The sequence below is a fragment of the Felis catus genome, chromosome B3 (assembly GCF_018350175.1).
Source record: "Felis catus isolate Fca126 chromosome B3, F.catus_Fca126_mat1.0, whole genome shotgun sequence".
Lineage (NCBI taxonomy): Eukaryota > Metazoa > Chordata > Mammalia > Carnivora > Felidae > Felis > Felis catus.
In genome coordinates, this window is record NC_058373.1 from 43298112 (window position 1) to 44360000 (window position 1061889).

General features: G+C 41.9%; 2 protein-coding genes, 9 long non-coding RNA genes, 1 other non-coding gene and 1 pseudogene across 27 annotated transcripts; 10 read left to right on the forward strand and 3 right to left on the reverse strand.

Moving 5' to 3' along the window:
- The first annotated feature begins 146417 nt into the window (after positions 1-146417).
- Positions 146418-146524, forward strand: LOC111561024. The gene has a single exon (XR_002743394.2). It is a non-coding gene; the product is annotated as a U6 spliceosomal RNA (small nuclear RNA).
- A 71664-nt stretch (positions 146525-218188) lies between these two features.
- Positions 218189-238208, reverse strand: LOC123385908. 2 transcript variants are annotated; one of them, XR_006599172.1, is made up of 3 exons: positions 237970-238208; positions 236045-236142; positions 218189-218785 (listed from the first exon to the last, which is right to left on the reverse strand). It is a non-coding gene; the product is annotated as an uncharacterized LOC123385908 (long non-coding RNA). The 2 variants fall into 2 exon arrangements; XR_006599173.1 differs by having other exon boundaries at positions 237859-237978.
- Positions 238209-255696: 17488 nt separating this feature from the next.
- Positions 255697-974469, forward strand: RORA (RAR related orphan receptor A). 4 transcript variants are annotated; one of them, XM_023255280.2, is made up of 11 exons: positions 255697-255950; positions 788449-788478; positions 928477-928562; positions 947292-947433; positions 951150-951545; positions 956981-957102; positions 959105-959237; positions 959911-960018; positions 961523-961633; positions 963178-963290; positions 964962-974469. In XM_023255280.2, the coding sequence occupies exons 1-11, from the start codon at positions 255785-255787 to the stop codon at positions 965124-965126; spliced, it is 1572 nt and encodes a 523-aa protein (XP_023111048.1). In that variant the 5' UTR covers positions 255697-255784; the 3' UTR covers positions 965127-974469. The 4 variants fall into 4 exon arrangements, with proteins under 4 accessions (XP_023111048.1, XP_044916641.1, XP_019687880.1 ...); XM_045060706.1 differs by lacking the exon at positions 255697-255950 and adding an exon at positions 629098-630099; XM_019832321.3 differs by lacking the exons at positions 255697-255950; positions 788449-788478 and adding an exon at positions 869188-869206.
- Positions 309506-344581, forward strand: LOC123386284. The gene is made up of 2 exons (XR_006600080.1): positions 309506-314348; positions 321639-344581. It is a non-coding gene; the product is annotated as an uncharacterized LOC123386284 (long non-coding RNA).
- LOC109500647 lies at positions 386756-401785 on the forward strand. Its single transcript, XR_002158334.3, has 2 exons — positions 386756-388056; positions 388157-401785. It is a non-coding gene; the product is annotated as an uncharacterized LOC109500647 (long non-coding RNA).
- LOC109500646 lies at positions 510659-514774 on the reverse strand. Its single transcript, XR_002158333.3, has 2 exons — positions 514636-514774; positions 510659-511020 (listed from the first exon to the last, which is right to left on the reverse strand). It is a non-coding gene; the product is annotated as an uncharacterized LOC109500646 (long non-coding RNA).
- LOC111560813 lies at positions 515035-518161 on the forward strand. The gene is made up of 2 exons (XR_002742907.2): positions 515035-516447; positions 516951-518161. It is a non-coding gene; the product is annotated as an uncharacterized LOC111560813 (long non-coding RNA).
- LOC123386283 lies at positions 577633-587470 on the forward strand. The gene is made up of 2 exons (XR_006600079.1): positions 577633-583627; positions 583924-587470. It is a non-coding gene; the product is annotated as an uncharacterized LOC123386283 (long non-coding RNA).
- LOC111560814 lies at positions 812993-835579 on the reverse strand. Its single transcript, XR_002742909.2, has 4 exons — positions 834640-835579; positions 831105-831181; positions 823521-823578; positions 812993-813129 (listed from the first exon to the last, which is right to left on the reverse strand). It is a non-coding gene; the product is annotated as an uncharacterized LOC111560814 (long non-coding RNA).
- Positions 813301-830761, forward strand: LOC123386285. The gene is made up of 2 exons (XR_006600081.1): positions 813301-815919; positions 829322-830761. It is a non-coding gene; the product is annotated as an uncharacterized LOC123386285 (long non-coding RNA).
- Positions 974470-981555: 7086 nt separating the features above from the next.
- On the forward strand, positions 981556-1046876 carry ICE2 (interactor of little elongation complex ELL subunit 2). 12 transcript variants are annotated; one of them, XM_045059224.1, is made up of 19 exons: positions 981592-981608; positions 982050-982174; positions 982401-982541; positions 982644-982768; positions 984697-984801; positions 990895-991156; positions 992208-992327; positions 1003517-1003654; positions 1004242-1004358; positions 1004534-1004693; positions 1005566-1005747; positions 1012214-1012255; positions 1013616-1014609; positions 1015632-1015807; positions 1020082-1020211; positions 1036899-1036983; positions 1038839-1038889; positions 1041879-1042137; positions 1045684-1046876. In XM_045059224.1, the coding sequence occupies exons 4-19, from the start codon at positions 982728-982730 to the stop codon at positions 1045804-1045806; spliced, it is 2985 nt and encodes a 994-aa protein (XP_044915159.1). In that variant the 5' UTR covers positions 981592-981608; positions 982050-982174; positions 982401-982541; positions 982644-982727; the 3' UTR covers positions 1045807-1046876. The 12 variants fall into 12 exon arrangements, 11 of the variants coding, with proteins under 11 accessions (XP_019687885.3, XP_019687883.3, XP_044915158.1 ...); XM_019832324.3 differs by lacking the exon at positions 982050-982174 and having other exon boundaries at positions 981569-981678; XM_045059223.1 differs by having other exon boundaries at positions 981583-981678; positions 982050-982541.
- Positions 1046877-1047023: 147 nt separating this feature from the next.
- LOC101099970 lies at positions 1047024-1053738 on the forward strand (annotated as a pseudogene).
- A 135-nt stretch (positions 1053739-1053873) lies between these two features.
- LOC123385910 lies at positions 1053874-1059171 on the forward strand. The gene is made up of 2 exons (XR_006599177.1): positions 1053874-1055911; positions 1058973-1059171. It is a non-coding gene; the product is annotated as an uncharacterized LOC123385910 (long non-coding RNA).
- The last annotated feature ends 2718 nt before the right edge of the window (positions 1059172-1061889 follow it).

Genomic DNA, 1061889 nt, shown 5'->3' on the forward strand with positions numbered 1-1061889 from the left:
CAAAGAAGTAGGAGAACTTGAAAGAGGGTCTTTCCCCAAATGAGCTTTCAGATGAGATACAGCCCTAGCTGACCCCTTGACATGAGCTTGTGGCAGACTCTCAAGCAGAGGACATAGATAAGTTGCACCTGTATTTCTGATTCACAGAAACTGGAGGTAATAAATGTGTGTTGTTCTGAGCCCTTAGGGGTAATTTATAATAACATGGTAGTTATTTGTTCTGTAACAATAGGAAGCAAATACACTTGCTAACTTACCTTGGAAAGATAACTACATCTCTCTGAACTAGAGTTTCCTCATTAGATACCTTCTTTTCTTTCTGTCAGGCCCTGGAATGGGTACCAGGTCTACAGCAGCAAACAAAACAGGCAACATCCTGCCCCTAGGGCCACTGGTCTAGCTGCAGCCCCCATAGGATATTGCTATTGCTTTCACCCTGCTGGCTGCCCAAGGAACATAGTGGTTTCAGGCCTTCCAGTTAGAAGGCCAACCCAGCCACTAGATAGACAAAAGCCAGAGCCATTCTGGAAGCCCTTAAAAAGGAAAATCAAATTAAGCAGATGGGGACTTTCAACATAAGCAGATGCATTTAGGTTTTCCTTTGTTTTGTTCTGTTTTGTTTTATTTTGTTTTAAATTTGCTGTGCTTTTAAAATGATGGCAAACGTGGGGCTCCTTCTAAGAAATAAGTATGTGACATGGACAGCCATTCTGTAACCAACGCACATTCTGTTTACCTCCAGCTCAGACTGAAGCCTTCTTGCTTTTTCAAGAGAGAAACATGACTACAAGTATCATTTGATGCAAGGAATACTAGGACATCATCTGTATGATGGGGTCAGTTCTGGGCTATAAAAATGTGTCCCTGGAAGAGGCCTTGTTTCTTTTAACCAGCCCCGCACAGACTGTGGGACAGCTGTCAGAAAGGAATTCACAGTGTCCCAACCTCTGGACTCCTGAGCCCCCTCCTAGCTTTTACGTCTCTTCCCTTGGCCTCCTCCCCTAAGTAACATTCCCTCCACCCCACCTCCCACAGGTACCACTTTCCAGCTTACCCACAAAATTCTGAAGTCTACCTTTTGTCTTCTTCATTAATACTCAATGGCCTATGTGAAATCACTCTCTGAAAGAAATAAAACTTGTTTATCTTCTTTCAAGGCTAAGTGAAAGCCTCAAAATTAAATAGCTGTTGCCCCCTGCCCTGGGTAGAAGAATTCAGGTACTTTCTTTCTTCTTTGAGATATACATCCACCTTTGCTCTTCACCCTTCTAAACAACAGACAAAATGTTGTCTTTACGAGTACGACTCATTTGCTGGGTTCAGTGTATTAGCTCAACCCCTTAGAGCTGTGTGGCCTGTGGCAAATTATTTAACCTCTCTGGTCTGTTTTCCAAATGGAGACAATAATAGCATCTACCTCACAGATAGTCACCTTAAAATGGTGCCCGGCACAGGGTAAGCACTCAGTGACTATTAGCTCTTACTAGTAAAGATAGCAAAAGGAACAAGCAAAACAGGCCGTTTTCATTTCTGGTTACATTGAGTTTGATCAGGACTCAACTAGAAAAAAGCTAGAAAGATAGGCAACAGTTGTCCTCAGAGCTTTTGCGGTTTTGATTCAGATCCCCCTTTACCTCTGTCTTTTTCCAGCTCCCCTCTGTTCTCTTCTTGGCCAAACCCTTTCAGGGCAAAGCCCCTCCTGGGACCACCACCTCCCTTCCAGAATCAGATTTTACTGCCTCTCCTCCTTCTTCATCACATCACTTCTCTCCTCTGTCCTTGTCCTTAGGTCTTGTGCTAGCATCTGATCAACTAATTTGTGCCAAAATGTTAATCACTCTTGGTTTAAATCAATCATTCAGAGTTGGGTTGTTGTTTTTTTTTTTTTTTAATATCTCCACACCATGTGCATGAAATGCATAATAAATACCCATTTGTAATAACATCCTTCACCTCCTCAGTGATTTCAGCTCAGTGCAGGAAGGGGGGATGTAGTCTGGAAGCATCTCCAGCCCCACAGGGTCTCACCCCCACCCCCTCGTGACACTGAGAATCACAGCAAGTGCTGCCTCCCAGATTTGTCTTTCGGCAGATACCTTCAATGACTTAACCCAAATAATATATGATAATGAAGGTTTACAGTTCTACAGCAGAGCCATATTTGAGGCCTGGAAGGGGTTGCTGCATGGGGACTGGAAGAAGGCCTATTTGATCACTTTTTTAATCATACATGTAACTGTCCTCTCCATCATTTCCAAAAAACCAAATTACTGTGATCTCTTAGCCTCATTTTCCTCTGGCTTTCAAATAAAGTGTTAGACTAGTTCTTCAAGACCATCCTATACTTGTGTCTTCAGAGCTGGCTCTGGGAAAAGGGCAACGTCTTTGTTTAGAAATAGGGATGATACAGAAATTCGGCTCTCTACTTATTCAAAGCAATGTTTTAACTGTTTGTTTTTTGTTTTTTGTTTTTTTATTAATTTTTTTTTCAACGTTTATTCATTTTTGGGACAGAGAGAGACAGAGCATGAACGGGGGAGGGGCAGAGAGAGAGGGAGACACAGAATCGGAAACAGGCTCCAGGCTCTGAGCCATTATCAGCACAGAGCCCAACGCGGGGTTCGAACTCCCGGACCGCGAGATCGTGACCTGGCTGAAGTCGGACGCTTAACCGACTGCGCCACCCAGGTGCCCCTGTTTTAACTGTTTAATAGGGGAAGCCTTCTTGCCACCAGAGCTCTGGTGGCCTGGAGGGCAAGGTTGGCTGGGAAAGACTAGCTGGGTGTTCTGCTTCTATTCCTTAGGCCAACCAGGGCAGAGTAACTGCATACACCTGGATGTTGGTGTCCTCCTCCGGGAAGTCTTTGATGTCAGCAAATATCAGTCCTCATCAGATGGTCCCCAAATGCCAATTTCTCCAGGAGGAGATACACTTCATGCTATACTTCCCCTTTGGGTTGAGCCGGGAAAAAGCATGAGCACAGAGTTTTACACACCTGTGAGAGATGAGTGAAAATCACCAGGTCAGATCCAACTTTAAGTATTTAATTCTGTCTCCATAAAAGCATCTAAGGTGTTTTATATCTTGTCATCAAAACAAAATCTTCTGATATGATCTGGGCGATGGTTACATGAGTTCTGCTTTAAAATATTCTATAAATGGTACAGACTGTGTATATGTGTGTATATGGATATATGGTTGAATGGATCTACTAAAACAGTGGTTCTCAAATGTTGCCATATATTAGAATCAGGCTGCCTCCCAGACCAATTAACGGACACTCCCTCAGGCATTAGTATTTTCAGAGTTTCCCAGGTGATCTCAATGTGCTGCCAGATTGAGAACCAGAGTGCTAGAAGAAAGGGATCAATTAAAACACAACAAAACAAAACAAGATTTCGTCCTCAAAGAAGGCTTATCTGTAAGATCCTTTTCAGCTGTAGGTTTCTATGATTAAATAAATATTGCTCCTTTACAACAGGAAAAAAATCCTGCCAGACTATCTCCTGCACCTGACAGTTGCAAACCTATGAACAAACAAACAAAAAATCTTTTGGTTCAGAAAACATAGTCCCTAGACTGGAAACTTTGGGACTTGCCAAACACAAGTTCTGAGAATTTCTGAATTTTCCTATGGGCTGGCTCTGTCTAGTCTCATGCAAGCATTCTTAGATGTACATTTGATTTCTCCAGGGAAGATGGTCTAACATGGACAAGCAAAGACTAAGTACTAGAGGCTGGTTGGAAACCAAACTCCCTGGCTAAGTGTTAAGTCCTGCCTGTTGGATTTGCGTAGATGGAGGTCTAGAGACTGAATCTAGGGCTGCTGGAGGCATCATTAATTTCAATTAGGTGGAAAGTCTTGGAGTGGATTGCTCTAGTGACGGTCATTTCAGGATGTCCTGCTAGCTTGTGTGCGTGTATGTTTTTTTTTCCCAAGGATACTGCTAATGGAGTTTAAGGTCCTTTCATCTCAACAGAGCCTTTATTAAGTCTCCTCACGTCTGTAAGTACCTGTAGCTGCCCTGTTCCCTCTTAATTCATTTTCTGTGCCGCATTCAAGAGTATTTGGAATCTCTGCAAGAACAAATAAACCTCTGAACTCTGATACACGTGTAATCTGCCAAGGTCCACCCCACAACTCCAGACTGTCCCCAAGCGTGGCTGAAACAATATCAAAACGCATCAGTGTTTTCTGTAATCCATTTGCCAAAGACAATGCACCAGACGTGTCACATTTCCTATTTCAGCTGCGCCTGGCATTGCTTTCCCTCCGGTAACTGGGGCAAGGGGTCAAGGGAGACTCTCAAGGTGACAGACTTGTTAAAGAAAAAATGCAGTCACTTTGACTCCCCGGGCTCAGCACTAACCATTCCTCATCTACTTTCCTTTCTCTCTCTCTCTCTCTCTCTCTCTCTCTCTCTCTCTCTCTCTCCCTTTTTTACTCAATGGATGAGTGAAGACCTTGTATATGGTAGAAAACACAATTGAAATTTCTTACATGAACCAGCTGTGTGACCTTGGGCCTCAGAGACTGCCTTTGTGAAATAAATAATTTTCAGTATGCTCTAAACTTCTCTGATTCTATCCTAATAAGCATATGAGATAAAAACAGGGTTATTTTTATGACCACAGGCACCTTTCTCACTCAACTGCCTCTCGACGGTATGTTTGTGGCCTTGAAGACACGCAGACAGCTTTCCAAATCCTGGAGAGAGGTTTTTGGGAAACCAACAAGCTAAGGACTTGGTAGATGAATAGAATACCCTCCTTCCGGTTTCTTTGTAAACCATCAGGAACCAGAAACACTGGGGACGCTTCTCCCTCTCGTAATTACTTGGGAAGGAATGTCATAGCCTCAAGCGTAATTAACAGCATTTTAATTCATTCTGTCTTTTTAGGCTGTTCACATACTTGCTGTTGCTAGAATGAACACAGCGTTATGGTGTGTTAACTTTTTAAAACGAGGCCAAAGGTGTTGAACCAAGGCCATCCTCATGAAGAACTTTGCTTTCAGCTTAAACATGGGTTGGGAGAAAGCGCTGCGTGGCTACACTGAAACGCATACAGGCCTGCGGTGGTCCTGGGCTCCCCAAATGAGATACACAAACAGCATTTAGCTATGCTTATCCAAGGAAGCGCCCGCTCATTATCTGGCCAGCAGGGAAAGATTCCACAAATACACCGCCCACTGACAAGTTACACAATCAGCCACAAGACCGTGATGGTGCATCTGTGGGCTTGCCCTCCCTCTCCCCATCCTCCTTATCACTAGGCCTGCAAACCTCCCGAGCTGCCAGGGAAGCCATACTCACCCTCTCTAGCCCATATTTTAATGAAGAGAAAGGTTCCTGTGCCTTTGCTTGTGAAAGACACTGCATGTTATCCCTTCAGGTGGAGTGTGATGATCTCCTTTCCTGAAATGTTTTCAGCTCTCATGGATAGCTTTCATTTACTTGGAACACATAAAACACACATCTATACACACGTATATATATATATATATATATGCACACTGACTTCACAGAAGCTACTAGTTCTGTCCATCCTTTAATTTCATGCCTAGTGGTAGTGATTTATTTCAAATACAAACAGTAAAATGTGAAACTGACGTTAGTTGAAATTTAGGGCATCCTGCTTTCCTATACATTATTCCTTGCTTCTAAAATATTCATAACCACTTAAAGATGATTTATAGATGTATATCTGGAATTGTATCCTGATAATAAGAGCTTTATATATTTTTATTTCTTAGAGTATAGATATGTTCGGTAGAAATCGGAGACTAAGATGCAGTAAAATACTTGTATGTGTTAATTATGTAATATAAATATACATGTAATACATATACATACATATTGGCCAAAGCTCTACAATGAGAGATACCATGTCAAAAAGCAGTAAACTGTCAGGAATCTATGAATATAAATAGTTTTTAGCAATAGCATATTATCAAGGCATTCTTAACTACATTTGGCATTTTTGGAGCAAGAAAAATGCTGGGGTTTCATTAAACTGCAACGCAAAGGAAATGGAGAATTTGGGTCCTAGACGGAATGTCCTTGAAATGAATAGATCGCATGGAAAAGCTGAGAGACTTGTTCATGCAAAATCACCCCCCTGCAAAGGAAATCTCCATTCATTTTTAAGTGCCCAGAAATTACCAGAAAAAAAAATGTCGTAAATAATTAAGAGTATGCTTAAATGTCATATATAACATTATTCATGATCAAAGTGAGGAGTTCATAAAAGATTCATTTGTTTTCTTATTCGTGTAAGATAGCAAAATCAAATAGAGTGAAAAACTGTATTTTTGTGATCTGCCTTGATTGTGTCCATTCTTACTTGATTCTGGGAAAATTACAGACGATGTTTAGCAATTTACTGCTAGAAAAATATGATTTTTCCTGTGATGTATGTTAAAGGTAAATAGCCAATTGAAGTTATAAATGATTCTTATTATGAAACATCCAGGCAATATTTTTACTGTATTTTGGGTGCCAGGATATCACCCCAGGTACCTCATTTAAGCCATCCAATCTGTGCTGTTCTCAGAAAAGAAGAATGCATTTCTGGGAAATTCGCCATTTGAAATTCCAATGGTTGCTTATCCCCTTCTGAGGCTAATGGTGCCAGTTGCTAAGAAAATAGAGCTTCTTAGCTGGCCAGAGGACATGGCTCTTTCTCTGTGTTGCTACAGGATCAGGGATCAACTTTGAGACACGCATTGTCCTGGAAAATTAGTGTATTGTGAGCCTTCTCAAACTTGGCATTCACAAGTATAATCTGTATTGCTTGTTTTTGGATCCCAGGGAAGGTGCTGATAACAATTTTGAAGTCAGTGTGTGTTAGCTCCCAAGATGCTCATATTGTAAAGAACTCGAGGTCTGGCTGGCTTGTGGAAAGACTTAGGGGAGGACTTTCTTAAGGCAGAGCCAAAGAAGAGGGTCTGGCTTTTAGTCATATGTTAAACCCCCAGCCTTCTTTCTCTCTCAACCACAGTGATAAGGTACATTAATTTTGAGGTATTCTCCCTATCTCTTTATGTGCTTTTGGGCTCAGTGTTGGACCTTTGATGGTGATGCTGGAAATGTGCTGTTGAGAAAGGGTACCTTAGTCTCTGTGCCTACACAGAATGCTGAATTTGAAACAAAATGGCTTATGGTCTCTAAACGAGACTCCATTATATGTAACAGTCGGTCGGGCTGCCAGAGGTAGCAGTCAGATCTGTAGATACCATCTTAAATAAAATTATCTCCAGGGCACAAGACCTAATTTTCGTATAAGAACTAAATTCTTTCTCCAAACCCTTCTGAATGTGATATTCATATCCTATCTACTGAAAATTACTGAAGCAGAGAGGATGCTAGCTGGAGGAAGTAGAGTTGAAGGGAGAAAGGTTCTAGAAGTAGGCAGTGATTTAGAAAGATCTGTGGACTGAATAGTGAAGGGAAGTAGTGTAGACCAGCATTCTCCACCTAAGCAATTGGTGTCTACTCCCTGACTGTAAACTCTAACCTGCTCTATGAACACACTAATGTCTCTCCTCCTGTGACAGTGTTGCTTGTCTCCTGTACCCCCCCTTTGTTTTCCTTTACAAAGTAACACAAGTATTACCATTAATAACTATTTATTATCTTTTATGTGCCAGGGCACATAAGTATGCTATCAGTAATCCTTGCATAGACCGTTCAAATCTCCTCTTTTTATAGATGAAAAAAAAAATAGACTGAGAAAGAAATTAAGAAATCTAAGATCACAGAGCTAGTAGGTGGCATACGTTTTTTTTTTCTTTGTCTGTAAGGGTCTTTATTTCTTATTCTTTTTTTTAAATTTAATTTATTTTTTAAATTTACATTAAAGTTAGCATGTAGGGCAACAATGATTTCAGGAGTAGATTCCTTAATGTCCCTTACCCCTTTAGCCCATCCCCCCTCCCATAACCCCTCCAGTAATTCTGCACAGTGAAGGAAACAATCAGCCAGACTAGTTGGTGGCATACTTTTAAATCAAGTTGGTTTTAAATCTAGTCTGTCAGAACCCAGCCTGCTTCCTTAACCGCTATACCACACTCATGCCTCTCTAGTGATATAGATAGAACCTTCTTTATTTTTACTTCCTCACTCCATCTCTGCTCATTAGCAGCATCCCAGGATCCCTCCCTAACCCGAGACCCCAAATCCAAGTCTTTCTGATGCCACAGTCTCACCATTTTCCATTAAATTTACTGTCTAATACTATAGCCATAAGCCATATGTGGCGATTGAGCACTTAAAACGTGCCTTCTCCAATTTGAGATGTGGTCTGTATATAAAGTAAATACAGATTTTGAAGACTTGGTATGAAACAAGGACTGTAAAATACATCATTAATAATTTTATATTGATTTCATGTTAAAATGAAAATATTTAATATATTGGGTTAAATAAAATACATTATTTTTTAACTAACTTTTTTTACTTATGTATTTATTTATGTGTTTTTTGAGAGAGAAAGAGAGAGTAAATGGGGGAGGGGCAGAAAGAGAGGGAGAGAGAATCCCAAGCAGGTTCGCGTTGTCCGTGCAGAGCCCGATGTGGGGCTGGAACTCACGAACCGTGAGATCATGACCTGAGCCAAAATCAGGAGTCGGGCATTTAGCCATCTGAGCCACCCAGGCACTCCTAAATAAAATATATTATTAAAATGGATATTACCTGCTTCCTTTTACCTTTTATCATGTGAATCCTAGACAATTTTAAATTACCTATGTGGTTCTCACCATTATTTTTATTGGGTGGCACCACACTAGATAGGATTGGACAGCATCTTTGTGGAAGTGTGTAGTGAGAAGCTCCTGGCCACCTGGCCGAGGAACTTTATGGTCTCCATTTCTCCAGGCTGTCATCTCCCTGCCTCAGTATCTTTTTTTTTTTTTTTTAATTTTTTTTTCAACGTTTTTTAATTTATTTTTGGGACAGAGAGAGACAGAGCATGAACGGGGGAGGGGCAGAGAGAGAGAGGGAGACCCAGAGTCAGAAACAGGCTCCAGGCTCCAGGCTCCGAGCCATCAGCCCACAGCCTGACGCGGGGCTCGAACTCACGGACCGCGAGATCGTGACCTGGCTGAAGCCGGACGCTTAACCGACTGCGCCACCCAGGCTCCCCTCCCTGCCTCAGTATCTTGAAAGTAACTGCTTCTCACAGAAATGTCAGGGAACTCTGGCATCACAGAAAAATTTAAGGTTGGAAACTTATAAGTCATCCAGCCTAAGCCACCAAAGCAATACTTTTATAACCTCTCTTATGGCATAGATATTGTAGGAGATCATGTCACTTTTCCAGATTTTTGCAGCCTTCCATATTTCTCCATACCACTCATGCCATGCTTGGCCAGAGGACTTCCTGTACCCCTCTTTGGTGGAGGACAATTCATCTCCACCCTTTCTAACTCGGGAGTAGCATGTCACTTGCTCTGGTCAGTGAAATATATGTGTATACCAATGTCACTTCTGAGCCATGGCTTTAAGAAACAACTCATGGTTTGTCATGACTCTTTTTCCTCTGACATGAGACCTGTGGTGTCCCAGATAGGGGCTGCTCTGTCAGCCTAGGCCTACAAGGGAGGATGATGAAGAGGAGATTTGTGGCAGCCATGATAGGTGTGTAATCTGAGTGACAAATAAGCCTGAGTTGTTGCAAGCCACTAAGTTTTTGAGGGTCTTGATTATTGCATCAAAACTTAGATATAGATGCTATCCCCACCACCAAATCATCATAAAATTACATTTGAATCCCTCCAGTAACAAAAATCATTACTACCACTGCTGACAGGACATTGCATCTTTGATGGCCCTGACTACTAGAAAGATCTTCCTCATGTTGCATAGCGATGTGCTCCTGGGACCAACTTCTTCTTGTGCGACAGATTGGGCTCCCTTCCAACTGTCAGCACAGTGAGGGACAAGCTGAACCCAGAAGTGGCTGAGGGTCAGACACCAACAAAAGCAGGAGAGGTCCCTGTGGCTTCCTTTAAGAGAAAGAAGAAGAGGAGAGTGAGCCAAGGGACCATGTTTATAGCAAGACAGAAGAACACAAAAAGCTGAGCCCAAGAGACAGGTGAGCTCAGAGCCATGGAGCAGATGAAGAGGAAAAGCAGGGAAAAGTAGGAAGTTGGTTCACAGTTGATCTGCTGGAAGTTGTCAGGAGGCATTCTGGCATGACAGGCTCACTCAGGAGCACTCTGCCCCACAGTGCAGGCTCCAGTAGTAAAAGGGATTGGAACTCTGAACTTGACATTGCCACGCTTAGTCATCTGCCTACCTGTTTCACCCTTAGAATCAGTGTAAAGTTTTCTCCTCGACCACAGGACAGCCCTCTGTCTATTTATAGACAGCTACATTTGTGGCCTGAACAGACTAACATCAATATTTTATAATTCAGCTAGAAGTGTGGTAAAGTAGTTTAGAACTTAGATTTCAGAGTCAAGTTAGATTGGTGTGACTTTCAGCAATTTTTCTAACCTCGGCCAGTCTCATTTATCTGTAAAATGGGGATACTACCAACCTTGAAGGAGTATTGTTCTAAGGATTAAATGAAGTAATATGAAGTGCATGTTTCTGTATCTTCCCTTCAGTAAGTGGTAGTTATATATTTTCCTCTGGTAAAACCAAGGGAAATACTTTTAAAAAGATGCACCATAAGGTGGTAGCCACATTGATAACACACATTGTACCTTTAGGGACTAATTTAGAGTCTTGCAGAATGCTCAGTAATGGTATTGGTCCTTATATTTTAGGACAGAATCATCTGCTATTGAAACTTTACCACATTACCCCTTAAAGGTTCATTTGAGGTAATTCAGAAAAGGGATGCATTCCTTATTTCTATTTGTGTCCTGTTTTCTGTTGTATTTCCTTATCTAATTTCTCCTTTTATTGAAGTCAGTGCTGATTCTCAGCACCTTACAAGAGCATTATAACAAGGAAGTGTAGGAATTCCACAGCCAATTTCATATAAATATTTGAAAGCACAAGAGAAGGAAAAGGTGAAGAGAACACTTATCATACACCACGCAGTCATAAAAGCATCAGAAATGCTGCAATGGAACTGGTTTAGCCATTCAGCCAGTTCAAGATACTATCCCTGGCACCCAAGGCTACCCTTCCCTAAGTCACCTTGGAAAATTTTGGTCTGCCATAAACAACTTTGCTTCACCTTTATATCCTAGTAAGCTCATTAGTAAAGCATTAGTATATGGTTTTTAAAAATTCCTACTTCAGTGTGTGTGTGTGTGTGTGTGTGTGTGTGTGTGTGTGTGTGTGTGTAGAGGGAAAGAGAAGGGGGGCGGGGGAAAGGAGATGGTCAGGGAGAAAGAGAGAATGAATGAATAAATGGGAATATCTTTTGGCCCTCTTGAAATCACTATGTTTTGTTAGAACTTACACTGTCTTTTCACCAGGTCTTCCCCAATCCTCTGAGCAGGAAGCCTGGTTGTCTGTTACCTTAGTCACTTCAGATATCCTTGTACAACCTTTTCTAGGGTGGTTACATTTTACTGAGGCCCAGTGACTGGAACTGCTTTGGGTAATGGGACACATTGTGGTACTTGATTTTTCATGTCAAACTTAAATTTCCTTGATGATGATATCCAGGATGCAGACCTCCTTCTAGGCCCTACCACAATCATCTTACAACTCTAGTCTACAATAATTTGTATACAAATTATACAAATAATATAGATGTAAATAATCAAAACTTGGGTCCTCTAGTTCTATAAGTATACTTAGGATCTTGTATTTATGTAATCCATTTTGTAGTGTATTTCCACATTTCTAACCCAATTTAAAGTGTTCTAGCTATTGCCATTTGTTAACGGAAGTTATTCCCCAATTATATTGTGCTTACTTACCTTCAGGGGGTACAATAAAATAAAGTGCCTACATTTTGTAAAATTAGGGTTTTTAATTCCCTTGTACCACCTTCAATTAGCCCATTTTTCTGCCTTTATTCATTACAGACTTAAACTCTGATATATGTATATCACATGTGTAAGATTTTGAAAATGTACTTATGCCTCTCAACTTCTCAGTTGTCATAGTAGTAAATTGGATGTTCCCAGTGAACCTTCTCCCAATTTCCTATTAAAATGATCCAAAAATACATAAAAAGGTAGACACTGGTGAAAGAATTATTAACTAAACTTGCCATGGTCAGGGATTTACATTAATTGAGTGACTGGTAAAAATGGATCGAGAAGCCCACTGTAGGACTAAATATCACAAACCACACATCCCACCCTATGAACTAGAGCAAGGCAGGTCCTTGCTAAGAAGGCTGTATTAAGACCCACTGTCCAAGCTCATTTCCCTGCCCTTGAAAGTAGGGACGTGCAACCCAATGAAACACTGACTTCTGAGCCCAGAATCCTCCTCTTCTCCAACCCTATCAGTTGTTTTCCTACATACGTTCAGTCACTGTAACTGCAAGCTTCAATATGCCATGAAGCAATAGCTCTTAGTTGTCTAAAGAAAAATATCACAGTCAGGAGTCAAGACAGAAAGAGATTTACGAATGGTGGATATTGTTTTGAACGGCATGATTGTCTATGTCATGTCAAAAAAGCAAAATATCAGATCAAGGCTGAACCAAAAATACCCACACTAGGAGAAGCCTGTCTGTGGCAAATTGAGCAAGGGCACTCACTGCGTATCAAACTGAAGTGAGAAGCAGGAGCTGCCAGTGCTCAAGTGAGCTGCAAGGAGATCTAAGATGTGCGGACACCATCTCTTTTGTGGATGAGACACTAGCCTTAAAGAGCATTTTCTCTGTGTAAAGTGAGTACAGAAATCAGTTGCATTCTTATACACTAACAATGAAGCAAAAGAAAGACAAAAAAAGAAACTGATCCCATTCACAATTGCACCAAGAATCATAAAATACATAGGAATAAACCTAACCAAAGATGTAAAAGATCTGTATGCTGAAAACTATAGAAAGCTTATGAAGGAAATTGAAGAAGATATAAAGAAATAGAAAAACATCCTGTGCTCATGGATTGGAAGAATAAATACTTTTAAAATGTCAATACTACCCAAAGCTATCTACACATTCAATGCAATCCCAATCAAAATTGCACCAGCATTCTTCTCGAAGCTAGAACAAGCAATCCTAAAATTTGTATGGAACCACAAAAGACCCCAAATAGCCAAAGTAATTTTGAAGAAGAAAACCAAAGCGGGAGGCATCACAATCCCAGACTTTAGTCTCTACTACAAAGCTGTAATCATCAAGACAGCATGGTATTGGCACAAAAACAGACACATAGACCGATGGAATAGAGTAGAAACCCAAGAATTAGACCCACAAACGTATGGCCAACTAATCTTTGACAAAGCAGGAAAGAATATCCAGTGGAAAAAAAGACAGTCTCTTTAATAAATGGTGCTGGGAGAACTGGACAGCAACATGTAGAAGAATAAAACCAGACCACTTTCTTACACCATTCACAAAAATAAACTCAAAATGGATAAAGGACATGAATGTGAGACAGGAAACCATCAAAACCCTAGAGGAGAAAGCAAGAAAAAAACCTCTGTGACCTCAGCCGTAGCAATTTCTTACTTGACACATCCCCAAAGGCAAGGGAATTAAAAGCAAAAATGAACTATTGGGACCTCATGTAGATAAAAAGTTTCTGCACTGCAAAGGAAACAATCAACAAAACTGAAAGGCAACCGACAGAATGGGAAAAGATATTTGCAAATGACATATCAGACAAAGGGCTAGTATCCAAAATGTATAAAGAACTCACCAAACTCCATACCCGAAAAACAATCCAGTGAAGAATGGGCAGAAGACATGAATAGACACTTCTCTAAAGAAGACATCCAGATGGCCAACAGGCACATGAAAAGATGCTCAACATCGCTCCTCATCAGGGAAATACAAATCAAAACCACACTCAGATAACACCTCACGCCAGTCAGAGTAGCTAAAATGAACAAATCAGGAGACTATAGATGCTGGCGAGGATGTAGAGAAATGGGAACCCTCTTGCACTGTTGGTAGGAATGCAAACTGGTGCAGCTGCTCTGGAAAACAGTGTGGAGGTTCCTCAGAAAATTAGAAATAGATCTACCCTATGACCCAGCAATAGCACTGCTAGGAATTTACCCAAGGGATACAGGAGTGCTGATGCACAGGGGCAGTTGTACCCCAATGTTTATAGCGGCACTTTCAACAATAGCCAAATTATGGAAAGAGTCTAAATGTCCATCAACTGATGAATGGATAAAGAAGTTGTGGTTTATATACACAATGGAATACTACTTGGCAACGAGGAAGAATGAAATATGGCCTTCTGTAGCAACGTGGATGGAACTGGAGAGTGTTATGCTAAGTGAAATAAGTCATACAGAGAAAGACAGATAGCATATGTTTTCACTCCTATGGGGATCCTGAGAAACTTAACAGAAGACCATGGGGGAGGGGAAGGGGGAAAAAAAAGTTACAGAGAGGGAAGGAGGCAAACCATGAGAGACTCTTAAAAATTGAGAAAAAACTGAGGGTTTTGAGACCCTGCAGGAGGGGAAGGAAAAAAAAAGTTAGAGAGGGAGGGAGCCAAAACATAAGAGACTCTCACAAACTGAGAACTGAGAACAAACTGAGGGTTGATTGGGGGTGGGGGGCAGGAGAGGGTGGGTGAGGGGTATTGAGGAGGGCACCTGTTAGGATGAGCAGTGGATGTTGTATGGAAACCAATTTGACAATAAATTTCATATTAAAAAATAGAATAAAAGAAAAGAATGAGTAAAGAAAGGTGGATTGAGGGATAGAGGGAAGGGAGGGAGAAGGGAAATGAGAGAAAGAGGGAGGAAAAAAAAGAAAGGAGAGGTGGAAAGAGGGAGGGGGAAAAAAGAAAAACCAAATGGGGATATAGATATAGGTATAGACCTAGACACAGACACTGACAGATATAAATATAGATGTGTGCTTATGAACTGATATTAAAACTTAAAGGGACCTTTTCTGATGACTTGGGGGAAGAGATTACCTTTAAAAACATAAAAAGAACAGGTTGTCATAACAGAAAATGACTTCAGATGATGGCAAATACACCGAAAGGATCTGGCCAAAACAGAAATGACTACAAAGCAACACACATTTCAAGATCAACTGAAAAATTTTATTGGACGACACAAAGCACAGTGTACTGTGCAGCATTCTGTTACTGCAGAAATGTTACCAGTGATGTAGAGACAAAAACAAATAAATAAACCCTCCAGAATACATATAGGAAATTCAAGATACAAATCAATGAGTGAGGAGCTGTTCAATGGGAGGTCAGAAACTGACTTTCTAATAAAAGGTATGAGTAATTTTGAGGATTGAACCAAAACACTAGAAACAGAAATAATAATCAGAGATATAATGGAAGGTAAAAATTTTTTTTCATGTTTGTTTATTTTTGAGAGAGAGAGACAAAGCAAGAGTGGGGGAGGGGCAGAGAGAGGGGGGGACACAGAATCCAAAGCAGGGTCCAGGCGCTGAGCTATCAGCACAGAGCCTGATACAGGGCTCGAACTCATGAACCATGAGATCATGACCTGAGCTGAAGTCAGATGCTTAACCCACTTAGCCACCCAGGCACCCCTAGGAGATAATTTTTCTGTGCTAAATAATGAATTGAAAGAACTTACATCAAACAAATAAATAAAAAATAAATTCCCACGTTTGGTTTAGCAATAGCTTAACATCCTACCAATGTTTCTGAATTCTGAAAATAAGAAACTCACACATGTCAAGGAAGTAAAAAAGTGACTTTTAAATTAGGTTTACCTTAGATCCTAATTCCAAACCAAACAAAAAAAAAACGGAAAACAATGGAGAAATACCTACAGAGTTTTAAAAAGGAAATTTCATGATACATTTATAAACCCAGAACTCTAACATTTACAAGTGAAAGCAATTGAAAGAAAATTGTAGAGATACCTCAACAAATCAATATATCACTCGTATCAGAATTAGAAACTCAAGAATTGGGAAGTTATAAACTAAGATGTAATTGTGCTGGGCATTGAAACCCCTGAAATATAAGGGGAACAAGTGATCTTAATATGAGTTCATCTTTTTGAAATTGTTAGGTTCTTGGTCTCAAGCAGAATCTTTGAGAGAAGGAGCCTAGACATTTGTGTTTTTTAAGAGCTTCACAAAGGATTGTGATATACTGGCAAGTTCGAGAATCCTTGTAATAAATGGACAATATCTTTGCTTGAATTTAACTTCTTGATCAATAGTAAAGTTGTGTTTGTATATATTCATTAGCTATTTTTATTTCTTCTTTAATGAATTATCTGTGTCTTTGACAATGTTTCTCTCAATATGTCAATATTTTTTCTTACCAGTTTGCAATCTTTTTATTATATACTAAGAACATTAGGCATTTGCCATAAATGCTGCAAATGTTTTTCACAGTTTATCATTGCCTTTGAACTTTGTTTAAAAGTCTGTCTGGCCATTCATAATCACAATCACGGATTTTAACTATTCTAGATTCCCTGGGTCTATATAATATTTTAAATTCTTACATGTCTTTTCTGAGTATCTGGCATTAATACATCTAGAAAGGCAAATAAGGAAAATATGCACTTCTATAGGACAACCATAGTATTATACATAGGGGAAATGTACTATGTGGTATAGACTTTGAGAAGTATTTGGAACACTGGGGAAATCTCTGCACCCATTTGGCTTTTTAAGTCCATTCCACGTTGAGGAAACATACCAAACCCTAATTTGAACATGGAAAGGGGAAAAGGTAACCACTTTTCAGGCTGTGATTTCACACAGCTCACCCAATTCTGATTAAGAACAGTTGTCTAACTCCTCAGAGGAGGACCCAGGGGTCTTTTCCTCTTTGGTTTTTTCCTTTGTTTCCATGTTTAGAAAAACCTTTCCCTCCCAATGGTATTTTTTTAATTGACCTATATTTCTTATAGCTTTATGGCTTCATTGTTTACCCTTAACTTATAAATTCAAACTTGTATTAGTATTTAATTATCTTTCCCAGTTTTCAGATGACAATATGAAAGCTCAGAAATGATTTTTATAAACTTGGCTCAAGAGCAGGTCTTCTGATTCTAAATCAGTTAATTTGCAGCCACCCTAGGATGTGAACTTGATTTTCACCCATTATAGGCTTGTACTACTCCTGCCATCATAGGAACTGGGTTAAAGAGTATGACCTAGAATGGGTCAAAGACACAGGTGGAATCATGCCTGGCTCATCAACCCCCTACCCTAGCCATTGTGAAAACAGTGATGAGAGAGATGCTTCAACACTGCACAAGGCAATGGGCTGTCCTTGGCCCTTGGGACCAAGTGGGAGCCGCCACTTACAGCTCTTAGCTGTAAGAAGAGCCTTTTCCAGGAGGTACCTGTGGATCCTTCTAATATTTTTCACCCAATTATCTTTCTACATATCTTTTCAAGAAACTATAGGACTAGTGCTTTTTCAGAGATAAAAACAGAATTGCTTCTTTATACAGAAGGTACTCAAGAAATCAATTTGTCTCAGTGGTATGAGTTGAACATTTTATTCCAGGGTTTGTTTTAGTCTATTAAATGAAAAATAATGACTATGATCTTTCAGAAATATGCTTGGCTCAGCTTGGGTAATTATTGAGAAACATTATAACATGAGAGAAAAATAGGCTAGATAGTGTCTGAGTTTACCTCTACCTTTCCAACATCTCTTCACGACTCCAACTCTGAACCAGAGGCATCCACAAGTCTTTTTGGGCTGAGGTTAAATATTAAATATGTCAGTTTGTCAATACAGGGATTTACAGAAGGACTGAGGAAGGATTTACGTATGTTGTTTGAAAGGTAGAATTCGAGATTCTAGTCAATAAATCCCTACTTGGCATAGGGGGGTTTTATTGAGAAGGAAGGTGATGCCAATGTAGTCTTAATTAAAATTCAGTTTGGCAATTGTTCTTTCTTCAGAAGAAAGTGAGAAGTAATTAAATAAGATTCTATTTTATGAATGCCCATATTTTTTATTGATATCTCATTGATAAAATACGTGGTTCTTAAATTATAAACCAACTGCTCACCTTTGCTTTCCCTGTTTTTTTTTTTTTTTTATGGTAGGGGTAAATTGCAAGCACATTTTTCTGTGAGATGACTAAGCTAATTGAATTAGTAAAATGTAATTTTGCACGCCATGGCGAGTGTGGCATGACTACTTAGATAAGTCAAGCATTCGTCTATATACTTAGAACACAAAATGCACACAACTGCTCTCAAAGAGCTCACAGGTTAAAAGGGACTCTAGTGAGTGACATAATTGCAACATGATGTGATCAATGCTAAACAGAAGCATGTATAAATTATTAATACAGAATAGAGGAGAAAGAGGCCAATCTGCCCATGGGAATTAGGGAAGGCTTACAATATTTGGGTTGAGCCTTAATGAAAGAAAGGAAGTTTACCACATGAACAATGTGTTCAGAAGTAAGTAATATTAAAGGACAGTCAATGGTATGTTTGGAATATAGCAAGAAAATCAGTCCGATTTTGAAATATGGGGAACTTATTTTGGGGGCAGACAGAAAAAGAGACTGCAAAAACTGGATTGAGGCCTAGATCTGAGTCAGCTACTTCTTTTGTAAAGATAGTAAACATTTATGGCTTGGGGGAGACTTACTCACCTCTATCCTTATGGTGTGAAAGCATTTGTAGACAATATGTAAGTGAATGGGCATGGCTGAGTTCCAAAAAAACCTCACCTGTATTTGCAGAAAGAGTTGGTGAGCTAGATTTGGCCCACGGGCCATAGTTTGCCAACCCATGGACTAAAATGTGAATGGTATTTTAATGTTATATTATAGATTTGAACCCTATGCTGTGGCCATGTTTAGGCATGGCATGATCCAACTTGTTTCCCAAGAGACTAACTATTGTCTCATCATGCAGTGTATGGGCGTGGAGATGGATGTTAGGACAACGGTCTGGGTGCTGAGGGGGAAAGATGAGAGGAGAGAAGAAGGGCGAGGTGTTTGAAGTGGTTCCAAAGGAAGATGGACAGGGACTGAAGGTAGATTTGGGAGGGAGAGCCTGGAGTTAACTTTACTCTGAAGTCTGCCCCATGTGGTCTTGACAGTAATAAAGAGAAGATGGGATTTTCTACTTATGTAGCCCCAGTTATCCTTTTGTCTATTTTGAAGATGAAACAGAAGATAAGCCAAAAAGTTCTGTATCTAAGGTAGGAATTGTCTCGTTTGAGGTCTCAAATCTTAATCTAGTTCTGAAAACCTAAGTTATAAAATTCTTAGAATTTGTCTCAGACCCAGCTACACCCAAATCAGAAAATCAGTTCCTCTGCTGAATGCCTGATAATAATGCTGTTATTTTCTGGAAAACCCTTGGAGATATTAAAATCTAAAATTGTGATTAAGGAATAAACAAATAATTTGAAAATTCTAATTTTTTAAATTTATGTTCTTGTTTTACATCCTATTCACGGATGTTGAATGTTCCAAATGGTTGTATCTTGACTATGAAATGTCTAGAGTCATTGGAACTTAAAAATAAATCACATCCATGACTCAAAATTGAAATAACCCTATCATAAATTTCTTAGTAATCTGTCTGTCCCTGGGCACCTGGCCTTGTCACCTTGTGTTTAAATTCTGTGATTTACTCTTTACCCCTCCTTTGCTCTCACACCCCCAGTTTGACTATAATAGACTCAGAGTCGACTCTTCTAGACAGAACATTATTGCTCACCATTAGTGGTTTGGCTTCATCTCATAGATGTAGATCAACTCAGAGGTCTCCCAAAGCAGCTTTTAAAAACAGATATTTGACTTTGGTCATTGTTTTTAAAGCATGGCTTATTAGTGAAGCTCATTTGAACACTTTCTACATCCTTGTCATGACTGATTGCTAGCTTTCAGACCTCAGCCTTCCCTTGTTGCTGAGTTCTGTTGTGAGACCATCTTGCTTTGTGGGATTGTTGAGAACCCAAGACTTCTTTGCCTCCTCAAATTATCACCTGGTGACCCTGAGATTCATTCACATTGCTGTGGATGGGTGTGCTTGACTGGCTTGTCTTTAGTTTCTTATAAAGTACAGGTTATCTCACATCTCCAACATAAGTTACAAACACAAAGAGATAAATGAATACAGGTAGCATTTCTACTCCAAGATCTTCCTTCCATCTGAACACTGCATGTCAATAAGGAAATTGCAACTCACGTTGACATGTGTTCTGGTTTCGTAATTGGACTTACAGGCAAGCCAAGTACTCTTTTTTCACAGGGACTTTCTTTCAAAATGAAAGATAAGTCAAACACACTCTAGGCTTTTAAAAAATATTTTAATTTGACCCTAAACATTATGTATTAGGAAGACTTTTAGAATGCCATATACTGAAAATATTTTCTAGAGAAAGAGCCTAATGTAATTAAAGCACAATTAGGACTTAAGTAGCTTCCTGTTTTAGTCACAACTAATAATTCTGTGCTATGGCCAATTAAGTAATTTCCTATTATTAAAATAATGAAGTTGGATTAGGTGATTCATGTCCCCATCAACTTTAAAATCATTTTATGTTTTTTTTTGGTTTGGGGTTTTTGGGTGTTTATTTTTTGGTTTTGGGTTTTTGGTTTGTTTGCTTGTTTGTTTTTTGGTTCAAAATGAGATGCTTGACTATTTGGCACACCTCTTATGACACTATGCCATCTTTTCTCAAGAATGAGCGCTGCTTGGGAGTTGGGATGTAGCTTCTGAGCCTGGATTCTGCCTATGTTATATTATTCAGGGACAGAGTTGCTGCTATCCTCATCTGCAAAGGACAGGATGAGCCCTGATGGCTTCAGGGAACCTTTACTTCCCTTCCTTTACTGGAGCCAGGAAGAGAGCAAAGAGAACCAGGAAGTTCTGGATTGAGCCAGCTATTTCCCTTTGCTTGCTTTCTTCTCCCTCATCTGAAAACAAGAGGGATGGATGGAATGGTCTCTTGGGCTTCTTCAAGTTCTGAACTACAAAGCTAACATAGAATTTAATGTCTTTGAATCAGAATGTTTAAGAACTGGAAGAAAATTTAGAGGTCAGATTCTCTGACGTTCAGTGACACACACTGTCTCTGTGAAAACCAGTGAAGCAGAGAGACAATCAGAATGATTTGGGAATATTGGAAAATAACATCTGGTTTTTTAGATCTACAACCCTCATTTCAGTCTGCATATTTAGCTGGCCTGCAATATTTTGTGACAACTTGACTAGATATGGCTATGTTGTGCTATTGTATAGCAGTGACAGGGAATTGTTTTTTCTTAGCAATAATCTAGTCAGGGAACTTGACATTGAGATTTGTTCGGTGTTTTAGGTTGGGACTCCCTAGAAGCAGAGTCAGAGATGTGGTTTCTTGTCAAAGTGATTTATTGAGGAGGATTCCTCTCACTTGAAACTTGCAAGGGTGTGAGAGGATCAGCAGAGGGCAGGGGAAGCAGTGAGGCAAAGATGTGGGCTAAGCTGGCATCTAGCAGCAGTCTCACGCCATCAGGATCTCTGGAAGATACTGGCACCTTCCATTTGTCCTGCCTGGAAGCAACATGGGCTGCCTTTTTCTAGGGATCAGTCAGTCATTGGCTACGGGCCACCACCCCTGTCCCCACCATTGTCTTATTCTTGACCTTAAAGTATTTCATCACTAAAGTGTCTGCCTTATGTTTTTGATAACTTTTTAAGATGATGGTATTTTTCCTTTGTTCCTACTTTTCTAAGAATTTTATCAAGGAGTATTCAAAATTTTATAAAATGCATATATGTATATGATAATTATGTATCTTTTATTCTTTTTATATTTTATTTTTTATTTTGTTTTTAATTTTTTTTTCAACGTTTTTTATTTATTTTTGGGACAGAGAGAAACAGAGCATGAACGGGGGAGGGGCAGAGAGAGAGGGAGACACAGCATCGGAAACAGGCTCCAGGCTCCGAGCCATCAGCCCAGAGCCTGACGTGGGGCTCGAACTCCCGGACCGTGAGATCGTGACCTGGCTGAAGTCGGACGCTTAACCGACTGCGCCACCCAGGCGCCCCTCTTTTATTCTTTAAACTGTTCATGGAGATAGTTTTTCTCCCGTTAAACCACCCTTGCACTTCAAAGATAATCCATTCTTAGGTAGAGTGTATTATTTTAAAACATATATGGCTGTATTCAGGATGCTCACATTCTGTTTTTTTTAATGCATCTGTTGTAATAACTGAGTTTAACTTATTTGGTATCAAGGTTGTACTAGGTTCATACAGTGAGTTGCAAACAGTCTTCTTTTTTCCCTGTCATTTAGAACAGTTTTCATAATATTGGGATTGTCTATGTATCAGTTTCTTGAGGCTGCCATAACTATAAACTTGGTCCGTTAAAACAACAGAAATTTATCCTCTTATAGTTCCAGAAGCTATAAGTCCAGCATCAAGATGTCATCAGGGCCACACTCCTGCCAGAGGCTCTAGAAAGACTCTCTTGTCTCTTCCAGCTTCTCATGGCTGTTGCTGTATTACTCTAATCTGCTTCCATGGTCGCGTGTCCTCCTGTTTCATTGGATGTAGGGCCCATCTGGATAATCCAAGACAGTCTCCTCATCTCAGAATCCTTGACTTAATTGTACCTACAAAGGACTTTTGCTCAAATAAAGTTAACATTCCCAGGTGCCAGTGATTTGATGTAGGCGTATCTTTGGGGGAGGCTACCATTCACCCCACTACAATCCATTTCTTAAAAGTTTAGTAGATTTCATGTCTGACATCATCTGCCTCTGGAGAGGTGTTCAGGGTTACATTTTTAAATACTGATTCAGTTTCTTTAATGACTTTAGGCCTATTCATTATTTATTCTTGAGTCTGTTTTGGCACTTACTTTTTTTTTTTCTAAAAACATATCACTTTTGACTGTTGTCACATCTCCTGGCATGAAGTTGTACCCTGAATTCTCTTAAGATTTTCTAATCCTGAGAAACTTAACAGAAGACCATGGGGGAGGGGAAGGAAATAAGAAAGTTAGAGAGGGAGGGAGCCAAACCATAAGAGACTCTTAAATACTGAGAACAAACTGCGGGTTGATGGGGGTCGGGGTGAGGGGAAAGTGGGTGATGGGCATTGAGGAGGGCACCTGTTGGGATGAGCACTGGGTGTTGTATGGAAACCAATTTGACAATAAATGTCATATTAAAAAAAAAGATTTTCTCATCAAAATATGTTGTGTATAGGGGCGCCTGGGTGGCGCAGTCGGTTAAGCCTCCGACTTCAGCCAGGTCACGATCTCGCGGTCCGTGAGTTCGAGCCCCGCGTCTGGCTCTGGGCTGATGGCTCAGAGCCTGGAGCCTGTCTCCGATTCTGTGTCTCCCTCTCTCTCTGCCCCTCCCCCATTCATGCTCTGTCTCTCTCTGTCCCAAAAATAAATAAATGTTGAAAAAAAAATTTAAATAAAAAAAAATATGTTGTGTATATATACTTAGGTAATCTAGTGGTTTGCTAATATTGTTTATATGCTTATTACTGTGTGTATATATTCATAGATATATAATCTTGTTCATTACTATATAAATACTCACATAATCTATTATAGTCCCGGTATTATTCTGTTCTACTTTTACTGGTATTTGATCCTATTTTCTAGAGGTGTCTAGTTACATTGATTTTTAAAAGAACACAAGTCACTTTCTTTGAGATCTCCTGAAGCCATCCCCTCTATGATTTTTACCTCCCAGTCCTTTTGCAATTTCCGTATCCAGCTTCCTTTCATTTTTACTCCTTAATATGCATCACCATTTAGAATGCTATATATTTTATCTGTTCACCTTGTTTGTTTTGTCTCTGAAGTAGAATATAATTTCTATATAAGCAGAGATTTTTATCCATTTGGATCAGTACTGAATCCCTAGTGCCTAGAATAGTCAATAAACGTTTATTGAAAGAATGAACCAAAATTTGTCCTAAGTATATTAGTCTTTGTCATAGCTTTGTTTTCCATTCATTCATTTCTGCTCTTTATGAGGTATCCTTTCTCCTTCTTATGTTTTAATACTTTTTCTTTTCTGTCCTCGTTCCAACTTCTTTCTTAAATCTTTTTGAACTTTTTAAATGCCTGTTTATTTTTTAGAGAGAGAGAGGAAGGGGCAGAGGGAGGGAAACACAGAATCTGAGCTGTCAGTAAAGAGGCTAAAGTGGGGCTCGAACTCACAAACTGTGAGATCATGACATGAGCTGAAGTCAGACATGTAACTGACTGAGACACCTAGGTGCCCTCGTTCCAACTTCTTGAGTTGATTATTGTAGATCATCAATTTTTTATCTTTCTTCTTTTCTAATTAAGCACTGGGGATAAGGATTTTGTTCTTTTGGTACCTCTCTTAGCAGTATCCTGAAAGGTTTTATTTGGAATATTTTCATTGCCATTCAGTTCTGTATACTTTATCATTTCTTTATGATTTCCTCTTTCACTCATGAATAATTTAGTAAACTGTGGGTTATTTGGAAGGATGTTAAAGAGAAACAGCTCTTATTTTGTTATGAATTTATAATTTTATTGTCTTTCGGTGGAAAAGTATGATCCTTGCAATATTAATTCACTGAAATTTGTTGAGGTTTTCTATATGGCTATAGACATATAAATTTTTGTAAATATACCATTTGTGTTTGTGGTACAACAGATACAATAGATTATTCCATTACTTTACTTTCCCTGAAGTGGGGTATATGATTTGACTTAGTAACAACTTTTGAACTTTAAACCTTATGAACATTTCCATTAACTCATAGATTTGTCTTCCTAACACCACGGTCATTGTATTGCAGCTATCAAAATCCATTGGCTTTAATAAAAATGGTATTTTTTTCAACATGCATGCAAGAAGTTTAAAATGTACTTGAATATTACTCATCAGATTCTTCATATAAATAATATTAAATACTATTCCAAAGTGTCAGACTTAAATTGCAGGGGAAAAAAAGTCTTAATATTTTTCATAAAATATTGTGGAATATACAAATTGGTTTTCCTTACTCCACCAGTTGGAAAAACTCATGTAAACATCATTTCCCTTATTCCATAAAACCAGGGAACTGAAAGATTTTTTACAAATTGGTTCTTTCTATAGGTACACAGTGCTCTAACTTTTTTAAAGTTTATTTTGCACAAAGGGATTTTTTTTTACATTAAAAAGGTTATTTTTTTCTGGGACAAAAATATTGTCATGCTGAAATGAGAATTTTTAACCTAAAATAACATTTTCTTCAACTTGAAAAAATATTTTTGTCAATGTAAGAGTTAAAGTGAAATGTCAAAAAAATTAAACATCAAAAATAGCACTAGCACCCAGTGACCCAAAATGTAGGTATATGAATATATATGTCATGTATTATAATATCCAAAATGGTAGAGGCAAGCCTCAGCTCATGCTAAAAGATGCCTTATAAAAATATTTCTTTATAAGCCAGTTTTTGGAACTTGAACCGCAGTGGTCCTCAAATAGTGTTCAAGGAAAAGAATGAAATCCTAGGCTAACCCCATTCCTAATTATTTATTTAAAAATTTTTTTTTAAGTTTATTTATTTTGAGAGAGACAGAGACAGCATGAGTGGGGGAGGGAGGGAGGGAGGGAGGGAGAGAGGGAGAGAGAGAGAGAGAGAGAGAGAGAGAGAGAGAATCCCAAGCAGGCTCCCTGCCACCAGTACAGAGACTGACTCGGGACTTAGACTCAAGAAACCTCAGGATCATGACCTGAGCTGAAACCAAGAGTCAGGTGCTTAACCAACTGAGCCACCCAGGAGCCCCTCCTAACGATTTAGTAAATCCAAATATACTAGGAATACTGTATAGTATCATTTAATCACTGATAAAATAATGTTTCAAAAGAGAAAAACATGTTTAGAGTTCGAGCTTAGGATGTCAGGCACCCATCCCGCTATTTGGCAAAGAGAGACTCCCCTTCTCCTGCCCCTCTCAGCCGCAAGCTGCCAGTGAGGGGATGCTGATTAGAGTTTTCTTGGGAGCTTGGGCTCATTGCTGGTAAAATGAATTAATGGGAAAGTACTAGACTGAAAATAGTAGTGGAAATGAGGAGAAGTGCAGAATTGCCTTGTGATTGGAATCTGCTCTGCTCCTTGCCCATTATCTGATCTTGGTTTTCATTGCCTGCTCCTGCAGCAAGAGCTCTCTCTTTGAACAGACTGCTGCCCTGTACTTGGAACAGATGCTTTCCAGGCCTATACTAGCTCTTTGAACCGTAATTCTCTTCCCATGAGTCCACTTCCACCAGCTTGTTTTTGTGAGCCCTTGATTGCCAGATTTGTGAGAATCAGATCTCATCCAATTCCTGATGCCCTTGATTCTTGGATCTATCTAAATGAGAGCAGCTAGTCAGTCCACTCTTGAGTCCAGGCACTGAAGTATTTTTGTCTCCTTCAACTGGGTATGAAAATTTCTTAACGACAGACCAGATCACAACTGGGGGTGAAGCAGGGATTTCTAGATTCTCCTAATGCCAGTGCCTGACACAAAATACTGGTCATATCAGTTGACAATGCGTTGGCTCCTAGTAACAGAAAATCTGACTGCAGTTGCTTTCACAAATAGGGATTTGTTTTTCTCTGATAAGCAGTCCAGGGTTAGGCATCTGTTGGTGTTGGTTCAGTTGCTCAGCTGTGCCACTGGGAATCTAAGCTTTTTCTCCTGTTTTCCATTGCATATTGGATTTTTGTTCCCAGACATAACCATGTTCACAAACAGCCACCTCACAATCCAGTATCAGGCAATATGTTTGTCCAAACTCACCTTCGTCTCCCTCCTGATATATTGCAACAATCTCCACCGCATCTCTCCACTTTCCCTCTGCCACCACCCCCAAATCCACTCACAGTGTAACGGTGAAGATGGTCTTTTTGAAAATAAAAGTAGATTGTATTTTTCCCCATTATGTAAAACACTCCTATGTTCCTAAGAGATTAAGAGGAAATTCCAGACTGTTGCCCTTGGCCTGCAAGGTTCTAGGGATCCAGACACTTCCCCCCATGACCTCATAGGCTGCCACTCAACCTCTCTGTCATTATTCTTGACCACATAGTGTTCTTGTTCTTCCTCAGAAATACACTGTTTGGTCCTCCTCTACGCTCTTTGCATGCGCTGTGTCCTTTGCATGGAAGACTTTGTGGCTGTTTTTTTATGTGTATCTCAGCTCAAAGACCATATATTCTGTGAGACCTTCCCTGACCATCCACAATAAATAGTTACGCCTCTGCCCTCTACCTCCCTCCCGAGCACTCTCTTCTTGTTATACCATGGCTACTGGGCAGTTGTCACTGCTGACTCCGTGTTTGAATCACCTGGAAGACCTTGTAAAAACACTATATTAAGTCCCTATTCCATAGATTCAAATTTAATTGGTCCAGGATGATCCCCACGCACTAGTATTACTCTTAAAACACCCCATATGATTCTCTTGGGCAGCTAATATTGAGAACTACTGGGATACATGATTAAAGGTAAGAGACTATGAACAATAATTTTTGGATAATCCTATAATACTGACTTTTTATCTTGATACGATTTAACTGGATAAGGAGTCATCAAGATGATATTCATTTTCAGTATATATTCCCTGCAGCATCTAGTGGGTATTTGTGTTAAATCAAAACTTCTATAGGGGCGCCTGGGTGGCGCAGTCGGTTAAGCGTCCGACTTCAGCCAGGTCACGATCTCGCGGTCCGTGAGTTCGAGCCCCGCATCAGGCTCTGGGCTGATGGCTCGGAGCCTGGAGCCTGTTTCCGATTCTGTGTCTCCCTCTCTCTCTGCCCCTCCCCTGTTCATGCTCTGTCTCTCTCTGTCCCAAAAATAAATAAAAACGTTGGAAAAAAAAATTTTTTTAAAAATCAAAACTTCTATAAAGTATTACTTTCTTAGAAGAAAATGATCCAAATGAGAAATCAGTGTTTGTTCTTTGTGTGTGTGCCTCTGTGTGTGTGTGTGTGTGTGTGTGTGTGTGTGTGTGTGTGTGTTCCCAGAGAGAACATGGTTTCTCACTTGAGCTCATCCTCGGCACCCCCTCTTCTGAATGCGTGGGAGTTGTCAGTTTTAGGGAGAGGGACTGTGGAGGCAGGGACGTCAGGGGGCTCCCAGCAAGCCCGGAGCTAGCCTGAGTGGTCTGTGAGAGGGAAGGCACGGGTCAGAGGCTGACAGATGGTCTTTCTGCCACATGGACTGCAGGCAGATGGCTCTGACAGTTTGGACAAGGCCGCAACTTTGGGTCGTAAAGGCAGAGCTCTGAAAAAGATGCTTGAAGAAGCTTCTGATGACATCCTTCTCTCTTGCCCTGAGCTTGAAAATGCACAGGAGGTGGGGAGGAGGAGGAGAAGCAGGAGGAATAGGAGAATGAGGAGAGAGAGCGAGAGGGAGAGAAAGAGAGAAAGAGGGAGAGAGAGAAAGAGCGAGAGAGAAAGAGAGACTGCAGGTTACTTGCTCTATGAAAGCAGCCCTTCCACTCCCTGACTACCTCCATGCTGCAGAAAGCCCTGGGGGAGAGCTGAGCACATGGGCTGGGAGGCAGGAAGTATAGGGGTTAAGTACATGGACTGTCATCAAGCACAGCTGCCCTACGTTCCACCTCTGCTGCTCACTGTGTGTGTAACCTTCCCAGGTTATCCCAACGTCTTTTAATTTCAGTTTCCTCTTAATAATTGAATCTGACTCAAAGCATTGTTTTGTGGAGGCAACATTTGTAAAATACTCAGCACAGGGCATGGCCCATGGCAAGGACTCCTGGCCAGTGCGCTCTAACTTGGGTGCCCCAAGATTAAAAGAAAGTGAACCCAAACCATGGCTTCAGTATTAACACATCCATCCAATTTTTTTTTCTTCTGCTGTGTAGCACCAGTCTTCTCTTTTTCTACCATTTGTTCTTATTTAATTTACCAGTAAGGTCCATTTTTAATGAAAGCAAGGAGGTAAAGTAAAATGAGAAGGGAGCTCCACGAGGAGGTGGAAAACTAACCTCATTTTTCCCTCCTTTTAGCAAGAGGCCCAGGCACCTTACTTAATCCTCTGAAACAATTGTTCCATCTTGCAGGATTTTTTTGTTTCCAGTCCTCTCTGTCAAGGGCCCCAGTGAAGGTTTTTATGACTCCCACTTTGGTCTGTAGACATCTGGGAATGGCCGCTGCAGAAAGCACGCCCGTCCTCTTTTCCCCACGCACCAGATTTTGCAAGGCCTCCTGGCACAGAACTACAGTAGACATTTAATTAACATAAAACACTCTATAACACCATTAAGACAGCTAGATTGGGAAGTTGGCAATTCCCCAACCCCATGCAGCCAAGTTCCCAGACACAGGTATGTCCTTCAACTTGCTCACAGTGGTTGAAGATGCAAGACGTTTTTCCCATTCCGGATCTTTCACGTCTGAAGCTCCCCCACCAACATGTTCAAGGGTGGAAGTTAAGGTCACTGCTTCCCCCCTTTCTCCCACCTATCTTTAGGGATTCACCATCTCCTTTGTGGTCATGGGTCACCACAGCCACATGCTTACCAACCTCTGAAAACCACAACTCCAGGTCAGAACACCTGGGGACTTCAGAGTCTCATCATCTTTCCTTGCTTATGCCAGTTTACATTCTTCAAAGCTCACTCCAAGGCCCCACTCTGGACCTTTCACCTGTGATGTGACCAGAGCCTGATGTCCCCATGGAGGCTTTCATCCCTCACCTAACTTTTGTGCCACACCTTATTCTCCAGTTAATTAGATCATCCTGATTTTAACTCCTGCTATATGTAAAAAAGGAATTTGACTAATTGCTCAACAAAATGTGATAGAGCATTTGCTGTGTGTCCAGCAACTAAAAACATCCCTTCTCACTGAAAGGATGTCTGGTCTGCAGGCTGGGCTCACACTTGCATCCCACTTTAATGCAACGTTAAGAACAAAGTGCTCCCAAAGGAAAGAGAAAGGACTGACCCTTCTGCTACGTAGTAGTGGAGTGGAGAATCAGAAGATGACAAAGGATTTGTTTTAGCTAATTTTCAGTGATGGCCACACCCGGGCTTCTTCCTTGCTCCAAGTAGAAGTCTCAGGTGTTGCACACAATCCCAGTTGAGTGATGATGGTTGTCAAAAAGGGCTTTCAGAAGACCTCTCTCTGTGCTCTGGTCTATCTCGGAGATGTCAGCATTTGAGATTTTTTTTTAATTGTCTCCATTTAGAGAGCACACACTCCTTGAAGAGGGAGTGCATCAAGCCTAGAAGATGCGGTGCTTCTGAATTCATTGAACCTACCTTTATTATTTTGTTCCTCTTCGGTTGTCCTTTACTTGTAGAAGGAGAGTGTGACGTGATTAGAAGCTAGAGGTGCACATATAGATTCCCTTAGGTCAGGCCTTCGTCTGAGCAAATTTCCTTTTCTCCTTAATGTAGCCAAGAATATTGTATGATTTTCCAAAAGTTACTTTATTAGAAAGACTCGGATGGGGGTGGGAGTGGTGGGCAAGGGAGGAAACACAGCAGATGGAAGCACAAAGCCAAAACCAGAAATAGTAGCATTTACAAAGACAGTCCGACGTGGTAGGGAAATGGTGGTTTTGAGTTTTAGGAGGCCTGGACTGAGGTCCTGGTGTAACTGCTTACTGGTTTGCAACTGTCTCTGAGGTTCACCGTCCTCCCCTGCAGTGTCTGCCTTTCAGCTTTATTCTGCACATCAAAGTCTACACTGTTCCGTGAATGGCCACAATATGGGTAGATAGGCACAGCTTATTTCACACAGATCCTGTTCAAAGTGTGGTCCATGAACCAACAGCGTCAGCATCATCTGGGTGCTTGCAAGAAATGCAGACTTGTTGGGCCCTAGCCCCAGCCTAATGAGTCAGAATCTGTATTTAAACAAGATCCCAAGTGATTCATTTTCAAACACTAAAGTTTGAAAAGTCCTGGTCTAGACCTCTAGTTCTCAAGTGTGGTGGCACATTAGAATCACTTAGGGAACTTTAAAAATACTGAAAATTGAAGTGTCTTTCTTGAAGGTCCTCCTGTAATCTAGTTATGAGGGTCAGCCTAGCCCTAGAAGTTTCTAAAAGCTCCACAAGGTGATTTTAACATTAAACAGTTTTTGAGGACCACTGTTCTCAACCATTGCTTCTCAAACCATTTCTGGTAATTGATCATTTTGCTTATAAATTTCCAATCCAACTCATTGTAAAATTAAAACATGTTACAAGCTTTGCATGTAGCAGCAAAGTCAATTTGGTATAAATGTGAATAAACGCTTACTCTCAGTTTGTTTCTCTCCTTGTCATAAACTTGTAGCAAAGCGTTCCCAGACTAACAATGGTCCTTGGACCACATTTGAACTGAGCTGCACTGTAGTCAGGCCACCCTTCACCCCAACTAGGAAACCAATCCAACCCCACCTCATCCCCCACTGGCTCTCTTCTTCTAGGTCAGAAGTTAGAGTAGACTCTTTTTTATTGAACACACACTTACATAGCACCTCTCTTATATCAGGTACTGTTCTAAGTGCTTTACACGTATTTATCAATATTACACTAATTTATCATTACCCTTTTCTCCTTATGGGAACAGAAATGGAGGCACCGAAAAGTTAAGTGACTTGCCCAAAGTCAGGCAGGATTCTGAATCCAGGTCATCTGGCTGTTAATCACTCACTGCCTTACCCACCGGTGCTTGGGGGGAGAAAGGACTAGTCTCCCGCATACACTACATCTCTTTTACCCCTACGTGTCTCTCAATCGGATCCCACCATCTCCATCTCTTTGTCCTCTTCCCACCTGCTGCTACCATCATCATAAGGCTTTTGTCATCTCCTGCACCACTGAATAATCTCGTCTCTCCTTTCTAATGTTCCCTTTGAAACTTTATCAGTGCAATCTTTTTAAAATGCAAAGCCAAGCAGGTTTTAAATCCTTTGATGTCTCTCAATCAGTAAAGTTCATATTCCTTGGCACTGCATAGCAACCACTGTGCATTGGAGCTCTGCTTTTCTTGTCCCTCCTCCTCCCTTCCGGCCATATAGAACCAACCACACCTGTCATGGACTTTGCTTCAACCACTCTTGCGTCACATCCTTTGTGCATGGGGTTTCCTAGATGGTGGAGGTCCTCTGTCTAAAGTGAACTCACCCTTCAGGGCATGGCTTAAGCACTGCCTCACTCAGGAAGTGTTTGCTGAACACCCTCTACTGAAACCATATCTACTGTTAACCTCTTCTGGCTTCTCATCCCTGCTTGAGCTTCTCCTGTAGCATTTGCAATACTCTATCAAGGTTCCTGGTTTCTGTGTGAGAATCCCTCTTGACTATAAGCTCTTGCAGCAGTGACTAGTTTTAATTAAATTTGTATCCTTAAAACTAGTACAAATCCAGGATCATAGCAAGTATTCATGATTTATTTGGAATGAACAAGTGAGTGCATAAATGAGAGGCAGAGACATCATACATACCATTTTAGAGACACAGTCGATGCCCTTTCACCCCTCTGCCTTGCACCCCCTGCCACCCACTGCCTTTGAACAGGGTAGCTATATGTCCTCTTTTGGCTTTGCCGAACCTCTTCGGACTGTCACTTTGGGGAATGTGCCCCTTTTTCCTGAAAGTGTCAGCTGTTGGGCAACTGGCACAAAGCAGTGGTCTAGCTTCCTCTTATCACTTCCTTGCTCCGTGTGCCCTGGAAAGAATATTAAATGTGTACACACAAAGTACATGCTAAAATATTCATGAATATATTCAGAAGGTTTTTTTGCTTAAGCCCCCTTTGTCTGAAAATAGAGCAGAAGAGACAAGTAGAAAAACGTGACACACGAAAGCTTGGAGAGAAATATATAATAAGCAGTTAGTTGCAATTGATAACTTTGCCCTGGGTTATCTAAAGATCAGTCTTAAAAAACATGCCTAATATCACAGGAGAGATATCCCCTCATTATTGGAAGAATATACTTTTAATACATGTCTTCCTTCTGACTTCATGACCATGTGATCTGTCACATTATTGTTCTGCCTTTCTCCTCACCTTTTTAACATCTGCCTCCTTTTCTTAAGGGTGGGCCCTTAGTGGACATGGAGAATTGGGTCAGTCTAGATGGCTTTGCCTCAGTTTTCTTGGAGTTGCACATGGGTGGACCTTGTAGACCCTGGGGCAGGCAGCTGGGTGGTGATCTTGGGTGGTGACTGCAGCTGGTGCTGTCAGGTTGTCTTAGACAGAAACAAGAATGGGTAGCCTCACTGGATTGTGGGGTAGGAAGCTCTCTGTCCTTATGGACCTCCCACATGTATTTTCCATCTCACTGGTTTGCACAGAGAGACCCAGTTCCTTCACAAGACCTTGATAATCAGCCTCGTCCATGGGCATGTCCCACATTCTGATCTACAATGTTAATCTCTTCCTTTCTTTTCTCCTTCCTCTCTTCCTTCCCTCCTTCTTTCCCTTCCTTCTTTATTTCATTTTTTCTTTCCTTCCTTTGCCCCTCTTTCCCTCCTTCTGAAGAATCGTCTTCCTATCACTACCAAACCTGGAACAGTAGGTATTTACTAAGTGCAATTTTAATGTTTATTACATGGTTTGGTAGTTAAGCTTCAGTGAGGAGTCTCATAGCCCACTGTCCACTAAGATACTGCTTCTTTTAGGAGCTAATATGGTGGTGCTTGTATAAAAAGATGATGATGCTAATATAAAACTTGGGCTTGGGAAATGCCATGATGTCAGACTTAGGACTGAGTTAGTGGCCAGGGTGTAAGGGAAAGGTCACACCTAGGAGTCGGGGAATAGTGAGCTTTTTCCCAAAAAGTGTGGACTTTTTCTCTATGTCTCATCCTGGAAGGACAGTCCCAGGGTAGAAATGAGAACTTGAGAGACAAAACTTAGGCTGACTTGGAGAGAAGACAACTAATGTCCCTGTTGCCTAGAATAGGGGTTGGCTCAGCCCCCAAGCTTCCGGCAGTTTCTACATTGGGGGGTGATGCTCTCCTGGCCTGGGGAGGCAACCAATAGATCCCATGATGAGTCTTCAATAGTTGTGATACTGTTCTTTGTTCAGTGTATCTATTTTTCTTATCTTTTGTTCAATTCTCACTTGAAGCTGCTGTTGGTCTCTCCAGTGTGTTGAGGGGCTAGGGAGAGACCAGTGTCCATGCCTGTGCAAAAGGAGAAAGAGGGAGTAGAATTCTCTCCCCAAGATGAGGGGTGGGGGTTGAAGCAGTTCTATCCTGCCCAGCCGGGATCTGGTCTCAGCAGGACCAGTGGGAAGCCTGTCATGACCAGGTAAAGAATTTAAATATTAAGAATTTAAGTGCTTGGGGCGCCTGGGTGGCGCAGTCGGTTAAGCGTCCGACTTCAGCCAGGTCACGATCTCGCGGTCTGTGAGTTCGAGCCCCGCGTCGGGCTCTGGGCTGATGGCTCAGAGCCTGGAGCCTGTTTCCGATTCTGTGTCTCCCTCTCTCTCTGCCCCTCCCCCGTTCATGCTCTGTCTCTCTCTGTCCCAAAAATAAATAAAAAACGTTGAAAAAAAATAAAAAAAAAAAGAAAAAGAATTTAAGTGCTTATCTCCTGAAGAGTGAGAGGGAGGGGCCTGGACAAACTCTTCAATACAGGTGAGGGCCTTTGAGGGTGCTAACATCTAGCACAACTTCATCGGAGGCTGTGCCTCCATCATTTGTGGCCAAAGTCGATTTGAACTTGGATAACAATAGTTCCAGCTTAAAGGAAGACAGAACCTGATCCTCTGAATGAAACCAGGGTCTTTAAGTTAGACAAAGCAGGGTGTGAATTCCAGGTCCACTACCTTAACTTAAATTTCAGTACCTAATATTTGCAAAGTGCCCCCTGAGAACCAGCATATTATCAGTAACAATAAAGGTTAGTCAGTGAGTTTGCTTGGAATTCATAAAAATAAAAGCAAAGCAGAAAGCCCACAATGCCTTGTGTGTATTGTTAGATGATCTAGACCATCATGAATGTTAGGTTCTTTTCCCTTGCATCCAGGTTTTTTATCAGCATTTTCATTTGGGAATGGGATCTTGCACAGCTGCTGGTAACCTGGCACTTTCATTCCCTTTCCGTTCTTGTACCTTATGTTTAAAACACTCTCAGGGTAGGGTTGGGAGAAAATGGGGAAGAATGATTATCGGGAAAGGATATAATTGTTCCTGGGTCTCTAGTGAAAATCACATCATGGTGGGCAACCTTCCATTATAATTCTCAATGATGGAGGTTCCTCAGAAAAACTAAAAATAGAACTATCCTATGTTCCAGCAATTGCAGTATAGGTATTTACCCAAAGGATATAAAAATACAGGTTCAAAGGGGTACATGCACCCCAATGTTTATAGTAGCATTATCAACAATAGCCAAACTATGGAAAGAGCCCAAATGTCCATCAACTGAAAAATAGGTAAAAAAGGTTTTGTGTGTATACACACACACACACACACACACACACACACACACACACACACAATGGAATATTACTCAGCCATCAAAAAGAATGAAACCTTGCCATTTGCAATGATGTGGATGGAGCTACAGTATATTATGCTAAGTGAAATATGTCAGTCAGAGAAAGACAAACACCATATGATATCACTCATATGTGAAATTTAAAAAACAAAACAGATGAACATTTGGGAAGAGGAAAAAAAAGATAGAAACAAACCATAAGAGAGTCTTTACAATAGAGACCAAAATGAGGGTTGATGGAGGGGGGTGACAGAGGAGGGCACTTGTGATGAGCGCTAGGTGTTGTATATAAGTGATGACTCACTGAATCCTACTTCTGAAACCAGTATTGCTTGGTATATTAACTGATTAAATATAAAAATTAATTAATTAATTAATTATTTAAAAAAGGAAATCTATCCAAGTGAGGATGAAGACCACTGTGGAAACTTGATCTAGACTTGAGATTTAGGGTTTTGACTTTTCTTTCAGATCAGAGGCTATATAGCCCTTTTTCATATGTTTGATTATTGATCATTATCTCTATGGCCTATGAAGTCCCAGGTCATATGCTGCCCAATACCATGTTCTGACCTTGCAACCATTTTATTCACATGAATTATGTTGGGGGACCAAATGTGTGGCCAACCCTAACTATTTTGTTAGGTCCTGAGGTTTATAAAGTTATGTTCTACTTAAATCCTTTGAAGGGAAGGAGAGCAATAAACTATATATGAATAAAATGGGTGTGTTATGTTCAAGAAAGGAAAAAGATTATTGGGAATTATTGGCCTTCCACATTGTAAGGCACCATACTGATGTCAAGTACTCCAATTAGAGTAGAGGGGAAAGCACGGATTCTAGTGGGAAAGACTTGCATTTAAGTCCCAGCTGTGTCCCCACTAGTGATGTGACCCTGAGCCACCTCCTCATCTTTCTGGATATCTTCATCTTCAGACACAAAAATCAAAACAGGGAATGACTGTATCTATCATGCCAGAGATAATAATCTGCAAAAGAATTTTATAAACGAGAGCACAAGGAGGCATTTTAGAATACAGAGTTTGTTAACTGAGGGTCCTTTGTATGTGTGTTGTTGGGGGTTGGACTTGCCCTCTGGACTGATGTGTGGAGAGGGGGCACATGGGGGAGAGACCACAGAGAACCGTGATATCTGCAGGGTCCTCAGATGATTCCTATCAGTGTTTTCAACTGCAAGTGAATGCCCTGGCCTTCTAAGCTCCAGATTTTGCTAAGTCATTTAGAAGTTACATGCCTGCCAAGGAGGTGCCAGAGGAGCGTAACTTGCTACACTGCTCTTGTGAGTGTGAACTACACTTCACAGGTACGACAGGGCTGGCAGGACTATTATAATATTTGGTGTGATGTTGCCTTCTATTATCACCACCTTATCCTCTCCTCCTTTCCTAAGCTGTGAGAATGGGAGAGGTGCTATATGGTTCATATGACTGGGCTGTATTTGAGGGTTTGGAGAAAAGATATATACATGCATCGTATCTTAATAAATTTCTCTTCATGATGTTAGAGTCCTTTATACAGAACTTGGTGGTATTAGGACCACCCACAATTGACCAGAAACTGGTACATATATTTGTTCGGGATTTTTTTTTCCTCACCTCAGGAGCACTATATCTTTTGTTTTCAACAGATATTCAATAAATTTTGAGTAAGTTATTTCTTAGTTGAGCTTAGCCAGATAACAACTCAGCTATTCAAATGCTTAAGAATTAAACCCACCATTATAGAAAATTACTGGTAGGTATTGGCAATGCTGAGGGTGGTTCATATCAACATAATACTTGAAACCAGTGGTTCTCATCCCTATCACCATATTAGAATCATCTGGAAAGTTTGAAGAAGTCTCCGTGCTTAAGCTTCATTCCCAGAAATTCTGGTTTAATTGGTCTAGAAAGGACTTTAAACCTTGATGTCTCCAGTAACGCTGATATCAAGGCTTGGTTTTACTTCCACTGGAGGATCTCAACATTGACTGCATTTTTGAATCACCCAGGAAACTTTACTTTCTTTAATGTTTATATATTAATTTTGAGAGACACAGAGCGCAAGCAGGGGATGGACGGAGACAGAGGGAGAGAATCCCAAGCAGGCTCCTCACCCTTAGCACAACCCAAGAACCGTGAGATCGTGACCTGAGCCAAAGTCACAAGTCAGACGCTTAACCAACTGAGCCACCCAGCTGCCCCTCACCAGGGAAACTTTAAAGAGTACTGATGGCCAGCGTTTTATTCTCATGGGTTCTGATACATCTTGTCATTAAAACAGCCAAATTTAAACAAGAAGATATATAGGGCTACCACTACAATGTTCCTTATTCAGTGTTCATTGAAGTACATTTTATAAAAAAACATTTTTAAAATTCAAATGCCTCAACCTTTTGCATAAATGCTAGCCCTGAATATAACCTGAGACTTGAATATATTGCCTCTTTCTTAAATCTTAGTTCAGACTCCAGCTGAGATGACTCATGACATTTAGGCCAGTTTGTTGTCAAAAGTTTCTGGAAATTTATTCTCAACCTCCTGCCCCCTTTTTCTCACCTCAGCCATAAAGAGATTACTGCCCTCTTACCATATGGATTTATAGAGTTATTCAGTGGCACCATTTACCTTGCTTTTCTGTCTGAGTATTAGTTGGGAAAATCACCTACTGATATGACTTCCCAGGGTTCTCTCTCTTTATACAGCTAGACCAGACAGTTGCCAGTCATGTAAATTGTGGTATCTCTTTCAAGTTCTACTCCAAATCATGTCTGGATTGCATTTGGGATGCATGGAATATATAGATCAACTTGGAAGACAATTAATATACTTGGTATGTTAAGTGTTCTAATCTATGAGGACCATATGCTTCTTTATTTATTCAGATATTCTTTAATATCATTCAATAAAGTTTATATTCTTCTCTGAAGGGTCTTGAACATTTTTCATGATATGCATTCCTAAGTTGTTGAGGCATTAATTTTGTCTCTTAAAAATCTATTTGTTGCTAGTATATGATTTTGGTATGTTGATTTTTTTTTAATCTGGCAAACTTACTATATACTCTCTCTAATGATTCAAATGAATTATCTGTGGATTTTATTTTGGATTTTCCAAATATAGAATCACATAATCTGCAACAACAAAAAAATAATTTTATTTCTTCTTCACCAACCACTGTGCTGTTGTTTCTTTTTCTTCTCTTACTCTGTTAGCTAAAATCTCTGGTGTCCAGTAAAAATGTCAAATGAAAGTGGTAAAGAAGGCATCTTGATTTTCCCCCCATCTGAAAGGGAAAATGTTTAAGTGTTACTTATATAATGTTCTGTAGATTCCTCTTTTTTTTTCTTACACATCCTTTATCAGTAAAGCAAACTCCCTTCTTTTTCTAATGTGATAAGTAGCATCATTATTCCTCATTTTTCTCCTTTTCCTGGGTTCATGCTTTTGTCATGTGACATTTCAGTTCTTCCCACTTGAAGTGGTATTTATTTCCCCACCCCCAGTGATAACTGGTCTTGGCTATGACTGTGAACAGTAGAATGGTGATAAAAATGTGTGTGCCAGTTCCATGCCTAGGCCTTGAGATAACCTATGTTTCCACTCACTCTTTTGTTGCTTCTGCCATGACCTCAAGAAAAACACATCCCTGATAGCCTGTCAATCCCAAATATGGACAGACTTGAACCTAAACTAAAATTCGAAACCGAGTCCAGACGAACCTGGAGCCAACTACCAGCTGACCTGGCATTGTGATACACTGCATTTCTGTCTCATAAGCTCATCAGTGCATCTAATCTGCTAATAACATTTTTAATCATGAATAAATTTTAAGTTGTATTAAATGCAATTCAACCTCCTCTATTGAGATGAACATTTTCTCACTTTAATCTGTTAATATGGTGATTACATTAATTTAATTTGTTTTCTTAATGTAAATCAGTCTTGAATTTCTGGAATAAATCCTATTGGTCATGATGTATTCTTATTTTTATAAATTTTTTATATCTGGCTGGTTAATTTTGTTTAGGACCTTTGGATCAATGTTTATTTTTTATTATTATTAATTTTCTTAATGTTTATTTATTTTTGAGAGAGACAGATCATGAGCAGGGGAGTGGCAGAGAGAGAGAGAGAGACCGAATCCAAAACAGGCTCCAGCCTCTGAGCTGTCAGCACAGACCTGGATGTGGGACTCAAACTCAGGAACTGTGACATCATGACCTAAGCAGAAGTCAGATACTTAACCGACTGAGCCACCCAGGCCCCCCTGCATTAATGTTTATGAATGAGATTCCTTGCCATTTTCTTTTCTTGAATTGTCTTTGTCAAGCTGGATAGCATGGTTATAGTAGTCTTTCATAATAAAACAAGGAGATCTCTCCCTCTTTTTCTGTTCTTTGGAAGAGACCATATAAAACTGATACTTATTTTTTCCTTGAATATTTTTAGAACTTGCCAGTGAAGAAAGTAGACCTAAAATTTTCTTTTTGGGAAAATTTTTTACTACTGCTTTCCCCCTGCTTATGGCACTGGAAATAGTCAGATCTTATGCTTATTCTTGAGTCAGTTTTAATGTTAACTTTTTCTAGAAATTTGCCTATTTTTTCAAAATTATTAATAATATCTCTCATTATCTACTTAATGTATACAGTGATTATGTTCTCATTTCGTTCCAGTTAATGATTACTTGTGCCTTCTCTCTCTTTCGTTAAAATATTGATCAGTTTTACCAGTTTTAAAGTTTTTTAAACCATCGTCTTTTTAAATTTTTTTTTTATTTTGGGGCGCCTGGGTGGCGCAGTCGGTTAAGCGTCCGACTTCAGCCAGGTCACGATCTCGAGGTCCGGGAGTTCGAGCCCCGCGTCAGGCTCTGGGCTGATGGCTCAGAGCCTGGAGCCTGTTTCCGATTCTGTGTCTCCCTCTCTCTCTGCCCCTCCCCCGTTCATGCTCTGTCTCTCTCTGTCCCAAAAATAAATAAACGTTGAAAAAAAAATTAAAAAAATAAAAATAAAAAAATAAAAATTTAACTTTTGTCTTTGTTGATATCCTCTTTGTTCTTTCTCAGTTTTACTTCTGTTCTTCTTATTTCTTTCCCTCTACTATATCTCCTTTATTTCAGTATGTTGAAATCAGTTAAGAATTGCTTTGTGGCTCAAAATAGAGTGAGCTGTGAATATTCTACCTATCTTTAAGAAATGTACTTTATGCAGTTGTTGGGTGTTGTGTTCTCTATTTGTCAATTAGAGCGAGTCTGTCAATCATGTCATTCAAATCTTCTATATCTTTACTGATAATTTTGTTGTTGCTTTTGCCATCAGTTACTTTTACAAAGTTGGTAGATTTTTCCCTTTCTCCTGGTAGTTCTGTCAACTTTTGCTTCACACAGGCACACGCAAATGTCACATTGTTACATCTTCCTGGTTAATGGACGCTTTATCATTATGAAAATTCCCTCTTTAGCATTTTTTTTCTTTGTACTTTAGGTTCATTTGGTCTGATGTTAATATGGTTACACGAGCTGTCTTTCAGTTAGAATTTGCTTGGTATATCATTTTCCATCCTGTTAACTTTTAACCATTTGTTCGTTATATGTTGTAGATGTAGTTATATGTTGTTAGCTTTATAAAAGCCATTCTGGTATTTTTATCTTTTATTTATTTATTTATTTTTTAATTTTTATTCACTTTTTGGGAGAGAGATGGAGACAGAGCGTGAGCAGGGGAGGGGCAGAGAGAGAGGGAGACACAGAATTCGAAGCAGGCTCCAGGCTCTGAGCTGTCAGCACAGAGCCCGACACGGGGCTTGAACCCACAAACCACGAGATCATGACCTGAGCCGAAGTCGGACGCTTAATCGACTGAGCTAACCAGGTGCCCCACCTTTTATTAGGAACACTTATCCACTTGGACTTAATGAAATTGCCAGTTTATTTATATTGACCATCATTTTGTATGTTATATTTGACTTCCTTATGACCTTCTCTCCCATTAGTTATTTTTTATCTTATTCAAGTTTTCTCCACTACTATTTTGGAATTTATGTTCTTTGTTTCTGTCTTTGGTGGGTACCTGGGATGTTACAGTATATCTATGTAATCTCTCAGAAGCTACAATTAATACCTTTATCTTCCTTCAAGACAAGAAACTTAGAAGAGTTAAACTTTTTATCTACCCACTTCCCAATTTATATGCTATTGCTGTCATGTGTTCTAATTCAACCTTTTTCAAAAGCCCTTACTAAACATACTAGTTATGTAGTACTGGGCATTATAACAAGTAAATCCTGGAATCTTGGTGATTGTACTGTGGAAGTTTATTTCCGACTCCAGTAAGGGATAATTCAGATGCAGCACCCTTCCATGTGGCCGTTCAAGTATCCAGGTTCCTTCCATTCTGTGGCTCTACCCTCCTTTTAGGTTTAGACCACTCTTCATTAAGCCATCACATGGGGAAAGAGACTCGGGGAGAATGTACATTTATTTCTTTACCAGTTTATTCCAGAAGTTACCCAGGTCACTTTTGCCCAAACACCAATGGCCCAAATGCAGCCACTTGCCCGTACTTCATTGCCCTTAACTCAGTTTCTTCACAGTGAAGTGAGAGAACAGTGGCAACTACCTGACAGCATTTTGTGAGTGTGAAAGTGTACGGATGAGTATTTAGTAAGTGCTCGCTATGTGGCAGGAACCGTGCTAAGCACATAGTCTTGTGTAATCTGCGCAGCAACTTGCAGCGTGGGAGCTAATTCATCTCCATCTTCAGATGAGGCGATCAAAGCTTCAGGTGAAGGGACTCCCATCTGGAAAGTGGCCTGCAGCTACTTCCCTCCTACGCCAGTCTCTTCATAGCAGTCAAACCCTTCAAGGCTGAGTAACTCTAGTCAGCCTCTTCTGACTCCTCCGGGGCTTACTTATTTTCTCCTGTTCTCACATCTCATTTGCATTTGCACGAGCCAAGTTGCGTGGTTTTCTATTGGTTCCCTGTGAATTAATGTTGTTTTCTCAGTTAAATGGTAACTTCCTTGGTTGCATGTACCACGTCTTACACTTAATTTATCATCTCCAGAAGTGAAAGCACAGAGCACTGCACACAGCAGGGTCTTAATGCCTATTGTCAATAATGCCTAAGACTCTTTTTTTAAATCCTCTCCAGTTCTTAACACAGTACTGAGCGCATAAAGTTTACTACATAAATGGTGTTGATTGGCAGATAAGTCTATCTTTACGTGCAAGATTGTAAAATGTCAAGGTCACAGATAGAATGAACTAGAAACCATTAACTAATTACATGATTTTGGATTTTAATTTCTTGGGATTAACCTTTCTAATGTGTAAAATCAGGTACCTGAACCCAATATCATATGTTTCTTTTAACTCTAATAATTCCATAATTTTGTGATGTTTGGGGATGAGAAGTTATTGAGTCCTTACACTATTAATTCATTCAATATAACAAACCTATGTGGTAAATAATTATTATCCCATTTTTGTAGATGGAGAAATTAGGGTCCAGAGAAGCTGAATAACTTGTCTAAGGTGACACCATCACTAAGTGGAAGAATTGGGATTCATGCCTGAGTCCCATAGAAAGCAAAGCACATATTGTCCCTACTTCACCACTCAGCCTCCTAAAACCCTCTGCCTTAGCAGTAATGGAAGATTTTTATCGAATTTTCTTTAACTGCTTTTCCCGTAAATGGACTGTCTCAAGCTTAACTATGTCAGAGAAAATCCTAAGGCTATTAGATCAGAAATCAGTCTCTGGAAGCCCCTCCTTGCAAGGTGCATGTTTGGCTCACTTTAATTTGTCATTCATTAGGCCTAGAGGAATGGAAGGAGAGGCCTTTTTGACTTTGCAGGAGCCAGAAGAACAAAGTTATTACCCAAGCCCAACACAAGCACTTGGGCTTCCTCTGGGTTTGAGATTTTGGCGAAGGTTCAGAGCCTTCCATTTCCTGTGAAGCTATTGCCCATTGCTGTCAGGAGATCAGTAAATTTTGAAAGAGATTCCAGAGCTGACGGATGAGTCACAGACGTCCGGACTCCGTTCAGCATTGCTTGCACAAATGAAATGACCAGATAAGGTTTCTCTGCGTTGCATGGACGTTTGCCATCACACACGATACAGAACTGGATTTTTAATGCCAGTGAATGAGAGGACAGAAAATTGTAAAAGGGACACTTAGAGGAGTGGCCAGGGGATCTCCTGAGACTTTGGTCTGACTGTCTCTGAAGATACTGTCAAGTGCTGTAGAAAACATCAAGGGTGTGTCAGCTACAACGCAGGGCAGTGGGTGAGGACGTGGAATTTGGAACAGGCTGGCCTGGGGTTGAATGCTAACTGCCAAATATTTATGAACTTGACAAGTTACCTAACCTCTTCTGAGCCTCACTTTTCTCATCTACCAGATAGGGATGATATCAGTAGGACAGGCTACTGTGCAAATAAAAAGAAATAATGTATATGAAGAAGTAGCACAATCCCCGGCACACAGTAAACACTAAGTTGTAGAGATTGCTTTTTTTTAATTTTTTTTTTTACATTTATTTATTTTTGAGAGACAGAATCAGAGCATGAGTGGGGGAGGGGCAGAGAGAACAGGAGACCCAGAATCCGAAGCAGGCTCCAGGCTCTGAGCTGTCAGCACAGAGCCCGACACGGGGCTCGAACCCACAAACCGCGAGATCATGACCTGAGCTGAAGTCGGACGCTCAACCAACTCGGCCACCCAGGCACCCCAGGTGTAGACATCGTTTTAATGTCACGATATCACTGTACAAAGCACACCTGATTCGAGACCATGTGGTTCACTATCTTTTTGGAGAACCTAGGATTCCGAGGTCCAGACAGATGAAATAAACAGCCACTTCGTTTAACCAGTGATGCAGAGGCAGGGCAAGAATCTATGTTTTTTGACTTATAATGTATTTCCCCTTATTTCTTGCCTGAACCAGATGGAGAAACCTTCCAGCTTCTTTTCCTTATCAGTTCATCTAGCCCGCTATGAACAGGGAACAGGAGAATGAGAAAAGCAGGGCAGCCCTAGTGTCTGTGAGCTCTTGGACGTCTCTTTCAGGCTGGGCCAGGTCAGACTTTGTGCTTATTACACTCTGTGGGACTTTAGCTTGCGGCTTCATACTGTTCATTTGTCATTGCTTGATCCATATAGAAAGCCGGACTGAAATGTCTCAGAGGGAACTTAGGGAGAGAGAAAGTCTCTTTTCGGTCAGGCCCTGGCCTTTAGCAGTCTGGTCAGGACCTGTAGGTGACTGACATTTTCAACCTGGGACAGAGCTGAAAGGCAGGTTGCATTTGCCCTGGGAGAAATTGTCTTCCATTGTCACAGCTTCACAGAAAACCGGAAAATGCCCCTGGAATACAATTTCTAGAAAATAACAAAAAATAATAATAATGAAGAAATTCCAAGGGTTGGATTTGTTTTCACACTTACTCATTAGAGCCTGGGGCCTCAGCTGAGTAGATGTTCATGGCTAGAAGTACTAGCTCTTTGCCATCAAGTTTGACTGCAGAGAAGGGTACCCTTAATAGTCATGAAGTAATTCTTTCTTCCCACAAAAGACCTATTGGGTCAGTACCCCCTTCATCTTATAAGTGTCCAGGATGCCCAATAACTATGAGAACAAGACTAGGCACTTTATGAAATTCGATCAGTCAAAATATTTTCCCCATGAAATAAAAGAAATGCAGTGGTACTCTATATTACCACTTGTATTTTATATTAGGTTTATATGGTTCTTAGTGGTTGTTATATGTCTGTGTATGTATGTTCACTTCACATTGACTCATGATTCATTCAATAAGTATGTATGGAAGGACTACTGTATGCCAGGCCTTCTTCTATACCTTTTGTTGCCGTCTTTGTTTTATAGATAATCGTGACCCTAAAATTTCTTCCACACCATTAATTGACAGAGAAACCGAGCAAGACTATTAAACTCATTTTACACAAATCTGGTAGAAATAAAGTCTCGCTGAAAGGTAGTATTTCCATAAATCAAGATATGTTCTTTCAAATGATAAGAACATTATGCCCAAAGCACATGCTCCCTCGTAAAGAGAAATTAAAAAACAAAAAACAAAACAAAAAAATGAACTGTTTGTCCAAGGTGGCAACAACCAGATTCCTAATGATTAACCAAAATAAAGGTATTCAGGTCATAATACTGTAATTTTTCCAAACAAAATGATTTCTCTAGATATCTGAAGCTCCTATAAATTCATAATTCATGTAGTGCTTTTAAGGGGACTTGATGAACTAAATGAAGTAGTAAATAGTTCTTCTGTAATAAAACCATAACTTTTATACTGAAATATATATCAGCTATATATATACACACAAACAAACAAACAAAAAACTGTGCTCAATTTAAGATTTAAAAAAAAACCAAAACTGTCAGATATTGACCTTAAAAGAACCCTCTGAGATAAAGATAAAGGATGCTGGTTTATCACATTTATGTGCTTTTAAAAAGTATATTAATAGTTCATAATGTTTATTGAGCACTTATGTGCCAGACAATGGGCACTGTCTGGAGTTCTCTGCATTCACTACTTCATTTAATCCTCACAAGCCAAAACAAAATAGAGACTATTCTTATTCCTTTTTAGCAGATGAGGAAAGTCAGGGTTGGAGAAGATAAGTAACCTGTCCACAGTCATGGAGCTGGTCAAGTGATAAAAGCCAGGCAGCATGTCTTTTGAGCCTGCCCTCTTCAGAAGCAGAAAATTAGAGCAGAGGAACATGGACCTTGGAGATAGAGACTACCTAGGGTTAGAATCTGGTCTCTACCACTTACAGACTGTGTCACCTTGGGCCACACTATATATTTGACATTGCCATGTTAATTGCCAGACTGCTTGGCTGGTAGACAATACTATATTGATTAGGAATTATGCCAACCGAGTCACTGTGGGTTGCTGCATATAAGATACGTGTATTAACTCATCAGTAAGGTCAGGATCTTCTGGTAAATGTTTAATCAAAGGCCCTGCAAAGGAAAAGATCTTCCTGATTGATAGTGTTTGCTGATGTCATGGTGTAGGTACAGCCCCATGGCTGATTTCAGTGTGCTGTTACTGAATGCCGACTTGGAAAGCCACAAACACGATCAGCTCTTTCAAGCTGACATACCAGGCTTCACCACACCACCAACTAAGACTCATTCTTAGGTTTAACACCAAGTGAGTATCTGGGTGCATTTAAGTCTTGAGAGTGAGGGAGAACATCTGTACTCAGTCAAGTCACCCCATGGCCATGATACAATTTACTTACATCCAGGAGGATGCTTGTTATAGTGTTGCTCAAAATAGCAAAAACTGCAATTTCGTGATACAAAGTCTGGGATTAGGAGGTACTATCTAGAGTGCAATGTGAAAGTGTTTGAAACACTCATCAATCAGAGTGCTGTCAAATTTAGATCAATGTCTAAAATTATATTTCTGTTACAATTGAGGGACATACAGCTGTGGATGCATTCAACAGATGAAATGTTGTCCTGGGTGGGCTTGTTAAACACGAATAGAAAGGTACAACAATTTAAAGGTAGGAGGAGTAGGGGCGCCTGGGTGGCTCAATCGTTTGAGTGTCCAACATCAGCTCAGGTCATGATCTCACAGTCCGTGAGTTCAAGCCCCGCGTTGGGTTCTGTGCTGACGGCTCAGAGCCTGGAGCCTGCTTCAGATTCTGTGTCTCCCTCTCTCTCGGACTCTCCCCCGTTCATGCTCTGTCTCTCTCTGTCTCAAAAATAAATAAACATTTAAAAAAAAATTTTAAAGGTAGGAGGAGTAGCATCATGCCAAGCTGATGCCAAAGAGAGACTTAGTGTTTACTGTAAATTATGAAAACTGGGTCTGTTAGCAATACAAAAGAATTTTATAATGGCAGTTGATACTGTCACTCAGATAGTTATGTGGTGATGAAGGGTGACCAACTCCCTTCATTAATAATGCAAAGCTCTTAGCACAGTGCCTGGTACATCATAAGTGTTTGACATACATTGGCTATAATTATTATTGTAATAAACTACAGCATCCCATATGATCTAATGGTCACTAGATTTTTATAGAAGGTGTATTGACAGGAAATCATATTCCTAATGTATTTTAAAACAAAAAATAAATTTTATTCTATTTTTATAAAAAAAATATATGCTCAATTTTGGTAATAGAACAATGTCTGAAATATCTAAAGTGGTTCTTTATGCATGGCATGACATTGGTAACTTTAATTTCTTTGTTGTATTTGTGAAGATATCCTAGTTTTTCTATGATGAATGTATATAATTTTTATTATTCAAAACAACTTATTTAAATTAAATAAAAACACCTATATAAATATTTATTTCCTTGTTTCCCTAGAAGAAAAATCATGATCTGTTTATGTGGTTCAACACTGGACAGCTGGCAAGTCTTATCTTTGTTAATTTTGTTGAATAGTAGATTGGCTAAGAACTAGACAGAAGGCCTGAATTATATATATATATATATATATATATATATATATATATATATATACACACATATATATATATACATATATATATATACACATACACACACACATATATATACATATATATACATATATATATGTATATACATACATATATACATATGTATATACATATATATATGTATATACATATATATGTATATTTAATTTTAATGTTTATTTATTTTTGAGAGAGAGAGAGAGAGAGTGAGAGTGGGAGAGGAGCAGAGAGAGGGAGACACAGAATGTGAAGCAGGCTGCAGGCTCCAAGCTGTCAGCACAGAGTTGGGTGCGCAGCTCAAACCCATGAACTGCGAGATCATGACCTGGGCCAAAGTCGGACGCTCAGCCAAGTGAGTTAGCCAGGTGCCCCCTGAATAATATTGTAAGCCTTGTACTATCCCATGAACCTCCATGACTAAAAACCATAGCAGGCCCAGAGAATGGGAAATGAAGCTAGAAAAAATAAGAAAAACATAAAGAGTCATCTCATGTCTTTTTTTTCCATTTTTTGAATTTTTAAACTGCATCCTTATATTTAAAGTAGATTTCTGTAGACCACATATAATAGCTCTTTTATCCAGTATGGCAATCCCTGTCTTTCATTTAGAATGTTTAGAGCATTTATATTTAATAGAATTATTACTATGTTTAGATATAAATATATTATGTTGCTATTTCCTTTTCTATTTGTCCCATTTGTTCTTTGTCCCTTTTTACTTTTTCTACCTTCTTTTGGACTGAGTTGTTTAACAATCTATTTTGTTTCCACTATTGGCTAAATACCTCTTTTTCTATTTTTTATTTTAGTGGTTGCTGTAGGATTTGTAATAGACACTTTAACTTATCAATCTAATTTATTCTTCATTGCGGCCAAAAGCAAACATCTCATCACTGTAGCATAGGTAGTATTTAAGTCACTTAAAATTAATTAGTAAGACATGGCAGTAAAAATACAATCATGAATCTTTAACTGATATAGATTATGGACCTACTTTTCATTGTAGGAGTATCTGTATTGTCTATGAGTAGATTTTGTGCACAATTTAAGGTTTTTCCTCTTGCTCCAGGGTTTAGAGAAGCTGCACAGTATAGTGGAAAAAGCATGTGCTTTGGAATCAGGCTATCTGAGGTTAGATACTCAGTGTTATATTTTCTGTTGCATGACTTAAGATAATTATTTAAGATTTCTGAGTATCATTTACACAAAGGGGTAAGAATATTCATTCTTTAGGAACTTTATGAACATAAAATGGTATTATATATGTAAACACTTGGGGAATACAAAACACATGCTTAGTGAATGACAGTAGTTTTCAATTAGCAAGATATGTACATCTTCATTTAGTACTTTTTAAATAGCTTCTTTTTGTCAACTTTATCTCTGAGTCAAAATGAATTTTCATTTCTCTGAAGCTCAACCTTACACCCCACCTAAAAAAAAAGTCACGTTTCAGATCCTGGCTCTGACACTTACTGTATGAAGTTGGGTACACAAATTTTCAAGCTCGTGCTTCCTTCTCCATGAAATGGAGATTATTTTGACATAACTTTTTCAAAAAGCAATTGTGAGATTGAGTGGAACTCTCTTTTGTAAATGGTTCTACCAATAGTATGTCATTATCCATAGGTAAGGTATTATTAATAATGATTTTAATAAAGATGATAATGATAATAAATACCAGAGTTTGTCACCATGAATTTATCCAAAACATATGGCATAGATTCTTCTTCCAATGAACTTGCAGTCTCATCAGAGGGAGATGGATGAAAATTTGTGAGATCATGTCTTACAATAATGGGTAGCATGTCATCACCAAATATTTCAGGGAAAAGAGAGTTTGTGGGCTGAAGGATAAGAAAAGCCTTCTGTCTTGGTGAAGGGGAATACGATCAAGGTCATAAAGATGGAATAAGAGGCATATGAGTAAAGGGGAGAGGAGGAAGAGACCAGGTGGAGATCATGAACTACAGCAAAGGGTCAGGAGGAGAAATGCAAAGCTGATTGAAGTGCTTATGCTAAGAACGGAAAATCCACTGAGATATGGTTTTGTGGTGGGAATCAGGGCCAGATAGGGATACCAAGGTCTTGAATTCATCTTTGCGGAATTTAAACATGTTCCTGTAAATTAAATTTATTGGGAAGGGAGTAGGCTGGAGAAGCACTGGTCATGTATGAGCAAAGTGGTCTTAAATTTAGTCAGTCCCTATATTTGGCCACATCTGAGAAAAAGAGTGCCATTCTCTCAAACTAACATCTAGCACCCTACAAACACACTTTTCTAAACAGTAATTTGTCAAGAATATTGCAAAACAATTTTATATAACCCCATTTATCTGGAGTAGTCAATTAGTTTCTAACTAAGTATGCATATTTGATATAATAAGACAAGAGAATGTTATGCAGAAAACAGTATGTCTCTAAACATTATTTGTCCCACTTCATGAAGAGATTCATAAGCTCCACACACTCTTTTGAGTTAGAATATGGAACCTGAGTAAGAAGACACTTTCCTTTCAAGGCTGCTTTCCTTAAACTTTTGACACTGGAAATGGATTACTTGAGGACAGGATTTGGGCTTGATTTAAAAAACTATCTGCAGGCTTTCTTTCAACCTTTTCCTCTCCAGAGCTTTTTTTGTCCCATTCTTTATTGACTAGTTTTTTTTTTTTTTCAGAAGGGAAAACGTGGGTAGCAAAGTTCTGCAGGTGAAGTAAAAGTTATTTTTAGCCCCTTTTTTATAGGCTACTGGGGAAAATTGCATTTCATTTACCATATGTCATAATGGCTCTAGATAGAATGGAAAACGTTTAGACCTGAGTAACTGGAAGATCCAGGCCAGTAATATAAATTTTGTCAATTCAAAAAAACTCAAGGACGGTACTCACTAGAGTGATTATTTTACTTAACCTATAACTAGTTCAGTTAACTTGACAGGCTTGGATTCAGTTGAAATTCAATTCAGTTTTAAAAAAAAACACTCAGGCTGGCTGATGGAATTAACTAGTTATTTGACTAACTTGACTCACAGTGTGAAATGATTAGTCAGTTTAATCAAAATGTTCTGACCGGTTGTGCATACAGATGCAAAAGTAGACATTTCAACAGTCTCTCCTGGCTGTTCTTTATTAAACGAAATGAAAATGTAAAGAGTTTTACAAAATATAATATGAATAACAGATTATATGAAATGGGCCAGAAAACCAGCAGTTTTCACCCTGGGATTAGCACTCAGCAATCTTAATCACAGAGTTTGAATCCTATAACTATATTTGCCAGATTCCTGTTTAAACTCACATCCCATCCTGGGCCTTCCTTACTATCCCCTCTGATATTTCTGTTAATTCTCTGGACAGCCCACATGTTTTGAGTATCTGCTCTGTTCTTTACACACCTTTATACTTCACTCTTTATGTATACAAAGACTACATTTTCCAATTAAGGGGGAAAAAAACAGGAGATCAGGTAATCTGTAATGTGTTGTAACAATGGACCAAAATATTTTCTGCCTGGAATTGCCAAATTTGGTGTCATAGGAAGAAAGGCAAGGAGGAGGGAAGAAAGAGAAGGAAAGAGAAAGGAGGAAGGAAGGAAGGAAGGAAGGAAGGAAGGAAGGAAGGAAGGGGAGAGGGGAGGGGAGGAAGGAAGAAAGACCAGACAGAGGGAGGGAGGGAGGGAGGAAGGAAGGAAAGAAGGAAGGAAGGAAGGAAAGGGCAGGGAAGCAAAGAAGGAAGGAAGGGAGGGAGCAAAGTAAGAAGGAAGGAAAGAAGACAAGAAAAATAAAAATTGATTGCACATTAGAGAAAAATGTTAAGTGGAATCAACATATAAAATGAATAGGCAGTTGAACCAAATTAAAGTTTGGAGTCAACTACCTTTTAACTCTAAGAGCCTCTTTGTCTTTAAAACAAAATCATTCTTTAGTATTCTTCCTTTTTGCCAACACTTTATTAAGTGCCGTGGTGCTTCTTTTTAAAGAAAAGGACAGATTTTAAAGATACAGGATATATTCAGCAGCAGGCAGGGCTCTGGAAATTGGGCTTCTGAATGCTGAATGTTACTGTCTTTTGGGAAATGGGTTCAGTAGATAAGTCTGCCTTATTGTGGAGAAAGAAAAGTTGAACAGTTTGAACACTTCTTAGCAGCGAAACCTCACTCTGAAGAGCCTTTGAGGTGAGTGAAATGAATCAGAAACATATGGATTACATTTTGCTTCAAGTGCCTCAGGGCTCAGAGTGTTTGGCTAAGTACATTTTAGGTTTTTCCCATTACAGAATTGAAAAAAAAAATACTATTGCCTGAAGCACTTTCCCAAGCCCAACTTGTACTAGGATTCAGCTGAAGGAACGTCCTGCCCCTCTCCCATTAGAAATGCAAATGAGCCTGAAGCGTCCCTTTTTTCAGAATGCTCTGAGGGAGTACATGCCACCCCATAGGAGGCATCTGCTTGGATGGCATTATTTATGAGAAAAGAAAGGGAGGAAAGGGGGGAGGAGGAGGAGGAAGAAGAAAAGAAAAGACCTTCTCAGATCCTTCCAAAGAGGAGTGAATAGTACTTTTGCTAAAATGAATATATGCTTCCTCTCTACTATAAGGATAGTAATGGTTTGGGGACTCGATTTCAGTTGGTTAACCTAAAGTTCAAATAATAAAGATTATAATAATGCCAGGTACTTACTTTATATGAATAATCTAATTTCCATAAATTTTATGACCCTGTCTCTAAATATTCTAATTGAATTTTCTGGGCTAAAGTATGGATATGTAGTGTCCAACAAAAAACATGTGCACCAGGAAACGTGTTTCCAGACTGTTGGGAGTAGTATTGTTTTTGTAATTAAAAAACAAACAAACAAACAAAACTGAAAACAACCCAAATGTTCCTTAAGCAGCAAAATGGAAAAATAAACTGCCATTGTCATTCACTGGAAATTCTCTACAGCAACACAATGGACTGTGGACACAAGTTATGAACACATACACATGACAACATCTTAGAAACACATGGAGGGGACACTCCCACTGGAATACCCACTCCTCTTGACTCTGAAGACCAGTTGTGGCTGCCATTACTGCCACCTCCCACCATTCACATAGATGTTTGCTGTCCCTGGTGTGAGGGTGTCTGACTCGCACACCTGACAACTGCCTCCAAGGCAACCTGATAAAGCAAATCTCTGTTCCTTTCGAATTCTTTAGTGGTAGGTAGATTGAGGTCTGCGTGATAGGTAGGAGATTTCTGATATAGCACAAGAGGGATTAGATGCCAGGCAGCTGCAAAGAATAGCAAACATGACTATAGACTTGAAGAGAAAGACATGAGATACAAGAAACAAGAGACAGTCAGGAAACCGGTGAGCCCTTTGTTAAGTCTAAATAAGCTGTACTTGGTGAAATTTAAAATGCTAACGACAATCTAGAATTTACATCCCAGATAGTATCTTACGGGAGATGAAGAGATAGGGAATTAAACACATTCTAAGCTTTTTTGTTCACCGTTTTTGGAGAATAATATAGATAATGGTTAGCTCTAGGCATTTGCAGACAAGTGTCTATTACATTAAAACATAAGCGGGGAAGGGAGAGGGATAAAAAGGTGGAGCACGGAGGATTTTTAGGGCAGTGAAAATGCTCTGTATAACAATACCTGAATTTTGGATACATGTCATTATTCATGTGTCCAAACCCATAGGATGTACACCACCAACTGTAAACTGTAATGGAAACTATGGACGTTGATATTGATGTGTCAGTGTAGGTTCATCAGTTATAGCAAATATATCAATCTGGAGTGGGGGGGATGTTGATAATGGGTGTTGTGCCTGTGTGGGGGCAGAGGGACTTATGGGAAATCTCTGTATCTTTCCTTCAAGTTTTCTGTGAACTTTAAACTGTTCTAGAATAAAAGTCTTTTAAAAATTGTAAGGATAGGGGCACCTGGGTGGCTCAATCGGTTAAGTATCTGACTTCGGCTCAGGTCATGATCTTATGGTCCATGGATTCAAGTACCACATTGGGCTGTCTGCTGTTAGCACAGAGCCCTCTTCAGATCCTCTGTCCCCCTCTCTATCTGTCCCTTGCCTGCTCATGCTCTCTTTCTCTCTCAAAGATAAATAAACATTGACAAAATTGTAAGGATAAACTCTTGTGAAGTAATAATTGGAATGGGTCCCAAGAGAGATTTCATGGTAGTGGTAATGTCATTGGTGCTGATTATATCACTGTCTGAAAACATATGAAACTGTATACTTGTGATATATATAGTTTCCTTGTCTATATTATACTTTAATGAAAAGTTTAAATTTTATGGGTACATGGTTAAAAAAACTTGTTTGGAAAGTATAGAAAGATATATAGTAAATAGTAGGTCTCCCTCATACACAATCTCCTGATTCCTACCTAGAGGCATTGTTGCAATGATTTCTTCTAAATCCTTCCAGAGATATTTTAGGACTGTGTATTCATGTTTATGTGCGTGATTTTATGAAAAAATACATATACATACACACATATGTACATATACACACACACACACATATACACACACACACACACACACACGTATATATTCATGTATATTTCCCCCTTTATTACATAATGAGTATACTAGTACACTATGCATACTGGTCTGTGTCTTGCTGATTAGATTGATTTGTCTCTTCCTTTTCAAGGGCTACACAGAAATCATGGGTTCTGTTATATGGTTATGCCACAATTTATTTAGCTAGTCTATGGCTACTCAAAGCAATGCAGCAAAAATATCTTTGTAAGTATTTCATTGCATAATACATATATGAGTTTATTTTATATAATATCCATCTGTGCAGGAATATGTACATAAACATGGAATTGCGAGATCAAATGGCTTGTGCTTTTCTAATTTTGATAGATATCACCAAATTGCTCTCTGAAAATGCCATACTCATTACATTCCACCAATAATGAATGAAAGTACTATTCTTCCATGTGTTTATCAGCACAGTATATCATCAAACTTTTTCAGTATGGCTAGTCTATAGGTGAAAACTGCCATTTGTTAATTTTGATTTGCATTTCTGTAATTAGCCAAATTAATTATTAGTTAGAACTCCTTACATATATTTAATAGACATTTGTATCTATTTTTCTGTATGGTTTTTTTTTCTCATTTTTATAAGGAGTTGACATTTCTTTATTATTTCTATTGTGGTAAATATATATAACATACTATTTACCATTGTAACTATTTTTAAAAAAAAATTTTAATGTTTATTTATTTTTGAGAGAGAGAGAGAAAGAGAGCATGAGCAGGGGAGGGGCAGAGAGAGAGAGAGAGGGAGACACAGAATCTGAAGCAGGCTCAGGCTGTGAGCTCTCAGCACAGAGCCCAATGCGGGGCTCAAACCCACAAATTGTGAGATCATGACCTGAGCTGAAGTCGTATACTTAACCAACCTAGACACCCAGGCACCCCATTTTAGCTGTTTGTAAGTGTACATTTCAGTGACATTAAGTAGCACATTGTTATGCAACTGTCAGCACTACCCAGCTCCAGAACTCTGTCCTCACTGTAAACTGAAACTCTGTACTAAACAATAACTCCCCATTTCCTTATTAATTTTGTGAGCTCTTTATGTACTAATGTGATTCATGATTTGTCATTTAAATCCTGACAGTAATCCCGTGAAGTAGGCAATTGCTTTTCTGACTCACTGTAGTCGGACTTTTACCCTCAGCACTCAACTGAAACTGCTCTTGCCATGGTTATCAATGACCTACATATTGCTAAATCCAGTCATCCATTGCAGTTTTCATCTTACTTGCCCTGTCAGCAGTATTTGATAAAATTGATCACTTCTTCTAGTAAAACTTTTTTCATTTGAATTCCAGGATGCCTCATTCTGACAGACTCCATCTCAGTCTCCTTTGTCATCTCTTCTGCAAGTTTTCTAAACTTTGGAAAGCCCTAAGTCTCAGTACTTGCATTACTTTTCTTCTTTGTTTATGTTCACTCCTTTGGTGATCTCTTCCAGTCTTACGGCTTTAAAAGCATCTGTATGCTAATGACTACCAAATTCATAACTGTAGCCCAGCTCTCTACCCTGAACTCCACACTTGTATATTTAACTGCCTCCTCAATGTTTGCTCATAAATATGTAATAAATATATCAAACCTAACTTTAAAATTGATTTCCTAGATTACATCTTCTAATAATAGTAAAACAACTTGTTTGGACTGTCCCTCCTACTAATGGCAGTTTTAAAATTTGGAAAAATCTTTTAAAACACATTGAAAACAAATGTAGAAGGAAACTCTAGAGGGTTGGCCCTTAAATATAGGAATTATCCATGGTAATATTTGCATTTTTGTGGCCATTTGCCTGAAGGCACTCACTGAACAACATGAGATGAACTAGAAAAAGTCACAGACTTACTGGATTGCTGTGTCAGAGGGCAGAGACTTGGGCTGGCAGAGTGACTTGAAAATTAAAAAGGGGGAGAAATACCAGAGATGAGGAAGCTGCGGAGGGATCAGGCTCCAAAATTCTGAATATAACTCTTCAAGCTATTGAGTAATCATTGAATTGTGCACATTCTGAGGATATTCCAGGGGTCATCCAGAAATGGCATATAGAAAGTTGAAAGAACGGAAAGGGAATTTCAGCTGCTTCCCACGGCAGGAAAGAGTTTTGGGTTTAGTCAGTACTCTTCATAGTAAGATAATGGAATCCACAGCCTCTGTAACATATTACATGATTTCTAACATTCAACAAAAAATTACTAGACAGATGAAGAGGGAAATGAGATCCAGCTCAAGGGGGGGAAAAAGCAATCAGTAGAAATGACCTAAAGATTTTTCAGATGTTGGAATTAGCAGATAATAACTTAAAAGCTGCTTTGTGTACATTATAAGGAATTAAAAGAGGCTATAATCCATAATGAATAAACATGAGAAATCTGGGAGAGTAATGAAAATGATTGAAAAGAATACAATAAGTAAAATAAAAATTGTATAAGATGGGTTTACATGCATATTTCAGGTGGCAGAAAAAGAGTCTACTCAATAGAAATTAGAAACAGACTGTTTCTACTAGATGATGAAGCAATAGAAATTAACCAATTTAAAACATGGAGGGGAGAGCCTGGGTAGCTCATTTGGTTGAGTGACCAACTCATGATTGCAACTGAGGTTATGATCTCAGTGTTGTAGGATCGAGCTGCCCATCATGCTCCATGCCTAGCATGGAGTCTGCTTATGATTCTCTCTCTCCCTCTTCCCCTCCCCCACTCATGCTCTCTCTGGCTCTCTCTAAAATAAAAAGAGTAATCTCCCTCTCCTACCCCCCATCCATAATCCCAAAGGGAACCAGTTCCTATCACCAAACTTGCTTGCACCACGCAAACACCCAACGCTGTGCTTCTGTGGATCCATCCCTCTGATGGGTCTGCCTCCCTCCTGGTGCTGCAGGACCCCTTCTGCAGGGGACCACCGGCAGCAAAGCGAGCTAAACCTGCCCCTCCCGCCCCTGTGCACCTTGAAGATCCACCCCAGCTAATACGTCAGATCCCATCAAAGCATCACCACAGGCCTGGCGGTGTGCAAGTAACCTGGACAGGAGCCACACCACTACATGGTGAGTCCTGCCCCTAGGATAGGGGAAGATAAAGTACACGCCAATCTGACTGTGGCCTCAGCAGTGGGCTGGGGACAGACATTGGGTCTGACTGCGGCCCCGCCCACCAACACGTTAACTCCAGACAGCACGGGGAAAATGCCCTGCAGTTCCGTGCCACCCCAGGGACTACCCAAAATGACGAAACGGAAGAACTCTCCTCAAAAGAAACTCCAGGAAGTAGCGACAGCTAAAGAATTGATCAAAAACAATTTAAGCAATATAACGGAACAAGAATTTAGAATAAGAGTCAAAAAATTAATCGCTGGGCTTGAAAAAAGTATAGAGGACAGCAGAGAATCTATTGCTATAGAGATCAAGGGACTAAGAAATAGTCATGAGGAGCTAAAAAATGCTACAAATGAGGTACAAAATAAAATGGAGGCGACCACAGTTGAGATTGAAGAGGCAGAGGAGAGAATAGGTGAATTAGAAGATAAAATTATGGAAAAAGAGGAAGCTGAGAAAAAGATTAAAAAAATCCAGGAGTATGAGGGGAGAATTAGAGAACTAAGTGATGCAATCAAATGGAACAATATCCGTATAATAGGAATTCCAGAAGAGGAAGAGAGAGAGAAAGGGGCTGAAGGTGTACTTGAACAAATCATAGGTGAGAACTTCCCTTATCTGGGGAAGGAAAAAGGCATTGAAATCCAAGAGGTATAGAGAACTCCCTTCAGATGTAACTTGACTCTATCTTCTTCACAACATAACATAGTGAAACTGGGAAAATACAAGAATAAAGAGAAAATTCTGAAAGCAGCTAGGGATAAACACGCTCTAACTTATAAAGGGAGACCCATAAGACTAGTGGCAGACCAATCTACTGAAACCTGAGAAAGTCGGGATAGAAGGAACATACTTAAACATCATAAAAGCCATTTATGAAAAGCCAACAGCTAATATCATCCTCAATGGGGAAACACTGAGAGCTTTCCCCCAGACATCAGGGACACGACAGGGATGTCCACTCTCCCCACTGTTGTTTAGCGTAGTGTTGGAAGTTGTAGCATCAGCAATCAGACAACAAAAGGAAATCAAAGGCATCAAAATTGGCAGAAATGAAGTCAACCTTTCACTTTTTGCAGATGACATGATATTATACATGGAAAACCCAATAGACTCCACCAAAAGTCTGCTAGAACTGATACATGAATTCAGCAAAGTCACAGGATACAAAATCAATGTACAGAAATCAGTTGCATTTTTATACACTAACAATGAAGCAACAGAAAGACAAATAAAGAAACTGATCCCATTCACAGTTGCACCAAGAATCATAAAATACCTAGGAATAAACCTAACCAAAGATGTAAAAGATCTGTATGATGAAAGCTATAGAAAGCTTATGAAGGAAATGGAAGAAGATATAAAGAAATAGAAAAACATTCCATGCTCATGGGTTGGAAGAATAAATATTGTTAAAATGTCAATGCTACCCAAAGATATCTACACATTCAATGCAATCCCAATCAAAATTGCACCAACGTTCCTCTCGAAGCTAGAACAAGCAATCCTAAAATTTGTATGGGACCACAAAAGACCCCGAATAGCCAAAGTAACTTTGAAGAAGAAGACCAAAGCAGGGGGCATCACAGTCTCAGAATTTAGCCTCTACTGCAAAGCTGTAATCATCAAGACAGCATGGTATTGGCACAAAAACAGACACATAGACCAATGGAATAGAATAGACACCCCAGAATTAGACCCACAAAAGCATGGCCAACTAATCTTTGACAAAGCAGGAAAGAATATCCAAAAGAAAACAGTCTCTTTAACAAATGGTGCTGGGAGAACTGGACAGCAACATGCAGAAGAATAAAACCAGACCACTTTCTTACACCATTCACAAAAATAAACTCAAAATGGATAAAGGACCTGAATGTGAGACAGGAAACCATCAAAACCCTAGAGGAGAAAGCAGGAAAAAACCTCTCTGACCTCAGCCGCAGCAATTTCTTACTTGACACATCCCCAAAGGCAAGGGAATTAAAAGCAGAAATGAACTAATGGGACCTCATGAAGATAAAAAGCTTCTGCACTGCAAAGGAAACAATCAACAAAACTAAAAGGCAACCAACAGAATGGGAAAAGATATTTGCAAATGACATATCAGACAAAGGGCTAGTATCCAAAATCTATAAAGAACTCACTAAACTCCACACCCGAAAAACAAATAATCCAGTAAAGAAATGGGCAGAAGACATGAATAGACACTTCTCTAAAGAAGACATCCGGATGGCCAACAGGCACATGAAAAGATGCTCAACATCGCTCCTCATCAGGGAAATACAAATCAAAACCACACTCAGATACCACCTCACACCAGTCAGAGTAGCTCAGATGAACAAATCAGGAGACTATAGATGCTGACGAGGATGTGGAGAAACGGGAACCCTCTTGCACTGTTGGTGGGAATGCAAACTGGTGCAGCCGCTCTGGAAAATCGTGTGGAGGTTCCTCAAAAAATTAGAAGTAGATCTATCCTATGACCCAGCAATAGCACTGCTAGGAATTTAACCAAGGGATATAGGAGTGCTGATGCACAGGGGTACTTGTACCCCAATGTTTATAGCGGCACTTTCAACAATAGCCAAATTATGGAAAGAGCCTAAATGTCCATGAACTGATGAATGGATAAAGAAGTTGTGGTTTATATACACAATGGAAAAGTACTTGGCAACAAGGAAGAATGAAATCTGGCCTTTTGTAGCACCGTGGATGGAACTGGAGAGTGTTACGCTGAGTGGAATAAGTCATACAGAGAAAGACAGATAGCATATGTTTTCACTCCTATGTGGATCCTGAGAAACTTAACAGAAGACCATGGGGGAGGGAAAGGAAAAAAAAAAGGTTAGAGAGGGAGGGAGCCAAAACATAAGAGACTTTTAAAAACTGAGAACAAACTGAGGGTTGATGGGGGGTGGGAGGGAGAAGAGGGAGAGTGAGGGGTATTGAGGAGGGCACCTGTTGGGATGAGCACTGGGTGTTGTATGGAAACCAATTTCACAATAAATTTCGTATTAAATAAAATATCAGAAAATATAAGAAAAAAATAAAAAATAAAAATAAACTAAAAAGAGTAATAAAAAAAGTTTCTCTCTCCCTGTGGCCTTCTCCGCCACTCACACTTTTTCTAAACTAAATTTTTTAAATGGAGAAAAATTACTTAAAATTAGGCTCATCAACCTATGAGAATATATTAAGCACTATACATGCAACTGAGGTCCCAAAAGGAAATGAGAATGGTGCAGAAAAAGAAATTTTTTTAAAGAAATAATGGCAGAACATTTCCCAAATTTGGTGGAAAAATCCTAAACTTTCAGATCCAATAAGCTTAGTAAATCTCAGGATAAACACTACACCTAAACACATTATAGTAAAACTGCTGAAAGCCAAAGAAAAATCTTGAAAGCAGAGAGAATAAAACAATATATTACAAATAGGGTAAAGACATTACAAATGACAACTGAACTTTAATAAAAAATAAGGCAAAGCAGTTGAAAATGGGATAATATCTTCAAGAAAAAGGCTATCAACTCAAATTTTTATATTCAGCAAAACTATTCTCTGTACTGAACACAAAATAAACACCTTTTTAGAAAAATGAAAACTGAATTTGTTGCCAGCAGATTTGCACTGTAGAAATGCTAATGAAAATTCTTCTAAATGGAGAGAAATGATAGCAGGTGGAAAGTTGTATATTTAGGAAGGAAGGAAGAATATCACAAATGGTAAATATGGAAATAAATACATAAATATAGATATGGACATATAGACATATAGACATAAATATAAATAATAATTTACATATATATGATTTTCATTTTTTAAGAGATATATGATTATTTAAAAGAAGCAGCTGTTTAAAGCTAAAATTATAGCACCATATCATGGAGTTTACAATGAACTTGGATGTTTTATGTATTATACGAATAGCACAAAGGGCAGAGGGATAAATAAAACTACAATATTGCAAGATTTCTATATTTCCTGTGAGGTAGTAGTACATTATAAACTCCAAGACTGTAATCAATTAAAGATACATATTTTATGCCCTGAAGTAAGCACTAAAAATAATGCAAAAAGGTATAGCTGAAATTTTAATAGAAGAATTAAAATGGAATATTAATACATATTCTATTAATCCAAACAAAGTCAGGAAAGGAGAAGAAACAAAATTAGAACAAATGGAAAATAAATGAGAAAAATGGTAGACCTAAATCCAACCATATTGATAATTAAATTACATATAAATTGCTAAAACACTACAATTAAGCAGACATTGTTATATTGTTTTTGTTTTTTGTTTTATTTTTAATTTTTTTTAATGTTTTATTTCTGAGGCAGAGAGAGACAGCGCCTGAGTAGCGGAGGGGCAGAGAGGGAGACACAGAATCAGAAGCAGGCTCCAGGCTCCGAGCTGTCAGCACGAAGCCTGACGTGGGGCTCGAACTCACAAACTGTGAGATCATGACCTGAGCTGAAGTCGGTCACTCAACCGACTGAGCCACCCAGGCGCCCCTGTTTTTTGTTTTTTAAAGAAGGACCCAGGTGTGTTTTGCTGCAAATGGTACACTTTAGGTACAAAGACATATATGATTTGAAAGGAAAAAGAAGAAAGAAGACATAACTTAAAGTAAAATACATTTCAAGATAAGGGGCATTATCATGGATGAAGAGGGATATTTTGCAATAATATAATTATTAACTTATTGAGAAAACATAACAATTATAAATACATACTGTAGTGACAGGGCTTCAAAATATATGAAACACAAACTGACAAAAGTAAAAGGACATATAGATTAATGCACAATCATAATCATAATTGGAGATTTTGAACAATTCTTTCTCAGAATTGAAAGAACAAGGGAAAAAAACCCAGCTTTTAGCATGTAAATGATCTTTACAACAATATCAACCACCTTGACATCATTGACATTTATGTAGTGCTACATTCAACAACTACAGAATATATTGTTCTTTTCAAAGTACCCTGAAAATACATCAAAATGGACCAAATGTTAAGACGTAAATAGTACTTGAAAAGATTTATGAAGCATGTCATGTGATCCCAGAGGAATTAAATTAGAAATCAATAACATATTGTGAAAAGCCCCAAACATTTGCAAATTAAACAGTGCAGTTTTAAATATTGCATAGATCAAAGAAGAAAATAAAAATGAAAATTAAAAAATATTTTGAAGTAAATAATCATAAAAACATAACATGCAAAATTTATGAAATGCAATTAAAACTGATTAGAGGGCAATCTATAGCTTTAAATGCTTACATGTTTTTAAAGGGTTTAAAATCAGTGATCTGAGTTTACACTTTTATAAGCTAGAAAAATAAAAGCAAATTGAACCCAGTATAGTAGAATGAAGGAAATAATGAAGAGCAGAAATTAATGAATTGATGCACAGAGAAAAGATTTAAAGTCAGTCGTATTTTTACATACTAGCTACAAATTAGTATTATTCATTTAGAGTATCTTCAAAAAATAACTTACTTAGGAATCATACCCTTTTTTTTTTCATGTTTATTTTTGAGAGGTAGGGGGAGAAAGAGACACAGAGAAGAGGTGACAGAGGATCCTAAGCAGGGCTCTGCACTGACAGCAGCGAGCCTGATGTGGGGCTTAAGCTCACAAACCACAAGATCATGACCTGAGCCAAAGTTGGACGCTCAACCGACTGAGCCACCTGGGAGCCCCTAGGAATAATTTTCTTTGTGCATGACTGATAACCTGAAGACTACAGAATAGTAGTCTGTCTCACTGCAGAGATAAATTATTAAGGACCAAATTTAGTAGAGAGATAGATATACTATGTTTGTGAATCAGAAGACTCAATATTGTAAAAATGCCCATTCTCCCCTCTCCAAATTGATCTACACAGATATAATATGTCTTATAATCTTGAAATTTATATGACAATGCAAAGAACTAGATTAGCCAAAGGAGAGGAAGAATAAAGTTTAAAGTTTAAAAACTGTACTCCCTGACCTCAAGACATTTTATAAAGCTACAGTAATCAAGACAATGTGATGTTAGGTGTAGATTAGGCAGATAGGCCTATAAGAAAAAAAGAGAACCTTAAACATTATCTCATATCAAACACAAAGATCCATTTGAGAAAGACTATTGACCAGAATAGAAAAGCTAAAATCTACGAAGCCTTAGAAGAAATTACGGGAGAATATATTTGTTACTTAGGATTAGTTAAAGATTTCTTAGAAAAGATAAGAAAGGAAGTTGGCATAAAACAAATAACAAAAAGATAAATGAGACCTCATCAGAACTTTAAACATTTGATAATCATCAACTAATATTAAGGAAATTAGTAAGTAAGCAAGAGATTGAGAAAATACTTGTAAAAATATATCTGATACAAAGGACTCTGCAACCAAAAGGTAAATAAACTAATCCAAATATGCAAAAGACTTGATTAGACAATACACTAAAGTAAGAATAGGAATGGTCATGCACACAAAAAAGTGGCTAACATCATTCATTATTCATTAAGAAAACACACATCCACATGAGCTATGCATTGCAGACCATTCACATGGTAAAGGTTAAAAACACTGTCACTCTTATTGATAGGAAGATAAAATGGTATAAACACTTTTTTAAAAAGGTCTGATAATTTCTTATAAAAGTAAACCTATGTGACTCCTGACCCAGCAATTCTACTCGTAGTACTTACCTAAGAAATAAAAGCATATATTCACAGAGACTCATAGACGAATGTTGATAGCATCTTCATTTATAATCGATCCAAACTAGAAACATCTCAGTTTTTCATAGTCAGAATAATTATATACAAAGTGTTATATATTTATACAGTGAAGCACTACAGAGCAATAAGATGTTTAGTCATATCGTGGACTATTTAGCAATAAAATGGAACAAATTAATGATTGATGTAATAGCATGGATGATTCTTAAGAGCATTATGCTGAATCACAGAAGCCTTGCGCAATAATACATACTGTTTGAATCTCACAGATATCAAGATGAGCAAATGAAGCCAGAGCAAAAGAGAGAGGGAGGGATGGAGGGAGGGAGGGAGAGCAAGAGAGAGAGATGATTACATTCATATAGGCAAAATAAATCCTGAAAAAAAAATTCAGAGAAGTGGTTGCCTCTGGTAACTGAGAAGGGACAAGGGGGACTTTCATGGTTCGTGGACATGTTTCATGTCTTGACAGGAATGTGGTTTAATGGGGTATTTTTTTGTTACAGCTCATCAAATTGTGTAGTTCAGATTTGTGCATTTGAATGTATGTAAATTTTAGATGAAGAAAAAACTATAATAATTGAAATCAAATTAGTAGGTTGCCTTTTCACTGCCTTTTGTGTATTGCAGGCTCGCATAAATGAGCAGATAAGGAAAGTATAAAGAAAGGTTTCTCACTGTTGGGGAAGAGGGTCACAATCAAGGGAAGGAAAGGCAAGAATGTACCCTGTGCTTCTGGATTGGAATTGGAGATATCAATATGAACTAATGGATATTAATGTAGGTACATAGATGAGTAGATGGATAGATGAAGTAAAGAGAGAAATGGAAAGATTTTATATCTAACATATGTAAAATACTTGAGATATATATACACATGTACACATTGGTATTTATGTATATACCATGTATATACCATATATATATATATATATATACATGTATATATACATACGTGTATACACATGCAATATTTGTATATCATATATAAATGCACATCTATATGTTATAGATTTTTGACACATATTATCTAGCTTTGTTTGCTGAGGGGGGCAAAAGCAATCATACACCAGTAGGAATAAAGATTCCTAGTGTCCAGATCTTTATTTATGCCTGGACTATACTCACATGGCTTATTCTCTTATGCCCTTCAAGTATTTTCTTGAATGTATTCTCAGTGATGCCTAATCTGATCTATCCTACTTAAAATTTCAACCCTTCACCCAATCTGTACCTCATCAGCCATCTTTGCTTTTTGTCCTCTGTGCCATCACTTGCTATCATGCTATATAATTAATTATTTTATCTATTTTCTCTCTTCCTGCTAAAGAGTGAACCTGGAGGGCAAGGATTTTTGATTCACTGATGATTTTTCAGCACTTAGCGTCTGGAACATAATAGGCACTTAGTATTTGTTAAATAAATGAATGGCATTGTTATGATAAGGAAACTGGGGTTTGAATTCATGGCTAGTGAGTAACAGAGGTGGGATGTGTACCCATCTCATTTATTACAGAATTCATTTCACATAATGCCTTTATAGTGTGAAAGATCTGTAATGTGAAACCAAATCTGACTCTATAATCTAAGCACTACACCCTTCATGGCACTGAATATAAATTTTGATTGCTTCCTAGCTGGGCCCAGGCTAAGGCTAAGCCAGCTCAGCAACTATATTCAAAGTCCTTTTGTCCTGAATGCCCATTTGCATCAATGAAGATAGACTGGGCCTTTTAAGTAGATATGGTAACTCCTGCCAAACGAGCCCACCCTGGGGACAATGCTTTACTCATCCACATAATTTACTGGGGCTTCAGCTCACATATATCCTCTCTCTTTATCCTCACTCTCACCAAGAGCCTTGTAAGAGCATGCAGATGAACCTCAAAGAAATTTGTCTACGTTGGGAGAAAAAGGGTGTGAACAGAAGAAAGATGTCACATTTAGCGAGAGGTATCTGTCAGGAAGAAACAAAAATTAACATCGGAAGAAACAGCTACATGTTTGGTGACTGATGGCATTTTTTTAAGAAAAACAATATTTCTTTAAAATTAGATGCTAAACAGGTAATTGTGCAGGAGAAAGAAAAGGCTAGAATTCCCTTTAGTAGAACCACAAAGCTAAAATCAACAATAAGCAGCTAAACCAACAAATGAGGGAAAGGTATGTCTGGAAATTTTGGTTTAAAGCAGTTTGGGAGTTTGGAAGAGGAAAAAGAATATGACAATGTAAGCATCACTCAAGTCTGTCCAAGTGTGAATACAGATCTAAAGGTCCAGTTACTTTAGGTTCCCCAGTCCATTAGGTTCTGAAGACTCTGCTAATTACATGATCTATCCCTTTGACCACAGGAAAAGACATACTATTCTTGCCTGGATAACCTTAATGCCCAGAACCCTTGGCCATGGTGACTGGCTAAGGAATGATCTCATGTCCGGATGCGCAGGATTTTTCTCCAGATTTCATGGATAGACTAAGTGAGATAAGACCTCACTTTCTCCTGGCTACCTAAGCTGGAATGGTAGAAACTTGAACTTGTTTAGTGTCCATGCCTTCCTCCTCTTGGCAAAAGAGAAAACCTGTGGAGCAGAACAAATGAAGCCCAAACCCAGAACAAACAAGACAGAGAAAGAGAAGGATGGTAGCACTGTCTGAATTCCTGGTAGTCTTTATAACTAAGCCTAATCCTAGACTTTCCAGTGTTTTGAGTTGTTTCTAGGTACCTGAAGCAAAGAGAGTCCTGACCAACAAACCTACCATTCAAAACTCTCTCTCTCTCTCTCTCTCTCTCTCTCTCTCTCTCTCTCTCTCTCTCGGTTAAATTTTTCTTGACACCATACTAAGCACTGGAAAGAAGGAAAACCTGCCATGAACCCAGTCCTCTGGGAGGTGAAAATATAAAACATGCAGTATTAGCTGTTGTGATTCTAATAGTCCCCTCACCGTGCTTTGGTAAAAATCAGGTGGGCTCAGGGGGGTGGCTCACTGGATCTTAGCAGCACAGATGGGTTAGACAAAGCAGGATATTTTGATGAGACCAAGTTCAGGGGAACCTATGTAACTATAGGACTGACTGAGGAGAGCACTCAGGAGACCATATAAGAGCTAGATTTGGGCCAGTCTCAAAATTAGAGGAGATCCAATACAGGAGTGAGGCAAAGGGACAGAGCATAAATAGTGGATGAATCTGTGAGTCAGAAGAGATGGGAGAATTATAGTTCCAGGGGATTGATCCATGGGCGGAAGGGATAGTGTCAGCTAGTAGCTAGAGGTGTGAGATGTGGTGCCAAGTTCCAGTTGGCCAGAATTCAGCAGAGTTCCAGTCTAATAGTCTGTAGTTCTTTGGAGATCTGGTTTGCTTTTCTGTGTGGACAAGACATTTACCAGCCAACTGGTCAATGTCATTGTGAGAACCCAGAGCTTAGAATTTACAGTGGGCTCTGGGTCTTTACCCAGAACCGCCTGGAGAGGGTGAACATGATGATGAGTATAAGCTACAATACTAGGAAGGGTCATGGGACAAGCCAATAACCAAAATTCAGCATTCATATGCAAAGGCTTGTGGAGAATCCAGAACTGGGAATGAGAGACCAAAGTGGTCCAAGACTGAAGAATCAAAGGGACAGAGTATGAGGCAAGAGAAAGGATGCGAACCAAGTGAATGCTTTTGAACAAATTTCCCAGAGGAGACTGCTGTTCACCCAGCATGTTTTTAGTAATGGACTGCTAGGTAGGTTGTGGGTAGTCATCCTGATTTAAAGATGGATGTAGGAGCTGGTGGACATCAAGGAATAAGGGAATTGAAGGCAGAGGCCAATGATGCAGAATGAGCAAACTGTAAGGCTCTCAGAAAGGCTACAGATCAGTAGGTATGCAAGTTGCCTCGTTTCCTTCCTGTATAGTATTGGGGTGGGTGGTGACACTCTTTACTGGACTTAAGGTCAGGGTCCCAGCAATGGCAGAATCCTGTTCTGCCATCCACCCCATTCACTCCAATAGAAGAGTATAGTATAATCTATATGAGCAGACTACTTGGGTTCAAATGCAAGGTTTACTATTAACTACTTCTATGACTTTAAACAGGTTATATAATACCATATTCCTTATTTTCCTCATCTATAAAAAAGAGAATGTTTTGGTACTACCATAGAAGATTATTATAATAATAACAACATTAATACACATTAAGCACTTAGAACTGTTCCTAGCAAGTGTTAAGGAATCAATGTTAGCAATTAATACTACCTCTCAAGAGGAAAATACAAGGGAACAGTAAGCAAAAGGGCGGCAAAGGACCACTTTGCTGTTAGCTTGCAAGAGTGACTAAGAAGCCCAGTGCAGAGCACTCGAGAGCACATGACATGGGTTTAAAGTCAAGGGATTTTCACCATTCTCTAAAGCTTAAACCCAAATCTTGGGTCTTAACAGTGTCTGACCTGGCTTATTATTAGAAACTAAAGGAATGGGGCACCTGGGTGGCTCAGTCAGTTGAGCATCTGACTCTTGATTTCAACTCAGGCCACGATCTGACAGGTTGTGGGATTGAGCCCTGCATCGGGCTCTACGCTAACAGTGCAGACCCTGCTTGGGATTCTCTCTCTCCCTCTCTTTCCCCACCCCAAGAAATAAATAAATAAACATTTTAAAAAAAGAAACTAAAGAAATGACCTTCGTGTTTGGAAATGTGTGAGAAAACGAGAGCAAAGCCTGCGTCTACTTATTCTCCAGCTGCAGTGAAGAGAGGACAGCAAAATGGAGAGTGAGTCTGGGGTTCTAATACTGAGTGGCAATGCCTTCAGTTAATGCAACCCAACAAGTATCCCAGGCTACTACACCGTCACATTAGCAGCATATTTCCCTACGTAGGCGTGGGTAGTAGAAAGTAGGAGTGGGGTGAAAGCAGGCAGTGGAATCAGGTCTCTGTCAAGAGAATAGAAGGAGGTACATCTACTCTGGATGAATATCCAGCCAGTTGTAATAAAGCTACTTCCAGAATCCACAGGCTGGTGGGTCTGAGCTTATTTCGGAAAATCCAGTCTTTGATTTTTAGGATTAACTCAAAAGCTAGCTCAGGTAAGAAGCAACTCATCATAGGCAGGGCTGACTAGGCAATGTGGCAATTGACTGAACCTTTAGCCTTGACTGTATGTGTATTTTTTTTTAATGTTTATTTATTTTTGAGAGATAGAGTGTGTGTGTGTATGTGAGCAGAGGAGGGGCAGAGAGAGCGAGCGAGAGAGAGAGAGAGAGAGCCACGGAATCTGAAGCAGGCTCCAGGCTTTGAGCTGTCAAGCACAGAGCCCAACGTGGGGCTCAAACTCACAAACCGTGAGATCATGACCTGAGCTGAAGTCGGATGCTCAACTGACTGAGCCACCCAGGCGCCCCAACTGTATGTGTATTTCTAATGAAGAGTGTACAAACTGGGCTTGATACTTTCTGAAATGATGAGTTTATATTTATAACTCCCCCCACCATCGTTTAAAGCTTTATTTTTTTCTCTTTTTTTACTATTTATTGTCTGAGTTAAAGCAACTGAAGAAGGGTAAACAGTGGTCTCTTTCATTGCAGAGTCCTCCAGTGCTCTTCAACAACTCCTCCACAGCCTTTAGCACCACTGCAGGCTGCTTTCAAATTTATGGTTCCTGATGATTCTAAGGGCAGCCCCCCAAGCCAAAACTATCCAGAGATAGGATATCTCCTTGGTGTGCACCCTAATTTGAAATGATGAAAACACATAGGAGGAAATGCATGAGGGAATATTAAGAAGTGTAAAGAATTAGTATTTATGTGCAGTATGACACAGGGGCACCTACTGGGATGTAATGATTGCATCTAGCAGGGGTGTTACCTGTGAATCCCAGTTTCTCTTCATTTTTTATAGATTGGATTCTATAGAGATTTACGGCAAACCTCCTGCAGTGAAACATTGCTGTTAAACCTAGGAGGGCAGAAATTTTATTTTCCCTTTCCTGCTTCTTTCTCACCCAAAAATAGTCTCCTTTGATTAAGTACAGACAAATTTCACAGAATCACAGCATTTCAGGTCTGGAAGCAATTTCTTTGCTCGTTGTTTCTTTTTGGAGACATATATCCTTTCTAGAATCATGTTTCTTTTACTTAAAGTACATGTTTTAGATATCCCTTGAGGATAGATCTGTTGTTGGTAAACTTCAAGTTTGTTTGTCTGAAAAGGTTTTTGTTTCATCCTGATTTTGGAAAGATAGTTGTCCTCAGTGTACAAATGTACAGTGAGTTCTGAGTTATTTTTCCTCAGAATTTTGAAAATATTATTTTACTATACTTTGATTTCTGTATTGTTGTAAGAAACCTGATAGGAGTCCAACTGTTATTTCCTTGCAGGTGAGTAATCTTTAAAAAAAACAAACTACTTTTGGTGTTTTTATTTATCTTCCTTATCCTATGATTTTATTTATAGATACAGATTTCTTTTATGCTTCAGATTTGTTGTGGTTCCTGAATCTGACAGTGTGTGACTTGAATTAAATTCTGGAAGTTTTTCATTATCTCTCAAATGCTACCTTTTCTACTTTTTCTAGTCTTTTTTTTCTGGAACTTGGAAAAAATGTTTCCTAGACTTTGCTTTCAATCTTCCCTATTTCTTTATATTCCCTATCACATTTTCATCTTTTTCTCTAAACAGCAATTACTTCAGTACACAACAGTATACAGTAAGAAATTTCTTTAGAGCTATTTTTGAGTTCACTAATTCTCCCTTTAACTCTAATTTGCTCTTTGATCCATCCATTAAATTTTTAATTTTAAAAGTTATGTAACTTTTTAAATTTCTAGATATCTATTCATTTGTTTTTTTTTTCAAGATGTCCTAGTGTTTTTTCATAATAAATTGTTCCTTGATCATATTTTCAATTCCTTCTTTTATTTATTTACATGTTTTAAACATACCAATTGTTTATTTGTTCTTTCATTTATTTTGACAATTGCTCCCAGAGGTCCACAGGAACCTAAATTTTTTGTTTGCAGTTTGGTTTTGTTTGTAATTTTGTTTGTGGTTGCTACTTATTTTGGTTTGATTCTCAGAGTTTTATAACTTAGGTTTTTCAACTCTTGTTCATTTCAGTAATAGCTTTGTAAATTCTGCAAAGTCCACTTTGAGACTGATTCTTTACAGGAAGAATTTACTTCTGTTTCTGCCCAGCACTTGTTACATGATCACTGTAAATTCGTATTTTTGACTTGAGGCTTCCTAGATCACCTCAGTGGCGTAGAAATAAACCTGAAACCCATGTGAGCACAGACTTGTGTTCACAGATTCTCAAAGGAGACATTTTTTCCTCACAAGAGCTTACACCCAGATTAACAAGTTTCTCCTCTTGCCAGTAGGCTAATGTTTACTATCTTTCACTGAAATTAGACTCCTTTTGAAACTCTTGATTCTGTACGGAGTCCTGAATTCAATTCTCTATCTTTCACAGTCCCAAGACTTATCTCATATCCTCTTATACAGCCATTAAACCCCACTTTGTCACAAGAATCAGCAAAGACCTTAACAGCAGCCAAAGTTACAGGCATTCTTGCTTCCTGTTCCCTCTTAGTGTTTGGCCCCTAAAGATTTCCCTTACCTTGTTATAAACTTAGCCAAACTTTATAAAACTTGCATCTTATCCTGTATTTCTAGGTGTCATGAAGCAGGTGGTGTTTTAAAAAATATTTAACTGGGGTGCCTGGGTGGCTCATTCGGTTGGGCGTCCGACTTCGGCTCAGGTCATGATCTTGTGGACCGTGAGTTCGAGCCTTGCGTCGGGCTCTGGGCTGACAGCTTGGAGCCTGGAGCCTGTTTCGGAATCTGTGTCTCCCTCTCTTTCTGACCCTCCCCTGCTCATGCTCTGTCTCTCTCCGTCTCAAAAATAAATAAATGTTAAAAAAAATTAAAAAAAAATTAAAAATTCCCTGATATGGACCACGAGTTTAATTAACCTAGATCAATTTGTTTTTTTATATAACACAACAACTCTTATTTCAAATGATTTGTAGCACCTCAGTATATTAAGAGAATAGAATAGAATAGAATAGAATAGAATCAGAATTAGAATTTCTCTGGCTATAGCTGGGCAAGCCCAGAACTCCACCTGTTTCGAGTTTTTCTTATTTTTCATGACAGCATCCAAGAAACATGCTGGGACCTATAGGACTACACAGGTCACACTTGGAAAAGAAGTCTAATCTTGACCAAACTCCTGATTTTCAAAAGAAAGAAATTCTAACTTCATATAGCTTGCTACGGTCAGACTTCTCTCCTTAGACTGGGTCCATGCCACAGATGGACATGAGGAAGGATGTTAAATTCAGGATAGCATCTCTGCTATTGAGGCATTTGACTTCCTATTTGTAAATACAAATGAGGTTTAAACATAAACTTAAGGCTAATGTATGTATACGGTTCTCTTAAGTTTAAATGCAGGGTGACGTTGTTTTCTAAAATAGCTAGACCCATGAAGCATTTGATGTCAACCAAATCCTACATTCCCACTTACTTTCATTGTAATATCAGAGCTATGTTCTCAGGAGAAAAACAGTATGGTCCCAGGATGCAAAATTACCTTAAAGAATGCAAAAAATGTAATATAAGTGTATGTTAATTTTTGTAAATCACTTATAATAAAATATTATCTCTTAATAAAATATTAAACAGGGCCACCTGAGTGGCTCAGCAGGTTAAGTGTCTGACTCTTGGTTTTGGGTCAGGTCATGATCTTGCAGTTTGTGGGATCGAGCCCCGCATAGGGCTCTGTGCTGATAGCCTGGAGCCCGCTTGGCATTCTCTCTCCCTCCCTCTTTCTTGCTCATGTGCATGTGCTCTCTCTCTCTCAAAATAAATAAACTTTAAAATTGTTTAAATATTAAGCAAAAAAAAATGGAACTTTGTAAGTTGAATTATAAATGGCATGTAGAAGAAAGAAGCTTCGTTTCATTAATCAAGCAGTCTGGTCTTTAAAAAAATTATACTTACTGTATCCACAAACCACATCACATTCAAAGACAGCTGAAGTGAGCATGTCTTGTCTTATTTTGTTCATTCTCTGAGAGCTTCTGGTTCACACTTTTCCCAAGTGTGTTAGGACAGATGAAAATGTAGTAGAGTAAAAAGCTGGTGACAGACACTCCGTCTTGGATTTCTGTAACAAGAACCTGTATCATTGTGAAGGCTCCACTCTTTCTCTTCTGGCCACAATTGCAGTCCGATACTCATAGTGGCTAGTTTCAGAAGAAGTCAGAGCCAGAAAGATGTGTGATTGGAAAGGTTGGAAAAGTAGGATTTGGTGGAATGGTCACACGGCTCGGAGATTTGATGGTTTCCTCAGCAGGGCAGCAAGAGCAAAGGCAAAAACATAAAAATGAGAAAGACGAAAGAAAAACAGAAAGCAAGATACAAAGAACAGATGAGCAGAGGCACATTGAAGAAAGGGTATTTGCATCTTCAGCTCCTCCAAACTCCCTCACCCAGTGACCTATTCTCTACATTTTGTGGTATGTCCTGTCTTTCTGACTTTAAGTTTCTTAAGAGCAGGGCATAAATAATAATTATTATAATTCTGTAACACTTCAAGGTTTGTAGTGAGATTGCCTCTTACCATTATCTCACTTATTCAAATTAAGGAAGGCATTTATTAAGATTATCTCCATTTTACAACTAAGAAAATTGAGTTTTAAAAGGTTAAGTAAGAGATTTGCCGAGGGTCACATAGCTAGTATATGATAAAACCAGGAGTTGGACAAAGTTTCTGTGTTCTTCCTACCAAACCAGCACCCATGTCTGGTTCATTCCTGTCTCATTCATTACATGTTGCACAGGACTTTGCAGATAGCAGATGCTTATTTGGTGAAGGAATATTTTTTTTTTTTGGAAGAAAGTAAACTTCATACTGAAGTTTCTTAAAGGAGTCATTTCAGATATCTCATGATAAACTGTGTCCTATCCAATTGTATTCTCCATTTATACTTCATCTCATGTGTTGTATGTGGTTAGTTTGTATAGCCTTGATTTTCCAAATGATTCCAGACCTTTCTCCCACATGTTGGGGCCAGTTATAGGAATACAATATATAGCCTTTCTGTAATAGCTTACATTTCATGGTCTCTTCTGGAAGCTGGAGTGGGCTCATGCCTTTGGGAGTGATGGTTAAACTGCTAGAACTAACTAATATTTGTAAGCCATCCAGCAGAGGCCAAGACAGTGCTTGGCATTTTGATTCCATCAGATCATTTAATCCCCTTGAAATATGATTCTGTGAGATAGGATTATTATCAACAAGACTCAGAGACATTTCCCAGATTAAGCAACTGTCCCAAGATGATTGTACTGGTAAGTGAGAGAACAGGGATGCAAACTGAGGTTGATCTCATTCAGCAAACATCTACACCACACCCACTTTGTTCCAGGAGGTCAAAATGCTAAGCACTGCCTCCAGTGAATTTTTAATTGAGCTGAGAAAGCAGATAGGCAAGAGTAGAGGGTTGTAATCCCGTATGATAAAGGCTATTTGAGAACCAAAACCAATGTGCAACAGTAGGGGTTTTTGAGGAATATCAAAATAAAACTTGGGGGTTGGAAGCTCCCAGAAGAAAATGGCCTTGAACTGAGTCTTTAGGGATGTTTGAAATTTAATCAGCGGGAAAAAAAAAGAGAGAGAGAGAGAGAAATACATTAATGACAGGGGCTATACTATGCATAAGATACAGGAAGGCAAAACATCATAGGTCTCTAGACATGATGAATGTTCAATAGTAATTGCATATAAGAATGAACGAGTGAATAGATAGATGGTTGGCCTTCTCAGAGAATGGTCAAAGGAGCCAAAACTGAGGGTGTTCAGTGGAGCTAACAAATTAATAAAAGTTTGTGCATTGAGCTAACCAGTTACAGTTTGAATTTTGTCCTGGAGGTAATAGGAAAACCACTGGAAAATTTTGAGCAGGGTAATAATATGAGATTTATGTTTGGGAAACACCACTCTTGCAACAAGCAGTGTATGGTGTGGAAATGAAGTGAGCTCAAACTCTTAGTGAGGCAAAGAGGTAGGAAACTCCTGTGATAATACAAGTAGATGTTATAATAGGTTAGACTAAAGCAGTGGTGGAGAAAATGGTTGGGACAGTACTAATTTGAGGAAATTCTTAGGACAAAGAACCTGTAGGGGACGTGGGAATGATTGGATTTGGAGATGACCTGGCAATGTTGTTTCTTTGTAATGAAGTTGATGATAGCGACAGTGGAAAATCTGAGTAAGGGGAGTGGATTGTGTTAAATTTGGTGATGAACACGTTGAATTTGAAACCATTGGAGAACATCTAGTTGCATATATGGGCTTGGAGTTCATGAGAGAAATAGAGTCAGAAATGTTGACTTGGGAGTTACCAGCTTATAAGTAGAATTTTAATCATGGTTTGGAATAAGATCACCAGGAGATAGGAGTGGAGATCCAATGATACAGCCCCAAAGAACACTGAATATAAGAGGTAAGAAGAAGAGCCCAAAAAGAGCCTATGAAGGATAACCCAGAGGAGAAAGAAAACCAGGAAGATGGAGGGAAAGTTGGTAGGGACACCAAGCCTAAGAGAGAGTAGTCACTTTTCTCAAAAGGTCGGAAAGCAGACGCCTAAACTAAGGACAAAGTTGTTCAATGGATTTCACAACAAGGTGATTCTAGAAGGAATGATATTTGCATACAGGCATGGACTGCAATGTGAGCATTGCAAGACAGTGTGGGGAGTAGGCACCAGTAAACACTCTTTCAAGAAGCTTGTTTGTGGAGGGAAGAGCTGAGCTGTATAGCCTTGATCCTATCTGCAGAAGGATCAGATAAATGTGTTGTGAATATTTTCTCTCAACCTGAGGCTTAATAGTTTATTTTCATAAGCGTGTCTCTTAATGAGCAGTTTTTAATTTTGATGGAAGTCGTCTTTTACTTTTCATTTACGGTTGGTGCTTTCTGTGACCGCCCACTGAAATCTTTGCCTACCCCCAAGGTCATGAAGATACCTTTCTATGTGTATTTCTACAAGTTTTGTAGTTTTAGCTCTGTTTAAATGTATGATCCACTGTAAATTGATTTTTGTATATGGTGTGAGGGAGGAATTGAGGTTCATTTGTCATATAGATACCCAATGGTTCTAGAACCATTTTTGAAAATACTTTCTTTCTTCCTTGAGTTGCTTTGGTCAAAGAAAAAATTACAAAAAATTACTTCACTGCCTAAATGTGGGTTTGTTTCCCGCCTGTATGTTCTGTTCCATCATTCCATTCACTTATCCTTTTCTCAGTACCCTGTTATCTTGATTATTGCAACATTCTGCCATGGTTCTAATTATTCAGGTTTTTTTTTTAAATTTTTTTTTCAACGTTTTTTATTTATTTTTGGGACAGAGAGAGACAGAGCATGAACGGGGGAGGGGCAGACAGAGAGGGAGACACAGAATCGGAAACAGGCTCCAGGCTCTGAGCCATCAGCCCAGAGCCTGACGCGGGGCTCGAACTCCCGGACCCCGAGATCGTGACCTGGCTGAAGTCGGACGCTTAACCGACTGCGCCACCCAGGCACCCCTAATTATTCAGTTTTTAAGCAACTAGTAGTTCATTTGACTTGCCATAATTATAGAGACATTTGCCATTGTTTCAAATATTCATTTTTCATTTATTCAATAAATGTTTCAATGTCAACCTTATGACAGACATGGTGGTTGGTACTGGGAAATAGCAGTAGATTAAGTAAATGTAATTCCTGTCTTAAGGAACTACCATAGTGAGGGCCACACTCACACCAACAAGTAACCATTACACAGTGTGCTAAAAGTAATCACTCAGCCAATAAATATTTGTTGAGCATAAACTGTCAGCATGGCTCTGTGGAATAGTGAGTTCATGTCATATTTCAACTTTGCCAACACAAGTGTCAGCTTCTCTTCCTAACCTCACGTCACCCTCATCTTCTATTTTCCAAGCTCCCCATTCCCCGCTAATTAGTTAGATACTTCTCTTTTGAACATTTCCCACCACAAAAGCACAATAATATGAATAGTAATACCTTGTATTAGCATAGTGCTTTCAACTTTTCAAAGTGTTTTTACATCCATTATCTTGTTTTTCTCTTCACATTTCTCCTGTGCATTAGAAAAGGCAAACATTAATATTTGTATTTGACAGAGACAGGTAGATCACAGAAGTGGTAAGTGATTTGCTCACTGTCACCCAGCAAAGGCTACAGCCTTCCCCTTTCCCACCCCCACCCCAACTCCCTTCCTGCTTCTTTTCCCATTATTCTCTCTTCAGCATCTTATCAGTACATACTGTACCTGGAAGGCTTCCAATTTCAGGTACCACTCCTGAGCTCCCAGTTAAGCTGCCACAATGGTACCTTATGTTGAAAGACTACAATAGATTGTCAGCGTTATCTTCAAATGCTGACGGAGATTTATGAATGGGGATGGAGAAAAGAATCATGATCATTTTCACCATTACAACTGCCTGCAGAAGATTCATAAAATTTCTGACACTTTCTTCATCCTTTTTGCCAGGCATCAGCTGTCACAGGAAGGTCGCCCCTTCCCACCCAGCTTTGGAATGAAGTGATAAATGTGTCAGAAAGCTCATGCCGGGTACAATCTTCTGCCTTGTAAACAGTTTTCATTGATACATACATTAAAGTTTGCTTTCTTTTTTTAAGCCTCCATAAAAGTGCTTGAAAAACGGCACTGTCACAGATAAATGTCTCCCCTATTGTGGGACTTTTAAGAATATGGGCTTGTTTAAAAAAATATAAAGATGTATAAGTGGCTGGATATCTTGAGTCTTGTTTGACAGCAGGCTGACCAGGGTGTCAAGGTTGCTGTTTTTACATGAGGAAATTTACACCAGCGTTCTGAATTTTCATGAGCTCATTCTCTTCTTCCAGCCCCTCTCTTTTCCACCTCCGATATCTTACCAAAAAGAAAACCTTATCAAGCCTCTAAAGACATGGAAATATTGAATGCATATTTTTTTAAAAAGGATTTTTAGGTCAGTTTTTTTTTCAGTGTTTAATGCAGGAAAGGGCCCCATTTTGCATTCCCATCGGCAATGTAGACAGAGTGAGGAGTGTGTAATTGGGATCACGGCAGGAAGTGTGCTAGGGACTGAGAAAAAGTTTTGCAAAATTAGACTATCAAGAGGGTACCGTGGGGAAAAAGGAAGAAGATCTCTTTGGGCAGAATACAGGCTGCAGCATGTGCCCACTTTTCAACAGAGGATGAAAGGGATGAATTATCCTACCAAATCAGAAAACCAAAAAAGCTAGCAAAAACAGAACATGAAATGATCAGTTTAGCCTCTAGGACTTCAACTTTTATTATAATTGTTATTATTATTAAATCATATATTACCCAGCCAAGCTTCCAAGTAAAGAGAATTATGTCAAAATTGGATTAAAATTTTTGATCAAGTATACATCTATAGGACTCTCAGTTTCTTAGTCACTCAAATTCGTCATCGTGGGCTCCGTTGATGGATGAAGTCAAGAGAAACAGAGAGACTAAATGATTTACCTAACATCACACAGCTAGGAGACTGTGCAAGCAAGAAACTGAGTCTTTTTTTTAAAGTTTATTTTTGAGAGAGAGAGAGAGAGAGAGATAGGTAGACAGACAGAATGCACGCATAAGCTGGGGAGGAGAAGAGAGAGAGAGAGACACACACACACACACAGAATCTGAAATAGGCTCCAGGTTCTGAGCTGTCAGCACAGAGCCTGATGTGGGCCTCGAACCCATGAACTGTGAGATAATGTACTGAACCGAAGTTGGGATGTTCAGCTGACTGAGCCACCCAGGCACCCCAAGAAACAGTCTTTTTGAGTTAGTCCTCCTCTTCCCCATTCTTATCCAGTCTGTTAGAGTGCTCTGACAGTTTTTCTGCTTTTCTGCTCGTGTGATTCCATGCTTACCAAGTCTCTCACCGATTTATCCAAGGTCTTTCTCTCTGGCCTCCTCCTATGTTACATGTCCTGGACTCTGACCTTCAGAAACATGGCTGCCACCATGTCATTCTCAGGCATGTCTCCTCTCCCTCAGCTTTCTCATTGTCAGTCAGAATCCCTGTGACCCCTCCCCTTCTTTATTCATTTCCTACAGCTGCCATAACAAAATACCACAAACTTAGTGGTTAAAAATAACAGAAATCTGTAGTCTCACAGTTCTGGAGACTGCATGTTCAAAAATCAAGAAGTCAGTAGTGGCATGTTTCCTCTGAATCTTTCTTTGCTTCTTCTTGGCTTTTGGTGACTTGCCATCAATCTTTGGCATCCCTTGGCTTATAGCTACATAATTCTAATCTCTGCCTTCTTTATCACATGGCACTCTCCCTGTATGTCTATGTCTTCACATGGCCATCTTCTTAAAAGGGCACCAGTTATGTTGGAATAGGGGCTCACCCTACTCCAGTGGAACGTCATGTTAACTAATGACATCTACAATGACCCTATTTGCAAATAACATCTCATTCTAAGGTACTAGGAATTAGAACTTCAACATACCATTTTTTTGTGTGTTTTTGTTTTTGTTTTTTGGCAGGGGAGGCACTTTTCAACCTGTAAGATCTTCCTAAAGTAGTCACACCTGACCTAGCTAATTTAAAATTCCAAACTTCCAACATGTAGCCTCAGTGTGGTTCTAAGTATGCAATACAGATAAGCCCAGAGATAACATCACCATGAAGAAGAGACTGAGTCCTGAATGGCAGGTCTACCTGGGAGGGAGATTTACTCAAGACATAATATAAGGCATAACAGCTGGAGGAAATTGTGGTCAAGGTGAGCATAAAGTTGCTGGGTAGGACTGCATAATCTACCTTGTCCAAGACCCACCGTATTCATTCCCATTTCCTGGGTTTGACTTATTTTGTTTCTTCCCACTTCCCAAATGTTTTCATTGGACAACTATCCACCTTGAATTGTTTTCATTCTTCAACCCTAATGGTACCTGCAGCTTGCATACCACAACTTTGCATTTAGTTAGGTGCTGCCCACCACTGTGTGCACCAGGTGTGACCATCCATTCCCTTGTCCCTAGAAGGCAAAGACCTGAGATGAATACTTAGAATGCTGAAATTCTTTGGAGCTAGATGGAGCTTAGGCATCATATATTCCATGATCTCTTAAATTATGCTCAGAGGTGCCATGTAGAAGAGCACAGTGAGAGGGAATGTCAGCCTGGAAGGGATTCTAAGCCAGCTACCTCAGAGTCACCCTCCTTTGATTCATTTTTTTTCTTGCAGAGAGCTATATAAAACATCATTTGTGTTTTAAAGAGTTCTCCAGCTGAAGAAAAGTTTGAAAACACTAATCTAATTTAGTTTCATCATTTTACAGACAAACTGAAATGCAGGCAGGCTAAGTGTCTCATCCACCATGACACAGCTAGTTTGGAGAACTAGAAGTATATTTTTCCATGTCTTTCTGATTTCTTCTAGAAGTATATCTGTTTCATCTTGTATAACTCTCTTTTTTTTAATGTTTATTTTTGAGAGAGAGAGAGAGAGAGAGAGAGCATGAGTAGGGAAGGGAGAGAGAGAGAGGGAGACACAGAATCTGAAGCAGGCTCCAGGCTCTGAGCAGTCAGCACAGAGCCCAACATGGGGCTTGAACCCACAGACCACAAGATCATGACCTGAGCCGAAGTCAGATACTTAACCAACTGAGCCACCCAGGTGTCCCTCATCTTGTATAAGTGTCTTAACAAATCTTTAGGCATTCTTATTTTTCCGTTAAAATTATCAAAGTTTAATGTAAAATAAAATTCACACGGTTTGCTCAAGCTGTGCCAGTTAGCAGGGGTGAGATTACATCCAAAAGTGCCTGCTTATTCTATTGGACCACACTGAGAAACTCTTGGAGCTAAAACATGAAGATCATTTAGTTGAACCACTTTCATGATATTTGTGGCAGGAAAAAGAACCCAGACCTCAAATTATAAACTCATTAACTGACTATCATCATGGTGGGTGACACCCTTTAGGGATTCATTGAAAATTGATTTCAGGAAGTCTGTCATTTGGTCATATTTTAAATACAGAAGCAACTCCTCCTGAAATTCGTGTACCAACTTTGTAATAAAACTAGTATTCTGTTTCTCTATATCCCCAATAAAACTGGGTATAATAGGTTCTTATTTAATGCATGGTCCTGCTGAAATTACCTCGTAGTGAGGCATTTACTCTCTTGGTATCTAAATGCATTATGCTAAAACACTTTAGTGTTCCCTTCATATTCCCTCCCCTTTGTGCCTCTTTTGATCTCCAAACAGGCAGGCTTCTTCTAGAAGCACTTCCCTAACTGCTTTTGGAAAAGTGCTTCAATTCTTCTGTGGAAGCCCATTTATAATCCAGAGAGGCTAAATTAGGTCCAATGAAGTCAAGAATCTGCAAAGGTCTTGTTTTTCCTGGCCTTAGGCAAGAGGCCTTCTTTACAAACAAATAGATTCCTCATCTCTCCCCTTGAACAGCATGACCCTGAATCCAAGGGGCTGTAGGAAGGGGGTATATAAGAAAGCTGGGGAAGGGATCTTTCAAATTCCAAGTGGTTGTTAAATATTTCATTTGTCCATGACTTTAAAGTTGCCACAGGTGTGGCTAATTTTTCTTTATGTTAGTTATGGGTGACATCATATTGGCCAATGAAAATTTAAAAAGATACCTTCACTGATGTCTGCTCTAGATGATATTTCTTGTCAGTTCAGAAAGCATAATAGAATTTTTGAATTCTGATGATGTGTCGCAGTATTTAGATATAGGGAGAGTTAAAAAATTGTCCCCAAAGTAAGCATTCATTTAGAAAAGGGGAAGGGGTAGCTTGAGCCAGGTAGTGTTGGATTGTAATCAGAGGTATCAGTATGAACTCATGGTTTTATAATATATATATACAAAATAATAGATATAGAAATAATTATGTATGTGAATATGTATACATAAGGGTTAATATACATATGTATTTCCTAGCTCTGTACAGTGAAAGCACCTTGAAGAAATGCCACTCAAGCACTAATGAGCACACCTTGTACCCAAATCTTGGTATCTAAATGCCATTTCCCAATAAAAGGAAGAACTTGGGCTCCTTGGAAGTGGTTGATTACAGGGCTGGGGCAGAGAAAACACAAGATGAGCCTGGAGTATCTGTGGTGCCACAAAGTAATAAGTACTCAAAAAGAGGATGGGGGGCAGTGCTCTAAGGTCAAGGAGCCTCAGTGGTCAAAGTCAGAACAATTCCAACAACAATAAAAAAATAATGATAGTATTGGATGATAGCCCATTAAACAAAATAAATATTCATGAGTCTAAGCTAATATAAATGAATAATTGAATAAATAAATACATGGGGAAGAAGGGACAATTTCTCCTTACAAAGGAATTCCAATTAGCCATTGTAAGGAATGTGCAAACTACAAAATCAACATTAGGACACCATAATAATAATTGTTTCAGACAAGATATACCAGTGGACAGAAGTTTGAGAAAGAATAGGATATTTGCATAGTCTAAAAGTATGTCTCCTAAGATTTTTATTTACTACAAAGGGAATAAGAATGATAATTTTACAGTGGTGAAATCCTATAGGGCACCATCTTCACCCAAGTGATCAAGGTCAGCTTTGATATCATGTACCTCTAGTATGATGCACTCTGATGCATTTGCCAAGGTGGCAAGTTTTAGCATATTTTGCCAGAAGTGTATGACCTCAATCTAATCATGATAGAACATCAGACAAGCCTGAACTGAAAGACAATCCACAAACTAACTGACCACTGGTCAAGGTTGTGAAAGGCAAGGAAATTTTGAGGAACTGTCACAAGATTGAAGGAGGCTACGAAGGCATAACAACTAAGTGTAGTGTGGGACCCTGGGTTGAAATGAAACAAAGAAAGGTTATTAGAGGAAATACTGGTGAAATTTGAATAAAGTCTGGAGTTAGTTAAAAGCACTGTGCCAATGTTAGTTTCCTAGTTTCAATCATTGTACAGTAATTATTTAAGATATTAACATTATGAAACTGGGTGAAATGTACGTGGGAGGTCCCTGTATTATTTTTGCAAATACTCTGAAAATATGTAATTATTTCAAAACAAAAAAACTTTAATTGTAAGTAAGCATCCAGCTAGGATATTTTATTTCACAGTGGAATTTGATTAATTGCAACTCAACTAACCGGAACCTTAAAGTGTTGGAAATTTTCTTCTCTATACCTCTGCATTTAGCAGAAGAGCTTGCAACTAAGCTGTTACATGGGGTTTATTCAGAAATTTCATTTCCCAGGGAAAGTCTGGAGTTAGTTTGCCTCCAGTGTAGACCTCAGTCCCGGACTCTGTGAGCCCCACCCAACCTCCCTGTCTAGCCTCTTCATCTCTGGGTAGTCTCCTCTCCAACCAGTTTCTGAACCCATCGGGCACTTCCACATCCTTATGTTGTCCATGCTTTTTGCTCAGCCAGAAACTGATTTTCCTCTTCATCTATGTGCTGGCTTTGGAATCTACCAGAGCTTGGTTTGAATGATGGGTTGTCCTGCCAAAAATTAGTTATGTGAGTGTAAGTGAGTTACTTCATTTTCTGAGTCTCAGTTTCTTCATCTGTAAAACATAGACACTAATCTATACCCTACATAAATTTTAAGATGTTTAGCCCAGTGGCTGATCCACATAGATATGCTTTAAATGGTAGCTCTACAGTCAGGATTGATTAATATGGAAAACTCAGCCATGCCACCTTTTCTGAGAAGTCCTTAAGTGATTAATTCATTTATGTATTCATCAAACAGCAACAAAAGCCTACCGAAATCTCCCTGTGCCAGGCTCTGTACTAGAGTTTAGAAATACAGCACTCGGCAATTCAGCCTCACTCCTGCCCTGGCAAAGCTTACAGAGGCTGATACAGGAGACAGGTGTTAAGCCATTCCGAGTAAGACCAGTGCTGGAAGAAAGGAAGTTAGTTTTGTAACGCAGTGTAATCTCATTGATTAGAATCAATTATTTTTTCCTCTGCTTTCAGACAGCAAGGACAAATTCCTGATATTCACCGATTTCCTATGATTAAGCAGGAGCAAGGGCAGGCAAAATTAAGATTATTTACAACTAAATACAAAATACTGAGTTTTTTGGAAAACTCATTCAAACTTCATTTAAATAGAAAGTGCCAGTTTCCATTCACTGAGTGTCCTAGGTAACGAAAATTAACTGTAATTTTTTTATCAGTGCTACTCACTTCATCCATGCATTCAGGTAAAATCTCTCAGGGACTTAGTTTTGGCCAGGTACTTTGTTGGACTTTGGCTTCGGTGGTGACATCAGGGCACATAAATATTATAATACAGGGCAGTGAGTTAAAACCCAAAGCTGTAGCATTAAATTCTGCCTAGGGGGTCAGTGAAAGCCTGACCAAGGATGTAATATTCATCTGGGTCTAAAGGAAAACAAGGCTATTTTTTGTGAAAAGGGCCAGGACATCCTTGTGCAGAAGAGTAGAGAAGATACGACAGAAAAAAAGAACTTATTGACTAGGCAGCAGTATGCTCCCAGGCCAAGAAGTAGTCATTTTACTTCTGTTCCACTCGATTTTGTAGGCTAGGGGGCAAGGACCACTTAGGGCCCTGAGAAGGAATCTATTTGATGTTCTCAGCTGACCGTCCTGAGGGCCAAATTTGGGCAAGGTTTGGTTATGTTCACCAAGTTTGCAGCAGTTCTGGGTGATTTTGTTCTTTGTTCAAGTGTTAAGTTTCTTTTGATTAATATCTGCAGATGAGTCACTCCCTAAGCTGTATCTTTCATACTCATCATACCTCTTTGCAGTCACTTTCAAACACCTCCCCGCCTTTCAAACACTTCTCTGCTGTGGGTGTTTTTGCAGAGAGCAGATCCTCCCCCAGAAGCCCCAGGCTCCCATGTCTGTCACCAAATATATCAGCAGTCTATCCACAGTGAAGATAGAAATTCCTGTCCTGGAGGGCACCGTCTAACCCCCAGGGATGCTTGCCAGAGGTTCCACAAACTTGGTTTCCCAGAGAGTCAGGCAATGAGATGTGCCAGAAAGGGCACACATTTACTGCACCTGGAATCTTCTTCAGAGTCTACTTTTATTTTCAGAGCATACAGTGGGGATGCTACAGCTGGGGTTGTAGAAAGAGCTTTAACCTAGGAGTCGGGTGATTTGGATTCAGTTCCAGTTGTATCTCTTGTGAGCCACTGTGAGTAAGCTTTAACCTGTCTAAATTTTAATATCCTTTTCTGTTAAACGCGGAGAGTAATCATTGAAGATGCCCATCTTCTTGTGGAAGTCATATGAGATAATGAACATGAAAGTGCTCTGTAAACTGCAAAGAACTGTACAAATTTGAGCAAGATATTATTAATTTTGATGATAACCTGAAATAATCTTGAATATAATGGAATTATTCTTTGTTGACATTTTCAGATTTTAAAATTAATCAGCATCCTTCTTCTAGACAGATTATTACGCTGATCATACATTATTGGAGAAATAAATTGTCATTTCTGTGAGCTTTTCTAGATGAATCCCTTTTTACTAGTATGTTCAGTTTGTCATATGCATCCAAACTCTCAGCAAACTGCAAAATTTTAACAAGAGATGATGTGTTTGGACAATATCCCTGCCACCAGAGTTTACGTGTGAAGTCAGAGGGAGACACATGCTGAGAAAGCATATCCAGTGCTAAGAGCTCAGGCCAGGTGAGGGGTGCCAGACACATGAAGTTGGGATCATGGCTCAGCTGGGTCGCAGCTGGGTGACCTGGGCATCTTACTTGACTTCCCTGAGCTTCAGCTCCTCATGGGATTAATTACATTTCCTTGGTAGTTTAGAATGAATATTGAATAAGAGAATGCATGTGGCAAGTTCTTTGTTAACTGTTCAATGCTTCGGATAAAATGTAGTTACTGTTATCAGGTGAGAGATCTTGTATTCTTTTCTGGATTGACGCAAATCAATCATGTCTCTGGGCAGTGATGCATGTCGGACAATGCTCCACATAATAATGCATTCTCTATTGCATAGTGGAGAAGATGGTGAACTGCAGTCAGATTTCTTGAGTTCAAATCCTGTCTGGCTCCACTCTTAGCAACTTAGTGACTTGGGGCAAATTCTCTACCCTCTCTGCGCCACATTTTGTCTTCTCTAAAATGGAAATGACAGCTGCTTCAGCTTCGCATGGGGTGTGATGCAGGGAAAATGAGCAAGATAATGAATGAAGGGCTTGGCATGTAATGGTTAATTCTTTTTATGACTACATTTTTTTTTTTTGTCTGTCCGCTATCTCACAAGAGCCTCTTTTTTCATGCTCAGAGTAAAGACCTGCCAAAGGAAAATAAACTTAAATACTGTCAGTGGGCAGCAGCCCTCCTATCTCAGAAGCCATTTGCCATCAGCTAGTTTATTTATACGGGGTTTCCATTTGAGAAGACTTGCTTTTCCTCATGTCTCTGCCTGTGCCATTACTGACTGTAACATCCAAAGGCAAGATTGGCATTTTCTTGGAAACCTGTATCGTCAGATACATCCTAAACTGAAAAGGGCTTGTTTGAGTTTTGCTTATCATGGTTTAGATGCTGCTGTGTGGGAGATGAGATACGGGTTGGGGGAGTTGCCATGTTCTGACCCCCAGCTCTGCCACCAGCTCTGTGGCCTTGGGCAAGTTGTTTCAGCTCCCTGGCTCCCTGTGTCCTCCTGTGTGCACTAAAGAACAGAACCTCTGTTTAAAGAAAAGCTTCAGTTACCAAAATACTTCTTTCAATATTTATGTTAAAAATGTTATTATTTTTTTATTTCTAAAACCACGCACAAAAAATATGGTCGGAGTAGTTAGGTTATTTGGGGATTATTTGTTTGATTATTTGTTTGTTTTTCCTTCCAAGTTTTTATTTAAATTCCAGTTAGTTAATATACAGTGTCATGTTAGTTTCAGGTGTAGAATTTAGTGATTGATCACTTACATACATCAACAATACTGATCACAAGTGCCTTCCTTAGTACCCATCACCTATATAACCCATCCCGCCCCCACCTCCCCTCCAGTAACCATCAGTGTGTTCTCTGTAGTTAATACTCTATTTCTTGGTTTTCCCCTCTTTTTTTCCCCATGTTCTTTTTGTTTGTTTGTTTCTTGAATTCCACATATGAGTGAAACCATATGGTATTTGTCTTTCTCTGACTCATTTCACTTAGCATAATACTCTCTAGCTGCATCTACATTGTTGGAAATGGCAAGATATTCTTTTTTATGGCTAAGTAGTATTCTATTGTGGATATCGATATCTATCTATCTATCTATCACATCTTCTATTATCCAGTCATCAGTCTATGGACATTTGGGGTGTTCCCATAATTTGGCTATTGTAAATAATGCTGCTATAAACAAAGGGGTTCATGTATCCCTTTGAAGGGATTATTTGCTTGGATGCCCATTTTGAGGCAGAAGTAAAGCTGATAGTTTCTGCTGCTACACGTGTGAACTTCTTAAACCCCAATTTGAAAAGAGATGCAGTAGATAAGATTTGGGGGACTACATGAGTCCCTTAGTGATGGCTGTCTATTACCTGAGTCCCTCCCCCTCCCCAAGCCTACTGGAAGAAAGGACCCTGGGGACTCCCCCTTGCTGTTATTCATTAGGAGTGGCTAGATTCCCAAGTGCATCACAGAGTTATTATTCCCTAGGAGGAAAATGGACAAACATACAACGTTTAATGAACTGTCACAAGAATGGATTGTCACTTTCCATTTTTCTTTCTCTTTTTTCCTGACACCATATCCCTCATCACCTCCTAATGCATTGGTCTGTCTCTTCTTTCTCCCCTTTAGACCAGAAGCATCTTCCTTGGGGGCAGGAGTTATATCTTATTCCTGTGTCCCTGGTGACTAGTACCTGACTCCATGCATAATAAACACTTAATGAACATTATTTAAATCAGCTATTGATGAGTGATTGGTGGGTGATCTCTAAGATCCTCCGAGCTTGCACATTCTGATACCTATACCAAAATATTGGCTAATTTATTTCAAATATCCTTTCTGCTACTTATAGCATAGCCTCCTGGTCTGTGAGAACAGCACTAAAGTATAATTTATTAAATATGGAAGCAGTCCTTTCTCCTTCCTTTCCTTTAGCCTGTAACAGACACCTTGTTAAGTATAATTGAATAAAACAGACAAAGTCCCTGCCTTCACAGACCTTACAGTCTTACAGTTAAGGAGATGGTTGTTAAACAGATAATCCCAAAATAGAAAAATCAATTCCAGTTGTGAATGGTAGGAAAGCCAGAGTAGAAGGCATGACGCAGAGGGAAAGTGCATGCTTCCTAAAGTGGAAAACTCTGGAAATTGGCATTCCAAGAGTTAAAGTAAGCTGTGTCATAGATTGAGTAAAGTGTTTCTCCTGAGACCATCCCTACTTAAATTCATTTCTGCCAATCATAATGTCCTACTTACATGAGCTTGCTCAGGTATTATCTCTGTCTCAGCAATGTAATCTTCTACCCTCTCCTACCTGTGCTGCCATCTTATCTTTATCCTAATGGATCACACTTCCTTCTCTGTGTAACTCAATATCATATTGTTTAACTCCTCCTCTGGTCAACGCTCTCATTTTCCTCTTTCTGTTTTCTAGTGTTGATATTTTTTACTTTTGTAGCTAGTCTTTCTACCACTTGTCTCATTACCTAATGGGAGGCAACGGATTATAGAGAAAAGAGCCTGAGCTTTGAAGGCAGAAAGACTTGAGCTCAAAGTCCAGCGTCACGAATTAACAGTTATATAACCTTGGTCAAGTGGTCAGGAATTCCAAATGTCCCGAGATGCCAAATAGAATGAGAAAACTCAGTTTCAGGAAAATGTCTCCCCAATTATTTCATTTGCTCTTGATTGACCGAATGACTTTTATAATAATAGCTCTCATAATGCGTTAGGCCCTTTTATAAGTGCCTTACACATAGTCTTTCATAAATTCCTCACAATACTCCTAGAAGATGAAATAATAAAACAATAATAATCTCCCACCTCATCTCTATTCCCATGTTATGTAGGAGAACATAGAACACAAGAAGATGAGGCATGTGCCTAACGTTGTGGTAGCTCATGAATGTCAGAGGCCTGATCTACACTCTGACATCTCAGTCCACACCCCTGCACTGTGCTGCTTCCCCGTCCCTATTTACACTCCCTCACAGTTTTCTCATCTGTAAATTGAGGCCAATACACCTCATGGAATTGTTATGAGAATTAAATAGGATAACGTATATAAAACCCCTGATGCTCTGCCTGCTGTTTAGTAAACTGTAGACAAATGTCCATTTGGACTCCCTCCTTTATTAAAACCACGTACATTCTGTGATTTTCTGTTTGTGTTCATTGTGTTAACATGTGCCCACTATGTTCTACCTGTTCTTCATTCCTCATAGAAATGTATCGTGCTTTTTCTTTTATAAATATTCTCCCTTTTCTATTCATCCATTAAGTTTCCTGGCATTCTGTAGCCTTTATTTAACAAAAAATGATCTGTATTACTGTAAAACATGTATGTAGTTCGAAATGGCAAACAGTACTAAAAGATTTATCCTGAAGGATATCAGTGTCCTAACCACTCTGCCCCATGTTCAAGCTCTGTTCTTAAGAGGAAGTTACTTTCACCTCTTTAAATCTTTTTCTAGAGTTTACTGTTATGTTTTCAAATAATACACATATGCTGTATTTCCTTGTTCTTCAATTTTTAAAAAAATAACGTTTCTATTGACATCCTTCCATGGGGGTTAAACAAACAGCCATCAACCCTGGCCATACACAAGACTGTCCCACAACATCCTTGTCTTTAAATTATATCACAGTTTTGAAAAAAGTGTTTGATCTTTGTGTCATTACAAACACAGTTATGCCATTATTATGTTACATAATTATGTATGTCTGTATGTTTGTATGTAGATAGCTAGCTAGATAGAAAATGTGTGTGTGTATATACATATATGTTGTTTATAGCTTAGTCTAGTGGGTTAGAATGATTACATTTAATTTCCCATATTTTTGTTTTTTATAGAATTAATAACTACCTTTAATTTTCTGAGTCCTATCACTAAATAATCTGACATAAGGGAAACACCACATTTCTGACGGAAGGGATTATTTACTCTTAGCAGACCAAGGTCAAGAGTGCAAATGGAATCGCACATATCATGTGTTTCTGTAGTTAAGAGTTATCACTATAGCTAGGAAACTGTTACATAATTTCCTATGGCCTCCTGCCTTGAAAAATAATCATAATAAAACAAAATATGTGTAATACAACCAGTTCATATCAAATATTTGAACAATAATAACAAATTAGTTTCATTTTCTGTCTAAGAGCAGTGGAAGTGGCCATTCCCAGGGTTAGAAGAGGGAAAAGAAAGAAGTTCTTCTCACCTGCTGCTTTGCTGGAGCTGGCATCCTCATGGCCTCTTCCAGCCTTTGGGAAATCTACAGGGCTCAATGCCCACTTTTTCTTTTTTCTTCTTCTTTTTTTTCCTCTTGGAGGCTCAGGTGCTCACCCACCCATCCCTCCACCTCTGGGTACTTTCACCACCCTAAGCACAGAAAGAGGACTAGGATTCTGTATGTAGACTTACCCTCTCCCCTGACTTTCACTACCCTGCCTCACCCCTCCCTTCTCTGTGCTCATGTTCCCAGGTCTGGGGCTTCTCTGTTCCACCATATTTGTAGATAAACCTCTGGGTCCTTTTTGGGTGGAAAACAACTGAGACTTCTCTGCATGGGCTCAGAGAAGAGTGAGGGATCCTTCAGACCATTCATTCTCAACTGGGAGGGATTCTGTCCCTGAAGAAATGTTTGGCAGTGTCTGGAGACATTTTCATTTGTCGCAACTGGAAAGGGAGACCTATCTAGTGCATAGAGACCAGGGCTGCTGCTAAATCTACAATGCCAGATAGCCCCCCACACAAAGAATTCTCCTGCCCAAAATGTCAGTAGGGACGAGGCTGAGAAACCCTGCTTTAGACAGAATTTCCAGCAGTCATCCTGTTTGCATTCCCTCTGTTGTCTCCAGAGGAACCTGGCATCTCTGATCCCTGAGCTTTTCCAAAGCACTAAAGCATGAATCAGCTGGCTTTTCACAAGTACCTCCCTATGCAGGCACTCATGTCCCAATTATCTCTCATCCACAACTTTTCCACCTTCCAAAATACCTTTTAGCATCTCTGGTCCATTGTTGTCTCCTGTCCCATTCTCCTTGTCCTTGTAGACTCCAAAGAGTTTTATTCCTTTACTGTCTTTCTAAATGAGATTTAGAGAGAGAGCCAAAATAGTAGATATGTTCAATCTTTCAGGTTTGACCGGCAATCTACAACCTTCCTATAATTCCAAGAACTGTTTTCTCACTTTCTCTTTACAGTCCCGTGTCATGACCTATAAACTGTTCCTGTGTTTGTTAAATAAAGATTCTGGGAACCATTGAACCAGGTGAACTGTAATATAAGGAGAATGGTTGAGGGGTGTTTTATTCTTCTCTGTAAATCTGTTGGCATTGTTAATGGAAACAGCCACTAGTGGGGTGGGTGATAACACCCAGCTCAGGTGCTGTAGGGGCTCTTGGTGGTATCCAGACCAGTGGTTCCTACCTCTAGTCATGTCGTTTAACGATTGTGGCTATGTCTATTTGTCTCTTGTACAAATAATGGTATTCAATAGACATACTTCTAAAACATGCAATTCCATTTATTTTCAAAGAAAACATCGCATTACTAATATCACTGGAATACCAGGACCTCCTGCCATCATTAGAAAATGACCTCAAATTCATATACCATTGGCAGGAGTAGAGGGGGTATGAAATTTAAATTCTAGCTAGATATTGCTACCTGCCAAAGGCTCTGAGCCTGTGGTTTGTTCTCTTAAAAAGAAAAAATCAGTAAGAAATCAAAGAGGTGTTGAAGACATATCAGCACCAAACTGAGGTTTTCTCCACAATACAATGCAAAAAAAAAAAAAAAAAAAAAATACTGAGAGAAAGTTGCAAAAGAGATTAACATTTTTAAAAATGTGATTCAACATTATCAAACATCCCCCAAATCCCAGGTCAGCAGTGTTAGGACTCTGCTCCATTGGGAAGCCTAGTCTAAATCTTCTCTTTAGTCCTCAGATGATGAATTGAAGGGTGAGAGGGAAATGCCCTTCCCAGTGTCCCCAGCTAGGGAACAGCAGTGCTCATTTCCAGGTCTTCTGACTCCCCGGTCTGTATTCTCTCTCCTGTACACCTCCAATTTCCTATGGAAGTACAGATGTCAGTGTAGCAGTGCGGAAAGGGCTGAGTGACAAAATGCGACCTCAGAAAAAGTGAGGCCTGTTCTCTTCTCCACTTTCTGTCAAATAAGGATTGTTAAATTTACGTGAATATGTCGTGGAAGCTCTCTTTGTTCCTCCCCTTCCTTTGGATCATTTTTCAGTTAAGGATTGTTTTTCTTTTGAAAATATGTTTTAGCTACTCTTTCACAACATTATCCACACTCTACAGAAAGGAAGCTTATTAAAAGTTAAAAAGGAGCACAGAAAATAGCACTTACGCTGCAGCTGAACAAAAGAATGCATACGGTGGAAAACTGAAACTCCTGCCTTTATTAATTAAATGACAGTATTACAGCTTCTGTTTTCATATACATTTTTAACCAGACAGATTTAGAAATAGATATTTAACAGTCATGGTCCTGAAAATATAAATCATATTTTGACTTGGAGTTTCAAGACATATAAAGAGAGGAAGGCATGTATCAGGCATAATTAATCTGCAATAGAGATTCTTACAAAGAAGTAAAACCAAAGGAAGTAATTCTCACAAATTCCTGGGCTCTTTCATTTCTCCAGTCTTTATTCCTAGATGCATTTCAAAGCCTACTTTCACTTCCAATTAGGCTATTTTTGGCTACTTAGAATGCCCCCATAATATGGGATGCTGGGGAATCTAACACTTATTGAACACACTTTTATGTACTGCAAGGGGGCATTTTTTATAATAAGGTGGGTTTGTCTAAATGTATTACCCTCTATGTGTTTTATATGTCTTGTTTTATTTGCTCCCATCATAACATCGTAAGATCAACCCTAGCAGATGAAGTATTGGCATGTTGGTCATAGCACTTTTCCTCCCTGGGTCCCTTTTTATCTTAACACATGGGGCCCCCTCTGGCCCTGACTGGGGCAAGGCAGTAACTTGATTTGAGAAAAACCTCTGTTAATGGTCAGCAACCAGTGACCTGTTGGGAAAGGCTTTCTCCAAATGAGCTGATAATAACGAGATAATCCAACCGGACTACCTCTTTCTTCAAGTTGGCATTGATAAAATAGAGCTGCAGTTAGCACACAGCAATGGAAATGCTATGCAAGAGGAATCATTTGGACCATAGAGAAGAATGCAGAGATCTATAGGCTTGATTCTGAGCAGCTTCCTACTTTCAGGCTAATCTGGTTGTATTTTTGCAATAATTCGCTTTTTCTTAAGATGGTCCAAGGGAGTTCTGTTGCCTTGCTAACAAAAGTAAGTATTAGTAACCCCATTTTATAGATGAGGATGCTAAGGCTCTAAAAATCACTCATGTAATTCAAATTCAAGCCTGCCTTTGTCCCAAGCCAATTTACTATGCCATGCCACTTCCCTAGATTCGTCTTCAAAGATCCTCTTATCCTAGGAGCCCACACAAGTCCAGAAACATTCAGAAGAAGTGAAAGGAGTCCTCTGTCAGACATATCTCCAAAATACATCCCCTAGTCTTCTACTTCGCTGTTTTCTTTTTACTCCCTCAGTTAGGACCCAGCTCCATCACCTTGCACTTGAATCACAGGGACCTAAATGGACGCTTAGCTCTAACTTCTGCCTCCATTCAACCCTCTCTCCACACAGTAGCCAGTGTTTTGCCTAAAACATCAATTGATGTTTATCTGATGTTCTACTTCAAGATGGTGGATTGACTGCACCTATTAAACGACCTGTCACCCACCCTACTTTCTAAATCTACTGGGATTAGGAAACATGGAATAAACACATTTTTTTCAAGTGTTGAGACTGGGAATTGAGGGAGTTATATCCATAGCAGAGATCTTGTTAAATTCCTGGAGGACTGTAAGGGGGATGGAATTGTGTTAACTGGTCAACCAGAAAGAAGGGTCACCCAAGTCAGAAAGGCTGCAGGGAAGGCAGGGGATTTCCTTTGTGTGGAGTCCCCCACAGTGGCTCTGGGACAGGAGGCAGAAGACCAGAGTTCTTGTTGAGGACAGAAGCCCAGAGGCGACATTGGTCCTAAGAAGTCTGTGTTTAGTGCTCTCTCAGGTCAGATGCTCAGCATGATCCTGTATTTGTAAATATGGAGGGAGAACCAAGGAGCACTAGACAGCTGAGGCAATCCAACAGCAAAAGGTGAAAATTCAAAACAAATCACCTAGGAGATACAGAGAGAATCCAAGGAATAAAGCAAGCTTAAAAAAATTCTAATTAGTGTCCTCAGAGAGACTTATGAATGTATTTCACCTGTAAAGCAAGAACAGGCCACTGTGAAGAAGCAGTCAGAGAGGGAGAAAGAATTCATGGAAAGAACAAATCCACACGCTTGCCACAAGTTCATTTAAAGAGCTACTAGTAAACATTAAGCAGTGTCCCTAAACATGGAGCAAAAAACACACAGATAGAAAAAGAGAAGGGGAAAAAGTATGAGGCACAGAAAATCAATCAAGAAAGGCCAAATCCATCAAAGAAGGAACAGAGTAATGGAAGAGGAGTAATAAAAGAATAATAGGAAAATCTTGCCAGTACTAGAAAGATTCCAGTCTTCAGAATGAACCTCTTCACTGGGTGTCTGTCAGAAAGAATAAAGAAGACCCACACCTAAGGGTACCTGGGTGGTTCAGTCAGTTAAGCATCTGACTCTTGATTTCACCTCAGGTCATGATCTCATGGTTTGTGAGATCGAGCCCCACGTTGGGCTCTGCACTGACAGCATGGAGCCTGCTTGGGTTTCTCTTTCCCTCTCTCTCTGACCCTTATCCATTTGTGCCCTCCTTCCCCCCCCCCCGTCTCTCTCTGTGTCTGTCTCTCTCTCTCTCCCTCCTTACCTACCTCCCTCCCCCTCTCCCTCTCTCTCAAAATAAATTACTAAACATTAAAAAATAAAGACCCACACCCAGATTCACCTTTATACAATTTCAGAACATTAAGATGAAAAAGGAGATCCAGGGGCACCTGGGTGGCTCAGTTGGTTAAGTGTCTGACTTCAGCTCAGATCACGATCTCTTGGTTCATGAATTCTAGTCCCGCATCCAGCTCTATGCTGACAGCTCAGAGCCTGGAGCTTGCTTCAGAGTCTTTGTCTCCCTCTATCTCTGCCTCTCACTCCACTCACACTCTGTCTCCTTCTCTCTAAAATCAATAAACATTTTTAAAAAATTCAAATAAAGGGTAAAAACGTTCAAGTCGAAATATAAATGTATCATACAGGTAGGTAGATTATAGGTAGGTGGATGGATGGATTGATGGATGGATGGACGGAAGGAAGGAAGGAACGAACGAACGAATGAACGAACAAAGGAAGGAAGGAGGGAAAGAGGAATAGATAGGAATCTAGATACAAGGTCCCAAATACTTTCAAATGGATATAAGAGTGTAGTGAGGCATATGTCACATGTGTCTGTGAATTTGTGTTGCTCACACAAAAAAAACAAATATCAGATTAGCATCAGACTTGTCAGCAATTTATCAAGACAAATTATCAGCAACTTACCATAACAATCCCGAGTTACAACTAAATATAAAAAGTAACTCCCTAACAAGTTAACCTGTATCTCTAATACAGTGACTATGGAAAATCCATGTGAGGCATACTTTCTGTTCTCAGTATATATCTATAACAGATACAGTTGAAAATCAAGAAAGTAAAAAGTCAGAGTTGGATTGGAGAATTGGCTAAGCATATCTGTAAACTAGAAATAGAAAAGAAATTCCAAGTGATAATCAGAGAGTGAGGCTGAGACTAAAATTGTTCCATGTCAAGGAGGGGACCAAAGCCAAGCTGCTTCTTGAAGCCTGGGTCAGGTATCAGGCTGCCCTCCTCATGAGGAGCCTGAAAAATTGCTATTGACCACCAGACATTTTTGCCTTTAATAAGCTGCAAGTTTCTGAAGGCTGAATGGCACGGATATTGACACATCTGACAAGCAGGGTCTGACCCAAGCACGTCCGTCTCTCCATCTTTGGATCTGCAGTAATCTGAATAGTATCTCGGGAAAGGAGTTCTAAAATGTCATAGCACGTGAGTCTAGACTGAGGACCCAGAGTTCTCAGAAGGAGCCGTTGGGAAAGGCTGAATAGAAATGTGTGTGCACAGAGGAAGAAAGAGTAAGAAAAAAACATATGAACCAGAAATCCTGCTTTCAAACTGAGCCTGTGGACTAAGTTCAAAAACCAACAAAGAAATCTAAGAGTCAACAAAATCAGTAGTCAACCATCAAAATATGCCTTCACTCAGATCATATAATCTGCCAAGACTTTAAAAAAAGAAAGAATGTTTAGAATGCTCAAAGACAAAGGAATTTTTTTAAAAAGGAAATATAATCTTGGAAATAAAAATAGTATAAAAATTAAAAACTCAATAGATAAGACAAATTTTAGATTGAACAGTTTAAGGAAGAATTAGCAAAAGAGAAGCCCCTGGGTGGCTCACTCAGTTAAGAGTCTGACTCTTGATTTCGGCTCTGGTCATGATATTGTGGTTTGCAGTTCATGGGTTTGAGGCCTACATCGGGCTCTGTGCTGATGGTGCAGAGAGCCTGCTTGGGAGGCTGGCTCCCTCCCTCTCTGCTCCTCCCCTGCTCACTCTCTATCTCTCTCTCTAAATAAATAAATAAACATTAAAAAAAAAATAAAAAATTAAAAGAGAACAACAAAAGGGCACTAAGATAAAAAGATGCTCAACTTCAGTAGTTATCAGAGATTCATGAGTTAAAACAATGCTATACTATTTCCCATCCATTGAGCTGGCAAAAATTTTTAAATCTTAAAACCCTAAATGTGGACAAAGATATGAATATAAATGGGAAATCTCATATACCACTGAGAGATTGGCACCACCCCGTTATTAAATATTTAGCAAGATTTAGTAACAGTAAAGATACATATACCCAACAAACTAGCAATTCCACTAGTTAGTATCCTAGAGGAAATTTCACACATGAGTACAAGGAGATATTTGTAAGGTCTGTTGCAGCATTGTTCATGGTAACTAAAAATTGAAAACAACTTTAATATACATCAACATAAGGGATAAATTTAGATAGAGCTATACTGTTGAATACTTTATATTACCTAAAAAAGAATGAACTACAGTATCCGTGTATCAACATGAATAAATCTCAAGAACTCTGTTGAAATATGCATTATGATACTATTTATATACATTTGGAAAAAAATGTGCAAACCAATTCTATATATTGTTTTAGACATGTATGTGTACTAAAACTATAAAATTTTGGAAGGAGGTAAAAAACACCAAATTCAGAATGGCAGCTACCATTCTGGGGAGGAAGAGAGGAAGTTGGGATTAGAGAAAGTTACAGTGGAAACTTCAATAGTATCTACAGTTTAAAAAGATACTGTAGAAAATTTCAAACCTACACAAAAGTATAAGAAATAGTAAAATGTACCCCCATGCGCCTAATGCCAAGCTTCAATAATTAGCATATAATTTTCAAACATTTTGCCAATCATATTTTATCCATTCTCCATCCACACACATCCACTTATTTTTCTGGAATTTTTAAGACAAAAGCATACACCATGCTATTTCACCCATAAATATTTCAGCAAACATCTATAACAGTTGAAGACATTTAAAAACATAATCACGATACTGACCCATCATATACTGGTCACTCATATTGACCAAAATTATCAATAACTTGTGTGGTGAGCTAAATATCACTCCACCACAGATGTTCACGTTCAAATCCCTGAACCTGTGACTTTGTTGTTACCTTACATGGTAAAAGGGACTTTGCAGGTGTAATTAAACGAAGGATCTGGAGATGGGCAGATTATCCTGCATCTTTCAGTACAAGGGAGGCTGAAGGATCAGAGTAGGAGGTATGATGAGGAGAGCCAAGTGAGCGTTGAAGATAGAGGAAGTGGACATATGCCAGGGAATGCAGATGGCCTCTGGACCTGGAATAATCAAGGAATCAGATTCTCTCCTAGAGCCTCTAGAAGGAACAAAGTCCTGCTGACATCTTGATTTTAGCCAAGTGGAATCCCTTTCAGAATTTCGAATTCTACTAAGGCCATAAATTTGTGTTGTTTTAAGCCACTAAATTTGTGATAATTTGTTATAGCAGAAATAGGAAACTAATGTATTTCCTTACTACCACCTAATGTATAATTAATACTTAATTTTTCCCAGTAGTCTCAGAAGTATCCCTTTATAGTATTTGTGCCTACTACTTCAATAGTAGAACCAAATTAGAGGACAAGATTTCTTGTTATTTGACTTTGGGCAATTTGTTTGCCCTCAATGCTGTTTCTGGGGTGTTTTTTTTTTTAATTGTGTAATGGGAGTTTTTAACCAGCATCCTTGTCACAGGGGATGAATTAGCAAGTATAAACATGTTTTTAAAAGGTTAAAATATTGTGCAACTATAAGGTAATTGGTATATAATCCCAGTTAGCCCAATAATATTTATTGAGCAACTATTATATGCAGGACACTTCTAAGCAGAAGTGGGACACCAGTCTGAAAAGACCATTTATTTTGTGATTACCATTTATTTGGGAAAAGCATCCTGATGTCAGGTAAGACAATATAAAATAGTAGGAACACCAAGATCTGAGAATCAAACAGACCTGGGTCCAAGCCAAGTCATATTCCCAGCTTGACCAATTATGAGCCAGGAACTCTTGGAAAAGTTACTTTTGGAGAAGTAGCTTTTCCAAGAGTTGTTGAGTCCTTCATAGAGTTGAATAAAGGTGTGAAACCCTGTTAAGCTATGGGCAGGTAAAATGTGTTCCAGGTAAGCTGGTTTCCCTTCCAGGGGAACATAAACGTTACTCAGCCTAGATTCATGACTCAGCAGGATGATACTATTTAAAGGGTGTACAAACTCAAGGTGTTACTGGTTCAGAGAGGATGAGGCCACTGTAGAGAAACTGAGAAAGCCAGTGGCTTACAGGAGACGGTAGGCTGTGATCCAAGTCTTGCCAAGTGTAGACTATGTGGTTTGGAAGAAAGCAGGGAGGAAGATATTCCAGGTGGGAAAGGACAGGGAAGGGAAGGTGGACCGACATTAGCAATCAGACGGCAAGGAGGTGGTCTCAGTGAAAGCGAAGGTCTTCAAAGAGCAATAGTAGAAGACAAAATGAGGATTGTAGGAAGTTATTTATTAAACATTCCTCATTTATTACACAGGTCTTAGTACCCATAAAGTACCATTAGGAAACCTTCCCTTTCCAGCTGCTACTGCCTCTACAAAGAACCTTGAACCCTGGTTTGTCTTGTCTTTTGGAATTCTGTCGCTTAAAAAAAGAAATAAATAAACCTAGTACAAGCAAAATTCATAAATCCCAGACAATGGCATCATGACAGAGAGCAGAGTATCTTGAGGCTGCTGCCAGGATCCATTTCACAATTTCTGCTCTGAACCTTTCATTAATCCTTACTGTTTCCATTTAATTTGAAGCCCTGAACAGAATGTCCCACACAGAATTGCTTGCTGTCTTTTTCACCTTCATCTCTGAGTTCCTATTTGACCCTCACATTAGCATATATTACCCAGTCCCATACTCTTCATGGTTTTCCATTTGAGGGACCATCTCTCAGTAAAGCCCTCCCTGAGTTTTGTGCCCAAAAGGAGTTGGTTGGGCAGATGTAGGAAGAGGGGATTGTCTCAGCATTATAATGCTTGTTTCCTTTCCCTGTTTCCTTTCCCCTTGCTGGCTGTAGGTTATGAGGTTGGATAGGGAGTAGTGCTGTTAGTTAGGGCTGGGAACAGCAAGGAGAAATTCCCTATAGATTTCAAACAGCAACATTTCAAAGAGGGAATTGGCTTGTCAGACCATTTAGAGGGAAGGAGGAGTGGTCCCTAGGTTGAGTCCTCCCTGCCAGTGACTCCCAGAGCACTGAAGAGCTGGTGCCACCTTCTCTGCTCAAATCAGGAGGCTGTTTCTGGAGTTGAAGACCACTCCAAGCTGAAGGTCAATGAGATCCAAGTATATAAAGCTACTGCCTCCACCACTGCCCACCCCCAACACTCTAGCATGGACTACAAATCCTCTACCTTTATTTACCAGTAGAGAGCAGCCAAGCTGCCTCCCTTCACCTCCCAAATCTTTTACAAGTGTGAACAACTGATAGAACTAATTCCCAGACAGAACCCTAGCTGCAAGGATCTGAAAATTGTAATTACGATTTCCAGCCTCTGCAGTGCAGAAAGGCATATCAGAAGAAGGTGGGAATGGGTACTATGGACATTTCAACCTTATCCAATATGAATAGGGGTCCTGAAAATGTCAGGATCATGACAGAGGTATGCTGCCCTGAAACTGGCCAAACAGGCAAAGGTTAAGAGGTCTGGACGTCTAATTCTATAACTAATTCCCAGCTCTATCACCTGGCTGGTGTTTGATGCTGAGCCTGTACAGTTCTCTGAGCCTCCGTTTTCTCCTCTGAAAGATGGATATAAAGTGCAACCGGGACGGTGTTCAGAAAACTGGACAACTACATGCAAAAGAATAAAGTTGGACCACTTTCTTACACCATACATAAAAATAAACTCAAAATGGATGAAGGACCTGAATGTGAGGACTGCAATGATAAAAATCCTAGAAGAGAGCATAGGCACTAATTTCTTTGACATTGGCCATAGAAACACTTTCCTAGATATGTCTCCTGAGGCAAGGGGAAAAAAAGCAAAAATAAACTACTAGGACTACATCAAAATAAAAAGCTTCTGGGGCACCTGGGTGGCTCAGTCAGTTAAGCATCCAACTCTTGGTCTTGGCTCAGATCATGATTTCAGAGTCATGAGATGGAGCCCTGATTCACGTTCTGTGCTGGGCATGGAGCCTGCTTAAGATTCTCTCTCTCCTTCCACCACTCATGCTCTCTCTATATATATCTCATAAATAAAGAAAGAAAGAATAAAATTAATAAATAAATGAATGTTTTAAGAAATTAAAAAAACAAAAAGCTTTGGCATAGCCAAGGAAATAATGAACAAAACTAAAGGGCAACCTATTGAATGGGAGAAGATATTTGCAAATAACATATCTGATAAAGGGTTAGTATCCAAAATATCTAAAGAACTTATACACCCCAACAAACGCGCCCGCGCGCGCACACACACACACACACACACACACACACACACAAATAATTCAGTTAAAAATGGGCAAAGGGCATGAACAGATATATCTCCAAAGAAGACATACAGATGGCCAATGGACACATGAAAAAATGCTCATCATCACTTAAAATCAGGGAAATGCAAATCGAAACTACAGTGAGATATCATCTCACACCTTTCAGAATTACTAAAATCAAAAACACAAGAAACAAATAGGCATTGATGAGGATGCGGAGAAAAAGGAACCCTCTTGCACTATTGGTGAGAATGCAAGTTAGTGTAGCCACTCTGGAAAACAGTATGCATATTTCTCAAAAAAAAAAAATAGAATTACCATATGATCCAGTAATTCCACCACTGGGTATTTACCTAAAGAATATGGAAACACTAATTTATAAAGCTATGTGCACATCTATGTTTACTGCAACATTATTTACAATAGCCAGATTATGGAAACAGCCCCAGAATCCATCAGTAGATGAATGGATAAAGAAAATGTGGTATGTATGTGTGTGCATACACACACACACACACACACACACACACACACGTTAGAATATTACTCAGCCTTAAAAAAGGAATGAATCTTGACATTTGCAACAACATGGATGGATCTAAAGGGTATAATCCTAAGTGAAATAAATCAGTCAGAGAAAGACTGATTTATATATCACATGATTTCATTCGTATGTGGAATTTAAGAAACAAAACCAGTGGACAAAGGAAAAAAGAGACAAAACTAAAAAAAACACTCTTAACTGTAGAGAACAGATGACTGGTTATCAGAAGGCAGGTGGGAGTATGATTGAAATAGGTGGTAGGGATTAAGAGTACACTTATCATGATGAGCTCTGAGAAATGTATAGAATTATTGAATCATTATATTATACACCTGAAACTAATTTACCACTATATGTTAATGATACTGGAAAAGGAAGAAAGGAAGGGAGGGAGGGAAGAGGAAATGAAGGGAGGGAAATCCAACCAGGAAGGTAGTAGAAGGAAAAAGAGATAAGGTGGTAATAGAATGGATCTGCCTTGGTTTGGACTCTCAGTGAGTTTCAGTTTCCTTCTTCTTCCTTTTATAATAACTACTAAGTACCTCAAAGAAATAACCAGTCAGTATGGAAGCAAAATATGGGTTTAAGTTTCTGGCTATTGGCTATGGGAATAGCATCTGGAGCAATATTAGAGAGTAATTGAGAGAGGGCTTAACTCTGTGTCAGAAAAGTGCACAAGGAAGTAGTCAACATACTCAGTTTAGTTTAAAAACAAAGGTTTGATTGATCTGTACGTGCCATGGAAATAACCTTTCCCACTGCCCAGAGGGAAAGGGTGGCCTGGTATGGATGCTGCTTTGTAGCCTTTGCTCCTTTTCACAGCTGTAAAGAAGAGCTCCCAAAGGAGGTCAGAGGGACCAGCCTAGCTGCTGTGCTCACCAGTAGTGTTCATGTCTCTATGACAATGGTGGCAGCCTGCTTGTTTCTTGCCATAACAAGCCATGGCCCCATTGTAATCTTAATGAGTATTTGTTCAAATACTACACACAGTCTCCTCAGTCAGTGTGATTAATTTTTTTTAACTTTCTTAACATTTAATGGGGAGATACACTCAGCCAGACATTGAATTACCTCTGGAGAAAATGTAGGGATGCATTAAGGTCACTGTCAGACAGAAACTATCATTCAGTGCCATAAGTGTGTAGAGAGGATCAAGGTTGGAGTGGGGCAGAGGAGAGAGCCCTGAGAGCCAAGGCAGGTGGGGTACATCCTAGAAGGGCTTCCCTCATCTGGGTCAGCCTCTCAGTGGGACCCTCAACTGATGTCTTCTTTGAACCCTCCTTCCCCTGCTCTCCCCTCGCTCACTGCTCCTTCCTCACCAGTCTCCTTTGCAGGTTCTTTCTCCTCTATTCAAGCTCTAAATGGTGAGATTCCTCAGGGTCTTCTACTGGATCCTCTTCCCTCTTTCCCTATGATTTGTCATTCAGAGATTGCATTCATTCCTGCAGGGGTAGATGCCCACTGTGTGCTGATGATGCCCACACCTGTTTTCTAAACTCTCACATCCAACTTAGCATCTCTCTTTGGAGATCTCAAGAACAGCTGGCCCTGAAAATGTCCAAAACAGAACTCCTAATCCCAACCTGTCCCCACCTTCCTTCATCTCAGCAGTACTACAGCCATCACCTGCCCTTTGCCCTCCGAAACATCACATTTAATTTCTTCCACATCCAATCCATCAGCTCACTGATGTTCACACTCCAACGTTTATTTCTCATCCCTACGACCACCTCCTGATTTGAGGCTCACCATCATCTCTGGCGTAGACTATGCTGTAGTTTCCTACGGTAACCCTGCCTCCACTCCTATCCCAATCCTCACAAAGCTAATAAACGCTATCTGTTAATAATGGGAACTGCATTTTTAAAAAAATGAGAATTGCATCACGTCAATCATCTGCTTGATTGTGATCACATCATCACATCTACTTAAACCTTGTCATGGCTTCCCATTGCATTTAGGGTAAAATCCAAATTTCTTCCCCTCTAGGCAAGGCCCTGTATGATCTGGCCTTTTCTACTTCTTGCCATAAAACTAGGTGGTGTCAGAGAAGTTGCTTCATGCTAGGTCTGGGGACACAGCAGTGTTGGTTGGACCAGTGACACAGAAGAGGATTGAGGTCAGGATAAGGGGCAGGGACATGACCATCTGAGCAATGGCAAGGTTCCTGACCCCCAGCAGTGGCGCCATCAGCACACTCAGACCAGAAAGATTCAGGTGCAGCTCAGTGGACACCAGAGCAGGATCCCCAGTGAGCAGGCACAGCATTTGAGGTCACATGTCCTCTCATGGGAGCCAGGGCAAACCCAGAAAACAGGTGCACTACCTCAGGCACTCTGGTGCCATGCAAGGAGGAGATGGGGCAGTCTCTTTGAAAAGAGGGAAAGGTACAGACAGGGAGTTCGAACTTTGAATTGATTGAACATTTATCAAAAGAGAAACTATTTTAAGTCATAGAGTCCCTTAAGTATGAAGGCTAAGTTTGTCTTTTCTTTTTTCTTTTTGTTTTTAACACCATCACTTGGAATGGAGGCTCCACAGCCAGGTAAAGACAATTATAGTAGCTTTTGAAAGTTTTGTATCAGGAGCACATCTTATTTGTGAGCATAGATTTTTATACCTATTACAGACACATATATACTATAGATATGGGTAAGAATGGAAAGAAATTAACCTAAATGTTAACACAAGATATCTCTGGTTTGTGAGAGTAAATATTTTAACTGTAATTTTTCCGTTTTTCTCTTTTCCAATTTTTCTACAATGAGCATATATGACTTAGAATAACACGGCTAGCATTTTGGAGAGTTCAGGTGTCTCTTCATCTGATTCCAAAGACAAGCCCTAAGAGCTCTTTTCCTGCCCTCCCATTACCCATGGCCCTCTTAGAGCACTTTTATTGCTGTATTGTAATTATCTGGCTTCCTCGCGAGGCTAGGAGCTCTTTAGAACAGAGGCAGTGTCTTTTCATCTATATATTCTCAGCCCAAGACATACAACCACTGGACATTTAATAAGTAATTGTTGAATAAAAGATTAAGAATCCACAGTGAGACAGTCACTCTTTTGGCTTCAGACATTGTATTTTAAGGACACTTTTGCTCAATTGCTAATTTCTAAAAGGAGAATAAATCCTTTGTCAGCAATTAACATTCAGTATGGATTAACTGAATAGAGTCTAGAAAAACCAGGTAGCAGACAGTAAATTGGGATTGTCAGGGAGGAAACAGAGACTGTGTTATGGGCCAGCATGCCCTGTGAAATGATACAAGGTGAGGTGATGGCAAGGGTGAAGTTAGAGTGAGGCACTGGCCTTGGGTGCACAATTTTAGAGGGCTCAGAGAACTCGGTGATCAAGATAAATCATATTTTAGTGCAAATTTTTAAAAATTGAAATTTATGCAAAATATCCATGCTAAACAAAATATCAAGATTGTTCAATAACACATAAAATCAGTATATTAATTTTTCCTTTTGCCTCAGGCTTCAATATGGCTCAGCACAGAACTGCCACTGATCTTGTCTTTTCTGAAAAGTTTGGTATTTTGTTCATCCTGGATTTTTTTTTTTTGCATTAAGTTTAATATTTTTTTAAATATTGCATGGGAGTGTTTCTATTGATGACTAAGTTTTTGTCACCACACTAATGCAAGTGCCTCATACTCTTCCCCTTGTCCCAGCCCTATGTGACTCTCAGCTATGGGGAGTATGTGAACAAGTCCACTCTCTAGGACAGAAGAAGGGATCTTGCCTGACTCAACACTCAGTGTGTTGTCTGCTGGGCTGCCCTAACAAAATATCACAAACTCAAGGACTTCAAGAACAGAATTGTATTTCTCACAGTTCTGGAGCCTGAAAGTCTGAAATCAGGGACCCAACGTGGTCAGCTTATAGGTGAGAACTATTTTCCAGGTATGCAGACAGCTCTTTCCCCTGTGTCCTCATGTGATAGAGACAAAGAAAGAATAAGCTCTCTGATATATCTTATTTTAAGGGTACTAATCCCATCAGGGGGCTACCCTCATGACCTTAGCAAACCCTCACTGTCTCCCAAAGGCCCCTTCTCCAAAATACCATCTGACTAGGAGCTAGGGTTCAACATACGAATTTGGGGGGACCCAAGCATTCAGTCCATGACACCAAGGGTCAGCATTGCTTCTGATAATAGTGCCCCTGACAATAGTAGGGAGAGTAAGAATATTAATAATGTCACACTTAAAGCATGTCCCAGTTTTACTTCCATGGTTTCCACTGATCTTCACAAAAAGTCTTTTGAGGAAGGGTGAGTTAGCATACTTACAGAATGAGGGAACTGAGCAAAGGCAAGTTGTACATCAATAGCAGAGACGTTATTTGAAACCAAGGGTCCTGGTTCCAAAGGAATGTTCTTCCTAGCACTATAGCATTCTCTCCCTTTTTGATAACCTGTGAAGGACATTTTATTTATCATGTGCTTTAACCTCCATTATCTCTTTTATGTTTCTAAGAGCAACTCTGTGAAGTGGGCAGGAAAGGGATTCTTATCCCCTTTTTACAGAAGAGTATGCTGAGTCCAGAAAGCATTGTGCTGGCTTAAACCATAGAGTACCTAAGTAGGAGAGTCAGTTTTCAATCTCAGGTTCTCTGTCCATGCCTCTTCCCTGGGAGAGAAGCACCCATGTCTCCACTTTTCCCATTATGAGGTATGGTGGGGTCCTGCCTGTTTGCTGGGCCTGAACTGCTGTAATAACAGAGGGCCTTGCAAACATACTAAGTGAGAGGGTCTTCCTGCAAAGGCACCATGGAACAGCATTTGGCTTCCTGGGATGATGAAATGTGTGGGTACGTGGGCAAGCTGTTTACATACAGCTCAACCATTTACTGGAGGTCCTGCCAGTACCTCTGATATTCACAGTCATCCTGTGGATGATAGCAGGACCCAGACTCACAATATGCAGAAGATCCCCAGAGCAGGCCATGGGGCACTGGCGGAGTCAGGCACAGGTCTGTCACTGCAGCAGCACTGTTCAACAGGTAGAAGGATAGGGGCTTTTAGGGTCTTCCACAAACCATAGTTTCCTCAAAACTGAAGGCAGCGCAAAGACCTAGAGCCCCATCAAGGACTGTAAAAATGCCAGCACATGGCAAATGGACCACAGATCTTAAAATTCAATTATGGTGACAGGAGAAAAATACTGGGAAAATAAATTTGATCCCAGCTAAAACACTGAATCAAAGAGGAAAAAAATGAAATCCACTTAGGAAGAACTTAAGGGGTACCTTATATAGGACCCAGCCCTTTGAAACCCAGGGAATCAATTACCAAAGACCTTCGTGAGCTTAGTGGAGTAATGATGAGTCTTTAGAAAGAAGAATTCCAGATTAATGTGTTTGTGACTCAGAATTAAGAATTAATAAGTGCCAAAAGGTCCGGTGGCCATAACATTAAATATGAATGATTGAGAACAAAAATGTCAGAGGCTGGTGATGTGTTGGAAGCCACTGATGGGATGAGAACCCAATGAAACTTTTATTTTCCTTAGAAAGCATCTATTATATGAAAATCTAGAGTAGGTATGTTTAATCTGAAAACACCAGATGTTTGCCTCTTCTTCATCCTCTCAACTTCCTCCTCCTCCTCTTCCAGTTCCTCCTTCTCCTTTCCTTCTCTTCCCCTCTCTTTCCTTTTCCTTTCCTTCTCTTTTCCCTCTGTCATCTTCTTTCTCTCTTCTTCCTCTTTTTCCTTCCTATCTCCATTTATCTCTCCTTCCCTCCTCTTCTTTTCATTCTCTTTTATTATTTATTCCTTTTTCCACTTCCGCTTTTTCCACCCTTTCCAGGAAGATTATTCTGCTCCCAGATGCCTTTGACTATGTGATCTGGGGCCGCTTGGAAAATTCTTAAGTCTTCCTGGAAATGAAAAGGCTGTACAAAAGGCTTCTTGGCACAAGAATGGAGAGCATGCATACTGCTTGTAAGTTTTCCAAACTGGAATGTTATACAGCCACTAAAAATGATGGCCCTGAAAACTGAAATGGCATGAAAACAGCTTATCCATTATATTTAAATGAAAAATTCAGTATGCAAAATTTTATGTGCAGCATAATGGCAGTTTGGTTCAAAAACGAGCCAAAATCTATGCATAGGGAAAGCCTAGAAGGAAATATGCCAAAATGTTAACAGCCATTTTCTTCTAGTGGGGAGACTTCGGAGGATTGTTTTCCGTTTTTTACTCCTTTCCAGATTTTATTTACTAAGCACATATTGCCTTTATCATGATAAAATAAGCAGTAAAATGGTCTTGCCAGACACTTGCTGTCAAGACACCACCACTTTGCAGCTTGAGGTCACTCTGTAATGAGCAGTGCTTGGTGCCAGCTGAGTGAGAGTCAGCTATTTACAAAACTTCGTACCAACCCCCTCATGTCGAAATTCATGGAACCCTACTTGTCATTTTAGCCTTAACACAGGAAACTCATATTCATTGGGTCCGCTCTACTAAGGAGCAGGCATAGTGTTGGAAGCTTCACATACCATGTCATTACAGTCCGTAACAGCCGTAAGGGAGAAGAGCTCTCATCATTGCCATTCTACAGCCGATGAAACTGAGACTTAGCAATCGGAAGTGATTCATTCAGTATCACACAGAGACTCAGTCATGAAATAAGTTCTAACTCAGTTTGGTCTGAATTTTCCATAACCCCAAATGATTACTCCCCAAGGAGCTCAAGATTCTGAAAGAATCAGAGGAGGAGAAAAGCACCTAGGGAATGAAGAATTACAGAAACCAGTAAAGTGTGGGTTGGGAAAGGAACTAGCCCAGACTCCAGAGCTCCTTGGCCTTGAGTATTGAATGATATTGGTTATCACCACTGGCTTCTGAAAATATCTTTTTTCTTGACATCTTAGCTCAACATGTGTCCATATGTGACCAAACTGTTAATATTAAGGACCTTAAGAATCCTGCATTCAGTACACATTATCATCTACTACAAAAAGAGTTTTAAAGTATTTTGCAGTCTATGTTGTTAATTATTTTTACTTATTATTAAGACAAATTTACAGTATTTCAAGAAGGAAAATAAGGGCATAGCCTGACTACTCATCACATTATTCACATTTTTCATTGATTTCTATAGCTTTTCACACTTTGTGTGCATTGTCATAGTTGCAATTACACTTTTATACAATTTTTGTCTCAGTTTTGTCCCTAACATTTCATATACTCTTTCCCATTTTATATACAGTCTTTTCTTTATTGAGGTATAATTGACATTATATAGTTTCATGTGTGCAATTTAATGATTTGATATTGGTATATATTGCAAAATGTTCCCCACCCTATGTCCAGTTAACATCCATAATGTACTTAGTCTTTATCATTTTCAGTATGTATCTCATGCTCTTGGAATGAATATGCCACAGTTATCTTAATTCCCCTATTATTAGGCATTTAGGATTTTTTAACCATTACAAATAATGCTGCTTTAAATATGTTTTACATACCACTTTTTTTTCATCTGACTTACTACCTTGGAACAAATTCCCAAGAGTCAAATTACTCATACAAAATAAGTAAAAATAGTAATGACTCTAAATATGTACTGCTGAATTATAACCCAAAAGGATAGGCCAATATATAGTACCCAGATCTCAGTAGGTGCTCAATAAATGTTTAATGAATGCATGAACAGATGCCATCAGCAACATATGTAAATCTTCTGTTGAATATATAAACTGTTACAGGAAAAAAGACTTGGCCTTTCTTTATTAAATGCATGTATTCTAGTCACAATGACTGAAACCAGAATTTCTGAGAATCAGATATTCTTCCCTCATTTTAGTTTTTCGAACTGCAAATTTCCAAGAAAGGGAGGTTCTTCAGGACACTAACTTGGATACCTTTGCTAGGGAAAGAGCGGAGGTGAGCTCCATCATTGTGACCGCAATGGGAGTCTGCATCTGAGTGGGACGCACTTGATTTCCATGGCCCCTCCACTCTCCAAGCTTTTCCACATCCCCTTGGGCTCCCCAGGTCTGTGCATATGTCTTCTATCTTTTATTATTTCTTGAGTCTAAAGCTCTAGTGGTTTTAGTTCTCCTTTCCTGATTCCCGACTTAAGCAGTCTTGGAGAATAAATACACCACAGACAACCCAAATGAAGACACATGAAATGAAGAAATGCACCAGCCAGAATGCAGAATCTAAGCCCAAAAATCAATGTGTAAATTTGAGGGAAGTAGGAAACAGTCTTTGAGGAAACAAAATCATATTACAACTCCAGAGAGGAATAGAAAGCCAACAGGAACACAGAGAAGGCACCAACAATAGCAGAATCTCCCTAAAGGCAGCAGAAAACATCTGATAACCGCCCCTTGGGTAGATAATAGGAAAAAGAATAACTGCAAATAGAAGCTTGCAGGAATAGCAAAAGACAGCACTGAACTTGTAAATGTGATAACAGAACCAAAGGCATCCATGGAGACCTTTCCATCAGGGTAAAGTATGGGCCATAGAACCCTTTGCATGCCCAAATGAAATCCCACAAAATGCACGGACATTTGATGCATTGTGGGCAAACAAGAGACCTGGACAGAAGAATGAGGAGAGTTACATCAAGTGAGTTAAAAAGCCAAGATCAAAAGGGCCTATGATGAAGAATGTAAAAGCAGGGAGTTGGGGGTGAGTTCCAGCAAAATGTCTAGCACTTATGCTAAGAGAGTGTCTCTCAACAGCTATCCTTAAAGATAGATCCCCAGAAAGTGACCTGTCAGAATTGAACCTGAAGGACAAAGACAAGTTCTATTAAGTAATCATATGCAAAAATAAGAATTACGTCATACTTCACCCATTCACATTTGGCCCAGAGCAAGGGCCCTTGGAGGGACATCCACTCAGACTAAGAGAAATAATGCTAGTACACACAGAACTTCTTGCCAAGATTATTGTTCTCCTTGTAAGCACAAAGAGCATGTTCCAAGACCCACCCACAGGATGTGAAATGATTTGTTAACAAAGTCCCACAGACACAAAGATCACTTTAGGAAGTAATGAAGATTTAAAGCTCAGCAGAGTATAACTTTTTTCCCCCTTAAAGTTATCTACTGGCAATTAATGTTCATTTTACCAAAATTTGCTATCTCATGAATGATGTTCTCTAGCCTAAGTGCTTCTGAGTTTACAGCTCTGGTTAACACACAATGAAGTGTCAGCCCTTCCTTTTCACCTAATCTTGTAAGGTCAAAGCTTTGAACTTCATAAGATGAATTTGCTTAAAATGATGCATTATTCTGACTCTAGAAACAGTATTTAACACACTGCTCTGCAAAATGTGTGCATTTTATAAGTGTTAGTAATGATAAAATGGCCTGTGTCAAAACTGGGGAAAAAATTGTTTTCAAAGTATCATCATACTCACTGAACTTGGATTTTTTAAATTAATATTTATTTTATCAAAATAATACATGCATGCAGGTTAAAAGTCAAGTAGTGCTAAAAGGTTGAAACAATTTCTAAATAATTCTCTGTCCCATCACTCCACAGTCTTTCCAGCCTACCTCTTCACAGGCAACTATTTTGTTCTTTTAGTTTTTATTTCTGGCATTTAAGCATATACATTTCTAAATAATATGCATGTATTTCTCTCCTTGGATTAATGAATTTTAAGCATTATCTCTGACTTTCTATTATCATAGATGAGGACTTAGCTCCTTCTTCTCTGCTTCTCCTTCCCCATCATATTTGGATAAATCAGTAGTCATTTATTACCACAGTATTCCTATGCAAATATTTCCAGCTTGGCACTGTTGAGTACTGTGTTTGCTTTCTTCCTTGCCTTTCATCTTTTCTGAAGTGGACTCGTGTGTGTGTGTGTGTGTGTGTTCACATTATTAGTTGTCTTTTTATATATTGCTAATTTCCCCACAATTTTCAAAAGCTTTTCAGTATAATTTTCTACACAGTCAACTGCATCAAGAAATTTATAGGTTAAAAGTTGATTGGAAATGGGCAATTTCACACAATTCAACCTTATGTATGCTATTTTTTCCATATCACTTTAAAGAGCTCTTTTTGTGGAATGAGAGAAATCATGATACATTTAATTTTAAGTGATGCTCCACATGAAAGCGTAAGATCACCCTGAAAAATAGACCTCAGTGTTTTTGACTGAATTATACCTGCCCACATTTTTACCCCCCACTTTAATTGCGCCTTTTCCCAGTAGGATGATTTCAGTGTACCTTGCCAGGGCAAAATGAGCCAAGCTTTGATGTACTGAAATGAGCAATGGTGTTGACATTAAAACGCCCAATTCTTACCTCCAGTATTTATTCTCTGTGTAATGTTGGAATTCCCTGAACCTCAGTGTTTCTTTAATAGAATCCTCTACTTTTGGTATTAGATAGCACTGGTTTTAGAAGTTTGTTAGCTAGTTGGTCTTAGAGAGTCTTCATCTCTGTTTAGGAGGACTAAATGAAATAATGAAAGTAATGGTCTTAGCATGATACCTGGCATGTAATAACTGTCTCAGTAATGTTAATATTATCATTATTAATTGTTCGTGGTATTAACAACAGTGTGATATATATATGACAGCTATTAAGTTATAAGAATCAAATATATGTTCATTTCCTCCCTTGTGATCACTGCTCTGGAAGATATAAGAATCAAGTGAGAAAACTTACTTAAAATCTCCAAGTAAATGCTATCCGTAGTGTGCCGTGTATTGCAGACCACTGATCAATATCTTCCTTTGAACTGGTTAACCCAAAGGAACCTGCACAATGTTGAAGGTGACTTCTTAGTGCACCTGCCAATCAGACAGGTGTATTTTCTGTTGCTTTTGTGCCTCTCTGCAGTAGCTCCCCAAACCAATGGGATTCAAGTGGCAGAAGTGTCAAAAGTCAGGCAAGCCAAATCCTTTCTACATCCAAATGTATTTTATTTTTCAAAATTGAAATTGGTCTCAAAGAATAATCCTTGCCCCTCAAACTTTCAAGAAATGTGATAATTAAGGGAAAAAAATAAGGATTAGGCTTCCTTTTCCAAATGTGATCGTTCCTGCTTGTTTTTAAAATGAGGCCTTGGTAAATAAAACCAAAGCATGGCTGTTCAGTGTGCTTTTTAGTTTCACTCCTGTGAAACCTACTGTGATCTTGTACAGTCTTATGAGACTTAAGCATATGAAGAACCTGTAGAGGGATCAAATGACTGAAAAAAAATTTCCAAGGTTATCCTCCTATGGGTTTGAGATGATTTCTCTGGAAATGTGTCCAAAAAGGATATACGTCTTTTGTCAATTTGAAAGACGGGGGTATGAGGTGGGGGGAGTCTTAAAACAAGTTGTGCAGGAATGTATTATTACTAGCGACTTATTAGGAAGAGATGTCTTATAGAATAAAAGAATTGTTCAAGTCATCGAAAAATCTGGTTTTTGGAATTACAGAACACTATGGTTACAGAACAGTCAGAGTGGAGGGGCAAATTAACAGTTACTGAGCACCCACTCGGCCTTCTGGGGAAAGAAAGGTGGGGATTAGTAGTGCTCTATTAAAAAGCTAAGTAAGCAGAGGCTCTGGAAGATTAAGTAATATGCTCAAGAATTCGCAGCTCTTTATGTCGATGCAGAACTAGAACTCAAGACTGTCTTGTTCTAAAGTATTAGCTTTTTATTCTCTACTTGACAGATGAGAAAACTAAGGTACAGAAAGAGGAAGAAATACAGTCTGGGTTTTGCTGCTATCACAAAATGATAAGCAAAACACAGGTCTTCCAAGTCTTGGTTCAGTTCACCATCCCCTACCTTGTACTGCTTTTCTCACAAATTGCCCATAGACTGTCTTTGGATAAATAATTCTCCCATGATCAGAAGTGAGAATGGATTTGTCATGGTCTCAGGCTTTAACACATGTTAGTAGAGAGAATAGAAATGAGACTTGCTATAACTGATTCTTTGTAGTTTCTTGACTTGGTCAGATGGTGGCTATTGAGATTTATTGTCTGGTTACTTCTCAGAAGATATCTAAATAATTGCAAACTGATAACGCCCCTTTAGAATAGTGATAGTGGAGGGGCGCCTGGGTCGTTCAGTCGGTTGAGCATCCGACTTCAGCTCAGGTCATGATCTCACAGTCTGAGTTCTAGCCCCACGTCAGGCTCTGTGCTGACAGCTTAGAGCTTGGAGCCTGCTTTGGATTCTGTGTCTCCCTCTCTCTTTGCCCCTCCCCTGCTCAAGCTCTGTCTCTCTCTGTCTCAAAAATAAATAAAAACATCAAAAAAAAAAAAAAAAGAATAGTGATAGTGGAGCGTAACTATAAGAACCCACTTTGTTTGACTTTGCATAAGAGAAAGCTCATTTGTCTATAGGAATAATCCCTTTGAGTGTGATGATTCAGGCCATCATTTCTCTAGACCCACTCTAGTCATTACAGATCCCACAGGCCTGGTGCAGCAGAAGGACTTTAAATGAACCCTCTGAAAATGTTTTAAAGGGACAGCTTCATAGCTAATTGCTGTACTTAATGCTAGGGTGTTGGAAAATTTTGTTTTAAGTAATGGAATATTTTTCATAGAGTAAAAGAATTGCCTTACTAATGAGCTCCATGTTAAAACATACTGAGTACCAACTCTAGATATATATCTAGATATATAGAGATATATAAATATAGATACAGATATATAGATATAGATATATAGAAAATTATAGAAAGAATAAATGACAGAACATATTAAAGAGATATGTGGAGATTGTCAGCAAATAGTAGTATGCAATGAACATGCAATGAAATTAGGATTGTTTTTAATTTTCACTTTTCACTTTATTTATTGAATTATTAAAGTGTTTGTCAAATATAATATATATTTGCATGTATATCCTATATGAAGATTAACAGGAGTGCAGGAGGGTTGTTTGATGAATTCTGATCTCAAGAAGGAATGATACCAGATTTGAAACCACACAGACCCTTAATGAGAGATTTAAACATTTTGAGCTGTCTATAGAATCATGATAATGCCTACCCATTATACATATGATGATTAAGCATCTAAGAGCATAAAGCTCTTAGATGTGTTCCTGGCACATTGTATAAGTTGCATTATTGCCTCCATTTCTTCAATTTCCCTGTGTGCACAAACTCTTTGCTTTGTGCCTTTACAGTGTTCTCCTACTGTGAACAGAATATACTCCCTTGCCCCTTGACTTGGGTTTAGACATACATCATGCTTTGCCAATAAAATGAAGCAGATTGTGATGCATGCCAGTTCCTAGTTGAGATCTCAAGAGGCCTTATCTGTTTCTACTCTTCTCTTGCTTCTTGACCATCACTGTGAGAATATGCTGGGGTTAGGTTGCTATTCTCAGGAGAATAAGAGATATGTAAGGTGGAAATGCCCTACTTAAGCTACCCCAGCCTAGAGCAGAGCCCTCACCACACCCCTGCCACAGCCAACCCCTAGACAGATGAGTAAGTTCACCCAGGGTGAACTGAGACACTCAGACAAGCCAGCCTACATTACCCAATCCCCCAGAAACATTAGCTCTCATAATAAGTATTATTTGTAAGTATATAAAAAATTGAATTAAACTACTGACTATTGAGGTGGTTTGTTACATGGAAGTTACTGATAACATTCATAATAGGTACCTAGTAAGATCTCTAATAAGATGAAGAGTTGAAAAACCACGACACATGAATAGCTCAACCTGTTTGTACCAGTTTGGCTTCTTAACACAGCTCTCTGTACATCCATGACTGAGGCTATAGGCACTCTTAAAAAAAATCTAGAACTGATATGTGAATTCAGCAAAGTCGCAGGATACAAAATTAATGTACAGAAATCAGTTGCATTCTTATACACTAATAATGAAGCAACAGAAAGACAAATAAAGAAACTGATCCCATTCACAATTGCACCAAGAGTCATAAAATACCTAGGAATAAACCTAACCAAAGATGTAAAAGATCTGTATGCTGAAAACTGTAGAAAGCTTATGAAGGAAATTGAAGAAGATACAAAGAAATGGAAAAACATTCCATGCTCATGGATTGGAAGAATAAACATTGTTAAAATGTGAATACTACCCAAAGCAATATACACATTCAATGCAACCCCAATCAAAATTTCACCAGCATTCTTCTCGAAGCTAGAACAAGCAATCCTAAAATTTGTATGGAACCACAAAAGACCCCAAATAGCCAAAGTAATTTTGAAAAAGACCAAAGCGGGAGGCATCACAATCCCAGACTTTAGCCTCCACTACAAAGCTGTAATCATCAAGATAGCATGGTATTGGCACAAAAACAGACACATAGACCAACGGAATAAAATAGAGACTCCAGAATTGGACCCACAAAAATATGGCCAAGTAATCTTTGACAAAGCAGGAAAGAATATCCAAAGGAAAACAGTCTCTTTAACAAATGGTGCTGGGAGAACTGGACAGCAACATGTAGAAGAATAAAACCAGACCACTTTCTTACACCATTCACAAAAATAAACTCAAAATGGATAAAGGACCTGAATGTGAGACAGGAAACCATCAAAACCCTAGAGGAGAAAGCAGGAAAAGACCTCTCTGACCTCAGCCGCAGCAATTTCTTACTTGACACATCCCCAAAGGCAAGGGAATTAAAAGCACAAACGAACTATTGGGACCTCATGAAGATAAAAATCTTCTGCGCTGCAAAGGAAACAATCAACAAAACTGAAAGGCAACCAACGGAATGGGAAAAGATACTTGCAAATGACGTATCAGACAAAGGGCTAGTACCCAAAATCTATAAAGAGCTCACCAAACTCCACACCCAAAAAACAAATAATCCAGTGAAGAAATGGGCAGAAAACATGAATAGACACTTCTCTAAAGAAGACATCCAGATGGCCAACAGGCGCATGAAAAGATGCTCAACGTCACTCCTCATCAGGGAAATACAAATCAAAACCACACTCAGATATCACCTCACGCCAGTCAGAGTGGCCAAAATGAACAAATCAGGAGACTATAGATGCTGGCGAGGATGTGGAGAAAAGGAAACCCTCTTGCACTGTTGGTGGGAATGCAAACTGGTTCAGCCGCTCTGGAAAACAGTGTGGAGGTTCCTCAAAAAATTAAAAATAGATCTGCCCTATGACCCAGCAGTAGCACTGCTAGGAATTTACCCAAGGGATACAAGAGTGCTGACGCATAGGGGCACTTGTACCCCAATGTTTATAGCAGCACTTTCAACAACAACCAAATTATGGAAACAGCCTAAGTGTCCATCAACAGATGAATGGATAAAGAAGTTGTGGTTTATATACACAATGGAATACTACTTGGCAATGAGAAAGAATGAAATCTGGCCTTTTGTAGCAACGTGGATGGAACTGGAGAGAGTTATGCTAAGTGAAATAAGTCATACAGAGAAAGACAGATAGCATATGTTTTCACTCCTATGGGGATCCTGAGAAACTTAACAGAAGACCATGGGGGGAGGCGAAGGGGGAAAAAAAGTTACAGAGAGGGAAGGAGGCAAACCATGAAAGACTCCAAAAATACTGAGAATAAACTGAGGGTTGGTAGGGGGTGGGAGGGAGGGGAAAGTGGGTGATGGGCATTGAGGAGGGCATCTGTTGGGATGAGCACTGAGAGTTGTATGGAAAACAATCTGACAATAAATTTCACATTTAAAAAAAAGTACTGGGAGATTCCCTCCAGCAGCTGAGAGTTGATCTCCAGGCCTCTCTTTCTCTGGTAAGGTCTCCTCAAATTCCATTACTTAGTACCCAGATTCTTGCTCTTGGCCCAGCTATGCAGACTTTCATCATGGTTGTCCCAACAGCTTGGCTTTTTATTTTGATTGCAGCTGGACTCTCTGTCATATGATATTCAATTTTATACCAGTAGCTCAACACCTGTCCCACCACATCTCCATACTCAACCCAAACTCTGAGACATGATTTCTGACTTCCCTTTTATGTGGGAAGAAAGACTAAGCAAGAATTACCCAGTGTGCTAATAATGGCTTAAGCAGTACTCTCATTGTAACTTTTTTTTTGGATTCACTTGACTAAATAATTCTTATTGTCGTATGAGGGCAAAACAAGGCATTTAGCTGAGTTTTGTCAAAATTCTCTTCTCTGACAAATGGGAGTCCAGAACATTGGAATCCCGTAAGCCTGCTCTGGGCAGAGGGTATAGCAGGATCACTATTTGGGTCTACACAGTACAGGAATAAAGAAAGTCCAAGAGACTATGTCCCCAAATGAAACGAACATCATGAGCCAAGTAGACAGTTCAACTAAAGTGCCAGTACAGAGGATTTAGGCAAAGAGGTACAATCCAATAATGAGGAAATAGGTCAGCAACCAGGAATCCTAGTCCTTTTAGGAATAAAATGATTTCCACTGGAAAAAGAAAGGGGTCCTGAAGAACATACCTAAATTGTTCATAGAGCTAGTAGGCTGTCAGCTATGACAGGGGAAAGAGCTCTCCATGTCACCTGCCAATTCCTCAGTGAACTATAAATCAACTAATCATTACTGTCAGAAGACCTGTAATGGTTCTTGGACTGTGTATATAATATACATTCAAAAAGTGAGTCTTATCCTGCCATCTTTCTTCCAATTGCTCCCAATCATTTCACAGTAGGAAAGGGAACAAAACAATTGCCCTCACTCACCAGACCCTGGGGACAGCTCAACTTTCCTATTTCCCAGAGATACCATGGAGTTGTAGTTGACAGAGGACAGAACTTCTATGTGCATATGAAGAAAATTGTTCATATCTGCCCACAGGCCATGTGTTGTCACAGAATTTTAACACAGAAGTTGGGGGGAAAAAAAGAAAGCTATATGACCAAGAAGGGGTAATCTTTCAATATGGGGACCTAGGTATGAATGCAGTTTCAAATGTCTAGTAAATCCTATTGCCCTTCAAAAATATCTTGCGTCTTTTCCTGAAACTGTGTCATTAGAGATTCATTTTTCTGGGTACAAGAATACCTTAAATACTTCTCTCAGAGTACTCTATTCTAATATAGAGGTCCTTGGGAGAAGTAAGGATCCATGAGTCATTTAAACCTTAGTGGCAATTAGCTTAATAGCAGGAGGTTGGGGATAGTCAAGCAGACCTGTTGGAATTCCATGGTGGATATCGTATGGCCCCGAGCACTGTGAAAATGATGGGAGAGTAGGGACCAGGAGACACAGAGAGTAGAAAAGTGAGAAGAAACACAAGAAGTGAGAAAATTTTTACACACTTAATGATTAGAATGTTGGAAACAAATAGAAGGAGAAAGGACAAGCCAGGATTGAACATTAGCATTTTCCTCAGAGGATTGTCTGGAGGACAAGCCAAAATGGATGTAAACCTGCTAGGTGTAAAACATCTAGCATAATGCTTGACACACACCAGACACCCAATAAATGACAACTATCATTACTTTTTGTATAAGTCTCATTTCCCTAAGAAGATGCCTGTGTTCTTAGAACAAGTGCCAGGATACCAGTCTTTGAGATCAAATCCTGAATCTCTTAACTTCATCCACACCCAGTCTTCAGTCCTTATTCTACCCAAGCCTCCTGCTACCATGTCTCTTGCCCCATCCCACTTAAGCCCTTTCCTTCCCTTCCATTTGGATGTAACATCTGGTTCCATGGTCCTTCCTTGTTATCTATTCTTTTACTTCCTTGTTCAGTGTTTACATGAACATAACTTCCTTTATGAAATAAACCACCCTCCAGACTCTCCTCCTATATACTGTCCCCCTTATGCAGAGTTTTCTAGTCTGTCCTGGATTCATAGACACAACATTACAGAAAGAAACTTAGACTTTTAGTAAGCCTGAATGTTAGACCTGATGCTTCCCTTGATCACTGTGTGACTGTGAAAAACAGTGATCATCTCTGTGCCTCAATTTTCTTATCTATACAACACTTCTTACCCTATTTATTTAGCATTCAACCTATATGTGCTGAACAACGTACTAGGTAAAAGGTACACTGTAGTGAGTGTGAAAATAGGCCTGGTCATTCTCTCCACAGAGCTTATAGTCCAGGGTGGGAGGAAACAAATTCATACAAATAATGTAAATAAATATAAAATAATAAATGTGATTTAAAATAAGGGTAAAATATCAACTGTGGCAGGTGCTACGAGAAAGGGGTGGTGGGGATATAACAGAAGGATTTTACATAGTTATGGGATCAGAGAAGATTGACTCCCTGAGGAAGTGATTTTTGAGCTAGGGTTTGAAGAACCAGTATGAGTGAACTGGAAAAAGGAAGAGAAAATGATTCTGGGAAAATGGAACAGCATTTTGAAAGGTTCTATATTCATGTGGTAAATTGATAAGACTTGGTATTGGATTATATAGAAAGTTGGAGGAAATTAAAGTTTGATAATGGGCTTGTTGCTTTCTAGTGGATGAATGATAGCCTTGTACTATGTGTCCCTTCTTGGGGTGCCTGGGTTGTTCAGTCGGTTGAGCATCTGATTTTTGATTTTGGCTCAGGTCATGATCCCATGTCAGACTCAGTGCTGAGTATGGAGCCTGCTTCAGGTACTCTCCCTCTCTCTCTCTCTCTCCCTACCTCTGCCCCTCTCCCCCACTCGCGCTCACTCTCTTTCTCTCTCTAAAATTAAAAAAACTTAAGACTTTCTTAAAGGGTCTATAATTTTATTCCACTGGAAGCTAACAACTTAATCTACTACAAGTTTATGGTACTGGCAGAAGACATGAGATTCCTGGGTCAGAGACAAAGGACTTTCTTCTCATGCACAGGCAGTTTCATGTTTGTATCAGTTTCTCTTGCCCCAAAATTGCATGAGGGTGCATGATGTGGCCCAGGTGGGTGCTGAGCACACATTGGTTCCTATCACAGCTGAGAACCTCCAAGCTTAGGAAATGCAAATCCTTTATAACAGGTTGGCACAAACCTGCCCTTGTCCTAGAAATACATATGATCTTTATTTTACTGGACAAGCAAATCTGCTCTTTGTTCGAGAGGTTGACACTCATTATAGAAATATCCTTAATAAGACAGTCCACAAAAAAAGGCTGTGAGTGCCCTGCTCACAGATGTGCAAAAATATGAAAGACCCAGAGGGAATTGTCTTTCTATAGTGGTAAACCCTGGAAAACAACCTTGCAATTTTACGGCTATCCTGAGGTTTTCTGTGAGGATCAAACAACACAGTGTAAGCTAAACTGACTGCAAAACTGCAAAGTAAGAAGCATTAGTAACCATGCCACCCCCTGTCCTTCATGAAGTCACCCTATGTGCTTCGCTTGAAGTTTTGCAATCAACAAGAAGGAAAGGAATACAAGAAGGAAATTAACATTTGGGAGTAAGAGAATTACTAGGTATTTTCCACATGCCAGGTTGAATGTTAACACACGCTATCTTATTTAGTTTTCACAATCAGATTATAAAGTTTTATCTTTATTATGTGTATAAGAAATTGAGCTTTGAAGAGGTTAAAAAACTTTTTCAGAGCCCCTCGTTTGGTAAGTGATGTGCAACAGCCATTCAATCCTAGGTCTCTTCTCTCCTTCAGCCCATAGTCTTAACTATTCTGTCACATTATATGCCTTTTTGCTACATTTGATCTTCACACAAATTTACAGGGTTGGATTATCATCTTCATCTTTCACAAAAGAAAACTGAAGGCTTGAGACATTGAGTAATTAGCTTGGCTTTACATTCAGCGAGATGGAGATGTGATGGGCCTCCCTTCCTGAGTCCCACCAATTAAAACGCCAGTAAGCAAAGAAGAGGGGTCATGGTAAGGGCTACCTGGCCCTGATCAATAAAGGCAGAATTGGCATCTATTTTGGTTCATTATAGACTACCTTGCAATCTATATTAGTCCTGAGTACGTTTTTAGTGAATGTATTAGAAATGTTGCCTTCTCAGGTATTTCTTAGAAAATACGCAGACAAGCCTTCTTTAGAATTTTGCTATAATAAAGCATTTGCAAACACTTTCAATAACATCAATAAGATACTGGCTAAATAAATTATGGAATATCCATGCTGTAAGACAATATGTTAGCCGTATGTTAACATAAAAGATCCTGTGTTAACCATTTATATATGTATGTAAAGTTATGGCATCCAAAGGGATCTTTACATTTCATTTTTTATACTTTGGTACTGTTTGAATCTTTTACAGTAAGAATGCTTTTCTATGTCACTTATACAATTAAATGAAAAGACAAAAAAAAGCTTAATCTCCACTTGTATTTGTCCCTTCCAAGTGTCTTCCATGTCCACAGTTTGTTACAAGGACACATTTCCATTTATTACTACATGATCTACATTTAAACCAAGTGCTTGAATTTTGCATGGGCCCAAGTACCTTTTAACATTGGCCATGGAAGGATTGTCATTTAAAATATGTTTTGTACTGCTTTTGAAACACATTTAATCTTTTCTCCATTAATCTGCTTTCCCTAAACCTTTCCCTAATTCTTCTCAAGGATTTCCCACCTGCTGTGCAGGATATACAACAGAGTGACTCTAATCATGTTTAGAATTATTTTTATCAATTTAATCCATATTTGGCAGTTATTTTCATTCCAAAGTCTTAGACATTTTAGGCTGTATGCTGATCAATTTCTCAGTGTTACGCGACATTGGCAACAGATAAGATAATAACTGGATAATTATCTTCTGAAAAATATGTTAGCTCTTCACATAGGCTAAGCTAAGCTTGGATCTATGCACTGAATATGTTTTAGACCTTCCAGTCATGGAGGTTCTCTACAACCAAAAATAATACCTTTTCACTACATTATATACAGGCTGCATATGTTTTGAAGTCTTTTTCATGCAGGCTTACGGGCTCATTTTTTTGCTGATTTATGGGCTACTTTTTGATGCAAAATCCAGTTTAAGACTTTAAATAGAATGGGAAAGTCAGATGGCTCAACATTTGAGACTGCACCTGCTTAGATTTGAACAGGACTCTCTTTTGTCCTTGAAGGAATGGAGAGTCAGTTTCTCTTGGTTTGGTCATCCCCACACCCATTAGCTGCAGATGCTGGGTCTTCCTCCTAATTTTGCCCTTTATCTGTAGCATGCCCATCACTATTTCTTCATTTTCACAGAACCAGGAGCCTTTGGGAATGTGTGGGTAAAGCAGTGAGACTGGCATCAGAGAACACAGCTCTTGGTCACTAGGTGGGCACAGAGCTGCAGGGAGACAAGGCAGGCACCACTGGATGCATTGTTTGATTTGTTTGTTTGTTTGTTGTTCTTTTCTCAGGAATGGAAATCCATGAAATGATACCTGGTAGCTCTGATAAGAAGCTCTGTATTTTGAGGTATTTTAGGGTATATTTCCAACATTCTGACATTCATAAAATGGAAGTTATACCAAATAACCTTGTTCTACTGCTGTCATGAAACACTAAAAATTCTTTACATAAATAAAACCTCACCAGATTGTAGTATTTAGTTACTTTCTATACCCAAGGCTTTATGGGTTTGACCCTGGCCCTGCTTCTTATCACCTTATGTGACAAATAATTTAACCCTCCACAGCCTCACCTTCATGGCTAAGCATTGGACTTTCCTTATGAAACTGTCATGACAATTAAATGAAATAAAAGTAATCAAACTTGAACCCACTCTACACTTGGACTTCTCTTGATGTAAAATAATTAATCTCATTACTGTTTAAAACATAATACAGGTTTTTTCTGCTCACAATAAAGAGTATCCTGATCAATGTGTCACATTTGATTTTGCTGCTTCCAGCCCCTAGAGCTGTCCTTCAATAGTTTCTGCTTTGTCCTCAGGATTCTCCTGTGGGACAGTGACCATCCATGGGTCCTCCTGCTTCTTCCTCTATATCCTGACAGTAAACCTCTGGCGTAATCTGGAACTTTTCTTCTTTTTCTTTTTTTCTTTTCTCTTCTTTTATTTTTGAGAGAGAGAGAGAGAGAGAGAGAGAGAGAGAGACAGACAGAGACAGACAGAGACAGAGACAGAGCCTGAGCAGGGAAGGGGCAGAGAGAGAGGGAGACACAGAATCCGAAGCAGGTTCCAGGCTCTGAGCTGTCAGCAGAGAGCCTGACACAGGGCTTGAACTCACAGACATTGAGATCATGACCTGAGCCCAAGTGGGATGCTTAACCTACTGAGCCACCCAGGCACCCCATTTTCTTTTCTTTACGTTTTTACTTTAATCACCTGGTGTTCATCACAAGTGTAGTCTTTAATCACCGTCACCTATTTCCCTCATTCCCCCCACCTCCCCTCTGGTAACGATCAGTTTGTTCTCTCTAGTTAAGAGTCTGTCTCTTGGTTGCCCGCCCCCATGTCTCATTTTTGCCCTTTGCTCATTTGTTTTGTTTCTTAAATTTCACAAATGAATTAAATCATATGGTATTTGTCTTTCTCTAACTTACTTCATTTAGCTTTATACTCTCTAGCTCTATGTTGTTGCAGATGGCAAGATTTCATTCTTTTTATGGCTGAATAATATATATATACATACATGCACACACACACACACACACACACACACACACACACCCCACATCTTCTTTATCCATTCATCAATCAATGTACACTTGGGCTGCTTCCCTATCTTGGCTATTGTAAATAATGCTGCTATAAACATAAGAATGCATGTATCCCTTTGATTTCGTGTTTTTTTTATTCTTTGGGTAAATACTCAGTAATGTGATTACTGGATTGTAGGGTAGTTTTGTTTTCAGTTTTTTGAGGAACGTTATGTACTGTTTTCCAGAGTGGCTGCACCAGTTAACATTCCTACCAACAGTGCAAGAGGGTTCCTTTTTCTCCACATCTTCATCAACACCTGTTGTTTCTTGTGTTGTTGATTTTAGCCTTTCTGACAGGTGTGAGGTGATATTGTAGTTTTGATTTGCATTTCCCGGATGATGAGTGATGTTGAGCATCTTTTCATGCGTCTGTTGGCCATCTGTGTATCTTCTTTGGAGAAATGTCGTTAATTTCTCCTGCCCATTTTTTAATTGGATTATTTGTTTTTGGGTGTTGAGCTTTATAAGTTCTTTATATAATCTGTAACTTTTCTTTCTAATTCTTAGATATTATGTTCCTGAATTCTTACCTTATGTTCTTTTTAATTGCTTCAAAGAGGCAAATCCATGGCTCTTTTCTCTCAACTATTCTACTTGTAATCTAAATCCTGGAGCTGAGTGCCTACCCTATATTTGTCTCAGACCTGCTGTTGGCATGAAGTTTCTGTCCTGTGGTTTCCTTCATAGTTGCTCCTGTGACTTTCCTTATGAGGATCCCTTACCTGCTACACTTCCTTTCTCTGCAGGCATGATGAAGCCTCTAAATGCCACGTTTTGCAATTTCTCCAGAGTTCTACATGAAGTGGACACTCCCAGGGAAAACTTTAACAAATGCTTGTATTTCCTTTCCAATTCCTTTTTCTTATATTCTTTTTCTTTTCCCAGTTTGATTATTAATACAGTAACATTGATATATATGAAGCACCTAGACTTCAATTTTCTCAGATTTCTAAGCCATTTTGTTGAATTTCTTCAAAGCTCCCACTCCTTTCTTATCACTACCTCATTCAGCTGGATATTGTGTGAAATAGTCTATCTGATCCTGACTTGCATGCTCTAAACCACTGTATTTGCCTAGAGTAGGGCTAGGTTTCCTGAGTACTGAATGGATAAATAGATTTCTTTTGCCTAATATGGCTACTATATATGGTAGCCTCTAGCCACATGTGATTTTTAAATTTAAATTCACTACAGTAAATACAATTTAAAGTTCATTTCTTCAGTCATACTATCCACATTTGGCTAGTGGCTACCATATTTGACAGTATAGGTTATAGAATATTTCCATCATTACAGAGAGTTCTGTTGTATAGTATTGCTCCAGGTTGCAAAGTATCAAATTTTAAAAGCAGAGTGTCAATATTCCAATAATGGAAGGAATATGGGTTTAAATATGGTAATTGATTATTGACCCTCAGGTTCATACCTCTGCTTTGCCACCTAACCATGTGACCCCGGGCAAATTATTTTACTTCTTTAAACTTCAGTTATTTCATATCTATAAATGTGTATATGTGATAAAATGTATTACCTACTTCCCTGAGCTATTATACATGAAAGTGCTTTGTAACTGCAAAAGTCACATCGCATTTTGTTGGGGATTGCAGGTAGGGCATGTTAGGACAAGTGATCACCATGTGTCTATTGCCAACTCTTAAGACAGACGAAAGTATTTCAGGGCTGACCTTCACAATAGGTAGGGAGAGAGACGTGGCAGTAGCCACAGCTCCACCAACTCCTGGGATTGGCCACATGCTGTTTTTGACAGGTCAGATTACCAAACTTTCCTCTCAACCCATCTGTACTCAGGGACATACACTGATTGCTTGACTCTATTGACACATTCTGTCCAGGGCCACAGTCTTTAAGGACAGTCTGTACCTACCATTTCACCAATGCAGATCTGAGTAGCACAGAAGGGCCCTGGTTCCACTTGGTGGCTGTTATCAACAGCCAAGAACCACTTGATTCTTGAGACCAAGTTCAGAGATTCCATTCTGCCTTCTGATGCAAGTGCAGAGGTCTACCACTCACCCGATGATAATGCTGTTGTATAGCATTACTGAGCTGACTCTTAAATAATCTCATCACAAATAACGTGTAAGCCATTTGCAAAGTCCCACAGTTTAAGCCATTTTCCCATAGAGGAGGACATTAGAAACTCAGCCCCTTTTCATTATCCATTTGAATAACTTTTTCAATTTCGAGCTTGCTGCCTAACCATGAAGGCTGAATTATGACTAGATTCTCCCTCTCTTGCTCTCTCTTTCTCTCTTTCCTTGCCTAGTGGGAGCACTAAATAGATAAATAAAAATCACTGCAGATTAATTGTAGGTGCTGTGGGCTAGAAGCCAAACTGAGCTGATCTGCAGCCTCTGAGCTTTGTCTGTCTGGGTCTTTTTTTTTTTTTTTTTTTTTTTTTTTTTTTTTTTTTTGGCTCATCATTATAGAGGATTCAATTATAATCTTTCTCCATAAGCACAGCAGAGGTTTGCATACACCAGCCCTGGGGCATTATTCATCATAATGCATTTTGAGAGTGAAAGAAAAAGAAGGAGATGTCTCTGGTTTCCCCTAAAGCTGTATTTTTCATTTGGAGACTTGGTCAAATTTTAGTATTTTTATCCTTCCCCTAAGTCCCTTTCTCAAGCATAAGCTATTCTCAGAGTATCCTCATGAAAATGCCAGAGGATACTGGAGTAGAAAGCCAGGGTTTTGTTGGCATTTGTTGGGGAGGGTACCTCAAAAAAAAAAAAAGACAAACAAGCAGAGAGAAATGAAAGCCTGGAAATTTGTCCTTTTCCATGCAGGCTTTTGGGACTTGGGATAATCTTGGGGAGGGTCAACCAAATCTGTAAGAGTCTGCTTTCTCTGATGCCTGCAGCCTCTCCTGATACTGACAGCAACCACTGAATGCTTCCTCCTGGCCAGCACTATTCTGAGTGCTCTAAAGGTATTAACCCATTTAAAATCTACATAACTCCTTTGAGGAATATGGCATAATTATTCTCATTTTGCAGAGACAAATGAAGAGGGTTTTTTTTTCTTTTGAACACTTAGTTCTGTTCACAGAACAGGTAAGTGACTGAGATGGGATTCAAAATCTAGACAGCCAGAGCCTCTGCTTTTAGCCTTTTATATACACAGATAATTTCATGTAAAAATAAGGAAGAAATATTCAAAACTGCTACAGTCTTCACATAGTGGGATGGTTGTGGCTGCCATTTATAACTACTTTCTTCCACTAATCATTCTGTATTACATTCAGCAAGTGGGTTGGCTGGTATATTTCCTTGCCTGATAGAGTGACCCAAACCTTTCTTCCTGAAGGGTGTTAACCATAAGCTGTTCTGTCTATATTGGGTTGTTGTGGTTTCCATTTAGTTTAGTCATAGGACAGGGAGTATTAAGAGGCTTCAGGGGGATTTCTTGCATTGCAAACATATTCCTCCTTTCCCTCATGTTGTGGTAGCAAATCATTTTCACCCCAGGAGTCAGGTTCAGTCACCCCAGTTAGTAGGGAGAAAAAACTCTTTTTTGCTTGTTCATTCCGTGTCTTGCAGAACCCCAAATGGCCAGGTGGCAGTTTCAGCTTCCACTTTCAGAGAACTATTGCTGTGTCCCATAGTGGAAGCATTCCTCCTTTGGAAATTGTGACCTCTAGCACACTTGTGGGGATGGATGCAGAAATAGTTCTAGTAGATCACTAGTAAGAGAAAGCAGTCTCTGCATTTTCACTTCTGGTCACAATGCCATGAAGCCTATCTATGGGAAAAATGGCACCACATATTGGTTGCTGATTTACAGCACCTACTGCCTCCAGGAAGACATTGTCCTAAACAAGGTCTTTTTACCTATCTGTCATGCATCTAAGCCTTAAAAGCCATGCCACTATTTGTCAGGACAGCCATTTTAGGGGTAATTGGGAAACATAGTGATACCACAAACACGGGCCCATTGCTACGTTGCATTTGCTATACAATGTGTTTTTTATCAGAAGCTAGGCTATTTAAGTTGTTGTGATGGTGAGTACAGCATTCACCAGTCAATGGGTGGTGGATTTACCAGAAATATTGCAGGGATGGGAAGCAAATCTATATTCAGAGTAAGTGTTTATTCTCCAGTAAGTGAGAATAAAGCTCTGCTCCTTCCATAATGGAAATGTTCCAGTGTAAACAACCTGCCACCAGGTTGCTGGATGATACCCTCGGGAATGATGCCATATCAGGGGCTCAGCAGGTTGTTGGTAGATTAGGCACTCTGTAGGGGTAGAAGCCAGGTTGGACTTCATGAATAGAAGTCTGTGTGACTGAGCCCAAGCTTAACCTCTATCTTTGTCACCAGGGCTACTTTATTTGTAAGCCCATTGGACAAGGATGGAGGTGGCTGAGGGAAGAGATTCACTGATGTCCACAGGACACTTTATCTTATCCACCTGATTAAGTTTGTGATGATCCAGTTATTCCAAAATATACATATGTTCTGCATTGTTGAATGGAAATGTGGTAGGAATCATCATGCCTCTATCTTTCAGGTCCTTGATGGTGTCACTAATCTCCATAATCCACTTAGAAATGTGGTTTTGCTTTTGACTCACTATTTTCAGTGGCTACCACTTGGCCATTATTACCATATCTCTCAGTTAATGGGTCAAGGAGCCAATATGGAAATTCTCTCAGTTTCTTAGTATTTCTATTCCAATTATGCATTCTAGGCCTCATTTAGTGGTAGCAGTTCTCACTGTCGTTAATGGCCTTTAGAGAACAGCCACCACAAATCTCTTTGAGGAGGCTGAAGCCCCCTAAATTTGCAAATGTATTTTTCACAGCCTTAATAAACAGGGTGCATTTATAACTCTGCAAGGGACATGATGAGGGAGTGGGCGAGCAGTTCATAACTTATATGAAATCCACTGTGACGTTCTAGTCTCTCTAAAATTTTAGATACTTCCTTCTGCAACATACTAAGGAAGTTGTGGCATTCCAACTTCATTTAGTGTCAGATACCTTCACATCCAGGTTTCTTTTAACCAGCTAAGCAAAATGTTAACACCATTCACAGCTCCCCATCCTAATACATTGAATCTGTGACCCCAACCCTGCACTTGTACACCTCTGAAGTTCTGCATCTGGGTGCCTTATTTAACTTACCCTAGACATGGCCCTAGTAGAACTGAAGAATAAAAAGAATTTTCCAGTAACCTATAAAGGTGTATACAGTGGGCTGCTAAGCAAAGAAATACTTCTTTGGAAGTATTCAGAAAGCTAGAATGTTGGGTGTAAAGCGTAAAGAGCTCACCAGAAACCTGCAACTTGGGATGTAAAGTATAAAGAGCCATCAGTAATTCTAGGCCTAGCTGAAGGGAAATTCCTGGTATTGCTCTCAAAATATTTAAACCTAGTGGAAAACTGAATCTAACAAAAATGCCTTATCAAATTATAGACCCACATAAACTACATAAGAGATGAATAAGCTTCCTCAACTAGGGGTCTTACAGGAAAAGAGACATGCTCTTTTCTGAGAGTATATCTTGTTTAGTTAAGTTCCTACTGTTTTTAATACACAGTGTCTGGAATATGATAGTAGTAATAAAGACAGTGGCAAAAAAGCAACAAAGTGTGACCTAGGATGAAAAAAGGAAATGGTCAATAGAGGCATAGCTAGAGATAGTCACAGTGTTGGAATTTTCAATGAAGACAATAAACTAACTACAATAAACATGTTAAAGAATCTAGTAGAAAAGGTATAGACAATACATATTAACATATGAGAAGTCTTTGCAGAAATATGAAAATTATAAAAAACAAAATGGAAATACCAAAGATAAAAAACAAGATACATGAAAATAGTTTATTCAAAAGAGTTTATAGCAACAGGAGAATCAGAGGTAGAAATCAGGAAACTTGAAGAGAGGTCCATAGAAATTAACTAAACTGAAATGTAGAAAGAAAAAAAGAATGAAAGAAAAAGAAACAAAGCAAAAGAGAACTAAGAAACAATATCAAATGATCTATACCTTTGTAATTGAGATTCTAGAAGCAAATGAGATAGGGAATAAGGGTAGAAAAATATTTGAAGAGACAATAGCTGAAGAACTCAATTGTCCCAAATTGTGTCTCTTGCAAGCAAGAGAAATCAAGAGATGATATTCCAGCCTCTCTCAAAGTTTAGATACTTTCCTCTACAACATACTAAGGAAGTTATGGCATTCCAACTTCAATTAGTGTCAGCTACCTTCACACCCAGGTTTCATTTAACCACCTAAGTAAATTGTTAAAGCCATTCACAGCTCCCCATCCTAATACATTGAACAAGAGAGAGACGGTTATGCCAAACCTAAGCATATGATACTGAAATTGATATAAGCTAACGTTAAAAAAAAATCTTTAAAGCAGCCAAATTGGAAACACATGCACACACACACACACACACACACACACACACACACACCCCACATTATATCCCCAAAAAGAATAAGAATTATGACTGATTTTCCATAAGAAATAGTAGAGACCAGAAAACAGTGGAAAGACATCTTTGAAAGTGCTGAAAGGGGGAAAAACTGTCAAACTAGAATCTCAAAACCCATGAATAATAAATCCTTAAAAGTGAAGACAAATAAAGGCATATTTAAATATACAAAAGAAGAGAGAATTAACTACAGCATACCTACATTACAAGAAGTGCTAAAATAAGTTCATCAAACTGAGTGGGAAATTATGCCATATGGAAGCTCAGATCTTCAGGAAGGAATGAAAAACATCACAGGAAGTAAATATAAATTTTAAAATATATATTATTATTTATATTTATATGTGTATTTTCATATCTTCACAAGACTACTAATATTTAAGCAAAAATGACAGTAGTGCTTTGTGACATTCATCACATATGAAGAAAGTAAAATATATGATGAGAACATAAAGAGGATAGTAAAAGGGTAACGTGAGTTATAGTATATTAACAGTCTCACGTGGTTTGGAAATAAGTATAATATTTAAAGGTACACTGTTATAAATTAAAGATACATATTGAATCTCTAGAGCAGCAACTAAAAATAAAGCAAAAAAATAAAATAAAAAATAAATATATCTAAAAAATGAATAAATAAGATAAAATGGAATACTTAGAATTACTCACTTTATCCAAAGTAGGCAGAAAAGGCATAACAGAGGAAAAAGGCAACAGAAGAGACAAATAGAAAACAAATACTAAGATGACAGGCTTACCCAACCCTATCAGCAATTACATTAAATATAAATACACTAAATATTTCAATTAAAAGGTAGAGGCTGTCATACTAAATTAAAACATTAAGACTTAAATATATGTCCTTCATAAGAAACACACCTTAAAATCAAACAAAGGAAGATAAAAAATAAAATTATCAAAAATCAATTGGATAAATAATAAGCATCAAAAAGCTATAGCAGTTACATTAATATAAGGCAAATTAAAATCAAAATTATAAGTATTATTATGGATAAAGGGGGATATATAATAATCATAAAAGAATAAAGTCATCAAGAAGACATAATTGTCTTAATATGTTGACTTAATAATTGTGTTTCAAAATACATAAAGCAAAAATTTTATTACTATACAGAGAAATTAATTGTCTATGATAGTTGGAAATTTCAACATTCCTTTCTCAGTAATTAATAGAATGAGTACTCAAACAATAAGTAGTCTGTAGAAGATCTGACAATATTAATCATCTAATTGACCTAGTTGACATTCTAGAATAACATATCCAACAACTGTATTGTACACATCTTTTTCAACGGTTGGTCTATAAAACAGGTTTCAATACATTTTAAAGGAGATAAATTGGTAAATTTATAACATGTTTTCTGACCATAGGAATATTAAATCAAAACTGAGCAATAAGATATCTAAAATTTGGAACATTTGCAATTAGAGCAACACTTTTAAATGTCCTATGGGTTAAAGAAGATAGCATAAAAGAAATCAGATAGATTTGCAAAGTGAAGTATAATAAAAATATATCACAATTAATGGCATGCCCCTAAAGTAGTGCTCAGAGGAAAATTATGGACTTAAATGGATATATTAGAGTTGAAGAAAGGTATAAAATCAGCAATCCAAGTTTCCTACTTAGGAAGCTAGAAAAGACAAATTAAAACAAAATAAGTAGGAGAAAGTAAAAATTCCCAGAAGTAAGTGAAATATAAAACAAATAATAGAGAAAATGAACAAAGTTAAAGTTTAGCCTTATAAACGAGTGTTCATAGTATCTTTATTCAGTACAGCCAAAAATTGGAGACAATGTCAGTTTCCATCAACAAATAAATAAGCAGTGGTACATTCCTACAATGAAATATGGAATGAGTTGATACATGCAGCAACATAGATAAATCCCAAAACCATTGTAGTGAGTGATAAAATCAAAACAAAAGAGAAAATACTGTATGACTTAATTTACATAAACATTAGGACAGGCAAAACAAATCAGTCAGTGTTTGCCTAAACCATGGAATGAATAAGGATTGACTGGTAAGGAATACAAGAGAACTTTCTGGAGTGAGGAAATGCCTATGTCATGACTAGAGTGATGCATTTTTTATCCTTATGTTAAAAATGGTTATATTCACTTTTAACTACATTATTGAGGTAGAAATACCATATAGTTCTCCACTTGTAAATTTGTAGTTTGATAATTTGTGGTAATTAAACAGCTGCACAACCATCATTACAATCCAGGTTTAGAACAATTTCATTACCCTAAAAGAGCCCTAATGAACTACTGATCAGATTGTTTTCTGCAGTTTTGCCTTTTCTTGAAATTTCGTATCAATGACATGATAAAATAGTCTTTTATATCTGACTTCCTTTATTCAGTATAATGTTTTTGAGGTTCATCCATGTTTTTGCATGTATTTGTAGTGCCTACATTTTTACTTCTTAGTAGTATTCTATTACATAAATACGCTACATTTTATTTATCTTTTCATCTAATGACTGACATTTGAAATATTTCTACATAATGGCTATGACAAATAAGCTGCTGCTAACATTCGTATTATAAGTCTATATGGACATGTGCTTTCTCTTAGGTAGATAGGAGTGGAATTGGTGAGTCATTAGAATGAGTGCACATTTAACTGCTATTTGAAAACTACTTAAAAGATATTTTAAGAAACTGCTTTTTAAGAAGCATCATGTAATAGTGGAAAAAATATAGTCATTAGACGCCAGCAAACATGAACCGACACCCTGCCCCTGGTATTGAGCAGCTGAGTGACCGTGGATAAGTCATTTAACCCCTCTGTTTCCTCACCTGCAAATGGGAGTAAATAACTGTATATTTTATCAATGTTGCAAGAATTTATTGAGATAAAGTTTATAGGGAAGGCTCTCCATTCAAGCTAAGGATAGTAATAGTAGTATAGTAGTAGGTAATTCCTCAAATACTTTGTTATTTGGCAAACAGAGTTGGCACAAGAAAATAGTCAACTGATCATTCTCAAACTCCCAAACAAGCAACAGGTGTATGTCGTTTAAAGTACTTGCAGGTATTTACTTTCATTCTTCCTTCTTTTTCTAAGTCTTACTTGGCATATGAATTAGTAAACCTGCCCAAATGCAGGCCATCAGAGAATGTTGTTGACAGGAGAGAAACCAGAAGGCAAGAGAGTACAAACCAGAAAAACAACAGTAGCCTTCTAAATGTAGCTAGGAGAAACTTTCTGAGTGGTTCAAGATCTGAAGGGTTATCACACAGGACGAACAGGACTGAAGAAAGACTGTTTATATACCTAAATCTGCGTAATGCAAAAATGTGTCCGGGTACCTTATGTGTGCCTAGGAATAGGTTGTTAGGGGGCTCAAGGCATTTGGAGAACTATAAGCTTTCTTTAGCTGCAAGAAACTTCCTATCTAGTTAAGAGAATAAGACCAATATCCGGGAAAGAGTCAAAAAATGCAGTTAGTTGCTCAGTTATGTTGTCCAGATTCACTTAACTATGGGAGTCAGTAGGGGGAAGAAATTTATGTAGATATGATGGAAATCTCCTTGAAGAATGTAGGGTTTGAAGTGGAGGCAAATATTTCCTCCTTTAAGAGAGAGAATTTTTAAAAGATCTCAGTAAAGGAGGAAATACAGAAATTACGCACAGATGTTTGGAGAGCAAAATGGTAGAAGATATGGACACACTGTGAAATGATCACTCTATTCATATATCATAACACTATGAGATACAGACTGATACTAATATGGCCATTAAAATGAATTTAATGTTCAATTTAATATTCACACATCTAATAACGATGTCTTTTACTTTCAACGATGTTGAGTTTAGGTATCCAAGAAATAGTCATCTTGCAAAAGACAGGGTGGTAAAATATCTTACAGTTGTGTACATCTTATGGCATTTCACAGTTATGCCCACTGTCCTGATTATATGGTAATACAGTGTGCACTGTGAAAACTTTGAAAGACATAGACACATACACACACACACACACACGCACAGGCAACTCATTTGGCCACAATCTGACCTTCCAGAGAGTCTCCTTGTAGCACGTTGCCATTATCTTTTCACATATGGCTTCATGTGTATTGAAACGACTGCATTGAAGTCACAGTGTGCATTCTCACAGTGCACATTTAAAGCTCACTCATCCTCCCCCCAGATGAAAACCAGGTCACTTCGGATAAAGACAAGTCCTTCAGCTACTTTTGGTCACAAAGCAGTTTGGATCAGTAAACAATGTCAATCCCAGAGTGATAATATAAACATCAGTCTTCACTTAAAGGCAATATCCCTCCCCAACCCCACTCATTCCTTTTCCTTCAGTTTGCCCCATGTAGGTCCACAGCCTAGAGTGGTTAGGTAACCTTTTTTTCTTCTTTCCTCATCAAGTTCTTCTACTTCTCCTCTGACTTACCTACTGGGTTTCTGATCCTACAAAGCTGGAGTGAGTGGAGGGAGAAGGGGAAAGGGACACAGGAGAATTCTTACTTTACTAATGCTGATGAGTTGGCCTCCCCTGTATCTGGTCCTGGCAAGTATTTAAGCTCATTCTTTTACTCATAGAACATTTTTTTTAATTAAAAAAAATTTTTTTATCTTTGAGAGACAGAGTGTGGGTAGGGGAGGGGCAGAGAGAAGGAGAGACAGAATTGGAAGCAGGCTCCAGGCTCTGAGCTGTCAGCACAGAGCCTGATGAAAGGCTCAAACTCATGGACTGCGAGATCATGACCTGAGCCGAAGTTGGACATTTAACCAACTGAGCCACCCAGGTAGCCCACTCATAGAACATTGCTATGGGTTTTTTGGAGATCCCCACCCCACCTTATTGTTGAGAATATCTTACTTGTAATCCCCTTGATATGAGTGGGTGCATTCTTCTCGCTGCTCACTTAAGAGGCCTCTCTGAGTCTCTAAGATCTGGCAGGGTATCTCCAGCTTGCTTTGCTGAAGTTCCCATATTTAGACAGGATCTGAGACAACCACTTACCAGCTCTCCCTGGCATGTGGCCCTCCAATCTGACCCACAAGAAACAAATCTTCTTGTGAAAGGAATGAAGTTACTCCCCCAACTGCAACCCATAGTCCTCTTCTGCCAGGTACTTATTCCAGCTTTTCTCTCTTTAGACTTCTCAAGCATGAGTCAGACACATTCCAGAGGACATAGATTATGTTCTCCAAGTAGTCTCATTGAAATCTCTCTCCGAGGCTTTCAAGTGGGGAGGAGAGGTATGGGCCTCATAGAACACCAGTGCCTCTCTTTCTCTCTAAATAAATCCTTTTTGCATCTGTAACTTAAGATTCTTTTTATACTCTTGAGCCAGATGTGAGGTTGAGTTGCAAGACTGTTGTGAACACTTTCTTTGCAGATTCTACATGGTGGTTTCACATCTGTTGTCTTAGGGTCATGGCTTAAATTGAGACTAATCTAGTTTTATTATATATTTATATTTATATACACATATATGACATATGTCTCCTATAAGGCATGTAATTTGACTGTGGCAGAGATTAGATACATGTTGACCAACCATTTCCTCTTCTTCCTAGACACATAACTATACAATATTTCCTGCTTCCCTTGGACTTAAATATTCCCATGTGAGTGTGACTTAGTTCTAACCAACAGAATACAAGTGAACATGACATGTACTTCTTCCAGACCAGGCCTGTAAAAACTCCTATACATGAGCCCTCTAGGTTTTTCCTCTTCCATGGGTCGGTACCCTGGAATGCACCATCTTGGAAGCCACGTGTTGAAAATGATGGAGCCACAAATGGAAAACATTTGGTCTTTTAATCTTTACAGGGAGAAAAGTCTCCCACCAATAAGGAATACTTATATATGTTAGACTTTACAAGAGTAAAAAAGAATTTCTGTTGTACTAAGCCACTGAGATTTTTCCAACTGTGAGCATTACCCTACTAATATACTTTTTTTATGTTAGCATATTGGATTTTTCTTACTGACTTTTAAAAGCCCTATATTTATTATTAAATATATTCAATTTTGTCATAAGTTTTGCAAAAATATTCCTAGCTTGTTGTTTACACTTTAAAATTGTCTTCATAGCATTTTGAATGCCAAAAAAAAAAAAAAATTAAATTTTTCACAGTGCGAACTGACAGTCATTACTTTCATGGTTTGAATTTTTTGCCATTATGTTTTATAAAGGTATTTTGGACTATTGATAATTATAAATTCAGTTGCCAACCTCTCCACTGATATGCTCATATGCCCAATAACTCTTAATTCCTGGTTTGGAGACTTCTCCTCTAGATTCTACACCCAGATTTTGAAAGAGTCATTTGAAATTCACTTTGGGATACTAAAGGTATCTCTTTGAAAGGGTTCTTAGCCAAAATGAAAAAATATATATATATGCATTCGGGTCTGGCAAGTAAGATTAATCTCTGCATTAAAGAAAAAAAGTCTTGGGGCACCTGGGTGGCGCAGTCGGTTGAGCGTCCGACTTCAGCCAGGTCACGATCTGGCGGTCCATGAGTTCGAGCCCCGCGTCGGGCTCTGGGCTGATGGCTCGGAGCCTGGAGCCTGTTTCCGATTCTGTGTCTCCCTCTCTCTCTGCCCCTCGCCCACTCATGCTCTGTCTCTCTCTGTCCCCAAAATAAATAAACGTTGAAAAAAAATAACGTTGAAAAAAAATATTAAAAAAAAAAATAAAAAAAAAATTTTTTTTTTCAACGTTTATTTATTTTGGGGACAGAGAGAGACAGAGCATGAGTGGGCGAGGGGCAGAGAGAGAGGGAGACACAGAATCGGAAACAGGCTCCAGGCTCCGAGCCATCAGCCCAGAGCCCGACGCGGGGCTCGAACTCATGGACCGCCAGATCGTGACCTGGCTGAAGTCGGACGCTCAACCGACTGCGCCACCCAGGTGCCCAAAAAAAAATTTTTTAAGAAAAAAAGTCTTGTCAAAATTCACATAAGTTCAGTTTTAGGGTTTTCTAGTCTGTATCTTCATCCCTATCTCCTGCCAGATATTCAACCCTCACAAGATAATTCCTGGCTGGTTTGGAGTCCTTAATAAACCCTTTTGTTATTCCTGGTCTTTGAGCCATGATTCATGCACCCAAGTTTTATGATGTCACCCTCCACCTTGTCTCCCACATAAAAGCTGTTTGGACCTATATCTTCTTTCTTAAGACAATGAAAAGCAGAATCTGAATTAATCTGAGTCCAAATCACTCATATTTGTTCACCACAACCAAAGCAGAGAATAGGAGAATTTGTGCAGCCTTGGGCAAGGAATCTCTAAGATCATGCTACTTTAGGCACCTCTACTTCATTTATGAGTTGGGCTGGCCCTGAGTCAGACAGTGATCAATATAATTATTTAGCATCTGAGTTTATCACATACCAAAAAAACCTCTGGTGTTCAATGATTTGATTTCCAGCATTAGTATACTCATGATTTCAGTGAAATACAGGGTGTTATTTAGGGAAAATATTATATGTTAATACATCTGCCTTCCCAGAACTTAACACATTACCTGCCATATAAGCCATTCAACACATTATATATTGAATGAATGAAAACTTTTGTCATCCTAGGACAGAGAGTGGTTTGAAGGTGTGATGTACAAGTATACTTGAGAAGCAAGAGAAAATGAAGGAAAAAAAATCATGCTTTGCCATTATTTATATCTATTGTCCAGAGGCATGGGAACCTGAAGAGAATGCAAGCTTAGGGCATCAAAGCCACAAGAGGAAGAAATGGCAAGACTAAAGCCAAGGCTGTGATCAAGAATTTCTATAGGTATAGAGGGACAAGGCTGTTTAAGAAAATGGCACCAATTTGGAGAAACCCCATGTGTGAGAAACCAAGAGAAAGTTCCAAGGAAGAGAGAATCTAGGAGAGAATCATATGGCAGAGAGCCATTCAAGAAGTTTCATGGGACAGAGACAGAAGGATCCCCAGCTCTCTTTATTTCAGGGACAGTACCTTGTTGGAGAGCCACATAAAGAGAATGTGAAAGTATTGTCATACAGATGAGTTCAGCCTTTGACAGGATAGAATTATGGGCCCTATATTTGGGAAGAAAATAAAAGCCCCTAGCATTGTCATTTGTCAGTAGACTTTTGCCAGCCTTAGTGGAGGCAGAGAAGTTGAGGAGTCATCCAAGAGGGAGACCAGGTGAGATGACACCCTGACTTGCCTCTCTAATTTAACTTATTCAAAGAACCACAGAGCATTACTGCTATTACAGGGAGCTCTACATGGGCCACTGTGTTTTGTCCTCTAGAATAAAGCTTCTCAGGGTATAATATGCAAATAAATTGCCTCAGAAGCTTGTTAAAACATGGATGTTGACTCATTGCATCAAGAGTAGGGCCCTAGATACTCTCTTTTTTTTTAATTTGTTTTAAGGTTTATTTATTTCTGAAATAACGAAAATATTTAAGGTTTATTTATTTTTGAGATAGACAAAGCACAAGCAGAGCAGGGGCAGAGAGAGAGGGAGACAAAGAATCTGAAGCAGGTTCCAGGCTCAGAACTGTCAGCATAGAGCCTGACACGGGGCTTGAAATCACAAACAGTGAGATCATGACCTGAGCCAAAGTTGGACACTTAACCGATTGAGCCACCCAGGTGCCCCTAGATTCTCATTTTTAACCAGCTTCCCAGTAATGCCAATATTGCAGGTCAGTTGATTAGTCTTTGAAAAGCAAGGCTCCAGAGGATGTGTTCAGGATATGGCACTAAATTAACTTAATGATGAGTGGAGGTGGAGCTATTTAAAAAAGTGAGGAACACTTGGAACTAACTGAACAGTGACGACAAACGGAGGCATCAAAGCTACATGGAAAAGAAAATATATTAGTGGGGATTAGCAAACTGTCACTTGTTTTTTGTAAATAAAGTTTTATTAGAGTACATGCCCATTCATTTGCTCTGTATGAAAATTTACTGGAAATAAAGATCCCATAGTCTAAAAATTCCAAAATAATTACTATCTGGTCTTTTATAGAAAAGTTTATTGATCCCTGAGCTAGAGACAGCTGCTTCAGTCCACTACATCATGAGGTGCTCATAAAAGAAAGAGGCCTGTTCGCTTCCTCGTAATGTTCATTCCTACAACATGCAAGAATTAGAAAGCCTCAGAACTGGAACCAGAGCCAAGGAAGGTGAATAGAGTGTACATTTGTTAATCAGAGCTGTGTTTACTGTGTGCCCAGTCAAGGCGTAGGCCTTGTCAGGAGTATAAGAAAAGTCAGAGCAATGTCTTAGGTTTTTTTGTTTGTTTGTTTGTTTTTTTAATATAACTTGTTGTCAAGTTAGCAAATATACAGCGTATACAGTGTGCTCTTGGTTTGGGGGATAAATTCCCGTGATTCATCGCTTACATACAACACCCAGTGCTCATCCCAGCAAGTGCCCTCCTCAATGCCCATCACCCATTTTCCTCTTTCCCCGCCCCCACCGGTGCATCAACCCTCAGTTTGTTCTCTGTATTTAAGAGTTTCTTATGGGTTTGCCTCCCTCCCTCTCAGAAACTATTTTTCCTCTTTCCTTCCCCATGGTCCTCTGTTAAGTTTCTCAAGTTCCACATATGAGTGAAAACATATGATATCTATCTTTCTCTGACTGACTTATTTCACTTAGCATAATACCCTCTGGTTCCATCCACGTTGCTGCAACTGACAGGATTTCATTCTTTCTCATTGCCAAATAGTATTCTATTGTATATATAAACCACAATTTCTTTATCCATTCGTCAGTTGATGGACATTTAGGCTCTTTCCATAATTTGGCTATTGTTGAGAGTGCTGCTATAAACATTGGGGTACAAATACCCCTGTGCATCAGCACTCCTGTATCCCTTGGGTAAATTCCTAGCAGTGCTGTTGCTGGGTCATAGGGTAGATCTATTTTTAATTTTTTGAGGAACCTCCACACTGTTTTCCAGAGAGGCTGCACCAGTTTGCATTCCCACCAACAGTGCAAGAGGATTCCTGTTTAGTTTTAAGAAGCTTAACATCTAGTTGAAGCTGATTTTCCCTTCTCCATCCTAGTTTTTCAGTAGATCCTTTTGAATTTGAACAAATGACTAATCCTCAGGTACTCATGAGAAAACAATTCCTCCATTATGTCACCATTTAAATAGAATGCATTTTGTCATGTTTACTTAGATGTTCTTTTAATGTAAACATTTTAAAATCAGTAACAAAGTATATATGCAATTTGGTATTATAATCTATATCATAAATATTCCTCCATGTTGCCCTATAGCTTTAAAAAATTTTTTGAGAGAGAGAGAGAGAGAGAGAGAGAGAGAGAGAGAGAGAGCATGAGCAGAGGAGGAGCAGAGACAGAGGGAGACACAGAATCTGAAGCAGGCTCCAGGCTCTCCTGTGTCAGCACAGAACCCTACGCGAGGCTTGAACTCACGGAGTATGAGATCATGACCTGAGCTGAAGTCAGATGTTTAACCAACTGAGCCACCCAGGTGCCCCTAAAAAAATTTTTTTTAATGTTTATTTATTTTTGAGAGAGAGAGACAGAGCACAAGTGAGGGAGGGGCAGAGAGAGAGGGAGACACAGAATTCAAAGCAGGCTCCAGGCTCTAAGCTGTCAGCACAGAGCCCGAGGCAGGACTCAAACCCAGGAACCATGAGATCATGACCTGAGCCAAAGTTGGAGGCTTAACCAACTGAGCCACCCATGTGCCCCACCCTATAGCTTTTATAATATTCATTTTTGTAGCTGTATAATGTTCTACCAAATGAACACCATAAGTTTACTTAACCTTTGATATATTATTGGAAATACTCATGTCTCTAATAGCTTAAACATCTAATACTTGAAATAATTTTGGATATATAACATTTTCTAAGTTTTGGTCTCTTAGGATAATTTCTCAGAAGAACAATTATACCAAAAATATAAATACCTTTAAGGCATGCCGTGGGTATTTTGAAATAACTTTCTGGAAGGATTATATCAATTTACATTTCTATCAGCAATGAAAAAGCCTTCTAGTTTTCCCGTGCACTTACTAAAATAAGGTATCATTATTTTTGGTTAGTTTGACAAATATTATATGACAATTATGATACAAACATAGGGATGATTTAATCCTTATGCCTGAACAGAAATTTCTATTATCTCTTCCATCCTGTACTTGAATGTAGAACATGAGTTGACATTGCTCATTTCCCTTCATGGAACTAGAAACTGGAACCTTCTTATGATATTGTTTGCTCAGGAGTCTGACTAAGGTATGTCTGATTTGAATCACGTCTAAGAGTTTAGTTAATTTGGTTCTAAAAAGAACTCTTAATAACAACACCACTAGGAAGGTGCTCTCAAGGTATGATCCCTGAAGTGTTAAATTGAGGTTTCAATATGAAAAGAGGAAACAAATAAGAAAAGACAGAGTAAGCCACATTCAGTTTTTATAATATCTCATATTTATACAAGCTTTTTTACTAAGCACTTATACATCAATTATTTCATTGGTGGAAATACATCATAAATTCATCTGTTGGTGGGATAAGCACTGTTACTTTGAGGGTGAAGAAGCTAAATAGAACAAAGTTTATAAAGGTTAAGTGACTTGCCTAAGATTACAGAACTACTTATTCTGAGATTGACCCAAAACCTAGAATATCTGTTCATTAACCCATCCATTCACTTATTGATTAATTGGATAAATATTTATTGAGCATGCTGTATTCCAATGGTAAGCCCTGATATGAGAGCATTGACAAAAATAGAAATGGTCCTTGCCCACACAGAGTTTATTGTCAGACAGTAGGAAATAGACAGGAAAGTACTCAATTACATAATACCTAAATCCACCAATTATATAAATTAAATTGTGGTGAATATTATAGAGGAAGAAAATAGGGAGAGAATAATGGAAAACTATTTTATTTAGATAAGATGGTCAGAGAAAGCCCCTATGAAGAAATGATATACAAGCCAAGATCTAAAGGAAAAGAAGACTTCAAACAAGTGTGTGTGTGCGCACACACTCACGCATGAACATTCTAGATAAATCCTGATGTCCAAAGCCTCTGAGATAGAAAAGATCTTAACAGATTCCAGAAATGTAAAAAACATCTAGCTTTTGCAATTTGCAATAAAATACACCAAGTGGTAAGTCCCACCAAGCTCATAAAGCTTGCAAGCAGCTTTTATTAACTAGTTTTGAATATAAATAAACAAAAAGAGCAGACATCTTCAGAATATCTCCAAAATGAAAGAAAAGAATAATACAATCTAAAAAAGGGAGAAGCAGGGGAAAGAACCTCAAGATCAAATGATAATTAATATTCTTAGAATGGTGAGAGGTGGTATGATATACATAACAAAGGACAGGATGCTATGAAAAAGGAATAGGAAATAAGTAAGAATTTTTGAAATTGTGATTTGACAATCAAATTTTTAAAAACAGAACAGTTGAAAGATGAATTAGAGGAAGTCTCATAGATCATATAAAAGCAACAGCTAAAAAGATAGATAATAGGCAAGAAAAGAGAAGATAATCAGAAGATTAATGTAAGAAACTCACTATCCAACTAATTTGATTCATTAAAAAGTCGCCAAATTAAAAGACACATTTCTTGAGTGTAAAAGACACCATTGAGTGCTTAGCACAATAAATGAAAAAAGACCTGGCATTTTCCATCGTGAAAAATAGAGCTCAGAGACAGACAGAAGATCCTAAAATCTTCTAGACAGAAAGAAGATAATGACATACAAAGTAAAAATAATCAAGATGACATTGGACTTTTCAACAGCAACACTGAAAATTAGAAGAAAATGGAGCACTGTTTCAAAATTTTGATTGGATATGATTTTTCACATAGAGTAAGATTCTAGGTATATTATTAACCCAAAGAATGAAGATACAATAAATCCCTAATTATAAGGATTCAAATGGGTGTAGTCTTTCTTAAAAAGGTATTGAATGTTGTCAACTATACTTCAGTTAAAAGAAAAAGCTATTGAAGAATAGTCTTTAGCAAAGTAAGGTTGTAAACCAAGAAAGAGAAAGGAATCCAGAGAAGATTTCACACAGCACAGGAGAGTGGTGAAGGGGAGTCATGAGATGTCACCTGTGCTGGAGAATCAGGTTGGGTTGATGCAGAAGGGCAGATGCTAAGGAGGTAAAACTCCAGGGAAAGATATGGAACTGTCAGATTGTCTGATGATTTTGACTTGGGGAGAAAAATATTAATAGGCATTTATCAGTATTGTTTGGCTTTTTAACTCTGTGCATATGCTTCTTTGATAAAAATTAAAACCAGTTTTGAAAAGTCACAAGCCACTGGACTGGATGAGATTGGTCATGGCAAGTGGAGAGGAGTTAAGATTGAGTCCTGAGTACACTGTAACCTGGAGGTCACAGATAGGGAAGAACGAGTATCGTGTGATGAGTCAGAGAGGGAGCATTTGAAGGATTGGTTGACTGCTACTGAGAAACTAAACAAGATGAGGATTGAAGTTCTCCATTTGATTTGGCATCCTGCAAGTCTTTGGAAACTTTGGCATGTACTTTTCCAGTGGAAATCATTGGTGAGGGGAAGGGGGCAAAAGCCAGACTGAAGTGGGAAAAGTTAGTGTGAGACCACTGTGTGGACAACTATATTTGTGAACACTTAGGCTATGAAGTCAAGAAATGAGGTGATACATGGAAAGAGCTATGAGGTCAGTAGAGACTTTTTATTTTGTTCTGTTTGCTTTTCACAAATATAGGAGATAATACAGCATGTTTGTTTATTCGTAGTGCTGATCCAGTAAGAGAGAGAAGACTGATAATGTATAAAGAGGGAACATCCGAGGGAGGACAGTGATTGAGGGGAGGAAATCCAGGGTGCATGTAGAAGCGATTGGACTTTGATAGGCTGAAGGGCACTTTTTCCATTTTAACCAGACCAAAGAAAGAGAAAATGGGCCCCAATGAAGATTGCAGGTTTGGTGAAAGGAAGATGATTTTTCAATTTTATCCATGAAATGAGAAGTCATCATCTGAGAGTAGAGAGGAAGGAATGTAGGAGGCTTCAGGAGGGAAAAGGAGGTATAAAATAGCCCTCTCAGGGAATAGGTAAGTAAATCAACAAAAGAAAAATAAAAAGCCTGCTGGGCAGTTTTTGAGTGTCCATTTGAAGCTGGGGATCATGAATTTAAAGTGACTCTTACAGCTCTATTGCATTTTTCTATCCACATTCAGCAGCCCGGGTACAAGCTCAGAGAAGGAGAAGGTAGAGTTCACCAGAAGCTGGGGTCTTGTCTGATTAATAAGGTGAAGGGAGTGAGAAGCAGAGATTTTTGCAAAAGAAAAGAAGTAGAGAAGGAACGCAGGAATCTAGATGGCCAAAGGGGAGGTGGGGGGGGGGGGGGGGGCGGGGGGGAATTGCTGTGCAGGAAACCTCCCTGCCCTGTGGAGTTGCAGTCTTGAGGGAAAGTAGGCATTTGTATGGTGAATTAGGGCACAATGTAATTATTTTTTCTGGGGTGGTAATTAGTAGAATGGGTTGCATGCTTGTGATGAGAACCTGTGGGGCTTCCCTTAAGGCTGATATTCCAGGACAGGGCTAAAAGTACCAATATCTGAGTTATTGCCATCCTTCTTCAGAGCTCCCAAGGGAAATAATTCATTTAAATAAGAGTTGGCCTGAGGCACCTGGGTGGCTTGTCACTTGGGCATCTGACTTCGGCTCAGGTCACGATCCCACAGTCTGTGAGTTCAAGCCCTGTGTGGGGCTCTGTGCTGACAGCTCAGAGCCTGGAGCCTGCTTTGGATTCTGTGTCTCCCTCTCTCTCTGCCACCCCCCCACTTGCACTCTGTCTCTCTCTCAAAAATTAAAGAAAAACATTAAAAAAATTTTTTAAGTAAGAGTTGGCCTAAAGTTGACCCCCCAGATGTCTTCCAGCTCTAATACTCCATATTCTGTAGAAGCAAAGGTCTAGGCTATGGAGAAATTGGTGTTTCAGATCCTGTGGCTTCCATTTAAAAGGCTGTGAGAGTGCTCGCTTCGGCAGCACATATACTAAAATTGGAACGATACAGAGAAGATTAGCATGGCCCCTGCGCAAGGATGACACGCAAATTCATGAAGCGTTCCATATTTTTTTTGAAGAAGAAGACCAAAGCAGGAGGCATCACAATCCCAGACTTTAGCCTCTACTACAAAGCTGTAATCATCAAGACAGCATGGTATTGGCACAAAAACAGACATATAGACCAATGGAATAGAATAGAAACCCCAGAATTAGACCCACAAACGTATGGCCAACTAATCTTTGACAAAGCAGGAAAGAATATCCAAAGGAAAACAGTCTCTTTAACAAATGGTGCTGGGAGAACTGGACAGCAACATGCAGAAGGTTGAAACTAGACCACTTTCTCACACCATTCACAAAAATAAACTCAAAATGGATAAAGGACCTGAATGTGAGACAGGAAACCATCAAAACCCTAGAGGAAAAAGCAGGAAAAGACCTCTCTGACCTCAGCCGTAGCAATTTCTTACTTGACACATCCCCAAAGGCAAGGGAATTAAAAGCAAAAATGAACTACTGGGACCTTATGAAGATAAAAAGCTGCACAGCAAAGGAAACAACCAAGAAAACTAAAAGGCAACCAACAGAATGGGAAAAGATATTTGCAAATGACATATCGGACAAAGGGTTAGTATCCAAAATCTATAAAGAGCTCACCAAACTCCACACCCAAAAAACAAATAATCCAGTGAAGAAATGGGCAGAAAACATGAATAGACACTTCTCTAAAGAAGACATCCGGATGGCCAACAGGCACATGAAAAGATGCTCAACGTTACTCCTCATCAGGGAAATACAAATCAAAACCACACTCAGCTATCACCTCACGCCAGTCAGAGTGGCCAAAATGAACAAATCAGGAGACTCTAGATGCTGGCAAGGATGTGGAGAAACGGGAACCCTCTTGCACTGTTGGTGGGAATGCAAACTGGTGCAGCCACTCTGAAAAACAGTATGGAGGTTCCTCAAAAAATTAAAAATAGACCTACCCTATGACCCAGCAGTAGCACTGCTAGGAATTTACCCAAGGGGTACAGGAGTACTGATGCATAGGGGCACTTGTACCCCAGTGTTTATAGCAGCACTCTCAACAATAGCCCAATTATGGAAAGAGCCTAAATGTCCATCAACTGATGAATGGATAAAGAAATTGTGGTTTATATACACAATGGAGTACTACGTGGCAATGAGAAAGAATGAAATATGGCCCTTTGTAGCAACATGGATGGAACTAGAGAGTGTGATGCTAAGTGAAATAAGCCATACAGAGAAAGACAGATACCATATGGTTTCACTCTTATGTGGATCATGAGAAACTTAACAGAAACCCATGGGGGAAGGGAAGGGAAAACAAAAAGAGGTTAAATTGGGAGAGAGCCAAAGCATAAGACTCTTAAAAACTGAGAACAAACTGAGGGTTGATGGGGGGTGGGAGGGAGGGGAGAGTGGGTGATGGGTATTGAGGAGGGCACCTTTTGGGATGAGCACTGGGTGTTGTATGGAAACCAATTTGACAACAAACTTCAGATATTGAATAAATAAATAAATAAATAAAAGGCTCTGAGGCTTCAGAGAAGCCACATAATCTACCAGAACATCCATTGTTTTTTAACATGTTTCTTAGAGATCTGATATCCGTTTTGGATAAGCAGAATGCACATGCCCCGCTATAGAGAAGAGAAAGTCATGCATCACCTTACACATAAGTGATAGGGTTTTATTATGTCAAACGAGGAGTGTCCAAATGGCCTTGCTGAATAATTATTGCAAAGAGGAAGAGCTATGGCTCAACTACTCTGAAATCAATTATTTTGGTTGACCTTTCTAGTCATAACTGCATGGTAGAGACCAATCCCGTAAGATGTGACCCTTTATTTAGTTGCATATTGCCTGTCCTTCTAAGTAGCATGCTTCCTCCAGCTTCAGGGATTTTGCATTCAGAATGCTCTTCCCTGATCCACCCATGTTTAGAATTTCTCATCCTATTGATCTCACCACTTTTTTGGAGACCCCTTCCCTTCCTCCTTGTGTACCATCCCCACCCTTAGTCTCTCTCATAGACACACTCTTGTTATTTTCCTCCTGGCACTTAGCACTTTTTATTTGTGTGTCATTTAGCATCATATCCCCTATATGGAATCATGACGGAAACCATCAAATTTATACTGAATGTTTGAAAAAAACTGGAGAATCTTAATACCTTGATCATGAAGACCTTTTGTGGGATTAGGTGGTTATGTGACTGTTGGGTCTCCCAACTGGTCTTCCCCCTCCGTTTGGACAGTGACTGTGTTTTACTCTCCAAAGTATATCTAGTACATGACAGGTATCCCCAGATATGCATTGGTTCAGTGAATGGATGAATGTTATATGTTTCACAAATAATTTTTTAGAAGAAATAACTGCCCAAATATAAGTATTCTATCAGTGTCTTATTGAGATTTTCTTTTAGCCAAGTGAAGATCAGTTACAATGGCCTTCAATTTTTTCAAAGTAAAACTGTTTTATCCTTTCTATGGCTGAATAATATTCCCTGATATAGATGGATGGATAGATAGATGGATAGACAGATAGGTATACATATATAACCACGTCTTTATATCCATTTATCTAGCCATGAACATTTAGGCTGCTTCCTTGCCATGTGAAGTATAATTTAAGTCCTCATCATTCAACTATCTGGAATCAGAAGAGCACTTATAGAGAATAATTCTATACCTGATAAGAATATTCCCTGAAGTTTACTCATCTCAGAGTGGGGCTGGGAAGGATTTTATTCTAGTTGTGTCCTTGTTAATCAACTGTGCCCAGTTTTCAGTTAACTTATGTGGATCTACAGTCAACTACCATTCCCTGCTGTTGGAGCAATCTCTAACCCACTGTTACTTAGCACCTTCCAAGGCTGAGCTAGGAAAATGGCATTGAAGGTTGACAATGAGAGGGGTTTCTTGAAAAATACAACACTTCCATTTCTCCAAGTTGTCCAAGCTATAGTTCTGAATCAAACCAGAGCAGCCAAATGCTAGGTACTAGACCATGTCACATTTGTCCTACAAAGACTGCATTTCTGAACTGTGCTTGGTTTTGATGCATCAGCTTCCCCTGGGGATCTCTGTAAACGTAACTCTGCAAAAGCCATCCTCGGGTCTGTTCTGGGTAACTGTTGAAAAAGTCATTCATCACCAGAGCACACCATATCTTCTGTAGGAGAGGCCATAGGAGATCTCCTCACATGATCTGGGTGTTAAGGGAGGTTTGAAAATTGATTTTATAATTATATGGTCATGGTGAGTTGTTCACCTGACCAGATTCCTCTTTTCCTGTTGGCTTCTGGAAAGTTGAGAACTAAGTATGGCTTATCCCTAAAGGCATGCCATCATTATGTGCTCTTTGAGAGCCAGATTTCTGGCTCTACTGTGTTACCCCCAGATTTTTTCTTCTTGTACCTACATGTAAACTTGTGCTCGTGTGTCTTATGTTAGATATTCTTGGACATTGCTTTAGACTTTTGTTGGAAAGTAGAGTGTGAATAAATATTTATAGTCTCTTTCTTGCTGACCTGCTGTAAGAATTACCCAGAAAATGTAGACAGAACTTAAAATATAAAAGATATTCAATTAATGATTCTACTGCTGCAGCTACTATTGCCTGCACTCTACGATTGCACCTTAAATTTCCTTACCTTACTAACCAAGTGTTGTCTGTAGCTTTAAATAGACCCTGGTTAGATTATTGTTTTAGCTTCAACTCTCAGCTCTCCCACACAATTACCCTAATGGTACACACTGGATAACAGCTGGAGAGTATTAGAGATGTCAGTCTGGTTTTAATTTCATTAAGAACTACTTGGGATGGTTTCAGAGATCTGGCCACTAACTACTCAGTGAGAGAAGGGAAGTTACTGAGCTTTGAAAAGAGGTCCTATTCAGAATCCAGTGCATAATTTGGAAGGGCTGGGTGTCAGCTAGGATTTTGCTACCAAAGTGTGGTCAGCTAACTAGCAGCATAGGGACCACCTGAGCACTTGTAGCTCGGGCCCCACTCCAGACCTCCTGAATAAGGCTCTGCAATTTAATAGCCCCAGGTGATTTGTATGCACTTTGATGTTTGAGAGGCACTGAACTAGGACAAACTGTGAGGACAGCAGTGTGGGCAGCCTGCAGTGGCTGAGGGAGAAGTACCGTGCTGCCAGCTCACTTGGCAGAATTTCCATGGGATTATGGGAAGAGTGTGCACCCTGTAATCTGATGAGTGGTTCAGCTCCTAGCTCCGCTACTTGTGTCGCGTGACCTTGGGCAGCTTGCCTCACCTTTCAGAACTTCAGTTCCTTCATTTGGCAAATAAGCACATATATCTCAAAAGTTTGCCGTGAGGACGGAGTGAAATGAGGTATGTTAAAATGACCCACAAAGAAATGAAAACAGTCTGGCGATTTCTAAACAACTAGCTTTGGTCTTTGCCTGAAAGATACTAGTTGTCATGGACATTTCTAGATCATAGGTGGATCTAGAAATGGTGTATATCTATGGACCAGATGCCAGAGTCACCACAGGCACTGTCACTAATCATCCAGGGCTCTCGAGAATGTGGGCGTTTGCCATTGAAGCATCTCTCCAAGCAAAAATCAGGCAGGACGTTCTTACTTGATTCTACCCCAAAGAGAAACCAACTGGGAGACAGTATCCCACCCTGAAGAGTAGGAATCATGAGTCCCCTTTGTTAGACAAAGAAAGGAGAATTGATTGACTCAAAGCCCACAGCCGACATTCACAGACCTGCTGTTTGGACACAGCTTTCCAAATCTGTGCTTCTTTAAAAAACTATATGACAGTTATTGGGGATACATTGAGGTACCCATCATTGTAATTAGAAATTTAATGACACAAATCTAATAGTACCATTCCTGGAGTAAGGTACTCTCCTCTTTGATGCACATCCAGGATACATAGTCCATTCACCAAAATAAGGAGTTTCTTGTTTAAGCACTTTTGTAAATACAAATGATGTCTCCTTAATTATAACTCATTTCTATCCCACTGGCCTTGGGGCTCTAAATTGGTTTTATGATCCTGCTCATTGCAATTAGGATCTCATCTCACAATGAATGATCTTTTTCCTTAAGGACAGTGACCAGTGGCTCACTCTACGTGATTAACTTGGTAATATTTCACCCACATCTTCCTGGGCTAAAAAGCATCAACATTTCACATCAGGACCTTGATTTACTAGCCATCTGCTTAGAAGTCTGTCATCCACGGGGATGATTTCTTACTCCCTCCAGACTGCAAGACTTTGCCAAGGTTCTAGTGAGTCAAGGCCTGACCTTGAAGGCAAAAGGCATACCGTACTTCACTCTTTAATTGGTTTAATTGTCTGCCTGTAAAGGTAGGCAGCGAGCCATTTTGGCTTTTCTTGCCAAATTTTTTACACATTGGAGATGTGACTTAAAGGAAACCTCATATGGGATTTCTGAGGAATTTATTTATTGGGACTTCAGTGTTAGGATCTTTGATACAGTAATCTTTTAGTTAGAAGAAACAGACTTGTTCAGGTGCCTCTGGGAGGGAAAAAGAAGAGATTAAATGAAAAGATACAGGTTTATGCTAATCCAGGAAAAGTTGAAGAAGTGGGCAATAGCAAAGTCACAAACTGTACTATCTTTGGAGAAGAGCTTTTCTTCTCTACTCGCTATTCTTTCATGAGGATGCCTGCTCTGTTTTTATTTCCATCACATTTAGTTGCAATTTCTTTTACATTCAGGCTTCATTAACAGTCTCTCAGTCTCCAAAAGATAAACATCCTAGAGGATAAGTCTGATTGGTCAAATTTGCTTCTACAGATCGTGCATTAAATTGGCTTTAGGTCAAGTGCCCATCCTTGGTCCTTTCTGATTATGGCTCCCCGTCTCCTCCTTCCAGGAGGGACAGACCATCATGAGCAGAGGAGACACTCGTGGGCAGGGTATGAACTTCTAATTCCAGGGCACATCCTTATAGTTCCACCCCTCTGACCCATGCTTTAGTCAGGACACAGCAAATATGCATAAAGTTACCTTAGCCACAAGTACTACAAGTTAAGCAACCCCACTCCTGATGATATCAAGAGCACCCAAACATAGCAAGAAGAGTGAGTGGGAGAAAGAGCAAACGTCCTCGATAGAATAACATCTGACCATGTAAGTTATTACCTTGTTGAATCACTGGGGCACTGTAGACCTTTGTTTTAACCCTTTGGGTCTTGTGCATTCCTGACTACCTCGCTCTCGGGCTTTCCCTTCTCCTGCCTCTAGTTAACCCTAAACTCTGACTCCGTAGACCCCACCCAAAGTTCTTGGTGCCTGGGTTTTGATCTGCAATTGCTAGCCACTGAATTTTGCCCTCTTACCTAACTTGTTTTCCTTTTCATTTCATCCATTTTGAAAATCTAACATGAGGAAAAGATGTTTAATATGTCTGCCTCAATTATGGGCATCTAGCACATCTAGTGAAATGTCACACATTTAATAAAGTGATTCTGTCCTCTATAAACATTGTGATTGACCCATCAACTTTGTAGAATATCAAGTAGCCGTCAACATTGAGAAAAATTATATGTGAAGAAATGTTCTATAATAGACTACTAAAAAATAATGTGCAATCATTCTTACACTACGGGTATTCTTATATAAAATATGAAATATGTGAATAAGGAAAGACAGGGAAATTTAAAAAAAAGAAAACGTAGGGTGTTGACTTTGTGCCTTTAAAAAAATTATTTGCAGAGTTTTGATTGCTATGTCATTTTTACATTTAATTTAAAAGGGGGGGGTTGGCAAGAATGGTGTGAACCTAAAGAACAAGGAATCAGAAGGAGAATATTTATTCTAATTAAGCAGGTACAACTGATCATGCATAGGGGCCCTGCTGCTCTTTCTCCCTTGAAAACAGTAGAAATGTTTCAAGGCGCTTTTCCAAAAGTGATCAATAATTTTTCTTTCAAATCTGCTGATCTGAAAAGTGGAGGGCACTGACCAGATGCATGGAGGTAGAGTGGAAGGAAATGGAATTTGGGGCTTGGCTTACAAGAACAGAAGCATTCTAGGCAAGGAGCACCAACAGGATGAAGCAGAATGGCCTCTCAGGGTGATGTGTTTGGAGAATACTGAGACACCCAGAGAAAATTAGAAGGTCTCAGTTGATTTTCGGTAGTGCACGGGACCCACATCACAGAGGCCTGCATGTTACCCAAGATTCCAAGGCCCACATGACTAAGTGATGGGGGACACTCAGGGCCAGGAAGTCAACCTTTTCAAGCTGATGTCTGTGCCACTACCGGAGTTATTAAAGCAGAATTGCCCATCTGTGTGTAGCACCAGGGATGATGGCCTCAGACCTCATTATGTCAGCATCTCTGCACATCAGCTTTCCATCAGGGTGCTGTGGCTTCTGGTGGTTTGGCTGCACTGCACTGAACACAAGTTAACACCAGGAGAGTATGTTTAGTTGTGTGTTTAGAAACTAAACTGGTCTCTATCATATATAAGTGACATACATTAGGCATCCAAATAGGCAGCCCTTCTGTTGATGAATGTCATGTGTCAGAATCCCAGGGAGCATGTCTGTATCAACATGGATTGCAGGTGGAAGATTCTAGGCCTTGAGTGTGTCGCTTTGCATTGGCAGCCCAATAGGTGATAGACAGTGGCTCTCAGGATGAGGATCTTAGCAAATCTAAATGAATTCCATTGCTCCATAGATGCTAAAGAAGCATGGATAGAAAGTAAGGTGATAGAATAGCAAGAGTGTTGAACTAAATGTCCAGGAACTGTATTCTCTTGGAAGCTCCACAGCTCACTTGTATACCTTTGGTAAGTCATTTAGTCTTCCAGGATCTGAGTTCCTCTTCTATCATATGGGAATAGAGCTATTTCAAATTTTTTTTAAGTTATGTTAATTGTTACCTGATTCAGTCCTATTACTCTAAACCAGTCAACTCATCCCAGGTTTCCCAGCCAAAACCCAATGATAATGAGACCCTGCATCCCTTATATAACTCACAGTCCACATCCTTATTTGTTTCATTTTGTCCAACCTTGTTTCTTAGCTACTCACAGCTCAGGACTTGTTAGCTAAAGTGTCTTTTCAATGGTGAGATGGGATTCTTGGCGATGAATCCTATGACTCCGGTCTGCCCCTTCCCATACACTCCCCTCTTAGACTTGACATTACTCTGGATCCTCCCCATAGTGGGCTGGCCCACTGGATCCTCCCTGGAAACATTTCCACTGCATCTTCCTGCCACCAACAGTAAGAACTACATAGTTATTGCTTTGTGCTCTGTGATTTTATTCTGAGCCCTGCACTTAATCAGAAAGCATGTTGGTATGACAGGAGTTGGGCCTTGCTCCTTCATCTCTTGCTGATTAAGAAATACTTAATATTTCATATGATTGTCCTGACTTGGAGACTGAGTATATTTTTAAAAATATAAGTGATAGCAATGACCAAATACATACAAACAAACAAAAGAATCCTGAATAAACCTGAGAATACTCTGTTACAAAGCTCATTGTATATAAAGTGAGTCCTAAGAGTCATGAAAAGGTGCCCTATAAACAAAAGAATTTTATGGAGATTATGTTTGGAAAATGCCGTACCATGCATGAAAGCATATTAAAGGCTCTGAGAAGTCCTCTGTTAAAGAAACTTATTTAAATTTGCCTAATCCATGGGGCACTTGGGTGGCTCAGTCATTTAAGTATCTGACTCTTGGTTTAGGCTCAGGTCATGACCTCGTGGTTTCATGAGTTCAAGCCCCACATTGGACTCCAAGCTGGCAGTGCACAGCCTGCTTGGGATTCTCTGTCTCTGTCTCTCTCTGCCCCTCCCCCACTTGCACTGTCTCTGTCTCTCTCAAAACAAATAAATAAACTTAAAAAAATTTTAAATTTGCCTAACCCATTATTTGCCACATTAATTCAATCAAGAATCCTCTGTTCAGGAGTGCCTATTCATATGTATTATGGCATTGGAGTTACATGGAACACACTTAAAGAAACACTCCTTTAGAAAATCAGGACATCTGTAATGTTCTCTACTTTCATCTCTCTTTTGTCATCATCATGGTTATTCTCATTTAATAAATCTCCAGTTGGTTGCTGTTTATAACACATTAATGACCAGAAAAAAAGCTGATGCAGTGCTGTACAAATACTGTGTTTGTATATTGAGAGTGCCTTATGGTGATACCTTTATTGTGTCACTTAATAATAACTTAATAGTTACCTGCAAGCATCAAGTTCTAGATATGTGAAGTATATTAGATACTCTGGGAAAATGCTCAAAGCAAAAAAGAAAAGAATTTAGCAGCTTTCTAATCAAGTTGGAAGAAAAACTATCATATTACATACAAAATAATTTAAAAATAACTTTGAAGAAACTTATTAATATCTGAAAAATAGTAAAATAAGGTCTTTGGAGCTAAGAAAATAATGGTTACAGTACAGTGGAATTGATATCAGAAGTAACCTGGAGACAAATACAGGGGTGAATAATCAGAGAGCAATAGAATTCTGGAAGCTGGAAAGCTTTTGGGCAAGGCATATAAAACAACAGAAAACTGATTCTAAAACTGCAAAGGAAATTGCCAAGCATTTATATGATTTCACAGAATCTCCAAAAGACTCAGGAATTCATCCCATCAGTAACCTCACGAAGTGGGTATGGAGAGGTTAAAATTAAGGACATTGGGCTGGAAGTGTAAGGAACATTGAGATCTCCAGATCTCCTTCCCTGCTCCTCTGACAGCCCAGTTGCTGTCCTTCCCCAACCCCAATAAAAGACTTAAAAGGGTAAAACAGTCTCTAGTTTAAGGGAAGTCAGGACAGTTGAGGATGAGAGTTCTGAACTGAAATGGGGGCAATTAAGAAAACATGGATATTTAAATGCCAAGAACAATTCCCCTACCCTCAGGCCAGTTTTTTCCAAAACAGTGCAAGGCATCCTGGAAGGTATAACCCAGAGATTAAAAAGGTCAGTTCTCAAGGATCTGAACTGCCCAAGAGGGAATATCTAAACATAAATGTAAGATGGCAATAATGACACAAGACATCTAAGGAAAGCCTCTAAAATGGAAGATGAAGACACAAATAAACAGAAATAAGCAACTTGAAGGAAACAGAGACCAAGCAGGAAGAAGGAATTTTCAGAATATTACCATCACTCTCCTAAGAGAGATTTTAGAAGATCCTTCTACCATAAAACAATACTAGCTCAAAGTGGCCAATACAATTTTGGAAAAAAGAACAAGGTTGGGGTTGTCAGTGGTGCTTGCCCTATTAGGTACTAAGATGTTTTATAAAGGTATACTAAGAAAAACAATGCATGGCAGGCATAAAGATGAGAATAGATCAATAAAACAGAAACAGAGCCATTAAAAATGGAAAATTGATATTTAACAGAGATAGCATTACTAATCAGAGGAGAGCAAATGGACTGTTAAAACATAAGATGTGGGGACAATTGGTTATCTATATGGAGGTAAAATTAGATCCCTATCTCACACCATACATGACTAAGTTCCAAGTGGTTTAAAGACTTAAATATGGAGGGCAGCGGGAACTTTAGGTCCTGTATCAGAAAACATTGAAAAACATCATTATGACTTGGGGTAGGGAAGGACTATATAAACAAGACACAAAATGTAGCTACACAAAACTTACAAAATTGTGTTTGACAATAGACACAATAAGAAAAATGAAAACAAAAACAAAAACCAAATCCTAGACTGGAAGATGGTACTCACAATGCACATACTTACAAAGGATGGGTATCCAGAAGCTATAAAGAACTCTAGAAATGATCTGTAACATAACCCAAGGTGGAAAATGGCAAATAAGAGTTCAGGGAGGAGGAACCTCAAATGAAAAATAAGCAAATGTAGTAACGTTTAAGCCTACTAATAATCAGAGAAAGGCAAAACAAGACAGCCAGAGACTACCTCATACCAGCCAGATTGGCAAACTTTAAAAGGCCTGACAATATCAAGTGTTAACAAAAATGTAGGGATATGGGGCTCTCACGAATTGCTGGTAATAGTATAAATCAGTAGTGCCTCCAGAGAGGGCAATTTGAATATATCTAGAAAAGTTGAAAATGTATGTGCCTTACAATTCACCTCTCCCATTTTTAATATGAATGCTAGGGAAACAACAACAAATGTGCACAAAGAGCCAAACAGAAAAATGTACATGCTAACATGGTTTGTAATTGCAAAAAAAACAAAAACAAAAAACTGCAATATGATCTTAGCTAACAATGGCTATTAGCCTTTGGACAGAAACATTAATACCATGTCATATCCTGTGTAACTTCATTAAATATCACCAATGTAGCAAACAGCACAGAAGTTTTATGGTTAGCCATTTCAGGTCCAATATCATGTGAGCTACATATATCCTAAAAAAAAAATCTTCCCACTCCACGTCCCAGTTGTGTGCCTGTTATCTAAAGGACTAAGTTGTGTATGATCATTTAGAACAGAGTTCAGACACCTCATTAGTGACTAATTCAAATTTCACTTTGTACGATTGAAGAGAATACAAATGTGATTTTTTTATATTCAGAAACAAGGATTGACAACTATGTTAATCAAATATTTATTTGTCAGTTGTAAAGCGCCTTTTAATTTCATGCGTTTGCACTTAGTGAGAGCTACAGGTTCTACAAGTATAAATGTGGTTGGAAACAATCGATACAATCTAATTCCCTGATGATTAGTGGGCTCTTCTGAGTGGCCCCTAGTGACATGTTCTCCTTTGAACACTTAGTACTTTTGGCAAGAGCCACCACTTGGACTGGGCAGCTATGATTTCCAGAGGCTCTGAACATCTGTCCAAATTGTGGCACAAAACCTGCGTGTCCCAAATTGACCTCGTTATTCATTTATAAACATACAAATAGATGACGGGGGGATATCATCCTTGTGTTCCACAAGAGACTGCTCATTATACTCCCCATCAGTTCTGTTGCTGGCTTGCATTTCTGGGGAGACCTGGAGATCTTTTCAAAGGGCAGTCTTAACAAACACCACGTTACCACTTTGGATGGACATAACAAGCCTGGAAGAAAAGAACAGTCTTTGTCCCTCCCATTCAGAGATGATTCATATATGTAACATGAACACATCGTCCAGAACGCTTGTTCTTTGATGCTTGTTTCCTGTTTCCTCTTTTAATGAGCAGCCCAGGTTTCCCTGTGTACTGTGGGCTTTGTGAGCCCCTAAATGGTTTCTAGGGAGCTGCCAGTAGCATTAGCTGGTTTGGGAAAGCATTTGGACCCTCTCCCAGTTTCCACTTCACCTTCAGATGAGGAAGAACCCAGTTGAAAGCCCTGATCAGACTCTGTGCTCCCTGTAGTTTTTTTTTTTTTTTAAGCCCAAGGGTAGCTTGAGAAGGATGAAACTTTTCAATTTTCAGATCAAATCCAAGTACCAGGCAGTTAGTAATATTCCCTATTAAGCAGGAGTTCCTTTTTTGTACAAAGGACTCTTTATTGTAGAGTTAACTTTTTTCTGTTTAAGACAAAGTCAATTGACTCATTAATAAGTATTAAAACATTTATGGATCACCTAGCACAGGCCGCTTGCAATGAGTGGTCAAGGGTCTGGACAGCCTGTATTTGAACCCTACCTCTCATACCTCCTTGCTGTGTGGTCTTGAGCAATTTACTGAATCTCCCTAAGCCTTGCTTTTCTCATCTGTAGACCAAGGATAACACTAACATCTACCTCACAGGGTAGCTATGAGGTTAAATGGGTTAAAACACACAAAGAGCTTAGAATACTGCCAAGTATGTGACAAATGTTCAAAAAATGTTGGCCACTGTGAAAACCTAGCACTATGCTACACATTTGGGGATAAAAGAAATTATACAGCACTGTTGCTTCCCTCAAAGGTATTTAATTGAAAGAGACAACTACTATTCATATGAGATAATTAGGGCACAAAACATTTTCTCTGTCAGCAGCATATGCTGAGGTAAATTCCTAAACAGAGCAATACAGACTATCAGAAAGTCGGATGGCATCTGTTCTACCATTTCAGCCCCATGGTTCTGAAAGAGTTAACAGGGTGACTAGATCTGAGAGGAAGGGAAACATGAAGGGAGGCTCACAGAGAAGATAGAACTTGACCTGGATCTTGAAGGGCCAGCAAAATAGAGATAGCTAGAAGGCCATTTTGGAAGGAAGAACCACATGAGAGAAGAGACAGATGGTGTGAGTTTGGCAGGTAAGAAAATGGTAAGGCAACATGAACAATGGGATCTGGGCACCTCTTACTCTTTGTAGCATCACTTCTCAACTGTAAACCTGCAATAACTTTGTTCATTGCTTTTCCAACCAGACACCCTCATTTCTGTCCATGTTATTTTTTCCCCTTTATCTCCTTTCCTTTACCCAACAGACCAGACACTTCCCCTCATGACTATAGTCGGAACCTTCCCTTAGCTGAATAGCCTCTGGACATTCTTGTAAAGTGTCTCCCATCTTAACATGGGCCTTGGTATCCATTCTCCAGGATAGTGCTCTTGCTGTATTTGAGCCAGATGAATGTACAGGCAATAGACACATTAATCAACGATAATGATCATTGTCAGCTGCTTTGTGAATGCACTTTTAAATATGAAACCTACCTAAAATCTTTGTCATCTTCCTTTTGGTCAGAGATACAGCCAAATTACTGCTTAGAATCAGTATTACATTCTCTTATAGAATTATTTTTGCTAGATATTGATTTGTAATCTCCTCACCAAATCTTTAGGTAAAAGTAAAGAAGTTAACTAAGAGAGTACTTTTCCCCAAAAAATGAATTCTCTAACAAAACTAATCTGAGTTTCCTCTGAAGTTTCCTTCTCCCCATTTTCCTTTAATTGAAAATTTCATGTTCATTATGCATTTTAAGTGAAAAAACAAAAAAACAAACAAAAAAAACCCAGCTAGATGCGTGCAAGGAGAGGAAATGGTACAACAAAGGAATGGAATACTCGTCTTTGTGGTGCCCTAACAAGCTGGAAGTTTGCTGCCCAAGGATGATTCCTCAACTCTAAGTGGGACTTTTCAAATCTGCCTCACATCCCTCTTCAGTGATTTCTAGTAAAATCACACATCTTGAGCCCCCTTACCCTCACCAACAGTACGGCCTCCATGTAACAGGCCCATTGCACTTGGTCTGTAGCTGAGTGGGGGCGGAAATGCATTCCTAGAGCTTGTTCATTCTGGAGCATGGTCCTTCCAGACTGGCCCCTGCTTCCAAGTCCTAGGATTGTGCTTATAAGAAGGAGTGCTGGGGAGAGGAAACTCTTTTCTCATAGGGGAGATTTCCCATCCAAAGTCCAAGCTTTTCTTAACCCTTGACAAGGGAATCTCTTAGTGTTCCTTCCCCCTCAAAAATTCCAGTATGTGGCAAGAGGCCTTTGAAAGAAACAATTCTGCATAAATGTATGACAACTTGCATAATGTATGGCAGCTGCTGGCTTACTTTTTGTGAATCCACTGGCATACCATGCACTGGTAACTGGCCCAGAAAAGGAACACAGTTAAGGCAACAATAAAGGGAAACACATTTTGCTTTTCTATGTTATAAGTCAAGGAATTTGATATATGGGGTAAAGCAAACCACAAACATAGCTTTAAGCTAAATGCACAGGTCAAGCACCCAGAAGTTGGAAATAACTCTGAACTGATCAGAACACGTCAGAAGTACTAGATGGAATCTCCTCCAGTCTACACACCTTTTATCAGTATCTAACTACCTGCTAGGATTTATGCAATGCCTGGCATAGATACGTATTTAATAAGTTAACAAAAGCTGCACATTAATGAGTCAGAGGATCTGAACAGAATCAATCAGAAGAGGGAGAGATTGGGGAATCAGGTAGGTTAATGGGGTTATGATTATGTTTGTTTAGTCCGTAGGGGAGAAGACCTAAAGCATTCATGATTTAACAGGTCACTTTCATCTATGCAGGAGAGAGCTCACTGGTCCACAGTGTAGGGAATTTTCATTTCACTCTGGCGCTAATTTGTATTGCACGTGCTGATGAGTTAATGTGTATGATCTCATCAGATGGCTCCTGAGTGCACCTCGCAGACTGCTGGAATCTACACTTGACATAGACTTTTGTTCTCTACTCACATCTATGTATGTGTTTTATGGGACAAATTGTGTAGGCAATTTTAAAGTTTCAAAGTACCTCAGGGTCTCCTGTGATTAAAGACTTGCCATACAGAAGAGGAAGGAGGCTTCAATCTAATAAATGGGCTGATTAAAACCAAAGTGCAAAAGACACAGGGATGAAACTTAAACACTAGAACAAGTTTCCTTCCAGGGCAGCTGAATGACTTGTAGGGGGTCTTTTTTTTTGTTTGTTTTTTTAAGATGTATTTATTTTGGAGAAAGAGAGAAAGCCAAAGTGGAAGAGTGGAAGAGTGGCAGAGAGAGAGAGAGAGAGAGAGAGAGAGAGAGAGAGAGATTCCTAAGCAGGCTCTGCTCTGTCAGCACGGAGCCCGATGCAGGGCTTTAACCCACAAATCATGAGATCATGACCTGAGCAGAAGTAGGAGACTTAAATGACTGAGCCACCTAGGTGCCCTGTGGGTCTTAAATAGCCAATTTCTCAAGGCTTTCATGATCAAGGGAACTTATGACATTTGTCTTCATACATCCGGTACTCAGCACGGTGACTGGCACATTAAAAGGTCCTAGTGAAATCATAGAATATTAGAGCTCTTGAGGCTCTCATCCAATCACACTACTAATTGATGAGGAAAACAAACCCCAAAAGGTTAACTGACTTGCTCAGCACCTCACACTACAAAATGGCAGGACCAGTACTAGAGCCCAGGTCTTTAAATGCCATTTCAGTGCTATTCCTGATAGAGAAACACTTCACATTTATGTTCATCAAAATACTCTTGAGTGTTAGATATGCCACACATATTAAGTGGTTTCTCAAGCTATTTCTAGAACTACCCTGAAAGAAAGGGTTGTTTGAGGACATTCTCGATGGAGCTTTCTATTCACCCCAGCTTCACCATTGTGCCGCCATCTCCCCTGCAGCAGAGATTGGCCAGAAAGGGCATGAAAAAGGAGCACAGGGGATTTACTGCCTCCAAAGGGTTACACCCTCATCTAAAGAATTGGAACTTTGAGATCTCAGTTGAGGGAGGGACACTTCCCAATTCACCCTCTTCTTTTGACTTTGGCACATGAAGAAGTTTCAACCATTTATTCAGCAGGTATTGAGAGCATCATTTATGTTCTAGGCACAGGGGCACTGTGGCTGGATCTAGAAGAATTCAGAGAGAAGTGCTGTTAGTCCAGAGGAGACATAAGACAACTGCTTTCATGCATAGTACATGTATGGAGGGACAGATGAAGTGCTTCCTTCTCTTCCTCCATAGAAGAAAGGACCTCATATCTTGGATGGTAATCAGAAAAGTCTTTCTGGTTTTTGAAGGAGGAGTAGGATTTGCAGATATGGTTAAAAGACGATTCTAGGCAGAGGGAACTGAATGGGTGAAGCATAGAACCTGGAAAATATTAATGTATGTACATATGTATGTATATAAAATACTGAATCAGTTTGTCAGAAGTGTACAATGTTTGAAGAAAAAAAGGCAAACATGGGTAATCAGTTGGTGCTAAATTATTGAGACTCTGATGTAGTTAAAGAGCTTAGAGACCTTAGGAAGTCATTGATGGTTGCTAAGTAAAACAACGATTGAGTGGTAATTGGGCAGTGTTTTGCTGGCCATATAGTGGAAGTTGGTGTAGTGGACACTGTTGATGCGCTCACAAGTGCCCACGTTCCCTCAGATCCCTTTTACTATTTCTTTGTGCCCTTCTTCCCAGCTTCCACATGCTTCTAACAGTTAACACCTGTGACTTTATTGAGCTGCCTACCTGCCTTTGGGCAACAGGGAGCACTTTGACAAAACAAGCAGAGTGCTGACAATGCCTGGGAATTGACATGGCTTTGGGCAGCCCTTAGCCAATGATTGATAGAATGGAGATACGAAGGCCCAGCTCTCCTGCCTCAGAAGTGCAATTTAGGTTCCAGAGTTCCTTGCAGGATCGGGCTGGAGCCAGGACTTCATGAGAAGATTCATCTCGTCTTATTTTCTTCTCCTTCCCTATCTTGCTTCCTGCACTCCTACCGGTTTCTCCCAGAAGCCCTTCTGTAACACAGTGGTTGTTCATGAACCCACATCTCGGCCTGCTTCTGACGAATAGGTTGTACTGAGGAGAATGCTGAGTTGTGGCTGATTGGGAAGCTGCTGTAAAACTACAGGCAAGAGATCACAGGGCCCAGTGCTAGGACAGTGTCAATGTTATAAAAGGCAGGGAAGCAACAGGAGAAATATTCCAAAAACAAATAGACAAGACCTTTACAGTATATAGGGAGGAAGAATTAGGAGTCAAGCAAGAGTCAATAATTTCAAGTCTAGGTAACAAGATTCTGTGAAAGGAGCTGGAGAACCTCAAAAGGAAGAGCATATTTGGGCAAGGAGGCAGGTTCAGTTTGGAGCTGTTGCCTTTGCAGTAACAGGAGACGAATATCAAGATTATCGTATGAATGCCGAGCAGCTAGCAGAAGGGATCAGGCTTAGAGATCTTATTCTGGCAGTCATTAAGCATGGCCTATTCACAGAAACCATGAATTAGGAGAAACTTCCAGAGAGAATCTGGGCTTTGTGTTCATCTGTGGAAGTCCCCAGAGAGGAAACCACTGTAAAGGTCTTAGCCTTTGGAAAACCACGTCCAGCTCTAACAGTGGGCATGACAAGGTCTGGAATGGATCTGACTTGTGTACCAATGTCTGTTTATAAGAACCTCTCAGTGAGTGAGTACTCTGGCTAGGTACTAACCTCTACTCTCATAGCCTCCTCCTCAGAAAGGTATCTGGAAAATATACAGGGGCCTGATGGCCACTGGAGAATAAACTGTGACAATTCTTGAGGATATCCTTCTAAAAAGAAACAATGCCTTCAAAGAGCTAATTGGGGGAATTGTTAATAACTCTATTATGTTAATCTAAAGATCTTATCATGGAAGTTTAAGGCTGGAAGTGACCTGAGGGGTCTTTAGTCAGTTTGATAGAGGAAAAAACTTGAGGCTAACTGTTGTGTGATCAGTCATGGTGGGATCATGGCTGAAGAACTCAAACCTTATAAGTCCAGTGCTGAGCTCTTTCCTCACCCAAAGTAGTGCCCAATCCCCTACTAACGATGCTCTCTATCCCTGTCTGGGACTACTTTATATCCTGGTCATGTACAGGAGGCTGTCTGATTGGAATCATTTTTCCTAGTGAAACAACAAGTTATATATATTGGAACACCTTTTTTTGTATTATTTTTAAGGATGTACTAAGATAAAGGATGTGAAAATGTTTTAACATAGAATACTATTCAAATGTAAGTATGCAAAGTGACTTTATTTTGTGGCTTGGTTCCTGTGTGATGATTATAGATGTATATTGGGATCATGGTATAAAGTGAAGCCACCAGACCTATGTGGGACTAAATACCTTTCCATCATTTTCACTCACACTCGACTCTAAGCAACCAAATGAACATCATTTGTATCTATTGGAGGGAAATCATGTTTATTTTCATGTATTTATTCATTCATTCATTCATTCATTCATTCATTTATTCATTCATTCACTTTGAGAGAGAGAGAGAGAGAAGGGGAGGGTCAGAGAAAGGAGGAGGGAGAGAATCCCAAGCAGGATCCACGCTATCAGTGCAGAGCCAGAACTGGGGTCAAACTCACGAACCGTAAGATCATGGCCTGACCCAAGATCAAGAGTCAGACGCTTCACCAACTGAGCCTCCCCAGCATCCCAAAATCATATTTAAACCCAAGTTCCTAGCTAATTAAGTCAAGTGAATGTCCTTGCCCTGAAATAATCAAGCTCACAAATAAATACTGATCAGCAAACATGGGCCAGACATTGTATGGGGTTCTGGAGTTAGAGAAATGCAGTACAACATGTGCCCTCAGGAAGTCATAGTCTACCAAAGGGAAGAACTTATAAAGTTGGTGCTTGACCCTGAACTTGGATGAGTTGGAGGTGAGCCAGATAGGAAAGGCCAGGATGGAGGACATTATTTCAGAAAAGTCAACAATAGCAAAAGCAAGGAAGTAGATAGTGTGTGTAGATAGTGCTTTGCTGCTTTCACAAACTCTTAGGGAGGGGCACCTGGGTGGCTCAGTCGGCTAAGCTTTCGATTTCGGCTTAGGTCATGATCTCAACAGTTTGTGAGTTCGACCCCCGCATTGGGCTCTGTGCTGACAGCTCAGAGCCTGGAGCCTGCTCCCTCTCTCTCTGCTCTTCCCCTGCTCACATGCTGTCTCTCTCTCTCAAAAATAAAGATTAAAAAATTTTTTTAAAAAAGAAAAAAGAACTCTAAGGGATTTAGTATCAGGCACATAGTTGCTAACTAACTGAATGAATGAAAGACTGAGTGAATGTCAGTACGCAATAACAATAGATAAAAAGGATGGAACAGGAGGAAGGGGCCAAATAATTAAGGGCATTCCATAGCACAGTGGCTTGTTGGCTTTATATACTGGAGCCCAATGGTTCTCTGATGTGTATATGGACCAGCAGCAGCAGCATTCCTTGGGAAATTGTTAGAAATGCAAATCACTAAGTCTTACCCCAGACCTATTGAATCAGGAACCCTGGGGATAGGACACAGGAATCTGTGTTTTAATAAGATCATCCATTCTGATGGATGCTGAAGTTAGAGAACCACTGCTCTGGGCACTCGGGAGAAAGAGAAAGTTGAAAAAATAGTTTATGGGGGACAAAGAGCCACATTCATTTCTTGGGGCTAAAAGGGAAGATGAAAGCATTGACTTCTTGCTACAAAAATGCTAGCTCAATCCTCCAGAAGTGCTCAGCCAGAGCCATCTGGGGTCCTGCCTGGGTTTTCAATCGAGTCCTCCTGTCTCATCAGGTAAGTAATCTTGTAGAAACAGCACCTCATTACCCTCCATCAAATGAGCAGTGAGGAAGCACTTTTCATCTGAGAGCTAGATGGCTGAAAAGATTTGTCTGGGGCAATCGCGGTAGATGGCAGTGATTTAAGCTAAATTCAGTTCTGGAAGACAGCTGAGCTATGGGACAACTTGTGTAAAGTTTAGGCTGAGGTATCAGCAGGAATGTCGAACAGTGCACTCAAACCTGAAATAGCAGGAATTAATTTCACTCATGGATCCTCTTTCAAACCAATTTATATATTGAATAAAATGGAAGTTTGCACCTGGCCTTTGATCTGTAAATGAAGTCAGATAGCCCATGGTTTGGTTGACTGAAGAAGCAAACAATCAACCACCACTATTACCCTCCCCAAAAAATACTAATGAAAGAAAATGGAAAAATCAGTAGAGAAGCCAAATGATTCATAAAAATCAATTTTAAGCAGCATGAGATAAGCAGAAAGCTTAAATTTTTGAAAATGCAGTTAGGCCGTCAGACAATTTCAAATGAAAATAAATATCTTTAAACAAGATTCTGAATAATGTTGGTAATTGTACTGAGCAGGAATTGACCGTAAAATCCATGGTTAAAATTCAGAGAGCTACCCTTAGCCAGCGACACATTTTAATAGACAAAAGAAAAAAAGAAGAAAGAAAGAATGAAAGATAGATAAAAGAAGCAGTTTGAGAATCAGCACCCTGAACAAGGATGTGGGGATGATGGACAGACAGGCTCAGAAGCAGGCTCTATATGCACGTTGGAAGCTTCCCCTTTCATGATGACACAAGCTGCCCACCACTCCCTATCGCATCAGCTGGAGCTGGTGTGGAAGCAGGCAGAGCCCATAGTCAATAGGCAATCACAGTAATCGAATCTTGGAGGAAGTGACACAAGTGTAAATAGCTTACTCCCAGTTGGCCTGTGATTAACGTGACAACAGCTTGGATGTGATTCCTTCCATGGAAGCAAGGGCAGCCTAGTCACTTGGAGTGAAATTGATTAAAAAAAAAAAAAAAAAAAAAAAAGTAAATATCCTACTGTTATGGCCAAAGTCTGTTAGTAGCAGCTGGAGAGGAAACCTAGGATGAAAGGAATAAGCGGGTGCATTTGAAATAAGAGAAGCATGTTTTGAAAGTGCCAAATATTTGCAGAGGATCTCACATGTACATTCATTCAGTTCTTTAAGAAGCAGATGTTAGCATGAGCCCTATTTTATCCCTTTTTGACATGGACTCAGATGCAGAAGTAACAACACTCAGATTTGAACTCAAGGGTTTTCTGAACCTAGATTCTGAGCTCTTCCAACCACAAGAAAAATAAGATAATTAACTGGGGCTGCATGGGAAGCAAAGGGATGCAAGGGTTTATAATCAGAAGAGATTAATGAAAAGCTTACTAGATCCAGCCTTAGGAATTAAACATGGCCCCAGTGTCAACAACACCACCTCAATTGCTATGGCTGTGTGCTCGTATGGGTACTCAGGAATGTGAGGACTCTCCAAATCTTGGCTGTTAATGTACGCTCAGAGGAAAACAGACCTTTGCCTTCATTTTTGAGATTCATGAGAGTGGCAACAAACTAAGAGACATGGAGATTTTAAATGTGGTTTGAACAATGAGGTCTGGTGTGGAAAGTTAGAGTGAGAACTATCTATGACAACCATGATGGGAGAGGGTCATACCTCACTTCCCAATGGGGTGGGGATCAGGAAATCCAAAGCTCTTGCTTTTAGTGAAACTAACTTTAGAGAGGAAAAGACAGGTGAAAATGACAGTCCTCAGAGGATAAGATCAAGTGTATTGGAACCAGAGCTTCATATCAGATATAAGAGAAAGGATGGGGAATCAAGCTATTCTAAGTGGGGGTGGGGGAGTGTTTTGGCAGGCAGGAGAATCTTGTTATCTTGATAGAGGATGAAGCACTAGAGAGAGACATAGGCATCATCTTGGCTCAAGGGGTGAGCGGCCCAGGGGCAGGTCCTGGCTCTATCGGGGAGTGAGTTTAGGGGAAGCCTTGAGCTGTGGGTTCAACTTTTGGGGGTGGGGTGGCAATAATACCCTGTAAAGCCTATAATGCCACTCAGCTTGTGCTCACTCTCAGAGCTCCCGCTGACATCTACGTGCTCGGTGGGACTGGGGATGTCAGCATGGAGACTGAGGACCATTCTTCACCCATGAGTCCTCAGCTCCAGGAAGAAATATTTCAACAGAAGTGTCAAAAGCAGATGCCTTCAGAGCCCTTAGTAGAAGGTGGGGGAGACTGTGCTTGAGTCTGAGGAGACCTGGATGCCACTAGTAGCCACTGCTTATTTTGGCTCCTTCCTTAGCTGTCACTGCCTTGAGAGAATGGTCTTTTAATAACTCGTATGTAACAGGGAAGACATTTTATTCTTTCTGTTGGGAGGGAGAGGAAGGGGATGTGCTCTAATAAGCTGCTCATGATGAAGGCTAAGAGGCCAAAAACAAGCTTGAGAGATAAGTGTGCTCCTCCCTTGGTTTACAAGTATCACAGCCAGTTTAGGCATGCACCTGTTGGGGGAATTCAGAGAAGACATCCAGTGACACGTGTGAGCTCCATAATATCTGGGTTGGGGATAAAAGGACATGGCCAAGAGGCCAATGGGATTTTGAGAGAACAGCAATGTTGAAGGAGGGATTTCACAGTGTTGGTTGTGGGGTGTGATGTAAACCTCCTCTTCTGTGTCCTGTACAAAATCTTTGCTAGACTATAGTTGCTTAGTGATGCTTTTCCACAAGCAGATTATTATTGGGGGGTCAAGGTTGTCTAGGAAATGAGCTAGTTCTGGTATTTGCATGAACACAGGAGCCTGATGATTAGGGAAACAGCCCTCTGGGCTATACATCTGACATTTTCAACAACTTTGTAAAATAGATAGTATCACCATTTGAGAGTAAGGAAACCGAACCTCTCAGAGGTTTAGGAATTTGCCAAGAAGCTGAGTCATCTGGAAGGTCTATTAAAGCACAGATGCTGGTCCCCAACCCCCAGGGTTTCTTGGTTCAGTAGATCTAGGGGTGGGGCCTGAGACTGCATTTCTAACAAGTTCCCAGGTGATGCTAATACTGCTGCCCCAGAGATCCACACTTCAAGAACCATTAATCTGGAAGTGAAACAAGTGGGCTTTAGCATCACCAAGATTTTGGTGCAACTTTGGCTCAGCTTCTTGGCAAATTCCTAAACCTCTGGGAGGTTTGGCTTCCTTCCTCTCAAATGGTGATACTATCTATTTTACAAAGTTGTTGAACATGTCAGATGTATAGCCCAGAGGGCTGTTTCCCTAATCATCAGGCTCCTGTGTTCTTGCAAATGCCAGAACTAGCTCATTTCCTAGACAACCTTGACCCCCCAATAATCCGCTTGTGGAAAAGCATCACTAAGCGACTCTAGTCTAGCAAAGATTTTGGTCTTTGGTCTCATGCATGCTAAGGTTTGAGGACCATTGATCTTCACCACGACATCTCTCGGAAAGCCTGCACAGCACTTGGGGTGCGATGCGTGTGTGACTCACTGCTAGGACATGACACACCACTGGACAGTTTGAGGTGCCTGAGTGAGCAAGACCTGCAGAGACACAGAACCCAGTCGCTCAGCTCTGAAATGACATACAACCACAAACCTCCGAGGAACTGACGGGATCCCATGGGTAGGGATTATGCAGACGTAATTAGAGCCACTTTGAAAGTCAAGGCAACAGTGTGAAAACGGAATTTAATCAGCTTGCTCCAACATCACCCTGCCTCCAGGCCACCTCTGCGGGATCCATCTTTGGGCACAATTGTCTACTTTCTGTTGCGTCATGTCTATAGACTGCCTTGGAAATTGGGGGAAATGGGTCTGTCAGGTTTTTTCATAAAACATATATATGGCTCAGGAAAACTGAATTCTGGGCTGAGCCATAGAGATGGAGAGTGTGCCTGTGGGAGGTGAGAACACCTGTCCTGGGCAGTGACAATGAGCAAGCCCCTCCCCTGGGTGCTGTTGCAGGCCATTTTTCTGCACCATTTATATGTGACTAAAACCTGCTCCTGGCCAGAGCTTTTCCTAATTCTATTGTATAGCCAAAGAGTCTGCCAGATTGCAAGTCAATATAGGGGCTGGGGAGGAAAATATATATTCAGAAAAAAAAAAAAAGAAATACTTTTTCAGTGTTGTTAGAATATGTTTATAACTTCTAAAAGGTAGCACAGTGGTAGAAATAGGCCTTAGAAAAATGCATCGCCATTTAAATTTAAATATGATTCATAACAACAATAGTAACAACCATACTAATAATAATAATTGACACTGGGTTCTTACCAAGTATCAGGTATTATGCTATTGCTTTGTAGGGATTATCTCATTTTGTCCTTTAAAGAGACCAGTGGATCTGATATGACTATCATCTGAATTTTAAAGATGAGAACACTGGGGCACCTGGGTGGCTCAGCCGGTTAAGCATCCAAATTCGGCTCAGGTCATGATCTCACAGTTCATGTGTTCAAGCCCCGTATGAGGCTCTGTGCTGAGAGCTCGGAGCCTGGAGCGTGCTTCAGATTCTGTGTCTCCCTCTCTCTGCCCTTCCCCTCTAGCACTCTGTCTCTCTCTCTCTCAAAAATAAATAAACGTCTAAAAAATTTTTTTAAAGATGAGAACACTGAAGCTTAGTTAGGCGATTTGCCCAAGGTCAGATGCATTGATATAAACTGAACAGTCAGACCCCAGAGCTTGAAACCATTTTGCTTAGTTTGCTGTGCTGTCTGCAAGGACCATTCCTTACAACCTGGGTGACTTGGGCCAAATTACTCACCTCTCTGAGTGTCGTCTGAAAACATTCAAATAATAGTAGTTCAGCAGGCCTCACAGACTTGATATAGGGATCAAAAAAAAAAAAAAAAGAAAGAAAGAAAGAAAACCAAAACCACTTTAACTTACTACACACGAAGCTAATTACTATTATTGCTAGCTTTCTTACAAAAATAACAAAGGATGTATTTATTGTAGGGCAATTAAAATGAGAATAAAGGAACAAAAACAGTAGCAGGAGGCTAGACTAACGTGAGTTACAGCAACTGAGCCCTGAACTCATTAGCTTGGAGCTTCCCATAAGCCAAGGGAAGGAAGGAAGGAAGGAAGGAAGGAAGGAAGGAAGGAAGGAAAGAAAGAAAGAAAGAAAGAAAGAAAGAAAGAAAGAAAGAAAGAAAGAAAGAAAGAAAGAAAAGAAAGAAAGAAAGAAAACAATGCTTTCGTGATCCTTTAATCAAAGGAGTGATACCACATTATCAGGAAAGACCAGCTACTTGCAGTGCATTCTAAGGATAATTTATTCCTTTATTATTCCCTAGAGGATGTTAAAGAACACAATAGAGGTGGCTAATGGTGATGATGTTCTAAAAACCAGGGAAGTTTTGTGAGTGATCTTCCTTATAAAAACTGAGGGCTTACCTGTCATTCTAGGAACATGTTCCAGTGAGTTAAAACAATATGGCAGTCAGTGCGTGTGTAGCTTTCTACCACCTTCATAGGGAAATAGAATCTCTGTGATGAAGAGTTTTTATTTATTCTCAGCAACAGGGTAGGATTTTAAATATAGAGCCTTTTCCTCTGAGGGTAGGAGTCCACAATTTCTCTACAACTATTCCTCCTGCTGCCTCCCAACATACAAACAGGAAAGGACTTCTCCTCTTGGACACCCAAGGAGCTGCCAAGTGGAAATGGCATGGGCATGGTTTCTGTGTCCTCATGGAACAGAATTAAGATGAATAAATGGAAACTGTCCACAGATCCAGTGATTCTGTCACAACATACGGTAACCATTTTCCTGCTGGAGATGAACCTCCTAGGTGTGCCCTCCCAGAAGTAAACCTGTGTTCTGATTTTCATGGCTATGACATCTCTGGGAGGTGGAGATGGGATGGAGAAGAGGAAGATGACTTGGAGGAAATGGAGTATTTTCCTTCCCTTCTGCCTCCATTATGAAATGCCTTTAGAAAGCAGCATAGCCCAGTGTTGTTGGAATGAGTCCCACCAATAAATTCTCTGGGTTCAAATCTGGCTGCTGTTGTTTACTGAGGATGGTGGTAATACTCAGCTCTTGGGATCCAACTGGCTGTTCAGCTACCATGTCAGATCCGTTTCCACCCCTCTCTGCCATGACCAGTACCCAAGAGGCTGAAATTTATGGACTGTATCACCCAGCTCTCAGGCCCTCTGACTTCCATTAGACTTTGGCAAACAGAAGGTGGGAAGAAAAGGGCCAGGATACTTACTACCTTTCAGTTCTTCCCCACAGCCTGCACTCACTGAGACCTTAATTTGGGCAGTGAATCCGTTCCTCTATAGCCACAGCTCCTGAGGGGAGGCCATAGCTCTCAGCTCTAGATTCTAAGTACACCGTTACCTCCCCTTTTCCTTTCTCATTGCTGTGACGGGCCATAATTGTTGGTAGTCTGTGGGTGCGGGGCCATCCCTAGTTGGTTCTCTTAATCCAAACTACACATTTGCAAGAGTAAATAGCTCCTTTACTAAATTCTCTTAAGTTATACCCTTTGAATGGGCCACTTTTTTTTTTTTTTGGCAGGGACACTGATGCAGAGTTGTAGGGCAGTTAATGTGCTTAGCACCAGACACATTGTAAGTGCTCGGTAAATGCTAGGGAGTATTATGAGCAGCGGCGGTGGTGGTGGTAATAGTGGTCATAAAGCCCAGACCCTCCTAAGCCCAAGGGACGTAGACAAGCTTTTTTTATATCTCTGTTATCTGAGCCATTCCAGTGCATGAAGCTCTGCCTGATGAACCATTGGGTTCTCTGGTGGGAGCAGATGAGCTGAAACATTCATTTGATTTGGAGGAATTAAGAAGAGAGGGAACTAATATTGACAGGAGAAAAAGGACAGATGAGAATAGGAAACCTCCTAAGACAGAGCCCATAGCCCAACAGCAAGTGCTGGAACCAGAGGATGGGGGAAGGCTGCTGGGGTGGGGGTGGGGGGGCCCTGAGAGCAGTGGCTGGTTGAAAGGAGCCACCCCAGACCCAGGCAGAGGAGGGCTCCCTGGGCATCTGCGCCTGTGTTTTGGGATGTGATTTACCCACCATAGGTTCAGTGACAGTGTGAATCCACCCAGAACACCCTAGGTCACTTTCAAGGAACGACTCTAGTTGTGGGAGGGAAGAGCTCAAGTATCTGTATTTTGGAAGCAAACTGGATGCAAGTGGGAGACCCAGGGAGAGAAAAAACACCTGTCACTCATGATGAACCTCTGTTGGACTTGGCCCAGGAGAAACTGCTTCTGTGGAGATGGTGCCCCCTGTGACTACAGGGCCCGCCATTTCAGAAGGTTGTGTCAGCTGGGGTCCTGAGAGGAAGCAGATGGCCCAGTGAAAATGGGTAATCAGGTGCAGAATTGAATATAGAGGCTGTTTACAAAGGCGTGGGCAGGTTGCAGTGTGCTCAGAGCGGCCCATCATAGTCGATTGGGTGTGCCCCTTCCCATTTCCATCTGCCTTGGGTGACTTCATGTCGGGAGCTTAAAATTGGCCATGATGGATCATTTGTGTAATGGAAATCCGTAAACATGACAAATCAGGCTTGTGTTTTTGTTTCATGTTTTTGTTTTTGGAGAGCCAATTTACTAGCGCATCACTATAAAGAAGCATCCCAGAGCTATTAACAGGGCTTGAAGGAACTAGGGTGGGCAGCAATTACCAGAATATCTGGGCAAACAGCTGTGTGGCCAAGGCCTCCAGACAGGAGCTGAGTCTTTGGTGAAGAGACTGGCATAACCCATGGTAACCTCACAGGGAAGAAGCCAGAGAAATATTTACCAAATTTCCTTCTCCTTCCTGCAGGGCTCCCATTGACCAAACCCAATGAGAATCACAAGTCCAGAAGCCAGTGGATAGAATTTATACAGGCCAGTCTCCTGGGGTTGAGGGTGAGGGCTGGAGAGCAGACCCCGAGAGCAAGTAGCAGTCCTACAACTCCCATGCTCTCTAGCACTGTGATGAGAGTGGAGGTAGGGGCTGGCCCTGGGAATTTTGAGGCTCTTGCCACCCCAGGGTCTGGGATAACAGGGCAGGCTTTTCAAGGGACCAGGCAGACGTTTACATGCTTGAGATGAAAGGCGTGCTATCTTGGAAGACAAGGAAGGGACTCCAACTGTATGGAAACCAATACGCCTGCCTCAGTTTGGTCCAGCCCAGTTCAGCATTCACATTGGAATTTGATTAAGGACCCCCTTTTCCAGAAACACGGCCCTTGAGCCCTTGGAATTCATAATGAATCCCTTTTCTTTGGCTTCTGTTATTTAGCACATTTCAGACTAGAAAGAAAACATAAACATTTCCATGCCACATCTAATACAATTATAAGGTCATTACACATTCTGTAGCACAAAACAGCTGTTTCAAAGATCCTTATTAGAATTTAACAGAGTTTTATTTGTTTGGGGCAAAAAAAAGCAATCTTTTAAATTATGATTTAATGAGACTGTTAAATGTTCATCACTAAGTGGTTACTTATTAAAGCTGCATGGTGCTTTGTTATTTGGGTTCATAGGAGGTTAACTGAACTTTTCTTCCCACCCTAGCCCCGGACACACACACACACACACACACACACACACACACACACACACACACATTCTCACACATGTGCACACAAAAACAAATCTAAACCCCCCTTTCTCCAAATCATGGCCTTTTCTTTCAAAGACCAACTTCATAAAGCTAAATAGGTCTAAACTCCAAACTTCTGTGCCTGAGTTGGCTTTTAGGTCAAATTCATGAGTCTACGTAAAGATACCTCGGCTTCTAAAAATCTTCTTCCTGACACCTTTGAAGAGAGAAGTGTTTGCACGAAACCCACCCAATAGGTTTTAATAAAGAATAAAATGTCTGTGAGCAGCACTAACATTTGGGGTTCTACATATTTGGTTCTTTTGGGTTTTATAGTATTTCTTACTGGATTAAGAAACTTTTCATACAGTCCTATTTTCTGGGGTGAGTTTTGGGGTATAGGGAGAGAAAGGATTTTGCCTGATGACCTCCCAGTGATCTACTACAGGTGTGTCATTTTTTAAGGCTGCAATACTGTAGCAGTTAATCCATCAGCATTTATAATAATTGCGGTATCCTGCAGAAGCCGTACTGTGACACAATGTATCCCTGGAATTCATAAGTAGGTTGTTTAAATGCAAAATAATTATTAAGCACTCATTCTTGGAATTCATCCTGAGATAAGTAGCCCTTAAGAAAATGTCTAATACAAAATGACATTTGGGTTTTAGAATATATAACCTTTTGTATTAATGGTATCCCAAGGTGTTTTACATAGTAATTGGATGGTAGTGTGGTAAGTATTTCAGTAAATGAAATGGCTCTTGGGACTGAAGTAGAGGTTTAGCTATTCTTGGATTTCAAGTTGGATTTCATTGACTATGGGGAGGTGAGGTGGAATGCCAGGCTGTTTAAAAGTAGCCCAAGGCCTTCTTGAAACTTCATTGAAAACATCAGGAAGCAGAAGGGGTCTTAGAGTTAAAGAGAACAAACCCCTCTGTGATAGATGAGGGACCTGGGTACAAAGGTGAGTTAGTGACCCACACGGGGCTGGACACCAGGTCTCCTAACTAAGAGGACCCGAGGTATGATACTCAATCAGGGCTCCTGTTTCAGCTCTCCCAGGTCCTAGATGGTTAACTTAGGGCAAGGTACTTAAAATTGCTGGGGCTCCATTTTGACATCTGCAAAATGAAAAATAATAATGTCTGCCAGAGTCAGGGGAGAGATAGAAATAATATATATATAAAGTAACAAGTACAGTTCCTGGAACATAATAGCTGCTTCCTAAATGGCGATTATTATTATTATAAATCCACGTTGCCATCAATCTTCCCTGCTTGAACATTTTCAATATCGATTTGCATCACTTATTGTATTAATGCTGTTCTGTCTTACAATTACAAGTTATAATTAGGCAAATATGACTCATCCGGCTTTCCATGTCCAATTCTCAGCACTCCACCCGCACGTCAAGAAACAAATCAAAATGCAATTAGATGCTGACTGGATGCTAAATAGAAAGTTTATAATGTATTGTCTCATAGAAGATTACATTGTGAATGTGAATTGATCTCGCGTCAGCGACGGAAAGGTTGAGACTAGATCTGTGTCAAGCGTGAAGAAGATTAATGTAGATGCTGACTTGACATGTTTGGTGGGGGAATGTCTTAAATTGCAATGGATAGGTGTTTAAAAAGTACAACCACACAGCAACAGGCTGAGAGACTCTGCCGGGCATATTTGAACAGATAGCATCCTGCGTTTCTGTATGTGATAATATGTATAAATATCCTTATGTGGAGACCACTACCACCCAATTGAGGTATATATGGAAGTTCATATTTAACCCCCTCCACAAAATTAAGAGTCATTATTAATTTTACCAAAGGAGCCACAACCAGAGGGTTCTTTAAAATGGCTCATCTGCCTCGTATGAGTAAAGGATGATTTGACTCGTTTTAAAATCAATTTACAAGTAAAATTTTCAGGAACACATCTGCTAGGTAAAGCAAGTTCTGCCAGTATCCTGCAATGAAAGTGACAGTGATATGTTCAGTTTTTTTTAATGGATAAAATTATGTGAGCAGGGAACATAATTATATATTTTAGAAAGAGCATAGAAATACTTATAAACTCAGGCTTTAAAAAAATCACTTTTGGAATTTCTAAGCCAGTGTATGAAACTATTCAGTATTTACCGATTTCTCCATATAGGCCATCTTTGAGACACAGGGTGGGTCATTCCACAAATATGAAAAACTTACTAATGGCTAAACCCTGGAGGCTATTAGATGAGTTGCCGAGTGTTTGCGCAAGGGTAACAGAATTTAATCCTTCGACAACCTGTGGCCAGGAATGTCATTATCCCCATTCTACTGATGAGGAACTTAAGGCTCAGAAAATGAACGAATTTATACAAGCTGACAAGGTTAATAATGCATGGCCAGGCTGGAATGCTGGGCTGGCCTCCTATGTATTTTTTTAAACCCACCACTCTCCCCCTTCTCCTCCAGCTGCCCAGTTCAGCACAGCACCATCGCTCACCCCAGCCATCAGGCAACCCCTTCTTCCTTGTGTCTGCCTCCAGCCTCGTTGCCATCCATGCATCACAAATCTGACCTTACCACTCTCTGTTCAAAACCATCAGGGGCTTCTCATTACCAGTGCGTAGAGTCCAAACTCTGTCACATGTATTAAGACTCTACCATCTGCTCTCCATATACATCTCTACCCTTATTTTCATTCCTCCCTGCTTTGCATGTTTTAATCCCAGCCACACAGTCTGATTGTAGGTATCTGCAAATGCTACATATGTCACCTCCACTAGCTTGCTCATGCTCTCTAAAATGCCTTCCTCCCCTCTTCTCCTGGTTCACTTCTGTTTACTCTTCAAGACTCTGTTAGGTTATAACTTCCAAGGACCTTTCCCTGCCCAGTCACATCTCCCCTTGGCTAACTTTGCTGTGCCTCCCCAGGGCTTTCCTAACCCTCCATTATTATCCTTGATATATTATCCCATGAAAATGTCATTGCCTGGACATGTCGCCAGTCAGGGGCTCCTTCACATCAGAGGCTCTGTTACCATCTTTGTCTCCCCAGAGCCTAGCTCAGGGTCTGGTCCACATTAATAATAAACATTTGCTGAGTTGATCAATGTATACCTAAATTAGCAATAAAACACACTCCAGGGCTCTTAAATTTAAACCCAGTTTTCTTTTCAATATGCCAAAGCTCAGTACAAAAAACAAACAAACAAACAAACAAAAAAAAAAAAAAAACAAGCCCCCTGGGCTTCATGCTTAAAGAAACTGAGACAACACAGACATGGGATACACAGACCCAGAATCAGTGGGGAATGGCAGCCAATGGCACTGCACCAAGTGCTCAGGGATTTCACACCGCACTGTTCCCCCTGAAGGCCCCGGGTGGCGGGGGAGGTCCTTCCTGGTCTCCCCTTCAATTTCTGGGGGCTCCCAGAAATCCTGGGTTTGTGGCCACATCACTGCATCCATCTGCCTCCATCATTACATGGTCTTCTTCCCTATGTCTTCACATGGCCTTCTTTTTATGAGGACACAAGTAATAACATTTAGATCCAACCCTAATCCAGTATGACCTCACCTCCGCCAATTATATTAGCAAAGACCATATTTCCAACTAAGGTAGCATTCTGGTGTTCCAGTAGGCTTGAATTTTCAACCCGCTATAGGAGGTATCTCTCAGTCTTTTCTATAGATGGTACCGTTTACATCTCAGTTCCCAAAACCCAACTTTACCCACTTCTCCAGCTTAAGTTGGAATGTCTGAAGAACTTAGACTGGATATCTTCCCTTTGAACACCCAAGTTGTCCTATGACTGGGACCCCGGTAACTAATGCCAGACTTTCTTATTATCAGTCTCTCCTTTTGTGCGCCCCAGTCACTTCCTGCTCCTTCCTTCTGTTTGGATGATGATCTGAAACAGAATGGCCTCATCCTGGACTTTTGTCTAATGGTAACTTGAGCCTCCTGCTGTTCCTCTCACAGATTGGCTCCCATATTCAGAGCAACCACAGACTCATGTTCTACATATGTCCCCCCAAGCCTGCCCTGGCTCCCACACTCTGATGCCTGGCCTTGCCTAGGCCTGCAGGTCTGATGGATTCCCCGTCCTGGCATATTCCCAGGCTGGTCCATCTCACCCCTCCCACAGATCTGATTCTAACAGAGAAGTATCTTTTCCCTGAAGTAATTTTTCTCTTCCTGAAATCCCCTGTGACTGTTGCAGCTCTCATTTATAAACTGAAATGGTCCAGATGACAAGCTCCAAATGTACTAACACTTTAGCATCATAACCTGTTACAAGGGAAAATATTCTTGGTCATCTTCCTCTGTTTAAGATGTTTTCTGTTGATCAATCTGCATGCTTCCCTCTAGGGCACCTCTTAAAACACCTATAAAGGCAAAGGCAGAGTATTCAGCTAAATGTGGCCCATCATTGCTGGCGTGTTATATGGAAGACAGATGTGAATTTCATCTTTTATTAGCACAGTACCTATAGTCTTTTAAAAATGGACCTGCTTATGAATGTGAGGTATGAAATCCATCTGAATATGTTCTTCACCTTAAAAAAAAAACTAGCAAATTTCACACCAGTAACTTCCTCCTGTATCAGGCAATGGGGTGAGATGAGGTTTTGACAAAAATGGTAGGTATTACATAACACTCCCGTCTTCTTACAGATGCGTGCGCAGCTTTAAAATAGAAACGGGAAAGCGGTGCATTGTCTGCAGAAGCAAACTGTTTGAGGGAGGTTAGCAACATTCCCAACGCCCGTAATATGAACAAATTAGAAGGGGAGGAAAAATGTCCCCTGCTGGGTATCTTGGAGTGATCTCAGAGAAATGATGTTGGTTAGACACTTTTTAGGAGAGCTTCCGTGGTCACAGGAAGGCTCCCTTGATGGGCCACCTTGATGGGCCCTTGATGGGCCACCTGCCTTTGTGTCAGGAAAAGCTGTCCCTGTGTCCAGAAGCAGGGTCTTGGTGACCACCTTGTAAATTGTACCATTTATAGAAAGGATATACTGGGTTGAATAATGTTCCCTAAAAAGTCATGGCCACCTGGAACCTCAGAATGTGACCTTATCTGGAAATAATATACTTGCCGATGTAATCATATGAGATGAGGTCCTACTGGATTAGAGTAGGTCCTAAATCCAGTGGGTGGTGTCCTTATGTGAAGAGAGCCATGTGAAGACACACAGGGAAGGCCATGGATGGCAGAAACAGAGATGAGAGTGATATAGCTACAAACCAAGAAACATCAAGGATCACTGGGAGCCACTGGAAGCTAGGGAGTGACAAGGAAGGATGCTCTGTGGTTTTAAGCCCCCAGTTTGTGGTAGTTTGTTCCTGCAACCCTGAGAAACTAACACACCACCCAAACCTGTTTCACAACCAGAAAAAACAGACTCCCTGTCTTGCCGCTACCCATTATGAAGATGCTGCCCAAGTCACACAAGTGCCTTCTCTGCCCTCCAGTCCACTTTGCTCATTCCTCCCTTTAGACTCTGGCTCATGCTCTTGGGATTCCCCTTTCTCCATGCCCATCACCAAGCCTGGTTCCTTCAAGACCTTGCTCAGCCCCTCAACAGGTTCCAACTAACTAGCTTAGGTTGTCTTTCTGCTCCTCTATTAATTGTTTATATCGGTTGTTTGGGCCCACCTCTGTCAACTTGGAGCCCTCTCCAAATTCCATGTTCCTGCCATTCCTCCAGACACCTCCGGCTCGCCCGGCACTGGAAGGCCCCACACGTACAAGACACACTCGCTGAATTTGTGCTGAAGGTGTGTTACTCGCCGGGTAGATCAACAGCGCAACAAGGAATTGTGTAGCTTTTCATATAGGGGGTAGCTCTGGCCCTGCAATGCAGACCCAAACATGTAAATTAGGTCGAGAAGGTGGCTTGGCATCATGGGAAGCAAAGTCTCCTTGGAGACCTAAGGTGGAGACCCAAAGCCTTTGCTACTTATCAGGTATTTTAAACAAATTTGAGGTGACAGAAGGCAAGAGGCTTCCTCCACAAATTGACAGCTCTTTACTTGGAGCCATGTTTGTGCTCAGATCCCCAGTGAGACCACTGGTTCCATCCAGGTGCACAGACTGCATGAACAACTGGAGGCTTAGATGTGCTGCTGAAGCTCTCGCCTTCAGGATGTGTTTCAGTGGAAGCCTTGGGGGTGTGGTGTGTGCAGCAATGGGCATGGAAGCTTTGAAGCTAGACAGGGAGTGATGTTCTCTGCCTGCCATGGGGTGCCCTGTCCTGTGTCTCAGATCTAGTTTCCCACAGGCCCTGCTCCAGGACTAGAGGCAGACACGTCTCCCCATAGTCAGTGCTGCCTGCCAAGAGAAAGGAAGGGGCATGCAGAAAGGCAACAGCCTGGCTGGTCCCACTAACCAGCCTGCCAGCATCCCTGGGCCCCTGCTAGGGCACCGCCATGCCCAGAAGTGGAGCTCTCGGCGTTATCCCGGACCTTCATCAGAGAGCTCTACCGGAACAGTCTTACTCTTCAGTCTAGATTCTGTGCTTTCTTCCCAATATCTCTCATCGTTGCTTCTAGGCCATCATGACTTTCAAAATGTTGCTGTGATTTCTTCTCTCACTCGCTCTCCCTCTCTTTTTTTTTTTTTTAAGTTTTTTCTTTCATTTCTAGGGATTTAGATCAGGAAGGAGAAGCTGTAGGGAGGTGATCGATCTACCACCTTGAACAGGAAGCTCCAGACAAATTATTTAACTTCTCTAAGCTTTGTTATTTTTATCTATAAAATTAGAAAAATAATAGCAGCTATCTCATAATTCAATGAGATAATGCACAGGACGTGCTTATTATAATGCCCACACACAGAAGGGGCCACAGGTATTATAAATTATAACCTTTGATGAATCACCTAACTAGCTTCTCTGAGCCTGGAACTTCCCCCTCTGTAAAATGGGGTCGCAGTAATAACTTCTTATCTGCTACCAGCCAATGTTTTTGTTCCACTTTTCTCCTGAAAAGCCTATGCCGTAGCCACAGTGGCCATTTGAAGTTTCCCCCATGGTTCATTGTTTCCAGGCTTCTGTGCTTTCATGGAATTATTCTTTTTGCCTCTAATTTCATGTGGGGCCACACTTCCCTGTCAGTAGAAACACTATTCCTCATCAGGCTTACTCAATTCTCACATTGTCTGGTAAACCTTCTCCTTAATTCAGGCAGGGGTTCTTCAGTTGTTCAGTCAATAATTATTTACCAAGCAGCCCACTAGGCTAAGAGCTAAGAATTCGGCAGTGAACAAGATGGACAAGACCCCTGTTCTCGTGAAGCTAAAACAAAATTTTAATAGACTTTGTTTTCTACAGCCATCTTAGGTTCACAGAAAAATTAAGAGGAAGGTTACAAACATCTCCCATCTACCCCCTGCCCCCACACGTACATAGCCTTCCCGTTTTCGGCAGCCCCCACCAGAGCATTATATTTGTTGCAGTTGATGAACCCGTATGAATGTTGTGTTATCAACCCAAGTCCATCGTTTACATTAGGGTTCACTCTTGGTATTGTACATTCTATAGATTTCGACTACTGTATAATGACATGTATCCATTATGGTAACATACTAGTATTTTTTGCTGCCCTAAAAATCCTCTGTGCTCCACCTATTTATGCCTCCCTCCCCATGAACCCTAGGTAACCACTGATCTTTTTACTGTCTGCATTGTTTTATCTTTTCCAGAATGTCCTATCTTGGAATCATACAGTATGTGGCCTTTTCAGATGGGCTTCTTTTACTTAGTAGTATGCGTGTAAGCCTACTTTGTGTCTTTCTGTGGCTCGATAGCTCGTTGCTTTTTAGCACTGAATAATAATCCATTGTCTCAGTAACCGCAATTTATCTCTTCACTGACCGAAGGACATTTCGGTTGCTTCAGAGGTTTGATGATGATAAATAAACCTGCTACATAAACCCACATCCACGTGGAGGTTTTCTCGTGGATGTAAGTTATCAACTCCTTTGAGTAAATACCGGAGAACACAATTGCTGGACGGTACGGTTAAGAATAGAGAACACAATTTGTGGAATGCATGGTGAAGAATACACCTAGTTTCATCAGAAAGTGCTGAGCTGTCTTCCAAAGCAGCTGTACCAGTTGGCATCCCCACCAACAATGGACGAGAGTTCCTGTTGCTTCACATCCTTTCCAGCGTTTGGTGTCGTCAGTGTTCTGGATTTTGGCCGTTCTAATAGGTGCGTGTTGGTATTTGACTGTTGTTTTAATTTGCATTTCCCTAACGAGGCATAAAGTGGAACATCTTCTCGTGGCAGCTCATACTGTAAGCCTGGCAACTTAGTCTCTGTTGTCTGTAGCCACTGGCCCCAGAGCACCACCCTCTCCAGAAGCCCCATAGGCCACGAGGTCGTTGCTATCTCCTGCAGCCTGGGAGGCTTTAAATAAGCAGGCCCTGTTTTCCCTCTCATTTTTTATTTCCTAGAGCAGTTGGCACACGGTAGGTGCCCAGCAAATGTAGGTGAGATGTCTGCATGTTGAGTGATTGGTTGAAAATTTAAGCAGCGTACTCATTTGGAGAATTCATGGCCGAGGGCAGGAGTAAAAAGATACGTAGCAACATTTGTGAAGTAATACACAACAGGCGTGTTATGTCAGTGTCCAGATCAAGTGCCGCTCTCAAAATTGCAAATTGACTTCTGGCCAGAGCCCTCTTGGAAGTTTCCTTATTCTGCAAGTGCAGCTCTTTTCCTCTGCTTGACAAGGGAATGTATTGAATACTCCCAGATGGGCCTTTCCCCAAGCAGGGCCCACTGGGGCCCAGATGAATCAACTTGAAGGAGAGTGAGCAGAGTCAGCAGTGAGAGAAAGACTTAGCTGCAAGGTCATACCCCATCTGAAAACAGGCGTGACGGAAGACGGAAAGATTTTCTTGGATCGTTGTACAAGGAAAAGGGATGTTTCGTTCCTTTGTCAATGAGTACCTTCTTACTGTATGACTAAATAATACTGTCATGATTGATTCCCTATCTCCCACCTAAGATGAGGAGAATTGTGGCAAAACCCAGTGGTAGAAGACCCAGGGTCTAGCCCTAGCACCACCCCAGACAGCTGGAGTGACCTGGACCCCTCACCTCTGTGTACCTCCATTTCCAGAAAAAATAAAATGGGTATGGTGAAAGTGTGACGGTTAATAGAAAATATCTTGAAAAACTATAACACACTTGACAAAACCAAAGTGTTAATATTTACCTCTTGGAAGCGAGTTCCTACAGTAACCCCTTGCCTTATCAGCATCTTTGTCTCAGTATCTACTGTAGGAAGGAGCATCTAAAAAATATTGAGAAAAGAGCAGAGAATGCAGAACTGAGGGAAACCAATGGCCATAGAAAGAAAGCAAGAAAGCCAAAAGAAAGAAAGAAAGAAAGAAAGAAAGAAAGAAAGAAAGAAAGAAAGAAAGAAAGAAAGAAAGAAAGAAAGAAAGAAAACAAAACAACCAACAGCAGATACAAAGGCACCAAGCAATAATAGCCTCTTTACGATACCCTGCATCATTCAAAACACATTTACTACCTTTCGCTGTTTTCCCAGCAGCTGGTTGAGTCCATCCAAATAGGATAGACATTCTGTTCCATTTGAGCAATGAACAAACTGAGGCCTACAGAGAGTGCATGACTTGTTTGAAGTCCATGGAAGTCCAGAGTACAGCCAGAACTAGAATAAATGTCTCGCAAATCCTAGCCGGACGCTTTTTTCCAAAACCGCACGCGTTGCTGTATTAACAGGCACGCATGAGTGTGCCTTGGTGCCACAGTCCCTGAACCAAAAAGGATCCAGGAGACGGGTGTTAGCTTTTTGAGTCTTAAGAGGCTGTTTTGAGATTGTGATGAAGCCTCACTAAAATCAGCTTCCAGGAAATTGCATGCAACTCTCTCACAGTTTTAGTACACATGTTCAAGGGCTTGCTTGAAGCCAATTTGCAGGTCTGGACTTGGGTCCCTCTTCTAGGCTGTACTTAGAAGCATGTTCTACGCAAAGAGGTGAAACGTTACTGACTGTTGAGGGGATAACTGATAGGTCATTTTTGTTTTGTTACGTATAATACCTCAACTAACTCACAAGTTTCAAAAAGGATCTGAGCTTGAAAACAGGAAAATAGAAAGTGGACTTTAGTCCAAGCACCTGTTCCAAGAAGTGTCAAAACTTTAGAGATACAAATCCAACTTTTAAAAGGCTTCAAGGAGGCCCAGTAAGTTTGTAACTTGAGAAACTACTGCTGTTACTGCTTTTATTTTATTTTATTTTTTTAACGTTTATTTATTTTTGAGACAGAGAGAGACAGAGCATGAACGGGGGAGGGTCAGAGAGAGGGAGACATAGAATCCGAAACAGGCTCCAGGCTCTGAGCTGTGAGCACAGAGCCCGACGCGGGGCTCGAACTCACGGACCGTGAGATCATGACCCGAGCCCAAGTCAGCCGCTTAACCGACTGAGCCACCCAGGTGCCTCTGCTTTTATTTTTTTTAATGATTCTTACCATGTCTGCAGTTTTAATCATTTTTCTCTCCAGATCTAAGATTTTACAAAAGTAATAGTAGATAGGGTAGCTAAATGTAAAACACTGAAATTTTCAAAACTGCTCAGGAAAGCATCAGCAGGTGGTTCACAAGGTCAACAAGAACTAACAAGAATAGCTTAGTCTCCTGTTTATAAATTGAAATCAAGTCTAGTTTTGGAAAGAACTACAGTTGTGGGGTTTTTTTTTTTCTACAACTCAGTGTAAATTCCCGCGACAATTCCTTTAAGCCTTGAGTCTCAACATTTCTGTACCATTTTTAAGGTATAGCCTATATGTAAATCCTTTATTTAAAAAAAGCATTCAGGAAAGTCTTGGGTCAGTGGTGCTTGGGCTTCATAATCAAAGTGCTTGGTTCATTCAATGTGAGACGCCTTTGTGAATTAGAAATTCTTTAAAAACTGGGGCACCTGGGTGACTCAGTTGGTTAAGCCTCTGACTTCATCTCAGGTCATGATCTCATGGTTTGTGAGTTCAAGTCCTGCATCAGGCTCTGTGCTCTCAGTGCAGAGACTGCTCCGGATCCTCTGTCCACTCTTCCCCGCCCCCCTCAATCGACCCCTTCCCTGTTCATGTTCTCTCTCTCTCTCTCTCTCTCTCTCTCTCTCTCTCTCTCTCTCTCAAATAAATAAACATTATAAAAAAATTTTTAAGGGGCGCCCGGGTGACTCAGTCGGTTAAGCGTCTGACTTCGGCTCAGGTCATGATCTTACAGTCCATGAGTTCGAGCCCCACGTCGGGTTCTGTGCTGACAGCTCAGAGCCTGGAGCCTGCTTCGGATTCTGTGTCTCCCTCTCTCTGCCCCTCCCTGTCTTACACTGCCTCTCTCTCTCAAAAATAAGCATTAAAAGTTTTTTAAGATTTCTTTAAAAACTGGCTATTTAAAAAATCTTTTCTCAGGTAAGTTCATCCACTCTAACAGCTAATGTGCAACCCTTCCAGAGTCTTGCCAGGGTTTTAGTGCTTTCACATTTGCACCTGAACCCTGGAAGTGCCTTTGGAATCCTTCATTCTAAGTATTTGAAGGTCAAGTCTCTTTTCCTCTGGCAACATTCCTCCTCCTCCGTTTCTTGGTGAGGGGGCCATGATCTGCCTCAGTACACAGGCCAAAAGCTGCTAAGACGCGTGGGATGCCCCCATTCCTACTCCTCACTTCCCCCCCCCATTCATTTCAGCTATTTCCCAGGTCCTCAGTTGTCCATCTTGACAGTGTCTCTCAACTGCCTGCCTGTCTCCATTCTCACAGGTGCCCTCTTAGCCCCTGTCTGGATGGACGTTACTCATTTTCCCACAAGGGATGCGATGTGTTCCTTCTCATCGCTAGACATTCCACAAACCCAGGGACCAACCGAACACACAAAACAGCTCTGTTCAAGTCATTCCTGTGCTCAAAACCTTCAAAGCCTTCCCAAAATGCGTGCATATGACTTAGTATGGCATTCAAAGCTCTCCAGGACCTGGTTCCTACTAATATTCCTAGGCTTCTCTTCCTAACCGTGATTACATAGTCTAGACTCCAGTCAAACTCATTATTTTTTACTCTCTGCTTCCACTTGACTCCATTAGAGGGAGATTTCTGGAGTTTTCACTGCCTGGTTTTCCCCCACTCAGCCCGTTATAGCCGTTGTACCGGGCAAGGCACATAACTTGTCTGTGCCTCTTGTTTGTACCGGGGATAACACAGGCACTGTGAGGGCGACATGATTTAAGTATGTAAAACACGTAGCAAAATACCCAGCATATAGGAAAATAGAAATAATCGTCAGTATTGTTATTACCGTGCCAAGAGGCAGTATTTTCTCCCTGATTTATTTGTATCCAAATTTGTATCCTTTTTTCAAGGCCACACACAGATGTCGTCAATTATTTGAAGCCTCTTGTTCCCATAACTCAAAGGACAATTTTTCTCCTGTAAGATGTCCAGCCACACTCACCTCCACCTTCTTTATGCTGGATACCGTTTTCTAACACAGTTATTTGTATCCATGTATTGTCTCCATAACCATGTTACACATTCCTTTTTGAAGCAGGATTTATTCATTCAATTAACAGCCACTGAGAGCCTGCTCTGTGCCGGACACTTTGCCGAACACAAGAAGCATCTTTTCCCTCTTTCTGTGCTTGCCAGCATCCAGCACAGATACATCTAAAGCTGGCACGTAACCACCATTTGTATCAAAATAGGAGGGCCTGGGTAGCTCAGTTGGTTAAGCGTCCGACTTCAGCTCAGGCCACAATCTCGCGGTTCGTGAGTTTGAGCCCCGCATCGGGCTCTGTGTTGACATCTCAGAGCCTGGAGCCTGCTTCAGATTCTGTGTCTCCCTCTCTGTCTACCCCTCCCCGGCTCATTCTCTCTCTCTCTCTCTCTCTCTCTCTCTCTCTCTCTCTCTTAAAAATAAATAAAACATTAAAAAAAACCATTCTGTCAAAAAACCTTCTGTCAAAACAAAGGATTGTTATGTCTATTCCATTTATGATTTGGCAGGAACATAAATCGTCTCTTTTCCCCAAACTGGGAGAATGCTTAAGATCCAATATGGTGAAATTAGCAACCTCAGACTATTGTTAAGACAAAACTTAAAAGCCCTGTAATCCTAAAAGCTCCCACCTTTTTAAAAATATTTTAAACGTTCTTATTTTTATTTGACAAAACTCTTAGTTTTTCTTCAAACTTAAAGGACATGTGCCGGTTTATGGAATAGTACTTAGCAATAAAAAGGAATGAACTGATAATACGGCAGCACCTTCGATGGATCTCAGGGCCATTATGCTAAGTGAAAGAGTCAGATCTGAAAAGGCAACATTCTTTATTTTTGCATTTATATAGCATTCTCAAAGTGACACAATTATTAGGATGGAGAGCAGATCACTGGACATCAGGGATTAGGGACAGTAAGGTGGAGGTGACTGTGAAGGGTAGCACCAGGGAGATCTCTCTGGTGATGGGATAGTTCTGTATATGCTGGGGTGATGAGTGCAGGGCTCTCCACGTGTGCTAAACCCACAGAACTATCCACACACAGTGCAGCCTTGTCAATTTCCTGGTTTTACAACTGTGCTGTCTTTATGTGAAGTATGAGCACTGGGGGAACAGGGTGACAGGTATGCTGTGCGGTGTTTGCAACTTGCTCTGAATCTAATTATTTCAAAATTCAAAGTTAAAACCTTTACAGCTTCAACTTTGGAAACGGCCTGGGCTCTTCTGAGAAAGGCATCATCAAGTCTACCAGAAACTCAAAAGGCCGGGGCTTCCTTGGAAGCATAGGCAACTTCATGGGGGACTCTTCTTAGGGGTCCTGATGTCCCTGCTTATCAGAGCACTCTTCCCATCATGCAATATCCCTCTTTAACCCTGTCACCGTTTCCTTCTGGCACGCACTTTCCTGCTACATGCATTCTTTTTATCCCTTAATTTTCAACCTTTATGTTTCAGGTGTATTTCTCATAAAGAGCCGTTTTTATCTGATCGTGATGCAATTTGAGGATTTATACATGTGAAGATGTGAGTTGAAGCCATTTCCATACTGTATGTATCAGTCAGCGTTCAACTGGAGAGACAAAACCGGTAGGAAATAGAGATTTATTGCAAGGAGTCAGAAAGGGCAGGCCGGAACTGTCAGGCCTGGGCTGAAGCTGCTGTCCACAGCCTGCATTTCCTCCTCTTGAGGGAAAACTCAGCCCTGCTTTTAAGACCTTTCACTGATTGAAACAGACCCTCACAGATTTTCTAGGATAATCTCTGTTACTTCAAGTCAACTGACTATGGGCTTTAATCGCGTCTACAAAATACCTTCACAGCAACATCTCAATCGGTGTTTGAGTAACTGTGGACTGCAGCCGAGTCAAGCGGATAAATAAAACTGACCATCAAAAATAGTGTATTTGTCACCATTAACATACCTGTATTAACTCCCACCAACTAACCTTGGATTTTCTATTTACTCTGTTTTTCGGTTGCTGCTGCGGCTCCTCCTCCTTTCACTCTCCCCCACCTCCCCTCCCTCTTTCTTAATTTCCTGCCTTGTGTTGAACTGTGAGTCTCTCCGTTTACGTTTTAGCCATTTTCTAGTTTGCAAGTTATGAGTCTCCCTTTTTATTCTTTATGTGATTGCCCTTAAAATTTTAAGTCTGGATGTTTTCCAGCAAAGTCTACAGTTAATCATCTTTGTTTACCCAAACGACACAAGGAGAATAAAATTTGCAAACCTTATCTGTACTACTCCCCACTAACAAAATACTTCATTTAGCATTTTTTTTTACATTTATTTATTTTTTGAGAGACATAGAGAGACAGAGCACAAGTTGGGGAGGGGCAGAGAGAGGGAGACACAGATTCCAAAGCAGGCTCCAGGCTCTGAGCTGTCCACGCAGAGCCCGACGTGGGGCTCGAACTCACAAACCATGAGATCATGACCTGAGCTGAAGTCAGACACTCAACCGACTGAGCTACCCAGGCGCCCCTCATTTAGTATATTTTGACGCTTACATTATTTAGGTTTTTTCTCACTATCACCCCTCATTTTTTATGCGCGAACAGGCTTCCTAATGCTCTTCTCGTCCCTGCCACTTGGTTTCTACTCCTTCCTTCTCGATTCTGTTTCCCTCGTCAGAAAGTTCTTTCAATGAATAATAAACTTTATATCTTAAAATATCTTTATGTCATCCTCATTCTTGAGTGATAATTTAGTTAAGTGTAGGATTCTGCATTGGCTGCAATATTTTTCTCTACAGACTTTGAAGGCATTATTCCATTTTCTTCCAGATTACTTTCTTACTGATGAGAAGCCTTTGTCAACCTTATTGTTTTTCCTCACAGGTTATCTGTCTTATCCCTTCTGGTGATTTTTAAAATTTCTTCTTTATATCTCATAGACTGGGAGACACACAGTCTCCCACTCTGTGTGTGTATGTGTGTGTGTGTGTGTGTGTGTGTGTGTGTGTGTGTGTGTGTGCTTCAGTTTGGGATTTGGTGTGCGACTTTTTGATCTGAGAATTCATGTCTTGCTAGAAAATTCTCCATCAGTGTATTTACGTGTTACCATTCCCACATTCTTTTCCCCCTTCTGGAACTCTTTTAGACACACTGGAGTTTTGTATTCTATTCTTCACATTTCTCGTTGCCTCTTTCTTATCATACATCTAGCCATACTCTAGTTGTATTCTTAAAGTCATCGTCCAATTTATTAACTCTTGCTTTGGTCTACTTTGACCTGTTATGTTGAATTTTACCATTAGGACAGCACTCTTTTTGATTTCTCAGATATCTACCTGTTTTCGAGTCTGCTTACTCTGTCTTTATCATGTCTTCTTCTGACATGAGTTCAATTGATTCCTTTATGTCTTTGAACATTTTTGAGACCACTTATTTTGAAGCTCTTCGGAAACTGCTCTATTTTCTTTAGTTTCTCAACTGGAAATTCTCTCATTTGTTGTGTCTGCTGACTCTCTCTTATGGGAATGGATTTCCTGATGTGCTTCATATCTTTTTACTGTTAGCTTACTTTCAACAGTGGTCTTCCACGGTAGTTTCTCAGTGGTGTCCTGGATTGTGGAGGCGATCTGATCGAGCAGGTTAGCATTTGCCTCCAACAGCGCCCTGCACATTGACCAATTCTGGGCCCCTTCAAAACTGTTTTATATTAAAATATTTCAGAAATACCACAAGGTGTAAAGAATAGTGTGGTGGATACCTGTGTAACCATTAACCAGTTTAAGAAATAAAATGTTACAAGTAGTTTTGAGGGTCCCCCCTCCTTGTATCTTCTTTCATTTGCAATTTCGACTCCCCTGCCACCTCCAGAAATAAACACTGAGCTGAATTTGGTGGTTTTTTGATCTTTTGCATGTCCATGTATTCCTGCAAATAAACGTAGTGCTGCCTTCGATATTTTTAAACTTTCTAGGATGGTATCACACTAACCTTTTGCTACTTTTTGTGTTCAATTAAAATTTTTGTCTGGTCATGTTAATACATAAATCTCTATTTTCAATTTGGTATTGTACTCAATAACATGAGTTTAATTTGTATTTACTAATGATATAATTGAATGACTTATTCTGCTGTTGATACATATTTCGTTTTTCCCAGTATTTTGCAATTGCCAAAAATGCTGCTGTCAACCTTCCTGCCCTCGCCAACTCGTGCACACGTGCAAGAATTTTGCCAACTTGTGCGCATGTGCAAGGATTTTTTCCAGAGAAAATCCCCAGGAAAGGAATTGTTGGGCAAGGGGGAAGCCGTAGTGACAAATTAATCTGTTTTGCCAAGCTGTGCTCCAAAGTTACAAGTCATTTCACCTGCCTCTTCTTTATCAATTTCTAGAATGATCCGAATTGTAATAGTTGCCCTTCTAATGGATTTGAAATCTTTTCTCCTTGTGATTTTCATTTGTGTTTTACTTCTGTGGTTCAGATGAAGCATGTTTTCATGCTTTTACCTTTTGCTGTTTGAGTTTCTCCCTTTCATTCCTGTTCTTTTTCAAATTCTTTTTCTTCTTGATGTGTGGGATGCTTTAGAATTAGCAGGATGCTAATTCCCAGTCTGACTTAGCTTTTGCTTTTTTTCATGGTGACTGTTGGCCTACAAAAGTTTTTATTGTAATATAATCAAAGCTCTCCATCTATTACTTTAACATTTGTGCTTATTTGCCTTGTTAAAAACAATCCTTCCATTAATTACAAAAAAAAATCCTTTCACACTTGTAGTCATAAAAATATTTTCCTACTTTTTTTTTTTTTAATTTTAAGGTTTTGCTGTCTAAATTAAGCACTTAAACCCACCTGGAATTTATTTTGAGTATGCTGTAAGATAAGATTCAATTTTATTTTTGTACATGAATAATTAATTATACGAGTAACCTTTATTCAATTTTCTTTTTTCTAATTACTTTACAGTTCCACCTCTATTCCATATCAGCTTTGCATTTATGTATAGGTCTGCGTCTTACTTTTTTTTCCATCCCATTGCTTTATCTGTCCTCCCTGCATTAAGTCCACATCATTTTTTTTTTATCTTTCAAGTTTATTCATTTTTGAAAAAGAGACAGAGTGTGAGCAGCAGAGGGGAAAAGAGAGAGGGAGACACAGAATCTGAAGCAGGCTCCAGGCTCTGAGCTGGCTCTTTGCTGACAGAGGGGCTCGAACTCACAAACTACGAGATCATGACCGGAGCTGAAGTTGGACCCTTAACTGACTAAGCCACCCATTTTGATTATTATAGTTTTATAAAAAGATTTGATATTTGACATGGTAAACCCTATTCAAACTTATTCTTCTTCAAAGATGCCTTAGCTATTTGTGGTATGTTGCTTTTCTATATAAATTTTAGGACCAATTTGTCAAGTCCTACCAAAGAACTGTCCCTTTTAATTGCCATTGTACTGAAATATCAGTGTAAATTATGCATTTTACACTATTATATTATGTGATTATGTAAATTAGTATAAATAATGATACTGAGTCTTCTAAATTTGTGATACTCAAAGTGTAGTTTGTGGACCAGCATCATGTGGGAGCTTATTAGAAATGCAGAATCTAAGGGGCACCTGGCTGACTCAGTCCAGAGAACATGTGACTCTTGATCTTGGGGTCATGAGCTTGAACCCCGTGTTAGGTGTAGACATTACTTAAATAAAAAATAAAAAAGGGGCACCTGGGTGGTTCAGTCAGTTAAGTATCCGACTTCAGCTCAGGTCATGATCTCACACGTTGTGGGTTTGAGCCCCGCATCGGGCTCTATGCTGACAGCTCAGAGCCTGGAGCCTGCTTCGATTCTGTGTCACCCCCTCTCTCTGTACCTCCTCACTCATGCTCTGTCTCTCTCTCAAAAATAAACATTAAAAATTTTTTTAATAAAATAAAAACTTTAAAAAAAAGAAATGCAGAACCTAGTGGCACCTGGGTGGCTCAGTTGGATAAGCATCTGACTTCGGTTCAGGTCATGACCTCATGGTTTGTGGGTTTGAGCCCCATGTCAAGCTCTGTGCTGACAGCTCAGAGCCTGGAGCCTGCTTCAGATTCTCTCTCTCTCTCTCTCTCTCTGCCCCTCCCCTACTTGCACTCTGTCTGTCTCTCTCTCTCAAAAATAAATAAACATTAAAAAAAAAAAAAGAAAGAAAGAAAGAAATGCAGAATCTAGAACATCACCCTGGCCTTCTGAATCAAAATCTGCATTTGAGCGAAGTCCCAAAGACTTCGTATTCACATTAAAGTTTGGGATGCCCTGGTGGAATCCCTAAACACAGAAGCCCTCTACAATTATTTAAATCTTTATAAATTTGTCTGTAAAGGGCTTGTACCTTTTTTGTTAGGTTTATTGCTAGACGCTGTGTTTTTAATCATACTTTATATCCTGTAGGTATTACAGATGTATAGAAATGTAATTGGTATTTGCATATTGAACTCACATGAGATTATTTTACTGACTTATCTTAAAATTCACTTATCTTTTCTTCTACTGTATCTAATCCACGAGTAATCTATTAAATTCTTAATAGATTAAGTATTTGTTATTACACTTTTGTGTCTAAAGTTTCTATTTGATTACTTTTTTAGGTTCTCTGATATATTCTTTGAGGAAACACTCCCTCTTTCCCTCCATGTTCTTGAGCGTAAAATCATGTTGTGATTAACCATGAGACTATTTCTATTGTCTTTTATTTTTAACTTTGTTTTTGGTCATTTGATTCTCTCTCTGGCTATCTATGATAATTCTCACTAAATGTTAGACATTATACATAGCAATGGAAAATGGTAAAGGGTCTGCATGATGTTGTCTTTCTACAGAGAGGACATTAATTTTTTCTGGCATGTGCACAGAATACAGAGAGATCCCACTGATGCACCTGAGGTCGGGCTTCAGGCTCAGTTGGGACAAGGGTTTCCATTTCCAGTTTGTCTTTGTTCTAGGGCACAGCCCTGGCTCCTGGAGCAGATGCTTCAGGAGTCTCCCCTGGACGCCTGGGATGTTAACCCGGGTTTTTCCAATTTGGTAGGTCCCAGCTCCAACCTCTTTCTCTCCAACCAAAGCCTTTAGTCAAGCTCTTCTGCCTCACAGAAGCTGTTTTCCGCTTAGATTCTTGGCCCCTTGCCATGTGGATATGCAGCTTCTGAGGGGTTAAAAATCAGCTCTAAGGAAAAGTACAGGTCAAATTTCAGGCTCGCTTTTCAGCAGCTTCCACTTCTCTGAGATCTGGGCTTCCCGGGTCCTGCCACCTCGGCCCGCTGAACTCTAACTTCCGTCTCTCCAGCTCAGTGAGGACTCCGCCAACTGTGAGCTGCTTTCTTCTGCTTCTCTTCCTTGTTCCACAAATCAGCAAAACCCCTCAGGGGACCAAATGGAGGCAAATGTGATCTTGCCCTCAGTGGACCTTACCTACTCTTGAAGATCTTGAACTCTCAAGTCCTGTTTACTTGGGTTGATCTCCGATGCCTGCAAACAGTTCTTTTTAAAATTTTACCCAGTTTGTACAGTTATTCTTGGTAGTGTGGTTAGTGTTATGCAATCTTTTTCATCATAGACAAGAATAGAAGTCACTTTATACATAATTTTAGTTTATTCTATTTTCTAGATTTTGAGTAGATGCTTGGCTCATTGGTTCTCATTTTTTTAATAGAAGGATTTAAGGTAAGATGTTCTTCATATACAATTGTAGCTGTACCCAATAAGTTTGTAGACATCATGGTTCCATTAGTATTTCGTTCTAAATATATATTTTTTTAATTCTCAAGTTAGTTAACATACAGTGTAGTCTTTGCTTCAGGAATAGAATCCAGTGATTCATCACTTACATATAACACCCAGAGCTCATCCCAACAAGTGCCCTCCTTAATGCCTATCACCCATTTTCCCCACCCCCATCAACGCTCAGTTTGTGCTCTGTACTTAATATGATTTTCCTCCCTCTCTGTTTTTATCTTTTTTTTCCTTCCCTTCCCCTATGATCTTCTGTTAAGTTTCTCAAATTCCATATATGAGTGAAATCATGCGATATCTGTCTTTCTCTGGTTTATTTCACTTAGCATAATACCCTCTGGTTCCGTCCATGTTGTTGCAAATGGCAAGATTTCATTCTTTTTCATTACCAAGTAGTATTCCATTTTGTGTATGTATATGTGTGTGTGTGTATATATGTGTGTGTATGTATAATTTTAGCCATTTATATGTGTGTGTTGTTAATTTTAGCCATTCTGACTGGTGTGAGGTGGTATCTCATTGTGGTTTTCATTTGTTGGCTCTAAATATTTTTAATTGTTCACTAGGATTTATTGCTTGCCCTAGGAGTTATTAAGAAGTAAGGTTTTAATTTCTCAGATATTTGGGATTGTTTAATTTTCTTTTCCTTATTGATTTCCAAGTTATTTACGCTTTGTTCAGAAATGTGATCTGCACGATATCATTTCTTTGGAATTTACTGAGACTTGCTTTATGGTCTTGCTTTATGAGGTGTACTTCATGGTCAGCTTTCATTGAAGATCTACAAATGCTTGTGAAGAATGTGTATTCCCCAGTTGTTGGGCATAAGGTTATATTTCCATCCATTATGTCCAGCACGTTGACTGTATTGCTCAAATATTCTTTAATCTTACCAATTTCTAATTTCTAGAGTTATTGTAGTGAGTTATATATTAAAACCTCCAACAAAGATAATGGATAACTCATCTTTTCTGTGTAATTCTGTCCAGTTTTCCTTTTCTGTATATTTGGGTATTCAGACTTAGAATTATTATAGCTTTCTCGTGAATTACATTTTTTATCATTATGTAAATAATGTCTTTATCTCTGATAATGCTCTTGATCTTACCAACCCTTCTGTTTTTAAGAAAGTTACCCAGCTTTTATTAGGGTAGTGTTTTATTTGTATGTAAATATTTATTATATGTATTATGTTATATACAATTATATTTTGTTTTATATTATTATATTGTATGATATCAATTATATTATATAAATATAAATATATTTATTTATCTATATAATATGTATTTATGTGGTTTATTTTTATTTTTTCTTTTATTCTTTGATTTTCAACCTTTTAGTGCTCTTAGGTTTTAGATGTAGTCAGTTTTTATTTTCTTAACTAATTTCACCATCTCTATGTTTAACCACTGAATTGAGGCCATTTATAGTTATAACACATATATTTAGACCTGTTTATACTATGTTATTACATGTTTTTATTTCCCTTTTCTATCTTTTTGTCTCTTCCCTATTAATTTTTTAATTGGTCAAGGTTTCAGAGGAGATTTTTTTCTCCCTCATTTTTCCCTCTACTGTTTGGGAAATTATATATTCTCTATTCTGTTAGTGATTCCTTAAAGTCTTAACAGGGAACATTTTAACTTTGGTTTCTGGGAAGAGATACCCTCAAATGACTTTCCATGTCTCTCAAGTGATATGAATTGCCCCCCATGAGCATATATAGTACAAAGAACATGGAATTCCAGTTTCTTTCTTGGGCAATTGTTTTCTCACTCCCAGTCCAGCAGGACTTGTGTGCTACAGTGCCATTTCTCAGGCTACTGATCTGAATTTTTCAGGACGGTAGTCAGCTGCCCAGTACCAGCTGCCTGAGTCCCAGACTCCTTCTTACATCAGACATTACATTTCCTGTCCTAAGCCACTAGCGGGTCCTGTTAATCCCCTGGCCTCTCTGTCATCAACTTTTCACTCAACTTATCACTCAACTTTTAGTTTTGAGTGTCCTGCTTGTTTACACCATCTTGACATTTTCACCTCTTGCTTTCATACTTAGTTATATATTAGTTTTAATTTTTAAATATATTATTTATAATTTATTATGTTTGGAGTGGGATAGTGTCCTCCATATTTAGCTCATTATACCCATTGAACCTGCTCTATAAATCTAGAAAACTTGTAACATCTAGAAAATTTTCCATTCCAGTTTGGAAGATCCTAAGATCTAAATCCCTTACCATTACAGAGCATTTCTACTTCTATATGGAGGGGGTGGCGGTTGCAGTGTGATATGACTGGAAATTCAGTTGGTAGATAGACTACTTCACCAAGTGTCATGAAATTCATGTCCTAGTTGTGGTTCTATGGCTAACATTGTGACTTTAACTTCTCGAGTCTTTCTGGGATAAACTTGTTGCCTTCATATAATGTGGCTAGTAATGCTTGTATCTACTTCCTATCTCAAAGAATCCCCCCTGAATATTAAATGGAAGATGAAAAGACTGTATTATATAAGTGAAAGTTCTTAATTTTTTAGAAATATCTACAGACAGCTAACTATTACTATTATTGTCATTATCAATGACTAGTTATATACCATAAAGGAGAAAAGAGCTAAAACTCCTGGAGGGGTAGAAACTGTATCTCAATATAGCTTTGAACATAGTGCCCTGAACAGAAAAGATGCTTAGAAACTATGGGTGGATCAATGTCCAGGAGAGATCCACAGTGAAATTTATAGACTCATTCCTTTTATTTGTGTTTGAAAGTTAATACATTTAGCTTTAGACACTATGCCATAATTTGAGGTATTAGGTCAGGAAATATTGTCAGAGTATTGCTCCCTAGAGTAGAATTCAAGCAAATCCAAACATAATTTTCAGCTATTGGTAAACACTTAAGCTTTTAATAATGGGGGAAAAAAAACCAAAAAACATTTTACTCAGAATGAATGATTGCCTTTGATAGCTGAAGTGTAGTAAAGCCTTAAATAATACATTAACTAATTGCTTGTTCTCTCTGATGTTTGCCGTTAATGGTTTTTAATTGTAACATATGAATTTTAATTCGTTTTCTCCCAGAAACCAGAAAAAAGTGAAGGTAAACATGGTGACTGCGACCCCCTCCCAGGAATTAGTTAGGTACACTTTATGTTTTACCTATTTGGATGATATAAATTGAATTCTCTGCATGAGTTCTTCAGTCAAGTTCCTTACTATAGAAACCCAAAGTGAGAAAGTTGATTGCACTAGCCACCCTGGGCAGAGTCTTTCTGAACAAACTGTGGCCCCGCATCGTCAAAAACGTACTTGTCAATCTCAGTGTGGTTTTGGTCCCAGCGGGATATCGTAGACACAAGCTTTGCCAGCAGGACAGGAGGAAAATTTTAAGATCGCTCCATTATATTTATAGATCTGACCAAAATGTGGGAAGCCATCAGGGTAGCTGAGTCTCCAGCCATAACTAGTCTGAATTCACCAGTGCCTATAAGCTACACCTTTATGGGGATATCAGGGTCTCCGTTGCCTGGGGAGTAAAGGAGGGATATTATTCACCTCTAGCCTCACTCCATTTGTTTAAGCTCTGCCATGGTGAAGCCAACCAGCCAATGTTCCTCTCAGTCCAGCAAATTTTTCTAGTTATCCTCGGCCATGGTGTTAGAACGCCATTTGTGTATACCAATCTCCTACTCAAACATATGCAATGACTTCCCATCGTTGAAACTTTCAATTCCTTTCTCTGCATTCAGAGCCATCGAGTGTGTGGTTCTGGTTCCGGTTTATCTCTCCCAGGCCCCTGCTCTGACAGCCTGGTTTATACAGTGGTTTCACTGTATTCCATTGTATTCCGTTCCTCTGTGTGTCCGGGACTCCTCTAGCAAAAGAGGTTTCTCTCTCACATCCACTTAGCTGAATCCTACTTTCTGACTAAAAACAGGCGCTCCCCTATTTGGAAGGCTTTCCCTTTTTGACCAAATCCTCAGCTTTTGAAGAGCTCTACTTGGAACAATGTGAGATGAAGGACGCCCTTTAGCCATCCAGGTGAGCCAACTCAATCTAGAATCACCTGGTTGGGGGGTGTTGCAGCCAGATGTCACTCACTTTCTGAATTCTACATCTTTTTCAAAGCTAGTGCAAATTTCACCTTTCCCAGCCCATCTTAATGGGATCTCTTTTTCCTCTCAGTGGTTATAAATCTTGTAGATTTCAGATAAAACACACAAAAGATAAAAACTTGCCTATATCAGTATTTCCCAAACCTGAAAAACATATCAACCCCTCAGGTGGAAAAAAAATCCTTTCAGATCCCTAATGTTAACTTAAATTATTTTTATGATGATCCTTAAACTATCCAACTATAAAATAAAGCACAAGTCCTGTACATTTTTATATCTTATAAAAAGTTATAGATTAAATGAAACAAAATCTCATAACCAAAATCAAGTTCACAGCATGTCAAGACAATGTCCTTTTGCTGAAATTAATTATGACAGATGATGTCATTTTGCTGAAACTATATCAGCAACAAAAATGTGAATGTGGTTCTGAATGCCATAGTGAAAGTTCTTCTGGGTTCAGCCAATATGTCGCTTCCTAGCTGATAACCGTGGGCACATAAGTTCTCTGAGCCTCAGTTTCCTCATCTGTAAAACAGATCAGTGGCTTCATTATAAAGTTATTATGAGATTAAATATATCTGGAAAGTACTTAACTATAAGACAATTATGAAGAATTAAATGGGATGCAGGTGGCTCAGTCAGTTAAGCATCTGAATCTTGATCTCAGCTCGGGTCTTGACCTCAGGGTTGTGAGTTTAAGCCCTGCATTCAGCTCCATGCTGGGCAAGAGACCCACTTAAAAAAAAAAAGAATTAAATTAAATATGCACATGAAGTCCTCTGCATAGTGTCTGACACATGATAAGTGTTCACAACTTGTTACCCTTTATTATCATCATTATTATAGTAATTACTATACCACTATTCTAATTTTATAATTTAAAAAAAACACATAAGTCCTAATCAATTAAGTAACTTTCCATAAGCAACACAAAATACTTTATGTCAGGATGCTCTGTTAAGAGCCTACAATATAGAGAAGAGACACTACAAATGTAGGCTTCTTTCTGGTCATAGATTGAGTCAGTTTGAACAATATTCTAAGCACTCCAGAGCACAATGTTAGTGTTACAAGAGTATTTCATTTCATGTTATTAATTAATTTATCCTCAGCCTTGTTCCCAAAAGAAGTTGAGACAGCTTTCATATGTGCAATGCAAAAATATGATAAAATAATCTGGAAGGGGAAACAAAATAAAGAACCAAAAGAGAAGCTAGTAAGAAAGTCAAGGTTAATATCAGTTAGGCATGCTATATGTTTCAACAAAGTCACTGTAGGTAATGCAAAATTTCAACTTTTCTTTTTTTTAATGTTTGTTTATTTATTCTGAGAGAGACAGAGCGTGAGTCGGGGAGGGGCAGAGAGAGAGGGAGAGAGAGAATCCCAAGCAAGCTCCATGCTGTCAGCACAGAGCCCAGTGCAGGGCTTGACCCCACGAACCATGAGATCATGACTGGAGCCAAAGTCAAGAGCTGGATCCAATTTTTCAAGGAACTGAAGCATAAGGGATTTTTCTGCTATGAGTCCTCAAATAGGAACACTATTTGATGGGGTGTTTTTTATTTCAACAGCATTTTTGCTTCAACTCAGTTGTGAGTTTCATGCAAATGGTAACTGCTGCATTCCCCAATACAAGTAAATAACATAATGCCAAAGATAAAGGTAGTAAAAATCTACTTCCACAGTAGATGGACTGCTGCTAACATAGAGGGACTGTCACTCTTTGCGAAACCTCCACAGACATCACTTCTGTCGACCGATTCTTTGGTAAATGTTGAGTAACATATTTTTAGGCTGATAAAGATAAAAGTAGCTATATTTTGAGAGATTCCTATGGCCACATCATCTAAAGCTTTGTATTACTTCTGTCTAATGGTACTGACTAACATTTATTTGGTGCTTTCTACGTGGCAGGTTCTGTGTGACTCTGACTAGTGATTGCCTTGTATCCTTCAGCTCTCCTATTTTACCGTGAGGAAACCAACGCTCAGAGAGTTTATCCAGCTTGTCTAGGGTCACAGAGCTAACAAGTAACAAAGTTGGGATTCCAAGGATTCCAACACAGGTTGGTTTGAACACAAAGTCAGTGTTCTTAATTATCAGCTCATTGCTACAAAGAGTACAAGCTCTTCTTTGAGCTGCTGGGGAGAAACAGGAGGGCAGGACCAGGCAGGTCAGTCCTGTTTCTGTATATTTGTCTGCTGAGTTTTATTATAGTAATGATTACAAACATCGGTTGGACCTACTAAGCGCCAGACGCTGTGCTAAGCACTTTAATTGCGGTATCTCATACCATCTACTACTCTGTAAATTAGGTACCAGTATTATTGTCCCCATTCTATAGACGAGGAAACTGAATTCTTAAGATTTAGTAACAGAGTCACGCAGGCAGCAGTGCCAGATTTAAAAACAGGTCTCACTGTTTTCAGGGCTGGTCCTATTCTGCATTACTGCTCAGAACTGTGCAGAAAGCCAGGGGAAGGTATTAATTATCATTCTAGGTCCTCATATCTCCCAAGTCATCTGGCCACGCCGCTGTGGGTCCTCGGAAAACTTTGGTTGACTGGCCGACCTGCCAGGAACCCCACCACACAGAGGTTGCATCCTGGTGGCTTTATACCTCCTTGTATAGTTATAAGGAGGTAAAAGGCTATGGATGCAGTAGTGATAGGTAATAGATGGTACACAGATAGATAGACTTTCTAGTACCTCTTGACTCAGATATCCTGTTCACACGTGCCCTCTTTAGCAATTTGAACATCATAATTATTGCCCAGTTCGCCCAAACAGCATGCTCTTGTGGTAAGGCTAAAGACTACAAATTTATGTCAGTAATTTTGAACTGGGGACTTTCTCTTTGCTGTGAACAGTGTAAATTTTTTTGATCCAATATTTTTAAACAATGAAGTCGTATGCTAAAAAATTACGTTTGGTGCTCGTTTTCTCGGGAAATGAGTCCCAACTCTTCACTTCTCTTGGTACGTATAGACCTGGCCAAGTTGTCCTCAAACATCCTCTCCCAGCCCTGAATGCTAGCCAAGCTCCAGGGCAGAAGGTAACAGATTTCCAGAATGAAACCTTTCAGCAACAGCAGCCAATCATGTGGGAGTGAAGGAGGCTGTCTCCTACAACTGAAACCACAAGGGAGTTAGAACAGGAGGCAAGATAATTACCTACCTGGACAGCAGCCAGGGAAGCAGCCCGGGCCTCTTGTGAAAATGCCATGGGAAATGTAATGACCACATGTGGTAAGAAGGACCTGGGTTTCCTACCTGATCTGATAAGCAAGGTCAAGGCAGGACGCTGATCCCAGGAACAGAAGGGACTGGTATTTATTATTTATCCAACACTGGCAGCCAGGCAGGCTCGGCGCAATACGAGGCTCCGTCTGAGCACCTTCCTTAGGGCTTAAGGTTATTGTCTGGGGACCTAAATTTCTGGAGTCTTAATGCTCCCCGTTTCCTTAAGCCTAACCCTTGAAGTTCGGGGCTCTTCAGTGACACGTATAGGAGTGGGAGGCAATGGCTTCACAGATATTGGAAGTTTACCCTGTATCCTCACACATTCATTTCTCTAACCTTTCTTCCTCTCTCTCTTTCCTGTCTTTCAGTTGCTCGTCCTTCAGGCCATGGCTTAGATGTCTCCTCCCTGATCCCACACGAGTGGATAGGGGATTACCTTGGGGGGAATGCATCTTCTGCCATAGCACTCACATCACTGAACTGTGAACCATTTCTCTCACTAGACTGGAAGTTTTGTACAGTCAGGGACTGTTCAGTATTTTATTCAAAGGTGGTGTCCCCAGTACAATGTCTTCTAGAAGACATGGCTTCTGTGATGACAAATTAACTTATACACATATCATAGGTAGGGGTATGATGTCTGCATAATGTGGAAGTCTCACTGGTTTGTAGACAGTATGCTCTAACACTTATCTTTTTGTGTGTCACCAAACAGCAGCCAATGTAGACTAACCCAGCAACTCTAACAAGTCACGAAAGAATACGGTGCTGAAGCCAGGGCCCATGCCTCAGTGTCTGTGATCCCCATTTACCCACTCACAGACCTTTAGGCTTCCTGCCTGAATCATTTCAGTCCCATCTACTTCTATTGGGGTCACTTGCAGAAGATTCCAGCACCTGCCTGTCACTTTCTGCATCTCTCTGACTGAGGGTATTCTCTGTCTTCCAAGAAAGATTGCTTGGTTTGCATATAACACAAGAAGTGCCAAGGAATTAGTGGCCCAGGAATGATCTACAACTTGACAGGGTCCCACTTGGGGGCTACGTCCCAGGTACTCAGGGTGGTTCTGCTCACTGATGCCACTTAGTAAGGTGAAGCAACTTTCCTTCCTCCCTTGTCTCATTATCATGCTCCCTCGCTGTTCTTCCTGGGATCACCTCCCAATCGACGACTTGCACCAAAATCCTGTTCTCAAGGTCCGTATGGGAGGAAAGCTCAATGAATACGCCTCATTCTTCCTCTTGACTTTGTCTTCATGCTATCTTGCAAGCGCTCTGGTTCCAAAACTGCCTAGGTTTTGAATGGTCTGATCCAATCTAATTTTACCTCCATGTCCTTTTATCTTTCTAGTGTGTGAGTTTACAGGATATGAATGTTTTTAGGAATGCATATATTGTATTACAGCATAACCATCTGTGTTTAGCAAGGTATGTAGCATTCAAAAGTTGATCAATAAATATTTGGTGAGGGACACCTGCCTGGCTCAGTTGTTGGAGCATGCAACTTTTGATCTTGGGGCTGGAAGTTTGAGCCCCACACTCAGTGCAGAGATTACTTAAGTAAATTAAATACATACATACATACATACATACATACATACATACATAAATATTTGGTGAATAGATGAATGGCTGAATAAGAATTCTAGTTGTCCCACCTAACTTTAGAGAAGCCCCAATTTGTATGTGAGAGAACCTTCCATTTATAACTAAGACACCAATTCCTATGTCGACCAATATTTTCAGCAGTGCTTTTGTTACAGTGATTGCCCATCTTATTGGATTTAATTATGTATCATTAAGATATGGGGAGAAACCTTTAAATGAAGGAAAATATCAAAAAAAACTCTCCTCACAATTTAAATGTGTATAATTCATTATCTCTAGCTACGTATTTATTTCTGTAGAAGTACCACAACCTATAAATTGGATGGTGGCTATTTTGCTGTCTGCATGTAGATTGTTCTTATTCCTGCTATTTCTAAATTTTAAACACATTGTTCAGTGACAACATGCTATTATAAAGAGTACAGTCAATTTATACAATTTAAGTAAATATATTTCAGCCAACAGGATTCAACTGATCCACTAAACTCCACAGAGCAGTCAGTTAATCAGCACATAGGGAACTGAGTAAACATTTTACATGGAAAGGACTATACTATAAATCATGGGAAGATACAGAAAAGTAGAAAATGACCATAATTTAGGTTTTTCATGGTGACCTTTAAATATTCTGCCCTTCTGGGGCATCTGGGTGGCTCAGTTGGTTAAGCATCTGACTCTTGATTTCTGCTTAGATCATGATCTCATGGTTCATGAACCATCAAGCCCCGTGTTGCATTCTTCACTGACAAGGAGGAACCTGCTTGGGATAGTATCTCTCTCTCTCTCTCTCTCTCCCTAAAAATAAATAAACATTAAAAAGTCATCCAGCCCTCTTTTGCCCAGAAGTATGCAAGCCCTGTTTTGGGGGTTGAATGATGTGGTACCCATAATAAATAACATTCTCCACCTTCAAAGGACTTTCATTTAATGGGCATGATAGACACAGGTGGGAAGGGCAACAAATTGAGATGACGATACAAGCAGCACAGACCAGTTTTCTCCCAAACTCTGTGCCCTGTGTGTCCCAGGGGTTCTTTGGGAGCCGAGAGGAGTGCAGAGTGTGGGGGACTTCCCAGAGATCCACTTGCTTTTACAAATTGGGCTTATACATAATATTTCCTTTTCTTTCTTTTTTCTTTCATGTTGAAAACTGCAGACAGAATCAATGGGAGCAATGAATTGGAGGAAGGAGCTGGGTCTGGGGCATCTCTGTGAGCTATGGTTGTGTAGGAAAACATTTTGAGAGGGAACAAGGAGAAAGAGACTTAGATGGGCCTTGAAAGAGGGGTGAAATCAGGACAAGTGAAAAGAAGGGAAATGTTAGGCCAGTAATGAGGCCCATCCTTATAGATACACCCAAGGACAAGGACAGGGAATTGCAATCAGCAAGTTAATGCTGCCACCTCCCAAAACACCACACCAAACCAAACCCAAAGTACCCACTACCTGAAATATCTAGATATTCAAGGCCAAGTGTGCTTAACTGGAACTTTCCAACAGTTTTCAAAAATTACAAATGTTTTCACTTTGTTTATAATCACTCCTTGCTTGAAAGCAGTAGGCAACAAACAGAGGTCTGGGGAGTCAGACATTCCTGGGCTAAAATCCTGCCTTTGAAACTTACAAGTCCTCAACCTCTTAATGTATTCCTTTCCTCATTTGTAAAATGCAGAAATACCACCAAATGTGCACTATAATTATGCAAATAAGGGATGTAAAACACTGCACACTGAGTCCTAGCTTTTTGTGTGCTTTTTGAACATGAGTGAAAATAAGTTAGTGTGTTGTAACTTTTATGTCTAGAGATTTTTAACCATTCACCAGGGTATAACGCCTGCTAAATGAGAGTGATAGGGGCCCTCGTGCTTCCTCTAACGGGGAGGAGCAGAAAAATATATGCAGAAATATAAAGTACCATAGTGTTAATGCTGTGTGTAATAGAGGATCAAACAAGCGATTGATTTTTCATAAGGAGCCCACCATGCTATTTTGGGTATCTGTGCATTTGCACATGCCATTTCTTTTTATTTACTCTCTGCTCTTTTCCACCTAGGTGGGGGGCTTCTCAGATGTTAATGTGCATGTGAATCACTGGGGATCTTTTTAAAATGCAGATTCTGGTTCTGTAGGTCTGGATAGTGCCCTACATTCTGAATTTCCAGCAAGTTCCCACATGATGCCATGTTACTGGTCTGTAGATCCCGCTTTGAAAAACTAGGACTTAATTACTAATTTTCAGTCCTCAAGTCCCTTCCTCTGGTTTGGGCCTCCTTGTAGGAGGGCTTTCTAACCAACTGGACATTGTCTCAGTCTTCGGGAACATTCTAAGCAATTGCAGCTTCAGCATAAGTCTTCTACCACTAGGATTACCAGATCAAACCCGAGATTTCCAGGTACATTTGACTTTCAGATAAATAGCCAGAAATTTTTAGTATTTTGCATAGAACATCCTTATGCTAAAAGAATATTTGTTCTTTATCTGAAATTCAAATTTACCTTGGTATCCTTTACTTTTATTTGCTAAATCTGGCATTGCTTCCTACCACCTTCCCCTCCCACCTCACTCCAGCCCCTACAATTAGATTGCTACTCCTCAACCTCTTTTACACACGAAGCCCAGAGCAGGCACTGTCCACACCACCATGGTAACTTGGGAGTACTTCTAATTTTTCACTTAGTGCGCAGAGATGAGCTCAGTGTTCATTATGTGTTTGTCTTCCTGTGAGCTCCTTAAGCATAAATACGTCTTCACCTGTGTCTCCCGAGTTTCTGGCAGAATACAAGATGTGCGATAAAGGTTTGCCAAATGTAAGTAAGCTGAATGAACTCAGTTCCTGATTCAGCTGCTTTGGTTGATGGTAGAAAAATGGCTTTGGCAGAGGTTAGAGGGCTTTAGGGTCAGGGCAGGGCTGTGGTCAAAGAGAAACACATTAATCTTCTTTTTAGCAAAGATCTTCATTCAAGAAAAAAATCTTGATTAATCCAATCCAGGAATATCTGTCCACATATTAGAACCAAGTTCTCTCTCTTTTTTTTTTTTAATTTTTTTCAAGTTTTATTTATTTTTGAGAGAAAGATCATGAGTTGGGGAGAGGCAGAGAGAGAAGGAGACACAGAATCTGAAGCAGGCTCCAGGCTCTGAGCTGTCAGCACAGAGCCCGATGCGGGGCTCGAACCCACAGACCATAAGATCATGACCTGAGCCAAAGTCAGACACTTAACCAACTGAGCCACTCAGGTGTCCCCGAACTAAGTTCTCTCTTAATTCCAGCTAGACTAAGGACACACTTTACCATGCCCCAAATAAATTGTCCCCACGTCTCCACTTAACATTTCTTCTGAAGACCCCTCTGCTTATTGCCTCCCACCCTCCTCTTAATTTGCCAGAGAACTAAAATCACACTCATTTGGATAATTATTGTGTGACACTTATTTTTTGCCCCTTGAGTGATCTGTAGTGGAGAGTGGCCTCGCCTTATAGAAACAAACCAAACCAAAGGATACGGGGACTTTAAGCGCCTTCTGATATATTGGCTGAAGTGGCTACACCAGCCCTCCCTTCCACATGCTTGTCTGAAATCTTCTTTGCTAAATACTAGAAACCCTTGGGTGTGTCCTGAGAGACGTGACCATTTCCAATCTGTGCTATCAACATTCGGTGGCTCTGCCTCATGGATCTGCGAGCAACTCCAAGAACTATGAGAACTGCTGCTACCCAAGTGCCACAATTTGGACGGCCCATGTCTGCAGGAAGGAGGAGCTCAGACAGGACTACCCTCTGCTTATCTCTAGGGCTGTGTCCATCTTCCAGCCAGATGGGGCTATGACGAGGTTGTTGCTCTGTGGCTGTCCTGGCGTTCTCCTTCACGGAAGCTGACATGGTGGACCGATGCCTCCAAAACTACACGAAGTCATGGAAAGCCTGTCGCAAGCAGAAATTTCATTTTAATTCATTATTCAACATTTACACAAGCTTAGGTTCATTTGGTATATATAATAGCTAGCAAGCCAAGTTTCTTTTATGAAAACCGGGAATCCAAACACAGAGTAATTACTCTGAGGAGGGAAAAACCACCGCCGATCAAATAGTGCCACTCTAAATATTGACATGATGTACTTTCTGCTCTGGGTTAACCATTTGGATCCCATTGGCCTCCAAGTGTAATGTTGTGCATTCAGAAGAGAAAGGCATTCAATGTAGGAAAATGATAAGGGGAAGGTTGGAAGTCTGAGCATTGGCCCAGGTGGCAGGAATGAAATGCTCATTGTGGTCAGAGGGAAGAAAGAAGAGTATAGATCACATTTGCAAGGCATGATGGTCATAGTTACCATTATTGGTACTCTTTGGTTATCAGCCCCTGTGTTGAATGCTTTATATGCGTTCACTTTTTCACTATTCACAAAAAGTCTTCTGGGAAATTGTACAATATCCATTTTACCCCATCACCCATGAGGTCTACATGAGCAGCCTGTGCACAGCTACTATCACCAAATAGAGGCCTTCAGGTCAGAGGAAATTAACTTCCAACATCCCCTTGCTCTGGACGTCTCTATCAGCCCACCTCTGTTAACATTTGCTTCATATCTTATTTTTTCCTCATAACAATTTACGTTGAGCACCTTTTCATGTCAAGAATGTTCTCGTGAGAACTCCAGACCCTGGCTGAACCCAGGATGGAAGTGCTGGATGCCTGTCCACAAGGTAAGAATGCTTTCTGATCCCAGAGAGGCAGCGACTTTGGGTGAAAATAGTCATCTTCTAAAACAATCAGTTCTGCTTTTTTGTTTTGTTTTCTTTTAAGAAGTCAGATCCCCAAGAGGATATCACAGGGAAAGAGAATCCCAAAAACATTTATTCCAGGAAAAAAACTTGGTGTCACATGCTCCATGCTCCAATACCATTATTATACCAGTGAAAATTCAGGTTTGGAGATGTGAAAAGCATGCCGACATCCACATAAACAGTTAGTTAGCCTTCAACTTAATCTGTCCTCTTATCCACTACTCTTCTCCCTGATTTCTCTCATGGAGACACTGGTAACTGGAGAACCAAACTAATTTGAGTCTTAAAACCCAGGTATTATTTATGAGAGTCCTCCCCTGAGGAAGAACCTAAAACTAAGAATGCTCAGCACTCAATCCCATATGGACGTGAAAATCCAACCAGCAAGCTCAAAGCCTGAGTACTGTCTGCTCCCTGCTGAGCAAAGTCTCCCTCTTCCACCTTATTACTGAGTTTCAGGGACATCGGTAACAATGTCCACCAGCCTATGGAGATGTAGACTCCCCCATTGCCAGGCATGTGGGGCTGTTGAAACATGTGACATTGATAAGGAAAAAAAGGGTTTTTTTTTTTCATCTAATAGCGTACACTTTTATTAGAAGCTACACATAGTTACTATCTAAATTAAGAAGATAAAGATAATGAAATAAAATTTAAAGACATCTAAAAGTTTTAAATCTCACCCCCCAGTGGCAATTACTATCAATATTTTGTCTATCTTCCTATATATTTAGCTTTGGTTATATGTGTGTATGTATGTTTCTCTTTATTTAAATATATTTCTCCTACAAAAAGAAGATAGTATTTTATTTACTATTTAATCACTGTTTAAAATTTTTTTTTACATTTATTTATTTTTGATAGAGAGAGACAGAGCACAAGAGGGGGAGGGGCAGAGAGAGAAGGAGACAGAGAATCCAAAGCAGGCTCCAGGTTCCAAGCTGTCAGCACAGAGCTTGATGCGGGGCTGGAACTCACAAACCATGAGATCGTGGCCTGAGCTGAAGTCAGACACTTAACCGACGGAGCCACCCAGGTGCCCCCTATTTAATCACTTTTTAATTAATAATAGCACATTTATTTCCATGTCAATGAATGTACTTCTGTAATCTATTCTGATGGATACAGAACATTTTATTATTATGTATTTATAATCATAATCATAATCATAACTGGTAATCATTTGCTGAGTGCCTACTGTACCCCAGTACAGTGCTGAGTATCAGGGACACACAAGTTGAGTAAGGCAGTTAGCATCCCATCCCTCATGAAGTTACCTCCTGTACAATACTCCCAATTTGCTTCCTGACACCAGTCAAGATTTCAAGGATTGAACTCTTAGGTCTATGGAGCAGGGGCAGTAACTGGTGTGCAAGATGCTGTGAGAGCAGCCTGAGGACACAGTTACCAAAGGCCCACAGATCTTTAGAATTGGTTTCCAGTTCTAAATATAAGTAAGACATTCTTACATCTCTCCTCCTCTTATGTTCCTTATCTTACTATAGAGTCTAATGCATAGCAAGTACTCAGTAAATTTTATAGATTGATTGAAAATCAATTATTGTTATCTGAATACATGACTCTGCATTCTACTTGTTAAATATGCATTTTATGGGTTCCTGGGTGGCTCAGTCAGTTAAGTGACTGACTTTGGCTCCAGTCATGATCTCACGGTTCCCACACTGGGGCTCTCTGCTGTCAGCATACAGCACACTTTGGATCCTCTGTCCCCTATACTCTCTGACACTCTACCGCTCACTCTCTCCCTCTCTCTCGAAAATAAATAAACATTTAAAAAATTAGAATTATGGGGGCGCCTGGGTGGCTCAGTTGGCTGAGCAGCCAGCTTCTGCTTAGGTCATGATCTCGTGGTTCGTGGTTCGAGCTCTGCGACCAGCTCTGTGCTGACAGCTCAGAGCCTGGAGCCTACTTCGGATTCTATGTCTCCCTCTCTCTCTGCCCCTCTCCTCACATTCTGACTGTCTGTCTTTCTCAAAAATGAATAAACATTAAATTTTTTTGGATTAAAATTATACGAAGAACAAATATTGTTGAAATGTCAATACTACCCAAAGCAATCTACATATTCAGTGTAATCTCTATCAAAGTAACACCAGCATTCTTCGCAGAGCTAGAACAAATAATCCTAAAATTTGTATGGAACCAGAAAAGACCCCGAATAGACAAAGCCATCTTGTAAAAGAAAACCAAAGCAGGAGGCATCACAATCCCAGACTTCAAGCTATACTGCAAAGCTGTAATCATCAAGACAGCATGGTACTGACACAAGAACAGATACTCAGATCAATGGAACAAAATAGAGAACCCAGAAATGGACCCCCAAACGTATGGCCAACTAATCTTTGACAAAGCAGGAAAGAATATCCAATGGAATAAAGACGGTCTCTTCAGCAGTGGTGCTATAAAGCTGGACAGCAACATGCAGAAGGATGAAACTAGACCACTTTCTTACACCATACACAAAAATAAACTCAAAATGGATGAAAGACCTAAATGTTAGGCCGGAAGCCATCAGAATCCTCGAGGAGAAAGCAGGCAAAAATCTCTTTGATCTTGCCCACAGCAACTTCTTATTCAACACATCTCCAGAGGCAAGGGAAACAAAAGCAAAAATGAACTACTGGGACCTCATTAAAATAAAAGGCTTCTGCACAGCAAAGGAAACAATCAGCAAAACTAATAGGCAACCGACAAAATGGGAGAAGATATTTGCAAATGACATATCAGATAAAGGGTTAGTATCCAAAATCTATAAAGAACTTATCAAACTCAACACCCAAAAAGCAAAGAATCCAGTGAAGAAATGGGCAAAAGACATGAAAAGACACTCCTCCAAAGAAGACATCCAGATGTCAACCAACACATGAAAAAATGCTCCACATCACTCATCATCAGGGAAATACAAATCAAAAGCACAATGAGATACCACCTCACACCTGTCAGAATGGCTAACATTAACTCAGGCAACAACAGATGTTGGTGAGGATGCGGAAAAAGAGAATCTCTTTTGCATTGTTGGTGGGAATGCAAGCTGGTGCAGCCACTCTGGAAAACAGTATGGAGGTTCCTCACAAAACTAAAAATAGAACTACCCTATGACCCAGGAATTGCACTACTAGGCATTTATCCATGGGATACAGGTGTGCTGTTTCGAAGGGACACATGCACCCCCATGTTTATAGCAGCACTATCAACAATAGCCAAAGTATGGAAAGAGCCCAGATGTCCATTGATGGATGAATGGATAAAGATGTGAGATACACACACACACACACACACACACACACACACACACACACACACACACACAATGGAGTATTACTCAGCAATCAAAGAGAATGAAATCTTGCCATTTGCAACTACATGGATGTAACTGGAGGGTCTTATGCTAAGTGAAATTAGTCAGAGAAAGACAAAAGTCATCTGACTTCACTCATTTGAGGACTTTAAGAGACAAAACAGATGAACATAAGGGAAGGGAAACACAAATAATATAAAAACAGGGAGGGGGACAAAACAGAAGAGACTCATAAGTACGGAGAACAAACTGAGGAGAACAATACTGGAGGGGTTGTGGGAGGGGCGATGGACTAAATGGGTAAGGGGCACTAAGGAATCTACTCCTGAAATCATTGTTGCACTATATGCTAACTAATTTGGGTGTAAATTTTTAAAAATTAAAAATAAAATTAAAAATAAATAAATACATAAATAAATAATAAAAAAAGAAAGTGAAGAAAAAATAAAATTAAAATTATGGGAAAAAACTAATGTGCATTTTAAAATAACGTATTCCCCAGCAGTTTAATGTTAGCAAGCAGAGAACACTGCACAGAAGTTCGCTTACTATACTTTATACTGTACTGTCATAGTCTATTCAATGCTAAACTATCCTAGTCTGTTCTATACTTTTACTATGCTATGTTACTATGTTTAGTACCATGTGATTAGCTTGTCACGTAATTGGTATACTTTTGCCCTAGCGGCAAGTCTACGAAAAAACAAAAATGCTTTTCTATTCACTGGGTGGGTAGGATGGCATTACCCCCTTTTAAATATGGGAAAGTGAAACCCAGAAACATTAGGTCGTCTGCTGATTATCCCAAACTGGGAGTATTAGAGCCTGAGCCAGAATACAGGCTCATGCTCCGCTTTGCCCTTTAGCTACAGAGCATTAGTAGCAAAGCAGTTAAATTCAAATAAAAAACAAAGCAAACCTGCCAGAGTGGAGGAATGAGTGACAGCAGAACTTTCTCAGTCCAGGGTGTGGCAGAAAGAGTAAGAGTTTTAGAATCATAAGGAAGTAGGTTCAGATCCCAGCTGCATCACTTCACTTGCAAGCGCTGTTACTCTAATACATTTCTCAGTTTCTGGGACTCTATTTCATTATCTGTAAGTAGGGACTTGCAGAGGTCTGGTGAGAATTGAAGACAACGTATGTAAAAGTGCCTTACATGGGGCCTGTGCATAGTAATGCTCAAAAGGAAAATGCTATTGTTGATAGCATCATCATCGTTATTACTATTATTAATTTTTCTGTAAGAGGGAAGATGTTCCCTTCCACAATCCTTTATTAGAATATTCAGAAGCCGAAGAAGTTTGGTACTGCTCATCTGCCATGGGGCTCTGTTTACATCTTGAATTACTCAAATGAAATGTAAAAACAGCTTCACTGCATCTTAAAGTGCTCATTACTTTAATTCAAATAGCACAGAGTTCCCCTCAAAATAAATGACTCTGTCCATCTGTTTATTTCCCTCTGCTAAACTGATTTCCTGCTTTTCTTGGGCTGGTGAGAAACACTTCAAAGACAGCTGATGTAAACTAAGTAGGGAAGTCTACAGCCCACACCACTGGGCTCCGGAGAGCCTCAGCCAGCCCGTGGGGAGCAGGCATCATCAGCACATTATCCAGTCTGTACATGTCTCGATGTCCACAGTCGCGGGCTGCGTCACTCTCGAGGTCCGCTTTAGGGAACAATTTGTCTGGATGCCAGTTTGGCCATTTTTTTTTTTACGTCAGTTTCATTTTGTATGCTTGAATATAATTTTATTTTTGTCATCCTTTACATCATTACTGTCATAAGACACAATTTAAATCAAAATATTGATGATAACACATAATTAAACGATTTTGTGTTAAGGCCAGAAAAATAAATTTTATGAAATTGATGCGTAATAATTTATGAAATGTGCGTGTCAGTATTTTATTGCTCTCCCAAGCACTGAAAGCCTATCAACAGATCACCCAGACACGTACGATCATTAAATTACTTGTCTTCAATAAATTTCTTATTTTTAGGTCTATGAGACCATAAATTTTCACATATTTTTAAGTCCCATCATTATTTGTCAAACTGTACTTGATTTAACTGTTGGTGAAATAATTGATCCCTTTAAATACAGATGGTCCCCAACTTTAACAATGGTTCAGCTTACAGTTTTTTGACTTTACTATGGTGTGAAAGTGATACATATTCAGTACAGACCATACTTCATATTTTGACTTTGGCTCTTGTCCCAGGCTGGTGATCGGCGTAGGGTCTTGGTGACGCTGGGTGGGTGGCCACAGCTCCCAGGCCGCCATGCCATCACGGGGATAAAGAATGGAGACACTCAAAACCATTCTGTACCCAGACAACCACTCTGTTTTTCACTTTCAGGAGAGTATTCAGTAAATTACAGGAGACATTCAATATTTTTTTTTAAAAAAAACAGCCTTTGCTTTAGAGGATTTTGCCCAACTGTAGGCTGACCTAGGTTTTCCAAGCATGTTTAAGGCAGGCTAGGCTGAGCCGTGTTGTTGGGTGAGGTAGGAGTATTAAATGGATTTTTAACTTACAGTATTTCGACTTTATCGGGTTTATCAGGAGGTAATCTGGATACAGAGGAGTATCTGTATTTAGACTTGTTATATATGGGCCTCCACTTACATTGTTGCCTTAACCCCAGCAAATGTGAGGGCAGGCCTGTTTCTGGCTAACGGTGACCACAGTGATTATGTTAGTCCAAGGGGCAGGACTGGACTGACCAGGAAGACTGAGAGGTTCTGACAGATTAATTGCTTCTTTTATGACTTTTACAGAGAACTGGCCCTTCTGTTTGTTATTGTAAATCTCAATAAAATGTACAGGGTCCTCAGGCTGGTAAATTCTTTTTTTTTTTTTTTTAATTTATTTTTGAGAGAGAAAGTGAGACCAAGAGAGCAGAGAGGGCCAGAGAGAGAGGAAGACAGAGGATCTCAAGCAGGCTCCACACGGTCACCACAGAGCCCGATGTGGGCCTCCAACTCACACACTATGAGATCGTGACCTGAGCTGAAGTCCTACACTCAGCTGACTGAGCCACCCAGATAGATGCCCCTCAGACTGTTAAATTCTTAAGTGCTGCCTTACTCTTCTTGATTTTTGTAAAACAATGGTAGAGTTGAGTAGTTAAGGCAGAGACTATAGAGCTTACAAAGCCTATCACTATCAAGCTGAGTAATTCCTAAACAGTTTTATAGCATGTAGATTTTCCTGTTTGCGTTAGGAAAATAATTACCTAAAATCTTACCATTTTTTCCACAAGTCACTTCTTTTTATTTTTTGTTATGCCACCTTAGTCCATATCTTTTGCATTACTAAAAATAATAGTACATTTTAAATTCTAACCTAGTTAGACTTCTTTTTTTCTTTAAGCTTTATTTCTTTTGAGAGAGAGACAGAGAGAGAGAGAGAGAACAAGCACGAATGGGTGAGGGGAAGAAAAAGAGGGAGAGAGAATCCCAAGCAGGCTCTGCACTAGGCTGTCAGCACAGAGCCCGATATGGGGCTCAAACTCATGAACCGTGAGATCATGACCTGAGCAGAAACCAAGAGTTACATGCACCACCCAGGCGCTCCTAACCTAGTTAGAATTCTTATATTCTATTTTTTTTTTCTGCTTAATGTTGTGGTATAAGTAATTTTTCCATGTTGTTACAGAATCACCACAAATGACTACAAAAATGTCTATCAATTGCTAGATACTGTTTTATTTAATCATTTTCCTTTTGAAAGTTTTTGTTGGTTGTTTCTAAATCCCTGCAATTAAAAAATTCTGAAATAGGGCACCTCAGTGGCTCATTTGGTTAAGCATTAGACTTTGGCTCAGGTCATGAAATCTCAGTTCCTGAGTTCAAGTCCCACATCAGGCTTGCTGCTGTCAGCACAGAGCCTCCTTCAGATCCTCTGTCCCCCTCTCTCTCTGCCTGCTTTGGATCCTCATCTCTCTCTGTCTCCTTTCCCTGATTGCTCTCTCTCTCAAAAATAAACATTTTTAAATGCTGAAATATATTATTCTCCCTCTCCCTGGCTGGCCTTATTTGGGAGATTATTTAATAGAACTAGTAGTAAAGTAGTAGTAGAAAAAGAAGTATTCCACAAGAACCCTTAGCAATTACATTTTGGAATTTAGAATCATTTAGATTTTGGAAAGGCTCTATGGTGAGTATACTGTGTATCATGTTTCAGTGTCTGAAAACAACACCCCATAATCGATCCCATTGATATTTCAATAGTGAGATGTATGAATATACACTCTAAGTAGGGGAAATAAAGGCTGTAAATATCTTTTCATCAGTTTAGGTCAGGTTTTGCTATCTAATGAGTTCAGCTCAGGTCAGTTATTGCTGCCAGATGAGTTACAGAAAAACTTTTCAGAGCTTTTCAGACGTGGAATTGAAAATAAGAGATTGGAGACTAATAGTAACTGTATTTGAATTTATGAATTCAAGAATTTAGAATTTAGAATTTATTATTAAGAACCAGGTACCATAAGAAGCCCTTTTAAAACAGCAGAGATCTGCATTTTACTTCACGTGAAAATTTGAAAACCTTTTTCTCTTAAGAAGCAAGAAAAGTCTACTCATAGTTATTTATACAAATGTAATTTTTGGTCTCAGTGCTATCATATCATCTTATTAGTAGTTATTGGGTGTATTATGTTATGTTTACTGCGTTTATCTATTTGAGGTATCTTCCTTGTTTTTTCAAAAATTTTATTCTAGTATTTCAGAAGGATGACATTTTTATCCTAATGGCTACTTTTATTTGTATGAATACTTTTTCTAATGTCCTTACTTATTGTCTTCCCTGGTTGCAGTGGTATCGTGTAACATCTCTCACCTACACAACAACCAGCGATCCTATGCAAAGTTCTCTCTTTTTCCTCTCTTCTCTGTTTTTCATGCTCTTTAATTTTGCATGCTTTCTGCTCTGTTAGAACACAGAATGTTTACATCACACTCTTTGACCTTCAATATTCTGAGATCTGGCACATTGAAAACTGTTTTCATATGGCCTCAGTAGTGGAAGGACAGTAGAGCTGGATTCAATAGCCTTGGTTTATACTTTCTTCCTCAAGCTTACTGAAAATGCTGGTTCACTGTTTCCTTGCTTTGTACATAGTTTTATGAAACATATAGCATTCTGATCCTTTTGCCTTTGGTAATTTATTTTATCTTCTTACCTGAAGGCCTTAAAGAGTTTTATCTTTAAAGTCAAATGGTTTTACCAGGGTCTTTCTCAGATGTCCAAGTCATTTTCCACAGTACTCAGTGAACACTGATTCAGGTCTGCTTTTATTTATGGAAAGTTTTCTTGGGTTTTAGTCTTAAATATTACATACTATCTGTTCTTTCCAGTTTCTTCTTCAGGGACACTAGTTACACTTATGCTCAATCTCCTTTGCCTGACTTCTATTTCAACCATTTTCTCTCTGGAACTGTGTTGCTTCGTTCTTAATCTTATTTCATTCTCATGGTTGTTTATCTGCTGGCTTAAGTGCCCTTTATGAAGTCTTTGTTTCTGGTTAGCTCTTGCTTTTTTTCTTCTATTTCTTTTTTTAAAAGTTTATTTATTTATTTTGAGAGAGACAGAGAAAGAGAATACATGAGCAGGAAAAGGGAACGGAGAGAGGGAGAGAGAGAATCTGCTATGAGCACAGAGCCTGATGCGGGGCTCAATCACATGAACTGTGAGATCATACCTGAGCCAAAACCAAGAGTCAGTTACTCAACCGATGAAGCCACCCAGGTACCCCTTTTTCTTCTGTTTCTTTCCCGAGTTCCAGTAACTCATGTTTCATTCTTTCTTTTTCTGTCTATGTGTGTTCTTAGTTTTTGTGTTTTGTATTCAAGGTGTTTTGAGGGATTTTTTTTTCATATCTCTGAATCTTGTTTGAGGATATTTAATTCCATTTAGAATGAGGTGTTAAAGTTTACTTCAGCTTCATGGTTCATTGAAATGGAGAATTTTCATCAGCAGAAGAGTTTTATTCACATCATCTTACTTTTTACAGTAACTTTGTGTAGATGTAGTATGCTTTTTTATTGGTCATATTCATTTCATTAACAAGAGTTCTTAGCTTGAGAACAACACTCTCTGTCAGTTTTGTGTCCTTTGGAGTAGGTTATTTTAATGATGATTTGTTTTGTTGGGCAGAGGAAGGGCAAGAGTTGCATGTTTTGTTTCTCTTTTATTTCTTCAGAATCCTTAATTTTCCTCTTCTTTCCTGATTTCTCTTAACTGCACCATCACCAAGCGATGTTTTTCTAATCACAACGCATTTGAAGGTTGCAGAGTTTTCTTTTTCCTAGTAATGCAGAAGATGGTTTTTGTGTATTTTTATTTCTTCTCTTTGGTGATTTTCTGTCTGGGGGATGAAGGAGGAAAAGAAGATTGATAATCAAATGTATACCATTTTTCTGCAAACCTGGAAGTCCCAACTATTCATTATAACACTTTTGAAAGTATGTGACATCTTTTTATTGATCCAACAATGAAGCCAACAATGAGAGCTTCTTAAAGATGGAATTCCATATTTCCTGATTTCATAGTTACACCATGGATATTGCCTTAAATATTCATTCTCAGTGATATGAAACACCTACTAGCCAACCTGTTTTCCTTTAAGTTAAAGTTCCAGGCATGATTTAACATAAATTTGTTTATAATGTAATGAGGTATCATACCACATTGCTATTATTTGCTTTTGCTATTCAGTTATAATACATTATTGTTTCTATTTAGTGGCTTTATAAGGACTTGTCAGGTTTTAGTACTCGAATATATGTGCAAGTCACAAAATCTCAGTGTTCATCTAGCAGTCCAGAGGAAGAGCAAACAATCTGGCAGAATTGCTTCCATTCTCATAGGCTAAATTTCTCTCCCCCTGCCCTTCACCAAGAATCAATGGTATTAAGATTAATGTTCTTAATTTTTCATATTAATGATATTAAATACTTATGTTATAAATATACCATCAGGAGAAGAGGCACATTAAGTTATTAATATCAATAAACAGTTCAACACCAGAGCAAAGCTCCGAGAAATTGAGGCTTAGGACTAATGAGGCTGTGCTGTTAAAACATTGAAGGCGCTAAAAACAATAGCAAAAACAACATAAGAGTAATAGCAGTAGCAACAGTGGTAGTTTTGGCTAGCATGCATTAGGGACCTACTCTAGGCACAGGGTATACTAATCACTTTCCAGAATCCCATCCTTTTGACGTTCTTAGGAGGTAGTTTTATCATTATTTCTCTTTCGCAGATAAGGAAACAGAACTTTAAAGAAACAAAATCACTTCTCCAAGATACAAAAGAAATGTAGAATTGATGGTTACAAATTATCTCATTTAATCCTCATAATAATACTATGAAGAATTAACTATTATTATTCCCATTTTACAGATAAGAAACTGGAAACTCAGATAATAAAGTGTTCAACCTAAGAAACTTTAGAATTAGTTAAAAATACACAAAAAACAAATAACACAAAGACATGTCAAAAAAGGAAACTTTTTAAATCACTCATATTTCCACCATTCTGTGGTTACTACTGTGAATACTTTGCTGTCTCTCCATTCAGTAAATACACAAATACACACATGGGATCATACTAAATGAACAATTTGTACACTCTTAGAATAACTATGTGAAAATTACATGTGCATGTATTATTCCTACAATTTTCTATTGCTCATTATTCAGGTTGTTTCTTTTTTATATGTTTGTTTTTAAATAATTCTGCAATGAATATCATAGGAGACAATTTTTTGTACAGTCCTAATAACCTCCCCTGGATTTCATCCTATAAGTTTATTTCTTATTCAAAAAGTATTTCAGTGCTTAAAAGGTTTAATATTTAATACTTAAATTGCATTTCTAGGGGTGTCTGGGTGACTCAGTGAGTGTCCAATTATTGATTTCAGCTCAGGTCATGATCCCAGGGTCATGAGATTGAGTCCTGCATCAGGCTCCACACTGAGCGTGCTGCCTGCTTAAGATTCCCTCCTTCTCTCCCTTTGCCCCTCTCCCGCATTCATTCACACCCCCTCTCTCCCTCAAAAAAAAGTTGCATTTCTCTTTTTTTTTAATATGAAATTTATTGTCAAATTGGTTTCCATCCAACACCCAGTGCTCATCCCAACAGGTGCCCACCTCAATGCCCATCACCCACTTTCCCCTCCCTCTCACCCCCACCAACCCTCAGTTTATTCTCAGTATTTTAGGAGTCTTTTATGGTTTGCCTCCTTCCCTCTCTAACTTTTTTTCCCCTTCCCCTTCCCCTCCCCCATGGTCTTCTGTTAAGTTTCTCAGGATCCACATAAGAGTGAAAACATACGGTATCTGTTTTTGTCTGTATGGCTTATTTCACTTAGCATAACACTCTCCAGTTCCATCCACGTTGCTACAAAAGGCCAGATCTCATTCTTTCTCATTGGCAAATAGTATTCCATTGTGTATATAAACCACAATTTCTTTATCCATTCATCAGTTGATGGACATTTAGGCTCTTTCCATAATTTGGCTATTGTTGAGAGTGCCGCTATAAACATTGGGGTACAAGTGCCCCTGTGCATCAGCACTCCTGTATCCCTGGGTAAATTCCTAGCAGTGTTATTGCTGAGTCATAGGGTAGATCTGTTTTTAATTTTTTGAGGCACCTACACACTGTTTTCCAGAGCGGCTGCACCAGTTTGCATTCCCACCAACAGTGCAAGAGGGTTCCCGTTTCTCCACATCCTCACCAGCATCTATAGTCTCCTGATTTGTTCATTTTGGCCACTCTGACTGGTGTGAGGTGGTATCTGAGTGTGGTTTTGATTTGTATTTCCCTTATGAGGAGCGACGTTGAGCATCTTTTCATGTGCCTGTTGGCCATCTGGATGTCTTCTTTAGAGAAGTGTCTATTCATGTTTTCTGCCCATTTCTTCACTGGATTATTTGTTTTCAGGTGTGGAGTTTGGTGAGTTCTTTATAGATTTTGGATACTAGCCCTTTGTCCGATACGTCATTTGCAAATACCTTTTCCCATTCCATAAGTTGCCTTTTAGTTTTTTTGATTGTTTCCTTTGCAGTGCAGAAGCTTTTTATCTTCATGAGGTCCCACTAGTTCAGTTTTGCTTTTAATTCCCTTGCCTTTGGGGATGTGTCAAGTAAGAAATTGCTGCAGCTGAGGTCAGAGAGGTTTTTTTCCTGTTTTTTCCTCTAGGGTTTTGATGGTTTCCTGGAGGCATCACAATCCCAGACTTTAGCCTCTACTACAAAGCTGTAATCATCAAGACAGCATATTGGCACAAAAACAGACACAAAAACCAATGGAATAGAATAGAGACTCCAGAACTGGACCCACAAAAGTATGGCCAACTAATCTTTGACACAGCAGGAAAGAATATCCAATGGAAAAAAGACAGTCTCTTTAACAAATGGTGCTGGGAGAACTGGACAGCAACATGAGAAGAATGAAACTAGACCACTTTCTTACACCATTCACAAAAATAAACTCAAAATGCATAAAAAGTTGCATTTCTAATCTAACATGTTTCAGATCAGAGTAATGCCACTTTATATCATAGTTTTGAACTTTACTCAATATATTGAGATGTGTTATCACAAATCCATACATACTTATACATTCTTGTTCCAAATGCATAACATTGGTTCAAAATATATTTCCATTGAAATAATTTTAAAAAGACCTATCACTGAAAAATCAGATCAAAATTTCTGTAGATCAGAAATATCCAAAGGCAAATGGAAGCTGAAACCTTAGTCCTACTGGACTTCCAGAATAGAAGCAGGCAAAGGCAGCCAGGGTTTGCTCCAGGAGAAAGGAAACAAACACACCCATTCATGGTGATAGATCATATTTAGATTCACTTTGTGAAAAAGATTCCAGAGTAAGGCTCTCCCAGTGAAGTGAGACTGAAAAAGGTTTAAACTCCTACCTGGATCTGATAAATGGACAAGTAATTAAAGATACAGTAATGTGGAGTTAAGTGGTTCCAAATATGAGACTTGTTTCTGAACTAGGGACTCTACATTGGGGGCCCCTATGAAGACAACCAAAAACTCTCAAGTATAAAAGGTTGAGTGCAGAGAGTAAGATGTCACAAAACTCCCACAAAAAAATGAACTTGCATGCAAAATGTCAAAGCTAATGTGGAAAGTTGAGGTATGAAGGATACCTCATCAGCCAGAAATTATTTAACTTCAAGGAGATGGATGTAATAAAGAATTCTGAAACCAATTTCCAAATAAATATGTTTAAGATCTATGAAAAAGACTATGGAAGCACAAGATTCATAAATACAGTAAAAAATTTATAGAGGATTATAAAAGACCCAACTAAAAATCCTCGAAATGAAAAATACAGCCATGGTAAGAAAGAATGCCCAAAGTAGAATAAACACCACACTCAACTGAAAAGAGAATTAATGACTAGAAAGAGAGTAGTGAGGAATTTATCCAGATTGCAGAGTGGAAAGATAAAGAAAAGACAAAAAAAAAAAAAATAAGAAAGAGAACTTAGGAGTCACAGATAACAGAAAGGGAAGCTGTAATAATATATGTGACCAGTTCAAGAAATAAAGGACAAAATCACAGAAAGGCAGTGCTGAAGAGAAGTTAACTGAGATTTTTCAGCATTAAAGAAAGACTTCAATTGTTAGACAAAAAAGAGTACTGAATTGTACTCAGGGAAAATAAAAATGTGGTGGACCCATCAGAGTGAAATTAAGAAACATGAGGTGTTCTCTTATGGAGTATTGTGGCGTATTTCTGTTATGACAAGTTTACATGCTTTATTTTAACACTTGGGATATTTTTATTAGCTTCGTTTTTTCTTGAAACACTTATAGAGTATACATGGCTAAACAATGGGGGGGAAATGCCTTGTGATACTCCCAATACAATGAACTATGTGACTTAGGAATTCTTCCGCATGAATCATCAAGGACTTCAGTATGTAGCATGGTTTCTCCAATCTTTGGCCACTTATACCAAAGATATATATACCATATATACCACTTAAAGGCTATTCATCATAGCCAACCAAAGTGGGGATGAGCATCAGGTGTTGTATGGAAGTGTTGAATCACTATATTGTACACCTGAAACTAATATTAAAACTGTATGTTAACAAACTAGAATTTAAATAACTAGAAAAAAATAACTTTTTAGGGGCACCTGGGTGGTTCAGTCAGTTAAGCATCCCAGCTTTGGCTCAGGTCATGATCTCATGGTTCGTGGGTTCAAGCCCTACATCAGGCTCTGTGCTGACAGCTCAGAGCCTGGAGCCTGTTTCAGATTCTGTGTCTCCCTCTCTCTCTCTCTGCCCGTCCCCTGCTTGCACTCTGTCTCTGTCTCTCTCTCTCAAAAACAAATAAATGTTAAAATTTTTAAAACAAAATAAAAATAAAAATTATTAAAAGACAACAAACATTAGGTTAACTTCTAGAAGATTTATCATAAATTTTATAAAATATTAACATTTAAAATTTTTTTTCAACGTTTTTATTTATTTTTGGGACAGAGAGAGACAGAGCATGAACAGGAGAGGGGCAGAGAGAGAGGGAGACACAGAATCGGAAACAGGCTCCAGGCTCTGAGCCATCAGTCCAGAGCCTGACGCGGGGCTCGAACTCACGGACCGCGAGACCGTGACCTGGCTGAAGTCGGACGCTTAGCCGACTGCGCCACCCAGGCGCCCCTAAAATATTAACATTTTAATAAGAAAACAGTAATGGTATTTTTATGTCAGTTCACTTTGTGTCAAGTGTGTATTAAAATCTGTCAACAACTTATCTGTGCCAGGCTCGCTATAAATTTCCCAGATCGACCCATTCCCACTCACAGTGGCCGCTTGCCTTACCTCCTGGCCAAAGCTGCTCTACCCACACCTCCCTCCACTCCCAAGATTTAAAACCCAGCTACACCACCATGTTCACAATTAACGAGCTCCTGTGTATGGTGTCATTTGACAAGGAGAGGACTCCACACCTGTACACCGGCTTGATGGACCCCTAGAGACTTTGGCTAAAGGAAAGGTGGACTTCAGACACTGGAAGAGGAGAGGCAAAGGGAATGAGAATATACATTGGTCAGCTTTTCTCCCTGCTCCATCACTCTACCTCTCCCTTACCCAGGGTTGTTCTCGAACACCTAAGTTTCATGGGGCCTCATTGATACCTCCATAAGAAAGAACAACTGAGCTGTGTTATGGAATTTGGCCATCTCACTCATGCACTCCTTTGTATTTGATCTCTCTTGTTCTCTTAATTAATTCCCTTTTTCTCTCACCGTTAATTCCCTGGAATTGCACTTCCCCATGAAATGTTAGCAGATAATCTTTTGCCTTAGGCTCTGTTTTCTAGGGAACCTGGGCTAAGACTGTTAATTAATATCTGACAGATAACTTGAGCCATAGGCCATGTTCTCTAACCAGTCAATTTCTCTCTTTGCCCTTTCTCTTCACTATATTAGAAAAATCCAAATTTACAGTCACAGGTTGTCAGGAATGGCAGCAAGTTTTTGGTGGCTCTGACAAATGGCTCTGGATTGAATATGGACATAGACGTTATGAAGAGATTTCCCACTGAAGACTACTTTTATCATTCAGTCAGATGCTAAATCAATGAGCATATCACATTCAAAAGCCAGAAGGTTGAATATTTCAACTCGAGACATAGCAGCTAATGGAGTACCAATTTTGCTCTTGGTGCGTTTGATTTTGGAGAGCATTTCTTCGTGTCCTCATGGTTCTCATTCTTCTGATGAGAGTAGAAAATCAAGTGATGGGAAATGTCAAATTTGTGGTGATTATGTTATTTGCACCACCCTCTGGTCTTTGTAACGCATGCTAACTTTTGTCCTTGACATAAAAAAGTATTAAAAAAAAAACCCCTGCAATAATAGTTTTATCTTATTGAAAACACTTAAATTATTGCTAAGAAAACACACATGATTAAATATCTAAAATCACAGAAATGGTCTTTATAAAAATTATGAAAACAACTATTTTATTTATTTTCTTGCACGTTTTTAATATTTTATCATGAAAGTTTTCAAACACATGCAGAAGTTGGAAAAATTGTACTGTGACCACTCACATATTACCTAGGTTCTGTATTTAACATTTTACTGTATCTGCTTTATCATATATCTTTTCATTCATCCATACTACTATTCATCCACTAATTCATCTCCTTGTTGATACAAATGAAAGTCAATTGCAACATGCTTATCAATAACTAGAGTTCAAAATATTTTACAGTTCCTTGTAAAAATAAAACTCATTATATTTACTGAATGCCCAAATCATTTTTTAAGTGTTTGTTTTTGAGAGAGAGAGCAGGAGAGGGACAGAGGGAGAGGGAGACAGAGAATCCCAAGCAGGCTCCTCACACTGCCAGCAAAGAGCCCGCCACAGGGCTTGAACTCACAAACCTCCAGAGGATGACCTGAGCCAAAATCGGTAGTCAGACGCTTAACCAGCCGTCACCCAGGCGCCCCTGAGTGCATAAATCTTAAGTGTACTATTCTATGAGCTGTGACAACTTGAAGCATCTATGTTAAGTCAAACTCCTATTAATATGTAGAAAAGTACCATCATCCCAAGAAGCTCCCTCATATCTCTTCCCAACAATTTCATCCCTATCTTCCAGAGAAAATCATAGTCTGACTTTTCTTTTCACTATATATTAATTTTACCTGTTCTAGAGCTTCATATAAGTGGGATATTAGAGCATACACTATGGACTATTTTTTATAAGAACTTTTTCACTCAACATAATGTTTTAAATATTCATCCAAGCTATTGGGTATATCAGCGGCCCATTCTTTTACATGGCTGTGCCCTATTACGTTGTACAAGTATACCACAGTTTAATTAGCCATTCTTCTGCTCATGACCACCTGAGCTGTTTCCAGTTTGGGACTTCTATGGACAAGGCTTCTATGAACATTCTTGTATAAGTCTTTTTGTGGGTATGTGTTTTTGTTTTCCTTGGGTAAATACCCAGCAGTGGAATTTCTGAGACATAAGGTCAGTGTCTATTTACTTTATTATAAGAAACTGCCAGACTCTTTTCCCAAATGATAGAAGCCCTTCTCAGGCCATCAACAGTACATGAGAGTCTCTGTTGCTTCACAGCCTTGCCAATAATTGGTGGTGTTGGTCTCTACTTTTAGCCACGTTAGTGAGTATGTAGTGGCATCTTATTATGGCTTTAACTTCCATTTACCTGATGATGGTGAGCACATTTTCATGCGCTTATTAGCCATTTGTATATCTTCTTATATAGAATATTCAAATATTTTACTTATTTTATACTGAGTGAATTATCCTTTATTATTGGGTTGTGGAACTTCTTTCTATTTACTGGATGTCAATTTTCTCACAGATACATATTTGTGAATATTTTGTCCTAGTTTATGTCTTGTCTAGTCATTTTCTTTCCAGTGTCTATTGAGGAACAGAAGTATTGTTATTGCAATCAAGTCTATATACATTTTTTCCTTTTATGATTATTATGTTACTTGTCTAGGAGAATTATACCAACCCCCAAGTCACAAAAATATTGTTTTATATTTTCTGCCAAAAGTTTTAAAGTTTTAGCTTTTACATGAAGCTTACAATCTACCTTGATTTAATTTTTGTGTATTGTGTAATGGAGAGGTAGAGATTCCTTTTTTTTCCATATGGGTATCTACTTTTTCCATCACCATTTGTTGAAAAGACTTTGCTTTCTCCATTGGGTTGCTTTGGTACCTTTGTAAAAAATCATTTCAACTTCTATTGAGCACTCCATCCAACAATAGTAGTATACACAGTTTTTCCCTACTGCACATGGAATATTTTCCAGAGTAGACCATATGTTAGCCACACAACTAGTCTTAATAAATTTTAAAATGTCAAAATCATACAAAGTAAAATCTCTAATCACAATGGAATTACATTATAAATCAATTTAAAAAGGAAAATTAGAGTATTTACAAATACGTGGAAATCAAACAACACAATTCTGAATAACCAATGGGTCAGAAAAAAAACTACAAGAAAAATTAGAAAATACTCTGATATAATTTAAAACAAAAACACAGCATACCAAAACTAATGAGATGTAGTAAAACCAGTAGTCAGAAGAAAATTTATAGCTATAAAGACCTATATCAAAATGAGATCTCAAATTAATAATCCAACTTTCCCACTTCAAGGAATTATAAAAAGAAGAGCAAACTAAACCCAGAGCAAGGAAAAGGACTGAAATAGGGGGTACCTGGGTGTCTCAGTCAGTTGAACATCCAACTCTTGATTTTAGCTTGGGTCATGATCTCAGGGTTATGGGATTGAGCTCATGAAGCTCTGTGCTGAGTGTGGAGACTGCTTAAGATTCTCTCTCTCTCTCTCTCTCTCTCTCTCTCTCTCTCTCTCCCTCTCCCTCTCCCTCCCCTCCCTCCCTCCATCTGCCCCTCTCCTCTGCTCATTCTCTCTCTAAAAAAAAAAAAAAAAAAGGAACAGAAAGAAATGAAATAGTAAAGAATAGAGATAAACAAAATAGAAAAAGAGTTCAGAAAATCAACAAAGCCAGAAGTTGGCTCTTTGAAAATATCAACAAAATTGGCAAACCTTTAGCTAGACTGAATAAGACAGAATGAAATTACTAAAATTAGGACTGAAAGATCTCACTGCTAAACTTACAGATATAAAAAGTATTCAAAAAATTATTATAGACAACTATGCACCAACAAATAAGATAGCCTAGATGAAATGAACAATTCCTAGAAGCATACAAACTACCAAAGCTAACTCAAAAAAAAAAAAAAAAAAGAAAACAGAAGAAAAGAAAACTTGATTAGACCAATAATAAGTACAGAGATTGGCTGAATCAAAAAAAATTCAATACAGAAAAGCCTTTCACCAGATAATTTTACTGGTGAATTTAAATTCAACCAGAGACATGTGGGTGGCTCCTGGGCTAAGTGTCCGACTCTTGACTTCAGCTCAGGTTATAATCTTGCAGTTCATTAGTTCGAGCCCCACATCGGGTTCTGCACTGACAGTGTGGAACCTGCTTGGGATTCTGTCTTCTTTCTCTCTCACCTGCTTGCTCTCTATCTCTTTCTTAAAATAAATAAAAAACAAACTTAAAAAATAAAATAAATAAATTCAACCAAACATTTAAATAAGAACTGACACCAATTCTTCTCAAACTCTTCTAAAAAAAGGAAGAGGAAAGAACACTTCCCAACTCATTCTGTGAGGCCAGTACCATCCAAACACCAAACCCAGACAGACATATCATATTAAAAGAAAACTAAAGACCATTATTCTTTGTGAATGTAAATGAAAAAATCTTCAACAAAATAATAGGAAACTGAATCCAGCAGTGTATTACAAGGATTATATACCATGACCATGTGGGATTTATCCCAGGAATGCAAGGTTGATTCAACATACAAAAATCAATCAGTGTAATACATCATATAAAAAGAATAAAGGAAAAAAATGATCATTTCAGTAGATGCAGGAAAAAGCACTTGAGACAATCCAATGCCCTTTCAAGAAAAAAACACTGAACAAACTGGGAATAGAAAGGAACTTCCTCTACGTGACAAAGGCTATCTATGAAAAACACAGCTAACATCGTACTTAATGCTGAAATACTTAAGGCTTTGCCCCTAATTTAAATAAGAGAAGGATGTAAGCTCTCAACACTTCCATCTGAAATTATACTTGAAGTTCTTGTCAAAGCAATTAGGCAAGAAAAAGAAATAAAAGATGTGCGTATTAGAAAAGAAGAAGTAAAATGATCTTTATTTGCAAATGTCAAGACATTACATAAAGAAAAACACAAATAATCCATAAAAATATATTAATACCAATGAATAAGTTCAGCAAAGTTGCAGTCTGCAAGATCCATATAAAAAATTAGTTATTCTCCTATAAACTTGCAGTAAACAAAAAAATGAAGTTGAGAAAACAATTCCATTTACAAGGCCATCAAAAAGAATAAAATACTTAGGAATAAGTTTAATCAAGGAAGTGCAAAACTTGTACACTGAAAACGACAAAACATTGCTGAAAGTAGTAATAAAAGACAAATAAATGGAATTATATCCTATATTAATGAATTGCAAGATTTAATATTGTTAACATGGCAATACTCTCCAAATTGATCTGCAATTAAATGCAATCCTTATCAAAATTCCAGCTTCATATTTTTTGCATAAATGGTCAGGCTGATTTTAAAATTCACAAAAAATGTAAGGAACCCCAAATAATCAAAATATTCTTGAAAAAGATTAGAGAACTCATTGGAAGATTCACATTTTCTGGGTTCAAAATTTTCTAGAAAGCTACAGTAAACAAGACAGTACGTTATTGGCAGAAGGATAGATAAACAGATCAACGGAGTAGAAATGAGAGTCAAAACATAAACCCAGATATCTATGACCAAATCATACTTGACAAGGGGGCCAAAATCATTCAAATAGATCTTTTCAACAAATGGTATTCAGACAGTTGGGTGTCTATAGACAAAGGATGACTTTGAACCTCAACCTTACACCATATGCAAAAATTATCTCAAAAAAGCAAAGACCTAAAGAGCTAAAACAATAAAACTCTTAGAAGGAAACATAGATGAAAGTCTTCATGATGTTGGAGTAGGCAATAGTTTCTTAGGTTTGATACTAGACAACCAAAGATACATAGACAACCAAAGGAAAAACAGAAATTAGACTTCATCAAAATTTAAAACATTTGTATTTCAAAGGACACTATCCAGAAAATGAAAAGATGCCAACAAAATGGGTGACGTGTTTGTAAATCATATGTATCTGATAAGGGTCTAATATTCAAAACATTTAAAGAATTCTTATAACTCAACAATGAAAAGACAACCCAATTAAAAATGATCAAAGAATTTAAATAGACATCTCTTCACAGGAGATATACAAATAGACAATAGGTACCTGAAAATATGCTCAATGTTATTACCCATTAGGGGAATGAATATCAAAGCTATAATGACACACTACTTCATGCCCACTAGCATGGCTATAATGATAACAATTTTTTAATGGAAAATAACAGGTATCGGCAAAGATTTGGAAACACTGGAGCTCTCATACGTTGCTGCTGGAAATGTAAAATGGAAAGCAGTTTGGCAGTTCCTCAAAATTTAAACTTAGAGTTCTTATATGATCTAGGAATTTCTCTCCTTGGGTATATACCCAAGAAAATTGAAAACATATGTTAATATAAAAAATAAATGTTCACAGCACCATTATTCATAATAGCTAAACAGTGGAAACAACCCAAATATCTATCACTGTATGAACAGATTTACAAATGTGGTATGTCCATATAGTGGAATATTAGCCATAAAAAAAGAATGTACCAATACATGCTAAAACATGAACGAACTTGGAGAGTATTACGCTAACTGGAAGAAGCCATCTATTAAGATCCACATATTGTATTATTCCATTTATATGAAATATGCACAATAGGCAAATCCTTGGTGACAGAGACTAAATTTGTGGTTGCCAGGGTGTGAACGAACAGGGAACAAGTAGTGACTATTAACGGGTATAGATTTTGTTTTGGAATGATGGAAATGTTCTAGAATTAGGTAATGGGGATAGTTGCACAACATTGCAAATATACTGGAAAAAAATCACACAGATTAAAAGTGTATGCTTTAAAATAATGAATTTGGGGTGCCTGGATGGCTTAATTGGTTAAGCATCCAACTCTTGATTTTGGCTCAGGTCATGATCTCATGGTCCTGGGATTGAGCCCAGCATCAGGCTCTGCACTGAGTGTGGAACCTGCTTTAGATTCTTTCTCTCCCTCCTTCTGCCCCTCTCTACCACTCGTGTGTGTGCTCTCTCTCACTCTCTCTCTAAAATGAAAAAAGGAATTGGTGCGCCTGGGTGGCGCCGTCGGTTAAGCGTCCGACTTCAGCCAGGTCACGATCTCACGGTCCGTGAGTTCGAGCCCCGCGTCAGGCTCTGGGCTGATGGCTCGGAGCCTGGAGCCTGTTTCCGATTCTGTGTCTCCCTCTCTCTCTGCCCCTCCCCGTTCATGCTCTGTCTCTCTCTGTCCCAAAAATAAATAAACGTTGAAAAAAAATATTAAAATGAAAAAAGGAATAAAATAAAAATAAAATAATGAATTTTATGTTGTGTGAATTTGATCCCAAGCAGAAACATTTTTAAAACATCAGCTGATAGTATGTGTGTGTCTATTTCTGGACTTTCTAGTCTTCCCCCCTCATCTATATATTCCTTTTACCAGCACCATGCTGTCTTGATTATTGTAGCTTTATTGTAAGCTTTGAAGTGAGAGTAAGCTTTCTAACTTCACTCTTCTTTTTCAAGAGCACTTTGGATTAAGTTATACCCCTTGCTTTTAAAACCTTGGGTTTGTACCTTTTCCTTTCACGTCAAGCATATATCAGCATAGAAGAGCATTCTTTTACCTGCTGCCCATTTCTTCTTTTTTATTTAAAAAAATTTTTTAACGTTTATTCATTTTTGAGAGAGACAGAGCGTGAGCAGGGAAGGGGCAGAGAGAGAGGGAGACAAAGACTGTGAAGCGGGCTCCAGGCTCCCAGGTGTCAGGACAGAGCTTGAGGCAGGGCTCAAACCCACGAACCGTGGGCTCATGATCTGAGCCAAAGTCGGACGCCCAACCGACTGAGCCACCCGGGCACCCCTACCTGCTACCCATTTCTTAGCATAGCAAGTTGGGAAAGTGGAATGGGCATAATAGACATTGGTGGCTCTGATGTGCTTGTATTCACAGAAATCAGTATTTCCTTCGGGATTTAATCAAGATCAGAAGGAATAGTGTTGGCTCCTAATTGCCTTTTTAAAATAAATTAGTCTGGATTGGTGTTGAGGTAAAACATCTTTGTGTGGATGTAGTAATGCGTTTTTTTTGTTGTTGTTGCATCCGTGTCTGGTCCTCCATCAGTATTTATTATAATGTACCTTTTACATTTCTATCTTAGTTCACAAAATGCCATGAACTAAAATCCTGTATGTGCGTTTTTTTAGTGATCAGCAATCAAAAGCTCATCAAGCCCTTGTCCCTCCTCATATACCGTAACACGGCAGGCCCTGATTTGTGTGTTACCTCTCGTCGGTTTTCTCCAACTGCAAGCCTGAATGTGGGAGTGATTGCTCTTTCCCATTGTACTCTATTGTTATGCTATGTCCATCTGTATCATTTGATAAAGAAATCGTACCAATAGCTGTTCTTCCTTCTCTCTAAGTATAATGTTTATTATATTGGGATCATTTTAGAAGCTTTCCAAGAGTGACACTTATTTTTTTAATGCTGTAAGGAATGGGACACAAAGGATGTTTCATCTCTTCTTTGCCTTTAGCAACAATGTTCATCAATTTTTGTGCCGGAAAACATGATTTTGTGTTTATTATGGAGAATCTAAATGTATTGACTAGAGTCGTCACAGTGTTTAGAGAGATTTTTTTTAATGTGGTGGTTTCATACCACTATTTGACAGTTTCTTATCAGACAAACACTTAGAATTGAGAGTGAGTGTCTGGCTGGCTCAATAAAACTTAATTTTCAGATTCATCATAATTCCTTCTATTGCCTTTCTTTCTTTTTTGACTGTGAAAAATTATCGCACTTGTACTTACATGTGTCCCAGCACCCACAGCTTGTGTATGCATTGGGATTCCTCACTCTTCATCTTTTCGACATTATTTTGAATTATGTTATTTTATCACCACTCATATATGTCAGTCACTGACTTCTGATTTAGTGACCGTTTTGGTTTATTGAGAGTATAATCCAACAGTAGAGTAACAACAATAATTGCAAATTTCTCAAACAAAAATAACATATAAGAGATATACGAAATATTTTAGCCGACATTAACTATACTGGTTATCTGAAATTAGCCAAGACAGAATAACTAATACAATTCTAGTAGCCCATGAACAGCATTTAAGAATATAAAGATTATTAAGATTATAACTGGATTTCTAGAAAATCATAATTAAGCTCATATTTCAAACATATGTAAATAGAAGTGTTGTGAATATTTTCCTTTGAAACCATGAGGAGTGCCTGGGTGGCTCAGTTGGTTGAGCGTCCGACTTTGGCTCAGGTCATGATCTCATGGTTCATGGGTTCAAGCCCTGCATTGGGCTCTGTGCTGACATCTCAGAGCCTGGAGCCTGCTTTGGGTTCTGTGTCCTCCACTCTCTCTGCTCCTCCCCCACGCACGCTCTGTCAGTCTCTCTCTCTCTCTCTCTCTCTCTCTCTCTCTCTCTCTGTCTCAAAAAAAATGTAAATAAAGGCACTAAAAAAATTAAAGATTTGAAACGATGAAAAGACCAAAGAACATTTGATAGATTACCAGAGACTACCGACATGCTCAAAACCAACTAGGGAAACTCTGGTTTATAGTCCTCTGTCTCTGTTGAGACAGATAACCAAAATGTTTAAAAATGGCCAACGAGCAAACGTATCTTCTTGAACTGCTTCACTAATTTGTTACCCAACTTTGCCAACAATCTGTCCCCTTGCTTGTTGAACAAGCTACAGTTCTCAAACACCTCCTGGGCTGTCGAGCTTCATGTATTGCCAAATTATCATCAAGAAAGCTTCTATCAACTTATATTTCTCACCAGCTGTGTGTGAGAAAGTCTGTCTCCCCAACTCCTCATCAGTTCTGGATAAAAAGAAGTTGCATTGCAGATGATGTTTAGATTTTAAACATAGCACTTAGAGCAAAAAATCAGATACAGTCCAAATGACTCTGGCAGATCCCTTACATTGTGCACGAAGTATAGAGAAATAGGTCTCTGTGTCTTAAGTGCAGTCTAGGGTGCAGGTTCATCGGGTGGGATGGCCGGCAAAATAATCCCAATTGTTTTCATTGTGATTTTTCTCTCCTTTTATATTTGTTTGTTTTTAACTGAATTATCTTTGCCTTCATGTAAATTGAATATAATTGTTTTGTGAATTGCCTTTGTCATTTTTTAATTTGGGGTGTTCATCTTTCTTTCTTTCCTTTTTCTTACATTAAGGATATGATTACCTTTTTAATCACATGTATTTTAAAAGTATGTTTCCTAATCTGCCATCTTTGTGCATGCTACAGGGTGTGTGTGTGTGTGTGTGTGTGTGTGTGTGTGTGTGCTCTTTTTATGGCCCTCCCCACTAGATTAAGTATGTAACATCTTAAGTTAATTGTAGAATACTTTCTGTTTTAATGTTTACATTTTTAATCTTTATGGAATTCCTTTTTATATACAGCATTAGCTAAGCATCTGAATTTATTTTTCCTCAAGAACTTGAACAATTATCTCCTGAAGGGACATCCTTAAAATTTCTCTGAGGTATTTGTATGTTCCCATTCTGGTTCCCATACAAGACTTTCAGCTGTTAGCTATCTGAAAGATAGGAAGAAAATCAAGACAACTTTTTCCCATCACACACTTGTACCTTGCTTTTCCTTCTTCTTGGAGGAGAATGTCCCTACTTCAATGATTTGGTTATAAATAAGACATTGGAGAAAATAAATCAAGTTAGCTTTTTAATTGTGTGGCAAAAGCTGTTTACTGCCCCTCACTATCCATTTTTGCCTTCCTCTTTAATAACAGAACTCTCAATTTTATTAGCTGGGGTACAAGGTCAACCAGAATAAAGACTATATAATCACTAGCTTCCTTGAATCTGGGAAGTGTCTGGTTTTCGTGAAATGTCCTCTTAGGTAGGAGGCATGACCTTTCTTGTCCCTACTTCTTTATTGCTGGCTCAGCTGTGGACCTGGTGGCCAGAGCTTTAGCAGCCATATTAGACTATATGGCATCATGTTAAAGAAGCCAAAACAATGAGACAGAAGTGGCCAGGATCCTTTAGTGGACCTGGCATTTCAGTGATGGAGATAAATGTAGCTGAACTTGAATAATACAGAAACACAGGGAGGTCTTTTGTTTTATTCAGCATTACATTCTCAGGACTTGACACTGGACCTAGAACATGGTATGTGTTCAATAAATGTAGGAGGCATATATTTCCTTTTATAGTCATTATAGGGATTCTGAGAATTTCAGGTAAGTTGAAACCTATTCATTCCACTTACCATCTTTTGTATTTGGACCTGTGACTTTCAAACCTAAAGGAAAACATCATACCCTCTCAGTGATGTTTTGCGTAACTATCGTCTTTTATAGACAGCTCCTTAGAAGGACCTCTTTTGACTTGTATTTGTTAAGAATATGCAAATCTGGGAGTGCTCACCACCATTTTGGTGCATTTTCTCCTGGAGCACACTGTGAGTGGGGGATGGTGAGTTATCTAGAATAGATCCCTGCCAAGTTCTGGCATCCAGGTGACAGCTCTCTGCAAGGTTTATGCGCCTATTTAATTGCAGTTACATCCTTCTCCATTCCCTGGGGCCCATCTTTATGGAGAAATAGGCAGTTGGCTGAGAATGTTGGAATTGAACATTCCTTGCTAATTATTTAATTTTCGTCTGGCACAAACTGAAGCCTCTTAAGTTTAGTGGGAACTCTAAGTCAATTACCTTCCTTTGCTACCAAAGAGCCTACCACGTATAACTAAAAACAAACATACAGCTCTATTCTTGCCTTTGTCCTCGACACCGCCCAACGAATCCGCTTTTCTCTTCCAACAGCCTTTCGTGGAGTAATGAAGCCAGCCTCTCATGCTTTCTGTTGTAAAACCGAAGCCTCGGTAAAGATGGAGTAAAGACGAAAGCCCTGGCCTCTCACACCCCCATTCCTCGTACATGCCCTTAGCCTTCCTTTATTTCATCTACAATTTATCGAGTACTGGCTTGGAATGTAATACCCGGAACAAGCCAAGGAGGAAGGTGTCAGAAAGCCTGGGCCTGGAGAGGTGAAGCTCCTCCCCCAAGGTCACGCGGCTAACAAGCAGCAAAGCAGACATTTGAACCCAGCTCCGCCCTGGTTATGATTTAGGCCCCAGACTATGGATATATTCCCTTTAGTGCTAAGAGGATCTTTAACCTTCTTGTTTCCTTCATGAACCACTAATTCATCTTTCCTGCAACATCCCACATCTTTATTCCAATAAAATGTTTATTTTGAGCATTGCATTTATTATGTGCTGTAAATGTTTTACATGGATTACCTATTTCTATGTCAACTAATCTTCCCAGGGAGGCTACTATGATTAGGGACAGTCTATGAAGAGGAAACTTGAGCAAATAGAGACAAGAGTGAAAATTCAGGCTTTTTTTTCTTTTTTTTTGATTCTGAAGACCCTGCACCTAACCATTATGGTACAATACGTTTATTATTTTTTTTAATGTTTATTTATTTATTTTGAGGTGGGGGGAGGGCAGACAGAGAGAGAGAGAGAGAAAATCCCAAGCAGGCTCCTGCTCTGTCAGAGCAGAGCCCAACGTGGGGCTCGAACCCACAACCCTAAGATCGTGACCTGAGTTGGATGCTGAACGGACTGAGCCACCCAGGTGCCCCAAGACATTCATTTTCTAATTCGATGGTGTTCTTCTTGGACTCTAAATTCTGCAATACCAGGCACAGTCTCTTACTCATTTTGTACTCTCAGCAGGCAGTCCACTATGACACTGTTCACTGGTTCATCTGATTTAAATCTCCTGCCTCCTTTGTTGGTCCTTGCATGTGTTACCACTACATGAGGTGGGAATATTAATTTTTGGAATGGACACAGTTCCAAAAAAAAAATGCACCTACGAGCAAATGGAGAACCACGGATTCATCATCCTGGGGCATACGTGGACTCACAACCTGACTGAACTTTTTCCCGCGTGCTTCCAAACATGGAACGAAATTCCATGGAACGAAATTTTAAAGGAATTCCCGCTTAGGCATGTTCCTTATGGTCTGGTCATCGTCAGTGCCGATTTACCAAGTATTTAGCATGCTCCCTTTTGGAAACATGTTAGGATTTCCTTTCTCTGCCCCCTTGAGTCCGTTGAGACCGTGTGACTTGTTTTGGCCCATGCAATGTGGGGCAGAGTGACAAGTGGAACCTCAAGGTGGAAGCCCTAAGAGCCTGTGCATATGATCTCTCACTGGTACGGTAACAAGCAGTGTTTGAAATACAAGTAAGACTATGAACTGAGCCCCCACCTCCGACCTGCAGTGAACAGTAGGGTAAGTAGGACACAAAGCTTAGTTGTTCTAAGCTGTTAAGGGGCAAGCATTTGAGGGGCACCCCTATGGCTGGCTCAGTCAGTTAAGTGTCCGACTCTTGGTTTCAGCTCGGGTCACGATCTCACGGTTTCATGAGTTCAAGCCCCGTGTCGGGCTCCATGCTGACGGCACAAAGCCCGCTTGGGATTCTTTGTCTCCCTCTCTCCCTCCTCCTCCCCCACCCATGCTTTGTCTGTCTCCCTCAAAATAAATAAGTAAACTTACAACACAACAAGAAATTGGGCAGTCGATTTTTTACCGCAGCATAACAGTCTCTCCTGTCTTAGACACTCCTGACAGTCTCCAGTGGAGTGATTCTTGGCATTTTTATGTTACCTTGAGGAGCTAGAAGGAGAGTCATTAAATTTAGGCTTCACCTCAAAAGCTTTAGACCCAACAGAAGCTTGGTAACTACCATCAGGCTTAAAAAAGTTCTGACTGGGACAGTGCTGCGGATTGTCCTCTGTCCCCACTCTGGGCAGAGAAGGTTGAAATGAGCCCAAGTGACCATGAAAGGGATTTAATTAGATGAACGAAAATATTCTGAAGGTCAAAGGGTGGGATGACATTCTGGAATCTCCTTTGTGATGCTCTTTTGAAATCAGAGACGTCACACTCGCCTGAGACTGTGCAGTGAGAATGCGCCAGGAGGGTGGGGGTGCACCTGTTGCTCTCAGGGAGTGCCTTCTGGCTTTATGATTTTATATGTTCAATCTTGGCTGGTTAGAAGATTCATTTATACACTTAACCAGATTTTCTCAGGGTGTAAATTTCCCCCAGAGATAAATTAAACACTTTTAGGGATACAATCAGTCTGTGAGGCCACCAGGGTACCATTCACTGCTTCTCAGCAGCAATTTGCCAAACGGTACCCTGGTGACTTAGGGAGTGAGTGCACATCTGTAAAAGGACTTCCTTTGCATCCAGGGATGCGCTCTCAGAATTCTCACTGCAATGTGCGGACAGCCAAGGGTGGAAATGGAGAGAGTGAGGCCCCCTAGTTCCTCCTCTGTTCCCATCATGCTCTCAGCTGGGCTGCTGTGTCAGTGGAAGATAAGCCACGGTAAACGAGTGAGGGATGGGAGCTCAGCTCCTGAGTACCTGCCTTTTCCCCTTGGTTCCAGCCAGCTCCATTGGGGATGGTCCCTCCCCAAGGGACCTGCCGTGTTGCCCAGGGTCTCAAGTGTCAAGGGCTTTTTCTTGGACCACATTCCCAGGTCGTAGTCCTGCCTCGTCTCTCTCGTCTCATCAACATATAACTTGTTTTTCCTTCTTTCAGGGTATTAAATGTATTCATTCATTCGAAAAACAATTAGCAACCACTTATTGTATTCACAATCAAGTTTCAGGTAATCACACCAGTTTTTGGTTTCGATGAACTTGATTTTAAATATTGACTCCAGTATTTATTGGCTTTCTGCCTCTATGCCTCACTTTATCCATCCGTAAAACAGAGGTAATAGTGGTGTTACAGCAAGGATTAAATGAAACAATATAAGCAGAAAGTTTAATAAAGTGTTAAACACAGAATAAATATTAGCTATCTGATTTACCACATCCTATGTGTCAGAGACCGAAGTGCTAGAGATATAAATATAAATAAGATCTGGTTCTTATCCTCAAGATACTCATAGTCTAGAACAGTGATTCTCAAAGTATTGTTCCTGATCACAATCAGTAGCATCACCTGGGAACTTGTTATACGAATTCTCACACTCCCCCCAGACTTACTGTATCAGAAACTCTAGAGCCCAGCAATCTGTTTTAATTAGCCCTCCAGGGGACTCTGACCCTCACTCAGTTTGAGAGCCTATGCTTTATGTCAGAAGAATACTAGTATCTTATACCTGAAGGCAGGCTTAAAATGTATAAAATGTTGCTATATGCTTTTAATTCTTACAACACCCCTGCAAAGGAGGAAAGGTTATTTCCTCTATTTTCAACTGAGGAATAGAAGATTCTGTAGCAGAAATGGCTCATTCAGTAACAGAAGTGAACTTGTGCTTGGGTCATCCCTCAGGGAAAGCGACCATACAATAATTCAGGACAAATCTCATGTAGGCGAAGCCAATTATGGTAATCCCAATACCTTTTTAAGTGGTTGGTTTAAGAGCGGGCTTTTGACTCAGTCTGACCAACAGGCATGAAGAAAATCTGTTGAGGGATTTCTGAAGATTTTCTCCATTTTTAAAAACAGAGCGCACAGATGAGATGGCCTTCTCTTGCTGGACAAGATACCAAGAGCAGCAGCTGCAGCCATCTTGTCACCATGAGGAAGAAAGCACCAGGTCCAGGCTGACATTCAGAGAAAGTAGAGTAGGGAGATGGGAAGGCTCTTGTTGATATCATTGAGGGGCTGGATTAGGCAACCCCAGTACCACCCTATCATGGGACCTCTTATATTATAACACTTTTTCCTTCTTCTTTAAGCCATTTTGAGTTGGGCTTTCTGTTCCTTGAAATGAAACATAACCTGATAAGTTCCCAAATGGAGAAAGATTGGCCAACAGTAACAGAGCTAGCCATCTGAACTCATGCTCTGAGGTCCTAAATGGCTGTCTTTTTGATAATGTAACTTGCTGACGGATGATAGCTCTGTTGGATACGGCAAACTGATACAGTAAGGCCTGTCCTACCTCATATTGCATCCCACATCCCTTCCACCACCCACTCCACCTGCTATTTTCTTGAACTAAACTCGAGGCTATCACATTTTTATCCCTATTACTTAGCAAAATGACTGGCCCACAATCAATGGTAACTAATATTACTTGTACTTTTATAATAAATATATAAAGATATAAATACATACATTTTAGAATGTCTGTCACTGAAGGGAATGGCCACATAATTGCATGAATAAATGACTGACTATTGAGGGGTGATGGCATATATACATTTAATGTCCTCCCCCCCCCCCCGAAAAAGTCAGTTTAATGGTAGTCTGACATGCCTTAAATCAGACTGTAAAATGTGAGAGTTCAGGGGAAGAAGCACTGGAGAGGGGAGAGGCTTAAACTGTCCCTAGAATCACTGCCTATAAAATAGAAAGGGACTTTGTGGTTACTGAGACTATTATTTCAGAAATAAGGAAATTGAAGAAACCCCTCCTCCTCTCCTTTCCTGTCTTCCTCTAGTTTCTTTCCAATTATGAGTTTTGCACATAAACTCATTTCTCACACAGAATCAGCAAATGTTGGATTGGGAAAGGCCCCTACAAGTCATCTGGTCTGGCCTCCTTGTTTGATTGATGCAGAAGCTGATGTCCAGAGAAAGGAAAGTGATTGTCCAAGGGCTCTGAGCATTTTTAGCAGGTGCACTGGACAGTGAAGGGCAGGTTTGGTATCAATCTGAAATGGGGGGTGGGGGGGGCAGGCTTGTCACATATCAGCTCTGCCATCATAAATTGCATGGTCTTGGCCATGTTACTGATCCTCTCTCTGCTTCAGTTTCCTCAACTATGACATGGGGATAGCAGCACTAGCCGCTCACTGCGTTGTTATGGGGAATACATGTACCATGCGGGAAGCATGTTTAAAGCTCTTGAAGAGTGCCCAGTGGCTGTGGGTCATATAATAATACCTAATATGTGCTGATGAGGAGGATGGGATGGTGAGCAAAAGGAAAGACTGGGAATTTGGACCCAAATCTCTAAATTCTTACTTATTTCCATTAACCCAGCCATTTTTCCCTTTTTCTTTCTCTTTTCCCTAGCCTGAGATTTAAGTTTCATTTTTGTTTTCCATTTTATTATCGTTTGTATTAGAGAGAAAATGTGTCATAGGAAGAACATGGGCACTGGAGTTAGACCTAGGTTGAGAGCTTCTATTTGTGAATGTTAACTCTGAAGCTTTGGCCAAACCCGTTACTAATCTGGGCTAGATTTCTTTGGAAAGGAGGGATTCCATCACCCAGTTTCTAGCACTGTGATAATGTAAGTAACACTCCCACTATAGTCCAGGACATGTTGATTTTTCTCCGAAAGCCACAGCCCAATAAGTGTGCAAAGGTTCCAAGTCTTAACTGTATCTCCTCTGGGACACTCCTAAAATCGAATAGTGGCACTATTTCCGCAAATGGGCCAAATCCAAATGAACTCGAATCCAGCCTGATCATTCTGTTAAGCCTAGGGCAGATTGCTGACCTTGCAGAATTGTGTCGGTAAATTGTGGCTGACGATGTACATGAAATGTCGACCACAGCTGGGGCCACGTTCACTGGGATCATGCGGTCTCTCATCTTAAAAGCTAGGTTTGTCCTCAAAGATCCTTTTGCTCACGCTAAAACAAATAGTGCTTTAAAGTGACATTTCGGTCAGCCAAATGAGGAGAGGCTGCCAGGGAAGTTTCAGGCTGCTAAACTTGGTCCAGTGGAGCAGCCTGGGGCAGAGGAAAGGCACTAAATGGGGAATTGGGAGCCCCAGGTCCTTCTTTCATTACACTGCCAGCTCTGTGAGTGCCTTTGGCCAAGTCTTCCCTGACTTCTCTAGTTTCCTCATGGCAATTAAGACCCTTCCTGTTCTCTGGGTCCACAGCATTATTTTTCCGTTTAATGAACTTCTTTAGCAACAGAACATGCCACCATCCATCTTCCACAGTGAACATCTGCTTTTATCCCTGTCTTATAACACAGCTCCCCAACACCGTGTCTTTTGTAGGGCCGAGTATTTACGCACTTAAATGGAAACGCAGAGGGGCCTTGGAAATCATCTAGCTCATTAGATGAGAAAACTGAAACTCAGAGAGGGTAAGCAACTTCTCCAAAGTCACCCAGCTTTTTGGCAGCGGTTTTAAGACTCCTGCCCTCCACCCCTGCAATGATGCGATGGTTGGGGCATGATGATGGCATCCTTTTTGGTCATATCATCACGAATAAGTGTTAAGAGTAACAGCTGTGTAGACCCAAGGCTTTATTTTCTTTATTATGACAACATGTCCCTGGGAAGAAAATATTTGTGGCTCTAACTTTTGGATGTGAAGTAAGTGTCAAACTGAAATGTTATTGACTCAATGGTGCTTCCTACTCTGATAAATGTATCCAATATGTTCCCAGTGACTCATCAGCAGGGCGAATGTATCTTTTTTTTCCTTCTTTTTCCACACTGACATTTTTGTTTTTCTACACAGTGCTGCCCCTAAAATCTGCATATGCAGCATTATAGAATTTCACCCCCAAATTAATAATTTTATTGGTTATTCAAAATCTCAAGCATCCTGACAACCAGCAGCCAAGGGGGGGAGGGGAATAATATGCAAACTGATGATTTATCTTTGTTTTTTTTCCCCAACAAATGAGCTTTCTCTGAGCCAGACAACTTATTAGAAGATTATGGGAGAGTGTTTTGATTATCACTATATTAGAAGATCCCTAAATGAAATGAAGGATTTTCTAAAACACAGGTTGGCCCTTGAAATATTATCTTTCTTGCAGGAAAAAAAAATCAGAAAGGGGGCCGCAATGCAATAATTTTATTTTTTGCAGTGTCATAAAGAGATTTAGGAAGATCCCAAACTGAACACTGTGAAATAAATTTAGTGATGGGACAAATGAAATGAGAGTTTTAAGATTAAAAATATACCAAGATTCTGGGCGCCTGGGTGGCTTAGTCGGTTAAGCGTTCCCCTCTTGGTTTTGGCTCACGTCATGATCTGTAGGTTCATGAAATCGAGCCCGCTCCAGGCTCTACACTGAGAGCAGGGACCCTACCTACTTGGGATTCTCTCTCTCCTTTCTCTGCCCCTCCCCCTACTCTCTTGTGTGCTTGCACTCTCTCTCTCTCTCTCTCTCTCTCTCTCTCTCTCTCTCAAGATAAATAAATCAAACATTTAAAAAATATGCAGAGACCCTTAAGTGGCAAACACTATGCTAAGAAGAAACATGGTATACAAAAGACTAAGTAAGGTTGCTGATTTTAATTAGCCCCAGGTATCCTTTCCCCAAAATACATGGCAGAAAACAAATGCCCTAGAACAGATCTTTATATGAACAGTTAGAAGATCCTTTATAACTTCTACGTATTTACAGAACTTGGAATGCCAGAAAGTGCCAAAAACAACAACAACAAAATGCTTTCTCAATGTACATACATAAAAGAAAATATGAAAAGGAAAAGAAATGGGTGCAGTATCTATGCCAGTGTCCTATGCCTTGAGACTATAGATGCTAATTTCTAATAACAGTGGAATTCTATACTCCTATGCACAGGTTCTCCAGAAAAGTGTGTTCACTTTAATGATAGATAAGTGACAAGCAGAATCGCCCGCAATTCATTAGAATTCCCCACTAAGAAATCTCTGATGATACCTTTTTATGAATTTGACCCAAGGCTGCTCACTGGAGGGAACAGAAATTGTATCTGACACAGTAATGTGCTTTAACTGGAAAAGGTCTTAAAAGATAGGGAGTTCCCAAAATGAACAGGAAAAGGACCTCCCCAAAGCAGTGGTCAAAATTTTTTGTTTGATCAATAGCATTTGGTTTAACACCAGTGGTTCTCAGACGTGGAGGCTCATTAGAATCACCTGGAGGGCTTTCCCTACTCCCAACCTGGCGCATACCCTAAACCAATTAAACCAGAATCTCTGGGGGTGGGACCCAGGCATCTGTACTTTAAAAAAAATAAAAATAAAAATAAACAACTATCTTGTGATTACAATGGGCAGCCAAGCTTGAGAAACTGCTACCCCCACGACTGTCTTATTGGCCTCCATTGTTCACTCCTTGATATCCCTGAGCTACTCTCTTGGTGGGCAGAGGTGCTTCCCCATGCCTTGAGTTTGGATATGATCACGTGACTTGTTTTGGCCAATGGGATGTTAACTCATGCAATAGGTGCAGAGGCTTGACCTGTGCTTTGTTGATGGGCTTGCTCTCTTGTGCGCCACCTGCCTTTGGCCATAAGCAGAGCAGGCCTCAGTCAACCATTGTCCTGAGAAGAATGAGAGATACACGGAGCAGACCCAAATCCAGTCAGCCACCACAGCCAAGGCCAGCTGAACCCTAGCTTGCTTACAGACATAAAAATGAGAAATGCTTGTTGCTGTAAGCCACTGAATTTTGGGATGATTTGTTATGCAGCCTATGTATAATCAGTAACTGAGATCCGTAAAATACAGAAAATAATTAGTGAGAAGACCAATACATTTTGGAGCCAACTACATTTCTTCTGGCATGAGAGAGAGGGTCAACGTAGAACTATTTCTAAAGGAAAGTTTGAGCCATAATATCTACTATGATGGAGCATTTTGGAACAGTGCTAATGTCTTTGTCACCCTTCTGATCTATTAAGCAGAAAATATTTCCTGCTGATTTCTTAGTTTCACACAGGCTTTCCATCTAAATATCTATCTTCACCAGGGCAGAACTGGCATTCTGACTCATCAGTGCCCCAGGCTAGTTGGACAGCAATTTTTTTTTACTTTTACTTTTTTCTTATTTTTAATTTTTAAATTTAAACTCTATCCATGTTTTTGTGGAAGAACAGAAAAACACTCTCTCTGTAACTCCCACCCAAATAACCAGACAGGTATAGACTCAGTTATGGTGACTTTCATTACTTGGGGCGGGGAATCCTGTGGTTGTCCTGGAATCATAGGTCAACTTAGGCACACGGGGCATGGGTTTGTTTCTCTCATAAGAAGAGCCCTCCTTTAGGATTCATAGTTGTTCATATATGTGCGTTTATAAATCAGGTGGGCCTGTGTTATGATAGGGGTCCTCAACTTGAGTTTGCATCAGAATCCCAAGGAAGGCTGGTTATAACACACATTGCTGGACCAAATCTCCAGAGACTCTGACTACGTGCGAGACCAGAGGTTTTGTATTTCGAACAAGTTCCCAGGTGAGGCTAGTGCTAATGATCTGAGGACCACACTTTGAGAACCACTAGACTAGAATGAAAAGGGTGTATGTGTGATATGTCTTCTCTCCGGGACACTGCCTTGCACAGAAAAGATTCTTATGTTCTTTCTCAGTGGAGGGATTTCTGATGTCTGCATACCACACTAAGGACATGGCCACCTGAGGGACATAAATGGAATCAGGGACCTCGGGACCTCATCTTTTTTTTTTTTGCAAATAGCTTATCTACTCCCATAACCCCTTCCCAAAAGTTTATCTTCAGCCCTGACTCCAGGAAAAACATCTCATGAAATACCTTCTTTCCAAGGAAGCTTTCCTTGATTTCTCCAACATTGGCTCCTCCTTCTGAAGTTCTAGAACTTTATCTGAACCTGTCCTAAGGCATTCAACACTTAATATCTAAAGTATAGGTGCTGATCGGCTTGCCTCAGTTCCTCACAGACGATGTATAATCTACCTCTTAGAATTCATCTTAGGGGTGCCTGTGTGGCTCAGTCAGTTAACTGGCTAAACGTCCAACTTTGGCTCAGGTCATGATCTCACGGTTCATGGGTTTGAGCCCCGCGTCAGGCTCTGTGGTGACAGCTTAGAAGCTGGAGCCCGCTTTGGTTTCTGTGTCTCCCTCTCTCTTTGCCCCTCCTCTGCTTGCTCTCTCCCTCTCTCTCAGAAATAAACAAACATTAAAAAAAATAAAAAAAGAAAATAATTCATCTTAGAATCTTACAGCATCATCCCTAGAAGATGCAAAATAAACATTTACAGAATCAAATCTAAGAGTGAATATCTACATGAGGGTGTCTTGGAAGGTTCAAAAGATTAAACTTGAAATGAAAAGTCTGCACCTTCAGTATAATAGCCACTAGCTACATGTGGTCGTTTCAGTTAATTGAAGTTAAATAGAATTCAAAATCCACTTCCAAGCTACAGTAATCAGGACAGTGTGGTATTGGCAGAAGAGTAGACAAATAGATCAATGGAACAGAATAGAGAGCCCAGAAATAGAGCCACATAAATACAGTCAATTGATCCTTAACAAAGGAGCAAAGGCAATACAATGGAGAGAAGATAATCTTTTCAATAAAAGGTGCTGGAACGATTGGACATTTACATGGAAAAAAATGAACCTAGACACAGACCTTACAACCTTTCACAAAAATTAACTCACAATGGGTCATATACCTAAATGTATAACACAAAACTATCAAACTCTTAAAAGGTAACAAGAGGAAATCTAGAGGGCTTTCAGCACTGCAATGAGTTTTTAGATACAACATCACAGGCCCTCTCCATGAAAGAAATAATTGATAAGCTGGACTTCATTAAAATTAAAAATTTCTGCTCTGCAAAAGACAGTGTCAAGAGAATGAGAAGACAAGCCACAGACTGGAAGGAAAGATTCGCAAAAGCCACATCTGATAAAGAACTGTTATCCAAAGTATAAAAATAACACTTCAAAATCAACAATCAGAAAACAAAAAACCCAATGGAAAAAATGGGCAAAAGACCTGAACAGACACCGCACTCAAGAAGATATACAGATGGCAAATAAGCATAGGAAAAGGTGCTCCACATCAGGTATTAGGGAAATGTAAGTTAAAACAACAATAAGATACTACTGTATACCTATTGGAATGGCCAAAATTCAAAACACCAGCACCACCAAATGCTGGTGAGGATGGGGGACACAGAGAACCCTCATTCACTGCTGGGGGAATGCAAAATGGTGCAGCCACTTTGAGAGGGAGTTTGGTAGTTTCCTACAAAACTCAACATACTCTTACCATATAATCCAGCTATTGGGCTCCTTGGTATTTACCCAAAGGAAGTGAAAACCTATGTCCACACAAAAACCTACACATGGGTGTTCAGAGCAGATGTATTCATAATTGCAGAACTTGAGAACAACCAAGGTGTCCTTCAACTGGTGAACAGATAAACTGCAGGCAGTGGAATATTATATTGTGCTAAGAAGAAATCTGCTCTTAAGTTATGAAACCACTTGGAGGAAACTCACATGTGTATTACTAAGTGAAAGAAGCCCACCTAAAAAGGCTGCCTTCTGTTTGACATTCGGGAAAAGGCAAAACTATGGAGACAGTAAAAGGATCAGCAGTTGCTAGAGGTTAGGGACGGATGAATAGGAGGAGCACAGAGTATTTTTAGGGCAGTGAAACTCCTCTGTATGACATTACAATGGTGGATATATGTCATTATACATTTATCAAAACCTGAAGAATCTGCAACACCAAGAGCAAACCTTCATGTAAACTGCAGACTTTGGGTGACAACGGTGTGTCAGTGTAGGTTCATCACTTGTAACAAATGTACCACTCTGGTGGGGAATGTTGTAGAGGGCGAGGCAGTGAATGTGTGGGGCAAGAAGTATATGGCAAATCTCCGTACTTCCTGTTCAATTTTGCTGAACCTAAAACTGCTCTAGAAAGGTAAAGTTGGGGTGCCTGGGTGGCTCAGTTGGTGAAGTGTCCGACTCTTGATTTCAGCTCAGGTCACGACTTCACCATTTGTGGGATCAAGCCCTGCATCGTGCTCTGCACTGATGGCGAGGAGCCTGCTTGAGATTCTCTCCATTCCTCTCTTTCTCTCTGCACTCCCCAAAATAAATAAATAAACCTTTAAAAAAAAAATAAAGTCTATTTAAAAGGAAAAAAATCCAGTTTGTTAATCACATTAGCCATATCTCACGTGTTCCATAGCTACATGTGGCTAGTAGCAATCATATGGGACTGTTGTCAAATACTGATCTGTTAGGAATACTCCTCTTAGCATTTCCAAGTCACTTTCATCTATATTATCTGAACTTCATCAACTCTCGTGTAAGTTAAGTAGTTAAAAAAAAAAAAGTCATCATGTCCATTCTATAGACGCGAAGATGGAACTTTAAAGAAGTAGAGTGAATTGTTTTATGGCAACGTGGAGGAATCTAATCTATAAAATAACTAGGAGACAAGAGAACGTGACTAGTAAGTAAACTGTACTCCTTTATTTGTTGACGTAGTCAGTTTCCTTTTTTTCCCCAACCATACCTCATCCATTCACTAATTCAGTTGACGAAAATTGCATTTATCGTGTGTTGGACACAGTGCTTGCGCAGGTGAACAAGTGAGACAGGGTCCCTGCCTTCAAGGAGCTTCCAATCTGGACTTCTTTACCCTTATGTTTTTCTTTTTTTTTTTTTTTAATTTTTTTTTTCAACGTTTATTTATTTTTGGGACAGAGAGAGACAGAGCACGAACGGGGGAGGGGCAGAGAGAGAGAGGGAGACACAGAATCGGAAACAGGCTCCAGGCTCTGAGCCATCAGCCCAGAGCCCGATGCGGGGCTCGAACTCACGGACCACGAGATCGTGACCTGGCTGAAGTCGGACGCTCAACCGACTGCGCCACCCAGGCGCCCCTCTTTTTTTTTTTTTTAAATTTTTTTTAACGTTTATTTATTTTTGAGACAGAGAGAGACAGCATGAATGGGGGAGGGGCCGAGAGAGAGGGAGACACAGAATCTGAAACAGTCTCCAGGCTCCGAGCCATCAGCCCAGAGACTGACGCGGGGCTCGAACTCACGGACCGTGAGATCGTGACCTGGCTGAAGTCGGACGCTTAACCGACTGAGCCACCCAGGTGCCCCGACCCTTATGTTTTTCAAAGCCAGCCAAAAATATTTGTGAGCTCAATGTCAGTAGGATCATGACGGTTCTGTGAAGGACCCAGCATATCACCTCAGTCGTCCAGGTGAAACTTGGGTGTTTCTGGTTGGAAACATGGGGCTACAGGAGACCTGTTCGGTAAGTTCCTTGGCATTTGCATGTTGTCAAACGTCTTGTGCTTATTGAAGTCCACATACTTGGTTTGTTAGGTCAAAAGGTAACAAAGTGAACATTAGCTGCCCAGGGCAGAGCCCCTCGTGTTCTATTCCCTTAGAAAGATCTTTAGTAACTTGCATGCTGATCCCTAGGGCAGTTGAAGCCTCATCACGGAATGAATGCCCCTTAGTTTTGGTGTGCACTTCTTACCTTCACTGTAAGACATAATAGTTTTATCTGTATTTTCCTTAGAATCTAGCTCAATGCCCTGAAAATAATAGGAGCACAATTAAGATTTTGTAAAATGACAAGATAGATGTCATTTGACTCTTGACCCAGTGGTTCCCCAGTTGAACTCTAATGATTACTCTAAAGCACCATGATACTTACCTATGTGCCATATATGTTCCATATTAGCATTATCCAATAAGTGTATAATGTAAAGCATATACTAATTTTATATTTTCAGTAGCCAGACTTTTTAAAGATAAAAGAGGTGAAATTAATTTTAATAGTATATTTTATTGAATAGTACAGGCAAACTATTATCGTTTCACCATGCAATCAATACAAAATTATTAGTGAGACATTACATTTTTGTGTGCCGCCTTTGAGATGTAATGCGGGTTTTAACATTTATCATATATTTCAGTTTGGATTAGCCACATTTCAAGTACTCAATATATTGCCACATGTAGCTAGTGGTTACTGTACTGGACAGTTCAGCTTTTTACAGTATTTTGTTTTTGTTTTTGAGAGAGCGCAAGTGGGGGAGGGGCAGCGAGAGGGGGACAGAGGATTTGAAGTGGGCCCTGCACTGACAGCAGTGAGCCTGACGTGGGGCTTGAACTCACAAAATGTGAGATCATGACCTGAGCCAAAGTCAGACACTCAACTGCCTGAGCACCCAAGTGCCCCAACTTTATATAGTATTTTATTAAATCCTATATGATGAGGGGTGCCTGGGTGTCTCAGTCAGTTAAGCATCTGACTTCGGCTCAGGTCGTGATCTCCTGGTTCATGGGTCCAAGCCCCTAGTCAGGCTCTGTGCTGACGGCTCAGAGCCTGGAGCCTGCTTCGGATTTTGTCTCCATCTCTCTCTGTTCCCCCTCCCCCTCCCCCCCGCTCACTCTCTGTCTCTGTCTCAAAAATAAATAAACATTAAAAATTAAAAAAAGCAAAAACTCCTACAAGATGATTAAGAATAATAGCAAACTTTTGAGTGGCAAGCATTCTAGAAGGATCATCTCATCTAACCCTCCTAACAACCCTCATACATAGAAAAGGAAACAGACCTAGAAAGATTAGTGACTTACTATCAACCCACTGCTTCTTCATGGCAGAGCTGGGTCTTGAATTCATGCTCTGACTCTACCAGGTCAGGGAACAGATTAACTGGGTGGTCTTAAGCAAGGCATTTCTCTGCATTTTAGTTTCCTCTTTCACAAAATGGGAAGAGAGTTACAGTGGATCATCCAGAGTGGATGCTGGGTCCCTTGATCTTCCTTATTTCCTAGCATCTGGCAAGCCTGTCTCTCCTGTTCCTACCTGTGAGGACTTCAGTTTTATATGCTTCCTTCTCCGATGTGAACAGTCGGCCCTTCCTACCCTGGACTTAAGTGGCTGGGGTTGCCCCGTGTACAAACCTTCAAGCCTTGCAGCAGGATGGAGCCCCTCCCATACCCAAAAGCAGTGCTACATTTTCATTTGTGTTTCTTCTATTTTCAGCATAGAGTCCAGCTTCGGCTTCTTGATGTTTTTTTGAAAGAAAAGAAACTTGTTGTCCGGGCACTCAGTTTTAATTTTCTGTCTTCTTTGTTCTTAGGCATGTTGTAGAAAGTTCCCCTCTCCCAAGGATATTCTACTATATATTTCCATAATTTTCCTGCTCTCCCTCTCCACAAAATGCAAAGAAAATAACTGTGAACTTTTTTGCATATATAAATTTTAACAGCCCATACATGTCAACTAATCTTTTATCCAGGAAGGAAAGGCTTATTTCAAGTGATTGAAAGTTGAAATGCTTAGGTTTTCATTCTTGTTGTGTCATGGAACACTGTGTGGACATGCCATATTATGATTAGTTTATTAATTCCATTCCCCAAATCCACTAACTCTAATGCGTGCCTACTATGTGCAAGGGCAGAGCGCCTGTTTTCAAGGAACCTATCTTTCACCAGGAAGGGTAAGGCAAATGTTCAACCAAGGACAACACAAAGTAGATAAAGTATGTTGAATGCCTTTAAGAGGGGTGCAAAGTATAGTCAACCCTTGAACAACACGGGTTTCAACAGCACGGGTCCACTTATCTGAGGATTTTTTTTTGATACGGTACAATATTATAAACGTATTTTCTCTTCGTTATGATTTTCTTACCAACATTTTCTGTTCTCTGGCTTACTTTAAGAACACATTATATAAAACATATAACATACAAAATAAGTGTTGACTGTTTATGCTATAAGTAAGGCTTCCAGTCAACAGTAAGCTATTAGTGAAGTTTCGGGGGAGTCAGAAGTTATACGTGGATTTTCGACTGCACGGTGGGTCAGTGCCCCTAACCCCTGCGTTGTTCAAGGGTCAACAGTACCAAGACAGTTCAAATATTTGGTTTGGGGTAAATCAGAGAAAGTTTCACAGAAGAGCTGCCTTTTAGAATGGACCTTGAAAGAAAGGTAGGGTTTCAGTAAACAGAGAACGGCAAGCAAAGCATTTCGGGAGAAGACGCATAGGCAACTAACTGTCCCTGTCTCTGGCACTACAAGCAGGAGGAAGCGTAGGAAGCAGCACATGGTGGTGTGGTCTGAGGATTACACATGGATTGTGAGGGATTATGTAAAGGACGTAAGGCAGTTTGGCAAACTCCACACGAGTGTCACACTCCCAATCCTCCACCCATGGGAGACAGCATTCATTAATCACAGCCCACACCTTTCCAACCAACCTCAGGAATTCCTTCATAAAAGGAGATCGATGTGCCATCCCTGGTGCAGGAGTGCAGAGATAAGTGAGGTAGAGCCTTGAATACCGTGTAGACTAGTTAGTAATTAATTGGATAGGCAATGGGGAGCCATTAAAGTCTTAAAAGCAGGGGAGTGACATGGTGGGAAATCAGAGCTGTAGTTCAGGGTAATTAACTTGGCAATGTTATCTGGGATGGATTAGAATGGTTAGAAGACCAAAGGCCAGTTACTTGGAAGCATATTGTAATGGTTTAGGTGAGCAAAAATGTGTGGAACTGGACCACTCGTTGTAGAAAGGGAAGGGCAGAAGTCACGGAGGTGGAATTTAAAGCACTTGGCAGGTGTGTTAAGATGTGGAGAGCTAGGTAGGGGCAGTGGTGAGAGAGAGGAGTCAAAGCTAACTCTGAGGTTCCCAGTAACTATCCTGGAATAAGAAAACCCAAACTAGTGTTACCGTAAAGAGGGGAGTCTGGGATTGGCAAGGAGGTAGGGAGAGTTCTGGTCAATCTGGGGAGGGAGAGAAGAGTCTGCAAAAAATGCATTTAGGCTTATCTCTTCTACAAAGCAGGGGCTTTCTAAGCCATTTCTGAGTCTGTCAGAGATCTCAGTAGTGCAAAGTGAAATAACCATTTTTAAGCAAACACTATTGCCCTTTGTCAATGAGCGGAGTTTAAGGAAGGCTTCTATCTTTCCAAATATTTGAAAAATTGGAAAGCCTTAATTAGTAGGCAGGTGAGGGGCAGGAGGGAAGGAAAAAAATACAAACCTAATCACTGTGCTTTTCAGGTTTCAAATGCTTCCCCAATCCGGGTAATTTACACTTTAGTAACAATGATTGACAGTTGAGGAATGTATCTAACTCACTTTTATTTTTCCCTTGGGGAAAGCACTTTCGGTCCCAATTGTTTTAAATTGCAGAAGCAGTAATTGTTTGAGAGAGTTAGGAGGAATGGCTTTTTAGAGCTGGAATTTACCACTGAAGGGAATATGGATTCTATCTTAATTGACTAAGGTCACTAGGGCCATTTTCAGGAAGGTCTTTCCAGGGTGAACAAATACCAGCTTAGACAAAGGGGAACAGCAAAGGAACCATTTGAAGACTCGGGGGAATAGACTTAACCAGAAAAATGTTAATGAGTTGCTACTGGTACCTAAAAAGCAGCCAGGGATAATTTTTGAGCCACTTGTATCCCCAATAGAATTATTCGTGAAATTTAAGATGAAAAGGTTTTTTAAAAAATATTTTAAAATAAATATGGGGCAGTGAATGTATTTTGAGATATTCACTTCCCCAGAGGAACTTGCTTATTTATTAAACTGTGCACTTTGATATATCTGTTTACTCAGAAAAGTCAAGAGTGACATGCTAGGTCAATTGCATCAAGAACATTATTAACAGGCTAACCAGTTGTAAATGGTGTGAAGGCTGTTCTGGAAATCTGTGCTTTGATGTATGGGGAAACCCACGCATCTGATTTCGGATGGAGAACACAATCGTGGCTCTGTTAGTAGGCGCCAACAGACAGGCTAAAGCCAGGGATCCTTGCAGAGACTGGATTAAGGTATCAGAACCGTTCACATCTCATTTACATCGCTCCGAAGAGTGGACCACACGTTTTGCTGATTAGCACACAGACCATGGCAAATAGCACTGTGTATCTGAAATCAGACCAAGATCAGTAACAGTAACACAAACCATGTGTGAAGTTTGGCACATGGAGGTTTTTCTTAAGCTATTATCTAACTAGGTTCCCCCCCCCCCCTTATTTTTAAAAAAACATTTTTCCAAACCAGGAAGGTAGCAAAAGCAAAATGTTCCCTACTTCTCTTTCCCATCCCAACCCCCTAAATACACATATTTATGCCACCTTCTGGTATATAATAATATTTTGTATTGTTAAAATTTGTGAGCTTTCTGAAAGGAAGGTGTGTGGGTGTGTGTGTGTGTGTGTGTGTGTGTGTGTGTGTGTGTGTGTGTTAAAAATGTACTGATTTCAGGCGCCTGGGTGGCTCAGTCTGTTAAGCGTCTGATATCTGCTCAGGTCATGATCTCACCTTTCTGGGTTCGGGGAGTTTGAGCCCTGCATGGGGCTAGTGCCGGCACTGTGGAGCCTGCCTTTGGAGCTGCTCTCTCCTCTCTATGCCCCTCCCCTGCTCACGCTTTCTCTCTCTCAGTAAATAAATAAATAAATACCTTAAAAAAAAAAGTAATGATTCCATCACTGTCTCCACATGCAAAAGGAAATGGTAGATTGAGTACTGAGGCAGAGAAGCCAGGCTATTACCACCTGAATGTTTTCTACTTATCCAATTTGTATTGTTCCTTCATATAGAAGTTGAGGTCAAGGTAATATTGATGCAGTTCTCTACTTTCTGTGGATTTCATTAAACACCTACTATGTGATGGATGTGTTTCAATGGAAGGGAGGTGTAGAATGATGATGAGACTTACTAGCAACCGTTAATTATCTGAATTTTATCATCCAGATATTATTTATGTCTCTCCAGTATATCTTTTATGGCCGAGACTGTATGTTTAATAGCAAAATTACCAGTGGGAATTGGCAATTAGCGGCCACACGGAACTAGATGCGGTGTGGCCTATTTGAATCAGCTTAGATAGTCATCAACCAAACAAGCCAAAGTTTTCTTCAGTAGAAACTACCCTGCCAAGTGGTTTCTGGATCCTTCTCAGAGGAAACAGCAAAGGAGCTGAAAGCCACCTCTTTCAACCACACCAGAAATTGGCTGTCCACGGCGATTCTGGACTCAAAATCTGTTTTAGACACCAATGTATGAAACCAAGACTGGAAACCCACTGGACGTCCCATCCCGAAGTAATAAGTGCCACGTTCGCCACCCCCCCCCCCATTCCTCCTCCTTCCTTGGGGTGTCATCCCAGGTCGAATTCCTTTTTAGTTTCTCCTCAGTCCTGGGGTGGGCTGGCAGGAAGCTACCTGTGATTCCCCAACGTGGAATCATTTGTCTCTTCTCAGGTTGGCTGCAGATGGGGACGAGTTGTGTTCCCGAGAGAGTCTCAGAAGTAGGCACGGAATCATCTCGCGGATCTTAATTTCTGTCCCTGGGCTGGGGAAAGGGGAGGATCGGGGCAAGGGAGCCTTTCCCCTCCTGGCCCCCTCTTCCCCCCCCCCACCCCCCGCCTCCCAAAATTGGCAGCCAGTCGGTGGCTCTCGGTCTGGGGTCTGGAGGGTGGGGAATGTGGGTGTGGGGGCCGGCTGGAGAAGCTCTCGCTAGCGCTGCCTGTGGCCAGACCCGCCTCCCAACCCCTCTCGGGCGCACACTTACGTCCACCCAGACACACTCCGCGCGCTCCCTCGCGCTCTCGCTCGCCCGCCGCCGCCGCCTGCTCTCTCTCTCCTGCTCTCCCTGGTCTCTTTCTCCCCCCCCCCCTTTTTTTTTTTTTTTGGTACCATAGAGTTGCTCTGAAAACAGAAGATAGAGGGAGTCTCGGAGCTCGCCATCTCCAGCGATCTCTACATTGGGAAAAAACATGGAGTCAGCTCCGGCAGCCCCCGACCCCGCCGCCAGCGAGCCGGGCAGCAGCGGCGCGGACGCGGCCGCCGGCGCCAGGGAGACCCCGCTGAACCAGGAATCCGCCCGCAAGAGCGAGCCGCCCGCCCCGGTGCGCAGACAGAGCTATTCCAGCACCAGCAGAGGTAGGAGGCTGCGAGAGGGGCTGAGGAGGGGGCGGCGGGAGCCCGGGAGCGGAGCGGGGGCCGGCCGGGAGCGGGCGCCCGGAGCGCGGGGTCCGGGGCCGCGCGCGAGCCTGCAGCGGCGCCCCGAGCCCGGAGAGCCCCCCTCCCCTCCCCCCTCCGCCCCCCAGAAATGTTGCAAACTTTTGCAGCCCGTTCTCGGGTTGCAGGAGGAGAGGGGGGCGGGGGAGGCGGCAGGAGGGTTGACAGCCGGCGGGCTCACCCCCAGGCTTTGATTTTTCTGCAAAGAGGAGGAAAGATGCGTAGCCCAAATTAAATACGCTCCCCCAAAATACGGAGAACCGGAGAGTGGGGGCCCGGGAAAGAAACTTTTAAAGCGGCAGTGTCCTTTTAAGAAGGAAGAAAAAAATCCGTTTATGGCCACCCTCCTCCGGCGTTACCTTTTCTCCTCTTGACAGTTTTGGCCCCGGCTGCCCCAGACGGGGTGTGTTTTCAGCCCCCCGCAGAGCTGAGGGGGTGCGGGAGGAGTGAGCGACCTGGGAAGCCCCGAGGGTGGAGAGGGGGCGCTTCTGGATCTGGGGGCGACGTGGGCACCTTCTCTGGACCACGGCGGTGGGTTTGGGATTTGGAGGAAGGGCTGGAGGAAGGGGGGTGCGGGCGCGCGAGGTGTTCGCCAAGTTGTTTGGCGGGCGCGGCTAGGGGAGATACGCAAGTTTGCAGACCCCGGGTTCGCAACCCAGCGCCCAGGCTGGCGGGGGGCGTGTGCACGCCAGCGCGCGGAGGGCGGTGGTGGTGTGGGACGCTCCACGCGCATTCGGAGTGAGCGTCTGCAAAAGCAAACAAGCAGAAACAGAAAGATCGAAATGCACCCAAACTTATTTCTGCCCTGGGAATCCTTCCCTCTCCGAGGTTCAAGCGTTTCTGTAAGAACCTGGGAATGGTCAGCGAGACTTGAATGCTGGTTGGATAGTGCGAGAGATGTCCCCCCCCCCCCACACCTACCCTGAGCAATTTTTACACTTCATTTTGGAGAGTATGTGCGGTGTGGGGGGGGACTCCATTGCCCCCTCTTTGCTTTTTTCTAGTTAAAAGTCGAGTGTTCGGGAAAGCTAACTCTCTTTCTTAAAGGTGTGGGAACCTGATGTGTGTGTGTGTGGGGGGGGTTCTTGGGGGTGGGGGATTATTTATTTGATTGCGCCTGGAGTTTGCAAAGAACCGGAGGAAGCTACGGCTTTAATTACTGTTGTAAATAATGTATAAATCACGCCTGTCACTCCGGAGGAAGCGGGCTCGCTCGAGCAGCCCGGGGCTGGGGATCGGGAGGATCTCCAGCCCAGGCTTGGGCACTGGCCCAGCGCGCCCCCTCCTCTTGCCATTCGGCTTCTGGCGGCGACTGGGGAGGGCTGGGGAGAGGCGAGTGGGGGCCCGGGAGCCGCTCCCTTCCTCTCGATGTTATAGTTGGAGGTAGGAATATGGCTGATCATGTGCTGGCTGTTTTACAGTATTCACCCCCCCCCCCACCTTAGCCACACCCCCTGTCCGGGCGCTTTCCCATTCACGGAATTCGAGTACAGTAAAAGCCATCAGGATGACACACACGAAAAACATTTAATTAAAGGCGATTTCCGAGGAGTGAACACGCTGAACCGCGGTTTGAGCGGAGGGGGGGGGGGTGGATCGAGGGCCGGGGGTAAAGGGAGGGGGATCAGGGCTGGGGGCCGGGTCCTGCCGCCAGCTTGGTGAGTTTGTGTGTGGAGAGCTTTTGGCTGCAAAGAGTATATTTAGACCCTGAGACGGTGGATTTGGAATGCGAGCGGGTTATGTAACAGGGTTAATCAGAAACACTGGAGAAAATCCCCTTCATGTGTTTCTGAGTTTTTTTTTTTTTTTAAAGCGGGGAGGGGGGGGCGGAACATAGTATATACGAAGCCACACTAATTTCTGGTTTGTGCTGCCACCCCCTTCTGTGTTAACCTCCCCCCTTCCGTGTGTTATTAGCATCTTCAGGTGTCATTCTTGCCAGAAGGTGTTCTTGCAAGAGACCAGGGTGACAGGCTGCAGAACTGACTAACAAATCTGTAACTTGCTGTTCTTGCAAATTATATAACGCTGGGCATTCAGTACCACCAGACCCCAGGCATAGCAAAAAGGGGAGAGGGAAAAAGTAGGGGTGGGATGCATCTTGCACAGCTGACCTGTTGACCTTTATCCCCTTGCCCCATAGAGGATCACCCCTTCCCCTCACTCTTCTTTGAACCATCCCCTAGTCCATCCCTCCCAGGATTTACTAGGGGGAGGGAGAAGAGGTAAGGCCCAAACACTCAACTCACATCCTGCACGCAGGCACTAGGTTATATAACAGTCTGAATGGAAAAAGGAAGGTCAGAGATGGAGGCATCCTTTAGCTAACACAGCAGTAGTAATAGCTTCCAGAAATTATGTGCATTTGCAGACTTTAACCTCAGATGTAGTGTCTGCTCCTCAGGGATACCAGTCTTTGTGTGTGTGACCTAGGGAGAAAAAGAGAGAATGTGTAAGTATGCCTGGTAGAGGAGAGTGATTTGAAAATGGGAAATGTTTGGGTTTTCAGATGATGTAATGGAGTTGGCAGAATATGCAAGCCGGCTCCCAGAGTGTAAGCAGCAAGAAAATTGGAGCTGGCATCCAGTATTAATGTTGCATAAATTACAATATCGGAGAGAAATTAACCTATACACTAGGTGATTACGCCTTTTTAATACTTAAAACATAAAGGCACACAACTCAAAAGGAAAAGCAAACATCATCACCTTATAATTAGCGTTTTCAACCTCAGGGAGGATTGAATGGAGTTCTTGGCATTGGGTGAAGTGGGAAGCTTTTGGATTTGGGAGATGCTTTCCAGAGAGGTAGCAGGGTTAGCTTCCAGCCAGTCGATGTTGTGCAGTCCACAGAAACTGTGGTCTGGATTCGCACGACATTGAGGTGACCTCATGAGACATGACTTAGGTGCACTTGAAGCTGTTGCTGAATGCCACGCTCCTGGGAATCCCCGTGTGAACGGACTGCGTATCCTTAAGTGCCTGAGCTGCCAAAATCGGATGCATGACTTTGTAATCTGAAATTCGGACCTCCCCCAGTCCTTAAAACCAGCAGAGATCCTTAGCACTTGTACTGAAACTGTCCTGTTTTCTAGGTGGTATTAATGATGGCTGGTGTCATTCAGTACCATCTTCACAGCACAATGAAAGGGAAAAAAGAAAGGCAAGAGACAACAGGGGAAGTAAGAATGAGGCGGAAAAAAACACAGCGAATCTTTAATTTAACAAGGCTTTCAGAGACTTCAGGGAGCCATAAGCATTGTGACATAACTGTTGTTAAAAACCCTTTTCCAGAATCTCATTATTATATGCGTGCCAGAAGCTTACACATTGTACTTCCCTAAAGTTATCCTCACAGGGCTGTGTGGCACGCGGTTGGTTCGGAACACTCGTGCAGTAGGTTGAAGGCTTTTAGGGCAGGCCAACCTGAGGGAAAAATCGAAACCAGAAGATGGGATTAACACTGAAAAGCTCAGTTGGGTTGAGATTGAACCCCCTGGAAACTCAGTTTAGATTGACGTAAAATCAGTTAACAAGGCCTGTAGTTTATTTGTAGCCCTGAGGACTTCTAGAACCGCATAACCCAAGTGCTTCACCTCCACACCCCGCTTTCAGTCTTGGCTGATTCACTTTCTGGGAGGTGCCCTTCTTGCCTGGCAATTTAGAGCCCTATCTGGAGATTGATTCGCAGATCAGGTTTTCTGACATGGTCCCGGCTCTCCACCGTGAGCAAATAAATGATGCCCCATAGTTTGAAAGAGCTACTGGCTGGGATAAAATCCTTTGCCGGAGGGATGGGATAATTATTTTTTTAAACTAAGGGACTTTAATTTTCCGGTAAATTGCTCATAAAAAACATTTATAATTAGAGCCTTAAAAAATGCAATGGAATAATTTTAGAAAATGCATTTGGTGATAGTTGTGATAACCTTTTTTGTTGCTCCCCCCCTTATTTCTTAAAAAGAATTGTATTATTAATCCCAAAGTCACATCCTGAATGGCTAAAAACTTTTGTAGCAGACTCATTTTATGTTAGTCACCTTTTGGAATTTTCCAGAACCTACCGGCATGATGAGAAGCCTTGGCTGTAGAACATGTCTCCCTTTCCAAAGCTGAAATATGGAGCCTGCATGGAAGCTCCCTAACTATGAGACCCTTCAGCTGGTGTTTTCAAGGCAGCAGAGGTGACAGGCGGTACACGCCTAGTTCCACACCAGGTTCCTAAGTGGGATGTAGGGAGGTGTGAGAATATTCATTGTTGTAGTTGTACCTCCAGGTGAAATGTTCTGAGGATTTTTGGTGACGGCTGAATTTCTTTTGGAAGTGAACTGACCCCTGTCCAGAGCTAACTTTTGGAATGCGAGTGAGACAAGCCCATGGGTTCTGATCCTGGGGCCACACTTTTGTCACGTCTGACTTAAGATGAGCGTTATTTCTCTACATTCTCCCATTTTTGCCTCCAGGATGTTGTGGTGTGATGTTTGAAGTGCAGACTGGGTTGGATGTCTCTGAAAATTCTTAAGAGTGTGCTCTTCTCTGTGCCCTCATCTTCTTAGTCTACTTGATGGATTGTGCTTCTTAGGTTATATTTGTACTTACGTGTCTAGAGAAGCGAAATACATAACTACATTTCACGTGTCTGGGAAGAAATAATGATGTGACTGCCCTGTGTGCAAAAGACTACGTTTTCTAGAAAATCCAGCTCTCTCCATGTGATATAACGTTCTGCTCACCCGCTTTGTCTTCCATGAGCCATTGTTCAGGAACTCTGAGGTAGACATTGTCTGCTCCCTCAAGGAGATTCCTGACCAGTCATCCCAGATTAGTGATAGATTCTTCTAGAGCGACAAGAGTCTGCTTTGAAAGGCCTTCCGGTTCCAGAGTGAACATTAACTTAGAATGTGGAATACCATAGTTTGAATATGAAGACTATCTGAATATGAAGACTGTCATCCTTGTTGAGAACTTCTACGAACGGTCTCTGTCCCTCCCTCCCTCCCCGCTCTGTTCTCCCTTCTGTCATTTTTAAAGTAGTGTTCTGGCTTTTTGGGGTGTGGGGGGATTGTGTGTGTGTGTGAGATTCATAATGGGAAGTGTTGGTTTGGAAATGAGCTGTTCAGTTTTTCATTCATCTTACTAAACTGTATGTTAAGAGAAATAAAAGTGAATCATTTTGAATTAGTGCTTTAAAAAAAATTCTCCAGATAATCAGTGTTCAAGTGTTGATTAATATACAGTAAATCATGATATTTCTATTTTTCTATAAGGGTACCAAGGCATTACTAATGAATTCGTTTTTCTGGCTAACGGTAGATTAACCAGAAATCTTTTCTGTCTTTTTCTTGTTGAATATGCTTTTTAAATGTGCTGGTCCCCTTTCCTACCCCGGAAAGAACATTGGGAATGTAATTGAATCTTTCTTTGAGGTTTGAGGATCTTACAGTGCCACAGGGTCACTGTTCTGAGGATGAATTCTGATTGTACATTATAGAACTGTGAATGGAGACAGTGCCAGAGATTGGACTAAATCTGCCATGATCCCGGTGTGAAAATTGTTTTCTTTTTCCATTAAGTCCTCGATATCAGTATGTTTTGTTATTTGCCGTTTTTGTTCTCTAACTTGCAAGGACCAACACGAAAATTCCCTTTAATTAGTTAATTCTGGTTAATTGAGGTTTTTACTTTCTAGGAAAATTGCACCCTGAATCTAGAGCCCTAATTCTTTCCCTACAGTTATAGAGGATGTAAAGTCATTCTCAGATATTTAAGAAGACTGTTGTATTTACAAATAAGTTATGTAATATATTACCGTAGCATTATATAACTTCTCCCCCGTGTAATAATGGTGGATAGAAATATCAGCTAATTTTGCGTCTTCCTTAGATATACTGAGGGGTGTCTAATAAATCTTAAAAGCTAGGAAATTCTGGGTTTGAGAGAAGACTTTCAAGAATATCAATAAAGAACATTTAAATTCCCCTAAAGGAGATTCTCCTTTAAAGTTTGGGCCTTTGTTCACCAGGCCAGTATGGAAAGCCTCCCCAGGACCATGCCATCAGAGGCTGACTTTCTCAGGGCCGCCCCACCTGACTTAATGATAGTCCGCGGTTATCTTCTGGTATCTTTGATGTCTCAACATTGCAGATTCTTTTTAGGAGTCATGGTGCTCTTCTGTGACAGCCCAATTATTATTATTTTGTTTTTGGAGTAAGGACCTCAAGGAGATTGTCTCGAGAAGGCCTCGGAAGAGGGGGAGGGGGCACGATGAGGAATACGTGTGCCACAGCTCGTGGCTTGGCTTTTTGCTCCCACTTTTACATGCTGAGGTTAAAAAGAATTACAGGTAACAATTCCCTTGTGTTGGTGGAAGAACTGTTTTGTTTTGTTTGCTTTCCTGACAGATGTTTATGGCCTCTGTTGACATGTCACCATTACAGACTGTCTTATCACATTATGTGCCGTGGCACATTGACAGTGGCTTGGCCCTGTGGCCTCCTGGTGATTGTCTTGTGCGCAGAACCGAGGCGCTGGTGGCCAGCTGCAGAGCCCTCCGCGGTGGCCACCGCCAGTTGAGAGTGCAGGTTTCCCACCCCCTTGAAGGTGCTGGAGGTGCTGTTTTTCCTGAAGCTCAGTCAGAGGCTGGAACTGAGTAGGAATGCTTGCGGGGTTTAGGAGCCTCATGATCTCCCAGCCTCGCATCCTCTCTAGCAGTGTTATTTGGGCATTTGAGTTTTGATTGTGAACTATCTTAAAGTTTTTTTTTTTTTTTTTCTGAAATAATCAGGAAGTCCCTCCGTCCATGAACAGACGACGATAGATGAAACTCTTCTGGGGCACAAGGAAGGGTGCCACTTAGTACAGGATCCTCAAGCCTGTGAAAGAGGCAGCGCCTTGTTAAAAATACCTAGCTTACTTCGGGGGAGGATTTGGCTGAATACTGATGAAGTTTATGAAATATGAATGTAGTGAAGTTGCTGTACGTAAGTGGTAGGCGTGTGTGAAAGAAGTAAGAAGAAATAAAATTGTGTATAAATGACACTCCGAAACTTGATGGAATTGTATACGTGACAGGAATGGTGACGTTTGGGTCTGTGCTTAATGGGGGAAAGTAAACTGGCTTAAAATCTATATGTCAAACTAGATGCGGGACTAACAATTAGAGAATATAAGATTTCTGAACATACTTTGTGAGCAAAGAATGCTACCGAGGATAAACGGGGGGAAAAACTGAGGGACCAACACTTGAATTTATGAGGAGGTATGGTAATCACTGTTTTAAGTAATCCAGACTATTAACTGCCGTGCTGCTAGGTAGAGAATTCGTTAGCCCAACAAAAGGCATAAATCGGAATTTGAGGTTGTGTGGGAGAAATCCTCTTGATCCCCAAAGCATAAATGCATGTACTGAGAAGAAAGCTGCACACGATGTAATTTTTTCTGTCTTATCCTGATTAATTGACAGCCAACTGTATGCCTCTTTCCTGAAGGTGACTTTACACTCTCCAGACACAGACATTTCTCTCTGAAGTGGAGTGAAGGAAGGAGAACCCACAAGCTAAAGTGTGTTTCACTGGGTGAAGTATTTTGGGGGGAGAGATAAGGAGGGTGCAGCAGGGGAACGGAGCACTGTGTACAGGGATGTAGAGTGTCTGTTTGGGGCTGGGGAGTGGGGGCAGTGAATGAAGAAAGGAATCTCTGGAGGGAAAGGAGACTTCTGTGCAAAAGAAAATGAAATTAGCATTGACTCTGAAATGGCTGGGAATGTGACTTTCTAATTTTAAATTATCTTTAACAAGGGCAATGAAAAGAGGAAAAGTTGACACTTTGAGAAGTTATGACGAACTTGTCGAGAATGCCAATTGACAAAGGCAGGTAAGGGAATACCTGGAAAAACAGAACAAGAACAGGTCTGAAGGGCATGATGGTCTTCTTCCTAGTGTGTTAAGGGAATTGGCGGACATGTTTATTGACTCTTCCAATTAGTTTTAAAGAAACCTGAAGAAATGGACAATGACGGAGAAAAGCCAACCAGATGTGATTCTCCCCTTCCAGAAGCAGAGAGCTTATCTCATCCCATGTGATCGATGCCGGTCCTGGGGAAGACTGACTGTGTAGAAGTGAATGGATTTCCAACATACCAATCACAGAAGAAACAAGGGTATATTTAGCAAGTCTAAAACCTCTTCGATAAACTGCATTGCTTTTCATTTGCACCATAAGGTCATAAAGCCAGTGGATGGTAAGAAGGCCATGGTAACGACACAGCGTGTACTCCCAGGAAGTGTGTGGGATGGGGATGTTATATCTGAAAGGACAGGGCATCTGGGAGGATGAACTGCCCGTAACTCTCAATTGTCCAGGTAATGAAGCATTGGAAAGCAAAGGCAAATGAAATACTTTGATAATCAAAAATGATGCTTCTTGTAGTGATCCTGTTAGTTGACTGATGATGACAAGTGTGAAATTGTGAGCTGTATTTTTACCATTTCTGGCACTCATGGCCCATTTCTGTTGAGTGCATTTATGCAGAAAGTGGGAACCCAGACAATTTCCATAGACCAGGCTGTTAACCCAGAAGATGTAAAATTTCACAGCGTGAAGGATGAGGGTTGAAGATTAGTGAGGGACTAAAATTTCTTGAGGCCCTACAAAGAATCCGTAGTAGAACTGATAACTACACTGATTGCCTCTGGGAAGTCCTAAAGCTCGTGTTCTAACCTTGAGCTGTGAGGGTGTGTGCTGGGTATGTGGTGCTCACTCATGGTGTTGTCGCTGGTCATGTTCTGTTAGCCCAAAGCCTGTTAGAGACAGAAGGGACCTTATGAATCATGTACCCTGGCCCTCCTGGTTTAAACTGACGCTCACAGAGGTGTAATAATGTGCCCGAAGTTCCGTTCCTAGTAAATAGTAAGGCTGTGAGAAGAGTACAGGTCTTCTGCTTCCACACCCAGTGTTCCTTCCACGTGGATGCTGTGCCAGGATGCTCAGAAATTCCAGGAATGTACAAAACCAAGCTCCTGCCCTCCTAGGAAAGCCCCCTGAGGATATTACAATGTGTACACAAGTTAACCCAGCACGAGATAGTTGACACGTATGAAAGTCAGTGTGCGCCATGTGGGTTCTACATCAATAATAGAACATTATCAGTAATTGTTATTTTTTTTTTTAAATCCCACTAGGCATTTATATTATATACAAATGAGCTTGTGAACTTGTGGCTGTGTCCAATAAGACCATTCTAAAGCACAGTGACCTTGCTGCCTGTGGCTCCATGCTCTGATTCAGTAGGAAGTAAAATAGAGGCCATGGAGGGGAATATCTTGTCATTAGCGCCTGCGTGGGCGGTTACGCTAGCTGGAGCTGGCCACGGGGAGGCGTCTCTCAGCCGCTGCCCTCTTTCCTCGAGGCAGAGGATTTATACAGATGCTCAGAAGCAAGTCTGCCAATGGAATGCTATATAGCCAGGAAAAATCATGTTGTAGTAGAAAAATAGCTTTTGACGGGAAAATGTCAGTCACTTATTAGTGAAGAGTAGTAACTTTCATAGTAGTATACACAGAATGTCATCATTTTTGTAAGGAATTACCGTGTGTGTGTGTGTATGTGTGTGTGTGTGTGTGTGTGTGTGTGTGTGTATTAATATGGACCCATCTACACCTTGATAATGAAATGATAAGATGGTTATTTCTGGATTGATTACCTCTGGTGTTAGTTTTTTTTTTTTTCTCTGTGCTCTTCTGTATTTCTGACTTTCCTGTGTTACACATGTATTACTTTTGTAACTAGAAAAAAATAAATCTTACTTTTTTTTTTCTCAAAAAAAGATTGTGTGTTGTGAAACTGGGGGTACTTTGAAGGGACTGATTCTGAGCTTAGTATGTTATACAGAATTTCTGGGTGTTTCAGGATAGGCCAAGTTTACTGGCCCAAAGAGTAGTACCTTTGATGGTCACATTCAGCCAGGAACGTCAGGAAGACAAGGGTCGTTCAGCTTGAATGTGAAAAAAAGTGTCAGATAGTGGAATTTCTTGCCCCTCTAGGACACTGTCTTTTAAGTGCTTATACCGTGACCTCCAATGCGAGAAACATACTACATTGTGAGCCAGTACAGACAACACACACACACACACACACACACACACACACACACGGCACATGGGTGCAGTAAAGTTTTCACATAAAATATTTATCCTTTACCTACGATGTGCTGTTATTTTTGCTCTATTATTTACAGGCAAGATACAAATCTCAAGCCACCAAATTGGTTTCGTGATCTATTTATGGGCTGCCTCTTACAGTTTTAAAAACCCTGTCCTGGGTATGAGCCGGTGGCCTGGCAGTAGGAGGGAGGGTGTGAGGGATGGACTGTTTCCACAGTAACTGATGTTGGACTCCAGGTGTTCCTCATGATTTCAGGGAGGAGGTGGGGGAGGGAAAATAATGTAAATACTTATTATTTGTAATCATATGGTATCTTTATGCCACTTTTAGCACATGTTCATTAATACCCTGTTACATTTAAAATTAAAAAAAATTTTTTTAGATTTATTTATTTTTGAGAAAGAGTGAGACAAAGCGTGAGTGGGGGAGGGGCAGAGAGAGAAGGAGACACAGAATCGGAAGCAGGCTCCAGGCTCTGAGCAAGCGGTCAGCACAGAGCCTGACACGAGGCTTGAACCCATGAGCTGTGAGTTCATGACCTGAGCTGAAGTCGGACACTCAACTGACTGAGCCACCCAGGTGCCCCCAATACCCTGTTGCATTTAGACATGCATCTGCCTAGGCTGGCTTAGAATGTAAATTCTGGGATCCCCTTTGCTCGGGTTTGTTGTCACTGTGTCCAGGCACGAGGGTGGCATTCTTTGATTCAGCAACTGTTTTCTGAGCCCCTTGCTTATGCCAGGCACTGTGCTAGGCTCTGGAAGAAAGCAGCAAACCGGAGAGGTCAGATCCCTGCCTTCTGGGATTTTATGTTCTGGTGGTGGCATCTCTCAGTGAAGCCCATGGTTTGGGTCACTTCTGATGATTCTCTGCTATGAGTGTCTTAGACTTTGCCTTTTTCAGCCAGTTCCTCATACGTGCTTTGACCCTTCCCCTCTTCTTCTTCCCAGCCCAGTCTCCCATCTCACGTCCCAATCTCTCTTGGCTTCTTGAAAGTCTGCAGTCATTTTCAGATAAGGCTGTGAGGTAAGACTCACCCTCTCCCTCCTGCAGTTCTCGTGACCCCTGCCTTCTACAGTAGTGAGTCATGTGGGCCTTGCTCACGCAGTAAGCACGCAACCTCTTCCTTTGCCAGGTTCCTTTATACTGTGTTACGGTGTGAATTTCCTGGGTAGGTGTCTAGTCTGTCCAAGAAGACCAGCACCGTGGTTTATTATTTTACCCCTGCACCATGCTTTGCAACAGAGGAAGTGCTCATTAACTGTGCAGCGAACCCCTTTGACATTGCCCTGCCAAACTGGTCACTTTTTCAGTAGATTCAGCTCTACATTTCCCAACTCTGCCAGCGTAGCTTCTATTTGCTTATATTTCCAGCTGGGCCTTGGGTTTGGACCCAGCTGCCCTTGTTTGTCCCATTTCTTTCTCTCTCGGATCCGCCAGTCCTCCCCTCAGTAGCAGGTTCAGGCCTGCTCCAGTCTTGAGCAACGCAGATGAAGGAAGGTTGGACGTGTCGGGAAACAAGCGTGCATGGCTGTTACATGCTCCCTGCTGGGAGTGAGACAGACCTGGGCCAGAGGCCCGGGTGTGCTGGGTGCTGGCTGTGTGACGTTAGGTAAGTGAATTCACCGCTCAGTCTGTTTCTTTTATCACCTAAAACCTAGAGATGTTTATGATGCTGGCTTCCCGAGGTGGTTGAGGATCACCTGTGATCATGCATGCGTGGCACCTGCCAGGATGCCCGGTGCACATCAAGTGTAACTCTAGTGATGGTGGTGATGATGGGCACATACAGAAACAGGGGGTCCGCTTGCCCCCTCTCGCCTGTCTCCTCCTCAAGGTCTTCGGCTCCCTTTCCTTAGAGCGTTTCTCCCTGGTTCCGCGTGGTTGCTCTATGAAACAAGCAAGGGCATCTGAAGACATCTAAAGCCTTTTCCTCCTTTTCCTGACTGGATCTGCCCCAGTCGCTCAGCTCAACTACCATGGGCTGGATTCTTGTGAGGACGAATCGCTTAAGCTCAACCCTGTCAGCCACTTGGGCTTCCGGAGCTTACACCCCACACCTTCCAGTGAACCAGAAGAGGGCTATGTTTGCCCGTCCCCTTCCCCCGTCCGTACTATTTGTTCAGTCCTGCTGGCTGCCCCCTCCAGACATTGAGGCTGTGGGAGCACCCTCCTTCCCACTATGCTCCGGAGCTCTCTCCCGCCTCATTTCTCAGCGACCCGTCATCATTCCTTGCCCTCCCTTCCCCTTTACTCACTTTCTCCTCCCTGCCAAAAATCACGTTGGAGAAGCCTGTCTGCGAGGGTTCCATTCAACTTGTTCTACATTAATGCTCCACCACGGTGACCCACTGCTGAGTCTTTCACTTGTAATGTAATCTGATAATTTACATGCACTTTGCAAGCAATACTCTCAGAGACTCACAACCTGCTTGAAATTGCTCTGCTGTTACAGCAGTTGAACTGATGAGAGAGAGCAGTGTGAGAAAGAGTAGTTATGGGGACCACAATGGTATTGGGTAAACCCAGGAAAATAATATTAGTGTAAGGTGAAGGTGTGCTGATGGATTATAATATCCTTTCTTAGAGAATCAATTAAACTCGCTGAGGGTCTGGTATTGATTTTGACTTGTAATTGGACTAGGATCGGTCAAAGTATAGCCGGTAGAAGCATTAGCAGGGAACAGGAAGAGGACCAAGAGTGGAAGCCTGTCTTTCTCGGAGGCTGTGAAAATGTTTTTGTTTGGATGCACTACGTGACTTTTACAGAATTAATTGACACTCTGATTAGGGTGTTTTATTTCTTTACTCAAAGATGTTGGAAGCCAGTTCTCATATGCAGTAGTAATGAAAATAGAGTAATGCTGTAGTAATGATGCCGTTGTAAAGTGAATTACACTATTAATTAAGCATCTATTTGGTCTCATTTGTATTGTGCTAGTGTGGGTGATACACATACATAGACGTAGAGTAGCTGGTTTTTAAGAGACAAGCTGTAGCTGAGAAGCCCTGATCCTATAATAATGAACAGTCAGTGAAAATAAGCCATTGTTCAGTGAACAAGTTTTTATGTATTTATAATGTATGTATAACATACTTACGTGTCTATATAAAATACACATATTTTGTATATGTACGTATTTACACACACATGCACATGCATCCATATACACATATACACAGGCACATGCATATGTTATGACTGTCAGGGTGATCAAGAAAATACAGGGTGACTGTGGCCTAGAAATGTTTGCCTTCTGTTGCCTTTTAACAAGTTGGCTAGCTTGCATGGGGAGAGGTGTCTGTTATGGCAGGCCAAGTCAATAATGGTATCAAGGACAGGGTTTGAAAACAAAGCTTTGTGTATTTTTTGCAACCGTTTGGTTCTTATTATGGTGTCTGAGAATCTCTATTTATTGATATTTCTCAGGTAGGGGAAGAAACATTAAGGCCCAGGAACTAGGGTCATTTTATTTTCTGTCATTGATCTCCCAAGGAAGGGCATTGGCCAAAGAACTTCCTCCACAGCAGAAAGGTAGAGGCATATTTTTATGCCTTAAGTCATAAGCCAACCCTAGAGCAGAAACAGGATCTGGGAAGGCAGCATCCAGTGTGGTTGCTCCCAGTGGGACATGGAAATTAGAAAGTCCACAAATCTATCACATTTGCCATGGATCCAGTAACTTTAGCCCTTCACTCCTGGGAGCACTGGCGTGGGTGGGGTCGTTTGGCATTGTGTGTGAGTTTCTAACGAAGAGGGTGGTATTTCCAGTGAGGTGCTGAAGACTTCCCTTGGGCGTCTCTAGCCTGGATTGCTGTGGTTTTGTGCAATAGCCATCTGGAAGAGATCTTCCTGCAGTGGCCATCTAGAAGGCATTTTATTGTAGTCCCCATCTCTCCCCTCCACTTGCTTCAGAATTTTGCTTTTGCAGCATTGTCAATACCACCACTTGGTAATCTGTAACCTCAGAAAGACCTCATCCAGAGAGGTGAGATTATACGTAGCTTAGAATATATTTAACTTTAATATATATAATACTTGCTCCGATGACCAAAACGTTGAAAGCAAATTTGCTGCATAAACAACGGTGTGCTCACTGCATCACAGATCAACAATGTTGATTGTAGTCTCTGACTATTTGAGGAGAGAGGACACAGCATCAGTGCCTGGAGGGTGGATTAAGAATATATTTAGTGGAGGGGCGTCTGGGTGGCTCAGTCGGTTAAGCATCCGACTTCGGCTCAGGTCATGATCTCACAGTTCGTGGTTCAAGCCCCGCATCGGGCTCTGACAGCTCGCAGCCTGAAGCCTACTTCAGATTCTTTGTCTCCCTCTCTCTCTGCACCTCCCCTGCTCATGCTCTGTCTCTCTCTGTCTCAAAAGTAAATAAAAACATTAAAAAAAAAAAGAATATATTTAGTGGAGAGATTTTATTGCACACCTCAATGAAAAAAATATCAATATCATATTGTGCCTAATAAAATGTTATAATGAAAATTGCCATGATGTTTGACAACATCCCTTTATTAATTAGTCTTTTTCATTATTATTTCTTAGTAGCAAATACACTCTGGTTTTATCGCGCATTAGTTATAGTCCTTATTGAATTCATGTTTTGCTAATTCGACGTGTTTATCTCCACATTGGTCTCCGAGACGTTCCTTGAGGGCAGTGTTGTAGACTGTCTTGAATCTTCGGTCCCCTATCTCTGTTACTTGGACATTCAGTGAATGCCTTTAGGAAGCCAGTGACCGGGCAGTTTAGAATCAATATGTGTAAGATGAGCCAGCAGAGGGAAGACTAGGATGAGGCAAAAAAAATCTAATATTCTTCGAAAGCCTCAGATGTTTAAATGTGATGCAATATATTGCCTCCTTTCATTCATTCATCAACTATTTATTGAACATTTGCCATGTGCCAAGTCACATGTTGGTCGGTGGAGGTACAAGTTGAGTTAAAGGGAAGTGATAGGCAGGAAAGACCCAGTAATTTCAAAAAAAAACGTGGAGAGTGCTATAACAGAGATACTTACAAAATATATAGCATACAGAAGAGGGAGGAAACTCTTCATGAGGAGTTAGGGAAAGCTCACAGGTAGGTAGCTTTGCCTGGTTTTAGGGAAAATGGGGAGAGATTTACCAAGGAGGCAAAAAGGCCAAGGTACAGGAGATCAGAGTTCATGGCGCATTCACGGAGGGTGAATGAGGTGTAGCTTGGCATGAAGTATGTTGGCAAGGACGAGGGGATGAAGCTGGACGAAGTGGGCAGGGGCCAGGTAAGCCTTTTGGACGTTTTCCTATGCAAAATTTTGAGCAAGTGACAAATACGAGAGTTCTTTTTTCATAAGATCCGTAAACACAAGTGTGTTTGAAGTTGGGATGGAAAATCGACGGTGTCGATAAGGAGCCAAGCTAGGATGTCTCTGTGTCGGCTGTGCAGAGACATACTGCAGGCCAGGACTCGGATGGAGGCGGGCTGGGCTGTGAGGTAGCATTTCTCGGGAGGTAGAATGGAAGGCTCACGAGGGAGGTGGTGTCAGGAGTCAGTACCTGAGCTGGGTGGAATTACTGGCTGGGACAGTCTGGGGTGGGATGTGAAAGGGGAGAAGGCCTGGGTTCCCAGGCTTAGTTGGAGGTCCTGGGGAAGTGTCTGATGGGCAACTGGAAATCTGGGGCTGGCAGGGAGAGTGTTAGTCGGGGAATCGGGAGAAACGGTTTTTAACAAGGGCCTGGAGCTTAGGAGGGACAGCTGGGCTGGAGGCGTTCTGGAGCAGTGTTTTTAACAGGGGATTGGAAGGTGAAATTTTTATACCAGGACATGTGTACATGTTTACATCAAGAGAAGATAAGCCCAAGGTCCAAGTGGGTGTGGTTGCGAAAGTAAAAGGGATGGATTGTTGCAGTGACAGAGAAAAGTGTCTCAGAAGACTGGCTTTAGACTTGGCAATTTTACATTTACTGAAGCCATTACAAAAAACAAACAAACCAAGAATGCCTTTAAAGTCAGAGTGAGGCTCTGATACATGTTGCTGCTGCTGGTTGTATTTGAGTTTTATCTGCTTTGATGGTGGTCTCCTTCCCATCATGTCTAATTGATGACTATAGACTTGTTGCTCGCCTCTCCCGTCCCCCCCCCCTTTTCTTAACTTTCTACACAGCTCAGCATTGATTTATCCTGTCTCTAAAGGGAATCTGCCTCACACTTGGCAGAACCTCAAGGTTGGGAGAAATGGAATGAATAGTAGCCGTGGAGAGGTCTCCACATTGCCCTGGGAGAAAGGCTTCGTGGGAGAGAGAGTTGAAAGAGGGTCTTGAGAAAGGGTGCGAGATCTTCAAAGGATGGGGTCTGGCCATGGGAAACTAAATGGGAGACTTTTTTCTTTGTAGTTGAGAGAGAAACAGAAGGGCACAAGTGTTTGTTGGCATTGATTATGAGTGTGGTGGAGTTGCCGCTCTGTGTTTCCGACACGTAACTGTTTTCAGGGGGCGTCCACGTATGCGGTAGCCTCTGGAGGTCCTGGAAAGGAGTTGATAGTGTCACAGCTCACGGAGGGACCAGAGAGGGGTTGTGTCATTAGGGAGACCTGTTGACTTAAAACAAGTGGGATACTGATAGGCCGAACTTATCTCGGACTCCAATGAGCGTGACAGGAGGGGCTTTGCCTGTCCGAAGGGCCGTTCCTTTGCCTTCTGAGGCAGATAGCAGAGCTCCCCATTGTTTTCAGTGAGCTCTGGCTAAATACTTTCCCTGTAGATATTCCACTAATATATCCTATGAATTATTTGTGTTATCTCTGTGCTGTGAAATTAGAGGCCTTCACCCACAGTGTGGTAAGCAGATTAAAACGAAAGCCTGTTTTTTATGGTATGGGGGAAACCGGGCAAATATCAGGGACCCATTTTGTGTGTGTTTGATCTGACAGTGGGGAGGCCTTGGGATGCCAGTGTCTTCTAAAATCTGAAAGCTGAGCTCCGGCTGGAGTTTTCTTCAAAGAGGTTTATATTTTATCCGTTGGCACTTCTGAGGGGGAAGGAAGGTTTGGAGTGGGTGATTCTGCGATGATTCTTTTCTCGCTGATGTTTTTCTTCTCCGTCTTTTTAACTTTGCAGAAAGCCCTTCCAGTTCTACGGTCAGACCCCATTCAGGACGTTGGTGGCCAAACAGTCCCCTTTTGTTAAGCGAGCGTCCTATTTTTGTTTCTCTTGAAAGGTGCCCTTCAGGACAGCAGAGTCTTTATTTGGGCTGTTTAGAATCAAGCCCTGAAGAAACCTAGTTAGAAATTGTCCTAAACCCAGGCCAAGCGCCTCCTTTGCTAGCGAGGCAAAGCTAAACCCACAAGATGAAATCTAACCAGTTGGTTACCTGAGAACCACCGTGGGGAGTTCTCCAGCTTGACTTCTCTTGCTCTGGCCGCCATCCCGAGAGTGAACGCTGAGGGTCATGGCCTTTCTGTGCAGAGATGCAGGAAGAGAGTTCTGGCTCTTGGTGAAGAGGCGTAGGTTGGTTTATGTTTTAAAGGGTCCTGTGTCAGCTCGCAAAAACGTGGAGGATTAACGTTTATTCGATGAATCGATTTCATTTGCCTTTTTTCAAAGAAAAAGGTATCGATGGCTTTAGCCTACCACAGATAGGTCCAGGACTCCCACTCCTGCCCTTTTCTTCCACAAATTAGGTAAACTGAGTCCTTTGAGAGCACTGGGGCATGTGTAGGATTTGATAATTTGGAGGTTATGCATATGAGGTTATTTTATTTTCTTCCGTTATAATAGATATGGGCCCAACGTCTGTGATTTGAAACAGAATCTTCGTTCCTTCCCCAAAACCAAAGATCCTCTGGTTGAGGGCTCAGACGGGCCTCACTGCACAAGTACTGCCTTCACTTTGTGGAATTTTTCTGCCCACTTGAGAGATCACCTGGGTCATTCAGGTGGCCTGGGGAAGAGTGTTGGTCTTTGTTAGAGAAAGAAAGACTGGCTGGACAAGTTAGATCCCTAGGGGCAGTTTGGAGCCTCTCGAGCATGAGGTCATCGGTATATTTAAATTCTCAGCTTCCACACACACTGGTCAGCGACGCTCCACCCCCTCCTCGCTCACTGCATATTTTCTCTTGTGTTTCCAGAGGAGATCTCTGCCTCTTGGGGATCCCCCAGCCTCCTGGGAGCAACCATGCCACTGGTCCCTGTGTACACAGACAACTAAAAAGTGAAGTGGTTTGGAGATAGGCGTCATTTTAAGGCTAAAGTCATACATTTTAGAAAGTTGAGGGCTGGTTCTGTGACAGGGAAGTTGAGCTAAATATGCAGTTCTATTTTAATTTTCACTTTATGCCAAGGCAAAAGCATTGGGAGATAGGCTATAAATGTATAAGTAAGTCACTGCAAGAATAGCCCTTGCAAAATGCAGATTTAGGAAGGCTAAATATTTTCTCACATACTTTAATGCACACGAATAACTAACCCCTGATCCAGTTCCTGAGAAAGGGATGTTGTATAACCACTTAACCTTGATCGCTGTCGTGAATAGTACAGAAGTCTGCTTAGCTGTGTTGTAAGTATTTGGTTGTCTTCACTCCAGCCACAAAAACAAAATACCAGAGACTGGGTACATTAAACTACAGAACTTCATTTTCTCGTGGTTCTGGACATTGGGATGTTCCAGACCCAGGTCCTGGCAGATCTGCTGATTATTGGTGAGGGCCCTCTTCCGGCTTGCAGGCAGCTGGCTTCTTATGATATCCTCACATGGTGGAGAGGGAAAGTTCTGGTGTCTCTTTCTCTCCTTATGAGGGCACTAATCCCATCATGGGGACCCCAACCTCCTGACCTCATTTCAATCAAAATTACTTTCCAAAGACCTCACTTCCTAATAGCACCACACTGGGGGCTAAGGGCTTCAATGTATGAATTTGGAGGAAACACATACGCGTAATCCGTAACACCGGTTGAGGCTTAAAGCCTGCTAAAAATTTTCAGGGCGGTCGATTTGTCTCCAAAAAGTTGTTGCACATTCTTAACGTGTTCATTTGTTTGTTTAAACAGAGTCCTATTTTTCTGTGTATGTTTTATCTTCGGCATGGCCGTGTCTCATCATATTCCGGTACTGTTTGAAAGCTGCAGTAGTAAAGCCCAAGGTAATTAAGGCTATGGTATCATTGTTTTAAATTAGCATGTGTGATTTTTTTTTTTTTGTAATTCAACAAGTTCCTTCATATTCTGCATAATTGGATCACATTTTAATTTTGTGGCAAATAAAGATCTATTTTACATTTCTATTAGAAAGACAAGCCCCTGTGGCTAGGTCTGAATTAGGATACTTGCTGTTGGTTGTACTGAAGGAGCAAGACTTTCAGAGTTCATTCAGCTTCTAAAAAACTCACCTGTGAATCTTTTGGGTCAGGAAAGAATCTTTGATTTAAAGGTATACACAGGCATAGAGTTCACGTGAAAGAAAATATCGAAACAACAAGAAAATGAAATCTATAAGCACTCACTGCAAGCAAAGAATAACAAAATCATGGATTATCCAGTATGGTATAGACTCCAAGAGCATATCAGTCTTTGACTCTGGCATATCTGTTTGTGAATACGTTTTGTTATTTGTATGGTTAATGCCCTGGGAGTTTGCATGGAGCAAAATAATGAAGATATCAAACCAGAGAGTGCACCAGACACATAATTGAGAGGCCTAGGTTCTGATCCCATCACCGCCATTAATTACATAAGTGGCTTCGAGCAACTAGTTGTCCCCCAACCCCCACCCATTGCCTCACCTTCTTCAGGTGCGCTCCACGTGTAGCTCAGGGATGCACTGAATTACAAGTTCCTGCCCATTTCTGTCTTTCTATGACCTCGTGACGAAGACCCAGCTTTTTTTTAATAGGTTTTTTTTTTTAATGTTTATTTATTTTTAAAAGAGAGAGACAGAGCTTGAGTGGGGGAGGGGCAGAGAGACACAGAATCCGAAGCAGGCTCCAGGCTCAGAGCTGTTCAGCACAGAGCCTGGCGCAGGGCTCGAACTCATAGACCACAAGATCATGACCTGAGCTGAAGTCAGACGCTTACCCGACTGAGCCACCCAGGCGCCCCCAAAGACCCAGCTTTTTTGAGGGTCCCGCAGAGAATACACTTTTCTTATTGTCTTTACCTTATTTTAAAGTTGAAGCATAATTTACATCTCATAAAACTCACCCTTCTTAATTGTACAATTCAATGATTTTTAGTGAATTTATAGAGTTGTACCACTACCTGCATAATCTAGTTGTAAAACATTTCTGTCTCCCCCGGAAGAGCCCTCATGCCCATTTGCTTTTATTACCCCTTCCTACTCCCAAGCTGAGACAGCCATTAATCTACTTTCTATCTCTACAGATTTGCCTTTCCTGGAATTTATTTCAATAAATCACATAATGTGTGGTCTTTTGTGTCTGTCTTCTTTCACTTAGCATCATGTTTTTGAGGTTCATCGATGTTATGGCAGGTGTCGGTACCTCGGTCCTTTTTTAGAGCTGTGTACTATTCTGTTGTATGGATAGACTTCATTTTGTTTCTGCAGTCATCCTTTGATGGGCTCCTTTTTCTTTCTCTCATTTTTTTTTCCTGTGTGGGCACTTCTCACTGTAGCCTGCTCCAAATGAGGAAAGAATGCGTCTCTTTAAGAGAAATGCTAATTCTTTATCTCCTGGCTTCCTTCGTGGAGGAGGCTAGAGTTTTGTGTTTTAAACTCTTTGAAAGCTCCCAAGTGGCCTGAGCTCAATGAACATGTGATGAAGCAGTATATAGTATCCATCAGTAAATGTGAAAGTACTTTCATTCTTTTCTGTGCATTCTTTTCTGTGATGTAGACCTAACATAAATATGAGGTTTCCTCATTAGGAAACGTGACTCAAAACCTTTCCCAATGATAGCCTGCTTGTTGTTTTATATTTGTTTTACACATTGGGTAATGAAATACTTGAAAGCAAGAGTTAAAGACACTGGCTGTTACCCTGACTTAGTAATGTCACTTTTAGCATTTTCCTCTGGAAGTCATCAGAGTTATTATGAGCAACAACAAATCCAGAGAGGGAAATACTTGCAGAGAAATTTGTGCCTTGCTTTTCAGCTGTGAATCAAAAAGACTACTAAATATAATTGCAAAGAAAAGGTAGGTAGAAGGAGAAGGGGACTGATTTAAACGTTCAGGCTACTGACCTTTTTTTTTTTTTTAATTTTTAAAAATGCATTTATTTTTGAGACACAGAGAGGCAGAGTGCAAGTGGGGGAGGGACAGAGAGAGAGAGAGAGAGAGAGAGAGAGAGAGAGACACAGAATCCAAAACAGGCTCCAGGCTCCAGTCTCTGAGCTGTCAGCACAGAACCCGAAGGGGGCCTCAAACCTAGGAACTGTGAGATCATGACCTGAGCAAAAGTCGGCCAGCTAAGCCACCCAGCGCTCCCAGGCTATTGACTTCTTAAAAGAGATGCCATACACGAGAGGACTCTAGTGATTTCTATGCTTGGTGTTGGTTTTGTTCTGTGGGTGAAGATGGGGCGTGCATTTCCAGTCAGTAAGCTCCTTGCTAATGGAGGGTAGTAACCTGGCATCCCAGATGCTCCTCAAATTGTTCTCCAGTTTAGAGTTTACTCTGAAAATGTGGTTAATCTGCAGTATGTTTCCATCTTCGGCTGCTCCCAGGTCCATTCAATTTCCTGGAATCCATCCTTGGCTAGTGCCTTATGTAGAATGAGGGAGAAAGGCTGCTCCATTTGCTTCCTCCTCTCCATACGGTAGACGTGTTTTGTCGCCATGCTGTGCTCTGCATTTCAGAAAGGTTGGAATCACGGGTGATGTGTGTGTGCACATGTGTGTGCATGCATGAAGATGTATATATATGTCTACACATAAACATTTGTGCATATTCACATACAATATATCCTTCCAGCTGATTAATAGGGCTTGACTTATGAGAACCAGCAACTTGACTTAGTTTTATTTAGCACTCAAATTATGAATAGCATCAGCAATATCTTTTGGAATTTAGGCTAGATTGTTTACTCTTCCCAGTGATGGAAATGATGTTGAGAGCATCATACCCTGCCTCTCGGGTCCTGGGAAGGCTTTGCCTTGGTTGAATCTGTATGTAGGGTGTTCTTTTTTTTTTTTTTAAGTTTCATTTTATTTATTTTGGGGCGGAAAGGGCAAAGGGAGAGGGGGAGAGAGAATCCCAGGCAGGCTCCGCACTGTCACCACAGAGCCTGATGTGGGGCTCCATCCCATGAACAGTGAGGTCATGACCTGAGCCAAAATCAAGAGCCGGATGCCTAACTGACTGAGCCACCCAAGCGCCCCATATGGTAGGTTGTTGTACAGAAAGATAAACTAGGGCATTCTGTAGTCAACGCCAGACCCTCCTTTGTACAGAGCCTGAGATAAGGTAGCTCTGGGCAGAGAGGGCCGCCCAAGGCTCTGTGCCTCTAGGCCTTCCGGAAGATGAGCAGGCTGCATCCAGTCATGACCACGTTTTTATCCTTCTCTCCTACAGCTTTAAAGAGGGAAAAATTTTCCTTCTCTCAGTAAGGAGGAAACCAGTTGGGAAAAAAGTGTCCCCGTCTCTTACTTTTTTTGGTGGTGCAGTGGGGGAGAGAAGACCGGTGCGCTTTTTTTTACTTGGAACTGTGTTACTGTATCATCATGTTGATCATTACTAGGTTATTTACGTATGAGTCTGACTTGTGAGATCCTTGGGGATCGGGATGCGGTGGAATACTTTTATGTTTTTCGGGAAACTCAACACAGTGGTTTGCATACAACAAGCACTCCACTATAGTTTTGTGAGTCAGGATGATGAATAAATACTTTCGACCCAGCAAACCGTGTTTGTGAGTATGTTAGTATTCACAGTACCCCCTGGCGCTGTTGCTGGGCACCAAAGAGAGAAATCAAAGACGGAATCTCTGGCCCTTTCCCTCTCTACCTCCTCAGCACCACCTTCCTTCCTTGTGTAACCACGTATCCGGTTCCTGTGCTTGCCAGGCACTGTGCTGGGGGCTGAGGTTAACAAAATAAGAATAAAATACTATGTGTGTCTTGTATGAGTTTGCAAGAACACGTATCCTGGAACGGGAGATGTGATTTGATAGGCGTTCACAATAGTTAGAAGCTCCTCCTTATTGAACCCTTGTTCCGGGTCCGAGGCGCACTAGCTCATCCTTAAAAGTCTCTTGCATCCCTAGGAGATAAGAATTAAGACCCCCATGTTGCAGATGAGAAGACTGAGGCCTAGAAGAGTGGGTTAGGGTCCAGAATGTCCATACCACACTGACCGGTGCAGCCCCCTCCCTCCCCCTAACGGTGATAAATGTGTCTACCTAACAGCCCCAGTGCCCTGGGGTCCTTTCCCATCTCTGTTTATGCTCTTCTCCATCTGCCGAGGCAGGAAGTTTTAGTCTAGGCAAAGGCAGCTCCTTGGAGTTGTTCAGCCAGGTCAGCTGACCACAGCCACCCCTGGAGATTGCTTTTTTTTTTTTTTTTTTCTTTTCTAACTTTCTCTTGCCCTCTGCCTGTTCCTGTGGCAGCTCCTTTATCCTTCCGGTTGCAGGTTTTCCTTTTATTCCTTAGGTATCCTGTTGCCCTTTGTGGGCCTGAGATGGTCATGCCAGAGAACTCCTTGAGATTTAGCTGTCTTCCTTGCTGTCTTAGCTGACTTCCGGCTGGCTAGACAAAGTGAAACTCCGATCTTGCTGGAGGAGCTCCTGCGTGCAATCCTGACAAGTAACTTTAACCAATTGTTGAAAGCAACCTGTGCTTGCCGCTTCGCAGATGTGTGTGCCGTGGATGATGAATACGAGAGATGTAGATTTTACCACACATCAGAGCACGTGAACACAAGGTCGACACATCCTCAGGGCCTCCCCACCTCGTCCAGTGCTTTGCAGCCCCGACAGGAACTGCCAGCAGAGAAGTTGCTGAACTTGGCATTGGCTGGGGCATGGTTTTATTAAGCCAGACTCTTGTGGGCTTGCTGCCCCTGTCAGGAGATTGTCCCCACAAGGAGAGTCATAATTATTACCATGGACCCTTGTCTGGTTCATTGTTTTTTTGCAAGAAAGAGGGAAACTCAAACTTCATGCAAGTTAGGAAGCCTTGCCTGGGCCCACATGTGACACGTTGATATTTTGGGGCAGGGTTTGGCCCAGCGTAGGGCAAACAACATGAGAACAGCCATGGTGCCGACCAGCACATTGAAGTTTTTAGATTGAAAAGCCTGAACAGAATGTTCAGCTGGAGCTGGGGACATATTCCTTTCCTATTTTATCTCTGCCATAAGCCTCGGGGCTGATTGGAAAACACACCCACTGCAGGATTTGGATAGCCAGGATTTTATGTTTATTTCTTAGACCTGCTCACGCATAGTCTCTCTCCCTCCCTCCCTCCCTCCCTCCCTCCCTCCCTCGGTTCCTCCTCCTCCTTTCTCCCTCTCTCTGCTTCTGCCCCTCCTTTCCTCCTTCCTCCCTCCCTGCCTCCCTTCCTCTCTCTCCAGCTCTTTTGGGTAGAAATCTGAAAGCTGCTCATCATATTACTGGTGAGCAAGTATTCTTTCTCTTTATAGAACAGTGCTAACTTCTCTGACATTGACACTAGGGCCCAAGTGATTTTTGCAAATGCAAATCTAATATATCCCTTCCTTGCTTAAACCCTTCGTTGAATTCCTATCACTCTTACAGTAAAACCAAACCCTTTAACACAGCCTAAATTGGCTCCTGTCTAGCTTTGCAGCCTCATCTTTCACTTGTCCTCCCCACAGTAGTTACCTGCATACTCTGTTCTCCAGCAGTACTGAATTGTGCTGCTCAAACATGCTGTGCCTTCTCCCCGCCTCCGCGTGCTTTCCCTTTCACCTGTGTTCTAGCTACTTCATTCACTTATTCATTCATTCATTCATTCAGTCAGTCAGTCAGTCAGCACTGATAGAGCACCTCCTGGGAGTCAGCTACTGTTCTGAATCCCAGGGATACAGTTGTGCACAGACAGACAAGCCCCTGTTGTCCCAGGGAGTTTACAGTCCTTACTTGCTAATCCTGTTCATCTGACAGATCTCAGCTCGGATTTTCTTCTTCCTGGAAGCTTTCCCTGACCTCTCGCCTCTGGGTTAGACACCTTTCCTTTGCCTTCTGGAGCCTCTGTATTTCCGCCGTCACAATACTTACAACTTACCAGAATTCAGCGTTTGGACCTTTTGAATAGCAGGGAAGTTCCTTGACTAGCCTGGCACATAGTGGGTGCTCAATAAAGACCTGTTGAAGAATGAATGATGGTGGTACATTTAACACGGAAGGCCTTAGTGAAGAAAATACATTCTCTGTGCAGTCATTTCAAACAAAACCCGTTCTCCGCATTTTCAACAGCTTTGCAGTGGCCTTTGACCAACAGGAGGCACTGAGTGTGCAGATGATAAGTTTGCTGTCAGTCACATCACTGCTTCTTTATAGGTAATTTGTCTTCCTGGTTGCTTTTAAGATTTTCTCTTTCTCTGGCGTTTTGCAGGGTCACTATGATATGTTTAGGTGTGGATTTATGTGTTCGTTCTGCTCAGCATTTGGTGTGCTTATTCATTCTGATAACTCATGCTTCCCTTGCATTCTGGAAAATTCTCTGATGTTGTCTTTTAATCTCTCTTTCTGAAACTCCTGTTGGGTAGATGAGAGACCTTCTCATTTTATTTTCCGTTTCTCTTCTCTTTCGTATCTGTTCTGTTTCTCTCTGTTCAGCATTCTGGACAATTTTCCTTGGTTTTTCTTTGTGTTCACTAGTCTTCTCTAATTTGCTATATAAACTGCCCATTGAATTTTTAAAATGGTGGTTTAAGATACATGCAGCAGAGAAATGATGGCTTTCCATGAAAACACACTCTTGTAAGCATCACCCAGGTCAAGACAGAAGAGTCTTCAGAGACCTGAATAATCTCTCCCAGGCAGTACCCTCTCAAAGCTAAATGCTTTGTGACCTCCATCATCATGGATTTGTCTTGCCTCCTATTGAATTTCATATGAATGGAAACACACTAAATACATTCTTTTGTGTCACATCTTTAATTTTAAATGACTGATATCTGTCCTTTATAATTTTTTTCCAAATGTGTCTATTTTGTTTTACAATAATGTTCTGATACTTCGTTATTTACCCTTATTTCTTCTTTATTTGAATCTCTTTAATCACTTCAGAGTTCCTTATTTTATAGAACCTTCCACAGTATCCTATTATGTCAGATTCTTACGGTGGTGATTTTTGTTATTGGTACCTTATTATAGTGGCACTTTTCCTTATGGGACTGTAATTTTTTATTGCGAATTCGTCTTCATCAGGATTGTTTTCCCCCAGAGAGTCCTGTGTATTTTGAGTTTAGAAGTATCCCTATCGTATAGCACAAGGATGGTGTAGATTCAGAACCTGAATACATTTGCACATTGCATAGCTTTGGGATTTCAACTTCCTATAGGATGGGGCACCTGGGTGGCTCAGTCAGTTGAGCATCTGACTCTTGATTTTGGCTCAGGTCATGATCCCGGCGTTGTGGAATCAAGCCTCGCATCAGACGCACACCGAGTGTGGAGCCTGCTTAAGATTCTCTCTCTCCCTGTACCCCTTTCTCCTACTCACACTCTCTCTTTAAAAAAAATTTATATAGGGGTGTGTGTGTGTGTGTCTGTATATATGTATATATGTATGTATATATGTATGTATATATATATATGTATGTATATGTATACACACACACACACACACACACACACATACGTATATATATAAATTCAACTTGCTATAGGAGCCTTTTTTCTTTTCCCATCTGGGGTTCTAGGTAGATGACAAGTTTCTTTCCCTGGGTAAAGAGTAGAGTTTTTCTAGTGTTGCTGTCATGAAGGCGGCAGATTTTCATGGATCTCTCTTTCAATAAGAGCCTCGATTCTAGCTTCTGGCCTAGTAAAAGATGTATCTCTCATCTCCTGTCCCTGTGAGTGTGTTAGTACCGTTGTCCCCCCTGCCCAGGGGTATATACTTTTAGGGATGTGTTCCCCTCTGCGTCCAGACCATCTTTGCATCATGAGGCCATCACTTTTCTGGCTCTTAACATTTTTGCTTTGCTTCTGCCCTCTATGTTTTATCCTAAGTTTTGGCTTCTGTGAGTTTGTGCAAAAGAAAAGATAATTGAGGCACAGCCCAGACCTACTGAATTTAAAATTGTACCAGAAGAACCTAAAGCCTGTATTTTTATGAAATGCTCCGGGTGGCTGTCCAAATGAGGCAAGTTTGAGAAATGTTACATATGGTAATCTCTTAGGTTCTGTTTAGTCTGTGACGTTATGAGGACCTAGTGGTTCTTTCTGTGTTTCTGTCTCTCTTCCGTTATCATCCTCTCCCATCACGTCCCTACAGAAGTGGGCACTGAAATGTCTAATCTGGTTATTCAGGCAAAAATGAGTTGGTCTCATTCTATTCTGAGTTACATTAATCTTTCCTGGCCCGTGGCTAGAGGAGGCCCTCTGAGACACTGGTTCACTACTTTCTGTCTCCGTCTCATCAGAAAGGTAGTGATAACCAAGTGGTGTGCAAATTTCTGAAGAACAATAGAAAGGCATTACTAAACACTTCAGTTAATTCAGAAATATTTCTTGGAAAATTTCGAGTTAACGTGCAGTGTTTGAAAAACCTTGTGCAGTTAAGTACCCACGGGACCGAATCTGACTGGAGGCAAATCACCCAATTACTGGCAGGGAATGAAATCATGTTTACAGAGAAACCTTCAGAATCCCACCCGCTCCTGTTTCATTTCTTCACCTCTTTTTGCTTGCAGCACGACTGTGTTCCTCTTGGGGCCTGGTTTCAGATTTATCTCCTGGTAGATGGTCTTACCTGCCTTCTTATCCCCGGCCTTTCTAACCGTCCTGGCTATCGTGGGATACGAGAAACTGCTGGTGATTCTTGCCCTTTATTTTGAATAAGCAGCAGGTTCACGGATGTGCCAACAAATTCTCAGAGACTTTGACATTCCCAGCATTTAATCAGATTGGTCAATCTGGCCTGACCTTGCTGGGGCCCATGGGTCTGAAAACAATAGCTATCCATCCTTCGGGTTATGCGTGTGGTGCCTCTGAGAGATGCCTCAACGTTCCAAACAGAAGCCCAAATGTAAATCATGAGGGTGGCACGGAAGATAATAATTGTTGTAAAGCCTAATTTAGAAAGATCATTTACCGTGCCACTCTATTGCTGTGAAAATATATGTAGTCTCTTGCATTCTGCTTTCTGGGCTCAAACCGCACTTTGCAGTTTTTTTTTGTTTTTTTTTTTTTTTCCCTGGGACCGTCAATTTAATTCAGGAATGATCTAATTATGAGGAAGTGAATCCAGTCCTCTGGATGATAAGTGTTGACTACCCCGGGAGAAGCCCTAGCAGATGGTTAGTTCAGAGTGAATTTACCCTGGGATTGGGGCTTTGGACTGACAGCTTTTTTCACTCAATTAAGTGCAACAACTGCCAAAAGGACAGCATTGTACTTGATGCAAATCACTGCTGTCGCCGGCGTTGACAAAGTTGAAGCCTGGGCCCTGAGTCCGCCGAGAACTTGTGAGGGTGTTGCAAGGCACCACATCAGTGTGAAGGAGAAACAAAACCCGGTGATGGTGATGGTGATGCGCAGAAGAAAACGAGGCCCTGCCTTTAAAATGCAGGTATTTATTTCCTTTTCCAGGTCAGTCACTCGATTTAGGGCCTCTATTTTGGTGTCCTGTCTGTCAGTGATTCATGAGGTATCTCCAGCAGTTTGCCTTCGCTCTGGGCCCCACGGATCCTGGGGCGACTGTATAGTCCGAAAAGTTAATGTATTACCGTTCTATTTGGGATACCTGATGACCCTACTCTGCACGGCCTGCCTACCCTGGGTGGCCCTCAAAACACCTGAGGGGCAGGGTCCGAAAAGGAGAGAGACCTTCCCAGCGTAGGTGGCGCCTCCGTACATGAAGAAGCCCTGCATAGCTTTCTAGGCCACCCCTCAGAAAGTCCATTTGCACCAGAAACCGTGCAAGAGCGACTCTTCCCTGACTCCTCTGCCAGGGCGGAGCTCTGATCATCTCCAGTCCTCACCGCAATGTGCAACTTTGACTCCTGTCTGTCTCTTTCTGCTCCCCGAAGATTCTCCTGACTTAGTGCCGGATTTCTGTGGTGTCCAAGGTCAGGACCCATTAAGATGTTTTTGCACAGTGTGACGAGAAATGGCTTCCTGCAAAACAGGGTCTGTGAGGCAAGCCTTTCAGAGGGACTCCTTTGCTCCCCCTGTGCCAGGATTTCTTCGCCCTCTGCCCTCTGCCCTCTGCCCCAGAGGCTCCCAGGTGCCCGGCGGTGCTGCATAGCTTGTTCTGGGTTGTTATTTCTGTTTTACAAGCCTGGGGAATCTGAGCCTGAAATTTCTCAGTCAGGTATATGCCGTTGTCAGCCTGTTATCAGTTTCCTGATTTACTGTGTAAGCAGTTTTGATAATCCCTGTCATGTGTGATTACATTTCCCCCCCTTCCCATAACATCTCGGTGTAATTGGTTTGATAAACTCGACCTCAGTCCAGTAGTTTGCTTGGAATATACTTTCACCTTCTATCTGTGTGACTAAGATGGTTTTGAATTGCTCTGCTCGGGGAAAATCAGGCTTTGAGCCCCAAGCCCTTAGCTGCGGAAGCAAATCGCCCCGGTCAGGCGGCACAGGCCTGGGAGAGCTGGGGGCTCCAGTTAAGCTTCTGGAGTCGAAATGGAATTTTCTTTTCCTCCCCCTGCACGGGCCAAGAGTAGGTTTGTGTGTGTGTGCTCTTCAGGATCCAGAGAATACTCGTCTTAGATCTATATCTGGGGCTATTGGACCAGCCTCTTTTCCATACTTTGTCTTTATTGAAAGTTGGAATGCCTGCTTTATTCCAGGAAAAGTCAGTGAGGAAAAGGAGCTTTAATTGTTTCCATTTGTTCTTTTCTTTCCTCCCTGCAATGGCACTCCTCCTGAGGACAGAGAAGGAAGAATCAGTAAGCTTCGACAACGGGGTGTCTTTTGGTAAATTGGGTCTTTTGGTCAATTTGGGGTTAAAATGAAATGCAAAAGCTACTTAGTGCTATTTTTTACATTAAGTTGTCTTGTAATTTAGTACTCAACAGTTCCAAGTCTTCATGGAGAAGACAGTTTTAGAATGGGAGAATGAGTAAGATTTGGAAGAGGAGAGATGGGTTGGGGCAGGTGAGAGAAGGGTGTTTCTGCAGCTAGCGGGGGAACAGCCTCAGCAAAAGTAGGAAGGCTGGAAAGCCCCGTGGGGAAAAGGGAAGGGCCTGCTGGCATGTGGGTGGAGGAAAGGGGAATAAACAGAGTAGTCTAAATTAGTGCAGAGAGCAAGACTCCTTATTGCTGGGCTTTGGAGTTTGAATTCAAGTCTGCGGGCAGTTGGGAGCCACGGAAGGTTTTTGAGTGAGGGATTACATCGTCAGAACTGTCTCTCCCCCCTCCAGAAAATAAACATACAGCAGTATGTAAAGTCATCTTTTCTTTCTTTTTTTTGTTTTTACATTTATTTAGTTTTGAGAGAGAGACAGAGAGACAGAGAGACAGAGCCCAAGTCAGGGAGGGGCAGAGAGAAAAGGAGACATAGAATCTGAAGCAGGCTCCAGGCTTCGAGCTGTCAACACAGAGCCTGACATGGGACTCGAACTCACAAATTGTGAGATCATGACCTGAGCTGAAGTGGGATGCTTACCTGACTGAGCCACCCAGGCACCCCATCTTTTCCTTTTTAGAGGAAAATATTATGCAGGCCAAGGCTTTATCACTACTCAAATAGTAATTATTTTAAAGAATTATTATTCTAGGATTTTAAATCCTTTTTAAAATTAATTAATTAATTAATTAATTAAATTTTTTTTCTTGAGAGAGATAGGGAGAGAGAGAGAGAGAGAGAGAGAGAGAGAGACAGGGCATGAGCAGGGGAGGGGCAGATAGAGAGGGAGACACAGAATCTGAAGCAGGCTCCAGGCTCTGAGGTGTTAGCGCAGAGCCCGACATGGGGCTCGAACTCAAAAACCAGGAGATCATGACCTGAGCTGAAGTCGGATGCTCAACCACCTGAGCCACCCAAGCGCCCCTCATTCTAGAATTTTAAAAAATGTGGACAATATTTTCTTCTAGGACACAGACTTTTCTGAAGGTATCCCTGAGAATTTCTGTCCCTTCTTCTAGTCTTTGAAGATAGAAGCCACATACACTCCCATTGGCTTGTCCCCCTGAGTGATTCCACAGCTGTAACACTCATTCCCGAATATCCATGATCGGAATGTTTCACAAATGCGGATGTGGACGTGACAAGGATGAGAATGGGGAGAAGTCTTTCATGCTAATTTATCCTGGTTATTTTCCTGGATCGAAATTTAAAGTGGGATCAGAAGATGTTACGATGGTTTATTTTACACAAAACAGGCCCAGTCTTGTGAAAGCACCTGGCTGTGCGGTCATTCCTTGACCGCTCTTCTTTTTTCTTTAAAAGTTTGGTATTTTGCTCATCGTGATTTTTTTGTATAAACAGTAACTTTTAGGGTACTGTGTTAAAATATGACTTATCTTGATTACAGCGTTTTTTGGCACCTTTGTATTTTGTGCCTAAGCTGAGTGCCTTATTTGCCTTGTATAGTCTGGTCCTGTTGAGTTTACAAGCAGAGTGGAAAATCTTTTCAGTGCTGCGGGGTTTTTCAACCTTTCTTCCAGTCTGCTCCTATCCTTGTAAATCTGACCCTCACACCGCACCAAACAAACAGCAAACAAACCGACACAACTCTCAGGCCTTCCTTGAACCCACTGGGAGTGTCTTGCCTGCACCTGTGGTGGGCTCTTCCCTTGCCCCTCACCAGAAGGTTTTGAGCTGTGCACGGTGAGCACATCTTATGAATGGGAACCTCCTTGTCGAGGCTGACTTCACCAAGGTTTTTTGGAAGGGGCCCAGGACAAACCTGCTTCATGATGAGATCTGCTGGGGAGCATAGAGGATTGGAAACATGGTCCGGTGGATTTATATTTTTTGACATCTTGACAGTTCCCAGTGAATGTCCTTCTCTTAGCCTCACCTGACATAGTCCGGTTTAGAATGAGGGGTTCCCTGCAGAGTTATTCCTTGTCTGTAATGAATAAACATCCGCCGATGAATCTAGAAGGAGAAATGAGAGCTTTGGACGGGCCTCCAGGAGAGTTAACCCTCATCCCTTACTTTGCACTAGGCAAACCGGAGCCACAGGGAGGCCGTGGGGCTCCTGTTGACCCACACAGCCTGCAGTGGAGGGGCAGGACTAGAGCCCAGGATGCAGTCCTGCTCTCAGCAGGCTTCACCCATGCCCGGGGCAAAGGTGGGATCCACTTTGTCCTCTCTGTAAAGTGGCCTGTTACTAAAGCTTCCCTCTGATTCTGGGTCTCAGTGCCTTCCCTTCCAAACTACGTCAGGCCCCTTAAGTGCCTTTATTGCCAGGTAGGGAGAGGGAAAATGCAGGCGGCTTTATAATTGAACAACAACCATGCTCTTGTCAGTACCCATTATTTTCAAACCAGCTGTTGCAGGGGGCCAGTGCCCTGGCCTGGCATGGTGGCCTTCTCCGCCTCTCTGCCTGAACACTCCTTGACCACTTTCTCCCTGTGGTCTGTGGGGCGATGTGTCTTTAAATGTTCGTTGTTTCCTAAGTTCTGCTCTGGCAAGCAAGCTCTGCCTTAAACCTGCAGAGTTAAATTTACCCAGACTGACAACTGTATATGCAGGGTTGAGTTACATAACAGCAGTTGCTGCTTTTCACTTTGTGCTAATCCAAACACCGTGCTCAAAGAGCCCGTGAAAAAGCAACCTTCCGTTCGGTGCGCTGCATGGGTGACTGGATTATGTGTCTTTATTTTTTTTTTTTTTTAAACACTGGAACAATTATCCCATTATCCTGACTTTGGTGCCATTAGGTGACTTTTTTAATATCTTAATTATCGGGTTAGCAGATGCTTTGCGCACATGTGCAATTTGTTAATTGATGCTGTTTGAAATGAAATCCAGTTGTTTTCAGTGTATTTCATAATATTATGGCTAACCGAATCGTAAGGCTCCCAGAATTGTAAAGCTGCTAGCAGGAAAAATGTGCGTGTGAGCCTCCATGCTCCCTCTCTCTGATAGTCTCCTCGCGTGCAGCTTGTAGAACTCCTCTGTGACTGTCGCCTCCCCAGTGTTCATCTGGGAAGATCTCTGGACCCTTGCAGGCTGCGCTGGGCCGACGGGCTGGGCCACCTCAGCTGCAGAAGGAGGCTTTTCCATCTTTAAGCAGCCCTGGCTTGCTGGGTGAACTGCTGAGCTGCCCGAGTCATCACAAAGAGACTCAGGGGGTCCGTGGACCAGCGACACAGGCTGCTGGTTGGGTGAGAGGCTAATGTTACAGATGTTTGGTACAAGCCACCCCTTAACTATTCAAGCAGTCCCGCAATACTTATTGAGGAAGCAGTGCACGTGAGGTTAAATAGATGCCATTTCATGGGGTGAAACTACATGGCCATTGGGGTCCGATTTGGTTTTGAATTCTGGCTTTTGGTTTATTTGCAGTGCCTCGGCCCAGTAATTTTATGTCCTTCGGGCTCAGTTTCAACAAAGGGAAGAGAAATAACCCACTAAAGGGCCTATTGACGAAGATTATGAAGTGACCAGCAATATGCTTGACGCATAACAGACGCTCAGTAAATGGTCACATCTTCCCTTTATTGGTCTTGTCTACTCATGCGGGATAGAAGGATACAAGTAGCTTCAGGGTACTGCTGTGTCAGGGAAGAGGCAAAGCATCAGTATGTGCTTAGTTAAATAAAAGGGCAAAGTGATCATGTGAGACATGTCCCAAATAGTCTGGGACTCATTGGCTAATTATTGGTATAGACCTAAAATTCAGTGAGCTGAGAAGAGGAACTAGATCACTAGTAAGTTGAGATACAGACGGTGCTTCAAAGCAGGGTAGACTTTGACCAGTCCTTGAAGGATAGATAGAATTTAGATAGATGGAAAGATGAGTGGGGAGTGTGTGTGAGTGTGTGTGTGTGTGTGTGTGTGCGCGTGCATGCGCGCTCGCACGCATAGGGATGTCAGTTTCTTACCAGTGGTGGCAGGTTATGCATAGGCACAGAGATGAAGAGGCTGAAAGCTCATTTATGAAATAATGAGAATATGCATTTGTTTGGTCGCGATGGTTTATACGTGGTAAATGGTAGAGTACGAGGTTATGTATATATATATAGATATAGATATGAACCCCACTGTGGAGAGCCCTGAATACCAGATTAAGGAAATTGTTGCTTTATCTAATGTGGTTTGGTTTATTAAAACATGGAGCTCTGAATAGACCAGCAGGCTTCTGGGAAGCCCAACACAGCAGTGAACCCATGAGTGAGCGATAGACCTCTGGTGGCCGAGAGAGTTACTGCAAAGCTTGATGGTATGAATTTTGTTTAATTCATAATTCTCATGAGCTTGGCTATATTGTAAATTGGAAGCAGAATGTAAATAACGTCCAGGCTGACAGCGGTAATGGCTCACAGCCTGAAATCTTACAGAGTCAAAGGAGCTACAGAAAGCAGGAAAAGCATTATGAAACAGCCTGGGGTCAGAGATAGAATGACTCTCTGTGTACTTCTGTAGATACTAAGGAGATCGCTATCTTACAAAACAATAATTGATGACATGAAAATGACAACATTAACAATATAATTAAGCATAACAACAAAAAAAGGCTAATATTTTTTGGCTGGCACAGTGCTAAGCATTTTATTGCATTATCTTATTTAATTGTCACAGCACTTCCATGAGAATGGTCTTGCTAAATTGTCCCTGTACACAGATGTAGAAAATGTAGCTTAGAGAGGTTAATTAACTTGCCCAAGGTCACAGCAGTTGGAAAATCGTGTGACTGGGATACAAACCCGGGCAGCGTGGCTCTGCCTTCTAACAAATACTCTATATTCCCTAATAACCTTCTTGCCTTAGGTCACAATAAACTGATGTTCAGGAAACCAACCCTTTGACAACACATTGAAATGTCCAGTGTTCCATTCACAAATCTTACAGTGAAAACATAAAGTGAGTTTTCAATGTGTGTGAAATCACTTATATGGAATATTGCCTTCTCCAACAACATGGTTGAAATGAGAAATTATTGCACATTTTAGGTCAATATAAGGAATATGTGTTGGTTTGTTCCTGTCCTTTCCCCTGCCCTGCCCTGTGCATTTTCTTTCTTTCCTGGGAGCTTGGAAGGACAAAGAGTCACACTTCTCTGAAAGGCATTCAGTTTACCTTCTGCTCTAGAACTTGAAGCAATTTCATTAGTGCCCTCATTGATTCACGTTTGACTTTAGTGCACTTCCCACTGGCCATTCATTATGAGTCTTGGCCTTGCTGCAAGGGTGAGTGAAGGGCAGCGAGAGGTACAGTTCGTAAAAGCACACTTCTTAGGGCTGTAGGAAAGCGCTACATCTGTTGTTGAAAATGGGGCCATTGTAGGACCGGCGACTCTTCTACATGCCCCCCAAAGCCTTCCACTGAGGTTAGTGTCTCTGGGTGGCATATGGTGGAAATGGAGCATTAAGGTCTTGATGTTTGACGTCGTCACTGCTTGTGTGACCCCGAGGAAATTATTGAACGTCTCTGGGTCTCAGTAGGTCTACGACTGTAAAAGTGGAGAGCTGAAATATATCATATATAAAACAATTAACATGATGTTTCTTCGTACTCAAATGGAACTGCCATTAATATTGATGTTGGTCATAATTATTTGGTGTTCAAATGAGAAAAACCAAACTCAAGCTCACAAAAAATGGGAATTAATGGGCTTACATAACTAGAAAGTTTCAGGGGAAAATCCTAAGAGTCAAAGAGTTTCTGAGTTGGCCTTTCTCTCTTCTCAGGCAGTTTCTCTCTAGCAAGAGATCCAAGGAAAAAATTCAACTCTCCCTGCTCTGGGCCCTAGATGAATCCTCAAAAACATACCCATTGGCTCAGGCTGGATCATGTGACCCCCCCCTCCACCATTAACTGTGGGAGGAGGCATATGACACTTAATGACCAGCCTGGGTCTTGTGCCAATCCTTGCAGAACATGTAGTAGAGTAAAAATATATTTTCGGTTTTTGAATGAAAAGAATTCAGATAGGCTGAGCTGAGATGCAGACAAGTATTTCAGGATGATATGAGTAAAAATTTAAGGGGTGGAAATCAGCATAATAATGTTCAAGGATTAACAAAAACGTGTATGGTTGGAGGGACACTTGGGGGGCTCAGTCGGTTAAGCTTTTGATTTCAGCTCAGGTCATGATCTCCTGGTTCTTGGGTTCGAGCCTCAGGTCAGGCTCTGTGCTGACAGCTCGGAGCCCGGAGACTGCTTCGGATTCTGGGTCTCCCTCTCTCTCTGCCCCTGCCCTGTTCTCTCTCTCTCTCTCTCTCTCTCTCTCTCTCTCTCTCTCTCTCTCTCTCTCTTGAAAATAAATAAACATTAAAAAGTTTTTTAAAAAATAAAGAAGTGTGTGGTTGGAATAGATGGGTCGGTCATCCTGGGGGGGAAGAAGATGCAAGTTAGGAGAGGGAATATGGGCTGGGGTGGCTTCTGACAGCAGGGCTTGTGGCTGGTTGTTATTGTCTTGGTAATAGAGAGTTGTGGAAGGCTTCACTGCTACGAAGTTGTAAGATGATAGTAATAGCAATAACTGATATTTGTGAACGCTGTTCCATTTGCCAGTCACTGACATAGATACCTTGTCTGTTTGATCTCCCAGCAGCCTTGTGAGGCAGGTGTTAGCTCTGTTTTATAGATTAGAAAATACGTACTCTGAGGTTTTAAGGGGCTTGCTGGAGGTCCCTGATTGACAGTCACAGAGCTGGAAGGTCACCTGGTCTCTGCTCAGCAGATGACACACCCAGGGTGGGAACCTGGTGAGTTTGGATGTGAACTGGCAGCCACAGGCATCAATCATTTATTCATTCCCTAAATCACTAATGAGTGCTACCCAAGGAAAAACAATAGGTTCACTCGCTGCCTGACTGGCTTTGGGTCTCAGGGAAGTCAAGAGCCGCTTTGCATCATGGCAGACACCTGTATTTAAGGGTTCTTCCAGGTAAACGAGGCTGGGCCCAGCCCTGAGCTGCAGACAAGGCCGCAGGTACTGGGCATGTTCCCCCTTTTTTTGTAGCAGGTATACCTTTGGTGGTGAACGGGATACCTGTGGGCCTCAGGTAGGGATGGTACGTTTGTCGTTTTGTGCCGCCCTTTTAGCTTTTCTCCTCTACCCTGGGTGGAGTGAGCTGGATCCCTTGTAGCTGGTTGGGGAACCGGCAATCCAGAGTGATTTGCCTTTAAGCACAAGCCAGTACAACATGTCACTTTTAAAATAAAACACATTAATTTACGGAATGACTATTTTATGGTGAAGAGCAGCCTGTCTAAATGAGGGGAATTAAAGGCCACTGGTCAAGTCCTCTGCATTATTCACACCACCCTCCTCAATAAATCACAATTGCTAAAACTGCAGGTTAGCACTTACTTAAATAGCAACGTGTTGGTTAAGGACAACGTGTGCTGATGTGACCTCCGTTTGCACACAACATGCTCTGTGGGGAGTGAACCCCTCAAGAGCCACGCGTATCCCTGGGCCCTCAACCTACCTTGTGCACCACTAAACAAGGTTTAGATTGGGCCTGGACTGCAGTTGTAATCTTCATTCTAGGCAGCCTTTTCTGGAAGAAGTGAAGCTTGAATGGCAATAGTATTTGGCATTCAGACCTTACAGCCCCGTGCAGACCTGACTTTTGAAGATTCTTGTTGCCACCAGGTTTTCAGAATAGATGCAGGACTACAAAATGTGGGGAATCAGAAGTAATGGACCGGCCCAGTGGCACCTTGGGCCTTTGCTGGAGCTGCCTGGATGGACATAGCTGTACTTGGGGTACCACGCTGTGCCCTTGGGTTACTCTGTGTGCGTAATGTCCCCCCGAGGGCCACGTTGTTGTTTTTATTGTTTGGAGAGAGAGACCGGAAGAGCAGTCACCCTGTCCGTCCCCCCAGAAGTAAGGATAGGAGGGGAAGATGAATATTTTACAGGTTGACTGTGTGTTCATCTGCAAAGCGCAGGTTTTGACTAAAATGGTTTGGACACAACCTCAGAAATACAGTAGCCAGCCTCTTAGTCCTCCCGGCACGCATCTAATAAAAGAAAGAGAAGGGGGCTGCGTGGTGGCGTCATCTTCCCATTTCACTTCCAAGTCTGAGGCGTGCCCCTCCATCAGAACTGATTGCTGTGCTGTTGCTACGATGAGAACGGTGGCAGTACAGATGTGCTTTCTTTAAGAAATTTCAATTTGTGAAATAATAATGTAGGTGGTAATTAGCGAGCGTGCGCTCTGCACCAAGGGTCGTACCAGAGGCTTCTTGTATCGTGTTTGCATCCTGTGTGATGATTGTGCAAGGGAAGTGCTGCTGTTCCTATTTTTAGATGAGGAAACAGAGGTTCAGAGCTTTGCCCAAAGCCACAGCAGTGGAGCCAGCATTTCAACAAAGGTCTCTGCGACTCTAAAGATTATGTTCTTTCCACTATGCAACGCTGCTTCCCAGGTGAAAACCCAGACGTACCAAATATCTCCCTGATGCATTTAGTCTTTGTTTAGAGATCATTAATTTATCAGCTGAAAGGCTAAGAATCTCAAAACTATACGGTCATAAGCTGTTGAAGATCAATCAGGTGTGGTTTTGTTTTTGTTTTTGTTTTTGTTTTAAGGATGCCAATGGGGAAAACAGATCCATATATACAAATGAAAGTATTTATACTTTGTATAAATTATATGTAAAATTATACACACACACACACATACGTGCAAGCATTCAACACTTTACCCATTGGGTGATATATAGGTTCTTCCTTGAATTGTTTATGTAACCAACATCTTTCATGGCTTTATTTTGTAGTGAAAGCATCTTCGGATATTTAAAGGTAAGCCTCGCCTTATGCAGGCACTGTCTATGCAAAATTTGTGTTAGTTTAGTTTTCATGATATATCATGCCTTCCATAGGTCCTGTAAAACGTTCAATTTCGGGGAATCCATTGGTGTTGCTTTTGTGGATGGGAAAACACTCGTTGTAAAGTGAGGAGTTACAGCTAGTTTTGTGTGTGCCTCCTAATTTTAGGTCTGAGTACACTGATGTTCTTAAAGCAGGACACAGTGATTTTTTTTTTTTTTCTGGACCAAGTGCTAATTTTTGGAGAAAATAATTTTGATTGACATGTGTGCGAATTTGCCTCAACAGGCTTTTGGGGTGAGGAACAGATAAACTTTAAAATGTATCATAGGGGAGCCTGGGTGGCTCGGTCGGTTAAGCGTCTGACTTCGGCTCAGGTCACGATCTTGCGGTCCGTGGGTTCGAGCCCCGCGTCAGGCTCTGTGCTGACAGCTCAGAGCCTGGAGCCTGTTTCAGATTCTGTGTCTCCCTCTCTCTCTGCCCCTCCCCTGCTTGTGCTCTGTCTCTCTCTGTCTTAAAAATAAATAAGCGTTAAAATTAAAAAAAAATAAAATGTATCATAGACTTCAAGTTAATTTCCTGTTTTGTTTTTTTTGTAATGTTTATTTAATTTTGAGAGAGAGAGAAAAAGAGTGTGAGTGGGGGAGGGACAGAGAGAGACGGGGACAGAGGATCTGAAGCAGGCTCCACGCTGACAGCATAGAGCTTGATGTGGGGCTGGAACTCATGAATGGTGAGATGGTGACCCGAGCTGAAGTTGGACGCTTCACCGACTGAGCCATCCAGGTGCCCCTCTAATTTATTCTTTTTATTAAGATTTGCAAAGTTTCCCATGGTATAGACATACATTAATTTATTTATCCCTATTGATGACTATGTACGTGGTTTACAGTGCAAACAATGCTGGAGTAATTATAGGTATCAATTCTACCTTTAATGTTTGGGGCCCCTTTTAGGCAGTGTTTCTCTTTCTTGCTGGGTCGTTGATATTGTGCTGGTCCCATATGGCTCCTCCTTCCATCAGCTTTTATTTATTTATTTTTATTTTTTGAAGTTTATTTTTATTTTTGTCCAGTTGGTTTCCATACAACACCCAGTGCTCATCCCAAAAGGTGCCCTCCATCAGCTTTTAAAATCACCTACTGTAGATCTACTCGGGGCTGGGACACCAAATAAGCAGGGCTGGTGAAGATCCTCTCTAGGACGAGAGTTCGTGGATGCTGAGTGGGAACCTGCAAATGGAGTGGCTGCATAGAAATGCTGTGTATTATTTATGTCTTCGTCCTTTATGTTCTCCATTAGGAGACTGTTAACCCTAGGAAAGCAAAGATCATCTCGTATTCATTTTTAATCTTTTATAACGTCAAGCATGGATGTAAAAATTCATTCAAGAACAATTTGAGCACTGTGTTAACACTGTAAAGTCAAAGATGATGAAGATGTGGTTTTAACCAGACTCTGGCTTGCCTCCTACCCCCCAGTAGGTGACCGAGAGAACCCAGGTGTCCTTCCTCATGTTTTCTTTCCCCAGTGCTGTGTTTTGTGTTTTGGTTTTTTTTTTTTTTTCCTTGTTCTGAAAAATTTAGGACTGGGTTCCTAGGTGCCTTTAGTTCTGAGAAGCTTGTAAAACATTTCTGCGTACTCCAGATATTAGCTCTTAATACTGATAATGGTGGTAAGGTTTTTGTTTTTTTTTTTTTTTTTCACACTGACTTGTGTTACTCATGTGTTGGGAGATGATGTCCTACTTCATTAAAAGTGTTTTGAGCTACTTGAGGGAGTGCCCTAGAGAACCATGGGATTCTTTTGAGATGCCCTGTTTGCTTATAAACGGTAGGGCCTTTTTTTATTATTTGCTCTCTTCCTACCGTAGACCTCATGTTTTCAAAGATTTTGATCACCCAACTGTATTTATTAGTGGTTATTTCCCAATTTCTGTTACTCACACAACATGAGGTCCTAGTTCCTGCCAAACAAGTAGCTGATATGGTTCCTGCCAAGAGATTTGGGTTAGCCTGGGTTAGTGTGGTAAAAGCAAAAGGTACCTTTTATTTCAGAAGTTTTGAAGTGTTTCGTGCAGTGCTACAAAACTCAGTAGTACCGGGGGATCCTGGATTGGGCACGGGCTGCCCTCGAGTGAGAATCCCCAAACTACAAGCCAGGGGTCAAACCCATCCACCTACTGCCTGCCTGTTTTGGGAAAGATTTATTGGAACACAGCACACCCGTTTGTTTACATATTATCGGAGGCTGCTTTCAAACTACAAGGGCGGAGTTGAATAGTTGCTACAGTGACTGTGGGGCCTATAAAGGCCAAAATATTTACTCTCTGGCCCTTGGCAGAAAACGTTCCCCCATCTCTGGTCTGGTCTAGGGGAATGCTGCTAAAGTGTGTGGAATAGGAAACCCCCTTCAAAGCAAGACAGCTTGGAGTTGGGTTTTGGAGTAGCTGGGGGCACCACAGGGAATGTACTGAAAGCTGCTAAAAGAAAAGGCTCAGGGAGAAAGGCATCGCCCAGAGCCTGTCGGGATCTTCCCTCCTGAGGGGCAAAGGGGGAAGGTCGCTAGGCCTTGAGGCAAGGAGTTCAGGGCTGTGTGAGTTGAGCATTACAAGAGAGGACAGTGGGGGAACTTCCTTTGAATTCTTTCCTTAGGACCAGCACAGAAAGAAATAGAAACATTGACAAAGTGAGACATTGGGCAGTTCTGTCTTCTTCCTCACAGAATGTTCTCCACAGCCCCCCAGGGTGCTTCTGGGGAAGCAACCAGATAAACAGCAGCTCTTGCCAACAGTGCAGGCTTGTAAACTTCTTTTCCTTCCCTTTTATGCCTGTGGTGACAAACATATGCTTTGAAGCATGAGATTTGATTATCCTGTCTTAGCGCTTATAAATACAAATGTGATTAATGGTCATAAAAAGCAGGTTGACAGTGTAAGACTAATTCTCAGCAAAGTAGCCCCTGTGCTGTTCTCTGGAAGTGCCTGGAAGTTCCTTACAGAGGCCTGTTGAACGGCGTGGGTGATGGCGGCCCCTTTCCCTACCCCAGTCTGGCTTCCCCTCCTGCTCTTCGTTTTTCCCTCAGCTCTCCCCATCCTCCCCTCCTTGATAATTAAAATCAGTGGATTTTCCCCTAGAGAGCTACCTGAGGTAAGAATCCGAGTCTCTTTGTCATGCCATTAATAGTCCGGAACTCTGCAGAAAGGCATTTGGCTGCATTCTCCATTCCCCACTTGGGCCTGGCGGGCCGCCTGTACATGTTGGGGAACAACACAGCCTAAATCCGGACAATTTGTATTTTAGTAGTGACGGGGATATTCGCTCTCTCCCTCTGTCATTTTGCATTAAAGACCTGCCACTAATAAAACTAATTAATAACTGCTGGCTCGGTGTGCAATAGTTGGACTTCTTAAACCTGGCAGGCTGCCACCGCTGCTTTTGAAAGAAGCACTTCATCTCTGTCACGGACAGGATGAATATTTCTCCACACTTCTAATTGGACAAAGTGCCTTTCAAACTCACTGGCATTTCGGAGAGAGCAGATAAGTAGTTTGTGTGCTCTCTAGATACAATCACCTCTCGGCTGCCTCCGACATGGGGAGCCGATTCCTGAGAGAAGCCTGCTCCAGGGGTCCTGAACGTTCTCTGCCTCAGTGATTCCTTCTGACGTTACCTCTGACCTCTGACCCCAGAGGGAGGGAGCCTCAGGAGCGCACCTAGGACCGGAGTTCTCATCACACTCTCCGTGTGTAGGAGGACAGGTTCTCAGGGAACCTCATGGGAGCGGCACAGTTAGCTGACAGAAGCGGGGAAACTTAGTGGAAAATACAGATTTCTAGAACTCTCCCCAGTCCTCTAAGTGAGAATCACCAGGGGCAGTGCTAGGGCATCTGCGTTTTCAACAGGCTTCCTAGTGGGTTCTGATGCACACCAGGAGCTCAGAACCACAGATAGAATCCAGGTGCTTTCAGCTCCTGGTACAGGGCAGTTTTTCTCTTCAGCCATTCACCAAGACATCTTACAAAAAATTTTTTTAATGTTTATTTATTTTTGAGAGAGAGAGAGAGAGAGAGAGACAGAGACAGAGACAGAGAGAGAGTGGGGGAGGGGCAGAGAGAGAAGGAGACCCAGAATCCAAAGCAGGCTCCAGACTCTGAGCTGTCCACACAGAGCCTGGTGTGGGGCTCGAACTCATGAACTGTGAGATCATGACCTGAGCCAGAGTTGGACGGTCAACAGACTGAGCCACCCGGGTGCCCTTCAAAACATCTTTTTAAATGACCCAAGTATGCAGAGTGCTATGCTAGGAGAGACCAGGGGGGAAGGAGTTTCTCGTCTAGTCAAAGATGCAACACAAATGCATACGAAAACTTAGATGGTAACAGTTAAATAATTAAATGCAACAAACGAATTGTGCTATACAGACATTTCACAGATGGACAGGTCTCCCCCCTTTCTAGTAGGGACCAACCCTAGAACGAACTTTAGTATTGGGTACTAAGTAACATAGTGTGTTTGTATTTCCCTGGGGAAGGTTAACCAGTGTACTTTGAAGCTGGGTGATGAAGGATACATAGGAGTTTACTGGGTAGAGAAAGGGAGTGTGCATGTCCAAGTGCTTGTTTGGTAAGAGATCAGAGGGAGGGAGGCACTTGCAGACTCCCCTCTCTGGGGCCATCAGAGCTGCGGTGAGGAGCTGCCATTTGGTTGGGTCCAAGTTACAGATAGGGATGTCCCAGAAGCCAGGAAGCCAGCATGAGCGAGGCCTTTGTCATGGTCCACGCAGGAGACGGCAAAGGCTGGGGTTTGATTCCTCCTGCAGTATGGACAGGCGTGTTAGTTTTGGTTATTTCAGTTGCTGATTGGGGACATGAGGTTTTCACGTGGTTGTGTGGGCTGAGGGCGGGAGAAACGAGGACACCACTGTAAGGTGTCTACTCTGGGGACCAGAGAGCTAGCAGTGCAGCAGCCAAAATATAGGTGCTATTGTAACACATGCCAACACGGGGAATAGAGAAGAACCACTCTGAGCACGGACTTGGCTGATAGGGAGTTTCTGATGAGAGCATTCTGGGCAGATTTCACTTCTTTGTACCACAGCAGCCCTGGTGTCATGAGAGACCCTCCGGTCTGGTTGCCCCAGACCCTGTGGTCTGGTTGCCTGTTAATGCTCATAGGGCAATCAAGATCAGATCAACAGGTCGGGAGGTTAACTACCATTTAGTCGGCCGCAGAGGCTCAGTGAAGTCACGGTGTCAGTAGTGATGATGCTCTCTGGTTCGTCATTGTGCCCAGGCTCGCAGGCTGCGAGCTCACTACAGCGACCAGAAGATGTTTGGAGTGTCTTTGCAGCCTGGGTTCGCTGCTTGCAGGTAACGCCTGCACGTTCCCTGTGTCTGCCACCTCAGGAAGTTCCTGAGCACTAGGAGCCAGAGAGTGGGAAGAACAGTCCTTCTTTGATTCAGCAAACATTCACTGTATCACTGACTCCATGCCAAGTACTGTCCTAGGGGCTAAGGATACACAATAAATAAAGCAAAGTTACTGCTCTCAAGGAGCTCCTGTTACATAGTTGGGGAGGTGGATCTGTAAATAGATAATTAAAATAGAGTGTTATAAGTACTAAAGCAGAATTATGTACCTGGCACATAGGTACCACAGAGCAGTAAGTGATTAAGCCTGAGGAGGAGGCTTGTCAAAGGAGGACGCTGAGGGGTGTCCAGGGGAGGCTTCCCGGAGGAGGTGATACAATTCATGAAGTTTGGGAGGATGACCCAACACTTTTCTAGCCCAGGCAAAGAGCACAGGGAATACAGAACAGCACTTGCTTCTTAAGCGTTCAGTGGGTGAGGGCAGCGTGCTGGTTGGAGGCTGGGCAGAGACAGAAGTGTGACTGCGAACACAGCTGGTATGGTTTCATGTACGGAATGGGCAATTTGGGGCAAAATCATGAAATGCAGCAGAATACATATAACTCATCCATGCGAAGCAGGTGCATTCTAACATCAGCTGTTCAGAGATGTGTTTATGAGTTCTGTGGAGGTGGGGATGGGGCTTTAGCAGGAGATGCTCTGTGTCTATTCCTTCCCAGAGGAGGAGAGTCATTATTGTCACGACAGTGGGGTGTGGGAACACTGGGACCCTTCCTTCTCTGTGAATTCCAAGGGTAGACAGATTTAGACCAGACGTGTGTCTGACGTGCGTGCAAGGAGACGTATGAAAGGAGGAGCATGATGGTTGAATATTCCTTATTCATGTAGCTGATTCCCCCCTCCTCAGTTATAATTGAGATGTAACTGACTTACAGCACTGTGTAAGGTACAGCATAGTGACTTGACTTACATTTGTTGTAAAATGAGTAACACAATGATTTTTGTCAACGTCCATCATTTCATATAGATGGAAAAAAAAGAAAAACAGATCTGTTTCCTTGTAATGAGAACTCTCAGGATTTACTCTCTTAACAGCTTTCAAATAGATGAAATGATGGTGTTGTTAACTGTAGGCCTTATGCTGTACAGTAAGTACATCCCTAGTACTTACTTATCTTGTGACTGGAAATTTGTACCTTTTGACCATCTTCCTCCAATACCCGCCCCCCCCCCATACAAAGCTGATCTCTTTTTCTGTGAGTTTGTCTTATTTATTTTTAGATTCCAATTTCACCAGTTCCAATTCCAGTTCTCACTGTATGTGAGATCTGTCTTATTTCACTTAGCAAAATGCTTCAGGGTCCATCCATGTTGGCACAGATGCCAGGATTGCGTTATTTTTTATGGCCAAATAATATTCCATTGTGTATACACCACAACTTACTTATCCATTCGTCCATTGATGGACACTTAGATTGTTTCCATCCTGAGCACTTATTTCGTGAATAACATAGGATGAGGTGCTCTTAACAGTGATGAAGATTCTTTCTGGTCTCTGCCCTTAGAACATAATCATTTTTAAAAGATATACAAATAATCAGAATAAGTGAGGGAAAAAAAAGAGCCTGTGCAAAGTGCTTTTGAAAGGAAGAGGGAAAAGTGATTCTAATGGGGGGCTGAGAGGAGGGACTGGAAAGTCTTTAGCTATGTTTCCTGCCAGTCATGAGCCGCTCAAAAAAATTTTGTAAATTTTAAAGTAATTTTGGACTTGAAGAACTGTGGCAAAAATAGTACAAAGGGCTCCTGTCCACTTCTCAACAAGTTCACCCAAAATTAACATCCCACACAGTATCCTCATGGTACAGTTATCAAAACTAAGCAGTTAACGTCGGCACAATGTCACCACCTGACCTACAGACCTCATTCAGACTTCACGTCTTTCCACCAGTGTCCTTCTTCTGTTCCCAATTCCAGCCTAGGATCTCACATTACATTTGCTTGTCTTGTCCCGTGGTCTCTCCCAACTTGTGACAGTTCCTTGGGTTTTCCTCTGTTTTCATGATCTTGACCTTGAGAAGAGCGCTAGTTACATATCTCATAGACTGTCCCTCAGCTTGGGTTATCTGGTGTTTTCTCATGGTTAAGCGGAGGCCAGGATTTGGGGGAAGACCATCGAGGTGAAATGCCCTTTGCAGCACATTATGTCAGAGGAACAGGACATTGATTTGTCCCATTTCCAGGGATGTGGGCCTTGATCCCCTACTTAAGGTCATGTCTGCCGGGCTTTTCCGCTGTAAAATCATTTATTTTTTGCCTTTGTAATCAACAAATACTTTGGGGAGGCAAAGATCCTGTTACTCTTTAGACTTCAGCACAGGCCACTTTCAAATCTGTGCCTTGGCTCACTCCAACCTCCTCTGTTTCCAGACTCAGCATTGCTGCTTCATGGTGATGCTCTGTCTTTCATCTTCCCACAATTTGGCTGGAGGAAATAAACACACACACCATGGATGTTCCTAGGGTGACGGTGGCAGGTGGAAAGCATTGCTTTTATTTATGTAGGGAGGAAACGGTGCTCAGGGCTAGCAGTTTGTCCAAATGCACTTTTCCAAATGAACATCTATACTTCTTGGCTTTGGTATCGTGGAAGCGGCACTGAACTGGGGGAAGCAAGACGTGGGGCCCTGTCTGCTTCTGACAGTCCTTGGCTGTGTGACCCCAGGCAAGGAACTTCAGTACTCTGGGCCTTGGTTTTCCTAAAGTGGAGGGGGCCATATTAGATAATTCCTGGGGTGACTTTCAGCTCTAACTTTCTGTGGTCCCCTGGCGAAATTGCCCCCAGGGCTAAGACTCTAGCTCTAATGAGGAAAAAGTGAGTTATAATGGAGTAAAGAAAACAAATATGGAGAGCGTCTTGGTGTTATATGACCTTGGAGTCTCCGATAATTGAGACATCTGATAAGGGTGGTTTGAAATCAGACTAATGAATGAGAAGTGAATTGCTATTTTCAAAGTCTAACAAAAGGATACACATCCAATTATGTTGGATGGTTGTAAGGGTGGACGAGCTCTTTATGCTTCAAGACTTTTACTTTCTGTAGCTTTTCAGAAGATTAGATTGCCTGTAGCTACCCAATCTGAAATTTCCACTCCAGTACTACTGTAATGCCCTCTTTCTTTGGAGGCGTGTAGATACCTCTTCCACAGTAGATTGTGGGCAACATCTTCATCCCTACCATATGGCCGTATGCTTAAAGCTGAACATGGAAATGACCTACTTTACCTATGTCTTTGCCAAAGCTAACCCTGGGCATTGCAAACTCTTTCTTGGCTCTGCTTATGAAAATGTGTGTTCTTTGCTGATAGGCATGTCACTTAAAAGATGGCAACAAAGTCCGGACTGATTTTAGAGCATGACTTTCCAACCTTCTTTGCTGTTGTGTAAGCACTGGAATGGTTAGAATCCTGTCTCCTCCAGTCCTTTTCTGCTAGTTGACTGTTTTTCACTTTAGTACTGCTTTCGGCCTTGTGAGTTTTTACCTTGGTTTAATTTATCATTTCAAGTACTTGCCTGTATCATTTGCAATTTGTATCCTTTCAGAAGGATGAAAAGAGAGCTAAATATTCTTCCAGGAGATGTGTTTTTGGGAGAGGGCTCTCTTTAAATGGGCTGTTCTTTATTCTCAAATAGAGCAAGACAAACTCAGCATCACTAAGATACAGGTGCTGGGTTTCTGGCCAGGCTGTAAACAAATGAAATTTCACCACTTCCTTATTACTCTTTTGCATTTTACTTCATTCTGGTAATTCTCCTATATACTATTAGATGGCTGGCGAAGTTTGAGAGGTCTAACCATATTTTGGCACTACACTGGGTACTGGAACATAAAGGCAGACAATGCATGGGCCCTCCACCGTCGAGGTGCTCATGTTCTGCTAAGCAATACAGTGAAAATAAAGAATTTCAATAGCCAGGTACTACATGCTGCCACAGACAAACGCACAAAAATAAAGAGGTAAGACAGAGGAAGAAATTTTTAACCACCTCTGGGAAAGAAGAATTCAAAGAAAGCTTTCTGAAGGAGATACTGTCCGAGGTGGATTTTACATGATAAAGACAACATTACCAGGAAGAAAACTGGGAGGAGCACATGAACACTATGGCCATGGAACCCAACTTACACATGGCCCCATGACCTTGTGGGGTTTTAAGCACTTGAACCGTGCAGGATGTTGCATAGTCTAATTGGCCTGTGTAATTCTTATAGACCCCTTTTTAGAAGACATTCTCACCGGCAGAGAAGATATTGTTTCTTTGAAAATAAGAAATAAATTAGAAATAAATGGTGCCAGGATAAAGGAGGTCTACTGATAATCCGACCCATTTGTACCAATATCCATGCAGCCACTCTCTACTTGCCTTTATGTGTTTTTAAGGCATACTTTTCTAGCCTCTATAATGTAATAATTGTGGCCCTCCACTTTTGTGTTCTTACTGTCTTTTTTTTATATCATGTTGTAAGTGAGTCAGGAGGACCTGAAGGTGACCATCCAAGGGTCTTTACCGGCTATATCCATTTATTTGAACTTTGACATTTCTTGCACAGTTAAAAGTCATCATTGAATCCCTTTCATCAGTCAGTTCACCACACACATATTGAGCATTTATTGTATGTCTGGTATTGTGCTAAATAAATCCCTTGTGGTCAAACTCCCTGGTCTCAGGTCTTAAAAATTATCGAAGACCTTTAAGAGCTTTTGTTTATATAAATTCTATTTACTTATATTTGCCATCGTGGAACTGAAAATGGGGAAAAAAAGTTTTAAAATATATTTATCTTAAGATAATAATAAATCCATCTCATTCTAACACAAATAACATATTGTAATGAAAACAATGACTGTTTTCCAAGACAAAAACAAAAGAGTAGCATTCTTTTTTTTTTTTTCTTTAAATTTTTGCACATAATTCCTTTTATGTCTGGCTTAATAGAAGACAGCTGGATTCTGAACTCTGCTTCTACATTCAGTCTTGTCTCGGTACCACACGTCCTGAAGCCTCTGGAAAACTCTGCTTCTTATGATAAGTATTATTATGAAAATAGTTTTGACCTCATGGATTTCCTTGCAAGAGTCTTGGGGACCCCTAGGGGTATAGGGACCACACTTTCGGGAACTGCTGCGCCCTTCCCGTCTGTAGAGCAGAGATGCCCACACACTGGAAATGGCTCGAGGGGAGCCCGGGGAGGCAGAGCTGCAGACCCATGACCTCCCATCTGCATCGCGCCCCGAAAGATCAGGCCACAGAAGTTTCATGTGACTGTGTTTCTTTAGGTTTAAATCCACATAAGAAGAGAGACTGCACGTGTTTAGGTTTTCTTCTGCCAAAGGAAAAAAGTATGTGGATGAGACAGGGTCATGGAAAAACACTAAATGATGGGGTATACCAAAATGTTTTCATCCCAACCAAAGATATTTCAGAAATTGTATGTATTCATACAGTTAGCTATTCAAGGACTCTGTCGTTGGTGTGATGTTTCTATTTACCAGATATCTTTTGGTAGTTTTTTTTTTTTTAACTTTTTTAATGTTTATTTTTGAGAGAGAAGGAAAGGCAGAGCGTGAGCAGGGGAGGGGCAAAGAGAGAGAGGGAGACACAGAATCTGAAGCAGGCTGCAGGCTCTGAACTATCAGCACAGAGCCCAGCATGGGGTTCGAACTCACAAACTGCGAGCTCATGACCTGAGCCGAAGTTGGTCACTTGACAGACTGAGCCACCCAGGTGCCCCATCTTGGTAGTTTGTTTGGTTTTTGTCAGTTATATGAAGGCTTGTTTTCTGTTTTTACCAATTCATAATTGTTCATAGTTTCTTCATAGAGAAAAGCTGTTACCTTTAAGAAGTTTTTTTGGGATGATGGTTTATTTTAGAGTTAAGTTGATCAAAATACCAAAAACAGCTTTTTGCAGTAATACTTTACAGGCATTCCGGTGAACACAGTACAATCAGTATTTTTCCTATATCCATGAAAGAAACCGGTACGAGAATTCTAGACAAAGTTGATATATTTATCTGTACTCTTTAGTTCATAAAATGGAATTTGGTCAGTCTTGGATTATATTTTGAAATATTTAGGGCGAGGTAGTTAAAATGTTTTAAAAGTTAACGAGGGAGAAAAGATGAAAGACTTAATTTCCTTGGACTTGAATAGCTCAAGTTGAAAGCCTCTGTATTCAATTTTCCTTGACTTCTGTTGGTTGGTTTGGGGTTTTTCTTGGCCTGGGATTGAATATTTTACGTCACTTTAGGAAAGTCAGGATGTATCCAGCTTTTGAAGTAATAACCTAGATTTATAGTTGAATGGATTTAGAATCAAAGGATTTTGAAGAACACATATTAGGTCTGTTACTCTTTTTTTTTTTTTTTTTTTTAATACCACTAACAGAGAATCAGAGTATTCTAAACACTCTTTCCGGTGGAGCTCTTGGAAGTCCTTCTAAGGCTACAAATTAGAAAATGGGAGGAAAATTTTTTTTTCCTCCTTTACTCTTTCCCTTCCTGTCTTCCTTCTTTCTCTCAATTTCCTCTTTTTTCTTTACTTCTGTTTTTTAAGAAATTTCTTCATACTTTCCCTCTCAGATTTGCAACAATCAAAAGCCCATTAAGATGTAAAAACAATGATGTGATGGAAAGCGGGCCCTGGTGCTGACAGCAGTATTTTTCACATAGTTGTGAACATGTGTGCAACCACAAATTAGTCTTTGGTTCAACTATCTGTAGTAATGGTCCAGTGATTTATACAAGCCCAGTTTCAAAACAAAGTCTGAGTGTGCAGACCACAAAAATTATAAACATATTTGAAGACGTAGGGTGAGAGACCCAAGCCTATCAGTATTTTTAAAGACAGACTTCTGCAAACACAAGTTTTCACTCACCTGCTTTTCTAAGTGCATTTCCCTCGAAGTCCCTTTGTGTTCCCTTGGAGCATCGAATCCCCCTCCTCTGCCAGAAGGAACATTATTGGCCCATGCTGAAATGTTCTAGATGTAAACATCAGAGCCCCTGCCATTTCACAGAAGGCAGGTTATAAGCACTGAATGGTCGTGTAGGGATTTATCTCTGAAGTGTCTCTTAAATCTTAAATCCCACCAACCCTGTTCCCTTCTTCCTCACCAGCCCCCTGAACCCCGAACTGTGGGAACAGGCATTCCGTAGATGCAGGGTGGCAAATATTCCGGAGGCCGGTAACATTAAAAACAGGTCAAGACTTACACAGCATTAACATTCCTATCAAGACTTTTGTACATCTTTGGACCGTGTATGGATGCCAGCCATCATTTCGATAACAGCGATGATAATAGTAGCCATTGTTATTGAATGCCGTTGTGTGCCAGACATCATGTTAGCCACTTTATATTTATTATCTCTTTTAATTATGAAATTGAACAAATCTATAAGGTAAGTATTATTATTTTCCCATTGTACAGATGAAGAAATATCAGCTTGCCCAAGCCCACAGTGCTTCATTAGCAGGGAAAAATATTTCATCTTCCCAGACAGGTTTACTTGAATGGCTGGCCTTCTGATATGCCAGGAAACGGAACCTACTCTCTGAAAACCAAATATCCCCCTAGTCACTGCATTTAGAAGACCAGGTTTTCATTTTGATCCAAGTGAAACTAAATGAGTTAGAGCCCCTCCCCCCAATATTGGCAGAGCTCATTACTTAAATGAGAGTAGGGTGGTAAGCAGAGGGCAAGCCCCACAGTCCACCAGTAAGAGAACGTTGGAGTACATCGTATAGCCTCTGGACTATGGGGTGTTGGGCCTCACTGACCTGGGAATGGATTCAGCATATGTTAAGTGCTAAAAGTTTTAGAAATGAGTGTGTGTGTTTATTCCATTTTTATTAACGAAAGAATGTGTGTGTGTGTGTGTGTGTGTGTGTGTGTATGAGTTTAGTAAATGGTGTGATGATGTACGACTTATACAAACTGAACCATTGACATTGGTGATCTCTGGAAGGCAGAAGAAGCCTTCAGTCAGAGTGAGACAGGAGGAGCATTATTTTCTTTATGTAAGCCCTCATCGACTCTGTGACCTGGGTGAACACTTACCTTCGTGGGCCTCAGTTTCCCCATGATTTTTAAAAAATTTTTAAAAGGTATTTATTTTTGACAGAGAGACAGAGCGTGAGCAGGGGAGGGGCAGAGGGTGAGGGAGACGCAGAATCTGAGGCAGGCTCCAGGCTCTGAGCTGTTGGCACAGAGCCTGACGCAGGGCTCGAACTCATGAACCATGAGATCATGACCTGAGCTGAAGTCAGGCGCTCAACCCACTGAGCCACCCAGGTGCCCCTTGGTTTCCCCGTGTTTAACATGAGAGAACCAGACTAGCGGTATCCTGAGTCTCTCTGGCTCTTCTGTTTTGTGAAGCACAGTGAGAGGCTGTGCTGGCAAGGTAGGTAGGTACCTGTGCTCACTGAGGCCTGGGTGCCAGAGTCCCGTGAGCCCAGCGTTCTCAGGGCTGACGGTGTGGCCCCAGTGATGCCTTCAGTTAGAAGTGCTCCCCGAGGCCGGCTCCAGCTTTTGCCTGATGAGCTCTGTGCTCTTGGCAAGTGTGCACTCACATAATTAAGCTATGTCCTCTGAAAGAGTATTTTCTTGCCAGCCATAGCACGGACCCAGAGTCTTTCCTTCTTCCACTGGTATGTTGATGTCATTGTTTATACTCTGTAAAATCGTTAAGGATATTCTTATCTTAAAAATCAGTAGAGGGGCCCCTGGGTGGCTCAGTCAGTTGAACATACGACTTCGGCTCAGGTCATGATCTCATGGTTCATGGGTTCGAGCCCCGTGTTGGGCTCTGTGCTGACAGCTCAGAGCCTGGAGCCTGCTTCGGATTCTGTGTCTCCCTCTCTCTCTGCCTCTCCCCCACTCATGCTCTGTCTCTCTCTGACTCTCAAAAAAAAAAAAAAGTAATAAAAAAATTTAAAAAAAATTAGTAGAGTAGTTAAAAACATGGGCTTTGCAGTCAGGCCCATTTGAGCTCAAATTCCAGCGTTGCTAACTGAGTCACTGTGGGCAAGTTATTTAACCTCTCTGGGCTCAGTTTTCTCATCTAGAAAATGGCAGTAATAATACCTCAGGGGGCTTTTGTGAGGATTAGATATTATGCTTAAAAATAGAGGCCTCAGTGCCTGGAACATAGGAGGTCATCAATAAACATTGGCTATTAATCAGTAAAATTCTGCTCCCCCCAGGGAATAGATGCAAGTTGAAAATGTGGAGTTGGGTGGCTGAAGCTTACCTGGGTCTGGGAAGGTGCTGTTGGGCACAGGAGACCATCATTCCATCTCTGGGCTGATTGAAGTTGGTTGATAATGATGACAGATGCAAGTATTAGAACTTTATGTCAGAGTTTATTACAGAAAGTTTTGATCACGGTCAAATACTGGTTCCTAAGAATCATCTGTGTGTTATTAATTCTGGGTCTTTGTTTCCCTTTGTTTAATTGCTCTATGAGCCCCTCTCCTTTTCCTCTCCTTTCCTCCTTCCAGCCAGTGAGGGGAGAAGTCTGTTTCCAGTACAGTAGCGACTCCTGGTCTCCAGTGGCAATTAGACCTGCTAATCCTTATTAAGAGCCTTGTATGGCCACTGCCTGTGTTAAGAGCAAGGGAGCAATGTCGGTATGCATCAGTTCTATTCTTTTTTGTTTTCATGTTTGTTTATTTATTTTGAGAGAGAGCATGTGTGTTTGCGTGTACACGTGTGTGCGAGCGAGCGAGGAAGGAGCAGAGATGGAGTGAAAGAGTCTCAGGTAGGCTCTGAGCCAGGTGCAGAGCTCGACTCAGAGCTCCCCGTGGGGCTCAAACCCACGAACCATGAGATCATGACCTGAGCTGAAACCAAGAGTTGGTCGCTTAACAGACTGAACCACCGAGATGCCCACCCTCCCGGAGTCCTATTCTTAAAGAGCCTTACTATCTACTGGGTTGGACTGAGAGACAGCTCATCATAAGAGAAGGCAGAATGTAAGTAGGGTCCTCTGAGGGTGGCTGGGACATGACAAATTCTAACAGGAGACAGCAGGCAAGGTTTCCCAGAGGAGGCCTTTGAGCTGGGCCTGGGGGAAAGGGTGAGCTGTACATTGCTCGCTGGGGGAATAGTGATGAGCAAAGTGTGAAGCTCATAGAGTAGGTAGTGTGCCTAGTAAACGGTGAGTTGCCCTAGGATATCAGAGTTACCGTGTCTGTGACTGCCATGATCAGGATGGAAATGTTTTTCAGTCTCACCTGCCAGTACAGATCTCCTGGGGAGCTTGCTAAAACTTCAGATTCCCTGGCTTCTCACCTATTGACTCAGACTCAGTGTGAATAATGCACTTCTGAACGATGGATTTGAAGAGATGGGGAGGGCCAGTTTAAGAAGAGCCTTGAATATCATTCAGAGTTTTGACTGTGTTTGACTTTGTATCCCATTGGCATCTGATAATATTTTTAACTAGCTCTTTTTGTGCGGACCTAGAAGATTCACACTGCAAATGATATCTGGGTGGTTCTAGGTCACTGGTTCCTAATGTGAGGTCAAGGATAGCTTGGGGTCCATGAAGACTTTAATGGGTCTCTTCAAGCTATTTTAGGTGTTTCTAAAAATTCAATGCAAGTTAGGCAGTTTTCTATCCTTCATAAATTTGTAACTAGTTTAGTCCTTTTTTTTGGTGTGGAACTGTATTAACACAGTGTGGTAACACGGATAAGGTGAGGTAGCACCGTGCACTGGTTAAAAGCACAGATTTTGGAGACAGATCTGAGTTCTTCAATTTATTTCATGGCCTTCCAACCCTAAGATCTCAAGGTACTTCACCTGTGTGATCTTGTTTCCCCGAGTGTGAAATGGGGATACTCCTAGTACCCAGCTCATGGGGGTGTGGGGAGGATTCCATGGGAGAATGATGCACGATGCCTGACATGCAGAAAATGCTCAAAAGATGCTATTCTTATTAAGCTGTCTCATGGAAAAATAATTACATATCACTATGTGTAATTTTGTTTGGGAGCAAAACTCAGGGGAGTAATAATAACAATAAAGGAGACTCACAAGTGAAAAGTTTGGAAAGCTCCTCAAAGGGCTTATTTGGGCCACGGCATCTAGAGCAGAGAGCAGACATGCCTTTCCTTAGCTCCCCTAGTCTAGGATAGATGGTCCTCGGAGGACCCTCGCGCTTAAGCTCTGCCTCTGGAGCGTGATTTATCCTGGAAGTGGTTCTAATGGAAAATAATAGAAAACTACTTGCCAGGAGAAGAATCCAATGAGAGTGTGTATTTACTTTGGGCGATTTTCCCATCGCGCTGTGTTACCCTGCCAAGAAGTTAAAAATAGTGGTGATAAGCAATCTGTGAATCGGTCCCTCTTGGGGTGGCAAGGGTCAAATGAAAGTAGAATTGTTCCTCGGGGCCCCTGAGGACTCCACTTCATCCCCCTTTTAACCCTCTTGCGGCTTCTGTTGGCTGCTGCCCGGCCTGTCCCATCCACTCCTCAGACTTGTCCTAGGCGGCCTATGTTAGACCTGCCGGGTTTGGATGGCCTCTTGCTTTAAATACACTGTTTGTAACCAGTAATTTATGTTTTCGTGATACTTCGTGTAACAGCTGGTCTTTGTGCAGCTGTAATAAGGGAATAACGAAATACATGGTATTTGTACCAGCGGCTGTAGTGTTTGTCATTTCGTATATGGATTGCAGTCGTAGGAAGCATGTAAAATTCCAAAGGGTATTTTTTTTCCTCTTAAAGATAAGCCCTAGCATATTAAATATTCATCTGCTGTGGAAGAACACTATACTATCTTTTTGTTTCCTTCACCCTTATTTTCTCATGGAAATATATTCAGATGTCTACAATATGTATTGTTCTCATAAAATGCTCCTCATTACAACCAGTCCCCTGAGCAAAACTTAAAAATCTTCATCAACAGCTGTTCCAAAATATGCTAATCTGCGTGCCCTTCAGCCTATGGGGTCATAGCTAAAGAACACCCGCGGAACACGGTTGCACACTTGCCTCCCGAATTCCTTCGACCCCGGTCAGGCTCGTGGCTTTGAGCTGTGGGTCAGGTGCAAAGGACTGACGGCCCAAAGAACCTTTGCCCTTTTAAAGAATTGCTTCTCGTCCCCACTACCTCATTTCCAAAGGTGATGTTTGGTGTCTTGTGTTGTTTCTCATTGTTTGGCCCAGCTGCAGGGACTGGGAGGGCAGGTGATCCAGACCTCTCTTCCGAAGACGCGATAAAGCCAAGGCTGCTGCTGAAGGCCGTCAGGAGGAGCAGTGGGGGAAAGTGAGCAGGGTGTTGTAGGTTCTTGGAAGAAGTCCCCTCCAACCTCCGCCCCGCTGGATAGTATCAGTCAAATGGCCCTAGCAGCTCTGTGGAAATCATCAAGTGGGAAGGGTGGGGTGGGGACCAGTGAGCTCTGATACCACACATCTGGGCAATGTGTGCTCTTCCAATGAAGTTCCCTCCAGATCACTCCAGAACAAGGATTCTCAAAGTGTGGCCGGGACAGCAGCCGCAGCGACATCTGGGTGTTGCCTTGAAATGCAGATTCACACCTCCAGAAGTCTAGGGGTGGGGCCTGGGACCCGAGCTGTGGGGCCCGCAGGTGATTGTGATGCTTGCTTAGGGCTGAGAGGCACTTACCGATCTCATCTGGCTCTCCGGTTCCTCGCAAAATAACAAAGGCGTCGTGGCCTACCTCCTGTGTGCCCGCTGATGGGTGTAGGGCTGTGAAGGACAAAAAAGAGGCACAGACCCGCTTTCTGCCCTGAGAGAGTGTGCCGGCTGACTGCGGGGCAGGCCTGGTATAGTTCTGAAGGTCGCGGTGCGTAGGAGCCGGTACATTGCCGTGTCCTGGTGCCTGGAAGGAAGATAGGCTCTTGAGTTGGACAAAAGAAGGTTCAGATCCTGCCTTTGCTTGTCACTAGCTGCCTGAACCAAGCGAATAACATTAAGTTTTACTGTGAGGAATGAAAAGTAGCCGGTGCCCCATTCGCTTTTGTTTCTGAAGATACTGAGGATATAAAACTATGAAGGATGTCTCTGGGCATTATCTAGCTCCAGTGATACTTCCCTTTGTTCCCGTTAAAATTTGAACCACATGACCTCACTTTCCTCAGTCAGCATTAACATTGGTTTCTCTCACTGCTGCCAGTGCTAGTATTGGGATACTGCTATCATCATGGCTGACGTCTTTTGAGCACGTTCAGCGTGCCAGGCACTGTTCTGAAGACTATCCACGTACTCTTCGTATACTTTCACAACAATCCTGTGAGAGAAGCCTGGTAGGCAAAATTATGCCCTCTCAGGATGATTACACCCTAATCCTCAGAACCTGTGACTACGTTACTTCCAGATGTGGTAAATTAAGGTTGAGATGGGGGATTATCCTAGAAGATCTGCGTGGGCCCCACGTAACAAGGGCCTTGTAAGAAGGAGGCCTGTAAGCGGTAGCAGGGAGATATCATGGTGGAGGCAGCCAGAAACGGGGAGGGGGGTGTGCGGTGAAGCGTGTGAGTGAGGAGTTTGAAGGTGCTACACCACTGGCTTTGAGAACGGAAGGAAGGGCCGTGAGCCATCGACTGCAGGTGATCTTGCAAAACTGGAAAAGGGAAGAAGGTGAATTTTCTTCAGAGCCGCCGGAAGGAGCATAGCCTGCCGACGCCTTGATTTGAGGGCCTCCAGAACCGTAAGTAATGCTTTTGTATTGATTTAAGCCACAGAGTTTGTGGTGATCTGTTTCGGTGCCATCCAAAAGTGGTATAGGAGGTCTCTTACTGTCCCTGTGTGGGACTCGTGGGGGAACTGGCTTTCGGAAAGACCAGAGTAATTCCCACAGGTCCCTCAGCTACGAAGCAGTATGAGGGGGAATTGTGCCCAAATCTGGCTCCGGAGCCCAGACCTGGGAGCTCGTGTGATACTCAGCACCTTTGCGGGAGTAGGTGTCTTGCTTCGAACACTGCCTTCTGGACTTTCTTTTCTGTTACACTGTCCTAGCAGAGTTGGCTTAAAGGTTCACATCCGACTGAACTTGGTGATGAAATCAGGTGAATTTTTCTGTACTGTACTCTTAATGTGAGCTGTTTACTCTCTTCTAAGGCATTTGGTAAAGAAGGCAGTTTCTGGAGGTGGTGTTGAGGGAAAAACAGGAAGTGGTTTTAGCATCCAATACAGATCCATCAGCTGATTGAGAAAGAGCCAAAAAAGAAAGTGCTTTTTCATGAAAATGGGGTGGAGAAAACAACAACTGAGAAACACTGAGGCCAAGGAAGCCTTGTAAGGCTGAAGAAAGCCTCAGAGTGGTTTAGCTATCCCGCTGAAGTGTGTTGTTCGTTTGTTGGTGGAGGAGAGGGGCAGAGAGGAGATGTTGTTTTTCCTCTCTCTCTTAGTAAGTCTGCCCTCTGGGAGCAGACAGACCAGGAGTCTGGAGAAGAGGCTGCAGAAACGACTGCCGAGAGAGAAGCTGCTGGGGTGGGGGGCTGGGGAGGATGCCAGGCACAGAGGCATTGTCAGGACCCCAAAGAGCCGAGCTCCAGACTGAATATTTTAATATCAAAGTCAAAGCAAGGCCCCAGAGAAGCCCAGACTGTCTTTGAAGGTATCTACAGAGATGCAAGAGGGAAGGGCCTAGAATGGCAATGTTTAAGGCAAAAGAAGGCCCAGTGCAGGGACCAGCATTGTGCTAGGGGCTCCAGGGGCCGGTTGGAGGAGTCTAGGCACCCCACCTTCACAGGTTGTCTTCTGCCCTGGTAGGAAGAATACAGCATTTTCAGAAATTCTTCTAAGGTAAGAACCAGGAGGGATACAGTCCCAGGGACATGTGAAGAGTAGTGGAGGTTGAAAGCATGAAGAAATCACGCTGATGACGGTGGAAAGGAAAAGAAATGACTAATGATTGAGGGTCCCTGTGAGGCAGGGACATACTCAAGTGAATTCTCTCCTTTAGGCAGCCAGAGACTCGGAGGTAAACACTGCGTTGTCATGTAGAATGAGGCTCAGAGAGGTTAAAGAACTTGCCCAAACACAGCACGTACACGTCAAAACCAGCCCTGAAACTCCGTGTTTTGGTTTCAAGCCCAGCGTGCCTTCCACCCCACTGCATTGCCTCCTGGGGGGAAGGAATCCTAACACGCCTCATGTGTTTTTTAATGACATGGAAAGATGTTCAAGAGATACAGCTAAGTGGATAAAGCAGGTTATGTGACCCAGTTCTTATTAACACTTACCTTAAAATATGGAGATGAATAGATAACACACCCTAATCCCATCAAGTGGCTACCTCCAAATATTGAAGCTGGGAGTATTTTGTTAAAATTCTTTTTGCTACTCTGTAGTTAACAAATTTTCTACAGGGAACAACGCTTCATGGCTTCACAAATACTAACGGAATGCTGGGTTTTAAAACCCCTTTGGAGGAGTTTTGTCTGAGCGAACATTTCCATGGACTTTACTGGTGCCTGAAAGGATGGGCGGCTGTCCTAGCACTTGGAAACACTTGACAAGAGCGAGAGCAAATGTGTAGAAGTGGGAAATGTTAGGACTGTTTTTGTGTCTGTGTGTATGTGCAGGAAACCTGGACCCAAGCGTGGCTGTAATAGGAGGACTCTGTGGGAAAGTAGTGGGGATTCTGAGTGTGGGTCCCGTCTCTTTGGAGTATCCAGAATGCCAGGTGTAAGGCTTGGTGCTGACTTCTACAGATTGAGGAACCAAATCCAGAAGTGGATTTTTGAAATGCTATCCTAAAAGTAACACCTTAAATGTGGTAGGGGATTATGTGAGGGCTTTGTTGAAGGGGTGGTTTTTGTTAGGATACAGGAGGCATGGGGAATGTCCCCTGCTCCCAGCCCTGCCTGTTCTGGGTTGTGGCACACTATCGCCACCTTGTGCTCTCACAGCCAAATTGTAGGGCTAGTTGGTTCAGAGTCCTGTTTGTAGAGTAACTTATTAAAGCCAAAAATGACAACTTACCTCCGTCTCCAAAGATGTCTAAAGGTTTATAAATACCTGGAAAAGGAGGTGAATGTCTTCGTGTTAAACTACACGTCTCTAAAATGATAGGGACACTGCTTCTTTGAGTAACTCAAAATTGTTAAAATCCAGTAGAGAGAGAAAGAACATTTATATCCTCTTGGAATACACAAATACCTGGGTTCAGCTGGAAATGGAGAGCACTCAATAGCTTTGAGACTTGTAATGAAGAAGAAAACTTTCTTAATTTCTACCAGGTTGGCATTTAAGAGACTTAACTGCTGAGTGCCGAATGAGCAGTGATTTTTACGGAAGCCCGCATTTCAGCTGATTCCACAGCCTGATTAGATGTCATTATAACAAAGACTGGATTTTGAATGGAAGAAGAGTTGGGGATGTTGCCGAGTGTGTGTGTGTGTGCGTGCGCGCGTGTGTGTGTGTATGGGGGGGGGGCTTTGAGAAGGGTGCTCCCTACAGCCAATTTGAGACCTCTTTTGGCAAATAGTTTTTTATTTTCTGGGATTCTCAGGAGGGTTTAGAAGATGTGAACATACTTGGGCACAGGTAACTGTTGGTAAGGATGATGGGGGGGAATAAATCTGATAATGGAGATACAAGTGACAGAAAACATTCTTGATTACCATGTTAGATTTTGGCAGACAAAGTAGCTGTGGATAACACCCAGGATTTCTGTGTCACACATGGAGCCCTCTGTGTGGTGAGGTAAGCACTGTGTTAGGAGTCCTGAGGTCTGGAATGTAGACTTGACTCTGCCCTTAATTAACTCTGTGACTTTGGGCAAGATGACCTCTCTGAGGCTACATGTTCCTCAGCCACAAAGCTCGGTTTTATGTAAGCCCTTCCTATACTATAGTAGTGTGGTGAGGTTCACTCAAACAGCACTGAGTAAATGCAAGATGGCCTAATAGTTATTAGTGGATGCACAATTTCTTGGAAAAGTCCAAATGCTCTGGAAGGTTTACTACTTACTTACTCTTCTCTATTCTCCCTTGCCCTCTGTACTGTTGTTGCTCCCGTTCTGTGTCTGTTCCTGCTCCTGTCTCTGGCCCTGGCCCTTTTCTCTAGTTAGATCAAGGACAGAGGACGATTGTTCTGTCATTCCAGGTTGTCTTCATCTGTCATCTGTCTAGTGCCTGGACATATGATAGATAATCAGTAGAAACTGGTCATTTCAACAGGTACTGAAAACTGTGTTAGTGTCACCTTTGTCTCTTTTCATCAAGGTCCTCAAGAACCTTTTAAGCCATTAGTTGTCAAAATGCTTGTCCTAAAACCTCCAGTCTTTAGGTTTGCTACATTTCTCCTCCAGTTATTAGTTACTAGAATCTTCTCCCATTGGGTTGATGGGTCTGCTCTTAAATGATCCTCATACAGAGGAGTTTGAAAGCTTGCAGCTGATGGTTGCCCAGTATGTATGAAGAATAAAGGTTTCAGAGTCCAGCCTTGGGCTTGAATGAAGGTTCTGCCACTTAGGTCTCTATGACCTTCAACAAGTTACTTACCCTTTCTGGGCTTGACATTCTTCATCTCTAAGAGGAAAATCTATAAAGCAGAGAGCAGTTGTGGGGATTAAATGAGCTATCTCCAAGTGCCTGGGTTAAGCAGTAATTTTAATTTGTGTATGGCAGTCCTAGGAGTTGAATGTTTCTGCCTGCCCTATACAATTAAGAATTGGTTAAAGATGCTCAGCTTCCATGTTCAGATGGAATATTGATGGCCCCTTTTTGAATTCCGTGTGCCACCCCTTCCCCCAGCTTCGCCAAGTCTTAATCATGTGTTTGCACTCTCAGGGATCTTAGTGATCCATGGAACCCTAGGGTTCTCCAGGGTCGGGGCTGGTGGTGGGATTCCCGCCCCATCTGTACTCTGTGAGCTCTACTCTGTAAGCAGGTAGCCTGCCTTTGGTCTATTTTACATACTGGAGTTTGGAATAGGATTTCTTTTGGGCAAAAGTTCTTTAGGAAAAGAATTTGAAAACCCCACCATAAGTTTAGGATAAAAATATTGGATCAAAAGAAAGAATGAGACAAAGTTCTAGACTCAGAGCAGTAGCAGCTATAAAATCACAGAAGTGCTTCGAGAATAAGAGTAGACCTGGATATGCAGCGTGGGTTTTGACCTGTTGAGAACATGGCGCTATAACTCCAGCAAGAAACAACCCCGAAGGATGACCGTTGGAGTTCCATCCACACTCCATTTGCAGTTGAAGACCTTTTCCTCATTAGAAGCTGGATGCTGCCCCTGGATGCCTGGTATGGTGTTGACAAGGGGATGCTACCCTCTAGGCTGAAGCAGCAGGATGACAAAAAGCAGGAAATGGGGCTTTCTTCAACTCACAGATGGTGTGTTCACAGTCACAGCTCCTTCTTGGGCTTTGTGAGGAGGGCCTGGGAAGAGAAATGGGAAGCCTACCTCTCAGTGGGAGCTGCAGGGGGCTGTGAAGGGCAGTGGGAGTCGGTGGAGATAGTACAGAGTGTAGGGTGACTTGGGGGCAGGACTCTTTGTCTTGGAAAAGATTCTCTGCTCTACAATAAGCTCGGTAGTCTTTAGTATTGATGGGCACTCAGGGTTTTGTGCCGCTTCTTTGGAAAGCGCTCAATAATTACCTGCAACATGGGTTATTTTTCTTTGAGACCTCCATACCTCTCGGCTCATTTTTTCAGAAACGGTCTTTCAGCTTCCAGATCTCTTTAGCCCTTAACAGGAAACCTCTATATAATCTGCAGATCTGGTACAGGGAAAAAAAAAAAGTGTGAATTGAGGCTTTACTGATGCAGAACTGGTGATAACTGTGTCAGAGGTAGAGCCAAGTGTCACTAGCTCTGCTCAAGAGGAAAGGGCCCTCCGGAGCAGCGCTCAAGGGTAGAGTGTGAGCGGGATATGGAAGAGCATGCAAGATGATGTGCTAATTACAAAGCCTTCTACCTTTCCATTCAAGCAGGACCTCTGCCAGGCAAGGTTGTATTAGATGGTTTATGCTTTTCCTGATAAGAAGAGTGACACCTGATGGTTCAGGAAAAAGCAAACTTACTTTCTGGTAATCTGCTGATCCTCCACCCCCTCACTCCCTAATAAGTCTGAAGTAGGGAGGCTTTACCACATAAGAAAATCAGCAGCCTGCCAGCAACTCTGGCAGTTTTGGGGTTTGGAGACTACAGAAAGACAACAAATATGGGGACAATGTTTGAGGTGCTGAGGAGATCTTCTACTTAGCCAGAAGAAAACCCACATGTTAATGTAGGAGTTAAATCGAAGAATGTATTTCCCACATGTTTTTGATCTGACAAAGGTCACTGAGCCATCTGGCCAGTGTATTCGCTGTTCCAGTGATAGAGACATCTGCCCTCCCTTGAGAGATGAGATCTCCAGTTCTAAGAGGTTTTGTTTTTTTTTTCTGTTTGTGTTTGTTTGTTTTTTGGCTTATTTTGGTACCTATGTACTTGAATTATGTAGCAGTTGATTTGAGCCTACCTTCTAATGCTACAAATTTGGATCCAGTTAGTCTCTGTCTCCTTAGGCAAGTCATTTTCTTTCAGCCTTGCCTTAAATTTCTCCATGTGAATCACTGGGTTAACATCCCCTTTTTGGAAAGAAACAGTCTTGAAGGAGCTCATTGCAATCCTTTGCATATCAAAGGCCCTCCAAGAATGTGTGGTGGTAGGCTAGCTGTGGGATTTTTTTTTTTTTTTTTTAATGTGTATTTATTTTGAGAGGGTGGGAGGGAGGGAGAAAATCCCAAACAGGCTTAGGCTGTCAGCACAAAGCCCGATGCGGGTCCTGGACTCACAAACCATAAGATCATGACCTGAGCTGAAATCTAGAGTCAGAGGCTTAACTGACTGAGCCACCCAGGTGCCCCTGGGATGTTTTGAGATGAGCTGTGGACACGTGAATAGCTATGATTCTTGTAGTTCCTAACCAGCTACCATTGTTTTTATGTCTTACCTGTGTACCCCAGTCTCCACACATTTGGTCTCCGTTTCCTTGTGTCTGTTCCTTGAGCATCCCGTTTACTCCAGTAGGAAGTACAAAGCATGAGTTGCTCTTACTTGAAGATTGGGCCCGTGTCTATATATTGGTGGCTGGTGCTGTTTTCTTTCCTTGTCTATCGTCAGATTATACAGCCTTCTGCATGTCCTGCTGTTTCAGGTTTTGGAATGCTGACTTGTCTCTGGACAGATAGGCATAGGTGGCTTACCCTGTCATGGCACTGGCTTCCAGTCTCTGACTTACCTGACCCACTGGTGTGTACGGGAACACTAATCCCCGTCCTTTGTCCTTCAGGCCCCAGGACGCTTGACTGTTTAATTCCTAGATAGCCTTCCATGCTTTGCTATACTGATACTGAAGCAACAGAGAAATACCATTATACATACAAATAAATGGAGGAATAGGTAATTGGAAAACAGTAAGTAGAATTTTGAAAAAACCACTGAACTACATGGGAGGAAATGATGTGTAACCATGCTGAATGTGTTTCTTTAGCTACTTGGAGCCATTGGCATTTCATTCATTCATTGACTTAACATCCAACATATATTGAGTCTGTGCACCTTAGCTGTTCTGATGGGTGCAGTGAGTGACATAGTTGGGAAGACCTGTTCTGACATCACTAAATGAAGCATGAGACCATTCTGTGTCCTCTCATATTCCTCAGTAATAGGGGGCTTGGTTCTGGTGTTAGGTTGAAGAATTGTAATGTGGGTTTCAGTAGCTGAAAACTGGTAAGAGAAAGCCCAGCTGTGGAACTGGCCAAAGTAGCTTGTATGCATTGTGTCCGGAGACCTTGTTTATGGTCTCTGCTCTTGGACTATGGGACCATAGATCGAACACTTAACCTTCAGCTTAGACCTCTTTGTTAAGCCATTAAAAAAAGCACCTGGTCTAGGTGAGCCAACTCTTGGAAATCTGTTAATTCATAAACACTTTGGAATGTCAGGAATAGAAGAGCCTTGACTTAATTTTGTCTTGCTTCTTCTCTTACTGACAGTGGATTCCTTCCCAAGACCTTTCCACATAAGCCTAGTGCGGAAGATCCTTAGGAGTTGGAGCACCAGAAATGCCCCCATTGGCCACATCTCCTTGATGAACATTTCACCCTCTGTGGCTACTGTGTGGGTCCTGACAGGATTTTTGCCAAGACTCGTTTCTGTAAAAATACTCACTTGCCAAGGTTTCTTTTTTAGCTCTAATTTTTTTTTTTCATTTAATGGTTAAAGAACAAAATCAGCTGTTGAAAGCTATTACCACCATAATGACCTAGAACTGAGGACTTAACCAGATGGCTTCTACACACTTAGGCCTGTAGGGCTGTTGATGACCCAGGGCACGTGTAAATGTGTACATGTGATAGGAGTCAACAATACTAGCTCTTTCAGAGCAAACTCCATGAAGTTCATGGAAGCCTGTCATTACTATACCGTGAAGCATTTATTAAAGCCATCCTTAATTTTTTCTGATTATAGGCAAATCATATGCTCATGTTGGAATATAACAGTAAAAAGTCCTAGTAATGAGCACTGGTATGCATTCTCTATTTGTGTATTCTGCTTTCTGCATGAAACATTATAGTGTATGCATTTCCTATATGATTAAAAATAGTTCAAAATAATGATTTTCACTGGCTGCATATACACTCCATACTGGTTGCACGAGAATATAACGGTTGCCACAGTTGATCACTGTGTTTTTATTTAGACCCCAGGAATTCTTTCTTGTGAAGTGGCCTTAGTAGATAGACGAATGTCTTTGGATTAACACATTTGAAGTTCATATTGGTTGTGAGAAGAAATGACATTTAATTAGCATATTCAAATGTTGTATTGCAGCCACATTCTAAGATGCTTAATGTTTAAAGATTCAAGTAATACATAAAGACTTATTTGGAAGATAGTATTTTTGCACTTAAGTGTGACCAAGCCCAATAGTAGAGCTGAAAGAATGAAAACCATGAAACATAAAGAGAGGACAGGAAGGGTGAAAATGGACATTCATGGAGCACATGCTATGTGGATGCATACACATTATCTCATGAAGGTCTCAAAACCAATCTCTGAGATAAATACTATGTATCCTTATTTCACAGAAGACAGACTGAGCTCAGAGGGGTTTTGCACTTGCCCTGGTTAACCTGGCTGGAAAATGGCAGACCCAGCTTTTGAACCAGGTCTGTCAAATTCAAAATTTGGTATTTTTCTTCTATTACACCATGCTGCCCAAGTCCCATGAAATGCTGCCTGCCCCATGTCACTCTAAATTGGTGGGAGAAATTCAGAAAGATAACTATGGGTCTTGTGGATTCCTTGTTCCTCGGAGCCACATAGGGCCTGGGAGGGTGTGGGATCCCTCCCAGGGATCATATGGGATCCCATTCATATGGGATCTCCTATGGGATCCCAAGGGGTTCATATGGGATCCCTAGCATCTACTCTCTTGCTTCAGCCAGAGCAACTCCTCTTTGCCCAGTTTTACAAGTTGACCCCTGCTTGTGTGCCCCCCCCCCCACCATGTAGCAAAATTGATACCCTGGTGAATCTTTGCAATGCAATGGCTTTTTCTGGGAACTTGGTTCAAAGCAGATCTATGCTCCTCCCCAGTGTAAAGTGGCTTGTTAGATTGCTATACCTCCCAGAAACATCCTCCCCAGATTTCCAATGGAAATATTCATTAATGGAACAAATCATTGTATTGGTTGGCCCTCAATGAAAAAATAATTCCCTTTGTCTAACTGACTTTTATGTCCTCATTTATGAAGACGGTTCTCTTCATAACCCCCTAAAGAGTTCCCACTCAGAATTCTGTCTTCGCTATGATCAATTATGATAGCTCTAAAATAGCATGCAGTTCTGAAATTCTCCACTTGCTCCTATGTTTCTTATCGGCCGTGCAGTGCCCTCATTCATCCATTTATTCATCAAGCACGTCCTGAGCACCAGCAATGGACCAAGCATGAGGCCTTACTCCATTCTCTCTAGTGTACCTTTCTCAGCATTTGTAGAACGCTGTTTTTTTGCAGGTTTTTTTTTTTTTACATTTATTTGAAGTACTAAGAACAAACTTATTTACTGAATATTAAAGCTCTGTAAGATACTATAGTGTGAAATGTGGTTCAGCGTTAAAACAACAATGCTGTGAAAAAATATGTAATATAACATGAACTTGTAAATTATAAAAGTTATCTTTCTCACCTCATAGTTACTTTACATATGTTACCTAAGGCTAGAGACCTAACAAGCTAATGTCTACAAACGAGGAACAGCTTTTCCTGGCATTGCTAATTGGAGGCAGGTTTTTTACTTTGCGATTGCTTTTTTGCTTGAACTCCGTCTTGTCTCTTGTTGGATTAGTGATCTCTGTCAGTAACAGTAGAGGTGATGCTTCAAGTTTATATAACCCTTTGACATTTTTACAAAAGATGCTTCCCAACAACCTTCTGATGTAGGTACATATTAGTGTCTCCATTTCACAAATAAGAAAAATGAGGGTCTGCAGCTGGTGAGGACAGAGAAGGGATAGAACGAATCCTTATCTCAGAATTCACTACATGATCCTTTCGTTTCCCATCCCCCACCCCCAAATTACATAGGAATTGTGTCTTCTATCATTTGGGTGTATCTTCAGATCTTCACAAAATGAAATTTCTCCCTGAACACACAATGCATTCCTGCTTGAACAACTGCTTTTTCATTGACACCAGAAAAGGGAATCTTGCAAAATGAATTTGGTAATTGCTGGTCCCTGTTTATGGACAGCTGCCCAAGCAGGTAAAACATGCATAACGTACACCTTGTTGCCATTGCACATTTAAAGTGCAGTGTGATGGATGGGAAGGTACATTATTAACCTCCGTCAATACGTTGCCTAAATGTATGAATGCAATAATACACTGTGGTATTTTGGAACACGACGTTAGGTATCCTGATTGGAAATGTTCTTGAACTAAAATATCCTCCGCGAGAAGCTTTTTTTTTTTTGTGGTTACAAAAAAAGATCAGCATCTCGCAGGTTACCCGATTTGCTAATTACTTAGAATTCAGATCAGGTATTGGTGATGAAATTAGCATGCAATAACTATCAGTTTTTGACAAGGGCTTTGGGTGGAAGAAAGGGATGGCTGTAGGTGATAAAGGGATAAGAAGGTAGCAAGTAGATTTTCAGGGTTGACTTGGATCACCTCGGTTAGATGATGGCTTAATGTTTCAACGTTCAGAGAGAGTGGCTCAATATATAGAAAAAGGCAAAGCCACCTCTTTGAAGCGATGGGTCTCAAAAGGTGTGGCCTTTTCTCGGAAAAGGCTAATCACTGGAACTCTTCATGTGGAGTGAGTTACCCCCTCTCATTCTGTGTAGGAGGACCAGTAAGAGCTGGTTTTTTTCCAATCAACAAAGGGTAGGAGGTTCTTAACATATTTACACAGAGGCCCTGTTTTATCTATTTTTATCTGTCTATCTTTATATATCTCTGTGTATCTGTATATCTGTTACTCTACGCTTACAGTGTACTCAGGTCTACTTCTGAAATGACTTGTGCTGAATCGGACAAAGCCCCTACTACGTTTGGCTTCCCTTTGTATGTGCTTCCCTTTGTATCCTCTGTCCCTAGCTAAAGATGCTGATAAAAATGTGAATGCACTATTAACGATGTACATCGTTCATGAGGTCCTCCCCTCTCCGGCCCCACCACCATCCTTTAAGTGTCATAGACTGTCTCCCAATGACTAACCCCTAAACAGGAATGGGGTGGTTTTATTCTCAAATTTTGCATCAAATACAGTTTGATCTGTCAGGACTGCTCCCGCAGCCATCTAGATGGTGAGCTGTTCCTTAGCCTTTTTGGGTCTTGGTTACTGCATCTGCAAACTTGAAGAAGCAATAGTGCCTCTCTCAAAGGACTGGATGAGGAGTAAGTAAGTGGGTGTTTCTAAAGCACTAGAAGAGTGGTTGGTACATAGCAGGGGCTGAGAAACGGCTACTCAATAAAGGCAAAGATAGTTACCCAGGAAGTAAAGAGGTACTTAGCCATTTAGACATCAAGGAGGTCAAAAAATGTGCAGTACTTTGTGCTAATAAGCAATATTGCTACCGTAGAAGTGGAATGGAAGATTAATACCCAATTCAGTGGTTTGTCCATCCCCACCCCTTCTAGAAAGTTGAGAACCCAGGACTTGTAAAAATAACCTGGCTGATGTGCAGTGGAGATGACCCTGCCAAGGGAAGAGGCTGTCAGACCTTCCTTGAAGCCAAGTCAGATGAGCACGTATTTCCCTGCTGTCTGGAGGAGTGGAAAAGTCCCGCTGTCACTTCAAGCACTCTGGAGATCACATCTGTCAGGATGGGATTGCTCATCCCACACTCTGTGGACAGGGGCTTGGCGTCTAAGTCTAACATGTGATCAACACCCCATTAGGGATAGTGGTCACTGCAAACTCTTCTGGAAGGGGACTGGGGGAGTCATCCTACAAGGCAGTGTACAGCTGGCTTAGGGCTTTGGCACTGCCTGCCATGAATTGAACTATGGCTCTCCTGGTCTCTAGGGGTTGGGATTTGGCTTTAGGCAAGGAACATACACATGCCTCTGAGGCCTGACATTGTTCTCTGCAGCTCCATGGATCATGGAATTTTACTGGTGTGGGTGTGAGGCATGGACTGACTGTCCCAGTGCTGCTTTCATTTTCATCTGTTCTTCTGTGCATGCCTTTATCCATCCACTTACTCCACAGCTGTTTAAGAGTGGCCTACTGTGTGGCAGTCACTAAGCTAGGGCTGGTCTGCAGGGCTCTAGTCTCTAGGGCTAGGGGTGTATAGAATAGTGGCACAGATCTACATAAAATCAATCCCAAGGACTTTTTATTTCATTTGGAGAAAGAGTGAGAATGTGAGCAGGGGAGGGGCAGAGAGGGAGAGAGGGAGACACAGAATCTGAAGCAGGCTCCAAGCTGTGAGCTGTCAGCACAGAGCCAACGCGGGCCTTGAACACACGAACCGTGAGATGGTGACCTGTGTTGAAGTGGGACGCTCAACCGACTGAGCCACCCAGGCGCCCTCTCTCAGTGCCTTTCATAGTGCTTAGCACATGGTGTGGGGAGGGTACCCCTTAACTTTTGGCTATTTGAGAACGATGCAAAACGTGTTAACAATGAAGCTGGATGCAAGATGCTTAGCAGAACCAGATAAATGGTATTTGTGTAGCACAAATACCTAGTTTTGTCTAGTATTAATTTTACAACTTCATTTCATAGTCACACATCACTTAGTTTCCACAAGTAACTTTAAAAGATACTGTACTTTTTGGTAGGTAAACAGAGATGCTAACTTAATTCCCCAGCATCACACAGTTCTTTGTTAACCATGCCCATCATGGAATTTCTCTGAATTCAAGTCCCTTTTTCTGTTGATGGCGTTACCTATATCCTCAATCATGCCCAAAGGGCCATTTTCCCTCCTTTAGGTCGTTAAAACCTAATGTCTCCGATGACATAACGTATTCCTATTTGGCCAAAGTACTTGGTTTTGGTTATTTGTTTATCACACAAACATAATGAGCACCTACTATGTACGAGACACTAACTTAAGTCTTCTGCTTAAGATTTACTATGTGTATCATAAGGTTTTTTTTTTTTTTTTTTTTGGTTTTTCTGAAGCTTAGAAAATGATCAATTCTACCTTGAAAATGTATTGAGCATACTATTGCTTGGGTGATTTAGAGGGGACTTGAGGCTCTGATAGTCCCCAGATTCTTCCATATAACGTTCATTACAAAAGATAGATGGTGTTGAGCTCAGTGTGCCCTGGCTGTGTTGTACATTCTGGAAAATCCTTTGAGAAAGCAAAGCCTTAATATGGGCCAGTATGAAGTCCTAGAAGTGTGATCTTGAATAAGCTTAAGAACCTCTTTTGTTTTCTTAACATCATTTGTAAAGTGGAGGGGTCTGGAGAAGTGCCTTCCTAAGGGTCTTTACAGTTCCAAGCCTTGGCTATAAACCTAAATGGTGGCCTCTTAGAATGCCACAGTTACCCAGATGTTCCTCCTTCCCAAACCGCCTCTACCTCCTGGGGGCTCAGGCTTCCTGTTTGCTCTTCACGCCCACAGATTCCTGCTGGGCTGTTCTCTGGCGCCATCTCACCCTGTCTCTGGGGAAGATAATAGAGAAGAGCTGAGAAGACTCCATGGAGCTGCCTCTTCCATGAGCTATTTTATGACTCATGGACTGCCGGTGGGGGGGGGGGGGGGTTGGTGGTGCTGGCCTGTGTGGAGGGAGAAGGGACTCGTGCCTTTTATTTCTTTTGCTTGAAAGAACCACTCAAGGAACCTACTATCTCAAGTGGACTCTGCTTCCCCTCACTATTGGATCATTTACAAGAATTATAAAACAAAACTCTAGAATTATCCTAAAAATGGTAACAGGAACAGATATTTAAATATCTTAATACTTCTGACCTTCCCCCCCCCCCCCACTTGTTTTATACTATTTCCCTTTGCTTCATGCTCTTAAAAAAAAAAGTGACAGGAATCTGGCTTCTCACCCAGTGAAGAGTAAGAACAGCCCTTTGGGTTTTGAGTAGCTCATGAGATTTTTCTTCAGATGTTTAAGGGAATTTGTTCCAGAAGAGTCATGGGTGAGGAGGGTGAAGAGTTGCACCTGGGTTAACGCACTGCCAGTTGGGTTCTGAGCCATCAGTAGCATCTTTCTCTATATGATTGTCCCCATTTTCCAGAAAACAAAGGCCAGAAGGCACACTTGCCCATTTGTACCTTGGCTTGATTGAAACCCTAGGGTCTCCCTTCACCTTGAATATGAGGAGGAGAAACAGCTGTTTTGTTTTGTTTGTTTTTTTTTTCTTGAGGTATTTGAATCCTTGAAGCTGTGCCCAGTGATTCACTACATTTGCTATATCTAAACACATCATCAGCCTTTGTCAAGTTTCTGCTGTAGTTGGGCAATTCATGTTACTGGAGGAGGTGAGGAACTTTTTCCTCCCACAGCTGAAGATGAAATGATTTGTCAGGCGTCATACACAAGAGTCTTTTCCTTCATCTTTCCCATTGGAATGATCTCCGTCACCTTGTAGCCCAAGGACTACCTCCAAAGATCTTCCCAAGCCTGAGGCTACAGATCCCTAAACTGCCAGAATCCCTTTAAAGAAGGGAAGTCTAGCACCTACTGGAGCTCTAGTCTTGAACTTCTCTCTCCACCCCCATTTTTTTGCCTTTCAATGTGGAAACACTAGGTGCTTTCTTTTGAGTTGAATTTGGCTGTGTTTAAGGTTTATATGTGTGCCTATTTAAAGTTTATATGCATGCCTAAAGAAATACTTCTTCTCCTATTCTGAACCAGGGAAGTGATAGTATCTGTATCATTGATTTGCCCAAAGATCTCTCTGCCCAGGTGGATGCCCCCTTGGTCATACGTAAAGCAAAACCACCATTTTTCACAGTTCTTAGATCACTGTCTATTTCTGAGCCAGCCAGAAGTCTCAACGTGTGTTTTCTGTCAGAAGACATGGCAGACATAATAACCTCACCAATGACCTTTCCATGCTGCCTACACCTGGCTGCATGCACCTGGCGGCATAGACACAATGGGTGTCTGAGTGCTAACACCACTGCTTTCTTTGCTGTTGGAGGAAGCCTAACAGAATGTAGGACTGTGCGAAGAGCTTTATTAGGTAATCACCTTCAATCCCTCTAATTTATATTGGAAACCTGAATTATTTGAACACTTGAGAATGTGTACTATTTTTAGCCACAAATGGCTTATGACACACATGGAATGACAGGTCACCTAGAGACATTGAGAACCACTTCTTTCCATTCCAGATACTTTGCATGGACCTCTTGCCCAGAACTGCGCTTAGTAATGGAGTCCTGTGGCCTCACAGTTTCTTAGTGATGGTACTTTGCACCTTGAAAGCTGGGGCATGAGAAGTTTTATGGGTCTGATAGAGCAACCTGCCTGGTTGCAGATGGGCTCAGGGATGTCCATTATATAACTATGGAGAGAGCTTATGTCTGGGTCCTTCCTGTCTTGCCTTTTCCATCTGTAACCCTTTCCATCCCATAAAGAGGATATGCTAAGAGGAAGAATGTCATTCAAAGACCCCACAGAATAAAGCAAAATGTTGGCAAGGAGCATTATCTTCAAATTTAGCTGTGGGCTTTGGGGAGGTGAAAGGGTGAACTGGGGGTGAGAGAAGGGGGGTAGGTTAAAAGCTTGCAGTTGGGACAGGAGGGAGAAGTGGAGAATCTCCTTAGGAACTGTAGGATGTAAGCATTTGAAATCTTACATCAGTAAGCTATGTGAGTCTACTGTGGGCAAGATGTCCAAGTGGCTGGAAGTGACTTAGCCTTACCAAGTCTGCTCACTACTGAGAGAGCAGTAAATACTAGCCAACCTGAGTGATAATGGCAGAGTCCCACCACAGCCTGGCCCTCCATGTCCTTGTGTGTCCTTGTATAGCACTTTGCTCCTGAGGGTTCTGAGCGATTGAAGAGGGAGCCCATGCATGAAACCCACAATCCAGAATACACAAGGTCATTACTGATGCATGTAGCCATAGAGCAGAGTCATGGTGTTTTAGAGCTGGAAGAAAATTTAGAGTATGACATGGCCAAATCCCTTCATGCAAATCAATTAACAAAAATTATATAGCCAAACATGCACATCGGTGCCCTGTAATTACTAACTGGAGTTTGAGGTACTCAACAAGGTAATAAAGCCTATTAACAGCCATCAGACCCACAGAGTCTGTCTGGCGCAGCTAGCGGGTTAACAGCTGCTCACTGGATGAAGTGATTGAAAGGAAGAAAATGCTATTGCTTAGGTTCTGCTGGGCCCTATCCAGCCTGGGCCAGTCACACCCACATTTCTTTTCCTGGTGAAAGCTAGCAAAATTTTCTCTCATTCATGGGGGGATTGAAGGAGGATCAAAATATTGAGGGACAAATCACTTCATCCCATTTGAGAAGTGATAGGGTAAGCTTATTTGAACACAGTATTAACCAGAGATGGGTTCCTCAGGCCATTCTCCCAGATTAACGGGCAAACACCTGGACACGGCATTGAGACCCAGCCCCTTGGGGCTTCAGCCTGCCCTTCCAGAACCCTTTTGTCCCAATTTTTACCCCAGCTGCAGTGGGTCTTCGAGCACTTTCTGCACTCACGTGACTCTTTGATGTGGTTCTCTGTCGGGAAGCCTTTGCTCCTGTAGTCTCCTTGCTGTGCCTGTATTCATCCATCAAAAGCCAGTTCGGTTGGGACTTGTCTTCTAAAATGTAAGGTACATTGATCACTAGTTTGGCCATACGTCTGTTAAAGAGCCCATTATTCTGTAGTGGATTGCTTATTTACCTGTAAGTGATTGCATGTTAGGGTCTTGTTTTTTTCCTCCATGCCTAACATCGAACCTGGTATGAAGTAGTTACCTAACAACTGAGTGTATGGTTGGACAGATGCATAGAGAGATGTACCAAAAACCTGCTCTCATGGTTTTTTTTTTTTGTTGTTGTTGTTTGTTTTTTTACATAAATGTGAAGTCTACAAGGGCAGAGATGTTAGTTGGCTTGCTTCACTGGTGAATGCCCCACCACCTAGAAGCGTACTTAGCTTCAATAAATACTTGAAACACAATTTTTTCAAGGATACAACTTAAAGAGATAAATTAGACTGTTGCCCCCAAATGTGGTTTACAAGAAAGTATCCCTTTAGACCCATAATGATTCTGCTCCTCAGAGTGGGTTGGCATGTTTGTCCTCTTCCTCAGAACTTTGCCTCTCGCTGCTTCTTTCTGGTGGCCTCTTAATAGTGAGTGTTGGCCAGAGCTCAGCTATTGGTCCAGTTTAAGAACTGGGGAATTTTTACGGGAATAGGAGTGTTAGGTGTTGACTTCAGAAAGACGTCCGTTGAACATGTGTTGATAACAAGTACTTCTCTGCTGCTGCCGCCTTTCCTGGTTTTATGATTCTCTCCCAGGAAGTTTTGGCAGAGATGAGAAGGTACAGTTGTTCGTTTTTAGTTTGCATATCTAGAGGGAAACTCTGGAGTTGGAGAGAGGGTTGGAAATAGTCCTGGCTTTTTTCCCAAGCTACTCTGACTGACAGCTGGAAGGAGAAAGAGGAACAGTCCCTTTCACCGGCTCCAAAGCAGACTGGGCCTTGATGATGAGTATGGCCAGTGGCAGGACAAACCATCAGCTCACAGTGGACACCGGCCATGGAGGGCAGTAGCGATGTTTTGTTTGATTTTTGCCTCGTACCTATCAGCGCTGTGTTTACAGGAGCCTATTAAATAGTGGTGCTGTATTTAGAGTAAATGTTCGCTGAGTTGTGTCATCAAAAAAGGTATTGGGGATCAGATCTCGGAACCTTAAGAGGAGAAGGGAATAGTCAGCCTAAGGTATATAGTAGCCATGCCAGGCCTGGTGTGCAGTATACGTCCTCTGGGAGCTAACTTGTGAGATGTGTTAAAGTGGGATATTTTTGAATCTAGGGGTAGGTTTCAGTACTTATCGTTTGCCTACAAAGCTTCATTTGGGACCCAAATATAACGCCTTGGTAATGAGTAAGTGCATTGATCCACACGTGTCTTCACAAAAGAAGAGGGGAAGGCACTAAAGAACACAAGGAAAGTGTTGATTTACTCACTTGTTCCATGTTGTGATTGCGTAGTAAGTATACAACACTGCACTTTGTGTGTCATAGAAGAGCGCTCTGTAAGAGTATAGAGTTCAGGGTGTAATCCTGGCTCGTTGCTTAACTACTGTGCATCTTAACCAACTTGGAGTTTGGTGTCTTCAGCTCCACATCAGCCTTGGATGACCTTAAAGAATGCAAAAAACATTCGCCTCCTGCGCAATTGATACTGCCTGCCTAAAAATGCCAGGTTGAAGAGAAGTGAAGCCACGTTGGGGTCTAGAGTAAATTGGTGCTATCTGTCATTGGCTGGTGATGTCTGCTATGGACAGTGGGTTGAAAGTTACAGTACGTGTGCAACTTAATTGCCATTCTGGGCCAGATGACCTGTGAAGTTCCACTGCCTGTATAGTACTGCTCCATAAGGTTGAATCTTTGCCTTCTAAGAACTTAAAACTTCTGCAGATGGGTATAGTTCTGTCGAACTTTATTTAAAAATCCCTGAATGGCATCTGAAGCAACATCATGATTACAGATCCCTCTCTTAAGTGGAGATATGGCAGTTTTCCTGCAAGCACCTCTCTGCCCTAGGTCAATGGCTTTAAACAGAACAAAGCAAAGGTATAGTTCTCCTGGTCATTCCTGTTTGCATGTATTTTGAAGAAGAGTGCTGAAACTAATCCAAATGCACCAGTAGAATTCTTCCTGAGTTACTATTTAGCCTAAATGAAAGTTTAGTCATCTATGCCTCATTTCAGTGAAAACCTTGAATCTTTAAATAAGTCACATGAAGTTTAAAAATATAAGCAAGAGCCTTTTTGTATATTTTGGTCTAGGAGACAGATTTAACTCTAATTTGAAATTGTGTTTCATTAGGGATGTTTTCTTTTGACTGTGGGTTTAAATTAAGGTTGTTATACATAATAGTGTTAGCCTAGGGAGGGCTGAAAAAGGTCGTTAAATATGGACCAAATTTATGAGATGATCTGTTTGTGTGCACATATGCAATCAAATGATGGCTCTAAAATAATTATTTTTAAATTGTGCATTCCATTTTAAAGAGCGGCAATTGATACAGAGCTTTAGAAGCCTCAACAGGATCAACTAAATGAGGCCAGTAAGTGCTTCACAAGTGATTTTCTAAAGTGTTTTTCTTTTACTTCTAATAAATATGATAGAATGCCCCTTGTCACATGTGGCTTACTGCTACCCAGAACTACACTCCTAAGTCCTGTGATAGGTCCAAAAACTTAAAAGCTTAAGAGTTAATTGAAAAGGAGGATTCCGTCCTATTTCTCCACATGTACAGGGATTTGACCATGTGTGATATTCTCAAACATGTTAAAAACACATGATTAAAACCATGTAAAATTAGAACTGGAAGGGTTATATATGTTTCTTGCCTCTTGTTGTATCAGAAGGGTAGGGCTGTTGGTCTAAGGATCCCTGGCTAGTGATGGCAGAGCTAGGCATCCCAGGATGAACTCTGGACTCAGTCAAATGCCTGTTCTTTCTCCCAAATAATTAAGAAAATAGAGTATAAAACAGGATGAAGTCATATGGAAGTCACACAAGAAATGGGCATTCTTATCCAACGATTGGGCTTTCCAAGTGAATGCTTTTTCAAATCTGCTCTGAAGTTTTCTTCTCTGGGATATAGGTATGCGTCATCACTTCTGCTTTCCCTTTTGTTGTGGTTACCTACAAGTTCCTGGATAATGTTGATGTCCAGTCTCCACTTTTGTATTGATGATTATGGGCTTAGTATATTGGCTTCCTTTTTTCTTCAGAACTGACTTTTTTTAAGGGCCTATCTGCCCTTTGCTGTAAGCTTCTTCAGATCCTCTCTGGAGGGAAGAAGGAGAAGAAATTACTAAATACAAAAAAAACCCAAAACTTTTTTAGAATGGTATGTTACTAGCAGCTGGAATAACTTGTAGTAGTAGTGGTGGGGTTCTTTTGATGAACTTTGTGTGATGAGCATTCTATAGGAGAGAAGGAAACTTTTGGAGGACTCAGGGTTCAAACCAAAGATAAGATCTCGTAGTAGATGAAGTGGGACAGAAAGGACCATCGAGAGTTGAACTGAGCACAGAGATGTGGGAGGAAGCAGTCTAATGGGGACTCTTCGTTCCGGCCCACAGGTCCTCTGTAACATGAATGATCACAACAGGCTGGGGATGGTTGAATTTCTCATGGCGGCTCTTGATGGGACTATCTTTTCTGTAGGTGATAGCACATGAACAGAGTCAGCTGACTAGATGAAGTTCCTAGCACTAGAGTTACATTTGCTTAGCAGACCACACTCCAGCATTTGGAAACCCCAGATGGAACTTCTGTTCATTTGTTGGAAGCATCATCAGGGGGAACAGAGCAGGCTGCCTAATGTAACGCCCCAACAGAGCTAGCAAGGGAGTCTCCATCTAACAAGCACGTGGGTAGGAATCTGCAAAGGGTGCCTCCACAGACTCAGCAGGAGCCCCTCTCTATATTTTGTAAGGTTTTGTAAGCAGGGTTTCTGAGTTCCCTTTGTTTAATCAGCTTTCAAAAAGGGTCACCTGGGTAGACTCTTGCCCATACAAAATATCATCCAAACCTCCTTCCATCTTGGACCAGTCAGACCACGTGATACCATTAGCATCTGATTTTAAGTTAATGACTGAGTAGATTTATGAGGACCTCTTAATGATACTGAACATTTGGTCAGGGCATCATCTGTTTCACTTTCTGACCTGAATAAGTTGGCCCTGAAATTTCAAGAATGCTAAAAAGTTCTTGAGGCTATTCCTCACCACCCTGTTTTTGTTGTTGTCCTTGCATTTTTTGGAGAGGAGAGATGGTTAGAGTTATTAGGTCTTTTAATAATCCTCCATAGGAGTGGATCCCTTGTATTTCATGCCTTGGATGTGTGATTTCATTCCTTACAGAGGCTAGGGACAGGCTTCCAGATAATAAGCGAGGTGATTTGATGGCTAGCTAACAGATCACCCTTGTTTGCCTTTGTAGTTGAGTGAACTGTATAATGTCTGGGAAGGGGGAACTACTAGCCAGAAGTCCAGGATTGGCTTCTGAACACCTGTGTTTGGATGTGCCTTAGGCATCTGTAACCCCACATGAGCGAAGCAGAGCTAGTGACCCCCACCTCCCCCTCATCCCCGCCTGCTCTTCTACCTTTTACTTTTCTCCTTGTTTACTTCCAACCTTTGGAGACCAGCATCAACCTTCTTCCTAGCTGTTCTGGTCTGCTGGTTCCAAACCTTGATCCTCCCCTGTCACTTAGCTCACTTCACTCGGTCCCCACTGCCACACCCTTGTTCCCTGCCTTTGGTCCCCTTCTCATCCAGATTGATAGGACCTCCTCACTCATGTCTCCATCCCTTTCACATCATTTCCCACCTTGTTGCCAGAGTGATGGCAACACTTGTTTGGAATTCCTTGCTGGCTCTCCTTAACCTTTCTGATGATAAAGTGTATGTATTCCTTAAGGTGATTCTGAATGAACTGCTATGTTTCTGCCATGTCCTGTTTCTCACCACTTCCTCCACACGATCCCCAGGCTGTAAGCAGGTAGAATTTATAACAAAGTAGGTAGGTAAAACCCTGAAGGTAGGAGACACACACACACAATTGCTGCTGACTGGTAACTCCTGCCTGAGAACTGAGATCATGGGTGCCTCCCTTACCTGGGCTGAGAAAGGAGGATCATCTGGTTAAGGAGTCTTCCTTATTATCTTCCTTTCTAGCAGAACAAGAAGTTACTTTCTAATAGAAGACCCTTTTATTTTTTCAAGTAATTTCCTCTTTTTTTTTTCCATTGGTCTCCAACCTAGTCTGTGTTGTGGGAGTACTGGAGCCAAGATTTCCTGAGCCAGAATCAGCTAGCTTCCAGCACAGGCTAGAAACGTCCACGCTCTGTCCTCCGTGTCCTTTTGCACCTGTCAAGTGTGACCTTCCTCTCTCTACCTGGACGGCTGGGGAAGATGGCTATGAGTTGCAGTACCTCAGAGACTTAGTATCCATCAGGAGCTGGAAGCACCAAGCCCAAGTGGTTTGACCAAGCACCGTGGAGGGCCAGAGTCCTAGCTACCCAGCCTGTGGGCTTCCGTTTCCCTCTGGTGATGAACCTGTCTCTGGTTCAGGCCATGGCTTTGTGGTTGACTCACGTGACCGCCCTGGGGAATAAAATAAGACGGCCTGAAAATGGCCAGAATGCAGGAGGCATCTGCCCACATCGGACCTATTGTGACACTTGTCCCGGTTGGTGCTCTCGAGTGCTCAGGGGGGCAGAGGAAATAGAATCCATTTAGTTCCCCCGTGACCGCCCCCCACCATGAATAGCCTGAAGTGGGTTTTCTTGTGAAAATGTCTGCTTCAACCTTCTGTTTCTAGCCCGTGTTTTATTGTCTCCCCCCCTCTTCTGCTGCTGCTATTTTACTGCCTCTACCCTGACAAAGCACCAGGTTTATTCTCTGGCTCTGTGTGTTGGCCCGCTTGGGTGTCTAACCAATGTATCAGCCTCAGCTAATACATTAGAATTTGAATAAATGTATAACAGCAGGTAGCAAGTGACTGGTGACAGGGTGACATATTGACTTAATATCTTGTGTAATGTGATATGAAGGATGTGCCTTTTGGTGTGTATTTTCATTTTAATTATTTTTTGTTGCTTTTCTTAGGCAGACACTTGTAGGCAGTTTTGAGTAATTGTCTGAAATCATTAACATGTTTATTAAATAAGGAAGCAGAGTGCATTATCTAGCGAATCAATTATGTAAATGCACAAAAAGCATAAGAAATTAGTCTTTAACTGTTGCCGAACTGCTTCCATTTCCTAAATTATAGATGAAAGTTGCCGTGTGTGCGTGTGCATGCATTGGGGGGTAGGGAGGTATATTTAGACGCATTCCCCTTTCTCAGACTTCTAAAGCAGCAATGATTAACTCGTGTTTTTTTTAAGGGGGGGCATTTCTGAGGTACAGCAACTAGTAGGGATTTATGTAGATCCTGGGTGTAGATGACAACAGATGGTCGGCAGTGAGAAACAGAGAAATCTCCATTGAAGGGTCTGGGTGAAGTGATAAACCGTGTTAGTGAAGCACAAGCAATAGCATCTCTCCTCTGGATAACAGCAAAACTCTCTAGGTTCAGAATTCTCAATATATTTTTTTTAAGCCAAACCATTATTCATCCTGATTACTTACAATTAAAATCTTTTTTAAAAAGATCCTACCGTTGACTCCAGTATAATTTTTGGTAGCAATGGTAATTTGTCATTTGGGGAGCAGTTACCCTAGAAAATCAGGAACACACTCCAAGTATCCACCATTCTCGAAGTCATTAGATAAATTATCTCAACATTTAAGAGAAACACCATCTTTTCCTTCGTGATTTTATTGTGGGGTGGTTTCTGTTTATTTTTTTTTGGTCTCAGAATTTTGTGGATCTTTCTCCCTTTATATTCAAATAGTGCATCCAAACATACATAGGTTTCCTTTATTTAGCCTCAAGTTTAATGACGAAAAGGAAAACAATAGTGCTGGACTCCTACCCCTGCTTTTGGCTGAACATACTCCCTCTTATCGTCTAGATGGCAATCCAAAAAGGAAAGCTTGAGCAGAGATACCACCTGCTTTCAATTCCTTGGTAAAGCTTTAGGATCAGGTTAAAGGCTACTCGAAAGGAGATAGTAGTAGGAAGATGAAGGCTGGGGTGCTAATATATGAAATTTTAGCTTTCTGAGCTAGAGAGACACATTTCCCAGTTATTATTGATCAGTCTTCTTTAAAACAGAAATCATGGTGCTTGGCTGGCTTAGAGCATGGGATTCTTGACCTTGGGGTTGTGAATTAGAGCCCCATGTTGGATGTAGAGATGACTTAAAAATCTTTAAAAAAAGTAATAAATTGGAAATCAGACCACTTGTACTTAATCATACCAGCCATTTAAGTTACCAGTAGATGCTTACAAAATACTTTGGAACCCAAAAGAAAAATAAAATGGGAGGCAGAAGGATGTTGTAGAAAGAGGTAAACATCTAGATATGGACTGGACATTGGCTACTTTTAGTTGTATTACATAGAACTGGTCATTTAACCTTTGTACACTCCTTTGTGTATTGATAATTGGGGAGTGATAGGACATAACTGCTAGGGTTGTTGGGATTAAGTTAGAATCTATATTAGGATACTATGAGCACTCAATATAATTGGTACACAGTATTTAAGTCGCTCAGTTTCCTTTCTAAAAGTGTTAATAACTGCTTGGATTTGAGTTTAATTGGTGTAGTTTCCTGTATAGAGGACAAATGCATCTAGAGACTTGATACAGATTGCTTGCATGTGGGAGTATGTTTATGATACTGTAAAACAATCCAGGAGGTAGTCTAGCTCTAGTAGAATGAAAACAAGAGGGGTTGTCCAGATACAGAAAACATCTTGAGCATAGGTCATAAACTTAACTGTATAGGTAGATACTTTGATTTCATGCTCAGATTTTCTTTTGGACCACTATTTTAAAAATTAATACATATATAGGGTAAAAAAAAATCACAGTGTGAAAGGAAATAAAGTGAAACATGTGACCTATCCTTGCCCTTCCACATGGAACTCCAAACAAGTAACCAGCATTAATGGGCTTTGTACCTATTTTGGATACACACACACAAATGATTCTCACAGATTCAGAATGTGAAGATACTGGGTCAAAGGGTATATATGCACTTCGAATTTAGAAATATAAGCCAGATGGTCTTCCAAAGAGGTCTTTAGGGATTCGAACTCCTCAACAAGGTATAGGAGTCTCAATATTAACAACTCTGCGTTAACCATTATTTTATCTTGGTATTGTGTTAGTTGTGAATGAAGTTGAACATCTTGGTTGTGTGTTCAGTAGCCATTGGCTTGTCTTTTTCTGTGAACCGGCTCTTATTAACCCTGGAGGTTGCTGAGCTGTGCTACCCAGATTGCCCTTCAAGAAGGAAGCTCATGTTCCTTCAGCTGCTGCACAGGCTGTAGCGGAAGGAGCTTCCTCTCCAGGCCCACCCCTTTCAGGCCCACCTCTGCTTAAGAGAGCCTGCTGGCCTCAGATCTCACTCCCTTCCAGGGAGTACCCATGTCTAACTCCTAGTGCATAAGGGACTCTAAGGGCTCAATCCCTGACTCCCAGTTTGGCAGTCCCTGTCCTTGCTTCAGACCCTCAGGTGTCTTGTGATTTCACTGCCGAACAACTGCTTTTGTGGGGCCCTGGCTCCTTCTCTCCCCTGTGGAGCTTGACCCTGAGAACACTCCCCTGGGAGCCTCCTGCACCTTCTTCTGCATCTCTAACTGCTTCCCGAGAGAGAGCCCAGTGTGCAAAACCAACCTTCTCCATTTTGACACCGGGTTCTTGGTCCTTTTCAAAATGATTTGAAGGCATTCTGTTGGGGAGAAATTCACCTTTTGTCTAATTTAGAGGCTGCAAGTATTGTTGCCTCTTTGTCATTTGTCTTTCATTTTGTTGTTGGTATTCTTAGCCTTTCAAACGTTTCAAATGCTAATGCAAATTTATCAGTTCTCTTTCCTTTTTATTTTATATTTTAATTTATGGCATTGGGTTTTTGTCCCTTGCCTAGTAGGGCCTTCCTTATGGGAATTTTTTTTTTATGTTCTCTTTCTCTTTTTTTTTTTTTTTTGTTCTAACAACTTTATTTTTTACATTTAAATTTTTGAGCCATCTGGGATTTATTTTGATGTAGGACATGAGAATAGAACCAGAATTACATACCCCTCCTCATAACTGGCCAATTGTACCAACATATTTATTGGATAATCCATCATTGTCCCACATCTGAAATGCCAGCTTTATTATGTAATAAGTCTGTGTGTATCATGTCTATTTCTAAAATAAATTTGCCCCACTTTTCTCACTCTTCTTGGCCTAGTAACAAACTGTTTTAATTACATTAGTTTTATAGTATGTTTTAATACCCAGGAGGGCCAATACCCCCATATTTCCTCACCAATTCCCAGAGGTTAATTTTCCACGCACATTTTATTTTTGTTTTTTATCATGCACATTTTAGAATTAAATTTCCCAGTTTCCAAAATACTCCTGTTGGTATTTTTGTTGGGGTGACATTGAATTTACAGTAATTGGGAGAATAACATCTTTACAGTGAGTTTGATCTGTGAACAAACTGCATCTTTGCATTAATTTGTCATATTTTAATGTCTCACTGTAGGATCTTAAGGTTTATTCTTGATTCTATACACGTTAAAACTTTTCTCGAGAATGTATGTCCTTTTGCTCTTCGAAACTGGATCTTCATATTTTGTTGGCTTCGGTGTGTATAAGAAAACCTGTACAGTAGTTTTGTAATCCTCTAATTTTCTCAGTGTTTTCATTCATTTTCAGTTGCTTCTCTTTGGTTTCCTAGGTTGATAGATGTATCATCTGCAAAGATAATAATTTTGCCTCTTCCTTTCCAATTTTTATTATTCATGACTGTCTGACTCTGCTCGGGCTGCCATAACAAAATACCTTAGACTGACGGGCTTAAGTAACACACATTGATTTCTTACAGTTCTGGAGGCTCAAAGTGTAAGGTGAGGTGAGGGAGGTAAATGAAAGCATGAGCTCTCTGGTATCCCTTCTTACAAACACTAATCCCTTAGGACCTCTTTTAATTACTTTCTTCACCTAGCCACATTGGGAGGGTTACAGCTTCCACATACGAATTTTGTGGGTGGCAGGGTACAAAATCTAAGTCCGTAACAATGACTTTCTCCTAACTGCATGGGCTGCTGTTAATTGGAAAGTGTAAAATTATAGAGTGTTGGTAGTGGCCATTTTTGTCCCACTAACGTTGCTACTTAGGTGTCACCATTAAAGCCTGATTCTGGATTTTGAGCTGAGATACATTTTTATTAATATCTTTGCCATAGTTAGAAGTATTCATAGATTCCCAATTTAACCAATTAAATCATAGTAGACTTTGATTTTATCAAATGCGTTTTTAGCCTCTATAGAGATAATTGTAAGGTCTTTCTTACTTAGCTTACTATTATGAATCCTAGAAGTAGAATTTCTGTTCTCGAATGATCGTGGTATCCCTGAAATTAGTACTAGTTAGTTGTTGTGTGTTAAGCTTTTATTGTGCTGGTAGATTGTGTTTGCTCATGTTTGAGTTAATATTTTACATCATTATTTATAAGTTAGATTGATATGAATTTTCTTTCTTGGGTTATTTTTGTCGGGTTTGAAATATGTTAAAGCTGTATTGAAAAAATAACTTGGAAGCTTCATTTCCTGAATACATATTTAAGTATTTTAATGTGAGTCAGTATGAAACGGCTTATTGTTAGTGTCTTTCCTAAATACATTTTTGGAGGAAAATACTTGATGAATTAGAATAATTGCCAGGGTTGGACCTCTACTATTCAAGCTGAAAAAGGCAGATAACAGACACATCCCTGAGGAACTGAGAATTGTGCCTGCAGGTGCTCTGAGAAGGTGGGTAGCTATAGAATTCAGCTGGAACACTGGGATCCACTGAAAAATCTTGGCGCTCTTGAGGGTAAAAACAACAACAACAAAACACCTTTATAAATTGGTCTCTACTGTGTGCGTCTGAGATTCTGAATCTTGACGTATTCCCCCAGTTACCCTGTGACACGACATGGGAAGGGTAAATGCTGTCCTAGTTCATTTTGCTTCCCTCTTGTAACCATATCTGGAAGTATTCTTCTGTCTAAGCCTCCTGCCTCTCCTCCTTCCCACAGAGCCCAGGATCCACCTGTTGGCACTGAATGGCTGGGCACCAGGACTCTGTCATTTCTCTTCCCCCGTGAAAGCCCTACCCTTAGTTTGGCAGCTTCTTGATAAGAAACTATTAGACTGATCCAAGCTCAAGTGGAGATTGGTGATGATGGTTTGTCTCTGTGCCTCCAGAAGGTGACCTGTTGGTATTTTTCAGGGAAGTCTGACAGAACTTAAACCAAAGGAGTGGGTGGTGACCTACCAGGCAGGTTTGGAGGGCCCCTGTGTGTGACGGATGGAGCCACGATCCCCGCTTCTAGCTCTGGCTGTTATGCGTAGGGTCTACTTTATATTTGAGAAATCAAACCCTAATAGTATCTGATTCAGCCTAGGCAGTCTTAATCTTTGAAGCTGTTGCCTGCTTTTGTAAAGTCGTTAGGTTTCTTCTCCAGCAGGTTTCTAAAATTTAAAAAGAATTTTTTTTCTGGTTTCTCTTTCCCTCTTTCTCATGCTGGAGAGATGAAATTGGATCGTTTTGCCGCCTCCTCCCCCTTTTTTGTTTTGCTTTGTTTTGTTTTTAGCTCACCCCCCCCCCCGCCCCGCCCCTTCTCTCTGGGTCTCTAGCTACTAGTCCTGAGCAATTGTGTTACAGTTTTTAACAGAGTAGAAGATGTTACCACGTGTATCGGCTTCACACTATTTACATCACAAATAGTTGTGATAAAATGTTCATTCCAATATCTACACTGATTCCAAACTTAACTGATCTTAAAACTTTACTTCAAATGACCTATACTGAAGAACGTTGTACATAACACAAAGCCATGAATATTGCTTCAATCCTAGAAGTCAGTATGCACCCCTTTCTAAAATATATATAAATCTCTGAAATATGAATATAGCCTTTTGAAATGTGGACAGAAGTCCTTGATCAGTTTTTGGCTTTAAAAACAAAGATGGTTTTTTGGGTCCAATTTACACTTTGCCGTTATGATACTAACAGATAAGAAGACTGCAAATAGAATGAAGTCGGTAGGATTTAGGGTCCTGAAAGGAGGTTTCTTGTGTGAAAAACAGCTTTTCTTGACAAGCTGCTTGTCAAGGTTTTCAGCAGTCTCTCTTCTCATTTATTTATTTGGTTTGAGGGAGTTCGGATGGTGTTTGGTGTATTTTGTGCTGGCAGCTCACACGTCAAAAACACAAGACTAAAAATATTCTCCAAATATGAATTTACAGTAGTTTCTTCTTCTTGCTTGCCCTCTCCCCTGCCCCCCCCCCCCGAGTATGAGTGTTAAAACCTAGACACAAGGGCTGACCCCTGGGAAAACTGGCCTGAGGTGAACCCTGTGCCTCTGCTCTGGGTTCCCTGTGCTCCCCACCCCTGGCTCCACGTGAACTATTCCTTCGAAGATTGCAGGTTCCCCTTGGGGTTCCCTGCCTCACCAGCCCCTCCCCAACTGTTGGAACCATTTCTCATCTCCTCTGTCCACCACTGGAACGTCCCTTTCCTGGTTCCATTGCTTTGTATCCTTAGAGTTTGAGCAAAAATGGTTTTGAATCTGGCAGCGCTAAACTGTAAGTGGTTAGGAGCTCTTGGTTGACAGGAGCCAGGGAAGAGACGATACAGAGAAGGTGTGGAAGCAGAGGAAGAAAATTTCTGTTGGCTGTAATGTAAGCCTGATTGGCTGTTGATGATTGAATGTCCTTAGCCTGTTGATTTCTTAACATGGAGGCATTTACAGACTTAGATTTTGGTCTATTTCATAGAGTCCCTGCTGCCTTAAAGCTACTTCAGTCTAATGCCCTCCTTGTTTATTTAACATAACAGTTTCAAGCTATTGTCTGGGAATTTCAGTGGAGACCCATTAGAGAGTGAAGGAGAGGTCACCTCCAGGAAGAACATCCTAGAATATGGGGTAAAGAGTACACTGAAATGGGATCTTTAAGGGGAATAGAATTTTGACAGAAGATGATCAGGCAGGCACACATACTTGGGCGCGTCACTTAAGTTACTTATCACACAGCATAATTCCTAATTGATTTTAAAAACACCTATTCCCAGAGACCTTGAAGGAATCATGGTACTGGTGAAAATTTAAGGCACTGTGTTTGCCCTTTTGCCCAAACCTAAAGCAATTGAAGTCAACATCAACTTACATTCCTCTGCCTTTGCATTTTTGGAAGGGAGCAGACATTGGCAAAGGACACAATTGACAGGTTGAGGAGAATTTTTCTCAAAAAACAAGTCAACATTGTACATGAAGTGTACTGTGAATGTATATGCATACCGGTGGGTACATTTATAGCAATACAACTGAAAATGTGCAAATGAAATCCGGGAAGTGCCAAACGGTGTCCTCTAGCATCTAGCACAACTTTTCTGGTGTGCGAGCGACTTCGTCAGGTAACTTTGATTCAGTCCAATGTATTTAACTGTATTTTTAAAGAAAATGTATGACGAGAAACTAGAATTTGGGGGGGTGGTGGAATGAATAGCTTTTGAGAAAGCATGTTTTGATTTTATGTTATTTAAAAAAAAATTTTTTTTAATGTTTATCTTGGTGAGAGAAAGAGAGAGTGTGAGCACGGGAAAGGCAGAGAAAAAGGGAGACACAGAATCCAAAGCAGGCTCCAGGTTCTGAGCTGTCAGCACAGAGCCCGATGCAGGGCTCGAACTCACCAACGGTGAGATCATGACCTGAGCTGAAGTCGGATGCTCAACCAGCTGAGCCACCCAGACGCCCCTGCATGTTTTTATTTTTGTGTGATTTATTTTTAAATTCTTTTTTTCCCAGTCAGATGCTAGGCTCACTCTGTCCCACCTAGCCCTTGTTCTAAGCCCCAGAGGTAGGACAGCAGGTGTGAAAGCTGTCTTTTAGTTGAGTTTCTGGATTTCATCAAGAGACTGATGAACAAGGGGGCTCACCTGAAATCTCCCTGCAGAATCATCCTTGTTTTCCTAAATGATCTGCTTCCCCCAACAAGAATGCAGTCCCTTAAAGCCACAGGGTTTCTGTCCAGCTTCTAGCTTAGGTGGCCCCTAGGCTGACACGATCACCTTTCCTCACCTGAAAATCAGAGAGCTTTATTCTAATTTCTCCTTAAGTTGACATGTTAGGATTCTCCTCTTTGTCCCTGTCTGACTTGTATTGACTAAGAGTGTTTATTTGTTGATGTGTGTTTATTTCAAAAAGAAAAATAAGACTTTGGGTCTCTCCAGGCAAAATGTTCTTTAAAAAAAAATTTTTTTTAATGTTTATTTAATTTTGAGAGAGCCAGAATGGAGTGGGGGAGGGGCAGAGAGTGAGGAGACACAGAATCCGAAACAGGATCCGGGCTCTGAGCTGTTAGAACAAAATCTGATGCGGGGCTCGAACCTATGAACTCCCATATCATGACCTGAGCCGATGTTGGCTGCTTAACCAACTGAGCAGCCCAGGTGCCCCAGAATGTTCTTTTAATCTGTTCTAATTCTTCTAATCTATTAACTTTAGACAGGTGTTTCCAAACTGATTTCTATGGAACACTGGTGATTGGTGAGGGTGTTGTAGTTTTGTGGAAAATATTTCCCTGGTCAATTTAGTTTGGCGAAACACTGCCTGCTGTATCTGCTCTTGGTTGCGTTCCAGTGCACATTAGCATATTAAAGACAGACTAGTTTGCAGTTAGAACAAAGTTTTTTAACTTGTCTGCAAGAACTTTTTTTTGCTTAGGTTTTTTTTCCTCCCCTCAGTACCTCTTAACGTCTGAGGGACATGAGTATCTCACAGAACAGTCTAGACTGTGCAGAACAAGACCCGCCCCCGCATCTTGTAGGAGTTTCTTTCTGTGGCTCACAAGCTTTTTGCTGATGGTAGTAGTTTGATCTTGAGTCATGAAGGGACTTGGATTTCTTGAGATAGAAAAAGCTCATACATCGTGCAAAGGATTTCCAAAGATCTGTGCTTAAAACAGGCAACTTTGGCAATTGGAGCATTTTCAGAGTGGTCTTCTTTGCCCCCAGGGGAGTAATGACAGCTAACCTGAAGCAGTAGGTTTTCATATTGTGTAAAGTCTGCTCTCTGAATATTTTTATTCATACATCATTCAGCATACACAGAATCATCTAGCTCCATCCCACGTCTACGTGAGTCACTTTTTTTAAGTACTTCTTTTTTAAAAAATGTCTCATGCACATAGATAATTAGAGAGAGAGAAAAAAAACGAGCAAAAATAAATCATGTTGTTTTATTTTAAAAACTCAAATGAATCTTAAGAACCGAATACATATGTTTCTCACTTTCTTGGATTACCAAGAATTACCACCTTTGTTCTGGTCCTATTCCAAGCTTGGGAGTTAGCATTTTTTCACCATAAATATGAATGATAGGAAAACAGCATGTCAAAATAGAGGTGATGCTGTATTAAATTTTCCCAAATGACTCAATATAAATAAAGCATGTAGAAGTCTCTGTAACCATGTGCCTCAGGTTAACAGCCTCTTGTATTTCTCTTTCCAGGGTAATTATGTTGTCCGGTTGGACAATAACTTTTCAATTTATATGGCCCTCTTTCAAGATTGTTGCCCAGGAAATGGAATGTTGAAAGTTATTCGTTATTGTTGAGTGAATTTACTGATTGTGTGATATTTATATCAGAATTGTAACCTGTTACTGCCTATTATTTCATCATTAAATTTAATGCGTGAAATGTGTAATTTTATAGTTGTCCATTACTATGTTAATTTAACATAATGTATAAACGGATCAGCAAGAATGGCCCTCATCTGCGCACATGTTTTATATGGTGAAATGCTGACTGTAGTTGAGCTCCGTTACGAGTGCTGACAGGAGGTGCGTTCTGTGGTTTTGGAGAATGTCTGTATTTGGCAAGGTCCAGCACACTGACAAGAGCACTGGGGTTCACTGCTGCAGGCTAATGCCTCTTGAACTGTGAGGTCCAAGCTGTAGGTACACAGTGCCTAGAAAAGGGACATTTTATAAATGAGGACGTGGGTGTGTGGTAAATTAATTTTGCGAGGTAGAGCATAAGGTCTGTTTAAGAAAGTGTAGAATTCGAAAGCACAAGGCAATTGAACCTCCATCTCTAGGTGTGGGCTGCCTTTCTTTCTTGATAGAGAACATCTTTGAAAGACTGGTAACTGCTATAGTTGGTATTTATTTGTATTGTATGTGCTGCACAGTAAATGAATGATGAAGAGCCTGCAGAGAAATAAAACACGTCAGAGTCTGTAGTATTCCAAAGTTTTAGAGTAAATACATGTAGATTTCATCGGAATCTTAGTTTTCATTTATATTGCGAAGTGATGGCCATATTTATTTACATCTAGAGCAATAATTATTCCTCCTCCATTGACACATGCTAGCTTTGGTCTCCAGTCATTGGATGTGGACCATGCCTTTGTGGAATGGGGTGGATGCCAGTGTGGCAAATGCTAAGAAATAATCATAGGCACAGCTGAGGCCATCTTGACTTTGGACGTAAGGGTCATAAATACCACATTTATCTTAAGAGCCTAACCTTGAGGAAGAGTTGATATCCTGTGAAAGCACTGTGAACAAAGTTTCGAGTGCTTTATGAGAAGGGGTTATAATTGCCATTATTGTGATCAGCATCCTCAGTGTCACTCGTGGGTTGGTTCCTCAGTCCTAGTGTCTCTGAATTGTGTTAATTGAAACTCTTTAATCGGGATAATTGCCTTCCTCCCTGCCACGAATGAATTCTTTTTTTCCAAGTTTTATAGAGCTATAATTGACATACAGCATTGTCTAAGGTGTTCAGTGTAATGACTCACATGTATTGTGAAAGGACTACCACAGTAAGTTCAGTTAACGTCCTTCATCTACTAAAGATTAAAAAAAAAAAAAAAGGAAAAAAATTTTTTTCCTTGTGGTGAAAATGCTTAGGATTAATTTACTCACCAGCGTTCACATATACCACACAAGCAATGTTACCTGTGGTCATCATGTTGGATATTCCCTATCTAATACTTACCTGATAACTGGAAATTTGTACCTTTTGACCCCCATTCCATTTTCCTCTTTCCTTCTTCTGCCTCTGGTTAGCACAAATGGGTTTATTTTTAGATTCCACATAAAGTGAGGTTACACAGTATTTGTCTTTGACTTACTTAGCATAATGCCTTCAAAGTCCATCCATGTTGTCCCATATGGTAGGATTTCCTTTTTGCATGGCTAAATTATAGTCCATTTGTTTGGTGTGTGTGTGTACACAGTATATTGCAACTTCTTCATCCCTTCATCCATCAGTGCATGCTTAGGTTGTTTTCGTGTCTTGGCTATTAAAAATAATGCTTCCGTGGACATGGGAGTGCAGATACTTCTCCAACATTTTAGAACAGTTTTGTGGCCAAATGTTTCTGGAGTAAGACTCTGGGGGAGGGGAAATGAAAACAAGATCCACATACACTGAACTTGGATGCCGAGGAAGTATGCAATACCCTTTGAAGAATGGTGGAGGGGCGCCTGGGTGGCGCAGTCGGTTAAGCGTCCGACTTCAGCCAGGTCACGATCTTGCAGTCCGGGAGTTCGAGCCCCGCGTCAGGCTCTGGGCTGATGGCTCGGAGCCTGGAGCCTGTTTCCGATTCTGTGTCTCCCTCTCTCTCTGCCCCTCCCCCGTTCATGCTCTGTCTCTCTCTGTCCCAAAAAATAAATAAACGTTGAAAAAAAAATTTTAAGAATGGTGGAGAATGAATAAAAAAAACAGTGGGGAATAAATTCCGTAAGTGCCACACTGAATTTAAGTCATCCAATCACTAGAAAGGGGGACAGGTGATAAAGGTGTCCAAATAGTATTTATTTTCCACCTTCTGGTAGCCCTTTTCCTTGAGATTTTGAGGAGGTAGAAGCTATTCCCCTCTCCTCTGCCCCAGAGTGCAATTTGTCGCTGCTTCGCTCATCGTGTATACACAACCATGGGGTGGTTTTCCTGATGTTTCAGAGATGGCAGAGAGGTGGCCACTTGAGTCAAGATCATGGTTATTGCTTATTTGCTTGTCTCTCTTAATCTGAAATGAGGTATTTGGTGTGGCTCCCCGTGTCTTGGTGTCCATTAGATTTTTCAATGGACCGGTTTATCACTTTGAGCTGCCTCTCTTAGTTTACCACCCATCGTAGCAATCGTCCTGCTCTGTTGTCCTGTTACCTGGCAAAGCAGTGGGGCCTAGGGATGTACTGGCATTTTGTAGCTATGTGGTTTTAAGATTTGGTGGTAGGTTTTTATTTTATTTTTTGAAATGTGGAAATACATTGACGTTACAAATGTGAGAATAACATCAAAGTGTGAGAAAAGCTCTCACACGTAGATATTATTCTCACACTCTGGGGAATAAAATAGGCTTTACTGGTAGGCTGTGTCTGCACTTGCTGTGAGTGGAATATATATGATCCCTCCAAAATTATGATATAAACAGATAACACAAAACTTTTGTTAAAGCAAACATTTAACTGGTACATCTGCCAGAAACAAAACATTATAAAGAAGACTATGAACTTGTTGTTGTGGGGGGTAGGGGATGGGAGGGAGAACAGGTAGTTTTTGTGATTTATAAGAATTCTCAATTTCATCTGCAAGAGTGGCCCTCACCTCAAGAAATTAAGAGCTAAACACTTTTTTTTATGCTGAATCAATGGGAGGCCCTGTGACAAATTCTGACTGAACTCAGGAACTGGTTGACTTAGATCGAGGTACCCTGATGGAGTTCATTCTAGATGAAAAAGGAACGAAGATACTAAGTTTCTCAAGCTATTTTTAAAAGTTGGGTAAGAAGTGATTTTTGGCTGCTTTCACAAATGGATGTGATCTACGTCTGTCTCCTCATCAACTGAAGTTTCTGGTCTGACTTCTACTTGTGGTGTCCTTTGCTTTGATTCCTGTTTATGTGAATGGTTCCCATCTTCATAAAGAAACTAACTGTATATGTAATAATATATATAATAATAATAATTCCCCCTGAGAAAACAGGTAGTAAAGACCATAAGAAGAATTCTTCTCATGTGCTTTTTCTAATAGACCAAATAATTGTTTAAAGTATCAACTTTATCACCCTAGGGGAAAATAACCTTGTGTGGTGAGTTCTCCTGAAATCTCACAGGACGGTGCTTTGTTGGCAGGGGCCATATTTTTTGAGGCAGTAATCAGTGAAGGATGGGGAGTTGGGGGAGTAAGGTACTGATGAAGGAGAATGCCTGCTTTCCAGAAGGCCCATGAAACTCTGAGATGTCTCAAGGTGTGACCACACCTGTCAGACACTTATGTTGTGTCTGTTGGGCCAAGGACAACCAGAACAGGTCTGAATTAGGTTTGAAAATTGTGCGTTTGGTAATCTGAAATGAAACGCACAGTTACATTGTTAGAAATCAAACTTGGGTCAGGGTGCCTGGGTGGCTCCGTCGGTTGGGTGTCTGACTTTGGCTCGGGTCACGATCTCGCAGTTTGTGAGTTGGGGCCCCGCATCGGGCTCTGTGCCGACGGCTTGGAGCCTGGAGCCTGCTTCTGATTCTGTGTCTGCGTCTCTCTCTCTCTCTCTGCCCACCCCCCTGCTCACACTCTTTGTTTCTCTCTCTCAAAAATAAACATTAAAAAAAAAAGCTAAAAAAAAAAAAAAGAGAGAAATCAAACTTGGGTCATTGCAGAGTTCTATATTATTCCTACCCGAGAGGTTGAAAAGAGGGTTTTTTGCTCAATTCCACATTGGCTAATTAGAAAAGCCAGTATTTACTGAGTGGCTGCTCTGTTCCGGCATTTTTCAAAGTGCTTTATGTGTATTCTTCCGGTCCTGTCTTAGAGTGTGTGTGAGGTACTATCACTGTCCTCAGGCCTTGTGAAGGAGGAACTGAGGCACAGAAAGTTATGCACACAGGATGCTGATAATGAAACCCTGGTAGTAGGCTGCAGAGTCCATGCCCTTTCCTAGCAAGAGAATAGGCGTTTCTATGTAAGAAAGGAAATCTTTTTTTTTTTTTTAAGACAAACCCATCAAGAAAGTGTACAGAGGGTGTATTGATGATGAGTAGTGTTAATCTCCTAACCAGTTCAGACCATTCTGCATTTTCAGACTAAGTCAAGCCCATTCTCAGACTTCAGAAGGTTTTGGAGGGAAGGTTCAATGGGTCATAAATGGTTAAATAAGGGTGGTTAAATCAATGGTTAAATGTGGGTGCCCAGTAAGAGCTCTGATGCTCAAGGAAAGAACCCAGAGCTGCCCAATGAGCCAACTGTGGTTTCAGAAATCCACAACTCACCTTCCTGGGCCTGCAAGAAAGTAGGCATATTAGAATAGAAACCAGACAATGGTTCACAAAACCAACCTTGCCCTTTCAGTTGCGTTTTGTTGAGGTGTGTCTGAGAATTCCCCTTCCTGTGGGGGAACTGAAGTATGTTTTGCTGGAGTCAGAGATTTATTTTCAGTGAGTGTCATGCTGCAGTAGGAAAAAGGGTAGGTGCCAGAAAAGACGGACGTGGCGGGGGGGGGGGGGGTGTGGTGGTGGTGGCATCAAGGCAAATGTTCCCAGATTTCTGGAACTAAAAAGGAACATTAAATAGGATGCCAGAGCAACCAGTCCATTTTCAACAAGAGGCTGGTTTATTTCAGGTTGGAGAAGAGCAGAGACAGTAAGTTTCTGGAGTGAATATGGCTGTAGTTGAAGTGATGGCCTGAGTGCCCCCCCTGGAGACCGTGAGCCTCCTGTGTGTTGGGCTCCTCTCCTTGTGGCTCCTCTGACTTCTGACTCAGCCCCTTCCCTGGCTTTCATTACGTCCCAGTCTGCTGACCTTCTCTTCCCTCTGATCGATCAGCAGACATTTGCATTCTGGGTTTCTGGATCCTCAGATATGTCGCTCAGATTCATTGTGCTTTATCATTTCTTTTTCACTTTTTTACAATAAGATTGTTCTATATACCTGCTGAATGTGTAAATTTAACTTATTTTACTGTTACTACAATGATTATCTTAAATCTTGGGGGAACTCTACAACGCAAACGGGTGGCTATCCCATAGTGAAAAGATTCAGGAAGATGTTCAAACTGCTTTCCCTTTACACTCTCAGAATTAACAGTTACCTTGCAGAACCTTACATATAATCTGATTGACCTTATGTTCTATAGACATATATGATTTGGAGAGTACTTCTTTTATATTTTTATTTTTTTAATGTTTAATTTACTTTTGAGAGAAAGAGAGTGTGAGCAGGGGAGGGGCAGAGAGAGTGAGACACAGAATCCGAAGACAGGCTCCAGGCTCTGAGCTGTCAGCCCAGAGCCTGATGCAGGGCTCGAACTCAGGAACCGTGAGATCATGACCTGAGCCGAAGTCCGACGCTTCACTGACTGAGCCACCCAGGGGCCCCTGAAGAGTACTTATTTTAAAAAGGTAACTTTTGGGGCGCCTGGGTGGCGCAGTCGGTTAAACATCCGACTTCAGCCAGGTCACGATCTCGCGGTCCGTGAGTTCGAGCCCCGCGTCAGGCTCTGGGCTGATGGCTCGGAGCCTGGAGCCTGTTTCCGATTCTGTGTCTCCCTCTCTCTCTGCCCCTCCCCCGTTCATGCTCTGTCTCTCTCTGTCCCAAAAATAAATAAAAAACGTTGAAAAAAAATTAAAAAAAAAAAAGGTAACTATTGTTTGGCTGTGAGGAACAAAGCTCTGGTTTCCTCTGTACATTTTCTAGTATTTACTACTTTACTTTGAAAGAGTTTACCTTTTGAAGCATGCTTAGTTACTATTAAACTATTATGTTCCCATCCTTGGGAGAATCTAATAAAAAGCAGGCTATTTTTATTAACTGCCAGATTTCACAACAGTCGAGTGTTCCATTTTGATACAAAGAGATCTATAGCAGGATTTATTCAGCAAGTTCTTTATATTTATAAAAGTGTCAACAGTGAAAACAGCACACATTTATACAGGTCAGTCATAATAGATGTACTGCACAAAATGGTGGTACCGAACTTGTGGGCTGTGTATCTGCTGCTACCAATACAGTTTGACCTTATTTACAGAACCGTAGGTAGAGTGGGTATCTGTTCTTTCAGCTGTGTACATTTCGGACAGCAGTACTGTTACAACAGAATGTATCCAAAAGCCAAAGGAAATTCTATTTGCGTTTGTAATTGCTAAAATAACAAGCCCTTAATTATTGCGCTTCATTTTTTTTTAGAATTGTAATTATAGCACATTGAAATTTACATTTTCATTATTCATCTTTTGACATTATTTATTACAATTTCTTGAGATTATTAAGGGTAGGATTGGAAAGAAGGGGAAAGGTCTGAACTGGGATATCTGATGCCTATAAAATGGGGACAAGAATGATTATACTTAATTGTGGTCGAGAAAATTTGAAACAGCAGTAACAATCTGACATGAGACACTTGCCTGAATTGTCTTTGTTTGCCATGATGGAGGTCATGGTTTCTTGATCATTCAAACATCCTTTAAGAAATAAAAAATTAATAATTTTCCTGTTGACATATATGCTAGCATTTAATGTGGTTTATACTTTGGGGAAATTAAGATGAATTGGAAGTATTTTTCCAGAATGGCATGATTTCTGTAAACCGCTCTGAATTCCACATTTCAGTGTATTCCTCCTTCCGTTTTATACTGAGGATACATAGATTAGTGGCAAATTGCTTCTTTTTTTAAGGGCTTGAATGCAAGTCTGATTTCTCTCCTAAAAAGAGGGAGGGCAGGAAGGAGAAACAGAGGTAAGTGATGGGGAATGCCCAGAGGGACATGAAGGCTACAGAGATTCCAGATCGAGTGGGAATCTGGGTCCCAGCATCCAGCCCCAGTGCCAGTTTAGTGCTTTTTCCTAATGACATTTTCTCAATTTGCCAGTGATGAAACTTGACAGAAGTGACTGGCCTAGAAGCTTTCGGTGATAGAGCTGAGCAATCAAGTCTCCTTTTTCTCCTCCCTTGGACTCCCTCGGCAATGTTGCAATGTGAGCTCAGTGTGTTTTTCTGCTGTACCAGATCAGTGTTGAGATTTTAGAATATTGAGTTTCATGTAGTGAGTTAATACATGAAAAGTATTTAGGATACTGTCTAATACTAAACCGAGCACATTTGCTTAGTTATATTATTATTATAAGTAATTCAATCCTCGTTTCTCCAGCTTTCCGGTGAATGGCCACAGTGCCCTATAATCTCCCTTGGTCCTTGCTCAGTAAGCTCTCAGCCCTCCTACACTCAACACATGCATAGCTTCCAAAAACACTGTCCCTGTGTTGTCTGCAGACAGTGCTGCTTAAATCTGTACTAGTCTCTTGGACAAAGTCTAGACTCATTTTCCCACAGATGAATCAAAAACTTTCAAGACCTCTATTTTTTAATTTTTTTATTTTTATTTTTTTCACTTTTATTTAATTTTGAGAAACAGAGCGAGACAAAGCATGAGTGGAGGAGGGGCAGAGAGAGAAGGAGACACAGAATCTGAAGCAGGCTCCAGGCTCTGAGCAAGCGGTCAGCACAGAGCCTGATGCGGGGCTCGAACCCACAAACTGTGAGATCATGACCTGAGCCACCAAGGCACCCCATGACGTCTGTTTATTTTTAATGGGTAAATAGACAAATAAAAAAATATTCTGAGACGTGAGCAAGATTGGATCAGCAGGAGAGTTCTTGAAATAGGCTCTGATAAAAGCAAAGACAGAATGTTTGTGATCGTCGTATTAACACCAAATGTTCAAAGCTGGTATGACCTTGCTGACCAAGCATAGCATGTTAATGCTTTCCACAAAACACATTAGTGAACCAGCTCTTTGGTGATCTGTGTTTTTGCCTCACTGGGTATTACAGAAGGTTTGACTAGCGGGCACATAGTAAGAACTAAATACCTGTGTTAAGGTTATTTGTATGCACGGAATATTGGGAAATAGTGGCAAATATTGGGAAATTTTCCTGTGTGAAGTCAGGAGATGTGGGTTTCAGCTACTCCTGATGAGCTGGTCCTCACTGGTACCATAATTGAATTGTGAAGAGAGATGCCAGCCCTCTGTTTGTTTCTTCTTGAAGCCCTAACTTATTTTTTAATGCATTTCCTACCATTTCATTTTGAGCGTGTTGAAACACACAGAATAGTTGGACGAGATTTATATGGAAAACCCATCCTAGATTGGATTTCAATAGTTCTCATGCCTTAACAACTATCATGTACTGAGTACTTGGGGTCTAAGTCCGGTGTTAAACTTTTACCTGTGGTGTCTTCATTTGATCCTCTTAGTGACATGACGGTAGATATACTTTCATCCATTTTGTAGATGAGGAAATAAAAGCCAAAAGAGAAGAAATTTTTACTCTTAGTACTTCGCTCTATTGAGTGGCAAAACACAATTTGAAACCAAGTCTGGTAACCACAAATTCTAATCACCTAGCTACCACCCTGCTGCCAAAAAACCTCTTTGGCTGCTGATGAGGACACTTTGACTTGATTCTGCCATTTTTATACAATCAGAATCTTCAAAGCCCAACATAAGTTACTGTCTTTTCAGGTCTTCAGAGACCTTACTTTATCTCCCCTTTCCACTCATGAGATGAGAGGGTCATAGAGGCTTTAGAAGCATCGGCCAGCTCTGAGATCATGTAGAACCAGCTACCATTACCAAAAATCAGATGCGTGTATCTGTGGTCCCATTCAGAACAAAGCCGAATTAGGTCTTTTTTATGGATGGAAAAACCAGTACATTTCTATGCCAATATTATTAGAACCAATATTGTTAAACCTCTTCAGAACAATGAAAAAATAGTAGTCACTCAGGGTTCAAAAGAAGGTTTCTGCAGATAATATTCTCCCTCCTTCCCTCCGTCATCTTTCTGCTTTTTTTTTTTTACCCCCTTTATGTTTTTCTCTTTACTTCTTAATAAGAGAGAGATGATCAGGATGTAACTGTCCAGAGCATTTTTGGAGTGCATAAGCAGTCATCTTCTATTTCTTATTGTTTGCAGATAGTCTTAGGAAATAGAATACATCTGAAACATTGTGAGCTGACTATGGGTTGGTCATCTGCTTGGTTGGACTTGGAGGACTTTTTGGCTTACAAGGGAGAGAAATGATCATCTGGGTCCTCATGACCCCCTTCTCCGTCTTGGATCTCTTTCTTAGGCAGACACATGTAGGGATTAGAAGGTTAGAGCAGGAGAGCAGGTAGATGGAAGCATTTCCTTCTCGAATTCCTTCATGAAGTCCTTGACAGGGTGAGCAGAGTGCCCAGAGTTTCTGATCCTTTGATTCATTTGACATTTATTAAAACCCAAGTTTCAAATGTTACCATTTAAAACACTATCACTTTTTTTATTGTGGAAAAATAGCCATACCATAAAAATTTGACAAATGTATCCATTTAAATATGTACAATTTGGTGGCATTAAGTACTCTCACCACGTTCTGCAACCACCACAACATCTAGTTCCAGAACTTTTTTACCTACCCAGACAGAAACCGTGTACCCAGTAGCTGTCACTCCCCACGAAACCCTTCCCCCAGCCCCTGGCAACCACCAGTCTACTTCCTAAGTATTTTTTCAAGACATTTTTCATAAATGGAATTATACAGTATGTGGCCTTTTGTATCTGGTTTCTTCAAGTTAACCTATTTTTTCAAGAAAACATTGGGCTTTTAAATCATCATCTATTTATTTTATTCGTTTTTATTGATTGATTCTTATTTTATCATTTATTTTTGCCCTAAAATCACAAACGGTACCTGATTTTTCTTAGCGTCTTCCAATACCTTCTGTAACCTACAGAGAAGGAAAATCTCTAGAAGTGAAGAAGATTATCTAGAAATGGGAGATCAAATAAAGAGTAGACCTATTTCCATAATGACTTGTAAAACTGCCAAATGCAGAGTTTGATTTTCTGCCCAGCTGGAAAGTCATTTACTGTTAACGAGACATGTGAATTCTTAAATTATTCATTTTTTAAAAAGAATTATTTTCAGCTATTTTAATTCATGATGCTAAATTACTGTATCCTAAAGGGTCAGGGGCATTCAAAGAATGGGACTCAGACAGACACACTATGATGGCCAATGTTTCTTCTTGGCTGGCATTAAGTTAACGTGGAGGACTTACATGGGTTGTTCTCAGTCCCGGGGCCGTGATGTGCTGTTACCCATTGGACTCCACTTACCACTTGATTTCCTTTATCTCCAGTTGCATTGCCAGTATTGGATAGTGCCCTGAGAGAATAGATCCCTTGTGCTCTGCTTTTGTTTCCTTGGAGGAAATTTAGAAGTAGTTTTCCTGTCGTCTTCCCTGACAGATATCACAACATTCGTATGTGTTCCTGGCAGTTGAGAACAAGAGAAAGAACCATTTCAACCCTTGTGTGAAACTGGAAAGGCCAAGGGAGTGTATGTGACAAAATCGATTGCACACCCCAGGATTTCTCTCTCCCGATATTCCTGAGTTATCGAACATAGTCAACAGCCTCATAGGTCTGTGCTCATCCTGTCTGTAATTATATTCATTTGTACAGGTGCCCAGGGGATTCCAGTGACGAGCCCTGTGGACTGGATAACTGCAGACAGGAGCTTGCTGGAATCACAGTATCGTTCGGGGTCTTGCACATTTTATGTGACTAATCTTAAATGTATGTAGTATGTGGGTTTATTTTTCTTTATTTGTAGTTAATAAAACAAAGGTAAGCCAATCATTCTCAGGTCAGTTTATCATTTTTTCTTAGTGCTTTTTAAGTGTGCCCCTGGAGGGGAGGGGAAACAGACATGTGCACACACACAGGCACACACACAGGCGCGCGCGCGCGCACACACACACACACACACACACACACACACACACACACACTTGGGATTTAGGGGAAATAGAGGAATCAATCCAACTTAAGCAGAAATGACAAGTAAGCTGACTCCTGAAATGACGTTTCAGTGTGAAACCAAAAGCATTTTCCCTCCTTTCCCCTTCCCATTTTTTCCCTCCAGATTTAGAATCGTTATGGGTAAGCCTCTGTCACTGATTGCACAGCTATGTAAATTAATTAGCACCTGTCCAATAGCTGTAAGAAGTTGGTGCATAGTGTGGGCTTGCAGTCTATGCCAGATCAGTTAAAAGCGAGCCGGGGTGGGAGGGTGTGTCCGACGTCTGGCCCTTAGACATTTCATAAATTGAAAATACTGAGAACCAGGCCTGGTCCTGTCTTCCTGTGGAAAGCCGGAGGGGTGAGTGCAGTTGTGCTGGGCGACCTATCTGAATGGCCCATGGTAATGATGACAAATGAACTTAAATACAACTGTTGAAAAATACTGACACCAGAGTTCTGTAGTTGAAATGTTCTGTCCAATTAAAGAGAATCAGCTCACTGGCCCGCAGTGTGCGTCTCCAAGAAGGCAACTGGGAGGACGTTCCTGGATCATCAGGTATTCTGCATATTAGACATTGCCATTGATGAGGTTTGTGAATCATGAGATAAGATAATTTTGGGTAGTGGGGAAATGACTACCCATTCCTTTGGATGAATATTTGCTAAACATCTCAGGTCAGTGGAGTAACAGGTTGTTGAAAGAAAAAGTATAAAGGTTGTGAAGGTCACACCTACACCCTATGTGGTAACCCTGTGTTTGCTGACCTCACACAAATTCCGTGTCTCGAATCTCATCAGTTTAAGTGCTGTGTTTAATTTGTTTAATAATCTGCACGAGGAAGACTTAATATTCCTCGCATGTTGTCCTCTGAAATAAATTGGTAATAATGTTGTTATTAAGCTTTCTCTGTCATGAGACATAAACCTAGTCCTTTTCTTCTCCGGAAAAGGCTGCTAGATACTGTTCAACACACACTCAAGGTCAGAGGGCACAGTCAGAAGTACACATGGCAGCAGTTTGAAGGCTGTGACACACTGCCTTTCAGAGGAGGTCCCCTGCCGGATCTTTCCTGGGTAGGTGTCTAATATCGTAATATATTTATAATTGGATTTTAATTGCAATCTGATTTTAGTGTGTGTGTTTCAGTTTGCTGTTACAGAAGGACAGTGCTCCAAATGAAATTACAGAACACCTCTCCCAGGGCAATTTATTCTCCACCAAAAATATATCTGAGGAATAAAATGCACGCAGTGTTGTTTGCCTTAGTTTATTGGCTTAACCACCTAAGTGCCTTTATTCCTGGATATTTTATCTTGTTTGGTGGTTTAGCCCAGCAATGCAGCATGGCGGAAGCATCATGTACTGCATCGCAGGCTGTGGGGTTCCAATAGCCACTCTGCCCTTTCCTAGTCTTGAGTCCCTGTGCAAGTTACTTGGCCTCTAGAAGGGTCAGTTTTCCCATCTGTAAGATGGGAATGCAGTCTTGACCCGGTGTGTGTGTTGGCCAGGGGAGTGTTAACGGTGATGAAATTGGATAAGGCATGAAACGTATCTGGCACCTAGAATAGAAGGTGACTTTTCTTAACAAGTAGTAACTTGTTAATTATAACTCTGGATAATTTCTCATTTAGTATTCCTCTCTGTCCCCATATATTAATCATAAAAAATTTGTTGAGAGCCTTTGTTGATTCAGTGGATATGGAGAATCAAGGTCTGGTAGTTGACCGGAGGAGTGGTTAATGATAGCCAAGGTTAATGCCTTGAAGCCTCGGAAGAGGGACTTTTTAAAGAAAAGTGACCAGAAATCTTCCCAGCTCTCATTACTTGGCTGCAAAACTATAATTTAAGGTAATATGAGACTTCAAAGAGATCACAACATGAATGGTTGGGTCAACTGGCATTCCAGTATGGCTTCTCAATGTGAGATGTAGCTTTTTCTGGATCAGGTGCCATAGTTCCTGTGGTTATAATATTGCTCACGGTAAATGGGACATGTTTTCACTACCTTCTCGCTAATTGATTTTTTTTTTGTACTAATGGCACTGGTTTTATTCGACTCACAAGAGCATTTGATAGCAGTGTTTTGATGGAAAACAGAAATTTTAGGTTGATCCTTGTCAGTTTGGATTCAGCTAGGGAGAGAAATGGGGAAAGATCGAAAACAAGCAAAATTGTAACAGTATTTGCCAAACAAAGGAATTAGAAGCATTGCCAATTAAAAAAAAAATCCGTTCACAGAAGGGTCAGTGAAATAGTATAACAAAGATACTTTGTTCTAACCTAATTTTTAAAATATTTGGGATCAAATAACACCGTCTCGTGTCCCTGACACTCTAACAGCCGGAATGATTTGGTAGAGAATTGAAGTAAGCATGAATTCAAACAAAACTAGTAAACTTGTGCCTTCTTGTTTGAACACCATTCAGAAGAGTAGAGTATACATATTTTATAATCTAATAGTACCACTAAAAAAACTGGCCTGCTCTGTAGGTGAACCATAGCAGTGGTCCCCAATGTGTAAGTTGATAAAGCCCCTCCGCCTGCAATATCAAAAATAGACCCAAACTCCGTCACTTTACATAAACATATATAAGGTGTTTAATGTCACGTTTTATAGTATCTTTGTCCCTATTTGTGCTGAAAAGAGGTGCTTTTTACAATAATGTGATAATTGGCTTTTGATGAGAATACTAATGTTAATAGATGTAAAATAGGACATTTAGTGCAGAAAAAGGCAGTGTTCTATCTTAGAGCTAATTTATTTTCACACCATCGATGTTTCAATCATAGGTAACGTTGATAATAGCTAAAAAATTTTTTTGAATTATTTCAATCCTTTCTCTCCCACCAGCCCAAACACATACTTTTTCTCAGGGATGGACAGGGATGGAAAGATAGTAATGCTATAATGCCTGTTATGAATTAGATGCTGGAAAAACCTAAAGATTAGAATGGAATAGAAGGGGATTACAGTCATAGAGTCCTATGAGGTCAGGATGAAAATTAGCAGTCATCTAATGAAGTGTGATCTCCTTACTAGATGGGGAAACTGAGGCCCAAAGAGGGGGTCAGTGTTACTCCCTTACAAGGCTCGTGAGCAGCAGGTCCCAGATTAGGATCAAGGCTTTTTTTGTGGTCAGGCAGGATTTGAAAAGTAGGAGAATTCAGGGAAAATAATGCTGAGAAGAAAACAAAAGGTTAAAAACTGGTCGAATACAGATGAGGCATTGCTTTCAGTTACATACAGAAGCTAAAGGGTTATTCGTCTATTGAGATTCTCCGGTTAGAAAGCCATGTTCAAGTTCGGCCTTCTGCTGTTGGTCTTTCTGAGCTGCTTTATGAGAAGGCAGACCTGTGAGCCACCCCACACTCTGTTCTTAATCGGATGGAGAGGGTGCTGAAGCGGCATCTGGCGCAGGCAGGAGCCTTTCCCTGCCTCCACCTGCATCCATTTTGTTCCCGCCTGGAGGTAGACTACAGTCAGGACCCGAATACACGGGAAACAAAACCTACCAGCATGAATTATTATAAGCTGTACCCACTAGAATATAAAAACAGCATTTTCCTAGTGATTGCATTATCTCTGAGCCCTGATAAGAGAATGGCTTAAAGGAAAAGGAGCCGATACTTTAATGGTGTTGGAGGGGGTGGGGGACAGGCTGCATAATGGGCCAGGAGGCAGGAGGCTGGCCTTGGGGAACAGTGAGGAAGCTGTGCTTTGAAGGGAGTATGCAGAGCCTGCATGGTGCCGGACCCCTAGAGGTAAGGAACCTCACAAGGCCTCCCACGGCTGTTTGCCTGTACTTGGGGAAGTCTGAGGCCCGATAAGCATTTTATTTAGTACAGCGAGAGACTTTGAGGACTTTGCAGCAGTCATAAGAAACAGTTCCTGTTGTCTCCCTAGCATCCCACCTGGAGATGTCCAGTGCCTGGAAAGGTTGGCCCCAGCATGTAGGGTGGGGAGAGCCTTCCCTATTCCCTGGTGGGAATGGACATAGAGGGTGGGGAGACATTTGAGGTCCAGGGCATGCGGGGAAATGTCCCTTAGGCCTAGGCTGGGGCCGTGCTTCTCAGATTTGCCTGCATAGAACAACCCCCAAGGAAATAGGAGAAAGGGCGCTTAGAAATCCCAATGCCTAAGCAGTACCCCGGCCCGGTTCCAGCAGACTCTGTAGTAGGACTGGGGGAGCTAAAGTATCAGCTTTTTTTTTTTTTTTTTAAGACTACCTGGTTCCTTTCACTATGGATCTGAGTTTAAGAATCAGGGTGGGTAGAACATTCCCATTCTGTAAATAGTTTTATCTGAAGAGTTTGGGAGAGATTGGTTGTCTTGATCCACAGGAAACTCCTTAGAGGCTCTGCTCAGGCACCCTGCCGTCAGTTAGACACCCTGATGTAGCCCATGGGGAGGAAGAGGAGGAAGAGACAGACAGGATGACACTAGATCTTGTATTATTTGGGATGATGGATTAGCTGCTTTGTTTTGACATGCATTGGGATGTGAGTCAGTGAAAAGCTTTGTCCCCACCCCAAGCTACACACACACACACACACACACACACACACACACACACACACACACAGTGGTTAAAGTCAGCCTCTGGTGTATTAAGAAAAATCCTCCCTACCCATGTGGGGAGGACCATCCCCCCTGAGAACAGAGACAGAGGAGCTGAGACAGAGGAGTGGAGCCCCAGGAAAGAAGCCTCATCATGAGTCGATTAAAACCCCAGCCTCCTGACCTCCAATCATAAGTTCCTGGCCCTGGGAAATAGCTCTCTAATGGGCTTTAGGCGATAAAGCAACAAGGTTGAAATTGAGGTTACATTAAAGCCTAATTTTCTTATGAGGAAAAATGTGCAAATGAATATGAAAGTGATGTACCTTTGTAATACAGCTTCTTGCCTGAGCCCAAACATCCATAGCCTTTGTCTCAATTTTCTCAGTGCACCATGTGCCTGCAGCTGCCCGAATATATTTGACCCAGTAATGCAGTCTCCCTTAACTGGGGTGCAGGCAGAGGGTGAAGGCTTAGCTCCATTTGGGGTGAATCGGGGCTAACGAAGCCTGGTCCGGGTATGGATGTTTGCCCGTACCCACACATCTCACACAGGCGATACGCTGAGGATGGGAGAATGGTTCCAGACATCTGCCCTGAAGAACCACCCCCTGGTAGCTGTATAAGCTTAGGAAAAAAATAAATTTCCTGAGCCTCAGTTTTTCCACTTGAAAAAAGGGAAGGTGCAGGAGGAGATCATACCTGGGAAAGGGCTTTAAGCCTTCTGGAGCCATGTATTAAATAGAAGTTAGGACCCAGCTCTCTGAGGAAGCCAGCTCTGTAACCTCAGGCAAATCATTTCAGTGCCCTAAGCGTGGTTGGCTCATTTTTAAAATTCGGAGTTTGGAGTGGACACCTTTAAATACGTTCTAGCTCTAGAATTCTCGTGCCTGCATTCTGTAGAAAGGAATTCTATGCCATTTCCCAAAAGTGCCCTATTTCAAGCGCTTTGCTTAGTTCTCAATCTCTGTTCCTCACTCTCCCCTTATCCATTGTGAGATCTTCGAACAGGGAGTGAAGGAATAACATGGAATAAAGACCATCAGAACTTCGCACCTCGAACAGCAGAGCTTGGCTTAAGAAAGAAAGTTCTGTGTGTGCCGAGAACTGCTGAGATGCCATCCGGAAACACTTTTTACTCCCTTGCAAGCACCGAGAAAGGTGATGGAGAAGCACCAAGTAAATATTTTTCTTCTTATGTGCAGTTCTTATTTCCCTGGTGTTTCTAGGCAGTATTAGCCTTTATGCTTAAGCAACCCATCTCATGTTGTCCGGGATTTCATACACGCTAGATGACATGATGCTATTATCACTTTTAATGCTGCAATAATTTTCATAACATGCAGGATGTATATGGGTCCTTATTATAACTTGGACTTGGGCCTTTTTTTTATACGAAGTCATTTTTTTCTCTCGGCAGCTACATTGCTAAGGGCTTTGAGGATTTCCTTAATGCCATCACTCGATGGGTGTGTGTCCTGAATTGTCATTTTTTGCTTTTGTGCAGTTTCTCCTGTTCCTATGAGCTTCGTTATCTGCTCATGAAGAATATGGCTCTTAGGAAATTTGGACTGCAGGCAGCTCTAGTGATGCCCAGAGTCTTGTTAGGAGGGCATTTCTTCTTGCCCTTGGCGTGAGAGATCTGATTCTGGTACAGACTAAAGCTGAAATGAACCGCTTAAGGTGAGACCCCAAAGACAAAGACACCTGCAAGTGGCCGAGGGCTTCAAGGGGCAATAGAATCATTGCTGACTTTAGGCTTTCTGGTTTGCCGAAATCCTTCCCGTAGCAAAAAGCTCCCACTCTGAGAAGTAGGGTAGAGCTTGAGTAAGAGGGGTAGTGGGTTCTCAGGGTCATTTGATGGTATTTAGTAATTCACTTCAGAAAGCACACGTGGGTTCCTTGGGAGAAACCTTGTATCCCTGCACTGAATGCAACCTCCCAATTCTGTTTTGTACTAGCTTCCCTTGGGCAAGAGAATAACCTCTCCCAGACTCAGTTTCCACGTCTCTAAAGTGGGACTCTTACAACCAGCTTATTTGACAAGATGGTGTTAAAAAATTGTTAGATAAAGCTAGTTTGAACAAAGAGCACTACAGGACCCCCAGTAAATTTGTTTTTATTAATTGTCCCTAGAAGATAGTGGAATATAAGACTTTGATTCTTATTAAAGTGACTTGTGGCCTTTGGGGCGCCTGGGTGGTTCAGTTGAGCATCTGACTCTTGATTTTGGCTCGGGTCGTGATCCCAGGGTGGTGGAATTGAGCCCCACGTAGGGCTGTGTGCTGGGTGTGGAGCCCGCTTGGAATTCTCTTCCCTGCGCCCCCACTCCCCTGCCTTCTATCTCTCCCTTCCCCCTCTCTTTGCCCCTTGCCCTTCACTCTCTCTCTCTCTCTCTGTCAAAAATAATAAATAATAAAAAGACTTGTGACCTCTAAATGGGTGTTTTTTTTTTTTAATTCTCCACATAGGACAGTGGTTTTCAGCCCTCCTTATATATTAGATTGATTTAACTGGTCTGGAGTGGGGTCTGAGATTAATACTTTAACTTGTTTGAGGTATGATTTAAGACCATAAAGTACACACATCTTAAATGTATGGTTTGATGAATTTTTACATAAGAATACATCCCTGTAACCAGCACTCCTGTCCACAAGTAGGACATTTAGCATCTGTGTGTTTTTGTTTTCTCCAGGTGTTTCAAATGGGTGGCCAGGGCTGATAACTACAGCCCTGGCGGTGGCCACCCACACTTGGATCTGTCCCTGGCTTTTCCTCCCTCCCCAGAATGCACAGTGTATTTACATAACCCTGTGCCCATGCTCTCCCCTCCTGTCAGCTCAGTTTCATAAACCTCCTCTCCCTGCCTGTCGGCATGCCCCCAGCGAGCATACTTAGCTCTTGCTGCCTCGGCGCTTTGTACAACACAGTGAGTGGGTAGGTGTCTTTCTTGGAGCTAGGAACTTCTCCAGCACAAAGACTAGATTTCTCTGGCTCGCCGTGTCCCCCAGGGCAAGTACACCGAGCCTGTATAGGATAAATGAGTTCATTCTGGAGCCCCCCTGCCATCTGCTGCCATTTGCTTCACTCCTAAGAATTAATTATGATGGCACAAAGCAGATGCAGTTAAGTCTAATTTTTGATGGTAGCCCGTGTGGCCAGTCTGGGGAGCGGCCACGGGACGAGCTGCAATGGCACATGATCTTGGAGGACGTCCTGGGAAGTTGTTCTCTCTCCAGGCAGGCCTAGTGACTGACTATCCCTGCACCTTACCTCCTACTCATTCTCCATAGTGGCTGTCCTTCCTCCTCTGTTGACTGGATCTTCCCAGCCTTCATTGCTCAGCTTGTGCCGACATCCTTTCTTGAGAGTGTCTTCCAAGGACCCCAACCCCCGTGGATTCCTGGCTTTTTTTCTTTCTCTTGCACGGGTGTCGTTACAGTCGCTCAGGACAAGGTTGTCAGTACCCCCTTCGGTTCACGTGAGACATGAATTGAGCCTGGATACCTCCTCTGTCTGCATTGGAAAGAAATGGAGGGAAAAAATGTTTTGGAAATATTTTGGAAGTTTTAAATGTGGATTTTGTTGCCTTCTGACTTGTTTTTATGAGGGGAAGTAATCTCATAGAAAACAACTGCTCTTGGTTTTTTCTTTTTTTTTAATGTTTATTTTTGGGGGGGAGAGAGAGGATGATAGGGGGAGGGGTAGAGAAAGGGGGACAAGATGTGAAGTGTGTTCTGTGCTGACAGCAGTGAGCCCATTGTGGGGCTCAGACTCCCCAATTGCGAGATCGTGACTCAGGCACCCTGAGATCAAGACCTGAGCTGATGAGGGATGCTTGACCCACTGAGTCACCCAGGTGCCCACTGCTCCTGTTTTGGCAGAAGGGGAGTGGAAAGGAAGGAAAATGGCCTTTCCTACCATCACAGCCCCGGGCCAGCTTCTCTCAGACCTCTCACTGAGCCTTTGGGTTCTTTTCCCCCTAGCAGAGTCTGCCCTAGCTCTTTGGGCCCTGTGCCTAAACTTCCTCATCGGTGAAATGGAAGTAATCGGGAAACAGAAATAAGCTTCAGAAAATCAGCTGAAAGTGGTTTTTTAAAAACGCTCCCGCAAATCACGTTGGATGTTTTCCTCCATAGCCAGAGGCAGAAGAACTCCCCCTCTGCTGGGGCTCCCTTCATCACCCCGATTCAGCTCTTCATGCTTTTGTTCCCAAGGCCCTTTTCCGGGCTTAACTTCATGAGAGCCCCCCCACCACGGTCCCGTGGAGCCAGAACAGGGCAGGTGTTAAGACCCGGGGGAAGCATCTCCTCCTTGAAGAAACCTTGAAACCCTGACCTTGCCCTCGTCGCCTCCCCTTCTTTTGATTCCTGATGTTCTCTGTATCTCGGTCAGCACCACGTGCACTGGAGTGTTATCTGCCTGTGTGGCTCTATCCCTCCTGGACTGGGGGTTCTGAGGGCAGAGACTGTCTCCTACTTCTCTGTAACCAGTGTGCAGCACAGTACCTCGCGGTCGCCTTCACTCTTTGTTGAACTACGGAGTGAAAGAATCAGGAAGGTTGCAAGGTGATGAGGTGGAGAGGTATTAGAACCATGGCATCCTGAGGGCGCTCGATTTGAGGGCATTGAATCTAACTTTGTTATGGTTTTTGTGGCTGTGTTGTTGTGGACTTTTGGAACGCTTCCTTTTTTATGTTACCATTGTTTTGTTTTATGATACCCGTAATTAAGAATACTTAAACCCTTTTTTTTTAAATTTTTTTTTAACGTTTTTATTTATTTTTGGGACAGAGAGAGACAGAGCATGAACGGGGGAGGGGCAGAGAGAGAGAGGGAGACACAGAATCGGAAACAGGCTCCAGGCTCTGAGCCATCAGCCCAGAGCCTGACGCGGGGCTCGAACTCACAGACCGCGAGATCGTGACCTGGCTGAAGTCGGACGCTTAACCGACTGCGCCACCCAGGCGCCCCAAGAATACTTAAACTCTTATTTTGATGGATTGTACGATGATTCAAAATAGAAAATGGAGAATTTCGGAAGCCCCCCAGTACACTCGCTGAACTGAAATTACTGACTCAATTTCTTTTGTCAGGGAATGACTTTGAAAGGGTCCAACGATTTCAAGATCCAGGTTCCCAGTATCTGAAGCGAAGTTTCTCAAACCTATTTAGCAGTCAAAACAATTGTATAGGTTATAAAAGATGGAAACACAGCACTTCTGTTTCAAATTAAATTTTGTTAATTCTGTGAATGAGGAAAAGTTGAAAAACTAGTGTCACAATCTTTTTAGTGGGAAAGAATTTACTTTGGGAGGTACTTAGGCATTTACAGGAAAGAAAGAATGTGGATTAAGGCAAAAAAATCGTTTCTCTAATACGTACACCTAAAATGGAGGAAAGTCTATGAATGTGAACTTAACCAAATCATGGTAGATAAACAGTTACGAGAACAGAATCTTTGAATGGTTTTATTTTTGGATTTACTTACTGCCATTAACAGAATCTTTGTGCCTGCAACCCAGTGGAGTTTTATTTTGTTTTAATCGGATTTGTTGGCTGAGGCAGTTATGTTGTTAAAAAGAAAATGTAACTTTTAACATCCAGCTGCTTTGCTGAGAATTACCCATCTATGAAAAAAGTGGCACCATTAACATTTATGAGAAACAGACTTAACATTATCATAAATTATACAGTAAACTATCTTGGCCTTGGATTGAAAGGTGTGTGTTTGTCTTTGAAGCTGATGTATTTTGACAGCACACCAGGAGGCAGCTCACTCTGAATAATGGGCAAGATGAGAGCCTCAGAGGAAAGAAATCACTCCCTTAAGTGAGCGTAAACCAGATAGGGGGTAAATGAACTTCCCCACCTGGACACATCGCAATTTTAGAAGCATTGATCACAAGAGAAGTTAGTGCTAGCAGGGACCTAGAAGCCATTTAGTTCTATCTTTTCTATTTACAATGCAGCATCTGAGGCTCAGAAAAAAAAAAAGAAAGAAAGAAAGAAAAAAAAGCACTCAGCTTTATCCAGGGTATCGGGGAAGAGCCAGTAACAGAGCTCACTGAGCATCACTGGGTCCAGCCCTCAGGACCTGGGGAAACAACAACTGCTCCCTCATTTTCAGCCTCCGCCTCCATAAAATGAGCACCTTGTTGGAGCTTTACATCCTGTCCAACTTGAAAATACCATGCTTCGCTGGTAATTGTACTCATGTGGGTAATTTCTCTATTATCCTGCCTTGTGTCAGTTGGTCTCCAAGGAATGAGTGCTTGGTGTGGGATGTCCAGGAAGAGGTGTCCAGGGGTAGGTGACTATGCTGTGAGGTCATTTGGAGAAGAAGAGTGGGGGTCCCTCACCTGCCCCTCTACTCTGATTTTAGGGTAAACAGATAGGTCCTGCTTCAGGCCAGTGTATATACATGGCCAGCCCCTGTCCTGTTTGCTCTATACCTAAAATTCCAAAATTCCCCAGTTGGGCAGGTCTGACAACTTGCTCAGTAAGAGACCATCTCTCAGCTGTGCCTAGTAATTTTCATTTCCATACCCCCTCTTTCCTTTCTGATGCCATCTGCGTGACACCTGAGTGATTACCGCTCCTTTATAGCTAGTTGCCTTGCCTTCTCAACTCTTCTTGCCATCGTTGCTAAAATGGTTCATCCTCCATCAAGACTGTTTTTTGGAGAAAGTGTTCAAGGACCACCAGTGGGGTTTTGTGGGTGCTTCTAAATTGCCTGGATTACGAAGGCTGTTGATCTAGTCGTGGGCATTTCTTTGCGACTGAGCCACCCCACCAATGTACCTTGTACCCACTACATCCCATGACTCACTATTGCCCACCCCACCCAAGTAGCTTCCCTTTGCCACTGAGAACTTGCCTCAGCTTCCCTTAGAACTGAGCTCGTGACGTTCCCATCAAGGAAGCCCCCTCATTGACTACTTCCTGGATTTCTGACCTGTGAGTGCTCCTTATAGAATAATGACTGCATTGTTGAGTTTTGTGCCCACATTATCCAGGTCCTTCTGGCTTCAGAAAAGTTAGGCTCCTGAAATTGCTTATTCTTTCCCAAGGTTCTTTAGGGTCAACCTAAGGCTCCCAAACCATGTGGCACCTTAAAAGAGGCATTTCCCTTCCTGACGCATTTCTAGGGGGAGGCTGATTTTCTAAGACTGGTATCATACAAGGGAAAAGGAATCCATTTAGCAATGCCTTTTCTCTCTAATAAAGAGAAACCTCACTTCACTTTGCAGCCACAAAAATGTGCTCTTGGCTTTGTTGAAGGGAATCTGTTTTGGAAATTCCATGGTCAGAATCAGCAGGTCTGCTGCGGGGTGGGGAGTGGCAGCCGTGTAGAGCAGCGTGTCCAGGATCAAGTGTCCTGTCTTTCAAGTCAGCTAGCCTCCCTTTAAAACCAGTGGTTTGCTGAGAGATTTTGTGTGGGTTTTCATTTTAAATGGTGCCCTTGGCTGTGGCTTGTATTTGCATTTCATTGGAATATCCGTTAGAAAGCCTTCATAGTGGAGCGCCTCCCAGTGAAAGGGACAAAATTGAAAGTCTCAAAAGCCAGCTCCTTCGTACATGCTGGAGATATGAAAGACGGCAGTGTCTTCGTTGGGCCAAACCCAAGATTCCAAACCTGTGGGTGCTGGATCCCCACGGACCTCTGAGTCCTCTCTAGGGGTGTGGGAATCCACATACCTCCCACCATCAAACAGTGCCTCCCCCTTTCACACGTTGCAGCTTCTATACTACTCTTTCACAAATAAATTTAGATGGTTTGGGATTTATAGACAAATACTTGTTTGGAAGCACTGCTAAATAGTTTTTTTTTTAGCAGGCTAAAATTATAAGTTGAGTAATATGGGAGCCGATGTGATATTTTGACGTGACACTGGAGTTTTCACATCCTCCAGGCCAGGAGCCAGTGTACCAAGATCCCGGGGTTTGTCTGTGGCCATGTGTGTGGACAAATGCTGGCCAGGACTCCCTGTCAGAAGGGATTAAAGCTTCTTTGACGGATTCCCGTGACACGAGCAAGGTGTAGGGTAAACAGCTTCCTCTGAGGGGGGTTATAGACTTGAAGCTTCTGAAACCATTTGACGGTGTAGTAATTTTTTCTAGGGCTTTCACTTGTGGAGACTCTGGTAAGTTTTTTTCGGCGACAGACGTAAATGTTAAGGCCCAGTTTTGTTCAGTCACAACAACAGAGCCTTCAGTAAATATGAATCCAGTGAAGAAATTTGAGAACTAGGCCTGATAGCAGTATATTTCTTTTCTGGAAAAAAAAAAAATTCTATTAATACAAATTTCCCCCTTTTGTGGAATGGATGCCAATGGAGTAAAGGTTCTAGGCTTTATCTTTACTAAGTTTTTTTTAAAGCTGAAACCCACCTGAGTATTAAATGTTTGGAAGCGTGTGCCAGCCGTGTGGTTAAAGCTGAAATTTCAGCACTTGGTCACTCTCTCCAGAGTTCATTTGGGTTTAGGGAAGAGGAAAGTGGTGATACTGGATAAAGCAGTGACATTAGTCTTCAGGACTGGGTTTTTTTTTTGTTGTTGTTGTTGTTGTTTTGTTTTGTTTTTTGTTTTTTTTAAATGTCTCCAGTCATCTCTGCGGTGAGCCAAATTTTTAGTCTCGCAGTTAAGTTTAAATCCAAATCTGTGTTGGCTGAAGTAAGAACTTTGTGGGGTGACATTTCTGTTTTAAGGGCTTCTGTTGGGACCGTATTGCTGGTGTAGGAATTGAGCTTCATGGGGCAGGAAACCGTTACAGGCGTTAGTGACTAACGTTCCCCTCTTGGATGGAAAAACATTGCAAATCATGATTTTTGGCCCTCAAAGAACAGCTCTTCGTGGCTGCCATGGTTAACTCTGTCTCTGGTTTTGCTTTGGCAACAACACTCAATTTACCAGGATAACAGGGACTTTGATTTTTTTTTTAATTTTTTTTTCAACGTTTATTTATTTCTGGGACAGAGAGAGACAGAGCATGAACGGGGGAGGGGCAGAGAGAGAGAGAGACACAGAATCGGAAACAGGCTCCAGGCTCTGAGCCATCAGCCCAGAGCCCGACGCGGGGCTCGAACTCATGGACCGCGAGATCGTGACCTGGCTGAAGTCGGACGCTTAACCGACTGCGCCACCCAGGCGCCCCAGGGACTTTGATTTTTTATGGCACTTGATATCTTAAAAGTTGCTGAAGTGCCTCACACACTAGTAAACAGACCAGACCAAATATGCCTCCATATGTGCGGTATCTCAAGGGTCCTGCACCTCAAGGTGGAGGTGTGTGTATGTATGTGTCGCCTATGTGTGTATGTTTTTAGCATTACGAATTGTATTTATGTATTATAAATATTACTTAATACATACATAAACAAACCTTTTTAACAGGAGTTCAAGAACTCCCTAGCTGGACATTTTAATACCCTGTCTGCAACATGTGGACGTGAGAATGACTGTGGGCTCTGTAGGCAGCTGGTTTAGGAAGACCTGACTCAGTTATTTCAGCCCATTTTTCTTTTCCTTAAAGGATCAGGCGACATGAGTAACTTGGTCCCTTTCCGTAGTATCTTCCTGTTAAGCCAAAGGCTGTTCTCTGTGGTGGTAAGGAGCCTCCCATAGGATTATTATGCCCCGTCCGTCTGCATTGGCCCGCTGCTGTCTTCAGGCTCCAAGTCTGTATCCTCAGTCCAGAATTGGACCTACAGGTGTCTCGTGGCCCCCACTCCCCATGCCAACCTTATCTCTTGCCTCTCTGGAGGCAGTCAGGTCTGAGTTCGAATCATCCATACATATCACACCACACTTACTAAAAACAACTGCAAGATGTCTGTACTAACTGGTAGGAGCAGATCACGTATCTCATAAGCTTAGATTCAGGTCTATATTTAATTAGCTAGAAGCACAAAATCTTACCACTGCCAGGTGGCTGCTTTTAGCAGGATCCAGATGCACCAGCTCAGTGGAGCTTTTCCTAGGTCGCTAAGAAGGGATGTGCAGGAAAGGGGGTCTAGCTGGACCTAAGAAGCCCATGCGTGTTGCTCATCTGCTTATTCCTCCTTGGGCTCACATCACCATTCTAAACTGCCAGGACAGTTTTGTGCCCTTCATTTAAGTAGATGATTCACAAACCAAACTTAGCCCCACAACCTCATCCAGGAGCGGACAGAGCTGGTGCCCCTCTGTCTGTGAATCAGCCCTGTCCCCTGCCTTCCCAAGGGGCACCCTCACCTCTGATTTAAGAGCCATCATCTGTCTGGGAAGTGTTTTCACAAATCAGGGTCCCTGCAGGCGGTTGGAAGGAACATATGAGATGATTGCCACCATCTTCTCAGCAACAGAGCCCAGCTTGCGGTAAGTATTGTATAAACGTTAGCCACTATTGTTACTCACCTGTCTTTTGCTTTACAGAGACTTAATTACACACTGTAGCCTCTATGAACTCTTCACTTCCTGGCTTCGTCATTTCACATTTCATGCTGCTTCAAAAGGCTCTTTCTCCTGTCTTTACTTCCACATTCTGCTCTCCTATCAGCCTTTGCTCAAATGCCACTCCCTCCAGGAAGTCTTTATGGACTGCTTCCTGCCTCCCTTCCCTTCTAGAAGTGCACTTACTCCCTTGCTCTCTGTCTCCCATTCTCTCTCTCTTGAGCTTTATGCTACTTTGCCTTTCCTCCAGCAAGGCTTTTCAGACTTGTTCTGTGTTCAGTCCTTTGTGGATGAATACTTGTATAAGATACAATTAAAAAGAAAACAATTTCAAAATAAAAGCCCTGCTTTTTTTTTTTTATTACTGAAATTACCAGACATGATACTGTCGAAATTTACATGAAAGCTTTTAAAGGCTAACACTGTTTTTATACTCCTCTTGCTCCAGAGCAGTACTGAGCAAGTTGAGGACCATCTCAGTCCACAAAGCACGCTCTGAAAGTGCAGGGTTACGTCTTGTCGATGGGTACAGGTTTTGAGGTACATGACCATGCCAGTGACCTCACCCTCCTACATCTGGCAGGAGCCTTTCACATCGATGATTGTTGATAAATTGGTTGAACTGAGTGAATGAATAAATGGATGCACAACAAATATTAGTTGAATTGGATGAATGAATATGTGATTGAATGTGCAGAGCGTATTTAAAACTCATAATCCTCAGGAAGAGTTTTCTTAATGAATGGCACGCCAAAGGGATTATAATTTTTTATCTTTGCCTTTTATAAAATTTACTCATTTGCATTGCATATTAAGACTCATTCTTTTTCCTTAGTTTTAAAATTTTTCCATCTCTGATAGCTGAATCAAGATAAGGTTTATCCTTTCCCCAGAATAGGGGCATAGTTGATAATATGCTGAGAAAGAAGACAGATTAGAATCTTGAGGGAGAACGCATACCTGTGCTTTAGTCAGAATCTGAATTTCTCAGTTTAATACCTGCTAATTAGCAGAAGGAAGGCAGTATGTACTTATATGTATATGAACTTGACAAGGAGAGTTGTAACTCAAGAACTATATTTGAATTAACAGAGGTAAGAGTTTATTTTATAGCATTGCCTTCAGTCACCAAATCAATGTTGAAAAGATGAAAAGCAAATCTCCCTTCCAAGGTTTTCTTCCTCCTTGAGGAATGCACCCTGGTAATTCTCAGAGACATAAAAAGGAACCAGTGAACCAGCTAGGAGGATGCTTTCCAGTAATCTCTGCTTCTCTCTGAACAGAGACAAACCCAGCTTGATCTCTTCTATAACCACTTACAGGAGGTTTTGAGATTTGGAGATAAGCTGTGTACATTTCTTCCCTACAAATAACACACTGCTGTTGTTTCTTAAAAAAAATAAAAAATAAAAAAAGGGGAAATATTAAGACGTGCAAAACCATTCAACTTTCTTCATTTTACTCCCTCACTACCTCCGGTCTCAGACTTGTCAAGGCCATAGTAATCTGTCCTGCCTTCAGGGTCCACACTGTGTGATCATTCAGCCCACAAACATTTATGGAGGTCTCCTGTGTGTAAAACGGGTACAGAGGTAAACAAGACACAGAAGCAAACAACTCTACACACCAAGTTGACATTCTGTTGCACAAGTGATTCCAAGAGTGATTTTATCTCCAGAGAGGAAGTGCAGAATATAGGACATGTGGGGATTGTACACTGCATCCTGACCGAATGGGAGAATGGGTTGGTCAGGGAAGTGGCATTTAAGCTCAGACATGAAAGATGGGTCGAAATTAACCACACATGGGCTGGAAGGGGGAGAGTATTCTAGGACTGACCAATGATTCTATTCTGTAACTATCAGCCCTGACAACACCTGGGGATATAAAATATGATACTGTGTTTCTCACTAGTTTCTCACTTCATATTCTTCCAATCATAGAATTAAATAAAAGTCGTGTGTGTGTGTGTGTGTGTGTGAGAGAGAGAGAGAGAGAGAGACAGAGACAGAGACAGAGACCAGCACTGTAACTACAGCAACTTACTCAGGTACTATGGACATCTTCATTTACAGATGGAGAAACTGAGTCACTAGGGGGTTAAATAACTTGACTAAGGTCACAGTCACATAGCCAATAAGCGATGGAGTCAAGAAGTGAACATTGGGCACTCTCTCAGAGTTCATGCTTGTAACAACTATACTGTTAGGCATGTGCTAGAGGCAAAAAGCATTTTCTGTTTCTTTTTTAGGTTTGTAGTTTCCAATGCAGTGCTAAGTAAGTCAACCCCAAAGAACTGCTTACCATTTAATGAGGTTAGATCGAGTTACCCTATTGTCAAAGGGTCTTTATTTAATTGAGAACAAGAAGGGCTGGAGGAAGGTTTGCTGATTGAACTATGTATTAACAGGTATTAAGAGAGAGAGGCTGCCTGGTTTCAGATCTCCTCCTTGCTACTTTGCCTCATACCAGGATGTGCCCTGTGGCATTTTGTGAGAACTGACTTTTTCATTCATTCCTCAAATATTTATTGGGTAGCTCCAATATGCTACTCACTGTTTTGAGCACTGAGGATTGGGCAGTAAACCCAGCAGACAAAACCCTGCCCTTGCAGAGCTTACATCCTGGTTACATGGTAGTGTGTGTAACATGCTCAGCACAGGGCTGTGGTACCACTTGAGTCTATTACATGGTGCTGCTGTTTAGTGCTTTATACAGGCGGTATTGGCACATCCCTAATCGGAGGAGGCATGTCAAATGAGATAGGAGAACAGCATCTGTAGATGCTAATGGCCAGTTGGATCATAGGACAAGGTGATTGTGGGGGTCTGCTAACGACCACTGTTGAATTAGTCATACAGCCATTGGCCACCGTTTTTAAGATGAGCAAAGCGTTCTCTTGGGACATTAAACTAGTGTTTCTGGTGCTGTGCATTGTAGCGGTAATGTTTGAGTAGTAACAAAGGTGTTACCTTTGGTGGTAACAAAGAGTGTCTGTAAATGGCCAGAGAGTGAACGTTTTAGGATTTGTGGGCAATGTGGTCTTTGTTACAACTACTCCACTCTGCTGCCCTTGCAGCAAGAAAGCAGCCGTAGACAATATGTCAAGGAATGGGCATCGCTGTGTTCCAGTGCGGCTTTATTTATAAAAGCAGGCATTCAGCTCATAGGTCATAGTTTGCCAACCTCTGTTCCAGAAGACAGTAAGAATTCTGTTAGCGGTAACACAGCATGCAGCATTAGCTTTTTAAGAGAAAACGTGAACTGACAAAGCAAAATGACATTGACTCACTTCAAACCTAAAATACACTCCTTAGACACTTTTAAGTTTGCATCTGACTCTTGATGGCTTAAATTTCCTCTTTTGCGTGACCTTTCCTGTTTGGTTCAAGACCAAGACCAGTGCAAGGAAGAAGTTTCAAGAACTTGGAAAGGGCATCTTTCCTGGAATAGAATCAGAGTTAAACTGTCCCATGGGATTTATGTTGGGTGCAAGGAAGAATTTTCAGCAGCGGGGCCTTGGGAATATTGAAATAGATTACTGAGGAGGGTTATTGCTGAAAAGCCTCTCCTTACTCAAGACATTCTAAATTCTAGATAGGACCCAGTTTGGCAGCTACTCAACACACAATTACTAATCACTCACTGATTAAAAAATCTGACTTTCTCCTTCTCTAATCTGAGTTGCTTGATGCCTGATTCAGACAGAAGGACGATGGTGTGTGAATTTAATGGATTGTATGTTCTCCCTGGGATTGGGTGGTCAGCTTGATAATATTAGCCAACTAGATTGATGTCTCGCTAAATTATAGTAAGGGAGAGGAAGGCACTCTGAAATGGAGAAAAGAGACGTTTCCAATGTCTTTCAAGAATGAAATTTTATTCAAGAGGCCAAAAATGTCTCTGAGTAATGTGACCATGACTCAGAAATACCTATCCCAGATAAAAGTGTAAAGTTAATTAACATATCAATAGTTTGTAGATCTTAGGTGCTTCCAAAGTGCTTGAGGGTGTTTGACAACTTTTTCTTCCCTTAAGCTCTTTAGCTTTCTCTTTGAAGAATTATTTTAAACAAAGAGAACCCCTGTTCCAATCTATTTTAATCTCAAGGATGTCTGATTTAATATAATTTTCTCACGTTCCTATCAACTTGCCCAAGGTGAGGAATAATTTACTTTGTTAGAACAGAAGAACAAAGAACTTTTGGGAAATGGAGAATAGTGGACTTCCTTAAAAAAAAAAAAAAAAAATACTGTGCTTTAGTCCATACTGAAAAAACTACCCTTTTTAAACCTCTACATCTTTAGAGGGCCTTGCATTTCGAGGCCTTTGTGAATTTGTTCACATAGGCAGTCATGCAAACACAGCTTGTGTTCTCTATCAGTGATCTCTTATGTATTTAGATTTGGTTGATGGGTGTATTAGGAACAAGCAAAGCAGAGGTGATTCCAGCCCAGTGGATACAGCAAATCATTACTTGTGTGATTTTGGAAACCATTAAATCCACACCCACCTGAGAAATGAATGTAGCCAGGGCCCAGCTGGGCAGCTTCTGGCTGCTCAGTGACCATGCTCAGGAAGAAGTGTGGAGGAGGGAAATAGGGTTTCCAAGAAGACTTGGTACCCTCTACTAGGATTTTTTTTCTTTTCCAACGTTTATTTATTTTTGGGACAGAGAGAGACAGAGCATGAATGGGGGAGGGGCAGAGAGAGAGGGAGACACAGAATCGGAAACAGGCTCCAGGCTCCGAGCCGGCAGCCCAGAGCCCGACGCGGGGCTCGAACTCACGGACCTCGAGATCGTGACCTGGCTGAAGTCGGACGCTTAACCGACTGCGCCACCCAGGCGCCCCTCTACTAGGATTTTTAAGACTTAAATGGGTCTGAAGAAGGGACCAGGCCTATAGCTTGTCTCTCCAGACAGGTTACTTGACATTCTTACTCCTTCTTACTGCTTTGAGTTGCTTTTAGGAAGGCACACTGTCATCCAAATAAAAACGTATTTGTTGAAAATCTGTAGAAGATGCAAAGGCCATGGCCTCCCAGAGTTCATAACCAGATGGAAAACTGAAATGAGAGCCATGCTAGAAAAGACACCTGGTGAACAACACAGGCCATGCTGATATTAAGTGAATGGTGAAATCAGATCCAAAATAGAAAATTCTTTAAAAGGGCGGATGGAGGAGGTGGAACCGGCCCAAGATGATTAAGGAAGCTTCATGGGTAAGGTGTGATTTGACCTAGGCCTTGATGGGTGAGTGGGGATCTGGATGGACTGGAAGGGAGGAATCGGAAGTGGTGAGAATTACAAGCTCCTGAAAGGAAGGTGTGTGCTCGTTTTTTTAAATCAGTGCTAGTGTTTAATAACTCCTTAAAGATGCCAATCAAATGAATGATTCTTTTTTTTCAACGTTTATTTATTTTTGGGACAGAGAGAGACAGAGCATGAACGGGGGAGGGGCAGAGAGAGAGGGAGACACAGAATCGGAAACAGGCTCCAGGCTCCAAGCCATCAGCCCAGAGCCTGACACAGGGCTCGAACTCACAGACCGCGAGACCGTGACCTGGCTGAAGTCGGACGCTTAGCCGACTGCGCCATCCAGGCGCCCCTGAATGAATGATTCTTAAGTGAACGGATGATCCATCTGAACTTAGCCTGTACCACCAGTTTAACACTGAATTCTGTATAGGCTCATATTATCAAGGCAATTCATGTTTTTCTGGCTATATTGTTAGTGCCGTGTGGGAGAGGCCTGTATTTAATATTTCTGCGTCTTTTACAGTAGTGACTGGAACGTTGAACACAGAATGGGTGCTGCCTCAAAACTCCTCCTCATGGAACAAGATGGCCATGCTTCGAAATGTATAAGCAAGCAATTGTAGAATGTATAGGAACAATTGAACAAGAACAACATGCTTCAAAATGTACAAGAGTTATGAGAGGGTAAATGTGAGGCCTTCCCTAGTCTGAGGAAGTGACTTGTGAGTTGAGACCCAAAGGGATTAGAAAGGGTTAACTAAGTGAAAAGAGGGCTCCATGCAGAGGAGTAGTATATACAAAGGCCCTGTGGCAGGTGGATCTTGACAGTTTGAAGAATTGAGGCAACAACCTTGGTGAGGGGGCTGAGTAGAGTGAGGGAAAGAGCAGAGAGGAGTTTATGGCTAGAGAAGTAGACCAGAGCTAAATGCTTTCAGGACCTTACAGATAATTGAAGGATGTCAAGTAAGGTGATTGCATGCTCCTTACACAGCAGTGGGTGATACACAGGGAGGTGAAGGATAAATGGGAAAAATGCTAGTGACTGAACGCTGATACTCTATTTCAAAAGAACAGGTAGAACTCAGAGGCACCATCCTCCTGTTGTGTTTGCAAGCTGTTGACGCAACCTGCAAAGGTGAAGAGTTTTCCACAAACTTGTCAGAGTTTCTGTTGTATGGAAACTGACAGAGCCTACAGGCTGAGGGGCTAATTTTAATAGAAATATCCTAGGTGGGTTTGTTAATTTTCTTCATTCCCTCGATGACCTGTCTGCATAGCGTGAAGGTGCTTTGATGTGACTAGGAGAACAGAAGGATATTTTGTGCATAGCCAACCGTGAGCAGAATGCTGGTTTTGCAGTGAGGAAGTGCAGGGCGATGACAGGTGAGTTGTGAGGAAGGGGGCAGGGGGGATGAGAACAGGTGTGGCTTTTCCCACCTTCCCAAATGCAACCTTGTTTATCTAAGATCCATCTTTCTTCTAGCACAGAATTAACTTTTATGAACTCAGGGTGTTCAGAGTTCCAAGGAAATTCAACACGATGGCAGATTATTTTGTAACTGGCACAGTGTGAACGTCCGGGGAGGGGGGAAAAGCCCCTCCTCTGTTCTCCGATTGACTGAGTTTGTTGTTGTTCCCCTGGGGTTCCATGAAAGTTATGGTGCTCGCGGAGGGCCTTTGAGATTCAAGTCTCACGGCACTTTCTGCCTGTGTTAAGTGGATGGGATGGGGGGGTGTCCTCTCCCCTGCATGCAAATAATCTGGGTATTGCCTTTGTGGAGTTCTTTGCTGGATCTGGGATCTGTTCTGAGAGACAGGTTGCCAGGGCAGCGCGAATGCCATGGGAATTATAATCGATCCCCAAGCATCTGTGCCCACTGCCTTTGGGTCTTTGAGATCTCTGCAGAGTGACTGACAGTCTCCATGGGGGGAGGGGACAGGACCAGACACTGAGGAAGGCATGGGTGCTGACAGCTACCTTGGTGGTCCTTCTTGTGGTCCTGGTGTCTGTGTAGTGGTGACGTTCACCTGGAAATGGGGAGGACCATGCTTCTGGGGTGCACCTCCCTCTCTATTAAGGCTTGGAGAAAGCCCTTGACTCATGGTTCACATCATACAAGTGGGGGTCATTGTGGACTCAGCCCTCAAAGTTTAAGGATCAAGGGAGAGGGAGGGGCAGAAGAGGGCCTGAATAACCTCAACTTTGCATCCAGTTAAGGGTGAATTACCAAGCAGCTGATTACCCATGCAATCATGCTTTATGCCCTCCTCCCATGATGCTCAGCGCCAGTCCTGTGCTGCCGAATTAGCCCTGCCACTGAGGGGAGGGCAGCTCATGTCTCACTGTGCCTTCCTGTGCTTACCCAGCATGCTGCTTACTCCTACTCCAGAGCACGCTGTACCCAGTTACCCACCTAAAGTCAGGGGAAGGACTTAGGAGCAAGGGAGATCAGAGACTTTTTGAATAGAGACACCTATATATAACTCTCTGCCACGCAGAGAGCAGGCACTCAGTTTTCGTCCAGCTTTAACCCTGGGTGAGCATTGAAAACTAAGGGGTATTCAGATTGCGAGTGTAGACTGAATCTGAAATAGGAGAATGGGGTCTTGCACTGGGACTTAGAATAAGAGTCTGGTGGTCCCTCCTTAGGAAATCATCTGGCCCGTTAACTGGAGGAATCTCACTTTGTAGAGAACTGTCCTGGAGGGGAAAGAGCGGTCAAGCAGTAAAGGTAGAGAGGCCTGTTTCCCATGAGCATAAGGAAAAGTGGTTGCATCTTTCCGAGTAGAAGGTGGCACTGGAGAAGAACAGGTGAGGGGACTGTGATGGTCAGACACTTGGGTGTGGAGATGTGGGAGCAGAACCCGGAAGGGGTGGGTGCATAGCCGGTGAATGCGGAGCGGTCTGCCAGCAAGAAAACAAAACTGTGCTTTTGACAGTAGGGGCCATATAAAAGGGGAATTGGATATCAAAGGATGTTTTCAGAAGAGCTTTGGATGTCAGGGGAATGGAGTAGAGGGAATACTGAGCAGAAACTGAAAGCTTGGGAGGCCAGAGGTCCTCAGCTGTGGCCCTGACAGTTAGGGCAGCCAAGGCCAGAACTCACAGTGGGAAGCAGAGCTTTTATTTTGTTATTTTAGAGGAAGGATGTTTACAGGGCGCTGAAGGAAGAGGAGAGATTAGATTTCACCGTCTGTGTGACATGTTGAATGAAGTCTGTCACTGGCAGCCCTGGAGCATGTCAAGTTGGTGGGGGTGAAGATGGGGCTCCTCCTATGGAAGCCCCAGGCGTGGAGTTCTGCACCCTGCTTGACAACTGTTGACAAGGTCAAGTGCATGGCTTCTCTCAAGCAACCACTTTCTTCAGTGAGGTCAGGACCCGGACCAGGGGATAGGACCTTGTGACGTGGCCTGGGAGGAGTGTATGTGCAGCTTGTGCCCGAACCACGGTCCAGGGGGACAATCCGGGGCTTGTCAGGGAGCATTCTCAGCCCAAGCTTCTACCCAGACGCGTGGCTGGGAGATGGTGTGGGAGTTGGCCTGCTACCACTTTGCCCAGTGGGCCAGGTTAGCTTTGGGAATGCATAGAGCCACAGGCACACATGGTCTTTATGTCTCGCTGCCGTTTCGAATCCGTTACCTAAGATCTTGAAGGTGTTAGCTCCAACATTCATAGCAAACCTGTCCGCCATCCCCTGTCTGGCCCAGGCCCCAGGAACTTGAGTGGCCCTGCGGCCAGCCTCCCGCTGTTGCTCTTCCTCCCCACCTTGTCTTCCACTGAGATGCAGCAGCGAGAATGTTCTTTCTGAAATGCAGATCTGGTTCTGTCACTCTCCTCTTTGAAAAGCTTTCTTTTGGAGTTAAAATTAAAAACCACTCGACGGGTCTACCAAAGCCTTGCAGGGCTTCATTTGGTTGTTTTAAAGGAAGACTATTTGCTGGACACTCATGAGAAAGCAGAGATGAGATTTCCACAGTCGTTCCCGCTTCACCTTTCTATTGCTAAATTTTAGCCACGCCCATCCATCCATTTCTTGAATGCATCAAGCTCTATCCCACCTCAGGGCCTTGGCACATGCTCTTCCCACTGCCTGGAAAACTGTCATCGCATTCCCTCTCCTTTCCCCCTCTTCTCCCCGTCTGGCTTATTTCTACTCATTCCTCCAGTCGCAGGGTAAATACAATCCTTTCCTCAGTGTCTCATGGTCTCTCATTACCCTTACTTATTACCCTTTGATTCCCTTTGTGGCAATTTGCAATTGGCTGTTCCTTCGTGTGATTATTCAGTGTCTGTCTTGTCCGTTAACCATACACGTCCTAAGAGCAGGAGTGTAGCTGTGTTAGTCATCTAGATGTATCTACTGCACTTTTAAGTGTTGATTGAATAAAAGAATGGTTGAGGGAATATATTACAGCAAGTTTCTGTGTTCCTGTTTGTGCTTCATGTAGACGACTTTTACTCGCTATCTACCTAATTTGTTCATTCTACCAACATTTAATGAGTGGTGAGTATGTGCAAGCCGAGAAAAAGGCACAGTTCCTGTGCGAGAGGAACGGTGGAAACAGTGGTCTCATAAGCTGGCGTTGTGCACCCGAGAGGGCTGGGTGGAATGCCGGTAGGCTCCTAGAGAAGGCCTGTGTGCACAGTCTTTGTCCTGGCATTCCGGGTGGGTTATTGAGGATAATGTTCTGAAATGAAAGCTGTTCAGAGTCACTGGATCGGGAAGTGATCAACCATTCCCAAATCTCATTGGAAAGATATTAGCCTAAACTGTAAGGGGTGTGAGATAAGCTGGGGTCTAGTTAATTGCAACATGAGGGCACGTGCTGGTGGCAGATCATACGGTGGCTGATAAGGAATATTGAAAACCAGAGCCTGGGAGAGCCGGAATGTGTCATCGAGCCCTCACCCTTTGGGAGAATGGAGACTCTCCCCTCAGATGAATGGCTGCACTCTCCAGATGCTGGTAGCCCTGAAGTGGAGGAGGGCAGACCATTCTGCCTCTTTCAGAAGAGGCTAGTCCTTGTAGCCTTTCAAAGTACTGCTACAAATAAGCAGACATTTGAAAACTGACTGCTCTTAAGGTGTGGTGGGAGGAGAAAGAGGGTGGCTTCTGGCTCTTTTGCATTCTGCCTGTGATTGAAGATGATAGAAGACTTTATTGGATTTAGTAAATTAAACATGATTGTTCCTTTTTAAATTATGTATGACAAGAGGTAATGCTACCTAATCCAAGTTTACCATTTCTAAAATTCACTAACTCTAGAGAAATGACCTTTAGTTCGTTACCCTGATGGTGTCCTCCAAATAGGTTCCCTTTACCTAAGGCTACAAGAGTTTGAACTTTATTTCCTGACTTGATGAGTATTTCATGATAAACCAGTTCTGGCCCATTAACTTCATTTCTCAAAACGCAGGTTTTAAAAGCATGTTTCCTAAAGGAGTTGCCTCTCAAAATGGAATGAATCCAACTTGGGGGAAATAAAAATGGTCAGAGGGAACATGGCACACAATCTTGAAGACAATGGTTTGTGTGTGTGTGTGTGCGCGCGTGTGTGTTCGTGTTCAAGTAGTAACATTATATAAGTAACAAGCAACATGTGTCTGATTAACAGCCCAGTGTCCAATAACTATTAAGAATTCCTGTTAAGTATGAGCCTGCCCTCCTGTTCTCCTTGTATGTTTTCTAATTGATCTAGAAAATTAAACTAGCGAGGTAATGTTCCAAGAAAGCCATCCCCTCCCTGCTGGCGATTTAGTGGAGGATATGATGGAGTGTCCTTTTAGAGATAAGTGTGGCCCACATTGACAGGGGTCTACGTGCAGATAGTCCCCCACTCATGATGGTTCAACTTCGTGTTTTCAGCTACGATGGTGTGAACACGATAGACATTCAGTAGAAACTCTGCTCTGAGTTCTGTTCACTTTCCACAGTTGATTGTAAAATAGGCTTTGAGTTAGATGATTTGACCCAACTGTGGGCCAATGGAAATATTCTGAGCGCCTTTAGGGCAGGCTAGTGTAAGTGATCGTGTTCAGTAGGTTACATGTACTAAATGAATTTTTGACTTGTGTTATTTTCAGCTTATGGTGAGTTTATTGGGATGTAACCCATAGTAAGATGAGAAAGGTCTGAATGGATAGATTGATACAGAATGAATTTGCCCAAACCCTGCCCTGGGAAGTTAGGAACTGGAAATACATCATGGGATTTCCTGTCCTGGGGTGTGGCCTCATCCAAGGAATGTCTGCAATTCCTATTTCCATTTGAGTAAACAGGCAGTTATGAAGGGTCACTGGGGTAGACCATAATTAGGTGTGTTGTTGAGCTTTTCAGACCTTTTGAAAATCGACAATATGTGAAAGATAAAATATTCCCCACAGAGGATTCAGCTAATCGTTCTTCTAGGTAAAGAAGGGCTCCATTTCTTGGTCTGTCTGATGAGGCCTTTTCATTTTCCGCTGCAAACTAACCTAATTTGCAAATGAAAAACTTCACTGAGGCACGCGTTGCCTGCAAGGGAATTATAGTCCTGCACCTTTGGAAGTGTTCAGTAGAACACACGATTGCATTTTAAACAAAAGACTTATGATCTTAATTCGCAGTTAAAATAACAGTTGCTCCTAAGTGGTACTTATTATTTGGAAAAGCGTAGACATTCCAATAACGGTAATCAGGAGGAGTTAGGTTCACTTAAAAGCCAAACACATGAGGAGTAATTGTGAAAACTTGCTTAGTATTTGCTGTTTTGGGGGGAGATTTGATCCTCAGATCCCACCATATCCCCTTGTTGATACATTTCACGGCTGGTCTTTTTTAGATCCGTGGAGACTGGCAACCCTTTACAGCTTTCAAGCCTAGCGGCAACACTTCTCGTCCGAGCCCGCAGTGTTTCAGTGGGGGCTTAGTGGAAGCAAATAGGGTTTAGACGAGGCAGAGGACTTGGGTTCAAGTCTTAGTTCCTACAGTTACGGACTTTGTGACTGCCTAGAGGGTCGTTTGCCTTGAGGATCCTCCTCTCAGCTGCGAAGTAAGAATTAAAATGCTGAGGCTTTTTATGTGGACTGCGGTGATCGCTTCATCCAAAGCCACAACGGTACCAGGCAAGGGCACCAACCTTGACACTTGTTCAAGTCCTTGTGGTTGAGGGCAAGTCAAGTGATGGATAGCCCAGATAGATTTATTCAGAGTTAAAAAAAAATCCAAGTGAGTTACACAAGGAGACCTTCTACTTCTCTTGGGTCTTGTCTACTTTAGAACTGTATTTGATGTATTTATTCCAAAGATGTTTATGGTGCTTGTCTTCATGCACTGCCTGTGTGCTAGGCACTGAGGATAAAATGTAAAGGAGGAGACATGGGCCTTGCTGAAGGAGTTGACTGTCAGGGCAGAGGGGGAAGACCAGGAGTGGGATATCTCAGTGGAGCAAGCTGGGCTGGGCGGCCGCCGAGAGGGCATGGGAGCTGGTGGTCAGCAGTGAGGTCCGAGAAAGGTGGGACAAGTGGGCCTTAGGATTTAGTGGAAAGGGTTTGGATTTTATTCCTGTTCTGTGGCTGTTCCTTTTATTTACTTTGCATGCAGAAAGTCTCTCCAAGTCCAGACATTAAGCTGCAGCTCCAGTGTGTCCGAACAGCACACAGGAGGGGGCAGACGCCTGTCTCATTTGCTCCCCGTGACTCCCCACTTATCAGTCTTGCCCATCTTTCTGGACCCTGCCCCGGCCTTCCTTCACCACAAGATCCTCCCGGCTTCCCGTTTATAACATTTCCCTTCCTGTTGGCCTTTTTATAGTACTTCCCACATTCTGCCTTGTTTAAAATTCTTGGTGTTGGTCCCCCTGGTAAAGTGGGAGCCTTGGGATGCCAGGGCCTTATGTTGTTCACGTTTTCTTTTGCATCCATTGCCATGCACAGGTGCCTTCTGCATGGGAGATGCCCAATAAATATTTATCGAGTTGAAACCACTCAAATCTGGATAGGAAGCTAGCAGGGAATAGTTGCCCAAAGCACTGCACGGGAGAGAAGCTGATCTGAGAGCACCATGGGGAACGTACCATACGCACCCACAAAGTGGTTTCATTCTTGTATTTGTTCGGACTTGCCGAGGAACTTAATGGGTCCATGATAGATGGTTTCATTTACTAGATGGATTGGATCGAGAGGCTTGTGAACCTGGAAACCTTTAGAATTAAATTCCAGTTCCAAGGAGGGCATGTTACTCATTTTTAAAATTCTAAACGTAATGCATAATTACAAAAATTCAAACCATTAAGAAAGTACATGAAGTTAAAAAAAAAATTAAAATCAACCTCTCTCCTATCCCTCGTACTAACCTCCCTCAGAGGTAATTGTTGCGCATAATTCTTTGTTTATTCTCCAAGAATGTCTCACCTGATAGTACATCTCCCTTCGTCCGTGTCAGTACCTACAGATGTGTTTCTTTTTATTACTGATTGCATAATCTTCCCTAATGTGGCATGTTATTGACATGTTCCTCCTTTGAGATCTGTTGATACTGTTTCCAGTTTCTCTCTTTTTTTTTTTTATTTTTAAAATTTTTTTTCAACGTTTTTTATTTATTTTTGGGACAGAGAGAGACAGAGCATGAACGGGGGAGGGGCAGAGAGAGAGGGAGACACAGAATCTGAAACAGGCTCCAGGCTCTGAGCCATCAGCCCAGAGCCTGACGCGGGGCTCAAACTCACGGACCGTGAGATCGTGACCTGGCTGAAGTCGGACGCTTAACCGACTGCGCCACCCAGGCGCCCCTGTTTCCAGTTTCTTACTCTTTGCAGTGAACTCTTGGCACATCTTGCTACCACCCAAATGGTGTGGTCAGCTCAGTCAGAGTATGAGCACCTTACCCGTTCTTAACACGTCTTGACTACCTACTGTGTGTCGGGCACTTGCCTTCCATAGTTTGCCAGACCACACAAAAACCAATTAGGTATTGCCTGTGCTGTCAGGGAGCTCGTAGCCTGGTTGGGACAGTTGGCTCTACCTACCTAACAATCCACTGTAATGAAAGCTAGACTCCAGAGCTGTATGAGGCGTCAGGTGTCGTGGTTACCAAGTGACAATGATCAGGTGGGCTGGTGGGTGTCAGAAAGGGCTCTGTTAATGAGGGCTGGGCTTGAAGGTGGGTGGGGGGGGGGAGGGTGTCGAGAAGGGCCTTCTGGAACAGAGCAAAGCACTGAGAATGGAGTGGCCAGCATGTAGGATGTTGAGAGAGGACAAAGAGGAAAAGATGGGGCAGCAGCTGTAGGCCAGGACCAAACTGCAGAGGCCTTTGTGCCACGTGAAGGGACTTGAAAGAAACCTGAGTAAGAATGAGTTGGGCGTGTTTCCTGAGCCCTTTCTCACTCCGCTGCATTTAATGCAAATATGCAAGACATGCTGCATATTCAAAGCCACAGCATAATGAGCTGTTTTCGAGAAGAGTTCCCTGCTCTGTCACGGCAGCCTTGCTAATAAGCCAGTCTGAGTGTAGAGTTGCTCTTCCAGTAAGCTGTGCTTTCCAGTGGACAGCCCCTGAGTCCTGGTGACCTTGCAGTGGGCAACATCTTTCTTGCTCTCTCCCCCACTCCCGCCCTCCTCTCCCTCTGTGTGGAGACCGTGCAGAAAGGCCGAGCATCTTTTGTGGATTCTGCACATAAATGGATAGGATTGGTCCCCAAGGATGTCAGCTTGGCAACCTTTAGAGTGTGAAATCCATTTAAAAAGGGATCAGGAAAAGAAATTCAGAAAGAATGGGAGAAGACTGTTTAGATGGGGTGGTTTATACAGTTAGTGGGTTTAATTTTTATTTCCTGGAAAGGGTTTGAGAGAAAGACATGTGAGGTAAATTCTCCTGTGAAGTGCTTATAGAATTGCTACTCCATCAGCAAGGAAACCGCAGACCAGGGCATAAGTACTGTGAATTTAAAGCAACCTTGGATTAAATTCCTCAGGTAAGCCTGCTAGTCATGTCTCCCCAGTGCCTATTTATCCAGATGTCCTTTTGGGATGGGACAGGACTGGTTTTTAATGACTCTGAACTGCCTTCCCTAGGCACTGGAGGCTGCGTTTTGCTGACTGTGGAAGCTCTTTGTGTGAGCTCGCAGGCTGCTGTGTGTAAGGAAGATTCGGCTCTCCCCTTGTCCCTGCGTGCCTGCCCATGTCAGTTTCTCCATCTCTGAAATGGGGATTATAACCTCGCAGGAGGCCTTTGTGGCAACAGATAATTTTGTTAAGAAAAATAAAGATTTATGGTTTTAAAATATGCACGTCTAAAATAGCTACTGGTGCTATTTGGCTGTCTTTGCCTGAATTTCTCTATGCCTGTAAGTGAGATTCAGCATTTTCTTGTGGACTGTGAATTGTTGCTACTAAATGAGCTTGTCAGTCTCTGCTAAAGAACAAAATGTCCTTGGATTTACCCCACACTGCATTGCTTTATGCACTTACACCGGAGTGCTAAATACGGAACGTGCCCAATTCTGATTTTTCCCCAGAAGGCTGCAGCTCCAGAAGGGACACTGGCATACACAGCCACTCCCCAGAGCCACGTAGAAGCCTCGGGAGCCTTTGGACTTGGCTCTGCCGCAGACTTGCCCCCACGCGGGGCCTGGGCGGGATGCTGCCCACTAGACTTCCTTTCTCATCTGCAGACTCTCAGCTCTGGCACTCGTCCGGAAGAGCCGATCTTTGCTGCTTTAACTTCTCGTAGTTGGCATTGAATTTTTGGGCTTTTTCTTTGTGGTTTGTGACTCCTAATTCCAAACCTTCTGGTTATTGTAAAATAAGCAACAGGAACAATCCAGATGCCTTTGGGGTATGTCTCCTGACTCTGAGGACCAGGTCTTTGATGTGAAAGGTGGAAGTTTGCCTGACTTAAGGAGAATACTTTGTGTCCCAGGGTACTGCTGCGTGTTCATGGCCTCTCAGGGCTGCCTCCAGCGGATAAGGAGGGTACAGAAAATAACGGACCCTGGGTCCCCAGGCCCCTGACACTCTGTTGAAACAAGCATCCTTATTTGTTACCTGATTTGCCTGCAAGATTTTGCATAAGAGACAAGAAAAGGGTTCTGCTGCTTAAAAAAAAAAAAAAAAAAAGAGTGTTTAAAACCTCTAGTTCACGCACTCTGGGATTTTGTATCCTTGCACAGCCTTGGCGCGGTCTTATCTTTTTCTCCATGAAAGTGGAAAATGCATTTGTCACCCGGGCCCAGCCCTCAGACTGGGTTGATATTTACACAGTTGCCAGGATTCCTCAGACAGGTAGCCATTGACCTTGCTTCGTTGTTTGCAGTCTTTTTATTAGTGGTTTTGTATATGGCTTCCTTTAAAATCATTAGTACATTTTATTAAAAACTCTTTCCAGAAAATAAGCCTTTAAAAGGTGTTCTCATTTTAAAAAATATTTATAATAGTATCTTTTGATAAACAAATTACTCTAATAATAGATGCTTCCTGGAAACTGCCCCGTGTGATTATCTCTGCACATCCTAGTTTTCCCTGCCCTTCAGACATGTGCGGTTATTCTCCTGCCGGGCTTCTGATGGATCCTGGGACAAGCCAGTTCAGTACCCCTCTGCAGGCTACTGGAAAAAAATCTGGCAATGAGGATCTGACCATTGACTCCTCTGATCATAGCTTGATGCCCAAAGAACAAGCTGTCCATCCATGCCCTGAATTCTCTGCTTCATTCAGTAACCTTTCTTGAATGCCTGTAATGGTTCAGGTGTTGTGCTGGGCCCTGAATTCCAGAATTCAATGGGATATGGAATATCCCATATGATTCCACCATTTCTGCCTGGATCCTGTGCGTGGAGAAATAGGGGCTTACCATTCCATAACCGGCTCACATGGCACCTCCTGTGAATTCTTCACGTAAGCAAAGGAGCACCTTTTTCTGGTTTTGGACGTTCTGTGCACATCTATCTATCCATTCTCCGTCATCAGGATTATGGTAGCTGCTTGTCTATCATTGGACGCTGCCCTTGGAGGGTATCAACTGGGTCATACTGGTCATTGTATCCCCAGCATTTGGTCCATCCCCAGATGATGTCCATCTACTGGAGCTAGGAGAAACCAGGAATGCAGGTCACATTCTTGGAAAAGGAGCCTTCACTACAGTCAGACCAGCTCACACCAGCATTGTATCCCCAGCCCCAGATATCTCCTAGCTGTCCAAAAAATATTTCCTTTTACTTCCTGGTCTTTTCTGTTTGGGCTGGAAATAACTTACCCTCCTCTTTATGACATTATTTCTTTCTACTTTTAAAAATAGTTGTTTGTGGCTCAGTCGATGAAGCATCCAACTCTTGATTTCGGCTCAGATCATGATCTCACAGGACGTGAGATTGAGCCCCACGTCAGCCTCTGGCCTGACAGTGCGGAACCTGCTTGGCATTCTCTATTTCCCTGTCTGTCTGCCCCTCCCCTGCTTGCTCCTGGACTCTGTCTCTCTCTTTCAAAATAAACATGAAAAAAAATTTAAATAGTTTTCCGTATTTAAACGGTAGCCTCTTCTTTCCCACTGGAGTCTGAGATCGCAGAGGCTAGTTAGTCACTTGTCTCACTCACCTTCGTCTTCCTTCGAGAGTCATAGCATATACTGTGCTTGATGTGTTTTATGGGCTTGGGCACATCTTGGTTCAGAGAGCTGGTATGACTGCATTGGAGGCTCTTTTCCCAAGAATGTGAGCTGCGTTCCCGGGTTGTCCTATCTCTAGTAGACGGACATCATCTGCGGATGGGGCAGAGAAAAGGCTGGGCCCTGTACTGGTGACTGTTAAAAATAGATCAGCCGCCAACCACTCAAATATCTGCTACATGGGTTCTGCTGCTTTCTATCTTGTAGGCATATTTGATTAGAGTGGGTAAAAGGAAAATACCACTCCGAGGTCATTTAATGGTCTAGCTCTTCCTTCCTGTAACTGTAGGGTGAATTTCTGTCCCATAAATCTATAGGTCTTTGTGGGGGCAATAATTCTCAATATTTTGAGATCGCCTTGGGATTTGCAGAAACCTCAGTGTTTTTGTTTTCCCCTAAAGCAATAGCAATGCGTGTCTCTTGATCATTTATCCTTAGGAGGAAAGGATAGGTCTTTTCAATGAATATTACACCATGACCTGCAAAGTTCATCAGTATGCGGCTTTCTCCTGTGCCCAAGTCCTACATGTGAGAGGCATAGTCCCGGGCCATGCTGAATGGTGGTGAGGATATCGGGCCACCTGCTTCACAGGACTTGGCACTGGAGCCAGGGAAGTTCGTTGTTCTCCTCCTGAAATAATTTCTGTCCTCCGTGGCCCTGGGAGTGTGATAGACATGGTTTCCCTTTGATTTAGTGCCTCCCTGCTCAAACCCCATTTCATGGAGCTCTGCCCCTCTGTCGACTGTGAGTGAAGGATAACAGGACATAAACTACTTGTAGACGTGATGGAGCCAAAGAAAGATCGTTGCCTTCTGAGTTAGTTAGCTTCAGAGATGGCTGTCAAGTTTTCAGTACTGATGTGAACAGTTTTGCTACGACCACTACCCCCCGGAGGTTGATGTGAAAGTACTTCACTCTAGAAAAGCCCCAAGTCCAGATGAGCGCTCTGCCTTACTGTTGACCCACCTGTTGTCACCACCGTGTCATGGAATTTCGTATGTGTGTTGCACTCTCCCAGATGGGATGTCGACATCCCCACGATTGAGGTAAGCTCTGAGCATAAGAATAAAAAAAAAATCAACAGCTCAGCTTGGTGGTAGAGGGAGGAATGTATTGTTTGCCTGTGTCTCCAGGCTTCGGGGATAATGTGCAGATAATCTGCCATGTGGCTTTGTGCCTACATCATTTGGTTGACTCATGTCCTTGGCAGACCCATATGTGATGCACAAGTAGTGCGATACCTTAAGTTGTGTTTGGGGAAGCTCTCAGTCCACGTTGGTCTCTAATGGCACGTCTTGTATTCATACTGAAAGAACCCAGTCACAGGAAGGGAAGCTTTACTATCTAGTGGGAATTTAAGAAACCTATCACACCTAGAAGAACATTGCCTTTTCATGTTCACTTATCCCTTGGTGAGATGATCAAGTAAATACTATGACCTTAGTCACGTGAGAGAGCTGTCAGTCATTAGTCTAACCAGGGAGTCAAAGTAACAAGAGTAGTACGTCTTTAGGAAGGCTCTAACAGAATTAAGCAGCAGTGTTCACAGCAAGTGAAAGGGGTGGATCTGGGAGCTGGGGGGTAAACGTCCCAGTAGGTCTGCACACACTTCATTCACCTGCACAGTGCATTAACCTCCTCTAGAGTTTATCTGGAGGGAGGAGCTCTGGAGAAGCCCCTGAATCTCTAGTTTGAATTCCCTTAGCACACTGATTCCAAACCTCAGATGGTATCTGTTGACTGGAGGGGAAGGAGGTTACTAATGTGGTTAGTACTCACCATTCTGTACGCGGTGCCAGCACCTCCCAGGGCGGTTTGTGACATTCGAAATTCCACCTAAAATGTGTCCTTTTTCACTTGGCAATATGTAAGCTCCTCTGATGGTAGAGATTTAAGTAACTGGAGAATGCTGTTTAAGTGAAATCTCATGGAAGACACACCCAGAGATCATTTTCATTCATATTTTTTTTCATTTCTTTTGGCAGCAATAATGCAGTATTTCTGTGTTTCATTATTATGTAGTGTTATGGGGCATATTCTTTGTGGGTTTAGATTCCAGAGTAGCGTATCTGATCTATACTTCATAAAGCAGTGTTAGCCAAGTAATTTTGCTGAAAAGCAGCCGCTTTGGCAGAAAGGGAAGAGCCTCTTATAAAAAGAACATATTACGAAGCCGGACTGGAGTTCATTGGGACCAAGAGATGTTGGCTACCAAAGGTCTAGAGACTAAAAGTTTGCTTGATTTGATTTAAATTTCAATTTCATTTAACTTTTTTTTTTTTCTTTTTGGACAGTCTGTCAACCTTTAACTTAAAGTGAGTTTCATGTTTGCTTATCACCAACACATTTGATAACTTCTTCCCTGAAGAACGGTCACACTGAGCTAAACACTATAGGTGACTGTATATCGTAACCATGGAAACTATTGTCAATGACTTATTAAGCATTCTTTGTCCTGATCCCAAACAATACATCGTGTATTGTCCAAGTTCCCTGGAGGGTTGCCTTTTCCCTTATCATATAGACTGAATTTAGTCTTATTTCTATCTTGGTTTTTTTTTTCTATTGTTCGATGATGGTATTGGCTTCTTAAAACGTAAAAGCCAGTTTGGGGACCACCATTAAGTGGTTAGAAGTCTTTTTAAAATGTGCATCAAAGAAAATGTCACCATGTGCCATTATATTACAAGTCAAGAAAACTGAACCTGACTTTGAGTCTTTTTTTTTTTTTCTAATGAGTATGGATCCATAGAAACAGTGGTTACGTTTCTAATAATGGCTGGGTACTGGTCCTCAGCAGTCCAAGATACCATTAGACACTGAGCGAGGGTATGTTGACTCTGCTTTTCCTGATGTTTTTTTCATGTGAAGTTGCTTGTGGATCAGTAGAGAACATCAAGGGAATGTTTTCAAAAGTTTGTGGTTTTTTTTTAAGTTTATTTATTTAGAGAGATGGTGCGTGCATGACTGCATGGGCAAGAGGAGGGGAGGGGCAGAGAAGGAGAGGGAGAGAATCCCAGGCAGGCTCCATGCTGTCAGACCAGAGTCCAACATGGGGCTGGAAGATCTGAGCTGAAAACAAGAGTCAGTGGCTTAACCAACTGAGCCGCCCAGGCACCCTTCCAGTACTCAGTTTTAAGGCTATCTGACTGAAGAAGCTGGGTGGGGCTAAATTTCTCAGTCCTCCCGAACCTCCCAGAGGGCTTTGTGGTATCCTTTGTTGGAACACCATAGGGAGGCCTGCCCCTGGGCAGAGGGAGTCTTTGTGCTTGGAGAGCCCGAGAGCCCTGGGCCTCCTTCATTCAACAAGCCCTTGAATCAGGCTCAGGCAGTGGTAGTTGTGGTGGTGCTAACGGCCGCCCATTTTGATGGCAATTTGGCAAGGAGTCAAACTTTGGCCCTAAAGCAGAGGTGGTGCAATTAGACAGCTGAGATGCATTCTCTAAACACACACTTTTAATTGATTTCAGCTTGTTCAGTTCACAAAGATAGAGCTCTGACACATAGCAGCCTTCTTAGAGAGGCTTATTTTTACTTTCCCTTTATTCAGCAGCGTAATTCAACAGCAACAGAAGCAACAATAATACAGAGCTCTAAAGAGCGCGTATTTGGCATGGCTGGGATACAAAAAGTATTATTAAGAACTAATGAGTGAGATAGTTAGATGTTAACCGGAAAAGCATTAATGAGCAGAGGAGAATTCTGGCATAAACATCTGCTTCTGAAGCAGATGTTTTGTTACCTTGTAAATCTGCTGAAGAAAAGCCTGCGTAAATGGAACAGTGGACCGTTTTAGGTAATAGGAGTGACAGAATGATATCATGAGGTTTTCAGATCCTGTTGGTGGCTCTTCTGAAACTCAAAAATGACTCTCGAGGCAGTGAATTTGGGGGGGTGGGACAGAGTGGGGGTGACAAAGGATATCAGAGAAGAATTACAGTAGGAGATCACAATGAGCAGGAGGCCAGTGATAGCTGTCTCACAGGGAGAGATTTGGGTTTCTCATTACTTAAATAGCTTGACTCCTGTCCCATCTTGTCTAGGGCTCCACAGTCATCCCCATATAGATGGATTGTGGCTGTTGTCATCTTCTTGGGCTAGAGATTTGAGATCTGTTCTGCCCCCAACAAAAATTACCTAACCTTTGGCTGACTTACTGGTAGCTTAATTTATGTAGATGACTAAATGGCTAGTAATGAGTTAATGGTCACACTTTGCAGGATTACACAATGAGTATGCTTTAGCAGCTTTCCATCCTTCATCCAAGAGTCGCTAGTTGGCAAGATTTTCAGGGATTCCCAATGGAGGGTTAGGTGTTTTTTCAGAGACTTCAAATGACCTACTCTTGGCAACTGCCCCATTCACATCTACACGAGGGCAGCTTGATATGGGTTATTTTCACTCAGTATCCTAGAACAAACTTGGAGCTGGAAGGAAGCTTTAGAATCGTCTAGGTAGTCCAAAACCCTTAGAGATCCACCTGAAAAACAGAAGTTCCTAAAAATGATTCCACTAGCATCACCTGGCAGTTGGTGAAAGGGTTGATTCCCAGAACCCAGGCTCATGTCTGGAGCTCTTTCCACCGTGCCTCATTCTACACAGCTCCTGTGTCCTTCTCTCCCCTACTAAAGGTCAAGAATGGGGAGTTTCCTCTAGGGGGAAGAGTGCCTTCAGAGAAGACCATGGGCTTGCCCCATTTGGTGCTTTGAAAGTTAGAAGCAGGGGCTAGAACTGAAGTGAAAACCAGCCCCCAGACTGTATAGTTACGGATTGTCCTTCTGTAGCTTTCTTTATTTGTATCCGTCCTCAGAATGGTCACAGGCGTAGATATGGGGATTTTTATTTATTTTTTTTTGTAACCATTAAGTTTTGGAAAGCTGACAGTGTGGTTGCTTCTGCATTGGCATAGTTGGAGCCCGCTGCTTGTCTGCTAGTGAGCTGCAGAGGAACCCAGCAAACCATCCCACCACCAGGGACCCATAGCCTGCAGTGATGGTTTTGTTGATGCTGGATGAGTCTACTGTCTGCCACAAAAAACACTACCTCTGAAATTTTTCAGGAGACTTTGAGTAGGGGGATCTTAGCCATTTGTGGCTGCTCTGGGAGTCTTCCATGGTGCACCATGTTTATAAGAGATAGGCGTCTCAGCTCTGCATATGTGATGATTCCTTTTTCCGTGTGTGTGTGTGTGTGTGTGTGTGTGTGTGTGTGTTCATGTAAGAAAAAGCGTGAACAAAGCCATAGCTTCATGAAACAGGATGATATCCCAAGTTAGCAAGGCCTGTATTTTTCTATGGAATTCTTTCTCCTACGGAATTAAGGAGGGCCCTGGTGAAGAGTAGCCACTAATCTCTGATTTCTTCCCAGATCACAGGCATTTACTCCTAATCATGAGGGGCTTTGTATCCTCCCTAGGAGAAGCCACAAAAGCCCATGTTAACAGAATATTCTAAATTAATTCCTTCTGTTATGCTTGAGGTGCCGATTGATTTCTCTTGAAAGAAACTTTGCGTCTGTCATGTAGCTCATGGCGAGTCAGAGGCAGATTTTGTGTTACTTGAGGGGAAGTCTGTTTGACACCCCCAACGGTCCTGGGGACACAGGACGCCAGTAGAGCTTGTACTGGGCTGACATTGTGAAGGTGCTCATGAGGCTGCCATTTTGAATGGTGTCCATTGTGTTTGTGATTCATCATCTCCCTGAGAGCATTTCTTTCATGGGCATGATGATGACACAGGGAGACAGGAGATGTGAGCAGTGTTGCTGAGCCTTTGAGTTGCTCTCTTAAGTGACTCCTTCCATCATTATTCACTGCTGAGGGAAGAGGCTTCTGAAAGAATGCTTTGAAAAAAGAAAGAAATGTTTCTCTTGCTGTTGATCGTGGGTGTATTTCCTTCCTGGTGGATTTGCTCTTCTTCAGTTTACTAGCCCCCTTGGTCTCAGCACCCAGCCATTACCTCCCTTGATTCTCATACCGACCTCTGAGGTGTGTATTACTAACGAGTACTCGGAAGGTTGTGGAGATTCTGGAAATTACCCAAGGTAACACTGCTAGTCAATGATATGTTACACTTGAACTAAACTCCAACCCCTTCCCAAGCCTGTACTCTTAACACACTGTACGGGTGTGTCCCTCAACGCCTGTCACATGAAGCTCGACCTGTACTAAACTAGGTGGACATTGTAGAACAAATTGTCCTGGCCCTTGGAAGTGTGGATTTGTTCATGCTTTTCTCGCGTGAACGACACACATGTGTACACAGACTCATGAACACACACGCATACACACGTAGATTGCTTTGCTTAGTTTCCTTGTACCGATCTTTCAAGTCCTGGCTCAGACATGACCTCCTGCAGCCGAGCTTCTTCTATGAACCCTCCTCTTCACCCCTGCTGCTCTCTTGTGGCACTCTGCACAGCTCTGTTACAGCACTTACTATGTCCTGTTGTGTGTAGGACCTTTCCCTCTGGCCAGCATGTGCGTGCCTGAAGGTCAGGGGCCTTGTCTCAGGGCCTAACCCTGAGAACTTGTGGCCCTGCAGAGCTTGCTACGCTAGGCCTTGCCAACTCTCTAAATGTGAATGGAACCAAGTCGATAGCGGGATATTTGAAACCTATATGGCACTGATGATACAGGTAACCTGAACTTGAGGGGGGCCCATAGCCTGTGTACTCGAGCAGGTCTAGAAACGGCCTGCTAACAGAAGACATCTGTGCCTTCCTGCTTTCCAAGCACTGTGAAAATCTCCACAAGCAAAAGGTTTGAGGAACTATAACATTTATGGCTCCCTGGCCATAAATTCACTGAAGAACACATAAAGAATGCCATTCCCACAGGGTTATGGCAAAGATTCAGTATTGCAAACATCTGCATATGAGCAGTAAAGCTAACCTCTGGTGCGCACTGCTCGACTGTTATCGACATATTAACATTAGTGACAATCAGATGTGATTATCTGAGATGGCATTTTATCTGCCAACTGCAGACTTATGGCTTCTAAAAACCCAATTCGCTCCCTTTCTCATATGTTGTTTTTATATGACTCAAATCACATGCAGAAAATCGTGATGAGTGTGGCTCTGCTTTTGTGTTTTGGTGAATACGGGTGTGTATAAATTTTCAGTACTTAAATTGATTTTTAGCATCCTGGTTAGACTAGGCTCTCAAAAGTTTGTTAAACAGCTAACTAAGTAAATTGCAAAGCATTATGACTTTACATTTGAAGACACTACTGAGAGCCAGGAAGAGGGGATAGATGCTGGTACTGGCTGATAGGGTTTTTGATGTAACAGCTTTCTAATTAATTTACAAGGTTGGAGTGTATGTGTTACATGATGCATCTCGAGGTTTAAATCGCTGTCATTATCTCCTTCTTATTATTTAAACCAGGGTTTAGCAGAATTTTTCTGTTCAGAGCTAGATAGTAAATATTTTTGCCTTCGTGGGTCCTGGGTTCTCTGTAATAACCACTCCTTTCTGCCACTGTAAGGTGAAGGTAGAGAATACAGCAACAAATGAGTGGAGTTGTGTTCCAGTAAAATTGTATTGACAGAAATAGGCAATGGGCGATAGTTTGCTAACCTCTGGTTCAAGCAAATAATACATTTTTCTAGAAGGTATTGGGAGATGTAGGAAAAAAAAAATTTAGACCTTTTGCAAATGGACCTTTCCTCTGGCTCCCGTTCTATTTGGCAGTGTCTAAAGTGGCCAAATTAGATTTTAAGTTAAAACATAAAACTTTAAATCAAAATATGTTCTTTATGATAGCACAGTGATTCTTAATACATATTTGATTTTAGTTCATCGAATGCATTTAATGCATCTCCAGTAACAGTGACTTGTTACAGCAAAAGTTTTAAGAGGAGAGGGTGGCATTACTCTGTATTCTTTTCTCTAAATTCCCTTCTAAAACCGTATGAGCATGAACCATTGCATTGAGATAAGTAGAATTTCAGATGGGCAGAAATATATAGGTGTCGGAAAGCAAGAGCTTGGAATCAGAATTCCTTTCTGAAACCTAATGTCAGCATCGCTGACACAGGGCTTTCTCCATTTCACACCAGGCCATAGAACCTTTGAGAATGGACGTATGCTGGAACTTGCAAATATGTTACGGGTGATGGTCAGATTTCCGAATGGCAGGAGGGTTTCTGGTTTTACAGTTTGGAAAGGATTACAGAGCTAGGCGCAAGGGAAATAAGTGAGAGTATACCTTATCATACTTGTTTTTCTCTTTGTTTGAGGTTATTTTTTATGCCTCTCCACACGGTATGTGAGACGACCCAATTTGCATTGCACTATTCTGGGTGACTGAGGCGGTTGGCGAAACCGTGACCCAGGATAACAGCCCAAGCAAGTGGAGCCTATATAAATTATTCTTACTCCTTATTTGTTTATTTCAAAGCAGTGTTTCTACCTTGTAGTTTCAAGTGGTTTTCAAGACGTCCTCACCAGTGTGGCAACTGCTGACAGCTTAACGTTAAGCCTGTAGCCCTCCCCACCCAGGTCTTGGCTGCTTAGCTTTGCAAATTAGTGAGCAGAAGTTGGGGGCAAGAGAACAACTGTGTAATTGTAGGAGAGGCCTGTGACCCATCTAGCGGGAGTACTCTGTGGAATTCTTCATAAGGTCAGAGCCAGACAGTTGTGACTTCTCACGTGACCAGTTTGGGGATACCGCAGTGGGATGTTTGGAGGGGAAGATGCATGGTCCTCAGACATGCGGCTTCGGCATCACCAGCTTTTTAGAAATGCAAAGTCTCGGGCCCTGTGGCCAGGCTACTAATCAGAATCTTGGCAGGTGGGTCCAGGAATCTGATCTAAGCAGGTCTCATGCTGATGGTCCTGCCTACGAAAGTTCAAGAAACACTGCTTGATTCGCCAGCCAGTTAGCTCCATCTAGTACCTTTTTATGGTTTTGGAAATTGAGGGCAAGTGACTTGCCCAACATGAAGCCTGGGGGTGGGGACCTGGTGGTCTGATTTCCAGGCCAGGGTCCAAGACAGTGCCAGTTTAGGTAGATGACAAAGAGGCCAAGGGCCTTAAACAGAGTGGTGACTTGGGACCAATGTCTGCACACTGTGCCATTCATGTTGTGGTGGAGAGACCTGGTGGGAGGAGAGGTGGAAGAGTTGGTGACTGCCAGCTCTCCTCCTAACCCGGGGCAGCCTTTCTCCATTGAAGAGCCTGGTGACCCTGCTGTTGAACTTCCTCTTTTAAATAAACAGCTCCCTAGAGCATCCTCCGCTGAGCTTAGCAACAAGGGAGGAGGGAGTGAGGAGGGGCGGGAGGAGAAAGGCTCCCCCGTTATCATCATGTCAGTGCAATCACTGGGAATTACGGTTGAGGATTAAGAGTCACTTGGGGATAATTCAGCCAGGCTGGAGAGGGAAATACGCACCCGCGCGTGCGTGTGCACACACACACACACACACACACACCCCGTAAACATATTGCTAAAACTCCTGGCAGGAAACAAACAGCGCAGGAAAACAAGTATGGGCAGAACTGAAAGGGCCTGAATTTTGAATAGGTGGTATAGGCTCCAGAATGATCTGTTTCCTAAACACTTTGGGGGAAGTTGTATACACAGTGACTATAGCAGAGCAGCTGCTTCCCCAACTCTGTGCATTGCTCTGTTTCAGAACCAGCATCCCTTCTCCTCCAGGCATCTGTTCCTGAGAACACTTGAAGGTTCTGCCAAGAGGACTCAAACTGGCAATAGAATACTTGAAATGTAGAAGACGATACACACACACACACACACACACACACACACACACACACACGCTTCTAAAAAGACGCAGCAAGTCCCGAAGGAAAGTGTCGCCTATCTCCCAGAATCAGGTGCCTCTGCAGAAGGTCAAATACATTATCCATCTCTTGTGGTTGTCCTTGCACTGAAACAGGAGACCTCAGCCAGTTAATGTTTTGCTTTTCCCAGAGACAGTGTGGAATTGGATCACACTCTTTGGGTGTGTGCTGCCTGTACCAAGAATGTCTTTTCTCACCATGTGACGTGAATGTCCAGCCTGACGGGATTCTCCCTAAGCATGGTAAATGGAGTCTAGAAGAATCCTGTGTTTTTCCGATCAACTCTGAAAGAGCTAAATAGACCAGAGCAATCTAAAGTAGCGAGGGGAAATAATTTGTTCGCCTTCACTGAGAGTCTTGGCAGAAAATTCCACTGAGGGGCATGGCCGAGACCTCATGGGACCAGTTTCAAGTGAGAGCTCCCTTCACCCTTCGTGTGTCTCTCACTTGAGGTTGGCTGCGAGGCAATTAATTATCTCCATGGTAGAGGCCTCCTACTACTTCTTTCTAAGCAAGTCCCTAAGCAAGTCCCAGGCCTTAAACAGGGGTTAAACCAGGAAGGAAACGGCCCCAGGCTTTCCAAGTGTAGGTGCTCTTAATACCGCTCTGAGCCAAACAGAAGCAACTGTTAAAAACTGAGAACAAACTGAGGGTTGATGGGGGGTGGGAGGGAGGAAAGGGTGGGTGAGGGGTATTGAGGAGGGCACCTGTTGGGATGAGCACTGGGTGTAGTATGGAAACCGATTTGACAATTTCATATTTAAAAAGTTACCTTTATTTTTATACTCTTTTTCCAGTCTTCTTCAGGCTTTATGACTTGAGAGAGATCTTGTTGTTGTTTTGCGTAATGAGACTGACTTTATTTTATTTCCCGAGGGGGAGGAGTTCCAGAAGTGAGAAGGTGGGGGGAGGTGCAGGCCGAGGAGGATTTCTCTCCCTTTCCAAATCCTCCCCGTTAGCATTAGAGCACTACAGAATCCTTTTCCAGATGGACAAATGCTGCAACAGATGTGTCAGCAGTCGTGTATTCTGGGATTATTTGGGTTTGTTTAAATTGAGCTTACCCTGCACCAAAGGATTTTGTGGAAATATGTCGTGTTTTTGGACAAGGAGAGGTTTCCAGCCTCAGATGTGAAGGGGCTGAGAGATTACCCCATTCCAGAATGCCCATGGGTATGCGCGGCTCTGTCTTGGGGAATTGCTGCTTCAAGGCCAAAAAAGCTGAAAGAACACATCTCTTCTTTTCTCTGATACCTACTGGAACTAGACGTTTCATAATCTGGATCTTTCCTCTTTGATTTTCTGCCTGGGATCTTAATAAGACCGGCACTATCCGTGAAGCTGAGGTGACCTGTTCAGATGCCCTCGGAGTTGGAGAGGGAAGCCATCTTGGGCTTCAGGGAAGGGACATGCGTCCTGTCTGCCCATTGTGGAGGTACAGAGAAGGGACCCTGCAGGGAACAGTCAGGCACCACCCTCAGCCGCCAGACACAGCTTCCACAGCAATTCCACACTTTTTTGAGAAGGATGCTTTTGTGGTCTCAGATGCTGGCTTCATGTGGAAAGCTGACAAGGAAGGTTTTGTTGCGCATGGGGCGCTGCAGATCTGGAACACCGTGGAAGTCAGGAGCTCTTGGATCCAAACCTGGTTCTGGGATTCTCTGTGTCCTCTTTAAAGGACTCATTCAGCCTTTCTCTGCCTCCCTTTCCCCATCAATGAGGTTGGATTAGAATTAGATGCTTCTTAAGTATCTGCTAATGACAACACTCCAATTTTTTGAGTCTGTACTAAACCAAGTACAGTGTGTGTATTCTACCTTCTCCTAGGATTTGAAGATGTCTTAGCCAAAAGAAACCTAAAGAAATAATTGATGGACAGGGCGTCTGGGTGGTTCAGTTGGTTAAGCATTGGACTCTTGATTTTGGGTCAGGTCATGATCTCAGGGTCTTGAGATCGGGCCCCCCATCAGGCTGAGCATGGAGCCTGCTTAAGATGCTTGCTCTCTCTCTCTCTCTCTCTCTCTCTCTCTCAAAAATATGTATTTTTTAAAATTGATGGAGATTTCCCTATAAAGGTAAAGATTTACACAGAAATCCTATTGTTAACTCTTTCCTGCAAAAGCAACCCAATGGACATTTGCCCTTCAATCTTGATGAGGAACTGGAAAGATCTTAATTACTACTAAGAAGCACAGTACATTACAGAATTGTTTCACATATGATCCTCAGAGCAAACCTGTGAAGTGCTGTGCGTTATATCCACGTTTTGGAAATGATGAATAAATGGTAAAGCTAAAACCTAAATATGGTTCTTCTGTCTTCCAGTTTTCTAGAATTCTAGTTAATATTCCTAGTGCTAATTCTAACTAATTGATGATAAATCCTGGTTACTCTGCTAATTGAGTAAGTTTTTAGCACCTGCTATGGAGCCCCCCTCCACCCCCTGCTCAGTTTTCTTTGGAAAGTAAAATATAACCAAGGCAAGATACATATGCTGAGAAATGATTAATAAGACCAGTTTATATTCAGCATCTCCAAATATATATATATATATATATACATATATATATATATATATTTTAGTCCCAAACTTGTAAATAATTTTATAAATGAGTCACTCTCTTGCCTTTTTATAAGCTGTATCTAGTTCATTTCCCTCTTCCAAATATAAATCCCTAAAGGTTCAGCGTACTCTTATTTTTCAGGCAATAAGGAACAGACAAAGTTAGCCTTTTCAGGTATTTTCATGTAGTCAGGGAAGCTCGCCAAGGGAGTGAGGATAAGATGGCCCAGTGCCCTTGGGCCTTTAGAAAACGTCTCATGGGGGCAAATGCTTTGATTCCCAGCAGTGCAGGAGGTAACAGATGTGAGGCTCTCCAGGTGCTTACCAGAAATATGTATCTACTGTGGGACAGAACAAGGTACTTTGAAGATTGGAGAATTTGTCGGCCCTGTGACTGTTCACTTTATTGCTTTCTTCCTGTGCAAAATGTCTCCGGACCCAGAGGGAGAGGCACCAGCCAGACAGTGAGTCAAATGACAAGTTGACAAAATGGTTGTAATTCTAGAAGCTGCAGTCCCATCCCACTCTTTTTATGTAGGGATGGGATGAAGCCAAAATCTGAAACAGCTCCCAGGAGAGCAAAAAGATATTGTTACTAATGGTTGGACTGACCTGAATTCTTTCCACATTTATTTTTGCCAACCGTCAGAATAAACATCTGAATCACATCCACATTAACACCCATATCTAGTGAGGGTGTTCTTATTAAGAGAGCGTGTCAGCCAAGCCTCACAACATGCCCTATGCCCACCGTGTGCAGGACAAGCAATTGATATCATGGTAGAAAGGCCTTAGAGTGACACCACAAATATCTCTGCTCCTTATCCAGAGATTTCATGACACCAGGCACAAGATGGGACAGCAGAATTTGATGCCACATTTGAGCCAGATACTTTACGTTAAGGGAAGATTTGTGCAGGTTTAGACATGGTATCTGTTTGTGTCCATTCATTCCTCTGCTAAACAAATGGTTACAGAACACCTGCTACTATCCGTTATTGTACTAGAATCTACAGGGGGCGCAATGGCACCTCATCCTGGCTTCCACTTTGTTACTTTCGGGTAAGAAAACAGCGACTTTAAAACACGAGCGACAGGTCCTGAGATGTAGGTAACAGGTGTTGAAGGGAGTAGGGTATGAGTCCTGTACCTTTTCATGGAGTCAGAGTATCAGGAAGAAGCGGGGAAAGAGGTGCAGGTTAAGCTAAAGGTGAATACAGGTGAACCAGGTGAAATTTGCACGGAGTCCACAGGGAGAGAAGTAGAAGTTGCAATCGAGTGAAGGCGTACAAAGCCCTAGGAGGTAAGAGAGGGAAGTTGTGAATCACTACCGGCTTCCAGGCCTGCTGGTGATGTGGCAGAGTGGACCAGTGCCCTCGCCTGTGCCGTATCCTGGACCTCACTGATCCTTACTCTCTGCTGGTCACGTGCCGTCCCCTTGATATACATGATTTGCATACTCCTCCTTCCCCTGCTAGGAATATTACTGTCTCGCCACCACCATCCAGAGCGTCCAGGCCGGAAGGAGTGAAGCTTGTGGAACCTGATAGTCCGTTTTGTCTTGTGTCTCCGTGTCTCAGCTCCCTGCCAGCTCTGTGAGGACAAAGAGCAGGATTATTCTTCAGGTACCACTGCAGTGCCTGTGACAGAGCAGGCCCCTGGTACGTTCTCTGGAAACACCGCTAGCTCACATGCTACTCTATCACACATTGCCCTCTTCCATCCTTGTCTTAAGAGTTTAGAAGAGGTTAAATGTCCAGTGACTTGTGGACATAAGCACTTGTTACCTAATTCTTCTGAAACCGGGTAGGTGACCTAGTAGGGATGGACTGGTTGATGGTATGAGAGATGTAGTGACTATTAAGAGACCCTTGAAATCCTCGTACTTGGTTTTGCAAGTGAGGTCGTTAATGCTCAAGAGGGAGAGAGCCTACCCTGCCGCCAGAGATAGAAAGTCAGGCTTATGTTGTGGAAAAAGTTCTCCAAACTAGATGAACCATGTAGAGCTGCGTCAAAGATCTGCTAATGAATTCAGTCATCCACATCTCTTTAAATGATATATTAACATATTTCCGGTTTACTGCTTTTTTTAAGTGAGTGCTTTTTAAGGAATTTGAAGACAATGTCTCAGTGAATTGGTACTATCATTTCTGATGCTCACACTATATAAAATCTTCAAGGGTAGGGTTTTAAGAGAGTATGGATTACAGTATTTTTTTTTTTTACTGGTTAGGAGGAGGGTAATAATAAATCTGTAATTGGTTAATAAGGGGATCGTGGACAAGTGGTGCCAGTAAGTCAGAGTGGGAAGTGTGTGGGCTAATTCAATCTCCTATACCTACCACTTAGGGAAGTGTGGGTGAGTTAGTCTCCTGTTTTCTTGTTCATTAAATGAGGAAAACACAGCTTTCCTTTTAGAGGTGTTGTAAGGTTTAACAGAAGTAGTTCATAAAGAATAATCAGTTCATTGCCCAACCTGTAGTAGGCATTTAAGCCCCTAATTCTATGAGATACGTGAAAACCCCATGCCTTTCTTCCACTTATCCCCGAGTAGGATATGCCCTGGTTGTGGCAAGGTCTCTGGCCATAAATGGAGCATAAAAACTTGGCCACCGAACTCAGAAAGATGTGGATTGAAATGATGGCTTTAACACGATCACTTTGACTTCTGCAATTTTACTTTGTGTGTAATTTTTTTCCTCTATAAAATGGGGAACATGATACTATCTACCTAGGAGGGTTATTATTGGGACTGAATGAGAGAAGCTGTTCAAAGCCCTTAACGTGGATTTGGTGCATAATAAATACTCAACAGATGCTAGTTATCATTAGCTACCTATTACCCAGTGTTGCTTTACTAGGAAGTGGGTATCAGGCTCCTCCTGGCACAAGAGAGCTTGCTCTGTTCACTGAAGCTTGCTCTGCAAGTAAGGTTGCAGTCCAGTATTACTGAGGATGTGAAAGACAGTCTGTGGGGGACAGAAGCAGGAACCGTTGCTGTACTCTTTCCCAGTCCAGAGGCACTCAGGTAAGAGGCCAGATCTGCATGGGAAGGTACAGAAATGCAAGAAGTACCCACATAGGGCACCACAAAAGGAGGTTAAGGAAAGCAGAGATCGCTCTATAGGAGTAGGCTTGGAGGCTTCAGAGGAATTCTGGGCATTTATTTTTATTCCAGAGACCTAATAGCACATAGAAGTTAAGAAAGCACATTATTGAAAAGGAGATTTCTGGGGCGCCTGGGTGGCGCAGTCGGTTAAGCGTCCGACTTCAGCCAGGTCACGATCTCGCGGTCCGTGAGTTCGAGCCCCGCGTCGGGCTCTGGGCTGATGGCTCGGAGCCTGGAGCCTGTTTCCGATTCTGTCTCTCCCTCTCTCTCTGCCCCTCCCCCGTTCATGCTCTGTCTCTCTCTGTCCCAAAAATACATAAATAAACGTTAAAAAAAAAAAAAGAAAAGGAGATTTCTTTGGAAGACCTGCATCTTTCTTAGATAAACACAGAGAGAAACGTTGACAGAAGGCACGTAGCTGGCAGTGCACTTCCCAGGGCAGGCTTCTCTTTTCGGGTGCCGGAGCCACCCAACACAGAGGTGATCATGACTTCTTAGCGTGGTGAATCAGGCAGTATGGGCTAACAGTTTCTGCCTCCCGGAGCCCGTAACACTTGCTAGGTACAGGCAGTCTAGACTGAAGGAAATGATTGAGACTTCAAGATACAGTCGTTTACCTGGGGACACATGTAGAAAGATAATAAATAACAGCTGGCCAAATGCAGAATCCTTCACTTTCTTCAAACACCGTCTTTTTAATTAGGAATCTGAATCTGCTAGATGATCCATAGAGTGCAGTCCTTCTAAAATGATTTCTTACTCTCCCCCTGTCTCTCTCTCTCACCCCTCCCCACTTAAAAAAAAATAGATCCCCCTTGCTCACACCTGGTATCATCTACAATTAAAGATCACTTGAGCTGCTGACAATGTCCCAAGCTGTTCTTTAAGACGAACTCACTCCACTTAGCAGTGCCCTGTGCCTGCTGATCCCACTGCAGTGTTTTCTCCGTTGAAGGCATTGCCTCAACAAAATCTGTTTTAGAGTTTTCTTTGCTTCTCCATGCTGAATTACAGTCACAGTCAATGGCCCACTTGTGTGTAGTTCAAGAAGCAATTAAGGGCTCTTTTCTTCGAACAAGCAAGGGAGGGGGTAGAGTGAAAAATGATCATTACTCTGATGAGTCCTCTGCGTAGCTGAACAGTTCACAGATCTTTGATAGCATGAGTCCCCCCACATTTAAACCCATCTCCGTAACTGCCTTCTGCAGCCTCTCTTGCTGTCAGAGACACTTGAGGGCGGGTCAAGGACTCACATGTCCTAAGGTCGGAAGAGCCCAGTCCGACTTAGGGTTCTGATTAAATACGGTTGTACCAGCTGTACAGAAATCCACAGCCGGATGATGGTGTCTTTGGAAATTAAAAAGTAGAAACCTGGGAGACCTCCTAAGTAACGTGGCAGTCTCCATCATAAGCCTTTTGTTTTATTCAGGGGGATTTATTATAATAAACGTGGTAGCCTTACCTATCTATGCTCTTCTACGTGAGTTGTGTCCATCTTTAGCTTGTATGTTGGTGGAGGGTAGAGACTTGTCTATCTTTGACCATCCTGGTCTAAAGACAGAAGCTGCTCAAACGTTTTTGTTAAGATGATCCCTGGGTACCCTCCTTGATGTTTCTCAGTAAATATCTGCTCTGTGTGGAGCAGTAAGCTTGGCTGGGGTGGGAGGGGGGAGAGACCAGCCATTGCAAGTCAGTGGCTCTCAAAGAGAGGGCCCCTCAACCACATCATTAGCCTCACTTAGGAATGTGTTGGAAATGAGTGCTCTTTTGGCCTTACTCTCAGAAACTCTGGAGGTCAGGTCCAGCAGTTGGTGCTTACCTAAGCCTTCTAGCACATTCTGACATGTGCTCATGTTTGAGAAAGAGTGGTCTAATAAATCCCTCCTGGCCCTCTGGCACCTCCACAGACCTTGTTCGATGAAGAGGAGAACCCTTCCTCTGATGAGATGAGGATAAGCTTTAACACAGCCTCCCAGCTTCCTCCACAGGGTGACAACGTGGCTACTTGCCACCATTGGAGGTTTGAGGACTGCCTGGCAGCTCAAGGAGCCAAGGAGCTTGACACAACTACGTGATGTGCTGTTTGACCATGCTTGCCTTGAAGAGAATGTCTTCGTTACTGGGTATGCATGTTGAGTTACAGAAGGGCCCTGCTTGTTGCTCAAAATCGAAGCAGCTATGGCACGAAGAGAAGTTTAGATGTGAAAGACTTGGGTCAAGGCATAGGTCTTGTGGAGAAGCTTTGGGACTTTGGGAAAATCCATTAACCTTGCTAAACTTAGATGGACCTGAGTTTCCCCATCTTAAAAACAGAGTTAATTATATCTGCCCTATCTGCTTCATAGGACGTTCTGCTCAATGGAGATAGGGGTCAGGATGGGATTTTGCCCAAACTCACTTCTCCACTCAGATTTTTGGATGAAGGTGCCCTACCAACACAAAAAGCTCAGTGGGGATAAAGTATTTTTAATGTATTAATCTGATGCATTTACATACATGTGTGTGTACAAGTGCACACACGCTGTGTTGCTTCTCTAGTGAAGGATAATAAAACATAAGGCCGAGTCATGTCAGCCTGAGTGAAGCCTTCCATCTCCACCCTGTGGTCAGACTCTATGTCCAGTCACCCCACCAGCCCAGGCACGAGCAGCTAGGACCCCAAGCATGACTAAAGTCTGGGTGTCATGACCGCACACAAGCAGGGACCTAAGTTGAGCCTGCCCACTACAAGTGCCAGAATGAGTGTGGGTGGTTGAGAGTCTAGCAGGCTGCATGAGAGGACAGCAGTTCTGTCCATTGTGACCATGGCCCAGAGATGGCCAGGCTCCATCCAGTGCATTGCGCATGTTCCCTCCCATGGGAGGACCTAGCAAGGAGTAGACTGTAGAGATGCATGTCTGAAGCAACCCCTACAAGATCCCCCTCAAACATGAGCGTGCTCAAACTCTACTCTCCAGGGTAGGAATTCTCCTTCCCTAAAGTGCAAACACTGGAAAAAAATAGGGGTTTTCTTCTTCCTCATTAGCTAAGCACTCACTCTGAAAATGTTAACAGTTTATATGTGTGAGATGTTATATTCAGTATTTCTTTGCTCTAGTCCCCCAGTGCCATGACAATCACCGGGCCCCGAGGACTCTCATTGTCAGGTTTGTCTCTTCTCTGCCTAGTGGGCAGGGGTGGGGCTTGGTGACAGGGGTAGGCAGCAAGCTAGCTCAGCTTGGTTGGGCCCATGGTGCTAAGCCAGTTCTGAGGGAGTAGGCAGAAAGGAAAATGGTGTGGAAAGATGGAGGCCAACAGGAAATTTAAGTCCTCAAATAGGAAGAGGCACGTATCAAAACAAGATGAGAGGGGGCTTACGGGTGAGTGCTTTGAACAGTGGCTGGTATTTGTGATTTGATTCACGGGCTCAGGACTGTTGAATGGATGCATTTGCTAGGTCTAAAATTCTAGGGATGAACGCGTTTTGGCTTGACCTGGTAGCACATCAGAAACCTAATCCCACCCCTAGGTAAGACCTGATTGTGTATTGAGGCTACCCTGTCCTCTTCCTGCTTATCAGCCTGCAGACTGTAGCCGCCCAAGGCTGTGTGTGCACCTGGTCCCCACAACTGCCCTTCTGCTTAATCCGTGGTGGTCTACCACCTGCCAGGGCTGGGGCCCTTCCTCACCCCAGCACACCTGAGCAAGATCCTGAGAGCCCTATCCCATAAACCTGCTCTCTCATTGTACATTCCATTTTTACAACTTCTACAGTGCCAAAACTTGTCCAATAATAGCCATAATCATTGACTGGACTCACTCGTTACTCTCTTCCATCTGTCAGGTAGGACTCGAGGTATTCTGAACATGGCAGCTGCATACGGTTGTGCAGGTTGTATCTGGACAACTTGGGAGGGTGCTTTCTGGATGGTGGCCTATGTATGTAATGTGTAAACACACCTGATAGCCCTGAGTTCCATGGACAGGATGTGATTTTGTCATACTTTTTTGCATATTGTAATTTAGACTGACAAATTTAACTTTGCTGCTCCACAGCTCCTTGAAATGATTGGGCTCTTGGGGTAAAAATGAGGTAAGGTTAAGTTCAGACATAGGTTTTTAGGTCAGCAACTAAGTCTGGATGGAATTAATAATGGCAATCATTATTCGCCCACCTCCCTTGTCACTACTAACACTTCCTGAGCACCTGTTACATGCCAGGCACATGCATGGTTGAAGGACATCCCAAGACTTTCTTTAACTGCAACATGGCAGAACCATCACTTCTTCATAAATCCAAAGTGACATGTTACACAAAGATGAAATCTATGAAGCAGCTCCCTTAGAGGTGATCTTGAGGAATAGACTCTCAGGCCTGCTACCATGTTAAGGTCTGATAAGCAAAAGCTTCCTAACCCCAAATTCCTAAGGTCCCCAAACTTTGTCAGTTTATTGTGTCTTGGTTAGTAATTTTTTTACCCCCTAGACCGAAAAAAATACCTAGAAGTTCATTTATGTGTAGCTAGTTTCAAAAAACTCGATACTCATAGTCTGCTCCCTGACATAGGTCACTGTGTGACCCTGGAAATGTAAAAATAGCCTGTGGCTTTCCTGTGAATTTGCTACAGCACACAGTCTGGGAACCATGACCTTAACCACATCTGAGGCAAAGAGGATAGAACTTAAACACTTGAGTCTGCCAGGAGTCTGCCACCAGCAGGTCACTTTGCCTTGGAATAGTCCAGTAAAACAATGAAAATTTTTACCCAGTCGTTTGGAAAGGAAGACAAGTTGGAGAAAGACGATGATTTTGATAAATTGTAAGGAACTGGTAGACATAGTTTCCTTAACAAGCGTTTCAATATCAGGATCACTTTTGGGCCAAAAGACAGTTCCTGGCCAAGAATCCCTTTGAACCTATTGGCAGATGTGCTTCCTGTAGTTGAGCTTAGAAGCACTAGTTTCTTTCTGGAATGACAGAATCATTGCCCCTGTCCTGAGTACTTTTGAGTCTGTGTCATTCAGTGGACCTTTGGCTACTTCAGGGCAGGGACTGGTATAGATTAGGTGTTTAATGCATGTTTTTGAAATATGTAACGCTTTTATAGATGACTTGTGAATATTTTTATTCCTCAAGTAGTTTCTCTAATGAACATAGCTTTGTCATTCTTTGGTCTTTTTTTTGGTTTTGTTTTAGGTTTGCAGTCAAAAGGTAGCATGAATACATCAAGCAGTGCAGCTAAGTATGCATTTAAAGGCATAGGCTTATCCTTTCGAGAGTTGCCAGAGACAAGGGAGATCAAAGTGTATTGGTGTGGCTGTGGAGATCCTGGTCCACCTTTCTTTGCTCCTCATGATAATAGCAAGCACACAATTCTCAACACGTACGTAGACTCCATTCTGTAGGTGCCATTGGAGCCTTAATGCCATTCCACATTTTATGGTTAAGTTCAGTTATGAGCAGTAAGGCAAAGTTTTCATGGCAGGAAACCAAGAAACAGTATCTTATGTTCTTTGAAACGGAATGCTTGATATTCTGGAAAATGAATGAATCATATACCATTGAAATTCAGCAATGAACTCGGCAATGGTTGGCATTTGTGCTGGGACAAACACAGTGGGGAAATTGAGGAGCTCCAGAAAAACCCAGTAGTTTTTTTTTTTTTCTTTTAAAGTAGGTCTACCATGGAATGCCTGTCCCTAATCTAATGACGGGTAAAGCATAATGATATTGATGTAGGACGTAGCTTGAAGAGGCAACACAGTTTCTGTTTAATATTTACTTTAAGGGAGTACCTGGTAAACTGAGATGAGAACTTCAGTTCTGGAAATTTTTTGACTTTCTCCACAAGTCCCTTTCTCTTTATCCCCTAGGCCAATGTCATCAAAACTCCCTTGGGTTGAGGCGAGTCGCTGCAATATAAGCAGTGGTGCTCTTTCCAGGCAGTTCATTCCATTTGAGATATTTGAACCACTGAGCAATGAGTGATAGCGCTACAAGGAAGTCAGCCCAGACAACCTTTAATAACCATTCCAACCCTGAGAGAGTCCATGCTTTCGAGATGTGAGCTGCTAATAATCCCACAGGGTCATTGAGTGTCTTGGTTTTAAATAAAACAGGAGCAGTAAGGAAGCTTGTTGTGACAAATAGTACACCTGCTCACTGCCCTCTACCTTGCCTCACAATCAAACAAAAGCCCTTTAGCATAGGAATCTCAACAAGCTGCTCAGAGGAGCCATTTATAGCACAGAAGTAAGAGAGCAGAGAGCATTTCCAGGCTTTTGCCAGTTGTAGTTCAAAGCAGACGTGGACTTTCTGCTCTAGCTTAACTTCTTTTCTGCTGAGAGGTAAGAAAAGGTGCATATGATGGTGGTAAGGAGGGGATAGGAAGCCACACCTTTGGGTTTTTTTTGTTTCTTTTTAGGAAGCCACACCTTTGTAAAAGTCTTTTCTTCGTTTGTTACCAACCACATTGGGTCTGCCCAGACCTAAATTCCTGGAACTCACTTTTCCTGGAACTCTGATGAAATGCAAACACTGACTTTGAACACTTATTCCAACACTTTTACTGTGCCCCATGCCCGGATCGTTCTGAGTACTAACTCATTTAATCCTGAAAAACAGGATTAGAATCAACAAGAAAGATACTATAAGTGTGATCTCTCATTGGTTCATAGGATTTTATGGTTGCCTGAGATACCTATCTTGATCCTCCAAGAGTTCACAAAAATAATGTTTCCATTGGGGGTGGGGGGGTGGGGGGCTAGGCTTTACAAAGTAGAAACTATTTATTTAAAAAAAATCCTGCAAACAGTATAGCTTACATTAACATTTTTTTAAGTCAAAATATGCAGAGGAAAGACCCCACCTGATACAGAACTCCAGTTGGGTTCTTTTTTTTTTTAATGTTTATTTATTATTGAGAGACACAGAGACACAGAACATGAGCAGGGGAGGGGCAGAGAGAGGGGGAGACAGAATCCAAAGCAGGCTCCAGGCTCTGAACTGTCATCACAGAGCCCAACATGAGGCTCGAATTCACAAAGGCGAGATCATGACCTGAGCCAACGTTGGATGCCCAACTGACTGAGCCACCCAGGCACCCCTGTTGGGTTCTTTTAAGGTTCAATTTTTTGTTTTTGTTAAATGGTAGACATTTTAGGATAAACTTACTTGAAGGTCATAGATGTATGTAGTTCTTGGGACAGATAATCTCTCCATTCAGCACTTAAAATTACAATCTTTGTACTATACTGATTCTTACAGGAGCTTGAGATACAGAAATGTGGGTGAATGTGCTTTTTCCACTCAGAATATTACTCGATGTTGTAAGATCATAACATAAAAATAGAAAGTTACTACCGTATTTCTTGTAGGCTTATCACTGCCAATGTCCATGGAGGGGACTGAGAGAAGGGGGCAGGTTGCAGGTAATACTATCTTTTCATGAAAGAAAGAAATGGAAATGTTTTGGCTTTCTTTCAGTAACATATCATTTGTAACGTCTTCCCCTCATTTACAATCATGTCCATTTATAAACAGTAATTTGCTCTTACCAACTTGTACTGTAGTTAGAGTTCTGTTGGGAGTAATTGGTGTTCTTTATCTGTGACATCATGAGCATTTAAAAAACTATAATTATAAATATCCTCTTGGGTAAAAAAAAAATAGTAAAAAGAAGGACTTGAAGAATCTGTGTAGAGACTGTTTCTTACTGCTTTGTCTGAGTGTCCTGCCCCCACCCTAATCTCTGTGAATTGAGACACCTCCAAATTCTTCAAAACTCAGTGTGGATGTTGCCTAATACAAATCTCAGAAAATGTTACTGTTTAGAGAACAGCATTTAATAATAGTATTTCTTTACATCTAAAATAACTTGTTGCTGTTAATGTTGATCTTCCAATTCTGAAGTCCCAAGAATAAGCTTGGATTCCTTTGTCTAACACAGTGAATTGTGGGTTTTGGGCTGGGCTTCCTCCCTCTTCTTTTTTTTTTTTTTGCTTTATCTAAGGATAGACCAATGGAATCAAGGTTTATATTTCTCTGAATGGTTTGAATTAGAAACAACCGGTCCTAGTGATACTGAGGAGTGGTAGGAGACTCAAGCATAAAGTATTTGGAGGAAAAGGACCAATCTATCAAAGACAAACTTCAGTTTCCTAAAACATGCAGTTACAGAGAGGCATTTCGACAGAGGGGAGACCAGTAGATTACTAATGGGGTATTTAGAGAGGAAGGAGCACAAGTAGAGTGTAATCTCAATATATAAACCGCTTATGTTCTTAAAGTCCAATTTGTACCCAGTATTTTTTTTTTTTTTTGTAACTCAGAATGTATTTCCCCATGGAACTATATTTTGTATGCTTTTGGGCTTCCTGGCCAGCTTATGAAAATCTATGTCAAGCATAATGTAGTAATGTAGTTTTTTAGAAAGAACACAGAATTAGATATCATATGGCCCTGGGTTTGAGTCCAAACTTTAGCACTTACTCGTTGGTTTGGCCCTAGGCAGGTCACTGAAGCTTTCTGTGCTTCAGTTTGTTCGTACCCAACACTCACATGCTGAGAACCAGTGTTTGATAGAGACTAGACGTTCAATGAATGTTTGCTGGTTGAATGAACAAAGGAATAAGCACGTTTTTTTCTGTGGGGAAAAATATGTACAAGGGATGAGAACTTCTACAGTCTCTGCTGCCTCATGGTGGAGGTTTGAGGCCAGAATCTACAGAAATGGAGACTTCTTACGAAGCCTCTCGTGACCATTTACATGGTGTCGGGTTTACTCTGAAGCACCTGGCGGCTGGATGTCTAGCTGCAGCAGCTTCAGAGGCAAGGCCAAGGCTTCAGGAACATCCTTACAGGCTCCTGTACATCGAGCAGGCACATCGCACATCAAAGGGCGTGGTGGCCATTTGTATGTTTGATTCACACACAAGCTACATCTTAGCAAATCAAGAACTTTGTGTATACATTTACCCCTGTGAAACGTAACAAAGGGCATAAAAAAGTTGTTTATTTGAAAATATATTACCTATATTTTGATTGGCCCAAAGGAGGTAGGTTAATACATTTAAAATAATGAGAAGGAAAAAAAATAAGCATAAAAAAAGGAAATGCATCATGTTATTCCCAGAAGGGAGCAAAAAGACTCAAGGTACTACAGACTTGGAGGCAGTTGTGTTCTGATTTGGGGAATGGACTTAAGTTTATTTTAACAGACCCCTGCTTTTCTAATTACAGTCAGTTCTCAAACAGATGGGTAAGAGCAGTTGTGAATCTATCTTCTATTTCAGTAGGCATACCTTCTGAAAAATCCTTAAAATTTCAAGAGGAACTATTCTTCTTCATCATCTTTTTTTTTTCTTAAGCAATTGCTGTATTTTGAGCTCCAAGGGCTGACAGCTGTTCTAGTTTTGCTTGGGGACTTTTTCACAATGTGGATTAATCAATGTTATGAACTGGGTCCGTGGGGTTTTGGGAATGTAATTGGTTTCAGATGACACTTTGCTAGTCAATCTGTGAAACAGCCGAATGTTGACACAGCTGAACAATTCCAGCTGTTTCCACTCGCCCCTTCCTCTTTCCCTGGACGCTACATCCTTTGCCTTTATTTTTGCCGGCTCTATCTCATTGTGACTTTGCTAAACTAATTTGTTATCCTTTTTGAAATTTCTGCGTGGCTCCCCATTTATTACATCCTCCACTCAGTTTTATTTTGCACAACGTTTTTTTCTTGGCTTGCATAGTTCTTCAGGATATTGTGGTTTTAGCATGTCAGTTCCCTTTCTTATGTGGTGATCACCTAGGCTATTTATTTAAGGGCACACAGTAACAAATTTGGGTTTTACACAAGTGCTTGGAGTCCTTGAATATTTGGTTTCACAACCGCTTGATTAACGTTTTTATTTTTTTAATTACCAGAGGCATCCCATTGAATAAACAATACAAGTCATTAACTTCATTCAGCGCGTAGCCGTGTTTGCTACTGTATGTCCCTCTGAAACAGTGAGAAAGGGAGATTCAGGTGTCTGTATCACTGCTAGAAAGACATATGATGAGGAGGAGAGAATCAAAAAAAGACCAACCCTGAGTTACCTACAGTATATTAAGAGTTTATATACTGTCAGGGGAATGGTTTGCAAATTGCTTTCAGTGGTTTTTCATTATCAGACTAATTTCTCTTTGTTTTTTCAAGAGTACTTGTTTCTACATCTTACCCAGTGGAGGAAAAGCTTTAACTGCTTCTGCGCCCAATAAAATGTTGCCATTTTGTTGGGGGATGGGTTGCCGATCTAGAGCTAAACAGGTAAACCAAAGAACAGGACTGCCTGGATAGGTACATGGGTCCGTGTGGTGATTCCCACTAGCTGAGACCCTTGGTGTAAACTGAGTAATCCCGCTGTGCCCAGAATGGTCTGCGTGGACCAAATGGTTGGCTCAGATGTACAGGAGCCTGCTTCAGATTCTGTGTCTCCCTCCCTCCACCTTGCTTGTGCAGACCTAGATGCACAGCACACTTACATATTCTGAAGTCGAAGGCCAGCCTAACATGGCAAAGCATATGGAACAACGGAGCAGTTATGAGAATTTGGCAAATAAAAGCAATTGACATAGTGAATTTTTTCAGATGTTTCCTCCCGCTACAATCATGAATGAACTTGGTATCAGAGGAAATACTTGGGGGCGGAGACTATCTTACAGACAGGAAACAATGGGTAGATAGACGATGTCATTTCTCTGAATGGAGAACTATAAACAGTACAGGCACTTGGGCATTGGTGAGGGCTGATCTGATTTAATTCTTACATAATGGTATAATGTGTAGTGAAACTTGGGGATCTTTTTAATAGTGAAACACTGAACTGTCATGGGCCACATGTGCACAAAAGAAGCACGAGAGTACCTGCATCAACAAAGCATATGGGGAAAAATAACACAAATTGCATTTGTAGATGAGTAGCCAGAGTTATAGGTGCTAACCCAGTAAATGGGCTTTTAAATCATTGCACAGAGTTCTCTGAAGACTGACCAAAAGTTGGTGAGGGCCAGAAAGACAGATCAAGTACTCGATGTAATCATGGAGGGTACTAGAATCAAAGTGAAAAGTGCCCATACATAATATAACCTTTAGGTGGACCTGTGCACCTTAAGAACACTCTGACCAGACCAAGGAAGGTTCTGAGAGGGATAATTAAAGAAACTAAGGGATTTGAGCTATACCACTTGAGGTGAATAAATAACTAGTACCTTTATTTGGGAAGTGGAGAATGAATGGGAAGGAGATCTCTAATATCAGACTGGGTAGGAGAGTGTGAACCTAGGCTTACTTACCCAACTTGGTGGCACTATAGACTTGGAGGGTAAAACCACAGTGTACTGGAGAAGAACACCAGTGTTCAAATTCTCGTTCTACTCTTCTCCATTTCTAATTATTATGATTATTTTTTAACCTCAAAATGGAGGAAGTCACAATCTTCATAGAGTTGTACAATCATTAAACGAGAGGCCTAATGTGGAATGCCTGCCATCATTCTTGTGCTGTATTTAACAAATGGCTATCGTCTCCCTCACTGTCATCAACCACATCATTGATACTGTATTTTTATTATAGTTAATAAAGCTTGATAGAAGCACATTTAAAGCACATTGTGCAGGTTAAAAATTAGACTTTACAAGTTCAGATAGATACATAGATGACATGTCAATAATGGTTAACTGGGAAGAGCTAGAGGTATGTGGGCTAAGTCTTGGGCCTTTTGATAATTGAAATCAAGTGAGAACTCATTGCTTCCGCAACTATACCTTAATGTGGCTGCCAGAAATAAATGACTGTGCCTCAATGGAAGCAGGCCTGTCCTATCTACCGCTTTTTCTTGGTCTTATTAAGCCTTTTCTTTCATGGCATGTGGATCTAGAAGAAGAAAGGTTTGGATCTTGTGGGCTTGAGAAAACACACCTTAATTACTTGATTCTAAAACAAAACACCTGGAACCTCTTGAAAGGATGTTTTTAAATTCTTGAGGAATATACTGCCTTTTCTTAGTACTATACATATCCTGGGCTGCTTAGAGCTTTATCATTTGTTCCAAAAAAACCAAAACCAAAACAAACAAAAAAAACCCCAAATAATCAATTTCTTCTGGTGGATCTTCAGTTTTGTAGTAAATACTTAACATTCTCAAGTTTATGTTCTGAAAAGTGACGAGGACACTCCTGTGTCCTTCTGCTTCCATAGTGCCTGTCTGACACCATGGAATCATTAACCTCTTTTAAAAGCTGGTGGATGGCTTGGAATGCAAGATGAGAGCCAGTAAACTCTGGCAAAACGAGCGCTTATAAATCAACAACAACAAAATACTAAGTGAATTTCTCAGACAAGGAGGCACAAGTGGAAGGCCCAAATCCTCCATAACAGGGACATTGATTCAGTCATTGGCTTTATATGAAGATACTTCAACCAAGCCGCAGCTAATCTTGAAGGGAAAACACCAGCCATGGTAGAGAAATTCTGTGCTTGTTGGGTAGAACAGAGAAGTCATTGGAGAATATGAAATATAGTCAGACTAAAGTCAGACCAGAGTTTTGCATGAAGGAAATGGATTATGCAATGAAAACAAGATCTTGGCATAGCGTTCTTGTGCTCTGAGAGATCCTTTGTTTCCCAATTTTGCAGTCAAACTGGGACCAGCATGAGGTTTATGCTGGATTCCTTGAATGCAGGAGCAGGAAGGACCCAGGATCAAACAGTCTGTCTGAGGCGGAACTGTCCAGGTATCCAGTTCTGCCCTATATTCTCTCACCAGCCTCTTTAAGGGCAACATTATTGACCTCTGAATGCTTTCATTCATTCAAAGGATGTTTTTAACATATAAGGTGTTTTTTATATTAGTTCCCTTTGTTGCGCTTATGGAGCTTACGGAGGTCCAAGTCATGGATCAATCAGTCACTGAAATGCTAGGAGATGGCAGCTGCATCAGGTGTTGCAAAGGAGAGGTGGAAGGTGCTGTGAGCTTTAGTGAGGAATGTTGACTTGGGTCAGGGCAGGCTCACTGGGGGGAAATGGCAGTTGAACCCAGATCATTCAACGTGAACCTGGCTAGGGGCACCTGACTTTGGCTCAGAACATAATCTCATGGTTTATGGGTTCGAGCCCTGTGTGGGCTCTGTGCTGACAGCTCAGAGCTGGAGCCTGCTTCGGATTCTGTGTCTGCCTCTCTCTCTCTCCCCTTCCCCAGCCTGCACTCACTCACACTCTCTCACTTTCTCTCATTCTCTCTCTCTCTCTCTCTCTCTCTCTCTGCATCTCTGTCTCAAAATTGAATAAACATTAAACAAGTTTTTTTTTTTTAAGTGACCTTGGCGAGGCAGATGGAAGCCAAGGCTATAAAGTTAATAAGGTGCCTACCTGCAAAGTGGTTCTGGTGCATTTAGATACCCGCTACCTGTGATAGAGGTTTTCCTAGGGATGTTTTGTTAGCACCTACAAGGGAAGTGGAAAATATTACCGGGGAGGGGTTACCATCAAGGACAGCTTCCGGGAAGAAGTGACATTTGAATTGAGCTTTGAATGATCACACTACTGATAGTTTGTGAAACATCCTGGAGCCTTAAATACATCCTTTACAAAATTGCTTTGGACTCTGATTCTCCAAACTTGATGTACTCTGAACACTGAGTGATTCTTTTTTAGTATCTATGGGGGCAGATTAGGAAGAGTGAGTAACTAGCTCAGGGCAAGCAGTGAAGCAGCATTAAGTAAGAGGGGACATGGGGTGGGGTGGGGAACTTGGGGAGTGCTAATCGCTCCCCAGTCATAGTGCATCTTAGAAAACCCTAGAATTTCACTTCTCTGCCAGGAAAGGGAGATTGTGCAATAGTTTTTCTTGCTGCCTGATGACCAGGGGAAGCCATAGGTCAGGTAAGGGTGGTCACTCAGCCATCTGTCTGTTGTTTCCCAAACTCTCCATGATGAATCCCAGAGAATGTTTTTTACACTGTGCACCACTGACATCACAGGAATTTGGGGAGGCTGTTAAAACAGCATACCCCTGGGCACCACAGTAAACCTACAGAATCAGTAAGAAGGTAGGCATCTACATTTTTAACAAGCTCCCTACGCTCACACACTCTGAAGTGGGTGACCCCTAGAATTTGCACTAGGATTTTAGGCTATGTGTGAGTACTGGATTGTAGCCCCAGTATGATGGGATGTAGCTCACCAGTCTAACATAAAGCCACTAAGAATGGGCCATGCCCACGGGCCCTTTCTTAAAATAAAAGGAGCTGTTCACATATCTGGTGCCAAGACAGTACAGACTAAAATTACCTAGACAGCCTTCTTAGGTGGAAACAGTGGCTCAGGCGAATCAAAGCTGTTCTCAAAAATGTGATGTGAGTTGGTGCCTTTCCCTTCAGAGTGCGATTGTGTAATTGTACACAGGCGCTCCCTCCCTCCAGGCAGAGGGCTAATTACATAACGTGGCCAGTGGGCCACATCACTCTGTCCTCTAATTATGGTTCATAAAATGTGCTGCGATGACCTTTGCCATCACAGTTGCCCTCGAGGTTGACTCCAGAATGTTAGGGCTCAAAGGGCCTCGAGACATCGCCGACCCTACTGTACTAGCACCTTATAGTGAAGTGAGGGGGAGGCCCAGCAAGGTGAAGTACCGTGCCCAAGGCTTCGCAAAAATGTGCAGGGAGGGCCATGACCAGCCCTGATCATGGTCTTTGCATTTCCAACAGTTAGGCTAAACGTGCTGTTCCTTTCTTTTGTAACACTGCCTCATTTCCGAGTCTTTCCACAGCAAACCTGATTGGAGGTATTGTGGGATTTTTAGGGTGAAAAGCTGCTAGTTAGTGTTCTTACTGTTTTATAACCACGGTAGTTAACATTTCTGAGTACATACCATGAGCCAAACAATGCCCCGGACACGTTATCCACGTTAGCTATCTGATCCTCTCAGCGGACCTATGGAAGTAACTATCCCTCTTTTAAAGATGAGGAGACGGAGGCTTGATAAACTTTCAAGAACCTTTTGAAGGAGATTGACCTGGCAAATAGAAGACCAAAGATTTCAACCAGGCCAGTCTGGTTCCAGGACATTATTTTATATCCTAGGACACTGTTGATCATGTGGATTCATGACAAAAATGCCTTTAGTGCAGGTCGAAGCTTAGGTAACCTTATCTGAATTGCTGTTTACTTTTAGATGATGAGAGACAAACTGTAATAAATGTTTACTTTCCCCTGGGTCCTAGATTGCATAACTTTTTGCTTTATCAAATTATATTAATAGAGTATAAATACTCGAGCGTGACCTCACTAGACAGTGGTTGTCTTCTGTCTGTCTCCCGCCCTGCCACCCCACCATGTTTTCTAGAAGCTTGTTTTCAGTAAAATAACCCAAGAAGAAGAGAATCTGGACTTTCTGTGGAGCCTGATTTTGCAGTTAGAAATAACAACAGCTCCACAAAGTGAAGACTTTGAATATCGTGTGGTCGGGGGAGCCGTGTTGGTGGTGCCGTTCATTGGTTGATTTATGGGCTTTGCGAAGCCAGCTGGTATGTCGTACAGGTCGGCAAGAACACTGATTAACACATGGGATGAGAGTGCCCAGTCCTGACACCTTCCGTGACTGTCCTCCTGTGCTGTGGATCTCCGCCTTGGGTAATTTACACAGACCCTAAATTCTATCCTTTTCCGATGATGGTCATAAATTAGCAAAGCTAAATATGGAAAAAGAGCTCACATGACGTGGGATGTCTTATTCTGCCGCATGAAGTGGGATGTGGGGAGCATCTCCCTAAACCTCGGTGGTCAGCATGGAAATGCCCTTGCTCAGAGATGGAGACTGCATTTCCCTGCAGACACAGAGCTCCTGTCCGTCCCCATGCATTTGGGAGAGGGGAGGGTGTAATCACTCTTATCACCCCAGATAGGAGTGCCATGTGGACAGTGGATGCATAGATTATTATACACGTGGAATGCAAATCCTGTCCAGGGACTCCTTGAGGTTGCTCATCTGAGAAGCAGTAGTTACAAACAGGCCGAGACTTTATCCAAACTGTTCCCTCCGCCTCAAACACCCCCCCCAGCTCTGCTCCACTGGGCTCACTCCTTCTGGTTTTCAACACTCCACTCTAGGCCCCCTTCTCCGATACCTCTTCCCTGATTCCATCCAGACTTGGGGGCGGGGGGAGGTGCTCCCCTCCCCAACCCACCCACACTGTTGTACTGACCTCAGGCAGCTTGCGCACTGGGCTTGGTTAGAATGTTTCTCTGTTTGGCCAGAAGTGGATTTTAGGGTTCCCAGAGGCCTCTCCGGGGATACAGCAATCCAGAGGAATGCCCCTTTCCAGCCAAGGGAGCAGAGGTGGATACTTGACTTCTCTTCGTTAGCATCCTGGTCACTTGCTTGGGGACTGGGATAATCGGCATGCCTGGCCAGGAGCCGCGGTGTGGCCCAGTGGAGCCGATCACCCAAATGGGGCGGGGGCACCCTCTAAATGGGGTCAAAGGGGCTACTGACTCCCCCTCAGAAGTTCCGAATGAAATGTGAACAGCGAGCAGTGCAGAGATGGGGACCGGAGCTGGGAGCAGAGGGGCCCAAGGAGAACCTGAGTTGGACCTTGAGGTCAAGGCTAAGAAAGAGACGAGGAGTGGCATGCGTGGTCCAGGGCCATCTACTCAGTTCTCGTTTACCAAACAGAACAGAAAAAGCCCTGAGTGCCTTTGTCCCTGTTGACGGGCTGTTGCCCTTGTGCTATAGTGTTCAGAGCAGAGAAGGCCTAATGAATGGGTGGCATTGTCCCTCAGGGTGGGGGTGTGCTGACTTCCCCTCTGGTATTTGTCTTCAACTCCTTGACGTTTGTTGAGCACTTACTGTATGCAAGGGGCTGATACAGTGATTCATAGTAACCTCTCTGCAGGCGTCCTCTGCCTCGCAACTAAAGCAGCAGTTTACATTTCCTTTTGGGGCACCGGGGTGGCTCAGTCAGTGGAGCATCTGACTCTTGGTTTCTGCTCAGGTCATGGTCTCACAGTTCGTGGGTTGGAGCCCCACGTCAGGCTCTGCACTGACAGTGCGGAGCCTGCTTGGGATTCTCTCTCTCTCCAAATAAAGAAATAAGCCTTAGATTTCCTGTTAACTCTTGGAACTGGAGAAAACCTATGTAAATAGGCATTATTTTCATTTTCCCTAGGGACAAAGAAAGCACAAAGGGCTTCAGGGCTGTTGCATAAGAAAACTTAAAATCTGGGATTACACTGTAGAATGAGGGATGAGGCCAGAAGCTTGTCTGCCCGATGCCGGCAGCACCCGAGTAACACCGTCCATTCCTCACATCAGCACATGACATGTATGGGTGCCACTTAGAGCAGTATTACCCTGATAGTACTTTCTGCTCTGTCCTTTAAGGCCCAACTCCAGGGGGAGGGAAGGTAGCTCCTCCCTCTTAAGGTCCCTTGGGGGCTGCCTGCTCTTACACTCAGGCTGGATGTTTTAGATCGTCTTTGATTTGGATTCTAGCCTTTTGCCTTTTTAAATAAGAAACGCTAGATGCTTGTATGTTAACTAACTAGAGTTTAAATAATATTTTGAAAAAAGAAAAAAAAAAAACGCTAGCTGATGTGACCACTGACCTCTCCTAAGCTACTTTTGTCATGTGCTCTTTGGGTGAGAAAGCCAGAAATTTCGGCAACAGAGTCCTCAATCCTGAGCAGCCAGTGGTGGTCTGTGGCCAAGAAAAGCATTGTCAACTCTGCTTGGAATCTCCTCTCTTCATTCCCTGCTATGGGCCTCAGGGTCTGCCACACTCCCTCCTGCTCTCCTGTGTCCCGGGAAGGCTCTTGTCAAGTGCCTGCTCAGAGGGTGTGTTGTCATGGCAACCACCTGGGACCAGGCCAGGGAGAAGCAGACTCCTACAGTGCATCAACCCGAGCTGAGCAGAATGGGGAGGAGGAGGTGAGCTGAGAGGGTCTGTGAAATGTGCGTCTGGATGCCAGAGGCCCAGGGAACAGGATTATCAGGTGTTCACTTTTGCAACATGGGATGCCAGGTGTGAGTGAGGGGGAGCCTAAGAAATGTGTAAACTGCAAGAAGTTAGTTTACAATCCATTCACTTAACAAGTGATAACTGAGTACCTCTCTGGAACCACATCCTGCACTAGGAGATGAGGATTAATCACATAATAGCTCTTCTGCTTCCAGAACTTACCAGAAAAGCATAGATTTTTTCTTGATGTTTATTTTTGAGAGGGGGAGCTTGCACAAGCAGGGGAGGGGCAGAGAGAAAAGAGGGACAGTGGGTCTGAAGCAGGCTGTGTGCCGACAGCAGAGAGCTTGATGCGAGGCTTGAACCCTAGAACCGTGAGATCATGACCTGAGTCGAATGAAGGCGGACGCTGAACTGAGCCACCCAGGTGTACCTAGATTTTTTTTTTTCAAATACAGAACTGGGGTGTTTTGTTTCCATGTTTTATATTTTATGAACTACATTATTACTGAAAGTAAACAAATTTTTCTCCTCAACACCATTGGTCTTCTCCCAGCTTTTAGCTAAATTCATATTTAGGGATGGTATAAGTAAAGAAAATCGAGAAGAAGGATCTTTTATCATATCCCATAAGTAGCAGGGAATTCTGGGCTCTAATTTCCCCACGGGAGGAAAGATTCTGCTCATGTAAATTACAATAGGGTGTCTCAGAGCAGATTTTGAATGCAGTAAGGAAGATTTCTACAAGCCTCTGTTCTTCCAGAAGTGAGAGTAATTGTTCATACTGTGGTCTTGTAACAGGTACATTGTGATAACTTTCTGGTAGACAGGGAACATAAAATAAACTACCCTTCACCGTGACAATTAAATATCATGACTTTGAGTTGAGTAAGCATCACTCTAATATGCGGTGGACATCTAAGTGGACTCATTTGCCAATAAAATGCAAGATTCCCTGCATTTTATGTGTTCCTTCGATGGGCAGGGATCTTGGTTGTTTTGACTCTATGAAGACAACTGTGAATTCTGTTTCTTTTTTTTTTCCCCTTGTGCTCCCCTGAGGTTCAGTTATTGGCTTTCTTTGTTGTTTCTTCTCTCTTCTTTCTTTAGGAGACTGATCTACCTTCCTAGCCTTAACATTCATCTGGCCATCAACAATAAAGGCTGTAACTAACAGACATTGGGAAGGAAGATGCACAAATAACTGTATTACTGGGGCAAGAGGGGAGGGGAGGGGGCGTGCTAGTTAAGAAATCAAAGATGACTTCTCACAATTCAACATGGATCTCCTCTCTGGGAATGCTTTATCACGGTAAATTCACTCTGCTTTCCCACCGCCAACCTCCTCTTCCTCCAAACTGGGGTCTGCCTCATACAGCAAGTACTTATGGAGCGTCTCCTTAGTGTTGAGCGTTGTGGTTCAGGAGCTTGAAACATACAAAGGCAAATAGTATGCAGGTTTTGTCCTTGCCTGGTTGACCGTCCAGCAGGCCACACTGACTAATCATAATACAGTGTGTCTTTTCTGGTTAAAGCGCTGAGTCCTGCAAGTAGGGACAAAGGGTCTCTGAACTCCCTGTCTGTGTCAGTGCCATCATCATTCTGCTCGTCACCCCAATGGAAAACTGGGTTATCGGTAATTTTGTCCTCTGCTCCCTGAGTCGCTTGGTGCTGTTTGGTGAGTCTGAAACCTTCCTGACACTCGTCACGTTACTTCCTCCCTTGCTTGCCTCTGTTCTGTCTGAAACCAGGGCCTTCCTGCCTCCTCCCTGTGTGTTGTTTTCCTTGCTTCCAAAGTTGATTTCTTTGCCCTTGAACTGACTCCTTCCAGTCCATCCCAGACGATGTAGCCAGGTTAGTGTTTCTTAAAACCTTTCTTTGCTCCCCAGCAGACATCACATGCACATTCATTCATTCGGCAAATGGTGACGGGGTTAGAATCACTGGACGCTCCCCATGGCGTTGGGGATGAACTCTGAACCACGGCCTGACTTCCAGTCCGGCTGCACTGTCAGCATGACCTTCCAGCTGGCACTTTTTTCTCACTGACTCATGCCATGCCTTGTGTGTTCCTGTGTCCTCCTTTGCTCTTACTTCCTTCCCTTCCGGGCCATCCTGATACCCCATTAAGGGCTAAGCGAAATCCATCGTCTGCCTGGAGGCATCCTTGACTCCTCAGTCCTAAGAGTATACAAAACACCCTATCCAGTCAGGAGCAAACCATACTGCTGCCACGATGGCCCACGAAACCCCTGGTCCCACTGAATCTGTTAGTGAATCTCTTCTTAAAACTTGACTTAGAAATAACTGCCCATCGTTCGTTCTTCCCTGTCTATGGTGGTCTGTTCTAACAGGTGTTTTCCCAGAACGGAGAGAGAAATTTTGGGAACGTGAGGGTCCCCAAGTTACCTACTGTTAGTGGAATCACTGTTACTCAGTAAATTGGGGTGACTCAAGAGTTAGCGATAGGTCCTGGAAGTGGCCTTGTACAAAAGTGTATTTTCTGTGTGGTTTCTTATCCCCTGAGTTCCCTGCTTGAAGAAAAGTAGAAGGGGCAAAGACATTAAAGGTTTCTATAGACGTCCGTGCATCAGAGGTGGCCTTTATACACTCAGTGTAGGGGCCACAAGAAGCTGGGTGCCTTGAAGATGAGCATAATTGTTGTTACTTACATTATTCTATGACAGTGTGGTGAGCCGACTGCAGATTCAGTTGGGTTTCAGTTTAAAAATGCTTCATGTCATCTACAGTGCTGAAGACACTGCCCTCCTAGCGGAAAGTACTAAGCATAATCATTGTGAGAAATGCTGGCAGAAAGATCAAGGTTGAGTATATAGGGGCTAGAAATCATGTGTTCATGAATTTCTGCTGTTGGGGCTTGGCAGGCAGAAATAATATTCTTGGGTTCTCTTTTATACTTGAATATTAGAGAACGAGGCAGAGTGAAGTACATAAGGGTGAATTAGAGAAGTGGGCTAAAACACCTCTATTTTATGGTGAGTATTCAGTGTAGAGTATCCTGCTGGGGCTTCCTTCCTCTGTCTTCCTCTGCCTGTCGTGTCTAAGGAGACCTGGCAGCCTGACATCCCCTTGGGTGTTCATGGAAATCGTTGGAGGCAGACGCCTTTGATGTGCTCACCTACCAAAAATGTCACATCACCACTGGTTCTGTTGTTTCACATTGAATGCGGATTATTCACTGAAAGGTTAATTTCAAGTCTTGTCAAGTGTGGATCATTAAAGGCATTGCCTTTTTGTGGCATACCAAAAAAACGTCAGGGGGCACGAAGGAAGGGCAGATACAAAGGTTGAACAGGCTGGATACTGTCACAAGTCCTTTGGACAACCACATTGGGGTATTTTTATCTCCTCTCAACAGAGGCAGTGATTGTTGACTTACTGCAGAAGGAAACTGGATGGGTGTCTGCCTTTTTTAATGGTCAAATAGGCCCAGTCTACTCTAAGACTGACTTTGGTAACCATTTTTCATTCTGTGCCTTGATTCTAGGACAGAGATGGCCCATATTTTTAAAAAATGGTTTTTATGTTTCTATTTGTTTTGATTTCTAGGACCGTGTTTAGATGACAAAAACACCAGATTGAAAGACGGTCCATCTGGTATCTTTGGCTTTCATAAAAGCCAGTTTGAATCACATCATAGTTGATCCAATGGCAGGAAAACACATATTTACTCGAAATATGGTTAATTTGATGTCTCTGAATAATCTTGGATTTTGTCGCCTTGAACAGGTCAGGCTTTAATTTCTTCCCATTTTCCTTTCTTCAATTTGAGAAGCATCATGAATAGTGGAAGGGACCTGGAATTCAGAGAGACCCCAATAGGAGTTTCAGCTTTTGCTCTTCAGAGCTTTTGCCCTTGGCCAAGATCCTCAACCTCCTTGAACCTTGGTTTCTTCCTTTGACCTAAGGGTGTTAATACCTACCATAGGATTTAGGGGAGGGCTAACTCGGCGAACCCATAGAAGAGTACCTAACATAGGAGTCAGGAAATTAATAGTACACAGCCCCAAACTGGTGTCCACTCTTGATATTGTTGTTTGTTGTTTTCTTAGTTTTTGTCTTGTTTTTGTTCTTAATTTTTTCCTTTTCCTCTGCTTTAAAAGATAATAGAAGTAGGGTGCCTGGGTGGCTCACTCGGTTAAACATCGACTTCAGCTCAGGTCACGATCTCACCACTCATGAGTTCAAACCCCGCATCAGGGTCTGTGCTGACAACTCAGAGCCTGGAGCCTGCTTCAGATTCTGTGTCTCCCTCTCTCTGTGCCCCACTCCTGCTCACACTCTGTCTTGTCTCTTTCTCTCAAAAATAAGTAAACATTAAAAAAATATTTTAAAAAATAGAGGTAGATGGATTTTTTTATGCATTTGAGTTGATAACTGATGAATTGAATATTTAAGAGTTGTTTATTACTTAGAAATAGCGTGGTTTTCTAAGACAAGTATTTAATTAAAGTGTGGTTTTTAATAACAAAACGGTTACCTTGAACAATCTGGAGTTATGGCCTCACATAAAAGAGTATTACCTGTCAAGAGACATTTACTCTACTGGATGAAGAAGGGAGGAGAGTACCATGATGTTAATTATTTAAAGCCACTTTTTCTGAAAACATCTCTCAAACCCTCAGGATTCTTTTTGCTGCCTGTAGTCATTACCAGTCCTATTGTATACTTTGAGTTGGTTCTAAAAATAGAGAAAGGAAATTTTGAATTGTGATAAAAGTTCAGGATGGTCAACCTTCTCTGCCTGTGTACTTGTGTTCAGTATTGCTTTCAAACACCAGCTGGACTATTTCTTTGAAGCAGCATTTTCTTTCTAAAGTTACTTTGAGTGGTGACCCTAAGGGTGGTCCAGCTGATGACCCAAACATTCGAAACGCCGTAAGAAGATGCAGTAACTGTGCGGGCATTGCCGGTGAGGTGGTATAAGAAGGAAGTAGGCATATGTGTTTCCTTTGAGAAATGAAGTGATTTTCTGCTGAACAGCTTAAGGTACTCTGTAAACATTAGCCACAAAATAAATATTAATCCCCACTGTGGCCCTGGTCGCTCAGGGAAGCCATGCTTACTTTAGGAATGGCTGTAATGAAGGGGGAGGGGAATTCTGAAGGCAAACCAATCCGTAAAATATATTAAAGCCTACAGTATTAAACTCCGCTACAGAAAGGGTGAATTCAGACTTCAAATGAGAAAAGAGAAACCCGGAAAGAAGAGGAGGCTTCGGATGGGCAAGGGGGCAGTGTTGGCCACTGTGTGGGAAAGCTCAGGTAAGGATTTTCTACACGGCCAAGTTAAAGGGAGAGTCAGCCATCACTTCATTAGCACAGTCTGGCAAATTTGGCCTTTTTCATAAACAGTGTGTTGCTTGACCGGGTGTCCTTTAGCCATCCCGTTGAGGTGCCTCAAGCTGCTCAGAAACAGAGTATTAAGAGAATACAGATAATAACAAGAAAGATACAAATACTCACTGAACGGACTTTGTGGGCAGCCTGAGTGTTGCTTGGAGTTGAAATCAGAAGGCCAGGTGTTTCCGTTGCCTCGTCGGGATGAGGAACATACTGGCTGCCGTTCGAGCCCTGATGCTGTACCCCCAGACTCATTGTCTGCATTACCCCGATCGCATCTCTAAGGGAAGACACTGGATACCGTTGGAGACCTTTTAGAAACAGGGTATGGCCGTGGCAAGAAATGACGATGGACTCTTCCATATCTTGGCTGGAAAATACAAGTTGAGGGGTGCCTGGGTGGCTCAGTCGGTTAAGCGTCCGGCTTCGGCTCAGGTCATGATCTCGCTGTCCGTGAGTTCGAGCCCCGCGTTGGGCTCTGTGCTGACAGCTCAGATCCTGGAGCCCGTTTCAGACTCTGTGTCTTCCTCTCTCTCTGCCCCTCCCCTGTTCATGCTCTGTCTCTGTCTCAAAAATAAATAAACGTTAAAAAGAATTTAAAAAAAAAAAAGAAAAAGAAAATACTTTAAAAAAAAGAAAATACAAGTTGAAATGTTTCCAGGAGCCACAGGGAGACACCACAGCTGACACCTATTTTTGCTTCCTCCCTTATTCTTTCTTTTCCTTACTTGACAATACCTGTCATCTTAGTCTTCAGGAGAAATTGCACACGTGTAAAAAGGACAGCTAGGTGTGATGGTCCATCCTTAAACCATCCCCTATCCATTCCCATTCCTTTTGCTTTTTTTTTTTCTTTCCCTTCATGCTCCACTCAAATGGGTGTGCTTAAAATACACTACAGATTTCCAGGTCCCATCTACCCTCCAGCAGCTTTGGGATAAAAACGTTAAGGTTCATTTTACTTGGAAAGGATTCCTTTTAAAGAAATAGCTTTGCAGAAAACAAAATAACAAAACTTCCCCTTTTCCTGAGGTATTGCATTTTGTGAAGGAGACCTTCCCCCAAGAATGCAATAGGTGTATTATGCTCTGGGAGTGTTAAAGGAGCCAGTGGAGCTGGATCGTGCTTCACTATTGTGTGGATCCCACAAGCGCCTTCAGGGAGAAGCATTTGTTTGAATAAACGCCCGACTCTTACATAGTTGTTTTCTGGCTACAAAAATAACCATCAGCTGTGTTGTTGCCCTGGAACCCCTCAAAAGGGGAGAAGCAAGAATTTTGTTTTTGAGAGGCATTCTCAAAGACTGTGCGTCCGCAGCTTTGTTACTGAAGTTCTGCCTTCTCTGGACACAAGCTTCAGGGCCACCAGTAACAGGGAAATAAAGGTCATCCTGGCGTCCATCCATTCATAAGTGCCCACGGCCTGCGTGGTGGCCCCCGTGCAGCTGTGTCCCCAGCAGTGAACCCTGTCACTGAGCTCTCTGCTGCAGTGGGGTCACCTGTGCAAGGCCTAATTACGTCGGGACAGGGGGGTGGGAGCCAAGGGAACCTTTGTTCTTTTTGTCAGCGTGAGTCAGTAGACCACCATTGAGTCTCAGGGGAAGAGGGGCAAAAGCTAGATTTTTGTTAAAAAAAAAAATGTTTTCGCAGCTGACAGCTGTATGCAAACAGTAATAGTACATTGCAATGAGCATTTTAAAATAGGAGGAGTCAAGATTATTGGCTTTGGGTGAAAACCCAGTGATGTAGGATCAAGTGATTGAGTAGATCCAATCACATCCGTCTCTCACAGCACAGGCGTTGGTTGTTGCAGGGACAAACACAGAAGTGATGTATTTGGTTAAATCTTTAATCTTAAAAAAGTAATGAGCTGGAATAGGAGATTTATTTTTCTTTAGAACACTTTCTTTATGATAGAATATCATTTATCCCCAAAATGTACTTTCAGTGAGTTAGAAAAAGATGTCCCTTTTGTAATCCTGTAACAGATACACAGCTAGGTAAGTAGGCTACACACCGGATACTTGTGCAGGGCACAACTTCACCAACTGTCCATGGCATGCTGCCTGAAGTGTCATCTTAGCCTCTGTTTTCCCTCTGGGCTTTCCGTATACCTTTTGTGCTTTTGTCTTACGGATGAGCTGTATAAATACAATCAGGAGTGCATGGAAATATACTGTGACCTAGAAGGGAAACAATCAGTGAGGGGGACCAACTACCCAGTCTGACAACATGCACTCAGAATATTTGGAATGGTTCCTGCAGAATTGGCGATGATGTGTAGAAATGGGCTGTCTTTGATCTGGTGAAGCAAATCCATTTTCACAAACTACAATCTGATAAATGTCACTTACCCTCCATTTCTCTCCTGGACTGATGTTTTCCTTCCTTGCAGAAAACACACAGCCATAGTTTATTATAATAGCCTTGTATGATACTAGAACCACTTCTTGAAAGCACGGTTAGTGCTACTGCTATAGTTAGCTGTATTTTGAAGGATGAAAAGCATTATGCATGATGCTTTGCCATCCAGACTTCTAGAATCCTAGCTATATTCAGTGGGCCTCTTGCAAGGAATCTGAAATGAAGAAGAAAAAAACCAGCATAATTTGATCCCAGAGTCTGTCCACAGCCTTGAGAAGGCTTACAAGACCCTCCCCTCCGCCACTGCGCTTGGTGGAGGACTGGACCAGTTTAATGAAAACACTGATGGTCTCTGTGTGCATAAACTACACCCACATAGCACTAATGTTTAGCACCTCTAACTCTTGCCACTGTGGGATGGGGAACAGATCCTCACCACCCATCTTGTGTCTTTTCTGTTTCTGACTGCAGATGATCGCATTTCTGTCTAGTTGAGAAAGCAGCAGATGCTGCATGCGTAAGACTTCCAGGATGTACAATAAAGGAAACAGGTTATTGCAGCCACATAAGGATGTGGGAGAAGACCTTTCTTCCATCACTGCTGGAAGGTGGGATGGGCCAGTGGGTGTCTGCTGTATACTCTTGCATAATTAGCGCTACAGGTTTGGGCTGCTCCCTTTAAGCACGACGTCGCTTATTTCTGGGCCCCTTGGGGAATGGCAGTTGCAGCCACAGGGAATGTTTCGAAGCCAAGATGAGACTTCAGACTCTTCTTGCACGTGGAAGTGTCGGCCAGAAATAGCAAATGCCAGGCCTCCCCGAAGCCTCTCCTGCTCTCTTCGGGATGAGAACAGTACATGCAAGCATCACTAGGTGGCATAGCTGCCCTGGTGTATTATTCTCACAGAGCCAGGCTTATAACTACTGTGGGATGCTTTGATGATTTACCGGATAGGATTCCTATCCAGAGGCATCGATACAATTTATTCTGATCAAGTTGAAGATCCCATTAGCAGTGGATCATTGGATTGACTCCAGGAGGGGGGGAAAAAAAGCCACATATTAGGATCTGTCACCACAAACACCTGCACAGCACAATTCATCTTGCTCAGGCTGTGGCTGAGGCAGAGCCGCTGAGCAGAGCTCAGGCTTTCAAGTTCGTGAATCAATATGACCCACCCCCACCAGCCCCTCCTCCCCCCAGATATATGTGTGTGTATACAGGAGTGCACACACACACACACGCGCACACGCACACACACACCCTTAACTTAGAAGAAATCAGGAAGGTTGGGGAAAACATACACACACACACACACACACACACACGTGTATATATAAGCATATGTGTGTGTGTGTGTGTGTACATTTGATAATGAGTGTTGTGGCCTTTAAAGACTCAAATCATAATACAACAAACCCATTTGATTGGACCACCAACTCATTTCCCTGAGCCATAGTTGTTATCCTCTCTATAGCTGGGGTTAGATCTGGCCACTGCCTGTTAAGTTTTACTGGAACAGAGCCAACCTTGTTCGTTCATTGTCAATGGCTGCTTTCACACAGCCACACAGCTGAGTAACGAGACAGATACTGCATGGCTCATAAAGCCTAAAATACTTACTCTCTGGCCCTTTACAGGAAAATCTTGCCAACTCTTGCCCTCTAGAATACAGTTTGGGGAACCTTCATTCCTATCATCAATATTTCTAATAAATTTCTTGAGTCACTATTGAGACACTTCCCATGGATAATGGAATTTCTGTAATAACGATAGTAAATACCCTTCTTCTTGACCATAAAGCATTTTGGCAATAACTTAGAAGGGCGCTGTGCCATTATATATGAGGTCTGTCTTTGGGGAGCTCACAAGCAAGTGTGGAAGGCCTGCGAGACCCCGCAGAGCGGCGAGAATGCAGGAGTGGGGAAGAGTGAAACACAGGATTTAGAGCCACCAGAGTTAGGGTTTAGGGCTATGACACTTGGTCCTGTGATAACAGTAAAAGCGACCTTTCATTGAGCATTTACTCTGTGCCAGACACCATCCCAGTGGCTTAAGAACATGAGTTTCTTCTGCTTCTTGTCACCTGGAAGTAGCTACTGTTGGTATTCCAATTTATCAGTAAGGAAAGGAGGTCTCCGGTCAGCTACTTATCAGAACAAGGCGCATATGTAGGAAGTGGTAAATAAGGACTAAAACAGGTATGTGTGTCAGGTAGCCACCAAGTAATAACCGCTTCTCCTTAGGGGTATCACTTGACGTGTGCATTTCCCGCAGGCAGCAGGATGCCACAGCACGCCCGGCTCCAAGACAGCATGCGGAAGGTAATGTTCTCAAAGTTCAGATGCTCAGCTCCTGATGGACCAGCCATGCAGTGGGCAGCAAGAGCCTCGGGTGGTGGGAAGGTCACTGTGGGTTGGATGAGTCACAAAGAAGGCTGCCTCTGAGACGGCTTTAGAAGGTTGAGAGAAGGAAGGAGGAACAAGACATTCAGGGTAGACACAAAATGGGATAGCACCACATCCTTGAACTCTGAAGGAATCGGGAAAGGTTTGGGGAAAAAATAAATGTATGTGTGTATGATTTGAGCCTTTAAGCTTCACAGTTAAAAGCTCTGAGAAATCCTGCAATTAAGAAACATCTTTTAGGGGCACCTGGGTGGCTCGGTTGAGCGTCCAATTTTGGCTCAGGTCTTGATCTCGCCATTGGGCTCTGCGCTCACAGCGCTGAGCCTGCTTCAGATCTTCTGTCTCCTTCTCTCTTTCTGTGCCCCTCTCCTACTCACGTGTGCTCTCTCTGTCAAAAATAAAAATAAAAATCACTTACGACTTTATGTAACCTACAGCTTTTCTACTTCTGTGAGCACCAGGATGTGCTTTTTACAGCATATCAATTATCATTTATAGACCAGTATTGCTCACATCACCAGTTACAAAAGGTGGGTTTTCAAGTTTTGACTCAACCCAACCAACCCTGTATTTTTTCGATGGTGGGCTAGTCACATTTATGAAATTATTACTTTTGTTCGAGGACGTGGACTTACATGCTGACCCGTTCTTGTGCAGTTCAGTTGTTTGTCCACCGAAGGAGTTGAGCACCTGGTCAGAAAGGAGCCGTGTGCCCTGAATCCGCACGGGAGGATGTTGGAGCAGGGTGTATCGCAGTGCTCATCTCTGTGTTGAGCTCCAGCATAAGTGGGAGTTCTTAGAAGCCGTGTGGTTTAATACATCTGTCTCCTTGGTGGCTGTGCCAGCTTTTCATGACAGTGCTTTTCATCATCTGAAACATGTAATTGCTTTTGACGACAACAAGAGAATTAGGGCAAGAGAACTCTCTACATTTTGCGAAAACACTGAGCCGCCAGTGCTCCGGGTCCAGTCAAGTTCAGCAGTTGTGGTGTTGGGACGAGAGGGTTTTCAGACCCACAGGGGCACCCAGCCAGAGAAGGATTTGGAGTTGGGTGCCTCGGTGGGCGTTTTCGTCAGAGTAAAGGTTTGTGGCTGGAGTTTCCCCCAGCACGCAAAGGGTTGAGGGGAAACTGAGGTGATTCTGTGTAGTGCAGCGGGATGACCCCTGGCTGTTTCTGGGGCCTGATGTGGGTCTGGCCTCCCATTAAGCTCCAGGGTATGGTGTGTGCTTGGAGAGCCGAGTCTGAAGCAGGAAGCCTGTCAGCGGGAAGCTCAGACCCCACCCTCCACCGCCAGCCTCTCTTTCAAACCTTCCCTTAGGCCTCCCACACACATGAGAATTGTTTGAGGGGACTCTATACGCCTTCCTGGGATTGACGTCAAAGTCTCCTTGCGTCCTGAGCTTCAGAAATGTCAGCAACTACACATGCCGGAAGATCGTCTCTGTCAGGCAGAATAACCAGAAACAGGTTGGCTGCTGAAACAGGTTGGCTGCTGGGCCATGGTGCTCCCTGGGCATTGGGGGTGAGGCCCGCCATCAGCAGATTTGGGGTGTGGGGCAGGGCGAACACTTCTCCCGGGGAAAGGGTCATGTCGTTCCTCTGTGTGGCTTTCCCCAGAGGACAGAGACCCTGCAGTGGGAGGTATCTCAGTGGGTTTCTCCCTTACTGGTGTTGCTGGACTACTGTCCTCTCTGGAGACCAATGGGGAAGAGAAAACCCAGATGCAGTGTTCAGCTCTCACTTCCTGGGGAAGAGTGGGCACTCCGGTGAGTGCAGCTGGATAGGGTAGGAACGAATTGTCAAAGGCTTATGGATGAGAACCTGCAGAGTGGACCTGTATACGATTTAACTGGGGACGCAGGCATACTTTGCACTTTCAAGTGTTGGTGATGGCCGTTAGCTTCAATACAAAGAGAAGAAGCCATGAAAGATGCTGATTGAAAGTGCACGTGTCAGTGAATCTCTGCAGTTTAGAACCCACGGGTCACACCCTTCATTAAGATGCCAGTAGTCCCTTGTAGGCCTGTGCTCTTTTCCAAAGCCCTATCTAAAGCCCTGGTTACATAAACACATGAATCACGTCTGCCTTCTGGGGAGTTTTCAAGTTACTCATTTTATCACTGTGGGAGCGAGTATCTTGGTTTGGACGGTCTGTCCTGGAAAATAGGTCTACAAGAAATACTGGCTGAGTACCTGACTGTACCCTCTTGTTGCACCTGGGGAAACCGAGGCAGAAAGTTGTGGATAGAGGCCCATGCTTTCTCTACTTTTCTTTCCAAGTCGATTCAGGATATGAACAATTACAGGGCAAGAAAGGAGTGGGATGTTTTGTGTGCTATCAGACATACAGGAAAGGAAAAACGTAAAACTGGCTTTTTTTTTTTTTTGCAAGGAACAATGCAGGAAAAAAAAAAGACGCCTCTGATTTTTCATTGACGTTTTTCTTGACCACTCTCAACACCCTCGTTGTGATTTATTTCTCAAGAACAAGGCAAGAGATGCTCCGAGCAGAAGTTCCAATTGCCCTTTTGAGAAGGCAGAGTTGCGTTGGAGGCCGCTGTCCACCAGGTCCTTTAGAGGCACTTCTGTGGTCTTAGTGCATTTTATTCCTTCCTCCTTGCGAAAACCCAAGGCCTTTTGTTTGCCTGTCTAGGAAAAATGTGGGTCTGGAATGAGAAAAGTGGTCTTCCGTTTGAAATCCTTCAAAAGCCGGGGGACACAAGTCGGTCCCTTAGTAAACCTGCCTTATGTCCTAAGTCCTGTGCAGCGAAGGATTCTGCAGGGGGACCCAGGCCATGTGGCAGCTAACGAGAAGAGGGGTGATTCACATCCTGGGCACAATTGAGGACAGGCGGAATGCATTTACTTAGGGCCTCAAAGACCCTCTGTGCTGCCCAGACAAGGTCACGGGGTGCCATTTCTCAGCACGCTGGAGAACCCCCTACCCCTCCTAGAATAAAAGAGACACTGTTTGTAGGTTCATACCACAGTTGGCCACAGTATGGCCAGCTGCCCCATTTGAAGTAAGAAGCTGACGAAGGACTGTGCGTGCTCTGGGCAGAGTTGTCTAAACAGAGCAGGTCAGGCTGCCCCAGAAGACTCCATCAAACTAAGACCGCCATTTTGAGCAAAAGTTTCTCTCAAAGAAGAGCCTTGAGCTTGAAAACAGAACTCCTCCTTGACATCATGTGCCTTCTGGCAGGAGGCTGGCTCTGAGTACCTGAGAGGGTCCTTGTTTTGTTTTTATTTTTTATTTTATTTTATTTTATTTTATTTTTTTGGTCAGAGCTGCCTTGAAGTCACAAGAACTTGAAAGAGTTCACACCATATGAGGCTGTTCCTTTCCTCTCGGCTGAAGACCTTTTGGAGTTTATGCTGAGAGCCCTTCTGGCTTCATTTCTCCCGTACTGGTCCTACTACATAACACCCCACCCAGTCCAGCTGGAGTTTGTTGATTTTCTTAAAATATTGAGCAAGAGCTGACAAAGGAGTCGTGCTGCTTGATGGGAGGGTCTGGGGATAACCCTCCACTTGACCTGAATACCTCTGTCGTGACCTCCGTGGCTTGCCTGTGGCTCAGGTGGAACTCCAAGTTGCCCCAGCTGTGGCAGCAGGCAGGGTGGCAGTGTGCCCAGGCCCACCTTCCCCTTCACGAGAGGCTTAGCACCAGTTGAAACCTACTGGTTCTATCCCACCACCTCTCCTGAGGGGGATGTATCCTGGAAGATAACTGTCAGAGCTAAGAAAAAGCTGGTAATGTTTGCCAAAATGGGGTGGAAGAATGATGAGCTTTCAGAAGAGCTATTCCTATTTTGTACAGCTCTCTGGCCACACGGAGATGCCTCTTCTTCCTCATGCTAATTAAAAGGGAGATTTATTGTTTTATTAAAAATTTTTTTCCATTGGCCTTTTATTCTACAGAGAGGGAGAGAGAGAGTGTGTTCAAGCTGGGGAGGGGCAGAGAGAGAGGGGGGACAGAGGATCCAAAGTGGGCTCTGTGCTGATGACAGAGAGCCCCATGCAGGGCTCAAACCCACGAACCAACCATGACATCATGACCTGACTTAACTGACTGAGCCACCCAGGTGCCCCAAGAGGGAGATCTATTTAAGACTCACCTTCACATTCTCCTCCCTCCATCCACCCCTCCCTTGCAGAGGCACAGCTTCTGATGGAATTTGCAGGACCTCACTTGTTCTCAATTCCTCTTGCTCTTCTCCTTTCTTTGTTCCCCGACTTCCCAGTCTCTGCTGTCTCTTTTCTCTCCCGCCGCCCCTCTAGCCCACAGTGCATCTAGTCTGAGGCTGGCTGGATGGGGGTAGTGTGTGACCGGCAGAGAGTGCTCGGAGACCGAGACTGTGGTTGTGACCTTTGTATGCTGCAAGCCGTGGCATCCTTTTTCCTGAGTATGTGCTTCCGATTAAGAAGAAAAAAATCAGCTTTATGTGTTTGTTTTATAGCTCATGTGATCAGACATTCCATTTGTGTCAAGGATGGTAGGTCTAGTAAGGGAACAAAATGGAGAGTTGAGGTGCACAGCAGTCCTTTGTCAGGTCTTTGTTTGTGGAACTGTGCTGTGAGGCCTGCCCTGCTGGCCTGTTGTCTGTTCCCATGGCCCTAAGGCCTTCTTCTCCCCTGTGTCTGTTGCTGGATGGTCTGGGTGCCTCAGAGTCCCCACTGCCCAGTGCCCCCTGCAGTACTGGTCTTCACTTCTTAAGAACTCCTGTCCCTGATACTTCAGCCCCTCACTCGTGAACCTGCTTATGTCTCACCTGGGGGTCTATTTATGATTCAGATTCCACACCAGTAGGTCTGGGAAGGATCTAGGATTCTACGTTCCTGACAGATCCTAGGATTTATGGAGTGTGCTTTCTCAAGGACCACTTTTGGCTTGATTTGGTGGTCACGCTAAAGTGAAAGGTGATTAATCTGATGAGCACATCAGTATTAATCAACTAAAGGAAAAGTTGGGAAAGGGTCTTCCCCTTTCCCCAAGTGTCCTGTGTGCAGCAGCTTCCTGGAGACAAATCATTTATCCGTTCTACAACCATTTCTCAAGCACCTCCAGAGGGCCAAGTAGTGTTCCAGGCCCCAGGGCAGTGCCTCTCCAACTTAAATGTGCATGCAGGTTACCTGGGGATCTTGTTGAAATGAAGTTCCTGACACAGTGGATCAGGGGTGGGACCCAAAAGTCTTCATTTCTCACAAGCTCCCAGTCCATAGCAGTGTGGCTGGTCCACGGAGCACATCATAATGAGGACGAGTGTCGACTAGAGCTGTCCAATGGAAATAAGATGTGAGCCAGATAGGATAACCTCACGTACGATTTGAAATTTTTTCATGGCTGTTTAAAAAGGTGAAGGGAAACCGTTGAATTTAACTTGGAACACATCTGTTATTTACCCCAGTATGTGCAAGCTGTCCTTTCAACATGGAACCAATATAAAAATTATGGAGGTAGCCACATTGCTTTCAGTATCAGGTGTGGATTTTGCACCTGTAGCACGTTTCAGTTTGGAGTAGCCACATTCCAGGTGCTCGGTGGCCACATGGGGCTGAAATCTGTTGCAGATACTGCAGGTGCACATGATGTGCTCATCTCTGGGTGGCTCAGCACAGTGACTCTGAGAAGAGCAGAAAGCACCTCCCCAGGGCCTGGGACTCCCATAGCAGAGCCCCATGGTCTCCTCTTGTGAGGAGCAACATCAGTGACATGAATCTTAGGTCAGCTCACTTCCCAATCGCTTGCAGAAAAATGAAATGGAAACCTCTCAGCTTAAGTGGTTTCTTCCTATTAGAGGAAGCGGACTGCTCTTGAGTGGGTCAGGCTCCCTTTCCATCCCAAATATGCTCACTCTGCTTCGTTGAAATCGAACTCCTTCATCTCCACTGGTGAGTGAGCAAGGGGTGGGGAAGGGTCCGGCTCCCTTTCTGTGGCTCTTTCCAGGTTTGTTTTTGACATCAAGTGCTTTGAGCACAGCCTTGCTCTGGGAACCAAATTCTGACTTCGTGTTACTGCAGATTCTCTTGTCACTCTAGTTTGCTCTCAAAACTGGGAGATGAGAGCAGGTGCCTGGCTGCTTGTGAGTCCCCACCTCCACTTGACCTACCAGCCGATTGGAGGAAAGGGGCCGAGTTGGAGGGCTTGGAGACATTTAAAAAAAAATTCTTTTGGCTTTCTCGACTCTTGTCCTCTGCTGTGTACTTCATCCCCTGCACTGTGTGCCTTCATAGTGTTTCGAAGGTACTTTATCCTGTAGCAGATCTGGATGTGGCAAATACAGCCACCCTGGAAGATAATGCAGGGCAGTCATAGCCCAGGATGCTGTGCACTTTCATGGGGGCTGGAGTTCACTCAGGCCCTGTGCCTGATGTCCAAGTATTAAATGGCTCTATGAGAGAAAAATAAAGTTTAAAGTGGGGATTAAGGGCTGGTGTAGTGATAGAAGTTAACATTAATACAGCCCTTCTTAGTTTATATAGCTTTTTGATCTTCTCTCATTTCATTTTCACAAAGCTCTTGAAAGGTAAATGTTTTCTAGAAGAGGAAAAACGACAGAGCTGGAGTCCTCATCTGTGAGGCCAGGAGGTGGGAGGCATGGATCTCTCCAGTCCCATTTGAGTCCGATATCCTCTTATCTGGGGTTGGCTTGTGCATTTGAATCATCGGACTCTGGGTGAGAGTGTTAGCTCTGAGGTCACGTAGCCTAGATTGGACTTTGGGCAAAATTTTTAATCTGAGTCTCAGTTTCTCCACTTCTAAAATGAAAGTGAGAATTGCACATGTCACACAGCGCTAGGTGAGATAATCTATGGAACGTACTAAGTTCTTGGAAGTATTTCCGTCATTCTCATCACTACCACCCAAGGCCTACACTCCATGTCTGACTTCAGTTGTGAACCATGTCAATGAGTGGGAGGATCTAGATAACTTTGTTCTTGCTCCCACCTGTGCTTCCTTGCTAGCCATGTAGTTTGATACTCTGATTCTTCCCTGCATTGTTTCAAAGGGGAGAGTCTGGGTGTCTTTGCTGATATTTCCATTTCCAAAAGAAAAATCGCTCATGAGGAAATGTAAAATTGTACGTCAGAGTTCCTCCAGGTAGGCAAAATGGGGTAAATAAAGGGCTTGGCCAGAAGCACGCTTGGGAAGGATGGCATTGAGCATTGGTAGGAAGGCTTACAGGGAGAAGCTACTGGTTCCCTCACTGGCACCATCTGCTATTGAGATACCACCATGTCTGCTCAGCCAGCTAAGTACAAATTAATCTCTCATGGCTGACCAATGGCACACAGTCTTATGTGGGAAAACAAGTTCAAAGAAATGCGTTAAGTAAAGAGAGGAGTAGCTGCTCTTAGAGTAGGAGGAGGGGGTAGGCTTGCCGAGTCGGAAGGCATTTAACTTCCCCAGCTATCGTCCAGCTAGTCTTACCAGAAGGTGTTGGAAAGTGACTATATCTAATCGTGTGTGTATAGACCCATACTCGTTACCAGGGTAGCCAGGCACCCAGGTCACCTGGGTCAGTTCCAGGTTACAATGGCCGTCCTTGAGTAATTATTAATAGCACCCCCTTTCACTCTCTTGGATGAGTCTTGGTTTGGGCAGTAAAGTACTTGGTTGCCTTAATTATAACCACATAGTATGTCTGTATATGTAATAAAAACACATGACTGATGGTGCTGGAAGAGCCTAACTGGCTGTTGTGGAGGTTTGCCATTTTTGTTTTCTCTAGAAATATAAATCAAAGTTGTATCCTAGAAAGAAGATTGCCTTTGAAAACAGGGCAACTGAGACCCTATTACACTGGAAGTTTGGATGTGGTAGTTAAGAGAGTAGCCTCCAGAGCTGGCCATTTGGGTTCCAGCCCTCTGCCAATGACCAGCTCTGACTCCTTGGGCAAGTTACCTATCCTCTCTGTATTTGACCTCTAAGAAGGACCTAGAAGTACCTACTTCAATAGGTTGAAATGAGGTTTAAGTGAGTTCATAGTTAACACACAAGAAACAATGACATTGATTAAGCCCTCTGTAAATACTTCTTATTACTTTCGCCCCAGCTTTACTGTTCTTTGGCTGCTTGGCCAGGAGGCATGGAGGTTTCTGAGTCCTGATTCCCTGTAAACTGAACATACTACTTTCTACTTCCTAGAAACGTAGGAAACATCTAATTGGGCCATGTACGTGAAGAGTTGAAGTTTAGTGCAGCACCCGATTTTCAATTGACTTTCCACAAATGTTAATTTCTCCTCCCTCTCTCCTTTGCCCTATTAAGATGGGAAGGGGGTCTGATAGCTCATGGAGCTCATCTGTTCTCTTGGTTGTTTGAGGTGGTCTTCTGTGATGTGCCTGGCATGAGGCTGTGAAGCCTACCAGTGAGATAAATAAATATCCCAAGGGTTGCTTCTGTCACATCAGTAATACACAGAGCCTCTGAGCCTGGGATAACTGTAGTGTTGATGGCAAAAAGAATGGTTGAAAAGGTGTCTCAATTTTTATAGGCTTCTAGAGCACCCATTGCTACATACCCTGGTGAGGTGTGGTTTGTTTTTGTTTGACTATTCCCATCCCCTTTCACCATCCCTCTCCCCCTTCTCTCCCCCAGTGTCTATGGGTGAGTTATTTTGATTTCCAATGACATTTCTGTTTACGTTATAATACTGAAATGAGCTGGAGACTGCGAAGAGAAATCTGTATGGGAGCTGGTATTACAAAGGAGGCTGTGTTTAAAATACTTGGTTTCGTTTTCTTTGGGGGTATACAGCACCTAATCAAGAGCTTTATCAATAAGAACATTCTTTGAAAAAATGAGTAGTCATTGGCTAATGCTATAAACTATGGATATTTCAGACCAGCTTGATTTATTCATAGATGAGTTTTTACTTGCCTATCATTCAGCCATCCTTTCATTTATATTTTCTTTTTTTAAAAACAGTTCTCTGGGGGCGCCTGGGTGGCGCAGTCGGTTAAGCGTCCGACTTCAGCTCAGGTCACGATCTCGCCGTCTGTGAGTTCGAGTCCTGCGTCAGGCTCTGGGCTGATGGCTCAGAGCCTGGAGCCTGCTTCCGATTCTGTGTCTCCTTCTCTGTCTGCCCCTCCCCCCTTCATGCTCTGTCTCTCTCTGTCTCAAAAATAAATAAAACGTTAAAAAAAATTTTTTTTAAATAAAAAAAAAAATTAAAAAAAAAAGTTCTCTGTTTATTCATGTTTGTGAGGTAGAGAGAGCAAGCAGGGGTGGGGCAGAGAGAGAGAGACAAAGAATCCGAAGCAGGTTCCAGGCAGTGAGCAGTCAGCACAGAACCAATGTGGGGCTCAAACCCACGAACTGAGATCATAACCTGAGCCCAAGTCAGATATTCAACCAACTGAGTCACCCAGGTGTCCCTCATTTATATTTTCAGTAATTATTTATTGAGTACTTACTATATGCCGGGAAGAGTACCTTCAGATTATAAGGTCTACATAGTGTTTACACAGTCTCCTTGCCATCATTTAAGCACGTTCTAAGGCCCATTAAATGCCCTAAAACACACAAGTAAAAAACACAAATTGAGCTAAGAATGAAATACAGGGAAAGGATCAGTATTACTGACCTAGAAATAAATAAGCAAAAGCCTTTTATCAGTGTTTTGCAGGACGATAAAGTTGGTAGCTTGAGTTAAGGTCATGCAAGATGACTAGACCAGAGAAGTGAAGCAACCATTTCACGTTAAAGCTTTCACATAGTTCTTGATGACTGGTCTCCTTTCAGGTCTGAACCTGTATCTGCCTTACTTTTCCACCTTTCTTGCCCTCGACAAACGTAGATGGCTGTATTAGAGTGTGCCATAGGCCATCTACTGATTTAAGATAAAGTCTACTTAGAACTAATAGAAAATGGTTGTATATGTGTGAAAGCTTGTGATCATAGACGTTAAAAGTGTATTCTTGGGATACAGGCGATATAAGTCATGAAGTTGAAAGTGGCTGGGAAAAAACATGACTGAAAAACCATGATCAAAAAACGACGCAAACCCTTTACCAAATGTCATTCATTGCCAATGTTCTCCAAGGTGGTTGGCAGACAAAAGGCATCAGGGAACCTTGCTGAAAAGGCACCTGGTAAGTGAAGATATTTAGAGGTAGGATCTGGGGATCTGCATTTTTAACAGCTTTGGGTAAGTTTTCATGCACATCGAGCTTTGGGACCCATCAAGTTATCCGTTTTACCTAGAAAGAGTGTGAGCATCAATCTCAGAAAACTGTGTCTCTGAGAAATGGGCAAAGCAGGATACAAATAATGCCAGATAAAAAAGAAAGAAAACGAATAAAGCATCCGTTTGGGAAAATATAGAGGAATCTTGGAATATTTGGGATTTCTAAGACTGAACCTATATTTAAAAAGGATTGTTGAACCAAATGCCTTTCAATTTCTTTAGAAGTCCTGGGTGGCACAGTCGGTTAAGTGTCCAACTTCAGCCAGGTCACAGTCTCGCGGTCCGTGAGTTCGAGCCCCGCGTCGGGCTCTGGGCTGATGGCTCAGAGCCTGGAGCCTGTTTCCGATTCTGTGTCTCCCTCTCTTTCTGCCCCTCCCCCGTTCATGCTCTGTCTCTCTCTGTCCCAAAAATAAGTAAACGTTCAAAAAAAGAAAATTAAAAAAAAAAAAAAAAGTCCAAGATGATTTTCCTAAGGTTTGAGGTTGACAAGAGCCCAGATACACTGGCCAGAAGCAGCTCTTCCCCCTCAGATTTTACCTCCCCCTCCCATGCATTTTTAGGGAAATACAATCCATGTGTTCTTGATAGTTTTACCCTAAATTCATCAAAATATCATTTTTGTAACAATAATTTGGTAGCCCCATAGTATGTCATCGTCTTTTGTTCCCCCCCCAAACCGGAAGTTGCATTTGCCCAACAACATACTAACCCCAAACAGAAGTTTGAATTGGGTCCATAACACAAGCCCCACAAGTATCCTGTGAGTCTCCCACAGGCTCCGGGCACTCTGCTTAGAACTGGAACCTAACTTTCAAATAGCTCTCTTGACTCAAAAAGAAGGCATTTAATAATGGCAGCATGACATCCCAGAAGAGCAGGGGCTCTTGGAGAAAAATCATGCTTTAGTCTTGGGTTTTCTGCCAATTAGCTGTGTGGCTTTGGGCAGATTATTTAACCTCTCTGGTTCTCTGCTTTTTCATGTTTAAAAGGAGGGGATTAAACTGCAGACAGCCTCTGACTTACAGTGGTTCAGAGCTTAAGATTTTTCAACTTCAGGATGGCGTGAAAGCAATGCATTTTTAGTAGAAACCATACTTGAAATTTTGAATTTGGATCTTTTCCTGGGCTAGCAATATACCATTGAAAGCGTTCTCAGATGCGGGACAGCAGCAAATGAGCCTCAGCTTCCAGTCAGCCATGTGGTCACGAGTGTAAATGACTGATATGCTTAAAACCATTCTGTACCCCTACAACCATTATTTTTCACTTTCAGTACACTGTTCAGTAAGTTACATGAGCTATTCAACTCTGTCTTATGAAGTAGGCTTTGTGTTAGATGATTTTGCCCAACTGCCGTCTAATGTGAATGTTCTGAGTATGTTCAGGGCAGGCTAGCCTAAGCTTTGGTGTTCGGTAGGTTAGATGTGTTAAATTCACTTCTGACTTAACATATTTTTGATTTATGATGGGTTTATTGGGACATGACCCCGTTGTAAGACAAAGAAGATCTGTATGTGACTTTTGGGTCTAACATACTTCTCTGTCTCAAGTATCATAACAATTAAAGAAATTGCTCCCTAAATTCCTCCATGACTACAGTGTATTTTGGTTGGCCTGTTTATTGCCTTTGCAAACACAATGCATTACTATGTCTCTGGCTTCTTGCCAGGGAAGACGAGCCAGTTTGATTGTGTTGCTTCTGGTTGTCAAAACATTCTCATCTGACCATGCCACAGAAGAAGTTTGTCGAAAGTGTGACTGACTGACATAATGACTGATTGGCTGATAACGGTGGCTGACAGTGATTGATTGAGTGTAAAATTATCTGCTCTCATTACTTCTGAAATTGAATTCAGATTGGTTCTATTGGAGGGTTTCCATGGAGACCATAACCTGCTGTAGCAGGTGTTAGTGGATGCAGTGGCTTATTGTGATCAATACCTGTTTCCTGTGCCAGTCTGAAGAAATTATTAGTGATTGTAGTAGAAAGAGGCAGCCATATATAAGGGGGGGAAACTCATGTTTTGTCTTACTGTAACTCAAAATGCGGGCCTTCGTACATTCACTAATTTGCCATTTTTATTTTGTTCACTTGGAGGATTTGCTTTTACAAATGAAAACTATTCTAGGATTATTTTTTTCGTCTTTGAAGAAGATCAGAACAGTAAATAAATGTTCATACTTGTTTTTAAAAACTGTGGTATGTGACGGTAACAACAAACCTTTAATCAAGTCTTAAGCACACGCATGTAAATGCAAAGACAGGGATGGTCCCTCGGGCTTTATCTGGGTTGTTTCCACAAATGAAGAAGTCATTAAACAATTTCGGAGACTCGCTTATTGATCTCTTACAATGGCATGCTTCGTCTGCTTTTCAGGGAAGCCTTTGCTAACTGCCCCCATCAGAGTTAATTACTACTTCCTCTGTGTTCCGGTGGCTTTCTCCCATCCTCCTGTTGGAACGTTCACCTCAGGCGACCTTGCCTTAAAATTGCTTGCATCTCTCTTGCCCTCTAGATTATGACCTCCTTGAGGACAGGGTCATGTTCTTCTTTCTCTTTATGTCATCCTCAGCATCTGGTGGAGTTCCTGAGACATCACCGGGGTTCAATAAACACTTATTGGATTGAATCATCTGGGTTTGCATTGTGAGGTCATCTCTTCCGAGACTGGTGTTTAATGGGATTCCCACAAAGGGAGGCAGTGGAGCGTGTGCCTGGTGGTTCAGTGGCTTTGTGTCCTGCCCTCTAGCCATGTCTGTGCCCACGAGGGTTGTTAGGAAATACTGTGCTACAGGAGGTTCACGTTGCATGGAAAGACTGGCAAGCTTCTAGAACAGCACTGACCATGCTCAGGTGACGGGGGAGGGTTACCCAGTAAGGATTCAGTTTTATGCTTAGCTGCGCTCATTCATTTCTTCAGCTGGACTCTGCTGCAGCATGCCCATCCCCTGCCCCCCAAATTTGGCTCATTAGGTTGAAAGCACTTCTGGATGAATCCAGTATTAATAGCACCTAACATTTTTGGGGCACTTACCATGTGCCTGGTTCTGTGCTAAGTACTTTACATATTTTTCTATTTTTTCCCATTGCTGCCATTATCCCATTTTGAAGATAAGGGAACTACAACAGAGTGGTTAAGTAATTTCTGTAAGGTCACACAGGACATGTAGAGACAATTCTCGAGCTCCAAACCCCACTCCTAAAACATTTACTAGGTTGCATCTTGGCAAAAGTATTTCAAAATTTAGTTCCTTCACCACCTGCATGAAAGTATGCAGAATCATGTCGAGTAATTCTATTAAAAAGAAATCAAAATAACCTAGAGTGTTTGTTAAAAATACACATATCCTCGGGGCGCCTGGGTGGCGCAGTCGGTTAAGCGTCCGACTTCAGCCAGGTCACGATCTCGCGGTCCGTGAGTTCGAGCCCCGCGTCGGGCTCTGGGCTGATGGCTCAGAGCCTGGAGCCTGTTTCCGATTCTGTGTCTCCCTCTCTCTCTGCCCCTCCCCCGTTCATGCTCTGTCTCTCTCTGTCCCAAAAATAAATAAACGTTGAAAAAAAAATTAAAAAAAAATACACATATCCTCTGACCTACTAATTAAAATGCTTCTGAGTGAGGCCAGTGAGTCTGCACCAGGATGTTTTATTCTGTACTTCAGGATCCTTGGCGTTGGTGAGTGGTCTTGTTTTGTAAGAGGGATAAGCAATTTCAGTACCACAATTTTATGAATCTCAGCTCTAAGGTAGCCACACTTCTTGAGACTTCGAAATTAAAGTTGAGGCTTCTGGGCTTTTGTTTTTTTGTCCTCTAACTTTATAAATAACTGCCAATGGTAACATGACAGCATTTTTAAAGAAAATTACTGGGCCTATCTTTTTAAAGAGAATGGGTGTTGAATGGAACAGTCCAGAGAAGTCACCAAAGATGGGCATGAAGAAGTACGGACTTGCTCCAATTAATGGCTCAGCCAGTGGTGGTAGCCGTGAAGGGACTGTTCAAGGGGGCACCCTCCACGGGATTCTCACGACTACAAGCAGTTTGCGGGGGGCTTATCCATGAACTTCGTGCCCTCATGCTTAAGCCTTCTGACGTATGCATCCTGCTTTGTATTTTCCTCCATGGTAAATGCAAACCAGTGGAGGGACATCTCAAACAGTCTGAGGGCAACAAGGAAAACCTTGACTTCCTCCAGAGGGTTGTTTCTCCTTGCTTTGTCTTGGCTGAGGCTCTCCTCTGGGCCACCTGCGTCACGTCATCTTTCCTCTCTTTCTAGCAGAATTTGCCTATTCTGATCCCAACTCCTCCTCGCAGGAATTTTCTCTGCCAGGTGCATCGCATCCTCCGAGGGGAAGCTCCCCACCTGAAAGTTCACTAGGCTTATGCCTCTGGGGCTAATTCGGTCCTTGGTCTTAACTTTGTTTTCCCTTCCTACTTACCTTTCTGTGACTTGTTTCCTGAACTGCTGGAAGGGGCAGAGACTGTATCTTTTAAGCTCTCCTGTTCTTACCCCTCTTCCTCACTCCCGTGACAACCACAGCACCTCCATACACCAGGGCTGCCATTACATCTTAGAATTTATCCTTCCACCCCTCACCCCGGATTCATTGATACAGTTGACATATAGGATTGTATAATGATTTGGTAATACATACATTGCAGAACGATCACCACAAAATTTTAGTTGACATCCGTCACCTCACATAGAGCATTTTTTTTTTCTTTTTCATGTTTCTCTTGGTTTATTTTCTGTCTTCCACAGTTAGAATATTTATGGAACCCATGCATGCTTATGGGGGTTAATGGATTTTCTCCATATCCCCTTCCCCCAATCTTCCCCCTCTCTCCCCCAGACACTTAGAAATGCTTCTGTTCTTGTACGTAGCCACTGTCTGTAAGCCACGTGCTTGTATGTAACACTTCGTGCCCATCAGTGTTCTTACAGTTTGTGTGTAGCATAAAAAAAGTTTGTTAAATAAAAAATACCTTCGCTTAGATGGTATTTATTAGTGATTCAGACACCTATCATTCATTTTAGCTATTGTGGCCTTTCAAGGGGAGCAGGAGACCTCTGTTTTGTTCTAGAAGCCAGTCACAGTTGAAAAGCCTCCAGGTGGCTTTGCCCCAGGGGTCCAGCGACCTCCCTGTACTCCCAGAATGGTTCTTGTGACCCCAGCTGTGTGGTTCAGGCAGGATTCTTAGGACTCTTAAGTGAAATGGAACAGAAAATTGCTTGATGTATTTTGCCACATGAAGTACCTTTAACCGCCGCTTGGTTCTTTATACTCTTCCGATTAAGAACTCTACTAACATTGTGTGGGTAAGTAAAAGATTCTTTTTATTTTTATTCTGTTTAAAAAAAGAAAGAAAGAAATCCAGGCATTGTCAAAATATTTGCTTAATCTTGCAGATTCAGGAAGTTGTGTAGCTGCTTGCTCTGACAGACCAGAACAATGGTCATTAAATTAGACGCAGATGCAATAAAGTATGCGGTAAAAGCCTTCTATTACGGGCTGTAAGGGGAGAAAAATTAGTTGTTAACAGAACACAGTAAGCGTTATGGAGTAAATCAGAACAAAACCATTCCCAATTACTGTACAAAGATAATTAAAGTCTACAACGCTAATTAAGGTCTGTTTATATCTATTTCTGTTTGTGTACAAACATATGCACATAGTTAAATATTTTCTATTGTTTTTTATGCGACGCTAACTTCAGAGTCTAGAATCTCTCTGAATTTAACTTTTGTTTTTGTATCACCAGGAAGTACAGTCTCCAGAAATTGAAACTCCAGCTTTTCCTTCTTGATTTTACTTTATTTTTCTTGGCTAACTTCAGAAAATTGTTCAAGTATGTAACACTGTTTCCTTGAGTGGACTTTTTTTTTTGCTCTACTGTGTTTTCAGCGGAGTCAACCAGATTTTTTCCCCGTCGTTCTACCAAGGAAAAACGGGTTTTTCTTTGAGCTTGACCAATATACCAAATTGTATTCACACCTTAGTGTTACGTAGGATTACAGACTGTCCTTTGGATATGGATCTCTAGATAGAAAATTCATAAAAAATTCAAACTTGAAGAAAGAAATTGATAAATAATCCTCCCTACTGGCAGTTCCCCGGGGTTTTCTTCACAGGCTATAAATATCCCATAAATATTCCCTAACTGTAAGCTATAATTTTTTGGATGAATGTCAATGGTCTTTAAGAGGGAACAACAATGAGCTATAATTATCCCTCGAAAGTGATTAGCTAAACAAGTGGAAAGGCAGTATCTTTTAACTAAGGTCCCGGAATAGCCTCTGCATATACTGTACTTATCTTTGTAAATTAGGAAGGAACATATTTCTCACTTGCTTTTGACCTTCTTTTGAAAATGACTTCATGCCACCACACAGATACGAAATTTCATTTTTAAGAGAAAGTACAGGGTTGTTCTTTTGACTTCTCTTTTTGTCAAACCCGGCTACTTTCTGTTTTTTCCCTTAGTCTCCCTCCTCCAAGGATTTAATGTAGCTGAAACTTGACTACAGCCCTTCCTTCTAGGATTAAACTGAAACAAAAACGTGTATATGACTCAGAACTTCCGCAGGTCTGTAAACAGCATTGGTGAGACTTCATTCCAGACCAACACTGTCTAACAGAACTGTAATGCAAGTGGCTTATGTAATTTTAAATTTTCTAGTAGCCATACTTTAAAAAGTAAAAAGAAACCAATGACATTAATTTTGATACAGTATTTTGGATCTCTTAGGTTTAAAAATATATTAATTATAGCATGTAACCAATATAAAGTAGTTGCTAATGACATATTTCACATTATGGTTTTTTGTTTTTTTTTTTTTCATACTAGGTCTTTGAAGCGCAGTGTGTATTTTACACTGTAACACTTCAAATTGGACTGGCCACATTTTACCCGATCGATAGCTGATTGGGTTGGTGGTGACTTCACTGGACAGCATCACTGTAAATAATAGAAAGGACCCAGTGTGAAATTAACAAAATCTTGGGGCTTGAGTGTCATGTTTATATGAAGTTACTTATCTAGGTCAGCTTGGAGATAAAGGACGAATCACCCTGTGTCTCACTTGGGTGGTGATGGGTTTGGAGAAAGGAATTGGCAGGAGGTCTCAGTAATGTGAAGGGTCCGATTGATAAAACATGATGTGATTTTTGAGCAGAAAGCTGCCAATCTGGAGCTGAGGTTTAACTTGAGTGAGAACTGTCTTGTTGGGCTTGACGTTCTGTTAGGAGCAAGCTAGGACTTCACTAGGAGGATCGTGGGGAAGAATTGGTTGTCCCTGAACAATTTCAGAACAGAAGGGACATTTGGTTTGAAGGGAAGCTCGGCACTCCTCTTTCCTGCTTGCCTGAGGCAGCTCCTGCTACACAGAAGACTCACAGTGTCTCTTCTGCCTTGTATTATACCCATAGACTGGAGCCTAAATCCGTTCCAAGCTTGGTGATGAACACACGCAGATTCTTTGGGCTGTAGCCAGGAGAGCATGGACTTTTAGAATCTCCGTTTGAACAGCTCGGTGACTTGAAGCAAATTGCAGATCTGAATCTGTTTCCAGCTGTAAAACAGGAAAGATAATGCCTGCCTTGCAGAGCTGTTCGAGGAGTAAATACCATCAGGTGTATAAAGCCCTTGGCAGAGTGCCTGGCACATAGTAGGCAGTGAATAGAAGATAGCTGTCATCATGATGTAAACATCGTATAAATGTGCAATGTTTGTATAGACATAAATAATAATGCTACCGTATTTAATTTCTGTCTCAAGCTGCCGTCGTGGTCCTACGCAGAAAGATCTTTTGTATTACTCTAGGGTCCATGAATGAAAGTAATGTTCTCTAGTTTATGATCTGCGTGAAGATCGTTTTTGGTGAAGCTGGGGTAGGAATCGTTAGCTGTCTGGACTGTTAGAAAACTAAGTATTGGTCAGACTTAGCTCCTGCCTCTTTAAAAGTTTTTTTTCTTTCTTTTCGCCCGGAATGATTTTAACCATGTGAATGCAAAATGTTTCTAACATCTATACTTGGTGCAGCCTGGGTACATCACTCTGTGTTAGAACTCCTTATGGTTGTCCTCCGAAAAGGTAGAGCATGCTTTGGTCTACTCTGTTGACCAAATATAGATAAAATTCTTGGTTTTTACATTTTAGGGGCGTCTAGTTTTCTTGGTAGCCAACTTTTTATTATTTCTATTCTCTAATTAAGTTTCAAGTTGGCGAGGTTAGCCAAATCTCCCACTGACTCATTCTTACGGCCAGACAGGCCCTATTTGCAGGATTCTCTTTCATTTGTGGGAAGTGGGTGGTAAGGATCTGTGTTCTTCTATTCAAAACTCTTTGCTTTAGATTATGTTTGGGCCACATTTTATAGCTTATTTTATGATCCATAAAAGTGGCAACCATAATTGGTTAAATGTGATGTGAGCCGCTTGGACGAGTTTTCTTTGTAATTCTGCATAGTTTCAAGTACTCTGCATGTAATTTTGCTAACCAGCCAATTAACTGAAGAGTTCTTTAAGAGCATGCGCTGAATTTGATGTATGTGGCTTATGTAAAATGTATCCCTTTCACAGTGTACTTCTCCTGGGACACAAAAAGACACTGTTCTAAAGGCAAACCTTTTCAGGAGATCAGTGGTAAAGTGACTATTCTTGGCAAGACCAGTCAGAGGGACAAATATCCTCCAGTTCTTCAGAAAGGAAGCCAATAATATTGAGAACAAAATTAAGGACACCTTTATCTGTTACACAGAAACGTCTCCATTTAATATGTTACATAAAAAGTTTCTCTAACCATTTCTGTGGCTCTGCCCATGTGTCCTTGCCCCCCACATCATGATGGAGCAAGAAATAACAACTGTTACCTTTTACCCCTTTCTCCTAATAGAGATGTATATACATACATGGACCCATTGATAGAGGGGGTCTCTCTGGAGGTTTTTTGGTTTGGAAATAGGATCCTACTACACATCTTTGTTTTGCATTTCACAGTACATCCTGAAACTCTGAAAACTCAGTAGATAGAGTGCCAACACTGTCTTTCCCCCTCTAAATTGCCAAGATCTTTAGCTGCCTCCTGCCTGCACGTGTAGAACACACACAACCACATTACATTCCCAGTCCTTCCTGACAGTAGTCCTCGAAGTTGGTTGCTTGCTAAGCCAAGCCATGTTTCAGTTCAAAGTGCATCTGAGCTAAAACCACATCAAAAGCGTATTTCTATTTGGTGTAGACCAGAAAATAAATAATTCAGATAAATAAACTTGACTCATTGTAGCTTACGAGAATCATAGACCCTTGGTAAACATGTGTCAAGTAAAGGTACTCTTTACCTGGAGACTAGCAAGATCTGGAAAAGAAAGAATATAAATGACAGTTTTGTAAATACCTCATTTTACCGAGATTGATATTCAGAGAATTTTTATTTATATTATAGTTGAGTTTCAGCTGGCCAGGAACACCTTTGGATTTAATATTTCTATTCAGTTGTATTTTTACCTATTCTTTGCCCAAATATTGTCAGGAGGCCAATAATTTATAATGAAATTCAGTTGCGTCCAGAAACCATATATTGAACAGTTAGTAAAGCAAATTAACTGTTGTTGCTTGAAGTATTAGGATGATATTTTATTTCTTTAAATTTTTTTAATGGTTGTTTTTGAGAGAAAGAGAGAGAGCGTGAGCAGGGGTGGGGCCGAGAGAGAGAGTGAGAGAGAGAGAAAGAGAAAGAGGGAGACACAGAATCCGAAGCAGGCTCCAGTCTCTGAGCTGTCAGTACAGAGCCCGATGTGGGTCTCGAACTCACGAGCCGTAAGATCATGACCTGAGCAGAAGTCGGATGCTTAACCGACTGAGACACCCAGGTGCCCCTAGGATGATACTTTAAACAACATGTGGTATTATTTTATTAAAATGTACATTAAATGTATACATACATATGCACATACACTGAATTGTCTTGTGAGTTTTAAAGCAGATTTTTCTGATATCTTTCAAAATTATTAATTTGAGTTTTTCTCAAATAAAAATGAAGAAGGAATGACCTAAAATATATTTTGTCTATAATTAGACATCAACATGTTTGCTAAATTACATATACATATCAGTTAAAGAATCATTTTAAAATGCCACCTTTTTGAAGCCCTTGAATGGGATTCAAAGGCATGGATGGCTTTGTTTTGTCCATAATCACCATCTTGATATGAGCCCTAAATTTGCCTGACAGTCTTTTTCTACCTCTCTGATCAACTCATTCTCCCATGTAAAACAGCAACCATTTGGTCTTTTCTCACACTTCCTTCCTGCACCACTGCATCGTTGATTTTTCCTTCTCTTTTATGTTCTTCCCTCCGTACCAAATGGGTCATGCCCACTGGCTTATGAAAAGGTAGCAAGACTAATACAAAGAACTTTATTTTCTTCTGAATCACCTGGGGGTAAGTTGCCATCCTCTTGTCCTATCACCCTTGGAATACCTAGTATATGATCCCTGTATACAAGAATATTCTCCTGCATATCCCTGGTAGAAACATCAAAAATCAGGAAATAAGTGCTGACACATCACAGCCTTTGAACCTGTTGACCCCTTTCAAGTTGCCCCAATCTTTATGTGGGTATATTATATAAATATAAATATGTATATATAATGTGTATGTGTATATTAAATACATATAAATAATATATATAATGTCCTTTCGTAGCAAAAGGTTCCAGTTTAGAATCCTAGATTACATTTGGTTGTCATGTGTCTTTGGTTTTCTTTCATGTGGATCACTTTCTCCATTGTCCCTTGACACAGTTGAAGATTAGGGGCCGGTTATTTTATAGAATGACTCTCTGTTTGGGTTTGTCTTTTGCTTAGATTCCATTTAGGCACTATCAGGCTATTCAGTGTTGGAATTCCTCACGGTCCAGTTGTCTTCTTCTTGACTTCTCGCTGAGCCAAGTTCACGCACATGCAGGGTTCCACTTACCGCTCTTTAGGTGATTCACAAATTCATATCTCAAGTTCAGACCTCTCCAGGGAGCTCTGGAATCCTAGAACCCACTATCGTCTTCATTTCTCTTCTTGGATACTGTATTCCAGTCAGTTGCCTTGTTCTGTTGATGTAACATCTTAAACATCCTAATCGGTCCACCTCTGTCCATCAGTGCTACCTCATCCCTTGCCTTGGACTGTCACAGCCTCTTAACTGGTCTGTACATACACTCTCTGGTCTCCTCTGGTGTATTCTCCTTATTTCAACCAGAATGTTGTTTTCAAAATGGAAATTTGGTTGTCATTTTCCCCTGGCTACTTAGAAAACCCTCCAATGGTGTGTCATTGTGCTTTGGAGAGACAGGATGTTAACATGGCTCACGGGGTTCTTTGTGGACTGGCCCCCGATTCCCTCCTCAGCCTGACCTCAAGCCCAACCATATTCTAGCCATACATGCCGGCCTTCTTTCTGTCTTTGCAATTGTGTGCCCTGTGGTTCTGCCAACTGCCCCAGCCCATCATCTTCCCAGCCTTCTAGTATTTTTTTAAAGCTTATTTATCTATTTATTTTAAGAGAAAGGGACAAAGCAAGAGCAGGGGGAGGCCAGAGAGAGAGAGAGAGGAGAGAGAGAATCCCAAGCAGAGAATCTTCATGCAGGGCTCAAACTCACGAACTGTGAGATCACGATCTGAGCCAAAATCAAGAGTCGCATTGATTCTAACTGACTGAGCCACCCAGGCACCCCCAGCCTTCTGGTATTTTTAGGGAGCTATTGAGATATGATTCATATACCACATAAAGTGTACATTTCTATGTTTTTTAGTGTGTTTTATTATATTCAGAGTTCTGTGACCATCACCACTGTCTACTTTCAGAATAATTTCATCATTGCAAAAAGAAATCCCCTCCTCATCAGCCACCACTCCTCAGTCATACCTGTTAGCAGTCAGTTTTCATCCCACCCGCCCCTACCTGCCCGACCCTAGGCAGCTACAATATACTGTCTCCGTAGATTTTCTTGTTCTGGCCACTTTATATAAATGAACTATACAGTATGAGGTATTTTATGCCTGGCTTCTTTCACTTAGCATAATGTTTGCAAAGTTCATACATGCTGTAGCATGAATCAGTATCTCATTCCTTCTTATGGCCAAATAATTCGCTCTGGATATATCATATTTGATTATTCACTCATGAGTTGTTGGACATTTGGGCCAACTTTCAAATCTTGAATCAAGTATGCCTTCCTCTGAGAACTTCCCTTACCAACCCAGCCTGTGCAGACCCTGCCAGGTGGGGTTTCACTGTAGTTTCTCTCTCTCTTTGGTAGCATTTCTCAGAGCTGCCATTTTTGTTTGCATATTTCTTGGCCTAAATGCTAAATAAGTGCTGGTGTTTTCCACCATTCTGTAAACAAGAGAAGGCAGGGACTGTATCTGTTTTGACTTACATGGTGTGCTAACAGCTAACACAGGGGCATGCACACAGTAGGAACTGATTACATATTTGTTAAACGAATGAATCCTAATTCTGTTCATTGAAACAAGATTGTTTCTGGCAGTCTAGATATTTGAACCATTTGTATGAATTTCCTTGGCATAACCTCTGTTATGCCTTAGATGAGAAGGGCCCTCTATAAACCATTCATTTTTTCTTCTTGCTTCCAGCACGCCTTTACTCAATTGTATTTCTTAATAGAATTCAGCATTTATTGTATATATTTATTTGAATTAAGTTGCAAAAACACAGAAGTGGCTGTGAAAGGCAAACGCAGAGAAGCATGGGAAAGCCAACGCACTGCGAGGCAGTAGCAGAGCTGGGAAAGTCCAGGTGACTGTCAGCCCTAAAGAGAAAGGGGATTCCAGAAGCAAGCTTCTGTGAGCCTCTGGGGAAGAACTTTTTTTGGTGCATTTCCTTTTTGTCATTAAAGTGTGGGAAATAGTTGATGGTAAACATTTTTTGCTTGAACAACTAGTTGGCTGGAATGGCTAGTATCTCTTCCTGAATCACTTACTCTGGGTTAGGCATAGTGCTGGGAGCTTTAGAGGTTCATTTAATTCTGCTAACCACCTCCTGAGCTAGGCATTACTGTTACCATTTTACAGATGGGCAAACTGAGGATTTGAGAGAAAAAAGTAACGTGGCATTCATTCCATAGTGTTTTCTAATTTGGAATCTTACGTTAACTACCGCAGTTGATTTTGGCAGATCTGGGGTTTCTCTTTAACTGGAAAGTTTAAAGTAGAGAATTAAACTAGAAAATCACAGGCTATTGATGATGATGTCTCAACAAAAATATCTGTTAGAGAAGGGGAAATCACTTAAGCTCTGGAGCTGGATGGATCTGGATTGCACACCTGCCTCTAATGTTTATTAGTTGAGTGCATTACTTACCGTCCCTGAACCCCAGTTTTTTAATTTTACAAGCGGGGGTGATGATAGCCATCATGGTGGTTAGTTAGTGGTTAAGTGAAACAAAATAAATCTCTAAGTAGTGTCTGACACAAAGCAGATCCTTGAAAAATAAAAAAAGCCTCCTCCCCTTTTCATGTCTCCTAAGTGGCCTATAACAGTATGCAAATGATTGGCTTTGGTATAAAGTTTCAGCTAGCTCAGTGAACTAATGCTCTTTTTAGGCCAGGATTAGAAAGAAACTAGGTACTACACAGTTAAAATGGTTGTTGGAAAAAGAATCTTCCCTTCTCACCTTAAACAGTCTTCTCTTATTCAGTGAATGTCCATTCAACTGGTCCTGTTGGAGCACAGGAATGAATGTGATACTCATGGTCCTTTGCCCACCTTGGGCTCAAATTCCAATAGAAGAGACACAAACAAACAGGCTTTTACAATTCAACCAAATACAGCTCACTCACTACTACAAATGCCTTTGAAGCAGCCTGGGGAAATTTTGTCAACATTTTTTTGCAGGCTAGAAGGCTTTCTAAGCTTGCTTCTGATGCAGTTAAGACTCAAACACCTCCGGGAGCCAGTGAAAATCCTCCCCCCCCCCCCCCCGCAGCATAATTACAAGGGAGAGGAAATGCAGGGTATTTAATGAGGCCAAGTCTCCATTAGGTGCTAAAGGACAGTATTGGGCACATGTCCCACCCAACAACTCCTATAGGAATACAGGTCTTCAGCCATAGGTACTTCTGGGATCTGGTTTTTAAGAGTTTAAAACAGGAATAGACTAAGGACCAGTTTAGAGGCCAACTTGAAAAGTTCAATTTTATTGATACACATTTCCAATTACTTTGTTGTGACCTAGAATTTGCGAGGCCAGCAAGCGGTTTATTTCACTATTTATGAGGCAAGCATATTAAATATGACAGAGACCAACTGGAATTGTGAATGATGTTTCACGTAGTAGTGTTAAATATCGGGGGCAGGGCAGACCAGGAGCCAGAGTATACTTACTTGATTTCTTCTGGAGTCACTTTGTTCTTAAATACCCAAATACCAGATATTTAAACACATTTTCACGATTCTTTTGAATAAAAAGCAAACAGAATGGCTACCATTGTAATTCTGCTGCTTCTAGCAATTCACCAGCAGAATACATCCCGAAATAGCAGATATACAATGCAGCATATGCTTTGGTGAATCTAATAATCTCGTGAACTCCTTCGCTTCTGGGTTAGTAATCTACATAGCTTGAACGGTGAACTTTATAAAATTTGGAGCCTCATGAATCAGAAGGGAAAAAACAAAAGTGGACAGTTTTAACAATGATGGATGAGTTGCTAGGGAGTAAAATTAAATGGTTGATAATAATTGTGGTAGCTCACAAAGACTGATGTTATTTACAAAAGCTCCATTTTGCATGTAATCAGATGTCTATTCCCATGAGCTGGGTCATAATTCATATTCCACTTTAATGTTCGTGGAAAATGTGCTTCTCTGTGTGTATGTATTATTTTTAGGATGTTATGTTTCCTTGGTGCATACACAATGAGCCTCAAATCCTTTAGGAATGTGTTTAATTTGAAAGTTTTATCCTCTGGGTCTGGTTAATTCAAATACACAGCTAGGAACATTACGGTAGGGTCTGAAAGAATGTAGGCATGGCAAATTATATGCACAAAGGCAACCCCATCCTGTGTTGCCAGTGCGCATTTGGTGAAAGGGTGCAGGGCGAATTTTCTCCCCAGACTTTTTCTTCGTCTTTTCATTTGATATTTCTGAACTAATTCCTTATCTTAATCAGCTTGATTTATACTGGACTGTTTTTTTTGTTTTTTTGTTGTTGTTGTTGTTGTTTTTTGTTTTTTTTTTTTTTTTTTTTTTTTTTTTTTTTTGCTTTTAAACTCAGCATCATCTCTGGTGGCTCTTTTGAATTAAAATGTTAAGCCTAGGGACTTTTTAGAACTTGTCTTCCTCCCAATAGCCAGGGCGTCCCATGGTCTCCTGTATATTCTGTCTTGTCCTTGGTCACAAAGATGGTGTGAGCTGCATTTCCATGTCTAGAAGTTGGGAAAGTCCTAAAAGTATAACTGAACGATCCCCGCTCTCAGAAATGGGCGAGATTTGTCCCACTGTCTCAGAGAAGATGTTTCTGGATCTTGTCATTGTGTCACGGAAGAACGGCGGGGGCCTGGGAATTTGGCCTGAAGCCTTTCGAGGGGATGCGTGGCTTCCTGGGAGCTGAAAGCTCTCTCAGGAGAGACATTTTCACAGGGCTCTGTGATACTCCGCCTTACATATGGTCGGAGGCACGCATCTTAAGACTTGAGAAGTCTGAGGAGAAGGTAAGTTCTGTCCCGGTGTGTCGTCCTCTGCCATGAGAATGGTCAGAACATTCCAGAGCATCCCAGGATTGATAAGGACTTCTTTACACATGGCAGTGGGTGGGTGATGCTTTGGAGTGACACAGCCTCAGGTCTGAGTCCTGGCGGCTCAGCCCGTGAGGCATGTGATCTGGGCTTGGACTGAAACTTCGAACATCTTCAGCACCAAGAAGATTGTGATGCACACACACATAATAAGTCCACGTCATGCAAAAAATAAAAAGTTAAACCACAAAGTTACTATAAGGAGAGCCGACAGATTTCTTTTCCCCCAAAATGAATGCTATTTGTATGATTTTTTTTTTTACTTTCAAATTACTTCTCACCCAAATACTGCTTGTGCCCTTGCTATGCTTTTATCCTCTGCCTGAGTCTTAGGTGTTGCGTAGAAACCCAACATGAGGGATTACCACCTCCCTCTCTAGGGATCATGCATATTAAATAAACAGAAGTATGTCATGAACCTTGTATGGTGCCAGACATATTGGAATCAACTCTCAACATAGGTTAGGTTTTTTTAAATCATTTCTCATCTTGTTTTTCCCTCTAGACTTGTGAGAGACCAGTTTACATTTCCCCCGGTGCAGTGTAACTGGGCCTTCTGAACTGGGCTTGATCAAAGCAGGTAGAAGAGAACCATGGTTATATTTATCCATGTGTATACATTGGGTACTTGTATCTTTTTTCTCAAGCCCCGGGGAGTTAACTACTGATGAAGACAATATCCCTTGGAAAATCATGAATGGGAAGGAGTCCGGTTTGTGATTATGACAAGTGAAGTTGTGTCTTGTAGAGATTGTTGGTCCATTTTCGTATCTTCCCGCTCCAAGGGAATTTGCTTAGACAAAAGTTGCCAAAGCTCTTAACTGGAATAGTGTAGGGATACCAGCCACAAGCCAGCCATCTCAAAAGTTCATAGCTGATCCTGAGGTAGTCCTGACACCTCATAGCTCCGCACAAGTGGAGCACGTAGTGCTGTCATTTATTAAACCTTGCTTACCCCCAGGTGTCCCGTCGCCACTCTGCATCTCTTCCCTGAGGAGCCAAGGACAACCTGAAAACTCAGGCTTATGCTCAAGACACCGTTTCTCCTACCCTCATCTGGACAGCCAAACCACAAACAAGGTGTAGAATGGAATTCACCAGTTAATCCTCATTTAACCATTTTGTTTAAACCTCCATGGTCCTCACTGGAGTGTGTCCCAGGGGTTGTAGTTTTACCCGGCTTTAACATAAGAAAACACAAAATTACGGAAAGCCGTCTTACTTAACAAGGCAGGGCTCTGAACGTGACCCCACCTCCCAGTTTGCAGCGCTGAGCCGTATCAGTTTTATTGTGTCGTCTGTTCAGTTCATTTTTAAGGCCTCTTGAAGTGGAATGCATTAAGTGTATTGTGTTTATGCCTTGCTGAGTCTGTAGCAGATGTCACATTAACACAGTGTGTCTGTGTGGGCACCATTGACGGTACTGGCATGAAAACAAAGATGGCACTCTGAAATTTGAACTCTGTTCTTAAAAGCACTGGGAAAATGCCGTTGCCCTTCAGGCCAAGCCCAGTGGCCACACATCTGATCCAAATTTCTATTCCTGCAACATCTCAGCCTGTGACATAGTTGTCATGCACAATTTCTACTTGTATACGTTTGTTCACGCAAATGGACGTGTATTAATTGTTACCAAAATTTTCAGTGGTTCTGTGTCAGGCATTTTCCATGCATTAGCTTACACAGTGGTTCTCACCACCTTGTAGGGTATGTGCCTTTGTTATCACGATTTGCCAGATAGGGAAACTGAGTCAACAAGGTAGTGAAGTAAGTTGTCCCAAATCACAGATCCCACAGTGGTTGACTTCGTATTTGAATACACGCGATCGGAGTTTGTACCTCCCCCACTCCTCATAACTGCCAGCCTGTGGTCCTTTTCCTAAGCAAATACTACTCACTTTCTAAGGCTCCCCGAGGTCAGCACATAGTTAATTGACCAGGACCGCTTACTGTGAGCAGGGCATCTCACGAAACATACAAGCAGATACACACGCCGTTCACTTCTAGTCCCTGCCCACACAACCCCATTGTACTCGTAAGTTGTGATGTGGCATGTCCGTGAGCACTCTGTTGGAAGTTAAAAACACAGGGAGGATGGTCACACTTTGTGCTTTTCCTGGGGACAGCATGTCCTCCTGGTGTAATTATTAAATGTGCTTCTCTTCACTCTCATGCCTTACTTTGGATGGTATCATTGTCCTAGCCATAGAAGTACATTTGAGTGTTTAAGGAAGGAAAAGGGTGCATCTGGTCACGGGCTTACATGCAAGATACTGTCTATGGAGAAGGTGGTACTTAAGCCATTCTTTGCAAGGTAGTGTGGTGCTGTGGCTGGGAGAATAGATCTGGAGTCAGGCTGCCTGTTTCAAATCCCTTTTGGCCTCAGTGTCCTCACCTGGGAGATGGGTAGAATTCTGCTCTTACCTCAGTGTTATAGTGAAGAATGAATGCTAATTCCCATAAAGCATCTGCAGCTTTGCTTGGCCTAGAGCAAGTGCTTGATAAATACCTGCTCTCATTACTTAGGTAGAAGGAAAGATGTTCTAGGTTTAGGCAGTGATGTTTGGGATGCACTGAGGGAACTCTAAGAGTCATTTGTAAAGCTGCCCGCTCCCTGTCTGGTCTCCCACCATAGAGACCAAAGAATAAAAATCACTTTCCCAGCCTGCCTTGTCGTCATGGCCAATGAGGCAAGACAGAGGGGCCCTTGCAGAGAAGTTCTCTGTACAGGCCCCTCCCACTTCCTGCATTGGAGTATGGGTGTGGACTTTATACTTGAAGGTACCCCTGTCATCTGTTTTCCTTGAGGGAATGACCAAGAGAATTCCCAGCTATGGCTGGAGTCCTGCCCTTGTGTGACCTCTAATGCAAACTGCAAAGTCAGCTGCTTCCAGATTTTGTGTTCTATGAAGGAAGATAAATGCTTATTTGTTTATCCCCCTGTCTATTGTGTTTCTGGTACTTACAGCTAAATTCATCATAACTGATAGGGAATGAGAACCTAATTTGGCACAAGGATCAGTTGTCATTTGACAAGTAGAGAAGGAGGGGTGGGGGGCGGGGAATGTCCTCAGAAAATGATAGCGAGCCCTTGAAGGTTTCTTACCTTGGGAATAATATGACTTGAGTTATGCTTTTGGAAGGTAATTCTGTCTTCATGGTCTATGATGGATTAGAACAGAGTCTCCAAAATCTAATTGTGCACCCAGATCCCCTGAGAAACTTTACAAAATACAGATTTGAGGGGCCTTTTGTCGATACTCTGAACCAGAATCTCTGGGGGGTGAAGGTGTAGGAACATGTGCACTGGAGGAGGGAGACCTGGGTGGTATAACAACAGCCAGACATCCTTATTTTCAGTAAGCCATAGGAAAGGAGTCTCATTTGTATTGTAGACATGGCAAGGTTGAACCTGAGAGTGATTAAGTCAGTGTCCAAAGTTCTTGAAGAGGCAGCAATTGTGAATTAGAATCCTGGCTCATCTTTGTGTAGTGTGTGTGTGTGTGTGTGTGTGCGCGCGCGCGCACGCGCTCACGCTGGCCTTTGTGAGATGCCCACTTCTGAAACAAAGGGCTCAATATTTATTCTGGGCTTCTGGGCTTCATGTGGGAAGGTCGGAAGGTGAATGAATGGTGAGGGAGAGGGTGGCATATAAGTAACAGATGTAAGGAGTTGTGTGGAGGTGATACTTGGAAGCTGACTTAATGTGGGGAGCCAAGAGAGGGCCAAACAAGGCATTTCACACTTGCAGAACTCTGACAGTGGTAGCCCCGATGGGGTTTGGAAGAAAGAGTCAGGCTTCAGAGCTGATAGTTTACAAGGGGACGTCCCATGGTAATATCCAGCAGACACTTGGGGATATGAATGTAGTGCTCCTGAGAGAAGTTAGCACAACCCTGGATGGTGGTGCCATGGGAGGGGTAGTGAGGGATGCAGGGAGAAGAGAGCAGAGCAGAGGTCCCCCACTGGAGTACATTCAGAGTCAGAGCAGGAACAAGAAGGGGATATTTGAGAAGTGGGAAAGGAGCCAGGAACGCACTTTGCTGTGGAGGTGAATGGAGGGCCGAAGGCTCAGGGTGGTAGACAGACCACTGGAGGCATTGGTGAGGACACGATCAGGAACCTGGCCAAGAGGGTAGGCCATCATTAGTGGTGTGGGAAAAAAAGGTGAACTCAGGTGTTTGAAGTTATGGAGAGAACTGGGGGGGGGGGGGACTTGAAGCTGCAGAATGATTTACTCTTTGAAGACCAGTACTCAGTGGGTCGCCTGGGTGGCTCAGTTGGTTAAGTGTTGGACTTCAGCTCAGGCTGTGATCTCATAGTTTGTCAGCACAGAGCCTGCTTTAAATCCTCTGTCTCCCTCTCTGTCTCTGCCCTTCCGCACCTTCTGTGTGCGCATGCTTGCTTGCTCTCTCTCAAAAACAAATAAACACTAAAATAAAAAAAGAGCAACGCTCAACAGGGTGGGCGGGGATGGGGCAGGAGGGCTGCTGCATTTCCACCTCTTCCCCAACCACTCTGGCCCCAAGCAACCACTATGGTTTCTGAGCATCAGTAACAGTTATCATCTGAATCACACTACTGAGCAGTAAGATTAAATCTTCCATTGGCTTCTGATTGTCTGGGGTTACAAGTTTGATCTCTTAAAATCTCACAGATGGTTAGTTAGTAGACAGTGGTGTTTATTACATACTGGATAGCTGATTGACAAACCGCACCAGGAATTACTACACAAAATGGAGGAGGAACCCAGGGGATGACGTTTCCCCTCTTGAAAGAAAGGGCATGATGAAGGACAGACATGGGGAAAATTCTTGTTACTTGAAAATGAGGGAAGCACAGCCCGAGAACAAATGGGGTTATCATGACAATGTTAGAAATTTGGGGCGAGTGATGCCGGCAATATCAATTTCAGAGGAGCTGTGTGGAGCAGTGCGTAATGTATTCCGCTGGGCATGTTCTGTGGAGCTGTGCCTTGCAGCAACTGGGTCCTTTTGTATTAGAGTGCTTTGGAGATGTTAAGAGCATTTGGGGATCTTAGCAGAACTAAAAAAGGATCTTTCCTTTCAGAGGGTGTGTTAGATAAGATGGAAGAAGACTCAGGGGGGGACAGAGTTGGACAGGCTGTGCTTGCTTGAAGCCCGTCAGCCTGGACATGTAGGTCTAGATTTAGTCTTAGGTGATTTCAGGTAGCCTCTGTTGCACAGGGCACAGGTTAAGTGGCTCAGATACATGCGCATTTAATGTGTATAGTCACACACATATAGACATGTGTGTATATAAGTATGTACTCATGAGCTTATATGTGTAGGATGAGTACATACCTGAGTCTGTCATATACGCACAAGCTCACGTGTATTCCAAATGTATCTTTGAGGTCACCATATTCATAGATACATCTGTACTTATTCCTGGGGATCTATACATGTGTGTGTATGCATCAGTATACACATGCATGCAGATATATATATTCATGAGTGCAAATACATACATGTGTATACAAGTGATGGAGAGTACTTACTTCATTTGCACATTCCCCTTTACCATTTGGAGACCTGTGACACTTTGCATTTATAAAGTACTTTAGGGGCACCTGGGTGGCTCAGTCGGTTGAGGGTCCCACTTCGGCTCAGGTCCTGATATCATGGCCTGTGAGTTCGAGCCCCGCGTCGGGCTCTGTGCTGACAGCTCAGAGCCTGGAGCCTGCTTCAGATTCTGTGTCTCCTTCTCTCTCTGCCCCTTCCCCACTCATGCTGTCTCTCTCGCTGTCAAAAATAAACATTAAAAAAAAAAAGTATAAAGTACTTTAGATACTTGTCTGGATTGTTTTGGCGTTCCTTTCTCCCTACTTTGATTTCCTAAGGCAATCCTGGAATGTGAGTGGGGGGGGAGGGGGGGTTGGGAAGAGAAAATAAATCCGCCAAGGCTTAGGGCCTCTGAGCTGTTTGAGCTGTACTGGACCAAGGTGCAGCTAGAGCCAGACAGAAGAGGCCCCAGGAACTTTCGACTGTAAGCCCACTACACTTTGTCGAGGAATCAGAAAGTGAGGTCCCTCTGAATTAGTCAAGAGCCTGGACTGTTGATACTTATAAAGACACTCTGTTTTATCACTTTTGTACCGTGTGTAGTGAAATAAAATGAAACGGACCAACCAAGCATTCCATAGGAGAGTTCTTTGGGGGAATCCATTGTAATCAATAGAAAAGGCGGTTGAATAGCTCAACCAGTTTTCTGTATGTAAACAACGCTTCTAAATGCTTGGGAAGAGCATATTCCATTATTTAGTCTGAGTATGTGTGTTAGGGTATTCATTTGTTTTGTCAGCCCTTGCACCCTTCAGGTAAAAGTCAACTTCTCCCCTACCCCCATCAAAATGATCAACATGGGGAATCAGTGGAACTGGAATCCATAAGGTTTAACTGTAACAGCAGTTAGGAAGGAATGCACATGTGCTTGTCTCTGGGAAGGTTAGGAATGGAAATAAATGCAAAAATATGCTTTTCTGGAAAGTCATCATTTTTAATACGAAGACGGAAAGCACGAGACAGCTTTGTTTTGCCTTTTTTCTAGGGTTGTGGTTGATTTTCTTGCTTCCTGGTTTTTGCTAGAAAGAAACTTGTTTATTCCCACCCACTCCCCGCCCCCTCTCCCAAGCTAAAATATCTGTCCAAGATCAGCCTTTTAAGTGCACAGTCTTAGAGACGATAGAAGAAAAAGAACTGTGATTTAAAATATATATGTACATCTTTTTTTTAAGCTTGCAAACTGGGATTTCTAGACTCAATTTGTGTTCTTGAGACACTGGAGTCAAGTTTATATATAGTTTTTGATGTAGGACCTAATTAGGCTCTCGGCATATCTTAATACTTTCTGCTACATCTGCATTAAAGATAACGTTGCATACATTTGCATTTCATTTACATAAAAAAGTTAGCCATGCTGTATGTAACAATCACTTTAACCAAGTACCGTTGACAGCAAATATTTTGAATAAGCATGTGAAAATCCATGGCTACACAAAGCCTGTCCTGGATTCTGTTGCATCTCTCTCATTTAGAACTTGTTGGTGTGTGACACGGTCCGGTGGAGCCCTGGAGGCCAAGCCAGCAAATAAGGACTTCTGAATCACAGTGGTCTGACGTCTGTGATATACTCAACTAGGGAAAGAAAGGCTCAATTGATATTCTTCCTGATGCTTTTATAATCTTCTTAAAAATGACAATCAGTAGTAATAATGGCACGATTTTTGTGATATGTTTTAAAAGAGAGGGGACAACCTTGAAAGAAAAGTATTCATTCATTTCTTTATTCATTCATGTGTATTCAGATGAGTCTATATGGGGCAACCTTATTTCCAGGTCTCGTTTAATGAATCTCAGGTTTATCTGGGCCAATTTGCTTTAAAAGTGAGCCTTGCCAGGGGACTGCCCCACCAGTTTTTTCAAAATGAGCTGTTGCTTGCCTTGTGTCCTCTATGTCCACTGGGCACATTTCCTGTGTTCCGGACCTGCCCAGCGGTTCCCCTCCCAAGTGTGTCACAGTTGGGCGGTTCTTTCCCCTTTAAGGGGCCACCTCTGGGCTGGCTCTCTGGGGTGTGGTTTGGGGACATGACATGACGACAGACATAGCTTGTGATGTGTGGTCTCTTCAATAGTCATGGGATCCCAAGCTTGTTCTGAGAAACACACTCTTTCCAGGGAATATTTCTTAACGGTTCTAACCAAACCCATCTGGGAATTGTTAGGTACTTTTATCTCTTCCTGGAGATCCACAATGTCTAAAGTGAAAATCTTGCTTAATTTGCTCTAAGTTGGTATTTCCCAAACTTTGGAGACCATGGAAGCCTTTGTTGGCATGCCACTTATTTACCCTGGGAGACTGGTTTTGTGCAGTGATTTTGGAAATCACTGTTCTATTTTAAGGACAACAAGGATAGCAGCAATAATAATAGCTGCTGGCATTTGCTAAGAGCTTCTTGAGCAGCTTGTGCTCCGGTAAGTGCTGTACTTAAGTTATCTCAGCTGATTCCCTCAAGAACCCTAGAAGGTTAAAGTGCCATATTAGTGCCGAGAGATGAGAAGACTGAGACCTAGGAAGGTTAAATAATGTTACTCCACACTCGAACCCAGGGCACTTCTCCTATTCGCTGTGCTTTGTGTGAGCCCTCACAAAGCCTGGTGTCTTCTTTTCCAGGCTGTTACTACCTGTCCCTGCAATCATTCCTCACATGTCGTGCAAGTCCCTCACCATGTCAGCCACCTTCCCCATGGTTTATCCATGTCCTACATAAACTGTGCTTGCTTTACTGAACGCAGACCCCCAGCTGGATGCTGAGGTTCAAGGAGTCAGGCAGATTCCCCCACCTCCCTTGTCCTAAAGGCTGTACTTCAGTTAATAGTCAGTGGCTCATATGTATGCAGCCACTTTTTAACAACTGAGTTTGGTGATCTAAAGCAAGTTTTCACCCTCTTAAAGATTCAGGTTTTTATTTTCCTGGTGAGTAGAATGGCGGTTCAGACCTCCTGGGACCTGTGGGGGGCAACACATGAACACATGAAGTCATTGACACAGCGTCTTATGTGTAGTAACTGTTCAATACATACTAACTGGTATAATTGTGTTACTGCTGTTACTAGAAAATTTGAAATGGCGGTTGAGCAAAAAGCCTCCCTCACCCCGTTTTTCTGTGTATTTTATTGTAATTAAATTTTTCTTTACTTTAAAAATGTTGAATTAATATCTCTGTTTGTAAGAGCAGCTTTGTCAGTACATTTGAAAGGATTCCCACAATGCTGATTTAGGCATTTCACATTTTTATGTGCATTTGTGGCTGTTTTTCAAAGTTGCAAGACTCTAAGGGGGGAAAAAAACCCTAATCCTTAGTTGGCAGGCAAGTCCCCTCCCCAAATCCTTGGATTAAAATAGAATCTGCCGCCAGGGCTTTCCTTGTCTCCTGTGATTGAGATCTGTCTTAGGCAAGAAGGCTTCCAATACCTGTGCATGGCAAGTACGTTCTTTAGAGGTAGAATCTGCAACTTTAATATCTATCGATAGGCACACTAATTCTCTTGACGATGGTAATTAATGAAATGCTTATATCTTATTTTGTGGTAGTTGAACAAGCTTCAGGCTAGCAGGGAGGTCTGGTGCTTGCTGTAAATGCTAAGAATCAGAGATGCTGGAGGAAAATGCAGAAAATGGAGCAGAAAAATTAAGGTCTTAGTAGCTAAAATGCCTCAGATTAAAACAACCTCAAAACAAACCTTGCTAAAGCAGCAGCATTTAGGAATCAGTGAGAGCCTTCTGGGGAAAAAAGTCATACGTTTGCCATTCGTTCTCCTCCAACCATGCTGTTAATTTTGACCACCCATTTGTCTTTCTACCCGTTTGGTCTGGTCTGGTCTGCGTTAGCAGTGTGCAGTGAAAAATTGAGAGGAAAACCTCTTTTGCTTCTTAAGGCTTAGATGGTTGCAGCCAAAACATTTTGTTGTAATGTGTTTTGAATAATTGCTCCAAATCTACGCTTAATTTTGCCACAGACAGCTAGCCTTATAACCCTACTTAACCTGTGTTTTCTCTTGTTCTTTCATCCTTTGGAAATGAGGTCCACAGAATACAAATTCAGAAAGGCATAAATTCTAACTCCTCAGAAGACAGGAATAGAAGTCAAAGTGACCTCAATAAATCAAAAGCAAGTTGAAGTTCAATAGGGACAAATGTAAGGTAGGATACTTAGGTCCAATAAATGGACTCACAAATTTAAAATTGTCCAAGCCCTATCGTGGTGGAAAACGGCCTTGGTCAACAACGTGAGGAGGGCATTCGTAGCCTTGTCCTAGGACCTACTGCGTGCTGGTCATTCTGTATAAGTCAACTTCTTCACGAACACACTGTCGTAATCTCCCTACACTAACTGTCTGAGCTCTACATAATGTGCTCTCTGATTTTATACAAGTGGAAGCTGAGGTTGAGAGAGGTTAAATAATTTGCCCGAGCATTCACAGTTAGTAAATGATCTATCTGGTTTTTGGACCATGCTTGACCAAGAGCACTTCATTACAGAGCTGTTATTTAAAAAGCCAACCCAGTTCTTGGCTGTATTAACTTGGATTTCACTGGAGAACCAGATAATAACCTTTCTAGTATACTATACATTAATTAAAATTTAAAAGAAAAATGAACAGGAGAAACTGGAGCAAGTCCAAAAATACCCACCTAGCAACAAAGGCAGGGAAAGAAATTGAAAACTGGCCTGATAGGGAGAGACTCAAGGTGTTAGGGATTGCTTAACTGGGAAGAATGCATCTGTGGGGTCAGTGGCACAGTAATTGCCTATAAACATCAAAAAGGCAGTAATAAGATTCATTTACATTTTACATAAATATTGCAGTTTACAAAGCACTTCCAGACCAGTCATTTTATTCGTCTCTCACAACGGTCTTCCAGAGGAGGAGTTGGCAAACTTTTTCTGTAAAGGGTCAGGGGGTTAAATATGTTTGACTTTGCAGACCGTGTGATCTCTGTCACAACTACCTGGCTCTGCTGTCATAGCCCAGTAGCCTGGGCTGTTCCTACACATGTGGGGGTGTCTGTGATCTAATAAAACTTTATTTACAGTAAGAAGTGGCAGGCCAGATTTGGCTTGTAGGCTATAGTAATTGACTATACCTTATTGTTCCGGTGATACAGTCAAGGAAACGGAGGCTTGAAAAAGTAGTGACTTGTCTGATGCAACTCACTGAGTAAACACTGGCTATAGAGCTAGAATCCTGGTTCCCTGGTTCATAGTTTGATGTGCAAGGCGCTAAATAGAGGACATGTCCCAAGAAAGATTTGGGGAAAGGTTGTCATCCCAGGATACCATTTGCTTGTGATGGTGATTGAAATTTGGAGCGGACTAATCAGGAAGTTAAGTGACTACCTGGTGTAGTGAACTGTTATTTGCCAGGCACTTGAGAAGGGGTATCTGGTCACATAACTTTTTCCATCATGGACACTTCCATTATTAAAGCAATTACTTAAGGATCTTCTTGAGACATGTAAATTTGCAGTGAATTACAGCTTTCCTGTACCTGAGAGAGAAAATACGTTAGATGACTTCTGGGTGTTTGTTTGTTTGTTTTTTCCAGTTAGCTTGCTGGTGCTGTTTTTTAGCTAGTAAAGTGTAGGATTGAGGAGTGCCTGGTGGCTCGGTTGGTTGGTTGTCAACTCTTGATTTTGACTCAGGTCATGATCCCAGGCTTGTGGGATTGAGCCCTGCACTGGGCTCTGCACTGAGCATGGAGTCTGCTTAAGATTCTCTGTCTCACCTGGGTGGCTCAGTCACTTGAGCATCTGACTCGTGATTTCAGCTCAGGTCATGATCTCGGGGTTCGTGAGTCAGAGCCCCGCATTGGCCTCTGTGCTGACAGTGCAGGGGTGGCTTGGTATTCTCTTTCCCCTCTCTATCCCTATGCTGCTCACGTGCTCTCTCAAAATAAATGAATAAACTTAAAAAACATTTTAAGATTCTCTCTCTCCCTCTGCCTCTCTCCCTCCACCCCCGCCCATTAGCTTGTGTGCGCATGCTCTCTCTCTAGCTCTCTCCCTCCCCTGCTCTAGAATAAAAAAAAAAAAAAATTAAAAAATCAAAAAGAAAACAGGATTGAGAAGGAATATGGCATCATAACAAGTTAGTGTGTATGCAATTTGGGGTAGGGAATAAGGTCATGAGGAAAGATTACTGTACCAGTGTAGGTGTTCGATATGAACAAATGGCAAAAACATTACTCTCTGCTAAATTTATTGGGTATTTAATATCATTGTGGGGCACATGTTCTAAGAGTTGTGCTTGGATTAATTCTCCAAACAATCCTGCAAGATAAGTGCTCTTATTTCTATTTTAGAGGTAGGGAAACTGAGGCACAAGGGCTCACCATACGTATGGTGGAGAGGACACATAAAACTCGGGTTGTATATCATCTGCTAAAGCTCCCTGGCCCTGTCCTTCTTGGTCAGCTCAGGCAAGGAATCCCTTACACCACCGTAATGCAGACTGTGTACCCATGCTTTGACTCCAGTTGGCTGAACCAGGTGATGGCACAGCTCTTTCTGTTTGTTTGATAGAGATATAAATTGAGGTAAGCTGCGGAGAAAACAGAGGACACACAGTCTGCAGGTTGATGCATCGTTCCTGGCCGGGCCGGATGGCATGAACTATGGCTGAAGAATGTTTCCTCTTGTTTGCTGAAAGAATCCTTAAGTGGGCCCTTGGAGCAAGCTTAGATACACCTACCCTGCTCAGGGTTAAACCCTCATAAATCAGAATATCTCAAGTGACCCTAGTAAATGCCAGGTACCCAGCAATGGATGAAGTAATTCAATCTGCTTTATAAGTGTCAATCTACTTTATAAGTGTCAAGTAGCCTAATACTTTTTTTTTTTTTTTTAACATTTGTGTGTGGGTGGGTGTGTGTGCGCAGGGGAAACTTTTACAGATAGACTTTCAATGAGGTTTTTTTTCCAGTATCTTCACTGAGAAAACAGAAGGGAATGCCAGTTCTATTTCCTCCTTAGATTACAATTTTATTTCAAACTCTTCTTCTAACATACTTAAAATAGATGAGATTTATGCATTTAAAACAAACAGTGCAAAACCTTTTATCATTTTATTAGTCTTGACATCATTAGTTTTAGGATATCATTATTTTTAGAATTTCCCAAATTTCCATTCTTCTCTAGGGTTTCAGGAAGTTTAATACCTATACAATAGAGAAATAGATTGAGTAATGAGATAATGAATGTTTATAAAGGAAGAGAATGTGAGAGATACAGATCGTAGGAAGGGAAGGGAAGAAGCCAGGTGTGTGCGCAGTGGAATGAACAAGTGGGAAGGAACCCTGGCTTTGGAATCGGAAGATACGAGTTCAGTTCCCAGCTCTGCTACTTGACTGCCTGACCTTTACCTTGTAACTTGACCTTCATCAGATTCCTTTTATATCATGCTAGAATAATAAGCTCTAACGGGTGTTTAAGTGACATGATGTGGATGAAGTCACTTGGCTTAAGAAAGGTGTATGGAATCTATGTGTCTTGGAATTACAGCGGAACAAAACCAAGGGACCAGGCTCATGATATAAATGGGGGAAAAGGATCTCAGGAAGTCAGTTTGTTTAGGTGTTCTCAACCAAGTCTTCATTTCCAAGCTCTGAAAAGCCATGGAACATTCTTCGTATCTACTGTGGATTACACGGTACCCCCTTGCGACAAAATCCTAATATCACCAGCTTGCTAATGTTGACCAGAACTTTCTAAGGCAAAGGCAGGAATGGGATCTCTTATGTGCACCATTTAATGGGTAGACACGTTAAAGGGATGATAACGGGTATTATAGTCACCTTGGGATGGGTTCAAGATAACTCTACATGAAACAGAACCTCTCGATGATAGTGTTAGATTCAGGTTCCAGTCAGCCTTGAAAAATTCTACATGGATAAGTACCCCCAATTTTCTCAAGCATAGATTTTTCTCTCCCCAAAGCCAGGAATTTTCATAAGCTAGATTTAAATTTAATTCTTCTCTCCCTGTGTCTTTTCTTCTTAACTCACCATCTGACAGGGAATAGTTAGTATATAACCCAAAGCATATGTGGTAAGTTTGTTCCTCTCTGCCTAAATATGAGTTTAATAAAAAAAAAATAGCAGTTAAACATATGTTAAAAATGAGGCAGTACAGTTGGGGGCAAAGACTAAAAGGCGACACAACTGTTTATTAGTTGTGTTTTTCATTTTCATGTTCAGAGAATTTTAAAACCTGATTTTTTTTTCCTCCTAGATGCAGCCAGATCTGCACAATTATGTACTCTATTTTGGTCTTTATTTCCTACAGATAAACACTAGACAGTGTTGAAGTCCATGTCCAAAGCAATGAACATCAATTACCAAATTAATGAGTTAGGACTCTTTTATGTGTCAATTGTCCAGGTTAATAATTTCAGGGCTTGTAATGTTTTACCGCAAGAGAGAGCTTTGGCATTATGTATAGAAATCAGAGTGAGGGAGCGTTAAGTGATCTTGGCTCCCTGAATTGCACTTCACGATTCCTGAGATCTAACCAGAGTAAATCAGATGGTTCCTTTTCTCATTGTCGTTAACAGCTTTATTGAGAGAGTCCATCTGACTTAAAATCAGTGATTAGTCTTGACCTTGTGGGTGAAAATTAATTGGCCCCCTTTTCTTCCCTGTGTCACAAGGATGAATCCAGGTAGAGACATCTTCTATCGTGGTGTAACTGCCTCCGCCAAACTGTGATCAGAGACATGGCTGTTTCCTTTACTAGAGCGAAATTAGGGCTGCATGCCCAGACTTTTCATTGCAAAATGAACTCTCCCTGTAATAATTTTTTTGCTCTATATGTATGACATCAGTGACTTTTTATACCCATCCTTCTACCCAGATGGGCTGTTGTATAGGAAAAGAGAGGTGACATCAGGACAGAGAATAGAATGGAGAAGGATGGGTCAAAGTTCTTCTTCCGAAAGTGTCGGCTTAGAAAAGCTTTGCAGACTCAAAGTGATGAATCCGTAATGGTGTATAAAGAACTTTTGGATTCATACTCTAATTTGCCACTGACAAGAGTCTTGTGAAGTAGTAGGAAGGTGTCTCTCTTGAACTCCACTTGAAAAATAAGGAAACTGAGGCCCTGAATGGCGAAAGCATTGTTTGAGGTGGGGAGTCATAGGACCTGCTTCATTCTTCACCCTTGTCTTTCTAATTGTGTTGAGTGGGTAACTTCCTGAAGTGGCCCCTGGTCAGAGTTGGCAGAGAGGTGGAAAGATAGTATGTCTGTCCCCGGTAATTCTTTGGTGTAATTTATTTCAAGTCTTTTTCATGGTTTGGGTGTGGGTGTATGCATGCAGCTTTCTAAATAACATAGTGTACTTTGCTTTGGAATTTTTGCCTCATGGAATCAAGGATAAGCATTATAAGGTCAGATATGGACGAAAGCAAATTCTGTTCACATGCTAATTTTTTGATAGGATTTCTTCCATTCTTGCAAATGATAAACATACATTACTTCATTGTAGCTATAGGTCACAGTGGGCCGCTTAGTTTTCCTTTGCCTTCTGGGCGTCAGGTATATCCCACCCATCAGGGAACCACCCACTGTCAGACACAACCCTTGTCCTAGACTGCTTTGTGCTCATTCCTATTTTTGTGCTCTGAGCACCTCCTCCATGAGAGAACCAACCAACACATGGCCCGTGGCTTGAGGTGGAGTGTGGCCTGATCGCATGAGAGGACAAAATCATATGTTTTCTTGAGGCCCTTTAATTTTTTTTAAATGTTTATTCATTTGGAGAGAGTGAGTAGTGGAGGGGCAGAGAGAGAGAGAGAGAGAGAGAGAGAGAGAGAGAGAGAGAGAGACAGAGACAGACATAAAATCCGAAGCAGGCTGCAGGCTCTGAGCTGTCAGCACAGAGCCTGACGTGGGGCCTGAACCCACGAGCTGTGAGATGATGACCTGAGAGCTGAAGTCGAATGTTGAACTGACTGAGCCACCCAGGCACCCCTAGACCCTTTAAAAAAAAAATTTTTTTTTAACGTTTATTGATTTTTTGAGACACAGAGACAGAGTGTGTGCAGGGGAGAGGCAGAGAGACTGGAGTCACAGATTCAATAGCAGACTCCAGGCTCTACGTTGTCAGTACAGAGCCCGACCTGGGGATCCAACTCATAAGCCATGAGATCATAACCTGAGCCGACGTTGGGCACTTAACCGACTCAGCCACCCAGATGCCCCACCCCTAGACCATTTAAACCCAGGAACATAAATGTCATTTTCTGGGGTGCCATAAATGAGAAAGTATAGTCTTAACATGTAGTAGACAGTGAATTTCAATTTTTGGCCATTTATTCCCCCCACAAAAAATAAGAATTTTGAAGTTTTTTGTATCCCCTTCCTCATGCTTTCCTAAAACCTGACATTTAAAATTTTTCATTGTAAGTTTAAATAGTTACAAAGGATATAAATTCCTGGCAAATGATATTGACATTTTAAAATAAAACTGTTTGATCACTTTTGAAAACGCATGCAGTTAAATCTAAATGCTATTTTGAGTGAATATCCATCGTCATTCATATTTTTTTAAATACACGAACAAGCTGTTCTTTAACATTCAAAAATTGTGTATCTTTTTTCTTTGAACTGTATTTCCATTATATTTCCCCTGTGGAATTTTATACTAATGTTATATATTTTAATGCTTAAAAGTCTTTTATTGATTATGCTGTCATAATTCTTTGCAATAAAAATGTGTAAAAATAAATTAAAATTTTAAACCCAATGATCATAAAGCTCTAAGTAATAAAGTCTTCTAGATTGATTTATCATTATAATGAATTTTAGTACAAAGTTAATCAAAACAAAATAACCATATGAAACATTTTGATGAATAATTATTAAATGTAAGAAACAAAAATTTATTGGAAATGCATTTCTTAATGAGATGGATAGGGCTTTATTTCCAGTTAGTTCAACTTATGGATCAATACTATTTATTGCTAAGGGTTCGACATCAATTCCATTTCTGGTTTTAGTTTCTACAATATGGTGAATATAATATATATATATAAATATAAATTGTCTAATATTATGAGATGGGAACAGATGCAGGAATGTTAGAGCAGTAGCATTTCTGTTTTTGAACTTGGGAATCATAAGCCAAAAACAAACGACCACTCACAGCAATATTTAGTGATTTCTAGGTAAATTGATTAGATCCTCCTTTCATTTTGTGAAAAACAAACAGTTGGTGGGCACCTGGCTTCCAAAAGTGTTTGTAACCATTCTTAACGTCCTCCCCTTTCTCACTGTATACTAAACAGTGTATCATATTTGCTTTATCAAGGTAGGAAATGACTAAAAGACGTATGTGCCCTTTCACTTAGTGGCTGCTTCCCCTGATCTACGTAGAAAGTGTTGGTAATTAGGCGTATTGGAAATTTCAGTGTACCTTTGCCTGCCAAACAATATTTTTATACAATTACAGTAAGGATGCTTTTATCACATCTTTGAAATGCGTATTCATCAAACCTTGGATCTGCAGATTTAGTTCATGCAATGCATAGATAATATACCCTAATTGTGCCCATTATTTAATCAACCAGCCAAGTCAGATTTATTTTGTGTCAGAAGAGTCTGACTACATTTTCCAATGGATGTGTTTTTCACTGTTAATATGCATCCCTGTGACAGCCTTATCATCTGCGTTCGAATTTTAGTACAGAATTCTGACCACAATATAGCTCTGTAAGGACGGGGTTTTTAAGAGTGTAAATTTGGGAAGGCAGTAATTGATTAATAAATATTTGTCAGGGGGGTAGAGGGAGGGAGAGGGGAAGAGGGAGGGAAATTGCGCTTTGAAGCCATGATCTGGTGACCTGGGTGTGGTAAGTCTGTACGACCTTAACTAGTTCTTACTGACTCTCTTTGTTCTAATGGGGTCTCCAATAATAGTCAAGGGGTAGAGGAGAGGTAGTGAAACCACAATTATCAGCCTTCTCCTCATCCCACTCCACCTATCTAAATCTCCAAAGTGGTCAAAATACACTACTTCTGACTCTTTATGAAAGACCCAAAGGCCTACCCACCTTGGATTCATTACCACCCTGATTTCAGGAGGCTTACTTTTCACTCATGTATCAAGTTGGTTCTTTCTGGAGCATCCAGTGCCAGTCATAGCTGCAGGGTATGGGGCACAGGGGATTTGAGAGGGGGGAGAGTCAGGGCTTTCTTCCATGAAAGCATGGTCGTAGGAGGCTGGGGAGTATGCTGGCAGGCACCCTTGAGCACAGATGCGTTCTCAGACAAACTTAGGCAACAGTCTAGGGGAATAGAGATTCTGTAAGTTTATTCCCTTAAAATCACCTGTGTCTATATCTTTCTTGGAAGGATTTTTGTGACACTTCAGGTATATATGTTCCCTAGTTTGAAGACCACTATAAGGGAGAAAGAAGTACCCTTAAAAACAAATAAAATACACCAACTATCATTCAGAAGGGGCTATAATTTGGGAGGGGAGGCACAGGACACACATGTAAAGGTACTGATAAGGCATTTTTCAGGCAAAATATATTTCCCTGTGTTTTGAATCCATGATCTTCCCGAAGACCATGAAAACCGTGTGTTAGGCGGAACCTGGAGAAAGGGTACTCCTGGGATTGGTGAGTTCCAGAAAACTGCTAAGAGAAAGGGGAAACAGCATTTATTGAACAGGTATTGTTGGTCGGGAGGGGTTGTATATCTTAACACATTTATTTCTCCCTTTGCATTGGAGAGGTTAAGTGACCTTTCTCAGAGAACATGGTCAGTGAGTGGTTATGCCTGGCTCCAGAGTCCATCTGGGAAGAAGTGTGTGTGAGCTGCTTTCTGCCTCTTCCTAAATCCACCTGAGACCTAGGGAGTCAGGTGATGATAGTCAGAATCTCATCTTGAAAGAAGAGTCCATTTTATTTTTTCTTAGTTGCAAAAGAAACACATGCTCAGTGTAGAAATCATGAAAAGCACAGGAAGGCCAAAGTCAATAAACAAAAATTATCTCTAAGCCTACCACTCCAATAACTGTGAACATTTTAGAGTGTGTATATTCATGAGGGAGGACAATGTACAGAAACGTGCACGCAGTCCTTGTCACAGCAGAGACAGAAACTTTGTGTGGTTTACACCACCCCCACTCGGGTTTCAGTGTGCACTTCGGCATTCACCAGTTTCTTCATCTGTGGAAAGGCAATAATAATAGATATTTCATAGAGTTGTTGTGTTACATGAGATAGTGCAAGTATGCTTAGCTAAATGCTTACCCCACAGGACACCAGATGAAGGGATGGATGGTTGAATGGATGGATGGCAGATCGTAGAGGTTAAAATTTTCTTGGGTTAACAACACTTCCTGAACACTTCTCCATCTCTTTAGTTGTGTGTTGCTGTAAGCATGACCTTTAACCACATCCGTTGTATGACTATAACACAGTTGACTTAACTAGTTGTCTTACTGTTGGGCACTTACATCGTTCCCAACAGTTTGCTATTCTCAACAGCCTTGCACGAAACACTCTATTGCAGGGGATTGACGCAGTAAAACTATAGACGTGTAATTGCTGCTCTGGAATGCACACGTGGAAGACATTTTCAGCATGTTGCCTAATTTAACTTCAGAAAACTCTACTAATTTATATTCCAACTCTATATAGATGTGAGAGTGCCTGTTTGCATAAACCCTCACCAACATAGGTATTATCTTTCTTATTCATCTTTGCTAATTGGATAAGTTTTAAAAAGTGTACATGTTTTAGTTTGCATTTCTTTGATTATAAGTGAGGTTTGACATTCTCTGTTATTTCTGTGGGCTTACAAAAAACAGCCTAACAATGAGGATGTGTGCAGGTGTTTGTTCTTCTTGTGATGCTTAGTGTTATTTACTCCCAGTCTGTACCCATCTCTTTTCTGTAGGAGGCATAAAATTAAAGTTCAACTTTCCCAGGGCAGGTGTGTATGCATAAGAGGTTTAATCAATAACTGACAGAGGAAGTGGGGGTTCAGAGTTCCCTCCCAGGTCTCTATGGATTCTTTCTCTTTGAATCTGGCTGCTGCTTCTCTGACAGGTGTACTTCTTAGCTCCAGGGACCTGGACCAGACAGCCCTCAGCTCTCACTCTGCCCAGTGTGCCATGGGACTCTGGACGTTGCAGAAATACATATGGTCTGGAGAATGCAAAAGGTCACAGGCTTATTTTTAGATGGGAAAAATGAGACTCCATTTTAAGCCTAAAGGATCCTGTAATAGGATGTGCCCTCTTGCTGCGTTATTTGTATTCCAGTATTCGTCTCTCTCTCTTTCTCTGTCTCTCTCTGCCTTTCTCCCTGCCTCTCGCCGGCAAATTATCCTCTTCCATGACAAGAGGTACTGTCAATAAAGAAAGCAAATGTCTAACAAGGAATTTAAATAATAGAAGAAAATGTCCTAAACCTAGAAAATCTTGTTTGCAAATTGACAGAATGAGAAGGCTGTTTCTCCCTTGGCAAGGAGTTTGAAACCTCCTCTTGTCTGAGTTCCCTTCTCTCTGGGATCTGAAAGCTGTGACAGGTCTCCGTGTCGCTTTTGTTCCTCCACACTGAGATTGGGTTCCCCGCCGCCCCCCCCCCAAGTTTTTTTGTTTGTTTTTCTTGACCATGAGAAAATTTTTCTCATCGAAAGAGAGAGACGGAGAGGCAGTCTGTGTGTGAGAGAGGCAGACAGACAGATGGAAAACAGCAGGAGCAAAGGCCAGGCCTGTGTCACCTCCTCCTAGTTCTGAGTTTGATTTCCTTCCCACCAGGGAGAACAGCCAGGCTTCGTCAGCCGCTGCTGGAGTGCCTTGGAACTATCACCCGTAGCTTCGCTCTCATTTCAGCCATTCCTTCTTCGAAAGGTGGTCTGGGATACGCGTCATTTCTTCCTCAAAGCTTGCTCTGTGCTCTCTCACCTCCCATGCCTGACCTTGTTTTGCATTTTGTCCAGAGAACATGAAATAAGCTTTAAAACTTGCTTGATGAGATAAATATTCACAGGCCTCACAGATATGCCCAAGCCCACATGGTCCGTATGACTACACTAAGCAGACGAGGGCACCAAAGATGCGATCTAGTTTGTCTTTGAATTTCGAAAGTTTGCATCTCCCAGCTGGAACCCTCGAGTGGGTTGCATTCATATATATTCAATACGAGCATAAACGGGATCCTAATTAATGAGCTGGTTAATTCTTCTTGCCAGCTGGGGACAAAAACCATTGTTCCAGGCTCCAGCCATTGTGTGTGTGTGTGAATTTGGAATCTCCAGATTTCAAATCACTAGATCAGCAGATTAGATAGTGTCTTCAGTCTCTCAAGATTTTTTAAAAACATAGATACTCTTTCTTATAATGTCTAATAATCAGAAATGACCCTTTTTGTAGGCTGCATCCTGTATAGCTTATCATAATGGATACCCAGAGTGATAGATGTTGGGTAGTTATGTCCTTGTGTTTTCAAGTGATTTACAGAAAACCAGTTTTCTGACATTGGTGAGCACAAGGTATTTATATTCCCTGGCTGGGTGCATCCAATAACTCCTTTTCAAATGGGAGCATCAGCTCCAAGGATGAAAGGATCACTTCTCAGAGTTTAAACCCTAAAGCAGCATCATTCACAAGAATGATTTGCTGGCAGAGATTAACTCTCTCACTAGATGATGCTTTGGATAAAGTAAGAAGTGGGCTGACTAGTTCCTAAATTACAGGTAGGCTGTGTTCAGAAACACGAAGGTATTTGTTCAATATGATACAAGCCCTTTAATCTCTCTGCATGGCATTGTTTTAGCACTGAGCACAACTCCTCAAAGCCCAAGATTAAATTAGGAGAAATCCCCCTGCTGCTTCTATTGAATTGAGTTAATATAATGAGTTTATTGTTAAATTAAACAAAATGAAACTTGCCATGTGGAAGAAATACGGCTGAGATCGCAGTGGGATGTTGTTTTTTTCCCTTCCTACCTTGCTTCTGTGCTACTGAGAGGCAGCTCCTTGTATCAGATGGTACCACTCTAACACACTCACTCAACTTGCCCTGGGAGGTGGGAGCTGGGAGTTACGGTTGACACACAAAACAAAAAGGAACTTAAACCTTGTGGGGTGGTAAGGCTCGGTGCCCAGCCTTTGTAGACTAGGTCCTTCCTTCGTTGTAGATACACATGCTAGTGTAAACCAGGACATGACTTCCACTTCCCTCCCATGGGTTCCATTAAAAGACAGGGTTGAAACCAGCCAGTTCAGCTCCATAGTCCAGAGAAAGGAGCTTTTTGTGCAACAGCCACCTTCCCAGCTGCCCCTCCTGTCCATCCCTTGCCTCTTCTGGCTCCTTTCTGTGTGATGTCTGCTGCCTCCCCTGTGTAACTAGTGTCTTTTCCTCTTGCTCACTCCATCTGACTCTTTGCCTTATCTCCACATGGTTGGGTCATTTTCATCATTCTGCTCTTGTTTTAAATGTCACCTCAGAGTCATCTTTCTTCCCTCACCATGTAGAAGTAGCCCCTCAGTCACTCTCTGTCATATTCCCTGGTTTTATTTTTTGTCACATTTCACATCACCATTTATTTCTTCACTTCTAGCTTATGTGTTTACAGCTGCTCATCTCTCCCTCCAATAGAAAGTAAACTCTCTCAAGGCAGGTGCCACAGGGGCTCCTCCCACTGTATCTCACAATGTCTAGAACAGAGCAAGCACTCAGTAGATACTGGATGAAAGGGTGACGCCTCAGTCTGCCCACGTGACCTAGAGCAGGCTTCTTGACCTCTCTGAGCTTAGGGTGTAGAGATAATAAATGGCCATCTTCCCGTGGCCCTTGAGAGCTAAATCCTTTAAAAGCAAATGAGCCCAGAACAATGACACATGCTAGTTTGCTTCTCTGGGCTCTAAGACTTAATCTTCAAATGCTTTTCCTGCTTCTTAGGGCCCATACCTTCACCATCCAGCATGCGTACAAGTTAGTATGGTTGATGTTCCCAAACGCAAAGCTGGGCTGTAAGTTGAGTTATTAATGACTTTTCTATAGCACGCTCTTCCTATCCCACAAAGATTTGTAATTTGTTTTTCAAAAGCATCATTTCCCCCAATAAACCATGAATTGGTAAGTATTATCTCTGTCTCAGCAATGACTGATGGAGTGAGGAACCAGCATCTCAGTGAAAACATGGGCCAGAACCAGAATGTGGGAAGGACCCTTAAGAAATAATTGGGTAAGACATGTGTCTTTTATTAAAGAAATTTAAAATGGAATGTCCTCAGCATTGGAGAGAGAGGTTTTTATGTTTTTGTTTTTAAGTTTATTTTGCATTAAAAGATCCTCTGGAGCTGGGAGGAACCTAAGAAATCATTTACCGCATTCTTATGTTACAGATGTGGGAACTGAGGAGGCCTGCAGCAGTTAAAGTTGCTTATCCAAGGCCTCCTCACTTGTAAGGTGCACGTGGGCCACCCTGGCCTCCTAATTCCCTCACTGAGCATTTCCCTCTTGCCTGGCTGCTGCACCTCCTCCAGAATGCCCACCTGGGTTTCTTTTGCTGTCACCTAATTTCCTTAAAGCCTCTTTTTAAAAATCAGTCCTGTGCTTGATGATACTAAGTTGCCCTTTTTCTTTTCTTCTGAAGTCAAAACCACCCCTAAATCCACTGCTCTTGCCTCACTAGGTCTGTTTCCCGTCTGGTTAGCAGCTTCCCTATCCCTTTAGCCCCTCCTTGGATCGCAGCGGCCAGCCTTCTCTTCTCCCTACTCTCCAAAACATTCTCCGTGGACGGGGTCCTCCTTGCCTCTGAGCCTGTGACCCCGGGCATCCCTTGACTTCAGAGTTCTCTGAGCAGCATAATTATTATTTTCAGCTATGAAATGTTCACTTTGCGCCCGATGTCCTTTCTGTCCTGATGCCTCTGATCTTTTACATTGGTTGGCTGCCTAGTAGGGCAATCTGTTCCCCAACCTTAAAATGTCTTGTATATGGCGTCTTAAAATGTCCAGTTAATGTTAGGTGAATCTAGAGATTCACGTTAAGCTGATTGAAGTATGATTTAGTAGAACAGAACATTTTAAAGATTCTTGCCATCATCATCAAGAAGTACTAAACATCAAATGTATTTTCCAAAAAGATCTTCTTTAGCTAATAATAAAAAAAACCCTAAATGCTAAGTATATCCTATAATTTTACATCTGTTAAGTGATTTGAACTGTGAAATGTTCACACTGAAAAACAGTTTGCCTTTCCAGCTGTTGATCTGCTCTGAACACTGAGAATTACTGTACAGGAAGTCTTCTTCGCAGGCTCAAAGTAGTTCTGTTCGGATGCCTTTGAGCGGGGAATGGGGAGCAGATTAATTTTTGGTCTGCAATTCAGCTGTTTTCATTTTCTTTGAACATAAGAAGTCTATTTAGAATTTGCCCCTAGGATGTGATGCATTAAATGGCCACAAGCCAGTTTTTGTGGACCTCTATTCAGAAAGGGTTAAAGCCGGCAGACAAACAGCAAGAACCTGGCAGCAAAATCCCATCCTTCCCTTCTTGTCCACACGCAAAGTCAAAGACACCCTGGGCCCTTCTGAAGGCTAAGTCCCCAGCATCCATATGTACAGCAAGCCTTGTTAAGATTAGTAATAGGGAGCATTGGTTTAAGTCTGAACACCTGGGCGACAGGGAGGAAATGTGTACACAGCAGGCCATATAATGAAGGGCGTGTTGAAAATACAACATACCTGCTTCCTTTGAGTACATGAAAAGCCCTCCATGTGAAATGGGGATATGTTATTTTATTTGGCCTCAAAGGGAAGTTAACATCCATGAGTATGAGCTACCAGGAGACAGATATCACCTCCGTGCACGCAAGAAATCCTCTCAGGATCTGGGCTACCAGTGGTGGAATGGCCTCAGTGGTAGGAATCTTCCTGTTGTGATTCTTTTGAGAACCCCCCTGTTCACATGTGCTCTGCGAAACCTCCCACAGCCATGTTTGAGGACCCCGTGAGCAGTGAGCTGAATCTTTCCATCAAACAGTAAGGAGTTTTAACTGCCCAGCTGCCTGTCCCTCAGTTTTGATTGTTTTCTGTCTCAGGGTCCATGTAGAGTTAATTTCCGATAGAATTCTTGTTAAAAAAAAGTCACTTGAAAACCACCACACTTGATGATTTTTCAGTCCCCTTCTAGCTCTGGGGTGCTGTGACTATAGCAGAATCCAGCATGGTTGGTCATCAGGTTCTGGGCCCCTAAAGCCCCCAAAAGCACCACCCTGGATTCGCGGTCCTCAACTTTTTCTGGATGTTCACCTCCCCATTGACTGGAGGGTGATAGTTCTGATAAGGTGGCCATTCTTCCTCTGAGCCTTGTTCTGTAGTTTCTTGTCTGTTTGGTTCGGGCTCTATAAAATGAGCATGATCATCTTTGTCTCCACTGGCGCTAAGGTGTCCAGACCCACAGGAGGGTCTACACTACCTGGAGAGGGGGGTGGGCCCTGGCCAGGCTCAGAGAGATGTCTGGGATCTGTAAAAAGCATCGCGGTCATCAGCCTTCAAAAACACCTGTTAGCAATACCCACAGTGAAGATAGCTCTGGCTAAAAGGAAATGATACAGCAGAGCAAACCCACGTGGCCTTCTGAATTTTCCTCTAAGGCTTTGCAGCCACACCAGGGTCATGCCAGTTTCATCTCTCTAATGGGTTCAATTGTGCTTGTGAGCTGTAAGTCACCCGTGTTCCATGTGGCTGGTGGGGACACAGGCACATCCTATTAGCTTCTGTTCATGGGGTTCACTCGCTCTACGAACAACGTGTTGAAGACATGAACAAGACTGTTTTGTTTTTTTCTATTGCACATAATAATTGGTTTCCTTGGGATTATGGCTCTTTTACCTTATCACTGCCAATTCTTACAGCTCCAGAGAGAAGGATGGCTTGCCCAATCACTGAAGCAAAGTTAAAAGACACATTAAGGTCCAAGCAAGAGAAAATGTGAGTTTGAAGTGATAAAATGCCTTTGAGAATCTTCTGTTTTAGGGATTGGATATTAGCAAACATGAGTGAGAGTTTTTAAAAGCCATAACTCTTACAGGGAAGATAGATGAGTGCACGAGTACTTTGTAAGAAGTTAAACTTGAGTAATTGAGTGTAATGCTAGACTACTAATTTTTTAAAATGCTTTTGGAAGCAACCATTCTCAGGGGGGAGGGGAGAAAGAATGTTTGTCTGAAGATGCTTTACCATAATATTTAGTAACAGCATTACTTTATAGAAAGTTGATGACAGATATAAATGTCATATTTGCTTTAAAATACTAGTAGGAAACGGCATTTAAAATGAGGATAAAGAAAACTGGAAGGCGAAACAGAATTGAGAGCCAGAAGATTTGCGTTTGGCAGAAAATGGCTGTGTGTTCTTGGGAAAACTGCTTTTCTTCTCTGAGCCTCAGTTTTTATAGTGGCTTAGAGGGGTTTAAACCATAGGATCCAGAGCCTTTTTACCTCTGAAGTTGTGTCCTTCTCTTTCTGAATTGAACAAATGTTCTCCTTCCATCTGTGAATCAGATGGAATGTGAATCGGACCAGTTTTGTTGCCCTCCCCTCCCCATTCCCAGCCAGGATGCCCCTCATCAAGGTGTTTGACACCAACTGATTCAAGCACCTAACATATTTTACTTCCATATGATAAGAATAGCAACAACTAGTCAGCTCGTAGGTAACATGTAATAATATCATCTTTCCCTTCAAAAAAAATCTTTCTGAGCCACTCTGGATTATTAGAGGCTCCTAAGACTTAATTAAGGATCACATAGGAATTACTTTGGGATCTTTTGAGATTATTCCATATGTAAAGAGTAGACTGATAAAGTGTCACAAAGTATGTTTTTTTTTTTCTTGTGTCTTTACGTTAGTCAGCTGGTATAGATGCTTTGTATAGACACCATGAGTGTTACAGGAACATAAACCCTTAAACTTTTTTCCTCAGATACAATTAGCATACAGCAAAATAGATCTTCTGTGTTCAATTCAATGAGTTTTGACAATTGTATACGGACATGTAACCAGCGTTTAAAACAAGATAAAGAGCATTTCCATCCTTCTGGAAACTTTAAGCACTTATTTTAGCATCTTAATTTCTCATTTTGGTCCTTTTTATTTAATTATCAAACAGTCCATAAACAAGAATCGATGAAGAAGTGGACAAGTTCATAAAACTTGGACCTTTACATGCAGGAACACTCTCTTTACCTTGAACTTGATTCAAAGTATTGCTTTTCTTGAACTGAAGGGCCAGGTTTGCACTCTTGTATCCATGTTCCTACCCTGTGTGTGAACATAGCAATGAGTAAATAAACTTGGGTGGCATCGTATTTGATGTTAGTGAACACTTGCACAGAACATTTACTGCCTTGTGGGGAATACCAGGGTATTCTGCCAGGGTGTCTGGAGACTGTGGTGAGGCACAGTGAAGACACTTTAGGCATTTTCTAGGGGTGTTGAGGTGAGCATCAGGTGTGTGCTCAGACACTTGAGGACAAGAGTCTTGTGAGTGGGCAGGGGGCAACCCCGTCGCTTTGAAGGAAGGAGAGATTGTTAGTTGGGAAGATGTTGGGGAAGGGAGGAAGGAGCAGAGAGGGGAAACCTCTTTCAAGGTCACCTTGCTGGGAACACAGAGCCAGGAGGTAGAAGGGGCACTGGTGAGATACTCGGGGCCAGAAGGCCACCGCTGGTGCGACTCAGCATCAGCTCAGGAAGATCTGCTACCACACCTGAGGCAGCCCCTCATTTATCCAAGCCTCTGTGCCGGGACTGCTAACAACCAGCTCAAATTGGCTGATTTTTCCACATTTGTCAGGGAGCCAGCTGCACTGGCTCAGCTGAGCATCTGCGGAAAGGGAAGCAGAGAACCAGAAAAAAAAAAAAAAGCTTTTAAGTCATTATTCTTATTCATTTCCCTATTCTCTGCCCCTCCCCCTCGCACTCTCCACTGCCATGCCTCTTTCTTCTTCTTCTTTCTTTTTTTAAAAAATCTTTTTATAACCATCTTTTCCTTTATGTGGCGAGGGCCCTTGGCATCCTTCCAGTGACCTGTCTATAGAGAGATACTCCTCCCTTATAATTAGGCCTTTGTTACACCACTTCCTGATTTTCTTCTTTTTCTTTCCCTTTTTAAAGCTTCTGGCCCTTGACACCCCAGTGCCCCAATGGAGTAACCACACTTGTTAAAACGAAGGGTCTTCAAAAGGGTGATAAAGTTGGCTTCCTCAAGGAGGCCTGTGAGTTCATTCAAGCCTGTGGATACAATGGACCAGGGCATGGAGGGACCCAAAATAAGACGTGCATTGAGATGTCTTCATTCTGATCACAACGTCACCTGCTGCACTTCTCTGACCTCCCCGTGCACGTGCCCTGGAAGGAATGGGATCATCGTGCATTCCCGCATCATGCGTGCATCTCTGGCTCTCCCTGCCTATTTGGGGTTTAGTTCTTTCTGTCATCTCGGGAGCGTTTGACAGGATGCTATCCCATCCTTCTGCCCAGAAACCTGTATGAGGCTAGCCCAGGAATGGTGGAATGTACCAGCTGTGATCCAGAAATGACGTGGCCCAAGAAGAGGGCCTTAGGAAGCTAAGGGACACTGGAAGTCTTGCAACCACTAAAGGCTTCAGAATATAGAGAAGAAATGATGAGAGGCCTTAGTCCTTTCCTGTCACGATTGGTGATGTTCCGTTCTGTTCCCTTTGTTCGGATCTGTGGCTCAAAAAGAAATCAATGCCACATAGGCTAGATAACCACTCTTAGTGACCTCTGTTTCTTTAAGGTGGCTTTGAGAAATAAAACTGTTTGTCCAATACAAACAAAATACTAGATTTTTCCCCCTCAGGTTGATGACCTGATGAACCCGATGTGTTACCAAGCGTTTCTGGAAGGCTTAAATCAGATGAGGGTAACACTAAGGTTTGGTCCCCTCTTTTATGGGTTTTAGAACTGTTAGATATTGTACTTCATTTCCTACGGTAATATTACAGGGGCAAATGTTTCATGACGGTGGTGGTGGTGGTGGTGGTGGTGGTGGGGGTGGTGTTACAGAGATCCAGCTTTGCAGTTGTCATAACCAGCTTACTGGTAGCTCTCTTTGTTGCTACCTAGTTAAGAATACCAAATGCTCTTCCTGGTGGTTTAAGAGACTGAAGTTAAGTCCTTTGGAAACACTTGGACTAGGTCGAATGAAAATTAAATGGGTTATTGATTTAAAGGCATGTCTAAAACACTGAAGCTAGATCTCTGGCTTGTAACTTATTTTGTAAGTTATTTGGCTTGTCTGTGACAGGGGATCATGAATACCTTCCTTACAATAATGCGTAGGTTAATGAGCTCCTGGGTATGCAGTGCCTGATAGGATGCTTGGCATAAGGTACATGCTGGAAGTGTGCACTGACCAGCCGTTTTCAAAGACCTGCAAGTGTGATTTTTCAACCTAGAAAAGTTACCCCTATCCAAGTAGGCGCTGAACTTAACAGAGCAAGAGTATTGTAGATAACCAAGTACTTCACTGTCTGGTAACTGATGCCAAGGGTAGGTAAGTGTTGCAGGAAAGCTTGACCAGAATCCCATGCCTGCCCGTTTACACTGGTTCAGTAACTAGAGTAGCTAGGTGGGTGGGACACCTCCAATTTATGGACCAATTTCTACTGAAGCATTTGAAAGTTGTTTCTTTGTTTGTTTTGGTCCAAGAAAGCCTTTTCCTATAAGGACTGTGGGACAGTGTTTAAGTAATTAGTTAGGTACCCAAACCAGCCATGGTAGATTTTTCTTGCAGCACAGATTGTGTTTTGAGTTGCTTAGTACCTGCAGTATTTTTTTTCTATGAAACAACTGCATCCTGATTTTCAAACACATGCCTTTCCTCTACATCTCTGCAATCTGTGTGAGTGGCTGTCTGACCCATTCTCTGGTGTCAGAGACTCTAACTGCCGGGCCAGGCATGACAACAGATGGGCAGGTGCTGATGAGATCAATTTGAACCCTCTCAACACCTAAGGCAGCCGCAGGGGAGGGAAATCATTCCCCTGTAGCTCTGCTTCTGGATCTAGGCCTGGTGTCCCCACCTTCCCCGAGGAACAGAGGGTTTCCAACCCACAGGGGTGGGAGGATCTTGTTCTGACTACTCTCTGTTCCCATGGTTATGTATGAACCATACGTACATTGGAAGTATGTAGTGTCCATTGGCACCCACCCGACCTGAGTTGGAATGGCAGCTTTGTAATGCAGAGGTTGTCGAGATCTTGGGCCTGTGTCAGAAACTGGTGGTAGAGCCCAGACCTCCAAAGGATTCCAGTGGATATTAGAGTTTGAGGGTTACTGGCGTAAGCACTAAATAGGATTCCTGTCTATACTACAGGCTTTGGGTCAAGGGATGCCTGTGGAAATGGGGTGAGGAGAGTCCCATGGGTAAGATAGGGGCTCAGTAAACGTGTATGTCTTTCTTTTCTTTGGAGTTGACTTCTCAAAGTCGAGCTGCCAGGTAAAATATAGATGCCCAGTTAGATTTGAATTTTAAATGATAAAGATTTTTTTTTTGTTTGTTTAGCATCAGTATGTCTCATTTGATGTCTTGTGTTTTTATTGGCTAAATCTGGCGATTCTCTGTGGCAGAAGAGTTAGGTTGTATAGAAACTTGAGCAGACATCACTTTAGTGATGTTGACCTTGATTGCTTGTGTAGTGATAAGCTATGTTAATATTCTGTGTCCCCGATAAGATGTGATGAGAAGGGCACTTGACCTCTGAGCTGTTTTTTTTTTTTTTTTTTTCTGTTTTGTTTTGTTTTTTTTCAAAATCTGCAACTTCAGTCCCATCATTAGGGCACGTCAGACACACCCAAACTGAGAGACTCTTCAAGTGTCAAGGTCATGCAAAACAAAGAAAGATGAGAAACTGTCAATGATTGAAAAAAAGAAAATTAGGAGATGTGAATAACTGAAAACAATGTGGGTTATTGATGGTATCCTGGAAAGAAAAAGAGACATTTATGGAAAAGCTGGCAAGACGTGGGTCACCTGGGTGGCTCAGTCTGACTTAAGCTCAGGTCATGATCTCCGGGTCTATGACTTCGAGCCCCACATGGCTCGCTGCCATCAGCCTATCAGCGCAGAGCCTGCTTCTGATGTTCCTCTCTCCCCCTCTCTCTGCCCCTCACCCGCTTGCTCTCTCCCAAAAATACATAAATATTTTTTAAAAACTGGCAAGACTAGAATAAAGTCTAAAGTTTAGTTAATAGCTAATGTACTTAGTATACTGTGATTATATGTGATGTTACTTATTAGGTCAAGTAGGTTAAAGGGTAAACAGGAACTCTGTACTATCTTTGCAATTTTTGTGTAGATCTCAAAGTATTTTAAAATGAAAGGTTTCACAAAATTGGGTTGGGTATACCTTAGCTTTGTGAGTACCATCTTTCTTTGGTTCCTTATGGGAACAAAGATATACTTTACTTAATTGCTGAACTGTCTGAGAACATTTTGATGAATGATGAACACATGGAACATAGCTCTTCCAACATGATAGGGGCCAGCAGTGTTGCTGTGGGTTTAAATCTGCCATGGATAAATAGTATCTTTGCCATGAGCGTATAATGCGTTCTGCCTGGAGACGCATGGGAATCCATATTTACTGTTAGGGGTTATTCAGTCCAGAGCTGATTGGGACAGATTTTTGAGGAGGAAGAGAGGTCAGCGGTGGGGTTGCTGTGTGACTGGAGGTTACACAAGGATGGTTGATCAGAATGGCTTGATTGTGCCAGGAACATTCTGTTGTAGCTCCCCAGTTTCTAGATTTCATCTGCAGAGTTTGGTCTACGTGTGTCCCCAAGCCTGGGGATGCGACAGTAGCTTCTCAGCACAAAAGATTTTTCCACAGCACCGGTTTGCAGATGGCTGACCAATTTGTTCCAGAGTTAGTGGTTTCAGATAAAAACCTTTGGGTAGGCCTTCTCCTTTCAGGCATTTGGAATCCGGCTGTGAGTTTAGTTTATTCCCAGCCCCACCTTGCCCCACTCCCTTCTGTATCTGCTGTATTTCCTTGGATGGGGATGTCTTTTAAATTGTAAATTTGCCAACTGTAGGGACTGTGTTATCTTCTTCCGGGACTGAGAGCCCTCCCCACAACAAGAGGCCTGAAGATTGCAGTTAGCTTCCCTGTGGAGGCTTATGTTAACTTCATCCCAGCTCATGTCTTAACCACAGTGAGTTAACCACAGTGGCTACATCCTGTCGGAAGGAGCTCTCGCTCAGTCCAGTTTCTTTGTCTTCCCTTTCCTCCCTGTCATCCCAAACCCGTGGGCCTTCTAGGCCGTATTTCCTCCAGCAGGAATCCATTTTTCTCCCCAGTTTGAAACTCCTGTGTTTCCTAAGAAAATAACATTTAGAAGCGTACATTGTAGTATTTGCAGATTTTTTTTACACTCATCCATTTCACTGTCTCATAGCTGCTTCTCCTGGAGTCCAAAGACTTGATTTTATTTACTTTCCATGATTTTCTTCCCATTTTTTCAGTTATTTATTATAATTTATTAATATTAAATGTTTAGTGTTAATAATTTATTTCAAGGGGCGCCTGGGTGGCGCAGTCGGTTAAGCGTCCGACTTCAGCCAGGTCACGATCTCGCGGTCCGTGAGTTCGAGCCCCGCGTCGGGCTCTGGGCTGATGGCTCAGAGCCTGGAGCCTGTTTCCGATTCTGTGTCTCCCTCTCTCTCTGCCCCTCCCCCGTTCATGCTCTGTCTCTCTCTGTCCCAAAAATAAACGTTTGAAAAAAAAAATTAAAAAAAAATAATTTATTTCAGTTATTTTTTTACTGTTAGGTTGTTTCTAATGTTTTACCATTTTAAATGACAGTGGGATTTACATTTTACCAACTTGACTGGTTACAACTTTTTTCATCTTTTTGAGCCATTTTTTATCAGGAAAACCTCTCAGGTATAGAATTACTGGGACGCAAAAGCTTTTAAAACTTTTAGGACTTTTGATGTGCATTGCCTGTCAGGTGAGTTTTTACATGTCTAGAATGACCAGAAATGTCCTCTCTTATCCACTCTAATGCATGCCTGTAATCTCCTTGAAAACCTGCATTGAAACATCGCTCACCCAATCTGTAGTTTCAAACTTTATTCTGTCGGTGATCTTTTCTCATCCATCCATCCATCCGTCCATCCATCCATCCATCCATCCATTTCTACTTGCTTTGTCGGTGTTACTAGTTTTGTAAGGAAGAAGGGGGTGGTTATAATCTGCGGGGTTTAATTGATGTCTTCTCCACAGGCTTTCCATTCATTTATAGAATTTTTCATGAACATCCAGTAGTTAATGAAAAAAATGAATGTAAATAATGTTGTTCCTCGCAAGTTTGAAAAAATTGGATTATTCAGTAGGCATAACATTGACAAGGATCACCTGAGATTTGGTGACACAGAGCACTTTTACATAGTTGTCTGTAACTCATTTTAGCTAAGTAGATTGAAGGTTTATAATTTGATTTCTACCTTCATCATATTTTTGAGATCCCATTTGTTTTAACTCCTTTATATCATCTAGTGCTTGCTACCCTCAGGTGTTGGGTAAACGCACGTTAAAATAATGGTACATGTGTTTTTGCTTTGGGAGAAGCCTGGGAAATTTGCTCATGTTCTTCGTGAGTATTCAAGGTATGGGTGGGTGTATGTTCACATACAGGTTTGTGAGGAAACAACTTTGTATACACATTAATTATACACTTGTAAATGTGTTTGTTACCTCATTCAGAGAACCAAAATTCTTCCAGAATTCACTCTCTTGCCAGTGTTACATTCCTGATGAATGTTCAAGATAAGTGTGCTGGCTGTTTAATCAGCCATTTCTTATCCAGGAATAATGAGCTTTGAAGGAATTTGAACCACTTCTCAACAGTCTATAGGACTCACCATTATATTTTACTTTTTATTTTATTTTCTCAGTTTACTGCAAAAAGCACACGAGTAGAAATTCACTCACTTTCTACCTTTTAGTAACTGAATTACTGCCCAATCATAGTGCAAGACAAGTATATCTTAAAACAATGGCTAATAAAAAAAAATCACAAGCCTTACTAATTCCAAAGTATCCTGACACTTTTATACTATTAATTGACAAATTAATATTTCATTTATTATTTCATTAAGCCTTCTGAGTGCATAAACTCTGCATTAGGGCATAATTGGAGCTTTTTAAAATAAAAGTTATATTTGATCTAACAAGATAAAGTCCATTGCTATTGATTTGCCTGGGAAACAAAAAGCTCAGATCTCAGCATGAACCAAATGAAACTTTTGGTTCCTCAAGTTCAAATTAGTGTTATTAATCATATGACCTCAGGGTGTTTGAGTTGAGATTAAAAGTAATAATGCTCTACCAAGTAATTATTCAGTGAACTTTTAGCTCGAGAAGCTCTAGGTTTAGTGGCTGGACTAGTGGGAACTAGGTAGACCTGGGTCCCAATCCTGGCTTTGCCACTGGTAAGCTGGATGATCCTGGGCAGGGTGCCTTCCCTCTCAGCCTCAGTTTCCCCATTGTGCTTAGAGCAGCAATTCCACTTCTACATATTTACCCAAGAGAAACAGATTGTTTGTCTACACATAAGCTTATGCATGAACGTTTGTAGCAGCATCATTCATAACAGCCAAAGGTCGATCCATCAGCTAACGAATGGGCAAACCCATGGTGGCAAGTATATACAATGGAACATTATTCAACCATAAACTAACAAAGTGCTCATACTTGCTACCACTTGGATGAAGCTTGAAAATATTATGCCCAATGAAGGAGGAAGCCACACACAAAAGTTCACATATTACGTGATTTCCTTCATCTGAATATCCAGGATAGACCAATCCATAGACACAGAAAGCGGATTAGTGACGAGAAGATAGGAGAATGGGAATGATTTCTTGATAGGTACGGGGTATTTTTCTGGGGTGATGCAAATGTTTTGAAACCAGAGAGAGAGCTTGCCTAATGTTGTGAATATACTAAACTTTACTGAATTGTACATTTTAAAGGGCTTAACTGTATGGTAAGTGGATGGCACTTCCCTAAAAAATAGTACAATGAGAATACCTCACCCTCAAGGTTACTAGGATTAAATGCGGGTGATGTGCATACAGTAGGCCCTCGAACAATAGGTATTCATTTCCTCATTCTGTCTTTATCACTCCTCTGTTTCTGGGCAATACCTTCATCTCTTGAATGAGATAATAGCATTTTGAACTGAGTAGTGGGTGGAAGTTAGGAAGGGATGTAAATGCCAATTTCTGTGCATCTGGAATACATACATCTAGGTCTGCCCTTAAGGTGTTGTGTCTGTGACACCACATTGTGTAACTTGCTGAGAGTGTTTCAGGTGGCCTTAACCATCCTAGAGGGGCGGGAAAGGACAGAGACAGCTGCATTGTCTGGAGCCCTTCATCTAGGGCAGGCATTTGCCAAGGAAGCAGCGAGTCATAATTCTAATAGTTTAGCAACAGAGGATTTGCCATGGTCGATAGGCTGTTTGTCAGTGAGGCAAGTGTTCTGCCTTTGGCTATGACTTTTATATATTCTTTCCAACAGAGGCAGAACAACACAAGTCCCCAAATAGTGCATTCACTGGTTGAAAAATAGGCGTTTCCTGAGCTGAATGAAAGTAATTGCCTTCTGACCTATGAGGTTATCAGTTCATTTCCAGAAGCATCAAATGTGACTCCCCTGATATTAGCATGCTGTGATTGATAGCCAGTGTATTTGCTCCTGATTTTCTACCCCCAGGAGAATTAATATTTCTACTTGATTCTAGAAATAGGGAATGTGTCATTCGCCCCCAGTATCTGCTCTCTCCAAAGCCCCCTTTCAGCCTCTCCAAACGTGCTTGGGAGTTCTGCCCGCCACCTTGTTCTCACTCATACCACTTAGTTGCCCCCCGAAAGATGGTTTGCTGACTGCCTGGGTCCTCAAGAGCTGTACAGCATTGTGCCGATCCTCAGTGTAATGGCAGGTGTGACAGCAGAGCCAGGGTGGGAAGGTGGATGGCAGGTGAAGATGCAGTGGGGAGAAGGTTACAATCTGATGGGTCAGGGGGTCGGGCAGGGTCGGGGGGTGTGTGGTGATGGGAGTTATGAAATGTGTTCCAGCTCATCAGGCAGTCGGTGTTTGCCCTTGGGCAGCTATTACATGTACTGTTTGGAGAGCATGTGAGTTCATGGCCAGACATGCCAGTTACTAGTTCTGTGGCCTCTGGAAGTAACCTGTAACTCTGGGCCTCAGTTTATTCGTCTGAAAGCAGGTAAAAATCTCTTCTCAGGAACAGAATTTTTGAGAATTCTTTGAGAATTTAGTGAAAACTCCCTAGTACCTATCAGAAAGCAAGTGTTCTGTGCGTGGACACTCCATATAACTGAAATTCTGCTTCACAGATGTGGGATGATACCATCCCTGCCCTCAAGGATTCTTAGGGAGATAAGGCCAAAAGTTCTGAATTATTGCACAAATCAGACAAATGCTCAAGGAGGTAGTTCTGATTCTTGTGTCTTGATTTTCACAAGAGAAGGGCTGCAGCCAAATAGATGGTTGGAGTAATAAAAGTCTGAATACTCACCAGTTTTTGTAGCCCCAGTCCTCACAACAAACCAGCATTTTATAGTGAAGCCTCTGTGACTCAGAGAGGGTAAGTAATCTGCCCACCTCAGGTTTGGTCAACCTGAAAGCCTTGGTTTTATTCCTCAGTACTGTTTGGAAGGAAGCCTTTGTAGAGGTAGAAATTGAGTTGGACCTTGGGGCATCTGGGTGGCTCAGTTGGTTGAGCCTCTGCCTTCGGCTCAGGTCATGATCTCACAGTCAGTGAGTTTGAGCCCCACGTCGGACTCTATGCTGACAGCTCAGAGCCTAGAGCCTGCTTAGGATTCTGTGTCTCCCTCTCTCTCTGCTCCTCCCTTGCTCATGCTCTCTTTCTCTCTGTCTCAAAATTAAATAAACATAAATTAATTAATTAATTAATTAATTAATTGAGTTGGACCTTGAAGAAGAGCCGACTTGGATAGACCATGAGTCTCCTGGGTAGCCATGATGAGATAGACTATCTTCTAGGCAAGGAGGTACAGCTGGGCAGAGGCAAAGGAGAGGAGAGTGACAATGCCAACAATAAGGAAACACAGTCCGTGTGGAGTGGGAGGAAATAATGAGACATCACAACCCACATCTTTAGTCTTAAAGTCTGTTCAGAGCATTATTTTCCCTAGCTGACCACAGCATGTCGCCAGCAGTGTCTGTCCCTTTTCATGTGATTACAGTCTTTCCATGGAGAGGCTCCTTTAGCCTCCACTAAAGGAATATTAGGCATTGCTGCGTGTTAGAAGTAGCCGAATCCTAGGTGCCGTAATCACTCAGTCTGAGGATTGTGCTCAATGGAAGTCCAGATGATTTGGGGCACTTCTGTGCCCCCCTTATGCTAAGAGCAGGTGTTTCAGGGAAAAGTAGAACTTGGACTGCTTATGTGGGCTCCAGCAGACCCACACGCACCCGGCTTTGAGAACATTGTCCTGCCGCTCGAGGCCAGTACACATCAGTAACAGCAACCGTGACATGTGATGTGTTTTATGATCCAAACACTTTCAGAGCCTTTCAAAGATTCCAAGTTTGTGTGTCGCTGGGCAGAGCAAGCTTCAACAGAAGTCACCTCGCTTCTCCCTAACAGCCTCGAATTGCCACCTAGTGAGCCTATATCTTCATTTAAACACCTAGTGAGCCCTTGTTTTAATTTAAAGCTTTATGTAAGTTCTTGATTTTTGAAGACCCCCTTGATTTGAGTAAAACATGTCAAGGCAAGCTCTGCCTAGCCTCAGCAGAAGATTAATTTGTCACACAGGAGATAAATGTTGTCTAACCCCATTTCCAAACAGAATGATGGCTTTTGAAAATACAGGTACTAAGGTTCAAGAAGGATTTAGTTTTTCTCAATTTGATCAAATATTCTGATAACTTTCAGTGCCAAACATTTTAATTTAGTTCTGCTTTCTCTTAGGCAAGCTTTTCTAATTTTGAAAATGAGAAGACATTTAATTTACGGTTTTCTCTTTCACTCGAAGATTCTACCAATCACGCTATTTAAACTCTAAATCCTTTATTTAAGGAACTTCAGAGTCAGAGAGGAAATTAAAAGATTTTAATCCATTTCCTGATTTTACCCATCATAAAAGAAAGAGATGCCTATATTCAGACAAGAGAGATGTAAAACTGTAGGAGAATTCACACACATTTTATTTCCAAATCTTAAGGAAACTTGATTCTGGAGTTTCCCCTGTTTTCACCCATAATCTGTAACAATATAATTCTCTTGTTCCATAAATCCTGCTCAAACCACTGTAGTACGTAGTGATTTCTCTGTTCGTCCAAATCTGAATTTACACAACTGTTACCTGGACCTTTCATTTCACAAACCCAGTAGCATAGATTGTCTAAACTAGCACTTCTCAAACTATCTGTAGTGAAGGACTACTTCCTCCCCCGCCCCCCACCACACCCTTCTAGTTTATTGCTGACTAATACTTTTGTTTTAAAAAAAAAGAACACAATAAAAATGAATTATCAGAAAAAAATGAAATAATAAAAAAAAAAACCATACAACACACAAAACTGCATTCATTATTAAATTTTACAGACAGAACTTCATTTTGGAGGGGATGCGCCCCATTTTCAAGTGCTGTAAGTTTCTGTGCTTACCTTGTCTCGAACCAGTAATGAGCTTGCAGATCAGCTCTGGCCAGTGCACTGTACTTTGAGTAGCACTCATTATTATATGTAGTGTTGCATTATTTTTGCAGGTGTCACTTGCAAACTAGAAGTAGAACAATATGAAATATAGAAAATGATTCCACTTACAGTAGCATCAAAGATAATCCTTAGAATAAATGTAACCAAGGTAATGTATGTCATGCATACTGAGAATTAAAAAAAAAAAAAGTTTTGAAACAAATATGTCCCTTGTTGAGGAGTCAAAAGATGTAATATTGTTAAGACAGCAATACTCTCCAAATGGATCTACAGATTGTTTGCAATCCCTATCAAATTCCAACTGTTTTTTTCCACAGAAATGGACACACTGATCCTAAAATTTATATGGAAATGCAAGGGATATAGCCAGAATATACTTGAAAAAGAAGAATAAAGTTGGAAGATTCACACTTCCCAAATCAAAAACTTGTCGTAAAGCTGCAGTAATCAAAACAGGATGATACTGGTTTATAAACATATATAAACCAATGAAATAGAATTGAGGGTCCAGAAATAAATTTTACTTGTGTGGTCAACTGACTTAGAACAAGGTGCCAAGAGAATTCAGTGAAGAGAAAATAGTCTTAACAAGTGTTTCTGGGATAACTGGACAGCCAGGTGCAAGGGATGGAGTTGTGGACCTTTAGCTTACACTACATACAAAAAAAATAGTTCAAAATGGATCAGAGACTTAAATGTAAGGGATGAAACTATAAAATTCGTAGAAAGGAAGGTAGTTGTGAATCTTAGGGTTTGGGATCAGGCAGTGGTTTCTTAAATATGACACCAAAAACACAGGCAACAAAAGAAAAAATTCAGTAAGACTTGATCAGATCAAAATTAACGATGTGCAGCTGAGAATACAACTAAGAAAGTGAAAAGCAACCCAAAGAATAGGAGAAATTATTTGCAAATTATGTATCTCATAAGGACCTGGCATCCAAAATATATAAGAACTTACACAATCCAACAGTAAAAGACAATCAAATCACATGGGCAAAGGATATGAATAGACATTCCTCCAAATAAAATTAACAAATGACCACTGTGAAAAAACACTCAATAGCACTCATTGGGGAAAATGCAATTCAAAACCGTGATAAGATACTGGTACACACCCACTAGGTTGTTGAGGCTGCTGCTGAAAACAAATGGAAAATAACAACTGTTAAAGAGGATATGGAGTAATTGGAACCCTCATACATGGCTGGTGGGGATGTAAAATGGCCTCACCTCTGTGGAAAAATTTGGAAGTACCCCCAAAAGTTAAACACGGAGTTGCCATTTGACCCAGTAATTGCACTCCTAGGTATACACGTAAGAGGATTGAAAATGTGTCCACACAAAAACCTGTACATGGATATTCATAGCAGCATTATTTGTAATAGCGAAGAAGTAGAAACAAATCCAGTGTCCATCAACTAATGATGGATAAACCAAAGGTAGAATATCTATATGATGAAATATTACTCAGCTATGAAAAGGAATGATCTACGTGCCACAACACGGAAAAACCTTCAAAACACTATGCTCGGAGAAAGAAACCATATACGAAATGTCACATATTACATGATTCCGTTTATGCGAAATGTCCAGAAAGTAACGAAGTTGCTGCCAGGGATTGGGACAGTCTCCTAACAGCTATGGGGTTTCTTGGTGGGGTCGTGGAAATGTCCCAGAGTTAGTCTTGATGGTTGTGCAAAACTGTGAATACTGGAAAACTGCTGAATTGGGCTTTTTTTAAATGCGAATTTTATGTTGTGTGAATGTTTTCTCAAAAAACAAGAAAACTTTTCATAGAAGAATATTTTTAAATGAGCGTGAACGAACACTCATTTGGTTTTAACACAGAATTTTATTGTTAAACTGTTTTGTTAGGCTGACAACTGACATCTGTTTTTTAAAAAAGGCTACAGAATACTGTTCTTGTTGTATAATCTTAAGACACTAAGTTACATTTACTGTCCCCTCTCCACCTGTACCTCAAACTAAATATATAGTAATGACTGGGCAAAAATTTCCCTTCTTCATAATAGTGGAAAAGTCATCTTATAATGTGATTACTGATGGTTTTGTAGGTGTTTTCCCTTCCCTCTAACAAATTTTGAAAATAACTTGGTAGAACCTGGCTAGCTATATTATTTATTTTCCACATAGGACCCTTTTGAGCATGAGAGTGGGCACTAACCATATAGGATGCTGGCACAGCTGGCATAAGCCAGATTGTTCTGGGCACCCCAGGACATATGGCTACTTGAGCAGAGGTGGCATCAAATTCCAAGCAGAGACTCATGGCTGGAGACTTAACAAAAAAGTACTTGGGGTAGGTATGAGGATTGCTTCCAAGGTAATAGGTGTGCTGTTGGTGAGCTGTGAGGTTTCCTCTCTCCTAATCGGGAAGGACTGGCTCGAGTAGAGGCCACTGTAATCCTGGTACACCGGGCCCAGGGTTTCAGTGGAGGCGGGGAAAGGTAGGGGTCTGCCTTCTAGATGCCTGTGTGGGGTCTCTTCCTGAGATTATTACCTCCTTTCCTGTTCTGCATCTGAATAAGGACTTGGGGATCAGCCTGGGTTGCTGTGCTAACATTTACCTGTCCATTTTCAACGGGCTTATGTGAGAGAGAACATGCATGTGGTCAGATCGAATGGCAGAATGGAACTGTGGCTGCATTTGTTGACAGTCCTGGGCTGTTCAGACTGACCAGCAGAAGGGGTGGGGATCAAAGAATTGGTCTTCACTACCTGCTCTATTCTGATCTGCATTTGCCTGAAGACATCTGGGGACCATTTCATTTGATTGCTCATGATTGCAAATGACAAAGCTGACACTCAGCAGTGGTTCAGGTTTTTCTGTTGAACACCTCCCCTTCCTGGAATAGAAACTGTTCCCTACCTATTCAGCTTCCATTTTCCCCGGGGGTGGGAATTGGGAGAGAAGGGGAGCTCTTGGAACGAAAGAGATTTGTGGAAGTAGTGGGTGAGAATCTGGACAGTCCAAGGCATTAGTCCCACAGGGCTTTTGCTGTGTGGCACGCTCAGGGAGCTGAGGTTTCTGTTGTCCCTCCTGCCCTGCCCTGGCCCAGCCCATTTACCACTGGCTACAGCTCAGCAGTCTCATTAGTGAAATTGTGATCCTCTGCCTCCCTGGGCTGGGTTGTGGATTAATTGCTTGATGTTCTGAAAGTACCTTAAAGAAGGAGCGGTTACCTGAGCCCTTCCTGCTGATCTCATCACTCAGGACCAGGCCCTACTTGGAGGTGGGGAGAGAAGGCAGGCGGGTTTCATGGCTTCTAAGGCCCCTGCCCCAGAAAACCTTGCAGACTGCCTATCCTCTTAACTGAGTTTGAAGCCGAGATGGGTACATGGGCGTGTGGGTGTGTGTTTATTAGTGGTGGTGGCTTCAGTGAAGTAAGAGGGGACACATGCCAGACACGTAAGAATCAAGGAATCACGTTAGAGGTGTCAACATTTTCTGTGCCTCGTTTTGTACCGAGTCTGTTATTTTACATCCATTTGCTCCTGTAATCCTCTGATTCCTCAGATATGTGTGCTGTCATCCCTACTTCCTGGACTAGAGTGAAAGAGCTCCCAGAATCCAGCGTAGCCTAGGTAGGGAGCAGGTGTCATCAAAGGCAGCCCTGATCCCACACACTCAAAGCAAACACTTCCTGGGTACAATCCACGTGTGTATGTCAACGCTCTTCATAATGAGCTGTGAGGGTCAGCTTTTCTTATTGTCTTTTGAGTCTGGAAAACTGGAAATGGAATCCTTCCAAAAGGTCTTTAAGAACCTGCCTTCAAATCTAAGAAGATGTCCTACTGGTGGCAGGACTTAGAAAGCCTGGGAAGGGACTCGGCAGGCTGGGGCGACTTAGGAACAGGAATCCAACGCTTGGTTTGCCTGCTTTCTGTTTGCAGACCTCACTTGTGAACCCTGCCTGTCTTCACACTCTGGGGCGTGATAGATTGGTATTTGCTTAGGTCTCCTTACTCCCTGCCCAGATGAGTGCAGCAGCTTCCACGGGGCATCCACAGGGACATCTGTCCTCACGTGCCCTGTCCCCTTCCTCCCTCCACTTTCCCCACAGTGAGCTCCTCACCCCACTTGCTCTTGCTTTTCTGGTTGAATCCCCATGCCCTCCCCCTTGCCAGTCTGGCTGTGGCCCACATTGCTGGCCTGCTCTCTCCAGGCTCAGTCTTGTTCACCAGGTCCAGCCAGACATGCAAGCCTCTCCCATCCTCTTAAAGTCTAGAACAGCCCCCTTCTCCCTTCCTCACTGGCTGAGTCCTGGCAAGTCTCAAAATAGCTTCCAGTTGCCCCTCCTTCAGGAAACTGTCTGATACCTTGATCCCCTCACCTCCAGGCTAGGAGCGGAGGTTGTCCTATAATGAGACCTCGTCCCTGGCATTTAAGTCACAGTGCTGGCACTAATCTGTAGGCTCCATGGAGGCCTTGTTTATGACTTCTCTCTACCCGTTGCCTTGCACAGAGCCTGGGACAGAGAAGAGGCTTAGTGCATGTGGAATGAATGAGGCCTTTTATTTTTTTTTATTTTATTAAAAAAAAATTTAACGCGTATTTATCTTAGGGAGAGACACAACAGGAGCAGGGGAGGGGCAGAGAGAGAGTGAGACACAGAATCTGAAGCAGACTCCATGCTCTGAGCCGTTAGCACAGAACCTGACATGGGTCTTAAACTCATGAACTGTGAGATCATGATCTGAGCCAGAGTTTTGGATGCTGAACTGACTAAGCCACCCAGGTGCCCCTGGAATGAATGAAGCCTTTTGGAGGACTGACACCCCAGAGCGTATTTTGCACATATTTTAACTCCTTTTTTTTTAGTTTAGTGTGTGTGTGTGTGTGTGTGTGTGTGTGTGTGTGTGTGTGTGTGAGAGAGAGAGAGAGAGAGAGAGAGAGAGAGAGAGCGAGCGAGCAGGCTCCACGCTGTCAGCGCAGAAGAGCCCGATGCAGGGCTTGATGTCACAATGGTGAGATCATGACCTGAGCTGCGATGAAGAGTTGGTCGCTTAACCAACTGACCCACCCAGGAGCCCCTCACATATTTTGACTCTTAAGGGTGTTGGTAACTCAGGAGCCTCAAAAGTAAAGCACAGAGTGAATAAAATCCTCGCCACCCGAGAAGGTGGCAGTATTTTCCTTAGGGCAGAGAGCTCTGTGCCAGAATCACCTGGTGACTGTAAAGGAAAGAGATGATGAGGCAGAGATTTTCCTCAATTTACAGACAAGGAACTGCAGAGGTGAAGCGCCTTGATGAAGATGAGCTGGCCAAGGGTGCCCGTGAGGAGCGTTGCTTTGGGGTTCGGTATAGTCTCTCTACTTCCACACCTCCCTTAATCGCAGCCTGGAAGGATATGAAAGAACCCAAGCCCATTATAGGATTCAGGAGGTGACTAATGGCAAGTCCATGCTTACTTTCATGGGCCGGCTCTGTGGGGGCCAGGGTGGAGGCCAGGGCATTGGTCCTTCCACGTCGTGTAGACTTTCTCCAAAAGGGTCTTCATCTGGGTTAAGTCACTCCCAGGATTCAAGGAGCAGCGTGTCAACTAGATGAAATCAATTAAAAGAAGTTGGAAATGCAGTGTCCTGTATGGAATGCTAAAAATAAGTCCCCGTGTACGGTGACCCTTCTCGGCCCATTGCTGATAGGGATTCCATGCAGAAGGGTCTCCTGGGGCAGTCCTGCCACAGCCTCCCATCTCCAACGCATAGTTAGAGAAGGAAGAGATTGCTGGAAGCCGAACTGAGCTGTTGGCGGTTCCCAGACCCTCGGAGCCAAGGTGACTTTTGTCTTTGTTCTTCTTGAGGCCCCGGCCTGACAACATCACCTCCTCCCTGGGCCTGGCTACAAGGGTCTTGAGGGCAACTTCTGTTGTAAGCGGAATAATGTTAACAGCTGGGACGTGCCAGTCTGTCAGAGGTCACTGCTGTTACAAGTTTCAGAGTGAACATTTTTAGTAGAAGGTGAGACAGGAGAACTGCAGGCTACGCTTTGAGGCCGCAGACTTGAAAAATCAGAGTGTTTTCAGAGCAGCAGGCTAAGGCTGCCCAGCCACCCTGTCTGTCCCTTACCAGCCCTGTAAGTTCAGACAGAGCCCATTCTAAGTAAAATTGGGCAAGTGGCAGGGGAAAGTCCCTGGACCCTGAAACAGGAGACAGAAGCTTTAAATCCTGCTTTTCTACCACTGAGCTGTGTCACTTTAGGCAAGTGACTTAACCTCTCTGGTTTGCACCGTGTTGTGTGGACCGGGGTTCTCCTAGATTCTGTTTGGACGTTCTGTGAACCTGTGATTTGAGAATTTTCTTGTAGTTGGTCATCTTCCACGTTCCTCTGCATGACCCTGCCCACCTCCTTTTTGATGTCCCCGCCCTCTGAGACACACAGGGCTTTAATTTGTGTCCTCCCATGCCCAGCTGCCAAAGTGCTTCTCTTTTCATTCTAATCCCAGATTTCCCATGAGTCATGGGACGATTTAGCAAAGCTCTCTGTTTTTGATGCTTCTTCATCAATTAAAGCAGGTCCTCATCTATTATTTGAAGAGAGATGGGGATAATTGAGTGAATGCTGGTCAGCTCTGTTGGAGAGTCCTCAGGTCAGAGGATCACAAGACTAACAGCAACACCTATTATGAGAATTCACTCTGTGCCCGGCCCTGTGCCGAGGGATTGACATGGTTTACTGCATTTAAATCTCCCAAAAAAACTCCTACAAGGTAAATAATAATATTATTCTCATTTTATAGGTGAGGAAACTGAGTTTAGAGAGGTTAACTAATTTTGCTGGAGTCACACAGCCAGTAAGTATTGGAGCAATGTTGGAATCCATACTCAACACTGTGAGGCCATTTGTTTCCCCAAAGACTAACTAGCGAAATGCTTGACTTTGATTTTAAAGTAGCGAAACTAAATACACACACACACACACACACACACACACACGGCCAGAATCCTAACAAACAGGAGAATTTATGCATGTGAATGAGTTCCAGAGTTCAACGCCATCACCTTATAAGGTTGGTTTATGCACTTGTTCCAACAACATTACACATGTGTGTTGGGGTTCCTCATGAGCTACACACACACACACACACACACACACACACACACACACACACACACAGTATTTTTAGGTCATAGCTACAGTCTACGTTTGATTCTGTTATTGTCGTCTTTCTTTACCTTCCAGTGGCATCATTCCTTGAGCTAATGTAACTTTTCACCAGTTTGGGCTCCAACGGCCTTTGGCTCTTTGCAAGATGCAAATCCAATCTACCCTTGAAAGATTTGCCACCATTCAACCAGTCTGACTGGAGGTTTTCCCACCATTCCGGTGGCTCACAAAGTGTTTTAGCAGTGGAACCATTTTTGTTTCTGGTGGTCTCTTTTAGAGAAGATTCCAATGTGTAAGGCAGATAAAAGTAGAGTCTGTGTTTGAAGCATAAATTAAGGCATGACCCCCATCCATTCTTCTTAACTGCCCTCCTTGTTCTCCTCCTTGGCCTAGAATGGTACCACCAAGGAAGCTTCAAGTTCCATGGGACCCAGTTTGAAAACCACTGCCCTCACCCAGGCTTCCCAGTGATGGGTGGGGCAGTGTCAGAGCCCCTTGCCCTCTCACAGGTTGGGGGTGAGCAACTCCTGTCCATGAACTGAAGGAATATATTTGTGTCTCCTTCAAGTTCTTACCAGCTGCAGGGTAGGTGAACATGACTCTTGGATGAACACTGCTTGTTAAAGGCCTTGGGGTCTTTAATCCACCACTCATATTTGTGGAAGAGCCGTAAGAGGTTTGCAGAATGCTTTAAGGAGGAAAGAAGAAGGAGCTTGGCAGCTATAAATAGAAAGGCTAGTTTTGAGGTCAAGAATGGTGGAAGAGGAGACAAAAAAATTAAGGATTGCAATGGAATGAGGAAAAGCATCACAAAGATGTTAAGAAAAAGCGTGAAGAGTGGGGATTTCCAGAAGAAAGTGAAAAGCACAATGCATCTGAATCCCCGGCTGAATGTTGGATGTCAGCTGCGTTCTCTGATGTGTCCAGCCTCCCACTGCAGTTAGGGGCACGCAAAACCAGGAGGGATACCTCCTCCGCGTCAGGTCCTGGGGCTACCAGCGAGGATCCCTCTCTTAACGAGCTCACTGCCAAGTAGGGGACTTCCTCAAAAACTCTGAATCCACGAGGACATCTGGAAAAGCAGTAAGGGAGATAAAATTGGAGAAGTTACGGGAGATCAGAGGAGGAGCTTCTGTGAAAATACCTGAGCCAGAGTGAGGTTCCTCTAATGCATGATGTTCTTTTCAATCCTTCAGTGTGAACTTTGGGTGAAACTTTAGATTCTTCAAATTGTATCTTATCAAACTTATTTGGACTCCTTTATCCTAACTTTGCTCTTCTCAAAAAAAAAAAAAAAAAAAAAAAAAGAAGAAGGAGGAGTAGGAGGAGAAGAAATAATTGTCTGTTTCTACCCTCAGAGGAGGTATAAAGTCATAACTGTGTTTTTTCCAGCATGAGTCAGTTGGACCCTTGCTTTAAGTCGTGATTGCATGTGGCTCAGGAATTTTTCTGTTCTCCTGTCTGAATTTCAGTGGAGCATAGCAAGGCCTTCCCATTTTTGCTTAATTGCTTTCAAGTTGCTTTCCCTTAAAAGTATTGTCTAGTACCTCAAACCTCCAATTTTTTGGAGGTCAAAAAATCTCTGACCATCAAGGGGGAAAACAAAAAGACCTCAATTAGTTTGGAGGACCCCAGCCAATTTCCAATGATCTGGGAGAAGACTTAGTTGCCATATGAGTATAATAAAACCAAGGGGGAGTATGAAGGGTTGTTGGATCTCATCCTGTGATTTACTCATTTTCCTGGTAGCCCAATACTGCGAAACAGGTTCCAAACCAAGCTCCTGTTTCTTTTGTGAACAAGCCCCTTTACAGGCGGAGTTTGCAACAACTTCTAACATAGGCCAGCAGTGGGCAGCACCTTCACTCTTGCCTTTGGACTTGAAACAATGCTGCGTTTCGTTCTCTATTTCCAGGGCCTAGGACAGTGACTTGCGCGTATTGTGTGTGTGGGACTGAACCGGTTATGACAAAGGCAGAGAAGGGGAAAGGTGCAAGGTATGTTTGTAGACACGAAAAATAGCTGACACTTGGTAAGCATTTACTGAGAGCCAGTTCCATGCTAAGTACTTTGCTTTCTTCTCTTTTGACCTTCAGCAGACCTCCAGGAGGTAGAACTATTAGTATCCATTTCACAGTCGGGAAACAGATCACATAAGCCATGTCTTCGTTTGTGAGGACCACCATAAAAGAAACCACAGACTGGATCACTTAACACAAATTTATTTCTCCTAGTTTTGAAGATTGGGAAGTCCACGATCAAGGTGCCAGCAGGGTGGATTTTATTCTTTTCCTTTTGGCTTGTAGACAGACGGTGACCATCTTGATTTGTGTTCCCATGATTTCTTCTTTGTGCATGCTCACTGGGGAGGGAGAGAGGTCTGGTGTCTCTTCTTGACAGGACACCATCCTCTAGTATCAGGGCCCCCCTTTGGGACTATGTTTAATTTTACTTTCTTGGAAGCCCCCTCTGTAAACAGCCACATTGGGGTTAGGGCCTCAGTATACAAATTTTGGGTGAGAGGGACACAAACATTCAGTCCATAATAAGTAACCAGCTCAAGTTTACATGACTAAGAAGCATCTGGAACAGGAACTTGAACCCCTTTACCCTGAAACCCATGCTTTCCACTGTGAGGCATCGTTTCCATGACGGGTGGAGTTACAGCCTAGTGTATGTGGAGGGAAAGGACTCTGATGTTGGAGATGATAATGGTGAGGTAGTCTGGAACCCTAAAAATGGAGTCTCTTGCCACACCATCTGCATCTTGCCTGCTCCCCCCCCCCCCATACTGAAAACCTTGCAGTTCCCTGAGGCTTCTCTGCTCCTTGACCTGCTGAGTATGGTGCTTTGCTCTGTGTTACTGTAGTAGCCCTAACCTCACCTGCACATTAGAACCATCTGGGAGGGGCGCGTGGATGGCTTAGTTAAGCGTCCAACTCTTGATTTCAGCTCAGGGCCTGATTCCACAGTTTGAGCCCCACGTCGGGCCCTGTGCTGACAGTGCAGAGCCTGCTTGGGATTTGCTCTCTCCCTCTTCCTCTGCCCCTGCTTGCACATGTGTGCTCTGTTTCTCTCCAAGTAAATAAATAAACTCAAAAAAAAAAATCACCTGGGAAACTTGAGGAAAATCAAGAGTCAGAGCCGAAGTACAGGGCTCCCTTGAGCCTCAAACAAATCATGATAATGACAGATAATAACGTGAACAAAATAGAATAGTATGAGTTCATACTGATAAATTACCTAATGAATCGATTGAAAGTTTGATTATAAACAGGATACTTATATAATTTCAAAGCACCTCTCCAAACAGGACTGATCAAATAGAGGAACATGAGTGAATTTACAGTAGAGAATCTGCCAGTCACCACCTTAATCAAGTGACCAAAGTGAACATCATCGGTATTGGGACAAATAGAGACCAGGTGCCATTTCACAGGTGGCAATGAGAAGGCACCAGGCACTGCCGTGATAGCCCTATCAGGGAGGTATAACCTGAATCTCATCATGAGAAAGCATCAGACCAACCAGACCTGAGCAGCATTTCCACAATCTTCAAAAGTGTCAACATCATGAAAGCTAAGGAAACAATGAGGAACTTTCCAGGATCATGGCAACTAAAGAGAGAGAGAGTGAAAGGTGACAGGTAATTATGAATTCCGGAGCCTTTTACTATAAAAAAAAGAAAATTAGCATTTGCCAGAACTTGATCATGACATATCAGTGTGGATTTCCTGATGTTAATGGTCACATGGCAATTATGTTGGAGAAGGTTCTCATTTGGAAGAAAATACTCACTGCAAAGAAGGGAGTAATTGGACACCAAATCAAATAACTTCCAAAATGGTGCAATTAAAAAAAAAAGTTACTTATAGTGTAATTTTTCTTTAAGTTTGAAATTCTTAAAATGCAAACACACAAAATCCCTGATGTCCAGTTTGCATACCAAACCAATTAAAACAGAATCTCCAGGGAGGAGATCCAGGGTTCAGCTGCTTTTGAAATTCCCAGGTGAATCCAGTGTGAGCCTGAGCTGAGATGCTCAAAATATAGTCCCAGAACCAGTGGAGTGAGAATCAGTGGGGTATGTGTTAGCACAGATTGTCTGGTCCTACTCCAGACCTCTTGAATCAGAAAATCTGAGGGCAGGGCCCAGAAATCTGTATTTTAACAAGCCCATCCAGCTAGTTTGGGTTCATACTTCAGGACCATTCACCTGGAACCTTCCTCATTCTTCGGTCCGGATTTGCTCCCAATTACCATTCCAGAGTCAGTTCAGACCCTCTTCAGATACCATTTCTGGGGCTATCTCACTATCTTAGTGTAGCCTCAGGGTTTAGAAATGATCTGTTTACACGCTGGTCACCGCCACTAGAGCTGGTCCAAGCGCTGTTTACCCAGTCCGTGGCACAGAGTGGACACCAGTGCATGCCTGTTTAATTGATGCTTAGCAGATGATTGGAGGGACATTCAATGGTGTCCCCTGTGTCACATTTGCTTCCATTTGCATGCCCTTTGGAGACACGCAGTGATGTGTCTAACGTTGTTCTGTGATGGGAATCGGATAAGGGGGCTCCGTGGAGGCAGGGAAGATGACAAGCATTTGAAACCACATTCAGAAGCACCCCCACCCTTAGGGGAGCTGGTTCCGAAGCCTTTTACTAAAAGGTGCCTGCGAACTGCTGGGCTCTCTAATTAAACCAGATGGACTGGATGATAGCTGATTAGATTCCTGACGTACTGATCCTCCTTCTATTTACTCACATAAATTCGTTGATGAGCCAGAAACCATCTCATTCAGGAAAAGCACCTCGCTGAATATTTTTAGAAAATTAAACTTTTATGGATGACCCAGTCTGTGAGCAGCTAAAATGCCAAAGTCTGTTTCCTATGGCACTCAGATGGTTGAGCTTTCAGCAGGGGAACCGTGAACAAGTTTGCTTCTGCAAATGTATGCCAAAGCAACAGCAACAACAAATTACAGGCCCATCAGTCATTTTGGATGCAGAGAGCAGCACGTCACAGTGATCGACACAACCAGGGACTCGGGCACTTCTTCGCTGGAGCTGCCTCTCACTCCTCTAGTTCCATTTGGTGGCGTCACATTTGTTGGTGCTGACTCCCGAGGCACTCGGCTGTCTTGATTGGTAAGATTTCAGAGTGGGGATGATGAAGTAGAGGCTGAAAGGAACACACAGTGCATTAAGACATTCGTTGACAAACACATACATATAAATCCACCTACATCTGTCTGTGCATAAATACATATGCATATGCGTATCGATAATTATGTCACACTCTTTGAAAAAAATACTGATTAGAATCCATATCTACGCCCTGTAGAAGATAGGTAGGTGGCCCAGATTGGACCCCAGGAAAATTGTTCTGTGAACTGCATTGCTTTAGGACTCTTCCAAGACCGTTCTGCTGAGATGACAGAAGAGTGAGTAGAATATTCTAAAGGTATGGCATGGAATGCATGGCCCTGAAGAACATCCTTGCACTCGAGAGAGGACAAATGTCAGGCCCAAGTAAGTGCTCACACTGGGTTTGACCCGTGAAAATTGGTGCTGGTCTGGACTGACTTCCTCAGCTGAACCTGTATAATCAGAATTCTGTTCAATCACACGCAAAGAGTATTTTTGACTGCCTGATGGATTGCTAGCGGGTGTTTACTTCAATGGCTGATGCAACATATTTAGAACATATCAGGTTTACTGAAAATATAGAAGCATTCCCTTCTGGAGTCAAAGCCAAGATCAGATTGTTCTCTAAAGGCATGGCAGGTCTCTGGAAGGTCAGAGGGAAATAATCCCAATGTGTAACTTTCTGCTCATTTATTCACTCAGCTAGTTATTTAATACATTTCTACCTGTGCCAGATACTATTCTAAGAGTAAACAGTGGTTGGTGAGACAGACACAATCTCTTCTTTTATGGAACTTACAATGTGTATGTGTTAACCAACCATTAAATTTAGTGAAAATAGAAATGAACAGCATTGGTAGAACTTGCAAACTAGTTGGAAGGTAAGACTCATCTTCCAGAAAGCCATCTCTGTAGAATACTGTGAAGGACTAATTGTATACTCTCAAAAATCCGTGTGTTGAAATCCTCATCCCCAGCACCTCTGAGTGAGACCTTATCTGCAGACAGGCTCTTTCAAGAGGTAATGAAGTTAAAATGAGGTGATTAAAATACGCTCTAATCCAACATGACTAGTGTCCTTATAAGAAGAAAAAAATTGGATAAGATAACATATAGAGGGAAGATAAATTGAGTACACAGGGAGAAGATGGCCATCTCTAGGCCAAGGAGGGAGGCCCATAACAGGTCCTTACTTCACGGTCCTCAACTTTGCAGACTCCTTCATGTCAGGCACCTAGCCTCCAGAGATGTGAGGCATGACATTTCTGTGATTGAAGCCACCCGGTCTGCAGTACGTTGTCACATCTGTCCTAACAAATGAGTGCAAATATATTACATGCTAAAATGTGGACCGGGACTGGACTGGCTTGATTGGGTAGGGACAGGGTGAAATCAGTTACACTGTTTGAATAGCGAGGAAGGATGGCTTAATTAGTGTTCCAGGGAGGAAAACAAAAAAGAAAAGAAACCGGTGCTTGGTGGAAAAAAAAAACCAAAACAAAACGGTTCCTGCAAACAGAGAAATCAAATGCAAGTCTCTTTGCATCCTAAGAGCTTCATCAGTGTGAAAGAGGCTTCTGCCCTCTCCAGAGAACACATTCCCCTTGACGTCACCACGGAGGATATTGAATTGTTTTGTTTTTCAGCAAAGCACAATGGCTTCAGGTTGGGCTTCTCCCTTCTTTTGCTCGGATATGTTAAGCTCTTCCATTGTAAGACTCTGTTCCTTATAATGTAGCCTAGACATTTCCTTCAGGCTGGGATTTAGAGATGAAGCCCAGGAAGGCCAGAAGTCCTCACCAATGCTGTGTTTGTATTGTGCCCTGACCACCAGTGGCCCTGGGGACATCAGGACACATACTAGGCAGTGAGAGAAGCAATAGAATTGAGGACAGGTTGATGCTTTCCCATTGCCGTCCCATTGTTGATAAGCTCAGGGACGATTGGGAGGAAGGTTGGGGCATGAGCTCAAAGAGGTGAAGTCAGACACTATCAACACTTGTGTGTGAGGCGATGCAGTGCTGGTGCTCAGGAGGCATAGAAACTGCTGTAGTAGGTGAGGTGCCTGCATCGATCCGTCAGCCTGGAGAGCTATCTTCATGGAGGGCTCTAACACACTGTTGTGCAAGGGACTGATGGATGGCCTTGAATGCTAGTTGGAAGTCCATTGTCCATCACCACATAATGCCTTCGCTCCTGTTCCCTTAGTCTCTTGAACCTCCTTCCCACCGCTTTCCAGAAAGACTTGACTAAAGGGAGGAGGAGTTGCTCCAGCCTCTGAGAGGGATCCATGCTGGGAGGAGTAAAGGGGCCGGTCCCCACTTACTCTTGTGTTACATTTGCTCATCACTTCTCTGTCTCCCCCAAGATGGAAAACACTCAGTGACAGGGATCATCCTGTAATGTTCTCTGTATCCTTAGAACCTGGTCTCTGCTTGGTTCATAGTTGGCACTCAGTAAATATTGGCTCCAGGGAGAAAGGGAGGAAAAAATGCTTTATTATTGGTCTGAGCAACACCCCTTTGTGGTATCACGTGGCATAATTCAGTATAATTTGTGTAACTTAAGGCTCCCAAGAATCTCAAGTAGGACCTCTCCCTGCCCACCACCCCCTGATAACTGCTTCACCAAGAAGGTGACTCAGGTGTGCTTCTGAAGCCAGTCCTCCCAGCGGCCACTCACAGGCCACCAACCTCCACAGTGCCTGGAGACGGAGACCAGCGGTTCTCCCCTACTTTCTCCTGATCCTTAGGGCGTTCGCCTGGCAAACTACTCAGGCCACTGTATTCTCCACCAACAGGACACTGCACCCCAAGTCCTGCCGGCTGCACTTACCTCAACTGGCCACAAGGCAGCACTGCCTGCCTTAGGCTCTCCGGGCCCCATGAGTTTTTACTAGCACTTTTATTCTACTTTTGGGACCTAGGTATGAGGCCACAGGAAAAGGGACTGAATAAAAGTGCAGAAAGACTGTTCCCTCTGACCCTGACCCTGGTTCTTAATACTGTGACTGTTGAGGCTCATTTCCTCTGGTTGGGGGCTCTCCCAGGAAGCTCCCCAGAGCCTCCTGCCATCGGAAAACCTCCTCATCCCACCCTCCGCCAGCCGAACCTGAATCCTAGGGTGAGTTCCAGTTAGGCTTCCTACGCTGCTAGCTCAAGGGTATCCTCCTTGGCTGGAGGCCACACCTCAACCGATCCAGATGGGCGTATTCATGTCTTAGTTACCAAAAATAATCCTTGTAGCTCCAAAAAGGCTTTAGCCATGCAGGGGTGGGAGTCAGAGGTACTTCTGTTTCAAACCAGACTGTACCAGTTGCTATGTGTGTGACTGTGAACAAGTTACTCAGACTTTATGGGCTATGTTAAATGGGACAATTCCTATCTCACGAGACTTTAGAAGGTTTACATGAGTGGAAATAGGAAATGAGGGTAGGGCGTTGCCGGAAGATAGTAGGTACTAGATCTATCTTTCTTTTCTTCTCCTCCTGTTCCCTTAAGTTAGGAGTAAGGAATAACTTGATACAGATCTTTGACTTTAAACCACCCACTGGTGACCTCCCCTTGAATATCCTAGCGGGAGAGCCCCATCAAGGAATCCCCATCCCTGCCGTTGGAATGCATAAGTATCTGAGCTGCTTCATACTCACCAGGGCTGAAATCCACAACTGCCCACTGAGCCTCTCGGGATGTGCTCGCAGAGCTAACTGGGCCATTCCTGCTGAGTTCTGTAGCATGCGGTAGAACTCTTTTAAGATGCTCAGAAAGGGTTTCCCATGAAGCTGAGGGAGGTACCACAGGTGAACTGAGCTGAGCAGGGAGCAGAGGAATGGAAGGGAAACCTCGCAAGTGAGTACAACCTCCTGGCCAGGAGGCTGCTAACCAGAGGATGCCAAGTTCCTTTCCAGCACCACCCAGAGGTGGTTCGTTGCTCTAGGTCTAAGGGAAATTAACATAAACCTCTTTAGATTTCTTCCAACTTGGTAGTTTTCAGCCATTTGCTCCCACTGCCCACTTCCTCCGTTCAGCATTACCGCTGTTCCTGTGTGAGATCTCTGCATAGTGGACAGTGCCTGTGACCCATGTCCCCTGCTTGCATTGTGATGAACAGAGGCGCTCCTACACCATCACCACCCACATGAGACACACTTACTCAGGCTTCTGACTTCGTGCCTTAGGGTACAAAAGCCCAGACCAGAATGAGAACTGATCTCCCCTATTAGCTGTTCAACTTGGGGGCAAGCCATTTACCCTCGGAAAACTTCAGTGTCTTCTGAGTGTAAACTGAGATCGTTATAGCTTCCTCACAAGTGTGAGTAAATGGATGGTAGATGGTTTGGTCACTGTTTATAGGTGTCCTGGCAGTAGGAAGCGTGGCAGGTGTGAGAGGCATTCACTCGTACCAGGAATACTCTCCCCACCTTTTAAGACCCTCTCTGTTCTTCATGCCTGTGGATGGCATCGTCTCCATATTGTTTTCACCATCTCCTGCAACCGTCTAATTCCCTTTGAATGCCTGTCACACCTACTTTCTGCCATTTCTTGGCCTCTTGTTGCCAGTTCTTCTGAGCCACTCTTCCGTTTTCCCGGTTTGACTATAGGCCCTTTCAGTCTAGGGCCTTTCGAGACTAAAATCACCCTTTCTAGTGAGTGTTTCAGTAATGGCTCACGGGAGCCGTGAATATCATTGCATGTCAACACCCGTGTTTGGGCAGGTGGACATGCTCAGGTTGGCAAGTGTTCATGTCCTGGTATCTGAGGCAGTGTACTAGTGTGCTGAGGACAGCTCAGAAATGGCCAAGATAAAATGGAAGAGGGAGAAATGCTACAGCGTCAAATAGAACTCTTAGGGACTATACTCAGAAAAGGCCAGCTTTGAGCTGTGTGTTCCCTCTGGGACCAGGTGATTACAGTTTAGGATGGACTGGGGAATTTCCATGCTGCTGGAAACACCATATGAGAACCTTCCTAGTATTTGGGTTCAACAGCAAATGCTGAGACAGAAAAAATATTTCCATCCATCTGCACTAATCTCTTATTTCCCTAGCAGTTAGAAAGAGAGAGAGGGGACGAAAAAATAAATTAAAGGCTGCATCAGAAAAAAAGCTCAAGAGCCAGGCTTACGCTCAGCCCGCTGCCAGGTCATTTTCTAGTCGGTACAGGAAATGCCAAACTTCTGCGGCTATTGGGTGGAGGTGCTGGGAATATAATCATTTGAACTGTGATAATTGAAGGCATTAAAGAAGAAAGCCCAACTGAAAAACTTCCAGAAAGGCAAAGGCACTCAGAATTCAAATCAGGCCGCTCGCATCCTCCAGTTTCTAGGAAGAAAGCTGCACTTTGTCAGGACCAGGTCTCCTTTCCGTGTCCCGGGACGATCCACCCACCTGCAGCCGGTGCTCCGTGCCAAGCAAAACCCAAACCCCGGCACCTTGCTACTTACTTATGTGCAGACCGTCCATGTATGTATATGTAAATCCATCCGCGTGGTGGCTGTATCAGTTACTGGTTTTAGGCTGGGACCCCAGGGAACATACACTTGATGAGGGCTTTGCACTTACCTTCAGTTATACAATCTGTGTCTTGTTACACTGCCCGTCAACTTAGCATGTGCTCGTGGTCGGCTTGTGCGGGCGGTTCTCGGTGCTCCTGGAGCCAGGCCAGGCTGACAACATCTATCTGTGGATTTAACCATTAAAGCCGTAACAGCTTCTTCCCCCTCCTCCCTCCTCCTTGCTTTGGCCCATTCATAGCCAGAGACATCTCTCAAAGGGAAGAGGCTTGTGCCCATATATATCCTAGGCCAGATCGAAAGTAGCGGCTCAGACCTTTCACGTGGGCACAAATGTGGTTGCTTCGTACGATCAGTACTCAACTTTTAAGTCTCTGTCATGTCCATAATTGGATGGTAAACATTTTCCTCTTGGTAACTTCTATTTCTTTTCTTGTGGATCTTGGCTTTCAGGACCAGGTATGTTTGTATGGCAGCTATGGGAAGGTTGAAAAGGGTCCAGTACCTTCGTAAGGCCTCAGAGAACTCATCTGTGAACAGGTTTCTGTTCGGCGGCTTGTGCCGTGCACGTAGTACTATGCCGGACATTGTAGTAATTTTTGATCCCTGACTTGAGGAGGCTCACCGTTGGATCAGAGGCCATACACAAACTGGAATTAAAATAAAAACTTAAAAAAAAAAAAATGAGCCTAAGATTGTATGCTAACTTACTGGAAGAAAAACTTAAAAAAAATTAATGGAAGCCATAGACACCAACATCAGCATGACACAGCCCAGGGCATAGAAGGTGAGTGAGAGAGGGTAGCAAAGAGGGAAAAGGTGGTGGGGGGGTGGGGGGACTAAGAACGTGGAAAAAGTGTTCTCTGAAGGATGTGACATTGGCACTTGACCTTGATGTGGTCACATGTTAGAGAGGATGACACGGTAAATAAAGCTTATAGAAACTGGTAGTTATGAGAGAAGACTGAAGAGAGATGGCATGTTCTTAAATCCCAGCTCTGCTTCCTATCCCTGTGACCTTGAGTAAGTTACTTAGCCTCTTTCTTCCTCAGTCTCCCTACTTGTAAAATGATAATAATAGTGCCTGTCTCATAAGGTTGTCTTGAAGATTCCCCAAAATACCACCTAGAAAGCACGTAGCTAAAATGTGGTGATGGTGGCTGGTGATACAAAGCTCATGGGAAAGCCAAGAACAGAACTGGTCAAATGGGAGGGGCGTACTGTAACCTGGTGAAAATGTCTTGCCAGGGGAAACTCGTGTGGCATTGGTTCATCTTTCCTGGTCATTTGAACCTGTAGTTGCCAGCCCCCTTATTAGATCCGATGGGCAGACATCTAATCGGCCATCTCAATGGGCCAAAGCATCAGTTGGACAACTTTTGGAGCGGGTGTTTTATTTTGAATCAGATGGGAAATGTGTGACCTCAGTTAGTGATAAAGTGCCAACTAGGAAACTCCAGCACCTCCTTCTTATGAGGGTCGGCCAGCGTTGTGGCTGCTTTGGAAAGACGGAGGAGGAAACAACTGGTGTATTTGCTTCTGGCGGCTGTCTTGGTCACAGGGATTTCATAAGACCAACATGTTTGTCAAATGCATCAGCCATACGCTGATGCTTTTATGATAAAGTAAAAAAAAAAAAAACCACTTTCTTTAACTTGTCTCTATGGAATCCTGTAATTTTGGAGTGGGAAGGGGCCTCAAAAAACTAGTCTTTGTAGCAGTGAAAGAAATAGGAAGCCAGATGTCTCCATAACCTGGGAAGAAGTGTCCAGAATCTCAGATCCTAGTTTCAGAAAATGTCTTCCTCATTCCACAGAAAGTCTTATTTCCATTTGCTTTGAGGACTTTTAAGGAAAACTTTTACAGTCCTCATTGGCTGCAGGAAAGGCTGCAGGAGAGGGCAGCCTCTCCTATGGTGAGCCCCACAAACCCCATTTCCAAACCCAGCAATGAGCAATGATGAGGTCTTAAGTGTTGGATGGGAGAGGAATTGAGAAAGATGTTCCTAGATGTGTCTCTACCATAAACATACATGGCAAAAGGGAACCCTCCTTCTGAGGATCATGGAATCCAGCAGCAGAAGGAACCTTCAGGATCATTGAGTATTTTTAAAAGTGTGTTCTACCAGTTTCCGAAGATGTTTTAAGGTGTTACATGTCACAGTCTACTAAATTTGGAAATGATTACTTGAGCGACAATAATGGGTCTGTTTGCCACAGGAATTTCAGAGTCTCTAATATGCTACCATTAGCATTGTGACTCTCCAAGAAAGGGATATAAGCATGAGCCCAATTTATGGGGTTTTTTTTGTTGTTGTTGCTTTTGTGTTGTTTTTTTTATTTTTGTGAAGAACTCTTTCATGTTATGGCTCTTGGCAGTATTTCTTAGTATTTGTGTTCTGTAGAGCTTCAGGACCCTCTGATTTTGTCTACTGCCTAAGTTTACCTATGAGGATATTGGCACAAAGTCATTATCAAATTCATGATTGAACTAGGATTCAAGCCCAGGTCTCTTGAGCCTCCTTCAGAGTTGCAGAACTCAAAAGTGGGCAGGTGAAGCTGCCCACTTTATCTGCAGTTATCTGAATGTTTCAGGAAAACCATGGTTTTAAAAATACTTACCTTGACCTCTTTGGATCTATATTTCCATTTGTCACTCTACCTGTCATACAGAGGCAAGTGGTCACAGAATATCTAATACAGTCCTCTGTCCAATAGACCGAAAAAAAAAAGAGAAAAGGAACACTTAATTTCTATTCCTTCTTCACAAAAGTGCCCAATAAGATTGGCTGTGTTGTAGAGGCTGGTAATCCTGGTTTTGAAGTTTCCACAATCCTCCACGTAATTAGCCTTGGAATGTGTTCATAACGATCTATTAGCAGGTAGAGTTTTAATGGGTGTGCCACTTTGCAGACATGAGCAGTGTCCGAAGGGTTTTGGTACTCTGGTTTGTTGGGAGAGATTCCACCTCACATGGCTCAGAATGGTCAGGGTCCTTGCTTCTCTGTCATATGTTGCCAGCCACCCAAGAATGTGCCTGAGCCAAGTTGCTCTGCAAAGCTGTTGAATGGACAACTGGGATGGTGTCCTATTGTAACCAACAATCAGGAGGCCCCTTCAGGCATAGTACATTTTCCAAGTAATTCATTTGGTGGACGTAAGCTGAGTTCGATTTTCTTAATGACAGCAATGGCCACCATTATTGCTTAGCTGTGAGTTCCCATGCTAGGCATTTAACATATGTTTTATCTCATTTATTCCTCGTGACAGCCATTGCCAAGTCCTAGTTACCTGACCTCGAATAAGACAATTTAATCCCTTTGTGCTTGAGGTTCCTCAGGGGGGTTGGGAAGATTGAGTACAGAGAGGTAGGATTAAAAGAGCATCTATCTCATGTTCGCACATAGTAGGAACTTAATAAATAGTCATTTATTGGGGCAGAATTTATATCGTATAGGATATTATAAAATCCCATTTTCCTCCTTCCCTACCTCTAGCCAAGGCAGTTAGGCCATAGTAATATTGTAGATAGTCATAAGTTTGGGTAAAGAGGCAGCAGACCACATTAGTCTGCTAAATCCAGAATGGCTCTTTTTATCAGGATGAAATGGAATTTGATTGTCCATACATGCAAAGGCTCAGGTAATTTGAGTCTGATGTTTAATCCAGTATGAACATCCTTTGTATGAAATCACTGCCATCACCACTTTAAGAAAGTTAATATTTATACCAAACATCTTCTGTAATGAGATAGGAACTTTTGACCACCCAGAAATCTAGTTCAGATTTTATATTTGCATGCTCCCATAGTCAGGTTTCGGAATGATTCTTTATCCAATTGGAGAAATAAAGTACATGCACTATTTCAAAGGAGACATTGAATCAAAGCAGATCACTCATTATCCCCTTCTCAAAGTATTCTGGTTGCGGAAAATAAAAGAGGGCTCTGAAATCAAACATATCACGTAGATACTTTTGAATATTTATTATGTTTATAAAGCTCCTTATAAGACAAACCATGAAAGGCAGGTGACCTGATGGGATGATATTGTGAGACCAAGTATTTACATTTGAGAGGAACATGTAGCAGTTTCCTGGGGTAAATGGGTAATTCTTCCAGAGTAGTCTCTGCCCCTGTTGGTGCTTCTCCTTTTTCTATCACCCTCCCCTTTGCTCCCATCTAATTATATCTTACCATTGAAGACCAAGATGAAGTGGCATCTCCTCTAGGAACCCTTCTCTGGCCTCCAGGTGGACTTTGTCCATTTTCACGTTGAGCCCTTTGCCTACCTGTATCTCAACCATGAGCGCCTTCTTCTGGAATCATTAGTGTGTGAGTCTGTCTGTTCTGCCGAACCGCAGCTCTCTGCAGGGCCTGAGCAAAGTGGCCCTTGTGTCTTTGTTTACCAGGCACAATAACTCGGGTTATCAATAAGTGGGTCATCAGTAAGTGTCTATTTAAAGAAACAACAAATCCTGGACGGTGGGCTCCACCATTGCATTGCTGGGAAAAAGAGCCAAGGGGTTAAATGGTGTCAGGGAATGGATGGAACCGTTTCTAAAAAGACCTCTTGGATTTACTAGTTCTTTCATGCTGGAAGAAAGATGGTAGGCACAGTGGAATCCTCACCTGCCTTTCCTGGCAAAGTTCCTAACCGTGGGTGTTGAGAGGATGTTAGTCTTCTCTCCAAAAGGATCGTAGGCTGTGTTCACATTTTTTAAGTGCTCGTGTAGCCCCCACGGTATCTATTTCAGTAATAGGCACATTGTAATAATACCTGACTTGAATTCATATCATAGTATAGTCAGTCATTTATCATTGTGCGTGTCTGTCTCCCCTGCGATCCTAACTCACTTTTGAATCACCACTCTTTAGTGCAGTGGCTGGCACTTGGCAAGGATGCTGCTAACAGTCTATGAATGAATGGGTGGATGGAATGCATGAAAAATACATGAAGCCGTTTGTATCATACCTTATAGACTTTATGGTACCTTCTCTGCAGATCTCACTTGATTTAATCTGTACAGCAATACTATAGGGCTGATGTGACTAGGGTTATTAGCCCACTTTATAGATACAGAAATTGACCATCAGAAAGTTTAGATAACTTGTTCATGACCTCATACCTGATCAAGAATGGGACTTAGGCTCAGGACTTCCAGTGTTTGAGTCATAGATTCATGGCTCTAACTCATAGTTCCCTCTACAATTTCTGATAGACTGGCTATATATTTGGTGGTTGAAGAGATGATGGGACTTGATAAGCTACTTTTCCCAGGATAGGAGGAGTAATTATAATAACAACGGCAGTTACTGTTTATTGAGTCCTTACATTGGGTACGTAGTAAATGCCAAGCACTTGACCCAAGTCATCCTGACTAACACGCTCCAAGGTAGCTACTATTGTTAATTTTGTTTCCCACAGGAGACTGAAATATGGGATGTTTACATAACATGTGCCCGGTCACAGAGCTGGTTCATAGTAGAGGCAAGATTTGAACCTAGACAGTTGGTGTTCAAAGTCTCTACTCTTTTTTTTTTTTTTAATGTTTGTTCATTTTTGAGAGGGAACATGTGAGGGGCAGAGAGAGAGGGGACAGAGGATCCCAAGCAGATGCAGGGCTCAAACCCATGAACCCCCACTAACTGCGAGATTATGAGCTGAGCCAAAGTCACGCTTAACCAACTGAGCCATTCAGGTGTCCTACAAAGCCCCTACTCTTAAACCGTTCTCCTATACTTCTTCCCTTGAAAGACCAGTTTTCTTCTAAATTGTCATTGTTTTCCTAACAGGCCAACACCTTGTGAGTAATTTTGACCTTGGGCACATTATCTAACTTACCTGGGCTTCTGCTTCCTGTTTTGTAAAATAAAGAAATTAATATCTCCCTTTTGGAATTGCTGTGAGGATAAAATGGTAATACATGAAGAATGTGCTTTGTAAGCTATAAAGCATTATACAAATGAAAGTTATTATTGCTTAGTGAAAAAAAAGGCAACAAGCTATTGTGATAATAATTCGATTGAACAAGTGTTTATCGAGTTCATACTGTGGGCGAGGCATGATCAAAATAAGAGAAATACTTCTATTCATCACTGAACATAATGCTATCAAATTTCCAGCCAGAGAATCTACTTCCCCTGCTTCCTTCTGTTATAAACCTGCTGGTGAAATTATCTAACAAGAAAGAAAACAAAACCATGTAAAGCAATCTTGTTTAAAATGGTGCCAGTGATTACAATGTGTTTTCTGATTTTCTGTTTTCAGTAATGCACCATCCTACGTAAAAGCTTGCCTACCATTATTGTAATTTCAGACGTCCTCTGGCCCCTTTGGAGAGTGTATGTATGTAAACTGTTCTGTTCTCAATGGAATAAACAAAATGGATAAACTAAAAACAGTGCCACAAGGAAGAACTAGAGAGGCATCGGGACTGTCAGGATTGAAAGTTGGGATTCTTGGTTGGGTCCCATCCTCCTTCAGATACATCCTGCCTTCATGACAAGGGTTATTATCCCATCTTGTAGATGCAGAAATTGCCCATCCGAAAGTTTAGATAACTTGTTCGTGACCTTATGTCTAATAAAGAGCCAGGCCTCATACCCATGACTTCCAGTGCTTGGGCCACAGACTCATGCCCTTAATTAAGAGCTTCCTCTGTAGTCTCTGATAGACTGGGTGAGCCTCCACTGCTTTACCAGCAATGTGCAACAGTCACAACTTGGTGAAAACAGTTCATGAAATCCTTCTTACTGTAGAAATGTGAGTTCTTACTTTGTGTTGAATTCACAAGAGTATTTAGCATCTTGTTGAAAATAATTGCATGACAGTTAGCACCAGGAATCTTGAAGGTGTAAAGTCAATGTCCAATTAAACTTCTATATGATAACAGTTCAACAGCTAAAATGTATTGAGAGTCGAGGAGCGCCTGGGTGGCTCAGTCGGTTAAGCTCAGGTCATGATCTCATGGTCCGTGAGTTCGAGCCCCGTGTCGGGCTCTGTGCTGACAGCTCAGAGCCTGGACCCTCTTTCAAATTCTGTGTCTCCCTCTCTCTGACCCTCCCCTGTTCATGCTCTGTCTCTCTCTCTCTCAAAAATAAATAAACATTAAAACAAATTTAATAAAAATAAAATGTATTGAGAATCGAATATATAACCAACATAGGCTTTAGATGTATTGTGGAATCATGTTAATAGTTCTTAATCTGAAATCCCAGCAATTGTAATAATATACTTAATACATATAAATGAAGACTGTTTTTAAAAAATGTAAAACCCAGGGGTGTCATGGTGCCTCCGTTGGTTGGGTGCCCGAGTCTTGATTTCAGGTCAGGTCATGATCTCATGGTTCATGACTTCAAGCCCTACATCGGGCTCTCTGCTGACAATGTGGAGTCTGCTTGGGTTTCTCTCTCTCCTTCTCTCTCTGCCCCTCCTCTCTGCCCCTCTCTCTCTACCAAAATAAATAAAGTTGAAAAAATGGAAAAAAAATGTGCAAGTCAATGCAAGAAATAACGGGAGAGAAATGCCCAATTTTTTCAGTAATTGCCGATTGAATTAAAATGTGCCAGTTACTGAATGGTCGCAAAGAGAAGCGAAACTGGTCCATTCCCTCAAAGAGCTCATCATTTGCCTCAGAATGTGATAAGAGCTGAATAAGACTCATAAAGTACTTGAGATTCCCAAGAGAAAATAACTAGTTCTCCCTGAGGAGTCATAGAAGAATGTTCCAGAAGAAGTGGCATTAAATCTAGAAGACACACAGGTCAATAAGTGATGGGTAGCAAATCCAAATAAGGACCCTCCTCCTAAAACGTAACCTCAACAAAGCAAAATCTTTTATCATCCATGTGTAAGGAGGATTAGAGTCCTACCCTTAGGTGTGTATAGAAAGTCTCCCCTTTGAGTGTGCCCAGAAACTCTTGGAGTCAAGATTCACCTTCTAGCCTACAGAGCTTGAAACTATCCTGAACATTCCCATAGTCTTAAAAGATCCTTCTCATCCCTTTTGCAAAACCAGTGTTGGTGGCACACAGCAGATGGTATGAAATGGAAGCTTTATCAGTTGATTTCACTTACAAACCAAGTTCAGATGAAGATGTAAGGAGCTGCCGAGCGGGAAATGTTACGCTGAAGGTGGGTAGGAGTGTGTCAGTGCCGTCTCTAACACCCTACCGTGGGATCTGTGGCAAGTGCAACACGGCACCATGTGACAGGGAGGTTAAAAAGCATCCCCTCGATCTGTATCCTGCGGCGGAGCGTCTAGTCTAGCTCCAGAGTTCAGATGAGGCTGCAGCAGTTAGAACAGAAGCGGAGGGGTCTCTGTGTTGGTGCTTTGTGTCCCCACACTTCACAGCTGCTCCGTGAGCAAGTCCAGAGCTGTGTGGCTTTCTCTGGTGTGTAGTAATACTGGATGCCAAATACAGCGTCGAGGGAACACTATTTGGGCAGTTTATTTTTACATGCTGAGTTTTTTCCCCTTTAGCTCTATATTGAGAGGTTTTATCTCTGTGAGGCAGTGCTGATAAACAGCCTGACTGGAGAAGCCAAGCAAGATTTGGACTGGCAGCTTGCAACGTTTTCATTGTGGATGGTGCGAGACAATTTGGCTGGCCTGGGGATCACGTGTGGTTCAGCTGCCTCACTGCAGTAGGCTAGGAGCTTCTCGAGGGAGAGACCATGACTTAGATGCATGTCCTCCTGGGTGTAGCAAAGTGCTTGGCACATGCTAGGGACTTCGCAGATCTTTGTAAGAGAATGAATGAGTGGACAGCACCATTATCCTGTATTATAGTGCTGGTTCCGCTTAGAAAGACCGCTCATATTTCTTCTCGTTCAATGCTCAGAATACACTTCAACTCAACCCTGCCTGCTCTCTGTTTGCCTATTAAAATTCTCATACCTCACCCTCCCTAGAACAACTCTCTGACAATTGCAGCCTTCATTGATCTCTTCTTGCCTGAATTATGGTATCTCATTCCCTTTAGCACCCATCTTTTGGAGCTAGGGGAAAATACAACCAAGCTCTGCTTTCTAATTGTTTACATGAGTTTGGGTCTCATGACTTCTTTTTTTATTGATGTGTAGTTGACATACAATATTACGTTAGTTTCACCATAGTGATTCAACAATTATAGACATTGTGAAATGTCACCACAATAGTATACTTAGCATCTGTCACCATACAGAGTTGTTACAGTATTATTGACTATATTCCTAGTGCTGTGCTTTACACCCCTACAACCTCTTTATTTTATTATTGAAGCTTGGACCTCTTAATCTACTTTACCTAGTTCACCCATTCCCCACCCACCTCCCTCCTGGCAACCAACAGTATGTTCTCTGCATTTGAATCTTTCTGATTTTGTTTGTTTTGTTTTTAGATGCCATATGTAAGTGAAATCATGTGGTACATGTCTGCTCAGTCTGACTGACTTTGCTTTAGCCCAGTACCCTCAAGGTCCAGCCATGACATCTCGAATAGCAAGATATCATTCCTTTTTGTGGCTAAGTAATATTCGTGTGTGTGTGTGTGTGTGTGTGTGTGTGTGTGTGTGTGTATGTCTGTCTCACATCTTCTTTATCCTTTCATCTGCCAGTAGGCTCTTGGCTTGCTTCCGTATCTTGACTGCTGTAGATCGTGCTGCAGGCAACATAGGAGTGCATACTTCTTCTCAAATTAGTGTTTTTGTTTTCTTCAGATAAATACCCAGTAGTTGAATTACTGAATCATATGGTATTTCTATTTTTAATTTGGGGGGGGGGACCTCCATACTATTTTCTACAGTGGCTGCACCAATTTACATTTCCACCAACAGTGCATGAGAGTTCCCTTTTCTCATTTCCTTGCCAACGTTTGTTATTTCTTGTCTTTTTGATGCTCACTATTCTGACTGTATGAAGTGTTATTTCATTGTGGTTTTAATTTGCATTTCCCTAATGATTAGTGATGTTGAGCATCTTTGCATATGTTTGTTGGCCATCTGTATGTCTTCTTTTGAAAAATGTCTCTTCAGGTTCTCTGCCCATTTTCTAATTGGATTATTCTTTTGGTGTTGAGTTGTATGAGTTCTTGATATATTTTGGATATTAACCCCAGTATGGTACTAACAGAAAAATAGACACACCGATCAATGGAACAGGATAGAGAGCCCAGAAATAACCCACGCATACATGGTCAATTAATCTACAACAAAGGAGGCAGAATATACAGTGAGGAAAAGACAATCTTTTCAATAAATGGTGGTGAGGAAACTGGACAGCTACATGGAGAAGAGTGAAACTGAGCCACTTTCTTTCACCATACACAAAGATACACTCAAAATGGATTCAAGAGCTAAATGTAAGACCTGAGACCATAAAACTTGTAAAAGAAAACTTGGGAAGTAATGTCTTACACATCAGCCTTAGCAATATTTTTCTGAATCTGTCTCCTCAGGCAAGGGAAACAAAAGCAAAAATAAACTACTGGGACTACATCAAACTTAAAAGCTTCCCCACAGCAACGGAAACCATCTACAAAATGAAAAGGCAACCCATGGAGCGAGAGAAGATATTTGCAAGTGCTCTGTCCAATAAGGGGTTAATAGCGTTTCTTAAAAGCAGGGAGTAAGTAGGGACATGTCTTTGTACTCCCCATGGGGGAATGGTTGTAGGGGATGAAAAGCATCTGGAGCTACAATTGGATCCAAGTGTGTGACCTGGTTCTGTCCCTTAATATTTGGATGATCTTGGCCAAGCCACTCAACCTCTCTAAGCCTCAATTTTCCCATCTTTAAAGTAGGAATAAATGCTGCTTGTCACAGTGAGGTCATAAGATTAAACGAGGTTGCTTACGTTAAAATGTCTGGCATAAATTAAGTGTTGTTGTTACTTATCCCTGACAGAGGCTAGCACTAGCTGGGAACTTCATCTATTTTTAGTGACTATTAGTTTAGTGGCTGAGGTAATGAACCATGGAGAGTATTTTGCCTTCCAGAAGTGACTCCTATAACTCCTTTGTAAGTGTTGGCATTTTGGAGGGGAAAGAAGAAACGGATTTTGGTTCTTTTAAATGGATGATGCCTCGCATTTGCATCACAAGGAAAAGGAGACAAGTGTTTTCCTTCAGTTTTATTTTTCTTCTTTAACACTAGTGACTTGTATTTCTTGGGTCATATTTGCCTGGGAATAAAAAATAGGGTCTGCAAATAGTTGTGCTCCCACCTATTCTGGAAAGAACTTTAATTCCTCCCCTTCCCTGATTTTTTTTTTAATCTTGCGGCATATTTCAGGCAACCTGGTCATTTTGGCTGCCTTCATGTTACCGATGGCTCTTAGTGGTGACATTGTCTGAAGCTGTTGATGCTGAAATATAGCAGTGTGGACCTAGTATCCAAGTAAAACATCATCTACCACCAGAGATGCCTATGGGTGACTGTGGGGGTGGTGTTGCTGCTGCCTGTTGACTTCTGATGCCCACAGATGGCTGCTCCAAGGGCTTTGAGACTCTGTGCCCTGGCATTCAAAATGGCCATCACCATTGTACTTCCTGCCAGTAACCTTGCTCAGGTACCAGCTCCCACCACTGAGCCTGCCAGCAGCAAAGCAGCCAAGATGCCCTCATTTTTGCTAGGTGCCATTCATGATTTTTGGGAAATCGTTCTTTTTTTTTTATTTCATTTCTAGTCAACCATGCAGTCGTGGCTGTTCTCCCATGAGGCACATGACGTTGGGGCAAAGAATGAAGTGCTCCACTCAGAATCACCCCTTTCCCTGATCCTGGCCCAGTCTCAAAAGGTGTATTTGATTCACTCTTCCTTTGGAAAATAGATTGCCATCCTGGAGGCTCTTCGATTCATGCTGCGTTTAACTCACATCAAGTGTTACCTCTCTTCCAGACCTGCTTGAATCCTAGGGTGAGCCCTCCTTGAACTCCAAGTGGGGACCCTGCTATATACCCCTGAGTCTTCAAAGTGTCCAGCTGCTGGCTGACCTCATGATCACCATTTCCTGGGCGAAAAGGGACAGGATTCAGACCCAGTTGGTCTCATGGAGTAGAAACTGGGTAGACAACTTTGTTTGTCTCTAGCTCTTTTGGCCGATGAGGTGACTTTAGGTGGTCCTGTCTTCCTCACAGACAGAGGTGACCTCGTGATTTCAGGCCTCGCCACATGCACTGTCTTGGATGAGCAGAGCTCATCTAAGTGTGAATTGTCTTCCTTTGCCAAGGAAATGCCCCTCGCCTGAACCAGTCATTTCCCCTTTTCCCAAATACAGGTTTGACTGTATCTCTTCATGTCGGCTAACACTTCTTGACGGAACATCTTTTTGTGTATGTTGCTGGGGAGTGGGGGAGGGGTGAGTATTAAATGGAAGGAATTTAAGAAAGAGCCCCTTTTCTCCCTGAACAGTGAGGAGCCTCATTTCTTCTAAGTAGCTCTGTTCTTGGCGGCTATAGCCTGGAGAGCTTCATTCTTTCCCTCACCTTCTCATCTGCGGCAGCCACGATATAGCAACATTTCCCCTGACAGGAGCTCAGGCAAGCCACTGTCTCCTGGAGGCAAGCCAGCCATGTGTCGGCCAGATGGCACTACCTGCCTGAATGTAGGGAGCCAACGTTCTTCTCCGTCCCCAGAGATGTCAGTCCTGCGGTGCCCAGCTCCCTCCAGCAGGAACCTTGCAATACATATTTCCCTTAAAAAAGAGACGTGAGAATTCCCATTTCCCCCCCATGACATGCGGTTTATATGATGATGAGCTTGGATTTTCCAAGTGAGTGTGGGGAGGCAAATGCTACTTTATAGGTTTCTGTCCACCCCAGCTCCCACTTGCTGAATTCACTGCATATATCCAGCAATAACCTTTCTCCCCTCTGCCTGTAAGCCGACCAGCTCTGGGCAGTTTCTGTCCTAAAGCCAAAGTGGGCTGTTTGGCTTTGGTTGTGTTTCATTCTATACATCGTGCTCCTCTCGAGCATCTGTTGCACCTCCGAGCGGTGGACCCCATAGAGGCGCTGATGGTCTGTCTGCCTGGTGCTAAACCCAGGTCATTGTCAGTGGGGGCTCAGACCACCTCGGGCCTGGAGCACCCTCGGCCACGGAGTCTGGCATGCGGTTTTAAGTGTTACTCCTGTTGCCGACATATTTCTAGCCTTTTGCAGGGACACCCATTGGAAATGGTTTCCTGCCCTCTAGAAATACGGGATTCAGGAAATCTGGGTAGTGCTGTTTACCATGCACCGATTTGGGATTTATCCACCTATGGCTGTGACCGCGAAAGCAGTATGTGCTGAGTGCCTGGTGCAGCATTCACAGAGGCCGGCTGGGTCTAGAGCAGGGTGCCTTGTTCTAGTTGTGCATGCGAATCTCTGGGGGACTTTTAAATCATATTGAGGCCCAAGCCCCATCTCAGCTCCAAATCAGACTCCTGGGGAATGGGAGTGGCGGGGGCTGGGCTTTAGGAATTTTTAAAGCTCCCCAGGTACTTCTCATGTTCAGTCTGTGTTGCAATGCTTCAGTTTATAGGATTTCCCTGACAGCTGGATGACCTTGAGTGTGTGTGTGTGTGTGTGTGTGTGTGTGTGTGTGTGTGTGTGGTTTTCCTTTCACCGTGATGGTCGGCCAATCGACCGCGGCAAAGGCCTCTCTGTTTTATGGTTTGTTTAGCGAGCGGCGGTGATCTATTTATCCTCGTGTTATAGACACACTTGCCGGGTCCCCGAGATAGCCAGCTGTGGTTAAAAATGTCATACGTGGAGAATAGGGACTGTTTCAGGCCCTTGCTGGGCTGAGGCCCTTTTCAGTCTTGCCCTCATTAGCCCTGTCCTCTGAGACAGTAGCTGAACCTTCCCACTGAAAACATAATCATCTCAGAATCCTGATCAAGAAATAACACCCCTTTTAAAGTATGACCTTGATTACAGCAAAGCCTAAGAGCTCCTCAGAAAAGTGACGACGAGAGCCAGAACGAGATGGAATAGATCAGAAATGACGCTCTTAAGCTAATTCAAAATGTGAAAAATAGAAGGAACGTGAAAAATCCGATTCTAAGCCTGGCAGTCAGTCCCGTTTTCAAGTGTCCTACAGAACCTGACAGGCTGTTTTCCTCACAACACTGTGGCAAAGGCACCTTTCTTTCTCGACCACTAGCAGGTCTCAAACTCCGAAGATGCTGCTGTGTGTAACTTTGTGAGCTTGGATGTGGGCACAAAGGCAGCAAAGACGGCTACATGTATCCCGTGTCTCCAGTTATCTCCATTTGGGTGAAGCAGTAGCAAAAGAGAGGGCTCGTTGAGAACAAAAGTTGTTATTCAACCATACTACAAGAAAATATAATACATTTGGCCTTCAGTGAGCTGCTATTTAAACTCTGAAAGGGCTCTGTGGGTTTCATAATGTGATTAGCCTTGTTTATTCCATAATGTGTAAGGGCAGCAGGGTCCAACCTTGGAGTCGTGAATGTTTGTGTCTTTTTCTCTCTCGTTATGCGCAGCTTTCTTGGGCCTCCCCATCCCCGCCCCGGTGTATGTCTCTGTTATCACTTGTGCACATAAATCTAAAGATGAAGGACAGCGAGTGTCTTAGAGGTGGATAGACCCAAGGTACAGAGAAAACTTAAGTGTTGGTGTGTATGAGCACAAAAGGTGTGCACCGTGTTCTGACAGCTGCGCACTAAGCATCGTCGGTAACAGGGAAATTATTTTAACGGATAATCTTACAAACTGATTACAGGTCACTGCTTACACGAATGTGTGCCTGAGGCTACATCACTAATGTGAAGCAAAGTACAAGACATGAGAACCCTAAACACATACCTTTTTTATTTGTGGGCAAATAATTGCAGAACATCTTGCTTAACACACGTAATGAGCCTTGTGAATAGAAATGTAAACAGAAGCCTGGTTCTCATATTTGCAAATAAGCAATAGGGGAAAGAGCATTGATTTTGGATTTGGTCTGACATGGGTGTATATTTGAGCTCTGCTGCTTACAAGCTGGGTGGCCTTGAGCTTGTGACATGAACTCACTACAACGCAGTTTCCACATCCAGTTAGAAGGTTTGAAAAATCCACTGTGCTCAGAGTACCTGACCATTACTAGGGCCTCCATAAATAGTTATTTACCATTAGCTATGCTTTTTGCTGGTATTGTAGTTTCTGGCCAGACCCCTCAATTAAAAAAAAAAAAAATCACTGCTTCTGGAAAATTAAGAGGAGTCTTCACAAGATATTTGGATTAAGTTTTTATTCAGCCTTTTAGGAAGGAGGGGTTGCTCAAAGACGTAGCAGGTTTTATGCACAGGAGGTATACCCGTTCACTGGACTAGTGAATGATGCAAAAATCAGTGATTAACTTTGTAAAAACTGCTTTGGCAATAACTGCAATGCTAGTCACTGGTTTTGGGGTTTCCCATCTTTTTTTCTCAGGAGCAAACATTTGAAGTCCTTCCTTACTTCCAGTATCTTTGAAGAGAAGAAAAAAATAAATCAATGATGATGAGAGGGAGTCTTGGGGTTATAGATGTTAATGTGTTGAATGACTCATAATTGAAAAAAAAAAGTGACCTAAAAAGTGCTTATCTTAAGGGACACTTGGGTGGCTCAGGTTAAGCGTCCAACTCTTGATTTCAGCTCAGGTTATGATCTCATGGTTTGTGAGATAAAGCTCCATGTCAGGCTCTGTGCTGGGAGCTTGGAACCTGCTTGGTGTTCTCTCTCTCCCTCTCCCCACTCGCTCTTTCTGTCTCACAAAATAAATAAACAGTTTTAAAAAAGCCTCATCTTAAGATCTGAACATTTTCTTGGGCTACAAAGTAAGTACTCACCAAGGAACTAAAAATAAAGCAGAGAAGTCACTGGAGATCTTTCAAAAGCACCTCTGGATAAGAGCATCACAGAAACTGGCTACTGTTGTCCAGAAGGGAACATCAGCATCAGCCTGGGAAGTACCATATCATTAGGGTCCCCTGTTGACCATGACTTAATCTTCCCCCAAGTGTCTTAGAGCCCTTTACCCCATTTTACAAAATGTTGACATTAAGACTAGCCAGATTTAACTTGGAGGTGAAGTGGGGGATCCCAAGAGCTACGTGGGATTGTAAGGTGCCAACTCATTAAAGAACTTGGAGAGATCAAAGTATGGCACAATTACACCATTTAAAATCTTTAAGAGCCGTTATGTCCATCTCTTTCACTTTTAGAGACCATAAAACCCTTGAAGCCCAGGGAGGTGAAAACCACGTACATGAGATCACATCTCTGGTTAATTATTTACTCCCAACTAAATTTAGTGCTTTTTAGACCTAGCTGGAATTAACCAGAAGTGGAGCTGAAACTGGCTGGTCTTTTCTTTCACGGTGGTGGCGTATAGGTGATCTCCATACTGCAGAGATTACAAAGGGTTTAGTCTCTGAAGGTCAGGTTCACAAGGGTGGCTTGTTCCTTTTTACATAATGAGTGTAGCTCATTTTCCTGTATACTACCATTTCTTTCTTAGAGAGCTGTCACAGAGGAAGCAGTCAGGGCAATTCCCCTCCATTAACAATCTTTGCTTTTCTCTTTTTTGTTTGTTTGTTTTTCCTGCTTCCCTTTATTAAGATAGCACTTATATACAATAAAATTCAACAGCGTTAAGTGTACATGTTGATGAATTTTGGTAATTGTGTACAGCCCTATAACCACCACCAGTCAATATATAGAACGGTTTCCTCATCCTAAAAAGCTCCCTCGGGCCCATGTGCTCTCAATTCCCTCCCCTACCTCCTCGCCTCTGGCGACCACAGATCTGCTTTCTGTCACTATTGTGCTTTTTTCTAGAATTTCATATAAATGAAATCATGTAGTCCATGGGCTTTTGTGGTCCAACTTTTTTTTCTCTTAGCGTAACGTTTTTAAGATGCATCCATGTTGTAGTTGCATATTAATATTTTGTTTCTTTTGATTGCTGGAGTCGTTTTCCCCGGTATACAGGACATAGGACACACAATCCGTTTATCCATTCACCACCTGACCGTGACCGGATCGCTTCCATTTGGGGGCTCTCAGGAATCATGGCAGCTCACGGTTGTATCCTTGGTTTCTCCTACTGACTTAATATCTTGATCCTCTGATTTGTGTGGTCTTAGGTGTTTGTCCTCACTATTACAGAGAAACATTTTCAGAAACGACTGTTGGGCTGGTGGTACTGCTCCTCTTCCTCCCATCGGTGACTCTGGAAGTGATCTCCTCATCTCAAAGTAGTAACCCAGGGCCCGAAGCTGACATGATGGCCTCTTTAGTGTGCTATGATGTCATTTGCCATCGGGACAGGCCTTCAGGGACATGGCAGAGTGCAACAAAATGCAGTATCCAATATTGATAGTAAAGAGAGTTGAGTGGCTTTTTATCCTGCCTTGTGGAAAAGTGCCCCCCCCCCCGTCTGTTTTTCACCCATTCCAAGTGCTCGCAGAGGGACAAGAGGGAAGACCCGTGGGCAACACCGTCCCACGCTAGCGCGGCCGACTTGGAACAACCCGGGATGAGTTAGCGCTTAGAGCGAACGGGAGAGACTCTCCTGAAAAATGTGCTGTCCCCTGTTATAATTCACCGTAATGAGCGGGGAACAAAAGGTTGTGAAGGAGAGTGGTGACTGATGGCCGACACGGCCGCCCCGTGCTGCAGCTGGCACGGCTCCCGCTGGCGAAAGGCGTAATATATTATAGCTCCAGGTCGCGTAGTGGTAAATGAACACTTACGGCCGCTATGGCAACTGGATTGATTATTGCAGCCACCACAGGCCCAGCCCGGCCCGGCGGTACAAGTGAGCACGTGCGTCCCTGCCGTGCTTCACTCAGAAGAAAGCCTCACAGGCCATTTGTACAAACGCAAGTCCCTGATGACTGCGCGCCCCACCTCTCCAGCTCCCCCCTCCGGTGGGGAGTTTGGACGAGGCTGGCCAGGATGGTAGGGCCTTGAGGCCTAGTCGGAGAACTAGGGAAGTAGAGCCACCCTGTGAAAAGAATGTCCGGTTCGCTGGGATGGGAGGGCCGCTGTTGGTTGAATATGATAAAATAAAGGAACCGGGCGAATCCGTGGGTGGAATGGTCTCTGAGACCGGGCTAAGGACATAGTGGGAAAGTGAGGATGGGGAGGCCATAGTGGGTATCAGGAGCTGGAATGCCTCGCCAGGAGGTCTGAGAGAGAGGGAAGAGGCAAGCCAGACTTAGCAAGTTGAAATGGACCAATGGACGGTGGCCTGAGCGAATACAGTTGGTCAAACCATTGCCGGTAACTTGACTTCTACATGTTTCTGAAAGCGTGTGCTTCACTTCAGAAGTGTGGGATGGACCAGTTCCTTTTCTTTGAATCTACAGATATTGGTTGGAATTAGTGCCTAAATCTCCAGTTTTTCCACTAGCCAGAGGTGAGAGAGCAATCCATGTCCCTATTGGAAGGTTTAGGTGGAATTATAATAATGTTCTAAGTACACTCAATTATTTTTTATTTTTTACCAATATTTTAAAATGTCTAAATGAGTTCTTTCCTTTTTTTTTTTTGAATATTGATCTAAATATGTATCATCAAGGTTAGAGGGTGGGTAGCATTAGGGATGCATTAATCTTATGTTTTGGTTGATAGAAGATTTACCCTGTGAAATTTAAATGTGGAGGTATTTTAATTATTTGTACATGGCCTCTATGCTAGACGGTCCACAGTGACAACTAAAGTGGCCACCACCTTTTCTGGGACCATGTTTCAACCCAGCATACAGACTTTCCTTGTAGAAGCCTAATGGCATGGTATTAATAATAACCTCCATTAATTATGGGAAATGGAATGATATAGTGAAATTAGACCTGTATCTCTCAAGTTGTTGACTGTTGCTTTCTCAGGAGCCTTTTTAGGTATTGTTTTTTCCTAATTGTCCTCCCCATGAAATTTTAGTGTCACAGAAATAGTGTGTATTTGGTATTTTTTTAATTTTTTAATGTTTTTATTTATTTTTGAGACAGAAACAGAGCATGAGCAGGGGAAGGGCAGAGAGAGAGGGAGACATGGAATCTGAAGCAGGCTTCAGGCTCTGAGCTGTCAGCACAGAGCCCGACGTGGGGCTCGAACTCATGGACTGTGAGATCATGACCTGAGCTGAAGTCAGACGCTTAACCAACTGAGCCACCCATGCGCCCCAGAAATAGTGTGTATTTGTTTTCGTGCTGTATGTATATTTGTCTTTTTACATAAAAAGAATAAGATTTTTTGGACCCCAAGAACCAGTTTTTACCTTCTTGGGGGTGATATCAACTCTGCTGAAAATGTACAAGTTAGGAAAACCTGGGTTCAAGTTCTCCCTCTGCTAATTTTCTCTGTAAGCCTCACCTGCTTTGTCACCAGCAATAGAGATATTAATACGTACTTAATGGGGTTCTGGGACCTAAGAGGCAATGAAGAGATGTTTGTTGTCATCACTTTTATTGTTTTTTATACTCGTACATGTTTCCGTATAGAATATCTTGATTGATTCTAATTGTGAACGTCTCAGGCATGTGGATTTATGTCACATTATTACAGGTATCATCCCCCCTTTACCAGTTAGATCACACACAGATGGTCATAGTGGTTCGGTGATTTGCTCGAGGTCATGCAAACAGTAACATTGGTTGGAGCTGAGACTTGAACCTAGGCTCAAGCTGTAGCTCGGAACTCTCTTGTTTGGACCTCTCTTGGGTGCGCCTTGCTGCCTGTAGTGGTACTAGGTTCTACTGGGTTATGAAGACCTCAGTTGGAATTGGGATAATTGGAGAAGTCACCTATGCAAATGGGCTCTAAGAACCAACGATACATTTTCTGTCCCCAGTGTGTACAGACTGAATTAGCAAGGCTTGGAATGAAATGGTCACACCCAGTTTCAGGAAATCTGTGATAAGCTTTTCCTGTGTTGCTTAGTAACTCATGGGTTTAATGAAGCAGGATTTCCCCAAGCTTGGAAGAACTTGGCTTTCCAGCTAGATGAGGGTGAGTCCTTTCTCACCAAGATAAAGCCCTTATGAAATGAACAATAATAATCACTCAGATAGGAAATACTCTTGAGCAACTACCATATTCAAGCTCAGTGCTGACCATCTAGAAGTATTCAGAGAGTGCTTATGCTGGGCATAGCATTCCTCTGAGCTCAGCGAAGGGCTGTGTAGTGGAAGGGGAAGTCCAAGGGTTTTAATTTAAGCTTTGCCATTTGACAGCTGGTGCCTCAGTTTCCATATCCATAATCCAACATAACGGCACTTCATACATTGTCTGGCACGTAATAAGTAAATGTTTGCAATTGCTATTATTAGTTGAAAAATGTAAAATATACATTCTTCCCATCACAGAACGTAAGATCTAATAAGCATAGCCACCTCAACACAGCGTTTAATCTTTATTGAAGTGGTTTCAGAAACAGAGTCTTTGGCATCTGGAGATTTCTATCATCTTTCCCTGCCCTGCCTAAACACCTTTCATCAATGTCACCTGTTTGTTCCTTTTTCTAACTAGCTAAGAGATATTTGATTCTCTGCGCATGGAAAAGAAAAAAAAAAAAAAGCATGTTGAGAACAAACATGTTGTTTGACCACTTCATGGTCAAGAGCAGTGCCTTTTGCTAAGGCAGAGCCATCTATATTGGTCACTCCACACAGGTGCTTTCAGGGGTGACAGAACTGCTGTGATCCTCATTTGAGGTACAAGGTGGTAGAGATGGTGATGGGAGAATGCTGAGGCAGACGTTCTCACTTCTGTAGCTACAGAGGCTGAAGGCCTGACAGGTGCCTAAGGAATGCCCTCTGCTTCTCCAGGCAGGCTCTTTCTGGAAACATACCCCTGTACTGCTAATAACACCAGATCCCTCCAACAGAGCCGCTCCACGGGTTGCCTAGCACGAGGCTAAGCCGAGAATTGGAGGAGAGTAACTTATTGTGTTCCAGCTAAGAGAGGGCTTTTGTGAGCAGCTAAGAGGAAACCTGTAAGGAGTGAATCACATGGTGTTGCTCCCAGAGATGGATCTGCCCTTTGCCCAAGAGGACTTCCTTCAGGGTCCTAGATACCACAGCGACATCACTTAGGCTTCAATCTGACATAGCTGTCTTTCTGCTGGAACTTTGCATGGATGTTCTGGTGACTTTCTCATGTGTAGACTTCCTCATGGCTAGTATTGCCATGGTGAACTCTAAGGCTGCATAACTGCAGGGCAGGCCATGTGGGGAAACCCTTGGAGGTAACCCAGAAACTTGAGCTGGTGATGAATTCAGCATCAGTATCAGTTTACCCAACTTAAGGACATTTGGGTTCAACCCACTTTGCCATCATTGTCTTTCATCCACAGAAAACAAGAATATTTCCAAAAGGGGCAAAGCTGAGTATCTTCTGGGAAGACCACACTGCTTGCCCCCGGTCTCAAAGGGTCGCATTTTGCTGATCATCTGTGCAAAATGTAGCTCGTGAAGTCCACTCTCTCCAAAGCAGTGAAGGATAAATCTACCAGTTTGAGTCTGATGTTTTATTTATCTGTACTGGTAGCTTTATGTATGGTGTGTTTTCTCTGTTTGGGCCTCAAGGCTGGTTAAGCAAAAGGCAGGAAACATAAATAAGTAATAGACAGAGAGGGCTGTCCATTTATAGACTTTCAAAGATGACCTGGTTTTCTGTGCCAATGTAAGCATTAGTGTTGCATTAGAGTAATATGCATTTGAGATGTTTTTGCCGGTGCATTGCTGGTGATAATCAGGAGAGACATATTCATGTTCTATTTTTATAATAAAAATTAAGAAACCTCAGGGTGTACCAGGGGCCCTTGTTGGCAGCATGAAACCATGAGCTTGAGCAGTCCATTTTCCTCGGGTTGTGTGGGATCATCGTGTTCCTTTCTGCTCTTCTCCAGTTTCTGGTTATTATTAAACAACCCTTTGTGAAGGATTAACTCTGGCTTTCCTCCCAGCTAGGAGATGTCTACACAAAGCCAGAATATCCAGCCAATTCCAGGCAAACGGGTTATTTGGTGTAGGACAGGAACAAATAACTGGTTGGCAAGCCAATTCTTCACTTTTTGATGGCTTTCCTTGGCATGGAAACAGCCTTCTGTAGTACATGGTATAAATGCTTATGAGCATCCCGTTAGCCATTCATTCAGAAAATATTTCCTGAGGGCTCACTGTGGGATTAATTGTTTCTAAAATGGGGATAATAATAGTACCTACTGCATAGAATTATGTGGATTAAATGAGTTAATATGTGTAAAGGGTTTAAAACAGCGCATGGCACACTGTTGGGGATTAGTCAATATGAGCTTGGCTGTGGAGTTCGAGTTTATTTTAAAGGCAAGAAAGAGGTAATGAAGCCAATGGTATAGGCAGATGAGTCCTTCCGAAAGGTGGTTTCAGTAGTAGGGTAGGGGGCAGAGCTCAGTGGGGCAGAGCCTAGCAGCAGGGAGAAAGGCTGTTGTCCTCTTGTCGTGCCTCTGATGGCTTTCATTTGCCTTTCTTGGGATCGCCTAGACCAGTGCTCCTCAAAGTGTGGTCCCTGAACTAGTACATCACCTGGGACCTCGTCGGAAAGGCGGATTCCTGGGTCCTGTCCAGGAACCAGACTACAGAGTTTTGGTCCAGCCATCTGTTGGTTTAACAAGCTCCCCAGCTAATTTTGTCCTTGCTGAAGTTTGAGAACATTGGTCTAAGTCTCTTGAGGGCAAGTGGAAAGGAGAGCTTTATTTAGAACCTCTTCCCCCCACCCACCCACCCACCCACACGTTAAGATGGCACTGGGTCCGCATAGGGCAGGTGCACAAGTTTTGGGGAGGGTCTCCACGTACAAAGGCATGCCAGGTGGCAGTCTCCTTGTTAGCTGGTCACACAGAAGCAGGAGCCTTGTTAACAGAGCTCCAGGCCACCTGTGGAGCGCAGCAAAACCAAACCTCAAATCTCTGCCTGGCTCACTGCCAAGAAAGCATTGTGACCCACCCCTGTTGATACATATGGTGTAGAGCTGAAGTGGTGCCATGCTAAGTAGGTGTTTTGTTACCAGAAAGACTGTCAGCTGCAAGACTCCAGTGTGCCTCTCATGACATTGAGAAATGAGGGAGCCCAGGTGTTCTAGGCCCTTGCGAAGCTCGTGCTGCATCTGGCTCCTGGGAGTCTATGCGCACACACCCAGAGTCATTGCATGACCAACAGAATGGATCACATTAAATGCTTCTGCCCTTTCCCATATGAAAAGCTTGTGGCTGGGCTGGGTTTTTCTTCCTGACGTGCTGCCACCTCTGGGATGAAATAGCACAGCTGTGGATAATTCTAGAACATCCATCTAGATCTTCTGAATTCATTCATTTGTTCATTAGTGCAAATTCACATACACTGGCATGATGGGAAATAACCATAAGACCTCTCCCTCCTCAACCCGTGCTCACCCCTGGAGTATGGCACCCAGGAGGAGATAGAAGTTATCCACACAAGTGCCAGCAATTTGGAATAGCGTGCTGTATGTCAGTGGGAAAGTGCCAACAGTGGGTGGTATGAGAAATCAACGGGGCTTCCTTGGAGTGATCTGGGGAAGCTTCTTGGGAGAGGGGGTAGCATGCGATCTGGGAAGACTTTCAAGAGGTAGGGAGAAGGGATCTCCAGTGAAGAGAACTGCAAGAGCATGGGAGGTGGGAAGCACATATGGTCCCACAAGAGCCAGGGGTCCGGTTTGCCCAGGATGCCGAAAGTAGAGTACTAGAGGAAGATGAGGCTTGAAAGATAGATGGCACTGTGAATACCAAATCTCAGGCTAGGATGTAGACATGATTCCATAGGTGGGGGAGCCCTTGGAGAGTTTAGGTTGGGAGGTTGGTGTAAGCTTCATGGTGCTACAGGGCAACTGGGCTGAGAATGAAATTGGGATGGGAAGGATTTGAGGCCATTAGTAAGCGATGTGCTCAGGGTTCTAGCCATAGGAATCAGCAGATTCTAGGCTAGAATGAAGTTTTCTGTGTTCACAAATTCATGGCTGTGGGAGGCAACCTGGATGCTCCCAGTAAGAAGGAGGACTGAGCTTTAAATCAAAGGTTTCCTGATGTAGAAAGCCATCAAAACTCTCCACAGATGGAGAGGAAGAGAGAAGAGTCACTGCGTGATGCCACTTGCTTTTCTGGTCCATGGTTCTTGGTCACCTGTCAGAGAAAACATTCCTCTCTTTATGTATGAACACCAGAGGTCCTCAATATCCCATGCTAGCCAAGCCCAGAGCATCTCAACAATGCCACGGGGCCTTGGCAAGGGGCTGAGTCACGGGCTTGGTTCTGACTCAGAGGAGTCAGAACCACCTACTGAGTCATTTGCAGGAGCTGTGGTTTCCCGGGAGGCTTTCCAACCAGTTACCCACCCTGCCGAATGGCTGGTAGCATGCAAGATCTGAAGGGAGCCGCACTTGACTGTGCCATGGCTTCAGGCAAATGCAAGTTGCATATCTCAAACTGTTGCATGGAAATTATTTCCTTGCTCTGCACAGAGAAACTTGGCACTTGGTAGTAACAGATAAACAAATGAAACTTCTTTTTACTCACCTGTTAGTTACTTGATCTTAAGGAGGTCTCAGTTTCCCCAACTACGAATGAACAACTACTCATGGACAGTTGTGATTTCTGAAAGAATCGTTGGTTTCTCTTGAGGAAGGTCCAGAATTTTCCAAATTTTGCACGAATCTGCCTTCCCCTATAGACTAGTTGCCTGAGAATCCTGGTGGAAATGGAATTTGGTCCACATCCAAATTTGGCGCCTCCGTTCCTTACACCTTTATTTACCTCTGCTCAAGCAGCTTTGCCTTCTTGAGTCTCTCATGTTTTTCTACTGTGAGTAGTCTTAGAAATTTCAAGTACCGAGAAATCTTTGCACTCAGGGATACACCATAGTTTGTTTTTCAGGGTGAACTCAAAGATACTGGTACTGCTGTGTTTTTCCAAATAAAAGTTGCTCCTCTACCCCCACCACTGGATCTTTGTTTTAATGAAGACATCTCTTGATTCAGTATCCTTTTCGAGATAGCTTTTAGGATTCAGGATTAGAACCAGTCCTATTGGTGAAGTCTAGTACCTAACTGCCAGCAAGTGAGCATGGATTCCTAGCATGTATGAAGTTGAAGTGCTAAGCCAATACAGTGGTTAACATGGTTCCTTAACATTGAGCTAATGTTGATCTAATGAATATTTAGCTGGAGATCAAGGCTAGCTGTGTGGAGTCCAAGCTCTTAACCATTCATAAGGCAGAAAAGCAAAGAAGGTTGAGATTTTTGCCAGACCGTGTCCCTTCTTTTCCTGCCCTTAATTTGGTTATGAGGAAGTCACAGTGCCCTGTGACCTGTAAGGGGTTCTCTTGTAGATCTTTATCTCTGTCTCTTTCTGTCCCTTTCTCATTGTGTGTGTGTGTGTGTGTGTGTGTGTGTGTGTGTGTGTGTGTGTGGGCGCACGTGCACAAGGCGAGGCAGTTTTGGCCCTGTGCAAGATACTCAGGAGCATTAAATCTTGGCATTAGCCTCAACGCTTTTGATACCAGTGCCTGTTTTCTGGAGGCAAAATAAGGCTACTTGATGAAAAGAAAGGATAGTCAAATGTCAGAGACTTGCAAAGCTCCCAGAGTCTAGGAGATTGGCAGAGCCGTTCCTCTGGAAGCTGGAGCCAGGCATCTCCTCTCCTGAGCCAGTCGCTCTGTGGCTCTGAGCTGGGTTTCTCTTCTGTGGGGAGTTAGGGGAGTGAGTTAGGAAAGGAGGTTGGGCAGGGATAGGATGTCTGATGGTGACGAGGGGGCGGTGAATGCTGGTGGGCTGCCCCTTCCCTTCCGGAGCAGGGTCTCTGTGCCTCTGGTCGGGGCAGCCCGCCTGCCAAGGCCTCACATCTCCTGGGCCTGTCTGGCCCACGTGAACATTGCTGCTGCTGCAGTCAAACACACCCTTCATGTTCCCAGGCAGAATTTTCTCACAGATGGGGGTTCTGCCTCAGATCTTGACCAATCACCCTTCTAAGCGGCTTTTTGTCCCCTACCCTTTAAAAATATATGTGGGGGGGGGTCCCTCTCACAACACCGTTAAGAGAGAACACCACTGTCCTGTTAACATCAGAGAACAGAATACTTTCTGCTTCTCAGGGGCCGCTTGCCCATCTGATGTGCAGCCATAAGGAAAATATAAGGGGCCTTACCTAGGCAAATATGAGGCTGTTGGATTTTAGTTCATACTGCTGTGCCCTACCAGTATCTGCCACTGGGCTAATAAGCCCTGGGGCTCAGAGATCAATCAATCCTGATCTTCATGGATCTCAGTCTCTGCAGGATAGCAGGGGAGTAGGTAATGACAGTCACACATGCTAAGTGTGACCATAGAGGGTGGGTCTCATCTCAACACGACAGAGGTAGTGGGGGATCTACCTTGGGCACATAAGGAAGGGATTTAGAAGTCTGTATTCTCTCAGGGAATGGGAGATGATTAAATACAAAGCTGTCTCATTAATTCCAAAGTAGGGAAGGAACGTCTCATGTCCGAAAGTGTTCACAACATTAGCTAGAGGACAGACTCCTGGCCCCTTGCTTCTTTAAGTATTTTCTGTTACAATCCCAAGGCTTTCCTAGGCCATTTTTATCACACTGTGCCATCTGGTGTTGGGTCACCTGTGTGTTTATCTTCTCTGTATTGGGAAGGAAGGGACTTCATCCTGAAGGACCAGGGCCATATCTTCTTCTCAAAGACATCCCTCGCAGCCCCATATAGAAGGTACCTAAGGAATTGAATGTTTCTGTTTCCCCACTTGTGTCGACATTGGGAGTGGAGGTGGGAGGATATGCTCCTCCCTCCTCCTGTTCCACTGTGACTAAATAGGGCACACCCCCAAGGGCTTACAGTATTTATTAGCTGCAAAATAATGGGAGGTGGGAGGAGACTGGTATATCAGATCTCAGGTGCACATTGAATTTTTCAGTCTGTACATGCTCTCCAGAATTGAAATATGCAGTGATTTGCTAGAGCTCTGCTGTCCAATATGGCAGCCACTGACTACCTGCTGATGACTTAAATTTCCATTAAATAAAATGAAGAAATTCAGTTCCACACCAGCCACATTTCAAGTGCTCAGTAGCCACAAGTGATTATTAGCTACAGGGTTGGTCAGTGCAGAACATGTCTATCACTGTGGAATGTTCCCATGGACAGCCCCGGGATGCAGCATTTCTTCCAAGTAGCATTTCTGGATCCAAACTGTATGCCATGAATCCTCTCCAGCTGAATTACTTGAAGGCAAGTAGAGAAAAGAGCTTATCAAAATAAACCTTCATAGGGTCCTCCCTAGATCTCAGTCAGAATCTCTGGGAGGGAAGGAGTTGGGGAAACCGGGAATCTGTCTTTTAACAAGTACCCCCAGATGGCTATTATGCATGCTCACATTTCAGGATCAGTCCTCCAAGGGAAGCCAGAAGTTGAATAGCAGACCTGAAAAACCTCCTGGTATAGCAATTCTGAGCATCTGAGATGTCTTATAGTCCATTCCACTCCAGTGTAAGATTTCCTAACCCAACATTTCCAAGAGTATGCGACTGGAGCTCCCAGATTGCAGCGAAGGGCACTGTCTCTGTAAAGTCCTGCCCAAGCTTCCACCAAGCAGTAAATAATGAAGAAAGAGGCTGTCCTAGCATTATCTCCCTTTCTCCTCTTGCAGAACCAGGAGGATGGAAATAACCTCGCTGTTCCCCTTGAGCATGTTTGAATCACAAGTACCTTCCTCTAAAATAAATTTATTTCCTGCTGCCTTCATCCCAACAAAGACCAGCCAGTGATGAATACCAGACTTCATAGCTTATTTGTCAAAGCAGCACACCTGTGAGGATTCCTGTGGAAGATAAATTTTGGTTTGGGGGAGGGGCGCCTGGAGGAGGAGGGACCTGGCCAGGAATAAATCTTAACATGTTGCACCAGACGGTGAATGAGCGTTTGCCTCACAAGGCTCGCCCTCCTGACAAGGTATGATAAATTACCCTGTATGTTGACACCTTCATTGGGTTATTTATGGCTCATTAATTGAACCGAAAAGGGGCCTTGTAGACCCAGCAGGGTACCTTACAATGCTCCTCCAGTGGACCCAGCTCAAAGAGAAGAACAAAGGAGGGCAGAGGGGGGAGGGGGCACACAAATGTGTCTGCTTCTTGGCTTGAGACACTCTTGAAATCCAGAGATTTCAAGATGTGTTTTAAAAAAAAGAAAAAAGAAAAAACCTGGGGAAGCGCAGGTGAACCTCTCTGGGGATGATTAGCTGTGTACCTCACACCCAGCCTGTGCTGTTGTCTGGCTCCTTCTAGAGAAGCCTGTGCCTAGAGCTCTGTGCACAATTGCCATTGTTGCTTTAGATTTGCCCAGAAAGTCAGCTTGCCATAATGGAGACCCTCAGAGGCCCCAGACATGGCCCTAGGTCGTTCGTGAACTTGCTGTGGGACACTGGAGAGGCCAATCGATCTCTTTGAGCTTCAGACTTTTCCCTTATGAAGTGAAGGTATCAGACTGGATGATCTCAGAGTCTTTTATATTTCTAAAGGGTCCAAGAAAACAAAGAACCGTTTGCTCTTCACTTCCCATTGTATTTACACCTCCATTTCTGGTGACTAATGGTTTGTTTATTCATTTGATAAATAGTATTTACAGAGATCCTGTCATGTATCAGTTCCAAGGCGGGGATGCAGGCATACTGGCTATGTATAGTCTTGTCAGCTTCCATGAGTTTTCAATGTAGACTTTTATTTGTGTTTTCAGGGGCTGGTTAGTACTTAAGGAGGAATTGAATCCTTCAGTTAAGTACTTACAGGAGAGCCCCTTAGAATAAGCTCGCTTTTACTTGACAATAAGGTAACATGCAGTATTTCCAGATATTTTGTGTGAAAGGCTATCTCCCCAGGGTGCCACTGTGGTCCGTGGCTAAGTTGAAAGGCCTCTCTTTTAAAGTGTCAGGCGTTTTCCCTGTTGTTGCCTTCCAGAAGGTTCTATCCTGTAGAAATAACGTCTGAATAAAAGGAATGGCAGCATGTTTTCCCTCATGTATTTATTCATTCATCCATTTAATTATTTCTTTTTCCATAGTATTTTATTGAGCATGTACTCACATCTTTGTGTCAATCTGTGTTCACAAGATGAATGAAACCAAACTCAAGGAAATTACACTCTGGTGGGAAGGCAAATGCACTCCATGATCATTGAGTACTACTATAGTCGTTTCCTTAGAATCTATGGCAACATGTGGGAACAGAAGCTTAACTGTGCTGGGGAAAGCTTCCAAGATAATGAAATTGGGTTTTAAAGGACGGCTAGGAGTTTGCTGGGCATACAAGTTGTAGAAGATTATTCCACATAGAGCAAAGAATGTGTGTAAAAGCACAAATATGCACATCAGCTGTTTGAGAAATTACAAATAATTCAGTCTGGTTCGTGTCGAGTATGAATTCGGGAGATGGGAGGCCAAGTGTGGAAGATGGGGCTGGAACTAGGCCAGATCTTGAAGAGGCTTGTGTGAAATACCGAGGAGCCTGCACTTTGTCCTGAAGGCTATGAGAACCACTTGAAGAGATTTATTCAGAGGAAAGGTATAGTAAAATCAATGTTTCAGGGAGAACTTCTGGTACCAGGGTGGAGCGGGCTTTCATGTGTAGGAGATCAGTGGAGGAAAAACCTGCTAGATGACTATTGCAATAGTCCGAGCAAGAGCAAATACATGGGCTCAGAGCAAGGGCATGGCTGTGAGGAAGGTGGAGAGAACACAGGACTGGCAACTAGAAGGCCTTGATTCTAATCCAGGCTCTGTTGGTATCCACTGTGAATTATTTATCTTCTCCAAGACGTGTGACTGTCTGTTCTCTAACCTGACTCTGACATTCTATAAGGATCGGGTTTCCTATATACTCCCTGTAGTTAGAAGCGGGAAGAGGGAGGAATTTAAGGGGCCAGTATTTAAAATTGAGGGAAATTTTATTTAGTAGTAACGGGAGGCATGTTTATCAGCTCTTTCCTGCTAAGAAGATAGATGGGCCGTGGTAAATGAATGCTACAACTGGTGATAGGCCAGGTTCTTTGCCTCCATTCCAAAACCCACAGAGAGGGCTTCCTTAAGACTCATACAAAACTCGGGGTTTGTAGAACCCATATTCTGCTTTAGGAATCAACTACCAGGCAGCTAGATGGGACAGCACCCAGGAGAACTGGTCCACACATGCTGAGTACTTTCTGCCTCGTCAGTCAGGTGAGAAGGATCAGCATGCCGAGTGCATACACCCTCAGAAAGGCATTTCAACCATTTGAAGAGATCTCTACTCTTTTCTCCACCCAAGGTTTCCAGTGAAATTACTTTTTTATTCCAAAATGAAAATAATTCTTTCTCTGATATCAAAAAAGAACATGCTCATTGTGAAGACACCAAACTGTTTTAAAAAAATATATAGAATAAAATTGACCTGAAATCTCAAAATCCAGGTAATAAATCAATGTATCTGTAAGGATCCTTCCAGGCATCTTCTCGGTGTGAAATATTCTGGATGTATTGACATGTATGGGCCAGATCCCATAAACTGTTTTATTCAGGCAGTAATATCTTGGGGATATCTTTTGTGATACTTTACTGCTTCATCATTTTTATGACACAGAGTATTCGTTCATTGATAGATCATAACGCATTCAGCTGATAGATCAGTATTAACGGACATGTAGGTTGATACCAATTTTTCCTTTATAAACAAGGCTAAAGAATACCTGTGTACATTGATGTTTGTGCATTTGTCATATTATTTCCTACAAACGAAGCTGCAAGGGCAAAGTTTATGCATATTTTTAAGCTTGGCTACTATTACGAAACGTGCTCTCTGGGAAGAGTTACCGTTGTGCCTAAAATGTAATTTAACACGCATTTTCTTTGGCTGGAAAACCAGTGTGCCAGGACTTGCAGGTGGGACGAGATTGAGACGAGGTGGGGTGGGGTGCGGGGGGACTCTGTGGTGTGCCCCACAACTCTCTTCACCAAGCACCGCTGAGTCCATAGTCCGGATGGGAGCCTGAGACTTTGCCAAGGGCTCATAGAAAGCTTTGGAGAGTCAGGATGCCAGCTAACACTAGGTCAATAGGGTGCCTTCCAGCTTCCTCTCCAGAGTAGCTAACCCTAGATCCCAGGACATTTGGCTTCTGAATAACAGCGTGTCAGTACATGCACAAGCTGGAAGAAATGCAGACGCAGAGAAGCCTTCATAACCACAGGTGTCTACCTTTCTGAAATGTTACCTTCTCTGGGCCCCAGTGCAGTGTCTTCCGGTCTCTAATACCACAGCCTTCTGTCCTTGGTGTCCAAGGACAGGTCCAATTCAGTATACTCCAGGCTTCCATGCGTGGCAGACCATGCAGGCCAGGTATGGCTTCATCACTTGACACCATGTGATGAGTTTGAGTGGAGTTGCCCAACCATTGTGTTTCCATTCATGACAAGCATGGCGTTTCCATCTCTTTATTCATTGCTCATTTATTCAACGTATATTACTGAGAACTTGTGTTATTGCCAGCACCGTGCTGGGTCCTGGGCAGAACACAAAAATGAGTAAGAACTTAGAGGGTCATGGTGTTTTTGAGAAAAGAGGAATCCTGAGACTTGTCAGGTCCAACCTCCTCATATCCCTGTTGGGGAAACTGAGGTCCAGAGAAGTGAGAGTTTTGTCTCCAGTTGTCATTCTGCATATCACTTCCGCCAGTCGGGTGTGGAGTATACTTTTCCTAAATTGGAGCAGCTGAGCCAGAATGCCATGAATGTCCCCTCTGAGGACAGCTAGACTTGCAGGACCAGAGTGTTTATGACTGGGCCATAGAGACATGGCGTCCTAACTATTGTGGGCTCGGGGGTGCACGGGAAACGGAGCAGTGCTTTGTGGTCTCTAACAGTTTGGTAACTTGACATCTCTCGGCTGGTCTTGAGATCAGCCATCAGCCTGGTTCAGCCATCTCCTTTAGTTTTGAATGTGGGAGTCTTTAAAATCTCCTTTGAGGGCACCTGGGTGACTCATTCAGTTAAGCATCAGACTCTTGGTTGCAACTCAGTTTGTGATCTTAGGGTTTATGAGTTCAAGCCCCACACTGGGCTCTGTGCTGACCGTGTGGAGCCTGCTTGGGATTCTCTCTCTCTCTCCCTCTCTCTCTCTCTACACCTCCTCTACTCTCTCTACCCCTGCTGTACTCTATCTCTCCCTCAAAATAAACTTTAAAAAATGCTCCTTTGGAAGTGATTTCTATTTAGAGAGTATAGATAGTCTGAAGGCGACAAACTCTGGGCTGAGAGATGTTTCAGGGGTGAGGAGCTGACAACATTTCAAAACTGCTGTTGAGAGAGCGTCCTATAATCGTGGCTATGGCCAGGATCCACCTGCCATGACGTGACGTGGAGGAGCCTTCTCCATTGTTAGATTACCATTGAATCCTTGAAACTGGTAACACATCTTATCAATTACCAGTCCTCAAATCTCTACGATCATTAGAGCTTACAAGGTATTTTCAGCACATTAGCTGTTTCCTTCCCTGCACCACCCTGTGTATTAGCGCTCCACTAATTAATTTTGCTATGTGTTCATGCTGTACTAATCAATGAGTCATCTGAAAACAGAAAGATTGAGCGACCTGTCCAAGAGCTAAAAAGAGAGTTGAGTTTGCAACCAGGATGTTGTTTTGTTTTGTTTTGTTTTGTTTTGTTTTGTTTTGTTTTTACTTCTAATTCCATCCTTTTCCCAGACCTGCGCCTTTGTTGGCTCCTGGGTTTGTACATTGACCAGCCACATGAATGGCCAGCAGAGAGTCGGAACAGAAAGAGGCCTCTGTGCCTGGAGAGACTTTAAGATGGGCTAGGAAAGACCCTTTGCCTTAGACAATTTGTCCGTACCACAAAAGGTTCATTCCTTTGTATCTTGAAGGCTTTCAGTAAAATAAAAATGGAACCACATAATTCTGTTCCGTTTGAAATGGAATAGAATAGATTAGAATAGAATAGACTTTATGTTCTATTATAAACAAAACACAGGGGCATCGGGGTGGCTCAGTCAGTTAAGCATCTGACTCTTGATCTCAGGGTTTGTGAGTTCAAGTCCCGCATCCAACTCAGTGTGTTGATAGTGCAGAACTTGCTTGGGATTCTGTCTCCTCCTCTCTCTCTCTGACCCTCAACTCATACTGTGTATATTCTCTCTCTCTCTCTCTCTCTCTCTCTCTCTCTCTCTCTCTCTCAAAATAAACTTTAAAAAAGACGTGAACTAGAATTCATGGATAGAAGTATGATTATGGACACATAAGAATTGTACTCACTTATAAATATGTGAAAAATATCTGGAGTCTCTACAGTTTAAAAGGGCTGTCATATGCGGTAACTTTAGTTTTCTTCTTTATTCCAATCTGTATTTTTATATCATTGAATTTTTTTAAGTTTATTTATTTATTGGACGGAGGGAGGGGAGAGTGAGCAGGGGAGGGGCAGAGAGAGAGAGAAGGAGAGAGAGAATCCCAAGCAGGCTCCACACTGTCAGTGCAGGGCCCGATCCAGGGCTCAAACCCCACAAACCGTGAGATCATGACCTGAGCCAGAATCAAGAGTCGGACACTTAACCGACTGAGCCCCCCAGGCGCCCCTGAATTTTTATATTTTTATGCCATGAACATGTATTCGTCGTAGTGGCACAGTAAGCTAGTTCTTAAAAATTAAGAGACTCCTCATTCCAGTTGTGTGCTTTGTTTTCGGTGAATGAGAAAGGATGGAATAAATATAACTTAATGCCTCTGTTCCATTCTCCTGGCATCCACGTTGGTCACACCTTAAGCCTCAGAGAAGTCACCAGCTAACCCTTTCAGAAGATGAGTTGTCAACAAGCTAAGAGCCAGAGTTTGTCTCTGGAGTGGGATAGTATGCAGCAGGGATGGGATGGGTGGCAGGGGGCAGGAGAACAAGTACCAGGGTGAGGGTCACCCAGTGGGCTGACTCTACCTGTGCTCTACCTGGCTTCCTGAAACACAGTGCCTGTGCCCACACAGAATCACGGCCAATCACCGGCTCTGTTCAGAGCAGAGTCAGACACGGATGAAGGGGTAGGACCAGCCTTCTTAGTCCCTGCTCACTCCAGCTTCCAGGGCAATTTAACTGCATCTAGCACACAGCATGCTGTTGGGTGAGTTAGATGGGAGGGTTCCTTCTGGCCATTCTGGGTGAGGTCGTTGCCACTGTGATTTGTGATGGGAACATAGTAGGCGCATAAGGTATAGGGCAGCCGGCTAAACAAAGTTTTGTTGCTGTGGCGTGTTCTGAAAGGCATCAGCGCTTTGCCTCGCAGTTAGTTTTTAGGTGTAGATGAATAGATGGGTCAACACGGCACCGTCATAAGTAAATACATTCTAGAATTGGGGATTCTTTTAAGAGTTGGAAAAGATCCTAGAAGCTGCCGGAAGCCCATGGAAGTCAGTGGCTTGCTTCAGGTCACCCCAAGTGTCAGAAACACAGTTGAGACTAGACCGTAGGCCTCCAGCCCCCAAGTCCAGGGCTTTCCCCATTGGCTCTGTTTACCCTCATTCACTAATTTATCCCACGCACATTTACTTTGGGGCTGACTGGGTGCTGGGCGCTGAGTGGGGAAGGGGGATCCACACATGAATAAAATGAGGGCCCTTTTCCTCAGGGTGCTCATAATCTGGTTGGAGGAGCACATTAGCAGGTTATTTAATAAAATGCACTGAGATGCCTGCCTGAAAGGAAGGACCATGAGACACATAGAACCCAGGAGACCATCTGTTTGAAAGGAGTCAGCACGCGGTAAAACCCTGCTCTTGGGTGTGTGATGCCACCATTACCCAGACCCCAGAGGAAGACATCCAGGCTACAGATAAGTTAACAAAGATGGAGATGAAAGAGCAGAGGGGAAAGAGAGGAAGGTCAGCTTTCCTCCGTCATCTGGGCAGTGTGCTCCTTTGAGGAGCTCTGAACTCTTGGTTCATGCAAACAGTTGAGGCTGGACACCATGCCTTTGTGTCTCCCAGAATTACTCACCGCACGGTTTCCTTTGTATGTCACGTGACGATGGTAGCTGCTCTCCCGCTTGTGTTCACAGTTTGAGTTAAAGGGTCTGTCCTTTATTGTGTTAGATCTTGTTTTGACCAGGACAGCGACCATGGATGGTTCTGAAGAATTCAGAAGAGTGCTTTAGACAGAAGCTCTGGGTGTTTCCAGGAGGCTTCCTGACTGCACCCTTTTCCCTTCTCCACAAAGGATCCTGTGGCTGGTGGCAAAGGACACAGACAGCCTCTCTGCCCATTGCCCTGTGGTTTGTTAAACGACTGAACAAATCATGAACGAAGACATATGCATCCATCTTCCTTGTCTGGATCTTGATTTGAGCAACCTAGTTATAAGGCCATTTTGGGGGTAGTCAGGGAAGCTTGGTTAATAGCAGTAGTTTTTAATGATAATAGTATTGTGATTATGGTTTTCAAGAGTTATTTCTTAAAGATGCAAACTGATACATCTTATATATACATAGCAGTAAAATATACTTTTTTAATATGAAATTTATTGTCAAATTGGTGTCCATACAACATGCAGTGCTTATCCCAACAGGTGCCCTCTTTTTTAACTGTTGGGGATACAGGTTTAGGTAAACAAGTTTGGCCATGGATTGATAATTCTTGAAGCTGGGTCATGGGCCCATGGGGGTTTACTATACTTTTCTCTTTAATTTTGTGTATATTCAAAATTTTTCCATATTGAAACATTTTAATATTGAATGACTATATATTGAGCAGCTGCCATGTGTCAGGTCCTGGGCTAGATGTTTTATATGCAAGGTCTTATTATATTCTAACAATATCCTAATAAGTGGGTTGTATTATGCTGATTGCTCAGATGCAGAAGCTGTGATATAAAGCTAAAGTGAATTCCAAGTCACATAGTCGGTGGCAGGGCTGGAAATTGAACCCTGACCTTTTTAACTTTTGATTGAAGTAGAACATCTACAGAAATGTGTACAGAGTTGTACAACCCAACAAATTTTTATATGACCGCATCAAATAACCTAGACCCCCAAAATGGCCTAGTACCAGCATCCCTGAAGCTACCTCATGACGATAGTCACAGTCCCTCCTAAGAGGTCACCACTATCTTGATTTCTAGCACCCTAGATGAGTTTCGCATATATTTTGAACTTCATATAAATGGAATCATACATTTACGTATGGGTTTTCTTCCCCCTAACATTCTCCCATGTTGATGCCTGTACCACGTCTTTCCTTTTCGTTGCTGTATGTTTGAGGTGGACGATGAAATGAGACAGACACAGAGGAAGAGGTACCACACACAGCATCAGCCACACTGTAGCCATCCAGGAAATGGCACTTGCCTTTCTTTGAAATGTTTTGAGTTTATTTACTTTGAGAGAGAGCACAAGTTGGGGAGGAACAGACAGGGAGAGGGAGAGGGAGAGGAGAGAGAGGAGAGAGAGGAGAGAGAGAGAAAATCCCAAGCAGGCTCCACACTGTCCGTGCAGAGCCCAATGCAGGGCTCGAACTCATGGATCATGAGATCATGACCTGAGCCAAAATCAAGACTCGGACGCTCAACTGACTGAGCCACCCAGGGGCCCCTAACTGTTGCCTTTCTTTGCTGCTTATCAAATGTGTTCCAGGTTATTAGAGTTCTCTCCCCAGGTTGCATCACTCCAGGGTCTCTAGAAGCCTTTTTATTTTGCCTCCGACTCTCTGGATGTAATGGTTGGGGAGACGAGATGGTGCTTCTGAGGCTAGACTAAGACTGATAAAGAAACTGGCCTTTTCTGTCTGCTCTTCTTTTTCACTGAAAGGGAGCCTTCCTCCCCTTGCACTGTGTATGTGGACAGCACGGGGATGCTGTGGCATCCTTCTCAACTTGTCTCTGTAAATCCTGTAAGATTTTTATTTCTTGAATGGTTGAACTCTCAGGTTTAAGATTACGATTTGTTTTTGTTTATCGATTGGTCGATAGTCCCACCTTCTTCCAGAGATTTTATAATAACAACACAGGTACAAAAAGATCAAGACAATCTACCTAATGCAAAAGCAGGTTTTAAGAAAACAAGAAGGAAAGAAAACTATAATGGAAATGCCTGCCTGAGGAAATCTGAACAAAGGAGCACAAAATGTGGCTCTCAGCCTCCTAGCAGTTGGGGAGGAAGAGGGGACTGTCTCCTATTCTCATAGTAGGAGGCAGTTCAGGTCAGGAAGAGCAAATGTCTGCCTGTTCTTGACCACTGAAAGAAATCTGCTGCAGGAGTCTTTGCATAAGGTTACTATGCAAAGGTTATTTAAAAGGCAAAGAAAAAAAAATGCATCCCAGAGTCCCTTTCCTGGTAGATGGAGAAACACTTCCGGTTTGGCTGTTGTTTCTATTAGCCTCCTCTCAATTGGAGACCGTGGGCAACTTGTCCCTCGTGATGGAGTTGCCTTATGGAAAACCACTTGGAGGTAATGGACGTGCATTCTAGGCCCACCTCTGACCTTTACCTGCCGTGTGACTTTGGACCACACGTTCACCCCTTTCTGGGCCCTGGGTTTCCCCTCTGTTCAACAAGGAACCCTTGCAGTTCTAAGAGGCAATAATGTTCTTACTCTACACGTTCCAAGCGTGGAGCTCCTGGATGGCTGAGAACCCATCATATTATGTAGGGTTCTTCTTTCCCTATCTGCTGTATATCCCCTGAAAATAAACAGCAAGAGCAACTTCAGAGAATAGTCGGCTCCAGGGGATGTAGAAGAAGGAACTGGGAGGACACTGTTGCCCAGAAAATCAGCCTACGTACCAGATTGGTTTTCAGTGGGGTGGGGGTTTCACGCCCACATGTGTGACATGAGCTGCATGCCTTTTCACAGCACCCCTGTTCCTAGTGTATGGAATCCCTCACCCCACCTCCTTTGGGCCTCCTTTCTGCAACTAATATTCTCCTGGTCCCCACACTGTCAATGACCAAACAACCCCTTAGCCGAGTTTCCTCACTCCATAGTCAACACGCTGGTAATTCCCACCTGTGCCCTGGATCAACAGTTGTGCAGACTAGCCTCGCAGAACTCGGTGCTCACACCCTTTGCTAAAGCTCATGTGTGTCTTTCGGCCCCCTCCCTGTCACCGGGGCACCCCAGACCTGCCCAGAAACAGGACGAACCTGCACAATGGCATCCTGTGCTGCTAGAAGAAGAAATTAAAAAAAATATATGTATTCCTGGTGTCTCCAAGCTTCCTGCTTTTTCTGTGAATGAGGAATCAAAAGATAAAGTCCCTTACCTTAATAACCTTTCTTACAAGGCCACAGCCCATCATGTCATTAATGGGTAATTCCAAGGTAGCCAGTTGTTGGTAAACACACACCTCCAAAGTGCCTAGTTTCTACCTGGCAATTCCAATCATAATTACCATGAAATTACATAACTGCCAATTACCCTGCCATGTGAGTGGTGTAAATAAGTACGTTCCTGCTCTGTGATTACAAATTTGAATGACATGGCTCGTTAATTAGTAGCCCTGGAAATTTACCGATGGGCTACCAAACCAATAACTTTCTCCTCAAGAGGGAAGGGGATGGTTGGGGTTTGATGTAACCAAGGCCTTAGTGGAGGCATTGGTATCGCCCGTTCTTTCTCTTTTCCTGGTCCCTGCTGTTTGAATGTGGAAAGTGAGGGGGTGCTCCCTGGCACGAAAACATAACTTGGAGACCAAAGATGATGAATCCCAAGTTAGCCACCGGCTCGCTGTATGACTGGGAGACAGCACTTAATCCCCCTGAGTCTCATTTTCCTCTGTAAAATGAGTGATGCCAGTGCTGATGACGATGAGTTCTTCCTGGGGTTGGCAGGAGGATTAGATGGGGTGTGCACATGGAAGGTGCAGTAAACTCCCAGCCCTCTCCGGGGTTAGCTGTTGTCGTTGACCAAGGATGGGAGGGAAGCCCTGCTTCCCAGGCGATTCAGCTTCTGTACTCTGAGGGCTGGGTCTGATTCAGTTGGTTGTGAAACACCGTCACCGCACAGACACTGTCACGCTTTGTCAGTTGAGGGTGGCAGATTGAACTCGGCTGTGAACTTTTGCCATTTTCTAAAGGGAGATTAGAACTCCATTTCCATCAGGAAATAAGGGGTGATGCTTCAGATGCATGAGAGGAAAGGATTACACCCAAAGAAATTTAACTCCCGAGAGATTATGTTCTCAGCCCTTGCCTTTAGCGGGGAAATAATCAGCCGAGAGTAAATAGTCTAGTAACAGCTCCAGTTGTGCAACAGGAGGGCTCTGACCGGGCAGCCAGAGCTGCCCCACAGCCAACTTTTCTGACTTTCTCCCAGATAGCTCTCCTTGTGGGTGCCTCACTCAGGCAGGAAAACCCCGGGAGGGAGAAAGTGGGACAGCACCCAGCGATTTCCAAGGAGTGTCTCCACGAGGCTCGGAGGACTTTCAGATGTAATTCGACCAAGAAAGGCCACTTGCCTTAAGACGGAAAACTAATGCCGCTGCTCATCTTGCTTTTTGATGTGCATAAGGGCTGCACCTTGACAAATAGAAAGCTACTCTTGGGGATGATAGATTTATATTCCAAAGTACTGCTAAACTTGTAACCATAGTAACAAACAAAGCTATTACATAAAATGGCTTCACCATGTGAAAGCAATAATTATATTAACCAGATGGGAGGGAAAAAGAGAAGGAGGTCTGATCACTGTGGAAGGTACCAGCAAATTGGATTGAAAATGCATGACATTTTCCTAAATTACCCCTCTTTGGGGGCGGGGGCAGGAGCCCAAGGATGAGGAGCAGAGGCCCAGTTGGGACCAGCTCCCACCAGGTGGCAGTGTGCAGAAGTTGTAGAAACAGCACTTCTGCTGATGGCTTTCGGCTAGCTTCAGATGAACTTGCTTCAAGGCTTGATTTTAAAGCACCACCCCCCTGCCCATCACCAAGTCAGTGGGGAATTTCCCTGTCAACACTAACAATGTGGAAACGGCCCAAATTAGACTTTATTAAAGAGGATGTTGGTTGAGAAATATTCTAGTCGCGAGAAGCAGAGTGTGCTAAGTGAAACGTGAAATGTGAGCGTAGTCTGATTAGGCCGGAGCGTGTGATACAGACCAGGACCCCCGGTGCGGTTAACTCCTGAGCTTCTCCCCCGATTGTTCCCTCTAGACACGCGGTTCTCAAACATAGGTGCGCGTTAGAATCATCCGGGAGACTTTAAAAATCCCTGGCACCTGGCTGCCATCCTCACCGTTTCTGATTTAATTGTATGTGGCTTATATAGCCTGGGCATTGGGATTTTTGAGCAAAATACCTTCCAGGTGATTCCAGCGATTTCTGGGGTGGGGTGGGAGGAAGCCGTTTACAAAGAGGGAGCTGAGGTGAACTGTTCAGAGTTGGCATCTTTGGGGGCAAAAGGAGCTGGGGACTGACTTTCTCATTAACTGCTCTCTCTTTTAACCTGGTGGGTGGTTCTCTGTTTAATTATTCTAACTAGAAAATATCAGCTGACCAGCGCAGAAAGTGCCTTCCTGATGTTTCAGGCTATGTGTGCATTTGTTGTAGAATGTCAAGGACCCTTCCCTCGTTTCTCTTGATCTGTATATCTCAGTGGTGATGCCTCCTGTCAGATCCCTGGCCAGTAAGATCTGTTCCTTTCCAAGGCCAGGGGGATTGCACAACACAGATGCGTCTGAGGGAATCTGAATATCTAGCTAGATCTTGTGTAATTTGACCCAATCAAAGACACATGCAGGGACAGCCCTGGGAAAAATGTAGGCAAAACTGCCTTTCCTTCTCTCACCCCTCTCTCCTGGGCAACCCCCCTCCCCAGGGCCCCACCCAGTGGATTTTAAACCTCTCTCCTTCCACTCAGTTTTTTTTTTTTTTTCAACATTTTTTTTTATTTATTTATGGGACAGAGAGAGACAGAGCATGAACGGGGGAGGGGCAGAGAGAGAGGGAGACACAGAATCGGAAACAGGCTCCAGGCTCCGAGCCATCAGCCCAGAGCCCGACGCGGGGCTCGAACTCACGGACCGCGAGATCGTGACCTGGCTGAAGTCGGACGCTTAACCAACTGCGCCACCCAGGCGCCCCTCCACTCAGTTTTAAGTGAAGTGTTGGTGAATGAAATAATGGATTAAAGAAACTCCCCCTCCCTTCCTGTAGGGAGCCTTCACGTGACAGACAAGACCCTAAGAGCTTTATCTCTGCCACTTATCTCAGCACATTTGTGTGGTAGGCCTTATTATGTTAATTTTCAATTTACAGAAAAGGAAACAGGCTTGAGGAGGGTAAAGGTGTTGGGTTTGGCCTCCTAGCTAGTGAGTGGCAGAATGGGATTTGAACCCACATCCTTGAGAGCTGGAACTCTTAATCCTACCTTACACTGCTTCCTTCTTAGCTTCTTAGAACTGAAGTTTCCTGCCTTGGCTCTCTAATACAGAAACCACTAGTGGCTGTTAACATTTAAATCTAAATTAACTAAAATCATGTAAGATTAAAAATTCAATTACTCCTCAGTCACACTAACCACATTTCAAGTACTTAGTAGCCTTTTATGGTTAGTCACTACTGTATTGGGCAATGTAGAAAATAGAGCATTTACATCATCATAGAAAATTCTGTCATACTTAGAAATAATCTGTCAAGGGGCGCCTGGGTGGCGCAGTCGGTTAAGCGTCTGACTTCAGCCAGGTCACGATCTCGCGGTCCGTGAGTTCGAGCCCCGCGTCAGGCTCTGGGCTGATGGCTCGGAGCCTGGAGCCTGTTTCCGATTCTGTGTCTCCCTCTCTCTCTGCCCCTCCCCCGTTCATGCTCTGTCTCTCTCTGTCCCAAAAATAAAACGTTGAAGAAAAAAATTAAAAAAAAAAAAAAAAAAAAAAGAAATAATCTGTCAAGTCTTTTCAACTTACAGATGAGGAACTAAGGACCAGGGAGGAAAAGTGATTTGCTCAAGAACCAGCCCTCTGTGGCTGTACGTTACCCAGAGGATAAAGTACAGGCTAGAACCTGGGCTTCCTGATGCTCATCTCTTGCAGCCTTTACACAAGACCATACCTGCCACTCAAAACCGTTCTTGAATGTTAAACAAAGGAAGACTGGGGCACAAACCTGGGAGACTGTGCATCAGCTGGGCTAGACAGCTAAGGTAGACAGAGGGAGGAGACTTTAAATGCTGCTAATCAAAGCTCCAGAAGGCCTTCTCTAAGCCCCTGGGATTATTGCTGCTAAGGTTGAATTGCAAGGGTCTTCAGAGAAGCGTGTGCTCTATGCTCTATCAGTGAAATCAGTGCTGCCTGGGTACTTCCTCCGGGGCCAACAGTTTGTAGGTATGTGCCCTCCCTTGGGTGGTATCCAGGCTGTAGTCAGACTGCTTATTGGTAAAGAAGTGACAATGCTTGTGATCTGGAATGCAGCTTAGGGAACACTTATTGGTGGTGCTTCTGGGCCACACTAAGGAGAACAGGCTGCAGAAATGAGTAAAGACTAATCTCTCCCCTGTGGGACTCCAAAACCAGAGGAATACCAGGGACCAGTGATGTGGACTGGAGAGAGTTCCGTCTCCAGGCTTAGAAAGATCTGTATTCATTTTCTGGCATGGCCACTTGCTAGCTGGGTGCCCTTGGGTATCATACACAGTCTTTCTGATCCTCTCCTCCTTAATTGTAAAGTCACATTTGTCATGGCCAATTCCCTTGTCAGAACTGAAATGAGAGATTGAAGTACTTGGCCTGGTACCTGGCTCAGAGCAGGTACCAAAGAAACCTTAGTTCCCTTCTCTCTCCACCATTGCTGCTTCTTCATGGATGGCCCACCAGCCCCCAGAGTCCCCTGACATTTCTGGGGTCAGCCAGAAGGTGGATTATCACTTTAGAATGCCTGAGATGTTGAGTCTTTACTTATTTTTTTTAAATGATGGAATCCCCAGGCCTGGGTTCCCATGGATTTACCTTATTTTCTACTTGTTAATCACGTTCATGGATTGCTTCCTGGACGAGTGAGGTGTTCCATGGAAAATTCATTTCAGGAAATTTGTGTTTTAGAGCACAGGAGTATAAAATGACATATTTTCTGGTGAAAGAAGCCAGCCAGACCCTGAAATATTCATTCACGTCACAAGTATTTACTAAGTGCTTACTGTGTTCTGAGTGCCGTGTTAAGCATTGGGGATACAACAGTGGACACGCTCAACAAAATTGTGCAAGCTTTTTCATAAACCACAAGTTGAAAGCACACATTTGTGTTCCTTGTTGTGGATCCAGTTCTGAGGGTAGATGTTTGTGAGAAGGAGGGGTTGCTTAGCCTCAGAAAGCATGGCTGTGAAGTTACATATGAATTTCTTCTTTTTTGCTGGGAGCTACCTTCCCCCAGCCTTCTCCACGGGCACATACTTGGAAAAGCCCCTTCCCCATAGCCTCCAGCCCTTTCTCTTGGAATCCAACATTGCAGTTTACATTTGGTGCTTCTTGAGCCCAAAACAATTTCTTAATTCAACAGATTGTCACAAATCACTCCCTGGCCATGTAGAGTCTGGCAAATTAGCACAGCTGCCTGCAGAAGAAGTATTTGTTCTGCGCATGAACCCCTCTTTATCTTCATGGTCCTTTCCTCGTTGATTGAGCACAGATCATCTCTTGGGCGTCCTCTCTGTGCCAGATGGGGTTTTAGACGTCAGGGTTACAAAGAAGAATGCAACACGGTCCCCTTCCTACAAGACTTGCAGTGTGGAAGGGATACAGACATAAAACAGAAAGACCCGGTCCTCCAGACTAAGTTCCATAGGACGGAATGCCACAGAACAAAGGAGTGGTCAGTTTGTTTGGGTTTGGAGAGCTCTGACATGGAAGGGCAGACAAAAGGAGGAAAGGGGGGTCTCAAAAGAGAGAACAGCACGTGTAATGGCGTATACATAATTTCTTCAGACTCTTTAATAGACTCTAACCACAATTGTTACTTTGACCCTAAACAGTAAATCCATAGTGTTTAAGTGTGTTCTACACTCAACCAAATATTTGTTCATACCCTTCTTTACCCGTGTCTGCTACTAACAAATGCCAGCAATGCACAGCAGAGTCTTTGTTCTAACGTTTGCTTTAAATAAAATAGGGCTGCCTTTCTGTCTTCCACTTGACTCACAGTGAAACAGAAAGCCCTAGAATGAGGTAAGTCGTTTGGTGCACTGAGATAAGGGACAGAGTAGCCTGTCACATGGCAGTCAGTGGGTGTGGGAGGGGTGTTGTGCTGACAGTCGCTAAGAAGTGCAAAAACATTAAGGGGGCTTGGCCAACCCAAATGGAATGCCAAGTTGTTAGCCAATTTCCTTCATGCTTTCCGTGGAGAGGTGGGTGTAGGAGGCTGATCATAGCCTGGTTTCCTGGTTCTGGAAACTGGAGGTGTGTCCAGGAGTCCTCTGTAACTTTCCAAGTAGTGGTCATGAAGGCTGTGGAAGTGACCATGGACCTTGCTGTCAACACTGGAGTCTGAGTACTGGGTGGCTGGGCTCTTAACTCACCCCCACATCCCAGCATGCAGCCACTTAGAAGCCAGGAAAAGGAGGCAGATCTTCCAAAGCCTGGCTGCCCTTATGCAGTATTGTAGTGGAACCTAATCCAAGCAGATATTGATAAGAAGAAATCCTATAAAGTGCTGTTATGAGCAAACATTACCTTTTCAGAGTATTATTTCTTCAAATATAACTTCTAAAACTAAATTGTATGATGGTTATACTATGCTATGAATTTACTAAAAATCATTAAGTTGTGTACTTAAAGTGAGTGGATTTTATGGCGTGTAAATTTTATCTTAATAAAGCTGCTTTCAAACTTTTTAAAATCAGATCCATTAAAGGGTCCTCAGAGCACTTCTCTAGAGCATAGAACACTTAACAGGCATTTCCTGAAGCAAAAGAGTACAGTCACAGGACTGTGGTCAGGGCTCCTGGCATACCTCTTCTGCCCCTTTCCCACCTCTGTGGCCTTCCCAGCATTGGTTTCCTGAGACCCTCCTCTCTTTTTCCCCCAAAGAATTGCTTAGTATTTTACCTATTCGCTAGTGAATGAATCCATTGCCCTGAATTGATTCTTTAATATTTTGGCCCTTGCAACTTGTCTCTCATTGTCGAATGATTATTTTTAAATCCCCACTCAGGGGATTTCAAACCTTACAGGAAGGGTAGAATAGAATTGAAGAAGGGATGCCTTCCCTTGAGAATCTGGAAATCACAACAGGAAGGCAGCCATCAGCATTTTGTCTACAAATGAAATCAACCAACCAAGTCTGACCACAGATTGAGTTGGTCCGATGTTGTTGGACCTGGCCACGTAAATGGCTTTGGGAGCAGAAGGTATGCTACAAGGCTGGCCCGGCCATTCCATATTTCTGTCCATCGGTGAATAGGACACAGCCAGGTGCTTCCACAGCCCCCTGTGGTCATAAAGACAGCCTGAGACTTAGAGATGATTTATGTCCATGGAGAAGAGCATGGCCCCCTAACATTGACGTGATGGGCAGGGTAGGAATAAATTTAGTCACTTATTATAGGGTCACTCTTGTCAACCTTGTAAAGCACCTTGCATTCACCAAGAAGAAAGCACTGTGACTCCATGGAGAATTGGATGTGGAAAACCATTCTAGGCTTGTCCCTTCTCTGTTGCTGTCTAGCTGTATGAATGTAGATGATCCACTTAACCAGTGCTCTGAACCTCCTTCCGCTCATCTCTAAAATGGGACTGTCATCCCCAGCCACACAGGGTTGGTTTGAGGCAGGTGATACTCCTCTGCTCACGGATACTACAGCTAGTAATTCAGATTGACTGAAGGAAGGGTTTTTTACAAGCTGAAGTACTCTACAAACGAGAGTATTATTATTCACTCGACCTTCCCAGTAAGTTTCAAGAAAAAGATAATGCAGATGGTTATTATCTGTCTACTCAATGGCATAGAAAGGCACACTGGTAGCTAAGTGATCTGCCTGCCCAGGATTAATATTTGCATCTCCTGATAGAAACATGTGGCTCTGTGGGAGGCAACGTTTTCAAGTTCAGGGTTAGTTTCTACTGTGGTTCAGGAAATCTAGACAGGGAACGTCGACACTGACATTTCAGAACCCTTCCAATTAGTCTCAAGAGTTCAAATATCTCTCTGTTCAATACAACCCAGAGTGTAATCGTTTGTTGGTAATAACCTAGCCCTTGTTTAGCTTCATAGATCTGACTCTGAACCCGGACATCCCATGGACAAAAACACCACTTGCTTTTTATTGGCATGTTGGGTGGAATGGCTCCACACAGCTAGGAAACAATTTTATTTTTCCCCTTTGCAACTCAATTATAAGGCTGAAGGGCACATATAGATTTTTCTGCAGGAAGCAAAGGGCTTTCAGGCTTACTTTATTGGCAGATTTCTGCATCACCTCCACGGTGAAGGGTTAGATGCTTTTAAGGGACAGAAATGCCCAGACTGAAAAAAAAAAAAAAAAAAAAAAAAAAAGGAAAAAATAATAATACATTCCAGATGGCCTTGTAAAAATGAAGGAGGTGTTCTAAATCTGAGCCTTTCACTCCTGCCCCACCAGAGGCCGTTCTCTTCCCAGAGGCTCCATGAATCAAACAAGAAACAAAACAAGGGCCCTGGGCGGTGGTAAGAACTCTGAATTTGAAGCCGGATGCCCAGGCTGGGGCTCTGTCCCCAACTCTGACACATGCAGAGTCGGGGCCCTGCTTAGCCTCTATTCCTCAGTTTCTTCATGTGTAAAGTGAAGGTCGTGGACAGATTGCTTTGTAAATGCCCCCTTTATTGATGTTCTGTGTCTCTGTTTCTTCATATTTTCTCACAGGACATCTTTCTCCATTTATCGGTGCATGTTGCGATTAAATATTGTGGGAAGGCTCAATGTGAGAGATGGAAAGGCAGGAATAAACTGTGATCCTGGGTTTTCTGCTAACTTTGGCTTTTCCTCTTGGCCCACTTAGGTGTTAAGGAGCCTGTCTCTGAAACATCAACACCTTGCCTTGGCAAGATACTCTCTGCTCTTTTGTTCAAATCCCAGAAATTCCCTGATGGCTCAGAATAGCTCAACTGGGAGTCTTGTGCCCAAGGCTGGCAGATGTGTCCAGCATAACATCTGGAATAGAACCCAAAGCAGCTAGAATATTGGGAGCCCGTGTCCTTGCAGTGTGAATATTTGCAGTCGTTTTTCTAGTCCAGTAAAGCTGTCGAGGGCTCACATGGCTTCTTGGGACACGTTTCAACTTGCACTGACACGAGTGGCATGAGCAGACCCGTCCACCTCCCAGCACCCTGAAGTAACAGTGGCAAGGAGGTTCACCCACTGAGGGCAACACAGATTGGGCAGTATAGTGGGCCGTACTCATGAAAGAATCCCTGAGTCTGAGGGGACATCCTTTCTCTCCAGCCCTGGGTTGTTGGTCTACGGTAACCTGCGAGCTCTCAGTAAAAAATAAAATCAAAGTAAAGGAAAATAATTCTCATCTTTAGTACACCAGGCAGCAAGCAGGGTGTAATCGCACCAGTGCTGTGGTACCTGGCACAATATTCCGTTGGCAAAAACCACACTGTCTTACATGCATAATAAGCTCAATATTCAGCCTGCGTTACTGAGGCCCTGGTGAGGAGAGGGTCGGAGGGGGAAACAAGATGGGAGAGAGAATAGAAATGAATATTGAATCCAAAGTATTATTGTTAGAATCTCTGGAGAAAATGGCTCCCGGACATACAGGATTTTCAATGCAGTTTAAAAAAAGGAATGATTCTTCTGGTTTTTCCATTTATTGTAGCTTCCCAGAGCTTATTTTTAGTAGCACTAATAGTGCCTCCTACCCCTGTACTCATTTTCTACAGATTTAAAAATTTTGTATTATCCTGTCCCTCCAGAGGTGCCTTCTATTTCTACAACATTAGTACCATGAAGGGGGGGGGGGGTGCGGAAATAGGGCATTTCTGAGAGAAAAGCGTCTTGGATATTTGCATTCCAATTTGATTAGTATTTTTGCTTCTCCTGGTTCATTCTGAATCAAGGGAAAACATATTTAAATGGAAATAGATTGATGCCAAGGATCTCTGGACCCTAAAGGTCCCCCTAGCCCCTCTCACTGCCCCCCCCACACACACACACACACAAACACAACATGGTCAGGTCAGGCACGGGTGTCCCCTCGGAGCTGGGCTGATAAAGGCCTTGACACAGGGGCCTCACCAAAATGGATCAACTATAAACTCAACTACAGCAGGCATCCCTGCCCAGGCTGAGCTACGAGCAGGAGAAACCACATGAGCATGTGGCCTGTGTGTTTCTTGGTGGAGGTGGGGAGTTCTGAGCAATCAGACCCCATGCACAGTCTCCGAGGCCAGAATGAGGGAGTCTATGAATGAGGAAGTCCAGAAACTGCCCTCGTAGAAGCACCCTCTGGCTTGATCATGCACCTGGGAACAAAAATATGACCGCGGAGTCTGCTGCTAAACAGTGACAATACTGGAGTTCTTTATAATTCTTTTTTTTTTTTTCATTTTAAGTAGGCTTCCACACCCAATGTGGGACTCAAACTCACTACCCCGAGATCAAGAGTTGCATGCCCTACTGACTGAGCCAGCCCGGTGCCCCACAGTACTTGAGTTCTGACTGGAGTTTCAGACCTCAGTGACTTTGCACACACCTCTTCATAAACTGGGCCGCTTTGCCAAATTACACATGGGAACTGGATGGAGTGTAGCATATGCTATCTTTACCTGTTGGCTCCTGGGGTGGCTGATTGTTCCTGAAAGAAAGCTATATATGGGCATTCTCAGCTCATCGCTGCTTTTATAAAGTGATGGCTGTGTGACAACATGATTATCTGGGTTCTAACAGGGACATTACAGGCCAAGTGTAAGAAAGTAATGCTGTGTTAGATTTCTACATACAGTCTCTTGTAGCTTAAAGAATTCACAACTAGCCTAAAAATGTTAGATCTGAAATGGACTTAAGAGATACTTTATCTCACTCATTGTTATGTAGTTGAGGTCCCTGAGTCCACAGAGGGGATGTCGCTGGCTGAACATCACCCAGCAGGTGTCTTGTACAGGTTCATGGACTATGTCTCTGGACCCTTCTATTGCTCCTCCCAGTGCTCCTTGAAGAAGACAGACGACAAAAAAAAAAAAAAAAGGAAGAAGACAGAGTGGCATTATGTACATGTAGGGAGTAAGGAGTAGAGATGCCAGTAACACCTCCCTGTGACTGCCTCTTATAGCCTCTTCCCAACTCTTATGTGCTGGGCAGCCCTAAGGAAGTTGCTCTCCCTCTCTGTACCTTGTTTACCATTTGTGTAAAACACAGATGAAGCTGATGCTGATGGTTGATGTTACTTCCCTCCCAAAGTGCTAAGTGGTCCAGAATGAGCTTTAGAGTCAGACAAATGGGTTCAAATCCGGATGCTCCTTCATTTAGCACTTGGAGCACTTGGGTCACTTACTCTCTCTGAGCCTCTGTTTCCTTATTTTTAAAATAGGGGTAATAATACCTAACTCACAAAGTTATTGTAAAGACTAAATGATAAAATATATACGTAAAACTCTTCAGCCCACGTGCTCAATAAATGGCCACTGCTATTACTGTAATTGCCAACTATAATAATGAGTTAGAAAAAAATGGAGGTAAAAGTCCTAACACAAATCCTAATGATTGTGTGATAAAAATATTAGTTATTATTAACTAAAACGGCCATAGTATTCATCCCAACCTGTTGTTAAGATTCCTACGTATCTAGCAGCTGGATCAGCCCAGAACTGGGTACTACTAGATTTGTTTGCTAAGTCAGCTTAAATCACTCGTTTGCCTCTGATACAGTCTGGCTATTTCTGACGTGGCCAGAGAGACTGCAGAGGGCATTAAGCCCCAGAAGAGGAACTACAAACAAGATTTCAGAGAGGGAGAGATTTCCTATAATTGCTAGGACCACCTCCCCGCCCGTTTGATTTCCCGTGCAGACGAGTGTGTTGAAAAGATTGATGTGGGTGTGACCTCCAGACCCTGTTTGGAAATTATAAATACAAATGGTGCTTTAATGGTACATGTGGCAGTTGGGGGGTTGTGTTAATTACATTTGAATAGAGACATGGTGATAACTCACTAGCTCTGCCCCTGGTAGTTAATTTTGTTACATCCAGGGGAAAATTCTGTTGGGGTCTATGAGTAGCTGTGGTGCAATTAGACGGCAAGAGGGTTTTTGTCGGTACGGTTGCTATTGATTAGTATTTACTTTAAAAAGAGTAAAAGCTATTCCCTCGTGCTCGAGCTGCCTAATCTGTCAGGGACGCGGCTACATGTTTTGGAGATGCATAGCAGGCTTTTTCGTATATTCTGAACCCCCCCCCCCCCCCCCGCCGCCAGAGAGAGTCCAGTATAAAAATCTCCCCAACTGGTTTTAATGATGCTCAAATAAAAGGCATATACCACAGCCAAGATCTCATTAAAAGAGGGAAGTCTTTTTGTAGATTTGCTTATTTATTTATGAAACGCCTCTGAAATATTTATAAATGCTTCCCTGATATTTGTCTGAAAATACATTTTAGGGCTTCTTTGGTGGAAGGCAGGGGAGGGGGAGACTGGAGGAGAGGATGCCGGTGGAAGAAAAAGAGGTGAATTTGGCACAGTTTCTTCCCCTTGCAGTGAAGTGGGCTGTGCCAGGGTATTATCCGCATGTGTCACTAGGGGGTGCCCCAGGAACCGGGCAGACTCTAACCTGCTCCGTACAGGTGACCCAACTTGCTTACATCCCTTAAACAGAAGCAGTAGCAATCACTAGTGCTCTGTTTAATTTTCCTGACAGAACCAGGGCAGATACAGACACTCTTGAGGCCTTTATCACTTCCTTCACTTTTAGAGCTATTTATTAATTGAAATAATAGTTATGCTACTGCTTGCCTCAGACCTACTTTCATCTGTTTAGCAACTGCTTTCTACGAAACACAAAAGAGCTGAGCAATGACACTGGTGTCTTAATTAACCATTGAATACCTTATAGAGCACTTGTCACTTAAAAGAAAGCATAGTGGTCCCTGTTTTTAAACAAAACAAAACCCCAAAAAACAGATACACAGAAAAAAAAAAAGTTGATCTAACGAGCTGTCTTGGATGTGTCTTTAGAATTCTATTTTTTTATCATGGTGCTTTGCACTCACATACCTATGCAAAGTAAGGAATCTCAGGCTTATCTGGAGCAAACCAGTGAATTTACTTTTCTCCTCAACTTTCAGAGAACCTGGTTGCACAGTGGCTCAGAGAAGTGGCCCAAGATCAGAGAGGATAACACAGCTAAGACTGCTTATTAGTTAAAAGAAGAGTAGGGGCTGATTTAAGCTTACGTAACCAAAATGTTTCCAAGCCTTTCCAGCCCGTGGGTATAAGTAAGTCTCATTAATATTAAGACCAGAGCCTCGAGCCCTTACCTATTAATGTAGGTAACACAGCCCCTTATAAAGCTCATTCCAAACTCAGTGTCACTTTGAGTTGCCAAGGTAGAGTTTTGTATCTGTTTAGGAATTAGTCTGGGCTTTTACTCACCGCTGGATTCTGCTTGCTATTCCGAGTTCCACTGGGGCCATCAATATTGGCCCCAAAGCATGCCACGCTTATATTATTATTATTATTATTATTATTATTATTATTATTATTATTATTAACTGTTAGTTATGGACTTCTGCCTCTTCTCATGATTGATTTCTGGCTCTAGCCACCAACCCTCTCATATCTTTCATTACCAGGACAGAGCAGTAGCCTATGTTGAAGTGAGGAAAAGTGTTTTCTGTCTCTGGACTCATTTAGGAAGGTTTCACCTTAGTAAAGTAGTTAGAACCTGAAAGTACTCCAGAATTTGATGAGGGAGGCTTTTCAGTTTATATGTACAGCCCTTTCTCCCTGAGGTGTATATAGCCCCTGGAAGATGAGGACTGGATGCGTTGAAACTCCAGCTAGCATAATGGAAGAGAACATCCAGCCTATCTGAACATCTTCCCCCCGGACTCTCAGCCTTGTGGCTCGGTCTGATTGGCCCTGCTCAATTCTCCCATGGTGATGCTTCATTTTCATCCCGAAGAAGGTTCTCAGCCCCCATGCAAATAAATATTTAAAGAAAAGACTCCTCTTACTCCACATACTATGTTTCTGAAGCTCTGTTCTCTCCCAGTGAGGACCTCCAAATCCTAAACATCAACCTAGTAAGAGAGAAGGCCTTCAGTAACAGCCGGGATAAATCTGGGGAAGGATCAATGTGGCAATGGCATGATGGTTACCTTGTTTCAGCTCTCTTTCTATGGTTATGTGGTATTTGAAACATTACAAAGAACGGATGCCTTGTAAGGACTGTGCAACCCCTCAGGGCAAAACAAATGCTGCACCGAACATTGAGCTTAAGGTTCAGAATTAGTAGACACTCAATATAAATAGTAGGGAAATCATAGCAGCCCAAGGATTGTTGTTATTGACCTTTCATTTTTCAAAGCAAACAAGATACTTTATATATCACTATATAAGAATGCAAAATGTATCCCTGCAGGCTTAACAAATCAATGGGACAGCAAAGCGTTTTTAAAAATTAAAAAAATTTTTTTTTAAGTTTATCTATTTATTTTTGAGACAGAGCTGGGGGGAGGAGAGGGGAGAGAATCCCAATCAGGTTCTGCACTGTCAGTGCAGAGCCCGACAATAGGGCTCGAACCCACGAAACTGTGAAATCATGACCTGAGCCAAAATCAAGAGTTGGAAGCTTAACCGACGGAGACACCCAGGTGCCCCAACAGCAAAGCATTTCGTAACAGGAGTTTGCCATGGAAATTTTAACATGTTAGAAGATACTCTACTCACTGCTGCCTCATTTAAAATCTCTGTTATGTGAACTTTTCGACTGGCCTTGTATTTTGCATAATTCTAAATTTAGGGTCCCTGGGAAGGCAGTCCCCTTGTCATAACTACTGTATTGCTATTTATTTACTTCTCTGTGTCCTCATCTGTGAACATGTTGGGATAGCATGGTACCTTCTTAGTGGTGAGTCTCTGAATTTGCCACCTCCAGTTGCACAGCACTTGGAGGAAAGAGTTGATGGAATATATTAGTTTGCCAAATGAACTTCAAAATGAAGCAGAGCTTTGAAAATCAATACCAGATCATGTGCCTGGGGCCTAGAGAAACCGAGGAGGTCCGAGGCAAATTGCGTGCACAGGACTCTGAGGCTGCTGGTTCCCCCTGGGCAGAATGATTCCAGAAGGCGTTTATGTAAAGTTTCTTGCCAAATAGGCACATAGGACCCATAAATGTGTCCAGCGGTAGAAACCGTGGACCCCGGTGGTCTCTTTCGAGGGTGCCCTGGGGAAGACCGTGTTACTCGATGTCCTCTCAAGTTGCAGTGAGAAGAGACTGGAGCCAGGTTTGCTCACCCTTCCCCAGTGACATTGTCAGTACAGAGTCTACACTGTCTTCTCCTGGGACCCTACTACTACTACTACTACTACTACTACTACTACTACTACTACTAGAAATATCGAGCCCCTGGTGGCTGCCTGATGAATACCTGTTGAGTTGATTTTCCTGAGCTGGAAGTCTCAGCCAGCAAGGTCAGGATAGTCTCCCCATTCCCAGAGGGACTTGCCAGAATCCATCCCCTGCCTAAAATGCTTCACATTAGCCTAGTTACTCTCCAAAGCCCTTTTTCCCCCCAACTTTATTTATTTGCGCCTGAGAGAAATCCTCAATTAGGAGAGCATAAACTTGAACATTTGCATATCTTCCTTGTAGCAAAAAAGTGTGTCCCTCAGTTCAGAGCATTCTGCAGGCAGCTATAGATGAGAAGAGACCCAGAGCTGGTGGTGTGTGTCATGCCCCGATTCTGAACTCGGTGACCTTAACTCCTCTGTGGTGGGGGGGTTTGTAACCTAGAAACCAGCCAACGCTGCAAAGCAGGGTTTTTCCTCTCAGGGAGCCGTTGTTAAGCACACGAGACATATACCCGCTGCCCCACCCTACCTCTCGTTACCACTCTCCTGAGCAAGGTTTTAATCATCTTTCAGCATGCCTAGAAAACAAGGTAGAGTAGAGTCTACATAGGAGCAGCAGCAAGCCCTCCTGCTTCCTGGGCCTGGGTTCTAGATGCCAGATAGAAAACACGCAGAGTTCTTCAGTGATGAGCTCTTCCCACATGTCCAAGGAGAGGCCCTTTCTTCATCGCATATGAACCTCCAGGAAGCTGATCCACAGCTCACAAATGCCTGTGAATGAGAAAGATCGACAGGTAAACTTTGCACCACTCTATGGTTTTCGAGGTAAGTCAACATTTGATACTGAGATAAGTAGATGTTTATCCGTTTGAATTCCCAGAATCATCACTGCAGAATTTATCTGGTGGCCAGATGACACTACTAGGAAAGCTTTTAATAAGTGAAATGCTCAGAGTGAAAAAATGGAATAGAAATACAGCCAGAGCTCTGATATAAGAAGTCTTGTTATTATTCGGATGTACCTGTAATGTTGTCCCATCCATAATTCTGTGATACAGTAGCAAAGAAGAAGAATCTGATTTGATCTGGCTGATTAGCCTTTTGTTTCCCAGACAGTGAGCCAAGGCACCCTGGGCGTTGCAGCAAACTCCAAAGAGTGCCAGGAAATATTTTCAAGTAGCTGAGGGAACTGTATCGATTCCTGACATCTCTCAGACATCGTGTGAACTATCAGCTCCAGGCCGTTCACGGTTTCACTATTGGAATGCACGACATTCTTTGCAGTGATGTCATACCTTTGCAAAGTGAGGTTTCGGCAGTTGGTATAATATAAAATGGTACCACGTGGTGCAGTGGGGAGCAGGAAATGCGGGTGGGCCTTTCCACTCTAATGCCAGGGTGTCAGAAGTTGTGAAGTAAGTGCTTGTGATTACTTAACAATGAAATGAAAATCCTATTCTTATTTATGCGTACAGGTTTAAAAAAAACCTGCCCAATTGGTAGGACATACTTATTAAGTTATTGGGGCCTCATTAACACACAGAACTTTTAGGTTATCCCTTTTAGCCTAGGAGTGCTATAAAAAACTACTGCCGCATTAATCATGAAAGAAGAATGCTTGGGAACTTCTGGGTTAGACAGTACACAAGATAAATAATCATTGTTTGTTATTGAATAAATGACAAGAAGTATCTATTGTGTGCTTATCACACATAGGCGTGATTTTAAAACTACAGGGACATATATGTGAGATCCCTTTGCCCAAAGCTGGAGGAGGGAAGCAACAATATTAAGGATGTAGGATGTGCCAGAGCCAAAGACTTTACGTGTTATCTTATTATATCTGTGTAAAAGCATATGAGGAAGGTTCTGTAGTCATCTTGTAGAATATAAGATAGTTTCAGAAATAAGACAGTTGCCCAAACCACACATTGGTGGTGAGTAAACAGGCTAGTGTTTGACCCAGCTCTATTTGATTCTGAAGCATATTCAGCCTTGTGCTATCAGTATCTGGGACTATTGTCACAGCAAGATCGAAATAGCAGTCCACGTGTCTCAATACATATCAAGAAGATGCTGTTTTAGGACTCCCGTGACAATCCAAGTAACTGTGTACTCTCAAGATACTGTGTTTATATTTTGCTGTGTTGATCCGTGTGGGAGCATACTTAATTCTGTGAGTGAATATTTTAATTCTTTTTCCCTCTGATTATGTGGTTAAACCATTTCACTTTGAGACATTTCATTTGGCAGACAATAAATGACCCTTTGAATCTTGGTCTATGTGACTTGTACCCAACAAAGTTAAAAAGCACCAAATGATGCTAGTTGGGTTGTGATTGTCAGGTTGTGTGATGTTCAAGCTTAACCCATAGTAATTAAAGCAGCTCAGGGAAAGAACTTTCCATTCAGACTAAGGGGAAAAGGCTATCTTACTCTTTTCAGGAAACAACTAAAATAATTCTGTGGCATATATGCTTTCCTGATCTTTGCATAAGGAAAAACAGGCTGTCGGGTGGAAGCTAGCACAACTCTGGGCTTCCCTTGCTGTCGTGTATTGGCTAGATTAGGGAGTCCTCAACAGCGTCTTGAAAAAGAGTTTGACTTTGTGGTCTGACATTTGTATAATAGATATTCTGTACACACGTTCCCCACATTTTGTTGATTCAGAGATTACTCAAACTCCGTCCTGATAAAGCTGTATTTAATCTGGGTTTACTTAGTCGTTTGTTTAGTTTAAAGGGTGGAGAGTTGTTTTGGAAAGTGGGTTGCTACTTGCGCTGAAAAGGATTTTTGCTGACGTCCCTACCTGGTGAGATGGCGAGAGCGGTTCCAGTAGATGGTCAAGCACGTCAGATGTCTATCAACCTAACCTTAAGAGAACCCCATGAAAGGAGTGTGGCTAAAAACTGCCGGGTTATGCTTGCTCAGGAAACTCCCTGTCTGGGTTACTTACCTTTCATTACTAACGTTTTACCCAGTCATTATACTGGATTTCCCCTTTTCCTCTCAGAAAATTAGTAATCATGTCATTTCCAATCCATATTTGTGCATTCAATCAGACAAGAGCTGTGAAGGCTCCGTGTCCATATTGGGACATATACTTTAGCATACTGCATGATAATCTGCCTTTGTCCTGTCCTGGTGGTCGGTGCCGTTCTCGTTCAGGACTTTTGAAAACGATGCATTTGTGTTTACTTTTCTGAGATCTTGCCTAGGAGATCCTAAAGCAGGATAGAAGAGGAGGCTGGAAAATGGCATGTGTAATAACATGTTTGCATTTGGCCTGCCCAGGGCAGCCTGGAGATGAAATGCTGTTCCTTGTTCCCCTTAAGTTGGATGTTGACCACCTCCGAACCCAGTGGTGGCTGAAGATGGCGTGAAGGTTAGGTGCTGCCCATGAGACTCCTTGCTACGTGTCGTCTGCAAGTTCCAGGGACCATTTACTGTAGTCTCATCCTTCAATAAGCCTGAGATCATGCCTTGCCCCTCACCCCATTCCCTACTTCCATGCCCTCCTATCAGATCCCTGAAAAATGGGCACTAGATACAACTTCTTCACAGTAATTTTGAATAGCTGTCCTCGGAGCGCTTCACCATCTAACCCCGTGTGATGTTTCCCAAAAAGCATCGCCTCATTTTTCTGAAGAGTTCTACCCTGTCTGCCTTTCTGCCTCCATTTTAACCCTGTAGGACCTGAGCTATACAGAGGTTTATCAGCTTTGATTACTCTTCTTTCTTGAACCTGGAACTAAGACCATCCTTCCAGTAAACAGAAGGCCTCTAAAGCCTGTAGTTCACCCTGAATCTACCCCCATTCATGCCTTGGAGTCACCAGAACTGGATTTGAATATGAGCTCTGTTAGTTAGTCATCTACAGCTTGACCAAGCCGAGCCTCTGGTTCTTTGGCCTGTAGAGTAGAGAAAATAATGCTGCTTCCTTGTGCTGTTACGTCTAATGTTGGGTGAGTTGTTGCATGTAAAATACCTAGCGCATAGCAGACACTCAAGAATTAGAGCTTCCTGTTTTAAACGTCATTTCTTGACTACTCCTTAGGATCCATCTTCAACATTTGCTCATCTAAGGTAAGGATAGGAGGAAGTAAGGGTGTGAGGAAGCATGGAATCTTGTCTCCTAACTCAGTGGGCCTCGCCTATTCTTTTCAAAGGGTCTTGCCTTCGTTTCTTTATGGTGAGCACAGTTCTGCTTTCCCAATTGCATGCCTTTGTGTTTAAGAGGAAGTAAATGAACTAAGATGTGGGACTATCCTTGCCAACTCTTAGGGGATCAAGTAAGTGTTGTGAGTGTAAGTGTCATCTGATCTCTGGGCAGACATTGTAAAATTTCCAGGTTTATCTCTTCCATGTAAGCTTCATCTTTGCGAAGAAAGTACAATTTCATAAGAACTTCCACATAAATAAAATTCACAGATCACTTGGAAACAAGTGTCTCACTTTGGGGCCCAAGAATATGTCTTCAGCCACAGCAAATCCAACCAGTGGATGTGGAACACAAAAACACAGGCCCTTCTCTGAGCAATGGTCTGTCGGACTGGGGGAAACTTATCCTCACCCCCCAAAAATAGGCACTTGTGTCACCAAGATCATTAGTTCATGTTTTCCTTTGCCTATTCATCTAGCATTCATACCCCCTCCACTACAAGAACCAGATTTGAGGCAACTGTTTAATGTGATCTTTACCAAAGTGGAGATTGTGTATACACCCTGAGTACTCATTAATCCCATGGGCAAAAATCTGGAGATGTCACTTTTGAGGTAGGTAATGAGTACAAGGCCCTGATATGTAATCAAGTCAGGGCAGACCTAGAGGGAGACTGGTAAGGCAGTGGGTAGAGATGCCTGTCGGCTGATGACTAGAGGAGGCAACCGGCAGCCCTTCGGGAACTCCTCTGGCCTTCTGTCTCCTTTTAATAACTGTTACTTAAGCTCTGCGGTCCTCTCTCCCAGATGACTGGTATTCTCCTTGTTCTCACTGCTGCCATTAAACAACATGCACACGTGCGTGCACGCAAACGCTCACACGCACATGTACTTGTGCATATGGCGACCCCCTCCTGGAGCTGCCCTTCCCAGGATGTGCGCTGTTTCTTTATCTGTCCTCCACCTGAGGAGGATAATCTGTCCTGACCTCTCTTTCCCTGACCCACCAGCCTGCAATTAGGGGAACTCACATGACTGAGCCCTGTCTGGATGGCAAACCCCACTCAGTATGCTCTTCCTGTTTGCTTATCCACCTCTCAGGGGTAGGTATTCCTCTTCTTCTTTTGTAAGTGACACAGCTGAGCTTCTTCGAGGTGACATGACTTGCCCAAGTTCACAGTCTTAGGAAAGGGTCTTAGCTTCCAGCTCAGGTCTGTAGAACCCCAAGGCTACATTTCTCTTGGCGATGTAACCAAAATAAGACTGGCTAAACTCTCCAGAGAGTCTTGCTGATTAAATAGATTTAATGGGTTGCCTCTTGGAATAATTTAATGTAAAAAGGGTATAGCTGTACCTAAAATATCATAAGGAGTTTTTAGTCATGAAATTTTAGGAATGAGGTAGATTGGGAAGGGAACTATTTGGGGGTTGGAATTTGGGGTCATTCCCTCATATCACACAGTGAGAAGGAATAACCTAAAACCAGGTCTGTAATAAGACTTGCTGTATGCATATCAGGAGAATATTTTTATTTGGCAATGGATTTGTTTTTTTGAGGGTCTCATGGTGGAAATGGGAAATTTAGAAGCGTAGTCTGTTTCCAAGGGGGTTAGATCAATCTTTATTCACGCGTGGAGCTTTTTGCAAGTGTGTTAGCTTTCCACTGATCGACACTGGTGATGTCCAGGGTGCGTTAGCTTTGAGAGCTGATGGGAGAACAAAGGTTTGGGCAGAAAAAGTGGAGCGTGACCATCTGGGAGGCAGATCTGAAAATGGTCTTGCCAGGTCACCCTCTCACGGGGCTAAATGCCAGAGCGTCTCCAAGTGTTTCCAGTGTGAGTGGGTCTTTTCCGTGCACTAGCTTAATGAACAGAGCCAGACCTCCCTAATCCAGTGATAGGAGCCGCAGACACTGCTCAGAACTGTAACACAAGTCCTGATTGATGGTTTTAAGAGCATAAAACAGGTGACCCTTTACTGAGAGAATTAAAATGTGTACTCTTAGAAGGCTGCCTGTGAAAAAGTTCGATATTATCAATGTTTACCTTTCTCTAATTAAAAAAAGTAATCACCTACACATGTTTAAGGAAGAAGTTTAAGCTCTTCTCCTCGCTAAAAGAATAAATTGAGCAGTTAAATCTTGAGGAAAGAGACCACACGGAAAGAGGTGGAAAGCTGAAGTAAGAGTACTAGCTTTTAATAGCCATTTATTAATTGTTCTTGGGGAAATTGCTGAAGGAGAAGACAGTACTTGAGCCTGTGTATTGTATGGGCAAGACTCTGGAACATGTTCGGGGTGCCTGTCACAGTTTATTTCCAGCCACTGACTTGGCCGTGAATGACAGAGTGTATTTCATTTTATTTTATTTTTTAAAGAAGAAGGCTCAGCCTAAGGAAACGCTGTGCTTCCACAGGATGCCAAGCTCTTGAAAGAGCCGTTCTGAGAGGAGGGTAGGGGCAGGGAAAGTATATTTTCTAAGATTTTCCGATACTAAAACCCATTTACGACTGTTGAGGAAAATCTCTCTGACGGAGGATTTAGCTCTCGCTAATCCTTAAGTGACTTGTTTTGACAGAGCCTTTATAGGAGATTTTCTCAGTAACTTTGGTTTGCTCTAAAGGAGCAATTACCGATTTGTCCTCCAGCACCTTCTTGTTTTATGTTTCTATTTTTTTTTTCCTGTTTAATGTGTGCCAATTAATGAACTTCATGTATGTTCCAAAATAGCAAGAGAATCCGATCAGAACTGTTTACTGTAGAAATTCAGGAACGTTTGGATTTTCTTGGATCTTCCGCTCTCTTTCTTGCCTCTGGGTATCAAGGACCTGGATTTCATTTCGTGTGTCATGTGGCCTTCTCAGCAGATTCTTTGACTCGAGCTCGTGGAAATCGAGCCCCACTTTCTATTTAGACTGCACTTTCTCTCCATAAAGACGTTTTTCCTCCTGCTTGAGGAACGAGCATGGGGACCCCGGGCTTTTAAGCCTCCCGGTGTTTGCTTTTGCTCAGATAGGCATTATCTTTTTCGAGGTGACTAAAGGAGCCGGAGCACACGGCTCACCTCCCTGTTCAAGGGACCGCTGGTGCTATGACAACGGGGCCCTCATGTCTTTGCGCTTCCCTTTCCCACCCTGCCTGCTGTGGCTGTGAAGCGATGCTGAAATTCCACCCCACGTCCCATCTCCCACCTTGCCGCTGAGTCCCACCCCAGCAGAGGCCTCGGTGGGTCTTTCCAGCCCACAGGTTCCCAAAGTGTGGTTCCCCAGACTGGCGGCATCAGCACCACCTGAGAACTGGTTAGAAATGTGGATTCTCGGGGCGCCTGGGTGGCTCAGTCGGTTGGGCGACCCACTTTGGCTCAGGTCATGATCTCACGGCCTGTGAGTTCGAGCCCCGCATGGGGCTCTGTGCTGACAGCTCAGAGCCTGGAGCCTGTTTCCGATTCTGTGTCTCCCTCTCTCTCTGACCCTCCCCTGTTCATGCTCTCTCTCTGTCTCAAAAATAAATAAATGTAAAAAAAAAAATTAAGAAAAAAAAAAATGTGGATTCTCAGGCCCCACCCCGGACCTGCTGAATCAGAAAACCAAGGAGCAGGGCCTACCCAGCAGTCTGGGGCTTGGCACACTCTCACGGGGATTCTGACTCGAGCTCACGTTTGCGAGGCCCTGTTTTCTAGTCCCTCGGCCTGTCTTGTTTGCAGGAAGGAAAGAGAAAAGGAGCCACCCTCCTAAAGAACCACCCCCCCACTCCCTCAAACTGCCCCCCCCCCCCACATTCGTGACTCCACACTCAGTTTTGGTTTGCGACTTCGAAAGTTTCATCCGCACAGTTAGGTTTCTGGTCCTAATTTATGGTTGGGTTCACTGTACTTTTTTTTTTTTTTTTTTTTTTCTAAATTTCATTAAGCCGTGCCAGTGACATGGTGATTGCTGTTAGGGTGTGGCAGGAGAGATTTATGAGTTTTCACAAAAGTGGCCAAAACTCTAGGCGGGCATTAACATACTGAGTTTTAAATTATTCTTGGGACTTTTTTGAAAGCCGCCTGCTTTAATCCTCTTGTCAGGGAGCTGCCGAGTTAAAAAATGATCGCCGAAGCAGCTTTGCCAGCTTCACAGGGAAAGTCAGCCGTGAGAGCTCGTCCCTGTCTCTGGGCCCATGTGGCCAATGAAGATAGTTTTTAGAGAAAGTGAGCAGCCATGACATTGGTTCTGAGGAGAGGAGCATTATGGGAGGCCTCTTGGGGGTGAGCATGGGGTCACCCTGTAGGCACCGCAGCGTTCACGCCGCTCCTGACGGGGTGACAGCAGCCCAGTCTCTGTGGACTGGACTGGAGACCTGGGAGGGCAGGATGCGGGTCCTGCTTCTCTCTTCACAAGGAGCGTGACCTTGGGCATTAGCGTTTCTGACTTTGGGTTTCTTCATGTACAAAATAGAGGAGGTTATACCAGGTGACTTCTAAGGGTCCTTTCAGCTTTAAAATTTATGACTCTGGGATTCCTTCTCCCATCTGCCTCCCTGCACCATCCTTCCCCTTGTGTACAGAAGCAGTCGAATTTATTGATCCCTCAGAGGCTGTGTCACCCACTTCTCCTTCCTCTATGCCCCTTCGTCCCTTGAGAGCCTCTTGTAGGGCTTGAAAAAAAATAAAAACACATACAGTGGACACTTCTCTTCAGCTGCTCAGAAGTCACCTGCAAATCGGCTTCTTGAATTTCATACGGAGGGGTGAGGTGGGCCCCCGAAGATGACAGAGTCTGAGTTGGGCAGGGTAGGGGTTTCATTATCCAGAAGTCCTTCAGAGAAACTTGAAATGAAAACATACAATAATACTGTCTTCCCTCAGAAAATCAGGACTCCCGGCCTAATCCCATTCCCACTTGCCCTGTCCTCTGAAGAAACCGAGCTGCTAAAAACACAGCAGAGGTGAGACAGAGGACATGGTTGCTAATTGCTGTTGAGCATTCTGGGAGAGGGGGTTTAGGGAATGTCCTATCAGCATCTCACATTTGCCTCCAGTTCTGGGAATTCTCCCGTCTTTGGTTAGAGCCGTGTCCTTGGGTAACCTGGCCAAGCGGGCCATTTGCTGTTGAAGCGCATAAAGGCAGACATCCTCTTGATTCCCTTCAGCCCATTTAACCAAACTGAAGGTTCAAGGTTAGACGACCCTTTGCAGGCTTGGGCCGTGCTGGGAGAATTCATCTCACATCCCAAATTCTCACGGGAGCATAAGATGGGAGGAGAGGGGGTCGTCAAGCACGTGTCGCCTATCGCCACTTACTGTCTCAGGAAAGTGCTTTTCACGATCCTATAAGATGTGCCAGGTAAACTTAAGGACAGTAGTAACGGGACAGCTTCTTGTCAGACTGAGCGCATGCCAGCTTTCCTCCTCTTTATGCCCTGTAACCTCCCGAAACGGCAAGCCCCTGGAAAATTCCTTTCACGATAAGGCAGGGAAAGAGTTCCTCTCGTGAAACCATTCTGAGTATATTTCCTTCTCAGGAAAGTTTCCGATTCCCGGGTGAGGGCTGAAATACAAAGTGGGGAAAGGTAGCTTCAACTTGCTTTAGGCTTTTTCCCTGACACGGAGGAGCGTATTTGTGATATACCGGGAGAGTCCGCCAGCTCCGAAGTCTTCATTTCACATTGGGTAACAGGCCCTGTCAGTGCCAACAGTGCCGACTGGAGACCAGCATAAGGGTAGGGACGTGGGGAGGCTTAGGCGTTAGGAAACATTGTAAGACTCGGGTTCAGGCAGGTGGTGTCCAAGCACTGAACTCTCGTTTCTCTTCGCTGGCTCCATGGCCGTGTAATTGTTCCCCTCCTCTGAAAAGAGCTAAGAATTTATGAAGAGTTGCAGTATTTCAGATTAGAGTCCTCGAGAATCTTATTTCAAAGGGGCACTGGGTTAAGGAATCACAAGACCTGGTTTTCTGTTGGGATTTTGCTGTCAACCAGCCTTGTGATGCTGGCTGGGTATTTTCCTTTCAGCCTCGGCTTCCTCATCTGCCCTTTGAGGATGTTGGTCTAGAGCACAAATGGCACATGATGGCCCGTGCCCTGAAGTGGCTCCTTAACCAGAGTATAGCTTTCTTTCCTTGTGATTCCAGGTGAGGCCTCAGAATCCCTCTCAACACAGTGCCTCCAAGCAGCCATGACCCTTTCAGAGTTCAGAGTTGACCCTTTGCATGAAAATGTTTTGCCATCTTTCTTAGAAGCTTGGAAATGGGCGTGATGTCACCAGAGCATGTAGGAGTGGTACTTCACCAGGCCTTGAGATTTGGGGAGCAAGGAAGGCTTCCAGGAGGAGGCAACTCCAGAGCTAAATCTTGGAAAATGAAAGACCAGGGCTTGGGAGAAAGGGTCATCTGGGTACAGAGAACACAAGGAATAAAGACAAGAGTGGAGAAAAACACAGAGTCTGCTACATTTTTATTTTGACGGTATATAAGGTGTCACATGTGGGACAGCAGGAGATGAGGCTGGAAAGAAGGGAAGAGACCAGATCAAGGAGGGTCTTGGAGACCAAGCTTTGGAGGTGTGGTTTTGCTGACCTGTCTCTTGTCTTTCATGCCCCAGCCTTGCCCCTCTCATGCTGGCTGGTGGTTTCTGAGTCTGTACCTCTCTGCTTCTGTCTTTTGTTACCCATTTGACCCTTCAGTTGTCCCTGGCTCTGACTCTCTCTGCGGCTAACATTGTTCCTCTCCTGACCTCTGTCCATGTGACCTAACCAGGTACTGACCCCTTGACCGGAGGCCCACCCCAGATGCTTGTCTGTTCTTCAACGTTCTGAGCAGCTCCGCATCCAATTTCTCTACTTTCTGTGTACATCTTATTCTTCGCTGACCCCTTACTCTCTCCCAGTGCACACACACACGCACACACACGCGCGCACACACACTAGATCTGAAGCTTACATCAAGGGCACTTAAGAAATATTACATAATGACAGCTTTCTTCAGATAGAGTTTGGGCCAGTTAGAAAAAGAAAAATGGGCTCATTTGCAGGATCATATCAGCTCGCACATGGAAGAGGGTCTTTTGAGGCTCTAATGGGCAGGCAGCTGATTCTGACAGCAGAATTCTGGGTCCTTGATCTTCCCAAGACATCTCCCCCCTGTTTTGAACATTAGCTGTGGTGTGGGTCCTTCCCACGGAGAACTGTGAATCCTATTCAGCCGCCTCCTTGTGATTTGGACATGAACAGGGAGCTTTCTCTGTCTACTTAATTCCCTTTGAAAGCTTTCTCGTCCCACTATTGGGCACTTCAGAGAGAGCACTGCATTAATATCTTCTGCTCTGGTTTCAACTTGGTATGGTTTTGTGATCTTAAAATAGATGGAATTACCACGGCAAGCATTGTTCTGCCTTGAACTTAAAGTCTCAAGAGCAAGTACTTCTAAAAAAGTTAATCCTTTTCTTATTTGCAAGGATTCTGGACTGCAGTTTACAAAGAAATATGCTAAATTATTTATAATCCAGGATTATTGCAATACCAAAGATTTCCTTGCATAACATCCCAGCTCCGCTAAAATGGCACAAACAGAACAGCCATCGGCCACACCTTATCTCAGCTGCTCTCTGTGGTCCCTGCAAAGGGGCCCCGGAGCCAAGCGCCCTGACCATGGGAGCACATGTTCTCCGAAGCATCAGCCTCCATGGCTCACATGCTCACATTTCTGCCGCTGGGGCCTCCGGGCAAGAGAAAAGCTGGGATGGTGTGGACAGGCAGCATCCTTCTTAAGAGCAAACATATCGTTTCTTAAAACGTGTACCCGCATTCTTCTGAGAGGAGCTGGGATGGCCAATTGTTAAAAAGCGGTATTAATGAGACATTTTAGAAACATGCAGTCTTCTAGGCCCATGTCCACAATTAATTTTGAGAAAACTCATTGAGTTCCCAGTTTGCACGGATGTAAAGTCAGGAGTTTAGGATAAAGGATCCTGAAAGTGCCTTCAGTTCTAACAGCAGGCAGCTTGAAACAAGTACTGACCTAATGCACAGATGCTTATGTGTCCAGCACAGATCATTGGAAAATAAGACGGTGACATCTGAGTTACTCATTGTGGGAAGATGGAGCCTGAGAATCCTAATCCCTGCCGTGAGTAGTGAACCTTCTAGAATCCATGTATATATGTATAATACATTTCCCTCTATTTTCAAAATCGGGAAATTACTTGATGATGTGTTATAATCTCTTACCTTTTGTAAGTCATTCCCAGGTTTCAGAAGTAATCTTCTTATACTTTTAAGGTATTTTTACATCCATTGCCATCCATCGGGGTTGTTACGATTCACATTTCCTGCAGCAGTGTATATTGGTTTCTGTGTGTGGGTTCCAGCTGGTATAAGTTTAAGTCTGCTAACGGACACAGGTGAAGGAGGCAAGACAGCACTGTGTGTTTTCCCGGCCTGCGTCTGCCGCCCTTAGACGTTTTAACTTGGGAGATCTGGTATCTCTGCCTGCAAGGGAGGCCAGATCTAAATTCCAGGGGGACGTGGTGCCTCTTGAGCATCCTCCCCACACAGAGGTGCTCCCATTTCAGCTCACCACGAGGCCTCAGACGCTTGTCTGGTGCAGCCGTCCCTCTCCCCAACTCGTGAGCTTTTGACTGTCTAGAACCTTGACTTTGGCTGTCTCCCAAATCCATGTGTGTCCCAGTACTCACTCGCAGGTCTGCGGGGCGGGGAAGCCTGTTCACTGGGCTTCTGGGAGGAAAATGAACTAGTAAGGGTCACATGCCTACGATGCCTGCTGGTCTGTGGGTATTCCAGAAAGGTTGATTCCTTTCCCTCCCGCCCTGCCTCGCTTTCACTCTCAGCACCAGTTTCCTCCTCTGCCAAAGGAGGCTGGACTAAGCAATCAGTCACTCAGCCAACAGTTAGGGACATCTCTCTCTACCAAGAACCGTGGAGCATGTGCTGGATGCACAGCCCCAGAGGACCTAGTTCCTGCTGCCAAGAAGATCGTAGCAAAGTGGGAAGTAGCCAGCTCCTTCCAGGGTGGTGGTGGGGCATACAGAGGATGCTCATGGGACCGTGCGTGGGAGGCAGACTTATTCCAAGGGCTGAGGCCTGGCAAGGAGGGGTCAGGAAAGGTACCTCTGAGGTAGCCCTCTTATTCTTAGCATCTCTTAGGTGTGATCATCTTCTGGGCTCCAGTGAGTATACGTTGACAATACACTGTCTTTCTTTCTGTGCTGAAGGTCCATTCCCTGCTGCCACCATCCCACTCCTCTGAGCGGAAGGGGTGTTAGGGGCTAGTCTGTCTGCCCCGGGACCCCCAGGGAAGGAGGCTTGTTGCCATCTCAGGAAAGACTTGCAAAGTGGCGGGCTCCCATCACACAGGGCACTGGCAGCTTTGGTCTTTGCTGCTGTCTAGAATTGACACACACCTGCCTAGAAGCTTAAAGGGGAAGAAAATCTCGAGGTGAGCCAGAAAAGCCCCCAGCGTTAGGAGCGCTGGAGGACAGGTGAGACAACAGCAACAAAACCCGAGAACACTTGCTCAGAGGAAGTGCTGTGAATCAAGCCAGTGAAACCATTGCATGACCGGGTGTGTGTATGAAGCCAGGGGAGAGAAAGCAGCTCCAGGGCGGGAGCCTGGTTGATGAGGTGAGGGTTGCAGAGCAAGACAGGGACAGAGAGAGACCACCTTGGAGCTCCCCCCGTAAGCACGGCTGAGTTATCTAGGGATACCCTTTCTTGTCTGAGTAGGGCTGTGTTTTGGGATCCCTTCATTTTGAGTTCTCACTAGCCTTCTTTGTAGGTGGTCATGATGAGACTCCATGAAGTGTTAGGCCATATGAAGGAAGCTCCAAGGAGTCTGGCTGCTCTTGGGTGAGACCCAGTGTCATCTCTTGCTTATCACCGCAGCCAGGCACAGGTGAGGCCGTGGTGTGGCACTTGCGAGGGAACAGCTCCAAGCCTGCCTTAGTGCGTGAGAACAACCAGCCTTTCAAGCTAGCACTGTCTTGCACCAGAGAGAGTGAGCTATTTTTAAAAGCTCCTTCCCTACCTTCTGCCCATCCAAATGCCAAATAACCACGCGCGTATAACCCTAAAGAAAGAAATAGATGGCCCCGAAGTCACATCAAAAGTGCCTGTAAAGATACTTTTTTCTACCTATTGTATACTCGTGCTCCTTTGCCTTTTCCTTGTCTCTCTTTCTGCTCTTCTGCTCTTGTCTATAATATGTAGAGCACTTTGCTTTCCCGAACCTGGTTTTAATCCTGGCAAGGGTCTTCAATAATGCTGAGCCTTCTGAAATTCCTTTAAAACCGCAGTTTGGCTGCCTTTTATCATGAACCAGGCGTGCACCCTAGTGACAGCATGATAGAGTAGGAACAAGAGAATGTCTTCACAACTGACCAAATAACTAGATCCCTTCAGGCCGTGAAGGGTTGCAAATCTGATATGCTTAACATCTCTGTTAAAAGATCATAGAGGCACTTGAAACCTTTTTACTAATTCCAGCTCGCTCTCACTCTCGCTCTCTCATTTTTTTCTCTCCTCTCAGCTCTGGCACAGGAAAGTACAGTGCTGACAAAGAAGCCAGCTTTCTTTTGACCTGTCTTGGTTTTTATTTGCTACAACCTGATGAAGAGCAGATCACTTCCAGGAGCAGTATAAACTATTGAGGAAGGCAGTCTTGTGGTCCAGGAGCAGAAGGGAGATAGTCACAGATGATGTTGTTCTAGGAGGCTGTTAGGTTTAAATGTGGTGACCACAAGTCTCGTCTGGACTTTGGAAATGGTAGGGATTTTAGAGTTGTTAGTTGTCTTCCAAGTCTGTGCCACAAACACTTAGCAAGTCTGTGCCAAACCATTCCAGAAGGGACCCAGTTGTCTACGAAGAAGTCGTGGCCGTAAAACACATTCATTGCAAAACCTAGATGATGGCGTACTAATTTTAGTAATGGCTTAAGTCGTTCTTGAAGAGTTTTAATAAAGCCTTTCATCACCCATATAAATCGTTTATGCAGGAGAATTTGCTTTTTTCATTACTGTAGACCCACCTCAGGTGGAGATCAAAGCTGTCTATATTGACTAAGCAAATGAGTTGAAATGTTTTTCAGGAGGAATTGAAATCCATGGTTATAACTGGGTGGCCCTTGGCAGGCCGACTCTATAAGGAGTTTAACATAAGCAAGTGTAAGGAAAGGTTCCACAGGAACCACCCAGGCATGGAATTTGGTCCTTTCATGTGGGATATTCCTACACTCGGTTGTAGGCAAAACCGTTGCAGCGTAAAGCCTTTGAGACCTACTTATGCTTCAACCCTGGTGAGCTATGAGATGAGAGGGAGGAAAGTTACAGAGGGGTCCCAGCCTAGTCATGTAACTAGATCCTATATTAGAACCTTCTGGCTTTTTCTTTCTTTCCTCCATTTTCAGGGCCTCTCTACATCTTTTTTGTTTGTTTGTTTGTTGGTTGGTTGGTTGGTTGGTTTGTTTTAATGTCTCTATTATGGGTGTTTAGATGGTTTACCTTCTATCAAATCATGCTGTCTGATGTAGTTGGGGGAAATGCTGTCTCCGTACGTAACAAGTTCTTGTCTGCCTTTCCCTTTAAGGACCTTCTGCATACCAGATGGAATTCTTTTAAAGATGCCCTCTATTTGGGGAAGCTCTAGCAGGGAGTTGGGTTGAGATATAAACAAGACAAACAGGCAGTCATTTGCCTGGAAAAGTCAGAGTGTCCAGGAAATGAGGTGGCAGAGACACAAGAGGCAAGGCTGGGTCGAGTGCTGTGGGGATCACAGCCTGTGGAAGCCTCTGCCTGTGAGCCACGCTCTGTGCTCCGTGCTTTACATGTGCTTTCTCCTATAACACTCAGAACAACTCCATCAAGTAGGGGTCATTATCCATGTTTTGCAGATGAGGCAGTTGAGGCTTAAAGAGGATTATAAGTGCCTGAGTCACCTACTAGCCAAGTGGCAGAGCGGGACAGACACTACTTGCATTGTCTTGCATTTCAAGCACAGACGATATTTTATCTCTTATTTCAGATGTGTGGGTAGGCAGGTAGACAAATAGGTAGATGGATAGATGGATTTATTTATTTCTGAGGCAAAACTCATAGTGAAAACTACCAGCCATTGTAAGCCTCTTGCCTAGACTATCTATTATTATGTAACATGCTACCCCAAAACTTTGGAACTGAAGAATAAAACCATTTTATTCGATGTCACGTTTTTTGTGGGTTTGGGATCCAGGCAAAGCTCGGCAAGGCAATTGTGCTGTTTTGCGTGACATCACATGGAGTCACTTGTTGGTTTTCACCTACAGCCGCGCTGGTCTGAAGGGTCTGTAATGGCCTCACTTGTGTGTTCAGTAGCTTGGCAGGGACAGCTGGAAATCTAGGGCTCATTTGGGCTCCCCTCCTTCATGTGTTCCTAAGTTATCTCCACATGGCCCTACCACAGAGTAGTTGGCTTACTACATGTCACTTTGGGGCTCCAAGAAAAGCTGGTGGAAGCCACCAATCTTCTTGAAGAATGAGCCCCAAACAGGCATAGCTTCATGTCTGCTCTACCCTCCTGGTGAAAGCACCACAGGGTAGCCTAGATCCAAGGAGAGAAGAAATCAACCCCACTTCTGAATGGAGGGAATGCCAAAGAACTTGGAGCCATCCTTCATCTACCACAATCCCGTATGTTCTTTGCATGGAATCAAGCGAAAGACTGCTTTTTAGGGGCCAGCTGTGCCAAAAGCCACATTCATTTGTGTCGCCTGCTACCTTCAGTGACTCCTGCCTTTGTCTCACCCTTCCTCTATGTCCCTAAAACCTGTGCTCAAGAAAGATGAGATACCTGTGACTCACATTCCCTTTGGGGGACCGTTTTCAATGTGAGCTCTATTTCTCATCGGGGCACAGAGGATTTTTTTCTTGTTAAAGGAATGTGTTGCTTCTCTATGTTTTGGAGAAATCAAGAAGGCAAGAGAGAATGGGTTTGGGCAGAGGGTCCTCGACAGTCTGTGAACTCCAGCTTATGCTACCTTGAGAGAGTGATTGCTTGAGTCCGCTCCTTCTGGTAAGGTGTGCACATGCTCCCTGTCTCTCTTTCTCTGTTTCTCTCTTCTTTCCTCCTGTGACTCTTCTACTCTCTCTCTCCATGCACACATGCTGATTTATACTTCTAGGTTTGTTTATTTTCTTCAGTCGCCCCACCAGGATGACCACAAGTAGTCAAATATACAAAATCGTTGCACTTTTTTTTTTTCCTACCTAAGTGACATAAGGATCTAACCATTCCAAGAAAAGGGCAGATGACATTTTTCAGGGTTGCTGTCCCAATGAGGCATTTGTGAAAAGGGAAAAAAAAAGTTCTACAAAGGCTGTGAGAATTATATTCATGGGTCTGGGTTAACACTGGTCTTTTTAGGTTGTTCCAGAAGCTAGCCTCTCATGTCTGTGTCATTTTCTTCTTCTTCTCTCTCTCTCTCTCTCTTTGGGATACTTTTTTCTGTTCTATTTTGAGCACCACAGCATAGCTCTTTTATTCCATTTGTCAGCTGCAGACGCACATCCAGTTGAAAAGCACCCCCAGCCTCCACTGCCACAATGCCTCTGATCTTGTGGCCACTGGAGCCTCTGACCACATGAGTCTGTTGATTTGTGGCTTCTCTGTTGTTTTAGCTCTTGGTGTTACCAGTGGGAGAAAGGCTCAAGTGAGGGAAGAATGCAGAAAGAGTAAACCAGTTATAACAAAGGACTGACTGCTGCCGGTCCAGTGGGCTATTATAATCCCCATATTTTGAATCCATGGTAGCTGTATCATTGCATCCCTCAGTTGCGTCATGGAACGGGCTTCCCAAGCACTGAATGTCCTTTCATATGCCCTTGCCTACTGCATTTTTCCCCTTCCTTACTTAGGTTCTACTATGTTCTTTTATTTATTTTTTTGCAACAGCAAAATAATCTACATATTCTTTTCTGTTTATAAAAGTAATACAAACTCATTAGAGAATCTTTGAAAAACAGAGAAAAATAAGAGGATACAGATTGTGATAATGTCACTCATTGGCGGTCATGTCCATCCATTCATTTCATCCATTCAACATTAATTTTTAGATACGTACCAGGAATACAGAAGTGCAGAAGGAACCAAAAAGGGCAAGATCCTTGGACTCATAGACTTTAGTTTAATGGGGACCCCAATGCTAGAACAATAAAAAACATGACTTTGAGCAGCTGTATAGCATTCCATCGTTTGTATATATGTGGGGTTTGATTAACACTGTCTTTTTCCATAATTTGTTTTATCAAGCCAAGCTAGAATTTATTACACTAATCACATACTATTAGATATTTGTATTATTTTCAGTGTTTTTTTTATTATAAATAAAGCTTCACTTCATATTCTGGTAAGTGAATCTTTGAAATTCTTTGGGACAAATTTCCTATAGGATGATCAAAAACTGAATATGTTTAAGACTCTGAATATATATTTCCGGTTCGTTTTCGAGAAACAGCCCCATTTGTACCACTTACCCAACCCCACCCTACCACCTCCGATGCTGGTCTTGCCATACTCTTGCCAGCAATGAATACTAACTAGTCAAGCTGACTTTCACTTTAGTTCATACAGTCTTTCAAAGTGAAAACAGTGTGTTATGTTTTTTGCTTATAAAAGCACTAAATGCTTACTGTAAAAGCAGAACAAAAATAACAAACCAAATAAATCCAGGCTGGACATCTCAGAACAAAGGAGAAAAATGAGCACACTCCTATTTACAGATAATCACAGATTACATTTAGGTATGTATCCTTTCTTCTGAGGTTAAGTGCCATTTTAAGAGCAATTCCGTTCAGAAAAAAACGTGCTCTAGGGAAGACTCATACAACCAGCTAACCTGGATGCCATGCTTGGCTCTGTTACTACCTGGCTGAATTCTCCAAGTCTAACTATCCCTCCCTAGGCTTCAGTATCTTCATCTGTGAAATGAGAGGTTGGCGCACCAGATTTTTATTATGGTGTTTCTTTTAGGTCAGAGTTTCTCAACGTAAGCACTATCAACATTGAAGGCAGGACAGTGCTTTGTTGTGGGAGTTGTCGTATGCATGGTAGGATATTTGGCAGCATCTCTGGCCTTTACCCACTAGCTGCCAATGGCCACTGTCACCCCCAGATGTATCAATCAAAACTGTCACCAGGCATTGCCAAATGTACCCTGGGGGCCAAATTGCCCCCAGTTGAAAAGCACCACCTTAGGGCAAAACAAGCTACAATTCTGTGTCTAGTCAATTGTACTGGCTGCTGCAAAGCAAAACTTTGGGTGATACCCAGCATGCTTTGTGTTGGGGGGCAGAAGAGGTGGTAGGTGCAGGAACAGCAGGGCTAATTGAGGAGGAAGCACCACCTGAGTACTGGCCTGGATAGCGTGCCGGGACGGTTCTGGAACACGTGCACATGAGGACAATGCTCTGAGCCATACTTAAGTCTCAGGTGCCCATTCATGGTCAGTGGGTAGGAAAACAGATTTCTTTTGTGGTAGTTATATTGTGCGCCAGCAAGGTGATGAATTATTGAATGGGTTCTTTTTTTATAAACATATTTATCATCTTTCTTTTTCACCAGTCCTGTGGTGAACAAGGGAAGACAGAAGCAGGCAAACATTTTGCAAAGAGCTTCAAATGTTGCCTCCCTTTGGTGAATGGCCCCCTGGTTTGAGGTGTTATTTCCTTCGCAAGTGGTCCCTCTGCCTCAAGGACACTTTTTAATGCAATTATTGTTCAGCCAAGGAGTCACCCTGTTTTCTAACACTTTCTCTTTCACTTGCTCCCTTTCTTATTTTAGTGGTGAAAGGAAGCCTAGGGGTTTATTAAAACATGGGACGACTGTGGCAAAGTGGCCATTTTGTGTTTTGCAGTGTCTTTGAGCCTCAGCTTTAACGGCCAGCCTATCGTGGAAGTGGGGTCCCAGTTTTTTTAGTAATGGTGCTGAATTCTCCTGAATATTCAAATGATTATTTCATCCAGTGGTTGAGATGGGGGACTTCTGGAGGGTGGGATGTGTTGACTGCACCATTCTGGAGCAGTGATGGGCCAGTGATGGGGCTGCTCAGTGTGTTTGCCTGGGCCCCTGTCCTGGAAAGATCTCTCTCCGAGATGGCAGCCATGGTGGGTGTACCCAGGAAGAGTGCATTGTGGGAGGGCCCTGGAGCTCAGGGTCTCAGGGAGGAAGACAAGCAAGGACAGCTAAAAAAGCAGAGGCCAGACTGACAGTAATAAACAGACCAAAGGTCTGAAGGTCATGGTGAAGTTAAGAGTCAGTAAGACTCATTGTAGGAAAGTGGAGTGCTGGCCATTGTTCTCACCTCTCTCCTAATTAATGTTTATTCTTTTACATCATTGCTTTTCAAGAGGTGCTTTGAGGATCCCTTTTGGGGGAGCCAAGGAAGAGGCCTCAAGGTTAAAATGGGGGTTAGAAGGTGGTGGCTGAGGTGTTGATTGAGCGGGTGAATGGCAAAATGTGTATATTTTTATCTGCCTCCGTTTTCATTTATGGAAGGGAATCCTGTAATTAAGGGGGGGGGGAGTTAACCCCATTGGCAGAATTATTTTGTATTTTTGGTTTTCTCAAAGCAAAAATATATGAAATGTAATCTTTTGTTTCATCATTTTAATGTCTGTAGAAATCAGACCATTATTTATTTTATTTTATTTATACCTTCTCTCCTTTTACAGAGGCCTAGAGCTGGCCTACAACACATCCATAAACTAAAATAAAAATAAAAATAAAAATAAATGGTAAAGTTAGGTTGAATGAAATGAAGTTGTTGCAATTCAGTGGGTTTTAACCTACAGAAATGGCAACATCTCTAGCCTCAGGGAGATTGTTGTTTGGATCAGGACCAGTTCCAGGGAGGTGGGGGGTGTGGGAGAATGGAAATATATAGGTCTGTGGGCCCTCCCGGGTTGCCAGTATTTAAGCCTTAAATGTTCCTGGACACTGAAGAGTAACATGAGGTGTAATTGGTCAAAAGAAAGCATTTCAGTCTGGAAGGGAGGCAAATCTGCTTCTTATACTCTTATCTAAAAGAAATCCTGCGTGCAGGCCCTCTTAGGGGACCCATGGATGATGGCATAGATTTCTTTCTTCAAACGCGCTAACAGGGAATGCAGTCACAAATTTCATAAATCTCCTTCTTATAGTGACTCAGAGGACAATGCCACAATCCTGATGATGTATATTTGTTTTTAAAGGAAGTAGTATTCTAAAATGACACATTGGGGTGGAAGGGTTAGGTTTGCGTCCTATTTTACAAGTGGTGAAAAAGGAAATTATTTGTTTCTGCCAAATAACATTTCAAAACATTTCCTCTTAGTCTATGAGGAATTTCCAGAGCCTGACCCTAAACCCCAATTCTATCAGGCTGTCAGAGAGAGATTTTACTGATCTCTTTTGTCTGCTGTCCACTGATGTTACTTCATATTGTCTTAAAGTGAGCCCTCACACTTTGGAGTCTGTAATCTAAATAATTGATCGTAGAAACTGAATGTCCTTTGTGGGAAAATGCTTCAAATTATATAAATAGTGCATTTTATAAGATGATGAGGTTGCATCTAATTAGTTGCTTGGCATGTTGTCTTACTGACTTTTGAGAGTTGTTTGCTTTTGCTTCTCCAAATAACACCAATAGCTAATATTTCTGAGTATTCGCTGTGCACCAACCTTTGTTCTAAGTGCTTCATATACATCATTTCACATACTCTTAATTAATCAGTAGTACCATGAAGTAGGTACTGTAACTATTCTCATGTTACCAATGAACAAAGCAACAAACCAAGGTTCAGAAAAAGCTAAAAAGAAAACAAACAAACAAAACTTCCCTGACGCTACCTGGCTAACAAGTAGCAAAGTCAGGATTTAAACTCAGCACTGTGGACCCCGAGACCCTCGGGATCACCCTTGTTCTTGATGGTGGTACACTCCACAGCACAGGTGATTTATTCTTTGCTGCTGCTTAGTGTAGATGAAGCATGTGCTTCCAACACGTGGAAACAGCCTGATCTTGTCACACAGGTGCATGGGCAGTAGAGGCACTACATAGCCAAGAGGTCCAAGGGCAACTGGACCTCAAAAATCTTGACTTCAAGAACTAGAGGGTCGTTAGAGGTGTTTGAATACTGGCCTGAGACCTGTTTAAGCTGACTGGTGAGTGGCCGGGTTGGGACTGAAAGAGTAGGGAGGTACACAGTGGAGGTCTGGAGTTCTGGAATCCAAAGAGCTCAAATTAAGGAAACAAAGACTAAAGATTATAAGACAAAGCACCATTTCCAGATACCTACAGGGAGGACTGCATAATGAGAATTTTCTTTTAACAAGTCTGCTGCAGTTCCTTGGGGACCTTACCTCTGGACACAAGTTACTTCATCTGGAAAAATAGGCACAGTAGGTCACCATAGTAACATTGCTTCTGATAGCTGCTGCTTCTGTGGGGTCCAGAGTTTCAGACAGAGGTCTGAGCAGTGACAGGAAGCTGGGATCTAGTCATGTAGCTTAACAGAGTACTTGCAGAGGAACAGAGCTTTCTTCTAAGCACAGCCTTCCAGGGACCAGGACTGGCCTCAGAGAATGACTTCCACTCAACCACTGTAGGCCAAGCAGGTGAACCCACAAAGGAGCAAGGTAGTTTCATCACATCGTCAGTTTCTTCAGCTCCAATTTCCCTCCCTTCTCAGTTACACCAGCCACCAACAAAGCAACGCCGAATCCGCAGCTCTGGTTGTGTCCCAAGAGGGTGAGTGCCGGTGAGGAGAAGGTCACTCCGTCCTCTCCTTAACATTGGAAAATCTTATTCATTTAGGCTCCGTGCTCGATTCTTCAGCAGCCCAGATTTACTTCAGTAGTATCCATTTTTAAGGTTTGTGTACTATGGTGAGCCATTAGAAGTAGGCCATTTTACATGTTTAGTTTGCCTTGAATAGAAATGAACCCAAATCAGGTCTCATTAGAGCACTGCTGGTATGATTTAGGCAATTTTACCATTATCTGCAAAGAAAAGAAATGGTGGGTACATTCAGATGTAATTCCGTAGCATAAAAGTGAAATCTCCCTTTTAGTTGCTTTGACTGCTGGATTTTAGTTGTTGGGTTTACTTGAGCTTTCAAGGAATGAGCACAAGTGAGTATGATCTCTAATTGTTAAGTTTTTAGACTTTGGAGGGGATTCATTCATTTTAGGCTGAACATTGGTGTTTTCAATTAAAAATGCTTGGTTATTTCTCAAATTGAGAAAAGACAGTAGCATTTGGATAGTGAAAAAAATGTGTACTGAATTCTACTCTGGGCCAAGGTGAACGAGATGGAAGACAGAGGAGGCTGCTTTGAAACAAAGTCCCCAGGGCTCTTGGGTGGCTCAGTCGGTTAAGTGTCTGACTTCGGTTCAGGTCATGATCTCACAGTTTGTGAGTTCGAGTCCCATGTGAGGCTCGGTGCTGACAGCTCGGAGCCTGGAGCCTCCTTCAGATTCTGTGTCTCCCTCTTTCTCTTCCCCTTCCCGACTCGCTTTAGAGCACGTGTGTGCTCTCTCTCTCAAAGATAAATAAACATTAAAAAAAACTCTTAAAAACACAAAAAAAAGTCCCGGGGGCTAAAGTCACCAAGAAGTCCAATCATGTGTTTTCATTTTTCTTGGGTATATACCTGCAAGTGGAATTACTGAGTTATATGGTAATTTATGTTTAACATTTTCATAAACTGCCCTATTGTTTTCCAAGGTGGCTATAACATGTTACACTCTTGCCAGCAACGTATGAGGGTTTCACCTTCTTCACATCCTCTCTGGCACTTGTTACTATCTGTTATTTTTATTTTAGTCATTCCTTATGGATGTGAGATGGGAACTTATTGTGGTTTTGATTTACATAATCAGTAATGATGTTGAGTATCTTTTCATACGCATTTTGGCCTTTTCTACATCTTCTTTGGAGAAAAGTCTCTTTAAATCCTTTACCCATGTTTTAACTGGGTTGTTTGTCTTTTTATTAAAGAGCTGTAAGAGTTTTTTCTTATAGACTGGAAATAAATCCCTTATCTGATATGTGACTTGTCAGGATATTCTCCTGTTCTCTGGGTTGTCTTTTCACTTTCTTGATTGTGCCCTTTAAAGCACAGATATTTTTAATTTTGTAGGAGTCTAATTTATATTTTTTGTTGGCCACTTATGCTTTTGGTGTCAAATCTAAGAAACCAGCGCCTTTTCCAAAGTCACAAAAAGTCATCCTTTGTTTTCTTCTAAGGGTTTTATAGTTTTTAGCTTTTACGTTTAGGTCTGTGATTCATTTTAATTCTTGTGTGCCATGTGAGGTAAGGGTCCAGTTTAAATCTTTTGCATGTAGACTCACAGTTGTGACTGAACCCTTTGTTCAAAGGCTCTTCCTTGTCCATTGAATTGGCTTGTAATCCTTGTCTAAATCTTGATTGTTTTTAATCACCAATTAAATCAACTAGATCCTAAGATATCTTAGAATCACATAAAATAATCGCAGTCCTTATTCCCAGAGAACTTGCTATCTCCTAGGGAGAAATGCTTGCCAAAAAAAGGCACAAGAACACTCATTCATTCATTCACCATCATTCTAGTATTCTTACAAAATATTAGACAGTATGGTAGGCCTTGGGGAGACTGGGATATTTAATAAGAGGGATAAGAGAGAACCACACTGAAGCAGGTGAAGGACATACAAGCTTTCAATTTTAATGAGACTACATTAGGTCCCAAGAAATTTTAGCATCTCTGTACATGTTCATCCTTCCCATTTAGTTGCCTTGCTTCTAAACTGCTTCTCACCCTTGGATTCAGATGACGTTACTTCTGAAAGGTCTTAGCCATAATCCCCAGAGTTGTATAGACCTCTGTAATAGCATCTTGGCATGTTGAATTGTAACTGGGTGTCTGCCAGTCTCACTCATCCTTGAGAAAAGAACTGTGTTTTCATGGCATAAGTCCTAGATGTAGAAGATGTCCCATACATGTATATTGAACAGGTTAATATTTGAATCATGAAAGCTAGATAGAATTGCTTTTTGAAAACTTCCTAGAAGTGCTAATATGCAAACCTTCCAAACAATTTCAGAAAAGAAAATCAAACATCTCAATAAGTGTAATACATAGGTCGGTTGAAGTCGTGTGATTCTCCCACAATGCCTTGATCTGATAACAAAGGTTTTAAAAGTGGGTGAGGGAAATAAGTCAGTCAGAGAAAGAAAAATATCATATGATTTCACTCATATGTGGAATTTAAGAAACAAAACAGATGAACATAGGGGAAGGGCAGGAAAAATAAGATAAAAACAGAGAGGGAGGCAAACTATAAGAGACTCTTAAATACAGAGAACAAACTGAGGGCTGCTAGAGGGAGGTGGGTGGGGGATGGGCTAAATGGGTGATGGGCATTAAGGAGGGTGTTTGTTGGGATGAGCCCTGGGTGTTATACGTAAGTGATGAATCACCAAATTCTACTCCTAAAATTATTATTATACTATATGTTAACTAACTTGGAGTTAAATAAACAAATAGATGATAGATAGATAGATAGATAGATAGATAAAATTAAAATAAAGTAAGATAAAGTAAATAAAACTGAAACATAAAAAAAATAAAAATAAAAATAGGAAAGAAAGCAAGAATGTTTTGCAATACTCTGGTTGGTGACAGGGTCAGCCAGCTTAATACCGAGTATCCACCACCTTTGGCAAAGTGTTCGAGCACAGGGGTCTGGGTGACACAGACTCTTCTGTGGACTTACCTCCTACTCTAGGTACCTCCCACCTTCCTCTATGACTGTCTTCAACTTTCATCCTCCCAGTTGATCCTACATAATGTACTGTTCTCAATTCTCAGTGATCGGTCAGGGAGAACTACTCAGCCTCACCAGAAGATTGACTTTCTCCCTGCACACCTGCCCTGCAGAACTGTTCTGAGGGGTCCCGACCATGTGCCTCTCATGCACAGCTCTGTGCCCTGCCCTTCTGTCCCCTTCACCCAGAATGCCCCCTCTCCTCTGCGAGCTCCCGCAATGTGTGTATCTGCCACATCGTTCTGAAAGGAGGTTGGGAAGAAGAGTCTCTGGGGTGGATGTTTAACTGACCATGGAGGTAGTTCCCAGAGGGGTGTCCAAATATCTTTTCACCATTAAGTGAAGTCTCTTATATGTGATAAGTATATAGCCTCCCCCCCCAAAAGAGGGGGTGAGGAGATAATATGTATGGGCACCAGTGCAGTGATGTACAGGACTTCCAAAGTGACTATTGTCTTTGGCTTGGGAAGAAAGACCTTAAAATCCAGTTCAAGGCCCATGTGACCCAGATGTCTCTAGTCAGCTAAACCATTTGTCAAAAGGATAATTCTACTGACCCTAACCGTGTGGTGGTCTTTTAGCCCTCCTACTTCCTGTCAGAACCCACAAATGATAGATCCCAGAAAACACCAACCTCAGAAAAAAACAATTATGGGGGGAGGACCAACCTCAGAAAATTAATTTTCGTCACTCTGTTACACTCAACAACTAATTAGCTTAAAGTTCCCTAAGAGAACCTTTATGCTGTTGTGGATTGATTTGCTTGAAATAGTAGAACTCTGTGGGCCTCCAGAAGGGTGTGGTGGATGAAGGCACAAAACTCTTGGCTCTCACGGCTCTGGCTTTTCTCTTTCCCTAAGGATAACTTTCATTAAATATCCTGAGCAACTGTGGTCTTCAAAAGAGTTTTTGGAGAACCTGATCCTTAAGTGAAACAAGCAAAAGGTTGAAAATAATTACCATGAAAAATAATATTTCACAAGGCTCATTGGGTGGTCTCCTGGAGCACACTGCCAGGTAGAAGAAGCCAAAACATTTAACCTCATAGAGGCATTCCAGTTTACAGTAAATGTATGGAAGCCCTGACTTCCTTTGTGCATGGAGGAGTTGGGTTCTTTGATCTGCCTTAGGCCTCTACTGCAGAAATTTATTCTCTGAATGGCCGTATTCTTCTCTAGGGTACCACTGGAAGCCTCACTGTTGAACATATTGATGGGACAACAGCACATACATTTCTAACCAAGGGCTTGGGGTAGTCCTTTTTTCCCCCAAATCCCTCTCCATACATCAGAGGACAGCCTTAAGCTTTCTTGGAGAACTGGACTACGTTTTGCTACCATTTGTAGATATGCCCAGTTTTTATTGCTCATGGATCATGTGGTTCAGACAGGACCTTGCCTTGGAAGGCACAGTACCTGGGTTCCCCTCAGGGTACTTACATGCCAGTCATGTCTCCTCCCTGAACCTCACTGTTGTTGTTGTTGTTTTTGTTGTTGTTGTTGTTGTTGTTGTTGTTGTTGTGTCATACATAACTAGAATTTTTTCGTGGGTTTCCTGTGAGCCTTGTGCCCTGATAGTTATCTGGGTTATCTCGAGAGCCTCCTGAGATGTAGATATTATTATTACCTTCCTTTTATCAATGATAAAAATGAAGCCTAGAGAGATTAAGTAGCTTGCCCCAGATCACCTTTGGTAAGTAGAAAAGGCAGGATTTGAACGCGGGCAGACTGACTGTAAAGGCCACACTCTGAACCTCGATATTGCCACATTAGGGGAAAGTAAGGCTAAAATAAGTGAATGTCCTTTTTCAGCACTCAATTTTTATAATTCTTTAAGTCGTTCCATAAGTTCCGTAGCACTACTATTTGATTCCAGTGATTGATAAGAAATTTCATGAACTGGAACAGAAGTTGGCAAACTATTTTTGCAAAGCCAAGTATGGGCCCCTGCCCATTTATGTCAATAAAGTTTTTTTGGAATACAGCCACATTCATTTCTTTACATATTGTCTATGGCTGCACTTTTACCAAAATGGCAAGGTTGAGTACTGCAAAAGACAGTCTGGGTGCACAGCAAAAAAAAGTACTTTCCTGACCCTTTTATGAAAGAGATTTGCCAACACCTAAGCTAGAATGTAAGGCTACAGTGCTGGGAACTTTATTCTGTTTACTCCTGTGTTTCCAGCACATAGAACAATGCTCAGTACATAACAGGTGCTTGATGCATGGTTCTGAAAAAATGAATGACATAAAAAGAAATTTGTAACTTCATCAGCTATGCCCTGGTAAATGTGGCTTCATTCTGGAAAGAAGCAGAATTTTAGAATAAGCTCTTCCTCCAAAACCTATGAAATATAATGTTCAAATACACAAATTTTATGAGCAGTGAACTCATAAAATGAGATTTTTAGCAATTTTCTTGAGCATTTACCAAAGGTGGGGTGGGATCCTAGCTGCAAAATAAATTTGGTTTAGGTTTTTCTCCCCCCAACCCCCTTCACTACCTTTAGGACCTGATGCCTTGGCTTGGTAAAATTAATGTTGACATTGAAAACTACTTTATTTGTTTTAGGTGGATTCTTCATTAAACTAATGGACAAATACGCCTAAAAGGATAGACAGACTGCTTTGGATTCTGTCTTTGCCCCTTCTTTCATGAATTACTATGCAAAGATCAATTCCCTACTATTTTACGCCTGGCAGTTACCTACAGAATTTGCTTTCTGCTCCAGAATGTATTATTTGGGGATGTTTAAAACAGCATCTGGGTATCTCTAGTTGTATCCCAATTTAATAGAGCTAATACAGCTAATTGGATGTGAGAGTTGCTCAGTAGAAGCTACTTTATATTCTAGAACCAACTTGGAAACATAATAGCTATGGCAGGGTTTTTTTTCCCCCAAGTTCTTATAGTCATTTATCTTAGCAGTGCATTAATTAATTTTCTTTCATTATCTGGTACTTAGTCATAAAATGTTGTCATTCTCATTATGTCATTCTGCAAAATGCTCTGTACATATTGTTAGTACTACTGAAATGTGTGAGCTCACTGCTAATCGTGTGAGCGTATTTGGAAATTATTCCTGTAGAAATAATATTTAATGTTTAATAGCAAGTTCTCCTGGCCTTAGAAGTACATGCACACTTCTGGAATAGATCTAAGTGGTTTGACCATTTTATTCATTGGTTCATTTATTACTGTAACCTACTTTGTGCTGAATACTTGGCTAAAAGATTAGGATGTTGGAAAACGCGTGCGCACACAGACACACACCACTCACACACACACACACACACACACACACACACACACACACACACACACAGCCTTTACCCATAAAAGACCACCATCTGGTGCAGAGGATGTTCGGTAGACATTTAGGATGTGGGATAAACAATTTGATCATGGACTGGGGAGAGGACCCAGCTGAGGTTGGGGGAGGGGAAAGATTAGGGAAGAATCTTGAAGGATTTGACCCTTGAAACCTGAAAACCAAGAAGAAGGAAGGATGGAGAAAGGTGAGGGAGCATAGATAAAGGATTGGGAAAAAACAGAAAACAAAAAATGAGTAGGGATTACCTGGTACCTTGGTAAGAAAGATACAAAAGGATATTCAGAGAGGTCAAAAAAGCAGGTGAAAGGCAGATAGCATTGAACAATACGTGTGCTTGTGAGATAGAAGAATACAGGGGATGAGCAAGGGTTGAGGACCTGTGTGCCATGCTAAGGAGTTGAATTTGATAGTCTGGGTGCTGGGGAGCCACAGAAAAATGACCATACATCCTGCAGTAGGAGGGAACTAACTGGAATGACAGTTCAGCCTGTGATGATACTGGCATTGGGGGCAGCAGGAGTCCCTCTCTCTATGAATGAACCACATCTTCATTCACGAGATATTGAGGTGTCTGGGCCTCAGATATTGAGCTCCTCCTAGACCTCTCTGCTATGTTATATTCGCTTCCTGACATGGTGATTTCCTTAGAGCACTGCCGGTGAGTTGCTGTCCAAAACATAAGTTCATCCATAAAGTATTTTTAATAAACTGTTTATTTTGGAAAAACTTTTAAATACTTTTATTTATTTATTTATTTTGAGAGAGAGAGAGAGGAGAAAGAGAATCCCAAGCAGGTTCCCGGCTGTCAGCGCAGAGCCCGCTTTGGGGCTCAGACTCACAAACCATGAGATCATGACCTGCGCCCAAATCAAGAGTCAGATGCTTAACCGACTGAGCCACCCAGGCGCCCCTGGAATAATTTTAGATTTACGAAGAGCTGCAAACCTGATACCCAGTTCCCCTAATGTTAATCTCTTACATAACTGTGATTGACTTGTCAAACTTGAGAAGTTAACATTGGCACCTAGGTATCAAGTAAAGTTAAGACTTGATTTCGATTTCATCAGTTTTCACACTAACGCCCTTTTTCCATTTCAGGATCTACAACCTAGGATGCTGCATTGCATCCTTCAAGTTCTCAATTACACATGATTGTGGTTTATAGCAACTGACTACATAAGAGCCTCTGAACCTGGTGAAGTTGGAAAGGAAAGCCATTTCTGTAAAAGGGGAAGGTTTTCCTTTTTTAGTGGAAAAACCAGCCAGCCTATAGGATGTAGGGATAACATTCCCCTCATCAGCTTTCCTAGGCTGAATGGTTTTAACAAGGTAGGAGAAAAATGGATGAGTCAAAATCTGACTTGGCAGTATTTATTTGTTGAGTGGCATTATGGGTAATCTGGCTGTCCCTGACTTCTTGAAATAAATGGTGCTCATAAAATACTTCAGACCTCCTATGGATATAGTCCTCTGGTCCCATAAGCAATGCTTTGTTTGCTAGGGCAGTGGTTCAATGAGGTCATTATTTAGTACACCTTGGGCTTGCAAACTGAACTCCAAATTTAACAGGAAAGTTACCAAATACTTCTTAAGTGCCCTTGAAGAGTTTGGCCTCCAAATGTGTGCTTTGGTGTGGTTTTGGGAAAACACACACACACACACACACACACACACACACACACACCCAACTTTGATCTATGGCAGGAGTGTAATTTGGGAAAGTGGACAAAACTTCTGTTGCCTGGATCTTAGCCCATCTTTTTTCTTAGACCTGAGCTATCGTGCACAGAAGTGCATTATAATCCCCATTCCCCATGCCTGTTCTAATGTGCCATTTCCAAAAGTTCTCACTTTGGAGGAAAGAGAATCTGGCTGAACCTTCCCAGCTTGAATTTTCTGGCAAACCAATAAGCTCCGGTATGTCTTCCTGATAGGACTGGTGAGGCAAATGAAAGCTCTAAAATGTTGTTTAAAAAATCATTTCCTGTAGAAGATGGTGTTGACTATTTTGGAAAAGAACACTGTGATTGGGACTTGTCTCCCATGAGGGCCAGAGGCAGGCATATTCTAATGTCACAGGGATGGTGACCCAACTCTGTAAGTGACCCATCTGTGACTCCCGATGGTAAGGAATTGAGCCAGCATAAAAGTGTAACCATCGAGAACCAGAGTGGCTATGGAAGAGGTGGGAAGCTCAGGCCATTGGCCAGGTCTTAGGCTTTCCTGACATTAAGCAGGTTTCTGTGCAAAAGTAGCATCACTTACACACACACACACACATACACACACACACACAGAGTCATAAGCTGACTGTGTGATGCAATAGCAAAGTACCTCCGTAGCCTTCAGGACACAGACACCTGCTGGCTAACTACCTCTCTGCCTTATCATTGCTGCCACTTGTCACGGCACCACCACCTCTGTTTCAAGGCCAGGTTCTTTTTATCCATCAAGGACCAGCATATAAATGGCCTTTTTCATGAATTCTGGGAGATAATTGTATGAAGATATCAGTGCTCTTACTAAAATCCCCCAAAATTCTGTCTATAACTTAGATGTGCTTCTCACCCTCTTGCTATATAAGTAGGTACCTTATCTCTCCTCACTTAATCTTTCCTCAATTAATTTGAGCACAGGATTTACATTTAATTCACCTTTAAATATCCTCACAGTGCTTAGCATGTGACTTGGCACATAATAGTAATTCAATAAATATCTCAGTAGGGGCGCCTGGGTGGCTCAGTCATTTAAGCATCCGACTTCAGCTCAGGTCATGGTCTCACAGTTTGTGAGTTTGAGACCCACGTCGGGCTCTGTGCTGGCAGCTCAGGGCCTGCAGCCTGCTTCGGATTCTGTGTCTCCCTCTCTCTCTGCTCTTTTCCCACTTGTGCTCTCTCTCTCAAAATAATAAATAAGTAAACATTAAATAATATGTAAGTAAATAAATATCTCACTATATACCACCTGGTTACTCAGCTGATGACAATAACCCTAGCCTTGTCCATCACCTTATCAGTGAAATTATGAATAATAACAAGTCCTGGCCAAATATCTGATGAATTCTAATGTCACTATTGCAAGAACCACTTCATGTGGCTCTTTTCTTTGGCCTGATCAACCATGATGAGCTTTTGGCCCCAAGTGAGGGAAGATAAGCAGGAAATGAAGAAAATAGACAACCCCACCTTCTCTTGACCGTGCTGCAAATTCAGAGTCTTACACTGTATCCTAGCTGAATTGCCTCCTCTCTCTAAGGTGTAGCATGGGGAGTGTGGAGCGAGGAAGGAAGGCAGCACACACAAAAGCCAGAGGGGACCAGAGGAGGACACCATGGCTGTCAGGCCAGCATTCTTCTTGGGACCAGCATCACTTGAATTCAGTTGTCTGTTTTATGATTTTCCAGGGAGGAGAAAGAGCTATAGTTCCTAGCTTGCCCTCTAATGTCTCTCTCTGTCTTTTTTTTTAAAGTTTATTTTTGAGAGAGAGAGAGAGAGAGAGAGAGAGAGAGAGAGAGAATCCCCAGCAGCCTTAGTGCTGTCAGCCCAGAGCCTGGTGCGGAGCTTGAACCCATGAACCATGAGATCATGACCTAAGCTGAAGTCAGGAGTCTGATGCTTAACCACCAGGGCCACCCAGGCACCCCTGCCCTCTAATGTTTCTTCCCGTTTCCCTCAAGAGACTGGGGAATCTCCCAGAAAAAGAGCTTTATGAAAGCCCTAACCTGGGACCTGCTGAGCCAGCTTGAAGCTCTTAAATGTTTATACCAAGTGGTATATGTAGACAGCCCACATAGTGGGCATGGTTTGCCACTGCTTGCCACGAGTCCTGCCCACTCAGAGTTCAAGACTCTCTACCAACAAGAGATGGCCAGTCCTGTGTCCAGCCAAAGTATTTACTGACCCGGGAATGTTAAACTGAAACCTGTCCTTTATTACAGAGACTGCCATTTTGTCTCCAGCTGCAGGTGCATTTAGACTGTCTACACTGTGGACTACCTGGGTGCAACCTACCACCCCAACCTCTATAACAGATACCCCTTCTGGGATTTTCATGGAAAAGAACAATCCATTTTTGAAATAGTGAAATCACCCGATGGCTTCTAGATCTCTAGAGCATTTCCCACCTCTTAATTCTATCCCTTTCAGGTGCCTGTCAACTCCTCAGACAAAGGTCAGTAGAAGACAGTTACCATAGTTGCATTGGGGACCTGCAATTTTAGGGTCATTCCAGCCAGAATGTAGAGAGCTGATGTGTTTTTTTCCTAGATGAGGCACATTTTCCGAAGGACACCACCATCAAAAGATTGTAAAATAATGGGGGTGCATAATGGAGCAATTCGGTGTGAGGTTGACAGTAATGAAACTTGAATGTCCATCACATTTGGCATGCGTTCTAGACAGCTTCGTAGTTTGAAGTGTGCTGTCTGTGCCTCAGTGGAAATAATCACGTTGCCAACCTGTTTTTGGCAAGCCATAGAGGTAGCAGCTCTTTACTTACTGGTAAATAGCAAGGCGTGAAGCACTCTGACATTTTCTCAAGTCTCTTCCTGGGTGTTTTGCCCTGGAAAATGCTTTAATAGTCACTTGTTAAGATCTCTAGTAAAATATACACATGAAAGAAGAGAGAACTTCTTTTTTTTTTTTTTCTTAACTTCATTTCTTTTGAGAGAAGCAGAGAGAGAGAGAATGTTAAGCAGGTTCCATACTGTCAGCACAGAGCCCATATGGACTTGATGTCACAAACCATGAGATCATGACCTGAGCCTAGATCAGGAGTCGGACAGTGAACTGACTGAGCCACCCAAGTGCCCCCAAAACTTTCTTTTTAATGTTAGTTGATTTTTGAGAGAGAGAGAGAGTGAGAGAGAGAGATACAGACAGACAGATATAGAATCCAAAGCAGGCTCCAGGCTCTGAGCTGTCAGCACAGAGTCTAACATGGGGCTTGAACTCATGAACAGTGAGATCATGACCTGAGCCAAAGTTGGCTCTTTAACCAACTGAGCCACCCAGGCACCCCTAAAAACTTGTAATAAAATGACATTAGGATTTCCTCCCCCCCACACACACACACACAACACCCTTGTGCTACCTCTGACTGAATGGATTTGAAACCCAAGTATCATGCACTTTGAGGTTGAAAGGAAGCCTTAATAATTACCTCATTCAGCCCCTCATCAGCTTTTTAAAAACCCCTCACAATAGCAATGCAAGCAGGATTGATTGTTGACCCTTAGTCTGTGATTCTTCTGATAACAGAGCTGGCTAACTCAACAGGACAGTCAGGTTTGGAAGTTAATCTTAAACTAACAAGATCGCTTTCAATGCATGAATCCTTTTCAGTAATAAAGGCTACTTTTCTTTTCCCCCAAAAGGTGTCTGTGCTAAGAGCTTCAGTGCTTGATGCGCACCAGCTCCTATACTATTCACCCCAAAGGGAGATATTACTACTCTTATTTTATAGCTAAGGAAATGGAGATGGAGTTGGCTGAGGTGCTTCTCCAGTGTATTCACAGAACCCCTAGTGACTGGAACCACACAGCTGATCTTGACACAGCTCTGACTCTCAGGAACTGCCTCTTAGGTGAAACATGTTTCCCTGCGAAGGAAGCAGTGGGCATTTTTTTGAGTACTGGCCAAATTTCAGGCACGATGCTAGGCCTTGCAAATTCAAAGAAATAATGGATTTTATTTACGTGTTTACTTGCATTTCACCTTTTAAAAAATATTTGGGGCATGGGTGCCTGGGTGGCTTGGTCGATTGGGCATTGGACTCTTGATTTCAGCTCAGGTCATGATCCCAGTTTGTGAGAAGGGGCCCCATGTCAGGCTCTGTGCTGACAGCACAGGACCTGCTTTGGATTCTCTCTCGCTTTCCACCTCTGTGTCTCTCAAAAATAAATAAATAAACTTAAAAAAAAATATTGTGGCAACTTAAAAGGAAACTTCTGATACACAATGGGAGGATATAAATAGGACTAGAGAACCAGGATCAGAGAAAGTATAAATAAAACTGAAAACTACCATGACTAAATGAAAAATACATTACACAGATCAAATGGAATAAGCAACACTGTATCGATTTGTTTCATATTTGACCTGGGCTTCCCAGAAGCCAGAACAAAAGGGGAGACACTGTCAGTTTACAAGTCTTATTAACAAAATGATGGTCAAAATAGGGTAGCTATTTTCCTGAAATTAAACGGTGAAAAGAAATCTCTCTCATAGGGCTTCATATTGGGGGCATTGAGAGATAGATCAACTTAGCTGTAGCCTTAGCAAAATTCCTATAGGATATGCCTTAAAATACTCTGTGCAGTTGTTCTTGAAGCGTCTTCTGTGAGAACCCAAGAGCAGAGCATTAAAATAAACTTGGCGAACAGGGCAATATAGGTCGAATAGGAAATCTGTGGCCTTCCGTCTTTATCCTCCCCAAAGCATAAAACGTTGCCTGCCCCTGGCACAAAGGATCTTCATTACAGATCTCAGATACTGAAACATATAGACATGCCTGAGTCCCAGTCTATGAATGATAAGAGCATAGAGAGCAGGCACTCTTTTGAGTTTTCCAAGAACCAACTCCTCACTGTGGGCTGAGCCTTCTGGGGCCATTTCTAGGAGGGGATGACCTTTGAGCTGAGCTGCACTGAGCAAGCATTGGGAAGGAGATGGATGAAAGATGAGTCAGGCTAAACGTGACTGATTTGATTTATTCCTTTCACTTAAACTGTGCTGTGCCTCAATTTCATGTGTCTGTGGAGGACACTCACCCTTGGCATCAACTAGAAAGTGAAACTGCAGGGCGTTCATGGGCTCCGGCCAAGGAGCCATCAGCAATCCCATCACCAATGCGTAGAGTGAGTCTCATAAGGCAGATTTGGCTCCAAGCAGCAACCACAGCTCGATTTTCATAAAGTAATTTCACTTGTTTGTCCCAGTTAATATTAATAAGCCCAGGGCTACATGCTTCTACTTATCAGAGCACAAAGATAATAGGATAATGGAATGTTCAAGCCACAATGGACCTTGGAGATCTTCTAGTTCAGCTTCCTCATTTGACAGATGAGGAAATAGAGGTGCAAAGAAGTGAAGGGCCAGCTTCCAGATAGTTAGATTTTCAGACTGAGCTAGAACCCATTTCTCTGATGGCCAGCCCTGCGCCTGGTCCATCGGATATGGCTGGCAACCTCCTGCCTTATTCCTGAGAACTGGAGTGTGGTAGAAAGAACATTGGATCAGTCCTGGGAGAGCCAGGACTTAAACATCTCTTACTCATTTTAATCCTGAGTTTCTCTAGACTCTTATTTTCTCAGTACAACATCAATTTCATTGTAAGAGTGGGTCCCTGACAGTATTCCCCAAAGGAAGAGACGAGATAAAGCAAAATGTCTGCAACACGGGCAACACCGTGGTCCTTTCGATTCAGCCCAAACTGGGCACAAACCAAGTGCTGGTGGTACTTCGTGCTCTGTGATTCTGAACATATTTTCTGATCTCATTGAACCTAAGCTTCACTGGACTATTGTAATTACTACGTGAGTAAATATATGTAAAGCGTATAGCAGGAGGCATAGCACTGAGAGGCTCATACGTGCTCATTCTCCTTACTGTGTTACTGCTTTCTTCCTTCTCATAGATCATATGTAAGTCCATGTGTATCTCTGAGGGACATGAATCATCCAGACCTCCATGTAGTCAGAATGTAGAGTGATATAATGTTCCTTAGTTACTTACCTCTTTCCACTAAATAAGTCAGCCTGCGGGTCTCATTTCATTTCTCTTCAACTGGCCAAACATCCATTTTCACCTACATGGAACCTTCCGCTGGCCCAGGGACAAATAAATCACATTGCAAGTGGTCCCAGGACAATTCAGCTTTGAGGAAACAGAAAGGATGGCAACATGAAGGACATTTGCTGTGTTGGGCTGTCACCAGGTCCCCATCGGAATCATGAAAAATTATGGCCAATAAAATAACATTTTTCAAAATGTGACACTACTCTTAAATTTATCTTGGACAATAAATGGATTTTGAAGAGAATAGTTGAGGGGAGTTCATTTTTCAAGCACTCAATAACACATCATAAATGAATCACATTATTAATTTATAATAGAATTATTGTTTTGTCGCAACAGCCATTTTTACAAGCTCTGGCATTAATTTTCTCTTTCTTTTTAATCATCTCACAGTATTAGCAAATACAGCACTCCAGCATCCCACCCAGGCCTCTCCACCTCCTCCTGCAAATACAGAAATGATTCTGACTGGTTGGCTACAGGATATTCTGGCCCTCCCTTTGTGATCATGAGAAGTAGAGCAAAAGCAGCTAGCATTGATCGAGATCGACTGTCTGTCAAGTAGGATGCTAAACAGGTTAACTGTATTCTGTTGAGTCTCCCCAATAATCTTGTAAAGTAGGTGCCATTATTATGCCAATTTTATATATGAGGAAACTGAGGCAGGGAATCCTTTTTTTTATTTAAAAAAATTTTTTTGTCCCATTTTTGAGAGACAGAGAGACAGAACACAAGCAGGGGAGGGGCAGGGAGAGATGCAGGGGACAGAGGGGCAGAGAGAGAAGGAGACACGGAATCCAAAACAAGCTCCAGGCTCTAAGCTGTCAACACAGAGCCCAACATGGGTCTCAAAGTCACTAACTTTGAGATCATGACCTGAGCTGAAGTCAGACCTTAACTGATTGAGCCACCCAGATGCCCCCAGAGAATCACTTTTTTAAAGTAACAAACAAAACAGAAAGAAATGCCATTTCCACTTATGAGGCTTCATGAATACAGGTTTCATAGATCAGGTTTGCTTAAACCAGGGTGCATTTGAGTGCTATCCCCTTTATATAACAGAAAATATAGTACCCTCTTTAAGTGTACCCAAGTCAAAGTAATGAAGGGCAGAAAGAAAGTACCTATCAAGTTAAAACCAACAAAACGAAGTCTTGGGGGAGGATTTTTTTTTTTTTAATGAATCAGTTGGTTCTTTTTTCAAATGAACCAGTTGCTTGTATATGTTGTAACATTAGTCTATGACACGTACAAGCATTCTCACTGTTTTACTCCTATAGAGTCAGGCTGCCGGGGTGCCAGCCCCAGCTCTGTCACAAACCATTTGTGCCATACCAGGTAGGTCACTTCATCTGTCTGAATCTCAGTTTTCCCCGCTGTGAAAGATTTGCCCTCCAATTCCAACATTCCCAGAGGTTGTATTGACCACAGGGTAGATCCACGGAACCATTTACATACTAATCATGAAGATGATGAGGGAAAAACAGGCCATCTTTAATGCCCGGCATTTGATATACAAAGACTCAGCCTGGTATTTCAAGTTGTCGGAAGGGAGAGCTGTATAATTGGACTTCGGTGAGGAAAAAGCCCATATGAAAGCTTAATAATAACAATAACCCAAAAAAAGGCAGTCTTAAAGCATCACGACACTAAAAGCTCATTAAGATCTCTGTCCCAGCTATTACACTTCTAATTGAACAGTTACACAAATAGACGTACAATACAATCGTGACTCTAATTAAGGCTCCGACCTCAGAATCTAGTAGAAGCTTATACAGTTCTTGCTCCCCATCCCCCTTTAAATAGCTGTTCTGGGCATGCTTTGGGAAGAGAATCTGTCCTATTGTAACTTCACTGAATAACATGAAAACTCATACAAGTGCCTCTTTTTGTTTATTTTCCTAACCCAGAGCACACCTCCCACCTCCCACTTCTTTCCTTTCACTGCTGGGAATGTGCCGTCTGGTAGAAGAGGATGCAGTTTGCCAACTCCAGTGGCATCTGCCCTGTCACTTTCTGTATTTCTCCACAGTGCCCTCCGTCGGTGTCTTGATATATAGGACTGTGGGTCTGTGAGAGTCCTGTCTGGTACTCTCAAGCAAGGCTGTCTCCCTGTTGGATGATTGGCTTTCTTGCCCATATATTAGTTTTACTTTCTCTTGCCCACTTTTTAAATTTTTTGCCCATATATACATCCTGGCTAAGGATCTTGACATATAGACAGTTTTGGGTTTCTCTGTGCTTTATCCTTTTCCTTCTTGTCCTGACCTTTGCAGAGAAGAAGGATGCCAAGACCCACAGGAGGTAACCTTGGGAGGAGGGGTAAAAACTCAAGGTCTGCCATTTGAATAATGAAGAATCCAGAGGCCTAGAGAAATTCTAAAGGAAGTTAAAGATTTGTGTATAGAAGATATTCCTCAAGTGCCCACTTCCTATCTCTCTGAGCTGGTTGCCTGCCATGCTAATGGAGGTTACCATATGCATCATCTAGAGCTAAGATAAAATCTAGAGTGAAAATAATTTTAAAAAGTTGACCACCCCATGAATTATGTTCTTTCCTAAAACTAAGGACCTATTTCGAGGGCAGCTTAGTATACGGCTTGAGAAGAGCCCAGTGACCTAGAATTTCTTTAGATCCTTTCATCTCTTGAAATCTGAGTGGTGTGGCCTTCTGCAGGGCCACTGAAATGGAGGGGAGTCTAACACACCGGGATACTTAATGTCAAGTTACATAAAGGCAAAGGCAGTTTAGGGAGACCCTTCGTTCCTTGGAATTTAAAAAAAAAAATTCTAACAGTTTAAAAGTACGAAGTGGCTGCCTTTTGCTTGACCGCGAGTACAGTGTAAAAAGAGTCATCATCTCCATGCTGCACATACTAGTCATGTCACATTGTGACGAGCCACCAACTACCCCCAGGGTGACTCTGAGAGCCCAATGAGCAAACATTTATGAAGGTGCTTTGAAACAGAAAGGTGCTTAACCGGTGTAAGTGGTTGAGTCTACAGACAGACCCAGCTCCTCTAGTGGGAGTTGATTTACAAAAATTAAGAGGTAAGCACATTTTTCTGAGACATGTGATTGACATTAAGCCATCTCTGCTATGGATGGTTGACCTCTTTATCAACCGTGATATGCGTGTGATTCCCTCATGCATTTTCAATTCCAAAAAGGATATAGCACTGCCAATGGTGTCTTTAGGAGCTCGTTTTATTGTTGACATCCTTGGGAACAGCCCAAAGTCTTTCCCAGGGGCTGAAGCTGGAGCGTGATTGCTAAGGATATCCCTAAGGACTATCTGCACATCATTATTAAAAGACTTTTCCCGCCACGTAATTGGTTGATGCCTCTGTTACTCCCAGCTGGGGCACCAGGGGCTCAAGGACAGCAAATCTCCCGCTCCAGGCCCCGCACAGTTTTTAGTACCCAGTGGATGGTCACTAAATGTTTGAAAAGAGAAAGGCAGTGAGGGTTAACAAAACGGGAAGTTCCACACTGAATTCTAAATACCCAACACTTCCCTGGCACACAGTGAATTCCCAGTAAATATACATTGAGTTAATAGCTTTGACACGCAGCAGACATTTTAGAATTTTGTACTCAGATAATAACAGATATTTAGCATGTCACAATTCAGAGAATTTAGGAGATGAGGCTGAGGGCTTTGATCCCACTTCCTGGATTTCAGTATCTCCATACCCCACTGGCCATGGCTATGGGTTACTGTTTCATGAACCACACGTGGACTTTAGTCTTCTGGGGGCAGAAGGCAGTACTCTGGGGTGGTTATCCTTAACGCTCTAGCAAAGAGTTAAGCCTTTTTTTTTTTAAGTTTATTTTTTTATTTAGGGGACAGAGAGAGAGAGGGAGAGAGAATCCCAAGAAGGCTCCGTGCTGTCAGCACAGAGCCTGATGTGGGGCTCAATCCCATGAACCATGAGATCATGACCTGAGCTGACATCAAAAGTTGGACAGTTAACCTACTGAGCTACCCAGGTGCTCCATAGTTCAGCCATTTTTAAGGGACAGCATCGTTCTTACCTATTTATGCTGGACTTTGGGCCAAATGGCCTCTGTTTTCCTCTGAGAGTTCGATTGAGAGCCTTTGTTATTAGAAGCTTGAGGTTTGGCCCAAAGGTGTTAAGTTTCTCGCAACTTTTGACCTTTGGTGCTACACTTAAGATTTTCCACTGCTGAGCAAATTGTGCAACTGCTATTAGAGAAATGACTATATGCTCTTGGTTTGTATGGCAAGCCAGAACCAGCGATCAACACATTTAGAATGGTTTGAGAACACAGATTTGGTTTCAGTCCCCATCTCAAAGGTTTGGATGGTTATCTGAACTTGACTCATCTGATCTCAATCTGGACCATTGAACGTGCAACGCAAAGCTCAAAACCTCAAGAGGGAAGACTTCTGATATTTCTGGTCACGCCAGCTTCCCATCAGGCCAGCCACGTTTCGGCGAAATGTCCTCAGGCATTTTGGCAGCTCTGGTTCTGTTCCAGGTCCAGATTGTGGTTTTTTTGAAAGTAGTAGGTGTAGGTGGTAGGAAACAGGCCCCCAAGCTTTGCAGAGTTCACACTAGGAATCTGCTGCAAGGCTGAGGAGAGGGGGTTGAAGAGTCAGCCTTTCCTCAACTGTCTGTCCTCCCGGAGGAGGGAGGACTTTAGCGGGTATAACTCGATTCTTCCCCAAACTCTGATTCACTGCTTCCCACCCTACCTCCTCTAGTGTCTTAAACTTGAACATGGCCACAGGTTACCCGGGCATCTTGTTAAATTGAAGATTCAGATTAGAAGGGGCTGTGTGGAGTCTGAGATTCTGTGTTTCTCATAGGCTCCAAGTGGTGCTCATGCTGCTGGTCCCTAAGCCATACATGTTCTGAGCAAATGCGCCATATGCAAAGCCCTGGATCAAGTGTAGGGAACTCAGAGGTGAATCGCTGAGGAAGACAAGGCCATTGCCCTTGGGGAACTACTCTGTGGTGGGGAGACAGGTAAACGGTAACTCTTCGGCAAGTGCTCAGGGCAGAGACTGAGGTGAAGAGAGCCCTGTGGGAGCCCTGCCCCGGGCCTCCGAGGTGAGCGGGATGTGAGCAGGCAGGGAGGCCAGAAGAGAGCGTTGTAGGCAGCAGCAAGGGCCCGGGTAAGAAGGAAAACCACATATAGGCTTGTCATCTTTCTGCAAAGCAGACACCTAAAATACTGCCCAGTTCATTCCCAAGCCTCAGAGGGAAAAAAGTGAAGCATATGAAAGCACAGAACATTCCTGTGGCAAGGAAGCACTCGCTCACATCCAAGGGCACCGGGCCTTCTTTCTGCTGCACAATGTAATGAGAGTGTTGGAGATGTGGGATCGGGAGGAGCACCAAGCTGGGGGGATGGTGAGCCAGCCGGAGCTGCGAAAATGTCGGGCGTTCCCACCCTCTCTGCAGCCTTGCTATTATTTCTCGTGGATTGACCAAACTGGGGTTTTGCTTTTTGCTTTTTTTTTTTATGGTGTATTTTTTTTCTCTTTAATGAATCTGAAAACTGAGTTAAACTCAGGCAGGCTGCTGCCTGTCCCCACGGTTTTTCCTCTCCTTCCTGCTGCCACCCTGCTTCCCTCCATCCCGACTGTCCCTTGGGGTTCCACCCAGAAATGAGACCGTTTTGCATTGCCCGTGCTGCAGACCTGTTCTCACTCTTTAGCTCTGTTCTGGCCCATCAGTCTTTCTGATCCTAGCTGGCAGAGTCCAAGCATTGCAATCCAACAGCGGCCCAGAAAGAAAGCCCTCAGCTGGTCTTTCTCTTTCATTGGGTGTTGCGTCTTGGCCCTGCTTCTAACCGGTAGGGAGGCCCAGAACACGTCTTGCCATTACGGTAAAACAATAGCAACGGCTTGCGTAGAAATTGACACAGCTCTCCTTTTTAAGACTTCCACCTACCCTGGCAAGTAGTTAGGGCACATACCAGCATTCTTATTCCCATTTCACAGGTGGAAAAACTGAGGCCCGGGGAGTCGCAGCTCACAAGTGGTGGACCAAGGATGTGAATCTCGTGTTCTGACTCTGTGCGGTAACACGATGTACTCACCATGAATAGGCTCTGCAATCAGTTCTCACGGCAGTCCATATTTCAAAGAGGAAACTGAGGCCGAGGGAGACTAAAGGACTTCCCTGAGGTCAGGGAATTCCACACTTGGGATGCAGACTCCCGACCGCTTGATCACTGCGTCCTCGTCACTCTTCCCTTGATGCAGTATAGCTTCTTAGATTATTCCACAGTCCATTCTGCCTTTGCCCCCTCTCTGGACCTTGTTTGTTCATCCGTAAAATGGGAACTCTTTCTGTGGTCTGTGAGACCTCTTTCCAGCTATAACATGCTGTGATCCTGTACTTTGGTCTCAGAAACCAGAGTTCTTCCCTGCCAGCTTCTATTCAGTGCTAATCATTTTGCTTAATTATGTTTAACTCTGAGTGTGTTTTACTGCAGCTGTCAACACACTTCAGTTCGTTTTGCTGCCGAAGTTGATAGCTAGATGATAGCACCTGTGTGCCATTTTGCAGAACGCCTTCAGCAGCCAGGCAGGCCTTCAACTTGGCTGCGTGCTCCCGTGTTCTGTCTTGGTGCCAGCCTGAGTTCCTCTGTTTATACTGGAAAGAAGTAGGCATACCTTCAGCTACAAATACCCAGAAAGCAACATCAGTAACCTTTGGCTGAAGGTACACTGCTGGTTGTATTCCAAAGCCTCACAAGTGTGTGAGAGGGGGTATTCAAGGTGAAGAGAGCAAAGGCTCGCATATGATACATTTATTTCCATGTTGCGTGCACGAGCGAAGAGAATTGCAGTCTCAGGCTTCTCCATGATAGCTCCGTCTCCTGGTATCTTCCCCTATGAATGAAACCTCTGCTCACCGTTTCCCTTCAAGCCTCATGAGGCGCCACGTTCTCGAGAAAGCCTTCCCCGACGTGTTCTGTCTGCTCTCACGCTTTGCCCACATGTCCCCGAACCTCCATCCATCATAACCCTTGCCCCACCATAATGAAAATGTCTCTCATTATTTTCCTGGCTGAGGGCACCAGCCATATGTCACCCATTCCTGGATGCGCTCCCACTAAATGTGTATTGAATGAAGAATGGATGAATGAATGAAGCCATAATGGCTTTCTGTTGTTCATCCTTGCAGAGTTCTACATACAGATTAGGAGCAAGATTTTCCTTTGTCTTTCTGATATTCCGCTGTTAGGACTCCTCCTTCCTCTTCTCACAGATTTGCTCACAGTTTGCCCAGTTGCCCTCCTCCTCCTCCTCTGAGCCATCTCCTAAGCTTATCTATATCCAGAACAGCTTTCTTTCTCCCTCTCTTTCCTTCTTGTATACTCCTCTGATGGCCCAGGGTCTCTGTCCTCCATCTCTGAAATGACACCTAAAACTCTGCTCCTTCTCCACATGTTCTCTGGCCAGAGAAGAGGGGACACTTTTTCTGTCGCTCTGTTTGAGATAAACAAGCAGTTGCCAGAACTAGCCTATCTTCGCAGAATACTCTTCTTTCCCCTTGATCCGTGCATAATATACTATTGTGTTTGTGTGTATATACGTTACGTTTTTTTGTTTCATTTCTCAAGTGGTAAAAGTATCAATGCATCGTGTCAGTGGCTTCCAAAATCTGGCTTGTCCAAGGGCGCCTGAGAAGCTCAGTCGGTTAAGCATCCAACTCTTGATTTTGGCTCAACTCTTGATCTCATGGTTGTGTGATTGAGCCCTGTGTCAAGCTCTGTGCTGAGCGTGGAACCTGCTTGAGAGTCTCTCCCTCTGCCCCTCCCCCGCTCGTGTACTCACTCTGTCTCTCAAAACACCGAATCAGATCAAGTCAAATCTGGATTGGCAAGCTAATATATTTTGATACTATCTAAGGACCCTTCCAGTTCTAGAAACAATTTATAAGTAGGCAATTCTGTAAATCAAGAGTGGATCTCACCCCCAAGAGATTCCATTCAGGAGATCTGCCACTGGAGCTCAAATCTTAACAGGTGACTTGTTGGTGAGGGAGACTCCACCAAGGTGAATACTGGTGAATACTGCTAGGGAGAGAGTTGGAAGGGAAATAAAACGCTGAGTGGTGGGAAGCATTTGGGAGGCTTCCTTCTTGAGAGACAGTATCTATCATGCTACTTAATTGTGGCCTCAAGTATGCCAGGAAGGGCGTTTTACCCAAGCTTTTCTCCTTGTGTCCCACATTTCCTTCTCCCCTTGAGCCATATCCTCGGTTGGTGGTGAGAAACTTCTGGCCCGTTAAGGGCCGTGATTGTTGGGGATGCCTCGCCACAGTCATCTTTAACGGCAGTGAGTTTGAGAATCGCTTGATATTGCTGAAAGCTTAGATTCCCAGGCCTTCACCAGGATTCCTGATTTCACTACCTGCGGAGCAAGCCCACAAATCTGTATTTTATTTTCACTTCAGATTTAAGACAGAGACAGGTTTGTTTTTTTAATAAGCAAGCATTGCAAAAGGGTAAACGATGAAATGTAAGACACCACACACTTGCCCTCCAAGACCGGAGTCAAATTCTGCTTTTGCCCCATGGGAGAACTGCGGCAGAGTAAACACAAACGTGACTAACTGTAAAGCAACAAACGTCTCTGCCATTGTCCTCCTTCCTGAACTTATCACCAAACCTGCCCAGTTCCACCAGGTGGAATTATACGGTGCTGGTTCTTAATGTTGGAGGAGAATTTGGGGGAAGAGCAGCAAGAAAAAAAAATCCTTGGAAAATCTGGTGGAAACACAATGATCTTACACCTATGCCTAGATTCTTTAACAAAGAAGAGAGGGGAGACATAGGGGGTCCGAACACTTCAAGTGAAAACTCCTGCCCGTGACAAGAGTGGCTTATCTCCTCAGCACGCTCTCTTGGAGCTGGTGGAGAGCAGAAGCACCTGGCGAATGAGTCAGAAGTTAGGCAGGCGCCTATATGATCTGTCATGTGGTTTCTGTATTATCATAAAAGTTGATCCTAAGTTTCAGCCGCCCTGCTAGGCTGTGTCTTTCTCTCTAGTTTGCAACATGAAAGGCCAAGAGGCACTTCATTCTTTTGATACCCGGTGCTCCGGGAAACTTTAAAGAAGAGATTTCTCCCACATCTTACCAAGTAGCTTGTGTCTACCAATGAGTTACATGCAGGCCAATAAAGCAGTGCCAGGAACATCGTCAGGGTGGTCAGCCACACAGAGGAACATGATCTGAGGCTCTGTCCCAGACCCTGAGCCTGAGTCAGCTACTTTTTTTATTACTAAGCTATGCTCAAAATGACTACAAGCATCTTTTCCAGACTTTTTCACCAGGGTCAGGTATAGAACTTGAGAAAGAAAATCCCTACTGCTATGTTCAGGGATTCTCTATGTTTTAGGGTGTTGGCGATACTAAAATCTGTTTCCTGCTGGGAAGAAATGGGACAAATATTTTGAACTACCAAACTGTCATTCCTGTTCATCCTCTCTACCTGGCAGGTGTAAACATCAAATTCCCTATTCCTGTTAACACCGGATGAATTGAAAAATGTCAGATGCCTTTAGCAAGAGCCCACGTGGAGGGATTAATAGCACATCCTAAGGTTGCGGTGGTTTTCTGATACTCTCCATTTAGGTGTTGTTATTTATGTATCTCTGTTGCTAGGAAGCTTAGCTGAACTGCTCCAAGTTGCTAATTTTGTTTCTGATACCCACCTGTCAAAGGCCGCATTCAGCTATATGCTCATGCACGTGCTCTGTGCCTTGGTTTACTTTTCTTATTGTGTTTTATGAATAGTCTCCCCTAAATAGTTGTATGTGTAGCATCTCCCAGATTCCAGTTAATCATCAACAGCAGAAAATCTTCTCTCCTAGAAGGGTCTAATACAGAGAAGCAGCATTGCCTCAACGTTATATATGGATAATCTCTGAGTTGATGTTACCATGAATAATAATAACTACTATTTGTTTTTCTATTGTACCTGTTAATTTATAAAGGACTTTTCCATCTTTTCTCACATTTAATCGTCAGTGAATTTAACCTTCTACTATAGGCTGTGGATACTAAGATCATTCCAACTTTGTGGGTGCAAAAGCTATGGAAGCAGAGTACAGCGATGATAAAAGGTGATTTAAATTGCCCATCACATGTGGACAGTCGTTGAGATTTGAACACAGGTCTGTCTGACTCCAAGTCCAGTGCGTTCTATGTTTAAATTTCCTGAAATTCTGCGAATAAATCTGGTATTGTTGCTCACGGTAGGCCCCAGTGATCCGAGTATGCACAGAACCACGTGGCTAACACCCTATACTGCCGTATCGAGACCTGGCCAGATACGCTTTGAGCCCGTTTCCACACCAGGCTGTTGTCAGGAGATGTTTTAATCGCTGCTTGCTTCTTCCTCTTTGATGTCTTCTTGTTGGCAATGGTATAGCCATTTGTTACGCACCCAATTAAGTCAGCAGTCTTGTAGTCTTTTGTAGAATGTGGAAACTTCTCGTTTTATGTCTTGTGACTCTGCTTCATGGAGCCGACAAGAGAGATGGTAGAAAAGGTTACAGTCACTCCATTTCTCTATTATCATCTTCTCCTGAGAGCTTATCACTAATTCTGGTGTCAGAGCAATAGTCATTTTGAGGCTTCATGAAAGCCTACATACTCCCCAGAAATGCAGACAGCCCCCCTGACCTTTGCGGCTGGAGATAATGGCCAAGGCTGAGGCACAGTGACCTTTAGGCCAAGAGTGGGTGGCAGCACTTTCTTTTCTGTGACATTCATTTTGCTTTTCAGTGTCTGTATTTTTAATTGGAAGCATGTACAGTGTGAATCTGCCTGGTTCTCCCCATATATACACCCTGAACTCTGAGTAGAAAGATTGTGTCTGGCTGGCTCTTGTCATAAAGGAATGCTTTCCCCGCTAAGCTGGGGGCTATTACTAATTGCCACAGTTATAGACACAAAGGATATTACGGGTGACCTTTCCGGGGGGGGGGGGGGCGGGAGGATGCTGTTAGCAGAACAGGGCCTTTGTACCACCTGGCCCAGCCCATGCTCTTTCTCGTATTCATTTTACCCCCGTGATCTCATGAGATGAATCTGGCACTTGGATTTTTTTTTTTCAAACGGCATGTTTTATTGTACCAAAACTCTTACTCTTCGAAGGGGACCATAGCCACTTAAGCCATTTCTGCAAGTTCCTTCTCAGATTTGTTTTCTCCATGAAACTATTTGCTGCAGACTCAGCCAGAGTGTTTAGTTCCCCCTGAGCTGTGCCTAGCTCCAGCCCATAGCAGAGATCTTGTTTTGTTTAATAATGTTTTTAAATATATATTTATTTTTGAGAGAGGGTGAGAGAGTGTAAGTGGGGGAGGGGGACAGAGGATCTGGAGCGGGCTGTGTGCTGACAGCTGAGAGCCAGCGCAGGGCTCGAACCCATGAACTGCAAGATCGTGACCTGAGCCAAAGTCTGACGCTCAACCAACCGAGCCACCCAGGCACCCGAGGGATCTTGTGATTTATTCTGTTTGGTTCTTTATTATTTAATAAGTCTATAATGTTCCCAGCTTACTTTCCACGTGTTCATCTCATTCTCTCAAATGTTTTTGTTTGTTTGTTTGTTTGTTTGTTTGTTTGTTTGTTTGTTTTTTACTACTTATCAAACAGAAGCCGGCCACCAGAATTTTCTAAGCACCTCCTTTTGTGCCGGGCCCTGTGTTAGGTGCTTCTTACATAGTTTTATTTAATCCTCAAGACCTGGGAGTCAGGTGTTGCTCTTCTCATTTTACACCCGAGAGACTGGAACTTACACACACTGTACACGTTATAAACTTCTAAGGGTCACACACAGCTGGTAAGTGGGGGAGTGCTGTGCAGCTTCTGTGTGCCAAGGCAGGATGCCAACCATGGACACAGCTGGGGGATGGGTGGGGAGAGGAGGCCCCCAGACACAGATCACATTACCCACGTAGTATGCTCCCCACAGCACCAGGCACATGGTTGTTCAGTAAGAACACCCACGATGGTGTTCTTAAACATGACCCTCTTCTACTGAAATACACCGGGACAGCCCCCTCGACCTCCGACTGAGGCTCAGGTACTGGTGTGTAGCCAGGGCAGGGGTCCTTCTGATAAGGCCTGATGGGGATGGTGAAATGGGAAGACATGTCATGATGACGTTGCTCCTTCACTGGCTCCCTTAGTATTTATAGTGCGAGCACACGCAAGACGCTAGGGAGAGCCTGCGGGAAATGTGGCAGAGTCTTGGCCTTTGGGAGCTGAGACATTATCAAGAAACATTTCCTCCTCCTTCAGAACCATCCAGAGATCCAGAAGAAGAGTTCTCAGTTCACAGTGAGAACTGTTCAGTTCACAGTTCACAGTGACGTTCTGAGCAAAAAGGAGGAAGGAGGGAGGAAAACCATTGTGGGGGCGGGGGCGGGGGTGGGGGTGGGGGGGATACACACACACACACACAGCCATGAACCAAAGCCACTAAATGTCCTTCATAAAGTAAAACTTACAGAATACCAAGATTTATTTCCTCCTGCTATTTGAAGTTGCTTTTTTATGTTCAGAAAACTCAGAGTAGGAGTCAGTGGTTTTCTCTTACTTTGAGCTGTGTGCTTTGGACAGCCTGGGACCCAGACCACCCCAACTGGGTTGGTATCTCGAACTTTCCCCGCTCCCCAGGCTCATGGCTGCTCCAAGCTCACGTCACTGAAGCCTTTCACAGGCACACCCATGGGCCCTGGTGTGTCAGGAACAGAGCCATGATGCCTTCTTCCTGGGAGACGGGGAACGAGATCTCCATGGCGGCAGGATTAACGCCTAAAATTGTCGGAGGGGGTGACAGGTTGCCAACATCTTAGAAGAACACTGCGCTTTTATGTTGTGCCGATTTTTGAAATCCGGCTCCTGCTTGTAAATTGTCGTGTAACCATGTCAAGGATTAGGTAGGGTTTTTGTATTTATATATACGTGGGCATTGTTGTTCCTGATGAGTCCAGCAGTGGGCTGGCGGGGAAGCTCGGTCCACCTCGCAGAGCACTTAACAAGAGACCTGACAACAGCAATATGTTACCTCTTTTGTTTGTATGGCATCTTCACACCCACTCGCTCAGCAACGGACTGAATGAAATGTGCTCCGCTGCTTTGTGTGGAGGAAAAAGAATGAAAATAATGGCCATTCAGGCAAAATCTTTTTAGTGCTTTTCAGAAAGCAGTCTTGTCTTCATTGTTGTCCCGGTGTTCACATAATGGCCTTATCCTGTCCTTCATTGAAACACGCCCAAAGCAAGGAAAACATTGCACCCTGCACACAAACAAATGTGTGTTCTGAAAGTGATCAACAAGGAAGGCATGGGTCTGAGAGGGCCGTTGGACCAGTTATCCAGAGGGTATGTGAGGAGAGGGCTTCTGCTTTTTAGGAAAATAGCTTTGGAGGTGAGGTTCTGTCTGGCAGGATCTCGAGAAGGGGAAAAACATGATTTTCACTGTTATCCCTGCCACTGTGCACACTGATCAGGCACATACTGTGTGCCAGGTGTGACATGAGTGTCTCTTATGTATTATGTAATCCTCTCAGAAACCTCTGAGGAGGACTGTTGTCCCCATTTTAGTTATGAGGAACCTAGAGTCTCGAGAGATCAAGTCACCTCCCCAGCATCATTCAACTGGGAAATGGTGGAATCAGGAGCCAAATCCAGATACCGTCTGACCCCACACACCAACTATTCTTTGAAATTTTTTTACGTTTATTTATTTATTTTGAGAGACAGAGAGAGAACACAAAGGAGGGGGAAGAGATAGAGAGGGAGAGAGAGAACCTGAGACAGGCTCTGTGCTGTCAGTGTAGAGCCCAACATGGGGCTGGAATTCACAAACCACCAGATCATGACCTGAGCCAAGAAGGAGTTGGATGATTAACTGACTGAGCCAATCCGGCTCCCCCAACATACATACCAATTTTTTTTAATGTTTATTTATTTTTGAGAGAGAGAGAGAGAGAGGGAGAGAGAGAGAGAGTGAACAGGGGAGGAGCAGAGAGAGAGGGAGACACAGAATCCGAAGCAGGCTCCAGGCTCCGAGCTGTCGGCACAGAGCCCGAAGCAGGGCTCGAAATCACGCACTGTGAGATCACGACCTGAGCCGACATCAGATGCTCAACCAACTGAACCACCCAGGCGCCCCTTTACCAACTTTTTAAACACCACCCTAGGATCCCCAGAATCCAATCACCCAGGCTTATAAATTAGAGGAAGTGACACCTGGGTAACAATGGGGATTCCAGGGAGGGTTACTTTGGGAACCCAAGTTCGTCTGACTGCTCATCTTTATGTAGGATTGTAGGGGTGCTGCATGTTGTGTCAATCATCAAACGTTGGAGAGGCAGAATAAGTGAGGACATCAGCCTGAGTTCAGGGCAAGATATCCTCTAAACCAGCTCAGCAAACACGGACTATTCACTGTTCCTCTATGGGTGTTGCTAGCCTGGTCTCTTAACTCCACCCTCGACTCATTAAAATCGGTGCTGGGCTGGAAAAATCATCAAGATCCTTCTGACAGTAAGATTTTCTGTTCCCACATCTCTCTAGCCACCTTCTCATGGTGACTTCTAGGTAATCTCGTATTTCTATTTGTGTCAGTGACGAGAAACCCCCTGGAGCCACAAAGGCCATTGATCCCCCCACTTCACCAGCCTTAAAGTGATCCTTACCTCTGTGTGCTCCATGCCTCTTGCCCTCTCCTGAGTCTATCCTCATCGTCTCAACTCTTCTAGGTCCACTTGAAATCCCACGCCCCCCCCCCCAGCAAGATCCTACTTGACTCTTCCCCAAGCCACATTCACAGACATTGCAGTGGCAGCTTGAAGGCAGTCACTTTAGGAGCATTTAAACAGAACTGGCAAGAACTACACATCAGGCCATCGTTATTGTTTTGAGAGCTCGTTTATGAGCCCATCACTGCTCATACCCAATGTCCTACCCCCTTTGACTCCAGCCATTTAATACCCCACAGGCCATTGTTTTATCATGTGCCTATACATGTCTCACTACAGAGACTGTAGGGTCATCAAATTCTTTACATCTCTGCAGTACCTCATGTACCTTATAAGTAGTGAGCACTCTGTCCGTACTGTTCATCTCATTTCCTTGGGTGTACTTTTTTCGATCCAGTTGGTTGCATGAAAATCTGTTAAATAGCCCATTGTCATTTATGCATTCATAAACCATTTTTTTCAGACCAAGGAGCATTTACCGTGTGCCAGGCATTAGTTCAAAAGGCAGAATCCCTGATAGTAAAAGCAGTAGGAGGTCTTTTCCCACAGAGAGCTCACATTCTAGTCAGGAGAGACTAAAAATAGACAAGTAAGCAAATTAACAAATAAATTGGGTGCCGTCTGTTAACAATAAAAGAATAACTTAGAAGGATGGAATAGAGGAACTGGAAATTGGGTGGTACCTAATCTCAGGTTGAGATGTGTATTTGCTTCCTGTTGCTGCTGTAACAAACTATCACAAGTTTTTTGGCTTTAAACAACACATATTTATTATCTTACAGTTTGGGACGTCTGAAGTCTAAAATGGGTTGGCAGGCCTGTGTTCCTTCTGGAGGCTCTAGGGAAGAATCCATTTCTTGCCTGTTGCAGCTTCTGAGCTGTTTGTACCGCTTGGCTCCTGGCCCTGCACATCTCTGACCTCTGCTTGTGTCGTCACATCTCCTCCAACTCTGACTCTCTTACCCCCTTCTTTTCCTTATAAAGATCCTCCCTGCCTGGGTAATCCAGGATAATTTCCCCATCTCAGAATCCTAAACTTGATCATAACTGAAAAGTCCCTTTTGCTCTATAAGGTGGCCTAATCATAGATTCCAGAGACAGGATGTAGACGTCATCAGGGGACATTATTGTGCCTCCCAAGGGAAGGCTTTCTTGAGGAGGTAACATTTGAGATGACACTCAAATAACAAAAACATATGAGGGAGAGTATTCCAGATAGAGACAACATCCTGCAAAGATCATGAGCCTGGCCTGAGCCTAGAGTTTCTGAGGAAGGTTCCAACTCATTCGAATGAGCATCCAGAGGGAGGCCAGGGAGGTAGGCAGGGCCCAGGTGCCTCAGCATCATGGGGGCCAGAGTGGGAGCATGGACTTCATTCTGAGTGTGATGGGGAGTTGGCAGAGGACTCAAGAGTTGTGTTTTTCACTGGGTTGATCCATACTTTAATGGAAACAACTTCCCTGGCAATTGTGTAAAGCAGTGCTGGCCAGTAGAAATATAATGCAATGCACATTTCTAATTTTAAGTGTTCTGGTAGCCATATTTTTAAAAAGTGAAAAGAAACGGGGTAAGTTATTCTTAATAAAACATTTACCTAACCCCATACATCAAAAATATTATTTCAACATGTAATCAATATAAAGAACATAAGAATGTGATATTTTTACCTTCTTTTAAAAAAAGTATTAGGTATTCAACCTCTGGTGTATGTTTTATGCTTAAAGCACATCTCAGTTTTGACTAGTCATATTTCAAGTGCTCAATAGCCACCTGTGGTTTGTGGCGACCGTTTTGGACAGTGCACCTCTGGACACGGTCCTCACAATCCTGTGAAAAGTCTACTCAGGGAATGTTTGAAAAAGCAGTGAACAGTGGGGTGTCACACAGAATGTGGGGCACATGTCACTCACTGCCCTTAGCCATTCCCAACTTCATAAGAAGAATATAATAGACTCTAGACAGGAATGTGTCCCCTGGTCCACTCTGAGTGGACTCTTGCCTGGCTGGAACCTCCAAGGAACACCTATCTCTATCCATTTGAGTGGTCTTTAAGTTCACCTCTTTGTCTACCCCTCATACCTTTAATCCCCTGAGAGTTTTAGCCCAAGCCACACTTTCCCCACTTCTTTATAGACAGGGCCATTTATTCAACTCATTGTACCAATATTATGGAAAACAAGGGCAGTGGTCAAGAATGGGAAAAATTGAATGAAGCCACAAGAGGGTACCAGTTGCTAGGCAAGAACTGTATCTCAGACGCTCCCAAGCTGTACCCATGCCTTCCTATGCTCTCACAGTGACCCATCCCTGATACTAACTAGCCACAAAAGTCTAGCCCGAAAAGCTTAGTACAATGACACCGTGTATATTCATTTAGAATTTTTACAGTGATATTAAATTAAAAGGGTTTATGAAATAGAAAATAAAGATCTGAATTAAAAAGGTAGGTCATGGAGGTTACATAAAGGCCAGCTTAGGAGAAGCATATTCAACACTGCACAAGACAGTAAAAATAACAGCAACGTTTATTAGAATATCCTATTTAGAGCCAGTGATCTGTGCCACACTGCTTTCCGGAAAAGGGATGGCACCAGGTTCCCTTCTGATGATGGATTTGGTGGGCTGGCACCTTGACCCGGACATCTGGGCTGTGGGTACCAGCAGCACCATCAAAAGACAGTTTGGCTGTTTTGACATGTAGGGACAGAAGCTCTCATGTGCAAGGACAAAGGTGCCTTCAGTGAGTGCTTTGGGGCTTTAGAGCAGCAGTGAAATTACCAGTGGCTCTAATTAGTGTGCCTGCAATCTGGAGCGATCTATATCTGCATCCCAAAAAGGGGTGGAATGTTTCCCTGTGATAACACATTAGCACAGGACATTCTTGGGGGAGTTTCCCAAAATTACAAGGACATGATGGTGTGGGAGACAATCAGCCTCGATGGAAACCTGTTGCTTTCAAAATCAGCAGCCATCTTTGCAATCAGCCAGTGAACAAATATTTGTCTACTACCTGTGAAGTGCTACAATCTGGAGGAACTTAAGCAGCATGAGGTCCCTACTACCCAGGGACTTAAGACCTGGCTGGAGGAAAAAAAAAATAGCTGCAATAATAAATAATAGTACATGGCACCACTGTGGTACACTGGGTCAGGTTCTGGTCTGAGAATCAGTAGATCGAAGTTCTGCCACAAACTCAGCTACTTCTGAGTGCTACTACCTGTGGTCTAGTCATCACCTAGCAGGGACAATGGTTACTGGATCGCCCAAGACTCATTTCCTTAGGACAAGGCACCTTACCTCTCTGGACCTCAAGATCTTCTAGAAATCAAGAGGGTTTGGATAGATTATGATGGTGGCAATTATAATAATGGCTCCATACCGTGACGTCAAACTTTGTGCTCGTGATTGTGCTACATATGTTACATAAGTAAAGTTTTCCCAGTTTATATAGGTGAGAAAACGGAGATTTAGGCTAAGTAACTTACCCCAAAGCAAAGAGCACTGACTAATGCAGACCTGAGATTCAATAGCAAGCCTTTGGGTCTGTAAGTTTGGAATCTAAATGCCCTGCAACCCATCCCAGCTATCACATTCTTTAGTTCCGGGACCTGAAATAATCATGGGAAGATTACTTGGGAGGCTTACTGGGTGAAGACTGATGGAAAAACCATGTTGCAGTAAAACATGGACCGGGTATAAGCAGAGCTCCAGAGGGAGAAAGACACCTGTCGCTGTGGCTCAGAGAATTCAGACCCAACTGTATCAGAACACCGTGATGCTGGAATTCTGCATCTCTGTCTGGGATATGCTGATCAACCAATGCCGGTGTCTCAGTTTGCACTGATGCAGCACTGGTCATTCGGCAAGACAGTCACACAGCAGGCGGAGTCACCAGAAGGGGACTTCAGGGCTGCTGCGTGAAAATAAGTCTCAACTCTTCAACATTTTCATTTTATACTAGTCTCAGCCACAGGTGGAAGAGCTGTGAATTTCACTTTAGCCATAATGTTTGGTTAGGACACACACACACACACACACACACACACACACATACACACACACTGGCACCCACAAAGTCTTCACTTTGAGGCAAGGGTGGGTTTGGTTTCCTTCGCTTACACAACTGATGCCGCCCAGGGACTCTTTGGTTTAGATGGCTCATTAGCCACAAACTGTTTCGTTATGTGTTGCCCAGTTACCTTGGCTTCCTGCACGTTCTCTTGAGCGGATAGTTCATCTTCTTATCTCAGAGAATTGTTTCCCCAAGTAGCTCCAGAGTGTGTAGCTTTGATACCATCGAGGCAAGAAGGCATTAAACCACCCTTTTTGTAATTATTTTAATCGTACTTTTTCATGTCTGCTTCATGAAAAGATGATGTGGTTAGATTTAAGCTGGGCCTTGCTGAGGGTGTCGTTTATGCCTGGGGTTACCCACATGGTCACGTGCCTTACCTTCTTTTGCAGCAGGGTGATCTTATCTTCTTTGTTGCACCTTGCCAGAGAGCATCCACCTCCTTCCAGCTTTTATGTGTGTGTGCATGCACACACATGTGCGTTTAGGCGTGTGTGGAGGTTTGCTCGTGGCAGCAGCTTGTAAAATGATACCTTGCCATTCATCTATAATGAGGCCTTTGCTCTACTCTTAGAAAAGAAAACCTTTATTGGCTTTTCACTTGGGAATTTGGAGCAAAGTTTTCCTTAAGCAGACGTATTTCTATTTAATTTAAGCAGGGAATTCTCTTTTTCCCTCTATGTGTCAGGAACTGACCCAACTACTTAGGGGACAAAGATGAATATGATTGAGCCAGTGTCCTTGAGAGATTTTCACCATAGCCATTGAGAGAAAGCATGTTAACAAATAGCTAGGATTTAACCCAGAAAGGGCCGAGAGGTGCCATAAATGCAGTTCTGAAGGAAGACAGACAAGGGGGACTAGAAAGGAAGAGCCAGGGGAGGTTATGAAAAGAAGACATTTAAAATCCATATTTAAAGTCAAGTACAAGTATTCCAGTTAAAAAGGTAAAAAGTATTCCCAGCAGAGGGAATAGCAAAAGAGATAAGGAAGATAGGGACATGTGGGCTATGTTTAGTATGGCTTGAGCAGAGCAGGTATACAAAGGTGAGGCTGGAGAAAGGTGGGCTGACCCAGCTAGAGGAGGGCTCTGTGCATTGTCCTGGGATGTTTAGCACCGGGGATAGCATCCTGGGATCTTCAGCTGTAAGCACTTTTAGCACTTAGTGTCCTAGGATCTTTCGCCTTAAGATTTAAACCCAATGAGTGCACCAGACCCCCCCGGGAGGACAGGAGGACACCTTACGGGTCCTTGCCAAAATGAAGACCTTGGCCTTCCCCAGCCAGACAGGGCTGTGCCTGCCAGTCTCTCCCTGGTTCTGACTCAGCCTGTGGCTTTCCTTTCACAAGTGATTTAACCCTCCTAGTACCTGGCTTGCTGTGGTCAGAGTGTGAATCCTCAAAGTGTCCTTGACTTCTGCTGACACCTTGAAAGACACATGGGAAGAATTGCTTTTATAGCTCATGTGGCTCTTGGGAAGCCAATGGACGCTTAACCATGACCTCCATAGGGACAGTAGAAGCAGGCATTGGTTTGGGTGGTGGCAGTACATTGTTTCCAGGCTAGGCAAAGAGCTCTGTGCCTGGGAGACTTAGAACTTGTGGCCTTGCCTGGCCTCTGCCACTCTCAGGCTGAATGACCTTGGACAAGTACTTTTTGTCCAGGCTCCGGTGAACTCACCTGCTCATGGAGGGGCTGGCCTCCATGGCTTCCTTCTGTGTCTGATTCTGCCTTACCTCTTTAACTTTTAGGAACTCAGAGTGTTCTATGATGGAAGAGTCTGACCAGAAGCATTTCATGTTAACATAGGGGCTCTGGGAGTTTTGTGCCTTGGACGAGGGAAGAAGAATCACCCGGAGGCCCAGTGAGGATGCCCCTTCCTCCATCTCCTAGCAGCAAAACAGCTGGAGAAAGAGGGAGGCAGAACCCAGCTTCCTACCTGAGTCGTCCTTGGGTGTGGAGGTTCGGAGAATGCCCCCTGGGAAGGGGGCTCTGGGAGCCACACAGCAGCAGTGGGTAGAAAAGGAGGGTGGAGTGAGGCGGAGGGGGCTACAGCACGCAGTTGTCCTCTGGCTCAGATAGATCCAACCAGCTCCAGCCCCACCACCACTGCCCTCACCCGGCAGATGCTGTGGCCTGCTTCCACTGCCTGGCCACTCAGTGCCTCCCAGGCTGCGTGTCATGTTTGTCACCCTGTTTTCTACTCTGGAGGCTGAGCATTCTCAAGTCATATGCATTGAGGGCTCCTCTGCACATGGTCCTCAGTTGGGTTTCAGCGGAGGTGATCCATGGCCGCCAAAGCATATGTAGATGGCAGAGCCCAGGATGGTCTGGCTGCAGCACAGGGCACCTGTTACCATCCTGACCACAGGTTTTGGTATCATAACAAATGACATGGGTTCACGTGCTGGGCCCACTGACTCAGCATACAGCTTTTCATGGTCACTTCATCTCTGTGGGCCTCATTTTCTCATCTCCGAAGGGCAGGTAACAGGACTTTGTATGACTCTCAGAAGAACAGACTCAGATGAAGTCTTAGTGCTGTGCCCGGCATGTAGTAAGTGCCCCATAAGTGGTAGCTTTAAAAAAAAACTAGTATTATTAAGGTCTAGAAAAGTAAGTTAGGGCCGGAACATAGAGGCTCCTTTCTGCCAAGGCAAGGGATTTAGATGTTGTCCTTCAGCCCATGGGCAGCCATTGAAGATACTCCAGCAGGGAATGACATCAAAGAAATTGATGTTTGGGGAAATCTCCACCTGTCATCAATTTGGGGTGCACCGGAAGCAAGAAGGAATGTTGGACCCTGCTCAGGCTCCATTGGTGTCCAAGCAAAATGGATGAGGGCCCAGGGAGGTAGCAAAGGGAATGGAATGGAAAAACAGAATCAAGACCTTTAAAAAGGAAGATGGCGGGGCGCCTGGGTGGCGCAGTCGGTTAAGCGTCCGACTTCAGCCAGGTCACGATCTCGCGGTCCGTGAGTTCGAGCCCCGCGTCAGGCTCTGGGCTGATGGCTCAGAGCCTGGAGCCTGTTTCCAATTCTGTGTCTCCCTCTCTCTCTGCCCCTCCCCCATTCATGCTCTGTCTCTCTCCGTCCCAAAAATAAATAAAAACGTTGAAAAAAAAAAAAGTTAAAAAAAAAAAAAAAAAAGGAAGATGGCTGAGGAGGATGAGTTGGGCCCTGGGCTGAGAGGCAGTAGAGGAAAATGAAGGAGGATGTACCAAAAATGGCATCAACCCAGACTGGGGTGTGAGTGTTCTCTGTCCTGGGCGTGGGGGTGACCGTTGACCCAGGTCCCAACACCGTGGTTTGGGGCACATTGATTGGTTGTACGTTTTGTGTCATGCTTTGGGCGCAAAGGGTTCGAGATGGTTTTACATGGTCTATCCTTTCCTCGTGAGGAAAAATGAACTGAAACAGGAATGACCAAAGGAAAGAGGAGATGAAAACGAGAGCAACGTTGTCGGGAAGCAGAGAATGAGGAATAAGATGACTGACAACACAGGGATGGGCGTGGTGGTGTCGGTCCCCCAATGGCAACTTGTGGCCTTGGAATTCTATTATTTCCCACCTACCCCCTTCCTTAGGGAAGCATCCCTCCCAAAGGGACAGAAAAAGCAGGTTCTTTGACCTCTTTTCTAACTTCCAGAATAACAGTGGGGTATTTCTCAATGGTATTTTTCATCTTCCTTTTCTTTGTAATGGCAGAAGCAAGGGCAGTTGCCTTCTTCTCCAGAAGCAGTAAAAGTCCCAGGAAAGGATGAGAGGGAGGGAAAGCAAGCAAGAGCAACAGAAAGGGAGAGAGAGAACCCATCGCCAGGTGACCTGCTGGTCGGATGGTGGTCGTGGCGGCTGCCACAGAACCATCCAGCTTGTGGCTTTGCTTCCTCTTTCTTTCTCTCTAGTCGCACAGAATCACTCAGCCCTAGATTCCTCTTGGGTTTCAGAACGCAAGAGGTCTGTGAGGATACCTTGCAGTGCCTGAGGCCCGTGAGAGCGTTCCCAGCCACCGCAGAATGTTTGGAGTCTCCGGGCAAGTGTTGTTTCCAAGTGTTGTCTCTGGGCAGTTGTTGTCAGCTGCTGGGTGGCATAGGGAGAAAACAAGGCAAAGTTGTTTCCTGCAGGTCTCTGCTGACAGTGCTAATGGAGAGTCACTCAACACTTGGTAAGTGCAGTGAATGTTTTTATTCTCAATGCCCAAATTTCTCTGGCTTCCGTAAGTTATTGTTGTCGAGGAAGAAGGTGGTATTATCGCCACCCTCCCTCCCTGTGTGGTGTGACAGCGCAGAGATCATTATCTCTACACCTAACTCAGCGTTGCTTTTTTGGGGGTAACAGCTTTCAAAAAACCATCAACTGGGCTCCAGCCAGTCAGGCTTCAAGGGCAGTTACCACAGTGCAAAAAGGCAGACTGCTTTGTCGGGCGTGCTGCAGGCCACGGATGCAGGCTTTAGGGGATAATGAGCACATCCTTTCTTTGTCACAGATCAGAATCTAGACCCACTCGTTCTTGGGACAAGGAGAGAGGGGGGCTGGGTGACAAGTGTGCTGGTTAACCCAGAGCTCCTTCCCATCTCTCTCCTCTGCCAGTCTGGCAGTGGCTGGACACGTGCAGGGTCCCTTTAGAGAGAAGAAAACAGCTTAGCAAACATCTAGCTGTCATGATGTTCTTCCTAATGGGAACCCTGAGGCTGAACTAACTTTCCCCAGGTCAAGCCCCGCTGCAGTTTAGAGCTACAACAGGATTCGAGGTGTCATTGGCTCTGCATTCAGTGTTCAGACACTTCTTGGTGAAGCGCAGAGAGATTGGCTCTGCAGAGGTAGCCCTGGACCAAATCCAGCCTGAGGACCCAGGAGATGTCGTGTTCACCCAGCTCCATGCCAGGCCCTCAGTGCCCTCCAGGGATGCTGCAGAGCCCTCTGGGACAGATTCTGAGGACACACAGATGAGAGGACAAGTCACCCGGAGCCAGTGAGTCGCAGAAACAGGCACCTCCTTCTTCCCATTACGAGTAGGCTCTCTTAGGCTTGAATGTCCCACAAAGAAACCAACCCCCCCCCCTCCCCATGTTATGGCAGTAGTCAGTCCCCAGCGAGTAGAGTTCACTCTGGAAGCAGTTCTAACTGCTGCTACAGACTCAGGCCTTCCTCTACCTACTGGAACCATCTCAGGGCCAGCTCGGCACACTCAGCTCCCTTCTCACTGTCGTAGCTCATGTACCATAGATGGTCCTCCCACAGGGAGGACTCTCCTGCTTGACCCTGCTCCAGCCTGCTAAGCACGACAGACTCTTAGTTCATCTTCTTCCAGTTTGGGAATCTTCCTTCTTTATTTACCTTCTAAAATGTTTTCCTTCAATCAGGCAGGCAGCAAAATTGTCATAGTGCCTCCTGGTTGCCAGCGTCTGTATAAGCCGCTACCAGTGATACAGACACACACATAGCCGTCCCTGTACGAGATTTTTTCTACCTATACTTCTACTGCCTCTAAGAGCCCAGGACAAGGTCACTTTATCTCACCAGGGCAGGAGCCATACTTTTCCTTATATCCTATGGAGCTGCGCTCCCACGGGTACCAATCTCATGGAATACCATGAACAGTGCTCCCCGGAATTGTGAGATCACTGTATAGACCCAGGGTTCCCTCTGCCACATGTACTGTGCGGAGGTGTGAGGATATAATATGGTGCGTAAATGTACGATCTCAAAAGCCCAGCGGATTGGATTCAGATTTGGGCTCCACTGTCTATTAGCTGTGTGGCTTTGGGTCACTTAATCTCTCGGAGCTCCCGATGAGATAATCATGGTATTTATGTTTAGGGTGGCTTGATAAATTAAGTTAAAAATACAACTAAAGAGGGGTGCCTGGGTGGCGCAGTCAGTTAAGCGTCCGACTTCAGCCAGGTCACGATCTCGCGGTCTGTGAGTTCGAGCCCCGCGTCAGGCTCTGGGCTGATGGCTCGGAGCCTGGAGCCTGTTTCTGATTCTGTGTCTCCCTCTCTCTCTGCCCCTCCCCCGTTCATGCTCTGTCTCTCTCTGTCCCCCCCAAAAAAATAAACGTTGAAAAAAAATTTTTTTTTAAATACAACTAAAGAGATTTTTCAGTGGGGCACATAAAGGGCCAATACATATTAGCAACTGTTATTATCATTGTTGTTAATATACTGATTGCTCAGTCTTACTGTCATTATGTTCATTAAAGGTAGGGCACACTGTGCTGACAGTGCCCAATAACACAAGCCCTTAATATGTGTTGAATGAATGTTTTCAAGGATGATCAGTCAGGTGGGGCTCCAAATGCCCTGTTATAAGAAAAAGAAGAAAATTGTCTGGGGGAACTGAATTAGAACCAGAAGACACTGAGTTTTTTTAATGTGGTTTTGGTTAAATCGTGTTCTCTGGGAACTGAAAGCAAAGAGGGAAATCTTGACCTGGCCACAGTTTTGACACCTGCAAGTATGAGGCTGTTGTTATCTGGTGTGGGTGAGGTTATTTATGAACACACTGTTGTTTCCCCCCTTCACTTGGCCTCATGCTTCTTTTCTAAAGGAAACCTCCAGAAGGATGGGCCTTAGGTCTGTAGTCTTCAGGCCAGATTTCATCCTGCACAGACAAGGTACGCCACAGGCTATTCTCTCCATGGCCAACCCAGGGCACTGGTCAGCCAGGCCCTGGGACCTGCTGCCTTTCTGCTTGGACAGCACACCCTGGTTGATGGGGCAGGTGCCAAGATGTTCCCTCTTCCCCATGCCAGACTTCTGGATGTTTGGATACAGCTGGAGAGCTTTCTCTTTTTTTCATGATGTTCTCGATGTTTGGTGCTGTGCTGTCACAGCCAGGGTAAAGTCCCACACCTAGACCCTGTGTAGGTCAGCTTGTGTTCAGTGTTAAAAGCAGGATGAGGGTCCAGGACTCTACAGGCCAGACCAGGCTTAAATCAGCAGGTAGGGATCTGGCCCAAGCTGATGGGAATGAAAATTGCACCTGTTTTCTAGAGTTACCAGCAGATTACTCAAACTGTGGCGCGTGGTTCCATTGGAGCATGTGCTGGGGAGACAGATGGTGTCAGAGGAGACAGGCAGACATTGAATCCAGATCATCCAATAGCATGTGAAGACTCGAGTGTATATCAACGATGATCATAAGCAATGATAACAAAATCTCTATTTAGAGAAGGGCTGGGAAGCCAAATCTTAAAAAAATTTGGAGCATCAACTGTGCTCCACCTCATGTTCTATGGCCTGTGTTATTTGTTCATAAGATCCCTTCTGGAGTGTTCATAGACATTTCCCGTGCCAACCCAAAGGGCACAAAGAGGAGGGAGATATCCCTTTCCTTCGGGGTGTAACTTCACAATGCCAAATGCTTGCATACAAAGTGAACAGCTAGTTGCTTCCAAAGGTTTCCAGATATCCCAGTTTGGGGCATCATGAGAGGAGACCATCAGAAGCTAACTCGTTTGGTAGGGCCTTCTGTGATTTCAAAGCTAATAGATACAGCGAATGCTATACCTCCAGTTAGCTCTTTAGAGAAGTAAATGGTGCATGCGCTTTTCCTAACTCTGTGGTCAACATGGAAACCAAGGCCAAGGTTACCGGCCAGCATTAGATAGGATATAAAGTGGGTGTACCTCTACCTCCAGACAGGCTCCCCACTGTCTCTACATTCCAGACAGGTAATGAGGTCACTGTTTTCTTGCTTCGTTTTTCACATGTTCAACTTGCAGTACCTGCTACCAAGCCTGTGTTGACGTGTGCAAGGAAGGATGGGGTTGGCAGTGTGTAGTACCCATTGACTGATATACGTGCATCCTCGCCGTTGCATAATTCTAGAGCCCCACCTGGAGAGAAGCTCGTGTGAGCCAAGCTTCAGTGCACATCTGGAATCACCTCAATCAGACAGGCCTCATTTTTTTTTTCCTGGTCATTTTGTTTTCCTATTTCCACCCATTGGCCAATAAATAGGAAATACAGGATAGAAAGGTGTGGTTTTTGTGACAAGAATTCAAGATGGACAAATAAGATTGCTGGGCTCTGGCCTGGGATCTGCCTCTAAAGTTCCAAGTCCCTTCCAAGCCCATTCAGGGAGCCTGGGGAAGGGGCAAAGACAAGGTGATAGAGGGCTTTAAAAGTCAAGGTAAAGATTTTGTACTTGGTCATGAGCACAGGGGGCCATTGAAGGATTTCTTCAGTAGGTCAGATTTACCTTTAGAAGCATCACTGGCTGCAGCGTTTCCAAGGTTTTGAGGTTTAGACTAGATGAATGACATGGGAAGGCATGGCCTAGGGCAGTGGGGCTGGGAGGCGAGGGGAGGAGGAGAGTCTCTGAGGAGTCTTTCAGAGATACACCCTTAAGGACATAGCAACCAATGAACCTGAGTGATGACAAACAGGATGGGATACAAAAAGAGTCCCAGCTTTTCTGTTGTGGTTGGATGGGGGAGTTTCCAGCTAAATGGAGAACCCAGGAGGCAGTAGATTAGGCAAAAAGGCCACAGATTTGGTTCTCAAAATGCTGCATCTGGAGTCCCCACTGGACATGGGGGTAGAAATGTTCAGGGAACCAAAGGAGAGTGAGTCTAAAACTGGGAAGAGAGCTCTGGTCTAGAGATGGACACTGGGAGGTTATCGATTGCCTAGGAAGAGTGTGGAGTTTGGACCTACCAGCCTGCTGATGAAAGAAACCTGTGGGACTATCATCAGGGGCTGGGGGAGCATGTGGCAAAGATGAAGAGAGAATGGTCAGGACAGCTAGTGTAAACTTTCAAGTCTCCTCATGATGTCATTACCAGTGTGTGAAACACCAAGAGCAAGAATGAAGTTTCTCTGTTTTGTCTCCTCTGTCCTTCGGCACAGAAAACAGAATGAACCAGTGCAAACTTTTAAGTGGTGTTTGAAGCCTGCTGGTAGTTCTCTACAGGAATGTGCCTTCCCATGGGCTGGCATTTGTTCCCACATGTTCTGGGTAAACAACTATCACACCATGTCACCTGTATTTTCAGCTGAATGCCATTTATTAAAAAACAAACAAACAAAAAACAAGAAAAACATAAGCCAATCCTGCCTATCAACTGTTAGGACCCATGTTTAACCATGAGAAACATACCTATTGATGGGCATATTAAAAGAGGTTGGTGTAATGGAGTAATAAGTGATTGAGCAGCACCCTAGGTATTGAACTGTGCCTTGAACACCACAGAACTTGATAGTCCTTTAGACAAAAATAGATAAATAGCAGGGAGGCTGTTTGCTTTTAAACTGATAGTAAGTTTTCATCTCAATGGCAGTTTGGAGGTAAAATAAAAGGGTCAGTGATTTTTCCTACCTTTGGAGGTGAATCAGATGATGCAGACCAGCCATCTTCTAGGTTGTATCTGAGGATAGTAAACTGAATCAGAGCATCATAATGATTAAAGAGGAAGTTTGAGTTTAAAGTGGAAGTAAGCTACTGACAAACTTGTGGAAGGACAGAAGAGTCAGAAGACCTGGGATCAGGTCCCCCCGTCACCACCTCTCTGACCCACAGGCTCCTCATCTGTCAGAGTTTGCGGGGGGGTTGGGGGGGTGCGGTCATCACAGGTAGTCTTCTACAGATTGTCATGACAATGAATTGTGTATGGATTTTTGGGATCTTTTTTTTTTTTAGAGAGGGAGAGAGTGTGCCAGTGGGGGAGAGGGGCACAGGGAGATCGAGAATCTTAAGCAAGCTCTACTGTCAGCACGGAAGCCCGACTTGGGGCTTGATCCCATGCCCCTGGGATCATGACCTGAGCCAAAATCAAGATTTAGATGTTCAACCACTGAGCCACCCAAGTGCTCCTGGAAATTGTTCTGTTATGTGAAGTGTGTTGGGCCCAGGCTGTTTGATTGGTGTCTTATCTTGCAGGGAAGACTTCACTTTCAGGTATGTCTCAGGTCCCTGGAGGGCCATTCAGAGAGCAGATGGTCTTTGTGCAGGTTATGTTTTTGAAACCTTCTTTGGCCCGCAGTTTTGCTTACCCTCTCCACTTTACGAACGTCAGAAAGATTATCTGATTGACTGATAGAATACCAGCAACCCGAAGAGATATTGTAGCACGGCCCAGAGCTATACTTTCCATTTTTATTAAAATTCTTATTAACTCATAGCCCAAGAGCTTTTAAGCCAAGCCTGATCTCCTTTAGGGCCCCTTGATTTGATCAGAGCAATTTGTGTGCAGTGTTCTGGTCCCACTTTGTGGAAAGGCAGCAATACAGCAGCCAAATGGTGTTATTCAGAAGATGGTGGGGTTCTCTCTCCCTCCAAAACCACCTGGCCTTAGAGCCCTACTCCCACCCTGGCCACATAGACACAGTTGAGGTCTACAATGACAAATCCGCTTCCTGAGTTTAAGGCCTCCCACCCCTTTGAAATCGTAAATCTTTCTAGGAAAACTGTCAGTCCTTTGTAGCTCGGTGGTGCTAAATTGGTTGGCTCCTATTCTGAGTACAAAGATAACTCTTTGGGGGGGAAATATCCTGCAAGGTAAGGGTCCTGAGGGAAAATAACACCATCATGAGGTGCTAGGGGGAAAGGGGGACAAGTTGGGGACCTTGCTGCTTGGGGGCTAGCTCACAGTCTTGTGGAGTAGGAGCTGTCTGAAAAGGGTGCGAACAAAATGGTTTTCTCTCGACAAACCTGCAGGAGCTCCATGTGTGTGATTGGGTCAGGTCCATCGTCTGAGCTGTTGGGGAAAGCTGCGTCTCTGTTCTTCCCCCATGGGCTTCATGGCGATTTTTATCCTTCAGTTGGTGTTTGCTTAAGTGGCCTCCCTGAATTAGTCACATTTATCCTTCCGTTAATAGGGAGTCTTAAACTTAATGTCATCACCTTGGTAATCTGCTAAGCTATAGAGCGCCTGAAAATAGCAACTCTCTTAGCAGCTTGCTGAGTAGAAGCCATTTCTTTCCAGACATAAACTATATCTGGAGCCTTTTTTATTTTTCCTCATATTCGTGTTGAGGTACAGAACACATAGCGTTGAGGCTGTGAAGGGTGGTGCCGCTGTCCCTAGGATCGAACCTCCTATCTCCAGCATTGCTGACTTAGATTTTATTGCCAAGAATTAATTGGTAACGTGGCTCTGAAAAACCCCTCATGAATGAAAACTTGTATCTGAGGCCTTATTTTGTTATCTGCCCCGTGTTTCATGCCTGCTTTGTATTTGAAGGTGCAGATGTCCAGGCAGAGCCTTCTTCTTTGCAATTTCATAATATTTAAGGAACTGTTATTTTTACCTTTTTTGTCCTCTCCTTTATTTATTCTACAAAGATTCACAGAGCTGGCATTCACTATGTCCCTGGAACTGTGGTGAGCCTGCTAACGATATCCGGTGAATATTAGAGAGAGGACTGATTCTCAAGAATAGTTAACATGGTTATAGTGCACTGATGGCTGATGAAGTATTCCCGTAATATCTAAACTCAAAACAACACAGTGCAGTGTGCAGAGGAAGGATTATAATCACTTCTACCTCATAAATGACAAAACTGTCACTCAAAATCATGCAGGCAGCAAGTGCTGAAATCCAGACTCGAACCCAAATCTGCTAAACTCTAAGCCCTGTCCTCTCACCCATACTCTACTGCGTCCCTGGATCTTAAAGAATCTTCCCAGGAGATGAGGCGTAAGCATGTAATAAGACAAATGACTATGTAAAGAAGTCTGTGATTAAATATCAAATGCATGGTTAAGACCGGTGTTGCCAGGTTCCACAAAATGGCCAAAATTATTATGGTAGCCAAAAAATCATGGTGGTAAAAGAGATGGGGCTTGGTCAGTTAGGTTAGCTGGAGAGAAAGAAGAGACCTTTGACAAGATAGAACCGATTTATCTTTCACGTAGAAGTCTGGGCTGATGTGGCAGCTGAGCTACACGAATTTGGCATGGACCCAGGCTTCTCCTGCCAATCCTGGGCTTTCCTTCACCCGCATCCCCAAGGTGGCTCACCATCTTGTCCATATTCCAGGAAATAGGCTGAAGAGAGAGGTGGTGGAAAGAGAGTGACCAAACATTCCATTTTTGCCCAGTACTAGGGGATTTTCCAGGACGTGAAACTTTCAATGCTAAAATCAGGAAAGTCCCTGGCAAATGAGGGGGTTGTCATGCTAGTTGTCGTGCTAGTTGTAGGGCCGCACCTGAAAGTTGTATGTTTCACTTGTAGTTCTATCCAGTTTGATAGAACTTAGTCACATGGTCACACCTGGCTGCAAGTGAGGCTGGAAAATGTAGTCTTTATTCTGGGTGGCCATGTGCCCAGCTAAAATCTTCCTATGGAAGAAGGGGGTAAGAGATACTGGGCCATAACTAGCTATCTCCGCCATAACACAGAAATATTTTTGGTGGTAGAACAGTGTTCACAAAAGGTAACAAGCTTTTGTGTTCAGTGCTCCCCAGATGAACTTCCAAAGGTCTGCTGCCTGCTCCCTACCTACTATTAGGAGATAGCGTCGACTGTCCAGCTGACGTGTCATGAAGGAGGGAACCTGTGTGCACAGGTAGTCAGTTCTGCCCCGGCAGACATGCTCTCCAGCCTTGTTCTTGCTGTGCTGGAGTGCGGTTTCCATACAAAACCCTCCCAGTTAGAGTTTGAAATTCATCTCATCAAACACTCCAGCTCCAAGGACAAGAAGACTGGATTGGGATAGGAAGGGACCCAAGGAGTGAGAGAGAATATGGCAGTGTTTGGAAATCAGTTGTTCAGTAGAAGAGAGCCTAGGACACAACTTATGTAACATATCCCAGTCTGGTAAAGACCCTTCATCACCTCCTCTATCATCCTAGCCTCCCGGGTATTCCCAGTCTCCACACTGATGATACAAGCGTGTGACCATGTGTCAACTTTGAATTATTGTTTCTCTTCTTGATGGCCTATGATATATATTTTTTTATTTTTAGCAAAATCATTTCACTGTGGGGAATTAAAATATCTCTGTTCCTAAACTGAGGCGTGGTCCCTCCTGCCCAAGTGAATCTCAAGTGTTTCGTGAATCAACTAGACTTTGGCCATGTGTTTCTCATCACGCTCTATGCCTGTTTTCTTGTGTACCCTGGAGCTTCCAACTTTAAGAGAATAAACATTCCAAAGGCATTAGCATGCTTGTATGAATTAGTAACTTTGAGGAGGGAAAAAGCTGAAATGAGATCCAACCGCACTTGTAACAGCTTTACTTGCCTGGAAGTACTTACTTGTCATTTTGTAAAGGTTTTCAGTCAGCATCAGCCACTGTGATGGTTACAGAAGCCTGGGAACAATTTTGATTGTGCAGTGATTCAGGGAGTTATTAAGGACAATAAATCTGCATTAGTTAAGAATTGAAGAGCTATAATGTAATATTATGCAGCCATTAAGCATAACATTTTCAAAGAATATTTAATGGTGTGGTAAAATGCTCATGATATAATGTTAAGTGGAAGAATCAAGATCTCAGACTGCATCTACAGCACGTTTCCAATTTTGTAAATCTGTGTATGGAAAAAAGACTAGAAGGAAATTCTCCAAAACGTTAACAGTGTTGGTGAGATTATAGACCACGGTTTTATGCTTAAAGCCCTCTATCTTTTCCACATTTTCTAAATGAACAACTGTTCCTTGTATTTTAATGCAAACATGTACTACACATATAATTATGGAAAGTTATTTACTTTTAGAAGAATATAGACTGAAATGCCCTTTTGTGACTATGTGATGATGTTGATGAAAATAGACCATTTTCTGCAAAAGTCCAAGACAAATATTGGGACTCCTCACCCTTGAAAGAGCTCTAACACAGTCTAGTGCTCAGTAGGATAGCTTCAGATCTATGTGGTTCATTCATGCATTCATCATCTATTTATTGGGCTCCCACTGTGTGCCAGGCACAGTGCTAAACTGAGTAAGGCCTGGGTCCCAACCTTAAGAAGCCTGCCCTACAATGGGGAGACTTTCATACTAATAAGGCAATATGTTAATTATCTTAGGGACTTGTGAATAAAGTATGTGTTCATTAGATGAATTAGTAGATGGATCAATCAGTGGATGAACAGAAGCAGGAGTTGGTCACCAGGTCTGACCTTTCCTTTAGGGGTTTTCTGGCACCCTGTGAGATTTCTCCCATCTCCTTATGGGAATCTCAACTGTCTGGGCTCTGCCCTTTCAGTCGATTGCTTCATAAAACGACAAAGGCAAATGGAAGAATTGACCATCTCTTTCCATGTGTTGTCCTGGCGAGGCTGTACTGATTAGGGAATGGATGATTCTGGAAGGAGTCAGAGCTGGAGGCCTCCAGATGTGCAAAACTTCTCCCTAGTTCATGCAGGGTTCCTGTGGGACAAGAACTCAAGCTACAGGCATGAACAGACCAGTATTTTTTTGGCAGAATTGGACCCAGCAGGAAGTAGAAAAGGCCCTCTGTCCCCCGCTGTCCACCCCCACCCCCGCACCCAACACTGATGCAGGAACTAAGCAGAGAGGCCTCTTCCATTCCAGTGAGAGAGGAGTTTAACAGGCTAGTGCCCCAGGGAACAGCGACCCACTGAATTCCAATAGCCCTAAGGTATAAATAAATGCCAAGGGAGACTAACACTTCCTGCTGTAGAACTCCCTGGGGCATATGGTGTCTCCAGACTGGCAGTAATCCAGGTAAGCAAAGGTGAGGCGTGAACCAGGTCGGACCAGGGAAAAGACATCTCCTCCCTAGCAGATTCTTACTAAATGCTCTGGCAGTCTCTCTCACTCTCTGGGACACACTACCTCCCCCTAGTGGGGCTTGCAGTTCTCCTCAAAGTCCTGTGTGGAGGAGGACTCCTGATGTCTTTTTTGCAGGACTCCTGGAAATCCTTAAGCGATCTAAGTAAATGAGTAACTCTTTGGATAGTGTAAGATGAAAGTAAATGAGCTGCCCTGAGACCATAATGAATGCAAATGAATTCTGCACCTTTACACAGGTTTGAGAGAGACTAGCAGAGCTACTAGTGGTGAGACGTTGTCTGAACATGAGAGAGACTCAAAATCAATGGGAATCAGGAAGAAGAGAGGGAAGGAAAATGCAAAGTGGTAGTCCTTGGAGAAGCCATTAGCCAAGGCTTGGCTTTTATTCCTTTCTTCCTAAGAAATACCCTAGGTGGTTTCTGCCCAGTGCCTCCCTGGAGCTTTCTCTTCGAGGGCCCCACATCCCCACGGGTCTGGGCCGGGGTGAGGGGTACATCCATTCCCTGTGCAGAGGCTGTGGCTGCACCCAATGCGCCTCAGTCAGAAGCTGCCCGGAGGTGCCTAGAAGTGAATAGACCATTGTGGTGGCTGAGCCCAGACTTGACAGTCACCAAAGAGTGTCTCCTCCACCTTCCCTTCCTTAGTCCTCCTCTCGGGCTCTCTTTCCTTCCGGGAGCCTCTTGATGCCCTCTGAGCCCCGACCCAAACCTTCCTTTACCTGGAACTGATCACTAGTTTGGCAGGACCGCCTTCTTCCCCTGCCTGCCTCTCTTCCCCTTCCTGCTCCAGGCTCAGGTCCAAGGCAAGGCCGAGAGGGGAGAGGAAGTGAGTCTCACACCTGTCACTGCTTCTCCAACTCTGTTCCCTCCCCTCCAAACATTGTTCAGGAAGCCTCTTCAGTCTGTCCCGCTTTCCCCACCACTCCTGGTGTTGCCTGTCCTTCACCCTAGGGACCCTCTACATGAAATGCCTTGTATAGTTAGTACTGATTTGCCTCTGAAATGTACGTGAATCTTTCTTTCTTCGTCTAGTTCTCAGTGAGCACCTAATACATGCACCCACTGTAGCAGAGGTTATGGACATGAACAAGCTGAACCTGGCTGCTTATAAGGCAATAGCTAGAATGCAGTCGCTGAATAGTCCTGAATCCTGACTGGAAGCAGCAATCGTGAGGCAGACGGTAACCCCCGGGTCCTGTGCAGATGGTCCCTTGTTCTCAGGGACCAACACAGGCAGCTCCTTCCCAAACCCCATTCCTTCAGAGACCCCCTTCTCTCCCACGAGGCAGCTCCACATTCCCATATCACTGCAGCAGGAAGAAGGATGTTCACCCCCAAGCTGGTTCCTGAGCACGCATTCCTATGGAAGCCTTGCCATAAAGGGTGGTTTGGGGATATCCTTAGGACTATGCTTCAAGTAAATGATGGTTAAAACATAACTTTTTAAACCTGTCCTCTGGGAATATAACCACCCTTCATAATTCGCATTTCTGGGAGAAAGCTTCCAAATAGCAAATGAACAAATGAGTTCGTTTTAGATTTTATATAAACCAGATATTTTCTTACCAGCCCTAAACCCCTGAACTCTGCCGTGCTCTCCGGGCTCCATTTCTACCAGCTCACTCACCTTTTGAAGTCATTTATGTCAAGGTATTATTGGGTTAAAAATGTTACTTTTATAAGTAACAGGCATTTTAGCCAAGGATTCTGATAGACTGATGCCTTAACTCTCAAAAAAGAAAAAGAAGAAAAGATTTTTTTTTCATTCCAGTGTTTCTCTCCATAGCTCTAATAAGGGGGGGGGGGGAGGTGGGTAGGGGGAAGGATCTCACATAGATTTTAAGGCAAGTCAAGAAGAGAAACATTCGGGAAGAAGGGATTTGGGGCGCTCTAAAATCATACACTTTGAGTCTCACACCCAGTACATATAAACACAGCATTAATATTGTTTTCCAATTAGGCTTTATGTTCTACTTCTCCAAAGTACTTAACATGTTATCTGTATCACAGGCAGGAGAAGGGGAGGGTGTTGGTCTGCCCAATGAGATGCCTTTAATTCTGAAATGTAATTGAAGGTTGTGGAGTTTCTGGGTTTCTGAATTGAGAGTGCACAACACCTTTTCCTTTCTGTGGTTGCGTTAGGGCTTGGGAACTAAAGCTAAAGACAGTAAATATCTTAAGTTTTAAATGTGATGGGAAGAAAAAGAAAGAGTATGTCTTTAAAAAAAAGAGAGCAGGTAGAATAATGTCCCCAGGCCAGGAAAGTACCAGTCATTTTCAGATAAATTATACCCTCCTCCTCCTCCATGGGAAAAAAAAAATCATACTCAGACTTAACTGTCCCTTTGGCACTTTTGTCAAATGAGTTTTAGTAGCAGGAGCTGCTAAAAATATAAGCCAATTTCTTTCTTCATTTAAATCAAGTGCTTAAAAAAAGTGTAGCGCCTAGAACTGGTGCAGGGCTCAGCATAGCAGCAGCTGGTCTGCCCGAGTCCCTGAATAGTCCTCAGTGATAGCCCAGCGCCCTCTCAGAGCTGAGGGAAGTCAGCAGTGAGGCTGGAAATTGTCCCTAAGGGTGGGGGCTGTTTTTAGCACCTGAGACTCAAGTTGAAAAGGTGTCCTTGGGTACCTACTGACCAGATCAGATGCAGAAGGTACTCTCAAGAGTATTTTCTGGGGCGCCTGTGTGGCTCCGTCGTTTAAGCGTCTGACTCTTGATTTTGGCTCAGGTCATGAGCTCACGATTTGCGAGTTGAAGCCCCGCATCCGGCTCTTTGCTGACAGCGCTAAACCTGCTTGGGATTCTCTGTCTTTTCTCTCCGCTTCTCCCCTCCTCCCGCCCTGAAATAAATAAATAAACCTAAGAAAAAAAGAATCATCTAAGTTACACATAAGCTGTGTGTATCAAAGATTATCTTACATTCAAATTTTGTGAGTGGAAACGTCTTAAGAATTAATCCAATTCCCAGATTTTTATAGATGAGAAAATTCTGGAAAAGTCAAGCCCCTGCTGTGCAGTGTCTGCTCCTTCTCCCTGCCTGTGCTTTGCACTCGAGGGAGAGCAGTAGCACACCGCTTCAAGAATAGGATGTATGAGGAGGAAGCGGGCCTACTAGGAGCTGACTGTGTGTTGTGCTCGGATTTCACCATGTTGCCTCCATTACTTAGCCTTGAGACTTATAAATGAGGCCACCTTGAATCAACCCCCCTGTGGAACTTCAGTGATTCAAGCAAGCCTCCTGAATGAGACTCTGAGATAGGTTTGCCATAGTTCAAATTCTGGTCTCTAATGAATAGTGAACATAGTTATTAATGTCACAGTGACTTCTACAGAAGAGCTACATCATTTTTACCACTCTATCAGACCTGACTTTTCTATACAATAATTGCATTAATGCCTTCTGTGCGTTTGTGTGGTGAAGATACACATGTACCTAAGCGTGTGCTAGAAGCAGTGACGCATCGTGGCAAGTATCCCCACTATGCTTTCTTCCAGTTCTGCTTGTTAACAGTGGCACAGAAATTTGGAAGGCTGCCAAATATCCCCGTTACCATGGCACAGGAGGGAAGTCAACTGATTCCAATTAGGATTAACTCTGTAACCCTTCCTTCCTTACAACAAGGCTCTAATCACCTGAGTTAATCCTGAGATATCAGCCCTAGACAACTCCAGAAATTCTGGCTACACAGTCCGACTTTACCCCGTTTGGACTCTCTTTATTTATGATGTTTTATATTCCGCCTCTGAAGTCACCTCTGTGATCTTTTTCCTAAGCATCAGATTATTTTGTCCTTTGCCAGCTGCTGTCCTGTCTCTTAGCAGAGTCGCAGTTCATTCTGGGTGGTCTTTTGGATAAGCAAATAGATCTTAACAAGGGATTGCATGGGTTTGAGATTGGATGAGGTTTCTAAAGGATGATGGCTCACTCTTTTGTAGCATTTCTTATGTGTCAGGCGCTGTTCTGAAACTTTGCGTACATTAGTTCACCTCATCTTCAGAGCAACAATCATACTACAGAGGATCATTATTGGCCTCATGTTACAGATGGAGACACTGAGGCAAAGGAGGCTGTTTAATTTGTCCAAGGTCCCACAGCTATTGAATGACAGAAGCTGAGATTTGAATCTACCCAGTCTGGTTTCATCACTACGGGGTCTGGCCACTAGTACACTAAGTTTTGAAACATGGATACTACGATTAAATGTAACATCCCAGTTTCGGGCATTTTAGAATTCGGTTTACAAGGGAAGATGTCTATGAAAAGAGATGGTAGGTTTCTGTCAGCAAAACTATATTTAAAACTTGCATTGTTTCTCTTCATGTGAACTCCAGATCACATCCAAGAACAAAGTTTGTCTTAACTTCATAGATCAGGCCTGTTCTCCACACAAAGCTAGGGAGAAATGTTGACTCTATTAATTTCCAAAAGCGTAGCTGAGTCAAAAATGTTTCCAAGTATCAGACCTCTTCCTCTTCTACAAAGCACCCCCCCCCCCATTATCCCATCATGTCACGCGTTCTCCCTCTGGATCGCTTCCTTGAATCTCCCGTGAACCTAAATGAGGGCTGCTGATCTGACCAGGGCACGTGTATGTAAGCATTCAACAGACGTGCATACTGGAAATAATGCTTCACCACTTATTGACTTATGTTATCCTTCTTATAATTCCATACCAGAAGCTCTGTCTTCACAACAACTTAACAGCTATGAACGATGTCCTAAACTTCATTGTTGCTCACAAAGGGCTTATTCATATACTAGCCACGCCTAGCTACATTGAATAAATATTTAGGAATCCGACCTAAAGAAGGTGTTGTGTTTTAGGTAAAGCTATGCTTTTAGCCAAAGTTACTACATGGGTTTTTTTTCTTGTCCGTAGCCATTGTTTATTATTTTTTCGTCTTTTCCTTTTCCTGGTAGTTGTCTGCTTACCTCTTACGCTGAGCTGAATTTAACTTTCTTATTTCAAGGGGAGGTAAAGTATGTATTACGTATGTTTGTGTTCTGTCTCTAGAGGACTCTGGCGGTGAATTCTGAAAAATGGAAAATGCAATAATATATATGTCCTGCCTACACATACCTACACATGCACTCATTCATTCATTTGATCTGTTTTTTTTAATTATTTTAATGTTTATGTATTTTTGAAAGAGAGAGAGAGAGAGAGTGCAAGTGGGGGAGGAGCAGAGTGATGGAGACACAGAATCTGAAGACAGCTCCAGGCTCTGTGTCAGTGCAGAGCCTGATATGGGGTCAAACTCACCAACTGTAAGATCATGACTTGAGCTGAAGTCAGATGCTTAACCGACTGAGCCACTCAGGTGCCCCATTTTGATCGATTATTTATTAAGTGTCCCCTGTGTACCAAGTGTTCTGAGTGACACAACAGACCTGGTTAGACTCTCTATTCATGAAGCCTCCCCTCTGGGGTAGTGGGGGCATAGGCAAATAACACTCTATGAATGTATAATTTCACATCTTGCTAAATGTTGATGGAAAGTAACGATAGAGTGCTGTCAGAAAAAACAGTAGAGCATACCTAATATAGAATTTGGATTTCTGACCAGTTCCCAGGAGCTGCTGGTTTGGAGAGTACATTCAAAGAACCACTGCCCTGGTTATTTTGAGTGGAGGACATTTCACTTGCCTTATGGGTTAGCTCATCATACATTTGAATCACTTGCAGGCCTTTAAAAAATACGAATACCTGACCCCATCCCAAGAGATTCTGTTATAGTTGGTCTGGGCTGGTGCCTGGGCATCAGCATTTTCAGAGGTACCTAATGCAGATGGGGGATAAAGAACACTGATGCTAGATGGCACCAGAGAGGGTGGGTGTTGGTTGCTGAGCACTGGCAGTGTATATATCCTCGGGTGGTTTGCAACACAAATGCTGACTCACTCACCCACCAGTCAGCCTAGTGGTAAGGAATTCTGCCGTCTTCCAGTGTGGACCTCACACATGCCCGCTTGCAATGTGATGCTGTAATTCTACCCACCTGTCATATGAAAGAACCGGATCTTTATGGGCTCACTTGCTGTGAATTTGAGCTCCAGCATGGAGTGTTTCTAATAAACTCAAGTCATGGCCAGTTGGACTTTCTGTTCCTGAGCTGAGAAGCCTGGAGCAGGAGGGTGGTGGGGAATGGGCTGGCTAATGGGTTGATGGCGGTGCAGCTGGAGTCAGGGGACCCAGGCTTACTCACAACCGGGCTCTGATGAGGTAGAGATTTTGGTATGTCATCCACCTCCTTGGGCTATCGGTCCTTCATTTACAAAATGAGAGCATTGAACTAGGAGATCATCGTGCCTCTTTGAAATGATCAAGTTCTGGAGCGCTTGGATGGCTCAGTCATTTGAGCGTCCAACTCTGGGTTTCAGCTCAGGTCATGATCTCACAGCTTTGTGGGTTCGAGCCCCACGTCAGCCTCTCTGCTGGCAGTGTGGAGCCTGCTTGGGATTCTCTCTCTCTCCCTCTCTCTCAGCCCCTCCCTCACTTGTGTTGTCTCTGTCTCTCTCAAGGTAAATAAGTAAACTTTAAAAAAAAAACCTAAATGATCAAATTCTAGTTGTGAAAGTATATATGAAACTGAACCCCACTTTCCTCCTCGATAAAATCAGAGCTGGACTCATGACTTCTAAGACTGTTGTCAGCCCCAGGTGCTATGATTCTACCAACAGTGACAATAGCTGACATTCAAAGAGCATTTACATATATCAGGCACTGTTTTGAGAAATCTGCATTGTCTCATTGCATCCTTACAACGAAACAGTGAGATATATTCTATTATCATCCCCATTTTATAGATGAAGAAACTGAGGAAGAAAGGGGCCGAGTGGCTAGCCCAGATTCACAGATTTAGCAGGTGACAGAGCTGTATTCTGACCCAGCCATCTCTTCCACAGCGGGAGCCCCTAACCACCATACTGTTTTACCTCAAACGGTTTGTTTCACCGCTCTGACCCTTGGTTTCTCCAGCAGTGAAATCAGGATTTGGACTAAATCCAAAATGCAATGCTTCTTGGATATTTCTAATTCACCCCTTGCTCATATTGCCTTCATTTATTCAGCAAATTTTGAGTGAGCTCTTAATTTGGGACTTGGGAGTCAGATTGCTTGGATTCCAATCCTAAACTTATTAGCGATTATATGACTTTTGTCAAGTCACCTGAATTCTTTGGCCTCACTAGTCTCATTTATTTAAATGAGATTAATAACAACGTTGCTCACGTAGAGTCGTTGCAAGGGTAAAGTGGCATATTGCCTGAAAGTATCTGGAACAGTGCCTGCCAAATAGTAAGCTCTCGGTAAATGTTTTGTTATCAGCATCATGAGGCCCCACGCTAGTTGCTAGGGATGCAAGGATGAATAAGACGTCCTCCTAGGCATCATAGAGTTTACAGCTTAGGCAGCAAAGAGAGATGGGCAAACATATTTAGGATATGATGTGAACCATAGGAGAATTGTGTCCCACGCCTTTGGGGAATGCAGAGGAGGGAGTAATTATTTCAGGAGCGGGGGGTAGGGAACCTTTTTAACATGAGCCCCATTTTCTAGGGGAAAACCACCAGCACTAGGACATGGGCAGCTCATGGAGTGGACCGAGCTTGAAACACAGAGTTCAGGAGCCTCTGATCCAAATGGCTAAGGAGGCGGAGAGTGCCATGCTGATCAGAGGCGCCAGGCAAGAGTGAGCCCGAAAGGGCTGGGCAGACAGTATGGAACAGGGAGACGGAAAGGAGCCACAGCAAGGAGGAGCTGGCCGGAAGCGAAGCACGCACCATGAGTGATGATCAGAGAACCTGAAAGCCCTGAAGACATCTTCAGTGGAAGATGAATCTCTTTATCAGCCACTGACCCTGCTCCTGGGTTTGCTTTTAGGGCTGGTGTGAAGAGCCAGTCTTGGCTAAGACCCTAGGCCCTGCGGGGAGGACTCAGGAATAGCCTGGCAGAGGGGAGGTGTGCTCTGGCAGTGGGGTAGCTGCGGTGCCCGGTGATGCTCCTTTCCAAAGAGTCTGGGATTGTAGAGTAGCAGAGAGGGTGTGGGCTGGGGTGGGGTGTGGGGACCTTCTAGCACACCCAGCCCCTTTCAGGGCACGGCCTGGCAGTCTGCATTTTAACAAGCTTCCCTAATGGTTCTGGTGTCTGTCATCTGGGACTGGCTGTACCTGGAGAGACACGGTAGAGGGGAGCGCAGCGCTGAAACTCGCAGACCAGGCGGACTGACGCATACATCGGGACCTCCCGAGTTGCAGTTTTCACAACTTAGGGGAAACCTGTGTTGTTTTCCTCCAGGTTTCCTGTAAGACCTGGGCACCTGCTCCCTCCCCTGCACCCCCTGTCCTCCTCCTCAGTGTGAAAGCTGCCAGCCGAAAGGACAACATTGAGCTTACAAATAACTTTTAGAAGTTTAACAGGACTGAGAATGCACCTTTTTGACCTCAAATCTTAACCCCCCTTGACGCCATGCAGGCCTGGTTCCCACCAGCCCTGCGCCACGCGTGAAATGTTTGATCCGGGGTTTGCTTTGCGTGAGACCTCCAGCATGCCGAGAGCCAGGACTCTGTCTTCCCTCCTCGTCTCAACCCTTGAAAGCCAGCTCCTGATACTGTCTACTCTTTTTCAACTTAAGGGAACTGCCATATCGGTTTGATCAGCAGTGTTTACCCATCTCTGGGAAGAAGAAGAAGAAGAAAGAAAGAAAAAAAAAACTACTTTGAAAACACGTGCTAGGACCTGTGCTGAGCAAGGAGAAACCCTATAAATTCCCCGAACCACCCTCAGGTTGCTGGGAGGCAACGAGGACCGTCTTCATTTGGCAGCCTCACTTGTCAACTTGTCCCCAACTGCTGGTTTCCCAGTCACAGGGTAGCAGACTGGCTTCAGGCTTCTGTGGCCCAGGGGAGGACCTGGCTGGGTGAAATGCATGCGCGCGCGCACGCGCACACACACACACACACACACACACACACACACACAGTTTTAGTTTAGGCTGTTAGGGAGGAGAGGGTTGTGTGACAGAGACTTTCTTCCAGGTTGCCCTGAGGCATTCACAGGGGTGGAGCCATCAGTCCCAGAAGCAGACCTGGGACCTGTAGGGTCCCTTCTTATGAGGGTTTGCCCAAGGAGCTTCCCTGCTGTCTCATTTGGGATCCAGGGTCCTCGCTCTGAGATAGGCCATGAGCTCCACCCACAAAAAAGCAGCCATTTCATGTGTGTGTCTAGCTTTGGTGTCAGTCCCAGGGTGTTATTCCCAAAGCTCTTGGAAGTCCCTTCCTGGAATTCAAGTGCCCAGGTAGCCAGAGGTCCAAGGGAAGGAGGAGGAAACTATCAGCGCCTTACTTTCCCTCCACAGACTGGCCCCAGCCTCCGAAGGGCTCCGGCAGCAGCCTAGACCCCGTGGAAATTTCTCTAGGGAAATCTCACAAGCCTGTAAGAAACTTGACCTCATTTGCATTTTCTGATTGAATCACAGATAGGTTTTGGTTCTCTCCCTTCCCTTTACAAAGATAGGCCCAGGAATGAAGAAAGGCTACGTTACCTGGCATTTTCAGGAGAAATGTGCTATTATTGATTGTAAACTTGGTTGTCTTCCCCATGATAGTTCCAGGCCTTGACCGGTTCCATAGCGGATGTGTGTCTGTATCATGCTGTTTAAAAATCTTTCTTCCCTTCTTGTACATCATTGTTTAATGAAAAGTTCAACAGCATCAGAGCACACTCCTGAAGGATTTATTAGTTAACTGAATCTTCCTCCTCATTATGGTTGTGATGGAATTTCTTTCAAGGACCTCAGTTCCAGTAATAGCATAAATCAAAGACAAGCCAGTTGCTTGCTCTGCATAGGACTCTTGTTTTTAATCTCATTCCCCAAAGGGAGGGGGAATTTAGATGTAGAAAAGCAGAGAGTGAGACGAAGTTATTTAGATGTCAGCACGCATCTGGACTGCTGGAATCTGTTAATTGGTGTCACAGAGCCTTTAAGAGAGGCAAAGGATGGTGTAGAGTTTATTCTTCTGCGTGTCTGTTGGGCTTTGTTGTGCTGGTTTTGCAGAAGTCCATGAGCACAGTTCTGTCTGCCAGGCCCACACTGTGCAGGGAAGTATTGCTGGGATGAGGAATTAACAACTTGCTCCTTGGGCTTTTTTACAAAGAAGGACATCAAGATATGTATGTAATACTGGGAAAGACAAACCGAGAGCCAAGGCAAATCAATTCATATTCCTTCTGATGAAAGAAAATAGAAATCTTTTTTTTCCCCCTGCAAAAGTAAGAAACCACTCTTCAGAATATAGCAGTCAACGCCCAACAGGGTGCTAAGTTCCTTGTTTTTTCTTAGTTATTAGTTACCCCCTTTCTCTTCGGCATCCTGAAGAGAATGGGCCCTTAAGGACCCCAGCGTCGCAAATAACACCCCCATCAGTGGAATGGACACTTTGCTCTTCCCAATGGTCAAGGTGGGATTCAGACATAGTTGGGCTGATTGTTAGACTTTGCAATTTGTTAGCTATGTGACCTTGAGCAAGGTACTCCACCTCTCTTAGCTTCCGTGCCTTCTGCTGTCACATGTGGCTCGTGTTACTGTCTCAAGGGTAAGCATCAGCAATAAGGGAGATAAAGTATATAAAGAATCCCAACACTTCCTCCCACCCTCCCCACTTCACTTATGTGGAAAATTCCTGGAAAAGAAAATTTAAGGATGATTTTAATGTAATCTTAACATATTAGAATCCTTGCACCTATTTCCTACTTTTATTTCAGGACCTCCCCTCCCAAATATTCCTCTTTCTTTTCTCACTTTGCTTTGTTCCTAATCCTTCCCTCCAGCACTATTTCTCTCCTTTCAGGAATCTCCTCCTTTCTTTCCTTCTTTCTTTATCAATTTTACTTGCCCAGGATTGGTATGGAAGTGGTGATGGTGGGGGGGGAGGTGGCGGGTTAGGAAAGGATTAAGGTTAGGGTGGGGCACAGAATATAAGAGAACAGAATATAAGAGAAAAAGTGAGAGACTGCGTTCTTTCATACATGCAACACGTACTGATTAAGCACCTGCTCTGTGCAGACCTAGTGCACAGGACTGGCACACCGCACGCTCCTACGGCCTTTCGTGGACAAACCTGGAAGGCAAGACACAAGCATAATTCCCTGTGCCGGGGGCTTTGGCCCAAGCAACAGAGGATGTTGTGACACCTGAGGAGGACTTAGGAAGGAGGTAGCATCTACCTGAAAGCTGAAGGCAAAGAAAAGAAGGAGAGCCTCTGCAAAGGCCGTGAACAGCACGAATAGAGACCCAAGAGAGACAGAGAGCGAGCGAGAGAGCCTGGTGTGTTTGCAGAAATAAGAGATCAAGAGGGAGGAATAGGAGGTGCAAGAGAGAGTTTGTAAAGATGAGGTGGAGAGGTGGCCAGGGTCCCTTGGGGAGGACTTCAGAGTTTAAGAGCCAGAGGAAACCAGTGGAAATAATAGGGGGTGGCCGTGATCAGCTTTGTGATACAGGCACCTTGCTCTGGCTGCCGGATGGGGAGCTGTGCCTCCGTATCTTGGCTGCGTGCCTATCTTTTCACAGTGGTAGTTTGGGCCCTTAGAATTGCCAAGTCCTCAGCTTTGAAAACAAGCCGTCTTGCTGAAGCTAAGTGCTTTCAGTGGTCCAGTGAATTGAGATCAAAAGAGCTCCCCCTTGGCCAGGCGCTGTGTTAAGGACTCTGCTGAGGATTTAAACCGCCTAGTTTTGAAATGTAAGACAAACCATAATCACCAGGCAATGCTCCCTTGTTTTGCCAGGGAGAGACATTTATAGGTATTAAACTAGATCCAGAAGGCCTCTAATACAGTTCCTTAAATGTAATAATAACACAGAATTATTAGGGGAAACTATTATTATTATTCCAAGTAATAACATAATTTTGTGCCCATGGAGCACGTCCAAAGGGCTGAGAGAAATGAGCATTGGTTAATTAAGCCTCTCTACTCCTCCCTGAGTTAGGCGAAGTATCATTAGACTCATTTATAGAGAAGTAAACTGACACGCTGTTGGGTTGGTTGGCTTCCTTAAGGTCAAACCGTGGGAAGAGAAACTGGGGATTTTTACGGTTTATCAGCCCCTTCTGCTTCATGCATCTGCTTATGAGCATAGATTCAGATTTTCCCAGTGCCTAAGCAAAGAATTCACCTTCAGGGTTGGGACAGACCTTCAAGGAGAGGGGGAGAAGCGCTCAGAATCAGTTCTGGTATCTGTGCCCTCTGCTCCTCCAGATCGTCATGGGCCTTGGTACCTACAGAAAGGCTGACTCATTGCCATGCCAAAGGCCGACTTTTGGAGGAGAATCACAGCGTCCATCAGATAGGGCAAACAAAGCCACATTGCATGGGAAGGGGGAATGGAAGAACAGAGGTCATGGTTGCCAGGGGCTTTGTGGTCTGGTGGCAGGAGTACGAACTCCAGAAATTCTGAAGCATATGTTGGTGCAGCCGTTTTCTTCTCTGCCTGCCCACTTTCTTCAGCTCTGCTCTCCTGCCCCCAAATTTCCAGGATTTGAGCCTGGGAAAGACACCTGTGGGACTGTATTAGGCATCTCAGCAAGCTGTGTCCTCTCTCCCAGATCATTTATATCTTCATCCCATGATCCTTTAACTCATGTCAGGAACGACACGGGACCCTGGAGATAGCAGAGAAAGGCTTGATGCCTACCCTCAGCAAATTGATGATTTATCTGAAGGAGAAAAAGATGTCATACAAGCCACCACCCACCCACCCACCCCTCCACCCGCCTACCCACCCCACCACCACCATCAAAAAACCAACAGCCTTCACAAATACATGATCTGTGCTCCAGGATGGACAAGACACGGGCAGGGCATCTTGGAGAAGGTGGACTGGCTAATTCTACCTGGGGAGTTGGAGAAGACTTTGAGGGAGGGGGTAGCATGTCAGCCGGCATTAGAAAAATGAGATTATTGGACTGAAAACCAAGAGAAAGCCCTCTGTGCAAAAGCAGTCCCTAATTACATATTCTCTCCTGATTTTCATAGATTGTTTTTTAAAATGTAATAGGCCTCTTTATCCAGGTAGATTATAAATTACTTAAGTTAGGAGACCTCGTTTTCCCCCCATTACACAAGACTGAGCAGCATTGAGTATCTAATATCTACCTAAGACGTACAAGGGAAAAGTCAAAGTTAGACACAGGTTGGAAGACCCAGGCTGAAGAGTCACTTAAAGCACCAGCTCAGAGTGATCTTGAGTGTGTTGCTTCCCTTCTCTGAGCCTTGATCTTCTCCTATGTAAAATTATAACTCTGCTATTTCCCACACTATTTCAGTGATAAAATAACACAATAAAGACAAAACTATTTGTAAGCTATATGATACAAAATATTATCATTAAGTCTAATATAATAAATAATTATAATAAAGATACAATATTCTAGAATACTTTCTTTTCTTTCTGTCCCCTCACCTCTCACCAGTTAGAAAAGTTCAGCCACAAGGCAGCATCGATGGGAAGATGGGCAAAGGATACAATTGAATGAGGCTCATTTAAAAAAAAAAAACTTTTTAATGTTTATTTATTTTTGAGAGAGAGCGAGAGAGACAGAGCGTGAGCAGGGGAAGGGCAGAGAGAGAGGAGGAGACACGGAATCGGAAGCAGGCTAAGCTCCGAGCTGTCAGCCCAGAGCCCAACGTGGGGCTCACACTCACAAACCACGAGATCATGACCTGAGCTGAAGTCGGACACTTCCCTGACTGAGCCACCCAGGTGCCCCAAATGGGGCTCATTTTAAGACCAGGTTTCAGTCAACAAATTCCAGAGCCCGCTCACCACTAGGGGTAGAGCTTCTATCACATTGTCTGCCTAGACTCTCACTGCCTCGAAGACCAGGAGAGTTAAGAACACAGGTTTCAAGTCTTGGCTGCTTATGGGTTCCATGGGACATAAGGAAAAGAGAGACTGGCAGCCCATGATACATGACTGAGGGTGCTCAGTAAAGAGAAACGTGATCACTGGAGAAAGCAGCTGGCTGTCTAGATACAGCTCCACAAAGGGGGGTGGCCCGTGTGAGGCTTTGTACTCACCACCCTGTCTGCTCTTCAAAGCACCCAGGATATGACATTTCTCTGGCTCCTCACAGTTAGGTTGGGGCCATGAGATTGAATTCTGGCAAATGGACTCTTGATGTGGTGTAAGTTCTAGGGCAAGGCCTTTGAGAACTGATGTGCCTTTTTGGTTTCCCTTTCCCTTCCCTTCCTGTGGAGACCTTGGAGATTATGTGTTGTGGATAGCAGAAACAAAATGGAGGACTGTGGATCCACATCAGACTTGGTGGAATTGGAAGTCTTTTTCTGTTAAGCTCCTGAGATGTAGGGATCTCTTTTGTTACCACAGAGCCCAGCCTTTTCTGGTCAGAGGGGTGGAATTGCCTTGCTATCGTCACCATATTCAGACTCTAGCAATATCCTTTTTTAATACACCTTTTTTAATACACCCCTGGGTGATATTCATGCATCCAGTGTGCACGTCCCATCAATCACATCACATCTGAGAGCCCTCTGACCTGAGGCCCCCTTATACCTGACTTTGGGGATTTTTGTTCAGATCCACTTGGTGCTGAATTTACAGTTTAACTGTCAGATGACACTCTTACTTTTCTTCTATCCCTGAGGGGTGAGGGGCTGTCTCTTTGTCAAGCCACACTTACTGCATATTTATTAACTTTACTCCTAAGTACTTCAAAATATGGGATAATAATGCACAGAATTAGTTAACATCTATTGAGCTCTTTCTATGTGTCCTTCACTGAAACAAGTACTTTGCCCATATATTATTTCATTTAATTTTCACAATGAATTTATAGGGTAGGTACTATTGTTGTCTCTGTTTTACAGATGGGAAAACCAAGGCACAGAGAAGTTCATCAGTTTTCTCAAGATCAAACAGGGGGAAGCAGAGATTCAAATGTAGGCAGTATGACATTAGAGGTCATGTTTATCAACACACTATGCTTTTCCACAATCTGTACAGTTCTTCAAGATTAAAGAATGCTACCACTCGATTCAACTTTGGGGTTTAGGGGTTTTTAGACAAGTAGGGAATAACCATTTCAGTATTAACGTAATGAATATGCAAATGATTCCACTTTCATAAATAACCTGAGGTGGAAAATTATTAGCTGCCCAAGAGGCAGTAAATGAACTTGACATAGTTTGGCTCTTGGCTGCCTTTGCACATTGCTCACCATGGATTGATGGTCAAATAGATATTTAAAAGGCTCAGATTACAAATGCATTGGGCAGAACCAGGCTACAGATATGTAAGTAGGCAGAAATTAGAATTGAGATCTAGGCACTAATAAAAGACATAAATAAACTGTCAGTTTTCCAGAGGATTAAGATTGCTTTTCAGACAATGTTATTATATTGTCAGTCCAAAGTATATTTGACTCTTTTACTATGTCGAAAATGGAATGAAGGAGTTTAGACAAAATGGTCAGAGATAGCAGATTAAACACACATATTTAATTCTGTTCTCTCCTCAAAATCTACCACAGTAACTTGTAACAGGTATTTTTAAAGGATGACCCACAGGCTACGTGTGAGAACGCCTCAGCAACGATACTTGGAAGCTAGGAAGCCAGTGGAATAGAAGTGGCACACTTACCAGATGAGAAAGCTAAATCCAGAGCCAGTAATGGAGAAAACCCAGAACATCCCAGAACCCATCAAGAATTGATAGTACCAGTTACCTCTGAAAGTTAGGTACAGGTCAGGTACAAGGTGGGCTAACAATAATATTGAATAAAAATCTATTCAAGTAGCAATTTGTTCCCAAGTTCCCTCCAGAAAACTGTTTCACCCCTCCTCTGACTGGAATTATTCTTTGGATACTGTAAACTCATGGTCCTTCTACTTGGGACACCATGTGCAAACAGTGGGGTTAAGGATACATTCTCATATTTCATTGAAGACTCCCTGCTTTCTTCCTCCAGCTTGGCTCCCACACAGTGGCAGCCAGATGTACACCTCTTGGCAGGAGATGGAACCTTCACTACAATACCTGACCAGACTAAGAGGAATAAAATACTAAAAACAAAAAACAACTCATGTTGGGGTTCCCCAAGGAAATCGCCAAATCAATGATTCTAACAGCAATTGAACTCCTTTCATGCACCCAAAAATCATACTCAGCCTCTCAGTGCCCCATTCTTACCTAGGAGCAGATAACCAAGAATTACCAGACATCTGAGGAAAGCATCTAATATGAAAAGAGATTTTCTTAAGTAGCAAATTAGAGGAAACAGAAACTATAGAGGGAGAAAAGAAAATCGGCAGAGAGGGAAATACCTCTGTCTTTAATAAATACAGAAAGATAAATGGAGATATGACATCCATGAAAAGAATGGGATCCTCTAAAAAAAAAGGAACACCCAAAATGTTCCTTTTTTTAGGTCAAGAATGAGCTATAACAAAATCTAAATGTAGAAATGAAAAATAAGACAGAGAAAGGAGAATGAGGAGGATGGAAAGGATGATGAAATAATTCAAGAGATGATTCAGGAAAATTGGAAGGTGAAAGACATGAGTCTCCCATTGAATCTATCAAATGCCTAGTACGATGAATGAAATTAGATCCATACTAAGAGAGGATCTTTATGAAATTGCAAAACACCAAAGACGAGAAGATCCTTGATGTTCAAAGAGAAACAACAGGTTTCATACTAAAGATGAAGAATTGGATGGATGTTAAGCTTCAGACCAACAACAATGGAAACTAGAAGGTGATGGAACAAGGTTTTCATGTCTGAGGGTAGATGACTTCCAGTGTAGAATTCTCTATCTAACCAAACCACCAATTACACATGAGGTTAGAGAATAAAAATATTTTCAGGTATTTGAGGTTTCCAAAATATTACCTCACACACATCCTTTCTCAAGAGACTACTGAAAAAGAAGCTCCATCCAAACGAGGACAAAAACCAAGAAAGACACAGGCTGTAAGAACAAGGAAGCCAACAAAGTAGTGAAGAGAGTCCCCAGGATCACGAGAAAGAGAAATTACAAGACAACAGCTGTACAGCAGCCCAGAGAAGAACAAGTCCATATTGGAGCTGGTCAGAAGGCTTCTAAGGAAATTGCTTCAAGAAGGTGAAATTGGCAGAATATCTGATAGGTTTCGATATATCGAAACATGCAACTAAGGGAGAGTTTGAGGTTAAATACATGATCAGTAGATAGAAAATTAAGTGAGCAAAAACAGTTTGTAACTAACTCCAGGAGAAAGATAATATTGTACAAAAAAGGAAGCATACTCCTGGGCTACAACATGACCTAGCAGTGAATAGCTCTTTTGTTGTCATTAAAACAGAAGCACAGAATATCGATCCAACCAAATTGTGAGAGGACTACGTTGGCAGGATGCGGGACAGGAAATGTGCGTGTGTGGTGGAGGTGGGAGATCTTGAAAGAAAGCAGAAACCTCATCTTCCGTAGCGGAAGGTCAATAGATAAAGCCTAGAACTGAAAAGTCAAGTAGTTACATAAACATGTTATTTAGAGATATGGGCGTAAATATCAAAAGAATCAGCTAAAGGAGTAGCAAGTGGTTGTCCTTGGGGCATGGGAAATGGAGGGAGGAGACTGTTGGTTTTTCTACAAAACTTTCTAGAACTATCTCTCTAAGGTACAGGTATAGTGGTTAAACATGAATTTTTTAAAAAGCACTGGAATTAACTGTACACATTTCGACCAGTTGTTGAGTTTCAGGCTGCTATGACCAATGACCGTCAAATTTACCAATCCAAATCTGATGTCAGCTTGGTCATTTCAAGGAGGTATAGGATTGGTTCTAGAATTTACAGCTGACGGATCTTATTTTATAGGCAAGAACCTCCCTACGAAGAAGGCAAGGAACTTGCTCAAGGACAAGTAATTTGCTCACTTACAGCAGAATCAGAACTGGAAACCAGTTCTGGCCCAATATGTTTTCCTTAACACCCTAAGGACTCCACTTCTCTCCTTTTCACATGTGAGAACGTGTTCCCCATCATAATGGACAAGACAGGTGACGATAGTGGAGGAAATCAGTGGGGACTCCAGGCCTCACTCTGCTCCTGACCTGCGGCTCCTTAACCTCACTGAACAGGTTGGTTGTTTTTCCATCTGTGAAATGGGGATAATAATGCCCATGTTGCCTACGCAGCAGCATTGTTGTGGGGATCAAAGAAGAGTATAGCGATGAAACCACCTTATGAAACTGTAAAGCCTTTACAGATACCAGGGGGTGCTATTATTTTCATTACCACCGCCACTCCCTGGGAGAGACAGCAGTAAAGACCATCTCAGAGTTCCCGTTAGTAATGCTGATGAGAGTTCTTGGGCAGTATTAAAATAATGGTATTTCAGAAGGCATGGCAAGGGATGTTTGAACCATTCTCTTGTGGACTGGCCTTGCATTTGTTCGGTGCTGCTGCTGTCTGTGGGAGGCGCTTAGATACCTTCCCACGAGGTGAGCTTAGCGTCAGGGCGTGCGTCACTTTGGGTGCTTTTTGGTCAGGCACCCAGATCAGCCATCCACTAGACTATGGACTTTCCTCTGTCCCTGTAATTTTTATTTTGTTTTCTAACCCCCTTGCAACTTTTCCTGTTGGGTTCTTACCAGGAAATCAAAAGCAGAAGAGTTAGACTCCTTCTGACAGTTTCGACTTTCCTACTGAAAGGAAAAATTTCAAAGCAGCACGTCCCTGCCTAAAATGCTTATTAGAGATGCTGTGGAATTGGCTGGAGCACTCCAGAGGGAGGCTTTACAAACAATTCCCAGGCACTGAATCCTGCCCAGTCCACCCTTGACATTCCTGGGGGGAGGGGCAGGCTTGGAGAGGAGAGGACTCTGTGCCCAAAGGAAAAGACTCCTGGACACCTAAAATGTAAACCGTCGCCTCTTGTGTGTGACCTTTTGGTGTTGGACAGTGAGTAGAAGAATCAATACCACATAGAGACAATGGCACTCTTATGTGGCAGAATTGGAAACTGATCCCAAGTTATGTGATTGCCTCAAGTCCCTCATCTGGTCAGAGGCAAAACTAGGACTTGAACCCAGGCCTCTTTCACATCGTTCTTAATCACGTAGCAAATAGTTTGCCAGAGTAAGAGGGGTGCGTTGGCTTCTAGAATGTTCACTAATGTACAGAGAAGGCACACCTACTGTGTAATCCTATATTTTAATACAGTAACATAAATCACCTAACACAAATTGAGTGTTATGTGCTACGTGTTTTACGTAAATACTCAGAACCTTGTAACAGCCCTATGAGTTGGCCCTATTACTACTCCATCCTACAAATAAGAGAGGGGAAGTAAGTTTTCCACCCAGTAAGGGGAAGTACTGGGTTCAAACCTGGTTCTTTCCAACTCCTTACGCCTCCCTCTAGTGGCACTGTCTCCCCGCATTTCCTAAGTCCACACATGGGTGACTGTATTTTAATTGCTTGTGGCAACAGTGCTCACTTTCTCTCTCCTCTCCCCCTCTCCCTCTTCCCTTTTCTGTGACTCTGAGTTCCCCAGCCTCCTTGGATTGTTGTTTGTGGTTTAAATGACACCGTTTTATTTGGGCTGTTGTCAGAGTGATTGGTACAGTGAAGTCACCCCTGGCAGGTGTTCCCATGCCTGTCAGAGGAGAGTGGCGTCATGGTGAGATGGGGCGGCTTGTGGGGGGGGGGGTGGTGGGAGTAGAGAGGACCTTGGGACAACTTGGGCTGCATACTGGGGAACTGACTGGTGGAAGCAGTGATTCATCACCCTGGATGTGCTCAGGACTGGATCCATGGGATTCTCACAATTTTCACACCCTGAACAAAACTGGTGCATTTAAAAACTGTGGCTGGGAAGTCATTTTCCTTCGATTTACTTGGGTGATGAGGAAATCATTTTTGAAACTGCACACATAAAGAGGCCATTAAAAAAGAACAATGAACAAATTTGGATTTTAGGTTTCTTCTCTTGAAAGGGAGAGACTGTTTTAATTTAAGAGCTGTGATCGCAGGCTTATAAAGAGGAATAAACTGAGCCAGGATCTCTGAATCTGCAATTCAAATATATATAAACCCTGGCCAAAATGCAAGGAGACTAGTCTTTGTGTGTAGCTCCTGAAATCAGTTGTTTAATCTCATACATATGTAATTTCCTAGTCACAGCTCTCTCATTTGTGGAAATTCAAAAATATTTGTAATCCCCCTTAGCTACAGGTGATCTTAATCACTAGTGGAACTTAAGCAATCAAACTTACCAAATCACATTTTAAAGGTCTCTGATTCATGAACTTGCTCACTTCTGCACTATGGAAATAGCACTCATGTGGGAGTCAGATGGCCCTGGGTTCAGATTCACATTCTGCCGTTCCCTGTGTGATCTTGTGCAAAGTACCTCTCTGTGCCTCAGTTTCCTCATCTGTCAAACAGAGAGGATTAATGTGGACCTCTCTACGTTATTAGGAGCATTAAGTGAAATAGTTTTATTCAAAAATTATGTTACGGGGGCGCCTGGGTGGCTCAGTTGGTTAAGCGTCTGACTCTTGGTTTCGGCTCAGGTCATGATCCCGCGGTTTCATGAGTTCAAGCCCCACATTGGGCTGTGGGCTGACAGTGTGGAGCCTGCTTGGGATTCTCTGTCTGTCTGTCTCTGCCCCTTACCTACTTGTGCTATCTCTGTCTCTCTCAAATAAATAAACTTTAAAAAATTATGATATAATCCCAAACAGAGCAAACCCATCTTGAATGTTTATTAATATTAATGCTAGTTCTAGATAGTATTTTGTCTGTTCCTGAGCTATGGTGGAAAAGACAGACAGTGAAACAGAGATAGAGAAAGAGAGAAAAGTAGAGCTAGAAAAGGAGAAGCCCAAGTACAGATTTCCCCATCCAGATTCATAAAGATCAATTCTCCATATTATGGGTCAGAATCTTATAATCATCACCCTCCCCTCCCCCACCCCAACCTGTTTTAGAAGAGCTGTAGAAAGTAGCTACATTGTGGGGTTTGTAGGTAGTAATAACAATTATCTACCTCCTCTTGAATTAGAGTCATGGAAAGGCAGAGAAGGAAGAAGATCTTGGAGATCTTTTATTTTACTGCTAAGGAAAATGAGGCCCAGGAAGAGGCTATGACCTGACCAAGGGGATGCGCAATGGGCAGTGAAACAATGGGACTCCGTACTCCCAACAACCACTCTGGAATCCTTTCCACTCTGAGATGCTCCCTCTTGGGCTTCATATCTGTCAGTCCCACTCCTCTTCAAGTGCTTGTCTTTTCTTAGAGCGACAAACACTGATACACAGGTTGCGTGTATGTTCCTCCTCTCCAGGCTGGAATTGTTGAACGTTTCATATAGGTTGCTTCCATAGACGATCAACGTGAGACTAAGCAAGTGCCCTGGAGAGGACTGGTAGGCCTCAACTTTCCTTCCACCAGCTTCTTCCTCCACCCTGAGAACAAAGAACTGCATGAGTCAGCCCTGGGCTGTGCACAGGGGTCCTAAGGGACTGCTGCTCGGGATGTGGAGATGGGAGGGAAGATTTCAGCCAACCCGAGTTCTAATTTGAGGCATAAATTAATGCACACCTGAACAGGTGACATCATCCAAATGATAAATTGCTATAGGCACAGGCCATTGTGTTCATAAGGGTGATTTATGGCCCAGGTTTGGAAATGAACAGAGGAAGAAATATTTAAATGTAGCCATTTAAAAACCAAGCTGTTGGGTTTAGGGTTATCTTAAAAAAAATTGAGGTGTCTTTTCTCTGTCTAGAGTTGTCCGTATCAATCAAAAGAGAGTGGAATAACTTTGTAAATTAAAAAAAAAAAAAACAAGAAGAAATTGTTTCAAACAGGACATGTAAACCTTTCTGTTCTTTTTTTTTTTTTTTTTTTTTTTTTTTTTCAGAACATATCGCCCAGAATGAAACCTGCAGGAATGTGTACACATTTTTTTTTTTTTAACCTGGGCCTTCCCTCATCTTCTTGTCTTTTGAGGCTAAGCAGAAAATGAAAACCTTAATTGATTTCCTGCCTTATTGAATCTGGGCAAAGATTTTTATCTGTGTAGACACAGAGATATCTGAAAAAAAAAAAAAACAGATGGTTTGTCAACAACAGGTGAATATCGTTTCAAAAGTAAGAGGAATGGAAGAAATTGGCCAGGCTCATGAAAACACACACATATACACACATGGGCGTGGTTTTTCCTTCTGAACATGGAAGCCAGGCCACTCACTAAACCCCAAAGGAAGAAAAGAGAGATGGACCTTGTGAAATATTTAGAATTCCCACCCAGCAGAGTCCCAAAGAAAAAATGAAACTAGCCCCATTCACGGGGCCAGGAGCCCTCAGTAAAGCTAGAAATGGTAAGTACTCCTGGCTACCATTTGGTCCCTACGGTGTACTTCTGTCCACCCCCGCCCCCACCACCACACCACACCACCGTTTGACCCTCCCAACAGTCTTTGAGTTGGGAATTGTTCACATGTTCATATGAGGAAACTGTGGCCAGAGGGATCATAGTTGGCCACAATCGAGGGACCTAACGCTGGGAGAGCTGTCCGGTCTCTGACTCCAGCACGCATGCTCTTCCAAATTGTCTCCACTTACGGACTTAATGGTGGTGCCCCCCATATGCAACCCCCACCCCACCTCACTCCCGCTGCACATCTTGGAAGAGCTCTGGGTTTTACTGCAAGACCATCCGTCCCCCAGCAAGGAGGCCGTGGTACCTCTCCCAGCCTTCGTTTTCCACATCTGTGACTTCAGTCAGTGATTTATTCCCTGCCTAGCTGACACGGTTGCTGTGTCAAATGAAATGAGAGAAAACATAGGTGAAAACAGCTTTTTACACTGAGATATGCCACCTCCATCATCATCGCCGTTGTCTTACGCTGTAAGTTCTATTGCCCCACACCCGCAAGCTTCTCTTTTATTAGGAAACACTAAAAAGCCCATGAATGACTCTGAAAGTCGTCTGAAATGATGAGTTTTCTTTGCAAGGGTCTGCTCACAAATTCCACACTGTGGCGAGCTGCCTCTCCCGGGCTTTTGGGCGGCTGCATCAGGGGCATTTGAGGCCAGAGAGCTTCATGTCTTTATAACATTATGCATTAAAGTCATCTGTAAAATGAAGAGACATTCCAAATAGCCCTTATGTTTTTCATTTTTTCATTTTGGCACGGGGACACGGAGCAATTTTCCAGAATGTTTTAAATAGGAAAAAAACGGTCATTCTCAAGACAGCCGTTCTGTATTCCTGAGCCTCTGGGTCATATTCACATTCTGAAATATCTGAGCCACTAAAGTCTGTGTTCCTTTAAATGGGCTGTTTCTTTTATTAAAACAAATGAAGGCAGCATTCGTTCCTTATATAATATTCTTACCTCTGAGCCCTTTGGGCAGGGAGGGTTCAGAATCCTGGAATAAAGCGGTTGGAACACACTGAGAGAAGGAGGAGGAGGAAGAGGGGGCCACAAGTAGAAGAATGCTTTCTGTAGTTCCTAACTGATCCTTTCCACCCAGGGCCTCCAGGTGTTCACGAATTTTGTCTAGCAGCTATGTGATTAAATGCTTTTATAGGGTCTGTGCAGGCCAAGCCTATTCCTAAGGGTTGGCGGTACTGTGCACCCTTTTTTTGTGATCTGCCCTTGATAATAACTCTTTATATTTTTTGTATTGTGTTCCCGGTTTAAAAGCCCCTTCGCTTCTAGTTTTTAGTAGTTCACTTTAATAAACATGCCGTGATGCACTACTGCGTGCCAGTCACAGCAGAAAGTACCGGGAATGCACCCTCAGTGTGGCCCCTGCCCTTGCGGGGTTCACGGAGCAGCAGAGGTTGGGGGCACCAAGTCTCTAATCAGCCACGCGCTGGAATCGAGACAGGAGTGATGTGCTGAGGGACCCGCGTGGCAAGGAGCAGGCCCTCTTCTTCTGATGGAGGTGGGGTGGCTTTGTAAAAGCAACAGAGGGAGCAGAAGCATGGGAACTGGGTTCCAGAGGATGAGTAGGAGCTCAGCTTTGGGGGAGAGTGGGATGGTGGGAGGGGGGGCAGTCACCCTGTAGGTTAGGCAGAGCAAGCATTACTTATTAGTCTATAACAAGGGAACTTGCACTTAGAGAAAGTCACTCCCTCCTTGAGGTCGCGAGGAGGATGCTGCTATATGTGACCGCCGCATAGAGCCTGGCATGCCCCCCCCCCCGACCCCTGTCCCAGCCTTTAATACAGTTCTCTTCTTAACATCAAAAGAAATGAGAAATGATGTGAAATCTTCACCTCTTCCTTGTGGGTTTATAAGGTTGTTACTTTCCACCAGAGCTGAGTCAGAGACACTATTACCAAAGAGAAATTTTGTTTTAAATTAGTCTTCCTGGCAATTCTTTCTCTGCCTCATAACTAAATCCTAAGGCTTGTCATCTTGTTGAGAAGACCTTACAGGGGGTTTGCTATGAGTAGAGCCAGAGAGGTGTCGGAAATGGCTAAATTCAAGGAGACAGCTCATCATTCTTCCTTTGTTTATTTAGCAAATATTTATGGAATGCCTATTATCAGTGGTGAGCTGGTGAATGTTTAACAACTGGCCCTCTAGAAAGAAAGAAAGAAAAAAAAAAGTCCTGATTTGTAGTGTTTGCCAACTTCTCTGGTGTAAACTCTCCCATTTCAGGCAACCTGTCTAAATGTCTCTGAAGGCAGGGTGGAGGGGAGATGCAGAATTGGCACAGGCACTGGGTGAGACGTTGGAGGTATGCCTGTCCTCTCTAAGGAGTCACGATCCCCATCACTGGGCAGATGAAGTCCTAACAATATGTCTGTTACTGTTTTTAATATATATTTTTAATTTTGTAATGCTTATTTATTTTTTGAGAGGGAGCAAGCAGGAGCAGGGGAGGGGCAGAGAGAGGGACAGAGGATCTGAAGCAGGCTCTGCACTGACAGCAGAGAGCCCCATGTGGGGCTAGAGCTCACAAACCGTGAGATCATGACCTGAGCTGAATTCGGTCACCCAAATGACTGAACCACCCAGGCGCCCCTCTGTTACTGTTTTAGAGAGACAGCCAGAGATAGAGGCACTGAAAGACAGAGACAGAGAGCTGGAGAGAGAGAGAGAGAGAGAGGTGAGACATTCCAATATACACATCTTGATAAGAGCTAAAATGCCTCAGCCATCTGTCCCTTTTGTGCCCCTCCCTCCTTATCTCCCTCTCTGCTATGGCAGTCTCCAACACACAGGTGTTTAAAAGAACATCAGATTGCAGGGGAAAATGAGAAAAGAAAAAAGAAACGAGGCTACTTCTCAGTGTGTTTTCACATGAAAGCATCATGATAAACTTAGTATTTTGATGGCGGGATCTTGTTGGCTTAAGACCTTGTTTCCTTTAGTGACTCTACACTCCCCTCCCTGGTATTTTTGGACCAGTGCAGAATATAAATCAATAACTCTGAATCAGACAGAAGGAGGGCTGTGATTCTTTGAAAGAACACCTATCAAGCTGTGACTCTGACAAGGAACACCAGGTATCTTCAGCAGCCAGCGTTGGGCCCTATACGTGCCTCAGGCTCCTTATGGTAAGGTCTCAGGCTGACCGCACAGAAGAAACTGCTTACATGGTGTGATGGAGAGGGGACACCTTTGCTGAAATGTCACTCTCCTTTCATTGATGGCAGTCCCTCTTGCTAACGGATACCCACAAAAACTTTGCTGTTTTCAAGCATTGACACCTTAGGGTAAAGCAGTTTATCAGATAACTTGAAGAAGAAGAGTTTGCTAAAAGTGGGTTTTCCAGAGAGAGGGAGAGAGACTGAGCAGGGCTCCAGAGATGGGCATAAAGGGGTGGAGGGCGGAGGTTTCAGGGATCCTGGGGGAAGTAGGCAAATGAAGAGCTCACTGGAGGGAAGGTCCCTGCCTTTTCCCTGAGACCATGCAGACGACATGTTAACCCTCTCTGGATGACTCATCGTGACCATGAATAACCAGACCACTCCATGACACCCTGATGTCCTCTAGTCCACACCATGACACCCTTATGTCCTCAGGTCTTTAAAAAAAAAGAAGAAGAAGAAGAAAAGAAAGTTTTTCACTGAGCAATAACTAGATACCTCTGTTAGCTCGTTACATAATTATCTCATTTTCACAGTAACCCTGTAAGTTCGATAAGCCTCTTCCTACTCTAAAGTGCGGATGTATCTTTCCTTTAATAGAAGGAAACCAGGGGGTCACAGGTGGGAAGGGACTTACCCAAGATTGCACAGCAAACAGGTGGCCAGTTCTGGCCTTCAGACTTGGATCTGTCTGACTCCTAAGCCTGTGCTTCATCACTCTGTTGTGGTGCCTCTCGGGGTAGCACTTCACATGGCTTCGGGCAGTTCGATTTTGGGTGACTTAGGCTTGCCTTCACTTGTTTTGGGCCTTCCTACTTTGGTGGTCAGTGACCACATGTTGTGGCAGTCAAGGTACCTTGCCCGGGGCTGGGGGGAGAGGCTCCCTCTCCCCCTTCCAAGGAGGAGCCAGTGTTTCGGTTTAGGAACCAGATAACTCAGCTTGTTGTTTGTCTCTAGAAAAAGAGTCTGTGGATTTTGAGTAGAGTCCTAATGGCATCTCCCAAGCTTGAGTGCTTGGTCTTTGACACGTAGTTAACTTACTTTTGAATTCTTTGCTATTTTCTAAATAAATTAAATTATGAAGCATTACATTTTATTGGTAAAACATTCTATGTATATTTAGATTTTTTTTTTAGGTACACCGCAGGTAAAGTGTGTGTTTGTGTGTGTATGTGTGTATGTGTGTTTGTCTATGGGAAGAAGAGAAGGAAGAGAGAGCGAGAGCTCATCAGCTTAGCAACTTACTTGGGCCTCACGCATTAAATAAAGTTTTGGGTTTTTTTCCCAAGATACAATTATTGGCTTCATGACTGCTGCCAGGTGAAACCTTTTGTTAATGTGTGTCTCCTTAATGCCAGAATTCAAGCCAGTTGATCAAACTAGTCATGCTCCCGGATGGGCGGGGGCTGGTGCTGTGGCAGAGCTATAGAGCAGTGAGGATCATATTAATGTTGTGGATATCTGGCTAATTTTAAAGCCTTCACCGTGCCAAAGTGTCAGCCTAGCTCCTGGAACTGTTAGTAAAACCAGTTTGCACCTGTCTGGGGGCCTCCAAGACCTCATGTGGAGAGGGAGGACCTGGCTGGGCCCGGCGCTTGCTTGATGGGCCTGTCCAGATCTACATCCGGACAACTGCTTCTTCTCATCAACCACGTGTTGGTCTTGGTGAAAACCAGAGTGTGCTGTTACTTTATAAATGACACTGGTGTCCTTAGCGGTGCTAGTAAGGAGTTAACATCTTGTCTGCAGAATGTGAGGAGTCTTACATAACTCATTCAGTCTCATCTCATGGGTGTTTTTCTGTAAACTCTGCCAGAACTAATTTCACGGTTTTAAAACAACTCATGGTACCAAAAGAATGCGTAATGAGCTGCCATGAGATATGATCGTTTCCCGTTTATAAGGAAAAGACCTGTAGCTCCTTGGGACTTATTAGGAATAATTTCTCAATTAAGCCAACAACCCAGACCCTTGGAAGGGCACCCACAGTGCGGCAGAGATAGTTGTGGAAGGTCCTCCCTCTACTGGAGCTCCAGAGTGCTCCCTCTCATTCACTTTATCCCCACCTTTGTCTGCTTTCTTTTTCTTTCTCTCTCTCTTTTTTTAAATATGGTGCTATAACACATATAATAAGATTTACCATCCTAGATGTTTCCAACTGTATGATTTAGTGGCATTTAGTACCTTCACAAAGTTGGGTAGCCATCCCCACGGTCTAGTTTCAGAACACTATCATCACCCCCAAAAGAAGCTTCCTTCCCGTTAAACAGCCATTCCCCATTCCGAGCCACTGGCAACCACTAACCTGCTTTCGGTGTCTGTGTACCTACTTTGGGTATTCACGTAAATGGAATCAACTATTATATGGCCTTTGGGTCAGGCTTCTTTCACTTAGCATAATGCTTTCAGGGTCCATCCCCTTTGTCGTATGGGTTAGGCCTTCGTTCCTTTTTTGTGGCTGAATAATATCCTATCCTATGGATATAGCAGATGTTCTTTATTCTTTCATTAGCTGATAGACAGTCAAGGTTGTTTCTGCCTTTTGCCGATTGCCAGGAGAGCTGCGATGAAAATTCAAACACAAGTTTTTATTTGACCACCTGCTTTTAGGTTTTTAGCATATATACTTAGAAGTGGAATTGCTGGATATATATGATAATTCTGTATTTGATTTACTGAGGAACCACCAAAACGCTTCCAAAGCGGCCGCCCCATTTTACGTCCCCACCAGCAATGTACGAGGGTTCCAGTTTTTCTACATCGTTGCCAACTGCTTGTTGTTCTCCTTTTTTCTATTTAATTGCCATCTTAGTGGGTATGAAAGGGTATTTGTCTGGCCTTCTTTTGGAGGGATTCGTTTCTCAAAACTGTTTATGTATTTCCAGTGGTAGAAAGCTTGTGCAGGCCAGATCACCTTGACAGTCCAGCTCAGCGTTTCCCTCGTCACACCTCTAGGTTTAGGATTGAGCTCCTGCATTTGGGGACATCAAAAGGGTCACCTTCAGGATTGCAGTGCACATCAGAACTCTCCAGGGCTCGCCTCATTTCATGAGCTTATGCCATCTTTTGAGTCTTTCCTAGTTTAAGTGGTCTCTGGCTCTCACCAGAGCTAAACTTTGACCTTCTCTGCGATACAGAGTCACAGACAGCAGTGGCCAGAGTGACAGTGGCAGAGCCACCGCCAGACCCCTGCTCACTGCTACTCCAGGCTTCTTTCCACTCTGTCATGAACCAGATTCATTTCAACTTCCTGTTTTGAGGATGCAGAGGTGAGAAAAATATTGCGATGATGATGATGACAATATTTACACAGGCTTTAAACGTTTTGATACTCGCGTTAGTCCTGTGATGTAGGCCGGACATCAGGTAGTATGCCCCCATTTTAAAGCTGAAGAAGGCAAGGCATAGCACCATGTAGGTATTTGCCCAGAGCTGTTTCCACTCTAATATATTGTCCTAAATCATGTTCCATGGTGTTACAGTGCCATACAGTCCGAATGGCATCTTCATGTCAACTGAGGCTAGAACAGAGGGAAGGATGGGGATCCAGGTGAGAGGAATTGGCATACAATGTGTTTGTGGGGGGCGGTCATTAGGAAAGTCTCCGCCTATAGTCTGAGAATGACAGATAAACCAGCTGTTTCTGCTGGCTTACTCTGGAGGGAAGGGAAGGATAAAGTTATTTGAAGTTGCAATCTTAACAGTTCAGGCAGTGGCTGCTCCAGAACCTTCCCTCCTCTTTGCACCGTAAGAGTAGATGCCCTAGCACCACCATGGTGTCATACTGTGCCCTACAGCAGTGAGGTCGAAGGACTGAGCCTTCTCGGGGAAGCTCACTTCTCAGGGAGCTTGCAGTCTAAACAATTGTCAGCTTTTTAACTCAAAATATACTCTCCCCGGGTTTGGCCACCTTTTCTGGGATAGGTCATAAGAAGAAGATTGGGGAAGCAAATTTTGTATTTCAAGCAACCCATCTAAGGGCTGAGGTTTTATTGTTGCTGCTGCTGTTGTTTTGTGATGAGTACAGGAATAAAGTGAGAAGTTGCTGCCCGCCTGCAGATAGATGGTGACTAGCCCACTTGAGCATTGGTTTGAGGGTGCCATTTTGAATTCTCTCTATACTTGTCTCCACTACCAGCCTCAGAATCCAGGTTGGCTCTTTATAGGTAAGAATTCTTTGCTCCAATTCCAGAACTGGAAGACGTCTAGTGGGTGGGGATTTGGGATATCTGCCAACACTCCAGGATATGTGTGCCAAAATAGTGACAGACAGAAGTTGTGATGCTTATGGCAGTGTTTTCTTGAGGCTTCTATGTGGTTGGCAAGCAGTGAAGGGGGTGTCACATTTTAGAAACTAAGGTCTAGGATTTGGTTTTAGACAAACCCCTTTGAGAGCAATCCCTCAGTTCTACCTCCTATTTTTCACATTTGCTTTGTTGAAGGAGTTGAGGTAGAAAGGCAGGACTCCACATGTAAGCTGCTTCTGAGCAGTAAACCCAAGGATATGGGCAGATGGGCCAAAGCACCCATCTCAACAGAAAGCAGGGAAAGAAGCCAGGTGCCTTTTACTTGGGCTGTAATTAAATGACAACTCCGCACTATCAGAAGTTATTTTATTCGACATCCAGTGGCCAATGGCTTAGAAGGTTCTGGTTGTCATTTTGAAAATATATTGGATTTTGCTGTCAGAAACCCACAGACAGCTCACAGGGATGTCAGTGACTCAGTTGCCTCTGACATCAGTGGATATTTGGATATGGATGTCGGAAAGCAGGCTTTCTCACTGACTGTGTACCCCAAATTTTCCCTTGGGGCTTTGTTATCGTTTTTTGCCCAAAGGACAGGGTAAAAGCAGGTATGATGGTCTTGAGGTGGCAAAATTCAAATCTAAGAGCCATTCAAAAATACAAAGGACGTACATTCCACATTGCGTACTATCAGTTGGGAGGTGGGAGCAAGTTGAAAAAAGGAATTTAACCTGGGACATGTGACTCGGAGGCAAAAAAAAAAAAAAAAAAAAAAAGGTTTATCAAGAATGCCGTGAAATAAGCAGAAGATTATTCAGCATTTCTCTGTTCATTAAAGTAATGGTGTTAGGCTTGGAAATTTTCTGTTTTAGTCAGACCTTTATTTCATTTACACCAGTATTTGTAAATAATTAAATGAACGTGACATCTTAAGTAGACCTGTTTCCAAACAGCATGTTATTCACAGTGGCTGTTTTCTGGGGAGCAGAGAAACAGCCGCACACACTGCGCTCAGCAGAATCATAAAGCTGCTGCCGGTGAAGGAACCGGATAGTTCTACCTTTCCCCTGCCCCCTCAGAGAGGCCGCTGGGACCCGGGTCCTCAAGGAGCTGTTCCAGAGTGCACCGGTCAGTCATGAACCTCCCGGGCCTCGCTTCATCCAGCACTGAGCAAGGATGGAAAGGCTCCCCAGCTCAAATGTCACAGAGCATCACAGCTGAGGAAGGCCACCCTTGGGGCAACCTCCTGGAACGTGGTGGCCTAGCCTTAGAGTCTAGCCTGGCTTCAGTCCGTCTCTGTGGCAGATCACCAGAAAGCTCTTTGAATTTCCACAGATTCTCCCCCCAGTGAAACATGGACACACTGAATATTTAATTAACTGTTCCCAGACCTTGGGGCGTCCTGGCTTCCCTACTCTCTGCTTCTCACACAGGCAGGACTTGTGCAGTGAACTTTCGCGCTTGGCTAAGCACATTCTGATGTGGTTTAATGTAGTTCCTCAGTGTTCAAGATGACTAAGAAACGGGGCATCCAGCATCAGTATATTGCAAATGTGAAAGGAAATCTGACAGTTGGGATAACAAAACCACCTTACCTTTATCCGTTTAGGGCTGTGCAGTTGACAAAGCGTCTATGCTATGACTTACCTCATGTTCTTGCGTTAGCAATGGGAGTATGTTTTGGGTTATTTTTGAATTGTGAGGCACAAAAGGATCTGGTATGTTTCAGAAGCTTCTGAGGCTCATTAGTCCTTGGGTCAATTTTATGAGTTTGTCTGACCATTAATACGATTCAGTTACCTTCACCATAATAATGGAAATATAAATAATATTCATAAAAATTAAATGGTGCATATTACTAACTTAACAGCTCCAATTTTGACACAGAACCACAGTATCTTCAGGCCAAAAGGAACTTTTGAGAGTACTTATTCCATCTTTTCACTTTATAAATAAGGAAACAAATGCACAGAATTAGCTTTGTGCCTAAGATCACACAGCTGATAATAAATACAGATTTTTGTTTTCGTTTTTTTCTTGGGTTTTTTTTTTTGGCACGGGGGTGTTGGAGTTTAGGGAGGATGCCAGAAAAAAACAGAATTTGTAGGATCTGTGGGTTTTGTTTAGAGGCTCTGTGTCATTTAGTCTATATGGGATAAGTTTGCTACCCACTGGAAAAAGTAATAACTGTTTACTTAAAAGAATTTTTTTAACGATCCTCATTCCTTTTGATAGATCTGACTTACCATTTACTGTTATTTCCCTTCAAACTAAGGAATTTTTTTATCATTTCTTTTTGTGCAGGTCTCCAGGTAATGAAGCTCTCAGTTTTCATTTACCTGAAAATGACTGTCTGTTGCCTTTATTCCTAAATGTAGAATTCTGGATTAACAATCGTTTTCTTTCTGTACTTTAATGGTATCACTTCCTCATCTTCTGCCCTTTGTTGTTTTTTGAGAGACATTAGCTGACATTCACATTGCTGCTTCTCTTGTGACTAATATGTGTTTTTCTTTGGCTGCTTTCAAGATTTTCTCTTCACCTTTGGATTTTCGAGAACTGACGGTATTGTGCCTCATATGATTTTCTTTGTATTTCTCCTGCCTGGGGTGTGTTGAGCTTCATGGATCTGTAAGCTAATGTCTTTCACCACATTTGGGAAGTTTTCAATCATTCCTCCAAATGTATCTTAGGCCCATCTTCCCTCCCTTGTCCTTCTGAGATTTCAGTTTCATCTATGTTAGACTGTTTGATGGTTTACAATGCTCAGGTCCCAGAGGCTCTGTTCACTTGTCTTCATTTTTTTTTTCCCTCTCTGTTTTTAAGATTGGATACTTTCTATTGATCTGTCTTCAAGTCCCCAGACTCTCTCTTGTCATCTCCAAGCTGCTGTTAAGCTCATACCGTAATTTTTTTTCATTGTAGTCATTTCTCTTTTCAAGTCTAGGATATCCATCCGGGTCATTTTTATAGTTTCTCTTTGCCACTGGGGTCCCATATCCGTTCATTTATTATGCATATAGGTCTTTCAGTTCCTTGAATGTATTTATAGTAACTTCTTTAAAGTCCTTATTTGTTAAATGCATCATCCAAGTATTCTTGGGGTTAGTTTCCATTGAGTGCTTTTGTCTTCCTGGGTAGGAGTTAAATTTTACTCTTTCTTTACATGTCTAGTAACTTTTGATTGGATAATAGATGATACAAATAACCATTGCTGAAGCTGTAGGTTCTGTTATGTTCCTCCAAAGATAAATTACTTTAGCAGCCAGTTAACTTGGCTGAACTCAAACTCTAGCCCTGTCTTGGGGGTAGTCAGCAGCAGCTAAAGTCTCTTTTCTGTTCTTCCATCTTTCAGCTGCTACTTTGTATTGTCCCCCCTGAGATCTCCTTCATGCATGTGTAGTTTAGCAGTCAGTCAAAGATTCAGGCAGATTTTATATACCTATTTTGTGACTCATTCCATCTGCAATTTCCACCCTTACAGACTTTGTCCCCTAACTTTCTTATTCCTCTTCCAAACCTAACTTTATTCTCTGACAGTTTGAGATATCCAGAGCCAAAAACTGATTAGATAGTGTTCTCAGGGGAAATTTCATAAATCCACAAATTTCACCAATTGGAGGTCATATCTTTCAAGCTGAAGACTCTATCCCAGTTTTCTGTTACCTTTTGGTTGCACTCCACTGTCTTCAAATCATTTTTTAAAACTTATTTTCTGTAGACATTTTCATTGTTATCTATAGGAGAATTAGTGACCATTACAAGAAGCCAGTACTCTATATATTTACATTTAGATTTTTCACATCTTGGCTCCATATCATAGCTCTGTGAGGCACAACAAATATTACAGATGAGGACGTAGACTCAGGGAGGTTAAATGACTTGTCCAAGTTCATAGAGCTTTATACTAGCCGAACTAGCCATGGAACCCACATCCCAAGATTTTGGCCGGGGCTCAATTCCATAATTGGGGTTATGCAAATTTCACTCTAAATGAGCCAGACTTTTCCCATGCCAAAGCTCCTATTGCTTTCTCTTCTCACTAATCACTACTAAACAAACAAATGACAATCTTGGCTTTTTGAAACTTTTTGATCCAAAAGAAGGATCTGGGGCTTCCATGGATCACAGAGATCTTTAAGAAGACTGTGCCATGCTGGTGTTGGAAACAAAATACCTGCAGCAGTCCTAGAGCCAACTGATACCTGCAAGCCCTTGCATGCATGATTGTGAAACTGAAGCCAGTCCAGAAGTTTCTTTTTGGGGAAGCCATATACAACCATGGCAGGAATGTTATGTGTTAACTATCCAGGGCTACCTAATAAAAATGTTAGTGTAATAGAGCTGAAAACTCACCCTGCATTGGCCCTTGTGGTTGGGGAAAGTGTTTTGCTCCTCTCTCTCATGGGGACTCGGCACAAAGTATCTACAGGTTGACATTCACAGGGAGACACGAGTTGTCCAGCTGGGGTCTGCAGAGGTGTTTCATAGTCAAGCTACAGCCTTCTCTACTCTCCAGGTTTTAGATACATGTTTTCTGTACCTTCTGTCAGTCCCGGATCTTCCTCAGGCCATGACGCTACACCATCTTTAAGTCAGATTCCAACTTCTTGAGTGAAATATCACTCTCTACTAGCCTTCGCATCCGGCTCCCACCCAATTCCTCCCTTTCACGTCAATGTTCGTATTTGGTCAAGGTTTCTCAAAGTGGTCTTAGAAAACCCACAGCAAGATCACAGATGGTTCTGAGGCTCTCCGGCAGAGCAGCGTAGTGCTTTCTATAACTGTGGTGACTATAGTTAATAACAGTGTATGTATACTTGAAAGTTGCTATGAGAAGAGAGCGTTCACGTTCTCACCGTAACAACAGCAACAACCAAATGGCAATTCTGTGAGGTGAAGGATGTGTTAACTAACCTTATTGTGATAAATCTTCTACAATAGGTATGTATATCAAATCACTATTCTGTACACCTTAAACTTCCACAATATTGTGTGTGGATTACATCTCAATAAAGCTCTAGGGAAAGATCGTGAGTGGGCACCCGTATTTAACATGCAGGTTTTCAGGCACCACTCCAGTTACAAGAAATTAAACACTCTGGTGTTTGGGCCAGGAAATCTGCCATGTAGGAAGTGATCCAGGTGATTTCAGTGCTCGTGAAAGTGGAAGATTCTTCCACTGATCTTGGTGAAAGGAGGAATGCCAAGAGCAATCTGCAGTCTAAAGACTGACCTGTATGAGCCATGTGTCTGTCCTCTTCCTGGGGGGGCATATGTTTGTTCACTCATTCTTTTCCTTTTCCCTTCCTTTCCTTCCCTCTCTTCCCTTTATTTCCTTTCTTTCTTTTTCATTTATTTACTTTTTGGTCACAGGTTCTCAGATGGAGAAACTTGATACTTAGAAACCAATTCTGTCTCCAGCCCTAGTCAGCTTTTCATCTGAGCTGCTGTGATGCTCGAGGAAACCACCCTTACCTTTGCTTTGGCTGAAGCTATCAGACCGTATACTCACAAGTAGCTCCTTTTCCCATAGCTGTTCAGTTCATGGTACCTACATTTATGCATTGCTTGTTCCGTGCGAGGTACTGTGCCCGAGGCTCTAGAAGCAGACTCACTCGAAGCGAAGAAAGCTTAAACTTCAGAACTCCTCTCTTGCCTAGGCTTCTTCCAAGGTCCTGGGAGGGATCCTCCAAGTATGTTCTCATGGTTACATGTTTTTGTAATAGTTTTCAAACTTAGACTTTTAAGGTCTTGTTTTTAATTTTTTTTAATGTTTGTTTCCTTTTGAGAGAGGGAGACAGAGTGTGAGCAGGGGAGGGGTGAGGGAGAGAGAGGCAAAGAATCTGAAGCAGGCTCCAGGCTCCAAGCTGTCAGCACAGAGCCCAACACCGGGCTTGAATCTGTGAACCGCAAGATCATGACCTGAGCCCAAGTCGGACACTTAAGTGACTGAGCCACCCAGGCTCCTCTTTAAGTTAAGTTTCTTAACTTAACTTAAGTTCTTAAGTTAAACTCCAGCCACCCCATCAAAAGTGCATCTGCCCCTATAAAGAGCTTATAAGTAAGCAGTGAGAGAAAGAGACAAACACATGGATGATTAAAATACAGTGTGGTAGGTACAGTGTGGCCCCTCTTCTGGGTGTTCTGGGAACATACTTGTCAGAAGGAAGGTGAACGGGGAAGGCTTCCTAGAGGAGGTGATGCCTGATGTTAGCCATGAAGTAGGGGAAGGAAGACTCTTCCAAAGAAGGAGCTTGAGCACAGGTCACAGAGGTGAGGTATGTCGACGGGGGCGCGGTGAGATACTAAAACATTTTGTTATTTGAGGCATTCCCTTTAGATGAGGGGAACCTCCAATAGCAGAACAGCGAAGAGATTCTATTTCCGGAAAACCACGTGGACCGTGAGGCTGTCTTCCCAGAGCACACCTGATCCCTCAGCGTCCCAGAGCCCAGCTTGCCCCTCTGCTTGACCTTTAGGATACCTGTTAGTTGACTACATCAATAATTGTTCTTCAAGGAAAAATAACCCTTTTCTTCTTCCCTTCTTCTCCCATATCCCTCCAACCCTTCTATACTGTCACCCTTGCAAATCAATATTTCATTTTGAAGAGCCTTGTTTGATGCCAGTTCTGCTTATTTGCTTCGCAGCCACTGTGGGTAATGCTTTGTAGGTCTGTCAGTATGTAAATTAAACCAAGCATAGATAGCTTTGTGTTGCTTAATGTTCAGCTGATAAAAATTAATGTGGTGTGAAATGAGCATTTTATCTGACTGCAGATACAGTGACGGAGTTAATTAGACAGGCAGAGGGAAAATGTTATTAAACGAGATGGGGGCTTTCTCCTCGAAGGGGGCCCCAACCCTCAGATAGAAGGTTTGGAAGGGCCGCGGGTGTGGCCAGGACGCCCAGGTTGAGGCAGGCTCAGAGCAGCGAGGCAGGGAGGGTGCCCTCGTGAAGCCGTCAGCCCCGTGGTGCTGATGACTGTGTGGATCCTGCCGGGGAAGGAGGGGAGGGATGCACAGGCCAAGCCAGGCCGGCCACTTCCACGTCGCTGCAAAATGCACACATCAGCATTTGCTGAGGCGGCTTCTTCCCAGGGCGATATCACTGCCATTGGTAGAGAAAGTAGTTTCGTTTAAGCAAGGAAGAACAAGGTGATGGGCCAAGCAGCACCCCACAGAGCAGCCACCCCGGGGAACTAGGAACCCCCATCTCAGACTAAGATGTCTTCAGCTTTGTTCTCGTGGCCTTTGTGCCTGCTCTTTCCTCTGGCGGGAAAGTGTTTCCCCTGCCCAGCTATGATTGGCCTCCTCCAGTCAACTGCATGCTTCTTGGGGTCACAGATGTCTTGCTTATCGTGGTGACCACAGTGCTGAGCACATGGGAGCTTCGTAAATGTCAGTGGAATGAATGAAGGCACGTGATGCTCGCTCTGCCTGAAATCTCCCCCTGCCCGTGCATCTTCTAGCCCCTTGGCCTTACACGTTGCTGAGTGTCTTTGTCATCTCAGCTCAAAAGTCACATCGTTGCCAGAGCGCCTCCTGACAAGATCAGTTCCCCAGACAGACTCTTGAGACACCTTGTGTTTTTCCTTCACAGCACTTCCCAAATTTATGACCAACTGTGTACCTACTACCATCCTCCCTAGACTGTGAACTCCGCAATGGTGGGGACTGGGCTGTTTTGCCACAATATCCCCAGTACCTGGCAGGGTTCCCAGCACAATTAGATGTGAAGAATGAATCGATGGGTCAATGAATGAATGAGTGGTCTTTCTCATGCCCGGTGAATTCCTCTTCTTTCATCAATGCCTTATTTCAGAAAGGTCTCCTAGGCACCTTGGCTAAATCTCTTCTTGCTCTGAGTTCCCACAGCACCTTGTGTCTTGTAGTGTTAGGCTTGCCAAAGAGTGACTGTAATTTTGGTTTATATGCTCTTGTAACCAATTAGGATATGGCTCTTTGAGAGCAGGCATGGTGTCTTCTTCACCTTTAGGTCCTCAGTGCTTGGCACAGGACCTGGTCTTTGTAAGTGCTCAGTATGGGACTGCAGAATGAGTAAAAGCGAACTAACCAACAATTTTAGGTATCCCTAGTTTCCACAGTATTTCAGTTAAATGAACAAATTCTTTGCCACTAACATAGGCTCTCCCGCTCTACCCCTTGCAAAGGGATACCCAGAAAAGACAACGGGGTGTAGCCATCCCTCTTCAGTGTTGATCACAGTTGAAGGGGAGAGGTTGTGAGCAAATGCCATGTTTACAGGATCCTTCATAATTCCTTTTACCATTTGATGAAGGTAAAATTTTTCCAGACAATAATAAAGGGACCACCACGTCCAGCTCTCAGCTGGGCCAGGGCCCCCAAGCCCTCAAACGTTGTAATAGCTACTTGAGCAGTAACAAGGCCTTCTGTTTTCATAGTCCCATGCGGTTATCCAGCACTTCTGCCCATTTCCCCTTTTAGGTCTCATTTGATCAACTTGTCCCTACCTTAAGAGCATTGCATGACTTACTAGAGACTTACGCTCTGCTTCTCATTTGCAAAAAGGGATGACATTGCACTTGGAGAGATACAGACTGGAAGCCTTCAGTGTCTTCAGAAAACACTAATGAGGTTCCACTCACACCCCACCCGCTGTTCCCAAGGCACCTTATCCTGAGAAAAGCCATGGTTCTCACTCTGTGATTACGCAGGAGTCTCCACACCTGTGCTCATAGGTTGCTAAATAATTATCACACTGGGAGACTCCAAGAGGGAGCTGCCCCTGAGTGAGGGCTGGATCCAGTCAGGTGAGCATGGGGGAGGGAGGAGACTTCCTGTTTGTTTGCCAAACCCAGGTGAGACAGGGCCTCAAAATCACTAGAGAAACAACCAAACTTAGGGTAGATAGTTTTACAGACGAATCTGCCCCCTTTGTCCCTTTCCCCTGGTCCTCCGCCATCACAAAACTGTTCAGTATTCCTGTTGGAGGGTGGGCATCCTCCGGGTGGCCCTGATGGCAGGAGGGTGGTCTTCCCCAGCCCACAGAACAGCCCCCTTCTCTACCTGCCTTCCACCGGCCTGTGCCCCTAAATCGGCCCAAACCTCTCCTGCTCTACCAGCCTCATCTCACCCAAGAGCATGGCTTCCATCACGTTTTCCTCGGAAGGTCCAAGATTCTTTATAGAGGTGGCCAAGGAGGTGGTTCCTTGTAAGTAAAAAGGAATACCAATATTTACCTTTTCAAGGCATTTTCATGTGGGTAATCTGTTTTACCTTCTGGCCATTTAGCAAAGGGCACACTGATGGTATCCCATTTGGCAAATGGGGAAATAGAGGGAAAGAAAGGTTTAGTGACTTGTCCCAGGCAGTATGTGCCATCTGGGACACACCTGTACTCACCGATGCCACATACAGCCCAGCTCTCAACCTCAGTGATGTCGTTTATGTGTGAAAGCGGTGTCTCCAGGTGACGAAACCCTCAGAGGCCTGGAACCATGACTTTTACCTTGTTCCACAGGATGCCTTGCATAGGCAGGTCATTAAAAAAGATTTGGGTGAGGGTAATTGTCAAGGATCCATTCACTCCATGCATTTAGTGCCTAAATAGTTACTGAGCCCTGGCATGCAGGGTGCTGGGAATAGGACGGGGAGCAAACACAGATGTAATCCCTGTTCTGAGGAGCTAGCAGTACTGTGGGGGCAGGGGGGGGATGGAGTTCACCAAATTGTCACTAAATAAATGTGAAATAACAAACAGCGACAAGTGTGATGAAGGATATGTCCTCTGAGGATACGTAGTAGGGGATTTGTCTTACGTGAAAGGAAGGGAAGTTTCCCTGAGGAAGGAGTGGTCAGAAATATGAATAGGACTGAACCAGGCAACGGGAACGTCATGTGCAAAGGCCCTGTGGAGAGATGAGGAATATGTGTTTGAGGAACTGGGTGAGGGCTACTAAGGCCCAAAGCCCAGAAACATGGGGAAAGCAGCATGAGATGCAGCTAGAAAGGTGAATGGTGGGGGAGGGGGGGAGCGGGAGGAGGGGGGGTTCTTACATAAGCTTTCTACAGTACAACAGGCAGAACATTTGATGTCTTTGTGCCACATGTGACATAATTTGCAAATTAACTTGCTCGAAAGAATTTATGGGATCATCCTGGCAGTTACAACTCTTTACCCCTTCATGCCTCACTTACTAACAGTTAAAATTCAAATCCCTTCTCCATTTACCTCTTCATTTACTTAAAATATTTATCCCTGGAAAGGAGAGGCTGAAAGTTCCTGTCTTTGTTGGCATCAGTGACCACAGAAGAAAAGCCACACCGGTTTCCAACCCACACGAGTCCCCCTGCTGGAATCTCTGGTAAACCATTTGAGGGTATGGATCAAGCCTGTTAGAAAAATGCTCACTGGTGTTTACGTTTTAAGTGCATGAAACCAGACATTGAAACTGTTCATTAAAAATTCCTATGTTCAAACAGACAAAGAAAAATCATTTCAGAAGCTCTGTAATGAATGTACAAGCGGGTACAGGCTATCTTGTCAAACACCACAATCATGAGTAAATGCAAACGGGATGCTGCTTGTATTTGATTTTGCCTTCATGCTGACAGCTGCCTCTGGCCCTCCACCTCCCTGGATGGGAGGACCTGGCCTTTTGCTTTGTGATCCCCTCTGGCCAGGGCTGAGGTAGGGGCAGCTTGTAAATATGAGAAGCACCCAGTCAGGGAGTAAGACGGAGAGAATGAAATGAAATTAACACACACACAGGCACTTTCACGTGACCCACGCACAATGACACGGCCGGGGTGCCGGGAGGGTGTGAGAAGTATTGCTGTACTCTTAGCACTGGAGCAGGCAAGTAACTGCTGTTAGAGAGCAGAACCAGGGTTTTTCTTTTCTTTTCTTTTCTTTTCTTTTCTTTTCTTTTCTTTTCTTTTCTTTTCTTTTCTGTTCTGTTCTGTTCTTTTCTTTTCTTTTCTTTTCTTTTAAGGTTTAGTTATTTTTGAGAGAGAGAGCGAGCAAGCATGAGTGGGGGAGGGGCAGAGAGAAGGGGACAGAGGACCTCAAGCAGGCTCTGCGCTGACAGCAGCGAGCCCGATGTGGGACTCGAACCCATGAACCATGAGATCATGACCTGAGCTGAAGTCAACACTCAACCAACTGAGCCACCCAGGCGCCCTGGCAGAACCAGGTTTCAGATCCGGTCCTCTGAATCCACATTGAGAGCTTTCTCCTCAATTCTGCCACTGTCCTTTAGGTTTTACGTCACGTTGTCCAACTACAGAATATAGTTAAACAATAGAATAGTCCATGCTGTGTTGGTCACCAAAAATACAAGGACAAATAAGGTGGTGGTTTCTGAGCAAAGATGTTCACAACTCAGTAGAGCAGACAAACACAGTCCTGGAAGTAAAGCTCTTTAATAATCATATAGCACATGTTGAAGAGTCAAGGGGACCAGAACTTTCTGTCAAACTGTTTGGTGTGGCCCACTGAAAATGTCCAGAATCTCCATCTTTCTGTTGAGTGGAGATCTAAGGTTAATGTGTGTAATAAAGTAGTGTGATTTCACTAACATTTTGGAGGCCAATATATGGTTCCTGTATTTTACTATAAAGAAATAACAGGAACAAAATATAACTCCCATCTATTTTCACCATCTTTTCCAAAAAAGATGTTTTTTTTCATGTTTGTTTATTTTGAGAGAGAGTGTGTGTGTACAAGATGGGGATGGGGTGGGGGGAGGGGTGGTGCGCAGAGAGAGAGAGAGGGAGAGAGAGAATCCCAAGCAGGCTCCACACTGTCAATGCAGAGCCTGATGCCAGGCTTGATTTCACAAACTGTGAGATCATGACTGAGCTGAAATAGAGAGTCAGACGCTTAACTGAGCCACCCAGACACCCCAAAAGAATGGAGTTTTTACGTCAAAAAATTAGAAAGGACATTATCTTAGGATAAGGAATAATTTAAAAATTTTTTTAATTTATTAATTTTTATTTATTTTTGTGTGAGAGAGAGACAGACAGAGCATGAGTAGGGGAGGGGCAGAGAGAGAGGGAGACATAGAATCCGAAGCAAGATCCAGGCTCTGAGCTGTCAGCACAGAGCCGGACGTGGGGCTCAAACTCACAAACCATGAGATCATGACCTGAGCCAAAGTTGGACGCTTAACCAAGTGAGCCACCCAGGCACCCCAGGAATAGTTTTTTACTGTGAAAATATTCAACTTCCTGAAAACCCATTACGGTATCCTTATTTTCTCCCGTTGAACACAGTGAAAACCAAAACACCAATCTGCCCACGCTGTTTACTGACAGGCAGGGGGAAGCTGCTGTTGGTTAGCAAAGTATGGCTGCACTTGGTTTGACTGGAAGTCACGAAGTTACACCAGTGGTGAGACTGGTTTATTACCACCAGTAGAGATTCCCTTCTCTGCCAGTCTTTTCAAGATGATCAGTCACATGGCCCTGAGTTTCCTTAATTTCAGGATGGATGAGACCGATTGTTGATCTGGAGGGTTCTGAAGCCCTGGCAGTGAGAGTTTCCTCAGGGTCTCTTTGGAGGTGCTTCCAGATATAATGATGATGGATGTAAACTAATATGGCTGCTGTGGGGGTAGCAGCGCCCCATTTTAGTACCTTCCAAGACATCCCGTTTGGAAAAATGAAAGAGGTTCTCTCAAAGGTGAGAGTCAAAGGCCAAGCACCTGGCTTAGACTACAGTCAAGGATGCAGTGTTTTAAGCCCCTCCCCTGGTAATCCAGCATGATCTTGGTGACCCTCTGTATGTCACTGTTTTCATTTGGGAAATCCTTAATAACAGCCCCTTTGCACAGATGATCTGGGTAGGAAAATAATTGTCCGATGGACCTCCTGGTACATTCTCTGTAATGCCCTTAATTTCTTTTATATGTTAAAAAAGGTCAGGAAAAACATTCAAGAAAATCCCATCATCTTCATGATATTAGATCTTAAATTTCCCCCTCGTGTTCTGGAGTTTAATAGTTGTGTAGTATTCCATCGTCAATATGCAATAATTTGTTAAGCCATTGCCAGTTACTGAACATTAGGCTCCTTCTGAAATTTCATGTGTGTGTGTGATTAGATTTGATCATTAGAGACAGTACTACAATTTGTGCAGCTTTTTGCTTCTGTCAGATTATTTCTTTAGTATAAATTCCCAAGAGAAGGATTACTGGGTCAGAGTAAGCACATCTTTGTGATTCTTCTTACACATTGCCTTATTTCTTTCGAGAAGAATTATGCTGATTTAACTTAGTGCCCACAGCATTTGAGTCTATCAGTTTTACGGCAGCCTGACCAGCATTAGGGTATTATTTAGTAAGACTCAAATGCTACCTTTTCAAAGTTGCTTTAATTTGCATCTTTTATGACTAGCAGGGATGAACATTTTCCCACACGTGCAGTTATTTAGTACTATTTATTAAAGATGTTTTAGGGCCACATGTGGGGCGGGGAAAAAGGATGGGCTCATGGCTGGAGGGGCGGATGACAGCTGTGGATGAGTCTATATGGATAAAACTTGAATTGATTTTTGGGGTATGAAATGACTGCACATCGTATGACCACTTTCTCGCAGTTGAAAAATGGATGGTTGTGACTCTTGTGGGCAAAAGAAACAGACCCCCCCCCCAAAGTAGGCAGCCAAGGGGAGCACTCGTTCATTTACCTCGGTGTCCTCACTGAAAAGTTTCAAGGACTTTCTGGAAGTCCATCAGTCTTCAGGTCTTTCAGTGTTTCCAGTTGTTCACATGAAGACTTTAGAAGCAAACAATCAGTTGCAAGGCCTATGGCAAGGCCCACTTCTTTGGATGTACCTGTGCGTTAACCTTCACATGCTCCTTCATCATCAGGTTGGGTCCACTGAAAACTGTCGTACAACAGGCATATTTTAAGACTAAATCAACTCGCTGCCTAAAAGAGTCTGAGCCCTGTTCACTCTGCTGGCCTTCCCACCCACAGCTGACCAGGCTCAAGGGCGTAGGATTTGAAGATTGTGGAACTAAATGGGAAACAAACGGCTCCAAACTCTCAGTTCTCTGGAAGATTTCAAAGTCTGTTTTCTTAACATTACGCTAATAGTGCCTTTCCTGCTCACCGCCCCCCCCACCCCCGCTCCCCCCCCCTCCAGGGAGGCACTCAGCCCAGTGGTTACATAACTGTGACTTGACGCCCGCCACAGCCAAGGTACGGGAGCTCGGTTCACTGAACTGTGGCAAGGCTTACATTCTCGTCCCTGCACTTGCCAGGGAGGAGTCCAGTTAGAGGATAAATAGATGACTTCAAGTTGCAGCTCAGTTGCCCCTAACTCCGCGGGCTGGCTGGGCCGCTCCATGCTGCCTGAACGTGGGGAAGCGATCCCAGCAGAGTCCTGCTCTGGGTACCTAACATAAATGGCCCCTCAGGTACCAAATTAAGCCCCAGCATGAGAAACCTTGCCTGGCTGAGATTTTTTCCCCCTTCAAGAGAGTGGCCTCCAACGGACTGCTGACCACAAAGCTCTTCAGGCTCTTTGGGTGTGCAAGTTCAAGGGAGGGAGATTCCTTAACACCAGTCTTGAAAGCTGTGGCACCCGTGATGGCTGAGTTCACTCTCACCTGGTCAGTGTTGGCCTATCAAGAGGAAACGCTCAGCTCTCCCCATTCCATCCCTGCAAGGTCAAAGTGAGCACCCCACATGCCTGAGCCCCCATGTACCTCCTATGTGCTTACAAAGCAGAATAAGCTGGGGATATACATCTGATTCTGTTGAATCAGGAAGGTCCAGCTCTTACGGGTTTTGAGATCTTTGAGACGTTAGTTAAGCCATCTGAATCTCAGGTTCCCCATCTGTAAAATGGGTATAATAACGCAGTCCACCTGATAAGGCTGTTACAAGGGTGAAATGAGGTATGGATTGGAAAGCACTTGAAATATTGCATGACCCATGGAAAGAGACAAATAAAAACCACTTTTTTTTTTATAGTACTTTTTTCTCTTAACCCTTCCCTTGCTAGATTGGATGACTCTAGCACCTAGAACCTATTTCTGCTTCATCTCAGTACTGCTGAAAGCAAGCACACTTCCCGACGCATTGTGGACCCTCCGTGTGTTTGGTACATGCAAGGCTGTGTGGATGTGAGCTCTCTTAGAAAACTTGGACCCAGGGATCGTGGATGCAGCAGGATGGGATTTGTTTCATTTTGTCCTTTTATTTAAAAAAAAATTTTTTTTAACATTTACTTTTGAAAAAGAGAGAGAGAGAGTGAGTGCAAGCAGGGGAGGGGCAGAGAGAGAGGGAGACACACAATCTGAAGCAGGCTCCAGGCTCTCAGCTATCAGCCCAGAGTCATTGCAGGGCTTGAACTCACTAACTTCGAGATCATGACCTGAGCCTAAGTCACATGCTTAACCGACTGAGCCAGCCAGGAGCCCCTCATTTTGTTTCTTTTTAATAATTTTTTTCATTTTTTGGGGGGTCAGTACTATAATCCCTAATTCTGCTCATCAAATAATTTGCTTCTTCTGGGTCCATAGAAATAAGAATAAAGGATTTCTTATTTTATTTTTTTTTAACGTTTTATTTATTTTTGAGACAGAGACAGAGCATGAACGGGGCAGGGGCAGAGAGAGAGAGGGAGACACAGAATCGGAAGCAGGCTCCAGGCTCCAAGCCATCAGCCCAGAGCCCGACGCGGGGCTCGAACTCACAGACCACGAGATCGTGACCTGAGCTGAAGTCGGACGCTTAACCGACTGAGCCACCCAGGCACCCCAAGGATTTCTTATTTTAAATTAGTTGCTCTGTGACTTTTGAGCTTGGGATTGTGAGTTTGAGCTCCACGTCAAGCGTAGAGATTACTTAAAAATGAAAAAAATAAGAATAAAATAGTTGCTCACATGAAGCATTAAGTAAAACTAAATTAGTAATTGAACAATGATGCTGTTTGGAAGCAATTACCTCAGGTCCCCATGCCCTATTCTTTGTAAAGGAATATCTCTCTCTTGTATGTTTCTTTAAAGGTAACGTAACTCCTAGGTAGAGTGTTCACAGTCCACACTGTGCTCCTGAGACCAGCCCAGTGGGTCCCAGACCTGTCTGTGCAACAGGATTATAAATGGAACGTTTTTAAATTTAATACTCCTGTCTTACTCTACTGCTGGGGAGGCAGTGTTAGGAATGAAATAGACATGAGAATTTGCAAAAGTTCTCCAGATGGTTCTGGTAAGTAGCCAGGGTTGAGGTCCACTAGGCTAAACTTTTCCACACCCAGCATGGTAGTAAGGAAAGAAATTTCTCTCCCTCTATTTTTCTTCAAATTCCGCATTCATTATGTCTCAGCTAACCACCCCCGCCTTCCAACTGCCATATCCTCACTTAAGAGACACATATCATGTGTGTTCTCTGAAGTATGACTATTGTTGCTTCCAAAAGCACTTTACTGGGGCACCTGGGTGGCTCAGTTGGCTAAGTGTCTGACCGGCTCAGGTCATGATCTCATGGTTTGTGGGTTCAAGCCCTGTATTGGGCTCTGTGCTGACAGCTCAGAGCCTGGAGCCTGCTTCGGATTCTGTGTCTCCCTCTCTCTCTGCCCCTCCCCTGCTTGCACTCTGTCTCTCTCAAAAGTAAACAAATGTTAAAAAAAAATTTTTTTTCTTAATTAAAAAAAAACTGCTTAGAGGTCTAAAAATTTGCTTAAAAAATCCCCAAGTGCTTTGGAAAACATGTATCCACATGATTTTGATAAGGGAAAGCTGCTAATATGAGTGTCCTCACCCTCCCAATGGAGGCAAATTTCCCTAGTGCATTTGAACCACACTGATAATCCCCACCCACCCACCCCCGTGTCTGGGTCTCACTTGACCATGCCATAACAATAGAGAAAAATATCAGTGTTCATGAGTTCAAGGCACGTGTGGGGAAAATGTAGAACCATTTCACAGCTGTCAGAAGCTCCACTGCTAGAAGTGTTTTGAGGAAAAACTTGTACGGCTTCCTACAACTTGTCCGCCAGCTTGGTCTTTGTGAAAGATTAGCCAGTAGGGTTATAGAGGGAAAGGTTACAGAGTGTGTTAGCCTGCTCATCTTTGTCTCTCTCTCCCTTTATCATCTATATGCTTGTGCCAAATAGCATTCCCCTTACACGGTCCTGCCACTGACACCTCCCATGGCTGCAGGTGCAAGGTGCAGCGAACAGTCTGGACTGAAGACAACTTCCACAGCAGGGCTAGGCTAGTAAAACTCAAGCCTGCGGTTCACGGAGTCTTATTAGAGGGAGCTGTTGGACAGGCTCAGGCATTTAAATGACCTACAGGTGAGCCTTTGATCTGAGCTCATTTCACTGGTGTTGGAGGGAGGCAATCCCAAAACTGAGGATGGAAATAGGGGGAAGCTATGCCGAGCAGAGAGATGCCGATCTGACCATCTTTGACGTGTGCAGCGACATCTAAGCTGGGCTCAGGTCTTGATCCTGAGATGGGATTTTAGTCAGTTTTCTGGAAGAGGAAAAGTCACATGAGCCCTTACTATACATGGGAATCCCCATGGTTCATTCTTTCACCGGCTAAAGTCCATTTGGGCTTGAAACTAGTTACTCATGCCCCCACCTAAATGTTCTCATCTATAAAATGGTATAAAATGGGGCTAGTTCATACCTCACACAGTGTTGGGAAGGGAATTGATTAATTAACGTTTACAATCTGCTTTGAACTTGAAAAGGATTCCCTAGAAGTTGTTATTAAGTCTGTATCATTTTTACTTTGAGTTCTGGGGTGCGTCTAAACCTGAAATTCAAAGGAAACTTCACAGTTTGTCCACCCCCAGAGGGGGAGATAAAAATGTAGTAAGATTAATGCAGATTCCCTGGAAATGGCTCCCCTTTAACCAGCACACTATGTGTTCTCTGAGGCTCTAAAGGGATCCTGAAGCAGAAAGGAAAGATGAGTAGCCATCTTCGATGTGAAGAAGCAGGAAGCAGTTCTTCGAACTGAGAAGGAGTACAGTGGGAAGGACTTTGTTCTTTGGTAAAGGGAACCATCATTTCTCAGAAAATTTGGTTTTTGACCCTTGTGCCTTCAGTAAGATCCTGAGGAAGCCAATCAGAGTGTTCCATGCAGAAGGGTTTGTATGTAAGGCATTAAAGCATACTCACAATAATTTAATTTGTAGCTCTCTTAATTTTTCCTGTTGTCACTCAGCAGCAAAATAGTCATATACAGACACTTGTCTGCAACCAGGTAATCAGGCTGTGTTATGAGGCAAGGCGCAATGCCAAAGGAATGCATGGCAGGGAGCACGTTAATGGGCACCAGCTCTTAGAATCTGGGCTATTTAACCATTCTATTGGAGCAGGGAGACAAAGATGGGTCCTTGTGTGGAGGAAGAACAAAACAGGGATAACCTAATCCTATTAGAAAGCCTTTGTAAACCGTAAAGATAACAAGCCTGGGCCCAACTCTTCAGTAAGCCAGATCAAAAATTATTAACCACATTGATTCCTGAGCACTGGCCATTCCCACCAAATGTAGTTTGGGATAATTGTTTCTTACTGAAGAAACAACTACCTGTGATATGTATCAATACCAGGCCTGCGTGGTTGCATTAGATTTTTCTTGCCGGAGGCTATGGCTTGAGTTTTAAGTCAATCGAGTCTATACAACAGAAGCTCGTATTGACTATTGGATTAAACAGTAAGTCAATTTATTTTTCTGGATTCAGTATTCAAGGATGCAAGAGAGCAAAGAGGTCCTCCAGATGTGCTTTTGTGCAGCGGTTGTAACCCACTCACATTGTTGTGCTGCTTTTTTAAGCCATTTGAAATAGCATTTGCACACCCCTTGCTCAGCAGTTCAATACGCGCCTTGGCTATTGGCGTTTTCCTCATTCGCTGTGCTGGTGAGATGGCTGTTTGATTCTCGGTTCTCCAAAGTGGCTATTAGAGATGAGCGCCTGGGCTCTGCTGCCCTGGGGGCTCTCAGCACCTCACCTTTCAGAGTAAATGCCTGCTCTGCTGAGTAAGGATGTCTAAATGAAGGTGTAATCCACTTGGGGGCTGCAGCCCACAGCGACAAGGGGAGGGGATGCAACTGTAATTTCTCTCCCACGAATGATCATACTTAGCATTTTTATATCGAGGTGGGCTAGGTAGGGTTTTGCCATCGTAGGGCTCGATGTGATGCAGTGGGCACTCGTTAAATATTTGAATCAAATCAAGCTTAACTTGAATGGAGAAGCTGAGGCCGAGAGGGAATAGGTGATTTGTCCAAGGTCACCCTGCTGAGTGCGCAAAACTGAGTCTTTAGCCAGGGTCTCACATACACCTAAGCCAGTGTATTTTCCATGATACTGTAGGCTTGTCCTTGAGAAGCGGAAATGTGTGTTTATTAGCTTGGGAGGAAACAGACCTGAATTTTATTTTGAGCTAATGTTCCAGGTTTTTTCTCTCTCTCTCTCTCTCTTTTTTTCCAGCTATTCATTTAACTAACTGGAGGACACTTTGTTAGAGAGGAGTAGATACTTCTGCTTTTTGTGTTGTTTTATTATGTTTTGACTACAGTCTTAAAGCATCCCCCGTGTTGTAGAGTAGGAGAACTGCTTTTAATAACTAATGTTCATTCATTCCTCTGGTAAATATTTATTCAGCAACAGCTACTATTAACCAGGCATGGTTCTGAGTACTAAGACCACATTGGTAAACAGCAACAAATATCCATGACTTTGAGTTGCTTATTTTCCTGCAGAGAGAAGACAATTAGCAATAAATATAAGAAATAAGTAAATTATGCGGTGTTTTAGAAAGTGATACATTCTAAGAAGGAAAAAGTAGAACAGGTAGGGGAGGCAGATGGCAGGTTTTAACGGGGTGGTCAGGATAGGACTGCATAGATCCAGACACAGCTATTGCTGTTATTGACAAAGCGTCTGGACACAGGCTGCTTCAAATAAAGATTCAGACTCTTTCCAGTAACTCATCTCCCCCCGTCAGATCTGGGCCTCAAACTCTGGGGGCTTCACACTTGATTTCTGCCTTCTGCATTCATGACTCAGTTGCACCCCTTTTGGCTGGGGAATCTGTGCTCTCTGCTCTCTCGGTTTGGTTTGCATAATTTAAAAGCCGCAGAAAAAGCACATGTATTTCAATGAAGTCTGCTTGTGAAGGCTTTGATGGCTCCCTCCTTTCTTCCTCCCCAGCCCTGAGCTCTTGGGTGGTGCTCCTAGCTTCCCAACCTTTTGCTCCCCACCAGCATCTCTTTGGCATCTCCAAAGACCTGAACAAAGTTGCCCTACTCTTTTTCCTTCTCCTAAAGACTTTGCTAGGAGATTACCTAGCCATCTGGTAGACTAATGCTAGATGAAGGGAAGCAGCTGAAACGCTGTAACATATCCCTCCTGGGTGACATTTGCATTTGAACTCTAATAACGATAGCAAACACATATATCCCTTTTGATGTAGACCAGGTACTGTTCTCATCATTTGATAATACTAACTCACTTAAAAAATATATTCTTTTTAATTTTTATTTATATTTTAGAGAGAGAGACAAAGTGTGAGCAGGGGAGGAGCAGAGAGAGAGGGACACACAGAATCCGAAGCAGGCTCCAGGCCCTGAGCTGTCAGCACAGAGCCCGATGCAGGGCTTGAACTCACGAACCGTGAGATCATGACCTGAGCTGAAGTCGAATGCTCAACTGACTGAGCCACCCAGGCATCCCATAATGTTAACTGAGTTAATATAACCATATGATACTGTAATTATCCTCATTTTACTGTTAATGAAACTGAGTCATGGAGAAAGGTCCCCCAAGTCATACTGCTTTTAAGTGGTGGGGTTAGAATTCAAACTCTGGCAGTCCAGGCTTATTCAGTGCCTTAACCCTGGAGTATAAATAGGCTTCAGCTTTCCTGTCAACTCCCATTCATTGGTAGTGACTGCTTGCACTACTATAGGGAGAAAGATTTGGGATTGTGTTTAGTATTAATTGGAAAGAATTCAGTGATTGATTAGCACTGTGGGTTGATTAGTCATGGGTTCAGGATGGGGAAAGGGACAGTTTCCCTGTCTTACCCCAAAAGGAGTACTCAAGAGTCAGGCCTGTGTCACAGCCAGTGAGGAAGATATTTGGGGGCTGGTCTCTGCTAAATTAAACTGTAAAGTCAAAAAATAGATTAGTCAATTAACTGTAAAGTCAACTGTTAATGTACTAGCAGAATTCAATTCCTGTTTTCTTACTGTAGTCTTTTCTCTTTCCCCCACAAGTGTGAGAAGTGGAAGGATACAGTCTGAAGTGCATCCATGGAAAATGGCAGGGAATGGAGAGGCTTGTTCCTGCAAGCTGGCCATGAGTACCTTTACCCCAAACTGGTTAATGATCGCAATATCCTGGGTGTTGTCTGAACTGAGTTCTAACTGAGCTAGCAAAATACCCTCCCCTTCAACAAAGTTTCAGGTTCCCATCGAATTACCGATAAGGACTAAGCTACAGAATCTGAGGTTGAACTAGTTCACACGCAGACGTGCTGACCTCTGCAGAAATGACACCTCCCCGGGGGCGCCTGGTAATGAAGGAGATGGAGTCAGAGGGTTGGAGTCAAAGCCCAGTGCAGGGGACCTTTCCCCTGCCACATCGTATGCCATAATGACCCAGCCACGAACGCAAGGGGGTGCTGCCCGAGATAATTCTTCTGTGTCAGGAATTTTAAACCTAAAGAGGTTTGATGTCCCATAAGCAGATTCATCTTTCCATGTTTATTAAATTAAGCCCTCCATGAATCTGCAACAACATACTGTTCATTAATAGGAAAAGAGACCATTGTTTCCCCCCAGGGAACGTGTTGGCTCAGATCCCTTCCAAGGTAGGTATAAATGAAGTGTGTGCATGTGCGCTCGTGCACCTTCAGGAGGGATGATACAGAAGGACAAAGAGCAAAGAGGAAAAGAAGGAAATGAGGTCTTAGAGCTTAGACCAGATATATCCAAGAAGAGTTTTTATCAGAACTAAATCTAAGTACCCCTGGCGGAGTGCCTAGCAAGATATTAGTTTTTATAAAGAGAAAACCAAACATGTAATTGTAGTGTCTCCATAGGAAGGAAACTGCAGATCTGTTCAGGAGAACCCCCCACGCAAATTTGAAAACAGCTTACATATAGGAAAGTCAGGGTTTTTTTCCTTCTAGCAACATTAACATAGTCAAATGACTGAAGAGAGAATTCTATTAACGAAGTCAGTCCCATCAAGTTAAAGCCTAGTAATACTGCCATCGGGGCTCAGTAGGGAATCTAATCATTTGCAGCTTGGACCAGAATAATGTGGAAATCCCATTCGTTTAGAGTCGTGTTACTACTGATGCTGAAGGCAGACCCAGGAAGTCCAATACAAGTGTAGGGAGCTTAAGGGAGGAGTGTTGAAAGAAGAAAGAAGAGGGTAAAGATAATCTGGCCGCCATGTGATTTACAGGTGAGAAGAAACCCTACAGGTATGCGGTATCTGAGACCCTAGTGATAGCTTGTTTCAGGACAGCACACTTTATTCAGGCAATGTTACAGTAATAGACTCAAAATATCAGTCACAAAGGAAGTTGAGGAAATGTGTTGAGTAATCATGAATTGATACTACAATTACCCTAAATTTTCAAGTTTCCAGTTAAGCCAATGGTTGTTTTGTAATTGAATCTGAGGAACATGGTTATAATGTGGGTTCAACAAAGAGAAAGCTTTCGTCCTCAATTCTTATGCTCTGCTTCAGGATGAAAATAAGATTACCATGGGAGGGGGCAGGCTAGAACATTTAGAAGAAAATGCTAGCGATAAATGTGGTATATCTCAGGACTTCAGTGAGGAGAAAGGCAAAGGCTGAGGCACTTGAGTGACCTGGATGACGGGTACATCCATTGAGTCTCTCAAGGGCTACCGACACTGGTGGCTCCTCGGGGCAGGTAGTGGTGTAGTAAGGAAACAAGACAGGGGCTCTTCTCTTTTCTAGGAGTAAGCTGTCCTAGTAGATGCAGCCGTAGCAACCTCTATGCGGGAAAGGCATGTCAAAAGACACGTCTGATGAAGGATCCAAAGAGACTGGGCCTCCATGATCTTTCCATGGTCTCTGATGATAGCCTCTCAGGAGGAGGCAGTTTCCAGTGATGATTCCTAGATCAGGGCAGAGTCTCAGATGGAGGACATCAGGAAAGGGGGCAGCACATATGAAGATGAGTGTGAAGAGGGCCTTGACATCCATTGATAAGCCCAATTGTAAGTCATCTGACCCAGATAATCTGATGAAAGCTAATCCATCCAGAGCAATAACAGGATTAGGTTCCCTGGGGTCAAGAAAAGGGAACTGCCCTATTAGGAATCTCCGGAATCCATAGCTATGGTTTTCATTCAGATCTTTGAATCTGACCTAGGCCCAAGGCACCTACTGTCATCCAAGGGCCTTTGAGCTGGGAGGTCTTAGTGGTCTTCCCATTGCTGCTGAATGATCCTGATTTAAGCCTGCTCAGAGAGCCATTAGAATCTTAAATGTGGGAGAAAAGGCATATTTCAATGAATGGGTCTTTACTGCGGGTCTTTATTACACACTGCATAAGTGCTGAACATGGCCCTGACAACAAAACAGAACAAAACAAAGAGTTCTTGGCCTCTGTTCTGGGAAGACTCCATAGCCAGGCAAAGGTCGTGTCAAATCTGGTTAGGCAAATAGCTCTCAACGTTTGGGTCAAGACTGACCTGGCCTTCTTGAGTCTTTATATGTGTATCAGTGCAATGACCAGATGTTGGCCTTTTATTTAACTACGTTTGCTTCTCGTGACCAGTTTTGAAATGTTTGTTAGCAGTAGAGTATTTTTCTTCGAAATACAGAGGCCCTGGGGTGGGAGAAGACTGCAGCCACCGTGCCCACCCCTGCCCTCCACCTTCCACCCCCGAGGTGCCTGTGTGATGTTGGGGTTCCAAAGAACACTGTTTGAGAAGCCCTAGCAGGACAGATAGGCTGGCTCCCTGAGTTCTTGAGTTTGTCTTGATGCCGTTGCCAATGTATAGTTAGTTCTATTCTTTGGGTCCCATTTCTCTGTCTCCATGATGGAAAGGTTCTTCCTGAAAAGGTCGTTTCCTCCTCTTGATGCCTGTGCCTCTTTTGTAACCAGATCTTAACAGGTACCCAGGGTTTTGTTTAGTGAAGTCGATTGCAGAGTAAATCAGTATTGGTAGAGTAGATACAATTATTGTAGCCCTGTAAATTTATGAAGTTGGTAACTCAGTGGTGGTTATGTAAGAGAATATCCCTATTCTTAGGAAACACATATGGAAGTATCTAGAGCTAGATGATCGTGCTGTGTATACCTCATCCCCAAACCCCAAACGTTCGGAAAACAAATTATGTATATCTGGAGAGAGAGAGAGAGAGAGAGAGAGAGAGAGAGAGAGAGAGAGAGAGAGAAGAAAATTTTACATAAATCACTGTGAATCATAAGGCTAACACTGGACGTATCAAGAATATCACTCTTCAGGTCAAAGTTCACCATAGATATTTATAGCAAAGAGTCTACCCAAAAGCCCAAAAGCCCATGGCTCCCTGTGCTCCAGCTTTCATAGACTTGTCAAGATGGATCAAGGTTTCACGGAGACCCTGGAGCCTTCAGGTGCAAATGAGCTGTCAGGAGAGGTTTTCAGAATGCAGTAAAGAGCCTCTTCCTTAGAGGCCAGGAGAGCCTGGGTCTCCCATTTTAGTCAAAGAAAGTAAATGGAACTAGCAACCCAAAATATGTAATGATTCACCCCATGGTAATAGAGCAGCCCTGGAGAACTCCCTGGAGGGATTAATCTTAATCGGCAATTAAGATAAAGTCAGGGCGCATACTAATCCAGGGCTTAATCGGAGACATTTTAATGTGCTGCTGCCGTGTGGATAGAAGACTGGGATTCCACTAATTGCGCCTGGAATGTGGGTGTGAGGAGGAGGAACCACAGTGTGCAGATGGCCTGCTCCGCCAGCTGCTAAATGACGCTTTGCAAGAGTGCCGGGCAGTCTTGGCTAGCACAGGTACTGTGTGGCTCGCCCTACTGTGAAGGCTCACAGGTAAGTGAGCAAAAAAGCAAAGCAAATTCTTCACGAGACTTTCAGAATACTACCTGCCTCACTAGACTGTTCTGCAAACCCTGGGTCATGAGATTATCAGTGACACTCGCTCAGGGTGTGGGAACCAATATGAACATAAGCAAAAGCAAAATACAGAAGTGAAGGGGCACCTGCGGGCTCAGTGGATTAAGCATCCAACCCTGACTCAAGTCATGATCTCGCGGTTCGTGGGTTTGAGCCCTGCATTGGGCTCTGTGCTGACAGCTCAGAGCCTGGAGCCTGTTTCACATTCTGTATGTCTCTGTCTGCCCCTCCACGGCTCGTGCTCGCTCTCTCTCTCTCTCTCTCTCAAAAATAAATGCACATCTTTTAAAAATACTTAAAATATACAGAGGTGAAAAAAATTTTTTAAGTTTTCAAGGAAAGTTAAAGCCAGTATCATTACTGCATTGTTTTCTTCCTAAAACTTCCTTTTCTGCATATTTCTAAATCCAGACAATCTTGGGATATTTGTAAGTATTAACTCCCAAGGACCATGACTTGGTACCCTGGGTTAGGCAGAGAATCCTGCCACCTGCTCTCCAGCTGGTTGTGTCTCCAGCTGTGTCATTCTTAAGTCCCATCTCGTCCACCATGATTTGGAGATTTGATGCTGGCGTTTGCCCCAACTCTCGTGAGAAACCCAAGCATCCAGTTTCAACAGTATAGTTTAGAGAAGTGTATTCCATGCCATCTTCCTTGTCTCTAAGTGCATGCCAGCCACCGTGCCACTTCTGATTTTCCAAGTTCAGATAGATCCTCGTGGGCGGGAGACAGGTGGGTGCCAAGCTCTTTTCCCAGATAACACACTTGACACTGAGAGCAACTGCCTTGTGCATGTAAGACAAGGTTTTGCATTGTTTACTCCTGCGTCCGTGAGAAATGAATCTGACCATGAAACTTTGGATCTTCTATATGACTGAGGGCATATGTGCAGGCTTCCCCATGTGCCCACTGGTTCACACTGTGGGGAGGCCCTGAGCCTTCCCTCAATGTGAGAAATAAGTAAGAGCAAGTTGAAGCTGCAAAGGAGGATGGCTCAGTGTCCATCGATAATCATCTTTTAAATCAGTAGGTATCTTGGAGCACGACTATGTGACAGGCTAGGGCAGGACTCTGTGAAGTGCGCCCAGGGGTATTAGGCAAGGCCACTTCCACACAAGGCTTCCCCCCAAATACAAAATACATAGGAAGTGATAACCGAAGCTGCCAGGCGGTGCATGAGAGGTGTCAGACAGAAAGAGCTTTCTGATCTAAATGGAGCAAGAAATGACTTTGGGTGTCGGGGAAGGCTTCCCTGAAGAGGCGTGTTTGAGTAATCCAGGGAGAGTGGAAGAAAGGAGGCATTCCAGATGGGAAACTCATCCAAATTCAGAAGCTGGTAAATAGCACACAGATTGGAGTGGGGTGGAGAGGTCAGATAACTCAGAAAAGAAGGCAGAAGAGAAAAGGGTCAGAGTCAGTGTTTGGGGGACCCCTGGAGTCCTGGCTTAAGAGTTAAGGCCCATCCTCAATGAGAAAGAATGAAATCTGGCCATTTGCAGCAACGTGGATGGAACTGGAGGGTATTACGCTAAGTGAAATAAGTCAGGCAGAGAAAGACAGATACCATATGTTTTCACTCCTATGTGAATCCTGAGAAACTTAACAGAAGACCATGGGGGAGGGAGGGGGAAGAAAAAGTTACAGAGAGATAGGGAGGCAAACCATAAGAGACTCTTAAATACTTAGAACAAACTGAGGGTTGATGGGGGGTCGGGAGGGGGGGGAAGTGGGTGATAGGCATTGAGGAGGACACCTGTTGGAATGAGCAGTGGGTGTTGTATGGAAACCAATTGGATAATAAATTATATTTAATAAAAAATTTTTTAAAAAGTTAAGGCCCATCCTTTTACACAGTGCAGAGAGGGTTGCAAGATTTAGCAGAGACACACACACATAAAACAAAAACAAAAACAAAACGAAACCAAAGAACACCTAGTTAGATTTGAATTTCAGTAAGCAAAATAATTTTTTGGTAAAAATATGTCCCAAATATTGCACAGGACATACTCATATCAAAAAGTTTATTCACTCTTTATCTGAAATTCAAAGGTAACTGGGTGACCTGTATTTTATTTGGCAAGCCTAACCATGGAACTAAAGAAGGTTTTGGAGTAGAAGAGTTGCATGAAGGTAAATCTCTTCCACAGAGAAATCTAAGAATCAAATATTAAGAACTAAAACTTTACTCATCATATGCTTTTCTGTATGGGAAAGCTCGGTGGAAATCTCATGCCCCACGTAAGGGGCCCCCTGTAGCTAAAATGCATGAATTACTTGGTTATAAGACATGAGCTGAACTTGGGCCATGAATTCAATAACATCACCAATGAAACGGTTGTCCCTAGGAAGGCTGATTGGTGTGCAGCTGAAATGGGCTTTGAAAACATCATTTCTTACAAACCCTTGACTCGTAGGCTTTCTGTACCTGCCTGTGTGTGCTGGGCAGTTAAGAAACACAAAGGGAGATCAAACATATGATAGGCATGACATTAAAAAGCGTAATAGGAAAATCATATTGGGCCACTACAATTTGCATTAAAATCTTTTTTCTCCAACGAAATAAGTAGTGTATTTTTTTTTTGAACATTGGTAGTTTTTAGAATTTCAGTGGGCAGCGTTCAGAAACAAAAGCCTTTTAACGAAGGTGTAAATCGTGCCTTTTAAAATGACTTTCCTTCCTTACCCTGATACCCGCAGTAATGAACACTTCCTACCCAATCAAAATAGGAAAACAAAATTGGAGCTGTGTCAGCATCTTGGCTGCAAATAAAACTCAAAACAGGTTATAGCACATGCTAGGAATACAAAATAAGGTTAGAAATAATGCTTCAGCTGTGAGTTCTTCAGGCTGTGGAAATAATGGAGCATAATTTAGTAGAGGGGGAACTAGGGAGTCAGCATACACAGGAAAAATGAAAAAAGCAAGAAAAACGCAAGGGGTAGGAAGCAGGGTGGGAAGAAATTTGAGGAGGACACCAAATGGCTAGTCGTTAGAGGAGATGACGAAAGGCCCAGTCTGGTCAGAGAAGGTTCAGGAACACAGATGTGGAACTGGCTGAGTTTTATATAAACTTGCTCATAATTGAGTTTTCAAGGTGATTCTAAACGGACTCCCAACAAGACCAAAAAGGAGGAATCCACTTTTCTTACCTAGTGACTAGAATAGTCAAGGGGTGTTGATTTTATTAAGTCTGAGATGATCTCCTAAACTCCAACCAAATTTGTAGAGTCATTCCGTAATTACTTTGGTTTAGCCATTCAGATGTCATGTTGCAATGTTCAACCAAACGGATTTTTCTTTTTTTTTTTTTTTTTGCAATTCCATCAAGATATTACTAGTCCAGATTCCTCCTCCCTCCCCCACCCCATCTGAGCACCTGACCCTGGTGAATGGAGACAAAAATAGTTAGCAGGTTTTCTGCTTCACGCTGTACTTGCAAAAGGCTTATCAAGATAGTTATCTAAAATTGAGATTTGGGGGCACTTGGGTGGCTCAGTTGGTTGATCGTTGGACTCTTGATTTTGGCTCAGGTCATGATATCATGGTCATGGGATCATCCCTGCGACAGCTAAGGATCCACGCTAAGCATCAATTCTTGGTATTCTCTCTCTCTCCCTCTCCCTCTCCCTCCCCTTCTTGCCTCTGCCCCGTCCTTCTTATAGACACACACACACACACACACACACACACACACACACACTCTCTCTCTCTCTCTCTCTCTCTCAAAATGATTTTAAAAATTTTAATAAATGAAATAAAATTGCAGTTTGCACATTCACTTCCATTCTAACTCAATTAAAGAGTATTTTTCTTAACCAACATTGATCATGGAAGTTAATTTCCTTTTGCACTTGACTTCCTGGTGCTAATAGTTACAAACCTATTATTCATGGAAAGGGGAAGCCTTCCTTTGCTCTCCTTTCACACCAGGAAAAGTCATTCAAATAGTGCGATCTCTCCCGTCCACCATCTTGAATAGGATATCAGTTGCCTGATTGTGGTGATGCCCGGAATTTTGCAGGCTGTGCTCACAGTTTACATTTTAGAAATAGCCACACACTCAGTGCACATCCAGTGAAGATTCGTTCAGGATGAAAAACAAAAACATGTTGGTTAAAACTTCTCTACATGTACTACAACCTCTACTCCATATTATCTCTTGAAATAATCATTTTGTGAGAAGACACAGTTCTCATCTTAAGTAGTTCATTGCCGAAGTCCACTCCACCCTCCCACCTAGTCAGTGCTTTCTCATTGTCTGCATGTGATGAGTTCATTAGAAAGAATAAAAATTCATTTTATCAGGACAGTCTTCTACCTTTATCAGTGCACCTGCTCTTTATTTTACCACTTTGTATGATTCAAGTGTGAGATAGAGTTTAAGCTTTGGCCCCTGGTTCAGTTATTTCACAAGGATGCTGTGCCATATTAATTTTTTTTTCTTTCAATGAGGTCAGCTGTGGTGGCAATTATTTTACACTTTTATAATTAGGATGGGGTAGAGAATAAAAAAGGGAAGTTAATTTCAGGCCCAGCCAATGATTTGGAGGGAAATCAGTTTTATATTCAGAGTTTCCCATACCCCAGACTTTGAGCCAGACCCCCATCCACAACCAGACAAATCTGCCATGTTTTCAGGTATTTTCACAGGCTCTCTTTGGGATTGGTCATTTCCTGAGTGGCTTTACAGCCATGTCATGATCCTGCAGTGCACATAGGCCAGGTCTTTCTTACCCATACAGTGTCCAGCAAGTGTTTGGTGTGTTTCAAACTTAAAGCCACTAATGGACTTATCAGGGTATTCAAAGTAGTATGTCCAACCCAACCATATGACAACAGAGGAATGAGTGGCAAAGCCTTGTTAAGTAGAGAGTGTGGAGGATATGTGAGGGTCCAGTGATGGCTGTGAGGAAAAAGACCAAAACATGAACGGAGTTGACCCTTTCCGTGTAACTTCACTTCCCCAAGGAGACCTTGAAAGGTGTGTGATTCAGATCCTCCACCCCCATAGACCATCTTGTGTTGAATTCTTTCTGCACGTCAGGCACCTGTGTTGGGCATGGGAGATACGGCGATGAATGAGATATGACCATGACCTTAAAGGAACCTACAGCTGCATGAGAGGGGATATGTATATGGACCTTCTTTCTACCACAGGACACTTGAGTAAGGATGGAGGTGGCAGGAGCTGTAAGGTCAGAATAACTGACTCGGGTTCACAAAAATTTTCACAAAGGAGCTGGCAGTTAACCTGGGTCTTACAGGATGAAGAGGAGTTGGCAGGTACTGAAGGAAAGAGCATTCAAGGTAGAGGGAAAAGAATATGCAAAGTCAAGAAGTGATAAAATGATCTAGAATATCTGGTGTGGCTAGACTAGAGCAGAGCTGAATGAGAATAAGAGTGTGGGGTCCAGTAGCATGTCATATGCCCTTCACGGGGACTTTCTTGCATTGTAGTACTTCAAAGCCAATAGCCCTAGTTTCAAGATCCAGCCCTTAGGACAAGGTACTTAAAAGCAGAGAGCCTCAATTTCCTCATTTGTAAAATGGGTATTAGAATCCTGATAGATATGTTGGAACAATCCAATGAGATGACATATCTCCAGTACCTGCCAGAGTCCCCCAAATATGCCAGCTATTATTACTTGCCTTTGTGTGTGTCCTTATCATGGGTCATAAACCCAAAAGGCCTGTGGTCCAGCAGGTTACATAAAGATGTCAAGAGAGCCAAGTCTAAAGGGCTTAATGGCATCTGTCACTCCATCTCAGTTGAGAAGGAACATATGCCCTATCTGAAACAGACCCAGGAAGGAAGCCCTTCCTTCACAATCACATCCTCCAATTTTCTAGGAGAAGCTGGAAATAACAGATTTCCAAGTGAACTTTCCCAATGTCTCTGTGTTGGCCACAAGTGCAAATTTAAAACACAGTGCAGGCAAAACAGCACATGTCTCTGGGCCACACACCACCTGTGGGCTGCCAGTTTAGGGCCTTTGATGTCTATCTTCTCTCTCCCACCACATTACAGGCTCTTATGGGGCAAGGGCTGTGGTTGCTAATGATTTGTATCAGGGCTGGCTCATGGCGGATGCTTTGTGGTTGGAGGGCACTGACTTGAGCCACATCCAGACATCGGCACCAGGAGCGAGGAAAAGCCAGCCAACAAGTGAGGTGTTCAAAAATGCAGAATTCAAAGAGTGACCCAGCGCCATAGCACAAGCCCAGGAATGAAAACTTTTAAAACTCAGCCCCAGCAAGAAGCTCCTGGGGGAGGAGCAGATCCTTGGGAAAAAAAAAATGTGCAGTCTGTGAAGGGCAAAGTTTGGCAGTCTATTAAACATCAAGTTACAATAGGCAAGTGCAGAGATCACAGAGGCTAGGATTCATGTACACACATCTATACAGGGGACTTTGATGCTTTCAAATGCCTGCTCGCCATCTGAAAATCAGGCAGCAGGCATCGCCTACATATTTCACAGCAGTCTACCTGTCTGGGTGTTTGGGCTTGACAGCAGGAAGCTCTTTGAAATGAGGCTGAGGCATTTCAAACACTTCTGCTTGAATATCCAGTTTGTATATTCTGCTGATGCCTTTTTTTAAAAATTTCTATTTTATTTTATTTTTTTCCTAATTTTGGAATCGTTTATGAAGTCGCAAGACTGCAAAAGACCGAGTTACAAAGCTAAGATACCTTTGACAATCTCAAGTCAGTAATCAAATACAGACTCACATGCTCACACGCAATCCCATGTAACGAGGAAGGAAAGAAGTTTTATTCACAGATCAGAACTATTTTCAACAACAGTCTAGTAAAAAGTGCCAAATGTTTGAACCATTTGACTCTTGCCCAGATAATTTCATAATGGTTTAGGGAGGGATGTTTATGGCTTTCTTTGAGTAATAAATAATTTAGAAGCCATTCATTAAAACCTTCCAAATTACAGACACTGCAGGCAAATTCCTTCTTTTAAGAAGGAAAGGATGACCTGGAAATTGGTCCCCTGTCTCTAGCCTTCTTCCCTTTGATACTCTTTTTATTCTTATTCTCCATACTAGCTGCGTGAGTAAAATACCAGCAGTAGAGGGTTTACACCCCCATGGTGCGGGCAAAAATGAAGCTGAACCGCACTGGCCTGGTGAAATTCTGGGTGGAAGTTGGAAGATCTTCAATTTCATTCTCAGGTACACAGATTCCTGTTCATCCATCTCTGCTCATTTTTAAAAGGAGGTGCCACTGTCCTGGCTGTAAGAAAGAGAGTGCAAGGATTTGCATAAGGGAGGTTCTCTGACTCAGGTTTTTCAAAGCTGCCACATAGGATGCAAAAAATATTATCCTCGTCTGCATCGTGGCAGAGGTGTGGTAGCTTGGCTATCTCTTCTGACACTACCTTGCAAAGCCCTGATTGTGGGGTGTGGGAATCTTACGCAAGACCTAACCAAACCACAGATGATTAGTTTTAATTTCATTCAAAAGCTGTAAGTAGGAGAAAAGGTTGTCAGTACCTAAGGCGATACTGAGGAGCAGGGAGACCTGGTGGGAACGTCTTGAGAATGACAGGATGACCACGATTCCGAACTGACTCGAGGGCTCCCAGCCTCCGGGGGCCACATGGAGAGCTTATTTTCATTTGGTTTGGTGGGGGGTCATGGGAGCAAAGAGTACTAGCTCAGCCCATAGGTATAAAAGGTAAGCAACAAAACCGTAGACTTGAGCTAGAGCTCTCCGGTTTCACGAATAGTCTGTGTCAGCAAGAGACGTGGGACTGAGCAGAATGCTCAGTGCTCTGGACTCTAGGGTCTTCCCGATGTAAAGGCATCCCTCTCCCTCACGTAGACATTTCTGATTCCCACCTCTCGGTCACTTACACTGAAATTTGGCACCAACATTCACACTCGAAGAGAACCAAGGCAATACAGGATGCCAACTTTTGTGCGGACAATCTCTGGGCTGATGTCCGCGCACAGAGGCAGGGCCCCGAGAGCGCAAGCTTCTGGTTGAGGGCGCGGAGGACGTCTCCAGCTACATAATGAACACATTTTTTAAGATGTCCTTTTTATGGTTCCTTAGATGACAAGGCATTTTAAGCACAACGTGATGAAGGGGCACGATCATAAAGTAATGTGGATGGAAAGGAAGGTATTTTATGTGAGCAGGAGTGTCAAAGCAGAGCTTTATCAGGGAGTGGAATTTCCTGTAAGTAGAAAGATAAATGAATTAGTAACTCAGAGTAATTTTTTAAAAAATACATATCCAGATGAAAGCTTGGATAAGTTTGATCCCTTTTAGCCAATGAAGTATGATCTCTAATTAGGTTTCCACACAGACGGTGCAGGCTTGGAGTACATTTCTGAATCTAGTTGACCTTTTCAGCTGGAGAAGCCAAATGATTTCCATTCCATGCTCTTTAATTCTGGAGGAATTTCTAATTTGTTGCCAGAGATAAAAACTCACTCCAAACAGGGGGAAAAAAAAAAGTTTTAAATAGTTCAGAGTCCCATTTATAGAATATTAAAATTTTAGAGCTTGGAGAACCCTATGAGACCGCTTTATTCACTCCCCTTATTTTCTTGATAATAAAACCGAGGACCAGAGAAAATCAAAGACTGGCCCAAGGTCACTTGGGGACTTAGGAACCAGAACTAGAACCCATGTCTCCTGCTGCGCTCACCAGACTCCCTGTGTGGCCCATTTCTCATCTGCCTGCCAGGCTTTTTGGAGTCATCCATATGTTGTTGAATCAAAAGTCCCTCACTGAACTCCAGTATCAGGCCTGCTTTGGGGAAACTTCCACGGGCCAACACCTACCCTTTTGGCTTTCTTAATTTCTTTTGGAAATTCTCTATTCTCTCACCTTATTAATGTTAAAACAAAACGGGTTCTTTTATTGCCACAGGCAGCAGGAAAGTGAACTTCTTGATGGAGGAAAGTGTCTTCCCTAGTGAGAGCAAGTAAATTAGTTCTGAGGTACTCTCACTCACTATAACTGTAATGAGAGAGACACCAGCCCTTCCTCATTAATGAGATGCCAATCACAAAGGGATCAGCCTCGGAGAGCCTTTGGGGAGGGGGTGACAGGGGGACAGCGGTGATTGGCACTGTAGCGAGAAGGTAGGAAGCAGAAAAGAAATCCTCCAGAGGTGGGGAACACACGTGGCTGATCTAGAATTGGAGGGGCAGGCCTGGTGGGAGCTTGGGTCCTCCTGAATGGGCACGTCAGTGTGGTTTATGGGAAGCATCTTTGAAACGGACCAGGAGATTGGGGAGCTCTTGTCTGGCACGCTTCGCCTCACACACTTCCTGAGGCAAGGTTGTGATGGCGCTAAGTATGTCCCACATGGGGACCCATATGATTGGTGACAGTTGGGCTTGGCTAACGATTTGAGCCCTCTTGGAGGGTTGGCAGCAGCCTATCTTGTCTGTCTGCCTTCAAACTTGTCAAGAGTTTAACATACTGTGCAACCTCCTCAATTTTGCAAAGGAAACTTTCTAAAAGAAAGTTAAGGAGAAGGGATGTGATCCTGAGGGAGTGGAATAATTTCCCCGGTAAGAGACCCTGGACCTAAATTTGCCCAAGGACCGGTTAACTGAGGGCAGTGGATGCCTCAAAGTCACATTTGTTCAGCAATCACTATCGGAAACAGTTTGGAAGTCCTGCCCCTGGCAAGATGATGCTGTCTTTCCCCCTGAGCTGCCCAGAACAGCATTTACCACATTGTCGAAAAAGTTTTGGGAAAATATCCGTCCAAGTCTTCTAACTCAGTTTTCAACATGTGCAGCCTGCTTTTGCTTTGGTAGATTGGTGAAACTCTGTGCATCTTGGAAATGAATACAACTTCCATTTGGAATTAAATGCCTTTTTTTTTCCTCCAGTTGTTTTTTTCCCCTAAACCATTTATTTTTTATGAATATGGGTCTCTCTGAAGGTTAAGAGACTTTCAGCACTCAAAACAACTTAATAAAATGTCTGAGAACACAATTAGACATGCTTATGTCCTTCAAGAACCAGGTAGCAGGAGTTCTAGTTGGCAGAGAAGCATCTTGAATGTCATTTTCCAAACCTATTAGACCATGTCTAACCAAGAAAGAGGAGACGCCGCAACAGTTTACACAATACCAGTAGTGTCCCTCTTGGAGACATGATTTTAGGGTAGCAGTTAACGGTACTGAACTTGGAGATGTTATAGAATGGAGCTGCGAAGCTGTACTCGCCTCAAGCGAAATGGCATTTGTGAAGAAGACGGTGTGGAGGCTCACCTGTTCATAGAAATGGGAGTAAACATGTGTGCAAACGACCTGGAGCTGCTTCTTCATTCTGTGTGTGTGTGTGTGTGTGTGTGTGTGTGTGTGTGTGTGTGTTTCCCTAAAGACACACAGTCAGCCGCCAGTGCAGTCACATGGCCTCCTTTCCTTGACTTCTTGGTGATCTTCCTCCCCAGGTTGGGTGAGACCGAAGCTTGCCATTTGATAGGAAGACAACATACATGTTTTCAGTTAGCCAAGCCTGATACCTTACGTAAGCTCAGTACCTGGCTGCTTCAGGTTTACCACCACTCACATTTAAACTAAGAAGAACCAGAATTTTTTTCATCCAGAAGAGAGAGCCTCCAGGAGACATTATTTCAAGCCTGGAATCTCTCTACATGTAGGTTAGCCCTTTGGAAAATCTGAAGAGACTCACCTAGGAATTCCATTCTTTGTGGAAGGCCAAAGGGAGGAATCATCGTGGAAAATAAAGATTCGTAAAGCCAGTTGCATTTTATTTTTGGCGCTGTGTTGCTGCTAGGAACCTGTCCTTCAAAAACTTGTTTGGCAGAACCTCGTCTGTGTACTTTTCCCCTTAAATTTTAGACACCTGAGTTTTTAAAGATAAAATTCTTGCAGATGTTTTGGATTAATTTGTTTTCAAAGGTGCCCAAGAACTTGGTTTCCAAGGACTAGATGTTTTTTTCTTCATTACCAACCACTGTGGTTTGCAGGGAGGGAGAAACCCCCCTCGTGGTTGTCCTGAATGCAGTGGAGTCACCTCCTCCTGGTTTTTAGGAGCATTTGAGGCTAAACAAAGCACAAGTGTGCCTCTGACTCTGATTTTAAATATATATCTATATATAGATAGATAGATATATAGATATAGATAGATATAGATAGATATGTAATTTTGTCAACTTTGTCAGACCAACTTCTTCTGTGATTTGAATCTGTTTATTTATTTATTTATTTACCTATTTATTTCTTTTAATATAAGTTATTGCTATATTGGCTTACATACAACACCCAGTGCTCATCCCAACAAGTGCCCTCCTCAATGCCCATCACCCCCTCTCCCTTTTCCCCTCTCCCCCACCCCCATCAACCCTCAGTTTGTTCTCTGTATTTAAGAATCTCTTATGGTTTGCCTTGCCCCCTCTCTGTAACTGTTTTTTTTCCCCCCTTCTCTTCCCCCAGAGAAACTTCTGTTAAGTTCCTCAAGTTTGTGATTTGAATTTAATTGGAAGCATATATAAGGAGTTAAGGGAGGGGTGCCTGGGTGGCTCAGTCGGTTAAGGGTAAGGCTTCAGCTCAGGTCACCATCTCATGGTTCCTGAGTTCGAGCCCTGCATCTAGCTCTCTGCTGTCAGCACAGAGCCCGCCTCGGATCCGCTGTTGTCCTGTCTTTCTGCCTCTCCCCTGCTTGCGTGCGCTCTCTCTCAAAACTAAATGAACATTAAAAAATTATTTTTATTTCTAAAAATTTTTTTAAATGTTTATTTATTTTTGAGACAGATTCAGAGCATGAATGGGGGAGGGTCAGAGAGAGGGGGAGACACAGAATCTGAAGCAGGCTCCAGGCTCTGAGCTGTCAGCACAGAGTCCGACGCGGGGCTCGAACTCACAGACTGTGAGATCATGACCTGAGCCCAAGTCGGAGGCTTAACCAACTGAGCCACCCAGGTGCCCCCAAAATTATTTTTTTTCAAATAGTTAAGGGAGTAGGACAGAAACTCTCCCTAAAAAATGGTTCATAGGAAAATGAGGGCTTTCAGTTTTACCTACTCAGTCACACGGTAGAATAGGTATTTCTCCAAGCTGGTAAATGAACCTTTTTTTAATTCAGAGGATAGAAACAATGCCTGGGTAAGAGCGTGAAAATAGAGAAGGCCTCAGATAGAACAGTATTTTTCAAAATATTACAAGAAAAGGGCTCCCAGCACTTTCTTAACTAGTACTTCTAGTGAACTGGCTCATCCACACTTACCATGAAATAATTGATGTTTGCAATGCTGACCCGAAGGCACTATAGGATCCCAAAGTGCCCTTTGAATCATCAAAGAATGATTCACTGCGTTCTGGGTGGTTTTCTTGTTGAGCGTATTTTATTGTATACTAATCCCTTTGAAAATTGGTAACACACCTATGACAGGTACCAGAGGTTTGCAACCAAGAGCACGCAGCCACCACTGGGGAGTGGGAAGCTTCTTTGGTGTTCAGGCTGGTAGCCACCCCCGTGTCTTCCACCCTTTCCACCCTGCTGCCTCAGAGGAAGCCGGCATTGCTGCCCAGGGAATCTGTAGAAATTCTTCTCTGCTCAGGTTTCTTCGCAACTCCTCTCTTCCTTACTTTCCTGCTCAGCTGGCTGGCTGGAGCCCACGTAGAAACACAATTCTACATTCCCACCCCCTCCCTGTGCCCACAAGGAGAAGAGCCAGAAACTCGGGGTGGCATTAAGTAGGGTGAACTATATGAAAATTCTTCTATTTGACCACCTTCCATCTACAACGACAGCACTTCCATATGACCAGTTTCAGTGATCACAAATATCAGGCGCCCTTGTGTATGTGTGCGTGCACGACTACGCATGCAGATATACACCTGTCCTTCTGTTACTCAGAGGACTCCGTTAACAAGAACATCAGAGCTCCTCCCCGGCCGCTCAATGTGCTGCCCCCTCGTTGGTTAAGCAAATGATTTTTCCTTCTGTGATGATCTTTAGCCATTCCAGGAATGGCACCCCAGTGTGTCACAGCACTGCTATGTATTAGGTGGAAATGGCCTTCCTATTTCTTGGTGTGCTCTGTTTATATTTTAATGCTGTTTACAGATGGAATATTCTATAAATATTCATATAGTGCCTGTTACTGAAAGGCTCCAAAGAGCGCTTTATTAACAAGCTCCCTCAAGTAAGGGTAACTGTGGGAGAGAGGGCTTTAATCCATCCTCATGAAGTTCTCGCACAAAACTGCTCTACCCTCTTTACACATAATGTTGGGGTGACCTGGGATTTACCAGCTAAATTCACAGCTAAAAGTGTCAGCTAATGAATTATTCCAAGTAAATTAACAGACCTAGGGAATCCTTTCTTGGTCCCATACCAATGCTCCCTTCATTAGCAAGTACTCTTAATGTGGGAGACAAATCAACTGGGTGCCCAGAGAACATTCAGCCCACATTCAGCCACGCCAACAAATTTTGAATTTTATTTAAGCACCAATATTCAACTGACATTTGTTAGAAGAGTGTTTTATTCTTCCAAAGGAAGGCTGGAAACATTAGAAGATTAAAGGAAAGAGAGAGAGAAGGAGGAAAGGAGGGAGGGAGGGAGAGAGAAAGAAAGGAAGAAAGAAAAAGAGAGGGAAGGAAGGTGGAAGAAAGAAAAGAAAGAAAGTTCAAGGAGAACTTACAGTGAAGCATATTAAACAATTTTTTTTTTAACTCACAAATGTTTTGGGGCTTGAAATGTAAAACTATTAAACAGTTCCAGGTTACACATTACAGATTTTTAAATATGGAGTTATTGAGTGACTAGCAAGTCCAAAATACTGTCAGGCTGATCTTTGTACCAAAGAAATTGAAATAAAAATAACAAATCATTCAGTATCTCTTTGAATGGGTAGGTGGGGGGTGGATAAGATATCAAATGGTCATTTCCCCAAAGCTCTGTATCAAAGGTGGTGAAATACTCCTTTTTGTTCAACCAGATTGGCTTAACTGGCAAGGTGATATTTGGGGGAAAACTAGATGGAAGAATGAAATCTGCAGCCTCTGGGCTCTGCAGGGCACCATTTGGCTCTCACTGTGTTCAGGCCTACCCAGAAGTGGTTAATCAGAGAGTTAGGGAAGAGGTCAGGTTCCATGAGAGGCAGGTCCTCTGTGTGTACGGACAAATCTGAGACGGCCAGTCTTTCAGGTCTGGAGCTGTGGTTGCATGCAAAACGTGATCCAAAAATGAAATGCCAGTATTTAATCCTTCCAGCTCCTCGGCTTCCTCCTTATTCCCTTGTGGGAATTATGGTTGCTACTGTCTCAGAGCTGCTCCCCTCCCCTCTGTTTGGTGATGTATTAATTGCTAGAGATGGCCCCAATGCTCCCCTAAGCCTGGATTCCAGTTGAGGGTCCTGTAATGAGAATTCACTTAATCTCAAGATAAAACCCAGCAACAAGGACTTTTAAGCCTTGAAATGCACAATACTGTGTATATATTTATGTGTGATATGATAATCACTCTCACACATAGTCTGGACTGGCCTCTGTGGGTCAGGACTCTGCGAGTTCTCTCAGGCACTCCTTGGGGAATATTTCGTGGTGGGACACATTTTTGTTACATGACGTCAGAGCTACGTGTGGCCACTGAATCAACCATTTTGACGTCAGTTAGTTCTTTCCAGTTGTCCTCATGACTGTTCATTGAACATTTGACTGGATTAGGATGGGTTGATGGAGTTCGCCTACATCAAGGTGCGGAAGGGAGGACAAAAGCCCTGGATTGTAAATCCCTCTAGCGGCTACAGACTCAGCTGCTGACTTGCTCTGTGACGTTTAAATCTCTTGACCTCTCTGAACCTTGCTTTCTTTGTCTGTGAAATGATTATCTGGCCTCTTTCATCAATCTTTCAAGGTTTTAATAAAGATTAAATGAGTTGGTGGATGTGAAAGCTCTTTAATTCGAGTTAAGAGCCTAAATTTTATAGTTAGCTGGCATAGTGCTACAGGAGATAACTTGAGGGTGGCTTTGCAGGGAACTTCTATGCCAGTCAATCACAAAGCATTCTTTTGTGAATGTAAGAAAATGAGGGAGTCATTTGGACCCACTTGGTCATCACTGTTTTCTTTTTTAAACGTTTTATTTATTTTTGAAAGAGCGCAAGCAGGGGAGGGGCAGAGAGAAGGGGATAGAGGATCCCAATGGGGCTCTGAGCTGACAGAGTGCCCGATGTGGGGTTTGAACTCACGAACTGTGAGATAATGACCTGAGCCGAAGTCAGATGCTCAACCGACTGAGCCACCCAGGTGCTTCCTGTTTGGTCATCACTACTTTAAAGATGAGCAAAAATAGTTGAGAGAGTCATGGCAAATTCTTTGCCTTGGCTGTTCCTGAAGAAACAAAAAGGAAAATTCCCACTCCCTGATTGTATTTGAAAACAGAAAAGTCTAAAGCATTAGAACAAGTTGCAGTGAATGGACAGGATGTCCTAGAATGACACTCTAGGTGTAAATAAATCACTGGAACTCATGGCATCCACCCAAGAGTTTTGAAGGAACTCAAGGGTAAAATCGTGGAGCTGTTGGCCAAAATGTGTAACTTGTTACAAATGGGTACTGTGCTCCAGACCTGGCAAATCGCCACCGCAACGCTGAAAGAAGAGAAGTGCAAATCGGTGAGTCTCACTTTTATACCTGGCAAGCCAGTTTGAGACTATCTGAGTTGATAGTGTCACTGAATATGTGCTTATCATTACACAAAGCATTTATTGAGCGCGTTCACCATGCCCGAGGCTAGAGATAGACGGGAACAAATGCAAGTGTCAAGGAGGCAGTTTGGAAAGGGGGTCTCAAAACTCCAGTGCTCCAAATATAGATCTGGGGAGACGTTGACATACAGGTCAGAGAAATAGCTCTCTCCTGGAGTGCTAATGCCTATCAATTGGCAGAGCCTGCCTGGAGCACCGTGCCTGCCAGAACTAGACTGGAGAAGCCAGCTGACCTCCTCTAGTGATGTCTTCCCTGGGAAGTACCTTGGTCTGGATTTGCCGTCTTCATATGTAGATGGGTGTTCAGATCCTGAAGGTGGCTATGATGACCCAGGGAAGGTGTGAGAAGGGAGAACGGAAGAGGCTGGAAGGCCGACTCCTGCACAAAGCAACATTTAAGGAAAAAGAAACCAGCCAAGGAGGCTAAGACAGATCATCATTTATCCCTCAGTCCATTTATTCACAAATAAATGTCGGGAACTTTCTATGTGTCAGGTGCTATTTCACACACTGGGGTCTCATCCAGGAAGCAGGCGATGCTCTCTCTGTTGGAATTGTTCCAAAAATACCAGATAGTAGTAAATACTCCAAATCAAAAGAGGGTAACGTGGTGGACAGGGATTGGATGGGCCCTGGAACAAGATTGGTCAGCTCTTGTAGAAGCTGAGACCTGAATGGCAGGACTCAGCTAGCTCTTCGAAAGGAGTAGGTGAAGAGAATCCCTGGCAGAAGAAACAGCTAGTGCAAAGGCCCTGAGACAGAGGCGATGGCAGAAAAATATTCTTCTCTGAAGTTCATCTGTGTAAGGTGGCAGTGTTAGGGGAAGATAGGGCTGAGGAGGTGTCCCGATGCTGCTTATAGTTGGTTGGCTGGTAGTTTAGAGTGGAGAAACTTGACAATGTTTGCACATTGAGGAAAAGGGGAAAGACTATAGGAGAGAGAAAACATGGTAGACGGTGCTGAGAAGAACATTCATCTGGGAGAAGGAGCTGAGATGGTGAGAGCAGATACACAGTTGAGAACAGCATATTCCAACCATTTTTAAACTTGTAAACTCATTTCTTAGTAATATATATTATTTGGAAAAAATTTTTAATCATCTGATCATCTCGCATGCAAAGCAAAATGAAGTGATTTAATGATTTAAAATATATGTGTCATTTTAGATCAGCATATATTAAGGATTTTATTACAAAATTAATTGAATACAATATTTACTAATATTCATGGATTATAGTAATAAATTCCAAATGAGTTCCATCTAACAAGTGATACGCATGGTTTAATTTGCTTTAATTATGTAAGAAACGACAATTTATAAAACATACATTAAAATGACATCTAACAGTGTACTTAGTTTGGAAACCAAATAAATATTAAGCCGAGGCTTGAAATGTAACTGTGTATCACAGCATCAAATACTGACAAAAACAGGCAAAATCTGCTTTCATAAGTAATGTTAGGAAGCCTGGCATTTTGGGTTAAAAAAATATGATTTCTTTTTATTCTTTGTTTCTTTTATTTCTAAACAGTGAAATTTTAAAAAGTAGGTTTCTGGCTACTAAGATTGACAGACAAATAATTAAAAGCCAAATTGGATATAAGCAACACCAACTTTCCTATTATCGACACTGGTTTTTTTAAATTATAGAGCGAGCTCAGTGGGTTATAGGAGAGGTCAGTCGATGATACGGAATTCTGAAAACTAGTGAAGAGTGAATTGCAGAATTGCTGTCATGTGTACACTCTTCATAAACTTTTCAACATTTTACTGCAGAATTCTATTTGCCTTTACCCAAAGGCCCATTATGGGTAAAAATCAGACAGCTTAATCAAGTAAACACCTAACAAAAAATAAACATTAAAACTGTGTGACAGGGAGATCCCCACCGTGACCAGTGATACTCAACTCACTACCCAGTACTGGAGAATGACCGAGTGATGAGCAAGACGCCTGGTCCCAATCTCTTCTCTTTTAAATGGAAAACATATTTGATAATCATTACCTTTATTCAATAATTTAAGTGGAGATTTAAATATATGCCACTCTGTGGGCTCCTGGGTTGCTCAGTCGGTTAAGCATCCAACTCTTTTTTTTTTTTTTTAATGTTCGTTTATTTTTGAAGGGGAGAGACAGCAAGCAGAGGAGGGGCAGAGAGAGAGGGAGATACAGAATCCAAAGCAGGCTCCACGCTCTGAGCTGTCAGCCCAGAGCCTGGTGTGGGGCTCCAACCCATGGACCACGAGGTCATGACCTAAGCTGAAGTCGGATGCTTAACCAGCTGAGCCACCCAGGTGCCCCAACATCTGACTCTTGATTTTGGCTCAGGTCATGATCTCACAATTTGTGAGTTTGAGCCCTGCATCAGACTCTGTGCTGACAGCTCAGAGCCTGGAGCCTGCTTTGGATTCTATGTCTTCTGTGTCCCCTTCTCTCTCCGCCCCTCCCCCACTTATTCTCTCTCTCTCTCTCTCTCTCTCTCTCTCTTCTCTCGCTCTCTCTCAAATAAATAATTTTTTTTTAAACTTTAAATACAAACATATGCCACTCCTGGTTTCCTTCAAGTTGGGAACTGTTACTTAGAGGAAGGTGCAGACATTGAGGGATGATAAACACTACAAGGGCAGAGACTTCATTTTGCTCACTGCTGCAAATCCAGACCTAAGACAGTGCCTGGCATGAGCCAGGCACTTAACAGATATTCGCTAAATAAGTGAATAAGCAGTTGAATGAATGCATGGTGAAGCAGAAGGCCAGGTCTTCTATGGAGGTGTAGAATGGGATGGAAGAGGCACTGAGGAGAAGGGACGAACAAGAGAGGGAAACAACAGGGGGTGGGTTAGCAAACACCATTAGAGGTGAAAAGGCCAAGTTTCATAGAGGACATAGTATCCATAAAGGACCATCGTTTATCCTCAAACAATTTCTTAAACAACTATGCATTTGGGCTTGTGAAAGATACTGTAGTATTCAGAAAAGAAAAAGACTCAACCCTTGCCTTCAGAAGAAGCTCACCAAGTTTATCGGGGCAAGGAGACAAATAATCCATTCTAGACCGCGTACATAGTGTGGACCGTGTCCACAGACATTAGGGAGAAGCAGAGGGGTCTCACAAAAGCAATGTCAGTCTCAAGAATCAGGAGATTGGGATAACTTCTCCTGCTTTGGCATCAACCAAAAAGTCATCCGACCTCCCTGGATGCTAGTCTCCTAGTCTATGTTAGAAGGGATTATGATCTCCTCTAAGGTGCCTGCCCGGTAAACCTTTCACAGTCCACGGGCTTGGAAAATTCACAGGGGGTTATTGGTGTTGGCAACAAGGACGTAGCACTTGAGTTGGCCTTGAAGAATGGGGGGGGGGGGGGGAGATTATCAGAGTTGGGGCTGAGCACTTCAGGCAGAAGGACTAGCAATGAACTGAGCTATGTGGGTAAGATTGTACAGTTTTTCTTTGACAGCCATTTTATAAATTAGTTAAGAGAGGTATGAAATACAGGGTCAAATGATATGATGTATTCCAAGCTAAAGTTGGAATTAGCATGACTCTCTTTGTTGTAGTGTTTTATCACTTCCATACAAGACACAGAGGGTCAAAAAGATCTAATTGGAGTAGTACCAGATTTGGGAACCCCATATATTGATATTAAAAGCAATCTTGCAGAACAGCTACGTGAGAGAATGTACAGCGAAATCTCATGTTAGGGAATGATGATGACGTTAATAAAAGGTAATGGGAAAATGCTATAAATTCTTATAAGGTGGAATAGGAGCCAGTCATTCTCAAAGTGGACAAGTGTAAAAATAGCCCCTGTTATATTTCTAACTGGATTTCTACCTAACAAGGGAAGCCAGTGAGACCCAAAAGACTGACCCATGTAGCCCTCATCTAGAAACCTCTCGAAGCCCAAACTGGAAACATCAACCTGCACTGGCTCAGACGCATTAAGAGGAGGTTGGCACTGGGTGCACATAGTCACTGACCAGTGTTCCAGTTCTGGTCCAGTTCTGCCATGCTGCTTGACCTTGGTTTCTGCATCTGCGCAATGGGAATAATAATAATAATAATAATAATAATAATAATAATACCTGCTCTGTGTGTGTCACAACACTGTTACATGGATCAAGTGAGATCATGGGAATGAATTTGCTTTAAAAAGAGTCAAGTGCTAGAATTGCTGGGATGAGGCAACAGAAATTTGTGCATTTTTGATGTCTGTCTGGTATATGAACAGCTTGTGCAAACACACTTAAAATAATTCCTTGTATTTGCAGAATGTTTGAGTTTATCAGCTTCCAAATATATGTATGTACATATATACACATATATATGTACATATGTATATGTATATATATATACACATATATACACATACACACACACACACACACACACACACACACACACATATGAAGGGACTTAGTGTGGTTTTAAATCCAGAAAAAAAAAAAAAAGCTCCTGGGTTTGAATATCGATCTCATCACTCGCTGATGTGATTTGGCACCCAGATCTTTTAAAGTATGTAGGCTCAGTTTCCTCATTTGTAAGATAGGGATAGCACTACCTCCCTGGTAGGGTGGTTGTAAGATTTAAATCCAGTGACGGATGAAGGGTAGCATGGTTAGCACCTGTCTTCCTGGACCCTTAGTGCACAGCGTCTGCTTTATTTTCACACTCCATGAGGATACGAGGTCGTAGGGCTAAGACGCTGTCAGCCGGTTGGTAAGCCCAGTGGCCAGCAGAGTTCCTGCGACAGAATTGGTGTTCAGTAAGTATCTGTTGAATGGATGGATGACCAGAATGGATGGATGGATGGATGGATGAACACCGACTCCGTAACAGACACAGAAGAAGGTAATATCTGCTTTCCTGTGTAAGAACAGCAAGGCTCAGAGAGTTTAAATGTCTAAGGTTTAGTGTCAGAACTAAAATCTGCAGGCGGCATTCATGTCATGAGCCCCTTCCCCAGGCCATCCCTGTGCTGCCCTCTGTTGTAAATCTCTGGTTGCTGGTGAGCTCAGTTTTGAGAGCTGTTATTGTCTTATCTTTTAGAAAAGCTGAAGCAATACTATTTGCCTCTGCTTCCCTCCTCCTTTTTTTTTTTTTTTTCCAATCAGGGCTCAGAGAGTAAAAAATTCAAGTCAACTTCTAAATTGTTTTTCTTGAAAAGGGGCCAAAAGGAAAAGAAAAGAAAAAAAGAAACATAAGCAGAATCTCAAATAGTCTTGGGTTTTGACAGTCCTCGGTTGGCTGGACTAGCTCGGGAAAATACTCTTCACTGAAAGGTACAGTTTGTTTCTTTCTCCTGCAGACGGAAATGGGTGTTTGGGAAGCTGATTCATCCCATGGCCCTTGCACCAGGCCTGGGACCAGCACTTTTCATTATTTGCTCTGTTCCTCTTTGGTTTACAAGGTCAGAGTCGATGTTTTGGTTGTTTTCCAGCAGTGCTCTACTGACCGACTTCGCTCTAATCCCTTGATGTCACTTAAATAAACTCGAGGCGGGTGGGGGAGGGGAGCGATTTGAGGACTCCAATGATTTTCTGCCGCTGTTGTTCTCGGCGGCAAATTAATTTGATGCTGTTATGTAAGTGTAATCATCCTCTCTAATCACATCACAGGATTGGGAACTGCCAGAAATAACAGAAGGGAACATTCGCGGTATCAAAGGGGAGCCACTAAAATAGATTGTTTATTTAGGTACCAAATTGAGACGCTATTATTGGGATATGGAAAACAACCCCCGCCACACTCCCCTTTCACACGTCCCTGCGTTTTACATACTGTATTTGTCCGTGTGCATCATCCAGAAGTAAGAGGAGATATGAAATTGGAGCTTCCATGGCTGCCATCGGGGAAGGAAAGCAGCGAGCTGGAGGTGTCTGAGTGTCAGTGGGTCTTGGGTGACGGCTGGAATTTTGGTGGCATTTATGCTGTTGTAAGAGACTCCTCTCTTTGCCTGATGTTCTTTCCTATGTCTGCCTCCCTGTCTTCCCTGTTCCCCCTGCCCCAAACTATCCCATTGCCTTCTCTCTCCCCATTTTTATCTAGTAAGTCAAAGAAGCCTCAGCCTAACTCAGGTGGCCCCCTGCAGCTTCTTGTTGATGTCCTCCCCCCCAATGGGTCACAGGAACATATGCTAAACGGTCACAGCTTCCCTGCCTTCTCCCACATTCTGTCTGGTTCTCTTTCTTCTTCCCAAGCATCTCTGCTCTCCTTCCTGGTCATAGAGTGCTAGACATGAGAAGGAGAGTCCCATCCTTATCTGACAGTGGGTTGCCCAGAGTGGTCTATGGAACAGAGGGCACATGGCTTCAAGTCCTGGGTTGTTTTTTTTTTTTCAACGTTTATTTATTTTTGGGACAGAGAGAGACAGAGCATGAATGGGCGAGGGGCAGAGAGAGAGGGAGACACAGAATCGGAAACAGGCTCCAGGCTCTGAGCCATCAGCCCAGAGCCCGACGCGGGGCTCGAACTCACGGACCACGAGATCGTGACCTGGCTGAAGTCGGACGCTTAACCGACTGCGCCAACCAGGCGCCCCTCAAGTCCTGTTTTAAAGCTAACCTCTGCTCCTCATCCTGGGCAGATTATCTTTTCTGAGCATCAGTTCCCTCATCTGTAAGAAAGGACAGGGGTGCTCAGCTCAGTCCATTGCTGTGAGGATTCAGGTGGGAACCCCTATGAAAGTCCAGCACACGGTGGTCAAGAATGTGGGCTCTGGGGTCAGAATATGCAGTCAGAGTTGACTACCACTTACCCGGCCAGTGTTGTTGGTCAGGGTGCTGACTTCTTCATACCCTAGTGGCCTCATCTGTGAAGTAGGATCATGATAATACTGATCAGAAGAGCAGAGAGTTAAACAAGATTGCTTATTTTAAATGTTTGGCATAGTGCCTGGCTTACTAAATGTTAGTTTCTTGGCATTGTTATCATTCTTGTTATTATTATTTATTATCATAATAGCAAAACCTAATTAAACAAAAATAATAATCATAATGATGATCCATTTCCTACTCTCCCCACCTCTTATTCCCACCACTTATCTCTGCACAACTGCCAATCGCTCCTGGTGTTGTTTGCCATAAGTTATCAAGACGTGACATAAGGTTGAAGGAGACAGAACAATTTAAAACATGGTGAGGAGGGATACCCTCCATGGGGAGGGAAAAGACACTCAGCTGAAGGATCTTAGGAGACTCTCTCCTTGGAGTCTCTGGGGCCTCTCCCTGCTCCCCTAGTCTCCACAGTCCTCTGCCGTGTTCTTTATTGGGTCCCCTCCTGCCTTTTTTCTCTGTTCTGAACACTGCCTGCTTTGAAGTGCCTTCCACCAACCAAGTCCTCACCTCAGAACGAACATGGCGTAATGAGGGGCACCCAGCCTGCAGATTAGGAACCTTGAATCCTTTCCTGTCCTCACCTCTTGGAAAATTTTGGTGGTTTTATCTGTGCACATGGACGGCAAGGTGCTGTCACCTGGAGTGCCAGCCAGTCCCCTGTTTCTGAAGCATCGACTAGGACATCGAGTGCTGCTTTCCCCTGCCTCCCTTGAATGGAAATACTGTTTAAGTAAAACATACACATTTATTTCTAAAACTATTCTCTGCAGGCTGGTCACAAAAGGGAACAGATCACTACCCATAGTCCTCTTTCACCCTTTTTCCTCTAGTCTAATCTCAGTTTGATGTCCTCCTGCACTACGGATTTTCTCTGCAGAGAGTCTAATGATCAGGCTGCCCAAAGCAGCCATGGCACCTGGAAGAAATGCTAACTGAGGTTCGGTCACCAGATCCAGACAAAGCTGGCTGGCTCTGTGGCAACCAGGCCAAAATATGTTTGTAAAAATATATTGCGAGTACAATTTTAAAGGGATTTTTTTTTCCTTTTTCCTAAAGAAAATTATCTGGACACTTCTTTTCTGCGTACCACTTCATTCTACATAAACTTTTCCAACTGCGCATTTTAGCGAGCTGGTTTGTACCTCGAGCGAAGGAAACAGTGGCACAGGAGACCAGTAGCAGTGGGGAGAGTGAATGTTTTTCTCAGGTACAGACACAGCTGTGGTCTCTTGGGCTTTGGAGCCAGACTCTAGCTCTGCCACTTTCTAGATATGGGACTTTGGGCAAGTAACTTAGCCTCTCTGAACCTCCATTTCTTCGTCCGTAAACTGGTTGCTATCGGATCCATCTACAGGGCTGGTGTAAGGACAGTGTGCATTATGGTATGGAAAGTACTTGGTACATAGAAACGGCTTGATTAAGGTTAGCTGTTATCATTATTGTTGTTGTTGAGATTTGGATCTTCAGATGCCCAAACTCATAAGGCAGATTTTCTCTCTCCTACTCCTGGTAAAAGAGATGCTGGCTAAACGTGTTAAGGAGCACCTTGAAACATTCATTCATCTGGGCAATTTTAGTTCATATCCACTTTGTCTTGCAAAACTTGGTCATTAAGGCGAGGGTTACTAAAGTGATTATCAACTCTTCTCTCTCTCCTTGCTACTCATGAAAATAGCCTTTAAATTAATATGCTAAAATAACTAAAACAGTTAAATATTTGACTATATATCAAAACTGACTACCATCGAATATTAGTTAGGAAAAAAAAAACCAAGCATTTACAGAAATCCCATTAATTTGCATTTCATCCATTCTTAGGGCAATTTGTGGTAATTCAGTCTGGATCAGGCTACATTAACTTTTACATCTATGTTTTATAGAAATAATTTACTGGAAGAATTAATGGTGTAAATGAGATTGTAGGGGATATACAAAACTTTTTTAAGACAGCAAGTATTTTTTTAACAATAATGCTCGTATGAAAATAAAATTTATAATTCATACATGGTTGTTGTTCAGTGAATGCAGAGAGCAACATTTCTCAAAATTCCATCAAATAAAATCATGAGGAGGGAGAAAAAGTCAAAGATTCCTGAACTATACCCCAAAACTTCTGAATCAGGATCTGTGGGGGTGGAACCTAGGAATGTGCATTTTAACAAGCTCCCTAGGTGATCCACAGGTTTACTAAAGTTTAAGAATAGCTATTACAGGGGTGCCTCAGTGGCTCAGTCAGTTAAACATCCAACTCTTGATCTCAGCTCAGGTCTTGATCTCAGGGTCACGAGTCCAAGCCCCACGCTGGGCTCTGTTCTGGGTGTGGAGCCTATTGTAAAAAAAAAAAAAAAAAAAAGTGTGTGTATGTGTGTGTGTGTGTGTGTGTGTGTGTGTGTAGTCAAGATTTATATTTTTAGATGCTTATGTTTCTTTAGATGCTTGTTCACTGATTGTACCAATATGGGGTTAGGACCATTTTTTCCCCACTCATTTCTATATAGCATATATCACATAGATGAGCACATGTGCGTGCACACACATATTTCAGATCAACATGTGTATGTATATACTTAAAATATTTTAAGCTAGGCTTGGACTCAAAACCAGATCTTTATATCTCATTTTATAACGGTGAAGAATGTGCAGCAAATACAAAATTGACCTAGAGGTCAGTTTATGCCACTGTTTGCCAGAGATTAAAACCATGGGGTGAGCAAGTTTGCTTGTAACTAAAGCACAGACTCTTGGCTATTTGCAGCATTTTAAACTTTAACAAGTGGGTGATGCAATATAAATGATGCTTTAAACATTTATGCATTGGGTGGGAATCCATATTAATTATAAAACAAAGAGCCAAGTCCTAGAAACAAAGAAGTATTCATTTTTCTTCCTGAGTTGCTTTACTAAGAATTAGATCTCTAAAGTAAAGGCATAGAAACAAGAAAGGCTCTACCTTCTTACCAATACTTGATTTGTGGCTTACCTGGGAGCCTAAGACAACTCATCCAAGAACTTCCCGTGGTCTGTTTACTGTCGCCTCTGTGCCTTGCTTGTGTCCTGCAGCCATCACGCGCTATGTGTCTGGAGAATACTTCTGCTTATGTACGGTGCTCGTTCTCACGGTCCATATGGTAAAGCTTCACCCATTCTACAGTCCTGAGATGGTGGAGGCAAGGCTGAGCCATAGGTGGTTTATAAAGCGTCTCTGGAAGGAGACATGGAGGCATTTCGGCATTTTTTTTCTCTCTGTAGAAAATAGTCCTGTATTTCTCGAACAGGCCAAGATTAAATAAAGAAATGTCACCTATTTCAAACCTGTTCCTTTATGTTCCCTCTACTTCCATACACCTGAACTCTACACCATAGAGTAAAAGCAAACTCAGCCTTACGCGTCTACCTCTCAGGGAATGTTCCACGACTCCCCTGAAGCTGATGGATGAGAAGGGTTGAACATGGCCATCTCTCAATTAAAAATATCTCTCCAACCAGATCGCTTTGGTTGCAAGGATTCTGGCTTTTCTTTGGAATCTCCCTTAGGGGCCATACTCAGCTGTTCTCACCTCAACAGAAATTTCTTTGTTGGTGTCTTAGAGAAGAAGAGAACTCCTGGATAGGTTTTAATTTGAGCGAGGAGCTTTTCCCAGCCTGGGAGGCTGCCAAGCTTTAATGAAGAAGGGTCATTAATGTTGGGGTGTAAGGGGTGCAAGCAGAGAGGGCCATGGGCTGTGAAAATGGTCACCAGTTCACAGTTCAGCCCAAGGCTGACACTAACTGGAGTCATTCAGTGAGTGTGTGCTCACTTTTTTATTCGGCATCATTTGATCTGGAATTCAACTCTTCCTAATTGGGAAGGAAGTCCCTAATTCCACGGGTTTAACTAAAGTGGGCAACCTACCATCTGAAGTTAAAATAATCCTCTGAATTATTTGTCTCAAAGCCACCAAGGGAAAAAATATTTTTATGACCACATATTTGAGATGGTCTGTGAAGGTTGACGTGTCCAGTTAATTGTACTGCCCGCCATTTCATCTTGTCTGTCCACGCATAGGCTTAGCAAGAAATAATCCCACACGCTGAACCCAGGCCTGGAATCTTTACCCCTTCTGGGAAGTCAGTAGAGGCTCTGTCTCCTTGAGTTTCTCTTTCAAAAGGTTTCAGTTTTCTCTTGGGAAAGGCTAGCAGGAGTCTGGATCATTGATCACAGGTAGTTTAAGGTCAGAATGTTTTCTCTCGCTCCCTTTCCAATCTTTAACCATGTTTATACAGAGAGTTCTAAAGACTAGAATTTATGAATCTCAAGGCTCATAAACCAGTCTCCACCCACCGTATGGTCATAAGCTTTGGCTGTACCCATCTGCAAGGCATACCTGGCGTGTTCGGCATCTGAGAAGCTACAACTGGGCAGCAAGCTGGAAAATCAAACCTCCATTCATTAAAAATAAAACAAAATAAAATAAAATAAATGCACATGGCCCACCACCCCTGACAGCTGGCAGCCTACATTTTTCCAGCTGGATTGTAGCTTAACACCTTTTGGGACATTGTCTTCCAAGAGAATGTATTTGTGCTTTTCAAATCTGACATTTGGATTAAAAAAAATGGAGCCCAGAGACTGTGTTGGACACATATTTATAAATCCGTGAAGGCTTAGCCTACAGAAGCCACAGGAAATACTATGATATTTTGGAAAAGGTCGAGTTTCATAGATTCTGTAAGGCACTCAGCAGGTTGTAATTATTTCTTTTATTTAAAAGCCCTCCAGATATTTTTTTCCAGAGGGTCTCTGCAATTGAGGGTAGCAGACATTTTTTTCATACTGTACATTCTTTTTGGCCGAGTGCTGGAAATACACAGGAAATAAAGTGGTTTTGGAAGATCCAGCAGAGGCCAGGCCAAGGCATGAAGTCACTGAAACAAAATGGGAAATCTCCAGATCAGCAGCATCAGGTTTTGGCTGCCTTTGTCCCCCGCCTTGTGCAGGAGGGAAAAAATGAAACAGGTGAACACACTGGTCTGTTGTGTTCTAACAGAAACCAAATGTCACTGTGTCCGTGGGCCCAGCGCAGCAGCTGGAATCGCTCAAGAGGTTTAGACACAGGCCGACAAGACAGATGCGTTGAGGCGGCCAGGAAAGTGGAATGACTTGCCTGTGTCTTAATTCAAGGTCTTCGCACTGCCTTGGGCCCTGAATTCTGCTGGCCCGGCTCAGGCTGAGGGCAGAACTGGCCATGCGGAGGCCAAGGAACGCAGGCCAGCGGCTTTTTACACTAGCCTCTGGGCTGCCTCTCAGGAAAATCAGTTGTGAGGACTCTCACCTCAAACCAAAAAGAAAACGGGCTAGCCTTTTTGTCTCAGCTACCAGAAACAGAAAGGCAGCATCTGATTCTGAGGCAGCAGGTAGACGCCCGTCTGGCTTCCTTTCCATGGGGAGGTGCAGATCTTTGGAGACATAGGAACATATGTGGAGAGACCTCCATGGAAGGCGAGCTCTTGGCTCCAGCCAAGCCATGGCCTCCGCGGTTAGATGGGATTCTGTTAGAATCCTGGAAAGCAGCAAAAACTCCCCGGGAAGTGAACTTGGAGTGTGCAAGGCCTTCACATGCCACTGTTCCATTCAGATTCTTTTGGGATGCTTTGGGCTGAGTAGGGTTAAGTTTGAGCAGAAGGGGAAAGGACTTCAGCCAGCATGAATGAAGTGCTCCCGGGACGAGTCACAAAATGGCCTTTCAGAAAGAGCCATCCATTGAGATGGGAGCCAGCGGGTGAAGTCACCATCAGCACAGGGTGCGGTGGCCAGGCATAGGCTGGATTCAACAGAACCCTGGCCTGGGCCCATCACACCCTCCAGCATTTCCATTTAATCAGTGGCGGAGGCCCAGGGTGAAATGAGGTAGGGAAGTTGTGCAGTTCCCAGTAGGTTTCCTAGGACTGAGTTTATTCCTTCCTGGCTCCCACCATGGAGGAGATACCAGGAAGGCGCAGAGAAGATTCAATGATAGCCCTGGGCAGAATCGATTCTGGGGCTTTCCAGCACCATTGCTGTCATCAGTTACTGAAGCTGCTGTACATTGTGCTGTGCAAGAGGCCACACTAAGTGACAATTTGAGTGGGTCTTCATGGGTCACAAAGCATGCTCATATACACTTATCTCATTTGACGCTCCTAGTTGCCCACGGTGCGGGCAGGTGCCACCATCATTGCTCCTGGTGGACTTGTGAGGACACTGAGCTCAGGGAGGTTAAGTGACGTGTCCTGGGCCACACAGCTAGCAAGAAGACAAACCAGGACTCAGACTCAGAGCTTTTAAAACTACGGCAAGATTCCTCTTGGGATATAACCCAATCAGCTACGTGGATATGGGTCCCTGCCCTCCAGACATGGCAAACGCAAAGCAAACAACAGAGGTATATTTATGTAACCCATATTAAATGGAGCTGCCTCATGTCCCCAGTGTCAGCCCAGTGTCACTTACAAAGAAGCACACATTGACTTCCAAAAAGAACTTAAAAGCAATTTGTATCTTCATTACAGTTTCTCAGAAAATGCTAACGGAAGGATCATATATAGCTGATGGCAGATTTTCTGACATATCTCTTCATCCATGTACCTCCTCACAACCCCACCCATCACAATATGACAACTGTCTTATCACTCCCCCTCTGCTATAGATAGATAGATAGATAGATAGATAGATAGATAGATAGATAGATAGAGATAGAAGTTCCCTCACTCCCCCACACTTTTTCTCAAACCTAGTGCCTTCTGATTTTATAACTTCTTTTTGCCTACCTCTTACCTTCCAAATCTGTTATTTCCTCTTCTTTGAGTCTGGTTTCTCCAGCGTAAACCAGTCAGTCTCCGCTCCCTTTTTTCTCCTTCATCCCCAACCCATTACTCTGATTGGAATAACAAGACCCAGGATCCAATTGGACTGAGGCTGTCTTCTCCCCGGATGGTGGGAGGGAGGGGAAAGCCGTGTGTCTTATCTTTCTGGTTACCTGTGTCTGTGAGCTAACGAGGGTGGCCTCGAACCTTCAAACCAAGGAAGGCAGTGCCTAAGATGTGAAGAGCAGAGCCTCGCCTGACTTTGGGCTTAGAGTCAGACTCATGCTGTGTGATGATGGGCAGAAAGACTGGCAGATTCGTTCAGCATCCCTTGTTTACACTTCTTTTTCTCAACCTCAATCACTCTTCTCCTCAAACCAATGTTTCCCACCTTTATTCGACTCATCGGTATCTGTGACAAAGTGATAATGGGATTGAACTGCATCTATCTCATCTTCTACTCCCCAATAGATATATTTAGACAGACAGATATCTGTATCTATATCTGTAGAGAGAGATTCAGTTGGGGCCATGAGAATCATTTGTATTTCTTTCTAATCAACCTAGAATGGCTTCCTGGAGGAGGTCAGATTTCAGAAGTTACATAAATGCTGTGAGAGAAACTTTTGTTCAGCTGGGAGGGAAGGAACTGGAAGGCAGCATTCTGAGGAAGCTTGGCAAGGAGTGGCATATTGGTTCCCAAGGAGATTTGTGCGGTTGGTCTGAGGCATGTGGGGGATGGGGGTCAGCTGTGGCCATGGAGGAAGTGGGGAAAGAAAACAAGGAAAGCAAGATTGCAGAGGCCTCCCAGTGAATAAGGAAGAGGTGAAGAGATTGAGAAGGGCCCTGAGGCTCTAAAGATGAGATTTGAAGGAGAGGCAGCAGGCATCCTCGCGGCCAAGTCCCTGGACCCCGTTAAGTCAGTGAGGCAGTGGCTGTGCCCCCCACACCCCCATCTCTGCACTGAGCTGAGGTACCAGCACCTGCTGTAGTGAATTGTGGGCACTTGCTCGGTGCCCTAGGTGTAGATCTCCATATTTCTAGGGCCAGACAGGAAAGAAGCAGCAGCAATCTCTGCCCTGGAAAATTGCCCTCTGAGCAGTGTTGATGAGCATTTTCACAGTCGGTCTGACTGTACCCTCTGCCCTGTTCCATTGTCTGGGAGCTCTCACCCCAAGGAGGCATTTTTGCATCTCACTCTGCCCTGATCCTGGTTATTATGGCCTCTAGAAAGAAAGCCTGAAGCCTGTGGCCTGTTGGAAGCCATATTATCAGAGGTCATGTGGATAGAGAGCGAAGAGTCTAATTCCTGTTGGGGAGGGAGAAGCGTGGGAGTGCATGCAGCTCCTCCAAGTTAGAGAAAAGTTCAGGGTCGTATGAAGCAGAGACCGCTGCTCCTTAGGACACTGTCCTCTGAAATCCATTCTGTGCCATATGAAGTTTCTGCCTAAGAACTGAATTTGAGTCATTTGCTCACTGAACTTTCTCTTCCTGCCCCACATGATTTGCTAATGGTGGGTGTTACTAATATGATTAGTCAGCTGAGGCATTTGGAGAGGATTTGGGGATACCTTTAGCGGTTTATCACACACTGACCTAGAGCCTAGAATGTCTGTTCATTCTCAACCACACCCTTTCCCCTACCCAAGAAGAATGCCTGGGGCATAGATTTTGCAGTTTCTGAACACGGTGCAGGAAATATACATGATCGGAGTGTATAGACTCAAGAAGTACCTCAGTTTCTTTCTCACCCAGGTTTTGCTCAGACTTTGGGCCGCGTCTGGTCGGTACACCAACTTGCAGGTCTTCTTTGAAAAGAAGGGAGGAGTATGCTGGCTTCTTCCACACGTCATTTGGTCTTGTATATGTATGTATCAATATTGCTTCTTTTTTATTTCTTTTTTTTAAGTTAACAAAGGCCTAAGAGACTTAGGGTTCAGAAAACCACCACCATTATTTTATTATAATTTGTGCTGAGAAGAAAAAAAGAAAAAGAAACCTGCTTGAGGTGGTTTCAACAGCTCCTCCACGTAAACATCAAGTGCTTTGTCTTTGGCACACACACCCTCAAAGCCATTACTGTTATTTACCCCAGCCCTCTAAGAGAACTATTTCACAGGGACAGTTGGGCTTTCAACACAGCCTAACTGGCATTGTCGTTGGTGTCTTTAACGATGTCTTGGGCTCCAGTTCACATCCAGGACTGTGAATGGTATTGCCAGACCCAATTGTGTGTCTGGGAAGAAGCTGGAGCTTTTGCAATTTAAATGGACAGGCCAAGTTCATGTACTGTTTCAGTTCTTACTTTATGGGCCCCCTTGGGCTGTGCTGCTTTATTTGGCTGTTTTGTGTGTGTGTGTGAGGTGATTTTTCTTCTGAATGTGTGGGGAGGGGATAGGGCAGGAGGTTGGAGGAGGGTAGCCACACTTTGTTTGGGTTTATAGACTCCTTTGGGAATTAAACCATTGAACCACCGAGAAAGAATTTGGAGCCCTTTGTGGCACTGAGCAACGAAAATTGAAGCAAAACAAGGGAGTGATCATCTCAGGTATCCTTTCCAGTCTCCCTCACGTTTTATCTCCCCTTTCCAATAGAGAAGAGGGGAAATGTTGGTGTCTGGGGGTAACGGGCAAATCTCTGTCTTCAGAAGGAGCCTCTCTTTCTTTCCCCTCTGTTCTGGATAGTCAGTCAAGACCTAGAGGCCAGTTGAATGTTTCTTGCAGGGGAAGATAAAAGACCAGTAGGGGGGGAGGGGGTGGCGCGGGGGGGTGAAGACCATGAGAAGTACATTGCCTCAATGAAAATCAGATTTAAAAAAAAAAAAAATGAAACTGTATTCTTCCTCGGTTCCTAAGAGGGCTCGGTTCCAAGAGGCAAGCAGCAAACACACAGGATGGAAACCTCTCGGTGGAGGAAGGTTTTGCTCCTGTTCTGGAGGCTGGCTGCTCACTCCCAGAGCCGAGGTAGGGTTAGCCACTCGCCTGTACTTGGAAGTGGGCCATTAAAAGAAGCTAACTTTCCTCCAGGTTAAGTTGATCCATAGAAACTTTTCCCTGAAGAGTTTTTGAATCTTTAAGTATTTCCTTTAAAAACAAGGTAAAACAACTGGCCCCTGGGTGGCTCAGTCAGTTAAGCATCTGACTTCGGTTCAGGTCATGATCTCGTGGTTTGTGGGTTCCAGCCCTACGTCGGGATCTGTGCTGACAGCTCAGAGCCTGGAGCCTGCTTCGGATTCTGTGTGTGTGTGTGTGTGTGTGTGTGTGTGTGTGTGTGTGTGTGTGCCCCTCCCCTGCCTGCACTGTCTCTGTTTCTCTCTCTCTCTCAAAAACAAATAAACATTAAAAAATAAAAAGGTAAAAGAAAACATAAAACATCTCCTCCCCCACCCCACCCCCAGGACCTTATCTCATTTCTAATACTTTGGAGACCCCAATCTTGCAGCTCATTTCCAGAATCCCAGAGAAAACTTTGCAGGGATGATCTCTCCATTAAACCCAGGACCTAGGTCCCTATTATGTGTTCGTGTCCCCTCAAAATTCATATGCTGAAATCCTAAATCCCCAGTACCTCAGACTGTGACCTTATTTGGAAATACGGTCATTCAGAGTCATTCGTTAAGATGAGGTCATCCTGGAGTGGGTGGGCCCCTCATGAAACACGACTGGTGCCCTTATAAAAAAGGGGAAACTTGTGGACAGACGTGCACGCAGGGAGATCACCAAGTGAAGATTGGAGTTCTCCCCCCTCAAGCCAAAGAACTAGCGGAAGCTGGGGGAGAAACCTTCCGAAGGGGCAGACTTCTGGCCTCCAGATCTGTGAGACAATACGTTTCTGTTGGTAAAGCCATTCACTTTCTGGTACTTCGTTACAGCAGCCGTCGGAAGCTACTGCAGGCCTACCGTACTTTTAGGGACCCTCTGAAATCTTTCCACTTTCATCTCTTGTAAAATCAGAAGGAAACATAAACATAATAATAATGAATATATAGTAAACAAGTCCAACCTGCGTTATATTTGTCTTTATACCAATGCAGTCATAAAATAAACTTTTTTTTATTTTTTATTGTAATGGAGGAAGGGGCCTGGGAAGGCAGAAGTGCCCAGGACCCACAAAAGATAATGCTCCGGCCCTGAGGCCCAGAGTCGATTTGGAACAGGTGAGAGGTCTCTCCATTGCTAGAAAATCCCTGGAATTTGTGGCTGGGTACCCATGTGTCACCCCCGCCCCCGCCACCTCCAAAAATGATAAACCACCCGATACCTTGTGTAACTATGATGCAAAATATTCCTCAAACTTTGCTGCTCAACCTACGTCTTTACCTCCAGCAGACTACGTTGTTTTCATGGCTAATTTCTGTGGGAGGAGAGTCGCAAGACCGTTTCCATTTGATAGGTGCTCTCTGCCTGCCGATACAGCTGAAACACGAAGTGGGGCAGAATCCACCACTGTCTCTGTCTGTCCCCTGTGGAACTGCTGGCTTCACTAAAATGAGAAGGGAGAGCTTCAAATTAAGTCTGGCCTCCCTCATTCAGCTCCCAATAGGTCTTTCTTTTCCACCGTCTCTTCCCATTCACTTTCAAAAGCTCTATTACTTATTTATGACCCAATCCAGTAGAAATAATATGCACTTAACTTGCACTTGTAACTGTTACCCTATTAATTACTCAGCTAAAATCCATAAAAGTGGACGGCTGTCACAGAAGTCTCTGCTAAAATCCTCACAAAGGGGAGCGGCTCTTGACAAATTCATTAATTAGGATCTGGTGTGTAGTTCTTCGAAGTCAAATAGCCTGAGTTTCCAGGAGCCCAGTGGCCTGTGAAGATTGTGTCTTGTCCTCGCCAGTTGACAGTTCACACAGACTGTGGAATGAAAGTGAATATCTCTTCCTGACAAGCAGCAATAAACAGGGGGAACTTATGTCAAACAGACAGGTGATTCTACATTGACAGATGATGTGTACCCGTGACCTTCATGTCCCCCCTGGTCTATAGCCCAGCGGTTCTCAAACTGTAGGGAGCATCATAGTCACCTGGAGGGCTTGTTAAAAGCATAGAGCACCACTAGCCTTTAATTGGCCTTTATCACTAAAAGGTGGGAAAGGACACCATCCTGCAGTTACCAGGAGACATAATGAATTTTTAACATAGGAATGGTCTGCCTGAAGTTCTGGAATCTTCTTTCCTGGAAATAGGTAGGAGTGGATGCTGCCTTTTTCCAGGAGGGTTTTGTGCAGTTTGGCTACAAACACAGGCAGCAGGAATAACGTGATCCACATGATCGTGTCCTCCTTTCCACGGTTGGAGCAGGTTGGCCCAGGTAAGAGACCCTGCAGGGGTAGAGGTGTGAAAGTACATTTGGAGGCTGAAGCACCTAGGAGCAGCTGCGCAACTGGGCTCCAAGAAAGGGTGCAGAGCGTGGGGAAGGAGCAGTTAATAAAGTCTTAGCAAGACCTTAGTCTTTTGAGCAGTGGAAAGGTGACTTCTGTCTGCTCTGTTCCTTCGGCGAGGTGTATTTATTGAACACTGTCTGTGTGCAAGTATCTGTGCTGGGCAAGGGGAAGAGCACCAAGGGGATTCATCCAGGGAAGCTGAAGTTCTAGCGGGGAGAGTGAGGCAGTCCCATAATCATCATACGTGGTAAGACAGTGCCACAAAAGCAAACTCACAAGGGCCAAAGATGCTCCAGAAATCATCGTACATCAAACATAGTTATTACGCAGGAGGGGAAAAAAAAAGAATCAGATCGGAGTGTTCAAATCAGATGATAATACCAAATCAGAGTTTATGAACTGAGACACCGAAGCCAGAAGTCTTCAACTGGATGCTGGCACATGCAGAGGGCTTCCTCTGGGTGCAGGAGTCCTTTACCTAATAATCCTAAATGCCAAAGGGTGCCTCTTCTCAATGCTTTTTGGAGAGGGAGACCAAAGGGGCTGTGTTTTGAGATGTTTTCCGTAGTAACTATGACCTCCTGCCATGCTGCTGCCTGTCATCTGCCTTGAAAACCCGTACCAGCCGAGATTGCCACCATGAAAGCTCGTAGCCCAACCAGAAAGGACTGTTCCTGCATACTTTGGGACCAGGGGAAAAGCAGAAGATTGAATGTAGCTACACTTAGCCAGCAGTGAGCCAACATCCCTATTCACACTCGCCAACCCCCACAATCTGCTTAAAGCCTCCCCCAGACAGCCCCTGCTTCTGATAGCATCTGCTTGAGAACTTCGATGACTTCTTAGAGGTGACAGGCAAGCAAGATAATGAGGAGAGGTGACAGCTGAAATGTGATAGATAATACCCTGTTGTGAAGGGCATGGATACATCTAATCTACTATGTGTTCAGAATTGGGAATGGGGGATTAAATCGGGTTCGGCCTGTCCAGTCAATACCTCTTTCTCTGATGGTGAATCACCCTTCCCATTGGTGACTTCGCCGCTTTCCAGTATTTCATTCCAAATGGAAGTGAGGAATTGAATTTTATCTTAAAAGCACTGAGCCTTGACTTTGTTGTTCTGCTTTGCCTGTATTTCCTGCCAAACGTCCTTGTGAAATTTTACCCACTAAGCAAAGCTCCTGCCTTCCACAAAGGTTTCTCCTTCCACATTCCAGTTCACATGGACCTCTCTAAACACAAACATTTCAGTGCTGAACTTCTCTTTACCTTATCTCTTCTGGAGGCCAAAGTGGTGCCTGTCTTTTTCTTTTTCTTTTTCCTTAGGATGCTTAGCATAGTTCGAAAGATGGTAGGCCCTCAGTAGTGTAACTGTTCTGATTTGTTTAATTAAATAGCAAATTAGGCAGGTAGGGTATAGGTGTGATCTGCTTTCCCAGACACAGATTAGAATGATGTCTGCCACAGATTCAATAACACTAACTGGTCTCTCTCTTCTTAAAAGAGCTACAGAAATAGTGTTTGGCAATATTATATAAAAAAACAACCTTTTATAAAGCAAGCTATGTTTAGTTAGGGGTCAGATGATGCTTTGTTCAGTATGTCTTGTCACAGATGTCTTTTATCATAAGCAACAAATCTTTCTGTGTTGGTGAACATCTCTGAAGCAGATGTCCTGTGACCCAGGGTGGAGGTTTATCCTTTGTTCTGTGATATATTTGCCTTCTCTTGAATTACAGGCTCAGTGACTCAGCTTCTTTCTCTCCTCCAAAGAGATGTCAGTGACTGTTGTTTTGCTCTCTGATGCTTTATTCCTCACAGGGATTTGCTTTTGTAAACTGCATGGCTAAGGTGCACACCTTAAATAACACCATTAAATAACTCTCTTTTATACCCAACTGTGCTGCCCACAGTTGTCTACAAGTCAAGTCTGAGTGCACATAGCAGAGAAAATGAAACAATAAAAACAGTATAGAAACAAACGCCAGATTGATGTATTGGATTGTAGGAAAGCCATTTTGTTAGCCATTGCCAAAAGTATTACAGAAATTTCTAGCCCCATCCATCACCTCAAAGTGGCTACATGATTACCACATCATTACACATAGAGCTGGATGGCCTTTTGGAAGAATGCACCCGTACCCTTTGAAGCATGGTATCAAGGTGTGAGTCTCTTTCCAATCTTGGAAACCTACTTTTTTGTCAGCATTTGAGATTGGAGAAGGACCCACCCAGAACATGGTGAGGTTAGGTGTCCCAAGAATCCTAATAGTGAATCATTACCTTTGACTGTCTCCTGTTGGCAAAAACTGGCTTTCAGCCCTACAGGCTCAAAGACTTGTCTTTGCAATGTTCAGAAATGTAAAGAAAGATTCAAATACCACAAGCTCCTACAACTGATGTATAAAACCAGAATCTTCCTTTTGTTTATTTAAATGAGAGATTTCTTCAGCTCTTTCTTCAGTGGAACTCCAGAAATAGTAGTTGGCTTGTGTTTAGGGCAGTGGTTCTCAAACTTTATCATGCATCAGAAGCACTGGAAGAACTTTTGAAAATACAAATTGCCAGGCCCCACCCACAAAATCTCTGATTTAGTAGGACTGGGGTGAGACCCAAGTCTGTATTTCTAAGGGATTCCCAAGTGATGCTGATACTGCTGGCCCAAGGATCAGACTTGGAGAACACTGGTTAGGGGTCATGTGGAATGATAGCTATAATTAAACACTAAAAATCCTATCAAACACACAGAGATGCTCACAGGCTCAAGAACTAGGGCCGATTGGAGGATGTGTAGAGTCATATTTCCTGTATTCACCTCACTCTCCTATCTCTCCTCCTCCCCCTCTGCTTTCCTCTCTTTTTCTCTTCCTCATTCTCCTCCTAATTCTCTCTCTGTCTCCCTCCCTCCTGCTTTTCCCCCTCATCCCTCCCCCTTTCCCTATTCAAACACCTCACCTGTATGCAGATAGTTGCATACTCGTGAGTTAAGCAACTCAACTTTGCTGCCTCTGGGAAAGACTGATTGGATCCTTTGGCATGAAAAACCCCTAGAAGGGCATTGCTGTGTTTGTCCCCATGACCTTCCTTTCTTTGTGCTTCCTTGGCCAGACTTGATTATCAGACGTTCTTTTGATGTATTTATAAGTTCAAGCAGGCTCCAAAATCTGTCTTCCAGAAAGCTCCGTAAGGGAACTGTATATCTCTGCCATGACCCTTGATGTGGGATCATACAGTTTCACTCTCTGGCCATGGTCTTTTTTCCTCCCTAGATCTCATTCTTGGGGGTCACCTCTGCAATTCCCAAATATTGACAACATTAGTATTTGCAGTTTAGCTAAAGTATAAAGGTCTCCTGTGTTCAAATGAGTTCTTTCTTTGGCCTCTCACGGTAACACTGCCCGCTCTTCAGTAGAATTCAGCCCTCAAGTGACTCATTGTGGCCCACACAAGTACCCACCTGCCCATGGGTCCTTAACCATGCACCGATCATACTATCTGAGTTTGGCACTTGTTTCCTCGCTCATCCGCCTTTCCATCGGAGTGTGGCATCTTGTTTATGGTTGCTCCAGTTGGTAGTTTTACTAATTCAAAGAAATCACCCCAAGAAAGCAGCAGGAAAAAAAAAAGATTGAGAAATGAATAGGGGAGGAGGTTGAGAAGGACATTGACTAATGTATTTCCTTATTTAGCTCCATTTCCAAATTTAGGGAACTCATAAGAAGCATAATTGAGTCTCCTACTTATAAAAGTTCTGAGCCAGAATTCCTCCAGAGGAACAAGCTAATACCATCTCAGTAATAAAGGGGCCAGCAGCGGAGCACTGTGCTCTTATTTTCTGCACAGTCCCCGGGGCTTGGTGTTTATGAGAGTGTCCCTTTGCAAGAAGATTTCCATCCAAAGAGGGTTGTTTTTGTCTGGAAGGAAAATAGTATGATGAGGGAGGGGGAAATACCTGAGTCTGCTTTGCAGGGGGTTGCTAACACGCCAGTGTGAGTAGATGCATGTAAATACGTGTGTGTTAATAGGCGTTTGGATGTGAGTGAGTGTGTGTGAGTGTGTACGTTTTCATGTGCAAGTGTGTGCGAGTATATGTGAGTGAATAAATGTGTAGGTGTATTTTCCTGCATGTGTGTGAGATTGTGTGGGTGGGTGTGTGCATGAGTGAGTGAGATAGAATGTGGACGATTATCCCATCTCAGACGGGCTGGATGGGCTTGCTTGACCTCTGTCTGACACAGCTGAACAAAGCCGGCCAAATGAAGCAAAGGCTTATTTTATTTGCTTAATTTTTTTTTGACTGGGACAACTTCACCAGGAAGGCTTCCTGAAATGTGGTGGTAGATTCTAAAGTGTGCCCTGGGTGCAGGAAGTCGGCTGCTTCCTGAAGGTTCACTGCAGGGAGAAAATCTTTGGTCTGACTTCTGTGCAGCAGCCTGACTTTGCTGCCTCACAGGAATCTGGAAGGTGCCGGCTTGCCCTCACCTACCTTTCCCTCTTATATAACCCACCAATTTGACAGTCACATCCTCTTCCTGTTAGATCCCATTTGTGTTTTCCTTGATGGTTAGTATATTTCAGATTTTTAGATAATACGTTCTTTTAAAGATATGTAGCTTGGCGGGGGTACATACGCAGAGGCCACATTATCCAAACAAGATGTTTCGAGCGAACTTTTCTTTTTTGAATTCTCAACTCGGTTTACTGAATGTCTGCCAGAGATGCGTTCTGTTCCACTGTACAGTTTAGACAATCCTTCAAGTTGGCACTTGCTGTAAGTTGCAGGTTCTCTTGGACTATATGGGGAGCCGAGCCTTAGCTGACGTGGGACTTTTCATCTGGTAAGGAAGGATCCTAATTCATTAGCCAAGAGAGACCTCCTGTTTTCCCTGAGACATGTCCTCTGCAGACAGTTGGCTGAAGAAGCATCCCACCAGCAAATCGAAGCTGATACAATTCATGTCTGCTTGTGAAATTCAGACCTGTGGTTGATCACAGTGGAGGTGATGACTCCCGTGACTGAATGCCATACTGGTTTTGTTTGGGGTGCCGACTATAGTCAGTTGGTAGTGGCTACCTGCAGCGCTGGCTACAGAAGAAATCTGAGGCTGAGTCCTGGTTCAGTGGGAAAGAATACCACAATAGATTAGTGATGTCTGCCATAACCAGGAGTTGGGGGTGTTGGGGTGTTTGCTGTACTCGCCCCCCTCTGTTCTAGTTAACAGAAGAAAGCCACCACCTTTATAAAAGCCTATTTTTATTTGCTTGGTAAAGTTAATTTTTGCTCTTAGAAGTTGGGGCCATCTCTAGACATGTGACTGATATTTCAGCAAATTTGGAACTCTTAATGTTGTTTTTCTTTTCCTGTGTTCTTCTAGAATCTCTCTCTATCTTACATCTTCCCCTCCCCAACTTTAGAATTCTTTGCCACCAGAAACACTCGCTGAACATTTTCTGACTGAATCGTGCTTGCTGAGAAGGAAAGCACCTAACAAAACAAGTGGTTGCTTATTCCTAAAACATATGTGTGTTTATAGGGAATAATTAGAGCTGGCCGTGTTTAGACCAAAGGAATGAGTTTCTAATGGTGAAATTCAGGTATACTAATTGGAGGTTTGGGACATGGCCCTTTCCTTTACACCACTCAAATGACCATATTCACTATTGCTGATAGTTGTTCACCCCATATGGCCCATCAGAGTTCTTAAGTCTCTCAAGGTAGAAATGATGGGCTGCCTCACTGCTTACTGGGTTAGCCTCAGTCTATGCCAGACTATTATCAAAAAGCAATGCAAATACTCTCCTTCCTCTGTTCTTTCTGTCAAAAGCAGCATCCTTTTTCCACATAAAAGTAGCTAACTGTTGGGGCACCTGCATGGCTCAGTCAGTTAAGCATCTGACTCTTGACTTCAGCTCAGGTCACGATCTCACAGTTGGTGGATTCAAGCCCTGCATCAGGCTCTGTGTTAACAGTGCAGTGCCTGCTTGGGATTCTCTCTCTCTCTTCCTCTCTCTCTCTGCCCCTCCTGCCCCCCATCTATCAAAGTAAATAAATAAAAAAACAGTAGCCAACTGTTGAGACATAAAAACTCAGACCATAGTATACCTTCTTATGTATTCTATATAATACTATCTAGCAGTTAGAAAAAAGGATGCAAACATAGATACAGTGACTTGGAAACCAATCCAGGATGTATTAAGTAAAATAATCATAGAATAATGTACAAAGAAAAATACAGGTGAACACATACACACACACATATACATATTTTTAAGCCTATTCTTAAGGCATATAAAGTAGCCTAGAAGAAATTATATTAAAAAGCTTTAGCTCAGAAGAAAGGAGAGGGATTAGGGAATGTTGGGGTAGGGGGGGGGAATGAATGGCATCTTTTTATTTTTATTTCACATTCAACTGCATTTTATAGCTTTTTATAGCCAGCATATATTACTTCTATAATTTAAAGAAAGAATGGTTTAGGGGCGCCTGGGTGGCTCAGTCGGTTGAGCGTCCGACTTCAGCTCAGGTCATGATCTCACAGTCTGTGAGTTCAAGGCCCATGTCGGGCTCTATGCTAACAGCTCGGAGCCTGGAGCCTGCTTCGGATTCTGTGTCTCCCTCTCTCTCTGCCCTTCCCCCACTTATTCTCTGTCTCTTTCTCTCTCTCTCTCTCTCTCTTTCTCTCTCTGTCAAAAATAAATAAACGTTTTTAAAAAATTTTTTTAAAAGAAAGAAAGAATGGTTTAAATTGTTGGAAAGACAACAGCAATAGCCATCAGGCCATAACAGGTTAAGCCCACTGGATCAAATGCAATTATTCCAAGTGGGAAGAATGGCATTTCCTATTGTCCTTGATAACCCCAAAGTTTCCAGCTGCTAACGATCGTCTCCAAGGGTCCTGTGCACACATGAAATGTGGACGGAAAGCCATCTTCCCCCATAGTGAGGAAGGCCTTCCAGCACCTTCTACTTGAGGCCCTCTCCTTTGGTCACCTAAAGAAAGATAAGCTGCTGGGAGCCTCTTGGGCAACTGCTGACTATTTAAATATGATCCCAAGGTCTGCTTTTTAAAAACTGCTTCCCAGACACTAGCTGTCTGTTCTTGCTTGAGGCTTTGTTTATGTTAGTATAACAAGAGAAAGATGTAAAGAGTGACGGGTCACAACAAGGGCCACTTCATTTCAATGCTATTCAGTGTTGCTTCTTGCACAGATAAAACTGGAAAGGAGGGAACCTAGGATTTTTTTTTTCATGTTCAAACTACTTCTACTAGTAGTTAGCAATTAGCCTTAAAGCAGAGGTAAGATGTTACATGGAAAATACTATAGTATTAGCCCTACCCCTTGACTGTGTAAAGTGCAAGTTAGATTAGACCTTAGATTTTAGATTTGATGCAGTTAGAGAAACAAGTGAACGAAACATACTAAACAATCACAATCCAGTTGGGATGGATTCTATGCCACTTATTGGGATAGTAGGACAGACCGAGGCACTACAGTCAAGGTTCCTGTCAAAAAGATTCCCTATACCCAGCTAACAGTCCCACCCACAATTGTATTAAAACATATTTATAGAATTCATGAGAGTTTTGTATCACACACTATATACAGCCTTGACAGTGTCTGTCACTGTTGAATGTTAACAGCAAAGAAAATGGAAGCTCAGATGAGTAAATGGGTTTGCTCAAGGTTACAGTAGTGAGTGACTAATCTGGGACTGAAATCTTAGAATCCTGACTCTGTTCCCTTCAACTCTGCTAATATGGTGTGTCTTTAGGTTCAAGACCCATCCCCAGAAGACCTTGTTAAAGTACATATTCTTAGAGGTTGAAATAAGGAAAGTTACCAAGAGATGAGCCTTTCCAGTCAATGTGTTGCCTTCTTCAGAGTCAACACTAGGGCTCTTTAGTGATGAAGTTTTGATGGAGTGGAATACAGGTGGAGGCATCCAGAATATGGGGTGGGGTGAAGGGATCTGGGGGAAAGCCCAGTGTACAGACCTGCATCCCAAAGTAGAGATACCAAAACATGGGAGATAAAGGTCAGCATCAGCTTCACCTCTTCCTGTTGGCTTCCAGTTCCAGTCTACTAATATTAATTAAACCTAGAATAAATGCCCCATCAAAGGGAGTTGTAAATACCCACTTATGGAGATACTAAAGTGTCAATTTGTGTTCAAATGGGTTAACCTAAGGGGAGACCCCTACCAGATGAAATGAAAAATATCTTACATTAATATAGCAACTTTATCATTTTATAATTTATTATAAATAATATCATTTATTATTTATAATTTATTCCTCTCCCTGACAGCTGATCCCTTATGAACCAAAGCTTCATATCATTTTTTCTAATCTGCACCTTTCTTAGGGCACTTTCCAATCTCTAAACTTTTTGAGGGTGGGTTCCGTGCCTGCTTCATCTTTAGGTATTAAGAAATGAATAGCATTGAATATGTCATTGCGTTAATGCATGGATCAGGGATGTTAACACAGATCTTTTTAATTGTCTTTAGTGTATGATACTTATAAATGCATTGTCCTTACAAAATTTACAAGTGGAAGACTCATCATCCGTTCTTCATTTTTAAGCTGTTTGTTCCCCTTTATAAATGAATTTGTTTTTGTATGAGAAGAATGCTTGTAGTAATATTTTAAAGTTCAAATGAACTAACATCCTAGGTTTGTCTGTGTTAATGAGGTACAGCCTAGTCCCTGCATAAGCAGGGGCAGTATAATCTATTGCAAGTTGCTTATGTCCAACAGAATGAGAATATTGGAGATCATTAATCAATAGTGTTGAATGATAAGAGAACATTTTTCTTTCTCAGTTATGGATTCAGTTTTTTTTTTATTAAGTTTTGTATTTTAATTGCAGTATAGTTAACATACAGTGTTAGAATCTGTTTTAAAACACAGAAAAGGGGGCGCATGTGTTGCTCAGACGTTTGAGCATCTAACTCTTGATTTTGGCTCAGGTCAGTTTCGGGTCAGGTCATTTTCCCAGGGTCGTAGGATCAAGCCCTACATTGGGCTCCATGCTGATCATGGAGCCTGCTTAAGATCGTTTCTCTCTTCTTCTGCCCCTCTCCCCTGCTCACATGTTCTCTTGCTCCCTCTAAAATGAAAAATAATTAAAAAAACAAAAAAGGAAGCATTTTCTTATCTTGTTAAATTCTACATGAAGAATAATCACCCAGATGGGAAGTAGAAGTAAGGTTCAAGTTCCAAGAACATGCAAGAAAAAATGGAAAAATTCCTTTGGCCTGCATTCCCTTGATGCAGAGGAAAAACACTGGGCTCAGTGTTTCACGGACCTTGGTTTCCCCATCTACCATCTCTGGTTAAAGTGGGAATATAACCCATTGTGAGCAGGCAAACCTTTCAAATGCATTTGCTGTGTTTGTAGAGAGGAGACGAAGCCAGGCCCAGGAGTACATTCAAAGAGGGACGAGTACCTGCCGAGGCATGTGAATGTCAGAAGCCCTGCGAACCTCTCCTAGGGTTTCACTTGGCAGGCAGGTGCTCCATTGAAACTATCTCCCCAGGGATCTCATGGACTCTGAGATCCTGCTCCTTCTCTTACTGGGTGGGATGAGAGCAATGGCCAGTTCATGTGAGGACAGGGACAGATTCTTTTCATTTGAATGCCATTTAAATAAAAAAAAAAAAAGAAAGAAAAAGTTCCCAACAACCTATTCCAGGCCCTTCTCCCTTCACAGCACTGGTCCCAGGTGCCTTTCCTTTGCATCTCTTTTCCCAGCGATGCCCTCACCCCTGTAGCATAGAACTTGTCCGCATTCTTTTCCTGCTCTGTTTTGCTCCTGAACTTCTCTAGTGGACAATCAGAAGCTTTGGTTCACAAGGGATCAGCTGTCAGGGAGAGGAATGTTAGGCTCTTGTTTTGGACGGGATTTGGGCAGAGTCTGTCTGAATCCTTGCTTTTGTCTGGCAGCGTAAAGAACGATTACAGCAATGCGTGCCCAGTGGCCTAGGAGTGCAGGTAAATCTAAGCAGGGGCCTGTTAGTGAAGGAAGGTATGCTGGGAATCTAGTGGGTTTGCAACCTATGGAGAGTCCAAGGCGTATTAAAGGCTAACAGCGAGCATAGGGAAGCAATTACCAAGAAGGGAAAGGAGGAGGTATGGTTGTGTTTCTTTTTTTTTTTTTTTTTTTTTTTTTAAATAAAAAAGCAATGGGCTGAGTTCAACGGAGCCATGGAGTGAGCTGAGGGCAGAAATATTTGTCTTTTTCCTTGTGGCCGGCTGTGTCATAGCGCGGCTCGATGGGGAAGAAAACCGGCCAACCAACCGGTGCAGGCTGCTGTTTGTGAGGCGTTCACGGGAGTTTGCGATCAAAACGATTGTGAATGTGAAAGTTATTACTGCTCAAAAAACACTTTATATCAGGGTTAATTATAAGGAGATTCTGGAGTATAATTAGTGTTCTTTCTATGGAGGATTAAGGGGCTCTCCTAAATGGCCTTTTTGATTGCCTTCTTCCCTTTTTTAATTTCCTCCTTGTCCTTTTTGATTATCTACCCCACGACCCTCAGGGCTCCTCAATGTAATACAATTAAAATAACATTTTTGTGTTAGAGGGTTTTATTTTATGAGCTATTAACCCCCTGCTTGCCTGCAGTCTGGTTCCATCTCCCTGCACAGCCGCCACCCCCCAGACGCCCAGGCATGTCTGCAGCCCGCCGCCCCCCCCCCCCGTGGGAGGTGTCTACACGGCCACGCGGAGGCTGGGGACTACCGCTGCAAGGTTGTTGAAAACAGGATTGGATGCTGACTTTCAAGCGGGAGTGGAAGGCAAAAGGAGCCCTCGCGGCTTAGCTGGCTTTAGTGTAAGTCGCTGGCTGGATGCTCTGACCTTGTCCCGACTCATTTCCATCTGTGTGCCCTGGCACATCGCCTTTCACATAGTAGGTGCTCAAAATTGCCCATTAATGACCTGCTTAGAACCATTTGCCATCTTTGTTTTTGCAATTAGAATATAACCAGGAACTTGAACATTTCAGCTTCCCTTCCCTGTTGGTCCTGTACCCGTTAATTTATTAGACTTGCCAGCTTGGCTTCTTATTAACCTTTATTTCCTTCGTTCTGAGCTTAAAGGTGGGTTCTAGCCAATGCATGCATTTAAGAGTGAAGGTGATTCTGGGAAGCACTGTAGAGGAAAGAGGATAATTTTGGAGTCAGATAAACCTCGAGTCCCACTTGAACCCTATCACCTAGTAGCTGTGTGACCTTGACTTAGTTACTTAAATTCTCAGAGCTTCGTTTTAATCATGGGTAGAAGGCGAGGGGACATTCTATTAATATCTAATGTTTGTTGTGATAATTAAATGAATTCAAGTGTGTGGAACATTTGGCCCAGTGCCTGGTATATGTGTCTACTCAGGAAATGTTGTGCATGTGCACCTCCCAACCCCTACCACCATCCACCCCACCCACTACGACCCTCACCCCCACCTTTCTTGCCATTTGACAAGAACTTTTATAGTTCTGCCTGGAGACTGCTCTATAAAACTTCCCTCACTTCACACACTTCACGTATGAGTGACCCAGTAGTGGAGGACATTTATAGTCACTTTATTTGAGGGACATAACTTTTATGATACTCTATGGCCTTTCCTGAAGCACATGGAACCAATAACTTGAGTGACTAGATTCTTTGAACCGTTCTAAGAGGTACAAGTCACAGTGGTCTCTTGAACATGGGGACCATGAATTAACATTGCAAGAGTTAAATAATAATTGTATACAGTAATAAGTTTCTCTAAGCAAAACACGATTGTCAAGTAAATAACCCAGGTAATAAGAGTATAAAAGATGAAAGGAAAGACCATGCCAAAATAGGAGAGAGAGAGAGGGCTTTGGTGCTGGTAGCATTGCTCTCAGGCGAATTGGGGAAAAAAAGAAGACACTGAAATACTTGGATTCATAAGATAATTAAAAGTGCCCAGTCCAGGGGCGCCTGGGTGGCACCGTTGGTTAAGCGTCTGACTTCAGCCAGGTCACGATCTCGTGGTCCGTGAGTTCGAGCCCCGCGTCAGGCTCTGGGCTGATGGCTCAGAGCCTGGAGCCTGTTTCTGATTCTGTGTCTCCCTCTCTCTCTGCCCCTCCCCCGTTCATGCTTTGTCTCTCTCTGTCCCAAAAATAAATAAACGTTGAAAAAAAAATTAAAAAAAAAAAGTGCCCAGTCCAAATTTGAATGTGGCACTTTTGAATATACTTAGATTAAATTGGGTCCATTTTGTAATCACTGATCACGAAGACCCTTTTTCCTTGTAAAATGTGTTTCTCTCTGTTTGACAAAACCTAATGCATAGGCTTTACAACTCACAGATTAGTAGTGGTTTAATTTTAGAAGCATCACGTAGACTTATCAAATACAAGTAGGTGAAGCTGCAAAGCCACGATGAAGGGACCAGTGCTTCTCTGGGAGAGTATTCACAGGAAAGTGATGGAGCCCTCATTCATTCCATCAACCCACACCAACTTTTGGTAAATATCTGTTATGGCTCATATATGCTACCAGGCCCTGACAGCTTGAAAGTGAGAAGGCACACCTGAGATTCTTAAGAAACTCACACTCCAGAGATACCGGTGCTCAGATGGGGAACTCCTCATAACGCAGCCATGGGGTCAGGGAGGCATCACAGAGAAGATGGAGCCAGTATTTGAGAAGGCCCCTAAGACTAGATGGGGCACTTACTGGTAAATCAGACTAGTAAGCAAAGGGCTTCTGTCCCATCAAGGGACCTAGAGAGCTCAAGTATGTGGACAGGCCACAAGGGATTCTTCTGCAAGCAGAGCAGGAAGGTTCGAGCACTGATATCACTGCTTAATAGCATGATGCATTGCTCTCTTTGCTTTGCTTCCCTCTCCTGTGAAATAGGGATAATCGTTTTAAGAGTTGCAAAAGATTATTACGAAGACTAAGTGAGAAAATGGTTGTAAAGTGTTTAGTTTGATGCCTGACACAGATGAGTTTTTAGTGAAAGTCGCCTGTAATAGCAAAAATGAGTATCTTTCTTATTGTTATTATGGGATGTAGTAGGGTAATGTATTAATTCTTAAGAATTTAGGCCTTTTTACTTCCCAAAAGGATCTGAGGTGACTTATACTAATGCCATACACAGGTAAAAATTCAGTGAATAAATCATGGTGGAAAGAAAACCCAGGTAAGGATAATAAGATAAAACCAGAGGCAAAGTAAGTATACAAATGGCATGTTGTCACATTTGGTACATATGTGGTACAAACTTTAAGAGAATTAACACCTTTTGTCACCTGTACTCAAATTAAAAAAAAAAAAATTGGGGGCGCCTAGGTGGCTCAGTCGGTTAAGCGGCCGACTTCAGCTCAGGTCATGATCTCGCAGCCCGTGAGTTCAAGCCCCGCGTCGGGCTCTGTGCTGACAGCTCAGAGCCTGGAGCCTGTTTCAGATTCTGTGTCTCCCTCTCTCTGACCCTCCCTCATTCATGCTCTGTCTCTCTCTGTCTCAAAAATAAATAAATGTAAAAAAAAAAATTTTTTTTTTAAATTTAAGAGAGAATTAATACCTTTACCTAAGCACATAGTCTCTCTAAGACAAAACTAAGGCCCCAGAGTTCATTGTGTTGCATAGATAGACCCATCTGGTGCCTGGTGTGGCTGAGGAGAGCCGTGCTCATATATGCTCACACGCACATGTTCTTACGCCTTCCTTTCACCCCTCCTTGAGGACTGAGATCTTGCCTTGGTCTTGCTTGTACCCCCCAAGCCACAAGAACAGGACTTTTCATATTGTAAACGCTCAATAAATACTTCTTGATTTGTTGGGTGAATGAACGCATGGGTTCATGGATGCATGGCGTCAGATACAGTCCTGCCTAGAGTTGTAACTCTGACCCTGCTGACCTCTCAAGAGTTCATATCGTATTTGTTTTAGGTGTGAAAACCTTCAGAATGAATGATGTGTTTAGAATCTGTCATTTATTTTATTTTAATCAAATCAGTTTTCAGATAATTTCACTAGAAAGTTTTCACCTAAGCCAACTTACCTTCTTCTCCTTTGCTTTTTTCTTCTCCTGACCTGAGGAGAGTGTCGTGCCAAAAATATTCAAAGAGAATGGCGGCGTGTGGGTGTAAATGGTTTGATAGGGTCACATTTGTCAAATTCAACCAGTTTTGAGGTAACAAATGGCCTTTATTTTTCTCTTCTTTCAGCAAACCTTTCAACCTCTATGCTTGTCTAGAGCAAGGGTAGCTGCCATTACTTAAGTAAAATGTCACATATTAATCTATGCTTGACTGTTAGGCTTTTTATAAAATCTAGTCTTGACGTTATTTCTTGGTTTCCTTTCTTGAGTAAAGAATTCTGTGTCCGAAGAAGACTTCTGTGTTTTATCGTAATACGATTATTGAAAAAAGTTCCATTATTTCCATACCCTTAAAGACCTCAGCAGCCTGAGGACAGATAATCCGGAGAACTCGGGGCTTCTTGCAAACTAGTCTTAGGAAGTCTTTTCAAAGATCTGGTGAGAGGTTAAACTCAGTGGTCCGTGGTGACATGTTCACGCTCAGAATTCCTGTGGCTTCCATCTCACTGTACCCTGACCACTTCTCTGGAAGTGTCCTCATTGTTTGTCAGGCACAGAGAGGGATAAGGAATAGGAAGGAGGTGTCTCATGTCCAGTGTTGGAAATGTTCATCAGAACAGGAAGGTCAGAGGGGCATCTGGCTGGCTCAGTCTGAAGAGCATGCAACTTTTGATCTCAGGGTTGTGAGTTCGAGCCCCAAGTTGGGGGTATAGATTACTTAAAAATAAAATCTTGGGAAAGAAAAAGAACAAGGTGTCTGCGTCGGCTGAGGGTGTGGTCCTCTTTTCCTGCATTGTCCTTGGATGACCACAGGACAAGCCTGCGCAGGAATGACCAGAGTCCAGCCTCTCTCAGGGATCTGGCATATATAGCACCAGTCCAAACCAAAAGGAAATTCATCCAGGGAAGTCCGCCGAACCAGGAAGAGGCAAGTAGAGGTGATACCCTAGTGGGCAGGGCCTAGAGTCCAGAAGGTAAGACAGGTGACGAGAGCAGCATGAGTGAGCCAAGAACTCTCATTCTTCAGATAGGCCACTTTCTGCTGGTGTCATCAGCCTATTGAATGTGGGTACCCCTGTCTGCTGGGGGTTAATCAAAGCTAGAAGAAGTCCAGAAAGTTTCAGGTAAGTCATCTACATGAATGAAGCAGGACAGAAGCACTCTGTTTATTTGTATATATGTAAAGATAAAAGTTGTAAGAAACAGTATGGTAGGGGGTGGTGGGTGATGGGAAGGGGCAAATCTTTTAATTGCACCTTGGTTTGCTAGGTTATCTTTGTGATTTTGTTTCCCCTTCACTTTGCTAACAGCAACATAAGCTCAGTTCTTTAATGATATGTGAATAATTTCTTGCATTTTTGTTAATGACACACGTTATGCTGACAACCATTAGAGCTTTCCTTGGAATTCAGAACTTAAGAAAATAAATAGTATCTAGAAAATTGAGAGAGAAGAGAATGGAGTAAAGAGGAAAAAAAGGTCAAGAAGAAATAGTGATAACATGAGCTAATTTTATTTCTTTGATAGGGTCTCTGTAGAAAAGGTATTGGTGTAATGTCACCAATGGTGATCATTTAGACTCTGGCTGGACAAATCCATAACAAAATGATTTGCTAAACAAATGAATATAGGCATCATTTGTTAGACCATGGTGCATTTCTAAAGAGGTGTTTGTATACTTTCTATGAAGAATCCTTCAGTGAAAGAAATCACCAGCCTGTAAGGAATGCCCCCCACAAAGACTGAGGCTCTTTTTAGGGATCAGGTATGTCTTGTTGGAGATGTCCCTTTGAAGAAATCATCTTTTGTTTTAATAAAGGAGGCTGATCCCTGATTGGTCTTAGAAGCACTTCGTGTATAAATGTTTCATGTATCTGGTCTGTTTATTTTTTTTTTCAACTTTTATTTATTTTTGGGACAGAGAGACAGAGAGCATGAACGGGGGAGGGGCAGAGAGAGAGGGAGACACAGAATCGGAAGCAGGCTCCAGGCTCTGAGCCATCAGCCCAGAGCCCGACGCGGGGCTCGAACTCACAGACCGCGAGATCGTGACCTGGCTGAAGTCGGACGCTTAACCGACTGCGCCACCCAGGCGCCCCTGTCTGGTCTGTTTAAATGGCCGTGTGTGTGTGTGTGTGTGTGTGTGTGTGTGTGTGTGTGTGTGTAAATATATCGTGTAAGTAAGACTTTCAGCAATTATTTTTTCCTACTAGAAGAGAAACTTGTTTGCTGGCATGTAAGAAATAGCTGTTACAGGGGCGCCTGGGTGGCTCGGCCGGTTGAGTGTCCAGCTTTGGCTCAGGTCATGATCTCACAGTTCGTGAGTTTGAGCCCCGAGTCAGGCTCTATGCTGACAGCTCAGAGCTTGGAGCCTGCTTCGGATTCTGTATCTCCCTCTCTCTCTCTGCTCCTCCCCCACTCATGCTCTGTGTCTCTCTCTCCTTCAAAAATAAATTAAAACGTTAAAAAATTTAAAAAAAGGAAATAGCTATTACCAGGCTCTTCAAGAATACCCGTCTCTGCCTTCCCCATGGCATGTCTTCCTAGGAACTGTACCTAGTGGTACTCAACAAATCTGGTTTGTATGAGTGAATAAATATATACTTAAATAATGTGTGTAAGAATCCAGAAATAAGAGTATTTTTGCAATGGAAGCACAGCCTTGCTGTCCTCAGAGAGGTTCTTGGCTATTGTGGTTTCAATTTCCTCTTATCTGTTTGTGAATCAAAACCCACACCAGGCAAATTTATTTGTGTAGCTCTTGACACTATGCATACAATAACAGAACAGTATTTTGATCATTCAAAATTTTTGTTGATTTGGACTATCCTCTCCCCGGTGATTAGTCCAGCTTAATGAGGTGATTCTTCTGTATGAGCTGAGCTCTCTGAGACACAGAGTCAGAGAACCCATGGCCTCTTTTTTCTCTCTTCTGCCCCTGACTCATTCTGTGACCTTCAAAACTAAGACAGCACTACCCCAGGAAAGGTGGTTGTATTGATTGCAGTTGAGAACTGAGGTTTCTGCGTTTCTCTAGTTGTTTGATTGATGATGTGTGATGCAGGGAAAGCAGCGTTCAGGGAGACTCTCAGGTGTGGGGGCGGAGGTAGTAAGTTCAAGAGTACCACAGAGTTCTGCCGGCTGAACCGAGAGCTGGCCGGGGGTTTTGGTTAAATTGTGTTTGAAAGCCTTCGCGAGCCCCCAGACGACGTACGGCAAAATCAAACGCAAGGAACACTGTAGAAGTCATACCCACAAACTCTGGGAAATTACAGCCGACGGTTATTAGTCATTCTTACGGGCAATAGTGTTGTTTTAAAAAATTCAAATCTGACGCTGTGAGTAAAGAGGTGCTCTTTCCTGGACCGGATAATAATATTTCCAGGATCGATTCAAGAAATTAATAGGAGACTTTGCTCTGTGCTGCCAGCATGCTTCATTTTTTTTTTTTTTTGCCAAGTTCAGCCTGCACACAGGTGTCCTTAAGTTCATGGGGAGCCATTAATATATAGAATCTCAAGACATTTACTTGCACAAAAATGCAGTTGCTGAGGGAAGAGGGAAGAGAGTAAACATACCATGAATGGAGGCAAACACCAAGGGGGATTGTTAAATTTACTGTTGATAAAAGGTGATTAGGCACATTCAGATACTTCGGACTGGAGAGTCTGGACTTTTAGCTTGTTGACTTAGATTGCGTTAGTATCTTCTGCACCTTTCTGTTCATGTTAAACTTCGTAACCCAAATAGGACTCTTGTTTGCCGTCTAGCTCTAGGGGAGGAGGATACGGGTAGTTGGGGCAGGGGGCGGGCATCAGACTAGCTCTCCTACAAATCACAGCCCATGCACTCAGGTGTCTTAGGGCCAGAAGGGACCCAAGAGACATTCACGGATTGGGATGTTATTCCCATGTCCCAGAGGAGGCACCACGGCAAAGTCATCCCCTTAGGTTTACACTAGCATGTAGCAGGAGAGGGACCAAATTCTAGGCTCCTGCGTCTAGATTAGCACTTCTTCCACCCTCAAAATGCTGGCTTTCTCCACTTTTTTTTCCCAACAGACACTGGGAGAGGAACAACAAAGGGTGGGGGAAAGCTTTGTAGACTCTAAATGCCTCTCCAGCAAGGTGTTACATTTTGCATTACTAAAAGGTACTAAGGTGGTGTAGCCATGCCCATACATTCTGAGCCTTCTCACTACTCCTTCTTAAATATACAACACACTTATTTTACCTGTGAACACCCACCCCAACCCCCAAATCAATTTTGCCTCAACCAAGCACCTCAACCAATCCTTGAAGCAGGAGTCTGCAAGGTGAATTTCCTAACAAGCTGACTTTTCAAAGGTTTTTCAGCTCTCAAAAACATGAAAGCCGTGTTTAAAAATTTAAGGGTCTGATATGTACCAGTTCTGTGGAGCAGCAGCAGGATGTCGCTTTTTGCAGTGCCGTGATTCCCCAAACCCCAACTCTTTAAATTAAGATGTTTATGACAGCTGCTTGTGCTTAATGGAATGCATATAGGATTGGCCATTAATTATTGCTCTCGGGTTTTTGCACATATCCCCTGTATTTCACCACAAAAGTCAGTAATGTTGTGTAAACCATTTTTAGTGCTTTTTAAAGTTAACCTTCTTTATTTGGGGCTGGATTTTTTTTTTAACTTTTGCTGTAAAATTTCCAAACCTACTCAAGAGTCAGGGGGAAAAAAAATACCCACAGTCCTCCAATGGACCACTCATTCAGCTTCAACAACCATGAACATTTTACCATAGTTGTATTTCCCACTCCCCCCTCCCCCCCACACCCATACACTTTTTAATTTTGCTGGAGTATTTTGATAAGGACCTCAGACATCAGGCCATCTCACCACTAAATATTTCAAGGTACACATTTTAGAAGCATTTTTATGTAGCCATAACGCTGTTATCAAAATGGAAGAAAATTAATATTTCCTTAGTGTTGTATAATATTGCATCCATTTTCAAATTTACAGTTGATTTGCTCAAATAAAGATCCAAAGGAAGAAAAGCATGGAACTATAACTGAGGAGTTTCCATGAGGACTTTTAGCAGCTTTAACTGGGTTGTTCACTACCATTTGGAAATGCTACACACACAAACATGCACACACACACACGCGCACACACACACACACATGCGCACACACACACACAGTGCTGATTTTTTTTTAAGCTCAAGAAAGGTCAGTCCTTGACCTCTGATCTCTACGTTTCGCTTTCAGAATGCATCTCGAGCTGTACTAAACAGAAAGTTTGTCTTGGTAATGACACAGTGCTCTGTGTCCATTGTGGAAGTACCTCGGCTTTGTGGCAGAACTTATTATTTTCTTGTGGTAAATATTTGTACAATTTTTCTTGATTTTCATCGGTGAAAGGCACTTGGTCTTGGTGTGCCTTTGAGAGAGCCCCTTTCCACATATTAATGACTTCCTTGCCTGCTTTCTGCCAAGTTCTGTACTTTGGATTAGAAGGAGGTCAAGACGTGGATGTTTAGATGAATTTCCTGCTACCCCAGCTTTGTGTATTAAATTCTCAGTATTCCTCTCTGTCTCCAGCTATCTATTTAAAGTCTGTTTGCAACATGGTGACAATTTTGACAGCAAAGTCAAACTTAGCAAATGAGCATTATTCAAATGTGATTAAACCAAAGACTTTCATTCATATCTAGCCAGAAAACCTTCTTCTAAAGTGGTTTTTCCTATTCAGATTGTAAATCTATCTTTTTCTCATTTACTGGACTAGTTCATGAAAGTGAGATCACCTTTTTCTAGGTGAATGTCTTCACTTTCCTGCTGTCATGTTCACCTTGAATTCCACAACAAGAGAAAAACCTTTAGGAAGCCGGCGGCGGTGGTGGCTTCATCTGAATGTAGCATCAGGGATGAAGTGGGAAATGTGAGCATTCTAGAAAGATTCCATCAGTGACTGATGGATGAACAGAAGGGCAAATCTCTGCCTAGTGACACTCTGACCACCATTTATTTCTGCATGTATGTCAAAATATTTTCATTATGCCAACTCCACCGTGTTCACATATCCTCATTGATAGGAAGGCCCCATCTACACAACACCAAATACTAGAATGGAAATGCAACATTTTGGTCAGTTATTCAGAGTTTTTCTGCTGATAAAGTCCAGCTAAACTGGAAGCTGGTTCTATTTGGAGGCTTCCTTTGGGCATTTGATTCAGTGTCTGGCATATCATGACAGCCTAATAAAAATGTTACCTAAGTAATTGATGAGGCCAAAAGATACCAGTTGAGGAGTCATGACAGAAGATAACAAAGCAAGACAAGGGATTTATAAGTTACTGCCAAGAGTGGAAGATTGTACCTGTATGCTCAGCCACCTTACCTTCTAGCTTCCAACAACATCATGGGCGGACTTTATTAACATGCTTACATATTACAGACCCCATCTCCTCCTCAAGTCTGTGCTGATTAAGCCATCCAAGAAGTCCTGATTCTGGGCATAATACTTTAAAAAAAAAGAGGAAAGGGGCCTGATACTTGTTGAACCCTCCTGCATGCAAGACACTGGGCTGGATTCTGTACCTTTTCTCGTTTATCTACAATAACAAGCACCTGGGTGGGTATCTTTTCATTTACCCACAGTAATAAGTGCATGGGTGTGCATCTTAGATTTATAGTACACATGTGGCTCAGAGATGAGAACTGCCTGGCTAGTAAGTGGTTTCACTGAAATGGAACCTCAAAGTTGCATGTTCTTCTCCCGTGCGTGTGCAATAGACTGCCTCCTTTGGGTTAGCAATTGCAAGTGTCTTCAGAAGGGAATGAGGGAAGATTCACAAGGAACATAGTAACTTATAGAAGTCTGCTTATACTCTAATTGTCTGCAACCCATTTCTTGACCTGGTGAGAACAGTGTTAGGAGGGTTTGGTCTAGAATTTTGCTACTCAGAGTTTAGTCCATGGATGGACTGGAAGTTTTGTCATCCCCTGGGAACTCGTGAAAACTCAAGAATCTCAGGGCCCATGCCGGACCCACTGAATCAGAATCAGCATTTTTAACAAGATCTGCAGGCGATTCGTATGCACATTAAACTTTGAGAAGCACTGGCCTAGAGGCTTGTGGGAAATGATAATTAAAGATGCTGACTGAGTAGTTCTAGTGTAGAGCAAGATCATTTCGGAGTATAGGCGATTCTCCTGTATTAGTCTGAGAGGAAGAGTCATAATTTTTTTTTCTAAAAAAAAAAAGGTAACAGAATTTCTTCCAACCATGAATCTGAAGATGGTGGTTTCAACTAGGAAATGGATCTTTCCCTCCTCCCACATTTAGATTGCTTTTTAACTACTAAACCAGGAATGTGTGCACATACTCACACACACACACACACACACACACACACACACACACACAGAGAGAGAAAAATCTAGCCTGCGAAATTTTTAGAAATCGTTGTTGAGCACTGTTAGGAAGTATGATGGAAACTCAATTGTGTTTTCATTACATTCTCTTTCTAAAAATATTATTTTGGTTTTATTGTTTCTCAACATGCAGAAAAATTCACCCAATTTATACGAATGCAAACCTTAAGGAATGAATAAAGTTGTGGTTTTCATAAGCTTTGTTCACCCAGGCTTCTACTCTCCTTAGACAATCTCCAGGGAAGCTCTTTCCGTCAGCCATGAGTCACCCTGCAACGGTCTTTGGAAAAACAACGTGAGAGGTTACCACCTACCTGTTGCCGGGAAACTTTACAAGAAAGTTAGCAAAAGAGGAAGGTGTTTTATAGCTGACTGCCACATCACTTTCTTGTTGGGAGGTTCGAAGTGTTTTCAAACTTCCACTCAACTGAGATTCTTTTCTCCCATCTTTGCTCCTTTTCTTTTCACTGTGTCCTTGTATGTTGGATTTCTGCTCCTTGTAGGAGTTCCTACGGAAATAGTTATCTACTGGGAGGCATGGCCAAGGCCCCGCATCACAGAGCCTGCTCGAGAAGGAATGGGGTATTTCCTATAGTTGTTAAAGCTGACCCTCTGACACAAGAAAGAGCTAGGACTGGAGAGTCTTGCAAGGCCTTGTACTTTGCAATACCAAGATCATCCCAGATATGGGAGGCAGCTTGTGAAGTGAAAACTTCATCTGACAGGAAATCAGAAGGGTTCTAGTCCCAGCCCGGCCCCTACCTGGTTAGGAGAGTTTGGTCTTTTCTCTTCACCTCTTGAGGTTTGGATGGCACTTCTGCAAAATGAAGGCCACAGGTGGCCTCCTCTGGCCTTCGAATGAAGGATTCTGGTATTCAGTCTACCAAAGAATGAGCCCACATTCTGAGGGCAGTGCTGGGCTCATTAATGTTCACCTTTTCTATCTGGTCGCAGTTCATATCAACGTATTCTCCCAGGGAGAACATAGAAGCCCATTTTGACATCCCAGGATTTCCCATAGACACACGTTTTCTATGTGCAAAGAAAAGTCCTTCTTTAAACCAGAAAGAAAATTTGAAAGGCGCTGATTCAGTTGTTCTTGGGTTTCTTGAGGGCCCAGTTTTGCCGAGTGAAAGGACCACATCCGTTTGAGATGGTCGTAGAGCTTTAGTTCCTTACTTTAGGACATCTTCGCTTGAGATGCTCGGGGGTCATTGGTTTGCCAGCCTGTTACTCAACACCGTGAATCCTGTTGTAAGCGGCGTGTCTTAGATCTTGGGTGGTTTCCATAGAAAATTAAAATGATAATAGTAGCTGATATTTGTTGAGCCCTTCCTTTGTGGCAGGTACTAGATCTCAGGACTGAAACTAACTGTGCTTTGCTGATGTGGAGGTTATGGCCCAGAGACGTTTGGTTACTTACCTCAGACAACACAGCTAGTTAGGGGACAGGAATTTGAATGCATACTATGTGGGTACATTCATCGCTCCCCTCCTTTGGGACTATTCCTGAGGGCTCAAGGTGACTTGGTTGGGGAGAAGAGAAAAGCAGAGAGAGAAAGCCGAATGTACGTGGGAGTGTATTTTAAATTCTTCTTTTGATTTCGGATCATCTTGTCGTTGCTATTGTTTAGTTTCCATTTCACAAAATGCTACACATGTCTACGTGGTGTTGTCTGAGAACGAGGGGCACTGACAAGTAGGAACCAAGGATTTTAAGGACAGAATGAAGCATTCCCTTTGTCTTCTTACCAAACTGGTGGAAGGGGCCACCGGTTTACGTAGTGGGTGAGGAGGGGTAGGAAGAGGCAAGAAGCCATTTTCCCGAGCCAGATAACCTTCCTCTTCACCCTTGTTGCCGTGGTCTCAGTAAGGACTTGCATGTGTCTTTTTTTGGGGGGTGGCCGGACACCCAAATAAGAGGTGCAGTTTCTAGGCTAACCCTGGCATAGATTGCCGGCATTAGCACATTTGTTTTCTTACAGGAGACGATGGCATTAATGACTATAATCTTCCTACATAATTTAGCACAATTTAGTGTGATCATGTACTGCCACGGAAGCCCTGGCCACAGTCAGAAGAAAGTAAAAGAAATGAGAATCTGTTTGCATTGCTGATTAATGTAACCTAAACTGTTTTTTTTTCCAGCTTAATGCAGGTTCAAAGTATCCACCCTGCCTGTTGAAGAGGGTGTAAGTCCACTATCCATGAGCAGAGAGATTTCAGGCTTTCTAGTCTGAGAGGTAGAATTTCCATTATCAGGATTTTTCTCCCTCAGAGGAGAGCAGTCTGTCCTCAGTGAAACATTTGGAGGACAACGTGAATTCTAACCTCACATGAAGTGTCATTAACTCTAATGGTGGGACATCCCATATCAGGGAAAGAAGCTGGGTGCCAGTAGTCAGGAGGGGCATCATGGAAGCACTAGGAATTGAGGCTAGCCTTCAAGCTTCCAGAATTACCAGAGCTTAAATTGGGTCCCATCCATCATATAATGCCTCTCAATAGACTCAGATCTTTAATGCAAATAACTGCTGAGGCTATGTGCATACCTTAAGCCAACTAGGTGCATATTAAAAAGATAAGCCAGGGTGCCTGGGTGGCTCAGTCGGTTGAGCATCTGACTTCGGCTCAGGTCATGATATCACAGTTTGTGAGTTTGAGGCCCACATCAGGCTCTGTGCTGACAGCTCAGAGCCTGGAGCCTGCTTTGGATTCTGTGTGTCCTTCTCTCTCTGCCCCTCCCCCACTCATGCTCACTTGCTCTCTCTCTCCTCTCTCTCCTTCCTCTCTCTCTCTCTCTCTCTCTCTCTCTCTCTCTCTCAAATAAATAAACATCAAAAATTAAAAAAAAAAAGATAAACCAAAATGAATCCAAACCATGGTGCAAACCTGATAATAAATGGTAACTGACACATGACCTCACCTCTGCTAGCAGTAGGAAATGGTGTGGATTGTGTCAGCCAGAGAATTTGTAATCCAGGCAGCTGCTCATTCAGATCTAGCATAATTGCATAATGATGGAACACACGCTTTGTGTTGCTGTGTTTTCTCTTTTTAAGAAAAGACAGAAATGTATGTGTCTTAAAGGAGACCTCTGGATATTTAAATATTGGAAGATAACTCAGTAATACTTTGTAAAGTGCTTGACGACCATATGTAATCCAAATAGAACATGCAGGGAACCTCTGGAATGTCACCTCTGGAATAAGTCTTCATCTCTAAATCAACACAATGATACTTTCAGTACCTTGTGTTTAGGGTACGAGTTCCATTTGAAAATATCAACCCCTCTTCCTAAGATAAGAAACATCACTTCTGATATTCATAGGAGAAAAATACACTGTCATTGGCATTTCAGATTTCATTTCTGAAAAAAAATTCAATGTATTATTAGATTACATATCACAAAATAGTTTTATTATACTGTGGCAGGAAAAAAAAGAAAATTGAAACCACTGCTATTATAATTTATAGCATCTTGAGAGTGAGCGTGGGAAGCCTAAGGAATTTGGCATGTTATTATCATACAATTTGTTTCAATAAAGGTGTTTTAAATTTTGGATTTTTCTGGCAAGTCATGGGTACAAAGATGTTGCTAGGAGCTTTTGAAGAACCCGGAGGACCAGTCCATGGTTAAGCCATCTGCCCTAAAGTGTCATCCCCCCACAGCCCTTGACCCAGAGGGCATGAGGACCAGAGCAGACAGTAGGGCCCGACAACAGTAGAAAAGAACAAGCAATGAATGGGAGAACTACACCCACCATTAGGAGTGCTTCTCACAAGATAGGCAACCTTTAATCTAACTTTTTCTTCAGCCATAGAATAGCTCCCAAAAAACAAACCCTTCTGGTTCATGGTGTGTGTGTGTGTGTGTGTGTGTGTGTGTGTGTGTGTGTGTATGTTCATGGAGGGCAGAGCACAGTAATGGGGAAGAAGTGTCTGTTACCTTATGTCATCCCTTATTTAAGCACTTGACTTCTTTTTTTAAATTTTTTTTAATGTTTATTTATTTTTGAGAGAGAGAGAGAGAGAGAGAGAGCGAGCAGGGAAAGGGAAGAGAGAGAGAGAGAGAGAGAGAGAGAGAGAGAGAGAGAATCTGAAGCAGGCTCCAGGCTCTGAGCTGTCAGCCCAGAGCCCAATGCAGGGCATGAACCCACGAACCATGAGATCATGACCTAAGCTGAAGTCAGACGCTTAGGCCACCAGGCACCCCTAAGCACTTGGCTTCTAATCAACTGCTGCCTCAAGCTGTCCATCTTCTTAAGTACAGTAGGCAACTTTTGACATTTATTCATTATACATTCATTTATTTAATAAATATGTCTTGATTGCCTGCTCTATGCTGGCAGCAATTTGGGTAAAAAGAAGCTGGAAGTCAAGAAATACATATAGTCCCAGGTATATAGAAGCATGCATTTAGAACTAGGAGTGAAAAATGTACATTCATTCCTAACTCCAGGTCAAGTAAGAGATACACATGACCTTGAAGACACAGAGGCTGCTTTAGGAGCTGCACGTGGGAAGGGCAGGAGTGATCCATCCTTAAGAGGCCTTAGAGAGGCAAAATCTACTCTGGAATAAATGGGCCTAAATTGGGCTGCAGGGGAAGAGTGAGGCTGGAGAATCCTGGTGCTTTGGGGTAGAAGGATCTCCAGAATTGTAGGGCCAGCATAGCACTTCCTAGCAGTGTGGCCAGCTCAACAAGGAACTTCTTTTCTCATTGCCTCCGTTTCCCATCTATAAGTAATGGAGTTGTGGGAATCATCCCCGAGGCCCCTTTCTGCTGAAAGGGCTACAGGTCCTGCCTGGATAGGTGCTCTGGCACATAGAGGGTCAAAGGTTTGCTGGGATTCCTCATGCACAGCTAGCCCTCCTTCTTCTCTTCCCACCTGAGACCAGTGCAGTGAGAAGAGCCGGGCTTTCCTTAGGCACCACGGAGTCATCCAGAAAGCCCATCATGGTCTTCCCACTGCTCAGGGGGAAACTGGGCTTCAGCAATGAAAACGTGAGTAAAGGCACCAAGTGAAGGCCAACTAGCCATTAATAGCCAGCTCCTTGTGCCATGGTTCTTGCCTTTATTAAACATCTCCTATACAAATCCTTGGTGGATTCTCTGATCTACTCAAACATTTCCAGTGGAAGGGTTATCCATACTGTTTTTCTATGGGTAATTCTTAAGGTCAGGAGGAGTCCACCTCCCCAAGTTCAAGTGCAAGGCAAGATAGGGCTTTGTCCAAAACGGAAGAGCCTGGGTTAGAATCTGATCTCCACGCTACTGAGCCTCCAATGGTGAAGTGTTCCTGAGGCAGTAAAATCAAAGTAAAACCTCTGACCAACCAAACACTGAATATATAAGTCACTTCTTCCACACCAAAACCCTCCGACCCTGTCCCCTAGAAGTGGCCATTACCTCATCTGCAGCATGCAGAGGCAGGGTCTAAAGGAAACTGATGGGTTTAGGAATCAACAGGCCTGAGCTTGAATCCTCAGTGTGTTACTTCATAGCTATGAGATTGTAGGAGGTTACTTTCCCTCTCTGAATTCCTTAACCAGTGAAACGAGAGTAATAATAGTGATTTCTCAGTGCTGTAGTATTAAATGATACCTGTATGTAACATACCTGGCGCAGAGTAGGAAGTCAGTGAATGGCAGTAGCTGTTAATTACCGCAACTTATGAAGCTCAAATATAATTAGTCCAAAGAGGAGTTTACCTGAAATTCATCAAGCCAGGGGAGGAAATATTAGGGTATGTTATCTCAGAGAATCCCACCGTTGATCTTTCTGAAGTAAGTTTTGGGGCGGGCAGACCTGGCGGAAGTAGCTGGATGAATCTCAGTGGTTTCTCAAAGGCCTCTGATTCTGCCCATCCCCCACGGACTTTGAGAAGTGGCCCTGAGATAACCATGTCTCCATGCTCACACAGCCTTTGCTAGCTGCACTGGCACTACATCAAGGCCTTTCCTTGCATGCTTGGTGTTGCTTGAGGTCCGCAGCGAGGCCCGTGGTACAGTGTGGGGTTTTACCTTATCATCAGTACTTGTTTTCAGCCTGACCTCTGGATGCTCTGTTAGGGGATAGATCTCCTGATCCACTTCCTTCTCAGAATTCTCCTGCATAAACAAGCCTAAGCTCTGAGATATAAATAATTCCTACTCTGATACCAAACAGACGTAGCCGCAGCAGTGCTGCTATGCCCTGGGAACGGGAAGGGTGAACGTGTGGAGGATTGAAAGGGCCTGGGAGGGAGGGGAGGATGTCAGGATTTCTATGGAGAGTCTGGGGAGTTAAGTGAAAGAATTTTTGTGCAAATAGTATGGAAAATTCCTTCGTGGCCCTTTACATAATAGAAGCTATTTCTAAGTATTTCTCCCACCCACCTTGGGACACACACAGGCATAAAATGACAAAGAAGCTCCACTTCTAATGCTAAGCCACAGTTGAATGCCACTTGGATGAGAACTTAGTGACATTTTGGTTTTAAAAAGAAGGCAGGTGCCAAGGAAAGTCCTGGTTGGGCCATAAATACACGTAATACAAAAGGATCCTCTGTGGCCCAGAGTGCTATGGGGAAGTTGAAAGGATAGCCTCTCTACCCTCAAGAAGCCTAAAGTTTAAACCTCAGTCTAAGGAGTTAAGAGTTTCTTCAGAAGGAGCAGGCTAAGCAAACATCCACAGAAACTATGCAAATGGGTGACAAACATGAAATCACATATGTATGCAACTAGTTTTATGTAAATCCCACAGGGCTATGCAGATGATGGGAATGAGGAGCAAATCTGGCGGATAGGAGAGTGGGCTCCCAGTGTGAAAGAGGGGAGAGGCTGACCTTGGAGGGGCAGAGTGGCTTTCCAGGTGCTAGAGCACCAGCTAAGAACTGGGCACGTGCAGGAACTTGATGAGAGAAGACAAAAGCGGCAGTAAAGGACCCAAAAAAAACATTCAAGGAGGATTTACGTGGGAGCAGGGAAAGGAGGGGGTCTTAGGGACTAACTGAGTGACTTCAATAAAGAGAGGATCGGGATGCTTCAAGGGAATTACTCTTGCTTGTATGAGGGGGCTGCTACAGCCAGACAATTAATTCGGGGCTTGGGAAGAAGCCAGCAGATACCCACTGTGCTGGTAGCAAACCAAGACCCACAGCCTCCAGTGAGCAAGTGAGGGCCACTCGACTGACACACTAAGTCCAAGGTTGAGCAAAGTGGTATCTTCCCTCAGGACCCACCGAATGCCTCCATTTGCTAAACAGACGACATTGTTAGTGTCTTTAAAAACAACAAGTAACAACTGCTCCTGAGTTAGGTAAGTAAGAATCAGAAATTTTATTATCACAACGTGTCAGAAATGTAGTTCACATCAGAGGCACATCAGTTTATTAATTTGGCTGAATTTTTCTCTTGGGGGTTTTTCCTTTTTGGGAAGTGATTGGAGCTGAGCCCCGGTTCCCCAGAGAGCTTGGCATTAAAAGAGCTTGAAGTTTCGGAAGTGCTACTTGGGCTGTTATTTTAAGGCTCGCAAACTCTTTGCAGAAGCACCCTCTTCAGTTCATCAGTTACTGATCCAGACGCATTCTGGTATAGGCTTCTGTCTCTAGAGAGGGTATGCAACAAGGGGAAGCTGAATTCTGCGCATGGAATGCTTCAAGATGAAATGGAGCAGGACCTGATGCCCTCGGGCCAATACTTCCTTCTCTCAGGGCTCCAGGCTCGCATCTCTCTTGATACAAGAGATGAAGACTTGTGGCCTGTCTCCTGTCCATTTATTAGATAGGGACTACCAAGACCATTCAAGCCCTCTCCCTCCTTGTTACCAGCCTCCTGCCAAAGACCACACACAAACCCACATTGCAGAGGACAGTGGAACGAGAAAAAAAACAAAGCCCCTTGGCCGATGTGCTATTTGAGGGTAGTGTATGTAGTAGTAAATGGAAAATTCGAGTTACCTACACCATCAATGTTGTCCATGTTTTTGCCTTCTGAAAAGCACCAGGAAATGCAGTTTCTTCCACTGGCAATAAAACTCACGCCTCATGTGCACACCTGGGGGGCCACTGGCAAAGCACGCAAACGAACTTGTCCTAGTGTTAGTTTGTCAACCAGCATCTACCGGATGGATTCTTCTGTTCAGTGAGTTGATTAGGTGCTGCGAGGTCATGCAGACCTAGCCTAAATCACAAGGTGCGCACCCTTTCTACTACTCTTTATATAGCTCTATTTCCTCACCTGAGATGTGTGGATGGTGCCAATGAACCTTCATAATACCTGCCACCTCCCTTCCACCTGGGGACCCTAGGAGGATTAATTAGGTAGCATCTATAATATACTTTGCACTCCTTGGAGAAAGATGCTACGTAAAAGCAAAGTAGTATTATTTCTAAGAGGGATGATACTTATTAGCTCTTCGTAGGATCATTAAGCAAATAGATTATGCTTCCCTTTAGAGAAATTATCTCTCAGTTTTCCTAATTCTTACATCTTACAGTCTGTAGAACAGAATACACAGTCTAAAGCGGGGGGCAGGAGGGGAGGTTGTTTGGTGAAAGAGAACGGGGTGGATTTCTAACCGTAAGTCGAGAAGTTGTTTTTAAGGACTCTGTCACCAAAGAAAATAGTACCATCCCCTTCCTTCTGATTTTTTTAAATGGCCCTGTCTCCCTTACAATAATTACATAATAAAATGACTGTATTTCTAAGCCTGTTCATTTTATGGCCTTATGACCCTACAATTGTTGAATACTTTGATTAAATCACATTTATAGTTAAGTAGCTGTTCAAGAATCACAGGGTCATCATTGCGCACATACTTGTGGTGATATGTTACAAATTGATAATGTAAATTATGAGGGGAAACTTTTAAATCTAAACTCCAGTCCACAGAAATTTCGGGGAAAACTCAAACCAGTATTTATCTTATCGTTGCCCCGTTTTCCAGATTGTATCAAAATTCCTTATTTGGCCTTCCATCGAAGCCCAGTCTTCGAATGAAACCAGTTCAGCGTGCCATGTATTTCGGATTAACTTACTACAGTGAGACCCAAACTACCTCGGTTGCCCCACTGTGTAGGTAGAGAACTTCTCTCTGTTTGTGTTTCTTTTTTTTCTGCCGGCACAAAGACACCATGTTAAGAAGGATCGTCTTGCTGTGGGGGGAGAGCAAAAGAAAACACAAAGCAGAAATTAAACCGTGGAGCCCTTGAAGTGAGTGTGAGCGAGTTTCGAGGAGAAAAGTCAGAGCAAATGTCTGTAGTGCCTCCACACACACACTCACACGAAGAGTGTTGCCAGCCCCCAGCAGTCACATGTGGAAGCTCATGCGAATCAGATTGTCATCCATTAAACTCATTCACAGGAAAATGTAATGTAGGTCAGCGGGGAGAGCGGTGTGGTGTCGCGTGCAAGCTCATTCACCACCCAGAGAAATAGGAGTCAGGGGTGTTCAGTGTGGAAGGCTTGAAGCCCATGGTGTAGGACACCATAAGATAACCACGATGTGAACCCAGTCAGTCGCCGACAAGGCCCCGTGTCGGTGTCTCTCGTACAGCTTTCCGTGGATTAGCGCCCATCTGACCTAGATTATGCACTTGAAGTGCCAGCCACTTTAGTTCTACCTCGTCGTTCTCTGACGTGCGTTCTCAGCCACCTTTTTTCAAGCTTTTATCGTTTCCATTTTGTGTATTTGATTTTATGAGAAGGCTTCATGCTTCTCTGAGGGATTTAAGCAAAACCAGTCAACTTCTGTGGCCAGGAGGGACAGGGAGAAAGGAGACGACAGAAGACTTGGCTGGAGAGAGCTCTGGCGGTTGTTGTTATTTTTCACCCTCTCCGGCTCCTCTGCCCCACCCTCTAAGGAGGATGCCTGTAGCGACTTCGGGGCGCCACCCAGGCAGTGTGACAACAGGGTCTGTGGGCTGTGTTTGCTTCTAGGATGGGTGTGATGAAAGCATGGTGGCAACACCCTTCTTTCCTCGTAACCACACGCTGATAGTGGCCCCTCCCACCACTCATCTCCAACCCGAAACCCTGAAAAAGCACCAGAAAGGAGCCAGCACGTAAGCACCTTGAAAGCAACCTTAGTTTGGTATTTCAGCCATTCGAGTTTGGAGTCCGGCATCTTTGTCACAGCCGTGTTGCCTAAAGTCAGAGGTAAAATTCCTTGAGGGTAAGGAAGCCTCTTAAAGCCATTTCGTTAGAATTGATGTGGTTTCTTTTAGAGCTTTTAATAAGTTAGCAAAATCAAGTTTATTTTAATGTCCCCTCTGTAAAAAGTAAAACAAAATAGTCATATAAAAAATCTCGAGGGGCACCTGGGTGTCTCAGTGGGTTGAGCGTCCGACTTCGGCTCAGGTCATGATCTCGCGGTTCGTGGGTTCGAGCCCCGCATCAGACTTTCTGCTGCCAGTGCAGAGCCTGCTTCAGATCTTCTGTCTCCCTCACTCTACTCCTCCTCCAGCCTTTCTCTCTCTGTCTCTCAAAAATAAATAAACATTAAAAAAAATTTTTTTTAATCTGGAAAAGATGTAAAAGCAGAAAGCAGGAAAAATACTAGATGCAATCACAGTTAAAATTTTGCTATTATTTCCTCATAGACCTTCGTCCTTTTTTTCCTTTCTTCGCTTCTTTGTTTTTACTTCCTTCTTTCTTTTTCTTTCTTTTTCATTCTTTCTCTCTCTCTCTCTTTCTTTCTTTTGCTCAAATCTTTCTGAGATCCTCGATAACCAGACTCAAATATGTGGTCTTTGGAAATAAACTCTTTTAATCTAAACACAAGGCTGTGTAAGGATGAAATTAAATGACCCTTTAGCATTCTTCCAACACCTTCTCCATTCACACTGGTCAGAGAGGATGTGTGATGTGAGCTGGCATCCTCTCCATGCCTGAAGCAACTGGGAAGAAATGTTAGGATGGCATCAACCTAATTGCCCTTAAGCAGATTAAGCCTCCTAGTTCTCATGGTAAAACCTGCTAGTGACTGTCCTTATCTGCCCCCCTCCATAGCCACTGTTGATTAATTGCAAATTTGCATGCTTCGAGACAGAGAGGGGGAACACTTGTGCCTCTCTGGTATTCTCTGTGCATTCTATGTTCATTGAGGAAAATGCAGCCAAGTGGGAATGTGGCCAGCAATGCAACTGGCTTTCAGATGCATGTTTCTGTAACACATCTTAGTGCTATATTTGTCAATGGACTTAGGGCCTCAGAGAACTTTCCAAGGTGAAAACCTAACATTGCTTCCATGGACATTGAGGGTAAAGCCCTTAACCCTACGACTTAATGAGAACAAAATTAAGTGCTTCTTTAAGCAGCTTAGATTTATCTTGTCAATATAAGTGATGGGAGGTTTCTTTGTGTGCTTTAGAAAAGAGATTGTGTGTGTGTGTGTGTGTGTGTGTGTGTGTGTGTGTGTGTTAATCTAAAGCATCGTCTCTTTGCTTCATTATGTCACCATCCACACTGTTCCTTTATGATAGACAGGGTTCATCTATTCCCCTGCTCTAAACTTAATTACTTTGCAATTAATTCTTTGTTGAAAATAGCAAGGCTCCTAAACTCGGAACATCTCATTGTGAGAAAGGCTGTTTATGGATAGAGGTCAAGAGGACGAATTGGAATATTCCGCAGCACTGCCACAGATATTTTGAATGAAAATGGTAAGAGAGAAAAGGCCCATTCCAAACAGTTGTCACAGAAGGTGAGGGCTTCCTCCCAAACAAACTGAATTAAGAATTTTAAACATAGCACCATAGAAAAATCTCTTTCCAATAATCTTAATGAACTCACTTTTTTTTAATGACCTACTATATGGCAACCACTTGCACATGTATTGTTTTAGTTAATCCTTATAAAAATATTCCAAGCCAGGTAATAGCTTGAGCTATCCTTCCTTCCCTTAAGCTGTGACAAGCTGCGCAGTAGACCACAGGCTGGATTGAGGGCGCGCTGGGGAGCGACAGCCAACATAGCCTGGGTATGATGATGAAGTGAAGATGGCACTGAGTCTTGAAGGTTTAGTGGGAATTAGCCCAGGAAAGAAAAAAGGAATCTCATTCCTGGTAGAGGAAACAAGACCAGGTCTTTAAGAGGTCTTTAGGAACAAGGAGCACCTGGGGAGCTGTAAAGCCTGAGAAATCAGGTGCCTTTCTTCATTAAGTAACTTCCTTGATGCCTCAAATACAGCACTGTATTGGAAAAACACTTAGTGCAAGTGAAATACATTGAAAAAATTCCTGACTTTTTTGTTCTTGCTTTGCCTACTGGGCTGTTCTTTTCCCTACACTCAGTAGAGGATGACTAGATTATACTCCTTTCCCACATCCTTATGGAGTATGTTGAAAGTATCCCTTGGATTTCTGTTCTCTGTGTGTGGAATGAAAGATTTCCCTTAAGCATCATCACCTTGGCTCTGCTTCCTCCAGTTTCTGCAAAGCCAAAAGGCCAAAGAGCTCCGTGATTGGGGCTGTGGTCACACAGGACTAAGATCAACCACCCCTGTCCCCTTCTCCTACAGTAGGCTTTACCTTCCCTTAAGGAAAATTGTGTGCTGTAATACATCTTTGCTGGCAGTTGCCCTGGTGAAAGGGAGTGATGAGGAAGGGTTGTTATATTTTAGACGCTCTTGAGTAGAGTGGTAAATTGTTATTCAAAGCCCATATGGTGGCCTGTGTGCGCACATTATTCTTCCCATGCTCTAGTTTTTTCATCAAACACGTGCTTCCCCTGCCCATCCGCCTTCCCCCCAACCCCTGTTTCTTCTGATGAGCACCATTCCCACATGTGGGCAGGTCAGCCCTCTCTACAAGGTGCTTCCTGTGTCTTTGACCTCCCCAGCTTTCCTCCTGGACAAAAAGCCAATCAGCTCATGGAGTAGCACAAGAGCAGCACGTCATGTCCTATGTGTATACTTTGTGTGAGGTCAGTGAATGGAGCCCTCTTAGCTTCTGGAATATAACTCTAATCTCAAGAAACTTAGGTAAATAGCACACAGAGCTTTCTTGATAAAATCAGCCTTATTTGGAAAACTATTGCTATTCAAACGTTACCAGTAATTTTCATTGTGGGTAAATACTAAATATACTGAAGATAAAAGTGAAACTTTCTGTGATGCCAGTGATCTGTTATAGAAAGTGTTAAGCATTTTGCTTCTCTACATAATTCCCCATTTTATGTAGAAATCAGGAAATGTTCCCAGGTTTACTCAGTAAAAACAAATTTAAGAAACGGACGCTCCAAATCTTAATGTTGTCCTCATTTTCCAAAGCAGCAGCAGAGACTCAAATTCCGTACATAAAGTTTTGGGGCTAGAATTTGCTTCCAAGCCTTTTGATATTCCTGATCTTTTTTTTTTTTCTTACCTGACGGATACAGTGGCATACCTCACTTGGGAAAAGAATAAAGAAAAACATGAGAGAGTTTGTCTTTTGTTTGGACTCAAATCACAAGAAGTGGAATGAAATAATTTATCTATAAACTAAGCTAAAGAAAGATAGGGACACCTGGGAGGCTCAGTCAGTTGAGCATCAGACTCTTGATTTCAACTCAGGTCATGATCCCAGGGTTGTGGGATTGAGCCCTGCATTGGGCTCCTTGTTGAGCATGGAGCCTGCCTAAGATTCTCTCTCACTCTCTAAAATAAAAAATAAAACATTAAAATTAAAAAGAAAAAGAAAAAATTGATCTAGATAACTTTGAGTTTTTAAATTAAATATGAAGAATAAAATCATAAAAAATTTTTAAATTTTTTTATTTGTGTATCGTTAACATAAAATGTTATATTCGTTTCAGGTGTCTAAGAGTGATTCATCGTCTCTATGCATTATGCTGTGCTCACCACAAGTATAGCTACCGTCTGTCACCTTACGACACTATTACAATATCATTGACTGTATTCCCTATGCTGTGACTTTCAATCTCATAATTTATTCATTCCATAATTGGAAGCCTGTACCTCCCACTCCCCTTAACCCATCTTTCCCATACCCTCAGCACCTTTCCCTCTGGCAACCATCATTTCTCTTTCTGTATTTATACATCCGATTCTGGGTCTCATTCTGCTTTTTGTTTGTTTATTCACTTGTTTTATATTTTAGATTCCACATGTAATTGGAATCATGTGGTATCTCTCCTTCTCAGTCTGACTTATTTCACTTAGTATAGGTTTATCTGTGTTGTCACACATGTGAAGATCTCATCTCTTTAATGGCTGTGTAATATCCCTCTCTGTGTGTATGTGTGTGTGTTTGTGTATGTATCATATCTTCTTTATCCATTCATCCATCAGTGGATATTCTAGTTACTTCTATGTCTTGGCTATTGTAAATAATGCTGCAGTTAACATAAGGATGCCTATATCTTTTCATATTATTGTTTTTGTTTTCTTTGGGTAAATACCCAGTAGTGGAATTATAGGATCATATGATATTTCTTTTTTTAATTTTTTGAGGAACCTCCATGCTCTTTTCCACAGTGGCTGTACCAATTTACATTCCCACCAACAGTGCATAAGAGTTCCTTTTTCTCCACATCCTCACCAACACTTGTTATTTCTTGTCTTTTTGATTTAAGGTGACATCTCATTATATTTTTGATTTGCCTTTCCCTGGTGATGAGTGTTGAGCATCTTTTCATTTATTCCTTGGCCATCTGTAGGTCTCTTGGGAAAAATGTCTATACAGGTCCTCTGCCCTCATAAAAATAATTTTTATAAATATAGGTGAATATGTTTTTGGAATAGACAAAGTCTTTATGGGTATATAAGCAAAGGCAGAAACCATTAGTGAAAGACCACTAGATTTGATCCCATCCCCTTAAATAAAATAAAGCATTTTTATTTTGCACATATAAAAATAAACCTACACAAAATTTAGAAAGAAAACAGCAATATTTGATTAATTTTACAGAATTATTACAAATTGGTAAGTAAAAGACTAATATCACCTACAAAAATGGGCAGAGATATGAACAGGCAATTAGTAAAAGAGAAAATACAAAAGTCAGCAAACTTAAGGGCACCTGGGTGGCTCAGTCAATTGAGCAACCGACTCTTGACTTCAGCTCAGCTCATGATCTCATGGTTCATTATTTCAAGTCCTGCACCAGGCTCTGCGCTGACAGTGAGAAGCCTGCTTGGGATTTTCTCTCTACTCTCTGCCCACCCCCCTCTCAAAATAAATAAAGTAAAAAAAAAAAAAAAAAGTCAGCAATCTTAGATAAGACAATCTCATAAGTAAACAAAGACATGTAAATTAAAAGAAGATACCTTTGAGTCAACTAAGTATCAAGTCTTATTTTCCAGGGTAATGTTCATATTGGTGAGAGTATACATTAGTGCAGGAATTAGAGATTGACAAACACTTTCTACAGGACACTTTTAATGATATATATTAAATTCTTTTTAAAAGTTAAACTTTTTAGGTGCCTGAGTGGCTCAGTTGGTTAAGTGTACAACTCTTGATCTCAGCTCAGGTCATGATCTCAGGATTCACGGGATCAAGCCCTGCATCAGTCTCTGCACTGATAGCATGGAACCTTCTTGGGACTCTCTCTTCCTCTTTCTATGCCCCTCCCCAGCTCACCACATCCTCACCAACACTTGTTATTTCTTGCACTCGCTCGCTCTCTCTCTCTCACTCTGTCTCTAAAAATAAATAAACTTTAATAAAAGTTAAACTTTCAAGAATGTACTTTTAAAAAAAATCATGAATGTCAGCAGAAATATACATAACAAGGATATTCATGGTAGAATTATTTTTTCAATACTTATATTTGGGAGAGTGCAAGCAGGGGAGGGACAGAGACAGGGGAACAGAGGATCCAAAGCCGGCTCCATGCTGACAGGCTGACTGCAGCCAGCCTGATGTGGGGTTCAAACTCATGAACCGCAAGATCATCACCTGAGCTGAAGTTGGATATTCAGCCAACTGAGCCACCCAGGTGCCTCTATAGTGTAATTATTTTTAATAACAAAAAGATGGAAATGATAAAAGGGCTACAATTATCAGTATGTGGTAGAGTTGATGGAAATTTTAACCGTCAAAAATTTGCCTTGATGGTCTACACTAAATATGTATAACTTTCATTTTTTAAAAATGGTGATGTATCTTTCTTAAGAAAGATGGTGGAATGCTTTCACAGTGGCATATCAAATAACAGGCAGGCAGTGGGAGTGGTTGGCCCTGGGGGCAGGAATATTTTATAACTGGCATTGCTTAGGATTATCAGCCCCTGGTAATAATCAGAAACCAACCAGCTCTTTAAATCATTATGTGCACACTGGGCCACTGCTCCCCCAGCATTCTCCCCTCCTTAATAAATGACTGTGCCTTCTGATGCTTCTGGAAAGAAAGAGGAAGGGGTGGCACCTTAACTTGCTCATCTAGTACGTAAAAATCCCTCAAAATTGGTACTTATGCCAGTTTCTACAGTAAAATACATAATCACTTCACGGCTATAAACACCACCAAAGCGTTTTTCCAGCTTACCTGGGTGATCCTACTTCAGGAGTGGGGGGGCATCATTTTCACTTTGTAGGCTTTTATATTCTGCATGTGTGTGAAATCCCACAGGAGCCTCGTTGGTCCTATCGCACAGGAACTTCACAAGTGAGAGTCGCTATCTGACTGAGTGGCGTTCACTCCGTGCTTCTATCTCGGAGGAACCTAGAATGAGATACCATATAATATGAATGGATATCCCCCTAGGCACCCTATAAATTTATTATAAAGGACTGGATTTTGCAATAACAAAAAATAACTTACGAAATTTGAGGAAAGTCTAAAAATGAGAAATTTATGTCTCTGCAGGGTCACAGTAGACCACAGATGCTACCAACAGGCCTGATTTCGTTAACATGAGATCAGGCCTTATTTTCTCCCGAGCAGGCAGAAGCATAGCAGTGTGTGGCTCTGAAGCTTCCCGTGTTTGGAGACAGAAAGCAGACTTTTCTGGAGAGAAGTAGCAAATGTGGACAGTTCTGTATGTTGAGGCAATAAGAACAGCTGGTTAAATGATAACTTTGTTTGCTTTTAACATCTACTTTGTAAAAGATCTTTAGAAAGATAAGATTTGGGTTTGGGGCCGTCCTTGGACGATGGGGGTGAGGGGAGCCTCATTTGGACAGTTGTGTGGGACGTAGAGAATCTAACTTGGGCTTGCGGTTTTTGAAAAAAAAAATGTTGGGGTTTATGTAGCTCTTTAAATGTTTATTTTTTCCAACTGGCTTGGCATTTAGTTATCTTTGAAGGAAGTCGTGAGCAGAGCTAAAATTTATGATACGGAAATTACTCAAAATCCTATGAGAAACAATCCATACCCACTGGAATTGCTTTTCGTTCAAGAGAGCTCAAAATTCTCTCCGTTTCATGTGCAAGGGTGATGGCAGAGGGTGTAAAGCCGCCTTCAGAAGTCAAGCCCTCCTTTTGCTCTGGTGAAAAACCCTTTAGAATCTCAAGAACCAGGCTCCCTATTTCAGTTGCCCACCCTAAATGCAGGTACTGTTTATCTATTATATCAGTTTAATGAGAGGACCATCTCACGCTCATTAAGTCGATTTGAAAAATGATCAGAAGAATCGAGACCGTGTCCTTGGAGGATATAAAGGCCTCCGAGGCTGTATCCATTTTAGGAAAACCAGGTCTTTTACCTTTGCTCTTGCTTCACCTCAGCATTTTCTTCCGCAGCAGAAATAATGCGTTTAGTCATTTTGGAGCAACGGTTTAATACATTAATGATCGCAGGTGCTGTTGCTAGGATTTCGGCTCTGCAGATGTTGTGTGGTGAGTGGGTCAAAGGCAGGAAGCGAGGGTCGTGTAAAGTGAGAAGTTTATGAAGCCGGCATGCCCTGCAGTGTAAGCAGGAGCCTCCCACCTAATTAAAATGGATGAGGAGTATGTGCTGCATAGACCGCCGAAGACATATGTGGCTGGGCGGTGGGCCGGGCGATGAGGAGGGGGGCACGGAAGCCGCGTGAAATGGATAGGAAATCAGAGAAATGCCGGCCTCCTCTTCCGTAGCTTCTGGAATTAAGGAGCTGTTACGTAATCCAAGCCAGCAGCTTGAGGGGATTTGGCTAATAGTTAACTTAATTTTTCTGGAATGTCCTTTTTTTTTTTTTTTTTTTTTTTTCTGTAAGTCGGCCTGCGTGGAGAGAAAATGGAACTCTCGTCAATGAATCAAATGGCAGGAGGGGCCAGCTGGGAGGAGCGGTTCCCCCCGGATCCTATGCGCATTACTGCACTCCTTGGCTGTACTTCCAGAGCAGGTTAAATGAATTGTTCCCATTAGCGGGCTGATAGGACAGCTCCTGTAGATGAAGGAGACTCTGTACTTCGAATGTCACGGTGCGGGGAAGGTAGCCCTCATAGCAAAGTTGGCAGTGCCACGCGTGGTGGTATGTTACCGTCGTCGTTAAAAGTCCATAAAATGATGACTTACGGCAAGGCTCAGAGTTTCAGCGTAGTATATAATAAGAAGAAGACTTCTGTCAGCTTAGAAGCGATGTCAGAATCCTCTGCAGCTCCGCCGTCTCTCGGAGGCCTGGTGGTCGTGGAAGCCGTACCTGGTGCCCGACTTGCTGTCTGAGGCTGAGTCTGTCTGACGTTGATGGCCCTGACGCAGTCACGTTCGCTCTGATGAGTCACTTCTGCCTTCATTTGCTGCGATTAAAATCCTGAAAGTTTACCTGCTTCCCCTGCGTATCTAAAGCACTCTTCAGTAAGCGACACCGAGTATGACTACAGGGGGAAAAACATGAAGAATCGGGAGGATGTTGAGTTGGCTGAGAGGTTCCTGATGTCTGAGCTCAAAGCTATCCGACCTTGACCATATCAGCATCTGGGAGACGGCTTGTTTTATTCGTTCTGTTACCCTGGAAACTGAGGCATGAGTTTCACGTGTGCAAATACAGAGTAACAGAATCTGCTATCTTTTTTAACAGAACCTGTTATCATAGTCATATAGTAGTTGTAGGAACTCTCTGGAATATTTAAACCGTGTGTAAGGATCTTTCGAAATGCAAAAAAAAAAAAATTATCAAGGATGTCTGTAGGGGGGGAGAAAAGGATGTCTGTAGGGGAAAATATATAAGCAGGAAGGGGGGAAGAGGTTCCTCTCGTATGCATTTCTTTGTGGACATAGGCTCCTGAAAAAAGTCAGCAGGGCCTCAAGTGACCAAGGATGAAAAGAGAAATGTGCCAAGAGTTTGACCGAATTAACATAAGTCTGCATGTTTTCACTGCCCGCCCCCCAAAACGCTTTTTGCTGTTGAAGCTCATGGATGTGCTGAGCAATGTTTGTGCTTCCTGAGGAAGAAGTGATGACAGCTAGGAACGTGTGTGGGGCTGATGCAAAATGGATGGCCAGAATGGGATTTGGGCCCCTGGTCGAGGCTCTGACTGATACCCATACTGTAAGCTTTTCCCTTCCGCACGATGAGTACAGGGACCATTGCTATCTTGTTGGCCATCTCCATCACCTACCATAGCACTTGACAACAGGGGGCAAGGAGAGAACGAGCAGTCAGACAGCCAATCAGAGGCCAGTATAGATGGCAGGTCTTGAGTTTTCACCCTTGAGCAAATTCCACTTTGAGCTGAAAGATCAGATTATTCATACATTGTTCATTAGTGAGATGTTCAAATAGTTTCAAGTTTTCCTTCGGCTCTGGGACTACATTAGTGACAGCTTTGAAATTAAAGGTAACTAAAGCTACCTCAACTGCATATGGGTTGGTTTCCAAAATCATAAAGGCATTGAGAGTGCTGTTTTTATGTTGTGTGGGTGAAAGCCAGAGGGTGGAAGACAGGGTTGTGTGTGACAGAATTGATGCACATGCGTTTGGATAATGTACTGTCATAGGGAGTCCAGTCTCTCACCTGGTGGTTAGGAGTGTCCTTGACGCTTGGGTAAGGCTCCTCTAGTCTCTTGCTCACAAATACAGGACATGGAGCAGAGGGGCACTCACACAATTGTAAACCATCTAAACACTGGTTTACCAGTCCAAACTGCACAAAATGGAAAGGACAAGCAGACTCTAAAGCGAGAAGAGCCTGTTGGTGAAAAAGTTAATGCTGGTAGAAGGGACGGGAGACTACAGGGAACTCACTGACCTGGGATACAGATGTTGGTCTGTGATGCTTTTTGCTGGATGCCTTTGGCTCTTGGTGTGGGCTCAGGAGGTGCACTTAAAGGCTTCAACCAGAGAAGGAAATAACTACAATGGCCACTGAAAAACATCACATGATTGAGCTTTTGGCCCCAGCTCTGTCATATAGGAGCCACTTGACATTGAGCATGCCCCTTCACTTTCCGATATTCAGTTTCCTCCCTGGAAAATGGTTCAGCAGTATCTTCTTGACCACTTGCTTCACAGAGGGAGACGAGGACATCAGAAGGTGGGTTGAAAATCTGCATCAGCCGTACAACAATGAATATGTTGTTACAGTGGCAAACTACAAGTTGCCCTTGGGTAATCTCTTTTTTTTTTTAATTTTTTAAATGTTTTTATTATTTTTGAGAGAGAGAGAAAGAGAGAGACTGAACACAAGCAGGGGAGGGGGAGAGAGAGAGGGAGACACAGAATCTGGAGCAGGCTCGAGGCTCTGAGCCGTCAGCACAGAGCACAACGCAGGGCTCGAACTCGTGAACCACGAGATTATGACCTGAGCCAAAGTTGGAGGTTTAACCGACTGAGCCACCCAGGTGCCCCTGCCCTTTGGGTAATCTTCAAGGGAGTTTGAAAATGTGGGACTAAAAATAAATAAATAAATAAATAAATAAATAAATAAATAAATAAATAAATAAATAAATAAATAAAAATAAAATAAAATAAAATAAAATAAAATAAAATAAAATAAAATAAAATAAAATAAAATAAAATAAAACAAACAACTAATGGGGAAATGCTACATCTTGTTTGAGGATCAGATTGCTATTCTGAATGATGAATTGAAATTACCTGTAAAGGGACTGAACTGTAAGTTAGCAACAACCATCTGCCTTAAAATAACCACTCAGAGAGTAGCCAGGATATCTTGGATTCTTGTTTGGAATCATTAACCAAGGGACCCCTGGTTTGTTTAGGTTTCTATGTAGAAGAAGTGGCCTGCTTTTAAGGGTGGCTGCTGTTATATGCCACTGATGGGACTTTCATCCAACCAACAAAAACATGGGCTGCTGAGCATGAACAAAACCAAGCACAAGATTGTCCAAGAGGGTAGACTTATCAAAGTATAGTAAAAAGATGGTTGGGGCGCCTGGGTGGCTCGTTCGGTTAAGCGTCCGACTTTGGCTCAGGTCACGATCTCGTGGTCTGTGAGCTCAAGCCCCGCGTCGGGCTCTGGGCTGATGGCTCAGAGCCTGGAGCCTGCTTCCGATTCTGTGTCTCCCTCTCTCTCTGCCCCTCCCCCGTTCATGCTCTCTCTCTGTCTCAAAAATAAATAAACATTAAAAAAAAAAAAAAAAAGATGGATGTGAGCCACAGGAGGGGAAGGTGGAATTCAAAGTCAGGTCTTCTGATTTATTTTCTACCACATGCTCCCTTCACGTGGCCATAACAAATTCCACTACTTTGGCATCAACCAATGAGGTTAGGTTCCTAAAACGTGTCATGGTTGACAAAACCACTCTTGGCAAGATTAAGACCCCATTGAAAACAAGAACTTAAGGAGGAGGAATAAAAGGTATTAAATATTTCTTTGTGTAAGTAAAATCAAATGAATGGCTGAATAAATATGTATTCTGAAGGTATCTGCTCTCCACAGCATTCAAACCTGCTCTAGTGAGTAGCACTTTCTTCAGTGGTTGGGGAACTACGACTGCTACCTATTCACATGTGTGGGCAGAATCTCTCACATATACTATATATGAGATAGACTCGGTCTCTTTTCAAAGTTTTCCAAGCCAGTAAAACCCTTCTATTATGAAAATTTCAAACATATACTCAAAGAGAGGCAACAGTGGAGTGAATTCCTGGATACCAAACGTACAAGATCGAATGCTTCTCAAGATTTTGTCGCACGTGCTTCGGCTATCCCCTTCCTCTTTGCTGAAGCGTTTTTGGGTTTGTTTGGGGTTTTTTTGAGAGAGTGAGAGAGAGGCACACACAGAGAGCAAGCTGGGGAGGGGCAGAGAGAGAGAGAGAGGCACGGAATCTGAAACAGGATCCAGGCTCTGAGCTGTCAGCACAGAACCTGACGCGGGGCTCGAACTCACGAACTACGAGATAATGACCTGAGCTGAAATCTGATGCTGAACCGACTGAGCCACCCAGGTGCCCTGAAGCATTTTAAAGCAGATCTCAGACACTGTATCATTTCATCCCTACATGTTTCATATTTCAGTCTGAAATTAAATGCCTGATACACTCACATTCTCCCCTGTGTTCTTTTCAAGGCCACTCAGAAAGGTTTTATGATTGCTATTTTGTTTTGTCTTCTGGACCTGCTATGGAGCATAAACTTGTTTTCCCTTTCTACACTACCTCCACAGGCATGATCTGGACTGTGTGGTCCAGAGAAGTATGATCAAGAAATAATGCTGCATTAATCTGTTGAAAAAGAAAGACCCAGGGCGCCTGGGTGGCTCAGTCGGTTAGGCGTCCGACTTCAGCTTAGGTCATGATCTCGTGGTCCGTGGGTTCGAGCCCCGCGTCGGGCTCTGTGCTGACAGCTCAGAGCCTGGAGCCTATTTGAGATTCTGTGTCTCCCTCTTTCTCTGATCCTCATCTGTTCATGCTCTCTCTCTCTGTGTCTCAAAAATAAATAAATGTTAAAAAAAAAATTTTTTTAAGAAAAAGAAAGACCCTAAACTCACATATGAAATAATAATAATAATAATAATAATCATCATCATCATCATCATCATCCAAGGATTTCATCTAGGATATACAAGTATAGAACAGAGCTATCTTTAAAAATAAAAATACCAATTTTATTTTTAAATCACCTTGAATAGAAGGGAGATTGCTAAACCGAAGTTAACCTCTATATCTAAGAACCCTGCATCCTAAAATCGTTGTTTCTAAAACTGCTTTCTCAGCCTCAGAAATGGGAAAGTTAAACTATTCTGAATTGCCATGGAAGAAGTCACACAAGCTCTTCTTCTTGCTGTAGCATATGGTTAAGTGGGAATTTTTCTGTCGGTTCTTTATTATCCCAGAGCCAATATGAGATTAGCTTTACAAGTTGGGTTATAACCTTTACAGCTTCTGTGTCGGGGATCCGTTAACAAGATCATAAAGATCTTTCTAACAGATGAGGCCTACGTGCCCTGTGTTCAGCTGTGGTAATGGCCAAATTGATTTTATCAAAAGTGTTTAAGAGCGCCATTTTACCTTTTCTATTGATTGCCTGACCTCTGCTTTGGGTCCTGGGGTTGGTATGTGTTCTCCCCCCCTTCTCTCTTTGTGTGTAGTTTGCTGGTTTCTCTCCACCCATGCAAAATTTTCCTTCTGTCCCCAGACCATCTCATCTAGCCTCTGCCTAACCATTTCTGTTCTCCTGTGTTCTCTATACATTTCCAGAGGACTAGGTTTTGAGGTCACAATCGATAGACTAGACACGTTGCTCTGGAGACCGTCCCCGGTCATTCATTTGACGGATGTTCTTGAGCTCCCACTATGTGCCGGGCACCATGGTCAGCATTCTAAAATACAGAGAACATCAAGTCCCTGACTTTTAAGGGTTGGCATTTTTGGAAAAACACACCATAGCTATTTAATAGAATATCACAGGGAGAGAAATCCTGTTATGAAAAGTAAAGCAAAGTGGAGAATGGAGCAGGAACACCATTGTAAATAAAGTGGGGGGAGGGGAGTGAGCATTCTGCCTTAGAGATCTGAGTAGCTGTGAGGAAGGCCTGGGGAGATGTGGGGGAAAATTGAACCAGGCAAAAGGAATTCTAAACTGAAAGGACTCCAGGCCAGAGCAAGCTTAGATCTTTAGAGACAATCCTGCAAGGTCCATGTAGAAGATCAGGTGTGAGGGAAGGCAGAGAGAGGAGGACATGAGGTGGAGACCCAGGGAGGCTTGTGGAGGAGCTCATGAGCCACGGAAGGAAACTGAGCAGGGGCTGACACTATCTGATTAACAGTTCAAACAGTTCGCTTTGGCCTAAATGATGCTTTGAAATGATGCCAGTGAAACCTCCTTAGGTCTAGCTGAGATGTTCTGTACGATAACAGGGAGACTTAAACATACCAGGCCTTGGAGCTGACAGAGCTCAGTGCTGCTCTCTGCTCGGCCTCTAATTGGCTGGATGACTTGGAACCAGTCACCTAGTCCCTCTCGGGCCCAGTTTTCTGTCCTTTCCCAGGAAGAGATATAATTTCTTCTCTCTTCCAGATCTGACATTTGGTGATTAAGCTATAAACTAGAGTTATTTCTTAACCCTATGTATGTGTTAGGGTAAAGGCTAAAAACTGCTATAGCAGAGACTCAACAACACAGTGGCTTATATGAAGTGGAAGTTTGCTTCTCTCTCCTGTGGTATTTGAGCCTGTAGAAACTCCCAGGGAAGGAGACAGGCCTACAAGCTTACAGGGTCCTGTCTCCAAAGGTGCAGCCCTCATGATGGAGCTGGGACACAGGCTCATCCAAGTTCCAGTCCACGAGAAGAGAGACGATATCCCAGGAAAGCAGTTTCCTTTTAAGTGACATGGAATTTACACATACCCCTTCCGCTCACATTCTTAGTGAGAACATAGTCTTATGGCTATACCCAGCCCCAAGGAATCCTGGGAATGTAGTCTCTAACAGGGCCGCTGTGTGCCCACCAAAAAGGTGCCTGCTGTGGAAGAATGGGAGATACGGGGATATGGAGGGGAAGCAAGAGAATTGCCACACCATATTTTTGAAAGATCCCAAGGTATTGTCAAGATACCGTAAGCTCATAAAATTTCCTAAACCTTTGTATCAACTCCCTATGGCTGCTATAATGTGTCACAAATGAGTGGCTTAAAACAACAGAAATGTATTCTCTCACAGTTCTGGGTACTAAAAGTCCAAAATCAAAGTGTTAGCAGGGCCATGCTCCCTCAGAAGTCTCTAGAGAAGAAGTTCTAAAAGCCTGTCTCCTAACTTCTGGTAGTTGCTGGCTGTCCTTGGCTCCTTGGCCTACAGCTACATGACTCCAGTCTCTGCCTCTGTCTTCACCAGACTTTCTCTTGTGTCTTCTGTGTCTCTCTGTCCACACCTCCTTCTCCTTTCTCTTATCGAGACAGCAGTCACTAGATTTAAGGCCTACCCTAATCCAGTAGGACATCATCTCGATTACATCAGTAAAGACCCGGTTTCCAAATAAAGTCACATTCACAGGTATCTGGGGTTAGGACTTGAACATAACTTTTTGAGGGATATAACCCAAGCCATTACAACCTTCTTAAGACTAAAGGGAGGGGGGGAGGGAAAGAAAATATAGAAGAGAGGAGTTGTGCTAGTTGAAATCAAACAAATTATGACAGTATGTCAATTTCAAAAGAAGCCATAGTTTGGGGGTACCTGCGTGGCTCAGTTGGTTAAGATCCGGCTTTTGATCTCAGCTCAGGTCTTGATCTCAGGCTTCACAGATCAGGCTTCACATTAGGCTGAGTTCAGCCTTCACAGTAGGCTCCGGGCTGGGTGTGGAACCTGCTAAAAGAAAAAAAAAAAAAAAAGAAGAAGAAGGCACCTCAGTGCCACAACCCAAGGACATAGAGACCTTTTTCCCTTCCATTTTTTGTGGAAGCATTCCATTGCACTGCTGAGATACATTGCTTAGGTAATGGAATTCAAAGACCCTTGACAGCTTTCAGCTTTATGCTGTCTATACCATTTGATGATCGCAACAACCCCAATAAGAAAGTATCCTTACCTCTTAAATTTTTTTTAACATTTGTTTTTGAGAGAGAGAGAGAGAGAGAGAGAGAGAGAGAGAGAGAGAGAGGATGAGCAGGAAAGGGGCAGAGAGAGAGGGAGACACAGAATCTGAAGCAGGATCCAGGCTCTGAGCTGTCAGCACTGAGCCCGATGTGGGGCTCGAACCCATGAATCATGATCTGAGCAGAAGTTGCACTCAACCAACTAAGCCACCCAGGTGCCTCTTCCTTATCTCTATCCTACAGAAACTGAAACTGAGACTCGGGCTAAGTAACTTGCCCAAAGGGAAATGGCTCCATGATGGTCACTTAGTGATAGTGATGAAGTCAGGCTTGCATCCTGGGTCTTCCTGTCTCCAGAACCCTGCTCTTTACATTTCATGGCAGTAACACCCAGAGAATTCTCAGGGGACACTGACAGAGGGCTCACTCTTGCCTTGAGGGGTTTGTGATCTGAGCCAAACCAGAATGAATGCTTAACCAACTGACCCACCCAGGCGCCCCTTAGACTTTTATTTATACAGTTTTATCATAGATAATTAGAAAGTAATCTGACCTCAGTACAGCTGTGTTTGAGAGACATGGAAAGCCTACGGTCCCCCCTACTCCTCCGCCATCTTAACTCCTCTGTGCCTTAAGGAGGGCACTTGCTGGGATGAGCACTGGGTATTATATGTAAGTGATGAATCACTTTCATTGGTTTCAGGGTTCTACTCCTGAAACCAATACTACACTATGTGGTAATTAACTTGAATTTAAACAATTTTTTTTTAAAAAAAGAAAGAACATTTAGAAAGTAGAGACAAAGAAAAAAAAATGAAAAATCACCCACAATCCCTCCACTCACAGATAACCACTCTCATTTATTTTGCGCGTATTTTTTAGTCATTTGTCTATGCAGTTTTGTTTGATTTTTTTTCTTCTTTCCCCAGAAATGTAATCATGCTGTAGTTGGTTTGAGTTTTTTGTTTCTCTAAAGACAGCTACAACATCTTTCTATGCAATTAAGTTTTCATTAGGTTAATGATGACAGAGTATTTCATTACATAGATATACTATGGTTTATTTAACTCATCCTCTATACTGTTGACTTTTGGGTGGTTCCTCCCTAACCTTTCGCTGATAACACCAATGGTGCCACAAAAACGCTATGTACATCCATAATCACTTCCTAATGCCTACATTTCTGGTGGTCACATTACCAGATGGAAGAAGAAAAGATTTTTTTCCCCCTTCTTTAAGAGATGAGGAAACTAAGGTCAGAGAGATTAAGTATCTTGGCCAAATTCACAGAGCTGTCAAGTGACTGAGCTAGGCCTGGAATCAAAGCTTCCTGACTCTAAATCTCATGTGGGAAAACAGTTTATTAGTCTCATCTAATAATTATCTACTCGATAAATTCTGTACGTTGGAAAATGTACAGGAAATACCTTGGTGACTACTTTCTTTTCTTGAATTATCACCCAGCAGCAGCCAATCCAGACAAACTGCTTAAAATCCTGTCTTCACGGGAGCGGCTACAAAACACATATTTAATTGGAGTTTTCATCTTTTTTCTTTCAAGATGATTAATGTGGACAATCTTAGGAATCCTTTACAGAGCCTTAGTAGCCTATCTGTACAAGCAATAATTGAAGCCACCTGTCCACTGAAAGTAAATATCACTATTTATTTGATATCCTGCTGGATCGTGTGACTTTTAGTGTTCATCCTGGTTCTGACAGTAGAGCTCGGCTCCTCACAATGTAGAACTGAATTCCCATTATTTCCACTTCAGATTCCCTCTCTTTACTAGGTGATGGTAAGGTGACGGTGCCATGCTTGTGCCATCAGCAGCGGACTTTGGTTTTGGGGTGACGGCAGACTGGGTGCGATTTCTTCAGTCACTACTCACCTTGACCTGATATGCTGACTACGGTCCGTGCTCCACAGGATTTGCGGAGGTGGAGGGCGGATTTCGGTTGTCCACACAAGGGCATAATACGTGAACAGTGTCTATGGTGCCTGACTTGCTTTTGGGGCCGCAGCTCTATAATGTCCAAGTCACCCTCATCCAACCAGTTCTGGTAGCTTTGAGTTCGGGCGTTACACCTATCGCCACGTGTTTGACGGCATCTAGGCAAGTCCCCTACACGCACCTCAAGTCAGGACGTGTCCATATTAGTGGCAAAGATAAACAATTCACCAGATTTCAGAGGCACCTAAAGTAAAGCATTTCCTGGAAGAGCATGATAAGAGCTGTTGATTTTTACCTGAATTGAATTATTCACTTATGAAACTGCTCAATCCCAGAAGGCTAAGCTGGAAGTGTTTGATGCTTGTCAGTTCAGATCTCTGCTCAGAGCTCTAAGAGCAAATTGAAGTCAACGGAGTAATATTTAATGGGTAGCTCCGTTTTTAGTATGGACGCGATAAAAGGAAATCAATTTGAAAGAACAAGGATTCTTACTTTTCTTAACTATCCTTTAGTGCTAATCATGCATCTGGCACCAGCAGGCCACAAGAGGAGAAACTACCCTCCTTGGGTATGGACTTCTCATAACGCATTACCTAGTAATCTCTAAGGGACAAGATAGATGTTGCCCAACTAAGTTTAGTCTCACGTTTTCGTTCTAGGATAGTCTGATGGTGTCTTTATGCTGCTTTTGCTGAGGAACTGGGAATAAGGTTTTGTTCTTAGAATGGTTTTGTCATAGATAAAGCAGGGTTTGAGAGAGGGTATAGCTCTTGCCTGCCTGCCCCAAATTAAAAGGTATTTCTGGGCACAAATATCAGGAAATATGACCCAGAGATGGAAGGCAATCACACACACACATTTTTTTTCAAAAAACAGAAAAAGGGGCGCCTGGGTGGCGCAGTCAGTTAAGCGTCCGACTTCAGCTCAGGTCACGATCTCGCGGTCCACGAGTTCGAGCCCCGCGTCGGGCTCTGGGCTGATGGCTCAGAGCCTGGAGCCTGTTTCCGATTCTGTGTCTCCCTCTCTCTCTGCCCCTCCCCCGTTCATGCTCTGTCTCTCTCTGTCCCAAAAATAAATAAACGTTGAAAAAAAAACAAAACAAAACAAAATTCCTCTTATCAATGCCCATATCCATTTTTCACACTAAAATGGAAATTTTTTCATGTAGCATAAAGCACCTTGATTGGTAAAAGAGCTGAATTATTATCACTGAAACAGCTCAACCTAGGCTCAAATCAACACAAAAGAAATCTCACATTAAAGTATTATTTATCTTCGTAATTAGTATTTCTAAATGATTTTTAAAGGCTTTTTATGCAATTACAAAATACTTGATTGTCGTAACATTGCTAATGCTTTGATGCCTTCCGAGTGTTGTCCTTGGTCCCTGCAACCCTGGCACATAATTTATTTCTCTTTTGAGTGAACTCTAAGCATTAGTGTCCATTAAGAATTTTTGAAACAAAGTCCAGAGATTACTTGGAGCACTTTCAGTAATATGTACTGATTATCATTAATAGCTCTTTTGTCCTAGACAAGGACATTGTTTTGTAACACCACTTTGTTTGGTGAGGCCACACTTGGGCTGTGTTCCTGATCTGCCTCCTGCATAGATCCTCTCCTTGGCTGTGTATGGAATAGAGCAAGTGCACAGGACAGCTCAGGATCGGGGGGGCGGGGCGCAGGGGGCCAGCACAAAGTGGGATGTTTTCTTTATGAAGCAATTGTTAGCCATTCAAAAAAAAGAAAAGAAAAGAAAAAAGAAAAAGCAACCTAAATGCTGGGCCATGTTTCTTAGCTACTGTTCATTCACTGCATATAAATGACTGTTTTAACTATGAGCTCCTTACAATGAGGAAGTCAAAAGGAAGTGCACGAGGGGAGCAAGCAGACCCAGCAGATTGCAACCTTTGCACTATGCTTGTTGATAATATGGCAGGAGGGAGGTTAAATGCTCCACATTGTATTTTGAAAGTTCTGCCTGAACGTTCAAACACTCATCTGCCAGATTATGTCTTCTTAATGACCTTGCCCTAATGGATATGCCTGTGTCCACCCAAGGGATATCTCTCTGTCCAATGAAAAGTGCGATTAGAAACATCATGAGTAGGAAAGAGGCATTATGCTACATGCCCTGCGTGAATTAGTTTACTGAAGCCTGAGAATTTTTTCCAGCGCTGAGAATTTTGTCCCCATTCTATGGATAAGAAAACGGAGACTTAGAGAAGTTAGGTCATTTGCCTAAGACCTCACAGCTTGAATAATGGGCGTCTTATTTAACTCATTCACCTTGTGAAGAGGGAGAATAAATCCTGTGAAAGCCCTCAGATTTGGAGTCCTCCTTTTCTGGAGATTAAACTAAGAGTTCATGTGTGGGTCTAGTGTAGACGCATGAGTTGGACAATTAAAGATTTTGGGTTTTGATGGGGTTTTTTGTTTTGTTTTAATTCTTTTTAAGTTTATTTATTCATTTAGAGAGAGACAGAGACAGCACCAGTCGGGGACAGGCAGAGGGAGAGAGAGAATCCCAAGCAGGCTCCACACTGCCAGTACAGAGACCAACATGGGGCTCGATCCCACAAACTGTGAGATCATTACCTGAGCCGAAACCAAGAGTCAGATGCGCAACCGACTGAGCCACCCAGGTGCCCCTGAAGATTTTGTCAATTATCAAGTAGCACATCTCCTCCTTCCTCCCTCCCACACAAGCTCACTTGAAATATGGAAGCATTGACATATTTTAAAACAAAAAGAAAAAAAAGAAAACTTGGCTGCATTTTATTTTCGGTAGTCTTTGTTGTGTTTGTTTTTGTTTAATTTTTTTAATGTTTATTTATTTTTGAGAGAAAGAAAGAGACAGTGTGAGCTGGTGAGGGGGAGAGAGAGAGGGAGACACAGAATCCAAAGCAGGCTTCAGTCTCCGAGCTGTCAGCACAGAGTCTGACATGGGGCTCGAACTCGCGAACTGTGAGATCCTGACCTGAGCCAAAGTACGACGCTTAACGGACTGAGCCACTCAGGCGCCCAGTTTTTGTTTTTTATTCTAATACAGAACTTATCCGTGTTGAAAATATCTGCATCTCATCAATTGTTATCCCATTATGCAAGAAAGTAAGACACCCAGGCTGAATAATAGCAAAGTGGCAAAGGGACATCTCTGTAGTTAGGGACCTGTCTAGAATGCAGGGCCTCTGGAAATGTTAGTTTAATAATTGGCATGTCTGGGGAATAAGAAAGATGCCATTTCTTACCAAAAAAAAAAAAGTTAAAGTAAACTTGGTACCCAGACAATTGCCTAGAAACCAGGAGACAATAAGAAGTCCATCAAGGAAGTTAATTGGTCCAAGATTTGGCACTGATTGGAAATATCAGATTACATTCCTGAAGTGCTCTGCTCTGTGATAGCTATAACTCTGAAACTACTGATAACCGTGACAGTGATAAATTTGTGGTATTTTCATGACATTTGCTTTGCTTTACTTTGAAGCATGGTTGGCTAAATAGAGTCAGGCACTCTTGCTGTATTAGAATCCCTACTGTGAGTAGAGTGTTTGTAGAGATTTTTCCTCTTAATTTTAAGGGTATTAATTGACAATTTAAAACTGATATCATGTTGTTAAATTAAAAATTACTCTTAAAGCGTCACCTAGAAATGTTTCTCTTCTCTTCTCTTCTCTTCTCTTCTCTTCTCTTCTCTTCTCTTCTGTGTGTGTGTGTGTGTGTGTATGTGTGTATATATATATATATATATATATATGATCTGGGTGAAATATAAGGAGTCTTGCAACTTTATCAAAAGGTACCATTTTTCTCTAGCCCAGATAATTTTAAAATATCACCCAAAAGAAGTGTAGCTTTTACTTATATAACCTTTTGTGGGTACTGCCTTCTTTCTTCTTTGGTTTTTAAAGGCAAAAAGAAAAAAGTTTCAGGGGGTTACCTTTGATTGTGAGCTACATTAGGTTTTTGTACAGTGAGAAATAGATCTGGAAGCCTGTTGCTTAGAAAGAGGAGGCTTGGTTTGAGAGCTAGAAAGCAGGGCAAGGAGCCACGGATCGATGAACTAGACAGGAAATTAAGAAACCATGCAGTACAACTATCTCATTCTACAGATGAGAAAACTAAGGCCCAAAGAGATGTTGAGTGACTCGCCCAAATCAACCAGTGAGTTCACTGTTGGCTCAGGGTAGTGACTCTCCCACAGCTCCGTGAAGTTGCAGTCTCTGTAGAGATCACAACTCTGCCCGGTGGCCTGTTTGCAGATCTCAGTGGAAGGATCTTGGTGTTCTTCCCAGTCACTTGGAAGCGAATCAAAACCTTCACAACAGCTGGACTCTGTGTGACACCCTTTGGTGGTGGCGATCAAAGTCCTCTGCCTGCACTAAACAGCAGCACACTTAGCACACTTGCCAATGAGCAAGTATCTTCCCTGGGCTTCAGAGAGTGAAGAGTCCAGGGGACTTCAGGGTCTAGAATAGCACACACTTACTTTGAGGAACTCTCCTCCAACCAATATGAATGTTCAAGTCAGAGCGCTGGGTCTGAAAAAGAGTCCTAGGCCGTAAGTCAGTGTGAAACCCAGGGACATCAGGATAGCTAGGACATAGCTTTCAGTAGAACATTCTGATTCTGCTTTGTGAAAATAAGACCGTGTGTGCCCCACCCTTTTAACATTCTTATTTTGCTTCCCAGTTTGGAAAGCTCTTTGACATCCTTATATCTTTTTTTTTTTTTTTGGTAATGTTTATTTATTTTGAGAGAGACAGAGCACAAGTCGGGGAGCGGCAAAGAGGGAGGGAGACACAATCCGAAGCAGGCTCCAGACTCTGAGCTGTCAGCACAGAGCCCGACGCGGGGCTTGAACCCATGAACCATGAGATCATGACCTGAGCCGAAGTCAGACGCTCAACCGACTGAGCCACCCAGACACCCTGACATTCTTATTTCCCTTTAGTTTTCACAGCAACCTTTTGAATATTATTATGATTATATACAGTTGTAAATTCAGCCCAGAGAAGTTAAGTCACTTGGCCAAGTTCTCTCAGCCAAGAAGCAGAAAGTGTATGGGCTATGAATGCGAGCTCAGGTCAGCAAGACTCCAAATCTAGTTATCTTAAGAGCTGCCTTTAAAAAGTCAATTCTTTTCTTCTCCGGGGTAGAATTAGAGCTGTTTGCCTACTAAATACTCATGAAATTTATCTTTGGAAAACCAGTTCTCCAACAATTCATTATTCAGAGCTGCTACTCCCACTGCTGCTGGTTACGTTAGGTTTGGATCTGCTTAAGGACAAAAATGGGCAATGTATGACTGCTGTGATCTCACTGAGGAGGCACTTTCTGTCAAGAAAGGCAGGAATCTTGCAACCTCTGGGGAAATGAGAAGAAAAAGGGAAGACCCACCTCACCCCCACTGAAGGGTGAAGAAAATGGCTGCTGGTCGAAAACCAGGGTATACGGGCCTCTCTGTTTGAGGACCTCCTTCACCCAAGCCCTGGTGGGGCTTCCTGGTTGAGAAAAGACTAAAGGACAGGGGCCCCATAGGTTTAAGTCATTTACAGAGCTGACTGCTGAGTGGTATGGTCCTGGGTGTAAATCTTTTTTTGAATATTTACTCTTGAGAGGCACTGTCTGTACCAGGGTTTATTTCTGGGTTTGCTTTTGTTTTTGTTTTTGTCTTTTTAGTTTTAACTTTTATTTATTTTATTTTTTATATATATAATTTATTGTCAAATTGGTTTCCATGTAACACCAAGTGGTCATCCCAACAGGTGCCCTCCTCAGTGCCCATCACCCACTCTCCCCTCTCCCCCACCCCCTATCAACCAACCTTCAGTTCTCTTCAGATCATATAAATCTTTTGCCTTGTACCAGGGTTTTTAAATATGAGCCGTGGATACATTTCCAGAAGGATATTAACTTCCCACAGAAACCTTTTTATTGTGCTACTTAAACTTCCCTGAGCCTCATTTGACCCATCTGTGAAATGAAGATATTTTATGGTTTTGTTTTTGTTTTTGTTTTTTTTTTTACACTTCTGTGGAGTCAGTTGCTGTGAAATACTAGAGCTTCTATAGAGAAAGGAGTTGCACAACTTCGAGATGTTAGTGCGATCACCAGTGTTATTTTTCAGGAGAGGAGGAGGAGGGGAATGCCAGTAAACTTTCTCATCATTCCATTAAATTTATCTTTTGAGTGTTCACGTTGTTTTCATCTGTTTACTTTTTTTTGGATAATAGAATTTTGTCTTCATAAAGGCTATTAAGTAAAGAAAAAAAAATTAAATGATATGTAGAGTCCAGTCTTGTAATTAGCAGTAATGCACTTTTTATTAAACTTTTGCAGGGCGCCTAGGTGGCTTGTTCAGTCAAGCGTCCAATTCTTAATTTCAGCTCAGGTCATGATCTCACAGTCGTGAGATGGAGCCCCGACTCAGCCTCTGAGCTGAGCATGGAGCCTGCTTAAGATTCTGTCTGTCTGTCTGTCTCTCTCTCTCTCTCTCTGCCCCCTCTCCCTCCTTCACATGTATGCACTCAACTCTCTCTCTCTCTCTGTCTCTCAAAAAAGAAAAAGAAAAACATTGCTTTCACAAGAGGGGTATGTTTTGAAGCCTTTCCCCATGAAAATGTACTATAAATTTATTGTTATGTTCTTCACTGTAGGTGAGAGATATAATTTGTGTTTTATTTGTATGGATTAGCGTTGCCAGATAAAATACAAGATGCCCAGTGAAATTTGAATTTCAAATATACAACGAAGGAGAATCCAAAATGCAAATTGAACTGGCATCCTGTGTTTTATCTATTAAATCTGGCAACTTGTCTGTAGGTATATCCCCCCAGTTCATTATATTGGTAGCGCTCAGTGGCAGCTAATCAAACTGAGGGCCCGAGTCGCTACTGATGCTGGGGTCATGCTTTCTCCTGGAGACAGGTGTGAGTAGTTTTAGCTCTGTGCCACCGCGATCCCAAAGATCAGGCGGCTTTCCTGGAAAGATTTTCAGAATCTATTATCAACGTAATCATCATGAAAATATTTGATGAGAGCACTGCATCACGCTGTATAATAAATTTAAGTAGAAAAGGCAAAGCAGTGGTATTTTCATCAGGGCTTTGGGTGTCAGGAGAAAATAGTTCCACACTCAGCGAATATAGATAGGTCTGTTTGGGGCTGTGTTAAATCCAATTGTGTGGAGGTTCTGAATAATCAGGAGTGACAGCATAAGCACTTTCTCTTCAAAGTGATTTTACAGAAAGCATTATTTCCTAAGGAAAGTACACATATAGCCCTCATAATGCTGAAAGAGCACTAATGTATCAATTTATTGGTGCTGGTGTCATGAGCTGGAGTTGCAAATTGTATTCAGATTTTCAACTTCACTCGCAGTTGCTGTTGGGGGAAGTTCCCTTCCCATGATAAAGCTTATTTCAAAAAAATTCTGGAACATTTTTGTAGTTCCCATGTGAGCGAGCCTTCAAGGCTCCTCACAGAAGGTTCTAACTTCACTTTGAGAAGCCAACTCAAACATGATGAAAAACAATGGTTTAGTTTTCCTCAATAAAAAGGGGGGGAAGAAAGAATTCGAGTTGGGCTATGTAATTTCAGCTTCCCTAAATAAGCCCTTTGGAAAGTTGTGGGGGGAGCAAGCGTGTGATTTTGGTCTTGGCACACAACTTTGGAACTAACTTTTTTTTTTTTTTTTTTACGTCTACCGTGGATTTTCAATAACGGATTTCTTCCCTGTACGATTTGTTCCATAGCTAAGTAATGGGTCTGATGTGGATGCCAAATGTTTCAACAACTTTTACTTTCCAGAGGAGGGTTAAATAGTTCTCTTAATAACTTGAAAGAAAAAAAATGTCAAGGTTTACCACAGTTCTTAGTCACAGGCTAAACGTTTTCAAGAGTTGTATTACTTTGAGCTATTTAGTCTCAAGAATCTCCCCCAAGAAGAACAGAGTGTAAGGAGTTCAAAATGGAGTCCTTCTGAAACAGAGATGGCGCTGTTTGCACTGAAGCATGTGTTCGTGTTATCTTGATGTGGTCTTATGTGCTGAATCTTGCTTAGCCCCGTTCATCTGTCACCTGCTCTCCGTAAATCATCTTGGAAGCATCCAGGGTGCTGACTCATGAATCCCTCGTGTTTTCATACCGTTTGTGTTCGTTTTGGTGCCGTTCACGGAGCAGCAGCAGTTATTCCCCTTCTGACTTTAATGAGTATGGACAGATAGGTACATTTTGTGGAGGTTTTTTCCTTCACCATAAGAAGTTACGCTTCATGTGAGCCGGCAGAGTCGTTTTCATTAAAAAGTAAACACAGAATCAATGGCCATAGCAAATTAATTGCTCTGGCGCTCAGCTCACTCTTGTCTGAGTAGGTTGGCATCACTCTCTCGTGCCTCAAATCTTCCCCACTCTGCCTATAAACGCCGTCATCTCCCCTACTTAAAATGAAAACTGAGAGTCTTCTCTCACCCTGTTTAATTACTGTCCACGCTGCTGCTTTTTACCACAGAAAATCAGTAGGCGATGCTGGCCGTGCCTGTCATCCACGGTTCTGTTGTTCTGGGGTAGGGTCCAGTGCCACTGGCAGCCAAGATTAAGACCGATCCTGCCTCTGCATCACCATCTCAACAAATGCGTTCCTGGGTACACTGTGAATGATGTGCGTCTCAAGAAGTACACACGGGACGCTTTCTTACCTCTGTCATTGTTTCTTCTCTTCTAGGTATCTCAGTAACGAAGAAGACGCATACATGTAAGTAATGCCTTTTTTTTTTAACCCAAAGTTTCTGAAGAGTTGGAATTCGCATATGTCTGGCTGCTGTGACCCTTCAAGTATAAACTAATGTTTCAGCTGTGATCCATGGTCAACAGAGGTCATACTTCTCTACCTGTAGTGGTCGGAAGTGGTACATCTCCACCTGTTTGTACTGAGTGTGTGTTAAAGAGAGTCTAGACATGGTCTGATGAATTCTAGTGATTCAAGTCATTAGTCTTCAGAAAAATCATCAAACCTAGTCAGGAGGATCAATTAATTACTTACTGATCACCCCTATTCTGGATCCTTCAACTGGTATGTTTCTAGGAAACATCACCTTGATTTCTTTTAAACTTTGGTCTCCTTTTCCTCACCACTAGTTCACGATTTAGGCCGTTTTGTACTTGTGTCTGTGGAGCAGAGATACTGACTGGGAATATAGGTGCTGTCGCTCGACCATGAGTGTGGCCCGTGAGGGCCCTGGTAAATGGCATTGGTAGTTTGATGTGGAAATGTGCGCTGGAATTACACTCTGTATTCATCCCCACTTCTCAGGTTCAACTGCTTTCATCAATTGCCTTCATTCGAACTACACCATAAGTTTACAAACTCACGTCAATGTAAAGTGTTGTGATTTTGCAATCCGAGCAATAATGTTTGACTGTGCTTTGAACCTCAGGATGAAACTAATCCGTCATTGATGCAGGCAGTCAACTTTCACTGTACTTGACCAGCATACTTAGACTTTGAATTAATAGTGTCATCAGAATTAGATAACTATTTTAGACCACAGATATGTGCTACCCATGAGATGTGCTTGGGCATCCTTCTAAGGCAAGCTGTGGAGATATTTATGGCACAATTTAGGGCCGACAAAGATGTGTCCCCAAATATTTCCTAATTACGCTTTTAAAATTTTTGGTTTCATGTGAAACATTTGGGGGAAAAAATCTGTGTAACATCAAAGTAGTTTATCTTGTGCCTCAGTTGATTCTTGAAATCTGCTCTTGGGTTTGTCTGTCTGTCTATCTGTATTTGTAGCAAACAAAAAAAGCAAAACAAAACAAAACAAAAACAAACAAAAGAACACCCCACCAAATTCGATGGTTGCCTGACTCTTAGGGCCCAGTCCTGCAGTCTCTCCACGTGGCTCTCCCATGGGCTTCAATGGAATTTTGTTTGAGGAAAGATGTAAAGGTCGGGTCCGTAATGGACACATGATCAGGACAGCACCTCCATCTCTCAATGCACAGTTCCAGTTGGCTGTCCCTCCATCACGGTAGTCTGTGGCCCTTAGCTTTTTGGGGGTTGTTTTGTCGTCGTTGTTGTTGTTGTTCTTGCTGTTGTCGGTGCATAATTGAGCTCATGATGACTGAGAGATTGACAGTGCAGGAGACTGAAGTCCTCTGTATATCCGCAGGGCAGGCATGGTACAGAGCGCTTCCTTGCACAGCCTTGCCCATGAGCTCGTCCCTGGCCTGGAGGGACCCACTCTAGAGGTGGTAAGTAATTCAGTCTTTCTGCTAGCTCAGTCCTGGGCCTCTCCCGAACAGGAGCGGATGATTATGCCTACTGTTTATGGTGGTTTGGGGTATGGACTCCTGGCCACCTGGCAATACACAGAAAGTCACTGACTATTTGCATTATGACTTGGCTCTTGGATAAGTGGATAAAACCACTAGTTGAACTCCATTGGATACAATGAGTGCTCCTCAATAAGACAGAGACCAGAGATGTTAGTAACTATATAGACCATCCATCCATGAGGACCTTCAAGGAATTGTCATCCCTGAGACTAATTTCATTTGGCCTATTGCAGAAACAGTAACTTGTGGTCACATTTAAAATCATAGAAAGATTTGGATGACAGCATGAGATTGGTGGCTAGTAAAGAAAAACTGGTGTTCCGGGAAGAGGAAATAGAACCAGGTTGGCCCTGCAGCAAAGGCTTAACCAACTCCATCAGCTATACCTGCTTTAAAACAAAATCAAGATGTAGCCAGAGTGTGTAGATTTTGACTGCCTTTCTAACTATGGAAAACAGCAGGAAAAGTCTTAGACATTAAGCATAAAATAAATGTAGAGAGACTTAAAATAAAGCTCGCTTTATGTAGTTTAAATATTAAATTGACCCAAAGAGATCAGAAATCATCTTAGTTTTTGTTTGGTGTTTACTTTGATGATTGAGGGGAGAGGGCCCACGATAAAACAGATCAATGACGACTTGAGAAGAATAGCTTCTGAACAGACAGTTGACACAAGACTTTGCACATGCCAAGGAGAAATTGAATTGTCCAAGCTGGCGTGTTAGTGAAAGTCTTCTATGCCACTTAAATGTGGAGATTGTTTTTGTCACCCAACTCAGCAGACAACCCATCATATTTCTGATCTTAGCATCTCTACAGGGCCTACAACTTGTGAGGAGGAAGAAAATCAATCAGTTCTTTCTCCAATAACAGTCACCCAAATGACTTCTTCTTTAGCATCTGTCGGATTTTTCTTGAAAACTGAACTGTCCTAACTTGCCTATAAGTTTCCCTAAGATGTTAAATTCCAGCTCCTCTTAAATCATCTTGACATCTGTTCTTCAAAAAGTTTCACTATCAGTGAACTATATGAATTCATTTTTGTACTGTCTCAAGACTTCCATTTTTAGCCAGTGTTCTGGAAACCCTGGTCAGGGCTTGACTACATAATCATCGACAGCTGAAGTCACCCCACATTAGCAATTTCAGTCTGGGTTTCCTAACTGCCCTCACAGAGAGATGGTTCAACTTACAAATTAACATGTACAGTTGCAGAATATATTATCAGACTAGAGTGTCAGCTCACAGGTACACCAGTCAGAGGTGCGAGAACTACAAAATGAACCTGAGTAGATGTGACACCTGATCATATTTTAGGCCACCTTGTTATCTGGAAAGCATAGACATTGCTTCCTTAAAAAAATAAATAAATAAAAGTGCTTCGGGTGAGTTGAGCCAGAAAGTCCCAGGAAGGAAAATCTGATTATTAGCTTCAGAGGAATTCACAAGCGGGGTGTTTGGAGAACTCAGATTCTCCTGAATTCTCGAGAAAGGCACTGGTGGTGTTTGTCATTAACTTCACTCGGCCGGTGGGAGAAGGCAAAGTTTTGGGCCTTCTAGTACTAAGTCATCATGACCAAACTGGTCAAAGAAGGCTTTCATTTGTGATATTCTGCAATTGTTGATAGGAAGTGTTGCTGTCGGTTTTGGTATGTGAACAGAAAAGGAAGTGTTTACTTGTGGGGTAGGGATATATCAGATAAGTTTTACACCCTGTTGTAGAATTTCAGTTTAATCTTTGTGGTGATTATATAGCACCTGTGTTTGGTTGGACACTTTAAAGATTGGTTTTACTTCGGTATTTCACAAGTTTGTTTTGGTCTCTTTCCTGCTGAAATCGTACCGTGTTGGGGAAGTATCTTTTTCATGGCATCAGCTGCTGTTTGGTTTTTATTTGCCAAGGACAACCGGTCATTTGCCCCTGACTTTTTAATCTAAATCTACCTGGATAGTTCTGCCTACACTAAAATTATAGAAGATGGCAAATTTAGAGGTGAAAAAGTAAAAGAAAAATGCAACAGATCATCTTAGTTGTATCGAGCTGCTAGGAAGTTGAGCATCATGGAGTCAGGAACCTAAGGGAATTTATCAGCCAATCACCCCAACGCAGACCCAAAAGACACCAGGTAGGCTCCTGGATGGTTTGCAGAGGCAACAGATGATTGTGACTTCTTCCTGTTCTCATTCATGTTTATATTCTTTATTCTTCCTGTTGAAGTCTGTTCTGCTTGCTTTCTTCCCTCAGGATCAGGCACTTAGAGTCACATGAAAATTGCAGGGGACTCGGTGAGCAGTCAGAAAAATGTATCTGTTTAACCTGAATTCATGTCAGTTTTCCCCAATAAATAGCAAAATAAAATATGCTTCTGAATCTTCTGAAATATTTCAATTTTAACGTGAATAGCCATTAAAGGTAATTGAGGACACTTTCCAATGTTTGCTTACGGTGGGCTAATACCTAACATATAAAATTAAAGTGCTGTCTTATTAATAAAGAGATTCTAGCTCTCAATAGTAAAAATATTTTAGTACAAATCAGAATATTTCCTTGAGAAATAATCCTTTGTATCCGTAAAAAGAAAAAAAGTGTTTACCACAGTCATTTAAAGTGGAATAGGTTAATGTATTCACTTTTCACCCCTAGAGACTTGGCTTTGAATTTGACTCAGAGAAAATTAGTTTCGAGGCCTCAACCTCCTCTCCTTAGGCATTTGTTGATATCACAAAACCAACCCAACAATTTGTCACGATTGTTGCCATTTACTCAGGAGGTCCGAGAACTAAAATAACCTTATTTGCTCGTTTTCTTCTCTCTTGTCCTTGAGGCCATTCCTTTTGATTGTAGACTCTTAACGCCACCAAACTTGGGGCTCACCCATAGGATTTTCACAGTCCAGGAAGACGCAGCAACCATTCTTGGCAAAGCTTATGGAAGGTGCTTTGGTTATATAGTTAATAGGTTGCTGTGGCAACCCACGTGACTCAGGGTGTGACTCATAGTAAGTAGAATTTCAATTGCTGCTGGCAGGGTGTTTCATTAGGACAGGCCTGAAAAGAAGCCACACCGAAGTTCTCTTCCTAGGCTTTCATCCAGATTCCATCTACCCATTGAGAAAGAGAAAAGGGGATAACCCAGTGCTCACAAAGTAGCCAGAGGATTCATTTCTTAGCTTGCTGAGGCTACTCTCTGTCCCGGACATAAAGCTGGCTGGTACATGGTCAGAAGTAGATGCTGCCCTCATAGAGGGCTAACCAAATGGACAGCTGTTTATTGATTACCTACTATGTGCTGACACGTTCTTTGCCCTCAAGGACCTCAAAGACCAGGCTGAAAGTGGGGATGGGGCGGGGGTGGGGTGAGTGGGCTTATTACATAGTCGCTGAAAACACAAACACCTCGTGTACCATTTGTAAAAGAGACAGCTCACAACTGGAAAGCAGACTGGTAGCTGGACGTGTGGGAGAGGATAAAAGAATTCCACGATCCGGGATTCGGCTCCTGTGATCCAAGCCTACAGAAGGATGAAAGGAAAGGGATAGATTTAACCCTGGGTGCTGAAGGCTCTCCCTGCTGCACATCTCCCATTCTCACCCAAAGTAACACCTGTTCAGTCCCTTCAAGATCATCCAGTTCAGGGAAGTAAAAATCCCTCGTCCTGCCTGAAAATGTTTGCCTTGTTTAGACTCAGCCTGTGTGGCTGTAGCCAACCCTGCCTGAGCTTAACAGGATTTCTGTCTCATCATATTAAGATATAAATGGACTGCACTTGGCCCTGCCACTCAGTTCTTCCAAGGTAGAAGATTTACATAGTCTGAAAACCCACAGTTCATTCCATTAAAAAAACAACAACAACAGAATATTAGCTAAGTGTTTCCATCAGAGCATCCAGTTGACTCAAATTTGCTCTGTTCGTAGACATCAGATCCATGAATTGAATTTGGAAAAGTATTTGTGTTCACATTTCATAACACAGGTTCGCAAGGGTGTATTGAGATGGTGAGGTCACTGTAGGGGGAAGACACAAATGCCTAGCCTATCAGAGGCTAGTATGTACTTGATAGATTATATATTTAATAAAACTCTGATACATGGTTGGGTTGATCTTTAAAGAAGGCTGGGTGTCTATCACAGAGTTTCGTGTTACTTTTGTTTCAGTCATGGCAATGATATGGAGTAGCAGTAGAAGTACCCGTAGATGTAGTAACAGCAGGGTAGGAACTGCCACCCATGGGGCATCTAGCTGACGCTCAATGGGTTGAGCGTCAGACTTCAGCTCAGGTCATGATCTCACAGTTTGTGAGTTCGAGCCCCACATCGGGCTCTGTGCTGTCAGCACGGAGCCTGTTTTGGATCCTCTGTCTCTCTCTCTCTCTCTCTCTCTCTCTCTCTCTCTCTCTCTCTCTTTCTCCCTCCTTCCCTCCCTCCCTCAAAAATAAATAAACATTAAAAAGGAACTGCCACCCCTGAGCAATTAATTCTGATACTCCAGGTGTTGTGTTTAGCACTTTATGTGCATTATCTCATTTAATCTTCTCATCACCTCCATGAGCTCTGTACCACATATGTCCCCAGCTTGTATGAGAAAATTTATCTGAGGGATCAGCAAGTAAAGGAGCAAAAAAACTTGCAAACTCATCCAGCTGGTGACAGGCAGAGCCGGGACGCAGAGAAGATTGAGTCCTCGCACGCACAGAAATGCCACACCATTATCTCCAGTATCAGCATTAGGTAACGTCGTGGAACACTTACAAAGTGCTAGATGCTTTTCTGAGCACTTTGCACACGTTCGTTTATTTCATCTTTGCCACAACCTTGTGATGTAGGTCTTGCTGCTACCCCACTCTCCAGGTAAAAGCTGAGCCCCAGACGTCTCCAACTAGCTAGTATGTGATCGAACAGGATTAAAGCCACTCCACAGAGCCTAAATGCTCCTACAGTAACAGAGTAGACTTCCACTCTAGACTATAGCAAGAAAGTCAAGTGTAACAGCCATTCCTACAACTGATTCAGGTTCTTTAAACTTACAACTATTTTACCTGTAAAGGCTTCTAAGCTTGGTGAACGAACTGATGATAACAAAAAAAGGGGGGGGGATGTTATTCCTACTATATGAAAAAATTCATGTAAACCATGAATTTTGTACATAAAACCATGCAGCCTTCTTACTTTAAAATGATCATTACTTCTCTTTTTAACAATCTAACCTAATTTGGCAAAGAACTGGCATCCACTTAATATCACTGCTCATACAACTCAACTGATTCTGTAATAGCTCAAAATGGTTAGTTTTGATTCTAAGATACTTATGTCCCCCACAATAATAGTGAAGTGTATTTCTTTTGGCATGAATCCATTTTTCACTGCAACTAAGTCTTTAATAATGGACCTTAATAACATATATAATAAATGTGTGCATTATTCTTTTGTCAGACCAACTGATAATTCATGTATAGCTTTCATTACCACTAAGAGGTAGTATGATTCAGGACACTGTGGTTTCCCTGAACCCTAACCAAAAGCAAACAAAACCATGAAGGCAACGAGAATGCCCAGAGGGTTGAAATATGTATCAAAACCATTCATACGAGAATTAAACATCTAGGTTTTGAGTATGCTTATGCATACCTGAATTTAGAATTAGATTTATGGTTATATCAGCTTCTCTGTTTTTTGGGATCTGCATCCAAAGGAATAAAAACAGAGGAAAAACAGATGCCAATGTGTTTGAAATATGAAAAAAGTTATTGTTGTACATTAATTTCTTTATAAATTACACAAAATTTTTTGTAGCAACTCTGTCAGCTGCTCTGCCAGGAAATTAGTTTATTTGTAGTCACATGGTCCCTTTTGATTGTAATTGATGCCTGTATCTGCATATTATGGTAACTAAGGTTCTGATTTCCAACCTACCCAATTACCCTTTTTCCTGGGGCTTCCCAGGATTCCTTACAGTGGAATGTTCTCCACCTACTTCACCTCCACCTCTGAGTAAAGTTTGTCTATGTAGGAGTGATAGCTTTTCCCTTGTTTTACTTTGTTGATCTCCTAGGTAAAACTCCTAATGTCTTAAGTAGTTAACAGCCAAGCATAGTGACTGGAAGGCATATTGAGGAGTAGAAAATGCTCGAGGGTGTAGGATTAAACTTCAGATTCAGCAAAAGAGACTCCGTAAATCTTTGCTTAAAATTTTGTTTTTGGGGGGCGCCTGGGTGGCTCAGTCAGTTAAGTATCTGACTTGGGCTCAGGTCATGATCTTGTGGATTGCCAGTCTGAGCCCCATGTCGGGCTCTGTGCTGACAGCTCAGAGCCTGGAGCCTGCTTCGGATTCTGTGTCTCCCTCTGTCTCTGCTCCTCCCCCTCTCACACTCTGTCTCTCTCTCACTCTCAAAAATAAACATTTAAAAAAATAAAAATAAAATAAAATAAAATTTGTTTTTGTAGGAGAGAGGGAGGAAATTGTATGGTAGGTAACCCAGATACCTGTAATACTAAGATCTAAGGAAGGAAAGCTGGAAAGCAGACCACAGGCACGCCCTGTAGAAAGAGCATGGGGCTAGGGGTCAGACTGATCTTTTTAGCTTGGTATTTCCAACCCCTCTTCTGTGCCTAGCACTGTGTTAGGTATAGAAAGTTTAAGTCATAACCCTCACTGTCCAATAGCTTAGTCTGCATCTGAGGAGAAAGGACAGACCTGTTTGAGCAACCTGTAGTAATGAAGGAATTGCAGGAAAATGCAGGGTTATGATGCAAGTCGGATTATCTGTATGCACTGGGGATGCTAGTAGTGAGCTGAGCTTGTTCTGGAATGGTAGCAATGATTAGGTGTTTGATCAGGTGGATCAAGGCGGGGAGGGGGGGCAGTGGAGGATGATTGTGTAGACCTGTCTGACTAGAATAGAGTATTAACAAGGAAAAGGAAGGACAAGAAGAACAGTGGTAAGGTTCTGGCTTTATCTCAGGACCAATGGGGAGCCACAGAATGTGTGTGAAAAATACACTGACCTTTAAATAATGCTTTTATTGCCACGGTCATTTAGTGAGCGTTACATAAAGCAGACGTTCCATACTTCAGTCCCGTCTCCGAAATCAGACAGAATTCTCATCCTTAGATAGAGGTTCTTCTCTGGCCTTTCTTCTGATTAACTGTATAGCGGAAATGCTCATTGAGCAGGACAGATCTAGTCCGAAGGCTGTTCTGACTATTAAAGAAAAAAGAGTGTTTTATTTTTTCTCCATCTTCCCAGTTTCAAGGTCTAATTGTGAGACCAGTTCTTGCCATTTCATTGAAATCAGAGGAATGAAATAAGCCCAAAAAATATATGTGCGCTTTGAGTTGTGTGGCTGATGGTTCTCCTTGCTTTCTTTCGTTCCTACTGCTAATTGGATCCTACTGTAATACCAGGAGCCTATGTCTTTCCGACCCGTTGTAACTCGACCATACGTAGCTTTGTAAAACTTTGAAGCCCAGGTTCCACATCTTATTCACACCTTAGGCACGCAAAGTAGACTGTATTGACGGTGACGTTTTCATCAGCACAAAGAATTCTCTCCCTCACACGGCTAGACAATACAACAAGAGGATGATTGTACTTCCTTTTCTCTTTGTGGGTATTTCTTAATTTTCCAAGAATGAGTCTCTATTGTTTCACTTAAAGAACAGTAAGATTCAAATGAGGCATTTTCATCAGCTGCATGTTCACAGAAGTCTTCAGGATATAATGAACTATAGCGCATTACCTTTTCCGTCTCTCTGAACGTGGTATCTATCTTTTTGTGTCGACAAAACTGAAAATTCACTTTCCCTCCCCAAGTTGGGGCATCGGGATAATTGATTGTTACCAGTCTCTGCTGTTAGTAGACAAGATAACACCAGTGCCTCTGGAGAACGGGTGAAAACTAAACTCTGTCCCCCGAGGCCAATGAAATCGCTGTTTGGTCCCTTGTGTGAAACTTCCTAATAACTTAACTGGGCAGCCTCTGGGTCCCTGGAGGGTTTCTCCACAAGAGTATTCCCTCTCTTTGTTAAGATTGCTTATTAAAAATGATTTTATAATGAAGTTGCCTCAAATAGCTGCTCTTTTCCTGGTTGTCCTTGAAGCTGTGGTGAAGAATCTTAGAGACAACTGTCTAGGGTTTTCCTCCTTGTTAAAAACTTCTCTCTTACCACTGTTACTCTTGATTTTTAAGGAGACAAAGTCTAACTGACACAAGTCCCTCTCCGGTTGATTATGTCGCTTAAAACCTGTGCAAGGCATTATTGGTAGTTAAGCTTGTCATTTGGGCTCAGGAATCGAATTGATCTACATGGATGGAGGACATTTAAGTCTGCAGTGGGAACAAGGCTGTCGGGCTTCCCCGGAAGAGCAGTGGCTGGGGAATGCTCTTGCTAACTCTGCCCCTGACTCCATCACAACAATGATATCCAATTATTTTCTCTCTTTGGTCCTAGATTTCTCCTATCTGCAAACTAACCAGTTCCCTGCCATGAGGAACTGTCATGAAGAGGAATCAAATAAAAAAAAAAAAAAAATTAGTAGTGCATTCTTTTCTATCCATGCGCTGTATAAGTTCAAAGACTTCTAATAAATGCAGGCAATTGGAAGAATCAGGGTTTTGTTGTTGTTGTTGTTGTTGTTGTTGCTGTCCACATCATCGGCTTGGCTCTTTGGCTTGAAGAGGCTTCATTCAATATGCTGGTGTATTTAATATGAAGAAAGATAAAGCAGATGTCAATAGGGCTTACCATTGGGAACATCTACTTCAGACTTGGTGTCCCAATGGCCAGGTGACTCAGGAAACGGCAAACCATATAAAGTTGTTAGTGACAGATGCCGCTTGAAATATTTTTCTAACTCGAAAGCTTGTCAGGCGGTAAATCTACAGAGCAGAGTGTTCAAGATGCAGGTCGGCCCTCCTTTGGCTTTGTGAGTACAGGACATCACCAAGAGTCAGAGGGACCATCGTGAGTCTTTTAGCGGAGAGATCAGTGTGGTCCAGTTGTGCTAAGAATTACTGTGCGCTAAGCTGTGCTAAGAACATGCCTTGGCTAAACTCTGTCCTCCAAGACCAGGTGTGTTAGAAAATACTGTTTTTGTACTCAGCAAGTCCTGTTCCCTCCTTTCTCAAATAAAAAGAAGAAAAGAAAAAGAAAACCGATGACCTGCTCTGGATTCCCATTGCCAGCAGGATCTTCTCATTCCCCCTCCTTGATAACCTCGTAGGGCTTTCCGTTGCCTCGGGAGTCTACACTTCTTAGTATGGCTCTCAAGGGCTTTAGCAATCTGATCTTAATATTTCCACCGCTCCTTCCTTGACTTGTAGGCTGGCAGTTTCTGCCATCCTCGGTGACCAGTTTCTACATGACTGTACAGGGGGCATACCTCAGTGCCTTTGCTTCTGTTGTATCCTGTTTGTCCTGGAATGTCCCGCACCAACTGCTGCACCTGTAGAATTCTTATTGCTCCACCGAAGGCCAATACAAATAGCATCTGCCATGGAAAGCCTTCTGCAACCCCCACCCTCTTTGTTAAACTATTAACTGCGGCTTCTCTGCTCCCACAGTACATTATTAAGGTGGCAGTACAGAAAGTATATTGTAAATCGTTGTTGTTTATGTAGCTTTGTCCTAGATATGGTTTAATTATCTTTCTATCCCTTGGGCTTAGCAGAATGATTGGTATCTACTATGTGTTCATTTAATACCTGTGTATTTTAAATAAGTGTGTGTGTGTCTGTGTGTGTGTTGTACAGACACAATATTATGACCTCCCGTTCTTCTTGCAAATTTGAGGCTAGGGAAGAATAATGATCTTTTCATTATTAACAGCTGAAAGGAAGAACAGATATTTAATATTTGAAATTGTATTGTGAGATTCGTGCTATATTATTTTGGAAACCAATACTGCAACTCAAAGGGCTTCTTGATGTCTGGCAACTTACCATATGTATCTCGAGTCTCAGTTTTAGCACTGCTTGCTTTAAAGTTTCGGTTTCTTTTCTTAATATTTAAGTCAGAATCTCATCCAGAGGGCTTAAAAGTACTTATTTTTATTCTAAGATGAAAAACATGTTACTTTTCTGAGTGACCTCTTAAGCACCATTTGTTTGCATTGTCAATACAAGATTTTATAACCCAGATGATCAACTCTATAGAGTAGAAAGTAAAGAGTCATTTTCACTTACCTTTGGCATCTATTTAAAGGCAGAGGAGAAAACATATCTTTGAGAGCAAAGCATTGGCCATTCTTTCCACCCATGGAGAGAGTACATTCTATCAAGGAAAATATCCTACGTTTGTCTGATCTATGGAGGGAAAAGCAATCCTAATGTGTTAAACAATTTGGGAAGTGGATGTCTTGAGAATCCTAGATTATTCACTGAGTCTTAAGGTAAATTCCAGAAGTAAATGGCATTTATTTGTTCAAAGTGCAAACACGTGACATGGCTGTGTTTTTCTGGCCTGGAATGTAAGTATGTCTCCTTAGCTTCGCAGGGACCACTGATTTCACAACGCTGGCCCTCTTCAGAAGTAGCTGCACACAACCATGCTTTCCGTCTGCTCTTCCTTGGAATCCTCTGCCTTTTCAGCTTTCTGAGCAGCTTCCTCACTTCTTTTGTTTGTAACTCTTTCTGGAGTCCAAACAAGAGGAGCCAAATCATCCCCTGCAGTATCAATTGCTTGAGTGGAAACCTTGCTTTGTAAATGAGAGGGTGAGATGTGACCCAATAACAGAGTCTATTTTTATTTTAATTTTAATTTATTTCCTGGTGGCCCTTTATGCCTCCTTAGGCGATGACCTAACCAATTCTATCTTAACACTGATTTTTTTGTTTCTTCCAAGGTCAAAAAGCCCGTTGGAATCATTATGACAGGAGAGTAAATGTTTTCTTGCCTCTAATGGAAAGTCCATCTCTTCATATGAAATGTAAAGTCTGGTGTTCGCAGCTTTACGAAGCGCAGCTTTTCTCTCGTGAGGCTTCTGTTAGCAAGCTAACAGAGAACAGGGGGAAGAAAGATCTTTGATTTTTGATGGAAACACCATCTCTTGTAATCTCTTTCATCCCTCTCCTTTCTCAGATGGGAGTCTTTAATAACGCAGCCAAAGGAGCTGTCTTCATTTTGTGCTGCAGTTTCACATAGCAAAGTGCAATCAAAAGGCAAAACTGTCCTAGAAGACGCTCAACCTGTGGTTTTCCAGGTTGGAAAAGGGAAAGCTGTTACACCATCACATGTAGACACGTGTCCCCATACTACCGCCCCCCCCCCCCCAAAAAAAAAAAAAAAAGTTCTGGCTGTTAGCTCTAAATCAAAGAACTTTCCATGGCCTGATTTGTGGAAGTTACCTAATCCTACCTATAATTGGGGTGATTTGAGAGACGGGAAAATGTTCTCATTTTCATTATGGGAGTCACTGGGGGACAGTGTCATTGAGAAGAATATGTTCTTTTTGCCCTAAATTGCTTTACCTGAGATGCTATTGGTATGTTTCACTTAAGTTAGATTTCTAATGAACAAAATGACCAGTATGGGTCCCTTTCTCAGAGATTCTACTAGTGCTCAAGCTAGTCTTTAATGGTCAGTGAGCTTTCCTTCATTCCATCTCAGAGTTTTACTTCTAAGGAAAAATTCTAGAGGGTTGAGTTAATATGCCCCTGGAACACAGAAGAGTCAGCTTCTAACATTCTGCGTATGGTCAAAGGATCTACATACTGTCCATGATTCGTCTATGTTAATACAATGGTAATACCTCATCATGAAGTTTTTTACATTGTATGATCACCACTTAGTGAGCTCACCTTGTGATGCCAGACTTCGGAAACTTCTGGAACCAACCCTCTTGGCACAGAGGCTGGGCTGGGTCTACCTCACACTGAATAAAGTGAAGTTCTCCCATAGTCTCGTCTAAAATTCACAATTTCTCCCAGCTTGTCACCCCTACCATTAAATAAATTGGGCTGAGATCGGGTTCCCCAGAGAGTAGACTCTGAGATTTGCATACAGGAAGTTGATCAGGGAGTGCTTCTAGGAACAACACCTGTGAGGGGTGAAGGAAGCTGCATTGGGCAGGAGAAACTGAACTGTCATGCATTTGTAGCCTGAGTTCAGCAGATGCAGCAGGGGGATGAGAAGCAGGGGTAACCCTTGAGAGATGTCCTAAATCGAGGCGAGGCGGCTGGATATTTTACCCTGCATCACCCGGCCACCGGATGCCAGCTGCCCACAGGGAAAGACATAATATTGGGCAAGGCAGCTCCCTTTAGCTAAAAGCAAGTCTCAGTTGTGAGCCACTGACAGTCAACACTCAAGGCCCCCAAGGAGAATAAGGATCTCAGTCCTGGTGGCAGCAAAGGATTTGGGTGGCACGCCACAGTATCATTATACAGGGGCCAAAAAAGACATTAAATTTCACTGTTGGGGAAAAATGTTTTCTGTGTTTGAAATGACACACATTTTATTGCTTAGCTAGGATGTAAACTAATAAAAATATATGCTTGGCCTCAGCATTATGGTATACCAGAATTGCAAATGCTGAAGAAAAAAATAGTATTTTTTTTCTGTTGGATAAGATTCTTCGTTAGAATTTCTGGTCCTGGATGTGTGCGTTATAAATCATATGTTTGTGCAATTTCACGTAATGTTTTATTTTTCCACACATGGACATTCCAGAGCGTTAACACATTTTTCTCAATTATAAAAATAAATAACACATTTCCAACTCTTTTGGCTCATGTAAAATGAATTCATATAGGAATAAAGAGAATGCTTACAAAGAACTAGTTATACATATTACCTGTTACTTTTTGGATTTTGACAGTCTACTGTCTTACATTTGAGGTACAGTATCTGAAGTATATTGCAGGGCCTATTTGTGTATATAGTATCTCTCTTTTTATGAAATTCCACCCTCGTTTTGCCTGTTAGCAACTACTTGCAGGATTAAGCTGGAGATTAGTGGTGGCTGCAAAGATAAGAACCATCATGAGCCAATAATCCCATCTCCCAACTATTGCCTTCTAAGAAAAAGCTTCTCAGTAGTAATTAGTGATAAAGTACAGAATGAGTTTTTGTTTCATTCCTCAGAATTTTCACATAAAGTCTGATTTAGTGAAATTTGACTTCAATTTTAATTCTGAGAATAAGAGATCCCAGGGGCGCCTGGGTGGCTCAGTCGGTTGAGCGTCCGACTTCGGCTCAGGTCATGATCTCACGGTCTGTGAGTTTGAGCCCCGCATCGGGCTCTGTGCTGACAGCTCGGAGCCTGGAGCCTGCTTTGGAGTCTGTGTCTCCCTCTCTCTCTGCCCCTCCCCTGCTCATGCTCTGTTTCTCTCTGTCTCAAAAATAAATAAAAACATTTTAAAATTTTTTTACAAAAAGAAAAGAATAAGAGATCCCAATATGAGAAAAATCAATCCAAACTGTGTTCGTGGAGTACTGTAGAAAGAACTGAGTGTCTCCACTCTTTCCACCTTGCTTCAAAATACATCTCCCAACACCAACGCCAACGTTCTAAAGCTCCAAATTTTTCTTCATGGAATTGCCATAGTTTAGAATACCCCTCTTCCCTCCAGAACCAGAAGCTTGAGACACCTTGCAGATCTGAACAAGGGCTTTCCAGTTTCACAGATCCTGAAGTTTCAGACAAATATCTGAACTTGTAGAGTTCAGATAGAGTCAGGGTTTATCTAAATGGAATTCAATCTGTATTGCTTTCCTGGATTTAGTTTCTATGCCTCTGCTTGGAAAGGAGGGGCCCTTTCAGGTTGATAATGAAGTTAATTCAGATTATTCTTTCCTTTACTCAAAGAGAATCAATAGATTGGAGAAACTCTTTACCTGGTCTAAAAGCTTCCATGGTTCCAACAGCTCCTACCTGGGAACATCCCCAGCCATTCTTTTGGAGATCCCTGTGTCTGAGCCCTGTGAAAGCCATTCTGATGGTGCCCGTGAACATCAGTGGCAGCCTGATCCGTCTGGCCTGGGTATTACCATAATAATTACAAGGTCCTGACAGCAGCTTTTCAAGTGGCAAAATTATTGGGAGGACAGTCTCCTGTAACTCACTCTTGGGAGAGGAGTGGAGTCCCCTGTATGCTCTACCAAGTAACCCATCTAAATTTGCCCTTTCACAGATGTCTGATCCATCCCATCCAATGACATGCATTGTGTAACCACTCCACTTCTTTAGAAAACATACTGATAGTGTAAATTACAGTGTTTTTTTAATATAAAGGTAGCTAATGAGCTGAAATGCATTATGATTGCTATTTCAATGGACAGGATGAATCTGCTCCTTAATTTTTTCCTTGCAGGGGGGCGACTCTCTTCTCTCTCTCTCTCTCTCTCTCTCTCTCTCTCTCTCTATATATATATATATATATATATATATATACATATATATATATTTTTTTTTTGCCTGAATTTCAGTGAGTGATTCACATTACTGTCAATTACACGCCCTTATTATGTATTACAGCCACCAGGCAGCTGTCCAGGAAAACACAAGTCTGAAAGTGCTTCTCTTTTAAGAAAATTAAATTCATGGTTGCTCCTCCTTTGGGCATGGGCAACAGGCAGGAAGCCTCCACTTTCTTGCCAAAGAAAGGGATAAGGCCTTGCCTACTTTGTCTGGATTAAATACCCACTCTGACATCTTGAGATCTTGATACCAATGCCCAGATGCAGGGCTTGGTTTGGGTTTCTAAATACTCTTTTTTATTTGTTTGTTTCAGCGTGTGTAACAAAACACAGACTGGTGTTATAAAACAGTATTTCTAGTTATGAGTCACAGCATTGCCTGTGCATTACCAGAAAGGCTGTGTGAAGTCTGAATGGAGAAACTGTTCACTTGCCTCCTTCCCAACAGGCAGAGTCTATGACAGCTTAGGGCCCTTAGCCCTATTTGCAAAGCTAGCCCCGTTGTCGCCATATTCAGTCGCATGTCTCTTTTTTGAAGTTTGGGTGAAACTACATCTGAAAACTACATCTACTATTGGGCTGCTCTACGGTCCCAGAAATTCTGCTTTTATATGGGCAAATGAGGGCTGCTAGGCTTTCTCAGATGTATTCTTCCTGGGAATGTTACACAATGTAAAAATATGGTCTCTACGGTGAGTGGGCAAAGTTGCCTAAATAGTTCATGCATTTGAGAAAACTGAGAATTAGTTGATATATTTCCAGTTCAGAGTCTTTAACTTCATTTGTATCTGATTCTTAGAATCAGACATTTCAAATAATGAAATATTCAGTAGCTTTGAAGCTGGGCTTCACACAATCTGTGTTCCAGATACATTGTGCCTAAGTGATGTTGGAATCTTAAATAAATATTTGAAAGACAAAGGATTGTGAATTGAGTGCAATCACTTTCACCTCTGCCCTTGTTTAGAAGCAGATTCAAGCCAAAAATTGAAAAAAAATAGTTTTTTTAGGTGATGGATGAAATTTAAATATGCACTGGTATTTTAGATGATACTAAGGAATTATTTCTTTAATACTGTCAGGTATAATCATGGCTTGGTAGATGTTTCTTTAAAAATCTCTATCAGAGGGGCACCTGAGTGGCTCAGTCAGTTGAGCATCCGACTTTGGTTCACATCATGATCTCACGGTTTGTGAGTTTGAGCCCCGCCTCCGGCTTGTTGCTGTCAGTGCAGCGCCCGCTTTATGTCTTCTGCCCAGCCCGCCATCCACCGCCCCCCCCCAAGCCTCTCTGCCCCTCCTCCACTTGGGCACACACGAAAAGTCTCTATCAGAGATGAACACTATAGTAGTTATGGGTGAAATGACAGGATATCTGAGATCTACTTTAAAATTCTCCGGGAAAAATATATTGAGGTGAGACTAGGCACAGGTGAAGCAGGAGTAGCAAAACATTTGTTTTACCAGGATGGAGAGGGGGAGTGCATGGAGCTGTATAATACTATTCAAGTTTTGCATAAGCCTGAAAATTTTTTAAGAGATTACCTTTTTCTCACCTTCTTGTCATCTGTGATTTCTGAGATGATTATATTGACATAGATGGTTTGACCATTTGGGTAATTAGTCTTTGATGAGAAAAAAATGACACCGATGAGCCTCTCAAGTTCAGAAGGTTGATGGTGATCTCTCATACTCCATAAATCCCTGCATCTCTCTAAAAACTCCCAGTTGTTAGCATCCATGTGAATAAAAACTACCGCGTATAACAAGGTTCCCTCACCTTCGCTTCAGGTTGGAAAAAAGGTAGGAGTGTTAGTTGCTCTTGTTCTTCTGTCTTTTCAGTGTTCTGGTCATGTAGACCCAGATTTGAGAGTGGACCAGAGAGTTCATCTGGTGGTCCCCACCTCCCATATTCGAGATGGGGCGGGGGAGAGATTTTCACCAGGAGGTATAAAGTGTCTTATTCAAAGGCAGTTCCACTTGCCTTTACAGAAGTAGAAGCAAGGCTGGAACCCTTCGACTCTATCATACCACCTCAATCTCGTCCTTTAAAATACTCATTAACCATCTACTCTCTGGGGAGCCAAGCAGTTTTCTAAATCCAGACCAGCGACTGCGTGGGAGATGTTCATTCCGGGTAGTGTGGCCCCAAATTATCTTTTCCTTTATTGAACACTATTTCCAAGTTGTGTGATAAGTCCCAGAAGTGATAGTTTTTAATTCTGTTCTTGTTAATGCTCAGCAGTGGGTTTACAACATGTGCTTCCTCTTCTGCTTTTCATAGACTTTCCGTCAGGGAGGGTCAATATACTCGAATGACAGTCTGGGCTGACAGGAGGATACACTTGGCTAAGTAATTCCGCCGGGACCATCAGCTACTTCAATAATGCCTTTCCGAAGGCATTTTATAATTTACACTGAAACTCCAAACATCACAATTGAAATAGGGATGTTTTTCTTCAAGTGCAAAAATGAATTCTGTTTTGCATTTGTGGCCAAATCCTTTAAGCACAGACTTCCCTGCTAAACGTTGTCTTCTTTGCATTATACTTAATAGTAGCTCACTGGGGTAAAGTAGAGGGTCAGACTGGCATTTATAAAACAATTGTTACCTAGTCTTTTCAAGAATTTTTCAAAGAGCAACCCTCTGATTCCTGAAAACATAAGTATGCAAATAGATGGGGAAATAGAAATAGAGACAGAAGGACTTTGCCCTGTTGATATGGTCTGTGAGGAGACCATCCACAGGGTTTGGTCCTTTCTCCTATCCATTACTCAGAACTCTGGATTCTCATGTCTATTGGATGCCCAAGAAATACAGATTTCATGTATTCATTCATTAATCATCCTGCCCTTACTGAGCTCCTAATAGGTAGAAGGCACTGGGGATATAGAAAGAAAATATTGACTCTCTACCACCACCATCACCCCATTTTTTTGGAGGAGACAGGGACACAGAAACAGAAAAGTACACAAATGCAAATTTTTAAGTGCCTTGAATATGAGTGCTAAGGAAAGAGAAGGTATAGGTTCCACCCTCCACAGGGGCTCCTAGAAATCATGAAGATCTATGCAAGAAATATTTCAGAGTGTGAAATAATAGCTGAGAGACCACTCTAGGCAGAGGTAAATGATGTGAACACTTGGCTCTTTGTCTGCGTCCAAGGTAGACTTGATCCTGAGAATTTGAAATTTCACTTAATCTTTTACCCTTTTCATAAATTATACCTCCTAGAAGACATTGACTTAACTTACTTAGAACTCAAGACCATAATCCTATAGAGGAATCTATGATTAGACAGATAAAAATAGGGAAGTACTTGATTGCCATTTCAGGCTCCCAAAGGGAAGTTTTTCAGAGGTCCCCACTATGGCTAAGCTTCTCAAGGATTGGCTTTGTTGTCAGTACAGGGAGGTTTGTTCCTTCTCAGGATTTTCATCTGCAGTGTAATCTAACTAGGGAGTAAGTCCTCTAGTCTTCCAGGGGCAAAAGAATCAGCTTCCCTTGGTTTTGTCCATGGAAATATGCTTTTCCCATTATCCAGAGCTGCTTGTGGATTCCTAGTTGGTCATTGATATGGAGAGGGCCTGTTTTCTCTGGGAGATTGGCAGAAGCGTCATAAGCCACAGTTGGACCCACTAAGATGCCCATATCCAGAATAAGAGAAGAAGGGGGAGAGGAGAGGTGAAGGATGAGGAGGAAGGGGGGGGGAAAAGAAGAAAAAGAAAAATAGGAAACTCATAGGTGGCTTTGGAGCTTACCCAGAGACTTGTTACATGAGCTGACCTCCAACCTGTCAATCCATAGACAAGGCCTTTTACTTTGTTCAGGAAACTCTGGAGATTTGTGGTTTCTAATATTCACGGTGCTATGTGCCAACTCACATAGCCAATTTTGCAAGCAAGTAGTGCTGCCGACACATGACCCATATTTCTCACAAATCCCATTATTCAGTGGTCTTTCTATTCTTCTAATTATACCAAAAAGAGAGTTTCTAGTGGGTAATAATCTCTCTTTGCTAATACTTTGTAGTTGGGTTCCAAACCAAGACCTTTCCTCTATCACAGCTTGAGTACGTTATTTTTATTTTAGAGCCAGTCACGACTAACGGGGAGGAGAGATTCTCTTGGCCTCCTGGGGTGGTGGTCAATGGATTTATCCTTTACTCTTCCTTCCTTTTTGACCCAGTGCCTCATTTGGTTTGACTTGCCTGGGCAGATGGGGAGATACCTGCCCAGAAGATCTCATTCAACGGGCATTGTGTGGTCTGGCTTGCTTGTTTATTTTTTTCAAATCAGATGCTCAAATAGGGCACGTTGTGAAATCCTTAACTAAATTATAGTCCAAATACTTGGTTCCAAGGAATCTCGAAAAAGGAATAATTTCACTGTTTAACAAGTTTGATTACTATTTTTTTAAAAATTACAAAGGAATTTCATGGGATTTAAAGATTCCTTTTTTTATTAAAAAAATTGTTTAATGTTTATTTATTCTTGAGAGGGAGAGAGACAGAGTACGAGCAGAGGAGGGGCAGAGAGAGAGGGAGACATGGAATCCGAAGCAGGCTCCAGGCTCTGAGCTGCCACACAGAGCTCGATGCGGGCTGGAACTCATGAACTGTGAGAGCATGACCTGAGCTGAAGTCGGACGCTTAACTGACTGAGCCACCCAGGTGCCCCTAAAGATTCCTTTTTAATCTATAACTCTTATGTTGAGCTTATCTCTGTAAGCTCATATTTTCTATATACATGTATTATCTCCCCTAGACTGTAAACACCTTGAAGGTAAGACTGGTGTCTGCTTCTTTTTGTGTGCCTCAGATTCCTGGTACAGTCGTCTGAGGCAGCAAGGCAGATGGGGATGCACGCTGGATCCCGGACTCAGAACCTGGGCCCTAGGCCTGAGTCCACTAGCCAGTGTGACCTGGCAAACTCCAAATGGGCCCCACCTTTCCTCATCTGCGAAGTGAAAAAAACAGGACTAGATGATCCCCAAGGTCTCCGTCTTCCTAAATTATGATCCGGAGAGTCGGTTAGATCTTGAATTGGAAGAACTGAAGTTATTTTCAGTCTTTATCATTAATTTTCCTTTGTTCCTGTATCTCACAAATGAATCACCTAAGTTTTTCCACTTTGGTAGAAGGTATTGATTTTACCTCTATGATAAACCGAAAAGAATCCTGGATGAGAAGCAAATCACTAATATAACCATTAAGTGTTAATAAGTTCCGTGGGGAAACTATTCTCTTTCGTCAGCCAGAGTAGCTTAATTTATTTTTCTTTAAATTAAAAGACTTGCAATACCCGAACAAAAGAGAGTCCCAGAAAAGGTGAGGTATATCGCTGTGGTCTGCCGTCTCTGTGGCCGAAATGTGTGTGGTATGTGCATCTGTGGCTGAGGGTGGAGGGTTCTCTCCTTTGCTCTTCTTTCGTTTATGAAATCTGGTTGAAGTTAACCTCCAGGGATGCATAGAAGGCAGAGTTGGGAGGAGACCGACTTCTGCTGTAGAAGGCTTTGGGAAGGGGGTGTGGGAGCGCTCATGTTTATACACTGGCTCCGCATGTCATTCGTTCTGCTATTTACTTGCTGAGTGCCTACTGTATATTCTTCAAGGTGCTGGTATTTGCTAGTTGTATTGCATAGTACGGATGCTGCCTTTTCTTCCTCCTTGTCTCCCTGGTGCTTTGGACCCCTGGAAGCACTGAATAGATATTTGCAAAGGAATTGGCCTCTAAACGCTTTTTATCAAGGCCTGTGGTCTCTTCCACCTGCCCCCAGGAAAGAGCCTGCTGGACCTGAAGAGCTTATACACAGCTGCCTAAATTCTGGGGTCATGTCATGAATAACTGGGTAGCTTGTACACCCAGTGGAGCCTTAAAAAAAAATGTCTTTCTTGTCCTCAGAAATCGGGAGTTTTTTAAACCACTCAATGTTGCCATGTCTGGTACATTCTGTGTTCATGATTTCCTTCCCTTACGTTTTCAATCTGTTCGGTAAATACTAACTTGCGAGTCCATATTATATGCCAAGGACTATGCTGGTCACGAGAGATGTAAATAGGAAGCAAATTCATTCATTTCCTAATGCTTCTGTAATAAATTACCACAAGTATGGGGCTTAACACAACACAGATTTCTTCTCTTAAAGTTCTGGACTCCTCAAAGTCTGATAGGAGTGGGGCTAGAGTCAGGGCATTGGCAGGGCTGGCTCCTTTGAAAGGCTCTACGGAAATCTGCTTCCTGACTTTTCCAGCTTTAGATCCACCTTGCCTCATGGCTCCTTTCTCTACCTCCAAAGCCAGCGACATAGCATCTTCCAGCCTCTCTCTGTCCCTCTGCTTCCTTCCATAATCACTTTACCTCTGTGTCTCTGAAACCTCCAGCCTCCTTCCTGTAAGGACCCTTGTGATTACATTGGGCCCACCAGGATAATCCAGAATAATCTTCCCATCTCAAGGTCCTTAACTTAATCACATCTGCAGAGTCCCTTTTGCCATCTAAAGTAACATAATCACAGGTTCCGGGGATTAGGATGTGGCTGTCTTAGGGGGAGGAGGGGCCATTTTTCAGCCTACTGCAGCAGAGCACAAGGCCTTGCTTACCTCAGAGAGCATAGGTTCTGGTTGCACAGACAAAACAAAATGGGGTAGGCTTTTTGTATGCTTGCTTCCTTGTCTGCTTGTTTGGTTTTGATGCCTTATTCTAGCCATAAAGTTTCAGTGGAAATAGGTATGGAGAGGGTATGTCTGTTAAATTCAAAATGTATCAAGGTTAAAACTAAATCTCCCTCTTATAAAATGCTACCTTCAAAACAGAACATTAACCACATCATCCAACATCTTACGGTATACATCTAAATTGTTGCATCATCCAGATTTCAGCATGAAATGATTGGAATCTTTATTTGCAAAGGGAAGAAATAAGACTTCTCTCTCCTTAGCCTGTGAGAAACTTTGGTCAACAAGTCATGAGTCACTAGCTACTTTGATTAAAATGATAGACATTCTAAATCCCAACCATCCCAAAAGGCAGCTATCACAGGGAAGGAAGAGAACACACTTCTTTATCTCAAGTGTTGGCCACAAAGTCCAGGGTTCTCCTGGTAGAGTTCATGCTCTCGTTGAGACTTTAATTGCCCCTCAAGTTCTTTGTAGTTTTGAAAATGTCAACATGAAAAATATTGCCCTGGGGAATTCAAAACATAAATTATAACATTAAGCAAATAAGAGAACCAACTTAGAGAGGGAGAAATAATCTGGCTACAAATAGCAAGAAATATAATATCAGAGGCAGAAAACAAAAATGAGGCCGGGTGGCTAAAACATGGCCTGATAGACAGGTACAGTCAGACTCTGCACTAAAAGCCACCCAGAGAGTACAGTGTCATGAAAAGTCCCAAGGCCCAGAGGCATCCTCATGTGGTCACATTTTGCCTCTACGACCAAGTAGGGTTAATGTGGCTGTGAGCAGGCTATTTAACCTTTCTGAGCTCCATGTGTAAAATAGGGACAATACTACATAGCTGAATCACTAACATCGTGTGGGTGCAAGCCCATGCTTCCCCAGGATCTGGCTGATCGATGGGCAGTCAGTGATGACAGTGCTCTGTGAGCAGCCTTGGCACGCCTATCCCTCCGTGGGCACAATGGCCTTCATCTCCTATGGCCCTCCTCCAGTGTAAGGCTGCCCTTGATATTCACTTTGGCCAAACAGAAGTCATTGTTTGCAAGACACGCTTATGATCTGCTTCATGTCCCAGGCATGTTCAAAACACACACACACACACACACACACACACACACACACACACACACACAGTGTCTCCCAGAGGTCGACCCTGTGTCTGTGACTCATACGTGGCAGCCAATTTTCCAAGCAAACTCAAGCACTATAACAAGGGTTTGGGCTTTACCCAATCAGTTGGGATTTGTCTGCAGGCTCATAGGTCATTGCCCCTAGCAAGCTAAAAAATTCACTTTCAAAGTGGTTCATAACCTGTAGAAATGAAAGCGCACAGTGTAACATCTCAGGTAAAAAATCCGATGTCACTCAGATCAGGCTTACCAGCTGAACTCTGGTGATTATGAAGTGAACTCTGTTGTTGGAAACCTGCGTGAACATTAAAGTCTGTCATCACTTTTATTGGCAGGTGCCACGGGCTCAGACAGCAAGAGGGCAGGATGGGAGAGTACTGCCGAGCTGGTCAAACAGAAACAATGGAGAGAAGGAGAGCAAGAGGCAGCAGAGAGAATTTTGATTTTTCTAAAAATGGAACTATTTGTGTAGTGGGGAGTCATGAAAACTTATGGCCATGTGGTTTGTGTTAAGTGTTTCACAATGGTTAAACGTGTTCGAGCACTCGGTGGAAATGGGACTCTCTACCAACTAATTGAATGGAGGAGAAAAACATGGGAGGGATTAGTTTTCTAGAAGGAAAATGAAAATGAGAAAAAAAAATCATGTCACTTTGCTTCTATTCTCTGTTGGGGATTTTGCGAAGATTTATCTTGGCTTTTCTGGAAGGACACATATGCAAATCAAAGAATCATCAAATTTGAAGATCAGCAGGGAAATTTGAAGTAGCCAGGCTAAACTCCCATCTATTCTCAGGACCCTCCACTCAGCATCCAGCTTAGGCACAAAACCTGCAACAGAAGATGTTAACTTCTTCATTTCTTTTCAACGCAGCCCATTATACTTATGAGCCAGTCTGGTTTTTATTTTATTTTATTTTTTTAGTTTTGTGAAATTTTTTTAATATGAAACATATTGTCAAATTGGTTTCCATACAACACCCAGTGCTCATCCCAACAGGTGCCCTCCTCAGTGCCCATCACTCCTCCTCCCCTCCCTCCCACCCCCCATCAACCCTCAGATTGTTCTCAGCTTTTAAGAGTCTCTTATGGTTTGCCAATCTGGTTTTTAGAAAGTTCTTCTGTCTACTAGGCAGGAAATCTCTCTCCCTATAATCTCTACCTATTGGCCCTACTCCTACCTTTCTTACGCTATTGACTATCTTTAATAATTTTGCAATTGGGAAAAACTGGAGCCAAGGTGGGGTCAGATAACTTGTACATTGTCATAGCTACAAATGGCAGAACAGAGATTTAAATCCAGATCCGCCTCACTGCAAATCTCCTGTTCTTTCTGTATGTCACCTAGCCTTTCAATCTAGGCAAGAGAAAGGCAGCCTGCCGTCTAGCACGGGGGACAAGTCTAAAGACCCAACAGGAGCGGAGTGCAGAGGAGGGAGGGAAAAACTGGTGAGCGAGAGTGAGATGGAGGCGGGCAGGAGGACACCCCTCTCTGATTGGGGTTACATTTTCTTAAGCCAGGCTGACTGTGGTTATCTGACTATAACTCACATCCAGCTATTGACAGCTTTCCACCTGGTGACATGCTTAATGGCCCATGAAATTCTAGCCCTCAGGGCTCAAGCCTGATATTTATGGTTCCCCACATAAACCTAAAGTGGATTGTAAATGTATCTCTCTCAGATTTAGGTGACTAAAATGGCTGTTCGAAACTCTGGAAGGGATAGTCGACTTTATGGACATGATGTACCAACTTTAAAAAAGATTAGGGTGGGAGGAGGGTACAGAGAGCCGCTGCTCCCAGAAGCCTCCTGGAGTGAGAGCCGCCTTGTGCGCCTGAGGGTATTGATGTTATGGAAGAAGAGGGCCAGGTAGGGGGAGGCACATCAATTTTGTGCCATTGACTAGTCACACGTATCGTATGATCAAAATCCACTGTATTGTAATGAAAAAAGGGAAGCTGTTCAGCATAGGAAGCTTTTCCTAAGCTCCAAAGTAAGCCAAGTGAATATCTGTATAAATTGGGCACGTATGTAGTAGGAGATACCTAAATAGGAAGACTCTGCTTGTTGAAGATTTGTCCTTGCTGAAGTATGGATAACCTTCAGGAGACTGTCTCCAGAAGCAAGCGTCATTTGGTGTTTCTGTTTAGGTGTGTGCATCCTTCAGACTTGATGCCTCTAGAGCCAGCTGTTTCCTCATCTTCGGCTTCTCTGATGTGAACTTGCACCGTATGCAGGATGTGACTTAAATTTCACCAGCAAGTTCCAACATGCAGATTTTAAAAGGAATACTCCCATGAAAAGATGGGGACATAGTAACAACAACCAAGTGACCACATTTCCCTCTACTGCATGCCCACTCCCCGTTCTAAATTCTTTAGTATTTTTTTCCAAACGTTTCTCTCTCTTCCCACCAATCATAATGTGGGTTATTAGAAAGGATGCAGTTAGGGGCCGATCTGGCATGTTAGTAAGAAGTCCGGCATGAGAGGCTCAAAGACCCAGGTTTGAATCTTAGCTTTCCTACGTACTATATTTACTGTGTAACTTGGGACTTACTGTCTGAGCCTCAATGTTCTGATCCGTCAAATGGGGGTAAAAACACCAACGAAAACATTGTGAAAAGCATGAATGACACCAAGAACTAAAAAGTAATAGGTTTATAAAACAGGAGTATTGTTTGCCAAGGGGTGGTGCAGTTCCCCCTTTTTTGCGGAAGAGAATTTGCTTGACCATTCAACTGTGTGCACCAAATCCTCTCCCCAGGGACCAGCAGAAAATGGCAAGCTTCTTCTGAGTGGAAACAGGGCTCCCCAAATAGACTCTCTGGTCTCCCAGTTTCACCCAGGAGAAAAGGCATTCTCCTAGCAGGCGTGTTCACACCACGAGCAATCTTTCTCACCCTCTCTCAGTGGAATTCCTCTCTCGGGTTTTTGAGATATCCGGGCCTCCAGGACAGAGCAGTGGTTTGGAAACAAATTCAGATTTGAATGCATCCCCTCCCCCTTGCTGGGGGTGGGATTTCCAGGCTGCCTTTTCTGAAGATACTTTGTGAGTAACCTGAAGTCGTTATGCCCTCCTGAGGTCGATGTATAAAAGCCAGCGCATAAATAGGAACTAAGGCTGAAGTAAGCATAAATGTTCCCCCAACAACTTCAATAGAGAAAGGCTTGTTTGATCCTCTGGAAACTTCCTGAAACTGAGCTGAATATTTGTTTGTTTTGCGGTAGCTCCCTTTTTTTTTTTTTTTTCAAGCCTTGTAGTGCATGGCTGTTGGTTTCTCTGTTTAAAAGGAAAGTGCTCTTTCTCAGTAATGATGCTCGCGTTCTGAACTTGGCAATACCCACTTCTAAAGGCCATTTCATCATAAAGATAAAGTTCTGCTAACTCTTAGACCTCCACAGATAGAGGATGTGGCCAGTTACCATGAATTGTGCTGACCTCCCAAAGGGTGGCATTGGGAAGACACAGCCTAAAAGCGTGTGACAGAAAGTTTCTAGATTTATTTTCACATTGGAGATTTGACCCCGCTGGGGAAAATGTCAACATAAATGACGCTGCAAACAAAACCGTAGCATTCTGACCTTTTAATCACCAAAGACACAAAGACCAAGTTAAAGTGAGTTTGCTATTCTGTTACTTTTCGAGGGCCCTTCTGGTAATTAGCACTGTTGTTTATTATTGGAATATTTGTGGAACTTCAGCTCCACAGATGCTCCGTCCAAATTAGACAGCCCAAGAACAATACGTGGAGAAAAACGCCCAGGGGCAAAGCAGGGGGATCATTTGTAGGAGACAGTGATAGTGGTGAGTCCTTCCTTTTGGCTTCCTTTCTGGTAGATGTGTATCAACACCATAAAACCAGCATATGATGTCGAGGTGACAGTTCCTAAGACAGAATGTTCTGATGTTGGAAGAGCTAAGAAACGGCATGTCAGGCCTGAGGTGCTTGGCAGAGTTTTCAGGTACATGTAGTGTTTTCTTACACCTTGTCTCCAAAACGCTAATGTTCCCTGGTGCCCGTGTTTCAGACCCCTCAAAGTGTGGGAGACAGCACTTAAGGCCATGACAGCAATGGTCAGATCCCATCTCTGTAGCCTGTGAACACAGGGGAAATTTGCCAGGTGTCAGATGTAAGAATCGTATATGCCATGGATTTTTTTTTCCTGGAAGCAATTGGAAACCAACTTAGTGACACTTAAGTCCTTCACCTGCTGCATCACTGTAGCCAGTGGGTGTGAGCCAGAGTGGTACCAAGAAGGGCCCTCATCAGAACAGCCGTGAGAGTTACGGGCTCTGGCTTGGAGTGGAATGTTATACTACGTTCAGAGTCATGGCAACTTGAACTTGGCAGCCATATCTGCTTCTGACATTACAAGTGCCTCACAGCCAAGTGCACCTGTGATGAGAGTTGACCTCAGAGTGGGATGTCGATTGAGAAACCTCTTTACTGTAGCTAACGATTCCTCTGGACTCCTTTTAACAGCTGGATGGTTAAGTAGTAGTTTAAGTGTTGGAATTAGCTGGCACTGCTTTTCGCCTCCCATATATTAAGTGTGAGATACCTATGGAATCGCTGAAAGCTTCCCCACCCCCAAATAAGAGGGGTGCTTAGAACTAAAAGGATGTTTTCATATTGTCTTTTGTTTCCATTATCAATGTATATAAAATTAACCCTATTTGAAATTGAGACACTTCCATGAAGTTAGTAATAAGTTCTCTTTGCAAAAGGGCTATTTTTCAAAGGATTGTTCAGACCGTGTTTCGTGATAGACAGGTTCCAACGTATTTGCACCCCTCAGAACACGCTCCATTTGCTTTCATGTGTTGTGATTAGCTGTGCTTAATCCGTAGCATGTGGCATTTTTCTATAATAGTGCTTCTATAGAAAATTTTACTCCCGGCATGTTGGAGACAAGTTATAATGCTTTGGTTTAAAAAAAAAATCTGTCCAACATTTCCAACAGCCACATTTTCCTAAGAAAATGATGTGTGAGCACCTAAGGTTGAAGTTCCAAAAATTATTTTTGCATTTTCTTCAGGTGATTTTTTTTAATGTTTATTTATTTATTTTGAGAGATGGGGGTGGCGAAAGGGCCAGAGAGAGAGAGAGAGAGAGAGAGAGAGAGGAGAGAGAGAATCCCAAGCAGGCTCTGTGCTGTCAGCATGGAGCCCAACACAGGGCTGTGTCCCACGAACCGTGACATCATGACCTGAGCTGAAGTCAAAGGTCAGATGCTTAAGCAACTGAGCCACCCAGGTGCCCCCAAGTGATTTTTAAATGACATTGAGTAATGGTATTAACAGCACATCTAATGTTGATGTAATTAGGATGTATATCCTATTCTACTAATACCAATCTTCTTTAATGTTTGCATATATTTAAAATAGCATGTGGTTTTACTGCCTATCAAGTTTCCCATTTATCTCCACCTCCTTCTGTGTTATATGTGGAAGGTACCTTCGTGTTGCATACAAATGAGACACTGTCATGCTTTCCAAAGTCTTCCATCCTTCCCTCTCTCTCCTCCCTCAGTCGGCCTCATGTTCAGTTAGCCAATCAAAGTCAACGTTACATTTTCCCCTTTGGCCTACGTTCTCCCTCCTCCTTATATAAGCCTTGGTGGCCCCACACCTCTCCAAAGCCACCACCACACCTGGCTGGGCAGCCTGTAATAGCCGTCTCACACTTCCTCTTCCTCACCTGATCCATGTGGCTGACCCACCTGCCTCCAGGGTGTGATGCCAGGGATTCTGAAGACAGCTGGGGCAGGATGAGAGTATAGAAGAGGCGCTGTGTAAATAATGGTCACCTTGTGGCCTCTATTCTTCTCTCAGCAACAAACACAGCATATGACACGTGTTTTCTCTTTCTGAACAACTTTGAACTTTGAACATCCCTAGCACAGAGACAGCCTCTATGATTAGAAAACCAAAAATGTGGGACTCCTGGGTGGCTCAGTCCATTAAGCGTCCGACTTCGGCTCAGGTCGTGATCTCACTGTTGGTGAGTTCAAGCCCCGCGTTGGGCTCTGTGCTGACAGCTGGGGTCCTGGAGCCTGCTTCAGATTCTGTGTCTCCCTCTCTCTCTCTGCACCTCCCCTGCTCGCACTCTGTCTCTGTCTCTCTCTCAAAAATAAATAAACATTAAAAAAAAAAAGAAAGGAAAAATGTAGTGGTAACAATATGGCTTTTTCATAACAAACCACTTGTTCGGTGTGCTTTTCTGTCTCTCTCTTACCTTCTCACTCTTGCCTCGGGATTACTTGTCCTTTTGCTCAATCATCCAGCCAATAATTAGCAACAAAGCCAAGGCCCTGGCAGTGATGGAAACCCTGGACCTGCCAAGGTCTCCAGGTGCTGAGAAGAGAGGTAGGTGTCACAGAGCCAGGCTGAGTTGGGGAGTCGCTTTTGCAAAGGTTTACAAGACCCTCTTTTTGGGCTCAGGGAACCAACCGCTGTGGATTTGCTCACAAACATTGTGTCCCATCCGCGAACCTTGTTTCTGAGCAGATTTTAAAGTATAGGGACTGGGATAAAAATTGAAGGCCTCACAACACATCTGAGCATCAGGGAATCAGGGAGAAAGTCTTTGTAGTCAAGGAAACTGAGACCTAGAGGTAGCAAATTGTACACACAAAGTTGGCAGCAAGGGCCACAGAACGAACTAGAATAAAAGAAATAAGTGTGTGGTCCATTTCCCCGTCCGTACCAAGCGAGCCATTTTAGAATGAATGAGAATAGTAGTCGCATTTTTTCACTGGGTTCCTCTTCTAGGTCATAAACACTTCCTACCACAGGTTACTGAGCCCAAAAATAAATACGGGAAGAAAATTCTTTGCGTGTGTGAGGCACTTTGTATTTTCTGCCTCCTTCTCAATCCTTAATTAAGCTTTGCAGCCACCCTGTGAGGCTGGTCATTACCACTGGGTGAGGAATCGGAGTCCCACAGGAGCTATGTGACTTGCCCAAGCATACGAGCCAGACAGGCCGGGCAAGGTGAGACTCCCAGTTTCTGATGCCCACGCCCCATGTGCAATCCAGCCTCGTCACCCTGGGTCTTGGCACGGGGAAGAAGTAAACAAACAAATGACTATTACATTGCTTTTACTTCTGGGGAGCGATGGGTTCTTATTCAAAATAGGTACAAGGGGAAAAACAAATGGTATGTCACAGCAAAGCTGTTGGGGGAGAGAGGTGCAACTATTTAGGGGCTTGGGGTTCTGCTCTTCCTGAAGTTATGTGTCCCCCTCTAAGTTTCCCTTTGTTGCTCACATACCCAGGATTTATTCAGCAAAGGGGCCACATATCTTGCTGGCCAGTGGGGATTCCAAAGCAATACCATGAGGTTGACTCTGTTGTTTTCAGGTTCAATACCATGTAATACCATGTGATGTGTGCTGTAATACAGATATTTATGGAGACAGATGGGATTCCGGAAGAAAAAAATTACCCTCCCTGGGGGTCAAGGAACGCTCCACAGATAAAGTGACATTTAAATAGAACCTAAAGAAAGAAGCAGGAATTTGCTAGTTGGAAACAAGGGAGAAGAGCATCCGGGCAACTGTGGTAGAGGTGTGATAAATTATGGCTTCAGAATCCACCCCCATATTCAAATCATGTTCCCTATAACCTTCAGTGTAAAACTAAAACACATAATAAGCTCAGCCCTCAACTCCAATGTCAGATTAGGTCTCTCTGTCCTTTCAGAAGTCTCTCACTGCACTTTCCCTGTATCGTACGGAAAGCCAGGACTTCTGAGAGCTCCGAGGTTTGGGAGTTTAAGGGGAAGGCACCCAGGCCTGTGTTTCCAGTCATTCCTGGCTCTGAATTGATGCACTCCACTGATTCATTTCCGTTCATTTGATGTCTTTTCTACAATATGTACATGTCTCTCTATGTATACACATATGCGCATATATACATGGATATATATGTACATACATACATATGCGTATGTACACATGTATATGAAATCCACCTCCTACTTGATTTAAAAAAATCTATTTCACTGAACATTTTACTGGGGCGGGGGGGCGGCGGGGAAGGATGGGTAACAAACAATGGATTTCTCTTACAGAAACATAAACCTCACATGGCTCCTGAGGGACCTTCTTGTCACAGCCCTCCAGCCACCATAGGTGGACCACCATGGACTGTTTGCACTTCAGTCACACTGCCACATGCCCTCTTGTCTTCTGCCTTTGTCCCTTCCTCCACTCCTGTCTCTCCTCTCTGTCTCACCCTGAGGTTCCTAGTTTTCCCTCTCCCCCTCTTCTCTCTCCTTCCTCCCCTTCCCCCACAGCCCTGCTTTGTTCAGTTGAGTTGTCTCTTGGTTCTTATTGCCTGCATCTTCAAGGTCACCCCTTATCGTGGAATTGTCCTAAGAAACACAGTTCTTTTCCTAAGAAAAATTTTGATATTACAGTGGTTTTAATTTCCATTTGTCTGTGTGTGACTCACCATATCCCTACACATGGCCTAGTCCCTGACGAGAAGTGGGCAATCAGTATTATCTGTTCTCTGAATTAGTTAATCGATTAAATAGTGCTTTTAAAAGATCTGTCTTATCTTGCTGTTTGACTATATTGTAATGTTGCCCTGAATGCTGGATATAAGGAGGTTTAACCACCTTAATAAGACAGGCCCTGTTAGTCCCCATTGCGTGGTGATGCCCACCAGTCACTAAAGCCAGATGCCCACCAATCACTCCAAAGGCCACATTTGTTAAGCCAAGCTGCTACGTGGGCAAGCCTGCCTAAAGGCCAAGAATGGAAGGACACATATAAGCTGCAGAAGAGAGTTTTCCTGTTGGGAAAGAGGAAGAAAGAAGCATGGGAGCAGGCACAACCATAACATTTAGTTTCTTTTTAAAAGAGCCTAGGGTTGCCTGAGTGGCTGAGTTGGTTGAAAATCTGACTCTTGATTTTAGCTCAGGTCATGTTCCCATGGTCATGGGATTAAGCCCCATATCAGACTCTGCACTGAGCATGGAGCCTGCTTGGGATTCTCTCTCTCTCTCTCTCTCTCTCTCTCTCTCTCTCTCCCTCCCTCCCTCCCTCCCTCCCTCCCTCTCTCCCCCACTCATTCCCCCCCCCTCCCTCCCTCCCTCTCCCCCACTCATCCCCCCCCCCCAAAATAAAAATAAAAACATTTAAAAAAGAGCCCAAGTAGCAATTGTAAAATCTTGGAAATAAGGATGTACATTTACCAAGTCTCTGCATTTTTATATGCTTTAAATATTTTGTAGGTTAAAAAAGATTCCAAAATTGCAAAAAAAAAAAAAAAAAGGAAAAAGGGAATCCCGTACCATAGATGCCCATTGAAATGGACCTGCTAATGAAGAGGTATTTCAAAATATGATGCTCTTCCAAGAAGAGAAGTATCTAGGGCCCTCAGCACCCCAAACAGGAGATTGCTCTCAACCACTGTTATCAGCATAAGACCCAAAACCTCAAGATTCACAAGAAGTCTTTGTTGCTTGAGGTCTGTGTCTCTTACCACTGTTATGTGATTAAGTCATGAAAGGCCTGTAAGGACTTCAATACGTGTCCACAGAAGCATTCAGGGGGAGTCCCCAGTTCTTAGAACAGCCTGGTGAATTGTCCCCTCTTCTTACCTCACTCTCTCTGCACAGGGAATGTTACAAAGGACTTTAAGGAATTTTCTCAAAGTAGTCCCGTCCTTATGTCCTTTTCAAAGCAACATGGAAATCGTATGAAAATATATCAATAAAACCGAAAACATCCCGGTGGCTTCCCGGCTATTCTCATAACTTCCTGGGAAGGTGAGAAAAATGCACAGACATTCCTACAGCCACTTTGGTTACTAATAAGTCTCAGAGAAGCCTGTCACGAGGTTCTGTCCAAATTGCCCCACACTGTCCTGAACCTTCCTTCTCAGTTTATTTATTTATTTGTTCCCATTCTAGAACAGCCAGCAAATGATTTCACACCTTTTTGTTTAGCTGCTAAAAGCAACACAATAACTCCCCTCAGGGCTGCCTCTGTGGGTTCCAAAAATAAAATGGGCTCATTTTCATGCTAAGCATGCAAAGGCTCGTAGGAATTCTAAAGAAAGGCAAAGGAAGGAAAGGAGGAGAAAAGAGGGGTCAGGCTGGGGGTGTTGCTGTGGAAGGTCAGCTTCTGCCTCCAGTTACCAGCTGCCCCTGCCAGAAGGGATAGGTAAAAATAACAGACCGTTCTTAGCCTACAAATTAAAAGGTGATCTAATTCAACCCTGTACTCTCCAGCCTTATCGGCTCTCCCTAAACCCAGGGTTATGCTTGGAACACAACCTGTCTTTCACCAAGGATATAGAAGAGTAGTAGCCTCCTTCAGCTTTCCAGAGAAGAAATCTCTTGGGCAGGAAATAGCCAGTAACTTGCTTCCAGGTGAGAATATAAAATCACGGATCTATGAAATTCTAAGTTAACTTCCGAAACTCAAAGTTTTCTGGGCTTGAGCTGTTATTTAAACGGCACTCATCGTATCCCATATGTTACTGTTAGAACGGTATGTGATACAGATCACATAGTATTATTAGTCCCTGTTAGCCAGCCTGGAATGTGTGAAGAGATTTCCGTGAGAGCTTGCTGGAAGTGTCTGTGCTGCCCACCTTCAATAAGAGGAATCCTTGCTCCTCTGCCTGCCCCCAAATTTAAACATCCAGTGATGGTACCTGCTCGTTGTATTTACGGGCAGGCTTTTGCTGATGTATGAAGACAGACTGGTGGAAATTCTCTCCATTTGTTGAGTCAAAATCTGCTTTCCAGTAGCTTCTACTCGTTGGTTCTAGATTTGTCCCATGGCAGATGCAGCACAGAATCTGCCTTTTTATGAGAAACCTTCAAATATTTGACCACTGCCAGCCTTTACAATCTCCTCTCCTTTCGCTTAAGCCTTCCCATTTTCTTCTGTTAACACGGTTTCCAGTTTCTTCCCTAGGATGTGATCCAGTTTGCACAGTGTCCCTCTTTTTTTTTTTTAATATTTATTCTTGAGAGAGAGAGAGAGATGGAGTGCAAGCAGGGAGAGGGACAGAGAGAGAGAGAGAGGGAGACACAGAATCCAAAGCAGGCTCCAGGCTCTGAGCCACCCAGGTGCCCCCACAGTGTCCCTCTTGTAACACAGCCCAGAAGTGGACTCACCTGCCCAGAGCACAATGGTATGAATACCTCCCTGAGCCGAAGAACATACAAGTCACAAAGCCTGAGCTTACCTGAGCCATTTCTTTTAGCAGATGTGTTATGTTGTGGAATCATATTCCCTTTCAAGATCTGTGAAGAAAGGATGTGCTAAGCCAACTGTAAATAGGATTGCTCAGAAAATCTAAATGCTACTTAAAGGAACACAATTTTTAAATAGTTTAAAAGGATCCCTTTACATACAAATACTCCACATGCAAATTATAAGTCCTTCTTTTTTTTTTTTTTTTTTTGTTAAAGCAGATACCCAGAGTGCCTCCGTCTGGCAAACCTAATATAATTTTTTTCTGTGTTGAGTATTTGAAAAATTTCTAAACTACGTTTCTTTAAAATTATTCTGGGATTCAGACTTTCTGTTCAAGGAATCCTAGAATCTTTTAGAAATAGAAAGGGCATAGAAAGACTGTCAAATCTAGTCACAAACTTTTAAGAAGATCTTACCGCCTTATCTTACGTATTCATTCCTAATTCACTCACCAAGTGATTTCTGAGTACTTACTCTGCTCCATGCATTGTTCTAGGCTTATTCAAGATAGATAGATAGATAGATAGATAGATAGATAGATAGATAGATAGATAGATATAGATAGATATAGATATAGATATAGATATAGATATAGATATAGATATAGATAGTCCCCTTTGTTCAGAGTTTACATTCCCAAGAGGAAAACAGACAAGCAAAATTTCACATACTTCTAGGTCGTGATAGGTGCTCTGAGGAAAGTAAAATAGGCTAGGATAGACACACTAGGTGAGGAAAGACAAATTTTAGGAGGGACCTCCTGCCTGAACCGTTGAAAAGGTTTCAACCGCTGCAGAAGCTGGAAGAAGCTTCTTCCAGGCTATGGAAACAGCAAAAGCAAAGTCCCCAAGGTAGAAACAAACTTGATGTGTTCTGGGAAGTGAAATTAGGCCAGTACAGTTGGAAAATATTAATAGAAGAAGAAAGTGATAGCAGATGGGAGTCAAAGAAGACAAAGATAAGCAGGGACTAGATCGCACAGAGCATCAAAGGCTGTAGTGAGAAGCTTGGATTTTATTCTAAGTGCGCTTGGAGGGCTTTAGATAGGGGAGTGGCATGATTTAACTTCCTTTTTTTTTTTTAAAGTTCTATCTACCTGCTGTGCAGAGACAGATTATACAGGGTTTAAAAACAGAGGGAGAGAAACTAGTCAGGAAACTATTGCAGTGCCCTGGCAAGAGATGACAGTGGCTTGTACTGGTGTGGTAGCCATGGAAATAGAAGTGGGTACATTCTGATTATATTTTAGAGGTACAACCAGTAGGACTTGCTAAGAGAAAAACCACTGGAGTCCAGGGAAGCTTAAGTGACTTGCCTAACAGGGAAGAAGGAGAAGGGCACCGAGCAAAGATGAGTACTTAGCCGTGCCATGTACTTCAATCCTATCATTAGTCCTAATAACGCTGTGAGAGAGATATTAGTTTACCTACGTTTTATATAGAAGGACCCCGAGGCTCAGAGTATTTCAGTAACTCCAAATCAGACATAGGGTCAGGTTAAGGTGGGATCCAAACTCAGGACTCTTTGACTAGGTATCTCATAGTATCTTCCCACTCTACCACATTGTTTTCCAAAGTGATGGCAGAGGGGGGACCTTGAGGGCAGACTCTGGGTTGGAGCCCCTTCTACACACCTTTTCTTCAAAGTTACTGATGCTTAATGAGAGCCACTACCGTCATTTGCTGCAGATGCCCCAGTGTGCCATTATATTCAACCAAAGCTAAGATGCCTCTCTCCTCTTTCCATTCTTGCCCCCTTCCCTTGCAGCTCACAACCTCTGAGTGGAGGTCCACTCCTCTCTCTGCAGTTTAACTGCCAGAGACACGAGCCCCTGGACCTGCCTCCCTTCCTGAGGAGCTGTAGCTGGAAATTGCTTGTGCAAGCCGATGACAACATATCTATATTTAGCAGAAAAAGTGGTGGCAAGGATCTGTCCGGCTCAATTTTTTTTACAGTTTCAATGTTCAGAATCTCACAGACCATCTCTCCCGAAAGGCACATTGGCCCTGACAGTATCTGAGTGGAAGGAAGTTTCCTCCATCTCACCGGGTTATCCACTAGAAGCCTTGTTCCAAGAAATTACGTGGACGTCCATCCTAGAGCAAAGATGTGACATGCGCCGTGCTCCCCCACCCCCAACACCAACAGCTGCTGGCACTGTAGGCACTTTGATGACTTTCAAGTGTTACTCTAAGACAGGAGAACAAGCACGGAAGGTTTGAGGGGGAAATGGACTACTACATAATTGTTTATGTGTTTAAGTGATACGTACAGCGCTTGATTTGTATTGCTTTTCAATGTGGCATGGAAAAGAGATACAAAGTGCCGTTGATGGTTTAAGAGCAAAGATAAACTTGCCTGGGGTGGGGAGGTGAAAAAAGTGCAGCAGGTATTCTCAAGCGCTTAGTATGATGAAATCATTGCCACGGAGGCTGATGATCACTTATACTTAAAGTAACTTAATTCGAGGATGAGGCACAGTTTAGCTTTTCTGGAGCCAGACTAAACCAGATAGGGTATATTGTCCATGACTCTGACCCTCCTCACTGTTGGTCAGCCAGAGAGAATTATCTACTAATGAAAAGCAGAACGATTAAGAAGAGCAAAGAAAACAGGATAGTAGAGACCGTTAAAGAAAAATGGGAACTTTCAAGACAGTGAAAGAGGGCCAATTGGATCACAAAAAGGGAATTTACAGGGGAAAAGAATTGTGTCCAGGGAGCACTTACTTACACACAGCCCTCTACTTTCTGACACGCAAGATGTATCAATCCTTGGTTGTCAAGAGAAAGAAAACCTACTGTGAAAGGGTTTTTATTGGCTTTAGAAATAGAAATTAAAAAAAAAAAAAAAAGGTTTTTTCATACCTGCTTCCAGTCCCCCAACTTCATTTTGGGTTAAATCTTATTCGGAGGAAAAGCACTTAGTTTAGAAATGTCCTGTCTCATTTTCACAAAATCTCTTCTAATGAGATGAGTTTTAGTGTTGCTATATTTACTAAGGAAAAGAGATGGAGAAGTAGAAAACCCACTTTTTGTACCATTGCACTTCTTGGGGCTAAAGCTTCCAATATTGTATTCCAGAAGTTAATTAATTAACAGACCATTATTAAGGGGGCAGGAAAAACATATGGAATTTGGGGTAAAATGAAAACACAATTAAACTTTTAAAAAGAGAAAGAAAAAAGTCACCTAAAACCTCAACACTCTAAGATTTCACTGTTAAGCCTTAAAAAACAAAACAAAATTATTTGGCACATCCTTTCTAGAACCTTAATGGGACCACTGTAATTCAGGCTTTCTCTCATGTATCATTTTGTGACAGTTTCTGGCAATTTTCTACAGGTCTATGGGTTGGTATCTTTACTGGTGCCCCAGAAGTCCAAGCAGAGGTGATCTTCTAGCATTGAATATCTTGATCTCCTCGCTGGACCTTTTCTTTACTTGAGATGAACAAAAAGATATATAATTCTTCTTTTTTATATCACTGTTCCCATGACTATCAAGAAACCAAGAAAGTCCTTCCTGATTTTCTGTGTCATAGCATGAGCTCCATCCTTCATAGACACAAGAAGAACTGTATTTTTCAACTAAGACCTGAAACTTCAAAGGCAGACATCCTCTTTAAACACTTTTCTTTGTATATCATCTTGGCCATCTTTTAAGGAATTCAGTGTAAGAGCTAAAAAGAACTTCTAAAAAAATTGGGGGTGATGAAACTACTGGCAAAAGAATAGGCAAAGAAATCAGTTAGAAAACCCCCAGATATAATCTTGCGTATGTAAGAATAAACTGAAATATCTATATATGGAATACATAAAAAAACTGTAGGGACAAGTAGTCAGCAAGTGACCCTATGATAATTGTTAGCTTATCAGGAAAATAATTATTTTTTATCATACCATATAACAAGATCTAGATAAAGAAATATTATTTTTCAGAAGTTAAATAGCTAAAAGAGTAATCTCTACATATTTATTCTAGGTGGGTGAAGATTTTTCTGTACTTTAAAGCAATGGAAGAGGTCACTGAGTAAAGGGTCAATAAGTTGAAATATAGAGTAATACAAAATTTCCGTGTGTCAAAAATAACCATAACAAAATCAGAGGCCAAAAAGCCAAATGATAAGAAAATGTATTTTTTTTTCCAAAATGGAGGCACAAATCATCTTATTATATAGTGTCTATATAAATTAATGAGCGTATCAGATAAAGGTCATGAGCTGACAATTCATAGAAGAGAAAATACAAATAGCTAATTATACAGTAAACAATTTTCAGCCTCACCAGTGAATACCAAGTTAAATAATAGGGACCTAACAAAGTAGCAAAGATTTTTAAATTACATTAGTCAGTGCAGTCAGAGTTTCAGGAAGACACTGATACACTGTGTTAATACAAATTAATACAACGTTAAAAATGATTACACTCTTTGATCTGGTGTTTCTCCTTCTATTAGACTATTCTAAGGTATTGATTTAAGGGGTGCCTGGGTGATTCAATGGGTTAAGCATCCGACTCTTGGTTTCAGCTCACGTCATGATCTCACCATTCCTGGATCGAGCCCTGCGTCAGTCATAGCTGTCGGCACCGAACCTGCTTGGGAGTCTCTCTCTCCCCCCACCTCTCTGCCCTTCCCACATATGCATGCTGTCTGTTTTTCAAAATAAATAAGTAAACTTAAAAAAAAAAAAAGAAAGAATTTGAAAGGCTAACATTTATGCATACACATTAAACATTAATTTAGGTATGCCCTAAATGTCCAAAATTAGGAAAATTATTAACAAATTATAGCAGAGTCATATGATGAAAAATTATACTGCCATTAAAACAATATTTAAAGAATTAATAATGGCATGAGGAAATACTTTTGATGGATTGAACAAAAAATGGTGTGTGAAATTCTCTGTAAAGAATGATCTCAGTTACATGAAGATAAATCCTAGGAAAGAATACTGGAACCATTCTTAACTGTGGTTGCGTTTGACTAACAGGATAAGATTTGGTGATGTTTCTGCATGCTTCTTTTAACGTCTTTCTAAATTTCAAATTTTCTACCATGTGTATGTATTATTTTTAGAACCTTATGAAAAGAAAGAAAAATTGAATGTGAAGGGGTTTAGAGCCTACCACCCTAAGACATGCCATTCTGGGGTAAGGCTTATTTTGAGCCTCAGTTTGACAATTGAGGAGAAACAGACTCAGGACAAATTCTCTGGCCTCCCCCTCTCTACCAGGAAGGGCTGGAGGATTCTTAAATTTTTTTTTTTACGTTTATTTATTTTTGAGACAGAGAGAGACAGAGCATGAATGGGGGAGGGGCAGAGAGAGACGGAGACACAGAATCGGAAGCAGGCTCCAGGCTCTGAGCCATCAGCCCAGAGCCCGACGCGGGGCTCGAACTCAAAGACCATGAGATCATGACCTGAGTTGACGTCGGACGCTTAACCGACTGAGCCACCCAGGCACCCCTAAGGGCTGGAGGATTCTTAACCACCAGAGACTATTCTAGCCTCTTATCAGCCCAGAGTCTGCACCAAAGGAACCTAAATAACAAACCTTACTAAAAACAATCTTTATCTTCCGTCGGTTTCCCCTCATATATCTATCTTCCTACAGTTTGCCGCCCCTAGAAATCTAAAACCCTTTTCCTTCGTCTTGTCACTTCTCTACAGGTGTATCTTTCTTTGAGTTATTCCTCATTAAGTATTCCACGTGTTGTGTGCTGCATGAATCAATAAACTTGCTTGTTTTTCTCTCATTCGCCTGTCCTTTGTCAATCTAATTTGCAGGAATGAACCCAAGACAGGTAGAAGAAAAAGAAAAAATTTCCTCCCCTACAGACTACTACAATGATGATGATGATGATGATGATGATGATGATGATGATAATAAAAGAACCAATGGTAGGCATCCTTCTCCTTCAGCAGCTTCAGACTGCCTTCTACTTGATGGCAGGCCTAGTTGGATACCTCCAAGCCCATAGAGGCACTAGGATGTACTACGAGTCAGCTTACTCAAAAGGGCAGATTGCTAGGTGTTCTGGGGGAGAGGGTGGATAGCTATTGCCCTTCTTCTTTTTCTTCTTCCTCCAGGTTTAGTTTCCTCTTCTCTTTCTTCCTTTCTCCCATACTTGATCCAAGTAAAAGCCAGGAATTATGAGCGCCGTACCTCAACTCCTCTCTCAAAGTGGGGACGTAGGGTTGCTTTCGTCTCTTTCTCCCAGTCTGATAAGATAGACCTGAAGAGGAGAAGAACACGGGTTTCCTACGTGGGTAGAAGGAATGGTCTCTGTAAGGAATTGGACGAGCTTCTCCAACCCTCTTCTTGTAGACTGCGTCCGGATATGCACCGAACACACTTCCTGAAGGAGTTCATCCGAGAAACAAAGGGAATGTTTAACCTGAACAAAAATATTTTGGTATTTCACAAGGGTAACTCTTAAGGCGACAAACCCCGTGACTACTAATGCTACCACACCACAACCTCTAAGTGAGGCAGATCTGAAAATAAAGGCATTAAGAATGCAGTCTTGCCTGGAGTTGACTCAGGCAGGGAATAGAAGACGCAAAGGCTCAGAATGTGTCTCCAGCCAAGTCCAAGGTTTTATTTTGTTCTGTTGAAATTAAAAGCAAAATGCAGGGTGTACTCTCCCTAACTCATTTGCCCTAACCATTTCAAGCATGTTTCTGTTGCCGAGGGAATTGAGGGCCAAGTCTCTGATTCATTTCCCCGATGCAACAAAGCATCCTTGGGAGAAAGCGTCACTGTCTTTCACATGCATTTGCAAAGCCCTTTAAGGTGTTCTTTCGAAACCCTTTAAGTCTCATAGCTGTATTCTGATTGCAGAAAGCACATTTTAAATCAGTAGAGGCAAATGGAATCAAGATCTATCAAGAAACGCCTTTTTAAGGATGATAGCTTCCTCCAGTTTAATTACTATATTACTAATTGTGGCTTTTTTCTTCTTTTTTCTTTATACCTAGAATCCAGAAACTAGGAAAATCTAGCTTTTTCCTCTCTCTCTCTCTCTCTCTCTCTCTCTCTCTCTCTCTCCTCTCTCCTCTCTCCTCTCTCCTCTCTCTCTCTCTGGATTTGAAGCTCTCTTTTCTTCCGTCTCCCCAACAACAACAAAAAAATGTATTCTAGTCAGGCTAAAACACACAATTCAGCAATATGCCACCATCACCCTAAGGTTTAATGTTCTTTCCACTGAAAATAAGTAAAAATAGCACATTGTCCTCAAACTTGGTGGTTCGGAAGAGAAGCACGTGGGGAGAGGATAACCTCACAGCTATCTTTAAATTGCAATTTGAGGGCCACAGTTATTCGCACTCTTCCCTTGCCCTGAGGCTGCACACCCCGATGCGCAGTGCCATGGTCATGCTCGTGGCTGCTTGGTCTGGGTGACAGAAACCATTAAAGACAAGCACAGGGCCCAGCTGCCCTTCGTGGGTTTCATTAGCTTACTTGTGTAGGAGGAAAACGGTGTCTGAAGGGCTCTGGACTTGCTAACCAGAATGTTAATGGCTTAAAGACAGTGAGAAATTAGTTAGAGAGATGTTTATCAAGTACCTGGAACAAGAGTTGACTTTCTGGGAAACATCACCCTGGACTCGAAGCCAAAACCTCTCTCTTGTCTTCAGTTGGACCTGAAAAGAATAATCGTGTCAGAATTAGTAAGGCAAACAACAGCAAGTGAGGAATGAAAACAAGCTGATATTAAATAGAGCTGAGGGCAAAATACCTGAGCTTCAGTCATTACAGAAGGGGTGGGATTTAAGAAGTTAAAAAAAAAAAATGGTAGCACTCCTTCTGAATGCGAATGTCTGGTGGCTTTGAATCTCTCAGGCAGGACTCTGAGGGGTGGCAAGTGGGAGGTGATGTTAACTGGCCTCCTTAGAGTTCAGGTTGAAGTGATTTTTAATGGGAGTGTGTGTTTCATATCTTTTTTTTTACTTATTAGGTAAGATAAACAATTACAATTTAAAACTCTGTCACTACAGGGGTGCCTGGGTGGCTCAGTCAATTAAGCCTCTGACTTTGGCTCGGGTCATGATCTCGTGGTTCACGAGTTCGAGCCCCACGTCAGGCTCTGTGCTGACAGCTCAGAGCCTGGAGCCTGCTTGTCTCCTTCTTTCTCTGTTCTCCCCGTCTCACACTCTGTCTCTCTCTCTCTCTCTCTCTCAAAAATAAATAAACCTTAAAAAAATTAAAAAATAAAAAACTTTGAAGTTTCCCTGGTAAAAAGTCTTTATATGTGTTTCTCAAGAAGAAACTATATACAAGACTTGGGTTGGGAAGTTGATTTTAATCTTGATTTCTGTTACTAACTCAGCAATTTCACACGATTCTCCACTTTTACACTAGAGTTTTTCCTTGTGTAAAATAGGAAGGATGATAGAAAGTCTGAACTTGGGGACTTGTCTTTTGGCCTGCCCAACGACGCCTGCCTTTTGGCCAATACCCAACTCTTCTCGGCCAGGATCACACATTCTGCCAGTTCACAAGAGCCAGAATTACTCATAACCACTAATTACTTGTAGTGTCAAAGATCTCTGGATTCTCTGATGAAGGGGCTTTAACTTCCATGTCATATTATCCAATTGCTAAGCATTCTTTTTACGGACGTAGGGACGAAGAGCGCAGAGATCAGGCTGTGCATCAAAGGAAGTTTAGAAAAGTTTAGAGAAAGGTTTTCTGTGTATTCTAAGTGGAGGAAGTGCTTCATGGTCTGACAAAAGTCACCTAATATTTCCACACAATTAATAAGCTGCTCCGAAATGAAATACTTAAATTGGATAGTAACATAAGGTCATCAAAAGTCGACCTTCTCTTTCCTTTAGTTGAAAGAGCTCTGTGGTTCTCTCCTAGCAGCACAAACCTGTGTGATGTGTGATATTGGTACTGTCATTTTACTGGGGCTACCACGGCATCACCTGGTCTCGGTGTTCTCAGATCCCAGGGCCTGCGCATCATTGGGATGGAGTTTTCACAAAACCGATGACTGTACATCGGAAGGCTGCCAACTTTGTTTAAGAAGCATTGCTCTTTTGGGGCACCTGGGTGGCTCAGTCAGTTAAGCATCCCACTCTTGATTTAGGCTCAGGTCATGATCTTAGCATTCATGAGACTGAGCCCCAGGTTCTGCACTGACACCATGGAGACTGCTTGGGATTCTCTCTGCCCCTCCCAGTGGTCTCTGTCTCAAAAATAAATAAACATTAAAAAAAAAAAAAGTACTGCTCTTTATTCTAAGAGTGTGCCCTTCCTACTTTGGAGATGCTCAGATGTTACTTTCTTTTATGAGTTAACAATAATTGAAAGTGGCAGTGTGGTATTGTTTAACATTTTATTTGATCAGATTTAAACTTGGCAACAATAAATATATTAATCTTCTCACAGTGTCACAACTTTCTTTTCTTTTTACATTTTACTGGTCTGTAAAACCCAAACTCTGGAAAACATCAGTCTGGCTCGTTCTGTCTATACGGTAATAGGGAGGATGCAGATAATTGCCGTTTTCAACCCAGTATATCACATTCCTTTCCTACTAAAACATGTGTCCCAGCCAGTGATAAGTAGGACACCCAAGGTGGTTGAACTGTATTTCTGTCTCTACCCTCCACCATAGGGGTTCCTAAAATTAAGCAAGTGAAAGGTCAAAAAAGGAGGCAGAGGAAAAAAATAATCTGGATAACAAATGAACTGGCTAGTTAATGCACCCAGTGTCAAATGACAAGAATAAAAGCATGTTCCATGCAATATTTGGAACACACTTACACTAACGAATTATTGTTTATTTTTAATTTAAATTTAACTGGATTTTCTGTAGTTTATCTGGCAATCCTATATCCAAGATTATATGACCCTGTAGAAAATACATAGGTACTCTATCATCTAAACATTTCACATTTAGATATGAAACCTAGACAACATAAAGACAACTAAGAGTATGTTAGTAATAGCCACTTATATGTATTTCATGAATAGCTATTTATAGGGAGAGGCTACTTCAATTCATATTTTATTACATACGTCGTTCCTTTTTTATTTTAAATGTGTATTGATTTATTTTGAGAGAGAGCGCGATAGAGTACTCACGAAAGCATACCAGCCTTCAGCTGAATCAGGAGAAGAGTAAAAGAAGTTACCTTGCTCCCAGTTGGCTGACATTATGAATGAGCTGATAAGCAGTGTTTACAAGTAGTTCCTGCCGAGCCACTCAGCTGCCCACTTCTGAGCCGGCTGCTCAGGTGATGCAGAATAGTTCCCTCCAACCCTCTCTGATGTTTCAGGATCGGAAAGGTTGTGGGTGGGAAGTAAGGAGGAAAGCTAGGATCCTGTGAAATGCTCTTTGATGGACTCAGCTTGCAGCCAACGCAATTGTTCTTTGTTTCTTACTTTTCCTTCCCATGGTAAAACTGACACAAAGTTTAAAAGTCTACATTTTTTCCCCCCACCATGTTACTGTGGCAAATGTAGATTTCCTCACCTTAAGTTGAAACAAAAGTAATAATGAAACTGTCAAGTAGCACTGGTAACCTCTCTGGGTGATATTTGCAGGGAAATTACTTTCCATCTACGAAGTTGACACCTATTTTCTGTTAGGGAAATGAATTTAGATGAGCTCAAGATTGGCAGGGAACTAGGAGTCTAGGTCAGATACCTGGTGTGCCTTTCATTACAATGAATGTGAATGTGCGTGGTGTTTTGTTTTATTCTCCCCCTCCCCCCGCCGCCACCTCAAGGTTGTTGCAAAAGTAACGCGAGGGGGGAAAAATACGGTGAACAGTGTTCATAGGTTCGAATAAATGGAGACTAAAGATCAAAATGTAGAACCGGAGCCGATTTTGTGGTCAGTCCTCAGATGGGCTGCTTAGGGTTGTCATGGGAAGCAGTGTTAGGTCTCACCAGGCTCAGGCGCAGTCTACCAGACTGACTCTGGGCAGGTTATGTTGTCCTCTGGACATCAGGTTCCTTCCTTCTCGAATGAAGGGACTACATAGGCTAATACTAATATGGCCCCTTCTAGCTCTGACGCAAGGAGGCACAGGGGAGAGGACGAATTTTGGAGTTACCAGTTAGTGAACAGAACTCATCCACTTACCCTCTGGGGATTCGAAGGCTATATTTTTGAAATAACAGACTTGCTCTCTGATCTCGTGTGCTGACCTTCCAATGTACAAGTGCAATCATTCTTTACGCCTTCCTCTGCCCAGCCCTGTCTTGTCAGAGAAAGATCAGTTGGACCGTGTTCTTGGTCTTCCTGGGAACCTTGTGAGCTCTGTCACAGACTGTCCCTCTGGACTCCCATACACACAGGTCACTGTTATCTTTCTTTTTCAAAGCTGTTACTTAGGTTGGATGAAAAATAAGCAGAGTTCAACCATCATAATTATTTACACGGGTACACAAAGACGACACGTCCCATGTTTTTTCTTTTTAAATCATACTCTGGACTCTCAGAGTTTCTTTGCCATGTGCTTTCCAGACCTTTTCCCCCTGAGCTTATTCCAGTCAGAATCTGTACGAAACACTGCATTGGTCCATGTTTTGAAATTGAATTTGGATGGGAAAATACATACTTTTCAAGGTCGGCGGTGTATACACAGATTCTGTCCTTTGTAACCATGTAGGAAACATGGTGGAAAATAAAGATTTCTATGGGATCCTTTCCATTCTGAGCCCAGAATGGAAACAATTGCATTCTTCTAGATTTCCTCATGCTTCCGAAGATGGCTGTCCTTTCCTAGTATGAAATCCTATCGAAAAATCCAAGTGTTCACCTTCCGTGTTGTCCACAGTGTGCTTTTTTCCCTCGCGTTTGTGCCAACACCAGAGAAGTTCATTGGGGTACCTCCCTGGCCTCTCAGGAGCTCTTGTGTTGTTCTAATTCGTGGGATACATTCTCAATTTATGCAGACATTCCTCCAGCCCCTCCCCCTTCCTTGACCCTAGTTTTCCCTTATTCCCCATTCTTTGTCCTATGAACCCTTGTTGCCCTCCCCAAGGTGGAAAATTACTGGACAACCTCTACCTCTGTGCAGCCCACACCTAGAGCATTGGCCTTTGCCCAAGTTATGCCACCCCGTTTGAGATCACCTGACACCATTGTGATCAGTCTCATGACCTGGCAGCATCCCACCTGCCTGCCTGGTTCAGTCTTGCTCCATTCAAGTGCCTCTTACCAGCAGGTGCTCATGCGTTTTCTTGTCACTCAGGCTCATCCAACACCCACCCTTTTATTCATTCAACAAGATAATTCAAGTACCTCTGTTTGCCGGGGAATGCACTCTGCCAGAGTAAGTCAAAATTCACTCCTTGTCCTCAAGGAGCTTAGACTCCAGGGAGGGAGACTGACAGTAAAGGGAACGATGAATCATCGGAAACATTGAGAAAAGTTGTGAAGAAAACAGACAAGATCTCTGGACATAGTGGCAAGTTGAGCCTATTTTGGATAATGTCATCTGCAGAACTCGCATTTAGCCCTGCACCTAAACAATGAGAAGACATCAGCCATGGGGAAAAGAGGAGTTGGAGGTGTCTCTCAGGTTTTGGGCTCAGCATGTGAGCAGACTCTAAGGCAAGAAGCAGCCTGGTATGCTTGAAAACTGAAAAAAGCCTCTCTAAATCCTCCCCACTTTTCCAGGGCCTTCCTTCACATAGATCTTTGCTGACTGCACCCACTCACCCTCGTTAGTCCATCTCCTGAGCTGTCGTAGGTCATTCTCTCAGTTCCACTTATTTGACACTTGTTTGCATGTTGCCTTTTATTATTCAGCTGTGTGGAAGATCTTTACAGAACTTGAGGTCCATACTTCATCTCTCCAAAAGCATCAGTCAGGGTTCTGTTTATATAGGAGGTACCAAAGAAGCACTTGAATTTAATTCAGTTCAGTAACCATTAATCAAATGCCTAGTCTACACTAGGTGGTACATGCTAAGTATTTAACTCAGGGCTAGTGTTTAAAAATAAATAAACCCCAATCTAGCCATGAGAAAAAAAAAAAACATCAGATAAACCCAAACTGAGGGGTATTTTACAACATACCTGCTCAGTATGACTGAAAGCTCTCAAAGTCATCAAAAACAAAGTTCAAGAAATTCTCACAGACCAGAGAAGGCTAAGGAAACATGACAACTAAATGTAATGTGGCACCTGGATGACATCCTGGGACGGGAAAAAGACGTTAAGGAAAAATGAGTGAAATCTGAATGAGCTATGAAATTTACTTAAGTGTCACACAGCCATGTTGATTCCTTAGTTGTAACAAACATACCATAAACCTATAAATCTGAAATTATTCCAAAATAATTTGTTTAAATTAAAAACGAATGAACCAATGACCAAGCCATGGTCCCTGCCTCTGTGAGTTTACACTCCAGTAAAGAAAACACATATCTAAATAAATATTGGCAGGACAGCATGGTAACAGCAACGACAAAATTACATGCCGAGTACAGAAGGAGCCCACATGAGGGCATGCTGACCTCTGAGAATTTAGGGAAGGACTCACTGAGGCGGGAGGGGAATGCCTGGAGCTAGGTTTTGAAGGATCACTAGGAGTTTGAAGAACTAGGAAGACAAGCCTAGGAAAGATTGATGCCGGCCGTTGATGCCTTTGACCCGGCATACAATCCTTTCAAGCAGTTTAGCTTTGACAAAAGGGAAGAAAGAGAGAAAAGCAGATGACAGCTTGGGTATTTGCTACAAATTATGGTACAACAGTTAGCAGTCTCATTGTTTGTAGCTACGGCTCAACTGCCCACGGCAGCTGACCCACAGGGCCTCTGAGTGGAGCCCACCAGGCCTCCCTCCCATCACTCTCCACCAGCTGTTGAGGCCATCTGTTTGGTCACCTTGGACTCCCCAGTACAGTGGGGCAAGGCACATTCCCAGTTTCTGGAGGTGGATAGATAATGGGAAAGGACATGAATGCAGAGAACCACAGGAGGCAGTGACTTAGGGACTGAGGCAAGAGCTCAGTGGTCAATCATGGGCCATTGTCTCCAAACTGGACAGGCCAGAATGTCTGCCACACCCATAGCTGGAGGTAAAGGAGGTAGAAGGCAAATCCATGGAGAGCAAGGGCTTTGCTTTATTGGCGCTGTGTCCCCAGTATCGCAATGCTTGGCTTAAGGTCAGTTCTTCAAAAAGGAAATTGGTGAGTATAGGACAAGACTAACCCCATGAGGCCTGGTAGCCCTCACCACAGGTAAATGAGACGGCCAACCCACAGGAAGTGGCTGTTGGAAGGATGACCTCTCAAATTCTCTCTCATGGGACTGAACAGGAGATCTGAAGATGAGGAAGCAGTTAGGAGACAGCTGACAAGCAGAGGGGACCTTGAGGTAGGAGAGGGCCTCAAAGGACCCTGTGGGAGCTGGTGTTATAGGGGCGCAAAATGACCGAGTGAGCCCAATAGGTAGTGAATAAGCCAGCTGCTGTCAGAACAGAGAAGCAACATCAGGTCCCTTGTTGCCACAAAGCACTTAGCACAGTCCTGGCACCCAAGTGCTCCGTAATTGTTATTTTTGAAGTTGTTTTATTATTCTTATTGGATTCCTACGAGAACGGTGCTATTCTCATTGCTTCACATGTATCCTTTCAATAAGTGTCCCCTCACTTAGTGAGTTGTTGTTCCTTACAACCAAAACAACAACAACAAAACACACACACACACACACACACACACACACACACACACACTTCCAAAATTATCCCTGGTCAGAATTATAGCAAGTATGTTTGGCATAGCTCGGCGTGGGTGGGGGAGGCCCTAATCCCTAGGGCTCATTTTCTCTATCAGTCCTACAGCAAAGGTCCCTACATACTAAGACCTTTGTCTGATAGATCTGGTACAGATCAAGGATTTCCTGGTTTGGGGAGAGTTAGGCCACAGGCACGAGGCTCACTCACCCTGAATTGAGCTGTAGACAACTGGAGAAGTCAGAGGCTGGAAAGCCTGGTGTTGAGACCAACGTGGAAGGGCTTCGGAAGACACATCTCACCCGGCTCCACCCCCAGAAAATGGTACAAAGTTCATATTTTTACTTTGTCATTTAATCAGTGGTTTCACACACATTAGTATTCTTTATCTTTTGAAAAGGTCACATGGGTACATGATGCAGTATTCAAAAGGATATAAAGTAGAGGTATGCCCTATCTTCTAACCAATGACCACTTTCTAATGCTGCCTTCCAGAAATAATCCATTCTATGGATATAAGAGCATGATGAATCCCAACACACATAGTTACATCTACACACACACACACACACACACACACACACACACACTCCTGCATATTGAGTTTTTCGATTCCCACTACCACCCTAGAGCTAATTCCATATCAAGGCACACAGAGCTGCCTTAGTCTTTTTAACAACAGTGCTACACAACATTTTGTGGATACACCAGCAGCTATGTAATCCCCTGCTAATCAGTGTTTAGGCTGTTTTCAGACCTCAGTAACACAAACAGGGCTGCATTGAATATCCTCAAACATATACCGGTTTGCCCTCACGCAGATAGATGTGCAGGATAAATCCCCAGACATGGAATTGTTAGGACAATGGGAAAGTTGATTTGTAGTGTCATTGAGTATTGCAATGTGGGCCTCCATAGAGAATTTACCAGTTTAAACGTCCACCAATAACATACGTGATTATACCCTCACCAACACAGAATGCATAGTTGTTTTTTTATTTTTATTGTCTTAAAAGGATTTAGTTTTGTAGCACATATGAACATAAAAGCAAAAGCCTTTTGCATGGCTTTTTTTCTGAAGCCTAGTCTGTCCCTCTGAATGTCTCTCTCTTCTCATCTCCTGGGAAGGTATGTGCACCCATACAATGGCTTGCCCTCTCCCCATTGGAGACTGATTTTTTAAAAGCTTTAATTCTTTCTTTTTCATATTGCAATGGGTTTTCATCTTTGGTGATTTTCATTTGCAAAAAAAAAAAAAAAGAAAGTTTTCACTGAATCTTACATTCCCCAATGTAGAGGGTCTCTTAATCTTTCCAGAAAGCAATTGCTGCTGCCAGTATGCCAGGACCTATTTCTTCATTAATTTTTCCAAAGCCCTTATAATACTGAGGGGACTGATACCAGGGCCGATAATGCCCAGTAATTCTCGGTATTTACAGAGCTTCTTTGTCTGAGATCTCAAAGCACTTGACAGCATTAAATCATCTTTCCCTTGTCTCTCTCAAAAGAATCTTTGAACCTAGAGGGATGATGCACAGAAATGAAATATCTGCTTTCTATCCAGATTGTCTGAAAAGTGACTGGGGAGAGAATACGAACCAACCAACGTAGTTTCTAGCCATTAGCAGCATGTCCCTTTGGTTACTCCAAATTCTGCACTTTTTGTGGGTGCATTTCCAGTGAATTATCAATCGTCTGTGTATAAGCAGCAAATAGAAATGTGGTAAAAGGGTTATATGCATCTGGTAAAAGGGGTTAAGTGATATCAGGAGCGTTGAGTCCCTGGATGCAAAAACAGGTGTGCTCAGGCCTTCGAGCCTCTTACATTCTCTCTGATCTGAGTCTCTGCCAGTCTTCTCTGAGGAAATGTATAAATATGACAAAACACCACTTCCTCTAGCCCAAGAAAGAACGAAGGGAGGGGGGAGAAGGGAAAAAAAAAGAAGGAAGGCAAGGGGAGGGGAGGACATGATTCAGATCTGATGTTTCCTTCTCGCGTTGGATAATACCTTAGGAGTTGAAAGCCCAGCCCAACCTCATGCATCCAGTGAGCACTAGTGATTCCACTAGTGAGTAATTGCCTTTCTAAAGAGTTTTTCATCCTCACTCCATCCTTCTCCTCCCCACCCTTTCTGACCCCCTAGTCTCCACACCCTCCATACCCTACATGTACCATACACAGAATATCAACCATATATCAAGTGTTTAACGGGGGAATGTTAGCAAACACCATCTCATATTTCAGATACAGAAACCAAGGGACAGAAAAGCTATAATTTATTTAGTGGTAAGTATTCTATATTAGGCACACATATCAAAAACTGCATCAACTGGGTCAAGAATTATCAATCAGGGGAGCCCGGGTGGCTCAGTCTGTTAAGTATCTGACTTCAGCTCAGGTCATAATCTCATGGCTTGTGGATTCGAGCCCCGTATTGGGCTCCGTGCTGACAGTGCAGAGCCTGCTTGGGATTCTGTCTCTCTCCCTCTCCCTCTGCCCCTCCTCTGATCACATTCTCTCTCTCAAAATAAATAAACTTTAAAAAAAATATTTCTACAAAAAGTTATCAATGGGATTGATTTTTTTTTAATTTTTAAACGATTTATTGCACAAATAATATGGAAGATCAAAGTAAAAGTGAACATCACTGCAATCCCACCACCCCAACTAAACATTCTGCTTTCTTCCCTCTTCCATAGCCTTTGAAATTCATAGTCCTCATGCACATACCATAGTAACCAGTGTGGGCAAGAGCCCAGAGAGCGGAGCCAGGCAACTTGCACTTCTATCCAATTCTACCAATGACCAACTAGGCTTTGGTCCCTGCATCTATAAAACGAGCATCCTGATAGTATGCACTTTATAGAAATGTTATGAGGAATCAATGAGATAGCCACATTACAGCGTGTTACCTGCTCCTATTATTATTAAATTTTGCTTTCTGCTTCTTGAAATGTATCATAAGCAATTACAACAGAATTGTCAGACAGATCCCAAATCCTTACTAAGGTGACTACCCACCCCAGGTGCCACCACTTCTGGGTTCTTGGGGGGTGGGAGGTGGGAAGGAGTCCTTCCTGCAGAGACAGCCAAGCAGCATCTTTTAGCCCCTCCCCTTTCAGGGCCTCTGTAGACTGCACCTGTCTTGGGCTTCACTACTGTCCTGCCCCTGTCACCCTACAAATCTCAAGGTTTCAGGGGGAAAAGTGGGAAAATGAGAACCACAGAAGTCACTTCACTTCACTCCTTAGAGTTCCCAGGGCCTTGTGTGAGAATAGCTGCTTCCCTCTGACCAAATTATGTTCTGATGATTGCTGTTCCTTTTCAGAATAAAGGTAGTAAGAGGCATTGTCATTTTGGTAATTTTAAAACTTAGTATTTTTCATACTTGAAAATTTTTTGTTAATGTATGTCGGCATATTTCTTAACTTCCAGAGATTTACAGGCATAGCACAAGTAACTCCTATATGCCCCTTTATCACTTTTACACACACATCTATACGTACACATACGTGTGTATGGATATGTATAAGAGATAAAGAAAATGTTTCTCTTTACCTCTTTTCCGGGTGGATTTCCTAAAAATGTGGTCGTTCTCTTCCATGACCACAGCAAGAGCGATCATAATCAGGGAATGTGATGTTGATACAACGCGATTCCCCACCCCACAATCTGTTTCTGTATTTTTAAAGCCTCACTTGAAAAAGCAGGTGTGGGACAAAGATGATACATGTACATCACAGCCTAATTAGGCCACTCGTTCACCTGGTGACCTTCTCGCTGGAGTCGTTCTTCAAAGACCTGCTCTAACAAGACTCCCCTGCAAGCCTGTGCGGGCTGCTCTCCCACCTGGTAGAAATCATTTCTCTGCCGGGCAGTCCACTGTGCAGGCCGCGGTGATAGCCCTTTATGTGGCATAGCAACAATTTACCGTCTGTCTCAACACTGGACTAGGAGCTTTTTAGGGTTCCTGGGGCCCACTTGAGTAACTGACAGATAACTGGTGCTCAGGAAATGTTTGCTGGAAAAAAAAAAAAAAGGAACGAGCAAATAGACTAATGCAAGCCTCTGCTGAGTTGAATTTGATAAAGAGTTAGGTGGTGGTGTTTTTTTAATCCATCAGATGCAAAGTTCAGCGGTATGCAATACAGTGGATGAAAATATACATGCATCTTAGGGCAAGCAAAAAAAAAATCATACGTGGGATTTGGCTCATGCCTTATTGCCACTCCTTCCAACTTTTTTTCTCCTCCCTCTGCCCCAAAATATAGTAGCTGCTGAAAGAATACAGTTATATGCAAGGGACGTGTGTAGACTAGCTTCTCAGAAAAGCCGTGCCTGTGAGCCTAAGAAACACAGCCCAGGATTTCAGCTCTTGGCAGACCTGCGCTTTCCATGGTTCCTGCCACGTTAGCACGCAGTAACTTTCCGCGCCGACTCCGGGCTGCGAGGCCGACCGGGGGCGGAGCTCCGGGCTGTCCCCTCACCGCAGCAGCCACCGCCTGTGGGCGCCAGGGTGCCCGGCAACTGCTCCTCCTCTGGCTAACCCGAAAAGCCACACGTCGCAGCCCTGGGAGTACGCCAGCTGAACCGAGTTGGTGGCAGAACCTGGTACCTTCCAAGGCCCTTAAAGTGGAGCACGGAGTTTGCTGTGTTCCCAAGGGCTTCACCTCCTGGAAAGCACTGTCACCAACCAGCCCATCGGTCCTGGAAGCCGCTCCCTCCCAGGCCTAGCTGGTTCCAGTGTCACAAAACAGAGTAGGGAGTTCAGCCTTTACTGATCAGCTACCCTGTGGCAGGCACTATGGTAGAGTTTGGCAGTGTGATGTTATTTAGTTTTTATTTTCATGTAACAAATGCCTGTGTGGCGTTTGCTGCGTGCCTGGTGCTGTTCTAAGCACTTTGCAAATACGAACTCATCAAGTCCTCATGACAGCCTATGAAGCGGATACTATTATTATTTTGACTTTTTGGATGAGGAAACTGACACGCGGAGAGGTTAAGTAACATAAACGGGTGAGAATGGATCCCTGCCCTTGTTTGAACTAATACCATAATGTCTTTTTTCTCTTTCACATTTTCTACGTTATTTTCACTTACTTAATTGTCCTTTGGGCAGTTACCTCAATCCACAATGTTATTTAGATCAGTGTATAAATATCCATTAATACTTCCTGTGCTCTAGATACCCTGGGGACTCCAGGGAAGTCTCAGGCAGAGTCCTCACTCTAGGAACAGTGGCGTGAAACACAGACCCTCTTGCAACAAAGGGAGATGCTGAGAGATGCTGGCCATGGGAACTCCTGGAGTTGAAAGGAAGGCAGAGGACAGTCTTGGGGCAGGAATGGTTGAGGAAGGCCCCCAAGAAGGTGGATGGAACTCTCTGGAATAGAATCCACTTTGGATAAATAGGATCAGGAGGAGCCTTGTATGGACGATGGCTTTCTGTGCCTGGAGGCCCAAAAATGCAGGCAAAGCTACGCATCTTCTGCAGAAAGTACCTCAAGCAATGTCTGTGGTTCCATACCTTAAAAACCTAGAGCCCTAAAATCTTGGGCAGTTGGGTTGTCCTGCCATCTTCTGAGCCACAGTGAGGTGGTCAGGATGGCTAATGCTTGTGTTATAAGCCATCTTGATCCATTATGATGAAGCATTGATACAGAGAAGCATGGGAGCAAGACAACTTGTGTGTAGACAGATGTCACGGCTGTGAGAGCAAGGATGAAGGAAAACCAGTTAATGTGTTTAAGGTTCCAGGGTTAGGAGTGAGTTTCTTGGTTTCCTTATATGTTATGATATTCTTATGCAATAAAATTAAAATTTTTTAGCCAACAGAGCAAAGCCAACTATCCCTCAACCCTGCTGATTTTGAATGCACCCAAAAGGAATCATCATGATACATCAGCTGTGAAGATGGGTGGCCCTATTTGTAGCCCCAAGGTATTTTCTACCACAATGGATCAGATGCAGTTGGAATGGCTGCTGACAGTACCCAAAACTGAATTCAATCCCCAACAGTCGGAGGAATCAGAACTTGCCTTTGTCTCCAAAGAAACATGAGCTACTGAAGAAGATGTGTCCGTTTGTGTAGTGGTTTTATTACCATAATCATGCTTTCCATCAAAGAAGCCATTACTGGATATTGAATTCTGGAGAGTACACTTTTCATTATGAAACATTACGGTAAGCAGCTTATGTCCAACATGATTGCAATTAGAGTGTAGTGAACCACAAGAAGGGACAATCCATGTAGGATGCATCAGTGTAAACTCGTTTGCCAAGAACAAGTTTTAACCTTTGTACAGCTGCTGAGGGAAAGGTTCCAGTATTCCCTGTGAGAATACCTGTCAAGTTTTCATTTGAACAGGGAACACCTAGTTTGTGTTTTCGAAGACCACTCCCTTTTTAAGCTGAGCATCTTTGGGCATGTGTCAGCAGGAGGTGTTGGGACAGATGCAAAAAAAAAAAAAAAATACACGAGCTTCAAATCCAGCAGATTAGCAAGATTTGGGGAAACGAGAAAAATTCCAAAGAAAGTGTCCATTCGTATAACATGCAAATTTGGGGAAGTGACATTCAAAAGGTAATTCTGGGGGTTCAGGAAGAGATTGTCTTTAAAAGGTAAGACTCAGAGGACAGGCACCTGGCTGGCTCAGTTAGTAGGCCATGTGACTCTTGATCTTGGGATTGTGAGTTTGAGCCCCATGTTGGGCATAGAGATTACTTGGAAAAAAAACTCACAGGAAAGATGACTTTCTGCTCTCTTGAAATGAGAAAGTCATTTGTTTTTACTTTTGTCACCAAAGTATAAAGAACATATTATCTATGTATCACACAGTTCCTTTATGGAGAGTAAATACATGGGAAAAAGTTGTGTCCACGTAATTTTATGGTGAGTTGAAGCTTGGGGGGGGGGCGGGGCAAATACAACATGAAGTAGGCACCTGCTTCCTAATACTTTAATCTAGTCATTCAACATTTAACATATTTATTGGGTACCGCTGTGTGCCAGGTACCTGGAGTGCACACAGGACAGGTTTCAAGGTGTGTGTGTGTGTGTGTGTGTGTGTGTGAGCTGTATGTCAGTGTGTACTCCCATGTGTTTGAGGGGCTGTGTGGGGGTTGGTGGGGGTCAGTGGGGGGGGGGTGGTGCAGAATGTAGCAGAGCTGGTAGCCTTTTCACCTTGGTCAAAGCTGAGAGAGGCTTTATCCCTGCTACCCAAACATTGCTTCACTGCTCTTTGCGAGCATGATGTTGGCATCAGATTCTTGGAGTCTCTGGTTACCTCTGCCACACCTGAGGAACACAAGAGGGGAAAACCAGCCAATGTAAATGTTAATGGCTAAGAAAAGAAAGATACGTGGTAATGGAAGAATGTTGAACAGCTTATCTGTGGCCTCTAATGGTCCTATATGTATATAATCATTCGAAATTGTCCTCAGCTATAAGCCCCAATCACTTCTATAGTTTTAAGAACCAGAGTCCAGAGTTTGACTCCCATTATCACTCTTGAGAGCACAACACCCTTTTAAAGTATTTCTCATCCCCAGCTGCCTTCCTGTCTTCCCCATGCACACAGGGGCAACTCAGTCCCTAACACAGTGGAACACTACCCCTGAAACAGCTCTGCTCCCACTTGGGCTTAGCACCTGTCGTCAAGGACTGGAGGAAGCCAGGCTTTCCGCCCTCCAGGAGGCAAACCCCCATCACTAGGTTTGCAGACTTTATGAAGACTGGGCAATGAAGAAGCTCACTGTTACAGGTTTTTATGTATGAATATATGTATAAATATTTTTTGCTTTATTCTTTCTTCCTGATGAATATGGCTTATCATCCACTGTGTTATGAAACTGCATCAGGCATTGAAATTGGCCCATGACAATGCTACCCGTAATACCTCTGTGGGAGCCTGTGGGCAGGCTGTTCTCTGAGTGGGATTCTCACTCACTTTTCTGCTTCTTGCTGAGTTGCTGCCTTGTGCTGCCCTTCAAGGCTTGGTACAAGAGTTCACCTTTTGCTCCTGTATTTTGGAGATAAAAATAGAGGCCCCCAATTTCACTGGCACCAGGTATAATCTTTTTGTTTAGATTAGGTCCACTTATGAGGACCAACTGAGTTTCTCGCCCTGCGTGACATATTTATTCAACAAATATGAACAATGAAAAGGGCACCTGTTGAGTGCAAAGCACTGTGGTGAGGGTCTGAGGCTATACCACTGAGCCAGACAGTGACAGCCCCTCTCCTAATGGATTGACCAGTGGAGTATATATATAAACTTTGCCTTCGATAAGTTATGCTAAGATAGGAAGGAAAAATTATGGGGCTGCCAGTAGGTTTGGGGTTTTTTTAATGCATTTTTATACTGTGGAAGTCTTCCCCAAAATGCAGTATCTTTTTTTAATATGAAGCCTATCTATCACAGTAAGAGCATTTCCATCCAGTCTTCTTCAAGTTATTTTCCTGGAGGACCGCTCCAGAGTTATGTGTGACGCTGGGCTGGGAACAGGGGGGGTTTCCTAACACCTTGCCACTGACTCAGCAAACCTTTGAGCTAGTTGGGCTGAACCTGGATTTGCCCCAGCCGTAGAACAGAGGTGTGGTCATTCTTATTTGTGCAAAGTGCAAGATTATTCAGGGAAAATCAGTTTATTTTTACCTGACAAGCTTCCTTTTCCAAGCTCTTTTCCTGGAACGAGGTTCTGTCATATTTGGGGTCTGTTTTGGTTCCAAGATTAGAATCTCTTAAACTCTCTGACCACTGGAATTCCTTGAGACTTCCCCTAAACACGCCTTTGGGGCTGTTCCAAACTCTGGATTTCTTTCTGAACCTTTCTAAGGACTACAAGGGATATTTTCTAACTTTTAGTTAACAACAGATACCAGTAAAACAACAAACAGAAGTCAGAATTTCTCAATCCTTGCCAACCAGTGACAATCCTTGTGCGATTGGGAGGGTGCCCGGCAAGTGTGGGAGACAGATTTTAATAGACAACGAGGTGAGAGGAGAGAGCGGGTGCATGTGCTGGCATTAGTCTCATACTCACCAAAGACACGTCATTACACCAGCCTGGAGAAACACACACCCTTATGGGGTTTGATCAACACTTCTATTTAATTGTTTAACACTATCAATTCACATGTGGTTGAATTTACCTTGTTCTTGTTGATACCCAGACCACAAATACATACATGTATATGTACATACGCACTCATAACATTAAACGGGATGGAAAGTGTTTTGTGTATGTGAGTGGGTATGTGTTTACCAAATTGTATGTATCTCTTAATACTCTTTCTCCGGAGCTTTGTGCGTCTTGGGGAGCTGCATTTGCTTTCCGCCACAGCAGTGGCACTTTGGATGAAAGCGGCTTACCCAGATGAGACATGACCGTAACAGTGCTCATGGGCTGCCCTGTGCGAAGGAGCAGGATGGAGTGAGAGAACAAGACTTCTTTCCAAAGCAGCCCTCTCCCCCTCTCAACCTTGAGTCACAAGACTCCAGGCAGCTAAGGGTTTTCAGAGCACCCGGCCTCATCAGTCATTCCTTGCTCATTAACAAAAGGACTTGTCATCTGGAGAACTGGTTGCCATGTGTTTATTGTTAGGAGTTCAGGACAAACAGGTTTCAGCAACGCACAAAGGTTTTCTTGGCAAACAGAAAACATAAACAGTTTCCTTATGAGCTAGCTGGATTAGGGGAGAGCAGCTCCCCCAGACCCTGGTTACCATGCGCAGTCATTCTTCCTCTGCCTACCAGGCATTGCCTGTCGTGGGGTTTGCTGTGTAAACTCAAATCCCGGTGTTAGCCTTCTCCTCCCCGGTTGCTGATGGAGCCCCTGGGACAGAGTTACCTGCCTGATCCCAGTAAGTGCTTGGAGCCCCATCTCATGAGACTTTGGGGAGAATTTCCCTCCTTTCTCACGTTGCACATGTTGTAGGTTAGAGATACTGGCTGCAGTGTTATGCTTTGCTGTTACCAGCTTCCCAGATGAGTTAGGCACACCTTCAGGACTTAGAAACAGTCTAAGGGCTCAGTAGAGAACAGAAGCTGCCCTATGCCCCTTTATCCGTGTCCCCTGACCCCAAGCATGGGGTATTACAGGATTCAAAACACAGGTATCAGAGCCATCACCTCAGCCGAGTGCTCGAACCCGAAGATGAAGAAACATGAGCGAGCGTTAGGGCTTTCGACCATGGGTAATGGCAGCTAATCCACCACCACATTGTAGGAAGCAGAGTGGGGGCCTTTGGGGTAGTGCTGTCTTCTTCCCTGGCAGCATGGGTTTACCATGACTCCCTGAGAAGGCTGTTCTGGTCCCTCCTTGTGTATATAAAGCTGGTTGGACCCACAACCTTAACTTTATTAATTTTCTTATCTTAGGATGGGAGTTCTTATCTCTTCTGCTCCCTATAGCAAGATTAGGTACACTCTTTGAGAGATTACTATATACACATTTTGTATGTGCGCAATTATGTGTATATGTGTGTATAATCTCATTTAAACCTTATGGTAACTTGACCATGAAGTATGAATATTAATTGAGGAAACTAAGTTTTTCGATGTTAAGCAACTTACCCAGCAACCCACATAGCTAGTGAGCCCCAGAGGTGGCATTGAATCTAGTTCTGTCACACCCCTGTGTCCTTGTCCTTCCTACTGAGTCTTGCTGTCCCCCTCCCCTCAAGGCTCATAGAGCCAAAGGCAGAAGCAATGTCTTTATAAACCAGGGTGTTAGTGAGCTATCTTCCAAACTTTTTAATACTTTTCTTGGGGCTTTCTTGAGAGATATTGAGCTTATTAGTGCACCTGAGGGATGCCTCTTTTCTTCACAAATAGACACCCCCCCCAAAAGAATCAACCCCTTAATGCGTCTACCTACATTACTTGCCTTGCCTTTGCAACTTTCCCTTTTCTATTTATTCCACCACCTCCACCTCCTCGAGCTCCTGTCTAGAGCCCACTCTCTCCAGTCTGCCCCCCTCAGCTCGTGACCATCCTCCAAAATTGCCCTTCCTTCCTCTTCCTCACCTCTGTCAACATTTGTGTTCCCTCTGTGCTATTGGAAGGGAAGTATTCCATTAAAGCCAAATTGTATTTAAGTTCCATTCCTGAGATAGTTACCTTTTGACTAGAGAGCCCATCAACCTAAATGGATGAATCCCCGTAGAATTCTCTAGTTTCCACCTAAATGTCTAACCTCATTTTAAGAATGAAAAAGGATCTTAGAGAAGAGGAAAACAATATACCTATTTTTCTCACTCATCTGCCAAAAAGATTTTCCTGTTTTCCTTTCTCATCTTTTATCATATACGTGTCACTTTTGTGTTTTTGTAATTACAGTATAGATCCAATGTTGTATTCTTTTTTTTTTTTTTTCCCTGCACGATTTCTCCACATCAGACATCACCTGCTTGGTCTGAAGGACAGGCTTACTGAGGTCCCAGCAGCAAATTCATTACCCCATCGTTGTGCCTCCGCATGAGTTATCTACATGGAATCTGAGGGTCTCCCTTTAATAAATAGTAAAGATAAAGGGTGACATTACTTTTTCAGGGGACTTTGGTGACCCTAATCGTCACACAAAACAAGACATCAAATCCAAAATGTTACGATTATTATCCTCTCTCAGATATTAATCATTTTTAGGATTTTCAAAGGAGATCAGAAAGAGACATTGCTTGAACACCATGTGCCTGGCAGTGTGGCGGGCCTTAAATCATACGACAGCCCTGTGGGGAAGGTACCATTACCCTCATGTACAGATGAGGAAACCAAGGCTCAGAGGGAGGAAGCCCCCTGCCAAAGTGACAAGCGATGGGACAAGATTCTAAGTTAGATACACCTGATTCCACAGCGCCTTCCAACTTACCAGCTGACCTTCTCTCCTCTTGGAAAAACCTTCTGTAAGTTAGCATCAGTCCGAGGCATACCCGAGCAAATGTAACAAAGAAGAGGAAATGGAGAAGGTTTTATGGTCAGTGACACACACGTACATTACAGGCACACAGAGAATATGAAACAAATGTAAATTTATTCAAAAATTATGAGAGACAGTTGTAGTGATACATGTTAACAGGAGACCTATTACTCATAATTGATTTTACTAATATTTTAGCATCTGACCTGTTTCTCTTAATTGAATTGAAATGACTTATGCAACACATTTGTTTTACTGACTTTGGAAAGATACAATCACCTTCACCTACACTTTTAATTTTAAAATAGAAGTTTTTTTTTTTTTTTTTTTTTTTTTAATTCCTGAACAGTGGCCTTAAAGATAAGTAAAATGCAATTAGAGTTTTCTTCCCTCGGAAATGTCTAGAAAATTGTGGTTATTTTGTTTTAAGGGGAAAGAAAACAACAAAGAGAGGGCATTTTGCACAATGATTGGTGAGGTCACCCTGAACGAAAATAAAATGTCCATTAAACTCTTCCCAAGAATCACAGATCGAGTCACTTGGGAGTCACTACTCTGCCCTGCTTAACTTAGTCGAAATTAGTCATTCCAAAGCCCTTAAAATATAAACTAATTTCATGTTTGCAGAAAATACTTTACCACCGGGAACAGGGTAAATCAGAGAGACAGAGAGGGATTCTTATGGGAGCAGAAGCATCTCACATCTCAGCTTCTCAGGACAGATAACTTGCTCTGCCAAGTGGCAGAGAATACCAGTCTGCTGGGTTTGCCAATGCCCAGGCCTGCAATATACCAAGGATGAGAATTCAAGAACATACCAGGAGACTGTTTGCTAAAGCAGGTAAAAATTATGGCTCTAACCTCAGGCTTCAACTGGGCGCACATCCACCAGTTTCTGCCCAGGGTTAGTTGAGGCTTGGAGAAACATGCCAAAGTTAGGGGAGGTTCATTTTTGTTTTTCAAGTTGGCAGGTCTCGTCTTGGAAAAGAGACAGAATTGGTATACGGGCTTTAATGGATTATAAGATGATTGGGCGTTGGGCGAGAGCAGAAGGGGGAAAAAAGGCAAGCAAAAAGAAAAAAATCTATTTTTGAGAACTTGCAAGAAATAGGTCTTGCTGGCCAACAGTGGCCCTAGGTTGACATCTGTTGTATGTTAGTTTAGAATGTGTCTGTTTCTTAATAAATGATCTCATAACTTCAGTGATAGCATCCAAAGGAAAATTACAAAATGAGCTTGAGGAAACATTTTTCTGGGTTCCTTCTCCCCGTGCCCAACAGGGAAAGAGCCGATAGAAGCCCTGCCTAGTCTGACTTGAGGCCACCCATTGGCTGGTAGGACTAGGATGAAACATCAGCACCTTTAATGTGGGGTTGAAAAACGGAATGCCAGGAAGTTAAAAGGACTTAGGGGAAAATGTCCTTTGGCCTTCCGCTGCGTGACAGGATTCTGAAGTGGCAGCTAGTGAGCAGAGTAGACTCAGTTAGTCCAGTCAGAGGAAAAAAGCAGCAAAACCAGAGGACCAACATCAGTAATATCTTTGAGTGCAGTGATGAAAGAGCGAGATGGCTCTGCCAGAAAGGCGGGTCTCTTCATCAGGTTTCCCAAAGCAGTTTGTGCCTCTGGCCAGCTGTCAGAGGAAGCGAGCCCTGCCTCTTGGCTGGAATTTCTTGAGCACCTACTAAGTGCTCGGAGTACTCTAGACCCTTCAGGCCAAGAAGACTCCATCCTTCTGTATTTTTGCCAAACTTCAGATTGTTTGAGATGGAGACAGACGGTGATTTTGTTTCCTACCAGGACAAAGAAAGTAAAATGTGGGAAAGGGCAAGGCAACAAACCCACGATGCTAGGAATCCGGTCATATACAGACGCTGACGACGTTGAGAAGGGGTAAAGCCATGGCGAACTGAATCCCTTTTTCCTCCCTTGTGTGACCCGTTCTCATGCTCATTCAGTGCTGGACACCTGGTGGGGTATGGAATGAACAGCCAAGGGGGAGAGACAGAAGAAGTCAGAACAAGGCTCTGGCCACGTCTGCTCTGGAGACTCTTGGAGATCTTTTGAGATCTGAGAGATTGAACCCGTTCAAGAGTGAAGAAGAATTTTCTGTTCCCCACTGCCTATGTAATAATATGCCCAGCCCGACAGAAGGAAGATAATCAAGTGGGAAGAGAAATTTTATTTCCCTTTGTATGCAGAGTCCCTTTGATGTACAGGGACTAGGGATTACCTCCTCCCTCCCTTTTCTCCTAAATTAGGTTAAAGGTTAGTACAGGAAAGACCACTGGCGCATAGACATTAGACAGCATGACTTCTTAGCTTTTCTACAAATACATACACCACTTTTGGTCATCTGAACCAAAACACTTACCTGAACCAAAACACTCTCAGTCCAGAGGTGTTCTGGACAACCATCTGTAGGAAAACAAGAATTTTTCAAAAGTCTCTATATTTTATCTCCACGACGCAATTTACCAGCATTGTACGTGAGTGAAATTGAACGTTTTTATTCAGGCGATTGCCCCGCATCGGATACCGTCTTAAGGAGCCTGTCTGATCCGTTCATTTTCTTTTACTCTGTCTTTCTCTCTGATCTGGGTGCTGTTGCCCAATTGTGCTGTTGCTATCATTACCTACTTAGTAGCAGCAATGGGAAATAAGCCTTAAAAGTGGTAACCTGTCATATTTTTTTTTTATTCTGCTGGTCTCATAAAAAAACTACCAGTCGTTTATTTCATCTCACTTATTGTCGATCAGTCCCGCATTTTTTACCTCCTTACCGTGGTTTTCTTTGTGCTGTGGTTCCCAGCCACGGCCCGCTTCCTGCTGAATTAAACTGCAACCCAGACAAAACCAAAGAGCACGTCTCTCCCAAAGTTCACTCAGAAGGTCGCCCCTGGTGAGATGGACATTGCAGATGTGCTAGAAAGATTAGAAGCCGCTTTGATAAAACCTGCGTCTGTTCTTTGCTTCGGGTCCTCAGAGTGGAAGATCGGATGGATTGCCACTGCCTTGCATTATTTAAGAGTTTTGATGAGCAGCTCCCATCAAAATTCCCCACAGACTCCAGACCATGTGTGTGTGTGTGTGTGTGTGTGTGTGTGTGTGTGTGTGTGCGCGTGTGTGTTTTAAACAGCACTTTGGAATGATTGAGATGTTCAAAAGGACATTGCCAAGTGAGCTCTCTTTGCAGGGTTCACATTCCATTAGATTGTCCTTCCTTAAGGTCTCTTGGTGGCCCTTCTGTTCTATTTGATGGCAAATTCTGTTCATTCCAGATTGTGTTAAATCCCTTTAGCAGCTTCAAACAGCTCTCCCGTGCTGCAGTTTTAGCATTTGGGTGCTGATCAAATCAGTCCCTGGACTTTTGTTATTTTTTACTCCTTTGATGGTTTTCCTCCGTTCTTCTGTTTTCGTTGGTTTCTACTTTCATCTCGACTGTCTGTTCTTCGATGGTGTTATCTATTCATTCGAGAGAGTCCAGCCATTCAGCCCTCTGAAGAAAGGGCCGTTCCCTCACTTCTCTGGCCTGGCTGCCCCAGTGGGTAGTCCATGATTTGTGCCTTTTATCCTGCAGCTGTGGAGGCCCCTCTTTGGGCAACCACTTTGGTGATAGGATAAGGATTAGTGTATCATGATGTCGTTTTTATCAACCTCTTCTGTGTCTTCTCGTTTTTAGTTGAGATGCAGTGGTTTCTGTGACGGGAGGGCAGGCATTTTTATAAATGGCTTCATTTCTGATCATTGCGAACGATAAAAGTTAGGCCACCTCATTTCCATCTCGTGAAGTTGCCACAGATAGATATTTATTGTCATTTCCTGGAGTGTGACCGAATGGTCAGAGCGCTGAATAGAAGTGAGACCTTGAGGATTTTATCCCGGGTCTGTCAGTATCTCTACCTGAGACTTGATGTAAATTGTTTACTCCCACGGCTACCAAGTTTTTGTTCCATCGAAATTCCTTGGGGGCGCCTGGGTGGCGCAGTCGGTTGAGCGTCTGACTTCGGCTCAGGTCACGATCTCGCGGTCTGTGAGTTCGAGCCCCGCGTCGGGCTCTGGGCTGATGGCTCAGAGCCTGGAGCCTGTTTCCGATTCTGTGTCTCCCTCTCTCTCTGCCCCTCCCCCGTTCATGCTCTGTCTCTCTCTGTCCCAAAAATAAATAAACGTTGAAAAAAAAAGATTTTTTAAAGAAATTCCTTGCCATAATTATTGCATGTTATTTTGCCCAATTACATACTTCATGTTTTATTTCAAAAGCCCTAGTCCCAAATAATACAACTTTTAAAGGTAATATAACCTATTATGGTTCTCTTGAAGCTACTTCAGTGTCTCATACCAAGGAAAGGAGGGTAAGAGCAAAGTTCTATGGCATCGGGATGCCAGATGAGCCTCCCTTAAGTGTGGAAGATGGTCAGTGTTAGAACTGATCATAGGAATCAGTTCTATGGATCCCCCCTTCCCCATTTGAATGGACAACATATTAGAAGGTACAAGGGAGGCTTAAATAAATTAATGAAAAAGATAACCATAAGAGAGAGAGAGAGAGAGAGAGAGAACAAAAACTTAAAATTCAAATATCCCTCAAACCTTTTCAAGTTCTCTAACCTCCTAGGGTACTTTCCAATCGTAATACACCGCCTCCCATCAACAATAAGCCTAACTATAAGTCAAAAATCTGCATCGATACTATTAGACATAGTCTGACTAGAAAATGTCTTACCAAAATTTGGTATTACCAAAATACCAAATCTGGCCCTTCTGAGGCCAGAGTCATGTTGGGTACCAGGCTCTAACAACCACCCTGTGTGTCCCTATCCCTCTGCAAGGACTAGAAATTATGACCAGGCTTGGTTTAGGCTCTGCATCATAGGAGTTAGTTTTCTGTAGCCTGTCTAATTAATTAACAATTAATTTGCAACTTATCGGTGGCATATTGGTGAACTATGTAAATTATCTCTTGCGGTAGGAATGAATAGATAATATAAAAACATATAAACTGAAAGGAATTCGTGACAAAAATCTTCTGAAAAAGTATAAGACAGCCTCCTGTTTTACTTTCAAAAATCCTCTTAATGGAAAACTTTCCATAGTTACCAATCTGAGTTCCTCAGAATATAAATTCTTAAAGAACTGGAAATCGGTTTTCAGTATCAAGCATGTGCCAACATTTATCAAGCACTAGACTTAAAGAGTCAGAAACCCTGGTTGAAGTCCCAGCTCTACTCTTAGCAGTGTGACCCAGGCTATGCTGGAAAACCTCCCCAAGCTTTATTTACCCCATCGGTGAGTGGGGATTATGAGCCCTGCCTGCTTGCTCTTCTTCCCAGACATTTGTTAAACGTCAGATGGTAGCCTTTAGACTGCATTTGCATGAACAACAACAACAACCAAGTACAGCTACTAATGATGATGATAAATTTAATAGCAATTCAGAGGTGATCATGATGATTCTAATACAAAAAGCATTATTCTGGAGTCTGGACGGGATGTGCAGTGAAAGCCACAATAATGCAAAAAGTATGGCCCAGAACCTTCACAGCAGCGGCTTCCCCCTTGCTCCCATCTAGCCTGGAGTGGAGAGAATTCATCTCGGGACCTTCGGTTCCTGCATTGTAGAGTCTGTACAACGTGAATCTAGCCTGGCAGGTGTAGAGGCAGCAGTTTCTATGACTCCGATAAATTAACTAGTGTTCACGGATGTTTTGCAGCTGCCCTGGAAACAGGCTAGCAGTTTTGAAAAGAATCGCTGCAGCCATGAAGGAGGTGTTGGTATCCTGTGTGTGCCTGTGTAAAGCGTACTTTTAAACACCTACCACCTCACCTGCACGGAGTGAAAACAACGCCCAGTTGTGCCTCTGTTTTTCTTTCTTTTTTTTCCCCCACGCTGAACGTACTTAACAGCTAACCTTTGCTTCTCCAGAATTCTGGCAGGTTAAACATTATTGTATAAATAGCAATTGCTACTGTATAAATAGCAAGTATCTCAATATAATGATACATATTTAAACCTCAGCGTTGAACGCTCAAAATTCAAGTAAACATTTACAAAAACACTGTAGCTTAAAAAAAAAAAAAAGAGGGTATTTGGACAGCTTTTGTTTTATTGATATTAGGCTAATATTAGAATTGAATAAAATACCAGTGTATAAAACAGTTATTCGTACTATGAAAATCTCTTTATTTTTCCGAAAGTTTGAAGAGTACTGCTTGTTATAACTGAGAGACCCTCACTGTAAGGTTTTAGTAATTAGAGTTATTATTGAATTATGCATAGCGATGCTGCACCCACAGACGTTATTAGAAAATGGGATATCCCATGTAACTTAATTTTCTGAACTAGATCTCTGTAAGTGCCTCGGGTACTTCCCTTTTATTTTGGTGGGGATGAGGGAGGTCTTTCGAAATAGATGATGTAAGTCCTTGTCTCCTTAGTTCAGGGTTAATCCATTCTTAATGTTTCCAAATCATTATAAACATTAATTATTATGGTGTGTATAGTATGCTGTAATACAGGATGTCCTCAGAGTCCCTGAGGTGTGGCGATCTGTTTGCCCCTACGCTAAATGGCCCCACGCTGCCATACGTTTTATCGTTTTCCATCTCTTCCTTCAGTATTTATTGTTTCTCCTTGCTCCTATGAGCAGAACTCTCCACTCCTTTCACCGTACTTTTTAACATACTTTATACACTGGAAAATCAGATCTCAAGGTTTGCAGAATTGTGTCTTACGTAAGAGTAAACAGTCTCTGAGTGAATGCCCAAGAGACTTTTCAAGCAGATAGGAACTTGAGTTCTTAAAATTTTCGTGGTATCTTTGCAGATCTTTCCTTCTGGTTTGCTTTCTTCCATGTTCCATTCCATAGCGCTTTCGAATGAGAGATGTCTAATTATGAAAAGTAGTATAGCAGTTATTTATACTTCTTTAATAGTTCTAATTTCGTATAGCTTAGATAACTATTTGCCTTGTGGATATACTGGCATACGTTCTACTAGTCTTAATGATGATTTTTTTTGCGTGTAAGCAAGGGTAAAACTTTTTAACTTCCGTTTTCAAATAGCTCACACAAGGCCTCACCCACAGTCTGTTCCCAGAAAATATCTGATGATTAACTGAGATTTAAACATAATTATCATGCACAAGCTACATACAGATGAAACTTTCTAAGAACTGTACTTGTCTGTCATGTTCTGGAAAATGCTTATGTGCTTTTCACACTTTGGTTTAAAAAAAATCAAGAAAGACAAAGTGGAGCATAAATGATAAAAAAAATTGTAAAGGAGCTGAAGATCTAATCCTTCACAGATATGAATTACAAGAGTATCGAGCTTTCCTATGGGATTATTTTGCTGATGGAGGAATTTGTAACTCATAATTGGAATCCCTTTCATTCATTCATTCATTCCAACAATAGCATTTATCGAATGCCTGCTGAGCCCCACCAGGAATGCACAGGCTTATCAGACACAATCTCAGGAAACAGACATTTTGGCCAGAATTTGAAGGTTGCAGTCAGTCAGAGCCCAGCTGCCATATGTTAGAAGCATTCCCCCAGTTAAAACTGAAAGCTTTAAAGTGAAGCTTCACTTGCTCTTAAACTAGCTTTGATTCTATTAGAATGACCCCAAATATTTCATGTTGTGGGAAGAAACCTGGAGAAGCGGTGTCATAATGTTTTCCTGTTCCCTGACAAGTCAGTCATTCAGTAGCCCTGTCCAGGACCATTTAAAATAGCCTGGAAATAATCGGATGTGATGTGCCTCTGTGGAAAACACTCGCAGGATGCCTGTCGGCAAATGATGTTTTAAACCCTAGGTTTAATTTAGACCTGGTGGTAGGTTCCTTATAAGAATTCAGGTGTTTAAAAAAAAAATGTCATCTCAAGAAAAATTAACATACGTCTAAGTTAAGAAACAATATTGCATATAAAATAATGATTCTTGATTCTGAGGTTTTATCTATCTGTTCTGCTGTGTAATCAAACGCACAAAGGTAACATCTCTCCCTCCCTACCATTAGCTTCCTTTGCCAGTGAATCATCGTGTTTTGCATCTACTGAAGACCAATAATCTTATTCAGTGTCATTTAATCCTATCTGATCATCATAATTTTGTAAGGCAATAATATGTACACATTTTGAGTGATGTAACCACTGCATTATTTATGCAGCTTCTTTTCCACTGCGTTTTACCATTTATGTTATATCATTATCCTTAGTTGCACACAAGAGGATTGTGATACTTTTATAGAAATTATTGATTTTGGGGGTGCCTGGCTGGCTTATCCAGTGGAGCACGCGACTCTTGATCTTGGGGTTGTGAGTTTGAGCCCCACGCTGGGTGTAGAGATTCCTTAAAATCTTTAAAAAAAAGAAGAAGAAAAAGAAAAAATAATGGATGTTTATAGCCTCAAAATCCTAAGGGACATGGTAGATCTTTTTAAGAAAACATTTCAGGGGTGCCTGGGTGGCTCAGTCAGTTAAGCGTCTGACTTCAGCTCAGGCCATGATCTTGCGGTCTGTGTTCGAGCCCTGTGTCAGGCTCTGTGCTGACAGCTCAGAGCCCAGAGCCTGCTTTGAATACTGTGTCCCCTCTCTCTGTACCTACCCCACTCGCTTGCTCTCTCCTTCTCTCTCTCTCTCTCAAAAGTAAATACACATTTAAAAAATTAAAAAAAAAAAAACAATTCCAGGCAGAATCATATGCTTATTAATTGCATTTAATTCTTTGTTTAACAGGAGTGTTTGAAAGAGAAAAAATCTTGTTTTCAGAGAATACAAACTCTAATTATGTTACTGAAGAATCACTTTCAAACATCTGGAAGATATTTTTGAAATAGAATGGATAAATCATCAATTCTTGTGAATACATATTCATAGTGTAGAGGATGTACATAACCTTTGATCTTGAAGAGTGGGGTTGATTGACAGAGTGAATTTTCTAAAGTGAAAAATTCTCCAAACTATTTAAGTTCCCTAACTACATACCACTAAATGTGTAAAGAGTTAATACTATCCAGATGGCTAAATACATTCATTGCTCATACTGTAATCAGTATATTTTGTGTAGCTCACCTACCTAGCTACAAACATCTAATGTGTCTCATAAACCATTCCAATTCATTGATTATTGGATATCACCAGTATACCAGATATTAGTGGTTTTCACGTTTACTGTCTAACTTTTAAGGTCTTTAAAAATCCTGAAAGACAGGTATTATTTTTCTAATTTTACAGGTAAGGAAACTGAGGCTCAAGGAATATAAGTAACTTGTTACCAGTCACATAGCCACTAGATATAAGAACCGAGATGAGAAATCAAGTTTTCCAACTCCAATTCCAGTGTTCTTTCCACCATACATACTGCTTTCAAAAGAAGTATTAATTTATTCAGCAACTCTTTATCCATCATCTACTATATGCCAGGCACTGTGTTAAGTCTTCATGCTACCAGAGATACAAAGTCTTAGTGTTACCAGAGGTACAAAGGTGACTAAGACAGATGTGTTCCCTGCCTCTTACAGTCCAGAGGTTTTTTTACCAAAAAAAAAAAAAATGTTATGAAGAATCAGGTTTATGGAAAGGGAGGAACAGGATGCCAGTGGGAACTCAAAGCTCATCTGATGTAGGCTAGCAGTTTGTCTCAGACCTCCTGAAGGCAGTGACATTTAAACTGAGAGTGTAGGATGGCAAAAATGATAGATAAATAGATATACAGATACATATGTAGGTGGATAGATAGACACATAGTTAGAGTTGATTCTCATTATTGGCAGATTCTGTATTTGCAATTCGTCTGCTCACTAAAATGTGTTTACCCCCCAAATTAATACTGGCCGCCATTTTCAGACTTGCTCAAGGGTTGAACGTCCTAATACACATCCCAGCTGAGGTCTGATGAGGCAGTGCTCTGCCTTCTTGTTTCAGGTCTCATCCTGTAAATACGTGTCCTTTTGACAGTTTATTTAGTGCTATATTTTCCTAATTTTGTGCTTTTTGTTCGTGATCTTACTATTTACAATGGCCGTCAAGCTTACTGCTGAAGTGTCGGCTAGTGTCCTCGACTACAAGAATGCTGTGATGTGCCTTACAAAGAAAACATGTTAGAAAAGCTTTATTCACTGATGTATAAGCATTATTCAATTTTGGTGAAGCAACAGTATTTATCATATAAGGTGTCTTTACAAACACAAAGAAAACAAGGTTATATATTGATGAGTTGGCAAAAATGTTATGAGCACAGGCTCAAGAAACCTAACTTTATATTTCCCCTAGGGACAGTGATTCAGTATTTGCTATTTCAGTGGTCCTAGTGACTTTATAGAACCTCAGTGCATTGAATAACAAGAACTGATAACAGATAAATATCTAACACCACCAAGTGCTGGTGAGGGTTTGAGGCAACTAGAACTCTCAGACATTGCTAATAGGAATGCAAGCTGGCACAGCTACTGTGGAAAACCATTGGGCATTTCTTAGAGTTAAACTTCTATATTCCATACCCTCTAACGGTTCTATTTCTAGATAGCTACCCATGTAAAATAAAAACTTATGTTTGCACAAAAACCTGTACGTGAAGGCTAACAAATTTATTTGTGAATGGTAAAAAATGGAAATAACCTAAGTGTCTTTCAGTTAGGGAATGAATAAACTGTGGGATGAAATATTACTGAACAATAGAAAGTAACAAATTATTGGCAAGGGTGCCTGGGTAGCTCAGGCAGTTAAGTGTTCGACTATGGCTCAGGTCATGATCTGGTGGTTTTGTGGGTTCAAGCCCCATGTTGGGCTCTGTGTACTGACTGCATAGAGCCTGCTTGGGACTCTCTCTCTCTCTCTCTCTCTCTCTCTCTCTCTGCCCCTTCTCTTTTTGCTTTTTCTCTGTCTCTCTCAAAATAAAAAAATAATTTAAAAAATTAAAAAAAAATAAAGTAACAAATTATTGATATGCTCAACAACATGGGATGTATCTGAAATGCATCATGCCATGTAGAAGAAACCAGAGTCAAAAAGCCACATAGTATATTATTCCATTTAAGTGATATTATTTATAGGCAAAAATATAGGGATAGAAAACAGCTATGTGGTTGCAGGGTTTGGGGAAGGGGAATACTCTGGCTACAGAGGGGCACCGGAGAATTTAGGAAGAAAGGAGACAGAACTGTCCCATATATTGATATGGTTGGTGGTAATTCAATTACATACCTTTGTCAAAACTCAAAGAATTATACACTAAAAAGGGTGAGTTTCACTATATGTAAATTATACTTTACTAAGAGATGCAAAAACTGAGATTTACGTGATGAATCAAAATACAGTTCTTCTAGTTTGCCACAAACAACATCAGAAAATATCATTTTGTGCAGCATAGGGAAGGTAGTCAATAAGATGGTAATAATGTTGTTGAGTGGCAGATGGTGATGACGCTTATCATGGTGAGCACTGAGTAATGCAGAGAATTTTTGAATCAGAATGTTGTACACCCGAAACTAATATAGTACTATCTGTTAATTATATTTACATATGGGGAAAAAAGGAAAGAAAATGCCATTACAACAGGGTACTCCATGGGCTTCACTCTACTTCTAGTTGATAAAACTAGTGTAAAATAAATACCATGTAATTCATGTTATTCTATAAATTGAGCAGTGGAGGCTATGAACATCCAAAACCTGTTTTCTTTTCTCTTGTTTTGTAATGCTTGAATTTAACCTGGCTCTTACTGGTTACAGGAAACAGCCTCTTACTGATTTTTTGACAAATGCTGAAATCTGCAATCTATACTATAGTTCTAATATATACATTATTCATAATAGAACAGAACTTGTGTTTGATTGAATTACCCAGTTAGATGGCATTTTGACTTTAGGATTAAAGAGGAGAAAACAAGACAATAGAAAAAATATGATAATATCACTTATCTTGCTTCTATGTGATTACTTAATGATTGGCAACTGTCACACATGGACGGTTTAACTGCTCACATCCTTGGAAGCAGGGAGACCTACCACCTGACCTTGAGTGTCTTCCAGTTCTAGTATTTCTTTTTATTCTTGCTTGTTCATAACGGCTTTGCCACATTCCCTCTGTTATATTTCAGGGAGCAAAGATGTAAATCAAGTCACCATTACATTTTAGTTTATGAAAGTGACTTTCACCATAAGATATGTACCTTGCCTTTGGAATAGTGGGCAAGTTGGGGTTTCTGTGGCTATTATTATCCTTAGGCCTTTACAATAAATTCAATAATACATATCAGTAGTTTCTCAATAATGTGTTCCATCACTCACACAAACGAGTCACTCTTTCTTACTTGTATTATGACATTTTCAAAATTAATTTTATCTATATTTTAATTAGGACGTGTTGTCAAAACGTCTAAAGGCCGTACATGGACTATGTCTCTGTATAAATAACAAAGTCGTGCATGACTATAGTCCATAAATATGGACAACAATTTATTCAAAGTGAGTTGAAAATAAAGTGATTGTGCTAAATATTTTACACTATCAAAGCATTTGTTAGGTGATCAAATAGGTGAAGGAAATGCTATACTAGGTGATATGTTGCAAAAACTATGGAAAGAGCATCAATTATATTCTTTGGAAAAGCAAAACCCGTAAATATCCCTATCTTGTGCTTTTTCTGTAGAACAGCGTGAACTACAAATTTTTTTTTACATTTTTAACAGATTTGTTCTTCTGTTTGAAGTCTTTTTAGGAGTGCAGTCTTGGCCTTTGTAGCTTTTAGTTTCCTTGTGGCCCTATTGAACATTCCATTACCAATATTTAGAGTTGTTTAATCATCCTAAAATAAGAAAGAATTCCCCTTAAGAGTTAACTTTGTAGCAAGTGTTTCTTAAATGTACAAATGGCAACATTGTTTTCAAACAGGATAATTACAACTGTGTACAATATGTTTCTTCATTAGTAAGTAATTAAATAATTTACTAAATTGTGCAATAATTCATAATGACACATGCTAGTCTACTCGATTATAGAAGCTAGTGATAAAAGAATTTCTTGTACACATGCCTAAAATTTATTAGAGTAGTAATTCTTGATTCCTGAAAAAGTCAACTTGCCATTTTCAAAATACTGAGTAATGCTCGATTTAAGGCAAAAAAATTTTTAATTGTGAGAGTCTGTAGCATGATGGTTAAGAGTACAGACCTTAGAATCAGTTTACAAAGGTTGTTCTTATGGTCCCACCATGTTTTAGCCTTCTCTTCCTGGCAAGTTACTTAATGTCTCTGTGCCCCAGTTTCTTTGTCGGTAAAAAGAGAGCTCAGGCTGAATTAAATGTTAAAAAGAGCATAACATAAGTGCCTGCCACAGAGTAAGTCCCAAGGAATTGCTCACCAATGGGAGAGGTAAAAGAAGCAACAGCAACAGTGTTGTGTAATTACTGGAAAGCCCTTTTGATTTTGGAAAGTTATCTTTGGGGATATAAGGTTTAACCGGATGCTCAAAATCTAATGTGAATTTTGGAGTCTTCTGAATAGAACGCCTGACTTCATCTACCTCCCTCCATCTTCCAAAATGAAAAAGAAGAGTGCTAATTTTTTTTTAACGTGAATCTCACATAGTTAGAAGAATTTAATATTTTTTTCATTAAAACAGAAGAACATACCCAACCTATTATTGTTTCAGTACTCGAAGCATACTTCCTCAGTGCAGGACTGGACAAAAATAATAGCTGTACTTCTGAGAGCAGAGAAGACTTCTGATCAAATGCCGTCAGCCAAACGAATCCCATCCTATAAGCTGCAGCTTAAATGTGATCATCAGAACCACTATTGACATGTGGCACAACTGTCTGAAATGTCAATAGTTATAAAATGAGTATTTCATAATGCAGAATAATTGATTACTCCGCTTGACTGAACAGAAACATATTTTCTCTGCGAAAGCAAAATAATGCCAGCATTTGCTCCTGGAACGCTCCTAGCTGCGAGACTCGGATTTCCCAATGAAGCCCACCTACTCTGCCGCCCTTGATCATGCATGACAAAAATAGAGAGAACCATCTGTAACTGCTTATCTTTTCTCCATTATTTGAAAATATATTTTTAAGAGACTTCTTAAAAAATAAAATATGGCCCATATACAAAGCCTCTATATTAATAGAACTGTCGCAGATAATTTTCAGAACTTAAATGGATGAGATACAGAATCAAATAACATTCAATTTATCTTGTTCATCCTAAAATGCCCCGCATAGCTTTTCACTCTGATGAAATAACACCCATTTCCAGTTTTATTCTCCCTCTGTGTGCTGTGATGTGGAACTCTTTTGCTCTATGTGTTTTATTAAGTGTAATTTAACTTTATGACTATCAAACCAACTATTAATCCTTACAATAAGCCTATGAAATGGGTGAGCTGCAAAGAGATTTAGTTTCTAAAGCGCGATTCTCTTCTTCTGCCCTCAATTATTTTTTTCAAAACTCATCCTCTGAATGTATATAGTTTGCAAAGGTCTCTGCTAGGCACTGAGGAAAAGCAGAAGAAATAGTAACAACCTACATTTTGAGGTTTTTCTCTGCCTGCTTCTTGTCCATATGTACTTTATGTTGCTATGAGCCTTCACTACGAGTTTCTTAAGAAATGCGTTTTCTGTCTCTGTACTTTCATCTGTGTCCTGCCCTCCTGTTAAGATGTCCTTTATTCCTTTCTCTCTTCATTAGATTCTATTTGCCTTTCAAGGTAGAGTTCAAGTGGCACGTCCTCCATGAAGTCCTTCTCATAAAATTTAACTTTAAAAAAATTTTTTTAAGTTTATTTATTTTGAGAGAGGGAGAGAGTGGGCAGGGGAGAGGCAGAGAGACAGGAGGCGAGAGAACATCTCAGGCAGGCTTCGTGCTGTTGGCACTGATCCTGATGAGGGGCTCAAACCCTCAAGCCATGAGATCATGACCTGAGCTGAAAGCAAGAGTCGGATCCTTAACTGACTGAACCACACGGGTGCCCTGTCATAAAACTTAAGATTAATCCTGCACAAAGTAGCCCCTCTTACTCGTGGTTTACATAGCACCTTATTCTGCCCTACATTCTAAGTACTGCATGCGTTTATCTGCTAGATGGCAAGCTCCTTGAGGGAAGACCTGACGTTTTAATCTTTTTGCTTCCCTCTCCATGTCCTGACACACATTCTTTAAACTGTAATGCACAGAGGTTTACATTGTTCATCAGATGGGAGCTTCCACTCTGATGGCTAAGACATAAGAAAGCGAGACCATAAGGCTCCTGAGACCAAGGAGTAATTTAATTTGTATTCATCTTTGTATTCTTAATATATAGCAGGCACTTAATAAATGCTTGTTCTATACACCTACACACACACACACACACACACACACACACACACACACACACACACGTTTTCAGAATTGTAAAGAGCTTAGCAAAAGTGCATTCTAATGGCCATTTTAACACATCTTTATTAAGGTCAATAATTTATGCCATGCACAGGCTCTGTGTGTACAACAATGTAGGGACTGGTGGTGGTGGTGGTGAGGGTATTCCCACTCGTAAGCCCTGCTACGTGGTAGTCACTCTGTCCTTTCTTCAAATTGTTTAATCCTCCCAGTGGCCCTACCAGCCTTATTTCACATATGAGGAAACAAAAGTTTGCTCAAATCACTCAGCTAGTGAGTGGGATAAAGGTTGGTTTGGGACCCAGGTTTGTCTAATGCTGGAGTTCATTCTACCATACCATGGAGTTCAGTGACACAAAGAAGCCTCCTTGGAGAGGGAAGTTGACGTGGTGCAGCAGGGAGAAAGGGATGGTGTTCCTGAGAAGCGGATAGGACGTGATCCTGAAAGTCGTTCTGGAATGTTTGAGTTGTAGGAGCCCTTCAAGGTCCGTTCCCATTCCTTCATTCTACAGGTGAGAGGCCTGAGGTCCTGGCAGGTGACATGACGTGCCCAAGGTGGCATTGACAGCTAGTTGAGTGTGAAACTTGAACCCAGGCTCCAGGTTTTGAGTTTGCTTCTCTTTTTCATATTCCTTTAACTAAAAAATCATTTCATCGCCTGTTCCCCTTCAGCTGCAGGAGTGGGGTGAGAACACCCCCTGGGAACACAAGGCAAGAAGGTCTCTCTGGCCTCTGATGCGCACCTCCTTCTTTGCTCCTTGGCAGGTGTGAGTGTGTGTGTATAGTGAGCCACCTGCTACCTGCCTTTTCTGGGGAGGTTACTCACGTCTGTGTGCCTGTGAACTTCACCCTTTCCCTCATTGTGATGGTTACAAAACACCTGCCAGTTCTTGAATTTCCCAATAGATGTATGAGATATGGGGTTCCAGAAATCTCAGAATCCCTTCACCATTGTCTCAATCCAGCCAAATCTTTCACCTCCAACATCCCATTACGCTAATAGCCACACTAATGATTCGCAGCTGTCTGTCAACTGTGAGGTTCAAAGTGCTGTGCAAACATCTTTTCAATGGGCAACCAGACACTGCCTTTCTTTAGGGTTGCTCAGATGACTTGGGGAGTGGACTTCTCTACAGTTTTCCGAGCCAAAGTCAAATGAGGAGTGAGCTTGTTCTTGTCTGAGTCTCCGGGACACCAGGCACATAATACACATTCAGTAAATGTGCTTGATAATGTGACATATGTATGTGTGTGTGAGTGTGTAAAACTGACGATATCTCTTGCCACCAAAATCCAGTTTATTTCACCATATTTCATGGACTATATAGATATATATATATACATGCACGTATGTTTACATCTACAACTATATTTGTTACAGATGTAACTACATTGTTTTAAAGTCATGAATGGCAAGCAATCTATATTAATCTGTTCATCCCCTCCCCTTACACTCATAAATAGGTGGGAGGGCCTCTCTGATAGCCTTGGTTTCCAGGTCTCACCAATATTATTCCATTTGTAAACGTTCCTTTATGAGACACTGACTCTTTCCAGACTCAAAATTAAGCACATTTGTGATATGTTATAGGTAAGTCTGTGCCTCCTCTGTAGCTTTCCAAGTAGTCTTTATATAGAATTCTCTGGGTCGGAATCCATTTGGTCTGCAGGAGACCTGTGGCTCTATGTCGGTCAGAATGGCCCAAGTCCTACAGATCACAGTCTAGTGGTGGCTAAGAATTCAGTTGAATCAAGCTGCCTAGGACCACATTAACCTTTCACTGATCCCTTTCTTGTTCAGCTAGAAAGAAATTAATTGAATTAGCAAGCTGCCACACACCACAGAGGGAGAATCAGGCCTGGGTGAGACACAGAGCCAAAACGCTCTCTCACATGCAGCAGCAAACTTTGAAATCATCTTGGTACTAGGAGCTACTTGCCCAGTCATGATAAATCTGTTGATCCATTGGTTTGCCAACCCTCCGCAGTAGCAGCTCTGTGGTGCGGTTCAGGTTGGTCTACCAAACCCCATTTGATGGGAAACCAAATGTACCCTCATAAAGTATCATTTCTTTATTTAATCTCTGAAAGTGGGAAGATTGGCACCAACTTACGGATCACACTCCTCTCTAGATACCCTGAAGAAATAGAGCTGGCTTTCCTCTTAGGCATTTGGGAACAAGCTGGCATCAGAGGTGTCTCTCCACTTTCTTGCTAAGTGACAGATCAAATGTGAAAAACAATATATAGGAACACAATATGGGGTGGTGACCATCTCTAGAGGACTCTGAGTTGAATTACATGATAAATATGTGGTGTGCCTTCCTTTTCCAAGATTAGCCAACAGGAACATCTGAATCAAAAAGTAATGTATAACTTAATTCTGTTCATGGTGAAGAACTCCCATCCTGTTTAATTATCTCCATGTAAGCAATATTCCTTTTCTATTTTCTTTTCAGAACACTCGGTAAAAAATTTTTAAACATAAAAAAAATGAAACTTTAAATGGAAAGACTATATTGCTTAACACTGTTTCCCCCATAGTATTCTAAGCATTTGTTTACTATAATCCAAATACCTATTTCTACATGTTAATATATAGATGGTAAAACTTGAACTGAAATGTGCATCGTTTATGGCTCAAATTTGGTAGTATTGAAGGAGAACATGGATCCTTTCGTTCCTGACTGATTTATTTGGTTGAGGATTTAGAATTCCATAGAAAAGTTATATTTCAAGAGTTTTGTGTGTGTGTTTTTTTAATAGCCTCTCATTTTTACTTTCAAAGTTTCATGAGAGCTTTGTGTTAATATAAAGAACAATATTATACCCTGGGTTAACAGCTGACGACATTTAATAGAGGCATTTATTACAAATAGCATCTAGCCACACAGGAAGGTTAAGACTTAATATCTGAAATTCTGTTGCTCATTACTTGTAGGATGAGAATGAAATACATTTCCAAAGGCTAAGGTCAGTATTACATTATCCTGGAAATGTCTTTGTTGAATATATGTGTAAATATTTCAAATAAGTATTATGAGATTATATTTCTATTGGGGACATATCTATAGAATGAGTGATTCTACTACTTGTAATTGCAGGAGCACACGTCAGGTTACATGTCATTCCCGATTACCGATTTCATTTGAAATGGTCTGGAAATAAATACCGATTACGAGTAATGTAGGACTATTTACCTTGGAGTCAGATGTCTGACAGGCAGGCTAGAGCTAATGGATTTGGTTATTTTCAAAGCATTGTTTTCTAGAGCAGGATACTGTTTTTTAAAGGAACCCTGCAAATTTTCCAAGTTGTATTTCTGTATTCATTTGCAATGAGTATGAAGAGCATACCCATGATGACTTTCCCTGATGACTTTCCATCCTTCAACAGTACAAAGGAAAGAAAATTGTGCTGGGGACCTACCTACTGGGTAGCTTGGCTTTACTCTTCCCTGTTAGAGTTGTTAGGCCAAGGGAAATCAAGAACCAAATATGAAGGATGGCATCAATGTAACCGAGGGGCGTTGCCTCACTAGGAGATGCACTTGCATCATGGGAATGTGGTGTGATTTAATTTCATAACTGTAAACATCACAGTGGATATGGTTGATTCATTTGAAATTCTGGTCCACTTCGCTATGGCTGGAAAGCTGAATTAACATGGGTAGGTCTTGGCTTCACACTTTCATAATTTCTGATTTTTGTGGTTTTATTTGAAAAGAAGAAATCTAAAGGAAAAACTAGGATGGAGTTAGCTGAAATCAAACTTGTAGAAAGCTATGGTTTGATTTAAGGTGTGATGAATTTTACTGACCTTCTAAATCAGGACTGTGTAAATTTTGCCTGGAAAAGGAGGGCTGGGAGGGTGGGGAGTACATGAATCCTAAGTTTTCTAGAGGGCTGATTGTCTGCATGTGTTTCAAGTTATAGCCCAACTCAGGGGCAAGGACAACTCAGTTATACGGGAAAAGAATGCTACCTAGGACTCTCCTTATTTAATCACCATGAAGGCATCCACTAAAAACTATCTGATCTTTTAAGTTGTAAATGGAAATACAGACCATCGGGAAAGAAAGCAGAATTGAAGTTGCATGAAGGAACAGTAGCAGGTATGCAGACTGGGCTTTTGAATTGTTCTTCCTATTATGCTCAATGGTATGGACACAGTTGGCAAATTTTTAAATAATGCGAACTCTGGGTACGAAGCATCTGAAATTCATCCTAAGAAGATCCATCTGACAATACTGTCAAGAGTTAAGTTTCCATATGGCCAGTAAAAAGGATTAAGCTTCAAAGTTCAGAGGGAATTCACTCTTAGCTGCAAGTTAAAATTCACAGAGTTGACCTTTAGAGGTATTTTTGTTTTCCTGCCCAGAGGGCCACAATGTCTCATTTTTAGGATGTGACCACTAGAGCCTTTTCCACCTGTAAATGGGTTCTCTGGAGAGAATGGAGATATGGAAGAGCCTGGGAATTCAGTGGCTCAAATCGGCTGGCGATTGGATTATCATTTAGGTGATTCACGTAAGAGTTTTCTGCTCTCCTTCCAGGTAACATTGTTCCTGGGGAATGGGGGAGGCGTAAACAAGGACCTTTGGTGTTGGTGTGATGGGAGATTACCAACCTCTTGGTGGGCGGGGTTCCCCCCGCTCTGGCCGAGCCTCTCCGGAAAGACTTAGGAGGCACTGGCTCCACTCCCCGGAAAGGTCCGGGTGACAGCGTTCTCCACGGCCCCGTCTGGGGGACCTACCTTCTGAACAGAGCTGGGGCGCTCTGGGAAATGAGGGTGACTACAGCCTCCCCCCTTCAGGCCAAACCCCGCTTTTTCTCCGGCCAACTGGAGCATTTAACGCCCCGCGGGCTCGGGCGAGGAAGCAGAGTGGCGTGGGGTTGCGTGCCCCTTGCCCCACGGGGTGGGGACAGAGAGTGGTCAGGCGCGCGTTCCGCGGGGCGCTGCGTGCAGAGAGCACCCGGGCGACCACAGGTGTTCGGAGAGGCAAAGAGAAGGCTGGGGGCCTGGGCGCGGGCCGGGGGCGCGGCAGGGCAGCGCGGGCCCGGGGTGTGCCAGCCGAGCCGCCGCCGCTCACCTGCCCGCGGGGGCGGGGCGGGGCGCGGCGCTGGGGCGCGCCTGCCTCCAGCCTCCCGCCTCCCGCCCGGGGAGGAAGCGGAGGGGCGCGGTGTAAACAGAGCGGCGGCCGTGATGTCAGCCGGTCACATGGAGCCTCTTATGGCTCGGGATGGCTCTCGGCGGGCGGGCAGCTGCGGCAGCTGCTGCTGTGGCTCGGGCGGCGGCGGCGCGGCGGCGGCAGAGGGGGCTCCGGGGTCGGACCATCGGCTCTCCCTGCGCTCTCCGCACCGCGGCTTAAATGATGTATTTTGTGATCGCAGCGATGAAAGGTGAGCCGGGAGCCCCGCCGGGGCCGGGTGGGCTGGCTGCTCCGGGGGGCGGGGAGGAGGGCGCGCAGGGGGAGGGGTGGGCGCGCCTGCCCAAGCGCACGTACTGCCCCGGGCTGGGCGCCGGAGCCCCGCCAGGGCCTTCTGGGCCACAGCAGCGGCGCCACCTGAGCCCGGCCGCGGGATCAGCCTGCCTCCTGTAGGGGGCAAAGGCGCACGGGCTGGACCCCCCTCTTCCGCCCCCTCTGACTCCTGTCAGCCGCCCAGGTCCGCCTGGCACCCGGCGGGGCTCTCGGAAGAAAGTTTGCTGGGAGTCGCGGCGCTTCTGGAAGGGAGGGTAGGATATGGGGAGCTCGGAGGAAGCCGGGGACGCCCGCGGTCGGTCCCCAGGGCCCGCACCCCAGACAGCTCCGGCCTACGTAGGGAAGGCGCTGCGGCCGGGCCGGGCCGTGCGCGCGCGCGGGGACGCGATGTCATCCCTGGGGACTGGTCAGCGCCCCAGGCCTTGCGCCCTCCCCCCGTGGCGGCCCGAAGGCCCCGAGCGGCCGCGGGCCGGGAAAGTGCGGCCGTTTTCACTCTGCGTCCCGGCGCGGCTACTTACGAAAGCGCCCGGGCCCGAGCGAGACGGGCTTCTCTAGCGTGCCAACAGTCTCCCGGCTGCCGCCCGAAGCCGCAGCGCACCCCCACTGGATATTTTGCGTTGTGGAATGGACGTGGGGAGGCACCCTGCCCACAGGAGTCGCGCGGGCAGCGGTGGAAGTTAGACCGCGGTGAGGGCCGACCCGCGCGTGTTGGTCGCGGTCAAGTCTCCCCGTCCGGCCTTCCGCCCAGATCAGGATTCCTTAGCAGGCTGGTGGGGGATGGCAGGGGGGACTAGTTGAAGAGAGGATCGATTCGAGGTGTTCCCAGGTGAGGAGGAGAGAAACCGAGGCAAGTTAGGGAAGTTTCTAATGAGAAAGCCAAAGTTTGGAGGTGTGCAGGAAGTCGCCTGTGTGGCCCGGAGGAACCGAGCCACGCTGTTAGGACTCTTGCAAACAGCCCTGGAGAAACTCAGCCAGCAGCACGCTGCCCGCTTGTGCGCCAGCAGGTTCCTCCGGGAGATAATCTGCCCGAGCGGCTTCGCGGACCCGGCCGCTGGGAGTGGGGATTTAGAACCCCATCTGCTTGCGGCGCACAGGGAGCCCCTAATGCGCCGCGTTTTTGCAGACCCGGACCGTCCTGCGGGTTCTGCCCATCCGTGCGGGCGCCCGGAGCTCCTTAAACGTTCAGTAGGTTGAGGTTTTGTTGCAGTCCAGGATGAAGGACACTAGTTCGGTGTCTGTGCTGCGTTTACTTTCGGATCACCGAGCTTTGCCTTTCTCCACTAGAGATTGGGTGGCATCTCTTTCATTAATTATTAACAGGCCGAAACGTGCTGGACACTAAGATGAGCTGCTTGAGATGAAATCTTTCTATACGACGTACCCACAGCAAATTTTCTGTCTTTCCCTTGTGGCTTTCGGAAAACGGGATTTAATCATTTTTGGAATATGCAACGGATAAACGAGGGAAAACCTCCTTGTGTTACACGTTCTTAAGCATCTTAAAATCATCTTGTAAAGAAAAAATGTCAAGTTTTTCTCTATGCCCCTCCCCTCCCCCTCAAAAAAACTTTTATGCTATTTCCTTAGTTTTATTAATCCTCTAAGAATAAAACGACCCAAATAGCCTTTGTAGTTAAGATATTTTCCTCTTTTTTTTTTTTTCTTTAAGCTATAAAATAGATTTTGTTGCTTGGAAGATGTCAATGCCAGTCTTTATCCATTTTTTGTAGTATAATTTGTGTTGATTGAGGGAAGGGTGAAAAGCTAAGACTGTTTCCCCTAATGAACAGTAACTACCAAACAATTAGTAAGGAAAGTATGTTTTAATATTTTAATTTAATGTGATGCTCTCAGTACATACAATTTTGCTTTTGTAGCTCTAGTACAAAGTCGAGTACTATCCCTTGCTAATATAATCATGAGAATCACACAGCCATCATCCCCCAAAAGCTCTAGCCCACACATTTGTCTTGGAGTGACCTCTGGCTGCCATTAGATAATAGATTCATAGTAATGTGCTTTGAGAAAAGTAGCTCAGTACTGGCGATGCGGTTTTCCTATAAGCGTGAGAGAGAGAGAGAGAGAAATAGAATGCATCTGGACAATTAGAATATTTCATTTCCAATATCATAACATCCTGTGTTTTAATGGGATTATCTTGCTTTGGTGCAAATTTAAACTGAAGAAGTAGTTTGTGGGAAAATGAGGAATGCTGTAAATGTTTCCATATCAGATTTAAGGGGAAAAAAACTGGCCCAGAATCATATTAAATACTTCCCTAGTGCCTCTCATTTTTAATAGTTAAATTGGTTCCATATGTAAGAGAGTTTGTATAATTAGATTTTTCATGCAAAACAGAAATACTCTTTACAATATAGCTTTTTGGTACGTGTATGCATGTGGACGAGGGGAGGAGAAAACAAGCGACCATAAAAGAAAAACATTCTCTTTGTTGGCTGATTACTTGTGTTTTTTAAACATCATTAAGTCAGGCCCTTTGAACTCACCAAGGAAGAAAATCCTTGCCTCTGTGTGAGTTGTCAAGTAAGTTTAAGCTTAAAGTGGTTTCATGCTTAGAAGTAATACATCTTCATTTGAGCCATTCTCGTCTCATCCTTCAGTTTTGTTTTTGTTTAATTAACAACAAAATTCCAGTACCCTTTGGATTGCTTCTCGGGCAAACAGAGAGAGCCAGCGATAACATTTGTAATCAGGGGAGCACTAGTTCTGCTCATCAGAAAAGTGCATTGGCCAAATGTCCGGCGGCAGCCGAGCGCTGAGAGGAAATGCAAGGACTTCATCAGTTTCCGTAGATTATATACCCCTTAGCTTCTTGAGGGCTCAGCCTGTGCTCATGTAAATGGAATTAGAGTGAAGGGAGAGGCTTAAAGGGAATTTCTGTCCCATAATAGATTCTTCCCCCAGCACAATTCATGTGCAAAATGCAAACTTCACCTTACTGCTTTGAAAATACTTTAGGTGTTGGTGATGAGTAGTATTTCCAACTCCAATAAATTTGATTTCATAGTTTTGAAGAATGTGGCCTTTCTTTTTACCAAATGAAATGTGAATTTTATCCCTGGTCTTATTGCAAGCGCCCTATCAATGACACCTTCAGCAGGGATTTTTGTCCCATTTTTGTGACCTTTGATGGGTAGGATTGGGAGAAGGGTGATGGCTAGATCTTGAAAAGAGAAAATGTAAATGGCCGCTCCACGGAGCAGAGTTGATCGGGCAAAGAGGGGTCAGTTCTTTTAAAGACAAAGAGGATCTCTGAATACATTTGTTCATGGGGGTTGGGAGGGCGGTGGGGGGGGGGGGTCAAAGCTCAGACCCTCTATGAAGTAGAGAATATTTTTAAAGCACCATTTTCTTGAGCAGCCTCTTAATTTTATATCAGTCACTTCGCTTGAAATGCAAAGTAACATCATACTCAAGTAAACCACTTTGCTCTCAATTTGAGTTGAGTACCATGTAATTTCTTTAAAGCTGCCCAGTTACAAAATAATTTCTAAATGGAAATAATCTGATAGATACATAGATAGATAAATGAATATGATTTAAATCTTAGAGAGTATTTTATAACTAGTAGATAAATTAGTAAATATATAGTAATAGTTCTCACTAGACTCCTTTTTCCCTCACCTTTCCCTTCCAGTCAAGTGAATCACAATGAAATGGATGAGATCAGCAAGTAGATAATTGCAAAGCACCTGCCCTAGCACCCAGCCGCTTTGTAATTTGCTCATGGGCATTGAAGGAAATAATATTTACAAATGGCCATTTACTGGGAGAAAAAGTTACTAGATACATGGGTAGATAGATCTGCAGAGGTGGAGTTGGAGTTCAGTTTTCTGAAAATTCTCTTAAATTATTTTAGTCATCAATAAAACCCATCGTATGGAACAAATCTAAGAATACTTTGTCATAGAAATGTTTTGATGCATTCTAAATATTCCCAGTCCTTATTAGTAAGAACTCAAGGTTGCTTTAATCTACATAGTTCATATTTAGTAAGTTTTAGAACCATAGAATCTCAGAATCCGCAGCATAAAATCATGCTTTATGTTTCTCTACTTAAAAAAAAATAACTTGGAAAGATCCACCAGTGACAACACAGGTATGAATTAACATTTAATATTATCTCCAAGACTATATACTGACTCTCTGAGGAATGATTTGCAAGTTTCCTCTCCCTACTTATAGATCCTCCACTGAGGATACCTCCCTTCCACCCCAACCTTTGAGTCATGGACTTAGAGATTCTTGGAGCTTTCTGTATTTGTTGGTATTGTGTGTGACGTGATGCATGCTTTTTCAGTTAAATTGTCAGAGTGTTATGTCCAAAGAGGTCTAAATAGATAGTAGCATACGATTAGCCCATGTGCAAAATGCAGGAAGGCAGTTGTAAACTTTTGTATCTGGATTTTCTTTTCAAAGTGACATTTGTTGGGGTGCCTGGCTGGCTTAGTCGGTAGAGCATGAGACTCTTGATTTTAGGGTTGTGAGTTCAAGCCCCATGCTGGATGCTGAGCCTATTTAAAAAATAAAAACAAAAAGTAATAAAAATAAAGTGACATTTGTCAGCCCTCATCATATTATAAGGCGGTAATGTGATAATTTAAAAATCTTTGCTCCCATTAGTATAAAAAGTCATGTTACAACCTATTCCATACGTTTGCCGGTGATTTCGTTTTTTGACTTTTATTGCCTCTGAAGTTTACTAGGCATTTCATAAATAAATAGATGGATGATGTTAACCTGTATTCGTTTTGTGCTTTATGTTTTACAAACATTCTTCTGTCACTTAATCCTCCATGGAAAGTCACTGATACTCATGGTGTTTGGTTGAAAAAATGAAGCTCATAGAGGTTATGTGCTGTGGCCAAGCACTTCCGGCGGATAAATGGTAAAGCAAGGGCTAGAGCCCTAATTTCTACTATTTTCATGCTGCCTCCCCTGGAGGAAGCTGTAAAAATGTCCTGGATATAACTTTGTCTCTAGTTAGTGAAAATTATAACTCTGGCATTTATAAGAGGAAAAAAATAGATTCAATTATGTAATGCTTTGCTGAGCCTAATATCTTTAAATTACTATTTAATAAAATCAATTTGGTACAAATGGGGTTATTCTTATTTGCTCATCATTAGCTCTCTTCATCCATGATTTTCATTAAGTCTACTTGTTGTAAGAGGATCTGGGTGAAATGTAAGCATTACCTTTGTAAAGAATACAGAATACTATGAAACGCAGCTAACCTATCTCCATTATGAGAGAATCGAGCTAGAGATTTACCTATATGTGTTCCACTTATCTTTAGGCAAAGAGAGCATTTACAAATGCATCTTCTAATTTTAATATGCCTTTATGTAGAAAGCTGATGAATCCTTGGGCTGGTGAGTGTTGTCCTGGTTGTTTCCATAACAGCTGAAGGGCATGATTGTGGACCTAACTCTTGAGAAATCTGTTGTCTTGTAGGAAATCACAGGAGAGTAAAAGTTTCCAAGTGGATAGATCTGCAAAAGCTCATTTCTTACTTGATGGGTGTTTACTTTTCTGGTGACTGGACTGAGATGTGTTTGTCTGAAAGCAAATAAACATTATTTCATAGAGTCTTGAGGGGAGAAGAAACTTTAAAAGTCATTCAGTTACAGGTCCTATTGGCATTTGGTTCTTCTCCACACACAGCATTCCTGCTAAATGGTTGTCTGGTTATGCCCGAACACCTCTTATGACAGGAAACTCCCAATTGTTAGAGGTAGCTTATTCCATCTTGAATTAGAAAATTCTTCCTATATCAAGCATAAATCTCTCCTTTGTATTTTTAATCCCTTGATTATGACCCTTTCTTTTGGGACTGTGGAGAGCACATTTAACCCGTCTTTCAGGTGAAAGATTGTCAGCTATTTGAAGACTAGAAGTGTGAAACACACACATACACACAGCTCTAACCCTTAATCTTTGCTGCCCCCTGCTCCACTCATTCACAGTAGGTCTTCCTGCAATCTTAATCAGTTTCTTCCTCAAGCATACTTAAATTTGTCTAAAACCTCTTGACATTTTGCTACCAAAAGTGGAACCCGAGTACTAGGTGTGTTATGACTGACTCAGCACTTAACCACATAGTAAAGACTAAAGACTTGTTAATTTTGTTTTAAAATTTTTGAAGATACACAGGCTAGGCTGTAACTTTAGGCCATCGCATGACCGGTCCCTGTGATATTGTTGTAATGTGTGAAAGTAGATTTTTGACCCGTTCAGAAATGCCTTTAGATGAGCTGAAGTTGATTATTAAATATCTAGGAAAACCAAAGATACTCCAAAAATAATTAATGGAACATAGAAGCATTGTGAGGTGTTTTTCTCCAAAGTAGTGTCAGAGCTGAGATAAGGCTGCCCTCTAGTGGTTACCTATTCACGGAAAGCTAAAAGCGTAATGGTGCCATTGAATTTCCCATCAGGCTAGTGGAGAGGGTCAAAGGTTGAAATTATTTTCTCAGTTGCTGTGGGGCATTCTTCATCAGATTCCAAAGTGTAATTCATTGTTTTAAATGGTTATTAGAAATGTATCTGTGGGGGAGATAATGAATTTCACAAGTTTGCTTGGGAGATAATAAAGGGAAGTTTTAAAGCTGAATTAGGAAATTTTGTTTGGCTCCATAGTAAATTTTAAAATGGAAATGAGATTTGGTTTGTGAATAAACAATTATTGTGACCTTTATGGTAATCCTTGTAATTTTTTTTTAGTGTCAACCTTAATTCTATTCCTCGACTGTCAAATAAAATTTCAAGAGACTGTCATTTAAAAAAATTTTTTTTAATGTTTATTTTTGAGAAAGAGACAGAGTGCAAGTGGGGGGAGGGATGGAGAGAGAGGGAAACACAGAATCTGAAGCAGCTCCAGGCTCTGAGCTGACAGCACACAGCCTCACTCGGGGTTCAAACTCATGAACTGTGAGATCATGACCTGAGCTGAAGTCGGACACTTAACTGACTGAGCCACCCAAGTGCCCCAAAAGAGATCGTCGTTTTGATCAGCATTCTCCCCTTTTAAATCTAGAGCTTTTTTTTTTTCCAAAAAAGATAAACATTTAGAAATAAGCAAACTATTGGAGTTTTTGGCAATAAAACAATTTTAAACATGGATGCAAAACTATTAACCACTTGATTTGTGAAGACTTGTGGTTAGATCACTTGGTTCACATAAGTGTAAGCAGTTTGCCCAAAATATAGAGTATATGTTATGCAAGACTTTTAGACTATTATATAGAGCTTATGCTTTAAAACAATGGAAGTAAAAATATGTCTGTGTAATTTTTTAAAATAATAGATAATACAAGTGAATTGTGGGCTCAGATTTTGTTGGCTTATCAAGTGTGAAACAATCGTAAAACAATCTGATACTTATGTTGGAATCAGAAATAAGTATTGATCCTTAAGTATCATGTAAGGAAATGATGCCTTGCAGAAAGAAGAATGAGGATACAGGCTTGTATGAATGTTGCATTGCTCAAGAAGTCAAGGCTTCAGAGCTGAGCTGAAAACCAGGATAATAATAATGACAGGTAATCACCAAGATCCTCAAGGGTAACAGTGCTCATTTGTTCCTACTGGAAAGGTGCAATTGTATCTTTATGTGAAAAACAAGGAGGGAGGAGAAAAAGCAAGGAAAACCTACCGTTTAAACTTTTCCATCATAGAAATAAGATAGTGGCTTGGAAGTAAAGACTTGTGGTTAGGTTTCAGATCAGTTATTGAAGCAAACCGTTTTTCAGATGACGCCACCCAGAAGTGTGATTCTTTCACCACATGAGAAATATTCTCTTTCATAGAATGTTATTTTCATTTTTCAGTTGTTGGGTTTTTTCACCTTCTTTTATTTGTTTATTTCATGTCACATCTTCTGCAGAACACGGAACGTAAATAACTAAATAAATTCGTTTCAGCAGATACTTAGTAAGTGCCTACTGTGTGCTTTTATAGAGCAGAGACATCCTCCTCCCAATTATCTCTTAAGCCGTGAATCAGCGTCTAAAAAATGCACCGGGAGACTGGCAGCCACACTTAGCCAGAGAAGGCTGTTTTAAGACCATTGCTCTTCTACGTTTGCAGCTTCTGTGAGCTACACGCCATTTAAAATAAAGGAGAATTTGCGACCCACGTTGAAATGTTACTAAAATTGAATAAAGCCAATCATTCTACTTCTGTGTGAACATGATTTCCTTCCAAATCAGCCATAGGTTAGCTCTAAAATCCTGCCGAAAGCAGTGGTTCTGAAACTTAAGACTGCAACATGTAATCCACAGAGTCTGTTGAAAAGGCCGATTCCTAGGTCCCCCCTGGAGAGAGCCTCACTCTGTCAGTCTGGTCCTCCTGAGCCAGGAAGCCCTGTGTTTACAAGTGTCTCCAGGGATTGGGATTCAGGTGGTCCTCAGACCACCAATTCAAATAGTCCTCACCTACTGGAGCTGGGATGAGCCTGGGATTCTCTAGCCCTTCAGCGGTTCCTAAATATCCTTGATCTTCCCAGTCGACTGGGAAGCATTCAAAAAAACAAACGCCCGTTCTCCATCACCACATGAGTGGATCCTGCTTCTGATAGTCTGGGGTAAGACCAAGGAATTTGAATTTGTAAAAGCTCTTCTGGTGGCTGAGGATCCGGTAAGTTTGGGAAGCATTGCTCTGGTCTAACCCTCTTGGACTAGTGTGGAAAGTGGAGCTCAGAAAGGTGAACAATATTAGGCTAAAGCACAAGCCTTCGTTTAGTTCTCGGAATCTCCTTTCGAGCTTAAGATGCCCAACATGAGCAGTTCCCACCATTATTTGGATGTAATTAACACACTTGAGATAATCTTCTGATTATACCACCGTGTGGGAGGAAGTGGACATAACCCAAATCTGTTAACCCAAGTGGCCCAAGCAGGCAGAACACCCTGAGACTTTGGTGTCGGAAATGCCTTTGATACTTTCCAGACACCTTTTCTGCATAAATCTTCCTAGGCAGCTCTGGCCTTCTGGCTTTCGGTGAGCCCCGGGGCTGGGTCTTGCCACCATGGTGACCACTCAGTAGGGCTAGGTTAGGGATTGTGCCGCTTGAGTCAAGGCCAACTCCAGTGGCAACAGTGATGTCTTTTCTGTGTTGCTTTTCTCAGCAACAAAGTTAAGGTGCTAGCACCTGGCTGTCTCATAGTGCTTCCTATTTACGTGTTTCTCAGGCCTTGCACACCTGGCGGGCCTGCCCACTTCCAGGCGCTGGAGGTAACTAAATACGAATGAGGCAGACACAACCCTGCCTTCATATAGCTTAGATTCTAGAATGATGAAACAGATAAAATTAGAACTGCTTGGGTGATGTGGAAGGCAGCCTGCTCCCTTGCACACCACAATTCCAGACCCCTCTTTCTTTGGAAAACGGCAGTGCAATATCCCATGATTGTGGCAAGTGTGATGCTGGGACTGGGGGAGCCACAGTGAATACAGTGGGCTTAGTCTCTGGCCTTTGCGAGTGTCCATTCTGTTAGGAAGAGGCAGATAATACCTAAGTGAACACATAAATGAGCCAGATAAGAACAGGTAGTAACAACAAGGCTAACATGGCAGACAGTGGGACAGTTTAGAAATGCATATGGCCTCATGGGTAAATTTTAGGGAACAGAATCCAAGAATGTTTTTTCCAACTGATGGTGAACGTTTGGCAGTAGACTCAGGAAGGAGCTGAGAGGTCATCTGGTCCCTTAGTTCTCAACCTTCTCTGCACAGTAAACTGTCTACAGAGATTTTTAAAGATCCTCAAGCCCAGGCTGTCTCCGAGGCTCTAATTTTATCAAGTATTGTTCATTTTTAAGCTTCCCGTATGATTCTGGCTGAGAAACCCCCAAGTCCAACACCCTTGCTTTACACATGAGTCGTTGGTCCCCACTGCAGGGAAGCAGCTCTGAGTGATGCAGACCACTTCCCGCTCCATGTTGGGTGGGGGAAGATGTGGGTTCTCCTCCCAGATCTACTACTCACATTATTTTCGGGTTACCTCAGTTGCTCATTTTTCCCATTTGTTAAGTTGGAGAGACCGGAGAGCCATCAAGGTCTTTTCCAGCTCTCCCATTTGATGAAGTGTTTGTATTAAAACAAAAAGGTGGTCTGGTTTCTTGTTCAAGACTTGGAAGAAACAGATGAATGCCTTCTAGTTTCCTTATTCCCCCACCTCAACCCTCAGTTGCTGTAAGTGCTTTATAATCAGCTAATCCCTCCCTTTCAGAAGTAAAGAAAATTTAAGATAGAAAGAGGTGATTACTTTTGGCCAACTATTTAAATGTAAGCACAAGCGAGCTTTCATTAATACTAATAATAAATATGCCCAGACTTAGTTCTGGTAAATTACAGAAATATTTATCAAATTCTATCCCAAAGCCTTTCCCCTTTTTGATGGTTGAGTTAAAACCAAGGAGGTTGGGGGCAGGGAGGTTGCGTAAAAATGGAAACCCTGGAATAGTCTTAACTGTTGCATACCACAGTAATTTTATTCTTTACCAAATATTCCAGGCCAGAAACTCAACAAAACTTTGAGTCTGTCCTAATGTATTATTTGCAGTTTACTAGCCAGCAGAAACAGTGTATCTCCTATGTTGCCAGCTTACAAAAGGAAAATAACAGAACTCAGCTCTGTCATGAAAAATAAACTCATTGTACTTCCTCATTTGAAATCCAGTATCTCTAAGAACTTGGGTTTCATTGAAACATTTATTCAGAAAGGTAGCAGTTCATTATTAGCCAGGCTTGTGTGATGTAAGCACCTTAACTTTATTTCCTTTTGGTGTGGAATGTCCCCAGTGGGGTTTGATAATATTCAGCAGTTCCAGAATTGATAAAGGAGTTTGAAAAGTAAATCTGATGGGAGCAGGTAAATGAAATTAGAGCCGTGTCTTTTTCAACAGAGATTTTTAAAGATGAATATATTGCCTACTTTATGTGTATACATTTAAGAAATGGGACATGCATTGTATACACAGCCATAGGTTTGCCTTACATATTAAATTACGGAAAACCATCTTCCTCTGACTTAAATTGCATCCATAACAGCAAGTACCTTCTGAAATGATACTGTTTAATAAAATAAGTGGTTTGGCAGAAATCTATTTCAAAAGCAGTGTTTCCATCACAAGCATAATCATGTAGAACAGAAGCGTTTTGTTTCCACCATTGCAGAGAAACAAAGTTGTCTAAGATGAGTTAAGATGTCTTAAAGTTTTGGCCGACTTTCTGAGCCTCCTGCTGGTGTTGCATTCAGAATCCCTTTTAACGTGGCTTGGAAGTTTTCTCTGTGATTTCAATGGCTGCTTAGGGGAAATATTGGCTAAACTACTCATTTTGACTGTTAAGATGGCTTGCGCGTTTTCAGAATGTTTTCATTTGCTAGAAATATGTTCTGCGCTCAGGCTTCTCTTGTTGAAGAAGGTTGGTTACCAGCCATCTGATGATGCCTCAGGGTGTTTACAGACAATGTGGGTGCTGTACTATTTGAGCACAGCCCTCCCCCAACGAAGATAGTGTGGTAATCAGCAGGAATGTGAAAACATGTATTTAAGGGTTGATGCTTGTAAAAGGGGTGCCGTAAAGAAACATGGTTGTTCAGATGTAAGAAATGACTGACAGCTCTCCTTGTAGGCATGCTAGTAACAATAAAGTCTAGAAGTTCAACATCAAAGCGATCACAGCTTACTCCACCAGTGACTTGCACATCAAAGAGGGAGTGCAAGACAAAGGAAGTGCACTGAGGTATGTTTCTGCCTCACAGCCAGATGCTCAGGGGGAGCTCCCATAGCTCCCTTCATGAATGCAAAGTGATTTTTGCAGATCAGCGTCTTCATTTCATAAATGACCGGGAATCTAAAAAAGCAGGGCAAACGAGCGTGGTAATTGCTCCCCATCACTTTAAGTTTGGCTAGGAAAGACTCATCGCACAGAGATGGGTCTCTCTGATTTCCTTAAGTAAGGATTTCTGTAGCAGTGTGGGCAGCTCTAACGTCACCGAGTAGAATACAGGCAATTATTCACAAAATAAGAGACTACAAATTGGATATATTTCAAGTGCGTTGTGTTGAATTCTGCTTGAGAACAGAAAACTGGACCTAAGTGTGTAGAGTTATGCCTTTCTTTCTTTCTCTCTTGCTTGCTTGCTTTTTAATTTTTTTAAATTAACCTTGTGGGTGGATTTTTGCTGAATCAGGTATGCATTACTTAACAGGTGTGTGTGATAATGAAATCTGGACCTGTTAAACCGGCTCTTAATTAATTACCAGATCTGTACCTCAGTTCTCTAAATCAAATGGCTGGTACTCCACAATGCCAAAAGTAAAACAAGAACAGCCTAGATTTGACTCCCCCCCCCCAACCCTTAATATTAAATTGAAAATAAAATTAACCATGCAAGGATTAAGGGTGATTTGAAATACTGTGCCTTTTTTTTTTTTTGCTTGCCTTTGAAATTTGAAGTTCTTTTATAGTTCGTCTTCAGTAATTTACTCATTTTTAAATGCTATTGAAAAATAGTAGTGCTCTGTGTAGTCATTAATAAATACAAAGCAGCTCTCTCAAGGCTCTGGGGAGACCTAATAAACACAACTGTGTTACTAATTGATGCTATACTGAGCTGACAAAAGTAGTGCATCGGTAAACAGAAGTTAGAAAGCAAAAAGTTAAAGAACTATAGGGGATTATGTAGACATCAAGGGTTGGAAATTATAATAAGGCCTCTTTAGGGGAGCAGTAATTTGCATGTGGCTGAATTAGGACACCCAATTATTTCTGAGGACACTACTAAGAGCTCATCTGAAATACCCCTGAAGTGAAAGGCTTGGGAGGGTTGGGTGTTAGATGGGATAGAGGGGGGACTGAGCAGGTCATATTTCCTGTAACTCATGATAGTTTTCCCAATAGCTTGTTAGAGCAGCTTTCTTTGTTAGGGAGGAAAATGCTGATGAAATCAAGAGTACTGCAATTTCTTTGTTCTATACACACAATTTATGTTGAATTGCCACAATGGAATTTTTTTTTTTCAGCAGGGAGGGCAGGAGGGTGGAGACAGAAATAAACCTTTTAAATCTTCTTTATGTGAACCCCACAAGGACATAAACACTGAGCAGATTAGAGAGTGGATTTATGCTGTTAGTATCCTCTATGCAGTGGTCCTCAGCGTGGGATCCAGGCACCCCTGGGGGCCCCAAGGCCCTTCCCGGGTTCCAAGAGGTAAAAACTATTTGTATAATGATACTGAGATACCGTTTGCCCTTTTCACTGTACTGACCATTTGGCATCAATAGTGCCAAAGCCTTGGTGGGTAAAACTCCTGGCATCTTTGCAGGAATCAAGGCACGGACACCGACTCGGACAAGTCGTCATCGTATTTGTTATTACTGCGGGCTTGCTGGTAACAAAACATTGCCAGGTTCATTTGAGAATGTCCTTGATGAAGCAGTAACAATTATTAAGTGTATTAAATTTCGACCCTTGAGTCCAAGTCTTTTTAATATTCTTTATGACAAATGGGAAGTACACATAAAAGCACTTCTGCTACATGCTGAAGGAAGATGTTTGTCTCCAGGGAAAAGTACTGTGCCGTTGAGTTAATAGCTGAACTAGCTGCTTTCTGAGAGGACTGCCATTGTACTTGCTAGGACGACTGACTCTAGCTATTCAGACTTGGGTATAGGTCATTTATTTTCTCAAAAATGAACCACGTGAACCCATCATTTCAAGAAAAATAGCGGGCAGTATTTATTCCCGATAAATTCAGGCTTTCAGGCAAATAGAAGTGTGAAACACGTGCATCCAACACCATTCATTTGACTGCCTCTCAGTATTTCAAGACTTTTCTGATGATGTAGGTGGTGATATTAATAAACGTGATTACTTGGTATAATCTCATTTGGTAATGAAATATGTCAACATCTGGAAGAGCTTCGTAACTGAATGAACTAATGGTTTCCAAGTGGCCAATACGTGGGTAGAAGATCCGTTCAGAGTACAAAATACAGGGGCACCTGGGTGGCTCAGTTAAGTGTCTGATGCCAGCTCAGGTCATGATCTCAGGGTTCGAGCCCTGCGTGGGGCTCTCTGCTTTCACTGCAGAGCCTGCTTCGGATCCTTTGTCTCCCTCTCTCTCTGCCCCTCCCCCACTCATTCTCTCTCTCTCTCTCTCTCTCTCTCCCCCCCCCAAAATAAATAAACATTAAAAATAAATGGGCGAAAAAAATAAAATAAAATAAAAATAAATGGGCGCCTGGGTGGCTCAGTCAGTCAAGCTTCCGACTTCGGCTCTGGTCATGATCTCCCAATTCGTTCTCACAAGCCCTGCGGTGGGCTCTGTGCTGATGTGAGGAGACTGCTTGGGATTCTCCCTCTCTCCCTGTCTCTGTGACAGCCCTGCTCATGCTCTCTCTCTCTCAAAATAAATAAATTAAAAAAAAAAAAAAAAAAAAAAAAAAGAAAGACACCAGCACTTGGGGAGTTTTGGTGTAGTATCAAAGGCTATCCAAAATTATCTGAAAAAGCTGTAAAATATATTTCCTTTTTCCAGCTATAAATCTATGTGAGGCCTGATTGTCTTCACTTCAACCAAAAGAACACAACAGATTGAATGCAGAAGATATGAGAATCCAGCTATCTTCCATTAAGCTAGACATGAAAGATGTGTAAAAATGTAAAAAAAAACAAAAACAAAAAACAAAAAAAACAAAAAGGAACTCTTCTGATTAACCATTTTTGGGAAAATATATTTTTCCTAAAAAATACTTCGTTAATCTGTAATGAGGTTATTACCATTATTTTTAAATTAGTTGTAAGTAAATATTTTCTCAGTTTCCATTTCTTACACAGTAATTATTGATATATAACCCACATAAACAAAAGCTCTTTCGGGCTTATAAGTCCATAAAGGGATCCAGACACCAAAAAGTTTGAGAACTACTGATGTATGGTTTACTCTAGGAGACGGGAGATTTTTGTGCCAAAGCACGAGGTAATAATAGAAAGGGCTTTAAATTTAGATAAATTTAATTGATGAGCCGTGAATTCTATATTAAGCAAAACTCTTTCAAACATGGATTCAAGAACAAGTTTTCTAATGTCTATTTTCGTTATAAAGTCTTTCCCTTTAATGGCCACAGAAGACCAAAATCATTGCTGATGTTACATTTTCAGAGTTGTCTTCTTTTTTTAATACAACAGAGATTTGGCGTAAAATTGTGGTTTACAGAGGCTTTACGATTTATCTTTAATCACCTGCAACCTACATTAGCAAAAACTGTAGTAAATTACTGCTGTTTGTCTTTCCAGTTTGGGCTTATGCTGAGGAAAAAATACTTTGTACCATTAGTGCAACTTCCAGAGCTATCCCCAAATCCTGACAGACGGGAGACTCTCCCGGTAATGGGGGCGCTTTGGGGACTTTTACTACTGTCTGCAGTGATGGAAAGAAAACCCTCACGGGTCTTGCCACACAAGGGAAGGATCCCCTCACCCGCTGTCCATCACCTGTGCTCCCTCAGACCTTCTCTAGGAGGGAAGAGTTCTGCCCAGGTATCTGTTGGCACTGAGAGCGTGGCAAGAAGGCTGAGCCTTCGACTAACTTCAGATGTGCTTGGCAGAATCAGTTCCATTTACTAATTAAATGTATCAAAGTCCAACCTTCTCTGAAATGTCTTGTGAAAAATAGCGTGCAGTTAGAAAGCCATGCTCAAATACTTGTTAATTTTATAATCGCTTTGTTGGCATCTAAAATATAGGCATTTACGTTGTCCTCTGTGGCTGGGCCATTGGCCTCTTCGTTGTTATCAAATAGGGGGCACATGGGTCCAGGTGCCATTTGGTTTCCTATCAACAAGCTGTCCGTTGATTGGGAGCAAATGCATTTTGGCACATTCTGCTTTTCCAGGGTCTTGCTCCTGACTCTGGTAATTCAGGGAGGAGTTGGCACCCCTAGAGCCAGATTGGTGTCAGGGTATTGGGATCCCTCGCTCCTGGCACGGTTTTATTAGCCAATTAAAGGCATCGGCTGAAACATACTCACTGTGTAAACAGAGGTTGTACAGTGGCCCCCAGCTAGCCTGGCCGTGAGAAAAAGCACCTCATTTCCTCTTGGATCTGCCCAAAATGAGGAGGGCTAAGGGGAGTGAGATGGCCTAGTTTCAGAACAGCTCGCAATGATAATGTGGGGGAAGGATGGGAGTGGAGAGGAAGGAAATGAAGATGGCATCCTCTCTCCCTGGGCTGTTGAGAAGGTGAAGCTGTAACCTTTGCAAAAAGGGTGAGAGAAGTAACTACATGCCTACTCATGGTGAAAAAGAAAACCAAACTTCCTCCAAATGCCCAAGATAATCATCCTCTTTGAGGTGAAATGGCTCTTGAAACTCAGCATTTTCTTGCGAACTGAACTTAAAATAATACATTTTACACATTATGTTTGGCCTTATTCACTGGTCTTGACCCAGATGTAGGAAACTATTTAAAAAACCAAAAGGCATTTTTATTCTTGATCTAGGAGTATTCACTCTCTGAAAATTCATCAAGCTTACATTCATGATGTGGGCCTGTTTCTGTAGGCATGTTGCACTTGAGTAAAAAGCTTACTAAAAGGCTAGGGCATTCTAGTACATTTTTAACATAAATAATACACTCAGTACTGACAAGATTCTCTAGACCCAAGGCTTTGGAATTTTTCACTGTCATTTAACACACGTTTTGTTTATTCTCTATTCCTTTGTACCACCACCTCACAAACGTAAAATTGAATCTATGACTGTACAGAAGGGAAACTAAAGACATTTATATGAGTCAAGTATGTCTACAAAGCCATAACTATATCACAGAGACTTGAGAGCAGCCCTGTGGTTTTCTTTTCTTTTTCCCTCCCTCCCTCCCTCCCTTTCTGCCTGCCTTTCTTCCTTCCTTCCTTCCTTCCTTCCTTCCAGCATTGGCTCTTGAATGACCTGTGAGGAAGGTAGAAGGAGAAAGTAAATCAGAAGACACTGGGATACTGTTATAGGAATAAGAATTTCTCTGAAGACTTCATGCTTCCTGTGTGCTTTTTAGCTCTTTGCCAGAGGTTCTGACCCTCCATAAGGATGGCCTCAGGCAAATGGGCTGTTTTCATAGTCCAGCATTTCCCTTCTCATGCTCTTTGGGGTCTCCTGACTTAGCAGCCGACGGCAGAGTCGCCCTCCTTCTGCATAAATACTGAGTAGTGCGCCTCTCCCTTCCCTGTGCCCTGACTCAGTGCTATGGTCTTATGTTTCCTTCTCTCCTGGCTCTTCCAGGTGGCATGGCTGAAATGAATAGGAAGGAATGTGAGACATTTGGCCTCGGTGTAAGAGCATGAGTGGATTTGGAGATACTTCCAAATAGGAGGTTAAAGTCCCAGAAATGCTACATGCTAGCTGAAGGATCTTGGGCAAGTCGCATACCTCTCTAAACCTCCGTTTCATCAATTAGAAAATAATAAAGAAATTGACCTCACAGGGGTTTTAGAAAGTAGACAGTAATACATAGAAGGTGCTTCCTACAATGCCTTGCCCGTAACAAGTCCTTAGTACATAGTAGATGCTGAATAAGTGCTGTGATTAATATCACTCTGTTCACGTGGGGAATGGTACACATCACGTACACAAGTTTGCAGTAGGGGTAATGACGTCACCCCGTCTTAGCTGGTGCACACTTTTAATGCCAGTGCCCTGGCATCTTAACAGAGGCCTTTGCTGGTGCCCAGAGATAGGAGTTACGTGATCTGATCAGATGGGGGTTGACCGAAGGGGCACTTTGATGATATTCCTCATCATATAACATAGGAGGCTTCTGATTCTTTATTATCCCAAGCACTGCCACTGTAAACAGCACTACACATCCTAAGCCTACCATGTTTAAAGTGCTTCTTCTGTGCCAAGCGCTGTGAAGTGCATTATTACCACACTGAATACTCATGTGAGCCTTTCATCCCTCTTTTTACAGAGTTGAGACTCCGAGAGACAGAACATCCATCCAGGATCACAGAGCTAGCACTTAGGGAGGCCAGGCCTATCTGACTCTCAAGGCTGTGTCTCTAGCCTCCTTGTGATTCTGACCCAAGATCGCAGCACCACAGGAATCCCACAAAAACACATTGTTCCAGACTCGGAGATGGGGGTCATCGTACACATTGGGGTTGGGGGCTCTTTCAGACCACTTCGGTGGAATGAGGGTAGGTAGTACAGACACAGATATTTACTGAGCCTCTGCTGTGCCAGGCACTGTGTACAAAGTATTAGACCCAGAGAGACGAAGAGAGGTGTAGTCCCTGCCTGCAAGGACCTCCCAGGCCATTAAGGGCCTGAGGTGGACATACAATCACAACACAGTGAAAGTGCCAGCTGAGACAAGGAGAGGTGCAATGAGAACATACAGGAAGAGCCCTCCTCAGGCCGGGGCAGGAACAGCCCTCTGGAGGGAGGAGGTAAAGGCCTGGCTGAGCTGTGAAGTGAAGGAAGGTATTCCCAGCAAAGAAGAGAGCTTGCGAACGTTCTCAAAGGGCTGGACAGGGAGTAAGGTGAGTTGGTGGACGGCAGGTAGTTGAGCGTGGCCTGTGGGGACTGCAGGAGACGAGACAGGTAGAGGAGTCCAGTGTGCTTCAGACCACAAAAGACCCTGGCTGGCCTTCCAAGGGAGTCGTTCTCTATCCGGAAGTGGGTGGGAAGCCACGGAAGGAGGTTGCCCAACATTTTCAAGGCGCATGGAATCATTAGGAGCAATCAGATGCTCCTGACATCTTCTTTTCCCCCTTAATCACTTCAGGGGGAAGAAATAAAAAAGCTTTTTGGATGTAGCAAAGGACCCTTCTATGGTATGATTTGGGTTTCTGTGCGGACACTTTGCCTCTTGTGTGCTCTCGAGAGAGATATGAAAGGCATCCGCCACAAGACTCCTTCAATGGATTTTTTGCACTTTGCTTGTTATAAATTGATTCAGGGACTTCATTATGATGTCGCTAAGATGAATGGGGCAGTAGTGTTTTGGCTTGCGCTGTCAGGAGGAGGGAAAACAAGTTTCTGTGGTGCCGCAGTTCAATCACGCTGCTTACAGAAGTAGGGCCATGAAAGGATGAAGGAGTGTGTCTTTGATACTAGAAACCCTGTAGCCCTGTTGGTGCTACAAGCGAATGCTTAAATTAAAGGTTGGAGCCAGCTTTCAAGTGTTGACTGTCGAGCAAAAAGCTCAGCCCACACTCGTGCACTTACTCAAGCTTGTTAAAATAAAAATACACTCTCGGCGAGGCTCGTGTCACAGCTAGTGTAATTATTACATTGAAGATTGTTGTTTGAATTTGAGATGCTGGAGCACTCGTTTATTTAAAGATATGCTTGGCAATTTAATACATTAGTCAGGACTTATGCCCACACCATGGAGAAGTAAATATCATTGCCAGCTGCCTCTCGGGTTGTTTCTCCTTCACACGTTCAAGGTAAACACTGGCATTCGGCAGAGTTATCCACAGTGCAGGTGATTTCACTTCCTTTCCATAGTAGCCCAGTTCCTTAACTGACTCAGCTCTCGTCTGCCAACAAAGGTAATGATGGCATTGCCCTCAGTGGATAGTTCTGAGGATTAAATAAGATAATACATTTAAGGTGCTTGGCCCATCAGTAAGTGCTTCAGAATGTCACTTTATTATTGGTATTATTATTATCTTTTTTAATGGCGGGGTAGAGTATGACTTAAATGCCACTCTTCTTGTCTGGCTACCAATGATAAAAGCAGGACAGTGCAACTAACTGTAATAGCTGTGGGCTCATTAGCCCTTTGAGTTATACCCCCTGCATTTCTTGTGGTTGGATTTGCCCAAATTATTCAAGTGTTTGAGAAAGTTGTGCAAGACTGTACAAATATGAGGCGTCACGCTCATTCTTTTATTGGTTTCTCATGGGGTTCTAAGTCACTCTCCCCACTTGCTCTGTCTTGGCTGTGTGAATGCAGGACATCTCCAACAAGTGAATCCACTTTATACCCATTTATTGAGTGGCTTTCTATGTTAAGGTCTGAAATTCAAATGGTGGATATTGAAGATGGGGTATACCCAGTGTCTTTTCTGCAGACGGAACATAGAGGTCAGTCCTCCCTCTCCCCATCTCAGAATGCTGGGATTTATGACCTCTGCAGAATGCTTTGGGATGTTTCGGTCAGGACATTGTTTTGTTTATATACATCACTCTTAGACCCTGCACTTTTGCATGAACGATAACTTTTTAATGAGGTGACAGAACAGTGGTGAAGTCGATTTATGTGTCGGCCCAGTGTCGTGATGAGTGAATTTTGATAACTCCCTAGAGGAGAGGAGAATTTTGATGGTGGAAGGTGACGTAGCTATAAAAACATCAGTCCCTTAGCTAGTGGGCATTTTATAGAATATTAGACCTATAAGCAAGTTCAGAGGCCGTCTAGTCTGGTGTGTTTACTTCACAAATTAGGGAGGTGGGGGATCAAATGGCATGCCCCGGGTAAGTTAGTAGTACACTTTAAGGACTAGAATCAGTCTCCCGCTCCCTGCCACAATTGTTTCAGTGTTCATGCTTCCTCTGAGTGCCGCAAACAGCTTACATGTGATATTATATCAAAAAGGGCTGTAAGTGATGTGTTAGGCCTGTTTCACTCTTTAGCGACAAGATTGTACATTTTTATCAAAAGGTTTGATTGCATAATTATTTGTGTTTTCATAGGAAAGGGCAAAAAATTAATCCCACCCAAGAGTGACAGCACAGAGGACCATATGCACCAGAGCTTTAATGTCGGCTTTAAAAGCACAGAAAAACACAGGAAACCACTTCAAATATACCATCACAAGGAATTCAAACTGTGTCAGAGAAGCCAGCAGAACGGTGTCCCTTCACGCTGAGCACTGTGAAAATCTATTCTTGTTTGCTATGGTCCCCTGTGAAAGGCACAGCGAAATCCCCCTCCTCTTCCCGCCCACCCCAAGAAAAAAAAAATAGCAGAACAGTAAATAACAACCCTCAGATAATACAGATGGGTAAACATTTCCAGAATTGATTATATAAAGTACTGTTGACAAGCCACTAGCAGGCAAAATGAGGAGTCGGGGGAGGGGGGAGAACTTTTATCTGCCAGTCAACTCCGGGCATACAAGGCAGGATAGACACAGAGCAAAATCCATGATTAACATGGTCATGTTCTTCATTCTAACAGCCTAGTCCAGGCTGTTACTCCAGAGGAAGGGGAAACTCAGAAAGGTTAAGTGGCTGGCCCAGGATCACACACTTGACAGCAAAGCCAGTTTGGGGACCCTGGTCTCTTGACTCCTGGTGTAGTGCTCTCACAACTGTAGCGTGACCCCTGAATCGAGTCTATGACACGACCAGCGTCAGGGGTGCAAGATGAGGTTCACAGAAATTTCTCTAAATGGATAGCTGTTTTTAAAAAATCCTCCTGAAAGCTGTTCGTGATGTTTAGCATCCCCAGAGAGCAGAAACTTAATACCATATCGTGTAAAACCTTCTTATTGCCAAATTCAGAGAGGAAGGAACTTTTCATGTATATTTAGTTATTCAGTAAATATTTGCTAAATGCCTGGGCTTGTATTTGCGCGACCGCTGGTCCATGATCAATTCTCCTCTTGTCTCTGAGACAACGAATAAGGGGGATCATTGGATCTGTCCCCTTCACCCCTCAGTCTAAGGGTGTCATGCGCACATCCTCTTGCTTTTCTCTGGTTTTTCCTATCCTTTCCATCTGGTCTTTAAATGTCAGTCTCTGTTCTCGGCTCCTTTTTTAGCCCGTGTGGGTTTCTCCTGTTTGTCTTGCTCTCCTTTCGCTGACGTATTTGCATCTCTGTAGTTGCGCTTAATATCTGCTAAATCAAACCATATTGGCTTGAATAGCTTCCATTGATTTGTGAATAAAAGGATGCTTCAGCCGCCCAGCCCTGCTCTTTGTCCGTTCTTTGTCACCAGTAGGTTTAACTTACTCAAACCCTCCTTGTCCTTGTCCCTCTTTTACCCCGGTATTGTTCCTGCTCCCCCTGCCCTAGCCAGCTCATCCTTTTGAGCTGTCCTTGCTATAAACACGGTCTGTGTTGGGGGAGGGGGGGGAGGGGGGCGGGTACTGCTGTTTCATTTACTCATTATTCAGGGAATGAGGTGGCCAATTGTCATTTTCTCTTTGCTGTTGTCCTGTTTTCACTTTTCACCACCACCGCTCCCCCAGATTATCATGATGACCAGAATCACTGTTGTCATTAGCTAAACCACACTTGAGTATCTACTACATATTGGCTAATATCCTTCAGAAGACTTGAATTTTGTAAAAATGGAGTCTGGCTGCTTCTGAGAAGGGATGGAAAACAAGCCTGTTTTGTTGATTATTTTAATTCAACCAATTTTCTATATACAATACTCTCACCACAGAGAAATGATCAGATACTATGTGCCAGAAAAAAGAAGTGTGAAAAGGCACTAACCACAAAAATATGATTTTGTAAGCGTATCATCAGCCTGTCCATTTTACACTTCAGGAAATGCCCTAATCTTCATATTTTTTTTTTCTTAGCTCAAAACCAGTCCAACCCGAAATCCGTATGAAAAATATCAAAACTCTCCAGTCACCTCTTACCTACTTCTTGGCTTTGTCATTCAGCAACTGCCCACTCCTCCCCCACAAAAGCTTGCCTTTTCTTCTTTATACTAGGAAAGCATACAGAATCATACTGATGGTTTGCTAATCTAACAATAATGCTTAGATTCAAGATTAATTTCATTACAGGAAACATGAAAGGAACTCTCAGATGTGTGAGCTCGGAGGCCCCGTTGCCTGTGGACGGGGAAGCCCAGGAGTGTGGTCTGAGGTGTTCTCGGACCTGGGCCTAGCCTGCCTCTAACCAGCAGGTGTTAGCAGCAACAAGTCCCCCTGTCCCAACCAGACCAGACCGGACCTCACCACTGCCTGGTGTGGGGAGAAATGGCTTCTTCTCTTCTCAGAAGCATTCTCACACCACACTTGGCCAAGGTGTGTGAATGGGGAAGTTTGGGTCTTGAGTTTGGGTCATGTAACTACATCAATAAGAGCATTAGCAAGAGGAGCCTTCACTGCTGTGCCGCCTCATGGGTACGTTTGGAGGTTCTCACAGACAGGAAGGCCTTTGGGGGCTATTTTGCTATCACTCTCTGAGGCCGCCCAGCTGTTCCATCTCCCCTTGGTTGGGAGAACCTTTGTCTCTGGCATAATAGAAGGATGCACAGGGGTGGAAGTAATGGCAGCAGATATGAGGCATCATCCTGTCCGTTTTCCAGCAGAGCACCGCTCTCTTACCCAGAGCTTGTTTTTCTGGAAGCCCTTCTCCCTGTGGAGCAGTGGTTCTCAACTGGAGACAGTTCTGACCCCCAAGGGACATTTGTCAATGTCCAGAGACATTTTTGATTATCACCGCTGGAGAGTGCTACTAGTATTTGGTGGACAGAGGCCGGGGATACTGCTACCCATTCTGTACGATGCCGAGGACAGCCACCCAGAATAAAGAAATCACAGAGCCCAAAATGCCAGTAGTGCTGAGGCTGAGGAATTCTGCCATGGAACATGCTCTTTACCTCATGTTCGTCATGGGCCCCTCACACATAACATCTTCATTTTCAACCCAAAGACCTTATATTTAAAAGCATTTGGTTTCAAAAGATAAAGAATTGAAGTGAAAAAATTAAAGCACTTACTTTCACCTTTAAATAAAGGAATAAGTGGGAGACCTCATTGGCATGAGGGACAAAAAAGGGGGGTAAATAATGCATTAGCAAAAACAGCCAGAGATAATCCACATAAATTAACTCAGTTAAGTTCATTTATACTTGCCTGCATTGGTAGAAAGACTCTGTGGTGAAAGACAACATCTCTTTAAAAGAGAAGCCCTAAACCTCAGTGCTTAGTGTCTCCAGGCAGGTGATATGAATGTGGCAGATAGAAGAGGCACCTGGACCTCTGGACAGCACATACGCCATCTGGGACGAGCCACCTCCCTTGGCTCTGACCAACTGTCGCCATTTAGAATTACTGGTCCACCATTGCCAGGTCTTTTGATTTTTCAAGAGAATCTAGAAGTCTGAGCTTCGCTGTGAAAGTCCCTGCTTACCAATTGTTAGAAACAAATTTGAAAACTCAAAAGCTTTGTGTGGCTGCATATTGGGCAGACGAGACAAAATCTGTGGTCTAATACATGGGTCTCACTAGGTTCCCCTGTTCCAAAAACTTTAAGTGACTTGGAAAATAAGTCCAAACTCGTTAGCAGAGTGTTCAAGATCCTTTAAGATTAGGACTCACCAACCTAGCTGCCTACTTTGCACCCACTGGCTCCTGTCCACTCTTCCTTTGAGACGCAGCATGCCTCTCTTTGAACAAACCATGCATGCTCTTACTGGGACCTCTGCCTGGCTTTCTCTCCCTCCCAAACCAGTTTCCACTGCCTATTGAAATGTGATAATCACTCTTCGTGACCCAGACCAAATTACACATGATCTTCCTGAATTCCTTCAAGAAGCTGGGTTTGCTGTATTATGTTATTCTGATCTTTACAACTTAGCATACATTCCTATATTCATCTCCCCACCTCAAGTAATGTAAAAGAGTTGGAGGCTAGGAACCCAGCTATATTTATTGTTTTCTCCTCCACGTAAACCTAGCCTTTAGTAAATTTAAATCACCTTCTCCTTAATCATCCACCATCATGCATGGTCATTAACATGGCAGTTTCTGTAGGAAATACCAAATTTTCTCCCTTCCCTTTGTATGACCAAATTTGCCCCCCGCCAAATTAAAATAACACTAAAATAACGTTATTAATGGCAGTAATGGAATTATGTAGGTTTTTTTGTATTATCTCAGACCCTTTATTAAGAGGGAAAAAGTAAAACTTGAGAGGTAATACTTAAAAAACATTTGGAATAGCAATTATATAAGTATTTTTAAATGGTTAAATATTTGCGTCTATACTTAGATGTATAAATCGGTATTCTTTGAACTTGAAGTGGATTTTGAACTGTGCTCTCCATAATTATAATAATCATACATTTTATTTATATACAGTTGGACTATATAGACATTAACCAATTAATTCTTGATGGCATTGCCTAATAAGAAGACTTTCCTTGGTACCCTATTTTTAGAGTGCACATATGAGTGTATATTAATTATAGACCTCTGTTATTAACTTTGCATCCTATTACCCAAATGCTTACTTAACAATTTACCAACAACATCAAGGGATAGGTGGGCAAGAAATTCGTATCAGAATTAACTTCAGTCTTGAAGCCAGGAAGCGAGTGACATTTATTAATCCATCAAATACCTGGCCTGAGTTCAAGGACAATTCATTTTCCTTAAGTGTGTGAGTGGTTGTTCAAAGGGATATGTTGACTTTCTCAATTCAGGTCACATTATAATTAGCTAATTAAAAAGAAAACGGATAAAAAAAATATATGTAATATATATATGTGTGTGTGGGTGTGATATATATATATGTATATATATATACATATATATATACATATATATACACATATATATATACATATATATACATATATATATATATATATATATATATTTGAGCCAAATTGAGTTTTATTATAATCCTGGTTCTGTGTAGGTGATATAGCTAATAATTAAGTTATCCCCATTAGGTTATGCTTTCAGAAGTTGCTATGGCCTGCTGCCTATCCCATTAAAATACTACCTTTATCACTAATTTTAACATGAAACAGATCCATTTAGAGAAAATCCATTATGAGTGAGATAGAGTAAATTGTTGAATAGCATAGGTTTAGGCTCAAGGCCTAATATAAATGTGATATAAATGGAAATATATTGGACAAATGCAATTTATCTCATTATTCAGGAGTGAGATATTCCAAACGGTTTTGCTAATGAATACATAAAAATAGATTACATGTAACATGCATCCTGTAAGTTGCACTTACAGAAGTATTTTTGCCACCTCTACTATGCCTGGAATTAATCCTGTTTGAACAGCAACAGTACTTGAGTCTCTGGTTACAGGAAGCAGCTCCTTTAAAATTTAAACTAAAAAATAAAAAAATAACACACCGACTTTTCTTCCTTTTTATTTTTAGCTGTGGAAGTTACCTTTATGGAAGAATTCTGAGGAATACACCAATTTTATCTAAATCTGCTTGTGTTGTCTTCTGTTAATCCTCTATTGTCCCTTGAAATCAGCCCACATGAAAAGAAGGCAGTGTTCTTCAAAGCTCTGACGGGGAAGGCAAAGACTGAGGTTTCAGGAACACTGTCTTTTTGCTGAGATACTGGTAGAACACAATAGATAATATTCACCGAGCTCACAGGGAGGTCACTGCTTGCCCATAGGAGTTTGTAAGCCGTTGGTTGTGGCATTGAATTTAAAAGCCCTAAAGAGTAGGAAGAAAAACAAAGTATAATGATGCTATTATTGCACTGGTTACAGGGTTTTAACTCTGGTATTATTAGGGTATCAAGTTATTTAAATATTAATGCTTCTCGGGGGTACCTGGCTGGCTCAGTGGGTTGAGCATCCGACTTCTGCACAGGTCATGATCTCTCACGGTCCATGAGTTTGAGCCCCACGTTGGGCTCTGTGCTGACTGCTCAGAATCTGGGGCTTGTTTCAGATTCTGTGTCTCCCTCTCTCTCTGACCCTTCCTCGTTTGCGCTCTGTCTCTCTCTCAAAAATAACTAAAAACATTAAAAACAATTAAAAAATAAGTATCAATGTTTTTTGCTCTCCTGTGATTTTCTTAGAATAATGATTAGTTTATATTGAGAACATAGTTTAAACTAGAACCCTCACTGGTTCCCCATCCCCCGATATATTTGAGCAATAAACTTGTTAAAAGTTCAACAAGTCGAAGAGGATTTGCTTTCGCAGGCCCTATCATTCTTGGTTAGAGGATTGTCACAGATACTAAAAGATCAGAGTTATTATGGCACAGGAGGCTTCAAACACAGGAAAGCGTGTTCCGCAGCCCTCGTTGGTACTCCAAACCCTAGCCAGCTCTCATAAGTGAAGGTAAAAGTAACAGGGTGAAAGGGTATGGATGATTCTTACCAAATTATCACTACAAGTTAAACAAACAAACAAACAAAAACAGCTCCAAAAGATTTTAGTTGGTGAGCAGATGTGAAGAGCACCAGATTAGGATAAAGTCAGCAATAGTAGCAACGCAAACTGACATTTATTGAACCTTTTCTATATGCCAGGCACTGAGCTAAGCAGACAACGTGCATGATCACCCTTAACTTTCATCAGCTCTCCAAGTAGGAACAGTTGCCGTCCCCCTTTTCTAGCTGAGGGAACCAGGGATCAGAGAGGTTAAACTGACTTGTACGAGATCACACAGTGTTCTTGGAGGAACACTGGGAACTGAGATTTGAATTGAGGTGTCTGACCCCAGAGCCCTTCAACCCTGTCTCCACCGCCACAGCCATGCTGTAAGCATGCCTGTGTGAGCATGCATATCTCCGACGGTAGATTCATTGCCTCGACATGTCATTCACAGGCTAAAGGAAAGAAGTGTGTGGTGACAAGCATGCTCCAGTTAGGAGGTATGTGGAAGGCTGCATGTGAGAGCACAGAGTGAACTCTGGACCCAGGCCTGTGGGATACTAGGAGTGTTCTACCCAATCCCGAGTGTCATGTTTGCTGGTTAATAAATACAGAGGCCATCGTTACCTGTGCATGTACTTACCATAGTGGAGTAATTTCCCAGTGGCTGCTAACGATGAACCACCGTGAACTAGAACCTGTGTCCCCTGTGGTGTGACCACACAGGGCAGTTCATGATTTGGACCTGTGGGGAGCCCGTTGCCTAATAGACTCTTTGGCATATACAGTAAGAGCTACCGTGAGAAGCTCCCATGACCAAGCGCTGTACTATCTCATTTTCTTTTTAGAACACTGTGAGGTGAAGTGAGGTGAGTGGTAATATCCTCCTGCTACAAATGAAGAACTGAGGCTCAAGGAAATTTCCCTGAGATCTATATAAGTGCCAGCACTGGAATCCTGAGTGTTCTTGACCACTACAACGATTGGAAATACACATAAGGACCAAAATCTCATGACACTTCCCTAATCAAACTTACAAGGTAGACTTCATTTTGAAGTGAAGCGAGACACCTGCTAACTCAGAAGCCTGTTTAATATCTTCTATCCATTAGAATAAATGTCTCTTGAGCCACTATACAATAAGTGGAATCCCATGTGGAATGCTACAGATGTATCTGATTAGGGAAAGAGAAGCAGAAAAGGCGGGCAGTTGTTTGGCATACCTGATATTTGCATAGTCCGAATCCTGCACATGGTAGGTGCTAATAAGGAAATATTTGTGGTTTATTTCAGTAACAGGGATTTTTGTCTGCGTATTTGAATATTCACCTCATTTTGGCTTTGCTTTGGTAGGCTAACTCTTCATTTGGGGAGAATTTCAACTTACATGGGTAGAGTTATGGATTGACATTTACTTTTCTTCTCTTTTCCTTGACCCTCTTTAAAATGCGCTGGTAGGGGCGCCTGGGTGGCTCAGTCGGTTAAGCGTCCGACTTCGGCCCAGGTCATGATCTCACGGTCCGTGAGTTTGAGCCATTCTGTGTCTCCCTCTCTCTCTGCCCCTCCCCCATTCACATTCCATCTCCCTCTCTCTCTCCCTCAAAAAAACATTAAAAACAATTTCTTTTTAAATGGGTTGGTATTTTGCAATTGAGATCAGTTATGTCACGGAACAGGGTCCAAAACCTTGGGAGCTATCTTGTGGTTAAGGCTTCTTCCTTAAGTTTTCCTGAGTCTATGACACTGGGTGAAATTCTTGTATTCGTTTCAAAGTCAGAGTTTTAAATTTTCTTCATTACTTTCTTATCATCACAATTATAATTATGTTTCAGTTATTTACAATTAATGTGCATTTTCCATATTTAAAAAATACAAATTAAAACCTTCTCAGGTATGGAAACTTATATTTTAAAACATCACCACCAGTATGTATGTGTGTGTGTGTGTGTGAAGATGCATATATACAAATGTGTGTACATTTTATAAGCCTTGATTATCTCGAGGAATGAAGATTGTGAATATGTTTTTTCTTTATACGTTTCTGGATTTTCTAAATTTTGTTCAATAAGCCTGTGTCAGTTTTAAATAGGAAAAAAAAAATGTAGCCTAAAATTACAGTTAAACATTAGCAGCTGCTAAGGGCAGATGGACAGATTGCCCAAGCATCCACATTAGAGGGAGGATATGCACTTGAATACACATATTAAGCATAAACATAACAAAAATGGACTGGCAGTTCAGTTCCTGTGTTAATGAAATATTAAGGGTGTGACTAGGGCAAGCTGACCCTGATTATGTCACATGAATTTGACTGTTTCAGAAGACACTCTTGAAAACAAAAATAAACAAAAAGAAAAGAATTTTACAAAAGCAGTTTTGTCACACAGTGTTTTTTAAAGTGACATACATTTTAAGATCTAGCCAGACTGCATTTTATAGCTGTAGGATCATTTTCAACCTGAATCTCCTTAAGAAGTGAGTCACAATCTCTAGAGAGATCTAAATTTAATACAGTCTCGTAGGGAACGCAAGTAAGAGTCGCTCTGATAAACTTTTTGCTTTGCCAGATATGGATTACACATGATTGGCTGACGTGGGCCAAAAATGAACCAAAACCACAAATTCAAATCATTCACAGACTTCTTGTTGTAACTTAAATTGCTTCCTTAAGAAAAAACAACCAGTGTAACTTTCGACTGTCTGTAATAAGAGGGGGGACATGGCCAAAATTTATAAAGTATGGACATTTGGCTTAGAATATTTTTTAGAGCATCAAGTATGTTTTGATTAGTATTAAGTCATTTTTCCATTTCTTAAAACATATCTACTTGAAGCCATTGAGAAGAGATCAAGAAACTTTCTCAAACTGAATGTGCTTTCTGTAAAATTATCCAGCCGTAATGGAAATAACAGAAAGGTGATGGCCATACCTTGTGCACCACACTTGATCTGGGAAGGTTAACGAATGTGCTCTTTGGATTACCTTTTTTGCCTTCCTGCCACAGCAGTATTTCACTTAGGATGGATCTGCCCTCTTGCAGCCTCTTCTAGCAGCAACCATCTGAGAATTTAGGAAGTAAGGAAATAGGCCCGTGGGCTGCCAAAACAGAGTCCCAAAGTTCAAGCACTGCAGCTCATGCACTTGACTCAGAGGAAATCCCTTTGGACCCAATACATCCTACTTATAATTGGCTTTTACACAGGTCATCTGACAAGTTTGGCTATCTGGTTACGTTCCAAGCACATAAGTAATTCCAAGATGAAATATTAATTACAAGTAGAAGGAGGGCCGCATAAGAGCTAGCATATGACTATGTATGGGAAGAAAACAACTGATAAAGAGGAAAATAACTATAAGAAGGACGACAGAATGGGGCATTTAGCTTTGGGACAAAATGTCATATAAATCTTAGAAGTCCTTAAAGTCATTACAGCACATATAGAATAATTTTGCTTTTCTGGTAAGTTACTAATACATTTTAAACCAAGTTTCATTTTGAGAGAGAGCGTATACGCGTGAGCTCGGGAGAGGCAGAAGGGGGTGGGGGGGTGCAGGGGAGGATCCCAGGCAGTCTCAGAGCTGTCAGCGCAAAGCCCTGTGTGGGGCTTAAACCCACGAACTGTGAGATCATGACCTGAGCTGAATTCGGATACTCAAATCAACTGAGCCACCTAGGCACCCCTTAAAACAAGTTTTATAATGTCACTTCATCAAGAAAGAGCAAGTTATGTTCAAAATACTTTAAAAAGAAGAGAAATATGTCACACTTTTAAAATACTCCATAAAACATGTTTAGGATAACTATCCTCTTTGTTTTGATGTGCTTTCTTGGATAAAACTTCAGCTTTTTGGAAGTTCAGCAATGCCAGATTACTTATTAGGGTTCTAATCAGCTGAAATTCACTGCTGTTTGCTGTGGTGATGCTCTAAAATACATAATGTTCGCAAAGTTTTTGGAGTTAGGAAAATTTACTTCATCGAATTCTTTGAGAGAACCATCTAGAAAATGACTTCTGTTTGTTTCCAGTTTGCAAGATGTTTCTCTTATAGCCCAAGGGAATGTTCTCCTGATGGATGGTGGGCTTGACTAACTGGAGGACCAAGGACAGAATTTCCTGTGTTTATTCTCCCATCCCAGAGTTTGTAACAGTTGACTCTGGTTATTTGAACTCCAAGGCTGAGCTTGTATCTCATTACATAACAGTGCAAAGTAACCTCACCAAAACATGCTGTTCACTACACTGGCCCTTCCTGTCATGTAACCGTGACCTCTGCGATTTTTGCTCCTTCCAAATGAAGCCCAAACCATACATGCCCTCTTGTACATCTTCTAGGACCAGAAAGCCCGGTTTCTAGTTCCTGGGTAATTGTAACAGCTATGTGCGTCTTAGATCTTACTTAAGAAAGTGGGCTAATTTTAGGTATGACTGTAGAAGGATAATGCAGAATCTTCCATGGCAACTTGAAGCTCAACCTTCACAGGATCAGAGCACTAGGCAGAAAGAATACAGGTAGCAGAAAATTCTTCCTGCCAGCAAGTAGGAGGAGGAGAAACTTGTTTAGAACATAAGGAGGAAAAGACATGTTCAGTGACAGTGGGATTAAACCAGTCAGGATTGGCTATTTAAAGAGCACGTATTGGGTACTCATTGCCGTTCAAGCATTTGGGGATGATGCAGCAATGTATGCTCCGATAAATCTGTTCCCTTGTCGTTTATCTTTGAATTGGGGTGGACAAACTAGTGTTCCTAGTGGATGATGGCAAGGCAGCATACCCACAGAAAGGAAGATAAGGAAGTTCAGATTGGACACGTGAGTGGTAAAAAGAAGCGTTTATTATAGTTTGTAAGGTTTCTTCATTTTAGAAGGCTTTGAAAGGAGGAAGTGAGGTTTGAACCAAAGATGGGGTCTGCAAGAGGGCCTGAAATGGTGGAGAGAGGGGAAGCTCTGACCTTCTAGGCACAGAGGGCTTCGTTCGTGGCCAGTGGACTCGGATGCTGACTTGGGCTTACGCCCATAGGCACATTCACCCAGTGCACCTTCTCCGAAGTGTGGGGAGCAGTCATTGGTAACAACCTCACTTGCCAGAGTAAACAGAACTAAGAAAATAGCCTAGACCCCAGAGCAGGAGACGTATTTCCCTAAAATTTTAGACAGATAATACAAAAACTCTTTTTTTCAGATCGATAACTGCTTTAGTTCTCTCCTCTTCCGTGATAGGTTCATAAGAGAGAAAGGGCATGGGAGGAGGTGAGAATAAATGGTTTAAAGTCAGAATTCTTTGCTGAGGCTAGATTTTCTTCCTCCCCCTTCCTATTTATGCAGCTATCCACAACACCTTCGGTTTTGAGGGTAGATTTCATCTGGGGACAGATGGGGAACACAGAGCCCCTGGTCTCCAATTGAGTGAGTCTAGAAGGAGGGAGAGCCTGAAGTAGAAATAAAAGGAGCATCCAGGATGCATCCCTTTTTGGGTTTTTTGTTTTTGTTTTTTCATAGAACTCACCTGAAATGCCAGTTACTCCGAAAGCTTTCAATTTCAGGTAACTTAAAATCCCTCTGCCTTCTTTGCCTCATTGGCAAGTAGAGAGGGACCACTCTTTCAAGTGGGGGAAACGTATGTAACAGAAAGAAAAGGCAGAAAATAGGTCAACAAAGTCGAGTGACCTACACAGATGGGTGTTTCGAGATGTGTCAGCTGTGGTTCCACAGTCACTACCCGGGTTCACTTACGAATATTGGGAGTAAAGGCCGGAAGTGGAAAAATATTTTCTGGGCGGGTGGGAGTAAAGAAGAAGGAGAAGTGGGTTATCTTTCTTCTTTCAAAGAACTACCACTTGAGACATTTTTTTTTTAAAGTTTCCTTAAAAGTCATTTTGCTCAGCAGAGGACAGTATTTCTAAGAAGAGAAGCCAAAAACAAAAAAAAACAAAAAAACAAACAAACAAAAAAAACAAAAAACCTTCAAACAATTGGAGTGTCCTCCGAACCCCCACCTTCTTCCTCTTCCCACCTGTGAATACAAGACCATTTCTTTTTCCTTTATTGGCCCCATTCTGCTTAAATATCACAAGATCGCACGATCACTTCTTTCAAACAGTAACCTAATACCAAACAGAATTTTAACATAGCCACTAATTCTTTTGAACAAGGCTGTGTTGGCAATTATGAAACAGGGTAGACGTTGGCAAGCGCTTTCAGAATAATTATAGGGTTCCTCGAGTAGTACAGTATAAATAATTGCTGGTTTAAAAGCGTTATTGTGAGCAGCAATTTATACTAAAATTTATATTTGCTCCTTGAAACCAATATACGTCAAGAGTGCCTCGCTTCCACCCCCAACGTCCCCACGCTGAGATCTCAAGGGCTTTGGAACCTTTTGATTCCATTTCACGTTTAACTTAGCAAGGCAACTACAAGGCACGTCTGAGCTGTAGTAAATAAGGGTAAGAGTAATGCATTTAATAAATGGGCATGAATGAAGTAATGAAACCATTCCAGCCCTGGCCACCCGGTGTGCTCCCAGGATACTGACATGCAGAAAGGCCATTTTGGTACAGAGAGAAGCTAAGAACTGCAGCGGTATCACTTTTGCCTGGCAAGTAGGGCACGCCGAAGAACATTATCACCTCCTCTTTGGCTTATGATGGTGTGGATGGGAGGCACAGAGGACTAAGACACAGGAAACTCGTGGAGATAATGCCGCTCTAAAATAGCCAAGGAGACTTATTAAAATATATATTTGCCTCTCTGCGGAAATTTTCATTTTATCCTATCGCACATTAAAAATGGGTAGGTACCTCAGAAAAGCAGATTGGAAAGGTGGAAGGAAGCCCGGGGGCTAGGGGGCTGTTTGTGAAGGACTCTCCTCGAGGGGTGAATGCTGAATAGAAGCACTTCTTTTCCAAGCAGGTGACTGAATGTGTCATCTGCTTGTCTTTCTGTGGATCCTAGTGGCTTCTCTTACCCAGTGTGAGAACTCCCCTGAGATTTTCACATCCTGAATGTTTCTCACCAAAGTAGCTAGTGTTCTAGGATAATGTGTTTTTTGTTTCAACTGCTGTTCCTGGTTTCTGTTCTCTAAAACCCTTTTAAGCCATATTTTCCATGATTGTTCAGTGCTGGCTTTGGTATTTAAATAAGCCTTTCAATGGGTCATTAGCTCTGTAATTAATTCCAGCTATTTTTAAATGGTGCCTTGGTTATTAAAGAGCTGCCATATTCTCAACAGCCTTGTCTTTCTTGGAGCATCCCTAAGCATTAGCTGATTTTTTTTTTTTAGTGCCAAAAATATTGTAATTTTTTTTTCCTCCTTTCCAACATATTCTTCACTGGTAGGAAGAGTCAAATTTTTTGAATGAGGACAGAAAATATTTAACTGTTACACTTCTGTATGATATCCCTGGCCTTTTATTTTTCTTTCAAATGATCTCAACAAATAACCATCCAAGGACTTCCTGTAGGACAAAGCCTGCCCACTATTTAACTTACATTTTAAACATCCATTTTGGCAAATCACAGGATTTGAATAGGAAGTGACTTTATGCAGAAACGACTGTAACAAAATCACCGGCCAGTTAGTTGCAAAGCTTAGAATTAGAACCCAGACCACCTGACTCTTAGTCCGTTCTTTCCATTTCTTTGTGCTTTGTTATGTAATATCAACATAGCTGTTAGTCTCTGTCACACTGGAAGAGGCTTACCAATTCTAATATTAGAACCAGCGAGTCCGGCCCCACACCCTTGGCAGACGTCACAATCAATCACAGCACAGTGCACCTCGACCAGCATCCTAAGCATTCATGAGAACTCCATCTGACTTAGGAAATGAGCTGAAACCCACTTGCCACCTTGACCTTATCGTAATCCCAGGATAAAGCAGTAATTCTTGGTTCAGAAAAGCAGATGGAGATTAACTTTGATTATTGAGTATTATCTGAGATTAGATAAAAATACCAATAGCTCACATAATAATAGTAATAGTGTCTACCATTGTGTGCCAGGCACTGAGCTAATTGCTTAGATGTATTCTTGCATTTGAACCTCCTAACAACCCTGTGAAATAGTTACTGCTATCTCTTGTACAGACGAGGAAATTGAGGACCGGAAAGGATAAGTAACTTGCCCATGATCACTGAGCTGGTAAGTGGCTGACTTAGCATTTGGGCTCAGATTTATCTCTAAAGCTATTCCTTGGCACCTAACAGTACACGTGGGATGCCTCTGTGCTGTCCATTGTGGACCAGCCTCTGATGTCAGAAGAATAGTTACTGCCTTTCTCTCCGTGACAGTTCACCTTCTCCTTCACCTCCAGCCCCTGGCTTCTTTTCTTTTTTTTTTTTTTTTTAATTTTTTTTTTTAACGTTTATTGATTTTTGAGACAGAGACAGAGCATGAACGGGGGAATGTCCGAGAGAGGGAGACACGGAATTCGAAACAGGCTCCAGGCTCTGAGCTGTCAGCACAGGGCCCGACGCGGGGCTCGAACTCACGGACCGTGAGATCATGACCTGAGCCGAAGTCGGACGCCCAACCGACTGAGCCACCCAGGCGCCCCTGGCTTCTTTTTTTAATCCTGTGAACTCCTTTGGCATCTTTGAGTTACAGGTTCTAGTAAATGTAGTTCAGAAAAGGATGCTTGCCCAGATGATTTTGTTTTTCATTTTTTTAAGAAATTAGGTATCCTTTAACTTATTTTGGTCCTTGCCATACAGTTTCCATGCTAGAAGGAAAAGCCTAGGTCTGTCTGTCTAGGATATCTCTAGCAGCCTTCTTGTTCCTCTCTACAGTAATAGATTACATGCTAAAAGGGGGCAATAAGGTTCCCTAATTTAATCATTCCTTTGGAGCATCTGCCATATGTCAGGCACTGAGCTTGACCCGGGTAGTATAGGATGAGGAAGAAAGACGGGTCCTGCTCTATATACCTTCCATTCTAAATGTGTAAAGACAGCTATTAACACAAAACATTCCAGGGAGTGATAGATGTTATGAAGAATGAATCCAGATATTACAATAACAGATGACTTGTGGGGAGAGGGTAGGAATGCCTCTGGTTTTTTGGTTTTGTTTGTTTTTGTTTTTTCCTATGGTCCCTAGGGCAAATATTAAGGGGGACTATAAAAGGTAAGTTTAGGTTCTGTATTTCTAGATACGTCTATAGCTCACTTAGGGCTAGACTGCGGTTGGGGGAGAATGTCAAGTGGACACAACTGTATTTCAGTGTAATCTTCCTCTTTGGCACCCGCGTCATTTCCCCACTCTGTTGGGATCTTCTCTCCTGATCACTATCTCCACTTCCAGCTGCCCAGCGTTCTGCCTGCCGTGCCAAAGCTTGCCGCCTCTCCTTATCATCACTAGCTGAATCGTGAATGATCCTCTTTTTTGTGTCCTCAAGGTCAGGCCCCCTGTGGCTGCCAGGCCTCAAGTAGCCACCCTGATAAACTAACCTCTGCTCACTCCTCCCACATGAGTGATTTCTGTTGACTCTGGTTCCATTCTTTTCATCTGTGAAGTGGGGACGTTGGGATAAACGTAGTTGAAAGATGGCAGGAGAATGAGCACATGTGGGTGGTGGTTTCTCCTGGGTCTCACCCCAGCTTGGTAATCTTGGGACAGTCACCTTGCCTCTCTGAGAGCCTCATTTGCCTTGGCTAAAAAATAATGGGTTCGATTGAGCAATCTCACAGGTCTTTACAGGTCTGGAACTCTGTAATTTGGTTTAGCTCTTTAGAGCAAGCTAAACAAAACAAAAACTATGATTCATGAGAGAGAGCACCTCTACCTCTATTGTCTAACTCAGAGAAGGATCTTCAGACAAGGAAGGGGGCCCAGCAAAGATATCATTGCAGGGCAGTGGGGGAAATTATTCAAAGCCTTTTAACTTCCCTTCCTGAGGACAGTTAGTGTTAGAATGGACTCTTACTGAGATTATTAATGAAATAAGAACAAAGATGACTCTTCATATGCCCAAACTATGTTTAATATCTTCAACCTTAGAAATAGCAGGTTTTAACGAAGTCAGCCACATCTCCTGACCAGTCCTGTGGCAACTGAGCAGGGACCAGAATGAGCCAAAGCATCAAAATCACATATTTGTGTAAGTGACTAGCTTCTACTTCCTTGTCATCTGTCATTTACTCCATATTGAGGTCAGAGTGGTAAAGCTATTATGCAGTATACATTTACATTAGATTATCAGGAAGACAACGGGCAAGGGCACTGAATCACTCTCACCAGTAATTTCTAAACGCTGAAAATAAATGTGCGTGATCTCTTCTACATGGATGCATCATGTTGTATATTCCCTTTGCAGCCATAGCTTTTACTTAATTGATTTCACTTACGGAATCCTGTGAAATCTCCTTGCAGAAACCTGAAAGATGAAAAGGTACTACTTAATTCATCACTGCCTTGTCTTCTTCTTAAGGGGTTTGTTTACTGTGATGAAGAACAAGTGGTCCACGCCTCGAATCTTCTGCACAAAGTAAATTAGCAGAAAGAGCAGCAAAACCAGCATGGTTCTGCAAAAGGCTTCTTTTGTTTTCTGTCAGCATGGCAATGGCGCCACACAATTGAAAACTTATTTTTGCAAGCCGGTGTTCAATGTAATTTTGAGGTGTGAATTCAGCCATTCATTATTTGAACTTTTGTTATTTCAGAATGAAGGTAGCCTTATTTAGATTCCTTCATCTCCTTTGGGAGCCAACATTTACATGATAATCTGTACATCCATTTACATCTTCTTCTGACTGTCCTTGAGGAAAACAAACAGCATCAAAAAGGATTAATTATTTTCCAGTGGAAGCTTGTTGTGTGCTGACAATAACTTTAATCCCTTTAATGTCCAAGTGAGGAGGATTGATAACTGATAACACTTCTATTGATATTTTCCAGATAGGATTCTGTAGCAAAAAAAACAAAATTTTAATGCCTTTTAAGTAAGCATTAAAGGGGGAAACCCTTTACATAGACTATAAATTCTTGGCTTTAAGCAATATTTATTTATTTATTTTTTTAACATTTATTCATTTTTGAGAGTGAGAGAGACAAAGCTCGAGCGGGGGAGGGACAGGGGAGGGGCAGAGAGAGAGGGAGACACAGAATCAGAAGCAGGCTCCAGGTTCTGAGCAGTCAGCACAGAAACCGACGACGGGCTTGAACTCCGGGACCGCAAGATCATGACGGGAGCTGAAGTCGGACGCTTAACCGACGCTTAACCACCCACGCGCCCCTAAACAATATTTTTTTAAATGAGTGTGTTTGGGGTTGGATGTGAACAGCTTAAAACATTAAAATTTCCATCCACACATCAAGTCTTAGATGTTCCTCTCCTATACATTTTACTAGGTCAAAAGCAGCTCAAATATGAATAAATAAAACCTTTGGCCATACAGTTTTCAAATATCATTTATATTTTATTTTATAAAATGAGCTACATTGTCCTTGTGATTTAATTGACAGATGGAAGAAAATCAGACACTTTACATACAGCAGAATTTATGAACCCCTGGAGTCCTATTTGTGACTATTTCACAATACAAGTTAAAAATACATTTTTTTTTTGCTTTGTTTTGTAGATTAGAAAGGAAGTGTGAGAGGATGGAGAGAGACATTACAGTTTGAATTTATAATTAGAAAACACAGAAAGTGAGTGAAATGAAAAGATTGTTACCATGAGAGTATCACCAGATGCCCCGCCCCACCTCCCAGCACCCAGGCAATCTCTTTTTTTTAGAATCCACCTTGGGTGTTTAAAAACCATTGCAATAAGAAAGTGATATTAAAAATGGTATATAACAGGGGCGCCTGGGTGGCTCAGTCGGTTGAGCGTCCGACTTCAGCCAGGTCACGATCTCGCGGTCCGTGAGTTCGAGCCCCGCATCGGGCTCTGGGCTGATGGCTCGGAGCCTGGAGCCTGTTTCGGATTCTGTGTCTCCCTCTCTCTCTGCCCCTCCCCCGTTCATGCTCTGTCTCTCTCTGTCTCAAAAATAAATAAGCGTAAAAAAATAAAATAAAATAAATTTTAAAAAAATGGTATATAACCACTGTAGCAAGCCTGACACATATGTGATATCCTGAGAAATTGCCCAATATTTTCTTATCCCAGGTTTGGTCCCTTTCTTTTAAAGTGTTTGAAACCAAAGAATACAGCGAATACCGTTTTATATTTAGCCTATTCCCTTATGCGTTGCTTGTTTCTTAAATCAGTTCATGGGCAATGAATGAGGAGAGGAAAATAACAGCAACCACAAAATACCCTGGTGATATGATAGTGATTACCACTTCCTAATGCTTCTTACCTAAGAAAATAGCTTTATTTTCTTCTCTCTTGTGCCAAACTTGATTGCATAGAGCAAGAAAGTAGAGAGCAACTCTGGTTTTTTAATGCTGTGCTATTAATTTCACTCCGTACAACATGTTTAATTCCTCATTCCTTCTAACTTTGGGATTAAGTATAGTGTTTTGTTGTGTGTTTACAATACAATCAGGCAACAGACACAGTACTTAAGAGGTGCTACCTACCATCAAACACATCAAGAATGCCACATATTTTTCTGCTTTCATCACTAAGGCTTTGTTAAACTGTACATATCAAGAAGTTCAATAGGAGCGAAGCTAATGTGGTATTTTAATATTTTTATCCACCGCATCATTTTGAACCCACACTATGTACCTTTAAGTGTAGTGTTCGTAACTTCTCACTTTCCAAGGTTGAGGATGTCCTCATTAACTTTGTGTTTCTCAGGAAGGAACACGTTCTCCTGTGGAAATTCTTGACCAATTTTAGCAAATTGAGGCCACCTATTCATTTAAGAGTGTTGTATGTGTTTGATTACCTCGAACGGCTTGCCCAAAGATTCTCTTCTGGAGAAGTACCAGGACAATGCCCGAAACGAAACGCCCGAGAGTGGAAAGTCCTAGTATCCATGAGGGGGATGACTGGAGTGTTCCTGGAGACAGTGTTTTCGCATGGCTGACATTAATGACAACCCAACGCTACACACTCACTAAATGTTTTCATTTCAGAAGAGCATCAAAACCACGGAGTCCTTTTAAGTCGTCTTCTTTTACTGCGAAACTAGAAACCATGCGAACAACTACTTTGAGTAATAACCTGTGTCCCAGCTACAGGCTGTATTAAACTCCTTGTCATATAATTTTCTCATTTGTGTGTAGGTAGTTGTAGCAAACAACCGAGCTTATTTCAGAGTATGACATCAGAAAGCATATTTTAATGCAGCGGTGATGGGTAATGAAATCAGAATTTCCACAAAGTCCACTCTAATTGAACAGTATTGTAAGGAGAGGTAAAATATGAGACTCAGAGTTTCCTCCCAAAGTCATTTACACTATTAGGTAATGAGGCTGATTTTATTTTAACAAATGTACCAGGAGGTATGCTTCCTCGTGAACATTGCCCCCTTCAAAGCAGTCCGCTGGGGAGGCTAAACATCTGTGCCAAAAACGCTGTCCCTGCCAAAAACTAATATGTAATCTCTCTTCTGGAACTGCTTTCGGCTCCTTTAGCAATGTCTTAATAGTCTCCATGGTGGCCATTGTTCTCCTGGAAGAGTGACATCATTTGATTTCTGAAAACAACCAATGGTTAATATGGTGAGGAAGGGACGAGAAGAAACCAGGCCAAGCTGTTTTCCCTTAAGAACAACAACCACAAAAGTGACTACGAAGTGACAAACTTGTCTTTATCAGCACACTGGCACTGAATGTGGTTGCCAGAGAAGCAGTTCAAAGAAGTCTATGACAACGACAGCCTCACTCCTATGAAGACCAATCTTCATCTTGGGTGAGAGGCCGGTGCCAGTAATTCTGTGGGAAGAAAATATCGGCGGCCATTTCTCTTCTTCCAGAAAATCAACCTGGTGGGTGACAGCCACGACAAAAAAGAAAGGACATTCAAAGGCCGTCTGTGCCTCAGTACAGAAGCACCTCCACACACACGATGCGCGGCCCATATCCAGATATCACCCCCCTCCCGAGAGTGTGCGGTTTTGGCCGTGTCAGAATCACTCCTCCCTGACTAACAAAACTGCACAGTGAGCAGTGAGTGTGGGAAGCTGAAGGGTGGGGGGAAAAAGGGAAACTCCTAGATGGTGACTTTCATTGTCATAACCTGATAGTGATCACTGGAGAATTCTGACGTAAGCCACCAGTTCAGAAATCACTAAGGTGCCGCCAAGTTTGGTCGTGGGGCAGCTCAGTGCCTTTACTGCAGTCTGCACAGAGTTCCCTGATTCTGGGCTGGGCAGACCTCAAGTACTCAGCGATGGGGTTCAAGACCAGGGCGCCGTGGGGATTTTGATGAAGTGTTGGTGGGGCGCCGAAGCATTCCCGCTGGGAAGTCCTTTGGAACAATCCATGTTGTGTCCCATTGGGTGGTTCCATGTGTCTGGGGATATTTAAATGGTTTTCCTTTAAGTTTCACTTTGTAAGGTTTATGAGATGCTGCTGAAGGATGTATAGAACTGCCGCCTGTTTTCTGGTCCCTGTGCCTTTCTCCGAGGGACTGTTTTTGTCTTGCTACGGTTGGGGAAAGAAGAGCTACACCGGAGTGAGATGAGTGGCAGTATTCCCGGGGAAACCATTCTTCGATCTGCCAGTCATGATCTCAGACCCCTTGGCCCACTGGCCATTTACACCGATGGCCAAAGTCTTTGTGAGCGGTTTCCTCCAGTTTTAGCAATTACTCTCTCACTAGACAGAGCAAACATGAATTCAAATAACAAGGGTTTTCCATTTTCTCCTTTCTTACTCCCGATTTTGTCAGTTGTAGGTGAAAGAAAATGGAAGTCTTGGCAAATGAACGAGGGTGGAGAGCCACACAGCTGCTTGTCCGTTTGTCAGGTTAGGAGAGGGCTCAGAGGCTGTGGCATCCTGTGGGACTGAGGGCTCCCCAGCCTCCTGACTCTCCGATGGGAGTTACACTGAAGGCAGCCTGTCTGAGACTTTCAAGTTTGGTCTTCTCTATGTTAATCTCTTCCTTAAAACCTCATTAAGGAAAACTCCTGGAATGACACATATAAAAACGAGATAGACCTTTTAAAATCATTGTTACCACTGTTCCTGAGAACCCCCTGCCTTATTGAGGACATTATGTTTTTCACAAAGTGCCTTGAACTTTAATGTAGGTACTCAAAGAATATTTGTAAACTTATGCCCAAAGAAAACATTCTTTGAAATTAACTAGTAACATCCAACTCAAGAACGAAAGGCAAATAATAGATTCACTCTGGAATGAATTGTACTGAGTGGGCCATGAAATGCTCCCTCTTGAAGACCGTTTACCTCAACAGACCAGAAAAGGGGAAAGGATGGCTCTATTATAGACGGAGTAATTCACTGTCAGGAAACATTTTGAAATGGAATGGGGCACCTGGGTGGCTCAGTCACTTAAGCGTCTGACTTTGGCTCATGTCATGATCTCATGGTTCATGAGTTTGAGCCCCACGTTGCACTTTCTGCTGTCAGCACAGACTCCACTTTGGATCCTTTGTCTCCCTCTCTCTGTCCCTCTCCTGCACTCATGCTCTCACTCTTTCTCTCTCTCTCAAAAATAAATAAACATTAAAAAAAAAAAAAAAAAGAAACAGACTGATTCTTCTCTGGTAGAGTTACCTGTCTTGCTGTTGACAATGGTACGTTTTATGGTAATCAGTTCATCTTGTCTAACTGACAACTCAAAAAGCTGATTCCAAGAACAGGAAACTGGCTTCAATAGAAATATTTGTTTATTTTAGAGGGTGGAGTTGGGTAAGGACTGATCAAACTTAATCTTGTGATGTATTTTAAAGGATGTTTTAAATGAACACTAATTCCTCATAGGTGCTAGCCGTCTTTCTGGTTATTGGCAGGTGTGTTTGAGGTGTGGCTGATTTTTTTCAAGCAACATACCAAGGTTGTGCACCCGAAAAAAATCTTGTCCCATTCAGAATTTCAGTTTGGAAGCCTGAACGCTTATTCAAATGATTTTTTTCTGAGCCTTAATTCTCTTCTTTGAACTCTTGTTTCTTGGAATTGCTTTCAGTAGCTGCATCGGGTTTCTTTGAATAACAGCTAAATCAAAATAAAGGCAGGTCGCTGTGAGTAGTTAGGTTGATTTTCCTAAAGCACTGGGCTGACTCCAGCCACCCCTCTGGGCATTGGTTCCCCAGCATCTCACAGAGAAGACTCTTGTCTGATGAATACGCTTTTGTGCTGTCACCAGACAGTTCCTCAGAGGTTACTTCTGTATGTCTTAATGGTCCTTGACATGACCTTGGATTTGGCCCTTGACATCTATTGCCTTAGACAGTTGTAGCTGGGAACCCTGTAGCTTGAGGTCCTCAAATGCTTTGCTGTTGGAGGTTTTGTTGTGAAAAATAAATAACAATGGGAAATAGATTTGCATTACTGATGCTACTTGCCATGGGCTTTGCTGCTTTGGATTTAAAGCAAAAGCATACAATTATTGAGGGTGGGGGTGAGAGTACAAACAATCTTACCCTGTATCAGCACATTCTATTCAAATTGTTTACGTTGAAGGGAAAATAGGACTTTATTTTCTATCAACACCAAGTTAGCATCGTGTTGCTAACCGTTTCTTCTGTCTGTCTCTTCTATAATGGCAGGGCATGATATTGAAAGGAATACTTTTTGACTGATCGTAGTAAACATTTTTTCTTTCATAAGACCAAAAAAGGGAGTGGGGCAGGGGCAGGTGTATAGAAACAAAGCGTTCCAGCTCTGGTAAGAGCTCTGGCAGAACTTTTCCTGTGGACCTCGAGGAGAACATTTCATTCCGTTCTCTTTCCTAAACCAAAATGCGATGAAAACAGATAATTTGGTTGCCAGGTGGTCTTCCCTTCCAACTTCTATTACAACTTTTTCCCTGACTAGATGACACCCTGCTGGGTTTTGCCATGAAAAAGATGTCCCTACTGTTGGAGAAATGACAGTTCAACTCTCTCTTAATCATCAGATCACAGTATAATAGAGCAGGACTGGATTGGGAAGATTGTCTGGTGCCACAATGCACCTAAGATCAGATGAGCCCTGGAGAAAGAGGGTTGCAAAGTTTCTCCGGTGTTTGGTAAGTTGCACTCAGTGACAGGTACTTTTAGAAGCCTCCTAACCCTTGTAGTTCAGTCTTCTTGCTATCTCACCACACAGCTCTTAGAAACCTCTCCCACTTCCTCTGCTTACCACCTCTCCAAGATGCCAGCCTTGCCGTGGGCTTTGCCTAGAAATTGGGTCGCTGACATAATACACACCGGTCTCTTTCAATTCTGCTTTATATCTGCTTCGTGTTACTTCTCATGTTAGGCCTCTGCATTTCAAATAAAGCTGCTGTTTGGGCGCCTTGATGGCTTGGTCGGTTAAGCGTCCCACCTCAGCTCAGGTCATGATCTCACAGTTCATGAGTTCGAGCCCTGCATCAGGTTCTGTGCTGACAGCTCAGAGCCTGGAGCCTGCGTCTCCCTCTCTCTCTTCCCCTCCCCCCACTCACACTCTGTCTCTCTTTCTCTCTCTGAAAAATAAAAACATTTAAAAAAATTTTTTTAAAAAGTTGCTAACCTTGACTGTGTCTTTATCTAAAAGGAGTGTACTGACCTGTTCTTCTTTCTGCTGCTGGTTTTCTCAACTCCACTTGCAGCCCTGAGCGGATAGTACTTCCCTTAAAACATGGGTGAGGAGGAAGAGGATTGCTAACATTTACAGAGCACTTACTGAAGGCACTGGCTCTTCAGGCACTCTGCCGGGTCCGCTTTAATAATGAAGTAGAAACATTTTTTTTTTATTTTTTTTAACGTTATTTATTTTTGAGACAGAGAGAGACAGAGCATGAACAGGGGAGGACCAGAGAGAGAGGGAGACACAGAATCTGAAACAGGCTCCAGGCTCTGAGCTGTCAGCGCAGAGCCCGACGCGGGGCTCGAACTCACGGACCTTGAGATCATGACCTGAGCTGAAGCCGGACGCTCCACCGACCGAGCCACCCAGGCGCCCCGGTAGCGAACATTTTAAAGGCAAGGAGAATCAGAGGCAGAGAGATTAAGAAACCTGCCCAAGTTCACATGGCTAGTAAGTGACAGGGTAGGGATTCACCCCCAGGATCTAGAGCTTGCAAAACGAACCTCCACACTTTACCTTCAGGGTCATCCCCAACTCTTTCCTTTCTTCTCCTTTGGAAACCTGTTTGCACTTCCATCCTTAATTCGTATACGGCGGAGCTGACACAACGAGATGTTGGTGGGTTCCACGGGCCCTCTTTGCGTCTCTGGTGTCTGGCCGTGCAGGTTGCCAGCAAGTGGTGGTAGGACTTGCAGCTGGATGGACCTGTGTGTGAGTGTGCGGCATGTGGCATATGGTGTGTGTGTGTCAGAGAGAGAGAGAGAGAGAGAGAGAGATGATTTAAGATGGTAGCAGCTCTGGGCATTAAAAAGGACCTGCTATTCTGAGCTCAGGCTGTGACAGTGAGATGTGCCTGTAGCAGCTGTTAGCAATCAGAGTGTGTTTCCATCTGATGTGAAATGCGCTGCCATCACTTGTGAAGTGGATTTCAAAACCTTGCCACACTGAAGTAGCAGAGTGTATGAATGGTGCACTTTTACTGCAAATTAGAAGAATTCGCTTATTCCAATGATAATGTCACACTCACTCACTCAAGCGATCTTAAGTAGCAAAAGCGCACATCGCCAAATGCTGGATGGCTGATGAGGGTGTGTGCAGGACGGTTGTAGAATGTCATCTGAAACGTTTGTCTGCAGGCAAAAAGCAGCTCCGTGGACTAGAGGAGCCGAAACTGAAAGTGGAGTAAGAAGGACAGTGCCGTGAACCTTATTTTGTTATCTCTCCATGGCTGCGGCCTTCTCACCTCGTCTCTCGTACCTGACTCACATGAAAATAGGTAGCTTCAAGATAAACACCCACGATATGCATTTCATTTTGTTGGGAAAAAATGACATTTATTAGGTATTACAGTCTGTGAATTGATGCCCAGTCTGATGTTGAGACCTTCTTAAAATAAATCTGACAATCTCTTTACTTGGTCAGAACATTCCTTTTCCTCCTGCCTCACAGCACTTTAATATCCCCAAGGCTCTGCAGCCTTTTTCGTTTTTCCCTTTCTTACGAAGAAGTCGCTACCAGCGCCTGCTTTCTCCCCATGAGAATAGACACAGAAACAACTGTGCTTCAGCGGTCAGCAAATATTGTTAACCATTCTCTGGTTGATCTCCTATATTATAATAAAGAATGGAAATGTTACTTTAAAAAGCAAGGGGAAAGAACATGCATTTAGAGAGAGAGAGAGAGTCAGGAAAAAAACTCCTCAGGTCACCTGTCTGGTCATTCTCATGCCTGGCTGAACTGGTTGCCTAAGAAAAGCACCATAAAAGATAATTGCAAAAAACACTATTGAACTGCAATCCAGAAATACATCTGTGATACAGTTGAAGGCTTAGAACTTGACATATCTATTGTTTAGATGTCATTGGCTATGTCCTGGCAAGAAGAGGTAGAGAACCAGCCGAATTTTTCTTCCAGGAGTTGGTCGCTAATCCTTCAGGATCATAATGTCTTAAAATGATTACTGTAACAACGTCTACACTTCTGCTTCTGGCAAGTCCAAATAATTTGCTTATGACTTTTAATAAAAACCAGACCTTTCCGTGACTTCTTATCCAAAGCTCCATTCTCCCTATTAATTCTAGGGAGATTTGGGGAAGCAGGAAATAACGCAGAGGTGGAGGGGCATCTGGGCTGTGGGACGATCCTCTTTGTTACCCTCATCCTAGATCTGTGGACCAAGAAATGTGTACCCGTGGCTGTGGATGTATTGTCATTTTAGTCCTCTGTGGCTTACTATAAAGCAATATCAATTTATTTCCAAGGTTTGAAGTTACAAGTTATTTTCAATCTTTTTCATGAATCCAAACTTGATTTGATTAGAGAATGAATATTTCTTAAATGACATAATCTACTATTCAATGAATAGTAACTGATCCAAAAAACAATCCAAGCCAATGGAAAGAAGCAATGGGTTCCTGATAAGCTTTGATGATATAATCTGGATTCTTCTTATTTTGACCCACTTCTGCACACCTCCATCCAGCTGGTTTTTGAGATAGCACCTGTGGTGGTGGGGGGGGAGCATAGAAATTACACAATTGGAATTAACAATCAATAGCTGACTTTTTAGGCAGGAGATTTTGGCCCTTTAAGGAGTATTATGAGGCAAACAGAATGTTTTGATTGATTTATTCAGTAAACTATGATGCTATATGCTGAGCATACAAGGGGTCGGACTCACATGAAGCCATAGAACAGATAGATTTAAGCAAATATCTTATTTGTCGTAAGATCCATTTCTATGTCCCTAGATTGCTCTGTCTTTGGACTCGTAATTGAATAACCAGGTTTGTTTATTTTTGTAACATTATATGCACACATTAAAAAACATAAAAGCTTCTACGTTGAAATACCAAGATTGCGCAATGAGGATAGCTTGAGGTATGCATAAACGTGTGAAGTTAAGAGAGCTGCCAAATGGAGTGTCAGGTGTGAAAATTGGTGGGTAATGGTATAAAGTAAGATTATTTCATAAAATGCAGTAAGAGTAATTCTGATGTTCTTGGTTAAGCAGAAACTAGATAAGATCTCCAGATTTGGTTTGGTTTGGTTTTAGAGATGTTCTTCTCTGTTATTGTGAAAAACAGACTTTAAAATGATGAAATCAAAGAGCTGACCCCGTTGCCCTCAACTGCAAGCGAAGGAAGATTTAACCTAAATGGGGCGCAGTTGTTCTTGTTAAGGAGAAAAAAGGAATTGGTATCTAGAGCGAGGTTGATCGCTAGAAAAGATTAGATGCAGTTCTGTGAGTCAGGTGACATTTTTTGGCCTAGTATTATCCAGGAGAATATAAGGGACACACATTTGCTGTTGGAAAAGAAGTTATTAGGGATTTACCTTGATTTGATCATAGTCTAACCACTTAGTAAAATAAAATGGATTCTTTTTCCTGCTGATATGACAGTTAACCCACACTGAGAGATTCAAGAGAAGAGTTTTTATTAGATATTTCTGAATGCAAGGTCCTAGAAAATCTTCAAGAATTAAATATTGAAAACGTGTAGTCAATTCTAGAATCTTAGAGGAACCTTATCCCAACTGAGAATAATTGACCAAATGGCCAGTTGCCTTTGTCTTGGTCCCTGATTGCATAGAACCCCACACATTCCAACAAGTATGTTTCACTGTTTACAAAGGCAGTAAGAGAGGTTAGACAGGGAAGACAAAACAGAGAAAAGTATTCATATTGCTGACATTAATGGCATCCTCTTTTAGTGACTGAGAATTTCTTCAGTATTTGCCCACTGGATGAGTACAGTGAAGATTAAGAAGCTGCCTCTCTTGCCATTCAAGTATTTTACTCAAGGTTGAGTTGGTTATCAGGTAGTTACCCAAAGAGGTCAAGAGTCAATTACTTTAAATTTTTTTTTTCAACGTTTATTTATTTTTGGGACAGAGAGAGACAGAGCATGAACAGGGGAGGGGCAGAGAGAGAGGGAGACACAGAATCGGAAACAGGCTCCAGGCTCCGAGCCATCAGCCCAGAGCCTGACGCGGGGCTCGAACTCACGGGCCGCGAGATCGTGACCTGGCTGAAGTCGGACGCTTAACCGACTGCGCCACCCAGGCGCCCCAAGAGTCAATTACTTTAAATGGCGGTGTTTTGTACATTACTGTGTAGCAGGAGGGTTCTAGACGGAACTGGATCTAAAAATCAAAGCCATCCACTATTCCTCTATGCGAAAAATCTGTTTCTTCTCTGATTTGACAGAATTTCCCTGTCTGGAGACAGAAACGCTCATCTGGATTGGGCTTTTAGCAAAGATACATAAGCATCAGGGAATATGAGTCAGTTTCTCTGGAAAGCTTTATCTAGTAAGGATAGAAACCTATTACAAAGGATTAATATTCAGTTCCCATTGTCAGAACTACCTGCATATTCACAGAAAGCCACATGAGAAGATATGCCTGTCTTCCTTATTCTTCAGAGATTTCCTGCATACACAACTAAGCTCTCTGAATTCATATGGGGCATTCTGGCCTAGTGTTTTAACTCTTATGCACCTAACTCATACATGTATAAAGTCTGAAGGAAATGGCCAAAGCCCCAAAATTCTAATTTTGTCTTCTTTTAATTCTAGTTTGTAGATGCTTGCTCTTGACTGTTTCAGGTGTGTTTATTTGTATGTATTTTGGCGGGTATATACAGTACTTTTTTATTAAAAAATCATTTTTTAAAAGGCTGTTAAGTTTTGGGGCACCTGAGTAGCTCACTTAAGCATCTGACTTCGGCTCAGGTCATGGTCTCAGTCGGTTAAGCATCCAGCTTTGCTCAGGTCATGGTCTCACAGTTCGTGAGTTCGAGCCCCACATTGGGCTCTGTGCTGACAGCTCAGAGCCTGGAACCTGTTTCGGATTCTGTGTCTCTCTCTGCCCCTCCCATGCTCACGTGCGCATGTGTGCGCGTGCTTTCTCTCTCTCTCTCTCAAAAAGAAATAAACATTAAAAAAAAATTTTTTTAAGCTGTTTTCAGCAGAAACAACAATCAAGTTAAAGATTTTAAGAAGTAGCTTTAAATAGTAGGTAAAATATAGGTGTTTTGTAAGAGAGCAGAATATGTGGCAGGAGTTTTGTTTTTTTTTTAACGTCTATAATTTGACAAGGTCCTTTGGGTCAGACATCAGCTTAACACCGAGGCTCAGGATGTCAAAGTATGACAAGTGTGTTTATTGTTTACCATGTGGGAACCATGCAGTTTCCATGATGCCCCTGCAACACTGCACAAGCCCTGGTGAAAGTTTAGTTTCAGTGACTTTGCTTGACACAGCTAAGATGGAGAGATGACCTCTTCATGTGTGTGTTTTTTTTCTTAAGTTGAGACTAAGACAGTAAGATCTGAACCTATTCGTCCTTCGAGAAGGCATTTTGGAAACCACCAATTAAAACCAAAACAAAACAAAACAAAACTCAAGTCTAGCTAGCAGATGAAAATTACAGTTCTGTGTATTTTTCTTTATTCGCTTTGTGGGGAAGCCTGTTGTGGGTAGTGAGGGCACGGCGTCCTGGCCCTTGCCAAGAATGATATGCCAAGCTTCCTAAAGCTTCCCATTTATATAAGTCTTTTCATCTTCAAAGAGCTTTGCGAGCATTCATTTGCCACCACCTGCCTGGGAGGTAAGAATTATTCCCATTTTGTGGACGGAGGAAGTGGGGGTGTGAGTGACTTGGTGACTTGTTTGAGGCCACCCAGGGAGTCAAGGGTCAGAGGGAGACTTGGAAGTGTTGCAAGCTCTGCTTCTTAGGTAAGTCAGCCTACAGCGCTTTCTCCTGTCATTTCCCCTCAAGAGCCCCAGATTGATGATAGCATAAACCTGAAGGCATCAAATAATCCTGAATATGGGGCGCCTGGGTGGCGCAGTCGGTTAAGCGTCCGACTTCAGCCAGGTCACGATCTCGCGGTCCGTGAGTTCGAGCCCCGCGTCAGGCTCTGGGCTGATGGCTCGGAGCCTGGAGCCTGTTTCCGATTCTGTGTCTCCCTCTCTCTCTGCCCCTCCCCCGTTCATGCTCTGTCTCTCTCTGTCCCAAAAATAAAAATAAAACGTTGGAAAAAAAAAATAATCCTGAATAGGAAAGAGACGCCAGGTCAGTCTTACTCGTGGCTGCCTCTACGATTAAATCTCTGGGAAATCTAGACCTAGAGAAGAAACCATTTAACCCTCCCGAGATTCATTCTCTGCATCTGTAAAATGGGGATAATAATACCCAGCAGCCTACTTCAGAGTTGTTGTAAGCATCAAAATCAAAACAAGCTAATGAGAACAAAAACTTTAAAATTTGTTGCACAACCCTGCAAAAATCAGATGTTATTATTGTTGCCAGAAATGACCACGAGGCTGCACTGCAAAGGGGGTAGGGCTTTTCTAATTAGGTGGCTAATTGCTTTGGTGATGTTTAGGGAGGATTAAGTACTGTTATGAAAGAATCCAAAGTCCATAGAAGGAAGGACCATAACAGAGAAACATACTAGTATTGGTATATATTTAGTAGGCAAAATAAATGGCAGAACAAGTTGATCATTAGTTTGTATAGGCTGCAGCTGGAACTTGGCCCTCCCCACCCTGAAGGACCACTGAGCATGCCTGGGCTGTGGAACATACCCATGCTGTACTCCCGAGCCGTGCATCCAGGAAAACAGAATGTGCCGAACTATTCAAAGCCCACAGTCTCTTCCCCTCCCATCGTGGAGAGGTAATGAGAGCTCTCTGCAAATCCTGCGGCGGCCTGTGGCCTCCAGCGGCAGCCCTGAGAGAGTGGAGGAAAATCATTTTGCTCCCTGAATTGTTCACCACTAGTACACACAGCGCCTTTGCACATTATGAAGGACGGCACCATGCCTGCAAGGTTGGTTTGAGAAAAAGGTGCTTATCTGGGCAGACAAATCCGTGCAAAGCTCCCTTACTCGGGGCTGTTACAGACACCCTTCAGGCTCAACAGCCAGGTGAATTTCAGCCCCGACTTTTGTCCCCTCAGTGGGACCCCATTGGGCAGGGCACACTGTCCCTGGAACTAGGAGGTGGCTAGACCCAGAGGAGCCATGAAACTCTAGAAGCCAGGAGCAGGTAAGCAGGTGTAGAGTCCACCAGCCGGCCTTGAGACGCAGGCCAGCCTGCCATCCAGGCAGCCACAGAAGCTTTTAATACCCCAGCAGTTTTAAACTGGGGATAAAATAAAGTGTCTAATCCATAAAGGACTCAAGCCATTTTACCGAAAATAAAAATCAAATGCCTTAGGGTTTTTCTTTTTTAATCTTTATTGGTTTTTCTGCTTACAAAAGTAATACATGCTGCTTGTAAAAAATTCAAATATTAGGGGAATATGTAACATGGCAAGTACAAAGTCCTCCACATTCTCAGCCCTCCAGAAAAAAAGCTGTCCACAGATTGGTATAAAAGATAGTTGTTTGGGAGTTTTGGTTGTTTTGTTTTTTTGGGTTTGTTTTTTTTTTTAAGCGGTAGTTCTCGATGGTTTTTGCAAGACACACAAACTCGCGTTAACATTCATCCATATAACTTCCTCTCTCGGGTGCATCCAAGGTTGGGCCATTTTCCTGGCAAGCCAGCAGGAACCCCGCCCTGTTCAGTCCAGTTCAAGAAAGTATCTGGTTGTGTATGTGAGCTAGAGTGGTAGATATTATTGAGGTAACCGTAGGCCCCTATTAGTTTATTCTTTATATGAACCAATAAAAAATTTAATTTTTTTTTACTATTATTAGCAACAAATTCCTTGTGACACACACCATAACGGATGGCAATATACGGCCGCGCCGTAGCATTTAAGTGCCAAGGCTGTAAAGGATTGCTGTGGTAGCTGGTCTCAACTGCCTGTCATATTATTTGGGGGATAAGCAGCTTTTCTCTATCCCCACGTTGGAAAGAGCTTAAAGTCTGGAGAAAAGACTTTAATTTCGCTATAAGGCAGGATTTCTTATCAACAACAGCAATAATAATAACTACTATTTATTGAGTGCCAAATATTTCTGTATGATGTGCATGTGTATCTACATAGAATACATACATACAATAATCATTTATGTGCTGTATCATGTGTACATTATTTCACTGGATCTTCCAATATGAAACAGAGGCTCAGAGAGGTGAAGTAATTTGCCCAACCTTTAAGAATTGTTAAACGTTGGTGTTAGTCATCTTAAGGTCAAAAACTCTACTCGAAATTCTATAAAGTGAAGAAGAATGTTCTAGAAGGTTGATGATTTCTTACAATTATAAAGTACTTGGTTATAAAGTAATTACGTATAACTTCCAGAAAGATATCTTGACATCGGTTCTCAGTAGTTATGTAAGTTTAACCAAATCATTTGTGTTGTGTCCTTTGCATCCTTGGTGAGTGGTGGCATACCAGTCATAGTATGTTCCTGATGTTTGTTATTGGAGAAGGTTAGCTTGGCTGTGAACTATGGTGGGAAATGGGGAAAAAAAAAAAACTAAAGTTTTGAGTTAAACAAAAAAGACAAAATGTGTCCAAATCCCAGCCTTCCATCTCCCTAGCTCTCTGACTTTGGGCAAGTTATTTAGGGTCTCTGAGCTTCGGTTTTCTCATCTGAAAAATGCAGATGATGGTGATGGTGATGGTGATGGTGATGATACCACCTTCCTCATAGGGTTATTGGAGAAATGGATATAATGCCTAACACATTATAAGCCAAATACATGTTTCATATTATTATTGTTAGTTATAAATCCGTTAGATTATCATGACATCACCTTTTTCCCCATGGAATGGGTACAGCTCTTGTACAATTGTATTTTTTAATTCTTTGAGAGAATGGGTATTTTTCTCTGGACTAAGATATCTCCCCAAAAAGGTACTGAGGAATAAGTGAAGTGTTAAGAATGCCATTGTCCATGCTCTTGTCCCTTTTATAATGAAAAGTAAAAAGCCAGCCTTTTCTCAAAGTACAATGTGAAATGACAGCCCAGCCCAAGGACCACTTGGCTAATTAGCACACTTGCATTCCAGGATTTCCTGACTCCCCGCTGCCACTTGTTGTCAGCTCCTTGAAACCGCAGAAATTTGCCTCTGCAGGTGTGGAGAGCGTGCTTGAATTACTTAGGGTGCGTGAGAGAGCAAATTATTTAGGCAATAGAGCAGAAAATGTGGGCAAATTAGAATTTTTCATAGCAAGATTGTGCATTGTTAAGCCAATTCATGATTATATGTGTACGTCTTGCTTCAGATATTCTGCTACACAATGAACGTCTTTGCTGCGATGAATATGTATGTGGACTAATTTAATCAATATACTTGTGACAGTAGTGGTGTCTGACAGAACTCATCCTTTGAAAGGCTGGCTGAGTTAATGTGTGCAGTATATATATGGGCCAAGACTCATAATTTGTCTTAAAAGAAGATTATTTTGAAAAGACACAACACTGCCTGTTAGAAAATGAAAAAGCCTGAGGGATAGAAAGCAAAGGGCAAAAGGGATTTTTGTCCTTTTCCCTCTTACTGGTCTGGAAACTCAGAACTAAACTGCTTTCCTTTTGAAAAAATATTGCAAGGCATTTTTTTCCTTCATTGATACATTTGAATTCTGTGAATTGACTAAAAGGTGGAGGGAAGTGGCTTTTATGCATTGTTGGATTAAATGGAAGGTTGAGTAAGTGCCCCGCTCCAATCTGCAAATGTTTGCTTTCTGGAAATATCAACACATGTGATCAGATCACATTCAGACAGTTTGCTTTTTTGGAGCAGGTGGATTTTAATCGTTTCCTAAAGAGCACTTGCAACTGAAATTGTCTTCTGAGATAAGAGAGCCACCCGGGGGGTAAGCTAGTAGAGTAGTTTAATCTGGCCAATCAGAACACCTGAATTTTGCTTTGGAGACTGCTCCCATCACCTTACTTTGAGATTCCTAGTGAGGCTTTTCCAATTCTGATTCTTTGGCCAACATTGTCCCCTAGAACTAAGCACAAACACAGCGGGAGTCAAAGGTCTGGGTAAATGACCCCTGCTTGAAAATACAGGTCAATATACAGTGAGTCCATTCAGACTAAGCATCTTGGCCTCCATAAATCTTGTGAAATATGTCTCAGGCTTGAATGTCCTCCAGATCTGAAGACCTGGGAGCTGAAGCAAGGCTGAACCCCAAGAATTTGGGAGCCTGACTCAGACCAGCAGAGCTATGCAGTAGTTGGTACCAAACTCTGGGTTTGTGCTACAACCACCCTCCTGTCCCATTCCCCAGCCCGAGCCAAGCCATGAGTCATTCTGAGGGTGGAAGTTCCGGGCCCGGATCCCAGGGCTCCCCCCATCATGAGCAGACCCCTCTGTGCCTTGCACATATCACTTGCAGGATGACAGGAGCCACTGGCAGGTGTTTGGGTCTTACCTATTAAGGTGATGTTTACATCATCATTTCACTTCTCATGGATAATCCACTGTGACCCCAGGCAAAATGAACAGCAATACGCTATTCTCCATTCGATCTAGATACAGCTTTACTCAGCATTCCCAATACTGGAGGGCCTTCATATCTTTTAAAGAACTAAATAGGTGTGCTTGATCTCACTATTGTTAAGCTGGAAGGAAGGTAACTCTTGAAAGGTCCGAATTCAGCACTAACATTGCTTTAATTGCCTCAGGTAGTTTTGATACAGACTTAAACTATAGGGTCTAATGAGGTTCATCTGTGTCTAATTTCTGTGATTACGGCTTGAGGTAAGACGTACGAAAAGCTCAGTGTCCGTCTTTTTATTTCACATATAAATTTTGTTTAATAGATGGTCCAGATACTTCGTGTTGCCTAATTATTCTATTCCTTAGGGGTTGGGGGAGGGGGGGTGGAGGCTGGTTCTCATTATAGACTACTTAATTCATATGGGAAAATCCAGGCCATCACTCTCAGCTGACATCACCTTCCAGAATGTCTCTACTACCACTTGGCTTTTGTGTCTCAGAAAGGTTGGACATAACTCTATCTAGATCTACAGACACTATGTGACACAAAACTTGGCCTTGACTATATTAAAAATACTGGAGGAGCCATAAATGTGAAGCATTATTAGAGTTCACATTTCATAAAGAATTTCCTTGAAGAAATCAAACAAGACATCAAGATGTGGTGGAAGATTTAGAAATGATCATTTTTGTTAAATGCAACCTTATAACACATTAAGCTGTGTAACTCAGAATAGACAATATACGAAAACACCATTATGTACATATTAGAAAACCCCATTACAGAAAATGTACTGGATGTAAGATATCAAACAATCTTTAATTCTGGACAATGAAACCCAGTAGGTCAACACTAAAAGTGATCGACATGAAAAGGCCTCTCCTTCTAGAATAGCTTGCACTCCCTAAAAGTCACTGCAGTCCTGTACTAGTCCCCTTGAAAGGAAGTTAGCAGGTACACATGGTTTATAATGAGGTTAAATCCAGTAATTTAATGTATGCTGTTTCTGAGTATCAAATGCAAACATTGCATCAAATCCGCAGTAAGAGGTTGTGGAAATTATTCCAGGATATGGGATTACGTTAGAACTAAGAGCGGGCTATATGTATAAGTGTGTTACTTACATCGTGCAACATAGCCCTTAGGTTAAGTCATTGCTTTGTGTAAGGCGTGGAGCCAGTTCGGGGCTATTTGAAAATGAAGTCCACTTATGCTCTTGCAATTGTGTTTGTGTGTGTGAGTTAGTAATCTATGATACTATGATATCCATAGTGAAGCCCATGAGAAATAAAATTTAGCAAAATGGAACATTCCGGGTAAACTGGTGAACATTGCCATCCTGTATCTCCAGCTCAGTGTTGATCTTTATTTCACATACAAATTACATTTAATGGGTGAGCCAAGAACTTTGTTTTGCCTAATTACTCTATTCCTTAGGTTATTTTTTTAAATCCTTAATTTTGTTCTTTCCAACCAACTGTGCTAAAGATCTATTGTGTTTGCTCAGAAATGTGCTTTGTCATCTTTGAGAACTTTGGTGTCATGTATATTAGTCTTTGGATGGTGTTCCAGTATGAGGCATCTTCAAGTAATCAGTTGGATAGAAACACACACACGCTGTACCAGGCAGTCAATTTCCAACTTGAAGAACTCAGAAGCTACATATACAATTGGTCAGGATTCACCATTATTAAATTCAGCTAGGATATTAACTTAATGGTTAAAAGGTTTTGGTCATACACAAATGGACTGATTTTTAACACATGGCAGCTGCATTAATTAAAAAAGATGATGAAGGCATTCTTATCTTGCCATCATATGTAACTTATTAATATTTTGAGTTGAATCATTTTCCTAAGCAGTCTTGACTTTTTGGAGTATATTTTTTCCCTACCAGTGGAGCTACAGTGCTCAGCCAAGACAGATTTATGACCTTTTAAAAATAATGATGGAAAATGAGATCGGAGGAAACATTTTAGTATCTGCTTTGCTCTGAGGCCTAAACTGCGAGCTCTCCAGTTCTTGAAGGCTTTGAAATGCTGATTCCAGTCTTCTTGTGGGTTCTTAAACACCTTCTCAAATGACCCATTTTAATAACCCGAAAGCTATTATATAACGAGCAGCCATAATTTAGTCCAGGGCTCTAGGGGGACCCTCACAGTTCAGCAATGAATAGTTAATGCAGTATAATGTTTAGCAGGTTATTAGTTTTCACTATACAAATGCTGATCAGGGAACGCTTTTATAAGGTGTTTAAAAGAAAATGTAATTAACTGGTTGCGTGCTTCTGTTGCAGCTCAAATTGAAATTATTCCTTGCAAGATCTGTGGAGACAAATCATCAGGAATCCATTATGGTGTCATTACATGTGAAGGCTGCAAGGTAAGCCTTTTTAATTGTTGTTGTTGTTTCTATTAATGCTGGAATGTATCTTTGCGATGTTACTTCTGCTATGTCTAAAAATTCAACTCCCTGGCATTTTGAGTGATGAGAAATGACAGGACGGAATAAATATTTTGGTGTTAAATTATAATTAAGGAAGTCGTATATATTTTTATGCCTTCCATCAAACTAACAGGAAGCTAGAGGAAAGTATTTGAGCATTGCTTGTCACTTCCAATCCTGGAATTGATTGAACTGATGAACAATCCCTTTTGGGTTTTTTTTTGTTTTTTTTGTTTTTTAAAGAAATGACTCTGGATTTCTGTAGTGTCCCTGTTATAAACTTTATAAGAAAATATTTCCAATGGTTTAATCAGAATGTAATCAGAATCTTATTGTTGGCACACATATGTTGATATAGCTAGCCAAATTACAGCAAAGCCACTGGATAGAACTCGGTTCTGGTCCTAATGCCACCACTGTCCCTCTTGCTTGGGCTTGTTTTAATCTTTTAGTGACTCAGTTTCTTCATCTATAAAGTGGGGATAACACCTGTTCTTCCTACCTTTTAGAACTATTCCAAGGATAGCGTGAAAACCTGTAAATAAAAGTCCTTGCAAACTGAAAAGTGCTATTTAAATCGAAATATTTTCATTCTTATTGCTGTTGTTACTACTTAATTATCGCTGATGCTGATCGAGGGCAATACGTTCAGCACAGGCATAATGTGGGAATGGGAATAGAGATGTTTATCCTCATCATTCAAGACCTCCAAACCCAGATTGCCTCTGTTATTCAAATTTCAATTTATTAAGATTTAAATCCTCCGGCTTATATTGGAAGGGCCTTGAGACAGCTTACAGGATAAAACAGTGCAAAATAAACAGGCAAGAAGCTATTTAAACATGCAGGAGGCCTCTGAGACAGTTGATTGCCACTGAACCAGGCCTGATTAGCCCTAAGGCGTTTTGAGGCGAAGGCAAAAAAATAAAATAAAATAAAATCCACAAATTTGGTCAGCTTTCCTTCAGTGAAATTAGAAAATATAATGCCATAAAATACAAAATCACCTTCTGATAACAAATAACTAGTGGGAGATTTCAGGGAAATTCGCCTCGTAATTTCTTTAAGTCTTTGTTTTACTCTTAATCATGGTAACGTGTGTTGCTTTGTACGCACACAGATCCGCTGTATTGATCCCATCTTGGTGCTTCTTGAGCTTTCTGCACACCGCCAAGCACGCTTTTTTTTTTTTTTTTCTAATCATCTGCCTTTTAGGAATAAGGAGTTTGCTACTTAAAGGGGATTTTGAATTGTTCATCGTTACATCAGTCCTCAAGGCCTCAGGTTCTAGATTACTAAGAAAAAAAATATGTCCTTTTACTTCTTCAATTTGCCCTCCCTCAAAATTAATCGATTAAGTAAATAAAAGTAGACACAATGAAATCAACTGCGTGACCTATGCCATCCCAGGATGTAAGGGAGGGTGGTCTGCCTGCAACGACTGACATCCCATTGATTTTCAAAGTTAATTCAGCTGACGTGGCTGGGCAGCCATCACACTTCACCCCCACCTACTCTGTGCTCACACCTCGTCCTGCTGGAAGATGACCCAGCCTTTCTCGGTGAAGGGAATGTAGACAGCGATGCCCCCTACCGGAAATTCCAAGCAAACATGATATTGTGCGTTGCACAGCGCCTGGATATTTCCTGAAGTGGACAGGGTCTTGGGCATTACCCACGTGTCCCTTCATTCTGCCTGAGAAGCTGACTACTCTCTCTGAGTCTCTTAGTAATGCCACGTGTCGTTTTCTGTGCCAACCAGAGTGAATACCTAAGAGTGGCATCTGAGGCAGGGCCAGGGTAGAGGTGGGGGCCACCTCGTATGAATACCCAACAATTCAGAAGATTAATTAACAACAGGCTGTTCAGTAAAATCAGAATTGTCTGAGAACCAGTGGGTTTACATAGGCATAAACAATGTGTGTTTTCTTTTTACTCCCAATGTTTATTTATGACAAGAATAACAGCAATAAGAAAACAAAAGGCACAGGGTGCCTAGGTGGCTCAGTCGGCTAAGCGTCCAACCTCAGCTCAGGTCATGATTTCTCGGTTCGTGAGTTCAAGCTCCACATCAGGCTCCACAGTGACAGCTTGGGATTCTCTCTCTCTCTCCCTCTCTCTCTGGACCTCCCCTACTTGCACACATGTGCTCTCTCTTTTTCTCTCACTCTGTCTCTCAAAATAAATAAACTAAAAAAAAAAAAAAGAAAGGAAAAGGCAGCTATTATTTCATAGTTATCACTTTTCTAGATTCCCTTCCGGATCTCATACCGCCTCAATGCCAAAGTGAGGGGTTTTTTGGTTTTTTTGTTTGTTTGTTTCTTGGTTATCTGTGGTTCTATTCTCCTGTCCTGTTGACTTTATACACTGGAAATCACAAAGACAAACAATTAAAACTTAGTTTTATTAACAGATTGGGCCTATGCCCAGCCTGGGACCAGTGCAGGGGTATGTGTTGATATTTGATGCGCATGGTATTTGCTCTGCAATTATAATTTCTCTCTGCTATAATTAATATTTTTATCTCTAGTTGTGGTGAAGTCTAGAGACTTCTGCTTTTGCCGTTGATGTTAATGATTTATCATGCTCTAACCAGGTGAGGGTGGTTACAGCATCATAAATTGTAAATAGTTTAGTTCTGTGATAGGATCATTAGCCATAAGGATAATTTCTAATTATATATATAAATAGATATCTAATGAAAGGAAGGAAAGGGACTCAGTCATTTTTGGAGCTAATCACTTTGTGAATGTATTTTAAATTGCATTTTAAAGTCAACCACCTGAAACCATTAGAAACCAGAGAACCTATTTAATTGCTGAAATGATCATTTATTTTACCACATATTTCCTCAGGTAAGCATTGCACATCAACAGCAAAACTGATAGAAGTTTCATAGCTGTTTCTCTGCTTCTTGGGTGTTCCCAGCTCACCCTCTCCATGTCCCCTTTGCTACCTGTGGAGAGACAGTATTGCGTCACTTATGATCTGACCCTGGAACAAGACTGCCTGGGTTTGAATCTAATTCTTCTGTTTACTGACTTGAGCACCGACCCAACCTCTCTGTGCCTCTTTCCCGTCTGTAATATCAAGATAGTGATTGTAGTTATTTCCTGGGGTTATCACATGCATTTAGGTAAAGCGCTGAGAAAAATGCCAGGCGTATAACAATCACTCAGTAAGTGTTGGCTGTTGTTATAATCGTTCCTAGCCAAATTCCACATGCTTGAGTCATGCTACTGTAGTCAGCTATCATTTCTAGGACATGTAGGGGTCAAGTCTTAATTTTGTGACCATTTGCTATTTGTTATGCAGACCTTGCTAATAAAAACAAAATAATGAGAACCACCCCCACCTTGGGGCCAGGCACCATATAAGAGCTGTAAGGGGTCCAAAGACATAGAAGACCTGATCCTTCCCTCAAGCAGTTTATGATCTAGTTGTAGAGATGAGGTCTGCATAGGAAAAGCTAAATAGCAATGCAAGAACTAAATCCTAGATTTAGTAAGCCAGAAAAAAAAATTTAAAGTGGGGAGGAAGTTCAGGTAGAGATCCACCCATTTAAGGTCAGTTGAATTTTGACAAAGATGCCAGTTTAATTCAATGAAAGAAAGATGGGTCGTTTCAAACAATGTTGCTGAAACAACTAGACATTAATATGAAAAAGGAAAAAATTAACTTCACGTTTATACCTTTCCCTGAAAGCAAAAATTAACTTAAAGAATGTACTAACTGGGGCACCTGGATGGCTCAGTGGGTTAAGCATCTGACTTCAGCCCAGGTCATGATCTTACTGTTTGTGAGTTCAAGCCCTGCATCTGTGCTGTCAGTGCAGAGCCTGCTTCAGGTCCTCTGTCCCCCTCTTTACCCCTCCCCCACTCACATGTGCCCACATACACATGTGCTCACTCTCTCGCTGTCTCTCTCAAAAATAAAATAAAACATTAAAAAAAAGGGTCAGAGGAGCGCCTGGGTAGCTCAGTTGGTTAAGCATCTGACTGGATTTTGGCTCAGGTCATGATCTCATGGTTCATGAGATCAAGCCCCATGTTGGGGCTTGGGATTCTGTCTCTCTCCCTCTCTCTGCATCTCTCACCCCACCCCCTGCCCCACTCACTCTCTCTCTCTCTCTGTCTCAAAATAAATAAACATTTTTTTTTTAAATTTTTTTTTCAACGTTTATTTATTTTTGGGACAGAGAGAGACAGAGCATGAACGGGGAAGGGGCAGAGAGAGAGGGAGACACAGAATCGGAAACAGGCTCCAGGCTCTGAGCCATCAGCCCAGAGCCCGACGCGGGGCTCGAACTCACGGACCGTGAGATCGTGACCTGGCTGAAGTCGGACGCTTAACCGACTGTGCCACCCAGGCGCCCCAATAAACATTTTTTAAAAGAAGAGGAAGAAAAAAAAAAGAATATCCTAAGAAAACGACATAATGCTGTATTATTTCTAGAAGGAATCATGTTTTTGTAACAGTAGACATACAAATATTTCCTCAGACCACACACTGAAGTCCTTACCTTATTTTAAAAAATAATAAATTGGACTTCATCAAAATTGAAAACTTGTGCCCTTCAAAAGCTATCATTACTAAAACGAAAAGGCAAGCCATGTGCTGGAAGAAATAGAAGGAAAAAAAGCCAAATCTGAAAATAAATAAAAGGACAAAAATAATAATAAAAAGGAACAATAACAAGAACCATCTCTTCACAAAACCCGGACAAGGAGCCAATAAACACATGGATACAGTCTCAAGATCTCTAATCGTTAGGGAAATGTAAATAAAACCGCAGGGAAATACCATGACGTATTCACCTGAGAGACTAAAATTAAAATAGAACAAAACAGCAGCAAGACGAAGAAGAACAAAAACTCTGCCAATGATAAACCTGATGAAGATACAGAGAAACTGGTGAATTTTCCAGTCTCCTGTCATCTGGGGGCGGGGCTGTGAAGAAAGGTGGCATCTCATAAGCATCAACCTAACATATGACCTCACACCCGATCCTTGGTGTTTCCCGGAAAGAAACACAAGCACCTGTCATGGAAAGACTTTTCTGTGAGTATTTGCAGCCCCTTTATTCACAATGTCCACAAAGCTTTGGAAAGAACCCAAATGCCCGTCAAGTGAAAAAGGAGTAAAAGTGGGTGGTGGATGGATAAAGAAGATCCATCGAATGGAATGCTGTTTGGCGATAAGAGAGAATGTACCCGGTATGCACAAAACAACATTCTGGTAAATGAGAGAAGCCAGAAACAGAAAAATACATACCGTATAATTGCACTCAGAAATCATTCTAGAAGAAGTACCAATCTTAAATCTATAATGGCAGAAAGCAGATATGGTTACCTAGAGCCAAGGTGAGGAATGACCGCTAAGGGAAGGACACTTTTGTGGTTTGTGGCAATGTTCTAAGGTGGCGGTAGTTACACAGGTGTGCCCATTGTCAGAGTTCATCAAAGTGGACTCTTCACTTAGTGGTGCGTTTTTGTATTTGATTTATGCCTCAGTGAAGTTCATTTAAAATATATATAAAAATGGGGCTCCTAGCAGTGTCCGATTCTTGATCTCGGCTCAGGTCATGATCTTGCAATTCATGGATTCGAGCCCTGCATCGGGCTCTGTGCTGACGGTGCGGAGCCTTCTTTGGATTCTCTGTCTGCCAATCCCTCTGCTTTCTCTCAAAAAGAAATAAACATTTAAAAATAAAATAAGGGGCACCTGGGTGGCTCAGTTGGTTAAGTGTCTGACTCTTAATTTAGCCTCAGGTTATGATCTCACTGTTTATGTGATCAAGGACCATGTTGGTCTCGGCACTGACAGCACTAAGCCTGCTTGGGATTCTTTCTGCCTTCCCGTGTGCATTTCTCTCTCTCTCTCTCTCTCTCTCTCTCTCTCTCTCTCTCTCTCTCAAAATAAATAAATAAACTTAAAAGTTTTTGAAAAATATATGCACATAAAAAGAACAAAATCCTGGAGTAATGTCACAGTCTATCATGTGGCACAAACAGCACATACCCACTAGGCAGCAAGAACCCACAGACGGGAAAGTCTTGGTTGTATTTTGCGGACAACATATAATCCGGTTTAAGTGGGGCAAAGGGTAGCTTTCTGTGGACACTGGATAATAAGGACAAATAGGTACGCCATTCCCAAATTTATAAAGAGTCCATTATGCCAAGGTTTTTATTACGAAGGTACTTTACTTGTTCTCTTGAAATAATGAGGTAACAGTATACCAGCCTTGGTCATGCCTTGAATGTTGCATCTCAGAAGAACATAGATAATAGGTCTGCAGGGGTGTGGGTCTGTCACTAAAGATACTTTTGAAGGCTTGGAACAGAATTGAGTCTTAGCACTGGATAAGTTAGGAGGCGGGTGTGGGGTAAACTGAGGCAGGCCTGCCTGGGAGGAGGGGCCAGGCCATGGAATGGGCAGGCAGAAGAAAAGGCCAGAAATAAAACAAGAGGCTGCAGATATTAGGGTTGAGGTTCAGTCTTCAAAGTGAATAAAACTGCTGAAGTGTTTATAGAAAAATGACACTGGTTGAGGTTTCCTTTGAGAAATGGCCCTATTTGTCATTCCACTTCCCTTCCCAGCTTCATTGTTAGATACAGTGGCTGCTCAGATGATGATGAAAAAAAATTTATCTCATGATAAAAAACACAGGTTTTTTTAAAAAGCTATATTCTTTAGATTTTGTTGGATATACAGTTTCAACTTTAACTTTTTAAATAATAATGTACAGTCAAGTGTTGGAGTTGGCAAATTGATTTCTGATTACATTTAAGACCTTTGCCCTTGATAGGGTAACAACAGACTAGCGTTTGTTTGTCACATACTTATTCGTCAATTAATACATGTAAGGTGATGTCTTACGCAAAGTTTGCTTTTCCACCCAGAGAATTTGGAGGAGTATCTTTGCATTAACAGTATGCTGTCTGAGGGGCACCTGGGTGGCTTTGTTGGTTAAGCTTCAGACTCTTGATTCTGGCTCAGGTCATGATCTTACGGTTGTGGGATCGAGCCCCACGTTGGGCTCTGCTGAGCATGGAATCCACTTAAGATTCTCTCCCTCTTCTTCTGCCCCTCCCCTCCTTGCACATACACATGCTGTCTCATATGCACTCTCTCAAAACAAATGATTAAAAAAAAAACAATATGCTATCTGAGGTTAACAATAAAAAGCCTTTCAAAGATAGCCAGAGTGCAAAATTGGTACTTTTCTTTTTTTCTTTTTTTTCCTGAAAGAGTTAAAGCAATTTCTGGAGCTTTTTATGTTTTAGGCTAAAAAGAAATGTCCATAAATATTCCATTTAGGCTCCAACTGTTTCTTAGAGGATTTTAATATTTTTATTTCAGTTGTGAAATGTTACTAGCTTTGGAGCAATTTTATCCACTTTTCAACAGTGATATATTCCTGCCCAACACTTTTATTTTTTCTTAAGTTTATTTATTTTGAGAGAAAGAGAATGTGTGTGCATGTGTGCAGGGGAGGGGCAGAGAGAGAGTGAGAGAGAGAGAGAGAGAGAGAGAGAGAGAGAGAATCCCAACCAGCCTCCATGCTGTCAGCACAGAGCCCAATGCAAGGCTCAAACCCAAGAACCATGAGATCGTGACTTGACCCGAAATCAAGCATCAAATGCCCAGCCGACTGAGCCACTCAGGCATCCCTAACCCTTATTTTAGTGTTTTAGAACACCTGGACCCAATATTAGAGCTAGCCATTTAAAACAAAAATTAGACTTGGCTGTTTCTGCAACCTGTGACATCAGGGTTTCGGTTCTGTTATATACAGGTGATAAGAAAAAAAATGTATGTAGCTCACGCTTCCAGTCCTGTGATGAAATACACTGGTAATAGAGTGTGTTAAATTCCAATGTGCATCCAGATGATTTGGATTTTTTTTTTTATTGTTGTATTTTTTGTTTCTTTGTTTTGGTCTTAATCATGTCTCAGTAACTACTGCCCTTCCTCGGCTCACAGGCAGTGCTGGGCTTATGGCCTTGTCCTCAGTAGGGGCTCTAACATAGCGTCCGACTCTGGGCAGGGCCCCTCATGCTTGCTTGGGGAATCCCTGCTGTTCAATGTGTTCATTTGGATTGGGTCTGAGTGTCACAGATCACAGTATGCCAAAGCAGACGTCTACGCTTACCAAACATGACACGTGAGGTCAGCTTTAATCAGAGATCATTTGCACATACAATTCTACAGGGAGGCCAGTCATTATTGAAGGAGAAAGTTGTTCAGGAGATCTGTGATTCCATGATTTATTGCTACCAGATGTATGCGTGTGGAGCTGTACTAGCTAACTTTTGCGAATGAGGTTGCCTATTCTTTTCTGAAGCACAAATTCTCTTCTTCATTTGCTTCCTTGGGGAATATTATTCCTGCCCCCACCCCACCCCCTGCAACTTAATTCTATCATTTCCCTCTGCCTCTTCCTGTCTCTGATTTTAATCTATTCATGCCCTCTCCTCCCCCCTCAGTAAGATTACGTTGGCAATTATTTTCTCTCTTTCTTTCTTTCTTTCTTTCTTTACTTTAAATACTTAACTCTCTCCCCATGTTTATCCAAAGATGTTTCTTCTTCCTCGCTCCCATATTTCTGAATATTCTCAACAGAAACTTCCCGAGAGAAATAAAATTGTAACAGTTCATCTTTTACATAAGGGATTCTCTGCTGTGACAGGGACACACACACTCTCTTCAAGAGCTCCCCCCCCCCCAATTTCAATTTTTTAGTTGTATCGGAAAATACAATAATTTAGGCAGGCATAGGAGCATTCACAATAAATCATAGAGTTATGAATAAATCTTGGTTGTCAAAAGCAAATGTGTAGCCGTTCCAAAGCGTCTGCCATTAGAATTCAGCAAGGCAGCTGTCAGCTGTTTTCTTGTAATTAAACAGCCAATGAACAGCTAATTAAGACATATGTGTATACAGAAGTGGAAGTGGGTATGTTAATGAACTGTAGGAATCAATTCATTAAGTGAAAATTGTCAAAAGACCAAACATCGGATCAGCATTTCAGCCTATGCCTTACTGAGAAGGAGCCCCAAACAGGAGGGGAGCCGCCTCAGAGCAAGATCCTCTGAGCACCTTTCCAACCACACCCATCGTCCTCCGTCCAGCCAACCCTCACCTTTGGGCAAAGCTATTAATAACTCCCATAGGCAATGCCATGTTTATTAAGTAGATCCAGCAAATGAAAATGTTTTCCTACCCATATGTAAACCTGGTATTCAGTACCCTGCAAAATGTCACCTCCCTCTCCTGTGTCTAAACCATTATGCGGAGCTTTGAGTACAGAACTGAAAAGTGGGCCTTTTGCGTTTGTTTGGTTTTGTTGTTTATCTGCTTTTGTTTGATCTGCCCGACGTGTTTGCCTCAATGCTTTTTTGGTACTGTATTAAGAAGTCTACGGCATTTAGAATAAGATGCACCCAGGATTCAGCCCTTCCCCTTACCTGCTGTGCGACTTTGGACACATGGCTTAGCCTCTGTGCACTCTGATTTTCTCATTGTAAAACAGATACCGCAGTACCCACTTTGCAAGGTTGATGTGAATTACAGACCCATAATGTTTGCAAAGTGTCCTACATAGTGCCTGGTATTGAATAGGTGTTCAGCATATGATTGTCACCACAGGTTTTAATCAGCACCATCTTTTTTTCCCTCTGGTCATTCATTCAACAAGTATTTGTTGACTTCTTGAAGTACCAGGTTAATTACTGGAAAGAAACAAAGCAGTCAGTGAGGGAGACCTGGCTCTGAGCGTATACATGGGAGGGGCCCCTCAACCAGTCCTGGAAGGGGCAAAGTCAGAGAAAGTGATTATCTCAGTGAATTCTTAAGAGAAGGGGAGAGGGGCGCCTGGGTCGCTCCGTCGGTTGAGCGTCCAACTTCGGCTCGGGTCGTGATCTCGCGGTTTGTGAGTTCGAGCCCTGCGTCGGACTCTGTGCTAACAGCTCAGAGCCTGGAGCCTGCTTCGGATTCTGTGTCTCCCTCTCTCTCTGCCCCTCCCCTGCTCATGCTGTCTCTCTCTCTGTCTCAAAAATAAGTAGAACATTAAAAAAATAATAATAATTAAAAAAAAGAGAAGGGGAGAGCTTCTGGGAAATGGGGGTGAAATTGGGGGGTTGTGGGGGTGGCTGTCCTATGAGGAACTGTGAACACGGCAGTTTAGGCTTGGCCAGAGTATGACTTTGAGAAGAGGAGTGAATGTAGGAGAGAGTTGCCTGGATAGGTGGTTGTGGCCTGGTCGGTAGTAGAGAGCTATTCAAGGGCTAATAAGCAGAGAAGTGGCCTGATCAGGTTTATGTTTTAGAAAAGATCTCCAGTGACTGTATGAAAATGGATTGGAGAGAGTGTGAATGGAAGCAGGAAGTCCATTTGGGAGGCTGTATAATAACCAATTCAGGAGATTATAGATATGGAGCATTGAGAAAATTGCAGTAAAGATGGAGAGAAGTAGATGGATTTGAGAAATATGAAAGTGGCAAGAAACAGCCTAATACGGTGACTGCTTGGGTGGGGGAGGGGAGGAGGCAGAGATGCAATGAAGCTTATCGTTCTGCCTTGAGTAACTGGGATGAAGTTGGTCCCTTGGCTGAGCAAGCAAACACCGAAGGAGACAAAGCTAGGAAACAGGCGGTGGGTTGGGATATGTTCTGTTCTGGAATGAAGACAAAACCATTCAGCTGAAGTTTCTAGAGTGTGTGTGTGTGTGTGTGTGTTACAGGGTTGGGGGTGATAGGGCTATAGAAGGCCAAGCCACAGCTTTGGCGAAAGGCGCATCCTAAGTAGGGAATATTCATTCAGATAGTGTGATGGGAATCTGGGGAAGAACTGGGTTCAGTCTAGTCACTTGCTGGTCAGTTTTTAACAGCTGACTCATTGGAAAACAGTGTCTGTCTGTATATACCAAACTTCAGTGTATGTTTCATGGATATGTGACACAATTTACAAGTAGTAAAATCTACAATATTCTTCATTATAAACGTATAGACAAATGGTTGTCACTAAATGCCCCCAGTGATCTTTGCTGAATTCCTCCATCCATAGGTACAGTTGCAGTTGATGACAGACTGTAGTGCCAACATGAATGTTGATATTTTCATTTACATTAATGAATAAGAGGAAAATGAAATAAGGAAAACGTGTTTTGGAACTTCACTCATTCATCAGTGATGACATGAGCAACCTCTTTCCAGAATCAGATAATAGTTTTTAAATACTAGAATACTTCCTCACATTTGTTGTGCTATTCACAATGTGGTGGGTATAGACATTGTGTACTTTTCTTAATTTTTTATTTTTTTTATATGTTTATTTTTGAGAGAGAGAGAGAGAGAGAGAAGGAAACAGAGTGTGAGTGGGGAAGGGGCAGAGAGAGAGAGAGAGAGACACACACAGAATCTGAAGCAGGCTCCAGGCTCTGAGCTGTCAGCACAGAGCCTGATGTAGGGCTCGAACTCATAGACCAGTGGATCATGACCTGAGCGGAAGTCAGATGCTTAACTGACTGAGCCACCCAGGTGCCCCAGAGACATTACATATTTTAACTTTAACCCACATTATTGTTTTCTTGATCACTTTTTTTAATTTTTTTTTTTTACATTTATTTATTTTTGAGAGACAGAGAGAGACAGAACGTGAGCAGGGGAGGGGCAGAGAGAGAGGACGACACAGAATCCAAAGCAGGCTCAAGGCTCTGAGCTGTCAGCACAGAGCCCGATGCAGGGCTCGAACCCACGAATCGTGAGATCATGACCTGGGCTGAAGTCGGACCCTTAACCAACTGAGCCACCCAGGCACCCCTTCTTGATCACTTTTTAAATCTAGACAATAGGCAGAACAATAAATCAAGCCCTGATTTGTAGCTTTTGCCAGTTTCCATGGTATAAATACTCCCAGCACATGGTCAATTTGAGGCCTCCCAACCTGACATCCCATTGAAGACAGAGCAGGGAAGATTCACTCACAGTAGCACACCATTTGTAGCAGCCACACCATCTGGATATAATTGATGTAAATAACCTCAAGAACATGGATAATAGCAAAATAATAATAAAATAATGAGTTAATTTTTAATAATGGCTATGTTTAACAATTGGTTCACAGAATTCCTGAAATTTTAACACTCTGCTCTTGCAACCTGCTGTGAGGCTTCTCCCATACATCATGGCCTCAGTCCCAGTCCTGGGGAACTCCAAACTAGTAGGACTGGTGAACAATTAGGTAGCGTAAAGTCAAAAGTTAGGCAAGAGAATTTCCCAGAGGATGGAAGCAGAAATGGGAAATAAAACTCAATGAAAGGCACTTTGAAAGACTAGGTAAAATCAGGAAGGAGACACTGGAGAGTTGTCTTTGAGGCTGTTGAAATTGATACAAACAGTTGGTGTGTATGAGGAAATCAAGACTGTGTGGCATCACTTTTGTTAGCCCAACACTTGAGGGAGAGATACTTAAGTGAGACGGTACCACGCTTAAAATTAGGACAGTGGTGTTTGAGTCTTAGTAGTAATACTTAATCAGGCATGGGGCAACCTTAAACCAGTCACTAACCGTTCTGAGCTTCATTTTTGTTATCTACAAAATAAGAAAACTAGAGTAGATCTTAACAAGGGAAAGGCAGTGGAGTCTTCAGGAGCCTTTGTTAAAATATTTATCATATAAAAGTGATGTCTTTTGGGGTTTTTTACCTGCAAAAATGGCACTTTCATATTGTTCAAACTATATATGTGTTCAGGACTATATCCCCAAAGGTTCTGGTTCAATAAATTTCAGGTGTATTTTTTAAACACTTCATGGGTGATTCAGATGCACCATCTGTTTGAGAACTACTGAACCTGATAATCTCACAGCTTCCTTCCAGTTCTAAAGACCTGTTTGTATTACTCTCATTTACTATTTGCAGTAACTGCACGTTGGTATACTGCCACTAGGTGGTGATCGTGTGCCACAGTCACACCAAGTTCTGCTACCCTGAAGTTCTCTCTGGTCAAGTCCACCATGTTCACAATGGCACATCTCCATGTATTTTGACATCCATAAAAAATGTCTTCTTTTAAAAAAACCAAAGAAGTAATTCATGAGCTCATCTTTTGGCAATACAACTCCAAAATTATGAACTTAATATCTTTTCTAGCTAACGCATAGCTTCAGCACTTTCTCTCTTCTTTATACATACCTCTTCAGTTCCACCCAAAGCTCCATGCACTGGCTTGTGCTATTTACACTCTCTGTGTGGCCTCAAACTCCCCCAAGTCCTAGAACTTGTGTCACAGCTCACTCATTTCTCACTCGGACCCTCTACAGGATTACTCCCCAGTCAGTAAAATCCTTTTACATTTATGAACGTATTTCTACCTCTACCTTTCTCCCTCGTCCTTCTTGCTCTTCCATTCCTCCTCCTCTGAGAAACCCCAAGGAATGCTGAAATGAAGGGAGAGCGAGAGAGAGAGAATGAATGAATGAATGAATGAGTGAATGAAAGAAAGAAAGAAAAGAAAAAAAAAAAGAAAAGAGAAGAAAAGAAAAGAAAAGAAAAGAAAAGAAAAGAAAAGAAAAGAAAAGAAAAGAAAAGAAAAGAAAAGGGAGGGGAGAAGAAGAAAGAAAGAAGGAAGGAAGGAAGCAAGACCAAGTCCTAATTCTCTCTGACATGCAGAGTTCAGTGTTTATCTGAGTCATACAGGCTTGCCCTCTGTCTCTCTTCATGGCTCTCACCTTATAACCCTACTTGACCCATCCCATCTGGTATGTGATAGCTCTCCTCGTGGGCATGACTCTGTTGTCTTAGTCCAAAAGGAACATCTCTCCTCTGGCTCTTACCCACTCCTAGAACTTTCAGCAGACACTTGCTCAACTGACCCAATGATGAGAAGAGCATGGTATGTCTGTTTGCTTGCCTGCTTTTCCCAATCCCTTCAAAGCTGACACATCTAAAGAAGTATAGTTGTTTTCCAAGCTGGTAGCGTGGAAGCCAGACATTAGTTCCAGCCTCAGTGCCATTGCTCAAAGCACATGTGGAATGCTTCATGGATTTTCCTTGCGATTTATGGCATAATTACTCAGACATCTTTAATGGTACATGTCTTTAATGATTCAGTGTCCTTGAAGTAAGTTTGCTGTTATTTGTTGTTTTGTTTTCCGAGTAAGCCGAAGTAATGTAGACCTAAATAAGGTGAATAAAAGGAGACGTGATCCTCTGGTCAGAAATGAGGGGAAATTGTGAGATCATGGGACTGGTTTTCTCATCTGACTCTAACCCACATCAGGAGGTGACTGTGGAAGAGAAATCTGTAAAATGCCTGGGCAGTGCCCTTTCGTCTGCTAAAGGGGCTAACCTGAAGGAAAACAGCAATTTCAGAGTAGATCAGTCTTGCTGCTTTAGTCATATCTGTTTCTTTGCCTAAGTTAATGGTTGCCCTCTATGAGAACAAGCAAGTGGGAATCCTTTTGACATGCAAGGGAAGCAGAAAAATAAAAAAGAATGAAAGTGTGAGTTCTGGAATTAAGCCACATGCATTCATCCCCTGCCTTTACCCCATGCTAAAGGTGGAGCTCTGAGCAAGTCATTGTACCTAAAACCAAGGAATTGATGATGCCTTCCTCATACTGCCCTTGTTATAATTAAATGATGTCATCCATGTAAAGCACATAATCACTGTTTCAACAATACCTTCGATGCAAAGATGTCATGAAGGATGAAGATTTTATACTCACAGGTCCCTAGGAAAAAGAGGTGCAGCATGGCATGCAGGGGGGACCACAGTGGGAAGGACCAGGATCAGTCAGGGGTAGAGGCAGCAAGGGGAAAATGTGGGCAAGAGCCTTGTTGTGATTTTCCCTAGAAAGGAATGGGCAGGGCGGGATAAGCAGGTTTAAGATTGGCTAGTTTTCATAATTTTAGCCAGCTCTGGCTGCCCTAGTTGTCTGGTACCTGGTCCTGGGGTAATTTGGTCAGGGCACTAGTGGCCCAGAGTGTGAGAGCATTATAGAGGAGGTGTTTGGGTATACGGGCTCTGGATTGGTTGGTTTGCCTATGAAGAGTGTGTTCCCAGGCAAGTTGTTTGAGATGTCTAAGAATTAGCTAGCCCTGGGAAATGTAATCTCTCCTTGGGTCACAAGGCCCCGAGATGTCAAAGCATAAAAAGTATGGAATAAAAACATATGGTTAATACAAGTACTCATTAAAGTTTTTCAGTCATCATCATCATCATCATCATCACCATCACCATCCTCTCTCAGAGTTCTCTGGTAGCAGAGCAAATTGATGGCTTCTATGCAAGCATTCTGGAACTTACTAGTGATGGTTGATACGAATTTGAATTTAGTAAGTGCAAACTAAAAAGTGGCATCCTTTTTTGTTAATGACCCGAACATTATTCGAGAGCTGTATCTAGTTCTGAATTTCATATTTTTGAAGAAAGTGGAGAAACCTGAGAGGATTCTGAGAAGAAATACTTCAGGTGGAAGAGAAAGGTGACAGATGCTGTGATTTGGTTTACAGGCACGGCATTGGGAAGTAGGGTGGCCATCCACAAGTACTGCTTCCATTCACATAAAAAGGAGATCACTCAGACATTTCTCCGTATTCGATGATCATGGAACAAAATGGAGCAGGTTAACTGTGAAGCAACAAAATTCAGCTTCGACTACAGGACAAGCAAGTGATTCCTGATCCTAGGCACCTGTGGTGACAGCGAACGTGGGTTGGTCTGAGCGGTAGTAGTCTCAAGAAAGAAATAGACACCTTTCAGCTTTGACAGAGATTATGCATCTCAGACAAATTGAATACCTAGCCAGGTGACCTCTCGGTATCTATCTCTTTCTAAGGCTTATCTGCCTCTGTTACCATTTATATTTTCCTGAATTCTCTCCATTAAGTCCCAAAGAAAGCTTTACTTCTTCTCACTTCCTTTTCACAGAAGAAAAAACACACACACACACACACACACACACACACACACACACACACAATGAAAAAGCCCACAGCTTTTTTTTTGAGAAAAGAGAGATTGCTTCACAGAAGAGGCCAGACTCAAAATAAGGGAGATTTAAAGCATATCAGACAGACAGTCTGAGACCCGGGATCCCCAGCCTTGCCCATGTTTAGGTTAGTGAGTGGTTTGGCAGAGAGCCAAGAGCAGGTGACAGGTCAGTGCCCTTCCCCCTCCCATCCCAGGTTGACTTCCAAAACGAAGAAGTGGGAACTAAGGTCATATCCATCATACCTATTGACTTAATCCATAGTCACCCACCTGTCACAAAAGAAAGCAGATGTACTAGATTGCACTTCCCAAGTAGTTCGTATACATTTCCACCTACATATTGTAGAAAATTCAGAAAGTGCAGATAAACAGAAAGATGTTTATTTTTATCATCTTTTCGAGTCGGTATTTGTATTTCTGAAATTCCATTTTTAAAGGTTTCTGAATGTATGGATATCCAGTTATTTTCCAATTCACTAATGTAAAATATTTAGCATCTTTCTAAATTATTTTGATATAACAGATACTGTGTATGATAAACATCCTTGTAGATAAATCTTTGTACCATTCTTAATATTCCTTTAAAATATATTCGCTAAAAGATAATTACTGGGGCGCCTGGGTGGCTCAGTCGGTTAAGCGGCCGACTTTGGCTCAGGTCATGATATCTCGGTCCCTGAGTTCGAGCCCCGCGTCGGGCTCTGTGCTGACAGCTCCAGAACCTGGAGCCTGTTTCAGATTCTGTGTCTCCCTCTCTCTGATCCTCCTCTGTTCATGCTTTGTCTCTCCCTGTCTCAAAAATAAATAAAACGTTAAAAAAAATTTTTTTTAATATATTCGCTAAAAGATAATTACTAATTTAAATTTTTTTTTCAACATTTATTTGTTTTTTGGGACAGAGAGAGACAGAGCATGAACGGGGGAGGGGCAGAGAGAGAGGGAGACACAGAATCGGAAACAGGCTCCAGGCTCTGAGCCATCAGCCCAGAGCCTGACGCGGGGCTCAAACTCACGGACCGCGAGATCGTGACCTGGCTGAAGTCGGACGCTTAACCGACTGCGCCACCCAGGCACCCCGATAATTACTAATTTAATAAATAGACATGTTTTTAAGGATTTTGATACAACTGCCAAATTGACCTCCAGAAAAATCTTTTGATGGGATAGTACATTTGTCAGTTTGTTCACTACTCCGTCAGTTTTTCCGGATTTTACCTCTCCCCTCTCCACTTGTGTCCCCTTTATTGAGGTCATGTATCTTTAACATTAAGGATTTGAGGATAATAATGCTCTTTTGTACCCTTCATGGCTCTACATCATAGAAATGACTCTGGTTACCTTCCTTTTCTTCACTACCTCCCTAGCTTGTGAAACCACTAAGAGATAAGCCAACAAGAAAAAGACAACCAACGGCCCCATATGTTTAGAAATCAAGAAATATGCTTCTAAATATTATATTAAAGAAGAAATCTATTGGAAAATTAGAGCATGTTTTCAAGTGAATGGTAATGAAAATGCTACATAGCAAAACTTGTGGGTTACTTCTAAAACATAACAAAGGGGCGCCTGGGTGGCTCAGTCGGTTAAGCGTCCAACTTCAGCTCAGGTCACGATCTCACGGCCTGTGAGTTCGAGTCCCCCGTCGGGCTCTGGGCTGATGGCTCAGAGCCTGGAGCCTGCTTCCGGTTCTGTGTCTCCCTCTCTCTCTGCCCCTCCCCCATTCATGCTCTGTCTCTGTCTCAAAAATAAATAAACGTTAAAAAAAAATTAAAAATTAAAAAAAAATAAAACATAACAAAAAGGAAAATGTGCAGCTTTAGGAAAATGATAAACACTGAAAATTAATGACATAGTGAGGATCCAGCTCAAAAAATTAGCAAAAATGAATGAATGAATGAATGAATGAATGAATGAAATCCTTGAGATCAGTACTTCCTTTGGCATCTTTGAATACCCTCTCATTTCCGAAAATGGTGCTTAACAAATAAGTGGAACTTGATGAACATCAGGTTGGATTTGCTAAATTAAGGCCATAACCCTGAACACGTGGTATTTCCACACTGTCAGAGGTTAAGGAGTATTCCCATTCTGATTGATCTACCAAGGTCATCCATCCAAATGTCATTTAAGTTCTTGGGGGCAGTAGCTTCTGTCTTAGGAAATGCAAGATGCCTGGTGTGGTGGAGTTCAGTGGGCTAGTAGAGATTACCCGCGGTAGCAGGATTACAGCCACCATGAGTTACACTGAGGCAGCGTTTTCCTTATCTCTGGACATCCCAGAGAAGTGTTTTGTGTTTATTCCACTAAAAATATTTTGGAGATAAAGGTTAAATATAAGTGACTTTGTACCGATCCATCAAGCACATGGTTTGTTTGTCAGAAGCTGAGAACAGGGTCTAATCCTATGCCTTTCGAATAGGCAACCATCTGTTGGAGTTAAAGAAAGTTTCGCATGTGTAAGGGACGGAGGATTAAGCTCTGGGGATCAGTTTTACCCAAGCAAAAGAAGTGACTTTAATTTCATTAATGGTCTCCTGGATCATTCTGCTACAACTTTAATTCTCCATTAAACATTAATGCTGCTCAGCGCTTAGTATACTGCCTTTAGTATCATACGGCTCAAACTGACACTAACCTGTTTTATATTTTATAACTGAATCACAGGGCTTTTTCAGGAGAAGTCAGCAAAGCAATGCCACCTACTCCTGTCCTCGTCAGAAGAACTGTTTGATTGATCGAACCAGTAGAAACCGTTGCCAACACTGTCGATTGCAGAAATGCCTTGCCGTAGGGATGTCTCGAGATGGTGAGCCCTCATAATTTGAGTTGTAGAGTGGCATGGGCTTGTGAGAGTGCCTTCTGAGACCTGGACCCAGATCTGCCAAAAGATGTCCCCTCTGTCCCTCCCCCTCCCCTATACCACCCCACCTTCTCCCGTGGCTTTTTGGGTTCCGCAACAGTTACTTCCCCCTCTGTAATCCATTGGAGTCAGCTGGGGGTGGGAGTGGCATGGAAGAGAAGCAGGTGTGGTCAGAACACCTTCAGATTTTTTACATTTAAGACATTACAGGTTGATGAATTGATTGAGGGTAAATGTCATCTGAGGACCTAAATAAATATACCTCTTATAGGCACTTTCCCCAGTAAGAAATATAAGCCAGAGCTAATCATCACGTGCTTGACACTAGTAAGCTTATTGGCAGTTGGAATGAATTAGCTTTTATGTTAACTGGGTGTTTTGAATCACATACCAAAGTCATATATTTGAGTTTAAAAATTTTTTTATTACTTTTTTTTAATTCCAGTGTAGTTAACATCCAGTGCTAGGTTAGTTTCAGGTGTACAATATAGTGATTCAACATTTCCATACAACACCTCGTGTTCGTCATGACAAGTGCGCTCCTGAATACTTATTGTCTATTTAACCTGTCCGTCTTCCCTCCTACCCTCCAATAGGCTTTAAGAGTACCTCCAGTTAAAGTTATTATTTCTTTTTTCAACCAGAACATTTTTTACTAAAAGCATACTTTAGGATACGTGGTTCTAAGAGATAAATGTAAAACATTCCATCCATGAAAAATAGAATACACATTTTCTTTACGTTTTTTTCAAGAATCCCCTGGATAAGTCACATAAAAAGAGACATAACAAATATTATAAATTTAAGAAGACTGAAATCATACCAAGTATATTTTCCAACCACAATGGTACAAAACTAAAGATCAATAATAAAACAAAGCCGGAGAATCTACTATGTAAATATTCAGTATTTAATATATAAATATTAAACACCACACTACTGCACAAGCAGTGGGCCAAATAAGAAATCAAACAGCAAATCAAAATATATCTCAAAACAAAAGAAAAAGTCATATATTTGTACCTAGAGAATGTGTGAAAATAGTACAAAGCATGGCTCAATGACAAAAAAATTTTTTTCCTTAAAAGAAAGTATGTTAAAAAATAGAGGCCATCATTCAATTGTAAAACATTTCAAGATCTTTCTGTAAAACTGTCTTATGTACATGGAGTAATCAACCCCAGATTTCAAGACAGTTATTCTTAAACAGGGAAACTGGGCAGAAAATATAATGGACACTTTTATGAATATACAGGCTGGCTGGCTGTCTTAAGAGATCCCTTGAAGGAAACATCTCTTTCAGTGGAATTTCAGCGTGTGGAAAATATTTCAGAACGCTGGGCAGGCATTCTGAAAGCCTGTCTTTCCCCCTAATTAGATGTTCTTGGGGCCCATAGGCCTGCCCAGGCACAAGTTGTGATGTCCTTCAGTAGTGGTGCACAGGATGGCACCTGTGTAGGAATAAAAATGTGTGGGAACAAAAAATAGAAAGTTTGGGGCATGAAAAGATGCAAGTCACAGAATTTATATTCTCAGAAATTCCTGTGATTGGCAGCTCTGCAGATCTCATCTTCCGATGGCACTAAACCGACAAAGTTAGGCATTTCTCTTGTGAACTTGTAGGCTAAGATCACAAGTTGTGTGCGTACCTATGGTTATCCGTCCCACTGGGTATTCTATTATGTTGGGGCTTATACAATGACAGGCCTGAAACCTAGAGCTCAGAACAGCTTGATCGCTGCCTAACCAGCCCCACCCAAGTTTGTTACCTGAGTCGTGGAAACTGGAAAGTGACCGGGATCCCACTCCCTTGTTTCCTATGTGAAAAGGAACAACATGTCTTCCTTGGCAGAAAATGAATCTCCCAGCTGGTCTGGGTAGTGGCCCTGGATCCCAATTTCACTTCCATCTATTTTGTCTCCTGCCCCGAAACTCCAAGTATTATAATGATAGCCAAATGGGTGCATTCATCCACCTAATCGGGTATTAATGTAACCATAATCAATTAGTAGATCTTAGTCCCTCCAGCAGAGGATTTATCTGCATACACAGAATCAGACTGACAATGGATAAAGAAGATGTGGTTTATATATACAATGGAATACTACTTGGCAATGAGAAAGAATAAAATCCTGCCATGTGGAGCAACGTGGATGGAACTGGAGGGTATGATGCTAAGTGAAATAAGTTAGTCATAGAAAAGAGAAATATCCTATGTTTCCACTCATATGTGGAATTTGAGAAACTTAACAGAAGACCACGGGGGAATGGAAAGGGAAAAAGACAGTTTCAAACAGAGAGGGAGGCAAACCATTAGAGACTCTTAAATACAGAGAACAAACTGAGGGTCAATGGGGGGAAAGACGAGAGGGGAGTGGAAAATGGATGATGGGCCTTGAGGAGGGCACGTGTTGGGATGAGTACGAGGTGTTGTGTGTAAGCAGTGAATCATGGGAATCTACTGCCAAAACCAAGAGCACAGTGTATACACTGTATGTTAGCCAAGTTGACAATAAATTATATTAAAAAAAAAAAAAAGAATCAGGCTAACAAATAAATGGGTTACTGGGAGAGTTCAGACCAGGAAATCGTAGGGTTCCTTTTATCAATTATCTGGTGTTTTAAGAGAGATCATTTGGGATTCTGAATAAACTGGATAGTTACTACACGCATTGTTCTACTTTAAATATGGGGACACATCGGTGCCTAGGTGGCTCAGTTGGTCTCAGGTCACGATCTCAGAGTTCACAAGTTTGAGCCCCGCTTCGGGCTCTGTGCTGGCAGCTCGGAGCCTGGAGTCTGCTTCAGATTTTGTGTCTCCCTCTCTCTCTGCCCCTCCCCTGCTCACACTCTGACTCTGTCTCTCTGTCTCTCAAAAATAAATGAACATAAAAACTTTTTTCAAATATGGGGACACATGGCAAGGAGAAATTTGCAAACACAAATTTTCCCAACAGGGATCTTACGCATTGTTTGCCCTTCCCAAAATTCCAGTACTCTTTCTACTGGAGGCTAAACAGCAGAAAGTCACTTAAAGGTGGGCCCAAGGGTTTCACAAGGGTCACCATGACCCAGAAGGATGAGGGGGGCTTCTTAGGTCACATAGACTCAGAGATATAATTCAGGGAATTGCAAAGGCCTCATCCAGTCTGTTTAGGTCTCTCAGCAAAGCCCCAGTGTCGGGCCATTGGATTGGGAAGGAGCAAATGAATGAATGCGTGAAATGAATGAAAGTTGAAGTTTGGCTGCTTGTGCCTCGTTGTACCTCTATGAGTCTGCATCCCTGTACACTGGTCTGAACCCTGGGAAGAGAAAGATGTGGTCTAGGCAGGCTGCATGGGTGGAGAATGAACAAGCCCATTAAGTCACCTGTCAGTGATTCCCACTGGGCGTAGGGTTATGTGACAGCAGGAAAACATACGTGGTCATTGCCCTTCCGCCAGTCCTAGGTCTGTTTCTGAAACTTTGCTCCTCTGGGATGTGGAGCCGGCAAGCTTGTGTGGGGTGGGACTGCTTTCACCCCTGGATCATGTCCTCACTCTGTGGTTATGTGGTTTTTGATTGAGATTGTCTGAGACTTAAAAGGAACCCCTGAAGCATGCTGGAGAGAATAATAAAGAAGAACATATTGTATATGGTGCGGTTTGGCTTTTTTCTTCCAGCTGTAAAATTTGGCCGAATGTCCAAAAAGCAGAGAGACAGCTTGTACGCAGAAGTGCAGAAACACCGGATGCAGCAGCAGCAGCGAGACCACCAACAGCAGCCCGGAGAGGCTGAGCCGCTGACTCCAACCTACAACATCTCGGCCAACGGGCTGACAGAGCTTCACGAGGACCTCAGCAACTACATTGATGGGCACACCCCTGAGGGGAGCAAGGCAGACTCTGCTGTCAGCAGCTTCTACCTGGACATACAGCCTTCCCCAGACCAGTCAGGTCTTGATATCAACGGAATCAAGCCAGAACCAATATGTGACTACACACCAGCATCAGGCTTCTTTCCCTACTGTTCTTTCACCAATGGAGAGACTTCCCCAACTGTGTCCATGGCAGAACTAGGTAATGGCCTCCATGTTTCCATTGTGATGCATTATTCATTCCCTTCCAGATAAGTGGGATATGTTGGACTTTCCCGTAATAAGTTATGGTACTTAAATGGTACTAAAAGAGAAATTCGCCCTTACCATATGGGCCGCTTCAGATTTTCACGCTGCCCCTTTGCTTTTGACTATGCCCTGTTTCCCATCGCATATCAAAGAAACGCACTGACCTGTCAGTATCAGAGAGGGAACAGCATCTCGGTTCAGAGATTTAAAGCGGTCTTTAAATTCCACAGAGGCTATAAACTCCGGAAACAGCCCCATTAATTTTATTCATTATTTTCTTTAGTTGTATTCCAGGTATTTCTTTATACCTGGAGTCATAAAAACGGCAGCCCACACCCTGAACCTGGTCCATACGCATGTTTTTTTGACCCTGAGCCCGGTCCATACGCATGCAGAGTTGTAAGATTTTTGAATCGGTTGCTAAAATTTTAAACCTAGACAATTCTGCCTAGAAGTTCACATTTTCAGCTTCTTGTGAGAGGAAAAAAATGATCTGAGTACACTGGACCAGTATCGGTGAATAAGCAGCTGGCCCCAGATAGGCCCTAACACCTTTGCGTGTTTTCCCATTTTCTATCACTGCCCAGCTCCTGTTGGCATCTAGGTTTTGCAACCGTGGTGTATTCCATAAATGTTAAAGGGAAATTGGCGTCTTTATTTGCCAAAATGGTTTGGTGATGATATTGGTGACAACACTGGTATATTTCATAGAAGAAGACGCACCATGCAAAACAAAACAAAATTTGTCGTTTCCTAATTCCTGTGAGACATTGTTGCTCTTTGGGAAATGTGACCTAGCCATATTGATAACATAGGCAGTGGAAGACTTGCTATTTCAAGGAAGTTGTGTTAAAAACCCTCGTTATAATATGTGATCGATTTTTAGGTACAACACTGTTATTAGAGAAACTTTGATTAGAAACTTTGCAGTTCTAGAATTTGATGTGCTCCTCCCTGCGATTCTTCACACAAGGTTGCAGTCCTTTGGGATATTTCAATTAGTTGCTGTGGAGGTGACTAAGTTAACACGAGGAGAGAATGGAGACTTCAGATGGAAAAGAACCAGCAGGTTCTGACTTGAGCACAGACATTCTTAGTTCACAGAAATAACGGTTGTGTTCTTTAGATGGTTTCTCCACCTCTGTACCCCATAAAACATTTTAAGTGAAATTTATATTTCCAGTAAAATCTTTCTCCAAATAGAACAAATTGAATGTTCTTTACGGTTTTTACACAAGCACCTCTTTATGGGTCTAAATTTAAATCCTCAAGAGCAGGGACATTTTAAGCTCGGTCTTTAACCACTGAACAGCATTAAAGGTGTATCACAGCTCTTTTGATTAACAGAGGAACCTCTGAACTAGAAGCCAAGCTGAGCAGAGGTAGGTTTGATATTTTTTTCTTGAACTAGAACAAAAACCTTCCGTTTTTGTCGTGAAATCTTGGCTGGCCGAGACTTAAGCAGGACTGTAATGAAAGTGAAATTTTCAGAAATGAATACGCATTTGATTGAAAGCTGACATGATATCATGAAAACTGACCTGGCTCACTTTCGGTGTGCTCCCACCTTATCATAAATACATTTGAATCTGTCCTGTTTGCTTGTCAAACAGTCAACTCTGGAATAAATCCATAGGGCTTAGCCAAAGCATTGCCCTTAAATATGGCCCTGGGGCTAAATGTGCGCTAATACCTAAGTGGGGCCACAAATGGCCAAGCCGTTTCTCCCTGACCCCACACGTCCATGTCCTCTTCCACAGTTGTCACCTCCCTCTGCCGTCTGGGAGCCCTGTAGCCTCTTATGTTCTCCATGCTCTCCTAAATTAGGGCTTTTTCACATGTACTGTGGCCCTTTCCAGAATGACTCAAATTAGCTTATCACTAGGGTTAGTCCCAAACCTAAAACTAAGCAAGAATTTGTTTGAAAAGAATATAATTGGGTTATAATTTTCTTCCCCATTTACATGTACAAAATAGTTTGAGGAGCTAAGGGTAGCATAGAAGTGGCCAAAGACTTTGCTGCTCCTTCTTCATAGCTACCTGGGGTTCCCTGATATTTCCTCTGGGGCCTTAAGTCCTGCTGTCTTTTTTTTTTTTTTTTCATTCCAGTATAGTTAACATACAACGTTATATTTGTTTCAGCTGTACAACATACTGATTCCTGTCTTACTATCTTAACTAACACTCCGGACTTCATTGTAGGCGAAATTTTGTCATCAGATTTTAAACAGATGAAACCAGCTCTACAGTTGGAGAAGAAATTGTAAATTGACATATCTTAACCTCAGTTCTATCTTTCAACAATAGTATCTACAATCCATGACTTTCAGTGGAAATACATCTGCATTCCTGGCTAGGAAATTTCGCCCTTGATGTACAGTTAGTACCTGAATTATACATTGCAGATAAACAACCTACGTTCATTTAAAAAAAAAAAAAAGCTAGCTGCACGTGTCACTATAATTGATAACTAAAGCCTTGTGCAGAAGAGACAATTATTGGACAAAAGCCCTAGTCAAAAAGTCAGCTCATATGGTTTATGGTCCTAGCTTTGCTATAGGTTGTACAACCCATTTTAAGTCCCGTAACCTCTGCAAGCTGCAGTTTCCCTGCCTGCAGAATAGAAAGATTAAGAGCACAGACTCTGGTGCCAGATTGTGTGTGTTTGAATCACTCGCCACTTGCCAGCTGTGATGCCTTGGAAAAGCCACTTCGCTTTTGATTTCATCATCAGTAAGAGGGCAATAATACTAGCACCTGCTTCCTAGGGTTGTTATGGAGATTAAGAAAATTTGTATATTCGGAATATATGTGTCTATATATATGGGTCTAGCACATAGAGCTATATAAGCATTAACTGTTATCATCCTTACTAATGGTGTCATTATCTATAAACTGAGGAGAAGGTGGACCAGGCGATGTCCAGAGTCCCTTCCCGCTATGAAAATCTGTGACTGAGAAGTCAGGATTTTCTATCTGAAGTACCTAGACCTTAGCTGTGTTGAGGAAACCATTGTGGTTGAGAAGGTGAACGGATTTGCCCATCACGAAGTGGGTTATCTGCTGAACTGACACCGGAAACCAGGTCTCCTAACCCTTCCAGAGTGTTTCTCTAAGAGACCACACTAACTTAACTTTTACTCAGTCTGACCATATTGTCCTTTGCTGAAATGGAGATTTAAAAATAGTAGTGTCTGAAATCTTACACTTGCCAAATCAACTGTGAATTGTAAGCAAAGGCAGTTGGTGAGAATGCAGGCACTGCCCTCTACTGGCTCGATGTGTACATTACGCCATTCCTTGTCAGCTCAGATGGGCAGGGAGGGGTGGGAACAATTTTGGGGATGAAGGGAAACAAGATGCTGACCATATTAACTGGAAAAGAAGCATGATCTGGAAGGGAATACTATGAGTCTCTTCCCATTATTTACCTCATAGGGTCTTCTGGCTTCCCTGCAAACACTTTATTTTTTTTCATATCTGCAAAAATCATTGGACTATTTGCACAATCATTTTCTTGTTTCTGGCTCCTCATTGTTTTTGTCTTTACTCCCCTCTTCTCTCCATAAGCTTCACTGATTCTATGACACATCATTTATCGGCTTCTCCCTCTTCTGGTCAGTGCCTCTCTGTCTCTTCACTTCAGTTTTTTTCTTTGTTTTGTTTTCATGATATGCATTTATGTTGTGTTTGTGTCTGTGTGTTGCCAAATACAACTGTTAAGATTTATTGTGTTTCAGTCTCTAAGGAGATTCTGGTTTCAAGCTTCACTTAGGTGAACCCACTCTGCTTTCACACAAACAAGTCTGATTCTGTCTAATGAAAGCAGTAACAAATTTCCAAACAGACATTCTTACTGGGATTGCCAAGGTTTCACTCAGCACCATTTTTTTAAAGGGCTTTCCTATTACATAATCAAGACCGTGGAAGGGGATCGCTTTTGGGTATGGTTTCATATTCATGGAATCTTGTCTGTTCTTTTAAAATACTTTCATCATCCTTCTCTTCCATAACATTTATTACCAACCTACTGCACGCTCTTAGTCCCTCCCTGTGGACTCCAGCAGCCTTCTGATGACGCCCAGGCCTCCAGCCTGTGCTCCAATCCACCAGTCACAAAACTGCTTGTTCTGTTTCCCCAGATACAGTGCTCAGTGTGTCTGCTCCACCTTGAGAATTCTGCGGACTCCTTCTGTGAAGCAGGTCCAACCCCACATTCCTAATATTCAAGCTTCTCCAGAATTTGGACTCTTACATACTCGTGTTTCTGTTTTGATACTATCACTTTAGCCCATCTGCCTGTCTCCTGCACATGCCATCATTTGTTCCTTCATCTGTCATTCCCTTGAATGCGAAACCGGCCCACCTCTTCGCACCACTGACCTCTGCCTGCCAAATCCTCCCTCCTCATCCTTCAGGGTCCACGTCACATGCTCCTCTCCTGCCAAGAACCATTCTCTAATTCCCCTCACGTTTCCCGTCCATGACAGTGCTTGTGATCTTTTTGTCTCTTCTGATATAATTCAACTTGATGCTGAATTGCCTAATGTCTTGACTTGTCCTTTTAGCGTGTGCATACATGTTCACCAGATTATAAGTTCCTAGAGAAATTTCTTTGGCATATATTTCTTTTAATATCTTCAGACTGCCTATATTCCAGTATAATAAGAACAAATGTTTATGTAGCGCCATAGTAGGTGACCCTCTCTGTTTTAAGTGCTCAACTCATTTAATTCTTACAAGCTCTTTGAAATAGGTACTGTTTTTGCAAATGAGAAGACCGAAGCACCAAGACATTGAGTAACTTACCCAAGGTCATACAGCTAGTGAATACAAGAGCTGAGTTTCAAACGCAGGCAGTCTGGTGCCAGAGTCCATCTCTTAACCGCCACGTTATGTGTAATGGCATAGTGGCCCTCGGTAACACTTGTGCTAGTTGCTGGAAAAATAAAAGAAAGAAATCGTTGTTTTCACACAAACATCCCATTTCCCAATTTTTCAAGAGAAATCCTCCCGAGCTCAATGTATACAGCAGATGTGTCTTCATAAAAATGCCAAGAAGAGGCTGTGTCAGTCATTTCCTACTCTTGTCCAGGTCAATAATTGTTCACTCCCAAACGGTGTAAGGCCACAGAAGAAGGTCAAGGTCAGGAGGGTCTTTGAAGTCCCCAAGACTTATTGCTAAATATTGGCTTTGCCTGTCCTTCATCTTCATGTTCGAAAATACAGAATAGTTCCAAATTGCTCATTTAAATATGTAAAGATAATGAAAACTGGTTCAACATGTTGCTTTGTACATACTACTTTTTAAACCACATAAGTACAGAAAACCCTGATTATCCAAAGAAGAACTTGGCTTTTCATGTTTGTGATCTGTTTTCTCCTTAGAACACCTTGCACAGAATATATCTAAATCACATCTGGAAACTTGCCAATACTTGAGAGAAGAGCTCCAGCAGATAACGTGGCAGACTTTTCTGCAGGAGGAGATAGAGAGCTACCAAAACAAGGTATACTCTGAAGAATTTTACCCAGGATTGAGGCAACGGTGGGAAGGGTGTTTATGCTAGAGATCTGATCAAGAACACAAACAGACTAGACAATGAATGTATTTCATCAGATATCAGATGTCTGTTTAAAAATCTGTCTCCTAGAGGGGCGCCTGGGTGTCTCAGTCGGTTAAGCATCCGACTTCGGCTCAAGTCATGATCTCACCATCCCTGAGTTCGAGCCCTGAGTCAGGCTCTGTGCTGCCAGCTCAGCTTTGGATTCTGTGTCTCCCTCTCTCCCCGCCCCTCCCTCTCTCACACTCTGTCTCTCTCTCATTCTCAAAAATAAATAAACATTAAAAAAAATTTTTTTAATCCTTCTCCTAGAGATGATCATCTACTTGGGGCTTTGTCTTACTGAGATGCCAGTGTGTGAAATTTCTGCAATAACAAACCGATTTTGTTGTGCTATGACTTTACACATATCTCCTATCATATGTCCACGGGAGCTGGAGGAAGCAGTGTCCAAAAGCCCAAATGAACTGAGATTTGTCCTGATATCACAGTGCAAGATTTCAAGCTCTGGAAGCTGATATAAAATAATCTCAGCCTCGTGTTTCCAGAGCACTAGAGAGTGTGTACAAAACAAGGTTTGGAAGCTATTGCCATAACTCCAGTGAACCTAGCAACGTGATGCTGACAGAGAGCACTGCTTCTAGCCTTTTTCTTCACACACTCTGATCAACAAGCCCCCAGAATGGAAGGGCAGGGCTGGAGAAAGGGAAGTTTCAGTTATCCATTCTGGCGTGGGAAAGGGAAATGCTGTGGTTTTTCCTAATAATTATAGAAAGGTAGGGCTAGGAATGATGATAGAGATTATCCAGGCTAATCCTCCCCTGCATTTTACAAATGAGGAAACTAACAACCCTTGGCATATGGTGGGGGATTGAGAATATCAGGACTAGACCGTGACTCCTGGCTTCTAATGCAGTGTTTCCTTCACCCCCATCGTATTGGTGGAAACAGTCTTAAACTAAGATCGGGGGAACACATGAGCAGTGTAACAGATCCAGGGTATTGATACTCTGTAACTAAAGAGTAGGTATGTAAAAGCAGGTAAACAGGAAAGGTTGAAGAACGGCAACACATCAGTTTGTTTGCCTTTGAGCTAGCGGCCAACCAGTGTTACAAAGGGAAACCAGAAAGCAGTAAGAAACAGCAAGGCTTATGAAATGGGATTCAGAGTCAGAGATGCTGGGATTTGAATCCCAGCTCCAACACCTCCAGCTGTGAAACCTCTGTGACCATTCATGTCCATTTATGGGAAACGGAAAAATGTTCGTGGGGAAATGAAACAAGACAAAGGTGTCATAAAGCATCTAGCTCAAAGCAGGTGCACAGTAAATGTAATTGACTCCCCTTTTCCTTCCCTTCCCCCAGTAAAGTGGTGTTAAATTCCCCAAGGTAAAATGATTGCTCAAAAGAAGATCCTACTGGGGCGCCTGGATGGCTCAGTCAGTTAAGTGTCTGTCTCTTGATTTCGGCTCAGGTCACGATCTCACGGTTTGTGAGTTCAAGCCCTGCATTGGGCTCTGCACTGATGGTGCAGAGCCTGCTTGGGATTCTGTCTCCCTTTCTCTGCCCCTCCCCTGCTTGTGCTCTGTCTCTCTCAAAATAAATAAATAAACTTACAGAAAATAATAATAATAAAAAATGAAGATCCTACCTTGCTTCTCTCCGAGGCCCAAGGGTAAAGCAGTGGCATGTGTTGCTTTCCTGCCTCGTGTTTTCACCTGCTCATAACACCTTCCTCCCGTCCCTTTGCCACCAAGATGGTAAAAGAGGAACTGGAGAAGACGAGAGGGGCTTGGAAGCAGTCGTTAGAACCCAGATGTTCATTTTTAATCCTCTAGCTTTGTTTAATCCGTTTCCAAAGAAGGATTTTACAAAATACGAACAGTTAAAACGGGTGTGTCAAGGATATGGGTGACCGTGTATGTCAATGTGCTTCGCTTCTCAACAGCAGCGGGAGGTGATGTGGCAATTGTGTGCCATCAAAATCACGGAGGCTATACAGTATGTGGTGGAGTTTGCCAAACGCATTGATGGATTTATGGAACTGTGTCAAAATGATCAAATTGTGCTTCTCAAAGCAGGTATGTGCTTTCTGCAAGTGAATTTTGAGATCTCCTCCTAACCTGCTTTCACCCGCTTATTAAAGAAATGCTTGGTAAGGAAGGTGTCGGGAACAGTTTTCCTCCAACGATGATAGCTCGGGTTTCTCTTAGCAGAAACTGAGTCCTTGTTAAAGGGTTTTGAGCTATCTGCGGGAAACACTGTCTCCATTTTGCTTCTCCTCTGAATGAAACAATTAATTTGAAGGACACCTGCATTCCCCCATCTTACCGTCACCTGTGTGTTTCGTTTCTCCCACTCCGGACTCTCGGGAGCGAACAGTAAGTTGTTAGGAAGGTTATTTGTGGCACTCAGAGGTACGCCCCTGGTTTTTTGGTTTGTTTTAATAAATAGGAATCAATACGTTTTCCCGGCAACTCTGAGACTCTGTAATGCAAGACAGAAGAATGCCAGAGAAGTAATTTGTAACTCCATCTGTCTTCAGGAATACAGGCCTTCATTAGCTTCAGCACACATCTTTAATTCCATTCGTGAACTTTGCCCCTTTAAACAGACAGCTGATGTGACAGGGAGCCTTTGCCAAATACTGCCCCTGCTGCACTGAATCGCAAAGGGGGCTCTACATTCGTGCCTTCAAGCTAGATGAGTCTTCACCACGATAGAATAATCGACACCGTTTCTGCCTTCGCTTAGGTTCTCTAGAGGTGGTGTTTATCAGAATGTGCCGTGCCTTCGACTCTCAGAACAACACCGTGTACTTTGATGGGAAATATGCTAGCCCCGATGTCTTCAAATCCTTGGGTAAGGAAACCTGGCTGCTCTGTCTTTAAACCGTGGCCGTAGGAAAATGTGGGAACCCCGCCAAAGAGCTTTTGCATGGAATGGAGGCTGTTATTTGGAAACAAAAATGAAAGGATTTTATACTTCTGTTACTTTACAGTCACTGCAGAAAATGCACACATGTCTGTCTTACATTTAAAGGGTTAGCGTTTCATTTCATCTAGGTGGAAATCGAAGAAATTTATATTGTCTAACTTTCCAGTTCCCTTCTGGATTTTAAGAACCAGATTTTCAAAGGATACATTATTCACGTAAATGAGAGGATGTGATTTGATACATAAAATCAAGCAAATAGCTAAATGTCTGCCCTTTCTGTACTTCTCCAATAACAACCATTAATAAGAATGAAATGCAAATATCATAGAAACAAAGTATTGCTAGGTGAAACTGTGACATGTACTATAAAAATTAATTAGTTTAGATTTCTATAATTTGAAGTGGGATGTAATCATTAAGAAGAATGAAACGCTATCCAAGATAATGTTGTTAAATGATTTTAAAAACAGTTAAATGATAGAAGGTCTATGTACTTTAGTAAGGCCCATTGCCGTTTAAATATGTATACATAATATGCAAAAGAAAGAGTAGACACCAAACTTAACTAATCTCTTGAGGATGGGTTATTATTTTATGGGACTTTCACATTTTATGTTTTCAATTCTGTAATAGCTATAATGATTTTTACCACCATAATATGTCATTTGTTATCATTTTTAAGGGTGCTTTAGATCAAATACAGTAGAAAACAAAAAGTCACTGAATGTAATGTTTCAGTTAGATTGTGCCCATTCGAGTCTACCGGTTAAGATAGTGGGTTCTGGGGGTGCCTGGGTGGCTCAGTCACTTAAGTGTCTGACTTCGGCTCAGGTCATGACCTCCCTGTTCATGGGTTCGAGCCCTACATTGGACTCTGTTCTGACAGCTCAGAGCCTGGAGCCTGCTTCAGATTCTGTGTCTCCCTCCCTCTCTGTCCCTCTTTCTGCTTGCAGTCTGTCTTTCTTTCACTCTCTCCCCAAAATAAATAAAACTTTTTAAAAAATTAAAAGAAAAAAAAGATCACAGGTTCTGAAGGCGGGCCGCCTGACTTTGAACTTCAGGCTGTTACTTCCTACCTGTATAACCTAAAGTGCATAATTCTTCTAAGTCTGTTTCCTCACCTCTAACATGGGGATAATATACCTCTCTCACAGAGCTGTTGTAAAGCAGTAAGATACCTTTTAGAGTGGTGCTTAATGACATAGTAACCTTGCAACAAAAGTCCACTGTCATTATTTTGGATGATGATGATGGTGTTGATAGTGATGATGGCTAAACAAATTTTTCTTTTGAGATTTCAAACTGTTAAACTGTAGAAATGTTATTACTATCCCCATGGATTTTGAACTACTACATCCTTCTTCATCTTACTCTATGTTTTTCTCCTAGGATAATAACCAAAATCCTAAACTGTCTTTAACTTTGGCAGGTTGTGAAGACTTTATTAGCTTTGTATTTGAATTTGGAAAGAGTTTATGTTCTATGCACCTGACCGAAGATGAAATTGCATTATTTTCTGCATTTGTACTAATGTCAGCAGGTAAGAACCAAATGACAATGAAATGTCAGGTAAAGAATTCTTACAAGGCACATAACTTTTAATGGCTATAGAATATTGAGGTGCCTACAAAGAAAGGTTGGCACCCTTATTAAATCTAATCTTAAGTTTTTTTCAAATAACAACCCCCCACACACACATGCACATGTATGTGTATTTAAGACTTCGTGCCATTCTGAGAAAATCTTAAGAAATGAGAATTGACCTGAAATCATTATTACACTGTATGTTAACTAACTTGGGTTTAAATAAAATTTAAAAAAAATGTTTAAACGGAAGCAAAAATAATATAAAAAGCCGGGGGGGGGGGGGAGGGGACAAAACATAAAAGACTCTTAAATGTAGAGCATATAGGGTTGCTGGAGGGGTTGTGGGTAGCGGGAAGGGCTAAATTGGCAAGAGGCATTAAGGAGGACACTCCTTGGGATGAGCACTGGGTATTATATGTAGGGAATGAACCACTGGATTCTACTCCTGAAATCATTATTGTACTATATGCTAACTAACTTAGATGTAATTTTTTTTTAAATTAAAAATATTTTAAAATCAAATTTAAAGAAAGAACGAAAAAAAAATTTTAATGCGAATTGAATAAAACCCAGTCCATAATTAACCCCCTGATAACACAAGAAATGCTCTGGGAGAGAAGGGCTGCCCTTCTTAACACAAATCTTCAAGATAACATGGTTTTTAAAGCATCCTACTTTTTCTTAAGATTCTTTAGGATGTCACCCACAAGTTGATCTGAATTTATCTGTGTTTTCAACTAGTACTGCCTCTTGGGGATAATCTGCTTTGCAAATTTACTATCTTCTGTTTGGAATTCTTATACCTAAAGACTGCACATTAACAACCCTTCAGTTATTTGGAATTCTCTTGACAATTTTAGTTGCCTTGGATTCTAAGGCAATTTTCTTATTTACCAGAAAGGCAAGCAAAATTGCTATGAGTATTTTATCCAGAAATGTAATTATTAGAAATATTTGAGCATCAGGGCACCTGGGTGGCTGTCGGTTGAGTGTCCGACATTGGCTCAGGTCATGATCTCATGGTTTGTGAGTTTGAGCCCCGCGTCAGGCTCTGTGCTGACGGCTCGGAGCCTGGAGCCTGCTTCGGACTCTGTGTCTCCCTCTCTCTCTGCCCCTCCCCTGCTCGTGCTATGTCTCTCTCTCTCAAAAATAAGTAAACATTAAAAAAAAAAATTTAGAAAGATTTGAGCATCTGTGATGGTTTCTTTTGTCCTTGTGTGAATACGGCCTTCAATTTAAATGACTATTCTTTTGGAAGGAGAGGACTCGCCCTTCATTTAACTACCAGTAAAAATGGAAAGCTTTACCACTCAGTTTTATAGCGATCATAGATCAGTTTTCCATTGTTTTAGGAGCAAATTTTGAACAAGGAGTAAAACTGGCCTGTTGTTCTCTAACTCAGCACTGTGGTATAGTTATGTCTAAGAGTCAGGAGGAATTGGGGTGTCCCAAGACCATAGAGGAGAAATACTAAGAAGTATCATTTTTCATGTGTAGATCGCTCATGGCTGCAGGAGAAGGTAAAGATTGAAAAACTGCAACAGAAAATTCAGTTAGCTCTTCAACATGTCCTGCAGAAGAATCACCGAGAGGATGGAATCCTAACAAAGGTAAGAGTAAAAGATGGTCTGGCTGGCATAGCCTGAATCATCCCTTGCCATAGATCTCGCTGCCAGCCACCTTTGGAAGTCATCTTACCAGACCCCAAAAGTATCTATAAGCAGTAGGCTACTGACAAGAAAGAAATGTCTCCATTTCAAAAAATTCCATCGGGCCAAAATTCAGGTTGCGTTCTACCATCGTTGGTTATGAAGTATCCTGCAATAATAGGGCAATGGTAGAATTTTTTTTTTAAGCATTTTAATACATTCTGGAAATCCTCCTCCTATTCCATCTAAGTTGGGCATAAAGCAGAGCTAATGTTCTGCATTGACATAAATTAGAGAAAGAATCTTTGAATTTAGAAGGCGGAAGTTATAAAGGACTAAAACAAGCAGGGTAATCACATAGTCTAATATTAGTTCTATTTCCATTACATTCATTCGTAATCAACAGAAAGTGACTTGTATTTTCTTCATCAATTTCCCATTACTACCCTGTATTCCAAGCAGAAGGCTTCATTTTTGCTAATTATTACCTTTTGCAATAAAAATATAATTAGGATGTCAATTTAAAATACGTTAATATTCTTCAGTGCTAGTGCTTAGTGGTATATATTTGGTCTTAAAAAAAAAAAATCAGCCCAGTTCTTTCTTAGACTATTCTATGCGTTTTATTGTTCAAGAAGATTGATTTGAGAGGTTTGGGTTTTTCTTCCTGCTTTCTCTTCTTTTCTCCCAATAGCTAAGTTCATACAGAGAGGGGAGGTTGGGGGTTAATTGCTGTTTTGTGTTTATTTTGCACCTGTTCAACGAGAGATTGAGGCAGGAATAGAAAACAGAAGAAGAGGTCTCTAGACTCGTACTTTCTTCTCCAACTTTTTGCCCCAAGGCAAGGGTACGTCAGGTTCTTTTATCATAGAGAGCAGCGAACATGTGGACAAGATCCACGATCCGTGGAACATGCTTCTTAGGATTATTCTGGTTGAGCTGATACATAGTGTGTATGGTGGTTTAGAGTTTTAAAAAAACATGGTTTCAAGCTGTTACTATCTTCAGCTGGTAAATGACTGATGCTGGGACTTCCGTCCAGGCCTTCTGACTCTTCTTTTTTTTTTTTTTTTTTTTTTTATTTTACTCAGGGCCTTTTGCTCAGACCCAGAATTGCTTTGTTTCAGGCAAAGGGCTTTCCCAGAAGAAACTTGCTGTCACTGGAGTTGGCTAGTACTAGTGCTGCCTAAAATACGTGGGGGATGCCATCATCTCTAGTTGCAGTGACCTCACCTGCCCCTGACTACCTCCTTGTCCTCTTCTCTGTCACCAGATGTCTTCTTTCTCCACAGTGGCAGAGGGCGGGGTTGAGGACAGTAGAGCAGAAACCATGTTGGAATAGGAGGAGGAGGTGAGAGGCTTGGGTTCTCATCTCAACTCTGCCACTCTTGTTCGTGAACATCTTTTCGGGTTGTTATATTATTTGTCTTCAGACTTGTATTTCATGTATACTTGATACTCTACGATGTACCTAAAATGTGTTTTTACCAGTCTTCCTTATTGAAGAAGACGTAAGTCGCTTCTAGTGAGTTTCACTGTTATAAACAACATTGTAAAGATCGTCCAGGTTCTCTGATTTGTGATGCTCATGTCTGTTCTCTCCTCACAACATGTCCTTTCTTCCACTTGCAGTTAATATGCAAGGTGTCTACGTTAAGAGCCTTATGTGGACGACATACAGAAAAGCTAATGGCATTTAAAGCAATATACCCAGACATTGTGCGACTTCATTTTCCTCCATTATACAAGGAGTTGTTCACTTCAGAATTTGAGCCAGCAATGCAAATCGATGGGTAAATGTATCACCTAAGCACTTCTAGAATGTCTGAAGTACAAACATGAAAAACAACAACAACAACAAATTAACCAAGACACTTTATATGGCCCTGCACAGACCTGGAGCGCCAACACACTGCACATCTTTTGGTGATCGGGGTCAGGCAAAGGAGGGGAAACAATGAAAACAAATAAAAGTTGAACTTGTTTTTCTCATGCATATGATTTCCATTATGCCTACAGATATGGACCCTTTTTCTGTCTCAACTTCTCAATCATTGACCTCTGTTTACAACTGAAGGAGGGTACTAAAGTCGGAGGATTTCCTTTTCTTGTAGCTCACTGCCCACAGACTTTCTGCAGAGTCACCAATCTGTCGGTAACAACAGAGAGTCCAGCAATAATCGGTGACTGGTGTGCATAGCGGAGGTTGCGGCATTATTTTGCACAACTTGCTCTCTGTTTCATGAAGGAAGTTTTTATGTTTCCACCGATTATTGCCAGTCAGCAGGATGGCATGAAAAGGGTCCATAGCACTAGCAACAATAGCATTATAATATATTACAGGGTAAATGGGCATGAAGACTATATATAGCTAAAAGAGATATTGTTTATATATTGTTTTAATTAATATAAAATGTAGTTACTGGTGTAGCTTTTCCTGTTGAATTGATAAGGCACTTTCATTTTGCACCTTTTTCTTTAAATTAAATGCTAGCGTGTTCACTGTCGTGTCGCATGTGCACCAGAAACACAAGTTTAACTGAGAAGGCTTGGAAGGTACGTCAGGAGGTATTTATGCTGCTGTTTACAAATTACTTTTAAAAGACTGGCTGGTCATATCTAGAAATCACGATGTGGATTATTATTTTTTTTTTTACACGTGAATTCGGAATTAGAACTCTACCTAAATTATACTTTGCTTCGTGGTAAGTTTAAGGATAGATGTGTTTATGCTTCATACAAAGTTGAATGATCGATTGGTGCTATGGACTTACACCATCACGCACGTTATTTTTAAAAAAGCTTTTTTAAATGCCACCTCATGGAGGCAGGGGAGAGAGGGGAGGTTCATTTTACACAATTCTATAGTTATATGGAGTCCATCTCAACTTGGAACTCTTAATGCTTTGAGAACAAATCAGTAACCCAAATATTTATTGGAATTCAGCTTTTATTATAAGAAGGACCCAAAGATTATATCTGGAGCAAATACACACTCCCCATGTGAGGACATGAAGCATTTACTTTGTGAATGATTATGTTCTTGGTATAATCTAGGAACCCTAAGAGGATATCTCAGAGTAAACTAGTTCTAGACTAGCTGCCTCTAGATGCGATAATTCTAGAATATTGCTCTCCATAGCTCACAGACCCTGGATAGAGGGGCGCGAGAGGCATGCAATGCAGAACCAGTTTCTCTTACTTAAATATGAAATATTTTAAGCATTCAAAGTGAAGTTGATGTTAAGCTGCAAACATTTACTCTTGTATTTATCTTCGCTAGAAAACTGTGGACTGTAATTTATTTTATTAAATATTTAGAAGATTGTTTGGCTTTTGTGTTCAGGTGAGAAATATTGAATGTTCTTGTTTAATTTCATGTTTTGGGGGTTTTTTTATTTTAATAATTCCCAGGGGGGAAGGGAAAATGAACAGTCTGATACACAGGTGTGCATATTTGAAAAAATAAGTGCCCTTTGGAAATGTAGGCATTTAGAAGATGATTTTAGTCACCCTGGGGGTAGGATTCAAACTTGTGGTCTGACATCAAAGACCATGTTTGTACAGAAAAGGAAATATCTTCCCATAGCATAAAGGTGGGAGTGTCCAGGCAGCCCTTTATAGCAGAGAAAGTGTCTCTACCAACAGGGTCCCTCCTGAATCCTGATGCCCCGTGGATAACAGCATGGGCTTCCCAGAGCCCGATCCTCTGGCTTTAACTCCACTGATTTTCTGACTTGTTTCCTGAGGGATTTGGAGAAGAGGAAGGGATTATTCACACAAAAGTGTGTATGAAGCCTAAATAACATCTTAAATTTTGTTTTCAAAAATATAGTAAGGGTTTAACCATAAATAGAAGACGCAAGTAATATTTACTTAAATTTCTTACAAGTATATAAAACTTTATGTGAGTGTTTATACAGAGAGGTTAACTATCAGCATATAGTATTTATATTTGGGCAAGAAGGGTTAAATCAAAATTTTAATTTAAATAAGCATAGTTCCTGTAAGGATCAATAGTATTTATACTCTGAAAAGAGTACCACGTTTAGTTCAGTTATTTATTTGTCCATCTTTTTTCCTATTATTTCTCTTGTGGGGGAAAATGGTATGGTATTGTTTTTTGGGGTGGTTTTTTTTTTTGGTCTGTTTTTTGGCTTTTTGTCATTCTGATTCACTAAATTTGGGGATGGTTTGATTAAAGTATATTAACTTCTTTTTAACCAAAGCTTTCTGAATATGACCAGCCTCAGGTGCTAGCGCATTAAAGAGCAACTAAACCTAATTCCAGTGTCCACTTGTGAAATGAAAAGAGCTAATTGAACTTCTCTAAGGGTGAGAGAGAGCATAATGTTGAGCTTAAAAGAAATTCCTTTTCCCAGAAGGGATTTTGCATGTACCAAATGCAAAAAAAAAAAAAAAAAAAAAAAAAAAAATGCTTAATCTCAATAGTAGTCCCACCATGGTGACATTGCTTTTAGAGTAAACCAAGATACATTGACATGATGCTGCTACCAGATCTTTCTGAAAGAAAAGCAAGGTGAGGATTTTAAGAGCAAAGTACATTGACAGTGTAGGGACAGAGCAGGAGAGGTGTGCTCGGTGAACAGAGGGAACAACTATTATTTGGATAAAAGTTGGGATCTGAAGTTAAACAATAAATTCAGTTTTAAAAAGTGAAGTTCAGAAAAGGATGTGAAAAACTTTGCATTTTTATTTTCTTTCTTACTATAGAAACACCTGTGTGATGACACAAAATACTTGGTGATACAGAACAATTATTCTTAAGAGTGCTTATAAACTAAAGTTTCCTAAACTAAAATATCCAGTAGTCTTTGAAAGATTGGAATCACATCATTGTTATCCCAGCTGCTATGTCTTGTATACAGTTTTTCATATAAGGTACGTAAGGCTTTTGTACAAAGCCCGAATACCTTTGGTTACAATGGTGTCAAATGATTGCATTATACTCTGGAGAACCTGGCCTTGGTCACAATGAAAACAAAAGTGCAGATGAAAGTGCTTTTTTGGACAGTTTGCAAATTGTGTTAAAGCTATGGATTTTTTTTTTTAAGTGTTCAGCATCCTAATTTGCGTTAAAGCTATGGATTTTTAAAAAAAAGTCTTCAGCATCCTAATTCACCCTTCCTAATTTAAGGAAAATATGACTTATGGCACTGCTTCTAAGTTTGGTTGTTCTTTATAGTGTGGATACCCGGATCTCTGTGAGCGTATGGGGGTGGGCTGAGGGCCAGGGAGGAGGGAGTATGTGTGGGTGGGTGTGTATGCAGGTGTGGGTGTGGTTTTCGTGTGTATGATGTGCGTGTGTCGGACCGCTTCTAGGCTACTAAGTGTCAATGGAAAAGAAAATGTATTCAAAATACTTAAATCAAAACTAGAAGATGGGGGAAAAAATGACTTATTCTATACAAAGCCTTGTCTGGACCACTTTAGAGAGACTTCTATTTTTTTAACCCTTCTATAAATATTTGATGGCACTTGAAATATTCCTGCAATAAAATGTGATTTGTGTAAAGAAAAAAAAAAGATTTTGTAATGTGAAACAAAGAAAGAAAGTAATGTAATTTTCTAAAAAAAAAAATACAAACAAACAAACTTTGTATTATTTTCTTGATGGAATTTGTCTATCTGTCTTTGGGAAACTTTTTATTTCATTGAATGTGCCATAGTAGAAATACGTGTTTTTAGTTTTAGACTAAGGAATAGCTGTTTGTGTTCCGACATTCCAAAATGCAAAACAACCTAGTGGAATCTTGAATGAAAAGGTTTAAGTAGGATGTAAGCTTCTCTCATTGTTGCTTTTTTGCACATGTTCTCCATTCCTCTCTAGTGCAATATGTACATAGAGCACTTGCGGGTGTACCTTGATCCCTCAGGGAAAAAATACATATTTGTACAGTTTTGGTTTGTTTTGGGTTTTTTTTTTTTTTGGTTGGTTTTTGTTTTGTTTTGTTTTGTTTTTGGGTTGTTTTTTTTTTGTTTTGTTTTGGTATGGTTTGGTTTTTTTTGCCTTTTGTTTTTGGCTAAGGAATGTCGATTGAATCACTTGTTATTGTTGAGGGGCAGCCAGATAATAATCCTAAAGCCACTGTTTTCAAACATTGATTGTTTAAATCACGTGTCCTTCCAGTGCTATTATTTAATTTTAAGGTAATAATAATAAAAAAAGTTATTTTCTGACAGTTCTTTGTGCTGATTGGTGGAAAAAAAAAGGGTAAATAAGCACCTTATGATTGACTTACTGTGAATGACAATCCATCTTGATATCAACAATAGAAACCCTATCACTTTGGAGTTGGGGTTAAGAGTCAGAAACAATGTGCTCAGGGATCTCCTAAAACTCTTCAAACAGGGTGGCCAGTACTACTGGGACAAATTGTGTTTTTTATTATTAATAATAGTGATAATAATGCTATCCCTCAAGGCACAAGTGAACTGTGTAGGACTGCGTGTGCGTGCGTGTAAACTCTTCACTATCGTCTTGTTTTGTTGAGTTCAAAATGTATGTGTTCTTCAGTCTTGTGTGGTTAAAAACATGGAATAACTTCCAAAGCAGTACTTCACAAGATACATTAATAGGCGATATACCAACAGGGAGTATCACTTCAAGTGCATTTCCACATACTCCATTTACCTTTCTCTAATAATTAAACCATCCATGATAAATATATTCATAGCATTATATATTAGGCACTATTTCAGATTCTACATGGTGTGCAAAAAATTGTTGAAACCACTCATGAGATGAGAGCCTGCTTATTGGTGCAGTGAAACAGGTGAAAGTTTGAACAAGTCTTTTCAAATGCTAGCAAATTATTTTAATTGTGTTCTCCAGAAGCAAACCAAAAAATCCCTCTATGTAACACCATTCTTTTACTTCCACATTTATAGTTTTCATCCGTTGAATTAATACAAGAGCTAATGTTTAAAGACAATATAACAGCACCACAAGCCAGCTTTTAGGTTACTTTGGACATTTTTGAACTGGAGCGTCGCTCTTATGTTTCCTTGTATTACTTTTCATAAGGTCAGTGAACCTCAGTATACTGTTGGCTTTGATTCTTCCATACCTGGAATACACATTCAGAAGAAGTTTTACATATTTTCTTACTCCCATAGCAGAGTATAATTTGGGAAAACTTTCCATGTTGTTTAGATGAAAAAGAAACTTTGACCTTGTTGGTTTTGATATTAAAGACTATGGAACATGGCAGAAATCTCTGTCTCTCCCTGTCTCTCTCTCTTACTCTCTCTGCCTATATATATGTATACACACACGCATACATATAGGTATATATACATACACATATACATATATACATACATATGCATATATATAAACACACAGGTTATTGACATTTTCACATACTGTATCATGTGATTGCCACTTCTTACTTATAAAGATATGATACAACAGAACCCTATGAGAACAACTTTATACTATGGATCAGATTAACAAATGTAATTGCAATAGTAAATCTTGATCTGTTGCTAATGTCTGTAATACAAGTCTTCGTTCTATCTCTAAACACTAGTATTATTAAAGAGGTGCCACCAGATTTGATTTTTTATTAAAGAGGCCTTCCTATTATTGTTTATTCTTAAGGTATGAGAAGGCGGCAGATTTGTAAATGTCTCTACATAGCAATCGGTTTCACTTCTGGGTCTGTTGCTTGTTTGCGTGAGATCAGTTTTGTCAGGCTCTCAGAATAATTTTTAAAATAATCCAGAAGCCTGGCTTTATACCAAGGAAACATCACAGATAGAGGGATCTCCGTGTTTAACCAGACCCTCAGATCTTAGAGCAATAAATACATTCATTCAGTCATTTACTTATTTACAAATGAATGACAGAATATTCAGTCCAAATAGAGATGTTTTTTCAGCAATGCAACATAAAATGGAGTCTTGTGTTGAGAAACTGAACATGAATATTTTAAATAGATGCCTATAGAATCTGTGTTTGCTGTTTACATTTAGTGTGTTTGCCACATTTCCTTTTACTTCTTTCCTTCTAAGGACTAACGAAAGACAGCTTGCTACTAGCATTGACACACTGCACACGCCATTATGTTGTTCTCTAAGAGCAACTAAACTCTCTCCAATGTCTGTGTGTTTCCTTTTCACTCATTATGACTTTAATGTGGATGAATACCATTTCTAGGAACTTGGTTATTATTAAACAGATTGCATATGTAAATGCAGATAATTCTTGAGCAATATAGTGAATATGATTTCACACACAAAAAATCCATATGTACTGTACACATCTTCCTGAATCCGAAATTCTCTTCTTATCCACAGTGGTTTGAAATCTCATATAAAACAGTGGTAAATTTTAAACATTAGGACATTAGCTGGCTGCTTCTTTAAATGTACCTGTATTGTCTGCCTGCTCCTTTTGTGGAGATGTGTTTTTGTATTGGATGTTTGGGCCAATGGGAGGCTTCAAGCTACAACATATTTTCCCAGTTTAAATATATTTAACATACGACAAACCCCAGACAAGGCTTTTAATATGTATAAAGAACTGCAGTGTTAGGTGGTTTATTTGCAAACCGTTTTCAATGTTGTCCATTTTTATGGCACCTTTAACGATATTCTTGTTTCCAAAGTACAAAAAAAAAAAAATAGGTTAAATAATCTAGCCATAACTGAATGTCAAGCAATAAAACAAATGACTTTTGTGCATAGACTTAAAAAAATACAAATTTTAGACATCTGCATGTAAATGCAATCTCTTGTTTACTGCTTTCTTCAACTTGAGCAATTGATTCCTTATTTACTATTAACTTAAGAACTTGTAATGGCCTGTAAACATTTTCTCTCTTACTCTTCTTTCAAATTTACCTTTGTCCCTGCTTTTAAGTCATAATATTTAATGTTGTTCTGCACATCTCTATACAGTTAACTTTTTGGCTTTCATTCTGTATAGATAAGAAAATGTTATATTATAAACAGCCTACTCAGTGCAAATATTTATCTGTTTATCAAATCCACAATATGCTGTATAATACTGGTTTTACTATATAATCTATTTTAGACATAGCTGTTTAGAACTAGAGTGTGCTATTTTTGTGTTTTTCTGATGTGTGGTGCTAGATAAGTTACTTTTGTGAACAACAAAAAAATCCCTTTTATTCCTAGACAATACCACCTTTGGGTCTTGTTAATTTCACTGAGTATAACTATATATTTGTATATATATACATATATATATATATATATCTACCTGTTCCCACTGGCAGCTGTATCAGAGTGCTGGATTTGGGACATGCTTTTCTCTTTAAATACATAATATCATTATATAAATTATTCTAGAGTGTATTTAATTAGGATAAAATTACTTCCTTAGTATGGATATTTGACATCTATAGGGTGAATTTGTTTATAAATATGGATATATGAAAATTTATTAGCATTTACTTTATGTTTGCTACTTGGCTTTATATCGTATCTCCTGAGATGAGAAATAATTTGCCAGGCCTTCAAGATCCTAAAGAAACACTCTAGTTTAATGGAGTAATACTTTTGTTTTTTTCTTACGAAGGAATTATATTATTGGCACCTGACAGAGTTGTGTACTTAGCTCCTATTATAGATGATAGGCATTTATATAAAATATCCTTGGTGGCTTGATGGCAGAAACTTTCCCCTCCTACCTGAGCCATGGGAAGCATAGAGATGTCCACTATCATGGCAGAACATGGGCCATAAAGCAAATTTGACAAGAGATGTTCTGTTTTAATATGACCTCAACCAGTTCCATGAACTGAGTGAAAGACCTTCACTTTAAAACTCTTTCACCTGTTCTCCCAAGACCTATTGGCATTCTTACAAATCAAAGTATATCAAATATCTGACTAAGGATGTAGTTAACCTTATTAAATATTGATTAGAATTGTTCTGTAATATTACTGAATTTGTAAGATCTTTAGCAAAGATTTTTGAGCAATTTATAAATATAGAGCAAATGTTTCTGTTTACTGCACTTTTTGTAATTGAAGGTAATAAATTCTCAAGCCATGGTTATTGGCTTCCGTGCACTGCATATTTACCCACAATTCTAGACATTTTCCATTTTTATGGAAGAGTTGCTGTTACCTTAATTATAAATGCAATCATGTGGTTAATGAGAGCGAATGCTAAGAGTTAACCTTTTAAAGTGAATTGGCTACAGTTTAGGGAGAAATCTCTTTTAAATACAAATCACGTCATTCCTTATTGCTTCACGTAGAGATTGAAACCTGTTTTTGTTTTGTTTTGTTTCGTTTTGTTTTTCAGCACCATTTAGCATCCTAAACTTCCTGAGGGTAGAGATTGTATCTCTTCGCGTCTACACAATGGCCAGCACACGTCAGCATTTGATAACTGTTAAATGACAAGTGTGCCCAAATTAAAACTTTTTCCTGGGATTCTTTTTTTTTTTTTTTTTTTTTTGGTAAATTTATAAAGTATGTCAAGCCTTATGGTTAACACTTTCTTCTACAACCAAGTAATAAAGCCACATTTAAAAAGACCACATGAAATGCTGATTCTAATTGTGTGTAGGTCTTAAGGATTAAGCACACAAATGTCACAAAACTCTGTGAGTAACAAACTCAGCCTTCTGTAAATATACATGCAAGTTTGGAAACAGTAATACTGTACCTATAAATATATGCTGTCTGTTTTGTGTACAGTATGTAAAAACTCCTTTTCTGCCACACTAAAAATGCAAGCCATTTACGGGAATCCTAAAAACAGTATTGTACTAAAACTTTGCTAATGATCTTTATTAGAGGATCATCCAACTTTTCACTTACATTGGGTTTTCTTTTCAATTCACTCTTACGGTAGTCTGCTTATTTCCAGCTGTTTGTTATTTTATTGAGTCCTCAATTTAAAAAAAAAAATATTTTGATTCATTTTGTAAATACAAGCTGTAAAAAAAAAAGAGAGATTTAATGTTGTCTTTTAAATACTCCGATTTTCATTCTAATATGAATGTTGTTATATTGTACTTAGAAACTGTACCTTTAATATTACATTACCTTTATTAAAAGTGCATTGAACACATCAATTTTAGATGTGCTTTATGTACTGTTATCCTATAATAAAACTTCAGCTTCTAATGGAACACTTGCCTGTTTTTCTTCTTTTTTCTTGGTTATTGAGTTGCATTGAGTTCGCTGGCTCACATTTTGTCTCCAGAAAATGGACCAGAAGAACCTTGCTATTCAAAGTGCCATCCACAGATCATTCGCACGGGCATCACCTGCAACCTTGACCTTACTAGAAATGCAGGATTCTAGGCACCTTCCCAGACCTACTAAGTCAGAATCTGCATTTTTACAAGATCGCCAGGTGATTGGTTTGCAAATTAAAGTTTGAGCAGTACTGGTCTGTAGTATAGTCCTTTTTAAAAAAATTAATTCATTTCCATTTGCTGAGGGAAAATGTATAGAAGGATCAAGCTACCCTTTGGATCAGAGAAGTCGAAGAAAGAAATTTTAACCAGTCTGTTGATTGGACACAGCTACCAGAAATGCAGCATTGAGGATTCTCAGGCTGTTTGCTGTCTCAAAGAAGGGTGCTACGACTGATTAATGGTATCTGCCCTGATGTATGGGAGGGGAGAAATCCTGAATGCACACCAAACTTTGTCATCTTTGCTTTAGAAATCATTACAATGGAATGTCAGAAATGATGCCAAAGACAGAAAAATCCGTCTTTACCTGAGCTATCTTTGCCCTACTCCAGCCCAACCACCGCTTGTGTAGATTATATAGAAGTAAACTAATAAATTTAACATCAGCTAAGTATCACAATATTTTAATGATGCAAAAACCCTCATCATAATTTATTTTGAAAGGAGGGTGCCCTGGTGGCTCAGTCAGTTGAGTGTCTGACTCTTGATTTCAGCTCAAGTCATGGTCCCAACGTCATGGGATAGAGCTCTGCATGAGGCTCCAGGCTGAGTGTGGAGACTGCCTGAGATTCTCTCTCTCTCTCTCTCTCTCTTTCTCTCTCTCTCTCTCTCTCCCTCTGCCCCTCTCCCCTTCTCACTCACTCTCACTCTCTCTTAAATAAAATAAAATATTTTGAAAGTAATGTCAAGAACATTCAGATTGTAAACTACCCTGAGGTCAGAATAAAGGCAACAGAGTTGGTATTTTCCTCTACATGCATACTACAATACCTAAGTGTCTCTTGCAGTCAGTAAAATAAATATGTGAATTGACCCCAAAAGTTGGTTCATGTGAGAGTCCCTAATCCTGCTTTTATTTCCAATTGCCTCAGAGAAGAGGAAGAAAAAGATTATGCCTGTGAAATATTTGTAGACTGTCAAGTTCTACATAATTACAAACATTCACCACCTTCTAGCATCTCAGGAAATTAAGAATTAATGCACATAATGGAGTTCAAATTATGAAATCTGTCACATCCAGGCCTTTGGCCAAACCCATGCCTAACCTCCTTCTGATGAAAACAATGGTTTACACTCACCTCCGCATCATGTATTAACTTGCCCAGCTTCCAGAGGGATACCAGAACAGGAGTATAAGAGGAATTTCTTACCTCCTGTATATAATGGTCTCATGGGGGAATAGAAAGGAAAACAAACATCTGGTTAAAAAACTCTTGGAGAAAAAGCAAAAGTAATAATCCTAGTAAGACCTGACCGCAGTGTGTCTCTTGGTTGGTACTATTACTACTAAGCTTTGTCTCATAAGCCAAGATCAGTCTAGCCCCTCAAAATTAGACTTCCACTTTTAATGTGCACTTGGATTAAATGGACCAGTGCAGAGCAGGCCTTGACTTCTCACGACAGGTCTGCGAAAAGACTATGCTCGCGAGCTGCGGAGGGTAACCGCTGACGTGCTGAGATGCAGCTCAGCACGTCGACTTCCCCTTTTGAACAAGAAACTGAAGTTGGGCCCCAGTGGTATTCAAAGCCCTAAAAGAGGCGGTTAATATCATATAAGCCACCAGAGACCAGAAGAATAAAAACATTCTTGCCTGTGGATTTCAGGAACATGGGCGCAAGCAGGGAATTTTTGTCAGAACACTCCTTCTTCTTCTTCCCAGAAGAATCACACTGATGGATCCCCAACTTTTCTTAATGCAAGCCTAGACTCTCCAGAGGGGCAGAAGTCTACTACTAGATTAACAGGCACTCTGTAATTGCACTGTACCACCAGTAGTAAGCTGGAGAAAAATCCTGTTTTATTTTTTTTTCTAACGTCATTTATCTCTGATGTTGGAAAGAGATAAGCTAGCCTTAATACATTTGACTTTGGCTCTGGATTTTTTCTTCTCCTCAGGAGGGGTACTATTGACTCCAGTAAAATATAGGCATGTCTCAACAATCCATTTGTTGTTTTTCCACTTGATGGGCTTCTCAGACAATTTTTTCACTCCAAGATGACTTCCTCTTTGTGGGGGAGAAGTTGTTTCAACTATTACTTGTTTTGTGCTTGGAGAACAAAAACTAATTTTAATATTGGCCTCAGCCAAAATTATGATCATAACCTCCTAACAAATCTCACACCCACCTTTTCTACCCTTCTTTCTTTATCCCTCCAATAAAATACATACTGTGCTCTAAAGATGAATATAAATAATTACTTAATTATCCTACTTGAAATTATCTCTTCTGTCATCAACCCCTCTGTGGGAGAGTTAGATGCTCCCTACAGAAGACCAGCATTCAGATGAACAGTTAGTTCTGGGTTTTCTATTTATTTGTTTCTTTGTTTTAGCACAGGAACCATGTCATACAGAACACAACAAAATAAACTTCACAAATTATCTTCTGAGTGGGAAATTTTGAACTCTTTAGCCATTCTCTTCTGAAACAGGATATCTCGAGCCAGAGCGCTAAGCTGGTTTTCAGAAGTAATGAGAATTCCCTCCCCACTTGAAATAGGATTTTTTGCTGAAAAGCCCAATTTGAACAAACTACTACTGGCAATAGTATTCCCCCCCCCCCCCATAGTCCTGAATCAATTACTAGATTGAAACCTCTTTGCTAGAGAACTATTTCTGGACTCCCATCTTGAAAGGTCCTCATGGATGATTGTAAGTTCATGAAGCGATTTCCTGAGTGAAGTACTTACCAGGCAATAAACTCTCTAAAGCTAAGTTCACCACAAATCAGGCAAAGGAAGCTCATTGGCTGAACGGTAGGAAATGACTTGGAACTAATAAAAAACAGACGACCATGCATATTTCTCTGTCTCTTGGTCCACAAGAAGAAACACAAATCTAGAAGCAACTGTAATAACTTTACTTAACCAAGTGGTCACCCTTTTAAGAGTTCTCTTTGAAATTTGGTCCAATGAAACATCTTGTAAATTCAAACTAAGTACCTACTGCTAAATACTTTTAATATGAAACTGACTTCTCATTCAACCTCTGAGTTTGTTTTTCAATATAGCAAAAATGGAAAATTGCATCTTTCTTCTGCCTAAAAACCCATTGAATAAAATGGCACAATCACTTTGGAAAACAGTTTGGTAGGGTCTTAAAAAGTTAAACATAAGTTTACCATACAGCCCAACAATTCCACTCCTTGGTATCTGCCCAAGAGAAATGAACATACAAACTTCACACAGAGGGTGGTATACAAATGCTCATAACATTACTCATAACAGCCAAAAAGTGGAAACCATCTAATGTCTCTCAACTGTTGCATGGATAAACAAAATGGGGCATATCTGTAAGTGCCCTACAATCCAGCAACAAAACTACTAACACCTACTACAATATGGATGATCTTGAAAATACTTTGCCAAGAGAAAGAATCCATATTGTATAATTTTTGTCTGGAAAAGGCAAATCTATAGAGATGGAAAGCAGATTAGGGTTTGCCTGGGGCTAGAGAGTGGGAAGAGAGACACAAAGGGGCACAAAGGATTTATCAGGGTAATGGAATGTTTTATAACTTGGCAGAGTTGACTGACAATTGCAAAACTCTATAAATTTACTAAAAATCACTGAATGATACAAATAAAATGGGTGAATTTTATGATACATAGATTATGTTTTATGATACATGGATACAATAAAGCTGTTTTAAACCTACTACACACACACACTGGTTTCCACATCACCAAGAGCATAAAACCCAGCTTAATTCCCTAACATAGCATGAAGAACCTCTCTGGCCCCTTCTCTCCTTTTCAGTCCAATGAGTTTCATTACCCCCCACACCACACACACCATATGGGAGTAGCTCTTCCCCTTCCCCAGAACATACAGTGCTGTTTCACATTTCTGCATTTTTTCCAAACCTGAAAACCCACAGGTCTCTTCTCTTCTCTACCCAGGGAATTCCTACTCATCTTTCAAGACTCAATGTAAAATAAACTTCCTTGAAGTGGTATCTAAACTGTCTCAATCAGAATGAATTTATTCCTCATTGTGTTCCCATAGAATCTGTGTGTGTGTGTGTCTGTGTACTGTTTCTTATTTGTATTATAATCGTTTGTTTATAATGCCACCTCCACTGTTTGTTTGTTCGTTTGTTTGTTTTTATTTTGAGACAGAGAGAATCCCAAGCACGCTCAACACTGCCAGCATGGAGCCCATTGTGGGGTCAAACTCACGAACCGTGAGATCATGACCTGAGCCAAAGTCAGACACTTAACCAACTTAGCCACCCAGGTGCCCCACCACTGTGGGGTTTTGTAGGGAAGAAAAAATATATACTGATGGCTATTTTATGTTGAATATTTACTCTTTGCATTTTTTTTTTTTTTTACATATTACTTCTAATCCTCACAATTCTGTAGGGGAGATATTACAGTCTCCGTTACCCAGATGAGGAAACCAAGGCTCACAGAGGAGACACAACATGTCTAGGATCACACTGCCAGTAAGCAAGAAAACTGAGATAAAACCCATATCAGCTAGACTCCAAAATCCATGTTCATTTCAATAAGCTGCTTCTGGTTTACAAGCAGAGCATAAAGAATAAAGGAGACAGGGGCACCTGGGTGGCTCAGTCGGTTAAGCGTCCGACTTCAGCTCAGGTCATGATCTCACAGTCTGTGGGTTCGAGCCCCGCGTTGGGCTCTGTGCTGACAGCTCAGAGCCTGGAGCCTGCTTCGGATTCTGTGTCTCCCTCTCTCTCTGCCTCTCCCCTGCTCATGCTCTGTCTCTCTCTGTCGCAAAAATAAATTAAAAAAAAAAAAAGAATAAAGGAGACATACATTTAATATATTGTAATGGCAAAAGTTATAAGACCTAATTTTTAGGATCCACTTTATCACTTATCATATAATGTTGGAAAAGTCATTGGACAACCTGGGCCTTAGTTTCCTCAACAGGAAAATAAGAAGTTAGACTAGATAATCTCCAAAGTTCATTCTGGCTCTAAAAATTCTGATTCTATGTGCTATCTTGCAACCACTGGAAATCAAATAGACCAAACCAGAGTATACTCTTTGACGATAATTTGTAATCTCAACACAGGCCACGTATGGTGATGTTACTATATCACACTACTATGTGCTGATAACAGCAGCATAAGTGCCTGAACTATTCTTGAACAGTTTCGTAAGCAGCTGCTAAACAGTAGGACAGGATTCCCAATTCTCTCTGACCTCATGCTTTAAGAGACAGTACCCAACACTTGAAATTCTACACTGCTTTGATGTCCATCTCTGTCCTAGCACAGGCTGTCAACATCACTCACCTAATAAGTGCTACCTGCACAGTGCCAGTCATTGCTCTGGCTGATTTGCAAGTATTCATAAGCACTGTGTCCTAACCTGCCTCTGTGCTACAACTCAGTTAATACATTGCCAGATAAACTTTCCTGAAACACAGAAACTCTGTGTCATACTTCTACTGATAAACACCCCCACCCAGCCCAGCATTTCATTTCTTATACAATAAAGTCAGAATCCTTAATCTAACTTATATGTTGTTGTGTGGCTTCATCCCAGTCTGTTTTTCAAACCCTTTTCCTCTACTACTTTTCACAGTCCTTGCATTTCAGATAAAATAAATTACCTAAGGGTCACTGGATTCAAGGGAGATTTTTTTTTTTTTACATTTATTTATTTTTGAGAATCAGAGTGAAACAAAGCGTGAGCGGGAGAGGGGCAGAGAGAGAAGAAGACACAGATTCTGAAGCAAGCTTCAGGTTCTGAGCAAGTGGTCAGCACAGACCCTGATGTGGGGCTCGAACCCACAAACTGTGAGATCATGACCTGAGCCGAAGTCAGAGGCTCAACCGACTGAGCCGCCCAGGCGCCCCAAGGGAGATTTTTAATAGAAGTATAATTTCTCTCTGAACATAGCTTTACATAATATCATAAATCATTGTAAAATTTAGAACATGTTTTTCTGTTAGCATACACACTGGACTCTGTTCATGCAATAGATTTATGTGGCTCCTTGTGCTGGTCTCTTTCTAGAATGTCCTTTCTCATCATCCACATACTTCAAATTCTTCAAATGAGCTGACATGTCAAGTGTCCAATGTGGTAACTGATATATAAGTATTCAAAAGGTATCATTAGCTATTAAAAGCTGCTTTTTGTCCCTCTCACTAGTAATTTCCCTCCCTCTGAATTCGTACAATTTCTCTTACGTAGCTTACTACTATTTTGTTTTATAATTATTTAATGTGAATGAGATTCCCAATGATCAAAAGCTCCTGGAAGAACTGGTATTCAGTCTTAGGCCTATATATGTAACCAGCACCAAGCACAAATTGTAAGTGCTCAATAAATGTTTCCTTAATGAATGAGAACAAAATTAGTGGCAGAGCCAGAGGGGCTGCTGGTGGAAACTGACATCTAAAGTGGGGTGGGACGTGGAGGAGCTGTTGTGTGCCAAGTACCGTGTTGAGCACAACTTTCTCCGTTATTTCATGTAATCCTTTAAAAAATACTACCAAGTAGGTGCTAATAATATCTCCACCTTACTGATGAGGAGACAGGGTTAGGAAGCTAAGACATTAGCCTAAGGTCACAACCAAGTCTGATTGGGTCCTTCCAGTACTGTACTTGTCGCCCGTCCTCCTTTTAATTCATCATCCCCTCAAGGTCGAGGACTTTCTAGGACAACACGCAACCCCCGGCTCCTTCCTTCAGGCCAGCCGCGACGCACCGGACCTCGCAATTTCTAGCCGAAATACCCCGAATACGAGAGGGAGTACTCGGGCCCCGCCCCCGGCGTCGTTGCATACGTCATTACGCAGGGCCGAGACGGCGCGGCTACGTCCTTTAAATAAGGCCTTTCGAGGGCGCGCGCGACAGTGTAAGGAGTGGGGTGGAGCGTGTGTGGAGTGGGGGCCGCGGCCCGGGTCAGAGCCGCCGCGGACTAAGAGGTGGGCGGAAAGGCTGCTTTGCAGCAGAGGCGCGGAAGGAAGGGCGCTGCCCTGCAGGCGGGCGTTCGTGAGGGCGGGAGGAGGGAACATGGCGGCCCCCTCGGCCGGACTAGGACCCTCTGCTCCGGGTTTTGGCGCGGCCCCCTCCCACGGCTTTGCTCACCCCTTTAACTTGCCTTTCTGGAACCTTGTTTCTCCTTCCGCCCCCTTCCCGCAGCCATTCCTTTTACCTTCATCGACCCTCCCTCCCCAACCCCACAACGGGTCATAATGTGAGAGGTGGGATTATGTCGGAGCAGGTCAGGCCCGTCAGGTACCGAGAGACCGACTCTTAAATGTGACTGCTCCTTTCTCACATACCACTTTATCAGTCCGTTCCGGATGAAGGAGAAGCAGTGAACATAGAGTGGTCAACCCAGATTTGCAGTCCTAGTGATTCCTCTGTATGATCCTGTGAAATGTCACTTAAGTCACCTGGACCTCAGCCTCCTCAAAAGTGAGATTCTTTTTGAAAGCTTCTTGATAACCAGGGAGTTTTTGTCCAGCATTGCTTGCCAGAATCTGCCCCATGCCGTGTATGTTTGGGAAAACGGAAGCAAGGTTTATTTGAGCATTAAGGGAGTGCAGGGGATCTGAGTTGGGACTTACAGCGCCATGCTCTAAGTGATTTAGTATGTAACCAATGAGAACACCATTCTGTTTTGAGCCTTTTATTTCCTCAGTGAGTGTCCTGAGAGTTACATTACTGGCGTAAGTTAAATGGAGAAGGACTCCTCCATCAGCATTGCTGTTCTGCTCCAAAGAACCTTGGGAATATTCATCTGTCTGCTGTATTCTCTTTTAGGTGTCCCTGTCAGTTGAGGGTAGGTGTTAAAGGTTCTTCTTACACCTAGGTTAACAGCCCCTGGCCCAGCCGGTCACCTGCTTTTGATCCTGACCTTTGGTTTTTCCTCGGTTGAGCATAGATTCTGGAGAAATCCTGCCTCCGTTGGAGCCTGCACTGCCAGGCAGCAGAATTGTGGGCTAGAGTGAAGCAGAAATCTAGAAATATGAGCTCCATGATGGCCATGGGTGAACCCAGGCTGAACTGGTGAGTTACATCTGTTTGTATTCTAAAGAGGAGTGAAGTGGGACTGGTGGCTGGTTTAGCAAAGAAGAGTTTCTGGCCTGGAGAGATTTGGAGGAAACACAAAGATGATACAAGTTTAATGGTTAAGAATGTACCTGGATCTTGTCTTCACGTACTTGGCACTTTTGAGTTATAGCTGATTGCACTTCCTCTCCTAAAAATGACAGTAGTTCATCACTCAGATTGCTACTAGGTATTGCTTCATCATGTATTTATTGTTGGTCTCTCAGCGAAGGAGACAGGCTAGAATTTTCTTGTGTCCAAGAACCTTGCCTGTATCTGTACAAGTAATAGAAAAACCTCTTTAAGAGTAGACAAGCTTCATTTTGTTAGAGTCTATATCAAGTGGTTACATAAATGCACAGACTGTTTTAGAAATACATGAGAACTTCATAAATAGCAGACTTAGTAAGCGTGGTTTTGTAGGGATCTAATACATAGCTGCGTTAGATCAGTTTAACACACATTTACTGAGCATCCACTCTTTGCTAGTCAAAGAGAATACTAAAGTTACAAGAGATGACAAAGCTGATTAAAATAGTACCTGACTCAGAAGGTTCAATCAATATGTGCTCAGTAAGTGTTTTTTGTTGTTGTTGTTGTTGCAAACAGTACTCCCTTCCTTCAGGGAGCTCACTGTCCCTGAGTCTCTGACTTTGTTTTTGTATGATATACAAAATCCTTAGAATTTAATGAGATTTCACAGATAGAGTACCATAACGAGTCATAAGAAACTACATTGGCACATAGCAAGTAAGACATTCTAATTTTTATCATTTGTACTTTAATCACAGTGTTTTTTTTTTTTTTTCAACGTTTATTTATTTTTGGGACAGAGAGAGACAGAGCATGAACAGGGGAGGGGCAGAGACAGAGGGAGACTCAGGATCGGAAACAGGCTCCAGGCTCTGAGCTGTCAGCCCAGAACCCGACGCGGGGCTCGAACTCACGGACCGCGAGATCGTGACCTGGCTGAAGTCGGACGCTTAACCGACTGCGCCACCCAGGCGCCCCTCACAGTGGTTTTTTTTTTGATAAACACTTTTAAAAACAGAAATTAGTGTGGAGCAAATATGCTAAGATTTCCTATTTGGGGAATGGGCAGCCAGAAGTTACCATTTGATAGACTGTTCTACTGTAAGTTGTAGAAGGCATGTACATTTATGCTCCTTGCCGTAAAGAATGTATTCAGATGCAGCACAGATGCTCTTAAAATGCTATTGACATTGTGAAACCAAATGTGAACCTTTGCACAGTATTGGAGCCCTTTTTCACAGAGTCCTGATAATCTTTGTCCTTTATAGATTATGGTTCTCATTGTTTTTAACTTTCTAATTCCTTCAGCCAGCTTTTATTAGATGCCTTCTATATGGAAAGCATTGACTATAATAGCTTAGTCTCTAATTATGATGTTATGGAAAATCATATAAGACCTTGAAGTGGTTTTAGCAGAGGCACCCCATTTATCACATTGGCCAAGTTAATGAAAATAGGTAAGATATTCAGTCTTTGTAGTGTCTTTTGGCTTGGCACAATAATGCATGGAACAAAACTAAGAGCCTGGGGTGAGCCCTGCCCCTGACAGGCTCTTATTATACTTCAGTCTGTTCTTTGACTCTTAAGTATCTCTGACATTTAATTGGGTATTAAGGAGCAAGGCTGATTATTTGAACTGGAGAATTTCAGAATGAGCCTAGGCTAAAAGCTACCCAAGTAAAACATCTAAACTCAAACATCTGGTACATGAAACTGAAATTATTAAGAAATGATTGTCTTGGAAAAGGGTATGGGGGCAATAGTAGTTGTAAACTACAGTTGTACCAGTGTGCTGCTTAGTCTAGCATGAGATTCTGAATTGTCAAATGTAAGTTAATTACTTTGTTTCACAGGGATGTTTCCCCAAAAAATGGCCTTAAGACATTTTTCTCTCAAGAAAATTATAAAGATCATTCCATGGCTCCAAGTTTAAAAGAACTATGTGTTTTATCTAACAGGTAATGTATTTATTTATTTGGCTATTTGTTTTCATATTTGATTGTTATTTTTCTGGCAGTTGAAGTGTTATAAATGTGTCCAGTATTAAACATTCAAATTATAGAAATGTAAAAATTAGAAAATGGAAGAACCCAGTACCCAAGGATGGTTAGTCTTTGGTTTGTTTGTGTGTGTGTATAAATTTTTTCAGATCTTTCTCCACGTAGATATAAAAACAAAAATGGGATCGTATTATAAATAATGTAAAATATAAGAAACTGTTTTACAGTTTGCTTTTTTCATTTAAAATAATATGTAGTTTTCCATGCCTTTACACATAGCTTGATCTTAATTGTTGCTTAATACTTCATTATATAGATTTACTTTCAATTCATTTAGGTAGTCTGAATTTGCAAAATATGTTCCTCTTTTTTTGTAATTATAAACAGTACGTTGATGAAATTCTTGTAATCGTTTTCATAAGATAAATTCACAGAAATTGAATTGTTCGGTCAGATGGTGTATGCATTTTATATTTTGATAGATACTGCCAAATTCCTCTCTGCTATGAACATGCCTGTTGAGTGGTAATTTTCCCTTCTCACTGCTTGCCTGCCTGTAACATCTCCTTTCCTTTGTGATTGGCTGTTATTGTGGATGAATCTTGAAACCAAGTAATTGAATTTACTAGAATGGACTGTAAATACGCCAAGTGAGGAATTGGGGAGCTTCTCTAGAGTTCAACATTTACGTTCATCTTTTCTTCACTCATTTTGCAGTGGAGGAAGCATATTTCCAGCCTGTATATGGAATGGGCCCCCATCTGTTCTGCCTTCTCAGTACCCTTTCTGTCAATTAGCATCTGCTCTTACTCCTGTATTTTCATCTTTCAGTGTTTAAAGGTGCTCAAGTTTTTCCTGCTCAATCCCTGGATTCCATGTTACTTTCTTACTTCTGCTCTCATTTGTACTTAGACTTCTTTAAAAACTCGTGTGTGTTTGCTGGGAGGAAAAGGGGGACAAACAGTTGTAAAGCGTACAGAAATCGTTTGACAAAATGGCAATAATAATAAGTCCATCCCTCCGATAATTACTTTTTAAATGGATTAAACTTTCCAGTCAAAAGACAGATTAGGAGAATGGATGAATAAAACAGAAGAAAACACGTCACTGCACATCCCACTGCCTTTGCTTTCACTGAACATCTCACTGTAATCTGGCTTCCACCCTCGGTAGTCTACTAAAACTGCTCCTCTCAGGATCATCATTGAGCTCTTGACTATGAAGACATCTCACTCTCCTGGCTTTCTGGTGATAGTGATATTTCTGTCTCTTTTGCCTCAGCCTCATTATATTGGCTCATTAGACTCACTCTGGTACTTTTAAGAAATAATGATTTTGTACTCTCAACCCAGCTTTTGGAATCCAAACCTTTAAGGATGACTCTGGAATCAATTAATTGACCCCACTGATATTTATTTAGGTTATTTCCATCCCTTTCCAATTATAAACAATGAGCATCCTTTTTATATATGTGCTGATGTAAGTAGGATAAATTCCTATAAGAGGAGGGTATGTATGTTTTTTGTTTTGATAGATGCTGCCAGATTGCCATTAAAAACATTTTAAAAATGCTTTTTTGATTATCAGATGAATAAATAAGTTCACATAAAAGCAAGCAGATGTTGTATTAAAGAGGCAATTTTAAAAGCAACATTCTTGCCAAGTGCATAATTATAATGTCTTTGCTAATATCAGCTATAGAAGGTTGAGTAAATCCTGTATAAATGTATCTATGGATTTTTTTCAAGCTGATTTTGTTACTCAACTTGTACCATTTCTTGAGGATACCTTAATTTCTTTTTTTAATTTCTTAAAACTTACTATCAAATAAAGAATTGCCTTTGTTTATTTGAATCAAAGAATGCCTACCAATTGTAATATCCTGGAAGAGGAGGGTAAAGATGTATATCTTTACCTTTTCTTAAAGGTAAAATGAACATATATCTTAAAAAAAAAAAAAACACTGCTCACCATTTTATGTACATTTATCTCAGCCTTCGTCTTTTCAGACTAAAAATTTTTAATATTCATCTTCTTTTACCCTGCTTAATTATTTTAATGTTTTTTTTTTTTTTTTAATTTATTTATTTATTTTGAGAGAGAGCACTAGTGAGCATGAGCAGGGGAGAGGCAGAGAGAGAAGAAGAGAGAGAATCCCAAGCACAGAGCCCTGCACAGGGCTGTAGATCATGACCTGAGCCAAAATCAAGAATTGGGCACTTTACCAACTGAGCCGCCCAGGCACACCGTACTTTAATGGTTCTTTTCAAGTTTGGTTCTAGTCAGCATACCCTAGATGTGGGTTATCGTCTGAATTACGTAAGGGAAAGGATATCTTGCTGGCAATTGGGTACAGCTCCTAAAATATTTTCTTCTTAGGATATGCTTGTTTTTCTTTAGATTTTTGTATAGCACAAAACAATTTATTAGCGTAACTTACCTTTTGGCACAGAAAAAATAAAGACACAAGACACTGATTTCATATTTCTAGTCTTTTTTGCTCACGTTAAATTTTACTAAGTTTTGTCACAGTAAGGAATGGGTTTTCAGACTGTGGTAATTTACAGCTGTTTTCTTGATGGAAATATTAGAAAAAAATGTAAAATTTTTATTATCCATAATTTTGTGTGTTTTGCCTTCTCCCATCATATTCAGGAAAATATTGGTAACTCTCATTACTCCGCCTTCAGTAATACGAGATTTTTATTCAGCCCTTCTCCCTCTACTGAAAAGTAAACATTTACCTTTTTTTAAATCAAAGTTTCTGATTGTAGATATTTATAACTGAGCTTTAAACCAGCAAGGGGGAAAGTAGCTTCCAATTTAAAAAATTATGAAATTTTAACGTGTCGAATATAGAAAAGTAAATCAATCCAGAAGGTACAGGTAGACTTTAGATGGAGGCTAGAAGCACCATTTCCAAATGCTACTTTAAGAAGCCACCTAAACCAGTAGACTTAAAGCATAGGAAACTAAGTTTGAATTCTGCCTTTTCTTCATAGAAACTTTAAGAAAGGAGAGTGGGTAGTTGACAAAATGAAGGGGAAAAACTTCAAACCATCAACTGAAATAAAATATAATGCTGTAAATGTGCATAGAGAAACCCTGTCAGATGCTTTTGGCCTGCGCCCTGATGAAGATTTTGACAGCACTGCACACGGAAATGATCTTGATGTGCTGCCATTTCATTCTTTGCTGAATGTAGCCAATTTAAACTGCTAGAATTTCTTGACATTCCTACTCTGGCATATCTGAGTCAGCATCTTGTTGCTGCAGCAGCTTAATTAAATTTGCCAGTTTGTGCCACAAGGACAGACATGTTCTCATATTCAGAGAGACAGCTGTGAAGCAGTATTGTTAAGAGTTGCGGACACAATACCGTTAGGTTTGAATAGCTCTCAAGACATTTTCTAGTGAGAAATCAATTTGCTGTAATACATTTCTCCCAAGATCAGCAGTTAATATTCATTTTGTTAACCTAAAATATGCTTATTTTTATACAGTTATTGGAGAAACTTTAGTAGCTAAGTATGTCTTCTTTCACCTGTATTATTTTCAGAGCCAGTCTAAGCATCTGTATTTTAATTTCCAAAATTCTTTTCCCATCCACTAACCAGCTCTTTTGATTAGTTTTCCATCTTTAGTTTAGCTCTAGAAGAGTACTCTTGAATATTTTGCTTTATTTTGTTTTTTTCTAAGAATCTTTGCATTTTTACTGTATTTGCTTTAGTATTATAAAGCTGATTTAAAACAAATTAGCAGTGGTTTTAGATGGGGCTCACCTTTTATCCAGATACAGATCTAGATTGATAATTCTCAGCTTTATCAAGCCAACACCGTCCCACTTTTCATAACAAATGTTTATAAGAGATGAGATACCTCCTTTACTAGCCTGAAATGGAATTAGCCTCCGACATTATATTTAAAAGTAACGTCCGAGATATATAAATGTGAAATCAAAGAAAAGAATACATATTATATATTTTAATATGTAAATGCATAGATACTACTGCACTAGAAAATATAATGCAGTAGTCAGATGCACCAGCTAAAATGAACAAGGTTAGATTGAAAAGAGGTTAATATAAACTGTGCCATAGAAGAATCATAAAAATAAAAGAGAATAAAATGTATTGGTAGGATAAGTAATAACAGACCAGGTTTGTTTGTATATGATCAGAGAAAGCCTAAAGGGACCTTTGAAAATTGTGTAGTACACTCTCGTATGTTACATTACAGGCATCTAGCGTTCCTTAATCTCTCTCTACATGCCTTCTTTTGTGACAACCCGGATGTAGCCACAGGCTTCCAAAATTCCCTGAAGAAATTAATACTGTCGTGATTGCAAGCCACAGCTCTGAATATTTCTTGTGTTTCCCCTTTCTCCCTCTTAATCCCTTATCCCATTACCTTAGGATTCTTCTCTATCACCTATTCAGTATGTACCCAGTTTGGAAACCTCAGATCTCCATAGTTACATTGTATTAATGTACATATCCATTTGATTGCAAAGTTTTAGAGAATAGAGACTGTATTGTGCCCCCGTGTCCAGCGTTAGCCTGGCACATGATGGTCACTCAGTAAATATTAATGAATGGGGAGATGAAGAATGAATCAATAGACAGCCATCCTTCTCATTAGTTTCCCTTCCTCTTGTGTTGTTGTTATTTAATTTGGAACCAGATCACGGTGAACAGTTAACTGCTATGGAAAATAGAATTATAGAGGCTAAGGAAGTGTAGTTGTATGTGTGTGTATTTGTGTACTTTAAAACTCTCTTATTAAAAGTGTAGATTGCTAGGGCACTTGGGTGGCTCATTCATTTAAGCGTCCAACTCTTGATCACAGCTTACTTAGGTCATGATCACATCGTTTGTGGCATTGAGCCTAGCATTAGGCTCCATGCTCACGGCGCCAAGCCTGCCTGGGATTCTCTCTCTCCTCCCCACCCCCCCTCAAAATAAATAAATAAATATTTTTTTAAATGTATGTTACTTCATTTGAATACTAGGAATAGAGACAGATTATGAATAAGATAAGAACTTCATGTTCATATACCTCACTGGGGCAGAGAGATGGTTTTTTAGAAATTGCAGGTATCGTTTCATAGATATGATAACAGGTTCTGTAGTTACCACTTTCTCGTCTAGTGCATTTCATCATAGATAATACCAGATTTTCTCTTTTGCATTCATTCAAGGCATAAAGACATTTCCATGGATTCAGCCATGTACTAGTGATAGAGAATTGTACAGCTTTTCTAAAACCACTGTTGCTTCCCTAAAATATGGCACACAGTGTTGGAATTTTCTTTTTAAATCTTGAGATAATTAAAGCAAAGGAAACTAGAAAATTTAGAATTTCAATCAATTTGTGAACTTGTGACTTCATCGTATCCTGCTTTTAGTGGCTTTTGTTTATATTAATGGATGTCACTTACTGAAGAATTTAAGCTTTTAAAAACAGCTCGCATCGTTGGGGTGCCTGGGTGGCTCAGTGGGTTGAACATCCAGCTCCTGGTTTCGGTTCAGGTCATGATCTCACAGTCTTGCAGTCAAGCCCTGAGTCGGGCTCCATGCTGAACAGGGAGCCTGCTTAAAATTCTGTCTCTCTCCCTCTCACCCTGTCCCTTGCTCACACTCTCTCTCAAAAACTAAAATTAAAAAAAAAAAAATGAAAAAATGAAAACAACTTCTATTGTAATAAAATGTAAACATGGAATATCTGCATATATAATTGATTGGAAAGAGCAATTACCCCTCTTGAGTAAAGGAAAAATAGTTCCAAATTGAATAACTTATCTAAGGAGTTTGCCTCTCCCTCTCCATCAGATAATTGAAGGTAAACTTGTAATGTGATCGTATCCTGCAGAATACTTAATTTACACCAAATGGCTAAACATCAAAATGCAGGTGGCAGAGTTAGATAATAATCTGGAATTTACTATGTTAATCACGCTATATTCTCCCTGGTGATTGAGAATCATGAAGTTCCATGATAGTAATCTTCATGTGAAAAGCACATATTTGTAAATTGTATTTTTTTTTCCAGACGTATAGGAGAAAATTTGAATGCCTCAGCAAGTTCTGTAGAAAATGAGCCGGCAGTTAGTTCAGCAACTCAAGCAAAGGAAAAAGTTAAAACCACAGTTGGAATGGTTCTTCTTCCAAAACCAAGAGTTCCTTATCCTCGTTTCTCTCGTTTCTCACAGAGAGAGCAGAGGAGTTATGTGGACTTGTTGGTTAAATACGCAAAAATTCCTGCAAATTCCAAAGCTGTTGGAATAAATAAAAATGACTACTTGCAGTATTTGGTATGTATGCTATTCTTCAGCTTCAGTAAAAAATATTTTAACTTTGCTTTTATGTTTTTAGGTACAATCCTATTAACAAAAATGGAAATTTAAAGAGTTTAATTGATAGAGCTTTGGTGCTTTCATTCTTTTGTTGGTTCTTTTGTAATAGGCATTTTCCTTTAGTTCTGAGCATATTTCACTCCAGTTCATCTTCAGTACTAGCAATACAATTTTACAATGCTCACAAACAATTTTAAGTTTTTAATTTCTTTAGTTTTAAGTTTTCAATTATATAAATGATGCTGTATTGAACATCTTTGTTGCAAACTCTTTGTTCACATTTATACTTATTTCCTTAAGATAAATTCTTAAAAATATAATTGCCTGATCAAAACTATACATGTTTTTAAGGCTTCAATCTGTATTTATACCTGAGTAAATTGTTCTACAAAAAGTTTAAACCAATTTGTACCACTATTGTATGAAAATTTTCTTTAAAAAAAATATGTATCTTCACTAACGCTGCGCATTACCTTTTTGCCTCTAATTTGATATGGAAAATATGGTGATCCCTTGTTTCATATTAATTTACAGTGTTTGGTAATGAAAGTAAGTCTTTCCTATGTGCTTATAAGCGATTTCTATTTTTTTTTTTTTTTATAACTTGCCTATTCATGTTGTTTGCACATTTTTCCATTTGGATGTTTGTCTTTTTTTATGTTAATTTAGAGCATTTTATGAAAAAGCTTAATGATTCCTAAATAGGTAGTACAATAGTCATTTGCTTTTTTATTTTTATGAATTTTTTTAAATTGAAGTGTAGTTGACATGCAATATTGTATTAGTTGCAAGTGTTCAACATAGTGTTTTAACATTTACATACAATGTAGTGTTTTGAATAACATGTTTGCCATTATTATATAATAATTCTTACTATGTTTCTGATTTCTGCTTTGGATGTGATACTTTAATTAGTCTTTAAATCCAGATTATTAGACCAGTGATTGAGAGGTGATTGTTTTTAATTAAGCTTCTTATTCCAAGACATGTCTACTTTTTTAAAAATCAGGATATGAAAAAACATGTGAATGAAGAAGTTACTGAATTCCTAAAGTTTTTGCAGAATTCTGCAAAGAAATGTGCACAGGATTATAATATGCTTTCTGATGATGCTCGTCTCTTCACAGAGGTAAAAAAAAAAAAAAAATCACATTTATTTAAACTGCCGAGAAATAAGCAATAATAGCATTTTAAAATGTGTGATGATCCTGCCAAAATCATATGGAAATATCACCAATTTAGAGAACAAATTGTGTGTAATAGGTCTTTTATTCATCACATATTTTAATAATGGAAATACTAGCATCTCAAAATCATATACTGTAGTATATTCATACTTGTTTTTATTAATAATATGTATTATTGTATTGGAGTTTATCTAAAAACATCAACACTGGTCTGAATTTTTTTAAAGTCTTTAAAATTAGTCATTATACACAACATTGTAATACCCTTAACACTATTGAACTCTTAAATGTAAAAAATGGTTTAAAATGGTAAGTTTTCTGTGTATTTTACCATAATTAAAAAGAAAAAACTGGTCACTGTAAATTGGGGGACAGCAGAGGATTTTAGTTTTACCATTTTTTGAACACTTTTTAAGGTGAAATTTTGCTATTAATATCAACTAAAAGAATGATTCTTCTAAATAAAAGGAAGCATTACGTGTTTATTTTCTCCGAACCTCTATGTGACATACTCAAACCAAGTATCCTATTTTTCCATATAGAAAAGGAATTGTAGCTTTTCCTATTTTAATAGTGCCTTTGAAAAGACCAGAATGATGGTTTTAAAACCTAAGTCACATCCCCTCATGTCGCTGGTTTAAAATGGTTTCTCACTTCGCTCAGAAAGAGGTCTTTACAGAGTTGTACAATGCCCTTTGTGATCACACCCTCTCAATCCCCCGCCACACCAGCCTGCTTCGTCTCCTACATACCTCCGTCCCAGTTGTTCTGTTCCAACCTACTGGCCTTTGTGTTGCTTGAATACTCCAAGCATGGTCCTGCCTTAAGGCTTTTGGCTCTTCCCATCTTTCTGGCAGCTTTTTCCCAGAGAAGGGCATGGAGTAGTGTCTTGATTTAAAGTCTCTCTCTGTTCAGATGCCAAGTATCAGTGGGGATATCCCTAATTACCCTAAAAACATAACATCGCTTTCAGGGTTCCCTTTACCATGTTGATTCTTTTTTATTGTCTTTCTCCACAACTTGTATGTAAGTACTTTTTTGTGCACTGCTGTGTTCCCAATGACTAGAATAATGCCTGACACACAGTTCTCAAGTGCTGAATTTAACTACACGAATATAAAAATGTTTGTTGACAAAGTACATTATTTGATAGCTAACAATCAGCGTTAAGTCTTACTTTTTAGTCAGATTGACTTGGCAACATATTTTGTCTAATTTACATTTTATATCTCCACCCTAAAGGCTCACTGATATTTTCCTGATTTTTTACAGTTTAAAAATTTTAATTTTATATTATGAAATGCAGTATACTTACGGAAAAGTATATAGACCAAATATAAACAGCTTAACAAATAATTATATAGTGAACACCTATGTAACTCTCTTCCAAGTTAAGAAATAAAACATTTCCAGTAACCCACAAGCTCCCTATGTATCCTTCCTGATGGTAACATTCTTCCTCCTTGAGAAGTTATCAGTGATACAAGTTTGGTATTGATAATTTCCATACCCTTTATTTTGGTACTTCTTTAAGCTCACTTTTGCCTTTTTTTTTTTTTTTTTTTGAGTTTTAAGTGAACAGAATTCTTCCTTCACTCATTAGGTTTGTGAGATGCATGTATGTGTGTAGTTACAGTTCATTAATTTTCATTTCTGTGCATTGTTAATTGTATGAATAAACTACAATGTATTCTATTGATCACAATTTGAGTCATTTCCTATTTGGAGCTATTCTAAATAGTGCTTCTGTGACAATTCTCATACATGTCTCTTGGTGCACATGTGCACATTTCTACTGGGTATATACCCAGGAATGAAATTGTTGGGTCATAAGTATGCATATTTCAACTTTAGTAAATAATATTAACCTGTTTTCCAAAGGATTATACCAATTTACAGTCTACCCAGCAGTTTTGAGAGTTTTGTTGCTCTATATCCTCAAGTTGACACTTAAGGTCGTTTCACTTTTAAACAATCTAGAGGATATATATATATAAAATAAGACTTCATCTTTTCATATACTAATTGGTCATTTTGTATGAATCAGCTGTTCAAGTTTTTGCTATTTATTCTAGTAGATTTTCTTTTTGTTATTGATATGTGGGAGTTCTTTGTATATTCAAAATACAAAACTTTTAATGGGTTGTATATGTTGGACCCTTTTTCTTCTATTTGATAAAAAGGACTCTTTTAATCTACAAGTTCCTCCTCAATTCCTTTCTTTTCCTTAAACCTTCTCTTTTCAAGAACTTGGGTCATTTGACCTATAAAGTTTTCCCACAGTCTGGATTTTGATTGCTTATTAGCAGTGATGTTCATTCAACATGTTCTCTTTTCTCTGTATTTCTTACAAATTGTCATTGGGATCTGGAAGCTTGAACAGATTTAGTCTTGGCCAAAGGGATTTAACACATAGATTTTTTATTCTTTAATCAGGTGGGACATCATGTCTGGTTGTTTCTTTGTGTGGTGTTTGCAGCTCTTCATGCTCAGTGCCTAGATCTGTTCATTCACTGGGGTTTGCAAGATTGTAGGATTCTAGTTGCATCATTCATTTGTATTTATTAGTTGGAATAATTTTATTAAGATATGTTTTCCCTTATGTATTTGGTCCCCCAATTCATGTAGCGGAAAAAATGCTAGATTCTTTTACCCTTATGTGCGAGTTTCAAAAAAATTGATCCCTTCTTATTCTCCAAAGTTGATCGGTGTTTTCTTTTTTAAAAATATTATTATTAAATCATAGAATTAAACATGTTTGATGGGTTTTAGTCCACTGCAGTTACTCTTTTTGAAGCTCATACAAGACCAACTTCAGCCAGTGACAGCACTTTATACTGGCTTTTGAGGCTTTTTTGTTTAAGTCTTTTTTAACGTTTATTAATTTTTGAGAGACAGAGACAGAGTATGAGTGGGGGAGGGAGAGGGAGACACAGAATCCAAAGCAGGTTTGAGGCTCTGAGCTGTCAGCACAGAGCCCAATGTGCAGCTAGAACTCACGGACCGAGAGATCATGACCTGAGCTGAAGTAGGAGGCTTAATTGACTGAGCCACCCAGGTGCCCCGTGGCTTTTGAGTCTTTTCGAGTCATTCTGGTAAAATCTATGAGGCTTGTACTGTACAAATTTTTTTTTATACGATCTCCCTATTTTCCCTTACTTTTTTAAAAAAAAGATTGTACTGTATCTATGTTGTTAGAGCATATAGTCATTACATACTAAATAAGCTCTTTTTTTTAAATCAATGTTATTGAGGCATAACTTACATATAATAAGGAACCATTTTAAGTGCATGTCACTGAGTTTTCACAAATGTATACACCTGTATGATCATGACCACAATCATGGTACGGTATGTTTCCATCACACTAAAAAGATCTCTTTGCCTCTTTCTATCCATGGCCCTGGAAACCACCAGTATGCTTTCTGTCACCATGGATTAGATTTGGTTTTTTTGGAGTTTCATAAAAACTGAATTGCACACAGTGTATTCTTGTGTCTGACTTCTTTCATTCAGCATTTTTTTTTTAATTTTTTTTTCAACGTTTATTTATTTTTGGGACAGAGAGAGACAGAGCATGAACAGGGGAGGGGCAGAGAGAGAGGGAGACACAGAATCGGAAACAGGCTCCAGGCTCTGAGCCATCAGCCCAGAGCCTGACGCGGGGCTCGAACTCACGGACTGCGAGATCGTGACCTGGCTGAAGTCGGACGCTTAACCGACTGCGCCACCCAGGCGCCCCCATTCAGCATTTTTTGAGACTCATCCACATTGACACAAATATGTATAATGTGTTCGTTTTTATTCCTTTTTGTTTTATTGTATGATTATGCCAAAATTGGTTTATCAGTTCACCTGTTGATGGGCATCTGTATTATTTCCAGTTTGAGGCAATTATAAATAAAGCTACTGTGAACATTCTTATACAAGTTTTTTTAGGAACATTTTTTTCATTTTGGAAGGGTTAAAGAACTAGGGGTAGATTTTCCAGATCGTATGGCATGTGTAGTTAAATTTTATTAGAAACTGCCAACCTTTTTCATAATGGATGTACCATTTTACACTCACAACAGTGTGTAAGAGTTCCCTTGGGGCGCCTGGATGGCTCAGTCGGTTGAGTATCCCAACTCTTGATTTTGCCTCAGTTCATGATTCCAGAGTCAGGGGATTGAGCCCTAAGTAGTGCTCTGCGCTGAGCATGGAGCCTGCCTAAGATTCTCTCTCTCTCTCTCTCTCTCTCTCTCTCTCTCTCTCTCTCTCTCTCTCTCTCTCTCTCTCTCCTTCCTCTCCCCCCCCCACCCGTGCTCTCTTTCTCTTAAAAATAAGTTCCAGTTGCTCTGTACTTTTGCTAATACTTAGTATTGGTAATCTTTTTACATTTTAACAACTTCTTGGGTGTCTCAGTGTGGTTTTAGTTTCCTTAATGAGCAGTGCTGTTTTAAAATCTTTTGCTGATTTTATTGGTTTTTATTTTTATTGAGACTTGGAAGTTCTTTATATATTCTGAATACAGGTCTATTATATTTGTGGTTTTCTCCCAGTTTGTGACATGTTTTTTCATGTTTTAACAATGTCTCTCAAAGAAGAATTTTAATTTTAATGAAGTCTTATTTTTCAAAATGTTTTATGGTTGGTGCTTTTATGTATTCTAGCATAGAAATCTTTGCCGACCCCAAGTAGTTCTCACCTGGGATCATGTTTACTTCTTTACCCCTATGGACTTTAGCGATGTCAGAAGACATTTTTGGTTGTCACAGTTGGCAGAATGCTACCAGTATCTACTGGCTAAAGGTCAGGGATGCTGCTAAGCATACTACAATGCACATGACATCTCCACAACAAAGAATTATCCAGCCCAAAATGACAGTAATGCTTGTGTTGAAAAACCCTAACCTAGAGGTTTTATAGTTTGAGTGTGAATGTTCAAGGTTTTTTTTTGGTGTAAGATGTGATGTTGGGATCAAAGTTTATTCTTCTTTTGAATGGATATCTAGTTCTACCATAATGATTCTCACCTGAGAGTGCTTTAGCCTCCCAGAGAACATTTGGTAATTTCTGGAGACATTTTTGATTGTCACAACTGAGAAACGAGTTCTTGTGGCATCTAGTGGGTAGAGCCAAGAATGTTGCTAAATACCTTTACGGGTATAGGATGCCCCGCCCACCACAAAGAAGTATCTGGTCCAAAATGTTGAAACTGTCAATGATGAGAAACTCTGCCTAGCACTATTGGTTGAAAAAGCTCTTTTTTCCCTCATTGAATTGCCTTGTCACCACCAATATGTGGGTTACTTTCCTGACTTTATTTTATTTCATTAATCTATATATGTCTTTATGCCAGCATCACCTAGTCTTCTAGTAAGTTTTGAAACCATGTTGGGTAAGTCCTGCAACTTTGTTCTTTTTAAAAATTGTTTTTGGCTCTTTTTAGTCCTTCTTATTTCCTTGTAAATTTTGGAACCCACTTGTCAATTTCTACAGAAGAGCTAGGTGGGATTTTAATGGGGTTTTTTGAATCTGTAGAATGTGTAGTTTACAAATATCTTAAAATAGTGTTTAGCTAGATTTTTTTTTCCTTTTCTTTTTGAGTAAACTCTTGACCTCTCTTGCCTTTTAAATGGAAAGGTTAGTCATTTACATTCATTATGATAATTGATGTACATAGACTTGTTTGTGATTTCTTTTTGTCTTTTTCTACAGTTCTGTTTTTACTTCTTTTGAGGGGATTGATGTTTTTTCTCCTTCTTTTCCTCATTAATTTGGAATTTGTTCATTGTTTTTCTGTTCTCTTAATGGTTACACTTGAATTTTTACAATGAATTTTTTCCCTCACTGAATTGTCTTGTCACTATTGATGTGTGGGTCAATTTCCTGGTTCTATTCAGTTTTATCAGTCTATATGTCTGCAGAAACCATAGAACATTTTGACTTTCATCACACCCCTCCTGACTGATACTGTTTAATGCTGTCTCTTATTTAAACCTATCTACATTATTATTTTATATGGGCAATATTTGTTTTATCCACAAATTTTGATAATTTTTTTGACTTTCAATCTCTTCTCAAATCACATTCTGAGATCCTCTTCATTGTTCCTCAAATGCTACGTGTTCTAGATGTTTGTTTGATGAAGGTCTCTTGGTGATAAACAATCTTTTGGTTTGTTTATCTGAAAATATTTTTTTTTTTCTGATTAGATGGTTTTACTCCATACATAATTCTAAGTTGACTGTTTTGTTTCTTTATCTGAAGATAATAATTCTTTGTCTGGTGAATGTTACTGTTATTGAAAAGTGTGAAAAAAAAAAGTGTGTTATCAGGGGGCACCTGGGTGACTTAGTCACTTAAGTGTCAACTCTTGATTTCAGCTCAGGTCAGACTCTCATGGCTTGTGACATCAAACCCCGTGTTGGGCTCTGTGCTGACAGCATGGAGCCTGCTTGAGATTCTTTCTCTCTCTCTCTCTCTCTCTCTCTCTCTCTCTCTCTCTCTCTCTCATTCTCTCTCTCTTCCTCTCCCCCTCCCTCCCCAAATAAACATTAAAAAAGAAAGAAAGGTGTGTTATCTGTCATTTCTTTTAGGGAATCTCTCTTTTCTGTCTTGACTATTCTATATATTAGGTGGTTTGCTGTTTCATTACAGTGTATGTGTGTTTAAATGATGCTTGGTTCATTATGTTTCTTGTATCTGTAGATTCCTTTCCTTCTTCAGTTCTGAAAAATTCTCAGCCATTTTCATTTATTGCTTTTCTTTCATTTTCTCAACCTGTCTTCCTGAGATTCCCATATTGCCTAGGTCAGACCTCCGTCTCTTTTCCATTTTTCTGTCTCCTTCCTCTTCCCACCCTCCCTCCTTCTCTCTCCCTCCCCGCCTCCACTTTTTAACTGTGGTAAAATATACATAACATAAAAGCTACCATTTTAATCTTTTTTTTTTAATTTGTATTTATTTATTTATTTTGAGAAGGAGTGTGTGCACACAGTCAAGTGTGTGTGAGCGGCAAAGGGGCAGAGAGAGGGGAGAGAGAGAAATCCCAAGCAGGGGCCCAATGCAGGGCTCGAACTCAGGAACAATGAGATCATGACCTGAGCCAAAATCAAGAGTCAGATGCTTAACTAACTGAGCCACCCAGGTGCCCCTATTTTAATCGTTTTTAAGGACAGTTGAATGGCATGAAATACTTTTATATACTTTTGTGAATGTAATTCTACCACCCATCTCTAGAACTTTTTCATTTTCCCAAGCTGAAACTCTGTACCCACTAAATAATTCATTGTTCCCTCTTTTCCCCAGTCCCTGGCAACCACCATTCTACTTTCTAGCTGTATGAATTTGACATTTGACTTTTCTAGGTACTTCACATAAGTAGAGTATTTGTCCTTTTGTGATTGGCTTATTTTACTTAGAATGATGTCTTCTTCAAGGTTTAGCCATGTTGTAGAATGTGTCAGAATTTCCTTCCCCTTTTTAAATTTTATTTTTAGTTGTGGTAAAATACAACACAAAATTTACTATCTTAAGTGTGCAGTTCAGTAATATTAAGTATATTCATATTGTTATATAGCCAATCTCCAGAATTCTTTTCATCTTGCAAAATTGAGACTTTATACCTATTTCTGAACTGTTTCTGCTCTAACAACACTTCTATACCAACTATGTGGGTTTTTTTCCCCCACATCAACCAGTATTCCACCTCAGGACAGTAGGCCTAGGGTTTCGATGACCCTTTTCTCTAGTTCAATAATTTACTATAGAACTCAGGTAAGCACTTTACTTACTATTTCTAGTTGATTGTAAATGGAGGAGAGAGATGCATTTGGCAAGAAATGGAAGAAGAGGCATAGAGCTTCTATGCCCTCTCTATGCACACCACCCTCCCAGTACCACCATGTGTTCACCAACCTTGGAGCTCTCTGAACCCCGTTGTTTAGGGGTTTTTATGGAGGCTTTGTTTCCTAGGCATGATTGAATAAACTATGGGTTGTTGGTGAGTAGGTCAACCTGTAGCCCTGTAATGGGCCTTGGACTTTCCTGGCAAACATCCCCCACCCTGAAGTTATCTAGGAGCCATGAGTCATCTCTGTAGCATACAAAAGACCTTCCTTCTTATCACTCAGGAAATTCCAAGGTTTTAGGTGCCCTGTGTCAGGAACCAAGACAAAGACCCAATAGTAGTTCTTATTTTATCACATCCATTAAACAATAACTCTCAACTAGGATTCATCCATGTTATGGCATGTTTCTAAATCTTCTCTTTTAAGGCTGAATACATATTCCATTGTAAGTATTTGGACATTTTTTTATCCATTCATCCATTGATGGGCACTTTGGTTACTTGCGCCTTTTCATGAATAATGCATCTGTGGACACGGATGTACAAATACCTGTTCAAATCTCTGTTTTGTAAGGCGTAAGTGTAAGAATCACATGTTCAGCTCCTCACCTCACGGGATCTTGCCACAGGTGGAGGCATTTGCCCTCGAGCCACCTCAGTTTTCATGGGTTTTCTTACTGCTCACTGCTCCTGTTTCTTTTCGCTCTAGGTGTTTGGGGGTTATTTATTTACTTAGGGTCCTTGAGATTCTTTTTGCTTTGCACCAAGTCCAATAATGCATAAAAATTGTTAGCTTTGATTTATCTCGTATCTAGTGGGATTTGGGTAGAAGTCCTCTTCAAAGTACCGACCCTACCATACTGCCAGAAGTAGTGTCCTTTAAATTTTTAAGTTTCAAACATGTATGATACTATGTTTTTCCTTTCTGGCCCAAAATAAAATTAGGGAGCTGAATCATTTTCACCTTTCTTTGTAATGATAAATCTGTATTGTGTACATGTATATGCTTTTGGTGTATTTAGTTTTCAAGATATTTAGAGTGTTAAATAACATTCAGAGGTTGGGTGATGGGAAATAGCCTGAATCTCTTAACCTCATAGCTGTTTTTCAAAGACAAATAAATTATTAAAGCGCCTTAAATGTATCAAATAATGATTCTTTAGTTGCTTAGTACCTACCAGTTATGAAATACCTTTAATAATATATAGTAATGGGGGCACCTCAACTGGCTCATTTGGAAGAGCATGTGATTCTTGATCTCGGGATTGTGAGTTTGAGTCCCACATTGGGTGTGGAGATTACTAAAAAAACAAAATGCTTAAAAAAAATGGGGTGCCTGGGTAGCTCAGTAGGTTAATCGTCCCAACTCTTGATTTCAGTTCAGGTCATGATCCCAGGGTGGGATTGAGCCCCGTGTCAGGCTCTGCTGAGCCTGGAGCCTGGTTAAGATTTTCTTTCTCTGTCCTTCTCTCCAGCTTGTCCTCTCTATCCCTCTCTCTCAGATAATAATAACAACAGCAACAATAATATATAGTAATCTATCTCGTTATAGGAGTAAAACTGTGTTAGATTTTCTGTGACTCTCTCTCTCCCTAATTAGTGAATTCAGTAAAATCCTGTGAAACATCCAGTAGAGTTTTACCAAGAAAGATGTGCCAGTGAATATCCAAGTAGAATAGTTTCTGTGTCATACAGTTCTTATATATTGCTTACCTTTGCACGTATGTTCAACTTCTTATAATGACTGCCATAAGATGGGAATGTTAGGGGTGGAAGTTAACTAATATAAATAAGGAACAAAGATTTTATGCAAATTTCACTTTGCAGTTGACTAGGATTTTTAAAAACAAACAGAATTTTTCCATATTAACCCACATCTGCCTTAGTTGCAAGTATATCCTGAATAAAATATCAAAGTCAGCATTGAAAAGCATGGGTTGAGGGAGAAAATGTGAAAGACGGGGCAGTAAGAATTAAATAAGAGGAGAAGGGGATATGAAACTAGATGAAAAGATAGACTAAAGTTACTGATTTGTAACTTGACAAATTTCATAAATGTCTGAAGTGAAAGAGGATATAAAGATATTACAAAGATATGCTTATTGCTAATTACTCTTATGATGTAAAATATATTCTAAAAGGTTCAGATTAGATTAACAGGAGAAAAAAACTAAGTTTCTTAGAAGATGATATACATGTGTTTTATGGGTTTTTTAAAAAATATTTATTTTTGAGAGAAAGTGAGCACACGTATAAGAGCAGGGGAGGAGCAGAGAGAGGGGGACAGAGGATCTAAAGCGGGCTCTGTGCTGATAGTAGACAGCCCAATGTAGGGCTCGAGCTCACAAACCATGAGATCATGATCTGAGCTGCAGTTGGACCCTTAATCAATTTAGACACCCAGGCACCCCTATGTACATATGTTTTTTAATTATAACCCCACTCCCACCCGAAAGTGCTGTGCATGTTTGAGTTATTTACATGTTATCACAATTGTCATACATTCTGCTTGAGTAAAGCTGTGAATTTTATTTCCTTGTTGATCATATTTCCTGGTAAGTTACTAGTATTTTGAAAAGTTTGGAGAGAAGAAAATACTAAATACTCCATCATTTGTAACTTTTGTTATTAGTTCTTAAAGTTCTTTTATTTTGAGAGAGAGAGTGGTAGGGAGGGGCAGAGAGAAGGAGAGACAGAATCCTTCGCAAGTTCTGTCCTCTCAGTGCAGAGCCTGATGCAGGGCTAAAACTCATGAACTGAGATCATGACCTGAGCCTGAGATCAAGAGCCAAATGCTTAACTGAGTGAGCCACCCAGAAACCCCTGTTATTTATTTGTTTAGATTGTAGATTATAGTGGTCTGTGAGATAACTACTTTGTTAATTTATTGTGCTTGGGAATCATTAGTGTATTAAACTTACTTATTTCTAATTAGTCATATAACTGCTTTTATTGAAGGAAAGTGTGTTGAAATTTTCATGTGACTTTATTTCCTTGACAGTTTCTTAAATAGCACAGAAAATATGATGCATCTTTTCTATTTTTAAATTTTAATACACTTGCTAATTTTAATATTTTTAAATATCAACTTTTAAGAAATTAGGTTAAAAAGAATTATGAAAAATAAGACATTAACTAAAGGAATATACATTATGCTTTGATTATTGGAAGTTTGATTAATGAGATGAATTTAATATTTCAGTGAACAATTATATAGTCCCATGTAACTAAGTTATTTTTGTTTTATTATTGCAGATGTATGAAACAAATGATTGTCTCTTAATTTCTATTCCCTAGAAAATTTTAAAAGCTTGCATTGAACAAGTGAAAAAGTATCCAGAGTTCTATACTCTCCATGAAGTCACCAGCTTAATGGGATTCTTCCCATTCAGAATAGAGATGGGATTAAAGTTAGAAAAAACTCTTCTCGCATTGGTAAGGTTTACCAATGAAAGTATAAACTTATTTTTGCCTGAAACATCATCTGTATTTCACAGACAATATTTATGTTTAAATTTTGAACAATAATGAGATAGAACTTTTAAAATATGCAATACAAATGGGTCTTCTTTATTTTGTGGATAACAGTCCTTGATATTTTTTAAAATGTCACTACTAACTTTATTTCTTGATTTTCTTTTCATTCCCACCTTTTGTAATGTTCCTAAATGCAAAGAAGGTAACCTTTTTTCTTTTAAAGGTTTTTATTCACAATCATTGGAAGTAAGTATAGGTAAAGAGGATATTTTAGAGTTTCTGTTCTATTTGTACCTCATTAAATGAGAGGTTAGAATTTAAAGTAAGGACGATTACATGGCACCCTGGTCTTGGACCTTCTTTGAAAAGAAAAACCCATGTATGCAGGTTTTCCAGCAAAACCATGGAAGTCTTGACTTTGAGAAGGTCCTAAAGTAGAGTGAAGAATTTTAAGTTGAGGGTTTCATATGCTGAAAAGAATACTTGTCTTAGGGGAAAAATATGTAAGATATTTGGAATAAGACATTCCCTTTTTTCTTACTTAGGGCAGTGTAAAATATGTGAAAACGGTATTTCCCTCAATGCCTGCAAAGTTACAGCTCTCAAAAGATAACATATCTACCACTGAAACACCAGAAAAAACAGCTGCAGCTATGCATTACGTAAGTAGACAAGTGTTTTTGAATTTTCCTAAGTAATCTTCTGTATCTCATAAAGTACATAACCATCTTACTGTTCTAAAGTCCCCTAGTGGAATGTCTCCCCTCTTTTTGGTAACTTCCTCGAAGAAATTTCCAATAAATATAATCAAGTAACAAGTTGTATTTTGTTTTTCAGGATATTAGTAAAGATCCAAATGCAGAGAAGCTTGTTTCAAGATATCACCCTCAGATAGCTCTAACTAGTCAATCATTATTTACCTTATTAAATAATCATGGACCAAACTACAGGGAACAGTGGGAAATTCCAGTGTGTATTCAAGTAATACCTGTTGCAGGTTTGTGATTTGCTGTATCAAGTAACGCTCTCAAAAGCGGAGTGGACCAGTTCTATTTCAACTATCTAAACATAGATGATCATTTGTCAAATTAAAAAATCTTAAGTTTTGATTTAAGGAGAATGTGAATTTTACATTTATACTTTGTAGAACTTTTAAATAGTGCTACTCTAGAATTGATACTCATGCATGAGTTCTTAGGTCTACAGAACCTGTACTCATTTTGTGGGGTGAAAGAGAAAAATAATTACGGTTTAGAGTAGCCAAAAATACTTGCAATAATGAGTTTCTTCTTTCACTGAAATGAAAGGAATGCAGAACTTTATTAGATAGCCTCAGATGGGTCAATTTCCAGGACTTATTTACGTGTCTGGTACTGGAATTCAGAATGAAAATAGGTCTGTACTTATAAGCATAGGATAGTCTTTCTTTGGACAGTCAATATCTTCTAGAATTAATATTATTTTGTGTAACAATTGTAGTAAATACAGAACTGTGTCTAATGAACAAAACTACAGTTTAGAGCTAAATGTAATATATTATCTGTGGTAAAAACTTTGTCACTTTTTGGAACTAGAGTCTTGTAAGAACTGAGTAATAATGACAGCAAAAGTATAACAATAAAAAGCAGAAAAGCTTTTTAAAAATCTGTTAGAGAACATTTTTCTAGCCAAATTCTCTCAGCCTTATATCTCTAAAGATCACAAGCTCAAGAGTGGCAAATACATGAGACATGTGCTACCATACCACTTTCCTATCCTACATTGCTTTGTTTGGTGATCTTTCTGCCCTGTATCTTGTTTGTTTGTTTGTTTCTTTTAAATATAACTACTAGAAACTAATCACCCTCTTTCTTCTGTTTCTGTTTTAAGGTTCGAAACCTGTTAAAGTAATTTATATTAATTCACCACTTCCTCAAAAGAAAATGACAATGAGAGAGAGAAATCAAATCTACCATGAAGTTCCATTAAAATTCATGATGTCCAAAAACACATCTGTTCCAGTTTCTGCAGTATTTATGGACAAACCAGAAGATTATATGTCTGAAATGGAAGTATGTAATGCTTGCTTCCTTTTTTTTTTTTTTTTTTTTTTTTTTTTTTTCAAGAAATGTTTATCCTTTTGAAGCATAAAGTTTTACTGCAGGTCTTTAAATCTAATAGTTAAAGTACAGGCACTATATTGAAACTTAAAATTGAACCCCAAGTCAAGCTAGACTTTGAGCAACTAATTTAACCTCCCTCAGCCTCAGTTTTCTCCTTTTGTAAAGGAGAGATGATAATACCTTCTTCACAAGATTGTTGCAAGGATTAAGTTTGATATTACATGTAAAATGCTGAGCACAGTCTTTAGTGTATATGTACTAAAAACTTAGTGGTGGTGGTAATCATGATAGTGGTTTTATTTAATTGACTTCATTCATATTCAGGAGTTCTTAAGTATGAAAAGGAATAGATGAGTTTGATTGGTGCAGAAAAGTATTTGGCCAGATTGTTAATTCTTTTCAGTACACTCATGAGCAGCGTGACCTTAGGCAAGCTTTCTAATTTCTCTCTGTATATGGTTTGCTCATCTTCAAAATGGGTTTCATGATAGTACCTAACTCATATGATTATTTTGGATTAAATGAGTTAGTACACATAAAACATTTAGGACAATGCTTGTCTCTCCATAAATAGTACTTTTATTATTTTGTGTCTTTAAAAATATTTTCCATGATTCTTAAAGTAAGACATTCTGTTTAGACAAAACTTTATCCATTCATTTTACAAATATTTATTAAGCAGATACTATTCTCTGCACTGAGCATACAGCAGTGAATAAAAATAAAGTCTCTTTTTCTCTCACAGCTTACGTTAGTGATGGAGGTTGCAGATAAAAGCATAGCAAACAAGCAGGTTGTGATAAATCCTATGCAGAAAAATAGAGTAGGTTAAGGGGAAAGAGATCTGTTTTAAATTGATGATCAGGACTTTTCCAATGACAAGAAATATGAACAGAGACCCGAATAAAGTGAGAGAGCAAACAAAATTGGAAAATAAAATTGAAAAATGTTTTTTATTTTATTTATACCTAAGAGCTCATACTGTCTTGAGGATATTGGCCTTCTGTCTTTCATATTTGTTTATATGTTTTTCTCCGACATTTGCCTTTAATATATTTATGGTATAATATCATAAAGCACTTCCAACATTTCTTAAGTTTTCTTTTTATACATTTTTTAAATATTTTCTTACTGTTTATTTTTGAAAGGGAGAGAGACAGAACATGAGCGGGGAAGGGGCAGAGAGAGAGAGGGAGACACAGAATCCAAAGTGGGCTCCAGGCTCTGAGCTGACAGCACAGAGCCCAACACGGGGCTCAAATTCATGAGCAGTGAGATCATGACCTAAGCCGAAGTCAGAGGCTTAACGGATTGAGCCACCCTGGTGTTCCTCTTTTTACACATTTTTAAATCTACCTTATACTTGGTGTGAGGTGAGTGTCAGGAAGTAACAAGTGCTGTGAAGAAACATGAAGTAGGTTGAGGAAAAAAAAGTAACAATAATTTCTTTCTGTGATAACAAACCAAGTATTTTGGACCTTTATCATTATTGATAACAACGAAAACCGCTGGACACAATATAAAGTTTTCTTTCTTAGCATCATCAAAGAGCTAACAAGACAGTGAGGAATTACAGGGCTGAGATACTAGAGAGGACCAACATCCAGAGAGCTAAGTCTGTCACTCAGAGAGTCATTTTTGCCCTGAATGTTATCTGCCAGTTTTGAAGAGGCAGCAAAAAATGAACTTTGTTTTTGTCAGGATCACAGGACTAGGGTGAAAAAGTCAGAGTTTAGTTTTCTACCAAGGGCTTGAACCCTACAGGGCTGCACCCCAGGAGCAAGAGTGAACTAGAAATAAATTCACCTTCTCAGAGATTGTAGCCCGAGTTTTCAGGCCTTCAACTTGGATTCAAATGCTTTTGGATTGCTAGTGTCTCTAGACACCTAGTAAGAGCAAATGAAAATAATTCTTAAAGAAACATAATGTCATTTTGGGCCTCAAATTATTTCTACCACTAACTTTTTAAATAAACCATCAAGAAAATATTTAAAGATAACTGAACCCACAAGGAGAATAGGTACTATGAGCAAGAACCATCAGAAACAATGACCATAGAAATAGACTGAAAAATAGATCCTACAGTTATCAGTCACAGATTATTAGCCAACTCTGTTTAACATACAGCATTCAAAGAAATTAAAGCCATGCTTGAAAATTTTGATGAGGAACTAGAAACTTTTGAAAGAGTAGATTTGAAAAAGAACTAAAGAAAAAATTTTAAACTGAAAAATATAGTAAGTGCAGTTAAGAATTTTCTAAGTGGGGTTATTAGCACATTAGATGAAGCCGAAAGGAGAATTGATAAACTGGAAGATGAGTCTGAAAAGACTATCCATAATAAAGCACGGACAACAGAAAGAAAATAGGGAGAATAGAGCAAGAAATATAGAGGATATAGTGAGACCATTTAACACATGTAGTTCTACCCAGAAAGATATTGTAACAGAGATAATTGGACCAAAGCAATAGTGGGAAACAAAAAACCTCTTAAAAGCCACCAGAAAAACAAAAGGCACATTACTTGTACAGGACTGAGAGTTAGACTGGCAAGTAATTTGCAGTAACAACAAGGGAAACCAGAAGACACTGGGAACAATATATTGTGCTAAAATAACCCCTACACTAAAATTACCTAACCCATGAAAATATCCGTAAATAAAAAAATCAAAGATATTTTCAGATAAAAATTGACTTTGCTACCAGCAGATCGCCTCTGTTGGATGTTCTTCAGGCACAAGGAAAATAATCCCAGACAGAAGGAGCATGGTAAAAGATGCAGGAGGGAATGAAGAAAAACAAAAGTGAAAATAATGTGGATAGGCTCTAATCTGTAGGTGAGTACAGGGACACTCAGGAAATTAAGAGAGTTGTGAGATGACCTGGGCCCTAAAAACTCTAGAAACTAACCAACTAAAGTTCTTTCCCAGACAAAAGCCTTCATTCAGGCTAGTAGTACAGTCCATATTGAGCATAACAAGGACATTAAAGGTAAGGAAAAGAAGTTTTTCTATAGCTTAGGACGAGGGGAATAGAGAAAGCAGATTTCAGAATGTACTTAAGATTTTACACACACACACACACACACACACACACACACACACACACTTATATACATACATACATACATTCATTTGTACATACTTTGTAGAGGAGTGGAACATGAGCTTAGAGCCATGAAGCTCAAAAAGCTGACTTGGCCTGCCCTCACACGGAATTGTCCAGGAACAGGAGAATCCATCCAATTTAAAGAGGAACAACAGAAGATTGTTGATGGAAGCTCTTACAAAGGTATTCCAAGAAAAAAAGATAACTGCTATAACATTTCTGTAATCATCTGAAGAAACATGAAATGGGTTCATCCTTTACTATAAAAATCTCAATTCCAAAAATGTAGCTCAGAAGTACATGAGGAGGGGTGCCTGGCTGGCTCAGTCAGTAGTCGTATGTCTCTTGATCTTGGGGTTATAAGTTTGAACCCCACTTTGGGTGTAGAGATTACTTAAACATAAAATCTTAAAAAGAGAAAAGTACACTAGGAAAAGAGCAAAATGTATATGCAAAGTATTCATTCCAGCACTATTTGTAGTAGCAAAAGATTGGAAACCATCCACATGTCCCTTAAAAGGGTTTTGATTAAATAAACTGTATGTCTTCGACAGCATACTGTGCAGCTATTGAAAGGAATGAAAAAACTATAGACAGGAATCTACAGAGTGATACCCAAGATATATTGTTAAGTGAAAAATGCCAAGAAGACGACATTTTGTGTAATGTACTACTATTTATTTATGAATGGGGAAATACAAATATATACACAAACTGACTTGCTTATATTAAAAAGAATAAAAATCCTGCATATAATAAACCTAAAACTGGGAGAAGTATGGAACAAAGTAGGGGAAGCAGGATATCAACTAGATTTCTCTAAATGTACTTTGTTTCACACTTCTGACTTTTGAATCACTTTTGTTTTAGGTGTCTATAAAACGAATTTTTAGGATGTTATAAAAGCCAACCTAAGCTGAAATGAAACAAATTAATCCACAATATATCAAGTTAGTAGTTTAACCACTCAGTGAATTATTTTAAATGATTTGAAACTCATTAATTTGACCATACATCCCAAAAGATTTATATCCTAAGTTCAAAAAGAGCTGCCAAAAAATCTTAAACTGCATTTAGTAACCATATTGTTAGTAATGATACTACTTTTGTGATTTTGAGCATATTAGATAATTTCCATGGTTCCTTTATATTAGGAACCAAGAATTTTGGAGATACGAGAGATAGTAAATGCCAATCAAAGAAGTTAAGTAAAAGCCCTGTAATAATACTGGAATAGTATCAAAAACATGCCAGAGCCACTGAAAGGTTTTCTGTTGTCAGTTTGACATGACAAAGAATGGCTGCAATGGAATAAAACATAGAAAATATGTTAAGGGGCGCCTGGGTGGCTCAGTTGGTTAAGCGGCCGACTTCAGCCCAGGTCACGATCTTGTGGTCTGTGAGTTCGAGCCCCGCGTCGGGCTCTGGGCTGATGGCTCAGAGCCTGGATGCCTGCTTCCGATTCTGTGTCTCCCTCTCTCTCTGCCCCTCCCCCGTTCATGCTCTGTCTCTCTCTGTCTCAAAAATAAATAAAAGTTAAAAAACAAAAAAAATTAAAAAAAAAAAAAGAAAATATGTTAAAACCCATGAATTCATAATGATAACTTTTTAAAAAGTACTAGTCACCTTTGGAGGGTGTTAGTGCATAAAGTCATGCTAAAAACTGGTTTAAAAAATACCAGATATTTGTCTTGCCTTTCCAGTGCAATCTATATTTAGGGTAATGATAGAATGTGATTGTCACCATTTTATAAAATAGTGAATGAATCTAAACAGTGATCATCAGGGCACCTGGGTAGCTCAGTCGGTTGAGTGTCCAACTGGATTTTGGTTTAGGTCACGATCTCACAGTTAGTGGGTTCGAGCCCTGTGCCAGGCTCTGTGCTGACAGCACGAAGCCTGCTTGGCATTCTCTCTCTCCCTTTCTCTCTCTCTCCCCCCCCCCCTTCTCTCTCTCTCTCTCTCTCTCTCTCTCTCTCTCTCTCACACACACACACACACACACACACACACACACACACACACACACACACTAAATAAACTTGTGAACAGTGATCATCAGTGATGGCTGCTAAAATTGATCAGTGAGATGTTTCATAGTGGGTAGATTAAGTTGAGGACCCTTGATGACTCGATAGATCAATTATAGTATCACAAAAAGAAAGACAACCAGAGACATTATTAGCCTCCTGATTGAAGTAGAAAGTACACAATACTACCATATTCAAGTTAAAAACAACAACAAAAAACTGCCCGAGGGGCACCTAGGGACTCACTCGGTTAATCATCCTACTCTTGATTTCAGCTCAGGTCATGATCTCACATTTGGTGAGTTTGAGCCCCATGTGAGGCTCTCTGCTAACTGCTTGCAGAATCTGCTTGAGCCTCTCTTTTTCTCTCTCTCTGCCCCTCCCCCGCTTGTGCCTGCTTGTGGGCACGCAAGTTCTCTCTCAAAAACAAATAAATAAACATTTTTTTTAAATTAAAAAAAAAAAATTGTACCTGAATCTAATCAAGCTACTAGGTTGTTTTAATAGGAAATTTAAGGGATAGAAGAATGTGTTAAGTGATATCAGGGAGATGTAGAAGTTAAGACCCAGAATTAGAAATTTTTGTAGGATAACTAATTTGTTTTTTTTCTATAAATATCTGGTGATGTGGGAGTTGGCAGAGTATGGGAGAGAGGCATTTGACAAATCAAAATTGACAGATATGTCAACCAAATACAGTGTAGGGATCTTGATCCTGATTCCAGTTAACAATTGTAAAAGACATTTATCAGGCTGGGTAATTTTAACACTGATTAGCTATTTTATGACATTAAGAAATTATTAATTTTTATTGATATAATTAATGATATGTTTTAGAGAAGAATCCTTTTACAGCTACATACTGAAGTATTTACAGATAAATGATATTTAAAATTTTATCTAAGTTCTATTAGAGATGAGACCATTGTTTGTCAGTTCATTGATTTTTTGTTTTATAGTTACTAAATTTCTTCACTTTATTATTATGATTATAATAGTATTATTTTTCTATATCTTGAAAAGGCTGTGAATGATATTTCCGATTTTTAATGTCTAGTGTTCTATTTTTTGTTGCTTTTTGACTATTCTGCAATTATTTTAATTCTTTTATCCAATAATTGGGAATGTTTTTTAATGTCTAGGTGCTTGGGTTTATTGTTGTTTATTTACATTTTTCTTAATGATTTCCAATTTTATTTCTTTCTAAACAGAGAGTAAGATCTTAGCAGATTCTGCTTTGTGCTATATTGATGTTTTCTTTGTATGTTAATTTATAGTCCATCTTTGGAAATGCCCCTTGGATTCTTGGGAGGGAAAAGGTATATCTCTGCAATCTGTGTATATGTTTTCAGTCATTCATACATCATTTAATATTATATGTACTTGTTATATCCCTGTTTTTACTTAGAAATAGTATATTATTGACCAAGTGCAATTGTATTTCTGTCAGATTGTCCTTTTATTTTTCAATTTTGACTCCATATTTTGAAGTTATTTGGCATGTGAAAAATCATTATTAATGGATTTCATCTTTTTTCAACATAGGATTCCTTTTTCTGTCTAATATTTTTTGCACTGAATTCTGCTTTGTTGAACACTTAATATTGCTATCTCTTATCTCTGTTTCTTGATGTTTGTCCCATTGTTTTGTTTTTAACCTTTCTGTGTAAGAATGCCTCATGTAAACAGCATATGGTTTACTTTTTACTTTTTTACTAAATCTGGTGGCCTATTTTAATAAGAGCTACCGTTTACTGAGAAGCTCCTTACTATGTACCAGGGACTATGGTAAGAAACTTTTTATATACAAGTTCTCATTTAATCCTTAGAACAAATCCAAGAAGATGACCCTCTTATCACTATTTAGAGATGAAGAAATTGAGGTTCACAGAAGTTGAATAATTGACATAAGTTGTTCTTTCTTACTACATGATTACTGTCAGAATATTTCTCTCTCAGATCCTAACCTGTATGGCTAGTGGGTATGTATAGCTTGTAACCAAATTTTTATGGTATCTATCTAAAGTCCTTTGCCAGATTGAGGAGAGATCTATTGCTACTTGGGGAGAGGACAGTTTATTTTTGAATAAATTAGACCTGTTTATAGTTCTTCCGTTACCAAAACAATACATGAAAAACTATAACCTCAATGATTTGATGTCCCAGAATACAATAAAATCATTTCCTGTCCGTATTAGAAGAGTTGTTTTCTCTGAGTAGGTGTAGAAAGTCACTGTTGATGTTAGGGATGCATTGGAGGCTGGTGACGCTTCCCCAGCTGCGGTAGAAAGCAGCTTCCTCATAGGGGCAAAGAGGCTTTCCTCCTGGTCACCTCATTACAGTGTATACAGTGGGTATCAGTGAAAATCCTTTGCATTTCTGTTTGGCCCCACATTTGTTCTTTGTGGTTCTCTTTTCGATGAGTGGAAATTCCTTTTGGGATGTGGGGGTTCACAAATTTGTCTTTGTTTCATCAACATTTCAGTAGGAAAGTAAGGTTGAATCAGTTAGTTGGTAGTAGTTTATCATCCTCTTAAGCAAGAACCTTTCAAAGCCATTAGACATTTCTTTCTCCTTTTAAAGAGCATGAACTATCTATGTGATGTGTAGAGGCATTAAGAGATAGGTGAGGACTGTCCTGGAATATCTATTAATAGTTTACCAATATGTTTTCTTAAGATGTCTTATGAAGTTAATGAGTGCCGAAAAATTGAGACCCTTGAAAATTTGGACCTGGATTTTGATGGTGACGTCACAGAACTTGAAACTTTTGGAGTAAACACCACCAAACCATCAAAGTCACCAAGTCCAGCAAGCACTTACACAGTGCCCAACACAACAGATACCCCCACAGCTCCCAGCACAGCAACCACATCTGTGGCACCAACTGCTCCAGACATTTCTGCTCATTCTAGAAGTTTATCTCAGATTCTGATGGAACAGTTGCAAAAGGAGAAACAGCTCATGACTGGTATGGATGGTGGCCCTGAAGAGTGCAAAAATAAAGATGATCAGGGATATGTACCATGTGGTGAAAAGGCATCAAATCCTGAGAAGTCTTTGGTGCAAGATAGTGACTTGAAAATGTCTGATTCCTTACAGTTAGAAAGTTCTACAGAAATTGAAACCTCTAATAAAAATGATATAGCTACTGATACAGTATATGCCCCTGAAAAACTAAATATTCTAGAGAACACAGACAATTCAAAGGAAAAGACTGTTACATCAGAAGCAGTGAGAAGTGAAGATGTAATTCTTTGCAATAGTGATACAGATGAAGACTGTTTAATCATTGACACAGAGTGTCAAAATAATAGTAATGGAAAGACAGCCGATGTGAATTCTAATTTAAATTCTAAACCAGCTAGCCCCAATTCTTCTTCCACACAGGCTTCTGTAGGAAACCAGACTAATGCTACTTGTAGTCCTGAGGAGTCATGTGTTTTAAAAAAACCTATCAAACGAGTATATAAAAAATTTGATCCAGTTGGAGAAATTTTAAAAATGCAGGATGAACTCCTAAAGCCAATTTCCAGAAAAATACCTGAATTGCCCTTAATGAATTTGGAAAATTCTAAACAAACTCCACCTTCTGAACAATCCTCTGCTCCTTCAGATGCCTCTAGTTGGCCAAAATCTGTTTGGCCTTCTGCGTTTCAGAAGCCAAAAGGACGTAAGTAAATATTTACAAAGACCTTTGTATTAACTGTTTTGCCTCTTCCTTATCCTTCAGTTTTTCTCCCGCATTCCCTCACTTTCTGTTATAACCTGTCTCGTATAGAAATATATATATATATATACATATATATATATATATATATATATATTTTTTTTTTTTTAGAGAGAGCGTGCAGGGGAGGGACAGAAGAAGGGAGAGAGAGAGAGAAAGAGAGGGAGGGAGGGAGGGAGAGAATATATTAAGCAGGCTCCACTTCAAGCACAGAACCTGACACATGCAGCTTGGTGTCACAACCATGAGATCATGACCTGAGCTGAAATCAAGAGTCACATGCTCAACTGACTGAGGCACCCAGGCACCCCCTGTCTCATAATCTTTACATCGTCATTGAGATTTCATTTTTCAGTGTACTGTTTATCCAGCATGTACAGTGGCTACTGTAGCTGCAGGTGATATGGCTCACTGGAATGATGAAGGGGAAGTGATCAAAAATAATCATCAACGTTTATGAGTTCAAAATTGACTAATTTGTGGTGTCAGACCGGAGTTTTATACTTTTTCACATTCTGAGATAGATATAAAGTTGCATCTCAGCTCTGCCTGAGAAGTCTTCCCAGAGTTGTTAAAAGGCCACATTTTTGGTCTTCTTTTTCCTCTGTTGTTTGGTGGGAGGAGGAGGAGGGTTGACGTAAAAAATTTTTTTTCAGTTGAAAAGCAGGTTAGGGAAAATGACATCACTTTTTTTAAAACTTTTTTTCTTCTTGCTTCATATGTTGTTTCACTAATTTAACGTTGGTGTTAATGAAGGTAGTAAAAGTTTTGACTTCAGCTCTTGGCTGCAGTTCCTGTAAAAGTAAACAGAAATGGTACTAGTGTGAATGTTCAACTCAGAGAAATAGAAAGTAAAGTTGATAGAAACCTAAAATTAGATAATGGAATTATTTTATTTTGAATTATGATGGATAAAGAGCTAATGTATTTTAAAATAAAAATGAGAAATATAATTATTTTTAAAGGATTGCCGTATGAACTTCAGGACTATGTTGAAGATACAACAGAATATGTAGCTCCGCAGGAAGGAAATTTTGTTTACAAGTTATTTAGCCTGCAAGACCTGTTATTACTTGTGCGATGCAGTGTCCAGAGGATAGAGACCAGACCACGTTCTAAAAAACGGAAGAAAATCAGAAGAGTAAGTTGTTACCTCGGGAGTTAGGATGTGGTAGTATAAGTAGATAATCAGCAAATATTTAACATGCCATTGTTATGAAGTTTCATTTTAAATTGTTGGTCACTCTAGAATTTTTCCAGGTTGAGCTGAGGCTTTTTGTTTATTGTTTTTTTAGTAAAATACTAAAAGCACTTTTAATAAGGGAAAGTGGAAAGTGTTAAATATAAAATTCATGAATGCTCGTAACATTCTTGCATGGAATTTATAAACTTTATGAAAATGGCACCATCATAGATTTGACCTAGGCTGGCACATATATTCCTGCTTTCTGTGAATTTGGAGTTCCATTATGACTTATTAGCCCCTTTCTCCCTTACTTTGGGGATCTTCTTGACAAATTTTAGAAGTACCACATCTTGACAGGTGCGCTTTCACACACATTTGAAGTCTTCCCAGAGTTGTTAAAAGGCCACATTTTTGGTCTTCTTTTTCCTCTGGTTTTTTTTTTTTTTTTTTTTTTTGGTGGGGGGAGGAGGAGGAGGGTTGATGTAAAAATTTTTTTTCAGTTAAGTTCTTACTACAGTTTGAGTAATTGGTTCTTAGTAGTTTTCTGTATTTGATATTTGAAGTTGTCTTTGAGATTAGTTTGGTTTTTGTGTGATCACTGAATTCTGGTAAAGAGGAGCCTCTATATTATAACTGATTATAGTGATGTCTTTCATTTTTACATAAGAGAATTTTTTCTGTTGTGTACATTTGTCATTTTGTGTGTGTGTGTGTATTTTTTTAATTTTGATGTCTCTGTCTCTTGCTTTCTAACCTACCTCCTAATAAGAATCCTTAGTGATCACTTTAAAATGTCATGATACTTGCAGCTAGGAATCAGGTGATCAAAATTAGTGATGCTTTAGCATTGGCCCTTGTGGATGAAGTCCCTGATTACTACTTTGTCGTATTAAGGAGTAACTGGGAAAAGGAAGGAAGGAGGGAGGGAGGGAGGGAGGTGGGGAGAAAGAGAGAGAAAGAAAAGAAAGGGAGGGAGGAAGTGCCAGCCTTTCCAAGCTGCTAATAGCAGTGTCTATCAAGAAAAAATTCTAAAAGGAACCCATCAGGATCTAGGATCTTTGTCCAGCAGAATCTAGTGGACTTGGAGGATCTTTTGCTTGATGATACTGTTATCCTTTGTTAAATAGAAGGAAGATTGTGAATAAATTTTTTAATTCTTTTCATAATTTGGTTTTTATCAGTGGTTAAGACTTGAAATTTTAGAAACCAAATGGTTTTGAATTAAATGTATGTAGTAGGGTTTTTTATAAGAGAAAGTCAAGGAATGACAGAATACTAAAAATTTTATTTTAGTCTGCTCCTAAATAAAGGCTAATATTCTCTAAATTAAAAGATTTTACCTTATTTGCTAATTTTTTCTCTTCTCGTGTATACTTAACTGTGATCAATTTAATGGCCATAGCATGAATGTCTTAAATATGTGTCAGTGCTATGGACTGTGTTTTCAGTGTTTTATTTCTGTAATTTTTACTATCTCTCTGATTTATTTGGGAGCTAACCTCATTTCTTTCACTTTCTACCCTGTGAACCCTTAGCACTTTGTATTGATCTCCCAGCTGCCAGCAGTTAGTAACTATTGGTGGCCAGTATCTCTTAAGAAAGAATAGCTTTAGGGATATATTGGGTACCAAGTTAATTCTTGAAACAGACAACCTATTAAGGACATTGTCATTCACTTGACTAAAATGCAATTTGTAAATATTGAGACACAACTTTATAGTTAAGAATTCACTCTTCATCAAAATACATCAAAATAGTCAAGCCCCAAAGAATATCTATAGCCTTAGATATTGAATATAAATAGCCTTATATTTTTGATTATGTCAAAACCAGAGTAAAATTGTAAAATTTTCAGTGAATTCTTATCATATTGTACCTTTTATTATCTGTAATAGTTTAGTACACATGGTTAAAATCCCTTAGTAGAATGCATTTCCCTTGGAATCATGTCTGACTTACTTGTTTCTCCCAAATGTTTTATATCCTAGAAACACAATAAACGGGTATTCTATAAACAAGAAGAATTGAGGGATGAGAGAGAAGAGGGTGTTATTAAGGAAGAAATTATTTCAGGGAAATTTAAGCACTAGTTTGAAAAGTTTTAAAGTAGCCCTATTTAAACTCTAGGTAAGAAAGCATTCTCATTAATATTTACTACTTAAAAACCAACTTGTTTAAATAAAGCTTTAAAATACCTAAAAGTCTCTTCAACCTCTGATACTAGCTATTAAGTATCTATTTAGGAATTTATGTAAAAGTTTAGAAAGGTTTATATGAGTAACTGGAAGACAGAACCAATAAAAGCTTTCGTTTGGGGAAAATAGGAGTTACTATTCAAGGTAGAAAGGAAGAGTAAATATAATTTTTTCTTAACTTACCTATTTATTTTGAGAAAGAGAGTGAGAGAGCACACATGCGCATGAGTAGGGGAGGGGCAGAGAGAGGGAGAGAGAGAATCCCAAGCAGGCTCCACGCCACCAGCACAGAGCCCATTGCAGGGATCAAACACACAAACTGTGAGATCATGGCCCGAGCCAAAATCAAGAGTCAGACAGTCTACGACTGAGCTACCTGGGTGCTCCAGTACATTTAATTTTTATAGTTTGAAAACTTTGTATTTAAAATTTCACTTTAGTTTTGGAATAATACCATAAAATATCCAGACTTTTCTTTCCCTTGGCTTCCTGGAGATGGCAGTAGAATACACACAGAAATTAAAACCAGATTCAGGACTTAGTTTTATAGAAACGGCAGTATTATCAAGGAAAATTTACTCACGATCCAAAAAGAGTATCTTCTCTATCAGTTATTCAACTCTGCTGTAAACTGACTCTGTCCCTGAGCAAATTTCTCAACCATTTTAACCTCTCCTTCCTTATCTCTAGCTTATCGTTGCAACTATAAGCAACTGTCAAGGTGGACTACCAATTGCCAAAGAATTATTATATAATAAAACGCTTTTAGCAGTAAAATTATCTTTATCACAGTGTAATTTGTTTTTAAATGTGAAGACACGTAGGAGCCTTATACTTGAGGTTTGGCCCCCTGGAACAAGAGCTTATTAAATATGCAAAACCTAAAGTACAGAATTGTTGGAATATTATATTGTGCACTTGAAACTAATATAACACTGTTAATTATACTTCCGTTTTTAAAAAAAGAAAAACCTTGTTCTTCATCTCGGATTCTGCATTTTAAAAAAGCTATTCCCCGGGTTATGCATATGCACTTTGAAATCTAAGAAACACTGCTTTCAGAGTTTTACAACATTCAAAGGTAATCTTATGAACCAAGCTTACTGTTAAGAAAAATTTTGCTGGATTTGAATTGTTCTTACCATCATTGTTCCATGCACACTAAATTTGCCACTTTGCGAAAATCAGGAATTCTGAAACATTTATGAAATATTTTCAAGTATATGAATAGTGACAGCTTAGTATAATTTCAAAAGTACTAACTAGCCATATCACTTTGAATAAATTTCTTGAATCATGTATTTCTCCTTCTGCAGCTGCAAATGAAGAGACTACTATTAAAAGTAGAATATTCTTCGACAGAAATGAGATAACATGAGCATAGTGAACATGACTAACTTTTCAGAAGCATGTATATCTTTGCATATACTCGTTTAGACCAGTAATGGCCACAGTTATTTTACTTAATCTATTTAGTGTCCTGACCAATAAACTCTAAATGGATAATTTACCAGGTATTTAATGTTCAGAACAAAGCCTTTGTGTTAATGAAGATAAGGACACTGACAGGTGTTAATGTAGGTATTAATGCCTATACATTCATAGAATGAAAACAAGCTAGTCAGAGCATTTGAGCCTGAGACCATGTGTTTAATGCTTTAAAGGGCCAAAAATTTTTTTCCTTTTTTATCCTCTGAGAATTAATAGTATAAGTCTTTGGTTCCTAGCATCCATCTTTGAACCTTTGGGCAAATATGTGTTATAGGCTCTGTTCCCAGGTTTCTAATGTCACTTACACAGCCTGATAAAATGTGTGCATATGTAGGGAGGTATGTGGATTTGGGGTGGAGATGGGAGGCAGGTAGCTGTTGGTTCAGGATATCTTATCTGTCCACCTCGAATTCTACTGTATCTGAACGGATGAAATAAGATTACGTGAAAGTATTTTGAAAGTGGCAGAACTATATAGGCAAATGTATTTGCTATGAAAAGTAAATTAATGGAGCTTTGAAAAAGCATAACCTTGCATTTCAGCAATTTCCGGTTTATGTACTACCCAAAGTGGAATATCAAGCTTGTTATGGAGTTGAAGCTCTAACTGAAAGTGAACTGTGTCGCTTATGGACTGAAAGTTTATTGCATTCCAACTGCTCGTTTTATGTTGGTAAGTTACACAGGAGGCTTTATTCTCCTTTTTAATTCCTTTGTAAAAACATACTTTTGTTAATCAATTATAAATACTTGCATTCTGTACTCTTTGTTTTCAGTTTTCTTATTGTGTTAACCTTTTTTTCTATTAAAACAGCATTCCTCCTGCAGACTTAAATGGTGGGGTGTGACTAGTGAGATCAAATGTTTTCATTTCCCTCTTACTCATTGTTCAGTTGTACTTGAATGTCAACATAGTCCTTTTATTTTTAAAATAGTTTATTTTACAGTATAATAAACTAAAACTGTAGAGGTGTTTTCTAACAAGCTTCTTTTAAACTGTTACTGTGAACATACTTTGAAATTTTCTTAAAATTATAATGACATTTGAATTTTTTCAAATAACATTTTTTTACTTTGTTTCTATTTTGCTATTTGAGGGGGTGGTTAGGGATTTGATTTGTGTTATCTGGGTTCACTTACAGTTAACATACTTCACATGAAGGATTACTTACCAGTCATTATTGATATTGCTCCCTCCAAGTGGAATGTCTCATCCCATGTTTTAATTCATACCATATGTCTCAGTCCATCCCAAATATCTCAAGCTGCCCTTCTGTGAAGTCATTTCCTTCTTTTGATGTTTCAAGGTAGTCTTTTTCTCACCACTTTTATGACTTGTTACTTTGTATTGTGTTATTCCTTTTGATACTTATCCTATCTTCCCAGTAGACAGTAAGTAGTTTAAGGTCAGTGTCTGATGAAACTTTGTACTCTCATAGTGCTTAGCGTAATTCCTGGTGTGAAATAACTGTTACGAGTGTGTTTTTCTTGCTTAATCAGAAAAAGGTGACTCATCTGAAAATTTTTTCCATATTTTGGTTAATCAATATTTTGTCTTTACTGTGTAAGAGTATTAATAAGATAACTGATTTGCTCTCTCTGCTTAACTCAAAAACACAAGTGGCTAAATGTCCTACTTGGTAGTGCACTAGCCCCCTCCTCCTGTTTCATACTCAGTGCCCGAAGTTCTTTTAGTTTTCAGCCACTGACCACAATTGCAGTGTTCCTCCAAAAGACCTCTTGCCATGAAACATACCAACAGTCTTCATGTAAGCTACTTGAAAGCAGTTACTAGCCACATGCATTTTAGGAAAGGATGAAACAAAAACTGAGCACTTAAATCTTGTTTAAAGCACGGAAAGGATAGAGACTCATGACGAAAACAATACGAAGTGGTGGGTTTTTTTTGTTCGATTTCTGATGTACTCTAACAGATAAAACTGCCATCATCTATATGGCTTACTTCATCTAAAATATTCTTTGAAGTCCAAGTAATTATTGTCCTATGTGCTCTTTATCCTCCGTAAATCTTACCTACTTATAAGCCATTCATTTTAATTTAATGGGATGGTGTATTTGGTTTCTCTGACATTTGTTTGGTGAGAAACCTATGTTGCATGGTTGTGTTTTCTTTGGGTTTGGGGATAGGTTTGAATTTTTATGTGGGCGTGAATATGTTTTAAAATGTTGTTTTAAAAGCATCTATGGGTTAGAGGGTTGTTTTTTATTGTTGTTTCATGTTGCTGTATTACTCTTTTAATTTTCAGAAAAATGTTACATCAGGAAGGGAGTGTAGGAGAAAGGGCTCCTAAGTAAGTTTTTTTTTTTTTTTTTATAATTACTCTCTGGAAATACAGAAAGCAACAGTCATTTTTGTTATTGTTGTATCTAGAATGACTGAATATAATTAAAATAAGTTATATATCAGTTGTGAAAGTGGTTTGTGTGACTCATTACTTAATCTCTTTATAGTTACACCTAATATAATGTAGACTTAGTGGTTTTGGTTTTAAGAAGAGTGTCTGTCTACAGATAGTCAAAAGGTAAAGGAGCTGTGTATAAAATACTTAAGACATCCCACTTCAGAAGTGTTTATTATTGCCCTTTGACATCCAAGTAACAGACTAAATTGGAAATGAGTTGCTAGATATGAGTTACAGTATACCCTTAAAAGCTGTAATGTGTTTCTTTTCAAATATTCTGTTCTTTGATCCTCCCTGTTAATAAGTTAGTTTTCCTCACTACACTCCTCCCAGCCTCCCAAAGTACAGCTTATAGAATATTGTTGAGTATTTTTTTTCTTCTTTGGTTTATTATGTATCTACCACTCACAAAGCAAGTTGTATATTATCAGATGCACTTGAAATGCTCTAAAATCATCCTTAGAAACTATTAAATACGTGTGTGTGTGTGTGTGTGTGTGTGTGTGTGTGTGTGTAAAATAATAGAACAAAAGAATATAATAGAGCTCTCATTTATGAAGTATGTAATGTGGGTCGACGACTATATATCCATTATTGCTAATCCTCACTATTCTGTGAAATAGATGATGTTTATCTTTGTTTTACAGAGGAAGAAACTAAGGTTCTCTGTGTTTATTGCTCAGGAGTACACAGTTGCTGGGAAATCCAGAATTTATATCCGTATCTCTTCTGATTCCACAGCCTGTGCTTTTTCCATTATAAATAGAGTAGTGGAAATCATGCTAAATGTGGGAGTGAGAAGATATGTGTGTATGATTACTATGTATTTTATAATTGTTTGCCTGAGCCTTTTCACTTATACATAATGAACATAATAATATTTTGTTCAACTTACTTCAGGGACTGTATATACAAACCTTTTTTTATTATAATTATTACCTAATATATTGCCCCAAAAATAGACTTCTTGATGAAAATAGATAACTGCAAGACAATGAAGGAAGATTTTGTATATTTGTGCTGAGGAAAAAGCTAGTAAGCTAGAATTAGGTGAAAATATGGAAGATCATCTTTATGATACAAGAGTTAAAGGATTTCTTATCCAAAAATTAAAAGGAGCCTAAAACAAAGAGCAATAACTGCTCTATACTTACACATAATTTTTAAATATCTACATAGTACTCTTTCCATTCTAAGAAAATAGAATAGTTGTAAAGTACACCATTGACTTGATGTGTTTTTGTCTTCCATTTTTAACTTTTTAAGTATAATACACTTCCAGAAAATGGAAAGAGTATAAATGTATAAATCAAGGAATTATAACAAAGCCAGTACCTCTGCAACTAGTACCCAGATCAAGAAGCTGAAAACTACCAGTGACCCAGAAGATCCCCAGGTGATCCTTCCCAATCATTGCCTTCTTCCTCTTCTCCATTTGTAGTCATAATTCCAATGTGATAGTCTTGTTTTCCCACTCCATACACATGGAGCCATAAAATAGTAGTTTTTTGCTTATGCCTTCTTTCAATTAACATAATTTTTGAAATTTATCCATGTTTGAAATTTATCCATATTGTTACTGTATGTAACACTAGTTTACTTTTGTTATTTTGACATATTCCTTTATAAGAATATACTACAGTTTTTCCATTTAACCTTAGGAACCTGTCTGGGTGGTTTCCATTTTAATGGAACTCTCAACATACTTGTAAATGTCTACTAGTGCATGCATACATATTGCTATTGGGCATATGCCAAGGAGTGGAATTACTAGGTTATGTATGCTTTCAAATTCAGTAGATAATTTCAGAAAGTTTTCCAAAATGATTGAGACAACTTACACTTATATTAGCAATATGTGAGGGTTCCAGTTTTTTTCACATTCTTGCCCATACTTGGGCTTCTCAGTTGACTTAATTTTAGCCATGCTGGTAGGTAGATAGTATTATTTCATTATTGTTTTACTTTGCCTTTCTTTGGTTGTTTATGAAGTTAGACACTCTTTCATGTGATTGAGCATTTGGATGTTCAGTTTTATGAATTGCCTATTCAAACTTCTTGCTCATTTCTCTGTTGTGACATTTTTGTTTGTTTGGTCCTTCTTTATTGGTTTTAAATGTTACAGATATTTTTCTCCCACTCTGTAACTTGCCTTTTCAGTCTGTTAATGCTATGTTTTGAACTTATTATTTCCTTTATGATTAGTGCTTTCTTTGTCCCATTTTAAACTGCATCCCCCAGCAAGATCATGAAGATACTCTCCTATATTATCTTCTAGAATCTTTGTTTTTTTTTTTCTACCCCTTCTATTTAGATATACAGTTTATGTGGTATTTTTACATGGAATATTAAGATCATATTTTCAATTTTTAGCACTCTTTATTGAAAATACCACCCTTTCTCTGCTGCTCTCCAATGCTACTTGTATTATAAATCATATATGTGAATCTAATTCTCACTCCCTGTATGTCCTTCAGGCAGTACCTGTTTTAAGTACTCCACCTGGAGTAATTAATTTTTCTACCTACTCTAGCTAGACAATTAACACTGTTTAAATCACTCTAGCTTTATAAAATGTTCTATGTTGTAAAGTGAATGTTGTCAACTGGGTTTCTTCAGGAGTTTCTTGGCTATTCTTGGCCCTTTGTATTTACAAATTTTGGAATCAGCTTGTCAGTTTCTACCAACAACAGCAAGAAGATTGGGATTTTTGTTAGCAACTGCATTGACTCAATGTGGAGCAAATTGATAGCTTCACAATAACATATCTTCTAATCTATGAACTTTGTATATTTCTCTATTTATATCTTTTATTTCTCTTAGTATTTTACGATTTTGTATGTAGAGATCTTGTATATCTTTTAAGTGCATTTTGTTGGCATTTGGTATTTTTAAGCTATTGTAAATGGTATTTCTGACATTTTACTTTCTTATGGTTTGTTACTAAAATATAAACTTTATTTGCATGTTGATTTTGTATATTGATCTTCTATCTAACAACTTAGCTAAACTCACTTATTCATTCTAATGATTTAGATGTTTTAAGTAACCAATCATGTCTTCTGCAAACAATGACCATTTTATTTCTTCTTTCCAACCTTTATACCTATTTTTCCTTGCCTTCATTACCTAGCACTTAATTAGAGGGTGAATAATGGGCATTTTAACCATATTTCTAATCTTAAGAGGGAAGGTTTTCAACATTTCACCATTGTGTTTGGTATTTTGCATAGGTTTTTGTAGATACCTTTTATTATAATAAAGACGTTCCTTAGTATTCCTAGTTTAAGAATTTTAATCATGAATGGGTAAAAAAAAAAAAAAACTATCAGTTATTTTCTTCGCATTTGATGTGTTGCTGTGGCTTTTTTATTCTACTAATGTGACATATCCTGTTGATGAATTTAAAATGTTAATCCAACCTTGGTGCCCCTGGGTGGTTCAGTTGGTTAAGTGTCCATCTTGTTTTAGGTTCAGGTCATGATCTCATGAGTTCATGGGTTCAGACCCCATGTTGGGCTCCTTGCTGACAGTGTGGAGCCTGCTTGGGATCCTCTGTCTCTCCCTCTCTCTGCCCCTCCCCCACTCGCGCGCGCGCACGTGCGCGCGCGCGCACACACAGTCTCTCTCTCTCTCAGAATAAATAAATTTAAAAAGAAAATGTTAATACAACCTTGTGTTCCTGCCATAAACCCAGCTTGCTCATAATATATTATTCTTTTTATATATTTGCGGATTTAATTTAATATTAATATTAATTTTGTTAATATTCTGCCATCTGTGTTTATGAGTGAGATTGGTTTGTAATACCTTGCCTAGATGGCAATATTAAGGTTATGTTCATGTCATAAAGTGAGTTCAGATGTATTCCCTCTTCTTTTCTTATCTGATAGAATTTCTGTAAAGTTGGTGTTAATTCGTCTATAAGTGGTAAATTTTACTTAGGAAGCATGTGAGCCTAAAGTTTTCTTTTTTGAGAAGCTTTTAATTATCAATTCTGTTTTTAAATTAGTTTTAGAGCCATTCAGATAGTTAATTTCTTGCATCAGTTTCGTAGCTTGTGGTATGTGTATGCTTTTAAAAAATGTTTTCAGTTTAAATTTTGAAAAGTACTGGCATAAAGGTCTTCATAATATCCTCTTCTCTTTTAATGTCTGTAGTACCTATAGTAATTACCACATATTAGTAATAAATTTGAGTTTATATATTACTTCTATTTGACTCATTGGTTTAGAGACCTTTGTCTTAGTGCTTTCTTGTGAATTGAATATATTTTTATTCCATTTATTCCCCTTTATTAACAGAATAGTTCTTTGTTAACATAAATATATATATACACTCTTTTGCTACTTGTTTTTTTCTTTTCTCTTTTACTCCTCTTTTAAAGGTTACTCTAGAGGTGTGCCAATACAGTAGCTCCTAGCCACAGGTGACTATTATAAATTTATTAAAATTAAGTAAAACTTAAAATTCAGTTTCTCACTTATACCAGCCATATTTTAAGTGCTTGAAACCTGCATCTGGTCACCATATGGGACAGTGCGTATATTTCCAAGCATCACAAAAAGCTCAATTGGAGAGTGCTACTTTAATAATTTTAACATGCATCCCTGATTTATCTCCATTAAAAAGTACTGTAGTCTTTTCTCAGACAATAGTAGTTTATTTTTGTATACATTTATTATTAGTATATACTTTTGATATTCATTTACATTTATTTATGTTATTTACCTGATTTACTGCTTTTCTTCTCATATTTCTAAGATTCAAACTAGAGTCATTTTTCCCTGTCTGAAGAATACCCTTTATATTATCTTTATTACAGATATGTTAGTGACAGAGAATCCCAGTTTTTATTCATCTAAAAGGTTTATTATTATTATTATTATTATTATTGTTATTAATTATTTCAACTTTATTCTTGAAAAGTCAGCTGTCCATGTTAATTTTTTGCTCCTTTGAAATTAACAAGTCTCTTTTCTCTGGCAGACAAAATTTTATCTTCCTCCTGGTTTTGAACAATTTTCCCACAATGTGCTTAGTTTAGATTTTCTTTGTAAATATTCCTTTTGGGGTTCATATTTCTCCTTGAAAATGTGACTTGAAGACTTTGAACAATTTTGGAGAGTTCTGTCATTATGTCCCCAACCATCATTGCTTTTCCATTGTCTCTCTTTCTCCTCCAAGATTTTAGTTGCAGTGTTATTATCTTATTGTAACCCTAATGTCCTATATTTATTTTTCTTTATTTACCTTTCCTTTTGACTCTTCATGCATCATGTTTGATATTTTTTTTTCTACTTCATTAATTCCCTGATACACTATTTAACCCATGACTTGAGTCCTTAATTTCAGTTATTGTATTTTTCAGTTTTAGATTTTCTATTTGGCTCTTTCTTTCTTTCTTTCTTTCTTTCTTTCTTTCTTTCTGAGAGGGACAGAGCTCGTGGGTGAGCAGGGGAGAGGGGCAGAGGAAGGCAAAGGGAATCTTAAGCAGTCTCCACACTCAGTGTGGAGCCTGACACGGGTTTGATCTCATGACCCAGGATCATGACCTGAGCCAGAATCAAGAGTCACCCACTCAACTGACTGAGGCACCTAGGGGCCCCTGCATTTGCTTCTTTTTTTACAGATTATAGTTTTCTATAGAAATTCTCAATCTTTCCTTTGTCATATTAGGTAAAATTATTTTAAAATCTGTGCCCAGCGCCTGTGTTTTCTAGATTTCTTGTGGATCTTTTCTATTTTCTTTTATGTATTAGTTTCCTAGGACTACTGTAACAAAGTACCACAAAGTAAGTGGCTTAAGACGACAGATATTTCTTGTTCTGGAGGCTAGAAATCCAAAATCAAGGTGTCACTGGATCATCCCTCCGAAACCTGTAGGAGAGAATCCTTCAGAAGATAGAATGCTTTTTGTCATCTGGTATTTGCCAGCAGTTGTTGACATCTTTGGATTGTAGATGCATCACCCTTATCTCTTGTTTCTGTCATCAAAAGGCATCTTCTTCCTGTGTCTCTGTCTTCTTCTTATACAGACACCAGTCACTTGGATTAAAGGCCCACCCTACTCATCTTAATAGGACTTCATCTTAATCTTTAATTATATCTGCTATGATCCTGTTTCCAAGGAAGGTCATGTTCTAAGGTACTGTGGATTAGGGATTCAGCATATCTTTTGTGGGGGACACAATTAATCTCACGTTTCTTTTTTTTTTCCATGTTATTTCATTGTATGCCAGGCTGTTTTTTATCATGGGCCAGCTGTTATATATGAAAAATTGTAGAGATAAGCTAAAATGTAGAGAAAGCTAAAATGTATCTTCCTCTAGACAAGACTACTTAAAGAAAACGTTTTTTTTATTTGAGAGAGAGAACATGCGAGTTGGAGAGAGGGGAAGAGAGAGAGAGAGAGAGAGAAAGAGAATCTCAAGCAGGCTCCGTACTCACCATGGAGACCAATGCAAGGCTTGATCCCACCACCCTGTGATCATGACCTGAACTGAAATAAAGAGTCAGATGCTCAACAGACTGAGCCACCCAGATGGCCCTAGACAAGATTACTCGCAATCTACCCTAATTCACTTATAGGGAGTTAGATCATTTAAAGCTTGACTTTGGACCCTAGAAAGACCAGTCTGTTTCTCACTTACTGCTAGGGTATTGCTATTCGGGGTCTGTGTAGATAGGAGTTGATGTAGCAGGACTGACACTACCAATCATTGGAAAGACCTGTGTAAGGTCTTGTACAAGACCTGTGTAAGGTCTTGGAAAGACCTGTGTAAGACCTTGCAAGGCTGGCTCTTAGCTGATATGTGGGAACTTAGCTAGTAAACCATTCTCTATACTGATAGAAGACTTTGTCTAACTGATAAGGATAGGTCATAGTACCCACACTGTACAGACAATATGGCTTATCTTGAACATCTGCTTTCCTTTGAAAGGTGAATTATGGTATGTGCTAGGCAGTGGGCACCTACATTATGAACCTCCAATAAAAACCTTGAGTGCTAAATCTCTGATGAGATTTTCCAATATACAAAAAAAAAAAAAAAAAACAACTTGTTGCTGGAAGAATTAAGGTGCATCCTATGTGACTTCAGTAGGAAGGGACTCTTTGTTTTTTAATTGTGGTAAATATACACATTTTAGAATAACCTAGAATTTACCATCTTAATCATCGTAGTATCCAATTCAGAATACATTTTTAGCGTACAATTCAGTGGTATGAAGTACATTCATTGTGTTATGCAGCCATCACCACTGTCCACTTCCAGAATTTTTTCATCATCCCCAAACAGAAATTCAGGAGAGATTCATAGATTTCAACTGGTTTCCTCTGGACCTCACTCCACCCACCTTTTCCTTTTGGTCATTTTTCTTTTGCTTTGTATCCTTTTGCTGTAAAACGTCTTATCCATGAGTACAGCTATATGCTAAATCCTATGAGTTCTTTTAAAGAATCACCAAATCCAGGGACCCCTTTTTACACAAGGTCCCAACTCAGAGTTTAGGTGTTCACTTCATTGATAGATCCCGAAATACAGTTTTGTTCCTCTGATTCTGAAAGACTATTGAAAGCCCTGGTTCATTTCTTAGCCTTTCATTGCTTTTTCCAGAGAAAAGCAACCACAAAGACCAGGCTCACATCTCTAGGTTTCTTTCCTCTAGTTGGCTTCATTTACTCTTTACCCACACAAATGTATTCCCAATCCCTTTTCCTGGTTGCCACTAGTAAACTTTGTACTTTAATTGTATCGGATGCCCGTCTTTGGGCTTCTTGTTGATTGATCATATCTCAAGCTCCTAAAACAGTATCTGGCACATGGAGATACTTATGTTTAGAATGAATGAGGTTGCCTTTGATTACTGGTTGAAGGAACAGTAAAAGTCAAGGAAAAGGGGAATGGTAAAAAAAAAAAAAAAAAAACCATTGAATTTGTATACTTTGTTCTTTTTGTCCCTAGGTGTGCATAAGATAAGCCACTGGGATGTAGGAAGAAAATATTGTAACTCTTATTTATTTGTTCTCTAAAGAAAAATTAAACATTACTTATATTATTGATAAATCGTACTCTGTCTTTATGTTGTCATACAGTCCTGTCACGTATAATACTGAAAATAATCTTCATTATCTCCACATAGCACACCTCTAGAGAGACATTGTATTCAATCCCTTCCTTGTAAACAGCCACCCCAAGAGTTGTGCCCTACAGCATCCTTGGGTATGTTAAGTATGATTTTCTTGCCAAAAATGAAAGATGTTACTTTTTTTATGTTTATTTATTTTGAGAGAGAGCAGGGGTTAGGCAGAGAAAGAGAGAAAACCCCAAGCTAGTTCCATGGTCAGTGCGGAGTCCAACACGGACTCAAACCCATGAACAATGAGATCATTACCTGAGCCAAAATCAGGAGTTGGTTGCTTAACCGACTGAGCCACCAGGCGCCCCAAAGTGTCACTTATTGTAAACAAAAACAAACAAAAAACTTACGTATCTGTATACTTTAAAAACTTGGAATCAGATTAGAAAAAAAAAAAAAAGAAACCTCTTTTGAAATCTTCCAGAGAGCCTCAAGGATAGGAATGCAGGCCCTGTCGTAATGTTTGTAAGAAAAACTGGTTAACAACAGGGAAGATGGACTTTAATTAGTAGAATTCAGACAAAGACTTTTGTGTAATTGGTGTATGGTGTTAAAAACAATCACTGTCACTCTTCAGCAAGCCCAGCAATGAGCCATTTGCTGCATTTAGATCTTTGTATCATTGGATCTTTTTTTAGCTCTCACAGACCTGTAGTAAAATGAATTGAACTTTTTTTTTTAATTTTTTAATGTCTACTTATTTTTGAGAGAGCGAGCGAGCAAGCAAGGGAGGGGCAGAGAGAGAGGAAGACACAGAATTTGAAGCAGGCTCCAGGCTTCAGCTGTCAGCACAGAGCCCGATGTGGGGCTTGAACTCGCAAACCGCAAGATCATGACCTGAGCTGAAGTCAGATGCTTAACTGACTGAGCCACCCAGGCACCCCAAAATGAATTGAACTTTTAATCCATCCTTCAAATAGTTGTATCACACAGCATTAAACCAAGATTTCTCGGGGCGCCTGGGTGGCGCAGTCGGTTAAGCGTCCGACTTCAGCCAGGTCACGATCTCGCGGTCCGTGAGTTCGAGCCCCGCGTCAGGCTCTGGGCTGATGGCTTGGAGCCTGTTTCCGATTCTGTGTCTCCCTCTCTCTCTGCCCCTCCCCCGTTCATGCTCTGTCTCTCTCTGTCCCAAAAATAAATAAAAACGTTAAAAAAAAAAAACACCAAGATTTCTCAAAACAAAGCATAGTTATTCATACATTGTATATTATTTTAACTTTTCCAAAATAATTTGCTCTGTTTTAAGTGCTCTGTTTAAGTTTTTGATGTGTGTAGACCACTGCTATAAGCAAAAGAGAAAAGTTCAGAATAATTAAGTAACTTATTCATAGATACAGAGTTTTTCAGTTGGCAGGACCAGGATTCATTCAGTTTTTAAGTGTTAATAACTTTGCCGTAACACTAAAAAGGCCTACGGAAGAATTGGGGGAGGGAGGTGTAGGTGTTAGATGTAACAAAAGTGAAGTACTTTGTATGTGACAATATTAATCAGTGTAAATTAAAACAACTGATTTTACTGTGTTCTAGAAACTGAATTCTTAAAGTCTTGATTAGAAACTTTCCAAATGCTCATATTCATGCACTCATGCACCACAGTCCTTTCTCAAATGTGGCCTGAGTTTTCCTTTTGACCATTGCTAGCCACTCCTCTATTTAACTTAAGCATTTTGTTATTTTTTCCCCATCCAACCCTGTGATCTCAAGATTTTGAGGAAATTTAAGATGATTTTTCCTCAGAAATCAAAATTGGGGAACAGTGCATTAGATCTTTTGGAGAAAACAGTGAGGATAGAGTTTATCTGCATGATTGAGCGATTCAGATAAAACTTACCTTACAAGAAAGACAGTGATATAAGATCGGAGTTACTTTCTTTAACTGAAGAGCACGTTGGTTTGTAGGACATGCGTTCAGTGATTTTCAAATTTGATTGTTCATCAGAAACACAAGTAGGGCTTGTGAGAGTAGAGATTTCTGGCCCTGACTCTATAGTGTCTAGCTCAGTAGGTCTGGGAGGGGACCTAAGGCTTACCATTTCTAGCATGTTTTCCGGTGCTGCTGCTGTTGCTGGTCTGGGGACTGCACCTTGAGAACCACTTCTGTAGCTCATAGCCTCTTTTTCAAGTAGAATAAATGTACTGGTTTTTTTTTTGTTTTGTTTTATTTTTTTAATATATGTCTGCTTCTTTACCATGAACAAGTTCTCTTCTCCTCAATTTTAATTTTTTTTTTTATCCTCAAACCCCATAAAAACATTAAGAGTTACTCCTTAAAGAAAATTCCTGAAGTAATCTTACCACTTGTGTATCTACCTTCTAATCCTTTTTATGTATCAGTTCTATATAAATGACAAAAGACAGGCCTGTGAATTTGCAGTTTTAAGATGCACCAGTTTCAGTTACTTTGGTATATTTACTGTAACTAATCGTATAAACTCCAGACTTCACTGCTGACTCTCCAGTCCACACAGACGCACATCATGACCAGTGACCGGTTATGTCACATTTTCCAGTCTGTCAGTGGTCACTGTGTACCTGTGTCCCGAGTTCACACACAGAAAACAAAGTGTGTCAGTGTGTTCCTTCCTTGCCTCCCAGTGATAAACTCATGACATTTTACAAAAGTGGATAATCACACAGATAGTTGGCCGACCACGATTAAAGCACAGCCAAGAAATATACAGCGATACTGCTGGAAGTGCTGTTGGAATTGAACAGAAGTGGGGTTGCAGGAGAAATAGCCAACCGTGGGAATGTCAGCACCGCTGCTGTTCAAGAGAGTGCAGATGTGTCGCCATGGGAATGAAGTGAAGGCCAACTTAGGGACACAAATGAGGAAAGTGGTTGTGACATAAAGGATGAAAAAGTGACACCAGCATAAGATTTTACATTAAAGGAACTCTTGGAGATGTTTCCTGACATCAGAAGTATAGAGGATACAATGTTGGAAGCTGATCCTAACTTAGAAAGGAGTATGACAGTTCACAGCATAGAAGAGATGCTTGCTTTCTATCATAAGTTGTACCAAAATAAGGTGACAAGCAGTGTTCAAACTGCTCTTGATAAGTTCTCTATAAATAAAATAATCTTCAGTGTTTATAATGTTGTAAATTCCAGTATATAAATAAATATTAATTTTACTATCTTTTTCATTTCCCTAAACATTTACAATTGATGGGGAATTCATAATGTTTTGACAAAAAGTTTTAATGGTTATGGAACAACTGTATTTTTCCAGCTGATCATTAAAATTGCTTGCATGGTTTCAGTTTGTATGGTTATTTTTATCATCCCATACTGCATGCAAAACAAAGATTGCCTGTGTGTATGTATGTATGCATGTATAGGTGTGTTTGAATATATGTATGATTTGATGCATGTATAGAAAGCCTTTAGTTGTATTACACAAAGGCTTTATTTGTACTCTGTAAAGCAATTTTTCCCACCTTTGGATAGCCCAGTTTGATGTACAAGAGATTGGTCATGGCTGAAGGGCAGTGGCCAAGAAACTTTCCGTCCCAAGCCTTCCTCGGCTGCCCCAAGGGCTAAGGAGATAAATATCTCAAGTACACAGGAGTCATGTGAGGCCCACAGGTGAAAATGCTCAAATATTGAGAGAATTGTAAACTCCTTGAAGAAGTAGGGCTCCTAGCACTTAGTCTGGCCTTCTCTATAGAGTTATCTTTGACCATATTTGACATATACTATATTTTTTACTGAGATTTCTTTAAAAAGATATGACTTATTAATCTCCTCAAAGGCATATTTAGTAAATGTTTAAATATATTTTGTTATATTTAATACTCCCTTTCTACAGTTATTAAAGCAGTTATTAGAAATGCCACTGTATAATGAGTGTTAAAAATGCAGAGGTGAAACTAAAACTTGGCATAGGAAATAACAAATGGACGTGGGACAAATGGATTCATTGTTTTAAGGTAGAGCATCTGATAAAAATGTTTCTAATTCTTTTTATGAGCACAAAGCAAATGAAAGGGAGCTATATATAAAAATGACGTGCATTTTTTGTTGTCCCAGTGATTGACGTCAGCTTCCCAGGTAATGTGTTTTGATAGCTAAATATTGCAAGTTAAAAAATAAAGACAAAAAGTGATATTTTCAGCATTGATGAGTGTTACATTCTTGTCATACTAATTGATGTTTTTAACTCTGGTACAAAGCATGGTTTTTGTGTTGACTTGATTTTGTAACATTTAACTCAGGGCTGTCTTTAAATTTTTTTTTTTTTTTTTTTACATTTTATTTATTTTTGATAGAGACAGAGCACAAGTGGGGGAGGGGCAGAGAGAGAGGGAGACACAGATTCTGAAGGAGGCTCCAGGGTCTGAGCTGGCAACACAGAGTCCGACGCGGGGCTTGAACTCAAAAACCGTGAGCTCATGACCTGAGCCGAAGTCGGATGCTTACCAACTGAGTCACCCAGGTGCCCCCAGGGCTATCTTTTATATCATTCTTCCTTGGTACATTTTATTTATTTATTTATTTATTTATTTATTTATTTTTAATTAAATTTTATTTTTAATTTACATCCAAATTAACATAAAGTGCAACAGTGATTTCAGGAGTATATTCCTTAGTGCCACTTACCCATTTAGCCCATCCCCCATCCCACACCCCTGCCAGTAACCCTCTGTTTGTTCTCCATATTTAAGAGTCTCTTATGTTTTGTCCCCCCTCCCTGTTTTTATATTATTTTTGTTTCCCTTCCCTTATGTTCATCTGTGTTGTCTCTTAAAGTCCTCATATGAGTTAAGTCATATGATATTTGTCTTTCTCTGACTGACTAATTTCTCTTAGCATAAATAGCCTCCACTTCCATCCACATAATTGCAAATGGCAAGATTTCATTCTTTTTGATTGCCGAGTAACACTCCATTGTATATATATACCACATCTTTTTTTTTTATTTTTTTTAAAATGTTTTTATTTATTTTTGAAGGAGAGACAGAGCATGAGCAAGGGAGGAGCAGAGAGAGAGGGAGACGTAGAATTTGAAGCAGGCTTTCAGGCTCTAAGCTGTCAGCACAGAGCCCGATGCGGGGCTCAGACTCATGAACTGTGAGATCATGACCTGAGCTGAAGTCAGACGCTTAACTGACTGAGCCACCCAGGCGCCCCTGCACATCTTCTTTATCCATCCATCCATCCATGGACATTTGGGCTCTTTCCATACTCTGGCTATTGTTGATAGTGCTGCTATAAACATGGGGGTGCATGTGTCCCTCCGAAACACACCTGTATCCCTTGGATAAATACCTAGTAGTGCAGTTTTTGGGTCATAGGGTAGTTCTATTTTTAGTTTTTTGAGGAACCTCCATATTAAAGAGTCGCTGCACCAGCTTGCATTCCCATTCCTTGGTACATTTTAAAACCTAAGTGTCCTGTCTCAACCTATTTTGTTGTATAAGGTACATGTTACTTTTTAAAATGGAAGTGTTGTCTTTTGCTGCCTTGTTTCTTAGAATTCTGGAATTATGTCATACTTGTAAGAAAGTAGGACCTTAAGCAGAGTTTGTTGTTGTTTTTTTTAACTATGGGGAATCTTATGGTGTGCTTTAATAGCCAGACTTTTTTTAGCTTTATTGCAGTATAATTGACAAATCAGGTTGTAAGATATTTAAAGTGTACATCATGATGATTTGATATACGTGTACACTGTGAAAGGATTCTTCCCTTTGATGATTTACATTTAAGTTCTACTCTTAGCAGATTTCAATCATACAGTATAGTGTTATCATCTATAGTCACCGCACTACATATTGGATTCTCAGACTGTGTGGCTGAAAGTTTGTACCATTTTACCACCTCTGTCTATTCCTTCCTCCCCCAGCCCTTGGAAACCACTTTCCTACTCTGTTTCTATGAGTTTGACTTTTATTTTTAGACTCCACATAATATTTTCTTTTTCATTCTTATTTTCCGTAACATAATGCCCTTAAGTCTATCTATATTGTTGTAAACAGAATTTCCTTCTTTCTCATGGCTAATATTCCATTTTTTATGTATACCACATTTTTATCCATTCATCCGTTGATGTATGCTTAGGTTGTTTCCATATGTTGGCTGTTGTGAATAATTAAGCTGGATTTTTATAATCTAATTCTTAACAACCAGGTGTGTGTTAGAGATGTGGAGAACATACCCAAACTATAAATCTGACTATCCGCTTACTTTGATAATAGATACATATTTCTCTAAAAATTTAATCTCTATGAAAATGCAACGTTAATAGGAAATAGAAACACCAATATTTTAAGTTAGGGTTTTTTTTTTAATTTTATTTATTTTGAGAGAAAAAGAGGGTGTGCACGAGCAGGGGAGGGGCAGAGACAGAAGGAGACAGAGAATCCCAAGCAGGCTCAACACTGTCAGCACAGAACCTGACATGGGGCTTGATCTAATGAACGGTGAGATCATGACCTGATCTGAAAACAAGAGTCAGACGCTTAACCAACTGAGTCACCCAGGCCCCTTATCAGTTGTTACTCTTAAATTTGGGACTTAGAGGTTAGTTTTTGGTGTGCATATGTGTAAACTTTTCTATATTCAGCAAATATTTTAGAATTAATATGTATGTCTTTTATAATCTGACTTTAGTGTCATTTTAAAATGCAGCTTTACTTAATAAACTTAATAAAATGTATAATTCTCTTTTAGAACGTATAGTTCCTTTACAGGTGTTACATTTTTGTAAAAACATCTTTAAGGAGACTGGATAACTTTTTTTTGTTTTTCAGTACTGCAATTGTTCTTTTTAAGTTTGATATTTTATTTTAGGACATATTGATGCATTTACTTCAAAGCTTTTTCTGCTAGAAGAAATTACCTCAGAAGAATTAAAAGAAAAACTCTCAGCACTCAAGTAAGAAAGTTTACTCTGTGGTGGGATTTTAAAAACTTGTTAATATGATCACTGATTTTCATTTATCTCTAAATATTGGTTAAATTTAAATCATTTATTTTCAAGACTTTTATACCTTTTATACATTGAGGCTTCCCCTGACCCAGTTTGTGATCCATCTGTATTAATCATCTGCATTTTCCAGTTAAATAGAATACCAGTGGTTCCAGTCTTTCTACTTCAGACAGACAAGGCTAGAGGGAGAGTAGTAGCCCAGCATCTGGGAAGTGCATGAGAGCACACGTCACTCCTTTTCAGGGATGGGAAAGAACAGTACAGTCCTAGACTCGTAGCTCCAAGCTTTCTATTTAGACATCCTGACTTCTAAAAGTTTCCCCTGTGCCACGGATGACTGTACATCAGATTGAAATGAGTTTATTGTGCTCAGGACTCCACGTACCAAAATGCAAAGGAACATAACTTACGAACGTTATCTAATTTGTATGTCACAGCTTTCGAGAAAAGACTGGTGGTAGTATTATCCCCATTTTACATGTTGGGAAGCTGGGCCATAGAGTGATTTGCTCCAGAGCACACAGCCAAGCTAGAGTGATAACCTTGGTAGTGAAGATGTTTGATTCACCAGTAGGATGAGAACTGTCCTGACTTAGACTGGTTGCAGAGTTCCTGCTTTGGGGCTTGACACAATTTTTGAAGGATTTCAGATTCAGTCTTGAATTCTCTGCTTGTTCTCAAAAATGTCCACTTCTATTATAAGGACTACCTCTTTTGAGGGGTAATTTTTTTTTCTTTACATAAATAAAAAATGTTTTCCATGCATTACTCACTGCCTGCCCCACCATTCCCAATGAAACCTATTTTTAAATAAATAGTTGAGGAATGAATTTAGGTCTAGAAAAGATACAAAAGAAATATATTTCATTTCCCTTTAACTATCCTGTCGCCACTCAGTGGCTTCTCTGGCATCACACATTTAAAATACCTCTCAGTTACTTTGGAAGCTAATTCACCACCTTCTCTAAAAGGCAAGCTCTTGGGGCGCCTGGGTGGCGCAGTCGGTTAAGCGTCCGACTTCAGCCAGGTCACAATCTCGCAGTCCGTGAGTTCGAGCCCCGCGTCGGGCTCTGGGCTGATGGCTCAGAGCCTGGAGCCTGTTTCCGATTCTGTGTCTCCCTCTCTCTCTGCCCCTCCCCCGTTCATGCTCTGTCTCTCTCTGTCCCAAAAAAAATAAATAAACGTTGAAAGAAAAATTTTTTTTTAAATAAAAATAAAAAAATAAATAAATAAAAGGCGAGCTCTTTGCAGATTAGTTCTGCTGAAGACTTCTGAATATTTTTAAAGTTTATAATTTGAATATAAAATTGTGATCTCTTTACATCTGATTCACACAGGTCAAATACTTTATGATTGTGAAGAGAAATCAGGAAATGGCAAAAATTAAGTAAATTTTTAAGTCTTGTAAAACTTTTTTTTAACGTTTATTTATTTTTGAGACAGAGAGAGAGAGAGAGACAGAGCATGAACAGGGGAGGGGCAGAGAGAGAGGGAGACACAGAATCGGAAACAGGCTCCAGGCTCTGAGCCATCAGCCTAGAGCCCGACGCGGGGCTCGAACTCATGGATCGCGAGATCATGACCTGAACTGAAGTCGGACGCTTAACCGACTGAGCCACCCAGGCGCCCCAAGTCTTTTAATTTAATCATATTTTTGGCATTCTCTATTTTCTATTATTTTATGGGGTTTTTTTTTTTGCTTTGTTAATGAGGGTTTTTCTCTTTCTGAGAAGCCACAATTGTTAAGAATACCTTTTTTTTTTTAACATTTAACTTTACATGAATTTCTTCTGTTTAATAGGATTTCAAGTTTATTTAACATCCTCCAACACATTCTAAAGAAATTGAGTAGGTAAGTATTTTTTGGACATTTTGCGTTGATATGTATGATTTTCTTGGGTGAAAATTCATAGAAACTTGGAATATATACTATTAGGGGTAGATTAAAAAAAAAACAGAAATGCAACATTTATTCTATTTTGTCAAGATTTAAATTGTGAAAATATAAATAAAAGGATAATATAATAGTACCCAGCTTACTAGTAAATAAACATTTTTCTGTAAGGCTCTGTTGTATTGGTTTCCTATTGTCACTGTAACAAATTACCACAAATTTACTGGTTTAAAACAGCGCAGACTTACTCTTCTACAGTTTTGGAGGTCACAAATCCAAAATCATTTTCACTGGTCTAAACTCATGTCAGCAGAACTGATTCTTTTTGGAGGTTCTAAGGTCATAGTCATATTCCTTGATTTGTGGCCTCTTTCTCCATCTTCAAAGTGCATCATTCAAATTTCTGCTTCCTTTGTCACATTGCACCTTAATCACATTTGGAAAGCCATTGAAGGTAACATTCCAAAGTTCTGGAGATTAAGATGTGGATATTCTGGGGGCCATTAAGGAGCGTAGCCTAGCTATATTGTTTATATATTCAGGATAAGGAAGCAACATAGAGCTGGTGTTCAAAACTCAGTTAAGCCCAGAGAAATCTTGAATATAGATTCCCCACCTGAGTATTTTTATCAGACTGTTTCATTATGTGAACCTTTGCATTCCTGTTATGCCCTTCCTAAAGATAAACTAAAAAACAATTCAAGAGTCTGAACTAAAAGTGAAAAAATCTCAAACTTCTGAGTCTTCTACTTATTATGTTAGTTTCCTTATTTATAAAATGATGGTGTTGAGTTTATTAATTTCATAGGTACTGTTCAGTTCTGTGATTCTGTGGCAGAAATTTTATTTTGTGTACTGTGTTCTTCATGTGAAGCACAGTACTTACACATGACATTTGTCAGATGCTTTTTGAAATTTTATTATCGATATCTTAGTTTGTGTATTCATTTTCTACTGCAGCTATAGCAAGTTCCCACAAAATTCATATTGTAAAACAATACAAATTTATTATCTTTCAATTCTGTTAAGTCTATCAGGTCTGCTGGGCTAAAATCAAGGTGTCAGCCAGAGTGATTTTTTTTTTTTTTTTTTTTTTTTTTTCTGTAGACTCTGGGTATGATCTCTTTCCTGGACATTTGTGAATTCTAGAGGCCACCTGTATTCCTTGGCTTGTTGACCTCTTCCTTTTTCAAAGTTTCAAAGGCAGGTTGAGACTTCACATCACATTGTTCTGACTTCTTCATAGTTACATCTCCCTGCTGAGTCCCTTCTGCCTCCCTATTCTACATTGAAGGACTCTTCTGATTACATTGGGCCCACTAACATAATCCAGGAAAATCTTACCATTTTAAAATCAGATTACAACTTTAATTCCATCTTAGTTCTGCTTTGCCAGGTAATGTAATATATTCACAGACTCTAGGGTTTAAGGTATAGGCATCTTTGGGAGGTCATTATTCTGCCTACCATGGTTAGTACCCATCCATGTACATTGCACTGTATGGTACTTTGAAGACTCTCTTCCTTGAAGTATCCCATTAATGGGAACAGGGCACCTGGGTGGCTCAGTCGGTTAAGCATCTGACATCAGCTCAGGTCATGATCTCATGGCTCATGAGTGTGAGCCCTGCGTCAGGCTCTTTGCTGACAGCTCAGAACGATTCTGTGTCTCTGTTTCTTTCTGCTCCTTCCCTGCTTGCACTCTGTGTCAAAAGTAAACATTAAAATTTTTTTTTTAATTTCTAAAAAGAAATTAATGGAACATAACTTACTAGGTTTGTAGGCAGATGCATTTAACTAAAGTATGATTAATCCTTATTTTAAATGATACGGGAAATAGCTGATGTTCTAGCACCTTTGAGCTAGAGGAATATAAAATCCCAAGAAAGCACAGGATGTTAATCATAGCCTTTTGGCTCTTTATGTTGATATACTGAATTCCTTAAAGCTTTCTAGGAGACAAGGAAAATGTAGATTTGTTGTTTGATAGAAGTGATTATTGTAATGGTAGAGAATCATAATTAAGGTTATGGCCTATGGAGTTCAACCCCCTGAGTGTATATCTCAGCCCTGCACTCAGAACTTTGGGCAGATTGTTTAGTGTCTCTAATTTCTATTTAGCTCTAATATGGGGTGAATAATTAAAACTATGCCTTAAAGATTTGTTGTTGAGAATTCAATAGTAAAATGGTTTTTAAGCAGTATAATAGTTAGCTCATGATAAACATTCATACCTATCAGCTGCTGCTGTTATTTTTTTTCTAATAGCACCTCATATTTTGTGATTGTTCCATTTTTTTCCTTCCACTTTCTTTTAAACTATATCATATTCACTTCTATATCTCTTAATCTTTATATTACTGGATACAAAGCAGGTTCTGTGTTTGTTGTGTATGTACACTCCTGAAATGAAAACCATATGTTATCCATGGATTAGAGAATTAGACTGTTTCCCATTAAATTTCCAAACACTTAAAAATTGATTGAGATAACAGTAAAAAGAAAGTAATTATATATCCTGAACTTTGGAATAAGAATTAAAATAATTTCCTAAAGGTGGCTTAGTCGGTTAAGCGTCCAACGTCGGCTCAGGTCATGATCTCGCAGTCCGTGAGTTCGAGTCCCGCGTCGGGCTCTGTGCTGACAGCTCAAAGCCTGGAGCCTGCTTCAGGTTCTGTGTCTCCCTCTCTCTCTGCCCCTCCCCCACTCGCGCTCTGTCTCTGCCTCTCAAAAATAAAGAAATGTAATAAAAAAAAATAATTGCCTAAAAATCATGAAAATAGTCAAAAATAAGACTTACTAAAAGTTATTTGGTCATAGAAGTGTTTTTAGAGGTGGTATTCCCTTCCCATAATTGTTTTCAATTTTACTAATAGATCATGATTGAGAAAATGCTGTTGAAATTGACACAGTGAGCCAATGAGTTGTATTTCCTTGTATGATTTAGCTTGCAGGAGGGTTCCTACTTGTTGTCTCACGCAGCAGAAGATTCTTCACTCCTGATCTACAAGACATCTGATGGAAAAGTTACTAGGACAGCCTACAATTTACATAAAACACATTGCAGCCTTCCTGGTGTACCTTCCAGTCTCTCAGTTCCCTGGGTCCCTTTAGATCCCAGTCTGTTACTACCATATCATATCCATCATGGAAGAATACCTTGTACTTTTCCACCTAAATCAGTAGGTCCCACACCACAACAAAAGGTAAGATCTTTTTGGCAATTAAATGTTCCATTAGGTTGTTTATCTGTTTCATTGACAGTACAGTATTTTAACATCCTGTTCACATTTGCTACATTAATCGCAATATCATTCTAAAAACTATTTTCATAAGAGTAGATAAAGTTTTATGCTTTACTGAGTCCATTTATTATCAGTGGAAGTTTCTATTTTTGTAAGGTTTATAAGTCAACTAAAGAAAATTCTAATAGCTTGTCCAGTGGGAGCATCCACCTAGTTAAATCCCTGTGTTCCTATGAAAAGCAAAGTTACATTTTTTTCTGATTTTTATTTATTTATACTGTTTGATATCATTAAATATTTTAGACAATTTGCAGAAGAATATATACGATAAAATTACGGTGGTACAATTAAAAATTGATAAGTAGGGTATAGAAAAATGGAAAAGCAAGGGTTAGCCATTAGTGAATGCAGCACCTTATTAAATGTACGCTGAACTGTTAAGGACTAAATTGTGTTTACAAAGTATTGTATAACTCCATATTTATTGAGTTATAATTAACATTACTCTCTTTGTAGAATCCTTCCTGGAAATACCAGTTGAATGACTTTTCCCTGTCTGAAACTTTTGTAAAGCCATGGCTAGAGAAACTCTTCACCATGTCACTCATTCTTTATATCATATAAGATACTCCAGTTTGGGTTTAGTTGTAGGAAGAGTTTTGTTCTGTACAAGTGGATCTGAATGTTCAGGAAGTAAAAACTGAGTGTATTTTCCTTCCCTGCTGCCAAAAATCTTTGAGTCAAAATTATTGTCTGAGTTCCATAATCTTACCAGTATGTGTGTCCTGGAACAGCTATCAGTTACATATTCTATGGATATCTTCTCTCCCCCCCCCCCCCATGGTATATTAATCTGTGTTTTCAAATCCTTTTAGAAATGGCTGGAATGCAAATATTGAGGATCTTTTTATAATTTAGAGTAATGATGTTGTTTATATTTTTCAGTTCTTTACCCTAATGTTACTGTATGGGAAGATCTTTTTAGAAATGAGAACTCCTTGCTCATTCTTAGCTAACTCTGGCCATGAAAACATATAAATATGGTTAACTAGTTCCTATAAGTGAAAGAATGGATAAAGTTAACATTTTAAATCATTTTGTCTACAGTTCTGGTTTGTTATTTCCAGTTTAAATTTCATTTGACTAGTGATTTTTATAACTTCCTAAGGCAAAATTTTCTTCACTAACTTAAATCTAATTGAAAACTACTTTTGAAAGATTTATGTTCTTTCAAGTATAAAGATTTCCATTTCATTTGGAAATCCTGATTATAGTGTCTCACCTGTGACATACAATTCTGTATGGGGGTGACTTCTTCCTTTTTGGTTTAATACTTCAATACGATTCCATATGTTCAGGGTTTGGCCATATAAATACAAAAGTAAACAGTTCACTTATATGTATATGACCGAGCAGTTGCTGGTTTGTATTTTTTAAGACACTTCATGTATTCAGTGCCAAGGACAAACCCTTAGTGAGATTATCTAAGACGCAGCTATTAGGTCCAGTTAGATAATTAATGCTTGGTTTGATATGTTTTCAAGTCCTTGAAAGTTTTTGGTGATCTCTTACACATCTCGCTACAATCTAGCTTTATGTCTGGTGGGAATTACCTGACCTTCCTCCCTTACTTCCTCCTAACCAGGCCATGGGAATGGGACTCCAAGTCAAGGTAAGCAGACAGGGTTTCTAGCCTTAGCAGCAATAGGAAAACACTAAAGCTTCAGGAAACCTAAAGATGTAACACCCTACATGAAACAAAAATCATCCACATATTTAATGGTGTAAAAACTCATATAACAAATATTCCTGTCTCTGATACAATCCTTTAGTCCCTAGTCCACTTGCAGTTCTCATCTTTGTGTAGTGCCTTAAGTACTAACCCTGAGAGATACCACAGTGGAGTCTATATCTGCCTCTTGCTTCATGGAGGAGCGCTTCATAGGAGGATTCCCCTTGCTTCCTATGCCACTCCTGACTTTTTCCACTTCCAGTACTTTTGCAGAGTCTCTGTGCCCATCCCTTTTCTCTTTCTACAACTTTGGTAATAGATACTCATTAGACACACACACACACACACACACACACACACACACACACACACACACAAAATCTCACGATGGAAGTTTCACAATGCTTACTTTCCTCAGCGATATAGTAGATACAATTTAGGGTCATCACTCTACTCTTATAGTAAATATCAGCTGAGTAGGGAGTGGTATAGATAATGTGAAAATCACAGCCCTTTTCTAATCAGTGCATTTGAAAAGTTCATCAGATTTGGACAGACACTGGCAGACTCAAATCCCAACTGGAGTTTGTCCTTTCTGGTCATCTGATGGTAAACTAAAAAATACCCCTGAAGAGATAACATACTAGGTTAGGGAAGCTGGAGTCTGGTGCATCCTGAGTGAGCCAGTAGCCCCTTAGAGCAATGCTAATAATATGTCTCATATTTAGGAATATGAGTGTGCTTGGAGTAACAATATTACCCATCACCACCAGGTCTGGAATTCACTGGACAAGATGCGAAGATACAAAGGGTGCAAGGTGGCCAGGGAAAATAGAAGCAGAAATGGACAGGTCCTGGGGAGATGGTTTTAGGCTGTATGGCCTTGGCCCTTCTCTGCAAGGCCTGAGTTTCTCCATTACCACTTGTCAAAACTATGTTCTCTTAGTGTCTAAGGAGATGACAGAATTTCCAGATCTCATCTTCAGCAGGACTACAGTTAGCAAGGGACTGTGTCCTAAGAATACGTCTTCTCTCTTGTGTAGGCTGTGTGGACTAGAAAGTGAGGGTGGGCAGCTACTTTTGCTGAAGAGGAGTAGATATTAAGGTAGCACCAGCCTCCCACCAAACTTTCTTCCTCCCACTTCCCTTCTTCCTTTTTTCCTCTGTAGCCTCCTTCCAATTTTTTCTTCCCATTTTTCTTTCTTGCAAGAATCTTCTCTTTCAGCTTCTCAAGTTTTCCTTTTTACTTGGGTTCTTTTTTTGCCTTCCTTTTTTTCCCCCACATTTATTTTCCCTCGTTTTCTCTGCAGACTTGGCTATTTTTCTTACTCTTTGTCTCTTTCTCCATTTTACAATTTTTCCCCCTCTTAACCACCTCCGACCTTTTTCTTGTATTTCCTTTCTCTCCTATCGTTTTTTTCATTTCTCCCTTTCTTCTGTCCTTCAGTCTTTATTGCAAACACGTTGCTCAAAAAGCCTGTCATCCTATCATTTTCTAATTTAACATTTCAGCCTCTTCCAGGTTTAACACACAGAGTAGTTTCTCCCTTCACTTCTCTCCACCTACCCTGATCTATTCCTTCTGTGATTGCATTTGAAAGTTTAGTACTTTACACTGTGTCAAATTAAAGTTTGTTTAGAAGCAGCCAGGTGGCTGGAGATTAAAAATATATAAAGGACTATTTGCAAGGTAATTAGTACATATATAAATAATATGGAGTTGACTGTATATAAATATGTTGTAAACATATTAAACTATTTGCTTCCTCTCTTAGGTTGGTGGAACAAGAATGCCTACACGCAGCCGCAGGAATCCAGTTTCCATGGAAACCAAAAGTCTGCCTGCTCAGCAAGTTGAAAATGAAGGAGAAGCTCCAAATAAAAGAAAAATAACTTAAGGACTCTGCCATGGAAAATGAAGAAAAACTGGTTTTAACAATGTTCAATTTAGAAAAGTTGGAGGGGGAAATATACCCAGAATATCACTGGACAAGATGAACATTTTTCTTTCAGTGTCCTTGAGAGTTCTTAGAGTGCCTTGAAAAAATATGTTGGCTATGTAAAGGAATGTTTCAGCTAAAATGGAATGTTATACTTTTACCACTTGATGTTTGAAGAGAATCTAGATATGTTTTAACATTATCATGGCAGGGAAACATATAGAGGAGAAAAATATTTTTATAGTAGACCTTTTCCAAAAACTGTAAATAGGAAAATCATTTGCTTTTTTTCAAGAGCAATATTTATCATTGTGTGTTATGTTAACAATTTGAATTATATCACCAATCTGTTGAGATTGGCTCAAAAAGCTGAATCTTGGCACTGTCAGAAATAATTTTGAGCAACATAAACCTTGCTTCTGATGCATTGTGACAGTTTTTATATACTATTTTAAAATGATTGTTGCAAGTTAATAAAGTTAATATCTTTAAAAACTTGATGCAATTTTATTGCAGAAGCCAAAAATTAAAAATAAATAACTCCATGCCTCTGAAAAGTCACAAGTTAACAGTTTTCTTGTTGGTCAACCATCAGTTTTTTTTAAAAAAAAAAACCTTCAAAAAACAAAAAATAAAAAAATAAAAAATAAATAAAACAAACCTTCTGTGGCGTTATAGGTTTGGTGATGAACACCTCTATCTCTTGGCACAAATTTCAGCTGAGTGTTAAAATATGCTACTGAAAGCAGAGATGATCATGTTTTCCAGAAAAATCTCATTATTTCAACTGATAAGGCTAATATGTGATACATCATAAGCTATTTTTTTCTTATCTGTACTGATTAAATTTCCTAAGACCACAGGAGATGAATTTGGGAAAGCTCGTCATCAGCGATGTTACTGTAGCCAATTTGGACTTAAGAAGGAATGGACTTATTTAATTTTTGTATCTTGTTCTTTAATGTGCAGTGAAAGTTTCAAAAATATGTGCACTGTTTGTAAAATACATGTTTTGTAATCCAAAGTTATATCTGCTTTGTTTTTGGAATTTTTAAATGTGTTTTATGCTAGTAAAAGAACTAGTAGAAGAACTAGTAGAAGAACTAGTTCGAGAAATCTTCTTAACTATTATAAGTAACAGTTGAATATTTTTATTCTCAACTACCAAGTTTTGTTTTGATTTTTATAATCAGTTATAAAATATTTTTTAATGAGTAATTATTAGTAAAATTGTTTTATGTATTTTAATATGTAACTTCCTCATCCTACCATTCCCCCTTTTTTTTTTAATGTTTATTTATTTTTGAGAGAGAAAGAGCACAGGGAAGGGGCAGAGATTTCAAAGCGGGCTCCTTCCGCACTAACAGCCGAGAGCCCGATGCCGAGAGCCCGATGTGGAGTTCAAACTCACATATCACAAGATCATAACCTGAGCTGAAGCCAGGTGCTTAACAGACTGAGCCCCCCACGTACCCCCTGCCATTCCCTTTTTAAAACATTGAGCTTTTTTTTAATGGACTTGAGCTTTTTTTTTTTTTTTTTCAACTTTTGTCACATGCTTCCATATCCCAGACATATTTTAGTTGTGAATCATTTGGCAGTGAACTAAGGGAGAGGCAGGGATTCCCTTGGAATTTGCTCTTTTAAAAAAAACTAGACGATGATTTCTTCAGACTTCTAAATACCAGAAAGACTTGGCTTTCAATTTTTAATATTATTTTTTACTTAGTAAAACGGGTGGTCCTACAAGTGATTATTTTGAAATTATCTTAGCTATAAATTTGAGTAACCCTGATAAATATATAAATCCAGCCTTAGTTTTTCATTTGTGCTTAATCAAGTCTCTTATAGCATGTATTTGATCCTGTTTGTGCTTTTTCCTTGATTTTTAGTACAACCATACCTCCTTTTATTGCACTTTTCTTTGTTGCACTTTGCAGGTAGTACTGTTTTTTTTTTCTTTTTTACAAATTGAAGGTTTGTGGCAACCCTGGGTCAAGCAGAGTCACTGTTGGAAAGAATGCGATGGACCTGGTTTCCTTACACCCATGGTGAAGGTATAATTTATACGTACCTCTTGGAAAACATTTAGTTCAGGAAACGTCTGAGTGTATTTGTGTGTCACACAGTCTTAAGTAGGTCCTCCTTGTTATTCTCATATTCTTTTTTCACATACCATAGTATTTGTTTATTTGACTTACTGTCTTTCTTCTTGAATAGACTACAAGCTGTGTAAGAACAGAAGCATACTTGTTTTGTTCATACTATGTCACAAACACCTAACCTGGTATTCTGTCTTATAGTTTCAGCTTAATAGATAGAAGTTGGATGGATGCCTAAATGAAGGTCTAGGTATCAAGGACAGATTTTATTTTTTCCAGGAGCTCACATTCTGGTGGAGGACATAATACTAAACTATGTGGTAAGTGCTCTGATAAAGTAATATAAAAAAGTCATATAACCTGAACCTGATAATTAAGGCAAGTTGTCTGAGATGAAGCCTGAGGTGAGTCTTTTCGAAGTGAGAAAGGGTTATAAGGAAAGAATGAAAGATCTTCCACATAAAAAGAAAGAAGCATATGCAAAGGTGAAAGATGGCCAGATTGTAGGCTCTGAACTTGGGATTTGAGAGAAAAAGCTATTGGACAGGGACAGACATGCCATTCCATGACATTTGAATGTTGTGCCATTTGGGAACTAGTAGTAAATTTAAATAAAGACAACATGAGCAGGTAGTCTTTTGAAAAAGCTTGATGGCATCAGTCTAGAGAATGAAATAGAGGTGGGAAAGACTGTAGGGAAAGAGAAAAGTTGAAAAGCTGTGTTACAATAATTGAAAAATGGTAAAGGCCCTGAATTAAAGCAGTAAGAGTAGGGCTAGACTCAAGTGACAGGAGAATAAAATGGTAACTTAGTGAAGCAGTTGGTAGGAAAAGTCAAATATGGTTTCCAGAGAAATCCCAATTTCTCATTTGGGATACTGGGTAAATTGTGATGTTACTCATTGAGAGGGAGGAGGACAAGTGTGGATAGGAGTGGCAATGTGGATAGGAGTTAAAATGTTCGTTTCCTTTCATTGTTCCTTGGATTCTGGGTTTGGATGCAGTATTGGTTATATATTGCTGCAAAATAAACTACCCCAAATTTAGTTAGAACAACAAACATGTATTAGAGTTTCTGTCGGTCAGGAGATGCAGCTTAGCTGGGTGTCTCTGGCTCCAGGTCTTTCATAAAGTTGCAGTCTGGCTGTTGGCTGGGGCTGCAGTGATCTCAAGGTTTGACTGGGGCTGGAGCATCTACTTTCAAAAAGGTGAAGCCCGTGTTCCACTATTTGTTGTCAGGAAGCCTTATCCCCACTGCTTGTACCTCTTCATAGGTCTCCTGGACTATCCTCATGACAGCAGGTGACTTACCCCAGAGTGAGCTATCCAAGAGAAAGAGCAAAGAGGGCACCCAATGTCTTTTTGTCTTAGAAGTCAAATAGTGTCACATCTGGCATATTCTCCTCATGAGATACAAGTCAGTAAGTGCACACTCAAGCTCCACCTCTTGAAAGGAGGACTATGGAAAAAATTTGTGAACATGTTTTTAACTATCTCAAATGTCGTGAACATTTTAGGGATGCAGAAGAAGAATTTGGTTTGAGGTGGAGAAAAAAGAAAGGACACTGTTTAGTGTCTTATTACCAGTATGTTGAATCTAATAGAGGTAGTTGACATCAAAGAGGGTTGATAATTTGAGTTTTGAACTCAGGAGCCTGATCTCATTAGTACCGATTTGGGAATCGGTATGTCTGTGGTGACTGAGAGAAATAGATAAGGTAACATAGCAGAAATGAGCATCACGAGAGGAGGATCATGAAAGGAGCCCCAGAGAAAACCATATAACTTCAGTAAAAGGAGAAGTTTCATTGAAGTGGCTAGTATGGAAATCAAGTGTATAAACATTAAGGAATAAGTTGCTGGACAGTTTCGAGGCTGCATGCGGTCTCTGCTATCTCCTCCTGACATTGCCAAACAACCATGTCATCAGAATCAAGCAAAAAACAAGCCCAAAGTGATCCAAAGAGATGGAGCTCCATCCGAAAGGAAGCATAACCATTCTGACAAAGAACAGGAAGGTAAATACTAGAGCAAGGAGGCTGAGGCAGACCTGTGGGACCCTGGCAGAGACTGAGCTGTGCAAGTACACACAGGAGTTGTGGAGGCTCATGGCTGAGATCCAGGAGCTGAAGAAGATGAGAAAAAGACTGAGATGGAAGATGAGAAGATCCAGAGCTGTGTGCTTTTCATGACTCTGAAGAAGCTTAATCGATCAGCCCATATCAGATTGAAGAAGGCAAGAGATCAGACCCATGAGGCCAAGTAGAAAGTAGATGCCTGTCACGTGCAGCTCCAGAACCTGTTGTATGAGGTGATACACCTGCAGAAAGAAATCACCAAATGTCTGGAGTTTAAGTCGAAGCATTGAAGAAATTGATCTGGTCAGTTTAGAAGAGTTTTATACAGAGGCTCCTCCAGATAATTAGCAAGGCTGAAGTCACCATAGGAGACCCTCACCAGCAAACCCTTGCATGTCTGGACTGGGAGCTACAGCAGAAGAAAAGGCTGACAGAGAAGTACATAGAGTGCCTGTCCAGCAAGGAGGAGATCTTCAAGGAGACTGAGGTAAAGAAGGGTACCTCAGCAGCCTCCAGGCTTGCCTCAGTAGCATCACGCAGGCTTCCCTGCCAGTGTAAGAGTACCTATTCATACTGTTTGACCAGGCTCACAAGCAATATGAGACAGCTAAACACCTGCCATCTCCCCTCTATATCCTCTTTGTCCAGGCCGCTGCATGTGGGCGGGCCTGTCATAAGACATTGTGGCGATTGAAGGCAGTGTGGACAAAGCCAAGGCTCTGTTTAAGCCTCCTGAAGACTCCTCTAAGATGATGAGAGTGACTCTGATGCTGAGGAGGAACAGACCACAAAACGCCAGTGGCCCTCACTGGAAGTTCAGTTTGATGACAAGTGCATGGAGATGCTGAAGAGGCACCTGCTGCCTGTCATGCTGGACCTGAAGTGCAAAGATGACAGTGTGCTTCACCTGACTTTCTACTACCTCATGAACCTCAACACCATGACGATTAAAGCCAAAGTGATGACCACCACGGAGCTGATCACCCCATCAGTGCAGGTGACTTTCTGTCTCCTCACTCAGTCCTGAGCTGTTTGTATCCAGGAGATCACAGAAAGAAGACTCTGAATCCAGCCATTCAGTATCAGTTTCAGTGGCATCCTGACTTTGAGAGACTATGTGCTTAACCCATATTTCTGGGTACAGAAGCTAGGTGACCTCCTCTTCCTGCAAAGAATAGCCTCAGCACACGGTGATTGCTGAACACTTGCCGAGTGCTGGCCACATGGGGACCACCATGAAACTGCTGAAGACTAGGGTGCAGTCCCACCTGGCCCTCCAAAGTTTGCATCCTTGGAACATGGCATTGAACCAGTTACCAGTGGCTGACAGTACCTCTTCCCTGCAAAGGTTGTCTCCTGCCTGGTGAAGTGGGTCACGATTGCCCATGAGGATTACTTGCAGCTACATTTCACCAAGGACATTGTGGAGATGGGACTAGCTGAGGACACCGATCTCTACTCCTGGCACTCATGGAAAGGGCACAGCCAAACTCCAGGCTGCCATGGTGCTGAACCCCAGCTACTCCTCCATCCCACCCATTTTCCAGCTCTGTCTGAACTGGAAAGGGGAGAAAAACAGTAGCAATGATGACAACATTCAGAGCATGGAGAGTGAGGTCATCGTGTGCTATAGGAGCTATGTCCCTCAGTCCAGCCATCATCTCTTGACCAACCAGCTGCAGTGCCTGTGTGTGCTGCTGGACGTCTACCTGGACGTGGAGAGCCATGATGACAGTGTGGAGGAGCCCAAGGAATTTCCCCAGGAGATGTGTCTGCGGCTTTTCAGGGGTCCCTGCAGGATGAAGCCATTTAAATATAACCAACCTCAAGGATTCTTCACAGCCTGTTGATTCTTCCTGGCCTCTAGACTCTGCCTCTGCTCTCTGCTCTAGCCCACTTGTGACTCTTGATACTCTCCAAAGACAGGATTTTTATTTATAGCCTATTAAAGTATCACTTGACCAAGTAAATAAATAAACATTAAGGAATAGTAGAAGGTGAGATGGAAACAATGAAACTCTTCATTGCCAAATGATCACCAAAACTTGGAAATAGTTTCATTAGTTGGATCTTCTTTTGCACCTGCAAAGGAAGTTAACCTGTTCCTTTCCATTTCTCCCTGGATTATGGCTTTGGACATTGTAAACATTTTAGACATATTACAAGGAGGCATGGGTTTAGGGTAGAGAAGGGAAATAACACTTTAGTATTTTATTATGAACACACTAAATCCGAAGTGTCTCACTAATTCGCATACTAAGATGTTTGTTATGTGTTACAGGTACATGGTACCTTTTTAATCAAACCGTATAAGTATTTGATATCAACTGTGTTTTCAGCACAGAGCCTGCTTTGGGTCCTCCCTCTCCATGTTCCTCCCCTGCTTATACTCTCTCTCGTTAAAATAAGGCACACTGCATTTAAAAAAAAAAAACAAGCATAAAAAAGTATTTGATATCAAGATTTATTGAGTTTCTCACTGAGATGTATGTAGAAATAAAGGAGATGTATCTCATTGATCCATTCTCACCATGTTACCTAGGCTAATGTCTAAACTTATCAAGGTATGTAGGGGCAGACACACAAAGCATCTATCTGGGGATTGGATCTGAGCTGCCAAGAAAAAGTTACTGAAGGAGTTGAGGCCCAGATGTCCATTTCTAGGATGAGAGGCTTAGATTGCCTCATCAAATAGGAAGATTCAAACAGTACAGGGTTTGCCTTGGCATACACGTTGGCTTTCAATATATGAGCTATTGTTAGAGAGGGATCAAGCAAGGAGCTATTGCTGTCCATGCATGGAGTAGCCTGGTTAATTCTCTAAGGAATGGGAGGAAAAGCCACAGTGTGAATTAATCAGTGTTTTGAAAGTGAAGAAACCTAAAGAGTCTGTGATTAGTAGGTTGAATTCCTCCTTCCCTTTTCTTGAGCACCTGCATTTCTTGGAGGGGGAGGGGGAATCTTTTCTCCAGCCACTATCCTAGGTTTGGCTTACCCAGAAATGTACAGCACAGGAGAGTATATGCATGTTAATCATAAGAATCACACTGCAGTAAGGCAGTGCTACACTGATGCCAGGGATTGCGGCTCCCCCGAGCCCTGCTTTAATGCAACATCTGCTTTGGCCAGCTTTTACCAACACACAGATTAGCCATCTAGTCCCTGCCTGCATGCTTTTGCACGTAAAGCTGTACCTGCTTGGATTTATTATCACCAATCGGAAGTTTCATTTAGAGTGGCCAGTCAGTGGGAAATCAGGTTTATAAACATTAAGGACTTAACTAGAAGGTGAGGTGGAACAATGAAATTCTTCATTGCCAATTGATCAGCAAAACTTGGAAATGATTTGATGATGCTTTTTTGAGCATCTATTGGGGGTAGTGCGTTATGCCAATTTCTTGGGATTTAAAGATAAATAAGATTGGTTTTTTTGGTCTTAAGGGTAGTATCTAATCTTGTTGGAGAGATAGATGTGTGAAATTAGCTGTAATACAGAGCAGAATTTAGCACAGTAGTGCATAGGAATAAGAAAAGGGGGTACTTGACAATAAGAGAAGCTCATGATAGAAATGACCTTTATATTTGGTTTGAAAGACAAGTAAAATATTAATATGGACAAAAAAGGAAGCAGAAGGGCACCTGGGTGGCTCAGTCAGTTGAGCATCCGCTTTGGCTTGGGTCATGATCTAACATTTCATGAGTTCGAGCCCCACATGGGGCTCTCTGCTGTCAGCACAGAACCTGCTTCAGATCCTCTGTCCTCCTGTCTCTCTGCCCCTCCCCCATTTGCGCTCTTGCCCTGTCTCTCTCTCTCTCTCTCTCTCTCTCTCTCTCTCTCTCTCTCTCTCTCTCTCTCTCTCTCAAAAATAAAAAATAAAATGAAAAAGGAAGCAAAGCATTACATCATGAGTAAAAATCATGAAAAGTGCTGATTTTCAAGAATAGCAAATATGCTCATGTGACAAGCATGAGGGGGAAAGAAGATAAATGGGAGATGAAGTGGAAGAGGTAAGTTAGAGCCTGAGTGTGGAGAGTATTATTATTCCCAGATAGTTTGATTTGATTCCAAAAGCAGTGAGGAGATGTTGAAGGCTTTTTGAGCAAGATGACATCAATTTTAGGATACTTACAATATAAAGAATTATTTAGAGAGAGGAAAGACAGTGAGGAGGTGGAAACTCTATGAATTAGCAAGTGGATGGAAAAGGTGTAGATTGGGAAGTCATTTAGTTAGCAGCTATCAGATTTGACCCTATCCCCCAAATGAATGTTCACCTCATGTAATAAAGTCACAAGTAGGTAATAGACACTAGGTGTTGGGAATACAAAGATGAATTAAAGGTCATGGCACATGAAATAGCTTGTGTGTGTGGAATTATGAAAGTTTCAAAGACAGCTGAAATTTTTAGCCTGAGTGCTGCCACTGACTTAAATGAAGATATCAGAGGAAAAATGTGGATTTGGCAAAAAGACAACTAGTTATGTTTTCAACCAAATGTGCAGTACAATTAAGGTGATGTCCTGTGGAACCTGTAAACTCAAAATGTGGGTCTACAACTTAAGGGGGAGAAGTATCACTTTTGGGCTGATAAACCAGGAAATTGGGGCTGGCATGTCTGGGACCATGCTGGCCTTTTCTTTCTTTTCTTTCCCCCACTTCCTCTTTACTAGGGCGAAGAAACTGGGAGTTTGGTTATATACTAGATTAACTGAGCTAATAAATACACTGAGAATCATGGAGAAAGGGAAGGCAAGAATCAACCCTGTAGTATTGGACTGGAATTGGAAGTATCAGAATGAATCCATGGTACTTAATATACAGAGAGAGTGGGAGAAACAGATACAGCTGTGTGTGTGTGTGTGTGTGTGTGTGTGTGTGTGTGTGTGTGTGTGTGTGTGTGTGTGTGTGAATACATAGTTTCTAACTCTGCTGATAGAGCCTAGAAGCAATGATACTCTAGAAGCAATGAACACACTTAGTGGGCAGATCTTGGTTTCTAAATTCTCTTCTTCACTAAAAGAAATCAAACTCCTTGGAGAAATTATTAATTCCGAGACTGAGCAGGGAGAATACAAGATGAACCTGGAACATCATCTTGCACCAGAAAATAAGAAAGTGCTCAAAGAGTGATGGGTGCATGCCAAAAGAACCCAGGAACTAGCTTAAAGGAGTTCTTATTTCTGGAAACATTTGAGCATGAAATGATGACAGTAATGTTTTATAATGCTTTGAGTAAAATAGTAATCCACAAGCTCATCCTGGCATAAAGGAATAAATAAATGGGGAAGAAGGAAATACTCTGTTCTACAGTTGATTTATTGCCAATCAAATCCAGAGGGAATGATGGAATCAGAAAAATCTATTTGCAATAATTACAGAAATAATTATGTATCTAAGAATCCTTGAAGGGTGCTAAATATGGTGGGTGAAAACTTGATGGCAAATAGAAATATTCACATAGTCTTAAAGAATCTCCCTATTAGATAGTTATTATGAAGTATAATATACCTATTTGTTTACCTAATCCTCAAGAAATCTGGCAGAAAGTATCTTAACCAAGAGATTAAAATTAGAGTCATCAGTAATGAGACAAATCACCAATGTATGTTTCTTACTATGCACCAAGAAAAGCACAACATTCCTTAGGTGGTATATTACTGTCTGACTCGCTCAGTGTTACTCTATTTCATTTTAGATCAACAAAAGACATACAAATTCAGATTAGACAATTTGAGAGAAACCGTATATCAAAACCTCTTGAAAACATTCTACCTGGCAGCCAAAACTTGTCTGGACAAACCTATTTTTCTTCCTGGTGCGGCAAAAAAAAAAAAAAAAAAAGGCTACTCTTTGACACAGTTCTGAGGTCTGATCATCTGCAGGTAACGTTCCCCGATGCCAAGTAAACATCCACAGTTTTTCGAGTTGTTCTTCCAGCAAGCCTTTTGCCCAACTTACTCTCCAGAAATAAACTATAAGGTTTTTTGGTTTTAGCCTGTTAGAGAGACTCCAAATAAACAAAGAGGATATTGTGTCCAGAACTAGTTTTACTGACTGCCTTATTCTCCATGAGATATTATTTAAATTTCCTCCTGAAGTGTGCAACTCAAAGTGAGAAATGAGTCCAGAATAACTGATCAAGTGACTGCAGTCTGTTTAAAGTTAACATTTCTCGACGACTAAGATGTAGAATGTATTTTACAAAGTTTGTGTTTTGTTCTAACACTATGCACACAGCAGTTTTACTAATGTGAAAAATAAATAATGGAATGCATTTTGCAAGTATAATGTCTGCCCTCTGCCCCACAAAAAGTGATGCAGATTATAATTTCCCAAGTGCCACAACGGGCAGCTGGCACGAGTCTCTGTCCAATTCCAAAATGCAATTTCATAGAATTGCACAATGAGTTCTTTTGAGTTCAAGAAGAGGGTGAGGGAAAGTGAAACCACAGTGCATGAGACTTGAATGTCTCTGTGTATGTGTGCGTGTTGGGAGGCTAATAAAGTGGTGGGTCAGTCCCTAATTCAGTTTGGCTTTTTTTTAATGCTACACTCTAGTGCCTGAAAACTTTTACTCTTGAGGAGGAAGGGCTGTGTAACTTACTAAGTGCCTAAGGCCAAAATGTCATTTTGCATATTAGGGAGTGCTGAGTTCGCTGTCAGCCAAGCCTTCTGCCTCCCAGGAGCCGGTGCTAGAGTTAATTCTCATCCAGCAGATGGGGGAGTCTTTAGAATGTTAAGACTGTCAGCTGCAACTCAGAAGTATGAGAAGTTGAGTCTCAGAAGTCGGCAGCCCAGAGTCAGAGTTTGTTGGAAGAGGCATGGGGTGTGGAGAGGAGGCGGAAGTAGGGAGCTCTGAGTTAGAGTCTCCACTCCTTCATTTGCTAAGGCCTTCTCTCTCCCCTCTTTGAGTTTCGGTCTTTTCATCTGTAAAATCCTGATATTTATACCTTCCCAGCATATTCTATAGGCTCTAGTGGACTTCCAATAAATATTATAAAAAATGGCTCTAAAAGTTCTTTTTAAACTGCAGGTCACATTGGGGCGTCCGGGTGGCTCAGTCGGTTGAGCGTCCGACTTCAGCTCAGGTCATGATCTCGCGGTCTGTGAGTTCGAGCCCCACATTGGGCTCTGTACTGACAGCTCAGAGCCTGGAGCCTGTTTCAGATTCTGTGTCTCCCTCTCTGACCCTCCCCCGCTCATGCTCTGTCTCTCTCTCTCTCAAAAATAAATAAACATATGTAAAAATTAAAAAAAAAAACCTGCAGGTCACTACGTAAATGTGAAGTATCATCAGATCAAATCAATGAATGATGTCTTTCGATCTAAAACTTGAAAGGAGTTTGCCAGACTGGAAGGGAAATTTCAAGCTCAGGGACAAAGTAGAGTCAATGTTCGTTGGTGCAAACATGGAAAGCATATTGGAATGGCAGGTCATTTGGTGTGGCTAAGACATGACCAGGGTGCCTTTGGTTGAAGGGACCCAAAGGATCTAAGAAAGCATGCTGGGGAACTTGTCACTGAAAAGCTTTGATTGCCTTAGAGACTGTGGCATTGCCTTGAGGTGGGGAATAAGGAAAAGCTTTTTAATTTTTTAAAGTATTTTATTTATTTTTGAGACAGAGACAGAGTGTGAGCAGGGAGGGACAGAGAGAGAGGGAGACACAGAATCCAAAACAAGCTCCAGGCTCTGAGCTGTCAGCATAGAGCCTGACGTAGGGCTTGAACTTTTGAACCACAAGATCATGACCTGAGCTGAAGTCAGACGCTCAACCAACTGAGCCACCCAGGCACCCCAGGAAAAGCTTTTTAATGGAGGTGGCAGTAGAGGTGGACAACACGGTTGAACTTCTATCATGGAAACTATGGCAATATATAATGTGTAGGATAGATTTGGGAGCAGAATGGAACGTAGGGAAGCCTGAAGGCAGGAACATCTGGGAAGGCTATTTTTCAGTCTAAACTGAAGGTTCTGGTGATCCATCTTACTTGGCCATCTGTCACCTCTGTTTTTGCAGTACCAAATAATACCTGCCACGTTGGGGAGAATGTGGCCTGATCTTAAATCTCCTGGAGTTGAACAAGTCAGAAATGGAGTGATAAGTAGGGCAGACCCTCACACGAGCTTGGTCAGATGCTTTCTCCTTCCTCCACAGCCCCAAGTTAAATGGAGTAAGGATTTCTTTGTGAAAAAAAAAAATTATTCTTTGGGGCATTAAACTCTAATTATATCTTTTGGAAGTACACTGTAAATCTGGAAAAATGTTGGTATCCTCCCAAGAAAGTCATTTGAAAAAAAAAGAATGGTTAGCTCTTTAAATGCCACTTTTACCTAGTTGGTCTCTTTCCTAACCTTTTAAAACTTGGACTCTGGGGTATACGAAAGAAAAACAAAATGAGCCAAGCAGCTGAGCCCAGATGCCCAAACTGAAACCCAAATTGCCCTCCCTTTAGAGGCTTGAGGGCCCGGGTAAGTCATGCTCCTTATGTTCTGGCTCCTCCCCAGAACATTTTAATGTTTGTGGGATAATTATGTTAATGGTAAGTGTTTAAAACGAGTACTATATCCTTGAATGAGAAAGTTGACTTAATCAGTTAAAATAGTAACATGTTGACCAGTTCTGCCAGCTCATGTGGGTCTCTTCCATGCCTCCTGCCCCTCGTTCCTTTCCGGTTTCATATCTGAGAAGGGTATGAAGACTTCAAGTATTTTTTTTTTTCACAATACAGAACAGTTAACTTTATTATGTGCATTACTTATTAATAGACTAATTTGTTAAAAAACTAACAGAATCAATGTTAGTGATTCTGAGAAAGATTTCTGTTTACGAAGGAAGAGTACCACTCGAGGAGAGTGCTCAATCTTTGTGAGGAGTGATTGGCAGGGGTCTCTAGCCTGACTCTGCATCCACTAATTCTGTGCCTTCTCTTTTTCCTCTCCAGGTGTCCGAGGTCATATCTAAGTTTGTTCCAGCCATCCAGAATACTCTACAATGCCCCTGGCTCTGGAAGAGGAAAGGGACTGACAGTGTTAACTGAATCCATTTTGAATGAGACATACATCATGCCAATGTCATTCACTGGAAACTGTAACCAGCTTGGTTGGCTAGTCCCTTGCCCATGGAATATTGGTTTTTCAGACTTTTTTTGATGTATAAGTACCTCAACCATAGGTATGTCATTACTGAAGATTCCATTTCAGTCCACTATATTTTTGGACATTCTCACAAAAAAGTACCTTTTTTGTTTTTTAATTTGAGGGGGGGATGTGTGCATGAATGGGGGAGAAGGGTAGAAGGAGGGAGGGAGGGAGGGAGGGAGAGAGAGAGAGAGAGAGAGAGAGAGAGAGAGAGAGAGAGAGAAAATCTCAGGCAGGCTCCACACTCAGTGTGGAGGCCAACACGGGGCTCATTAGGCCAACATAGGGCTTGATCTCACAACCCTGTGATCATGACCCAAGCCAAAATCAAGAGTTGGATGTTCAACCAAATGAGTCATTTAGGCACCCCCCAAAAAGTAATTTTAAATTGTATTACATGATTTTGAATATTTAGTATCTCAGGAACTCTGAAAACTTTATTGGACTGATAGATATTCACTTCAGACCTCGTATCAGAATGATCAGACTTCCTTAAAACCAGAAAATCAATACTGCTGACTCCATCAAACAATGTAAGTAAGGGCTTAATCATGGTTTCCTGTATTTTTAACTCCAGTTGAAACTCCTACTATCCTTTGCCCGTTTAGTCATGAGCCTTGGCTCAGAATGACCTCTAGCTGTTCAGCTCCTCTCAGTAGACCCAGATTTGCCTTAGGCTCTGAGGAAAATACTTAAGTAGAGGAGTTCCAAATTTTTTTTCAAATTTTCACATTAGTGGCATCAACCAAATAAATATATACCGTCTCTAGTGACTATTCCTTTTTACCTGTTTTTATACCAGAATGGTTTGCCTAAAAACAGTCACACCTCTGCATTGACACTGTCCACAGATATAGAATACATGGGGTATATGTTACATTTCCTCTTCTGTGGTTACACAATGACTTCAAATAGCTATGAGTAATTGAATGGATTGGCCAAGACAGAATGTCTTACTTCCTTTCTCTAATGGTTAACTGTATTCGTCATTCTCACATTGGGCTTCCCTGTACTTTGATTTCATGTCTCATGCATTTGTCAAATTGTAATTACTTACTTACCTCTGCTACACCTTGAGGTTGGAGTTACCATTTTTCCTATTATGAGTTTGCTGTAGTCCTGCCCTAGTGCCTGGCATATAGTGAATACTCAATGTTTGTTAAATTGAGTGAATTTGTCTTGGGAGTTCTTTGATTTTTATAGTTAGGCACTGGCTGCTTTTTCAAGACATGGACGATCAAAATCAACTAGGCATTTATTTGTACTATTTTAATAAGCATTTTAGCAATTTCATAGAAAAGATGTGTAAAACATTTGATGAAAAAAACATTCATGTAAGTGATATTTACAGAGGAAAGATGGGGGCACTCAATGTAGGGACACATCCTGGGAACAATTTCTCAATTAGGAGTATTGTGAGTTACATTGTTTTTTTTTCATTCTGTTTCAATCTTAACAGTTTTTCTCAGATTCCTTCCTTTGGAGCTACAGCATAACCTGAATATTAGAATTGTTTTCTTTACCCCACCCTAGTTGCTATAGCTGATGAGTCATAGAAACCAGAGAAGGGAAAGACCAGTGAAATCATCTGGTTCATCTCCAAATTAGGGAGTGGAGGCTTGGGATTTGGGGAAGACTAACCTCTCATTTAAAAAGGGGGAAAAACCCCAAAAAACTGCAACTAGAGCTGATTAGAGCAGCTCACCCATCTGTCTGTCTTTTGCTTCTAACCCCATCTTGAGATCTACCCTATTAGAAGACAATCAGGAATTCTTTCCAAGGGCCCCAGGAATACCAGATGCCAAAGTGTTAAGAAGCTGAACTAAAATTGTACTGCCTGAGTAATAAAGTTGGATTATGAATCTTCCAAAGATTATTTTAATGGAGTCTTAAAGAACTTGAAACTCTGTTTTAGTAAGACCTTATAAATTTAAGAGCTAGCAAAGGATTTACAGATGGTCTGGGCTAACGTGTGCAGTTCCCAGATGGAGAAATTAGGATGGAAATGATGAGATTACAGGTATGCCTAGGTCAGGAGTACAGGCCTCCCAATCTGTTTCTCTTTGTGTCAGAATAGCCCAGGATCCTCCCTCACAGTGCTCTCCTCCATCATCTTCCTCTCCTCCTCCTTCTCTTTTGCATTATTTGAAGAAATGGCATGAATGATTTACCACTGGTGCCTACTCTTCGTGTCAACCGAGTCCAGGTATCACATGTCCTTGGGCCGCAGAGGCAGGCACATGCCACTTTGGCCCCACCTACAGCCTTTCTACCACACTCCTTGCTTCCCTTCTGCTTGCTTCTGTGTTGTTTCAGCTACTGAACCTTGGCTTCATCTCCTGTCCAGAATCTGCTCTTGTCCTGTGGACTTTTTAACAAGTCACAGTGTCCTTTGCCCCTCCCTTGGTACCTAGCTTAGATCTACCTCACTTCTGATGTTCTTCCATAGCATCCTGCACCGTCTCTGGTCTCTTGGGTTACAAAACTGGCTCCATACTGCTTTTTGCTAATGTCCCCTTACAGAGTGGGGAGGAATATTTGTACGCTGTCAGCAGTGATAGCATCTGCATACGTGTGTCCCCAGGGTAAATCCCCTTATCTAGTTACCTGAGTGTATCACACATTCACATTATTAGAAATCTAAGTTCCTTTGCAGCATTAGAGATATTCAGCAGTTTCCTGTTATTTTTATTTTGATAATATTCTACACAGACTCATTTT

What these genes read in the sequence shown, in the direction of transcription:
- RORA (XM_023255280.2), top strand. Translation starts at nt 255,785, where the DNA reads ATGGAGTCAGCTCCGGCAGCCCCCGACCCCGCCGCCAGCGAGCCGGGC. An exon ending in CTATTCCAGCACCAGCAGAG is followed by an intron (nt 255,951 to 788,448) that starts GTAGGAGGCTGC and finishes CTTCTCTTCTAG; the next exon opens with GTATCTCAGTAACGAAGAAG. An exon ending in CGTAGGGATGTCTCGAGATG is followed by an intron (nt 947,434 to 951,149) that starts GTGAGCCCTCAT and finishes TTTTTCTTCCAG; the next exon opens with CTGTAAAATTTGGCCGAATG.
- ICE2 (XM_019832326.3), top strand. Translation starts at nt 982,728, where the DNA reads ATGAGCTCCATGATGGCCATGGGTGAACCCAGGCTGAACTG. An exon ending in CTATGTGTTTTATCTAACAG is followed by an intron (nt 984,802 to 990,894) that starts GTAATGTATTTA and finishes TTTTTTTTCCAG; the next exon opens with ACGTATAGGAGAAAATTTGA. An exon ending in CAACTGCTCGTTTTATGTTG is followed by an intron (nt 1,020,212 to 1,036,898) that starts GTAAGTTACACA and finishes ATTTTATTTTAG; the next exon opens with GACATATTGATGCATTTACT.